General features: G+C 37.9%; 7 protein-coding genes, 1 long non-coding RNA gene, 1 other non-coding gene and 2 pseudogenes across 27 annotated transcripts; 6 read left to right on the forward strand and 5 right to left on the reverse strand.

The window, feature by feature from the left end:
- Positions 1-631: 631 nt before the first annotated feature.
- On the forward strand, positions 632-195028 carry PPP2R3A (protein phosphatase 2 regulatory subunit B''alpha). 5 transcript variants are annotated; one of them, XR_004283352.1, is made up of 15 exons: positions 632-802; positions 49584-52002; positions 82398-82664; positions 89735-89838; positions 96675-96777; positions 124511-124585; positions 131680-131766; positions 135358-135514; positions 137865-137913; positions 138729-138818; positions 165281-165456; positions 166184-166302; positions 167906-168012; positions 182577-182715; positions 192449-192536. XR_004283352.1 is itself a non-coding variant. In XM_032333775.1 (15 exons), the coding sequence occupies exons 3-15, from the start codon at positions 50023-50025 to the stop codon at positions 192579-192581; spliced, it is 3447 nt and encodes a 1148-aa protein (XP_032189666.1). In that variant the 5' UTR covers positions 632-802; positions 1286-1381; positions 49584-50022; the 3' UTR covers positions 192582-195028. The 5 variants fall into 5 exon arrangements, 4 of the variants coding, with proteins under 4 accessions (XP_032189666.1, XP_032189658.1, XP_032189679.1 ...); XM_032333775.1 differs by lacking the exon at positions 182577-182715 and adding an exon at positions 1286-1381 and having other exon boundaries at positions 192449-195028; XM_032333767.1 differs by lacking the exon at positions 182577-182715 and having other exon boundaries at positions 192449-195028.
- Positions 195029-195959: 931 nt separating this feature from the next.
- MSL2 (MSL complex subunit 2) lies at positions 195960-237052 on the reverse strand. 5 transcript variants are annotated; one of them, XM_032333818.1, is made up of 3 exons: positions 236843-237052; positions 235642-235996; positions 195960-199863 (listed from the first exon to the last, which is right to left on the reverse strand). In XM_032333818.1, exons 2-3 carry the CDS (start codon positions 235781-235783, stop codon positions 198272-198274), a joined length of 1734 nt encoding a protein of 577 aa, XP_032189709.1. In that variant the 5' UTR covers positions 235784-235996; positions 236843-237052; the 3' UTR covers positions 195960-198271. The 5 variants fall into 5 exon arrangements, with proteins under 5 accessions (XP_032189709.1, XP_032189717.1, XP_032189726.1 ...); XM_032333826.1 differs by lacking the exon at positions 236843-237052 and adding an exon at positions 234075-234257 and having other exon boundaries at positions 235642-235730; XM_032333835.1 differs by lacking the exon at positions 235642-235996.
- A 29095-nt stretch (positions 237053-266147) lies between these two features.
- On the forward strand, positions 266148-371145 carry PCCB (propionyl-CoA carboxylase subunit beta). Its single transcript, XM_032333855.1, has 15 exons — positions 266148-266379; positions 269173-269292; positions 270296-270364; positions 273333-273389; positions 275188-275301; positions 295739-295849; positions 312034-312142; positions 315704-315824; positions 317844-317925; positions 353880-354003; positions 367284-367391; positions 367639-367739; positions 368132-368230; positions 369592-369691; positions 370829-371145. The coding sequence occupies exons 1-15, from the start codon at positions 266197-266199 to the stop codon at positions 370948-370950; spliced, it is 1620 nt and encodes a 539-aa protein (XP_032189746.1). The 5' UTR covers positions 266148-266196; the 3' UTR covers positions 370951-371145.
- Positions 371146-376379: 5234 nt separating this feature from the next.
- STAG1 (stromal antigen 1) lies at positions 376380-811091 on the reverse strand. Of its 2 annotated transcripts, XM_032333865.1 has the most exons (35): positions 810786-811091; positions 699363-699469; positions 689711-689822; positions 678862-678964; positions 655231-655395; positions 607949-608045; positions 568455-568531; positions 551158-551362; positions 536995-537146; positions 534719-534792; positions 507738-507861; positions 492406-492504; positions 491821-491900; positions 477637-477744; positions 474591-474705; positions 465635-465752; positions 456189-456292; positions 448317-448409; positions 448125-448214; positions 447780-447983; positions 445938-446008; positions 444415-444502; positions 426818-426898; positions 412606-412698; positions 410384-410558; positions 407729-407868; positions 404881-404982; positions 401359-401507; positions 400541-400669; positions 386745-386950; positions 382854-383028; positions 380566-380676; positions 379885-379999; positions 378479-378559; positions 376380-378393 (listed from the first exon to the last, which is right to left on the reverse strand). In XM_032333865.1, the coding sequence occupies exons 3-35, from the start codon at positions 689737-689739 to the stop codon at positions 378370-378372; spliced, it is 3777 nt and encodes a 1258-aa protein (XP_032189756.1). In that variant the 5' UTR covers positions 689740-689822; positions 699363-699469; positions 810786-811091; the 3' UTR covers positions 376380-378369. The 2 variants fall into 2 exon arrangements, with proteins under 2 accessions (XP_032189756.1, XP_032189767.1); XM_032333876.1 differs by lacking the exon at positions 699363-699469.
- On the forward strand, positions 612656-612758 carry LOC116581664. The gene has a single exon (XR_004282154.1). It is a non-coding gene; the product is annotated as a U6 spliceosomal RNA (small nuclear RNA).
- LOC116584899 lies at positions 618938-636289 on the reverse strand. The gene is made up of 3 exons (XR_004283371.1): positions 636033-636289; positions 632856-632858; positions 618938-619069 (listed from the first exon to the last, which is right to left on the reverse strand). It is a non-coding gene; the product is annotated as an uncharacterized LOC116584899 (long non-coding RNA).
- A 72671-nt stretch (positions 811092-883762) lies between the features above and the next one.
- On the forward strand, positions 883763-923958 carry SLC35G2 (solute carrier family 35 member G2). Its single transcript, XM_032333895.1, has 2 exons — positions 883763-884098; positions 922338-923958. Exon 2 carries the CDS (start codon positions 922356-922358, stop codon positions 923592-923594), a length of 1239 nt encoding a protein of 412 aa, XP_032189786.1. The 5' UTR covers positions 883763-884098; positions 922338-922355; the 3' UTR covers positions 923595-923958.
- A 5398-nt stretch (positions 923959-929356) lies between these two features.
- Positions 929357-1010437, forward strand: NCK1 (NCK adaptor protein 1). Of its 5 annotated transcripts, XM_032333927.1 has the most exons (5): positions 929357-929526; positions 964344-964452; positions 983077-983320; positions 1006294-1007006; positions 1009519-1010437. In XM_032333927.1, the coding sequence occupies exons 3-5, from the start codon at positions 983095-983097 to the stop codon at positions 1009711-1009713; spliced, it is 1134 nt and encodes a 377-aa protein (XP_032189818.1). In that variant the 5' UTR covers positions 929357-929526; positions 964344-964452; positions 983077-983094; the 3' UTR covers positions 1009714-1010437. The 5 variants fall into 5 exon arrangements, with proteins under 5 accessions (XP_032189818.1, XP_032189811.1, XP_032189835.1 ...); XM_032333920.1 differs by lacking the exon at positions 964344-964452; XM_032333944.1 differs by lacking the exon at positions 964344-964452 and having other exon boundaries at positions 929357-929491.
- On the reverse strand, positions 929721-942191 carry LOC116590387 (annotated as a pseudogene).
- A 2172-nt stretch (positions 1010438-1012609) lies between the features above and the next one.
- IL20RB (interleukin 20 receptor subunit beta) lies at positions 1012610-1057083 on the forward strand. 6 transcript variants are annotated; one of them, XM_032333965.1, is made up of 8 exons: positions 1012610-1013884; positions 1021192-1021409; positions 1037229-1037355; positions 1039048-1039238; positions 1043894-1044018; positions 1045749-1045899; positions 1049853-1049995; positions 1054913-1057083. In XM_032333965.1, the coding sequence occupies exons 2-8, from the start codon at positions 1021370-1021372 to the stop codon at positions 1055018-1055020; spliced, it is 885 nt and encodes a 294-aa protein (XP_032189856.1). In that variant the 5' UTR covers positions 1012610-1013884; positions 1021192-1021369; the 3' UTR covers positions 1055021-1057083. The 6 variants fall into 6 exon arrangements, with proteins under 6 accessions (XP_032189856.1, XP_032189883.1, XP_032189850.1 ...); XM_032333992.1 differs by lacking the exon at positions 1012610-1013884 and adding an exon at positions 1025759-1025902 and having other exon boundaries at positions 1020619-1021409; XM_032333959.1 differs by lacking the exon at positions 1012610-1013884 and having other exon boundaries at positions 1020619-1021409.
- A 64432-nt stretch (positions 1057084-1121515) lies between these two features.
- LOC116600853 lies at positions 1121516-1123170 on the reverse strand (annotated as a pseudogene).
- Between the last annotated feature and the right edge of the window lie 30263 nt (positions 1123171-1153433).

The following is a 1153433-nucleotide window of genomic DNA, read 5'->3' on the forward strand; positions in this document are numbered from 1 at the left end:
GCCATTCCCAGGTTGTGTCTTCCTTGCTGATGAGCTTTTGTGTTCACCCACTTTACATAGTGCTAAATCTGGGGAGTGGTTATACGGGTGTGTGTCAGAATAATCCATGTAGCTGTGCTTTGAGTTTGGCTTTCTGTATTTTTCTTAAATGTCACAATAACAGTTAAAAAGAAAACTTCCTTCAAAAGTCACATAACTTGTTCACTTCACAAGGAAATGTGGCACAGGTGCGGGCCACTGGGAGTATCGGAGTGACCAGGTTTATTGGTCAGTAGCGAAGGCTGCGTGTCTGCCATCTCCCCCCTCAAGGGAACCATCCGGTCAGCTCCAGGAGGGTAAAAGAACTAGTGAAGATAACAATTACAACGATTACAAAACGACAATGACAATAAAATCACAGTAATAACAAATCCAAACAGGAGATTCGTATCCAATAAACGGTTGTAAGCGCCACAAATCACGACACCACGGGGCCGCCATACCAAAGACCCCACCGGCAGCGGACATTGCGGCTCTCGCAGCGCCCCTGGCGGTCCCCTTCCCGACACCGGCTGGCGGTGTGGGCGGAGCCTGGCGGGCGGGGCGGGGCGGGGCGGGGCGGGGCGCCGAGCGCTCGGCGGAGGGTGGGCATAAGGGGGAGGAGGTGACGGGCGGACGGGCGGGCGGCTGGGCGGGGCGCGTTCGGGCCTCAGCTCTACACACGCCGCACTCGCCTCCCAGATTCCGCGCCGCCGGGAAGTCTGGTGGCAAGCGCCGTCCGCGAGCCGGGGCAGCAGCCGGAGGAGGAGTCGCGGGCGCTGAGGTAGGCGCGGGGACGCTCGCCGCGCGGCCTGGAACCAGGGCGCCCCCGGCCCTGCCCGAGGGTGGTGGCGAGGCCGGGGGGCGGTGCGCGGAGGCCCGAGCGGGCGGGGCCGGGGCCTGGGGGCGGGGACCGGCCTGGCCAGCGGGGCCAGAGGGGCCTCGCCGAGCTGGGCCAGCGGCAGTGCCGTGGGAGTCGGGGTTTGGGGCGGCGCGGGCTCCAGTGCACGCCCCGCTGGGTCCCGGGCAGTGGCTGCCCGGGAGGTGTGGAAACCGCCTGCCCCGGGGGCACCCACCGAGCGGAGAAGGCGGGGGACGGCCCTGCCCCTCCCACTTTTGGGGCTCCCAGGCCAGTTCGCCCGCACAGCCCTCGGGAACTTGTTAACAGGAAAGCTTGGCAGAAAAACAAATGCCAACGTTTTGGAAGAACTGAGAGTCACGTCGTTAGGCGCTGAGGCTCTATTTTCCTTCCCCGCCCCCTGCCCAGCCTCAGCCCGAATTGGCCAAAGAAGGATGTGTCACCAGCTCCGGGCCTCGGGCGGGATCCCCGGCCTGGCTGAAAGCAGGAGTACCTGAAACAAAGGTAAACGGAGGCCGGGCACACCCTGGCCCTGCCGTGCGGCCGCCCCCAGGCCGCCTCAGTGGGTCTCTCCCGCGCCGACCCTGGCCGCCGCCTCGGAGGGGCTTTCTCTCGGGGGACCTCTCGATGGAAACCAGCTGGCCGGGCTTGGAGTTGATGTTGCATCTGAACTCTGTTGTGCTCGCATTATTCCCAATCCCTCAACTCTGGTAAAGCTTAAGGAAATTTTACCCAGTTTTAGTGGTGAGCAAATGTAAGGGAGGATAAATCGCTGTTTGTAAATTATAATGTATTTTCTTATTAAGAAATGGCCTGAAAACACGAAATAAAAATTCTTAACACGTAAGCAAAAAAGAGTGGTTTGTAGTGCCTTCCAAACTCTGAAGAAGTGCTCCTTCTCAGATCATTTATGTACAAAGCATCCCCTCAAACCTTTGGTCCCAGGCATTTTTCTTTGTTCTTTATTAGTCTCAGGCCTCAGTTTCTTGTAAACGGAGCACCCACTGCCGAGACCCTAAACATTGCTGTACTAGGTCAGGGCATGTGCATCCTGCTCAGTAGGCAGCAGGTTTGTGTAGTAGTAAAACATCATTTTCTTTCTTGATGGTACCATTAAAATTATCTCAGTTTCATTCCTCTCAGAAATATCCATGACTTTTAGTGAAAGCCTTTTAAAAATCTATAGACCACTCCTAATTTATAAATAAAATCTGTTCACATTTATTGCATCCACATGGCTCTCCTATCTTCTCTGACAGAAGAACTTGAGATACTGTGGGGAAAACTCGGATCTTTTATAAATCTAAGAACTCAGAAATTGAGGACAGGGCAAACAAAGTAAGAAGTTTTTTTTCAAAAAACAAAGCTTTGAAGAAGTCTTTATCAGGACCAACCTGGCTGTTGAGGTAAAAAATATTTGTATGCACTAACAACCTGAATATTAATCAGTTAAAGATTTATTTGAGTTCTTAAGTATTTGCATATTTTAAAATGTAGTTAACATTCTGGACAGTGAAGGGGTATCTGACTTTAATCTGAATTAATTTTACCTTAATGTTTAGCTAAAACCCACTGCCCTAAGAGAATGAAAGTTTAGTTTCATCTAGAAGAGAGTAAAGGATCTGAGAAATTTCAGAGTATGGAGTACTTGAGGGGGGCACTTGTTAAAAGCAAACCATGACTTCGCTTTTTTAAACTCTTCATAAGCTGATCAGTCTCCACTGATTTAGCCCCTGTCACCTTTCAGTACACAGCTAAAGCCTTTCTTAACATCTTCCCTGACACACACCTTACCCTCCCCCCAAAAAAAACCCCACCACCTGGAGTAGAGTTGATCACCCTTTTGAGTTTTACCACTCTTTTAAATTAGGCGTTTTCATCTCTAGTACTATTGACATTTTGGACCAGGTAATTCGTTGTTGGGGAGGGCTATCCTGGTCATCACAGAATGTTTAGCAGCATTCCTGACCTCTCCTAAATATATACCACTAGTACCTCCCCCCATACACAATTATAGCAAATAGTCACACAGTGTACACAGTAGTGACAATCAAAAAAGCCTCCAGATACTGCCAGATGTCCTCTGAGAGAGCCAAAATCACCCCAATTGAGAACCACTGTCCTAAGTAGACTGTTGCCTTAATTAACATTGGTGACCCTACGTTGTCTTCATTTGGTTATGTGTTGATTTTCTCTGCTGTCCTAAGCTTGAGGGCAGAGGAGTCGTTCATTTATTTACCAAATATCTGAGGAAGGGCATACTTTACCAGCCAGGTGCTAGTTTAGTTCTGGAAATATAGTGATAAAAGGAGCTAGTGTGGTCTTTGTACTCTTGAACATTATTTCTAAAGAGAGTGACACACACACGTATAGTGATACAGATACCTCATTGCAATTGTGATAAATTCTAGGAGAAGTACAGAGCACACTGAGTACATAAAACAAGGGTCCTAGTTTGGGAACTAGGAAAGGTTTCCTTGGGAAATGACCTTTAAGGTGAGGGGGACATTGAAGGTTAATAGAAGTTATAAAGTGAAGCATAGGGGGACAATGTATCAGGCAGAAGGAATAAGACCTTTTTTGGGAACTCAGAGGACAATGTGGCTGGAACGTGGAGAGTGGTAGGGGCAGGATGATACAAAATGAATCTGGAAAAGTTGGTAAGGGCTTTCTCTGAGCAGCAGTTCTCAGTCCAGCCTGTTCATCGGAATCACAAGAGGACCTTAATGCACATTAAAGTGTCTGTATTGGATCCTACTTTCCTCCCCAGCTGCTGTTTTCCCCACACTTTTTATTTTATTTTATTTTTTTTATTTATTTTTTTTTTAAAGATTTTATTTTATTTGACAGAGAGAGTTCACAAGTAGGCAGAGAGGCAGGCAGAGAGAGAGAGAAGAGGAAGCAGGCTCCCTGCTGAGCAGAGAGCCCGATGCGGGACTCGATCCCAGGACCTTGAGATCATGACCTGAGCCGAGATTTTGTTTATTTATTTGACAGAGATCACGAGTAGGCAGAGAGGCTGGCAGAGAGAGGAGGAAGCAGCTCCCCATTGAGTAGAGAGCCTGATGCGGGGCTCGATCCCAGGACCCGGGATCATGACCTGAGCTGAAGGCAGAGGCTTTAAACCACTGAGCCACCCAGGCACCCCTTCCCCACACTTTTTAAAAGGATAACTACTAATACTAGTTTTATGTATTGTTCTAGACATTTTTTTTGTCAGCATTCAAGCAAATGCATATTCTTAGTTCCTGTTGTTGTTTACACAAATGGTAGCATTCTGTACACACACTATTTTTTTTTTTTGAGACTTTATTTATTTATTTGAGCAAGAGTGTGCATGAGCAGGGGGGAGAGGGAGAAATAGGCTCCGTGCTCAGCCTGACATAGGGCTCGATCCCAGGACCCTTGGGACCATGACCTGATCCAAAGGCAGATGCTTAATGTGAGCAACCAGGCATCCCTGTACACAGTATTTCTGTTTGCAACAATGTCTTGGAAACCTTTCCATTTCAATATATAGTTTCCTTATTCTTTTGAATGACCTTATAGTATTCCATTGTATGGATATACCACAGATTATTTAACCGTTCCTTTATTGGTGAACATTTAAATTTTTTCTAATAATTTACTATAAGGAATAATACAGGCATATGCCAGTTCATGTGTGTGAAAATATCTATAGGATAAATTCCTAGAAATGGAATTATTGGGTCTAATATGTACATATACACATAAATACTGTTTTGTAAAAAGATCAATATGGTCATGTTGAAGAGAATGGTTTGGAAAGAAATGAGTGCTTGTGGGAAACAACTGACCCTAATTAAGGTTACTGAGAGCTATAGACTGCATTTTGTCCTCCCACAATTGAATTTTGAGTCCCTTACCCCTAGTGACTAAACGTGGAAATAGAATCTTTGGTAGGTAATTAGGGTTAAACAGGGTCAAAAGTGTGGGGCCCCAACTCAATAGAATTGGTGGTTTTATAAGTAGAGGAGGTCGGAAAGGCCTTGTGAGCACAGTTAGAAGGTGGCTATCTGCAAGCCACGAAGAGAACCTGACTTTTTCAGACCTTGATCTGGGACATCTGCCCTCCAGAACCATGAGAAAATTACATTTCTGTTGTTTAAGCAATCCAGGCTATGGTATTTTATTATGGCATCTTGAGCCAAGTGCCAATTAACACACAGTGGAGAGGTAGAAGAGAAAAGATTGTAGCCGGGACCATGGTGGTAGCAGAGGAGATGAAGATGGATATAGGAGATATATTTAAGAAGCATAATTGAAAGGACTTAATGATTGAGGGAGAAATGAGTAGGATGACTCCCAGGCTTGCCCAACCAGGTGAATGTTGTGGCTGTTATCTGAGGTAGAGAGCACTAGAAAGGTAAATAGTTTTGAAGTGGGTATAAATCATAGTTCACTTTGGGACTGGTGAGACCTCACCAGTCTCTCTGAGTGGAGAATAACATAAGCTTTGGTAATTCAAATCCATAGCCCAAAGGAGTGGACTGAACTGGGGACCCATATTTAGGTGTGAATTGAGGGGTTGTGGATGGAATTACCAGAGCACTTTGGGAATCTGTAGCCCACAGCTAAATCTGGCTTACACATATGTTTTGTTTTTCCCATGGAATGTTTTTTGTTGTTCAATTTTTAGTTGCCAATAATTTAAAATCTAAAGATTTCCCATGAAAATCTAGATTTGGGTCTTTTCTTTAAAAATGAGAAGATCTAGCACTACTAAGCTGGCTTTCCCGTATGGCAACAATTGGTTGGAGCTAAGTCAACACTGATCCCAGCTGCTTTCTAGTTCAGCAGAGTCCACCACTCCCTAAAACTTATACCTGGCTTGCTTTTTTTTTTTTTTTTTTAAGATTTTATTTATTTTTTTGACAGAGAGAGATATCACAAGTAGACAGAGAGGGAGGCAAAGAAAGAGGAGGAAGCAGGCTCCTCGCAGAGCAGAGAGCCCGATGCGGGACTTGTTCTCAGGATCCTGGGATCATGACCTGAGCCGAAGGCAGAGGCTTTAACCCACTGAGCCACACGGGCGCCCCTGGCTTGCTTTTTTAAAATTTACTTCTCTGATCCTGAGTGTGGAATCCCTGTTCTAGGAAGAGAGAACACAACAGGGATTCTCATCTTGGCTGCACGTTGGAAATATTGGATAATTTAAAATTACTCTTGTTAATACCCACACCAGAAATGTATATTTTTGTTTACTTGGTCTAAATTAAAGCCTGGGATTAAAAAAAAAAAAAAAACCAACAACTCTTCAGTTGATTCCACTGAGCAGTGGAAGTTGAGACCATTGACAGATTAAAAAGAGAGAGAGCTCAGACCCAGTGTTTCAAAGTTGACTAAAAGAAGGTCGCTCCAGGATAAGGGATGAGAAGTGGTCAGAGGTACAGTGGAGTGGGATCTTGCTTATAGCTAAGGTATGCAAACTTAACCTAATACACTTGAAGATGTTTTTAATTAGATGAAAGAGAATTTGATTTCGCAGGTATACTTACTGTTTGTTTTGCGTATACCTGTATATGTGTATGCTGTTCATTACTGCCTAGAGTTAATGAATACAAAAAACAGCTTTGCTTTATTTAATGGGCCATTTAAAGGATTCAAGAGTAATTTAAACTATGCTCGATATTTTTCTTAGGTGTTTACTTTAGAATCTAATTCCAGTTTAAGTTGTGTCATAAAAGGCATTTTTTAAAAAGAAGAGTTACCAAGTGAAGCTGCAGATTGAAAATGATCAGTTGATTTTAGCAAGATGGAATCATTGACCTCAGCAAAACCATTTTAGATTGGAAAAGGCAGAGACCAGATTGAAGTGGGTAGAAAGTAAGGAAATGGAAAGGATAAATTTGGGAAATCTTTTGAATTTAGCCTAGAAGGGAAGCGATGAGGGAAGGTCAGGTGTCTTATATGTATGGTAGGTGCAGTCTGTGTTGGTTACCCAAATGCTTCTAGCTCTTGAGGGAGGTAACTTAGTGGTGCCTGATTACCCTTCTCCCCTATATCAGAGGGGTCTTGCTTGTATTTGTTTTGGAGACTTTGTGCTTTCCATTGAGGAGATATTTTGCCAGGACCTTTGAGACTCAGATGTTAGTGATTAGGCCCTTAGTCTCTTCTTATCTGAAAAGCCTTAGGGCTCCTAAAGGCCAGCCGGGCTCTAGTGACCCTGACATCATCCTCCCATTAAACTGTGAACAAATATCAGATTGTTGTCATGTTGAAAATGGAATACTTGGCTATGTCAGGGAATATGTATCTCCAACTTTCAGATTCCCAAGAGCAGTTTTTTGCAGCTGCTTTAACTTTATATTATAGCTGGTTTTCCAGTTGCATATATGTAAAATTTCTCATACTTTGAAATCTTTATCACTGATGCTCATTAAAGGGTATGGACACAAGTTGGAGGAGACCCTCACTGAGCTCAAAGAGAAGAGAACACGAACAAACTGGTTTCCAAAAGGTTGTGTGAATGCTGGAATGCAATTACCTAGAAGATTGGATTAGAGTGGCTGTCCAGAGTGGGTTGTCACGCACATGGCCTCTACCGATCTGTCTCTTATACATCTCTGCCTCATCGGCAACCTTAACCTAGCTAGCATATGAGGTTTAAAGAGTTGTGATCTATAGATACCATAGGGGTTGGAAAATGCCAAGGATTTATTACTGAGGAATGGAGTTTATTAGTTGAAGACATAAGTCCCATTGCTGTACTTTTTTCCGAAAGTAAGAGTGTAATCCTGTGAAGGATTAGTCTTCATAGCTGCTAGTAGTTCATCCATTAGGTGGATGATGGTTAACTTCTGTATGAAGGATGCCTTTATGACGTAAGTAAAAGCCCTTGGTCTACAAAGGTTTATACTGGGAGTCTATGATAAGAAATATTTTATTTAGAAACTTTTGTGTGCTTGGGCAATTATAGGAATTCCACTATCATAAATAAAGTTAGGTACCATACTTGGATTGTGGTAGACAGAGGGAAAAGTTAATTGCAAGGTGGGCCAAAGCTTCTTTGGTTTATAGAGGAAATAGGATATTTTGAGTGGGCAGATGATTTGCAGTCATTTCTTGGGTGCCAAATCTTGATTTGTTAAATGTCAGCTGTGTGATTTTTTTAATAGAATTAAAGCTCACATAACATTAATCAGTTTAACCTAAAGTATACAATTCAGGACTCTCAGTACATTTACAATGTTGTGTAAGCATTACCATTAATTGCAGACTGTTTTTGTCACCCCAGAAGGAAACCCTGTACCCATTTAACAGGCACTCTCTATTCCTCTCTCCCCTTATTTCCTGAAAACCACCAATCTGCTTCTGTCTCTGCGGAGTTGCCTATTCTGGGCATTTCATAAAAGTGGCATCACACAAATGTGACATACTGTGACTGGCTTTTTTCACTTAGCATAATTTGTGCAAGGTTCATTCATGTTGTAGCATGTGTTCCTTTCTTTGAATAATAATCATTCCTTTCACAATGATCATATGATCTCCCTGATATGAGGAATTTGAGAGGCAGGGTGGGGGGGTTTGGAGGGTAGGGAAGAAAAAAATGAAACAAGATGGGGTCAGGAAGGAGACAAACCATTGGAGACTCTTAATCTCACAAAACAAACTGAGGGTTGCTGGGGGAAGGGGGTATGGAGAAGGTAGTTGGGTTATGGACATTGGGGAGGGTATGTGATATGGTGAGTGCTGTGAAATATGTAAACCTGATGATTCACAGACCTGTACCCCTGGGGCAAATAATACATTATATGTTAATAAAAATAATTTTTAAAAATTATCATTCCTTTCTTTGATTGAGTAATAATTCAATTGTATGGATATACTACATTTTATTTATCCATTCACCAATTGATAGATATTTGGCTATTATAGATAGTGCTACTAAGAGCATTCATGTATAATTTTTTGCTTGAATACCTGTTTTAGTTCTTTTGTGTACATACATAGGAGTGGAATTGCTGGGTCATAGGTAATTCTATGTTTAACTTTTTGAGAAACCATCAAACTGTTTTATATAGCATCTGCAGTATTGTACATTTCCACCAGCAATGTCCTGAAGTTTCTCAACATCCTTGTCAATACTTGTTATTTTCTGTTTGTTGGTTTTTTTTTAAAGAGTGAGAGAGTGAGAGCAAGAGAGGGAAGGAAGAGGAGAGGGAGAATCTTTTTTTATATATAATTTTTTTTATTTTTTAAATTTCAGTGTGCCAGAATTCATTGTTTATGCACTACACCCAGTGCTCCATGCAATACGTGCCCTCCATAATACCCACAACCTGGCTCCCCCAATTCCCACCCTTCTCCCCTCCAAAACCCTCAGATTGTTTTTCAAAGAGTCCATAGTCTCTCATGGTTCATCTCCCCCTCCAGTTTCCCCCAACTCCCTTCTCTTCTCCATCTCCCCATGTCCTCCATGTTATTTGTTATGCTCCACAAATAAGTGAAACCATATGATAATTGACTCTCTCTGCTTGACTTATTTCACTCAGCATAATCTCTTCCAGTCCTGTCTATGTTGATAAAAAAGTTGGATATTCATCCTTTCTGATGGAGGCATAATACTCCATAGTGTATATGGACCACATCTTCCTTATCCATTCGTCCGTTGAAGGGCATCTTGGTTCTTTCCACAGTTTGGCGACCGGGGCCATTGCTGCTGTAAACATTGGGGTACAGATGGCCCTTCTTTTCACTACATCTGTATCTTTAGGGTAAATACCCAGTAGTGCAATTACAGGGTCATAAGGAAGCTCTATTTTTAATTTCTTAAGGAATCTCCACACTGTTTTCCAAAGTGGCTGCACCAGCTTGCATTGCCACCAACAGTATAAGAGGGTTCCCCTTTCTCCACGTCTGAAGAGGGAGAATCTTAACCAGGCTCCACGTCCAGCACCAAGCCTGATGCAGGGCTCAATCTCACAACCCTGACATCATGACCCAAGCAGAAATTGAGTCAGACACCTCACCAGCTGAGCCACCCAGGTGCCCCACTGTTTTTGGTTTTTGGGTTTTTTTTTTAAATTTTTATTTTAATTCCAGTTAGTGAACATACAGTGTTACATTAGTTTCAGGTGTACAATATAGTGATTCATTTCTATTCATTACTCCGTTCTCATCACAAGTGCACTCCTTAATCCCCATCACTTATTTAACCCAACCCTTCTCCCCTGCCCCCCTCCAGGGGTTTTTTGGTTATAGCTATCCTAGTGGGTATGAAGTAATATCTTGTGATTTTGATTCACATTTTCTAAATGACTAGTGAATAATGTTGAGCATCTTTTCATGTCCTTTTTGGTCATCTGTATATCTTCTTTAGAAAGACATCTATTCAAGTCCTTTGTCCATTTTTTAATTGGATTGCTTGTCTTATTGTTAAGTAGTTGTTAAGGGGTCTTTATACATTCTGGATACCAGACCCTTGTCAGATATATTGTTTGCATGTATTTCTCCCATACTGTGTGTTGCTTTTTCACTTTTTTGATAGTGTCCTTTGTACACTGGCTTCTAATTCTAATGAAGTCAAATTTCTGTTCTGTTCTTTTGTTGCTTATACTTTTGGTGTCCTAAGAATCCATTGCCAAATCCAAGATCATGTCAGCTTACCCCTATGCTCTCTTCTAAGAGTCTATAGTTTTAGTTCTTACGTTTAGGTCTTTGATCAGTGTTGAGTTAATTTTTGTGTGTGACATAGCGTCCACCTCCATTCTTTTGCATGTGGATATCCAGTTGTCCCAGCACTATTTCTTGAAAGAGATGTGTGTTGTTGGGTTTTTTTTTTTTTAAGATTTTGTTTATTTATCACACAGAAGGAGAGAAATAGAGAGGGAATACAAGCAGAGGGAGTAGGAGAGGTAGAAGCAGGCTCCCCATCAAGCAGGGAGCCCGACATAACACAGGGCACCATCCCAGGACTCTGGGATCATGGACTGAGCCACCCAGGCACTCCGAGATGTGTGTTCTTATGCAAGTCTCCGGCCCTGTGCTTTCTTATATGTGAAATGAAAGTGTTAAGAATACTTGCCTCGGGGTGCCTGGGTGGCTCAGTGGGTTAAAGCCTCTGCCTTTGGCTCAGGCCATGATCTCAGGGTCCTGGGATTGAGCCCTGCATTGGGCTGTCTGCTCAGCAGGGAGCCTGCTTCCTCCTCTCTCTCTCTGCCTGCCTCTCTGCTTACCTGTGATCTCTGTCAAATACATAAATAAAATCTTAAAAAAAAAAAAAAGAATACTTGCCTCACAAAGTTGTAAGAATAAAAAGAGAAGGTGAATGTTTAGCAGTAAAAATGACTGAACAAATGATTATTATTATTTTGCTTTTGTCATATGTATAAGGTTCCTGTAAGTTAGTATCTTTCAGCAACCAACAGAAGTCTTCCATCTAGTGGATAGTGAGTCATAACATAGAGGATTGGGGACTATTTGTACCCCTGAGTACAAAGTCAGATGGCCCTAATGCAGGAGGTAGTTGGAGAGATTGTACTTATCCAAAATTGAATGTATGTGTTCTTATAGAGCATGTGTTTGTCAAATTCTGTTGCTATTCCTCTCAAATTTAGGTGTTCTAGGTGTGTAAGGAATAGTTTTAATTTAATTTTTTTAGTCTTTAAAACTGAAGAGTTTTCAGGCATAGTAGAAAAATAAAGGCAGTTCTTTTTATTGGACTAAGGATTGTCACATTTTACTGTATCAGCTTTTAAATGTCTAGAATGAAGACTTTTCCTGATTGCTTAGTTCAGTCAACAAATATTTCTTGAGTTGCTGCTATGTGGCAGCCACTGTACTAAATATTAGAGATATAATGCCTTAACATATAAGACCAAACTCTTGATCCTGCATCCCCTTCTAAATCTGTTTCTTTCTACAGTTGTTTAACTCACTGAGTCCAGTTCCTTTCTGCCAGTCCGTCTCGAATCCATACTAATCAGGCCCTTACCTCCCCTCCCCAATCAAGACCTCAACATTGCCAATCTGTCAAGTGAGTCAGTTCTCAGTTTTTCTTTTACTTGATCTTTCAGCAGCATTCTGCCCAGTTGATTGTTCCTCTTTCTTTGAAATGCTTTTAACTTAGCTTCCACTACTTTCTCTGGATTTCCCCCCACCTTACTAGAGGATTCTATCTCAGTGTTCTTGCTAGTTCCTCATCAACTTCCTGATCACTAGGTGTTGGGATGCCTCTTACCTCTCAAACTTGTATTCTTCCTTATCAACACTATTTCCTTGCATTTCACCCAGTCTCATGACTTTAAATACCATCTATATGCCAAAAACCACATGCCAGTGACTTCCAGATTTTATCTCCAAGTTAGACCACTCCTCTAAATCCCATACTCTGATATCAGAGTGCCTGCATGACCTCTCCATTTGGATATCTAATAGACATTTCAAAACTGAATTCATTTTCCCCCTCCAAAACCACCCTTTTTGTTGCCTATCCCATCTCAGTAAATAGCAACTCCCTTCTTCTAGTAGCCCAGGCCAAGAACTTTGGAGTCATTGTTGACTGTCACCTTTCTTCCCACATTCAGTTTGTCAGCAAACCCTGTTGGCTCTTCTTTCAGAAGGTATTTACTTTTAGAACGTATCTAGAATTGGTCATTAATGCCAGTATCTCTTCAGCTTTCACCTTCTCCAAACCACCAGTATATATCTCCTGAATAATTGCCCTCTCCTAATTCTTTTTTCCCTGCTTTTGTCCTTGCCCTTGTACAGCTTGTTCTCAATGCAGCAGCTAGAGGGACACTGTTAAAAATCAGTTCTTAGCTCAGAGGCTTTATGCTTACCTACAAGGCCCTATATAATCTAAACCCCCACTTACCTCTCTGACCTCCTCTTCTGTTAATCCCTGTGCTTACTTTGTCAAAGTCACAAAAGGCACTTTGTTCTTCCTCCAATAAACCAGCCCTAGGCCCTGTGCTTTCCCCCACTATCTACAAAGCCCCCTCCCTCACTTCCCTTCTGTCTTCAGTAAAGTTCACTTTCTCGAGTACTCCCTGTCTCCTTCCCTTTCAAACCCTGCTTCCCAGAGCTCTTAGTACTCTGGGTGCTCCTGCTACCCTACCCCTGAGACTGAGCGGTAAGCTATCTCTTTCCCCCACTGTTTATTTATCTTTAAGCTTACATTTGAACAGAATCGCTTCAGTTAAAATAGTTTGAAAACTGCTTGTCTACAAGTTTAGAAGTAAAAAGCAGAGATTAGCTGCTGTGAATGGAGATGTCATTAAGGACTTAGAAATCATAGCAAGGGCATGCTTATCCTTTCCATTTTGTAGGTCATAGGCACAGTCCTTATTTTACAGTACTGGGTGTGGAGCCCTATAATACTGCTACTATGAGTACTGATGAACACAGTGCTCCTATTAGTGTCAAGCACTTCCCTCAAGCACTGTGGCTCAGGTGTCAGCATTTGTCTCCTTCAACATGATGTCTTGTTACGCTGGCAGTGGGTTGGGACCCCCTTCCCATGGTAAGCCCTGTTCAGTAGCAGAGGCGGCTTATTTGGTGCTGGTAGGAGTATTGGGAACCATGAATTAAAAGGCAGTTAAGAGTTACATACAATAGAATGTGTTGATTCTACTGTGAGATGCTCTAGACTCTAAGGAAGAGGGCAAACAGATCATATCCAGTATAGTCTCCCTAGATAGCAAGTTCAGAAGCTTCATCCCACTCATTGTTTCTCAGTCTGTCTGCAAACCTGCAGGCCTTCTCACCAGTTATTGTTATGAAAGGCTGGAATGGTGCTGGTTTTGAGTTGCTATTTTAAAAGATGCTGCATTATTTCTAATGAATTTTTAACCAACAAGTATTACATAAATAATATTCTCCTTGCCTTGGCCCTTTTCCTAGATGAGCTAACTCCCTAGATTACAAACAAGTAGGTAATGTAATTTCAGATAATGGTAATAGTGCTATGAAGAAAAATAATGTTCCATAATAATGAATATTTAGGTTGTTTCCAGTTCTTCCGTCTTTTAACATTACTGTGATGAACATCCTTGTACTTAGACAAGTGTGTGATGTTTGTATTGCAAAGATTCTGAAAGATGGAATTGCTGGATCATATGATCATATAACCAAAATTTTAATACATACTGCCAGTTGGTCCACAAAGTGTCTATACTGATATTATGTATAATATAATTAAAAGTAGTAATGTGTTTCAGTTTATAAATCAATAAAAATATTTCCACTATTTTTTATTTACACTAGCAATATTGAATACATTCTCTTTGTAAAAAAAAAAAAAAAAAAACCACAAGGCTAAAAATCCTCATGCCATCTACCAATTTACAAATTTTTACCTCTTTTAGAAGTTTTAAAAACTCATGTTTCCTTTGAAACAGACAAAGACCTAATGTGTCCTTGTTTTTTATTTATTTCCCTGTGATTGAATATTTTTCTTGAGTTTTTGACCATTTGTATTTCTTTTTCTGGGTTTTGTTTTTTGTTTTTTGTTTTTTTTAGATTGCACAATAAAGAATGCTAGTTACATCCTATGGTCTATTCTTCCTTCATCTTTAGTCATGGGAACCCCAGCTTTTATCCAAGCCCTTTTCTGCCCATTTGGAGGACAACATTCCCTGGCCTCCTTAGAGCTAAGTGTTACCATATGAGTTTTAGCTGATGATGCATAAGCAGAAGTGTTTAGTATAATTTTCTGAAATTTCCTTAAAGAGAGAAGGCACTCTCTGATTCATTCCTTACCCTTCTTATATTGGAACATGGATACAATGACTGGAGTTCTAATAGCCATCCTGTCTGTCAAGACTGTCACTATAGCTCAGTGAGCCAGAAAACCTGGATCTCTGAGCTGTTGGTGGAGCCACTTCACCAACCCTCAACTTATGCTGTCTGAGTGAGAAATTTAACTTCTGTCTTGTTTAAGCACTCTTATTTTTGGTTTTTCTGTTATATGTGGCATAACAAATACTTGTCTTATTTATTTATAGGAGCTCTTTGTGCCCTAGATAGTCATCCTTATTATAAAAATGGTACAGTTCCTCCAGTCTAAGTCCTCTCCCTTTGTTTGTAATAGTTTTTAATTTTGATCTCGAATTTACCTTTCTTTGCCTTTATAGCTTTTGATTTTACTTTTTTTTTTTTACAACTTTTAAATGGACATTTCTCCTGCCCTGAAAATCTAAACATAGAATCTTACATTTTTTTATACTTTTATACAGAATTTAGGTCTCTAATTCATCTGGAGTTTATTTTTATCTGTGGTGTAAGGGAGGAATCTTGTTTAGTTGGCCATTCATTTGGAATAATCTTTATAACAAGTATCATGTCAAATTATCAGTTAATAAATTTTCATATATGCATGGGATGGTTTTAGAACTGTTTAGTTTCATTGATCTTTGGTTCTTTGCCAGTAATATACTTTTAATTACTGTAGCTTTATAATGTGATTTTTGGTGAGGCAAAACTAAATGTTAAATGGCTATAGCACAATATTTGGAAAACATGTTAGGTGAAGAGTATAACAGTACAATGAACATTTGTTACCCATTGCTCAGTTTAAGGGAAATATATTGTTATTTCTTTTTATTTCCCCCCCACACACACCTCCCCTCACCCAAAGTTGTATTAACTCCTGCACATTTCTCTTCTCTGTGAAATTTTAGAGTCATCTTATAAATTGATCTTAGAATTAATTTGTATCATTGAAGACAGTAATAAATAATATTAATATAATAATTAATAATAATATTAATAGAATAATGATAATTAATAATATTAATAGAAGCAGTATTAATAACTGCTTTTTGGAAATTGATAAATTAATTGTTTAAATGCTTTTCCCATTTAAAAACAACAATTCGAGTAATGTGATGTGAACAACATTAAGAGATACTAGTTGAATGTGATTACGATCTACAGTTGTTGTTAGTTTATCTGTTTTGGTGGCTTGTGACCATTATACTATTTTTATTTTTTTATTGAGATTTAATTAACATATAACCATATTAGTTTTAGATGTACAACATAGTGACTCGATATATGCATATATTGTGAAATCATCACCACAATGTCTAGTTAACATCCATTGCCACATAATTACAGTTTTTTTCTTGAGATAAGAACTTTTAAGATTTAGTCTCATCAACTTTCAAATATGCAATACAATATTATTAATTGTAGTCACCATGCTATACATTATATCCCCAGGACTTATTTTATGATTAGAAGTTTGTACCTTTTGACCACTTTCACCCATTTTTCCCACGCCCTGCCCTCCACCTCTATCAACCACCAGTCTGTTCTCTACATCAGTTTGGGCTTTTGGGCCTTGTGAGGTTTTTTTTTGGTTTTTTTTTTTTTTTTTAGATCTCACGTAAGTAAGCTCACACAGTATTTGTCTTTCTCTAACTTACTTCCGTCAGCATAATGCCCTCAAGGACCATCCATACTGTTGCAAATGGCAAGATTTCCCTCTTTTTATGGTTGAATATTTCATTGTGTGTACACACTACATTTTCTCTGTTCATTTATCCATTGATGGATACACAATCATAGATTGTTTCCATGTGTGGCTATTATTTATAATAATGTTGCAGTGACCATGGGGATGTAGATATCTTTTTTAGTGCTTTCTTCTCTTTCAGATAAATACCCAGAAGTGGAATTGTTAGGTCATATGGTAGTTACACTTGTAAATTTTTGAAGAAGTTCCATACTTTTTTTCAGTGGCTGCACCAGTTTACTTTCCTACCAGCAGTGCACAAGTGCTCCCTTCTCTCCACATCCTTGCCAGCACTAATAACTGCTCTTATAGGTGTGAAGTGATAATTCATTGTGATTTTGACTTACATTCTCCTGATGATTAGTGATGTTTAGCACCTTTTTGTGTACCTTTTGGCCATCTCTATATTGTCTTTGGAAAAATGTCTATTCAGATCGTCTGCCAATTTTTTAATTGGATTTTTTGAGGTTTTTTTGCTATTGAGTTGTATGAGTTCTTTACATATTTTAATGTTAATCCATTATCAGATATATAATTTGCAGATATTTTCTCCTATTCACTAGGTTTCCCTTTCATTTTATTGATGGTTTCCTTTGTTGTACAGTTAAAAGTTTTTAGTTTGATGTAGTCTCACTTGTTTACTTTTGCTTTTATTGCCATCTCTTTTGGTGTCAAATCTAAAAAATCCTCACCAAAACCAATGTCAAAGAGCTTGTTGCTTGTGTTTTCTTCTAGGAGTTTTATGGTTTCAGGTTTTACATTCAATTTTCAATCCATTTTGATCTGATTTATGTGTATGGTGTAAGAGATAGATCCAGTTTTATTTTTGTGCATGTGGTTATTCAGTTTTCCCAGGACCAGTTATTGAAGAGACTGTCCGTTCCTCCCACTGTTTATTCTTGACTCCTGTGTCTTAATTAATTGACCATATATAAGTTTATTTTGGGGTTCTATTCTGTTCCATTAATTTATGTGTCTGTTTTTATTTTAATACTACATTGTTTTGATTACCATAGCTTTGTATTATAGTTTGAAATCAGGGAGTAATGCCTCCTGATTTGTTCTTCCTGCTCAAGATTGTTTTGGCTAGTCACAGTCTTTTGTGGTTCCATACAAATTTTGGAATTGTTTTTTTATTTCTATGAAAAATATCATTGGAATTTTGATAGGGATTGCATTGCATCTGTAGATTGTTTTCTGTAGTTATAGACATTTTGACAATATTAATTCTTCCAGTATATGAGCATAGAATATCTTTACATTTATTTGTGTTTTCAGTTTCTTTCATCAGTGTCTTATAGTTTATAGAGTACAGGTCTTTCACTTCCTTATGTAAATTAATTCCTAGGTCTTTTATTCTTTTCTCATGCAGTTGTAAATAGGATTGTTTTCTTGATTTCTCTTTCTGATAACTTATTATTAGTGTATAGAAACAGAACTGAGAGGGGCACCTGGGTGTCTCAGTGGGTTGGGTCTCTGCCTTCAGCTTTGGTCATGGTCCCAGGGTCCTGGGATTGAGCCCCATGCTGGGCTCTCTGCTCAGCAGGGAGCCTGCTTCCTCCTCCTCTCTCTCTCTGCCTGGCTCTCTGCCTACTGGTGATCTCTGTCAAATAAATAAATAAAATCTTAGAAAAAAAAAAAAAGGAAGCACAACTGAGTTTTGTATATTGGTTTTTGTGACCTGCAACTTTACTGAGTTCATTTATTCTAACAGTTTTTCAGTAGAGTTTTCAGAGTTTTCTATATATGTGATTATAGCATCTACAAATAGAGAAAATTTTACTTTTTTCTTTCTGATTTGGATGCTTTTTTTTTTAATGCTTTTAATAAAATTTCTTTTTCTAGGGCAACTGGGTAGCTCAGTTGTTAAGCATCTGCCTTCAGCTCAGATCATGATCCTGAGGATCTAGGATCAAGCCCCATGTGGGGCTCCTTGCTTGGGAGGAGTCTGCTTCTCTCTCTCCCTGTGCCCCTCCATCCCACTCGTGCGCGCTCTCTCTCTCTCTTTTTCGCTTTCAGATAAATAAATAAAATCTTTAAAAATTTTTCTTTTTCTTGCCTAATTGCCCTAAGACCTTTGATACTATGCTGAACAAAAGTGGTGAGCGTATGCATTGTTGCCTTGTTCCTATTCTTGTTGAGTATGATGTTAGCTGTGGGCTTGTCATACATGGGCTTTATTTTGTTAAGGTACATTCTCTCTACACCCACTTTGTTGAGAGTTTTTATCATGAATGGGTGTTGTATTTTGTCAAATACGTATCATGCATCTCATGAGATGATTATAAGATTTTTATCCTTTATTTTGTTAACATGGTATATTACATTGATTTATGGATATTGAACCATCCTTGCATCCTTGGAAAAGATCCCACTTGATCATGGTACATGATGCTTTTGTTATTCTTGAATTTGGTTTGCTAATATTTTGTTTAGGATTTTTGTATCTATGTTTATCAGGAGTATTGGCCTATAATTTTCTTTTCTTGTAATGTCGTTAGCTAGTTTTGGCATCCAGATAATTCTAGTCCTGTAAAATGACTTTGGAAGCATTTTCTCCTCTATTTTGGGGGGGGGGGTGGGAGGAAGATTTTGAAGAGGACCATTACACTGTTTTTAATTGTTCTTAGTCGCAAGTTTAATTTGTACTCATAATTGGCCATTGCTTAGAAGTAGAACATGTGTAAAACACATGTTAAAACATCATAAATTAGTGAGGAGCATGAAAAATAATAATTCTGAAGAACTATTTCAAGATGTCCCTTATGGAATATGTAAGCTGTATTCATCTGATCAAAATTTTTCTAAAACATCAAGATGTCTCTAATACTAAACAAACTACATGATTAAAGGAAGCTGGTAAAGGGCATGAGGGAATTCTCTGTTTTATCTTTGCAGTTACTCTGGAAATTATAACTATTTCAAAATATAATTTTTTTGAAAAAAATTATTATAGCCCTCCCCCCATCTCTGCTTATGTTCTCTCTCACTCTCTGAAATAAATAAAAAAACAAAAAAGTATGATAAATTTAGAAGCATTAGATAGGCATGCCTTATGTTTAAAATTATACATGTATTCATATATGCATATAATTGGCATTTGGTATTTCCTATTTTTAAGGTCACTCTAGAGAAAATAATTTTAGATTTGTTCAGTAAATATAAGTAGCAAGGTAAAGATATTCTGTTGAATCTCATGTAATATAGAAGGGGCCTAATCAAATTAAGATGGATTGTCAATTAAAAGTCTCCATTTTGTATTAAATAGGAAGAGGTTTGCTTTAAAAATTTTCAACTTACTATACAATGGTATTGTAGACAGCTGAATGTTTATTCTGTTATGATTGATCATTCTCTGATCAATCAGATCAGAGGTTGAGGTACTTAAAAATCTAAAAAGGAAAAATTTAAACACTTGAAAATATGACAAAGAAAAAATATGGGGTTATTCTATCCAATTTGGCTTTTCATTTGTTTTTGTTGTTGTTGTTTTGTTGTTGTTTTTAAAGATTTTATTTATTTATTTGACAGAGATCGCAAGTAGGCAGAGAGAGAGAGGAGGAAGCAGGCTCCTCCTATTCATTGTGTTCTATAAGTAAGTGAAACCATATGATAATTTTAAGTCCCCATCTTTTAATTTAATACATTTGGATGGTTGGAAATCCATCTTTTAACTTTTTGATAATTTCATTGGATAACATATGATTTTCTTTACATGATAAAACAGTTCATCAGTGAGTAGAAGTCAAAATTTGTCCTTAGATATTATCAGCATAAAGACTTTGCTATATGAACTTTATAACAAATCTTTAGTAGTAATATGTTGACTTAAGAATATTTTTATTTAAATTTGCCTTATCATGTGTCATACAAACTTTTTAAATGATTTTTTAAAATTACTAAGGAGGTTTGTAGTATTACTTTTTAAAGTTCACTAGTCAAAAAAGGTTGGGAATCACTGATCTGCACTGTAGACCTGATCACCGAAATTGTGCTGATTGATGTCAGGTTGGGCCTGGATTCAGAATGGCCAGCCTAGAAGTGGGTATATCATATGATGATATGATATATGATATGATATATGACATGTAGAGGGATAGGGTGTATCATATGATGAGACCCTTTAACTGAAGAGCACAGTGTTGCTGCTAACTTCCCAGGGGGTAATAATTTCCCCCTTTCAATCCATGTTGTTGCTTTGGTCTTAAGAGTAGGCAGATGGGCATGTGTATTGCCCATCTGCCTTTCTTCATTAGAATCAAAGATTAGAATGTTCAAAAGATTCTGAGCGGCTAAAAACCGTGGTAAGTGTTCATTTACAGATGATGGAGGTTTTTGGGGCCAAAGATTTAAGAGAGTGACCAAGTTATGGAATGAAGTAAAGTATCAATGAAAGCAAGAGCTAAAAGAAAAATAGAGGATGACGATGTATGTTTGCATGTCGGATAAATTGATCCATTTAAAGGAATAAATATCCAGTTAAAGATATACAAGTAAAATGTTGTTTATAGGAAAAATATACAGGGAGTATATCTGTTCACTCCAGTTTTATTAAATGCAGCCAGCTATGATGGAAATGAAACATGCTTGTCTCTCTTTCTCTGTCTATTATGTCTGCTCTACTTAACACCAGCTTCTCCTGCCATGTTGCTTATCATGAATGTCCCAAAACAGTGGCCTTAGTCATCAAATATGTAGGACCTTTAAGACCTAGAGTTCTTAGCTAATGGCGGTGTTTCAGTGCTTCAGTTACAAGTCCCCAGGAGAGAAAATGTCTTTGGCCTTCCTTAAGTCAGCATCCCAACTAAATTTAACCAGGAATGGAAAGTGTGTGATGCATAGAGTTGCTCCATTGAGCCTGCAGACAAGGCAGATCTCTAAGAAGTAGAAACATCTCTTGTTCAGTTATGTAGGAGAGAAGACTCGTTTGAAAAGGAATTAATTGGTTCCCTGAGCTCAGGGGGAAGTGTAAAATACGTATCCCTCCAAGAAAAGAATGTCAGCAATGTCATAGGAAGGAAGATTAGGCCAGTCTACAATATGAACAACTGCCCATTCTGTGGGCCTAGGCAGCTTTGTTACCCCAGTAATCTTTGCAGATGATTCCTACCTAGCAGGAATGGGAACCCTAGGAGATGAGATGCAGTATATGACTAACTGGAGGAATATAACCAAACATTTCCACAATTCCTGTACTGTAATGACTATCAAGATATCCTTGGGCCAAAAATTAGCAAGACAGGAAACAACGTGTGTTGGAGAGGATGTGGAGAAAGGGGAACCCTCTTACACTGTTGGTGGGAATGCAAGTTGGTGCAGCCACTTTGAAGAACAGTGTGGAGATTCCTTAAGAAATTAAAAATAGAGCTTCCTTATGACCCTGCAATTGCATTACTGGGTGTTTACCCTAAAGATACAGATGTAGTGAAAAGAAGGGCCATCTGTACCCCAATGTTTATAGCAGCAATGGCCACGGTCACCAAACTGTGGAAAGAACCAAGATGCCCTTCAATGGACGAATGGATAAGGAAGATATGGTCCGTATACACTAAGGAGTATTATGCCTCCATCACAAAAGATGAATACCCAACTTTTGTATCAACATGGACGGGACTGGAAGAGATTATGCTGAGTGAAATAAGTCAAGCAGAGAGAGTCAATTATCATATGATTTCACTTATTTGTGGAGCATAACAAATAACATGGAGGACATGGGGAGATGGAGAGGAGAAGGGAGTTGAGGGAAATTGGAAGAGGAGATGAACCATGAGAGATTGTGGACTCTGAAAAACAATCTAAGGGTTTTGAAGGGGCGGGAGGTGGGAGGTTGGGTGAGCCGGGTGGTGGGTATTATGGAGGGCACGTATTGCATGGAGCACGGGGTGTGGTACCTAAACAATGAATTCTGTTATGCTGAAAAGAAATAAATAAATAGAGAAAAAAAAAAAAGGTATCCTTGGGCTCTGGCCAAGGATATAGCTACAGTCATGATAAAAGTCTGTTTTGGTGGATGACAAACAAAACTTGGAATCCCTTATAATTTTCATTCATATCACCTAGCTTGTTAACCACTGGTAATCAGATGTCCTAGTAACATGTAATGGGGATTGGTTTGTCTTAACCCCTTCATGCATAGACCAGGAGTGTAGTAGCAAGGGCACTCAATAGGAGAAGCACCACCAGAGGTAGGTGTACTGAATGACAGTGCTACCAACAGAAATTCTTAATGGTCTCCAGTTATCAGTATGAATGCGTCACTTTTCCAAGTCCTGGTTGACAAAATGTTTTGAGGTGCTTGGGTAAGCAAATATGCAGGAATACGTTCTTCAGGGATTTGAGTGTAGGTTAGCTATAAGTTTGGAGATCACGGTGATCCAGAGCCCTCCTTACTGGTGACCTAGAAATCTATCTGATGTGTACACTCTTAAAAGAACTAGCCTAGCTCTAGTACAAGCATAATTGAGCCTCTTGTTGGCTGCCTTTCTGAGTGTGTGTGTGTTGGAAGGGAGTGCTGGGTCATGCAGTTCTAGTGGATTGTCTTCTGTACTTTGCCTATCAGTACTAGGTCATTTGTGATGGATGCCAGGAGTGCTGGTCTTAGGTTCAGAGCATATGCTAAACTTCTCTATCAGGTAAAATGCAAGATTAAGCTGAGCAGTTATCAGAAATGTCCAAGAGGGCTACTTCATCCTAGATAGCATGAATTGAATCAGTCCCTCCCTAAACTGGTTATAAAAGGTCTTGGTCAAGGAAACAGAAATGGTAGCATGTTAGCGAATTGCCTCCCCTCTTCTTCTCTTCCTCATTAAGAGCTTTCTCTGTATTGGCACTGTTTTGGTGTTGAGAGACAATGTTGAATAATAAGGTGCTTCTCCTTGCTTTTGTGGAATGGAATTTTCATTCTGTTGCAAGGATATTACAGATTGTGTAGACAGTATAACAGTTTCAGGTAATGATAGTGCTATACAGACAGTAAACTAGATAATGGAGTAGAGAGTAATGAGATGAACTTGGTCAAAGGTGAGGAACAGGCTGTTGGAGGAACTAAAAAAAGGCCAGACAGTACAAGGTGAAGTCAGGGAAATGGTAGGCAGATTCTGGAGTTGTATTAGGCTGTTGTTGAGAAGTTTAGATTTTGTTCAAACTGGAGCATTTTAAACAGGAGAGAAATTCATCCTGACTTTTATAATTCTTGTGCTGTTTGGAGAATGATTGGAGTATGGAAAGGCAAGAATGGAAGTGGAAACCTGGCAAAGGCCATGACAATGGTGCAAATTAGAGATGATCATTTGGACCAGATTCTAGCAGTGAGAAAGTCAAAATTGAGAGAGATTTTGGAGATTGGGTGGCAAGCCTTAGTGAATGAATTTGTATTCCAGATATGGTCTACATTTATGGCAGATAGCTATTCCACTTTTACGGACTTCTAAACACCTACCAAGATACTTGTAAAATGGCCCAATAATGTATTCAGGTTTTGTATGTTCTGGGCTATTGGGTTATCTGTACAATAAGTAATTAATAGCAAACCCTTGCTTGGCCTCAGCTGCAGGATACAGGGATTCCCTCAGTCCTACATGCAGAATGTCAGCTGAATAAAGAACTTTGGGAATGTCTCATGGGTCCTATAATACTCCTCAGGGTACCTGACGCCAAATGATAAGTTGATGAGGCAGGCTTGGTGGCTTCCCCGACCCTGGACTCGGACTGTCAGCTTGGCCTGACACACCACATGTATGACCAGCAAAGAAAAGTCAAGTCATAAATAACCTCATTTGCTCTGTTACAGCAGATAGCTCTCTGTTTATCCTCAACCCTCCTGCTCTCAAATTTCTGGCTCTCTGCTCAACTTCCATACCTGCTTTCGGACTTTTGTTTTGGACTCCTATTATGTCTTTCTTTGGCTTATTGCAGTTGAACCTTGCTCTCAGCTTTGCTTTCCCATCTGATCTTGGTATCTTCTTCCCCAGCTCCCCCATCCCCACCCCAACACTCTTATTGTGATCTTGAATGAAAAATTTTCTGCTGAAATTGTAAGCGTAGAACCCCACTAGAGGTGGTGATTCAGACTTGTGCCTCAAGGATGTTTGATTATTTAGGTACTACTCTTGAACCCACAGGACTACAGCTTTTTGCCTGAAACTGACTTGTAGGCAGACAGTGCTTTATGAGCTCTTCCAGTGGGCAAACTCAGAGATTCAAAGGATCAGTGCAAAAATGAATTAATGATTTTTATTTGTGATAAGACCTCATCTAAGATATGTCAAGGTTGAATATTTAGAGGGTATCAGTGGAGCCAAGAAAAAAGATCCGAAGGTATATCCAGGACAAAAACTAAGAAATGGGGAAAGCAGTGGGTTCTGTTGAGGGACACATGCGCAACCCAAAGGAACACATTTAAAAACTGAAAGTTGTCAGCTTAAAACAATCTGTGTATCCTTTTTGCCTGGAGATATTTCCATTGGGGTTTTGCCCTGTTCTCCTGCTCTGGTTGAATTTGGGGGCACTCCACAGCATCTGACAGTTCATACATTAAGAAAATATTGTTGAATCCTCTTTTATGCTGTGCACTGGCTACATGTGGCAGAGATGAGGGTGAGTAAATTGTAGTGGCTTTCTGACTCATCTATGCTTCATCCCTGATTTATCACACTGCCACCCAAATCCTATCATCTCCTTCCTGAGAAATTATAGTAGTGCTATAAATGCCTAATAAATACTTTGTATAAATGGAAGTTATTTCCATTTATTCTGTTCAGAGAATCTTTGCACTGTGTCTTTGTATTTATGTGTTTTCTCCAAATCAAATCTACTTTACTCTTCTGTTAAGTTAAAATTTTTCTTTTTGCCCTGATATTTGCAGCTCCTCCACATTTAGACTCTTCTGCATTTTCCATTTCCCTCCTGTTGATTTAATCTCACAGGTCGCTTGTTCTGAAAAAATATATATACACTTTATTTGTGGCATTATGGCATGTCTTATATATAATTCTATTTCTGGATTTGAAGCCTTTTGTGAATATGCTTTTAATTATGCCTTGGTCAGCTTTATTGTTGAACAAGCTTATTATTTTAATTATGCTTGTAAAGTTTTTTTTAATATACTTACAGTAATATACTTATAGTCTGATAATATACTTTTAGTCTGAAGTTCAGGTAGCATTAATGTTACTCATTGGTTTTATGAATCTGACTTTAAATTTTACTCTATTAACTTTATCTGTTATGATTTTCTTTTATATGCCTGTTTTATGTGTCACAATTTTATCACTCACTGATAAATTTTTTGGTTTTTCAAGCTTTCTAAAAAACAAAGTTAGGGCCAAAAAAACCCTTATTTTTTCTATTAAGGTTACTGCAGTAACTTCAGTTTTCTGTATATTTCCTTCCTTCCTTCCTTTCTTCTGTTCTTCCTTTCTTCTTCTTAACGCCTACTAAGATTTCGAGATAATACTTTTCCTAGGCATTGGGAAATCTAGGATTATGACAGGGACTCGGGTACTGACCAGTCCAACTCCTTTAGTCTTGATATGGCTATGGTATGGGACAGAGGGGCTTTAATGTTCAAGAAACCTGGACCCAGATCAGCTTCTCCATTTTAATTTCTCTTAGCCTCTGTTTCTTCATCTGAGAAATGGCGATTATATTAACCTCAAGGTTGGCGTAGAATTAAATTAGATAATGCACTTAAGTGCTCAGCACAATACCTTGCATAGAAGTACTTTTAAAATGATAATGTAATAATATTAATCGTCCCTTTGAGAAGCCAGTATAAGAAGGGTCAGTCAGCATAGCAGCATGCCTCTGCCTCTACCCCACCCCTTTACATATCCCTCTCTCTCTTACCTAAAGAATACAAGCCCAAGATAAGAAGCTGAGTGGCTCAGTGGGTTGAGCCTCTGCCTTTCGCTCGGATCATGATCTCAGGGACCTGGGATCGAGCCCCATATCGGGCTGTCTGCTCAGTGGAGAGCCTGCTTCCCTTCCTCTCTCTCTGCCTGTCTCTCTGCCTACTTGTGATCTCTCTCTCTGTGTCAAATAAATAGAATCTTAAAAAAAAAAAAAAAAAAAAAGAGGAAGCATACTTAGTTCTTCCTTTCTTGCACTCCTCTTTACCTGTTGTTAATGGTAGCATGAATTGCCACAGAGGTGGTCTTGTGCCTGATGTATGGCCATTCCCTTGACTGTTAGTGGGGGCCTGCAGAGTGGTGGTCTTACTAGGAACTCAGAGTAAATTTTTGGGTAAAGATACTCCTTCAGGTGTATGGTTATTTTTTTTTAAGATTTTATTTATTTATTTGACAGAGATCACAAGTAGGCAGAGAGGCAGGCAGAGAGAGAGAGAAGGAAGCAGGCTCCCCGCTGAGCAGAGAGCCCGACGTGGGACTCGATCCCAGGACCTTGAGATCATGACCTGAGCCGAAGGCAGCGGCCTAACCCACTGAGCCACCCAGGCGCCCCAGGTGTATGGTTATTAAAATATACTTTTAGATGTTCTAAATGCTTAAGGTTTGACTGTGGGGGAAAGGTGGCTGAAACAGAGTAGAAAACAATATCAACAAAATTATCATTACGGAAGAAGGGTCAAGAAAGTAGTAGGCCAGGATATCAGATGAATTATCTATTTGATGTAGAAACCAATTAGAATATAACAAATAGTATTGGAATGACAGGGAGCCAAAAGCTAAACTCATCAAGGAATGAAAGGGAGACTTAAATACCACAATAAGGAAGGATAGTGGGTGGTAGAGCCTAATGATACATGACTCAAAGCAAGAGATTTGGGAGAGGGTGGAGGGAGAATGTACTGGAAGTTGCAATGAGGAAGCAGAAAGGCACTTACCAGGCCTCATGTGTGAAGGGCATAGAAGAGAAAAAGAGTCCTCACCTTAGAGTGCTTCGAGGAAAGCAGCATCCTCAGAGGAAAGCCCAGAGCCCGGTTTCAGTTTAAATAAGAAGGAAAAGGAAGGCTTTCAAAAAGAGGTCCAGGGTAGGAGGTTTTTGATGCTGTTTATCCACGAGTCCCATAGGGCTCAGTGGAAGGGTTAGGATTCCAGGGGATAGGGTAGAGGCTTAAATTCCATCATCAGTTATTATAATCTTTCCCTTGCATACAACCTTAATTCCTTTGCCTTTCTCTCACTTCAGCAGGCTTGCGTGGCTACAGTACAGTGCTGATGAAATCCAGTTCTTTGCCTAGTCCATGCTCATAAAATCATGCTGCTGAGCTTGCATTCAATTAATGATCATAGCTTCACGTGGACCCATAATGTTGCCTGGCACTCATGCTGGGTTTCCTCAGTCATTTTCTATTTTATCTCCTCCTAAATGACTGTTGGCATGTCTTGAGTCTCTTCATGTCTTTGCCATCCTCTCCCCATTTGTCACTTTCAACTGACGACCTTGCTTCCTATTTCAGAAAAGAAACAGGACAAAAAAAGAGCTTTCACAGGCTTTTAGCACTCCAGCTGCCCACTGCCTATAGTGGTATTCATACACTCTTTCTCTCCCATGGCTGTGAAAGAATCAGGGTGTTTAAGTGCTTCATAATTCTTGCTCTCATATCAGTTTTCCCTTCCTCTTAATCACTGTCTTACACATGAGAAAATATGCCTTTATTTCTCCCCTCCTCAAAATAATCCTTGTTGGGCACCTTGATGGCTCAGTGGGTTAAGCGTCTGCCTTCGACTCAGGTCATGATCCCAGGACACATCGGGCTCCCTGCTCAGCGGGGAGTCTGCTTCTCCCTCTGCCCCTCACCCTGCTTGTGTTTTCTCTCACTCTCTCTCTCTCTCTCAAATAAATCTTTAAAAAAAAAAACACACACACACACACACACACACACACAAAATAATCTTCGTGGACACCATTTTATCCTATGTCTTATTTCATTTAAACTTCATGGCAAAACTTGAAAGAGTTGTCTGTACTTTGTTGCTAGTTTTTCTCTTCTCATTTCTTTTTTTTAACCCAAGCCAAATAGATATCTGTCCCCATAATTCCATCGAAACTGGCCTTAGAGTTACTAATGATGTCTCCAGCTGCCATTTCTCTGTTATCTGACTTAACATTCAGGAGCAGAGTTGATCACTCTCTCCTCGTTGAAACACCTTCTTCACTTGGCTTCAGTTATCATGTCACTGACTGTCAAGATGATCAGTGCTTCACTTGCAATGTATGCAAAAACATGAGAGACCCATGGACCCTCCCGCTCTGGACACTTCTCTTCAGTCTTCTGCTGATTCCTCATCACTTCCCCAAACTTAGGTGTCCACTATCCAGTACTGTAGCCTCTACCTCCTTGTAGCTATTTGAATGAAATTTTTGATTATTCAGTTGATTAGCCATATTTCAGGTGCTCAGTAGCCACATGTGAATAGTGGCTACCTATTGAATGGAACAGATATATGAATATATCATCACAGAAAGTTTCATTGTATAGTACTGCTCTGCATGTTTGAGTACCCCAGAGCTCAGCCTTTGGTTGTTTCCTTCTATACAATTGTATATTTTATATAGAAATACAGAATCTTACAGAATATGATTTATTATAAAATAAATATTTCTATATAATTTTTTCTTTTATCTTTCTATTTTCCTTCCCCTCATCATCTCCCCTAAAGTCTACACTTGATGCTCCAACAGCATTCTGCATGTCTTTACCTGAGTGTCTAACAGGCATCTCAAATTAATATCCCAAACTGAACTACCGACCTTGCCACCACCACTCCCTCTCCTACCAATAAATCTGTTCTTCCCGCAGTCTTCCCAGTCTCAATTAATATCAGTCTCTTCTTCTTCATTGTTCAAGCAAAAACAGAAAACCGTTTTTAAAATCAACTTGTAAACATCCTGACCTCCCTGTTTTCCACAAAGCCCACACATCTGTTCGTTAACTCTTGTTTCAAATTATACACAGAATCTTCTCACACTTTCCCTGCTGCCACCTGGTCCAAACCAGCTTCGTGTTTTACCTGGATTATTCCAGTAATATTTGCCCCTTTTTGGTGTCCCTGCTTTTCTCTTCTGTCCCTGGTAGTCTGCTCTTATCAGAGTAACCAACTAGAATGATCCTCTGAAAAAGTAAGTCAGATCATGTCATTTTTTTGCTCAGAGTTCTTCAGTAGCCCCCCATCTCACTTAGCAGAAGTCAGAGTCTAGTTACAATGGCATTCTTACTCTTATTAAAACAGTCAAGATGTCCTTCCACCTCAGAGCCTTTGTAGCTAGTGTTTGTTCCACCTCCTTTTCCCCCATCTCATCTCTACATGTTTAGTTTTTCTCTCCTGATACTGATTTATTGATGAAACCAGGGCAGCTGTCTTTAAAATGATCCATATCTTGAATTTCTTGTTTCCTCATGGTAGCAACATATTTCTCTATTGCCTATATTTCCTGGACATTAGATCTAAAAGGTTAGTTAAAGCTACACATTTTTGGCTAGAAAACTCCGTAAGTGGTACTTTGATCTTCACACTGCATCATATTGAGAGAGGTAACATATGGTCTCTTTTTCCCATTTTAGTGATGCTATATTTAACTAGGGTGTTAAGGTGGTCACATCCCTCCGTTATCAATTTACATTTTTGCATTTGTGATTAATATATAATCTGAAGAGTAAATGTTATATTTCTTGTTTTTAAAAGATTTATTTATTATAGAGAGAGCGCAAGGGGGAGGGAGAAGGAGAGAGAAACCCAAGTAGACCCCACATTGAGTGGGGAGCCCAACACAGAGCTCCATCTCATAACCTGAGCTGAGACCAAGAGTTGGATACCTAACCAACTGTGCCAACCTGGTGCCCCGAATATTGTGTTTCTTTAATCCTGTGATGTTCAGTGTATTTTTAAGAGGTGGAACTCTTTTTTTTTTTTCAAATAAAATATTTTTTGGAGATCCAGTGTATAAAAGAGATGAAAGCAGAGCTATTCTGGTTGCAGTGAGAAATGCTTAGTATTGGCAACTTCTGAGGGAACCCTGCATGGTTTGCAACTTACAGAGCCTGCCTGAACCGGAGGAAACAGAGGCCCAGAGAGGATACATGATGTCTTAAGGCCCTTAACATCTCGCAAGAAAGACTCAGTGCACTGTCTATTAGAGCACAATTTGGAGGGCTCTGTCACCTCCTTGGAAAGCTGTGGCCGTGGATGACCACTAGAATGGCAATTGGTTTTTTCCCCCAGCAGTCCACCCGCTGTTTTAAGTTGTCTGAGCGCTTTCTTTGACATTCTATCTGTTCTGCAGATGTGAAGATTTGAAATTACTTCATTTTTAGTGTGTGTTGGGTTACAGTCTCTTTTTTGTTGTTGTTGTTGTTGTTCCCCTTTTGGAAATTTTTCATCCACAAAGAATTCCAGATTCAGACATTATTCATCTTATGTCTGGAACACTAAAATCTCATGAAGTCCCATATGTCTTTTCTCTTTCCACCTTTGGAATATTCAAAGTGCTGCTATAGCTGACGTCCATTTTATCATTTGCTTGCTTCCTTTCTTTACTTATCATACTACTTCATGTGCCTTAATAGAGAATTGAATAAGTAAATTTGGCATATCCACACAATGTATATAAAGTGTATGATATAGCTTTTTGTTTTTTAGGAAGATGTTTCCCTATATTAAGTGGGGGAAAAAAAACAGGTAATAAACTATAATGAAGTCTCACTTTCATTTCTAAAAAAGAAAGAAAGAAAGAAAGAGAAAAACATATTCACAAAAATCCTCGTGTCTGTTTAGTTGTATATCTATGTCTGAAGCCAAAAAAGGACATTTACAAAAATGTTCACATTGAAACTTCCTCTAGGTGTGATCCTTCCCCGCCCTTTTTGTTAAAAAAGTTATATTTCTATAGTCACTACTTTTATAAAGATTAAAACTGTTTTTAAAAAGTAAGCAACAACTTTGATCTGTCAAATCCAAATTGCACTGAAGGCTGTTCCAGGCCCATCCCCAGCTTTCTTCCAGCCATGCCATCCTTTGGGAATTTTTTTCCTATTCTCTTATCATCCCATTCAAGCAAAGTTTCTCCCAACCTGTGCTTTATTTATTTTGCTCCATGTTTCTGGTCATCTTCTAGAATTGCCCACTTGGCTCTAAAGAGCCTCTCTGCTTACTTGTACCAAAATTAACTTGTCAGGAAAGGAAAGGGAGATGTAAAAATTATGTTCTAAAAGGAACAATCTGGGGCACCTGGGTGGCTCAGTGGGTTAAAGCCTCTGCCTTCAGCTCAGGTCATGATCCCAGGGTCCTGGGATCAAGCCCTGCATCAGGCTCTCTGCTCAGCAGGGAGCCTGCTTCCTCCTCTCTCTCTCTGCCTGCCTCTCTGCCTACTTGTGATCTCTATCTGTCAAATAAATAAAATCTTTAAAAAAAATTATAAAAAAAAATAAGTAATAAAAGGAACAATCACTAGGATGTGATCTTCTTCAGGGCCCAGGAGTACCTGAATAAATACCCATTGAATAAATTGATCTATTCTTTTTGTCTCATTTCTTTTATCCCATAAGTTCATACAAGACAAGAGCTTTGTTTGTTTTCTGTGAACATTTGGGGTACTTAGTATCCATTAGTGATTCAAGTCCCTTAAGATCCATAATTTACTTAATAAAAATGAATTTAGATCTGTTGTCAACTTGGAGTAGAATTTGTGTTTATGCAGGGATGTAGAAAAGCATGGGGTTTAAAGATAAAAACTTAATGTTCAGATCCTGCTTATAGACCTGTGATCGCGGGTTAGTCATTTAAACTTCTGAGCTGCCTTCCATTTATAACCTCACTGATTTCCCTCCCAGACTCTGGAGAGGCCTTCTTCCTGATCTGCCTAGCTTTGGTCTTGCTTCTCCAGGTCTGTTTTCCCTAGTACTTCACCAAGTGCTGGCCTACAGTATAAATCTGATCTTGCCCCTTCATTCCCTCAACCTCTCAAGGGTTCTCTGTTCCTCTGTTGTCTCTATTCCCCTTCAGCTGTGGTTCCTCAAAGCCTCTCTTCAAACTTGACCCTGAAATAATACCAAACTCCTGGTAACTTCTTACACATCTCATGCCACTTCATGCCTTGCTTCCGTTGTCCACAAGTCATTTTTCCCTTTCTTCCTGTAGCTAACTGCTACTGCTCTGCTCAGCTCTAGGACTGTGCTTGGCAATCTTCCTCTCTGGGATGCCTTTCTTGATGTAAAAGTTAGGTATTTTCTTTCTCTGCCTACTCATGTTATAAGCTGTCTGAGGCAAAAATCACCGAATTCTTAGTTCCCTCATCCTGAAGAATACCTGGCTCTCAAATTGTGTTGAATTTATGTTCTCCTAAAGTGTCAAATGATTTTTACCTGTAGGATGTGATTTGATATTTATATGATCTCCTCCCAAATAAAACTTAGAAAAGAAAAATATTTGAATTAAAGTAACTTAAAATACTACCAACAGGGGGGCCTGGGTGGCTCAGTCATTTAAGTGTCTGCCTTCAGCTAGGTCATGATCCCAGGGTCCTGAAATCGAGCCCCACATCAGGCTGCCTGCTTGTGTTCCCTCTCTTTCTCTGTGTGTCTCTCTCTCTGTCAAATAAATAAATAAATAAATAAATAAATAAATAAATAAAATCTTTAAAAAAATATACTACCAACAGACAGAACTATTGTTGATGTTTTCAAACTTATAAGAGAATTTTAAAAAATTATAAAGAAGTAAAACTAAAGCCTGTAAATTTTCCTTTCAGAGCCACTACTGAGGGAAATAAGTATCTTTACACACTACATGCCTTAAAAATTAGCCACTTCACTATGCTTCTTCCTACATCAAATAATACAAAATCGCTTTTTAGGGAAATATAGCTATTTCCTAATTCAACACAGGAAAAAAAATTGTTTTTCATCATGTTTCCTGGACTCCAGAGCCAGCTTTTATTCTGTATTTTATTCTGTATTTCTAGAAGAGAAGGTCATATCCCAGTGAAGGTAACATCTTGACCAACTTGCTAAGCTGGTTAATACAAAGCAAAGCTGGGACGAGGAGCTCCTGATCATCCACCTGGTGCTTTTCCCCTCAGCCACATTTCCTTTCCTCCATTGGTATAAAAGTAAAAGTAGACTTTTAAGCACTTTGTAATTGCCGTATGCTCATATTAGGCCTGTTGCTGAGATGTTCTTATCTTTTAGTCTAATTATTTACATTAGCCCTAAACCTAAAGCTTTAATTTGTTCTTTCATATACACGTATTATAGTTTCTTTGAGCATCAGAAATATCTTCCCTTCTAAGAGATTTTCTAATTTATTTTCTTACCTGTTTTTAAAGTGAACATAACAAATAAAATATTCCAGGTCTCCTTTTTATCCTACAAGTAAAGTAGTTCAATGGTATATGTTTTTGTATGCCTCTAAATTGTTCTCTTGGGATCATTTTCCATACTGAGTCATCCACTAAAGAGTGCCTGTGTTTTCCAGGCAAACTGATAAGTTTTATTATTTCTAAATGACTCATTACTTCTGAATCATCACACCTTGTGTACTCTGTTAAATAAGTTTTTAGGCATTTTTCAATCGTTTTTCCTCTTCTGCATCCTCACATGTCCCATCTAAGTGACATGGATATTTAGCCAGTTTTCTTTTGTGTCAGTGATTTCTGTTGATCATTTTTTTCTTGAACACTTTCGGCAGTTGAGATAAGCAGTGGAAGTTCTGTACCTCTTACTCTGTGCTGCAGATGTTTCCTGAAATAGAACACATAAATAGAACATAAAAAATATGTGTAACACCATTCTCTGTTTTCCATCATTACATGTATGTTGTTCCAGGTTTTAACTAACCAAATTTCTCTATGAAATTATGGAGAAACACCCATAAAAGAAAAGTATAGCTCTGTTTTTGGTAAAAAAAAAAAAAAAAAAAAAGTCTTTGGAATTCAGCATATTGAAAGAATGAAATACTTTTCTCCCTTGACTTATGTGTTTTCTGGGCTGGTTTTCATCCTGCCCTTTGGAAATTCATTCTCTGTCTTCTTTGCATCCTTCTCCTCCCTCCCCAGCACATGGCAGCCTTCCTCAGAATTTTGCCCTGGACTTTTCTTGCCCTGTGTGTGATCAGTGTTGAGCACTCCTGTGGCTTTAAAACCACTGAATCTAGTGCTTATTCCAAAATCTTTATTTCAGCTCATCTCTTCCCTGCCAAGTATATCTGTCTACATGGGAAATACCTTTTGGATACCCCACCAAAACAACCCATGCCTAAAGCTGCATTTATTTCCCCTGTGCCCTTGTTCCCAAATCTTAACACGTAATAATCACCCTAGCCTCATCTTTACATCTTTCTAGAGCCTGTTTCTAATTTTAAAAATTTGTTGTCCAATATTACATATTAGTTCTCATATTAAAATATCAGTGCTTGAGATTTCTTTAAAAATACCCGTTTCCTCTCCTAAGTTGGCCTGCTCTTCAGAGATGTGAATTTTTTTTAACTATTTCTTTCATTATTTGCCTAGTATTTATAAGTGCATATATTGCAAATTGATCATTCCTTTATTTTAAACATTATGTCTTGCCTTCCTAATATAAATTTCACTTCTCTTACCCCCTTTTCACCACATTAACAAAATAAAGGGTAAAAATTACATGATCATTTCAATAAATGCAGAATAAGTATGTGACCAAATTAAATAACCATGTGAAATTTTTTAAAACTCTCAACAAACTAATAGTGGAAGAGAACTTTTCAGTCTGGTAGAGTGTCAGAAAACTTGCAGCTTGATCATACTTAATGCTAAAAGATAGAATACTTTTCCCTAAGACTGGGTATATGGCAAGGATTTCTGAACCAACCACTCCTTTTCATTATTGTTCTGGAGATCTTAGCTAGTGTAGTAGGCAGTAAGGCAGAAAATATTGGGAAGGAAAAAATAAAACAATCTCTGTTCTCAGACAACATGATTGTTTATGTAGAAAATCCCAAGGAATTTACCCAAAAAATACAATAATAAGTGGATTTAATGAAGTGGCAAGTAACAAGATCGATATACATAAGTCATCTACTTTCTACCTACCAGCAACAAACAAATGGAAAATGAAATTAAAATAATAGTATCATTTGCATTAGAATCAAAAAACATGAATTACTTGAGAGTAAATTTAGTGAAAGGCTCATAAACATTGCTGAAGGAAATTAAAGAGCATCTAAATAAATGGAGAGCTGTTTTATATTCATGGGTTTCATGGATTAGAGACTTGATATTGTTGGCAAAAAATGGGGATTTGTAATTTTTTATTTAAATTCAATTAACATACATTATTAGTTTCAGACATAGAAGTCGGTGATTCATCAGTCTTATATAATACCCAGTGCTCATTACATCACATGCCCTCCTTAATGTCCATCACCGAGTTACCCCATCCCCCCACCCTCCTCCCTTCTCCCAACCCTTAGTTTGTTTCCTATGCTTAAGTGTCTCTTATGATTTTTCTCCCTTTCTGATTTCACCTCATTTTATATTTTCCCCTCTTCCTCTATGATCTTCATATGAGCTTTGCAGAATACCTTCTAGTTCCATCCACGTCATTGCAAATGGCAAGATTTCTTTGTGTGTGTGTGTGTGGCTTAGTAGTATTCCTTTGTATTTATATATACAGATATACCACATCTTCTTTATCCATTCATCTGTCAGTGGACATCTGGGCTCTTTCCATAGTTTAGCTATTATGGACATTGCTATTATAAACACTGGGGGCAGTTGTCCCTTAGATCACTACATTTGTATTTTGGGGGTAAATAAATTTCTGGGTAATAGGAGAGCTTGGTTTTCAACTTTTTGAGGCACTTCCATACTGTTTTCCAGAGTGGCTGCACCTGCTTGCATTCCCACCAGCAGTGTAAGAGAGTTCCTGTCTCCACATCCTTGCCAACATCTGTCATTTCTTTTTTTTTTTTTAAGATTTTATTTATTTATTTGACAGACGGAGATCACAAGTAGGCAGGCAGAGAGAGAGGAGGAAGCAGGCTCCCTGCTGTGCAGAGGGCCCGATGTGGGGCTTGATCCCAGGACCCTGGGACCATGACCCAAGCCGAAGGCAGAGGCTTTAACCCACTGAGCCACCTAGGCGCCCTGTCATTTCTTAACTCACTAATATTAGGCATTCTGACCAGTGTGAGGTGGTACCTCCTGTGGTTTTGATTTGTATTTCCCTGATGCTGAGTGATGTTGAGCATTTTTTCATGTGTCTGTTGGCCATTTGTATATCTTCTTTGGAGAAATATCTGTTCATGTCTTCTGCCCATTTCTTTGGGTGTTGAATTAACAAATGGAGATTTAAAGTCAATGAAATTTCAGTCAGAATCCCAGCAGGCTTTCTTTGTGAAGATTGGCTAATTGATTCCAAAATTGACATGGAAGTGCAAAGGCCAAAACAATTTGAAATAGAATGGCCAATAGAATGGCCAAAACAATTCTGAAAAAGGAAAAAAAAAAAAAAAAATGGAGGATTTACATTACTACAGTTGGCCGTAGAACAGCATGGGGGTTAGGGGCACCAGCCCCCATGCAGTTGAAAATCTGAGTATAACTTTTGATTCTCCAAAAACTTTACTAATAGCAAGAACTAACTGATCACTTATTACTGCAGTATGCAATTTACTGGAGAGAGGAACTACTCTCATGGAAATTATTAGTGTCACATGGCATTTTAAGTGGATGTTTGTAACACTTGAGCTTACTGCAATAGCAACAGGAGGTGACTACAAAATTATTACAGTAGTACAATGTGTACTATAGTTATTTGTATGTAGCTATGATTTAATACTGAATATTTATGTTTATTTATATTTCTCTTGATTGGGAAGAGTGCTGTGTATGGTTTGTGTTTGTATATCTGGGTTTTGACAAATTTTAATATTTTATAATTGATTCATTTATGTTTTATGGTAGTAAATGATAAAGTAGGCTAGTACCTACATGTATTTATACATTCATGACATACCTAACTTTTTCTTAGTTTTTTCAATATTTCTAGGCTATGTGGTTCATCGGTGAGGGTTTTCAAATTGTCACAAATCATCCACATTTTTTCCATTATATTTTTGAAAAATACTTGCAAGAGTGCCTGGGTGGCTCAGTCAATTAAGCTTCTGCCTCATAATTTTGGCTTAGGTCAGGATCTCAGGGTTGAGGGATCAAGCCCTGTGTCGGGCCCTGTGCTCAGCTGGAGATTCTCTCTCTCCATCTCCTCCCTCCTCACGTGCTCTCTCTCTGTCTCTCTGAATAAATAAAAATAAAATCTTTAAAGGAAAAAATCTGCATATTAAGTGGACCCATACAGATCAAACCCATCCATGTTTTCAAAGGTCAAAGATATTTTAAGATTTACTGTAAAATACAATAATTAAGACAGAATGGTATTGGGGTATATAAAGATAAAAGAGTATGGAATCCAGAAATAAACCTCTATATGTGGCTGTTTTTCAACAAAGTTTCCAGTATGGGAACAGGATAGTCTTTTGAACAAATGGTGATGGGTGATCTTCAAATTCAGCCTATTAACTACAGAAGAAAAATTGTCTCATTGGATTATTAAAATTTAGGACTATTAAAAATTTAAAGGTAATAGGATGAAGACGTCCTACTTTTCAAAAGCTACTGACAAAGTAAAAGGAGAACCAAAGACCAGGAGATAATATGTGTAGCTAAAATACACAAATGAACTTTTAAAACTCAGTAATTAAAGGACATCCTTAAAGAGTTGAATAAATACTTCACAAAAGAAGATATGTATCTGGGGCGCCTGGGTGGCTCAGTGGATTAAGCCGCTGCCTTCGGCTCAGGTCATGATCTCAGTGTCCTGGGATCGAGCCCCGCATCGGGCTCTTTGCTCAGCGGGAGCCTGCTTCTCTCTCTCTCTCTCTCTGCCTGACTCTCCGCCTACTTGTGATCTCTCTCTCTGTCAAATAAATAAATAAAATTTTATAAAAAAAAAAAAAAAAAAAAAAAGAAGATATGTATCAATTGTTTAAAAGCATATGAAAAAATTCTCATTATCACTAGTCATCAGGAAAATGCAAATTAAGTTCACAGTGAAATACCACTTCATATCCACTAAAATGGGTAAAAGCAAAGTAACTGACAAGTATCCAAAAGGATATAGAGCCACTACAGCTCTCAGGTGTTTTTGATGAGAATGTGAAATGGTAGAACGACTTTGGAAAACAGTTGTACATGTTTTTGTAAAATTAAACATACACTTGTCATGACTCAGCAATTCCACTGTTACTTACCCAGAAAAAAACGAATATATACCCACAAAGACTTTTTTTTAAAGATTTTATTTATTTGTTTGAAAGACAGAGACCACAAGTAGGCAGAGAGGCAGGCAGAGAGGAGGAAGCAGGCTCCCCTCTGAGCAGAGAGCCCAATGTGGGGCCCAATCCCAGGACCCCGGGATCATGATCTGAGTGGAAGGCGGAGGCTTTAACCCACTGAGCCACCCAGGTGCCCCCTGCCCCCCCCCCGCCGCCAACAAAGACTTTTACTTGAATGTTCATAGCAGCTTTAATTCATAATAGCCCAAACCAGGAATGACTCAAATATTCATCAGCTGGTGAGCAGAGAAGATAAATTTTGATACATTATATAGTAAAATACCTACTAAGCAGTAAAATGGAATATACAACTAACCCATGCAATAACGTGGATGAATCTCAAAACCATGGTGCTAAGTGAGAGAAACCAAACTCCAAAGTATGTATATTGTATGATTACATTCATATGAAGATCTAGAACTGGAAAAAACTAATCTGTTATGATAGGAATCAGATGAGTGGTTATCAGATACTGCAGATTAGGGGAATTGCTTGGGAAAGGGCACAAGGATGGTTTTCGGATGTTGTAATTGTTCTCCTTTAGGGCAGTGATTTCATGGTTCTTAAATCTCATTGAATTATACACTTAATATGTACATTTTTATTATATATAAATAATACATCAGTAAAGTTTATTTAACTCTTTTTTTCTTGAGATCTATGTATTTGACAAAGAGGGTGTGACTATGCTTGCACATGCACAACTGGGGCCAGGGCAGTAGATTCCCCCGCTGCGAGGTGAGGCTGACTCTGGGATCCATCCCAGGACCTGAGCTGAAATCAGGAGTCGGTCACTTAACCAACTGAGCCACCCAAGCGTCCCCTTACTTTCATTTTAAATCATCTTTGTTTGGGCGCTTGGGTAGTTCAGTTGGTTAAGCATCTTCCTTTCCCCAGGGTCATGCTCCTGGGGTACTGGGATGGAGTCCCTCTGCTGGGCTCCCTGCTCAGCAGGGAGTTTGCTTCTCCATTTGCCCTGCCATGCTCCTGCCCCTGTTCATGCTGATGCTTGCTTTCTCTCACAAATAAATAAGAGATCTTTAAAATAAAATCTTTAAAATAAAAGTGAGGCTCTAAAAAGCTCAAAAGAAGCTCTGTATTTGTGGGTAGCATTTGTCAATTAGTGGGCTTCACTATAAGAGGATCATGTGGTTAGATGGGATTTCTAATCTCCAGTAAAGGATTCTTTAATCCACATTGGTGGTGGGAGCTAGAGGTAATAAGCCTAGTTTTTAGTGATCTGGACCTGGGCTGGAAAAGTCTACACTCTATTCAGAGTGTAGACTTCTACTCAAATTCCAGCCTTTACCACCCTCTCTTTCTGTCCCTTAGCTTGGTGCTTTTCCGTTCTGAGTTTGTGTAGTGCGAGTAGGGAAGGCTATTTCTTTGTAGACTTTCAAACCATCCCCTTATGTTCAGTCCTCTATCCTAGCCCATTTCCAAGCCTAGGCCTGTATTGGGTTATGCCAGGTGAATTGGTTTGCTTGCCATTAGTATGCCTTCCCCCTCTACTCTAATAAATATTTATCATTCCTGCTTCTGCTTTCTATTTTCATACATAGTGATTTGGGGTTACAGGTGTCTCTTAGGTTCTTTGAATATGGAGTTTTAAATTCCTATTTTTATTCTTACTGTTTGGAGGATACCTTAAAACTATAAAATCCATCCTGTACATTTTTCACTTCAGCAATATCAAACTCCTTATAATTCTCCCAACACACAAGCCAATTTCATATTTTTGTGCATTTGTAGAATTCCTTCTTGCTTGTAAGGTGTAGTTTAATCCCTTCTTTACTTGGTAAGGCTTTTGTCTTTCAAAATCCAGTTCTCTCCTTCCTAAATTTTCTTGTCTGCTGCTTCTATACCTTTGTTTCACAACAAATCCACTTCATCAGAAATGGCCATACAGCAGTTTCCTATGGAGGACTACCTGGAACCACTGGAAAATACTTGTTAGACTAATTGTAAACTGCTTAAAGTGGAACAAATAATAAGTGTTAAATGAACTCTGAAATTGTATATAAACCACTTAGGCAATTTGTAGGGATGAAAGAACCAGGAGAGACCAAAGGCCTGGGAGGTGGGCAAGCAGTGTACAACAGGACCTGAGGTGGAATAAATGTAAATATGCAGAATAATTAACTGTAATTTCCTAAGAAATCTATTATATTCTGCTCTCTACTTTCTGATACAGCAGATGTTTAGACCAAAAAATTGTGCTGCAGGGGCACCTGGTGGCTCAGTTGTTAAGCATGTACCTTCTGCTCAGGTCATGATCCTGGGATCCTGGGATGGAACCCCATATCAGGCATTCTGCTCAGCAGGGAGTCTGCTTCTCCTCCTCACCCCTCCCCTGCTTGTGTTCATTCTCTCTCTCTCTCAAATGATTTTTTTTTTAAATGATGAAACACTTATTTCAAGTGCCATTAAGACAAAAATTTCAAACTACAATACAATGCTTTTTATCATTTAGAACTTTTTTTTTTTTTTTTGCTTATTGTAGGAGTTCTTTTAGACTTAATGTTGACACATATTTTTAATTCTTTATCACTCTTATGCATATATTATCTTTGGGACTATTCCATAGTCTGGGATTCCTTTGAAATTCCACTTGCTGAGGTTACCAGTAACCTTCATATTAGCAAACCCAGTGGGTAATTTTATTTTTTAAGATTTTATTTATTTTTTAAAAAAAAGATTTTATTTATTTATTTGACAGAGAGAGTGATCACAAGTAGGCAGAGAGGCAGGCAGAGAGAGAGGCAGAAGCAGGCTCCCTGCTGAGCAGAGAGCCGGATGTGGGGCTGGATCCCAGGACCCTGAGATTATGACCTGAGCCAAAGGCAGAGGCTTAACCCACTGAGCTACCCAAGGGCCCCACCCAGTGGGTAATTTTTGTTTTGCCTTCACCTCTCTGCAGTATCCAATACTAGTGACCTCCATTTTGAGTCTCTCCTTCAACCTCTGTGAAATTGCTTTCTCCTAGTTTCCGTGTTATTTTTTTGGCTCTTCCTTCTTAGGTTCCCTCTAAGAATTCTGTTCCTCCATTTAACCCAGAAATGCCAGTGAGCCCAGCTCTGACCTCAGCCCAGAGCTCTTCTTACTTTGTACGTTCGCCCTGAGTAACTTCTCAGGGCTGCATCACAACCCAATTCTTTCTGCTGACCTCTGGGTGTTTATATTCACATTTCAACCAGTCATCACCACTTAGATATTCCATAGGTACCTCTTCAAACAACACATTCAGAATAACACTCTGTATTTTGTATGGCCGCTTTCCTTAAAACAAAAACGGAAAGTCTGTGTTGGCAGTAGCAACACTAGTCCCCCAAAACCCAAGCCTGAAACTCAAGATTCTTCCCTCTCACTTTCTCCTCTTCCTGTTCTGTGAATTCTTCCTCTATGACTATCTAATCGGTATCCTCCTCATTGTTAATTACTGCCATCTACTTGGTTTTGATTCTCACCACTTCTTGTATGGATTATTACAATAACCTCCTAATTGACTTCCATGCCTCCACTCAGCTGCTAGAATGATCTTTCTAAAATATAAATTTGATCCTGTTATTCCCCAGCCTAAAAGATCTTTGTGTTACCTATAGTTTTCAGAATTAAGTCCAGGCTCTTAATTTAGTACAGAGGCCAATCTGTGGTCTAGTTCCTGCTTCTCTTCTGGTTTCTTCTCCTCTTGCTTTCTACTGCCCCCTCCCCCCACCGCGCCCCCACGAGTGAAATCAGCTGGAACTGCTTGTAGTTCTGAACTTAGTTGTGCCATGTTAGGCCTCTGAGCCTTCACCTATATGTTCCCCTGTGCTTAGAGTATTATTCTTTTTTTTTTTTTTAAGATTTTATTTATTTGACACAGAGAGCACAAACAGGGGGAGCAGTAGAGAGAGAGGGAGAAGAGAAGCAGGCTCCCCACTGAGCAGTTGCTCAATCCTAGGACCCTAGGATCATGACCTGAGGCCAAGGCAAATGCTTAACTGACTGAGTCACCCAGATACCCCCTTCCCATTCTTTTTGTCTAATTTTCATTGGTCCTTCAAAACCAGGTACATACATTCCTTACTTTAGGAAGTCTTTCCTGACTCTTCTAATTTGGATGCTCTCTTTCAAAATGGGCCAACAGCATGAAGAAAGCCTTCACAAATGAACACAAAATGTTTATGAGGTAAATAAAACTATGTTTGGGCACAATTTAAAATAATGCACTTTCTTTTTTTTAATCTGTCAAATTAGCAAAGATTTAAAGAGTGCTGTCACTGAAGGAGAACATGGAGAAATGGATCTGATTCTATCTTGATATTGGAAGTAGAAATTTGTCATTTTTCTGGAGGAAACACTGACCTTATATATCAAAGAACCTTTAAAATGTGTATATATACTTACACATACCCCTTTTGACTCAGCATTCTACTATTTGGAATATATCCTGGGAAGATAACTGAACAGCTCTGTAAAGTGTGTAAGAATGTTTATCGGTTATTTTAAAACAAAAAATAATAACCTAATAGTGTAGCAGTGGCAGATGGCTGAATTATTTTATCCATACGGTAAAATAGTATATGTCCATTAAAATTATTTAGATCTGGGGTCCTGGGTGGCACAGTCAGTTAAGCATCCAACTCTCGGTTTTGGCTTAGGCCTTGAACTCATGGTGGTGAGATTGAGCCCCAGTCTGGCTCTGTGCTCAGCACAGAGTCTGCTTCAGATTCTGTCCTTCCTTCCCTCTGCCACTTGTGTGGGCTCGCTCCCTCGCTCTCTCTCTCTCAAATAAATAAATAAATCTAAAAAACTGATCTAGGGATGCCTGGGTGGCTTAGTCTGTTAGGCAGCTGCCTTTAGCTCGGGTCATGATCCCAGGGTCCTGGGATCAAGTCCCACATCGGGCTCCCAGGTTGGTGAGGAGCCTGCTTCTCCCTCTGCCTGCTCTTCCCCCACCATGTGCTTACTCACTCTTTCTTTCTCTCTGACAAATAAATAAATAAATTTTTTTTAAATTTAAATAAATAAATAAATCATCTAGATCTGTTCTGACATAGAAGCAGATTCATGAGATCTTGCTAGTTTGAAGTAAGTTTTAAAATACATAGTGTAGTCAAACTTTTGTGAAAAATATACATTTATAAATTTTCATAAGAAAATGTCAGAATACGTATCCATAAAAATATTAATTGGTTATTTTTGAATGAATAATTAAAATGCTTTTTACTTATGAACATTTTCTAATGGAAGAGCAATGGGGGAAATGGGGGAACAAATGGGGGAAAACAGAAGCCCTGCCCTAGTGCTTCTGTTTCCCACTGTGCTTGCTTCTCTCATTGCCCTCAGACAGTAAGTATACTCAGGGCCATCATAGAATTATTTTGGGTCTGGCTTAGAATAGAAAATGTTTGATGAGTGAATTATACCAATAACAGCTAATAGTGATTGAGCATTTCTTATGTCTTAACCATTGTTCTAAGCATTTGATGTGTTCACTTAGTCCTTATGAGATGGGTAGCGTTATTATCTCTGTTTTTCGGGTGAAAGAGCCTAACAGAAATTAAACAGTTTATGTAAGCGCTCATAGCTGTAAGTGGCAGGGTGGGAATTCAACCCATGTAATCTATCTGAATTAGATAGATTATGATCTATCTCTGATTGAGACTAGTTGGATTAGATTCCATGTCTAGGATTCCAGCTAGACAGTTGGGCATCAGTTAATCATGGACTGAATAAAAAAGGCAGAATTTGACACTCACAGATCTGAACCAAATACCAGGGAAGTAATCTTGGTCTCTTTTGCATTTTTATAAAAAGCTCAAATCATTTTAGACTCTAAGCTTCTCACTGAAATTAGTGCCACCCCTTAGGGTTTGGCTTCGTTATATGCTTCCTCCCTTTTTCAGTTATGTCCCTTCAAAACTTTAATTTAGAGTCCTAAAATTACAATTAGTTCTTCCCACTTTTTTTCTTCAGTAAGTTTACTTATGGCAAATTCATCAAATTGCATTTTTAAAACCTATCAATCATCCTTTTTGCCTTATCTTCTTTTTTTTCTTCATGTTTTCTTTTAAAGTGTTAGCATTTCTGAAAGCTACATTCCTGCTATCTGGAACTACACTGTTTAATATGGTGGCTACTAGCCACATATGGCTTTTTAAGTTATAACTAATTAATTAGAACAGGCAAAAAATTTAAACAGCACTTCTCCAAAGAAGATATGGGGCTGGTCAGTAAGCACAGGAGATGTTGTTCAACATCATTAGCCGTTAAGAAAATGTAAGTTAAAACCATAGTGAGATAACATCACACACCTATTAGAATGGATAAAATAGAAAATAGTGAAAATGCCAAATGCTAAAGAGTATGTGGAACCAACCACAAGTCTTGTACTGATGGGAATGTAAAATGGTGCAGTCATGCAGGTAAACAGTCTGGCAGTTTCTTATAAAGATATACTTAAAGGATGCCTGGGTGGCTCAGTCAATTAAGTATCTGACTTTGGCTCAGGTTCTCGGGGTCCTGGGATTAAGCTCTTCGTGGGGCTCCCTACCCGATGGGGAGTCTGCTTGTCCCTCTTTAGCTCTCCTCTGCCCCTCCCCCCACTCATACTCTCTGTCTCTCAAATAAATAAAATCTTTATGTATACACACACACACACATACATATATATGTATGCACATATACTTAACATGCAACCCTACAGTCACGCTTATATTTATGCGGAGAAATGAAAACCATGTCCACACAAAAACCTGTGCACTAGTATTCACAGCAGCTTTATTTGTAAATAGAGACAACATAAATATCCTTGAATGAATGAATGTGTGAACAAACTGTAGTATATCTACACAATGGAATACAACTCAGCAATAAAAAGGAATGAACTGTTGGTACATGTGTGAAGTGAATGACTCAAAATCATTCTGTTAAGTAAGAGAAGAAAATATTAAAAGTTTATATACATTATGATTCCATTCATGAAATGTTTTTGAAATAACAAAACTATAATGGTGGAAAATAGATCCGTGATTGTTAAGATTAGGATTGGGGTGACTGTGACTTTATAGTCACAGTATATATAAAGTCATAGGGTAATAGAAGGGGCTCTTGGGGGTAATGGGACAGTTCTGTATCCTGATTGTGGTGGTATTTATTGTAGAAGGAAGGGAGGAGAGAAGGAGTAAGTATAAGTAAAACTGGTGAGATCTGAATAATACCAGTATCAATTTCCTGGTTTTGCTCACTGTACTATGGTGATGTAGGATGTTCTCTTTGGAAGAAACTGGGGAAAGAGTACACAGGAGCTCTCTGTACTACTTTTGCAACTTCTATGTGAATCTAAAATAAATAATTACAAAATTAAATTTTTTAATAAAATTAAAATTCAGCTCTTCCATTACACCAGCCATGTTTAAAGGGCTCAGTAGCCCCATATGGCTAATGGCATCCATATCAGAACACGTATAGAATATTTCCATCAACACAGCATGTTTTATAGGATAGCCCTTGTCTAAGAGCACATGTCTATCTTTGGCCAGTGTTGTCTCTTCTTCCTTGACTATTTTGAATTCTAATATCACATGAAGACTTGTATTTTCTGTCATGTTATTTTATAAACTGGCTGTTTTGGTTATATCCAACCTTAGAGAAATAACGTCTTTCATTTCTCAGATTTCAGAGAAATAAAATAGTCTTTATGTTAATTTAGGAATTTATCACGTGTTTTCATAGGCATCAATTATTTAAGCTTTCTAGCACTCATGTATTTCGCCTTTGTACCCGTTTTATCACCTAAATTACCAACTGTACTAGGATATAGCCCTACTGTCTCTCACATAGCTATCCTGATATACTTTCTTATTAATATCCTTTATTTTTCTTTTATCCTTACTGAAAAGCTCTTTCAAAATCTTGGATTTCTGAAAAGGCATATAGTTTTTCATGTTTGGTGCTATTTCTTCCCTGTCTTTTGTGCATCTTTTGGAAGGGTACTTCTTCTATTGCCATGTTCAATATTTTGTCCCATAACACCTAGTTCCTCTTTGGCTTGTTTGCATTTTCAGTTAAGAATTACTGGGCACTTCCTTTATTTTTTTTTAAGATTTTATTTATTTGACAGAGGCACAGAGAGAGATGGAACACAGCAGGGAGAGTGGGAGAGGGAGAAGCAGGCTTCTCACTGAGCAAGGAGCCTGGTGGTGGGGCTCAATCCCAAGACCCTAAGATTATGACCTGAGCTAAAGGCAGATATTTAATGACTGAGCCACCCAGGTACCCCTGGGTACTTCCTTTACTATGGAACTTCTTTCTGCTTCAGCTTCATTCTTCATAAGATCTAGTTTTATATGAGCCAACATCTGAGATTGGAAGGTAAGGAAGTGAAGCATGACACAGTAGCTCCAGACCCATTCATATTAGTAACAAAGTTAGGCATTGAAGGACAAGAGGAATGGGGGAGGGGGCGACCCACTGAGGAAAACCACAAAGAGAGAAATAAATATTGGAATTAATATTTATATTTTCCTGGGTAGAAAATCGGTTATTATAATGGCATCACTGTTTTTTCAAAAATAATTCATAAGTTTCTTGCAATTAGAATCAAATTCTAATAACATTTTTCTTAAAATTTAACTATTCAAAAATTCATCTAGAAGACCATCAAAGAACATTTGGAATTCTAATCATAATTAGGGATATGGGAAGCAAAACCAGATAGTAAAACTTAATAAGACAACAGTAATTATAATAGTGTAGTACTGGCATAAAAACAAAGTAATCATTGGATCCAGAGGTCCAGGAAAGGTCCTCTGGTATAAGAATTCAACAAAAGAAAGGGTTCTTCATGAATTAATTTTATCTGTAGTCATTAAATCTCTAATACCTAAGTGAGCAAAAGATGTGAAGAGATAATTTACCAGAGAAGAAACAAAACAAGCAAAAAAGTTTTCTAGGACTGAAGAAATTAAAATGAAAACAATAATTAGAGAAACAAGACAGAGCATCATAGGGAAAGGGAAGGGAAAATGAAACAAGACAAAACCAGAGAGGGAGACAAATCGTAAGAGACACCTGAGATTAAAACTCAGGAAACAAACTGAGGGTTGCTGGAGGGGAGTGGGTGCGAGGGATGGGGTGGCTGGGTGATGAACATTGGAGAGGGTGTGTACTATGGTGAGTGCTATGAAGCGTAAGACTGATGAATCACAGACCTGTAGCCCTGAAACAAATAATACATTATATGTTAATTTAAAAAATGAAAACAATAACGTTCTGTTTCTCATTAAGGGGGTAAAGATTTTTATTGGTTAAAATGCCACTTCTATCGATGGCATAGTGGAATCGATGCTCTCCTTTCAGTCATCAGCTCCCTTTGGTTGCTTTACTTTATCATTCTTGAGTTAGTAGTATCATACACCTATCCTTCAGCAAATCCTACTAGCTCTACCTTTGATATATATACAGTATCTAAACTTCTCCACTCTACTGTCCTGGTCCAAGCCCCCAAGCCTTCTTGCCTGATTTATTGCAGTAGCCCCTAATTTGCTTCTCTGCTTTTTATCTTGCTCCCTCACAGTCTCTTCTGACCATAGCAGCCAGAATTACCAATTTAAAATGTAAGTCTGATCATGTCATTCCTCTGCTCAGTAGCCATCAGTTGTTTCCCAGCTCACTCAGGATAAAGCCAAATTCATCATAAGTCTACAGATCCTGCATGATTTAATCCCCTACCTTTCCTTTCTGACCTCACCTCCCACACCACCCAACTTGCTTTCTCTGTGCCAGTCACATCAGCCTCCTTCTCTTTCTTATAGTACATCGAGCGTGCTCCCACCTCAGGGCCTTTGTACCTATGGTTATAATGCCTGAGATGATTTAGCCCAAAACACCTTCTCAGCCTGTTCCCTTTATTCTTTCAGATCTCTGTTCAAATGTCAGTGAGATCTTACCTGACTTCCCTTTATAACACAGTTCCTCTCATTCTTTCTGAAACCCTACCCTGCTTGAGTTTTCTCCATAGAACATGTCACCATCTAAGTTATATGATTACATGCATGCTGGTTTTCTTTATTCAGCTAGATTATGAGCTCCATAAGAGCAGGGACTTTATTTTATTTACTGCTATATCCTTAGCACTTAACAAGTGCCTGGCACATAGTAAGCACTCAGTATTTCTTGAATGAGTAAATTGATTGAACCTTTTTAGAAAACAACTAAAGCATGGTATTAAATACTTTTTTTTTTTAAGTAAGAGGATGATGAAGTAAATTCTGTCCACTTGGTAACAAGAGAAAGCTCTGCATGTGGTAGTACCTGAGAGGATAGGATCAGAAGCAGTAATGTTGGTCATTTCTCTCTATTAGTAAGAAAAGACGATGGGATAATAATTTCCAAGTATAGAGGAAGTTGTAGAATAAGGAACAAGCACTATTTGTTGGCAATCTTTGAAAAGATTAGGTTGATGGAACCAAAAGTTTGGCACAGGGCAGTAGCACAAAATAAGGTTGCAGGTAGATGGGAACAGATGTTGAAAGGCTTGAAAATAAGTTAAAGGGGGTAGGATGCATGGTGCCTTACTTACAGAGATCAGTAGTGTGAATTCTTGGAACTGTGAGGGTTAAAAAACTATCTGAATCTAAGCTTGTTGGTGTCATGTAAGGTGGCAAGGAGGGCAGAGTAAGAAATACCAACTGGGAGGCAGTTGTAACAAGGCAGAGTTGAAGTAATAATACTCCAGGTAGTAAGGAGTATAGGCCGTGATGAAATAAAGACATGAATCAAAGATAGGCAGTAATGTGGCAAAGAATAAGGCTTGGTGACTAACTGCATATGGGATGCAAAAGAGGAAATAAAAGGTTCTGTCAGGATTAAGAAATCATATTTTTAAAATTGTTTTCTTTTTTCATTACAGGTTTCTCATTCACCAAAAAATGGATCATTTAATTCTTTGGAGGACTCAGTTATCACAGTACTTCTGTACTGCCAACTAAGATTTATGAGAGTAAATTCATGACAATAAATTTCTGCATCAAGAAACTGCTGAAGAACTGAAAGAGGATTTTATATTATAAAATCCTACAGTATCATATTACTAAATAAAACTAAAGAGCACAGTTATTAAATTATTAGACTTCCTAATACAAGCACACATGTGCAATAGCTACTGTATCCTGACAGTTACCAAACCTCAAATTTAAATGGTTTTTTTGGGGGGGGGAAAGGTCGTTACATTTTCAAGAAACCACTGAACTTAGTCATCAAGTATATTTTCAGCAGAGTGTAAGTTAGGAGAATTTATTTGAAATAAGTTCTAGAAAATTCAGTTCACATCACTGAGTGGATTCGATATTATGGCAGCAACTTACAGACTTGTGGTCAGTACTGTGAACCACTACAGCAGTGTGGTGATAGACCGGCGTTTTGAGCAAGCTATACATTATTGCACTGGAACCTGCCACACCTTTACACATGGAGTTGACTGCATTGTGGTACATCATAGTGTTTGTGCAGACCTCTTACACATCCCTGTGTCTCAGTTCAAAGATGCGGATCTGGGCTCTGTGTTTCTACCCCATGAAAACGGGTTTTCCTCAGCTGAGGGTGACTATCACCAGCAGGTCCTAACAGGCATACCCAGGGTCAAGAAAGGATCTGCCTTTCAGAATACCTGTAACTTAAAGGACATTGCAGGAGAAGCAATCAGTTTTGCCAGTGGAAAAATAAAGGAATTTTCCTTTGAAAAGCTCAAGAACTCTAACCATGCAGCTTACAAAAAGGGAAGAAAAGTTAAGTCTGACTCATTTAATAGGAGGTCAGTTGATTTTGACTTCCTCTGTGGCCATTATAACAATGATGGGAACTCCCCATCCTTTGGTTTACTCCGGAGTGCCTCAGTTGAGGAAAAATCATTGTCCCATAGAAACTCGCTTGATACAAACCTAACTTCAATGCTTCTCCACAACTTCTCTGAAGAGGACCTGGTTACTCAGATTTTGGAAAAACATAAAATAGATAATTTTTCTTCTGTAACAGACATAAAGATGTGCTTGGACATCTTGCTGAAATGCTCTGAAGATTTGAAAAAATGCACAGATATCATAAAACAATGCATAAAGAAAAAGTCAGGGAATAGCATCAATGAAGGAAACAGCAACGATGCCAACACTGATACTGTCTATGTGAATGTAATGACCAGGTTAGCATCCTATCTGAAAAAGCTACCATTTGAATTCATGCAGCCTGGAAATAATGAGGCTATAGATTTAACAGAACTGGTCAGTAATATGCCCACTTTACAACTGACTCCCTTTTCCCCAGTATTTGGCACTGAACAGCCCCCTAAATATGAAGATGTTGTCCAGCTCTCAGCCCCTGACTCTGGACAATTTCAAACTATAGCACTGCAAGATGACAAACACAGTTCTAGGAAAACAGACCCAGTAAAATCCACTCCAAACAACTCTACAAATCCCTTATATAACCTTGAGATAAGTGATCCCAGAACTCCAAAAGATGCCCAGCTTCAATCTACCATGAACTCTTTAGAAAATGTTTCTTCTGGTGACCTAATGGAAACCCTTTATATTGAAGAAGAGTCAGATGGAAAGAAAGCATTAGGTAAAGGACAAAGGACAGAGAATGGACCTGGTCAGGAATTGTTAAAGGTAAATGAAGATAGAGCAGAATTTTCAGACTGTGATCCTCCTCTTAAAAAATGTTCTGCCTTATTGCAAAGTGAAAGTAGTAAGATATTCGAGAAACCAGTTGTTAACCTATGTGAGGAAGACCTTAAATCAAAAGTTCCTAAAATTGAAGAGGGAGACCACAGAGATTTTATGAATCCTAATAGTCAGGAAGAGATAGATAAATTATTAATGGATTTGGAATCATTTTCACAGAAAATGGAGACCTCTCTAAGAGAGCCACTTACCAAAGGTAAAAGCTCTAACTCTCTAAATAGTCATAGTCCATTGACTGATCAGCTTCCTATAGATCTTGAGCCCAAGTCTAAAGTCTCTTCACCCACCGAAAAAGTCTCCCCTTCTTGTCTAACAAGGATTATTGAAACCAATGGACACAAAATAGAGGAAGAGGATCGAGTCCTCTTACTGCGAATTCTAGAAAGCATTGAAGATTTTGCTCAAGAACTAGTCGAATGCAAATCAGGCAGAGGGAGCCTATCACAAGAAAAGGAAATGATGCAGATTCTACAGGAAACCTTGACAACTTCCTCCCAGGCCAATTTATCGGTCTGTAGAAGTCCTATTGGTGATAAAGCCAAAGATACTACTTCAGTAGTTTTGATTCAGCAGACTCCAGAGGTGATCAAGGTAAGACCCAACAATCTTGAGTCCTGAGAATTAGCCAAAGAAATGTTTTAATCTGTGCAAAACTTAAAAAGAAAAACTATTTCTGTTGGCCGTTTTCTTTTCTACTAAACTTCCTGCCTTAGACTAAGCATGGTCCTAGTTCAGTGAAAAAAATTAAAAAGCAAGGGCTTTAGAGTCAGCCAGACTGGTTTCAGCTGCCCTCCTCACACGTTTCATCTTCTTCCTAGCCCTGTGACCTGAGGAAAGTTACTTAGCCTTAATATCCTCATCTATTAGAAATAAGGATCAAGGTAACTTAGGTGAAATGCAAGCAAGGTACCTTACACAATTAGGCATTTAATATTAGCCTCATCCTCCCTAGTCAACCAGTAGGCCAGTCATTAATACATACATGTACAGACTATTAGGTGCAGTGTGAGGTACAAAAAAGACAGGACATGATTTCTTAAAGACCTTGAAATCTAGTTGGGAAAACGCAACTAACATACTAGAAGGAATTCATGAGCATGTTGGCCCTTCTTCTGAAAGTATTGTTCGTGCAATAGGGTCTTCAAAGAAGGTAAAGACTAGAGTGTATAGGATTTGCTTCTTATCCTATGACTTTAAGGTCATAGGATAGTAGTATTTTCAAAAGGCTTTGAATTTACCCTGCTGATAGTTTTGCTTTAATAACCCCAAAAAGACAGTTATCTTCCCACTCGTGTGTATGTCTTAGCTTGACAGTAATTTCTTGTTCATTTTATGTATCTAACATGAGTTGGCGATGGGCTTTGCTCCGTCTCGCTCAGGGGCTCATGGTGATAGATGCTCCGTGTTCCTACAACTGCCCTATTGCTCCATCTGGAATATGGCTTAAGAGTTCACTGAGGAAGGGAAAAAAAGAGATGTTGCTTTTTACTGTCTTATTCCTACCTGTGAGGCACTTTCTTTCCACTCACAGTGCAGTGATTCTAGCCCAAAAGCTAAGAAACATGGGGAAGCACGTAGAATATACTTGGTGAGCACTGTCTCTACCTCATGAATGATGTACCATACATATAGGAAGTCAAACATAAGGCCAATTAATTAAACAAGTTGTAAAATGATATGAATTCTTAAAGATATGTACATGGTACAAAAAGTATGAAGAAATACATGGATACACCAAATATAATGTCCAGAACAATGTTTACTCCCTGGGAAAAGATGAGGGGTGGAACTGAGGAAGGATGTACAGAGGACCTCAGTAGTGTTAGTAATCTGGTGATGGATCATAAGTATTTTTTCGTGTTATTTTTATGCCTTTTTATGTATTTTTAATGTAAATTTTTTAAAAATTGGATATTAGAGATGGCATATATGTGGGCAAGTTGAAAAGAAAGTTAATGTTAATTTTAACATTAATATTAATATTAATCTCATTAATATTTTCGTATAAGTAGGGAAAAGAGTATATTATGATCAGATGAATAATTTTTACATTGTATTTATTTTGTGGTTGTGCCGGGCACATTTCTAGTTACCAGTGACAAGTACTTAAGTTTAAAACTATACATACTTAAAGTTACAAAATGATGCTTTGGGTCTAAATATTCTCAAACATTTACCAAACATTTCTGTGAAATTTCTGAGTCTCCTTATTCATTGATCCACAGTTGGTAATATCTTTAGTTAACTTGGTTGATACTGGGAGCAAGAAACTGGAAATTAAAATTAAAAATTAATTAAAATTAAAAACAAAAATAAGAAAATACTTTCATGTACATAAGTGATATTGATGTGCTGAATATTTTATAAAGAAAATACCTATAAAGCAATCTCAAAATGGTTATAACATAAGAACTGACCATTCCTTTTTTTTTTTTTTAAGATTTCATTCATTTATTTGACAGAGATCACAAGTAGAGAGGCAGGCAGAAGAGGGGTGGGGTGGGAGCAGACTCCTTGCTGAGCAGAGAGCCAGATGCGGGGCTCAATCCCAGAACCCTGGGATCATAACCTGAGCCAAAGGCAGAGGCTTAACCCACTGAGCCACCCAGGTGCCCCAAGATCTAACCATTCTTGGGAGCTAAGGCATGCTAAGACATTTAGATGTTTTTTCTCACTATCTTCCTCTAAATAACCTATCTGCTCATTCAAAAAAAAAAAAATTTACTTTTTCTGCTGACCTGTTACAATGTCTAACAACCATTGTAACCAGAAACTTACTGTAATACAGTGTTTTGAATTTTATTTAACCCTCCTCCCCCATTATCTTCTTGGAAAAAAAGAGGGAAAATTCTTCTAACGGAGATGAGCTGCAAAAAGTAGAAAATGTGAACCTGAGGCTAAGAATAAGTCCTATGTAACACCATTCCTATATCTTGGCTGACAGCTCGTGAGCATGTACCCCCTGGAACGTTCCCAATCTAAATACACCCAACTAAAAATCCCGCACTTGGGTCTATTGGTTTTCAATTTTTTGACAAGTATGGACTGAGGTCAAAATCTTATTAAAAGACTCACCTATAGAAAGGAGAACCCTCTTACGTTGTTGGTGGGAATGCAAACTGGTGCAGCCACTCTGGAAGATAGTATGGAGTTTCCTCAAAAAGTTAAAAATAGAGCTGCCCAGCAGTTCCACTACTAGGTATTTATCCAAAAGATACAAAGGAGCACATGCACCCTAATGTTCATAGCAGCGATGCCCACAATAGCCAAAATATGGAAAGAGCCTAGATGTCCATTGACAGATGAATGGATAAAGAAGTGGTATATATATGCAATGAAATACTATGCAGCCATCAAAAAGAATGAAATCTTGCCATTTGCAACAACATGGATGGAACTAGAAGGTATTATGCTAAGCAAAATAAGCCAGTCCGAGAAAGGCAAATACCATATGATTTCACTTACGTGGAATTTAAGAAATAAAACAAGTGAACATAGGGGAAGGGAAGGAAAAATAAAATAAGATGAAAACAGAGAGGGAGGCAAATCATAAGAGACTTTTAACTCCAGGAAACAAACTGAGGGTTGCTGGAGGGGGAGGTAGGTGGGAGATAGGGTAAATGGGCACTTGATATATAATAAGCGCTGGGTGTTATATGCACTTTACAAACCACTAAATTCTACTCCTAAAACTAATAATACAGTATATGTTAACTAAATTGAATTTAAACACAAATTTTTTTTTAAAAAAGACCCTCCCATCATTCTTTTAAAAAGAGCACAGAGGGAGAGTGGGAAGAGAAACAGACTCCATACTGAGCAGAGAGCCCAATGTGGGGCTTGATCTTAGGACCCTGAGATCACGACCTGAGCTAAAGACAGACCTTTAACTGACTGATCCACCCAGGTGCCCCACAAAAGAATAAAATTTGATGAGATTTCTTTTTGATAAAAGTTGAAAATAATTCGTGAAAAGCTAATTTAAAGAGAAAGGTAATATAAAATGTTTAATTCCTGAAAATAGTTAATGCAAGAAAATAAAACCATTTTTCTTGATTCAGTTGGCTTCCTGCTTCTTTATTTATTTATATTTTTTAGTCTTTCTGTGCTTCTTATGAAATATTTTAAATCAGGAGTTGGCAGATGTTTTCTATAAAGGGCCAGATGTAAATATCTGAGGCTTTGCAAGGTCACACATTCTCTGTCACAGTTTGTCTTTTTTTTTTTTTAAACAACACTTTAATAATGTAAAACTCCTGTTAGCCCCAAGCCTTAAAAAACAGGTAGTGGGCCAGATTTGGCCCACAGAATGTATTTTGTCAATCCCCATTTTAAATAGAAAAGTATAGTGAATGATAGAAAAAGCATTCATTATTACCTACCACTTAGCTTTGTCAAATATTAACATTTTATCATACTTGCTTCAGATCTTTATTTAGTATTTTTTTATTATCATCATCGTTCTTAAAAAAATCATCTCAGATACAGTTGAAATCCCCTGGGGTCCCTAACCTAGTATTCTCTCTCCTTTCCAGAAGTAACCACTGCCCTGAATTTGGTATTTATCTCCTGCAAGTTTTTATATAGTAGTATTTGTCATGTTTTTATTCTTACAGTGAGAGAGTGAACAAAAAGCAATAGGAAATAAAATTTGAGAGGTAGATTGGGGCCAATTTATGAATGACCTGTATGATACGCTAAACCCTTAGGGTGAGGAACTAAAGGTTTTTAAGCAGAAAAGTCCCACGGTATTTTTTTAATGAATAATACATTTTTAAAAGGATAATAAATGTTAAAGTAGGCTTTTTTTTTTTCAATTTCTTAGACAATTTTTACCAGTTGTTCAAAACATTTCAATTAAAAGCTTTATGTAATGGGGCATATAGGAAGTGTGTTGGTGACTGAAAAGAAAGAGTGACTTGAAGATAGTATATGTTACTAATATTTTAACATTGTTTCAAAATAATTTCTCAAGAGTGAGCAGTATTAGTTCAGACGTTTTTTGCCCAGAAGTAAAATTCAAACCTGTATTGGGAATGATAAGCAAATAGAAGATATGTTTGGTATTGAGATATTGATATCCAGATACTAGTGTGGATCAGGAGTCAACAACCTGATGCCTAAGGACTAAATCTTTCCTGTGACCTGTGTTTGTAAATAGTTGTATTAGAATACAGCTGCACCCATTTGTTAACATAATGATCTGACTGCTTTTGTCCTTCACCTAAATTGAGTATTTAAAGCCCTTAAAGCCTGAAATATCAACTATCTGGCCACTTATAGAAAAAAGTTTGTGAACTCTTCAGCGAGATATTATTTGACTGTAGATCGGCAAAACGTTTTTGACGAGGTTCTATGTGATATTTTGTTAAAGGCATTGGAAATCTTGGAATCATTAAATATCAGTAGTAAAAACTACCAGTGATTGTCAGCAGTCAAATAGTACACCAATAGAAAAAGCAAAATAAATGAGCACAGTGTTTGGAAATTCTTCATCATGAGTTCTGATCTTGGGTTTTGATCTTCACAGATTTCCCCCCACCCCCAGTGATGACCTATCTCTTACTTTCCCACTTGAAACAGTTTCCTTTTCATCCCTTTCTAACTGTCAAGTTACTGATATTATTGACTAGCGAATGAACATTTAGTACATGCTTTCTTCACTAAGCCTCTGGTGACAGCAAACAACCTGTAGGTTCTAGAATAGCTGAGGTGTGAAGATGGGGAGAAAATGAGTTATATAAGAAGAGAACAGCCTGTGGAGGAGGAAAAGAGGTATGTGTTGGAGCTCTCAGAGGGTTTCATTATTTTGAATGAATGAATGAATTACTGAAACATGTTTTGAATAGGAGATAATACAATTTTTTAAAAACGCTTAGAAACTATAAAATGTTATTACAGTCATTTTTGGTCTGTTTATACCCAAATGGAGCAATAGCCTGTTAGCTGATATTCACAACTTAAAATAATAAAACCTAGGCTCCCTTGAAAATTCTCTCTCTTTAATTTTAGTTGGGAAAAAAAAAAGGCTAAGAAAAAATTTCTATTATTGTTTGCCTCAATTGAAAGAATGGAGGAAATGGGGCAGAATTCTTCAACAAAAGAAGAATTTAAGGTAAATAAAGAGGAAAATTTTTTTAAAGCTCTACTATAATATTTAAGTCTAGTGAAACCTTAAAAATTTCAACTAATTGTGGGGAAAACCTGTGCCAATTACTAAAAAGTACAAATTAAAATTTCAGTGTTTTTAAGAAATATCTTTATTTTTATTTTTTAATTTCAAGAATAAAAAGTAAAGGAACACCTGGGTGGCTCAGTCGTTAAGTGTCTGCCTTCGGCTCAGGTCACAATCCCTGGGTCTTGGGATGGATGGAACCCTACATTAGGCTCCCTGTCAGCAGGAAGCCCGCTTCTCCTTCTCCCATTCCCCCTGCTTGTGTTCCTGCTCTTGCTCTCTCTCTGTAAAATAAATAAATAAAACCTTAAAAAAAAAAAAAGGTAGAACTACCACCGAAGTATTGCCAAGTGTGAACTTCACCTAGACCTATTTCAGTAATGAAGTAGAGATCATTTATAGTCGTTAAAAAATTATTAAGGAGGACAATTTAGGTGATACAAACAAACTTTAAACATGTCATGAAATGAACAGTCTCCTTTCAGAGATGGACCATAAGGCAAAAAGCTTTTGTAAGCTGAAGAATAAAGAACAAGGAAGAGCCAAGTAGAAACATTTGATTGGCTGGGGCCACATAGCCTTGCCTGTCATGAAAAAGGTGCAGAGTTAGCTTGGCACTGGAGAATTGGCTATGTGAATATATTGTGTTTCTGGTCAAGCGGAGCATTGATAGGGACACAGTTATCTAAGTTTTGCTTTGCTGGGTGGCACCCCTGGCAGGTACAGCTCTATCTTGGACCTAAACATTTATTTCCACAGTCCCCTTATTTGATCATCCTCTTGACCATTTTAGAGATTTGATCAAAAATGCCAGTCTTTTAGTTACCATCACTTCTTCAAGTCTCATTGCAGTTTTCAAGAGATGATGTCAGACTCCTGTTCTAGGAGCTGGTTTTTTCTGTTCTCTTTTGTTGTTCCAGAGACCATCTGTCAGCTGGTCAATAGCTCTCCACATGCCTTTAAATTTTTGAGAGAAGGCAGTATATTGGGGAGAAAAATATTGTGATATAATATTTGGGGCACTGGGTGGCTCAGTCAGTTAAGCATCTGTGTTAGACTCTCTGCCTGGTGGGAAGTCTGCTTCTCTCTGCTTCTCTCCCTCTGCCCTTCTCACTGCTCATTTTCTCTCTCTCTCCCTCCCTCTCTCAAATAATAAAATATTTCAAAAGATCTTTAAATATATATAGTATTTATATAAATAATGTATGAATATAATAATAATTGGCAACAAAACAATCCCGTGGTTTGGACAGTACAAATGAATCAGGGTACCCATAAGGCAAACCAGCTAGAATCGAATAAGTCAAGAAGTTATCCCCAAGGGGTAGATATTTCTTTAAGCCAGTTGGCATGTTTATGTATTTTGTGTAACTGTATCTCCACTTTCCTAGAAAGGTTTATCTACTGAGGTTGTTTCAGAAAAACTGAGGCATTGGAAATCAGGGAAAGATTTATAATGGGCAGAAAGAACTACAGGATTACCAGCATCTTTGCAAATTGAGCAGGCGGTTGGAGGATGGATTACCTGCTTTAGCAGTGGCCTGAAATATGTCAACAATGGCATTATCTTTTCAGACATGGACAAGGAAGAAGTTGGACAAAAGAATCATAAATCCCTTTATGGTATAAGATTTAGGAAAAAGATAGTCGGAGAAGGAATGAAGAAACATTCTTGATCTGAAGTCTTGGAAGGAAACAGTCTGCCTCCATGTCAGCTGCTTTTTCCTAGTCAGTTGGATTTTGAGGTTTCTGGCATTCAGGATCAGATGTTTGGTGGAGTCTTCTTCAGTTGTGAAATAGGCATGCAAGGTTTGATGCCTTGTAATTTAGCAGCAATGTTGGTAGTTCAGTGTAGGTGGTAGGGTCCTTTCCATGAATCCCACCTTTAAAAAAGCAATAAAGTAAAACAGTAACTATCCATAAATGACAAAAGACTTAAAAATGCCCATAGTTAAAGATCTGATAAGAATTCACTGTATTAGAATTGTGGTTATTTCTTTTCTTTTTTTTTTTTTTTAAAGATTTTATTTATTTATTTGACAGAGATCACAAGTAGACGGAGAGGCAGGCAGAGAGAGAGAGAGGAGGAAGCAGGCCCCCTGCTGAGCAGAGAGCCTGATGCGGGACTTGATCCCAGGACCCTGAGATCATGACCTGAGGCGAAGGCAGTGGCTTAATCCACTGAGCCACCCAGGCGCCCCGAGAATTGTGGTTATTTCTATGACATACAACATTTTAAGAGAACTGGAATTATGACTGGTAATATTATACCAGGACATAATAGATTTTTAAGAATTTCATACAATTTCTAGAATTTCTAGAATTTCATGAATAGCATGCATCCATACAAATACAACCTAAGAAGGTTTATTACATATTTGACCGTGTTTCCTATGTGATTTAACATACCAAATAAACCCAGTTAGTTTAACATCTCTTTTTTACAAGGTGAGAGACAAATCCTTTGAGATTTTCCAGGGACTCTGGCAGATGTTAAAGTCACTTTGAGGTAAAATGACTCCATTTAGAATTTGACTTGAGGAAGTTATCAAGATGTCAGAAGGCTAGAAAATTATAATAAATAGGATCACAGGTCATTATAAATAATAGTTTTCTATTTAACCAAAGTGACAATAGAAGATTTTAAAGGTAAATAATAAGGTTACAGGGTTGTGAACAAAATTTTAGCCCTTTAAATATTGAGAAGACTGGGTTTTCTTAAGTAATCAAAGACCCAATAAAGACAATATGAAACATAGTAAATTTTTTTGGTGAGAAAAAGTCTTAGCTGACCAGGCAGATTACTTAGAAAAAACTTCGTTTACAATTTTTTTTTTTTTTTAGAGCAGACCAATCTAAGGAAACACTTTGTTTTTTTAACAGAGAAAAAACCAAATTCTAGTTTTGAATCAGTGCATCAAAGATACTAAAACTTTTTAACTCATTTTTTTTAACTTAAATAAATCCATTCCAATCTTAGCTAGATTGACCACACATAAAGTTCCTTTCTCAGGATTCCTTTTCCATGCACCTTCTACAACTCTTTTATATCCATTCAGATTTTGTCCTAATTTTTTTTCTTATTCTGGAACAATTATTTTACTTTTGAACAAAATTATTTTTTCCTTTGCCAAAAAAGCAAAACAACGACAACGAAACCTCATGTCCTTCATACCCTACCCAAGCGACACATTCTACTTTCATTACCAATTTTTAATACATAGTTGTTTTCTTTTACCCATATTATTTCAGTAATTTTAGTTATGTATATTGATTAAAATTCTTAACCCTTAGAACCTTTAATTCCTAATGAAAACCGAGGAATAAGCAATAGTGGACTGTGGACTAGCAAATTTATAAACACACTTCATAATTTCTAGAAGTATATTCTTTCTATAGTAAATTTTTCAATGTGGCACAACATGTGTTCAGTAATAGACCCAGTTATTTTAGTTACTTTCTAAGAGGAAGCCAGAAGTACATAAACTGTGTTTGTTACATAAATAATGTGTTTGTTACATAAATAATGTAAAAAAGTTTATAATGTAAGTAATGTTTCAGGGGCGCCTGGGTGACTCAGTGGGTTAAAGCCTCTGCCTTCGGCTCAGGTCTTGATCCCAGGGTCCTGGTATCGAGCCCCGCATCGGGCTCTCTGCTCGGTGGGGAGCCTGCTTCTCCCTCTTTCTGCCTGCCTCTCTGCCTACTTGTGGTCTCTGTCTTTCAAATAAAATCTTTAAAAAAAATAATAACGTTTCAGTAATTTATTTGGAAATAATCTAGATATTCAATGAATATCTATAATTTAACTTTTTATAATTTTATAAATTATAAATTTATAAATTATATTTTATAAATTTATAATTTTAAAAATTATAAATTTTTTATAATTTTAAGGTTTCAAGTTACCAAAGATTTTGGAAAATATCTTTAGACATACTATAAAGCATAATTATTATTGAAAAGTCCATATATAACTTAAACTTGTATCTATTTAATTTACATGTTCTTAACAATTATGAAACTTTCATGAGTCATTTAACAGCCATCATCTTAAATTATCTTTCTTTTTGACAGATTTTGCAACAGAGATGGCATGAGCTCTTTGGACTTATAGTAGACTTAGGAAGAATAAAAGTTGTATGTCTGCATTATATTTAATATTGACAGTTCTAAAGACATGCCTGTTTTAGTTAAACCAACAAACTAAAACTAGATTTCCCCCCAGAGATTATCCTAGATCATGTAAACTTGAAAAATGTTTGGGTTAGTGTCTGTGTTTCTGAGAGTATATTCTTGATTCATCTAGACACTTAAGTTTTTTTAAACCAATAGGGCTTCTTTACAAATTAATTTTGGCAGTACTATCTGGAAGTAGAAAAATGTCAGCCATCTGGAACATATAATCATAGATATACATAAACATACAGATAGACACAAATAGGGATCTTACAGGTTTTGTTCTAAAAATTCAGCCATGAAACAGGTATGATAATGCAAAACTCACTAGTTTGTTTCAATGTCCCAAAATTCATTGTTAACTCACTAGTTTTTTAAAAAAACATTTGGGTCCAATTGTGTTTCTGGCAGAAGGGATAAATTTTAAGGTTACATGACTAATATTTGAGGAGAAGACTTTGAAGATTTTTCATTCACTGATAGCCTTTCCTTTTTTTTCCCCCTCCTTCTTAAAAGAATTACCTCTTGGTTCCTAGAGAAGACCAGATAGAATAAGTACATCTCAAAGGCACAAAGAAAGAATGCAAGTTCCTCCAAAAAGGACTTCTGTTTCCTAAGGCCAGAATTTTTCCAGTATGCACAAGCCATTTGAGATGAATAGGGGAGTTTTGAGAATTGGTGCAAAGCATAGGTGGGCCTTTTCTGTTCTTGTAAAGATTCCATTTGTAGGACAGTTGCTTTTAATTTCTCAAAGAATCCAGTTGTAACCTGAATGATACTAAGGTATTGACATACCCATCCAATTACATTATCTTCAGTTTGCTATTTTGTATCAGGGAGATCTTCAATTAAGCTAGAAATTGAAGACTTTTATGTTCTAGATTTAGACTCTTTGTCTTTGGAATATTTTCCTTTCCCTCTAGGTATGAGTTTAATTTAGCCTGGGGAGAAGGTCTAAAGAAAAAGTTCTATCAGGCTCTGAATATCAGCTCCCAATTTGGCCAACTTCTGACCGTAGAGCTCCTAAAAAAAAATCTTTCAAATATCTTGTCAGGTTTCAGCTGGGACAAACAGTGAATATTCCTGGCAGTACTAAACAACCCCTTGGATGCAAGAAGGATCCCTAAGAGTGTGCAAAAGATACTACCCTCCCAAGATCCAAAGCCATTCCCAAAGATAGCCAAAAGAAAGAAAGACAATTCCCCCTAAGAGCTGGCAGCAGTTGGTAGAACCCTAGCCACAAGTGGAGTGCAAGCCATGTTTTTCCAGCCATTTATTAGGCTTCCAGTCTGATGGTTGACCTGCCTACATACACAATAACAGACAACCTGTGTGTGTGAGACAGGTAAAAAGCTAAGCCAAGTTCTGAAGACAAATAAGGAGGGAAAGGATCAACAACAAATGGGTACCCCAAAACCAAATTACAAGAGTGTGCATTTAGAAAGGAGAGGATAGGGACACCTGGGTGGCTCAGTCAGTTAAGCTTCTGCCTTTGGCTCAGGGTCTTGGGATCGAGTCCCACATCAAGCTCCTTTCTCAGTAGAGAGCCTGTTTCTCCCTCTGCCTGCTGCTCCCTCTGCTTGTGCCCTGTCTCTCTCTCTCTGACAAATTAAATAAATAAAATCTTAAAAAAAAAAAAAAGGAGGGGGCAGTGAAATTTTTACCTTCCTTTCTCAACTGAATACTATGGAGATCCAGAACTGACTGTGTAAGAGTTCTCACCCTTTGCTGGCTTCTGCCAGTTTTCCTAAGATCTTTCTTATCTGCAGGCTCAGGAGCAAATGGGGTTTAAAGTATAGTCCTAGTATCTACCAGAATTTGGCAAGGTTTTTCTTTAATTTTAGTTCCCTTTAGAATACTTAAGGGAATATAACTGGTAGCAGTCTACTAGAGGATCCCTGAGAATCCCATTAACTCTGGGAAGGGCCCATATGGGGATTCTCCATCCGCAGCAGATATGGGAGCATTGACTTGTGGGAAATTTGACAAGACCTCTGAGGACAATCTTTTTTCCCATCCTCATTGATTGCAAATGAGACGTCAGTTTCTAGGCTGGTGTTTTTATGGTGGATCCCTACAATGGTATAATGGGGGAGGCCCAAGTGTTTTAGGTCTCTGGACTTGGAGTTGTTGCAGTTTTAAGGCCACTAACTTGGCAGACTTTCGTTTACCCTCTTGTATTCTCCTCAGAGTGGAAAAACAATCGAGATAGAGGATTACTAGAAAGAGTATTCAAATAAAGGAGGATAGAGGGGACTATTAGGAGTTGTTTCAGTCTTACACTTTTTACATTTTTTACATTACTTTTTACATTATTTGTTTACATTTCAGTCAAACATTCTTTTGTTTTGGGTACTTCTCGTGTCTTTAATTTTTCATTTGCCTTTTTCAATGAGTCTTTCAGTGAAGCTATTTTGGAACTTTGAAGCCTTTTGGAGGTTCCCACCTGCCTATTAAAGTAGGCATCCCATTCTGTTTGTTTGATTTGAGAACCCCCCGCTTTTAAGTGAATTTCTTAAATGAATGATCTTGTCTAATTGGAATGCTTTCCATATGGCCGTTGTAATTCCAGGCTATCTTGATAAGATGTCATTTTTGTAGATACCTTCAACTTCCAGGACTGCAGTTCTTAGACATAAAATAGACAGGTGTGTTGAAAGTTTGCATGCTTAATTCTTTGAAAGGAGTATCCCATTTATTTAGCTAATCCTGGATATCTTGGCACCAAATTAATACTTAAGAGGGATATGCTGCTCAGTTGGGTACTTTGTGTGGTGTTTTACACTGTACCTTTGATGCACGGTTTTCTCAAGGTTGGCAGGTGACCTAGTATCAATCTAACCCTTTCCAGGACCAACTTATCCTAGCACAGGAGTCTTAGAATTAGGTGATGAGTGCTCTGACAGACTCTAAATGCTTGACCTGTGCCCACCAGTTTTGTGGCTTTGGTTTCTGAGATTCCCATTACCAGTAGATTTTGTATTCTTTTCACCAGAAAATTCATTTACAGTAGTGGACACTCTGATGACTTTTAATAGTCTGACTCTTGCCAACTTAGATTTTTATTTTGACAGTCAAAACAGTTCATATTTCTTCTCTATTTTCCAAGTCCCCTAACAGTTTATACTGTGAACTTGCCTCAAGACTTTGTGAGTCCCCTAACATCTGCACCCATTATGGACTCCTAATATAACTGTCCCAGAACCCTCATGGAAATTTCAACCCCAGAACCTTTTCAGGAACAGAATATACATACATACTTTTTAAATAATGTTTGTTTGGACCATAGAGCTACCCACAGGGGTATGAAGCTCAAATCTGAGTGTGACTTACCGCAGCTCTCAGTAGTGATGAGAACAGTGAACTCTCAAAGGGTTCAGTGGGTGCCTTGTCTGTACAACTTGTCCCGTAGGCATTAGCAGTCAGCCTTGGATCTCATCCCTTACCACCAAAAACTGTTAAAAGTGATTAAAGAAGACAATTTAGGTGATACAAACTTTAACACTTTATGAAGTAGATAGTCTCCTTTTGGAGAACTGAAAAATGGGGCATAAGACAAAAAGCTTTTGTAGAATAAAGAGTAAAGAACAAGGAAGAGGCAAATAAAATAAACGTGATTGTCCGGGGCCACTTAATTAACCTTGTCTGGGGTGAGAAGGCTCAGAGTTGGCTTTGCATTGAATTGGCTGCATGAATATACTGCGTTTCTGGTCAAGCAGAACTTTTGCAGATACATGGTATCTTAAGTTTCAGTTTGCTTGACATGGTACTCAGGCAGGAATGGCTCTTTCTTGGGCCAGAAATTTATTTCAACATAGTTAATACATAGTTGGTATGCAAAATAGAGGTTGCTAAAATGCTTTAAATGCATAAAATAGTTTGTAAATAGTATAAGCATGCATAGCATACAGGAGGAGATAAAAATGAATCAGACATGACAAGCCTTTGTGGAGCCCACAGTCTAATAGGGGAGGTGAGCTGTTTACTATGATGGAAAGTAGAAAGAATAGATTCCAGAAGAGAGAGACAAAGGAAGTCCTACAGAAACTCAGAGGAGGGAGAGATAACGTCTGAGCTTGTGGAATTCAGGGAAGTTTCTCTGGAGGAGATAGCATTTGGATATGGGTACTCCAACTCAACAAATTTACTTAAGGTGCTAGCTCTTGGTGCTATGACAGTGTTGATGATACTGAGATTAGAGGTTTATTTCTCCAGTGGCTTGGATCAGTTTCATTCTATTCCATTCCATTCCATTCCATTGCTTTCTAAGACATCAAAGTGTACTTTAATCCTCCATCTGTCTTAACATATGTAAGCATTGGTCTCAGGGGTATCCAATAAGAGAGACTAGATGGAAATGTCATGAAACCATTATTTCTGTCACACCTAGGCTCTGTGGTAGCCTAATCTTGATGATCAACGGTGACCAAAATTGGTTTATCAGACCTTTCCTTCCTAGAGAGTATGAAGGAAAACATCAGATTCTTCTGGTTATATTATTGTGAATTCTAACTTAGTAGAATCCACTCTAACCTGTTTCCCATCAGCTTTCCGGAGTCTTAAAGTCAGAATTTAAGCAGATAACGTATCTGACAACCAAATTCATACCTTGCCTTCTCTTTTTCCACTTCAGCCTCCAAAGATGTGATCACCAGCTCCTAAATGTACACCTAATAAAACTTAAATGTTAAAATAAGCATTTTGAGGGAGATTTGTTAATCCCTCTCAGGTTTCTGTGTTTGAGCCACTAGCTTATATTGGCCTTTATTTGGCAAATAGTAGCATTAAATAACTTTGTTGAATGAATAAACAAATAAGTGAATGAGTAATCAAATAATGGGATTATTGGTTGCCTACTCTGCCTGCTTCCCAAATGGAAACTGCCCTCTTGCCTGAGCGCTAGCTAGCCCTTTGTCCTTTGACTGTCAAGGATAGATGCAGGAGACCTGAGGTCAGGGTGCCCTTCTAGGAATGAGGGTGGTGCCTCAGTAAAGCTCAATATCTCATTAGGCCTCTGGCCTCTTAATTTCTCTAGCTTTTAACACCTAACTGTCTTGTGGTGTTCTAGGAACAGTCCCATTACCTTTCCTGGCAAGAAGAAAGAACCCCATTAAAGAGCATAAGTCAAGCAGAGAAAGACAATTATCATATGGTTTCACTCAAATGTGGAAAATAAGAAATAGAACAGAGGACCATAGGCAAGGGAGGTAAATCCAAACGGGGAGAAATCAGAGAGGGACATGAACCAAGAGAGACCATGGACCCTGAGAAGGGAAAAGGGTGGGAGGAGGGGGTAACAGGGTGATAGGTATTTAGGAGGGCACATGCTGTGATGAGGACTGGGTGTTATATTTAATCAATGAATCATTGAACACTACCTCAGAAACTAATTATGTACAATACAGTGGCTAACCAAACATAATTAAAAAATTAAAAAGTTTAATATCTGATTCGATTTGGAAAATTATTTAGTATATGCTGGATGTACACTTAATTTCAGTGATTCTAAACATCTACATTGAATGTAAACATAATCTGAAGTCAGTATCCTAGTGTGAGATATGATAATTATCATTTGATTTTGGTTCTCCTGTTAGCTATCTATAATAAAGCTACCCAAGGGTTAAAAAAAAAAATTCTGATATGGTAAATATTAACAGTTATAACCCACATAATCAAAAACACTTTGGAGTCCTTAGTAATTTTTAAGAGCATAAGGAGTCCTGAGTCCAAAATGTGTGGAGATCACTGGATTTAGTACATTATGGTCCATGTAATATGGAGAATTATTCAGTCCTCAAAAATATCACAGAAATGTATTTGTTGATAAGGAAAAACATTCATAGTATATTAAGTGGCAAAAGGTTACAAAATGGTGTGCTGTGTTACCCTATTCTTTTTTTTAAATATATATGCATATGACTAAAAGATGATTCTAACTTTAAAAAGTATAGGTCATTTCCCTTTATTGCAGAATGGAAATCTCTTGATTATAGACTATAGGTATTTCTAGGAGATGGTGCTCTCTTGTTCACCATTGCACCCCTAGGCCCTATTGTAGAACCTCCACATACTGTTTAAATTGAATATTTTGAATATTTTGTCCTTTGTCCAAATTGAATATTTGTCCTTTCTCTTTAAGGAATACCTATACATCTCATTGTCTCATTGTCCTTTTCCATTCTTAAAATTTCCATCTTCATCCCCATGAATTTAGGTTGGAAAAGAATTTTTCTGGCCATTTAGTTTTTCAGTACAGTTGTTTTTGTTTGTTTGTTTGTTTGGTGATGGTGGTGGTGTTTTGGGATGCCCGGGAGGGTCAGAGAAATCTTTTGGGGTAGGCAGGATTTGTGCTGTTATTAGAACTCTGCTTTCTTCGATCCTGATCAGGAATCTATGTCTGAGATACCATTCCAGGGGAGAATAAAATGTTTTCTTAGGCTAATGACCTAACATTTTGGTTTTCTCAAAGTTTAAATATTATATAATTTTGTGTGTATATATATATATTTAAAAGTGTAGTAATTATGAAAATAAATTTAAGATTATAGCAAAGCACACTGTAGGAACCTTCTTGTTTATTCTGGAGTATTTAAAATAAATGTTTCTCTGTCTTTACATTCAATGTTGATATCCGTGCCTTCATTGAGATTAACCAGTCATATCACTGAAGGAAAATGTTTATTCTCCCCTAGCTTTAGAGGTGCTGATGGCTTCTTTGGATAGAGTTTGGGTAGAAATGAAAACACTCAGTAAGTTAGTTGGAAATCATCCTTTCTCCTAATTTGTTTAACCACAGTGTGGGTTAATAAAAGTAATGGGATATGGCCAGTAGCAAATTTGAATTTGCAGAATGCGTTCTACCTGTATTTCCCCCTCTGCCTTTAGTGGCTTCTGAGGTCAGGTTCTTTTGCATCTCCATTTTTCCTAGTGAATCAGCATCAGCTATCTCAGATATTCCCCACCTATATTCAAAAGAACTTGTAGATATGTATATACTGATACAGAAAAAAATGGTCAAGATAAACTATTTAATTAAAAACGTAAATTGCAAAACAGATGTACCAGTGTGATCACTTTTTCTTAATATGTTTGTGTGGACACAAAAAACTGGAGGGTAAACATGCTCCAAATTATGCACATCCCCTAGAATTCTAGTAAAATGTGAGTCCCAGATATCCAGATCGTTCTGAGAGCAGTCCCTGCCTATCTTCCACACCACCCTTGGCAGGAGTGAAAAGGAGTTCCCAGAACTCAGCTTGTTCCTGTTAACACCCTCAGGCCTCCCTCACAGGTCTGCCCAATACTCACAGCTCCACCCTCTCTGCCTTAAGGACTAATTAGACCATCAGGACTAATCTAATTGGTTCTTCATCCCTGCTTGCACCAATCACCGTAAGAAGTCCAGGAATCCAGATCATCACTCTTCTCACCCTATTCTTGTACATGCTCTCTTCTCAGTCTACATCCAACCCTCCCAACTCCCGAAATCTTTTCCCCGTGCCCTCTTGAACTCGTTATTCACTGGCAGAATCTCCTATGTTATCAGACTCTTTCTGAACATTCCCTTTACTCCTTGTTCTAACTGAAATCCATCTCTCCCACAATATAGCCATGTGAAATCTTGGCTTTTTTTTTTCTTTACCAATTCACCCCCTCGTCCACAGGGTTTGGAGGGGGCAGTGAGTGTTCTTTCTTTTTATTGCTATTTCCAAACTATTCTTTTTCCTATCTCACTGAAACTACCCCTCCAGTTTTGAACTGATGTCATGAGACTCACCACCCAGTACCCCTCCTGGTTGCAGTCATCTACTAACCTCATGTTAATTCCTGCCTTCCTTTTTTTTTTTTTTTTTTAAATATTTTATTTATTTATTTGTCAGAGAGAGTGAGAGCACAAGCAGTGGGATCGGCAAGCAGAGGGAGAAGCAGACTCCCGGGGATCCTGATGCAAGACTCCATCCCAGGACCCTGGGATTGTGACCTGAGCCGAAGGCAGACACATAACCAATTGAGCCACCCAGGCACCCTCCCTTATTTCTTGAAGATGTTCTCTCTTGGCTCTATGATGCTTCCCAATACAATTTTTGCTACAATTCTTGTGTGTTTTTAGTAGGTGAAGCAGCGAATACACGTTTTTCAGTTCCTTGATCTCTCCAGTCAATTTTTCTTCTGTCCTTCTTCAGCTACTCCTTCTCTGATTCTGTTTATGTCAGTGATTTTAAAAGTATGGTTTCCATCCAACAGCATCACCTGGGAGCTTGATAGAAATACATATTTTCGTCTAGTGTTCAACGATTCATTAGTTGCAAATAACACCCAGTGCTCATCCCAACACGTGCCCTCCTTAACACCCAACACCCAGTTACCCCATCCCTCCACCTCACTCCCTTCTGTAGCCAACAAAGACTTATGATGTACTATATGCTGGCTAACTGAACATTAAAAAAAAAAAAATACGTATTTTGAGGCCCCATCCCTTACCTACTAAATCAAAACTCTAATGATGGGACTCAACAATCAGTGGTTTAACAAGCCCTGCAGGTAATTCTGGTGCATGCTCTTGTTTGAGAACCATTGCCATAGTTCCTCATTAAAATCACTCTCTTGAATATAGTTTCAGCTTCTTTACCTTACTTTCACTTTGTAGTATTCACCTGGAAAAACCACAGCTTACATTAAATTATGTTCTCTGTCTGCTTTAAGCTTTTATTTGGCAGCTAACCTTGGCTAGAGAAAATCACAAAATAATATTGAGTGGTCTTTGCACTAAATTCATGACCACCAACCTCCAGTGGGCCTTCCGAGCTGTCTGGCAGTCCTACTACAGTTCTCTAATCCCTCACTTTCCCACTCTTCAAATGACTCATCCATTCTTCTCTGTTTTCTAACATCTCTTCCATTCTCACCCTCAGCTAATGATGTTGTTTCCGATTTCACTAAGAAAAGTGAGCCAATCAGAGGGGGATCTTAAGCTAGCCCCCTAGCCATATCAGTACCCATATGCTCTCTCCCTTTCTTTCTGTTACTATATGTGAATGATCTGGACACCTACGTAAGGCCAGCCTCTGTACTGGTGCTGTAAGTCCCATCTTCTCCCACTAACTCAGGGACTTTCTTCCCTGATTGGCCTTTTTTCTCCCACATTCATCAATTTTTCCCCATTACTAGGTCTTTCAATTAGCAGATAAACATGCTATATCTCCCATCTTTAACACAAGGCATCCAAAAGGCACTTGGCATGCAAGAAGCACAATTCTGTCAGCTGTTTTATTTGCAGTATAATGCTTATCACTAGAGGTTTGACCACCACTTCCAGCCTTCTCATATGACATCTGTGAATTGAGCCCTCACCCAAAATTACTGAAAAGTCACACAGACTCACAGACTCACACACACACCCAGTGAAGATGGGCAAGGTATTTTATAGAACTGCTACTGGGTGTTCATTGACATGTAATGTTAGTGGATTGAAAACCCTCTTTTCCTTCTAACTTTAGTTGTCTGATGTATTGATAGGCTAAAACTGAATTCTTATGCTCTATAATGAGCAGTCTCTAATTGAATTCCTGAAAGAGAGGGTTGAAGAAAAGCGGACTAAGGAGGACAGAGAACTCTAGGAACTAGAAGTTCTAGATATCCAAGAATTATTATGCCTAATAATTTTAGACTCTTAATTATCTCTTCTTGCCCCAGATCCTAAAAGAAGATCTGTCTCTAAGTATTAGGAATACTGAGGGGCAAAAATATTTGATTTGTAGGTTCTTTCTGTTATTCGTCATGGAATGTGTTCCTGTCATTTCGAGGCAACTGAAACAAGACGCAAAATGCTTGTTAGACTGCCTGTTTTGCTGCAGCCAGTTAACTTAAGGCTCAACTCAAGGATCAGGCCAGGATCAAAGAAGCCATGGATAAGCAACACCACACAACCTTTTCCCCCACCTCAGTATTCATTCTTTAAGAGTAAAATAACATTAATTACACAAAACAAGCTATTAAACAATGTGAAAACACTTTATAGCCTAAAGGAGGATATCAAAATTTAGGATTAAGAGTAATTAACTAATTAGCTTATAATCAATTTCTTAAAGCTCATTTGCAGTGGTATTTTAAGCAGTCTATGATTCCAGGTTATTACCTCTTTTAACTACTCTGGCAATTAAAGCCAGGTTGAGAAAGGCTTTTTTTTTCCTAGATATAATTTGCACAGTATAAAATATACCCTTCTGAAGTTCGTAATTCAGTAGGTTTTAGTATATTCAACAAGGTTGTGCAGCCATCAGCACTATCTAATTCCAGAACATTTTCATCATCCCCCAAAACCTGTATTCATTGGCAGTCACTCCCTCTGCCCTCCTTCCCTCAGCCCCTGGCAACCACTAATCTACTTTCTGTCTATATGGATTTGTCTGTTATGGACGTTTCATTTAAATGGAATCTTACAATGTGCAGTCTTTTGTATTTGTCTTCTTTTACTTAGCAGAATGTTTTCAAGATTCATCATGTAGCATGTATCAGTGCTTCATTCCTTTGAGTGGTTAAATAATACTCCATTGTGTGAGTATACCACATTTTGTTTATCCATTCACCAGCTGATGGACATTTGGGTTGTTTCCACTTTTTTGGCTATTATGAATAAGTCTGCAATGAACATTCATGTACAAGTTCTTGTGTGGACTGAGAAAATCTTTTTTTTTTTTAAGATTTTATTTATTTATTTGACAGAGAGAAATCACAAGTAGGCAGAGAGGCAGGCAGAGAGAGAGGAAGGGAAGCAGGCTCCCTGCTGAGCAGAGAGCCCGATGTGGAACTCGATCCCAGGACCCTGAGATCATGACCTGAGCAGAAGGCAGCGGCTTAATGCACTGAGCCACCCAGGCGCCCCTGAGAAAATCTTTTGATTTAGTATTTTTAAATTTTTCAACACAGCCAGCTTCCTTTTTTGAATCAGAAATACCCTTCTGATGTAGCAGAGCTTCCTCTTAAATATGTAACTTTTCTCCCCCCATAGCATCTTTTGAGCAGAATCTTTAGTGTCACTTCACAGTGACTCTCTTGTCTTTCTGGACCTTATTCTAACATTGAACACAACTGAGCTCATTTCCCAGGTTTGCTGTGCTTTGTATTTCTGTCACTCAGATTTTCACAGCTTTGCTGCCTTACTTACCCCACAAGCTGCCTTCACTCTAAGGTCTTGGTTGATGGTATCATCTCAGTCTTCATAGCCATGTTAACCTGAGGCTGGTGAATGACTTGACAAGTGTGTTTATAAAATAAAGGCTAGACTTATTTTGGCACAACACATTGCATATACAGTATTAACTGTTTAGCAGTTTTCTACAAGTCAAAATAAATGATTTACTTCTTCAGGCAATTGTTCAAATTTTTCTCTGTCCTGTGTAATCAACCCATTTTTTTTTCTTAAAATATCCCATAGTGCTGATTCTTTCCAGAGAAAGAAAGAATTAATATTGTATATCACCATTGTCTTCACTAAAAGGAATTATAATCCTTTCTGAAGAGGATTCAGAAAGTTTCAGAGAATCAAGCCTGAGTTTCAGACTAAGCCTTAAAGAATGAATTCTACAAAAATGGAATGTGTTGGGTGTCACACACAGCTTTATTCTTTCTCTTTCCCAGTCTCACCTTCGTTGAGAGACAGGCTTTCTAGACTCACTCCTAAGTTCTTTAGGTCCTTTCAGGACATGGTAAGAGAGCACCTTTTCCTGCTTTCCTTAGAAGGCTATCTTTAAAAAATCCTTCACTTTTTCAGGTCACAGCAGAGGCTAGCCTTTCTTCCACTTAAGCTGGATAAGGAACTGGTAAAACTCTGTACCCAGGAACCCACAACAGCTGGTTCTCTTTGAGAAAGATTATCATCCTTGCTCTATCCTGTTTCCTCTAGGGGAACATGTATGGAACACATAACAAACCCCAGTCTAGGCAGCTGGATCTTGAGGTAACAAGTGATGGACCCCCAGTCCCCAGAAGAGAGAGAGTATGAAGCTTTTTCATCCTCTGGTCAAGCTGTGTTAATACAGTTGCCTTGAAGACCCAGGTTGAGCACACTGTCCAGACAGAACAAACATGTGTCATCAGACAGGGTACACTCATGAATGATCCGTAAGCTGAGAAGAGATGCAGGTGGTTGTGCAGGAAAACACCTACTGTTGACTAGTTATCATATTTGGATGGACTTTATATATGCTCTAGAAGGCAGGAGAAAAGATCTGGTTTATTTCAGAAGGACATTGGGAAGACCTTACAGTTGACTCTTTACATTATAACTGCCCACAGTTCTACCCTTTCCATGGTCTCAAATTGAATTTATAGACTATGCATTAATAATTTTCTATCCTTCATGCTGGGTAGCCCCCCGCCAGGCTAAACTCTCACCCAAAAACACCCAGCCCCATGAATTGTACTTACTCTATGATAAATGTAGAGAAGAGAGTAGATAATAGATCGTGTTTGCATTGGTAGTGAAATTCCTCATACTTGATTTTTCCCACTAAAAAAGAGGTCACTCTAAAAACTCTGTTCTTTGCAACTATATTTCACTTATATACTTCTTGAAACTAACTCATTCTGAGATACCTTCTAGAACCAAACACATTTATTTCCATATAAGCACAAGTAAATAAGTAAAAAGCAAATAAACCAACCTCGTGATAGTCTTTTTCCATCAATAACTTATTGCCGTGGACCAGTTCTTTCCTAAGCGCTGTTAGGGGGCCTGGTCTTTTCTCCTTCTGATTTCTTTGGAAAGCAGTTAGATAAACAAAAACTACAGCTCACTTCATCATCAAAAGAAATGGAGAAATGTTTTCTTAAGAGTGTAGCAGACAGGCTCTTTTTTAACTACTCTTCTGACTTGGAAACTTCAGAGACTTATGGGAAGTGAATGAAATGAAAGTATTTGTTTTTCTTTGCTCCAAATCAGCTTTATGCTAGGTATGGTAAGGAAAAGAAGAAACCATTTATTTATTATCTCCATACCCTCAGCACCAAGTGAAATGTCTGTGTAAGTGGCCAGAAAAATACTTGTTTGAATGACTATAAAATTGACCTTACCTTCAAGAGTTTAGATTCTTGGGAAATAATTATCAGATTATAAAATATTGTAGAGGAAACCCTTTTACTAGAACACAGTTGGGATTGATAATTAGTAGGGAATCATAAACTCTGTGTATGTATTACAAAATTTTATTTTAACTCAGAACATTAATTTATTCAGATCTTTTGGTAGAAGGCCAAAGCCTTTTCTTCGACTGACATTGGAAATTGGAGGTCCATATAAGATCTTTCTTTAATAAATCACATTCAATACATTTGTTGACTGATTTAGAATTTCTTTAAAGTGAAGAAGGAACTTAAGTCAGTAGTGAAGCAATTCGAATGTAGACTCCTAGATTTTCATTATCTTGTCCTTTATCTCACCCATATGTAATGTAATTTTACAGAAAAAAAAATTTTTTTTTAAACTAACAGCTTGCCTTTACTGAATCTTTTTAAAAATCGTTTTATTTTTTTATTTGAAAGAGGAAAACCATGCACGTGCCTGTGTGTGTACCAGAGAGGGCCAGAGGGGGAGGGAGAGGGAGAGAAAATCTCAAGCGGAGTCCACTGAGCGTCAGCCCCACTCGTAGCTTGATCCTAGTACCCAGAGATCGTTACCTGAGTGGAAACCAAGAGTCAGCTGTCCAACTGACTGAGTCACCCAGGCATCTCTTTTTACTGAATCTGTATAAAACAATTCGACTTAGTTGTTTTATTTTCAATTTTAGGAATTTTAGAAACAACAGCTTTTTTCAACATCCGTATTTCATTAGCTTATGTAATATGTAATTGAATTGAGTAATTACTGTAAAAAGTACAGCTAACATAAACAAGTGGGTACAGGCACAACCAACTCTTATTAAGCAACTACTGTGATAAGAAATATGAGAACATAACAGTAACTAAATTGTTAGTCATGGATCAGTATGTTGCAGGTGTCAGGTTCTCTCTTTTACAGGAGAATGGAGATCATTGGCTGAACCAGAGAATAGGTTAAGTAGAAGTCATTTAAGAGTAATGGTATTTCATTAGGAGAATTGTAGTCAAGGGGGCTTACATAGGGAAACCTTCATGAAATAGGTAAAATTTGAATTGGATTTTGAAGGATGGGTAGATTATATGTGATTTGAGGAGAAGGAACAGGAAAGGGATGATGGGATGAAGAGTCACCTCCCACATTGCTGTTGGGAAGAACAAGGGGAATACAGTTTAAGATGTAGTTTAATTGAAAAAGCATTAAGTCATAAGCCTAAGACTTAATGCCATTCATAACAGAGTTTTTTGATGTTTTAATTAAGGGGGTAAATAATGAAGGAGTAAAAGATTATTCTAGCCAAAAGTGTAGGAAGAAAATCAGGGAAAGCTAGAGCTCAGAGTTAACTTGTAAGCCCAGTGAGAGGAAATTGGGGAGAACGGAAGAGCCCAAGTTAAAGTATTAGAGCAGTGATATCATCCATAATCTTCTGTCAACCATACTATATATTGACAGCTTTCATGTAAGATTTTGTATGAGTGGAGAATTCCACAGCTTAAAAAGAAAAAAATTTGAAAACTATAGGTTTAGACATATAAGCCCAATGTATACATCATGAAGCGTCAGAATGTTTGGAAGGAAGTTTTTAACAATGTAGATCAGGGCACCTAGGTGGCTCAGTCAGTTAAGCATCTATCTTCAGGTCAGAGATCAAGTCCTTGCTCAGCAGGGAGGCTGCTTCTCCCTCAGCCTGATACTCCCTCTGCTTGTGCTTGCTCTCTCTCTCTCTCTCTGACAAATAAATAAAATCTTTTTTAAAAAAATGAAGGAAACAATGGAAATCCAAAGAATTTAATTCCCACTAAATTTGACAAAAGTTCAGTAGAAGAGCGTTAGAGCTATTTTTCGTTTGGGGGTTTATTTGGTAATGATGTTTGGTTTATATTTTCTAGAAATAGAAAATAAATATTGATTGAATGATGTGATCAAAAATAAAGACTGAAGAGGATGTTTGAAATTTTATTTGTAAATGACTATATGAGGCAGATGTTTAGTGTATAACAAAATAATAGAATATTTTTTAAATTTGAGATTATTTCTTTAAATCTCCTTAAAGAAGAAAGTGTCACAAATTCAAAACTACTATGTCATTGCTGTTTGCTCATCTTTTTTACCTTTACTGTAGCCGTATTTCACTCACATGTATCTAAACCTGCTTTCTTATGACATTCAATTGTTCCACTTTCTTTTCTTATTTTTTAAGATTCTATTAATTTATTTATTTTGAAAGAGTGAAACAGTATGCAAGTGCGGGCAGGGACAGAAAGAGAGGGAGAGAGAGAATCTTTTTTTTTAAGATTTTATTTATTTATTTGACAGAGATCACAAGTAGGCAGAGAGGCAGGCAGAGAGAGAGGAAGGGAAGCAGGCTCTCCGCTGAGCAGAGAGCCCAATGCAGGGCTCCATCCCAGGATCCTGGGATCATGACCTGAGCCAAAGACAGAGGCTTTAATCCACTGAGCCACCCAGGTGCCCCAAGAGAGAGAATCTTAAGCAGATTTGCACTGGGTAAGGAACCCTTCACCCCATGACCCCAAGATCATGAGCTAAAATCAAGAGTCAGACGCCCAACCAACTGAACCATCCAGGTGCCCCCAGTTGTTCCACTTTCTTAACCCACACTTTGACAAAAAATTTTCAAATATGCCCACATCCAAGATCACTCCAGCAAAGTATGTTGGATAACTTAAGATAGGCTTCTGCACACAAGCCAGAAAAAAATGATTTGATTTTAAAATATAAGATCAACAGACCTCTTTCTATATTACCATTTGAGGTTGAAAGTTTTTCTCCATATTTGCACTGGCTATATCTAAAGGGTTTTATGTATTTGCTTCCCTTCAAAGAAGAAATTTTTAAAAACTGTTCTTAAAATGATAGACTGAAATTTGAAGTGTAGCTTGTTCTTTTTTCATAAAATACTAAATAGCAAAACCAAAAATGCTCTCCATGTTCTTTTTCTGATAGTTTGAGGAGAAACTGATTTATTTGGATTGATATCTCACATACTCTGAGTTTAAGAAGTTAGCATTATCTGAGAAGTTGCTATTTTTAGGTCCAGCTGTAATGTTTCTAACTTTGGTGCTAGAGTAGTGGGTGCTTCCTTTCCCAGAAGGCTCTGTATTCTCAACATGTGCAGGTCAATTTAACAAAAAGCTATCTACAAGGAGCAACAGGCCCACTGCAGGCGTGTTTCTGACTTGAAAATTATGATCAGGTATTGGGAGCCACTGGCTATATTTGGGAACCAGTTGCATGTCAGTACAAGCATGGATTGTGGTCCCTGGAGACTGGGAGAGCACAATGCTTGAACTTAATTTCTTTTGGAGATAAGAAGAAAATACCTCTCTACTTGACAAGATTGACAACTTTTTAAATCTGACCATCTTCAGAAGTGTGCTGGACAGTGGCTAAGTAAACATCCACTTTTCAAAGATGATGATCAAGGAAACATCTCTACGAAGGGACCCGGATTTAAGGGGAGAATTAGCTTTCCTGGCAAGGGGCTGTGATTTTGTTCTCCCGTCACGGTTTAAGAAGCGGCTGAAGTCATTTCAGCAGACACAGGTTTGGAACTTGGGTGTTTCTTTTAAAATATTTTTATTACTAATAAAACCACCCAGTGAACTAACTTACAAATAATTTTACAGCTCACTTGATATTAGATCAAGGAATTAATCTGTGTCCTCTATTCAGCTATTTGCAGAAAGCTATTTGTAGAGAGATTCCAACAGGTTTAAAAATAGACCTTCTGGACCTGAAGTACAGTACTCACATTTTTGTCTTGTAGAGAGGGAATCCAGTTTTAGAGACAATAATTACACCTCAACAAGTACCGTACAATTTCAAATTTAATAGAAGTATCTTTGAGAAACTAGAATTTCTGTGTTAAAATTCTTCTTTGCCCTTTGAATCAATAGACTATGTTTGTATTAACATATATACATCTGTAATGAATTGTTTTTAAAGTATCAGTCCTGGTAATCTTCTTTTGAAGGAAGAACTAATTCTATGTAGAGAGAGTTGTGTGGATGTGATATAATGTATGTAGGTAACAAAGGAGTGCAGTTAATTTCTGGGTTGTAAAAGAAATGTCCTCTCTCAGCAAGCTGTGATACTGAGTCATTTCTGCCTGTGATGACAACTTTGCAGAGTTCATGCTTCCTTGCGTATTCTGTAGGGCCAGTGTTTTACCAATTTGCCTTACCTTGAATACAGTATGAATCAAGCGTCATACAAATGATGGCCACCCAGAATTCGGCAAGAGACCATAGTTTCATAATTATTATGACCTAGAGTAATTTCAGATTGAGTGAACCATATGAAATTGCTTATTTTTAAAAACAGGTCAAAAATGGTCAAATACTGAAAATGCTACAGTGACATAATAGTATAAGGATACTAAATGATACGATGTTTTTAGACCAAAACTGAAATGGAGAATTGAGATAATTTCCCCAGCTAGTTCTATTTTAATGCTGTTTCTAAATTTGAATTTTTATTCAAAAATTTTTTTATTCAAAAAAAAAGTTTTTTTCAAAATGAGTGCCAAACTTGCTGGTAAATCTTCCAAATTTTATAAAACTGTGTTATTCTGTAGTATTTATAAAGGGCTAGTTTTATGAAGCTACTTTAAATTACATGTCTTCTATTGAATTCAGTGAAAAGTAAATTGATAACACATAAAAGTACAAAATAAATGCATTCTTTTTCTTTTCCCTTTTAAATATTAACATCAATTTTGTTAAATATCAGATTAACCAAAGAGTTAAAAAATACTTCCCTATCAGTGAATTGCTTGATGTTAACAAGTACACTAAGGAAAGCAGAGTGAGTGGCTTATATCACTAAATACCCATTTAAATAAAAACTTTGACAGATAGCCAGGGTTTGTTCTCAATTTTTACTTGTTTCTGTTGAAGCAAACATGTAGAGTTAACATAGAAGGCCTTGCCCTAAAGCTTTTTCACTAGTGCATATTCACTAGACTATTGGATTTCATCCCCACTGGCACCAGTGTTCTTAATCCTATGGTTATAACTCCCTGGATGTCACACCACAGAAAACATTTGGGGAAACAAAAAAAGAATTTTTGTGACTGTATACTTGTAGTTACAGACCTGTTTCAGCACAGAATAATAAAAAGGGGATGACACTGGCGCTTCTGGGTGGCTCAGTGGGTTAAAGCCTCTGCCTTTGGCTCAGGTCATGATCAGGGTTCTGGGATCAAGCCCTACATCGGGCTCTGTGCTCCACAGGGAGCCTGCTTCCTCCTCTTTCTCTGCCTGCCTCTCTGCCTACTTGTGATCTCTGTCAAATAAATAAAATACTAAAAAAAAAGGGGGGGATGACACTAATATAAATGACCTATATAAATGACATATAAACATAAAGCCCCTGAAGAATTATATGTCTTCTTGTAGAAGTTTAGGAACAGTTTCTACTGTTATGACTCATGGGACATTGTAATAATATTTACAGTTTAGCATTAAAACAGAGAGAAATGTTTATGTACAGATTATCAATTTGTTAAGTCAAAAGTGGTTTGTAAACTTTAACTTGTTTTACAAATGTAAATGATCATTTCTCATTGCATCTGAAGGACCATGCCAAAGTATGCTTAACCTTTTGAGAACCTCACCATGTGGCCTTGTGGCTCATTTTCTTAAATAAGGACTTATCTGTGCCTAGCACTGTTCTGAATCTTTTACCTGTGTTAGTTACATCCTATAATTTCCTTTAATCTTCACAAAAACCTTCAAGAAGTAGGAGTTATAATCTATTTTATTACTGAATTCTAAAATGTTAAGTAACTTCCCTGAGGTCACAGAACTCATCACTGTGAGAGAGCTCATCACATCAGAGCCGTCACTGTTTCTTTTTTTTTTTTTTTAAGATTTTATTTATTTATTTGACAGAGATCACAAGTACACAGAGAGGCAGGCAGAGAGAGAGAGAGGGAAGCAGGCTCCCCGCTGAGCAGAGAGCCCGATGCAAGACTCAATCCTAGGATCCTGGGACCATAACCTGAGCCAAAGGCAGCAGCTTAACGAGCCACCCAGGCCCCCCCATCACTGTTTTCTTCTAAGTTTTTCATATTTCATTAGCCTCACTTCTCTCTCTGCAGTGTTTTCCTTGTCTGTTATTTTATAGGGGTGATATCTTGATAGTGCAGCAAAATTTTGGCATGACCAACTGACCTTATATCCCCAGTAGTATTAATATATGAGCAGACTCTACTCTACTGTATTAGTGTCAGATATTAACCTGAAAAATGGGTCATGCGTGACAAGAGAAGATTAAGTCATATTCATCACATATTTATGTGAATGAAGCTTATCTTCCTGTAGTACTCATGCTTTTCAAGGGTAGCCAAGATTTTTATCCTGAGTTTAAAGGTCTGTTATGAGTCCATATGTCAAAAGGAAATATGATATTCAGATCTACCACTCAGAGATAAATCATTGTTAAGACTTTAGGAATGGCATTAGTATAATTTAAAGAAAATGAACATTTGAGTAATATTATATGTTCATGGTGGTCAACCGTCATGTCACACTCTCATACTTCATGAAGTATTTTATGAAGTGGCTGTGCCCATAACCCTTGATAGATAATTTGATCAAAATTAAGAGAAGAAATTAAAACTCTGACAATCTTCATGGAATTCTTTTTGCTTTTTCTGCCAGGAATCTCAAAACTAAATTTAGTCTTCATTGGTAAAGTAGACTTCTACCTGAATGTTAGTGTACCTCTCTTCCCCTTTCCCTAAATCATAGGTAATCTTAATGTCTTCATTGTCCACCACCCCCCGCCCCACCCATATACTGTCCTTCCTTATGTCTCTTTATGGCATATCACATCAAATCCTTTTTGAAAAAAGGAATGATATAAACTGTAAATGAATTAAACTCTGAAGGGAGTTCGGCTGTGTTGAAATTAATAACCACAATCCTTGCTTATTACTGGCATGTACCAAAAATGAGAGAAATGTGTATCATAGAAAAAAATGGCATGCCCCCCGGGGCAAGTAAATCAACCTGGTGAAAAACATTCCAAAACTAAACCTCTTTAATTTTCTTAACAAAGACTTTCTCTGCATCAGGGACTGATGGTGATTTTACCTAGACAAAGTCAAACTAGAGAGAAGAAGGTGAAAGGAGCCCCCCTAATATATTTTAGATTTATGCATTTTAAAAGAACTTATTCTATGTGCCTGTTGAAGTAGAGGTAGAAATGTGCAGAAAGATGAACAGTCTTTGAAAAGAATTTACTAATCTAATTCCAACAGACTAAGAATACACCTGAAGATACAAAATACACTGTTGGATTTTTAAAGCATAGATCTATGTAAACTCTGGTATTGACAGATAATTAATGTATTTACTTTCTATGGATAAGCATTCCCTAGAAGCAAACTTATCCTGTAGAGTAGAGTGAGCTCTTGATCTCTACTGTCTCTGTTCTTATTACCGGCCAGGACTTTCAAGAAATATATGCTGTTTAGAATTTTTGTGTCTCATAATCACATTTTCCTTCCAGATTCAAAATAAACCAGAAAAGAAACCTGGAACACCTCTTCAACCTACAGCCACCTTTCCAAGTAGTCCGCAACCTCTCTCCGTTGTTCCTCATGTGAATAATGTTGTGAATGCACCATTGTCCATAAACATTCCACAGTTCTACTTTCCTGAAGGACTCCCTGATGCCTGCAGTAACCATGAACAGACTCTAAGCAAAATTGAAACTGCTTTCATGGATATTGAAGATCAGAAAGCGGACATCTATGAAATGGGAAAAATTGCAAAGGTAATGTAACTACTAACTGATGTATTATCTCTCTTTCTCTAACAGTCCCAATTTCTCTCTCTCCACTGCCTCTTTGCTCTCTGTTTTTAAGCATGGCTTAGTTTTTTCCCTTGTTGAAAAAATTTATTTGATCCTGATATACCATCTGTGGTCCCATTTCATGGAACTCATAAGTTTGAATAAAACCTTTGTGTTTTCCCTCTTTATCCTCCCATTTAATATAGGAATTTCATCCATGACATCATCAACACATAAATTCATTCTCTGCTTGAATGCTTTCAGTGACAGGAAGCTCACTGTCTTGCCAAGCAACCTGTTCCATTATTAAATAGCCTCACTTGTTAGAAAAATTTCCCTTGTATTGAATATGAATGTCTTTTTTTGTTGGCACCCTTTGATCGTAACTCAGCCCTGAAGCCAGACAGGGAACCATTGGGCCAGCTCAACACCAATTCTACTCTAAAAAAATGGGATTTGCTGCTAGGAACCAAGTCTTTGATACCTTCCAATATACCCAACTGCTTCTAATTTAGCCTTTCATGCCAGGACTACTGAATATCTTTAGTAACTGGATGCTACATCTCCAGTCTCCTCCTAGAACAATTAATACTGAGCATGAGCATCACATTATATTTGATCATGGCATTCCCTAGCTCACCATCTGTAGCAGCACTTCGCTTTGTTTTGTTGGGTTTTATTTTCATGCGTATAAACTGAAGAGTCAGATCATATCAGGATTTAGCAGTGGTTCAGGCTGTGCTTCAAGAGGCAGAGGGGTTTAATAGACTAGGGGTTGCATGTGGGCAAGTAGCAGACTAAGTGGAAGCACCTGAGACCCCGTGTGCACTTTCACAGTTCCCCTGCTTTCAGGAATAATATTTTTTTAATATTTTATTTATTTACCAGAGAGAGCACAAGCAGGGAGAACAGCAGGCAGAGAAGGCAGAGGGAGAAGCAGTCTCCTCGCTGAACAGAGAGCCCAGTGCAGGGCTTGATCCCAGGACCATGGGATCATGACCTGAGCCGAAGGTAGATGTTTAACTGACTGAGCCACCCAGGCTCCCCTCAGGGATAAGATTTTAAAGTTTGGATACTACTGATCTTGAGGACAAAACCCAAACCACTATTCCCTGCCTAAGCCTGACCTATTTGCCCTCCCATAGGATTGCCTCTGCATTTGAGCTCTCCCAGTTCTCCCCTCCAAAATGGGCTTCCACTCCTGCCAATCCCCACTTCACTCATCCTTTAAGACTTGCCTTCCATCATGTCTTTGGAGAAGTCCCTAAATCCCCACTCCAGTCACGTCCTGCCCTCTTCTCTACCTACATCCAGAACATTTGTTACTGTTGGGGGTTTTGGGGGATTTTTTGTTTTATATTCTTCTCTTTAATCAAATTATTGAGCACATTGTGTTAAGCAAAATACCACACTTAGAAAAAGTAAAGCAGGGAGACTGGGTGGCTCAGTCATCAAGTGTCTGCCTTCGGCTCAGGTATGATCCTGGGGTCTTGGGATCAAGCCCCACCTCAGACTCCCTGCTCAGTGGGGAGCCTGCTTCCCCCACTCCCACCCCCCTGCTTGTGTTCCTTCTCTCACTGCCTCTCTCTCTGTCAAATGAATAAATAAAACCTTTATTAAAAAAAAAAGTAGGGGCGCCTCAGTGGCTCAGTGGGTTAAAGCCTCTGCCTTTGGCTCAGGTCATTATCCCAGGGTCCTAGGATCGAGCCCTACATTGGACTCTTCGTTCAACAGGGAACCTTCTTCCCTTCCTCTCTCTCTGCCTGCCTCTCTGCCTACTTGTGATCTCTGTCTGTAAAATAAATAAAAACTTAAAAAAAAAAAAAAGTAAAGCAGATAGATTCTTTTTGATGGCTGAGTAGTATTCTATCGTCTGTGTGTGGGGGGGGGTGTTTATATACATACCACATCATCTTTATGCATTTATCTATGCATGAACATCTGGGCTTTTCCCTTATTTTGGCTACTGTGGACATTGCTGCTATAAACATTGGGGTGCATGTGCCCCTTCGGATCACTATATTTGTATCTTTGAGGTAAATACCCAGTAGTGCAATTGTTGGGTCTTAGAGTCTATTTTCAACCTTTTGAGGAACCTCCATATTGTTTTCCAGAGTGGCTGCACCAGCTTACATTCCCACCAACAGTGTAAGAGGGTTCCCCTTTCTCCACATCTTCACCAATATCTGACATTTCCTTACTTGTTTATTTTAGCCATTCTGACTGGTGTGAGATGGTATCTCATGGTGGTTTTGATTTGTATTTCCCTGATGCCAAGTGATATGGAGCACTTTTTCATGTGTCTGTTGGCCATTTAGATGTCTTCTTTGCAGAAATGTCTGTTCATGTCTTCTGCCCATTTCTTGGTTGGGTTATTTGTTCTTTGGGTGTGGAGTTTGATAAATTCTTTATAGATTTTGGATACTAGCTCTTTATCTGATATGTCATTTGCAGGTACCTTCTCCCATTCTGTGGGTTTCTTTTGGTTTTGTTGACTGTTCCCTTTGCTGTGCAAAAGTTTTTTGTCTTGATGAAGTCCCAATAGTTCATTTGTAAATTGGATTGATTTTAGGAGAAACAAAAGGAATTCTTTTTTTATTCCCACCTTCTTCACCCCCCCATCTTAGAACTTGCTTGTTGAACCCTTAGATATTTCTGATGAAAAGTAAACTCTCATTGCAGAAATGACAGCTCACCTATTACCTATTTTAGACTAAAGGAAACTGAAGTTCTATGAGTACTTAACCTGAATTCATGAACTAGCACATGTCAGGAGGCTAGTCCTCTAACTCCTGGCATTGTGCTGTTTCTACCATATGTTATCTCCCCTGAGCATATGCTAATATACCGTTAGCTAACTTCCAATCAGTATCCACCCAAATAAATTACAGGTTCTTTCAGGGCATTGGTATTTTCTTACCCAAAACTTTGAGAAATTGACAACTGTATGAGCCACGATGGTAAATTATCTGAATGAGGTGGTACTATGAATCTAAATCCAAGAGACAGAATTTAGTAAGGCTGAAGGAAATCTGCATTTAGAGATAACATGCTAACTGCATAAATGCCAAACAAGGTTATTTCTAACATGCCAACAGTGTGGGTAAGAGAAACAGGCAGTTTCATGGATTGCTTCAGGCAGGCAGACAAGGAGAAACTGTCCAATTAAGGGACATAATAGTTCCTGGTGCTGTGGTGGGCACACCACAAATGGAGAGTGGATCCAAGTGAGACCCACACCTGTTGTGTCTGGAATACAAGTCCTGTAGATCAGCTTTCCTCCTCTGAATATTCCCTGCTTGACTGAGGATCCTGTTCTCCTCTGCCTTTCCACAGCCTTGTCTCTGCCCTTCTATTGTGGCCCTTCTGCCCTTGTCTCACTGTAGCCCTACCCTGCTCCATGGTTTAGTGGTCCTCTAGCATTCAACAGATTTATGTCATCATCTCTTGCATTTATCTAATCCCCATTTAACCCAGCTTTTACTTGGCTATGGCTATCTGTTAAAAGTCACTAAGCATCCTGTTTTCAGTTCTCTTTTCCTGTGTGCATCGGTCTTCTCTGCCAGAGGGTGAACTCTATGCCCATAGCATTTGCACTGCATGTGCTTGTATTCTCATGACAAGTTGGGTGTAGGTAGAGGAGAAGAAAGACAGCCTTTAAGGGACAATGAAGGGAGAGGTAGAGCAATAAATGAACCCGTCTCAGAATTCTTGTAGTCTATAAAGCTGTTGGGGAGGCCAGCTTGAGTCTGCAGTCTACTCTTAGTGCAGGCTACACTTGAGTGTAGCTGTAGAGACTGGGGTCTGTTTTTTGAAGTGCAAAGAAAACTCTGTGTTTATGAAATCTGCATCTATTGCTGAAGTTTACCTAATTCATTTTTTACCTCAAACAGCCCTGGAGACATTAATACCCATTTCTGATTAAATTCTCAGTGTGTGATGTGTACTTTTTCCCACAGCTTTAAGTGATAGGGAGAAGAAATTAATACAGAGAATGAATCTAAGAGAGAGAAAAGCAGAATAGGAACATACACTGAGGAACACTAAGAAAAGCATTTGTCGGGGCGACTGGGTGGGTAAGTGGGTTAAGGCCTCTGCCTTTGGTCGTGGTCGTGGTACCTGGGTCCTGGAATCAAGCCCCGTGTCAGGCTCTCTGCTCGGCGGGGAGCCTGCTTCCCCTTCTCTCTCTGCCTGCCTTTCTGCCTGCTTGTGATCTCTGTCTGTCAAATAAATAAATAACATCTTAAAAAGAAAAAAAAAAAAAAGAAAAGCATTGGTCTTTGAAATCAGAAGACTCACGATGGAGTTTTAACCGCTAGCAGAAAGTTGAGAAGAAGAGGGAAAGTATCTTCAGAACTTAAGAGATCATCAGCTTCTCTCTTCTGGCTGAGGTAGCACTGCCTTGACCTATCTATCATACCTGTGTCCTGTAAGGCAGCTTCTCTGTACCTTTATTTCTTCATCTGTAGAATGGGCTGAAAATACCTGCCCTCTTCTGCATGGGGATTGTGTGGTAATCAAATGAAATAACAGGAATAAGACATTTTAAATGTTAAAGAATGTTGCAGGTATTGGATAATCATCTCTTCCTCCTCTGTGACTCATTAGATTGCCTTGCTTTCAATTCTTAATGTTGTTGGACCATCCTTAGGTCAAATTATAGTTGTTAGATTTTCCTTGCTCCAGCAATTTTGATTGCCATAGACTGACTTTTCCTCCTCTGAGTTTCCTAAACCCATTTTCTGTATCTCCCTCCATATCTCCACTTGTCTTGTAAAAAAAAGTCTTGACACTGGCTTTTTCTCTCCTCTGTTATTAAAGTCTCTATTCTATTGCTCTCAGGTTAATATCATTTACTTTTTTAGGTTCTTATTGATCTTCTGATACCCTTTTTCTTAATTCTTTGGTTTTAAGCAGATACAACCAGCTGTATATTTTTTTTAAATAGCTACAGTGTAATGTCTACATTGCATTTTTTTCCTTTGGCATTTTCTCCAAGAGCTAATAACCCTCATGCTGCCTGCCTAACACGTGGCTATTTACGGTACCCCACTATGAGAAAAATAGGCCAGCCCTTTTCAGTCTGTTTTAATTTTTTTAAAGATTTATTTATTTTCAGAGAGAGATTGTGAAGGGGAGGGGTAGAGGGGGAGAGAGAGAGAGTCTTAAGCAGACTCCACCCTGAGCTCAGAGCCTGGTGCAGGGCTCGATCTCACTACCCTGAGATCACAACCTGAGCGAAAAGCAAGAGTTGGATGCTTAACTGACTGTGCCCCCAGGCGCCACCCAATCTATTTTAAAACCTATCCATTCTATAACTTATCTCTTAGGATTTTGCCTTTGAGTCATAATAAATGTATGTGTCAATCTCTCACCAACTTTTACTACTTTTTAGGAACTTGTATGTATGCATTTTAACAGTTTTCTGGAGAAAAAGACTAATCCAAGGGAATGAAAGTTATATAAACACTCAGTCCCTGGTAGTGTTTTAGCTAAGGCATGGTGACCACTTCCCAAGGTTGAGCTGGAAGATTCCTGAGTCTTCCAATTCAGAAAAATCCATGAGTAACTATACTGATGGGAATTTCAAGCACTTTGGCAAGCCAGTTCCAATCTCTCCCTGTACTTACTTTCTCTGTTTGGGGCTCTGCACTCCCACCTCTACAATACAGACTATTGTTTTAAGCTTTCTTAGCAGTTGCCAATTGCCTGTCACATCTAAGAGCATTTTCTTGGCAGACTACCATTCTGCATGAAAGGGAAGATTGGGATTGGAAAGTGGAGTTGACAGTTTACCACCCAAAGTATACTAATTGTGAGCTTTGTACTTAGGCGATCATAATTTACACAATAAACAAAATCCATTTGGTTGCTAAGCAACACCTTTCCCTCATTCTTGACCTCAGTGGAGGTATTTGACCTCTGGACTTAAGAAATCTTAAATTCCACCCTGTTTGCCTAACATGATTTAGTGGCCCGACAGGACTGGCTATTATTTCTGCCCAGTACTTACCTCCTTCTGCTTGAATCTCACCGTCCATATCCTCATCTCCAGAGTGAATCCAGCAGCCTTTGACTGTTCTCTCAGCATAACTCAGATTCATAATCTCAGACCAGGTAGTCCTCATGCTTCTGTGGGATTCCCCATGCACTGAGCCCTCACACCAGGAGCAGGGTCACCAGAACCTAGTATAGATTCACATCCAGTCAGTCTCCAAAGGAAAAGCTTCCCTTTGCAGGATCCTGTGTCTATACCTTTTATGACAAGATACAATTCCTTCAAAGGTTCCAAATTTGGGAATATGTTTTACATGCATGTACAAAATTGGGAACATTTGGAGACTTTCTCTACTATTAGATACTGTTATTACTCGAAAGAATTTTTCCCTCTAGGGAGAAAGCAGGTAAATTTGGTAAGAACTTTTTCTTGTGAGAGTATAATCAATTGAAAAAGAGTTTTTTATTAAAGGAAAAAAAATACCTTTTAGAGTATTGTAGTTGTATATTGTAGTTTTATAATCATTCCCAGTTCCTCCTAAGGCTTTTATAATATGTAGCCATTTGTGGTAGTTTCTAATATATAAATAAATGATTAGCATTTTGATTTTTATCTCTAACCTTATATCTGCATTGTAACCATTTAGGTTGATAGCTATTTTCTTAAACAGTCTAGGCTTTTACAGTTCTCCCTGACCCTGGAGCTTAATAACATAATAATCAAAGAAGAGATGGGTGGGAGAGTGTACTAACACCAAGTGACCAACCAAGTGGTAGGAAGGGAGACTGGTTGCTTTAACTATCAGGAAAGGAAAAGACACATCACGTAAATGAACTTGGAGAAAAGGTAAATGGATTTCCCTTTCCTTCATTGTTGACCCTCTTTCTCTCTGAATCTACCGTGGCTTATATATCTGCCTCTGCCCCAGTTTTGCGCCTTCAGGGGCCCTCTGTCCACTGTGGCACGAAGGGTAAAAGCCACAAGGGCCCATTGTTTGGCTCTGTCACCTTTTCACCGCCCCTTGACTTACACTGTATTTGTGTTTTATTTGCAGCTCTGTGGCTGTCCTCTCTATTGGAAAGCCCCCATGTTTAGGGCTGCCGGGGGAGAGAGGACAGGATTTGTATCAGCACAGTCATTCATTGCCTTGTGGAGAAAGTAAGTATATGAGAAAGTAAGTAGGTATATGAGGAAAGTCACTACGGGGCTAGGCAAAGAATTGTCTGGTTTTCACAATGTGCTTTATTAAGGTCACTTATTTTACTCATTTATTAATTTCCTTTATCCTTTATTTGAATAAGTAAAATTTAGTGATTCACAAACTATTTATAACCACACAGAAATTTTTTCCATGGTCTTTATCTTACAAGTCTAATCAGTAAAAGAGATCTTCAAAGATGCCTTTCTAGTAACTCTTTGAAAGTTTCTTAGTTTGCTTGTTAAATTTGGGTCTTAGGATTTGACTTGGTAACAGTGACATAAAAGTAAAGACTCTCCTTTAAGGGGAGCAGACCACCTGTGTCATGTGAGAAATACAGCTTTCATCCTCATGATCCACATAAAATATATCTAGTTGATTTATCAAAAGTAACTGAATTCTAGTAGATTTTAATCATCACTCTTTGAAACTCCAGTTAAGAAACAAATAAATATATCCTGACAAGGTTCCCCCCCTTTTTTTAATTCCAGTATAATTACCTACAGTGTTATATTAGTTTCATGTGTACAATATAGTGATTCAGCAATTCTATACATTATTCAGTGCTTATCATAAGTATACTCCTTTTTTTTTTTTTTAAAGATTTATTTATTTATTTATTTATTCGAGAGAGTGAGAGAGAGCATGAGCAGGGGATGTGGGGCCAAGGGGCAGAGGGAGAGGGAAAAACAGACTTCCAGCTAAGCAGGAAACTGACTTTGAGCTCCATTCCAGGACCATGGGATTATGACCTGAGCCGAATGTAGCCGCTTTACCACTTAAACAACTGAGCCACATGGGCACCCCCATAAGTATACTCTTAATCCCCTTTACCTGTTTTACCTCTGATGAGTTTTTTGAACTACTTCTTTTCTTTTTTCTCCCTTTCTTCTTTATAAGTGATTTCTTGATAATACTTATACGTTGTAAGAGAATGTCACAGCTTGCCCTCCTACCTCTGTCAACTGACCAGCCTTTTTTACATGTGTTCTCCTCACCTTTTTTGGGCTAACTACCCTTCCAAGTAAACTGTTGGGAAATGCTCTTCACCTGTTATCATCATTGTCATCATCATTATTATTTAAAATCAACATATAACAGTAGACTTCAGCATACTTGCTACCTAAAAGCCCTTAGTAGTAGGATACCTGGGTGACTCAGTCAGTTAAGCGTTTGTCTTCGGCTCAGGTCATGATCCCATGGTCTGGGATTGAGTCCTGCATTGGGCTCCCTGTTCAGCAGGGAGCCTGCTTCTCCTGCCCGCAGCTCCCCCTGCTTATGCTCATTCCCTCTCTCACTCTTGCTTTCTGACAAATAAATAAAATCTTTAAAAATAAATAAATAAAAGCCTTTAGTAGTATAATGCTTGAGAACGTAGTTGGTGATTAATAAATTTGTTCTTATTTTTTAAAATCTGTCAGCAAGTTGAGTTCACCAAATTCTTCTTGCATTATATTAGAACTACAGTGATCAGAGTATATAGAACTTTTACCAGTTCATGATGCACCAAAGCTAAAAGTTAAAATGCTTCACGTTTACCAGGTAAATTTTAGTGATTTTGTTACAAGTTCTGAGTTGTAAGTTCTAAGTTGTAGTTCTAAGTTATCTGAATACCAAGAACTGAAAGGACCCTAGGAGAATCATTCCGCTTACACCATCTAGATGATACTTCAAAGTCAGTGCTGTGATCACCATTCCACCTCTTCTATAGCAAATAGAAAACTGCTGGTTAAAATCTAAGAAATGCCTTTTTTAAAATGTGTGTAAATAAGTAGTCATAAAAGTAAGGGAATTCTTTAGAGGCTAGAAATAATGTAAACACTAACTAATAGGAATGAACCAGCAGAACAACTGACATTTGCCCTTAGAGTATTTATCACTGGTATTTCTGACAGCCTAGAACCTACAGGAAGAAAATAGAGCCTAGGGCCTGAACAGTAAAGAAGTCATTTTGGATTCCCTCTCCTTTTCCCACCCGTAAAGCCAAGACTTCAGTTGAGTGGTCCAATTATCTATTATTAATTATTACTGTTATTTTAAATTACCGTGTAACAGTAGCAGAATTCGAGAACTTAAAATGTATACATGTTCTAACTTTTATTCCACTAGCTTCTTTAACCCCAATAAGTGTCAGGCCATGAAAAGGCCTTAGCTCAAGAATGAACCAGGGGAAGAAACAATAGAGATACAGCACAGCTCTTGTCAGAGGTGTCTTTAGCCATTGAGATCAGAATTATTGGTCATCTAACAGGCTTGAAAGCAGCAAGAAGTGAGTTAGAATTCTCAACAATTGTAAAACTTTGAACAAGCTGGGAGATTGAAAAAAAGAAAGTAGTCTTGTTCTATAAGGGATTAAACCCAGAAAGAAGACTGTGACTACTTATATTTTAACTTATTTTGAATATTCTAGGACCCTACATTTGTGAGCCTGAGGCTGACTATAGCAAAGGAAAACTGTTAATCAACTTGATGTACCTGCAGCTAAATGGCATAATATTAGAATAACAGCCTGGGGAGGGGGGTGTCTTTAGTCCGTAAGTCACTGACTTAGGGTGGACATTTGCTTTGCTGGGTAGAGCAGCAGCAGCCACCACAACAGCTGTGTTCTTTTATTGAGATGGATCATCTTAATTTTATCTCTCGGGAAAAGATATTTCTGCAAAAGGCGAAAGGGGAAAAAAGACATGAAGCACAAGTCTTCATTTTAGGTAACTACAGGAAACTGCTTATGAAGTCATATAGCATGGGCAACTGTCCCTGTCTTTTTTCTCATTTGGAAAAAATTTCTATGAATAGTTAAGTGTGTATGTTATCTATATTGAAGCTTTAGCTTATGGCCCCATACTAAAATGGTTGGAGCGCCCTCTCGTGGGAGCTCCTTTCTATGCTCTTGAGATGTCTTTTTTAGTTTAGTTTAATTTTTATTTCAATTCCAGTTAGTTAACAGACACTGTAATATTAGTTTCAGGTATACAACATAGTGATTCAACACTTCCATATGATGGCCTGTGCTCATCACAACAAGTACACTCCTTAATCCCCATCACCCATTTCACCCAACTTCCACCCAGCTCCCCTCTGGTAACCATCAGTTTGTTCTCTATAGTTAAGAGTCTGTTTCTTGGTTTTTAAAATGCCTTTCAAAAGCAAGGGTGCTTTATGGGGCACCTGGGTGGCTCAATTGGTTAAATGTCTGCCTTCCGCTTAGGTCATAATCTCAGGGTCCTGGGATCGAGTCCCACATTGGGCTCCCTATTCAGCAGGGAGCCTGCTTTTCCCTCTCCCTGTGTCTGCTGCTCCCCCTGCTTGTACTCTCTCTCTCTCTCTCTCTGTCTGTGTCAAATAAGCGAATGAAATCTTCAAAAAATAATAAATTAAAAAATAAAATAAAAGTAAGTGTGCTTTAAAGTAGACCCTAGTATGGCTATTTGGGGAGACGAAGCAACTCATAGGCGTGATGGTTTGAGTTATCATATTGACCTTGAAGAAGATAGTGTTATTTTTGCAATTTTTAAATAAATTTTAAACTTTGCATAAAATGACTTGGGCACAAGTATAGTACATTAAATTTTCAAATATGAAAAATGACCGGCAGATGAACACAGAATTAAACATATTGGTATATACATACACAAACTGACTTGCTCCAATAATAGGCTCTATGTAATCTTGAAAAGTAAAGTCAAAGGTAAAAGTCACCAAATAACAAGAAATAATTTCCCTGCTATCCCAGTGCTCATGGGGTGGAGGCTCCCTAGCCCTCTCCCTAATTGTTTGAAGACAAACCTCTTAGGCTCTTATTCCCCTGCCCCTGCTCTCCCTCATTCCCCTGCCCCATTGCCTGTTTCCTGTCTACACTCTGACATCTATTTTCTTGCAGTCTGGATATTTGGAGGGGGCGGGGGGGAGACATAGGTCCACAGCCTTTTTGAGTTCCTAGATTACCAGCTTTGTGGCAGAACTCCTCTCAAACAGTAATATTTTCCAGCTTTTTTATGCTTTATTTTCTCTTGTATTTTAATGTTAGCATTTCATTTGTCTATTGACAATACAATATTTTGTTTTAAGAGCTTTGGAAGATAACAGTTTAGAATAGCTATGTTTACCTTCTTCAGCTTTCACAGCTTTTATTTTTCTCCTTTTCTCTTCCATACAGAGTTCACCAGCCACTATCATTGGCTGAAAATCATAATTCACCTTTTCTTTCTTTCTTAATGCTTCTGATAGGAAAGAGCTATTCTTGATTTGCCTTTTTCTTCTGAGTATCTCTCATCTGTGCCATCCTTTCTTTATAAAAGTGCTCCTTTCCAAAAATCCCCACTGTTTTATTCTGATCATTTTCCAGCACTTATTACATACTAATCTTTTTTTGAAATGTATATGTATTTAATTCTAGGGGCCTTGAGTATGTTAAAGAATGATAAGGAGAATTAATACACAAATTATACTGTAGCTTTAATAATCACAAATGAAGTCAGTTTAAGTATATATATGTTAAATAACAAACATTTTTTGAGAATCCTCTGTATGAAAGCCACTGTGCTGGGTGCTAAGGAAGAAAAGACCTATTTATAACTGTGTCTGCCCTTTAGGTGCCAGAAAAACAAAAGAAAACTAACAGTACAGTGGTATATATAATACACATAAATTAAACAGTACAAAGATCAGTAAAGAATTTAGTTCTGAGATGAGGCTTTTTGAAGAGGTGGATTTATTAGGGAGACGGTGGTATTCTAAAAGAGCAGAATCGCATGAGAAATGGCAGAGAGGCAAGAATGTACATGACTTACTTAGAGAAGAGTAGATCAGGCCAGCTGCCTGGAGTGGAAGTTTCCTTTTGCAAAATGGTAAGATAGGTAGGTAGGCAGGCTCCCACCTAATTACAGAAGGCCTCAAATGTTCAACTTAGGCATTTAGGCTTACTCATATAAGTGGTAGAGAGCTAGTGAACATTTTTGAAAAGGGAAATTGTGTAATCAAAAGATGTATTGTAATGAATTGTCTATGTTTTAAGGTTGGATGAACACTGAACTCTATTTTGACCCTTTTCCCTTCTGTCAGTGTCAGCATGAAGTAGTAAGATCCCGGACTTAAAGGTACACTAGAAATAGAAAAGAGCGAATGGGTTCAATAAAACATTTTGAGGAAATATTCCTAAGGACTCATATATTCCAGTCTTGTATTCCAAGCACTTAGAGGTCCAAGCTAGAAACCTGGGAGTCATCATGGACTTTTCCCTTCCTTTTACTCCTCCACACCCATCAATTACCATGTCCTTTCCATTTCAACCCTTTCTCTTCATCTCCCACTGCCACTATCTGTGCTTAGGTTGGTTGGATTCTTGCTTGATATTTCTGAAAAGCACATCTGGTCTTGTCACTGTCCAAGTTAAAATTTTTCTATGGAGTAGGCTAAAGTCCAGGCTCCCTGACCTACCATAAAAGGACCTCCAGTATCCAATCCTACATGCTCACGTCCCCTTCTCTTACCATCACCGCATTTGTAAGTACCAAAATATTCCATGCACTCTCACACCAGGGATTTGTCCATGCAACCCTCTCGACTCACAGCACCCTTCTTTCCTGCTTCCCCTTTTTGGGAATCTCACTGACCTCCTGTGGCCTTCAGTGACACCCATGCTTATTTCTGTCGTGGCTGTCACATAGTAGTATCATCTTATTAGTGTAGCACTCTCGCTAGACTGTAAGCTCCAGACATAGTATGTAGCACACAATTAGCTTTCAATACGTGAGTAAAGAAGAAAATCAAGAAAATGTGGAGACTAATGGGATGTGGAGAAAATAAGGAAGAGAAATAGGTTTAAAATGACTCAAAATTTCAAACGCAGATAACTCGGGATGGTACCACCTTTAACAAAAATCCATGTCCATGAAAAGGACTGACTTTGAAAGGAAGATTTTAAATTTGGTTTTGACCATAAGAGACTCTTAATCTCATAAAACAAACTGAGGGTTGCTGGGGGTGGGGGGGTAGGAAGAGGTTGGTGGGTTATGGACATTGGGGAGGGTATGTGCTATGGTGAGTGATGTGAAGTGTGTAAACCTGGCGATTCATAGACCTGTACCCCTGGGGCTAACAATACATTATATGTTTATAAAAAATAAAAATATATATTTTAAAATAATTTTGGTTTCAATATTTTGACTTTGCTACACTTGATGTTAGCCAAAAGGCCAAGAAGCAATCACTATTTTGACTTTATCAGAGTATAGTTACTAAGTGGAAATGTCCAGTAATTAGCTGGACATGAGGAATTCTTAAACCTTAAAGATTTAAAAGAGCATTCATTCTTTTTTTTTTCAGCCTGGTCCTTCAAAATCTAATTTCAAAAGCCCCCTATCTGGTTGGCCTTGAATATGTCTGCCAACCCGGACAGACAGACGTTTTTGCTTTATGTGGTTCACAGTAGTCCAGCTGATGAATTCTCTCCTGGCTAGCTGGTGGGTAGCTCTGGAGTTCTGGGTCTGGATGTCCTGTGCCAAACCTGACTAGGCATTCTCCCTCAAGTGTATTTTTACCAGAATTCAGTTGACTCTGTGGTATCAGCCCCAGAAGCATTTTACAAAAATAATAAGCCATTTTGTTAAGCTTTTACGAAGGTGTCCCTTTGACAAAATTAAGAGCATGGAAAAATTCCCTTTTTAAAAAATCATTGAAAAGAGAGAACCTGATTCTGGATCTAAATGGCCTTCCGGTGAGGCTGAAATTATCAACTGTTGATATGGTAGACATTTTTCACAGTAGCCACCTTCCTAAGCAATTGTCTCTTTTATAGGTTGCTGAATGACCATCATGATGATGCCTCCAAGTTTATCTGTCTTCTAGCAAAGCCCAGCTCCAACTCTCTAGAGCAGGAGGATTTTATCCCTTTACTTCAGGTAATTTTCATTTCCTTCTAAGAATGGGTTTTATTTTTAGAGTTTCAGAGGTTTTTAAAATTTTTTCCACTGTAAGATACATCAATCGAGATATACAAATCTAGGGTCAGATTTCTAGCATAGTCATTTTCAAGGTCGTTTTAGAAACAAAATCATTTTGTTTAATGAAAATTAACACAGAAATCATAAAACAGGGCTAGTCCCACTGAAGCAGAAGAGGGGGCACTACTCAGTCTCCCCCTTACCCAGCCACTGCAAACACTGAAACATCTTCTGAAACCAGAAGTTTGGTCTACTTGGCCCAGATGACCTATCTCCAATAGAAAGAGCGCACTTGAGGAGTATTTATATCTAGGCCTTCCAGTAAGAATCAGTTACATGCCAGTATTGGATCTGTTTTTGCTGTAGCATTCTTCATAGCCTGATATGTTACTTGTTAATGTTCTTAATTTCATGTCTAAATATGTGGTTTTCCTAAGCAGATCACAAATTCCTTGAAGCTAAGGTTTGCCTTTCATGTCTGGTGAATGCGCATCATTGTTTTAGCTGTTCTAGTAAATCCTTGTTGACTTGTTAGTGAGGATGCCTAAAGAGAGACAGAAAAATACATTGACAATAGTTTTCTGGTTTGGGTTTTGTTTTAGTTGTATTCAAGGCTACCATCATTTTTTTGGTAATTTTCTTGTTGAAATGTAACATGCATACAAAAAACACAAATCATTAGTGTACCCAGCAATCAGTGAATTTTCACAATGTGAGCACATCTGTGTAACTAGCACCCAGATGAAGAAACAAACCTTACCAGTTCCCCCAAAGCTCTTCAGGTTCCCTCCCAGTCAGTGCCACCCAATGGTTACCACTGTTCTATGTCTAATACAATATGACATAGATTTTTAATTATAATAACAAATTTCCATATTTATGATTTATTTTACATTCGTAGTCTTCAAGTTTGTCTTAACTTGCATGATGGCCCTGATTATCTTTAGATTCATAGGCTACATGTTATTGTTCCCCTTTAAAAAGTACTCATGAGGGCGCCTGGGTGGCTCAGTGGGTTAAGCCGCTGCCTTCGGCTCAGGTCATGATCTCAGAGTCCTGGGATCGAGTCCCGCATCGGGCTCTCTGCTCAGCGGAGAGCCTGCTTCCCTCTCTCTCTCTCTCTGCCTGCCTCTCCATCTACTTGTGATTTCTCTCTGTCGAATAAATAAATAAAATCTTTAAAAAAAAAAAAAAAAAAGTACTCATGAGAATGGGGACACTTAGTAGTCTTTTACATTTAATTAGGATCATTATACATAATAATACCCAACATTACCTGTTGTCAAATCAGAAATATTCAGTATTTGAACTGTATTTCTAAAACACTAGGTTTTTGTTGTAAGCTGCGTGATTTTTTTTATTTTTTTCACTTTAATTCCATATAGTTAACATACAGTGTTATATTAGTTTCAGGTATACAATATAGTGATTCAGCAATTGTATACTCAGTGCTCATCACAGTAAGTGTAAACTTAAGTCTCTTTATCTGTTTCACCTCTCCCCGACCTACCTCCCCTCTGGCAGTTTATTCTCTGTAGTTGTCTCCTTTATTTGTCTCTTTTTTTCTCTTTGTTCATTTGTTTTGTTTCTTAAATTCCACATATGAGGGGCACCTGGATGGGACAGTTGGTTAAGTGTCCAACTCTCAGTTTCAGCTTGGGTCATGATCTTGGGTTTTGAGATCCTGAATTGGGCTCCACAAGCAACATAGAATCTGTTTGGGAATCTCGCTGTCCCTCTGCATCCCCCACCCCATTGGTCTAGTACATGCGTGCCTGCTCTCTTTCTTAAATAAATAAATCTTTTTTAAAAATTCCACATGAGGGGCACCTGGGTGGCTCAGCGGGTTAAAGCCTCTGCCTTTGGCTCGGGTCATGATCCCAGAGTCCTGGGATTGAGCCCCACATCGGGCTCCCTGCTCAGCAAGGAGCCTGCTTCCTCCTCTCTCTCTGCCTGCCTCTCTGCCTATTTGTGATCTCTGTCTGTCAAATAAGTAAATAAAATCTTAAAAAAAAAAGAAAATCCACATGAGTGAAATCATGTTATTTGTCTTTCTGTGACTGCCTTATTTTACTTAGCAATATACCCTCTAGTCTATCCATGTAGTTCCAATGGGAAGATTCATTCTTTTTATGGCTGAATAATATTCCTTTGTTTATATATACCATCTCTTTTTTATCCATTCACCTATTCATGGACACTGGGGCTGCTTCCATAATTTGGCTATTGTAAACAATGCTGCATATACCTTTTTGAATTAGTGTTTTTGTTTTCTTTGGGTAAATACCCAGCAGTGGAATTACTGGATCCTATGGTAGTTCTGTTTTTAACTTTTTGAGGAACCTCCATACTGTTTTCCACAGTGGCTGCACCAGTTTGCATTCCCACCAATAGTGCATGAAGGTTCCCTTTTCTCTGCATCCTCACCAACATTTGTTATTGCTTATCTTTTTTATTTTAGCCATTCTGACAGGTGTGAGACCGTATCTCACTTAGGTTTTACTAGCATTTCCCTGATGATTGATGATGTTGAACATCTTTTCATGTGTCTTTTGGCCATCTGTATGTCCCTTTGGAGAAATGTCTGTTTGAAAACATTAGATTTTAATAACAGTTCTCTATCCACCCTTTACCTTTACCCCTCAATCCATTCTGGCCCTGCTCTGACTCCTACAAACTGCATCTTTTGGGTCCCCATCCCTGGCTAGCTTCTGGCTGAGTCTGGCCAGTATATTTTTTCCCTAATCCACTTCAGCACAGCAACTATATCTGTATACTACAGCTTCTGAGGGATGGCCTCTTCTCCATAGTTTGAGTGCCTACCTACCTCACTCCCATAATGCTATTCCCTGCCTTGTCCCTCTTTCTCTAGAGATTGTAAGAGTATCCTTCTGTTGCTTGTTCTTGGTGCTCACTATTCCCTTGTGTTTTCCCTTCACCTACTCATGACATAGTCCCTTCATGAATGGTTCATATGGGTAAATTCTTTTTCCTCTGGGGACCCTACTTCTGACTGAGTTTTATTAGAAGCTTTAATAAAATCACAGGAATATAAATTAAATCCATATCAAAAGAATTACAGGGGCACCTGGGTGGCTCAGAGGGTTGGGCCTCTGCCTTCGGTTCAGGTCATGATCTCAGGGTCCTGGGATCGAGCCCCGCATTGGGCTCTCTGCTCAGCAGAGAGCCTGCTTCCCCCTCTCTCTCTGCCTGCTTCTCTGCCTACTTGTGGATCTCTCTCTCTCTGTGTCAAATAAGTAAATAAAATCTTTAATTAAAAAAAATTTAAAAAAAGAATTGCAAACAATAACAAAACTAGAATTATGAGTGAGTAAACATTTATACTTCCTTTATATAGGACGAATTTTATTTTTCTTTAACAAGTAGATTTATGGAGTCATCAAGTAAAAGCTGACAGACTGAATAGATACATTCTCCTCCCATTCTGTACCAAACTCCTCTAAAGTGAAAATATAGAAATTTAAAGGGAATTAACACATGAATGGAATGGTAGAGAAGAATGGGAAAAAATTAATGTCAAGTGATTACCAATTTCTGAAAGCCAGAAAGTAGAAACAGACTAAGGAAACCACAGCCCAGAATGAGGGGCTATGTATGGACTACAGTAGAGAAATGAGATACTCTTCTCTATTCTCTTAGCAGGATCCCAGAGCAGCTGTAAAGTTAGTGTTGGCAGTTCTAATGGGAAGTATTAGAAATGAGGATTCTTTGACGTTTGGTATATAAAACAATGGAAACAGTTGACTTCCTACTTAATTCCCAAAAGTAAAGTGCATACTGGCATTTACTCACAAGCCTAAACAAAGTAACAAAAAATAAAGCATGCTAAGACAAATTCCAGTAGAGAAATATCCTAGATAGTACCTGACTAGTAGTCCTCAGAACTATCAAGGTCATCAGAAAAAAGGAAAGTTTGCAAAATTGGTAGAGCCAAAAGGAACCTAAGGAGATGTGACAGCTAAATGGAAAATGAGGTCCTGGGTAGAATCCTGGAACAGAGAAAAGATATTAGGCAAAAACTAAGTTAATAAAGTATGGTCTCTCATAATAGTAATAATAATAATATGTCAGTATTTATTTATTAACTATAACAGATGCTAATGTAATGTAGGGTATATAGGAACTCTATACAGTCTTACCAATTTTTCTTTAAAAATTGTTCTAAAAAATTAAGTCTTTGTAAATAATAATTATTATATTCAGATAGATTATATAAAATAAGAATAGAATATTATGAAAACAGAAAGCTAATACCAGAAAGAGCTGTTAGAGTTTTAAAATGTAGGGGAGTCCTGGGTGGCTTAATTGTTGGTTAAGCATCCTACTCTTGATCTCCAGGATTGTGAGTTTAAGCCCCACATTGAACTCCACACCTAGTGTGGAGCCTACTTTTAAAAAATGTTTTAAATGTAAGAACCAAAATCTGAAATTTTATCATAGTCCTGGAAACTAAAGTTTAGGACATCTCACAGGAAGGGAGAGAAAGCCAGAGAGGGAGAAGGAGGGAAGGAGGAAACAGAGAACTAATTCAAGAATTTCGACAACTAATGAGTCTAGAGAAGAAAGGAGGGAGAGAGGGAAATCATCACAGAAATAATACAGAACGGGGAGAATTCAAGAGACTGGGATGATAAGATGGGTACAAAGAGCTAGAACCTGGTAGGATTCTTTGGGATCCCTGTTTCCTTCCTTGGGAACATGCCTGTATAACCAGCATATAGTAAAAAATATAATTTGAGGGGTGCCTGGGTGGCTCAGTTGGTTAAAGATCTATCTTCCGCTCAGGTCATGACCTTGGGGTCCTGGGATCAAGCCATACATCAGGCTCCCTGCTCAGCAGGGAGTATGCTTCTCCCTCTCCCCTGCCCCTGCTCATACACTCACTCTCTCTCCCAAATAAATAAATAAAGTCTTTTAAAAAAAATAGAATTTAACATTCCCACACCAGACTCTCCTGCTCCCTCTAGTCCTGCCCACAGAATTAAAGAAATAATATAGAATACAGGTCTTTTGATTGAAAGTACAATGAGTAAAAGAAAGAAACATACACAAACATGTTATCAAAAAATTTTAGAAAAATGCTGATGAAAACAAGATACTAAGAGCTTCCAGAGAGAAAAACCAGGTCCCTTTAATAAGAACAAAAATTGGAGTGATATTGGATTCTCATTAGTAACTCTAGGAGTTAGGGATTTGAAATCAGATTTCCTGTATCCTGCCAAGGTATTAGTCAGATATGAGATTAGAATAAAGGCATTTAAAGGCTCAGAAAGTTTATCTCCCTATTTTCTAAAGAATTACTTGAATAGATATTGTATCCAATTAAGTAAACCAAGGGGCACCTTGGTGGCACAGTAGGCTAATGCCTGACTCTTGGTTTAGGCTCACATCATGATCTCAAGGTTGTGGGATTGAGCCCCAAATCAGACTCAATGCTCAGCATGGAGTCTGCTTGGGATTCTTTCTCCTGTCTCCCTCTGTCCCTTCCCCACACATGCATGCACGTGCACCTGCTCTCTCCATCTCTCCTTCTTGCTCTCTAAAATAAATAAATCTTCCCAAAAAATTAAGTAAACCAAGAAAGAGGAACACATAAAATCCATGGAACAGTGGATTCAATCCAGAGAATCAGTGAAGGGAAGACCTCAAATGGCAACAGAAGGGCAGCCAGTCCGGAATAGAAAAGGTGATGGATTTCTCTGGGAAGAAGTTCTCCATAAAGGGGAAGAGGGAGGGATGAAACTATTCTATGCAGTACTATCATATTTGGAAACAGGGAAACTGGAAGGTACGCTTGTAGCACAGCATTCTCTCTATAAACAAGTTTTAAAAAAGCAATTCAAAACTCCAAGAAAATTGAAAAAACTAAACCTGTATAAAACAGTCACGATCTAGGGGCACCTGGGTGGCTCAGTGGGTTAAAGCCTCTGCCTTGAGCTCAGGTCATGATCCCAGGGTTCTGGGATCAAGCCCCACATCAGGCTCTCTGCTCAGCAGGGAGCCTGCTTCTTCCTTTCTCTCTGCCTGCCTCTCTGCCTATTTGTGATCTCTGTTTATCAAATAAATAAATAAAATCTTAAAAAAAAAAAAGTCATGATCTAAGCTGGAAGCAAACTGAAATATGGCATGATTACAGTTGATGGAGAGAAAGAAAAAAAAAGCCCAGTTAACTTCAGTTCTTCTTTGAATGCCCAAGGGACATGATGTTGGACCAATAAGAAAGTAGGAACTTTCTCCAGGAATGGAAGCACTGGCAAGATCCATTTTTCTTGCCCTCCTGCCTAGCTGGCCCAGTGTAGTAGGTGGCAATCCTGACACTCTCCATCATCCTTGCTAGCACCACTCACCCCATTCCAGTGTTGCCCTGCAAACCTGCCCCAGCAGGTCCCCTCCAAAATGGTTCCCACTGTGCCACACCCGGTAGGCACCCTAGGCTAGGCCTGCTGCCCACCTCCAAAGCAGTTTCTACTACACCACACCTAATGGGTAGCCTTAAACCTGGACACTTACTCTCCAAAAACTACTCCTATATAGGGGCCCACAGCAGTGGTGACCCAGCCACAAAAGGAGGGAACATACAACCTACAAGCAGTCCCCCCTGGAGAGCCTGGTTCTGGTGATTAAGGGAGATTTCACTTCCCGGCCCCAGAGGATGCTTTCTACATAAGGCCACTCCTTCATGACCAGATGTAGCCAATTTACCTAAAACATAGAAACAAATAGAGTGAGACAAAATGAGGAGCTAGGAATGAAGGAACAAGACAGAAAAGAACCTCAGAAAAAGAACCAGAACAATCTAACTAATAGGGAGTTCAAAATAATGGTCATAAAAATGCTTACTGAACTATAGAGAAGAATGAATGAAGACAATGAAAACTTCAACAGGAGATAGAAAATGTTAAAAAGAACCAATCAGCTGAAGAGCAATAAATGAAAAACACGAGAGGGAATCAGCAACTTTAGAGGATGCAGAAGAATAGATCGATCATCTGCACAACAAGGTAGTGGAAATCATTCAAGCTAAACAGCAGAATGAAAAATTGTAAATGAGTATAGCGTAAGGGAGCTCTTAGATAACATCAGCCATACCAGCATTTGCATTAGAGGGGTCCTAGAAGGATAAGAAGGAGAAAGTAGCAGAAAACATAGTTGAAGAAATAATAACTGAATGCTGCTTTAACCTGGGGGAGAAAACAGACATCTAGGTCCAGAAACCACAGAGATGAGGTCCACACAAGTCACATAATAATTAAAGAGTCAAAAATTAGAGATAAAGAGAATCTTAAAAGCAGCAAGGGAAAATCTGCTAGTTACCTACAAGGGAACACCCATAACACTATGAGCTGATTTTTCTGCAAAAATTTTGTAGGCCAGAAGTGAGTGGCATGATATATTTTAAGTGCTACAAGAAAAGAAAAGAAAAAAGAACACAACCAAGAGTACTTTACCTAGCAAGGATATTTCAGAATTGAAGGAGAGAAAAAGTTTCCCAGACAAGTAAAAGTTGAAGAAGTTTATCATTACTAAACCAGCCTTACAAGAATTATTCAAAAGACCTCTTGGAGTGGGAGCTGGGGGGAGAGAGGAGAATGCCATAACTGGAAGAAAATTATGAAAGAAAAAATCTCCCTGGTAAAAGTAAACATACAGTAACCACTTACAAAGCTACCACTTACAAAGCAACCACTTAACAAAGCAACCACTTACAAAGCTAGTATGAAGGCTAAAAGACAAGTAGTAAAATCAACTATATATACAATGATTAGTTAAGTGATACACAAAATAAAAAGTTGTAAAATACAACATCAAATACATTTAAAACATGGGGGTGGATAGACTAAAATGTAGTGCTTTTAGAATGTGTTAGGACTTAAGACCATAAACTTGAAAGTTATCCAATAACAAGGGAAGATAGCAAGACAAGAAGAACAAAGAATTACAACAACAAAACAGAAAACAGTTAATAGAATGGCAGTAAGTTGGGGTGCCTGAGTGGGTTAGTTGGTTAAGAGAGCCCAATGCAGGGCTCGATCCCAGGATGCTGGGATCATGATCTGCGCCGAAGACAGAAGCTTTAACCCACTGAGCCACCCAAGCGCCCCTGCGCAGAAGCTTTTAATCTTATGAAGTCCCAGTAGTTCATTTTCACTTTTGTTTCCGTTGCCTCAGGAGACATATATAATAAGAAGTTGCGGGGGGCTGCCTGGGTGGCTCAGTGGGTTAAGCCTCTGCCTTCGGCTCAGGTCATGGTCTCAGGGTCCTGGGATCGAGCCTAAAATCGGGCTCTCTACTCAGCAGGGAACCTGCTTTCCCTGCCTCTCTGCCTACTTGTGATGTCTCTCTCTCTCTGTCAAATAAATAAATAAAACCTTTCAGGGCGCCAAGGTGGCTCAGTGGGTTAAAGCTTCTGCCTTTGACTCACGTCATGATCTCAGGATCCTGGGATTGAGCCCTGCATCAGGCTCTCTGATCACCGGGGAGCCTGCTTCCCGCCCTCTCTCTGCCTGCCTGCCTCTCTGCCTACTTATGATCTCTGTCTGTCAAATAAATAAAAATAAAAAATAAAAAATAAGAAGTTGCTACAGCTTATGTCAGAAAGATTACTGCCTGTGTTCTTCTCTAGGATTTTGATGGTTTCCTGTCTCACATTTAGGCCTTTCATCCATTTTTTACTTACATATGTGTATGGAGTAAGAAAGTGGTCCAGTTTCATTCTTCTGCATGTTGCTGTCCAGTTTTCCCAGCACAATTTGTTGAAGAGACTGTCTTTTCCATTTAGATATCCTCTCCTGCTTTGTTGAAGATTAATTGCCCATATAGTTGGGGTTCATTTCTGGATATTCTGTTCTGTTCCACTGATTTATTTGCCTGTTTTTGTGCCAGTACCATACTTCAGCTTTGTAATAAGACTTGAAGTCTGAAATTGTGATGCCTCCAGCTTTGCTTTTCTTGTTAGATTGCTTTAGCTATTGGGGGTCTTTTGTGGTTTGATACAAATTTTAGGATTGTTTGTTTCTAGCTCTGTGGAAAATTCTGTTGGTATTTTGATACAGATTGCATTAAATGTGTAGATTGCTTTGGGTAGTATAGACATTTTAACAATATTTGCTCTGGCAATCCAGGAGCATGGAACATCTTTCCATTTCTTTGAGTCCTCTTCAATTTCTTTCATCAGTGTTTTATAGTTTCCAGGGTACAGATCTTTTACCTCTTTAGTTAGGTTTATTCATAGGTATCTTATGGTTTTTGGTACAATTATAAATGGGATTGGTTTTTTTATATCTCTTTTTGTTGCTTCATTATTGGCAATACATAGAAATGCAACACATCTCTGTGTGTTGATTTTGTATCCCGCAGCTTTACTGAATTCATGTTTCCATTCTAGCCATTTTTGGGGGGAGTCTTTTGGGTTTTCCTCATAGAGTATCATGTCATCTGCAAATAGTGAAAGTTTGACTTCTTCTTTGCCAGTTTGGATGCCTTTTACTTCTTTTTGTTGTCTGATTGCTGTGGCTAGGACTTTTAGTACTGTGTTAAATAACAGTGATAAGAAGAGACATCCTTTCTTATTCCTGACTATAAAGGAAAAGCTCTCAGTTTTTCCCCATTGAAGATGTTACTAGCTGTGGTTTTTCATACGTGGCCTTTATTATGTTGATGTATGTTCCCTCTATCCCTATTTGTTGAGGGTTTTTAATCAGAAATGGATGCTGGGGCACCTGGGTGGCTCAGTGGATTAAGCCTCTGCCTTCAGCTCAGGTCATGATCTCAGGATCCTGGGATCGAGCCCCATATCGGGCTCTCTGCTTAGCAGGGAGCCTGCTTTCCTCCCTCTCTCTGCCTGCCTCTCTGCCTACTTGTGATCTCTGTCTGTCAAATAAATAAATAAAATCTTTAAAAAAAAATGGATGCTATACTTTGTCAAATGTTTTTCTACATTTATTGAGAGGATCATATGGTTCTTCTCCTTTCTTTTATTAATGTGGTATATCATGTTGATTGATTTGTAAATATTGAATCACCCTAGCAACCCTGGAATAAATCCATCTTGGTCCTGGTGAATAATCCTTTGGGTAGTATTTTGGTGAAAAATTTTGCATCTGTATTCATCAGGGATATTGTTCTCTTTTTTAGTGGGGTCTTTGGTTTTAGAATCAGGGTAATGCTGACCTTGTAGAATGAGTTTGGAAGTTTTCCTTTCATTTCTTTCTTTCTTTTTTTTTTTTTTAAATTTCTTTTCAGCGTAACAGAATTCATTGTTTATGCACCACACCCAGTGCTCCATTCAATACGGGTGCCCTCCATAATACCCACCACCTGGCTCACCCAACCTCCCACCCCCTGCCCCTTCAAAACCCTCAGATTGTTTTTCAGAGTCCATAGTCTCTCATGGCCCATCTCCCCTTCCAATTTCCCTCAACTCCCTTCTCCTTTCCGTCTCCCTATGTCCTCCATGTTATTTGTTATGCCCCACAAATAAGTGAAACCATATGATAATTGACTCCCTCTGCTTGACTTATTTCACTCAGCTGAATCTCTTCCAGTCCCATCCAGGTTGATACAAAAGTTGGGTTTTCATCCTTTCTGTTGAAGGCATAATACTCCATAGTATATATGGACCACATCTTCCTTATCCATTCGTCTGTTGAAGGGCATCTTGGTTCTTTCTACAGTTTGGCAACCATTGCTGCTATGAACATTGGGGTACAGATGGCCCTTCTTTTCACTACATCTGTATCTTTGGGTAAATACCCATTAGTGCAGTTGCAGGGTCATAGGGAAGCTCTATTTTTAATTTCTTAAGGAATCTCCACACTGTTCTCCAAAGTGTCTGCACCAACTTGCATTCCCACCAACAGTGTAAGAGGGTTCCCCCTCTCCAACACACGTTGTTTCCTGTCTTGCTAATTTTGGCCATTCTAACTGGTGTAAGATGGTTTCTCAATGTGGTTTTAATTTGAATCTCCCTGATGGCTAGTGATGATGAACATTTTTTCATGTGTCTGATAGCCATTTGTATGTCATCATTGAAGTGTCTGTTCATATCTTCTGCCCATTATCTGACATGATTGTCTGTTTTGTGTGTGTTGAGTTTGAGAAGTTCTTTATAGATCCTGGATATCAGCCTTTTGTCTGTACTGTCATTTGCAAATATCTTCTCCCATTCCGTGGGTTGCCTCTTTGTTTTGTTGACTGTTTCCTCTACTGTGCAGAAGCTTTTGATCTTGATGAAGCCCCAAAAGTTCATTTTCACTTTTGTTTCCTTTGCCTTTGGAGACATATCTTGAAAGAAGTTGCTGTGGCTGATAGCAAAGCAGTTACTGCCTATGTTCTCTTCTATGATTCTGATGGTTCCTGTCTCACATTGAGGTCTTTTATCCATTTCAAGTTTATTTTTTTTTTAATAGTTTGAGAAGAATAGTTATTATTAACTCTTTTTAAATATTTGGTAGAATTCACCTGTGAAGCCATCTGGCCCTGGACTTAGAGATTTTTTATTACTGATCCCATTTCTTTGCTGGTTATCAGTCTATTCTAGTATTCTTTTTCTTCCTGTTTCAGTTTTGGTAGTTCGTATGTTTCTAGAAATTTATCCATGTCTTCCAGATTGCCCAATTTGTTGGCATACAATTTTTCATATTATTCTTTTATAATTGTATTTCTGTGCTGTCGGTTGTTATTTCTCCTCTCTTATTGGTGATTTTATTTATTTGGTCCTTTCTCTTCTTCTTTTTGGTAAGTCTATATAAGGGAGTTATCAATTTTATCAACTTTTTCAAAGAACCAGCTCCTGGTTTCACTAATCTATTCTGTTGGGGGTTTTGTTTCCATATCATTTATTTCTGCTCTAATCTTTATTTTTCACTTCTTCTGCTAACTTTAAGCTTCATTTGTTGTTCTTTTTCTAGGCCCTTTAGGTATAGGGTTAGGTTTTGTATTTGAGATTTTTCTTCCTTCTTGAGGCAGGCCTGTATTGCTATATACTTCCCTCTTATTACCCCTTTTGCTGCACTCCAAAGGTTTTGGACTTCGTGTTTTCATTTTCATTTGTTTCATGTATTTTTTTTATTTTTTTTTTAATTTCTAGTTGACCCATTCATTCTTTAGTAAGATGTTCTTTAATCTCTGTGTGTTTGTGGTCTTTCCAAATTTTTTCTTTTGATTAACTCCAAGTTTCGTAGCAATGTGATTGGGAAATATGCGTGGTATGATCTCAGTCTTTTTGTACTTGCTGATGCCTGATTGTAACCTAGCACGTGATCTGTTCTGGAGAATGTCCTATTTGCCCTTGAAAAGAATGTGTATTCTGCTGCTCTAGGATGAAATGTTCTGAATATATCTGTTAAGTCCATCTGGTCCAGTGTGTCATTCAAAGCCATTGTTTCTTTGTTAATTTTCTGCTTAGTTGATCTGTCCATTGACGTAAGTGGGGTATTAAAGTCCCCTACTATTATTCTATTATTAACAATGAGTTCCTTTTATGTTTGTTATTAACTGTCTTATATATATGGTTGTTCCCAAGTTGGGGGCATAAACATTTACATTTGTTAGATCTTGTTTTTCAGTAGACCCCTTTATTATAATGTAGTGCCTTTCTTTATCTCTTGTTACAGTCTTTGGTTTAAAATCTAGTTTGTCTGGGGCGCCTGGGTGGCTCAGTGGGTTAAGGCCTCTGCCTTCGGCTCGGGTCATGGTCCCAGGGTCCTGGGATCGAGCCCCGCATCGGGCTCTCTGCTCGGCAGAGAGCCTGCTTCCTCCTCTCTCTCTCTGCCTGCCTCTCCATGTACTTGTGATCTCTGCGTGTCAAATAAATAAATAAAATCTTTAAAAAAAAAAAATCTAGTTTGTCTGATATAAATATGGCTGCTCCAGCTTTCTTTTGATTTCCATTTGGGTGATAAAACTTTCTCCATCCCCTCATTTTCAATCTGGATTAGTCAGATGCCAGTTATTTCTCTTGTTTTAGTCTAAAATGAGTCTCTCGTAGGCAGCTTATAGATGTTTTTTTATCCATTCTAACACCCTTGTATTTTGATTGTTGCATTTAGTCCATTTACATTCAGAGTAATTGATAGGTAAGAATTTAGCACCATTGTATTACTTGTAAAGACAGTGTTTCTGGAGGTTTTCTCTGTTCCTTTCTAGTCTTTGTCACTTTTGGTCTTTATTCCCCACTCAAAGGGTTACCTTTAATATTTCTTGCAGAGCTGGTTTAGTGGTCACAAACTCCTTTTGTTTTTGTTTGTCTGGGAAACTCTTTATCTCTCCATCTATCCAGAATGATAGCTTTGCTGAATAGAGTATTCTTGGATGCAGATTTTTCCTATACAGCACCTTGAGTATATCATGCTATTCTCTTCTGGCTTGCCAAGTTTCTATTGAGAAATCTCCAGTGAACTTTATGGATTTTCTCTGGTAAGTTAAGGACTTCTTTTGTTTTACTACTTTTAAGACTTTTTTTTAGGAGGCTCCACATGAACCTTGAACTCATGACTCTGAGATCAAGGCTAGAGCTAAGATCAACAGTCAGATGCCAGTTATTTCTCTTGTTCCTGAAAGTAATGGCCTTATGAAGAAGAGGTCATGTAATGCCTAGGGCCTGGCACTTCAGGGAGTATTTCCAGCATGTGCTGCGTTTGCTCTGCTGTTGTGTTTTGGCTGCTCTATCCTTAAGGCCAGTTGCCTGTAGAGGTTCTCTTTGCCTTCTGTGGGCAGTGTTTGGTCCCTGGCCTGAATGTGGTGAGTTTTAACTAGGTGTGCTCTGGTCTGCTTTTGCAATGAGATCTGACACCAACTCCACCAGAACTAAGGCTCTGTAGAACTCTGGTCAGATGTGTGGACAGAGTTCTTCTTGGGTGGGGGTGGGGGGTGCGGCACTGTGCTGGACTGAGGCAAGTTGATCAAGGGGGCAGTCCCACCAGAGCAAAGGGGAGTGAGGCTTGATGTAAACAAGTTAGGCAGCCAGTATTAGCACTTTTCTGCTTCCCACAAGTGGCTATGTGTTATGCTGAGGGGCAGGGAAGGAAAATGGTACCAGCCAGGTCCTTTGTTCCTGAAGAGTTGTCTCTGTGAATACTGCCTCTCAGGTACATGGTGTGAGAAGAGTGAATCATCTCCCCGGTGTGTGACCCAGGTGTTCTTCAGATCACTGTTTCTGTGCTGTCAACCCCCAGGTTGTTTGCCTGCCTTGTCTTAGGAGTAGCACATTCTCAATTGGCCTCTATCCCAGCCAAGCCCTCTGGCCTTTAAAACTCCAGGGTTTGACCCCCACTGTTCTAAGAACTCACAGAATTTAACCCCTCTGATCTTCTAAGCCAGTGAGTTTGAGGAAACTCAAACTTCTCCTTCTGTGTTCTCCCTTGTACTCCTCTCTCTCTCACCCTTCTCTGCAACCATGGCTCCCTTCCCTCTGCAGCACCTGCAATCTGCTTCTCCCCTAAACTATGTCTCTGCGCTTCCTACCATCTTCGATGTGGCCTCTTCTCTCCTTTCAGTTGTGGATGCCAGTCCTCAGGTCAATTTCTGGGGTATTTAGGATGATTTAGTAGTTATCTAGTTGTGTTCATGGGATGAGACAAGCCTAGGATCCTCCTACTCCACCGCCATCTTCCTTTCTTGCTCCAGTTTCTCTTAAAAATAGTAGGGAATTTTAATACCCCACTTACATCAGTGGATAGATCATGCAGATAGAAAATCAGGAAGCAATAACACATTAGACCAGATGGACTTAAGCAGATGGACACAGAACATTCCATTAGAAGACAGCAGAATATATATTCTTTGCAATTACACACGGAACATTCTTCAGGATAGATCATGTTAGGCCACAAAACAAGTCTCGGTAAATTAAGGAAGACTGAAATCATAGCAAGCATTTTTTCCAACCACAGTGGTATGAAACTAGAAATCAACTACAAGAAAAAATTATAAGACCCATCTTTCTGCAGTCCACAGTAGACTCACTTCAGACCTAAAGACACATGTAGACTTAAAAAACACAAACACATTAAGGCTAAACAATGTGCTACTAAACAACGAGTCAATGAGGAAATCAAAGAGTAAGTTTAAAAATACCTTAAGACAAATGAAAATGGAAACACAGCATTCAGAAATCTGTTGGACAGGGCAAAAGCAGTTCTAAGATGTAAGTTTATGATATAGGCCTGTCCTAAGAAACTAGAAAAATAAACATTCTAACCTTACACCTAAAGAAACTAGAAAAAAGAACAAAAAGCAAAGTTAGTAGAAGGAAGAAATAGTAAAGATAAGAGTGGAAGTAAGTGAAATAGAGATTAAAAAAATAGAAGAAAACCAATGAAATTAAGAAGTTTTGCTACATGCAAAAGAATGAAATTAGACTACTATCTTATACCATCTATAAAAATAAACCCCAAATGGATTAAAAACCTAAATGTAAGTCATGAGACTATAAAACTCCTAAAAGAAAACATAAGCAGTAAACGCTTAGACATAAATCATAGCAATATTTTTTTGGGTCTGTCTCCTCAAGCAGGGGCAACAAATGCAGAAACAGTTGGGACTATATCAAACTAAAAAGGTTCACACTGTGAAGAAAACCATCAACAAAATGAAAAGGCAACCTACTTTATAGGACAAGATTTATGCAAATGATATGTCCAATAGAAGGTTAATATTCAGAATATATAAAGAACTCCTACAACTCAACACCCATTTTAAAAAAATGAGGGGCAGGCATCTGGGTGGCTCAGTCAGTTAAGCAGTTGCCTTTGGCTCAGGTCATGATCTCAGTGTCCCAGGATCGAGTACCACATCAGGTTCCCTGCTCAGCAGGAAGCCTACTTCTCTCTTCCACTGCTGCTCCCCCTGCTTGTGCTCTGTCACTCTTTTTGTCAAATAAATTAATTAAATAAAAAATGGGGGGGGGGCACGGGTGACTCAGTTGGTTAAGCCTTCCTTTGGCTCAGGTCATGATCCCAAAGTCCTGGGATCGAGCCCCGCATCAGGCTCTCTGCTTGTCAGGGAGTTGGTTTCTCCCTCTGCCCCTCCCCCCGCTCGTGTTCTCTCTCTCATGCCTGCTGTCTCTCTCTTAAATAAATGAATAAAATCTTTTAAAAGAATGGGCAGAGAACCTGAATAGACATTTTTCTGAAGAAAACATACCAACAGGCAACATGAAAAGATGCTCAACATCATTAATTAGGAAAATGCAAATTAAAACCATAATATCACCTCACACCTGTCAGAATGGCTAGTACCAAAAAAATAAGAAAGAGCAAGTGTTGACAAGGATATGGAGAAAACAGAACCCTGGGCACTATTGGTGGTAAATTGGTAAGTGTATTTGGTGCAGCCATCGTGGAAAACAGTATGGAAGTTCCTTAAAAAATTAAAAATAGAAATACCATAAAAATAGAAATAGAATACCATCTGATTCCCTTCTGGGTATTTTTCCAAAGAAAATGAAAACTCTAATTCGAAAAGATACATGCATTCCTATGATCACTGCAGCGTTATTTACAATAGCCAACATATAGAAGTAACCTAGTGTCCATCAGTAGATGAATGAGTAGATAAGATGTGGTATATGTATGTGATATATATGAGTATTGAGTATTACAATTGAGTATTACTCAGCCATAAAAAGTAATGGAATCTTGCCATTTGCAACAACACATATGGACCTAGAGAGTGAAATGTCAGACCAAAAAAAAAAAAAGTATGTATCATTTCACTTATATGTGGAATCTAAAAAACAAAACAAACACACATAGTGAACAAACTGGTGGTTGCCAGAGGGGAGGTGGTTGGGGAGATTGGCAAAATAGGTGAAGGGGATTAAGAGATACTAACTTCCAGTTACTGTGATCATTTGTAATGTATATAAATGTTGAATCACTGCTGTACACCTGAAACTAATATATAATATAATAATATATGTCAGCTATGCTTCAATTTAAAAAAATCAGGTAAGAAGTACAAAACAGTGGTTTTCAAGATACTGGATATCTAGCAACAAAAGATAGTGATTGCTGACAGACAGAAGCAAACAAGGTTAAACCTTATGGTTGTTTCAACTTACTGCCTTGAGAGTTTCCAAGCCACAGTCTGGGAAGCGGGACTCCAGGCAGAGTCCATCAGACTCCCTGATTTTAGGAGACAGAGGTGAGAGCTAGAGGATCAGGGTGGCTAGGGGCAGAGCACCAGCGAGAAAGCTCCAGACCTCTTTAGAACTCCTCCACAAGTATTCAGTAGAATACTGATCAGAAGATGTATGTGGAGAAAGTAACTAAAGCTAAAGAAAGTGCTATCCATGATTAGAGGGAGCAGTCACACAGGGCCAGGGATAGTATTGGTCTCTACCAGCCAGACTGGAAACCTCATAATATACAGGACTTTGGAGTCTTGCTTCATTAATGAAGAATAATTAGCCCTAAATTAAGCATTGCTAGGTCCTGCCTAACCAATTTAGAAAGCAAGAGCTACAAGGATAAAAGGATTTTAAAGTGACTTAACAGCATTCCAGAACAAAGTTTGGGAATATTTATAAGAATATAAAAATATCCGGCATTCAGGGGCGCCTGGGTGGCTCAGTGGGTTAAAGCCTCTGCCTTCAGCTCAGGTCATGATCCCAGGGTCCTGGGATCGAGCCCCACATCAGGCTCTCTGCTCAGCAGGGAGCCTGCTTCCTCCTTTCTCTCTGCCTGCCTCTCAGCCTACTTGTAATCTCTGCCTGTCAAATAAATTAATAAAATCTTTAAAAAAAAAAAAAATCCGGCATTGAACCAGGTGAAATTTATAATGGTTGATGCCATCAGGCATGCAAAGAAGCAGAAAAATACAATAGGTAATGTGGTGAAAAAAATCAGTTGAAACTGGCCCAGCTGTTGGAATTAGACAAGTACATTAAAACACCTATCATAACTGAATTCCATCTACCCAAAAAGTTAAGACATGAAGATATATATTTTAAAAAACCAAAACTGAACTTGTAGAGATGAAAACTAAGGTGTCTGGGCTACAAAATACACCAGAATGGATTAACAGTAGATTAAACATTGCAAGTGAAATGATTAGTGAATTTGAAGCATAGACTAGAAACTATCCAAAATGAGAAATGGAGACACAAAGAAAAGAAAAATGAAAAGAGCATCCCTGAGCTGTGGGACATAACTTTAAGCAAACTAACATACTTATACATGGGAGAGGTGGGGGAATTTCAAATAAAGAATTTGTCAGGTCTTTGTCCTGAGTTCCTAGGACAAAGCTGCTAAATGCTTACAACTTACCAAATGATAAGAACATCTTTGTTTTTCACGGTGGGCTCCTGGGACCATGCCCCCAATTTTTAGTAATGAGGTGACTCATTAATGGTCGGTCCCTGGATAGTACTTGCTATGTCAAAAAGGCCAACTATGTGATTAGAAGTTAGGTCTTTCAGCCAGGTGATATCAACCTGGGGATGGAACCTAGAAATGGAGTTCAGTCATATGGACAATGATTTAATCAAGCATGCCTACCTAATGAAACCCAATAAAAACTCTGGACACTGAAGCACAATGATGGGCTGGAAGGGTTCCATGCCCTGAGAATAGGAAGCTCCGTGTCTCAGACCTTCTCAGAGTTTTCCCTCTGCATCTCTTGTTTAGCTGGTCCTGACTTGTATCATTTATAATAGAATAGTAACCATAATGTCATATTTGCCTCATTTCTTTGGGTCACTTAGGCAACTTGTTAAACCTAAGGGGGTAGTGGAAACCCCCAACTGTATAGTCAGTTGGCCAGAAGTGTGGATGGTGTAGTTAATAGTGAGAGAAGTCTTGTGAAGGACTGTGCCCCTAACCTGTGAAATCAGTACCGATTCTGGATAGCTAGTACTGGAATTGCATTGCAGGGGAATAGAAAAATTATTTGAAGATATAATAGCCCCAGATTTTCTATATTTGTTAAAAACTATAAACTCAAATCCAAGATAATCAAGAAACCCAAAGCACAAGAAAAGCAAAGAAAACTATACCAAGTCACATCACAATAAAGTAGTTCAAAACCAGTAATAAAGAGAACATTTGAATAGCAGCCAGAGAAAATAGTCACATTTCATAAAGTAGAACAAAGGTGAAGATAAAAGTAGATTTCATGTTGGAAACAGTCCAAGTCAGAAACATTGGAGCAACATCTTTAAAGTACTCAAAGAAATAGCTATCAACTTAGAGCATCATACCCAGTGAAAATATCTTTTAAAAATGGAAGTGAGTTAAAGAATTTTTTGGACATAGCAAAGCTGAAAGAATTCATCACCATCAGAAATGCAGTATAAGAAATGTATTTGGGTTGGGGGGAAGTTGTTCAGTCAAGGAAGAAAATAATGCCAGATGGAAATACAAATTTACATAAAGGAAAGAAAATCTCCAGGAATGGTAACTAAATGGATAAATGTATATGATTTCTTATTATTCAGATATCTTTAAAAGATAATGTGGTGTTTTGTGGTGATTATAACATATGCCTAAGTTAAAGTTAGCTTAAAGTCAATTTGACAATAGCTTAAAGTCCAGGAGAAGAAAAATGGGAAATATACAATTGTGTGGTTCACATATTATCCATGAAGTGGTATAATACCACTTGAAAATAGATTGTAATAAGTTAAAGATGTACCTCTACTCTCTGACACAACCATTAAAATAACAGTTATAGCTAAAACCCCCCCAAAAAGTTTAAATAAAATAGAAGTTATAAATAATACTCAGTGAACTCAAAAGGAGGCAGGAAAGGAAGGGGAAAAGGGGAACAAAGAATGAATGAGACAGCGGCACCTGGGTGGCTCAGCTGTTAAGTGTCTGCCTTCGGCTCAGGTCATGCACCCAGAGTCCTGGAATCGAGCCCCACATCAGGCTCCCTGCTCAGCAGGGAGTCTTCTCCTCCTTCTGCCCCTCCCCCTGCTTGTGTTCCCTCTCTCTCTGTGTCTCTCTCTGTCAAATAAATAAATAAAATATTTTTTTAAAAAAAAGAATGGATGGGACAAACAAGGTGATAGGCCTAAACTTAACCATATCAATATCAATAACACATTAAATGTAAGTGATGTGAATACTCTCAAAAGGCAAAGATTAGACAAGAAAGTAAGACCCAAGTTTATGTTGCCTGAAAGAAATGTGCTTTAATTATAAAGACATAAGTAGATTAAAAGTAAAAGAAGAAAAAGAGAGATAGCATGCTAACACTAATCAAAAGAAAGCTCTTACAAATAAATGGAAAGACATACTGTGTTCATGGATTGAAAGACTTAACATTGTTAAATGCCCATTCAACCCAGAATAGTCTGTATAGATCAGTTCAAGTTCTGTCAAAATCCAAATGGTCCCCTTCCCCCATCTCCTGGCAACCCTAATCTATTCTCTGTTTCTGTGAGTCTGTTTTGGATACCTCATGTAAGTTGAATCATGAAGATGTTGTTCAATGGATATAGTTTTAATTATGAAAGGGAAATAAATTCTAGATATCTGTTATACAACATAGTGCATAAAGTTAACAGTGCTATATTGTGCAGCTTAAAATATGTCAAGAGGATAGATCTCATGTTAGTATTCTACCAAAACAAACAAACAGACAAAAGGAAAAAAAGTACAAGGAAACTTGGAGGTGGTAAATATGTTATTACCTTAATTGTGGTAATGTTTTCTTGGGTATACACATATGTCCAAACTCTTCAACCTGTATATATTAAATATGTACAGTTTTTGTGTATTGCTTATTCCCCAGTAAAGTTTAAAATTACCAGTCGCAATTTTTGCATAAATATGAAAAACAATTCTAAAATTCATATGGAATTTCAAAGGACCTGGAATAGCCAAAACAACCCTGAGAAAGGAGAACAAAGTTGGAAGTTTCACATATCCTAACTTCAAAATATATTACAAAACTACAAATTCTTGCACGTATACTCAGATGATTTGTATCCATTCCCAACACAGTAGGGAAAGGATGATCTCTTCAATAAATGGTATTGGGATAATTGGATATCCACATGTAAAAGAGAGAAGTTAGATTCTTATCTCACTCCACGTGCAAAAATGAATTCAAAAGGGTTTAAAGACCTAAACCTAAGACCTGAAACTATAAAACTCCTAGAAGAAAACAGAGAAGGAAACCTTTATGACCCTTGGGTTTGGCAATGGCTATGACCAAAAAAGCATAGGCAGCAAAAGAAAAACTATACAAATGGGACTACATCAAACTTTAAAACTTCTGGACAGCAAAGGGAAGAGTGTAGTAAAAGGCAGTCTATAGAATGGGGAAAAAAAATACTTGCAAACATATCTGATATTGTGTTAATATCTATAATATATAAAGAACTCCTACAACTCAATAAGAGCAGCAGTAAAAATAAGCAGATATTTAAATGGGCAGGGACTTGAAAAGACATTTCTCCAAAGAAGTTGAAATGTCAAACAAGCATACGAAGAGATGTTCAACATCAGTTAAAAAAAATAATAAACATGGGAATGCAAATCAAATCACAGTGAAATATCACTTCACACCTGTTAGAATGTTGTTGGGTTTTTTTTTTTTACCATAGAAACCATTTTATTTTTTTTAATTAAATTTATTTATTTTCAGCATAACAGTATTCATTATTTTTTCACCACACCCAGTGCTCCATGCAATCCGTGCCCTCTATAATACCCACCACCTGGTACCCCAACCTCCTACCCACCCCCGCCACTTCAAACCCCTCAGATTGTTTTTCAGAGTCCATAGTCTCTCATGATTCACCTCCCCTTCCAATTTCCCCCAACTCAAAAAAAACAACATTGGTGAGGATATGGAGAAAATGGAACATTTGTGCACAGATGGTGGGAAGGTAAAAGGGTGTAACTTCTATTGAAACTAGGATGGAAGTTCCTCAAAAAATTTTAAAATAGAGCCACCATATGACCTAACAGTACCACTGTGGGGTATATACCTAAAAGAATGGAAAACCATCTCAAAGAGCTATTTGTATTCCATGTTCATTGAGCGTTATTCACAATAGCCAAGAATTAAAAGCAACCTAAATGTCCATAAGTAGACGGATGGATAAAGAGAATGTGGCATATACATATAATGGAATATTAGTCTGCCTTTAAAATAAAAGGAAATTCTGTTATATTCAGCAGCATGGATAAAATTTGAGAACATTATGCTAAGCGAAATAAGCCAGTCACAAAAAGACTGTTACTGTACTGTCGCACTTAAATGGGGTATCTGAAGTAGTCAAACTCCTAGGAAAAAGAAAAGTAGTTGCCAGAAGCTGGGGGAGAGTGTGCGGGAAGTTGTTGTTTGGTGGGTATGGAGTTTTGATCATTTGGGATTGGGGTGGGAGGGATCTGTTGTACAACAATGTACAAGTTGTTGACAATATTGTACTATATACTCAAAATTGTTGGATGAATTTTATGTTACATGGCATTTTTTTCTGCAAAAAGAACAGAAAGCTGGATGGCTATATTAATACAGACAGAGTAGTTTTTAAAGCACATAATACTGCTAGGTAAAGATAAATGGATCAGTTCATCAAGAATGTAACAACTCATGAAGAATGTAACAAAAATTATAAGGAGATCAATTCATCAAGAATATAAAAACTTGTAAAGAATATAACAACATGGGGGCACCTGGGTGGCTCAGTCATGAATGTCTGCCTTCAGGTTGGGTCATAATGCCAGAGTCCAAGGATCAGCTCCTCATCAAGTTCCCTCCTCAGAGGGCAGCCTGCCTCTCCCTCTCATTCTTCCTGCTTGTGTTCCCCCTCTCGCTGTCTGTCTGTCTGTCTCTCTCTGTCAATAAGTAAATAAAATCTTAAAAAAATATATAACAACATGACAATTCAAAATGCTTATGTACTGTATAACAGACTTTCAAATGCATGAAGCAAAATCTGATAGAACTTCATGGGTACATTCACAATTATAATTGTAGATTTCCATGTGCTGTTCTCAGTAATGAACAAGCTGAAGAAAAATCAATAAGGATATAGAACATTTAAACAGCACTATCAACCAACTTGACCTAATTGACATTTATATTACACTTTACCAAACAACAGTAGAATATACATTCCTTTAACATGTACACAGAATATTTACCAAGATAAACCATATTCTAGGCCATAGAAAATCTCCATAAAAATTCAAAATTCAGCTCATAAAGTATTTCTTTTACTTTAGTGGAATTAAATTAGAAATAATAAAAGATTTCCAGAAAATTTCTAAATATTTGATAACTAAATAACACTTTTAAATAACCCATGAGTCAGAGAAGAAATGAAAAGGAAACAAATATCTTGAACTGAATGAAAACGAAAACACAGCATGTCGAAATTCATAAGATGCTGCTTAAAGCTGTGTTTAATAAGTGAGCTTAGAAAGTTTACAAATAACATGATCAGTATATAAAAATCAATTTTCTTCCTACATACTAGCAACAAACAATTAGAAATTGAAATTTTAAAAATACCGTTTATAGGGGCACCTGGGTGGCTCAGTGGGTTAAGCCGCTACCTTCAGTTCAGATCATGATCTCAGGGTCCTGGGATCGAGCCCCACATTTGGCTCCCTGCTCAGCTGGGAGCCTGCTTCCCCCTCTCTCTCTTCCTGCTGCTCTGCCTACTTGTGATTTCTGTCTGTCAAATAAATAAAATCTGTAAAAAAAAAAAATACCATTTATAATACCACCTCAAAATATTAAATACTTAGAGATGAATCTGACAAAAGATGTGCAATACCTGCACACAAAATAGAGCAAAACATTGATGAGAGAACTTAAAATATGATTTATATAAATGGAGGGGGCACCTGGGTGGCTCAGTCAGCTAAGCCGCTGCCTTCAGCTCGGGTCATGATCCCTGGGTCCTGGGATCAAGCCCCACATCGGCCTCTGTGCTAGGCGGGGAGTCTGCTTCGCCCCCGCCCTGCCTGCCTCTCTGCCTGCTTGTGATCTCTGTCTGTCAAATAAATAAATAAAATCTTAAAAAAAAAAAAAGATAAGCACCACAGTATGAATATTACAATCAGGTTCCACAGATGGCTGCTAAAATTGGGGCATCTTGGTGGCTCAGTCAGTTAAGATTCTGCCTTCAGTTAAGGTCATGCTGCCAGAGTCCTGGGACTGAGCCCTGCATCAAGCTCCCTGCTAAGTAGGGAGTCATCTTCTCCCTCTTTTTCTACTATTCTTCCCTGCTTGTGCTACCTCTCTCTCTCTCTCTCTGTCTCTCTCAAGTAAATAAAATCTTTTTTAAAAAGTGACTGCTGAAATCTGTGGGCAAAAATTTGCCAAGAAACAGAATATTGGCAGTCTTAAAGTATATCCCCCACAATATTTATTAATTATTAAGGGAGAATAATAACTGTATGGTGAAGAACCCAGAAGTTCCCATTTCAGCCAAGTGTGTTCAAACTTAACTCTACAAGATATAAGACATACCGACATCACATAGTCTTATATGACTGTAAAGCGCACAATACCACTTACGTAGTATAACTGCCGAAAATGTATAATCTTAATCTAATCATGAGGAAACATCAGACAAAACCATGTTGAAAAAGTCTACTGACTAGAACTCATTAAGAGTGTCAGAATCATGAGGGGTGCCTGGGTGACTCAGTTGGTTATCCATCTGACTCTTGATTTCAGGGTTGTGAGATCAAGCCTTGCATCAGGCTCCATGCTGAGCATGTAGCCTGATTAGGTCTCTCTCTCTCTCTCTGCCTCTCCCCATTTATGCTCTCTCTCTCTCTCTCTCTCTCTCTCAAAAAAAGTGTATTTTAGGATTATGAAGTACAAGACTGAGGAACTGTAGAAGATTGGGAGAAACCAATGAGGCACAAGAGCTAAATGCATCAACAAAAGGCAACCTATAGCATGGGAGAAGATATTTGCAAATGACTTATCAGATAAAGGGCAGGTATCCAAAACGTATAAAGAACTTAGTAGTCTCAACACCAAAAAAAAAACAAAAAATCCAGTCACGAAATGTGCAGAAGACGTAAATAGACATTTCTCCAAAGAAGACATACAAATGGCTAACAGACAGATGAAAAAATGCCCAACATCACTCCTCATAAGAGAAATACAAATCAAAACCACAATGAGAAACCACCTCATACTGGTCAAATGGTTAAAACCAACAACTCAGGGGCACCTGGGTGGCTCAGTGGGTTAGGCCGCTGCCTAGAGCTCAGGTCATGATCTCAGGGTCCTGGGATCGAGCCCCGCATCAGGCTCTCTGCTCAGTGGGGAGCCTGCTTCTCCCTCTCTCTCTGCCTGCCTCACTGCCTACTTGTGATCTCTCTCTCTCTCTCTCTCTCTGTCAAATAAATTAATGAATAAAATCTTTAAAAAAAAAAAAAAGAAGAAAGAAAAGAAAAGAAAAACTTAAAAAAAAAAAAACCTAACAACTCACTAAACAACAGATGTTGGTGGGGATGTGGAGAAAGCGGAACCCTCTTTTACTGTTGGTGGGAATGCAATTTGGTACCACCACTCTGGAAAATAGTATGGAGGATCCTTAAAAAGTTAAAAATAGAACTACCCTATGACCCAGCAATTGCACTACTAAGTATCCATCCAAAGGATACAAAAATACTGATTCAAAGGGGGCACATGCACCCCAATGTTTGTATTGGCAATGTCCACAGTAGCCAAAATAGAGCCCAGATGTCCATTGACCGGTGAATGGATAAAGAAGAAACGGTCTATATATATGATGAAATACTACTCAGCCATAAAAAAGAGTGAAATCTTGCCATTTGCAATGACATGGATGGAACTAGAGGGTATTATGCTAAGCAAAATAAGTCAGAGAAAGGTACCATATGATTTCACTCACATGTGGAATTTAAGAACCAAAACAGATGAACATAGGGGAAGGGAAATTAAAATAGGATAAAAAGAGGGAGGCAAATTGTAAGAGACTCTTTACTATAGGAAACAAACAGGGTTGCTCAAGGGGTGGGGGATGGGGGGTAACTGGGTGATTGTCATTAAGGAGAACACTTGTAATGACCGCTAGGTGTTATATACAACTGATGAATCACTAAATTCTGCCCCTGAAACTAATAATACACTATATGTTAACTAAATTTAATTTAAATTAAAACAATTTTTAAAAAAGAACTAAATGTGGTGTAGAATCCTGGAACAGAAAAAGACACTAAGAGAAAAGCTGGTAACATTTGAATGATGTTTGTAGGTTTACTTTTGTTTCTGTGTTCACTTCCTGGCTTTGATCATTGTACTATGGTTTGTAAGTTGTTACCATTACGGGAAAAGGGCATAGAAAATCGCTAATATTTTTGTAACTTTCCCTAAGTCTTAAATTATTTCCAAATAAAAGGTTAAATAGGAGGTCCATTGGCTTGAGACCACGTTGGTAGATATGGACAGTTAACTGTTCTGAAGAATCAAAGAAAAGAGGTATAACTGATGTCTGCCCATTTACAACTAACCAATTAATAGCTTATATCCATGTTGCCGTTGCTGTTGCCTCTGGTTATTAAATTAACAGTAATTATTTCCAGTAGTTTCTCTAGGCTCATTCAAAGTGCTTTAAAAATCTTATTAGAGGGGTTGCTCAGTGGATTGAGCCTCTGCCTTCAGCTCCGGTCATGATCTCAAGGTTCTGGAATCAAGCCCCGGGTCAGGCTTTCTGCTCAGCAGGGAGCCTGCTTCCCCTGCCACCTCACTCTCTCTCTGCCTGCCTCTCTGCCTACTTGTGATCTCTCTCTGTCAAATAAATAAATAAATAAATAAATAAATAAATAAATAAATAGAATCTTTTAAAAAAATCTAATTAGAAAATAAAAATGTTATTTCATGGTTTTAATATTCTAATAGTCTTCCATGAGAATAAAATAACAGATTTTAAAATAAAAATAAAATCCTAGATTGAAAATAGATTTGTCCACACAATTATTTTGAAGGACATTAGCTGTGGGAACAATTGAACAGATTTCAAACTTAGCTACATGCCTATTTTTCTCCCTCAGAAACTTCCCAAATCTCTAGGTTAAAAAAAGAATCGTTGTAGTTAGCTTATATCTTACCATCTTTTCTGTGTCAATTTCTCTTAACAACCCCTATCCCAGAATCTGTAGGGTGAGTTTCCCTGACATGCCTTGACATGTTAAAATTACTATACATACCCCTAAGATATATGATTCATAAATCACCAAATAATAGCTAAATTAAAATTTTAATGCTTTATTAAAGTATGCTAGCATATCAAAAGCACACCTAAGTATGCTTGTAATAAAACTTTAATGTAATAAAGTGTTAAATTTTATTTTATTTTAAGATTTTATTTATTTATTTATTTGTCAGACAGAGATCACAAATAGGCAGAGAGGCAGGCAGAGAGAGAGGAGGAAGAAGCAGGCTCCCTGCTGAGCAGAGAGCCCAATGCGGGGCTCGATCCCCGAATCCCCATCCCCCGACCCTGGGACCATGACCTGAGCCGAAGGCAAAGGCTTTAACCCACTGAGCCACCAGGCGCCCCTAAAGTGTTAAATTTTAAATGCTTTAAAAAGAGCAGGTTCGCTCAACTGGCTAATAATTCTACAGGAAGGAAAAATTCTTTTCAAGTGTTAGTTTTTCTTTTTATTTTGCTCTTTGGTATGTTTATTTATTTAGTTTTGGTTTTAATCTTCTTCAGGATGTGGTGGATACACACCCTGGCCTCACGTTCCTGAAAGATGCTCCAGAATTCCACTCCCGCTATATCACCACTGTAAGCTGAGTCTTCTTTTTTCTTAATAGAGATCTATAAGTCTCCTTTGTGCAGGCTTTCAGATATCTATGCAAAAGGTAACCTGAGCTATAATGATTATTTTAAGTGGGAGGAAGGTACAGTAAAATTGAATTAGTTATTTGTATCTACTTTCCTTCTTATTAAGTACCAGTGTATACAGAATTAGAGTAATATATTCATTCTGTCTGGTCTTATGAGGTACACTCTTTGCTTTGTTATTAATAATGATACTCAGTTGATATTGAGCATTTACAAACAGCCTTTCCCAGAAAAGGATGTATCTCAAATTTAGAACTAGAAATGGTAATGAGAAATAGCTTATATATAATCAGAAAAAAAAAAAAAAGAATTTAACATAGCATAATCACACTCTCCCATTTTGTGAGGTGTTCCCATGCCCTGTTTCTGATGCATGGCCTCCTTTGACCAGTCACAGTCAAGGCATGAAGTCAGAGCACACCAGCAGCCTGTGGTGCACATGGTAGCCGTGTCCAGAATTCTTTGCCCTAGCTCCCAGATTATCTCTGCAGGAATTCCAGAGGTGAGCCCCAAGACAAACCCATCCATCACAGCCACACTCAAGTGAGTTAGCCCTTGTGTCTGGCTCACACACCCCAATAAGATTACAGGGCGATCACCCCCAAGAAAAATCCTCTCATTCTTAGAGTACTTTTTGTTGGCTGTGAATTTATTGGATTCTGTCAAGTTACAGAATACTACCATTCTTTTTCTCCTTTCAGAACTTCATTCTTGGCTTTTACATTGGCTCTCTGTTGTAAAACTTTGTAAGTCTTTCTTTGAGCCAGAAGGTGTCACTGTCTTCTAAGACTATCTCAGAAGTGATATTTGCCTGTGAAGCACACCACTACTGTTGTGAAGTGCTGCCACAGTCACCCTGGTGCAGTCACCCTTGTTTCTCACTTGGATTACTTCTACTTGGTCTCCCTGCTTACACCTTCATTGCCCTACAGCGGTCTCCACAAAGCAGAGTAATCCTTTGAAAATGTAAGTCTGTTCATGTCACTCCTCTGTTCAAAGCCTCCAGTGGCTTCCCATCTCACTCAGAGGAAAAGCCAGAGTCCTTGCTAAGACTCCCCATAATCCCCCCACCACACACACACACACACACACACACACACACCCTCACAACCTCTCTGCTCTCATCTCTCCTGTTACCCTGCCCCTCACTTACTGTGCTTTGCTCACAACTGCATCCTCTCTGTTACTGGAACACACTAACTCCACTTCTGCCTCAGGTGCTTTTCACTTCTTTCCTCTGCCTGAAATGCTCTCTGCAGATACCCACATGACTTCTTCCTTTATTTACTTCATTCCAACTGTGCATTCAGAAATTCCCTTATTAGTGAGGCCTTCCCTAAACACCCTTTACCTTCTTCATCCTTCTTCTCCCTCTGTCCCCTCCCCCTACACTCTCTATTCATTTGTTCTACCTTATTTTTCTTCTCAGATTTTATATCATATAATATTTTAAAGCTTAAAATCTCCTTCTCTATGATAGAAATTCCACTGAAGCAGGGAATTTGTCTATGTTTTTCACTACAGTATCTCTAATACCTAGAATAGTGCCTAGCACATATTAGATAAACAGTATGTATTGAATAAATAAATGAAATTATCCATGCTTAAGAATCCTACACATTAACTCTGGCTTAAACTCCATAGGGAATTACTGGGTTCTGATTGTTGATTGTTCTGTAAATTCAGGGCATGTTAACAGCGTAATTGAGAATCTTAAGAGCTAGAAAAGATCCTAGAGAGAATCCAGCCCAACCCTCTACGAATTCAGAAAATACTCTCTATAGAGGAACTTGTTATTGGAATTTATTCTTAGAAAAGATGTTAAATAACAGAATTTTAAGATAGAGATAAATATTCTGTCTCTACACTTTTTATTTTGGTATTTGTTGAAGTACCTTGGACCCATGATGGTCTGTATCATCTAGCAAGTGGTCCCCAGGAATTTATAATTTCAGGGTGAAAAGCCATGAAACAATTTTGTTCACATATAATTCACATTTTCCTAGAAATTCTATTATGTTAATCATTAAACAACTAAATTGGTCAATTAACAATATAATTAATTATCTCTGCTGACATATATTCATGGTCTTTGCATATTATTTATATTTTTAAAACTCACACTCTGTTATTATTATGCTTTTTTATCCTCAATTCACAAAAATAAATCCATTACCCAGAAATAATTACTAAATTGTAAAATACTTGGGATGAAATATTGATAATAGGGCAATTCAGAATAGCATCATAACAAATAGTAAACAAGATCCCATTGAGAATATAGAATGTGAATCTCTGTGTACTAAGATAAGTGTATCTGTTGTAATAACCTCATAGTACCATCTGAAAAAGAAAAGTGCAAATAAAAAGTATTACATGAATATCTGGAAACAGGATTTTTTTTAAAGGTCTGGTTATTTTTTCTCCCTACTGCCTCTTCTGTTGTGAAATCTGGTCAAATAATAGTATGAAGTCATTGGAACTTGTGCATTACTTCAGAGCACAGTTTTTCTAGAGCAAATCAAAATAAGTTTTCTAGTATGAAATTAATGAATGTTGTTAATGGCATAAAAGCGAATGACAAAGACATCATTCTCTATCTTGTTCAGAGCAAAAACTGTTAAGTTCACACTTTCTTAGAAACTTAGCCTCAGAATTAAAGATAAATATCTTAGAAAAAGCAAAATTGATTAGTCATTTGACCCTATCAAATGTTATATAATCTCAGTGGCATGTGGTATAAAACAATACATTTTTTTGTTGTTGGCATACTAGAGTTTTTTTTATCAATTTCACTTTAGTCAGAAGAAACTACTGACACAAAGGATGACTCAAATACTAGTTTTAGTGTGACACTCATATGGTGAAATTTGGGCAACTTTTATTTTCTGTTTATCACTGAAAAACCCATGACTTAGGAAAAGACTTTTCCTTTGTTTGTTTAGTTAATTATTTTGTCAGCTATTTCCAGACTGGAAAGACAGAGCCCCAACTATGCATACAGCAAAAAGAATATCACTACCCATATAAGAGAATGCACCTAAAGTTACTCCATATTCTCCTTTATTTCCAGAGACAAGTTGGCATTTAAGAAATAGGTCTCTTGATACTGAATGAAAATGAAAATTGGAAATACTAACAAATTAAAGCCCTTGAATTTGCAGTTTTGCATGCTGTGTAAAGAAATTACCAGTGAATAAAAGACTGCTTATCCTAGCTGGCATATGCTGACTTTTTTGAGGAAAGAGGTGCTCATGTGAGTTTTTTAAATGAACAATGAGATTGAAAATACTTCTTTGTGACACTGGTAATGGCAGCAAAGACATTTCTCTGGCGTGCTCAGATGGTATCCTAGTGATAGCTTCAGTGTCTTCATTGGCCTGAAGCCATCACTTTAGGCTGAAATGCCAGGATTTTAATTGTTGAAGACAAGGTACTGATATTTCTTGAGATGACTAAACTGTGGTGGAGACTGCTCATCACCAACAACTTGGCTCTTTCCCCTTTAGAATTTTTCCTCTTGATAGAGAAAGGAGGAAATTTGTATTAGATAGATTTTTTTTTTTTAAGTCCAAATTCTGCAGAGAACCATGGAGAAATACTTTTTGGAGCCATACTAACCAGAGCATGACCAGTCAAGGATCTTTTCACCATTCCCCGCCAGGTAGAAGAACCATGCTTCCAGCATTTGAGAATGTTCATCTGCATAAATTACCTACAGTGAGCCATCTCTGTAATTTTTGTGCCCACATCCACTCCACTTGTCAAAACCTGTCTGACAGCTGCCAAACACTTGCTCAAATTTCTGGTGACCTACACTTGTGAATTAGAGGTTTCCGGTTCAGTAGTTATAAGGAAAAAGAAAGGAAACTAATTTAAAATTCAGACTATCAAGGTGACTAGAGATCCCTTGGTAAAAAATTAGCAAATTTCGTTCCACTTATTGGTAATAAACAGTTATTCTTACTATTAACAATTATTTTTTAAAAATTTGCTATTTAAAAACTGGGATTAATTTCTTTTTTATTTACCTAAAAGTAGTAGAACAAAATTAGGGGGAAAAATCAAGGGTAGATGTAGAACCAAGCAGCCACATGTTCTCACCACTAGATGGTGCCCCTACTTCAGTAAGCTAAAATGCTGACTCAGTAATGTGGAAACCAATAAATGTGCTGATGAAGTGGGGCTACTGAATAGAGATTTAGACTATGGAAAAATGGACTACAAGTACATTTTTTCATATTATTAGATAAGTAAGTTAGCAGAGGCTAAAAGTAGAAAACGTTTAACAGTCAACATTTGTGAATTTTAAAAATTCTGTCAAAAAAACAAAAAATGAATAACAAAATAAGCAAAAATAAATACAGATCAACGCTGTATCATTTTAAGTGTAACACAGTACCTCCATAAATAATACAAAATATTTGAGGCATATATAAATATAAAATTTTGGTAGCTAGGAAACTTATATTTTAGATAAATTTATATTTAAAATCAAATACTAAGGATAAAAATATAATCATATTCAACATAGAAAATTTTGGTGTAATGATATGTTTTGAAATTGACTTTACTTGAGAGAGGAGACATGGAATTATGATAAATGGTATTCTTACTGTTTATTTTCTATATATAATTTTTGTGCTAAAAATCCTCCATCTTTTTTTTTTTCCTCCATCTTTTTTATATGAACTTTGATTAACGAGGACACATGAGGTAATGAGCACTGGGTATTATATAAGACTGATGAATCACTAACTTCTACCATACAAATTAATTGTATGTTAATTAATTGGTTTTAAATTTTAAAAATAAAATTAAAAATTTCTGAAACCAATAATACATTATATGTTAATTGGATTTAAGTTTAAAAAAAAATACACCGTTGAGTAAGATACCATGGGTTTGAACTGCATGGACCACTTATATGCAGATTTTTTATAGCACTGTAAATATATTTTCTCTTCCTTATGATTTTCTTAATATTTTCTTTTCTCTAGCTTGCTTTATTATAAGAATACAGTATATATAGTACATATATAATATACAAAATATGTGTTAATCAACTGTTTACATAATTTGTAAGGCTTCCAGTCAACAGTAAGCTATTAGTAGTTAAGTTTGGGGGAGTCAAGTTATAGTGGATTTTCAACTGTACATGGCTGGGGGTTGGTACCCCTAGCCCATGAAATCTTGCCGTTTGCAACAACACTAATTGACTTTGAAGACATTATGCTAAATGAAATAAGTCAGAGACAAATATTACATGATCTCTCTCATATGTGGAATCTTAAAAAATAAAACCAAGATAAAGAAAACAGATTGATGATTGCCAGAGGCAAAATGGTTGAAGAGAGAGTCAAAAGGTATAAACTTCCAGTTATAGAATAAGTAATAATGGGGACGTAAAGTAGAAACATGATGACTGTTGTTAATACTATATAGTACTATATAGTACTATGTATAATTAATACCATATATAATGTAGTAATATAAATATATTGCGCATTTGAAAGTTGCTAAGAGAGTAAATCTTAAAAGTTCTCATCACAAGAAAAAAAATCCATAACTCAGTATGGTGGCAGATGTTCAGGGGACTTTCTGCAGTGATTATTTTGCAATATGTACAAATATCAAATCATGTCTTACACCAAAAAGTGATATAATGTATATCAGTTATTTCTCAAATAAAAAAATATATCAAGCAATTGATACTGATACTCAGAGCACCATATCAAGCACTGGGTTGCAAGTCAAGAAGGAACTGGTACCTTGGAGTTTGGAGGTGATAATGGTCAAGTTGCACCAGTGTTTAGAATAACACCATAGGATGAACTGAAGGAGACTCACGTGACAGTTGAAGCACAGAAGACAGAGCTCTACCCCAGTGCCTGTTCTCACTTCCTGTGGAGTTAGCAGTTGAGCTAGATTCTGAAGAATCAGGAATTAGCACTACTATAGGATATGGAAAACTGGGCAGCAGAAATCTGGGCCATCATTCTGAGGATATGTTTTCCCTGCTGTGTTCCCTTTTCCATGATAAAAACCACCAAGGATACAGGATTTCTATTAGATAATCAAAATCAAAGGCAAAGTGTCAAAAAAAAAAAGGCTGCTTATGATGAGCACTTGTTGTTATATGTAAGTGATCAATCACTAAATTCTGCTCCTGAAACCCGTATTACCCTATATGTTAACTAACTAGAATTTAAATAAAACCTTGAAACCAAAAAGATATAATGCTTCATTTTGGAAGAAAAAAATAAAACTAGTGGGTCATAGGGAAATTAAATGTGTAGGCATAACCCCAGGTAAAACTGACTACGCTGTGGCCTCCTCCCTCCAGGATAGCAGCCAATCCTTCTCCAATCCTCCACTACACCACAACAAACATGTCATCAATCTCAGACACATTTGCTACCCGTTCCCTCCTCTCTCATCCTGTCCAGGGTCTTCTCCAGAGTTTCACATCTGTTATTGAACTCTTTAAACGCTAGCTAATAACAAAATTGCTCATGCCCAAGTAAGGACTTAGTATTAGAGATATCACAGATGTATTTGAGTTTCCAGAAAGAGTCTGGAAGACAAGAAGTCTTTAAGAGTCCAATGAATAAGGCTATAATAACCAGAATAAAGCCGTCTTAAATCATACCATGTTGGCAGCCATTCTTATGACCTGTGAATTGTTAAGCCAACCCAATGTGTATTTCCCACCTCATTTGCCTTCCTAAAACATTCACCCAATAAACACTGCTTGAATCAGGCATCACTATATAAGATGAGAGGTAAATAAAGTGACATGTAGGTAGCTGGGAAATGCAGGCCTGTGAGCAAAGAGTATCTTTATTATTCTTGGAATTATGAGGAATGTGGTGTAGATTTTTAAAATATCATTAGTTTTTATTAGAAATTACACTTTCCTTAATCAGAAAAACAAAACATAGCTCGGTTCAGGAGACATTCGTAAGATGGCCTTTGGTGAAGTAATACATATCTTCAGTGTTTTTATTTTATTTGTTTCCTTTTGGAACCAGGTTATTCAGAGAATATTCTACACAGTCAACAGATCTTGGAGTGGAAAAATAACTTCGACAGAGATAAGAAAAAGCAACTTTTTGCAAGTATGTCTCTCATTGAAATTCATATATAAAGAACAAGTTAGGGATGCCAAGCTTCTGCCTTCAGGCTATGATACCAGGGTCCTGGGATCAGTCCACATCAGGCTTCCAGCTCAGCAGGGAGTCTGCTTCTCCCTTGGTCTGCAGGTCTCCCTGCTTGTGCGCTTTCTCTCTTCTCTCTCACAAATAAAATTTTTTTTAATTAAAAAAAAAATAAAGAACAAGTTAAATAATATTCTTATTTCATTTAACAAATATTTGAGAGCACTTTGGCTACTTTCAGTCATGAAGCATTTACCAAATACCTGGGATGTGTTGGGGAGATCAAAGATGAATAACAAGGGATTTTTATATCAAGGTACATGGACTAAAAGAAAATTGCACAGTCACATCTGATGAAAATTTCCACAGAAATGGGTAACAAATATGCAGGGAAGGCCTCACAGAAGGCCTGGCATGTGGTCTTAATCTTGGAGGGTATTGGAAGTTTATCAAAATAAAAAATTAGAAGGGGATTCCAGATAAAGGGAGCAACACATAAGCAAAGCCCCAGAAGCATGAAAGTGTCTGCAGTCTAAGAACAGTCTAAAGCAGCCAGTGGCTCTGCAGAGAGTAACCAGTGATACAGCCTCAGGGGTGAGATGGGCTGGGTTAGGAAAGGCGTTGCAAATGGAATAGAGGGGTTGCAACTTGATCCTTTCAGTAACAACTCTTTATCCAGCTCCTACTAGAGTGGAGAAAAATACTAAAAAGTCCTTTTAAGAAAGAATACTTTCCTTTCAATTATTTTATTTATTTTACCAAATAAGAGAGAAAGTGTATAGACCACTAGTGGGAGCCTTTTACCGAGATAATCCTCATGCCTGAATTGTTCAAGCTTCCATTAACCTAAAGAAACAATTGTTCGTACTTGAAAGGAAAAGAAATATTTTATTTTCAATGAATCAAACTAAATGAAGCTTAGGCTAATAATACAACCTTATATACTCTTTATTTTTCCCTGTCTTCATCTGGGACACAGTAATGAAGACTTGGCAAAATTAGCAGCCCATAATTCATATAAAAACCTTTTTTATTCCAAAATGAATAGTAATTATACTGCCTCTCTCATGGGATGGGATGGGTTGAGATGGCAGTAATTCCATAAAAGAGGCCTTCCACCTTAAGAATGGTAATCCCTCACATTCCCGAAGCACATTAGAGTTTGTAACAGTTTCTGGCTTTACTGTAATATATATATTTTTTAATTGATAAAATTTGAGGTGCAGATATGGTTGAATGACTTAGATAAGATCTCACAGCAAGTAAATGGCCAGTCTGGAAACAGAAGTGTTCTTTTTAGGGCATCATTTAATTTTTCCCCCTCTTCCCTATCTTTCTCCCACTCTTCCTATTAGTACATTATTCATGAATGTATGCTCATGATTTATATGCTCATAAAGCATTCAAATAATATGAAAATATCTAGAATAATCAGCAGAAGTCACTGTCTACCTCTTCACCCTACAATTTCATTCTTTTTCCCAGAGGGAACCCATCCATACTATGGTTTTATTCCCTTATACGTATACATGGAGTAAACAGTTTTATTTTGTATGGCTGCTTTTTTGAGGTGGTTTTTTTTTAAGTATATGAGATAATTTTGTTAATTTGGGGGGGGGGTTTCCACTAACAGCATATCTTAACATTCTTTTCATTTCCATGCATATAAATCTTAACTGCTGCATCATCTATGGCGTGGCTCTACCATAACTAAATTACATATTCCCCTATAGAGGATGTTTAAGTTATTTTCAGGTTTTTCCTATTTGCAGTGGTGCAGTAAATATCCTTATATTTTCCTTCTGTGTGTACGTAGGTAAGAATTTTTCTAGAATAGAGTACTGGAGGGGAAATCCTGGATCAAATGGTATATGCATTTTCAGGGTTTTTTTTTTTTTAAGATTGTTTATTTTTAAGTAATCTCCGCACCCAAAGTGGAACTCAGATGCACAACCCCAAAATCAAGAGTTGCACGCTCTACCAACTGAGCCAACCAGTAGCCCCAGTGTGGTTTTCAGTTTGATAGATCCTGCCAACTTAGTCTCCTAAAAACCTATACTAGTTCATACTTACACATTCATCAATAGCACAAGTTTTCTGTCTTTTTCATTTTCTGATAATCTGGTAGGGGAAAATGAGAACTCATTCTCAAGATTTGTTTTATTGTATGTATTCTCCTTTATACATGTTAAAGAGCATTTTATAAAATAAAACATTACAAGCAATGTTTGGAAAACAGAAAAATCGTATTTCATCACCCTAATACAACTAATAGCATTTTTGTATGTGTTCTTCTAGTCTCATATAAATGTGCAGATTTTAGGATTTTACAGAATTCTTATTATGTGTAATCTTAACCCATATTTTGCATTTACCACATCATGGTTTTCCTTTGTTTCTGTGGAGTCTTTATAATTTTTACTGGCAACAGAATCTTCCATTAAGACGTTTTACTATAATAGTTTATGTTCTCAACTTGCCAGAATTGGTTTCCCAGTATTTACATTTTGGAATATAATTTCTCATTGAAGCAATCTATCCGCGTTATGAAACAGTCACCTCTCTCCCTTGTAATATTTTTTACCTTGAATTCCATTTTATTTTCCAATAATATTGACACTTTTTTGGGTTAAGATTTAGCTAGCATATATTTGTACTTTTTTTTAAACAGCCTTTTAAATTTTATTTTAGTGTTATCTCTTATGGATAGCGCATACCTAGATATGTTTTGGGGGGGGTATACTCAATCTGAAAATATTTTAATATGGACACTTAATTCATTTACATTACTGTGATTGTTGATGTGTTTGATCTGATTTCTGCCATCTCATTTTGTTTTTTCTATTTCTGAAGTTTTTTTATGGCTTCTTAAATCATTCTTTCTGAATCTTTCATTTCTGAGAACATCTTCATTTGCCCACTTGTATGATAATTACAAGAATTTTAAGAATTCTGGGTTCAAAATTATTGTTTCTGGTGTTTTCCATAGGGACACTCAGTGAGTCAGGGGAGCCCCAGTTTAATTTCCAGCACAGGACCCTGCAGCTCCATCCCTATGTCTTCTTTGCCAGGCTACCACACATCAGCACAATGCTATGTATAAGTCACCTTCACAGTAAACTTGATCTCATTACAAAGCCAAACCCTATATGTGGATTTCTACTCTACATAATAGAATAGATGCTCACTCTTCATAATTTTGGAAAGTTACAAGCAGTGTCAGCTTATGACCATGTAATTCAGCCTGTTGTCTAATTGTTCTGGCTTGCTAGTCTGGGACCTTTGATGGGCTACAGTCTCCTTGGTAACAGTCCTTCCCTTTCCTTGCTTTTAAATCCTCCACTGCATCTAACCCTTTGCTAAGTGTAATACAGAACTCATAAATGCTTATAGATTGATCATTTGATTAAAGTTTGGAAGAGGTTCCTGATTTGGTACTCAAACCAAAAATTTTAATTCAATTTAAAATTAAACTTTACTAGACCATATAACGGCCAAAGCCAGTTTTCATAATTTTAAAATAAATTAATCTTTCTCTTCATACTATTTCAGACTCTAGCCCTTTTGGAAGAAGAGGAAGATATAAACCAAATCACAGATTACTTCTCCTATGAACATTTCTATGTTATTTATTGTAAATTCTGGGAACTAGATAGTGATCATGACCTCTACATCAGCCAGGCCGATTTATCTCGATACAATGACCAGGGTAAGTCTTTTATAAGTGTTAAAACTTAGCTATTTTGAAAAAGGCAAGAGTTATATGAATTGTTATATGAATGATAAATTCCCATTTCTTAAATTCTTTATCTAATCTGTCCTCTTTAATGAACCAAGAATTTTTAAGTGGGAATGGGTGAAGGTATCAATTTTTTATTTAGAAAGCAAGTATAGGAGAAGGGACTTACAGTAAGTAAACAAGTAGAGTCTTTGTTTTGATTAATTGCTGAGTCTTTATAGTGATGTTTATTTTCTAATGATGAATTGAATAAGATTCATACATACCTATGTAAAGTTTATTTGAAAGAGAATATATGTATACCCTTATAAATTTCCCATTTTACAGTGTTTATGAATAGCCAAGGATGAAAATGTTTCTAATTTGACATTGTTTTCCAGGAATCATAAAAACTTACTTTTTGGAATTTAGTTCCTGAGTATTTTCCCTGAAGATGAATTTTGAGTGCTTTCTTGTATCAGAAAGCAAAAATATCACATATCACATATTACCCCCTTTACTTCATTTTTACCAGTAGTAAACTTAGAAACTATTACCTGATGATTTACTGTTCTTCACCAAGCACCAAAATACATTGACTTGCTTTTTTTCTCATAAGATTGTCCCTGATCTATTCTTAAATGTCTTCTCAAGCACTGCTGATTTTTAAAAAATCAGCCTTTAGCCTTTTAGATGTAGCAAAGTATAAACCTTAAACAAATGCTTTGAATTTCACTTCTGTTATTTAGTATATCTGTGATTAACCGTTTATATCTTAAGAAAAGGCTCATTCTATATGATGTCAAGTTTCATAGAACTTTCCATATATAAGAAAGAATTCTACCTCCCAATTCTCAGGTCCCAACAACATATCAAGAGAAAATACTCATGTGTACTTGTTGATAAACAAGCAGTACTTGTTTAGTACTCTACCCCCTTGTTCAGGTAGTCGTAACCTTCCTGTCACCAGAATAGCACAAAAATGGAAATATTCACAGGTGTATCAGGTCAGCTTTATTAGCTCTGCACCTTCTAATCACCAGTGACCAGATCATCTATGTTAACATGTGGCCATGAAAACCTTACCGGTTCTAAATCATGCTCTCTGGCTGATGTACCATAATTCTCACCAAGTCCCAAAATATTGTATATATACACCTAGGCCTACATGATGAAGATGTCACTGAGACCACCTAATTGCCAGTGCACCTACCTGTCCTAAATGGGACAGCATGATCTCAATTTTAGGCTAAACTATCCGAATTTTAAAAATACCTTTTTTTTTTTAAATTAAGTCCCATGCCTTTCCTATACAGCTCTCTATTTGTCTATCTAGTACAAATTATTAGCCCCATAAACCAATGTTCAACAAAGTATAGAGGGTCCTTATATAAGCTTTTTGGCCAGGCATGGCTCTACTGACCCCCATATTCCTAACATCTTCAGCCAAACTAATTTTACCTTGGGCTGACTGTACCTAACTCTGTGCAGAAGAATTAGATGCTGGTAGCTACTAACTCTCTAATGACTCATCCCTTGTTTCGAAATTGTAGTATACATGCCATTACCTGGGGCACTTAAAAGAAAGATTCCTGTCCTTACCAAATCCATGGGTCTGAGCTGTACTGGCATATCCTTTCAGTTAAAAGTAAAGCCTTTGGTTATTTTGAACCAATAATGAGGTACACTGCTACAGATTCTCTAGGATCTATCATCAAAAGTAGTATACTGTCTAAAGATATAATTGTGTCTCTGAGTAAAACTTACGATGGAATTTCTCAAATGATATGTTTTGTTTTGTTTTGGACTTTTATGGAATAAGAATATTAGAAAAGTATGTTTCTGGTATGTTTGTGGTATCTTCTATGAAATTCTACTTGAAAGCATTTTCTGTTGTTTTACTCAAAGTCCTTTATATTACGAGCTGCCAGTCAGTTCCCCTTGAATTTCATGATAGGATAAACTTTGTCTTGTTTTAGAGGAAAAGTTGTCTTATTGAATAAGAGGATCAGTACAAATTCTATATGTTTTTGTCGTAGTTGTCCTGATGTTCAGAACTAATCTGGTACTCAGCTACGGTAATACATTCCAGCTATCAGGCATAATCATTTGCCTGTTCTTTTTTTTTTTTTTTAGTGACTGATTAATTGATTATGCCGCCTCAGATTCTTTCAGAAATATAAATTATACATAGGTAAAAACTTAAATACTCCTAACCTCTCATTATTGAAGACTATTGTGTTTTAGCTATGTTTTATGCTATTGAAAAGAAATTTGCCAAAAGTATTGCCTTTATGCAACATGTTTCTAACTCACTTTGTACCATTTTGTTTACATCTAGCTTCATCAAACAGAATTATTGAAAGGATATTCTCTGGGGCAGTAACAAGGTAAGAAAAAGCATCTGAGTTTAAAAATGAATTATGGATATGGGACCTGAGTGGTTCAGTGGGTTAAATAAGCCTCTGCCTTTGGCTCAGGCCATGATCTCAGGGTCCTGGGATCCAGCCCCATGTTGGGCTCCCTGCTCAGCCAGAAGCCTGCTTCTCCCTCTCCCACTCCCCTTCCTGCTCTTTCTCTTTCTCAAATAATGAACTCTTTAAGGAAAAACGAATAAATTCCAGGTAACACTTTAACAGTCTTATTTGAGCACAACTTCCTGCACACCATGGCTTCATACAAGACAGTAGTAATTCTTTAATTTATGGGCATTAGTCCATTAAATACAGGTAACAGTATTGGTGATTATTTGCATTCAAATTGGAAACCAGATTGCTTTCTTCTTACCTGCATATGTCTTCTGGTTTCACCCTCCAGGCCTTTGCAAACAATATAGGCAATGGAAGGGATACTCTTTGTTAGGTTTCCAGCCTTCTAATTTTTCTTTGACTTAATTTCCAAAGAAATATGTTGCTTTAGTGGCGCCTGGGAGGCTCAGTGGGTTAAAACCTCTGCCTTCAGCTCAGGTCATGATCCCAGGGTCCTGGGATCAAGCCCCATATCAGGCTCTCTGCTCAGCAGGGAGCCTGCTTCCCCCAATCTCTCTGCCTGCCTTTCTGCCCACTTGTGATCTCTGTCTGTCAAATAAATAAATAAAATCATTAAAAAAAAAAAAAAAGATGTTGCTTTATTTCTTAGTCTGTCATCCTACTAAATTTATCTGAGTGATTGCTTAGGAAACTTTATGACCATGTGTTTTCTTCAGGGGAAAAACAGTACAGAAAGAGGGAAGAATGAGCTATGCAGACTTTGTTTGGTTTTTGATCTCTGAGGAGGACAAAAGGAACCCAACCAGGTATGACTTTTTTTTTTTTTAACTTAAAATCAATTAATTAACTTACAGTGTATTATTAGCTTCAGAGGTAGAGTTTAGTGATTCAAGCTGGTATGACTTCTAAATTTCCTTTGCCAGGAATGTCGAACACTTGAACAAAGCTTAAAAAAGTCATGTATACTGTATACTCAGTGGATGCCATCTTGACCTAGGAGCACCAAGATAAATTAGACTTAGTGTCTGCCCTCTCAGACTCAATGCATAGTCACGGCATATCAAGAGAAGTGCTTTTACCCCCAGAAACAAAGGTGAAGTGACATGTGAGCTGGCCCTAAGAGTTAAGTAGGACTAGGAAGCTTTTATATGGGATGTGGGAATATATATTAAGAGTTTCCATCTTGATGGTTCAGTGGTAAATTAGAGAGGGAAAGAAACAAATTGTGGATGACACTTATAGACAAATTAGAATCATCTCTTCCTTTCCCTTGGCACACTCAAACATACCTTGATTTGTAGTTGTGAACATACACATCTGTTTCTTGCCACTAATCTATCTCTTATTTAAGCCAAAATCTAGGTCCCTCTCTTCTTTTATTCCCAGCTTGTGTTAACACAGTACCCAGCACATAGTTTGTGCTTAGTACCAAAGGACGGAGAGGCTACAGTCCTTGGTGCTGCTTGCTAGTATAACTGCCTCAGCTGTCTGTATGTTGGGTCTCGAAGTTATCTAAATGTTGGATACATGGTTTGGAAATCAAGGAAGTAGAAATAAAACTAAGCTATTTCTTGGCAGCCTATTAGATTATTTTTAAATAGCTTTGTTTTCCATTTCAAAGAATTTTTTGTCCATTATTAGACAATTTAGAAAACATGGATAAGCAGAGGAAAATAAATTTTAATACTAATAATTCTAACACAGAGAATAAGAGACTATTAAAAGCTAGTATATATTGTATAGTCTCTTTTATTATATATTTTTACATACTTTTTAGATATTTATATTAGTTCCATTGTATTAAGTCTTAATTACCATACACTCCCAAATTTTTATGGGATGCTTTCCAAAACAATAGTTATAGCTAAATGGTTGTTACATCCACTACTTTTTTCACTAACACAAATTCCCCAAAATGGAATTGTTAGGTTAAAAGGGTATAGACATTTTTAAGGGCATTTATAAAAATTACTAAGTTGCTCCTTAGAAAAAGTGTATAATTTTATACTTTTATCAACAAGGTACTGAGCATGTTTCCCATAACCCCTACTAACACAGGATGTTTTCCTCTTAAAAATATTTTCCAATTTGATAAATAAAAAGTATAATATTATTTTACTTTGCATTTGATTACTAATGAGGCTGAATTTTTTTTCATATGTATTCAGTCAGTTCTATTTCATTTTAGGCAACTTGCCTTTTCAAGTCTTGCTCATTTCTGCTGGATCAGTTTTTTTAAGTTTATTGTTTTATCACACATACACATTAAATATTTTAAAATACAAAATACATTCAAAATCTTAATAATAAAATTTATTCATAATTCCATGACCCATATTTAACATTGGTATGTCTCCTTTCACTGTTCCTCCCTTTCCCTCTCTAACCCCTCTCTCTCCTCCTTCTCCTTTTCCTCCTCCTTCACTCTTTCTTCCTGCACCAAAAAATACACTGTGCTAAATGGTATCATACTATATAGATTTGTAACATACTTTTTCACATAACAGTGTATTTCCATGCCAATAAGTATGCATTTTTATAATTTATCATTAGTCCACTATTTTGAAAGCTTAGGTTGTTTCAGTTAGATCCCCTCAACTTCCAAAGTTTTGCAATTCTTGCCCTTTCAGTGTTGTGTTAACCCTCAATTTCAATTTTTTATCTCTCATACTTCCTCAATTATGAAAAAGCTTTCCTCAAATAATTCTCACCCATGTTTCCTCTTTATGGAGCTCCTATTATCCCACAAGAACAAATGAAGAGAACTAGAAATGGTAATGAAGAAGATTAATAACAAACTCTATGAACATATACTTGTTCTCTTTTCTTCTCTCAATGTCCTTAAAAAACATAAATTACATAAAGTAATAGAAGAGTGTAGTTTGGGGTTTGTAATATATATAGATACAATATAGCAAAGTAATAATTAGAACAGTGTAGTTTTGGGTTTGTAATATATAGGTATGTAATAGGTATAGCAATAATAGCACAAAAAGAGGGAAGAAGGAGGAAAGTTATATAGGAGTAACATTTCAGTATCTTGCTGGAATTAAGTATAAATGTGAAGTAAATTCTAAGAAGTTAGAAATGTATATGACAGCCCGTCTTTCTGCCCCATAGGTCCTGTCCTTTAATGAAAGTGCCTTTTTGCTACAAATAAATAAATAATGATTCTTTTAAAATGTATATGGCAAGTCCCTAAAGCAGCCACTAGAAAATTAACTCAAAAATACATAGTGGAAAAAATCATTAAAAGAATTAGAATGTTACACTTAGAAAATAATTCACTTATTATAAAAGAAAGCAGTAAAGAAAAAGAAAGAAAAAATGCCAAGACAGATAGAAAACAAAAAGTAAATGGCAGATATAAGTCTAACTATATCAATAATAACAATTTATAAATGTGAATGAATTAAGCATTCCTTTAAAAGGCAGAGCTTTTCAAACTGGATTTAAAAAACTAATTTTATGCTGTCTACATGAGAAATACTAGATTTAAAGACATAATGGGGAGAAAAAAATAGAAACTAAGTATAGGGATATGTCATGTAAACAACCTTAAGAAACTTGTAATGTCTTTATAAATACCAGAGAATGTAGACTTTAATTCAAAAAATAGTTACTAGAGATGAACAGGAAAACATTACAATTACGTATATGCACCACAACATCAAACCCTAAAATACATGAAACAAAACTGACAGAATTAAAATAAACAATTCAACAATAAGAGTTGAAGACTTCCATACTCCTCTTTCATTGATGGATGAACAACCAGGAAGAAGATCAACAAGGAAATAGAAGTCATGAGCAACACTACAAATAAAACTATAAACCAAATAGACCTAACATATCTATAGAACACTCCACCTAAGAACAGTAGAATATATATTCTTCTCAAGTACACATGGAATATTCTCCAGGATAGAACATGTGTCAGGCCATGAAACAGTCTCAATACAAAAAGAAGTAAAATCATACAAAGCATATTCTCTGACCATAATGGAATAAAATTAACAATAAAGATAGGAATTTGGAAATTTATAAACATGTAGCAACAACACACTGCTTAAATAACCAAAGGATAAGAGAAGAATACATTAAAGGAAATAATTTGAAATGAATGAAAATGAAGGGGAAAGTATCAAAACTTAAAGTGAATAAAATAGAAACACGGAATGCCAAAACTAATGGGATGTAGCAGTGCTACATGCAGTGCTGAGAAATGTATAGCAATAAATGCATATACTAAAAAACAAATGCCTTGAATCAATAACCTAACCTTCTACTTTAAGACACTGTGGAAAAAAGAGCAAATTAAGCATAGCAAACACAAAGATGGAAAGAAGAATGACTGAAGTGAATAAATTAGAGAATAGAAAAACAATAGAGAAAATCAATGGAACCAAAAGTCAGATTTTTTAAAAAAAGATTAATAAGGGGCGCCTGGGTGGCTCAGTGGGTTAAGCCGCTGCCTTCGGCTCAGGTCATGGTCTCAGGGTCCTGGGATCGAGTGCCGCATCGGGCTCTCTGCTCAGCAGGGAGCCTGCTTCTCTCTCTCTCTCTCTCTGCCTGCCTCTCCATCTACTTGTGATTTCTCTCTGTCAAATAAATAAATAAAATCTTTAAAAAAAAAAAAAAAGATTAATAAGGCCTTAGGTACACTGGTCAAGGAAAGACGAGATAACATTTAAATTGTTGAGGTCAGGGCGCCTGGGTGGCTTAGTGGGTTAAGCCTCTGCCTTCGGCTCAGGTCATAATATCAGGGTCCAGGATCGAGGCCCACATCAGGCTCTCTGCTCAGCAGGGAGCCTGCTTCCTCCCTCTCTCTCTCTCTGTCTGCCTCTCTGCCTGCTTGTGATCTCTGTCTGTCAAATAAATAAAATCTTTAAAAAAAAAAATTGTTGAGGTCAGAATAAAAGAGGTAACATGAATGTTGACCTTACAGGAATAAAAATGTATATATAAAACATAACTTTATACTAACAAGTTAGATAACTTAGACAAAGTGAGCAAATTCTTGGACACTGGTTTGAGATGAAATAAAAACTCTGGATAGGAAAAATAATCCCAGGCTGATACGGCTTAACTGGAAAATGCTATCAAACATTTTTAGAAAGAAAACAAATGAACATGGGGATGGGGCATACGGGAGAGGCAGACTGAGGAACAGATTGTTAACTATAAAGAACAAACTGATGGTTAGTGGAGGGGAGGTGGGTGAGGGGATGGGTCAAATATGTGATGAGGTCTAAGAAGTCCACTAGTTGTGATGAGCACCAGGTGTTGTATGTAAGTGATGAATCACTAAATCATATACCTGAAAAAATAGTAATTCTTTACAATCTTCCAAAGAATAAAAGAGTAAAAAACACTTCCAGATTCATTCTACAAGGCCAGTGTTAGCCAGATACCCAAAGCAGATAGTAATGCAAAGTTGGTTTACCATCTAAAAATCAAATCAATATAATATATCATATTAATAGAATAAATGATTGAAACCACATGATCATCCTAGTAGTCTCAGAAAAAGCAGTTGAAAAAAGTCCAATATCTCCTCTTGATTAAAAAAAAAAAACAAATAAACTAAAAGTGGAAGGGAATTTCTTTGACCTGATAAAGGATATCTATGAAAAACCCATAGCTAACAACTAGTGAATAGTGAAAGATTGAAAGCTATTCCCTATGACCAGGAAAAAAAGATGTCTGTTCTTTCAGCATTGTACCGAAGGTTCTAGCCAGGACTGCTAGGCAAATTAATGAAATAAAAAGCATCCAAATTGGAAAGGAAGAAGGAAAACTATCTATTTGAATATAGGAAATCTCAAGAAATCTGTTGAAAAACTATTAGAACTCAGTAAAGATTAAGAAAGTTGCAGGATATAATACAAATTTATTTTAAAAAATCAATTCTACTTCTATGCACAAAGAATGAAAAGCCAAAAATAAGGAAATAATTCCAGTTATAATAGCAGCAAAAAGAATAAAATAACTGGAATAAATTTAACAAAAGTATAAAACTTATATTGTGAGAACTGCCAAAACATTGTTGAAAAAAAATTAAGGAAGATCTAAATGAAATGAAGGCATCCCATATTCATGGAGCAGAAGGTTTAAAAAATAGTTAGAACATCAGTACTCCACAAATAGATTTATAGATTCAAAGCATCTCCTTAGAAAATCCCAGCTACTTTTTGTTGTTTTTGTAGAAATGAAAAAGCTGAATCCTGAATTCATACAGAACTACAAAGGGATCAGAGTAGCCAAAATAATCTTGAGAAAAAAATAAAATCATAGGATTCACACTTACTGATTTCAAAATATACAAAGCTAATGTAAACAAGACAATGCGATACTGGCATAAAGATTGACATGTAGATAAACAGTGTTGAATTAGGAGTCCAGGGGCGCCTGGGTGGCTCAGTGGGTAAAGCCTCTGCCTTCGGCTCAGGTCATGGTCCCGGGGTCCTGGAATCGAGCCCCGCATCGGGCTCTCTGCTCAGCAGGGAGCCTGCTTCCCTTCCTCTCTCTGCCTGCCTCTCTGCCTACTTGTGATCTCTCTCTCTGTCAAATAAATAAATAAAAATCTTTAAAAAAAAAAAAAAAGAATTAGTCCAGAAGTAAAAATAAATCCTCACATTTATGGCTAGGATATGGCAACAAGGATGCTAAGATAATTCTAAGGGGGAAAAATAGTGTTTTAAGAAAGGGAGAGTTGGATATACATACATACATACAAAAGAAATACCATCACCAGAACTAAGGATTCTAGGTAAGAGATTGGAACACCTGGATGGAGCACAGAAATAAGAAAAGATGAAAAAGGTAGAAAGGAAAATCTCATGTTACCTGTGTCATCCCATCTCTAAAGCCCAGGCAGCCCAGTATGGAGAGACAACCTCTCCATGGGGGAAGGAGAGTGAAGTGAGTGCCCAACTTGACTATGGACTCCAGCAACAGACCCTCCGTGAACACCAATTCCAGACTAGCTTCAGTGGGCCCAGCCCAATGACATGCCAGCCCCCATGGACCCAGGCCTCAGACTCACTTCAACACAAAGAATCCACTACACCAGACTCCAGGCAAGCGACTGTACACCATTCTCCATAATTGTCCAGCACCAGGTTGGCCCCTGCAACCTCAGGCTTGCCCTAGTGCCAGATCAGCCCCTAGATCCCTAGGCTCCAGTAAAACCCAGTAGACCTCAATAATGACCAGCCCCAAGAGATCCAGGCTCCAGGTCCACCACTGCAGACTTATACTGCAGGCATCACAGACCCATCCCAAAAGTAGGCCACACCTTGCAGACTCTGGCTCAAGACCCAGTTACTACCATATTGGCCCTCATGGACCCAGGCACAAGCCCAGTCACCTGCTTACCTTGGCCTCCTGATTCTAGCCATAAACTCACCCAAAGACCCCAGGAGGCAGCTTGCCCAGAGTTTCTGAACACACAGACTGCTAAAGGGCATTCCCTGCCAAAGTCAGTCTTTAGAGACTGAAAGCGATGCCTGCTTTTTTAGATGCAGTGACACCAATGCAGTGTTACAAGGATCTTGGATAACCAAGAGAATGTGACACCACCAAAGAAACAAAATACTAGTAACTGACCTAAAGAAATTGAGATCTGCAAACTGTGTGTCAAAATTCAAAATAATCATCTTAAAAAATTTCAGTGAACTTCATAAGAAAACAAAGAACTGAGCAAATTCAGGGAAACAATGCATGAAGAAAATGAGAAGTGCAACAAAGAGAAACCATAAAAACAAGCCAAAAGGATATTCTGGGGATAAAGAACACAATGACTGCACTGAAAAATTCCACAGATAGCTTCACCAACAGACTCTATTAAGCAAAAGAAAGAATTGGTGAGCATGAAGACTGGTCAACTGAAATTAACCCAGTCAGAGGAAAGAAAAGGAAAAGAAAAAAACGAAAAAGAGAGCAAAAAATCCTAGAAGAGTTACAGGACACCACTAAAAGAAACAATATTCATATTAATGGGGGTCCCAGAAATACAGATAAAGAAGAAAAGGAAGAAAACTTATTTAAAGAAATAATGACAGAAAACTTTACTAATCTGTAATCTGGGGAGGGAAATGAACATCCAGATCTGTGAAGTCCAAGGAACCCCAAACATAAAATATAGAGGTCTTCACCGATACACATTATAAGCAAATTCTCAAAAGTCAAAGATGGAATTTTGAAAACAGCAAGAGAAAACCAACTCATCATGTACATGGGAATCCCTAGCAGTGGATTTCTTAGTAGACTACCTTGCAGACCAGGAAAGAATGGGATAATATATTTTAAGTGCCAAAGGAAAAACTGCCAACTTGGCAAAGCTGTCCTTCAGGAAAAAAAAGAAGAGAGAAAGACTTTCTGAGTCGAACAACATCTTTGAGAGTTCATCACAATAGACCTGTCTTACAATAAATGCTAAACAGAGTTCTCAAGTTGAAAGAATGCCAACTACAAGGAGAACATATGAAAGTTTAAAACTCACTGTAAAACTAAGAATATAGTCAAATTCAGAATACTCTAATACTCCAATAGAGTGCATAAGTCACTTTTAACTCTGGTATATAAGTTAAAAGAGAAAAGTATCAGAAATAACTACATCTACAATAATTTGATCCTGGATACAGAATATAGAAATAAATTGTGATATCAATAACAAATGTTGGGGAAGGAAAAGTTAAACCATACAGATTTTGTATGCAATTGAACTTAAGTTATTGCCAACTTAAAATAGATTGTTAGAACTATGTTTTATTGGAAGCTTAATGTTAACCAAAAATAAACCTATAGTAGATACACAAAAGATAAAGTAATCAAAGTATACCACTACAAGAAATTAACAAATAACAAAGGATGATAGCAAGAAAGGAATAACGGAATTACACAGTAGTCAAAACCAATTAACAAAATGACGGTACTAAGTCCTTGTATATAATTACTTTAAATGTAAATGGATCAAAATAGCCAATCAAAAGACACAGAGTGGCTAAATGGATTAAAAAACAAGATCCCACAATATGCTGCCTATTAGGGACTCATTTTATCTCTAAGGACACACATAAGCTAAAAGTGAAGGGATGGGAAAAGATCTTCCATTCAAATGGTAACCAAAAGAGAGCAGGGTGACATTACTTAATATCAGACAAAATAGATGTTAAGTCAAAAGAAAGCCATTATATAATGGTAAAAGGGTTGATTCATCAAGAGGATACAACAACTGTGAATATATATGCACCCAACATTGGAGTACCTAAGTGTATAAAGTAAATATTAACAGAACTGAGAGGGGAAATAGCAGTATAATTATAGGGGGCCTCAGTAGCAACAATGAATAGATCATCCAGATGAAAAATTAGGAAACAGCAGACTTGAACAACACTACAAACCAAATCATTCTAACAGACATATGCAGAGCATTCCATCCAACAGCAACAAGATAACACATTCATTTTAAGCATGCACAGAGAATTTTCCTGGATAGATCATATGTTAGACCACAAAACAAGTCAATAAATTTCAGAAGATTGAATTATATCAGGTATCTTTTCCAACCACAGTGGTTTAAAAAAAAAAAAAAAAAAGGCTAGAAGTCAATAGCAGGAGGAAAATCGCAAATATGTTGAAAGTGAAAACACTCATGATCAATTAGTCAAAGAAGAAATCAGAAGTGAAATCAAAAAGTATCTTGAGACAAATGAAAATGGAAACAAAACATAGCAAAACTTATGGGATGCAGCAAAAGCAGTTCTAAATTCACAAAAGAGTGAATTTTAATAAATGCCCATAGTGGGTGCCTGGGTGGCTCCATGGATTAAGCCTCTGCCTTCAGCTCATGTCATGATCTTAGGGTCCTGGGATTGAGTCCCACATCAGGCTCTCTGCTCTGCGCCCACCTCACCCCTCTCTTGCCTCTCTGCTTACTTTTGATCTCTGTCAAATAAATAAATGAAATCTTTTAAAAAATAAATAAATAAAAATATAAATGCCCATAGTAAGAAAAAAAGAAAGACCTAAAATAATCTAGCTTTTATGCCTCAAGAAACTAGAAAAAGAGCACACCGAACCTAAAATTAGTAGAAGGAAGAAAATAATAAAAATGAGAAATAAATGATATACAGACTAGAAAAACAGTAGAAAAGATCAATGAAAATAAGAATTGTTTTTTTGAAAAGATAAAATTGACAAATCTTAGACCAAGGAAAAGAAGACTTATAAATTATACGTGAAAGAGAAGATATTACAATTGATTCCACAGAAATAAGATCACAAGATACTATGAAGATTTATATGCCAACAAAATTGATAACATACAAGAATGGAAAAGTTCCTAGAAACATACAACCTACCAAGACTGAATCCTGAAGAAATAGAATATCTGAATAGACCAATAATGAGTAAGGAGATAGAATCAATAATTAAAAACTTTTTTTTTAAGATTTTATTTATTTATCAGAAAGAGTGGGGGGAGAGAGCGAGCACAGGCAGACAGAATGGCAGGCTGAAGCAGAGGGAGAAGCAGGCTCCCTGCCGAGCAAGGAGCCCGATGTGGGACTCGATCCCAGGACGCTGGGATCATGACCTGAGCTGAAGGCAGCTGCTTAACCAACTGAGCCACCCAGGCGTCCCAACAATTAAAAACTTTAAAAAAAAAAAAAAAAAGCCCAAGACCTGATGGCTTTATGGGTAAAGAAAAATAAATGCCAGGGCTTCCCAAACTCTTCTCAAAAACTGAAGAGGAGGAAACACTCACAAACTCATTTTACAAGGCCAGAAATAATACCCTATTCCAGAGCCAAAGATACTACAAGGAAAGTATAGACCAATATTCCTGATGAACATGGATGCAGAAATCCTCAACAAAATGCTAGCAAACCAAATTCAACAGCACAATAAGAAGATCATACACCATGATAAATTGGGGGTTATCCCTAGGGCAAAGACGGTTTAACATACGCAAATTAGTAAGTGTCAGATACAACATTAACAGAAGTGAAAAAATAATATGATCAACTCCATAGATACAAAAAAATTGTGGCAAAATTCACAATATTTCATAATTTAAACACACACACACCCCCAGCGAAAAGAAAGAATGTACCTCAACAAAATAAAGGCTCTATATAACAAGCTCACAATTAACATCATACTCATTGGTGAAAGCTGTCAGCTTTTCCTAAAAATAAGCAGGAATAAGCACAAGGATGCCCACTCTTGCCACTTATTCAACTGGAAGTTGAACTGGAAGTCTAGCCAGAATTTTTAGGCAAGATAAAGAAAAGGCTCCAAATCAGAAAGGAAGAAGTAAAGCTTTTTTCTTTTTACAGAAGAGATAATCTTATACAGTTGACCCTGTAACAACACGAGTTAGGAGCACTGACCTCCTACACAGTCAGAAATCCACATTTAACTTTTGACTCCCCAAAAGTTTAACTACTAATAACATACTGTTGACCAGAAGCCTTCCTGATAACTTAAACAGTGGATTAACACATATTTGTATGTTACATTTATTACATACTGTATTCTTAGACAGTTAAGCTAGAGGGAAAAGAGTTTAAAAATTATAAGGAAGAGAATATACATTTATTATACTGTACTTACCAAGAAAAGGCCATGCAGTTCAAACCCATGTTGTTCAAGGATCAATTTTATATATAAAACTCTAAAGGCTACCAAAACACTATGAGAACTAATGAACTAATTTAGTGAAGTTGCAGGATACAAAACCAATCTACAAAAATCAGTTCCATTTGTACATACTAATAAAGTATCTGGAATAAAATAAAACAATCTCATGTACAATAGCATCAAAAAAAATTTTATTGTAGGACTACATTTAACCAAGGAGGTCAAAGGTTTGTGCACTGAAATCTATAAAATCTTAATGAAAGAATTTGAAGAGGACACCAAAAAAAAAAAAAAAAAGGAAGGAAGAAAGAAAGAAAAAGGAAGGATATCCCATCTTCATGGATTAGAAGAGTTAATAATATTAAAATACTCTCCAAAGCTGTCTATAGGTCAGTGCAGTCCATCTCACAATTCCAGTGACATTTTTCACAAAAGTAGACAAAACAATCCTAAAGTTCATTTAGGATCACAAAAGACTGCGAAATGCAAACGCAATCTTGAGCAATAAGAACAAAGCTAAAGGCATCATATTATCTGATTTCAAAATATACTACAAAGCTACACTCATCAAAAAAGCATGGTATTGACAGAAAAACATCAAAATATAGACTACATAGAGAGCCTATAAATAGATCCCTGCATTTATGGTCAATTGACCTTTGACAACAGTGCCACAAACACACATGAGGAATGGAAAGTCTCTTCAATAAAGGATGCTGGGAAAACTGGTTATCTCCATGAAGAAGAATTAAGTTGGACACTTACCTCACTTCATTAAAACAACAACAACAAAAGCCTCAAAATGGATTAAATAGTTAAATGTAAGGCCTGAAACTAAAACTACTAGAAAAAAAAAAAAAACAGAGAACAAGCTTCTTGACATTCATCTGTAAAATTTGATCTTTTTTATATGATCCAAAAGCACAGGTGAAAAAAATGCAAAAATAGACAGTGGGATTGTATCAAACTAAAAAGCATCTACTAGGAAAAGATCAAGAGTAAAAACAGCCTACAGAATGGGAGAAGATATTTGCAAACCATACATCTGATAACTCAACATCCAAAATATATAAGGAATGCAAACAATTCAATAATAAAACAACTCAGCTTAAAAATGGACAAATGCAGGAGTACCTGGAGTATCAGTTAAGCATCTGACTCTTAATTTTGGCTCAGATCATCATCTCAGGGACATGAGATCAAGCCCCGCATCAGGCTTTCTGCTCAGTGGGGAGTCAGTTGAAAATTCTCTCTCTACCACTCCATCTCCCTCTGTCTCTCCCCTCACCCCCTGCTTACACACACACACACACACACACTCTAAAATAAGTAAATAAATCTTTTTTTTTAATGGGGAAAGGCAAAATCAACATTTAGAAATCTTGCATTTCTGTGTATACAATAATGAATCAACAGAATGAGAAATCAAGAAATCAATTCCATTTATAATTGTACCAGAATCCATAAGATACTTAGGAATAAACCTAACCAAAGAGGTAAAAAAAAAAAGATCTGTACCCTGAAAGCTGTAAAACACTGATGAAAGAAATTTAAGATGACACAAAGAAGTGGAAAATCATTCCATGCTCATGGATTGCAAGAAAAATATTGTTAAAATGTCTATACTACCCAAAGCAATCTACACACTTAATGAAATTCCTATCAAAATACCACCAACATTTTTCATAGAGCTAGAAACAAACAATCCTAAAATTTGTATGGAACCACAAAAGACCCCAAATAGCCAAAGGAGTCTCAAAAAGCAAAGCTGGGGGCATCACAATTCCAGGCTTCAAGCTACATTTCAAAGCTATAGTGACCAAGATGGTATGGACCGGCACAAAAACAGTCAGTGGAACATAACAGAAAATCCAGAAATGAACTCACAACTATACAGTCAATTAATCTTCAACAAAGCAGGAAAGGATCTGCAATGGAAAAAAGACAGTCTCTTCATCAAATGGTGTTGAGAAAACTAAACAACAACATGCAGAAGAATGAAACTGGACTACTTTCTTACACCATACACATACATAAATTCAAAATGGATGAAAGACCTAAATGAATCCATCCAAATCCTAGAGGAAAACACAGGCAGTAAACTCTTGACCTTGGCTTTAGCAGCTTCCTACTAGATGCATGTCCTGAGGCAAAGGAAACAAAAGCAAAAATGAACTGTTGGGACTTCATCAAAATAAAAAGCTGCACAGTGAAGGAAATAATCAACAGAACTAAAAGGCAGCCTACAGAATGGGAGAAGAAATTTGCAAATGATGTATCTGGTAAGGGGTTAATATCCCAAATATATAAAGAATATATCAAACTCAACACCCAAAAGAGAAATAACCCAGTTTAAAACTGGGCAGAAGAAATGAATAAACATTTTTCCAAAGAAGACCAAACAGATGACTAACAGACACATGAAAAGATGCTCAGTATCACTCATCATCAGAGAAATACAAATCAAAACTACAATGAGATATCACTTCACACCAATCAGAATGACTAAAATTAATAACACTGGAAACAACAGATGCTGGTGAGGCTGTGGAGAAAGGAGAGCCCTCTTACACTGTTGGTGGGAATGCAAGCTGGTGCAGGCACTCTGGAAAATACTAAGGAGGTTTCTCAAAAATTAAAATTAGAACTACCGTATAATCCAGCAGTTGCACTATTAGGCATTTATTCAGAGGATACAAAAATACTAATTCAGAGGTAGACACGCATCCCAGTGTTTATAGTAGCGTTATCAGTAATAACTGATACTAGCTGGGCTTGAAAAAAGCATAGAAGACAGTGGAGAATTCCTTACTATAGAGACAACTAAAATCTAGTCAGGCTAAAATTTAAAATGCTGTTACCAAGATACAGTCTCAAGTGGAGACCATAAAAATGAAAATGAACAAGTAGAGCAATGAATCAGTGATATAGAAGATAAAATTATGTAAAACGAGCAGAAAAGAAGAAAGAAAATGAAAACTATTAGATCACAAGTGTAGACTTAAGGAACTCAACAATTCCATTAAGGGAAATAATATCCATATTATAGGAGTCCCAGAAGATAAAGAGCAGGAAAAGGGGGCAGCAGGTTTATCTGAGCAAATTATACTGAGAATTTCCCTAATCTGTGGAAGGAAACGCATTCAAGCACAAGAAGCACAGAGAACTCCCCTCAAAATAACGAAAATAGGTCAACTCAACAAAGTGAAACTTGCAAATTAAAAAAATAAAGAGAAAATCCTGAAAGCAGATTGGAACAAGAGGTCCTTAATCTAAAGGGTAGACACATAAGGTTGGCAGCAGACCTACTAGAGTAGCCGTCCTTTTATCAGACAAACTAGATTTTTGAACCAAAGACTGAAATAAGAGATGAAGGACACTCTATCATAATTAAAAGGTCTATCCAACAAGAAGATCTAGCAATCGTAAATATTTATACCCCTAATTTGGGATTACCCAAATATATGAATTACTTAATTATAAAATTAAGGAAATTCATTGATAATAATACAATAATAGTAGGGGACTTTAACACCCCACTACAGCAATGGACAGATCATCTAAACAGAAGATTAACAAGGAAACAAGGGCTTTGAATGACACACTGAACCAGATGGACTTAACAGATAGAGTCAGAGCATTTCATCCTGAAGCAGCAGAGTACACTTTCTCTCTGAGTACACATGGAGCATTTTGCAGAATAGATAAAATATGGGGTCACAAATCAGGTCTCCACCAGTGCAAGATTTGAGATATACCATTCATATTTTCAGACCACAGTGTGATGAAACTTGAAGTCAACTACGAGAAAAAATTTGGAAGGATCACAAATACATGGAGGTTAAAGAACTCACTAAACACTGAATGGGCCAGGGGCGCCTGCATGGCTCAGTGGGTTAAGCCGCTGCCTTTGGCTCGGGTAGTGATCTCACGGTCCTGTGATCGAGCCCCACATCGGGCTCTCTGCTCAGCAGGGAGCCTGTTTCCCCCTCTATCTCTGCCTGCCTCTCTGCCTACTTGTGATCTCTGTCTGTCAAATAAATAAATAAAATCTTAAAAAAAAAAAAAAAAAGAATGAATGGGCCAACAAGGAAATTAAAGAAGAATTTTAAAACCACATGAAATCAAATAAAAAGGAAAACAACAATTCAAAACCTTTGGGAGGCAGCAAAGTATATAGCAACACAGGCCTTCCACACGAAACAAGAAATACACAGCCTAACCTTACACCTAAAGCAACTGGAAAAAGAACAGCAAATAAAGCCTAAATCCACCAGAAGAAGAGAAATAATAAAGATTAGAGCAGAAGTCAATGATACAGAAATTTAAAAAAAAAAAAAACAACCAGTTGAGATCAACAAAGCTGGGAGCTGGTCCTTTGAAAGAATAAGATTGATAAATCCCTAACCAGACTTATCAAAAAGAAAAGAGAAAGGACCCAAATAAATAAAACCATGAATGAAAGAGGAGAAATTACAACCAATACTGAAGAAATACAAACAATTAGAGTATTATGAGCAATTATATGCCGACAAATTAGGTAGTCTGAAAGAAATGGATAAATTCCTAGAAGCATTATGAACTACCAAAACTGAAACCAGAAGAAATAGGAAAACCTGAACAGACCAATAACCAGCAAAGAAATTGAATCAGTAATGAAAAATCTCCCAACAAACAAGAGGCCAAGGCTGGGTGGCTTCCCAGAGGAATTCTACAAAACATTTATAGAGTTAATAATACCTATTCTTCTGAAACTGTTCCAGAAAGTAGAAATGGAAGGAAAACTTCCAAACTCATTCTGTGAGGCCAACCAACATTACCTTGATCCAAAAAAACAAAGGCCCCATTATAAAGGAGAATTAAAAACCTGTATCTGTGATGAGCACAGATGCAGAAATTCTTACCACAATGCTGGCTAGTAGGATCCAACAGTACATTAAAATGATTAGTCACCATGACCAAGTGGGATTTATTCCCAGGCTGCAAGTTTGGTTCAATATTTGCAAATCAATCAATGTGATACACCACATTAATAAAGGACAAGAACCATATAATCTTCTCAATAGATGAAGAAAAAGCATTTGACAAAATACAGCATCCTTCCTTAATAAAAACCTCAACTATGCAGAGATAGAGGGAACATACCTCAACATCATAAGGTCATGTATAAAAGATCTACAAGGAATATCATCCTCAATGGGGAAAAACTGAGAGCATTTCCTCTATGAGCCGGATATTCACTCTCACCACTGTTGTTTGACATAGTACTGGAAGTCCTAGGGTTGCAATCGAACAACAAACCAGAATCAAAGGCATCCAAATTGACAAATAAGTCAAACTTGCGCTCTTCACAGAAGTGGTAGTTTATGTAGAAAACCCAAACACTCAACCAAAAACTTTTTAGAACTGATACAGAAATTCAGCAAAGTCACAGGATATAAAATCAATATACAGAAGTCTGTTGAATTTCTATATGCTAACAATGAAGCAGCAGAAAGAGAAATTAAGGAATCGGTACCATTTATAATTGCACCAAAAAAAAGAAAGAAAGAAAGAGCAAGCTGGTGGCCTTATAGTTCTAGACCTTAACCTGTATTACAAAGCTGCAATCATCAAGCCAGTATGGTACTGGAATAATAATGGACACGTAGATCAGTGGAACACACTAGAGAATCCAGAAATGGACCCTCAAGTCTATGGTCAACTAATCCTTGACACACAAAGAAAGAATATCCAATGGAAAAAAAAAGACAGTCTCTTCAACAAGTAGTGTTGGGAAACTGGACAACAGCATACAGAAGAATGAAACTGGACCACTTATACCATATGCATAAATAAGTTCAAAATGGATGAAAGACCTAAATGTGGGACAGGAATCCATTAAAACCCTAGAGGAGAACACAGACAGCAACATCTTTGACCTTGGCCACAGCAACTTCTTGCTAGACATGTTTCCAAACACAAGGGAAACAAAAGCAAAAATGAACTGTTGGGACTTCATTAGGATAAAAAGCTTTTACACAGCAAAGGAAGCAATCAACAAAACTAAAAGGCAACCTACAGAATGGGAGAAGATATTTGCAAATGATATATCTGATAAAAGGCTAGTATCCAAAATCTATAGAGAACATATCAGGGCGCCTGAGTGGCTTAGTGTGTTAAGCCTCTGCCTTTGGCTCAGGTCATGATCTCAGGGTCCTGAGATTGAGCCCGATGAGCCCCGCATCAGGCTCTCTGCCTAGCGGGGAGCCTGCTTCCTCCTGTCTCTCCCTACTTGTGATCTCTCTGTCAAATAAAATCTTAAAAAAAAAAAAAAAAGAACATATCAAACTCAACATCTGGAAAACAAAAAAATCGCATCAAGAAATGGGCAGAAGACATGAACAGACATTTTCCCCAAAGACGACATCCAGACAGCTAACAGACGCATGAAAAAATGCTCAACATCGCTCAGCCTCAGTGAAATGGAAATCAAAACCACAATGAGATACCTACCATTTCACACTGGTCAGAATGGCTAAAACTAACAACTCAGGAAACAACATATGTTGTTGAGGATGTGAAGAAAGGGGAACCCTCTTACAATGTTAGTGGGAATGCAAGCTGGTACAACCACTCTGGAAAACAGCATGGAGGTTCCTCAAAAAGTTAAAAATAGAACTACCCAGTCCAGTAATTGCATCACTAAGTATTTATCTAAAGGATACAAAAGTTGCAATTTGAAGGGGCACCTGCACCCCAATGTTTATAGCAGCAGTGTCCACAATAGCTAAAATATGTATGGAAAGAGTCCAAATGTCCATTGACAGATGAATGGATAAAGAAGTGGTGTGTGTCTACACACACATGCACACAGACACACACACACACACACACACACAAACAGAATATTACTCAGCAATCAAAAAGAATGAAATCTTGCCATTTGTAATGATGTGGATGGAACTAGAAGGTACTATGCTAAGCAAAATAAGTCAGAGAAAGACAAATCCCATATGATTTCACTCATATGTAGAATTTAAGAAACAAAACAGATGAACATAGGAGAAGGGAAGGGGAAAAAAATAAGATAAAAACAGAGGGATACAAACCATGGGAGACTCTTAACTATATAGGAAATAAACTGAGGGTTGCTGGAGGGTGGTAGGTGGGGTGGAAGAGTAATTGAGTGATGGGCATTAAGCAGAGCACGTGACATAATGAGCACTTGGTGTTATATGCAAGTGATGAATCACTAAATTCTACCCCTGGAACTAATCACTATACATTAACTAAATTGAATTTAAATTTTAAAAAATTTTAATAGTAAAAATAGTTACATTTTTTAAAAATCTAAAATTCTATTTAAAAACAACAGCAACAACAAGGCAAATAGCCAACTGGTAAATTAAAGATGTTCAACATTGGGGCATCTGGGTGGCACATTGGGTTAAGCACGTAACTCTTGGTTTCGGCTTAGGCCATGATCTCAGGGTTGGGAGATCAACCCCCATGTCAGCCTCCACACTTAGTGGAGTCTGCTTGAGATTCTCTCTCCCTCGCCCTTTGTCCCTCATGCTCATGCACACTCTCACTCTCTCTCTCAAATAAGTAAATTAATTTTTTTTAAAAAGATGCTCAATATTGCTAGCCCTCAGGGAAATGCAAATCAAAACCACAATATCACCTCCCACCTATTACAGTGTCTGTCATAAAATAATAAGTATTGGCAAGGATGTGGAGAAAACAGAAACTGGTAGACTCTTGATGGGAATATAAATTGGTACAACCATTATGGTAAACCATTATGAGATCATAATCCCACTTTCGGATATGCATCCAAAGAAAAATCAGTTCCTTAATTTTATTTTACTTTCTGAATATGGTGTTATTATTGTGCCAAAGTGGAAAATATGCTGGTAATAAATGGGAAATTTTCTGAAGCTCAAGGAATCTATCTTATCAAATTATGACAGATTTATGAACAAATGTAATGGTACTTTTAATCATAGTAAATAAGTAAAACAAATTTTTTTCTAACTTGAAACGCATAGAAGTACAGCCTGCAAAACTGACCTCAAATTACTTCACTACAACTCCCACTTGCTTCTTTTTTAAAAAATTGTTTTTCTCTTGAGGAATAATTGAAATATGAGATTAATTTCAGATACACAACATAATCATTTGGTATTCATAGATAGTGCAAAGTGATTGCCAAAATAAGTCCACTTAACATTCATCACCATACAAAGTTAAAAATTTTTTTCTTGTGAAAACTTTTAAGATTTTAGCAACCTTCGATATGCAGTAAAGTATTCTAACAATAGTCACCATGCAGTCCTTTACATCCCCAGGACTGACTTATCTTATAAATGGAAGCTTGTACCTTTTCAACACCTTTACCCTATTTGCACGCACCCCTCCCCTGCCCGCCGCTCTCTACTCTGGTAACCACCAGTCTTTTTGCTGTGTCTGTGATCTCAGTTTTTTATTTATTTTTTTTCTTAGATTTCAAATATAAGAGATCATAGAGTATTTGTGTTTGACTTATTTTATCTGGCATAATGCCTCAGAGTCCATCTGTGTTGTCACAAATGGCAGGATTTCATTTCTTATTATTTTTTAAAAATTAATATACAGTATTATGTTAGTTTCAGGTATATAATTATTTCACAGTTTTGTACATTTCTCAGTGTTCATCAGGATAAGTGTACTCTTAATTCCCTCTGTTTCATCCATCCCCTCCCCACCTCCCCTCTGGCAACCACCAATTTTTTTTTTTTTTAAAGATTTTATTTATTTACTTGACAGACAGAGATCACGAGTAGGCAGAGAGGCAGGCAGAGAGAGAGAGGAGGAAGCAGGCTCCCTGCTGAGCAGAGAGCCCGATGCGGGACTCGATCCCAGGACCCTGAGATCATGACCTGAGCCGAAGGCAGCGGCTTAACCCACTGAGCCACCCAGGCGCCCCTGGCAACCACCAATTTGTTTTCTGTATTTAAGAGTCTGGGTTTTCTGTTTGGGTCTTTTCTGCATTTATTTGCTTTGTTTCTTAAATTTCACATATGAGTGATAATCATACAATTTTCGTCTTTCTCTGACCTAATTTATTTCATGTAGCATTATACTCTCTAGTCTATCCATGTTGTTGGCAAACAGCAAGAATTCATTCTTTTTTTTTTAGCTGAGTAATATTGCATTTTGTTTATACATACCACATCTTCCTCCAGTCATCTATCAGTGGACACTTGGGTTGCTTTTGTATCTTGGCTATTGTAAGTAACACTGAAATAAACATGGGGTGCAAAATAATGTTTTTGTTTTCTTAGGTAAATACCCAGTAATGGAATTACTAGATCATATGGTATTTCTATTTTTAACTTTTGGAGGAACCTCCATACTGTTTTCCACAGTGGCTGCACCAGTTTACATTCCCATGAACAGTGCGTGAGGGTTCCTTTTTCTCCACATCCTCACCAACACTCATTATTTCTTGTATTTTTTATTTTAGCCATTCTGACAAGTATGAAGTGATGCCCCATTGTGATTTTAGTTTGCAGTTCCCTGATGATTAGTGATGTTTGCTACCTTTTTAGGGGTCTGTTGGCCATCTGTATGTCTCCTTTAGACAAATGTCTATTAAGGAGTGCCTGGGTGGCACATTTGGTTAAGCCTCCAGCTCTTGGTTTTGGCGCAGTCAAACCAAATCACAGTCTTGAGGTCATGAGATTAAGCCCCGTGTTGGGTTCTGCACGTGGCACAGAGTGTGCTTGAGATTCTGTCTTCCTCTTCCTTTCCCTTTGCCCCTCTCGCTCTTTTGTGCTTACTCATGCTCTTATCTCTCTAAGTAAACCTTTTTTTTTTTTTAAGTATTCAAGTACTCAACCCATTTTTTTAAATCAAATCATTTTTTAGGCTGAGTAATATTTCACTGTGTGTATCTACCACATTTCCTTTATTAATCCATCAATTGACATTTGGGTTTTTACCATATTTTAGCTATTGTAAATAATGCCACATGGGATTGAACATGAGAGTGGATATATCTTTTCAACTGACTGTTTTCATTTTCTTCAGATGAATAACCAAAGGTAGAATTGCTGGATTATACAGTAATTCTGTTTATAATTTTCTGAGAAACTTTAGTGTTGTGTTCCATTGTAGCTGCACTAATTTATTTTCTTGCCACAGTACGTATACATTCCCTTTTTTCCATATCCTCACTAACACTTGTTATTTCTAGTCTTTCTGATGACCATCATTCTAACAGGTGTGAGGTGATACCTCATTATCTTTTTTAACTGCATTTGCCTGATGAAATGCTGAGCATCCTGAGTCATGTTGAGCATCTTCTGATGTACCTACTGGCCATCTGTGTGTCTTTGGAAAAATGTTTATTTAGATCCTCTACCCATTGTTTGGTCAGTTGGGTTTTTGTTTGTTTGTTTGTTTGTTTGTTTGGCTATTGAGTTATATGACTTCTTTATATGTTTTGGATATACAGGAGTTTGCCTTTTTATTTTGTTGATGATTTCCTTTGCTGTGCAAAAGCTTTTTTAGTTTAATGTAGTCTCACTTTATTTTTGCTTTTGTTACCTTTGTTTTTGGTGTCAGATCCATAAAATCATTCCCAAAATGATATCAAGGAGCCTACTGCCAATATTTTCTTCTAGAAGTTTTATAGTTTGATTACATTCAGGTTTTTTACGTTTTTTTTTTTTTATTCAGGGGCACCTGGGTGGCTCAGTGGGTTAAGCCTCTGCCTTTGGCTTGGGTCATGATCTCAAGGTCCTGGGATCAAGTCCCACATCAGGCTCCCTGCAGGGAGCCTCCTTCCCCCACCCCTGCCTACTTGTGATCTCTGCATGTCAAATAAATAAAATCTTTTAAAAAAATTTTTTTATTCATTTATTTGAAAGAGAGAGAGAGCACAAGCATGGGAGGAACAGAAGGAGAGGGAGAAGTGGACTCCCTGCTGAGCAGGGAACCTGACACAGGACTTGATCTCGGGACCTTGGGATCATAACGTGAGCCAAAGGCAGACACTTACCAAGTGAGCCACCCAGGTGCCCCATATTTAAGTTTTTAATACATTTTAAGTTGATTTTTGTGTATAGTGTAAGATACTGGTCCAGTTTCTTTCTTTGGCACGTGGCTGTCAGTTTTTCCGGCACATTTATTGAAGCAACTATCGTTTCTCCATTTTATATCCTTGACTCCTTTGTTCTACATCAATTAACCATATTTGCATGGGTTTATTTCTGGGCTGTCTGTTGTATGTCATTGTTCTGTCTGGTACTATACCAATACCACACTGTTTAGATTGCTGTAGTTTTGTAGTACATTTTGAAATCAAGTGGTATGATGTCCCCAGCTTTTTTCCTGTTGCTCAATATTGTTTTGGCTATTCATGGTCTTTTGTCATTCCATACAAATTTTAGGACAGTTTGTTCTCTTTCTGTAAAAAATGCTATTAGAGTTTTTATAGGGACTGTACCAAATCTGTAGATTGCTTTGAGTAATATTAACAATGTTAATTCTTCCAATCCATGAACATGAACTGTCTTTGCATTTATGCATGTCGTCTTCAGTTTCTTTCATCAGTATCCTGTGGTTTTCAGTGTACAGGTCTTTTTCTTCCTTGGTTAAATTAATTGCCAGGTATTATATTATTTGGGATATAGCTGCAAATGGGCTTGTTTATTTACCTTTCTGCTACTTCCTATTGATTTTTGTATCCTGCAACTATACAGAGTTTATTAATTGTATCAGTTTTTGGTGGAGTCTTTAGGGTTTTCTGTATATAATGTCATCTCAGAGTTAACAGTTTTGCTTCTTCCATTTCCAATTTGGATGACTTTTATTTCTTTTTCTTGCCTAATTTCTCTGACTAGGGCATCCAGTACTATCTTGAATAAAAATGGTGAAAGTGGGTATTTTGTCTTGCTCCAGATCTTACAGGAAAAATTTCAGCTTTTCATCATTGAAGATGATGTTAGCTGTGGGCTTGCATATATGGTCTTTATTATGTGGAGGGATAATCCCTCTATACCCACTTTATTAATTTAGTTTTATTAAGGATTTTTTCTGAGATTTTATCTTGTTTTTTACTTCAGAACATATTTTTTTGTTAATTCATTTTGCTTGACTCTGTTGGTTTCTGTGCATTAGATAAAATGGTCACCTCTCCAACTCTTGAATAGCAGCGTCATGTAGTAGTGAATCTTATTATTCCACCCCTGCCCTAGCTGTTGTCTCTTAAACCTTTAAATTGTCCATGCATCCTATTTTAAATGGCTCCCAGTAGTTGAGGTTGTGCCAAGAGCTGTCAGTGTCCTAAAGGGGGGGATCTCAGCACCTAAATGTGGACTTGTTTTCATCTTTTTAAAGTATGCACATATATACATACAGTCCTGTGGGACCACAAGCATAAGCCCCATTGACTGTCAGAGCTAAGCCACTCAAAGTGCCTCCTGGGAAGCAGTCCCAAAAATTGGGGCACCATGCAAGTGCATACACTCCTTCCTAAAAGATTCCAGCAAGCTAGAGCAAGACAAAGGGAGAGCACGAAGATGGCATCCACTGGCCTCCATTCCGTGAAAGTAACCATAAGCTTCTAAATGTATGCCAAACCTGAAACCTGCCTTTTGGGCTAAAACTCCAACACAAGCAAATAGCTCTCTTTCACAGAAAGCCTGGGGGCTTTCTTGTCTGTGCAGTACCCTGGGTATAGCCGCCTGCCAAGAACTGTGTCTCCTATTGTTACAGTCCCGTGGGGCCCAGGAACACAAGCCCCGCCCCTGGCCACAAGAGCCAGGCTATCAGTGAGTATCCACTGGGTGGCAGCTGCAAATACCAGGCAGGGCTCCAGATATAAAAACAGGGGCATCAGATGTGTGTAAAATCTCCCTCCAGGAGATACTGGCTCTCTGTAGTGCAGCAGAGCGGGGAGAGTGAAGATGGTATCCACTAGCCGTTGTTCCCAGAGAGTACCCCAGGCAGGCCCCTAGATGTGAAACTAGATGCCTGCCGATAGGCCAAGGATTTAAGATAAGGAAATGAGTCTCTTTCACAGAAAGTGTGTATGCTGACTGGCTACTTCTGCACTGGTCCTTGGGGTGGGTGAGTCCAAGCACACAAGCCATTTAAGAGCCATTTCTCACTTCACTATAGCCTTGTCGGTCTCGTGGACACAAGCTCTGTTGGTTTCCAGAGATAGATGTTTTAGGGAATCATCTTTTAGCTGCAGGTCCTAAAAAGTTATGGGGCCCAGTGTGAGATTCAAATCCTTAACTCCTTGGAAGAAGTTCAGGTTTAAGTTCCCTCCTGATTGCAGGTCACCATAACAGAGGTGGAAATTAGAGTGAGATTGTATCTCAGCCTGTCCTACCCACATAGATGTGGGGTTTTTCTTGTTTGTCCAGTGTGTAGGAGTCACTCAGGTAGTTTTAATGGTTCTTTTCAGAGGAAATTACACCATATATAGCTGTTGATTTGGTGTATCTGTGGGAGGAAGTCAGTTCAGGATCTTCGTATACCACTATCTCAAATCAGAGCTCTGAAATTAAGATCATGAAGAGGTACCTGCACTCCCATGTTCATTGCAGCATTATTCACAGTAGCTAAGATGCGGAATCACCCTGAATATCCCCTGGTAGATAAATGGATAAAGATAAAGAAAGTATATTGTGTGTGACACATACACACTGGAATATTATGGCATATATGTGTGTGTGTGTGTGTATATATATATATATATATATATATATATATATATGCATATAATGGAATATTATTCACCCTTTAAAAAGAAGGAAATCCTGTCATTTGAAATGATGTGGATGAACCTGGAGTACACCATGCTAAGTGAAATAAGGCAGGCACAGAGAGACAAATACTGCATTATCTTACTTATATGTAGAATCTAAAAACAGTCAAATACAAACAGGCATAGAGTAGAATTTTGGTTAGGAGGGGCTGAGGGGAGAAGGCAGTGGTGAAGAGCTGGTCAAAGGGTACAAAGTTACAGTCAGGATGAAGCATACAACATGGTGACTATAGTTTATAATACTGTACTGAATACTGGAAATTTGCTAAGGGAATAGATTTTCAGGTCCTCTCACCCTTCTTCCTCCCAAAAATGGTAACTAAGTGAGGAGATGCTCTGCTAAGTAGTTTTACTTTCGTAATTTTCACTATATATTAAATTATCTCATTGTATACCTTAAATACAGTTGTTACTTAAAACATTAAAAAATTATTTAAAAAATTTTAGCCACAGTAAAAATGTAGAGAAACAAAATTAACTGTAATTATGTATCCTATTTAACCCAATGTATCTGAAATGTTATTTGAACATGTAATCAGTATAAAAATACTGATGTTTTACTTTTTTCATATTAAGTCTTCAAAATCTATTGTGTATTTACTCTTAAAGATACCTCAAATTGGACTAGTCAGGGTGCCTGGGTGGCTCAGTTGGTTAAGCATATGCCTTCAGTTCAGGTCATAATCCCAGGATCCTGGGATCAAGCCCCAAGTCTGCTTCTCCCTCTCCCTCTCCCTCCCCCTGCTCATGCTCTCTGTCATTCTTGTTCTCTCTCAAATAAATAAAATCTTTAAAAAAAAAATTGAACTAGCGTTATATGGATAGTGGCTACCATATTTGATCATATAGATATGAATAACAAGAGTTCCAGAAAAAGAATGGATAAGGGTAAAAAGAAGCAGGGAAGAAATAAAATAATTTAAGATTTCTAAGAACTAAGGGACAGGGCTCTCAGAAAGCCCAATAAAATAGATAAATTAGACCCAAACCAGGATATTTCATCATGATATTTCAGAACACAAAGAACCCAGAGAAATGTGTATAGGCTTAAGAAAAAAAAAAAAAAAAAAAGGTTATTGGAGTCAAAGGATCAGATATCAGCATGGCTTTAGACTTTTCAAAAACAGTGGATAGATAGAAGACAGTGTATCATTGCCTTTAAAATTCTGAAGGAAAAGTACCACTGAGGTTTAATCCTATAACTAGCCAAAATATCAACCAAGTTAGGGGGTAGATAAAAGGTATTTTCAACTATCCAAGATCTCAAAAAACATTACCTGCCATGCTCCTTTTTTCAGGAAGCTACTGAAAGGTGTGTTACACCAAACAAGGAAGTCAATCAAGAATGAGGAAAGTATGAAATACAAGAAATGCGAGAAAGGTGAAAGGAATCCCTGGGATGAAACTGTGAACCCAGCCTAGAGGGCAAACAGTCCAGGTTAGAGTAAGTTGGAAGGAAGCAAGAAAGAGTTCATCAAGAATATCTAGTTGGTAGAATCCTGATGAGACTGATTATGGTTGTAGAGAACTGGCAGATACGGGCATTGAACAATAACATGTACACAGAAATCTAAGCAAATAGGAGAGAAAAGAAAAATAAGTTATAAACTCTGAATGTTGGGTAATTTATTTTAAGAGGTCCAGAAGAGCCTGTAGGTAAAGTGGAATGAGAAGTAAAAGAGCTAGAATTTCATCTTTCGTAGTGTGAAATTAATACACAGTTCTTAAAACTGAAATGTAAGGAAGGAATAATATAGGCATCTTATCTGAAAATATAAAGATAAAAAAATAACCAATATCTTTATGTCCTAGCATTGAGTATTGGTTCCGCTGCATGGATGTGGATGGAGATGGTGTACTCTCCATGTACGAGCTAGAGTACTTCTATGAGGAGCAGTGTGAACGGATGGAAGCCATGGGCATTGAGCCGTTGCCATTCCATGATTTGCTGTGTCAGATGCTTGACCTGGTGAAGCCAGCCATTGATGGTAAGATTGAGTAAAAGGCCATTTGCACTTTTCACCTATGTAACAGAGTGGGCATTTAATCCTAGATTGTCCTAAATTATTTAACTTCCAGAGTCTTCCATACTGGCTTCTCAAATACAGAAATATTTAAATTTCTCTTTTTGGTGTGGAACCAACAATTGATAGCAAATCCTATTTAAGAAGTTTTTCCATAGAGGGGTGCCTGGGTACCTCAGTCAGTTAAGCATTCAGCTCTTGATTTCAGCTCAGGTCATGATCTCAAGGTCAGATCAAGCCCCACCTGGGGCTCCATGTTCAGAGGAGAGTCTGTTTGAGATTCTCTCTCTCCTCCCTGTGCCCTGGCCCACTGCACTCTCAAATAAATAAGTATATCTTTTTTTAAAAAAAGTTGTCCACAGAAACAGAAAGCCGATTATTGATTGCCCAGAGCTCAGGATAAGGGGAGTTGTGGAAGGTCGGCTTGATGGGTACAGAGTTTCCTTTTGAGGTGAAGAAACATTATGGAGCTCAATAGTAGTGATGGTTTCACAACACTGTGAATGTACTAAAAGCCATGGAATTACACACTAAAAAGGTTAAAGTGGTGAATTTTATGTCAGTTTTACTTCAAAAAAATGGGTTCTTGTATAATAAAATTAGCATATACATATACTTTTAAACTTCAGTAAAAGATTTTTTCATTTGCCAAAAAACAGTTCTTAAAATTTAGTAATTTATTTTTACATAGGGAAAATAACGCTACGAGATCTGAAGAGATGCAGAATGGCACACATCTTTTATGACACTTTCTTTAATCTGGAGAAGTACTTAGACCATGAACAGAGAGATCCCTTTGCGGTCCAGAAGGTACTGGTTTTAACTTCTATATGAGGGCTGCAGTATCAGGGGTTGTGTGCTACAGATAGAAATGATCTCTACCTATAGGAGTCTTGTATTTAAAGAAGTAACATTTAAAACATTTCATCGCATACTGAAAAGAGAAAAATGGACCTAAAGCACATCTCTCCCCACAGCTAATCTTCAGGTTCAGGTAACCTTCATATGCCTATCATTGTGAATTGTATGGTTTGTGTTCTTATATATATTTTAGAAACTACTTACAAAAGTTTTGAAAAAAATTTGTCCTTCCATTTTTTAAACCATGTATCAGTAGGCATGTCTGTATTAGAAAGCATATTGGGGTTAACTGTACCATTCATTTCCAGGATGACATGGTAAACAACTTTCCCCATCATAATGAAAACTAGACGTTCTCCATGATAGACAACCCTCAGATAATATAACATTTTTTTCAAGTTTAATGATTGTTGTGCATGACTATCACTGTGAAGTCATTCTATACCTGAATAGAGATGAGTACCCTTCCCCATACACAAAAGTCTAGGGACCTTCAAAAAACCCTGAACATCATGTGGTCTGTGTCCAGAAAGGAGTAGGAGGCAGAATATCAACACTTCCCTTCTATTCCCTTGTTTAAAAAGTAAAAATAATGTTGATAGAAAAGGACTGTTTCCACTGGTCCTGTAGGAGTACAACTGCAGGAAACTTGCACCGTCTTTTCTTTTCCTTCTACATGTAGACCTAAGTAGCAGTAAGAATACAAAGATCACCGCTAAAAACAAAAACTGCACCTTATCTTGGAGCATATCAAGGCACATTATCACTAGCTTAAAGACAGAATTATGTTTCATTGACTCAAAGGTGCCCATTATCTTATATACTTTAAAACAAACAAAATTGCCATTGTAAATTTAAGATGTGTGCCAGTTTCAAAGATGTTAAAAGGATGTGGTAGGTGTTCTTAAAGTGGATTAAATATCATAACACATAGTATGGTCAATATTTAGGTATTTGCATTCTTCTAGGCATAATTAACCTTTTGTTCTGATCTGCAAAGAACATTTTTAGTCAGAAAGTGCTCAATAAATTTTAGACAGTGTGTTGAAGAGACATATGGTCAAATAGAGATAAAAAAGAACAAAAAGTAGCAATCAAGCTTACACAGTTTAGCACAGAAATGATTTGGGGAAGAAGGGCTGTTTCCAGGAAGATAGCACAGATGACATGGTATCTGAGCTGGCTTTTAGAGAAGCAATAAAAATGTGCCGGAGGAAGGGATGGTGTATTTCAGGTAGACATATGCAAAAACCACAAGTCACTCCAGATAGCTGCTGTGCAAAGTGCCAGGGAGAAAGGCCTCGGGAAAGGTCTCTGATTATAAGGCAAAAGAATCTAGACCTAAAGAATTAGCTGCCGAGAATTCACTATAATTTTGTGATTGGAGGCACAGAAATCATGTTAGGAGTGTTACTTTAATAGCACGTCTTTTAACACGTTAAGATGAAACATTTTCGGGTAGATCATCACAAATGATGTATATAAGTAAAGGAAATCTATCTCTAATTCTTTGTCTTTGATTATTTTTGTTTCCTGTCTTCTGTGCAATCAGGATGTTGAGAATGAGGGGCCTGAGCCTTCTGACTGGGACAGGTTTGCAGCTGAGGAATATGAGACTCTTGTTGCAGAGGAATCTGCCCAAGCACAGTTCCAGGAAGGGTGAGTGAGTCTCCCTGGGTCTTGTAGAACTTTTTAACAGGGATAACCATATCAGGAATATTAAAACCACCTTAAAAAAATCAAACTAGTGATCCCTATTTTTGAATATGATAAAAATGAGTGGTTATAACCAACTTTAGTTGAAAGAATATTTTTCCCAGCAGTCTTCTCTTCCCCTCTTCACTAATTTCCTGAAAACTCTTCACATGTCCCATTTCCTTTCAAGGAGTAGTACTTTCAGTGAAGCTAAGATCATTGTGGAGTTGTACTACAAGCCCTGTAAATACAGGATGAGGCTAAAACAACTGAAGTTTTTTCAAATAATAAAGATGATCATGTTTAAAACAAGTATTTACCATATATGGTTTTGTGCATTCAACCCTAAACAAGAAGTTAGTTCTACATGAAATTTATAATAGGGTATAATTCTATAAAGGACCATAGTAAGAAATTATCCAAGATTTTCACTGCTTAGTACATTTCAGCAACTTTATAATTTGTTGGCTTTTTCCAGCATGTTCTCGGGATTACTTTATTTAGCAGTTCCTCTAAGGCTCTTAATAAATCCTTATTATTAATGTAATACATTCTTGAGTAGATAATCCATTCATATGTTTTAATATTCAAAGAAACAAAAGGATAAATAGTAAAGTTTCTTGCTGCCCAGTTTTCCTTCCCAGAAGCAATCACTCTGGTCCTTTTCTTATGTACCCTTCCAAGGATACTCTCTGTCTCACTCTATTTCATACACACACATACACACACACATATATGCATATACATTTGTATATATAAAAAAGCAAATATGGGGTCCCTGGACAGCTCAGTCAGTTAAGCATTCAACTCTTGATCTCAGCTTAGGTGTCAGTCTCAGGGTCATGAGTTCAAGCCCCACATTAGAGAGCCTATATTTAAAAAAAAAAAATATATATATATATATATACACACATATACATTCTTACATTTCTTTTTTCCCTTATAAATATTTAGCATATTACATTCACTGTTTGGTACCTAACTTTTTCCACACCTGTATAAAGTTTCTGTTACACAAGATGAGTAAGTTCTAGAGATCTGCTGCACAACTTTGTATCTACAGTTAAAAATGTGGTATTACGCATTTCAAAATGTTAAAAGGATAAAGCTCTTGTTAAGTCTTCCTACAAAATACACACAAGAATACAAGGAAATTTTTGGAGGTGATGGGTATGTTTGGTTCTTTAGTTGTGGTTATCACAGATACATACATATGTCCAAACTGAGCAAGATGTATTCATTAAATGTATACAATTTTTTGTGTAACAGTTAAACCTAAATGAAATTAGGTATATGTAAAGAAAACGACAGGGATCTAACTCATATGTATTAGACAATAGAGCAAATTCTAAGATAATAAAAAGCTTTTTTAAAAATAAAACAAGACTTGAAATCTGAAAGGTCAGAAGCACACCATATCCAGAAAACTCTGATAATGATTCCTTCCCCATCTATTCCCCAGAATTCAAAGATAAATAAAAGTTCAGGGTTTTTTTTCCATTTTTAAAAATTTCAAGTCATGGGGCGCCTGGGTGGCTCAGTGGGTTAAGCCACTGCCTTCGGCTCAGGTCATGATCCCAGAGTCCTGGGATCGAGTCCCACATCGTGCTCTCTGCTCAGCGGGGAGCCTGCTTCCTCCTCTCTCTCTCTGCCTGCCTCTCTGCCTACTTATGATCTCTGTCTGTCAAATAAATAAATAAATTCTTGAAAAAAAAAATTTCAAGTCATCAGACGGCGGGGGGGGGGGGGGGGGGGGAATCACCCTTGCCTTAGATACCTCCATAGTAAAAATGAATACTGGAAGACCATGAAACAACATTTACAACCTTCTTAGAGAAAGACATTCTGTAACCCCCCAGAATTTTTTTAAAGATTGTATTTATTTGAGAGAGAGAGAGAGAATAAGCAGGGGGAGCAACAGAGGGAGAAGCAAACCACATGCCAAGCAGGGAGGTAAACCTGGGGCTTGATCCCAGGACTCCAAGGTCATGACCTGAGCCGAAGGCAGAAGCTTATCTAACTGAGCCACCCAGGTGTCCATATAACCCCAGATTTTGTACTAACTCAAGATGACATTCAAGCATGAAAGCACAAATGGTACTTTAAAACATGTAAGAACTAAAGGGACTATAGCACCCATGAGCTCTTCTTTAAAAAGGATGTAATCATAAAACCAAGAACAAACCAAACCCATATAAAGAGCCCAGAAATGGAACAACCACTATGGAAAAGAAATGACAGTATTCAATCCATTCAAATGTAGAAAGTTTAGAGATTAGAACACAATACTCTGGAAAAAATATATAAAACTGGAATGTAGAGAAGAGGAAGAAATATATGTAAAACATTCTATAAGTAACAACTTAACTGAAAAAGGGAGGTAAAGAGGAGAAAGAAAACTTGTGTGGAAATTTTGTTAACAGGACCTCCATAGATATCTTTTAAAGCTGTACGTCAAATTGAGGGTTTAGGAATACCAATTAAAATAAACACTTGAAAAACCAAAACCAGACTCTAAGTGTTCTAATTCAATCAGAAAACATACACATGAAAGAAAAACACGGACCACAAAGCATAAAGATGACAGAACTAAGGCAAGTATTTTTAGATCACTGAACGTAAAAGGAATAAACTCACTTATTAAAAAGAGTCCATTTTGGAATGACAGCAAAGGTTGAATTAAAAAAGAATGAATACTCAAAAAAAGCTATGCATCTGATAGTATATTTTTTTTTTAAAGATTTTATTTATTTATTTCACAGAGAGAGATCACAAGTAGACAGAGAGGCAGAGAGAGAGAGAGAGGGAAGCAGGCTCCCCGCTGAGCAGAGAACCCGATGCGGGACTCGATCCCAGGACCCTGAGATCATGACCTGAGCCGAAGGCAGCGGCTTAACCCACTGAGCCACCCAGGCACCCTGATAGTATCTTTTTGAAGCAAAAACTTCAAAAAGAAAATAAAAGAAATTGGAGCCTATTATTTGCAGCCATAGTAAAATATTCCCTGAAAAATAGATAAAACACCTTTGTAGGTTTGTCCAAAGACCATGTATAAAATGAATATTAAGCTACAAACAAAAACTACAGTGGACTTCTAAATAGTAACTACAGTTCAGACCAGCTTCTCATTTAAGGAGGTAGCGTGAAAGCATACTATAGTTTTAGTCTCTCACACCATTTAAAAATAAGAAATACAGAGTACCACTTACAAAGAGAAATTTTCAGTGGACTGAAAGAAGGAAAACAGATGGGATCAGATTGAAGAGTAAACAGAACTTAGGTTCTATGCAGGAGGATAGAGAAGATAATTGCTACAAATAAAAGAAACAGCATTCAAGGGTGATCTATACCTGAATTTGACTGAAACCAAGAGCAGAGGGAGACCAGAAAAAGCAGCATCCAGGTAGGTCAAACCTTTATATATCTCTCCTATCCCTAAAGGAAAGACAAAAAGTGAGAGAGTGGGGTCCTGGAGCAGAGATAACAAGACCACTGAAATATCCACACCAGCAACATGGCCCATCCATCCCTTCATTCTCATTGAAAATAGTAGTAACCTCACATTGCCCCCTCCTAAACAACCAATACAAACAGAGGCAGAAGTCTGATTCCAACTACACAGAAAAGTGGACAAATAAAAACAGTTGCAAATATCAATAAAATACTCAATAAATGGAAGAACTTCCACCCTTGGAAGGAGACCCACTACAGCAGTCACAACAAGACCTCAAGTTCATTATATTTACCACTTTTAGAGAGGTAAGAGAATATTGTATTCCTGAAATGAGACTGACCAGTAATTAAAAGAAAAAAAATAATTTAAGTGAAAACACAGTCACTGGGCTGAATAATAAAAGGCACAGTTAAAAATGTTTTGATTTGGGAAGTTGATTATGATACTGGAGTGAGAAATCCTTGCAGAAACCAGTAGAAATAAAAGCCAGGTAATTCCCAGAATTCTAGCCATTTAAAAAAATAAATATACACAGGAATCAGCAAACTTTTCTGACCAGGTAGTGAGTATTTTAGGTTGCACAGTTCTGTCACAACTGTTTAGCTCTGGCATTGTGGTATGACAGTAGCCATAGATAATATGTAAGCAAATGAATGTGGCTGTTTTCCAGTAAAATTTTACTAATGCACCCTGAGATATAAACTTCCTGTCATTTTCACATGTCATGAAGTATTCTTTTGATTTTTTTTTCAAATTAAAAAAAGCAAAACCTTAGTTCACTGGGCTGTACCCAAAAAAGGTGGACAGAGAGATTTGTTCCACAGACTGTAGTTTGCCCCTACTAGAGTGAAATTTCAGAACGTAAAAAAGGAAGAACTAGGGGTGCCTGGGTGGCTCAGTGGGTTAAAGCCTCTGCCTTCGGCTCAGGTCATGATCCTGGAGTCCTGGGATTGAGCCCCACATTGGGCTCTCTGCTCAGCAGGGAGCCTGCTTCCTCCTCTCTTTCTCTGCCTGCCTCTCTGCCTACTTGTGATCTCTGTCAAATAAATAAATAAAATCTTTAAAAGATGACTTTCTTTAAAAAAAAAAAAAAAGGAAGAACTGAAAATCTACCAGAGACAAAAAACAGATTATCCACAAAGTGAATGGAAAAAGAAATGGAACAACATCATTCAAATACAGCAAAAAAAAAAAAAAAAAAAGCTTTGAATCTAGAATTCTATCCCTATTTATATGTGAGCGCCCAATACATTTTCAGACATGCAAATGTGCAAAAAGTTTACCATCCACAGACTATCTCTAAAAGAAGTATTAAGGAATATTCTTCAACAAGAAGGTAAATGGAGTGTAGAGAAAACAAGTGGAATGAGCAACAAAATTAAGAAAATGTACTTAGAACCAAATAAATATTGATCACAGATATACTGTTAAGAGTGAAACTAAGTCAGGGTAATATACTATGAATCTTTATTAGAGTGAAGAATACCGATACCGATAATTTATATTTCTCTAACAATGACGAGTTAAAGTATGTGTGTTAAAAATGTAAGGTCAGTCACTAAGAGAATAAAAATGAAATGGAAAACCTTCTAATCAATTTTTAGAAAAAGACAATCAATTAAGTGGAAAAAATTAATAAAGAAAACTCAATTGACTAAAAGACGTAATGTTAATCAGCATTCTTTTGGTGGCAAGTGACCTAACCTCAACTTGGGATTAGCAAAAAAAAAAAAGAAAGAAAAGAAGGAAATATTGGCTTACAGAACTGTAAAGTTCAGGGGTAGTACTGACTTTAGAGACTCAGACTTTATTTCATCTCTTACATAATGGTTTCATCTTTTCACTCTTAGCAAGTTTTTCATATGTGGCAGCAAGATGATCACCTGATAGCCTCAAGTTCAAATGAGAAAATCCCTTTCCCCTAAGTTCAGTCAAAAGCCTAGGATTTGTGTCTCTTTGACTCTAACTGGCTTAGTTTGGGTCCAGTTCCTGAAGGAATGAGGCCTAGTACTAGACTTGTACAAGATTCAGGTCCATCCAAACCATATGTTTTCCCAAGAGAAATTAGAAAATATGGCCATAAAAAGGGGAATGCTATGCAAATAAAGAACAACAGATGTCCACTATAGTAAGAAAGAAAAGACAAAAAGATAAAGACAGTACAAAATAAATGGCCAGAATAAGTCCAAATATAGTACCAAACCCAAAATTCACATTGGATTAAAAAGTGAACTGTAGGGCACCTGGGTGGCTCAGTTGGTTAAGCAACCGCCTTTGGCTCAGGTCATGGTCCCGGAGTCCCGGGATCGAGTCCCGCATCAGGCTCCCAGCTCCATGGGGAGTCTCCTTCTCCCTCTGACCTTCTCACCTCTCATGCTCTCTCTCACTGTCTCTCAAATAAATAAATAAATAAATATTAAAAAAAAAATAAAAAGTGAACTGTATATTACATTTAAATTCATCCCTAACACAGAGGTAAACATGAAATGAATAGTAACAGGGTTTAATCAGATATGGAACTTTAATGAGACAAGCAGAATTCAAAGCTTTTTTTTTAAAGGATTTTTTTTATTTGTCAGAGAGAGAGCATGAGTGAGTGGGGGGCGGGGAGTGGCAGGCGGAGAAAGAAGCAGGCTCCCTGCTGAGCAAGGAACCTGATAGGGGACTCAATCTCAGGACCTGACCAGAGCCGAAGGCAGACACTTAACTGACTGAGCCACCCAGGTGTCCTGAATTCAAAGCTTTAAAAGAGATTTTTCTTTCCAACAGTTAGCCATGAAAATAGGTTATGAACTTTATGCAATATATAAATCTGATAGAAATACAAAGAAATTATGTATATTGGGGAGGGTATGTGCTATGGTGAATGATGTGAAATGTGTAACCCTGATGATTCACAGACCTATACTCCTGGGGCAAATAATACATTGTGGCAAATAATACATTATATGTTAATAAAAATAATTTTAAAAATAATAAATAGAAAAAAATGCAAGGAAAAATTGTAATCCACAGCCATGTAAAAACCAACAAATCAAACAGGCAAAAAAAAGAATTAGTAGGCTTTCATAGAGGTACTCTAAAGTATACCTGGTACCCAACAAATACACATGGAACCATCGTAGAAGTGCCTATGAATTAAGGCATGAAGGAAATTGCAACAACTTAAAATATAAACTGAAATTAACTAAAAACTAAAATGCACATACCTGGAAAGTTAAAAATTAAGCTAAAAAACATTCTTAATAAATTTCAAAGTAAGTGTTAAACTAAAGCAGAAGTCAAAATACAAATTATAATCTTTCTAGAACTATGCATTATATTTATTAAAACCTATAGGATCTGAACAAGGAGAAATTTATAACCTATAGACTAAAATAAATTGATTGGCTATCCTCTCAAAATGTGTGAGAAAGGATGACAAAATAGACCCAAGTACATAGAAGGAAGAAATTAAACCATTTTATTTAAACAAAAATAAATCTATTAATTTATAAACACACACACACACACACACACACACACAAACATACTTTGTGCCAAGCTCTCTTCTAAATATTTTAATTCACTGGGTGCTCACAAAAACCCTTTTTTGTAGATGCTGTTATCCCCATTTTACAGATAGGAAAACTGAACCACAGAGGATTAAGTAACTTGTCAAAACTACCAATATATAGAAGAATACATCATAAGTAAGTGGGTTTTATCCAAGATTGCTTCAGTGGTTTAACTTTGTAAAGTCTGTCATTAACAGATTAAAGATGGAAAAAATATATGTGTATAAACTGATTGAAGGCATATGATAAATTTAATACATTTTTGGGTTTAGAAAAAACAGAATCTTAAAACTAAGGAAACTTAAGTAACTTGTTAATGATAAAGATTACTAATCCCACACCCCAAAAATAACAAGCTAAAACTATAATAGGGAAAAATCCTATTCATTGATATTAAAAAAAAGTGGAAAATATATATGAAGAAGACACAAAACTCACCAAAAGATACAAAGACTATTTGCCATGTTAAGACTAATTTATTAATTTTATATAATCCCCCAGAATATGTCAAGGAACTTGATAAGCTAATTCTAAAATTCACATAGAACAGTAAATATACAGGAATAGCAGTGAGTTTGGGAAATAAAGATGTGGTGAGAGACAGGGTTATATATATGATAAAGATAGTATTTTAAATGTGTCAAGAAAAAAACAGTAAAATGTGTCTCTGTGGTGAGTGAAAAAAGTACGTATTAAACTGATGTCTGCATGTAAATAAATAGACTTTAAAAGCTTAAAAGAAATGGAAGAAATTTATAAGAAAATCACTTATGGGTTTGAGTACATTTAAAAAGTGACAAATTCTGTATCACAACCAAAAGGCAAACAAATTGGACTGCATTATATGACTAGCAGTGTTCTTTTATAAATCAGACTCTTTAAAATCAATAATAAGAATGTGAATAATGACCATTTCTAAAACAGTCAAAAGACAGAAATTTCACGCAGGAAATAAACACAAAAATTCCCACTTCACCCATAGTTAAAATGCAAATAGTTATGGTTTGCATATATATATATATGCAAATAGTTAACAGCCAATGATAACAATTTTAAGTGTATTTAAGCATTTAACAGAGCCCCCAAAATATGTGAAACAAAAATTGCCAGACAGTTCAACAATGACAGTTGGAGATTTCAACACTCCTCTTTCAGTAACTGAGAGAATTAGAGAAAATAAAGATATAAAAGGCTTGAACAACACAGTATGTTTTATCTAATCAATATATAGAAAACCCTCCAAAAAACAGTAAAATACCCTTTTTTTTCAAGTGTACATGAAACTTCTCTAAGACCATATGATTAGTGAACAAAATAAGATCCCATAAATTCAAATGGATTACAGTAAATAAAGTGTGTTGTCTGACCAGAATAGAATTAAAGTAATGAGTCACTAACAGTAATCTGGGAATCCCATATTTAGAAATTAAATAATACTTCTAAAGACACAGGGGTCAAAGAAGAAACCACAGGAACCTTATAATCATTTTGAAATGAATGAAAATAAAAGAGCATACAAAAATGAATGAGGTGCAGTTAAAGGATTGTTTAGAGGAAGCCTCAGAAAGGTCTAATATCAATAATATAAGTTTCTACCTTAAGAAGATAGAAAAAGAGCAAACCAGACCCAAAATAAGTAGAAATGTGGAAGTAATAAAAATGAGTAGAATAGAGCTACCCTACAACCCAGCAATTGCACTACTGGGTATTTACCCTAAAGATACAAACATAGTGATCCAAAGGGGCACATGTACCCCAGTGTTTATAGCAGCAATGTCCACAATAGCCAAACTATGGAAAGAACCTAGATGTCCGTCAACAGATGAATGGATAAAGAGGTGGTATATATATATACAATGGAATACTACGCAGCCATCGAAAGAAATGAAATCTTGCCATTTGCGACAATGTGGATGGAACTAGAGGGTATTATGCTTAGCGAAATAAGTCAGTCAAAGAAAGACAACTATCATATGATCTCCCTGATATGAGGAAGTGGAGATGCAATGTGGGGGGGGGGGGGTTGGGGGATAGGAAAAGAATAAATGAAACAAGATGGGATTGGGAGGGAGACAAACCATAAGAGACTCTTAGTCTCACAAAACAAACTGAGGGTTGCCAGGGGGAGGAGGTAGGGAAAGGGTGGTGGGGTTATAGACATTGGGGAGGGTATGTGTTATGGTGAGTGCTGTGAAGTCTGTAAACCTGGTGATTCCAGACCTGTACCCCTGGGGCTAATAATACATTATATGTTTATAAAAAATTTAAAAATTATTTTTAAAAATGAGTCGAAATCCATGAAATAGAAAACAGGAAAACAATATGAAAGAATTCATGAAACATAAAGTTGGCTCTTTGTAAAGATTCTTTTAAAGATAAATATCTGGATCAAGAAAAAAGAGAAGGCATATATATTTAAAAAAATCAGGAATGGAGGAGGCATCACTATAGACACTACAGAACTTAAAGTAATTATAAAGAAATACTATGAACAGGGACGCCTGGGTGGCTCAGTTGGTTGGACGACTGCCTTCGGCTCAGGTCATGATCCCAGGGTCCTGGGATCGAGACCCACATCAGGCTCCCAGCTCCATGGGGAGTCTGCTTCGCTCTCTGACCTTCTCCTCACTCATGCTCTCTCTCACTGTCTCTCTCTCAAATAAATAAATAAAATCTTTTTTAAAAAAAAGAAATATTATGAACAATTTTATCCCAATAAATTGCACACCTTAGATGAAATGGGACAAAATCCTAGCAAGACTCAAAGTACCAAAACTGATTCAAGAAGAAAGGAAAATCAGAATAGAGTATAATAAGTAAGGATAATGAGTTGGTTATTAAAGGTCTGCATCAAAAGAAAAGTCTAGGTCCAGATGGTTTCACTGATAAATTCTGTGAAATAGTTAAGGGGGAAAAAACAATAACCATCTTTCACAAATACTGTCAGAAAATTTCAAGGGAGTACTTCCAAACTTTTTTTTTCCTCTCTTGAAATATTTTATTTATTTGACAGAGAGAGAGAGATCAGAAGTAGGCAGAGAGGCAGGCAGAGAGAGAGGAAGGGAAGGAGGCTCCCCTGAGCAGAGAGCCTGATGTGGGGCTTGATCCCAGGAGCCTGAGATCATGACCTGAGCCGAAAGCAGAGGCTTAACCCACTGAGCCACCCAGGTGCCCCCCAAACTTGTTTTATATAGCCAATACTACCCTGATACCAAAGCCAGACAAAGATACAGAAGAAATGAAAACTACAAACCAATATCCCTCGAGAACATCAATATAAAAATTATTACAAAATATTAGCACATCAAATCCAACAACATATAAGAAAGATATGGGGCTTATCCTAGGGACAGAATGCTGGCTGGCCGACATCCAAAAATCTATTAATTTAATACACCATATTAATAAATGACCAAAGAAAAGTCATCATGGACACAAAAGCATTTGACAAATTGCAACATCCATTCACAATAATTCTCACGCATGTAAGGATAGAGGGGAACTTCCTTAACCAGATATGTTGTGGTGTTGGTCTGTTCTCATTGATCTTGGGAGGGGTCGTCTCTGCCTCTTGGACCCAAATGTTGTGTTTCCTTCCCCAAATTATGGAAGTTCTCAGCTATGATTTGCTCAAATATATCTTCTAGACCTCTGTCTCTCTCTCCACCGCCACCCCCCCAACCCGCCAGCATCTCAGTACTTCTGATATCGGAACTTTTCATTTTGTCACTAATCTCTCTGTTTGATTCCTTGGGTTTTAATTTGCTTTTCCCATGCTCTCTCAGTTTCCTTCTTTTCTGTTATCTTATCCTGAATCTCACTAATTCGTTTTTCTGCCTTGTATACCTTGGCAGTCAGCATATCTTAGACTGTAATCCATTCATAGCATTTTTTTAAAGATTTTATTTATTTATTTGACAGAGAGAGATCACAAGTAGACAGAGAGGCAGGCAGAGAGAGAGAGGGAAGCAGGCTCCCCGCTGAGCAGAGAGCCCGACGCGGGACTCGATCCCAGGACCTTGAGATCATGACCTCAGCCGAAGGCAGCGGCTCAACCAACTGAGCCACCCAGGCGCCCCTCATAGCATTTTTAAGTTCGGCCTGATTAGATCTCATTTCTGCTCTTAGAGATTCTATATTGTCGTTAATATTTTTCTCAAGTGTAGATATCGCCTTGATAATTGTTATTCTGAAGTCAATTTCTGTCATCTTGGTTATATCCATATCCATTAGTTCTGTGGCAGAGTCTGCAATCTCTGAATCTTTCCTTTGTTGAGCGTTCCTCCTCTTAGTCATTCTGCTGAGGGGCGGTTGAGGGATTGTGCAGAGTCCAAATTATTGACCAGGAAGATGCAGCTATTTTATAGGGACCTTAGGGTTGTCGGCCTCTTGTTCTTCAGGCCTGTCTTCTGGGGGAACGGCCTGCTGCGCTGTTGCTCAAGCAATCCTGTTTGGGCAGAGTTGCCCTGCCCCCTGTTGTGGGGGGGATGGATTCAGAGAAAAACTGTTTTGGCTGGGGGGGGGGGGGCAGGGGGAGTTTGCTTTCTGGCAGCTTTCCCTGGAAGCTTTCCCCATCTCCTCTGAGAGAGCAGAAGTGACTGTATCCAAACCCCTTGAGACCAAACTCTGTTTTTAGAGATTCAGATAGCTCTTCTTACATCTTCTTACATCTCAGGCTGATTTTGTGGGTATTCAGAATGCTCTGGTAGACATCCAGCTCAATTCAGGGGACTGGTTGAAAAAGGGTCCCCTACTCCTCTGCCATCTTTTTCCCCTCTTTTAAAAAAATTTTATTTATTTGACTCAGAGAGAGATCACAAGTAGCCGGTGGGGCGGGGGGGAAGGCAGGTTCCCTGCTGAGCAGAGAGTCCAGTGTGGGGCTCCATCCCAGGACCCTGAGATCGTGACCTGAGCCAAAGGCAGAGGCTTGACCCACTGAGCCACCAGGAGCCCCATTCCCTGGGCCCCTTACCTAGACAAAAGGCATCTACAATTAACATACTTACAGTGAAAAATTGAATGCCTTCCCCCTGAGATTAAGAACAAAGTAGAGATGTTTCTATTCATTTCAACTCAACATTGTAACTAAGGGTTCTATGTTTTGCAGTAAGATAAGGAAAAGACAAAGTATTCAGATTAAAAAGGAAGTAGTAAAACTATTTGTAGATTATGTAACCTTGAAGCAGAAAATACTTCAAATAAAAGACCTGAAGCAGATTCTATCACAAAGCTACCAGAACTAATGAGCTAGTAGTTAGCAAGATCTCAGAATACAAGTTCAATATACAAAAATTAGTTTTATTTCCATATACTAGCAGTGAACAGTCCAGTAGGGAAATTCAAATAAAAAGAATAATTCTCTTCACATTAGCATCAAAAGGAACAAAATATTTAGGAATTAAATATAACCAAAGAACTATAATACTTGCACACTGCAAACTACAAAAATAATGCTGACCTAAATTGGATTAGAAAGTTAAGTACTGTTAAAATGTCAGTTCCACCAAATGTGCAGATTTAACAAATTCCGTACTAAAATCCCTGCAGGCTTCTGTTGTATTGGCAGACTGATCCTAAAATTTATGTAGAAATGCAAAGTACCTAGAATAGCCAAACTTTTTTTTTAAAGGAACAAAATTGAAGGACTTGGGCTGCCTGGTTTCAAATTTTCCTATAAACCAAATAATTGAGACATTGTAGCATTGGCATGTATAAAAATAGATCAGTTAAACACTCTAGAAATAGACCCTAATATGGACGGCCAATTAAGTTTCAACCAATGCAGAATAAATGATGTTGAAATCATTGGATATCCATGTACCCAACAAAAGACCCCTAATCCATATCTCATACTGTATACAAAAATAACTCAAAATGGATAAAAGACCTAAGTGTGAGAGCACAAACTCTATAGCTTCTAGAATAAAACAGGAGAAAATCACTGTGACCTTGAGTTAGGCAAGAGCAATTAAAAAAATAAATTGGGCTTCCTTCAGAATTAAAAACTATTGCTCTTCAGAAAGCACCATTAAGTAAATGAAAAGTTTGAGAGAAAATATTCCCAAAACAGCTTGATAAAGGGCTTATATCCAAAATATGTAAAGAATTTTTACCACTCAATAATAAAAAAACCAATAACCTAACCTTTAAATAGACAAAGGATCTAAATAAACACAACTAAATTAGAGACTCAAACAGCAAATAGTTACAGAAAATATGTTACATGAAAAGATGATAAGATTTTTAGACATTAGGAGAAAGCCCAAACCACAGTGAGACCTACCACACAGCCACTAGACCAACTAAAACCACTAGTTGACAATGATGTGGAGAAGTGGAGAAGCTGGAACCTCATACATTGAACTGATGAGGATGTAAAGTTATATAGCCTCTTTAGAAGAGTTTAGCCACCTGTTAACATGTAAACAATGCACTCATCATATGAATCAGCAATTCCACTCCTAGGAACTGGCCCAAGAGAAATGTTCACCCAAAGACTTGTACATGAATGTTTATAGCAGCATTTTTCATAGTTACCCAAAATTCACACTGGTGAATTGATAAAATACAGTATATCCATAAGATGGAATGATACTCAGCAATAAAAGAGGAATGAACTATTGATAAACACAGTATGGATGGATCGCAAAATAAACTAAGTGAAAGAAGCTAGACAAAGTATAACCCACTTGATTCCATTTATTTAAAATTCTAGAAAATGCAAATTAATCTGTCATGACCACAGATTAGTGGTTACCTTGGGAGAAGAGCAGTGATTATATAGGGGCATCAGTAGACTTTGGTTGGGAAGCAGAGGAATGGATATCTTCATGATCTTGAATGTTAAAATGCTTTTACAGGTACATACAAAAAAATCAAATTTTCATGTATGAGCAATTCATTGTATGTCAGTTATACCTCAATAAATAAAAGAACTAATACATGCAACAACATGGATGAGTCTCTCAAAAATATCACTCTATGTGAAAGAAGCCAAACACTAAAGACTACGTATTATATGATTCCATTTGTAAGAAATTTCTAGCAAAAGCAAAACTGTACAGCAGAAAGCAAATCAGTGTTTGCCTAGTTCCAGGAATGAGAGTGACTACAAACAGGCACAAAGGAGAGGAGGGACGAATGGAGGGATGAAATAATGTTATAAAATTAGAATGGGGTGTTGGCTGCACAACTGTAAAAATTTACTAAAACACACTGAACACTTAAGATCAATGAGTTATATGTAAATTATATTTCAGTAGAACGTGTAAGAAAAAAAGCAAGAGTCAGAAAGTTTCTAGCTTATGAAATTGACAGCTATTTTTAAAATATAATGTTAAAGATAATATTAATTCAATAAGTATGTGTATTACTACTGTATACTAAGCATTATCGGATATTGATGAACACAGACAGGATCCCTAAGCAGGGAAAACAGACAGAAGCAAATAAAATAAAGTATCTTACCTGCTTTTTCAAATAAAATAAAGTATCTTACCTGCTTTTTGTTTTTTCAGATTCAGATTCAGAGGGTTTAAAATCAATGTTTAAATTTTAAAAAACTTAAAATCAATGTTTAAATCTAAGGACGTGAATTATCACTTCCCTGTAACATTGATACGGCAAACTGAACTATTCGTGGGGCCTCTTTAAAAGGTGTGTAAATCTAGCCTCCTGCAATCCACTAGAAAAATCCTCAGAAATATTTTATTTGCTTCTTTCTGTTTAAGAGAAACAAACCCCCCCCACACACAATTTTTTTGCTTTATTTTTAATTTTAATTCAATTAACATATAAAGTATTATTGGTTTCAGAGGTAGAGGTCAGTGATACATCAGTCTTATATAATACCCAGTGCTCAGTATATCACGTGCCCTCCTTAATGTCCATCACCCAGTTACCCTTTACCCATCCCCTCACTCTTCTCCCCTCCAGAAACCCTGTTTGTTTTCTATGTTTGAGAGTCTCTTCTGGTTTGTCTTCTTCTCTGGTTTCATCTTATTTTAATTTTTCTTCTCTTCCTCTGTGATCCTGTTTTGGTTCTTAAATTCCACGTATCAGCAAGATCATATGGTAATTGTCTTTCTCTGACTTATTTCACTTAGCATAATACTGTCTAGTTCCAGTCACATCATTGCAAATGGCAAGATTTCATTTTTTGATGGCTGAGTAGTATTCCATCTTAACTGCTTCCCATAGAGGAAGCACACTGCAATAACAACTCACTCAAGACTCACTATGCAATAAGACAAACACTTTCAGATACTGATGGTTGAAACAAATTGGCCGAAACTCCCTGGAATGTAATTTGACAGTATGTAGCAACAGCCGGAATTTTCACCCTTTGACTCACAATTCCAGTTTGTAAATAATCAAAAGTCTGGATAGAATAGAATTGTTCTATCCAAACAATCGGCATTGGTCACTGGTCATTCTAAAATTAAAAAATTAAAAAGTAACAAAAATGTAAAGTAATAGAATGGTTCAATAAGTCATGGTATTGATGTGTTACATTTTGCAAACACTGAAATTTTGTGTTTACACAAAAACATAAGAGGGGGTTAGAAAATTGTAATATTTCATTATTACAAATGTGTACATCTTGATATATAAGCTAAAATATAAGGCTATAAACTGTTAACTCTGAGATTGCAAATAATTGGGTTTTTTGTTTTTTTTTTTTACTGGTCTTTAATTGTAAGGTTCATAAAATAAGCATGTAATTCTTCAATAGGAAAAATGTTTTCTCCCTATCTGTTTACATAGGTAATGTGTCTAAATAGGTAATACATAGATGGTATGTATGCACAGCAGAAGAGATAGAAAATATAATGAACAAAAAACTGCATCTAAAATTCACCATCCAGAGACAGGCAGTCTATCTTCCCTTCCAGACATTTCAATGCAAAGAGATAATGTTTTACAAAAATGGAATTTATACTACATATTATTTTGTAACTTGCTAAAAAGGAAGGAGAAAACAGATAGCAAGATAAACACTTAGAAGTTTGTTGGTCTAAAAAGAACAACTGATGGCAGCTAAAGAGAATAAACAACTGACTCAAGCAGTTTTTCCAGTTGTGGTCCTTGGAGAAGGCAGCAGTGTGCCTGGAAGAAAGAGAGGAGAGGTAAAGGGATGCAGACAGATGAAAAGGGGAGGGGCCATGAGAGGAGATGCAGAGACCAGCTGTAATGAAATTCGAGCAGTGTATATGAGAGGCTTCTGCTAGATACTCCTCTTCTCATGTTGTAGGAGATAAGATTATCTTAAGGCCTCCATAGAGCACATGTGAGTGATGAGGTCCTGAGGGGAGAGACGGCTTACAACAGCCTATAGAGTGGGAACTAGAATGTCAAAGGAAAAGGAAGACCGGTTTACAGTTGTTAATAGCTGATACATTCAAAAGCAAGGCCAGACCCAGAAGCCCAAGGTTACACAGCCTAGGGCTTTATCTCAAGAAGAATTACAGATACATCAGGATGAGTCTGTCAAACAAAACTTATAAGACTCAAATATTAGACATGGAAGAACTGCTACTATGGAAAGAGCAGAGGCTTAGGAAGGAGACAGATCCGGTTCTATCCACCACTCACCAGCTGGGCAGGTTATCTGACTCCTGAGGCTCAGTTTCAGAAGACTCCAGCAACTAACGTTCCTAAGGTGGTTGTGACAATCTAAGATAATATATCTAAACACCCGGCACATAGTGGATACCTGATAAATAGTAGCTATTACTATCATTACTACTCCTTGTATGGAAAGAGATACAAAATAAAAGCATGGAATTTGGAGTTAGACGAACCTAATAATTTCAAATCCTTGCTCTGTCACGTAACTAGCTGTGCAGTCCCAGGCATCCACGCCTTAGCATTACCTACACCATGAGGATACCACCTGCCACACTGAGCTGTTTTAAGAATTAAGACAATGTGTATAGTATCTTTATACTTTGCCCTTAGGAAAGTACCTATGTAATCAATAAACACTGGCTGTTACTACTACTACTACTGTGATCTTGGCCACATTAGAAAACCTCTCTGAACTAGAATTTAATCAGCTGTAATATTACCATTCCATGACCTACCTTGTTCTCTTCTTTCCCAGGGCACAGTACATGGCTCACATTCAACACACAGTAAATATGTTGCATAAACAACAAAAATATACAGAGAATTATATATAATGTATCCAACAATAGCATATAAATGCTGGAAAAAATGGAGCTCTTTGTATTTCCATGAGAACCTGGGCTTCTCAGGGCAAAAATCACTGGCTTTTTGTTTGGATGGTTTTTTGGTTTGGTTTTGGGTTTTTGTTTTGTTGTTGTTGTTGTTTCGCCTTTTTTCTTTTTTTTTCTTTTTCTTTTTCTTTTTCTTTTTTTTTTTTTTTTTTTTTAAGTAGGCTCCATGCCCAGCCTGAAGCCCAACACAGGGCTTGAACTTAAGACCCTGAGATCAAGACCTGATCTGAGATCAAGAGTCACCTGCTTAACTGATTCAGCTACTCAGGTACCACCAAAGACCACTGTTTTACTCATCTTTTAATTGTAACACCTGGCAAATGTTAGGAATGTAGGAGATCCTTAGCAAATGTTTACTGGCAAAGAAGGCAATAGTCCCAGCAGCCACCTCACTACAAGGATAAACTTCAGGATTCCAGACAACTTGACCCTCCAAAAACAACTTGAAATTCTCCATCTACTTTACCATCTAACAAACTTCATAGGTAGCCTTTGTGTCAGGTAGCTGTACTGCCAAATTCAAGGCTAGTACTTAAGCCTTCAAGAATAACCGAGCAATAACTCCAGATATGAGTGAGAAAGACTGCAAACGTTGACGCTGTAAACACTGTGAATTATCACAACTAGCACACAACATAATCACAGCATACAACATCATTTGTATGAATTCAAGGTAATGAATGGTCCTGGGTGAAACCAGATAGGGTACCAGTTACATAAACCAATTCATCTGCCTCCTATATGAAGATAGCAGGTTAGGATGCTAAACTTATTTATAATTAACACTCTTATGATCTCTGCAATAAGAAAATTACATAAAGCAGGCTAAAGAGTCCTCCATGTTGCTACCTTAGGAAACTGAGACCTACAATAATCAAACCTTTCTGCCAATGTGACAAATACCTGTTTACTTTTTTAGTTAAAAATATTTTACATTATTGGGGTGCCTGGGTAGCTCAGTTGGTTAAGTGGCTGCCTTTGGCTCAGGTCATGATCCCGGAGTCCCGGAATCAAGCCCCACATGGGTGTCCCTGCTCAACAGGAGTCTGCTTCTCCCTCTGACCCTACCTCCTCCCATGCTCTTTCAAATAAATGAATAAAATCTTTAAAAACCTTCACATTATCTTAAAAATATTTCTTACAGGATATTCTGGTATTTTACCAACAGCTTTACATTTGATTAACCTAGATTAAAAACAATTTCCTTTTTTTATTCTGAGAGTCTTTATCTGATTAGTAGAGAAACAGAGGCTTGCTGCAGAAAAATTGGAAAATATAAAGAGATTCAACTCACTTGGTTCATCCAGAGATAGACATTATTTACACTTTAAGTGTATTTCTTTTTGATGCTTAATGTTACTAGAGTGTTCAAAAACATGACTTTTAATGCTTTAGAAGTGTTCTCTCAAGCAATAGCTCACATCCATTTCTCTATTATTGGACATTTAGAAAACAGAACTGTTTACCCCTGAATGTTTTTAAAAGTAGCTTTTTCCTTTATATTAAATACAAACTTATATGAATTACTTTTTGTAAGAGTTACATACTAATTTCCATCAGCACTGGAAATTAAGGTGCTGTAGTTAAAGAAGGCCAGCCCCAAACCCACCAGATCATCTTCTAGGAATGCAGTAGTGTGGAGTAAGGGGTTGTGTGGAGCCTGACTATCCTCAAGAAGGTGGAAGAATTTAACAGAGGAGCAGGAATAATGAGGGAAAGAGGAGGTAATGTGTATATATATTGGGGCGTAAGAGGCGAAGGAATGACAGTGATTAATACTGTAAAGCATGAGTTACAGTCTTACAAGTAGAACAGTTCTGAATCATATTTTATAGTGCTCAGTAAACAGCACCTTTATACAGACCTGAATTTAATATATGTTTTCATTTTTCCTGGATTCAACATAACAAGACAAAGCCCAGTTTTAATTTATTTCAATAAAGATTCATTGGTACTTACTCAGTGCGAGGCACTGTGGTTAGTAATGAAAATGAGTGAAACCCTAACCCTCCCTTCAAGTTCATATAATTAGAATGTATTTAACTCAAATTTTCATATTATCTACACGCAAACTAAATAAGAATAAACAACTGATGGCTCATGACCCTAGGGAACTGCAAGAGATCAAAAATGAAGTCTGAGGCAAGAAAGTGGGGCACCTGAGTAACTCAGTCGGTTAAGTGTCTGCCTTTGGGTCAGGTCATGATCCTAGGGTCATGGGAACGAGCCCTGCATTGGGCTCCCTGCTCAGTGGGAAGTCTGCTTCTCCCTCTCCCACTCCCCCTGCTTGTGTTCCCTCTCTCGCTGTGTCTGTCAAATAAATAAAATCTTTAAAAAAAAAAAAAGTGGATGTACATATTAAGAAAATTTAACAAGAGTTAAAACAAAAGATTTTCTAGTTACTGAACGAGGTCAACAAGGAAATGCACTGAAGCAAATATCCAACTTCTAAAAGGTGTTTCAGTTAATCCATTTTACCTAAGTGAGTTAAGATTTAAAAGTTTAAAGGTAAGACTCATCCTCTCCTATTTATAAAGCATTATAGACTCCAAATTAAGGAACTATTTAACATTTTATTCTGTGCTTATGGCCAAGATATGTCTTAATTTCCTCAGACAAACCCCCAATCAAATACTATATCCCTTTACCCTGCAAGTAGAATCCCAAAAATGGAATCAAACCACATTCCCAGACAACACCCTGAAACCACACAAATCCTTTTTCCGACCATATACATGCCAGTCATTATTTCTGTTTATTCAGGCAATCTGCAGAACCAGCCGTAATACTTTTGCCCAGAAATTGTTCATCTAAGAGGGAAAAACTACTTAGAGAAACAAGTTTCTAAAGGCAACCTATTGCTAGCAAAAATACCTTAGGCTAACATCACCATGTTAATACTTAGATATTACCTAGGTATACTTAGGTATACCTAGGCTTTCTAGCGAACTATTTGTGAACCCTAGGAGTTCTGCTTCAATTCTCTGACCCTGCTACTCATTCAAAAATAGCCAGTTTAGTTAACAGAATACTTAATAAGATAATCTTCATTTGTGCCCAGAAGAATCCCAGTTACTTATAAGTAAACCTAGAAGTGGTCTAGAGAACAGGATAAAGTTTAGGCTCTTACCATTCTGACTTCAGTGACTTCAAGACTTCTGCACCCTCACCATTTTACTCCAGCCTTCCTGACAACTTGACACATCATTTCACAAAGAGCATTAGGACATCAGTTTTTTATACTATATATAGCCCAAGAAAATTAGTGAGTTGGAAAATGGGACACTTCATAGTCAAGTGGGAAAGACAATTACATAATTGTGAAGGAAACAGAGTGAACCAATAATGGAGATTTAGGGTGCTGAGCAAATTCCTGAGGTGTTGAGAACCTAAAGGTTGAAAGGGTAATAGTTACAAAAAAAAGCAGGGAGCAAAAATGTTCTAGGTAGAGCAAGAAACATATGCAGTGGCTCCAAGGCAGGAAAAATGTGTTGAGGACATTTTTAAAAGACTAGTATGGCTGAAATATAGTAAGAAACAGAGGAAGATATGGCTGGAAGGATTCACGGAGGATAGATCATGCCAGCCTTTGGGAAGCTATTGAAAGAGTTAAACAACGAGGTAATATAATCCCGCTTACACATTTTGAAGATAGTAATCTTCAGTAATGGTACAAGAACAGAAGCAGGGAGACAAATAAGGAAAGCCTTGCAGACATGTATATAAGAGATGGTGGTAGGGATTGAGTACATGTGCCATGATGAGCACTGGGTTTTGTACAAAAGTAATGAATATCACTATATTCTACACCTGAAACTATTACATTTTATGTTAACTGGAATTTAAACTTTAAAGATTTTTAATGGGGCACCCGAATGGTTCAGCCAATTAAGTGTCTGACTAGATCTCAGCTCAGGTCTTTATCTCAGGGTCCTGAGTTCAAGCCCCGCATTGGGCTCCATGCTGGGTGTGGAGTCTACTTAAAAATGATTGCTGGGGCACCTGGGTGGCTCAGTTGGTTAAGCGACTGCCTTCAGCTCAGGTCATGATCCCGGAGTCCCGGGATCAAGTCCCGCATAGGGCTCTCAGCTCCATGGGGAGTCTGCTTCTCCTTCTGACCTTCTCCTCTCTAATGCTTCCAAAAAAAAAAAAAAGATTGCTAGATGTGGGGCACCTGACTGGCTCAGTTGGAAAAGTGTATGACTTTGGATCTCGGGGTCATGAGTTTGAACCCCATATCAGATGTAGAGATTACTTAAATGAATTTTTTTAAAACGATGGTTATTCAGGCATTGGGAATCAGGAAAACTTTTAATGCCATCTCAGATTAAAAGATGAACACAAGTTAACGAAAGGGTAGGGGCAGTGCAAGCCACCAAAGAACACATACAGTGGCATTAGATACCAAGACCATAAACCATTTGGACAAGGTAAATAGCCTGGTATGGCAACAGCAAAGGGTATGTGACAAGAGTGAAGACAGGAAGATCAGCTGTTAGAACACTACTACAATAATCCAAGCGATGAAAATACAGTGCCTTGAACTCAATCAGTGGCAACAGGGAGGAAGAGGCAAAATTGTGCCCATGTATTATTATAAAAGGTAGAAGAGACTGGCTGGATTTGAAGAAGGGACGGCAAAGGAAGAGAAATTTGGGGTCACTGGATTGGGTGATTATGGTAGAGCCAGGTGTGTGGGAAAGAGGAGTTCAGCTTTGAATATACTGCCATAATGGAAGTGCTAGAGAGGAGGCAGTTGGATACATGGCAGTCTCCAAGTTATAAAGAGGCTGAGGCTGGGCATATACATTTAGAAACCACGGGTAAACATGTCTTAAGAAAGACTGACCATCCAGGGAAGTAGAAAACAAGCACAGCTTAATCCAGAATGCTGGGATGCACTAACATTGAAGGTACAAGAGTTAGAGCAGGGTTTCTCAACAGCATTGATGCTTTAAGCTGGATAATTCTGCTGTGAGTTATTGTCTAGCACATTGTAGGATATAGGTAGGATCCCTGAACTCTACCCACTAGATGCCAAGAGGACCTACTCAGTTGTGACAATCAAATATGCATCCAGGCATTACCAAATGTCCCCAGGAGGGAAAATCACCCCTATTTGAGAAACACTAGGACAGAGTAGAAGTCTCCAGGACTCTAAAAAAGGTTCTGAATGAACTCCATCAATCCAGAACTCCTCCAAAGTCTCTATGCATAATAGTACTGTTCTTGGTGCCCTTAAAAGTACAAGGGTAGCATTCCACTGTAACCAACCTATAGGGCATTGGAATAGCTTAATGAACTAGATTGGATCAAATCCATTATTAGAAATCCCACTTCCGGTATGAGGCTACAGTGGAAAAAATACTCTTTTGTAAAAATTTTATTCACAAATGACACCCAAAATATGTGACTCTTCCCCCCAATATAGGATTAGATGTCACCATCATGTTCCAGTAAGCCCCAGCATTCTCTATCATGAGAATAATACCTAACATTTTCCAAGAGTTTATGATTTAATCTCCACTTGACCTTCATAAGAGGTAGGAACTGCTATTAAGTCATTAGTTGAGGAAACTGGTGCAGAGGGGTTAAGTAACATGCCCAAAATCACATCGAGTAATCAAACTGAGATTGGAACCTGTCTTTTCCAAAGCCCATGCTCTAAGGCTAACCACTTTACCATTATTCCAGATGGCCTCCATTAGGGTACAAGCGCTGTGAGGAAGGGGCTAGTTCTGTAATTGTCACCGTTGTGAAATGGTGAAATAACATTTGGCTCATGCCTAGAACAGGAGCTCACATATTTACTGAATGAGTCTCAGTTCAGGCCTAACTTATTCGCAGATCTTCTCTGAGATGTTTAAGATCCTGAGAGCTCAGACAGTAAGTGTGGGCTATTGTCTTCCACTCCTGACAGGAAATAAGCAGTCACAGTAACTGATAACTGCATTGCTAACTAATTTTTTGAGAATTTTGTTCCAGAAATGGAGGCTCAACCATCAACCCTGCTTCACTTCCATTAAAGCAGTACCCTCCCTAGTGCCTCCTTATCCAGGAGACGCCAGTTACACTGAGACCTCAAAGAGGTGGGGGAAGAGTAGAAACAAATTAAGTATTTCTGCAAAATGAAGTTGTAAATACTATTTGATAGGATCAAAAATTGGTACTCAAGGGTAAGTTTTCCAAATATTAGATAGGCTTTTTTTTTTTTAACATTCTCTAACTTCTATTCAAAAATGTTTTAGGAATTTGAATAGGTATTACCTCTACTACTGGACACACCTGCCTTACCATATTTTTCCCCATTAGACAAACTTGGTATCTTTTTGATGAAGGGACTATATGTCCAGAAGTATGTAAAGTCCTCAAAAAGGATGAAAAGATTAAGCTGGTGATACCAAATACTGTAACAGACAGTAATTATTATGTATTATTTTTCTGGGTCCAGATGTAGCCTCAGCATATTTATCAATTTAATATTTCAAGCAGCCTTCATTCCCACTAGATCAAGTATTTTGTTGTCCCTTAATAAGGCCACCCTCAGGTATAGCTGAGGGTGAAGATGATGGAGTTCAGGTGATATCAGTATTTCTAAGGAGAATAAGCAAAGGAGATATGCTGGGAAGTTCTGTAAAGAATGTAAGGAAATCATGAATTGGCTTTAATCTGTTCTATGTATATATTCTATGTATATACTTGCACACCTAAATGTACTTCTTGGAAACCAGGGAAGCTACAGAGCAAGTTGAGGGGTGAGAATGTTCCCCACTGCATGGAAGCCACATCAATGGAAGGCATTCATGTAAAGCTTGTACTTTCTGGACCTCAAACCCTCCCCAATCTAGCCACATCCATAATACGCTCTCATTCCCACCAACGCTCCTAGGGAAAGCTAGATACAGCATATTTTCAACAAATTCTAACATGAACTTGAGTTTTAAGGAACAGGGAGAATAGGTTTTCTGTTCTAGATGGTAGCATTTTCTCTCCAGCATGGCTTGTTTATAGCTGTCATTTAGCAGCTGAGGGCACTTTTTTGTAAGCTGGCGGTCTTCAGTCCCTGGTTTGTCATTTTGACTCCTACCCAAAAGCTGACATATTAAAAAAAAAAAAAATCAGTAACTCACTTTTGTTTGTTCTTTCAGCTCCTTTGAAGATTATGAAACAGAGGAAACTGTCTCTCCCTCTGAAATTGGAAACAAAGGCAATAAAAGTAAAATACTAACCTCAGACCTTTCAGAAAAATGTGGAAAGCTTCAGTCAGTGGATGAAGAGTAGCAGCCAGTGTCTACATGAGATACATGTTTTAAATGTCTTTTTCTTGTGGAGATGCTCCAGTTTGCATACTGCTTTTAAAGGCTTTGATTTCGGCAAGTATGTATCTGCACTAGCAACTTTAAAACGTTTTAATAGGTCTGGATACACATACTCAATTTGGGGGACTCCTCCAACTTGCCTCAGACCTCTTGGCACAGCTTTTTCTCCGAACAAATAGTGATATACACCACCTTCCGAAGTGTGAATTGGCACTCTTCACCCCTGAATGTACCAAGGATCTATCGAGGACAGTGCCAAGCACAATTCTCTGCACAAAAGCAGGTGTTGCCTCTGTTGTCCAGCATCTCTGAGGCCCCCCAGGGCTCCTATGGAGCCCAGAAGAAACCTTCACTTGCAGAAAACTTGAGTCAAAAATATTCTGGAACTTTAAAAAGCAGTTAAGGGCCTCCAGAAGTGACTTAGTAAAAGCACTGCCAAAACATCTCAAGAGACTTTAAATATGTGTACTGGAGGAGTTCAAAGATCTTGAACTTACTTGGTTTAATGTAACTTCACAATGACCTGCCAAACTGCTAGTCACTTTACATCCTCAGGTATTGTAACCACTGGGCCTTCCAACCTTGCTGGCAAGTTCTGAATAATCTCTCCCCTTTCTGACTGTGGATCTTAGATGAAATATGATGAAAAAAAACATTTAATTACAGAATTTGACTCATACTTGAAAAAAGTTTCCTTTTAACTTATCTAACATTTGTGAAGAATTACTGAATGACTTATTAATCTCCAAATTAGTTGATACCCCATCTGTACTTCCTACTAGAAGGCCTACTGTGAAGACTTAGTGATACATGAAAATTCTTACTAGATGTATTCCTTTCATCACTGATAGACTAAGCCAACAGTTAAGGCCTCAATCCCCTCATATTGAAAAGAACAATTTCAAATATTCTCTCACCTCAATATTTATCACAAAAATGGAAAAAAAGTGATGCCACCCATAAAGGAAGACTGTTTCGTCTGTACTGTAGAGGTAGATGTGTTCATTACAGAATTATACATTTTTTTCAGCAAGCCACAGTGCAGCCAATCCTATAATGTCCTTAAAGATAAACTAAACTATGAAAAAGAATGGACATTAATAGTGTAAGCAGAAGAAACCCCCAAGAAACTAACATCAATGTCAAAGTCCTCACCTTTTCCCCTGGGTTTTTTGCTTTAACCACAAGTCCTAAATGTCAGAACAGTATCCCTTGTCACCCTGCTTTTGTTCCTCCTAACCGATGTTAAAGTTAAAAAAAATTAAATATCAGACCTATAATCAGGCTATGGTGGGCAAAAAGTAGAGATAAGTGTTATTTAGGAAATGTACCATCAACTGGTACAATAATAGTTTGGGTTTTGTTGTTGTTGTTTTCAGTATCCTCTGTTGCCTACTATTTTACTTTTCATGATCAGAATTAATCCTCTACTTCATGGTAACAGAAAATGATAAATACTAAAATTTGGCATCTAATAGTTCACCAACTAAAAGCTTTAAAAAATGACTAAACTTTTAGGAAACACCACATGTAATAACCTAAACACACTAGTAAATTAGGATTAAAAATATTTGTGATATGTGAAATTTACCATCTATTCCATCCACTCTTTACTAGGGAGAGAATGCCACTTTTTTAAAAAAAATTTCAGATAAAATATTAAAAAGATAATACTGGCTTAGAAGCCAGATATGGTTTAAAGGTTTTATTATCCATAATGATCTAAACTATTTCTAAAGACTCCATCAACGAAAATTAATCTTCCAATATATATTTGATTTTTTTTTGTACTATTTGGCTTTTATCTTTTTACCTTGTGTCTCCTTACTGAAATCCTCTTGCTTTTACTTTGGTCTGTATTTGGTTTAAAAGTCTGTAATTATTATAAAAAGTAACAGCTACCAGTATCATTCCATTTAAGATAAAGCTATTTTAATTTAGGTTACCCAAAGTATATTTTCAGACGTGTCACTGTAGTCCTTTCTTAAGAGTTGAATGCAAGAAATGTGAATTTCAAGGAACTAGGACTTTCTGGTAAATACCTCACCAAATAAACCTGCCCAACTAGAAATTTAAAGTTTTTATAACATCCCAGGCTGCATAATAAAAATTAAATTGAGGGTTATTGTGGTCTTAATGCTATTCAGTGAAAAGTGGGTTTCATAGCCAAAACATTAATTGCCAAGGTAATCAAACTAATAAAATTGTGTGTATTTTCCCTGCATCTTATCTATGTCATTGTGTACAATTCAAAGTGTTTATAAAATTCTAGATTGATCAAATGAGGTAAGTCATTTGCTCAACTTTTGGAAATGTTATGAAGTGTGCTTGGGTGGAGAAACCTGCATGATTTAACTTGTTTTTGTTTTTCCCTTGTTGCAAAACTAAATAAAGAGACAAGTTGTCAAATATGAACCATGTTCACTAAGATAGTCACTACACATTTTTGGTGTTATTCACACTTGCACCTCATTTTTATGTTTGAAAGAGTAACATCACAAACAAACTTGAGTTTCAAAGAATAATTCTTTGAACCCCTGGGAAAATCATAAAGGAATATCTAACTGGTAAGTTCTTTCCTTTGGGGGGATAAGGAAGAGGACTAGATACTGGGAATGAGAGGGTCACAGGTATCAAGAGGGACTTTAGCCTTACGTACTTTTAGCCTTATATATAATGTATTCTTTTAGAAGAATGTGTAATTGATTGTTATTTGTGTACCTAAAACCTAATTTTTTAGAAAGGAGGGACAAAAGTTAAACTATCATCCAGTTATTAGATTCTGATGCTGTACTTTAAACTTAGTATTTTCTAAAACATTTTATATTTGTTACCTATGATATGGGAAAGGAAATTTTGTTTTTCATCTGTTGTAAAACTTTTACTTTTCTTCAGCAAGGTCACCAACGAGTTGTTTCAAGAATATTAAGATCACAGTAAAATAAAAGGAATTCTTTATCCTAGGACCATATTACAGCTCTGCACAGAAACATAGACTTACTGAAGCTAACCAAAAGTATAAATCACCAGTTCTGACACTTCTATCATCTGATTATGTATGTTAACAAAGACTCAAAAGAACAAATGAAAATGTGTCATATTAGAAGTTGTTATTGTTTTGAAGGTTTCAAATCCTGATAAAGTAAATCCAGTTACTGCAGTAATAATTTCTCAATCATCCCTAGTTAGCCATTAGTCAGCATTCCTAAATAACTCATGGTATAAAGAAAAACAATGCAAAAATCAAGGCACTGTAATTAATTATTCTTCCCCAAATGTATATAATATAGGTCATTCAGAGCATACTATCCCAAACTCCTCAGTATTCTACAACATAGAATTAGAAAACTAACATTTATTGATAGATTTAAGGTGTAATACAGGTTTCCAAAAATGTGGCAGTGAGAATACCAGCATAAAAAAGAGAAACTTGTGCTAAAAACAACCTGAATTAACCATTGGCAATATTACATAACAATCAAGGCCCTCACATACTAATGATTTCCGATTTGTCTATATTGCCAACCTCCCATGCATCAAAAAACACAAAACTAAAATTATCAAACTTGGGAAGCAATAAAGTACTCTATGAATTTTAAGATCATAATATTAGGAAAGTTTGGGAGATTTGCAAAATATATCCTAATCATCCATGTGTACAATCTCATTTCTAATCATTTCTGCAGTGATCATTAGTGAATAAAGAACAGATTTACAAGTTTATATAGCAGGGCATCTGGGTTTAACACAAAACTGTTACAAACTTTAGGCAAATACATGTTTCATAAGACACTGCTAACACTTAGAGGAATTAAATAAAATTCCAAAATTTGGAAAGCAAATAAAGACAAGACAACTAAGAAGCATTTTCCACCATTTACTCTTGTTATCAAAAATAGTTCAACTCTTCTTGCAAAACAAAAACAAAATAGTACATACTGGACACATACATCACATTTTTCTTCCTATGGCTTTAGCCCACCCCCACCCCACCAAGAGAGACAAAAAAAAAAAAAAAAAAAAAAAAAAAAAAAGAAGAAGAAGAAAAGAAAAAGAAAAAAAAAAAGCCCAACAACAACAAAACAATTCTACCTGACCACATTCACAGAAAATGACACCAGGATACACTACAAAACAGAAGGAGGTGTCATCTGATCTGTGTCCAAAGGTTTCTTCTCCATGTCTTGTACTAGGTGAGTAACCATCATTGAACATGCTGTGTGCCAAATCAAAACATAACTTTACTTCAACATATGTCAGATCTCATGAGAGATGGTGAATGTAGTAGAAATTGGAAATTTTCCAGCAGTATTTTTCTTTAAATAAGCACTGTCAAAGCAGCAATTCTTTTAAATCATAAGGTCGTTTCTTTACAACCTAGTCAGTCCTTGTTTTATTTGGGCTGTGCTCTTTCAAGCAACTGACTAGATTACCCTTCAACAGAATGTTTGTGACTCACTTGTCTTCCCATAAAAATTAACGGGAAGTCATGAATTTAAACTGAAACACAGTTTGTGCTTTACATGCAAAAGAGCATTCTAAAGAAAATCCTTCTAGCTTCAAACCTACATAAATGCACAGGCTTCATAAAAATGCATTTTTTTATTTGGCCTCTATAAAGAAGCCCTCATAATGAATAGCACCCCAAAAAAGAGAAAAGGAGCATATTCAAAATAAAGTCTGTGAAACTATAAGAGGAAACAAACAAAATCAAAGAAGTGGCCAATAGCAATAAATATAACACATAAACCTGGGTAAGTTTGGGGGCATTATTTCAAAATTATTTCAAATAAATCCCAATTTCTAAATAAAAATTTTTATAATTTTTTAAAAATTCTGTCATATCCTATAGTCTAAATTCAATTACCTTCAGAATAAAACTGCTCTTCTCCACTTCATTTATCTAATTAGAACATGCTAAAAGTGAAGGTTTTCCAATTTTTCTCCCTAGAAAGGAGTCAGACTAACTATAAAAGTTACTCAAACTCAGAAGGGTTTTATCGCATAAACAGCTAAACATCTGCAATCCTGACAGAATTTGTTCACTTTAAAAGACAGATTTCAACATTCTAATGAGGGGCAAATTTTCTTTCATAATACTGCTGATTTAAGAACTGCTACATACACCAGTAGCCAATTTTCATGATCAGAAATGGTATTATGTCAGCACAAAGGTTGAGCTGGACACATCAGCTTTTCAACAGGAGGAGCATCAATGGCATCTGAAGGCAGCACTGAGTCCCCTGAACTAATGGCTACTTTTTCACAAAAAATCAGCACAATCTTTTTGGACTGACTAGATACCACTTCCTTACATTTAATCATAAACTTTGATTATGCACAAAGCATGACCATAAACAATGAGGTTAATGTTATTTTCCTTGCCAAAGTTCATTTTGTATAAATCAGTTGCATCAGCATTTGTTCTCAAACTATGAGGTTCTGTAAGAACTAAGGACATATAGTTGTAGGGTTACTCCTCCATTATCTGCAAACTATTTCCCCGACACTAACACATATAACTTAGCAATGAAAACACTTGATACAAGTGATCTATATGCAGGAGCTCCGGCAAGTTAAACCAACAAAACCATAGCTGCCGTGAAACTGTAGCTATTTCCCTACCAGAGGTAGGTTTAAAGACCCACTGATTTAACAGTCGAATCTCATGTCTATAGCTTCATCCAAACTTTTATCATCATGTGTACTGGCAGCTAAAAACGTTGTTACTGGGGACCCTGTGACATTAATTACACTGGTGCTGGTACTAGCATTGCGCACAGCAATGCTAGTCACATTAATGCCCAAAGTGAGCCTGGTCTGCTCCAAGGCCTTTTCTGGCACAGCAAATGCCTCCAGCTTCTTCTCCCCATTGGCCATATAGGAGTTTTGGCAGCCACGACATATACAATCTAAGCAGGCTTTGCGGTTAGAGTAGCAAGGGCAGCGTTGGCCGCGGCATGTAAGAACACTTGGATTTTGAGTAGCACGCCCACATTTACACCCTTTCTTTTCCTGGGGTTTTTTATACACAGTCTTGGTAGGACTTCCTGGCATAAAATGGTGACTAGGAATCTTTTCCTTTACAGTTTTGTCTTTTTTAAGAATACCTGGCTTGGTTTTAGAGTGAGATTTCTTGGATCCGTGTTCATGACTCTTTTTCATGCTTTTAGTAGATAAAAGTACAGTTTTGCTGATTTTGGGTGTTGTGCCTCCATTGGGAACAGTTGCTATAGGTTGAAGAGAAATTTTGCTCTCCCGTTTCACTGTCACAGGGGCAGATGCCCCCAACGTTGGGCCTCGGATAATGGTAGAAATTGGAAGTGGCTGAACTTTCTCACTGTCACTTTCTGATCTGGATCGTTTTCTATTCAATTTTGCTACTTTTGGAGTTGCTGCTGTACATGATAACCCATGAAGTGCAGGACTGGTGGACATAAAAACATTATGGCTAAGAGACTGGGAAGAAAGCTGCAGAAAAGGTCCATTGGAGACAGTGGCTTCCAAGTTGGGCTGCAAATTAGGGCAACAAACCTCTGTATTTGAAACAGTTTCTAAGCTGCGGAGCACTTCCTCAACACTCAGTAACAGAGAGTCGCCAGGTTTTATATCTTCACTGAAACTGCAGATATCAATGCCTGTGGAGCATAAGTCAGTGGCTACTGTGTCACAGACAGGTGGCAAACTGTCAGACAGATCCTCAGTTTTTATGTCAACAGTGTTACATACATCAATTGTGTTTGAATGTTCAGGTGAAGGAATATTTATACCAAATCTATCTATTGAAAGCCCATTATAAGTAGGCAAACCATTGATAACAGAACTGCCAATAGCAATGCTGAGGGTGCTTTCAGATATTGGAGATAAACTAGCTTGAGGATCAGCTGTGGGTTCTGAGGTTGAAGGTAAAGGGGAATGTGTTAAACACAAAGTAAAGGATGAATCTGAGGGTTTTTCTGTCTCCTCACAAAACAGTGATCCATCATTAAGCAAAGCCAAAATATCCGAAGAACAGTCGACTGCTTCTATTATATCCCGTGCCAATGTAGTCTGTGTGATATATTCGCATAGTTTTTTGTAGCAGTTCACTAGGATGCTTAATTGCTTGTTTTCCTCAAATTGCTCATAGTCTTTGCACCAGCTACATGAAGGTTTCATCATCATTTTCTTGCCTTTACAAGGTTTGCAGACATAATGTTGGCAGGTGGAGTTGGTGGGTGCGATAGGATCTTGTAGCAAATGTCCTAAGAGGGAAAAAGGAGGAAAGCAAAGATTTTAGTAAAATAAATATACAATTTCATACACTGAAGTTAAGATGAGATTATAAGTAATCTATTAAAATTAAGATGGGTTAAACTCACTAGACCAGATAACAAAAAACGTTATCTTACAGGAAATAAAAAAATACTCAATAGTCCGCTTCACTTCTATGCCATATTCCCCATTCCTTTATCTCAAAACAGAATCTTCCTTGATTCTGTACTTCTCTCCCAAACGGTATGTTCTGGTCCACTTTCTTATCCTTCTCTCCAAAGGGTAGAGAGATGTGAAAATCAGTCACCAAAAGCACAAACTTGGCTTAAAACCCTTAGAACCTAAACCAAACACAACACTGTAATGCTACCACGTACTGGCAAAATCATACTGTTTATTTTGTATTGAACACTGGGAAAAAGATATGAATAAGCGACACTTAGTCCCTACCCTCATTAAACATAGTTTACGGGTATTAATCAGTACAGTCATCTTCATCCCCCCTGCCAAAAAAGTGTAACTCCAACCATTTTATTATATATACTAATTTAAAACTGAGAAGGCTGAAATGTTATGGTGAAAAAGAACTATTGTTCATTTATCTAAAGAAAAAAGGGAGTACTACATGATTAAGACTCAAATTCTCCTACAGAAAGTCAAAATGCAAGGACAAAGAATTATGTTTAAATGTATTAAAAAGGAAAAAAAGGGCATACTACCAGACTCCCAATTCTTCTGACAAATTCAAAATGACCCTAGTCATAAACCGCAAGTATCCGAAGCAGAACATCACATAAAACTGAAAATGGTCTCCCAAATTATAAATGACCTGTGTAGATTATGTAACAGGAAAGAGAAAACAACTAGATCCAGTCACTATTTCCACTCAACTCCACAAAGAAGCAATGGTTCTTGGTTCCAAATTCAGGACAAACAGTTAGTAATAAACTCAAAGTAGCACCTGTTTCTCATACAAAATTATGTAGTTAGTAAGACTCTGGCATGGAAAAGAAGATAACTCAGGCCACAGCCAAGTGAAATCAGCAAACCCTCTCCCTTAAAAGCAACTATAAACCTGCAAACTTTTGAGAAAATGAGTCATTTTCATAATCAAAGATAAAACCATTTGATAAGCATTTATATGTTTGAAAAACTGCTCTCAGGTAACAACAGTGAGAATCTGTGGTGGTCCAGTCTGGGGCTGCCCAGTTCTCCCCTTCCATTCAGTTCCATCAGTGTTACCCTGAAGACCAGAAGATGCTGTGACAGAAGGGTGCTCACTCCATTTAGTGCAGAGAATGATGCAGAGCCCCAGAAACATGATCACTGAAAGTGACTTCTCAGAGGCTAGCCAGCTGGAGAAGGCAAAAAGCTCAGTTCTTAACAGCCTGAGGTTACACAAGCCCACGTTAAGCAGGCCACAAACAAGAAGACAATTTACCTCAAGTTATCTATAAATTCAATGCAATCTTTATGAAAATGCCAGTGTCTTTTTAAAGAAATTTACTGATTCTAAAATTCTTGTGGAATCAGAGGACCTAGTATAGCCAGAACAATTATTCAAAAAGAGCAGATTTGGAGAACTTATACTATCAAATTTCCAAATCATCTTTAAAGCTATAGTAACCAAAACAATGTGGCAATGGCCAAGGATAAACATACAAATCATATAGAACAAAGAGTACAGAAATTCTTACATTTACAGCCTACTGATTGCTGTGATGTGTGCAGATAATTCAACAGGGAGAGTATTTTCCACATCACGTCGGACAATTTGATATCCAAATGCAAAACAACAACAACAACAACAACAACAACAAAAAACAAACAAAAAAAAAACAGGAAAAAAAAACAACCAAAAACCCAACAACTACTTAGATCCTTACCTCACAATATGTACAAACATTAACTCAAAACAGACCGCAGACACCTTATATATAAGACTTAAAATTCTAGAAGAAAAACACAGGAGAAAATCATGACTTTGGGCCAGGCAAAGTGTTAGGTGAGACATCAATGCACAATCTGCAAAAAGGAAAAAGTTATAAAGTGGATTTCCACAAAATTAAAAATGTGTGCTTCAAAAGACACCATTAAGAAAACAAAAAGATAGGGGTGCCTGGGTAGCTCAGCCAATTAAGCATCTGCTTTCAGCTCAGGTCATGATCCCAGAGTCCTAGGATCAAGCTCTAAGTCAGGCTCCTTACTCAATGGGGAGTCTACTTCTCCCTCTTCCCTGGGCCTGCCCCTCTGCCTGCTTGTGCTTGCTATAAAATGAATAAATAAAATCTTTAAAAAAGAAAGAAAGAAAGAAACTGAAAAAGATAATCCACAGTATGGGAAAAAATATTTGCAAATCACTTATCTGATAAAGGGCTTATAATATGACATATTAAAAACACTTCCTACAAATCAATAAAAAGACAACTCAATTTTTAAAGTGGGCAAAAAAAAAAAAAAACAATCAGTATGACAGAACACATTAATAGGAGAGACCAGAACCATATGGCCCTCTCAATTGATACAGAAAAAGCATTTGACAAAATACAGCATCCTTTGATTAAAACTCTTCAGAGTGTAAGGATAGAGGGAAATTCCTAAAATCCATCTACGAAAAGCCCACAGCGAAGATCATTCTCAAAGGGGAAAAGCTGAGAGCCTTCCCTTCCCTTAAGATCAGGAACAATGACAAGGATGCCCACTCTCACCACTACTGTTCAGTACAGTACTAGAAGTCCTGGCAACAGCAATCAGACAACAAAAAGAAATAAAAGGTATTCAAACTGGTAAAGAAGAAGTCAAATTCTCTCTCTTTGCAGATGACATACTTTATTTATATGGACAACCCAAAAGGCTCCACCCCCAAATTACTAGAACTCATACAGCAATTCAGTAATGTGGCAGGATACAAAATCAATGCACAGAAAATCAGTTGCTATCCTATACACTAACAATGTAACTGTAGAAAGAGAAATTAGGGAATCGATTCCATTTACAATAGCACCAAAAACCACAAGATACTTTGGAATAAACCTAACTGAGGAAGTAAAGGATCTATTCTCCAGAAACTACAGAACACTTATGACAGAAATTGAAGAAGACACAGAAAGACAGAAAAACATTCCATGCTCATGGATCAGAAAAATAAACATTGTTAAAATGTCTATGCTGCCCAAAGCAATCTATATTTTAAACACCATTTGGACCAAAGTACCAACAGCATTTTTCAAAGTGCTGGAACAAACAATCCTAAAATTTGTATGGAACCAGAAAAGACCCCAAATTGCCAAGGAAATGTTGAAAAAGAGAAACAAAGCTGGGGGCATCACATTGCCTGATTTCAAACTATATTATAAAGCTATGATCACGAAGACAGCATGGTACTGGCACAAAAAAAGACACACAGGTCAGTGGAACAGAATAGAGAACCCATATGGACCATCAACTCTATGGTCACTAATCTTCAATAAAGCTGGAAAAAAACATCCAGTGGAAAAAAGACAGTCTCTTCAATAAATGGTGTTGGGAAAACTGTACTGCTATATACAGAAGAATGAAACTCGACCATTCTCTTACACCATACACAAAGATAAACCCTAAATGAATAAAAGACCTCAACGTGAGACAGGAATCATCAAAATCCTAGAGGAGAACATGCAGGAAGTTACCTCTTTGCCATCAGCCACACCAACTTCTTTCAAGACACATCTCCAAAGGCAAAGGAAACAAAACCAAAAATGAACTTTTTGGACTTCATCAAGATAAAAAGCTCCGCACAGCAGAAGGCACAGTCAACAAAACAAAGTAGCAACCCACGGAATGGGAGAGATATATGCAAATGACACTACAGATAAAGGGCTGGTATCTAAGATCTATAAAAATATTTCTCAAACTCAACACCCAAAAACAGATAATCAAATCAAAAAACGGGCACAAGACATGATCAGACACTTTTTCAAAGAAGACATACGAATGGCTAACAGATACAAGAAAAAATGTTCAACATCATTAGCCATCAGGGAAATTCAAATCAAAACCACACTGAGATACCACCTTATACCCGTCAGAATGGCAAAACTGACAAGGCAAGAAACAACAAATGATGGAGAGATTGTGGAGAAAGGGGAACCCTCTTACACTGTTGACGGGAATGCAAGCTGGTACAGCCACTTAGGAAAACAGTGTGGAGGTTCCTCAAAAAGTTAAAAACAGAACTACCCTCTGACCCAGCAACTGCACTGGGTATTTACCCCAAAGATACAGATGTAGTGAAAAGAAGGGGCACATGCACCCCAATGTTTACAGGAGCAATGTCCACAACAGCCAAACTGTGGAAGGAGCTCAAATGCCCTACAACAGACGAATGGATAAAGATGTGGCCCATATACACAATGGAATATTACTCGGCCATCAGAAAGGATGAATACCCGGTATCTGCATCAACATCAACGGAACTGGAGGAAATTATGCTAAGTGAAATAAGTCAAGCAGAGAAAGACAATTATCATATGGTTTCACTTATTTGTGGAACATAAGGAATAGCATGGAGGACATTAGGAGAAGGAAGGGAAAAAATGAAGGGGAGGGGAATCAGAAAGAGACAAACAATGAGCGACTATGGACTCCAGGAAACAAACTGAGGGTTTTAGAGGGAAAAGGGGTGGGCAGATGGGTTAGCCCAGTGAGGGGTATTAAGGAAGGCATGTATTGCGTGAAGCATTGAGTGTTATACACAAACAATGAATCATGGAACGCTACGTCAAAAATTAATGATGTACTGTATGGTAACTAATGTAACATTGTAAGAAAAAAAAATATAAAAAGAAGTCCTAAAAGTACATATAAATGGCTTAGTATAGAGCTTATGTACTTTCAAGGGACTGAAACTATGTATTTCACCCGTTAAAAGCACTGGAAATATCTGAGAACCATCTAATCAGTTGGGTTTTATCATATTTCTTAGAATCCCTAATATGAATTATGATTTACAATATGATATATCCTTAAAAAATCTTTTAAAAGTAAAAAAAAAAGTGAAAATTAAAATCTTTATGATGGAAAAAAAAGTGAGCAAGAGATCTGAATAAACATTTCACCAAAAAAAAGGGTGTCTAAGCAGCACGTGAAAATATGCTCAATATCATTAAGGAAAGTAAAACTTTTACCACAGCTTACACACCTATTAGAATGAGTAAATTCAAAATGGACAGTATACCAACAGCTGGCAAAGATGTGGAAAAACTGGAACCCTTCTGTATTACTGATGAGAATGTAAAACCATAGATCAGATTGGAAAGTTTGGCAGTTTCTTAAAAATAATTTCTTAAAGTGTTAAACATAAATTTACCATACAAACCAGAAATTCTGCTCCTAGGAGCAGGAGCTTTCATCTCTCAAAGAGAAATGAAAATATATATCCATATAAATTTATGTAAAATATGCATAGCTGCATTATTTAGAACAGACAAAAAACTGAAATCAATCCAAACGTCCACCAACCAGTGAGAAGATAAACAAAATGTAGTATATTCATACAATGGAATACTGTTCAGCTGTCAAAAGAACTACTGGTACATGCTACAATATGATTAACTTCAAAAGTGTGCTAAATGAAAGAAGCCAGATGCAAAAGAGTACATTATTGGATTATTTCATTTATATAAAATGTCTAGAAATGACAGAAAAGCCGAACTAGTTGTTGTCTAGGACGGGAACCAGGAGCAGGGATTAACTAAGTGGGTACAATGGAACTTTTAGCAGTGATGAAAATGTTCTAATACCGTAACAGGGTGACAGCTGCACAACTCTAAAATCTTAAAAAAAAAAAAAAAAAAAAAAAAAAAAGAACACCTTAGACACCAGTAGTTATGAAATCCAACCTTCTACCTAATATAGGAATTCTTAGAGTACCCTTGACTTTAAAGCAGGATGTAGGGGATATGAATATATAGATATGTTTATCTTAAAAGAAGCAGCACTTAAAAGAATAAAATATAAGGTTAAACAATAACTATTGGGAAGGAGAGACTAGACGAAAGTAAAAAGGAAAAGACTCGGCTAGGACTATTCTGGGTTTAACTTGTTTTGTAGCTTTTAACTCTCAATCCTTGTAAGTATTTTTACATAATTCTAAAATAAACTAAAATTTTTAAACAACCCCTAGGGGCACCTAGGTGGCTCAGTGGGTTGGGCATCTGCCTTTGCCTCGGGTCATGGTCTCAGGGTCCTGGAATCAAGTCCCAGGAAGCCCGCTTCTCCCTCAGTCTCTCCCCTGCTCCTGTTCTCCCTCTCTCTCTCTCAAATAGATAAAATCTTTTAAATAATTAACAAATAAAAGAAACCCCTAAAAATGAAAAGCAAAGCAAGTAACCTTAATTTCATATCAAACTGTTGGTATAACCATTCAGAGATTAACTATTTTAAATAACTTTATAACACAAAAAATTGACTGATCCTAGCATCCTAGTTTTGTTTTTTCAGTCATCACATTGGTGGTAGTCACACTGACAGTCACTATGAAGGTGATGATGTTTACTGTGGAATAAAGTAAATGCTGATGTCCTTAAGAATCTGGATTTTTTTTTTTAAATAGGAACAAGGAAGTCATACGATAGAAAACACTAAGCAAAAAATCCTGTAGTTCTGAATTTCAACTGGATTTATCAGTATGAATTAATTCATGTTTGCATCTTAAGTGTGCATATTTCATAGCACAACACACTGAAAAAGCCTGGAAGCAAAGGACTAACCCCAGAAGCAATGAACTCAGATAATGGCACTGAAAAACAATTTCCTGTTCAAAGAATTCACAGCTTCTGAGACAAATCACTGATTCCAGATCTGTGACATAAATTAGACAAGATGAGTTTTGATTACATTGTTATAACGGAAAGTAAGGAAACTATCAAATATCGGGACTGTGTTAAAGGGACCTAGGAGCAAACCTGAAAAGGTTCCTACTGGCCAAACATAAGAAAATCTGAGCATGCAACAGAATGCAGTAGATCTATAAAGTTCAGATCTCGGAGTTCATGGATGGTTGGAAGGGAGGAAAGGAAGAATAAAAAAAGGAAGGAAAATCCGTTTCAGGATGCCAATCACCTCATTAGTTTGAAAAGCGGTAAATAAAGAGCAAGCATCAACCGTTTATTCTGATTTAACTATATATGAATGATACCAAGTAACCCACAGATGAAAAGTTTCTCTTTACAGAAAAAAATGCAGCTAATAAATAAAACAATATAATTTGAATGTCATTTTATAATCCCTAATGATCTGAAATTGTACAAGCTAAGTGATAAGGATTGCCTTCATTCTGTTACTGATCTTTTTTTCACCAGTCATTCCAAGCAAAACTTCCCCTAAACTACCAAGCATCTTAAAGAATTTTTACACTGTACACATCTTTGTATTTCTCGCTGAGGTATTAGGAGAGTATGCCTAATACTGAGAACTGGAGGCTACAAAGCATATCAAAAACTCCCACTTATTGATTCAAGACTTCACCATTACTGAGTTCTTAAGAATTTCCATCACCTGGCCTCAATACCTATTGGACTGCCCAACCATTCCCCAACACAAATATCTGAAACTTTAACCCACCGTTAGAGATATCTATACCAAACTTGTTTTGTGCACTCAGCTAACCATCTTAACTGTCAAAGGCTTCCCAAAGGGTTCTCTTTACTTCATGATAAAGGCAGTTCCAGTGAAAGGAGGAGAAAGTAAAAGATTCAAGGGTTTCTTAGAAGTGGTTGTCAGCCATGTATTTATCTACTGTACGTCTGTCCCTAAGGAAACTCCTCCCAGCAAAATTAAGAAATGTTACATAACAGTTTTAGAATTGTAAAAATACATCTTACCCTAGAAAATAAAATGGATGGGCAATGTGAGTCAAGGGGAAATGTGTCACTCATTCGCGGACTGTACTGTTAAAAACTGGGCAGTATTGGGGGAGAAATTTAATTAATTTTATATCATATTCCATATAGTTTCACATTCAAGTACCAAAAAAACTTGTTCAAAAAAAGGTATCTTCGGGCACCTGAGTGGCTGAGTCCATTGGGCAAATAGCTCTTGATTTCTGCTGAGGTCATTATCTCGGGGTTCTGGGATCAAGCCCTGCGAGGGGCTCCCCACTGGGCATGGAACCTATTTGGGATTCTCTCTCTCCCACTCTACCCACCAACAACCCCTTCCCCGGACCCTATGCGCACACACACTCTCTCTCAAAAAAAAAGAAGAAAAAGTCTCAGACTTCAGACTTTAAAAATGTTATCATCTGAGGGGCGCCAGAGTGGCTCAGTCAGTTCAGCGTCTGCCTTTTGGCTCAGGTCATGATCTCAGGGTCCTGGGATCAAGCCCTGTGTCAGGCTCTCTGCTCAACCAGGAGTCTGCTTCTCCCTCTTCCTCTATGTTCTCTCCCAAATAATAAAGTCTTTTAAAATAAATAAATAAATAAATAAATAATAAAAATGTATAATTTATAACAAAATAATTTCTCACTGCATTGCCCTGAATCCTTAGCTTGCAATGTATCACCCGAATTTCTTCCTTTACATAACACAAGCTGTCCTGTAACTAAATGAATTAGGATACTATGTGCCTTAAACAATTACTGATGCTATATTGACAAAAAGACTATAGACTAAATATTCATTTTTACTCCTCACCTAAAAAAGTTACTAATTTCTTTGTCTGTTCTCCCTCTTATTAACTTTTCCCATCCCCAATCAGCCAATTATAATTTGGAACCAAGTCTTAGTTTTAGATTACCCAATGGCAATTCCAGGAATAGGTAACTGCTAATAATTTACTAAGCTACTTAATATCAGATTTTTTTAATGTTAATTTTATGAAACTTTTTATAATAAAATTTTCAAACAGAAAAAATGAGAAAATAGTATAATTATCCTCCATATAGATCACCCAGATTCAATAATTATCAAGACCATACTGTATTTGCTTCATCTATCCTTTTATAAGTATTTCAAACAAGTCCCAGACATCAACTCACCTCTATATATTCATCAGTATAAATCATTACAAAGTACATCCTCTTTTGTAACCCACAATGCCATTATCACGCCTAAATCAACAATTTAAATAATATAAGCCATATTTAGCTTTAACTTTTAAAGGACTAGAGGGCGCCTGGGTGGCTCAGTTGGTTAAGCTGCTGCCTTCGGCTCAGGTCATGATCTCAGGGTCCTAGGATCGAGTCCCGCATTGGGCTCTCTGCTCAGCAGGAAGCCTGCTTCCTCCTCTCTCTGCCTGCCTCTCTGCCTACTTGTAATCTCTCTCTGTCAAATAAATAAATAAAATCTTTAAAAAAAATAAATTAAAAAAAAATAAAGGACTAGAAAAGGGCTTTAATTCACCCATCATAAACACATTTTATAAACTATACTTTTCTCAATAAACATACTTTTTAGCCACAGGATTTCCCCATTTTTAAATAGATTTAACATAGATCATTCAAATAATTACAGTAATATACAAAGCTTGGGCACTTGGACCAGCTGCCATGCATTTTATCCCTATCACTGACAAGAATCACTGACTGTGAGATTTACAAAGCAGCTTAAGTTTGAGAGAAAGACCCAAAGTGCCAAAACAAATAAACAAATGAACTGTAACTAGGTCTCAAATCAGACTGCCCCTTCTCCATTCGAGAAAAACGCACTTCTCTATGTAAAACATGGTGATTCACAGACCTGTACCCCTGGGGATAAAAATACATTATATGTTTATTAAAAATAAATAAATAAATAAAAATTACAAAAACAAAAACACACTTCTCCCTAGCATAAGCAAATAAGAATATCATTACTCTTTTAGCAAACTCTACATAACTGATCCCAATTTTTTAAAAAGCAACTGGCAATCCATTCACTTCAAAATACCAATGGTAAAAGTGGACATACTATAAATCTTATGTTGACATGTAGATTACCAAGTAAATTAGATCTTACGTCCAAAGAAAGATCCTTCTGCTTCTCCATTTTAACTGTGACAGCATTTAACTCCACTAGTATTTTCATCACATTATTGGAGGAAATTAAGTGTAGGGGGTGTGGAGGGAGGACACAAGAAAAAGTAAAACTGATAATGACTCAAATGTTTAGCAAAATTTGTTAATGACTAAAACATTACCCTGTGAATACTGGAACTGGCAGTAATAATGATCATAAAATAAAATCTACAATGACAAAAGCTACAACAGGTTAAATGTAACATAGATAAGTTAGACATAACAACAAAGGAACTGAAAAATCATTAATTCTTGTTTTAGAGTTTATATGGAAAAGAAATGATCCCAATGAAAGTAATTTCAGTAAAATGAAAACAATTAAAAAATAGAAAATGGTTTAAGAAATTAAACTATCTCAATGGCTTAATTTTTTGCATTTGACAAAAAAGGGGATCTTGTAATTCTAAGTAAAATGGCATAGGCACATAAACAGCATTTATCAAGACCAAAACATTCTGTATTTACCACCATCCCCTCTCCAGAATTCCCACTCCTGGAAATGCTTCTATTATAGTAACAAAGACTGACTAATCAGTAACCTCAAATAATGCAAGTAATTTTACATAAATCTTACTTGTATCTGAGATGACACCTGAGGATCAGGAAAATTAGCCAAGACTCACCTGAACAACATCCTGAAATACCACTATTGGAAAGTAAAAAATGCACACAGGCTGGCCATGGTTAATAACTAAAACCATCATAACAGTTTTCTAAGAAGCATTCTTGGAAATTAGAATATTAAACACTCAAGGAATCCACAGGGACACACAAATTCCACAAATACTTAAATAGTTACATACATATACAGATATATAGAAAAATATCTGGTCCGTGGGGGCGCTTGGGTGGCTCAGTGGGTTAAGCCTCTGCTTTCGGCTCGGGTAATGATCTCAGGTCCTGGGATGGAGCCCCACATCAGGCTCTCTGCTCAGCGGGGAGCCTGCTTCCCCCCTACCCCTGCCTGCCTCTCTGCCTACTTGTGATCTCTGTCAAATAAGTAAGTAAAATCTTTAAAAAAAAAAATTTTTTTTTTAATAAAAAAAAAAGAAAAGAAAAGAAAAATATCTGGTTGGGGGAGGAGAGGAGGGACAACCAACCTTTGTAATAATCTCTCAACCAGTTTCACTGAAATAATGAAAAAGAAAAAAAAATCACAGAACCCATCAGATGTAAAGTATGTGGCATCCTACAAAAGGATGCAGTTTTCTGCTTCTGCCGATAATGCAAGCTACATAAAACAGAAATGGTATCATAAAAGATACATTCCTCTGTATTAATTAAATGTGTTTCCACATCAACCTAAATTTCCTTCCCCACAAATGGACCCATATCAAAACTAATCAGAAAATAAAAAGCGATCAGAAAATCGTACCAAAGTTCTAAGAAAGGGAAGAAAGTAATAATTGACAAAACTTTACTTGCTAAAATGGAATCATATTCCATGAGAGTTTTTTAAAATCATTACTAAAGAAAATAGTACTAACTCGTTATCTCAAAATACTCCAAAAAAGCAGAGCTCTTCAGTAGGAAGTTTTCTAGGTTCACTTTATGTTACTGACTCTAAAATCATATTTGAATACAAAAACGTACTTTTCATCAGCTATTCCTTTCCAAATGGCCCAGAAACTTCATTGATCACCTTAAGTTTGTCTACAGTTATATATACGGGAAGAATTACTGACAAAGGGGGAAGGGGAGGGAAGCTTTATTAAAAGCAAGAAGAGGGGGCACCTGGGTGGCTCAGTGGGTTAAAGGCTCTGCCTTCGGCTTGGGTCGTGATCCCGGGGTCCTGGGATCGAGCCCCGGATTAGGCTCTCTGCTCAGTGGGGAGGAGCCTGCTTCCTCCTCTCTCTGCCTGCATCTTTGCCTACTTGTGACCTCTGTCTGTCAAATAAATAAATAAAATCTTTTAGAAAAAAAAGATAGAAGCAAGAAGAGGGATGCCTGGGTGGCTCAGTTGGTAAAGAATCTGCCTTCAGGCAAAAATGAACTATTGGGATTTCATCAAGATCAAAAGCTTCTGCACAGCAAAGAAAACAGTTAACAAAACCAAAAGACAACGGACAGAATGGGAGAAGATATTTGCAAACGGCATATCAGATAAAGGGCTAGTGTCCAAAATCCATAAAGAACTTAGCAAACTCAACACCCAAAGAACAAATAATCCAATCAAGAAATGGGCAGAAGACATGAACAGACATTTCTGCAAAGAAGACATCCAGATGGCCAACAGACACATGAAAAAGTGCTCCCTATCACTTGGCATCAGGGAAATACAAATCAAAACCACAATGAGATATCACCTCACACCAGTCAGAATGGTTAAAATTAACAAGTCAGGAAATGACAGATGCTGGCGAGGATGTGGAGAAAGGGGAACCCTCCTACACTGTTGGTGGGAATGCAAGCTGGTGCAACCACTCTGGAAAACAGCATGGAGGTTCCTCAAAATGTTTAAAATAGAACTACCCTACAACCCAGCAATTGCACTACTGGGTATTTACCCTAAAGATACAAACGTAGTGATCAGAAGGGGCACATGCACTCGAATGTTTATAGCAGCAATGGATAAAGAAGATGTGGTATATATAAACAATGGAATACTATGCAGCCATCAAAAGAAGTGAAATCTTGCCATTTGCGACGACGTGGATGGAACTAGAAGGTATCATGCTTAGCGAAATAAGTCAATCGGAGAAAGACAACTATCATATGATCTCCCTGAATTGAGAAAGTGGAGATGCAACATGGGGGGTTAAGGGGGTAGGAGAATAATAAATGAAACAAGATGGGATTGGGAGGGAGACAAACCGTAAGAGACTCTTAATCTCACTAACAAACTGATGGTTGTTTGGGGGAGGGGGGTTGGGAGAAGGGGAGTGGGGTTATGGTCACTGGGGAGGGTATGTGCTATGGTGAGTGCTGTGAGGTGTGTATACCTGGCTATTCACAGACCTGTACCCCTGGGGATAAAAAATATATTATATGACTATTTAAAAAAAAAAATCTGCCTTCAACTCTGGTTATGATCCCAGGGTCCTGTGATGAGTTCCATATCAGGCTCTCTGTTCAATGGGGAGCCTGCTTCTCTCTCCACCTGCCCCTCCCCCAGGTTGTGCACACACTCTCCCCACCTATGCCCCCTGACAAATAAATCAAATCTTTTTTTTTTTTTTTAAGAATGAGGAAAAGAGCAAACACAAACAGGAGGAGCACCAAAGGGAGAGGAAGCAGGCTACCTGCAGAGCAGAGAGCCCAATGTGGGGCTTGATTGATCCCAGGACCTTGTGATCATGACCCAAGCTGAAGGCAGACACTTAACCAACTGAGCTGCCCTGACAGACACCCCAATAAATAAACTCTTTAATAAATAAATTAAATAAGAGCAGTAAGAATACTGTTGCCAGCCAAATCACATTGCTCCAAAGCTCTTGGATCCAAGAAAGGACGGTAACTTATAGCAATGACAAAATATCTGACTGATGACAGGTGCACACTTGAATTTGAAAAGGCACTCTCAAATGTTGCAGACAGAAAATCAAGTAAGTATTCTGCTTAGGAATGCAGTCTTGGATTCTGCTGGACACATCCTTCCTGAACCATGAGGGCAAGATTTTTGTATGAAGGCTCAATCCAGGATGCCTGGGTGGCTCAGTCGTTAAGCATCTGCCTTTGGCTCAGGTCATAATCCCAGGGTCCTGGGATCGAGCCCCATGTCAGGCTCTCTGCTCAGTGGGAAGCCTGCTTCTCCCTCTCCCCTTGCTTGTGTTCCCTCTCTCACTGTGTCAATGTCAAATAAAAAAATAAAATCTTTAAAAAATTATTATAAAAAAAGACTCAATCCAAACATATTTATTTCAAATATACTTTATAGTGTATTTGTATATTCCATTCTCTACAGCATGACCAAAAAAGGGGGGAAAGAATGTGTCCATAAAATATTCTCAAGAAAAAAAACAATGAAAACATGAGTTTGATCTGGAAAGGGGGGGGTCAACTTTTAATTTACAAAAGGCAATAAAAAAAAGAGAGCAGAAACACTAGCAATGAATGATACAGGGTGGGGAAGGAAGCTAACTAAATGCCAAGATTATTCAACATGTTTAAGGAAGTATTCATTCCTATTTTTGCTACATCCTAAAACATGTCCCAATGATCAATTTTTTTCTGTATGTTTGGCACTATAAAATTAAATTTCTTTTTATCATATTATCACATGATTCTATCAACATTTGCCTGGTATGTCTCAGAAAAATGAAAAATTAATAATGTTAATCCTGTAAAGTCTAGGAAATCCATTATATATCAAAAGAAATTTTATTCTTTTTAAAGATTTCGTTTTTGCTAGAGAGAGAGCACGTGCACGTGAGCAGTGGGGAGGCCAGAGGGAAAAGCAGGGAGCTCCGTGAGGAACTCAATCCCAGGATCCTGGGATCATAACCAGAGGGGGAAGGCAGACACTTAACTGACTGAGCCACCCAGGCTGCGTCCTCAAAAGAAATTTTAAAGTTCATCAGTAATTTTTCATCAAATTTTTTTTTAAAGATTTTATTTATTTATTTATTTGACAGAGAGAAATCACAAGTAGATGGAGAGGCAGGCAGAGAGAGAGAGGGAAGCAGGCTCCCTGCTGAGCAGAGAGCCCGATGTGGGCCTCGATCCCAGGACCCCGAGATCATGACCTGAGCCGAAGGCAGCGGCTTAACCCACTGAGCCACCCAGGCGTCCTCATCAAAAATTTTAAAGTTCACCTCCTTGAAGTTTACCTGGGGCACACTTAGGACTACCACAAGCAGAGAAAGGAAGTAGCAGAGGACGAACAAGTTAGGCTGGGATATAATCACAACAAAGACCTCAGAAGACACCACTGGAAGCTGTGAGTGAAGCTAGGAACTAGGAACGTTGGGGCAAGGGAGCCAGGTCTTTAATGGACTAGTCTTTAGATGCACGCTACTCCCAAGAAGGGTTGTGAGCTTGGCTTGGCTCTCTTCAAGCCAAGGGCAATTCCCAGGAACATTTGGAAGCAACACTCCCCATAATTAAGAGAATGAAGTCCTTCAATCCTGAAGTGGGGATTTGGGTAATGCATACCTGGCATCCACTATAATAGTTAATTCTGTAACTGTACAAATCTCATCAATTTTGAGTTTTAAAAAATGTAATGAATAACAATGAAGTGCCATTAAAATTGACTTGGTCCTCCATTTCTTAAAGCTAAAAAATGACTAAATACCTAAGTTCCTTCCAGCTCTAAAATTTGATGATTCTAAGATTTTACAGCAAGATTTATAAGAGTGCATCAAAAGTCTTACAGTTGGATATCGTTAATTGTTGAGGTGATAAGTATATTAAAGTCCTATTTTATACACTGAAATTTTCTGTATGTTACAAAATAAAATCCAATAAATACTTGGCATGTTTCCCCTTCCCCTCATATTTTCAAAATACCACAGGCTTTAATACTTAAATATTCTCCCCATTTCTCCACCTCCTGTTCTCCCCACATCCACTCCCCCTCCAACACACACACACACACACACCCTTTTTTTCTTTCTTCTCCCATCCTCTACTGCCTCTGGCTCCAATCCTTTCAGTTACCCACCTAACTGTATTCAACATACCTTCTCACTTCCACCTTCAACCTTCCTTCCCTATAACAATTTACCCTCCAATTATTCATACACTAAACTATTTTTCCCTAGATTTCGTCTTTTAATAGAAGGAAAAATTGCTAATCCCAAACCAACGTGCATTTCTGGTTGATCACTCTTCCTTAAAATGCTCTCTTCCCTTTTCCCCCAACACTTGTCTCCTCCACCTTTTTTACATCCTCTTCCTCTGTCTTCTCCTTAATTTCAGGATTCCCCATGTATCTGTATTAAGATTGATCATTCTTACTCCATTCCAGTATTCCACAGTAATCTTGGGTCACAGACCCCTTTGAGAATCCAATTATACATATATGCAAAGACACAAACTGTTGCACAGAATTTCATGGGATCATGAACCTTTTTTAAAGATATGACACCCCCAATTAAAAGTTGTGCCATACATTCCTTCCAGAGTGATTTGCACATAAATTGGTACAATTACCACTCGTAAACTGGTGACTTCTGAATCTTTACATGCAGCTCTAATCTTCTCTGCTGACCCCAGACCCACATATCTAACTGCCCACTAGGAATTTCATGTCTCCTTTGATTACTCACAGACAACTAAAACTTAACATGAGCAAATATAAACATACTTCCCCTAAACCCTCACCTAAAAACCTGCTCCTCCTCCTGCATCCTTATTCTCTTGGATATTGACATTATTCACCCAGAAATCAAACCACATAAGCTTGAAACCATCTAGACTCTTCACCAGAATTCCACATTCAATCTCCAGAGTCTCAATGCATTTAGTTTCTAAGTCACCCTTCAAGTTTTATTCCCATGACTACTGCCTTAGTTGAACCCTGATCATTCCTCACCCCAAACACTGCAAGTTTTCTAACTATCTCTTCCTGCCTCAACTTCATCTGCTCCAATCAGTCCACCCTCCACACTATCACCAAATAATCTTTCTAAAACACAAATCTGATTATGTCTTTCTTCTTTTCAAAACCCCTCAAAACCCCTCATGAAGGCATAAACACTGCCAAACACACAAACATACCACTCACCACTCACCTTCAAGCAGCCTTTAAAATCCAGTCTTTGGAATGACATAAAAGGCCTTTCAGAATGTCACCTCCACCTAACCTCCCCATACCATTAAGCTTTCTCCATACCCCATTCCATTCCATACAAACTTCATACTCCATTCTCACCTACCACTGACCATTCCAAAACACGCAATGCTTACTCATTCCTCTGTTTAGTGCTCTTCCTAGAACATTCCTTCTTCCTTCCTTGAAGAATAAACTATTCTTTTAAGAATTCCTCAAATATGACCTCCAAGAGGAAGCCATCCTTAACCCTTACCCCAGTTTGTTCAAAAAGCACTTATCACATTCTCCTATTATAGCACTTATCACATTATATTGTCACCATTCAGGGGGTCTCACTTACTCAAGGCCAGAAACTTATTTATCTCTTTATCTTTAAACCACTGTTGGCACATAAGCAAGCACCTAATAAATGTACAATGAATGAATCACAAAAAGCACGTTAGAGGAATGCCTGGGTGGCTCAGCGGGTTAAAGCCTCTGCCTTTGGCTCAGGTTATGATCCCAGGGCCCTGGGATCGAGCCCCTCATCAGGCTCTCTGCTCAGTGGGGAGCCTGCTTTGCTTCCTCCTCTCTCTCTGTCTCTCCACCTACTTGTGATCTGTCAAATAAATAAATAAAATCTTTAAAAAAAAAAAAAAGCACATTCGAGTTGGGAGTGACCTTGGAAATCAACTTGCTTCGTTTTAACCAAGACAGACTTTCATAAGATTACATAGCTTGTTACTGGCAGTAAGGAATAGAAACAGAATCTATTGATTCCCAACCTAGAGTTCTTTGTACGGATCCAGCACCATCCCTATTTCTGCTATTAAGTCCACAGCATCCATAAAGACAATTTCAGTTTCCTTCCATTTATCAAAAAGAATGATCACTGAAATTGGGCCATAGCAATCAATAATTAACCATAAGATGTAAAACCTTTTGGGGAAAAGAAGAAACAGGAATGGGTACTGGCAATAATGGGGAGGAGAGGGGAGCCAAGGAAAGGCAAAGGCAGGATGGATGCTCAACATATTTTGTGAGGGTCAGGAAATCCTTACCGCACAGAAACTGGAGCTCCAGGAGTCCTGCCTGGATTCTCTATACACCAAATTCAGTATCTAAAGTTAATCTTAAATGTTCCAAGTAAACACATAAGCTATATAAAACATTGTACTATCTTCTCTGTAAAGAGATTCCAACGAAAAAGCTCAGCCTATTACATACTGGTCTAAGAATTTACAGCATTAGAAACCTTAACTGACAATTCTATGTATATATTAAATGTGTGAATATGTGTAGCATGTATGTACAAAATAAGTAAATATATATGTATTAAATTCTTATAATTAGGATGAGATGGTTTAGCCTAGATTCAGTCTCCAAAAGCAGTATCAAGGTACATGTAGGGTGAGAGGATATACTTCTCCCAGTGTCAAAAGTCTGACAGAGGGCAACAATAATCCTTCCATAATTCAACCCACAGATTTAAATATCTTAAATACTCCATTCCCTACCTTTTCCAAATGAAGAGTTAATTTTTTAGGCTATTTTCAGTCAAGAAAGCATTTCCCTTTCCTCAATCATTTAAGCAAATAATTTCTGAGGCCCAGCTATACTGCCAAGCACTGTGCCAGAGCCCACCACTCCCATTTAAAAAAGGATTCTCAAACCTTTTTTACATCTCTGAATTACAGCACCAAAATTACACCCAAAATTAAAGATGTAAAATATGTTTTCAAACAATATCTAGAAAGATATCTCCTAGATATATACAAGAAAATAATCTTTGAATTCAGTTAAGAACAAAAACAACACTACAAAAAGATCGTATGTATCACTTAGCAATGAGCATAAGGGCATGAACTGTTCTGAACAATTACACTTTTTTTTTTTTTAAAGAGTTTTCCTATTTTCATTACAGATTTATTTATCAGAGAGAGCGCACACAAGCAGTGGGAGTGGCAGGCAGAGAAGCAGGATTCCTGCTGAGCAAGGAGCCGGCTGCAGAACTCAATCCCAGGACCCTGGGATCATGACCTAAGAGAAAGGCATATACTCAACTGACTGAGCCACCCAGGCATCCCTACAACTGTTCTTAAAAAGCCTGTTTTTAGTCTTGCAAAAAACCTGCACCAAATACAGTTTTTGCAGGCATACGATAAAGTCTAAACCTCTTAAAAATCTTTTCATTAGGCAAAATTCATGAGCATGAGTGCCACTATAAAGAATAATGAGCTCAAGTCAAAGAGAGATGAATTTGAGATCAGAGAACAACAGCTAAGAAGCTGTTGTTGGTGCTAAGAAGACAGCACCACTTTCCTTAGTACAGATTCTTAATCCAGGTCTTTAAATTTTTTTTTTTAAAGGTTTTATTTATTTATTTGACAGAGAGAGAGAGACAGAGATCACAAGCAGGCAGAGAGGCAGGCAGAGGCAGAGAGAGAAGCAGGCTCCCCGCCGAGCAAGGAGCCCGATGCGGGGCTCGATCCCAGGACCCTGATCATGACCTGAGCTGAAGGCAGTGGCTCAACACACCGAGCCACCTTATTGAACATCACTTAAATATGTTCCCTTAAACTTCCACATATTTATTTTAGTAGTAAACAAAAAAGCAAATATATGCCCCAAAATAGCAATACGTCCAATGACAAATGAAGGTTTCAAAGAAATTCTTAGTTCTCTCAGTATTAAAGCTGCTACATTCTAGATCACCATCAGCCCCCTTGTAGGACAGAAAAATATGCATTTTAATAAAAAAAATAAGGAAGGAAATAATGACAGATATGCAGAAGTCACTAAAAAATGGTGATACAGAATGGAGTATCTTAGCCACTTGACCAAGTAAGTAATTATTTAAAAATTCATTGTACCAATTACATCATTTTAAGTAACTAAAGTAGTACTACAATGATACCAGTGACAGCTAAACATGAATGCCAGGGAAATGATGGGTTGAAAAAACACAAATTCTATTTTCAGTTTGAGAAAAGGAATACAATTAGTTTGCTGTGAAATGAAAATTAACAGTTAAACCTGCAATTTTAAAAGTATGAATGTTACTCAAGCTATGCTGTTTACTAAACTTCTGAGTTTACTTCAGTTTCTTCACTTTAATGTCTTTGGTTAACCTAAAACTATGAAAAATACTTCCTTATGCTCTTAGTGATGTCATAGTTTATACAAGGTAAGCTTCACCAGTCAACTACTATTATGAACTAAAAAAACCAAACACACCAGATTATTAAATGAATGATATAAAACCACTCAGAACCACAACACAGCCATAAACTCAAGTCATACCTCATTTCATATTCTAATAAGATTTAAAAGAGAAAGTCAGAAGTCATTTATCTTAATAATTATTTACGGGAGACTTTTATAGTGTTTTGTGGTTACAGAGCACTTTTGTAATATTCCATTAATTTCATATTTTAGCAAAGCAATATTGGTCTCACATTAAATTATTACCAGTAAGATAATACAGGCTGGTCAGTCACAATTAAGCTGAACAACCTAACATTAATCAAATTAATCAATATAAATTCAGTTCCAGATTTCCAAAACTAGTGTTCCATTTAATCAGAAGGCATAAACTAGTTTGTCTTCATGTTCTCTTGGAGAGTCATCCCAAAATACATTCATGTCTTAAAACTGAATACTATCAAGAAACTTGCTTATTAACACAGCATTGCTTACATTTATTGGCACACATTCTTTTTTTTAAAGTTCATAAATAAATAACTAAGTAAGTAAGTAAAAATCTTTTAAAACAAAATTGAAGTGCTCCTGGCATGAGGAGTATTCCAAGACATCACTACTATCATCCTAAGGTAAATACTAAATCACCTATGTGTCTCCTCCAGAATTTCTGAAGAAACTTCCAGGAATGTACATTTTTAAAAACCTTCTCATGTAATTCTAATGCACAACAGAATTAGAATTAGGAACCACTAAAGATACTTTCCACCTTTTTTGCCTTGATGCCATATTTCACAGTAACAAGAACTCCTGGGTGTTTCTTCTAATCATTTAAGTGGGAAATGTGATGAAATAATTTTTTTAAAATATCTTATTTATTTACTTGAGAGAGAGAGAGTAAAAGAGGGAGGATGAGAGAGGGGAGAGGATCAGAGAGAGAAGCAGACTCCCTGCCAAGCAGGGAGCCCTACGGGCAACTCGACCCAGGACTCCGGGATCATGACCTGAGCCAAAGGCAGTCGCTTAACCATCTGAGCCACCCAGGCACCCCTGTGATGAAATAATTTTAAGAAAAAAATTAATCAGCATTTTATTAAAGATTATACTATAAAATTCATATTAGTAAAGTCTACAAATTATGACTTCTAACTAACAAGGACTTCTAACTAATAAGATACTAACGTATTTTATTTTATTAAAATTATGCTAAAAATGGATTTTGGTGACTACTCTAAAATGATGTTATGTTATTTGTAAACTCATGAATGCTAAAATAGAATTAAAAACAAAGAATGCAACTTAGTGTTTGGAATTCTTGTATTTTTGAGTTTAGAAGACAGCTGGGAGGCCAAGACAGCTTGACTGCTCCAGAGTACAGGGAAAGAGGACTAGAGATCTATAGGTCTCTTTTTTCTAAATTCCAATTAGTTAACATAAAGTGAAACATTAGTCTCAGGTGTATAATACAGTGATTCAAAACTTCCATACATTATCTGGTGCTCATCCTAAGTGCATTCATTAATCCCCATCACCTATTTAACCCATCCTGCCACCCACCTCCATGCTCGTAACCATCAGTTTATTCTCTATAGTTAAGAGTTACACATCTGAGGGCGCCTGGGTGGCTCAGTGGGTTAAAGCCTTTGCCTTCAGCTCAGGTCATGATCCCAGAGTCCTGGGATGGAGCCCCAGGCTCTCTGCTCAGTGGGGAGCCTGCTTCCCCCTGTCTTTGCCTGCCTCTCTGCCTACTTGTGATCTCTGCCTGTCAAATAAATAAATAAAATCTTAAAAAAAAAAAAGTTATACATCTCTTTCAGGTCTTCCACAAAGGGGTAGTAATTAGCACATGTGTATGAGAAAACTATCTCAGGCTGAAGAACGAACCTCCAGAAAGGAGCAAAGAGAACAATCACTATAACGTAGAGGCAGTACCTATTCCCACCATTAAGAGTAAGAAAACTCCCAATTCACAAGGGATGAATCAGATAGAGTAATCAGAAGGTTCTTGCCTTAGTAGTATAAAAAATTAGCCCCTAAAGGCAGCTCTGGTCCCACCCAACAAAAGCTTAAAAACAAGCCTCAAGAGGATCAAACTCTTCCCAAGTAATTTAACCTTATCCCAAGAACAAAGAATACTTACATTACAAAAATATCCATCAACAAGGTAAAATATTAACAAGATAAAATTTACAGTATCTGGCTTTGAATCAAAATTAACTAGGCATGCAAAAAAAGCAGGAAAATATGACCCATAATAAGCAGAAAAATCAGTGAACAGCTAACACAGAAGGGACAGATGACAGAATTAGTAGAGCAGAACATTAAAAATTAAACTTATTTTAACCATATTCCATATATTCAAAATTGTTGTATGCACCTAAAAAGAGAGCTTCAAAACACATGAAACAAAACTAACAGAACTCCAAAGACAAACTGATAAATCCATAATAAGAGGTTTCAACACTTCTCAAAAACTGACGAAACAGAGAATCAGCAAGAATAGAGAAGATATGGGGCACTGGGTGGCTCAGTCAGTTGAGCATCTCATCTCCCTTTGGCTCGGTTGTGATCGGGGGAATCCTGGAATTGAGCCACGCATCTGGCTCCCTGCTGGGTGGAGCGCCTGCTTCTCCCTCCCCCTCTGCCTGCTTCTCCCCGTGCTTGTGGCTCTCCTCTCTAATAAATAAATAAAATCTTAAAAAAAAAAAAAAAAGAATAGAGATTTGGACAACACTATCAATAACTTGTGAAGATGTCTTAGTTGACCAGAAATACCATGAACCAACAAATGTTCTCTGACTGCGTAACAAGATAAAGCAATCTTGGGGCGCCTGGGTGGCTCAGTAATTTAGCATCTGCCTTCAGATGGGTCATGATCCCTGGGTCCTGGGATCAGGTCCCGCATCCGGCTCTCTGCTTGGCAAGAAGTCGGCTTCCCCCCCTCCCACTCCCCCTCCTTGTGTTCCCTCTCTCGCTCTCTCTCTGTCAAATAAATAAGGAATTTTTTTAAAAAGATAACACAATCTTGATTCTGATTCAGGTAAGGTTTTATAAAGTAATTCAAAATCCAAACAACATTAGAATTCTGTGGCTCAAGCTAGATAGTGTCTAGGACATAAGAGACCTCATAAAACCTTCCATTCCTGAGAATTACAGATCCAAATACCTATGGGGGCAAGGATGCTAAGTTTAAAAAATAAGTAAATGTGACCAAGGTTAGGTGGGAACAAGGCTTATCTGGAGAGGGCATATCTCTACCCCTAAGACAAACCTCCTCTCATCTATAGCCAGTGATGCCATGCCACAAGGGAATATAGATCCATTATTGCCAGACCTTACAATTTTCCAGGAAGTACCCTAAATTTGGATGTTTACATGAACTCCAGATTTGAGAACACTGACCACCAACACAGTAAATCTGTAACCAAGCCAAAAAAAAAAAAAAAAAAGTCCAGGACCCAAATTCAAAAACAAGTATCTGCTCTCATCTAACGTCTTCAACTTCCAAATGAAACAAAAAGAAATCAACTTATTTATCCAAATTGAGAAAATAGATAATCCCACCCGACCATAATGGGCATGGACACAAAAGTCCACACTCAGAAGAAACTGAAACCAGGATGCTCCCAAGACAGGTAACTTTGTGATGTTTATCTTCTCAGGAAAGACATGAAAACAGTTCTTCCAATAGCTGAAGGTTAAAATTTTATCAAAGGCTTCCTGAATTGTTCCAGAGAACAAAAAAAATCAGTGGGAGACGATTGCAGAGGCCACTTGGGCAAAATGGAAGCAAGAACTTTCTAAAAACAAAGTTCTTTTTAAAAAGTTGTCAAAGAGGGGCACCTGGGTGGCTCAGTGGGTTAAAGCCTTTGCCTTCGGCTCAGGTCATGATCCCAGGGTCCTGGGATCGAGCCCCCCATCTCCTCCATGAGGAGCCTGCTTCCTCCTCTCTCTCTTTCTGCCTGCCTCTCTGCCTACTTGTGATCTCTGTCAAATAAATAAATAAAATCTTAAAAAAAAAAAGTTGTCAAAGATTCGGTTATTTTGTAGAGTAGAATTTAATTTAGCACCCTATCCTAGAGGTATTCCGGAAAAGGCTTGGATAAACTTTCAAGAATATTACAGAAAAGATTATTTGATGTGAAAAAAATGGCTGCTCGATTTATGGTCCTTTCTGCCTAAAGCTTCATAAATTCTCCTCATAAAGAATAACTTAGTATTATCTTCATTGTAAGACCTATGTAAAAATTGAGCTGGCAAGCTTACTGACACCATAAAGGGATACTGACACAGCCTCAGCTTCTTTTTTTTTTTTTTTTTTTTTTTTTTTAATGTTTTTTTTTATTTATTTGAGAGTGACACAGTGAGAGAGAACATGAGCGAGGAGAAGGTCGAGAGAGAAGCAGACTCCCCTTGGAGCTGGGAGCTGGATGTGGGACTCGATCCCGGGACTCTGGGATCATGACCAGAGCCGAAGGCAGTCGTCCAACCAACTGAGCCACCCAGGCGTCCCACAGCCTCAGCTTCTGATAGATAAGACTATGTTCAGTGACAGGCCTGAGAACCAACTGATTAACTATAGAGGGTATTCAGAAAATTACAAGGATGCCCGAATTAGAATGCTCCCTTCTGATCCTGGATTTCTGTATTAAATGTGCCCAGAGTCCCAAATTTCAGAACATGTGATAGATATTTAAATTCAAAGAAATGATATGTAGCAGGATTGACAGAAGTTCAAAAGCCCTTAGGTTATACACTGGACCATCCACCCCCACTTTAGGTGCACCTTTAACTGTTACATAAGAAATTTCAAAACTATTCAACTTTGCCAGAAAATTTCCAAATTTGAGACCAGACAGCATTTTTTTTTTAAAGATTTTATTTATTTATTTGACAGAGAGACATCACAAGTAGGCAGAGAGGCAGGCAGAGAGAGAGAGAGGAGGAAGCAGGCTCCCTGCTGAGCAGAGAGCCCGACGCGGGACTCGATCCCAGGACCCTGAGATCATGACCTGAGCCGAAGGCAGCGGCTTAACCCACTGAGCCACCCAGGCGCCCCAAGCATTTTAAGTGCACTTTTTCTATGGATTATAATCATAAAGAAAGCAGACAAATGCTGACAGACAACTAAAGTCAGCAAACAAAATATACTAGCTAGAAAACTAGATTAAAACAACTTGAGAAAGCAAGATATTGTAACTCTGCAAAGATTCGAGTACAAAAGCAGTGAATGAAAATAATTCTGCTAAGCAACCTCTTCGACCTCAGCCACAGCAACTTCCTAGAAACATCAGGAAGCAAGGGCAAAAATGAACTACTGGGACTTCATCAGGATAAAAAGTTTTTGCACAAAAAAAGGAAAAGGTCAACAAAACCAAAAGACAACGGACAGAATGGGAGAAGTACTTGCAAATGACATATCAGATAAAGGACTAGTATCCAAAATCTATAAAGAACTTACCAAACTCAACACCCAAAAAATAAACAATCCAATCAAAAAATGGGCAGAAGACATGAACAGACATTTCTATTTCTGCAAAGACAACATTCAAATGGCCAAAAGACAGATGAAAAAGCACTCAACATCACTCGGCATCAGTGAAATACAAATCAAAACCTCAGTGAGCTACCACTTCACACCAGTCAGAATGGATAAAATAACAAATCAGGAAATGACAGATGTTGGCAAGGATGTGGGGAAAGGGGAACCCTCCTACACTGTTGGTGGGAATGCAAGCAGGTACAATCACTCTGGAAAACAGTATGGAGGTTCCTCAAGAAGTTGGAAAATAGAGCTACCCCAGGACCTAGCAATTGCATTACTGGATATTTACCCCCAAAGACACAAATGTAATGTTCCAAAATGGCATGTGCACCCCAGTGTTTATAGCAACAATGTCCACAATAGCCAAACTATGGAAAGAGCCTAGATGTCCATCAACAAATGTATGGATAAAGAAGATGTGGTAATATACATAAACATTGGAATACTATGCAGCCATCAAAGTGGAAATCTTGCCATTTGTAGCAACATGGATGGAACTAGAGGACATTATGCTAAGTGAAATAAGTCAAAGAAAGACAATTATTATATAATCTCACTGATATGTGGAATCTGTTAAACAAGGGGAAATAAGAAACATAAGGGAAGAGAGGAAAAAATGAAACAAGATGAAACCAGAGAAGGAAACACACCATGAGAGACTCTTAATCTCAGGAAACAAACTTGAGGGTGGCTAGAATGGAGTGGGTGGGAGGGATGGGTGGCAAGGCGATGGGACACTGGGGAGGGTATGTGCTATGGTGAGCACTATGAATTGTGTAAGACTGACGAATCATTGACCTGTATCCCTGAAACAAATAATACATTATATGTTAATTTAAAAAAAGAAAATAATTCTGCTAAAATATTATGGACAGAGTCAGATCAAGAAAAAGTAAGAAAAATGGCCAGATATATAGTAATTAAGGTAAAAATTTATCTAAGCTAATTTCCTGATATGAGGACAAAAAATTAATCTTCAAAAGAAATGTCAGAGTAATCGAAATCAAATGGTAAGAAGTCAAAGGTCACTACTGGACACAGAAAAATATGAGAAATCAGAATAAGATTTTGAAATATCATTTTTTTTAAAGATTTTATTTATTTATTTGACACAGAGAGACTACATGTAGGCAGAGAGGCAGGCAGAGAGAGAGAGGAGGAAGCAGGCTCCCTGCTGAGCAGAGCACCCGACACGGGACTCGATCCCAGGACCCCGGGATCATGACCCGAGCTGAAGGCAGCGTGGCTTAATCCACTGAGCTACCCAGGCGCCCCGAAATATCACTTTTTAAAATAAAAAATAAAATAGAGAAAGTACACCAAAACTCACAAAACCTCAAATTATATACAAAAGTGTGAATATAAATATATATAAAATATATATATGTATCATATATAAAAGTAGCCAAGTGGAATCTGAGAGAAGCCAATATAATGACATTAGCCAATTACTGATGGCAAGCTATGCATGCACAAAGCAAACAAAGAATAGAAAGAAAGGAGATCTGGATGTTTCAGTTAAATTGAGAATGAAAACCACAACCCCAAAGTGCAGAAGGTATGTTGTTTTACTACATCAAACAGTATATAAAATTATTATAAAATCAAAGTTTCCAGGGAAGAGCATAAAATAAAAAGGCAGTAAAATAGATATAAAATAGATAGTATTTTTGTCATTTTCTAATTTCCAGTATTTCTTTATAACCCCAATTCCCAGGGACTATCACATTATTCAACACTGTCTCATTCTTCTAAGGCCCACACCTGACTCACCTCTAATTCCAATCTTACCTGCAACCTCTCCGAAGCACATGATCTCTCCCAAAATCCAATAGCAAACTGCTGAATCCCTGAAGAGTATTGGACTGTTCTTAAATTACTTCAAACCTGCCTATTTAAATATTTCATGTCCCTCCAAAATCAACACCCTTCCTTACTTCACTTCTGTTATGTAACTAGGTTCTCTGACTCCTTCAATCTTTTCCAAGCATCTGTATTAAACTTAAACTGCCAGGTTTTTGTCAGTTCTTCAATAAAATTCAGTACATTTCATCAGGTGTATGGGAAAACACTGTGCTAGACATGTTTATAAATTTCAGTGAAAAATGCCTAACCATAAAAAAGTGTAAAACAGTACCTATCAAAGAATTAAAATGTTATGATAACCATAAGGAAGACAAAACATTCCCTTCATATTATCTTGGTGTTACCTCTCTACTCCCACCACTATTCAGGCTTCTATCTAATATGGATATATCTGTTTTCGTTTCATGTCTTAATAATCAATCCTGTATTCTACCCCCAAATTAATCTTTCCAAAAATTTTAGGAAATCACATCACTCTCTTATTTACAAAGCTGTTTCTCAAATGCTTGCAATAGCGATTTGCAAACTTCCAACCCCTTATCAAGATTGGGGGGGGTAAAATGCAGATTACAAGAACCTGCTCAAAGATATTCCCATTCAATCAGTCTACTGAGATAACTGGGAATCTGATTTTGAATGAGCCCTTTAGGTAATTTTGATTTAAGTGGCCCACAGAGCATATCTCTGGGGGGGAAAAAGTTCTCCAAGGGTAAATGTCAAATTCCTTAGCCCTGCGTCAGGACTCACCACACAAAAGAGTCCTGAAACTCATCTAACTAGGACTATTCACTACAATAAATTTGACTTTCTGCAGCCAACTGTTCTCTCCCTCCAACCTTGCTGAAAGTGTCCACTAACTTCATCACTGTTCTCACTGTCTTAAGCCCCATACTTCCTAGATCTCACCAGACTGAAACAATCCCTCCTGTGTAATTCTACAGCACTGTACTGCTTGTCTTGAATCATTACTGTTTTGTTTTGTTTTTAATTTGAGAGACAGCACAAGGGCAAGGGGGGAGGGTCCTCAAGCAGACTCCCCACTGAGCATGGAGCCTGATATGGAGTTCAATTCAGGACTATGAGATCATGAGATCATGACCTGAGCAGAAATCAAGAATCAGAGGCTTAAACATCTGAGCCACCAGGCACCCTGTGAACCATTATTTATACTAATATTATTAACTTTTCAGGTGGTTATATCACATGACAACTGACTGTGGATCAAACCTCTTTCCAGTTCTTTCAACATCCAGAACAATACACTGTGGAAGTCCTTTCTCTAAGGCAATTTTAGTTTGCATAAGCATACCTAAATAGGAATGAATAAATGAACTAAATTTTAGGATACAAAAAGGGAAAACTATAGAAAGGAGATTCTTATTAGGAAAAGAAACCAGTTAAATAAGTATATCTGGAATGGAAGTGTATCTGCCAACACAAATTACTACATACTGTTCTTCCTTACCAGCCTACCAAACGCTCCCTGAAGAATTCTTCCCAGAAAGAACAGGTGAACTTAAGTCCCAAGAAAAAAAAAACTGGTAAACCAAACTCTACTTAACACCAATCAGGTCTGCTTAAACTTAATCCAAACAGCTATTCAAAAGCAAGTTATCTGAGGGGAAAAGTCATTTATGGTTAATTTCTGAAACTTCTACACATGCAATAAACTTATAATTGTTCTATTATGATGTAACATAAGTGCCTCTAACACAACACTTCCCCAATAACTGATCTACTTATCTGTCTTCTCCTTAATGCTGAACAACATATGGATAGTGACCATGTGTCTTGTTCATCTTTCTAGTCCAGCACTTAGAACAAGTGATTAATAAAGACGTAATGAGTTAAGTTTTCAACATAAAAAATGATAGTGATTCTCCAAAAATAACACAATGGCCAGCAAGCATATGAAGATACAATCAACATCACTAATTAGAGAAATGCAAATCAAAACCACAATGACATCACCTAATGCCCACTAGAATGGCTACTATTAAAAAAAAAAGTGTTGGCAACGGAGACATTGGAACCCCTGTATTGGTGGGACTGTAAAATGGTCTAACCACTATGGAAAACAGTAGAGAGGTTCCTCAAAAATTAAAAATGAAAATACTATACACAATCCCAGCAATCCTATTTCTGAGTATATACTCAAAAAAACTAAAAGCAGGGTCTTTAGTAATCTCCACAACCATGTTCACAACAGCATATTCAAAATAGCCAAAAGGTGGAAACTCAAAAATCCATTAACTGATGAATGGATAAATAACTGTGGTACACAAATACAATGGAATATTATTTGGCCTTAAAAAGGAACAAAACTCTTACACATGCTACAACATGGATGAATCTTCAGAACATTATGCTAAATTAAATAAACCAATCACAGAAAGACAAAATACTGTATGATTCCACTTATATGAAGTATCTAGAATAGTCAAATTCAGACAGACAGAAAATAGAATGGTGGTTCCAATGGGCTGCAGAGGACGGTAGTTGGCTGATGGATATGGAGTTTCAGATTTCCAAGAAGAAAAAGTTGTGAAAACTGGGGCACCTGGGTGGCTCAGTGGGTTAAGCCTCTGCCTTTGGCTCAGGTCATGATCTCGGGGTCCTGGGATTGATTGAGCCCCACATCCGGCTCTCTACTCAGCAGGGAGCCTGCTCCTCCCCACCCCACCTGCCTCTCTGCCTGCTTGTGATCTCTCTCTCTGTGTCAAATAAATAAAATCTTAAAAAAAAAAAAGGAAAGAAAGAAAGAAAAAGTTATGAAAATCAAATTTTACAACAATAAATATACTTGACGTTATAGAACTATACACTTAAGATGATAAATTTAATGTGTTCACTGCAATGAAAAATTACAGTGAGTTTACAAAAAAAATTCTACACAAAAAAAGCAGGTGTAACACATTTATGTACAATTATTCAAATGGCCTTTTAAGGGCACCTGGGTGGGTTCAGTCTGTTAAGTGTCTACCTTCAGCTCAGGTCATTATCTCAGGGTCCTGGAATCGAGCCCTGTGTCAGGCTCCATGCTCAGCAGGAGTTTGCTTCTCCCTCTCCCTCTAACCACCTCCCCCACTGCTCCCGCTCACTCTCTTGCACTCTAATAAATAAAATCACTCTAATAAATAAAATATTTTAAAAGTTCAAATGGCCTTTTAATTTAAGTTCCATCTAAAAGATTCTTAAAAATAAGATAAAAAAGCTAAGTAGTTTAAATAACTCACTCAAAACTTTCTGTTCACGTTTCATTGTAGAAGATTCTTGCTAATTACAAACTGCTCAAAAAGTATTTCTGCTAAAAGAAGAGAATCAGAATTCTAGAACTGGAAAAGATGACAGAGATCATACACTCCACTAATTTCCAATGTGGGTCCATAAACAACGGCAAATGAAAAAAGGAAAATGTAATTTTTCATAGAGCTAAATCTATTTAAAGTTAAGACATATGCTTTATTCTAAGAATACATCTTCACCTTAAACTTCCTCATTTTAATACTAATTTCATCCGTTCAACAAACATTTGTTGAGCCACTCTCAGGTGCAAGACTACAATCAATACTCAACAGGAGAACCAAGGCTCTCACTCAGAAAACTGCCTCCTTTCTAGTGGAAAATAAGAGTACAGACAGCAAGAAAAGATAGGGTTCTGTTGTTAAGTCCTTAACATTCAAAAGAAAAACCTGATCAGCCCACATAATCCTAGGTCAGTGGGAAACATCAATCTACAGCCCCTTCCCATTTTATTTTAAGATTTTATTTATTTATTTGAGAGAAACAGCGTGCTTGTGCACAAGCAGGGGAAAGAGCAGGCAGAGGGAGAAGCAGGCTCCCTGCTATGCAGGGAGCCCAAAATGGGGCTCAATCCCAGGACCACCAGATAATTACCTGAGCCTAAGGCAGATTCTTAACCTACTGAGCCACCCAGGCACCCCGTTCCCATGTTATGGGAAAGTGGATGTCCAAAAGGTTTCACAACAATTCAATAAATTCCAAGTCAAAACCACCTTGTTTCTAATTAAAACACCAAGAAAATACCCATGTGCCTTAGTAGAGATTCAAACATAATAAATTTATTGGACTCTAAATATCTCAAAGACTAATACTCTTCCACTTAACATGTCCTTCCAGTTCTAACAGGATTTGATTCTATATACCAACCTTCTTGTATCATTTGAAGACATAAAAATTTAATGAAAACCTTAAAATCCCTAGGACACCACCAGTCAGAATGACTAAAATTTAAAAAAGTCAGGAAACGACAAATATTGGCAAGGATGCGGAGAAAGGGGAACCCTCCTTCACTGCTGGTGGGAATGCAAGCTGGTGCAGCCACTGTGGAAAACAGCACGGAGGTTCCTCAGAAAGTTGAAACTAAGCTACCCTTCGACCTAGCAATCACATTACTGGTATTTACCCTAAAGATACAAATGTAGTGATCCAAAGGGGTACATGTACCCCGGTGTTTATAGCAGCAATGTCCACAACAACTATGGAAAGAACCTAGATGTCCATCGACTGATGAATGAATTAAGAAGATATGGTATATATACACAATAGAATACTATGCAGCCATCAAAAGAAATGAAATCTTGCCATTTGCAACAACGTGGATGGAACTAGAGGATATTATGCTAAGTGAAATAAGTCAATCAGAGAAAGAAATTATCATATGATCTCCCTGATATGAAGAAGTTGAGAGGCAGTGTGTGGGGTTTGGGGGATAGGGAAGGAAAAAATGAAACAAGATAGGATCAGGAGGGAGACAAACCATAAGAGACTCTTAATCTCACAAAACAAACGGAGGGGTGCCGGAGAGAGGGGGAGTATGGAGAGGGTAGATGGGTTATGGACATTGGGGAGGGTATATGATACGATGAGTGCTGTGAAGTGTGTAAGCCTGATGGTTCAGACCTGTATCCCTGGGACAAACAATACATTATATGTTAATAAAAATAATTAATTTTAAAAAATTAAGGGAGGGGCGCCTGGGTGGCTCAGAGGGCTAAAGCCTCTGCCTTCGGCTCAGGTCATGATCTCAGGGTCCTGGGATCGACTCCTTCATCAGGCTCTCTGCTCCGCAAGGAGCCTGCTTCCTCCTCTCTCTCTTTCTGCCTCTCTGCCTAGCTGTGATTTCTCTCTGTCAAATAAATAAAATATTTAAAAAAAAAAAATTAAGGGGCTCCTGGGTGGCTCATGGGTTAAGCCTCTGCCTCTGGCTCAGGTCATGATCTCCGGGTCTCATTTTCTTCCTCTGAGTCTGTCACGAACATCAATATGCAAGTGATTGGATAGGAAAGGGTAGATGAGGCAGGAGGAACACAAAAATAAACCAAAAAATAGTATTTTCCCCTAGATATCAGAAGAATTAGATATAAAAGCTGCACCCATGGGCGCCTGCGTGGCTCAGTGGGCTGGGCCGCTGCCTTAGGCTCGGGTGGTGATCTCGGGGTCCTGGGATCGAACCCCACGTCGGGCTCTCTGCTCAGCAGGGAGCCTGCTTCCCTGACTGTTTGTGAACTCTCTCTCTCTCTGACAAATAAATAAATAAATAAAATCTTTAAAAAAAAAAAAAAAAAGGCTGCACCCAAAGAGCTGTAAGTGCCTATGATTGGAACAAAGGGTTAGAGGTTCAAAGGACAAAATGGAACTTTGCTGCAGTGAGCAAAGAATTCACTGAGGAGGGAGGAAATTGAGGAGTTAAACCACAGAGAAAGTATTTTTAGGCAAAAGAGACTTCAATGAATAAAGAAGGGGTAAAAAGAAGGAAGACACAGGCCCTGTATGTTTGAAAAGGCAAGAATATTAACCTGGCTGAAGCACAGAAATATGTAAGAGAGCAGTAAAAGGTAACGCTGAAAAGGTAGGACTGGGTCATACTTCAGAGGACCTGATGAAACAAACTCCGTATTTACAGCACCAAAATACATATTTATTATCTTCATGAAATAAGACTGCACATGCCCTATTAACTTGAATGTATTTATGCTTTTCAGCTAGGACAATATCTGATACAAATATGTTTGAACGCTGGATCTAAATTCAAATAACCGATTTTTTTCTTATCTCCTGATAACCAGACTTATATTAGAGTTAGTTAAAGACATGGGGGCAGTGGTCAGAGAGGGCTGGCCAGAACCTACATTCAGACTGCTAAAATTTATGGCAGCTACTCAATTATAATCAGGGAAAAAGTAGAACCCACAAATCTTTTCCATAGGATGGCGGAGTAACTTGAACAAGGCATAATGGCAAACACCAAACTGCCAGCTGCTCTGCCAACTTGTGATCTCTAATAAATAAGTAAAACTTAAAAAAATAAAAAAAAAAATTGGGGGGTGCCTCGGTGGCTCAGTGGGTTGAAGCCTCTGCCTTCGGCTCAGGTCAGGATCCCAGGGTCCTGGGATCGAGCCCTGCATCGGGCTCTCTGCTCATCAGGGAGCCTGCTTCCTCCTCTCTGCCTGCTTCTCTGCCTACTTGTGATCTCTATCTGTCAAGTGAATAAGTAACATCTTTTTTTTTTTTTTTTTTAAGATTTTATTTACTTATTTGACAGAGATCACAACTAGGCAGAGAGAGAGGAGGAAGCAGGCTTCCCGCTGAGCAGAGACCCTGGGATTATGACTTGAGCCAAAGGGAGAGGCTTCAACCCACTGAGCCACCCAGGAGCCCCAATAAATAACATCTTTTAAAAAAAAAAAAAGGAATTTGGAAAAATGTTCAATTAGACAACTATCCTGAAGCTATTGATAAGAACTTAAAATTCTAAACAACTACACAATTCAAAACTACCATTTTACCCTTAAATTAGGCAGTTAAGTCCCATCCCCCTAGTAAAAAGGAGACTTACCAGATCTTTTGAGTGTTACCTGGATAATGACATCACTCTCTACTGCTGTTCTAGCAGGCTGGGATGGGCTGCCCTCTGCCCTCTTTCCCATACATCACAAGAGTAGCAATCCCCCCAAAAGAAAGGTCTGTAGAAAAGGAAGTTATAGCAGCTCTATCTCCTCAGTTCAAAAACTACCAAAAGCTGTTAAGACATAAAAAGAAGCACTCCATAAAAAGTGGAAGTGGGGTGGGGGAGCACAATGAAACCAAGCAAATTCCTATCTGTAAAATTTAAGCTAAAGGAAAACTTGGAATCTCGCCCAAAGCTCTCATTTTATACATTAAGAAACTGAGGCCCAGGGCAGTGGTGATTTGCCCATGGCAAACACTTCCCTATAAAGGTGTTAACTGTCTGTTACCAGTCACAGTAATCACATTCACAGAATTACTTATGTGTTTATAAGATTAAGTACCTGGTATGCAAAAAACACAATCTCCATCTCCTCTGCACCCCCTTCAGTGGCTTGCCCCAATGCTATCCAGAAAATGATGCAAGATTCTCAAATGAATACGGTATCCTCCTTCAGCCACTACAGGCACAAGATAAAGTGAAAACCTGAAATGCCTGAATTTCTCAAGTTCTGACTATACAAGTGGATCAGCAAAACCTCAAAATTTGGGGTAGAATGAAAATACGAAATGGAGTATAGTACTTTTTTGACAACTGCCATTTCCCTCCTATTAATGTTTCCAGGCCAGGCTTTTGAAAAAAAGGTGTATAGTTAAAAAATAATAGGTACAAAGTTATTCCAAATTATCATCACTTTTGAGACACTTCCATTAGATAAGTTAGCATTTCTTCACCACTCAAAAAATAACCTGAAAGTAACCTACCCTGTAGAAAATATTTTTGGGTGGAGGGATAAAAAAGCCAACCACCTAAAATAACTGTCTACCAGGCCATAACATATTAAAACCACAAAATAAGGAACAACAATTTCGTAAAAATCCCACCAGCTAAAAAAGAGAGTATCTTCAGTCTTTCCGGGCTCACTATTTACTGTCAAACTGTCAAAGCATGTTGAGGAACACGGACAAAAGTTCTGCATCGAGTTCACAGGCTGTGGGTGCATCCGATTATACCACTACCCACACCTAACACCAGTTTGGGGAAATGCAAACACGCCACACGTACATTTTTTAACCAAGCTAAACCACGTTTAACCAAGGTAAGTGTTGTGAGCTCTTGTATCAAAGGTTTTTTAATAAAAAAAAAAAAAAAAGAGGAGCACTACGCAAGCACACTTCACTCATTTATAAAACCATCAACAGAAATGGCAAGGAACTGACCCGAGAAGAATTAAACAGTTCTGAACATTAAGGCCGCCGTACAAAACGGTTTAGGAGGGCTCTTTCTGAACTGCTGGGCAAAAGTCCTCCGACGAGCCTCAAAACTAATGACCGTATACTAATGCACAAATAACAAAAGCTTAATACAAACTACCACGCCGCCAAACCGTTCCTGTTACCAAAGCCCAGATTTTTTAAAAATAAGCACTGAAAGGGAACAATAAAAAGCGTCTCACCGCAAACACAGCAAGAGAGAGACTGTCGGAAGTAAGGCAAGAGCCTGTTAATCTCTGTAAACGCCTTGGGGTCTCCGGGGTCGTAGTTGAGCACTAGGCGGCTCGCGGAAATGTAGAGAGCAGTAGCATTCACGGGGTTCATTGCAGACACTTCGACACCGTTGGCTCCCGGTTGAAAAGAAATTCCGGATCCAACTTTGTAAGCAGCCAGGGAACAATGGCGAATTTGCAACAAATCGGAGGAAATCAGAGAAGAACCACTGGCCAAAGTAGTAACTAAAATCCGTGCAAGTTTGTGGAGCTGAAGCAATCCTCCCACACATGGGGCCTTGGCGCCCCTCCTCCGTCCCTGAGACTTGCAGACAAAAAAAAAAAAAAGAGAGAGAGAGAGAGAAAGAGAAACCAGCGTTCGAGTTTGTTCCAGGCAGCCTCGGGGCGAAGAACGCGGGGGCTTCGGCGCTGGGGCCGGGACTCGGCGCTCAGTCTAGCCCCGCGGCTCCGCGGGCGGCCTTCGCTGCATCTCCGGACGCGGAGGCACCTCCTCAGGGCGAGCTGGTCGGGCGCGGGAGCAGGCCCCCGCCCGGTCCGAGGGGCGCGCACGCTTCTCACGAGCTGCAGGGCCCTTACTCCATCACAGCGCCCAGCGCAGAGGTAGCGGCGACGGCAAGGAGGACGGCTCGGGCGTCGACTTCCTCAATCTAGTGCACCAAGCCGCGGCGGCGGCGAATGCTGCAGCTGCGGCAGGCGGAGGCTGCCGCCGCTCTCTCCATATCGGACGCGGGGCCCGGACTGCGCCTGACTCTCCGCCCTGGCGGTTACAACCCCGCTGTTCCCTGAGGTGGCGGAGCGGGCAGGAGAGTCCCCCACCCGATAGGGGAGGGCTGGGGAGGAAGTGCGCGGGCCGGCGGCGGCAGCGGGAGGGGGCGGGGAGCAGGCCCGGCCGGGCCGCGGCGGCGCCCCTCGCTCCTCAGTCGCTCACTCCGAGGTCACCAGGCGCAAGCACCGCCCCCTCACTGCCCGGCCATCTTCTCCACGCCGCACACACGGAGACCTCCTCCTCCAAGCACGACGGCCGCCGCCGCCCACGGCTCCCGCCCGGCCGCAGCTGAGACGAGCGCTCACACCGCCAGGCCCCGCCGCCGCCCAGAGCACCAGCAAGGCCCCGCGGCAGGCCCCTCCCCCCGTGCCTCGCCGCCCTCACCCTGACTCCACGCGCCACTCTAACTCAGTAGGGCCCGGGCTGCTGCGGCCTTAGTGAATCCCGCGAACTGTGCGGCGCCTCAGGCCCTGCCGGCGACGACGACCGTTACCCCAACGGGCAAAGCCACTGTCATCCCCGAGACTCCCCCGCCGCCGTCGTCGCTAGCGCCCGCACGCATGCGCAGAGCACACTCTCACCCCTCCCCCCGCCCTTTCCTTTCCCTTCGCTTCCCTTTTCCCCTGCTTCTCCTCTAAGAGCCCCCTCCACACCCTCCCAGAGCTACCGGCTGGCTCCGCGCATGCGCATTCCAATATCAAGCCCCACCGCCTTTCGCCCTCACGCGTGCGCCTTGACCGCCCACCCAGAAAACCGGATAAACACAGCAGCCCGCTCACGCCAGCCCCTCCCTGCTGCCAACCCACCCAGGCCTCACTGCGCATGCCTGGCTCTCCACTTACGGCTCTTAGAACAGAGCATGCTCTCTGCAAGACGGCAGGTCTGTCCGCCCCTCCCCCATGCTCCCTCAAATTCCCTCTTAGGCGTGTGGGCTGTGGCGAAACATTCGTTAGTTGACCCATCCTTCCACGATATGGGCTCTAAGCCCCTCGCACTACACTGCTTCCTCGATGCCCGCCAACGCTGAGTCCTGGCGGGGACGCGCCATGTGGCATTCCGCCCTGGCGGTCCTCCTCGCCCTGACTGACCACGATGTGAGGAAATAGTCCCGAACCGCCCCAAGCCCCGCCCTCGCGGCCTTTCTCCTGGAACAGCGCTTTCCAAGCATTGAAAGGGCGCTGCCGCGGCCTGCTTGGGCAGTCAGAGCCGGGAAGGTCGACAGCAAACAGCGTGTCCGCGCGCCCGGGCGCCGTGCGGGCGACGTTTGCTAGGTTAGGGTCGCGGCAGCGTCGATGGCAGCCTGAGGTCAGTGAGACCCTGGCAGGCGGTGTGTAATCGGTGGGGCTCGGGCCCATCTTTCTCCCGTCCTTCCGAGCTGGGCTCTTTCCGCGGACTCTGGTCCTTGGAGTCGGACCGACGCCAAGCGCCCAGTCTTCTGGGGCGCCGACCAGGACCTCGCCGAGCTCGTAGAGGAAAACTGTCCAATTTAAAAGCAAAACGTACCCCTTTTCGGCTCCTTTGACAGACTTAGCCCTTCTTTGTGAACAGAGCTCTTGAGGAATCGACGGTACTGGTTTAGAAGGGACCCAAATCCTTGAAAGTACATCTTTTTTTTAAACAAGCTTTCGTCTTGTTTTTGCAGGAGACCGGGGACACTGAGATAAAAAGAAACAAAAGCCTAACTTAACGTAAGATTCCCCTCATCTCTAAAAGTACAAAACTTTTTTTGAGGAGCACAAATAGAAACAGCATAGGAACCATTTTTATCTCTCGATACCAAAGCTCTTTAGCATAGTTTTTTGCGCAAAATAAATGATCAACACGTGTTTGCAAAGTGAAATTTGTGACATGTATATCTTTTGGGGGCACAAATACAGTTAGTTTTAGGGATTTTCTATTCAGAGTAGAAATTAATAAGATAACAAGGGAACCCAATAAATTCTGGTATATAATTTCTAGAGCCATATGATAACAGGTTTATTTTCTTTACAAGGGCTAGCATATTATCACCACTTACGTACGTATAGAGCAGTAAAAATCTAACTTCTTAATTTTGTTAGGGAGCAAAGCAGAAATTAGACAAAGTTGTGCAAAGTGCATTTGGCTGTCTTGTATCTGGAAAATGACAAGTATTCTCAAATCCATTCTCTTGTTTAAAAGCCCCATCTTCCTTGGGTCGTTTGTTTGATAAGTGATCTTGTCTAAGCTCACCCTCCAATAAAACTGTTATATTATACAGTTCTATTTTTATTTCAGACTCTAAGTTCTTATTCCACAAAACACAGGTTGTTTTCCTCCAAAGGAGCAACATGGAGAGTAAAATAATCAGCATTGTTTTCCATTCAGGCAACATAAATTAGCAGTCACCTAAGCAAGTGATTACTTTCAGGGCCTTAATCTTGCTAATGTTCTCATAACTGAATTTTTTTTTAATCATTTGAGATGTGTGCAGTCTAAATTAAGACTAATTTTGTTGATGGTCTGTGTGTGTGTGTGAAATAGAGAAACTTAAACCAATGTTTTTTAGCATCTAAAATTGCTTACAACTGGTGGTAAGTTTATGGCATTTAGAAGCAAAGCACCTCCACGTTGAAGTATTATTGTCTGCGATAACTATTTGATTGCTGGAGGCTTGCCTTAAGAGAAAACCATAAGCTGTTTATAGAAAATGAAGTGTTTGGATCAAATATTTAGGAGAAATCATATATAACTCAGATAACTATCAATGTAATTTTTTTCATATTTTATATTTAATTATTATTTGGAAGTAAACGTGTTAGGGTTGCCAGATCTAACAAAAATACAAGATGCCAGTTAAAAAATTTTAATAAGCTTTTTATTTGAGACCACTTGAGTTTTCAGAATTATTGCACAGATAGTACAGACAGTTCTCACATATTCCATTTCCCCTATTATTAACATCTCATGTTAGTATAGTACATTTGTTATGATTAACCAATCGTAATACATTTTTATTAAGTAAAATCTGTATTTTACTCATATTTCTTCAGGTGTTTTTTTTTTTTTTCTAATGTCCTTTTTCTGATCCAGGATCCCATCCAGGATATCTATCACATTACATTTAGTCATGTCTCCTCAGGCTCCTCTTGACATCTGGTTAAATTTTCATTTCAGACAAACAACAAATACCTGTTTTCTTTTTATTATCTGTATTTCTGACCCATTTTGAGTTAAAGCTCCCCTATTCTGTGCTCCAAAAATGGCAACTGCTTGCCTCCTTCACTGGATTTATCCAACTACATGGCAATTGTTGGTTTAGCCCTGCCTTCTCCCTGTCATACTATAACTGCTGGAAGGCCTGAGTTTCTCCCTCCTCGACTTTTATCATCATTGTCTAGCATAAGGCTTGACATATTATGGGTACTCGGTAATTCTTAATGATGAATTATTAGAAATGCAATAACATAAGGAAACTCCCCAGTACAGTGAATGGTGCAAAATAGGCATGGACAAGTGTTTGCTTTTCCTTAAGGAGAAACACAAAATATCTTATAAATTTAAAGACAGTTTTTTATCTCAGCTTGATCCATGTCAATTCTAAGATCCTTAATAAAATCAGATGTGTGGATTGATTTGAAACACTCAGATAATCAATCAACAAGTATTTTATTGATTATGCTCAAGCACTTTGGGGACAATAAAGAAAATGTGTAAGTAGTTATACTTTCAAAGAACAAAGATCAGGCTGGCATTACATGAGAGGGACTTCCTGAGCGTTTAGGCCCTTTATAAAATTATGAAATAGTTGTTTGCCTCCCTTGACCCATCTCTTTCTATCCTCCTTTCTCTACCCACCCCCCACTTTTTCTTTCCTCTTCTGCCTTCCCAGATTGCATTCTCCCTGGCTGCCTAGTATCTCCATTCCACTGCCTTCAGCATTATACTTATCTGTTATGGAGTGAATGTTTGTGCACCCTCATCCGCTCCCCAAATTCATGTACTGAAATCCCAACCCCTACATGATGGTATCAGAAGGTGGAGGCCTTTGGAAGATAATTAGGTCATGAGAATAGAGCCCTCATTAATGGGACTGGTACCCTTACAAAAGAGACTCCAGAGACCTCCCTCACTCTCTCTGCTATGTGAGGATTCAATGGGAAATCAGGCTCATCTTCCACCCAGAAAAGAACCTGAACCAAGCAACCATGCCGGCAACCCTGATCTCACATTTCCAGCGTCCACAACTGTGAGAAATAATTGTTTGCTGTTTAAACCACCCAGTTTATAGTATTTTGTAACAGCAGCCCAAACTAAGACACCATCCGTACCAAATTTTAACAAGCGCTTACTGTCACTGTGGAAAGAAATCAATCTGATTAACCTCAATTTATGGGAGAATGATAATAATTTAATCTAAGCTAACAACAAATCAGAGACTGGCCAGAGCAAATACCTCTTTATAGGGAGCACTAAACCAGGTGAAATTAAAACAGGGTGTTGGGGCATCAGCCTTTGGCTCAGGTCATGATCCCAGAATCCTGGGATCCAGCCCTGCATCCCACACCCTGCTCTTCGGGAAGCCTGCTTCTCCCTCTCCCACTCCCCCTGCTATGTGTTCCCTCCCTCACTGTCCCTCTCTGTCAAATAAAAAATAAAATCTTTAAAAAAAAATTCCATTCTTCCCTGACCACTTCTCTCTGTTACCAAACCTTATCTTCCATCTTCTGCTTCTTAGCTGTGGTCATACCTCTTGCTCAGTCTTAGAGCCTCCCAAAAGAAATGCTTCCCTCTGGATATCAACTTCTGGTGCTATTTTTTTCTGTGACTTTCTTCAAATCAGTACATCTATCCATTTATATCATCCAAAAACCTTTATTTAGCAAGTCTAGCTCCCATTTATTTTATATCTCAAATATTGACTTGCCTTCAGCTTCTTTATCCCTACCTCTAGCCCAAACAAAGCAGTTTGCTTTATTGGTCACTGCCTAGTACAGTGCCAGACACATATGAAGGTAGCTACTAAATGTTACTGTTTTTATTCCCTAACACATTTTCAACTCTATTCAACTGCCTATTAAATTTCTTCATTCGTTTATGCAACCAACTTTTATTGTCAGTTATATGCCAAGCATTCAGAATACAAAAATGAATAATTCAACAGTTTCCAGCCCTCAAAGAGTTCACAGTCTAGTTGAAGTGGCAGCTATGTACGCAGCTAATTTATAATTCAGAGTGGTAAGGATTTAAGGGATGCACTCAGTGTAAATCCAAAATGTCTTAGCAGATATTTCTGCAACATTATGGGTTAAACAAGCTTGTGTGGACTTTCCTGGGAAAATAACTGCAATTATTCATAGCATTGTGTCTAAGGGAAAATGTGTTATGCATTCCAAACAGTCAATTTGAAATTGAATTTTTGGAACACAGCCCATTTGTCCCTGGAGGCTGTCTATTTCTCCATTATCTAAGATCCCTATCTGTCTTAGGACAATGTATATCTTTTTACAACTCCCACCTGTTCCATTTGGCCTATGGGGCTATCTGAGGGTTGCTAGTCACCAATTTACTTTACGGGGCTCAGCATTACACAACAGATAGTCCTCTGGTCAAGCAGGTTCAGTCAAGCAGGTAGGACTAAAGGAGCCTCAATCCTAAATTTGTTCAACATTTTACTATTAGGGAAGGTAGTAGGAAAAGTTCATCAAGTGAGTGATGAGTGTTCGGAGTTGCTGCTATATAAAATGAGAAAGGGAGCTGCTTAGGAACAAGGAAAGGGATTGCAGGAACAATGTCAAATAGGGAACATCTCTTGGGTAGAATAGGATCCATAAAAATATCTAAATATACATGCCTGGACAATAAAGATTTTCAAAGTGGTCTTTATAACTCACAGACAGACTAGGGACTAGGAATGAAGATTTCTAATCTGATGTTGAGAAAACTAGACTTCATGAAGCAATTATCTTTCTTGTTATTCCTGAACTTTGGGAGGTAGTATGGGGTAGTGGAATGAGCGTGAAAAAATCTTTATTCCAATACGTACTGTGTAGACTTGGGAAAGAATATTTAAGTTCTCTGAGCTTTAGCTTTCTCATCTATAATGTAGGGACAATAATACTTTCCTTGCAGGATTACCACAGGGAGTCTTATCTTCATCAAATGTGTTTCTAACACAAGCAGTATGGATATACAGGTGAAAAAGACAGTCTCAGTTACAGTCTACATGAATATGCAATTATAATGCAATGAGACAGTATTTCAATATGGTCCTGTATAAACATGAGAAAGGACACCTAACCAGACATGGAAGCTCAGGAAAATATGAAAGAAGTGATCTATAAAATGGGACGTGAAGGACCAATGGGAGAAACAGAAAAAGCTTAGGAAGAGTCTCTAAACAGAAGGAAGAGCATGTAAAAAGGCCTAGAGGAAGAAGTTTGCATATTTGGGAAATTTCATGTTGTTGAGCAGCAAATACAGTAAATACAGAACAAGAGGAATAGTGTTGAGAAATGAGTTAGAGTAATAAACAGAGACCAGATTACAAAGAACCTTATGGACATTATAAGGGTCATCCTGAGGTTAATGGAGCATCATAAAGAATTGACTTGGTGTGCAGGGGTAAGATTAGAAGCAGAGAGACCAATTAAGAAACTACTGCAGTGTTTTACCAAAAGATGGTCTTACCTTGCTCAGAGGTTGGCAAATTATAGTCTAAAGGCCAAATCCGGCAACTTGCTTATTTTACCTGGTGCATAAGATAAAAATGCTTTTTTTACACTTTAAAATGGTTTTTAAAAATGAAAATAATAACATTTTATGGCACATTAAAATTATATGAATTTCAATTTTCATTGCCATAAATAAAGTTTTATTGGAATACAGCCATGCTCAACCACTTATGAATTGTCTAGTGTACCTTTTGCACAACTACAACAGATTTGAGTAGTTTTGACATGCAAAGCCTAAAATATTTGCTACCTGGGCTTTTACATTAAAAAAATGTAAAATGCTGACCCTTGATCTTGAGCATCAAACTAAGGTGGTGGCAGTGAAGGATGAGAGACAACAAGACTGAATCAATAGGAGTTGGGGCATGTTGGGATGTGAGAATGAGAGACAAAGATGATATGACGTCCAAATTCTCTAACTGTAGCAATGATAATGAACACTTCCATGGTCTGACCATGTGCCAGGCACTGATCTGTTTTTTAACATATTAACTCATTACTCTGCTCCAAGGTCCTAAGAAGTAAATTCTATTCTTATCATTCTCATCTCACATGTGAGGAAACTGAATCACAAAGGTTTAGTAGTTTGTTCAAGGTCATACAACTAATAGGAAATGAGAATTGAATCCAGACTGTCTTGTTCTAGAATCTCTACTCTTAAAACTATTTCAAAAATTCACAGAGAGGGAGATCTCAGCAGGAAAAATAGGTTTGGAGGGAAATGATGAAAGCAGGTGTGGACATGTCTAGTTAAAAGTGGTCTGGGACGTCCAAGTGAATGTCCAGTAAGCAGTTGGATAAATGAGTTTGGTACTGTATGTTTAGGGAATAGGGCTCTAGCTTTGAGATATAGACTTCATAGTCAGTAGCATACACATGGCAATAGAAATCGTGAGAGAGATACAGGTCACCCAGCGGGGAATAAGAAAAGAATATTGGGGCGCCTGGGTGGCTCAGAGGGTTAAAGCCTCTGCCTTCAGCTCAGGCCATGATCCCAGGGTCCTGGGATCGAGCCCCGCAGCCCTGCATTGGGAATCTCTGCTCAGCAGGGAGCCTGCTTCCTCCTCTCTCTCTGCCTCCTTGTAGTCTCTGTCAAATAAATAAATAAAATCTTTAAAAAAAAAAAAAGAAAGAAAGAAAGAAAGAAAAGAATACTAAGAATGAAACCGTGATGACCACCAGTATTTAACAAACAGTACAAGAGAGACTGAGAAGGAACAGTCATAGAGGTAGATAGCAAATTGAGAAGAATTTTAATTTTTAGTGGTGTGATATATATATATATATATATATATATATATATATATATATATATATATATATATATATATATAAAGTATCTTGCATAATAAGCAGCATTGGCATCATAAACAGTAGCTCTTTTACTATTAAAATCATATTTGAAAGATCTAACCCTTTCCTAGCTCTGGAATGGAGCTATTTCAAATCTTTTCCACATTCCCATGTCTTTAAACACCCATCTCACCTTGCCTTCCAATTCTTTGCAGAGGACCTTATCTCTCTTTTAAGGAGAAAATCAAGATCTACTTCTCCACATCAAAATATTCCATAATTCCCCATTTCTCATTCTTCCCTTCTGTTTCTAGCTTCCTCCAGGACTTTCCTCAATGGTTTTCTCAAATTTTACTTCTTCAGCCTGCCACCCCTCTTGCTATATTCCCCAGTTCTGTCTAGCTATGCCATATGCTTCAAAAACCATCTTTCACTTCCTTTCTCTCTTCTTTTAACCTGTCAAACTTCTGGTAGAATTCAACCTCATTTCCCTTTTTGTTGTTAACAATTTCTCAACCTCTTAAAATAAGATTTCCTTCTCCACCACTTTAATGAAACTATATTCTTCCAAACCACAGGCGGCCCCACTGTTTGACTTACTGTCCAAGCATTACTTTTACTAATGTTATATTAGAATGTCCTTTCCTTTCTTCATATCACATTTTGGGTAGATTCCTTAGCTTTCTGGTTAATCAAGCCCAGTCTAGTTTAAAACTGAGTCAGGCACATGTCTGGCTAAAATCACAGAACACCTGAAGTACCACTGCTTAAACAAAACAGAAATTTACTTCTTTCATGTTAGAAAAAAAAAAACAAAAAACAAAAAAGCCTGGCAGTAGGCCAGGCACAGCTGGCTTGACAGTTTGATTGTCATCAAGGACCCAGGTTCTATCTTTTTGGCCCATCATCCAAATATATCTACCTTCAAGTTCATTTTATTTTATTTTATTTTATTTTAAATGTTTTATTTATTTATTTGACAGACAGGGAGATCACAAGCAGGCAGAGAGAGAAACGGGGTGGGGGAGCAGGGGAGGGTGTTGGGGAGCAGGCTTCCCGCTGAGGAGAAAGCCCAAGGGGGGCTCAACCCCAGGACCCTGAGATCATGACCTGAGCCAAAAGCGGAGGCTCAACCCACTGAGCCACCCAGGGGCCCCTTCAAGTTCATTTTACAGTCCAAGACAGCTACTGAAGCTTTAGCATTTCAGACAATAGGAAAGAGGAAGGGAGAACAAAAGGACGCACTTCCCAGCTGAGTCAGTGCCTTTTAAGCAGCCTCCAATCTTCAGCATCCCATGTAACACTTAAATTTCTTTGGTCCATAACTTAGGCACTTGTCACACCCAATTGGAAAGGAGTCTGGAAATACAGTCTTTTCAAGGGTGCATGGACATGCTAGATAAAATGGATTTCTAGTATTAAGGAAGAAGAGAGAATAGAATCTGGATAATCACTTGCCATTTGGGCCACAAACTACAATTTTAAAATGTTTCAAAATTTCATCTTTCTTCTCTCTTTTCTCTTCAAGATACAACTCCTCTTATCTGCTGGTTTAAATAGGAAAGGAAAAAGGACAAGTGCGATACCACTCTTAGGCCCAGACTAGAAGGAGCAACTCTGGCAATGCCTCTCCTCCTGTCAGGTTAAGGGTTTCACAGAGCAAAGGAGATTTGCCCAAGAGCTGAGAAGTGGTCAAGAGATAGCAATTGATAATAGAAACTGGATGTTTGAGTTGAGCTGAGCCAGTTAGGATCCTTGAAAAATGAGAAAAAGTCAGAGTAGGAAGAGGAGGGAGGTGAGCCAGGATTTATGGTTGGGAGACAAATTCTGCCACATTCTGGTGTGAAATTCCAAGGATTTCAAAAATTCTAAATTCAAACCTGAACTTTCATGTTGTTTTTGAAAATTTATTTGTCAGAATAGGAGGAAGGAACATATTTTATTTAAAAGTTTGTTAGTTTGATTTATAACTTGTCAAGTTGGAGACACATGGTATGTGGGCCTGCGGGTTGCCATTTATACTCTTGCCCTGGGCTCTGCAAATGATCAGGTGGACCTGTACCACAGTCCGCTCAGATGAGAAGGACTGCAGCTCTCAGTAACGGTTGCCACTGCTTCTCTCGTTAATGTTAACCAGCAACTGAAGTTCTGAGAGGCAGGCATCCAAGTGCAGGGTGTCTCTTCGGGTATGCATTTGCATTTTTCTAGGACTACTTCTGAGTGTTCACTCACATGTGCCCTCACGTGGGAGAATACCTCTGCCTTGGACAGAGCCTCTTCTGTTCCCATTCATAGCACTCCATCCCATAGCCTCTTGGTGCTAGGCCCCTCTTGATGGCTCCCTTAAGTGGTATTGCTCTCTTAAGTGGGGTATTGCTGAAATGGTTCAATCTCACTTACTTTCCTCAGGGCCCATCTAACTGGAAATACTCATATCTTCTATGAAAAAATGGTGGGACTTTAGGCTATTCCATACCATAGCCCCAGTTCCCACTTGATATCTCTCTCCAGTTTCTTTCCCTTTGCTCAGATTGAGTCCCCTGACCAAGAATACATCCAACCCGGAAATCAGCTTCCCCCTCCCACCCACTCCCCACTTGAGCCTTACTTGATTTTGAAAATAAAGGAAAAGCATGGCTTCCCTGTGAGAGGAACACACAACCGCAAGGCTGGACTCTGGCTTTCAATTTCCTCCTTCTTTTCCTGTGAATTAGAAAGAGAGAGAGGGTTGGGGCAGTGGCTAGTGGTGGTAGGGCTAGTATTGTTTTCTCTTGGTCCTGAGGAAGATGGTTGCAACAATCGAAGTCCTCAGCTTTATTGTCCCTAGCTGCGGGCTCTAAGCTCCAATCCTGGAACAAAGGATAGGTAGCTTTCAACAATATCAACCTAATTTACCAAAACTTGACTCTTATTTTCCTTCACTGCTCTGTCTGGAAAAAGGTTACCATTATTATATCCCTCTTCTGAAAACATTCTCCATTATTCTGCAATTTGTGCTGAGTTTTCCTATTTCTGTGTATTCTCTTTCTCTTTCTCATTTGCAGATTATTTCTTCCTATTTCAGTTGGACATTTAAGATACCCCTAAAATGAAACCAGCTATTTACATCTCACTTATTAGATTTTGCTTATTAGACTGTAAGTTTTTTTTTTTAAAGATTTTATTTATTTATTTGACAGAGAACACAAGTAGGCAGAGAGACAGGCAGAGAGAGAGGAGGAAGCAGGCTCCCTGCTGAGCAGAGAGCCTGATGCGGGACTCGATCCCAGGACCCTGAGATCATGACCTGAGCCGAAGGCAGCGGCTTAATCCACTGAGCCACCCAGGCGCCCAAGACTGTAAGTTTTTTTTTGAAAGCCTAAAGTATTAGTTCATTTATTTTTAAGTGAATGAATGAGTATTTGAATGAATGAATTCAGGACACAGTCATTAACCCTTCTTCTTTAAACTCTCACTCTGGCAACTTGTTCACTCAAATGATTCAAGCTATCCCTTTTCTTTAAATAACTATAATATCAATATCTCTATTTTGATATCTGTTCGGAGCTTCAGATTTGCAGCTCTAACTTCTTTCTTCCATTTTCACCTAGATGTCCTGTGGTCACCTGTAAATTTATATATCCAAAACCAAATTCATTATCATTTTTCCATATCCATATCTTACTTTACTCTTTTCCATGTCTTCGTCACTCTGTTTCTCTAAAATGTATAACCTTGGAGTTATGACTTTGACAACTCCCCTCCAAGTCCTATCAGTTTTTTTTTCACTTGGATCACTTTTTTATCACTTGGATCTTCTGGGTGACTCAGTTGGTTAAGCATCTAACTCTTGATTCCAGCTCAGGTCATGATCTCAGGGTTGTGAGATCGAGCCGCATGTTGGGCTCCTCGCTGGGCATGAAAACTGCTTAAGATTCTTCCTCTCTCTGTCCCTCTGCCCCTCTCCCGCCTTCCTCTCTAAAAAACAAAACAAACAAACACCTAAAAAAAAACCCCACAACAAATCACCTTATCACCTTATTATGATTCCACTTAAATGAGGTACTTAGAAGAGTCAAACACATAAAGACAAAGTATAATTGTGGTCGAAGGAGTATCAGAGAATTATTGCCTAATGGATATAGAGTATTAGTTTTATAAGATAAAAAAGTTATAGGGATGGATGGTGGTAGTGGTTGCACAACTGTGTGAATATTCTTAATACCACTGAGCTGTTCACTCAAAAATGGTTAGGATGGTAACTATAATGTGTGTTTTACCACAATAAATAAAGTGAAACCAATAAGCTACTTTATTATAAATGTTAACTATAAACAACTTACTAACACAAAAAAGACCATCTATAAATAAACCTGCTAACAATTTTTCTTAAGAGATTTCTACTGATGTGTACATAAATACATGTATTTTTCTACCAAAATGAGATCACAAATATAATTCTATTTTGGAGTCTGCTTTTTTCAGCTGACAGTGTGGCATAAGCATTTTTCCATGTTGTTAAATTTCTTCCTACAACAGTGGTTCTCAAATTGTTGTCCCTGGCAGAATCAGTATCACCTAAGCACTTGTAAATGCAAATTCTTGCTCACTGCTCGAGACCTACTGAATCAGAAATTCTGGGGTAAGTTCAGTAGGCTGTTGTAACAGGGCTTTCAGGTAATTCTGACATACTCAGAAGTATGAGAGCCCCTGATCTACAACTGTGACTTTTTTTTTGAGGGGGGGGGTTGGTTTTTTGTTTTAGAAGCGTATCACGTAGTGTCCAAGTATTTGGAGATTTTTCTAGGAATCTTTTTTATTATGTGAATCTTCTTAAATTATTATTTATTTTAACTTAGTTCCATTGTGGTTAGAAAATTGATTTTTTTTCATGATTTCTTTTATTATGTTAGTCATGTACTACTGTACATCATTAGGGTGGTTTTTGTTTTTTTTTTAAGATTTTATTTATTTATTTGACAGAGAGACACACAGCGAGAGAGGGAACACAAGCAGGGGGAGTGGGAGAGGGAGAAGCAGGCTTCCCGCTGAGGAGGCAGCCTGATGTGGGGCTCGATCTCAGGACCCTGGGATCATGACCTGAGCTGAGACAGATGCTTAATAATTGAGCTACCCAAGTGCCCCCACATCCTTTGTTCTTGATTAGTTCATCATTAGTTCTAGGTTTCCATGGTTCATTGTTTGCATAAAACACCCAGTTCTCCATGCAATTTGTGCTCTCCTTAATACTCATCACTGGACTCATCCATTCCCTCCCATCCCCAGAACCCTCAGTTTTTTTTTTTCCCAGAGTCCACTGTCTCTCATGGTTCACCTCTTCCCTCTGATTTTCCCCCTTCATTTTCCCTTTCCTTCTCCTAATGTCCTCCATGCTATTCATTATATTCCACAAATAAGTGACACCATATGATAATTGTTTTTCTCTGTTTGACTTATTTCATTGAGCTTAATCTCTTCCAGCTCCATCCATGTTGAGGCAAATATTGGGTTTTCATCCTTTCTGATGGCTGAGTCATATTCCATTGTGACATTTTAACAGGTATTTCTATTCCATTGAATAGCAGTGGCACAATCTACTTAAGTTGAGGATAAGTTAAATTGAGTTGTTAAATTAAGTTGAGGTTAAATTGAGGTTATTAATTTATCACCTTTTAAATAATACTCCAGTGTATATTGTTGCGGGTAAATTCTGAAGACATCTGTGAGGGGGAAATAGACCTTTACTTCATTTAAGCCATTATGTTTAGGTGTTCTTTTATACAGCAGCTTAGCTTATACCCTAATATACTATCTTTACCTCTTACAGTTGACTTCTAGCCAGACTCTAGTCTCAGTCTCTCAGACCTATGATTTAGCCAGTATTTTCTTATTAAGCTATCTGAAACTGTATTTTGCACAAACATCACCACCCTCCCCTGCTCAGGAACTATTGTTCATTCATTCATGCATTCATTATTTAAGGTATTATGCCAAGTATGTTTTAGTTATTGTCTGAAGTAGTATTAAAAGAATAAAAGTGTAGACACAGCCCTTACCTTCATGGGCCTTTTCAGCATAGTTGGAGAGATTGACAAGACTGACATTAATCAAATATTCACACAAATAAATATAAAATGACAACTGTGATAATTACAAATAAAAGGAGCATGATGCTAGCAGAAGGATTTAATTTAGATAAACAAGTCACGGAGGGCTTGTCTAACAAGTGTCAAACTGAAATATGAGGATGGGTAGAGATTAACTACTATCAATAGGAGAGATGAACCTTCCACCCAGTGAAGGCAAAGACCCATCAGAAGGAGAAACATGTCATTTTGAAGAGTTGACAGAAGACTAGTGTGGCTGGAGCAGAGCTTGGGGGATGGTACTAGATGAATCAGAGATTAGTAGGGTCTAGGTTGTGCGGGGTGTTATAGGCCATGTTAAGAATGTTTGTCTTTGCGGCGCCTAGGTGGCTCAGTGGGTTAAGCCTCTGCCTTTGCTCACATCATGGTCTTAGCCATTGAGCCCTACGTCGAGCCCTAAGCAGAGAGCCTGCTTCCCCCTCTCTCTCAGCCTGCCTCTCTGCCTTCTTGTGGTCTCCCTCTCTCTATCAAATAAATACATAAAAATCTTTGAATAAAAAGGTTGTCTTTGTTGTATGAACATTGAGAAGCCATTAAAGAGCCCAGGTATGAGAGTGGCATAATCATGAAATACGTGCCTGAATGGATTAATTAACTAAAAACTAATTAATTCTACCTGTACACTTTTGGTCTACTCCGTTCATATTCTCGCTTGGACAAATCACCCACTTTCAAGTCATGAAGCACTGCAAAAAACAGACTGAGAATGAGTGGATAATGATAGAGGAGGAAAACTAGGAGTTTGTTATACCAAAGAAACCAGGAAAATTTTTTGGAAGGGAGAAGTAAAACAGGACAGAATGATCAGTAGTGTTCAATGTTACCAAGATGTTAGGTAAAATATAGATTTAATATCCATGGTTTCCCAAAAGCTATTGAATAGAGCTTAAATTTCTTACACTGGTATTCAAGGTATTCTATCATTACCTGCTTTTCCAACACCTTTTCCCATGACACTGCTAAAGTGAGCCTTTTAGATAAAGCACCCTTCAGATAAGGCGCCCTATTTATTTTATCTAGAACACAATAATACACCCTGCCCACCTATCATCATTGGATGCATCTTCTGCCCATGGCCACTTAGTTAATTCCTACCTATTTTCTAGGCCCTGGTACTATTTTGCCTCCTCCATGAAGGTTAATGTGGTGGCCATGAGAATACACTTCTCAGATCACTGATTATAGTGAGCGTAATTGACTGAAGGTCCTCTAAGGCTTTCTGAAATTCGTCACTGTTTTTGCCCCAAGGCTCTGCTTCCCATGGCTGTTCCTAGCCAATGACTGAGCATGGCAGAGATACTAAGGCAGTCCCATTCCCAGGAGATATGAGAGTCCTCTGACAAGAGAGTGAGAAACCCCAAACAGCCTTGTCAAACTTGTCTTAGAACTGCACAGGGACACGATGCTTCCATCCAAACTCCCTTCCTTCCCTCCTCCTTTCCTTCCTGCTCTGCTCCTCTCATTCAGGGTCAGACTTGCATTATAGTCTCTTGGCTCTCCCAGCCTCCTTTATTTGCCTCCCCAGTTTCTCTTATAGGCATTTCCTCTAATAAACTTCTTGTATCATTAATCTTGTCTGGCATCCATTTCTTTTTTTTTTTTTTAAAGATTTTATTTATTCGTCAGAGAGAGAGAGAGCACACAAGCAGGCAGAGGTGGAGAGAGAAGCAGGCTCCCCGACAAGCAAGGAGCCCAATGCGGGACTCAATCCCAGGACCCTGGGATCATGACCCGAGCCGAAGGCAGCGGCTTAACCGACTGAGCCACCCAGGAGTCCCTGGCATCCGTTTCTTAGAGACTCAGACAAACACAGGTGGTACTGAGAGTGGCCCAAGAAAAAAGGCAGTAAGATAGGAATTTGGAATGGCTACTGCCCATTAGCAAAGAAGATGTTCCCCTGATAAGTAGATGAGACATCGATAGTTCTGGCACAAGGTGGTAGCTCACCTGCTAAAAGTTTCACCAGTGTTAACCTGGGAATATGTCCCGGGGAGAGGAATGCTGTGGCAGATGTGATGATGCAGGCCGTTGAAAAACACGGGGCAGGGGGGAGGGACAAAGCCTACAAAGACAGTAAAATTGGGTGATCACTACTAAGTTGTATTGATGTCCTGTAGAGAAATCATGAGGGACTGAGGGCCATTAATAAGCAGTTTTTGGTTAAGTGAGAGAGCCACAGGGCCTTTGGGAAAGCTTACAAAGAGACCTTTATCTCTATCAGGGGAAGGGAATGCACAGCTGAGTGGCAAGATGAAGACCTAATTGTTAGAGCAGCAGAGCCCCAGAGACATTAAAATGCTCAGTCAAGGCAGGTCTAAAATGACCTAACAGCACTGAAGTACAGTACAGCGGCAGCAGTCTGGAGGGAGGAGCAGGCCCCATTGGACACAGTGTATGTTTTAAATCACACATCTCTGTACAGTGCTGTATCCTCAAGAGTAAGAATACAAGGGTCTGGAAGCCAAGGGAACAGAAGCAGGAGTGGCCCTACTATGAATCACACCAGATGTCCCACTGAGGGATTTTGTGCTTCCTGTCCCCACAACTCTTGACTGCAGGATTAGAGGTCCTAGTCCCCAAAGAGAGCATACTTTTGCCAGGGGATATAGCAAAGGTCCCATTGAATTATAAGCCACAGCTGCTGCCAGGACACTTTGAACACCATGTGTCCAGGAATGAACAGGCGAGAATTACCATCCAGCAAGGGTAATTGACCCTGATCAGCAGGAGGGCTGTTTTTGTACAATGGGGACAAGGAGGAACACATACAGAAGCCAGACACTCCACTTTGGTGCTTTCTGGTATTCTCTTGCTTTGTTGTAACCACGAATCGACACAGGAAGGAACTCTGGCCTAAGATAGGTATGATTACCAGTGGCTCAGAAACTTCCAGAATGATAGTTTGGGTCACATCACCAGGTAAGTTACTAAGATCTGCCAGGGTGAGGGGATCTGAGAACAGATAGGGAGGGAGGGAGAGAATGAGTACCAGTTATGGCCTTAAAATTGACTGCAGCAAGAAGAGCTATGGTTCATTCCACTAAAAGCTTTCTTCTGAATTTCCCCTCGGGAAGAAAGGTCCACAGTAGAACTGCTTCCCAAACCTGTACAAAGAGGTAGACCTGTGTGGGACAAAAGGTAGGCTGTAGAGGCTATGAGAATGTACCTCTCAGATCTCCACTTGCAAGGAATGTAATTGACAAAGGGCCCCAGCTGCTGTCCTCTGAAATTCACGGCTGGGTTCGCTCTGAGGCTACAGATGTTGCAGGCTGCACAGAGCCCATGCCTGAGTGTGGCAGGGAAACTGCAGTGGGCCCTTCTTGAGAGATGTGGGCCTCATCTGACGAGTGACTTTGCTCCAGGAGTCCCTGATGGTCTTGCTCCATTTTCCTTAACCTGCTCTACAGTGTAAGATGCTTCCACTCAGCCTGCCTTCCATTCTTTCCTCTCTCCTTCACTCAGGGTCAGATTTACTTTATGTTTGCAGTCTAGAGTCTCTCCCAGACTCCCTTGGCTCTCTCCCCATTTTCTCTCACAGGCATTTACCCTAATAAATTTCTCACACATTCAATCCCATCTTGGCATCAGCTTCTTGGAGAACCTGGACTAAACACATGCCCTAAGCTCCCAGCTGTCGGTGATAAGTTCTCACTTTGAACTCTTAGAGTATTTCCCACTACAACCTACCTGACATTTCCCAAATGCTACTGAGAAAATAAAACTTATGTTTCTATGTATATATCTTCCCAATTAGCTTAGAAATGTCCTGAATATAGTTACCATTATGTCACCTTTGCTAACCTCTCCACTTTACCAAGTGCCCTGTACATAGAAGGAGCTCCAATCAACCACCATAGGAAAAGAGTTGGCAAAGTGCTGAGTTGTTTAGACAATTCTGCACTCCAGAAGTAATGTTTTCCACCTACTTCAACTTCTCAGTGTACTATCTCATTTCCCACACCACAATCACTTCCTCAAAATGGTTCCCCATCTTCTCAGGATAATTTAGTCCTCAGTTCCCAGCCCCACTCCCCATATATTTTACCATGCCTTGACCCAGCAGAGGCTGTGGCATAATCAGATATTCCTCAACCCAAAGTTTGTGGATTCCACCCACCCACACACACTTTCTATAGTGTGAAGTTGTTGCTGGAAAGTAACTGGTCAGCCAGAGACTATATTCCCAAGCTTGACCCCATGTCCAGGGGTAGTTGGGGTCTTTAAGAAACAGAGCTCTTCCTCTACCAGTCTCCTTCACACACTCTGTTTAAATACAGAGGACTCTAGGGATACTGAGGCCACAAGATGGGAAAAGCCTATGACCCTGAACCACCACATGGAGGAAAGCTTCTCACCATGCAAGAAGCACCTACACTGAAATGTTTCATGAGTGAATAGTAAGCTTCTATTGTGTTAGATCACAGAAATTTGGGGGTTCGTCTGTTACAGTTGGTAGCATTATCCTAAATAATACAGAAATCGTTGTCCCTTTTTTTTTTGCTACTCCCATCTTAGCTCCCTTTTATTTAGAGGGAGTCTCCCATTATGGGGCTCATGATGCCAAATGGGTTAGATCTTTCTCAGGCTACACTGTGGGCCTGTTACTTAGTCTCTAAGAATCTGATGTATTTCCACTCAGTACTATGAATATGGGAGTAATGCAAAGATACAAGACACTATAGGAACTATTCACAGTGGTGGTATGGCCTTGAGAATCTAGGGGCAGTGGCAGCAAGGCCTGGCAACAGTTGTTTTCAGTCCATGTCCTAAACAGACTGTTCTTGTGGTATGACCTTGGCTGTGCTTCCCTGCTTCTGCATTTACTTGCTTTTTTACTTCTTTTTCTAGCTTCCTTGACAATTTCCTCCTTCCAATAGTTAATTTTATTCTTTAGATACCCAGAATCAGTTTCCATCTATACTATCCTTCCCATCTCCACTGGACTCTTTTCCCAAACTCAGGTCTGTAGGATTACTGTTTATTAAGCACCTGATGCACACCTGGCACTGTGATAGGCACTTTGTATAAGCTCTCATACTTGATTTAATTCTTCCAAGTATTCTATAGGGTTGGTACTACTATTGCCATTTATCAATACGACAACTGTAGCTCAGAGATGAACTGATTTTCCCAGTTACACTGCTTGTAGGTGTCACTTGGAATTCAGTTTTGAAGATGTCAAAGCATGTTTTTACATTGCACGAGAAATGCTTTACCTACTTTTAATTATGGCAGTATTTCCTTCTAGGGCTTCTTCTAGCCTATGACCATTTGATTCTGTAAGTGAAGACTACATCAACACATACTTAGTCCTTTCCCTTTCCTCCTTCCTTGGTTTTTTTCTTTCTCTCTTACCCTCCCTCATTTTCTCTGTCCTTCCTTCTTTCCTAACTTCTTGACAGAATAAACCATGTGTGATAGCAGAGTACATGGTGGCAACCTGGTCTCTTGCTGACCTTTCTTAGACTGCACTGCTATCTAAGATGTTTCTTCCCAGCCTTCTTTCCTTCTTTCTCTCATTTACTCAGGGTCACACTTGAATCAATTATGAGGTTGGAATTTTGGGAGAGGGGTGGTAGGAACTGTACCTTGATGATCTTCATTACTTTTGATGTCCCCCAGTAAGTATGCCTCAAATGTTCACAATACACTCAGGAAACTAGGTTTCCTAAGCTTCATGAGAAAGAAGCTGCCGTTAATGATGGAGATGAGTGTCAAATAATTCCATTTTTCCAGAGAAACAGGTTAGGGAGAAACAAAATTCATTCAGTGATTGAATATCTTTCATGTATCAGGACCTATGGGGCAATGGAAATATAGAAATATATATTATAAAACCCTTACTCTATACAAGCTTATAATCCAGTAGAGTCATACTGGAGTGGAGTCAATTTTTCCAGGTGCTAGATGTTAATCTTTAACTGCTTTAGAATAGCATAGTTCTTACCAATTGATTAAAACCATCCATTGTAATAGAAATAATTGTGAAATTAGCATAATCCGCAGAGCCTTTTAGAATTGTAGCAGGAATTAGGGGCACCTGAGTGGCTAAGTGGATTAAAGCCCCTGCCTTCAGCTCTGGTCATGATCCCAGGGTCCTTGGATCGGCCCCCGCATCGGGCTCTCTGCTCAGTGGCGAGCCTGCTTCCCCTCTCTCACTCTGCCTGCCGCTCTGCCTACTTGTGATCTCTGTCTGTCCAATAAATAAATAAAATCTTTAAAAAAAAATAAAAATAAAAAAAAAGAATTGTAGCAGGAATTAGAGCAGTTAGGAGGAGAAGCCACTGATTAAAAGAAACTTTTTTTGTTTTGTTTTGAGAGAGAGAGAAAGAGTGAGAGAGTCCATGCATGTGAGCAGTGGGGGAGGGGCAAAGGAGGGTGAGAGAGAGAGAATCCTAAAGAGGCTCCATGCCCAGTGCAGAGCCCGATAAGGGGCTCAATCTCAGGACCTTGAGATTGTGACCTGAGCCAAAATCAAGTGTCTGCGCTCAACCGACTGAGCTACCCACACACCCCTAAAATAAATATTTCTTGATCTAGTACCATGACTCTTAGAATTTCTAAGCAGTTGGAAGAGGGCTAAGAAGGAGGAGGGTGAGAGAAAAAGAAAGAGTATTTGTCGTATCATGGCTGCATTTTAGCTTAAATGCAATATACAGTATCCAGAATGCAAAACCCAGTATCCAGAAATGAAGAGAGTCACTAAGACTCTTTTGGTTGAGATGGAAAAGGAAAAGGGCATCCTGAAGGATGGCAGAATCACTATATTCAAAAGGCAGTATTGGAAATGTTGTGAGCTCAAAGACTGTTTCTTTGAATCTCCACCCATTTTCCTATCTTCTACTATGTCAGCTAGGTGTACCCAGTGTATCACAGTTCTGAACACATACATCCAAACCCCATTACCTGGTATAACAACAAACTGAATTTGAATGCAATGTGAATGGGAAGGTGGGGTCAACAAAGCCTGAATAAGTAATTTTAATGCAGTATATCCAGCAAATACACATAGAAGTGGGGAAAACCTATGGAAAAAAGAGAAGAACGCAGTACTTTGTGGGATTGAAAGGTGTTAGGTGTAAGAAGGAAGTGAACCAATACCTCAGGAAAAGCAAAGAAGGTAAAGACTGTTCTTGAAGAAAGTGAAGGATTCTAGTTGGCCAGGTGCAGACGGTTGGAGAAAGTCTCCAAGGAAGTACTGAACTTTCGGAGAAGAGAATAAGGAGGCACCTGGTGACCTGAGGGGCAGAATTGTGCTTCACAGATCGGAACAAGTGGGAGACTGAGAGGTGGAGGTAGAGAAGGGGCAGAGCTTGCTGAACAGAAGATGGGGGGAATGGGGAAGCTAAGAGGCAAGAACATAGGGAACTGATTAGGAAAGATAAATCACTAGAGCTCTGTTGGTTAGAAAGACAAGGTACCTTTAGGTAGAGGGGCCAGAGTGGGCAGCATATTCAGTGATGGCAGGAGCAACGTAAACGATTTTAGCCTGACCAAAGGTTCCCAAGTGAAGTTTGCTGGTGAGACACAGGGCAGCACTTTCTGCAATCCAGGTAACCAGAGAAAGTATAAAGCTCTCTTATGTAGCACCCATAAAAGGCAGAAATTGGTAAAAGTTATAAATGGTGGTGGTGGTGGGGATGCAGATGGGAGTTTAGAGAAAAGCGAAGTTGCTTCTAATGGGAAATTGTGGAAATGCTCCATGGAAGAGGTGATGTTTGGAATTGGATAGATTAGATTTGGACACACAGAGATGGGGTTGAGGAGAACAGCAAGGAACGGCAAGAATCAGTAGTGTTCTAGTACAGAGTAGAGAATTGTGTCTCCCCCACAATCTCCAACCCCCACCATATATGTTTTAGTCCCTAACCCCTGGTATCTGTGAATGTGACCTCAATAGGACAGTCTCACAGATAATGAAGTTAATGATCTCAAAATAGACTCAAATGGCATTTAGGGCAGGCCCTAAATCCAATGGATGGTGAAAAAGGAGAAGGAGATCACAGACATGGAGACACAGGAAAGCAAGCTGTGTAAAGACAGAAGAGAGATTGGAGTTTTGCAGCCCCACAGTAAGGAACACCAGTAACCACTAGAAGCTGGAAGAGGCAAGAAACTATTCTCTAGGGAGCCTGGGGGGTTCAAGTCATGATCCCAGGGTCCTGGGATCAAGCTTCACATCAGGATCCTTGCTCAGTGGGGAGCCTGCTTCTCCCTCTGCCTACTGCTCCTCCTGCCAAATAAAGAAATAAAAAAAACAAAAACAAAAAAGTATTGTCTATAGCCTGCCTTTGATGTTGGACTCCTGGTCTCTGGAACCATGAGTATAATTTCTGTTTGTTTGGTTTTTTTTTAAGATTTTTATTTATTTATTTGATAGACGGAGAGAGATCACAAGTAGGCAGAGGGGCAGGCAGAGAGAGAGGGGGAAGCAGGCTCCCTGCCGAGCAGAGAGCCCGATGTGGGGCTCGATCCCAGGACCCTGAGATCATGACCTGAGCTGAAGGCAGAGGCTTAAACAACTGAGCCACCCAGGCGCCCCAATTTCTGTTGTTTTAAGGCACCAATTTTGTGGTCATTTGTTGCAGCAGCTCTAGGAAACTGACAGAACCAGTATGATTTCTGTGACTTGAGCCAGCGACTGTGGGTGTCTCTGAATAAAATCAGAGCAATCCAAAAACAAGGGTTGGGCCTTGGGATGGTGATGATGATGGAAATTCAAGGGGTCAAGAGAGGCCGAAGTGCTAGAGTGGGCAGAGTTTAAATACTTAAACTGAGGGAACTAGAGGGTTATGTTGTGGGCATGGACCAGGTGCAGTGTGAAGAAAGTTTGTGGGAACAGTAGGAGGAACGGAGGTGATAGAGAAGATGCCACGTTCGAACTCCTAGAAGTGGAGCAATTCTTAGTGATTACGAGGCCCTGTGTGCTGGTGGCTGAAGTGGAACAGAGTTGAAGGCCCTTCATGTTGAGAAAACTGAGGAATTCTGAGGCCAGAGAGTCAGAACATATCAGTATGATGGCTTTAGGAATGGTAGTATTAATCTTTTCCTGCCCTAGGACATCCATATTCCTAGTTCTAAACTTTTTTTTTTTTTTTAAAGATTTTATTTATTTGACAGACAGAGATCACAAGTAGGCAGAGAGAGACGGGGAAGCAGGCTCCCTGCTTAGCAGAGAGCCTGATGCAGGGCTTGATCCCAGGACCTTGGGACCATGACCCGAGCTCAAGGCAGAGGATTTAACCCACTGAGCCACCCAGGTGCCCCTAGTTCTAATACTTTTGGACTCGTATGCAGACTTACACCATTAACACTCTAGCTGTCCTTTCTCAGACCTCTGGACTTTGACTAAATTGCACCAGAGGCTTTCATGGTCCTCTATCTTTTCTAAAAAAATAAAACCATATAACCTTTAATATGCATTGATACATATGAAAAACATGCAATAAACTATGAACGTTATAGAACACTTTTTTACTGAGGTATAATTGACAATAGTTTCAGATATACAACATAATAATTTGATATTTGTATATATTGCCAAATGATCACTATAATAAATCTAGTCACCACACATAGTCACAAATTTTTTTTCATAATGAGAATTTTTAGGATTTACTCTATTGGCAAGTTTCAGTAATGCAATACAGTTTCATTAACTGTAGTCATCAGGCTGTATATTACTTGAGTTTCTTATTTTATAACAAATGTATACCTTTTGACCCCCTTTGCCTATTTCACCCACTCCCTAACTCCCCACTCCCCACCTCTGACAACCACCAACCTATTCTCTGTATCTGAGTTTCGTTTTTCTCTTCTTCTTCTCTTCTTTTCTTCCACAAATAAGTCAGATTATCCTTTCTCTGTTTAACTTATTTCACTTAGTATAATGCTCTCAAGATCCATCCATGTTGTCACAAACGTTGTCCATGTTGTCACTAAAGGATTTCATTCTTTCTCATGGATGAATAATATTTCAATATATATTTATATTTCAATATATAATATATAATTAATATGTTATATAATATAAAGTTAATATGTCAATATAATAATATATTTTATAACATGATTATATATTTATATATGATATTATGTTATGATATATTAATATAATAATATATAATATATTATATAATATTGCATTATTTTACATAATATTATATATGATATATATTATATATATATAATGAGATATATATCTCTCACAACTTTTTTTCTTTTTTCTTTTTTTTTTTTTAAAGATTTTATTTATTTATTTGACAGACAGAGATCACAAGTAGGCAGAGAGGCAGGCAGAGAAAGAGGGGGAAGCAGGCTCCCTGCAGAGCAGAGGGCCCGATGCGGGGCTTGATCCCAGGACCCCGAGATCAGTGGGATAATGACCTGAGCCGAAGGCAGAGGCTTTAACCCACTGAGTCCCCCAGGCGCCCAATCTCACAACTTCTTTATCCATTCATCTGTCAATGGATACTTAGATTGTTTCCATGTTTTGGCTATTATAAGTAATGCTGCAATGAACATGGGGGTGTATATCCCTTCCTGAGTTGGTGTTTTTATTTTCTTTGACTAAAAACCCAGAGATGGAATTGCTGTATCATATGGTAGTTCTATTCTTACTTTTTTTGAGGATCCTCCATACTGTTTTCCATAGTGTCTCCACCAATTTGCACTCCCACCAACAGTGTATAGGAGTTCCCTTTCCTCCATATCCTCATCAGCACTTGTTAATCTTTTACCTATTTGATATTAGCCATTCTAACAGTGGGAGATGATACCTCATTGTGGTTTTAATTTGCATTTCCCTGATGATGAGTGATATTGAGCATCTTTTCTTGTACCTGTTGGTCACCTGTATGTCTTCTTTAGAAAAATGTCAATTCAAATCTTCTGCCCATTTTTAAATAATATTATTCTTTTTTTGCTATTGAGTTATATGAATTCTTCATATATTCTGAATATTAGTCCTTTATTAGATATATGATTTGCAGATATTTTCTCCCATGTAGTCTTTTCATTTTGTTGACGGTGTCCTTTGCTGCACAGAAGCCTTTTAATTTGATGTAGTTCTACTTATTTGTTTTTTGCCTTTGTTGCCTTTGCATTTGGCATCAAATTAAAAAAATCATCGCCAAGACCTATGTAAAAAATTTTACTGCTTATGTTTTTTTCTAGGAGTTTTGTGGTTTCAGATCTTACCTTCAAGTTAATTTTTGTGTATGGTATTGATAGTGGTCTAGTTTCATTCTTTTGCATGTGGCTGTCTGATTTTCCTAACACCATTTTTTGAAGACATTGTCCTTTTTCCATTGTATATTCTTGGTTCCTTTGTTATTGATTAATTGATCTTATGTGTGAGGGCTTACTTCTGGGCACTTTGTTCTGTTTTATTGAGCTATGTGTTTGTATTTATTCCAATACCATACTGTTTTGAGAACTATAACTTTGTAATATAGTTCGAAACAAAGGCCTGTGAGTCCTCTAGCTTTGTTCTTTTTTGTCAAGATTGCTTTGGCTTGGGACGCCTGGGTGGCTCAGTTGGTTGGACGACTGCCTTCAGCTCAGGTCATGATCCTGGAGTCCTGGGATCGAGTCCCGCATCGGGCTCCCAGCTCCATGGGGAGTCTGCTTCTCCCTCTGACCTCCTTGCTCATGCTCTCTCTCACTGTCTCTCTCTCAAATAGTTCTAAAGTTTTTCAGTGGTGTCTTTAGGGTTCTCTCAATATACTTTCAGGTCATCTGCAAATAGTGACAGTTTTATTTCTTCCCAATTTGGATGCCTCTTACATATTTATTTTTTTCTTGGCTAATTGTTTTGGTCCATCTTGCAGATAGCAGACTGTGGGACTTCTTAGCCTCCCTAACCACATAAGTCAATTCTTGTAATAAATCTCTTTATATAGCTACATATATCCTAATGAATGTTTTTCTCTAGAGAACCCTGAATAATACAGCAGGGAAGAGCAGGAAAGTGAGCCTGATGTGGTAATCACAGGAGAAAGGAGAGGCAGGTGTTATGCTGTAAGGTGGTAGCAACAGATGGCCAAAACTTCAAAGGTAGAGCAGCTCAGCAAGGGTAGAAGAATGTTCTGGAAATGTCTCTGGAAAAAGGTACAGAAGAGTTCTGCTCATTTACCACAGAGCCCAAGGAGTCAGAAAAGATGAGGATTTTCCAAGATGGCTTGGAAAATGTGTGTGGTGTAGGGAAAGCCAGGTTCCAGTTCTTAATAACAGTTTTAACTGAAATTTAGAACAGGGTTCCTATAACGCAATGTTAGCAGTCAAAGAGACACAGTCAGACAAAAAATTAAATTTAATGTACTTCATTTTTTTCATTAAAAAATAAAGCATTAAGGAAAGAAGTACATCTATGATACATAAGAAACATCTTAAATATTCTCTCTTCCCATGTAGATGGCAACTGCTCTCCAAAATTTCCTCTCTCACACCCTTTACTTCCAACCACCCCAGACTTGCTGAGGTGACAAGACACCTGGGTTGCATTAAGAGTAATTGACCAAGAGCACCAGCTGTTATGAAATTAATTGCTGAATTAGTACGGAGGCCACACCTCTCATGGGCTGCTTGCCGCCAAACAAGGGGCAGGAATATTTGCCTCTAGGATTCCTTAATAGCCTTGCTGAACTTTCCTTAAAGATGCACAGTAGTCTAAGGAGATCCCCGTCACTTTTCTTTCTTTCTCTCCTTGAATGGGGTTCAGACTCGCATTGCAATCTGATAGTTCTTCCAGCCTCTCCCAGCTGCTGCCCCATTTTCTCTCACAGGTTGTTCCCCTAATTGATTTCTTGCACACTTAATTCCTCTCTTGGCAGCTGCTTCTTAGAAGATCCAGATAACACACTCTCCCAAATATGTGTGACCTCTTCCAGCTTTACTCCTTCCTTCTATTTCACCCAGCTTTGCTGACAGTGATTGCTGACTGGCATAGAATGGCCAGTCCAGGGAAACTCCTGTCTCAAAATGGAGAAATAACTCAAGTATAGCAATCAAGCAAGGAGAAATAGGGGCAGGAAAACAGCCTGGAACATGCTAGGATTCCAAAGGGAAGTTACTGGCTTGTTCCACCCTCCTCCTAACCCATGTCCACCCATCCTAGGCTGGGTGGTAAAGAATAGCAGTAAAGGTATAGAATAAGAATATAAGAATAACAGTATAAATCTATAGGACCATATATGGGATACCCATGGTAGAGCACTGGAACAGTGAGGAGGAAGAATGAGTGGAAGGGAAAAAGCAAGTAGAAAAAGAGAACTACTTGGAGGAAACACTAAAGTTCAGTCTAATAGTTGTTTATAGATCCCTCCTGGGCTTTCTGCTAAGCACTGTTTATGGAAAGTTAAAAACAAAAACAAAAACAAAACCCTACCTTACTTCCCTGAGGGACTGATACTTTCCCTAACCTAGGCAGAAGGAGGATTAGAGTAGACTGCCTTGAGGAGATGATACCTAAGCAGAGTCTGGAAGGATGCACAGGTGTAGGAGAAAACCTGTTGAACCACAGACAGTTGCCTATCTGCTAGCTCAGTTCAGTTCCACGAATACATTCTGAAGGCTTCCTATGTATTGGGCCCTCTTCCAGGTGAGGGGACCACAGTGCTGAGCAAGATGGCCACTGTCTCAGTCCTCTGGAATCTAGCTGAGAAAAGAGTGGAACAATCTTACCACAGTATGAGATATGCCACAGGAGAGGGATCTGCAAAGGATCAAACAGCAGTCTCAAGGCTCAGCCCATATGAAGCCCCATATTCTGAACATGGCAAAATTCTTCACACTCTAGCTCCGTTACTGCTCTGTAGTCTCATTTACCACCATTCCTCAAAAGCTTAAGATACAACTGTGTGTGAATCTGAATATGCCACTTCTAGCATATAGTTAGTTACTTTTTCAGAGATACTCTCCTTGACACATCCAGCCTTGTGCAAATTCTCCCCTATGCTACTAGGCTAGTCTTTTGTCTATCTCTCTAGGTTGATGAGATTCGTTTTTTTGTTGTTATTTTTTTAAAAAAGATTTTATTTATTTATTTGATAGAGATCACAAGTAGGCAGAGAGGCAGGCAGAGAGAGAGAGAGAGAGAGAAATAAGCCAAACAGAGCCCGATGCGGGGCTAGATCCCAAGACCCTGCGATCATGACCTGAGCCAAAGGCAGAGGCTTCAACCCACTGAGCCACCCAGGCTCCCCAGTTGATGACATTCTTTTTTTTTTTTTTTTTTTAAGATTTTATTTATTTATCAGAGAGAGAGAGAGGGCGAGAGAGCAAGCACAGGCAGACAGAATGGCAGGCAGAGGCAGAGGGACAAGCAGGCTCCCTGCCGAGCAAGGAGCCCGATGTGGGACTCAATCCCAGGACGCTGGAATCATGACCTGAGCCGAAGGCAGCTGCTTAACCAACTGAGCCACCCAGGCGTCCTTTTTTTTTTTTTAGTTGATGACATTCTTAAAGCAGTGACCCAAACGCAGGTCCAACAACATCTACCACGGAGTCAGGTGGGCTTTGTCCAACCACATGACTTCAGGCTTTGGATCCTCAGCTTCCCTGTATATCCAGGTGAATAACTCCTACTCAAGGAAATGTAATAAACACTGGTGGTTAGTTCTTGGCTTATAGTAAGTGCTCAAAAATATTTGCTGAATTGAATTGCATTAAAATTTAAGCCCCAGGCCTGAATTTGGACTTTATGAAGGCTCTGGCTGTGTGAGCCGGAGCTTGGAGGGGTTCTCTGTGACTAAGAATGCAAGATATACACCTTGTTCTCTGCCTTGAAGACCTGCTTGTTAGCTGGGGAAACAGATGGACAACCTCCCCCAAGAGTTCAGTTCCGAATTCCTAAAGCAGTGGTTCTCAAACTCTAGCAAGCATCAAAATATCCTAGAGGTCATCTGGTGAAACAGATTGCTGGCTACAGCCCGAGTTTAATTCAGTAGGTCCCGGATGAAGTATGAGAATTTGAAAGTCTGCATTTCCCGCTTGCTCTCAAGTGATAGTCAAACTGCTGTGCCCACGCCCACACTTCGAGAACTACCCACGAGATATTAGGAGCCCTGTGCTCAACACGCAGCACAGAGTGGGTCTCTGTTATCCTGGCCCCACTACATCTTTAGTCTCTGCTCTTGATCAAACCACTCTACCTCTCTGTGCTTCTTTTGCCTCATCTGTGAAATCAGGATAATAAGGTAATGCAAGTGCGTGCTTAAAGCCACACTTGGCACAGTGGTTTTTTTTTTTGTTGTTGTTGTTGTTGTTATTGTTTGTTTTTTGTTTTTTAACAAATGTCGGCTATCTGCTATTATCTATTCATTTTCTGGAGGTGGTGGGACGACCAAACTAGAGGTCTAGGTAGACAGAGAAGAAGAACCAAAACCCTCTTCCGTGCAGCAAGGAAGGCACAAGAGCTGAGGACCAGTATTATCCTTCTTAAAGTAACGCTCTAGTGGGGTCTGGGGTCTCAAAAGCCCCGCCTTTTCTCTTTAGAGGGCCCTGATGTCCAACCCACAGCTTCTTTACGTCCCATAGGTGCTGCGCAGGCGCAGAACCCTATGTGCCCACGCTTGACGCACATGCGTACTCAGACGCACAAGGTTGGGGGCTGGCCTGCAGAGCAGAAATGGCGGCGGCAATACGTGTGTTGGCGGCTGGAGCAAGCCGCAGCGTTGTGGTGAGCAGTCTCCGGCCCGCAGTCCGCAACCTGTGTAGCCAGCCTATCTCCGTTAACGATCGCATCGAGAAAAAGCGCAAGGCCGCATTGGTGGGAGGAGGCCAGCGCCGCGTAGATGCGCAGCATAAGCGGGTGAGTCCCGCGGTGGTCGGACCATCCCCTCGGCGTTCGCGACCTATCACAGAGTGCCCAGCTCGCGACGCCCCAGTCCTTTCAGCCAATCAGCGCCATGCCGGGGAGGGGCGGGGTCGAGAAGGTTCACCCTAAGTACCTGTTGCCTTTTACCAAGTTGCAGGTAAAACGAAGATAAGCACCACTGTGCTTTACTACTCTCCACTTTGCTTCTGGATATTTAGAGGGAGCTGGCCGGCTCCCAGCTGGCTCACCACTTAACATCTATAGACTTTTGGACTAGTTACTTAATCACTAGGAGTCAGTTTTTTTTAAGAAGAAACTAGTAGTACTTATTCCTTCACAATCTTATTGGTATAGCTACGGAAGCGATGATAGGTACTTAGGGGGAAAAAAAATCTGTTTATTCTCCTGCCCCGTGAAAGCGTGGTAAATTCTGCCTCTCTTATGGAAGCAGGAAAATCGGAACATAGGGCAGGGGAATTAACGTGGGCAAAATCTCAAAGTAATCTGGGGTGGGGTGTGTACGGGGAACTTGTGGAACTTCTGACCCCGCAATGCTGGCAGAACGCCTTTGAGGTCTTAGCATGCATCGACATGCTGGGTAGGAAAGGACCCTGTCGGAGGCAGGGAGGTTTTTGAGGCGAGACAGCTGGCCTTCAGAGATATGCTGTGTGGACCATTTAGCAGCAGGAGAAACTGAGGCCCAGATCAGTGACCTGGGACTTGAAACTAGGCTCATGCAGTGCTTCACTGACACGTGTGTGAATCTGGACTGATGTGCTGAATGAGTTAAATCACTCTAATCGGGAAGATAGAGAACTGAAATTCTTAGAGGTGAAGGTCATTGAGGCACAACTGTCAAGTGTGGGGGTGGTGAGTGGGGTGGAACGCTAGGATCTTTAGTGAGGAGATTTGAATTAGCTCTTTATTAAAGTCTAAACTGGATGTTGATTGATTGATTGATTATTTTTAGATTTTATTTACTTATTTGACAGAGAAAGAGAGCGAGAGAGCACAAGCCGGGGGAATGGCAGGGAGAGGAGAAGCAGACTCCCCGCTATCAGAGAGCCCAGTGCAGGGCTTGATCCCAGGACTCCAGCAGATGCCCCTTGAGTGTTGATTTAAATGTTATAAATTCTGATTTGACAAAAACATGAAGGTGACTGTTCCTTTTTGACAAGTTACTTAATCCCTAGGAGTCATTTATTCTAAAGAGAAGATAGTAGTAATTTTTGACCCTTGGGAGTGAGATATAAGTTTGGTTGAGTGTGGGTCCATCTGGGTAGTGTAGTCCTTAAACCTCAGACTCTTGGTTTTGGCTCAGGTCGTGATCTTCAGTGGTGGGATCAAGCCCCAAGTTGGGCTCCAGGCTCAGCAGCGAGTCTGCCTGGGACTCGCTCTCTCTCTCCCTCTGTCCCTCCCCCGCACCATCCCATGTGCACTCTCTCTCTCAAATAAATAAACCTTTAAAAAATTTGGCTGAGTATGTGGTGCCAGGAGTATTTTCCCTCCCTCCCCTGGGGTGGCTCTGTCTCGATTGAAGGAACGTTTGCATCATCCTTTGAAAGGCCTTTCAGTGCTCCTGTGCACTCTTTCTGTTGGGACCCATTGCTGACTTCCTCCCCGGAACATCACCCCACTTCTTCCTGGGTAGACTCTACTGGGCTTAGATGCAGGCTCAAGAAGCAATTTTTCTTTTGCTAGAGCTGACTTAGTCAGGAGGCTGACTTGATTTAAATCCCTCTCTCCACCCCTTTTTAAACAAATTTTTGGACTATTTCCATAGGACAGATTCCCAGAACTGGAATTACTGGGTCAAAAGATAGAAATATTTTTAACACTCTAATATATGTTGCCAAATTGCTTTCTGGAAAACTTAATTCTACTTTACACAATAGTGTATACGATGGCCTGTTTGTTTTAGAAAGACCTCACTGGCTTTGGCTACTTTCTTATGGGGGAAAAAAAAAGCCAGTTTGAGGTGGTTTTTTCCCCCAGGGTGGAGGGAGGTTGGAATACAGTGGGCCTGGCTGTTTGGCTTGCTCTGAGTAAGGGCTTGAGAGTCCAAGCAACAGAAGCTATTGATAAGTTGAAGGTTCCAACCTCACCGTCCCCAAGCAGCATTTTTTTTTTTTTTTAACTCTTCTCAAGTGAGCTCTTTACTGCTCTCTGTCCCCCTCCTTTTCTTCTGAGCTATTACCTCTGTGCGATTGTCTCAGTATCATAGTGTCACTGTCAGGTGTGGGGTCCCTAAGCAGAGCCCCTAATGTAGGATAGTGAGAGGAGCCCATGGAGGAGGCAGGAGAAGAATCAGTAAGTAGTCCCAGAAGTGTTGACCACTAGTGAGGTGAGTTTGTGTGGAGTTCCCTAGAAGAAGCTTGTGAATCTGTGTATGTGGTCTCAGACTCTTCACTAAGCCTACTTTAGTTTTCCACCTCCTCCATTCTTCTTTTTATTCCATTATTGCTCCTTAAGTCTCCAATAAATGTTTGTGGAACTAGTATCTTGTTCCATGGTCAGGATCTCCTTACCCCCACTTCTCTTCACCTTTTCCTCCTCCCATTTCCTTATTTGCCTTCCCCAGTTGGCTCCTGAAGCTCCCTGTCTGCCCTGATGTCCTTATTGGCTGAAATCTACTTGTCATACCTGTGTTTTGGGCGGGTTGATGGAATAGAGGCTTTCATGAGAGGTGAAGGGGTAAACCCTGTCTTCCTGGCCTTCTCATGAATGCTCCTTGCTTACTGACTTTGCCTATGATGACCCCATTAAATGGTTTTTGTTGCGTTGTAGGGAAAGCTAACTGCCAGAGAGCGGATCAGTGTTTTGCTGGACCCTGGCAGTTTTGTTGAGAGCGACATGTTTGTGGAACACAGATGTGCAGATTTTGGAATGGCTGCTGAGAAGAATAAGGTATCTTTTCACATGGTGCTGTGAGCCACTACGTTGCACTTTCTAGCTGTTGCTGTGCTGGCCTACCCACTAGACTAATGAAGACCTTTTGGAACTCAAAAGTACATTTAAGAATTTTCAGGTTTGGGGCCTGAAGTTGCAGAGGTGCCTCTGGAGAAGTAGTATTGGGCCTCCAGATTCCCCTACTTAACCTTTGTCTGCAGATGAAGGAATGTGAGTGGGACTGCTCATACCTTGGGCAGTGTGACTCTGGCCCAGTTTCCAGGGCTCTGGTTGTGGGTTCAGAGATCTCACAAATACGGATTGACAAACTTGGAAGGAAAGATGAGAATGTCTTTTAGTTGTGTTCTAGTTTGTCTAGGCAGCAGAGACCCCTAAAGCAGGACCATTTGCCTGTTTTGTCATACTAAGTTTATGGAGCTTTTGGGGTCAGAGTCACCGATACTTTTTTTTTTTTTAATTGGGTGTTCTCCATGGGTATGCGGAATTCTTTGGACTCACTTTTGATCAGTTGTTCTTGGGTCTGCATATATGCTGTTAGTGACCAAAGATTTGGGAACTTGGCACCAAATCAGCTGGCTCCATATGAGTCATTATGGGCCACATAGTATTCCAGGATTCCAAGCAAAATGATGGGTTTGCCGTAAGGTTTGGGGGTGGGCTGTGTGGCTTTGTACACTTGCCATGTGTCATTCTATTCCCTTCTCCTTCCCATGGCATTTGGTAGTGGCAGCTCTAGGGAGTTTTAATTATTTTGTTTTTGGAAGGAAGATGATCTCTAACTATAGTGCCCTTCACTTCTATTGACAAAGCAGTAGCCTAGGGCTTGCTGTTGCAGAGCTGAGCGGGGGAAGAGGAGATTCCATCATGATCCTGATTCATACTGAATTTCAAGAAATTTAGGGTGCGCATTTGTTTTGGGCTTTTTTTGGTCTTTCATTGCCAAATTCACTAAAAGACATATTTGGGTTTTTTAACTCTTATTTTTCTGTTTTTCTGATAGTTTCCTGGAGACAGTGTGGTCACTGGACGGGGCCGAATCAATGGAAGATTGGCTTATGTCTTCAGTCAGGTATTTAATAACTCCAATAGGCTGTGCGTTCCTGGAGGGCAGAGCCAGGAGTAAAAGATATGACAAGAAAGCAGTTTTGGGGAATGAAAACTTGCTTGTAGTGGGGGCAGATGAGGGATTTACTTTCTGTTTTTCAGTGCATATGTTGAGAGTTTTATACTATAGTATGTGTTTTTTCTTAGGGTGAAAGAATCAATAGTCTTGAGTGATGATCACAGGGCATTAATCATGTAAAAAGTCCCAGGCCAGGAGTTTAATCCAAGTGAGTGAGTTTCCTTTTGGCAGGTTGGGTGTGTGCCTGGAGGGCATCCATGTCCTGGGCATTGTGTCGACTGAGAGAGTGCTGTGAATGCAGCTTGGGTGGAAGGCACTAGACTCCATGAACCATAGGTTTTGGGCTTTCCCGAAAGTATTAGAACAAATTTTCTTTTCTTTTTTTTTTTTTTTAATTTTTTTTTAGAACAAATTTTCTTAAGCTGCATAAAGACAGATAAAGTTTCTTCACACTGAGACCGTAGAAGAATATAGTATAGGAGGCAGAATAATGGTCCCCCAAAATGTCCAACTCCTAATTCCTGAAGTTTATGAATGATAGCTTACATGGCAAAGGGGAATTAAGCTGCAGATGGAATTAGTGTTGCTAATTAGCTAACCTTAAAATAAAGAAGCCTGGGTCACCCAGGTGGGCACAATATAATCACAGGGTCCTTAAGAGAAGGAGAGGCAGAAGCAAAGTTCCAAATGGTGTGTTGTGAGAAGGGCCTGCCACTGCTGGCTAGGAAGATGGAGGAAGGGAGTCATGAATGAAGGAATGCAGACGGTCTCCAGAACCTGGAAAAGGCAGGAAAAATGGTTCTCTCTTGGACACTCCAGAAAGGTGCCTAACAATGCTAATCTTGAGTACAGCTCAGTGAGGCCCACGTAGGACTTCGAAATTACAGAACTGTGAGAGAATAGATTTACGTTGCTTTAAGCCACTGAATTTGTGGTAATTGTTAGAGCAGCTTATAGTAAACTAACACTATACTATTCTGGGTTTGATTACTTCCTCTCCCCATCCCCCCACCAGAGGTGGAAATGTGCATATAATTCTAAGTGTTTAGTTCCTTTTTATAGATCTAAAATTATAAAGCTTGTTTATGGGTTTAATAGTAAAATAACTATGTTCGGGTAATTTTGAATGTATTGTACTTAGACAATACTCATTTACTTAATGAATTCCCTTTGAAATGTTTTAGAGAAAGACAACTATCATATGATCTCCCTGATATGAGGAAGTGGTGATGCAACATGGGGGCTTAAGTGGGTAGGAGAAGAATCAATGAAACAAGATGGGATTGGGAGGGAGACAAACCATAAGTGACTCTTAATCTTACAAAACAAACTGAGGGTTGCTGGAGGGAGGGGGGTTGGGAGAAGGGGGGGGTGGGGTTATGGACGTTGGGGAGGGTATGTGCTTTGGTGAGTGCTGTGAAGTGTGTAAACCTGGCGATTCACAGACCTGTACCCCTGGGGATAAAAATACATGTTTATAAAAAAATAAAAAATTAAAAAAACTGTGTTACAGATGGGTCTACCAAATGCTTAACTAGAAGAAATGATTTCTCCTTTTTGTAATTTATGAGAGCTAGGCAAAAACTTGTACAGAAGGAAGCATTAATCAGATAGCCAGAACAAAGAAAGTTACTATGCTGTCTGGGCTCAACCTTCTAACTACTGAGCAGATACAAAAATTCACTGAGTTGATACTTTTTATCAGCCCATGGGGTAGGGTTGTGTAGGGATAGGGGGAGGGGAGAGGGAAAAAACTGAGCCAGAGTTTCTGTCCTGAAGATGCTAATTATTTGTTGTATAGAATGGGGCAGGACAGGAGGGTCTTCAGTACAGATAGAGTGAGATAGATGCTGTGCAAGTGTTGTGGGCTGAGGACAAGGGATGATCGCATTCAGGCTTGAGGGATGTTTTAGTTGCTTTTTGTGGGGAACTTCTTTTCCAGAGAAGCAGCCTCAGTCTTTTGCTTGATAATTGGCCATAGGTATGTTCTGGGGAGACATGTAGAGGGAAAGGAGAGCCCAGTGCTGGCTCATCATTCAGTGTCCAGGTTCCTGATCTCATGTGTTTTTAGACTCACTTTCGTGTTCTTTTGCTGCTGGTGACTGTGAATCCAGAGCCCCTCTGATGAAGTTGCTTTAGCGAATAAACCTTTCCTCTTCTCAAGATGAAGGAGAGACCCTGTGGGGTCCAACTGCTCCCCACAGAGACTTTGTATCAGTCTGTTTTCACCCCTCCTCACCCTCACTTTTCCATGGTTCCTGCATTGTCCCCTCCTTGTGGTTACTGCCCCTGCAGTGTATAGGCTTCCATTTGTTCCCTCTAAGTCAAATATTCTTCTTGAGCTTTCATTTCCCCTCGAGTTTGTTCAGTCTCTCCTCTGTGGATGTTGCTTCTTCCTTTTTTGTCCTCGGGGGCTGAATCTCTTCTTAATTCGCTGCTGTCTTTTTGAGATGGTTTTAGGAAGGAGGTCCTTCCTACTTCAAGAAGCCCTTTACATTGGAAGATAATGAAACTCCATAAGCCAGAGGAAGCAGTGAAGGCCCTGATTGACTTTTTTCACCTCCCTCATCAAAATGACTGATACTTTCTAGTAATAGAAATGTCTCACTGTTTGAGATCTCTAGAATCTGATTTTTCAGGTTAATTCTTCATGAAAAGTTTTCCTTTCCATAGAGCTGTGACTCATTTTTATAGAGCAAGTCTTTTGCTCCCAACAATACATGAACTCCCTTTAAAGATACAAATTATTTCATAGAATAGTGAATGAAAGAAGACTACTCCTAATTTTTTGAATGTCTAAAAATCCCTCAAAAACTTTTGGCTAAGAGTTTTTCATTTCTTTCTCCTCCTTGTGGCTCTCTGTCCCTGGCTAGTCACTATATTTTAGTTGTTGATTTAATTGTTTTCTTTTCAGGATTTTACAGTTTTTGGAGGTAGTCTGTCCGGGGCGCATGCCCAGAAGATCTGCAAAGTAAGTATTTAGTATTGAAGACCAGTACTTTCATCAGTCACCTGGTACATATTGAGTATTGGGGTACAGAACTATATGTGGGGTGGGTGCTGACCCAAAGTTTCCGTCAGTCAGGAGTTTATAACATTTTTTTTTTTTTTTTTTGTATCAGGGATCCCTTTGGCGGGCTGGTAATTATTTGCATGCATAAAATATGTAGGATTACAAAGAAATAAAAATATTTTAAAAAATCACATTTGTAATATATGTGCTTTCTAATTCCTCAAGTAACGAAATTTAGTTGTGGATCCAAACTGCTATAATTTCACAGTATGAGTATGAATAAATTTTACAATATGAATAAATATCCTACTTCAAAATACCTGCAACAACTTGAATGTGCCATAAAAATATCCATGGCTTCTATTAATGACAAAGTCATTTGTCCATTGTTCATTATTAAAGGAAATGCTAAAGATCAACCAGAGTTAATAAAGATAAAGATGTAAATTTTTTCCCATCCAAGGCATGGATGAAATTTGTTTATAGACTGCTTGGGATTCTGAAGAGTCCAGGTAAAGAGCCTGTGGTCTAGGTGGAGAGTCCAGGTACTAAAAGATAAAGAGCAGTACAAGGATTGATTACATGATGGTATTTTAAAAATACTGCTAGTGATGAGATGCTCTGGAGATGAATAAAAGTATAGATTATATTTGGAGAACTTTGGAATTAAAGGTAGGGTTGACTGTTAGTAGCTGGTGAGCGCTTCCCTGTGTAATGAAAAACCTGGATTCTAGACGTGGTCTTGTCATATGTTTCTGAAACCTTGGACCAATCCCTTAACTTCTAAACTTCCCCGATTTTTCTTTTTACTGCCTCTGTTATCATGGTTAAATGAATAATATGGAAGTAAAAGTGCTTTGTGAACTGTCAAGAGCTATTAGGAATGTTACTTATTAGGCTCTCAACTACTGACCCATGAGGAAAATATGGCTTATTACAAGTAAAAGCAGGCCTGGTCCTGGCCTGTGGTTAACAGATGGATCTACATGTACTTTCACAAAAATAAACTTTGCTATTGTGACTACTGTCAGTTCTTTCAAAAGAGTAATGGGGTCGGGGATGGAGTGGGGGCTGCAGTGGTGGTGGTGGCAGGTCTTGGCTGGCTCAGTCAGTGGAGCGAGCATGTGATTCTTGATCTCAGGGTCATGAGTTCAAGCCCTATGTTGGGCATGGAGCCTACTTAAAATAAATAAATAAATAAACAAACAAATAAATAAATAAATAACTGGGAACAAAACTGGCTACTGGAAAATATTACAGCTAGTCCTGAGGCTCTAGAAATGGTTGTTAGGAACAGTTTTTGCCCCTGCTGCTGGGAAGTGCTTTGGGTCTGGGATGCCTGAGGGGCTTTAATTGGCCCTTAAAATTTTGGTTCTTGGGCGCCTGGGTGGCTCAGTGGGTTAAGCCACTGCCTTCGGCTCAGGTCATGATCTCAGGGTCCTGGGATCGAGTCCCGCATCAGGCTCTCTACTTAGCAGGGAGCCTGCTTCCTCCTCTCTCTCTCTCTGCCTGCCTCTCTGCTTACTTGTGATCTCTCTCTGTCAAATAAATAAATAAAATCTTTAAAAAAAATTTTTTTTGGTTCTTTGTTTTCCATGAAGTTACCCAATAATCCTGGGGAAGAAAGCCAGTATAAATGACTCTTGTCCTGAAAAGTATGCTTAGAACATTTTCCAGAAAACACCATGGTGCTTTATAAATTCTCTTTTTGTTAACAGGATCAGTTGTCTCATGAAAGGTTTCTTTGCTGTTTCAGATCATGGACCAGGCCATGACAGTGGGGGCTCCAGTGATTGGACTGAATGACTCCGGTGGAGCACGGATCCAAGAGGGAGTAGAGTCTTTGGCTGGCTATGCAGACATCTTTCTGGTGAGAAACCTGTTAACTGAGTATAGAGAGTAAAATAGTACAAGGCTCAGTTTTCAAAGCTGTGTCCTAGTCAGAGCTTCCTTATCCCTATTGTTCTCTGCTCTGTGTCGGTTCTGTGGCTTCTTTCTGTGTCCTGGGGAAGGCATGGAAGGTGGACAAAAAGCAAGAGAGTAGGTGGAGTGGTTTTCTTTTTTTGTCACAGAGAGCCACTCTTAGGGGAAAACTAAATTAAAGATCACTTGTAAGGGAAATATACCTGATTATTTTTTTCAAAAGCAAAGGACATGGAATTATAAAATATTAAAAATGAATTGATATGATGCTAGAAATAGGAATTTTTTAAAAAACGCAGTGCTCTTTACTTTGGTTAAAACACAAGATCACGGGCGCCTGGGTGGCTCAGTGGGTTAAGCCGCTGCCTTCGGCTCAGGTCATGATCTCAGGGTCCTGGGATCGAGTCCCGCATCGGGCTCTCTGCTCAGCGGGGAGCCTGCTTCCTCCTCTCTCTCTCTGCCTGCCTCTCTGCCTACTTGTAATCTCTCTCTGTCAAATAAATAAATAAAATCTTTAAAAAAAAAAAAAAAACACACTAGATCATTGTATGAAGTTCAAGTTGTAGTACAAAGAAGAAAAATTAGCCAAATCTCACCATTCAGAAACATTCAGTGAACATCGAATTCAGATTTCTTTCTGCTCACTTACTAAAATTACAGAGAAAGAAATGAAAAACACGGGATGCCTGGGTGGCTCAGTTGGTTAAGCAGCTGCCTTCGGCTTAGGTCATGATCCCGGGGTCCTGGGATCGAGTCCCACATCGGGCTCCTTGCTCGGCAGGGAGCCTGCTTCTCCCTCTGCCTCTGCCTGCCTCTTTGTCTGCCTATGCTTGCTCGCTCTCTCTCCCTCTGTCTCTGGCAAATAAATAAATAAAATCTTACAAAAAAAAAAAGAAATGAAAAACACAAAAGTAAATTAAATGTGTCATTTGAAGTAGGAAGTATATTATAAGAGAGTAAGGGAGATTGGGGTGAGGAAGAGAGATACTGCCAGATGGAAACTTGAGAAAAGGGACAGATCTACATTTCTAGAGAGGGGAGGAAAAAGAGAGAAGGCAGGAAAGCAACAGGCAGACATTGTTTCTAATCAGGCCAGCTGTTGTTGTCATCCCCTGGGCTGCAGGCTTATGAACATTCTGTCCCTGTCTACTGTCCTTTAGGTTCCATGAGAAAAATGTATATTTATTTTGTGTAAGATGCTCTGCTAGTTGTGGAAGTACTTATGTGGAAGTACTTATGTTCATTGAGGAGCCATTTTGTAGATCTTAAATCTGCTTTTTAATCTTTAATCTTGAGGTCCAGGCATAACCCACTGGGGAGAATTAGCTCTTTGGGTGGCATGGTCAGATGATTTAGGCCTGGAAGGTCTCCTCTGGCTCTTAGCTTGAAGTCATGCCTATATTGAAAATGAAGGAAAGGAAGCATGGCCCTAAGAGAAGTGGCAGTAAATCACCACGTGTTAGAGCCTGTCAGTGTTTTAGAATATCTCCTACTCTAACCCATCTTCATGAGTATAGGCTACAGGAGTTGGGTTTTATTTTCTTTTCAGGAGATAGGCTTCAGTGATGTTAATAGATTATTTACTGGGGTGCCTGGGTGGTTCAGTCAGTTAAGTGTCCGACTCTTGATCTCCAGTTCAGATCTTGATCTCAGGGTTGTGAGTTCAACCCCTATGTTGGGCTCAGAGCCTATTTAAAAAAAAAAAAAATTATTAATGCTGCTTGTTACTTGTGCATCTCCAGCCACTTCCTTCTGCCTGTACTGTTAATTTAACTTTTTTTTCTAACTTTATTTTGATAGAATTTCAAACTTTATATAAAGATGGCAAAAATAGTACAAGGAACTCCCATATGTCCTTTACCCAGATTCGTCACTTGTTTACATTTTGCCCATTTGCTGTATCATTTCTCTCCATATGTATGTAGTTGCAGGTTATATTTATCTGAAACACTTGAGAATAAATTGGATGTTGTACCTCCTTTAGTTCTTAAATCCTTCATCTTGTGTTTCCTAAGAACAAGGATATTCTGTAATAAAGTGAGTACAATAGTAGAAATCAGGAAATTTAACATTGATTTACTGATACTATTCTTATCTATGGTACTTACTCAGATTTCATCAAACAATCCTAAATAAAGCCTGCTATAGCTGTTCCCCTACTACCTTATGCCCCATCTAATCCATGATTAAGCACTGTCTGTAATTATTTTATCTCTTTAATTTCTTTTAGTTTAGAGAAGTTTCTCAGTTTTTCTTTATCATCCATGACTTTGACATTTTTGGGAACAGCTTTAAAGGAGGTATAATTTACAAACCATAAAAATCCATCCATTGTAAGCATGTAATTCAGTGACTTAAAAAAAAAAAATCTAGTAAAATTAACAGTGTGTTTCAGGTATACAATATAGTGATTTAACAATTCTATACATTATTCAGTGCTCTCATGGTAAGTGAACTCTTAATCCTCTTCACCTATTTCACCCATCTCCCCTTTTCTCTGGTAACCATCGGTTCTGTATAATCAAGAGTCTGTTTTTGTTTGTCTCTTTTTTTCCTTTGTTTATTTGGTTTCTTAAGTTCCACATATGAGTGAAATCCTGTGGTATTTGTCTTTGAGTTATTTCACTTAGTATTATACTTTAGCTCCATCCATATTGTTGCATATGGCAAGATATTATTATTTTTTATGGCTGAGTAATAATCCATTATTTATAGATGCGTGCATGTGTATGTGATATATATATGTGTGTGTGTGTGTATGTAGAGACATATATATCACATCTCTATCCATTCATATATATATATATATATCACATCTTCTTTATCCATTCATTTATTGATGGACGCTGATTGCTTCCATAGCTTGGCTGTTGTAAATAATGCTGTCATAAACATAAGGGTGCATATATCCCTTGGATTTAATGTTTTTTGTATTCTTTGGGTAAATACTCATTAGTGTGATCACTGGGTCATAGGATAGTTCTATTTTTAATTTTTTTGAGTAATCTCCATACTGTCTTCCACAGTGACTGCATAAGTTTGCCTTCTCACCAGTGGTGCGCAAGGGTTCTTTTTTCCTCCACATCCTTGCCAACACTTGTTTTATTTATTTATTTATTTATTGACGATTTATTTGAGAGAGAGAGAACACATGCACAAGCAGGAGTGGCAGAGGAAGAGGGAGCGAGAATCCCAAGCACACTCTCTGCTAAATGCAGAGCCCAACATGGGACTCAACCTCATGACTGGAAATCATGACCTGAGCTGAAATCAAGAGTTGGATGCCCAACCGTTGTGCCACCCAGGTGACTTGTGCTTTTGATTTTCACTACTGGACAGGTGTAAGGTAGTATCTCCTTGTGGTTTTGATTTGCATTTCCCTAATGAGAGATATTGAGCATCTTTTCATATGTTTGTTGGCGGTCTGGATGTCTTCTTTGGAGAAATGTCTGTTCATGTCTTCTGCCCAGTTTTTGATTGGATTGTTTGTTTTTAGGATGTTGAGTTATATCAGTTCTTTATATATTTTGGATACTAACCCTTTATTAGGTATGTCATTTGCGAATAACTTCTCTCATGCAGTAGATTGTCTTTGAGTTTTGTAGGTTGTTTCCTTTGCTGTACAGAAGCTTTTTATTTTGATGAAGTCCCAATAGTTTATTTTTGCTTTTGTTTCCCTTGCTTCAGGAGACCTATATAGAAATATGTTGCTATGGCCAATGTGAGAGGAATTACTGCCTGTGCTGTCTTCCAGGACTTATATGGTTTCCTGTCTTATATTTAGGTCTTAATCTTTCCAATTTTTTCTAGAAAATAGATTTCTAATTTAATAGTGTTGGAAAACATGCATAGTCTGACTTCATTCGTTCTGAATTTTTTGAGACTTGTTTTGTGGCCCAATATTTGATCTATTCGTAGAATGTTCCATGTGTGCTTGGGAGTGCTGAATCCTAATCACTAGGCTACAGGGATCCATGTGCACTTGAAAAGAATGTATATTCCCCTGTTTTTTTTTTTTTAAAGATTTTTATTTATTTATTTGACAGACAGAGGTCACAAGCAGGCAGAGAGAGAGGAGGAGGCAGGCTCCCTGCTGAGCAGAGAGCCTGATGTGGGGCTCGATACCAGCACCCGAGATCATGACCTGAGCCGAAGGCAGAGGCTTTAACCCACTGAGCCACCCAGGCCCCTCTATATTCCCCTGTTTTAGGGTGGAATGTTCTGATTGTATGTTAGATCCATCTGCTTCAGTGTTTCATTCCAAAGCCAGTTTCCTGTTGATTTTCTATTTGGAAGATCTGTCCATTAATTTGAGTGAGCTGTTGAAGTCCCCTACTATTATTGTTTTACTATAGATTATTTCCTTTATGTTTGTTACTAGCTGCGTCACATATTTGGGTGCTCTCATGTTGGGTGTGTAAATATTTGCAGTTGTTAGAACTTGTCGGATCGTTCTATTTATGATTATATAGTGTCTTTCTTTTTTTTCTTGTTACTGTCTTTTGTTTTAAAGTCTATTTTGTCTGATTAGAAGTATTGCCCCATTGGCTTGCTTTTTACTTCCATTTGCATAATAAATGCCTTTCCATTCTTCACTTTTAGTTAGCATGTGTCTGTCTGTCTGAAATGAGTCCTTTGAAGGCAGCGTATCGATTGGTCTTACTTGATTATCTATTCTATCACTGTATGTCTTTTGATTGGAATGTTTAGACCATTTACGTTTAAAGTAATTATTTATAGGTGTATATTTCTTGCTGTTCTGTTACTGCTTTTATGGTTGTTTTTTCCTTCCCCATTCCTTTCTTCTCTTATTCTTTCACAGTTTGCTGACTTTGTTTGGTGATTTTTTTTTTTTTTTAAAGATTTTATTTATTTATTTGACAGACAGAGATCACAAGTAGGCAGAGAGGCAGGCAGAGAGAGAGGAGGAAGCAGGCTCCCTGCTGAGCAGAGAGCCTGATGTGGGACTCGATCCCAGGACCCTGAGATCATGACCCGAGCCGAAGGCAGCGGCCTAACCCACTGAGCCACCCAGGCGCCCCTGTTTGGTGATCTTTTTTGATTCCTTTCTCTTTATTCCTAGGGTTACCATTAGGTTTATATATAAAATCTGCATATGGCGGTTTACCCTGGGTTGATAGTTGCTTAAGTTTGAATCCATTCTGAAGTGCCTGGGTGGTTCAGTTGGTTAAGCATCTGCCTTTGGCTCAGGTCTTGATCCCAGTCGGGGAAGAAGCCCTGTATCCGGCTCCCTGCTCACAGGGAGCCTGCTTCTCCCTCTCCTCCCTGCTGGTGCTCCTTCTTGCTATCTTTAAATCTTTAATCTTTAAAGATTTTATTTATTTATTTATTTATTTATTTGACAGAGAGACATCACAAGTAGGCAGAGAGGCAGGCAGAGAGAGAGAGAGGAGGAAGCAGGCTCCCTGCTGAGCAGAGAGCCCGATGCGGGACTCGATCCCAGGACCCTGAGATCATGACCTGAGCCGAAGACAGTGGCTTAACCCACTGAGCCACCCAGGTGCCCCTAAATCTTTAATCTTTAAAATCTAAATCTAAAATCTTTAAAAAAAAAAAGTTTGAACCATTCTTTACTCCTCTGCCCCCGTGTTTTAGGTATATGGGTGTTATACTTTACAGACTTTTATTTTGTGAATACCTCAACTGAGGTTTTTTTTTTTTAATTGGTATACTTTATTTTACTGCTTTTGTGCTTCCCACTTTTCTTACTTATGATCTCTTCTTTCTACTCAGAGTCCTCTTTAACATTTACGACTTTGTTTTTAAGTTTTCCCAGCTTCGGGGCACCTGACTACCTCAGTTGGTAGAACATGTGACTCTTAATCTTGGGGTCTTGAGTTCAAACCCCATGTTGGATATAGAGGTTACTTAAAAAAATAACATCAAGATTTTTTTTTCTCCCCAGATTGAGTCTTCTGATAACTGTTTCTTGTTTTGGCATCAGAATAATTCTGGCCTCATGGAATCAGTTGGAAGTATTGCCTCTCTTCCCTTTTTTGGGAAGAATTTATAAAGGGTTGACATTAGCTCTGTAAATATTCGGTAAAATTAATCAGTGAAGCAATCTGGACCTTGAGTTTGCTTTATAAATAATGTAAATAATGAGATGTAGTTATCTATAATATATTTCAGGTATACAAGATATTCACCAATTCTGTACATTATGCGGTGCTCATCATGATAAGTGTAGTTCTCCTCTGTCACAGTATTATTGTGTGTGTGTGTATATATATATATATATATATATATATATAATATATAATTATTATAATTCTTGAGTATATTCCCTATGCTAAACTTTTCATCCCCAGGATTTATAACTGTTAATCCTCTTCACTTGTTTTGCCCATCTCCCACCCTCCTCCCCTTTGTAGATAGTTCTTGATTACTGGTTGAATCTCTGTTACAGGCTTATCAGATTTTCTGTTTCTTCCTGACTCATTTTCAGTAGTTTGTGTTTTTATAGGAATTAGTTCATTTAATCTTGGTCATCAAATTTGCCATACAATTTTTATTATTTTTATTTCTGTAGTAATATCTTCCATTTTTCCTTTTAATAGTATGAATATTTTTGTCTGTTTCAAAGTTTGTCAATTTTGTTGTCACAGAAGCAGCTTTTTGTTTTTTCTCTATTGTCTTTATAGTCTGATTTATTTCTACTCCTAGTTTCCTTTCTTCCTGTTCACTTTGTTCTTTCTGGTTTCTTAAGGTAGAATATTGGATTATTGATTTGAAATCTTTTTTCTTTTAATATGTCCATTCACAGCTATAAATTTCAGCTATATTCTTAAATGAGACACATGGTCTCTTCTAGAGAATGTTTCGCATGCACTTGAAAAGAATGTGTATTCTGTTGTTGGGGTCAATGTTCTATATATGTCTGTTATACACGATGGTTCATATTGTTTACATCTGCTGTTCCTTCACTGATCCCCGGTCTGATGGTTTAATCCATTATTGGAAGTAGGATATGTAAGTCACTGGCTAATGTTGTGCACCTATCTATTTATTCCTTTGATTTCTGTCAGTTTTTTGCTTCACATATTTTGGGTCTCTGTTAGGGGTGTGTGTGTATATATATATATATATATATATATATTTTTTTTTTTTTTTTTTTTTAAGATTTTATTTATTTATATGTCAGAGAGAGAGGAGCAAGAGTGAGCACAGGCAGACAGAGTGGCAGGCAGAGGCAGAGGGAGAAGCAGGCTCCCTGCCAAGCAAGGAGCCCGATGTGGGACTTGATCCCAGGACGCTGGGATCATGACCTGAGCTGAACTCAGCTGCTTAACCAGCTGAGCCATCCAGGCATCCCAGGTGTATATATTTTTATAATTGTATATCTTTTTGGTATATTGAACTTTTTGTCAATATATGTATGTTTTTACCTCCTGTAGTTTTTTAAAATTTGAAGTTTATATTGTCTGACAGTAATAGAGCCACTCTGGATCTTTTTCGGTTACCTTTTGCATAGAATCTTTATCTTTTTATCTTTTTTTTTTTTTTTGGGTCAAAGAGTGTAGTTGAGATTTTATTTAGTTGAAAGAGAAAATGAGAGGAGAGTGAGTGAGGGAGAGAGCGCATGAGATGGGGTAGAGTCAAAGGGAGAAGCAGACTCCCTGGCTGAGCAGAGAGCCCAATGTGTGGCTTGATCCTGGACTCCTGGGTCATGACCTGAGCAGAAGACAGACATTTAACTGACTGAGCCCCTCATGTACCTAAACATAGAATCTTTTTCATTTTATTTTTTTATTTAAACCTTCCTATGCCCTCATCTATAAAGTGAGGTTCTTGTGGAAAAATATAGGCATATTTTTATTTAACTTGATTTTTAATTTTTTATCCAATTTATTTAAACCTAAAAAGCATCTCCCCAGTTTCCCTGTCTCCTCCCCTCCCCCAATTTATTCTCTTTATCTACAGGCTTTTTAAAAAAATATATACATCTATTCTTTTAGGTTCCACATATACCTAATGCAGTATTTGTCTGTCTTTGACATTTTGCTTAGCATAACGCCTTCAAGCTCATTCCATGTTGTTGCAAATGGCAATTTTTTTTTTATGGCAGAATAATATTTCATTGTATATATGTACCACACTTTATCCATTCACCCATTGATGGACACAGGTTGTTTCCATATAATGGCTATTATAATAATAATGCTTTAGTGAATATGGAGGTACATATATCTTTTTGAATTAGTGTTTCCATTTTCTTTGGATAGATACCCAGTAGTTAAATTGCTGGATCTTATGGTAGCTTTGGTTTTAATTTTGTGAGGAACCTTCATAGTGTTTTCCATTGCAGCTGCACCAATTTACTTTCCCACCAGTAGTACACAGGGGTGTCCTTTTTTACATATCCTTACCAACACTTGTTAATTTTTGTCTTTTTGGTAATAGGCATTCTAATAGGAGTGAAGTGATATATCATCATGGCTTTGATTTGCATTTCTAAATTCACTAAATTATTAGTGAAGTTGAGTATCTTTTGTACCTATTGGCCATCCTAATGTCTTCTTTGGAAAAAATGTCTTTTCTGATCTCCCCATGTTTTTTTTTTTTTTTTTAAAGATTTTATTTATTTATTTGACAGAGAGAAATCACAAGTAGGCAGAGAGGCAGGCAGAGAGAGAGGAAGAGAAGCAGGCCCCCTGCTGAGCAGAGAGCCCCATGTGGGACTCGATCCCAGGACCCTGGAATCATGACCTGAGCCGAAGGCAGCGGCTTAACCCACTGAGCCACCCCGGCGTCCCTCCCCATGTTTTAATTGGATTTTTTTTCCTACTGAGTTGTGTGAGTTCTTTATATATTTTAGATATTAGCCCCTCATCAGATAGGATTTGCAAGTATCTTCTCCCTTTCAGTAGGCTGCCTTTTCATTTTATTGGAGGTTTCCTTTGCTGTGCAGAAGCCTTTTAGTTTGATGTAGTCCCATTTGTTTGTTTTTGCTTTTGTTGCTTTGGTTTTAGTGTCAGATTAAGAAAAAAACATTGTTGGGGCACCTGGGTGGCTCAGCTGGTTGAGCGTCTATCTGCCTTTGGCTCAGGTCATGGTCCTAGGGTCCTGGGATCAAGCTCCACATTGGGCTCCCTATTCAGCAGGGAGCCTGCTTCTCCCTCTCCCTCTTTTCCTCCTCCCCCAAAACCCCTCCCTGCACTTGTGCTCTCTCTTAAATAAACAAAAATCTTTTAAAAAAACCCAAAACATTGCTAAGACCTATGTCAAGGAACTTACTGTCTATGGCTTCTTTGAGTTTATGGTTTTATATTCAAGTCTAATTCGTTTTGAGTTGATCTTTGTGCATAGTATAAGACAGCTGTCCAGTTCTTTTGCATGTGGCTTTCTAATTTTTCACAACACTTACATCTTTCCTTTTTCCTCCCTCCCTTCCTTTCTTCCTCTTTCTTACTTCTCCCTTCCTTCCTTCTTCTTTCTTCCTCTTTCTTTTTCTTCCTTCCTTCCTAGAGGGTGTGTGTGTGTGTGTGTGTGTGTGTGTGTGTGTGTGTGTCTAGGGTAAAGGGAGAGGGAGAGTGAGAATCCCAACCAGGTTCCACATTTAACATGGATACTGATGGGCTGGATCTCAAATGCTGAGATCATGATTGAGTCGAAATCAAGAGTCAGATGCTTAACTGATAGCCACCCGGGCACCCCTACAACACTGCTTTCTGAAGAGGCTGTCCTTTCCCCATTGTATATTCTTGGTCCCTCTCTCAAAAGTTAGTTGACCATATATGTGTGGTTTTATTTCGGGGTGCTCTATTCTGTTCTTTTGGTTTATGTGTCTGTCTTAATTCAGTACCATACTGTTTTGACTGTTACTGCTTTGTAATATAGTTTGAAATCAGGGGCATGATACCTCCAGGTTTGTTCTTTCACAAAATTGCTTTGATTATTTGGGATCTTCTAAAGTTTCACACAAATTTTAGGATTCTTTGTTTTTATATCTGTGAAAAATGCCTTTGGAATTTTTTTTGTTGTTGTTCCGTTGGAATTTTGATAGGGATTGTATTGAATCTACATATTGCTTTGGGTTAGTATAGACAATTTATTCTTTTCATCTATGAGTGTGGAATATTTTTCCATTTGTGTTATTAGTTTCTTCTAGTAATGTTTTAAGGTCTCAATATACAGATCCTTGGTTAAATTCTTTGGTATTTTATTCTTTTAGATGTAATTGTAAATGGGATTTCTACTTAATTTCTTTTCTAATAATTATTAGTGTATAGAGACACAGCAAATTTTTGTATACTGATTATATATCCTAAAACTTTACTGTATTTATTTATTAAAAAAAATTTTTTTTTCTGGAGTCTTTAGGTTTTAGGATTCAGGGTAAATATATGTAGGCATATATATGTAGCATATGTACATATAATATGTCATCTGCAGATAGTGACAGTTTTACTTTGTTTCTAGTTAGGATGCCTTTTCTTTTTTCTGACTGCTCTGGTTAGGACTTCAGTACTATGCTGCATAAAAGTGGTGAGAATGGGCATCCTTGTCTTGTTCCTGATCTAAGTGAAACCGCTTTCAGATTTTCACTATTCAGTATATTAGCTGTGGCCTTATTATATGTGGCTTGTATTATGTTGAAGTACATTCTCTGTATACCTGCTTTGTTAAGAGATTTTATTGTAAATGGATGTTGAACTTTGTCACATGTCAAATTTTCTCTGGCTCTCTTGAGATAATCATGATTTTTATCCTTTATTTTTTAAGGTGATACATGACAGTGACTGTATTGTAGATGTTGAACCAGTCTTGCATTCCTTGACTAAATCCCACTTGATTATCATATATGGTATTTTTATCCATATTCCATATTCCATGTGTTCTTGAGTTAGCTTTACTAATATTTTGAATATTTTTATATCTTTGTTCATCAAGAATATTGGCCTGTAATTCTTTTTTTCTGGTATTTCTGGTTTTGATATCAGGGTAATTCTAGTCTTGTAAAATGGGTTTGGAAGAGTTCCCTCTCTTTTGTTTTTTTTTTTTGGAGGGGTTTTAGAAGAATTGGTAAACTATAAAACTCTCCAGGGGACAGCAGAACACTGGAACCTCGTAGAGGGTGAGTGCAGAGATACTGCCGCCCTCTGATGTCTCTGGAAAGGATTAAAGTTGGCCCCAAGATACATTCCTAATAAAAACAAAAGTCTGCCTTCAGATTTCAGTCATCATGATCAACTAATAGGCCTCTTTCACAGAGACAGTTCCTGAGCCTGTTGTCCCTTACTGTGTATTGTGGATTTTGGATGCCTCAGAACTTTTTCTCCTTTGTTACAGTCCTGTGGGTCCCAGGAGTGTCAGCCCTACTGGCTGCCAGAGTCAGGTGATATAGAGGTGTCCCTTGGCAGCAGTCACGAAAATTGGGTTACCAGATGATGTGATCTCCTTTCTGGATCAACCAATTATTGCAGTCCCATGGAACCAGCAATGTAAGGTCCTCTGACCTCTAGAACCAAGCAATCAAGAGATGTCCCCTAGATGGCACCTGCAAAAATTGGGGCACCAGGTGTGTGTGAAAGCTCTCTTCTAGGAGATGCTAGTGTTCTGCAGCATGGCAAAGAGAGCATGAAGATGGTGCCCCACTTAGCCTCTGTTCCTGTATTCATGCAGGCTCCTAGATGCGTGTGTGTATATGTCTGCCCCTCCTTCTGATGCTTTAATATAAGCATATGAGCTTTCTTCACTTTAAGTCTGGGTGCAGTTTGCTGCCTTTGAGCTGTGTTTTGGGGTGAGTCCAAATGTGTGAGCCTTAAAAGTGGTTTTCCAGATTGCTTCAGTCTTGTGGGTCTCAGGACGTGAGCCCTGTTAGGTGATTTGGGGGCATAGCTCTCAGATGTTTATCTTAAAAGTTTGGGATTCCCAATTTGGGGCTCTAACTCTTTGCTTTTGAGGGAGAAAGTCCAGGTTTTATATTCCTTCCCATGCCAGGGGTGGGGTTCATGTGATATTGTGTGCTCCAGTCTCTCATACCTGCCTTGATGTGCTTTTCTTCCGTGTAGTTGTTACTCCTTAAACCATTAGGGTTTTTATTATTTTCAGAGGACATTGTGGCTATGGGAGGAGTTACGTTCAGTTTCCTCCTGTATTATCATAAAAAATTGCATTTTAAAAATCTGTATTAGAGGAATTTAACCCATTTGCATTTAATGTGATTACCAAGAAAGGATTTATTTCTGCTATTTATCTATTTTCTGTTATGTTTCTTGTTCCTTGGTTCCTCTATTAATGCATTTTTTAGTGTTTAATTATTATTTTTTTAAGTGTGCCATTTTGATTTGCCATTTTGATTCATGTTTGTTGTTCATTTTCATCATTTTCCCCTAATGGTTTACAATTATTAGCTTAAATTTATAGCAATTTGTTTTGAATAATACCAGCTTAGCTTCAGTGGCATACAGAGGTTCTGTTTGTATACATCTCCATTCTTCCTCCATGTTGTTATCATAGAGTATATATCTTTGTACATTGTATAGCCATTAACAGATTTGTCATTGTTTTGTGCATTTGTTTTTTAAATACCTTGGGAAGAAGAGAGATGTTACAGACAAAACCAAAGCACTGTAATAACATTGTTTTTTATGTTTACTTAGGAAATTCAATTTCTAAGTGTTTGTTTTTTCTCATGCCATCAAGGTACTTACTGTGGCCCTTTCATTTCAGGCTAAAGGACTTGTAGTGTTTTTTGAATGGCATGTCTAGTGTAAACAACCTTCAGCTTTTGTCTGGAAATGTCTTAACTTTTCCTTTATTCTTGAAGGATAGTTTGTTAGATATTTTTGACACTTTCTTTTTCCTTTCAAGACTTTTTTTTTTTTTTTTTTGAGATTTTATTTATTTGACAGAGAGATGGAAAGTACAAGTAGGCAGAGCAAGAGGGAGAAGTAGGCTCTCCCCTGAGGAGGGAGCCTGATGCAGGGCTTGATCCCAGGACCCTGGGATCATGACCTGAGCTAAAGACAGACGCTTAACTGATTGAGCCACCCAGGTGTCCTCCTTTCAAGGCTCCTAAATATCCTCCTGGACTCTGATTTCTGGTGAGAAATCAGCTGTTAATTTTATTGAGGATCTCTTGTATGTGACAAGTTGCTTGTTTCTTGCTGCCCTCACATTCCTTTCTTTGTGTTTAAGTTTCAGTAGTTTGATTATAATGTGAGTTTGGTGTGAATCTGAGTGGAATTCATTGAGATTCTTGGATGTGTATATTCATATCTTTCATCAAATTTGGGAACTTTTCAGCCATTATTTCTTAAAATACTTTAATCTGTCTCTTCCTCTTTTTAAAAAATTTTCTTTTTATTGCTCTTTTTAAAAAAATTTAATTCAATTAATTAACATATAATTTATTATTAGTTTCAGAGGTAGAGTTGATTCATCAGTCTTTTATAACACCCAGTGCTCCTTACATCATGTGTCTTCCTTAATGTCCATCACCTAGTTACCCTATCCCCCAATCCCCTCCCCTTCCAGCAACTCTGTCTTCTATGCTTAAGAGTCTCTTGTGGTTTGTCTCCATCTCTGATTTTGTCTTGTTTTATTTTTTTCTCTCTTCCACTATGGTCATGTTTTGTTTCTTAAATTCTACATGAGTGAAATCATATGGTAACTGTCTTTCTCTGATTGACTTATTTCTCTTAATATAATACCCTCTAGTTCCATCCATATCATTGCAAATGGCAAGATTTCTTTTTCTTTTTTTTTTTTTTAAAGATTTTATTTATTTATTTATTTGACAGAGATCACAAGTAGGCAGAGAAGCAGGTAGAGAGAGAGGAGGAAGCAGGCTCCCCGCTGAGCAGAGAGCCCGATGTGGGGCTCGATCCCAGGACCCTGGGATCACAACCTGAGCTGAAGGCAGAGGCTTTAACCCACTGAGCCTCCCAGGCGCCCCTCTTCTGTCCATTTCTTGACTGGATCATTTGTTCCTTGGGTGTTGAGTTTGATAAGTTTTTTATAGATTTTGGATACTAGCCCTTTATCTGATATGTTTTTTGCAAATATCTTCTCCCATTCTGTCGGTTGTCTTTTGGTTTTGTCAACTCCTTCCTTTTGTGTGCAGAAACTTTTTATCTTGATGAAGTCCCAATAGTTCATTTTTGCCTTTGTTTCCCTTGCTTTTGGAGACATGTCTAGCAAGAAGTTGCTGCAGCCAAACTCACAGAGCTTGTTGCCTGTGTTCTTCTCTAGGGTTTTGGTGGATTTTCCTGTCTTGCATCTAGGTCTTTCATCCATTTTTAGTTTAATTTTATGTATAGTGTAAGGAAATGGTCCAGTTTCATTGTTTTGCATGTGGCTGTCCAGTTTTGGAAATGTATCCAATTTTCCCAACATCATTTGTTGAAGAGACTCTCTTTTTCCCATTGGATATTCTTTCTTGCTTTGTCAAAGATTAGTTCACTATAGAGTCGAGGGTCCTCTTCCTCTTTTTCTGAGAGTACTATTATGTTTATGTTGGTACATGTCTAATTCCTTACAGGTTCCTCTGGCTGTTCATTTTTCTTTATTGTTTTCTTAGCTTCTCCTTAGACTGAATAGTTTCAGTTGTCTTATCTTTAAGTTCTCTGAATTTTTCTTTTGCTTGCTATTGAACCCCTCTAGTAAGCTTTTCATTTCAGTTACTGTCCTTTTCAGCTCCAGAATTTCTGTTTAGTTTCTTTCTATTTCTGTCTCTTTATTGGCCTACTCATTTTGTTCATTGTCTTTCTGATTTCCTTTTTTCCCCCCTCATGATTTCCTTTAGTTCATTGACTGTATTTAAGACTACTCCTGGGGTGCCTGGTAGTTCAGTCGGTTGAGTGTCATTCTTGGTTTCTGCTCAGGTCATGATCTCATGCATCATAAGATCAAGCCCTCTGTCAGGCTCCCTTTTATCCCTCTGCCTCTCCTCCTCATGTGGGTGCACTCGCTCTTTTAAAATTATTAAAAAAAAAAAAAAAAGGACCATTCCTATAACATCTTTGACAATTCAGATGTCTGAGCTTCCTTAGTGATGGTTTCAGTCAAATTCTTTGTTTCCTATAAATGGTCTGTAGTAGTCTGTTTCTTTATGTGTTCAGTAATTTCTTGTTTTTGTTGAGTGCTGGGAATTATGTGTATTTCTGGTAATGTTGGAAATCCAATTCACTCACCTGTCAGAGATTGTGGAGTTTTGCTTGTTGGGGGCTGAATCTATCCATTTGTGACTTTCTGAGCTGTTTCCGCAAAAATATGTTACATGTTGAGTGTGGTCACTGAAGTTTCTGGCAGTCAATCAGTGACCTGACAAAGATTTCATTAAATGTCTAGCTCCTTGAAAAGAACCTCTTTATTTTTATTTATTTATTTGTTTTTAAGATGTGATGTGTTGGGCACCTGGGTGGCTCAATTGGTTAAGCAACTGCCTTTGGCCCAGATCATGATCCCGGTGTCCCGGGATTGAGACCCACATCGGGCTCCCAGCTCCTCCGGGAGTCTGCTTCTCCCTCTTCTCCTTTCTCATGCTGTCTCTTACTGTATCTCTCTCAAGTAAATAAATAAAATCCTTAGAAAAAAAGTGATCTGTCTAGTTTTTTTATTTTTAAAGATTTTATTTATTGTCAGAGAGAGAGTTAACACAAGCAGGGAGAACTGCAAGCAGAGGGAGAAGCGGACTCACCGCTGAGCAAGGAGCCTGATATGGGACTTGATCCCAGGCCCCTGGGATGACCTGAGCTGAGGGCAGATGCTTAACTGACTGAGCCATCCAAGTGTCCCAAGAAACTGTCTCTTTAAATCCCATCTCAGCTGTAGAGCTACTTGAACCTGTCAAGGTTGAAACAATTACCAGCCTCTGTACTGGTCCTTTATTGATCAAAAGCCATGATTCTTAATAAATACACATATTGGTGGACTTTTGATTTTTGGAGGACAGGGTCCTTATTGCCTACTTTGACATCAGCTAGCCACACTAGAAGCATGGGCTGTCAGTCCCCATAGCTGCCTGCTCCAGGGTTGTGAGGTATGTGATGATTCCGCTAGCCTCCAGAGTTCCAAAATAGTTGCTTCAGACTGTTCCTGCAAACTCAATAGATGTTTAGTTTAAGGCATAGATTCTTAGAGCATCTTGTTCCAGCATCATCTATGACATCACCCAACTCTTTAATGTTAAACACATATTTTAAGTGTAGCTTTCTAATTCCTTTGACTTTTTAAAAAATTGTGTTTATTGAGTTATTTGATAGTTGCTCTAAGGATTATATGTATGTCAATTGATCACAGTCTACTTCAAATTAAACCTGACTTAAATCTGGTAAAATATAGGATTTTTGATCCCATATAGCTCCATTTTATTCCCCTTACTTTGTTCTGTTATTGTTAAATATCTCATAAGTCTAACAACAAAGTATTAAAATAATTGCTTTATATAATCTTGTCTTTTAAAGTATTAAGAGAGAACTATATGAGGACATCCTGAGGTGTGGGCAATGGTAGCAGCTTTAGTTAAGTATGTCACTGTTCTCATCTCAAGTTTAACAGTTTTATTTTAATTTTTTTTAATCAATAAGCACTTCTCAATTTCTTAATATTTGGTCTGATTCCTAAGCCTCCAAATATTTTAAAAAAAAATTTTTTTTTTTTTTTTTAATTTATTTGGCAGAGATCACAAGAGAGATCACAGAGAGAGAGAGGAGGAAGCAGGCTCCCTGCCGAGCAGAGAGCCTGATGCGGGACTCAATCCCAGGACCCTGAGATCATGACCTGAGCCAAAGGCAGAGGCTTAACCCACTGAGCCACCCAGGCACCCAAAATGTTTGTTTTTGACAATTTCCTTCAGTTTTTTAGTTGTTTCTTAGAGGGGAGAATTTTCTGAACTCTTTCCTCTGCCATAGCTGGGAGTTCACTCACACACCTTGTTTTTTTTGTATGATATAGATAACTCTTACAACTTTTTTATTGTTGTAAAATACACATGAAATTTATGAATTTAACCATTTTAAGTGTATATCCGGTGATATTAAATACGTTCATAATGTTATGCAACCGTAACCGGTATTCATCCATGTAACTCTATCCATCTTGCAAAATGAACTCGTGGGGCACCTTTCCAGCTCAGTTGGAAGAGCATGCGACTGTTGATCTTGTGGTTGTAAGTTCAAGCTCCATATTGGGTGTGGAGATTACTAAAAAAAAAAATTAACTCAAAAAATATTAAAGAAAAGGAAAACTGGAGTTCTATACCCATTAAACAGTTTCTCCCTATTATTCCCTCCTCTCAGCCCTTGGCAATCACCATTCTACTATGTCCGTGTGATTTTGACCTTATATGCCTTATATAAATGGAATCATATTGTATTTTTTTTTTTTTTAGATTTTTTTTTTTTTTTTATTTGACAGACAGAGATCACAAGTAGGCAGAGAGGCAGGCAGAGAGAGAGGAGGAAGCAGGCTCCCCGCTGAGCAGAGAGCCCGATGTGGGACTCGATCCCAGGACCCTGAGATCATGACCTGAGCCGAAGGCAGCAGCTTAACCCACTGAGCCACCCAGGCGCCCCGAATCATATTGTATTTTTAAAATTCAGTTAGTTAACATACAGTATATTATTAGTTTCAGGGGTAGCATTCAGTGATTCATCAGTTGTATTAACATCTAGTGCTCTTTAGATCATGTGCCCTCCTTAATGCCCATCACCCTGTTACCCCAGCACCCCACCCACCTCCCCTCTAGCAACCCTCAGTTTGTTTCCTATGATTAAGGGTCTCTTATAGTTTATCTTCCTCTCTGATTTTGTATTGTTTTATTTTTACCTCCTTTCCTCTATGCTCCTCTGTTTTGTTTCTTAAATTCCACAAATGAGTGAAACCATATTATAATTATCTTTCGCTGATTGACTTATTTTCCCTTGGCATAGTACTGTCTAGTTCTATCCACATCATTGCAAGGGCAGGATTTCATTCTTTTTGATGGCTGAGTAATACTTCATTATTTATCGATGTATCACATCTTCTTTATCCATTCATCTGTTGAGAGACATCTGGGCTCTTTCCATATTTTGGTTCTTGTGGACATTGCTGCTATAAACATTGGAATATAGGTGCCCCTTCAGAACACTATGTTTGTGTCTTTGAGGAACCCCAGTCTGTTTTCCAGATTGACTGTACTAGCTTGCCTGGGATCTTACTGATTTGTGTTTTTATGAATGGCTTATTTCACTTCACTTAATGTCCTGAAGGTTTATCCATGTTGTAGCATGTGACAGGAAGTTTTTCCTTTTTTTTTTTTAAAAGATTTTTTATTTATTTATTTGAGAGAGAGAGAGAGCATGAGAGGGGAGAAGGTCAGAGGGAGAAGCAGACTCCCCATGGAGCTGAGAGCCCGATGTGGGACTCGATCCCAGGACTCCGGGATCATGACCTGAGCCGAAGGCAGTCGCTTAACCAACTGAGCCACCCAGGCGTCCCGGAAGTTTTTCCTTTTTGAGGCTAAGTAATAATCCACTGTGTGTGTGTGTATGTATGTGTGTGTGTGTGTGTGTGTGTGTGTGTGTATATATATATATGCCATATTTTGCTTATTCATTCATCCATTGATGGGCACTTAGGTTCCTTTCTGTTTCAGTTATTGTGAGTAATTTCCCTCTGAATGTGGGTGTACAGATATCTCTTTGAGATCCTGGGTTTCATTCTTCTTGGTATATTGCCAGAAGTGAAATTTCTGGATTCCATGATAATTTTTAAATTTTTGAGGAACCTCCGTGCTGTTTGCCACAATGGCTGTACCAGTTTACATTCCGAGTAGTAGTGTGCAAGGGTTCAATTTCTCCACATCCTCACCAACATTTCTTGTTTTCTGTTTGGTAGTAGCCATCCCAGTGTTTGTGTTGTGCTACTTCATTCTGGTTATGATTTGTATTTACCAAATGATTAGTGATGCTGACTTGGAGGGACCGGGGCTTGTAACAGTGGGGTAACGAAGTACAACAATGGCCATCTATTTCTCTAACTACATCTTTTTAACCAGAATCAGCAGTAAGTGATCCCTCATATTTGGAGGACAGAGTGCTTTTCACCTACACTGGCTCCTGAAAGCCCTGTGTAAGCTGCTGCAGGAATCTAGGGCATGCCTGCTGCCTGCTTTGTGGCTAGCGAGCAGCAGATGAGTAGTGGCTCTTGTGCTAAGAGCTAAAATAGACTGAAATTAGGCACAATTTTTCTCCAAATTATTCTCCAAATTTTCCACTGGGAGTTGGAAGCCTTCAGTTGACTAGAATTTCAGAAAGTTTTATCAGATTATGTCAGTGCAGTTGTTGTCCACGTGAGGGCGGATTCCTGGTGTTTCCTACTCTGCCATCTTCCCAGAATCTTCTCTGTAGATGGCTTTTAGTACTGTCCTCAGCTATGTCCTATGACTTGTAGAAATTGGGCTCAGAGGGGCGCCTGGGTGGCTCAGTGGGTTAAAGCCGCTGCCTTTGGCTCAGGTCATGATCTCAGGGTCCTGGGATTGAGCCCCGCATCAGGCTTTCTGCTCAGCAGGGAGCCTGCTTCCTCCCCTCCCTCTCTCTGACTGCCTCTCTGCCTACTTGTGATCTGTCAAGTGAATAAATAAAAATCTTAAAAAAAAAAAATAAAAAGAAAGAAATTGGGCTCAGAGCCAAGAAATGGCTAAAAGTGAACATCTCTTACACTGATATAACCCGGCGAAGGAAAAGAGTTAGGAGTTGGGCAAGGAGTCATTGGACTTTATCATCTTGCCTGGGTCCTCTAGACCTCACCCCCCTCTTTTTTTTCTTTTTTCCCAAGAGGTGGCCTGGGGCTTGACCCTTCACATACCTCTGTCCCCATGGAGACTTCCTGGCTCCTGCTACCTCCCTTTCCCCATATGCCCTGCCTAGACATGGGCAGACATTGAAGACTCAGAGTAATGTAGCACCTGCCTCTTAGCCTTGCTTTGTAACTGCTGGGTACCCTCTGTGGCAGGTGTGAAGGGACTCTAAATAGAGGTCATGGCTCCTGTATGTTCTGCTTAAGGTTTTCATTCATTCTTTTCAGCTAGCTTTGTGCAGATAGGGGTGCTGGACCTGACGTGTGTTTGAGGCTGGGGTAAGAGTGAATAGAGTCTCTCTGAGCTTATGCCCTGTTGGAGCTTTCTGGAAATTACTGCCAAGGAGAGGAGAGAGGGTATTTGCCACCAAAAGTAATAAGCCAACTGTTCCACCTGTTATGAGGAGAAACTGCATATATAATCTTGGGAGAACCTGTATTGATTAGGTCTCTTGCCGCTAGCATAGAATTTCTGTGACTAAAAGCCAAATGTACTTTTATAACTGCCTTTATCTTCTGCAGGTAGTGCCTTGAACACCTCTGTAACCACATGCCTTGCCTTTCTCTTTTGGCAGAGGAATGTCCTGGCATCTGGAGTCATCCCTCAGATTTCTCTGATCATGGGCCCGTGCGCTGGTGGGGCTGTGTATTCCCCTGCTCTGACTGATTTCACGTTCATGGTTAAGGTAAGAAAGAAGGGCCTGCTTCTCCTGCCCTTTGAGAATTGTGTAGTAACTCACCTGCAATAAAAATAGTTCCTGACCTAGATCTAGGTTACCTGCATTATCGCGGCTCTCAGCATGGTAATGATAAGATCTTAGTGGAGGGAAGGTTTTGGCTGAAATCTGTAGCTTATGGGACTTCTGTGACAATGTGCTTGTGTACTTCATTGTTGGGTGGTTTTACTTGTTGATTTGAATTGCAAATGATTTTTAAGTAATCAAAGGATCCTATCTTCTGCCTAGAGGGGTGATTGGTTCCTAAATCCTATTAAAAATTTCCTCATGGAAGCGCTTGAGGGGCTCAGTTGGTTGAGCACCTGACTCTTGATTTCAGCTCAGGTTTTGATTTCAGGGTTTTGGGATCAAGTCCTGTGTTACACTCTGTGCTGGGCATGGAGCCTGCTGAGGATTCTCTCTCTCTCCCTCTCCCTCTGTCTTTGCCTACTTCTCCCCCCACTTTCTCTCCCTGTCTTAAAAAGAAAGAAAATGTTTCTCATGGAAGTCTTTTTTGTAATCTACTTTATTGTGAAGTTGTTTCCTATGTCCCATCTTTATTTCTTCGGCTGTTTGCCATTTCATTACATACCATCTGTAATGGTAAATCTGATCTCTAAGTTCATTTTGAGAGGTGCTTTATCTGTAGAACATAATTCTAGTAGAATGAGATTTCTAATTTTAAATGAGGCCTACTTGCACTTACACATGGGTATTTACTTTAACTTGATATCTTTTAAAAAAATTAGTCTTTTCCTCATAAAATATATTTAATAATAACAAACAATAAATGTCAAGACAGATTTGAGGGAGAGAGGTAAAGATAGTCCTCCAATATGAGGAGAAAACTGCAAATAGAAGGAATGTAAATACTTTTCTCGAGGGTATTTTGGCAGTAAGAATTGAGAAATTATGAAAGGTGCTTACCCTTTGATCCAGGTATTCTATTCTTAGTGACAGACTGAAAACAATATTTATGTTCAATAGGGATGGATTTTAAAAATTCAGATGACCACATCTCTTTCCTGACCAAAGCAGAATTCCCTCTATCTTGCCTGCACAATCAGCATCTACCTGAGCTCACCCAGTCCTCTTCTTCCTGCCAGGAACAGAGGTGGCAATTCCTTTGGCTAAGCCCCTTCTCTCCCCGTCTTCCTACATTTGTGCATATCATGTATTGCAACTCTTCACACCTTTTCAGTAGCCAGCCTCCTCCTGTCCCTTCTGTTCCATCTGTCATCTTTAGCCTCTCCCTTGGTACTGGGTCCTCCCATCAGAACTGACCCCTATTTAGGTATTTCCTATCTTCAAAACAACCCGAAAGCCCTCCCTTACCCTGCATCTCCCTGTGGCTGTTGCCCTATTCCTATCTTCCTGTCGTCTCCTTAACACATTCCAATTTGCTCTGCCCCCCTTGCTCTACTACAACTGGTTCTTTTAAGGTCACCAGTGCTTTCTGTGTCACTGCCAGTGATCTTTAACACACGTTTGCCTGCGTATTAGCAACATTTGTTTCCCTTTGCTTCCACTTCGTTGTCCCTGGCATTTCTTCTCACCTCTCCAGCCTTCTTGGTGTCCATCACTAACCCTAGTGTTAGCTGGCACCTTCAACATCTCAAATGATTACCATTTCTTTTTTGTGGTGAGAACATTTAAGCTCTACTCTCATTGTGGTTTTGATTTGCATTTCCCTGAAGATGAGTGATGTTGAGCATCTTTTCATGTATCTGTTAGCCGCCATCTGGATGTCATCTTTGGAGAAATGTCTGTGTCTTCTGCCCATTTTTTTGTTTGGGTTATTTGTTTTGGAGATGTTGAGTTGTATCAGTTCTTTATATACTTGAGATACTAACCCTTTATCAGATATGTCATTTTCAAATATCTTTTCCCATTTAGTAGGCTGTCTTTTTTAGTTTTGTTGATGGTTTCCTTTGGGTATATATCCAAAAGTAGAATTGTTGGTGGTTCTATTTTTAATTTTTTGAGGAACTTCCCTACTGTTTTCCGTAGTGGCTGTATCAATTTACATTCCCATCAGTGGTTCACAAGGGTTCCCTTTCCTCCACATTCTTCCCAACAGCTATTCTTGTCTTTTTGATAATCACCATTCTAACAGGCTTAGGTGGCACCTCCTTTTGGTTTTGATTTACATTTCCCAGATGATTAGTGATGTTGACCATTTGTATGTCTTCCTTGGAAAAATGTCTGTTGAGGTCCTCTGTTCATTAAAATTTTTTTTTCTAGCTTTATTGGTACAGTTGTCATATAGCATGTGTAAGTTTAAAGTGTACAATGTGATATCCTTATATATACGTATATTGTGAAATGTTTATCACAATAAGGTTAGTTAATACATTTTTCATTTCTCGGGCGCCTGGGTGGCTCAGTGGGTTAAAGCCTCTGCCTTCAGCTCAGGTTATGGTCCCAGGGTGCTGGGATCAAGCCCCGCATCAGACGCCCTGCTCAGCAGAGAGCCTGCTTCCTCCTCTCTCTTTCTCTCTCTGCCTGCCTCTCTGCCTGCTTGTGATCTCTGTCTGTCAAATAAATAAATAAAATCTTTTAAAAAAAATACATTTTTCATTTCACATAATTACCATTTTGGATTTCTGCTGTAGTTGTTACTGAGTTGTAGGTGTTCTTTAAATATTTTTGATATTAATCCCTTTTCAGATATATGATTTGCAAATATTTTCTCTCATTCAGTAGGCTGCCTTTATATTTTGTTGATTTATCTTTTGCCGTGCAGAAGCTTTTCAGTTTGATGTCCTACTTGTTAATTTTTGCTTTTGTTTCTTCTGCTTTTGGTGTTGTATCCATAAAATTGTTCCCTATGTTTTCTTTTTTAAAATTAAAAAAAGTTGGTTTTAAAGATTTTATTTATTTGAGAATGATAGAGAGAGACAGAATGAGCAAAGAAGCATGCACAAGCAGGGGAGGGGCAGAAGGAGACAGAGAAGCAGGCTCCTGCTGAACTAGGAGCCCTATGTGGGGCTCAATCCCAGCACCCTAGGATCATGACCTGAGCTGAAGTCAGACGCTTAGTTGACTGAGCCACCTAGGTATCCTCTGCCATGTTTTCTTCTAAGACTTCTATGGTTTCAGGTCTTTAAGCCTTTAATCCATTTGAGTTAATTTTTGTGACCAGTTGAATATATGGGTGTAATTGCATTCTTCTGCCTGTAGAGATCCAGATTTCCCAAAATCATTTATTTAAATTTAATTTATTTATTTAAGATTTTATTTATTTGAGAGAGAGAGAGAAAGCTTAAAAGAGAGAGAAAGAGAGATCACAGGCAAAGGGGAGGAGTAGAGGGAGAAGCAGACTACCCACTGAGCAGGGAGCCCAATGTAGGACTTGATCCCGGGACTCTGGGACCATGACCTGAGCTGAAGGCAGATGCTTAACCAACTGAGCCAGCCAGGCACCCCCAAAATCATTTATTGAAGAGTCTTAGCTTTTCCTCATTGACTATTCTTGGCTCTCTTGTCGAATATTAGTTGGCAGTATATATGAGGGTTTGCCTCTGGGCTCTTGATTCTGTTCTATTGGTTTGCAAGTATGTTTTTATGCCAATACTATACTGTTTAAAAGATTACTATAACTTTGTAGAATAGTTTGAAATCCAAAAATATGGTGCCTCTAACTTTAATTGTCTTTGCCAGAATTGTTTTTGTTATTTGGGGTCTTTTGTGGTTCTATACAAATTTTATTTTATTTTATTTTTTTAAAAGACTTAAAAAAAAAAAAAGATTTATTTATTTATTTATTTGACAGACAGAGATCACAAGGAGGCAGAGAGGCAGGCAGGGGTGGGGGGGGGGAAGCAGGCTCCCCGCTGAGCAGAGAGCCCATGCGGGGCTCCATCCCAGGACCCTGAGATCATGACCTGAGCCAAAGACAGAGGCTTAACCCACTGAACCACCCAGGCGCCCCTCTATACAAATTTTAGACTGTTTTTTTTCTATTTCTGTCAAAAATGTCATTGGAATTTTGAAAGGAATTGCATTGAATCTATAGATAGCTCTGGGTAGTATGGACATTTTAATAATACTCTCATCCAGGAACATGTGATCTCTTCCATTTATTTTTGTCATCTTCAGTATATTTCATCAAAATCTTAGAGTTTTCAGTGTATAGATCTTCCCACCTCTTTTGTTAAATTCATTTGGAATATTTTATTATGCTTGATGCTATTGTGAATGGGCTGACTTTCTTTTCCTTTTTCCGTGTAGAGAAAGCTACTGATTTTGGTGTTTATGTCCTTTTTTATTAGTTATGTGTTACTATGCTAAGCAATCCCATTCTGCACTTGCAGAACTTTTAGTATCTGCATATTAGTGCCATCTCCCCTCTTTAGTCCTCCACAACTAATCATCAGGTCTTAATCATTCTACATCTTAAATATTTGATGTGTTTAATGAGAGTGCAATAAAAATGCTACCAGACTGATTTTTAAAGGACTAGATATTCCATAAAAGAAATAATGAGTGGCATGCTCTGCTAGGTGATAAAATATAAAGTGAAATAACAAACTGGTTCATTAATTTATAAATAAATAGACCAGGGGAACAGAATAGAATTGAGAAATAGATGTGAATATACTCGAATATTTAGTTTCTGATGAAATGGATATTATTCTATTCGGCGTAACCCATAATGTCAGTTTTTTGTATCAAAGACCTCAAAGATTCCAGCATTACTAAATTCCGGTTGACATTTCTCAGTCATCATCTTACTTGACCTTTCAGCATTTTACTTAGCTGATCATTCCTTCCTCTGAAACTTGGAAGCACCATAATTCTTGGATTTCTTCTAGCTCTTCTCTCCTTCCCTGGCTCATTTTTATCCCATCTCCAAACTTTAAATATTCAGCTCTTTGCTGACAGCTCTCAAATCTGTGTCTTCCGGATGGAATACTCCTGAACTCTAGGATTACCCATTTGGGTACCTACCAGTGTTTCCATTTGGCCTTCAGTGGTATCTCAAACTTCATAGGTTTTGGTCTCTTATAAGCCTCTTCCAAATTGCTTTCCTGCAGCCTTCCCCATCTCAATAAAGAGCAAGTCCAGCCTTCCAGTGGCTCAGGTGAAAAAACATTGCACCATTTTAACTCCTCTTTTTCTGTCACGTGCCAAGTTCAGTTCCAAGTCATATTCATTCTACTTTAGAATGTAATCTAAAATTATATTGCTTCGTATGTCTTACTACTTACACTGCTACCATATTAATTCAAGCATCCCACCTGGATTATTGCAGAATCCTAATTTGTCTCCCTGATTCTGTCTTTGCCTCTCTCCCACTTAATTTAAATTTTTTTAAGCACTGTTAATTGTCTCATACTCAGGGAAGTACGTAAAATACGTAAGTTTGACAATTATTAAGTGCAAATCAATGTAAATAATACTGAGTTCAAGAAATGACCTTCAGGAGCCCTCCTCCTATTACCTTTCCTAATCACTATTGCCTCCTTTCATCCTGTCCAGAATTCTTTGTGATCTCAGCTTTTATGGTAATCATCTGTATTTGCTTTGCTTTATAGTTACAAGTTGTGGTTTGTTGCCTGTTTTGACTTTTAATATAAGATGAAATCATATAATATTCATTCTTTTGTTCATTCTTTTGTGTGTGACTATGACTCATTATGTTTTTAAGATTTATCCATGTTCTCTGTAAATATAGTTCATTCATTTTAATCTGTAGTAAATTATCTTAACATATTCATGCGTTCTACTACCTTTTGTGTTTAAAGATTTTTGCCATTGCTGTGGATGCTGATATAAACATTTTTTTAAAAGATTTTATTTATCCACTTATCTATTTGACACAGAGAGAGAGAGAGAGAGAGAGAGAGAGATCACAAGCAGGCAGAGAGGCAGGCAGAGAGAGAGGGGAAGCAGGCTCCCCCCCAAGCAGAGAGCCCAAAACGGGGCTTGAGCCCAGGACCCCAGGACCATGACCCGAGCCCAAGGCGGAGGATTTAGCCCACTGAGCTACCCAGGTGCTCCGTGATCTAAACATTCTTAAACCTGTACCTTGGTTTCAGGTTCTCAGGGTAAGAGCATAGTTATGTCATAGGATGCACATATCTTCAGCTTTTTAGGGTAATGCCTAACTGTTCATTAAAGACGGTAGAGCAATTTACACTTCTATTTGCAGTGTGTGAGAATTTAACTTGTTTCACATCCTTGCCAGCACTTTTATTAGTATGATTTAATTATGCCAGTTTGCATGTGGTGTGATCTTTCATTGCATTTCCATGACTAATGAGATTTAGCACCTTTTCATATGTTTCTTCTTTTGTGGTGTGCCTGTTCATCTCTTTTGCCCATTTAAAAAATTGTGGGTTTTTTTCTTATTTTTAGGAGTTCTTTTTATATTCTGGATGTAAGTTCTTTATCAGTTATATATTGCAGCTGCCTTCTCCCACACTGTGATTTGCAGCTTTTCTCCTCTTAATGCTACCTTTTGAACAGAGTGTTTCAAAAGTCTTTATTTTGAAATTTCGAATTTTCAGAATTCTATTATATATTTATTTATTTTTATGTGAGGCTTGATCCCAGGACCCTGGGGTCATGACCTCAGCCAAAGGCAGATGCTTAACCAACTGAGCCACCCAGGCAACCAAATTTTCAGAATTATTAACCATTCATGAGTGGGTTGTATGTATCATGTTTCTTTACTATTTAATGCTTCTGGATATAATTCTTAAGAATTAGGATATTTTCTTTCACAACTAGTTAATAAATTCAGGAAGTTTAACACTGATGTAGTACTTTAAAAATTGTGGTAAAATATACACAGAAAAGTAAAAAATGGAAAATTTCAGTTACAGTTCTATGGCATTAGGTATATCCACATTTTTGTGATACCGGCACCACCAGCAATCTCCAGAAATTTTTCATCTATCCCAGCTGAAACTTTTTACTTATTAAACACTAGCTTACCATTCCCTACTACTCCTAACACTGTTCTTTCTATGAATTTTTGGAATCTTATAGTATCTGCCCGTTTGTGACTGGCTTATTTCATTTAGCCTAATGTCTTCAGAGTTAGTCCATGTTGTAACATGTGTTAGAATTGCCATCTTTTAAAGGCTGGTTAATATTCCTTTGTATGTATATGCCACATTTAAATATCCATTCATGTGTCAGTGAACACTTGAATTGTTTCCATCTTTTTTTATTTTCTTCCCCAAAGATCTTATCCATTTATTAAAGAACACAGAGGAAGAGGGAGAAAGAGAAGCAGACTCCCAGCTGAGCAGAGATCCCAATGAGGGACTCAATCCCAGGACCCTGAGATCATGAGACCTGAACTGAAGGCAGATGTTTAACCACCTGAGCCACTAAAGCACCGCTGCTTTTTTTTTTCTCTTTAAAGATTTTTAAAAATTTATTTATTTGACAGACAGAGATCACAAGTAGGCAGAGAGAGGAAGGGAAGCAGGCTCCCTGCTGAGCAGAAAGCCTGATGCGGGGCTCGATTCCAGGACCCTGGGATCATGACCTGAGCCAAAGGCAGAGGTTTTAACCCACTGAGCCACCCTTTTTTTCTTTGTTAAGATTTTATTTATTAGCAAGGGAGAGCACACAGGTGGAGGGGGTGAGGGAGAGGGACAAGCAGACTCCCCACTGAGTGGAGAGCTAACGTGGAACTCTGATCCCAGGACACTGAGATCATGACCTGAGCCAAAGGCAGATGCTTAGTGGACTGAACCATCCAGGGAATCCAGCTGTTTCCAGCTTTTGGTTATTGCAAATAAACTGCAACAAATATTGATGTACAAGTTTTTGTACTGTTTCTGTGGTGGTCTCTTTTTGTTCTTTGGGGTATATATCTAAGAATGGAATTACTGGGTCAGATATTATTTCTCTTTAAAATTTTTAGGAAACATCATCCACTGTTTTCCACAGTGGCTGCACCAGTTTGCATTGCCACCAACAGTACATGAAGGATCCTTTTTTTTCCCACATTCTTACCAACACTTGTTGTTTCTTAGAGTATTTTTGATTTCAGCCATTCTGATACGTGTTAGGTAACATTTCTTTTTTTTCCTTTTTTTTTTTTTTTTTTAAAGATTTCATTTATTTGGGCGCCTGGGTGGCTCAGTGGTTAAGCCGCTGCCTTCGGCTCAGGTCATGATCTCGGGGTCCTGGGATCGAGTCCCGCATCGGGCTCTCTGCTCAGCAGGGAGCCTGCTTCCTCCTCTCTCTCTCTCTGCCTGCCTCTCTGCCTACTTGTGATTTCTCTGTCAAATAAATAAATAAAAATCTTAAAAAAAAAAAAAAAAAGATTTCATTTATTTATTTATTTGGCAGACAGAGATTACAGGTAGGCAGAGAGGCAGGCAGAGAAAGAGAGGAGGAAGCAGGCTCCCTGATGAGCAGCCCAATGCGGGCTCTATCCCAGAATCCTGGGATCATGACCTGAGCCAAAGTCAGAGGCTCAACCCAGTGAGCCACCCAGGCGCCCCGTGAGGAAACATTTCATTGTGGTTTTGATTTGCATTTCCCTGATGAATAGTGTTGTTGAGCATCTTTTCACGTTTCTGTTAGCCGTCCGGATGTCTTCTTTGGAGAAATGTCTGTTCATATTTTCTCCCCATTTTCAGTGGGATTATTTTGGTGTTGAGTTTTGTTGGTGTTGGATATTAATCCCTTATCAGATGCATCATTTGTAAATATTTTCTCCCATTTAGTATGTTGCCTTTTTGTTTTATCATTTCCTCTGCTTTGCAAAACCTTTTTTTGTTTTGATGTAGTCTCAATAGTTTATTTTTGCTCTTGTTTCTTTTGCCTGAGGAGATATATCTAGAAAAATGTTGCTTAGGCCTCTGTTAATTTTTGAATTACTTTTTATTGTCGAGTTACAATATTTAAAATAAGTATATAAATACTTAAAATAAGTATTCTGGATATTAGTTACTTATCAGATACGTGATTTGCAGATATTTTCTCACATTCTGTGGGCTGCCTTTTCATTCTGCACAAGATTGTAATTTTGATTAAGCCCGGTTTATTATCTTATGTTGCCCCTGAATTTTTGTCTGTATCTAAGAAGCGTTGCTAGATCCAGTGTCATGAGATTTGCCCATTTCCCAGTGTCATGAGACTTTGCCCATTTCCTAAGTGTTATGCTTTTAGCTCTTCTTTGTAGGCCTTTGATCCCTTTTAGTTAATTTTTGTATATGGTAAAACATAAAGTCCAACTTTATTCTTTTACATGTGAATATGCCATTTTTCCATCACCATTCATTGAAAAGATTGTCCTTTCTCCACTGGATGGTATAGGTATCATTGCCAAACCATTTGAGCATCTGTATAAGGGCTCATTTCTGGGCTTTCTGTTTTTTGACTGGTCTATGTGCCTTCATGCCAGTACCACACTGTTTTGATTCCTGTAGCTTTGTAGTTGGTTTTGAAGTCAAGAAAGTGTGAGTCCTCCAACTTTGTTCTTTTTTAAGATTGTTTTGATTATACAGAGTACTCTGAGATTCCTCATCAATTTTAGGATGGGCTTTTCTCCTGCTGTAAGAAAAAGTCATTGTGGTTTTGATAGGGATGGCATTGAATCTGTATATTGTTTTTGGTAGTGTTGACATCTTACAGTATTGAGTCTTTCATCCCATGAATAGGAGATGTCTTTCTATTTATTTGTGAGTTTTTAAATTTCTTTCAGTGATGTTTTATAATTTTTAGTGTACAAATCTTGTGCCTTTTTAGTTAAGTCATTCCTAAGTAGTTTATTCTTTTAGAAGCTATTATAAATGAAATTATTTTTGTAATTTCCTTTCCATATTGTTTGTTGCTCTATAAAAATGCAGCTAATTTTTTTTAAAGCAGGAGAAAATAAAATTTAATTTCGTACCTCCAGAGAATCTACACAGACATGGAAATTCTAAAAATAGTCAGGCAGAATGAGGTATATTTGTAGTCCTGAGCTAAGGAGCAGGAAGATGAAAAAGAGTAAATGTTTGGTAAACAAGTGTTTGCTGGGCCACTCAGAAACAATGGGACATTGAAGACTTTGAGCAAATAGGCCTTTTTAGGTTCCTCCCTGTCTACCATACCTAGTTCGTGGTATAATGTAGTTATCCATTGGGATAGCTATCTTTCTGAAGCAGGTCCTCTATCTAAATTCTTTTCAGGCAGTTGTAGGGAAGGTAAAGAGCTTTTCCTGAATCTGCTGGATATTGATTGCTTTTTATCTTAAAATAATCTTCATGTCAAAGTTGCCCATTTTGGGGCACCTGCTTTGGCCCCTGCCATGGCCCCTGCCTTGTCAAGATACAGCATGATTTGGTGAGCTGAATTAGTGACCCAAATTAGACCTAAGAAAACTGCTAGCCAACAGTGACAGAATACTTAAGTCAATTCAGTGCCTTTAAAAAAAAAAAAACAGGTGGTTTAAAAGTGTTTTTTTGATATTTTAAAAATTTAAGTTCAGTTAATTAACATATAATGTATTATTGGTTTCAGAGTACAGGTCTATGGTTCATCAGTCTTATGTAACACCCAGTGTTCCTTACATCATGTGCCCTCCTTAATGTCCATCCCCTAGTTACCCCATCCCCCTACCACCCTTGCCTTCAGCAACCCTCAGTTTGTTTCCTGTGATTAGGAGTCTCGTTTGTCTTCCTATCTAGTTTCATCTTGTTTTATTTTTTCCTCTCTTGCCCTATGTTCCACCATTTTGTTTCTTAAATTTCCTTTATGTGGCTTTTGTTCCCTGAAGCCTTTCTGTATAGCTTAGAGGATGAGAATGAAAATGGTTGCTTCCCCATCTCTGGCCCTAGAGCCAAAAGCTCGGAGCCCCACTCCTCAATGAGTCCTCAGCAAAAAGCCGTCAGTCACTCCTGTCTCCTTAGTCTCCAGCTACACTCCATGCTCACCTGGCCTGTGACTGAGTGTTTCTGTTTCTGGCACATGACCCTGCTTTGGGTCTCCAAACCCTGCAGATTCCTGTGGCATGCTCCTATGCTGCTCCTCCCAGTTGAGGAAGGGGGAGTCATCTGTTCTGCTGCTGGTTGGGCCCTTGCTTAGAGACTAGTCACCCATATGTGCTGGGGTTCATGGTTTATGGTAACCCCAAGCTGAGAGCCTACTTCTGGGCTCACTGTTTGTGGCTGGCTTCCCCACTTTGGTGCCTGGGAGCTTGCTTCATTCAGGCACCCCTGATCTTCCTGTGACCCCAAGGATCTGAGACCACACTGTCCCAGTGGGGGTTCTACCCACCCCCCGCTGTCTGAGCGATGTCCCTTAGCGGAGCAGACTTCTAAAAGTTCCAGTTTTGTGCTCTGCTGCTCTACCACTTGCCAGGAGCTGACTGATGGAAGTTCCCTTCTTCTCCCTCCCATCTATCTTCCTGTATATTGCCTCACATTCACTTCTCCACACCTTGCAGAAAGTGGTTGCTTTCCTATTTGTAGAGTTGCAGCAATTCTTTTCTTAGAACTTTAGTTGAGTTCACAGATGTTCAGAATGCTATGATAGCTATCTAGCTGAATTTCTGGGACCAGATGAAATTAAGGTCTCCTACTCCTCCACCATCTTGGACTCCTGTTTCTGCCTTAAAAAAAAAAAAAAAAAAAAAAAGTGGTTGAATGTAATTTCCAGTTTGCTTTTGAATTTAGATGTAACCAAACCTCCACTCTCAGCTATGCATTAAATGGCAGTGGTTGTTGCCTCTTTTTTCATCTTACTCTGAAATAATGACTCTGGACCCAGACCTAATAGCCCTCCTTGAGTCTAAGCAATTCAGGCAACCGAGAGGGTGTCTGAAATGTAGCTAATTTTTTGTATGCAGCAACTTTAATTTTTTTTTTTTTTTTGCCCCTGTGGATTCTTTAGGATTTTCTATATATAAAATCATGTCATCTGCAGACAGATTTTTTTTACATCATCATTTCTGATTTGCAGGTCTTTTCTTTTTTTTTTTTTCTTGCCTAATTGCTCTGGCTAGGACTCTTAGTACTATGTTGATTAGAAGTGGTGAAAATGAGGATCCTTGCCTTCTTAGCTGAACTTAGAAGAAAAGCTTTCAGTTTTTCACCACAGAGTATGATACTAGCTGTGGGTTTTTCATAAATTGCCTTTACTATGTTTTCTATTTCTAGTTTTCTGAGTATTTTTATCATGCTAGGATATTGAATTTTGTCAGATACTTTTTCTGCATCGATTGAGATGATCATGTAATTTTCTTCCCTTTGTTTATTGAAGTATTTTTACATTGATATCTCTGCAGTGGGCCATTCTTAAATGTCAGGTAAAAATTCCATTTGGTCTTGCTGTGTAATTCTTTTAAAATGTTGGGTTAGGTTTGCCAGTAATATGAATATTTTTGCATCAATATTTATATGGGATATTGATCTGTAGCTTTCTTCTATTGTCTGGCTTTGGCATTAAGGTAATGGTGGGCCTTAGGAAGTGTTTCATCCTCTAATTTTTTTGGAAGAGTTTGGGAGGAATTGATATTTAATTCTTCTTGAAATGTTTGGTAAAATGCACTGGTGAAGCCCTGTGTTACTGATTAGTCTTATAGGTTGTTATTTTAAGAATTGTTCATTTCATCTGGGTTATCCAGTTTGGTGTGGAATTGTTTGTAGTACTCTTATCCTTTTTATTTTTTGTAGAGTTGGCAGTAATGTCCCTATTTTCATTTATTTTAGTCCTTTGGCTCTCTCTTTCTTAGTCCATCTAGGAAAAGATACATCAGCTTTGCTAATCCTTTTGAAGAATGAACTTTTGGTTCCATTGAGGGGTGTGTGTGTGTACATGTGTGTTATATCTTGCTTTTCTATTTTCTCATGCTCTGCTCTGATCTTTATTTTCTTCTTTCTGCTAACTTTAGGTTCAGGTGGTTTTTTTTTTCTTAAGGTATAAAGTTAGGTTATTTAGGATCTTTCTTGTTTCCTAGTGTGTTTACAGCTATAACTTCCCCTCTTAGCTCTGCTTTTATTGTATCAGATAAGTTTTTATATGTTGTGCTTTTACTTTCATTTGTCTTAAGTTAATTTTCCAGTTTCACTTGACTTTTGTCTTTATCACAGTAGTTTTTTTTTTTTTTTTAAAGGAGTGTGATGTTTAATTTCTACATATTTGAATTTTCCAGTTCTATTCCTGGTTTCATCTCATTGTGATTGAAATCATACAAGCTGTTTTTGTCATTTTTTAAATTTATTAAGACTTGTTTTATGTGTATTCAGTGTATAATCTATCCTATATAATACTTTAATCTCTTCTACCATTCAGATTCTGTTTGGTCAGTTGTCCCAATAATGTCCTTTATAGTATTTTTTTTCTTCCATTAAAGGATCCATTTGGGAATCATATACTGCATTTAGTTACCATATCCTATTAATCTTCCTTTAATCTGCAACAGTTCTTCAGACTTTGTCATGATACTGACATTTTCAAAGGCTACAAAACAAATTATGAGATTGTTCCTCAGTTGTATTTATCTCATGTTTCCTCATGATTAGATTAAGAGTAGTTATCCCAGTGTGTCTACTATGTAAGTGATGTATCCTGCTCAGATGATCACATCTAGAGACAAGTGATGGCCATTTGCCCCTCATCCATGATATTTGATCACTGTTCAAGGTGTTGTCTGGTTTCTCTGCTGTGTATTTATTGTTTTTCCTTTTGTAACTGATTAATACTTATGGGGAGATAGACACCATGCAAGGATGCGACTTGACATACTTTTTCTCCTTGATTTTGCATCTATTGAGGATATTTGTCTAAACCAATTTCTACAAAATTGGCATTTACCAACTCTACCATTTGCTTCATATCAGTTGGCATCCTACCCTAAGGAAGAGCCCTGCTTCCTTGGGCACTTGTTTATTTCATGAACTTGTTATTATTGTGGGTTCCTGGATTTCCTGTTCTACTTACGTGTTTCTAATCCATTTCTAGCATTTGTTTTCATGTTCAAATTGTCCTCACTTAGCCAATGGGAGTCCCTTCAAGCTGCCTTCTATGCCCTTTTGATAGGAGAACCAATGTGAAATGTAAACTTTATGAGTAATGTGTCTTAGTTCTTGACACAGTTGACACAGTTTTTCTACCCCAAAGTCATGAAGATCATTTTTCTAAAAACTTTATTATTTTACATTTATGTTTAAATCTAGTTGGAATTGAAGTTCACACATAGTATGAAAGAGAGGCTAGTTTCATTTTTCTCAGTACAGTTACCTAGTTGACTGAGAGGTTTTTATTGAAAAGCACATCCTTTCCTACTGTGGAATGCCACCTGTGTCATTAATCAAGTGTCTGTATATCGAGAATGTTTCACAGAGCTCTTCTGGGGTCTGTTCGCTTATCCCTGTGCCAGCACCACACTGTCTTCATAACAGAGGTTGTATTACAAGTACTGAGAGCTGGTATAGCAAGTTATCCCTCCTTATTCTTCAAGTGGGTATGGGATATTCTTGGTTCTTTGCAATTTCCAGTTTTTTTTTTAACAACTTTGAGATATAATTCTATGATAACTGCACATATAAGAGTTGTGCAGTTTGAGTTTTGACACGTGAATACAACTGCGAAGCCACAACCACAACCAAGATAATGAACATAACCAGCCCCTACAAAGGTTTCCTCATCATAATCCATCTTTCCCTTCCTCTCAGCCCTGTCTTCAGGTAACAAACCATTCATCTGCTTCCTATCACAATAAACTGACTTGCATTTTGTAGGATGTTATATAAACAGAATCATTCAGAATGACATTTTCTATGTATAAAACACATACAAAAAGTATAGGTGGGTGGTGGGAAGGGTGGATGCTGGATTCTTTCATTTGGGATAATTATTTTGAGATTTCACCTGTTGATGGATATTGGATTATTTTCCAGTTTTTGACTGTTACGGATAATGCTGTTCTGAACATTTGTTGTTTTTTTAAAAGATTTTATTTATTTATTTGCCAGACAGAGATCACAAGTAGGCAGAGAGGCACACAGAGAGAGAGAGAGATGAAGGGAAGCAGGTTCCCCGCTGAGCAGAGAGCCCGATGTGGGGCTTGATCCCAGGACCATGGGATCATGATCTGAGCCAAAGGCAGAGGCTTTAACCCACTGAGCCACCCAGGCGCCCCAGGAACATTTGTTTATGAGTCTGTGTGGAGTGGGGAAGAATGACCTTTCTAGCTAGACCTTTCTAGCAGAGTTCCAAGCCAAGGTTCCATAAAACAGACTGATAAAACACCCATATCAGTCTAAGAACTAATTTCCTTAGTACGTAAAAATAAGTATTCAATAGAAAAATGGATAAAGAAAATGAACAGTGAGCTGCCAGAGATGACTGTAGTAAGATATTGACTGCAGAAATGCTTGTTATAGCAAAATACTGGAAATAACCTAAATGACCATTGGCAGGTACAGTTAAATTATTATAAATATCCTACTGTCCTGATACGGAATGGTATTCAAGAAGTTCTAGAACAATGTATGTAGGACTTTGTGCTGGGAAGAAAATAAGAGGGCAGATATATATATATATATATATATATATATATATATTAATGTTCACATATGTATGGATGTCTTGCAAAGAGAGAAACTGACAGTGGTTGCCTTTGGGGAGGGAAATTGGAGGCCTGGAGATTAAGGATTTGGATATGGACTTATATTCTACTATATCTCCTATTCTTTTTTAATGTTTTACAAAATGCCTTTAAGTTAAAAACTAAAAATGAAATGCCTGTCACTCTTAAAGAAATCATTGATTTTCCTGGTCTCCAAATGGTTTAACTTAAGGTGACTGGTTAATTTTAGGTAAACTATATATACTGTCACAGTGACTCAGTTTCCCCATTTATAGTACTGGGGCTTACTTACACAGTCCCATGAAGTGCTTTAGAAAAATGCCTGGTGCATAACAAGCTCAGATAAGGCTACCAGTTAAGGTGTTTAAATAAATGACCCTGCAACGTTAGGCGTGCTACAAATAATTTTGCTGTGGTAGAACCATACAGTGAAGATTTTCTTAGTAGTGCGGCGGGGAAACCTTGGGGCTTTAGTTTGGATAGGTATCTTTGAGCAGCATCCCAAGCTGGTTCTGTCACCATATCACTAACTTCTCTGCATTTGTCTTGGCTATATCAGCTTTAAGGTGCTCTGAGATTGATCCTTCTGGAATTCTGATTTCAGGACACCTCCTACCTGTTCATCACTGGCCCGGATGTTGTGAAGTCTGTCACCAATGAGGATGTCACTCAGGAGGACCTTGGTGGTGCCAGGACCCATACCACCATGTCAGGTTAGAGTCCTCGAGGCTCACCTTACTGTTTTTAAACACTGAGAAGTGAACACTGCCAAAGAGAATAGCGACAGTCTTTCATAAATGTCATTTAACTGGCCAATTTCGAGAGAAGTGTGGTATGGTGTATTTTACAGATATAATAATAAAGATAGGTTTAGTACCTCAGATTTGTTAAACAAAAGCAGGCTACTACTAAAGCTTTGATAGTCTTTAAAATTTTAGAACTTACCGAAAAGGTGGCTGCAAGAGGTATAACACTATACACACACACACACACACACACACACACTCTGTTGAACCTTTAAAAATGCTGTCTTATGACTTTCTTTGAATCCAGAGTTGAGGTATGTCTTAGATGGCAGTATCACCAATTGCCATTGGCCAGGTATGATCATAATGTGCTGGTCATGGCCCATATTTTCATAAACTTGGTCATAGCTTCTCATCTTTTCGAGGATATATGCCACACATGCAGAGTTCAAAATGTACAAAGATTATTTTGTACTTCGGACTGAAACAAAGGTTATTGTTATATAGAGTGGCATAGTATTATTAGTAGTAGGGCATGAATCTGGCATTAAAGAAGACTTTGTTGTTGGAGGAATGATGGGAATTCCATATATTTTTGGAAAAAGACATCAGGTTATGAAAGGATTGTCTGCAACAAAATAAGCAGTGTAACTAAAGTCAGGAGAAATTGCCTCTTGGATAGATTTCAAAGCAATGAGAAGCTGGTGTGACCGATTTGCACACTTCAGTGTACAAATGAAGTGCACACTTCAGTGGTTAAGACATTGGGTCATCACTTAGTTGTTGGCATTTCTTAGTAAGTCACACCTCTATTACATGTGTGAAGTCTTCCATTTGATGAAATACATTTGTGTGTGTGTGTGTATTTTTTTTTTTTTTTTTTCAAAGAGATGGTGGGAGGGGCAGAGGGAGAGGAAGGGAGGAATCTTAAGCAGACTCCATGTACAGAGTGGAGCCCGACATGGAGCTTGATCTTAAGACCCTGAGGTCACGGCCTGAGCCAAAATCAAGAGTTGATGTTTAAATGACTGAGCCACCCAGGTGCCCTGAATATTTTTTTTTGAAAGTCCGAGCTCTTGATCCTACCCACAAAACTTGTTCCTTTTCCATCTCAGGTTGGCATGAGCTTTGACTCATTCCTTGCCCTCAGCTCTGCTCAGCTCCGTCTCCAGCATATAGCTAGAATGAGAACTCTTCTCATTGCTGACTCCCCCACAGCTGGTCCTTACACCTTTATCTCAGGGTTTGGTAGCAGTTTTTCTTTTTACTGGGATCTAAAGTAAAGTTGAATATTGGTGACAGCTGATATATTTAGCTGTAACTCCAGAGTAAGACCTAAATGATACTCTATACATACATTCCCTTGTTTTTAAAAACAGCTTTATTGAAATATAGTTTGCCCAATGTACATGTGACATACTCAAAGTATACAAGTCAGCGATTTTATGTATTCATTGTTTTTCAGTTATCCCCACAATTTTAGAGCCTTTTCCTCATCCTCAGAAAGCCTTGCATCCATTAGCATTTGATCCCCGTTTCCTCTAAACAATCGACCTCTAGGCAGTCACTGATCTATCTTCTGTTTCTGTGGATTTGTCTAGAATATATGTGGAATGGAAATAAATGGAGTCCTGCAAGATACAGTCTTTTGTGAGTGGTTTCTTGTCCTTAGCATGCCATTTTTAAGGTTAATCCATGTTGCAGCATAGATAGTGTTTCCACGTATGACTCTACCACATTTTAGGTATTCATTGATCGGTTGAACACATGGATTGTTTCTGCTTTTTGGCTGTCATGAGTATGCTGCTGTAAACATTCATGTACAAGTTTTGTGTGACAGGCTTTTGTTTCCTTTGGGTATATACCTAGGAGTAGAATTTCCGGGTCAATTGGTAACTCTCACTTTTTGAGGAACTGCTACCCTCTCCTTCAAAGTGGCTGCACCAATTTATAAGTATTTCTTTTTTTTTTTTTTTGAAGATTTTATTTATTTATCAGAGAGAGGGGGAGAGAGTGAGCACAGGCAGACAGAATGGCAGGCAGAGGCAGAGGGAGAAGCAGGCTCTCTGCTGAGCAAGGAGCCTGATGTGGGACTTGATCCCAGGACGCTGGGATCATGACCTGAGCCGAAGGCAGCTGCTTAACCAACTGAGCCACCCAGGCGTCCCTATAAGTATTTCTTGAATAAAAAAATTCTGTATTGAGCATGAAACAATTTATTCAGCAGATGTTCATTGCGTGTCTGTGTGTCCAGCATTATTCTATGTGTTAGGAATAGCTTTGTGAAAGGAAAAGACCCCTGCCTCCAGGTGGCTTATGTTCCAGCACAGGAGATAGACCATAAACGACCTGATAAATAAGGACATTGTGTAGTATGTTAGAAGGTAAACCGTGTTATTGAAAAGGTAGAACAGGGATTATTGTGGTTTGAAATAGGATAAGAGCAGGCCTCACTGTGAGGGTAGCAGGTGAGCAGATCTGGGGTTAACGGCATGAACATCTAGGGGAGACACATTGCAGGCAAAGGGAGTAGCTGATACAAAGGCCATGAGGAGGGAGGGTGGCTGGCATGTTCAGTGAACAGCAAGGAGGGTAGTTGGAGACGTGATATAAATCTGGCTTAAAAAGCTCAGTTTGGCTTCTGAGTGGAAAAGAGGTGGTAGGGGAAAAGGTGGAAAGGGAATCTGGGAGAGAGTTTCTGGTCCTATTTTCTCCATCACGTCTGTGGTGGTGTTTGGCAGTTCTGTGATTTCAGAGTATTCTTTTTTTTTGTTTTGTTTTTAAAGATTTTATTTATTTATTTGACAGAGATCACAAGCAGGCAGAGAGGCAAGCAGAGGAGGTGAGGGAAGAAGGCTCCCCGCTGAGCAGAGAGCCTGATGCTGGGCTCAATCCCAGTTCCCTGAGATCATGACCTGAGCCAAAGGCAGAGGCTTAAACCACTGAGCCACCCCGGCGCTCCCAGAGTGTTCTTGAGGAATGATGGCTTTGTTCATCACTAGGGCCAGGAGGTTCCCCTCCTTCACCTCCACCGTTCCTGAATACCATGAAATTATGTGCCAGCCATTATTCTTTTCTTTTTTTTTTTTTTTTTTTTGTTTCCAGCTTTATTGAAAGCTAAGTGATCTATAAATCGGTGTAATTCTGGACGTGGGACTTTAGTGGCTAAGATGGGCCTGGGCTCTCCCCTGTTAGAATTGATATTCTTGGGGAGTTGTCATTCAGAAAATAGGGAAGTGGACAGACAGGTGTTGTAGGGGAGGGTGTGAAGAAAACGCCTGCACGGGATGGGAATGACACATGAGGGCTAGGGAATAAAGAAAGGCGTGACCCTGCCAAGGTATGGGTGCAGAGCAGGGGGGACAGGCTGCGCAAGCTACAGGTCAGCCTGAAGGTGTGTGGTGTCCCATCCTCACAGAGCTGTTAGCACAGTCTTCTGCAGACATGCCCTTGGAGGGACAGGTGGACATGAAATAGCATCTTTGGGCTGACAGGTGGCCAGGCCCATTAAAGCTTCTGTTTTCTCAGGTGTTGCCCACAGAGCTTTTGAAAATGATATTGATGCCTTGTGTAATCTCCGGGAGTTCTTCAACTACCTGCCCCTCAGCAATCAGGACCCGGCTCCCATCTGCGAATGCCATGATCCCAGGTGAGTTGCCAACGATAGCACCGACTCGCATTTTGCAGGCTGGCTAGCCCTTTTCTGGTTCCTCTGCCCTGGCAGGACCTGCAGGGCACAGGAGGAGCCAGTGGCTGCACTACTGGGCAGCTTGGAGTAGATTGTGGCATGGAGCCAGCACTGTACCCAGGTGTTGGCATGGTGGTAGCATGTCTGAATACAGGAACAAAGAAAGATTTTCTTTGTATTCACCATTATTTCTCCTTGTAATAGCTGATAAATAGCTTGGGAGTAAAAAATGCCCCACCCCCAGATGACTTCTTAGAGTCTCGATTTGTCCAGAATTGGAAATGGAAGTATTGCTTGTTTTGACGCGAAACGTGAAATGGTGCATACATCATGCCCTTTAGGAAACGTGGCCACACACACACCTGCCTGTGACAGTCCAGGGGAGGGTGACTTGCTGGCCATGCAGTGAAGACTTTCTCTCCTTCTTGGTATTGGGGCTGCTGCCTAATATAGGCACACCACTTTGAAAGCCAGGGGTTCAGCTGGGGAACTATTGCTCCAGATCTCTGGCTGCTTTCATCTCCATTTTGTTTCTACTCTGAGGTGCAAACTTCAGACTCAAACTATTTCTTTTCTTTTCTTTTTTTTTTTTTTTAAAGATTTTATTTATTTATCAGAGAGAGAGAGGGGGAGAGAGCGAGCACAGGCAGACAGAATGGCAGGCAGAGGCAGAGGGAGAAGCAGGCTCCCCACCGAGCAAGGAGCCTGATGCGGGACTCGATCCCAGGACACTGGGATCATGACCTGAGCTGAAGGCAGCTGCTTAACCAACTGAGCCACCCAGGCGTCCCGACTCAAACTATTTCAAACTCATTTGGCCTGGACTTTGTTTTACAGAAGAGATTTAGAATTCTGTCTCACAGGAAGAAGCCATTTTTGGACAGTGCTCTGTGGGATGGACCTGGGCTCCCACCTGCCTCATCCCCACTCCTCAGAGGACCTAACCAGTGGTGTATTATGTGTAGTCATGAAAGGGAGGGTGGTCACAGGCCTGGAGTGATGGGCACAACCTCCTTTTCTGAGAAGCTATACTATTTGGGGTTCTTGAAAAGTTTAGGACATCATTTGAATGTATTAGGGCCCAGGGGCCTAGGAATGACTAAATATCCTGATTAGGCCCAACCATATCTCCTTCCAGTTTGATCCCAGAGTAACTATATGTATAAGTAGCAAATGAAAAGTAAGGGAAGACTTGATCCAGTAGAGCTATGTCTGGTTCCCTAATGTAGAGTTCTCTGGGAAGTTGGGATTGATGGGGCATGTGGCTTTACCAGTCCTCAGGCAAGGTGTGTACACTTCAGGGCCAGAACAACCCCTGCCTGCCCACATGGGCCAAGAGGGGATGAGAGCATGCGGGAGAGGGGCATGTTGCTGCAGAGTCCTCCTGTGGCAGGGGAGTGGACCCTGGAGGGCTCCCTGATCAGCCACATACATGCGTAAGGAAACAGAAAGCTCTGAGCCTAAGTGACTGGTTAGTCCTCAGTGATTCTACCCATGAGAGGGCCTGCCATTTTCTTTTTACAGAAGCTCCAGCAGGTTTATTTTCTAATGGGATGTGAATCCACAGTGTTCAATAGCAGAACTCTTAGCTTTGCATTTCCAAGTCCTTATTCTTTTATTTTTAACATCCCAGGAAGTGAGAGCAGGACTTGCCAGAACAGTGTGGTCTTGACTGCAGTGTCCTATAGTGCCCCCCACACTGTGGGAGGTACTGAGAGAGGATAATTGATGGAACCACATTCAGGAGAATAAGCTTTTTTTCCCCCCTATATATCAAAACAAAAATCTTTTGGGTTACTGTCAAACTCAGGCTCAGTTTGACATGGTGGTAAGAAAGCAATGCATCTTTCAGGATACTTTGCAAGCCCAGCAGGGACAGAATCCACTCATCCCCCCACCCCCACCCTGTGGAATCTCTCCCATCCTCCAGCCACTGGCCCTTCCTGTACTGATTGTATTTGCTTCTTTTTCTGTCCAAAGTGACCGTATGGTTCCTGAGCTTGACACAATTGTCCCCCTGGAATCGACCAAAGCCTACAACATGGTGGACATCATCCATTCTGTAAGTGCCACATTTGCCGGTCTTGTCTGTGCTAGCTCAGCCACATCTGTGGTCCCTGTGCTTTGGCATAGGGAGGAAGTACGAAACCCACAGGCTTTGACACTGGACAACCGGGCAGAGTGTGGGGTGGGCACAGGACAGGGGCCACTCAGTAGTGTGTTCTAGGAAGAGCTAGTGATGGTAGCTACCATACTGGCTTTCCTGGACTAGAGGGCTGGAGGGAAGAGGAGCCAATTGGGCCAGTAGATTTCAGGGGTTGTTAGACAGCACTGGGAGGTGCATAGAGAAGGGTCTGTGTCCCCAAAGTTTGGAGTTGAGGCCATGGAGACTTTTTGTTAGGTACCTTTGTTTGGAAACTTGCGCTCAGTGGGCGTTTGTTTCTCCAGAGAGATGGAGAGCAAAAGTACACGTGACATGGGTAGTTTTAGGTCCAAAAAAGGCTTTTAGTCCAAAGAAGGTAAAATAGGGTCTCTGTCATCAGGTCCCCTAATTCTCCTTTTGCTCTGTAGAGCCCCAGCTGCCGGTGGGACCTGTGGGTGCTGGAGGAAAGCCCCAGAGCCCTACTCTAGTTAGGCTGGGCCCTCAGTCTGTCTGACCTCCCCTCAGCACCTGTTTTCATCTTCTTTACTTCCTAAGGCTGGATCTAACCCCTTTCTTCTCTGTTTCCCACTCTGGTGAGATGACTTGGGCATTTCCTTCGTGGAGAAAATTGAGAGTTTAAAGTTCTTACTCCCTGTAGGTGACCATTTCTCCATCTCACTGTCCTTCCATGTCTCCCCAGACTCAGAATGAGATGCTTCCACCTGGGCTTCAGACTCCATCCTTCCCCATCTGATGTCTTGCTTTCTTGACTAGACAAAATCTCTTAATTTCTTCTCCCTTTAACTCCTCCCTCTAGCCATAAATACATATAAGCGTGTATAGATTTTTTTTTTTTTTTTTTTTGGCTGCTAAAAAAGAAAAACAAAACCTCTCTTAGTCCAAATCCCTCTTAACCCCTCTTAACCCAGTTTAATTGCTGTCCAAATTCTTCTGTCCCTTTTCATTTAAAGCCCTCTTTTCTTTCCTCCTCACTGGAATCTGGCCTCTGGTTTTCTCTTGAATGACAGACCTGCTTATGACTTCTCTAGTTGCTAAATCCAGGGGAATACAGCATGAAATAGTTATAGTTACAGAGGTAACCATTATGAAAAAATACTTCGCTTAAGTAACAAAAAAATGTATATCAAACGGATCCCAAACAAAGTGCATCACATAGAGAAAGCGAAGACTTTCCACACAAGCCTCTGAGAGAAACCACCATCCTGACTTTTGACTGTGTAAATTAGTTTTTGTTTGTAAGTTTTTTAACCACTGTATAAATGGAATCCTATGGTGTTCTGTGTCTTGCTGCTTTCACTCAACATTGTGTTTGTGAGATTTGTCTGTATTGTTCTCATTGGTCTCTTCAGCTTCTTGTATGAACAGACCATGGTTGATCTACTGTTGGTGGGCATTTGGGTGGTTTCTAGTTCGGGACTGTTATAGACAGTTCTGATATGAACACTCTGTTGTGTGATTTGGTAAGTAAATTACACATTTCTGTTGGATCCATACCTTGGAGTGAAAGTACCACATCATAAGGTGCTCATGTGTTTACTTTAGTAGATATTGCCAAAGCGGTTTCCACGGGATTATGTCAATTGGTACCCCCCACCCGCAGCATCTAAGGGTTCTAGTTGCTTCATATTCTCTTCAACACTCAGCTGCTACCATGATGCCTTCATTATTGAGAGTTTATGGATGCTTTTACATTTGATAGGGATAGTTCTTCTTCTACTTCTTTTTTTCAGTTAGCCAGCATATAATACATTATAAGTTTTTGTTGTAATGTTAAGTGATTTATTAGTTGTGTATAACACCCTGTGCGCATCACAATACATGCCCTCCTTAATACCCATCAGGTGGTTACCCCATCCTACCCACCCCCTCCCTTCTGTAACCCTGTTTTTTTTCTCTGCTTGTTTGCTTTTCCATATGAACTCTAAAATCTGTTTGTTTTGTTTGTGGGTGGTGGTGGTGGTAGAAATAGGGAATCCTGTTGTTTATATTGAGATCCTTTTAAAATCATGTACTAACTTGGGATAATTGACGTCCTTATGTATCTGAAACAATCTAAAAACATAGGTTGCATTTTTACTTGTTAATGTGTACCTTTTCCTCTTGAGGATTCTTCTAAAGATTTCCTTGTATAGGTTTTCATATTTTTTGTTTAGTTTATTCCTAAGCATCTTATCTTTTTACTGTAAAGAGAGTGTTTTCTATCTTCTAAACATTTTTTTTTGGTGTATATTAAATTACTGATTCTGCTATCATCAGTTTTCTTTCCTATTGCCTATTAAGTTGTTTGTTTGTAATAGTTTTTACTGTTAATTTTTTGAAGTTTTGAAAGTGTAATAGTATACTAACTACTTGAATATAGCTTTTTTTTTTTTTAAAGATTTTATTTATCTATTTGACAGACAGTGATCACAAGTAGACAGAGAGGCAGGCAGAGAGAATGGGGGAAGCAGGCTCCCTGCTGAGCAGAGAGCCCAATGTGGGGCTCCATCCCAGGACCCTGAGATAATGACCTGAGCTGAAGGCAGAGGCTTTAACCCACTGAGCCATCCAGGCATCCCTGAATATAGCTTTTTATTTATTTATTTTTTTTTTTTAAAGATTTTATTTATTTATTTGACAGAGAGAGTTCACAGTAGACAGATAGGCAGGCAGAGAGAGAGAGAGGGAAGCAGGCTCCCTGCTGAGCAGAGATCCCGATGCGGGACTCGATCCCAGGATCCTGAGATCATGACCTGAGCCGAAGGCAGTGGCTTAACCCACTGAGCCACCCAGGCGCCCCGAATATAGCTTTTTAAAGTAAGTTTTAAATTTAATTCCACTAGAGTTAACATACGGTGTTATATTAGTTTCAGTTATGCAATATAGTCATTTGGTAGTTTCATACCTCACCTTGTGCTCATCACGACAAGTACACTCCTTAATCCCCATCACGTGTTTCACTCATTCCCCTCCCACCTGTCCTCTAGTAGCATCAGTTTGTGCTCCACAGTTAACAGTCTTTTTCTTGGCGTCTCTCTCTCTCATTTTCCCTTTGCTCATTTGTTTTGTTTCTTAAATTCCACATATGAGTGAAATTATATATTTGTCTTTCTCTGACTGACCTATTTGACTTAGCATAATACTCTCTAGCTCCATCCATGCTGTTACAAATGATAGGATTCCGTTCATCAACTGATGAACACTTGGGCTGCTTCCATATCTTGGCTATTGTAAATAATGCTGCTATAAACAGCATTTTGAATTAGTGTTTTTGTATTTTGGGGGTAAATACCCAATAGTGTGATTACTGGATTGTAGGGTATTTTATTTTTAAATTTTTGAGGAACCTCCATACCATTTTCCACAGTGGCTGCACCAGTTTGCATTCCCATCAGTAGTGCAGGGGGATTCCTTTTTCCCCACATACTCACCAAAACTTGTTGTTTGTTGTGTTGTTGATTTTAGCTCTTTTGACAGGTGTGAGGTAATATCTCATTGTAGTTTTGATTTGCATTTCTCTGATGATTGATGTTGGGTATCTTTTCATGTGTCTGTTTGCCATCTGGATGCCTTCTTGGTGAAATGTCTGTTCGTGTCTTCTGCCCATATTTGATTGGATTATGTGTTTTGGGGGGATTGAGTTGTCTAAGTTCTTTATATCATTTGGATACTTACCCTTGATCATATGTGTCATTTGCAAATGCATTCTTCCATTCTGTAGGTTGCCTTTAGTTTTGTTGGGCGTTTCCTTGCTGTGCAGAAGCTTTGTATTTTTATGAAGGTCCCAGTAGTGTATTTTTGCTTTTGTTTCTCTTGCTTCAGGAGACCTACCTAGAAAAATGTGGCTAAGGGCAATGTCAGAGACATTATTGCCTGTGCTCTTCTAGGATTTCTAAGGTTTCCATTTTCACATTTAGGTCTTTAATCCATTTTGAGTTTATTTTTGTGTATGGTGAAAGAAAGTAGTCATTCGTTTATTTTTATTTATTTATTTTTTTAACATGTGCTCCACGACCAGCATGGAGCACAATGTGGGGCTTGAACTCAAGACCCTGAAATCAAGACCTAAGCTGAAATTCGGAGTTGGATTCTTAATTGTCTGAGCCACCTAGGTGCCCCAAGAAAGTAGTCATTGCTTTGCATGTAGTTGTCCACTTTTCCCAATGCCATTTGTTGAAGGGACTGTCTTTTTCACCATTCCATATTTATTCCTCCTTTATTGAAGATTAATTGACTATATTGCGGGTTTATTTCTGGGCTTTCTATTCTGTTCCATTGATCTATGTGTTTATTTTTCTGCCAGTACCATACTACTGGTGGCATTATGACAGCTTTGTAATATAACTTGGTCTGGAATTGTGATCTGTCCAGTTTTGAGATTGCTTTGGATATTTGGGGGTCTTCTTTGGTTCCATACAAATTTTAGGATTATTTGTTCTAGCTCTGTGTAAAATGCTATTGGTATTTTGATAGGGATTGCATTAAATCTGTAGATTGCTTTGGGCAGTATAGACATTAAAATTTTTAAAATTTAAATTCAGTTAATTAACATACAGTGTTATTAGTTATTAGTTTCAGAGGTGGAATTCAGTGATTCAGCAGTCTTACAGAATACCCAGTGCTCGTTACATCATATGCCCTCCTTAATAGACATTTTTTTTTCAAAGATTTTATTTATTTATTTGACAGAGAGAAAGAGAGATCACAAGTAGGCAGAGAGGCAGGCAGAGAGAGAGGAGGAAGCAGGCTCCCTGCCAAGCAGAGAGCCCAATGTGGGGCTCGATCCCAGGACCCTGAGATCATGACCTGAGCCGAAGGCAGAGGCTTAACCCACTGAGCCACCTAGGTACCCCTCCTTAATAGACATTTTAACAGTATTTGTTCTTCCAGTCCATAAACGTGGAAGGTCTTTCCTTTCTTTGTGTCGTCTTGAATTTCTTTCATCGGTGCTTTATAGCTTTCATCGTAGGTCTTTTACCTCTTTGGTTGTTTATTCCTAGGTCTTTCATTGCTTTTGGTGTAGTGGTAAATAGGATTGTTCTCTTAATTTCACTTTCTGCTGCTTCATTATTAGTGTATAGAAATGCATCAGATTTCTCTCATGGATTTTGAATCCTGTGACTTTACTGAAATCAGTTATCAATTCTAGTAGTTTTTCAATAGAGCCTTTAGGATTTTCTCCATATAGTGTCTTGCCATCTGCAAATAGTGAGAGCTTACGTCTTCCTTACCAATTTAGGTACCTTTTATTTCTTTTTGTTGTTTGGTTGCTACAGCTAACACTTCCAGTACTATGTTGAATAAAAGTGGTGAGAATGGACATCCCTATTTGCCTGACCTTAGGGAAAAAGCTCAGTGTTTGCCCATTGAGTATGATGTTCACTGTGGGTTTTTCATGTAAGGCCTTTATTATGTTGAGGTATGTGCCCTCAGAACCTACTTTGTTATTGTTTTGGTTTGTTTCCTGGTTTTGTTTTTTTTTTTAGAGAGAACACATGTGCGAGTGGGGAGGGGCAGAGGGAGGGAGAGAAAAAATCTAAAACCGGATCCATGCTGACATGGGACACTCACATTTCTGAGATCATGACCTGAGCTGAATTCAAGAGTTGGATACTTAACCGACTGAGGCACCCATAGTGCCCCTGAATCTGCTTTGTTGAGGGCTTTTATCATGAATGGATGTTGTACTTTGTCACATGTTTTTTCTGCATCTATTGAAATGATCATATGGTTTTTATCCTTTTTCTTATTGATGTGATATATGACACTGATTATTTTACTAATTTTAAACCACCCTTGCATCTTGAGATTAAATTCCACTCGATCATGGTGTTAAATTCTTTTTTAAGGTATTGTTGGTTTTGGATTGCTAATATTCTGCTGAGGATTTTTTGCTTTATTTATTTTTTTATTCTCAATATAGTGCATACCCTCCCCCATGTCCATCACCCAGCCACCCCATCCCTCTCACTCTGCTCCCCTCCAGCAACTCTCAGTTTGTTTCCTGAGATTAAGAGTCCCTTATGGTTTGTCTCCCTCTCTGGTTTCAGCTTGTTTCATTTTTGCCTTCCTTCTCCTGTGATCCTGTTTTGTTTCTCAAATTCCTTGTATCAGTGAGATCATATGAATCTTGTCTCTCTCTGATTGACTTATTTCGCTTAGCATAATACTCTCTAGTTCCATCCACGTGGTTGTAGATGGCAAGATTCTGTTTTTTTGGTGGCTGTGTAGTATTCCATTGTATATATATATATATGTGTACACACACACACACACACAAACACATATACGTATATATACCACATCTTCTTTATCCATTTATCTGTTGATGGACATCTAGGCTCTTTTCATAGTTTGGCTATGGTGGATATCGCCACTATAAACATTTGGGTATACATGTCCCTTCAGATCACTACATTTGTATCTTAAGGGTAAATACCCAGTAGTGCAATAGCTGGGTTGTAGTATTTTAAACTTTTTGAGGAACCTCCATACTGTTTTCCAGAGTGGCTGCACCAACTTGCATTCCCACCAACAGTGTAGGAGGGTTCCCCTTTCTCTGCATCCTCACCAACACCTGTTATTCCCTGACTGGTTATTTTTAGCCATTCTGACTGGTGTGAGGTGGTCTCTCACTGCGGTTTTGATTTGGTATCGAGTGATGCTGAGCACCTTTTCAAGTGTCTGTTGGCCGTTTGGATGTCTTCTTTGCAGAAATGTCTGTTCCTGCATTTCTTGATTGGATTATTTGTTCTTTGGGTGTTGAGTTTGATAAGTTCCTTGTAGATTTTGGATACTAGCCCTTTATCTGATATGTCATTTGCAAATATCTTCTCCCATTCTGTCAGTTGATGTTTGGTTTTGGTGACTGTTTCCTTTGCTGTGCAGAAACTTTTGATCTTGATGAAATCCCAGTAGTTCATTTTTGCCCTTGCTTTGTCCTGCTTTGTTGAAGATAAGTTGACCATAGAGTTGAGGGCCCATTTCTGGGCTCCCTATTCTGTTCCATTGATCTATGTCTCTGTTTTTATGCTAGGACCATACTGTCTTGATGATTATAGCTTTGCTGTTAGAGCTTGAAGTCTGGAATTGTGATGCTGCCAACTTTGGTTTTCTTTTTCACAACTTCTCTGGCTATTTGGGGTCTTTTCTGGTTCCATACAAATTTTAGAATTATTTGTCCCATTTCTTTGAAAAAGGTTGATGGTATTTTGATAGGGATTGTATTAAATGTGTAGATTGTTCGAGGTAGCATAGACATTTTCACAATATTTATTTTTCTAATCCATGAGCATGGAACATTTTTGCATTTCTTTGTGTCTTCCTCCATTTCTTTCATGAGTACTTTGTAGTTTTCTGAGTACAAATTCTTTGCCTCTTTGGTTGTCCTAGGTATCTTATGGTTTTGGGTACAGTTGTAAATGGGATCAACTCCTTAATTTCTTTATCTTCTGTCTTGTTGGTGTGTAGAAATGCAACTGATTTTTGTGCGTTGATTTTATATCCTCACATATTACTGAATTCCTGTATGAGTTCTGGCATTTTTGGAGTATTTTGGGTTTTCCACATAAAGAATTGTATCATTTGCAAAGAGTGAGAGTTTGACTTCTTTGCCTAATTAGATGCCTTTTATTTCTTTTTGTTGTCTGATTGCCGAGGCTAGGACTTAGAGTACTACGTTGAATAGCAGTGGTAATGTGGACAGTCCTGCCGTGTTCCTGACCTTAGGGGAAAAGCTCTCAGTTTCTCCCCATTGAGAATGATATTTGTTGTGGGTTTTTCATAGATGGTTTTTATCATACATTGTGAAGAGTTTTGATCAAGAAAGGATGTTGTACTTTGTCAAATGCTTTTTCAGTGTCTATTGAGAGTATCATATGATTCTTGTTCTTTCTTTTATTAATGTGTTGTATCACATTGATTGATTTGCAGATGTTGGACCATCCTTGCAGCCCAGGAATAAATCCCACTTGGTCATGATGAATAATCCTTTTTTTTTTTTTTTTTAAGATTTTATTTATTTATTTGACAGATAGAGATCACAAGTAGGCAGAGAGAGAGAGAGACTGGAGGAAGCAGGCTCCCTGGGGAGCAGAGAGCCCAATGTGGGGCTTGATCCCAGGACCCTGAGATCATGACCTGAGCCGAAGGCAGAGGCTTTAACCCACTGAGCCACCCAGGCACCCCTAATCCTTTTAGGATACCGTTGGATCCTATTGGCTATTATTTTGGTGAAAGTTTTCACATCCGTGTTCATCAGGGATATTGGTCTGTAATTCTCCTTTTTGATGGGGTCTTTTGTCTGGTTTTGGGATTGAAGTAATGCTGGCCTCATACAATGAGTTTGGAAGTTTTCCTTCCATTTCCATTTTTTGGAACAGTTTCAGGAGCATAGGTATTAATTCTTCTTTAAATGTTTTGTAGAATTCCCCTGGGAAGCCATCTGGCCCTGGGCTCTTGTCTGTTGGGAGATTTTTGATGACTGCTTCAGTCTCCTTACTGGTTTTGGGTCTGTCTAGGTTTTCTATTTATTCCTGGTTCAGTTTTGGTAGTTTATATGTCTCTTGGAATGCATCCATTTCTTCGATATTGTCAAATTTGCTGGTGTATAGTTGCTCATAATATGTTCTTATAATTGTTTGTATTTCTTTGGTGTTGGTTGTAATCTCTCCTCTTTCATTCATGATCTTATTAATTTGGGTCCTTTCTCTTTTCTTTTGGAGAAGTCTGGCCAGGGCTTTCTCAATCTTATTAATTCTTTTAAAGAAACTGCTCCTAGTTTTATTGATTTGTTCTACTGTTCTTTGGTTTCTATTTCATTGATTTCTGCTCTGATCTTTATGATTTCTCTTCTCCTGCTGGGTTTAGGCTTTCTTTGCTTTCTTTCTCCAGCTCCTTTAGGTATAGGGTTAGGTTGTGTACTTGAGACCTCTCTTGTTTCTTGACAAAGGCTTGTATCGCTATATACTTTCCTCTCAGGACTGCCTTTGCTGTGTCCTACTGATTTTGAACAGTTGTGTTTTCATTATCATTTCTTTCCTGAATTTTTTCAATTCTTTAATTTCCTGGTTGACCCATTCATTCTTTAATAGGATGCTCTTTAGCTGCCATGTATTTAAGTTCTTTCCAACTTTCCTCTTGTTGAGTTCTAGCTTCAAAGCATTCTGGTCTACAAACATGCAGGGAATGATCCCAATCTTTCGGTAATGGCTGAGACCTGACTTATAACCCAGGATGTGATCTATTCTGGAGACTGTTCCATGTGCACTAGAGAAGAATGTGTATGCTGTGGCTTTGGGATGGAATGTTCTGAATATATCTGTGATGTCCATCTGGTCCGGTGTGTAATTTAAAGCTTTTATTTCCTTGTTGATCTTTTGCTTAGATGATCTGTCCATTTCCGTGAGGTGGGTGTTAAAGTCCCCTACTATTATTGTATTATTGGGATGTGTTTCTTTGGTTTTGTTATTAATTGGTATATAATTGGCTGTTCCCATGTTAGGGGCATAGATATTTAAAATTGTTAGATCTTCTTGTTGGACAAACCCTTTAAGTATAATATAGTGTCCTTCCTCATCTCGTATTACAGTCTTTGGCTTCAAATCTAACTTATCTGATATAAAGATTGCCACCCAGCTTTCTTTTGATGTCCTTTAACTTGGTAAATTGTTTTTCACCCCCTCACTTTAAATCTGGAGGTGTCTTTGGGTCTAAAATGAATTTCTTGCAGCCAGCATATTGATGTCTTGTTTTTTTTTGTTGTTGTTGTTTGTTTGTTTGTTTTTTTATTTTTTTTTTAAAGATTTTATTTATTTATTTGACAGAGAGAGATCACAAGTAGGCAGAGAGGCAGGCAGAGAGAGAGAGAGGAGGAAGCAGGCTCCCCGCTGAGCAGAGAGCCCGATGCGGGACTCGATCCCAGGACCCTGAGATCATGACCTGAGCCGAAGGCAGCGGCTTAACCCACTGAGCCACCCAGGCGCCCCAGTTTTTTAAAAATCCATTCATATACCCTGTGTCTTTTGATTGGGGCATTTAGCCCATTTACATTCAGGGTAACTATTGAAAGATATGAATTTAGTGCCATTGTATTGCCTGTAAGAAGACTGTTACTGTATATTGTCTCTGTTCCTTTCTAGTCTATGTTACTTTTAGGCTCCCTCTTTGCTTAGAGGACCTTTTTCAATATTTCCTGTAGGGCTGGTTTGGTGTTTGCAAATTCTTTTAGTTTTTGTTTGTCCTGGAAGATCTTTATCTCTCCTTCTATTTTCAATGACAGCCTAGCTGAATATAGTATTCTTGGCTCCATATTTTTCTTGTTTAGTGCTCTGAATATATCATACCAGTCCTTTCTAGCCTGCCAGGTCTCTGTGGATAGGTCTAAGGTCTACTGTCAATCTAATATTTCTACCATTGTAGGTTACAGACTGGTTTCTGAGCTGCCTTCAGGATTTTCTCTTTGTCACTGAGACTTCTAAGCTTTACTATTAGATGATGTGGTGTGGACCTATTTTTACTCATTTTGAGGGGGGTTCTTGTGCCTCCTGGATTTTGATGCTTGTTTTCTTCTATACATTAAGGAATTTGCCCGCTATAATTTGCTCCATTATACCTTCTGCCCCCTTCTCTCCTTCTTCTGGGATCACAATTATTCTAATATAGTTTCATCTTATGGTATCACTTACCTCTCACATTCTTCCCGTGTGATCCAGTAGTTGTTTATCTCTTTTTCTCATTCTCAGCTTCTTGATTTTCCATCATTTGGTCTTCCATATCACTAATTGTCTCTTCTGCCTCATTTATCCTAGCAGTGAGAGCCTCCATTTTTTATTGCACCTTCCTAATAGCCTTTTTTATTTCAACTTAGTTAGATTTTAGTTCTTTAATTTCTTCAGAAAGGGATTTTATTTCTCCAGAAAGCGTTCTTTAGCATGTTCTATGCTTTTTCTCTTTACAATCATCATTCTGAATTCTAATCCTGACATCTTACTAATATCCATATTGATAGGGTCCCCAGCAGTCTGTCCTGCCTCTTGTTCTTTTGTTTGAGGTGAGTTATTTTGCCTTGTCATTTTATCCACAGAAGGCTAGATGAATGAGAGAACAAAATGTTAGAAGGGTAACAACAACCCCAGAAAAATATACACTAACCAAAACAGAAGAGACCCGAAATTAGGGGGAGAAGAAAGGGAAAAAATATGATTAGGCTGATGAATAGAACAGAGCCACATACTTGATTTTGGGTGTGTTTTGTTGTGTTAAAAGAAACTGCCTGCCAGAATCTTAAAGAAGGAGAAACTTACATATATATAAAAATAATGATAAACCCAATAAGGGATGCAATATGACTGTAAAGATGAAAATTAAAGATTTTAAAAAAGGAATTTGATAAGAAGTTGGTTGAACAAAGAATAAAAAGAGAGAATGTGATTAGGCTGGAGATTGGATGGTTTTTTACTTCTATGTTCATGAGGGATATTGACCTGTAGTTCTCTTTTTTGGTGGTGTCTTTATCTGGTTTTGGTGTCAGGGTGATAACTGGTCTCAAAGACTGAATTTGGGTTTTCCTTAATCCTCTGTTTTTGGAGTAGTATGAGACTAGGTATTAACTCTTCTTTAAATGTTTGTCACATTCACCTGTGAAGCTCTCAGGTCCTGGACTTTTGTTTGTTGGGATTACTGACTCTGTTTCTTCACTAGTTATCAGCCTATTCAGATTTTCTCTTCCTGCTTCACTTTGGTAGGTTATAGGTTTCTAGGAATTTATCCATTTCTTCTAGGTAGTCCAGTTTGTTGGCATGTGATTTTTCATAATGTGTTACAGTTGTTTGTGTATCTGTGGTATTGGGTGTTATTTCTCCTCTTTCATTTGTTTCTGTGTTTGAGACCTCTCTCTCTCTTCTTTTTTGTCTTAAAATTTTTTTTTTAAATTTAATTTTAATTTAATTTAATTTTTTTAAACTTAATTATTTGAGAGAGTGAGGGAGAGTGGGAGAGAATTTCAAGCTGACTCCCAGGTGAGCATGGAGTGTGATGTTGGGCTCAATCTCACAACCCTGAGATCGTGACCTGAGCTGAGCTGAAATCAAGAATCAGATGCTTAACTGACTGAGTTACTGAGGCACTCCTCTCTGTCATTTTTTAAATTTTTAAAATATTTTATTCGTTTATTTGAGAGAGAGAGAGCGGGAGTGTGTGCAGGTTGGGCGAGGAGCAGAGGGAGAGTAATAAGCAGATTCTACACCGAATATGGAGTCTGACATGATCAGTCCCACCACCCTGAGATCATGATCTGAGCCAAAATTGAGAGTTGGATACTCAACCGACTGAGTCACCCGGGTACCCCCTGCCCCCCGACCTTTTGAAAAATGAATTTGGCTTGTAGTTGATCTTTTCAAAGAACTGGCTCCTGGTTTCATTAATCAGTACTATTGTTTTTGTTTCTACATCATTTATTTCTATTCTTAGCTTTATTATTTCATTCCTTCTGCTGATCTGAGGTTTTTAATTTTTCTAGCTCCTTCCTGTGTAATGTTAGGTTCTTTATCTGAGAATTTTCTTGCTTCTTGAAGTATTGCTATCAACTTCCCTCTTAGAATTGCTTTTGCTGCATACCCCAAATTTTGGACTGTTGTGCTTTCATTTTCATGTAATTTTTTATTTCTTCTTTGATTTCTTGGTTGACACATTTGTTGTTTAATAGCATATTATTTAACCTTCATGTATTTGTGTTCCTTCCAGGTTTTTTTCTTGTGGTTGATTTTTAGTTTTATAGTGTTGTGGTTGGAAAAGGTGCATGATCTGACTTTAATCTTTCTGAATTTGTGACTTTGTGGTCTAATATGAGATCTGTTCTGGAGAATGTTCCATGTTTACTTAAAAAGAATGTGTATTCTCTTTTATGATGGAATGTTCTGAATATATCTGTTAAATCCATCTGGTCCAGTGTTCATTCTAAGCCACTGTTTCCTTGTTGAGTTTCTGTTTGGATGATCTGTCCATTGATGTAAGTGGGGTGTTAATGTGTCCTACTATTATTGTGTTACTGTTGATTATTTCCTTTATGTTAGTAACTGTTTTATGTATTTGGGTGCTCCCATATTGTGTGTGTAAATATTTACAACTGTTATAGCCTATTGTTGGAGTCTCTGACTGTTGTGGGGGGTGGTTCATCCCCAGTGGGGGTGGGGAGGTGGGGGTGTATTTTAACCAGGTGTCTGCTGGTCTGCTGGCAAATTAAGACCTGCTGTTGTTGCCAGAACTGAGGTCCTGGAGAATGTGCTGGTGGGGAGATGAGTTGGTAGAGTTTGTGTCAGTCTTCTGGGGGACTGAAGCAGGTCTGGGATGGATGAATCCACTGAAGCATGGAGGAAGCAGGGCTTGGTATAAGCATGTTATTGTCCACACTGAGCTGGTTCCTTCAATGGCCTTGTGTTTATGCTGGGGGTTTGGGGGAGGGAAATGGTGCATGATAGTTTCTGGAAGGGTGTCCCCTTGATCCCTACCTCTCTGGATCATGCTCTGAAATAGTAAATCACTCTCCCTCTTGTTTGCCCTCATTGTTTTTCAAATTGCTGTTTCCAGGCTGTATGTCCATCTGGTGTTTGTTGTGTTGTCCTTAAGGGTGGGGACTCTGCTTCCTAAGGCCTTTTGGGCTCTCCCAGAGCCCAGCCCTCTAGTTTTTAAAATTCCAGGCTTTAAGTTCTGCTGATTTTAAGAATGCAAAAAAATCCAGCCCCTTTCAATTTCAAAGCCAAATACTATGGGGAGTCATCTTCCCTGTATGGGCTTCTCAGCATAAAAGTCCGTTTTTCTCCCTTCCCCAGCCACTGGCTTCCTCCCGACCATGGTTGGCCATGGTCTGTTTCTCTCCCAACTGTGTCTTTGTCTTTCCTATGTTCTTTGACGCGTCCTATCCTTTACCTTTAGTTGTGGAATTTGTTCTTCCAGTCTTCAGATTGTTTTCTGGGTTTCTTACACTGATGTGTTATCTTCTTGTATCCATGGGATAAGGTGAGCTTAGAGTCCTTTGACTCTCCTGTCTTCTCCAAATAATGATTACATGAAATAGTTCTGTCTTTTCCTTTGCAGTTATTTTATACTCTTTCTTTCTCTTGTCCAACTGCGTGTCTGTAACTCCATATTTTGTCAAATGCAGTGATGAGTAATGGTTGTGATTGTGGGCATACTTGTCTTATTCCTGATTTCAGAGAATGTAATTAGTGTTTTCTAGTTTTATCTTTTTTCATGTAAAAAGAGCTTCACCTGTTTCTTATTTTAATTTTTGGTTTTTGTTTACTTGTTTTTTCTTAAATCGGGGATTCCTTTTGAAAATCTTTAAATGCCTTTGAGCATTTATGGAAATGATTTTTTTCCTGGATCTGTTTATAAATCTTAATAGATTTACTAATATCAAATTATGCGTACATTCCTGAAGTAAGCCTTATTTGTTGTATTTTGTTACTATTTCATTTTGGATATTTATGTCAATATCATATGATATTAGGTGTTTTTTGTTTGTTTGTTTGTTTGTTTGTTTTAGGTGTTTTAAACTCCGTTTTTTTGGTGTCCATAGTGTGCTTATTTTTCATATATTCGTCTATTAGGGCTGCCATAACAAAATACCAGAGACTGGATTGCATACACAACGGACACTCATTTTCTTACATTTTTGGAGGCTAGAAATCCCAGACCAGTGTTTCAACAGGCTTCATTTCTGATGAAGCTTGTCTTCCTGGAGTGCAAATGGCTGTTGTCTTGCTGTGTCCTGATGTGGCCTTTTGTCTGTGTGTCAAGGAAAGAACTCTCTAGTGTCTGATAGAACTGGTGTCATCATAAGAAGAGAACAGATTAGGGCACCACCCTTATGACCTCATCTAAATAACTTTAAATAGCTCCTTATGGACTCTGTTACCAAATGTAGTCACATTGGGGATTAGACTTCAACATATGAATTTGGGGTGATGGTTCACAAGTCTTAAGTGTCATTAAAAAAATTTGCAGATTTTCTTTTTCTATGCCCTGAAATTATTTAAATGGCATTAGAATTATTTGCTTTTAGAGATTTGGTCGAAAATTTCCTGTGATATTGAATTGTCAGGACCTAGTGCTTTTTTATTGTCAGGGAGGAGTGACTTTTTATAGCTTCCCCTGTTCTTTAATGTTATTGGTTCTTTATTCTTTGGGGTCAGGTTTGGTAATTTTTTCTTTAATTATATTTTTTCCAGGCTTTCAGTTTTATCTGAATAAGGTTATCCATAGTAGTCTCATAAGATGAGTGAATTCTACTAGAGTGGTTTTCTCCTCTGACATTTCTTGTTTTAGGTGTTTTTCATTCATTTGTATTCAGGTATAGTTGACATACAGCATTATATTCGTTTCAGGTGTGCAACATAGGGGACAACTCTGTACATTATGCTCTGCTCCCCATATGTGTAGCTACCATCTCTCATGACAGAGAGCCATTCCAATACTTTTGACTATATTCCCTGTGCTGTACCTTTAATCCTCATGACTTATTTATTCCTGACTGGAAGCCTATACCTCCCACTCCTTGTCACCCATTTGGCCCATTCCGTACAGCCCTCCCCTCTGGCACCTATCAATTCTCTGTATTTACAGTTCTGTTTCTGCTTTTTTGTTTGTTTTATTTCTTAGACTCCATGTATAAATGAAAACCTATGGTATTTGACTTTCTCTGTCTGACTTAATTCACTTAACCTCATAGGTCCATCCATATTATTGCAAATAGGAGGATCTCATTCTTTTGTATGGCTGAGTAATTTACCACCATATACAATATACTACATCTTTATCCATTCATTTTTTAAGGTTGTTTTTTCATTTATCATTCTTAAAAAATTTTTAATTCAGTTAATTAACATATAATGTATTATTGGTTTCAGAGGTACAGGTCTGTGATTCATCAAGTCCTATATAATACCCAGTGCTCATTATATCTCATGACCTCCTAATGTCCATCACCCAACATGTAACACAGTTACATGTTACCCCATCCCCTCACTCCTCTCCCCTCCAGCAACCCTCTTTGCTTCCTATGATCAAGAGTCTCTTATGGTCTCTCACCCTCCCTGGCTTTGTCATTTTATTTTTTTCCTCTCTTTCCCTGTGATCCTGTTTTGTTTCTTAATTTCCACAAATCCATGAGATCATTGGATAATTGTCTTTCTCTGATTGACTTATTTCACTTAGCATAATACCCTGTAGTTCCAGCCGTGTCATTGCAAATGGCAAGATTTTGTTTTTTTTTAATGGGTGAATAATATTCGTGTGTGTGTGTGTGTGTGTGTGTGTGTGTGTGTGTGTATGTGTGTCACATCATCTTTATCTATTCATCTGTTGATGGACATCTAATCTCCTTCCATAGTTTGGCTATTGTGGACATTAATGCTATAAACATTGGGTGCACATGCCCCTTGGGATCACTACATTTGTATCTTTGGGGAAAATACCTAGTAGTGCAATTGCTGTGTCCTAGGGTAGCTCTATTATTAACTTTTTAAGGAACCTCCATTCTGTTTTCCAGAGTGGCTGCACCAGCTTACATTCCTACCAACAGTGGAAGAGGGTTCCCCTTTCCCTGCATCCCCACCAACATCTGCCATTTCTTGTCTTGTTAGTTTTAGTCAGTCTCATATGAGTGGTGTCTCATTGTGGTTTTGATTTGTATTTCTCTGATGCTGAGTGATGTTGACCATTTGTTCCTTGTGTGTGTTGGCCATTTCTCTTTGGAGAAATGTCTGTTCATGTTTTTTGCCCATTTCTTGACTGGATTTTTTGGTTTTCAGGTGTTTAGTTTTATATGATCTTTATAGATTTTGGATATTAGCCCTTTATCTGCTATGTTATTTGTAAATAACTTCTCCCTTTTGCTGTTTGTCTTTTGGTTTTGTCAACTGTTTGCTTGGCTGGGCAAAACTATCTTGATGAAGTCCCAATAGTTCATTTTTGCCTTTATATCCCATGCTTTTTGGAGACGTGTCTAGCAGGAAGTTGCTGCAGCTGAGGTCAAGATGTTGCTGCTTGTGTTCTCCTCAAGGATTTAGATGGATTCTTGTCTCACATTGAGGTCTTTCATCCGTTTTGAGTCTATTTTTGTGTATGGTATAAGGAAATAGTTCAGTGTCATTCTTCCGTATGTGGCTGTCCAGTTTTCCCAACACCATTTTTTGAAGACACTTTCTTTTTTCCATTGGATATTCTTTCCTGCTTTGTCAAAGATTAGCTGGTCGTAGAGTTGAGGGTCCATTTCTGGGTTTTCTATTTTGTTCCATTGATCTGTGTGTCTATTTTTTTTTTTTTTTTGCCAGTACCATACTGTCTTGATGATTATGGCTTTGCAATAAACTTGAAGTCTAAATTGTGATGCCACCATCTTTGGTTTTCTTTTTCAACATTCCTCTGGCTATTCGGGGTCTTTTCTGGTTCCATACAAATTTTAGGATTATTTGTTCCAGCTCTCTGTGATAAATGCTAATGGTATTTTGATAGGGATTGCATTGAATGTGTAGATTGCTTTGGGTATCATTGACATTTTCACAATATTTGTTCTTTAATCCATGAGCATGGAGTGTTTTTACATTTCTTTACAGCTTCTTTAATTTCTTTCATGAGTGTTCTATAGTTTTCAGAGTACAGATCCTTCGCCTCCTTGGTTAGGTTTATTCCTAGATATCTTATGGTTTTGGGTGCAACTATAAATGGGATTGATTCCTTAATTTCTCTTTCTTCTGTCTCATTGTGGGTGTATAGAAATGCAACTGATTTCTGTGCATTGATTTTATATTCTACCATGTTGCTGAATTCCTGTATGAGTTCTAGCAGTTTTGGGGTGGAGTCTTCTGGGTTTACTGCGTAGAATATCATGTCATCTGCAAAGAGTGAGAGTTTGACTTCTTCTTTGCTGATTCAAATGCCTTTTATTTATTTTTTGTTGTCTGATTGTTGAGGCTAGAACTTCTAGTTCTAGTTCTAGTTCTGTGTTGAGCAGCAGTGGTGATAGTAGATATCCCTGCTGTGTTCCTGACCTTAGGGGGAAAAGCTCTCAGCTTTACCCCATTAAGAATGAAATTGTGGGCTTTTTAAATGTCTTTTTATGATATCGAGGTCTGTTCCCACTACCCCTACACTATGAAGAGTTTTAAGAAAGTATGCTGTATTTTGTCAAATGATTTTTCTGTATCTTTTGAGAGGATCATATAATTCTTGTTCTTTCTTTTATTAATGTATTGTATCACACTGATTGATTTCCAGATGTTCAACCAACCTTGTAGCCCAGGAATAAATCCTACTTGGTCATGGTGAATAATCTTTTTAATGTAATGTTATTTGTATTAGCTAGTATCTCGGTGAGAATTTTTGTATCCTTGTTCATCAGGGATATTGGTCTGTAATTCTCCTTTTTGATGGGGTCTTTTACCTGGTTTCGGGATTGAGGTAATGCTGGCCTCATACAATGAGTTTGGAAGTTTTCCTTCCATTTCCATTTTTTCCCCCAGTTTTATTTTTTGAGGCAGCTTCTGAGGAATAGGTATTAATCCTTCTTCAAATGTTTTGTAGAATTCTTCTGAGATTGTCTGGCCCTGGGCTCTTGTTTTTGGGAGATTTTTGATGACTGCATCAATCTCCTTACTGGTTCTGAGTCTGTTCAGGTTTTCTGTTTCTTCCTGGTTCAGTGTTGGTAGTTTATATGTCTCTTGGAATGCATCCATTTCTTCGATATTGTCAAATTTGCTGGTGTATAGTTGCTCATAATATGTTCTTATAATTGTTTGTATTTCTTTGGTGTTGGTTGTAATCTCTCCTCTTTCATTCATGATCTTATTAATTTGGGTGCTTTCTCTTTTCTTTTTGATAATTCTGGCCAGGGATTTATTGATCTTACTCTTTTAAAACACCAGCTCCTAGTTTCGTTGATTTGTTCTACTGTTCTTTTGGTTTTTATTTCATTGATTTCTGCTCTGATCTTTATGATTTCTCTTCTCCTGCTTGGTTTAGGCTTTCTTTGCTGTTCTTTCTCCAGCTCCTTTAGGTGTAGCATTAGGTAGTGTATTTAAGACTTCTCTTGTTTCTTGAGAAAGGCTTGTATTGCTATATACTTCGCTCTTAGAACTGTCTTTGCTGCATCTCAAAGATTTTGAACAGTTGTGTCTTCATTTCCATTTGTTTCCATTAATATTTTAAATTCCTTTTTAATTTCCTGGTTGACTCATTCATCCCTTAGTAGGATGGTTTTTAGCCTCCATGTATTTGAGTTCTTCCAAATTTCCTCTTGTGATTGAGTTCCAGTTTCAAAGTATTGTGGTCTGAAAATATGCACGGAATGATCCCAGTCTTTTGGCACCAGTTGAGACTTAATTTGTGACCCAGTATGTGATATATTTGGGACTGTTCTGTATGTACTTGAGAAGAACTTGTATTCTGTTCCTTTAGGATGGATTGCTCTGAATATATCTGTGAAGTCCATCTGGTCCAGTGTGTCATTCAAAGCCCTTATTTCCTTGTTGATCTTCTGCTTAGATGATCTGTCCATTGCAGTGAGTGAGGTGTTAGCTTCCCCTACTATTACTGTATTATTATCAGTGTTTCTTTAATTTTGTCATTAATTGGTTTAAGTGGATGCTTCCATGTTAGGGGCATGAATATTTACAATTGTTAGATCTTCTTGTTGTATAGACCTTTTATGTGTGATATAGTGTCTTTCCTCATCTATTACAGTCTTTGCTTTAAAATCTAATTTTTCTGACATAAGGATGGTACTCCAGTTTTCTTTCGTTGTCCATTAGCATGATAAATGGTCTTTCACCCTTCATGTTCAATGTGGATGTGTCTTTGGGTCTAAAATGAGTCTCTTACAACACCAATGAGTCTTTCTTTTTTATCCTGTCTGATAACCTGTGTCTTTTGATTGTGGGACTTAACCCATTTTTCTTCAGCATAACTGGTGAAGGATATGAATTTAGTGCCATTTTATTGCCTGTAAAGTCACTGTTTCTGTAGATTGTCTCTGTTCTTTTCTGGTCTGTGCTACTTTGGGCTCTTACTTTGCTTAGATTGCCCTTGTAATGTTTCTTGTAGGGCTGGTTTAGTGATTACAGATTCTTTTAGTTTCTGTTTGCCTTGGAAGCTCTTTCTCTCTCCTATCTGAATGACAGCCTTGCTGGATAAAGTATTCTTGCCTGCATATTTTTCTCATTTAGCACCCTGAATATATCATGCCAGTCCTTTCTGGCTGCAAGGTCTCTGTGGTTAGGTCTGCTGCAAGACTAATATTTCTACACTTGTAGGTTAAGAACTTCTTGCCCTGAGCTCTTTGTCTTTGAAGCTTCACTATTATATGTAGAGGTGTTGACCCTTTATTATTGATTTCGAGGAGGGTTCTCTGTGCCTCCTGGACTTGAGTGCCTATGTCCTTACCCAGTTCTAGGAAATTCTCAGGTGTAATTTGCCCCAGTGTACCTCTACCCACCCCCTTCTCTTTCCTCTTCTGGGATCCCAGTTATTCTAATACTGATTTGCTTTATGGTATCACTTATCTCTTGAGTTCTTCCTTCCTGGTCCTGTAGTTGTTTATGTCTCTTTTTCTCAGCTTCATTATTCTCCACCATTTTGTCTTCTATGTCATTAATGCTCTCTTCTGCCACATTTATCCTAGCAGTTAGAGCCTCCATTTTTTATTACATCTCATTAATAGCCTTGTTGATTTCAACTTGATTAGATTTTAGTTCTTTTATTTCTCCAGAAAGGGATTCTCTGGTGTCTTCTATGCTTTTTTCAAGCCCAGGTAGTATCTTTATAATAGTTATTTTGAACTCTAACTCTCACATTTTATTTCTGTCCATACTGACTAGGTCTTCAGCTGTCAGTACTGCCTCTTATTTTCCTTTTTGAGGTTTTTCTGTCTTGTCATTCTCTCCAGAGAAGAATAGGTGACTGAGAGAACAATATATGAAAATAGGAAAAATGACCCCAGAGAAATATAAACTAAACAAACCAGAAGAGAACCAAAAGTGAAAAGAAAATTTAAAAAAAAAGGAAAAAAAGAGAGAAGCAGAGTATTATCAGACAGTTGAGCAAGACAGATATACTAGATCCTGGGTGTATTTTGGTTTGTTTGTTACAAAACTAGACCCCAAAATTGTAAAGACAGGAAAAGTTATCTATCTATCTATATATGAATAAAGTTATATATATATTATATATATATTATTAAAGTATATATAATTATTAAAATTATATGTATATTATTTAAGTTATATATATATGAATAAAATTAAATACAATGAGAGACTAGAACCTAACTGTGAAAATGGCAATTAAAAAAGACCTTAAAAAGTTGTTAAAGTAAGAATTGGTTGGAAAGGAAAAAGAAAAAAAAAATGGAAAGACTAAAGAATCATGGGGGAAAAACCATGAATTCTATATACTATTTCCCCCCAGCATTGGAGTTTTGCAATTTTGTGTGATCATTAAACTTGGCGTTAGCCAGATTTTCTTGCTGATCTTCCAGAGGAGGGACCTGTTGTACTGATTCTCAGGTGTCTTTGCCTCAGGGGAGTTCCAGTGCCCTTGCCAGGGGGCCGGGTTAAGTCAGTGCCTCCAGCTTGCTCTATACAGCTTTTGTTCCCTGAAGGCTTTCTGAGGTATTTTAGAGGATGAGAATGAAAATGGCAGCCTCCCGATCTCCAGCCCAGAACCAAAAGCTCCCACCCTTCCACTCATCTGTGCACCCTCAGGGAAAAGCAGTCAGTCACTCTTGCCTCCGTGTTTACCCAGCCCGTAACTGAGCATTTTTATCTCAGGGATGCTACACCTTTCAAATCTCCAAATTTAGCAGAATCCTGTGGTGTGCTCCCCTGCTGCTCCTCCTGGCGGAGGGAGTGGAGCATCTTTCTGAGGTTCTGATCTTGCTGGGCCCCTGCTTGGAGAGCAGTCTCCCAACTGAGCCATGGTTCACGGTTTATGGCAGCTTGGAGCTGATAGCCCACTCCTCACTTCCCCGAATGCACCTGGATTTGCTGCTCCGATGTCTGGGACCTCTGCTGCACTCAGGCATCCCTGGTTTTCCTGAGACCACAGTGTCCCACCTAGGATTCTGCTCTCCTTCGCCACCTAAGTGCCTTTCAGGTGGGGACATCCCTCATCTAAGCAGACTTTTAGGTGATTTTGCACTTTGCTGATAATATATCACTTTCCAATAGCCGGCTTATGGAAGCTCCCTCCTCCTTCAGTTTATCTTCATATATATATATACATATATATATATATGTATATATATATATGTATATAGTTTGGTATCTTGGTGTCAAAGTTGTGTAAGTTTTTTCATACTTTGGATATTAACCCCTTGTTGAATATATAATTTGCAAATATCTACTCCCATTGCCTTTTAGTTTTGTTAATCATTTCCTTTGCTGTGCAAAAGCTTTTTTATTCTGGTAGTCCCAATAGTTTATTTTTGCTTTTTTTCCCTTGCCTGAGGAGACACATCTAGACAAATGATGCTAAGCCTGAGGTCAAAGAAATTACTGGCTTTCTTCTAATAGCGATATAGTTTCAGGTCTCACATTTGTTTGTTTGTTTGTTTATTTATTTATTTAATTTATTTGACAGACAGAGATCACAAGTAGGCAGAGAGGCAGGCAGATAGAGAGGGAGAAGCATGGTCCTGCTGAGCAAAGAGCCTGATGTGGGGCTTGATCCCAAGATCCTGAGATCATGACCTGAGCTGAAGGCAGTGACTTAACTCACTGAGCCACCCAGATGCCTCCAGGTCACACATTTAGGTGTTCAATTAATTAGGTATCTTTTTGTCTATGGTTTAAAAAGTGGTCCAGTTTGATTCTTTTCAACATGGTGGTTTGGTTTTCCATACCATTTATTGAAGAAACTTTTTTCCCCCATTTATCATAGATTAAATGACCCTGTAAGTGAGAGTTTATTTTTTGGGCTGTCTGTTCTCTTCCACTGATCTGTTTGTTATTTTTTGCCAGTACCATACTGTCTAGATTATTACAGCTTTGTGGTATAATTTGAAATCTGGCTTTGTGCCATCCCCAGCTTTGTTCTTTCTCCAGATTGTTTTGGCTATGGGTCTTTTGCGGTTCCAAATGAATTTTAGGATAATTTATCCTAGTATTGTGAAACTACTGTTGTTATTTTGGTACAGATTGCATTGAAATTTTAGGTTGCTTTGGGTAACATGGGCATTTTACCAATATTTATTCTTCCAATCCATGAGCATGGAATATCTTTCCATTTGTTTGTGTCATCTTTAATTTCTTTTGTCAGTGTTTTAGTTTTCAGGGTTACTCGTCTTTCACCTCATGCCAAGTTTATTCTTGGGCATTTTATTCTTTTTGGTGCAGTTGTAAATGAAATTAGTTTCTTAATTTCTCTGCTACTTTGTTATTAGTATATAGAAGTACAAAAGATTTTTGTATGTTAATTTTGTATTCTGCAGCTTTACTGAATAAATCTATTCTGATAGTTTTTGATGGAGTCTTTAGGATATTCTCTGTGTAGTATCATTTTATCTGCAAATCATGACCGTTTTACTTCTTCTTTACTAATTTTGATGACTTTTAGTTCTTGTCTGATAGTTACAGCTAGTATTTTCAGTTTTATATTGAATAAAATGTGAGTGTAGAGACCTTTGTTCCTGATCTTACTGGAAAAACTCTCAGTTTCTCACGATTGAGTGTGATGTTAGCTGTGGGTTTTTCATATGTAGCTTCTATTATGTTGAGGTATGTTCCCTCTACACTCATTTTCTTGAGCATTTATATCATGAACAGATGTTGAATTTTGCCAAATGCCTTTTCTATATCTGCTGAGATGGTCACATGATTTTTATCCTTCATTTTGTTAATATGGTGTAGCACATTGATTGATTTTGTGCATACCAAACCACTCTTGTGTCCCCAGAACAAATCTCACTTGTTTGTGATGAAGATCCTGTTAATGAGGATCCTGTGAATGAGGATTTTTGCATCTGTATTGATCAGGGATAGTCGCCTATAGTTTTCCTTTTTAGTGAAGTCTTTGGTTTTGATATGAGGGTAATGCTGGCTGTGCAGATGGTATTTAGAGGCTTTCCTCTTTTTTTGAGTACTTTGTGGAGAATATGTATTAATTAAATGTATGGTAGAATTCCCTTGTCAATCCCTTTGGTGCTGGACTTCTGTTTATTGGGAGTTCATTGATTACCAGTTGTTTTATTAGTAATTGGTCTGTTCAGATTTTTAATTTCCTCCTGCTTCAGTTTTGAAAGATTATATGTTTTTATGAAATTATCCATGTTTTTCTAGGTTGTCCAATTTGTCCACATAATTTTTCCAAGTAGTCTCTTATAATCCTTTGTATGTTTATGGTGTAGGTTATTACTTATTTCTCATTTTATTTCTTTGTGTCCTCTTTTTCTTTTTCCTTGATGGCTAAGGTTTATTTTGTTTACTCAAAGAACCAGCTCTGGTTTCATCTTTTTTTTCTTTTAAGATTTTGTTTATTTATTTATTTTGTCAGAGAGAGAGAGAGAGAGAGAGGATGTGCAGGGGAAGCAGCTGGCAGAGGGAGAAGCAGGCTCCCTGCTGAGCAAGGAGCCCAGTGTGGGACTTGATCCCAGGACCTGGGATCACGACCTGAGGCGAAGACAAATGCTTAACTGACTGAGCCACCCAGAAGTCCCTCATTGATCTTTCTTTTCTTTTCTTTCTTTAGTCTCCATTTATTTCTGTCTGATCTTTATCAACCCTCCCCACCCCCTCCTGCCACTGCCCATTAACTTTGGACTTTGTTCTTTTTTTTTTTTTTAAGCTCCTGTATAAGTTTAGAATGTTTATTTGACAGTTTTCTTGTTTCTGAGATAGGACTGTATCTCTGTAAATTTCCCTCTTAGAACTGCTTTTTCTGTGTCCCAAAGATTTTGGACCATTGTATTTTCAGTTTTCTTAATGTATTTTTAAATTTTCTCAGTGTTTGTGGTTTTGTTGTTGTTGTTGTTGACCCATTGGTTGTTTAGTAGCATGTTGTAGCCTCCGTGTGTTTGTGGTTTTTTTACCTTTCCTTTTTCTGGTAATTGATTACTAATTTCATATTGTGGTAGTTGGAAAAGATATTTCAGTCTTGTTCATTCTTCTTGAGAGTGTTCCATGTGCTCTTGAAAAGAACATGTATTCTATTTTTTGGGTGGAATGTTCCATGTTAGTCTGTTCTTACGTGTTTTTTATGGGTACTATTTGCTCATGGATTTTTCTGTCTGGATGATCTATCCAGGGGTATAAATGAAGTGTTAAAGTATTACTGTAATTATCAATTTCTTTATGTCCATTAATATTTGCTGTATGTATTTAGGTGCTCTGGTGTTGGGTGCATAGATACTTAAAATGTTATATTTTCTTGTTGGATTGGTTCCCTTATCATTATGTAATGGTCTTTTTTGTCTCTTGTTACAGTCTTTGTTTTAAAGTCTATTTTATCTGATATATGTATTGCTACCCTGGTTTTTTTTTTCTTCCAGTCGTATGTAATATTTTCATCCATCCTTTCATTTTCAGTGTGTCTTTGTCTTTAGGTATGAAATGAGTTTTCTTGTAGATGGAATACAAATGGGACTTGTTTTTCTTTTTTTTAATCCATTCCTTTTCACGTGAAGCATTTAAACCATTACATTTAAAGAAATTATTGGTATGTACTTGTTGCCATTTTGTTCATTGTTTTCTGGTTGTTTTTATAGCTCTCTGTCCTTTCTTCTCTTGGATATTTTTTTTTTTAACTGTGATCAATGACTTTCTTTAGTGTCATGGTTGGCTTTCTTTCCCTTTATTTTTTTGTGTGTTTATTATAGGTTTTTTGGTTTGTGGTTACCATGAGGTTCATATGTAACATTCCTAAGTATACAGTATGAGGACATTCTAAAAGAGCTTCATTTTTACTGTCACCCACCATGTTTTATGTATATGATATTTTATATCTTTTTATTTTTTGAGTCCCCTGAACTTTTTTTTTTTTTAAGATTTTATTTATTTATTTGACAGAGAGAGATCACAGTAGACAGAGAGGCAGGCAGAGAGAGAGAGAGAGAGAAGCAGGCTCCCTGCTGACCAGGGAGCCCGATGTGGTACTCGATCCCAGGACCCTGAGATCATGACCTGAGCCGAAGGCAGCGGCCCCCTGAACTTTTTAGTTATAATTTACTCTACTGCTTTTGTCTTTCAACCTTCATTATAAATGATTGCTGTACTGTCTTACTGTGTGTTTGCTTTTGCTCATGAAATTTTTTACTTTTGTAAATTTCTCCTAGTTTGGCCTTTTCTTTTCCACTTGAAGTCCCTTTAACATTTCTTGTCAGACTGCTTTTGTTTGGGAAATTCTTTATCCCTCCTTCAATTCTGAGTGATAGTCTGGACTGGTACAGTATTCTTAGTTGTAGGTTTTTCCTTTCAGCACTTTGAATATATCATGACACTCTCTTCTGAGTTTCAGCAAAGTTTGTGCTGAAAAATCTGCCGATAGCCTTAATGAGGTTGCCTTTTATGTTACTAGTTGCTTCTCTCTTTCTGCTTTTAAAATTCTCTTTATTTTTAATCTTTTGTATTTTAATTATTATTATATTGTGGCATGGACCTCCTTGGGATTATCTTGTTTGGAACTTCTGTGCTTCCTGAATCTGGATGTCTGTTTCCTTCCCCAGATTAGGGAAGTTTTCAGCTATTATTTCCTCAAATAAATTTTCTGCCCCTCCCTTTCTTCTCCTTCTGGAATCCCTATAATCTGAATATTTGCTTGATGTTGTCCAAGAGATTCCTTTACTGTCCTCATTTTAAAAAATTCTTTCTTTTTGCTGTTCATCTTGAATGCTTTCGAGTACCATGTCTTCCACTTCACTGACCCATTCTTCTGCATCCTCTAGTCTGTTGTTGATTCCCTCTAGTATGTTTTCATTTCAGTTTTTTTATTCTTCAACTCTGATTGGTTCTTTTTAAAATTTTCTTTTTGTTGAAGTTCTCATTAAGTTCAACTCCTCTTCTCTCCAATCTGGTGAGACTGCATTACCTCTTTTTCTGAGGTTTGGTGACTTTTTTTTTAAAAGATTTTATTTATTTCAGAGAGAGAGAGAGAGAGAGAGAATACAAGCAGGGGGAATGGCAGGGGGAGGAGAAGCAGGCTTTCACTGAGCAGAGAGCCAGACATGGGGCTCAATCCCCGGACTCTGGGACCAGGACCTGAGCCCAAGGCAGATGCTTAATTGACTGAGAGGAGACTGAGCCACCCAGGTGCTCCTGGTGGTGGTGTTTTATTTGGGATATTCCTCTGTCTCCTAATTTTGCTTGATTTTTGTGTTTGTTTCTGGGAATTCTGTGTAACAACTACTTCTGCACTTTAGGGAATGGTCTTATGTGTGCCTGTTGCCTTTGGCTGACTTTCTGGAGATGTGGCTGGATTGGTTGGGGGTCCCAGGGCACTCTGCTGGGGCTGCTGTGGTGGGATGGCTGGAGCTGAAGTATGTATGGGGCAGGGTGGTCCTGGGGTTCTTTACCCAAAGGGTTCCCTACCCAGAGGGTTCCTTGGCAGGACAGCTGAAGTTGAACTAGGTGTGAGCCAGGATGTCCTGGGGTGTTCAGTGCAGGGGGCACCTGCAGATGAGGTGAGGTGTTGGCTGGGGTTCCTGAAGTACTCAGCATTGGAGATGCCCTAGCAAGTAATCTGAATCCAAGATGTTGAGGGCTTGGGAGTGATCTGTGGTGCTTTGTACCTTTGTTACCTTGGTGAGATGGCTGGAGCTGTAGTGATTGGTGACCTAGGATATCTTGGTGTATGCTGTGCTGGGGCTGTCTTGGTGGGACAGATTCTGCTGCCACCAGGACTCCTGGATCTTACTCTTGTCCATGCTGTCAAGGTAGAGGCAGAGTATAAACTGTGGTGTTTACCCACCCTCTGTCCCAGCAGTTCTTCCCACTGTTTGATAGAGTTCTAGAGGTAGATCTTTTATATTCTAGTTTCCCTTTTAAACTGTGTTGTTTTCCTGTGCCAGGACATCCAGGGCTCACTTAGCCAGTAGGCCAGCTATGGTGCCCAGACCTGCTCTGAGCTGTGTTGTCAGAGTGGAAAGGAACTTCAGTGTGGCACTTGCCAGCTCTTTTGATCTGGAGAGAGTGTCAGCAGCTCCTCTGCTGTTTAGCAGGGTTCTAGGACTGGTTTCTTTATATTCCAGTTGCCCTTTTAGACTGTGGCCTTTCCCTCCCCACTGCAGTTCACATCATTTGGGGGATGGAGGTTCTCTTCATTGCCAAGTATCTGTCTCTCTTGCCTTCTGTAATCTATCTTTTGTTGGGCAGAAGGTGTTCAGTTAGCCCTCAGTTCTTTAAGAGGAATTGCTATAGAAATGGGTGTAGATTTGTGCATTCATGGGGGAGTTGTGTTTAGGGTCTCCCTGTATTGCCATTTTTGAACCAGAACCTGTTTTATGTTTTCCTGATAGGTTACCTAGTAGTTGATCTGTTCTGTTAATCTATTTCAGAGAATAACTTTTTCAATTTAATTTTCCTGTTTCTTTTTTTTTTTTTAAAGATTTTATTTATTTATTTGACAGATAGAGATCACAAGTAGGCAGAGAGGCAGGCAGAGAGAGAGAGAGGAGGAAGCAGACTCCCTGCCGAGCAGAGAGCCCGATGCGGGACTCGATCCCAGGACCCTGAGATCATGACCTGAGCCGAAGGCAGTGGCTTAACCCACTGAGCCACCCAGGCGCCCTTCCTGTTTCTTTTTAAAAGCTCTGTTATCTGCTTTTATATTCTTTTTTTTTTTTTTTAAGATTTTATTTATTTATTTGACAGAGAGAAATCACAAGTAGATGGAGAGGCAGGCAGAGAGAGAGAGAGGGGGAAGCAGGCTCTCTGCTCAGCAGAGAGCCCGATGTGGGACTCGATCCCAGGACCCTGAGATCATGACCTGAGCCGAAGGCAGCGGCTTAACCCACTGAGCCACCCAGGCGCCCTGCTTTTATATTCTGCTTTCTTTCAGTTATCTTTCTTCCCTCAAATTTTTGAACTAGTAGTTTAATATATATTTTTTATTTTTTTATGTGTGATATTATAATTAAGTCCATTGTAGAGAACACAAATAGCCACATCTAGTTGCAAGGGATGCTGGGAAAATGTAGCCATTTGCCCATCCTTTCTGTTACAGTGGTAGATATGGAAGTTGAATTTTTGATCGCTACTTAGCAGTCTCTGTTTCACTCTTAATGCTTTAAAAATCAAGCAAATAACATGTACATAGGAAAACTTTAATTACAGAAACAGGTAAAATGAAATGCACATCTTTTTCTTTTTCCTTCCTTCATATCTGTCTTATTTCCCAGAGGTAAGCGCTATGAAGTTTTGTGTCTATTTTTCCAAAAAAATTATTACATGCCAAATATTGTATCCATATATTTACTTCTAACTCAAAAAACATTGTATTATACATTTTCACACTTTGCTCTTTTTCAGTTTCTTTTTGTATCTGGTCATACAGATTTACCTCATTTCTTGTAATGACTGTATAGTATTCCATTTTATGGGTAGAACATTTTCCGGCTGATGGACATTTAGATCCACTAGGTTTTGCTCTTATAAGCAGTGCTATACTGAACATCTGTGTGTATCCGAGTATATTTTTGTGAGTGTATCCATTGGCTTGGAACCCAGCAATGGAATTAGGTCAGTGAGTATGAATATTTAAAAAGTTAAAAAAGAGAGCTTTCTAGATAGCCAAGCTTAGTGGTGGTCTCCTAAGTCCAGAACTCTACATATCCTTTAAGAACTGTATAGGTCAATAAGAACAACAATCAGAACTATCATTTTTATGGCTTTAATGTAGCCCAGAGGCACGAAACTACAAACTTCAATTAACAATAAGAAAGACTCCCAATTTCTAGTTGGTCTATTTCTTGACTTCCTACTACACGTCTCTGTGGAGAGCTGGAGTGTTGAGAAACTGCACAGAAGAAAGAGAAGGGAATTTAGGTAAAATTACTCTCAGGAAGAGGAAGTTCACTGTAAGAGTGAAAAATACTGGAAAAGAGTCCTGTTAGGTCAGCAGTAACTTCAGGGGAGGGACTTAAACATGGACCCAGGAATCAAGGAGGCAGTTATGGAAGGGCATTGCTTCTGGGGAAGACCTGTTAGAAGGAAGGGAGAGGCGTTTTTGGAAATTGTGAAGTGAAGGAAAAATGAAGCGAGGTAGATTTATGTGTCTACAAGATAAAAACCACAAATATTGAGGAAGCTATTAGCCTTTTCCTTACCTCTCCCTAAAATCAAGATGTGCGTTAGCTAAATGGCACTTCGCCGTACTGACAGACGGGAGGCTCTTGAACTGGGAGTCATGTTTGCCATCCCACTGTCAACTCTGTGAACAAAATGCACAGATACAAATAGTTTATATAAAGCTTATTAAAATAGAAAGAGAATAAAAAACTTCAATTGAGAAAACATCCTTTGCTATAAAGTTAACCATGAAGTAGATGATCATACTGCAGTCTGAGTTCAGTAGCTTCAAGGAAGTATTTGAGGTTATGAAAACCAGAAACTTAGAAATTCATGACAAAACGGACATGAAATAGATGTAAAGTTAGAGCTGATTGAATTAAAATGGGTGGTGGGGGGGAACCAGAATTATTTATCAGACATGAAGACAGAAAGTGTTTTAGGGAGAATTCAATTGAATGAACTTTAATAAGGAACACTGAAGGAAAGTGGGAAAAACCAAGAAATTGAAGATAAAAAGGTAAAAAAGTGATTTAAGTAGATGATAAGCAAAGAGTGAATATAGATGTAATTGGAGTGACTAAGAAAGAAAACCAAGACCTGAATTAATGTTTAAAACTGTGTTCTAAGAAAACCTATATAAAATAAGACCTAGAGCTACCTAATGAAAAAGCCCACTGAGCACCTTGGAAAATTAACCTTTGGTAAAACTTGAGTAAAAATTCAAGTGTGAGTATTAGATATTTAAAATAAAAAATCTTCAGGACTTGGAGGCAGAAATTTCCTCTACATTACAAAGAGGAGAGACTGAGTAGCATCAGACTTCTCAAAAGCAGCACCTAAAACAAGGCAACAATGGAAAGGTACTTTCAGGAGACTTGAGGAGAGATTATGAGACTAAGGATTTTATATCTTGCCAAGCTGATGTTCATATATTAAGACTAAAGAAAACCAGTTTTAGGGGCGCCTGGGTGGCTCAGTGGGTTAAGCCGCTGCCTTCGGCTCAGGTCATGATCTCAGAGTCCTGGGATCGAGTCCCGCATCAGGCTCTCTGCTGAGCAGAGAGCCTGCTTCCCTCTCTCTCTCTCTCTGGCTGCCTCTCCGTCTACTTGTGATTTCTCTCTGTCAAATTAATAAATAAAATCTTTAAAAAAAAAAAAAAAAAGAAAACCAGTTTTAAATATGCAAGAACTGAGGGAATACTCTGTCCCTAGGCTTTTCTTGAGGAATCTTCTAGCAGATGAGCGTCATCCAAGCAAGAGATTTCCAAGGAGAAATTTTGATGAGAGGATTAATGGTTTTATTTAATTATAAGTCTAAGACTAAAGCAGGGCTGGAAATGAGGGTAGGAGACAATATATAAATGCTGTGTTTTAGTTGCAGAAAAAATGCAGCTGAAAAAATGGGAGGAGAAGGAAGAAGAAAGTATAGCAGACTACGTTCACTGATTATTGTGAATCAACAGATACTGTTATAAATAGACAACCCAGTTAATAAAACAGTAAATAATCAACAGATGAAGGCTTATAAAATAGGTATAATTACAAAAGTACCCACTAGATAAAAAATAGAAACTTTGGGGGCGCGTGGTTGGCTCAGTGGGTTAAAGCCTCAGGCTTCGGCTCTGGTCATGATCCTAGCGTCATGGGATCGAGCCCCGCATCGGGCTCTCTGCTCTGCGGAGAGCCTGCTTCCTCCTCTCTCTGCCTGCCTCCCTGCCTGCTTGTGATCTCTCTCTCTGTCAAATAAATAAATAAAATCTTAAAAAAATATATATATATATAAACTTTATAAATAACAGTATAAATACACAAACAGCAAATATAACATGGTTCATAGAAAATAATTATAGAGTAAAAATCAAATCTTTTATGTGAATAAATATGAATGGCTTAGCTTATTAAACTTACTTATTTCCTTTATTAAAAGAAAAAGAGTTTTAATTTCTCTCATAAACCAAGACCAGCTATATGTGGTATATAGGAGACACTTAAAATGATTTTAAAAAGGTAAAAATAAGGGATGGGCAAGAGGTATACCAGAGAACAGAAACAACATAGCAGCATTTGTGATCTTAATATTGGATGAGGTAAAATTCAAGCTTTAAATATGACAAGGAAAGTTGTTTTTACATGCTAAAAGCTATGATTCATAATGGTGATATAAAAAAATCTATGTCCCAAATGATAAAACCATGGACTTTATAAAGCAGAAACTATGGGAAATCCAAGGAGCCATAGGTAGAAACAAATACTTGCCTTAAACGTGATTAATACAATACAATACAAATCCCATTCTGCATAGCAAAAATCTATAAAGAAAGTCAAAAGACAAGCTACAAAGTGGGAGGGAATATTTGCAACGTAGGTCCCAAATAAAAGACAAATATCCCAGGGTGCCTGGGTGGTTCAGTCAGTTAATCTCCCTCTCCCCATCCCCTGCCTGTTCCCCTGCTCATGCTATCTTTCTCTGTCTGTCTCTCTCTCTCAAATAAATCTTCAAAAAAAAAAAAGACTTAGTATGTCTTAATATGCCTTAATATGTAAAAAAAAAAAAAGTCTTACAAATTGAAGAAGTAAAGATGGAAATTGATAAATAAGAAACCATGGATAGCTCACAAAAATATATATAAAATGGACCTTAAACATATGGAAAGATTTTCAACTTGACTCATTATGTTGGAAATGCAAATTAAAATTACACTGAGTCATCATTTCTCATCTGTCAGTTTGGCAAAAAATAAACAACTTGAAAACATTTTCTATTGGTAAGTCTGGCAGAGCCGACTCTCATAAATTGCTGGGAAAGGTATATGGTAATTTCTAAGACTAAGTGGGTATTATTTACATGTGAACCCAGAAAACAGACAAAGAAAACATTGAGTGCAAAGGGAGAGGGAGTGGTGAGTGAGAGTCAAAGGTGCTCCCACACCCACCCTGCCCTTGACAGGAGACTTGGTCAGGTTCGGGGAAGAACTCACTAACTCTTCAGATTCAGCTGTGAACAAGGAAGGAGACCACGCCAGCCACTGAGGGAAAGAATGTAGCATGGGGGCCTTCCTAAAAGGTACTGACAGTCCTGAGAAGACATTTGAGGACAGTGAGGCAACCCAGCTATCGGTGTCAGGAATGGGATACCACCCCTAGAAGATATTTACACTGAAGATACACTTCTCATCATCCAGTATTATAGACATACAAGGTTACTACTGTTGTGTTATTTGCAATTGCAAAATAATGTAGGCAACTTGAATTTAAAATAATGTAAGCAACACATGGGAGATTAGTTGAGTAAACTTTGGTACATGCACACACACAGTAGAGTCCTAGGCAGGAAAAAGAGCAAACGTGATCTCTGTGCTGATAGGAAGTGATTCTTGGGATATATTTTTAAGTGAAGAAACCCGAGGTGCTAAAGAGTATCTGTAGTAGGTTACTTTCCTTCTTAAACAGAAGTGGGAACTAAAAAGGTATACATGTATCTACTCATTTCTGTAATATATGCATAAGAGATAAATCAGAAAATGAGATTAATGATAGGGTGGGTAGAATTAGGGTGGAAGGGATGGGGAGTGATGATAAATTATGTTAATGTTTACAAATTTAAAAAAATCAAGACTGAGGGAAAACCTTACAGGTACAATAAAAACAAATTGAACCTGTGTTTCAAATGAGTAACTTTTGAACACAGTATTTTGACTATATACCTTTAGTCCAGTGACAAATAGTTGTAAAGCAATACTGAATTTTTTTTTTTTTCAGTCATTTGGGGTAGCATTTCTGAAACCAGTTTCTCTGTATTTGAGGATTAAATAAGTCCATTTTGAGGATAATGGGAGTCCAGGGTTTACTGTAGGAAAAAGTTCTGAATATGGTAAGGGGTAAATTAGAGTGAGTCCTGTGGTTGAATTGGATGAGAATTGGAGCTATTAGTATGAACTCAGTGTTTTCACACTACTTTTAGAAATAAGTGTGTGTGTGTGTGTGTGTGTGTATCTGTGGATTTCCTAGCTCTGTCCTCTAGGACAGCTTTTTAAAAGCAGTCTTATCCCCCAACTCCCAGTCCCAAAGGGATCTGAACCCTTTGGAGAGATGGCTGATTCTGGGCTTGGGGCAAGAAAAAGTACAAGATGAACCTGAAAGTAAGGCAATTCCAGAATGTGACAGTGCTCAGTGAGTGATGGAGAGACATCAGAGTGGCACAGGAACCCTCTTGAATGAGCTCTCTCTGGCAACTATGGAGCGATTTAAACATAAAATAATGATAAAGATTACAGTCCACATAATAAAACAAGAATTCCTAAGTTCATACTTGTGGATGATGTAAATAAATGGGAAAGACAGAGACCTTTTTGATAATAGAATGCCAACTAATAAATGGGGTTAGGGAAATCCCCATTCGACAGCTACCATGGCAATAATTGTGTCAGGGAAGAGTCATGAGTGCTAAAGCTAGTGGGTGAAAGTGTGATGAAAAATAGGATTTTTACATTTCTAAGAATTTCCCCACAGTGTACTTAATAAAAGTGGAAAAGTAAGAAATTTGCAGGAGAGAGACTTGCATATGTTCCCACCATTAATGGCCAAATTGACATTATGCTCCTCCCCTCCTTTAAAGTAGGCTCCACACCCAGCATGGAACCCAATACCAGGCTTGAACCCACGATCCTAAGATCAAGACCTAAGCTCTGATCAGGAATGGGACACAAAACTGAGCCACCCAGGTGTCCCATTATGTGCCTTTTGATGTGATTTACTGAGAGGGTCACTTCTGTGATACTCTGCCAAAAATGCTCACCCTGAAATTAAATATGAAGAAATATTAAACCCAAATTGAAGACAAATAACCAAATGACCAATCTATGATCTTCAAAGATGTCTTGATCATAAAGAAAAGGACTGAGGGGGCGGATATTAAAGGAGGCTAAAAGAAGGGACTGGTGCTCTTCCGTTAGATTCTAGGACCAGATTTTTGTTGCTATAAAGAGTTATTGGAATAACTGGCAAAATTTGAACAAGGGTTTATAATAGTAGTATTAGTTTCCTGATTTTGACAGTCTCACTGCAGTTACATGAGAATGTCCTTGTTCTTAGGAGATACATACTGAGGTACTTAGAGGTAAAGTGGCATCATGTCTGTAGCTTACTCTCAAAAAATTCAGGAGAAAAATTGTGTGTATAAATGTACATATGTAAAGAGAAGAAAAAATCTATATGGATACATAGGAGAGAGAGGAGATGTGGGTGGGACAGAGAGGGAAAATTAAAACATCTGTGGTAAAATGTTAAATGGATTATCTAGGTGAGGTATATATACTTTTTTTTTTAACTGTTCCAGAAATTTTTATGTAAGTTTAAAATGATTTCAAAGTAAGGTTAAAAGAGTAAAATAATGCCAAATTCAAATGGAACCTTTAAAAACAGAGCACTGGTTTATCCTCCCCAGCAGGGTAGAGGTGCTGCCCTCCCTGCATGCTTACAGACCCTGTGGTGGGTGGGGGCTCTCCAGCTTTGTCATTCTGCAATGTAAATGCCTGTCATTTTGTAATGTAGTTCTCTCTGGTTCTTTATCATTTTGAGCTCAGGTGTAAATTTATCCCTGCAGGTTGTTGATGAGCGAGAATTTTTTGAGATCATGCCCAATTATGCCAAGAATATCGTTGTTGGTTTTGCAAGAATGAATGGGAGGACCGTTGGAATTGTTGGCAACCAACCTAAGGTGGCTTCAGGTAGGTGGGAGAGGCTCTCACACACCTCGGGTGGCAGCTGGGGGCCAGGGCTGCCTGGGCTCACAGTGTCTGCCTTCTGGCTTTCTCTTCAAGTGAGCCCTCCATGGCCAGAGAAGAAACTCAGATGTTGTTGTGTTGTTGTAATAGCTCTTTTCTCTTTTAATGTTCATATCCCAGAATGCTTCTTTCATTCTTTAATTTTTTAAGGGTTTATAGATAAGTTTCTTTTTTTGAGTCAAGAGGGTCTTTATTTTTTCAGAGATCTGCTTTCTGTTTCCCCCTAGTTAGATTTCTGTCTCACCCACTGAACTATGAGCTCCATGAGGGTGGGGGTGTTGGAGTCCTCGCCATCGTTTTATTTCCGGGGTCTTCAGTGGTGCCTGATACACAGTTGGAGATTCGTTCATGGCTGTGCTGTGGGTACAGTTGGTGGAAGTGTGACATGGGGACTGTAGACACTGCTTATCTCCTGTTTTCCTTCTTAGGTTTGTTTTGAATCCCTGTGTAGGAGAAATATGCCCTCCCTTATTGACCCAGCTTCATCTTTTATTTCTGTTTTTTTTTAACAGTATTTTTTATCATGTATAATATATAAATATATATAAATAATCTAAAGGTTGATTTTTTTTTAAGAGTTTATTTGTTTATTTGACAGAGAAAGATCACAAGTAGGCAGAGAGGCAGGCAGAGAGAGAGAGAGGAAGCAGGCTCCCCACCAAGCAGAGAGCCTGATGAGGGACTCGATCCCAGGACCCTGATATCATGACCCGAGCCGAAGGCAGAGGCTTAACCCACTGAGCCACCCAGGTGCTCAAAGGTTGCCGTTTTAACCATTTTTAAGGGTATAATGTAGTGGCATTAATTACATTCACACTGTGTGCAGCTGTAACCATTATCTTCCAGAAATTTTTCAAGTAGGAAGAGACTCCTTTTCACCTTACCCCCCAGATCTTGATAATCTAAATCTACTCTCTATGAATCTGCCCATTCTAGATATCCCATGTAAGTGGAATCACATAGTAGTTGTCTTTTTGGGTCTAATTTATTTTACTTAGCATAATGTTTTCAAGTTTCATCAACATGGTAGCATGTATCAGAACTTTAACTTTTCATGGCTAAGTAATATTCCATATCATGTGTATACCACGTTTTGTTTAATCATTCATCTGTGATGGACACTTGGGTTGTTTCCAACTTTTGGCTATCGTGAATAACACTGCAATAGACGTCGGTATGCAAATATCTATTTGAATCCCTGTTTTCAGTTCCTTTGAGTATACACCTATGAGTGGCATTAGTCATATGGTAATTTTATGTTTACGTTGCGGAAACATTGTACTGTTTTCCACAGTGGCTGCACAGTTTTACATTCTCACTAGCAAAGCAGGGGGTTCCAGTTACATCACATTGTCTCTAGCACTTGTTACTTTCTGGTGTGTTTTGATAATAGCGATCCTAATGGGTGGTTTTCATTTAAATTTCCCTAATGATTAGTGATGTTGAGCATCTTCGCATATGCTTATTGGCCATTTGTATGTCTTCTTTGGAGAAATATCTATTAGATTCCTTTGTGCATTTTTAATTATTTATTTTTGTTGTTGAGTTGTTGGAATGCTTTATATTTTGGGTATTAAACCCTTATCAGCTATATGATTTGCAGTATTTCCTCCCATTCTGTAGGTTGTCTTTTCATTTTCTTGATAATGTCATTTGGTGCACAAAATTTGTAAAATTTAATGAAGTCCAATATATTTTTGTTGTTTGTGCTTCGCAGAGTATCTGTTGAGAAGTCCACTGTCATGAAACTTTCTCCCTAAGTTTTCTTTTAGGAATTTTATGCTCTTAGCTTCTACATTTAGGTTTGATCAATTTTGAGTAAATTTTTACATATATGTGAGTTAAGGGTCCAATTTTATTCTTTTGCACATAGAAATCCAGTTACCTGAACACCCATTTGTTGAATAGATAGTTCCTTCCCAATTGAATAACTTGGTATCCTTGTCAAAAATCAATGGGCTGTAGATGTACTTTTTTTTCTTGGACTCTTAATACTATTTACTTGATCTAATTAGGTTTATCCACATGCTGGTTTTCATTACCGTAGTTTTATGTACTAAGTTTTGAATTGGAAGTGTGAATCGTCTCATGTTTTGTTTTTTTTTTAAAGTTGGTTTGCGGGGTGCCTGGATGGCTCAGTGGGTTAAGCCTCTCTGCCGTCAGTTCAGGTCATGGTCCCAGGGTCCTGGGATCAAGCCCCGCATTGGGCTCTCTGCTCAGCAGGGAGGCTGCTTCCCTTCCTCTCTCTGCCTGCCTCCCTGCCTACTTGCGATTTCTATCAAATAAATAAATAAAAATCTTTAAAAAAAAAAAAGATTGGTTTTGCTTTTTGGGTCCTTGCAATTCCATATGAATTTGAGGATTGGCTTTTCCATTTCTGCAAAAAAGTATGTTGGAATTTTGATAAGTTTTGCATTGAATCTGTAGATCACTTTAGGTGGTATTAACATCTTAATGTTTCGACCTGTGAGCATAGCGTGTCTTTCCATTTATTTTGGTCTTTTATTTCTTTCAGTAATATTTTGTAGTTTTTAGTGTACAAGTCTTTCACCTCTTGGTTAAATTTACTCTTATGTGTTTTATTCTTTTTTTTTTTTTTTTTTTTTTTTAAAGATTTTATTTATTTATTTGACAGAGAGAGATTACAAGTAGGCAGAGAGGCAGAGAGAGAGAGGAGGAAGCAGGCTCCCTGCTGAGCAGAGAGCCCGATGTGGGACTCGATCCCAGGACCCTGAGATCATGACCTGAGCCGAAGGCAGCGGCTTAACCCACTGAGCCACCCAGGCGCCCTATTCTTTTAGATACCATTATAAATGGAATTACTTTCTTGATTTCCGTTTTGGATTGTTTGTTGTTAGTGTATAGAAAGACAACTACACAACTGATTTTTGTTTGTTGGTCCTGCAACCTGCAACTTTGCAGAGTTTATTAGCTTTACTAGCCTTCTTGTGGATTCTCTGGGATATTATATGGGATCATATTTTTTGCAAAAAAGGTATTTTTACATTCTCTCCAATTTGGTTACTTTTTATTTTTATCTTGTCTAGTTGTTCTGGCTAGAATATCCAGCACACTGTTGAGTAGCATTAGTGAAAGCAGGCATCCTTATTTTGGTCCTGATCTTAGGGGGTGAACTTTGTCTTTCACCATTGAATATGTTAGGTATGGAATTTTCATAAATGCCCTTCATCGTGGGGAGAAAATTTCCTTCTGTTCCTGGTTTTCTGAATCTTTTTTTTTTTTTTTTAATCTTGAAGGGTTGGTAGATTTTGTCAGATTCCTTTTCTGCAACATTTGAAATGAGCGTGTAGTTTTTTGTCCTTCATTGATATTTTGTATGTTGAACCACTCTGCATTATTACAGTACATCCAACTTGGTCATGGTGTATAATCCTTTTTATAGAATAAATTTTATTTTTGGAGCTCTTTAGTTTCACAGCAAAATTAAGTGAAAACTACAGAGTTCCCATATACAATCTGCTGTCACACATGCACAGCTTACTTCACTATCAATATCCTGAACCAGAGTGGTGCATTTGTTACAATTGATGAATGTACATTAACACACCAGGAGTTTCTGTTCTGCATCCTCACCAGGATTTGATCTTGTCAGTCAGTGTTCTGGATTTTGGCCATTCTCATACTTGTGTAGTGGTTTCTCATTTTGAATTGTGCATTTGAATTGTGACATGATGTGGAGTATCTTATCATGTGCTTATTTGCCATATGTATATTTTTGTTTCCTTTGGTGAGGTGTCCAGATCTTTAGCTGCCCCCCTTTTAAATCTTTAGCTCATTTTTAAATCAGATTTTCTTATTGTTGAGTTTTAAGAGCTTTTTATATACATTAGATAGCAGTTCCTTTATCACATGTATATTTTGCAAATATTTTCTCCCAGACTGTTATCTTCTCATTTCTCTAGACAGCATCATTTGCAGAGCAGAAATTTTAAATTGTAATGAGGTCAGCTTATCAATTATTTTTTCCTAGGTGATGCCTTTGGTAGTGTCTCTGAGAAGATGCCACCATACCCAAAGTTGTTTTCCTCCTATGTTATGTTCTAGGTGTTTTCAAGTTTTGTGTTTTGCATTCAGGTCTCTGGATCCATTTTTGAGTTAATTTTCGTGAAAAGTTTAAGGTCTGTGTCTAGATTAATTTTTTTGCTTGTGGATTTCCAGTTGTTCCAGCACTATTTGATGAAAAGATGGTCTTTCTTCCATTATATTGCCTTTGTTTTATTTATTTATTTATTTATTTATTTATTTATTTATTTATTATCAAAGCAGTTTGTTATATTTATGTGAGTCTGTTTCTGGTTTCTCTGTTCTGTTCCACTGATGTATTTGTTTTTTCTTTCACCAGTACTACATGTCTTGATTACTGTAGCTTTACAGCAAGTCTTGCAGTTAGGTATTATCAGTCCTTCAACTTCATTTTGTCTTTCAATATTGTGTTGGCTGTTCTGGGGTTTTTGCCCCTCAATATATTCTTTAGATAAGTCTGTCAATAATCCACAAAATAACTTGTTGGGATTTTGATTGTAATAGTGTTAAATCTAGAGAGTAAGTTGGAAATACCTGACTTCTTGATAAGATTGAGTCTTCCTATCCATAACCAGGGAATATGTTTCCATTTATTTAATTCTTCCATTTTGTTCATCAGAGTTGTGTAGTTTTCCTCATATAGATCTTAAAATATGTTTTGTTAGTTTTCTGCCTATGTGTTTCTTTTTTGGGTAATGTAAACAGTATTGTGTTCTTAGTTTCATATTCACTACTGGTATATGGGAAAGTGATTAACTTTTGTGTATTAACTTTGTATCCTGAAAACTTGTTATAACTGCTTATTAGTTTGAGCAGTGTTTTTGCCAGTTCTTTAGGATTTTCTACGTAGATTATTATGTTATCTGTGAACAAAGACAGTTTGATTTCTTCCTTCCCAGTCTGTGTACCTTTTGTATATTTTCTTGTTTTATTGGATTAGCTAGGACTTGCAGTACTACTTTGAAAAGTAGTGAGAGGGGACATTTTTGCCTTGTACCTGATCTTAGTAGGAAGGCTTCTAGTTTTTCACCATTACGTATAATGTTAGCTGTAGATTTTTTTGTTAGATGTTCTTTATCAAGTTGAGAAGTTGCCCTTTTATTCCTAGTATTGCTTTTTCTGTATCTAATGATAGGTTCATGTGATTTTTCTTCTTTAGCCTGTTGATGCAATGGATTACATGAATTGATTTTCAAACATTGAATCTGCTTACCTGTGATAAATCCTAGTTGGAAGTGGTATATAATTATTTTTATAACATTGCCAGATTTGATTTGCTAATATTTTGTTGAGGATTCTTATGTTTGTGTTAATGAGAGACATTGGTCTGCATTTTCTTGTAATGTCTTTGTCTGGTTTTAGTAATAGCATAATGCTGGCCTTATAGAATAATTTAGGAAATATTCCCTCTGATTCTTTCTGGGAGATTTTAGAGAATTGGTGTAATTTCTTAAATGTTTTGTAGAGTTCACCAGTAAAACTTTCTGGGCTCTGTTTTTTAAATGACATAAGAAATAAAAAATGGTAGGGGGCACCTGGGTGGATCAGTGGGTTGAGCCTCTGCCTTCGGCTTAGGTCATGATCTCAGGGTCCTGGGATTGAGCCCCACATTGGGCTCTCTGCTCAGCAGGGAGCCTGCTTCCTCCTCTGTCTGTCTCTGCCTGCCTCTCTGTCTACTTGTGATCTCTATCTGTCAAATAAATAAATGAAATCTTTTAAAAAAATGGTATTACAAAAAATGATATTTTCCCCATGTAGTTGCCTTTCCTAAAGATCTTTTTTTTCTTCATACAGTTGTGTGGTATGGTCTAGTGTTGTTGTTGTTGTTGTTTTTTCATTTCAACCTGAAGGATTCCTTTTTCCACTTCTTGTAGGGAAAGTCTAGTGATAATAAACTCTTCAGCTTTGATCTTGGAATGTCTTAATTTGTCCCTCATTTTTCAAGGACAGTTTGCCAAACATGGAGTTATTGGTTGACAGTTTTATTCTTTCTGTGCTCTAAGTCATTCCATTGTCTTTTGGGTTCCATGGTTTTTCTACTCAGAAATCAATTGATAATCTTACCAAGGATCTCTTGTATATGGTGAGTCACTTCTGTCTTGCTACTTTTAAGATTTTGTCTTTATCTTTTAGTAATTTGATGATAATGGAGCCACATTCTGTTTGTGTTTATCCTATTTAGTTTCTTGGATTTGTCACTTCATGTCTTACGTCAAATTTGGGAAGTTTTGGGGCGCCTGGGTGGCTCAGTGGGTTAAAGCCTCTGCCTTCAGCTCAGGTCGTGATCCCAGGGTCCTGAGATCGAGCCCCGCATCCTGCTCTCTGCTTGTCAGGGAGCCTGCTTCCCCTCCTCTCTCTGCCTGCCCCTCTGTCTACTTGTGATCTCTGTCAAAATAAAAACAAAACAAAACAAAAGAAAACTTGGGAAGATTTTGGACATGATTTCTTCAAATCTCTGTCCCATTTTTCTCTTTCTCCTCCCTCTGGTATTTCCTCGCTGCATATGTTGGTTCGGATGATGGTATTTCATAGGTCTCTTAGTTTCTATTCACTTCATTTTTTTTTTTTTTAAGATTTTATTTATTTATTTGACAGAAATCACAGGTATGCAGAGGCAGGCAGAGAGAGAGGAGGAAGCAGGCTCCCCGCTGAACAGAGAGCCCGATGTGGGGCTCGATCCCAGGACTCTGGGATCATGACCTGAGCCGAAGGCAGAGGCTTTAACCTACTGAGCCACCTAGGCGCCCCCATTTTTTCTTTTCTTTTTGCTCAGACTGGATAATTTATCTTCAGGTTTCTTCTTTTTCTCAAATCTGCTACTGATCCCCTGTAGTGATTTTTTTTTTTTTTTTTAACTTCAATTATGGTAGTTTTCAGCCCCAGAATCTGTTTGGTTCCTTTTTATGATTTCTTTCTTTTTGATATTCTCATTCTGTTCATACGTTGTTTTTCTGATTTTTAAATTTCTTTGTTCATGTTTTTCTTTACATCTTTGACCATATTTAAGGCAGTTATTTTTAAATTTTTATTGTCAGGGACATCTGGGTTGCTTAGTTGGTTAAGTGTCCGCCTGTAGCTCAAGTCATGACCCCAGGGTCCTGGTATTGAGTCCTGCATCAGGCTCTCTGCTCCCTGGGGAGCCTGCTTCTCCCTCTCCCTCTGCTTGCCACTCCCTGTACTTGTGCTCACTCTCTATCTTTGTCAAATAAATAAATAAATTTTAAACAAACAAAAAAATTGTCTAGTAAGTTCAGTGTCTGGCTTCCTTAGGGACATTTTCTGTCTATTTATTTTGTCTGAGTGGCTGTTTTCCTGTTTCTTTGTAAGCCTTGTTATTTTTTATTGAAAACTAGACATTTGGATATTATAATTTAAGCTTTGTTGTTATTGATCACTGAATGCTGTAATAGTCCATTTGTCTAGTGACTTCTCCTGATTATTTTTGCAGAGTATATTCCTTCCTGTATGTGGTCACTGAAGTTTCTTTTCCTTAACTTGTATCCAGCTGGGGTTTTAACAGAGGTATTCTTGAACACCAGGTGCTAAAACAGACAAACAAGGAAACACCTCTTCTAGTCTTTGAGGATTGGCTCTGTGCTGGGGTTCTCTTACTTAGCCAGACTTAAACTGAACTTAGGGATCAACCCAAGGTTAAGACTTAAGATCTTCTTAGGTTATTTGTTGGTAATGTATTTTCATTTTCATTCATCTTAAGATATTTCCTTTTCTCAGGTCTTTCTGAATATGTATCTGGTTCTAGACATATCCGTGTCTTTCTAAAATCCCCTGTATATGTAAGTGTTCTTGAGTGCCCTCAAGAGAAACTCTGGTTTTTTTTTTTTCTTTTTCCTCCTAGGCCTTAGATGATTGAAGCATAATCTTTTGCCCCAGATATCTGCAGGTTTTTCCTTTGCTTTTGAGCAATGTCTGCCACTTTTCTGGCCTGGGTGAGTTCCAAGTTAGGTGAAACAGAGATGAAAGTCAGCCTTTCAGACAACTTAGAACAGACCTGTGTGATAACTGGTGACTGAGGTCTTCTTTGTTCCCTCTAGAACTAGGGAGTATGGGGCAAGTGTAATTAAGAATACCAACAAGGCTTTCCTACTATTTTTAAGTTGCTTTTATTCTTTTCTTTCTTCTCTTCTGTTTTCTTTCCTTCCTTCCTTTCCTTCCTTCTTTCATTCGTTCGTTCCTTCTTTTTTTAAGTAGGCTCCATGCCCATCATGGGGCTCAAACTCACAACCCTGAGATCAAGAGTCACTTGCTCTACTACCTGAGCCCCCGAGGTACCCCTTAAGTTGCCTTTTTTTCTTGATTTGACTTTCTTTTGATTGTTGTAAACCTTCAGTTATTCCAGAGTTTCTGCTTGTTTTGTTATGTTTCTGTTGGAGGACAGGAACTTGGAGCTGCCCACTTCACCATTTTTTGTTTAGAAAAAGTGTTTAAAGTCAGGAATCCACACCTGTTGAAAATTGCATTTTGTTCCTCCAGTAAGTTCATAACTGTCCATACATTCCTTTAGTTTCTCCTTTTAGCTATGTCATTCCCTGGCATGGACTTCACATGGTTTCTTGTGTCTGCTTTAAGATCTTTCTCAACCCATGACTATGTCTGCAGGTACAGGTTGACTTTCACAGGCTCACTTTTTTTTTTTTTTTTTAAAGATTTTATTTGTTTATTTGACAGAGATCACAAGTAGACAGAGAGGCAGGCAGAGAGAGAGAGGGGGAAGCAGGCTCCCTGCTGAGCAGAGAGCCTGATACGGGACTCGATGCCAGGACCCTGGGACCATGACCCGAGCCGAAGGCAGCGGTTTAACCCACTGAGCCACCCAGGCGCCCTCACAGGCTCACTTTTTAAGAAACTGCTTTGCTTGTCCTGAAAGTTTTCTCTAAAAATAGCTAGGATGTCTCCCAGGGGCCCTCCCCAGCTCTGGCTAGAGCCTGAACACTTGAATCCATTGTGGTTCCTTGACTTCTTTTTTACTTGTTTTAAAAATTCTTTGTGATATTTATGGAAAGGTAAGATGTGGAAGTTCAGTAGGTTACTGCTTTTTTGAAGAAAGCTTTGTTTTATTGACTTCTTCATTCCCTGTTACTAAAAGGCCACTTCAGAGGCTCAGATAGGGAGCTTCTGTTCTGGTTCTCATTTTTTCCTTTTAGCAATTAGCCATGGCTCCTTGGGTACTCTCTGGTTGCCAGGCTCTCTGTATATCCCTGGGACTTGGCCTAAGATGCTAAGACCAGGGCTCTGGACATGGGGCCCATTCCATGGCAGCTCAGGGCTGCAGGTTTTCCATTTCTGTGTTCATTTCCCCAATGATTACATCTTGTTTTGGTTGTCAGTGCTCATCTTTCTTTTCAATTTTGATTTTGAGTATAGCTTCTGGGTACTTTCTGTAGTTTCTTAATTTAGGATTTTTTTTTTTCTGGGAGTTATCACTCAGATTCTTGATTTCAGATCATTAACATAGATTTTGGATAGGAAGGAAGGGAGATTTAAAACATTTTTCTTTTATTGAATTATAATTTACACACAATAAAATATACAGCTTTCAAATGCTCATTTTTTTTTTTATTTAAATTGTTTTTTTTTTTTTTTTTAAAGATTTTATTTATTTATTTGACAGAGAGAGATCACAGTAGACAGAGAGGCAGGCAGAGAGAGAGAGAGGGAAGCAGGCTCCCTGCTGAGCAGAGAGCCCGATGCGGGACTCGATCCCAGGACCCTGAGATCACGACCCGAGCCGAAGGCAGCGGCTTAACCCACTGAGCCACCCAGGCACCCTCAAATGCTCATTTTGATAGGTTTTGACAATTTGACATCTGTATCTAACCTTGTTATCACTGTCCAAAACAAGATATAGAACATCTCAGAAAATGCATTTAGCAAGAGGAAAGGTTTCCCTATTTTTCTGAGTTATTTCTTTTTCATTATTTTTAGCATTCCTTATATATTTTGGATGTGAGTCCTTTGTCAGGTATGTGTTCAGTAAATTAAGGGTGTCTTTAGACTTGCATTATTTTAAACATTGGATGAAGCCCCATTTATCAATGTGTTTTATTTATGATTAGAGCTTTTGTGTCCTTTCTAAGAAATTTTTGCCTACTACAAGGTTGCAAAGATAGTCCAATATTATTGCCTAGTTTTGGGTTCTGGGTTTTATATTAAGGTCTGTGATCTATTTTGAATTAATTTTGGTATATAGAATGAAACAGTAATTTCATGGTGGGGGGTGTGTGTGTGTGTTTAATATAGATTGTTAATTGTTTCATCACCATTTGTTAAGAAGACTTCTTTCCACGTTGAATTGTTTTGGTGCCAGGTCTAAAATCAGTTGTGTGGTTCTATTTCTTCACAGTCTATCCTGTTTCATTGTCATTTTGTCTACCTTTATGCCTGTGCCATATTGCCTTGATTATTGCAGCTTCATAGTTCTTAGTGGTTCTCAACTTGGGGCAGTGTCAGGATCCTGGAAACATTTTTGGTTGTCACAAGTGTGGATTGTGGGGGACAGTGGGTGCTACTGTCATCGAGTGAGTGGAGGCCAGAGATGCTGCTAAACATCCTATACACACAAGACAAACCCCATCAACAAAGAATTATCCAGTCCAAAATGTTAATAGTGCTGAAGTCGAAACTGTGCTTTTTTGGTAAGTCTTGAATAAGTCAACTAGCGTTAAGTCTTCCAATTAAAAAAAAAATTGTTTTTGACTATTCTCTCTCCTTTGTATTACCATATGAATTTTATTTTTATTTATTATTTTTAAATATTTTATTTGATGGAGTGAGAGAGGGATTACAAGCAGAGGGAGTGGGAAAGGGAGAAGCAGGCTTCCCACTGAGCAGGGAGCCTGACGTGGGGCTCAATTCCAGGACCCTGGGATCATGACCTGAGCCAAAGGCAGACACTTAATGACTGAGCCACCCAGGTGCCCCTACCATATGAATTTTAGAATCTGCTTATCAATTTTTGTAAGAGAATGCCTATGATTTTGAAAGATGCTTAAAAATATAGGTCTGTTCAATATGCTAGCTTATTAAACTTCCCTATGACCCTGCAATTGCACCACTGGGTATTTACCCCAAAGATACAGATGTAGTGAAAAGAAGGGCCATCTGTACCCCGGTGTTAATAGCAGCAATGGCCATGGTTGCCAAATTGTGGAAAGAACCAAGATGCCCTTCAACGGACGAATGGATAAGGAAGATGTGGTCCATATACACTATGGAATATTATGCCTCCATCAGAAAGGATGAATATCCAACTTTTGTATCAACATGGATGGGACTGGAAGAGATTATGCTGAGTGAAATAAAAGTCAAGCAGAGAGTCAATTATCTTATGGTTTCACTTGTCTGTGGAGCATAACAAATAACACGGAGGACATGGGGAGATGGAGAGGAGAAGCGAGTTGAGGGAAATTGGAAGGGGAGATGAATCATGAGAGACTATGGACTCTGAAAAACAACCTGAGGGTTTTGAAGGGGTGGGGGGTGGGAGGTTGGGGGAGCCCGGTGGTGGGTATTATGGAGGGCACAGATTGCATGGAGCACTGGGTGTGGTGCATAAACAATGAATTCTGTTACACTGAAAAGAAATTAAATAAAAAAAATAGGTCTATTCAGTATGCTAGCTTGTTAAACTTTAAGATAAGTAGTTTGTAGTATTTAATACTACATGATTAATAATTTATATTATAACATATTTTATTAATTCATTTATTATGTAATTATTTTATGGTATATAAATAGCAATTACTTAGTTTAATAATATGTAATTAAAATTGAATATAATTAGAAACTTGGTTTCTTGGTTGTAGCAGCTGCATTTCAAGTGCTTAATAGCTCTAGTGGCTACCATGTTGAATAGTATAGTCAGATAGTATTCATAGAAAGTTCTTTCGGCCAGGACTGGTATAGATCACTTTGGGAATTTATCTATTCTTCTGATCCATGAGTGTATATAAGGTTTTTTTTTTTTTTTTTTTTTTAGATACTTTTATCAGATAATGAAAATTCCACTGTACTGCTAGGTTACTGCTAGTTTTGTTTCAGGTTTTTTGTTGTTGTTGTTGTTGTTGTTTTTGTTTTTTTAAAGATTTACTTATTAATTTTAGAGAGAGAGCATGTGAGTGGGGTAGGGGCAGAGGGAGAAGAGAGAGAATCTCAAGAAGACTTCACTCTGAGTGTGGAGCCAACACCAGGTTTGATCTCCTCACCCGGAGATCATGACCTTAGCTGAAAACAGGAGTTGGATGCTTAATTGACTGAGCCACCCAGGTGCCCCATGCTGGTTTTGAGTTATGACTGAATATTGGATGTTGTCAGATCTTTCTTTTTATTTGTTGAAAAGACTGTATTATTTTTTTCCTCTGTTTAGTATAATTTGATTGGTTTTCACATGTTAGATCAACCCTGACTTCTCGAGATAAACCCCATTTGGTCAGGTTGCATTCGTGTTTTTTGTGTATTGCTGGATTTGATTTGGTAATATCTTAGGAATTTTTGTGTTCATGAGGGATTTTGGTCTGCATTCTTCTCTCTTAAGATGTCCTTATCTTGTTTTGGCATCAGGGTAATGTGGCTTCATACAGTAGGTTGGGAATTATTCTAGGAGAGGAGATACACTAGTAATTGAGCTCTTACTCTGTGCCACTTTACAGATACCACTTCCTTTAATACTTACAACTATGGTAGGAGGTAGTAACATCTCAGCTTTGCAGGGGAGGAACCTCAGGCTCAGAAAAGTAAAGTAAATTCCCAAGGGCACACAGGTAAAACTGAAGCCAAGCTATGGGGAGTTGCTAAGAGCAGCCTTTGAATGATACTTCCCACTGCTGGTTCCATGGGGGCAGCTCAGCCTGTAACCCAGGTGGCAGCAGTCCTTTTAGCTTGTGAGGCAGAGTCTCCCTGTCTGCAAGCCTGTGCTCCCAGCAAGAGAGCCTGTGCCCTCAGAGCTGAGGCTACTGCTCCTGGACCCTCTTTGGCAAGTGTTGGGTGGCAAGTGTCTTTCCTATTTTTCTTGGTGTGTAAGGGTTCCCTTCACATTCCCTGATGAGGAAACTTTGATGCCTCCATAAAAATCAGCTCTGGATGGTTTGCTGAGGGTACATTCCCATGTGGGTGGAACTGGAAATTGCCCAGAAGCTCAGCATGGACAATCTCTCTCATTCTAGGATGTTTGGATATTAACTCATCTGTGAAAGGGGCTCGTTTTGTCCGATTCTGTGATGCATTCAATATTCCACTCATCACTTTTGTTGATGTCCCTGGCTTTCTGCCTGGTAAGTCATTGAAAGAAGTGGGGGCTGGGAGAGGTGCTTTTGCCCGATAAGGCACTCGCTTTATTTGGAGGTTTTCTTGCAAAATTCTCTAAGGATTTGTGACATCTCTGTATTCTAGATGTCTGAAAGATGGGGCTGTGGGATGGGAGTTGCTCTGTCCTAGCCCTTTGGGGAGCAGGGGAAGACCTCATAGGCCCTCAAACCTTGTGAGAACTCTTGTATCTAGTAACTCTTCCTAATGACCTAGGCACAGCACAGGAATATGGGGGCATCATCCGGCATGGTGCGAAGCTTCTCTACGCATTTGCTGAGGCAACTGTACCCAAAGTCACGGTCATCACCAGGAAGGTGAGGAACTTGTATCAGAGGCTGTGAGCCCACTCCTGGCAGCATGGCCATCTTTGGAGGTCTGGCCAAGAGTTTCAGGAGGGTTGGGAAAAGGAGTACACCTTGCTCACCCTTAAAAAGATCTTTTACAGCCCTGTGGATATGTTGGTGGTCCTTTCTGGTAACTGGAAGCATCAGGGGGAAAAAGCCAGCAAAGACGGTGAATAGTAACTGTGAAAGGCCTCTGGGTTGTGTCCAGATATTCTCTGCTCCGGCTTCCTGGCCTCAGAGACACTGGGCCTTCAGTAGCCCAGGAGGGCTCTTCTTTTTGTATTCACTTGGGTTCTTAGGATGTTTCAGGGCATGATCTCTTTGACTCGGGCTCTAACATTTAGCATTTGGGTCTGTTCTAGGCATATGGTGGTGCCTATGACGTCATGAGCTCCAAGCACCTTTGTGGCGACATCAACTATGCCTGGCCTACAGCAGAGATTGCAGTCATGGGAGCAAAGGTGAGGGCTTCTAGCTTTCCCTTTGGCTGGGTGCAGGTACTCCACTCTCCTAGCGGGAGCTCATAGGTGGGAAATGCTGGAGAGATGCTGGGATCCCTCGGATGGGCCAGGATTCTAGGGAGCTGGGGCCTAGACCTTGGAAAGTCTCCCTCCTTGAGCCCCAGGGCCAGCTCTGGCTCCTGTCCTGCCGTCTCACTCCAGGCACATGCTGGTATCTTCATGCTCAGGATGGGAGGGCCCCTGAAGGGGTTTTGAGATTATCAGTAAAAGGGAAAGTGTTGAGTCAGCTGAACTGGCCATTGGGAGATTGGACATTCCCTGTAACTCCATCTCATCTCTTTGGGGTGGGGGTGGGGGCTAGAGCCATTCCTTTTAGCCCACAGAAGCTGAACTGTAGTTCTGACCCCTGGTGACTCTGGGCAAGGTCTAGTAGTGCCCCCTCCCCCTTATCCATAGGGGGCACGCTCCAACACCCCCAGTGGAGGCCTAAAACCAGGATAATGCTGAACCCTATATATGCTGTTTTTTTCTTACACATACTTAGGTACTTATGATAATGTTTAACTTATAAACTAGGCACTGTAAGAAATTAACAATAATAAAATAGAATGATTATAACAATATACTGTAAAAAAAGTTGTGTGAATGTGGTGTCTCAAAATATCTGTTACTCACTCTTCTTGTGATGTGAGATGGTAAGATGGAGGTGAAGAACGTAGACACTAATGTCAGGAGGTTCATCTGTCTTCTGGAGTGTGGTTGATCCTGGATAACTGAAACTGTGGATGAGGGGGGACTGCTGTACTTCCTGCTGTGGTCCCCACTCCTTTCCTATTTTGAAACAGCTATTGGAATTGTACCAGCTAACTCCCTTGGCTCTCCCCATAGCTGACTTTTAGGGGTTCTGAGGTCAAGGCTCGTCTTTTAGACCTCTGTACTTCTACATTTGCAGTCCAGTCTGTCTGCCTTTGGCCAATGAATTGCATACTCAGGATAAGAAAAAAGAAACAGGGCATTTTATTTCCCTTGATACAGGGGACCATGGATCTAACAGTGGAAAATAGGCCAAACATCTTGGCCTCAAAGAAGGATAGATGCAAGTGGACGGAGTAGGATGGAATCTGGGGACACAAACTATTGGCTTTGCCTGGGCTGCCTGTCATTGGGGCCACAGCTGAAAGTCCCATCACATAGCCCCTGGAATCATGATGGTTGACTCCAACAGTGTTTACCTCTATGCCCTTTCTCTCCAGGGCACTTGGATTTATCACAAAGTTCACAACCACACACTGGTAGTGAGTTGAGGGAGGTCTACCAAGGTTGGGACTGCCATTTAAGTTCATTAACTACTTTCATGACAGGGTGCTGTGGAGATCATCTTCAAAGGGCATGAGAATGTGGAAGCTGCTCAGGCAGAGTATATTGAGAAGTTTGCCAACCCCTTCCCTGCTGCAGTGAGAGGTAGGGACTGTGGTGGGGAGGGCAGCCTTGGTCATTTGCTGGGTCACTTGCTGATTCTTTTACTCCACAAAGTCTCACATAACTGCCCTTTGCCCTTGCAGTTGAACCTGGAGATGAGTGAGGGGTGGGATTGTCCCTGGGCAGTCATCACTTAAGGATGGTATCTATGCTGCTTTGGTAACCAGGATCAAAACAACATTGCTGAAATGGCTAAATTTCTTAGTGTTGTTCCAGTTACTTAAGTTTTGTGTAAAAAGTTGCTCTAAAACAGAGCGGCTTAAACAACCAACTTTTTTTTTTGTTTTTTTTTTAAAAGAATTTATTTATTAGAGAGAGGGGGAGAGGGAGAAGTTGGCTCCCCGAGTAGGGAGACTGACATGGGGCTTGATCCTAGTACCCAAGCCAGAGACAGATGCCCAACCAACTGAGCCACTTAGGCACTCCCTTCCTTTTTTTTTGCTCATGTTTCTGAGGGTCATCGATTTGGTCTGGGTTCAGTTAGGTGGCTCTTCTGCTGGTCTTGCCTGGGATAAATCATGCAAAGATAGTGAATTGGTAGTTTGGGGCTGGATGGTCCAAGATGGCTTCACTTACATGGCTGGTGTTGGCTGTCCACTCGACCACTGCACATAGTTTCTTATTTTTAACGCGGCTACTCCACACTTATGGTGTCTTGAGGGTAATATGAGGGTAGGAGGAAAAGCTGCAAGGCACCTTGAGACCTAGATTTGGAAGCAAGTCACAAGGCCAAGTGAGGAAATTGAATCCTGATGGGAGGTATGGTGAAATCACATGCAGAGGAACTTGTGTTACAGGGACATGAGGAAGTGTAGTGATTTTTGAAAATACTAATGTGTTTTCTTAACTTTTACTTCCTGTTGACTTTATCTTGACAGGGAAGGGATCAGATTTCATTCTCTTGCCAAGTGCTTCCAGGCCCAGAGTTGGGGCCCTGCCAGAGGAACAGGGATGCTCCTAGGATGCAGGGGAAGGTTCACAGGGCCCACGCCCACTTACAGTAACTTGGGTCTGGCTCACACTTTCGGCCCCAGTGATGGTGCCCAGGCTGAACATAGATTGAGGGGTGGCATTATCTGGGGATGCAGATGATCTACTTCCTTTTCTGTGCTTCACCAGGATTTGTGGATGACATCATCCAGCCTTCCTCTACAAGAGCGCGAATCTGCTGTGATCTGGATGTCTTGGCCAGCAAGAAGGTACAGCGCCCTTGGAGGAAACATGCCAATATTCCACTGTAAATGAGTCAAAGGATAATAAACCAAGAGCCAGTTACTGCCTGGCCATTCATACCTGTCCTTGCTTTTTGCAATCATGGTACCCAGAAATCTAAATACTGGTAATTACTTGAATTGGCTGTTTATTGAATTCTAGGAAAATTTCATTTATGCCTTACTGTTAAAATTATTTACTTTATTAAAAATTTGTTTTAACTGTTTTTTTGGGCAGATCTCATTTTTAATGGTAGAAACCTGAAAAATCCAGAAAACAGTACATAGAATATTATCACTTACAGCTGACTCTTATTTGACACCTCTGTGTATATTTTTCCTTTTTGCCCAGATTTTTTTTCTTGGTAGGTGAGCATTTTTTAGGGCCAAGTACCTACCTGCTTAGGCTTCAGTTGTTTACTTTTAAATAATATTTAGTAATGTGCCCTCAATTCCTCTAGGAATTGTTGAGGATTAAGTGAGATGTTCGCAGTTGTGTCTGGCAGAATGGATGCTCAGTAAGCTGTAGTACTCTGTATTAGGTGCTTTTCAGAAATGTGTTCTCACATTTTGAAAAACTTATTTTGGAAATTTTCAAACCTATAGAAATGTTGCAGGAGTGGTACTTGTATACCTTTCACCTTGATTATCAGTGAATTATCTACATTTGTTACATCCCTTCCATAAACATCTAATTATTACTTACTGTTTTTATTGATCCATTTGAGAGTAATTTGCAGAATCATGACACTTCATCCCCTTGCACCACCAAACATCAGTGTTTATTTCCTAGGAACCAAGGTTCACTGTCTTACAGTCTTTCATTACATTGACATTTTGGAAGAGTAGTTACCAATCATTTTGTAGAGTGTCCCTCAATTTGGGTTTGTCTGATTTACCTAGATCTGAACATCTAGAAACAGAGTTATACACAAGAGTGTTCTCTGTATCACATTAGGAAGCACACTATGCTAGTTTTTCCCCCATTATTGATGAAATTGACTCATCACTTGGTTATGGTGGTGACTACAAAGGTTACCATTTTTTCTTTGTAATTAATAACTGATCTGGGGACATTCTTTAAGCCTGTCAACAAACTTTCATCCAGTACTTTTAGTATCCATTGCTGAATCTTGCCTCAATCAGCTATCCTGTGTTGATTCTAAAATGTTGCATTTCTAACCCTATCATTATGTCTGCATTTGTTAGTTGTTAGTCTCCTGGAAGAGCTTTCTTAATTTCTTCAGTATCTGTTTAGACTCATTCTTTTTTTAAAAAACATTTTCCTGAAATAACTTTTCTTATGCTATCACCCTGTCAAATTTCTAAACATGTATTTTAATAGTTCATTACACTTTTCTCCCTGCTCCATCCCTAACCCCACCCCCAAGAGATGAGATTAGGAAGCATATATTATAGTTGAAATGTGTTTGGTATATAGTAGGTGCCTCATAAATGTTTATTTTAGTGGCTTACTATATCAAAGAAGAAAGAACTCATGAATTCTTTTAAAATTTAAGGTGTTACTCATTTTGACACAAAATTTCAACAGGAGCTTCTTTAAATCTGGCTCTTTTATCTTTTTTATATGTCCCAATAATTTTTAGCATACTTCCTTAAATTTTTGACACAGAATAATGTACCAGGCTTATCTTCTATTTTCCTTGCCTACCCCTGGATTCAGTGATTTCTCCCAAGTTCTGGTTTCTTTTAGTAGATGTCATTTAGAAGCTAAAATTGGCAGATGCTTACATTGATGCTGGGGTGTCATTGCTTCTAGGTATTTTCAGCAGACTAGGAAATATTTATACAAATTTATGAATATAAAGGTATATGGGGACCATGTATATATATTATGTATTTATTACATATATATTTAAAATCATGAGTTCATACTGGGAATTTCCCAATCAACATACAGTTTCTTCTTTGGTTTCCCCTATTCTCTATTTATGTATTTATCTCACAGTGGTATAACTGGGTCCCATTATCTTCAGTATAATTTCCTCATTTGCTCAATCTTATACTAAATACAAAAAGTTTGAGAACTTTTAAGTTCAAGACTCTCTTGCAGTTCTTTTGCTTTAACCTGAAGGTACATGGTCAAGTTATTCGTATTTATGTTATCCAGTTGAAAGACAGTCCTTTTCTTCTTTTTAGAAGTTTCCCACCCCCCCCCCCCCACCCATCTTTGTTGACTTTATTTGGCTGAGTATGTAGAGCATTATTAGAAGTGGAGATTTTAAGTGGTTTCAGCATAAAAGTCAACAACTATGGAGTGCTGTTTCAGAATGCCCCATGTGGTGTGCTTTTCTCTGTGGTGAGAGCCCTGAGTCTTCCCACCACTGATGACTTTCCCTTGTCCTAGATCTTAGCTCCAAAGGAGCTTGAATGTTCTATCATTTAATGCTCAACTTGAGCTAAATCAGTATGTGACTATCTTACCTACTTTTCCCATTTCTACCAGCCACACCCCATCATTCCAGGTAGCCAGGCTCTAAGTGCACGTCTCATTTCTTTATGGCCTACCCTTAAAGCCAGAAATTTTGTTGAGCTACTATACTAATTCTAGGTCCAGATTTGGTTGCATTCTTCTGCCTACACTTCCAGTGCATAGTACCCTGCTCTCCAAATTCTTCAGCCCACACAGGTTCTGTGTGCCTCCCTTCCTTGCCAACTGAGTTTAAGCCTACAGCCCCATCATTACCCCTTGGAACACCCTCTTGTTGAATAGCTCCAATTTGCTTATGCTTACGAAAGGACCTGACTTGGTTTATCTTGACCTGCAAGCTTTTATTACAGGTGTAATTACAGGTGTTTTTTCTAAAGCATCTGATCATGTGTTTTTTTTTTCCTGTATACATACATGTTTTTGTCTTCATGAGTAGATGGTGACTTTCTAGGGGTAAAGACTGTTTGGCCAGAGGTTCTTTATACCCGTTCGGTACCAGCAGAAAGACTACAGACCATGGGAAAGAAGTGACAGTTGACTCCTGGGCTTTTACAGGCCTCTTACGAAGTCATGCAGGTTGGTTAGCATGTGGCTCAAATAGCTTAAAATTTCTTGGCTAGTTCCAGTTTCTGGGGTCAGCTAACCTAAGATTTGGACTATTTGGAGGATGACTGCTATAGTACATTTGAAAATAATACATATACAAGCTTATGTGTTTTTTTCCTTTTTGAGGAAGAGGGTCCAAGATGTGTTTTACCAGGTTGTGAAATCTGGACATGAGAAGGGCTTGTTTTGGGCCTCTCGAAGAGGTGGAGAAAATCCCATCCAATGACCCGAGCCTGCTGGCCAAGGAAACACAAAGCTGCAAGACCTTGCAAGTAGACCAGCATCTATGGATGACAGAATGCCTTAATGATGGCAGAATATTCTCCAGTGGCTGCTGTTGAGGAATGCCTTTCCCATCTGGTATTCTGTCCTTAAGGGGAAAAAGAAAACTGTAGAGTTGCAGCCAGAGAATTGGGTTTACTGAGCAGAGAAGAGCAGTAGTGCCATGTGTCTGTCTTTAGACTGAAAGCAGGTAATATGGTGAGAATTGAGGTAAAGTTTAAGAGGTACTGCAAGTGCCTATTGGGCCTGTCCCTGTTGCCTTAAGTAAACGAATTCTTTCTGAGCCACAGCTAAAGTGGTGAAGCTGTGATTGGAACCCAGCCAGATTTGTCTGAACTCTAAGGCTGTCTTCTAACTATTCAGAGCACTGCTTCTCAGCTGATGAAATAGGTGGGATGAACTCCTAAGGGTGGAGTGAGAAGGGTCATAGTTGGTGCCACTGGGATTGTTTCAACCCAAAGAGCTACTAAATTTGGAAAGCTTTCCTACCTCATGCGTGATGACCTGTCAGTCCTCTTTTTGAATTGCTAGAATAATGGGGAGCACATTCACAATGAAGCCTTCCAGTTGCTTGTGTTCACAGGAAGTTCTTCCAGCTTCTCTTCTCACCATGTCTTGGCTTCCTCAGTGAGTTCTCTGCCTCTGGATGCACTGATGCTTTGGCTGCTGCTGGTGCTTTCGATATGGTCTGTCCAGTCAGAGAAGCCTGTGAAGGACACTCACCCATACACTGAGTTAACACTTTTAAAATTTAAAAAAAAAAAAATTATTATTATTTTTTGAATATTTTATTTGACAGAGATCACAAGTAGGCAGAGAGACAGGCAGAGAGAGAAGGGGAAGCAGGCTCCCCGCTAAGCAGAGAGTCCGATGAGGGGCTCGATCCCAGGAGCCTGGGATCATGACAATAGAGTTGTTGGACCAGCCTAAACTTCACCTGTTTAACATATATTTTATGTCTTTCTGAATCTAAAGGATTTCTAGAGAGCTGTGGTTTTATATTTTTAGGGAGAACCACTGGTCCTCATACTGTTACACCTCTGTAGGCATGGAATCTCTAGCATGCCAAACAGGAGCTATGGCCACTGAATGGGCAAAGCCTCAGTTTGGGGCCTCTGTGGAATCCAGCCAGCACATCTGGGTAGATGTGGCAGCCTTAATAAGGAGGTTCTATGTACATACTCTTCTGGATGGTGAGTAATGCCTCCTTTATGTGTCCTTGGGAGCACAAAGCTATCCTTCAAAAAGTGACATATGAGGGTATAGCTCAGTGCTGAAGCATCTGACTGCAAAAAGTGATGTGTAATGAAGACCCCAATGGAGCAAGGGACTTAGGAAGGCAGGTATGGAATCTTACCTGAGTTTGGTTTGGTATCAAAAGCCCGAGGTGGGGGCAACTAGGTCTTTATTTTCCATGAAGACACTGTTCCTTATTTGATGGATTCTCTTCTTGAAGCAGGGCCCAATAGAGAGTCACAGTCAAGTCACATCTGGGAGGTTTCAAGTTTGTCCCAAGGTAGAGTCACATTGGATAAAGCTCTGGTCTAGTTTCCTAAGCTTTTAATTCCAAAGATGAGCTGCCACAGAGACTCTTCCATACTACTTCCTATGTGGCTGCCTGGAGAGTCCACCTGCTGATTTAGCCCTTGCATCCCTGGGTTTCCTGCACTAACATCTTAGGCCATGTAATGAACACAGCCCAGAGAACAAGGCCAGGACCATTAAGTGTAGGGCATGAGTTTTTAAGAGTGATACCTGGCACCAGTATCAAGAGAAACTCTCACACAGCCCTGTAGAATCCAAATGATCTTTAATAGGTTGCTGTTAGGTGGCAATCATGCATAAGCCTAGGGGCTGGATTTTAGGCAGGGGAAGGATCCAGGCTACAAACCCTGAACGTCTCCTTGAAAACTCAGCCTGTGAGAACCACAGACTTCTCCAGGGAATGAAAGAAAATGAATGAACTCGTCCTAAATTTCTTTTCTAGAACAACAGCAAAACCAAACAACTCACTGATACAGTTAATTATCAGAATGTGCAAACTTTGAACAAATTCTCCAGAGCAGAAAATCATCTCTTTAAAACTTTACCTAGTAAGAATAGGACAACTACCACAAGCCTGATTTTGAATAGTTTATTAAAGGAAAGGTGAAGCATCAGTTTCAAATTGTACAAAAGGAAAAAAACCTCATATTGCAAATGTACAATTTACAGAATTACTAGCAAAACCAATCAAGGAGACACTGAAAATACAAAAATTCGATTGACTTCAAACTGAACTGCAAACCCATTGGAGTAGATATTAAGCCTTTTTTCTTGTTGCATGGTAGTCTACAATTCTAAGTCAGCATCTGTTTTCCGTATGAAACTGTCAAGCAAAGGATCACTCTGTGCATGTGCCAGGGTACTTCCCAGCTTCCTCCTTGGCCAGAACTGTAGGCAGGGCTGGCAGTAGTGGACAGTCCAGGTATTCCTGCCCCTTCATGTCCAGTGAGGCCCATATTCCTGGAAGAAAGCGAGACCCCAGCCCCTCAAACTGGAGCCCAGGAATTGCTAAATTAGCAGATATAACATTTTTGGTGACCAGGTTTTTTCAGAACTGTACAAACATTGAGAAAAATCTCAGTTTTGTGTTTACTAAAAGAATGAATAATCCATTTGCTTTCCCAACAAAAAATAATCATTGGGTGCACAGATTGGTGAAAAAATGCTTTTCATTTTTGGTAAGAAGGGAAAGCCTCATGATTCTGTTGCAGTTACTTTAAAAACCAGCCCACAAACAGCTGTGGATGGATTGGTTTGGAATTGAGGCTTTAAAAAATCAGGAAGGTAGAAACTAAGTGGGCTTTTAAAAACAATAGCAGCAAGTCATAAAAGTCTAGGCAGAACATAACTAAACCACTGAAGGCTGTCCTGAAGATTCATAATTTCTTTACCCAAAATAATTAAAATGCACATTTAACACTGAAATGTAGCTGTATTTCAAGGTAAGCTTAGGAACTTCACCCTCTAAGCACAGACTTCTATGCAGCACATACTTCTATAATTGGTAAACTTAATTCACAAAATCAGCGCATAAGGTATTAAGTGCATGGGAAGTAGACACAGTTATGTTACACTTAAAATTACTTTTGAATGGCAAAGAAGTTCTTCATGATTATCTTTTTAAGAAAACGGAAGTCTATGTAACTTGAATTTGGCAGGGCATGAAATAAGTAGTAAAAACAGCAAACCGATAACTTGAGAACCATTTTTGTTTTTCTGAGAATACTTTATTTGCTGGTAGAAGTTGCTAAAAATGCACAGAACAAATACCAATAGAAAATGTACTGTATTTGAATCTCCCTATTCTATATAAAATGAATGGTGTACAGCATCTGTTGGAAAATGGCTGCATGGACATTTCTTATTTTATGCCCCCTTATAAATAAAAATAAACCTTTTTATTCAAGAGTATATAAAATCTGGGAATCCATATCCACAGAGGGTGTGTGGTTTTTGGCAGAGATGCACTGTCAGAATTTCATCTTAGTTTGTCAATATTCTGCTCCTCCGTATTTCTGTGTTCCACAAGGTCAACCAAATCCAGTGAGCTCCAAAACACTCTTCGGCAATTAGGATGAGCTGCTTACTCATAGGTTTAATAAAAATGGTTAGCTTTTAAAACATAAAAAGGCAAAATGTTAAAACGGTTTTTAAATTGTACAACAGGAAAATAAAGTTAAAAATATTTTTTTTTTTTTTTTTTTTACTCAATGCTGTTTTCATAAAACAGGTGTATAACAGTGTTTATCTTGACAGCTGTTTTAAAAATTTAAAATTTTTTCCTCCCTCCAGAAAAACACACACATCTGTATTGGGATAAGTCCAATATTAGGACACAAATGATTTTTCAGGTCAGTCTTTCTGAGGTGACATTCACCAACATTCCCTTGGGTAATTTACATGCTCCTCTTCTGCCACTGCAAAAAGGGATTGACCTCAATCATTTGATTAAAAAACAAATCAGATCACATCAAAAGTGTTTTTTCCCCCATACAAGCTATCACAGTATATAGGCCTCTAGCTCTAAATAATAGAGTTCCATATTTGTAAATTTTCTTCAGACTTCAGAACATAGGCATTCCAAATCCCTAGAAAAATGAGAAACACAATTAATTTCGTGTATAACAAGACCCAGAAATCATAAATAAAAAGCAGTAATAGTTTAACATTTACTGAATCGTCTTCTATGATAGCTGCGGAATCAAAGAAATCTGGCCTCAGCTCAGCTCTCTCTCGCCGATTTCTTGATGGGGGCTGGAAAGAGAAGTGAAAATGTTTTCTTGAGCTACGTTAAGATGGTAAACAGCTAATATTTCTGAAGGTACCACAAAATAAAGCTGTTGAGGATCTAATTTTAAAAGGAAAAGGATGTGGCTTTTACATGGAGCATACACTTAAAAAAAAGATTTCAAATTACAGTGAATAAACTGAATATGGAAATGCATATAAATAATTTTGGGGCATACAAACATAGAATATGCCTTTGAATCATGGAATGATTATAAAATTCATCCCTACATTCCCCAAAGCACGTAGACGGAAAGCTGCTGATGGGAGGGGAGAGACCGGAGTGACATGATCTCCTTTACATTTCTTAGAAAAGTTACCAAGCAGAATGTTATGGGCTAAACTATGTCCCCCTAAATTCATATATTGAAGACCTAAACCCCAGTACCTCAGAAGAGGAGACAGGTTATTTGGAGACAGGACCTATAAAAAGGGAATAACTGAGGTAAAATGTGGTCACGTGGGTGGACTCTATTTTGACTCATATCCTTATAAGAAAAGGAGACACACAGGAAAGATCATATGAAGATAAAGGGAGAGGATGACCATCTACAAGTTAAGGACAGAAGCCTCAGAATTAAATCAGTCTCCCTGACACCATGATCTCAAACTTCTAGCCTCCAGAAATGTGAGAAAATTTCTGTTGTTTAAGCTACCAGTCAGTGGTACTTGTATAGGAGCCGCAGCAAATACATAAAGTAGTTCAATGAACTTCCATATACCCATCACCTAGCTTTAACTGTCAAACCTTTGGCCAATCTTGTTTCAGTGAGTCTCCTGTTTTTTTTTTTTTTCTTTCTTTCCTGTTACTTCACCTATAACTGTTTCAAAATGTATCTCTGATAGAAATTAAAAAACAAAAAATACAACTCTCATGCATTACTATTCCTGACAAAGTCAATAATTTCTTATTTCACACCAAATACGGTCCATATTCTGTGTTTGGTTGCTATGCTGGAAAATACTATATATCTCATCAGACTCCCAAGTTAGTTTGAGACCAAATGTAGACACTATACTAAGAGAGAGATCTAATGTGAGCCCCTTCTCAAGAAGGTAATAAGGAGCCAGTTCCTGTTATTGCCAGAATTTAAAATCTGACTGCTTAGAAAAGCAGACTTGAAAAATACAAGCTCATCCAGATGTGCTAAAGAATTACACTGGTCCTTCCTGCTGCTACATTTACAACCTCTACACCTCTCCTTTTCATGGGGTTCTGAAAACAAGAGCATCATTTTATACCAACACTTTCACTTATTTTAACAGAAGAAAATGTACTGAAATTTCCTTACCAGATCAATAACCATGGTGTCTTCAAATTCTTCATTCATATCTTCTAACTGACTCCGGGATGACATCATCACATCTTCAAAGATGGGCTCAGCATCTTCCTCCATTAGGCCCCGACTGATAAGGAAAAAGCATGATCAGATGCTGTTCAGACTCATCAAATTTGGAGTCCTGGCTCTTTCTTACAGTAGGTCTTCTAACCAGTGAAAGCACATGTTCCAGTCACAACCCACAGGCTCCACAGATTATGATCCTGAACTCCTACAGATAATTAAGGATCATTCATTTGTTTCATTCAAGATTTCATCTCCACTTAGCAAAAGGAAGCACAATTTAAATGCAGTAACAACAGAAGTTAACATTATTTAGCTATGTATGAATTCCCACAAGACTCTATGTGACTGGTACTATTATCCCAAATTTACAAATGAACCTGAGGCACTGAGGTTTAGAGCCCGCCCAAGGCCACAGAGCTGGCAAGTGGCAGCATTAGGATTTAAATGGCGAAAGCCTCAGAAGTCCACACCCTCTATTTCTACCCTACATTGCACAGCATATCCTGAATTATGATTATGATCTTAACTCCTCTTCTGAGACCAAATGTCAGAGGACAGCCATCATTCCACAAAATGAACAGCATCACATAGTCATTATGTTCTTGTGATACTTAATGTAACACTTACACGGCATGCCTTACTCCAGTTCTCACTTTCATGTAGTTCATTCCTGTTCTGTCCTTCCGATTTAAATCTTCTAATTTTGGTTGGCCTAACCAAGAGATCTGCATCTGAGGACTAAGAAAATACATTATTCATTTTCTGGCGAATGATGAATTTAGCTAATCAGTCCCACACCAAGAAGGCCATCGTTGGCTGGCCTAATCCCCATGTATGGGGAATTAGCTGGAATTTATTAGAGAGTTAAGTGTGAGACAGATCATTATCGAAGGATCTATCTTTGCAGAAATGTCAGTAAGTTCTCCAAAGAGATGCCTAAGTCTCCAAGGGTTGGTTGGTAGGTGTAAAGGAAACTGAAGCATGTCACCCCAAAATACTGCCTCAGAGATAAAGGTTATTTTGAGCTGAAGGCAATTAAGAAGCAGGGAACAAAGAAAAAGCTCCTCCTTTTCTGCCTAAAGGCAGGAAATAAATTATTTTATGGGAGACAGACTCTTATCAACCCAGAGATGGCACCAGAGGAAACTACAAACACACCTTGTTAAACTAACCCTTATGTTCCTAATTAAGGATGTTATGGACTACATAGTCTCAGCTCCACTACTCCTAGTCCAAATCCCTTTGTCTTGTCTATTCTTCACAAATTTATTCTTTGTCTAAAAGGTATAAAAGCTCCCTGCTTTGGTAACTTCTTCAAGTCTTCATTATATGGGTAAAAGCTCCCATGTACATGTAAAGAATTCAATAAAATGTGTCTGTTTAAATTTTCAGACCCAGTCAGGGATCTTAAAGAGGGTGGGGTAAAACTTTTCCCTCTCCTACAGGTGCTTAATTTATCAGCTTTGTTCCCCAAGTCTCTGTCAAACAAGAGTGCTTCTAAGACCTCTGTATCTAGCTGCTGCCCTGCTCACAAGTGTTCCTACTGGACAACCAGTCCCCTAAGGGGCAGAAATGATGCTGGTCTTGTGGCTCAGAGCTCTCCAGAATTGAACAAGGAAAGGTATTAACACTTTTTTTTCTTAGTCCTTCTGAAGAGATCTGGAGTCAGGTGCATGTTGGGCTAATTTGCACCTGCCCTGTACACTTACTGGCACATGGACACTTGCATAAACTTGCCTCTTGGGGATTTTACAGGATGTAAACCTTAATGGTTTTTAAGAGATTACATCTGTCGCATGAAGTTCTCTCTGAGCAGCTCTCTTTGAATAATGTACGGCTACCACCTTGATTAAATTGATAAACCTACAGCAGGGAAAAGTAGACCACAGAGAGGAGTAACTAACAAGTAGTAAAGTCAGGGAAGTAAGACAGGCTGCTCAAATAAGGAAGAATTCATCCCCTAGGAAGAAGGGCGGGAATGCTGATCACAACGCGGACTACCCTCTATGAATGCTGTTATGCAGTGGTTGACAACAATTATCCTTTTAGCTTTGAAGAAAGGCAGATCCTCTGGGCAAAGATGCTTTATGAAAACCAAGGATCTGGATAATTCTAACACTGCCTCTTTCCTTTTTCAACCTGCTACGGTTTGTTGAGTTCAACTGCGAATTCTCTAATCCATTAGAGTAATTCAGAGCATTACCCCAGTATGAACAGAAACACAAAGAACTAGGACAACTTCAAAGTTGAATGGAAAATAACAAAGAAAATGTTAAGTTTTTTTTAAATAGCAAAAGTCATACCATCATCCTGACTTTTCCAAAATTTTGGGGGCCCTGGTACTAGAAAACATATTAATTACTAGTGTGGGAAAAAGTAAGGGGCTTTGAGTCTCTCTTAGAGAAAGGGCAACTGTTCTCAGAATTTATCCAGTATCCTGACAAATATCTTAATCCATAACAGATTAAGTTTAAAATATAAACTTGACCAAGACAAAGTACTATTAATTAAATGGATTGATAAAAGGAGTAGTCTATTTATTTGGTGTTCAGACTAGTAAGAACTTTAGCAGAGACTCTTATAATAGACTTTCTTTCCAAGGAAGTGAACCGGATGTCTTTTTCACAAGTCCCTGAGAAGAAACAGACCTGCCCAGTGAATCCGTAAACTTCAACTGAGATCAGCACTTAGTGAGATACTATGCTTTAAAGTTCTCTGGACTTCGATTAACTGATATCTAACAAGTGTTGGCACTTATTATATATTTTCTAATATCAATTATTTATCTCTGCTTGTGGTTTTTTTCTCATGAACTAACCAATAATATGTTTTAACAAAGTTTTTATTTAATACAAGCTTTTTTTTCTTTAACAATTAAAGGTTTTATACCAAGAACATGAATTTTCACTACTTACTTGTGTAAAAAGTCAGGTTCAGAACCATGTTCAGACTCAGGTTCCTGGATCTGCTCTCCCATGGGCCGGGTATTCTCCCGAAGTACAGTGGAAGTGAGCTGTGGTGCTGGAAGGGGGCCAGGAGTCTGAATCATGGTGTCAGTCCTGTTTAGCCATGTATTATCCAGACTTTCATCTGTAAAATTCCAGTTAGAGTCATAAAATGTCATGAGTGGAGTGAACTCTGGTGGAAGTTATAGCACAGACTTGCACAGCATGGTTCCTGGCTTAGACTGCCTACCTTGAATCCCACCTATACGACTCACTTGTGACTTTCTGTAAGTTACTGAATTTAAAAACTCATTTTTCTCATATACAAAATGAGGATATCAATACCCAACCTGAAAGAGCTTTAAGGATCAATGTGGTAATGGATGTAACCATCAAATGTCAGCTATCCTTACCTTATCCTCTCTTCAAAGTCTCTCTAAGGATCAATTCACGGCAGAAGAGGAAGAATTAGGCCAGCCAGAGACCCCTATAACCTTCCTCTACTCAAGCAACAAAGGGCCTATTTGCTGGGCCTTCACGGGGCCCCAGATAGCAGCACTTGAAGTCTGGCAGGTCTCTACTGAGAAATCAACAAATCCCACTGCACAACTGGTCACCAGAGAAATAACTCTTTTTGCCAGATTGTATGTGCATTATGTGTGAGGCCATCCAGTTAGGAGAGGCTCACTGTTTTCATGCCTCTTTAGGAAAGCCCTCCGTAATCACCCTACCCAGCCCCCACTTCCCATTCTTTTTTAACTTCTAGAGGAAACAAAATCATTCCTACTTACTTAGGATTTAATTATACACTGGCCTGCACTGGCAGCTGATTTGTCAAGTGTATATGTTATCTCTGTAATTAGAATTAAATTTCTTCAAGGGACCAGGAGCTGTTTCTTCCTTCTTCTGAAGATCACTTACAAAGATGTGAGCAGATTAAAGTATTGTATGTATCTAAACTATAGGCTGATAATAATGTTACATAATTATGAAGTTTCTATATACATTCTAAGTTATTTTCTTAATATGGGGAGACTTAAAAGTATTACTGCTATGCTTTCCCTTCTGAAGAATTTAAATGAAAAAAAAAAAAAGAATTTAAATCACCAAGTACACAGTATGAATCCCATTGTTTTTCTTCCTCCATGAAGTCTCACATTTGTGCAGCATGTTAGGTTCCTCACTTGCTATCAAACATTCCATCTCTCAGTGTTTTCAAAAATTATCAGACACATGTGTTCGTTCTAGATCAGCTTTTTAGTTCCTGGAAATATTTAGCCTATTGCCTTGTTAAGGTCATTGCACTGATCTGCAGCTCACTATTCAACAATCTTTTCTTTACCTAACCAGCAAAAAGAGGTTTCATTATCTTTTATTCATAACCACTTTCCATTCAAAATTTAGTTCCTAACTTTTGTTTTTTGCTGCACTTAAAATTTTATAAGAATGATATCATTTAGGTTCTTAACCTAGTGAATCCATCTTTCAGCTTTACTACATGTCATCTTTTCCAGAAAATCTTTCCTGATTCATTCATTAAGTCTGATCACTCCCTTTATGTTTCCAGAAAACCTTCTTTGGTCCATTAGAGCACTTCCCATGTGGAACTAAAATTGCTTGCTTCTCTGTCTTCCCATATGTACAATGAGCATTTTTTTTTTTTTAAAGATTTTTTTTTTTATTTATTTATTTGACAGAGAGAAATTACAAGTACACTGAGAGGCAGGCAGAGAGAGAGAGAGAGAAGGAAGCAGGCTCCCTGCTGAGCAGAGAGCCCGATGTGGGACTCGATCCCAGGACCCTAAGATCATGACCTGAGCCGAAGGCAGCGGCTTAACCCACTGAGCCACCCAGGCGCCCGAGCATTTTTATTAATACCTAATCTCCAGCATTTCACAGAGTTCTTAGAAAGGTATGTGGTAAAGACTTAATGAATAACTTCAGGAAGAATTCACTCTTCCTGAGGAGATCCTCCTAACCCATGAGGATTCCTCAATAAAAACACTTCTGGTGAAGCTTTCTCATCTTCATTCCAAACAGATGAAACTGCTTCCTAAGAATGCCTGGCACATGACCTACCTTAGTGTCTTGGTAAATTTCAAACTGACACACAGCAAGTTTTCCTTTTTGCAATTTAACAACAAATTATCTGGTTCATGTATGCTTTTCTTCATCCTGGAGATAATACTGATTATCCCATTAGTGAGGGAATTATTTATGGTTATTTAAATTCTCTAAGCTTTAGTTTCTTCTGTGTGAAATACAGGTAATAATGTTCAACTCAGAGTTCATTTATAAAACATTTACACAGCATTCACTGTGTGCCACATCAAACCTAAGTGCTTTATAAATGTTAGTAAATGATTAAATGCTAATAATGCACATTTCTGGTACACAGCAAGAATTTAATGAATGTTGGCTAATATGAATATTACATGTAACAAAAGCTATAAGTAAAAATATCTATATATCTAGTTCTGTATCTAGACAGACAGACTGGATAGATGGATGGAGAGATGTAATGTGGGGGGTAGGTATCCTGATAGAGGCTGCTCTAGAAGACATTTTAAAAAGGAAGTGACTGCAGTTATTATTTAGAGAAAAGTTTAGGATCCTACACTCCAAAGATAGGATTTAGTATTTTCATTTTCTGGACCAAAAAGATTTTAAGTCCCACAGATAAAAACTGAAAGAAAATCTTTAACATTAATGCTGTAAATATTTTCATATCTTTTATTTCCTTTGAAACAGTGACATTCTGACAACAGCAGCTAACATTTACTGCATGTGCCTATGTGCTAAGCTCTGTGCTAATAAGTAACCTCTCTCTATGTGTACAGTATGTCATTTAATATTTATAATAGCTGACAGGATAGGTACTCTGATCATCCTTTACATGATCACTGAATGAAGCTGAGAGGTTAAATAACATGCTCAAAAGTCACATGGTTTAAAACTAGAAAGCCAGGTGTGAATTCTAGAACTCTACTTTTAGAGTGTGTGCTTTTCACCAATAGTTAATACTACCTCCCCAATGATGTCAGAAACAGATTTAAATTCTAATTAATTTTGCTACAGGTTGCAGCAAAATCTTTCATGAGTCATTAGTTTTTAGGCAGCGGAGGTGAGATTCTGAAAGGGAAATACAAAGTTGTAAAAAGGAGCAGAGGAGCAGGATTCAGATCATTGCTTTCCTCTCTCTTGGTTTGGAGAATATTTATTAGGAAAAGCATGGAGATGGGGGAAGGTTATTTGAGGAAATAAGCATTTTTGAGTTGTCTTAGTTTAAGAGTAATGTCTAATAAAGCAATTTTTAGTCTTTTGGATACATGATTTAACTACCAATGATCACATTTTCAGGGCAGTTCAACTCCCTTGTTCCCACAGTCCATGGGGGTTATAAAACCAGAGTTGGCTATCATTATTTTATTGCACAAAAATGAATTATCCACCCATGGGGTAGAAATGGAAAAGTTGTTTTGGTATATTCAGTCTGCTGCAGAAGTCTACCTTCAACTTATCAGAATATTTTCTACATTAGGATAAATTTTGATAACTGACATTATGACTACCTTATTTTAAATTTTAATGTATGGATCAATTTTATAAACCTTTATAACTGTTTCTTCTTTTTCTCTGCACCATCTTCCTCTGTGTTTCATGCTCTTCTAACTTCTTTTTCTTTGACCCTTTTCTGTTCCACTTTGTCTACTCCAATCTCTTTGCCTTAACCTCTCAGTATGTGTCAAATCTACAAGGAAATAATAAACTTAACAGTACTACCTTGCTTCAACAGATTTGCCACTCTACCTCTGCAATACTAAGCAAACTACTTGTCTCATAGGGTAAAGGCAGACTTACCTTCTACGCGTTTTTTGTGAAGTGGGGGTCGTCCTTTCTTATTCCTTACTGAGGATGTTTTACTGCTGCTACTTCCACTGTTCACAGACATTCTATCATCTTCACCTCCAGTGACTAGCGAATTTCTATAGGAAATGAGTGGAAGCCATACATCTTCTCTCCTTTCCATCATCTGCTCTGTAAGGAATTTCTCTAGGTATGAATGACTAGAAACACAATAGAAAAGAACAGTGATTTTCATGGAAGCACTTCATGTATCACTTCAAGCCCTGCAATGCTTTTAAATAGGTGAATGTATTACTAAGCCTGTATGTGTGTGTGAGTGTGTGTGTTGCTTCCTATATCAACTTTCAAAAAAAAAAAAAATCAGAAGTTTAGGTCAAAAGGTTATTGAATTTTCTTTTCAAGTGTTCAAACCTGGGCATGATTTCTATAATGGTGAAGGGAGGAGCTTGGCATAACAACTTTTTAACTGGTAAAATTGATAAAAGACAATCATTTAAAGTCTTCAGAAATTGTCCTAAGGGCATACAGCAAATGGAGAAACATTTATTCAAGAAAATCTAAATCTCAGTAAAACAGTGAGAGTTTGTAGCATTTGAACCATGATCTGATCCTTTTCCTTGTCCTCTCTCCCCCACCACCGCTACTCTAGGACCTCTATTCTGGGAAGACATGGATAAGATGGGGGCCCCCTCCTTCTCTAGCTCCTCATCTAGAGCTACCTTGGAAAAGGCAGGCCATGGGTGGTTTGCGGAATCTCTTTTCTGGACAGTAGCTAGGAGGAAGAAGGCTCCCTTCTTCACCATCCTCTACTTGTCAGGTAGTAACTCTCTCCCAGGCACAGCAGGCTAAGACCACCTGGAGGGACAAGCTGAAAACTATGGGTTACACGTGGCCCCCTGCTCACAATAAAGGGGTGCTACTCTGGGAGCAGAGGGATGCTGTCCCACCCAGATCCTGTTCAGTGGCATAAAAGTTCTGCCCAGCAACCAAAGAAGAGTAGAACAGACAGAAATTTAACAGAACAGGGGAAAAAGCTAAGAAGAGCCCTCCTGGGATCACAGATGTTCATACAAGTTGGCAAGGCTCCTCACATATGCTTAAGTTGCATCCACTCGTGGGCAAAAAGAACAGGGGATGAGGGCATTTTGTTATCATTCACCATGCTCTACACTGATCTACCAACACAGGGAGGAAGCCTCACTGGCACAAGGGCTTAAGTGCAAACACTGGTTAAAAAATAAGCTGCTCTGACCCAAAAGCAACTTCTAGAAAGCTTAAATATAAAATCACAGTAGACTGGTTTCCAGTTCTGCCTGTGAGGGGCTTGGAAGTTGTTGCTGCATCCTAACAAGTAGAGCTCAACAGACTAAAAAAAATCAACAACGTCCTGGATCCATAGAGAGGAAAATAGTTGTCCCCAAGATTGCGAGACATAGGGAGAACAGTTTATTGGAGCAAACTTAGAAGCAAAAACCACCTTGAGAACCACTGCTGGGGTAGGAAAACCTAAGCCGTAATTCACAAATTGTTGGAAGTTCACTGTGACCAATCTGAGAGTTCAAAACTCAGAGGGACCCAGTCATAGGGGGACCTCTCCATAATATTGTGAGATCTACCTCCAGAAGCTCAACTGGGTTTCCACAGTAAAATATTAGAGCAAACTCTCCTGTGCTACTGGCAGAGGGAAAGGAAAAGGAACCATTCCAAAATCTGCCAGAGTATATTGTTCTTAACAAAGCCTCTCCTCAGGAGAAACTGGTGAAGCAGAGCACAACTTGCTGGGATATTATCAGAACCTAATCTATCCAGGGTAAGAGAAATACCCAACTCCAGCCCACTCTACCCATTTTGTCCCAACCATGGGTAAAGAAAAGAACTGAGAAACACTTGGGAAGTTTACAATCCAGAGGCATGGACTCATTAAAAGACGAGACCTATAATCATAGGACTATAGAATGCTTCCCCTCCTCCCATACCTCATCACCATAATACTAAAGGTAATTTACAGCAGTTCCTTCTATCTAGTATATCATGTTTGGTTATCAAGAAAAAGTTGTAAGGCATATCAAAAGGCAAAAACACAATGTGAAGGACGGAGCAAACATTAGAATCAGATATGACAGAAATATCAGAATTACCAGACTGGCAATTTAAAACAACTATGGTCAGGACACCTAGGTGGCTCAGTCAGTTAAGTGTCTACCTTCAGCTCAGGTTATGATCCCAGGGTCCTGGGATTGAGCCCCACTTGGCAGGCAAGGAACCTGCTTCTCCCACTGCCTGCCACTCCCCCGGCTTGTGTGCTGTCTCTCTCTGACAAATAAATAAATAAAATCTTAAAAAAAAAAATAAAACAACTATGACCAATATGATAAGGGCTCTAATCGAAAAAGTAGACAGCACACAAGAACAGATGAACAATGAAAGCAGATAGATGGAAATCATAAGAACCAAAAAGAAATGCTAGAGATAAAAACTGTAAAAGAAATAAAGAATGCTTCTGATGAGCTTATTAGTAGACTGGACTCAGGTGAGGAAAAAACCTCTGCTCTAGGGGACACGGCAAGAGGATCCTTGACTGAAATCCAAATTGAAAAGCAAAGAGATTGTTGGGGCACCTGGGTGGCTCAGTGGGTTAAGCCTCTGCCTTCGGCTCAGGTCCTGGGATCGAGCCCCGCACATTGGGCTCTCTGCTTAGCAGGGAGCCTGCATCCCCCTTTCTCTGCCTATAATACAACTACAAAAGGTGTTAATATAATGGGAATATGAGAAGGAGAAGTGAGAAAATAATAACAATAATTTAAAACAGAAATGATAGTGAATTTTCCCAAATTAACATCAGATACCAAACCATAGATTCAGGAAACTCAAAGAACACCAAGCAGGGTAAAATGACAAAAGAACTACATTTAAGCACATTATTTTCAAACTACAAAAAATCCAAGATGAAGGAAAAAAATCTTGAAGGAAGCCAGAGGGGGAAAATACTTTATCTATAGAGGAATAATGATAAGAATTATGTCTAACTTCTCAAAACACCACGCAAGCAAGAAGAGAGTGGAGTAAAGTGTTAAGAGAAACACCCCCCCCCCCCGCCCGACTAGAATTCTGTGCACTGGAAAATTATCCTTCAAATGTGAAGGAAAAATAAAGACTTTCTCAGACTAAAAATTGAGAGAATTTTGCAGAAGTGCTTTAGAGGGGTGCCTGGGTGGTGGTTCAGTTAAGTATCTGACTCCTGGTTTTGGCTCAGGTCATGATCTCAGGGTCGCAGACTGAGCCCTGTGTTGGGCTCTATGCACTGCATGGAGTCTGCTTGAGATGCTCTCCCTCACCCTCTCCTCTGCCCCTTCCCCCACACCTGTACTCTATCTCAAATAAATAAAGAAAATTGTTAAAAAGAAGTACTTTAGAGAGAAGGAATATAGGTCAGAGATGTGAATCTACATAAAGTAAGAAGAGTACTAAAGGGTGCTGGGTGGCTCAGTGGGTTAAGCCTTTGCTTTCAGTTCAGGTCATGATCTCAGGGTCCTGGGATTGAGGCCCACATTGGGCTCTCTGCTTGGTGGGGAGCCTACTTCCCCCCACACCCCCATCCCGCCTGCCTCTCTGCCTACTTGTGATCTCTGTCAAATAAATAAATAAAATCTAAAAAAAAAAAAAAAAAAAGCTGAAGAAGGAATAAGTAAAATAATAATGAATAAGGAACAAGTAAAAGAAAAACTAATTTTTTTAATTGATCTGCAAAACAAATTTTTGTTCAAAATAATACCAACAATGTATCTGATTATTTATGCTTATATATATATCACATATCTGCATATATCTATTTGATTATGTATGTTTATATATAAGTGAAATAAATGACACCAATGATACAAGAGAAGGAGGGATAAACTGGGATTAGTTTGTTATAAGGTACTCACACCTGTTATTATAAGGTACTCATACCTATGAAGTAATACAGTATTATTTAAATATGGACTTGGATTAGCTATAAATATATGTTGCAAACTCTAAGGCAACCACTTAAAAAAAGTTTAACAATATGCTAAGAAAAAAGAGCAAATGGTTCATAAAATGCTCAATTGAAACTTTTTATAAAAGGCAGAAAAAAGAATAGAAGACAAAATAAAAGCAAAGAACGAGGGCAACAAACAGAAACAGTAAGGAATATGGTAGGTATTAATCCAACTACATCAATAATCAATTTGAACATCAATGGTACCAAGTAAAAGATTGCCAGAGTGGATCAAAAAACAAGACCCAAGTACAACTGTCTATAAGAAATCCACTTTAAGTGTAAAGACACACATAAACTAAAAGTGAATAAATAGATGGTAAAAGTTATCAAAAGAAAGCAGGAGTAATTACATCAATTTCAGACAGAGCAGACTTTAAAGTAAGGAAAGTTATGAGGAATAAAGAAGGGCATTACACAATCATACAGGAGCCAATTCTCCAAGAAACATAATAATCCTTACCATGTATATCCCTCACAACAGAGCATCAAACTGTATGAAGCAAAAACTAGCTGCAAATAGAAACTACAATTAGTTGGGAGACTTCAACATTCCTGTATCAGAAATGGACAGATTCAGGGGTGCCTGGTGGCTCACTTGGTTAGGCATCTACCTTCTGCTCAGTTCATGATATCAGGGTCCTAGGATTGAGTCCCACATCGAGCCGTCTGCTTCTCCTTCTGCCTCCCCTCAGCCCCACGAGGCTTGTGCTCTCTCACTCACCCTCTCTCTCCAATAAATAAATAAAATCTTTAAAAAAATGGACAGATTCAGCAGCCAGAAAATCAGTAACGACACAGTTGAACTCAACTACAGCATCAATCAACTGGATAGAATTAGTATCTACAGACTGACTTCATCCAAAACCAAAATATATATTTTTCTCAAGCTCACCTGTAACATCAAGAGTTCACATTCTAGGTAATAAAACACATCTCAACAAATTTAAAATTAGAGAAATCATACAATGTCTGCTCTTAAGAAATTTAATCAGAAATCATTATCATAAAGATATATAGAGATTAAATAATGTGCTTTAAACACATGAGACAAAGAAGCACTCCCAAGGGAAATATAAAAGTATCATGAACTAAATGAAACGGCACATCAAAATTTATGCAATGCAGTAAGAGCAGTGGTTGGAAGGAAGTTAGCATTGAATGCACAAATCAGAAAAGAAGATCCAAAATCAACAATCTAAGCTTCCACCTTAGAATATTAGAGAAAGATGACCAAATTAAATCCAAAGTGAAAGAAAAAAATAAAAATTAGAATAGCAATCGATGAAATTAAAAACAGAAAGCAATAAAGAAAATCAGCAAAATTAAAAGCTGGTTCTTTAAACACAACAATAAAATTGATTAGTTTCTAGCCAGCCTAAGGAGAGCAGGGGTTGGGGGAACAGAGGATACAAATTATTAATACCAGAAATTAAAGAGAACACATCATTACAGATCCTATGGACATTAACAGGAAAATAAAGGAATACTATAAACAACTTTATGCCCACGTATTTGATAATCCCGGTGAAAGAGACCAATTCCTTTAAACACAAACTGTCAAATCTCCCAGAAGAAGAAACAATCTGAAGAGGCCTGTATCTATTAAATAAATTGATTTGATAAATAATAACCTTCCCAAACAGGAAGCACCAGGCTCAAATGAGTTAACTGGTTATTTAAGGAAGAAAGCTACCAATTCTCTACAATTTCTTTCAGAGTACAGAAGGAAAAGCAATACTTTCTATATCATTCCATAAGGCCAGTAATACCCTAATACCAAAACCAGACAGACAGATTATAAGAAAACTACAGACTAATAATTCATGAATATAAAGCAAAAATCCTCAACAAAATATTAGAAAAATAGAAAAAGAAGCATATACAGCATGATCGAGTGGGATGTAACCCAGTGGGATGCAGGGCTGGTTCAACATCTGAAAATTAATATATTCCATCACAACAATAGCCTAAAAAAGAAAAATCAAGTATCACATCAATAAATATAGAAAAAGCATTTGACAAAATCTAACACTTATTCTTGATAAAAACTCTCAGTAAACTAGAAATAAAAGGGGATTTTTCTCAATCTGATAAAGACAATCTACAAAAAACTGTACAGCTAACATACTTACTGGTGAAAAACCTGAAGATAACCCAACAAATCAGGTATAAGGCAAGAATGTCCCTGCTCACCACTTCTTTTTAATACTGTACTGGGAATTTCAGTTAATTCAATGAGACAAAAAAGGAAATAAAAAGTACAGAGACTGGGAAGGAAGAAATCACTGTTACTGTTTGCAGATGACATGATTATCTATGTAGAAAATCCTAAGGAACTGACAGAAAAATCTCTTTTGGAACAAACATGCAATTGTACCAAGTTTGCAGGATACAAAATTACAAGTGGAATTTGAAATTCAAAACAATGTCATTTACATTTGCACCCCTTAAAATGAATTAAGGTGTAAATCTGCCAAAAAATATACAAGATCTATATATGAGGAAAACTTTTACAATAAAGCTCTGATGAATGAAATAAAAGAACTAAATACATGGAGACATATTCCATGTTCATGCTTACAAAGACAGTATTGCTAAGTCAGTTCTTTCTGACTTGATCTATATTCAATGCAATTCCAACCCAGATCTCAACAAGTTATTTTGTAGATAGTGACAAGTGGATTTTAAGGTTTATAAGCAAAGGCAGAAGACCCAGAATAGCCAATACCATACCGAAGGAGAAAAACAAAGTTGGAGGATTGACACTATCCAACTAGAAATCTTATTATAAAGCTACAGTATAGGGTGCCTGGGTGGCTCAGTGGGTTAAGCCTCTGCCTTTGGCGCAGGACATGATCTCAGGGTCCTGGGATTGAGTCCCGCATCGGGCTCTCTGCTCAGCAGGGAGCCTGCCTCTTTCTGCCTGCTTCTCTGCCTACTTGTGATCTCTCTCTGTGTGTCTAATAAATAAATAAAATCTTAAAAAAGCTACAGTATAATCATTTTGCAATATACATGTATATCAAATCATCACACACTGTACATCTTAACACACAATGCTATATGTCAAATTTATCTCAGTAAGGCTGGAAAAATAAAGAAAAGTCTATAGGAATTAAGACAGTGTGGTACTGTCAAGTGATCAGACATGTAGACCAATGGAACAGAAAAGAGAGCCCAGAAATAGACTCAAATATAATCAACTGATCCTTGACAAAGAAGGAAAGGCAGTCTCTTCAATAAGTAGTGCTGGAACAACTGGATATCCATATGCAAATAAATTGGTCTAAGACACAGACCCTGATCTTTCACAAAAATCAACTCAAAACAGATCACAGACCTAAATGTAAAATATAAAACTCCTAGAAAATAATACCCAAGAAAAACCAGGATATGGCAATGACTTTTTAGATACAACACCAAAGGCAAGGTCCCTGGAATAATAATTGTTGGGGCAGAGTTCATTAAAATTAAAAACTTCTGGGCGCCTGGGTGGCTCAGTGGGTTAAGCCTCTGCCTTCGGCTCAGGTTGTGATCTCAGGGTCCTGGGATCGAGGCCCTCATCGGGCTCTCTGCTCAGCGGGGAGTCCGCTTCTCCCTCTTTCTGCCTGCCTCTCTGCCTACTTGTGATCTCTCTCTCTCTCTACAAAAAAAAAAAAAAAAAAAAAAAAAAAATTAAAAACTTCTGCTCTGCTAAAGACACTGTCTAGAGAGTAAGAAGAGACTGGGGGAAAATATTTCCAAAATATACATCTCCTAATGGAACTGCTATCTAACATAATCAAAGAACTCTTAAAACTCAACAGTAAGAAAACAAACAACCTGATTTAAAAATGGACTTCAGATCTGAATAGACATCCCACCAAAGAAAATATAGAGATGGCAAATAAGCATGAAAAGATACATCACATCATATGTCATCAGGGAAATGCAAATTAAAATGAGATACCACTATGTACCTATTAGAATGCCCAAAATCCAGAACACTGACAACACCAAATCCTGGTGAGGATGCAGAACAGAAACTCTCATACATTACTGGTGGGAACAGAAAATGGTATAACAACTTGGGAAGACAGGCAATTTCTTAAAAACTAAACATACTCCTACCATGTGATCCCAGCAATCACATACCTTAGTATTTACCCAAAGACTTAACAATTTAAGTCCTCACAATTACTTATGCAGGAATGTTTATAGCACTTTTATTCGTAACTGCCAAAACTAGGAAGCAACCAAGATGTCCTTCAGTAGGTGAATGGCTAAATTATTTGTGGTATTTCTACACAATGGAATATTACTGAACATGAAGAAGAAATGAGCTACCAAGCAATGAAAAGACATAGAAGGACTTTAAATGCATATTACTAAGTGACAAAAGGTTATCTGAAAAGGCTACATACCCTATGATTTCAACTATGTAACATTCTGGAAAAGGCAAAACTATGGAAACGGTGAAATGATCAGTGGTTGCTAGGGGTTGGGGGGGGGGGGAGGAGAGGAAGGATGAACAAGCAGAACACAGGATTCTTAGGGAAGTGAAAAAAATGCTCTGTATGATACCGTAATGATAGATGGATGTCATTATACATTTGTCTAAACCCACAGAATGTACAACATCAAGAGTGAACTACAATATAACTTTGGTGATTATGGTATGTCAAGGTAGGTTCATCAATTATAACAACTGTGTCACTTTGGTGGTAGATGCTGATAATGGGGAGACTATGCATGTATAAGGGCAGGGGTATATATATGGGATTCTCTGTACCTTTCCCTCAAGTTTGGCATGAACCAAAACTTCTTTAAAAAATTAAGCTAAATCAGGGGCGCCTGGGTGGCTCAGTGGGTTAGGCCCTCTGCCTTTGGCTCAGGTCATGATCTCAGGGTCCTGGGATCGAGCCCCGCATGGGGCTCCCTGCTCAGCAGGGAGCCTGCTTCCCCCCCCCCTCGCCTGCCTCTCTGTCTACTTGTGATCTCTCTCTCTCTCTGTTAAATAAATAAATTAAAAAAAAAAACACCAAAAAACAGTGGCCCAAAAATACTGCAAAGCTATTATTAAAAAATGTTCAAAGAACTAAAAAAATATATGTATATATAAAGAATGAAAAATATGATGTCACTACCTCTGGAAACAGAAAATATGAATAAAAAGAAATGATAGGGATGCCTGGGTGGCTCAGTGAGTTGAGCATCCGACTCTTGGGTTTTGGCTCAGGTCGTCATCTCAGGGTCCTGAGAGTGAGCCCTGTGTTGGGGGTGGGTGGGTCTGTGCTTAGCAGGGAGTCTCCTTGGAATTATTTCTCCCTCTCCTTCTGTCTCTCCCCACCGCTATACACTCTCTCTCAAATAAGTAAATAAATAAATACATCTTAAAAAAAGAAAGAAATTATTAAAAAAGAACCAATGGAAATTCTGCAGCTGGAAAGTACAATAACAAAAATTAAAAATTCTCCACAGGGGCTCAACAGATTTGAGCTGGCAGAATAATCATTAATCTTGAAAATATATCAGAGATTATGGATTCTGAAGAGCAGAGAAAAAAAAAGGAGAAAAATGAACAGCGCATCACAGAAATGTGGGATATCATTAAGTGCACTAGTAGGTATAATGGGAGTACCAGGAGAAGCAGTAGAAATAAACTTAGGGAAATAATGGTTAATTACTTCCAAATTTGATGAAAAAAATTAATCTACACATTCTCAAGGCTCAACAAAGTCCAAGCAAATAAATGCAGAAAGATCCACACCCAGATGCATCACAGTCAAAATTTTAGCTAAAAGCCAAAGACAGAGAAAAAACCTTGAAAGAAGAGAAAGTAACTCATTGTATACAAGGGAGCTCCATTAAGTTTAAACTCCAATGACTTCTCATTAGACACAATGGAGGCGCAGGCAGAGGATAACACAGTCAATGTACTGAAAATAACACATTATCAAGCAAGAATGTTATATCTAGAAAAACTATATTCCAAAGCTAAATATAAAATAAACACACTCCCAGATAGAATAAAAACAATTTGTTGCTGGCTGACCTCCCTTACAAGAAATAATAAAAGATGTTCTTCAGGCTGAAATCAAATGATGCCAGAGAATAATCTACACTTGAAGAAACAAAGAGAGCTGAAAGGTAATTAATAGGTAGTTAGAAAAAACAATATAACTGCATATATATACATGTACATATACATATATATATATTTTTAACTGATTTAAACAGCAATTGTATAAAAACAACGTGTATTACTGTACTGTTGTGTCAATAAAATAGAAATATAATATATTTGATAATATGGGACGCCTGGGTGGGTCAGTGGGTTAAAAGCCTCTGCTTTTGGCTTGGGTCACGATCCCGGGTCACGATCCCAGGTCCCGGGATCGAGCCTCGCATCGGGCTCTCTGCTTGGCAGGGAGCCTACTTCCCTTCCCCTCTCTCTGCCTATTTGTGATCTCTGTCAAATAAATAAAATAAATAAAATACACACACACACACACACACACACACACACACACACACATATTTGATAATAAAACAAAAGAAGTAGGTGGAAGTAAAGATTTATTAGTGTAAGGAAATGATGCCAGATGGTATTTTTCAATCCACAGGAAGAAATGAAGAGAACCAGAAATGGAAAATAAGGCTATTAAAACAAACTCTATAATAAATATATAAGGCTCCATTTCCCCTCTAAGGGTATTTAAAAGACAAACAATTACATCAAGTAATAATTATAATAATGTGTTGTTGGGTTGTAACATATTTAGATGCAGGTATGTGTAACAATAATGGCACCAAAGGGGGAGAATAGAAATGGAGCTACATAGGAGTAAAGTTTACATATTTCCTTAGAATAAATTTGAAGAAATTTTGGTAAGATGCGTATTTTAAGGCCTACCAAAAAAAAAAAAAAAAACTAAGGAAATAACTAAAAATGTATAATTAAGTATTTTTTGAAGAAAGTAAAATGTTACACTAGAAAACATCCACTTCTTATAAACAAAACATGATCCAACTACATGTCATCTCTAAGAAACACGCTTCAGGTTCAAAGATAAAAAAGGCAGAAAGTGAAAGGATAGAAAAAAGGTATACCATGCAAACAATAACTAAAATACAGCTGGAATAGTTATAATAGTATCAGACAAAACAGATTTTAAGACAAAAGTTACTAGAGACAGAGAAGAATATTTTATAATGATATCTAAGAGTCAATCCATCAGGAGGACATAATAATGATAAACATGTATACCTAGCTCCAAAATACATGAAGTAAAAAGTGACAAAACTGAAAGGAAAAATAACAATTCAGCAATAATAGTTGGGGAGACTCCAATACCCCACTTTAAATAATGGATAGAACAACTAGGCAAAATACCAACAAAGAAAAAGAAGACTTGAAAAACACTATTTTTTTTTTTAAAAACTGCTAAAAAAACCCCAAACAAACCCTATAAGCCACGTGACCTAACAGCTATCTCAACACCACCCAACACCAGCAGAAGAATGCATATTCTCCTCAAGTATACATAAAACATTCTCTAGAACACACCGTACGTTGGTCTGTAAAACAAGCCTCAATAAATTTGAAAGGACTGAAATTATACAAAGTATATTCACTAACCACAGTGGAATGAAATTAAAAATCAATAATGGAAGTAAAATTTGGAAATTCACAAGTATGTGGAAATTAAACAAAATACTCCTAACAACCAAAAGATAAAAGAATACATCACAAGGGAAATAAAAAAAATACTTTGAGATGAATGAAAACAAAAATGCAAGCTACCAGAATCTACAAGATGCAGCTAAAGTAGAACTTGAAGGAAAATGTATACCTGTAAATGCCTATAATAAGAGTTTTCAAACTACCCCACCCCCACAAATACCCAACACTACTATTATTTATCATATTACTCTATTTCAGTGCCTCAGACTCTTGTTCTTGTGTTTATGGTGTGTCTCCCTGCATTAAAACAAAAGCTTTCTGGGGGCAGAAATTCTGTGTTGTTCACTGCCTGGCCATACTAAAACAATAGCTATAGAACATTACCTAGCAGATTATGGGCTTAATAAATATTTTCTGATCAGGATGCCTGGGTGGCTCAGTCAGTTAAGCATCTGCCTTCAGCTCGGGTCATGATCCCAGGGTCCCAGGATCAAGTCCCACATCAGGCTCCCTGCTCAGTGGGGAGCCTGCTTCTCCCTCTGTCTGTCTCTCCCCGTGTTTGTGCTCTCTCTCTAACAAATAAATAAAATCTTTAAAAAAACATTTTTTTTCTTTTTTTTTTTTTTTTAAAGATTTTTATTTATTTATTTGACAGACAGAGATCACAAGTAGGCAGAGAGGCAGGCAGAGAGAGAGAGAGAGGAGGAAGCAGGCTCCCTGCAGAGCAGAGAGCCCGATGCGGGGCTCGATCCCAGGACCCTGGGATCATGACCTGAGCCGAAGGCAGAGGCTTTAACCCACTGAGCCACCCAGACGCCCCAAAACATTTTTTTTCTGACCAACACAAAGTCAGTATCTTCCCTTAGAAATACCAAATTAATAAAAATTTTAACTGTCTTTCCAAATTTCTGTTCATTTAGCCTGTTATTACAACTGACACACCTTCCTAGCAATTTATAAAATTTGGGATCCCATCAATATTTTTTTATGAAAATTGCATATATTATTTCTTTAAACTTCAGAAAAAGAAATCACTCTTCTTGAACTAACTCAAATAAAAAATGCAGTTCACCTTTAAACATGGATTTGAATTGTGCAGGTCTACTTATATGTGCATTTCTTTTCTTTCTTTTTCTAAAGATTGATTGGTCAAAGAGAGAGTGAGCGAGAGCAAAAGCAGAAGCAGGAGGAATGGCAGGCAGAGGGAGAAGCAGGCTCCCCACTGAGCAGGGAGCCTCATGTGGAACTCCATTCCAGTACCCTGGGATCATGCCCTGAGCCAAAGGAAGATGCTTAACTGACTGAGCCACCCAGGTGTCCATGGATTTCTTTCAATAAATACACCACAACAGTGTAAATATATTTTTTCTTCCTTATGACTTTCTTAACATTTTCTTTTCTTTAGCTTGCTTTATTCTAAGAATACAGCATATAAAACATGTAACATATGAAATATGTTAATTGGCTGATATCAGTAAGGCTTCCAGTCAATAGGGGGCTAGTAATAGTTAAGTTTTTGGAGAATCAAAACTTATATGTAGTACAGCATAGAGGATATAGTCAATAATACTGTAATAATGTTCTATGTGAAAGACAGTTACTATACTTACCACGGTGAGCACTGAATCATGTAAAGAATTGTTGAGTCACTGTTGTACACCTGAAACTAATATAATACTGCATCTCAACTACAATAAAAATTTTAAAAATGAAGTAGAAAGGAATGTCTGATATTTTAAATTAAAAAAAAAAAAAAAAGAGTTACACAAAATTTTTGTGAGGGGGTCGATGTCCCTAAACTGTGTTGTTAATGGCCATCTGTAAAACTAAAACACAATTAATATAAAAGGAAAAGAGAATGGCTAAGCCAATGTCCCTATTTCTTTGAATTGTGGAATAAGAAATCATTTCCCACTTAATTCCAAAGTACTAAAAGCAAGCAGGGAAAGAACTATATAAATGCTTGATAGAAAACTGCAGTTCCTTAAAACAAGCTATCAGAGCTTATGTTATCAACAGTAATTATATCTAGATGATTAACATTTTTCTAAAAAAAAAAAACATTTAAAATTACAAGCGTGTTATGATAAAAGCACTTACACAGTCTTTTTGTCCTGTCGAAGGAGTTTAGAAGAAAATTCACTTAGTACTTCCAGGAAAGCCAGATTAGGAGGTGGATATTCTTGTCCTTTCTGATTTTGGTATTTAAAGGCAAATTCTATGCCATCCCTGAAGTAAAAGAAAGTATCACCTTATTTTTCCAGCTAGGGAGTATAGTTCTCTCAGTGGGCTAGAATTTGAAAGTATTCAGAAAGGCAGGATAATCATCACTAAATGTAGAAAAATATGATAAATTTGAAGCAGAAAACAATGTTAATTTGTATGATATATATGCTTAATATTTACAGTACAAAACTCTAAGTTGTGAAACAAAGCTAAATTTCTATGTGTATCTTGTAGGGGTAGCACAATACCCTAAGAAGCATAACTAGACTGTCAGAAAACTTGGTTCTCAGAGTTGGTCATGGTATCAAACAGCTGTGTGTCACTCCAGTTTTCAGTTATGAAATTCTGTCAGTCAGTTTTCAGTTATGAAGTAAGGTTGACCAAATCAGCATTGCACAGTGTTTTTAAACCACGTCTCCTGTAACATCTTCTCACTGACAGACAAGAGTATTTTGTGAAACTTTACTTTATATACTTTATAAGTTGAAAAAACGGGCAGTTAAATTATTTTTCAAATTAAAAAGTCCCTCCTAGTTGAGATTCACTACACTACACAATCTCTAAAGTTCTTATAACTTGAAAATTCAATCATTTGTCACTTTAAAAATGGGTCAAATAACAGTCATTTCATTTAAACTCCAGTAAACCAGATTCTGTGTAACAGAAAGTATTTATTTATTTAGCTCACTCACTTGTGAAGTGTGGCAACTGCTTCTCGTGTCTTGATCTGATCCAGTCCAAATGTAAGGGCAAAGCGACGTGCCAATTCTTTAATGCCACTGACGTGGGCAGATGTCCTATCAAGGTTGGGACCTTGCTCTTGAACAAGTTCATTAAACAACTGGTTGAAAGAAAAAAAGAGGAAAAAACCTACAGCTAAGAAAAGTTTGTTTATCTTATTTATTATTAGAATAGGTAATATAATTTAAAAATATTTAAAAGGCACATGGTAAAATATGTATTTCCTTCCTTACATTGAACTGTAGCCACTTTGTTCCCCTTCTCCAAGTCATCTACCAGTACTAATTTCTTGAGCTCATTTTCATGCTAGTTTTGTGATTAAATGAAGACAGGAATTTATTTCTTTTTAACAAAAAATGATATATTTTGGGCTGGGGAAAGGAAACATGTTTATAGAAATATATTTGTATTCATAAACATCTATGTGTTCTTTTTGTTGTTTTAATAGGGATGACAATATATTAAATATAGGGTTCAGAAGTTTGTTTTTTCACTTACTATACCTTAGAAAAGTAAAAGAGGACATTTGGATATATGGGGTGATATTTACCATCCAAAAACAAAATATACAATAAATTTCTTAAGCTGGATAGAGGGCTTTTATAAATTACACATACATTACATATATTGTATCAAAATAACAACCAAATAAACCTGAAGTACTAAAGAATATAAAAGCTATTATCATTCTACCACCAAGGTTAGAAACTTAAATTTATCATACACATCTATCTTCCCTCTTATTATGAGAAATGAATAGTCCAGGCTTCCATCTAAAGCCACTCCCTCCTTATGTACTAGAGATCTCACTCCACTTTACCTATTTAGCAATTTTGCTCCTACAATAGTTATTATATTATACAATATTGTCCTTAACAATAGTTAAGATGTATGCATCTTAAAATCCCAAAATACAAAAGCCATTAACTTCTTAACTCAATCTTTTATGCCAGCTATCAATACATTGTTTTGATTCTCCTTTTTGGCAAAGATCCAGAATAGTACTGTTTACATTTATTTTCTTCACTTACTCACCCATCTCTCAGTTCACTCTTATCATACCATCCCACTGAAATAGCACTTTTATCACTTCAATAAATTTTGTTGTTCATCTTTTTAGTTTTCTTCATCTTCAGCAACACATTGGTTTGAACTACTTACAGTGCCATAACTAGAAAGAGCAGTTCTTCCAAACATTTTTCAAATGTATTCACATGTAATTATTTATAAATTCTTGAACTTCAAAATGTTTTCAGAGATGGCTACCCACAATTGCCTTAAACTTTAAAACTTATACTGAAATACAAAGAAATCTATCTCTGTGCAAAATTCAAGGAATAGAAAAATAAAAGTTCTCCTTCCTCTTTTCCACTGAATATCATTCTTCTCTCCAAAGGTAATCAATGTTAAAGTTTCAAGGTTTTCTAGACCAGATTAGACATATTAATGTATTACATACAGAAAACTTTTAACATAAATGACACTATACTATGTAGTTTGTTCTGAAACTTGCTATTTTTCTTTCTCAAGCTTTTATTTAAATTGCAGGCAGTTAATGTAGAGGGTAATATTAGTATTAGTTATAGAATTTAGTGATTCATCACGTATCTAAAACATCCAGTGTTCATCGCAAATGCCTTCCTTAATACCCATTACCCATTTAGCCTATTCTCCTGCCAGTAACCCTGTTTGTTCTCTATTGTTAAGAGTCCATTTTCTGGTTTGTCCCACTTTTTTCCTTTTTCTCCCTCTATGTTCATCTTTTTTTCCTTAAATTCCACATATGAGAGAAATCATATGTTATTTGTCTTTTTCTGACTTATTTCACTTAGCATAATAATCTCTAACTCCATTTACATCCTTGCAAATATTTCATTCTTTTTTAAGCTGAGTAATATTCCTCCCACACATCACATATTTATCCATTCATCAGCGATGGATATTTGGGTTCTTTCAATAATTTGATTGTTGATAATAACATTTAATATATAGAATATAAATACTGGGGTACATGTATCCCTTTGAATCAGTGTTTTTGTATCTTTTGGGTAAAATACCTACTAGTACAATTGCTGGATCATAGAGTAGTTCTATTTTTAACTTCTTGAGGAACCTCCATATTGTTTTCCAGAGTGGCTGCACCAGTTTGTATTCCCACCAACAGTGTAAGAGGGTGGCCTTTCTCTGAAACTTGCTATTTTTCACTTAATATTTTGTCTTAAAAATCTTTTAGCTACTTCAGAGTCGCACACTTTAACCATTCCTTTACTGATGGGATAATTAGACGATTTTCAATTTTTCAGTATTACAGATTTGCTGCAATAAACATCTTTTACATAAATATCTTTGTGTGTACCTGCATGTACCAATGTAGATACCTAGCAGCAAAAATAGTGACTTTTAAAATATCTTTCTTCAATTTTGAAATATCCTGCAAAATTGTATTTTAAGAAGGCAACAGCAATTTCTTTTACAATGGGCCTTTTTCTCCACAGCTTTATCAATCATTGGTATTAACCATCATTTAAATTCACGCTAATCTGCCCATCAGTGATAAACACTTCTTTGTTTCAATTGGTACTTTATTAATTATTAATGAAATTAAGCCTCTTTTCATATCGTTGTTGGTTTTTTAGATTTCCTCTTCTGAAAAGTGGCTTTTCATATCCCTTATTCACTTTTCTATGCGATTTATCTTTGTTACTGATTGTAGGATTTGTTATGTATGGTTGAAAATATTTCCCTGAACTTGCCATTTGTTTAAACTCTTTAGGATGCTGGTTGATGTATAAATGTATTTAAGTTTATATACACATACCTACAGCCCCACTTACCCCCTGAAATCTTAGCATTCAGTAAGCCCTTATCAATTCAGAACGCGCATATATATATATATATATATATATATATATATGAAACGTTACTTTAAAAAAATATTTTATTTATTTATTTGAAAGGGAGAGAGAGCGAGAGAGAGAGCATGAGCTATGGGAGGGAGAGGGAGAAGCCGACTCCACACTGAGCAGGAAGGCTTACAGGAGACGTGATCCCAGAACACTGGGATCATGACCTGAGCTGAAGACAGCTGCTTAACCAGTTGAGCCACCCAAATGCTGCCATATGTGACTTCTTTTCTTATTTGAGTACTATTGTAGCCCTGTCTTCATTAAATATTCTTAAAATATATCTTCATATTTTTCTTTTTAAATGATTACTTTTTAAATGTCTGTTTGGCATTTCATCTAGTCCAAGAGTAGATCACCTTAGAATTCCATCTATTTGAAATGTGAACTACAAGATTATTTTCTAAAAGAAGTCATACAACATGTTTTTGTATCAGAAAGTATCCATACTATTGTACTGATACAGTGACCTAATTTAAATGAGGAATGATATACCTAGTACATACTTCTCACATAAAAGCTCAATAACATTAATTCTACTCTTTATCTCTTTCCTTTCAGATTTCTTACCTGCTGCAAACTGAGAATGAGGGTCTTGGCACACTGAATTTTATCAATCTGCCTGGTTTTACTCAGTGTTTCCTTAATAATATCACCATAGTCATTGTAATACTGTGAGAAAGAGAAAACATAGCTTTAACGTTACTGAAATTTCATGAGACAAACTGTGGACTGGTAAAAGAAATGGAAAAGGTAGTTTAAGAGAGTTTAATTTCTTCATCTTAAACATAATGAGAGATAAAAGATATTTTCTAAAGTTAAAGGAATACACATTTAAGATTATGAAATAACTAATGTTAAAACTGGAAATTCTAGGAGACGAAGTGACACAGGTAAATGAAATTCCTTATTCTTTGTAGTAGACACCACTTAAAAGGTGACAAATCAAGACAGAACTTTGGTAGAAACTTCACAAAGAACTAAAACCAAAACAGTTAAAATCACTTACCTCTGGGGAGTGGGCCTAAATAAGGGGGAAGGGAAGATTAGGGTAATAGACCTTTTATTTAGTTCTTTTGTACTAGGACATTCCCTGCTCCCCCAACATGTTTATACTTTCCTATTGTAATATAAAAAACAAAAACAGTGACTTCTTTAATAATTCAAGTTTTTTGGTCACAGGATTTCAAGAATTTTCCTTGTGAGAACCGCTAAGTTTAAAACCACTAAAACCACTAAATCTGGATGTTATTTCTAAGCTAATGCCTAAAAACCTATGACTTATGTGAAGAAGTGAGTTTATGAGCATAGCAATTGAATTTCATGCTTCCATGATATGAGATGAAAAAAAGAGAAAGATATATTAATATACTAAAGTGGTTCAATAAGCAGATCTCCAATGAATTCGTATTTGTAAATAGTTACATAGGGAACTGAGGCAAAAAGCCACATAACTGAGGTATTTAATAAAGAGTAGCAAGTAACTATTAAAATATTCTCAAAAAAATTAAAGCTTAGAATAAGCAAAGTTGCAAAAATTGCTAAGGAAGATAGCAAGTTTTGGTTAAGGCTCATTTCTTAAAACCAATATGGTACTGTTAAGAGATGAAAAGGAAAAAAACCATGGTAGGCTCATATTCATCTATTCAAACTGTGTTTAGACATTACTTTAGGAAGCCATCTTGGGTTCCTGTCACTAAGTCTCTCTTTCTATTCCATGTTTGCTTTGTAATTGGTACATCTATCACTACAATAATCATGCTGAGGCTTTATAATCTAATGCGAAGAGCTAAGCTTAGAAGCTAGACAAACCTAGAAACAAATTCCAGTTTTTGCTACTTCTGAGAGTTATAAGACCTTTTTAAGTAACTTAACTTCTCTGAGCCTTAATTACCTTAACTGTAAATGACGTATTCCCTATCTCAGAGGATTACTTTAATCAACAAACATATGTAAAAGCCTTAGAACAGTGTCTCAAATACAAATGGCACAGAACACAGACAACCACTATTACCATGCTACATATTATGCTGGCATTTTAGTTTATTAAACTGTAAGCTCCTTAGTATAGAAATCGTGTTTTATTTAAATCTCTTGACTATAGCACAGTACTCACACTGCAGCTGTTTAGCAAAATAATTAGTTACTATGTCATAACTAGAATTGGATCATTAACTAAACATGGATAAAGACACAAGTGGATCAATGGCACACATTATATTCTGAACATCGGCAAAACAAAACACTATCTCTGACAGGAGAACAAGATAAAACACACAAACTAAGAAGTATGCCTGTCATAAAGTATGCTTCTGAGCACTGCTTTTTTAGAAGGTCAGAAACACAATGGAGCTTAAGGAAAGCAGAGTAAACAGCCAGAAAGGGGGAGTACCTATCAAAATCCTGCCATATAAAGAATGTTAAGTTTAAAACCCTTCAAAATCTCCTTACCTCCCTCAGGAAAAAAGTCCAGGCTTCTCACAGCATATAATTACTAGTGATACCTTCTTTAAATCTTACCTCTGGCTCCATTCTCATAAGCAATCTATGTTGTTACATCAAATTACTTGCATTTCCCTCAAAGAATTCACATTCTTTTGTGTCTCTGTACATCAAGTTCAATCTGCTCCCAATTCCTTCTGCTACTTCTTTGCTTATTAATTTATGTTTATCATCTTAGTCCAGAAGTCACTACTATGCAGTTTCCACTAACCCTATTTCTTTAGAGTTGGGTGTCTGTTTCATACATTTCCGGGAACCCCTATACATACCTCTATTATATTATATAGTGCAATTGTCTAATTGTTGACAGTTTTCAGCTTTAGACTACTTTAGAGCAAGAATATTATTTATTGAAGATTTATTTATTTCAGAGGGTGCACAAGTAGGGGGAGGGGCAGAGGGAGAGAATCTTTGAGCAGATTCCTTGCCAAGCACAGGGCTTGACCCCAGGACCTAAGAAATCATGACCTGAGCCAAAACTAAGATTTGGACACTTAACCAACTGCACCCAGAGCAGGAATTTAAAAGATATTTGTAACTTTAGTGCCTGGCAGGTGGCATAGTACACAGCAGGCATACTTACAAAAATGTCTTAAAGAGATGTCATAAGGAAGAGAGATTAGATTTCTTCCATGTCAATCAAAAGAGTCTATAAATCATATGAAAATAAGAAGGTGTTCTTACAATACTGTGAGAACTCCTACTTAATGGGATTAATATAATGGTACAGAGTGACAAAAAACTCGTAATTCTATAAAAGAAAGAAATCTTTCTTAAATATCAGAAATCTTAAATATCAGAAAAATCATCAATAATACACAGTTACCTGGCAGTTTAGCTTGTTATCTTTTCATTTTTCAGTGCAAATTTCTCTGCCATTTAGATAGAGGAGAAAAATAAGACTATGAAACTATACCTTCATGTAGTGTTTAAAGATGTCTGCAGCTGCATGCATGTCAACAATATCATAAATGATAAGTTTGCTGAAGGCAGCAAGTAGATTCCTTCTTTTATGTAAGGCTTCAATTTTATTAGCTTCATCTTCTTCATCACCCTCTACCACAGAAAATAAATTGGTTATGAACTTTGGCCCTTTACCAAGGTAAAACAATGTAGACAATCTGTATAATTAAATACCAACTTATAACTTTATAAATAATATAATTCAGTTTTAGGTAAGATAAAAACTGTTAATGACAATGATTACTTTAGGGTGCTATATTTAGTCATATGCTTATTAAATGTTTAGTAGTTTCCAAGGTTCCCACCTTTAGGAAACTGTCATAGCAAAGACTGGGTAAGATAAGCAAATCATACATAAATTTTTTAATGATATTTCTGTCATAATACTTTTGTCTGTTTACCTTAAAAATGCCATCTCTTCTCATTTCAATATTTTTTACATCCTATTAGCTATATTTCAACAGAGAAGAAATTTCTGGAAATTTTTAAGACATAGGGAAAAGCCTTCTTTTAGAAAGGAATATATAGGGAGAAATGGAAATATATGGAGATGTTAGGTTTCAGTGCTTGTCTTAAAAATGGTAACATCATCAGCATTAAATATATTTTGCAAACTGTTTATGCTCATATACATTTGTTTTTTTAAATGTAGGCTCCATGCCCTGTGTGGAGTCCAACATGGGGCTTTAACTCATGATCCTGAGATCAAGACCTAAGTTGAAATCAAGAGCCAGACACTTAACTGACTTGAGTCAACCAGGCACCTCTATACATACAGAATTCTTAAAACAAAGCTGCTATTGAATACTTTCAAAACAAGTAGTATTTCTTCCTCAAGTTTTTAATTCTCAGGCTCCACCGGCTTGTCTTTTTTTTTAATCCTAGAAAAAATTTCTTCACAAGGCTCCAGATGTTGACACATTTGTTTTAGGCTCTGTACTGACTCTCTCAGGTTTTTGCCTGCCCTTAGTAAGGAAGTATTCTTTCTTTCCATATATATATATGTGTGTGTGTGTGTGTGTGTATCTATCTATCTATCTATCTATGTGTATATATTTATATACACACACACGTTTTATATATATATATATTATATATAATATATACACACATACACATATGTGTATGTACACATATGTGTATGTGTGTATATATATATTTTTTTTTATGAAAGAACTTACTCAACTGCTCTCTTCCCTTTTTGCTAAAGAGAAATAGTAAGTAAATTTTATCTCCTGGGATTAAAATGGATGGTAAATAGACTTTATTTTATAATTTAGTATTTTCTAAAATGTTCTGTTAAGTAAAAAACACCGCTTTAGTAGCACCAAATAGATCCACGGATCAGATATGCTACAGACCTTAAATCATCTATTTCACAAATAACCTATCACTTATTACAATTATTGATATTGGTCTAATTATGTTACACATACATTATCATTATGCAGGCTGAGCACAATTTTGCATGGTCAGGGTTTTTTTAAAAGATTTTATTTATTTATTTGAGAGAGAGAGACAAAGATAGCAACAGACATAGCGAGAGAGAGCACAATAGAGAAGGAGAGGGAGAAGTAGGTTCCCTGTACAGGGCTTGATCCCAACCTGAGTGGAGGGCAGAGGCTTAACTGACTGAGCCACTGAGGCACCCCAACTGGTGAGGTTTGTTAACAGTCTTTTAACACTTAGTATCTTATAGTATAACATTTTGTTAATGTAAGTAATACATGATGACAACTCAGGAATAGAAACTTGGGGCTTTCCTTTAGAAAAATTGTGAACCTGGACATAGTTCAATTAGAAACACATCCATCCTACATATACATTTTATACATGTGGGAAATGACAAATGTACACAATTATTTATGATAGCAAAATTTATAACAGAAGACTGGTAATGAGCCAAACATTAGTAGGAGATGGATAATATAAAATGAGCTATAAACAATGAAATACTTTGTATCTGTTGGCAAAGAATAAAGAAACTCTATATGTAGTGCTAAGGAAAGACCTCTATGGTATTATTCTAAAGGACAGAGATGTCACTGTGTACATTTTTCTTCTTGTTGGTTTCTGAACTACATGAATGTATTAATTCTTTTTATCTTTATTTTGAGAGAGAGAGAGAGCATGTGAAAGTGGGAGGAGGGACAGCTGGGAGAGAGAATCTTAAGTGGACTCCAGCATGGAGTCCAATGTGCTGCTCGATCTCATGACCCTGGGATCATGACCAGAGCCAAAATCAAGAGTCAGACACTTAGCCAACTGAGTACCCAGGTACTTCATAACTGTTTTTATAAAAATCCTACTACTTTTTAGGACTGAATTTGAATTATTTCCTAATATATAAAAGATCAACACTGGGGCGCCTGTGTGGCTCAGTTAATTAATCATCTGCCTTCAGCTCAAGTCGTGATTCCAGGATCCTGGGACTTAGCCCTGTGTTGGACTCTCTGCTAAGTGGGGAGCGTGCTTCTCCCTCTTTTTCCCTCTACATCCTCTGCCCCATTCATGCTCTCTCTCTCTCTTTCTCCCTCTCAAATAAATACATAAAGTCTTAAAAAAGAATAAAAAACATCAATATTGACAAGATAGTAGCTACAAATACCCATGCTCTGGTTCTCCTCGTCTTGGTCAATGAAAACATGATCCATCACAAAACTGAGGAGTTCAGATTGGAGTCCAGTATCTGGATTAAACACCAAAGGCTGAAGGCCTTCCCTGCCACCTGTCATTAACTGGTGGCTAAATATCATCAGAAGATCACAGAGTAACATGAATGCCTGCAATGCAGAGGGAATTCATCAGTAATATATAACTACAGTTACGGATCAATGTTAATGAAAACATACTAAATTAAATGTACTTTAATAACAATATCATGACACAAATGGAGTATTTAAATACAAATTATTTAGTTTTAATTTCCAAACTTAATGAAATTACTTTTTCTCATTAACTAGTCCCATTTAAGACTTTTTCCCCCTAAATATAATGTTTTTCTTTTATTTGGCCGTAGTAATCCAAAACAATTAAGAGATTTTGACTTAACTTAAAAAAAAAAAGACTTAAGGCTGACTCTGGAAATATGAAATTAGTATAATAAATTATGACAGAGGTTAGAAATCAACTATATAGTGCTTATCTTAACACAAACTGTATTATCCAACAAATTACAATGCAATACTCTAAACCTTAAAGCTACTATCTAGGATTCTTCTTTAAAATATCTAATGCAAACAAACAAACAAACAAACAAAAAACACCAAAAACACAAAAAACCTCTAACAATAGATTTAAAATTGAATTTAAGACCATTCACGTAAAAATCAGTATCTTAAAGCTTGTCAACAAATTTAATCACATAAGGGAACCTTCAATACATTTCCCTAAAGAGAAAGTATAATAGTTAATGTTGTCAAATTTGTCCGATTTAATGGACAGTATGAAATAATCCTGTGTCAGCAGTTTACTGTAACTGAATGATCTTGTTGTGGGATAACTGAGGCCTCTGGTAACTCAAAACAATGCACTTATCCCCTTCTAAATATTGATTTCTATGGGAAAACATAATTTTGGTATGCATTTGGAGATGGCTATATACTTGGCTATCTACCTCCAGCAAGAATCATGGCAGTTCATGCTCTGGCTACACAATCATAAATTACATAAATATATTTAGAAAGAGCCACTTGAAAAGGGGAGCATAAAGGGAATCCAGGGGGAAATATATATATTTTTTATTGAGGACACAGTTTTAAGTATCACCAGTGATTATGCAGAAACAATGAATTGGTTTGGTTTAATTTGGTTTAAATGTCCTGAGCCAGGTACTTTTACACAACACTGATAGGGTTCAGAAGGTTTAGTGAGTAAGGTTTAGGAAGACCATCTCTGTTCCCATTTTAAGTTTGGTGCTGATAATTTTATTTTATTTATTTTTTTTTTTTGCTGATAATTTTAATAGACAACTGTGACAACCTACTTGTAAGAAGGGATAACAAAGAGTACTATAGTACTCTTTAACTAGATTAACTAGATATTTTCTAGTCCAACATTATGATTATTAAAAAAAAAAAAAAACCAGTATGGGAAAAAGGACCCTGTTTTATATAGGTACTTTTATATAGTACTAGTATATAGTACTTTTAGGTAAGTACCTAAATAAAGTACCTATTCCCAATAGAATAATAGAAATAAATAGTTTACAAAATCACTTCATGGAAATGGTACTGCTTTGGGCTATGCTGCCCCAACCCAAGGAGTGAGGACGGTCTGTTGAACCAATGCACTATATCCACTTGCACCCCTACTATTCAGGGACAATGCAGGGACTCAAGGATTCCTTGCCCTAAGAAAACGGATTCTGCTACAAAAGGATGCACTGGCTCCTCCCTAGGCATATCACCTGTGTGCATACTCCCAGGTCCCAGGACGGATGTTTGAGGGTATAACACTGACAAAAAGTTTGGACATATGGGCTGGAGTGTTTATACACATGTGTGTGTAAAGTTCTTCCTGGTGTGATAAGAAGAGGCTGGACCACAGGCCAGCTCTCTAACCCTCCCAGTTTTAGGACAGAATTCTTAGGAATCAGGAATTATGGAACCAGGTCATTATGCCAGTGTAGGTAAAAGACCTATAACAAGTTAGTTAGCTTGCTCTGTTATATTATATATTCAGATATCCATACTTTTGTCCCACGTTCCATAAATGTTAAGGATTGATTTGTATGCTAAGAACTGCCATAAAAAATTAACTCAGAATCTCATTGTTCTTCAATGTATTTAGTAATTTTTTATTGAGAGCTCTTAACTGATAATTTCTTACCTGTTCCTTCACTGGAGTATTAACATTAGATAGGCACTGCTGGCAAACAGCCAAGAAGGATTTCACTGTTTTCCTCAATACCAACAAATCCTCCTGTAAGACACATTCAAATTTGTAAACATGAATTAAAATATCCTAGAACACTAATACAAAAGAAAAAAATAAATGGAAAATAGCCAACTGGCTTATTGTTAAGGAAATTCATAAAACCAAACTTATTTTTGAGAACCAAATTATATAGTTATTTCCTAGTTATCCTAATGGAAGGAGCAGCAAAACTGGTAATCCCAAACACTCAATTCTATTTAGCTATGGAATGCTCAGTATGATTTTCTCCAATATGTTTTCCTTTATAAATTTGGTTTACTTGGGTTGTTATTATTAATCTTCCTAAATAAATGCTTGTGGGTAATACGGTGAGGGAGCACAGCAACACACTGAAAAAGATCAATTAAGCAACAAATATGTACTGAATTTCTCCCATATTCTCAGCACTCTGTAAAATGTCAAGGAAAGAAAAATAATTTTAAGACTGTATGTATCTGTGCCCTCAAAGAGTTAACATCCTAGCAGGGAATTAGGCCAATCAGAGTAATCAAGTGTTCAAATTTTTTTGTATTAACTCTAACCGTAGCAGAGAGAGCTGAGCTGGAGGGACCTTCAGAACAGGATAGCCTTTTTAAAATTGAGTGAATAGGATTTAATTAGATGGCCACATAACATTCACTGTGAAACATCTGAAAAGTATAAAAGGAAATTTAAATTTATCAAGCACCTAAATGTGTCAGGTACTGGTTTGAGGGCATACTGCTACATAATTTAATATTTATATTGATCAGAAGTAGTCATTATTAGCAAGGGTTTGAAACCAGGACTGTTCAACATCAGAGGTCATATTCTCACTAATGAGGAAGACACATGAAGATAATTCAGTATTACACTGATATTTAAGATAGTACTGAAGAGTAATCAAATTAGCAAAGGCTGACGATGAAGAAATCACTTTTAAAAAGTACTTTATTAAATTAAAGTTCTTGAAGCTACTTTTTTTTTTTTTTTTTAAAAACAGATGACAACACTTATTCTTTTCTGGGATCTTCACATCCCAAATAAAGATAAACTTAAAAAATTGTGCACATTTCCTTTTACTAACACAAGTGTAGTATTTGGAAGAAAGAATAAGCTCATTTTGTGCAGAACAGTAAAAACACTGTCTTGAAAACTTTATTGTTCCTGCAGATGAACATCTAATAACCAAAACTCAACATTCTTTGACCTTCTCTAATCTCAAAGATTCATTATACATTAGGGGAAACAGACCAGAGAACCAGGCAGCTGCAACAGAATGTAAGGAGTATTATGTGGGAAAGCTTAATCCGGAGTCAAAAGTAGTTACAGAAGAGTTCCCAAAAAGATAACATGTAAGCTGAGTTTTGAACTGCTAAAAATTATCTAGCTATAGGAAAAGGTATCCCAGAGGGCACGAAATGTTGTGCTTTTGAGAGACTGTTATCTTTCTGCACCTGGGGCACAAATAGGGAGGAGAGAGCAAGAGAGAAAGCTGAAAAGGAAAACAGGATACATTTCCATTTAAATGGAAGATCATTTAAAATTCCATGTTAAATCATCTGGATATTAACCTAATGGCAATAAGGAACTACTGCAGAAGAATTTTTATCAGAAGAGTGCTAAAATTTTGTTTTCAAGAATCATATTCTAAGCAGAATGGTAAATATAATCTTCTACTGAATGCTTATTATGTACCCAGCACTGTGTTCTAAGGGCCATAAATTTAAATTTCACAATCATTGTATGAACTAAGTGTTAATATTCCTTTTCCACAGATGAGAAAACTGAACTTCAGAACACCCATACATTCTAAGTGATAGAGTAAGGATCCAAATATGGGGTTATCTGACTCTTCTGACTCGAAAGTCCATGTTCTTAATCATTATTCTATGTTTCCTTACATATAAACAAAGGTCACAGGAATAATTTAGAATGAGGGCCTGAAAATAAAATGTTGGCAATAAAGATGTGAAGAGACTGAAGAGAAATTAATGCAGCAGGACAAAATTTACAAACTAATCAGAATGGGGGCTATTGATTCATCCCTAAGTTTTTAGGTACTCACCTACTAGATGTGTGATGGTGTAAGTCACTGAAATAGTTAACACATACAAAATGCTAACAACAGTTCAATTTTGGAGATGATGATCTGAGATCCCTGAAAAATATCCTACTGGTGATGTTTAGTAGGCAGTTCAATATAGGAGTTCAAAGCCCATGGGAAAAGATTTGAGTAGGAATAAATATCTGGGAATCCTTGGCATTTAGATGGCAACAGAAGAGAGGGAAGTAAATGAGATTACTCAAGGAAGATATGCAGATAAGGGGGACAAAAGTATCTTGGGGAACACCAATACAGAATGGATGGCTAAGAAAGAAGAGCATGTGAAGTCTAAGAAATGGTCTGAGTAGGAATAAAAACCAGAAGAATACGGCATCTTCTGGAAAGAAAACATTAAAAAAATGTTAAGGAAAAAAATTTAAAAAATGGATGCAGTAATTGAACAATTCACAAATGTCACAAGAGAAAACACAAGCGAAAAAAAATTAGGAAAAAAATTAAAAACAAACAAACAAACAAAAAAAACTATCCCATTCAAAGCAATGGTAAGGTTGTGAGTGACCATGGAGAGAACACTTTTAGTGGAATTAAAGGGCTCAATCAGACGGCAGTGGGTTCAAAGGAAGAAAAAGAAGAAGGCAACTCTCAAAAAAGTTCACCAAGAGTCAAAAAAATAGGATGACTGCTAGAGAGTCTTTTGAGATTGATGGAGGATTTTTTTGGGGGTGGTGGTGGTGGTGGTGGTGGTCTCTTTTTGATCTTTTTTTTTCTTAAGATTTTATTTATCTGAGGCTGATGCCCCCTGATCCCAGGACCCCAGAATCATGATGGCAGATGCTTAACTGACTGAGTCTACCTGGGCACCTCTACTGATCTTTTTAACAGAAAATTTTTGAGAATTTTGATGAATGAATAATTGAACAAAAAACAAAGAGCAAGCCAGGCTACTGACCAGCAGTGTGACCTTAGAAAATTAATTTTATGTCTCAGGATTACAGTGTTTAAAAATCTGTAACTGAATCTGAACTATGAGGTTCTATGGCACTCTGTGATTCTCTTGAATTAACTCCTAGACACTCAGATGAGAACAGATAGGTGCTAACTGGTAAACCTTCTAAGTATTTAAAGGATTAATGTTCACTGTTCCCTTGCTAGTACCTAGAATAGTGTTTGGCACATGGCAGGTGTTTAATTAATATTTACTGAATGAAATGCCAGTACAAATAATACAGATGATACTACAATTCTAGGGTCAAATGTGTCATGTATTCATTTTATCAAACTATGAACGGAGTTTTAAAAAAATGATGCTAGGAGGTATTAATGATCCTTTATGTCCTTAAATTTCTCAGTCAGTGTGCAAAGAAGCAGTCTAGGGAACCAGCTATCTTTGGAGTTGAGGCAAAGTATTCCTTTAAGGGTCAATCATAAAGCAGATAAAAAATGACAACTTGCCAATTCATTTGAAGAGCTGTAAACTGAACATTGCAACTAAGTAAGCAACCTACTGATGACTAATCAGAACTATTTTAAGAAGAAACTGGAAACAGGAAGTAATCAAGAAAATAGAAGCTAAAGGCCTTTAGCAGTAAAGTTTGGATTAGATTTGGATGCAACTTAAATATTATTTGAGTGTTCAAGAAAGTTAGTTTTATTGTAGTCAATTAGATTCCATTAAAAGAAATATAAATACCAAAAGATTTAGGTTAAGTGGACAGAGATACTATATATTTTAACTAATCTTACATGATAAATCCCTTTAAACAGCCCGGAACAGAATTTAGGTTCTCGTGGATTTCAGAATACAGTACTTTTATTCACTCTACAATTTCCCACTTCATTTTGTGGGCATCTTACTATATTTCATTTGATTTAAATAGCTGGAATCATGATTCCCAAGACTGTGACTGTGCTCAAGTTAAGGGAGGCAGCCATTATTGGGATTCAGGGTAGTAAATACCTTCAGAAATTTTCCGGATGTTAAATAAAAATTTTAAAAGAGGTTCGGGGTTTGCAAGTTTAAAACTCCAGTATTGGGGCGCCTGGGTGGCTCAGTGGGTTAAGCCGCTGCCTTCGGCTCAGGTCATGATCTCAGGGTGCTGGGATCGAGTCCCGCATCGGGCTCTCTGCTCAGTGGGGAGCCTGCTTCCCTCTGTCTCTCTCTGCCTGCCTCTCCATCTACTTGCAATTTCTCTCTGTCAAATAAATAAATATATAAAATTAAAAAAAAAATAAATAAAACTCCAGTATTAAGGTAAGTTTCATTGAGTGGGCTTTATTCTTAATGTCCTTTGAAAAACAGTTAACAGATGATACTCAAAATGATAAAAAGAAAATGAAATATAAAAACATTTTAAACAGGGCCAATAACAAGAGCTTAGTTAAAACCACTAAAAGTTGGTACATTTACCTGAACTCCTTTAAAATATAAACCATTGGCTATTTTAAAATCTGAGAAAACTTGTTACATTCTGTATATTCTGGAATGAAAACCTCTCCTGCTGTAATAGCTGTAGTAATTATGAAAAAATTAAATATGCTTAATGTACATTGAATAAAAAGGAACATTTTTATATGTAGCTTTTTTCTGGGCTAGAATTCAATTAAAATAAAGTTAACATTTGCTGGCACTTACTGTGTACCAAGCACTACTCTAAGTTTTTTGTCAATTAACTAATCCTCATAATCGTGATGGGTACTGATATTATTATCACTCTTCCATTTTTACATACAAAGAAATAGGCACAGAGATGTTAAATGCAGCCCCAAAGACCAAAGCAGTTTGCCTCTAGTCTGTGCTCTTAACTATTTTGCTATAATGACTCTTTTCTACAAAGTGAGAAAATTAATATGTTGAGGAAACAGACATTATGGAGATAAGAAATTTGAAACTCAAATTACTCAAATATATATATAAATAATATAAAATATAATATTATTAAATATAGATCAATATATTATATTATATAAACATAATATATAATATTAAAGTATAATGTTATTATATAATGATATAAATAATATATATATAAAATTTTGTGTATATTATATATATATTGTTATATATATAAACAAAAAAGCTAGTTAATCCACTGGACAGAAGCCAAGAACAAGTATGCTGATTATCCAGAGTGCAATTTTAAGAAATTAGAATGTTTTGGGAGAACCTCTACAACTCTAAATACTTATTTTACTTACAAATCCCCTTTCTAGCCACAGTACCTAAATTGTAGAGGTGAGAACTAAAGACACAGACTGAAAAAAAAGAGTAATTTACTGTTCTCTCTTAGGCAAGTACAAGCTATATATGAACTAACTATATGGTACTTCTTTTCAAATGCTTTTTCCTAAACGAAACCAGTGTTTTCTCTTCTTTTCAGAAAGCAGCTTGGCATCATGAACACTTTTCCCAGGTAGCTGTGGAAAGGAATTTCAATGGGTCAGGTGGTTAAGATTTTCCCAAGATTTAAGTTATAATATCTTGGGGCTAGATTCTTTTGTATCCATTTTGGAAGTTGTTTCACTAGATTGGCCAAAGTTTTTTGGTTTTTCTGTTTTTGTTTTTCTTTCTGGTAGATCTACTGAAACCAAGAATTTCAAGGAATTAAGATGTTTTACAACTGGATGGCAAAATCTCACAATGAAAAACCCTGAATAAGGCTGGCATAAAGATTGTGAATTTATCATATAAGCCACACAGAAGTTTTCTCAAAAGGCACAAAGGCTCAAAGCTGACTTACTCTAACAACTTGAGAAGAAAAACAGATCTTAATTGTAAACTGCCCCTTAAGAACCAAGAATCTCAATATGACTATAATCAATGAAGAAAGGTCAGCGTTTAGTTCCTATACACACACACACAAATATGTATCTAGTGTAGGTCTGAGATACAGCATGGCAGATTTTGTGCTCTATCTGTATTTTGGAGTGATGAGGTACGTCAAGTTAGTCATAACAGTCACTATTTTCCCCCTGTACCGCTGACTTCTCCTTTAACTTCATCTTTGTACATTTTTATTATGTATCACAGTATTATGTGTCTAGAGAAAGACCAAAATTTAGCTGTCCTTTTATCTACAACTATGAAATACCATTAACATAATCACAGCCGGAGACTGAAGCCATAGAAAAACTATTAGTTCAACATTATCTGACAAATACACATTTTAAGAATGGGGAGGAAAAGAACAGAAAAGTTGTAAAATAAGGACCAAGACTAGGTCAAAGGTGTCAGAATATGAAAATAAAGCCTGTGTTGAATTAGTAATCAATTTTCATGATAAAGAAAGGGCACAAAACTAGTTACCCAGAATAGAGAAATAGAATTACTGACAAAGTCTGGTAACAAGAGCAGGCGGCTACCTTGTGAGGCCAGGGATTAGCAAACTTTTTGTGTCAAAAGTCAGACAGTAATATTTTAGGCTTCATGGGCCATACAGTCTCTGTCCCAACTACTTTGTCACTGTATAAAAGAGCCCTAGATAGTACATAAATGAATGAGCATGGCTGTTTCATTAATACTTTATTATAAAAACAAAGGTCAGGCCAAATTTGGCTCATGGGCTATACTGGGCTCTACAGCTCTTTGGAGCATAAGCTGTGTTATTTTACCTGTTTTCAGCACTGTTACTAACATGTAATGGGGCTCATTACATTATTTTTCAGCCCAACTAAGTCACTGTCCACATTAAATATAAAAACAAATGGAACTAAATTCATTTACTTGGGACACATCAGTGAGCAAAAGACGTAGTAAAAAGCATCACCACTGTGATGGGGTAAACCCTATGTAGTACCTTTAATATTGCTTTTTTGTATGAATTGCTGCTACTAGCTTCTCTTTTGGGGGTGGGGAGAGGGTGTGCCACTTTTGTGAATACACATTAAAATAAGTACTGAATATTTAAACCCCAAATGTAATACCTAGTTTTCAGTGTTGTTGCTTTGAGTTTGAATCCCCACCTGCTGACTCATGCCTTTGCCTCAGACTAAATCTACTTATGATCCAGGAACCCTTAAGCTGCCCACTATAGTTCCAAAACATCTGACTTATTTCCTACAGTGTACAAAGATGAAGGAAGCTAGAGGAGTCATCAGAGGGGCAGGGGAAAAGTAATGCGTGTTAGACCAAACTCAGAGACCTGAATTCCCGAACTATTCCAAGATACAGATGGAGAACAAAAATCTACCAGGCTCTTTCTCAAACCTACACTAGCTACTGAGCATGTTTACATACTCCCACAGCCTTAGATAACAATTCATTTAGTATCAAATTCTTGGTTTGGAAAGGGAAGATTAGGAAAGCACAAACTAGGACTGCAGTTTAATGCTATCAAACCAACAGTTGTGGCCTGCTAAAACATTTCCTTCAATTCAATCTTCTTCAAAACCTTATCTAACAGTAAATATCACATATACATTAGGAAACTGAAGTTCTTCCAAAGAAGTAGTAACTTGCTTATCTTTGCCATTCATGGTAAAAAACGGCAACAAAATCTGAACTTAGATTTAACTCTAAAGATCATGCTCCAACACAAAAAATGTTGGAAATACACTCTATTTATTAGCAAGGAGCTTCTTATATTTATAAATTGGATCTGTAAGAAGATTTCATTTAACAAATAGCTAGTGATTTTTAGAACAGCTGCTGGAAAACATTTTTTAAACAAAAAACCTACTTTAGGAAGGAAAAAAGCATTATGATATCAGAGAATATTAAGTACAATATGGACCACCCATTTCCTATTTAAATAAATGGACAAGAAAGTAAACTTTTATCATTAATTATGGTGAGGCAAGTCTCCAATTTCTGTACTAGAAAGTGGGAAGTGTTATGTTTGTTTAAATACTCTTACTGTTGCTTTAGACCTCTGATAAGCTCAGTTTAAACACACTCTTAAATTATAATAATTGTTCATTAGAATAGATTTTCTCAGTCCTGGCTTATTTTTTATATCATAAAGTATTAAATATGTTAAGGAGTTTCAGTGAGTCCTTTAAAGACCACTATCCCTGGGTAAGTAAAAACAACATCCGAATAGGCTAGTAAAGCTGAAGAAGCCATATTCTGTCGTTCCCAACCAGAGAGCAATTTAAAAAATTGGAATCCTAGGAAAAGAGTTGCAAACAACATGCAATTCTTTTTTTTTTTTTTAAAGATTTTATTTATTTATTTGACACAGAGAGAGAGAGAGAGATCACAAGTAGGCAGAGCAAGAGGGGGAAATAGGCTCCCTGCTGAGCAGAGAGACCAATGTGAGTGCCTGATGTGGGGCTTGATGCCAGGATCAAGACCTGAGTTGAAGGCAGAGGCTTAACCCACTGAGCCACCCAGGCGCCCCACAACATGCAATTCTTAATGACTCATGACTTCGAAGTTCTTTTCTAAATTGAACATATTTAACTTTTGGTTTTCAGAGGTTTTTAGAATGTTAGAATTAGATAAAATTTTGGAGAAGCTTAGAATTTGGTATAAACAGCTACCTACTTCAGGTTTTTGTTTTTTTTTTTAAGGAACATTCTGAGGCCTGAACAAGAAATGGATTTAAACAAGACCTGGCTCTGTCTCCCCTAACTTTCCTAGACCAACCAATCAGGCACTTGAGATAGGACATAGTATTAATAGAAACACAACTATCAAAGAATGACTCTGAAGTCATGAACAATCAAAAGGAAAGGCTTTAATTTGACTACATAGTTACTCAGGATAGAATTCTCAGGAAATAAAAGGTAGGGGGAAACATTCAAGAAAAGATAAAGTAAAATCGTTATACACTACTAAAATTGTGTTCCTAGAGGACAGCTATTATTTCCTGCTCTTGGCACTACTCCCTTCCCCTACAAAGCAGTTAAATCTGCAGATGGAGAGGTACTATCTGTATTTTGTTACTACAGTAATTTGGGGCAAGGTCCCAAGTGAGCTATCTCTCTTATTCATTGTTATTCTAAAGGATTGGGGAGGGAAAAGAAACAGGTGTAGAAAGCAGCCTGTAGACTTTTACACATTTGAGTCTATTTCTAGTACACTTCTAAAAATGTACATTTTTATGAAGAATAGTAAGGTTATGCATATCTCTTCACTGGGCTTGGCCACCATCAGTCCCATCTTCACCGTAACTCTTCCTTTCCTCAGTCTTTTTGTAAGTAAACAAGTTGGAATTTTCAGAGGAGACCCTTTAGTCAAGACGGTAATGGAGGAATAAATTTTGCAGCTAAATACCTCAATAATAATTGAGGTATTTGTATGAGGTACTTGTATGAATTGCACCCAAGGGATGTTGATTTTAACTTAGAAGACTAGGAATAGGGCCAGGGTCCAGAAGGCAGAGATGTTTGCCCCAGGTCCTCCCTATTGCTATCTACAGTAGGAACATGCAGGGTAAGGCAGAGAGCTACAAATTTAAGAGAGTAGGACAGCTCCTCCCAGGAGGAAAAAAAATATTGAGGATAAATTCTAGCTCCCCAGGCCATAAACGGCAATAGGGGCATTATATTAGCCCTAACTCTTATTTACCTGGCTCTTTAAATGTCTTTGTATATGTCCAGAAGGAGCTGAAGGAAGAGGATGTTTTCTGTTAGAGAAGAGAAACTGAAGGCTGCTTCTACAGGACCAGCACTAGGGGGCACCGGAGCAAAGTATACTGAGCATGACCTGTGTGACTGCCAAAGAGCTTCAACTCTGGAAATTAGGGGGAACAGAGGAAATACCCATTGGTAAAACCCAATGCACTTCCAATTCAAATAAAGATCTAATCCTGTTCTTGATATAGTCTTTTCATATATTTCATTTTATGAAAGTTTTCATTGTTGTGTTAAATTATAACTTGAATTTAAACCAAATATAACTACCATTCATAACTTTCTGAATGACAGTGTTCATGACAACAGAGAAGAAAAATAAATTTTAGAAAGTACTCTCTAAAAGCAATTTGGCAATATATATCAAGCCTCAAAAATATGTACCATCTTTGACCCAGCAGTTCCATTGCTAAGAATATAAAATGAGATGAAACAATGTAACACAGAACAAGCTTTTGCACCCAAATGCCCATCATGGCATTAATTTTATTTATTAACATGTTTAAACAACCTAAATATCCAAGAGATAAGAGTGGTAAAAGAAATTATGGTATATTTATACAATGGACTATCATGCATACATTAAAAATACTATCTACAAACAGGTCTTAGTAACTGAAGGACATGTTGATTGAAGATGAGACACAAAATTTTGTAAACTGTAAATATATTGTGATGAGACTGAAGTGAGTTAGAAAAAGTACTGCAAGAAAATACACCAGAATGTTAACAGTGGTTAATCCACAGGTGGTAAGATTCAGAAATTTTATTTATATATTTTTTATAATGAAGAAGTCCTCAAGTAAGAGAGCCTGAATTTATGAAAACCAATCTATTTATATTTTACACCCAAAACTAATAAGTATAATTTATTAATTAAAAATGTAAGTGACCTCCTCACAGATTTAAATGAATTTCTATAAATATAATAGTAGAGAAAAACAGTGGTTAGCTGTCTAATTCCTCACTAGCAAAATGGTTCATTTCATATTAACATATTAATTGCTCAACAACAAAAATAAAAAATAATTCATGTAAGAACACTTTCAAGTTGTCTCTAAATGCTGAACATTACTCATGTTAAATATATAGACCCCAGGAGGCTACTATATTAAATTTAATTTTCAGAAAATAAAAGGAAAAAAAGGATAGAATGTATTACCAAAGTACTCTATATACTTCAACTGTAACTCACTGGCATTACAAACTGGTATTTAAGAAATCACAGTAACTTCTCATTAAATGTATCCCATTGGGGATACCGAATGATGAAAAAAACCTGGCTTGTGATATAACTTACATAATTTGTCAGTATACAACTGATTAACAGACATTGTTAGCTTGTATTCAGCAAGGAGTCAACCAATATGCCTTTAGGAATTTTGTTTAAAAACAACAACAAAACTCTCTAGAACTGTGTTAAAAACTCTCTAGAACTAGCTGTATTAAAAGCTTAACAATGGAAGAATTCAAAAAGTGTTAACAGAAAAACTAAATTGAGATTCAAAAGACTAGCGTTCTTAAGTTTCAGATCTTAATCATATTCCAATGTTTCTAAGTATCAGATTCCTTTTCTGTACAATGGGATTATCATAACACCCACTTTATAGAATTATGAGGAAGCTTTAATTAAGTTAAAGCATTTAATTAAAGTGATTTACAAAATGTAAAATATTAACAAGGTAATATTAACAACAATGTCCCCTTCTAGGCCTTATCTAAAACAAACAGGTCTCATCAAATCACTCCCAAATTTCCTTATAGCTTCAATATCACATTTATAAACAACAGAATAATACTGCTACAGCAAATAAGATACAGGACACACTAGGCTTTTTTCTAATGTTCATCCAAGCTCAACAACTCTGAGTTATGTGTGATAAGTCAAAACCTAAGAGCAGGATGGGAGAATCAAGTTATTTTTGAACTTTTTGTGATGAAATTATTATCACTGTTAGATATCATCATCAACAAAAACACCCCCTCAGACAGAATCAAAAGGTATAAAGCAAAAATGAATTTCTCTCCTTCTTATGCTTGTTCCCGAAGAATTTCTTTCCCAGAGTTAACCTACTGTTAAGATTCTCATGTATCTATCCACATACATGCAGTTATAGCAGTTATTAACCTTAGCAGATTGAAGAATTTTAGAGGAAGAAATGATTGGTCCAATACAACTTTCAATTTTAGAAATAAGTAAGTGGGTATTTTAATTGTTATTAATATCTGGAATATATTTCACAATAGATAAAATGATTTGACATACCTTATCTGCTTTAAAATTATTCAAGTGAATTGCCTTAAGGTTATTTATACAAAAAGCTAATGATGTGGCTGGATCTACAGTTAGGAAGTTTATATCTTATCAGGGGGGATAGCAATAATACAGATTAAATTCATACAAAGCTTATGTATATAGATCTTAAATTTTCAAAGATATCCTGTATCACGTAAGGGATCAGAAAGTTTGGCAATTACTGATCTAGTAATTATTATACAGAGAGTCATTAAAATAAATGTTTTAAAAGGAGAAACCTTAGCAATGAGAGATTAATTTTTTTAAAGTTTGCTGGAGTCTTACAGATTCATGCTTTTCAAGATTATCACTTAGAGAACCACTTTTCAATGACAGCACATGATATTATTGAACATACTTTGGTTAAAAAAAATTACCAACAACTTCAAAATGAGAAGTAATAATTTGAGAGACACTTTAGTAAGAAAAATTTCACGTATGATATAAATGCACACAAAACTTTATACAAACAACTGAGTAAGAGGGCACTTAAAAGATGCTGCATTTTCTGGCATAAAGAAAATCAGTGTTAACCACAAAAGCTGCACTGCACTGCCAGTGTGGCAAGGACAACTATGAAATCTGTATTATGAGAAATGATAAAAAAATGAAGGGATCTTTTATTAGAAGAATGAGTCAGACCAAAATTAAACAGAAAGCTAAGAAATTTCGAAGTAATTCTACTATAAGAGGGCTAAAAATATAGAAAATATTCAAAGAAGTGGATTCAAGAATAGAGATTCTCACTCCAATTAGGAATATAATTGCAAAGAACAAAATTAAAATTAAATTTAATAGAGGAATTAACCATTAATTATGCTAATTTGGGGGCATGTATATATTCCAAATTTAATAAATGCAAGAATCAATATTCAGCCAAAAAACAAACAGCTCAGATAATCTAAATGATCTCAGAAAAAAAAAAAAAAAACGAATAGCAAAATCAACCAAATGAAAAAATCAAAATAAAAGTAATTATGTGTAATATATAAACTCTTGCTATCAAACTTTAACTTCTATATATTCAATATCCTTTAATTTTACCATATTAAGGAACATTTCAAAAACGCAAAATTGTAATAAACTTTAAAGTGACTTGAATTACTAATAAAAGGTGAACTTTGATTTTTGCGTTTCAAGACTAAAACTGTCAATAGAATATAAAAACCAGGAGGCTAACCAATACATTACTGTTGCTCTAACTGAAAATAAAAACCGCAAATACTTTCTAAAGGCAGAGAAATCCTCAAATTATTAATCAGCAAAGAAAGAATGCTCCATATCATGCTCTTGGTTCTATACTGTATTAACCTTTACTGGTTAAACAGCCTCTGTTTTGTTAAGATGAGGATACGTAAACATCGTGAGATACCATCAATACAGAGTATTTTAAATCAAAATCTACTTGCTTTTTAAATTTTTTAATGGACCACTGAAGTAGTATGAATTTAGAGTGGAAACCTACATGAAAGCCTGCTCATGGTTATAAACTTCTACGAAAGATTTTCTCTCCTTTATTCAAAGACAAATTTTAAGACAGGCTATTTCCCTTATATTCCTCCATAAATGGAGCTGTTGTAGGATTATTTCTAATTTATCCTTGTGCTGGAAGTAGATCTTTAGTATCCCAACTTAGAGATATGCTACCTACAAGATATTCCACCCCTGAAAGGCCTTGGAAGATATCCTCAAGGATAGTAGGCTTTGGGCTCCACTTCACTCTCTTGGATCCTAGTTTCATTTAATCTTTGATTTGTATTTTCCTTTTTGTTTCGAATGGTCATGGATAGATTAAAATTTTAAAAAATTATCTAACAATTTGTTTTTAACGAGAGTGTTATTCAGTTTGGGCCCCAAGGCGTCATAATTCCCCAAGAGCTACACAGCATTACCTTCAATGTTATTCTCTTTTTAATAGCATGTCATCTGCTAGAGATCCTGTGACTTCTACTACAGTTATTTCTTTAAGACTTTTAACTTTTTCTCTATACAACTCTATATCTATTGCTTGAAGAACTGGCTATTTTTCAGAGAGGTAAAATATATTATTCACAGGATAAAGCAAGAGTTGATAACAATAATTACTATATATTTCATTAAATTATCATTTATTAAAATAACTGGTAACAATAAATTGTTAAATACTGATTTAAGCAAGATTATTTATTTTAGTCATAACTCTTCTGCCTTCAGAAACTCTTACTTACTTTGGAAGGAGAACCATCAGTAATTTTCACCAACTGCCAAAGAATCGAGTAATGGGAACACTGCAGTGCCTGTACGACTATCTGTATCAAATAAAAAAATTCAAACAAATGAGACATAATTTATGTTTGCATAGTATTAAGAGAACAATGTTTATCATAGTTTTTTCTTATAATATGGTTTCAAGTCCAAATTTTTGTAGAATAAGAATGTGTATAATACTTGGTTTAAAAAAAGATAAAGCAACCTATCAGTCTAGAGAATTAAGATATAATGTATATTGATAAATATGGACCCAAATAACACTGTGCTTTAAATCTCTGCATAAAAATGTTAAAATATTTTGCTTATATTTTTAAAGGGAAATTAAAACCACACTGAGATATCACCTTACACCAGTTAGAATGGCCAAAATTAACAAGACAGGAAACAACATGTGTTGGAGGGGATGTGGAGAAAGGGGAACCCTCTTCCACTGTTGGTGGGAATGCAGGTTGGTGCAACCTCTTTGGAGAACAGTGTGGAGATTCCTCAAGAAATTAAAAATAGAATTTCCCTATGACCCTGCAATTGCACTCTTGGGTATCTACCCCAAAGATACAGATGTAGTGAAAAGAAGGGCCATCTGTATCCCAATGTTTATAGCAGCAAAGGTCATGGTCGCCAAACTGTGGAATGAACCAAGATGCCCTTCAACGGACGACTGGATAAGGAAGATGTGGTCCATATACACTATGGAGTATTATGCCTCCATCAGAAAGGATGAATACCCAAATTTTGTAGCAACATGGACGGGACTGGAAGAGATTATGCTGAGTGAAATAAGTCAAGCAGAGAGAGTCAATTATCATATGGTTTCACTTATTTGTGGAGCATAACAAATAGCATGGAGGACATGGGGTGTTAGAGAGGAGAAGGGAGTTGGGGGAAATTGGAAGGGGAGGTGAATCATGAGAGACTATGGACTCTGAAAAACAATCTGAGGGGTTTGAAGTGGCGGGGGAGTGGGAGGTTGGGGTACCAGGTGGCGGGTATTATAGAGGGCATGGATTGCATGGAGCACTGGGTGTGGTGAAAAAATAATGAATACTGTTATGCAGAAAATAAATAAATTTAATTTAAAAAAAAATAAAGGGAGATTGAAGAAATCATTTTTATCCAGATTTTATAATTAAATGATTATTATTTTAAAGCACTTTTACTATGAAATGGAACATTTATACAGAAATGTGCATAAGACATTTGATAAATTAATATAAAGAAAAATACCTTTGTAACCACCACATCCAAATCAAGAAAGAGAACATTGCTAGCACTTCTCCCAATAAAGTGTCTTTTTTTCCCTCTAATGGTAACAGTAATTTTAACTTATCAGTCAGTCACTATATTTTAACTACCTAAGTATGCATTTCTAAATACTGAATTTATTACACCTGGTTGCGAACATTACATAAATGGATCATGCAATATGAATTACTTTGAATATGACTTCTTTAAACATTTATAGTTAAGATTTATATATACTATGGCATGTAGCTGTAGTTCATTATTTTTCAGTCTTGAACTATATTTAGAATATCCTCTTTATTCATTCTGTTGTTCATTAGCTTTTATAATGTTTCTGGTTTTAGGCTGTTATGAAAAATGCTGCCACAAACTTTCTTATATATGTCTCCTGGTGTCCATGCATGCATTTGTCTAGCTCAGAGGTTCTTGAAGTTTTGTTTTCAGGACCTCTCTCTTAAAAATTACTAAAAAATTACTCTCAAAAAACCCAAATTGTTTATTTAACAGATTTATATTAGAAATTAAAATAAATATTTCAAATATGTATTAATTCATTTAAAAATTAAAATAATTGTATAATAAAGAATTTATATTTTTGAAAAAGAACTAAATCTTCTCAAATGGAAAACATTTAATGGGAAGAATGATAGTTTTACATGTTTATAAATCTCTTTACTGTCTGACTTAATAAAAAACAGGTTTCAAATGTGCCTCTGCATTTTATTAAAATATGCTGTTTTGATTGAAGTATATGAAGAAATCCAGTGTCACTGATTAGCTGGAAAAGGAAGGTATATTTTAACAGTCTTTGCAGGTAAATGTGGATATTCTTTAACACTACACCAATAATACAATGTACATTTGTGAGAGAATGAGAATTAAAAAAGCAAGTAACATCTTCCTCTTCTTATGAAAATAGTCTGACTTTATAGATGTGCCCTGGAAAACACCAGGGCTCTCCAAACTATATTCTGAGGGTCACTGCTCTAGGAACAGAATTGCTGGATTACACAGTACGTATATGTTTAACTTTATGGATTTATTACTTATTTATTTATTAAAGATTTTACTTATTCACCTGAGAGACAAGAGACAGAAAGAGAGAGAGAAAGCACGAGCAGGGGGAAGAGGGAGAGGAAGAAGCAAACTGCCTGATGAGGCAGGAGCGTAATGTGGTGCTCAAGCCCAGGATCCAGACATCATGACTTAAGCCGAAAGCAGATTATTAACCATCTGAGGCACTCAGGCATCCCCAAGAGCACTATTTTAATGTAGTATTAACTTACATTAACTTATATTTCTCTCTTACTAATGGAGACGGGCAGGTTTTCATTTTTTATTGGCACTAAATTCTTGTTTTGTGAAAATCTGTCCCTATTTTTCAGAGACAAGTAAAATAACAGAATTCAGGAAAATAAAACTGATTAAGAATCATAACTACAGGAGAATTTCATTTTGGATGAGGCCTTTACTACCTTTTTGTTTCAATACATGTCTTTATTGTAATAAAGCATATCTAACAATATATTCCATTATTATCTTCCCCACTCGATAAAAAACTGTAAGAATAAATATACACAGACAATAAATCAAAAGAGAAATCAGTAAATAGAATACTGAAGGAAGTAGTTAGAATTTTAGCTGATTTTACTTCAAAAATTTTAGGTTTCACATCACGTAAGCAAATATATCTCCAATGCCCCTATTCCGCACTAAAAATAAATCATCAGAATTAGAAGAATGAGTAGTGCTACTTTTGATGCAACACCAGTGAGATGATGTCAGGGTTTTATCAAACATAATAGTAATTAAATGACTGACTCAAGTCAGAATGCCAGAAACAAGACTACAGAAACACTGTCAAGTTATAAACTTTAATGCTAAAGAAATCACCTTACTATACTTAAAAGACACTCAGTATAGTACATGTACTAGTCATGAGACAAATTTTGATAACCTCTAACTTAGAATATAAGGTACACATTGATAAGCTGGTATTTGTGGAAGGAAAAGAGAATATGAAAAAAAAATTCTCTTTAGTTTGAAACAACCTGAAATTACTAAAAAAGTAATATACAAATTAACATTATCAATGAGAAATTAAGATATAGAAAAAAGTAATGTTGAAGAATTGCTTAATTTTAGTTACCATTTCTCCTAATCATCACAAATTTAATTTCCTTTCCTTATACGTTTTTACTGACATATATACTAGGGAATTATTCAAACTGTTCCAAAGTTTTGCAGAAGTTTGTAGAGGTGGTTATGTGGGAGAGAGACACTTGATCACTCCAATACATATTTCAAACACAGTATCCCCATTTTAATGTTTCATATACTAGTGTTCATCATGCATTTACTTTAAGGGATCCACTGCATTATTTTAAAATAAAAAGCTCACTTTTCATTGACTAGGAAGCATTTTGCCTTCTTTCAGGTATAATTATATAACAATATAGCTGGTCACATTTCAAAAGAAAATTTAGAACCCTTCCTTCTTCTAGGCTTTACACATCAGTCATACTGATATTTTATCCTCCATACTAAGCAATGGTATTCCAACTAGTCCAGAGGTCATTTATTCAGCAATTTCATCTTTCTGTAGTATAGACAGTTGAAACAAGGACAAACTAACTGAAAAAGCCAAAAGAGAACTGTTTTAACCAATGAGGACCACAGTCCTTCTGCCTTTCCTTGATTAATACCCTGACCCTAGAGAAGATCTTTGAATAATTACAGCAAGTACTGGGCTGATGACAAAGAATTTCTTCCAACCCTACCCCTCTGTCCTCCTGTTTCCCTTAGCTAACACTGTTCCTGGGAGGACACGGTAATGTGTACTGAACATTTCCAAGCAAAAGTAGTTAAGAAGCAGGAGTGCCTTTTCCATCTTCTATTCTCCTACCTGCCTGCAGGGTATCAATAACCCAGGAGATCTTGGGTCCTTAAATAAGTCGGTGGTGAAGTGATATCCCACTTCCCTTAACTGCACTTTATAGGCACGGGCATGAGAAATAAATTTCTATTGTGTTAAGTCACTGAAATATTGAGATTAATCTCTTATAGCAGTTAGCATTACCTTAATCAATATAAAAATGCTTAGTCCTTTCTCCTAATAATTACTTTTACCTATTTAAAAGAAACAGAGCTCTTTATCTTGGATTAATAGATCAGGCTAAAGATATCACACATCTTGAAGATGAACTGTAGTATTACATGTGAGGCGAACATGATAACCATTACACTACAAAAACAGGACTGCAGTATTATATGTAAATAAAGTCCAAAGGGCACTGGGGGCAGTATGTGCTATGGTGAGTGCTGTGCAAGACTGATGATACACAGACCTGTACCCCTGAAACAAACAATACATTATATGTTAATTTAAAAAAAAGTCCAAAGGATAAGCTCCTAGGATGTTTACGTTTAGAAAAACTGAATTTTCATGGAAAATAGGACTACAGAATAAGGAAAAATGATTATGCATATGTAATATATATGTATAGATACATATCTACATATATAGGATATGTTTAAAATACCGAGAATCTACATAATAGCTGTGGGATAAATTGGGGCTCTTTCACTTTTCTGTTTGCAAGAGACTGTAAGGAAATGGAGGATCAAATCTTTTAGTGAATAAGTACAAGACAAAATAATGAACTAAACTTGTCTGTTTCTCATATCCAATACTGGTCTGTCTATCATATATAGAATAGGTTAATATGAGTGACAATTAATATACCCTTATAAAAAAAGCCTTTAGATGTAAATTCATAATCAGCAAGGCTTACCAAAAAGAATGTAAGGCTGACAAATAAGCAAAAGAAAAGATGGTCAATATCATTAGCATTAAGGAAACGTACATTAAAAGTGCAATGAGATACAACTGCATACATACTAAGTTGGCTAAAGTAAAAACTACTAACAACATCAAGTGTTGATGAGGATGTGGAACAATTGGGAGGAATGCAGAATGATACAGACACTCTGAACAGTGGTTTGGCAATTTCTAATAAAGTTAAATACACTCTTATACCCCAATACCTATGACTGTCCTCCTGAGCATTTACTTCAGAAAAATGAATACTTATTTTCAAACAGAAAGCTGTACACATATGTTCATAGAGCTTCAGTTGTGAGAGCCAAAAGATGGAAACAACCCAAAGGCCTGTCAATAAACAAACTGGTATATCCACACAACAGAGGAGAACTGACCCAACTATTAATTAAAAAATGCACCAACTATTGATTCAAACAACTTGGATTAATTTCAAAGGCATTATGGTCAGTGAAGACATTATGCTTACCCAAAGACTTAATGCCCTAAAGGTTTACATACTTTATGATTCCATTTATTTGGAAATCTCAAAAAGACAAAACAATGGTGATGGAAAACAGAGTGGTGGTTTCCAGGAGATGTAGGTGGGGCAAGCATCTACTATAAAGGGACAACATGAAGAAAAAAGGGACAATATGAAGAAAAATGTTTTCATTTTTTATAGGGAATATTTTAAAGAGGGATGAGGAAAGAGGACATTTTAAACAGGAATGATGAAAACTGTTCTGTATCTTGATAGTGGTGGTGATTACATAAATCTGGACATATGTTAAAATTCATAATTTTACATAAAAGGAAAGTAAGTAAATTTTATTGGATAATAATTAAAAACAGTAAAATGGCGAAGAGCAGAGTTTACAGTTAATATTTTTCTTTTTTTCTTAAGCAAATGCTAAGAAAAGTACAAACATTAAGGCAAATCATAGTGATAAAGAAGTAACAATTATTTAATAAAGAAGAAATATTCCTAAATTCTACATGTGCTTTGGTAATGAAGGGTAATCCAATGTGTTGTATTGCCAATGGGCATACTATACTATAAATTTTTTAAAAAATCATTAGAAGGGTAAAAAACAGAGGAAAAAATTGAAGTAGTTTAAAGTTAACTTCTATAACTGAAAAAATCAGACTTCACAAGGAATGGACTACACAGTAAGCTAATACACATTAATCCTCAACAGTTTGGGACCCTGGAATTTTGCTGTTAGGCTTTCTCATAAATTCCAAGCAGTATTTAAAACAAGGAAGAATGTAAAGAAAAATGTGTTGCATCACCATGAAGTCCAGTGTGAAATATTATAGGCTTTTTTAGTGATATCTCTGTATATAGTGGAAAGCACACTGGAACAGGTGTTCACATCATACCACCTTAGGCCTACCCTTAAACAGTTCATATGCACTAGCCTTTTCTCTCCAAACAGTGTAGGCTGTAACATCAAAAAAGATCTTGCCACTTTCCATCTCAAAGATCTGCTTAAAAGACTAAATGAACAATTTCTGCTTATGACCTTGAAATGCTACCGTAATACAGGCAAACAGCTGTCTAAGCAACACATACAGCATCACAACCATTCAGAAATCATTAAGAAGCCATAACATAATTCTTAGTGGAGATAGAATAACGTCCTTATGAAAAGGTGAAAGCAGGGAACATCCGTAATTCCATAAGAACAGTCACTTAAAGACATATTCAAAGTGAAATGAATGGTTTATGCAAACAGATTCCAAACATTTAAATATAATAAATATGACGATTAAAATACAAGAAGAAAAAAGTGAATACTTAGATGACTTGAATATGTGGGGAAAGGCCTTCCAAGTAAGACAACAAAGAGAGAAAACAACAGAAAACAACTAATAATTGTGATTATATATAAAGAACATTTATAATCCAGGCATCAAGATACCTAAAATTAAAAAGATTCCCACTGATAAATTATTGCAACAAACGAAATAATGCTAAGAATATTAATATGGAAAAAGCTTATACATTAAAATGAACTAGAGATCTGCTGTACAACAGTGTGTAATAGCTAACAATACGGTATTGTATGCTTAAAAATTTGCTAAGAGAGTAGATCTCATGTGTTTACTACAATATGTGTTTACTACAACAAAAAATATAACACAACAAAAAGATGGGGAAAGATAAAGAAAGGTAATTTTACAGAGGTATATAAGCAATAATCATAAATATAACTGTCTGAGAATTTATTTATTTAAATGTTTTATTTATTTGACAGACAGAGATCACAAGAAGGCAGAAAGGAAAGCAGAGAGAGAGAGGCAGGCTCCCTGCTGAGCAGAGAGCCCGATATGGGGCTCGATCCCAGGACCCTGAGATCATAACCCGAGCTGAAGGCAGAGGCTTAACCCACTGAGCCACCCAGGGACCCATGTACAAGAATTTAAAACAGTAATCTGAAAAAGTAACAGTTACCAAATGTTCACTATATGAACTCAATTTTTCAAATAGATGTTTTCTTAGTATCCAAGTCTTCTGCTAAAATAAGAGCTTAAAACAAATATACTTCCTGGATCTCAGAGAAGAATCTAATGGGAACATAAATACCAACTGTAACAATTTAGTTATTAGTGTGACTAAGAATACACGCACAGGAGCAGATGCTGAGGGACAAGAAGAAGGACTCTGTCTTAGCGAGGAAGAGTGATAATGGCTAGAAAAACTTTATAGAGAAGCAAAAATGTAGACTAAATATTTAAAGAAATATTTAAAATTTAATGTGGCAACAAAGGGCAAGTGTAGGTTGAAGGAACAGAAATTTCAAAAAAAGCTTCACCAACAAACTCAAAACGCTGGGACAGTATAAGTGTAAACATACTCTGAAGCTAGATCAGCAGAAACCAAATCACAGAGGGCCTTATAAGAGGGTAACTATATATGCTGCTTTATGCCAATGTCTTGAAATAATTAAGAGTAGCACCCCCCTCCTTCCACTTTCAGAAGAACACTTGTTTGGACAGTTAACAAGGACACCTCACTATGACAAAAAAATCTGGGTGTTATCCTAGAAATACTAGGTAATGCACAGAGAGTAACATGTTCCTATTTGAACAGAAAAGTAACACAATCAGGTGTTTCAAAAATATCCCATTCACAACAGCAAAGAGAAGTGCTTCTGTTTTGTTAAGATTTTTTAAAGTAGTATTTGATGCTTCAAAACAGATGTATAAAGTGTAATAATAAGATTAACCTATTAAGAGACAACCAAATTTAAGAACTAGTATGATACCAATAACTTCATATCCACCTATGATCTGTTTCCCTATTCCTTAGGGATGACAAACTTTTCTGCTAAATTTCATGTATATCATGCCCTGGCTCTTAAAAAAATAGTTTGGTTATATATACATATCATTGGACAAATACATAATCTTTCTAGTTTTTGAGCTTTTCAAATATGGTGTTACACTTGAGGAAGGATATACTTCACCATCGCCATGCCTCTGAAGGATCTATAAAGATTAAAAAACACAAAAACAAATTTTCATGCTCCACACCTGAAGATCTAGAGCCAAGAGAAACAATTCCACAGCCTTTTTAAACAACTGATGTTAACTTACATAATATTTACAACCATTCTATGTAATTTTGCTAGAGAGCTGAAAAATAAGAATAAAGTCTGTATCAATCTACGGCTCCTAGTTCTGAAATCTCCACCACGTGATAAACGTTTTCTTTTGTTCTTGTGTTTTGGACTGGGGCTTTCTAAAACTCAAAATATATATGGTTAGGCTTTGAAATAGCCTTCATTAAGCATGAGAAATAATTATTCTTATTTTTGTCCTTTGCATTTGGATAAAACAAAGGTATAATTTATATACAAAGAAAAATCTACTACTATCAACATACAATTCTGCAATTCTGACAAATGTATAGCCAGGTAACCATTAAAACAATCAAGAACTAGAACAGCTCTACCAACCCTCAAATTCCCTCATGTCCTTCTGTACTAAGTCCCTTGCCCCACTCTGGATTTTCTGACCCTATAGTTTTGCCTTTTCCAGAATGTATAATAAAATTGTACAGCATGTGGCTTTGTGTATCTGGTTTCTTTGACTCTATGTTACCACCTTCCATTTTATTGCTGAGAATTATTCTACTGTATGGATGATAATACAATTTGTTTTTATACCATTACCAGTTGAACGTTTTGAATTGTTTGCAGTTTTGGACAATTTTGAATACAGCTGCTATACACATTCTGGTATAGATTTTTTTTTTTTTTAAGATTTTATTTATTTTAGAGAGACACAGAACACAAACATGGTGAAGGGCAGAGGAAGAGGTAGAAAGAGAATCTTACACAGGCTCCCTGCTAAGCACGGAGCTAAGTGCAGGGCTTGATCTCAAGACCAGGAGATCATGATCTGAGTTGAAATCAAGATTTGGAAGCTTAACCAACTGAGCTACCTAGGCGCCCCTCTAGAATAGGTTTTTATATGAACTGAAGTTTCCATTTCTCTTGGATAAACACTCAGGAAAAGAACTCTGGGTCAGAAAAGTGTCTATGTAACTTTAAAAGAAACCCAAACTGCTTTCTGAAATGAATGTATCATTTTGCATTTCCACCAGCAACATATGAGTTCCACTGCTCTTGAAATGATTTGTAGTATTATCTCCCTGTGCTTTTTTTTTCATTGTGCTTTTAATGTGCATTTCTCAAATGACAATAATAAGCTGTTTTTCATGTGTTTGTCCTCTATCTTCTTCAGTGAAGTATTGGTTGCTTTTCTTACTACTGAATTTTGAAAGATCTTAATCTTTTGGAATACAAGTCTGTTATCAGATATGTGATTTATAATTATTTCCTAGTCTTATATGATTGTCCTTTTAGTCATGTTGGTATTATTTTTGAAAAGCAGAAGTGCTTAATTTTGCTGAATGTGTAGTTTTGAAATTTTAAAATTATGGATCATGCTTCTGATGTATTTGAGAAATCTTTGACTAACTTAAAGGTCACAGAGATTTTAATTCCTGTGTTCCTTTTTAGATGTTTTATACTCACAGGTTTTGCACTTAGGTTTATAGTCTAAATGGCCTACTTTGAGTCAGTTTTGTATATGGTGTGAAGTGTGAAATGAGATTTTTTTTCATATGTATATATATTCAACTATTTTAGCACATTTATTAAATAGATTATCTTTTCCCCAAAGAACTGTCCTGGCACGTCTGTCAAAAATCAACTGACCAAATAAGTGCGAGTTTCTTTCTTTCTGGATTCTCTATGCTGCTCCTTTGATCTATATGTTTATCCTTTCTTCAGTACCATACTATCAAGTTTACTGTTTAGTCTTGAAATCACGTAGTGTAAATTCTAAGTTTGTTATTCTTTTTCAAAATTCTTTGGTTATTTTATTTCTTTTGTCCTTTCATATAAAGTTTAAGAATCATGCTGTCAATTTTTGCAAGAAATCCTGCAGAGATTTAAATGGACCTCTGTTCATCTAAGATCAGCTTAGGGGAAACTGACATCTTAACAATATTGAGTCTTCTAATTCATGAACATGATACATCCTCATTTATTAAGATCTTCAGTTTCTTTCATTAGTGTTTTGTAGTTTTCAGCATACAGATCTTGCACATATTCTTAGATTTATACCTAAGTATTAAATATTTTTTTGTGCTACTGTAAATGGCACATGCTCTTAAAATCTCAATTTCCAGTTACTAAGCAAGTGATTTTTAAATTTAAAAAGCAAGAGATGTACATAGTAAAATATGCAGCAGTATAATGATATTCTATTCAAATTAAGCTTCTTAACCACTACAGATCTTATTTTCCACTGAGAAAGTCATTGTTGAACAGTTTCCTCATGTATCATTCCAGAAATAATGTCAACTAATAAATGTCCACATATGGAGATTTTATCACCCCTTAAAATTTATATACCACTCTGCTCCTTGTTTTTTTCATTAAATTTCCTCTCACACAGAATATTTAACATCAATAATATTAACCTTATTTTTAATTTTATAGTAACAAAGCAGTGCACAGGATCAAAACTATCCTACCAAAGCTAACTGGTCAATACCTAGATTTCTTTAAGTTTTAAGTTTTTATGAATAATGCTACGATGAACATCTTTGTACCTACATCCTTTTAGAAATGTCTAAGTGTAATTCTGTAGTCTAAATTCCTAGATTATAAATGTCAGTTAAGGACAGGTCTACTTTTAATTTTGATAGACTGACAACCTTCTTAAGTGATTATACCAATTTATTCTTACAATGGTATCTGAAAGTATGTCAGTATTTAAAAACAAAAAACCAACAACTCTGTAAGGTTTTCAGATACATATATACAGCTGAAAATTACTGGAACAGAACCTAGAATAGAAAGAGGCTGAAACTAAGGTTACTAAGACAAAAGAGGTAACTACTAATGTGATTTACAAGAGAAAATATGAAGGTTAAACTAAGGAAATGATAGGACTAAAAAGAATAGTGGCAAAAGAGACCTTGAGGAGGTAGCATTTTTAAAAAACATAAAACAAATCTTGAGATTAAGGACTGCTTCCAATATACCCCTATGTCCTCAGGATCAGGCCCTCAAACACATTTTTGGTCAATAATGAATAGGTAGGTGGTAGTCTAGATTTGTGTATGAGTGGTGACAAAATTCTGATATGGCATGCCCAAGGAAGAGTCAGAAGTAGGTAACTGAAATATTTCTAAGTTTAGTCAAGGAAATACGTATATAGTCTTCTAAGGAAAGCATCAACATGCTTCCAAAGGTAAGTATGACTGCACTATTTACACAAAAAGTCATAACCAATCCAAGAGAAGTAATGTGACTGAAGTCAAACTCAACCCCTGTATTATGTTCAGTTTAAAGAAATGTGTTGATTTCTAGTTCATGATAGCAGATTAAGTACCACTATTTAATTTCTCCTTACAATTCTCACTGAAGAAATACAAAAGATGGTTAGAAAAAAAAAAAAAAGAGTTTGACATGGGGCAAACATCAGAAGGATAGAGAGCAGTAGCAAATTAGTACGAAAAATGTGAAGACACTGAACAGAATTCGAAACTTTGGTTTGAGTGGGTATGCAATAACTATATGACATTAGGCAAGTTATTTACTATCCCTAAGTTTTAATTTCATCATAAAAAAAAAAGAATAATGACATATTTTATAGGGCTGTCCTAAAGCTTAAGCAAATAAATACAAAGACTTAAAGACTTAAAATATTACCTGGTACATAGTAAGTGGAAAACAAGTTTTTTTTTATTACTGATGCCTTGAGAGGCCCAAAGTTAGTGATAGATGATCACAATTCCCTATTTATGGATTTACTGACACTGTTTTGTTATAAAGCGAATATTCACCAAAACAATTTATAAATATTCTTCATTGACTTTCAATTTTTAGAATCAATTCACACAATCCTACTTTAATATATAACTTCCAGAAGTTTAATATTTATTATTCTTAGATGTTACCTAAGACAAGGTATAAAACTTCTAAATAAGAATACCAACAGGAAATAGGCACAAAATAAGGATAATTTAAATATTCATTGTCTTTATTTCACAGAAAATTGTATGAAGAAAAACTAAAATACATTCTGAAATGTGGGTTGTTTACCAGCTAATAATTACTGTGTTATGGAATTGCAGTAACTTTTAATACTTATCGTAGGTTAAAATTTATTAGCATATGGGAGGCACAAACAGATGCCAGATGCTATTAGTCTTTTTCCAGAACAAATGGAAATGCTCAAAAAATTATCAAAAAGTACACAGGAGGATGTTTTAAAGAATTTCCCTCTAGCTAATTCTGCAACAATCTGAGCACCAAAATAAATAACAAAAGGACTCAATTTTAACCAGCTGGACAGAGTAAGAATGAAGTAGCAATCCATGAGTCATTATAAATTTTTAAAAAAATGAATGAATGAATGGAGAGGGGCATTATAGCAGAGGGCCAACAAATAAATGACATAAATAAATGACAGTTAGAAAACCACCATTTACCATTTTGTGACCATGACAGAAATAAATGACTCAGACAAGAATCATAAATAGATGCTAACATTATATCAAAGTTTGATTAAGAAAGAGGAATATTTACAGTCTTAAGGAATCTTTCCACACTAAAAATGAAAATGGAAACAAGAAAGGACAGACTTGGCAAGCTCCATCTTACTAAAGTGATCAAAGTTAATATCATCAATAGTGATCAGACTGGTATCATGTGCCTCCTGATGTGATACACTGAAGACAAATATCAGTTATTGTAGCATTCCTACCAAGAATTCATTATATGGATGAATCTAAACATGTAGATTAGACAAAACTAAGTTGAGTACATTCTATAAAATAACTGGCCTGTACTCTTCAAAATGTCAACGTCATCAAAGAAAAGGATAAGAAAGCATTCTAGATCAAAAGAGACCAAAAAAAAAAAAGGACATAACTAAATACATGGGCTGGGAAAAACCTGCTATAAAGAACATTATTGTTTTATATATGCATATTTGTATAAAAATAAAAACAAATATATGGAGAAAAAGGATGCAAGTATGCAGCTATGGAAAATTACTGTGATAGTACATGAATCAGGTGAGGGGTAAGAGTTATTTTTTTCTACTATTATTTTTCTGTAATTTGACTTTAAAAATTATAAAAAAAGGTAAATTCTTATAAACTTCAATCACATTCTAAAACTAAAGTGGTTAAAACAGTACTAACATGAGAAAAGACAGATCAGCAGAAGAGGGAAGGAAAAAAAAGAAGTCAGTTAACTCTGAAGAGGGAGAGAAAGAAAATTCTAGTTAAACAGTTACCATGGAAAACAAAGATAAAAAGCATACGGACAATAAAATTAGACATCTAGACAATAAATTTTAATATAACTGCTCTAAAAGGCTATTTTCTTTAAATTTTAATTTAAAGTACAGAATGGCCATCCAAAAGAGCGAGCTTCCATAGTCTATGAAGAATTGGTCGAATCCTGTATACTTTTCGGATTTTTTTTTTTAAAGACTATATTTATTTATTTGACAGAAAGAGAGTGATCATAAGTAGGCAGAGAGGCAGACAGAGAGAGAGGGGGAAGCAGGCTCCCCACTGAGCAGTGAGCCTGATGTGGGGCTCGATCCCAGGACCCTGACATCATGACCTGAGCTGAAGGCAGTGGCTTAACCCACTGAGCCACCCAGGTGCCCCTACTTTTCGAATTTTTAATACTGGGTATCTAAAGACATATTTCTAGGACCTGCTTAATGTGAAATAGTTTCTAGTTGCTAAAACAAACAAGAGTATAATCTAGTAGTGATGCACTAGAACTTTATACACATGATTTCAGTTTTAAGAATGTGTCCAGTGATACAAAGAGTAAGATATTCCATGATCATAGACTGTAAGACCAAACACCATTAAATGTCCATACTACCCAAAGAAAGCTACAGAATTATGCAATCCCTATCAAAACACCAAGAGCATTTTTCACAGAACTGGAACAATTCTAAAATCTGTGTGAAACCACAAAAGACCTCGAAACCAAAGCAGTCTTGGGGGAAAAAAAACAAAAACAAAACAAAACAAAACAAAAAAACCCACCAAAACTGGAGGTACCACAGTCTCAGATTTCAAGATACACTACAGTGCTATAGTAATTGAAACACTACGGTACTGGCACAAAAACAGATATACAGAATAGAACAGAAAGCCCGAAAGCAAACCCAAAATTGGGTTTAATAACTTCAATAAAGAAGGCAAAAACCTGCAATGGGAAAAAGTTTCTTCAACTAATGGTGTTGGGAAAACTGGACAGTAAGGTGCAAAAGAATGAAACTGGACCACTTTCTTACACCACACACAGTAATAAACTCAAATGGATTAAAGACCTAAATGTAAGACTGGAAACTATAAAATTCCTAGAGAAGAGCACAGGCAGTAATTTCTCTGACACCAGCCATAGCAACATTCTTTTAGATAGGTCTCCTGAGGCAAGGGAAACAAAAGCAAAAATTGGGACTACATCAAAATAAAAAAGCTTCTGCACAGTGAAGAAAATAATCAATAAAACTAAAGAGCAACCCACTGAATGGGAGAAGTAATTTGCAAATAACATATCTGATAAAGGGTTAGTAACCAAAATAATAATAAAGAACTGATAAACTGAACACCTAAAAAACAATACAATTAAAAACTGGGCAGAAGACAGGAATAGACATTTCTCCAGAGAAAACAAAGATGGTCAAAAGACACAAGAAAAGATGCTCATTATTACTATCATCAGGGAAATGCAAATCAACAGTACATTAAGATATCACCTCACACTTGTCAGATTAGCTAAATCCAAAAACACAAAACAAGCATTGGTATGATGTGGAGAAAAAGAACCCCTTGTGCACTGTTGGTGGGAATACAAAGTAGTGTAGACACTGTGGAAGACAGTATGGAGGTTCCACAAAAAACTAAAATGATCCAGTAGTTCTCCTACTGGGTATTTACCCAAAGAATACAAAATTAGTAACTCAAAAGGATATGTGCACCCCTATGTTTATTGCAGCATTATTTACTATAGCCAAATTATGGATGCAGCCTGTGTCCATTGGTAAGATGAATGGATAATGAAGAGGTGATATATATGTATGTATGTGTCCACAATGTAATATTACTTAACCACAAAGAAGAATGAAATCTTGTTATTTGCAATAACATGGATGGAGATACAGAATAGAATTCTATGACAAATAAAGCAGTCAGAAAAAGACAAATACCATATAATGTAGAATTTAAGGAACAAAACAAAGAAAGAGACAAACCAAAAAACAGACTCTTTTTAACTACAGAGAACAAACTGATAATGAATGGGGAAATGAGTGAAATAGGTGAAGGTGATTAAGAGTATACTTAACATGATAAGCCCTAAGTAATGTATAGAATTGCTGAATCACTATACTATAAACCTTAAACTAACAGTACATATTAACTATAGTAAAGTTAAAAAAAAAAAGAGTGCATGTCTAAAATTAACAAATTTTAAGCAAATGTCACATGTAACTGTTCTCGTACTCAAATAAACTAAAATAAAATGGGAGAAATAATATATATGCAGTGAAAATAAATAACAGAAAGCCAAGATAACCAAAGAGGACAACTATGTGAAGTTGTCACAAGTTCTATGACAATAGTGTAGTGAATTAAAAAATTTTTTTTGACATAGTTAGAATCTGCAGATGGAACACAGGTGTGCAATCTTCATTATTTTCTTGAGGAAACCAAAACAAGGAGTATCTTTATCATTCCCTTTCAAGTCTGAAGAACAGCTTGGGATTATTAGTGAATAGTATTTAGGCTACTGAAAAGTCTGAGATGAAGACAGGATGGAAGTTGAAGAGTCGGCAATAAATGAAGTAAAACAACAAAGTTAAATATTTAGCTTCTTTACACAAACTAGGATAAACACCTATAATCATAATCATAATCACAATCATAATCAAGGACACTTGTTATTAAGAGTGGCCTTGCATTAAAACAACTTTAAAGAATTAATCAGAGCAATGGTAAAGCACTTTTTCTGTGATTAACTTTCAATAGATCATATAATCACAGATCATGACTGTTATATCTGTTGAAATTCTTACTGCTTTAGTATAATAAAGTGTCATTTAGTATAATAAATGTATTATCAAATGGGAATAGATGAGACCACCTCTAAACACCTCCTATACTTAACTATGGGATGATTATCTTGGTTTAATGAATGAGTATATACAGTATACAAAATAACTAATTCTTACAAAAGATTATTATTGCTAAGTAACAATAATTATATGTGTCAACTAAAATTAACTGTAATAAATGTACCCACTAATAACTGTAATAATTATAATTAAGTAACAATTAATTAACAACTCAATTCTTACGTAGAATTAAATCAACTATTTTCAATCTCTTCCAGACTATAGAGATTTGGTGAAATCTTGCACTTTCCATTTCAACTTATATATGAATGCAAAAAGGTCTAAAATCTGCTAAAGATCTCAAGCTTACTTAATTATGGTTCTATTACAAAAAAAGTAAGCCATATCTAAGCTTACTATTATCAACATCTAGAACAGTGCCTAGAATACAACCATAATTAGGAATTTTCATCAAAGTGAATTAATCAAGTTCTGAAATTGCTACTATAGTAATTATTTTTCCTAAAAGAGTAATAATATTTACTTTAGCATTAAATGTTTGAAATACATTATAGCAAATTTTCTCTTTTTTTCTTGCTCAAAACTGAAGTTATAATACACCTATTGGTAACATTCAATCACTAACATCTATTAATAATATTTAATCACTATGGCAATAATTCTCAAAGGAAGCAGCTGCATTTAAGAATTATCAGTCACTGTCTACATCAGGCTTTTGATAATCCTGTGTGATTTCAGAGAATCGTAGCTTTCTAAAATAACAAAGAAGGAATAGCAATAAACTCCCACCTGTTCTGGCATCGCTCCATGTTCAATTCCAGTCTTCAATAATCTGTAGCAATTACCAAATAGATCCCATTTTGTGAGATCATGAGCACTAAAATAAACAAAAATGCATTAACTTTATTCTAGAGTGGAAGAAAATTTAAATTTGAGCTCAGTTTCAGTGGGCAGAAGTATAAAATAACTTCAATTTCTTACAGAATTGAAAAGACTGATAAATATTCAAGTATTCAAACTTAGAAAGAAATGAAGAAAGAAATAAGGAAAGACGATGGAAGGAAGAAAAGAAAAACGAAGAAAGAAAACAGGGAAAAGGGAAAGAGAGACAAGGAAACTGAGACAGGGAGTGGAGACAGATAATACATAAGCTGACACTAGGAATTAATTAAAAGGGAACACTGAAAAAATAAAAAAAGAAAAGAAATCGATTAACAATAAAAATTCATACCTTTAAATGAAGATTACTACTATACAATCTAAGCCTGTATTCCATTTCATTCTTCTTAGCATATTTTAAAATACATTTTAACAAATCCAATTACAATTTCAGAATATAAATACATGCATATTTTTGAAAGAGAGATTTGTATTCACAAGAAGACAAAACCAGGGGAAAGAAAATATGTCAAAGCTCGAAAACTTCAGTGTAGCTTTAGGCTTCTTAATTGAAATAATGCAGACATTTATTTTCTCATGAGTTCTGCTACTAAAATAGTAGATCAATACCTTTTAACTTTTATTTTGAAACATCAAAATATTTTTTAAATAAGGAGTTTTGACATTAGTTGTCAACTTTTATTTTCAAATGTCAAAATATTTTTTAAAACTAAGAGGTTATTTCTCCATAGAATTCCAAACAGTGTACTTGTGTATAAGGAAATGTCTTAGATTTTAGACACAGTTTTTGAAATCTGAAGTATTCATTAATGTAAGGGATACATCTAAACATTCTTTTAACTAGAAAGGTCTCTATTTTCCTTTCTTTGTGGAAAAGATAAGCATACCTCATTAAAAAGGGACATATAAATTACAATTTAAAAATAATACTTATTTCATTAATCAGAGTCTATTTTTCCTTATTCAGGTCCAGCTATTCTGTCTATACAGCAAGAGTACAATAATAAACAGACAAACAAGAACAATTCAGGAAAAAAAGCTCACAGAAGTAACTTTCATGGTCTCCCTCAAAATCTTTTTTCTTATTTAGTAAGATTTCTAAAAACCACCAAATGAAAACTATACCTCTAAACTCCAGCTTATAGAGTAAGCCCAGTAATGATACTGATTAACAATGTTGTACAGTGTACAGTAGTATATATTTGTTACACTAAATGATAAATTTTACTCAGGTAATCAAACGATAATAAAAAATATAATGTATCTGAAGAAAATTCGAGTAATAAAGAAAAAATCACATCTCGATATTTGTCTAAAATTTTCCATTGTTATAAGGATGTTAAGTATTACAAAACAAGACTATTTTATCTTGGCTAATATGTTATTAAACAAATCTAAATAAAACGACATACTTATGAAAAGAGGTTAACCGCTTTAATGTGGAAAGAACATTGTAAATATCATCATCATCAGCTTCTTCTCCCTATAAATAAAAGACATTGTTTCATTACCATAACTTTACTTATCCTGAAATTCACATGAAGTATATTAATACTTACTGCCTAAAGGAATTCTTTATTATATAAAGAGTACATATTCACTGTTGATAAATAAGAAAGTACAAATGAGCAAAGAAAAAAAAATAAAGAACACCCATAATTCTAACACTCAGAACCATTTTTGCATTTTAAACAATATTATAAACATTAACATTGTATGCTTTTCTGATTAATACTTTAGGATAAATTCACTGAAACTGAGTGAAAAGGTATGTATTTTAAAGATTTTAATTGTTATTTCAGATTTTATTATCAGTTACTTTTGTAGTTCAAAATCACAATGAAAAGTAAAAAATGGCTGGAAAAAATTAATAAAAAATGGCTGGAAAAAATTAAGAGTTAAAAGTAGGAAAAAATTGGTTACATGGATTAAAAAGAAAATCCTATTAGCCTGACCATGAGAACATAGAAAACTGTGTGGGTTCCAAATTGATTATACTGGGTGGAAGGAGAAGGCAAGAGGCAGGATTCATAAAAATAATTACAAAAGGGCGCCTGGGTGGCTCAGTGGGTTAAGCCACTGCCTTCAGCTCAGGTCAGGATCTCAGGTTCCTGGGATCGAGTCCCACATCGGGCTCTCTGCTCAGCAGGGAGTCTGCTTCCCTCTCTCTCTCTGCCTGCCTCTCCATCTACTTGTGATTTCTCTCTGTCAAATAAATAAATAAATAAAATCTTTAAAAAAAAAAAAATAATTACAAAATAACCAGTTGGAGAAGTTTGTTGTTATCCTGGGCGTACCACTGGTAAGTGGTTGTCCCTTACAAGCACACTTAATTTTTCTTTTTTTTCTATTTTTTTTTTTTTTAGATTCTATTTATTTATTTGACAGAGATCGCAAGTAGGCAGAGAGGCAGGCAAAGAGAGAGGAGGAAGCAGGCTCCCCGCTGAGCAGAGAGCCCGATGTGGGGCTCGACCAGGACACTGGGCTCATGACCTGAGCCGAAGGTAGAGGCTTTAACCCACTGAGCTACCCAGGCGCCCCTAATTTTTATTTTCTATTCATTAGCACACTGTAATAGTTCAGTAATATTAAAATGTAAATTAGGGGCGCCTGGGTGGCTCAGTGGGTTAAGCCGCTGCCTTCCGCTCAGGTCATGATCTCAGGGTCCTGGGATCGAGTCTCGCATCGGGCTCTCTGCTCAGCAGGGAGCCTGCTTCCCTCCCTCTCTCTATCTGCCTCTCCATCTACCTGTGATTCCTCTCTGTCAAATAAATGAATAAAACCTTTAAAAAAATGTAAATTAGGCCCCAGGGAAAGTGAAAAATGAATTAAGAAAAGCCAGACCTTAATTAGTTTCTCTTTAAAGAAAAAAATTAGGTTTTATGAAACAAGTATTTTTTGCATTTTTTTTTTTAAAGGGGGGAATGGGGAAGAGTGAGAGAGAGAATCTTAAGCAGGCTCCATACCCAGTGTGGAGCCTGATGCGGGGCTTGATCTCACAATCCTGAGATCATGACCTCGGTTGAAATCAAGAGTCGGACACTTAACTGAACAACCCAGGCACACCAAAGTAGGTCTTTAAAATAAGGTATAACCAAGGTTAATGTTTACAGGATGAACAGTTGCAATAATGCTGCTAAGATTTGAAAAGGAGAATTCCACTAGATTTTATTTTAAAATGGAAATAATTTGCACATTCAACTTTGATTATTAGCTACAATTATCACATACATTATGTTTACTTTAAAACAGACCTCTTGCAGTAGATCTTCCACAGAATGATTGAATCGATCTACAAATTCATCAATCAGCTGACTTCGAGCTATGTCAACTCTGTTTTGGATGGTATACTCTTCACTGCATAAGATGCTATAGGTTTTACTGCAGGCTTCTAGAACATCTGATTCTACATGTTTCTCCACAACAAACTTAATCTGTTTTAATAAAGCATCCAGATGCTGAGGAGGAAAAAAAGAAAAACTAATGATATTTGGATTAATAAAAATAAGCATCTGTCAAATAGTAAGGCTATAGATTACATGAGCATGAAATAACCCAGTTATTTAAACTAACAGAATATTGATTTCATAGTGTCTTACCTTTTCCATTCTACCTGTGCTATAAATTTCTAGATCAAAATACTGTGGGATTTGTAGCAAGTTTGCCACCTTCTCTGCATCTGCAGAATACTAGAAGGAGAAGCAAAGAAAAAAGAAGTAACTACTTTAATAGTTCAGTGTAATAAGCAAACTCAGTGGCATGTTATCACAAAAATGTAAATGAAATTATACCTTTGATAGCAACATAGGAAGTGTGATAATAAAATGCTCAGTCAATTTGTTTCTATCATCAATTTGAGTTTTTCTTTCTTTGGCAGTTAGCACCTAGAAATAAATTGAAATGAGCAAATAATATAATGTCATGTAATTATTTATAACTCTAGAAAGTTACACAGAATGATGAAGCACTGGCAGATAATGTTCCCAAGAATTTTCTGAGGAGGTTAATAAACTAATTACTAAAACAAGTGTCTCCAGTTTAATGCTTATTTCTAGTTAATATGCAGTATTACTTTATTAAATAGCTACTTAAGAATCACTAAAGTTTAGATAAATTACTACTTGTTCAGATTAAATAAAAAAATAAACATTTCTATAAAACCAGTTATGAATATAAAAATACTGTTACAGTGAAATAATTTTTCCAGTTTTAACCTCAGTATGTTAGTAACAGTAATCTCCCCTACATTAAACACACTTCTCTAAAAATACTTTAAAAAGTAATGTTTCTTTTACTAGTAGCAGCTCATAAATTTTCACATATTTTTTAAAGCATATACTAACAATGTTTCTGGACTCAGTTATATTTAGTTGTCCTTCTAAGTCCTAAGTCTGTTAGGCAATAATCAAGACATAGGGATACAGCCTGTCATCACTGAACCAACTGAAGCTGTTAAAGCCCATCACCCTGTCCCATATTCAACTAGTTAAACCATAAGTGGTTCCAAAAATAAAATATTAAAATGCAAGTTCTGTTAAGATAATATCCTCAAGGTCTGACAGTCTCAGAGGTCACATTCTTAGTCTCATTTCTGTAAAAATGACCATTTTATCACTATTTCTATTAGTAGAAGTTCTAGATTGAGCATGGTTGGGTCCATTGCTAAGAATCATACATGGTCTGGTGTCTGTTAGCATCAGAGATAAAATAAGAAGCCTACTAAGTGCCAGGCTAGGCCAGTGCCTTTTGTAGAACATGCACTTAATAAATGGTAACTGTTTATAAAGGAATTTACTCAACCAAGGTTGTTTATCTAAGAGGGAGTAAAATATACTGTAATATTTCTCAAAATAAAGGAAGTTAATGTTTTTTCATACCTTAAAAAAAAAGATAATTTCCCCTAGGTATTTTGTAATGATCTTGAAGGCACTTATTACCATAATGTTGAATGGCTGAATGTTTCCAATAAAAACATTCTAATATAAAATACCACTTTATAAATGTAACCCTCCCCCCCCCTTTTTTTTTTTACCATCAATACAGCTTTTATTGCATCTTTAAAATATCACAAATAACTCTGAAAAATCATCCAGCATCTTGCTGTTTCTGTAACTGGACAACTTAGATCTTATTCATCACCTGCTAAACTGTTTCTTTTTCACAAACATACCACCCAAAATTTTCGTGTTTTTAACTGTCACAGTTTGCTGAACCAAAAAGTAGCTGAGTTCAATCCAAGTTCATTGTCATTTCCTTCAAAAATCAGCTTATCTTTCTGGGTTTGAGATACTGAACAAGCAATACCTGGCCTCATCCGAACTCTGTGGTTGCATTCTTTTCACCCAAGAAATCTTGGATTTCAAAAGAGAACCACTGTCCTGAACAACAACACTGATGAGGAAGTGAGCATACAAAGACCTCATCTTGTAACAGAAGCCCAGTCTAATGCCCTTCATCATGTTTTATATATGACTACAGAGTGCAAACAATATCCATTTCTTTTCTATTTCTCTCAAGTTGGCACCTCTTCTTTTTCTTTCTAAGGAAATGGAGTTCTCTTCCCAGGGTTCCTCTGGGCCCCTTCACAATAACAGTGCATCCCTTCAAACATTTCCTGGAATTGTCAATAGTCTGAGTACTGAGAATGGTCTTCATTCTCACAGCAGATGTTTGATGATACGTGAAAGAAGTAATAAGGTCTCCTATCTGGTTCCTCTTCCAGAACTTTATTGCTTTTCAACATCTTAAAATACAAAATAATCACTCTGGAGTATTGTGGTTAGCTCTGCACAAAGGAATATAAGGGACTACATATTATGTGGAATATAAGTCTAGGAATGCATTCAGGATATTGAGAAGTCATGAAATTCATCTCACAACTTAAGAGAGGTCTAAAGATACTGATTTTGGAGAAATAGCAGTCTTTGACTAAGTGATCATTATGGTAGGTGGTCTATATGCATGAACTACTCAATCCTCAAAACCTCTGATGGGAATGGTAAAAATGGCATATTACCTATGAAGGAGAAATTTGCCAGTATCTAACAAAATTGTATACACATTATTCCTCTGACCTAATAATCCTACTTTTAGGCAATCTACCCCACCAACACACAAGGTACAAGTGTGAAATGCACAATATTATTTGGCTGCATAGTGAGTTATTTCTAACAGAACACTATTTCTAATAGTAAAAGACTGGTAACAACCCAAAAGACTCTCAATCGTGTATCCACATAATGGATACTATGCATTCATAAGAAAATGAAGAAATCTAAATAAAGGTACAGAGTGATATCTAGGATGCACTGTTAAATAAAAATGTAAGGTACAGAACACTGTACAAAATATGCTGTCTTTTGAAGGACAGGGAGGAGGATGGAGTGTATCCATTTATCTATACTTGAGGCACTGGAAGGATAGTCTGAAAACAAATAAAAATGGTTATTAGAAGGAATGGATGTGGGGCGCCTGGGTGGCTCAGTGGGTTAAGCCGCTGCCTTCGGCTCAGGTCATGATCTCAGGGTCCTGGGATCGAGTCCCGTATCGGGCTCTCTGCTCGGCAGGGAGCCTGCTTCCTCCTCTCTCTCTCTCTGCCTGCCTCTATGCCTACTTGTGATCTCTGTCAAATAAATAAAAATAAAATCTTTAAAAAAAAAAAAAAAAAGAAGGAATGGATGTAAAGGGAGATACAAATATATGAAAGACTTCTCTGAATGTATATTTTTACAAGGTTTTGACCTTTTAACGATATACATGTTTTACATATTTCCAAAAAAACATACAAAATCAAAGAGGTAAAAACCTTGTTATGCTAAATTTAAGCAATCAATATCAATATGACTATGTAATTTATATATGGATATATACAAATATATACATATATTTCTTAGCTCTGTGTACTCAAAGTGTCTATCAGAAATAATAATCAATTGACAATGAATACCCTTAGTGACAAGATTTTAACTTTAAATACTATTCTAGTAAAAGGCACCATGGCTTGTTGGAGATTCCTGTGGTAGAATAATTTAAGAGTCAGCCTTCAAAGTGCCTTCCAATAACCACTACCTCCTGGTATCATGCTCTTATTGTCTCTTCCCACAATGACTAAGGTTGACATTTGTTAACCAATAGGAGACTGTGGAAATGTTATGTGACTTCTGAGAACTAGTTCATAAAAGACACAGAAGTCCCTTACTTTCCTTTGGATCATTCATTCTGCTTTATTCTTTCTTGGATAATTCACTCTAAGACAGGGGGGGAAAGGGCAGCAACCATGTCATGAAAACACTCAAGCAGTCCTACTGAGTGGTTGGTAAGGTGAGGTGCTAAAGCTTCCCACTAACAACACTAACCTGCCAGTCATGGAAGACATTATGGAAGTAGTAAATTAACAACCAAATCTTCAGAGTTAGCACTAAAGTTAGCATCTTGTTAACATCTTAAATGCAATCCATTGAGAACCTTTAGTCAAAATCAACCAGCTAAGACACTCCCAAGTTTCTGACCCACAGAAACTGAGATAATGAAGGCTTACTGTTTTAATCTTCTAAGTTTTAAAGTAATTTTTACATGGCAATAGTTAACTAATATAAACAGTAAGATAAAGAGCGAACTTTATGAGAAAGCAAGAAAGTACACAAAAAATGATTAAGATATGTCAAAAAGGTTAGAAAGGTTTAGCCAGAATAGGCTCTCATCTCAAAGTTGAGACAAAACATATTTTAAGACTTTTATTTTGGAAAATCTAAAAACCACTCATTTGTCATTATTGCCTCATTAATTCCCATGGGGTTTATTTTTCAGCAACATTTTAAGGTGAATTCTTAGTATATCATTTCACTTCACCCATAAATATTTAAGTGTATGTTTTTAACAGTGAAGACTTAAGAACAATACAACTTGCCATCTCCCAACAAAATGAAACAATAACTGCTTAGTATCTTTTCACACCCAGTCCACAGTTTTCTTAATTTCTATGCTTTGGATTTCTTCATATATATATAAACACAGACTAGACATATTTTTTAGAGAGAAACAGAGTGTGTGCAAGTGGGAGGAGGGGCAGAAAGCAAAGTGTAGAGAGAAGCAGATTCCCTGTTGAGCATGGAGCTTGAGTCCAGGACCCGGAGATCATGCCCTGAGCCCAAATCAAAAATTGGACGGTTAACTGAGCCATCCAGGCACCCCTCTGTATATTCATATTAAATTAAGTTTTGATATTAAATTTATGCCCACCATTCCACTATCTATACATATTATGTCTTTTTCTTTGTTTCTTCTTTGCCACCTTCTTTGAGGGTTCTAATAAACTCTTTCATTTATAATAATCAACTTCAGGCTTATATTTAATTATAGCAAAATAAAGCAATTTTGCTCCAAAAAAATTCCATATCCTTTACCCTTCTTTATGTTATTGCTGTCACGTATATCTATATATCTTATAATCTTAGTACTTTAGTGCTGTAATTACTGCTTTAAATAATCCCTTTAAAGTAAAAAAGAGAAAAAAAGGAAAAAATATATAATATACACAGCCTTTTATATCCACCCACATATTTACCATTTTTGGTACTGTTCATTCCTTTCTACGGATTAGAATTCTACCATTTGGTATTATTCTTTACAGTTTAAAGGACTTCTTTTAGTATTTCCTCTAAGGCAGGTCTTCAAGAAACATGTCTGTCAATCTTTGTTTATCTGAGATGTTTTTAATTCACCTTCATATTTCAAAGATAGTTTTACCGGATTTAGAATTCTTGGTAGGCAATTTTTTTTTCTTTCAGTGTATATGTCATTCTGTCAGTCTTCTGGCCTCCACTGTCTCTGATACAAAATTAATTGCTAATCTTATTACAATTGGTCTCTAAATGATGACTCCCGTTTTTCTCTTGTAGCTTTCAAGGTTTTTTGTTTTTGGCTTTTGATAGTGACTATCCTATCTGGAAATGAATCTTTTGTGTTTACATTACTTGAGTTTTGTTAAGCTTCCTGTTCTTTGGATTAATATTTTTCATCACATTTGGCAAGTTTTTGGCGAATATTTCTTTGAATGTTTTTGTTTGTTTAAGATTTTATTTATTTATTTGACATAGAGATCACAAGTAGGCAGAGAGGCAGGCAGAGAGAGAGGGAGGAACAGGCTCCCTGTCGAGCAGAGAGCCTGACGTGGGGCTTGATCCCAGGACCCTGAGACCATGACCTGAGCTGAAGGCAGAGGCTTAACCCTCTGAGCCACCGAGGGGCCCCTCTTTCAGTGTTTTTCTTTCCTCTTTCTCCTACTCCTTTCTTTCTGGAATTCTCATTATAAAAATTTGATGCACCTAATGTTTCACACATTTCTTGGGCTCTGTTCATTTTTCTTCAATCTTCTCTGTTCTTCAGAATGAATGATTTTTATTAATTTACCTTCATGTTCAATGTTTCATTCTTGTCATCTCAAATTTCAACTCCAGAATTTCCATTAAGTTTTCCTTATTTCTGTTATCATATTGTCCTGTAATTCTTTGGACATATTTTCCCTTGATTCTCTCAACATATTTATAAAAAGGGCTCTGAAGTATTTGCAAAGTCCAACAATTAGGCCTACTGAGAAGCCATTTCTATTGTCTGCTTCACCACCCATCCTCCCCACCTCCGCCCAAGTATGGTCATGTTTTATTGTTTCTTTGCTTGGCTGTAATTTTTCTGGAAGAGTCAACATTTTAAGGTAATACACTGTAGTAACTATGGGTTTTTAACTTATTTTTCTAATTTTTATACTAAAAAAAATAATCAACTTAAATTTCAAATCTATAAGGGTTAACCCCTCTGAGGCCTGGGTTAGAAAGCATATTCAAAGTTCAGCCTGTTCTTCAAGAAACAAGAAGTGTTGGCGAGGATGTGAAGAAAAAGGAACCCTCATATGTTGCTGGTGGGAATACAAACTGGTGGAACCACTGTGGAAAGCAGTACAGTGTTTCCTCAAAAAGTTAAAAATAGAACTACACTGCAATCCAGTAATTACACTACTGGGTAAAATACAAAAAAAAAAAAACTCCCACAAAAGCACTAATTCAAATGGATACATGCACCTCTATGTTTATTGCAGCATTATCAGAATAGTCAAATTATGGAAGGAGCGCAGTGCCCATCAATAGATGTGGGGAGTGTGTGTGTAACACACACAAACACAAGAGAATATTATTTAACCATAGAAAGGAATGAAATCTTGCCATTTGTAATTATGTAGATGGAGCTAAAGAGTATAATGCTAACTGAAATTAAGTCAGAGAAAGACAAAATGCATAGGATCTTAATCACCTGTGGAATTTAAGAAACAGATGGGCAAAGCGAAAGAAAAAAGAGACATACACACATATAAAAAGCAAGAAACAGACTCTTTACTATAGAGAACAAACTGATGGTCATCAGAGGGGAGGTGGGTATGGGATGGATAAAGTAGGTGAAGGGATTAAGAGTACACTTACTCATGATGAGTACTGAGTAATGTACAGAATTTCTGAATCATTATAGGATACATATAAAACTAATACAACAGCATGTGTTAACTATACTAGAATTAAAATAAAAAATAAAAACATAACAAATAAAAAGAAAAAAAACAAAGTCCAGCCAGTTCTTAAGTCTGCTTTGACTTTTATTGTCCATTGGGTTATCTCAGGTTTCTCAGTCAGTCAGTAATATACGAAGAGCTCATCTAATCCTTTTCATGGCTTTCTCATTTCCAGGATTTTTTAGTTAGATTCTTGGTCAGTTAACTGTTCTTCCCATCTGGGACTACAACCTCTGAATATCACAGCTGTGGGTTTTTCTGTATTTGTTTCTACCATGTTTGCCATTTCTGGCTTAAAAAGCTCTGGACTTTTGCCATTTGTACTGTTAAGTCTGTCCCCTCTAAGAGCAAAGCTGCTGGTTTTTACCATGTACCACTCTGGTAAAACTGTATCAAGTTTATGGCTATGGGTGTGTGAATTATAATGCCAGGCAAAAATGCAGCAGACTCCTGTTGCTTTTACCTTAACCTTTGGCAGATTTTCAAAAATACATATCTCAATTTGTCTTCTATCTTTGGTGAATTCCCAGAACCCTTTGATAAGGTTTTTGGACAAATTCTGCAGTTTTATATTTTTTCCTTTCTGTTCCTCCCTTCCTTTTTTTCCCTCCCTCCCTCCCTTTCCTTTCTTGCTTTCTTTTTGGTGCAGATAAGAATTACCTACCTCTGCATACCAACAGAACTTGCCTTTCCATCAGTAATTATCTCAATACCACTAAAACCTATTAGCCTCATATAACAAATAAGGGAATTAACACACAAAGAAAATAATCAACTATCCAAAGATTAAACAACTGCTAAAGGGAGGAGTAAAAACAGGCATTTTCTTTCAAAGCCTTCTGCATTTTTAACAGATATGAATGTGAAAATTATTAAAATACTAGAAGAGAAGCAGGTACAGGTGCTTTGGGAACATGAAAGAAAAGAATCTACTTCTGAAACCTAAGTGTAATTAGTAGATAGGATATAAAGACAAAGCACCACAGCATGTATCATTTATAAAAATACCATGTTTTTATGTTTAAATATACCACTAAGATTTTCAAATATTTAAGATAGTTAAACACATTAAAAGTCTTTCTGTAGATTTCTCACTAATGTAACTTACTCTCTTGCCAGTACCCCTTCCCACTGGAGGATGTGCCTCAGCAGCTTGACGAATTGTACAAACCATCAGCTCTATAAGAGCACTCTCTTGACGGTCAGACATTGCTAAAGTGAAACAAAATGCATTAGTATGAGTAGATAGTTTTGCAATAACCATGTATTAAAGAGAAAACAATTATTAAAAACTGCAAACATATATACTCTATTACTGGTTATTTTAAAGACTGAAATTAAGCTCTATATTCTCTCTCTCTTTTTTTTATGAAGTAATACATGCTTACCATAAGTCAAACAAGAAAGAGATGTAGAAAGTAAAGAAAAACAGAATACACTTTGGTTTCTTCAACTACCTAGTCTCTTCTAGGATTGTATTTCTGAATAAGGCAATGCCAAAATTTTACTGTATTTCCTTGCAGATCATTTTAAAGCTTATAAAATAGGGTATCTTTTTTTTAAATAAAAAAAGTGCTACACATATTTTAAAAAGTAACAATAGATTTTTATTATCTTTCAAGTCACTACATATATGTATGAATAATTTTCCTAAATAATTACAAGTTATTACATGAGTGTTCCACAATTTAATCACACCTCTACTGTTTACTCAAATTGTTTCCAAGTTTTTATTACTATAAACAATACAGTAATAAATATCATTAACACACATATATTTATGTAACTGTAATTTCTGTAGAATAAATTCCCAAGAGGGTAATGGGTCAAAGGTTAAAATCTCAATACTGATAAATATAAGGTTATTTACTGCAATCCAAATCTCCAACTGCAATAATGTTGTTTGGTTCCTCATATACGTGGCTAGCACTAGATGGCATAAATCCTTTCAATATTTGCTAATTCAGTGACTGAAATAAGGCACTTCACTGTCATTTTGCTTCTTCCTTCCTACTAATTAGTGAAATATATTTTGTTTATTGGCTTAGAATTTTTTTCTGAGATTTGTCTGTTTATTCTTTGCCTATTTTTTCTACTGTTATTCACCTTTCTTGAATTCCTGTAAATAAGAAGTATTAACTTCGTCTTTTGAATGAGGCAGACATTTTCTCCCAGTTTGTCTTTGTGATGTCAGACTCTTCATGGTATCTTTTCTCAGACAGAAATTCTTTTTAATAGAAATTGTTAATTTTTATAAGTCATATCTGTACTGATCTGTTTTATGACTTGTGGTTTTTTTTCTTTCCAGTATTAAGGAGATCTATTTGACTTGGGATATGTATATATAGATAGATAGATAGTATAAATTTAAGTTGTACAGTATAATGATCTGACATATATATTGTAAAATGATTATCACAAAGTTAATTAATATCTGGGATGCGTGGGCGGCTCAGCTATTAAGTGTCTGCCTGCAGCTCAGGTCATGATCCCAGGGTCTTGGAATTGAGCACCGCACTGGGCTCCCTGCTCAGTGGGAAGCCTGCCTCTTCCTCTCACACTCCCCTTGCTTGTGTTCCCTCTCTTGCTGTGTCTCTCTGTGTCAAATAAATAAATAAAAGCTTTAAAAAAAAAGTTAACTAATATCCATCATCTCATGTAGATATAAAAAGTCTTCTGGGTTTCTTGTATTGCTTTCAACAATCTCCTTATCCTAGAGATTAGAGAAATGTATTTCCTAGTTCATTTTCTTCTCTCTAGCTTTTACATCTTTAATCTGTCTGGAATTTATTTCTGCTAATAGCATGAAGTATGGGCCCATTTATTTCCACCAAATGAACAGCCAATTAGGCCTCCACCACTGCTAAATAAACCAGCTTTCCCTGCTGAATTTAAATGTCACATTTAAACATTTTAAAAATGTTTTAGGCTCTCATATACAGGATTCTTTATTTAGTTTCACTAATCTATATATCTATTTCTATTATAATGCCATACTGTTTTGATGATAGCCGCTTTAAAATATACTATAATGTACTTTAATATGTAACTTAATTCAACTAATTTGAATGTTTAGTGAGACACATTTACCTAGTCCTTTTCCTAAATATTTTCTAATTTCTATAATACTAATACCAACTAAACATTTTTTATGTGTAAGGTAATATTCTAAGATATTTATATGTATTAACTTGCTTTATCCTCAAAACAATTCCAAGAGATAGGAGCTAATATCTTCACGCTTTACAGACAGGGAAAATGAGCCACAGAGCAGCTGAATAACTTCCAAAATACTCAGCTAGTGGTAAAGTCAAGAAATGAACCCAGGTGGTCTGATCCATAGTCTGTTCACTTAAGGCCTATGCTATACAGCCTTTTAAACAGAGGAAAAGAATTCTCTCTAAACTTTGAAATCATTTTGCTTAGTTCCTCCTCTTATCTCACCTCCCGGAACTCTCTCAAACCCACTGGATTCGAACTGGTATTTTATTTATTTTTATTTTATTTTCCTTAATTCATTGATTTTCTGAGAGAGAGAGAGAGAGCAAGTGAGCACACAAGACAGGTGGGGAGAGGGAGAAGGAGACAGAGAATCTTAAGCAGCCTCCATGCCCAGCAAGGAGCCTGACATGGGGCTGATTTCACAACCCCGAAATCACGACCTGAGCTGAAATCAAGAGTCAGATGCTTAACCGACTGAGCCACCCAGACATCCCTCAAACTGGTATTTTTAAAAAGTTATTCATTAAATGGGAAGAACATTTTAGTAACATTTTTCAGCCAGATACATAACATAGCCTTTTAATTTTGAGATCTTCTCCTATGTCATTTAAGAAAATGTTAAGGTTTTCTTCACACTGTTTTGTACTTTCCTTGTTGAATTTACTCTTACATATTTTTAAGGACAGATTTCTAGTGCTAATTTGAATAGCTTAATTCTATCTCTGTCTCTACCCCTTTTCTCTGTATATTTATTTATGTTAAAGGCCAACAGATGTGGGGATTATAGAGACAAACTTTGATATAAATGAAAGAGATTAAGCTTCAGAAGTTTGTATTATTTAAAAAAATTGGGCAACAGCAATGAAAAGACAAAGACATAATAAAATCTTGTCCTTTTTATTCTAAAATCATTCTGTATAAGAATATGTATGTTCATCTTAATTTAATCAGTTCTTTGGTTTTAACACTTTGATTATCTTAAGAAAAACACATGAATGTCAGCCTGTCTTAGGAAAGCCACATGAAAGTTTGTTTTTCCATTTATACTCCTTGATCCAGAGCCTAATAGGAAAAAGTGTCCCACTCAATAAAACTAAGTCTCTATTTTTATGGTTCTAGAATTTCATAATTTTTCACATTTCACTGCAGATAAAGGAATGACAAGTCTGTCTATGAACTAAATGCATTTCTTTTATTTATGAAGAAAATCTTGCTCTACGGAAAGTGAGGAGAGAGAACAACTTATCAAGTATGGAAGCTTTTCCCTGCTCTAAAACCCTTCTTAGTGTTGAAGAATAACCAAACCTCATATAGTGTCCAACGCCATTAATTTTGTTATTTCATAATTGTGAAACATCTATTTAGACATGGTAAGTACTAAATTTCAAAACAGTTTATTTAAAATTTAGTTGAAATCCCCTTTAAGATATGAGAGCAAAACCAAGTAATAAAATTGAAAGCAAAACAAGCTGTAAGCCACAGACAAGAGACGAATAGCCACAGTGACAGAAAGAATGGGTAGCTGTCCACACTATGAATTATCAGGTAACTACAAACTTTCTAAACCTTCACAAGCCTCTTTGCACATCATCTCCATTTCCTCACTATTGATTCTATTCACATCACCTTGAACTGTGGCCTCTCTCTTTGCCTATCAATGAAAGAAATGAAAAGAAATGCTTAAAAGTCACCAACAATCTAAATCATCACTAAAGTTAATGATCTTTGCCATTCTTCTTCTCTGCAGTATATGATATTATTAGCCAAAGATCTCTTGAACATCGTCTTTACTGAGCTTCTATAAGGTATAATTATTTCTTACCATCTTTTTAATATAGTCTGCTAGAGGCTCTTACTCTCTTGTTCTTCCTGCTTTTGTCTCCTATTCATAATCTTTAAAACATGGCTATGGGCTTGCTCTTTATAATCCATCTTCCTCCTCCATATTTTTATTGTCATTTCCCATAGAGAGCATTGCCACAGTTATCTAACTGGTCTTCTGCCTATCCCAAGCCATGTTTACAATAGCACTTTTCTTAAAATATGAATTGGATCGTATCACTCCCGTTTAAAATCCTTCCATGTTCCCCTACTACTCAGAATGAACTAAATAAATCTACTTACAAACTAAAACGTTCTACATTATCTGGCTTCTGCCTCTATCTCATCTTGTGCTACTAGTTCACTGTACTCTAGCTATTGCAGCTCCTGGAACATAACAGTATCATTCATGCTTCAGATCTTTGCAACTGCTATCTACTCTACCTAGATGGCTCTCTTTTGACACTTCCTTGGCTAGCTCCCTCATCTTTTAGATTCTTGGCTCATAGGTGGCCTCCTCAGAGAAATCTTCCTTTAAGGATTCAATCTGAAGATAGACCCCTCCTTATTATCATCCATCACATCACCCTTGAAATTATCCTGTTTACTTGGTTTTGACCTGCCTTCCCCACAAGAATGTAATCTTCATATGGGCAGTGAGCTCAACTTGTTTAGGACACTACACTAAGCGCTAAGTGTGAATACTTAGCATATAAAAGGTGATCAATAAATATCTTTAGATTATAAATACAGTAATGATTCCCTGCTTTGAAGAATTCCATTTATCCACATTTACCTTATTCAGTATCTGGATTATAGATTTCTACCAACAGAAATGACCACAGAAGATTATCTACATTAAATTTGGGGGATTTTTCTTTTTTATATATGAAACAGAAGAGACCACATAAATTAGATGACTTACTTATGATCTTGTTACCTGGTTACCTATTACCAAGGCCCTCATATTATTCGAAAAATTTTTCTATGTTACATACACACAATCAACACCACCACCACCACTGACAAAAAACCCTGTCCTTTAGAAACACTATGAGGCAGTCTTTGACTACTGTGATTTAAATTAATACTGATAAGTCTTTGACAATGTGTTTCCCCAAATTTTAGTCCTGTTTCCAACTGCTAACTAAACTTTCATCCACTGGAACATCTTTTATACTCCACCTACATAAAATATAACTTAATTTTTAATCATTCTGAAAAATAATTAAGATATTGGTGGCATTTTGCTACCATAAAATACAGCAAAATAACAGCACAGAAAATTGCGTTGGATGCCATTCCATGCCAGAGTTAACACTACACATATGAACAAATGTGTGTAAAAAGTAGAGTCATGATACAACTACAGTTCTGTACTTGTTATTCATAATTTCCTCAGCCTTGCTTCCCAGATTCATTCATATCCTAAAACTGTGGTTCACTTAAGAACTTCTTCCCATTTTATTACTCACTTATCTAACTAAAATCAAAGCAACCAAACCAAATCAAACTAACTTAACTGAAGTTAAACCCCAATGTCAAATTTAAATCATACGAAATACCTAATAGTACACAGTTATTTCAATACAGTAAATTCATGCAAAATACACTGATAACTGACAGACTTAGTGATTACTATCTACTGACTGGCACATCTTATTTAAATGAGTAAAAAATTAACAATACCAAAGCACAGCACTTTGGCTCTTCTTCCCTTACTCTGCATCCCTCTCTTCTTGGGAGATTATTCTTGGAAATAACCTTACAGAGCATGGAATGACAAAAAGAAAATGGCATGGAAACATGACAATAAGCTCTAATAATGTGCTGATTCTACAGTGATGGTCAAGGGTTTAAAAAAAAAAAAAAAAGGAATGTACTCCTAAATACTATGCCAGACATTTTGCTCAAGTGTTCCCTGGGTTGTACTGATTGGAAGGGGAACTGATTTTATTGAAATTGAAAATACTGAGATTCAAACAGAAACAGAATGCATAAAGTCAGTGAACTTAGTTGTGAATGTATGTAAGTAAAATAAGGAGAAAATGAAGAATGTATGTTCTTCCTGTGATCACAAAAGGGAAAAAAGATTTGGAGTAAAGTTGAGAGTTTGACCTAGTGAGCAGAAGGCCCCATCAACTTAGTAACAGACCTGACTTCTTACCAAGGATATCCAGCGGAAAAAATACACGCAAAAAGAGAAAATGATAATGTGGGATTAAATATACTATAATCACAGCTACCTTAAGAGAAGGTCTGGGGAAGTTTGGGGAAGGATTTCTGTTACAGATTAAGAATGAGGTTATAAGGCAAATATTTTGAGTTTAAAACAGGCAATTTTGTCAAACTCTCACTCTTTGCAAATGGCATAATACTTGATGTGGAAGACCTCAAAGACTCCACCCCAAAATTGATAAAATTCTTACAGGAATTCAGTAAAGTGGCAGAATATAAACTCAATGCACAGAAATCAGTTGCATTTCTATATACCAACAATGAGACAGAAGAAAGAGAATTTAAGGAGTTGATTCCATTTACAACTGCACCCAAAACTGTAAGATACCTAGGAATAAATCTAACCAAAGAGGCAAAGGATCTATATACTCAGAAAATTACAAAATACTCATGAAAGAAATTGAGGAAGACACCAAAAAATGGAAAAACATTCCATGGTCATGGACTGGAAGAACAAATACTGTTAAAATGTTTATGCTATGTAAAGCAATCTACACATTCAATATAATCCCTATCAAAGTACCATCAACTTTTTTCATAGAACTGGAACAAATAACCCTAAAATTGTTATGGACCCAGAAAAGACCCTTAATAGCTGAAGAAATGTTGAAAAAGAAAACCAATGCTGGTGGCATCACAATTCCAGACTTCAAGCTTGATTACAAAGCTGTCATCATCAAAACAGTATGGTACTGGCACAAAAACACACAGATCAATGGAACAGAACAGAACAGAAAACCCAGAAATGGACCCTCAACTTCTACGGTCAACTAATCTTCTACAAAGCTTTCCACAAAGGAAAGAATATACTACGTAAAAAAGACAGTCTCCTCAACAAATGGTGTTGGGAAAATTGGACAGCCACATGCAGAATGAATATGAACCATTTCCTTCTACCACACACAAATACAGACTCAAAATGAATGAAAGACCTAAATGTGAGCTAGGAATCCAACAACATCCTAGAGGAGAACACACAGGAAGCAACCTCAACCTTGGCTGCAGCAACTTCTTGCTAGACACATCTCCAAAGGTGACTGAAATAAAGGCAAAAATGAACTACTGGGTCTTTATCAAGATCAAAAGCTTTTGCACAGCAAAGGAAACAGTCAGCAAAACCGAAAGACAACCGACAGAATGGAAGAAGATACTTACAAAGAAAGTATCCATAAAGGGCTAGTTATCCAAAATCTATAAGTTATCCAAAATCTATAAAGAACTTATAAAACTCAACACCCAGAGAACAAATAATCCAATCAAGAAATGGGCAGAAGACATGAACAGGCATTTTTGCAAAGAAGACATCCAAATGACCAAAAGACATGAGAAAGTGCTCAACATCACTCAGCATTAGGGAAATACAAATCAAAACCACAAGGAGATACCACCTCACAACAGCCAGAATGGCTAAAATTAACAAGCCAGGAAACAACAGGTATTGGCAAGGAGGCAGAGAAAAGTGGGAATGCAGGCTGGTGCAGCCACTCTGGAAAACAGCATGGAGGTTTCTCAAAAAGTTGAAAATAGAACAACCCTATAAGCCAGCAATTGCACTATTGGGTATTTACCCTAAAGATACAAATGTGATCCGAAGGGACACATGCACCCCAATATTTATAGCAGCAATGTCCACAAGGGCCAAACTATGGAAAGAGCCTAGAGGTCTATCAACAGATGAATGGATAAAGAAGATATGGTGTATATATACAATGGAATAGTATGTAGCCATCAAAGCCCCCCAAATCTTGACATCTGCAGCGACATGGATAGAATTAGGGGCTATTATGCTAAGCGACATAAATCAGAAAAAGGCAGTTATCATAGGATTTCACTCATGTGGAATTTAAGAAACAGGATCATAGGGGAAGGGAGGGAAAAATGAAAACAAGATGAAACCAGAGAGGGAGACAAACTGTAAGAGACTCTTACTATTAGGAAACAAGTTGAGGGTTGCTAGATGGGTGAAGGTGGGGGTATGGTGTGGCTAGGTGATGGACACTGGGAAGGGTATGCGTGTGGCGAGCAATGTGTATTGTTTAAGACTGATCAATCACAGACCTGTGATTATAAAATAATTTTTAAAAATGAATTAATGAGTAAAAATATAAAATAAAATACGCAATTTGGGCCACTTTCCTGGGTATATTTGTGTATGATGCATACCTGTTGTTTCTCTCACTGAATTTGTCAAAGCCACAGTAGATAATACCAATTATCATCACTGCCTGGAAGGAACACAGGGGATGATCTCTCTCCTACAGTGACCTGTTTGGGAAGTCTACTGCAGGGGATGGCTCATCTGTTCTTATATCCCAGGGGGTTGAATCACAAAGTAAAGTAGAGGAAACAGAGGAGGGAATCAACAGTATAATATCTTATTTAATTTTCACAAAAACTATGTAAGCTATGTAACGAGAATAACCTTTATAGTATAAAGAAAAGGAAGCTAAGGATCGAAAAATGAGGATACTAGTTACAAAGGGTAGAGAGTTAAAAATCTGAATGTATTTCCTTCGATTCTGAAGTCCAGGTTTAGTTCACAATTGTCGCTTATATCAAAGTATCTATATTCCAAGTCTGTTGCATGGATTAAGTGAAATAACATTTCTTTAAAGTACTACTAGGGTTAGTTTGAAAAACAAACCATTTAGGGAAAAGCATTTTTTGTTTTAAGGACTCATTTTCATATAAACTTTTAGAATTAGCATATAAGCATTTTGTTAAACATACATATCCATTTTGCTGCTCATGTTATTATGTAAGATGTAGTAAGATACATACTCAGAAATCATCATATAACAATTAATTCTCTTTATTTTTTGAAGCTCAGTAAATGAATTTATTTTTTATTTCCTGGTTTTAATAATTAAGAAACATAACAAAAGGAGATGGTTACGGTCTAATTAAATCCTTGAGTGTCAAAGGGTTTTCCATACTCACACATAAATATAATAAAATTCTAGGTGCATATTATTTTTTACATTGAGTACATCAGTATTTTGTGTCTCAAATCAGCATAAAGAAAACTTTTTTTGAGTACTATACAATATGTATAAGTTTTAAAAACTTGTACAGCATGGTAGCCGTCTTAATCCAGAAAGATGTTTTAAACTATAGACACATCCTTACTTATTACAGGAAACAAACTGTTCTCTTTGCAGAAAGACACACAGCATGTTTACATATATTTATAAAGAGGTGACCTATACAGGGTGCTATGATTATTTATGGAAATCCAAAATAATATGAAATCATCTTGTCAAAATACTATACCTTCCTCTCCTTGAACAGGTTCTTCTAAAAGCAACTCTGTCATACATTCCCAGTCTTTTAACAGTTCTTGAGAGCTCTCCCACAAACTGTCCACCAAGTAGGCTGCATGTTCGTGTAACTAAAAATAACAAATCAATTGTGACTGAAGAATATTTAATGAAGAAACCAATACTATTTCAATTTAATAAGCCACTTTCTTTATACCTGAGATGGCCTGGTCACGACAATTCCAGGAGCCACTTCAAAAACAACAAATATATTTGTATGCCATTGTAAATAATGAGGATGCAATATGTAGACTTAATAAAAAATTTATTTTTTTGCAGTAGTAACGTTAAAGATCTCCCAGTCCAACCACATCATTTATAGATAAGGAAACAGAGTATAACTAGTTAACGCAATTTCTGAAATTACAAATAGGATCATGGTCCCTTTTCATTATTCTTGGTTTGTTTCTAAAAATAGCTTTTTTTTTTTTTTTAAAGGAATCACTTCCTTTCTCCCAGAATTCCTTTGAAAAATTGGTACTAGTACTACTTAATTTATATGTCTGTCATCTTGGTCAAGGTCAAAATGTTAAGTTACTCTATTTCTTCTCTTTTGTATTTTCATTTCCATTTAATTCATTGCGTTCCCTATTCCACCCCATCCCACCCCTCACGTTTTTGCAGCTCATTACTCTTGACAATTTTCTTTGGAATCCATGTTCCCACAGTAACAAACACTCTCATGTTCTTCATCAAACACTTCAGACCAAATATTCTACTACAAGTGGTAGTATGAAGAGTATTATTCAAACAGCTCTTCAGAGAAGGTAAGTAGAGATGTTGGCATTGTTCTAGTTTCTGCTACAACAACTAACTTCTCCACCCTTATCTAAAAGTTCTTCCTCCTTTGAGGCGCATGACATCCAGATAAACCAGTTTCTAGATCAGAGTTTTTCAAACTGTACATTTCAACCCATTCATTAGTTGTTGAACTAATAATTTAATACATTGTGACACAAGTTAAAGAAATGAAACAAAACAGAAAAGTCTATATGGCACATAGAAAGTTAAGTACTACTTCATAGAACTCTTATTTCAGTTATATGTGCTTCTACTTGTGAGACAAAATACTTTTCACATCATGAATAGTGGCCCTCAAATGTATGCAAATCTCCTTTCTAGACCTACTGGTTGTTTACTGATATAACGGCATATTTGGTAAGTGAGTGAGTTTTCTTCCTCATTCTTAATTCTATCATTAACTCTTCTCTGTGCATTTTAATGATTGATTGAAAGCTCTGCTTCATTTGGACTCCTTAATTCTATACTTCATTTCCACTGCATTTCAAATCTTGTATTCTAGCTCCTCAAGTGCCTCAGGAAAATCACACACATGTATATGCACACACAGAGAGTTTTCCAATGATTTTCTCCAGAGTAGATAATATAGATTGGCATCTCTACTTAGAAAGAACACAAGAAAAAGTTTATAGCAAGGTACATTCTAACTTTTCAAATTTACATATCCTAGGGAACTATTCCCAGGTCTTCACTAACATCATTCCAATGTTAGCTGTAAGTAGTGTACCACCTGGTTTCAAAAAAGGAAATTAGCAGCAGAAAACAGAAAAACAAACAGTTTCAAAGTTGGAGCTATTAAAACCCATGCTAGAATGAAATTATTATTTAAAGGGTATAGTGTTTCAGTTTGGGAAGGTTTTTAAAAAGTTCTAGAGATGAACAGCATTGACTGTTGCATAGCCATGTGATTTAATTTAATGGAATGAATGATATACTTAAAAATAGCTAAAATGACAGATTTTGTTGTCTATTTCACCACAATTAAATAAACTCCTATGTTAAACATTAAATAAACTTGCTTTTATGCCTGACTCTGTGTACGTTAAGTATGTCCATAAAATAGGTATAAAAAGGTTCATAATTATATTTTAATATCCCTTCTTTGTTTCTCTTATGTTTTTGGTCCTCAATTCTGTCTTGTCTTATATGGTACTGTCTCAACTTCCTGTAAGCATTTGTTAATTATATCTAGCCTTTATCTAGGTTGTTTATTTTCTATGTATAAACTTCCTGTGTTTTGATTGATTTGTTTTATAAACATTTTTCATCTGCTTATTTTACCCTAAATGACAATCAACCTTTTATAAATTTGTGTAACTGATACTGGAAATATTTTTGTGTAACTGATATTGGAAATATTCCTGGATTCTGATTTTCTATGCTCTACTGATATTTTCTTGTCTTACTTGTGGTTTCTTCAGTTTATTTATTTATTTATTTTTCTGACGTATTTTTCTATCACTAAGGTCCCTAACACATTTATTTACTTCATTTAATTTTACATTGCACTCCCATATTTTAAGAATAATTTTTAGGTATTTGCCTTAAGCTTCACAGCCATAGTATGCAGGCTTAGTTTTATGTTTTTTTCAGATTTGCTCACCAATATTTCTTAAATTCGTTGTTTTCCTTTTACTGCATCCATTTTTTATTTTGCTAGAAAACATCCTCAAGTAAGACTTTCTATATAGAATACATGGGTGGTAAATATTTTAACTGCATGTTCTTTGACTAGCTCTTCCTCTCTGTTCTCTGTTCTCTTTACAGAACTCCTACAGACAATAATGTGTACTTCCCGTCTTTTACTTTGTGATCATCATGTATGCCCCAAGACAGGAAGACTGTATCATAAATATTACGTCATGCTAATTTCTAACCATGTTATAATGATTGCTGTTACTCAACTGGTGAATTTTCACCAGTATGTCTTCTCACATTACTTATGTACTACCTTCTGGAAAAAAATCCCTTGGTTTCATCTACAGCCAATCCTTGGTTATGTCCTTTCAGGCCATTTAACGATCCACTTCACTCTTAAATTTTGGAAATCATGTTTCTAATTTCTATGAACGCCCCTCCTCTTTCATAATAGCTTCTTCTTATATCCAGGGGAATTAATCAAATTTTTTCACCAATACTGGGTTTTGTGCTTCAAGTTTCAGTGATTCTTGGTTAGTAGTTCCTGTAATGTTAATATTCTGGACTCGAAAATATTTGTAGTAAGAATGCCTTCCTTAAGTCTGATTGCAACGTCCTGGGTTCCTACGTTGCGCATGAAGTGAAAAGACGGAAACTATAATCAGGCAGGCTTTTCCTCTAACATGTAGGTATGGAAGTTCTTTTGAATGCCAAAGTTCCCTGTCCCTCCTGATGGCCATAAATTATCTGGGGCACTCATCCACTCCTTTGTTTCTCAGACCAATGCGCACATCCCAAATATGTTTCTAAAGGGAAGAATAAGCTCAGCTAAGGCAGCCACTTAATTAGTACCTATAATATAATCCTTTCACCAGTCTGTGCTGCTCAAATCTTTGGTTTATTTCAGATTTCTACCAGAAGTCTCAAAAATTTTCGTGCTCTTCGTTGCCTTGCATATGGCTATGGGTTATTGAACTCAAATAGAATTCATCATTAATTCTATAGCTTCCACAAATTCCTTACAGTTCTATTTCATCCTGACTTATGCAGCATGAGGTTTTCTTTCAGATGAGTAAAAAGAATTGTTGGCACAATTTAAAGATGACTTCTCTATGCCTTGAACTAAGGCATACTGAAATTCAGCTCAAGCATTTTGTCATTGTTCCAGAAATTTTTTTGTGTGATAGCCAGTATTCTCAATGCAGATGCTAACTTCTTTTGACAATTTCCTCATCTTTTTAATTAGTTAAGGTGGTGCCTTAGTAGAATCCATTCTTTTAACACCAGTAACCAGTTTTTTCAAACTCAATGTGTATACCAGAAGGACATGAGAACGTGTTGGCCCATTTTCTGTTTCAAATTCACCAGTATAAGTAACAACAATCATTATAACATGGTTAGTCAGAAATTAGCTTGATGTAATGTTTATGATACGGTCTTCCTGTCTTGGGGCATATGTGATGACCACATAACTTGCTAGTCTCAAATCTCTGTAATAATACCATGTAAATCCATGTTGGAGAAAAAAAAATTCAAATATGGCCAGTAAGAGTAAAAGGTTATAACTGTCTTTCAGACACTTTATAGCAATGACCTTCTATTGGTAGTGAAAGATAAAGCAATAGGAAGGAAGGTCCTGAGGCATTCTCAATGGCTATAGAAAATCCCGGGACTAAAAAGGACCTGGAACCCTAAAAATAAAACAAAAATAAATTTTCTAAGAGGAGTTTTTGGCATCATAATTTTATAAAAACAGCATGAAAATTAGTTATTTGCAAGCATTCTTCAGGAATTAGATGAAAAAAGGTAACAGATAAAGAGTCACTATATACAAAATAGATAACTGAAATTAGATTTAAATTTATTTACAGATTATATAAAACATATAGATTAAAATTATATATAAAATTATAATTATATCTAGGTGGATTTTACTCTGCTATATCTAAGTGTAACTTATTTCATAGGGTGTCCCCTAAACTTGTATATAAGGCAAATTAAGTTCATTTTTCTGGTGATCTTAATTACAATTTTCTGGGTACATTCTGATTCATCTTTAATTGGCTTCAAAATTACTCATAGTATTTTACATGTTTTCTCTGCCTGCTGACTTCTCCATCAAGCAGTCAAATACACGAATGGAGCTGACTGACTGTATGAAGCCTTACTTTGATTCTTTTTATGAATAATCATTTACAATGCAAATAATCACCTCAAGTTACTAAGTTTAAAATTCTAAATACTCCTATACTGGGTTTTATTCTCTGTTGAAACAGAGCCAATTGTCAGTGAATCTTAAAGAACATATAAAAACAAATAAGAAAAAAGGCTATCATTCATGAGCATTATGGGCAGATTCCTTGGATATGTCAATAATGTCTATTAATCTTCCATTTTATATGACTGTGATAATTAACGTCTTCATTTCATATGCCTAGAAGGAGGCATATTTCTACATCATCAGCAATGTTTTGGGTTATGCTTAATGGTTTTAAATAATTATTAATAGTATCTTTGTTACTCTAAAAAGTATCTGTTTATACAGTTCTATGGTCACATCAGATATAGGGAAATCTGGACTCATCACATTAAAGTACCATTTTCCTACCAATTGTCAAACATCTAAAGCACACACAAGGTATTTTTCTACTGAAATCAGTGACTGCTCTAAAGGTTGTGATGGCTTTAAAATGTCACTTTTTGGTACAAAAAGAAAATTAGTTTAGACATATCTCTTAATCTCCATCATTTCACATGTAATTCATATATAAAAGAGGTAAACTCCTCTTTTGACTATAAATCTCATTATTTCAGAATTCTATTACTGAAATGTTAGTCTTAAAACCCAGTAAAACAAAGAAAAAAAAGATGATAATTACTTCAGTTAATCCTACTGATTAGTAATTTATCCGTAAACTAGATTTGTTCCACATTACGACCTCTAAGGTTTCTTGCAATTCAATTTTTTATGACTCTATTACTAAAATATTAGTAATTAACATGTGTTGTAGTAATATAAAGAGGAATTCAGAGTAAAACATAATGAGAATCCCACCCTAAGAATACAGCTTTAATAAGCTTTCAGTTCCAGGTATACATTAGTTTTACATGGTAAGAAAAGAGATTTTAGCAAAGATATTTCTTGTGAAACACATGAGACTAGAAAACATTATCACAAATCGACTAAAACTTTTTAAATACGATTTGCAGTTGCTTCTGTATCTGACAAGAATGCCATAGAGAACTGGGAAATACATCTTAATGTTCTCCTAACACTTTAGTACACAGCAGCAAACACAAAAATATAGTAATACCACCTGAAAATAGAGTGGCATACACATTACAAATTACTGCTTTAATTAAAAGATGAAACTGTGCAAAACTAAGTACTTATAGTCTTTTAATATATCAAAAAGTAAAGTCCTCAGGGTTTCAGAGATCCAAAAAATTTTCCTCCAATAAACAACCAAACTCAATTAGTCTAGATCATCATATTTCTTAAAGTTTTCAACAAATATTTTAAATATTATTTACATGTCTCATCTCTATCAAATTTTGAAACTATTTTTGCTATTAAAGTTACATTTTCAAAAAGGATTTGACTTTGCAAAATACTTTTAATCCTATTCCTTTAAAACCTAAGGAGCTAAAGGTTTACTTGAAATGGTCTATCACAAGTGTGAGATATAATGATTAATGTTTTATCTTAAACCTCACAAGTATTCTGTATTTTATTCCATAATATATCCACACTTGCTTTTTAAGAAATTAACGTTTTAAACCCTCAAAACATAAAGTGTGGTCGGTCCCTGGACTGGAGGCAGAAACATTACAAAATGCATCTAGGAGCATTTAGAAATGCAGCACATTCTGACTACACCTCAGACCTACTGAATTAGAACTGGCATGTTTTTTAACAAGATCCCCATGTAATCTGTATACATACTTAAAACACTTCCTAAACACATATCCTTTATTCAAATGCAACTCTGCAGATGGTTTTGTTTCTGACTTTATTCATTCTCTGTTCTTTCCAATTTGCCTAAGAAATATCAGTAAGTCTTCTGCTCTGCTTTGTCCTAATTCCACTCATTCTGACAGTTCCTAATTCTCTGATTGCAATTTCCCTATAGGCTGCCTGTTTGTCTACTTCTCATTCCTACAGAGTTTCTCTAGGATTTTCAAATTTGAGCAATCAGAATCATTGAAGTTTTTCACCTTCCTGGACATTCCAACACAAACCAAAAATCTTTTCCTGAGTCTAATTCAGGGTCCAAGATCTCTAGATTTTTCTGGGCAAACCAAAGTTCACTCGTGCAAGCAAATTCTGTTAGGTACTGTATTATGAATGTTAATAACAAAAACATTTAAGTGATAAATGACATCAAAACGTCACATGAAAATACTGGTAATGGAGACTGTACATCTACTAATTAAAACATTTAAATTCCTATTTTATTTCTCCTTAAAAATGTAATTTTTAAACAAGTTAGAACTAATGGTTTTAACACCTCGAAAACTTATACAAGATCTTTATATAATTTAAAATCTACACACAAAAATTCAAGGAAAAAAAGCAACAACAATTAGGTAGTACTATGATACTATTGAAGTTTAAAAATTGCTAGCCTATATTCAGTGTGGACCTATACCTGCAAAAATACTCCCACAATCAGCAGAAATTGGTTGATACTGCAGATGCCTAAGGCAGTGATACTAGTTGGCAATAACAAGAAGCAGACCAAAAAACTTCAAGGGAAAATCAGCAAAGGAAGTGTTCATTGGGACTTTGGGAAGCTCTTCTGACACATATTTGGGTATCTAAAAGAACACTTCTATAGGCAGAGCTGTGCTCATCCCCAGGAAAAGAAGCTAAGAGGATGTTATTCTTTCCCCTTGGGCCTACTGGAGGCTGTGAGCAATCAGGAAGTGAAGGTTAAGGCAGAATTTCAAGCTTCCTGATGGAGTTGAAGATGTGTCTATATATAGAAGCTCTTAACAAATGCTGACAGACTTAATAGTTCAGGTCTTTAAGGTAGTTTCTGATCAATTGCTAGCTGATCACAAGTAGACATATCATAGTCAAACTGTTGAAATCCAGACACAAAGACAATAATTTAAACTGTAAGAGGATGTGAATTTGCAGTTAGGCAGCAAATGGTATCCCTTAGATGGATACCACCCCAACCACATCCATGCCAGTAATACTCAGTACTCACAGGAGAAACAGACATTGACTCAGCTTTACAAAAATTATGGCTTGTGGGAAAGGCAGTATTACTGATACATTCTGTATTAGATTGCTCCTCTGGAAGGTAGTATTAACCAATTTCTGCTGATTGTTTTTCACAAACGCCGTAAGAACATGGCTGAGGAAAGGCTATGGCTATTTGCACAGATCCAAGTGCTGAGTCTGGTCAAACAGAGACAAGACTTGACCAACAATGGAGCTCCTGAGGGAATCGTCATGCAAGTCAAATAGACACAACTTTCCAGATGAGACTTTTGGTGAGCTTCAGACTCCTTCTGTCCCTTCAGGGACTGCCAGACAACTGGTTTTCACAGCTAGTGTGGTTGTAAAGCTTTGAGTTTCAAAGACAATGTAGATCTTGGAAGAGGGAATTGGGAAATGGGCAAGTTAAAACACCACAGAGTTCTCTAGTCTTACTGAGATTCCACTGCTTTTTGTGAGTAAATACTCCTTGTACTGTTGCAAGCTTTTATTTAATTTCCAGAGTTCCAAAGGAGTTAATTTTGGCAATATTTTCCAGTCATCATTTTTATATTGGAAAGTAGGTTTAGAGGACTCCTTCCTCCACAGTCTGAAGTACATCGCCCTAGATATTAGGTTTATCGCTTTGAGTTCAATGTGTTTCTTCTTCTCTTCCTCAAATATTTGTAAGAACTTTCTACACTGTCCTGAGCTTTATGGTCTGGATTTAAAAAAATTAAGAAAAGAAAAAAAAAAAACAAAAACAAACTCCCACAAAAGGCAGAATACAGATTCAATAATCAGATAATCCATGCAGGCAATTTTATAAGAAACAGGCTTATTTTCATAGGATTAAAAAATATCAATTAATTACAATGAATTAAATAATAATTTTATTTAAAATATAATTGAATACAAAAATAGTTATGTTAAAATTTACCTCTCTTTTCTTCTTATATTATTAAAAAAATTTTTTTATAATGTATATTAGTCACCATACAGTAAATTATTAGTCTTTGATGTAGTGTTCCATGATTCATTGTTTGCTTATAACACCCAGTGCTCCATGCAATACATACCTACCACCAGGCTCACCCATCCTTCACCACTCCCTCCTAAAACCCTCAGTTTGTTTCCCGGAGTCCACAGTCTCTCACGGTTCATCTCCCACTCCGATTTCCCCCTCCTCATTTTTCCCTTCCTTCTCCTAATGTCCTCCCTGCTATTCCTTATGTTCCACAAATAAGTGAAACCATACCTCACTTTCAAGAAAGAAAAGAACCAGCATCCTAATGAGGTTCCCATTTGGACTGTTCCTTCCTCTCCTCTTTGCTAATGCTTCTTCTGCTTGTGGGTCGTGTCTGCTAAACAGCCTAGAAATAAGTAACAAAACCAGAGCATTATGAATTTGCATGGATACGAATTTTAGTCTTTTCCCTCATTGTACAAATTATTTCAGTATTTAAAAGGCAGTATCAGATATCAGGTTACTGATTTATTTCATACCATGCAAATGATGTTCTTATAGGTTAAAAATGGTTAGATCTAAACAATTTTGTACAATTCAATCATACAATGTAAAAGGAAGCTTTTTGACTAATCAAATATTCAAATATTCACAAAAAATTATAAACTTTTTTATCCTTTATGATAGATGCTAGAACATATATAATTTTAAAAAGAGTTCTATTTTCTTAAATACTAATTTCAGAGTGAAGTAATTAAAGAATTTAATCATATGTTTTAAAGAAAGTGGGGCACCTGGGTGGATCCATAGGTTAAATGTCCAGCACCCTGTTCAGCAGGGAGTCTGCTTCTCCCTCTGCCCCTCCTTCTGCTCCTTTTCTCTCTCTCTCTCTCAAATAAATAAATCGAATCTTAAAAAAGGTTATAAAAATTCATACTTTTAATGTTTACTTCTAGCATTTTTCAGCTTATTACCTAAAAAGAGTACTTACTAACCAGTACAGAATAAAATGACAAAAACATTTAATTTTTAAAAATATCACTTAATGACAAAACTTCTAAAATATAACAAAGACATGAATAGGAAATTTTAATTTGCTAAGAGGATTTATTCTAAAAAATTTTAAGGACTGCTATAGGTGTCTTATTCCCAGGTATTGCTCTAGGTAAATGGGATATAACAGTGAACAAAGACAAAATCCCTATTCTCATTGAGCTCTCACTCTAATGAACAGAAATAAATAGTAGATAAATATATACTATGTATACTCTGTACGAATACAGAATAGTTGATTATTTTGGGGGCAGGGGAAACTATATGGCAAGGGAAGAAGATTAGAGCAATTGAAGCTATATCAGCATAGCTATTAGACTGGTTTAAGAGAAAATTTTGTTTATTTGGATGGCTTTTAGAGGAAGGAACAAATAGGAAAAAATGACGGTCCTTTATTACTGAAATGTACAGAATTGGATAATCACATTTACTGTATATAAATGTAAGAGGAATCAACTTAATTTTTAATTTTTCTAAAACTAAACTGTAGATTTTTTATGACTATTAAAATATTCATTTCAGATACATTTACTATTTTACAGACATGTGGATAAGCTTATGAACAGCTTAAAATTAGACTAACAGCTTAAAACAGACTAAATGTGTATGTGCACACTTGCATGTTTTTCTTTTAATCACAGAACTCCTATACCAAAGCTTATTTGTTAAAATTTGAAAAGATCACAATATTAAATGATAAGAATACTCAAAGACATTAGAAATGAAAAGTTCTCAAACTGTGAGTACCTCCAGGGCGAGGCCATAAAACAAGCTTATGGAGTGAACCTTCCATTTGAATAGAAATTGGCTTCATTTTCACAAAGAAATACCAAAGGCCTGTATTGTGGATTGTTATTTAAAACATTCCAATTTTAAACTTTTTAGCAAGTATTTCAAACTTAGAAAAATACAATGCAGATGAAGTAAGATATATCCAAGCACCTTTCTAATGCAAGTGCTGCCAGTTTATGGCCTCTATTCTGTAGAGAACCACCCTCTGTAATCTACTTTTTCACTGAAACTATAAAAGCAATAAATTCTAAAAACACAAAGCTTTTTGAAAACTTAAGTAGAGAGTAGAGACTATTTAGAATATAACAGTCCTGGAAAACGAAGAGAAGTAAGACTACAGTACCCCCTTGATATTTGTGACAGTCAACACCTCAAGATAAATATGGAAATAACACTATTCTATTAGCCATAGATGTCAGTGTCAGTGGCAAATTCAATACATTAAATTAAAAAAGTCATGCCTGAAAATCCTGACTTTCTTCCTTACTTCATTGACAGTACTCAGTAGTAGCCAACTTCCTTCTTAAAGAAAGATATTTCACATAGAAACAATTTTTCCCACTTTGAGAGGTATCACCAAGTAAAGCCAGTTTGTTGCTGCAGCACTGAGATGCAGATGCTGAATGGAGGGCCAGGCCATTATCAAAGTTAATCACCCATGCACAACAGTTGCCCAATGCATGACTTATAACTGTGCTCAGTATAATCACAAATGACTACATGTAGTAGACTTCTGGGTTTACCTGCCAACAATCAGAGTCACTAAATTAAATCTATAAACAAACAAACAAAAACAAAGTAAAACACAGTAAAATATCCCCAGATATTTTTAAACTTTAAGAATGAATTTACTTACTAATAAATTATAGATCATACAGAAGACCAACATCAAAATGTATTTCATAAAAATACTTAATTATATTCATAAACTCTCATTAGTTTTTGTTTTATCAAAAAAGATGAAGTTTTGCTTTTTAATTAAACTGCGACTTTATATAAAATATAACTTTTAGAATCACTACAGATTACTGATTAAAATAATCCTCAACCCCCATAGGAAGAGTTGTTAAAAAACAAAAAACAACAACCATGAAAGGTTGGAAGGCATTTTGAAAATGATTTTAGATTATAAATGTTGAGAAGGCAAGATGAGAACTAAGAATTTTAAAAGGAAAACTACCTGGTTAAATGAAATACAAATTTTTGCAGAAGCTTTTATACAATTCATGTACTTCTCCAATCTCCACTCACACCCTAGTGGGGAACCAACCTTTTAGATTTCAGGAAAAAGGAGTATGTCAGAAGGGACATCATTCTTAGGGATTTGATTCATGATGTGCACATAGGCTGAAAGGATATTATGACCTCCAGAATTTGAAGTGGCCACTTCCAACACTGTTTTTACTCACTATTACTCTCTTCTACTAATTATAAAACAAAAACAAAACAAAAATACAAAAGTAGAATCTGGTTTCAAAGATAATTAACTCACTTTTTATGAAGGAATTCTCCAGCTGCCACAGCAACAGGGCGATGTGCTGAGTACACCAAGTGGTAAACATTTTCACAGTCTTCATTGGAAAGAGCTTCTTCGCTTCCACTGAAAAATTCACAAAGCAACATCTGAGCCAAAATAAGTATTTACTTTCAGTTCTATCTTTATTCAAATTTTGTAAGGTTCATTATAAAAGCTCAAGGCATATTGATTTTTCATCTCTTTTTAATCTTACTTTGAAAGTGATATTTCTTTAATTGTAACAGGTACCTAATCATTATAATCATTAAATAAAATTCAGAAAATGCAGATAAGGAAATAAAATGTCCACATTTTTTCCAACACAAAGGATACCCATGGTACCCTTGGATTATATACATAGCCCAAATCAGTTCAATTTTTTTAAAGATGTATAACATTTTTGTTGATATGCACTGGGAATATATCTGTTACACAGTTAAATTATTATAGTACGTTATTCTTCTTTATAGAATTGTCTATTTTATTTTAATTTTATTTATTTATTTGTAAGTAAGTTTTATGCCCAATGTGGGGCTTAAACTCAGGACCCCAGATCAAGAGTCACATGTTCCACTAACTGAGCCAGCCCCCAGAGAAATGTCCGTTTTAAATTATATTTTATCACCATACTTACAATACTGCTTCTTCTTTCTGTATAAAGTGGATTCAGAGGTCACACCATTTCTTTACTAACACAAATTTCCTATCTTTCCACTCATGTATTTTTTTTTTGTTGTTAAAAGATTTTATTTATTTATTTGACAGAGAGAGAGCGAGAGCACAAATAGGCAGAAAGGCAAGCAGAGGGTGAGGGAGAAGCAGGCTCCCCACTGAACAGGGAGCCCAACTGGGGCTTGATCCCAGGACCCTGGGATCATAACCAGAGCCAAAGGCAGATACATAACCAAATGAGCCACCCACGCACCCCAGTCACTCATTTATTCTAAAAGTTTGAATAATTTCTTACTTTGCCAGAATGTATTGTTTTTTCTTCCCCTATTAATATGCTTAATCTATTTCCTATTAATATGCTTAAAAATGTCTCATATGATTAGAGATTAACAATGACTAGATAAAGTATAGAATTCTTGGGCAGTACAAGGCCTAACAAGATGAAGGGATGGGTATAAGTTCATTCCTCAGAATTCAATCCTAGAGATGCCTCAGGAGGTTGAGGGAATCTCACAGAAACATAAAATCAGAGTGACCTATGCAGCAAAAGAAGACAGTTGCCATCAGTATAAGGGACTATAGTTCTGAATGAAAAAGAGCTGGTTGTCAAGGCTAGGACACACTTTAGAGCACTTTTTTAAAGTACATGGATCCCCCCACACCTCAACAATGTCTGTTCTAATTCTACTGTGAAGCAAAAACAGTATCCAAACATAATGTGAGAGGTTATCACTGGGGTTGTGCTGGAACCTAGAAGCACTGAGAAATTAACAGTAAGTGTAGGTAGACTGGCTAGCCCATGACCTACACTGTCCCTGTATTTCCCTTCCATATCTTGAGGGTCATGAAATTACCACTGAAGGAGGCAGGTTTTTCCCCCCAAAGATTTTGTTTGTTTGTTTGTTTATTTACCGAGTGAGCACAAACACATGGAGGGGTGGAGGGATAAAGAGAAGCAGACTCCCTACCGAGCAGGGAGCCCAGGGCAGGGCTCCATCCCAGGACTCCTGGGATCATGACCTAAGCCAAAGGCAGATACTTAACTGACTGAACCACTCAGGTGCCCCTGAAGGACATAGTTTTAAGATTGCTGAGGAACAGTTACAAATTACAACCACAGGCTTTCTGTCCTGAAGCAGAAGTGTTCTTTGTCCATGCGCAACTCATACCCCTAAATTACAAGGAGCAGCACAAAGCTAAGGCCCAAGTTTTACTCCACCCAATTATACATCATCAGCTAAACTACCTAATAACCCTCAGGAGAAAGTTAAACTCACAGGAAACAAAATTTAACAAGATATCTTAGGAATCCAAACTTATAAGTGAAAATAATCTATGCCAAAAGAAGGAAATTAGCAGGTAGACAGAAAAAGAATTTAAGGAGCTATAACAGGATGTTACATGTGACTTTATCTGTTGTTCTAAACAAGATCCCATAAGCCAAAAGAAACAAGGCCAGATCATATGAGGCAAATGCAGTAAAAGACTAGAAAGCTGATTTTGTGATTCTTAGCTCTTTACTTACCAAAATAATGTATAAATTAGGGGACTGAGCAATACAATGGAAGAAAGAATATGTTTCCAGAGAAAATGTCAGAGTACCATGTAACTCTTAAACCTCCCCAAGTGAAATTGGAGCACAAAGTTTCAGAGAACCACTTAAAATTTTATAAGCATCCCTTACAACTGTGAGGACGTTTAGGAAATGCTACCTGGTACAGAGCTTAGAAAAGAAAAAAGTGAAAAGCTGACTGGAGCAACAACCCATGGTAGTAAATTAGGAAGAAAAGCGGTAGGAGGAGTCAAGATGGTGGAGAAGTAGCAGGCTGAGACTACTTCAGCTAGCCGGAGATCAGCTAGATAGCTTATCTAAAGATTGCAAACACCTGAAAATCCATCGGCAGATCGAAGAGAAGAGCAGCAATTCTGGAAACAGAAAAACAACCACTTTCTGAAAGGTAGGACCGGCGGAGAAGTGAATCCAAAGCGACAGGAAGATAGACCCCGGGGGGCGGGGCCGGCTCCCGGCAAGCGGCGGAGCAACGGCGCACGAAATCAGGACTTTTAAAAGTCTGTTCCGCTGAGGGACATCGCTCCAGAAACTAAACCGGGGCGAAGCCCACGCTGGGTCAGCGTGGCCTCAGGTCCCGCAGGGTCACAGAAGGATCGGGGGTGTCTGAGTGTCGCAGAGCTTGCGGGTATTGGAACGGGAAAGCCGGCTACAGAGACAGAGCCGACAGCTCACAGCTCGGTGTTACCTTGAACCGGTCGCAGGCTCGGTGAGCTCGGAGCGCAGCCAGAGGTCAGGCAGACGGGAGTAACTGGGCGCTGTTCTCTGAGGGCACACTGAGGAGTGGGGCCCCGGGCTCTCGGCTCCTCCAGGCCGGAGACCAGGAGGCCGACATTCGTATTCCCGTCCTCCAGAACTCTACGGAAAGCGCTCAGGGAACAAAAGCTCCTGAAAGCAAACCCGAGCGGATTACTCACCCCGGCCCCTGATAAGGGCGGTGCAATTCCGCCTGGGGCAAAGACACTTAAGAATCACTACAACAGGCCCCTCCCCCAGAAGATCAACAAGAAATCCAGCCGAGACCAAGTTCACCTACCAAGGAGTGCGGTTTCAATACCAAGGAGAGCAGCAGAATTCCAGAGGAGGAGAAAGCAAAGCACGGAACTCATGGCTTTTTCCCTGTGATTTTTTCTAGTCTTGCAGTTAATTTAATTTTTTTTCTTTTTCATTTTTTGTTTTTTTCCTCACCTTCTGGTAAAATATTTTTTTTTAACTTTTACCTTTTTCTTTTTTAACGTTTTTTAACCAGTTTATCTAATATATATATTTTTTCTTTTTTATATTTTTCTTATTTTTTTTTTAATTCTTTTCTTTTTTTTTTCTTCTTTCTTCCTTTTTGAACCTCTTTTTATCCCCTTTCTCCCCCCTCACAATTAGGGATCTGTTCTAATTTGGTTAAAGCATATTTTTCTGGGGTTGTTGCCACCCTTTTAGTATTTTCCTTGCTCCTTCATATACTCTTATCTGGACAAAATGACAAGAAGGAAAAATTCAACACAAAAAAAGAACAAGAGGCAGTACCGAAGGCTAGGGACCTAATCAATACAGACATTGGTAATATGTCAGATCTAGAGTTCAGAATGACAATTCTCAAGGTTCTAGCTGGGCTCGAAAAAGGCATAGAAGATATTAGAGAAACCCTCTCGAGAGATATAAAAGCCCTTTCTGGAGAAATAAAAGAACTAAAATCTAACCAAGTTGAAATAAAAAAAGCTATTAATGAGGTGCAATCAAAAATGGAGGCTCTCACTGCTAGGATAAGTGAGGCAGAAGAAAGAATTAGTGATATAGAAGACCAAATGACAGAGAATAAAGAAGCTGAGCAAAAGAGGGACAAACAGCTACTGGACCACGAAGGGAGAATTCGAGAGATAAGTGACACCATAAGACGAAACAACATTAGAATAATTGGGATTCCAGAAGAAGAAGAAAGAGAGAGGGGAGCAGAAGGTATACTGGAGAGAATTATTGGGGAGAATTTCCCCAATATGGCAAAGGGAACGAGCATCAAAATTCAGGAGGTTCAGAGAACGCCCCTCAAAATCAATAAGAATAGGCCCACACCCCGTCACCTAATAGTAAAATTTACAAGTCTCAGTGACAAAGAGAAAATCCTGAAAGCAGCCCGGGAAAAGAAGTCTGTAACATACTATGGTAAAAATATTAGCTTGGCAGCTGACTTATCCACAGAGACCTGGCAGGCCAGAAAGAGCTGGCATGATATTTTCAGAGCACTAAACGAGAAAAACATGCAGCCAAGAATATTATATCCAGCCAGGCTACCATTGAAAATAGAAGGAGAGATTAAAAGCTTCCAGGACAAACAAAAACTGAAAGAATTTGCAAACACCAAACCAGCTCTACAGGAAATATTGAAAGGGGTCCTCTAAGCAAAGAGAGAGCCTACAAGTGGTAGATCAGAAAGGAACAGAGACCATATACAGTAACAGTCACCTTACAGGCAATACAATGGCACTAAATTCATATCTCTCAATAGTTACCCTGAATGTTAATGGGCTAAATGCCCCTGTCAAAAGACACAGGGTATCAGAATGGATAAAAAAACAAAACCCATCTATATGTTGCCTCCAAGAAACTCATTTTAAGCCCGAAGACACCTCCAGATTTAAAGTGAGGGGGTGGAAAAGAATTTACCATGCTAATGGACATGAGAAGAAAGCAGGAGTGGCAATCCTTATATCAGATCAATTAGATTTTAAGCCAAAGACTATAAGAGATGAGGAAGGACACTATATCATACTCAAAGGGTCTGTCCAACAAGAAGATCTAACAATTTTAAATATCTATGCCCCCAACGTGGGAGCAGCCAACTATATAAACCAATTAATAACAAAATCAAAGAAACACATCAACAATAATACAATAATAATAGGGGACTTTAACACTCCCCTCACTGAAATGGACAGATCACCCAAGCAAAAGATCAGCAAGGAAATAAAGGCCTTAAACGACACACTGGACCAGATGGACATCACAGATATATTCAGAACATTTCATCCCAAAGCAACAGAATACACATTCTTCTCTAGTGCACATGGAACATTCTCCAGAATAGATCACATCCTCGGTCCTAAATCAGGACTCAACCGGTATCAAAAGATTGGGATCATTCCCTGCATATTTTCAGACCACAATGCTCTAAAGCTAGAATTCAACCACAAAAGGAAATTTGGAAAGAACCCAAATACATGGAGACTAAACAGCATCCTTCTAAAGAATGAATGGGTCAACCGGGAAATTAAAGAAGAATTGAAAAAAATCATGGAAACAAATGATAATGAAAATACAACGGTTCAAAATCTGTGGGACACAACAAAGGCAGTCCTGAGAGGAAAATATATAGCGGTTCAAGCCTTTCTCAAGAAACAAGAAAGGTCTCAGGTACACAACCTAACCCTACACCTAAAGGAGCTGGAGAAAGAACAAGAAAGAAACCCTAAGCCCAGCAGGAGAAATCATAAAGATCAGAGCAGAAATCAATGAAATAGAAACCAAAAAAACAATAGAACAAATCAACGAAACTAGGAGCTGGTTCTTTGAAAGAATTAATAAAATTGATAAACCCCTGGCCCGACTTATCAAAAAGAAAAGAGAAAGGACCCAAATAAATAAAATCATGAATGAAAGAGGAGAGATCACAACTAACTCCAAAGAAATACAAACTATTATAAGAACATACTATGAGCAACTCTACGCCAATAACTTTGACAATCTGCAAGAAATGGATGCATTCCTAGAAACATATAAACTACCACAACTGAACCAGGAAGAAATAGAAAGCCTGAACAGACCCATAACCAGTAAGGAGATTGAAACAGTCATTAAAAATCTCCAAACAGGGGCGCCTGGGTGGCTCAGTGGGTTAAGCCGCTGCCTTCGGCTCAGGTCATGATCTCAGGGTCCTGGGATCGAGTCCCGCATCGGGCTCTCTGCTCGGCGGGGGGCCTGCTTCCCTCTCTCTCTCTCTATGCCTGCCTCTCTGACTACTTGTGATTTCTCTCTGTCAAATAAATAAATAAAATATTTAAAAAAAAAAAAAAAAAAAAAAAAAAAAAAAAAATCTCCAAACAAACAAAAGCCCAGGGCCAGACGGCTTCCCGGGGGAATTCTACCAAACATTTAAAGAAGAACTAATTCCTATTCTCCTGAAACTGTTCCAAAAAATAGAAATGGAAGGAAAACTTCCAAACTCATTTTATGAGGCCAGCATCACCTTGATCCCCAAACCAGACAAGGATCCCATCAAAAAAGAGAGCTATAGACCGATATCCTTGATGAACACAGATGTGAAAATACTCAACAAAATACTAGCCAATAGGATTCAACAGTACATTAAAAGGATTATTCACCACGACCAAGTGGGATTTATTCCAGGGCTGCAAGGTTGGTTCAACATCCGCAAATCGGTCAATGTGATACAACACATCAATAAAAGAAAGAACAAGAACCATATGATACTCTCAATAGATGCTGAAAAAGCATTTGACAAAGTACAGCATCCCTTCCTGATCAAAACTCTTCAAAGTGTAGGGATAGAGGGCACATACCTCAATATCATCAAAGCCATCTATGAAAAACCCACCGCAAATATCATTCTCAATGGAGAAAAACTGAAAGCTTTTCTGCTAAGGTCAGGAACACGGCAAGGATGTCCATTATCACCACTGCTATTCAACATAGTACTAGAGGTCCTAGCCTCAGCAATCAGACAACAAAAGGAAATTAAAGGCATCCAAATCGGCAAAGAAGAAGTCAAATCATCACTCTTCGCAGATGATATGATACTATATGTGGAAAACCCAAAAGACTCCACTCCAAAACTGCTAGAACTTATACAGGAATTCAGTAAAGTGTCAGGATATAAAATCAATGCACAGAAATCAGTTGCATTTCTCTACACCAACAGCAAGACAGAAGAAAGACAAATTAAGGAGTCAATCCCATTTACAATTGCACCCAAAACCATAAGGTACCTAGGAATAAACCTAACCAAAGAGGCACAGAATCTATACTCAGAAAACTATAAAGTACTCATGAAAGAAATTGAGGAAGACACAAAGAAATGGAAAAATGTTCCATGCTCCTGGATTGGAAGAATAAATATTGTGAAAATGTCTATGCTACCTAAAGCAATCTACACATTTAATGCAATTCCTATCAAAGTACCATCTATCTTTTTCAAAGAAATGGAACAAATAATTCTAAAATTTATATGGAACCAGAAAAGACCTCGAATAGCCAAAGGGATATTGAAAAAGAAAGCCAACGTGGGTGGCATCACAATTCCGGACTTCTAGCTCTATTACAAAGCTGTCATCATCAAGACAGCATGGTACTGGCACAAAAACAGACACATAGATCAATGGAACAGAATAGAGAGCCCAGAAATAGACCCTCAACTCTACAGTCAACTAATCTTCGACAAAGCAGGAAAGAATGTCCAATGGAAAAAAGACAGCCTCTTCAATAAATGGTGCTGGGAAAATTGGACAGCCACATGCAGAAAAATGAAATTGGACCATTTCCTTACACCACACACAAGAATAGACTCAAAATGGATAAAGGACCTCAATGTGCGAAAGGAATCCATCAAAATCCTTGAGGAGAACACAGGCAGCAACCTCTTCGACCTCAGCCGCAGCAATATCTTCCTAGGAACAACGCCAAAGGCAAGGGAAGCAAGGGCAAAAATGAACTATTGGGATTTCATCAAGATCAAAAGCTTTTGCACAGCAAAGGAAACAGTTAACAAAATCAAAAGACAACTGACAGAATGGGAGAAGATATTTGCAAACGACATATCAGATAAAGGACTAGTGTGCAGAATCTATAAAGAACTTAGCAAACTCAACACCCAAAGAACAAATAATCCAATCAAGAAATGGGCAGAGGACATGAACAGACATTTCTGCAAAGAAGACATCCAGATGGCCAACAGACACATGAAAAAGTGCTCCATATCACTCGGCATCAGGGAAATACAAATCAAAACCACAATGAGATATCACCTCACACCAGTCAGAATGGCTAAAATCAACAAGTCAGGAAATGACAGATGCTGGCGAGGATGCGGAGAAAGGGGAACTCTCCTACACTGTTGGTGGGAATGCAAGCTGGTGCAGCCACTCTGGAAAACAGCATGGAGGTTCCTCAAAATGTTGAAAATAGAACTGCCCTATGACCCAGCAATTGCACTACTGGGTATTTACCCTAAAGATACAAACGTAGTGATGCGAAGGGGCACGTGCACCCGAATGTTTATAGCAGCAATGTCCACAATAGCCAAACTATGGAAAGAACCTAGATGTCCATCAACAGATGAATGGATCAAGAAGATGTGGTATATATACACAATGGAATACTATGCAGCCGTCAAAAGAAATGAAATCTTGCCATTTGCGACAACATGGATGGAACTAGAGCGTATCATGCTTAGCGAAATAAGTCAAGCAGAGAAAGACAACTATCATATGATCTCCCTGATGTGAGGAAGTGGTGATGCAACATGGGGGCTTAAGTGGGTAGGAGAAGAATCAATGAAACAAGATGAGATTGGGAGGGAGACAAACCATAAGTGACTCTTAATCTCACAAAACAAACTGAGGGTTGCTGGGGGGAGGGGGTTTGGGAGAAGGGGGTGGGATTATGGACACTGGGGAGGGTATGTGCTTTGGTGAGTGCTGTGAAGTGTGTAAACCTGGTGATTCACAGACCTGTACCCCTGGGGATAAAAACATATGTTTATAAAAAATAAAAAATTAAAAAAAAAAAAAAGGAAGAAAAGCGGTATTGTGGACACTGCTGCTGTGCCCTTCAATAGATGAATCGATAAAGAAGATGTGGTTCAGGGGCGCCTGGGTGGCTCAGTGTGTTAAGCCTCTGCCTTCGGCTCAGGTCATGATCTCAGAGTCCTGGGATCGAGCCCCGCATCGGGATCTCTGCTCAGCAGGGAGCCTGCTTCCTCCTCTTTCTCTGCCTGCTTGTGATCTCTCTTTGTCAAATAAATAAATAAATCTTTAAAAAAAAAAAGAAGAAGATGTGGTTATATATATAATGGAATTTTTAAAAGATTTTATTTATTTATTTTTAAAGATTTTATTTATTTATTTGACAGGTCACAAGTAGGCAGAGAGGGAGGCAGAGATAGAGGAGGAAGCAGGCTCCGTGTTGAGCAGAGAGCCCGATGCAGGGCTCAATTCCAGGAGCCTAGAATCATGACCTGAGCTGAAGGCAGAGGCTTTAACCTACTGAGCCACCCAGAAGCCCCTATATAATGGAATACTACTCAGCCCTCAGAAAAGATGAATACCCACCATTTGCATTGACATGGATGGAACTGGAGGGGATTATGCTAAAGTAAAGTAAGTCAAGCAGAGAAGACAATTATTCTATAGTTTCATTCATATGTGGAACATTAGGGATAGTGTGGAGGATCACAGGGGAAGGGAGGGAAAACTGAATGGGAAGAAATCAGAGAGAGAAACAAACCATGAGAGACTCTGGACTCCGGGAAACAAAATGAGGATTACAGAAGGGAGGGGGTTTGGGGGGATGGGGTAACTGGGTGATGGGTATTAAGGAAGGCACACGTTGTGATGAGCACTGAGTGTTATACTCAACTAATGAATCACTGAACACTACATCAAAAACTAATGATATATGAAATAAACAAGGACACACAGGTGTATCATTAACAATACAAATCTTAAAACTTCAGATACTTCCAACAAAACAGGTGGTAAAGTCGAGTGTCTTGTTTGTTTGCTTGTTTGTTTGAGGGAAAGATCCTGGTAAGTTTGTGAAATTCATAAGGAAAGAGTAACTACGGGGTCAAATATTTTAAAAACAGACTTGAAAAGGAAAACACATCAAAGGAATAGGTACTTTAAATAAATTCAAAGTAATGAATGTAAATAAAGAACTATATACGCAATTACAGAGGTGTTTTTAAAGATTTGTTTATTTGAGACAGAAAGAGAGAGCTTGAGCTCATGAGCAGGAGGGGCAGCGGGTAAGGGACAATCTCAATCAGATTCTGTGCTGAGCCCAGAGCCCAATGCAGGGCTCAATCTCCCAACCCCGAGATTATGATCTAAGCAAAAACCAAGAGGTGGAGGCTTAAAGAACTGTGCTACCCAGGCGCCCCTAGGTAGTTATTCTTAAACATATAACTCAGAATTGACCAAACCACTCAGAACACATTCTCAAACAATACGATATAAAAATGACAGCTTAAAAAAAATCTGATTCGGAAAGAACAGAAACATACCACTGAATAATGCATAATTAAACCAGTAAACATAAATGTAATAAAAATATTTATCACTGAGTATCTATGAAAATACTTTGTATTCAAAAATTTTGGAAAGTAGTAAAGTAGTGCTTTAAAGTATATTTACTACTTTAAGTATAATTATTAGAAAACAAGAAACAAATGATGCAAAAGAAGATAGTACTTTAAAAGGAATAACGAGATAGACAAATCTCTGACATGATGATCAAGAAAAAGATACAAATAAAATAAAGGATGAAGAGAAATTATTAAGTAATAGCACAATTTTATGAAGTAATAAAAGTATCAACTACAGGGTGACTTGGTGGCTCAGATGGTTAAGTGACTGCCTTTGGCTCAGTCATGATCCTGGAGTTCCAGGATCAAGGAGGACTTGGTCCTGCTCCCTGTTTGGCAGGGAGTCTGCTTCTCCCTTCTGACCGATCTTCCCATCTCTCAAGCTCTCTCTTGTTCTCTCCCTTTCAAATAAATAGGTAAAAATATAAAACAAGTAAAAAGGATAAAAATATCAACTACAAAATTTAAAGACTGTGATGAAATTGATATATTTAGAAAGTTTATAAAAAGTCAAAATTAGTGCAGTAAGAAATAAAAGTTAGATAGATAAACACTGAATTAAAATTGTTAATCAAAGACCTTTTCCTTAAAAGAAATTCAAAACTAACATGGCTTTAACAAGAGAATTCTCTCAAATTTCAAGGAAGGATTAATCTCTGCCACAGAAAAAATGGTTTCAGAACAGAACGGCAAGAAACTACCAAAGACAAATTTTACAAAGAAAGTATAACCTTGATTTCAAAGTTGGATAAAGTACAAAAAATATTCTGTCAAATTTACACATAAACACAGATGAGAAAATCCTAAATAAGATTTTATATATAACACTGTACTCAAGCAAAACACAATAAAACCAAATGTATTATGTTCAAACAAGACTTATTCTAGAAATACATGGGTGGTATACCATTAGACAGTATCAATTTCATTCAGGCTCATCAAAATTTGAAAAGAAATTCCCAGAAAACTCAGAATACAATGCAATTTCTATCTTACATCAAAAAAATCTATCTCAGAAATTACAGCAACAAAGAACTTTAAATACTTTCCTAGAACAAGAAAAAAAAGATCCACTCTCAGTGGTAAATTTATAGTGCTAAAAGTCTGGCTTAATGCAATGAAACAAGAGAACAAAGCAAAAATTTTAAGGTTAAAAAAAGAGACAAAACTGAAATTGTTCGCTGGTGATATATAATAATTTACATATAAATCCAAGAGAATCAACAAACCATCAGAATATGTAAGACTTCTAATAAGTTGCACATGTAAGACTAACATAAAAATTAAACATTTCTATGTCTTGGCAATAATCAAGTAGAAAATATCTTTAACACTAAAAACTAATCACATTACAAAACCATAAAGTATTTAATAATTAATCTAACATATGAAAAAAAATAAACCTTGTGTAGAATACCTAATGAGATATGAATAGAGAAATGTATCATTTATATGCATAAGTGACATATAAAGAATAGAATTCTTTCCTAAATCTATCATAAAATTCAATGTTTTATTAGAGAGTCCTGTTCCTCAGCCACAGATCCCAACAGTTAAAACCAGAAACAAGACAAGAGAGCTTAAATCTAACCAAACGTTCAAAAGAGCAGGCAGATAGCACGTAATCATGGGTAAGGATCAGTATGTGTTTAGCCCACATAACGGGCTGAATTATTACACTTTCTTCAGGCACTGATGAAGGTGTTTTTGTAGTGACCAGAACATCCCTTTTGGCAGACCAAAAAAGCTCTGGTAGCAAAAGAATGCCTGGAAGACCACATCCCTCACATCCCCTTCCCTGCCCATTATGTGGCTGAACACATACTGACCATCAAACCATGACTGTGTGCTCTCTGTCTGCTCTCTTGCACATACACCCCGAACCTCTCTTTACAGAATTCTAGGTTTCCACTTGCTGGTGAGGTTGGTTGTTAAGACCTGAGACTACCATGTCCCCCGCTCCCTTTCTCTTTTCTAAGTTTGTTCATCTCTTGAGAGTTAATGGCCTCTCTTGCAATGAGTTTATCAGAATTTGTTTGTCAACAGTGTTGGCAAGCCTAGCTAGGAGCTATGTTTTCGATTTGTCCAGCCCCTTCATTATTCCCTGGAAGGAGTAGTTTGGCACACAAAGGCTTGCCCATTTGTTTCCTGAGTTAGCGGTTAAGATAGATCTTTTAGTAACAAATGTAGTCCTAATATTTAAAATCCCAGCCATAGTTTTTGAGGATTAGACAGACATACTTAAAAAAAAAGTTCATACAGAAGAAAAGTAATCCAAAAGTAGCTAGTGGATTTTAAAAAGAAAGGCAAAGAAGGAATCAACCAAAAAGAGGAGGGCTTATTTATGTCATATACTGTATTATAAAGCTATAATGATAAAGAGTAGGTACTAGATCAGAAAGAGGTGAAAAAAAAAAAAGATCAAAACAACAGCCTGAAATAGATGGTTATTTCGAATGTGATAGATACAGTGTAACAAACTAGGATGAGGATTTTTTTTTTTTTTTTTTTAAAGATTTTATTTATTAATTTGACAGAGAGAAATCACAAGTAGACGGAGAGGCAGCCAGAGAGAGAGAGAGAGGGAAGCAGGCTCTCTGCTGAGCAGAGAGCCCGATGCGGGACTCGATCCCAGGACTCTGAGATCATGACCTGAGCCGAAGGCAGCGGCTTAACCCACTGAGCCACCCAGGCGCCCACAAACTAGGATGAGGATTTGTAATGACATTGCTAAGACCTACATTCTCTCACATTCATTCTTCCCAGATTTTAGTCAAAGCTCTATAGATAATTACTGCTATTTAAATTTTTCTATTATTTGAATGACACAATTTAAATGCCTTATTTCCTTTCTCATAGGTCTATACCATTCCAAAGGAGCCTATTTGAAAAACCTATCCCTTTTGAGGCCTTCTCTCTCTCTCCCTCTTTTTTTCTTTTTTTAAAGAGTTTATTTATTTATTTGACAGACAGAAATCATAAGTAGGCACAGAGATAGGCAGAGAGAGGGGGAAGCAGGCTCCCTACCGAGCAGAGAGCCCGATGCGGGGCTTGATCCCAGGACCCTGAGATCATGACCTGAGCCGAAGGCAGAAGCTTAAGCCACTGAGCCACCCAGGCACCTCTCTCTCCCTCTTTTTAAACAGAAAGGTATGTTACTTTGCTGGTATTTTTTCTGAACTGCGTAAGAGAACTTTTACATGGAACAGTCAAAATAAAAAACAGAAAAAAAGAAAAATAGTAAACATTTTGTTTCAAACCTAACCTTAAAGTGTAAAAGTAGAACCTAAAGTGTTAAGACATACATTAGTGTTATATATGTGAAGTACATCAATAATACAAGAAAAAGACATTAAAATACCAAGAGTAAATTATTGAAAAAAAATTTTTCTTTCAAGTAGGCTCGCTCCCAGCATGGAGCCCAGTGCAGGGCTTGAAATCATGACACTGAGATCAAGACCTGAGCTGACATCAAGAGTTTGACACCTAATTGACTGAGCCACCCAGGTGCTCCCAATATTAAATTACTAACAAATATTATACTTACTGAAGTATCAGAGTAACCAGTCGAATAGCTTCAACAGCAACATCATATTCCTTATCAAGTGTCATTGATACAATGCGATCCTGAAAAAGAAATTAAAAATCAAACCAAACATGAGCAGAAAATAAGATGGGACAGACCTAAGGCAGTATCTTTGGGAAGTACATGCAAGACTAATGGTACATTAAATGGAAAGCTTTACTCTTAAACCCTTATTACCACTGTCATACAAAGGAGGTATTAGTATAAATGTTCATAATCTAAAATAATTCTCATCATCTAGCACTCCCTAACACTAAGACAAATAAACCTTAATGTGCAAAATATTATAACTATAAAAAGAATTATAAAGAAAATGTTCTTTTAAGCAGGAGAGCCTTCTATTGAAGGCAATAAATAAGAACTCATGTTGGCAATAACTTTTGTAAAGGAGAAATTCATTCACCTATTTAAGACAGGTTTATTTAAAGAACATGTAGTAAAGAATACGTACTAAACACTTGTTATGGTAATGTTTTTTACTAAACTATCTTTAACTAGCATTTTAAAAATAAAAAACAAAATAAACTAAGCATTCTTGATGCTTACCTTGAATCGGTTAGTGAATAACTCCAATTTGGGGAATAATTCTCTATTGGTATATAGACTCTGCAGAGCTTTCAAACATTTCAGTCTGACTTCTCCTTGCTTCAGGAATACAAATAAAAACACAACAGAAGTAGTCAATTCCATGCCAAAGAAGTTGAAAAGATTTAAGCACATGTGAAGACTAATTATCAGCTTATCCATTTAATTTACATCATACTGTAATTCAACCAATGGTAGAACTTAGCAATTGTGCAGTCTGTGTTGTACTTCTATTTAATTAAAAATGCACTGAAAACCCCTTGAGAGTAAGCTACAACTTTTTCAAATATTTATTAACTCTGACTCAATATAGAGTATTTCCTATGTTGTACTGTCACATTCTGAGAAAAATTTTAACCTATGATTTTAATTTCAGAAGGCTATGCTGATTTGCCCTTATATAACTACTAAAATCCTGTAGAAAAAACTAATTTCATATTATAGGATCATCATTTATTCATTTAACAAATATTTTCTGGGTTCTTTTTACAACCTAGAAAGAGGAGAGTTAAGAAAACAGGTAAATATTCTTATATTTAGAACAGAGGCAAACGGATAGAGTGACATAATGAGGCTACTATTTATTAGTGGATTATCTTTAATAAAGTCATTAACTTGGAGTAGAAAATGTTGGTGAAGATCATGAGAAATCACGATTATTAGAAATTTAGCCAATTCGCTCAACATATTCAAAGGACACTGGCATTTCTATAAAAAAAAAAAAAAAAAAAAAAAAAAAAGAATGTGCTATAACAGAAGTCGAAGTCCTAGAAGCAAACAAAACTAGATTTTATTTCCAATAACACAGCTTATTAGCAACAAGAAAGATGACAAGTATATTAATCACTCTGATACTCAGTTTCTCATTTATAAAATGATGGTAACCAATTTCATAAGCAAGGATTAATGCAGATGTATGCTCGTCAGGGATTATTATTACTATTATTATTTTTTAAAGATTTTATTTATTTTTGAAAGAGAGAGAGAGAGAGAGAAAGAGAAGACAGAGCACACAAGCAGTGGGAGTGGCAGGCAGAGGGAGAAGCAGGTTTCCTGCTGAGCAAAAACCCAGATGTGGGACTCCATTCCAGTACCCTGGGATCATTACCTGAGCTGAAAGCAGACACTTAATTGACTGACCTACCCAGGCATATCTATTATTTTATTTTATTTTTTTAGAGAGGAAGGAAGAGGCAGAGGGAGAGAAACTTAAGCAGGCTCCATACCCAGCATGGAGCCTGGGGGAGGGGGAGGAGGAGCTCAATCTTATGACCTGAGCCAAAATCAAAGTCAGACACTTGAGTGACTAAGCCACCCAGATCCCCTGCTGGTCAAAGTTTAACAGTAAGTTCTGAGGGGTGGGGCCCTAAATTGTTTCATTTGCATATTTCTGTGATGTAAACACTCCATCCCCAATTTCCAGCTACCAATGAAATGTTACTGAACTCGTATTTGCAAAGGGATGTGCATAATAACTCTCTTGCAACCTGATCAAGTGTTCTCTAGTGCACTACTGAATGAGATGATGTTTGTTGGTAAAGTCACTAGGACATAGGAGGTACCTGGGATACTTGTAGTAGATGCTCTTAATAACCAAACTGGATTCCCATATTCTATTAAACGAGGCTAATCCTCCCGCTTACTCCTGTGTTGACTTGCTAATGGTTCATATCCGCACTTTTCTCTGGAGATCTGCTCAGGGTTGAAAAGAATCACCTGGCAGAGATTCCTGGGAGGTTATGCTCCACACTGCCCTGTCTACACCCTTTCCCTCCCTCCAGGATGAGGCTCATAGTCAGTGGAGAATGATAGAGGATAAAATAGCCTAACCTCCTTGTTTCAGGGCAGGATAACCTTTAAGATAACCTTTTAATATAAAATTAGTAATTAAATATATGCTACAGAGTGCTGCAGGAATAGGACAGCAAGAACCAGGAAAATATGCTGGTGGTTGCTGAAGGTGTGGTTAGAGAAAATAAGATATAGGACAGTTCTTGGATACAGGGCACTCTCCTTTGAAATAGGACGTAAGGCTCTATAAGGGCCTTTGGAATGGCCTAACGTCTTACTGGGTAGCTCTAGAAGAAGCAATGATGCATATTAAATAACACAGAGATAACAAAAATCATTGTGGCAGACTGTGAAGGAAGGAATTTAAAGACACAGGAAAGCATGCCAGAAAGGATCTATTATTAAACTCAGAAGACCTACCAGTTGAATATGTTCCTCACAAGGGCTCTGAGAATACTCTGTTTAAAGGAAACTACTAGTGATACAGGCATAGTCCTTCCTGAGAAGATTCACAGTAAGTGTGTTCTATAGTTTAAGGCTGACAGAAGACACTCAAAAAACTTATCTTTTTTTTTTTTTTTTAAATTTAGCTTCTGATAGCAATGGAGATATGAGCACAGAGTAGCATAGACAAGGTAGAATTCTCATAACTAGTAGATGCTGACTGGGGGTGGGGAGGCATAATAACTTTAATGGACAGCAAAGTCAGAGGGCAGTCCACAGAGATCTATGGAAATGGCTCACAGGACATGGTATTCCAGGAGGCAAAATAGGGGGGAAGCCAACAAAAGTATTATGTGATACATATACTTACAAAAAATCAACAATGGGTCAGCAAAAGACTAAGGACAGCTGTCCCAACATAAAATCACAACCCTAGATCTAAGATAGCATGTAAACAGTTTCCTCACTTCTCTCTAATTACAGATTTGAAAATAAGGCCATCAAAGATGAAATAAGTCCATCTACCTAAGTTCATACACCCAATTATAAGTAGAGAAGAGACATTAACTGAATTTTATCTCTACTTTGTCCAGTGATGCCTCCTGGTCAACTACCTCTCTTCCTCTTCTTTATCTGTAACATGCCCTGCCTACACTACAGGAACTTAACAAATAAGATGGTACCCATGACAGTACTTCAGAAAACTGTGTAATAACTGATATGAAAACTCCAGTTGCCTTTTAGGTAACTGCTCTATTCTGGGGCTCAACTATATTCTGCAAGTTATTTCTATTATACCATCTAAAAGCTTTGTTGTTTTTCCATTACACAAAATCCGACTGAAATGTGAATACTACTTAACATAGTGCCTAACACATACCTGCTCCTCAATAACTAATTTTTTAATGATTTTTACTAATTATTTTGGGTCCCTTGGCTAATAGTGCCCCAATGACAATAATTAAAACAACAGCTTTGGGTAGTTTTGAGGAGGATATAGTTACTTATGATAGGTAAGTCCACATGGGCTTCTAGATGGGGTTCTTTGGACCATTTTGGATGCTAATGATTGTGGTTCCCACCAATGAGTACATAAATAGGTATTAACATTTTGGCTGTGTGTGCTACTGAACACCATCACCACCTCAAGGGGTGGGCACCACAATAAGGGCAGACTCAAGCATTATGGACAAGGTATATTCCTTACCAACACCATGCCTAAAGCATGGCACACTGTTCAACAAAAATACTGAAAAGGACATTATTCTGTTAATTCAACACTTAAGATAAGTAGAGGTGCTATTAACCACCCTGTTAAAATTTAATAGCCCAGTCTGGCCAGTCAAGAAGGCCTCTGGACCTCAGAGGCTGACAGATTATCACAGGTTAAACATGGACGTTCCTGCTTGGGACCCTGACATTATCACATTACTTCATGGTGGCAATCCATATGGAAAACTTGTACACTGTTTCTGCTCTGGCTAATGACTTTTACTTGGTTCCTTTGCAGGAGGAGGATTAGGACCAATTTGCATTCATACAAAACAGTCTGCAATATGCCATTATTGAATGGGTTGATGAAAAATATATGGCTATAGTGCTGTACTTGGTCACTGATAGAATGATTAGTGCCAATTTGAATATAAAACTAGACAAAGTCTTGAGCCTGGCAAAGCAGGTCCAATTGCTAGGGGACACTTGAGTAGGAAACCAAAGTATCCCAGAAACAATGAAATAATACAGGCCCTAGCAGCACCCACTAATAAAAAGGAAGCCCAACTGCTAGAGGGCCTCTTTGGGTAGTTTTTTTTTTTTTTTTAAAGATTTTATTTATTTATTTGACAGACAGAGATCACATGTAGGCAGAGAGGCAGGCAGAGAGAAAGGAGGAAGCAGGCTCCCCAATGAGCAGAGAGCCCGATGCGGGGCTCGATCCCAGGACCCTGAGATCATGACCTGAGCCGAAGGCAGAGGCTTTAACCCACTGAGCCACCCAGGCACCCCCTCTTTGGGTAGTTTAAATAGCATGTGTCCCATCAGGGTGCTTTCTTGGCTCCCTTCATTGAGATGACCCGCAGAGTAGTCAATTTTAAATGAAGTCTTGCAGCAGCAGGCCTTAGAGGCTGTTCAACAAGCCATGGGCCAGGCACAGCTTTTGGAACCTTTGAAACTTGTTAGTCTGATGGAACTGCAGGTTTCCACAACCCCTCTTCATACTGATTGGTGTGTGGCAGCAGGAAATTGTCACTGGGTTGTACTGTCCTCATGGACTCTGAATCTGAAACCTCTAGAAGCTACCACCCCCTGCAAAGATTTATTTATTTGGGGGGAGCAGAGGGAGAGAATCTCCAAGCAGACTCCCCACTGAGCACAGAGCCCAGAGCCCAACGTGGGGCTTGATCCCACAACCCATGAGGTGGAGACCTGAGCTGAAACCAAGAGTCAGATGCTTAATCGACTGAGTTACCCAGGAGCCCCGCAATATACCTCTTTTGAATGACATTTCTTTGCCTGCTCTTGGGCACCAATAAAGATGGGGCATGGTACATCTAGAATGCCACATATGACACTGCAACCTGAACTACCCATTTTCACTTGGGTGATGACTAAGCCTACCAATAAAATTAAAAAGGCTCAACAAAGTTCAACCATAAAAATGGAAATGGTACTTCCAAGATCAGGCCTGGCTAACATCCCAAAGGACTAGCAGGCTCCAAAAGCAAATAGCCAGCTTATCAGAAAGGCATAAACAACTCACAGAGAATGCTTTGGCCCCTCCTAAGGCTACCTGGGGCACAAGATTAAAAAATGCGCAATAAACCATGGTTTACTGACCACTCTATGAAACTAAAGCAGATAGGGTCTGCAGAGTTGCAGATGCCATTTGGCCAATGGATGGACATCTTTTGACTGAGACAAGATATGGACATTCTACCCAACGGGCCAAGAACTGTGCTATGGTGATGGCCATGCAGGTCACCCCTACCACCATTCCCTGTTCCATTTTCACCAACTCATGGGCTGTTACCAATGGTCAGGAGAATGGCAACTAAAGGCCTGGACTATTAAGGGATGTCCTGTGTGTGGAAAATAACTAAGGCAGCAGCTTGCTGTCTGGGATGAAAACATGTATGTCACTCATGTGGATACTCATGGGAAAAGACCTTTTAAAATAAAAACATAAATAGCACTCTTGTGGCAATCCAGCTTGTGCCAAGCAGGCTGCAACAATCTCCCAGTGGGTACATTTGTGAACTAGACATGGGAGTCTTTTCTGATACAAAAAATGTGATAAAGCTCCCCCTACACCCAAAAAATGTGATAAAGCCCAACAGATGACCCTGGAAGACACCAAGACTAATGATGCAGTGCAATCTTGTGATTCTTCTCAATATATTCATATCATCTAGGAGGAGAACTGGAACATATTAATCAAGGACTGGGACCAACCTCGGTCTGGGAGATTGATCACAATGTACCCCCAGACCACAGCCATGCACACAGATGATGCCTCATGGCCATTCTCAGGCTACAGTATTACTATTCCAATCTGACATTTGAATGCTGGCTGAAATTCTCACAGCTGTCCTTGAATAAAACTTATGTCATATTTTTGGACACCCTGTAAGATTTCACTCTGACCAAGGAATATCCTTCATTACCCAATTGAGACCACAAACGGGCATAATCCCATGGAAATGTACTTTCCAATGCACACTATCACCAGCATGCCAATAAAGCCACTAAATGAATAAATGATTGATTTACACACCAACTAAAGAAAGAATACCAAGACAGCCTACTAGTGGGTTGGTACCCTCATCTGACTGTATGGCTGTATGGCTACTAAATAATGCACTGTAGTGCAAGGGAAACACGGCCCTACAATGCATACTGGAAATACTGAACTTGGATGGGGTGAGGGTGGAGTAGGTAGATATGTGTTTAGACTGTGCCTACAAAATCCCAATTTCAGTATACCAAATCTTTCCTTTTGTCATTTGGGAATGTATGTCTTTGGGGGTAGTTTACAGTTCTGCTGTCATAGCACACCAGACATGGCCTCCTGATTCTAATCTGGATGTGATGCTTCCTCCCTTGGCACCTCCCTTCTATGGGAAACCACAAGTGTGGGAGACAAAACTAAGAAGTATCATGGTGCTAGGGTCCTTCTAGTAGTGTTGGGAACATTTGACCCTTCAAATCAGGTGGGTGACATTACTGGACAAGTCAAGATTATGCAGCACATGGCCTCCCTTTTGGGATTGGCCAACTGAGGAGAACAAGTCTGGGTCAAGCAATACACTGGGTGCTCAATAAGGCAGTAAGTACCATTAGGATTGGGACAGATAGCATGGGTTGTAATACCCAGGCAACTAACACCCCAAATAGCAGACTAGGACCTTTCAGGCCTCAGAAGGCTCATGTAGTGAAAGACAGGTAGGAATAATATTCTTTCTTCTCATTTCTACAGTATCTTCTTCTACAGAATGCCTGGTATAACTTTGATAAAAATCAGTACATCCATAGTGAATGAAGGCAAACTTAACCAAAGCTGGATTTGTCATTCTGAATAAAGTTCCTCTTATCCTACACTCCCACTGTAATGGACATGGTCAATACACAAGAACTCAGATGTTCCTCAAGCCATCAATGGGTCAGATCACCAGGTGAGTCCTTCAATACAGATCCAGATGCAGGCATACTCGAGTCCCTTGCTTTAATATTATCTATGATGTGACAGAAAAAGACCCCTGTGCCAGAATGGTTATTACTGATCTATACTGACATTCTGGAATTGGAAGTCCAATACGTAACTTTTCTCTCTCTGCAATCACAAAGCAAAAGCAGGCTGGGACTGTATATCACTGAACTAGTATTATGAGAACTAGTATTATGAGAACAAATCCCTGGCAGATGTCACCTGCATCCCTCTGGGTTATATGTTTCTCTGTGGACTCTAATGGACAACAAAATGTATGCCTCCAAGGGAAAGATTTTATTGCCACATCATCCATGTCAAGAACTGCACAGAGGGGTGGAAAGGATCCACTTTGCCAACACACTACAGAGTGGTACACAGTTCTCTCCCAGGAAGACAAATTAACCACTGGTTTCATTCAATTATCCAAATTCAAATATGGGTATAGGTGTATGGACCCTAGAAAAAATGGTATTATGTCCTTAACCATGGTAGAAGTAGTTAATGCTACTGTCTAAGCCATACAAGATCAACAAGACTCAGTGAACTCACCAGCCTACATGGTGATAGACAGCCCTCAATCATATGGGAGCAGAAGAGGGTGGTGTTTGTGTGACTGCCAGCACTTTCTGCTGTGTATATGTCAACAATTCAGGTAAGTTAAAATATGAGCTGGTAAATATCCACACACAGGTGGGATGGTTATTAGCAGTACATTCACAATCCCCTCAGACTCAGTTTTTAACCTTTTTAGTTGGCTTATTCCAGACATCTGAGGTTCCTACTTGAAGATAATTCTCAAAAGAAGCCTAAACATCCTCCTGGGTCTGGCTCTCTTAATCATCCTGGTGAAGTGCCATCTGAATGACAGGGAAGCTTTATGAGAAATCCACATCCATATAGGTTGTTCAAGGACCCTACTGGACCCAATTCTTGCTCCAAGTTTGGGGTGGGCAATGGTCCTACAGGATTTGATATGCTTTATCTGCCACTTCAGGGGCCAAGCAGGGGTGAGGTATGGACTGTTGGGAAAGGCAGTCCTCTATATACAGTCTTTTTGACTTCTACCTGGCTGCTAAGAATGGGCTATGGGACTGGGACATTTCAATATCAAGAAATGAGCCTTTGCAATCATGGCTAGGGTAACAACCTTGTGTGGGAATATGTTTCCTATTTCAGACTCAGTGTGGGTTCTCTTGTCCTGCTCACATATTTTAAGTCATATGGCACCTGACCAAAATCACTACTAAATCTGTCTCCTGAGGGGAGGGGACAAGGTCCTTAGCTCTGTAGCATAAGAGAGGTGCATGCAGGGAAAGTGTCCTGTGTTGACTGCTGTCCCTGGGGGACCAATGCCCACTAGTGAAACCAGTCTTGCTCTGCCCCCTCGTATATGAGTACTGTGTTATCCAGTGCTTGACTGTGTTGTGTTTTCCTCGGTGAAACTGATATCAAGATTGAGTGGGCACAAATGTTAGAACTTCTACCTCTGATGATAGGCATCAGGTATCATTTGCTTGGCAAATACAGAGCTAAAAAGCTTTTGGGGAAACTAGAAAGAAACAGGATATGGGATAAGTCAACATAGAAGATGAAATGGGGTGGACTAACAGAAAATAGACCCCACCCAAGCTCTAAGAGATTTTGATATGAGGAATCAAGCAAATATAAGAAAGTAGAAGGACTGGGGATGCCTGGGTGGCTCAGTCCATTAAGTGTCCAACTCGTGATTTCGCCTCAGGTCATGATCTCAGGGCTCTAAGACTGAGCCCTGTGTCGGGCTCCATGCTGGGTGTGGAGCCTGCTTTAGAGTCTCTTTCTTCCTCTGCCCCCTCACAAATAAATGAAAATTTTAAAAAGTAGAACTATACACCTAAGCCAAGTGAAAAGTGAAAGCAATACAGAGCAATAGCAGCAAACTATAAAGGAAAGAGAAAGGTAATCTAGTGTCATGAGTATAAATAATAAAAAAAACTAAGATATTTAGTCTAGAACACAGAGATTACTATAGTTGTGTTTAAATTAGACCTATTCTGTGACACCAACAATGAAAGAACCAAAAACCAATGGGTAGAGAATTTAGAAATAAGATTTGGTCAACAGAAAGACAAACTGAATTTCTAAAAAATAACTCCTTTAGTTGTTAGAAGTTGCTATCTTTCTACTGACTAAAACATATAAAAATTTAAATAAACTGGCAGTATCAAAAAATGTCTTACTGAGAAGGGTAGACTGATATTCTAAAACCAAGACACATGAGTATCAAATCCTTGCTGTACACCTTAAACTACTATAATGTTATGTCAATTATATCTCCATAAAACTGAAAAAATGCAATTTACAATTGCAATGTAAACTTTAGAAAAAAGATAGGAATTTTATCAGCTCATTTGAAAACACAGGACAGTCTGAAGGCACAGGCGATGGTCTATAGAATAAGCAGTTTCAAACTGATGATTAAAAAAAGAAAAAGCAAATGACTACACTCCTCAGGGGGAAAAAATAGTATAAGATTACAGTGATATTAGAATGACAAAAAGAAAAGCTGAGAAGGGATTAATACTTATAGCTTTTCTAAATTAAGTAATGGGAGATTGTAAAAGAGGTTTATAAAAACATATTACTGTAATCAGTATCCTTATATCATTTTATCAATAATAAATAAAACCTCCCTCCTTCTTCCTTTATCTAGACAGAAACCTTTTACAGAGTTTAATGATTTATCTTAAAATAATGTTGGTTTCTTTCTTGGTAAGCCACCAAAAAAAAATAAATGTGTTTTTCTCAGAGGAAGCAGTGGGTAGGGTAGTGCTGGGGAATAAAATGCAGAACTTTAGATGTATTCCTATTAAAAAGTTTGTCTTGTTGATTTAGCCATGTGTGTACACCTGTAAGGACATGCTGTGTAATTCTTTCTCTCAAAATGTATAAAATTTAATTGTATAAACCTGAGATGAGGCTTAGCTGTGCAAGTCCTGAATTCCACATGAGGATTAGAAAAAGAAAACCTAGGATTATGTTTGGGGTTTATTAGTGTAGAGAAAAGAATTTTGAAATGCTAGGGAAGATAAATATTCAGGAAAAAATTCACTATGTACCTACTGAGTATTCCTCCAAATTAAGTATGGGATTAAGAGCCCCTTTTAATCATTAATTAAAAATAAGTAAGAAGTAAAAAGAATCCAAGAATGACACAGAATAGAAATCTACATAGACAATCTATAGAAACAAGGACTTCACAGGCAACATGATATCCATAAAGACTTATCTTTAAATAATCACTCTCAATGTGAATGGCCTAAATGCTCCCATAAACAGCACAGGGCTGCAGAATGGATAAAACAACAGGACCCATTCATATGCTGTCTACAAGAGACACATTTTGAACCTAAAGATATACCCAGACTGAAAGTGAAGGGATGAAGAACCATCTTTCAGGCCAACGGGCCTCAAAAGAAAGATGGAGTGGTGATTCTCATACCAGATAAATTAGATTTTAAGCTAAACACTTAAGTCAGAGATACAGAAGGACACTACATCATTCTTAAAGGGTCTATCCACCATGAAGATCTAACAATTGTAAATATTTATGCTCCCAATATGGGAGCAGCCAACTACACAAGCCACCTGTTAATCAAAATAAAGAGTCATACTGATATGAATACGTTAATTGTAGGGGATCTTAACATGCTACTCTCAGCAACAGACAGATCTTCTAAGCAGAAAATCAACAAAGAAACCAGAGCTTTGAATGATACATTGGACCAGACAACAGAATACTCATTCTTCTCAACTGCACATGGAACTTTCTCCAGAATAGACCACATACTGGGTCACAAATCAGGGTTCAACCGATAACAAAAGACCGAGACTATTCTCAGCATATTCTCAGACCACAATGCTTTGAAACTGGAACTCAATCGCAAGAAAGTTTGGAAGGAATTCAAACACTTGGAAGCTAAAGATCATTCTGCTCAAGAATGTTTGGATCAACCAGGAAATCGAGAAGAACTTAATTCATGGAAACGAATGAAAATGAAGACACTTCGGTCCAAAACCTATGGGATACAGCAAAAGCGATCCTAAGGGGAAAACAGATAGTCATCCAAGCGTAACGCAAAAAAACTGAAAAATCCTGAATACACCAAATCTCCTTACACCTTAAGGAACTGGGAAATCAACAACAGATTAAGCCAACCCCATGCACAAGAAGGGAATAATTAAAATTAGGGCAGAGATCAATGAATTAGAAACTAGAGCTACAGTAGAATACATAAATGAAACCAGAAGCTGGTTCTTTAAAAGAATTCATAAGATCAATAAACCACTGGCCAAACTAATACAAAAGAGAGAGGACCCAAATTAATAAAATCATGAATGAAAGGGGAGGGATCACGACTGATACCAAGGAAATAGAAACAATCATCAGAAATTATTATGAACAACTATAAGCCAATATGCTAAGCAACTGAGAAGAAATTAATGCATTCCTGGAAACATGTAAACTTCCAAGACTGAAACAGGAAGAAACTGACAACATGAGTAGACTATCTAGTAATAGGATTGAAGCAGTGATCAAAAACCTCCCAAAAAATAAGACCTCAAGACCTGATGGATTCCCTAGGGAATTCTACCAAACATTCAAAGAAGAAATAATATCTATTCTGAAGCGGTTTCAAAAAATAGAAACAGAAGGAAAACTTGCGCAGACTCTTTTTATGAAGCCAGTATTACCCTGATCCCTAACCTGATGAATATGGATGCCAAGATTCTCAACAAGATCCTAGCTAACAGGATCCAACAGTACATTAAAAAGATTATCCCCCATTACCAGGTGGGATTTATCTGGGGGATGCAAGGGTGGTTCAACATTCAGAAACCAATCAGTGTGACAGAACAAATCAATAAGAGAAGAGAGAAGACCACATAGTCCTCTCAACTGATTCAGAAAAAGCATTTGACAAGATAGAGCATCTGTTCCTGATTAAAACTCTTCAAAGCACATGGATAGAGGGAATATTCCTCAACTTCATAAATCTATTTATGAAAAACCCACAGTGAGTATCATTCTCAATGGGGAAAAGCTGAGAGCTTTCCCACTGAGATCAGGAACAAGACAAGGATGCCCACTCTCACCACTGTTGTTCAATATAGTACTAGAAGTCCTAGCAACAGCAATTCCAATTGGCAAAGAAGAACTCAAACCCTCTCTCTTCACAGATGACGTGATACTTAAAATGGAAAACCCAAAAGACTCCACCCCAAACTACTAGAACTCATACAGCAATTGAGTAATGTGGCAGGATACAAAACCAATGCACAGAAATCAGTTGCTTTCTTATACACTAACAATGAAAATATAGGAAGGGAAATTAGAGAATCGATTCCATTTACTATACCATCAAGAACCATAAGATACCTGGGAATAATCCTAACCAAAGAGGTAAAGGATCTGTACTCAAAAAACTACAGAACACTCATGAAAGAAATTGAAGAAGACAGAAAAAGATGGAAAAGCAGTCCATGCTCATGGATTGGAAGAATAAACGTTGTTAAAATGTCTATACTGGCTAGAGCAATCTATACTTTCAATGCCATCCTGATCAAAATTCCACCGGCATTTTTCAAAATGCTGGAACAAACAATCCTAAAATTTGTATGGAACCAGAAAAGACCTCAAATCACTAAGGAAATGTTGAAAAAGAAAAACAAAACTGGGGGCATCACATTGCCTGATTTCAAGCTTTATTACAAAGGTATGATAACCAAGAGAGCATGGTACTGGCACAGAAACACACACATAGACCAGTGGAACAGAACAGAGTCCAGATATGGACCCTCAACTCTATGGTCAAATAATCTTTGACAAAGCAGGAAAAACTACCCAGTGTTGAAAAAAGACGGTCTCTTCAATAAATGGTGCTGGGAAAATTGGACAGCAATGTATAGAAGAACAGTCGGTCAGCAGAGTCAATTTGTTAAAAAAAATTCATAAAGATAAACTCGAAATGGATAAAGGACCTCAATGTGAGGCAGGAATCTATCAAAATCCTAGAGGAGAACATAGCCAGTAATTTTTGACATCAGACATAGCAACTTCTTTTAAGACATGTCTCCAAAGGCAAAGGAAACAGAAGTGAAAATGAACTTTTGGGACTTCATCAAGATCAAAAGTTTCTGCACAGCAAAGGAAACAGTCAAAGAGGCAACCCAGGGAATGGGAGAAGATATATGCAAATGACACTACAGATAAAGGGTTGATATCCAAAATCTATATAAAGAACTTCACAAACTTAACCCCCCCAAAACAGATAATCATGTCAAAAAATGGGCAGAAGACATGAACAGACACTTCTCAAAAGAAGACAAACAAATGGCTAACAGACACATGAAAAAATGTTCATCATCATTAGCCATCAGGGAAATTCAAATCAAAACCTCACTGGGATACCACCTTACACCAGTTAGAATGGCCAAAATTATCAGGACAGGAAACAACAAGTGTTGGAGAAGGTGTGGAGAAATGGGAACCCTCTTACACTGTTGGTGGGAATGCAAGTTGGTGCAGCCACTTTGGAGAACAGTGTGGAGATTCCTTAAGAAATTAAAAATAGAGCTTCCCTATGACCCTGCAATTGCATTACTGGGTATTTAACCCAAAGATACAGATATAGTGAAAAGAACAGCCATTTGTACCCCAATGTTCATAGCAGCAACGGCCACAATTGCCAAACTGTAGAAAGAGCCAAGATGCCCTTCAACAGAGGAATGGATAAAGAAGATCTGGTCCACATACACAATGGAATATTACACCTCCATCAGAGGATGAATACCCAACTTTTGTGTCAACATGGATGGGACTGGAGGAGATTATGCTGAGTAAAATAAGAAAAGAAAGTACATTATGATATGGTTTCACTTACTTGTGGAGCCCAAGGAATAACATGGACGACATTAGGAGAAGGAAAGGAAAAGTGAATTGGGGTAAATCAGAGGGGGAGATGAAGCACGAGACTATGGACTCTAAAAAATAATCTGAGGGTTTTTGAAGGCGGGGGCTGGGGTAATGGGTTATCCTGGTGGTGTGTATCAAGGAGGACACATATTGCATTGAGCACTGGGTGTGGTGCATAAACAATGAATCTTGGAACACTGAAAAAATAAAAAATAATTGTGAAGCTAAACAGCCAACTTGTGATGATCTCCCTATACTCTGAACTCTTACAGCAAAAATGGCCTGTAAAATGCCCAAGGGCTGTTTTATTATAATATATGTAACTTTGTGGTTTTCAAAATGTTTTTGATAATACTTAGCATGCTGCTATTTATTTTAGAAAGATTTGTTTATTAATCTTAGGGAGAGAGGGCGTGCTTGTGAGGTGGGCTGGTAGAAGGGGCAGAGGTCAGGGGAGAGAGAGAATCTCAAGCAGAGTCCCTGCCTAGCACTGAGACTGACAGGGGTTTCCTTCTCACAACCCTGAGATCATGACCGCAGCCGAAATCAAGAGTCAGATACTCAATCGACTGAGCCACTCAGGTGTCCCATCATGGGGCTATTTAAAAAGTAAATGCCCTACAGCCTGTTAACAGTGATATATACAAAATAAGTCTTAGAATACTACCAAAATTGACTTAAAAGTCTAACGATGTAAGTGCATTAAAAATTGTCTTCTAATAGCTATGATACTTCTAACAATTCAAATAATAGATGATAACAGTTTAAAATGAACTGTAGTATTTCTGTATTTGTGAATATCTGGCAATTCAAGTAACAGAATGTCAGGTCATTCAATATAAAAATTCCAATGATTTGTCACTCCTACCCTTGGTTATTTTGAGGATTACTTATTCAGGATTTGATAATGTGGGATTCCTTTTAAAATCAGAACCTTTTCTAAAGGCATAGAAATAAAAAGATTTTTAGATCAAATATTTTAAAGTCAAATAAATCTATTCAACTCTGATAAAATACTCTACTGTGGTATGGCCTTAATAAACTCAAAAGAAAAGTTTTATTTTTACATATTAAGAGAAACAAAGAATTCCTTTTGATTCCAAACTAGAAACTGTAATTGTAATTAGTTTCTTAGGATGCTATATTCTCTTAAAACTTTAGATGTACCAGGTTGTCAACCTGGTTTAAGACAGTATTACAACTAAGTGACAGAGTTTTCATGTGGGCCAATGTCTCAAGTTTTGTCATGGCCATCAAATGAATAGTTACTCAAGTGTATCATCTTAAATTTCCATTATTATTATAACTCCTAAAAAACCAAGCACTGCCATCTTAATTCCTAGCATTCTAGTACCTTATACAAGCATATCTCTTATGAAAACCTGGAAGAGAGTAACTTACCCTATCATGAAGAGTCCAGCCAACATATTTTAGGTAACTGTCATTTAGGAAGGCATCACTATACATCTTCATCCATACTCCAATTTCCTCAATACAAATGGCTCTAATCTCAGCAATAGCATCACTAGAGGAGAAAACAAAACAAAACAAAACAAACCTCAGATTAACATTCCAAACTAGAATGTACTTCATACTAATTTTCAGCAAGTAATAAATATTATATCCAATATACTCTCAAAAGTCCTACATTTTGAGTATCTTCTAATTTTTTTAGATGTTTTCTTTTTTCTTTAAGATTTTACTTATTTAACATCCAGATGGCCAACAGACACATGAAAAAGTGCTCCATATCACTCGGCATCAGGGAAATACAAATCAAAACCACAATGAGGTATCACCTCACACCAGTCAGAATGGCTAAAATCAACAAGTCAGGAAATGACAGATGCTGGCGAGGATGCGGAGAAAGGGGAACCCTCCTACACTGTTGGTGGGAATGCAAGCTGGTGCAGCCACTCTGGAAAACAGCATGGAGGTTCCTCAAAATGTTGAAAATAGAACTGCCCTATGACCCAGCAATTGCACTACTGGGTATTTACCCTAAAGATACAAATGTAGTGATCCAAAGGGGCACGTGCACCCAAATGTTTATAGCAGCAATGTCCACAATAGCCAAACTATGGAAAGAACCTAGATGTCCATCAACAGATGAATGGATCAAGAAGATGTGGTATATATACACAATGGAATACTATGCAGCCATCAAAAGAAATGAAATCTTGCCATTTGCGACAACATGGATGGAACTAGAGCGTATCATGCTTAGCGAAATAAGTCAAGCAGAGAAAGACAACTATCATATGATCTCCCTGATATGAGGAAGTGGTGATGCAACATGGGGGCTTAAGTGGGTAGGAGAAGAATCAATGAAACAAGATGAGATTGGGAGGGAGACAAACCATAAGTGACTCTTAATCTCACAAAACAAACTGAGGGTTGCTGGGGGGAGGGGGTTTGGGAGAAGGGGGTGGGATTATGGACATTGGGGAGGGTATGTGCTTTGGTGAGTGCTGTGAAGTGTGTAAACCTGGTGATTCACAGACCTGTACCCCTGGGGATAAAAATAAAAAATTAAAAATTAAAAAAAAAAGATTTTACTTATTTATTTGAGACAGAGAAAGCACAAGCAAGGAAGAGGGGCAGAGAACAGGGAGCAGCAGACTCCCTGCTGAGCAGGGAGCCGGATGCAGGGCTTGATCCCAGGATGCTGGGATCATGACCTGAGCCGAAGGCAGACGCTTAACCGACTGAGCCACCCAGATGCCCCTAGATGTTTTCTATAAAATAAAAATTATCAGTATCAAACTGAAAAACAATTCTGGATATAATCTTTTACTTTATTTTCACTGGAGTAGGAAATGGTAGTTGGAGCTTTCTGAAAGCCTCCCAACTATTACGGAGTCAACAAACATGTTAAATCTGAGGAAACCAGCATACCACCATACCACAGAATAACACAGAACTTAAAACTTGTTTCTCTAATTGTCAATTTAAGTTAGTACACATCTACTGAATTAAGAGAAAATATGACCAGAACACAAATTAATATTTACAAGGGAAAATGACAGAAGCCTATATTTGAAAACATACAATAGTTACAAAACGAAAACCTCAAAGCAATTACACTAAATAATTCACATTTGGTCACAATGGGAAAAATCTTGGTGACTATACTGTGAAATGTACCAAAGGTTAGGTTTTTGGCACCATGCCCAGATGGCTTTTCGTCTCACTGTAAGCATCTAATGTAACCCTCCTTGGATGGTTTTTCTTACTCTAAAATCTGTGAAACACGAACAAATACAATTTTATTATTTTTACCTGATCTTTCAACTGGTTATTTAACTTTTAAAAATTCGTATTAAACATGGTAAGTTAAATCTTAACTTCCTTTTTGTAGATAGATCTTCAAGGTTTCTGATTTACCATACATAAACGATTTAAAAATTTTAGGTAATTCTTAATTCTCCAATTTATATAAGGCAATCATCTGTCAATTAAATTGTTAATCTGGCAATAACTTAGCTAGAATTTTAATGTTAATCAAGGAGCTTTTCTTAGTTTCTCTTTTGGGACAAAATAGGTAAGGTGCTAGCATTCTGGTATTTAATCCTCTAATATTTCTAATAATAAAATCTCAGTTTCTTCTAAGTCCCTGTCATTGCTCAAGTATAAAAATGTAAGGAATCTTCTCTTCAAAGTCATATTACTAAATCACAATTTTTAGATTTCCTACATTTTTTAATACCCCCCATTTTTTTTTTAAGAGCATGGAGCCTGATGAACGGCTCAATCTCATGACCCTGAGATCATGACCTAAGCTGAAATCAAGAGTCAGAAGCTTTTTTTTTTTTTTTTTTTTTTTTTTTTAAATTTATTTGACAGAGAGAGTGAGAGAGCACAGCAGGGGGAGCAGCAGAGGAAGAGGGAGAAGCAGGGAGCCTGATGCGGAAGTCCTTCACAGGACCCTGAGATCATAACCTGAGCTGAAGGAAGAAACTTAACCCAAGAGTTAGAGGCTTAAACTGATTGAACCACATAGGCGCCCCAATACCTTCTTCTTATGATGGAGAGATTCTACAGCATTGAGGCTAATGGCTCTGGAGCAAAACATACTAAGTTCAAATCCTAGTTCAACTAATTACAAGCTGTGTAGCTTTAGGCAAGTTACTTCCCTTTCTTAGATTTTGTTAATAATAATATACGGAATAATATATGGAATAAAACCGTACCTGGCCTAGTGCTCACAGAGATGAAATCACGTAATAAAGGTAAAATAGTCAGAACTATGCCTAGCACCTACTAAATCTTCCATAAGTGTTTACAATCATAATCTCTTAAGTGTCATCAATCTAAACATTTACAGATAATGCAGCAGAAAAAACTGCTTTACTACAACTGTGAAAGAATGTTCCTAGATGATTATAACATTGAATATACAGAAGACAATATAATGAATATATTATGTGTATCCACTATTCAGTTAAGAAATAAAATATTGTAGTTGAAACTTCCTGTATACCTCTTACTGACATATCTCCCTCCCAAAGAGCATAGGACTATTCTTGGTTCAATGGCTACCACAGTCTTCTGTACCTTTATGCTTGAACTTCTTATGTTCAATTATACATATTTTAAAGCTTTACATAAATAATGTCTTGTAGATATCCTCTCCAACTTGTTTTCACAAACATGTTTTGTAATTCACACAGACTGGCTCCAGAGCCATTAATTAATTAATTAATTTTAACTGATGTTCAGTTTTCCTATCTGCATACAGAGAAATTATAAACCATTTATATATTCTCTCACTGGCAGACATTTAAGTTATTTCCATATTTTCCCTTTTATTAACTGACTGGGTGGCTCAGTCAGTTAAGTCTGCCTTCAGCTCAGGTCCCAGAGTCCTGGGATTAATCCCAGAATTGGGCTCCTTGCTTAGTGGCAAGCCTGCTCCTCTCTCTGTCTGCTGCTCTCCCTGCTTGTGCACGCACACTCACTCTCTGGCAAATAGATAAAATCTTTAAAATAAAAATGAAAACAAACAAACAAAAAAGAAAAAACAACAAACCTACAGAGCTACTAACTATGGTAACTGCATATAAAGACAGTTGATCATACTACTCATTACCACTGGCATTACCATTACAAATACATTACTGGAATTGAGATTATTGAGTGTCTAATTCCTAAGGCTAGAGAATATAAAGGCTTAGCTTTTAGTAGAGAAATACTGTTCAAAATCTTTTATTTTATAATCACCTCTATGTCTAAGCCTAATTTCTAACGACTTTTAATATTGTTTACTAGACTTTTAAAGGCTCTTCTCTTAGAACACAGATCCTCTGTATGCACTGCCAACATTCTGATACAACTTGTATTTTTTGGAATCATATTCTTTGTTTCAGATGCTAGTCTGACCCCTCCCATGTTAACTTTAAAATTTTTAGTATTCCTTCTAGACTTACAATTTGACTGAATGTGGTCAGATAACACGTTCTGCTACTATTAAAAATCCCTAAGTAATCTCTCTCCTGTTTAGGTTCTAAAACTCCAACCCACTTTGCTTTTGATACAGTCCTGCGAGATTAATCATTCTCTACAGGTAATTATATTATGTAATCAAAGATAATACATAAAAGTAGAACTCCTTTGTGGTAGCTTTAAAATATGTCCATGTACTCTTTGTTAATAGTTTTTATGGAGACAAAGTCTTATTTTTTAAAAATGTGGGTGTACTTAGTAATTTGTTTCTAACAAACATGATGCATTAGAAATGATGGATTTTTGACTCTTGAGGTTAGGTCAAATAAGAGACTGTGACTTGTGCTTTGTTCTCTCTCTTGAATCACTCTCTCAAAGCCATGTCCTGAGGACATTCTAGCTGCCCTATAGAGAACTCCACATCGTGAGTAGCTGGGTTCTTCTACCAACAGCCATGTGAGTAAGGCATCTTACAAGCAAGTACTCCAACCCTAGTCAAACTTTTAAAGGCCTGTAGTCTGGACCAAAGTCTTGACTGCAATCCAATGGGATAACTTATGCTAAAAACAACTAGGTAGGCTGTTCCTAAATTCCCAACCCACAGAAATTATGAGGTGGTAACTATTCGGTGTTTTGTTTTGCCAAATTTTGTAATAATTTGTTACATAGCAAAAGATATTATTACTTTCTACTATTATTAAAGACCCATACCAATAACTAAACTTCTAGTGTGGTCTATGAATGAGTTCTTCCTTAGTCCAAAGAGCTCAAGTGCATCAGTATCTATATATCTGTGGTCATCTCTATGCTTATACTGCCTTCATTTTGCTCTAAATACAAACAATGATTATTCTTTCAAGCTCCTGTGGTGTTAGTTCTGTCATATCCTTTTATTACCAGATACAGCTTTTCTGCCCTCTATGAAGTAACATTCTATTTCAATAGATGAAGTATAAAATAAAAATGCAGAATGTTCTGAAATATTCCTCTAAACCTTGATTTTCATATAAAATTTCTTTTTAACACCTTAATCTCTATTTCCACCAGCCTCAGTCCATTTAGAAAAGTAATGTTTAACCTGCAGATATCTGGGAGTTTCCAAAGTAAAGATTAAAATAGGGGGAAAAAAGTACAACAGGGGAAGGTATAAAGGCAATCATAAGATGAACTAATTTTCCTAATTCTAGTGTATGGGCCTTGAAATGAATAACTAAAATTGAACTCAGGATACACTACTTTTGAACTCAAAAAGAAAAAGAAAACCTAGAAAAATAGTAATTCTGTGCTAATTCATCCTTTGTTGTTAACTCTTTTATAGCATAAAAAATGATTATGTTCGGGCACCTGGGTGGCTCAGTGGGTTAAGCCGCTGCCTTCGGCTCAGGTCATGATCTCAGGGTCCTGGGATCGAGTCCCGCATCGGGCTCTCTGCTCGGCAGGGAGCCTGCTTCCCTCTCTCTCTCTCTGCCTACTTGTGATCTCTGTCTGTCAAATAAATAAATAAAATCTTAAAAAAAAATGATTATGTTCATTCTATGAAAAACTTACCTAATTTACTGATCCTCAGAGTTAGTGTGCCTTTTTGGGAGATGTGACCCTTTAATTTAATATCTGGACTTTAAATTTTCATTTTGGATTACTTTCCTGGCAGATGGAATTCAAATTATTTTCTGCTTACAACAAAATGAAATTTAACTCTAGTGAATTTTAGTGAAATGCTTCTTGTACTACTCTTACAGATGCTTTCTCAGTAAGAAGTAGACTAAATTAAAACGACTGCAATATAAATTCTGGAGAATAACTCTTGGCTAATATGAGCATTTTAACACTTAAAATTATCTCTCATGTACAAAGAATCTCACGAGAGCTCTAGAGTGAGAAACAATTACAAGTGCCAAGAAGGCTGCTATCTAAATTTTAGCACAAAATGAATTCATGTCTCAACCAATTCTCTGTCACTAATATTTGGCTAAAAAAATTATATTTTCCAAAACAGAACTATACAGAATAAAAAAACAATAGCCCAAGAGAGAAAAGAACAGCTGAAGAACTACTGAAAAGATATACTGTATCCTTTATTAGGCTGAAAACAAGAACTTAAGAATCAAGACCTTAACTTACAGAAAGATGATTAAAATAATTATCACCTTTAGCAAACATTAAACATTAGTAAAGGACAATACAGGGAACAAAGAAGCACATAAACTGATGGGAGGGACAAGTCAAAGAAGGCTTCTATGAGGCAACAATGTTTAAAAGACCTGAAAAGCTGAAACTTTCCTGTTTGCTAGTTGAATCTGTATCTTTTACTTAATTATTTCAGGATGATCAGAGTTACTTAAAATGCACTAGAAATGTAATAGCTTTATAATAAAAAGTTGGAAATGTTTTCCATCTCAATTTTGCTACATTACCTATTAGTGAAAATAGTGACAAAATACACAGAAAGGCACTGCATCACTGAGTCTCATATAGAGCAGGTGACATGGCTGTCTGCTACCCTGCATAACTCCTTAAAATTTTACTATTAACAGAAGTTTAGGCATAAGATTAAAAGTTGAATGTCAAGAATACATTACATCTTAAAGAACAGTATCTTTACCTTATATCACATTTTAACTATCAATCTGACATATAGGTTAGGTCAAAAATTAAATATTGGGAAGACAACTACATTTAAAAAATGGCCATTTGCTCAGAATAAATCATACCACAGTATTGTGTAAGAATTGCTCTGAAGATATTATTCTAAAATGTTTCATCATAGTATAAAATGAAAGACCACTAGAAAACAACAGACATCCACTTTTCACTTTTTCAAAATTGTTGAAATCTTTCCTAAGTTACCTCTTTTTCTATTATTCATTCTTATGGCCTAATAACTTTTTAGCTCTTCACCATCACTGAAATAACAGGCACTCTTTCATTATTGGTAGCTTTAAGACTGTCTCATAATCTTTGGTGTTATGTACTCTGATTATGGTATGTCTAGACATGAAATATTTTTCTTACCCTCAACACTTGTTAAGTCTTTCCAATCTGACAATTCTAATTAAAACAAATCTAATTCTAATTCTAATTCTAAAATTTTATAAAATTTCAGTTGTCTCAATAATACTATTTTCCAATACTTCTCTTTTCTTTTGAAATCCTATGTGAAGGACTTTTGGAGCCTCTCAAACAATCCCCTATGTATTAGAAACATTTTTACATATCTCCTTTGCCTGGCTTAATTCCTCAAAATTATATTCTAATTCACTAAATGTTCCTTCAACAGCCTAAGAGTGTATCTTGTTCACTAAATATTTACCTATGTATTTATCATGAATATGTTTTTTATAACCAATATTTTAAATTCTATTTTTATATCCACTTGTTCTTACTATATGCCATTTACTTGTTAGAGGAACTGGGTCAATTACAGTCTGTATGATTTACCACATTCTGGACTAAAACAATACCATGAAGATTGAGTCAAATAAAAGGCTCTTCTATTTTTCATATTTCCTATAAATGAGTAGTTACATCTAGCAGTGTATAAATATTCAGTATTTATTTTATATTAAGGTGGCAGGTAAAACTCGGAGTGTTAAAGTGCCATCACTGCACAACATCTCCTACTTCTAGTATGTATATGCAGTAACATCGTCCCTTAATCAGTATATTAAGTAATACTTCCGGAAAAATCAACGATTGGTTTCTCTACTGATAACTCTGGAAGGCAGGTCTCATTCTCAACTGTTTGCAATCCTGTTATGAGCAGTTGAAATTTTAATGTATCAAAAGTAAGCTGTGACAGATCCAACACTAGATTATTTAAGGCCTCATTTAAAAAAAGCAGTAAGTAATGGAAAATTTAAAAATTGTCGTTTCTATGAGGATAACAGGTTGATACTCTGGCAAGACTCAATAAGGGTGAATCTCTAAAACAAAACCCACATTATTTTAGAGCTGAAAGACCAAAGTAAAATAGTAATAATACGTATTCTGCACGCAAGACTGCATGGCTGAGTCATGATGGACAGAATTTATGTTTCCACTTTAAAAACCGCATAAAACATAAAATAATGGTGTTTAGATGGCAGAGAAGGAAAGTAATTTTTGAGAGGTAATAAGGTAATTCTTTTATTAAAGATTTTATTCATTTATTTGTTAGAGATCACAAGTAGGCAGAGAGGCAGGTGTGGGGAAGCAGGCTCCCCGCTGGGCAGAAAGCCCGATGTAGGGCTCAATCCCAGGACCCTGAGATCATGATCCCAGCCGAAGGCAGAGGCTTAACCCACAGAGCCACCCTTGCACCCCTAATAAGGTAATTCTTAAGACAAACAAAGGTTATACCTCTGAGCACTTAGGTGGCTCAGTTAGTGTCTGATTGTGGCTCACCTTCCTATGATAGAGCCCTGTGTTAGGCTCCCTCCCTGCTCAGTGGGAGGCTGCTTCTCCCTCTTCATACTCTACTGTGGTCTTGTTGAAATAAATTAAAAATAAATAAAATCTTAAAAAAAAAAAAAAAAAAGACAAAGAAGGTAATTCTTAAGACTGCACCAGATTGGTGCCTGCCAGGCAGCAATACTGGCACAGGAACCTAGGCAGAGCCTTTGTATATAATCTTATATATAAAATTTCTTTCTAGTTAGAAACAAGGAAACCACAGTGAATGAATCAATTCCTTTAAAAGTCCTAAAAAAACAAAAAATGTCAACCTAAAATTCCATACCAAGAGAAAACATCTTTCAGAAATGAAGATGAGAGGGGGCGCCTGGGTGGCTCGGTGGGTTAAAGCCTCTGCCTTCAGCTCAGGTCATGATTCCCAGGATCCTGGAATCGAGCCCCACATCAGGCTCTCTGCTCTGAGGAGAGCCTGTTTCCTCCTCTCTCTCCCTGCCTGCCTCTCTGCCTACTTATGATCTCTTTCTGTCAAATAAATAAATAAAATCTTAAAGAAAAAAAAAAAGAAATGAAGATGAAGCAATAGGAGAGTTAAGCGGTTGGGAAATGTTCTCCCCCTAAGAAACAACTAAGACAAAAACAATCATTTTAGTTTTCTGACAATCAACCAAAAATAAATGAGAAGCAATAGTCATAGAAAGTTATTAACCTTTCTCTCTCTATTTTTTAAAAGATTCTATTTATTTATTTATTTAATTGACACAGAGAGATCACAAGCAGGCGGAGAGGCAGGAAGACAGAGAGGGGGGAGCAGGCTCCCCGCAGAGCAGAGAGCCCGATGCAGGACTCGATCCCAGGACCCCTGAGATCATGACCTGAGCCGAATGCAGCGGCCCAACCCACTGAGCCACCCAGGTGCCCTAACCTTTCTCTTATAACAGGAGAAATCTATGGCATTCTGGCACAGAAATGGTTTTTTTCAATGATTCAATTAGTTGGGGAAAACTAAGTCCCATTAAATGCAGAATGACTGAAATCCTTCAAAGTATATTTAGTAACCACAATAAAATTAAATTAGAAATTAAGAAGAGAAATTAATGGAAACCTCCAAATATCTGAAAATAAAAGATTTAATACTAATAAGCCATGCATCAAAGAAGAAATCACAATAGAGAAATAAGAAAATAATTTATACAGAGTAAGAATTAAAATACAGCATATCAATAGTCCTGGGATGTCGTGAAAGCACTGCTTTGTGGGAAATTCACAGCTTAAAATTCTAGCTAAGGAAGAAGAATATAAGATTAGTAACCTGAGTTTCTATCTTAAAAAACTAGAAAGAAATGAATAAATTAAAATTACAGCAATCAGAAAGAAGGAAATAAAAATGATTAAGCAAAAAAATTAAAAATAATGTTAATGAAACCAAATGTTCAACCTTTTTTTTTTTTTTTAGAGATTTTATTTATTTGACAGGCAGAGATCACAAGCAGGTAGAGAGGCAGGCAGAGAGAGAGGAGGAAGCAGGCTCCCCACCAAGCAGAAAGCCCGATGCGGGGCTCAATCCCAGGACCCTGAGATCATGACCTGAGCCGAAGGCAGAGGATTTAACCACTGAGCCACCCAGGTGCCCCCCAAATGTTCAATCTTTAAAAAAGAGTAATAAAACTGATAAACATTTAGGTAGACTGACCAAGACAAAAAGAAATACGACACAAACTACAAACAAGAAATAAACAAACATCACTGTCAATCCTACAGAAATGAAGAGGATCATGGGACGCCTGGGCAGCTTAGTTGGTTAAGTGTCGGCCTCATGGTTTCAGCTCAAGTTATGATCTTGTCGTCCTGAGACTGAGTCCCATGGCAGACTCCGCACATGGTGCAGAGTGTGCTTCAGATTTTCTCTCCCTTTGCCCTTTCCCCTGCTCATGCATGTGCTCTCTAAAACAAACAAACAAACAAACAAACAAACAAATAAATAAATGTCTTAAAAAAGAAGAAATGAAAAGGATTGTAAGGAAATACCATGAGCAACACTTTGCCATCAAATCTGCAATATACATGAAATGGACAGACAGTCTAAGAGACACAAATTACCAAAATGAATCAACAAATAGAAAAACTGGGATAGATCTGTAACAAAAGATTTAATCAGAAATTGAAATCTGTCACCCCAAAAAGCCCCTGGTTTAAAATGCTTCACTGGTGAATCCTATCAAATTATAAAAAAGAAATAATACCAATCTTTCATAAACTCTTTCAGAAAACAGAGCTGAGGGGAACACTTCCCAGAGTATTTTATAAGGCCAGTAACTAGATTATGATTGTAGACACAAAATTCCTTAATACAGTATTAGCAAACTGAATCCAGGAGCATTAAAAAAAATAAAAAGATTATGTATCATGATCATGCAGAATTTCTCCCAGAATGCAAACCTGGCCTAATATCTGAAGATCAATTAACAGAACAGAATAAAGGAAAAAGTCTGTATTTTCATCTTAACTGAAACAAAACAATCAAATCAATCAATCATGATAAAAACAACAAACAAAATTAGGCTAGAGGGGAATTTCCTCATCCTGCTAAAGGATAACAATGTAAAACTTAAAAGCTAATGGAATTAAAGACTGATGGTTTTCCCTTCAGGATCAGAAAAAATGGAAAGCTGTCCTCTCTTACTACTTTTATTCAGTACTGTACTGGAGATTCTATAGCCAATGCAATAAGGGTAGAAAAAGAAAGTAAAGACACAGAAAAAGTCTTTAGACTGAGAAAGTAAGAATAAAAATGGTCTTTATTCACATATGATCTGTATGTGCAAATCTTAAATAACCTGTAAAACAAACAAAATCTCAAAATGGTATAACAAATGAAAGTATCTTGTAATTCTGGAGGTATATTAAAAAGAACTGCATTTTAATATATTAATAAGGAAGAATCTAGAACAGAAATTAAGAAAACAATTTCATTTACAGTAGAATAAAAAATGAAAAGACTTAGAAATAAATTTAACAAAAGTAATGCAAGACTTGTACCTTGAAAATCATAAAAAACAGCTAAGAGAAATTAAAGAATATCTAAATAAACTGAGATAACAATCTATATACATAGGTTGGAAGATTTAATACCGTAAAGAACTAAATTCTCTCCAAATTCGTCTACAGAGTCATTATATTCATCAGAATTTCAGCAAACATTTATGTAAAAATTGACAAGCTGACCCTAAAATTTATACAGAAACACAAAGAATCTGTAATTGTCACAATTCTGAAAAAGAACAAAGTAGGAGGATTTAGCACAACCTAATTTTAAAAGCATACTCTAAAAGACAAATACTGTATATCTACTTATATGTGGAATCTAAAAAAGCCAAACTCATAGAAATATAGTAGAATGGTGGTTGCCAGAGCCTGGGGGAGGTGAGAGAAATGAAGATATGTTAAAGAGTAGAAACTTCTGCTTATCAGATGAATAAATTCTGGAGATCTAATGTACAGCATTGTGACTACAGTTAATAAAATTGTATTTATTACATACTTGGAAGTTGCTAAGAGAGTAAGCTTAACTATAATCAAAACCACCACAAGAAAAAAAAAGATGACTGAGGTGTTAGGAAACCTTGTAACAGTAACTTCACAAAATATGTGAATCAAACCATCACACTGTAAAATTTAAACTCACATATTCTACGTCAATTATACCTCAAAATCTAAAAAAAATTTATTCTAAAGCTACTATAATCAATATAGATGGTATGGGTGTAAGGATAGACAGATTAGAAATGCTATAAATTAATCTTTGCATTTGTGTTCATTTGGTTTTAAAGAAAAGCTCCAAGAGGACCACCTTGTTGGGTCAGTTGGTAGAACATGGGACTCTTAATCTATGGGTCGTGAGTTTGAGCCCCACACTGGACGTAGTGATCACTTAAGAAAAAGGCGGGGGGTGGGGTGCCTAGGTGGCTCAGTTAAATGTCCAACTGTTGATCCCGGCTCAGGTCTTGATCTCAGGCTTGGGAGTCAAAGCCCCTTGTTGGGCTCTATGCCACCCTAGAGCCCATTTAAAAAAACTCGACTGGAGGAAGGGAGCCTTGCACCAAATGGTGCCTGGACACATGAATACCTATGTGTATATATCAGAGGTATACCTTATAACACAATATACACAAAAGTTAACTCAAACAATGGTCCATATACTTCTACTTAAAATATTAAGCTATTAAACTTCTAGAATAAAATACAGAAGAAAATCTGGGGTTAGGCAAAACGTTCACAGATAAATCAAAAGCACATACAGAAAAGAAAATGAAATAAAAGACTTCATTCCAATTGAAAACTTCTGTTTTCAAAAGGTATCATTAAGAAAATGAAAACAAAGCCAAAGGCATAAAAACACTTCAAATTATTTATGTAATAATAACTTGTATCAAGCATATAAAAGTACTCCTACAAAAACCCTCTCATTAATGATTAAGAACAGATAAAATCAGTAAAGGATAGAAAAGACCTGAACACTAACAAATGATTTTGACCTAAAATCAAAAGCACAGTATGTACTTTTGCCTGAGTAAATAGAACACTTATCTAGACTACAATATGGGTCATAAAACAAATCTTAACAAATTTAAAACCATTCAAATTATACACAGTATATTCTCTGACTACAATGGAATTAAATTAGAAATCAGGAACAGAAAGATCTCAGATATTTGTAAACCAAATACTACACTTCTAAATAAACCACAGGTCAAAGAAACAAGTCAAAAAGGAAATTAGAAAGCATTTTGAGATGAATGAAAACGGAAACACAACATACTAAAAGTAAGGCGATACAGCTAATGCAGTACTAACAGAGAGATTTATAGGAATAAATTCCAATATTAGAAAATAGGCCTTAAATCATTGTCTCACTTTTCATCTTGAGAAAAGCAGAGAAAATGTAACCCAAATTAAGAAGTAAAAAGGAAATAATAGATCAAAAATCAATGTAACAGAAAACAGAAAAATAGAGAAGTTCACTGTAACCAAAATCTCATTATTTTTCTTTTCAAATTTTATGTAAATTCTAGTTATCATACAGTGCAATATTGGTTTCAGGAGTAGAATTCAGTGGTGCATCTATTAACATATAACAAACAGTGCTCATCAAAACAAGCACCTTCCTGATACCCATCACTAATCTAGCCCATTCTTCCCCCACCTCCATCCATCAACCTTCAGCTTGCTCTCTTAAGAGTCTCTTACGGTTTGTTTCCATCTCTTTTTCTATCCCCCACCCCATATACTCCTCTGTTTTGTTTCTTGAACTCAACATATGAGTGAGATGGTATTTGTTTTTTTGGACTTATTTCACTTAGTATGTATACTCTATCTCCATCCATATCCTTGCCAATGACAAGATTTCATTCATTTTATGCCTGAGTAATATTCCATTGTATAGATACATACCACTTTTTTTTTTTTAAATCCCTTCACTAATCAATAGACATTTGGGCTCTTCCCATAGGTTGGTTACATGAACCCCTTCGAATCTGTATTTTTGTAACCTTTGGTTAAATACCTAGGAGTAGAATTGTTGGATTGTAGGGAGTTCTATTTTTAACTTTTTGAGGACCCTCCATACTGTTCTTCAGAATGGCTGCACCAGTTTGCATTCCCACCAACAGTGCAAGAGAGTTCTCCTTTCTTTGCATCCTAATCAACATCTGTTGTTTCTTGTGTTGTTAATTTTAGTCACTCTGACAGGTGTAAGGTCATATGCCATCACGGTTTTCATTTGTATTTCCCTGATGATGAGTGATGTTGAGCATCTTTTCATGTGTCTGTTAGTCATCAGGATGTCTTTTTTGAAAAAGTGTCTATTCATGTCTTCTGCTCATTTCTTAACTGGGTATAACCCTGGTTTTTGGGTGTTGAGTGTTGAGCTTGTTAAGTTTTTTTTGTAGATTTTGGATACCACCCTTTTATCAGATACGTCATTTGCAAATACCTTCTCCCATTTGATAGGCTGCTTTTAGTTTTGTTTCTGCCGCTATGCAGATTTTTATCTTGATAAAGGCCCAATAGTTCATCTTAAGCTTTTGTTTCTCTCGCCTCCTGAAATGTGTCTAGTAAAAAGGTGCTAAAGCTGAGACTGAAGAGGTTGCTGCCTCTGTTTTCCTCTAAGATTTTGATGATATCCTGTCTTCGTTTAGGGCTTTCCTCCATTTTAGGTTTATGTTTGAGTATGGTATAAAAAAGTGGTCTGGTTTCATTTTTTTGCAGGTTGCTGTGCAGTTTTCCCAACAAAATTTGTTGAAGAGACTTTTATCCATTGGATATATTTTTTCTGCTTTGCCAAACATTAATTGACCATATCCATTTCTCTGATTTTCTATTCTTTCCATTGATCTATATGTCTATTTTGTGCCAGTACCATACTATCTTGATGAATACAACTCTGTAATATAGCTTGAAGTCTGGAATCATGATGCCTCTGGCTTTTCTATTCTTTTCCAAGACTGCTTTGGCTATTAGGGGTCTTCTGCGGCTCCATACACATTTTAGGATTTAGTTCTGGAAAAATGCTGCTGGTATAGTAATAGGGATTGCATTAAATGTGTAGATTGCTTTGGATAGTACATTTTAACAATGTTTGTTCTTCCAATCCATGAGCATGGAATATTTTTCCAATTCTTTGTGTCTTCTTCAATCTCTTTCACAAGTGTTTTGTAGTTTTAAGAATGTACATATTTTACCTCTTCGATTAGGTTTATTCCTAGGTATCTTATTGTTTTTTGTGCAACTGTAAATGTAATCGATTCTTTGATTTCTTTTTCTGTGTCTTCATTATTGGTGTATAGAAATGCAACAGATTTCTGTACATTGATTTTATATCCTGTGACTCTGCTAAACTTGTTTATCAGTTCTAACAATTTGGGGGGGGTCCTTCAGGCTATGGAGAGTATCACGTCATTTGCAAAGAGAGTTTGACTTCTTCCTTGCCATTTGTATGCCTTTCATTTCTTTTTTGTTGTCTGATTACTGAGGCTAAGACTTCCAATACTATGTTGAATGGTAATGGTGAGAGTGGACATCCCTCTTTTATTCCTAACTGTACAAGGAAAGCTCTCAGTTCTTCCCCATTGATATATTAGCTGAGGGTCTTTCATATATGGCCTTTATAATGCTGAGATATGTTCCATCTATCCCTACTTTTTTCAACTTTATTTATTTGAAAGGAGAAGTGAGAGGAGAGAGAGAAGGAGATGAGTGGGGATAGTGGCAGAGGGCTAGGGTGAAGCAGACTCCCCACTAAGGAGGGCAATGCGGGGCTTGATTCCAGAACTCTGGGATCTTGACCTGAACTGAAGGCAGATGCTTAATCGACTGAGCCACCCAGGCACCCCTTATTGAGGGTTTTTCTCAAGAATGGATGCTGTTGGGGTGGCTTAGTCAGTTAAGTGACTGCCTTAGGCTCAGGTCCTGATCTCAGGGTCTTGGGATCAAACCTTGTATGGGGCTCCTTATTCATCGAGAGCCTGCTTTCCCCTCTCCCTCTACCCCTCCCCTTCTCATGCTAACATGTTCTCGCAAATAAATTTAAAATCTTAAAAAAAAAAGAAAAAAATGGATGTTGTATTTTGTCAAATGCTTTTTCTATATCTACTGATATGATCATAATGTTCTTATGCTTTCTTTTATTAATGTGGTATATCATGTCAGTGGATTATGAATACTGAATCACTCTTGGAGCCCAAGAATAAATCATATTTGATCATGAAATAGGTGAATAGTATCTTTAGAATTTTTGCATCCATGTTAATCAGGTATATTGGCCTGTAATTCCCCTTTTTAATGGGGTCTTTGGTTTTTGAATGAACGTAATGCTGGCCTCGTAAAAGGAGTTTGGAAGTTTTCCTTCCATTTCTTTTTTTTTCTAAAGATTTATTTATTTTAGAGAGGAGTGAGCGAGCACATGGATGAGGGGGAAGGACAGAGAGAAGGAGAGAAAAAGCAGACTCCGCAATGAGTGTGGAGCCTGATGCCAGGCTCAATCCCAGGAACCTGAGATCATGACCCAAACCAAAACTAAGTCAGATGTTTAACGAACTGAGTCACACAGGTGTGCCTTCCATTTCTATTTTTTGGAATAACTTGGGAAGAATAGGTATTAAACTCTTCTTTAAACGTATGGTAGAATTCCCCTGTGAAGGTATCTGGTGCTAGACTTTTGTTTTGGGAGATTTTTAATTACTGATTCAATTTCCTTGCTGGTCATGTTCAAATTTTCCAATTCTTCCTTTTTTCAGTTTTGGTAATTTGTATGTTTCTAGGAATTTGTCCATTTCTTCCAGATTGCCCAGTTTGTTAGCATATAATTTTTCATAATATTCTCTAATGATTATTTGTATTTCTGTGGTGTTGGTTGTGATCTTTCCTCCTTCATTTGTGAATTTATTTGGGTGTGCAGTCTTTTCCATTTTGTAACTCTGGCTAGGGGTTTATCAATTTTATTAATTTTTTGAAAAAATCAGCTCTTAGTTCTGTTGATCTGTTCTACTGTATTTTTTGTTTCTCTATCATTTATTTCTGCTCCATTCTTTACTATTTCTCTACTTCTGCTGGCTTTGGGCTTTATTTGCTGTTCCTCTTCTAGCACCTTTAGGTGTAAGGTTAGTTGCATATTTGAGAATTTTCTTGCTTTTTGATGTAGGCTTGTGTTGCAGTATACTTCATTCTTAGGACTCGACTCACTTTGCTGCAACCCAAAGATTTGACTGTTATGTTTTCATTTTCATTTCTTTTCATGCACTTTTTAAAATTTCTTGATTTCCTGATTAACTCATTCATTCCTTAGTAGGATGTTCTTCAATCTCCACGTATTTGTGGTCTTTCCAAATTTTTTCTTGTGTTTGACTTCAAGTTTCATAGTATTTTGGTCTGAAAATATGCATTATCCTTTTGTACTTACTCAGAGCTGATTTGTGAGCCAGCATGTGATTTATCCTAGAGAATGTTGTAAGTGCACTCTAAAACAATGTGTTCTGCTACTCTAGGATTAAATGTTCTGAATGTATCTATTAAGTCCATCTGGTAGAGTGTGTCTTTCAAAGCCCTTGTTTCCTTGTTGATTTTCTGCTTAGAAGACCTGTTCATCTAACACCCCATTGCTATAAGTAGGGTGTTGAAGCCCCCTACCATTAGTGTATTATTATCAATGAGTATCTTTATGTTTGTTATTAGTTGATTGATATATTTGCATGCTCCCAAATTGAGAGCATATATACATATAATTTTTAGATCTTCTTGATGGACAGACCCCTTAATTATGAAACAATGCCCTTCTTTATCTCTTCTTACAGTCTTTGCTTTAAAATCTGGTTTATCTGATATAAATATGGCTACTCAGGCTTTCTTTTTATGTCCATCAGCATGACAGATTATTCTCCCTTCGCTCACTTTCAACCTGCAGGTGTCTTTAGGTATGAATCTCTCTCTGTCTTTTTTTCCAAATATGGTCCACACCCAGGGTACAACCCAACACAGGACTTGCACTCACAACTGTGAAATTAAGAGTCAGATGCTCAACTGACTGAGCCACCCAGGCGCCCCCTAAAATGCATTTCTTGTAGGTGGCATATAGACGGGTCTTATTTTTTATCTGGTATCCTTTGTCTTTTAATTGGAGAATTTAGTCTATTTACATTCAGAGTGATTACTTAAAGATATGAATTTAGTGCCATTCTACTATTTGTAAAGATGGTGCTTCTGCTGATGTTCTGTTCCTTTCTAGTCTGTTACTTTTGTTCTTTCTCCCCCCACTAAGAGACTCCTCTCTAATATTTCTTGTAAGACTGGTTTAGGGGCCACAAACTCCTTTAGTTCTTGTTAGTCTAGGAGCCTCTTTATCTCTGGTTCTATTCTGAGTGATAGCTGTGCTGAATACATTATTTTTGGCTGCGTATTTCCCCCATTAGGTGTAAGGTTCAGTATACTGAATTCAGTATACTGAATATATCCTGCCATTTTCCCCTGGCCTGCCACAATCCTGTGGACAGGTGTGCTTCAAACCTAGCATGGCTTCCCTTGTAGGTTAAGGATATTTTTAACGTGTTGCTTTCAGGACTCTGTCTTTGTATATGTATTTTGTGAATTTAGCTATGATATATTTAAGTGATGGCCAGCTTTTGTTGAATTTAGTAGGACTTCTCTGTGCTTCTTGGATTTTGATGTCTGTGTCATTCCCCAGATTAGGGAAGTTTTCAGCTATAATTTGCTCAAATAAACCTTCTGCCCCTCTTTCTCTTTCTTCACCTTCTGGGACATCTATGATATGAATGCTATTACATTTTAAGAAGTCACTTAGTTTCCTGAGTCTTCCTTTGTGATCCAATACCCTCATCACTTCAGTTTCATTATTTTCCATAATTTTATCTTTTCTGTCACAGATTTAGTCCTCTGATTCATCCACCCTCATTGTTATGACATCTATTTGGGTTTGGACATTAGTTATAGCATTTTAAATTTTGGCTTGACTAGATTTTTGGTTGCTTATATCTGCAGTAAGTGATTCTCTAGTGTCTTCCATATTTTTTTCAAGCTGAGCTAGTATCTTATAATTGTTGTTTTAAATTCTAGTTTAAATATTATTTGTATCTGTATTAATTAAATCCCTGGCCATTACTTCTACTTCCTGTTCTTTCTTTTTGGGTGAATTCCTCCATCTTGTCATTTTGTTCAGGAAAACAAATCTAGATCCTAGGAGTGTTTTGTTCTGCATGTTAAAGAAAGCTAGATCTTGGGGGTGCCTGGGTGGCTCAGTGGGTTAAAGCCTCTGCCTTCGGCTCAGGTCATGATCCCGGGGTCATGGGATCGAGCCCCACATAGGGCTCTCTGCTCAGCGGGGATCCTGCTTCCCCTTCTCTCTCTCTGCCTACCTCTCTGCCTACTTGTGATCTCTGTCTGTCAAGTAAATAAATAAATAAATAAATAAATCTTTAAAAAAAATTTAGCTAGATCCAAAAGATACAATTAATATACATACAAAAATATGGGTGCCTGAGTGACTCAGTCGGCTAAACGTCTGACTTCAGCTCAGGTTATGATCTTGGGGTCCTAGGACCAAGCCCTGCACTGGACTCCCTGCTCAGTGGGGGAGTCTACTTTTCCCTCTCCCTCTGCCCCTCAATCCTACTCACACTCTCTCAAATAAGTAAAATCTTTTTTTTTTTTTTTTTTTAAGATTTTCTTTATTTATTTGACAGACAGAGATTGTAAGTAGGCAAGAGAGGCAGGCAGGGAGAGAGAGGAGGAAGCAGGCTCTCTGCGGAGCAGAGAGCCCGAGGTGGGGCTCGATCCCAGGACCCTGGGATCATGACCTGAGCCAAAAGCAGAGGCTTTAACCCACTGAGCCACCCAGGTGCCCCTCAATTAAATAAAATTTTAAGAAAAATGTTTTCATCACAAGAAAAAACATTAAAAAAAATTTTTTTAATGCAAATTAAAAAGATTAAATTAAGAAAAATTTAAAAATAGGTCTTTCATTCATTTTTGAGTCTATTTTTGTATATGGTGTAAAAATATGGTCCAGTTTCATTCCTCTCCATGTCGTTGCCCAGTTTTCCCAACACCATTTGTTGAAGAGACTGTCCTTTTTCTGCTGGATAGTCTTTCCTGCCTTGTTGAAGGTTAGCTGACCACAGAGTTAAGGGTCCACTTCTGGGTTCTGATGATCTATGTGCCTGTTTTTGTGCCAGTACTATACTGTCTTGTTGATTATAGCTTTGTAATATACCTCGAAGTCCAGAATTGTGATGCCACCAGCTTTGGTTTTGTTTTTCAATATTCCTCTGGCTATTTGGATTTTTTTCTGGTTCCATACAAATTTTAGGATTATTTGTTCCAGCTTTGTAAAAAACTTGATGGTATTTTGGTTTTATGTAAACATTGCTCTAGGCAGCAAAAACATTTTAACAATATTTGTTCTTCCAATCCATAAGCATAGAATGTTTCTCCATTACTTTGTGTCTTCCTCAATTTCCTTCATGAGTATTCTAACAAACCAAAAGACAACCAACAGAATGGGAGAAGATATTTGCAAATGTCCTATCCGATAAAGGGCTAGTAACCAAAATCTATGAAGAACTTCTCAAACTCGACACCCAAAGAACAAATGATCTAATTGAGAAATGGGCAGAAAACATTTCTCCAAAGAAGATAATACAAATGGCCAAGAGAAACATAAAAAATGGTCAACATCACTCAGCATTAGAAAAATACAGAGGTGCCTGGGTGGCTCAGTGGGTTAAGCCTCTGCCTTCGGCTCAGGTCATGATCTCAGGGTCCTGGGATTAAGCCCCACAACAGGCTCTCTGTTCAGCGGGGAGCCTGCTTCCCCCTCTCTCTCTACCTGCCTCTCTGCCTACTTGTGATCTCTCTCTGTCAAATAAATAAATATTAAAAAAAAAAAGAAAAATACAAATCAAAATCAAGGAGATACTATCTCATACCGGTCCGAATGGCCAAAATTAACAAGTCAGGAAAGGACAGATGTTGGCAAGGATACAGAAAAAGGGGAAATCTCTTACACTGTGTAAGGGAATGCAAGCTGGTGTAGCCACTCTGGAAAACAGTATGGAGGTTCTTCAATAAGCTGAAAATAGAGCTTACCTACCCTAGTTGAACAACTGCACTACTTGGTATTTATCCCAAAGACAGAAATGTAATGATCTGAAGGAGTATCTGTACCCTAGTGTTTACAGTAGCCAAACTATGGAAACTGGCCAAGTGTCAACAACTGATGAATGAATAAAGACGACAGAGGGATACACACACACACACATATATATGGAATACAAGTCAGCCATCAAAAAGATGAAATCTTGCCATTTGCAATGACATGGTATTACGCTAAATGAAGTCAATCAGAGAAAGGCAATTATTATATAACCTTACTCATATATGGAACTTAAGAAACAAAACAGAGGATCATAGGGGAAGGAAGGAAAGAAAAATAAGAAGAAATTAGAGACAGGTACAAACCATAAGACTCTCTTTACCAAAGGAAACAAGCTGAGGGTTGGTGGAGAGGAGGAGGTGGGGGGGGGGGGAATGGGGTAACTAGGTGATGGACATTAAGGAAGGCACGTGATATAATGAGCACGTAAGACTGAAGAATCAATGAACTCTACCTTTGAAATTAATACTACACTGCATGTTAATTAACTGAATTTAAACAAACAACAAAAAAGGAAGCTAGATCCTATCGTTCCCAAAGCTAAAGCTTTCTAGCACTCTATGATCAACAGACTTCAGATGGGTAGGGGTTTTGTGCTGGTCTTTTCAAGGAGGGGCTCGATACTCTGGATTCTCAGGGGGACTTGACCTAGTGAAGATGCACTTGTAGAATTGTAGGGGTGTGTGTGCAGGATTTGGTTTACATGACTCAGGCCTCCCCTTGGTGGCGCTGTTTTTCTCACTGAGGTTGGTTAGTGCTTGTGGGTGTGGGGTGGAAATGGTGTTACCCTGTTGTCTCAGGAGAGCAGAGCTCAAGCCAGCTAATCCTCAGGAAGCCCTTATAGAGGAGCAAACAATCACCCCCTCTGTGTCCCCAGCTTCCATCAGATCCCGTCAGTCTCTCTTTGCCTGAGCTCTCCACATGTCAGCCGGCACCGCACTCTTGTGTTTTACCTCAGGTGAAGTTGTGTTTTAAAACCCCAAACTTCAGAGACCACCCTCCCTCCCCCAGGCAGGGACCTGTGCTGATCTGGAGGAGGGTCTTGTGCTGTGGCCAGTGCTGGCTGGTCCCAGAAAATAGTCAGCTGACCACGCAGTAGTTAGGAGTTTATGGTAAGCTGGAGCACAAACCTGGAGCCAAGGTTTGTTGCTCTGATCTGGTGTCTTTGTTCCTATGTTGGGGAAGGGGGCAGATCAATGGCACCTGTACCAAAAGTAGGGAAACTTTCTCTCTGTGTGACCTAGGGTATCCTCAGATTATGCTGCCTACTCATGGGTCTCTGCCCTCCCTCCCCAGAGAAGCACCACTAAGGCAGGCATGACTCTGTGATGGCAGGCTTCTAAAACTTCAGATTTTATGCTCTGCTGCTTATAATACCATGTAGTAGTCTCCATAAGCAGGGATCCCTCCCCCCTGCAGCACCCATAGTTCTTATATCCCCCAAATCAACTCTTCAGAGTTCCTACCTTCCATAATTCTACTTGTAAGACTTGCAGTTTTGTTCTCTCAGTCCTCAGATTAATTTCTTGGGTGTTCATAATGATTTGATATTTATCTATCTGTGTTCAAGGGAGGAGGCAAGCTTAAGGTTCCCCTATTCCTCCACCATCTTAACAATTCCTCCCCAACTCTCAATTTTTAAGAAAAATAAATACAATTGATACAAGAGATGTGAAACCACAAATATTATAAACAACTTTATGCTGACAGTTGTGGGATATAATTTAATAACTTGGATCAATGTATCATTTTCTTGTAAGATATAAAATGAACAGCCTTGTATCTATTAAAGAAATTTATTTTGCACTTAAAAAATCCTTATAATGAAAATTCTAGGTCCCAATGGTATAATACCTATCTGAAGAAAAATAATAACAATACTATTAAACTCTTCCAGAAAATTAAAAAGGAGAAAATACACTGCAAATCATTAAAAAAAGCCAGCATTACCGTGGTTCAAAAGCAGTCAGAGACATTTGATAAAAACAAAAAAGTTAAGAGATATATCTCTCTTGAGCAAAGAAGCAAAATTCTTAGGAAAATTCAGGAAATCATATGCAACAATACATAGAAAGAATAATACAACAGGACTATGAGGAATTTATCTCAAGAATTTAAGGCTAACATTTGAAATTCAACTAACTCAATTCATATTAATAGTCTTAGAGAAGAAAAACTGCATATACTGATCTCAACAGATGTAGAAAAGCATCTGACAAAATTCAAGACCCATTTCTAATTAAAAACCTCAGAAAAAGAATAGAAGGGAAATTTCCTCAACGTGATAAAGGGCATCTATGAAAAACTTACATTTAACAGTCTTAATGATGAAAGACTAATTTTGCTTAGTGAAAAAAGTCAGATAAAGACAAAAATAAAAAAAATCAGGAGCACATATTGTACAATTCCATTTTTATGAAATCCTTAAAAGTGTAAACAAATCAGTTAGCAAATCAAGAACTGCTTAAGGATGGAAGTGGGGGAAGACTGGCAAGGTTAGGAGGAATTACAAAATGGCAAGAGAAAATTTCTGAGGATGACGGATATATTCATTATCTTGCCTGTAGTAGTTTAAAAAAAAAAAATATATATATATATATATATAATATATACATCAAAACTCATCAACTTACGCACTTCACTCTTGTCTGATACCAACTCTTTTTGTATTTCTGGGCCCAATTTGAATACGGGGCATGGGTTTCCCCTGCGTGCGCGCGCGCACACACACACACACACACCCCCCAATAGTACCTGCTAGTTTCTGAGAATTCATCTCAATTCTGACATTCTCTACCTAAACACAGCCTCAGATTCCACAGAAAAAGGGCTCAGTCCTACAAGACTGTCCTCTACTCCCCCAATTTAGATGGCAGTCTGAAGCCCAGGCTTTTGTCACCTATGCTTCTGACCCATGGGCTACAGATTGGAGGTTCCAACCACCTGCTCCTTAGGTTTGTTTTTGTTTTTTGTTTAAGATTTGAGAGGGAAAGACAGAGAGAACAAAAGAGCAAGCAGAAGGGAGAGAGAATTACCAGTGGACTCTGTGCTGACTATAGAGCCCAACTCAATCTCACCACTATGAGATCACCCTGAACCAAAACCAAGAGTCAGATGCTTAACCAACTATGCCACCCAGGCAACCTCTCCTTAGATTCTTTTAATATGCTAGAGTGGCTCACAGAACTCAGGGAAACAATTAGTCACATTTACCAATTCATTAAAGGATATGATAAAGGATTTGAATCAACAGTCAGATTAAGAGATACATAAGGCGCAGGAAAGGTGAACAGAGCTTTTAAGCCCTCTTCAGGTGTGTTATTCTCCTCGCATCTATATTTGTTCAACAACCCAGAAGCTCTCTGAACCCAATCCTACAGGTCTTTATGGAGGCTTCACTGCTTCATTATTAACTATGTCACTGCAAACAGCTGATTCAATCTTCAGCCCTCCTCCACTCCTCAGAGCCTGGGGGTAGGACTGAAAGTTCCAAATGACCAAATATGTATTTCTTATAAATATCTGTATCACATCGTGTAATTTGTTTTATGTAAATTAAACCTCTACCAAGTTGTAATTAAAAAAAAAAAAAGACTGCATGACAGGTATGTGGAAGAACTTTTATTTTATTTTATTTTTTTTTGAACTTTTATTTTTTAAAATTAATTTTTCAGGGGGCACCTGGGTGGCTCAGGCAGTTCATGATCTCAGGGTCCTGGGATCAGGTTTCCTGCTCAACAGGCAGTCTTCTTCTCCCTCTCCCTACTCTTATGTACACTCACTCTCTCAAAAATAATTAAAATTTTTTAACAATTCAAAAAATTAATTTTTCAATAATTCATAGAATGTGTAGTTTATGCATAAAAGGATATGAAACTCTAAATATTCCATACTCGAAGTAAAGGCGTTGGCTCTATTTTTTTTTTTAAGGTGAAATAAAGTAGTTTTCAGATAAACAAAATTTAGAATAGGCTGAAGTAAAATGGTAACAGAAACTCAAGTATGAGAGCTGAATATAGTAAATTTGTAAATATAAACAGTTCTGTTTTCTTATTTTTAAGTTTCCTAAAAAGACAGGTGGTTTTTACTTTTTTAATTGGTTGAAATATTTTTGCCCAAATTGCAGATATCTCCAACTTTAAGATGTGTGTGTGTGTGGGGGGGTATGTGTCCCTATCAGGTTGTACAGTCTCTCTCAGTATCTTTTTTAAAATCAGTTATTGAACAGAATTTCCCGGTGTATTTTCATCTTCCAGGTTTTTTTCTGAAAGTTCCATTACCCATTAAGGAGGTTCAGTGCAAGTTTATTAAACTTGCCTAAATTTCCTAATAATACAGAAGATAACCACAAATTATTAGGTAACAATCAACTATTTTCTGGGTTGTTGAGTAGCGCACCGTATTTTTTTTCTTCTTGCTTTTCGACCCTCTTCACCCATTTCTCCCACCCATCCTGACTCGGGCAAGCACCACTCTGTTCTCTGTATCTATGAGCTTGTTTTATTGTTTCAAGAGTCCATATATACCACAATATTTATCTTTTTCTGCCTGACTTATTTTACTTAGCATAATGCTCTTAAGGTCCATCCATATTGTTGCAAATGGCAAGATCTCATTTTTTTTTTTAGATTTTATTTATTTATTTGAGAGAATGAGTGAGAGAGAGCACGAGAGAGGAGAAGGTCGGAGGGAGAAGCAGACTCCCCAAGGAGCTGGGAGCCCGATGCGGAACCTGATCCTGGAAGTCCGGGATCATGACCTGAGCCGAAGGCAGTCGCTCAACTGAGCCACCCAGGCGCCCAAGATCTCATTATTTTTTAATGGCTGAATAATATTCCATTGTATATATACAAGCACATATACAATTTCTTTATCCACTCATCCATCTATTAGTTGTTTGTATATCTTGGCTGTAATAAATAATGTTGCAAAGAACACAGGGGTACATATATCTTTTTGAGTTAATGTTTTATTCTTCTTTGAATCAATACCAAGATCAAAACAACTTTTTATGTTTTGAATTAAAACAAAATGTTTAAGTTAAAATGTCAAAATTACATTTTTTCTTTTTTAAAAAATAGATTTCCTTGTTTTAACTAACTTCAAATTAACTGGCCAGTTAAAATCTCAAATGTGTCTAAAAATAGTTCTTCTATTATCTGTGTCTATCTACCTAAACATATCATATCCTACCATGCCTAATTAACAGAAAGTAATGAGTATATGTATATGATTCATTCATTGTGAAATACACTGTTCAATAATGTATCAGTAATCTTAAAATTCAGAGGAAGATACACTAAACTTGTTTGTCATGGAATATGACAAGAATACTTTATAAATGCTTTGTTTCTATTTTCATCTGTATAGCTGAAGGTACAGAAGAGCTCTTGATTATTTACAGAGGTGCCCTTTTCTGTCACAGAGCTATTTTTAAAAGACTGTTGGGTTAATCTGACCACAGAACAAGATGAGTATCACAGGCATGAAGTAGGGTATTAATTTTTTTTTCAAATACCAAGACAATCACATTTTCCTCCTTAGGAAAATTTAACTTTATAATATTATATTAATTACTATTCCATTAGTACAAATGTAAGTACATTGAATGCCTCTGTATATGTTCTGAATTTGCAAGAGTGTGGTAGTGATACAATTTCCTTCGCAACAACAGTATGATATTTATTTAGCCTTTATAGACAAAACTATTTACTGGAAAACAAAGCAAGTAATTAGGGAGTTTCATATTTTTATAATTACCTAGGACTACAAAGAAGCAATCAATTATTTAAGTGAAAAATCTAGAGTGATGTATAAAATTCCTTACCGGTATCTATGAACAAATATACCCTTAAAAATAGAGTTCATCATATTTTCAATTTCATCCTGGTTTTCCTGTAGCTGAAATGAAAAGAAAAAAATTAAATCCTGATTTTATCTGAAATGTACAGTTTCAGTTATTTTTAATTTCTGGTTCTTCTCATTCTTGGTAATTATCAATGCTTTTTCTAACTTATTATTCAACAGATAATCAGAAATTACAAGTACTCTTGTATTACTTCAACAGCTGTTATACCGACTGTAGAACCTCTTTGTCTCTCTTTACATATACACGCAATGACTAACAAGGAGTGGTGTGGCTAACTGTGGCCAGATTCCAATCCCCAAAATATGACCTGCTTTGGGAAAAAGCTTCAATTTCTATACCTCTTCCAACAAAGTCAGGTCCCTGGCTTGTTTTGCCTCTCTTGGTAATAGGTCAGCCTTAATTATGATATTTGCCACTGTAAAAGAAACTTACTATTCTATCTGAAGTATCCAAAGAGTACTCTCCAAATGTTTAGTCCATAACTAAGAGTAGGCCAAGTTCCCAATACAGATGGCAAGCAGAAGATAGGAAGGATCTTTGCCATTAGTGGTGGAATGCAGCAACACAATTAAACACTTCAGCAATGATAAAAAATTCAGGCAATATTACTAATTAGAATTAAAGCTTGAGCTTATTCATTGCTCAACAGGAATAATAGCACTGATACAAAATTATATCCCAAGTGGTATTTCTTATTATACTTTGTTCTGTGGCAATACTCAGTGAAGTATTTGCTTTTAGGCGCGCCTCGGTGTCTCAGTCGGTTAAGTGGCTGCCCTCGGCTCAGGTCATGATCCCAGGGTCCTGGGATCCAGTCCTGCATCGGGCTCCCTGCTCAGTGGAGAGCTTGCTTCTCCCTCTCCCTGCTGCTCTGCCTACGTGTGCTCTTTCTCTCTCTGTCAAATAAATAAACAAATCTTTAAAAAAAAAAAAAAAGGAAATATTTGCTTTTATTACATACAAGAATGTGAGAATAAAATACTTTCTGACTTACTCTTTTGCTGTATGCTTTATTTTAGGTTTATGGAAATAAGATTGGGAATACTTACATATTAAACCATCAAATTACTGTATCATACTGTAAGTTTTAAAAATTACTTTTGCTGTATTTATTACATAAAAAATTAATTCATAAGAGGCATACAGTTTGGTTAGTAGTACTTACTGATGCACAATTCTAAAATTTACTTTCACAATATTTCAAGTGTGGTATGTATAATTTTAACTGTGTTCCTTAGAAATCCATATAATGGAAGTCCTGATGCCCTAGTACACCTCAAACCTTACTTGAAAATAGGATTGTGGCAAAAGTAATTAGTTCAGATGGTGTCATTCTAGAGTAGGGTGGGCCTCCAATCCAAGGTGATTGGTATCTTTATAGAAAGGAGAAATTTAGAGACAAACACATATAAAGTCATGGAGAAACTGGAGTTATCTTCAACTTCTAGCTTGCAAAACTGTGAGACGATAAATTTCTGTTCTGTAAGACACTTAGTTTGTGATATCTGTGATAGCAATCTTAACACCCTCATACAGTATGGGCAATAATTTAGGCATAGGTTTGCTGTTTCCTAATGTCTATTATAACCCATTATTCATTGATAATTTATATGCAGCAATATGGTATTATTCTTTTTTCAAGTTAAAATACAGACTAATACTCTAGATTTAAAATTTTATTTCCTAATGGGCAAATAAAATTGTTACCTATTAAAAAGCCAGTTTTAAACACTTTCAGCATATATATGGAAATTTCAGTATAAACCTGGAACCAACCTTATTCATAGGAATGCCTTATTTATTAACTAATAAATAGTCTTTGGCTTTCTTTTGGGAATGCAGCTTCGCTGATCCCCAGCTCTGACCTTAGTATTTATTAAGTTTCCTGAACTCATACCCTGATATCCTCAGTTACATAACCCCCAGACTATCTTCTTTCGAAAGGAGGACTGTTTTAGGATTTTCTTCTCCAGATATAATTAGTTAAGATGGGGTCATTCTGGAGTAAGGTGGGCTCCAAATCCAGTATGATTGGTGTCTTTAAAGAAAGAATAAATATAGAGACAGACACACATGAAAGTCATGGAGAAAGCACTCAGACAGCACTCAGATAATCACTGGCTGAACGTTCCAGGTTAATATGAAAAGTATGAGATTACATAATCTAATTTATATAAATAAGATTAAAAATACACATACACCTTTTTATAGAGAATACGAAACATGAAACTTACCTCTTTGCGTTTCTGAAGAAGTAACTCCAACCTTTCATTGGCTCTCTTCCCAATCATTTTATTTCTCTCAGCTTCATATTGTCTTTGTGTATTATCCTGATGAATACTGAGGTTTAAGGCAACATTCACCAATGCAGTCATGAGCTTCATGGCTATGAAATAAAGGAATATTATGGTATTCACCCGTTAATCAGACCTTCATCCGTAAGATTACAAATTTATAATGGAAACGGATGAAGGAAAGAAACTAGTCAGTTTCTATGTTTACAACTCAGTCACAATAAAAAAAAGAAACTTACTTTATAGAAATAAAGTCATCATCTTAGGCTGCAAGATAGTTTTCTTTGCCTCAGTGTCTCTATAGCTTGGCTCATTGGCATTTCCCACTTAAAAACAGCCTCAAACTAACTATCAGCAAGAAAGATTTAACAACCCCTCGGGCGCCTGGGTGGCTCAGTGGGTTAAGCCGCTGCCTTCGGCTCAGGTCATGATCTCGGGGTCCTGAGATCGAGTCCCGCATCGGGGGTCTCTGCTCAGCAGGGAGCCTGCTTCCCTCTCTCTCTGCCTGCCTCTCCATCTACTTGTGATTTCTCTCTGTCAAATAAAAAACAAAAACAAAAACAAAAACAAAAAAACTTTAAAAAAAAATAAAATAAAACAACCCCTCTTCTCCACCCTCAAATATGCTTACTTTAGTGAGGACATACTAAGCAAGCCTATTAGAACTCTACTCTGACCACAAATTCCGTGTATATACAATTGCTTCTTTAATACCTTTAACTCAGACACTTCAAAGATGCCTTCGATGTTTACACTCAATTCATGATCTTTACCCAGAAAGACGGCTCTCTGCCTGCTGTTCCTCACCTCAGTGGATGGCATAACCTCCAAACTCTGAAATACAGATCCTACCAAACTCATTAATTAAAAATGTACACTGTGAACTTCTGGTTGACCTATTTTTCCCACAGTGTCAATGTACTTTTAAATGTTCACTTGTATTTGCAAATCTTTAACTATTTTCAAACTTCTATTTCAAGTCATCTGAGAAACAGGTATGACACAAACCTTAAACTTTTCTCTATTCATATTTATTTTCATTATTGAAATGGTGATAGTGTAGAAAATATCGGTAAAGGAATAAGAGTTTGTGCAACTAAAGTAACTTCCCTTTTTTTTCTTCTAGGTTATTTATTTATCTGCAAATATGAATGAATGTACATTAAGAATAAATGAAATGATCAGTGTTTTGGGATACTGATCTACTTATCTGCAAACATATCCATAACTATATATGAACATGCATTTCTCTTAAAACTTCACTATTTCCCTTTAATTACACACATAAATATACAGAATACTATCTGTATCTATCATCTATGCACACTTACAATTTGCCAACCTGAAAATATCTGAATTTGCCAACTCCATTTTAATAGGGATTACTGCCTTTAAGCTAAAATGTAAAACAAGATGTAAACAAATGTATTTAAGTTAGTGTCCACTTAAAATACACTTAATAAAAAATTTTTTTCCTAATATACGGTGTCGCAATATAGTAAACTAAGAAACAGTCTTTCAAAATACAGGCTAATGATTCTACAACGTTTTATACATTGTCAATAGGATATTTGATGCTACTATGAAAGTTAAAAGTACTTTTTAAATTAATCTGTATAAAAAAGGAGAATAGCTCAAAGATAGGAGGGATATACAGGAATTCACCTTACTCAAGTTAGGATAATAGTGTAACAGAGTTTGCCCTGAGCATACAAAATCATACCCAATGGAGCTTAATTCAGTACATACTTCTAGATCCCCAAAACAAAATGACTTGGAAGTTAAGGAGTCAGAAAGCATTAAGATTAATACCAAGCTGGTCGGAATTCACTAGTGGAAGCCAAGACACAGGTTTTATTCAATTTAAAGACCTTTGCTTTTGGGGAGCCTGGGTGGCTCAGTGGGTTAAGTATCTGCCTTTGGCTAAGGTCATGATCTTGGGGTCCTGCGATCAAACCCTGCATTGGGCTCTCTACTCAGCTGGCAGTCTGCTTCTCCTTCTCCCTCTGCCCCTCCTCCCAACTTTCACATGCATGGGCACTCTTTCTCTCTCCCAAATAAATGAAATCTTTTTTTAAACAAAGAGACTTTTGCTTTTAGCTATATATCTCCTCGTGAACCCAAATCCCAAACTTCAACGGCCACTGTAATTAACCTCTTCCCATCCTAGATGTATAAACATAAAAAATCAACATACTAAAACAGAAAAGCAAATGATCCATAAATTTTCACAGAAGTATTAGATAGGAGAGAGCACTGCTTATTCTCTGTAAAAACTTAAACTTTGCTGAATTTTCATTTCACATACCAACATTTTAGCAATTAAAGTTATCAAAAAGAGAATTCTAAAAAAATAGTTAAAGACAGATTTACTTATTTATTTTTTAATGTATGTATGTATGTATGTAGACAGAGAGAGAGAAAGACAGCCAGAGAGGGAACATAAGCAGGTAGAGTCGGAGAAGGAGAAGTAGGCTTCCCGCTGAGCAGGGAACCTGACGTGGGGCTTGATCCCAGAACCCTGGGATCATGACCTGAGCCAAAGGCAGATGCTTAATGCCTGAGCCACCCAGGCGCCCTGAGACTTCTAATTTAATGACATAGACATAACATCGGAATTGTGATGTCTGAGTCCATTGAAAAAGGCTCTCTCCAGCATAGAGGGAGCACCAATTTAATTCTTCTGATATTACTAAAGGAACTATTTTAAAAATTAATAATCCTACAAGAATTCTGCCTGGATTCTGTGCCACTGTCTTTGAAGCAGCTTCTCCTTGTTTACCAAAGAGAAAAATACTTCCTTTAGGTTTCAAATTTTAAATGCCAACTACAGAATGGCAAACTTGTTTTAGTGTTGTACTACCCCTAATATGGTCCACAAATGGGTGCAGACAACGAACAGTCAGTTAACAGCTTATTATCAGTACAAACATGAAAGTAAGCTTTTAGAAACTTTTATAACAATCTGACAGTGATCTCATGTCTATTGACTTTAATATTAAAATGATACTGAGAAACATATACTTCAGTTTATTGCATTTCACAAAACTATTAGGTTGTGACAGACTGGTAATTAAAAAACTAGCCTTTTACCACAGAGAGTTCAATAAACAGTTATTTAGTGCTTCTACAGTTATCAATCCAATATGTATTTAGCACTGTTCTACATATTAGAAGTACAAGAGTGAATGAGACAAGAGAGTACCTACCCTCATAATTATATTCTAGGATGGAGCGACAACAAACAATTACAGAATATACAAATGAATAAAGTTAATGAAAAATCTATAAGGAAAAATACAGTATAATTTTTAAAAAATATTATTTTTTTTAAAAATCATAAAATATGATTTTTAAAATCATATTTAAAATATGATAAAAATAATAAAAAATATGATTAAAACGTTAGAGAGTAAAAAGTGTAGTCAGGCAGCTTGTGACTGTGACTTTGCAGAGCTCACATATGAGATTAAGTGAGGGAATGAGCATGTGATCATATGACAGAACAGTGCTCCAGGTAGAGGGAGTAAAAGGTACAGAGGTTATGAGATAAAATGTTATAAGGAGAGTACTCATAAAAGAGCAAGGGATTTAGTGTGGCTGAAACACAGAAACAGGTAGAGGCAGGAAGTAAGGGTAAGGAAGAAATCAAGAGGCCAGGTTATAAAAGTTCTACTAGGATCTAGTTAGAACTCAGGAATTAAATTTAAATGAGGAAAGACCCACTGGAAAATACGATGTGAATGGCAAACAGTCTGATTTAGATTTAAAACTGCTGTGTGAACAGTTTACAGAAGAGTAAAAGTGGAAGAAAGGCGACCACATGGAAGAACACTGAAAGCTGAAAATTATTTTGCCAGAAGTTTACAATGATGATTCTCAAGTTGTTGGATTTGAGCAGCTCACTACAGCAATGCAGGCTGAGAATAAAGTGACTGCAATAGGTAGAGAGATTCTGAAAGTAGAGCTAAAAAAAAAACAAAAAACCATGATAGATTATAATGTAGTAAATAAGATAAAAAGAAAAGGCAAGGATAACTAAAAAGCTTTGTGCTTATTAGGTATCTAAGTGGAAATATCCAATAGCTATACATCTGGAAGCCATCACCAAAGACATTGTTCTTTAGAGCCTTAAAACTAGACAGTACATCCATCCAATGAATAACTATTCAGCCATTAGAAAAAACGAGGCATAATTTTTGTGCTGAAAAGAAAAGCCCACCAAGATATTTGTTGATTAAAAAAAAAGCAAGATGCCTGTCAGTTTGTATATTATGCTATCATTTATGCAAAAAGAAGGAATGTGCTATTTATTTTTATGTATCAGTCACTCTTCTAAGCTCTTTACACATACTTATCATATATCTCACAACTCTGTCAAGTGTATTTTAAATGTTCCTTTTGTACACAGAAGAAAACTGAGCCCCAGATTAGCTATGAGACTTGCCAGTTACATAGCCAGTAACTGGCAGAGACAGAATATGATTACAGGCAGTCGTGCTCCATAGTCCAAGTTCTTAGGCACTACACCATAATGCCTCTCACTGAGTATGTTATGTGCTATTATATTCATAATCTTCAGAAAAAATATATGAGACTGGCAACTGGTTGTCTTCAAGGAAGAGAATTTGATGGCTGAGAGCCATGGGTGGAAGAATGACATTTTACCACAGAGTTTTTTATTTTGAATTTTAAATCATATGACTATATTACCTCTTCCACTATCATTATTTTTTGATAAAAATAATAAAACTATGGAATTGGTTTTTACTTTACGCACTAAGGAGTGAATAAAGACAGAAAAGATTAAAGGGTCTAAAGATTGAGTTTTGAGATAGTTCAATATTTACAGTTTAGCTTTCTAAGAAGCACTGTGACAGTGTGTATTCCAGAAACAAGTGAAGATAGTGATTCAAGAAGGAAGAAGTATCTATGTCTACTGAAAGAGAAAAGATGACATCTGGGAGATTCCCTGTGATTTGGACAGTAAGAAGGTAATTGTTGACAAATCAAGAGCAGAGACAGTGATATGGCAGAAATAGAAAACTGATTGGAATGGGTTTAAAACAGAATAGGAGGAGAGTAAGAGAGTGAATAGAAACAGTTGAGATTTATCATAAAGAAAATGTAGGGAATGTAGCTAGAAGGGCATGAGGAAACAAGGGGGGTTGTAATCGTCAATCTTATATGTCAACCTGGCTGGGCTACAGTATCCAGTTATTTAATCAAATGCTAATCCAGGCGTTAACATGAAGGTATTTTGTAGACATGGTTACCATCTACAGTCAGTTGGTTTTAAGCAGAAGAAAATTACCCTCAATGTGGTGGGTTTCATCTAGTTACTTGACTACTTTAAGAACAAAATACTGAAGTTTCCTGGAGAAGCAATTTCTGCCTCAGGACTGTACAACTCCAGCCTATTTCTAGCCTGCTGTTCTACCCTACAGATTTCAAATTTGCCAGCTCCCACAATTGTGTGAGCCAACTCCTTGAAATAAAACTCCCTCTCCTCAAATATATCTTGGTATATACATATATGCAAGATAGACATATCTGGGTATGTATGTGTGTGTGTGTGTATCAGGAAGTAAGTATATCCTATTGGTTCTGTGTCTCTGGAGAGCCTTAATCAAGAGAGAATGTTTCTAAAGATAAGAACTAACAGAGTATATTAGTATAATGATAAGAATTATCTCATATTAAGTGGGGAAACTAAAGTCAGTAGAGAGAAAACAATCTGAAGAGCAACGTTCTTGAGGTGGAGACCAGGGGTCAGATCTATTAGACAAGAGTAAGGACCAACCTTAGAGGCAACTGTAATAGAAAAAGTAGAGTATAGGGGTACAGCTGCACCTGGATAAGTAGGTTTAAGCCTTGAAGAATTCTCTGTTGTCTCTATTAAGGAAGCAAAAACAATCAGCTAAGTGTGAAAAAAAGAGAACAGGAGGTGTTACAAGTTTGAGAAGAAGGTATGAAATAATTTTGTAACAAAGTAGGAATATCTATGTAGTAGAATAACAGGGCTGCTAGGCAACATTAAATCCCACTTATGAGAAAAATCTAAAGTCTAGCCAATATGATTATGTGTTTTTCTTCAGTCACTTTCAGATGCTCTGGTGCAGGTATGGAGCAGTATGGGGAGGACAGGGTTTTCCAAGGAGGTATGATGGAGGGAAAAAAGAAGCAAGGATATTGAGGGTATGAAGGAGGACATGATTATAATAAATCAGGATGAAAGGATTTAAGCTAGGAAAGTGCAGGAAGTAAAGATATGAAGGGTGTGAAGAACACTAAAAATATATATCAAAGGATTTAAAGTCCCAACAGAAGAAAAGCCATACTGGAATTGGGAACATAAAAGAAAAACACTGAAACAAGAAGAAGTGGTTACTGGCAAATGTAATGGTTGAAATTAAGATTGTAGACTCTTTTAAAAAATATCCAACAATTTACATTTATGTGTTCCTAAATATAAAAGTGAAAACTAAAACACTTCATTGATATTTAAGATACTTAGTATACTTTTGAAAACCATCACTGTACTCCACAGAAATATGTTTGATAATGGGACAAACTATGTTTTTAAAAGAGGGGTGATTCTATTCATTTAGTTTCAAAAAACTTATTTTCATAAATACAAAGGATTGTAATAGACATCCACTTTCCAAATGATCAAGGGTTTTTAAAAATTTTTAATTTTATATTTAAGTAAACTCTGTGCCCAATATGTGGCTTGAGTTCAAACCCCGAGATCAAGAGTTACATGCTCTACTGACTGAGCCAGCCAGTACCCAAAAATGACAGAGATTTAACCAATTCCTCTATCTCTTAAAAACCCAACCAAAATAACAAAGAAAAAACAAATTTCATCTTCAATAAATTAAGAAAAATACTTGTAAACCCAAACCATAATATATTAATATATGTACATGGGAAGTAGAAGGATGAGCAGAGCGTACAAATCAAACCAAATTGTCAAAAAAGGAATTACAATTATGTGTATCTAAAAGAAAAATTAAAAAATGATTTTGCTCTGCAGAACCCAGAAGTGTTCAGGAATTACAAATAATAGGTTCCACAGAAGATGGAGGGAGGTAAGGTCTCAATAGAGTATTATTTCAATGTCTGTACAATAAGTAATTAAAACCTTAAGCCTCTACTCCTACTTAGGCAGTCAAGGAATTTTTCCACCACACATCAATCTTGGAAGCCCAGAAAGTTTACTCTCTCAATAAAATGAGCCAGAAACTTGGAATTACCAGATACAGGAGAGGGATACATGTGAAGTACAGACTGCGCTGGATGCTGTTTCACCCTGCCCAATTCCCGAATGGTAAAGAGCAACTAAACTTAAGCAGATTGAAAGATCTTTCTTTAAAGAAGGTAAACTTCCCTGGGGAAAATAACTATGAATACCGACGGTTTAGGGTCTATAATGAAAACTATAGTTTTTACAATGAAAACTATAGTTTTTACAATGAAAATTATAGTTACTAAAGGAACTATAGCCGATGACAGGACTGTCTTACAGCGAAGCTCACCAAAGAAGACACAGACCCACTGCCTCATCCTGTCAAACACAACACATTCTCCCCTCTCTCTCTACCTCCCTGCATCCCACATCCTCCCTTCTCTGATAATTGCCTTTTCAGTGTTTCACTCAGCAAGAATAGAGAACCAAGAAACAGATATTTGAGGTAGGTTTCCAGCATGAAAGAGAAGGGTAAGAGCAGGGATCAGAAGAGTAGGGAGCTGAAAAAAACTTCAGAGTAATAATTAACATTATCAAAGAGATAAGAGAAGACATTAAATCCATGAAACAATGTTTAAAAAAAGACCAACCTCAAGAGACTAACAACCAAGCAATGGATATTCAACAAAGAGTGCCAAGCATAATGAACGGGAAAAAAATACATATACACATCAGGGTATATCACCATGATATTTCAAAACACCAAGAAAAGAAAAAATTTTAAAGCATCCAAAGACAAGAAACAGGATCAGAATCCGAAGTTGAAACAGCACTGGACTTCTCAGGAGAAAACACTGGAAACTAGAGGAAAATCTTTGAAGAAATTTAAGCATGAGGATATAATTACTTTTCAGGCATGTAAAATCTCAAATACATACTTCCCCCAAACCCCTTATCAAAGAATAGGCTAACTAAAAAGGAGAGAATAAATTAAGAAAGAAAGCAAAAGATGACAGGGACTCCAAAAAAAGACAAAGGATCTAAACGATGGTAGAAAAGTTAAATAATTTAAAGGACATCTTCATTGTAGAAAATGAACCTGCCATATCAGACATGATTATAAATAATCAAAAGCACAAAAAATGCATGCTACAAAATTGATACTATTATTTGTTTTAAAATTTAAAAAATCCTCATGAATATGCATATGAGAAAAAAACTTAAAAGAAATAACAAACATGTTCTGGGCACAATGATGAGGTAGTATAATTATGGCTAATTTTTATTTTTGTACTTTTCTCCTTTTCTCAACACTCTATAATAATCAGTATAGTAATTTTATATGCACAGAAAATGTTTAATGTACAATATGGATATGTTAGTGAAAAGCATACAAAAAGTTTTCTCAATTTCTCTGCCTTCTTTAGAACTAAGCAAAGTAAGCTTTGTCATTCTATTTTAGTTAGAATATCAGACAATTACTAAGTGATTTGTAAATGTTAAGCATTTAACATGAACTCACTGAAGCTTTATATTCCTATGTGTCAGGACTATTAGTATTAATAGTATACAGGATTAATAGTATACAGAGGAAAAAAGTGAGGCGCAGAAGTTATTTGTCTAAGCTCAAAAGCTAATGAATAAAAGATATGCAATGTTTGTAGAGTGATTTTAAAATGATTTCTTTATAAAAGCAGGCCCCCAAAAGAAAGCTAATTTTCATACTTGATAAAGAAAGAGATAGATCTAAAAAAGAAAAGAAAAGGTTCTTTGAACAAGAAAACTTAACAAATTTCTATAGATACCTACATTTACATATTGGAAATAAATATTTAAAAATTTACATAATTGCATTTTATAGGTAAAGTTATAGATGGCATTCATGAATCTGGTAATTACTGAGCATTAATCCCATGAGAACCCTAAAGTTTACTCTATACAAATCCTGGAAAACTGCAAAGTAGAGAAGAAAACTTCTCTAGAGGAGAAGTACGAAAAACAAAAGTGATAGAGAAAAACAAAAAAAAAGCAACAGTAATAGTATAAAGCAATGAGAAAGACTTTAGAAGAATTTTTAAAAAAGAAACAAGAAAAAAAATGAAGGAGAAGAGATTATCTACACTTTACAGTCCATTTTTTGATGACGCCCGATTGACCTAAATTTTTCAAGCCCTAACCACAGAAACCAAAAATATTCTGTCTATTCAAGAGTTACAAAATACTTAATTGAATTTAATAAATAGAATGTGGGACCTATGAGCTACAAAATAAGTAAAATGAAAACACATGCTATTAGTTTTCTTAATAGTAGTTTTTGAAATACCTAATTTGTTTCTTATTTCCCCAGCTGTAACGTCTTTTATTACTAAAATAGAGTAAGTGCTCAATAAATTCTGAGTAAAAACATGAATGAAGTGAAACAATGCCAAAACTATTAGTTCTTCTTGTCATTACAGAGTAATAGGAGCAGCTTACTAAATGTCAGATACTAGTCCATGCTCTCTTCATGAGATAGCTATCATGATCTTCCTCCCTTTGCATGTACATAAAATGAGGCCGGGTAAATTAAGGACTTGTCCAAATTACACAACTAATAAAAGGCAAGTAAGGGATATGATCTGGACAGTTTGGCACAGAATCCATTTTTTAGAACCACTTTATTTTACGGTTTTAGCAACTGAGAGCCAAAGAAAAGGTGCCAATTTACTAAAGTAAAATGATTTTCAGTCTATGGCTGGAGAACAAAACAATTTCATATACAGTATCTTTCCTCAGACTAAAAAAGTCCAGAGGTTCTGACTTGGTTAGAAATATTAATCAACAATGAATTATATATCAATATAAAGTCAACCATATGTAAACATGATAATGTTAAACAATAATGTATAAAGAAATATTTACTCCCTTAAGAGTCTGAGAGTGACCTATAATTAACTATGATGAAAAATGGCTTACTGGCACACTGAGGCCACCTTACTGTCACATGATGACCTTAACCACATTTTCTAATTTTCTCAGAATCCGCTTTAGAAAGAATTAAAGTCAATCACCACGCTATTAATACAATTTTTGTATTCTTAATCCCCCTTTGTTCAAATTAGTATTTCCACCTTAATAGTGAGTGGCAGTCAATATTAATTATAACATAGAAAATTATATAGGTGAGAAAACAGCAAAAAATAAAAAAGTTAAATCAACATTACTTATCTTGCAAATTGCCATCTAAAAGAAATTTAAAATTAACACTGTAAAGTACTGGCATACATTTTTAAATCAAATGTCTAAAAAAATTTAACTATAGGGGCGCCTTGGTGGCTCAGTGGGTTAAGCCTCTCCCTTTGGCTCAGGTCATGATCTCAGGGTTCTGGGATGGAGCCCTGCATGGAGCTCTCTGCTCAGCGGGAAGCCTACTTCCCCCTTTCTCTCTCTGCGTATTTGTGATCTCTTTCTCTTTGTCAAATTAATAAATAAAATCTTTTAAAAAATTCATTAAAAAATAATTTACAGATTTAAAAAATAGACTCTTTGAGAGTAGAATGGTCTTCATAATACGAAACAACAAAATGGTAGAACAAAGGGAATCCTATCTAATTTTGACCTTGGGGAAAAACAGAGACTATTTCCTCATGAAAATTTCATCAAAATGGGGAGTAAAATATGCTCAGTCTCAGATTCTAAATACACCAAAAATAATGACAAAATGTTACTTATTTAATTATATGCACAATATGTCCAACTGAGATAACTATTTGGAACAGAAATATGGGTTTTTAATTCTAAAGATTAATAGTTAATGAAAATTGTACTACAATGTGAAACACAAGGTCAAACAAATGGGAGAGTATGTTTTAAAATTCCAAATAAGGGAACAGAAAAAATAAAATAAGGAAAATATAAAATGTAACAGCTAACAGTCTGTTTCAGTTTAATGAAAAAAAGAATTCCAAAAAAAAAAGGGAAACACAATTTACCTCCAGTGGAAAATGAGACTACTATGAACTGTAGAATAAACAGACCTAAAAAACTACTGAATAATGAATTTTTAATAAAAATACGGTAAAAGTACACAATTAAATGCAATGCATAAACACTGACAAATAAGAAAATGAGTTATTTGGAAAACCAATTAAAAGTACTACTGATAAGACCACTCTGATGACTTATGAAGCTCTGGAACTCATCACATCTGTACCCTACAGAACAACTAACCTGATTGTCTCTCTTCTCAGCTAAGATATAAGCAATGTGAAGGAGCATTTTATTCCAAAGCCGATAATCATATCTGGCAATAACTGCCTTGTAACTGTCCATGCACATAGTCTTTGAAGCAGAGGATTAAATGTTCCTGCCCATTTTATCTAGTCCCCAAGACTCGTCCTGCAAAGTGAATAAAAATGATTATCTTTTAATCTACCCCTTGCATACATACCATTAAAAAAAAAAAAACAGAGAGGAGGGCAAAGATGAGGAAAAAAAAAAAAAACCTTGAAAATATGGATAGTTATTATCTAGTCTGGACTTAAGTACTCAGCAAAATCTCTGTGTTTAGTTGAAGGACAGGTGACTAAGTCCCACATTTGATGAAACTGAGCCTTGGAAGATATGATCATGAATACAGACACATAGCAATTATAGTAATATTTTGAAGTAAATTTGAAAATGACCTGAAAAATAAGTTACCATTTCTAAAAAATCAGAATAAACACAAGGTTGAGTTCTTTCCATTTTTCTTGGTATCCAATTTTTTTGAATAACTTCAGATTCATAGAGGCTAGATGTTGATATACAAAGAGTGTAAGTGAAAACAAAATGACATTTATCAAGCAGTTTAAAAGCTATCATGATCACAGGTAAACTTTGGGAAAAGAAAAGCAGAAAGGCACTAGAAGGAGCAGGAGCAAAGCTCAAAAGGAAAAGGAGAAAAGCTATAATTAAAATATATTTAAGTAAATGTAAAACTAGCAAATATAGATTGCCAGAAGGATAAATACAGAGAAAACAATACAACAATAAAAGCCACTGAAAATGGGCCAATGGTTAGGAGGTAAAATGAAGTCAGTAAAATACACTGTGAGGTCAGTAAAATACAGTAATACTTCATTTACATGGCAGTGGGGACAAACACAAATGTTTTAAAGTGCATTTTTTAGGCAACTGAGACATTTTAAAAGTAAAACTGTTCTGCTTATTTCTACATCATTCTTTCCCTTGTGTTCTTACACACAGTATGTGGCATATGTTTAATTTTTTACATAGAATGCACACAGATTTCTGGATTAAAGAGAAGTACTCTGAAAAATAAAGTATCCTGTCCCAACAGAGAAGCCCTATTTTTTCTTTCTTGACATTGTAAGCAAAATTTTTTGTCTTCTTTTTGGTATGAGTTGTTATTTCATAATTCTAAAAGCAGGAGCATTTCTAAAAGCATTCCATAATGCTTTTAAATTCTAAAAGCATTTCATATTTGCCTTTCATTCACTTGTTGTTTCCTTTTCTCTTCTAGTCTTATGAAACAAAAATTAACTTCTTATGAGAGCAAGTTTGGCTATTCAAAAGCAATTTCTATCTCACGTTTAAGTTCTGTTTATTTCAAACTGCTGCATTTACAGCATCTAACAACCAGCTAAATGGGCATTACTGTACATGGAGGAAAATGAGATGAACACTAAATGGAATATATAAAGAGAAAGAAAAAAACAAACTAAAATTAAGATACTAAAAGTCATGAAATTAGAAAGAAAAAAGTATAATAAGCAGATAATTTAAAAAGAATAAATAGTGTATTTGTACTACCTTTTAAAAGATCTCTTCTTCTTCCCAATAATGAGGAAGAAGATATCTCAAAACACAGAATTTAAACTGTTTGGTGTTTGTTCTGTACAGAAATTTTTTTCAGCAATAAACTATTTTTATTTTACCTTTTTAAAAAAAGATAAAATTGGGCCATCTTCCTCTTTTCCTAATAATAAGGAAAATGTTACTCTTGAAAAACTGTGTTTCATGTTTGTTTCATATAGACATGTAACTAAGAGAATAATGGACACAAACATAAATCAACTACATTAAATGGGGGGGGATAAAAAAAAAGGTGTGGGAAAAAAATATGGATGACTCTAAATAATATTATCATTTTGGCTTCAGGCAATAGATTAAGCCAGAAAATGACAAGATTTTAAACCATGCATTTCCAAAGTATATTCCCCAAAGTATCAGCATCAGCATAACCAAAATCTGTGAAACTCTGGGGGTAAGACCATGCAAGCTGTTTCAATAAGCCCTGTAGATGACTCTGATGCATGCAAAAGTTTGAGAACCAATGATTTAAATATATTCAATAAATGATAAATTTAATTTAAATGAAGATGAAATGCAATTAATGAAATTAAATCTGATGTTCATCAATATAATGTGTAAGATGAATACAAAGTTACTGCTACGAAAAAGGATATAATCTGGGATTATTTACACACATGAGTTTATGCTCTACATCATAGATGAAAAAAAAAAAGCCAGTCATTTTAGGTAAGCATAGTTAAAATAAATGAGGGGAAAACAGAACAATTGCTAAATTAATGAAATTCCCTTGTTATGGAGAAACAAGAAAAAATAAATACATTTGGCTGAGAAGTTCTCTAGATAAGAGTGAAAGCTAAGCCATCAATTCTTCAGATCAGCTAGCCTAAAAAAATTTTCAATTTCCATTGAATCAAGGCAATCAAATGCCAGTTACTAAATAGACATACATCTTACCTAAACAGATAACAGAAGCCATTCAGATGAATTTGGGGGAGGGAAAGGATAGTATTTTTTCAGGAGCACAGTAATTAAATACTTAATCTAAATACACTTAAACAGCAATAGAACATATTCAACAAAACTAAATGAAAAGGAATAAAATGTTGGTTACTTACCAGCAAGGGTACTTGTATGCCTAAAAGCTCTGACCTGGGAGTCCGACAAACCAGTCAAAAGGGAGATTACTGTGTCCATCATATACTCATCATAAATTATGCTATACTGACACTGTCGAATCAGGACTCCAATAAATTCACAAAAGTTTGAACGAAATTTTTTCCACTGAGGTCCAGGCATGGTAAGGGGATAATCCCCACTGTCCTAAAAAGAATAAAAAGAACTTATATTAAATTTGACATATAACAGCAATTTGATCCAAGTTTTCTTTCTTACCTATAAAGGAACATTTTCTTCTCAGAAGTAGATGTGGACAGATATTGAAGGTGACTTACACTGATACACTGATAGCTTTATATTTATTGTTTGTTTCTTTTGATCTTTCACAACTAAATAATTCATGACATGTTCAAATCTGTTATTTAGAACAACTATTTAATTCATTATTCTAAACCAACATTAAAAAAAACAACCACTTCCGATGTTGTTAAATTTGGGTCTTAGTTGAAATAATTTAAAGTAAAAACAAAAAATGAGAGAAAGTTTAGACTGGAAATGATATTTATGATTGAATTCAGATCAAACTAATCAGGATTTCGGTATCACATAGCATCTCCCAATTCTTTAAAATAGAATTTTTAAGAAATGAGAATTTCAAAAATACTTTATTAAGAAGTCCAAAACTAATTATTTGCACCTGAAACTGCAACCCTGTTTCTTCCAATTTTACTATAAATGTTCTATTAACTCTGTTTTATAGAGCAGATTTATTAACTTTTCAAAGAAAAGAAATCTAATATGGGCTCTTGGTATTACCAGCTTGCATCATTTTGTTTAAAAACATAAACTTGATGGGGTAATGGATGATGGGCAATAAGGAGGGCAGATGATATAATGAGCATTGGGTGTTACATGCAACAAGCCAAACACTAAATTCTACCCTGAAATTAGTAACACACTGTATGTTAACTATTTGAAATAAGACAAAACAAACCAAAAAACAACATGAAAATCACATTGAACCCAATTAGTTAGAAGTTTCCTACTCTAGCCTAAAACATTTTGGTGGAGAAATATAAATTCACAAATTGGAGAGTGAGAAATTCTGTGAACGCAGTATCTGAATATTCTCAATTTATGGCTGTTTGTTTCTTCTAGATCAAACTGCTGCTACAAAATTGGTTATGAGGGAAGGCTTGGGCTGTGCTGGTATCTTAGAAAAGAGAATTAGTATAATACTTGGAATAGCAGAAAAGAGAACAGAATGAAGAGATAGGTAAGAGCTCTTAGCACTAGGTCAAATACCACAAAAGGTAGTTAAAATTTTGGTGCTGTATGAGTGTTAGGGGGTTACTAAGCCTCAAAAAGATCAAAAAGGAACCGAAGGGGCTGGCTGAATCTTCCTAGTCCTTGAGATTAGGAGTGTCAGGGCTAGATGGGAGAGGGTAAAAGGAAAGTGAGAGCTTCTTCTCAAAGGTGTCTCAAGAGGCTGCTGCTGCTTCTATATCATAAAAGCTCATTAGGGTAGAGCTTCTCATGCTTTGTACCAACCGTGAGATTCAGCCACGTAGTACTCCTTCACAACATGAAAGAATGTAATTTATCTAAATAACCCACCTAAATAACCCAACAGCTAAAGAAAAGGCAGAAAAATAAGCACTTAGAAGTAAATAAAAGAAAACTAAGTATACTTCAAAAGATTCAAATGTAGCACAAAACCAATCCAAATTTTAAAAAATTCAAAGGAACTATAATATTTTATTTATCGATTTATTTTCTGAGGTATAATTCACATATAACATTTTATTCGTTTCAGGTATACAATATAATGATTTAGTGTATATACTGTGAAATGATCACCACAATAAATCTAATTAACATCTCTCACCATACAGTTACAGAAATTTTTTCTTGTGATTAAAACTTTAAAGAGCTATTCTCTCAGCAATTTTTAAATATGCAAAACAGCATGATGAACTACAGTCATCATGCTGTACTTTATATCCCTATGACTTACATATTTTATAACTGGAAGTTTGTACCTTTTGACCCATTTGCCTGCCCCCAAACCTCCTACACTGGCAATCACTAATCCTTTATGTGAGTTCCATGGAGTTTATTTGTTTGTTTGTTTTGGATTCCCCATATAAGTGAGAGCATATGGTATTTGTCCTTTTAAGTCTTATTTCACTGAGGATAATAACATCAAGGTCCATCCATGTTGTCATAACAAGATCTCCTTTCTTTTTTAATGGCTGAATAATATTGTTGTGTGTATCGTGTGTGTGCATTTATACTTTTATGTATTTTTTATTGTATCATATATATATATATATGCTACATTTTCTTTATCCACTAATCCACTGACAGGGTTCTGGTTCTGGGATTGTAAAGTCCATAAATTTTTTTTTTTTTTTAAGATTTTATTTATTTATTTATTTATTTCTCAGAGAGAGAGAGAGAGAGACAGAGAAATAGAACGAGACAGAGAGAGAAAGAGCACACAAGCAGGCAGAGGCAGAGAGAGAAGCAGGGCCTCTGTTGAGCAAGGAGCCTGATGCAGGACTTAATCCCAGGACCCTGGGATCATGACCCGAGCCAAAGGCAGTAGCTTAACCCACTGAACCACCCAGGCGTCCCAAGTCCATGAATTCTTAACTCTATAATGGTTTACTACAGGAACTCTGGAGGACAGTAGAGTCTAGTGAGTGAATGTTCTTCCAAGGAAGAACTTTCGGGTTCTGTTCCCAAATGCATTGACAAGCAACTAGTAGAAAAGTTTATTTTAGAAGTTTTGGGGACACTGATGGAAGAATAGAAAGTAAAGGATACTAAGGTTCAGAGATAAGAGCCATCAACAAAAACTACAAAATTTAGAGCTTCTAAAATGAGAACAATCTTATAACAGGTCCACTGCAAGGTAGAGCTCGTGCAGGTGACAGAGGTGGAAAGCTAACTGCATAATTCCTAAGCATTTGATATTTGGGAACCCCATCTGGTCACAAACTACAGGTATCAAAAGAGATAAAATACTCCTTAAGAGTAAATCCAAGAGAATTGTTTAACTCAACTGATGGACAATGTCTCATACACACACACACACACACACACACACACACACAAAATCACCTATTTTTGATAAAACACTGGCTTTTGGTTACCTAATTTCAATAGATATACCCAAGGATATATACTACTATTGCTATAATACTATTAACAGAGATCTGTAAATACTTATTTAGAGAAAGTATCCACCCACTCAACCATTCATGTATTCATGTATTTACTGGGCAATAAATATGATCCAGGCACTAGTTGTAGCATACAAAGATGAGCACACCAAGAATCTGCTTCTAAAAACTCCTACTTAATTTTTTTTCAGACTGAGATTTAATTGATACATAATACTGTATAATTTATCTAATACACCTATATATTGCAAAATGATTAACACCAGAGCATTAGCTTAACACATCCCAGCACATTATATTACCCATTTCTTATTTTTTGGTTAAAACACTAAAGATCTACTCTCTTAACAACTTTCATGTATATAACACAGTACTATTAACTATAAACACCACTCTATACACTAGATCCTTAGAACTTATTCATCTTATAATTGGAAGTTTATACTCTTTAGACAATTTCTTCCCATTTCCCCCATCCTCCAAAGAACTTCTAGTTGAAAAGAAGGACGTATAAAAAATAAACAAGTGAATGATAGGAGCGTTATGAGGGTAGACAGTACTACTTAGGAAGGAACGCCAGTTTTCTGCAGAGGCAACTGGGCAGGAGAAATTGGGTCAACAACACTCTAAGCAATAAGATTAGCAAATTCCTATAAAACACAGATAGAGAGTATAGAACTGCTTTAAGTTTGGCAACCTAAACCAGATTTTGCGGTGGAAACCAAGAGAAAAGATGGGGCCAGATTACAGGGAACCTTCTTTTCATATAAAGTCTTCATTAAAATAAAGGCAAGCTTTATTTTGGAGGCAATGGGTAGCCACTGAAAATTCTTGAGCAAGTAAGGATCATAAACAGATGAGAGGTTTAGAAAATATTTCTGGGGTGCCTGGGTGGCTCAGTGGGTTAAGCCTCTGCCTCCAGCTCAGGTCATGGTCTCAGGGCCCTGGGATGGAGGCCCACATCAGGCTCTCTGCTCAGCGGAGCCTGATTCCTCCTCTCTCTCTGCCTACCTCTCTGCCGACTCGTGATCTCTCTATGTCAAATAAATAAATAAAATCTTTAAAAGAAGGACTACTTATCACTGCAACAGATCCAAAAATGAAGGGGGAATGCAGAGAGCGCCTAACTAAGATAGTAATGATGACAACGGACAAAAGAGGAGATATGATGTATACTCAAATATTGAAAAATAAAATCTACTGACGTGACTCCTGGAGAAAAATGACTTGCTTCTGGTTTGATTTACTGGTGGATTTACTCACAACAAAAAACAAAACAAATAATTGTTTGCCCATTATTCTCTTGAGGCCTAAAACTTTTGTTTAGGGATGCTTAATTACTATGTCCCATAAGAGAAAACACCCTTTAACTCATAAATGATTGGTATAGAATATCCTATTTCCAGACTTCAGGCCACACTGGCTTCTACATTCAAAATAAATTCAAATATTCAGAAACAGATCAATAGATATTTAAACCACTGAATGGCAAGTTGAGTGGCATAAGCAGAATGTTAACAAAGTACCAAATTATTTGATACGTGCAAAGGGAAAACTACTTTTACAAAAAGGTTCAATGGCATCACACTGTAAGTGATCTATTGTAGCATCACTAATAAATGGACAACCTGCCATTATGTACTATCTACTGTGATACAATATGAAGTACACAGCATCACTTATGAAATTTCCTTGCAAAACATATGTAAATGTAATAGAATGAAGCCTTTAGACCTAATTTTCAGTTACCAAATACAGGAGATTTAGGAACAAGCTAAATGATAACCATGAGGAAGAAAGAGAAACAAAAATGTGGGATACTTTAAAGGACAACTAGATTGTTGTCAACTAAAAGTTAATGTCATGCAAAGAAAAGAATGTAGAGGAAGTGTTTTATATTTTGAAAAACTACTGACAACAGAACAATCAAAGGCCAATATTTAAACCAGTGTGCTTTAGCCACATTGGCTTCTTTGTTGTCAAATACCCTAGGTGTATTTCTTTCTAAGGGTCATTTGTACAGTTTAAATTTTCTCTTCTTCTAGACATACACATGACTGCTCCATCACCTCTTTCAAGTGTTTACTTAAGCTCACATTTTTTTAAAATTGATTTACTTATTTTCAGAAAAACAGTATTATTTTTTCACCACACCCAGTGCTCCATGCAATCCATGCCCTCTATAACACCAACCACCTGGTATCCCAACATCCCACTCCCCCGCCACTTCAAACCCCTCAGATTGTTTTTCAGAGTCCATAGTCTCTCATGATTCACCTCCCCTTCCAATTTACCCCAACTCCCTTCTCCTCTCTAACACCCCTTGTCCTCCATGATATTTGTTATGCTCCACAAATAAGTGAAACCATATGATAGTTGACTCTCTCTGCTTGACTTATTTCACTCAGCATAATCTCTTCCAGTCCCATCCAAGTTGCTACAAAAGTTGGGTATTCGTCCTTTCTGATGGAGGCATAATACTCCATAGTGTATATGGACCACATCTTCCTTATCCATTCGTCCGCTGAAGAGCATCTTGATTCTTTCCATAGTTTGTCGACCGTGGCCATTGCTGCTATAAACATTGGGGTACAGATGGCCCTTCTTTTCACGACATCTGTATCTTTGGGGTAAATATCCAGGAGTGCAATGGCAGGGTCAGAGGGAAGTTCTATTTTTAATTTCCTGAGGAATCTCCACACTGTTCTCCAAAGAGGCTGCACCAACTTGCATTCCCACCAACAGTGTAAGAGGAGGTTCCCGTTTCTCCACATCCTCTCCAAAACATGTTGTTTCCTATTTTGTTAATTTTGGCCATTCTAACTGGTGTAAGGTGATATCTCAATGTGGTTTTAATTTGAATCTCCCTGAGGGCTAGTGATGACGAACATTTTTTCATGTGTCTGATAGCCATTTGTATGTCTTGATTGGAGAAGTGTCTATTCATATCTTCTGCCCACTTTTTGATATGTCTGCCTGTTTCGTGAGTGTTGAGTTGGAGGAGTTCATTATAGATCCTGGATATCAACCTTTTGTCTGTACTGTCATTTGCAAATATCTTCTCCCATTCCGTGGGTTGCCTCTTTGTTTTTTTGACTGTTTCCTTTGCTGTGCAGAAGCTTTTGATTTTGATGAAGTCCCAAAAGATCATTTTTGCTTTTGTTTCCTTTGCCTTTGGAGACATATCTTGAAAGAAGTTGCTGTGGCTGATATCGAAGAGATTACTGCCTATGTTCTCCTCAAGGAGTATGATGGATTCCTATCTCACGTTGAGGTCTTTTATCCATTTTGAGTTTATCTTTGTGTACGGTGTAAGAGAAATCTTTGTGTACGGTGTAAGAGAATGGTAGTGTTTCATTCTTCTACATATAGCTGTCCAGTTTTCCCAGCACCATTTATTGAAGAGACTGTCTTTTTTCCACTGTATATTTTTTCCTGTTTTGCCGAAGATTAATTGACCATAGAGTTGAGGGTCCATATCTGGGCTCTCTACTCTGTTCCCCTGGTCTATGTGTCTGTTTTTATGCCAGTACCATGCTGTCTTGGTGATCACAGCTTTGTAGTAACGCTTGAAATCAGGTAACGTGATGCCCCCAGTTTTATTTTTGTTTTTCAACATTTCCTTAGCGATTCGGGGTCTCTTCTGATTCCATACAAATTTTTGGATTATTTATTCCAGCTCTTTGAAGAATACCGGTGGAATTTTGATCAGAATGGCATTAAAAGTATAGATTGCTCTAGGCAGTATAGACATTTTAACAATGTTTATTCTTCCGATCCAAGAGCATGGAATGGTCTTCCATCATTTTGTGTCTTCTTCAATTTCTTTCATGAGTGTTCTGTAGTTCCTTAAGTACAGATCCTTTACCTCTTTTATTAGGTTTATTCCCAGGTATCTTATGGTTCTTGGTACTATAGTAAATGGAATCGATTCTCTAATTTCCCTTTCTATATTTTCATTGTTAGTGTATAAGAAAGCCACTGATTTCTGTACATTGACTTTGTATCCTGCCACGTTACTGAATTGCTGTATGAGTTTTAGTAGTCTGGGGGTGGAGTCTTTGGGGTTTTCCATATAAAGAATCATGTCATCTGCGAAGAGAGAGAGTTTGACTTCTTCATTACCAATTTGGATACCTTTTATTTCCCTTTGTTGTCTGATTGCTGTTGCTAGGACTTCTAATACTATGTTGAACAAGAGTGGTGAAAGTGGGCATCCTTGACTTGTTCCTGATCTCAACGGGAAGGCTGCAAGCTTTTTCCCATTGAGGATGATATTTGCTGTGGGTCTTTCATAGATAGATTTGATGAGGTTCAGGAATGTTCACTCTATCCCTATACTTTGAAGCGTTTTAATCAGGAACGGATGCTGGATTTTGTCAAATGCTTTTTCTGCATCAATTGAGAGGACCATGTGGTTCTTCTCTCTTCTCTTATTAATTTGTTATATCACATTGATTGATTTGTGAATGTTGAACCATCCTTGTAGCCCAGGGATGAATCCCACCTGGTCATGGTGGATAATCTTTTTAATGTGCTGTTGGATCCTGTTGGCTAGGATCTTGTTGAGAATCTTAGCATCCATATTCATCGGTGATATTGGTCTGAAATTCTCCTTTTTGGTAGGGTCTTTGCCTGGTTTGGGGGTCAGGGTAATGCTGGCTTCATAAAGTGAGTCAGGAAGTTTTCCTTCTACTTTAATTTTTTGAAACAGCTTCAGGAGAATAGGAGTTATTTCTTCTTTGAATGTTTGGTAGAATTCCCCAGGGAATCCATCAGGTCCTGGGCTCTTGTTTTTTGGGAGGTTTTTGATCACTGCTTCAATCTCGTTACTAGATATCAGTCTATTCAGGTTGTCAATTTCTTCCTGGTCCAATTTTGGGGGTTTATAGTTTTCCAGAAATGCATCCATTTCATCTAGGTCGCTAAGCTTATTGGCATATAACTGTTGATAATAACTTCTGATGATTGTTTCTACTTCCTTGATGTTAGTTGTGATCTCTCCCTTTTCATTCATAATTTTATGAATTTGGGCTTTCTCTCTTTTCTTTTGGATTAGTGTGGCTAATGGTTTAAGCTCACATTCTTAGAGAGGTTTTCTTGACCAATTTAAAAACATCCTTCCATTGCCAATCTCTTCCCCCCTTCTCTGCTTTATTTTTCTTTATTCATTATTATCATTTATTTAATTTATTGTCATTTACCATACTATAATATTTTGCCTATGTATTTTATTCATTGGCTTTCTCTCCCAGCTAAAATGTAAATCCCATGGGGGAAGGGATTTTTGGTTGGTTTATTCAGTGCTTTGTCCTCAATGTTTGGAATGTTTAACAGACCCTCAACTATTTCATCAAATGAATGAATCACCACAAAAATGATACTGTCAATATGGGTCAGAAATAATGGGAAGGATACCTAAATGATCCCTATAGTTTTCTCCTTAATCGTTCATAAATTTTGACAATATTTGTTTCCTTAGCCACAAATAGAAATGAGAATATGTGAGGTCAAGGCAGCAACGGGACTGCAATCAGTCCTTTTAAATATGTTCTCCTCTAAATTGGCACCAATAATTTTTGGAGTACCAAAAAATATCTGGTCCCTACTCATCCAAGAATCTTCACAAACATTTCATTAAGAGTGGTAAATAATTTATCAATAAAAGAAAGAAAAGTTCACAAAATTCAAGATAACTGATTACCTCTCAGGAGGAGGATTAGAATGGGAGAGTGGAGGAACACACAAGTATTTCAGTTCTTAAGTTGGGGAGTTACATACATATCTACATATATTACATATATGCTTTGTTCTATCAAATGGCACATTATTTTTTTAATGAGTATATTAAAAAGTATATTAAAAAGTATCTGAAACCACCAAATTTACATCCTTGAGAATACCAAATTCTTGCAATCACTAAAAGAAATTCCAAATTCTGAAATATCATTATCTAAAAATATTATAGTCAGTACTTAAGATGTAAAATCAAGTCTATGCATTTCTTTTTTTGTTTTTTTAAAGATTTTATTTATTTATTTGTCAGAGACAGAGGGAGAGCGAGCGAGTGAGCACAGGCAGACAGAGAGGCAGGCAGAGGCAGAGGGAGAAGCAGGCTCCCTGCCGAGCAAGGAGCCTGATGCGAAACTCGATCCCAGGACCCTGGGATCATGACCTGAGCCGAAGGCAGCTGCTTAACCAACTGAGCCACCCAGGCGTCCCAAGTCTATGCATTTCTATATCACAGTGACTGAAGAGTTGTTCATTTCTATTTTCCCTCATAAAGTCAGAATGCATAAGAACCATGTGTCAGGGGAACAAAGAAAACAATATTCCTTACTCTTGGAAAGATCCACTGAAAGATCCATTTTTAAAAACCAAATTCCTGAGTGGGCTAAATAAAATTTATTATTAAATATATTGTTTGAACTTTTGTTTTTAAGTTAAAATAGCCATAAAGATTAATTACATCATAGATTATTTTGGCTGGCTGTCATAAGGCAATTAAAGAGAAAATGCTGTTTATTATCAGACCTCTGCTAATTAAGTCTAAGGTAACTCTTTCAACTCTGACAAACCTCAGCCTTAAAGTATCAGGAAATTCAACTGGCATATATACATCAATTAAAGAAGTAATACAAAAATACATTTGGAAAGAAAAATTCCACAAGTCAATGCTATAAAAATTGTGTCATATTTTTCAACCCCCTATCTTATCTCTGTATCTCCAGCATCCATCTAGGACACTGTCTGGTATGCTGAGGAGAACAAAAATGGTTTGGGGATGGCTTATTTGTATTAAATCAATTATCTAGCCTAATTTCTCTAGCTTTGTACCTTTATGTTTTCTCCTATACATCCTAAACTCCATCTTCCCTATAAACTCCTTCCTGTTTTTTCTGGTGAACTTCTATTCATTTTTAAAAACTAGTTTTGGGGGGGGCCTGGGTGGCTCAGTGGGTTAAGCCGCTGCCTTCGGCTCAGGTCATGATCTCAGGGTCCTGGGATCGAGTCCTGCATCGGGCTCTCTGCTCATCAGGGAGCCTGCTTCCTCCTCTCTCTCTGCCTGCCTCTCTGCCTACTTGTAATCTCTCTGTCAAATAAATAAATAAAATCTTAAAAAAAAAAAAACCTAGTTTTAGGGCTAGGTAATTTATGAAGCTCTCACATCTCAAATAATTAACCTCACCCTTTGGGTTCTCATAGGGTCTTGTATTTCCTAACTATTAAACTTCTCAAGGTACTATTGCTATAGGTTCACAAATTCTTCCCCACTTAGAACACAAAATCATTTTCTAGAGCTATAACCTTGTTATAATCTCTAAGTATATACTTCCTAACTAAAAGTTAGACAAACATTAAGTGTTCAATAAATGTTTACTGAATAAACACAAATAATCCTTTGAAAAACTAAACAGTTCAGAACATGTGGGTAGCCCAGTTGGTTAAGCTGCTGTCTTCTGCCCAGGTCATAATCATAGGGTCCTGGGATGGAGCCCTGCTGCTAAACAGGGAGCCTGCTTCTCCCTCTCCCTCTGCTCCTCCCGCTGCTTGTGCTCTCTTGCTCTCTCTCAAGTTAAGTAAAATCTTTAAAAAAAAAAAAAAAAAAAGACAACTAAACAGTTCATTTGACAGTTTTTATAATAAAAAAGTTACACCTAAAATCCATAAAAGATACAGAATTAATACCTAGCTTTAGCTAGATAATTTAAAAGGTCTTCATAATGATTAGCAAATATAAATGTGATTCCATATCACTAAAAAAGCATGTTTTATAGAATTTATTTATTTATTTATTTATTGGGTTTTATTTATTTGAGAGAGACAGAGAGCGCAAAGAGGGAACACAAGCAGGGGGAGTAGGAGTGGGGGAAGCAGGCTCCCCCCTGAGTAAGGAGCCCAATGTGGGACTTGATCCCAGGATCATGACCTGAGACGAAGGCACACGCCCAACGACTGAGCCACCCAAGTGCCCTATAGATATATTTTAAAACTGAAAAATAAAAATCTTGAAATGACCAGGGTGTAATTACATCTTAAATATGTAGTTCATCATATCTAATCAAAATCACATGGGGATTTAAGCCAGTGCCCACAGATACAAATGTTATTGTTGGCCTATCTCATTTAAGCATTTCTCATAATGAGAGTAAATGTCTTAAACAATATAATGGAATGGATTAACTCCAGAAAGATTCAATATATATCAATAGCATATAATTGGTCCTTTCAAAAAGATACTAATTTAATTCCATAAACTTGTTTGGTCAGCTGTAAGACATTTGGTAATAAAAATAGCCAGAAATTTATTGTATGACTGAAGTTGTCTAAGTGGACAGAGTACAGCTGTTACCTGAGTGACTCTTTCCAAGCTACTTCAAATTATACACTTGAGGTTGTGTATGAGGTACACAGGGTAGTGGTTATGAGTATGAACTCAGAAGCCAGATGTTCTGGGCTTCATTCCTGACTTTATCATTTACTAATTATGTGACCTCAAGCAAGTTTCTTAACTCTCTTTGTCTCCATTTTCTCATCTGTAAAATGGAGATAATAATAATACAAAAGACCTACCTCATAAAAATGTCATGAGTATTATATATATGTGAAGAATGTGCAATAGCCTGGCACACAGTAAAGACAAGTATTTATTATTATCCTCAGCATGTTTCCCCTTGACTCTAATATTTTGCACTGCAAAGTACACAGCTGTAATATTATTTCCTATTTTGTGCCTTTTCACATTACAAATACAAAATGATTACAGTTTCTTGAGTCTTCCTGAGTTTTTCTATGTGATCAAGCCCTTGTCCTTGGTACTTCTCACTTCCAACTTTGCTTCCTTTCTTTAATATTCTGTTTACCTCTGCAATGTGAAAGTTTCCAAAGCAATATTTACAACACCAACTGAGTGGTGTACTACAAAAAAATATTAAAACTTCTCTTTAATTAAATTAAAAAATAAGTTATTAGTAATATTTAGTATGTAGAATAAGCTTTGTATGCCCTCACTCGGTCCATATTTCAGATTGTGTTATATCACAAAGAGTATCTGAGGTATCCCAAGAGAACAAGAGAACAATCAGAAGAGCTCAATGCTCAAGGGGGCTGATATTAAAAAATGGCATTCTTCACTGGTTTATTCATTTTGTAAGTTGCATATGATCAATGCAATAGATTTAAATATATTTTAAAATATTTATTTTTAACTCGTCTCTAAATGTTAACAGAAGGATTTTGAGAAATCTTTGAGAATTTGAGAAACAAAAAGAAAAATCTGAGTATGTAATCACAAGGGAATAATAAATAAGGGGGCACTAACACTTCTTGCACAAGCTCATCTTAGACCACTAAGTTAAAGCCATGATGATCTAATGACATCTGAGAAGAAACTGATCAAGTTATGTATACATTTAAGCTGTAAATAAACATATGCTGCAAACTACAGTCAGATAATAAATGTAATCAAGTATTATAAATATGAATAAATTTATATAAAGAACATAATACATAAATGTAACATAATAAGTGATTATTTAATTATTTATTTGAGTTATTTATTATTTGGTCTGATTACAAAAGGTAGAAGGAAAAAAAGCCTTTTGTCTATTTTTATCACATATTTAGAAAATAAGACTGAGTTTAAAACTAAGAAAGTGTGAAACAATCACCAGGGAGTTACTTCTTAAGCACTCTCCCCATAAGAACAGAACTCCTGCCTTCTGAGAAGGAGCATGGGGGAGAGAAAAAGAAGGGAGTAATTCTTTAGCTTTATAGGTATTCACTATGAAGACAATAGGCTAAAAAATGTCTTATTGATGGAATATAAATTTAAACTTTAATTTGGGACTGGAGATAATTTGAGTTTTCTTCTACCACATTTTCTGCATTTTCTTCATATTTTCTCAGTTTGTATAATATTTAACTATTTTTACTTTTCTTAAATTTTTAATCTTATGATTAATAAATGCTCAAATGGATAAACAAATGAGAAGTTCTATACTTAAGTATAAATAAATTCATAGAAGTACATACAGAAGAGCACAATGTATAAAACTCTGTAGTTGTGGGCAATACAAAATAATATAGACAAGAATTAAAAGGGCACTAAGTGAATACGTTATATGTACTGTGCTGCAAAGCTTCCCTTCATAGATGTCACATTTCAATATATGATATGAAAACTATTCAAACTGACCTTTGGAAAACATACTTAAGAGTTTACATTTGGAGATGTGATTCTAATAACCTGGGGAAGAGATACTATTACATTTTGCTTTAGGTACCAGAGGCTGGCTCCAATAGGAACTAAATGTATCTACTGGCTATTCCCTATAAACCAGACATTGTTCTAAACTCTTTGGATCAAAGACATCCAAAGATGTCATCACATCTTTCTGAATTTTACCACAAAATACAACTTACCAAAACTAACCTCCCTCCACTGCTGGGGACTAAAAGACCCACAAAGCATTTTGAAGAAACAAAAACAATTAAGATACTATATAGTCAACAATAGGTAAGCATGTAAATGCAGTAAAATGCTTAAAGATAAAATAGCCTTAGAAAAAAATTAATTAATTCTGCTTTAAATGAATGTACTCTAATAATAAAACTGTTAGTTGTTCTGTCAAAGAGGAAACAAGGAATGTTTTCCCTTAGAATCTTTTCTTTCTTTATTTGAAGAACAGTTGATATACAAGGTTACATTAGTTTCAGGTGTACAATTCAGTGATTCAACAAGTTCAGACATTATGCTATGCTCACCACAAGTGTCAAATCTATAATATTATTACAATACCACTGACTATATTCCCTATGCTGTATCTTTTATCCTCATGACTTACTCATAAAATAGTGGTTTTCAAAACATTCTTTTTTTATTTAATCAGTTTTCTCATGTATCAGGATTAGAATATTTAAGATTATGAAATAAATACCTTTTGAAAAATTTTCATTTGCTACATTTAAGTCATTATCACTTTTGGTAACAGTTTTCTATTCTTGTAATATACCTGAATATTTGACAATATTCACAGGACTATTTTCTCAGATATATCATGATCTTCATTTTGCTGAATTCCTCATCTTCTATTTATCTCAGAATCTTACTACAAAGCAATGATACTCTGTTTTGAAATTTCATGTGTATCCAAATTGTATTTCCTCTCATTCTGTTCTCCTATATAAAGTGTTTTTATAGCTTAAATCTCATTTTCTCTCAAAGTTTCTCCCAACCTTGTTCATACATGGGAGTCACCTGGTGAGCTTTTAAAAATCCCAAGTCCAGGTTACATGCCTTACAAATTAAATCAGAAGGTCTGGGGATAAGGAAGAGAGTGAGGCATTAGTTTTTAAATATCCCTAGGTGATATATATATATATTTTTAATATCCCTAGGTGATATTAATATGCAGCAAGGTTTGGGAACTACTGTCCTAAATTCTAAGTAGTTCCTGAAGTTCCCAGATGCATACTATTTTTTAATCTGTGATCTCAATCACCAGTATTGCAAGCCTGGCATGGTAGTTAGTACTGTAGTTGGTGAGTAAACCCACCACTTTCCCCTTAATTTGGCTTCATTATCTTCTATCTGCCACATATAAACTCATGAAGTTATAACAAAAACCCTTTTTTAAATGAAAAGTAGTTTCACAGAAATGTTTCTGAATACAAAATTTTTTTAATTTTAGAAGTTAATATAGTACATATACTTTATATCCCATCACAATCCAAGAGAATCTGGGGCAGCCCCCTGTCATCAAGAACATTAGTATTTCACCAGAAAGACAAGTAAATATTCGCAATGACTGAGATAAATAAAAATTTTAATAGCTTGAGGTTAGCTGGGCCAGTTTTGCCACCATTAAATTGGGGGGGAAAAGTCCTTTGGAATTTCAGAATGTTTTGGATTACAGAAATGAAAACAAGTAATTATGGCATTATATACATGGGTCACAATGCAAGGTCTCCCCTACCTCCCATGGAATGTGACTAAACAGTCTGAAAGCCATTGACAGAATGCTTCTATAAAAATGCTCACGAGGGGCGCCTGGGTGGCTCAGTCAATTAAGCCTCTGCCTTCAGCTTGGCCATAATCAAGAGTCCCGGGATCAAGCCCCACGTCAGGCTCCCTGCTCATGTTTTCTTCTCTCTCTCTCTCTCAAATAAATAAATAAATAAAATCTTAAAAAGAAGAAAAAAAAAAGATGCTTATGAAAATGTTTTGGTGGGATGCCTGGGTGGCTCAGTTGGTTACGCAGCTGCCTTCGGCTCAGGTCATGATCCCAGCATCCTGGGATTGAGTCCCACATCAGGTTCCTTGCTCAGCAGGGAACCTGCTTCTCCCTCTGCCTGCCATTCTGTCTGCCTGTGCTCGCTCTCTCCCCCTCTCTCTCTCTGATAAATAAATAAAATCTATAAAAAAAAAAAAAAAGAAAAGAAAATGTTTTGGTGTGTGCCATTAGAATAAAGGTGAACACCTGATGAAAAAGATACACAGTGTTGCAACATGTGTTTGTTTTACGATGTATTTGTAGTACTTTTTTCAATTAAATATAGATATTCCTACTACTAAAAATAAAAAAATAAAAATCTAAGCCCACCCCACTGAAAGTGTGGACCTGGGGAAAAAACCATCTTTGTTGTAAAAATGAAATCTTGCATTTGCAATGATGTGGACGGAACTAGAGGGTACTATGTTAACTGAAATTAGTCAATCAGAGAAAGACACGTATCCTATCAGCTCTCTGATATGAGGAATTTGAGAGGCAGGGTAGAGGTTCGTGGGGGGAAGGGAGGGAAAAAATGAAACAAGATGGTATCAGAAGGGAAACAAACCATAAGAGACTCTTTTTTTTTTTTTAAAGATTTTATTTATTTATTTGAGAGAGAGACAGTGAGAGAGAGCATGAGCAAGGAGAAGGTCAGAGGGAGAAGCAGACTCCCCGTGGAGCTGGGAGCCTGATGCGGGACTCGATCCCCGGACTCCGGGATCATGACCTGAGCCGAAAGCAGTTGTCCAACCAACTGAGCCACCCAGGCGTCCCTTTTTTTTTTTTTTTTGAGACTCTTAATCTCTGGAAACAAACTGAGGGCTGCTGGGGGGAGTGGGGAGGGATAGGGTTGTTGGGTGATGGACATTGGGGTGGGTATGTTCTATGGTGAGTGCTGTGAATGGTGTAAGACTGATGATTCACAGACCTGTACCCCTGAAACAAATAATACATTATATATTAATAAAACAAAACAAAAAACCCCCACGAACAATCTTTGTTGTTAGTGTTGAAAGTCCAGAAAAGAGAGAGAAATCTTATTTAAATCAAAAGGCAGAATATTAAAACTAAAATTAATGGTGGTCTAAAGCATGACATAAAATGAGTTTACCATAAACAGAATACATAAATAAAATTGTGAAGGTGTTTCAACACGTAGAATCAGTGTAAAGCTGATAAATTTGTGAAGACTAGCAAAGAAAACATGTATTTTAAGTAGAAATCAGAATATTCTCAAGTAGATGTCCCAAATAGAAGTTTAAGTTTTACAGAAACAAACAAAATGGGGATGGGGTTGGGGAGGGGGTAGTATGGAGAGATGCACATAAAAAAATTTCAGGAATGCTGGATTGAATGAAGTTAAGCAGGTTATTTTTCCATCAGGATTTCTAAGAACCTTAAATAAGATAATGTGCTTTGACAATCTCTACAACAGGCATAATATGCAGCCTACTCACACTTATTTGACCTCCAAACCCTTTTTTCTTTAAAGGATTTAACATGACTGATTCTGCAGAACATAAAACTACTGGAGATACATTTATAAATTTGGGGATTTAGGTGGTCTTCAAGAATGAATGTCAAGAATCAACTTCTACTTGATATCACTAATTTTATTATCCTTATCATTTACCACTCACACCTCCATGCAAGGAAATGAAATTGACAAAGATCGTTACCTTTAGATTTAGTAACATGGGTTAATATATAAATGAAGAAAAAGTGTATCTTCTCTTAAACACCAAATCAAAATAAAACTTGAAGTAGTCAACATATTTACCATTTTTAAAGTATAATTAGGCAATCTGTATAAATACTGAAATGTTATACCTCATCAAATTCTTCAGTCATTTTTCTGATGATTTCTGCATTCTGCATATTTCGAAACATCTCTATTCTCACAGTACCTGTGGAACAACAGATTTAACAGTTAATCTTTTCCTATCCCATCCTAAACATTAAATTTAACCTGACCAATGTCTGAAAAATTTATGTTTGAAAAATTTTATATCAAAGTGTTTGGAGTTTTTTCTTCCCCTGAACTCCTACCTAAAGGAACTCCTTGTTTAAGAACTTCAAAGTTCTTTAGACATTTTTTAAAAACCTGAATATTCCGTGAATTAGATAAGTATGAGGAAAAAACTGCAAGGAATGTTAGGGAAGGAAAAGATGGAGTCATAAAATAATAAATTTAAATTGTCTGGCGGGCTGTAAGGATTGACTGGCGCTACTCACGCATACGGGTGACTGCCTTAGTATGAAAAACACCCAAATATAGAGAATATTATCTCTCTTCATGCCTTTTTCTGGTATTTGTTATCAACAGAATATTTTTCTATAAATTAAACTAAGTGTTCCTTATCTAGAGACACTTGTCGATTAGATTGCTTTATCTGAACATGAAAAATAGCTTGGTAACTTCAACATAAGCATCAAAGAAAGAAAAAGTTAACCTCCTTTCTCATTCCATTCTTTAGTACTACTTTTATTAGCTACATAATTTTTATCTCAATCATGATTACATAAATATTATCACTCTCAAAGTAGTAAGAGTTTATATCAAAAATGTATTAAAAATAAACATAATTTAAGTAAAATAAGGTTCAAATAAGGTTTGAACCACTAACAAAGGTTGAATAAGGTTCAAAATAAATCTGGAGTTACAGAGAACACTGGTCTAATAATTACACGAGGTTCAGTTTCAACTGTACACATGTAAAATATCCAAGTTAAAAATCACAAGACTCAATGAATCAATTAGAAAATATTTTATAACCTTTAACAGGTTGCTCGCCAGTGATTACCAGCTCTGACTCAAATCACATTTGGGTATACAAAAGGGAAAATTCTCTGAAGTGTACTATACTCTTACAGGAGACAGTATAAAGCAGTAGAGAGTCACTAAAAGTCATCAAGTATACTCTTAATTGAGAGGGCTACTAAAAAACTGCAGTGGCACATTTGGCATATCAAACTTAATTTGACTTAGTTTTTATTAGTATAAATGAGAAAAAATGGTATCTCCCTTATCTTTTTAATCACAACCATTTCTAAGCATCTTTTAATTACTTGAGGTACAGCTCTCTTGTTCATTTTCAGGATGCTGAATTCATTTAGTACCACCAATAGGGATCACTTACACCCAGTTATAGAGATGAGAGTCTAGACTGGAAGGTGAATGAAAAGGGAAAGTATTTTTAGAGTTCCTCCCCAACAGGCAATTTCCTAAACACAATGGGAGATTTTTACAATGTGATTTTATTTTTTTATGGGAAAAACAGTATCACAGACAGTATTTAAAACCATTGTAGGCAGCTTGCTTATGCACTACAATACAGACATTATTTTCAGAAGTTTTTTAAAAAAATAAATAAAATCGCATTGAATTGCTAATTATAAATTATCTCAAGTAAAAGTAACTCTCTGTCCAACATTCTTTAAAAATCATTCAAAATAAAACAGTACGGAAGTTCCTCAAGATATGAACAGACACTTCTCCAATGAAGACATACAAATGGCTATCAGACACATGAAAAAATGTTCATCATCACTAGCCATTAGGGAGATTCAAATTAGAACCACATTGAGATTCCACCTTACACCAGTTAGAATGGCCAAAATTAGCAAGACAGGAAACAACACGTGTTGGAGAGGATGTGGAGAAAGGGGAACCCTCTTACACTGTTGGTAGGAATGCAAGGTGGTGCATCCACTTTGGAGAACAGTGTGGAGATTCCTCAATAAATTAATAATAGAGCTTCCCTATGACCCTGCAATTGCACTCCTGGGTATTTACCCCAAAAATACAGATGTCGTGTACCCCATGTTTATAGCAGCAATGGCCATGGTCGTCAAACTGTGGAAAGAATCAAGATGCCCTTCAATGGAAGAATGGATAGGAAGATGTGGTCCATATACACTATGGAGTATTATGCCTCCATCAGAAAGGATGAATACCCAACTTTTGTAGCAACATGGATGGGACTGGAAGAGATTATGCTGAGTGAAGTAAGTCAAGCAGAGAGAGTCAATTATCATATGGTTTCACTTATTTGTGGAGCATAACAAGTAACATGGAGGACATGGGGAGATGGAGAGGAGAAGGGAGTTGAGGGAAATTGGAAGGGGAGGTGAACCATGAGAGACTATGGACTCTGAAAAACAACCTGAGGGTTTTGGGGGTGGGGGGTTGGGGAAGCCAGGTGGTGGGTATTAAGGAGGGCATGGATTGCATGGAGCACTGGGTGTGGTACAAAAATAATGAATATTGTTACGCTGAAAAGAAATAAAATAATAATAATAATAATAAAGTTAAAAACAGAGCCACCCTATGACCCAATAATTGTACTACTAGGTATTTACCCTAAAGATACAAATGTAGTGATCCGAAGGGCCATGTGCACCTGAATGTCTACACATATGATGGAATACTATGCAGCCATCAAAAGAAATGAAATCTTACCCATTTGCAACAATGTGGATGGAACTAGAGGGTATTATGCTAAGTGAAATAAGTCAATTAGAGAGAAACAAGTTATCATATGATCTCACTGGTATAAGGAATCTCAGAAGTAAGACAGAGGATAGGGGAAGGGAGGGGGAAAATGAAACAAAATGAAACCAGAGAAGGAGACAAACCATAAGAGACTCTTATCTCAGGAAACAAATTGAGGGTTGCTGGAAGGGAGAAGGGTGGAGGGATGGTGTGGCTGGGGGATGGACACTGGGGAGGGTATGTGTTGTGGTGGGTGCTATGAATTGTGTAAGACTGATGAATCATAGACCTGTACCCATGAAACAACTAAACAAATTAATTTTTTTAAAAATCACTCAAATTAGGAACGCCTGGGTGGCTCAGTTAGTTGAGTGTCCAACTCTAGATTTTGGCTTGAGTCATGATCTCAGAGACCCAGATCGAGCCCCACATCCAGCTCCTCACCAAGTACAGAGCCTGCTTGGGATTCTCTCTCTCCCTCTGCCCCTACCCCCTCCTCAAAAATAAATGAATAAATAAAAGTCACTCAAATTACACAAAACTGTTTTAACCTTGCTTGGGTTAGCAAGCATTTTGTCCACCTGAAACAGAGTCCCATATATAAAAAGCATGTAATTTCGGAAGTTATTTCACAGTACTCTTGATAAGCAAAATTATTTTCTTTAAGTACTAATCAAGCAAAAGAAATAAAATCAGATTTTTAAGTTATTAAACATGAGAAGAATCAGTTGTTCTTGGAGAGATGGAAATATTTTATATTTTGCACAGAGTAGCATTTATATTAAATGGCTATATGCATTTCTCAAAAGTCATTTATCTGTACACTTAAAATGTGTGCATTTGGAAATTATATCTTGGTAAAATTGATTTTTAAAAAATCAAGAAAAAGGACATTGCTAATCATAGTCATTCAGTAAAAAATTACATATGTCAAAGAGTGCCTGGCTGACTCAGTATGTAGAGCATGCGACTCTCATCTCAGAATTGTAGGTTCAAGCTCCACAGGGGTTTAGAGATGACTTAAAATTTACATGTGTCATTGTTAAATATGAGTATAAATAAAGTTCAATTCTATTTCCATGATTGACATAGCAGTTTTCATATACAGTGAAGTCTTAACTGTAATTCCAATGGACTAAAAACTAGCTCATAAACAGAGGACTGTTTTTGCTCTATTTACTATCATAAAGTGAAAGACAACAAAACAGTAACTAGTCTTAAAAGCAAAATAAAAACCAGCTGCATACTTAGCATCTCTAAAAATGACTGCCATATACAAGTAACAATTATTAATAAAATAAAATCAGGTATTTAAAGCTATAATTTTGAAAATGAACAGAAGCTTGTCACTGAGGTTTTTTAAAAGAAGAAAATCCTGCTGCTGCTACAATGACTATTCAAAACATTAGCCTATTTACTTAAAGCTAACTGTTCATTCTTCTTCAGCCCAATCCCCCTACTCTACTGCAACTGCTTCCTGACACCTATTATCTGCTGACTGTTACACCAAAATCTTTCTTTAGTAATACCCTATCTATTCTATTTAAAACATTTCCTCATTATACTGGTTTCTGTTAACACTATATCCTTATACTGTATTCTCTGATGACTTACTTTGATTTCTTTCACTTACTTTTAGTCATTTACCTGAATAAATACAGGTAATTTCCAAAGTTCTGTCCAACACATTTTTCTTTGTCCCATTCTACATTTCTGCATATGGCCCCCTCTACCTCTCCCACTAGATAAAAGTATAGCAGAGACTACTACTTATTAATCATTGTTATTTAGCCCAGTCCCTCAAAAAATGTCTGACATCGTAAGTCTTCTCTTTCCTATTTTAAGCTTTCTTTGACAATGGATAATAAACATAAAGAACTGAAATAATTCAGGGGCGCCTGGGTGGCTCCCTGGGTTAAAGCCTCTGCCTTCGGCTCAGGTCATGATCCCAGGATTCTGGGATCAAGCCCCACATCAGGATCTCTGCTCAGCAGGGAGGCTGCTTCCTCCTCTCTCTGCCTGCCTCTCTGCCTACTTGTGACCTCTGTCTGCCAAATAAATAAATAAAAACTTAAAAAAAAAAAAAAAGAACTGAAATAATTCAGATTCACAGAAACATAAATATCTCAAGAATGAAAAAAAAAAAAAGATTATCTTCCACTCTCTGAAACACTATCTGTGAGATTCCTCACATACATATTTTATATTTTAAAAAAATTTTTGTTTAAGCAGGCCCTCCTGACAGGATTATACTTCTAATTTGAAGGAAGAACTTTCAAAATTGTCATTGGTAATCATGAATAATTCCAGAAACAATAACATCAGAAAGCAACCATCAAGTTCTCAATCATTTAAATTATGTCAAACTGCTGGAGGAACATAACTTTAAACAATCCCTATGGTATGCAGTTTGGCAAATGTTTACTGAAATTGCAAACTCATATACTCCTTGGCCTTGATTTTGTACTTGTTGCAAAGCATCCATAAACTCACACACATGAAATAATGAAGGTACGACGTTTTTCCCTGAAGCACTGCTTGCAAAGAAAAAAGGAAAAATATGTATACCCATAAATAATATTCTGATTAATAACTAAAAGTGCTGATGCTAATAATAATGGTGGTAGCAACTAACACTGGGATGCTCATTATCTGCCAGGCATTGTTCTAAAAAATAAGCCCTGGAAGTTAACATATTTAATCTTCACAACAATACCTATGAAGAATATACAATTTTTCTCTCATTTTACAGAAGAGAAATTGAGGCACCTAGTAACTTGTAAAAGGGGTTTCCCAGTAGATTTGTGGTCTCTATGCATAGTCTGGCTAGAGGGTCTATAACTAACCACTACTCTTAACTGACTAAAATCAATGGGATCCCGGAGCTGTCTAAAACAATAAACACATCTATGTTGGATATGGAAAGATCTGCAGGACATATTCATACATGACAAAAGGAACATATATGTATTTGATTGCATATGCTTTAAGATATTATGGAAAGATACACAAATATCTAGCAAAACTGGTTATCTCAGGGAAAGAGAAATACGTGGTTGAGGTTGAGGGGTATAATGGAGATATTATATTGCATACCCTTTGCATTTCTTGAAATTTGAACTATATGAATATATTACTCAAAATAAGGAATTAAAACATTTCAAATAAAAAATAAAATGTTAAAAACTAAACTGAAAGACAGATTGCTATTAAACTCTGCCTATCAAGCATTTGTGTAGTCACTACCAATATGCACTCATTAGAGGGTAAGCTAAGAATGCTTGACATAAGCTTGCCCAAAATGGAAAATTTTTTGTTTTTCTTCCCAGCTATTATAGAATACAAAAAAATGAAGTTGAAAAGAGGGTTGGAGAACATACCCCTGGCATAGTTAGTGTTATGGACAACAATGAAAAGAAGCTGTAATCATGTTTATAGTAACCACAACATTTAATAAAACCCTCAAGAAGTCATTCTAGGTGGTTTAAAATCTTTGGCATCAGACATAGTAGGATTTAAATCTTAGTTCCACGAGTTACCAAGCTATAGGACACTGAAAAAAAAATCAATTGTTCTCTATGAAATTCAGATTTCTATTAAAATGGTGAGAATACCACACTTCAGTGTAAGAATTTTTTTTTTTTTTGAAGATTTGATTATTTATTTGACAGAGATCACAAGTAGGCAGAGAGGAGGCAGAGAGAGAGAGAGGAAGAAGAAGGCTCCCTGCTGAGCAGAGAGCCTGATGCGGGGCTCAATCCCAGGACTCTGGGATCATGACCAGAGCCGAAGGCAGAGGCTTTGACCCACTGAGCCACACAGGCGCCCCTAGGAATCTTTTTTTTGTTCAATGCCATAATGTGTAGTGCTTGGAATAGTGCTTAGTACATAGGAGGCACTGAAAAAATGTTTGTTAAACAATTGACTAAGGATATGAGAACAAAATAAGGTAACCTATTATACTTGCAGCAGGTAAGATGCTCACCTACTTTGAGCATTTGTTTTTTTAGTAGATTAACCTGCCCATTTTAGAGGGAAACTAAAATCTCTAGTTTCTTAGTTGAGCTCTACTGAAAGCCAGATTCCTAACTGCACATGTTGCCAGGTTAATGCCATCTGAAGAATGAGACCAGTAATCTTTTATTCCAGAACCAGGCAAAGTAATTCCAGCAGTTTTCCCATCAACCAGACCAAAGCCTCCACTTCCAGAGTGGAAACAATCACATAAATACTAAACCTCTCTGTCCAAAATTACTAAAACCCACCAGAGAGATGAGTTAAGGTGATAAAAAAATCACTGTCTAAGAAGCAGGAACCCATGAACTCTTAACCCCATTTTACATGAACCACATGGTTTAGAGAACTGTCTCACCTCATCCTCCTCATTTTTTAATGCCAAAGCAAGAACTCTAGCCTTCTCTGTATCCTTTCAATTAGATACAGAAGCAGACAGAAGAGAAAACTGAAAGCATACAAGAATTTATTCAGTGACAAATCAATTTATCCAAATATAACAGAAGGCCCTTTGGGGTTTATACCTTCTCTGACACAGTAACATTCTGTCCCCTTCAAAATTAGTGAGCCCCATTATAGGTGAAATATACTAACACTGCCTAAGAGCACTTAGCAGAGAACCTTCCTCAGAGGCTTCTGATTAGCTGTTCCATACAGAAAACAACTTTCTATTTTAAGGATTTTCTTTTAAAGAGTGGATTATAAAGTCTATAAATATATTTATAAATAAATAAATATTTTTTAGTTTATTTATAAAATTTATTTATAAATAAGATCTAATCTGGTGATGAATGAGAGAAAAATCCAAGCATGTAACGGACAATTTTTTGTATTCTTATTTTGTTTCATTTTTACTTTAAGTACTAGACAGCAGATTTTATATCAAAATAAAGTGGAGAAAAACTGAAAATAAATATGGATAAATTACTAGAGAAAGTCTAAGAAAAGGAGAAGAAATGCTGAGGTTACTCAAATTCAGAAGTATTTACTAAAGAAACATTACATACCAGAAAACAGAACTTAGCAGTTACCTACAATTCAGTGACTGCATACATCTTTCTCAAGATTCGAGGAGAAGGATGATGGAAAGGAAGAGAGAGACAGATACTTTGGTTGCTTTTTAATGAACACTTTAAGCGTAATTATAAATATCTTTTGATACATGCTGTCTATCAAGGTAGTATGCACACAAGTGGAAAAAAAAATTACCTCATAGGTTATTGTAAATATACATGTTGGGAAACAGAGCTTTCAGAATATATTAAAATAGAAATTGTTGGGGGCACCTGGATGGCTCAGTTGGTTATCTGATTCTTGATCTCAGGGTTATGAGTTCAAGGCCCATGCTGGGCTCCATCCACAATGAGTGTGGGGCCTACTTAAAAAAAAAAAAAAATATTGAAATTATATTTCAATTATGTATATATATATGAAATTATATATATGAAATTATAGGCCTCCACAGATACCCTGCATGAATAAAAAAAAGAAACTGTTGTGACTGTATCTCCAGTAATGAGTCTGTCTCTAAATGGCAAACTGCACTTGGTAACATTCCTTACAAAAAGCTTATATAATTCTTCCTCTGTAAAAACAAAAAATAGGTGAAATATCAAACTAACTGTTCAAAAAAGAAAACTCACATTTTGGCATATGATATAGGAGTACCAACTGACTATAGTCTTTCAAGATGGCATGAGGTACATTTCATCCACTTCAAGAACAGATAAATTTACTACATATTAGAATTTCAAGGGCCACCTGGGTGGCTCAATAGGTTAAAGCCTCTGCCTTCGGCTCAGGTCATGATCCCAGGGTCCGGGGATCGGGCTCTGCATTGGACTTTCGGCTCACCAGGAAGCCTGCTTCCCTGCCTCTCTGGTTACTTGTTATCTCTGTCAAATAAATAAATAAAATATTTTTTTAAAAAAAATTTCAAATTTAGAGCTCGGTTGAACCATGCTAATATAGCCCAGGGCCAAACGTAAGCATTGTCCTAGGGCTTTTTCAGACCACTTTCACCAAATCTTCAAAAACTTCAAATAATCTCATCTTCAGTCCACGAAAGACAAGAATTAAAGGAAATGTCAAAGAGGAAAAAATAAATTTACTTTTTAAAACATCCATCTGCTACTTCAGGGAACTACTACTAACATCATTCAAGAGGAGCAGGGCTTCTTAATCTGTGGCATATAGATTCTTAAATATCTATGGACCTTTTGAAACTGTATGAAAATTTAGCTCTATGCACTTCTGTGAAGACCCAAATTTTCAGGCTATTATTAAAGGACTTTAAGAACTTCATAAGGTAAAAACTACACATTAGAGGAAAAATATCAGCCAAAGATTTTTAGTCTTAGAGAACTGAAGAGAAAAATTAAATGGTGACAGTAAAGAATAGTTCCTTATTAGAGAATGGAATTAGAAACCAAGATCTATGTGTTAAGTGTATTACTGCTGGTGGAATGTAATTTCTTTTAGGCCCTCTCCTCTTAAATAATGGGAAATATATATGTGTGTATATAAACATTAGCTATTTCTATATGTAGCCATATGTATCTATATTAAGCTATAAATAAGTTATACATATATCTTTTAACTGTATTACCACATGGAATATTCTAGAGTCCTCCCCTTTCCTTGCTTTTCTCCATGATTTCCTACAGTGAAAACTCTGGTTCTCACCATCAACCACCTATTTATTAAAATTTTCAATTCTGGTATACGTGTATAACATGACTTCAGAATTGGCAGCACATACCCCAGGGGAAAATAACTACAATTAGAGTACCATGCTTTTTATACACTTCCTTTTGCCTTTACTTTTAGAGTTTCCACTCTTCAGTTATTTAGGACAGCATTTTCCCCAAACCTCTTCAAGGTTCTTTCATGTATTTGTAATACAGTTTGATTCTTTTGTTACAGTCTGAATTCATCCCAGAATGACCTCATTAGGGATTTTTTTTTTTTTTAAATTTGCAAACATCAATGTTCATTCTTAGTGCTAGATGTTCTATGGGTTTCGGAAACTCATAATAGCACATATCCAGCATTATTGTTTTAATTTGCACTTCCCTTACGACAAATCATGTCGAGCATCTTTTTACTTGTCTATATGCCATCTGTATACCTTGCTGCTGAAATATCTGTTCAGGTCTTCGCCCACTTTTTTATTGAGGTATTTATTTATCATTCAGTTTTTAGAGCTCTCTGTATATTCTGAATACAAGTCCTTTATCATACATGTGTCTTGGAAATATATTTTCCAGTCTGTGACTTTTATTTTAATTTTCTTAACAATATCTTTTGCAGAGCATAAAAAATTTTAATTTCGGTAAGGTCCAACTTCCCAAGTGCTTCTTTCATCAATCGTGCTCTTGGCTGTTACAACTTTAAAAACATCAAAACCGGGGCGCCTGGGTGGCTCAGTGGGTTAAGCCTCTTGCCTTCGGCTCAGGTCATGGTCTCTGGATCCTGGGATTGAGCCCTGGCATTAGGTTCTCTGCTCAGCAGGAAGCCTGCGTCCCCCTCTCTCTCTGCCGGCCTCTCTGCCTAATTATGATCTCTGTCAAATAAATAAATAAAATCTTAAAAAAATATAAAAATCAAAAAATCAAAACCTCATCACTAAACTTAAGGTCACATAGACTTTATGTTTTATTTTAGAAATTAAGAATTTTACATTTTACATGAGTTAAGTTTTGTGCAAAGGGGTAAGATCTGTGCTCAAGTTCATTTTTTCCACACTGATATCCAATTGTTCATGTACGATTTGTTGAAAAGATGATTATTTCTCTATTTAATTGCCTTTGTAGCTTCATAGAAAAAAAAAAATCAGGGGCGCCTGGGTGGCTCAGTGGGTTAAGGCCTCTGCCTTCAGCTCAGGTCATGATCCCAGGGTCATGGGATCGAGCCCCGCATTGGGCTCTGTGCTCAGTGGGAAACTTGCTTCCCCTCGCTCTATCTGCGACTGCTGTCTGTTAAATGAATAAAATCTTTAAAAAAAAAACACCAGTTGACTATATTTATGTGATTATTTTATTATTTTAAAAAATAATTTAGGGTACATAAATTTTTTATACACACACACACACACACACACACCTCCTCAGAAATCCACTAGACCTAGAAAAAGGAAGATTAAAATATACCAAAATATTTCATGTTCCATTCTCTTATTTTAATAATATTTATCTTACACTCCACACATCCAACAGTTTTTCCTATATGATGAGCCCATCAGGATTATCCATGGTTTTCACTGCACTCTTCCTTAAAATAGTAGCTGTATGTCTCTACATTTGAAAGCTCTTCTAAAACCCTAAGAATAATGAAAAATTGAGACTTTAATCCCAAGAGATTAGAAGTCCATGAATGTAGAAATTATCTTATAACAATATAAAACATAAATAAGCAAAATATGTCCTAAGTATGGAAGTTTCAAAATTATGAGTTACACACACACACACACACACACACACACACACACGGTTACCCAAGCGAAGAAATCACTTTAAATTGGTATGTAAAACTTTTGATTAGAGGGCACCTGGGTGGCTCAGTTGGTTGAGCAACTGCCTTTGGCTCAGGTCATGATCCCGGACTTCCAGGATCAAGTCCCACATCGGGCTCCCAGCTCCTTGGGGAGTCTGCTTCTCCCTCTGACCTTGTCCTCTCTCAGGCTCTCTCTCACTCATTCTCTCTCAAATAAATAAATAAAATCTTAAAAAAAAAAAAAACACTTTTCATTAGGGTAGTATTATAAACAATATTTTTATATAAACCCTCTTCCTGAAATGCTAATGAAAATACGAAAAATGCTTTGAAAAGCATCTGAAACCTTATGAAGTAGTGGGAATTAGTAGGGTAAAAACAAACTAAAAACAGAAACCAAAATACAAAAAGAGCACTAAAATCACTTCTCTGATAATACTTACTGGGACTAAAATACAATGCACAAGCTGGGACTTCCTAAGTAAAGGGTCTAAAAGAACAACTCTTTTATGAAGTGGGGGCTTAAAGGATTTCATCTGTAAGTTAAGATTAAACCAGCTTACTAGTAAAACTAACACCTCATATTCTGTGGTCTATAAAGAAAGCTTTTTTAATACTGTGTAGAAGGAGACAGATACATGAGAGGTAGTAATCAAACACTAGTGCTCTCACAAATATCCTAAAATCTGATACAGAAAACTTCAGATGGAACTTAGTTGGAAACAGTCCTCAACTGGAAGTGCTGGTGGGCACCTGTCAAGCAAATCTTAAACCTTCTCTATAGGAAAAATACCTTTATCCTACACTTCAAATAAATGTGAGAGGAAATGTGGAGCCTGAAATAAAAAGTAACTAAACTATCAACAAGAAAGGTGACAACAAGCAAAAGAAAGACCCCAGAAATAAACTCACTAAGACTTAAAGTATTAGATAAGATTGTGAAAAAAAAAATCTCCATGTTAAAAAAGGAAAACACAAAACTGAATGAATATTGACAGGGAACAATTCCATGGACTTCTTTTTCTGTAAAAGAGAGCCACATGGGGTGTCTGGGTGGCTCAGTCCTCAGCCAGTTAAGTATGTGCCTTCAGCTCAGGTCTTGATCTCTAGATCCTGGGATGGAGCCCTGCATCTGACTCCCTGCTTAACTGGGAGTCTGCTTTTCCCTCTCCCTCTGCTCCTTCCCCCTGCTTGTGCTCTCTTTCTCTCTCTCTCTCTCTCTCTTTCTCCCCGTCTCACTCAAATAAATAGCATTTAAAGAGAAAGAGACTCATTAACTATAATTTCTAGAAAAGACCAGAACAGTAACTGAAATAGACTGCCACAGATGAAAAAAAGTAAGTAAATGAAGATAGGGGATATATTGTACAGAAAGCAGCACAGAAGTTAAAAAATGCATATAGGTATATAGAAGACAATATTCAAGATTTAAACAAAGTTACTGAAACAAGAGAAATAAAATGAGAAGCACAGTATTTTAGAAGGGTAACTGATGAAAACACCAATCTAAAGAAATACATTCTATATAGACAGACTAGAGAATACCAGAAACAAAGAGAAACCTTAAATGTTGGGAAAACTAGTATTGAAAGAGAAGAAAATTATTATTCCCAGTTCTCAACAACAATACAAGCCAGAAGACAGTGAAATGTCTTCAGTGTGCTAAATGTAAAAAACTGCCAATATTATACAATATACTCATCGAAATATATTTAAAAAAAAAAAGACAAGTTAAACAAATCTTCAGAAAAAGTCCAACAGAGTCTACAAATCTCCAACAGAACCTCACTGGAATTTCTAAGTGCTGCACTTTAGGCAGAAGTCACCTCAGGTATATATGACATGTTAAAAAAAAAGAACAAATAAAGTAGCGTGTTTATAGGTAAAGCTAAAACAATAATAATTTAATTATTTGAAATAATAATGACTACAGGAAAATGAAACAGACTTGAGTTACAACAGAAGGAAGGAAGTAAATGTATTTACAGTTCTAGATCCTTGCCCTGATTGGGAAAAGGATGGAGGTGGTAATTACCTTTGGATTGTGCTACATTAAGTATGACTTTTACAATCCTTAGGGTAACCATTAAATGCATGTAAAGAGTACAAAAAATGTCCAAATAAGTAGAGGGGAGAAAATGAATTCTTTTGAATTCAAAGAATCTAAAGGCAAAAAGGAAAAAAAAAAGAAAACATACAGAGCAGTCAGGATAAACAACAAACACTAGTTCAATATAAATTCAAACATCAAATGTTTACATTAACTGTAAAAAAGATAAAGTGATACGATGAAAATAGTTTTCCAACTGAATGAAAAAATACTGTCCATATGATGTTTACAAAAGGCATCTAAGAGCCGAGGACTCAAAAACAATGAGAAGAGAAGAGAAAAAGTTAGGCCACAAAAAAACATAGAAGGAGCTTCATTAAATTCAAGTAAAAAAAATTTTTCAGAGAAAAAGCACTGCCAGAGACATGATACTTTAAATGGAAAACCCAAAGGTTCCACCCCCTAATTACTAGAACTCATACAGCAATTCAGTAATGTGGCAGGATACAAAACCAATGCACAGAAATCAGTTGCTTTCTTATACACTAACAATGAAAATATAGGAAGGGAAATTAGAGAATCGATTCCATTTACTATACCACCAAGAACCATAAAATACCTGGGAATAATCCTAACCAAAGAGGTAAAGGATCTGTACTCGAAGAACTACAGAACACTCACGAAAGAAATTGAAGAAAAGCAGTCCATGCTCACGGATTGGAAGAATAAACGTCATTAAAATGTCTATACTGGCTGGAGCAATCCATACTTTCAATGCCATCCTGATCAAAATTCCACCAGCATTTTTCAAAATGCTGGAACAAACAATCCTAAAATTTGTATGGAACCAGAAAAGACCTCAAATCACTAAGGAAATGTTGAAAAAGAAAAACAAAACTGGGGGCATCACACTGCCGGATTTCAAGCTTTATTACAAAGCTATGATAACCAAGACAGCATGGTACTGGCACAGAAACAGACACATAGACCAGTGGAATAGAACAGAGTCCAGATATGGACCCTCAACTCTATGGTCAAATAATCTTTGACAAAGCAGGAACAACTACCTAGTGTTAGAAAAAGACAGTGTCTTCAATAAATGGTGCTGGGAAAATTGGACAGCTATGTATAGAAGAATGGTCTATATATAGAAAATTGGACAGCTATGTATAGAAGAAGAGTCAATTTGTTAAAAAAAATTCATAAAGATAAACTCGAAATGGATAAAAGACCTCAATGTGAGGCAGGAATCTATCAAAATCCTAGAGGAGAACATAGCCAGTAATCTCTTCGACATCAGCCACAGCAACTTCTTTCAAAACATTATCTCCAAAGGCAAAGGAAATAAAGGCGAAAATGAACTTTTGGGACTTAATCAAGACCAAAAGTTTCTGCACAGCAAAGGAAACAGTCAACAAAACAAAGAGGCAACTCACGGAATGGGAGAAGATATTCGCTAATGACACTACAGACAAAGGGCTGATATCCAAGATCTATAAAGAACTCCTCAAACTCAACACTCAAAAATCAGATAATCATGTCAAAAAATGGACAGAAGACATGAACAGACACTTCTCCAAAGAAAACATACAAATGGTTAACAGACACATGAAAAAATGTTCATCATCAAATCCATCACTTGATGGATTTGAATCCATCAGGGAGATTCAAATCAAAACCACACTGACACCACCTTATACCAGTCAGAATGGACAAAATCAACAGGACAGGAAACAAGTGTTGGAGAGGATGTGGAGAAAGGGGAACACTTACACTGTTGGTGGGAATGCAAGTTGGTGCAGCCACTTTGGAAAACAGTATGGAGATTCCTCAAAAAATTAAAAATAGAGCTACCCTATGACCCTGCAAATGTACTACTGGGTATTTACCCCAAAGATACAGATGTCGTGAAAAGAAGGGCCATCTGCACCCCAATGTTCATAGCAGCAATGGCCACAGTTGCCAAACTGTGGAAGGAGCCAAGATGCCCTTCAACAGACAAATGGTTAAAGAAGATATGGTCCACATATACAATGGAGTATTATGCCTCCAACAAAATGGATGAATACTCAACTCTTTTAATGACATGGATGGGACTGGAGAAGATTATGCTGAGTAAAATAAGTCAAGCAGAGACAGTCAGTTATCACATGGTCTCACTTACTTGTGGAGCATAAGGAATAACAAGGAGGACATTGGGAGGAGAGGTGAAGGGAGTTGGGGGAAATCGGAGGGGAAGACGAACCATGAGATACTGTGGACACTGAGAAACAAACTGAGGGTTTTGGAGAGGAGGGGAGTGGGGAATTGGTGGAGCCTGGTGGTAAGTATTAAGAAGGGCACATATTGCATGGAGCACTGGGTGTGATGCATAAACAATGAATCTTGAAACACTGAAAAAATAAAGTTTAAATTTAAAAAATTGAAAAAGCACTGCTAGAGATAAAGTGGATCATTAAATAAACATAAAATATTTTAGTTACAAGAAATAGTATTTATATGCACCTAATGAAGCATGTGACATGAAAAAGAGGATGAGGGAAGAGAAAAGTCTTCCAGGAGAAATCAAGAAGAAATATATAAATCCACAATCTTGATGTGGAATTTTCTTCTCTCAATAACTGCTAGAAAGTTAAAGATTAAACGAATGTAAAATATTTTAACACAATTATTAAAAAACCTTAACCTGATGGACACAAATGCATTTAGATAATATATAATAAATACGGATTTCAAACATACATAAAATGTTTGCAAAAACTAACCACATGACCACACAAAAAGGACTAAAACTATACAGACCATTTTCTCTGGCCTCAAGTTCAATTAAGCTAAGAAGAAATCATTAACAAAAGTTAACCGAAAATCACGTTTGGAAGTTAAGAAATAGGCTTTTAAATAATCCATGAATCAAAGAAAAAAAATAATTAGAAAACATTTTGATTCCTTTTTGTCAAAGCTCACAGCAGCAATGTCCAAGAAGCCAAGATGTCCTTAAACAGACAAATGGATAAAGAAGATGTTGTTAATAATGGAATATTACTCAGCTATCAGAAAAGATGAATACCTACCATCTGCACTGACATGGATGAACTTCAGGGGATTATGCTAAGTGAAACAAGTCAAGCAGAGAAAGACAACTGTCAAATGGTTTCACTCAAAAAAAAAAAAAAGGTTTCACTCATACCTGCAATATAAGGAACAGCGCAGAGGACCATAGGGGAAGGGAGGGAAAACTGAATAGAAAGAAATCAGAGAGAGAGACAAACCATGAGACATTCTAGACTCTGGGGAAAAAAAACTGGGGTTACATAAGGGAAGGGGAGTAAGGGGATGGGCTAACCGGATAATGGGTATTAAGGAGGGCACATGTGATGACTACTGGGTGTTATACACAACTAATAAGTGATGAAGTTGAACGTTACATCAAAAAGTAATGATGTACTATATGTTGGCTAACTGAAAATAAATAATCAAAAAAGAAAACATTTTGAACTAATGAAAAGGAATATCACAAGAAGTTATACACATTAAAAATATAAGGTGCTATTAAAAACAACCATATTAAATAAATTTGAAAATTCAAATGAAAATAGTAATTTCCTATAAAATATAGCTTGTTAAAAACAAATAAACCTGAACAGTACTAAATCAGCTAAAGAAACTGAATCAGTAGTTTAAAATATTCCAACAAAAACAAAGAAACAAAAATAATTCAGGCCCATATAGTTTCAATAGCAAATTCTATGAAATGTTATACTCTTCTAGGAAAATAAAACAAAACAAAAATGGGTATTCTCTACCATCCATTTTATAAGGTCAGCAAAGCCTTGATAATAAAACCTGAGATGGAAAGAATGGCAAGGGAAAATTGCAGGTCAATCTCATCAATGAATACAAATATAAAAAAATCCTGAACTAATTATTAGCAGACCAAACCAACCAATAATTTAATAAATAAGATATATCACGATCAAGGTGAATTCATTTCAGAAAGGCATGTTGGATTTAACATTAAAAAAAACAGGGGTACCCTAAGAATGAGGGGTGGAGACTTGGGGTGGATAGAGATATTCAGAAGGAGTACAGTGGGGAATTTTAGGGCAATGAGACTATTCATTTGATACCGTGATACTGGATACATAACATCATACATTTGTAAAAATCCTAGAAATCTTAAGCACAAAGAGATAACCCTAATGTAAACTATGAACTTTAATTAATAATGTATCAAAATTGGTTTACCAATTTTAACTAATGTATCAAGCTAATGTAAGATGTTAATAATAGGGGAAACTAGCAGAGAGAAGAGAGAACACTGCATAGTTTTAGCTCAATTTTATCGTAAATTTGAAAGTCCTCTTTAAAAAAAGCCTACTCAAAAGATACTATTTATAATAATTTTTAAAAAGGTTTAAGTCCAAAAATACAGATTTTAATAAGATATATAAAACATTTTCACTCATGTATAAAAATACCCTCTGAAATATTGAAAAAAATAAAGATCTAAATAAATAAATATATGCAATGATCATCAATTTAAAGACTTGCTTTTTTTTTTTTTTTTAAGATTTTATTTATTTATTTGACAGAGATCACAAGTAGGCAGAGGAAGGCAGAGAGAGGGGGAAGCAGGCTCCCCGCTGAGCAGAGACACCTATGTGGGGCTCCATTCAGAACCCTGGGATCATGACCTGAGCCGAAGGCAGAGGCTTTAACTAATGGAGCCACCCAGGTGCCCTGAAGACTTGCTTTTATAAAGATGTTATTCACCCTCCTTCTATACAGCAGTAGTTCTCAACTTTTGCTTCCCACTCCCCACAGATATGAATAACTAACTGAAGGTTAGGGTGGGATGCTAATGTCATTCAAGGGTAGAGATCAGAGATCCTGGTAAATATTCTACAACGCAAGAAAGCTTCCCCCAATAAATAACTATCCAGCCCCAATGTCAACATTATGGAGTTTGAGAAATCTGTTACACAAATTAATTTTAATTCTATTTAAAACTCCAAGTTTAGGGGTTTTTTTTTTGGTTGTTTTGTTTTGTTTTTTTAAGTAGAACTTGGCAATCTAATTCTAAAATACACATGAAAATACAAAAGGACAAGCAATTTCTACAACGACTTCAGACAACAGTCTGGCACTACCTCGAAAAGTTCCATCTCTTACACTCCAGCAATTTCACTTCTCAGTATACACCGGACACTGAATTAATATCTGTCAAAGAGAGCTTAGAGTAGCACTGTTCATCATATCCAAAAGCTGGAAACAACCCAATATTCTTCAAGTGGGTAAATTTAAATAAACTAGTATTTTCACATAGTAAATACTTTAGGACAGTTCTCACAGGACAGAAATTTTGCACCCATGGGGACATTTACCACTGTCTGTAAACATTTTTGGTTGTCAAAATAAGAGAAGCAGGTATGGGAGGAGAGACAGGTATGTGCAATTGGCATCTAATGGGTAGAGGCCAGAGATGCTGTTAAACATGCTACTATGCACAGGAAAGCCCACCACACCAAAGTATTGTTTCCTTTACATCAATGAAAATAAATGAAATATGGTACAGGAAACATAAATGAATCTCAAAAATAGAATGAATATTTCGACAGAAAAAGAGTAGTTAGCATTGTGTACAGTTAATTATCTAAAAAAGATAGGCAAAACTAAACTGTTTTAGGGATAGATCCACTAGTGGTAAAACTACAAAGAAAAGCAAGGAAATAATTATCACAAAATTAAAGTAGTATTCTTATCTCTGTGGGAAATGGATGTGGTTGTGATAGAGGAGGGCCACATATGAGGAGGTTTCTGAAGTTCTGGCAATGTTATACTCCTTGAGCTGAGTACTGGTAACACTGGGATTCATAATATAAATACTATTTAACCTATGTATCTACAGTTTATTTACCCGTTTGTATATAAAGGATGTCACAATTAAAAAGGATTTAAGAGAAACAGTACTGATCTATCTATATACACTGTGCATAGAAGGAGACAAAATTCATTAAAGCAGACTTTGAAACGGCATTTTGATTAATATATAACAAACACTGGTTCCTACCTTGTAAAGAGACTGAGACTTAGGAAACCAATAAAAATAACTTGAGGAAGAGATCCCCTATAATACTGGTAAAGGAATGGGAAAATGAAACAAATTAAGAAACGCAGACAGTAAGAAGTGTGTTACGTAGCCAATCACTACCATGGATAACTGAAACCTAACTAAACACCTTGGGAAACTCTTAAAAGTCTGAGAAGGCCATGTACTTTAAAGTTAGCACACCTGAGCGGCAAAGGAGTTGGGGTATCTATACACCACCTCTCAGGCAGATAATGGTTAAAGCTATAGTGCCCAAATTGTGTACTGAGATGCCCTAGGTCACTTAAGCAGACTCAGATAGAACTGTGGGATATTTTAAATTTTCAAAGGGAAATACAGCAAATCAAATATTTGTCAAGCATGACAGAATCTATTAGCATGAGGTAATTTACAGTTTCAATATCAGATCACACTTTATTCGTTATAACTATATTCTATCTTTGAGATCTTACAAATACTGCTGGAAAACCAATACAGAACAGAAAAGAAGAGTGATTCGAAAATTTAAGAAATTATACAGTGCCCATTGGGTACATATATCCTTTAGTAAGTAATCATGGTTAAGGATAGTATTTTTCTTATTATTTCCATTATATTTATTTTACCAACTAGCTCCTAAGTTGTTAGGACGTAAACTGGTTGGAACTAACCACCTCAAAAAGGAATTGTTAGGTATTTCTTTTGGATACAGATACCATGAAAATACTACTGAGACACTAACTGACCCACAAAACAGTCAAGTTCAAGAACTTCAGGATCACTGGACCTTAGGAGGTGATCCCTGGTAATTCTCTAGCAATCCTGCATTCCTAGAAGACCCTCAAGCATTTGGAAGCCCACTGGCAGGTAAAAACACTATAAAATGGAGCCATTACTTGTTATAAGCAACAATGAAAGAAGGTACTTCTAATCAACACATCACAATTTCATAAATGTACTCTTTTTTAAGTAAAAATAAGTACATTTGTGAAAAAAAAACCTATCAATACCCCTGGTATATTTCTGAAATATGTTATATACTGGTATTAGCATATTCCTGAATACATACGCCTATACCAAATAAATTAAAAAACAGTTTTCTAAATATAGGGCTATCTTTACTTTGTCATGCATGATATCATGAATATGTCCATCAATCTGTGTTGTCTTAGCTTCCTCAGAATTTATTCCTATGAAATTTATAGTTTTACAGCATTAAAATGCAATCCTAAGTGAATATTACTTATATATTCATTCATTCATTAATATTTGAGAGACAGCGCACGTGCACAGGTGTGTGACCAGGGGATGGGGGTTGGAACAGAGAGAAAGAGACAAGAGACTCTGCTGAGCCTGGAGCCCAATGTGGGGCTCCATCTCATGACCCTGAGATTGTGACCCAAGCCAAAATCAATAGTAGGATGCTTAACCACTGAGCCCCTAGGTGCCCCTAAGTCAATATTATTTAAATCAACTTTTCCATCCCCATCCTTCCTACTCCACTGGTACTGAATACATCCTATTATTACACACTGAATTAGTCACTATATTCTGAGGATTCCCAGCAATAAATACACTTCACTCCAGATGGTTCAAATGAAGATTTTAACATGGAGACTACAGATCTGTGGGCAGAATTAAGGAAACAAATAGTGGTGCTGATGCAACTTAAGATACTTAAAGTAGGAAGCCAGTAACATCCACTAGACACCATAGCTTTAGAAAAAAAATGGGCTGATGCAACAGAATACCAATCTAGATTTGAGAAACCCTTTTTAATACAAGAAGTCCAACACATGGATTTCAACACAAGCCTTACTTCAAATATATAATAACAAAGTAATTGGCTTTTGTAATAAAAAACAATTTTTCCCCATTTGTTCTATCTTTTGACCTTCCCTATACTGTGCCCTCCCTGTAAAGTCTGCAGTATATTTTTTAGTGTTCTTTTAAATTACCAATTTTTATTTACATATTTTATATATAGTTTTTTTTAACAGATTTTGAGGCAAAATTAATTTTGAGTCACATTAATAAAATATTTTCCCACTTAAGAAAGGATTTCTTCCATGTTCCCTTCTGGTGTTTACCTTCTTTCTTACTGGTATTTATTGTTTCTGTCTTTGTTTTTGCTACTTGTTGATTTTTTTAATTTAAATTGTTGATGCACTGGGCATTCATCCTCATATATACAATCAAGTGAGGAGTGTAACTGAATCATTTTCAACACTTTCCTCATTTTTATCTTAAAAAGGGAGTTTAGGGGCACCTGGGTGGCAAATTCAGTTAAGTGTCTAACTTTGGCTCAGGTTGTGATCTTGGGGTCATGGGATAGCCCTAAGTCAGGCTCCCAGCTCAGAAGGAGCTTGTCCCTCTCCCTTTGCCCACCACACTTGTGCGTGCGCTCCCCTTTCCTCCCTCTCTCTCTCTAGCTTTGTTTTTCATTTTCAAGATTGCTTTGGCTACTCGGAGTCTTTTGTGGTTCCATACAAATTTTAGGATTGTTTCCATTCTGTGAAAAGTGCTCTTGCTATTTTGTTAGGGATTGTGTTAAATGTGTAGATTCTTTGGGTAGCATAGACATTGAAATATTTGTTCCTCCAATCCATAAGCATGGAATGTCTTTTTTTAAAAAGATTTTATTTATTTGACAGAGATCACAAGTAGACAGAGAGGCAGGCAGAGAGAGAGAGAGGAAAAGAAGCAGGCTCCCCGCTGAGTGGAGAGCCCGATGCGGGGCTTGATCCCAGGACCCTAAGATCACGACCTAAGCCGAAGGCAGAGGTTTAAATCCACTGAGCCACCCAGGCATCCCTCAAATAAAAAGAAATCTTTAAAAAGTTGTGTGTTGGATTTTATTATTTGTACTTTGAAAAGTATAAAACACTAATGAAAGAAGCTGAAGATGACACGAATGGAAAGACATTCCATGCTTATGGATTGGAGGAACAAATATTTCAATGTCTATGCTACCCAAAGAATCTACACATTTAACACAATCCCTAACAAAATAGCAAGAGGACTTTTCACAGAATGAAAACAATCCTAAAATTTGTATGGAACCACAAAAGACTCCGAGTAGCCAAAGCAATCTTGAAAATGAAAAACAAAGCTAGAAGCAACACAATTTTGGACTTTAAGCTATATTACAAAACTTTAGTAATGAAAACAGTATGGTACAAACACAAAAAGAAACACACAGATCAGCGAAACAGAATAGAAAATCCAGAAAAATGAACCCACAACTATATGGTCAATTAATTTTCAAAAAAACAGGAAGGAATATTCAAAGGAAAAAAACAAAAACAAAAACAAAAACCAATCTCTCCCAAAAATGATTTTAGGAAAACTGGACAGCAACATGCAAAAGAGTGAAACTGGACCACTTTCTCACACTACACACAAAAATAAATTCAAACTGGATGAAAGACCTAAATGTGAGACAGGAAACCATCAAAATCCTAGAGAACACAAGAATAACCTCTTTGACATCAGCCATAGCAACTTCTTTCTAGGTATGTCTCCTAAGGTAAGGGAAACAAGAGGAAAAATAAACTACTGGGATTTCATCAAAATAAAAAGCTTCTGCACAGAAAAGGAAACAATCAGACTGAAAGGCAACTATGGAATGGTGAAAGATATTTGCAAATGACATACCAGATAAACAATCAGACTGAAAGGCAACTATGGAATGGTGAAAGATATTTGCAAATGACATACCAGATACCAAAATATATATAGAACTTATAAAGCTCAATACCCCAATAAAACAAATAATCCAATTTAAAAAATGGACAATAGACATCTTCCAAAAGAAAGACATGCAGATGACCAAAAGATACATGAAAAGATTCTTAACATCATTCCTAATCAGGGAAATACAAATCAAAACTACAGTGAGATACCACCTCACACATGTCAGAATGGCTAAAACCAACAACATAAGAAACAACCGGGGTGCCTGGCTGGCTCAGTGGGTTAAGTGGCTGCCTTTGGCTCAGGTCATCATCCCAGAGTCCTGGGATCGAGTCCCGCATCAGGCTCCTTACTCAGCGGAGAGCCGGCTTCTCCCTTCCTCTGCCTGTCACTCTTCCTACTTGTGCACTCTCTCAACCTCTCTATCAAATAAATAAATAAATAAAACAAAAAGAAGGGAAAAAAGCAACTGGTATTGGCGAGGATGTGGAGAAAGGTGAACCCTCTTGAACTGTTGGTAGGTATGCAACTGGTGTAGCCACTCTGGAAAACAGATGGAGGGTTTTCAAGAAGTTAAAAATAAACTACTCTAGGATCCAGGAATTACGCTATTAGGTATTTACCCAAAGAATACAAAAATGCAAATTCAAAGGGATATATGCACCCATTTGTTTACACCACCATTTTCTAAAATAGCTAAATTATGGAAACAGCCCAAGTGTCTATCAACTGATAAATGGATAAAGAAGATATGATACTATATATTCAATGGAATATTACTCAGCTATAAATAGGAATTAAATCTTGCCATTTGCAACAACATAGAATGGAGCCAGAGAGCATTATAATAACCAAAACAAGTCAGTCAAAGAAAGACAAATACCACATAATTTCATTCATACATGGAATTTAAGAAACAAAACAAACAAGCAAAGGGTAAAAGAAAAGAGAGAGGGGGTAAACCAAAAAACAGACTCTTAACTACAGAGAACTGATGGTTATGAAGTGAGGCGGGGGGTGTGCATGAAATAAGTGATGAGGATTAAAGGAGTACACTTAACGTGATAAGCACTGGGTGTTGTATGGAAGTGTTGAGTAACTATATTATACATCAGAAACTCGTATTATGCAGCATATTAACTGGAATTTAAATAAAAACTTAAAAAGGGGGAGGTCTTGGGATGCCTGGGTGGCTCAGTCATTAAGCGTCTGACTTTGGCTCAGGTCATGATCCTGGGATCCTGGAATTGAGCCCTGCATCAGGCTCCCACTCAGTGGGAAGACTGCTTCTCCCTCCCCCATCCCCCGTGCTTGTATTCACTCTCTTGCTTTTTCTCTCTCTCTCTTTCTAATAAATAAAATCTTAAGAAGAAAGGGGGGGGTCTTTTATTCCATTATCTAACTGACTATTCTTATATAAACTAAACATTTTAATTTAGCCATATTGACTCTATAAGCCTAATAATTTACATAATTATTTTACTGTTGGTCTCCTGAACCTTCTAAACATTCAGTAGTATTTTGAATTAGGTATCATACTTACTTCATTTCCTTATCTAAATGTGTTGACTTATATCACCAAAATAATATTAAAGAGTTGTGAGAGTGGGCTACTTTGCCTCCTTTAACTTTGTGAAAATGACTCCATCAGTTTCCCCAGAGCATAATGTTGGTTTTATGATTAAAAAATTTTTCCCTTCCTTTTTTTCTTTTTTAAAGATTTTATTTATTTATTTGACAGAGAGAAATCACAAGTAGATGGAGAGGTAGGCAGAGAGAGAGAGAGGGAAGCAGGCTCCCTGCTGAGCAGAGAGCCCGATGCGGGACTCGATCCCAGGACCCTGAGATCATGACCTGAGCCGAAGGCAGCGGCTTAACCCACTGAGCCACCCGGGCGCCCCCCACCTTTTTTTTTACTTTTACTTTCAGACTTTACACAAAAGGTGTAAGAAGGATACAAAGAATTTCTAAATTCCCAGATGTAAATATTTTAAAGAATATACCTCAACCTGACCTTGCCTGATGTTTCCCCATGAATAGATTTATGCTCTGCACTTTGGGCAAGAAAACTATGGAAAAGAATGACGTTGAGTTCTTTTTTTTTTCTTTTTTTTTCAGATTTTTTCTTTATTTATCTGACAGAGATCACAAGTAGGCAGAGAGGCAGGCAGAGAGAGAGGAGGAAGCAGGCTCCCTGCAGCACAGAGAGCCCGATGTGGGGCTCGATCCCAGGACCCCGGGATCATGACCTGAGCCGACGGCAGAGGCTCAACTCACTGAGCCACCCAGGTGCCCTGACGTTGAGTTCTTTTAAGTGCACTCTGGGAAGCACATGCTATCTACTAGGTAAATAACTGGAAATATCTGCTTTCATCATTTGATTATGGTCAAATCTGTGTTTATAAACTATAAGGTTACTCTTTTACCTATTGTAATAGACATCTTGCAAGAAGACATTCTGAAACTAAGCAAATACTGTGTTCTACCTCAAGCATTCTCCTTCTAGTTTTAAAGCCCAACAACTGAATTCAAAAGTTACTTTACTTAGTACTTTTTACACTCTTCAGTTTGGGTATGTTATTTATGGTATGGCATGGTAAATGGTTTATATATTTCACTTGCAAACAATTTAGGATTTTTCTGAAAATGTGAAGCATTAAGGTAATTCCAGAAGTTAGGACTATTTCAAAGTACATTTCAGGAGCTTGGGAAGATGCAAAAGTATGAGGACTCTGAGATAACTTCATCCTACAGACATACCAAGGTTACAACTATATATATACTATAACTCACTCTGAAAACAACCTGAAGCCTGAACGGCTATTCCAGAGCTAAAGAAATAAAGAAAAAGTCACCTTAGGAAGGGTAGGAGGGGCAGAGAGCCAATCAGAAACAAACAAAAACAAAAAACAAACAAACAAAAAACATAGTGGAACTGCCCAACAAGCAAGAAAGGTATCACAGGAACAGATAAATTACCTGAGGAGTGAGTGGATCAAGCCCCATACCAGGCACCATCACCACCCTGGTCCTCTACACAAGAAAGATAAGGCCCCATTAGTGCCCGGCTTTGAAAATCAACAGGGCTTAACTGCAGAAGATCAAGAGTGCTACAGGAAATTGAGAAAATGGGATAATGCACAGTATCACTCATTCTGAGAGCCAGCCCTGCGATAGCAGTTTGCAAAGCACCTGTATTGGAAAGACGATGTATTTATTTTTTTTAAAGATTTTATTTATTTACTTGACAGAGATCACAAGTAGGTGGAGAGTCAGGAAGGCGGGGGTGGGGGGAGCAGGCCCCCCGCTGGGCAGAGAGCCCAATGCAGGGCTTGAGCCCAGGCACCTAAGATCATGACCTGAGTCGAAGACAGAGGCTCAACCCACTGAGCCACCCTGGTGCCCTAACGAAGATGACATGCTGACTAATTTTAGGGCATGTGCCGAAACAGCAGGAATCTGTGAACCTTCTTCAGAAGTGGAAGTGCTGACAGGCACCATTTTTCTTGCTCTCCTTCAGCCTAGGTAGACCAATGAGATGACAAGACAGTTCTGATGCTAGCCATCTGTCTTGCTGGCACCAGCTGGCATCCAGCAAAGCGGCTCTTGGTCAGTCACACCCAGCAGCCAACCTCAGTTGAAACCAGTGTCCCCCCGCCAAAGTGGCTAGTGCCCTGTCATACTTGACAGACAGCCCTGGCCAGGACTGGCCACTCTTCCAAAGCAACCCCTGCCCTGGAAGGGGGTAAAGAGCCACCCCAACACCACCACCATCACTACCAGCACAAAAGCTGCAGCTAAGTCTCTCAGCCAGCTGTGGCTGGGGGCTAACCACACCCAACAAAACAACTGCTGAAGCTGCAACCAGAACACTAAGCCCACCAAGTCAAGGGACATCCCCGTCCACTAGGGTGCCCACAGTAGCTAAAAATGCTCATTACAGCCAGTTGGGCTAGAGGCCAGTCACACCAAAAAAGCACAACCACAGCAGATGCAGCACAGTCACAATAGGAAGGCGCACACAGTCCATGTAGGGTAAACCCTAAATTTCCTAGTTTTGGTGACCTCGGGAAATTGAGTTAATAAACCCCACAGAATGCCTCCTACGTAAGGTCACTACTTTCAAGACCAGGAGATGTACCTGACCTACCTAATACATAGAAACAAACACAAAGAATAAGACAAAATAAATAGACAGAAAAATGAAAAAAAACAAAACAAAACAAGACAACATCTAAGAAAAACAACTAGATGAAATGGTGATAAACAATCTCCCTGGTAAGGAATTCAAAGTAACAATCATAAAGATTCTCTCAGACTTGAGACAAGAGTGGATGAACTCTGTGAGAACTTCAACGAAGAGAGAAAATATAAAAAAGAACCAATCAAAGCCAAAGAATACAATAACCGAAATAAAAAATACACTAGAGATTATCAACAATAGATTAGAAGATTTAGAATGGATCAGTGATCTGGAAGACATCCAAATTAAAAAATGAGAATAAATTAAGGGAACTCTGGTAGACATCAAGAATACCAACATTCACATTATAAGGATCCCAAAAGAAAACAGAAAAAGGCAAAAAGATTATTTGAAAAATTAATGGCTGAAAACTTCCTAACCTGGAGAAGGAAACAGACATCTAGGTAGACAGAAAAGAGAGCCCATCCATACACAATGAACCCAAAGAGATCCACCGCAAGACAAATAACTAAAATGCAAAATTTAAAGAAAATCCTAAAAGGGAATAAGAGAAAAAAAGCAATTAGTTACATACAAGGACATGCCAACAAGACCATAAACTGATGTTTCAAAAAAAAAAAAAACTTCACAAGCCAAAAGAAGTTGTGTGATATAATCAAAGTGCTGAAAAGAAAAAAACCTACAACGAAGAGTATACCACCTGGCAAGATTATCATTCAAAACTGAAAGAAAGATAAAGAGTTTCCCAGATAAAAGTTTAAAGGAGTTCCTCATCACTGAATGGGCTTTAAAGTTCTAGAAGAACTTGGTTAACTGGAAAAGAAAAAAACTATTAGAAGTAAAAAAACTGTGAAAAGATCTCACTGGTACAAGTAAAAACATGGTAAATGAAGTAGATAAACACTTATCAAGCTAATATGAGGGTTAAAAGACAAAAATACTAAAATCAATTTTACCTACAATAATTCATTAGGGATTACACAAAATACAAAGATAATAAAATATGACATCGTATACATAAAACATGGAAAGGGAGTAAAAATGTAATGCTTTTAGAATGTGTTCAAACTTAAGCAACCATCAACATAAAATAAACAGTTATATACATAGGATGTTATATATGAACGTCATGATAACCACAAACCAAACCTACAACAGACATAAAAAATAAAGAGAAAGAAAAAAAGCATAATGCTAAGAAAGTCATCAAATCAAAAGGCAAGAGAGTAAGAGAAGACAGGTACAAAGCAGAACTACAAAATCCTAGAGGAGAACATAGGCTGTAACCTCTTTGACATCGGCCACTTCTTTCAAGACAGGTCTCCAAAGGCAAGGGAAACAAAAGCGAAAATGAACTTTTGGGACTTAACATTAAGATAAGAAGCTTCTGCACAGCAAAGGAAATAGAAGAACAAAGAGGCAACCCACAGAATGGGAGAAGATATTTGCAAATGACACTGCAAAGGGCTGGTACCAAGATTTATAAAGAACTTCTCAAACTCAACACCCAAAAACAAATAATCAAGTCAAAAAATGAGCAGAAGACATGAGCAGACACTTCTCCAAAGAAGACATACAAACGGCTAAGAGACACATGAAAAAGTGTTCAACATCATTAGCCATCAGAGAAACTCAAATCAAAACCACATGGAGATACCACCTTACACTAGTTAGAATGGCAAAAATCAACAAGGCAGGAAACAACAAATGTTAGAGACGATGTGGAAAAAGGGGAATCCCCTTATACTGCTGGTGGGAATGAAAGTTAGTACAGCCGCTCTGGAAAACAACAGGGAGTTTCCTCAAAAAGTTAAAACCGGAGATACCCCATGATCCAGCAACTGCACTACAGGGTATCTATCCCAAAGATATAGATGTAATGAAAAGAAGGAGCACATACATGCCAGTGCTCATAACAGCAATGTCCACAACAGCCAAACTGTGGAATTAACCAAGATGCTTCATTAGACAAATGAATAAAGATGATGGGGTCCATATATACAATGGAATACAACTCAGCCATCAGAAAGGATGAATACCCACCATGTGCATTGACATGGATGGAACTGGAGGGGATTATGCTAAGTGAGATAAGTCACACAGAGAAAAACAATTATCGTATGGTTTCACTTATACGTGGAACATAAGGAGTAGCACAGAGAACATTAGGGGAAGGAAGGGAAAAACGAAGCAGGGGAAATGAGAGGGGGTGACAAACCATGAGACACTATGGACTCTGAGAAACAGACTGAGAGTTTCAGAGGGGTAGGTGGGAGGATGGGTTAGCCCAATGATGGGTATTAAGGAGAGCACATGGGGCGCTGGGGTGGCTCAGTCGTTAAGCATCAACCTTTGGCTCAGGTCATGATCCCAGGGTCCTGGGATCAAGCCCCACGTCAAGTTCCCTGCTCTGTGGCAAGCCTGCTTCTCCTTCTCCCACTCCTCCTGCTTGTGATCCCTCTCTGGCTGTCTCTCTCTCTCTGTCAAATAAATAAACTCTTTAAAAAAAAAAAAAAAGGAAAGAAAAAAAGGAGGGCACATATTACAGGGAGCACTGGGTGTTATATGCAAACAATCATGGAATACTACATCAAAAACTAATGAAGTACTTAAATAATGACTAACAGAACATAATAAAAAAGAAAAATCTGGGGAAAAAAAAGAACTACAAAACAATCGGGAAACAGTTAACAAAGCAACATTAAGTACATATCAATAACCACACATTAAACACAAATGGACTGAAATGATCTAACCAAAAGGGCAAATGTAAACTAAAAAAAGACCCATCTATACCGTGACTACAAGAAACTCACTTCAGACCTAAAAACGCTTACACATTGGAAGTGAATAAAGAGAAAAAGATATTCTATGCAAATAGAAGACCCCCTCCCCCCAAAAAAGCTGTGATAGCAATATTTAGATAAAACAAAACAGACTTCAAAACAAAGACTAAAACAACAACAGACAATACCTAATGGTAAAGGGATAAATCCAGCAAGAAAATATAACAATTTTAAATATCTATGTACTGAACATGGGAGTACCTTGATACATTAAGTAAATATTTAGAGGCATAAGGAGAAACTGACATTGATACAATAATAGTAGAGTACTTTAATACCTCACTTATATCACTGGATAAATCATTCAACCAGAAATTCAATAAGGAAATTCTGTCTCTGACCAGCACAATAATAGATGAGACAGACTTAACAGTTATATACAGAAAACTCCATCAAAATTTAGCAGAACATAGTTTCTGATTGCAAAATAAAAGATTCTCCAGGATAGATTACATGATAGGCCACAAAACAGGTCTCAGTAAATTTAAGAAGACTGAAATCTTATCAAGCATCTTTTCCAATCACAATACTATGAAACTTACAATCAATTACCAAAAAAAAAAAAAAAAACTTGAAAAAAACACAAACACCTACAGGCTAAACATTCTACTAAACAACCAATGGGTCAAGAAAGAAATCAAAAAGTACATCACAAAATAACCTGACACAAATGAAATTAGAAACAGAGCAGTTCAAAATATTTGGAAAAGAAAAACTAGTTGTGCTAGAGAAGTTTATAGCAACACAAACCTACCTCAAGAAACAAACAACAAAAAAGCTCAAATAATCTAAACTCACACCCAGAGGAAACAGAAAAAGAATGATTTTAAGCACAAAGTTAATAAAAAAAAAAATAAGAACAAGAATGGAAAAAACTTAATTACAGACAAAATAAATAATAGAAAAGATCAATAAAACTACGATCTGGTTCTTTGAAAAGATCAAGAAAACTGATAAACTTTTAGCCACATTCATCATAAGAAAGAGGACTTTTTAAAAACCAGAAATGAAAGAAATTACAGCTAACACCATAGAAATACAAAAAGTAAGAGACTGCTTCAAAACATTATATACCAACAAACTGGACTACCTAAAAGCAACAGATAAATTCCTAGAAACACAAAATTTTCCAAGAATGACTTGGGAATGAAAAAGAAAATCTGGGCCAATTAGTAGTAATGAAACGGAATCAGTAATTACTAGCAATGAAACTGAATCAGTAATCAAAAACTCCCCAAAAACCAAAGGCCAGAATCAGATAGCTTCACAAATGAATTCCACCAAACATTTTAAAAAGAGTTAATACCTACCCTTCCCAAATTATTCCAAAAAGTTCAGGAGGAAAAAAATGTTTCTAAATTCATTCTCCAAGACCAGCATTACATATCTACCAAAACGAGACAAAGACCCTAAAGAAAATTATATGCCAATATCCCTCATGGATATACATACAAAAATCCTGAACAAAATATTAGCAAACTTAATTCAATATGTATTAAAAGGATCATTCACTATAATCAAGTGGAATTTATTCCAGGGATGCAAGTGATGGTTCAATATCTGCAAATCAATCAATGTGATAAGCCACATTAACAAAATAAAAGGTTAAAAACCTTTATGATCCCCTCAAGAAATGCAGAAATAGGATTTGGCAAAATTCAAACTCCATTCACGATAAAAACTCTGAAGAGAATATAGAAGAAACACTCCTCAACATAATAAAGGCCATATATAACAAATCAGTTAACATCACAACGGTAAACAGCTGAAAGTTTTTCCTTCAAGATCAGGCACAAAACAAGGATGTCCACTGTCCCCACCTTTATTCAACATAGACTGTAAGTCCTACAGCAATCAGACAACAAAAAGAAGGAAAAGGCATCCAAATTGTTAAGGATGGAGTTAAGCTGTTATTATTTGCAGATGACATGACCCTATATATAGAATACCTAAAGACTCCATCAAGAAACTATTAGAATAAATAAAATCAGTAATGTTGCAGGATACAAAATTAATATAAACAATCAGTTATTTTTGTATACACTAATAAGTAACTAGCAGAAAGAGAAATTTAGAACTGCAGCGAAAAGGATAAAATACTTAGGAACAGATCTAACCAAAGGAGGTGAAAGACCTATACCCTGAAAACCAGTAAGACACTGATGAAAGAAACTGAAGACAACACAAACAAATGAAAAGATACAAAGATTTAATATTGTTATAATGTCCATACAACCCAAAGATTCAATTACAGATTGAATCAGATTCAATACAATCCCTATGAAAATATAAATAGCATTTTCTTTTTTTTACAGAACTAGAATAACCCTAAAATTCCTATGGAACCATAAATGACTCCAAACAGCCAAAGCAAACTTGAGAAAGAAGAACAAAGGCAAACGTTATTAGAATTCCTGATTTCAAACTATAGTGCAAAGCAACAGTAACCAAAATAGTACGTACTGGCACAAAATCATATACACAGATCGACAGAAGAGAACAAAGAGTACAGAAATAAACTGATGCATATATGGCCAATCAATCTATAACAAAGGAAGTAAGAATATATACAATGTGAAAAGATAGTCTTCAATAAACCATGCTGACAAAACTGGGCAGCTACATGCAGAAGAATAAAACTGGACTACTTTCTCTGTTTAAAGATTTTTTTTAAGATTTACTTAGTTGAGAGAGAGAGAGAGAGAGAGAAAGCTGGACTACTTTCTTTTACCGTATAAAAAATAAGTAAAAATGAATTAAAGACCTAAATGTAAGACCTGAAAACATAAAACTCGTAAAAGAGAACATAAGCACTAAACCCCTGAACACCAGTCTTAGCAATACTTTTTGGGTTCTATCTCTTTGCGTAAGGGCAACAAAAGCAAAATAAACAACTGGGACTACGTCAAACTAAAAAGCTTTTGCACAATGAAGCAAACCAGCAATAAAACAAAAAGGCAATGTTAACAAATAGGAGAAAATATTTGCAATTACGTATCTGATGAGGGGTTAATGTCCAAAATATATAAAGAACTTATAAAATTTAATCCCCAAACAAATAATTTGATTTAAAAATGGGCAGAGAACATGAATAGACATTTTCCCCTTGAATACATAAGGAACATGAAAAGATGCTCAACACTAATCATCAGGGAAATGCAAATCAGAATAACAATGAGGTATCACTTCACACCAATCAGAATGACCAATATCAAAAAGATAAGCAATAACAAGTATTGGCAAGAGTGTGGAGAAAAAAGAAGCCGTATTGCACTGTGAGAATATAAACTGGTGAGCCACTAAGGAAAATACTGTGAAGGTTCCTCAAAAGATTAATAATAGAAATACCTTATGATCCAGTAATTCCACTTCTGGGTATTTACCTGAAGAAAATGAAAACACTAATTTGAAAAGATATGCACACCTATGTTACTGCAGCATTATTTACAATAGCCAAGATATAGGAGCAACCTAAACATCAATCAATAGATGAATAGGTAAAGAATGTGTGTGTGTGTTGGGGGGGGGTGTGGTATATGTGTACACACACACAAACACAGACATGTGCACATGCACATGCTCAACAGAGTATTACTCAGCCATAAAAAAGAATGAAATCTTGCCATCGGCATGGCAAACTGATGGACATTCATATGACATGGTTGGATCTAGAGGGTATAATGCTATGTGAAACAAGTCAGACAAAGAGAAATACCCTATGTTTTCACATATAGGTGGAACCTAAGAAACAAAACAAATGAACAAAGAAAACAGAAACAGACTTGTAAATATGGAGAACTGACGGTTGCCAAAGGGGTGGAAGGAGGAAGTAGGTGAAATAGGAGAAGGGGATTAAGACGTATAAACTTCTAGTTATAAAATAAGTAAGTCACAGGAATGAAAAATACAGCACAGAAAATGTAGTCAACAATACTGTAATAACTTTGTATAGGTGAGAGAGAACTACATTTATCATGAGGAACATTTCATAGTGTATATAAATGTGAAACCATTATGTTGTACACCTGAAATTAATATTGTGTATCAACTATACTTCAATTTAAAAGAACGTATATTCAAATTAAGTGTCATCCTTTCACCCCAATTCCCTCTAGACTTTCCACCTCATTTACATACATACACAACACCCTGCAGGTAGCCTTTCAATATTCTGTTTGGTCTTTCCTGTTTCCATTTGCTCTAAAGAAGGTACATATATGTATTCCATTTTCCCCTTTCTTCCTAAGAAAGTTGCATACTGTAGACACTCTTGCACCTTGCATTTCGCCCTTAAAAATGTATCCTGAAAATCTCCCTGCATCAGTCCACGGAAATCTTCCACATTTTTTTTTACAGTAGAATTTTACAAAATTCCATTGTAAACCTCCCATGACAATTTACTTTATCACTCTCCCATATATGAGTATTTAAGTTGTTTCCAACATTTTGCCATAGCAAATAATATTATATTAAGTAATACTGTGCCTTTATTTTCTTAATTCTAGAGGTGTATCTTCATGGCAAATTTACAGAAGAAGTAAGATGACTGGCTGGATAAAAACAAATGCAGTTTTGGTAGCTATTGCCAAATCTCTTTCCATCAGAGATGTATCAACTTTTATTCCAAGAACAATGTAACAATGTCTATTTTCTAATAGCTTAATCAACAGACTATTGTAATTTTCAAATTTATCAATCTGATAGGTGAATCTCAGTGTAGATGTCATTTGCCTTTCTCTTCTTTCTTATGTTTTAAGATATGCTTACTAAATTTTCATTAGTATTTGGGTATATTTCTGGATTTTTATTATATTCCACTGATGAAAAAGACAGCGTGCTTTCTTCTTAATCATATTAAGATCATTCTATAACTTTTATCAAAATGTTCTAAAATCCATTTTTTCAAATGCCTCTTCAGAAACCAAGAAGATACTAGATAGGAAAATTGGCAAGGAGTGGAAACAGAGAATTCAAAGAAAAAGTAATAGAAATAGCTCTCAAGTCTCATTCAAAAGAGAAATACAAATTAAAACCATCCATATACAAAAATTAACCACAATCAACAACCTAAATATAAAGCTGTAACTATAAAACTACAGATTTTCCTTCACTTATGATGGGGTTACAACCTGATAAGCCCAACATACATAAGTTGAAAATATTAAGTCAAAAATGCACTTAATACGTCCGACCCACTGAATATCATAGCTTAGTCTAGCCTCCCTTAAGTGAGCTCAGAACACTTCATTAGCCTACAGTTGGGTAAAACTTTCTAATACAAAGCCTATTTTTATAATACAGTATTGAATACCTCATGTACTTTACTGAATGCTGTACTGAAAGTGAAAAGCAGAATGATCATAGAGGTAAAGAATGGTTGTGAGTGTATTGGTTGTTTACCACCAGTTATTACCTGCTGACTAGGCTCACTGCTTCTGCCCAGTATCAGGAGATAGCATTCTATCACATAGCTCTAAGTGCAAGAAAAGGTCAAAATACAACATTCAAAGTACAGTTTCGGTTTTTTTTATTATTATTATTAAAGATTTTTATTTATTTTATTTGACAGATAGAGATCACAAGTAGGCAGAGAGGCAGGAAGAGAGAGGGAAGAGGAAGCAGGCTCCCCGCCAAACAGAGAGCCCGATGCGGGGCCCGATCCCAGGACGCTGGGATCATGACCTGAGCCGAAGGCAGAGGCTTTAACCCACTGAGCCACCCAGGTGCCCCTCAAAGTACAGTTTCTATTGAATGTATGTTATTTTTGCAACATCATAGAGTTTAAAAAATCACAAGTTGAGGGGCACCTGGGTGGCATAGTCGGTTAAGCATGGGACTCTTGGGTTTCAGTTAAGGTCGTGACCTCAGTGTCATGAGATCAAGCTCAATGCTGGGCTCCATACTCAGTGTCGAGCCTGCATAAGACTGTCTATCCCTCTCTCTTTGCCCCGCTCTGCCACCTCTCTCTAAAATAAATAAATAAATCTTTAAAAATAGATTTTTAAAAAATCCCAAGCTGAATCATAGTAAGTTGGGGACTGTCTTTATTTGAAAAAAAAAATATGGATACATCTTCATGCCCTTTTATTTAGTAATGGATTCTTAGATTTATGAATCTAAAAGCATGAGCAAAAAATTTTAAAAAAGGATGAAATGGACTAAATTAAAAATAAAAACGTTTGAGTACAAAAGGATATCTTTAAGAAAGTGAAAAGCTACAAAATGGGAAGTAGTTCCAAGTTATATATCTGATAAGGGCTTAGTATTCAGAATATACAGAGAACTCTTAACAATACACAATAAAAGGAAAATAATTTAGAAATGAACAGAGGACTTGAATACACATCTCTTCACTTGATCTTAGCCAAAAGGCCGAGAAGTGACTGAATACACATTTCTTAAAAAAAGATATATAGAAGGCCAACAGACACATGAAATCTGTTCAAGATCACTGATAATTAAGGAAACACAAATCAAAGACACAACGAGATACCACTCCAAACCCACTAGGGACACTTAAAATTAAAAAATTGGAAAACAGCAAGTGTTGGCAAGGATGTGGAGAAAAGGGAACCCAAGAGACGGTTGGTGGGCATGTAAATTGGGGCAGCCACTGTGGTAAACAATATGGACAGGAGGTGAAGAAATAAGAATCCTTTTAACATTTTTTTACAGGAATATAAAATGCTACAGCTGTGGAAAACAATTTGATGGTTCCCTAAAAAAGGAAAATAAAATTACCATAGGATCCAGGAATTCCACTCCTATGTATTTAACCCCCCAAATCAAGAAACAAGTACTCAAACAGAATTTGTTCATAAAAGTTTATACTTGTGGAAATAATCCAAATGTCCACCAACAGATGAATAAATTTTAAAAATTGTGATCTATACCACAATGCTATTCAGCCATTAAAAGGAATGAATTATAGATACATGGCACTACCTTGACAAACCGTGAAGATATTATGGTTAGGTAAAAGAAATCAGACACAGAAGGTCTGATGTTGTAGAACTACTTTTATATAGGATGGCCAACACAGGCAGATCTATAGGAACAGAAAGGAGATTAGAATTTGCCAAGGGCTGAAGGAGGAGAGGCAAATGGGAATGAGTAACTTAATACATATGAGGTACACTCCTGGACTGATGAAACGTTTTGATACTAGAGAGAAGTTGTTGCTCAACATTCAACATTGTGAACATGGTAAAAGTTGCTGAACTGTACAATTTTAAATGGTTAATTATAAAAAAAAATAAATAAATAGGCTAATGTATGTTAAGTGAATTTCACCTCAATTTAAAAAAATCACATTGGCACATCATTTTTACATCTTTCATAAGGCTGATCCCAAAATTTGATAAAAACATTGCTGAAGAAACCAGAAGAAACATTCTCATGGATTACTAATGGGAATAAAAATGGATACAATTCCTATAGAAGTTAGGCAATATCTGATATAATTTTACAAACACATTTTTCTACATTCTTGCACAAAGAGCAAATAAGGTATACACAAATTAATTCATTACAGTACTGTTTGTAATAGCAAAAGACTACAAATAATGCAATGGGTTTAATAGAAGACCAGTTAAATTAAATTATTGTACATACACACAAAAGAATGCTAGGATGCTATATTTAAAAAGCTCCTTATACGTAAGTATCTTTTGTGTAAGAGTGGTGGAGAAGGAAAAAATATATATTCCTAGTTAAACATACAGAAATTAGATAAATAATGCCAACAGACAGATAAATGGAGGTTAAACGCAGTTAACTCTATGGAGATAGATGGGAAGGCAGGAGGTGGTAAGACTTTTTTGTTTCATATATTCTAAAGCTTTTTGGTCTTTTGAAAACTGGGAATGAATTAAAAAAGGAAAAAGTTTTTTAAAAAAAGCAAAAAATTTAAAGACTGCCAATTGATTTAAAATCAAATCCAAATCGAACAGAACACTTAACACAGATTACATAATACACTTAAACTACTTTATCACTCAGTTATTGTCTTTAAAACTACAAAATTAACAAAGTCACCTTCCTCCAAATAGCATAATCTCCTGCCACTCTTCACCAATCTCAATCCTCTCAGATTAAGGTTCAACCTCTATTTATGCCTGAGTGTACCCTGTTTTCTTGTCTTAAGGCAGTTATACATAATGTGTTAACTTGGACCTTTCTCAACCCCTTTAACTTTCTTTTTCTCAGCCTCAGTCTCACCATAGACTTTCTTTCTCTGAGATGCATTTTCTTACAAATATTCTAACATTTACACATACACAGAGATACAAAGCCTGGGCGAAATCAGAAGTCCCTCTTTGTTATTACTATAGTGTCTTGTCTTTAGAGACACAAATACCAGACTGAGACAAGCCTGACTCTGAATCTTGAGGTTGGCACTTAAACTAACTGTATGATGTCCAAAAACTTACATCACCCCTTTAATCTCAGTTTCATGATCTATAAAAATCATAACTGCCTGATCTGACTATTAACTAATATATTAAATGAGCAAATTCTTGTAAAACACAAAGCCAAATAATGACATAATATTGTCATTAAACTGTAACCAGTGTTATTACTCTTAAGAAGGCACTATTGGTATATTTCCCTCTCTGCTCCTTGTAATAAAACCTCCTTTGAAAACTACACAGACTCTAATACTGCAGAGACTGTCTTGAGTATACTCTGGAAGAGTGCTTAGTACAGGATAGGTGTTCTGTAAATATTTGATAAACTACTTGTGTCAATACTGTGAGTGACAAACAGAAGTAAAAAAGCCTTCAAGATACCAACTGTATCAGTGACCTTATTAAGATCACTGTACTTTCTGTGCTGAAAAGCAAAGAATGCTAATTTACCAGCTGATTTCCCCCATGTAACACATTATAATCTGTTAAGATTTATCTATTCCCGAGAAGAAAAATATCTATCAATATGATAAAAATAAAATTACATTTCATTTTAAAAAACTGTCTACAGATTTCCAATGGATGAATAACTTAAGAAACCTTATGTTACTTAAAGCAAATTATTAAGCTTCAAGTACTTTATCTATACATTGAGGACCAAAATATTGACAAGGATATAAAGTAATGAATGTTAGCAACTAGCAAAATTCCTAATGTGGAGCACAAGTACAAATAAGATCAGTAAATATTAATTATAAAAGCTTGTAACTAAAAAGTCAGTTCACAAATTGAAACAAATTTTAGATTTCCTTTAAATTTTCGTAAGTTTTTATATCTCTTGTTATTTCATAGCAAAACTGAACAAAAATAAGATGAAATATCCTTAAATAAGAATAATTTTTCTTATCAGAAAAAGATCAGGTCACAGTTATAGGATGGATTATATATAACTAAAGAAAGATGAAGTAAATTTAACACTGTTGGACTGACAGACTCAATGTAATTATTTATCCCAACATTATGTACCTCGACATCCTGAACACTGGATAAAAAAGTTGATTAAATCCAGAAGGGCGATGTCCCTGTCTTGTTTATATGATTCAATCCAGTCATCCACCACGGACTGTAGAAAAAAAATATATAAAAATGAAAACTTCAAAATAATTGATATTACAGCAAATAAATTTTTTTAAAAGTTTGTGATTTTTATCTGTGTGTGTCTACTTAATCACTTCTCTGTAGCCAAATAAAACTAAAGATTCCTTTATTTTTAAAGGTAATTAAAATATGAGTTACTAGGTTTCAAAAATTTGTTTACACCACAATATAAATATAACAAGTCTAATAATTACTAAGCAACTATAGATACCAATATTCAAACCACACTGTGAAAATAACACAAAAGCTAACCTAATTACACTTATACATAGATAGAAATTTTCTAAGTATCAAAAAAACCTATTTAATTAGTACTGCATAAAAAGAATACACACCATATATAACCAAATTAATTTTTGTCTGGAATGCAAGAATGAGTCAGTATTAGGAAATCAAATAATTCAATTTATGAAGTAAAGGAGAGAAATTAAATGATCATATTACTAGATTTCAAAATGGTATCTGATAAAATTATGCAGCCAAGCTTAGTAAACAACTCCTAGAAAAACTAGTTAGATGAAATTAATATACAAACAAGGTAAAGACAAAGATTAAGATATATTTGTTGAAATGCTCAAGACATTTCAACTCAAAGAGGAACAAGGCAAGGATGTTTTAAGATTTTAGTTAGAACAAAAATTAGTAAAATGGTAATAAAGAAAATTCTCCCTTTCCAACAGTTGAAAAAAATACCTAACAGTCTCTACTAAAATGACTCAAAAGATTTACAATGGAAAAAAAAAATCTGATAAGACAGGTGACAAAAGATAAATGTACAAAATGACTTTCAGATATTAGCAATATGTAAGAAATATAAATGGATGAGCAGTCTGTTCACAACTACAATTATCTAGGAATAAATTCAAGAAAGGTATAAATGTTATTGCAGAAAATTATGGAAACTCAAAGGATATGGGAAACCACCTAAGTAAGTTTCATATATGGAGTTAAAAAAATAAAAGCCTTATAGGTCTATCAATAAAGTTTTCCTAAACTGTTAGGCAAATTTATACTGATTCCATATAGCATACTTGTAGGCAATACCGTTTGAGATTTCCTTTGGTGGGTGTAGGGTATCAGAGAAAATGTATGACAGTAATTTTTAAACACTCTTAAATTTTTACTTCTATATGGACATACAATTATATACAGTAAGATGTATGAAACTTCAGTTGCACCTTGATGAAATTTTACAAATACATACACCTGTGTAATCCTAACCATCATGAAAATATAAGACACTTCCAAAATGGAAATGGCCCCCTGATGCTCCCATCCAGTTAAAAAAACATTCCCAGCTCAAAGGGTTTAACTATTATTCCCCAACAGTGGACATGTTTTTGAAATTCATATAGATAGTCTCATTTTTTATGTTTGATTTATTTTAATCAAAGCTGTATCAGTTGTTATGTGTATTAGTACTTATTTTGCATTGCTGGGTAGCGTCTGATTGTATTAACATACCATAATTTACTATCCATTTTACTATTTAAGGACACACTACTGTTTCCATTTTAAGGCTATCATGAATAAAATTGCCATAAACATGATTGCACGTATTTTGATGGGCATAAACTTTGTAGCAAACTTATTAACACATAGGATACATGTGTATAGATGGTTGGTAGATAATGCCATGCAATTTTCCAAAACAAGTATACTAAGTTATACTTCCATCAGCAATTTATGAAATCTATCAATGTATAAGACTGGGTGTTCCACATCCTCACCAATACTATGTGTCATCAATACTATTAATTTAACCACTGTGTTTGAGCATATGCCTTCTTTAATGATTTCTTACTACTGAGGAACAAGCACATTTCCTTTTTCCATGTGAAAGAGAGGACTTTTTTAAATTGCTAATCTATACAACACTCTGTTTCTGTCTCATCACATTAGTGTCTGGAAGGTTTTACTTTAAAAGTAAACAGAAAATCAGAGAAAATATTACAGCTCTAGAAGAGGATACAAAGAAAAAAAGGATACCATGAAATCTGTTCAAGGTTCAGCTCTGCTGAATAATGTGTCAAGGACACATTGGCTAATAATGGTGGTGAGGATATAGAATGGATAAAGCAGGTCAAGTGATTTTAAGACTCACCACCCAAGCAGAAATGCTTTCTGACCAAGGTAAGGAATTATGGCACAAAGCTAAAGAGGAAGCCATTTCTCCACTTCTACATGAGGCCCATAATTGTGAAAACACTCTGAAGATGGTGAACACATTTTAATTACCAAAGTGACAGTATGAATGTATAATCCTACCAGTTATATGTGAGGAGTCCAAAAACATTCTGAATAAAACTAGTAAACAGGGACTTAATGTCCTAAAGTATTTAAAGTACTAAAATTTAACACAAAGATATTAAAAACAGTATAGACAGCATGTAATACAGGACTAGAAAATAGAGTGCAGAAATAAATCCAGGTATATACAGAACTTAAAGCTGTGACAAAAGAGATGCTTCAATTTTTGAGGAAAAGGAGTGGTTAATTTAATAAATGATTCTGGTATAATTGGTTATGCTTCTGAAAGGAAAGATTTTAAAAGTTATCAGAAAGGGGTAAAAGCCAAACAATCTTAAGAACTAAACTCCAGAGAGTTAAATCCTTCTTGAATTGGCAGACATTGGTGGTTGTCAGAGGCAATGCCAAGTATGGGCATAGGTTGATAGATTACATAGCATTTCATAATATATAAGGCCTTGGCTTGGTCCAGGGGCCAGAATAAAACAGAAAACTACATAAGACACATCAAAATTAAATTGTGGGGAATCTTCACTAGAGAAAATATTTTTAAGTAGCCATACAGTACATACAGGGGACAATAGGCTAAGAAATATGGCACACATCTCATCAAAAGGAATAAAAGCCAAGGGATAATGGAAAGACATATTTAAGTACTGAAAGAAAAAAAAATGCCCATCATTTGGTGAAAAAACCCAGCTTCCCTGTGATCCCACAAAGATCAATAACTGGACAGCAGTCCACAAACAACCTCAGGAGACATCTAGAGTCCATTCAGAACGTTTAAACAACAAGAAAAGTGAGGAATCATCACACAAGAAGGAAGGCAACTTCATTTTGCATGCATAATCCCATCTCCCAAACTAACACCCCTTCACAGTGCTCAGAAAGAACTTCCTAGCTAAAAAGAGGAGAGGAAGAGTGTGGTGAGCATCCAGCTCCCCCAGCCTTGCAGGGCAGTGTGCAGAAGTCTAGCATTGGTTTCACCCCTAGATCAGCAACCCATGGATGTACTGAGCTTGCTAGGAATAAAGAATAAAAGCAAAACCTATTAATAGCAGACAAGCACCAAGAGCAATCACGGTTCACAGAGATCTACTCTGCAGACAAACTCCGCATATTTTATTACCGACAAAGCCAAATGTTGTCACAGCCACTGTGGACTCCCGTGGATCTTGACAGATTTCTCCCCACAGATATTTCTGTTAGCTGAAATCAGCTATCTGAGTCTCTCCCTGAAACTTTCCCTGCCACCACCAGATCTGCCCCATAGCCATGCAGGATCTCTATGGCTGCAGAAGTGTAAGATGCCAGTCACCTGAGTCCCTCTGCAGTCCCATGGGAGCCAAGGAACCACATAAGCAGCCAACCGGAGCATCTACAGCTAGATGAGTATAAGACACCAGCCTAGTGCCACTTCCCATTGCTCAGTGCTGTTCCCACATGCAGAGGTAGCCTCTCTAGCTATGTACCACTGGCCTAACACTCATCACTGGTCTCCACTGCAGCATGAATGCACAAGGCTAGAGAAATATGCAGCCACTGGTGAGTGTACCAAAAGCCAAGAAACCCTTTAGCTACTGGTAGGCTCAGATCACACCCTGCCTTCTGTCACTGTCTGGTACCATGTTCCCACAACCCCTCTCCCCCAGCCCAAGTCCCATCCATGGCCTCCCACAGCGTGAGTGCCTGGAAGGAGTATGCAACCACAGGAGACCACACTGCCAGCCAGGGCCTCTACAGCTACCAGTAAGTGCATATTTGGCTGTAGCCCTTGCGACCTGCACTGATACTTATTACTATAACTGTGTCTGAGGCAGGTCTCTTCCACTTGCATAGACAACTGCAGCTACCCACCACAGCTGAGTGTGTGCACACCACTAGCTCTAGCCACGACCACTGCCTGCCTAAGTTCCTAGATACCAAACCTGAAGGTGTTATTTAGAACCCAAACAGCCCCTGCAGCCAGTACAGATCTTCCGCAGTTCCCCCTAAAATCTACCCAGTTGTCAATGCAGTAGAACATGGTGGCCTGAACCAAAAAGACATCATGCCTTCCTGGACCCAGTGCCACCACATGCCACATTTCTCACCCTACACCAGCAGACCAAGGTCACTGCATGATTAAGTGTGCCCTCACACACAGGTGAGGCTCCCCTTATGGAAGAGGTAACTGCTTCTTCATGCATAGACATGAAAACAAACAGCTTCAGGATTATAAAGAATCAAGGATGTATGTCTCCACAAAAGGAATGCAGTATACCTCCAGTAAATGGCCCAAAGAAATCCAGAAATTGTTGGACAAAGAATTCAAAATAGTTTTTTGTGCTTGCTTCTGTAGCACATATACTAAACTGAAATGATACAGAGATTACCATGGTCTTTATGCGAGGATGGCATGCAAACTCATTAAGCATTCCATATTAAAAAAAAAAAAAAAATTATAGGGCGCCTGGGTGGCTCAGTGGTTTAAGCCGCTGCCTTCGGCTCAGGTCATGATCTTAGGGTCCTGGGATCGAGTCCCGCATCGGGCTCTCTGCTCAGCAAGGAGCCTGCTTCCCTCTCTCTCTCTCTCTCTCTGCCTGCCTCTCCATCTACTGTCAAATAAATAAATAAAATCTTTAAAAAAAAAAAAAAATTATACACCTAGTCAGAGAGCTATAAGACAACAAAGATAAAAAAGATATCAGAAAAACTATATAATAACAAAATTAGAAGTTTAACAAAAAAAAAAAAAGGAAAACAAAGAACAACAGAAATTTTGGAACTAAAGAATACAATGACTATAATCAAAGAATTAAATAAGAGTTTCAACAATGAACTTGAACTGAAGAGAGAATCAGTAAGCTAGAACACAGATCAAACAAAGTATCTAAACATAGCGGCAAAATAAAGAGTGAGAAGGAATGAAGACAGCGTATGGGATTTGTGGCATGCTGAGAAATAACATATACATCACTGAAGTCCCAAAGGGAAAAGGAGAAGAAAATGTAGAAAGCTTATTTTAAAAAATGGATCAAATTATTTTATTTCTCTTTTGATTTCCTTTGACACACTGTTCAATAGCATGTTTTAGCTCCACAAATGTATGGATTTTCAGTTTTCTTCATGTAATTAATTTCTAGTTTCATACTACTGTGGACATAAATTAAATATGCTTGATATGAATTTAATCATCATTAAGATTTGTTTTCTGGCCTAGCATATGATCTATCTTGGAAAATAGTTCCATGTGAACTTGAGAAAAATGTATATTCTGTTCTTTTGAATGGAATATCCTGTAAATATCTGTTAGGACTATTAATTTGGCCTAAACTGTCATTTAAGGTTTCCTTACTCTGTATAAATGATTTACGAATTGATATAAATGGCATATTAATGGCATGTTAAAGTCCCCCACAATTACTGGATTGCTGTACATTTCTCCCTTGAGATCTATTAATATTTTCTTTACATATTTAGGTGCTCCTTTGTTGGGTGTATAAATATTTACAAATGCTACATTACCTTATTGGATTGACCCCTTTATCATTATGTAACATGATCTATTATCTCGTATTACAATCCTCGTTTTTAAAATCTACTTTGGTTGGTATAAACAGAGCTAATCCAGCTTTCTTACAGTTTTCATTTGCATGGGATACCTTTCTCCATCTCTTTGACTTAAGGCCATGAGAGTTCTTATATCTAAGGAGAGTCTCACACCATGTAGATGATCTTTTTGTTATCCATTCAGTCACTTCACTGTCTTCTGATTTGCAAATTTAGTCCATCTACATTTAAGTAATTAATGATAAGTATGTACTTAATGACATTTTGTTAATTATCTCCTCCCTATATCTTTGTAGTTCTTCTCTATTATTTTCTTCTTAGCTTAAAAAACAGGAAAATGAAAATTTAACATACTAAAATTTATGGGGTGGGACAAAAGCAATTCTAAGAGGGAAGCTCACAATGATAAATGGTTCCATAAAGAAACAATAAAAACCTCAACCTCAAATAAATAACCTAACTATATACCTAAAGGAACTAGGGAAAAAAAAAAAATAAAGCCGAAAGAAGGAAATAATAAAGATGAGAGTAGAAATAAGTGAAATAGAAACTAAAGATAACAGAAAAGATTAATGAAACTAAGAGCTGCTTCTCCTAAAAATTAAGCAAAACTGACAAACCTCAGAACTCGTCTAGAAAAAAGACAACTCAAAATCAGACATAAAAGATGTTATGACTGGTACCACAGAAATAGAAATGATCATAATACCATGAATAACCATATGCTAAGAAAATGGACAACTTAGAAAAAATGGATAAATTCTTAGGAAATAAACCTGCCAAGACCAAACCATTATCTAACCGAAAACCTGAACACATACTAGTAAGGCGGCTAAGTAAGTTATGAAAAGCCTCCTAACAAACAACAGTACACAAGTCAGCTTCACTGATGAATTCTACCAAACATTCAAATTAGGATTAATACAAATCCCTTCTAACAGAAGAGAAGGGAACTTTACCAAATTCACTCTGAGGCAAGCATTACCGTGATACCAAAACAAGATAAAGATACCATGCAGACAGGAGAAAATGGAAAGATAAATTGCAAAAATAAAGAAACTATCAATCAAGAATACTTCACCTAGTAATGCTGTCCTTCAAAACTAAAGTGAAATAAAGACCTTCGCTAAACAAAAGTTGAGGGACTTCATCACCACAAACCTGCATTACAAGAAATGCTGAAAAGAGATTTAAGCAGAAATAAAAAGACACTGTTCATAACATGAAAACATGACAAAATACAGAACACCTGGGTGGCTGTTGGTTAAGAATCTGCCTTTGAGGGGCGCCTGGGTGGCTCAATGGGGTAAGCCTCTGCCTTCGGCTCAGGCCATGATCCCAGGTTCCTGGGATAGAAACCCGTAACAGACTCTCTGCTCAGCGGGGAGCCTGCTTCCCCCCTCTGCCTTCTTGTGATCTCTGCCTGTCAAATAAATAAATAAAATCTTAAAAAAAAAAAAAAATCGGGCTTTGGCTTAGGACATGAGCCTGAAGTCCCAGGATTGAGCCCTACATCAGGCTCCCTCCCCTCAATGAGGAGTCTGCATCACCCTCTCCTCCTCCCCCAACTTGACTCTCTCTCTCTCCAATAAATAAAATCTTAAAAAAAAAAAAAAAAGACAATACAGGACCACACTATAAATGTAAACACACAGTCAGACTCTGAATCCCTAGTATTATAATATGGTAGTGTGTTAATTACTTTAGTATAAAGGACAAAACCATTAAAATATTAAACATTAAAACTATTACTTTAACTTCAATAAATACACAGTATAAAGAATGTAAATGTGACATCAGACACATAAACATCAGACTGAGGGGAATCTTGTAGAGATAACTGCATGCTCATGTTCACTGCATCATTTTTCACAAAGGCCAAAATATGAAAACAACCTAAGTGCAAATCAACAGATGAATGAATGAGGAAAATGCAGTATCTATACACTTGAATACTTTTCAGCCAACACAAAGAAGGAAATCCTGTCATTGTGACAACTGGATGAACCTTCCAGTTGTAATGATAAGTGAAATAAGTCAGACAGAGAAAAAAATATACTGCATGATTTCACTTCTACAGGGAATTTTTTTTAAAAAGCCAAATCCAGAGAAACAGACACAGAGTGGTAGTTACCAGGGACTGGGAGATAGGGGAAATGGGAAGCAATCAGTCAAAGGATATAAACTTCCAATTATAAGATTAAAAAGTTCTGGGGGCAATGTACAGAATGAGGGTTATAGCTAATCACACTGTATTCTATAATCTTAAATGTCTCACCACCAAAAAAACAAAAACAAAAACAAAAAGCACCAAATAGAAATAATACAAGGGGATGGGTTGTTATTAGCTAATGCTATAATGGTAATCATTTTGCAACATACAAATATATCAAACCAAAGTTATACACTTTAAATGTACAAAAAAAAAAGGCAAGATAAAACCTTTTCAGACTAAGAAAACTAAAACAAAAGGAAGGAAATGGACTAACATTCCTCTTCAAAGAAAAAGATCATTCAGATTGGATGAAAGAACCCAATCACAAGATATCTACAAGAGACACACTTTATATACAGAATGACCTTAAATAGGTTCTACTGAAAGAATGAAAAAATATGTATCATGCAAACTTTAAGTATAATAAAGCTGTTATGACTATATTTATATCAGACAAAAGAAGAAATTAAAACAAGGAGTTTTACAAATATTAAAAGAATGAATTTATAATAATAAAGGGGTAAATTCATCATGAAGATACACATTATGAAGAAAACACATTATCAAAAGCTATGGAATACAGCTAAAATAGTGTTTAGAGAAAAATATATAGCTTTAAATATTTAAGAAAGAAAGGTCTAATTCAATGATTTAAATGTCCACCTTAAGAAACTATATTACAGAGAGAAGAGACAAGATGGCGGAAAAGTAGCAGCCTGGCGGAGAAGTAGCAGCCTGAGATGACATCAGGACGGAGGAGTCCAACTAGATAATTATCAAACCATTCCAAACACCTACAAACCCCACAGGACATCAAAGAGAAGAAGAGGAGCAATTCTAAGAACAGAAAATCGACCACTTTCTGAAAGGTAGAATGTGCAGAGAAGCAAATCCGAAGGGACAGGAATATAGACTGCGGGGGGAGGAGCTGGCTCACAGTGAGAGGGGCCGGCTCCTGGCATGCAGTGGAGCGGCCAGCACAAAATCTGAACTTTCAGAAGTCAGCTCCACTGAGGGACATAGCGCCAGAGGCTAAGCAGGATTGGAGCCCTCACGGGGACAGGGTGCCTCAGGTCTCCCGCAGGATCACTGAAGGATCAGGGCTGTCTGAGTGTAGCAGAACTTGCAGCTTTAGAGAGGGGAAGCCAACTACAGAGACGAAGCCGAGGAGTGTGCTCTCAGCTCGGGGTTACATTAAACTATGATCCATGGAACAGGTGGCCCACTGCTCTTTGAGCAGGGACCCCACAAGTGGCAGGTATGGGGAGATTCACCTTCCTTCTCTGAAGGCAGGAATCTGCTGGCTTTGGAGACTCCAAACCGGGCTGTGCACCAGAGACAGAAACACGTGGGACCGGGTGAGCCGAGAATACAGCCGGGGACCGGGGATACAGGAGAGATTAACCGCTTTTCACTAAGGATGCACTGATAAGTGGGGCCCCGGCTCTTGGCTCCTCCGGGTGGAGAATGGGAGGCCACCATTTTCATTTCCCTCCTACAAAGCTTTACAGAAACTGTTCAAGGAACAAAAATTCCAAGAGCAAACCCAAGCAGATTACATAGCCCTTGGCAAGGGTGGTGCAATACCGCCTCCGGCAAAAACGTTTGAGAATCACTGCAACAGGCCCCTTCCACAGAAGACCAGCAAGATCCAGCCAAGACCATGCTCAATGATCAAGAAGAACATCGGAATTCCAGAAGAGGAGAAAGAAAAGCATGGAATTCATGGCGTTCTCTCCATGATACTTTAGTCTTACAAAGTTAATTGTTTTATTTTTTTCTTATTAATTTTTTTTAACTTTTACTCTTTTAGTGTTTTTGAACTAGTTTATCTTAACAATAGTTTTCAAAAAAAATATTTTAAAAATTCATGATCAAAGTCATATTTTATCTTCATAGTATCTAGCTTTATTTTTTGTATATATATATATATAGTGTTTTTCCTTATAAAAAAATTCTGGTATGCAATTTCTTTCAACAGATCAAAATATACCCTATTATCCAGCACAGGGATTTGTTCTAGTCTCCAGCCTAATCAAATTCTCTCCACGTTCTATTGCTTTCTTTTTCCAACCAACATATCAATTGCTTTTTTAGATTTTTTTTAAAATTTTTCATCTTTACAGTCATATTCCATCCCTTCATCATGTTTACTCTTATTTTGGTGTACATATAAGTTTTCCTTTCCTTAAGAGTTTGGGAGGTAGTTTCTTCTAAGACACCAAAATACACCCGAAATCAAGTGTGTGGAACTGTACTATTCACCAGTCTAAGACATACATATTTTTTTTCCTTTTTACCCCTTTCTTTGTGCCCCGCAATTTGGGGTAGCTTCTGATTTGGTTAACATACATTGTTCTGGGGTCTTTGACACCCTTTTAGTATTTTATTCTCTCATTCAACTATTCTTATCTGAATAAAATGGCGGAAAACCTCACCACACAAAAAAAGAACGAGAAGCAGTACTGACAGGTAGGGACATAATCAATACGGACACTGGTAATATGTCAGATCTAGTGTTCAGAGTAACAATGCTCAAGGTGTTAGCTGGACTGGAAAAAGGCATGAAAGATTATTAGAGAAACCCTGTCTGGAGAAACAAAAGCCCTTTCTGGAGAAATAAAAGAACTAAAATCCAACCAAGCTGAAGTAAAAAAAGCTATTAATGAGATGCAATAAAAACTGGAGGCTCTTACTGCTAGGATAAATGAGGCAGAAGAGAGAAGTAGGGATACAGAAGAGCAAATGATGGAGAATAAAGAAGCTGAGCAAAAGAGAGACAACTACTGGACCATGAGGGGAGAATATCCAGATATAAGTGATACCCTAAGACAAAACAGTATTAGAATCACTAGGATTCCAGAAGAAGAAGAAGGGGGAGGGGGACCAAAAGGGATACTGAATTGAATTACATAGAGAATTTCTCTAACATGGAAAATGAACAAACATCAAAATCCAGGAGGCATAGAGAACTGCCCAAGATCAATAAAAACAGGTTCACAACCCATCATCCAATAGTAAAATTTACAAGTCTTACTGACAAAGAGAAAATCTTAAGAACAGCTCAGGACAAGAAGACTAAAACATACAATGGTGAAAATATTAGACTGGTAGCAAATTTATCCACAGAGAACTGGCAGGCCAGATTGATATATTCAGAGTATTAAATGAGAAAAACATGCCACGAATACTATATCCAGTGAAGCTATGATTGTAAATAGAAGGAGAGATAAAAAGCTTCCAGAACAAACAGAAACTAAAAGAATTTGTAAACACCAAACCAGACATACAGAAAATATTGAAAGGTGTCCTCTAAGCAAAGAAAGAACCTAAAAGTATTACACCAGAATGGAACAGAGAAAACATATTGTAACAGTCACCTTACAAGAAATAAAAGGGCACTAAATTGATATCCCTCAATAGTTACCCTGAATGTGAATGGGATAAATGCCCCAATCAAAAGACACAGGGTATCAGAATGTATTAAAAAGACAAGACTCATCCATATGCTGTCTACGAGAAACTCATTTTAGACCCAAGGACACCTCCATCTGAAAGTGCGGGGGTAGAAAATAATTTACCATGCTAATGGACAACAAAAGAAAGCTGGGGTGGCAATCCTAATATCAGATAAATTACATGTTAAGCCAAAGACTATAACAAGAGATGAGGAAGGACACCCTATCTATCATACTTAAAGGGTCTGTTCAACAAGAAGATGTAACAGTTTTAAATGTCTATGCCCCTAACCTGGGAGTAGCCAATTATATAAACCAATTAATAACAAAATCAAAGAAACACATTGACAATAATACAGTAACAGTAGGGGACTTTAACACCTCCCTCACAGAAACAGACAGATCATCTAAGCAAAAAGATCGACAAGGAAATAAAGGCTTTAAATGACACACTGGACTACACGGACATCACAGAGATATTCAGAACACTCCATCCAAAAGCAACAGAATACACATTCTTCTCTAGTGCACATGGGACACGCTTCAGAATAGATCACACCCTGGCTCACAAAATCACGTCTTAACCAGTACCAAAGATGGGATCGTTCCCTGAATATTTTCAGACCACAATGTTCTAGCTCTGAAGCGAGAACTCAATCACAAGAGGAAAGCTGGAAAGAACACAAATACACGGAGGCTAAAGAGCATCCTACTAAAGAATGAATGGGTCAACCAGGAAATTAAAAAACTGAAAAAATTCAGGAAAGAAATGAAAATGAAAACACAACTGTTCAAAATCTTTGGGACACAGCAAAGGCAGCCCTGAGAGGAAAGTATATAGCGATACAAGCCTTTCTCAAGAAACAAGAAAGCTCTCAAGTACACAACCTAACCCTACACCTAAAGGAGCTGGAGAAAGAACAGCGAAGAAAGCCTAAACCCAGCAGGAGAAGAGAAATAGTCAAGTCAGAACAAAAATCAATGAAACAGAAACCAAAGAACAGTAGAACAAATCAATGAAACTAGGAGCTGGTTCTCTCATAACACACCCCTGGTGCCAGACTTCTGCAAAAGCAAAGAGAAAGGACCCAAATTAATAAAATCATGAATGAAAGAGGAGAGATCACAACCAACACCAAAGAAATACAAACAATTTTAAGAACGTACTATGAGCAACTATACGCCAGCAAATCTGACAATCTGGAAGAAATGGGTGCATTCCTAGAGACGTATAAACTAACAAAACTGAACCAGGAAGACAAAGAAAACCTGAACAGACCCATAACCAGTACGGAGATTGAAGCAGTCATCAAAAATCTCCCAACAAACAAGAGCCCAGGGCCAGACGGCGTCCCGGGGGAATGGTACCAAGCATTTAAAGAAGAACTAATACCTGTTCTCCTCAACTGTTCCAAAAAATGGAAATGGAAGGAAGACTTCCAAACTCGTTCTATGAGGCCAGCACTACCTTGATCCCAAAACCAGACAAAGACCCCACCAAAAAAGAGAATTACAGACCAATATCCTTGATGAACACGGATGCAAAAATTCTCATCAAGATACCAGCCAACAGGCTCCAACAGTACATTAAAAGGATTATTCACCCCGACCAAGTGGGATTTATTCCAGGGCTGCAAGGCTGGTTCAACATCTGCAAGTCAATCAATGTGATACAGTACCTTAATAAAAGAAAGAACAAGAACTGTATGATACTCTCAACAGATGCTGAAAAAGCATCTGACAAAGTACAGCATCCCTTCTTGATCAAAACTCTTCAAAGTGTAGGGACAGAGGATACATATCTCAATATCCTCAAAGCCATCTATGCAAAACCCACGTCAAATATCATTCTCAATGGCGAAAACTGAGAGCTTTTCCCCTAAGGTCAGGAACACGGCAGGAATGTCCACTATCACCACTGCTATTCAACACAGTACTAGAAATCCTAGCCTCAGCAATCAGACAACAAAAAGAAATAAAAGGCGTCTGAATACGCAAGGAAGAAGTCAAACTCTCACTCTTTGCAAACGACACAATACTTTATGCAGAAAACCCAAAATACTCCACGCCAAAAATGCCAGAACTCATACAGGAATTCACTTACACGTCAGGATATAAAATCAATGCCCAGAAACCAGTTGCATTTCTATACACAAACAACAAGAGAGAAGAAAGAGAAATTAAGCAGTCGATCCCATTTACAATCGCACCCAAAACCGTAAGATACCTAGGAATAAACCTAACCAAAGAGGCAAACACTCTGCACTCAGAAAACTATAAAGTACGCATGAAAGAAATGGAGGAAGACACAAAGAAATGGAAAAACGCTCCATGCTCATGAATTGCAAGAACAAATACTGTGAAAATGTCTATGCTACCTAAAGCAATCTACATGTTTAATGCAATCCCTATCAGAATACCATCCGTTTTTTCCAAAGAAAAGGAACAAATAATCCTAAAATTTATATGGAACCAGAAAAGGCCCTGAACAGCCAGAGCAATGTTGACAAAGAAAGCCAAAGTTGGTGGCAACACATTTCCAGACTCCAAGCTCTATTACAAAGCTGTCTTCATCAAGACAGTATGGTACTGGCACAGAAACAGACACATAGATCAACGGAACAGAACAGAGAGCCCAGAAATAGACCCTCAACTCTATGGCGAAATAATCTTTGACAAAGCAGGAAATGGAAATGGAAAAAAGACAGTCTCTTCAACAAAAGGTGTTGGGAAAACCAGACAGCCACATGCAGAAGAATGAAACTGGACCATTTCCTTACACCACACACACAAATTGACTCAAAATGGATGAAAGGCCTCAATGTGAGAACAGGAATCCATCAAAATCCTTGAGGAGAGCCCAGGCAGCAACCTCTTCGACCTCAGCCGCAGCAACTTCTTCCTAGTAATATCGCCAAAGGCAAGGGAAGCAAGGGCAAAATGAACTACTGGGACTTCATCAAGATCAACAGCTTTTGCACAGTAAAGGAAACAGTCAACAAAACCAAAAGACAACTGACAAAATCGGAGAAGATATTCGCAAATGACATAGCAGATAAAGGGCTAGTATCCAAAATCTATAAAGAACTTATCAATCTCACCACCCAAAGAACAAATGACCAATCAAGAAATGGGCAGAAGACATGAACAGACATTTCTACAAAGAAGACATCCAGATGGCAGATGGCCAACAGACACATGAAGAAGTGCTCTGCACCACTCGGTATCAGAGAAATACACATCAAAACCACAATGAGATACCACCTTACACCAGTCAGAATGGCTAAAATGAACAAGTCAGGAAACGACAGATGCTGGCGTGGATGCAGAGAAAAGGGAACCCTCCTACACTGTTGCTGGGAATGCAGGCTGGTGCAGCCACTCTGGAAAACAGCAAGGCGGTTCCTCAAAAAGTTGAAAATAGAGCTACCCTACAACCCAGCAATCACACTACTGGAATTTGCCCTAAAGATACAAATGTAGTGATCCGAAGGGGCACATACACCGGAATGTTTATAGCAGCAACGTCCACAATAGCAGCAATGTCCACAATAGCCAACAACGCAAAGAACCTAGATGTCCTTCAACAGATGAATGGATAAAGAAGATGTGGTATATATACACAACGGAATACTGTGCAGCCATCAAAAGAAATGAAATCTTGCCATTTGCAACGATGTGGATGGAACTAGGGGTATTATACTGAGTGAAATAAGTCAATCAGAGAAAGACAATTATATCATCTCTCTGATATGAGGAATTTAAGGGGAAGGGCAGGGGATTTTGGGGGATAGGGAAGGGAAAAAATGAAGCAAGATGGGATCAGCAGAGAGACAAACCATAAGAGACTCTTAGTCTCACAAAACAAACTGAGGGTTGCCGAGGGGAGGGGGGCATGGAAAGGGTGGTTGGGTTATGGAAATTGGAGAGGGTGGTTGGGTTATGGAAACTGGGGAGGGTATGTGCTATATTGAGTGATGGTAAGTATGTAAGCCTAATGATTCACAGACCAGTACCCCTGGGGCAAATAATACCTTATATGTCAATAAAACAATAAAGAGAGAAAAAAATTTTTTAAATTTAATAAAAAGAAACTCTATCACATTTTAATATAAGTTGTCCTCATTAGGGAGTAGGGAAAGATAAGCAATACAATTTCAAGATTATCAGTAAGAAGACGTTTTTTGTTTTGACGTAATCTCTACACCCAACATGGGACTCAAATTTACAATCCCAAAATCAAGATTCAAATGCTCTATTGACTGAGCAGCCAGGCACCCACAAAGAACACCTCTGGTAACAAACCTACAATCTGTCAGAGAATGTCACAGCTTTCAAGTATCTGAATTGTAAGTTAAAGTCACACAATCATGCAGGGACCTAAGCTGACAGAAGCTCTATGATCACCTATAAAAGGCTCCCAATGTTGACCTGGAGAAACAATAACCAGCTGATCAAGAGGAAATCACAGAAATACAAAGCAGATTTTTGTAATTCAGACTTGGTAGTCACACATTATCACTTTTGGTAATACTCCATTGGCAAGAACTTGTTAAGCAGCCACATCTCAGTGCAAGGGGAGTGGAGACACAATCTCCAGTATCCTCCTTAAACTTTCTCTGCTATGAAAAGGAGAAAATAAATTTTGGTAAGTGGCCAGTCATGTCTGCCAAAAGCTGCCCCTCTGGCTTAAACTATTTATATGCAGGCTTCTTCCCTCAGAGAAAATACTCACCTGCATGAATATTATTAGTACTGTTTACTGGAGCAAAAAAGTTAAGCAATCTAAATGTCTGCAAGGAAATGTTTCACTAAATTATGGTGTGTGTGTGTGTGTGTGTGTGTATACACATACACACACAAAATATAGCTATTAATACAAATGAGCTGTATGTTAACACTAATGATAGAAAGGCTGTTTATGACATACTAAGTAAAAAAAATAAAATAGGTATATGATTCTAAATTTAAAATAAATAATATCATATACACATACATATATATATATAACATGGAAAAAGGTATGAAAACTTCAAACTGTGACCCTGATAGGCTTGTCCTCAATTCATCTCAAAACATTTAAATATAAGAGTTCACTAGGAAAAAACTTCTAAGAACTTAGACACAAATCCTCAACAAGAAAACCATATGCAGCATTTGAATCAGTTTACAGTGAAAGGAGCAAAATCATTGCATTTGCTGTAATGATTTCATCATATTCTAATAGAGGAGAGATAATAAAGAATTTGAGGTATTTAGAAAAATAACATTTTAAAAATTGGGAAAGAAAAACTAAAACAAAACCAAAAAAGGGTTCAAAGAGAAAATACAAATAGTCAATGTTGTAGTTAAAAATGAGTTTTAAATCTTCTAAGCTTTCTGTAAGCTAAATCTATAAGAAAGGTCAATCAACTCAATCTGGATCTCTGTACAGTACACTGAGTGCATATTCTTCAAATTCTAGTGATAAATATTCCTCTTTCAGCAGGCCATTTGATTAGACCTTGGTTAAGCAGACAAGGACACAGAGAATTAGTATTCTATAGTACTGCTTAAGATTAGATTCATTTGCTTCAGAAGACGACAAGCAGATGGCAAAAATAACACACTACATTATAAACTAAAGACCCTAAACAGAAATCTTAAATGAAGAGCCCTCCCTCTTCCAAACGGAGAATGACTATATAATAATTAATATTTAGATGATTTTTCCATGTAGCTCTTAGCAATATCATATACAGGTTTTCGGTGAATGTAAATGTAAGTAACTATACAGGCAGACTAAGAGTTCTTTATTACGCCATGAGACTAGACTGTTACTTAACCCTCAGGTATAAGCTAAAATGTTCTTGGGTTTTCAGAGCTCTCAAAATACTTTATTTTTTAAACTTCAAGAGTAAAAAAACAGATTGATCCTACACATGTTATTTCTTTGACTGCTACTCCTATTCTTATTATATTAACTAACTGCAGTTTCTGGCCAATGTGATCCCATCACTGCTCTTTTATACAATATTATTGCATAAATACAAATTCATTTTTAAGCTCAGATAAATGGTGTGGCCCTTCAATGATAGGCCAGATTTTATTCCATAGTTAGGAATGGAATCACAGATTATAGAATCCTTCAATGCCATTTTTCAGACAAATAAAGTCCCAAGCACAGCATATTTCATAATTTCACGGGATATTCATCTTAGTTTTCTCTTGTATTTTGTAGTAATTGCTTTTGAAACAGAAAGATACTACCGACAAGTATATAAGCCTGAATACTCTAAAAATGATGTCTAAATAAAATGGTATAGAAAAATTAAAATGACACTTTAAATAGCATTCTTCTTAATGTCAAGCTTTTATAATATTTCTTGCTGGTTCGTAACATGTCTTTGCACTTGTGATATTTATCTTGCAGAGGTTCTCATGTGAGGAATTTTGCAGATGACAACCTGAATATGAATTTCTGATATACTGTTCCTCACATTTCCATTCAGGACAAAACAACTGCTAGGGCAAGCAAGGTAGCAAAGCCTGCAGGATACAAGCAAGGCTATGGATTCTTGCAGGGGTTGTCAGAGAAAGAAAGAGCACAAAATTAAGTACTTTTCTGAGCTAAGCATGAGATGGGTGGATACCAGCAAAAATCCCGCCCAAAAAACAAAAGCCTGCAAAGAATGCTGCTGTTTCTTCCTTCAAAATCTGGAGGCTTCAGAGATCACTTTATCTTCTTTAGGATAGTAGAAGACCTGAGATATGTGGTCCTAGGAAGGCGTGCTATAAATTCACGGCCTCAGAGGAACTGCAGGGGACCACTAGGGTAAGCTGAGTTCCCTCCTATTCCTAAGGCTGGGAAAGTACCATCCAATTAACAAAATTGTTAGTTATGTGATACTCACAGGAATGGAGACCATAACACCTATTATACATGAATTTGTGCCAAAGGAGGGATCCTAATAATTTGACTTGACCATCCAAACTGAAGAGCACCTTAAGAAGTCAAAGCAAAATAATATGCCTAAAAGACTTACTCATCAGCCAAGATGGGTAGATTTGAAGCAGATGGGAAATTTAAAGAATGGAAAGGACATTCTCAAAAGTTACAAAAATAAAAAATAAACTTTCAAATTTAAATACTTATTGGTTCAATGAAAGAATAATCACTATGGAAAATGAATTTAATGTCCCGGAAGTTTAGTAGGATGGGGTGGGGGGTCTCAAGATAAAAGAAAAATATACAAACAATTCATAAGGAAAGGGGTAAAATTCTTGGAAGATGTTATTTAGGAGATACAACATATACAAGTGTTTGACAAGGAATGAAAAGAAACACAATTAAGTTGATCATTTTAAGAGGTACTTGATCAATAAAAGATTTGAGTCTGAACATAAACATGGCTTATCTAGTTCCTGCCAGAATGGGAAAATGACACAAATAAGCATAGCCAGGTAAAATTCATGAATTCCAAGGAAAAGAGAAAATCTCATCAATATCGGGACCCAATTAAACACAACATATACAAAGTCTACTTCCACATACAAAGCATCCATCTGCATTCAATGCCTCTCTCTTAAGATAAGCAAAGAGCTGCAAACACCAGAAATCTGAGGAAAACCTCTGCATAGCAATTACCAATTTACTGTGCCTCAGCACCAGTATCTGCTCTATAATAATGGATTAGACTTTACAACCACTTCTCCTTCAAAGTAAACACTATGCTAAGTTTTATTAGCAAAAGGCTCTGAAAAGATACTCAAGGAGGAAGGGGGACTTCTCTTCCTGGTTTTGATACATTAGAGTTTTGTGTTTTTTTACTCTTGCCACATAATCCACCAGAGGTGGTCTAGCTCATCCTCACGCTAAGAGTGTGCAGTTCTCTGGTATTCTTGTGCCCAGCCTGGGACTGATTACCCTCTTTATGCAGCCCTCTAACACAGACACTGGCATGCTCCAAGTCACATCTGGCAGCAGTGCCTCATCTTCCACTGTAATACGGTCTACCACAGCAACACGACTCTATCTCAGAATGTAGTTTCCTGCTACCTAGCAAATGTGAACCAGCTCTGGCTAAGGCAATCCAAAGAACCTCTCTGTCACTCAACAGGCTGCAAACCCACCTTCTCCAATAAGGCCCAAACCCAGGTCTCAGGAAGAGAACAGGTTCATCCAAGTCCTTCTTCCCCTGAGAAATGTCTTTGAACCCGAGAGTCTCATTTACATCTACTTTACATCTTTATAATTATTCCTTTACCATAATTTATCAACTACATATAATTTTACCAATTCAAATAACTGTGTGGTTTCTGACTCTGGGTTAAATCCAGATTGGTTTGGAACTGGCCCCACTAGTAGTTAAAGAAGATAAACCAGTGAAGATTAGATTTGGGGGTTGGTTTGATAATGCTTTGGGGATTAAGCACAGGGCTAAGCTCCTTTCCAAGGAAAAGGCATACTAGTAATCTATGGCATGCAGCAGTTTCAGAAAACCAATCAAGCTATCACCTGTGGTACACTGTGATGAAGCAACAACTCAAATGTATCTTTGAAAGTTTAAGGGGCTGCTGTATTTGCCATTATGGCAGTAATGATAAGTGTAAGAAGAGTGGTATAAGACAGATCCTTTAGTGCATACTTGAGCCCTTAGAAAATGACAAACTCAGTCCACAATGAGAGAACCAGAGAGCTTCCAGGATTCCCCAAGAAGAATTCTCTTCTTTCTTGTAGATGTGGGGCTGGCACTGCTGAAATTCAAGGCAAAAATCTAACTGGATAGGTTTCTGAATTACAACAACAGTTTAATTCAGTCAGTCTCATCAAGTTTCTCATTTGAAAATTAGGACCTGGATCAGGAAAAGAATGGGATCCTAAAACTGGGAATAGAGATACCTGGTTTGTCCTACATGAAATTTAATAATTTTGAACCTGTCCCTATTCCCCCCTCTGTAAACCCCACTCATAGCTGGGAGCCTCCAATACCAGTGAAAGTAGCTTGCTTTCCAGTGTCTGAGAACACGAGCCTTCTCTGGCTTGAAAAATCTCTGATAATCTCATGGGGGCAGATACCTTCAAGGGGAATTCTCATTAAGATCCATAGCCATCCTATAACCTCTAGATCCATAACTAGGGTAAAATCTCAACATACTCCAGGAAGACAAGTATACACAATGACCCAGCAGGAAAAAGCTTAAATACCCAACAGAAACTCAAGGGCCACATGTGAGAGTGGGTTCTAGAAGCAACTGACCAAGGGGAATGAAATATAATGCTACGTCAGACCAAACTAATGGGTAGGAGCACACTTAACTATAGACTCCAGATTTAACATATTAGTTCATGTAGCTAGAAATGAGTGTAATACGTGATCTGGTTTGTGAGCTAAAAATTGCCTTTAAAGGTTGAGATGAACAAGCTTCCCTGACTTTGATACGGAGGGAGTAAAGAATCCAGTGATTTAGGAATATGGAACTGGATTTATCATGTAAGAATTTCATGCCCCTACTCCTCCTCAACTGTGTTCTACAAGAGGGTCCAGAAAGCAATGAGAACCATACTGGTAAAGGTAGAATCTACATCCTTATAAAGGTCTGTGATTAGTCTCCCCTGTAAGCCAGGTGTGAGTATAGGGTATGTGGCCATTAAGAAAACCTCCCAGGTTTCAAGGGAGATAATAGCATCCAAGGTAACAGCCCAAGTGGCCACACCTAATAAAAGATGAGGTGGGAACATAATGTGTTAAGGGCAGTAAGGATGTACTGGTAATCAGAATGGCTTGCCCTACAGAGATCTTTGGCAATAGGTAACGATTAGAGTACCCCCGGGAACAAAACAGGTCAAAGCCTACCATAAAACTGTGTGATTTATGTAACAGAAAAAAATCTAGATCTGGCAGCCAGAAGTCTAACTTGTATCAACCAACAAGGTGGAGAGTTAAGAGCATTCGCTAGTTGAAAATCCTGAGTTAGTTCACAGACTCAGAGAACATTAAAGGGCATGGAGACCAGGTACGTCCCTTGAAGAAACACCTTGTGTAACTATTACAAGCACACACCATACATTCTTTAATCCTTCCTCAGAGATTTGCGGCTATTAATTGGAGGTATGATGTGCTGTGAAAAGGAATTATCTAGACATTTCATATATAAATAGACACTGTCTCTGAACTGACCTTAATTTCTAGGGATCCAAAATGTTACTGTGGTCCACCAGTTAAATTAGGGACTTACGGTAGTCGGGTGATACATGGGGTTGTAAATCAAGTCTAACTGATAGTGAACATAAGCAGACCAGGGACCCACTCTGTGGTTATTTCCTTGGTTCATATATATACACTTGGGAAAGACATACCTGGCAACTGGCAGAACCCCATTTGGATTTTCTGACACATGAGGTAAGGGGCATAATGGTAGGAATGTCTAAAGTTCATGGAATTTCCTCTCCTTAGCAAAACTGTAAACTAGAAACAATGTTGTATCTCTGAAGTAGGTGCAGAGTTTAATCAGACTTTAAAAATCAGGTGGTGAGGGGCGCCTGGGTGGCTCAGTGGATTGGGCCGCTGCCTTTGGCTCGGGTCGTGATCTCGGGGTCCTGGGATCGAGTCCCGCATCGGGCTCTCTGCTCAGCGGCGAGCCTGCTTCCCTTCCTCTCTCTCTCTGCCTGCCTCTCTGCCTACTTGTGATCTCTCCCCCCGCCCCCTCTCTCTCTCTGTCAAATAAATAAATAAATAAATCTTTAAAAAAAAAAAAAATCAGGTGGTGAAAACTACTATATCCCCAATAAATGCACCAGTTTGGCCTACAAAAAAACTAGAAAACTACTATGGATTATCATAAACTTAATCAGGTGGTGACTTTCACTTTTTTTTTTTTAAAGATTTTTATTTATTTATTTGATAGACAGAGATCACAAGTAGGCAGAGAGGCAGGCAGAGAGAGAGGGGGAAGCAGTCTCCCCGCTGAGCAGAGAGCCCGATGTGGGGCTCGATCCCAGGACCCTGAGATCATGACCTGAGCTGAAGGCAGAGGCTTAAACCACTGAGCCACCCAGGCGCCCCTGGTGACTTTCACTTTAACTGCAATTCGTAACACTTGATATGCAGCTACTAACCATGCTAATGCTTTTTTCTCAAATAAAAAGGACCTCTCAAAGTAAGCTGTTATTGTGTATAAAGTAGAAGGATCACAAATAAGGATAACTTCCCACTGTTGCTTCTGCACTATGTTAATGCTCCTGCACTATGTTAATGCTCCTGCTCCCTGCCATAATGTAGTTGTCTTGGCCATGTATTATCACACAATTTCTGAATGTCAAGAGTCCAAACACAGCTCACCTAAATCTGTTCAGGGTCTCACAGGCCTGCAATCAACGTATTTACTGCTCTATATTCTTATTTGGAGGCTCAAAGGGAGAAGAATCCACCGCCAAGCTAACTTATATTGTTGGAAGAATTTATTTCCTTGTGACTGGCTATAGAACGGAGGGCCCTCACCTCCTGCTAGTAAGTGGCTGAAGACAACTTTCCAATCCACAAAGATATGAAAAGTTCCTTGCCACACAGGCTTCCCCAACATCACTTATTTTTTGTCTAACCAACAAGAAAAAACCCTAAAGCAAGTGTGCTAGTGAGACAGCATCTTACATAACATAACATAATCACAAAAGAGCCCTATAGCATCATGGCTATAACTGATGATTAGAAGCAAGCCACAGTCCCACTCAAAGGAAGGGGTCAAGAGCATGAATACCAGGAAGTAGCAGTCATTAGGGGCCACACTTGAAGTCTGTCCACCACAAAAATCCAGACAACTTCAACATCTCTACATTCCAGAAAACATGATCCTTCTCCACTATTTTGATGACATGCCCAGGACCACTGAATGGGCAGATACTTACTTTACTTTAGTAAAGTACTTACTTTAGTGAGACAGCCACTGGACCCCCGATTTTTAGGGGGTTATCTCTCAACCTCTACTTTGCATATATCTTAATAAAGCTTTAAATGTATCTGCTACTTCCTGATCATCCTACTGAATTAGCACAATGCTGTCAGAAATAAAATTATGTAAATACCAGAAGAAAACAATGAAAAGAAATGAAAAATTTAAGAAGCAGGATTGGGGGTGGGCAAGAAAAGGGAGGGGGCTTCTATTGTGGTCACTGTACCATTCTGCTTTTTAAAAAAATCATGTGCATGTATTGTTTAGATAAAAATAAAATATGGTTTATAAAAAGAAGAAAATAAAGATGTAGATCAAAAGATAAACAGAAATAGAAATGCTGAAGTGGCAATATTAACATCAAATTGACACGAAAGACAAGCACTAAATAGGAAATAAATATTTATAATGGTAAAAGGCTAAGTATTCATGGTATTTAAGCAAGTAAATATTGGACCTAGGATGTAATGCTATGTGAAATAAAGTAAATATTAAATATTTACTTTAAGTCTGCTTTTATGGATTTAGAATTCTCAACTCCAACAGGATTTCATCTACATTTTTTTCTAATTGTTTTATTTTATTATTACTACTTAATACTTTACTATGTCTAGACGTTGGGGTACAGTATGATGTAACTTTTTTTTTCAAGTTGTTAATCAGTTGTCAATTGTGAATAGAAAGAAAGAGGCAGAATATAATTTTTAACATTAATTATTATATATACTTGGGTCTGCTTTTGTTCAACTGATCCATCTGCCAGTAGATGAACCAATGACATATTCTGTATTATGAACGAATGACATATTTCTGTACAGAAAATTAACATTTTCTGTAGCATTATGATACAGTCTACCAATTAGTAAAGTGAGCCCCTCATGACTCATTTTCAGGATTTTCTTCCCTAATTAAATCTGTACTTCTCTTCACTTCAGGAATACCAAAAACAATCCTAAAACTTTTATTGTTTCTACATTATATACATAAATAAATTTTAAAAGACTTTTAAAGGAAATGTAAATGGACAATAAATATTTCAGAAAAAATGTAACCTGAGTTACTCCTAATCAGGGAAATAAATTCCTGAGAATTCAAAATGCCACCATTTTTGTCTATCAATATGACAAATTTTAAAAGATTAAAAATTATTAAGTCTTAGTGATACCAGGTCTTTGGAAAATACATAAGTTCTTTTCTTTTTAATTCAAGTAAAATTAACAAAGTATTTTATTAGTTTCAGGTGTAAAATATAATGGTTCAACAATTTTATATGTTTCTCAGTGCTCATCAAGGTTAAGTGTACATTTAATCCCCTGTATCGATTTCACATCACTGATGCAACTTAACTCCCCTGTGGCAACCACTGGTTTACTCTCTGTTTTTGAGTCTTTTAAAATTCTATTTCTTTACCATTCTTTGTTAACTTGTTTTATTTTATAAATACTACACAAGTGAAATCATACAGTATTTGTTTTTCTCTGTATTTCACATGCATTACATCCTAGGTCCATCCATGTTGTTACAAATGGCAAGATCTTACTTTTCTTTACCGCTGGGAAACATTGCATGTGTTCATGTCTCTCTGTGTGTGTGCACCACATCTTCAACCATTCATCTATCAATGGACACTAAGATTGCTTCCATATTGTGGCTACTGTAAATGATACTGCAATAAACCTAGGGATGTATGTATCTTGTCAAATTAGTGTTTTCATTTTCTTTGGGCAAATACACAGAAGTGGAATTACTGGATCAAATGGTAGTTCTATTTTTAGTTTTTTGAGGAAACTCCGTAATGTTTTCCACAGTGGCTACACCAACTATATTCCCACCAACAGTGCATGGGGGTTCCTTTTTGTCCGCATCCTTGCCAAAACTTGTTTTTTCTTGTACTTTTTGTTTAAGCCATTTTGACAGGCATAAAATAGTATCTCATTGTGGTTTTTATTTGCAGTACCCTGATAACTAGTGATGTTGAATATCTATCTTCTCATATTTCTTTTGGCTGGCTGTACATCTTTTTTTGAAAAATGTCTATTCAGGTCCTCTGCCCATTTTTGATTGGATTATTTGTTCTTTTGGAGTGCAGGTGAACACATTTTTTACATATTTTAGATACTAACCCCTAGTTAAGACCTATCATATCCGAGTATCTTCTCCCATTCAGTAGGTTTTTTTATTCTATTGATGGTTTCCTCTGCTGTGCAAGCACTTTTTTTTATTTCGATGTAGTCCCAACTCTTGCCAGAGTAGACATATCTAATGTGTTTCTATAGTCAAGGTCAAAGAATTTACTGCCTATGTTTTCTTCTAGGAATCTTATATTTTTAGGTCTCACATTTAGGTCTTTAGTCCATTTTGAGTTTATTTATGTGTATGATGTATGAGAGTGGTCCAGTTTCATTCTTTTGTATGTAGCTGCCCACTTTTCCCACCACAATCTGTTAAAAAGAATTTTTTGCCCCACTGTACATTCCTTCCTCGTTTGTCATAAGTTAACTGACCATATAAACATGTGTTTACTTCTAGACTCTATTTTGCTCCACTGGTCTGTGCATCTATTTTTTTTGCCAGTACCATACTGCTTCAATTACTACAGCTTTACAATATACCCTGAAAATGGGAATTTTGATACCTCTGGCTTTGTTCTTCCTTTTCAACATTACTATGTTGGGTCTTCTGTAGTTCCATACAAACTTCAGGATTATTTGTTCCAGTTTTCTGGAAAATGTTGCTGGTATTTTGATGGGAACTGCATTAAATCTGCAAATTGCTTTGCATAGTATGGACATTTTAACAATTAGTTTCTCCAATCCACTATCCTTCCAAGTGTTTGTTACCTTCAATCTCTTTCATCAATATTAAATAGTTTTCTGAGTATAGGTCTGTCACCTCCTGGTTAATTTTATTCCATGGTATTTCATTCTTTGTGGTTCAACTGTAAATGGGACTGTTTTCTTAATTTCTCTTTCTACTATGTCATTACTAAAGATATGCAACAAATTTCTGCATACTAATTTTTTATTCAAGGACTTCACTGAGTTCACGTATCCGTTCTGGTAGTTTTGGGTGGTCTTTAGGGTTTTCTATATATAGAATCACGTCATCTGCAAATACTGAAAGTTTGATTTCTTTATGAATATAGATACCTTTTATTTCTTTTTCTTGACTGATTGCTCTGGCTAGGACTTCCAGTATAAAAGTGGTGAGAGTGGAATGAAAGTGCTGAGACTGGACATTCTTGTCCTGTTTATCATAAAGGCAAGGGCCTCAGTTTTCACCACTATTATGTTAGTTATGGGTTATTCATACATGGCTTTATTTTGTTAAAATATGTTCCCTCTAAACCTACATTTCTTAGGGTTTTTATCATGACTGAATATTGTACTTAGTCAAATGCTTTTTTGGCATTTGTAGAGAGGATATGGTTTTTATCCTTTTTGTTATTAAAGCAATGTATTACATTGCTTGGTTTGTGAATACTGAGTCACTCTGCATCATGGGAATAAATCCCACTTGATCATGGTGAATGAATTTTTTAATATATTATTAGACTTGTCTTGTTAATATTTTGTTGAGGATTTCTGCATCTATGTTCATCAGAAATACTTGAATACAATGTTCCCCCACTTTTTTTTGTAGTATCTTTACCTGATTTGGGAATCAGAGTAATGCTAGTTTCACAGAATGAATTTGGGAGCTTTTTTTCTCACTTATTTTTTTGGAATGGTTTGAGAAGTATAGTTATTAACTCTTCTTTGAATGTCTGGTAGAATTCGCCTGAAAAACTATCTGGTCCTGGACTTTTTATTAGTGGTGGGAGTTATTTTCTGTTTGTTTGTTTCTTTCTTTATCACTGATTCAATTTTATCACTGGCAATCAATCTGTTCACATTTTCTTATTTCTTCCAGATTCAGTTTTCAAGGTTTAATGTTTCAAGGAATTTCTCCATTTCTTCTATGTTGTCAAATTTGTTGGCATTGCAAAATAGATATTTTCAAGGGAAGAGTTCAGATGGTGGAAGAAGAGTAGGCAAACCTCATTTCATCTGGTCCCCAGAATTCAGCTAAATAATTATCAAATTATTCTGAATACCTATGAAGTTAACCAGAGATCTAAGAATAGGATGAATTGCTGTGGTTGTGGAAGACACAAGAAGACATTAGAGAATCACTTACTGGAGAAATAAAAGAACTAAAATCTAATTAGGCTGCACTAAAAAGGGCTGTTACTGAAACGCAATAGAAAAATGGAGGCCCTAATGCTAGGAAAAATGAGGCAAAAGAGTCAGTTATACAGGAGACAAAATAATGGAGAATACGGAAGCTGAGAAAAAGAGATAAACAACTACTGGATCATAAAGGAAGGATTCAAGAGATGAGCAATATGATAAAGCAAAACATTATTAGAATAACTGGATCCCAGAGGAAGAGGAAGGAGAAAGAGGGACAGAAGGTTTATTTGAAAAAATTATACCCGAAACTTCCCAAACTTTCCTAATTTGGGGAAGAAAAAAAGGCACACAAGTTCAGGGGATGAAGAGAACACCCCTCAAAATCAATAAAAATCGGTCTACAACTTGACATAAAGTGAAGTTTGCAAATTTCATCAAGAAAAAATCCTGAAAGCAGCTCAGGACAAGAGGTCCTTAACCTATAAGGATAGAAACATAAGGCTGGCGGGAGACCTGTCCACAAAGACCTGGCAGGCCAGAAAGGACTGGCATGATATATATTCAATGTGTTAAATGAGAAAAATATTCAGCCAAAAATACTTCACCCAGCAGGGCTGTCATTAAGAATAAAAACAGAGATAAAGAGATTCTAGGACAAACAGAGACTAAAAGAATTTATGATCACTAAACCAGCCTTGCATGAAATTAATTAAAGGGGATCCTTTGAGCAAAGAGAACCTAAAAGTAAGACCAGAAAAGGAACAGAGACAACCTACAGAAACAGTGACATTATAGGTAACAAAATTTAGGTATAGCTAAATTCCCTATCTTTCAATAATAACACTGAATGTAAATGGACTAAATGCTCCAATCAAAAGACACAGGGTATCAGATTAGATTTTAAAAAAACAAGACCTGTTGATATGCTGTCTACAAGAGACACGTTTTAGACCCAAACTCATACCCAAATTGAACGTGATGGGGTGGGGATCCTTTATCAAGCTCATGGATATAAAAAAAAAAAGCTGGGGTAGCAATCTTTATATCAGACAAACTAGGTTTTAAATCAAAGACTGTAATAAGATACAAAGAACACTGTACCATAATAAAAGGATCTATCCAACAAGAAGATCTAACAATTGTGAACGTTTATGCTTGTAACATGGGACCAGCAAATTATATGAACCAATTAATAACAAAATTAAAGGAACACACTGATAATAATATAGTAAGAGTAAAGGACTTTAACACTCTACTCACAATAAATGGACAGATCATCTAAGCAGAAGATCAAAAAGGAAACAAAGACACACTCTACCAGATGGACTTCACAGATATATCAAAACATTTCATCCTAAAACTACAGAATACACATTTTTCCAAGTGCATATGGAATATTCTCCAGAATATACCACACACAGGGTCTCAACCAGTACCAAAAGACTGATGATTCCCTACATATTTTCGGCCCAGTTTTTTTTTTTTTTGAAGATTTATTTGACAAAGAGAGAGAGGGTGCACAATGGGAGAAGGAGAAGCAGGCTCCCTATTGAGCAGGGAGCCTGATGTGGGGCTTGATCCCAGGACCCTGGGATCATGACCTGAGCCAAAGGCAGATGTTTAACTAAATGAGGCAACGAGGGGCTCCTCAGACCAGATTTTTAAAACTTCAACTCAATCACAAGAGAAAATTTAGAAGGAACACAAACACATGGAAGTTAAAGAGCATCCTACTAAAGAATGAACGGGCCAACCAGAAAATTGAGGAATACTATTAAAAAATTCATGGAAACAAAATAAAAACACAACTGTTCCAAACCTTTGGGAGGCAGCAAAGTTGGACCTAAGAGGAACATATACAGCAATATAGGTCCTTCTCAAGGAACAAGAAAAGCTGCAAATACACAACCTAACCTTACACCTACAGGAGCTGTAGAAAGAACAGCAAATAAAGCCTAAATCCAGCAGAAAGAGAATAAAGATCAGAGCAGAAATCAATGAAAGGAAATCAAAGAATATAATGGATCAAAGGAACTAGGAGCTGGATCTTTGAAAGAATTAACAAGATCAATAAACCTCTAGTCAGACTTAACAAAAAGCAAAGAGAAAGGACCAAAATAAATAAAATCATGAATGAAGAAGGTGACATCACAACTGACACTGAAGAAATAAAATTAAAAGAGCATATCATGAGCAATTACATGCCAACAAATTGGGCTATCTAGAAGAAAAGGACACCTTCCTAGAAACATAAACTACCAAAACTAAAACAGGAAGAAATAGAAAACTGGAACAGAGCCATAACCAGCAAAGAAATTGAAGCAGAAATAACAAATATCCCAACAAACCAAGGGTCCAGGACCAGATGCCGCCCACCAAATTCTATCATTTATTTATTTATTTGTTTGTTTTTTAAAAGATTTTATTTATTTGACAGAGATCACAAGCAGGCAGGGAGGCAGGCAGAGAGAGAGGAGGAAGCAGGCTCTCTGCAGAGCAGAGAGCCCGATGCAGGGCTTTGATCCCAGGACCCTGGGATCATGACCTGAGCCGAAGGCAGAGGCTTTAACTCACTGAGCCACCCAGGCGCCCCTACCATTTTTTTTTAAAGACTTTATTTATTTATTTGTCAGAGAAAGAACACAAGCAGGAAGAGTGGCAGGCAGAGGGAGAAGCAGGCTCTCTGCTGAGCAAAGAGCCTGATGTGGGGCTAAATCCCAGAACCCTGGAATCATGACCTAAGTCGAGGCACTTAACCGACTGAGCCATCCAGGCATTCCTCCACCAAACATTTAAAGAAGAATTAATACCTCTTCTTATGAAGATGTTTCAAGAAATAGAAACAGAAGGAAAACTTCCAAACTCTTTCTATGAGCATTACCTTGACCGTTTTAAAACCAAAGATCAAAAGGAGAATCATCAAAAAGGAGAATTACAGAGCAATATCCCTGATGAATATGGATGCAAAAATTCTCACCAAGATACTAACTAACAACATCCAAAAGTACAATGAAAGGATTATTCACCAAAACAAAGCTGGATTTATTCTTGGGCTGCAAAAGTGGTTATATGCAAATCAACCAATGTGATGGACCACATTAATAAAATAAAGGATAGGAACCATAAGAGCATCACAATAGATACAGAAAAAGAACATCTGACAAAATATAGCATCCTTTCTTGATTAAAACTCCGCAGTGTAGGGACGGGAGAATGTACTTCAATATCATAAAAGCTGTATGTTAAAAACCCACAACAAATATCATCCTCAACAGGGAAAAACTGATAACTTATCACCTAAAGTTGGGAATACAACAGGAATGCCCATCCTCTGCACTTTTGTTTGACACAGTACTAGAAGCCCTACCCTCAGCAATCAGATAACAAAAAGAAATAAAAGGAATCCAAATCGGCTAAGAAGAAATCAAACTTTCACTCTTCGCAGATGACATGTTATTCTATGAGGAAAACCTAAGATGCCATCCCAAAATTGCTAGAAGTCATTTGGAATTCAGCAAAGTCACAGGATATAAAAAACCAATGCAGAGAGGTCAGCTGCATTTCTATACATTAACACTGAAGCAAAAGAAAGAGAAATTAAGGAATCGATCCTATTTAAAATTGCACCAAAAACCGTAAGATACCAAGAATAAACCTTACCAAAGAAGTAAAGGATCTATACTCAAAACTAGAGATTATGAAGGAAATTGAGGAAGACATAAAGAAATGGAAAAACATTTCACACTCATGGACTGGAAGTTCAAATACAGCTAAAATGTTTATGCTGGCCAAAGAAATCTACACATTCAATGCAATCCCTATCAAAATACCATCAACTTTTTCCAAAAAGTTGGAACAAATAATCCTGAAATTTTTATGGAACCAGAAAAGACCCCGAATAGCCATAAAAATGTTGAAAAAGAAAACCAAAGCTTGTGACATCACAATTCCGGATTTCAAGCTATACTGAAAAGTGAAATCATCAAGATAATATGGTATTGGGACAAAAAAGGACACACAGATCAATGGAAAAGAACAGAGAACCCAGAAATGGACCCTCAACTCTATGGCCAACTAATCTTCCACAAAGCAGGAAAGAATATTCAATAGGAAAAAGACAGTCTCTTCAACAAATGGTGTTAGGAAAAGTGGATAGCCACATGCTGAAGAATGATACCAGACCATTTTCTTACACCATATACAAAAATAAATACAAATGGATGAAAGACCTAAATGTGATCCAGGAATCCATACAAATCCTAGAGGAGAACAAAGGCAGTAACCTATTGGACGTTTACCACAGTTCTTCCCAATAGACAAGTCGTCAAAGGCAAGGAAAAATGAACTACAGGGACTTCACCAAGATAAAAAGCTTTTGTGCAGCAAAAGAAACAGTCGACAAAACCAAAAGACAACTGACAGCATGGGAGAAAATATTTGCAAATGTCTTATCAGATAAAGGGCTGGTATCTAAAATTTATAAAGAACTTAGCAAACTCAACACCCAAAAAACAAATAAACAAAAAATCCAGGTAAGAAATGGGCAAAAGACATGGACATTTCTCCAAAGACATCCAAATGGCCAAGAGACATGAAAAAATGCTCAACACCACTTGGCATCACAGAAATACAAATCAAAACCACAATGAGCTACCACCTCACAGCATTCAGGCTAAAATTAACAACTCAGGAAACAACAGATGTTGGTGAGAATGTGGAGAAAGGGACGTCTTACACTGCTGGTGGGAATGCAAGCTGGTGCAGCCACTCTGGAAACAGTAGGGAGGCTCCTCAAAAAATTAAAAATAGCGCCACTGGACAACCCAGCAATTGCACTACTATTTATCCAAAAGATATAAATATAATGATTCGAAGGGGACACATTCACCCCAGTGTTTGCAGCAACGATAGCAAAAATATGAGAAGAACCCAGATGGCCATCAACAGATGAATGGATTAAGAAGCTGTGGGTGTGTGTGTGTGTGTGTGTGTGTGTAGGGAGAGAGAGAGAAAGGAGTATTCTTCAGCCATCAGAAAGAGTGGAATTTTGCCATTTCCAACAAGGTGGATGGAACTAGAGGATATTATGCTAAGTGAAATAAGTTAGAGAAAGATAAATACCATATGATTGCATTCCTATGTGGAATTAACAAACAAAACAGACAAACATAGGGGAAAGGAACAAAAAATAAAATAAAATGAAAACAGAGAGGGAGGCAAACCATTAGAGACTCTTAACTATAGGGAACAAACTGAGGGATGCTGGAGGATAGTTGGGTAGCAGGATGGGGTAACTGGGTGATGGGCTAAGGAGGCACATGAAGTAATGAGCACAGGCTGTTGTATACAACTGATGAATAACTGAATACTACCTTTGAAACTAATAATACAGTATTTTAAGTAAACTAAATTTAAACAAAAAAAATTTTTTTAAAAAGGAAATATGGGTGGACATGATGACATAGATTATTATGACAATTGTAGTGTAAATGTGCTTTATCTTGCTGTTAGTGCATGAGTTATTATCATACAGTTGGCAAAATCTGAGTATTTCTCTTTAATGTGTTATCTGAGATCAAGATACTGCAATTACAAAATACTACTAAATTCGTGAAGAACAAAATTAGGCTGTGGATATAGTAAGTAAATGAGTTTCTGTAATATCACACACAGTAACCCCATTCAGTCCTGTTAACCATACTCTTCCTTGTTGAAATGTGGAATAAAATAGGGGCAACTGGGTGGCTCAGTCAGTTAAGTGTCTGATACTTGATTCTGGCTCAGGTCATGATCTCAGGGTCATGGGATCAAGCCCCATGTAAGGCTCTGTGCTCAGCACAAAGTCTGCTTAGGATTCTCTCTCTCCCTCGCCCTTTGGCCCTCCTCCTGCTTGTGCTCTCTTTCTCTAAATAAGTAAATAAATAAAATCAATCTTCATATATATATTTATTTCCTAGTAAAAATACAGGTTACTATTTGTCATATCTGGGACATCCGGGTGGCTCAGTTGGTTAAGCATCTACCTTCAGCTCAGATCATGATCCCAGGAACCTGGGATGGGGTCCAGCATCGGATTCCTTTGACCGGGGGGTGCCTGCTTCTCCCTCTGCCTGACATTTCCCATGCTTGTGCGTGTGCTCTCTCTCTCTCTCTGGCAAATAAACAAAAACTTCTAAAAAAAAATCTTTAAAAAATATTTTTCACATCTATTCAAAATGGATGAAAAGAAAAGACCTACGCACAATCAAGTTTAATGTCACAAGATGACAGAATTTATAAGAAATTAGCAAAGAATACAACAAGGTAAGTATCTCTGAGTTATGGGTGAAGGTTGGAGTTCTAAGAGGGGATATGGGGTTTTTATCTTTCTTGAAGTATGTTAGGGTGAGTCCTTTCTGCAGCCAGTGAAGAGACATTCATATCCTACCTAATTATGCTGAAAACAGCACAACATCTACATATATTTTCTAAGATTATCCATGCCAGATCACCCTTTGTCTTGCTTCAACTAATGCAGAACCTCAAAGAACTATAACTACTGAAAAACAGTTCCCTTCACCAATCACAACTTATGTTTTTGTTCTGTTTACTGAACAGTAAATTTGTATTCCTAATATTTTGTTACAGAACTCCAGGAGGAAAATCAACAGATACATGAAGTGTTACTGCTACAAATTTAGTCTTCAATGTCATTAACAATCCTTTTAAATATCCTAGATTGGCTTACTCTTATTTCTTTAAAATCAATTCCAAATCGTTCACAACTCTCCTCATTTATATTCATGCCTGCCAAAAATTCTAGCACTGTCTCCAGGTTAAGAAATCCTGTACTAGGATCAAAGGTCCTCACCAGAGGGAAACAAATCTCCTTTATCCTCCTACCTCAAAGGCTTAGGACCAAAGCCTATCAAGTAAGGAATTATATCAACATGTACATAATTTTCTTCAGCAGTTTGAAAAGAAATTTTAAAAATTTTTTGGTCGTGGGGGAAAGGATTCTGCTTTACATATGATTAAAGTTAGGATACATAGTAAGAAATTGTACAACCACAGTCGATCCAAATTTATGGTAATGGTGGTAAAAAAGGTAATAAAACTAGTAGAAAACACCAAATTACATGTATTTAAACAGTTATAAACAGTAACACAAATATATACAAGTATGTACATAAAGGCCATTTTTCCTAAAAATGAGTTCATAAAACTATTATATTGATATATATAATCAAACACATACATACAGATAGTAACAGTCATATCTTTACTTACTTGATCAGCCCTTGAACATCTGTATAAAAGATGATATAACTGGATGATGCCTTTGGAAGATTAGAGGGTATCATGAAGAAAATTAGTAATATCTGAAACACCCAAGTTAAAGCCACAGCTTGACATCAACAAGGACTGTAACAATACAGCAATGTATTTTTCCTAAAGCTAAACATGTGAAAAACAGTAGTTACCTCTGGATATAACTGAATAGAGACTATGAAAATTCCTAAGTAGAGTTCCTAGCTTCCTTGAGGACTACAGTTCTAGGCAGTCAATGCTCTTATCCTAGCACTAATCAGCAGCTTTTATCGTGTACTGTCTTCTGAAAAAATTAAAATATGTACCACATCTCTTTGCTCTAATTATCTAAAAGTAACTGTGGCGTGCAAATCTGTGTTCTCCTTTCCACAGTATGTACTAAAATGGGAAAGCAAGTACCCAGCCATGGACCACATTACCCAGATCACCTTAGTATGCAGTAAATTCCCATCAATGGAATGTAAACAAAGGAGCCAAAAGCTTCTAAGAGGTAAGTACTGCTCCATTCTCTCTCCCCTTCCACCCAATGAATGCAAACAACACTGAGGCTCTAGAGGAAAAAAGGACCAGGTAAATGGAAGGAGCATGATCCCTGAATCATATGAAAGGAAGATGGGTACCACTAATTCTGGTACAGATTGGTTAGACAATAAGAAATTAATGTCTATCATGATAAGCCACTGTATTTGAAATTTAATTTTTATAGCTACTCTATGTAGCTGCTAGAATTTTTGAGAACAGGTTAAAACATTCACAAAGTTAATTTCAGAGAGACACTGTAATTATGTAAAAACCTCAAACAAAGCAAGCCCAAAACCCACTTCTAAGTAAATACTAACATATCATTTGAGGATTTTCAAGTAACTATGCAATGAAATGAGCAGTTTATATCTTCTGTCCTAAAACATTCCGTATATTCTATATATTACTTTTCATTCTAAGAAAGTGGAAGAAATCAGGGCTAAAGTGTTTTTTAAAAACTTAATAATTCAAATACTATATAATCAAACACAAAAAACCTGGGAGAAATGAAGTTTATGTTTAGAACTTCCTTACTCTTCTCAAATTAGGCATTAAGCTGACTGTGAAATATCCTGGACCAGTTCCTAATCTCAATTTAAAATATGTATATGATGAGACGTAAAGGAGTTTAAAGGTAATTCAGTTAAATCATTAAAAGGAATCAAAAATGACTACTGTATAAAAATATAATCATTTCTACCAAAAATCATGGCTATAAAATCTGAACATTTCTAAAGATCAAATTAAGATACAATTCTAAGGTATGTGCCTTGGTTTGATAATATCCTGACTGATACAACTATCTCTTTCATTCAATTAGTATTTGTAAAGTTCTATTTATTTTACCTGCTTCTTATGTACATCCTCCTTGAGGATCAAAATAAACCAAGCTGTTTAAGTTGGGGGGGGGCGCATAATCTGACACAAATTCAACTCTTTCTTTTGCCTTATGTTTTCTTCATATTTTATTAAATTCCATTAAATCTGTTATATTAAGAAAGTCCCCCAAATTGCCAAACACCAAACATGTACAAACATTTTTACATAATAAGACATTACTAATATCAACTATAATAAGGGTGGGGTAAAAAAAAATACTAACAGTTTCTGCATAGTCTGCTCTTTAAAAAAAAAAAAGGTGTTTAGGCCACTAAAGTAAGATTCCCTTTAAGCGAGAAGCACATTTGGTGGTGGTGTAACAGAGAGTAATATGGCTATCATGCAAGTCCAAACAAAGCCAAATTTTCTGCTCACCAATAAGGCTACAATGAACTAGTAGATAGTTCAGGATTAAGCTGTTAATCTTTCCTCTGTAATGAGATATAGCCAATAAAAGTAACTTAAACTCAAAAAGGATAAACACTCTTCCTCACCTAATTTCATTTAAGCCTTCAAAAGGTATTCTATCATTTTTAAATGATCCTGGACATCACCTTAGCTTTTTATTTTAAACATAAAGATACCATTCAATAAAAACCTCTTGTGTCTACCTTTACTTTAGAGTCAGATTACATTTCTCTGGACCAAGAGGAAAAAGGAACATTAGAATAATACTTCAAAAGAGGAGGGGACATAAAGGCAGAAAGAAAGATGGTCCTGGGACCACAACTCTTCAGATGGAGGAGACGGGGAGAGGGAAGAATGGTAGAGGAGTACCTGCCTTGGGCCAAGAATCATGTTTTAGCATGAAGTGGTCCTGAGTCTTATCCTCTTACCTACCCCCAAAGGGGACCTATGCTGGACTATATATTTAACTCCCCAATCCTTGATTGATTCCTTGATTTCCAAGGAAATCCATTCAATTCCTTGAATCCTTCCCCTTCTTCTTACTGATCGTGATCACCAGGATTTCAATGTTACCAACAATGACCACTAGGACCACCACAATGACAACACTGGGGCTAGTTGTTAAATGTCCATGGTGGGTGGGAGTGGATTTCTTATCCATGTAAAAATTACTAGCAGGGGATGACCTACACAGAAGTGCATACTGGGAAGGCTATCATCCTGGGAGATATCCCTAACCCCCCTTTTAAAATAGGCAGAGCTAGCTAGCATCAAGGATCTTCCAAGAGGTGTTCTACTATTGCTTAATATAGAGAGTTAGCTGCCTATAGTGTACCACCAGCCTGTGCATTGGAATATGATCAAGTCACAGTCACAAAAGAGCCACTACAGCTCAGCTTCCCAGTCTGAGTTTAAAAAGCAAAGGCATTTTGGTAGTGATGCTTTTGCAACAAGAGTGTTGTGCTGTAGGATCAGGTCTTCATTTTCCAAATCATGGATGCCCATCAAGTTCATCCACCAGCACAGGAACATTTGGTTGTACCAGTGGGCCTTCAACTACCATTTCTGTCACATTTGGGGTTGTACAGGTTATCAATGTCAACAAACATACACTTGGCTAGGTATTACCAGGCTCTAGCCACTCTTGTGGCCACCCTTACATGCCTTTATCTTAGGAACTAAGAGCTCCAGAATGGAGTGTTCACCTCAAGAGCACAGTGCCTGGCACCAATAGAGCTCCTCCCCTTCCACTCCCACCCCTAAACGATCAACTCATTCATGGGACATGTGAAATATATGTGACTGACTGTCACCATTAGTCCAGACTCCCCACCAGGGTCAGAACAGAGGAATGAGAACTGGCAGGATAGAAAGATACTCATAGGGCTTTGAAAGGACCCAAGCTCTGTCTGCTGCATGGATGAGTGTCTACAACTGTGCTGCCTACAGCTTCTTCCTTTTCATGTACAAAATTAATTTCTGAGTGACACCGAAATACACAGCTGTTGAAGTTGTGATTATGTACATTCTGACTGTTAAAAAATTAACAATTTCAATTACTTGACAACTGCCTGTCACCATGGAAAAGATTACATGATCTATGCTATTCTAGGAGAAATAAACTTCAGTCTTGTTTAAACACCTACTATTTAGTTGTCTACTTCAGCTAAACTTAATCTAGATGTTTGCTAAATTTAAATTTTTCGTTATGTTAAAAATCAGAATAAATGTTTTAGTATTTTATTTAGTATTTATTTTATTATGTACAGGATTTTAAATCCTGTACACCCAAAATCTTACACTGTAGTGGATGCAGCTATAAAGACATATTTCTTGCATTACACTCAGATGTTGATTAGTTCTACTCAAGTATTTATATCTGCTCAATTCTGTAAAGTTTTACTCCACACTCCTCATCTTCATTTTATTACTTCCCATTATTTCCTATCTTTGTAATATTCATTTGTCAATGATATACTTGTTCTCTCCCCTAATATCTCCTTAGAATTTTCACAATTACTCATACATCTTAGACATTCTTCAGCCATTTTAATACTTAGTAAACCTTTTAAGCTTTGCAATGAGTATGTAGAAATTCAAATGTTAGTATGAAAGACTTTTATCCATTTTATCAATGACGTAGTAATGTATGTAATTTCTGACAAGTCATAATATGAGTTCAAACACAAGTTAACATGTGATATTTAAATAAAGTCACAGGTGCTTTTTCACTTTCTTTGCTGTAGTCACAGTAAAATGCACCCAGCTAAATCTTGAGGAAGAATTCCTCTGTATTTTATATATTGAGATTTGGCAACAACCCCATTTGTAAGCTAGGGACTAGAAGAAATCAATGTCCCTTAAAAGTTCAAGTTTTCTTTACAAAGAACAAAGCTTCCTCTCTAAGGAAGAGAGAATGACTCATCACAGACTATCCTATCCTCTAAGATACCTCTATCTTTTTCCAATCATTAAAAGGACAAAACCAGTTTTCCCTTCAGAGTCACCTGTCAAAAGCCAAAAGAAGACTAAATTCTGTCATTAGATATACCTCATTTATGCTCTAATTCCAATCTCTAGTCACAGAACGTATTATTAGTAGTAGCATACTAAGACAATTAGTATTAATTATTGCTTTGTGATGGCATATTAACAGATTATTTGATCACTATCGAGGTTTTCCTTTCCCTCCCATGATTAGATAGTTGATGAATCCAAGTGATCAGGGAAGTTTAGTTCATCTACTATCTCTTACACCTAAACCAATGCCTGACACAATAGGCTTTTAATGAATTTTTGAATGAATAAACTATAATCCAACTTTTTCAGTCAATACCTGAGGGTACAAAATTCAAATGCCAATGATTAGTTCATTTAAATGCTTACTAAGCCCATAACTACAACAATAAAAGTTAGATTAAGTAAGTAACATGAATGTTCCAAAATTCAACATGTATTCCATGTCATATATCTGAAAGTCAAAATGTCCAAACCAAATTATTTCCATATCCATCCTCCAACACCAATGCTCATGCAAAATTTTCTTTTGGTGAACATCACCAAGTCAAACTAGCAATGAGCTTAGATTCCTTCCTTTTATCTTTCAGAATCACTTCATAGCCTTAGTATTTGTAGACTCTGTCATTTCATCTTGATACTCTATAAAATTAAACATGTGTTTCTTCCCAATTGGATCAGTAAAAAACTAAATCAGTGAAAGAAGTCTGATTCCAAATCATTACAACCTCCAAATCATTATCTAAACTGCACCCAGAAAAGTATTTCTAAAAATGCTAATTAATACTTATCTAATACTCATCCAATACTAATACTCATCTTTTCCTTCTAAAATGCCATCAATTTCACAAAAAGGTCTTCTATAGTAAATATGTTTATAAAATGACTATATCCCTTCCCCTTTCAAGAGAAAGAAAATGTGAAGCCTTTGGTAAGATTTGTATTAAAGAACCTGAGTGCTTTTATTAAACATCCTACAATTATTTATGGCTCTTTTTGTCTTTCTTCCCTATCAGAACACTCAATGTTCACAATATAACCTTACTCTGAGCTCTGTTTTTACTACAGTATCATATGCCCTCTACAGAAAAAGGTATAGATCTCATCTTTGTATGTCTTGTTTCTACAGTAAGAAATGCTTCACTGCTGCTTAGCTAATTCCCACTCATCTTTCAAGTCTCAGTTCAAGTTTTATCTATTCAGCAAGCCTTCCATGACCCTGTTCTCTAGACAGGCCTAAGTGAATTTTTCATGTTTTCAACCCACCCTGTATATCTTCCTACTAAAGTATTCTACAACATCTGTTTCCCATGAGACTATATTCCATGAGGACAGAACTGTGGTTTTAGTTCTGAATATAAAGCCTCTGATTATAGGAGATGCATAAGCACCTATTTTAGCTAGTGAATGGACTCTTTACAATTCTGACAGGGAGAAAAGACAAGACAGAAAGCCATAAATAGTTGTAGGAATCAACGGTTTGTGGGATGCTCAAAAAACAAGAAATCAGGTACTTTAATACAAAACTTATCAAAGCCTTCACATTTTGTACCTTTCCAAAGGGGAAGGGATGTAGTCATTTTCCAAACATACTGACTAAAGACTTCATTTGGGGAAGCATTTCAGAAACACCTATCTGTCTCTACTTCAGATAATAAACTAAATAAGACAGACAAGGTAAAGAGCACCCAGCTTCAATAACACTTAATATTTTACAACCAAACTTGTTTCTTTTTGCTCCTTTTTCAGTTTTCATTGTCGTACCCCACATAGCCCTCTCTGATCCCATTCTCTAAGTAAACAATATCATAAACTTGATTTCAAGTTATCTTATGTATTTATACTTAAGTGGTACAATGTATTATGTATCATTCTGAAGCTTGCTTTGTCCTTTAAACTGCATTCCTGAAATAGACTCCTAACAGTATTTAAAGCTCTAGTTCATGCAATTTCAATCACTACAGAAAATTTAAGTGTTTCATTATACCACATTAATCAATTATCTTATTCATACACGTTTAGGCTCTTCCTTATTTTGTTGCTATTATAAACAAAACAAATAAAAATTATTCTATTTGCCTCCTTATATACACGAAAATTTCTCTAGAGGTTACATCTAGGAACTGAATTGCTTTTCTTCAAAGTATTCTCAGTAAAAAAAAAAGAAAGAAAGAAAGAAAGAAAAAAGAAAAACAACAAAGGAAAAAAAAACAAAGGTCACTTTCACAACGTAGGCATTCATTAACTATTTACCAAATGAATGAAAACTGGACAGGTCAATTTTTCTTAATACTGCCAAACTTTTTTCCGAAGGGGTTAGAACAAATTTGTACTCCCAATAGTTGGAAACCTACAGTCTTACTGACTTAGTATCATAAACCTTTTTTAAGATTTTATTTGTTTATTTGACAGAGAGATCACAAGTAGGCAGAGAAGCAGGCAGAGGGGAGGGGGAAAGCAGGTTCCCTGCTGAGCAGAGGGCCCAATACAGAGCTCCATCCCAGGAACCTGAGATCATGACCTGAACCTAAGGCAGAGGCTTTAACCCACTGAGCCACCCAAGTGCCCCTCATCCACCATTTTAATGTTATTCACTCTGATGAGTGAGACACAGTATTTTACAGTGTTAGAGCCAAAATTTTATTATTTCATCTTTAGCACTTTATTTGCATGGGCTCTTATCTCCTATTACATTGTTCTAATAGACTATTACAGAGGGCTGATTGTTTTTTTAAGGTTGATTTTCCTTTTAATGTCTATTTTCTCTATGGAATTTTGCAGAACACTTTTATTGGTTCTAATAGTTTATATCCTGAAAATTCCACAAAGACAATTATATATTCTGTAAATATGGATAATTTTGTTATCTTCCTTACCAAACAAAGGAATTTTCCGCTTGTTCCTAATTCACCAAGAGTACTGTTCATCACAATTATCACCTAAACTCTATCAAATAATTTTTCTAAACACTTCACATAATTTCAGATAAGGATAGGTTTTCCCCCTACCGTAACATGACTATCTGGTATATTATAGTAAAATATTTGTTAATAGTAAACTATCCCTGGATAGTAAACCTCCTTTATCCAGATAAAAACCTCTAGGTCTTAAAAATGTATTGACCCCAATCGCTAATATTTTTATTTAGCTGACCTTTTTTACAATTTCTTTCTCTTTGTAATTTCCATTTCTACTTTAATTATCCCTTTCCTCCTAATTACTCTTCTTTCTTCCTAATTTAGGTTGCTCTTTTTCTAGTTTCTACTGCTTTTGCTAATACTAATATATTTAAGACTTGTATTTATCCAAGTAGTGCTTTAGCTAGCCCCAGTATTTTTACTAACAGTACTTTCACTAACATTCACATATCAACCCTGTGTATTTCCTCTTTATCACATTATAAAAGGACCTTCTGATACTTTTAAGTATAATTCAGAAGAGGAATTTATTTTGTGTATTTCAACATCATTTCAACTATCACTATGGTCAGACAATAGGATCAAGTATTCCTTGATGAAATATTTTAAGACTTTCTTTTAACCTTCCATGTTCTATAGTTATACTCTACTATTAAAACCTAGGTAATTATCTTCACTTACCTGCTCACTTCTGAGAACAAACTCGGGATCTGAGGAAATATGCCTGAGAAAATTTTCCAAAATTATCTCTTCAAAACAATGTTTCTTCTATTCCCTTTGATATCTTCCTCTGACATATTTTAGAACGCCTCAATCCATACCAAACTCATGCAATTGCTCTTTCATAATTACTTCTTTATTTCTTTGGACTACATTCTAAATGAATGCCTAATGGCTGTCAAGTCTTAAATTCTCCCTTTGATGACATCTACTATAGCTTCTTTCCCTCAGTAGAACAAATTTATTAAATTTATCCCCCTTTTTGGTACCAGATACAATTTCTTCTTTCATCTCTCTGGCACCTTAAATATGCTATTTCTTTCTTTTATTATTCATCCCTCCCCGTCTAAAATTTTGTGATTATCTCTGCTTATCCTGTCACTCCATTGCAGAACTAGATCATATAATGCAGGTTTAGAACTTCTTGCTCTAAGATAATATTTTGAATTTTTATAGACACAGTCACCAACTTAGTTAAGCAGACATCTCAGTTCAAGTCCTGGTTTTAAGACTATGCCTGTCTTCTCCCTTTGATTTCCCACAAATGAGATTTTAGATTAAGTTATTATCCAAACAAGGACCCTCTTGAGTATTAACAGAGTCTCCATTAATAACTACATTTAAAAAAAGCATAAACTGGGAGTCTCAAAGGTAACCTGAGATATATGATCACCCTAGACATAAGCTTCAGCCAATGCAGCAGTGATCAGTGGCTTTCTTTAGTCTCCTTTACAAGCATGGAGACTAATATTAGGCCCTGGCTTCATGTAGGTATAAGCCTGACTCTATTCCTCTATGTTTCATGAAACAGTTTCAGCCTTTTTTAAAAAAATTTTTTTAAAGATTTATTTATTTAGTTATTTGACAGAGAGAGAGATAGAGAGAGAGAGAGAGAGAGGGAACACAAGTACGGAGAGTGGGACAGGGAGAAGCAGACCTCCTGCCGACCAGGGAGCCCAATGTGGGACTCGATCCTAGGACCCTGGGATCATGACCTGAGCCAAAGGCAGATGCTTAATGACCAAGCCACCCAGGTGCCCAGTTTTAGTACTTTTAACATACAAGAAGCAAATTCTTGCCTACAAGTACCTGCTTCTCTATGCTAAACCCAATCCTCTTCATCACTGTAGATTATCTTAGACTTTAAACACATAAAGATTTAGTTTCTGTATTCTTTTTTAGTGTCTGTCTTTTTTAGTTCTCTTTAATAGTGTCTGTATTCTCTTTTTAATATTTTATTCTTACTTTATGTTTGAAATGAGGAGGTAATAAACAGTGAGATTAGTGTGCCACCTTCAATAAAAGAAACACCAATTTTTTAAACATGCATTCCCTTTACTCAGCAACTACTTTCAGGAATTTATGTTACAAAATCATTCCCACATACACATTTTAGATGGATATCTGAATATTCAAAGAAGTGCTATTTTTAATAGAATAAAACTAATCTAGTTTACATGAATAGTAAATTAGTTTTAGTAGTGTAGTTTATATCTTACTTCTTTTAAGAACAAAGGAGCTCAAGTAAAAATTATACAAATAAGTTATGGCCGAGACATGTTACGAAACAATATAAAGGTAATGTCACAGGAAAAATGCCCATAATAGAATGCTCAATGAAAAAAATATATATACAGAAGTTTGTAGATGTGAATATATATAGGAAACAAAAATGCACACGACTAACAAAAAATTATAGTGAAGCAGAAAATGTCTGGGGCACAAGAATAGAGAAAAACAGAAGAATAGTGAGAAAAAGTTGAAAAGGTGGATTAAAACCAAATAACGGAAAGCACTAGGGGCTGAACTACTTATTTTAACCTTTCACAAAATGTGAATTCAAAAGAATTTAAGAATTTAAGCAAGGAGTGACAGTATGAAATAGCATTCGGGAAGACTAATCTGAATGAAGAATAGAGAATACAGTGGATGAAAAAGAAAAAACTTCTATTAGTCACTGTTTTGTTTCAAATACTATACTAGATTTTGTTCATATTAAAGATATTTTTCATATTTTTAAAAAGCTGGATTGAGGGTGCCTGGGTGGCTCAGTGGGTTAAAGCCTCTGCCTTCAGCTCAGTTCATGATCTCAGGGTCCTGGGATCAACCCGCAACAGGCTCTCTGGTCAGCAGGGAGCCTGCTCCTGCCCTCCTCTCTGCTTGCCTCTCTGACTATTTGTGATCTCTCTCCCTCTGTCAAATAAATAAAATCTTAAAAAATAAAAAAAGCTGGATTAAGCTTTAATACAGTATACATTAAAATTATTTTTATATACACAAATATCTTACAAAAACATTTTACATGAAAAAAAATGAAAGCGAAGTACTGAAACGCAGTGTTTAAATTTATACATAAAAATAAATTTCCTTGGGGTTCCTGAGTGGCTCAGTTGGTTAAGTGTCTGACCCTTGGTTTCAGACCAAGTCATGATCTCAGGATCCTGGGATCAAGTCCCATAGTTGGCTGTGCACTCAGCAGGCAGTCTGCTTGAGGATTCTCTTCCTCGGTCCCTCCCTGGGCTCACACTAGCATGCTCTCTTTCTCTCTCTCTAAAATAAATAAATCCTTTAAAAATATAATAAAATAATGGTAAGACATAAATTTTCTTCAATTTTCTGCTTGTGTTTCCACTTAAGTGTGGAAAACCATAAAGTAGACCTCAAAAATAAGATACTTATAACTTGGTAACAATTTTTCTACTAAAGTATAATAAGGAAACTATCCAGCTTTGTGGCTAAGGGTCATTATTTTAAAATCATATTTATGTAATTTACAGTCTGTCCACTGCTTCAAATAACTGGAAATTTCTATTTCTTTTACCATTGGCATCATCACACTGCCCCACCTCTCCTCCCACACAAATTCCAAGATCCCTGAACATATCAATCTGTTAACATACAAAAAAAGCAGTAAAAGCTAAACTCCCTTAAGAAATGCAAAAGGAAATACAGGTTAAAAAATGAAAATTTCTAAAAGTAAACCTGTTTCACAAATTACATTAATTTTAAAGAAACTAAAAAGGAACTATCAAAAATGAGCAAATAAATAGAGAATGCAAATATCTGACTTTTATCAATCATTGGTGATCAAAGAAATGCACATTAGAATAATAAATTAAGGGGTGCCTGGGTGATGCAGTCTGTTGAGCCTCCAATTCTTAGTTTCGGCTCAGGTGGTAATCTCAGAACTGTGACATCAAGAGCTGAGTCGGGCTACATGATCAGTGTGGAGTCTGCTTGGATTTCTCTTTCACTCTCCTGCTGATCGTCCCCCACCCAATAAATAAATAAATAAATCATAAATAAATAAATAAATAAATAAATAAATGTGATTTTTCGGTTTATAATTGATTCCTAACTATAAAGTATCCAGTTGCTAGGCACACTTCTAGTGAAAGACAGACTAGTGAAATTTTTTGGAGAGTAATATATTTATGTATCACAAAGTTAAGAAATACCCTTTCACCAAAAAATTTTGCCCTAGTGTATTTTTTTTTATTAAGGATATTATTTCATTTATTTGACAGATAGAGATAGTAAGAGACAGAAAACACAACCAGGGAGAGCTGGTGAGAGAGAAGCAAAGCGGGGCTCGATCCCAGGACACTGACATCACCACCTGAAGTGAAGGCAGACACTTACCAACTGAGTCACTGAAGTGCCCCTAACTCTAGTGTTTTAAAATGAAAAAAAGAGGTAAAGAGGTAAACATGAATAATGAATAAACTCTGTAACAGTGAAAAAATGAAAAGATACACTGAAAGAACAGTAAAATAACTGTGATTTATCCTTATAGCCAATTAGTAAGAAGCCAATAATTATATGCTCTTACAGAATATTTAATAATGTTTGTTAAGTGAATGAGGAGAGAGAAGAGAGAATAGGAAGGTTATAAAAGATCACATACACACACCAAATAACTGTGAGTATTAACTGCGGTTATTCCTAGCTCACTACTTAAGAATCCTTTTTTTATACCCTTTCGTCTTTGAAATATTCTTCAGTACACATATGTTACTTATAGTAAGTCAGATTCTAAAAATATATAGTAAGGCAATAAAAATTCTCTCAGGCAGCTATTATATACAAGTCACTTAACTCAGTACGCTGTAATCTAAAGTGCATTTTACCATTAAACAAAATGTCTTTCCTGATGTAACTACGTAAAACAAAGAAAAATTTTAAAGATAAACTTCATTATACAATCAGCAAAAATATGTAAATGTCACTTAAAAGGTTCCACATAGATTACTGACAGTACTGCTTTGTAAATAAAACAAAAACACTTAAAATTTACCTGCATTGCACTTTTCCCCAATTTCACCACTTCAAATAGTGTGACAGGCTCCCCTTCACCATTCTGTTGGGGGTGCCCATTTGCTCTTCCACGGCCCGCTCCTCTAATGGTAGCTTCAATTCTACTCTTCTCTCCTGGAGATTTTCGAGGTTTCTTATTTGTAGACTGAATAAAAAGATGAGGAAAAAATTAAATTAAATAAGGGGTACACTTTGCTTTATGCAGAATACCATAATTATGTTTCATCCTGTGGAAAGTACTTAGCACTACTACAGGTTAAGAGATTTAATTTCTGACCAAAGGAAGCTTCACAATTTGTTTTCAGTAATAATTGCAAAGCAAAGTGTAATTTGTATAAGACATGAAAATTTAAAAAAAAATGTTATGCACAACAAGAATGCAAATGCTGAATATTTTAACCTGTCCCCTTTGACATCTCCATCTTTATACCTTCCTGATACTATTCCCTCAGAAACCTTATTCAATAAAGCATTACTTGGAAAAGTTGCATATTCAACTTCTCTCTCTATAGAAGTCCTTGAGTATTTTTTTTTTAATCCAGTCATGCAACCAATATACGTTGAACATATTTAAGACTGTTCTAGGTACTAAAAATACTAACAATAAACAAACATTCTTGCCTCTGATGGAATTTACATTCTTCAATTAACATCCCAGCCCATGCCCCCCATTTTTTTTTTAAAAGTCAACACCAGCCAACACCTTATCTATGTCCAAACCCTTGAGCCAAGGATAATTTGACAGAATTGCCTACGAGTCACTATTATTATTCCCATAAATTTCATTCATATATAAACTCATCACAGTTACTGCTTTACCAAGCTTACCAATGAAAATAGTGTTGCTAAATGTAATAGACATGTTTTGAAACCCTATCAACAGGCCACATGATTTCATCTTTTTCTTTCAGATATCTTTTCCCTTCCCTGTATTTCTTACCTGTTAGAATTACTTAGGGCTCTACTCAGTATCTTTTCTTCTTAATCTTTATACTCTTTTAAGGGATTTACCATCAAAATAGTCTGTTTCAGTTATCAACTTCTCAATGTATTCTTCATCTTCACATCTACCCTTGTTTGTCCCACATTATGATCCTCGAGCTGGACCTGTAAACTTTTTTGTTATCTGCTACAGTGTTCAGTTTTTTAACTAAAGGGCATGGGAGGAATACTACAAAGTATGGTATGTAGGGGCTTCCCTCCCAACTTATTGCACCTGTTCCCATCACTTTCTGTTCTTCTGTTCTTCATAGTACTCTTTCAACTCTTCTTGGTTAACAATCTTACAATCATTTCTGTGTGCAGATTAATATGTAATAAATTTACTATTTATTTTTAAGTAAATTATTTTTAGAACAGTTCTAGATTTACCAAAAAACTGTGAAGACAGTACAGAAAACTCCCACATACATCACATTCACTTACTCTATTATTAACTCCTTACCATTTGTATGGTACATTTGCTACAGTTAGTGAACCAATATTGAGAGATTAACGAAAAGTCCCTACTTAATTCAGATTTTCTTAGCTTTGCCTAATGGCCATTTTCTGTTCCAGGACCCCATCCAGGACACCCTATTACATTTATGTCATGTGCCTCTAAACTCCTCTTGGCTTTGACAGGCTTTCCCTGGTTTTCTGGTGACCCTGACTGTTGTGAGGATTTCTGGCCAAGTGTTTTATAGAAGGTTTCTCAACTGGGTTTTGTCTGATGGGTTTTTCTTATCACTACACTGGGATTAAGGGTTTGGAAAGGAAGATGTAAGAGAGAAAGTTTTACTTTTTTTCACCTTGTATCAAAGGTATACATTATCAACAAAATTTATCACTGAGGAAGCTGACCTTAATCAGTTGACTGAGGTGGTGTCTGTCATGTTTCTCAACTGTAAAGTTACTTTTCCACCCTGTTCCATTCTGTATTTCTGGAAGAAAGACACTACATACATCCCATTACACATTTATGGGATGGGGTGTTATTCTCCACCTCTTTCATGGGGGGAGTATTTATGCATATCTAGAATTTTTTAGTAAGGTAGATTTATCTGTTCTCATTCGATCATTTAAACTAATGTGGACTCATCCAAACTTATTTTATACCTTGAGTTATAATTCAACACAGTTCTGTTCTTCAACATGTTTCAGCTCTGGCCGTAGGGAAATCTTCATCCATTTCACATATTTCCATCTGTGTGTGTGTGTGTATGTGTGGGTCTTACTGGTTACCTTCTGGAAGCACAATATTCTGCAGGCTCATCTTGTGTATTCCCTTCCTCAATTTTTGGAACTAGTCAATACTCCAAGGAGCTCTGGTTCCTTTTACTGAAGAATGATATTAAAGATGAAGATCTTGGCACTTGGTTTTGCTCCTTGATACTGAGTGTAAGTACTGCTGCATTTCCATATTAAGATAAATATAAGTTCATACTAGTTAACTCCAACTCTAACCATTAACATATGAATGCATCATCCCCCTTACTAATCCATATGGTCACAACCCAACAGTGACAAACCTGACACCAACTAGTATACACGTATAGCAGTACTAGAACTATTTATGTGCTGTGATGAGCACTGGGTGGTACACTTAACGAAGCACTGAGCACTACATCAAAAACTAATTATGTACTATACAGTGGCTAACTGTATAACATAAAAAAACTGTTCAATTACACCCCAGCAGAAACAATTTTATTAACTAGATTGCATTGCTTACATATACAATGTAGTTTCTTTGATTTTAGGCTTACAGATTAATTTCAAAAGTTATTTAAGTCAGCAACATCCTGCCCAATTCCCTTCAGTAACATTGTTTCAAACACTTCAAACAGAGGTAGACTGCTTTGTTACATTCTACATTCCCTTCTGGTATCCACCTAACCTCTTACATGACTTTATAAAATCTGTACTTCTAAAGTTCACTTTTTCTGTTAAGTTCAATGGGTTTTAACAAATGCAGTATCATGTATGTACAATCTGGTATCTCATCACCTTAAAAAAATCCCTGTGCTTCTCCCATTCAAACCTCCCACTTCTCTTTGGCAAACAATGAATTCTTTTATCTTAACTACAGTTTTGGCTTTTACAATCATATAATTAAATCACACAGTATGCAGCCTTTTTAGACTGTATCTCTCACTTTAACAATATATAAAAAGATTCATCCATGTCTTTTAGTGCTGAATAGCTAATTTCCTTTTATTTCTAAGTAATATTTCATTGTATGAATGTATTACATTTTGTCATCCACTAACCTAATGATGGACATCTTGGTCACCATTTCTTGGCAGTTAGGAATAAAGCTGCAATACACATTCACATGCAGCATTTTGTGTGGGCATAATTTCCAAATGAGTTGTGTAAACATCCAGGAGGATGATTATTAAATCATATGATAAAACTATGTTTAGCTTTGTAAAAAAACTGCCAATCTTCCAAAGTAGATATAATATTTTGTATTCCCTCCAGTGATGAATAAGAGTTCCTGATGCTCTGTAACACTGACAGCTTTATAACCTTGTCAAGTATTTGGATTTCAGCCATTTTAATAGGTATACAGTTGTTATTCTATTGTTGTCTTAATTTGCAATTCCTGAATAATAAATAATTAAGGACTTTTTAATAATTAACAATTCTTCATCAAATTAAATTTTCTACTGCAATTACTAGAATATTGTCTCCTGACTACATCCTGACTCTCTATTTGTACTATCTAACATGACAGCACTACTCTCCTGAAGCTGAGCATACAAAATATGGCTAGTCAAAAACAAAATTTGCAATAAGCATAAAATATCCACAAGATTGTGAAGACATGAAGTTCAGAATGAAAAATACCGTACAAAATCTCTCACTTAAAATGTTATAGTGATTACATGATAAAATAACTTTAGATACACAAAAATTAATTTCATTACCCATTTTTTGTAACTCAGACAATATTAAGCTGCAGATGTGGCTCACATCCTATTTCTATTTAATGATCCCATGCTATTCTAATTCTATAATCACAGTAATTCTTATAATGTAACATAATCCCATTACTTCCTTGTTTAATCTCTGATCTTTAGTGACCCTCATTAACCACCAATTTAAAATCTAAACTCCTAAGCATGGCAACTAAGGCTATCATTTACCACCTGTTCAGTCATCTACCGCACCAGATCCTTCTTTACAGGCTGATAAATTTAAAATTGCTTAAAAACATCATCATTTCATGCTTTCATTCTTACAGCTGGACTCCTGATTTTGGCTCCTAGTAAGTCTTGTCTCCGTGCTCACTTTTCAGAAGAACAGGTATTTTCTCAGTATTGTGCAAGCACGTAAGTGTCTCTACACACAAGGGTGTGTATATGTCTGAAAACAGGTGGCAAAATGTTGTATTTCTTTATTAAATAAGTAATACATTCACATGGTCTAAAATTCAAAAGGTAATTAAAGTTCTACAATGAAAGCTTGCACACCCCTGCCCTCAATCCACAATCTACCTTCCTAAGAGACAAACACTACTACTCTTTCCTTATATGTCATATAAACAAAGAAATATGTATGGAATAAAAGAAGAAATAAATAAATGGAAACCCACTCTATGTTCATGGATTGGAAGAGTTAATTTTATTAAAATGAAAATACTCCCCAAAGCAACCTACAGATTCAATGTAATCTCTTATCAAAATCCAAATGACATGTTTTGCAGAAATAGAAAAACCATTCTATAATTAATAGAGACTCTCAAAAGGATCTCAAAAGACCAGAATAATCTTGAAAAGCAACAACAATGGAAGACACGCTTCTTGACTTGAAAACTTATTACAAAGCTAAACTATAAAAACAGTGTGGTGCTGGCATGAAAGCAAACATACAGAGCAGTGGAATATAATAAAGAGCCCAAAAAACAAACCCTCACTTATATGGTTTACGGATTTTGACAAGGGTGCCAAAACCACTCAATGGGTAAAGAGCAAAAGGCAACAGAATGGAAAATAATATTTACAAATCATGTATCTGATTAATTGAAAGATTTACTTATTTATTAATATATTTATTTATTTATTTATTGAAGGATTTATTAAAAGATTAATACCCAAAATTCATAAAGAACTACTAAAACTTACAAATAACCTGACTTGAAAATTGGAAAATAATCTGAATAGACATTTCTCTGAAGAAGATATGCAAATGTACGTTAAGCAAAGAAGAGATGCTCAATGTCACTAATCATTAGGGAAATGTACATCAAAACTACAATGAGATGGAACCCCATACCTATTACGATGGCTACCATCAAAAAAAGAGAAAACAATTCTTGGAAAGGATGTGGAGACATTAGAATTCTTGTGCACTGTTGATGGGAATGTAAAATGGTATAGCCATTGTGGAAAACAGTATGTCAGTTCCTCAAAAATAGAAAAATAGAATTACCATATGATCAACCAACTATATATACATATATACTCAAAAGAACTGAAACCAGGGTCTCAAAAAGTTATTTGTACAGCCATCATAACAGCAACATTATTCACAAGAGCTCAAACATGGAAGCAAAACAAGTATCCATTGTTGAATTAACGGATGAACAAATGTGATATATACACACAACAGAGTATATTATTCAGCCTTCAAAATGAAGGAAATCCTAACACAATCTACAATAGGGATGAACCTTGAGAATATCATACTAAGTGAAATAAGGCAATAACAAAAAAGTACTAAATCACTCCACTTAAATAAGGTACTTAGTCAAAATCATAGAGACAGAAAGTGTTTGCCAGAGGCTAGGGAAAAAAGAAATAGGGAGGGGGCAGGCACCTGGGTGGCTCAGTGGGTTAAGCCTCTGCCTTCAGCTCAGGTCATGAATTCAGGATCCTGGGATCGAGCCCTACATCAGGCTCTCTGCTCGGCAGGGAGCCTGCTTCCCTCTCTCTCTCTGCCTCTCTGCCTACTTGTGATCTCTCTCTGTCAAATAAACAAATAAAATCTTAAAAAAAAAAAAGAAATAGGGAGTTATTGTTTAATGGGTAGAATTTATGTTTTTGTTTTTTACTGAAGTATAGCAATTTTATAATAGTTTCAAGTGTACAAAATAATGAGTCAATATTTGTATTTTCACGATCACATTACAAAGTGATCACCACAATAAATCTATCGTCTGTCACTGTACAGAGTTTTTACTATAGTACCAGTTATATTTTCTATGCCCAACACTGCATATCCATGTATTATTTTTCATAGAGTTAGTTTTAAAATGTGAATAAAGTTCTAGAGATGGTGGTAATGACTGCACAGTATCATGAATGTATTTAATACAACTGAACTGTACAGGTAAAAATGGTTAAGTTGGCAAACCTTAGGTGTATTTCACCAAAATAAAAAGAAAAATTGGGAAAAAAATGAAATGCATATATATTTCCATGTATCTATAATATTTTGTTACTTATGCACAGCTCTGCACCATTCTACTTTCACATATTTTCAGTCAATCTATAGTATGTCCTAGAGTAGAGCTTACTTCTTTTCTGAAAGCTGCAGTGTTGCATTGAACTGATAGACATAACTTTTTTAGACACTAAGCCACTGACTTATATTTACTTTATTCTGGATCTTTTACAATTACAAATAACACTATGACAAGTAAGCCTGCATATGTGTGTGTACACACACATATATTATTATACACAAATAGTATATAGACAGTATAAACTAAACTCCATAAATACAGGAGAAATAAACCAGAATTCTCATACCTGGGAACCTTTAGCACGGGTCATGGGGGGGGAGGATAAAAACAAAAAAATCCATTTGATCTTATCTAAGGTTCTATCACTTTTATCTACACTATCCCAAGAGTGACTTTCCCATGTCCCAAATCCAGACACTAACAATCAGAAAAGATGTTCAGAAAAACTGACCCTAATAAAAAGAGTAAGAACAGAGAATATAAAGATTTATTTATTTATTTATTTGAGAGCGAGACAGTGAGAGAGAGCATGAGCGAGGAGAAGGTCAGAGAGCGAAGCAGACTCCCCATGGAGCTGGGAGCCTGATGTGGGACTCGATCCCGGGACTCCGGGATCATGACCTGAGCCGAAGGCAGTCGTCCAACCAACTGAGCCACCCAGGCGTCCCAAGAACAGAGAATATAATAATACAACAGGATACATACAATCTTAAGGTTATACCCGAAGAATACAATTTTGCAGTCCTGAAAACAAACCCTATCTCAGACATGTAACTACACTTATCCCACTCAAATTTGATGTTTCTTTGAAGTTTGGCCAGGGGGTGGGGGATAAGCAGAAGAAGAATTTTGACAATTATTTTAAAGGGTGATAATAGGGGCGCCTGGGTGGCTCAGTGGGTTAAAGGGTGATAATATATACATAACCCTTTATCTACTTGTCAATTGACAGGCTCCCTTCTCTACATGTTTCTGCCACATAGATGAAGTGACATATAGCTGTATTCTCATTCCTAAACAAGGATCCAAGGTGCTCTCAAATGAAAGAAAAGGATGATGTCCCACGACCAACTTGCTTAGTTGTTTCAGTTCTGACACTGTGCCATCTTATTAACTGAGCCTTAATGCAGAAATTATAAATTACTTATACCTAAGTAACCCAGACAGTAAACTGGTTCCTATGAAGCTAGAATCCTGCCCTACCATTATCAGCCTATCCCAGTGACTGAAGGCCTTTCCTTGAATACCGCACCATTAAGTGGGTCTCCCACAAGAGGCTGCCAGACAACATAGATGGCATAGATCTAGCTCAGAAGACATCTATAAATGCTTACTGATCCTGAACACACACAGTCTCCCTGGTGGAACAAGATACACTTATTTCATTTACCCCAACATCTTGGCTAGGAAATCTTTCTTCAATTAATAGCAAGTAAATCTCTTCCCAAATACCTGGCTCAACATAGCAGCCATGTCTAGCATCTAGGACTTGTTTTATTGAGTCTCACCTACCCTACTTTCCAGAATTCTGCTAAAGACCTCAAGTGACATTTATGTGGTATCATTGCCAAATATGCAGAACTAGAACCTAACCATTAATGCAAAAAAAAAAAAAAAAAAATCAAACTGATCCAATCTACGTAATACAAGGTAAGAGAAAGGATTTTTTTTTTCACACTTCAACACAACTCTTACTTCTTTATTCGTCAGTTACTATGTATCAGATAAATAAAAAAATTTGATCCTTCCATACACTACCACACACCTTTTCAAGAAACTTTTACTACTTAAGATGTACTTTCCAACATCCCATTAGAGTGCTGACAGTTGGTGATGGAGGACTAATCATGCTTCCAATCCCATTAAAAATAGTGTAAATGAGGAGGAAGCAAGATGGCGGAGGAGAAGGAGACTAAAATATCATCAGGTCCCAGGAGCTCAGCTACTTAGTTATCAAATCATTCAGAACACGTACAAACACATCAGAGATAGAAAAGAAGAAGAAAAGAAATTCTAGGAAGAGAAAATCAACCACTTTCTGGAAAGGTAAGACACGTGGAAAAGTGAATCCAAAGCCATAGGAACACTGGTCAGGGGGACCTGCTCCCAGAAAGTGGCAGAGCATCGGAGCACAAAATCGGAACTCTCAGAAGTCGGGTCCACTGAGGGACATCATTCCAGAGGCTAAGCAGAGCTGGAGACTACACGGAGGCAGTGTGGTTTCAGGACCTGCAAGGTCATAAAAAGGCTGGGGGTGTCTGAGTGTAGCAGAGCAGCGAGGTACTGGAGACGGGAAGCTGACTACAGAGATAAGGCAGAGGAGTAAGTTCTCAGTTCGGGGGTTACCTTAAACCATGATCCAAGGCATAGTCAGACCACTGCTCTTTGAGCAGGGACACTACAAATGGCACATATGGTGAGACCCCCTACTAGCTCCTCCGAGAGGGGTGCCAGAAATCTGCTGGGTTTGGAGACTTCAAATGGGCAGTGGGCCACAGACAGAAACACTCAGTTGCAGGCAAGGTGTCCACGGAGCACGGGCCAGAGACCAGGCAGACAAGAGGGATTGAATGCTTTTCTCTGAAGGCGCGATGAGAACTGGAGACCGAGTACTTGGTTCTCTGGGACGGAAACTGAAGTCCGCCATTTTCATTCCTGTGCTCCAAAGCCTTACAAAAAGCATTCAGGGAACAAAAGGTACGGAGCACAAACAGGAGCAGATTACTTAGCCTGGACCCTGGAAAGGTTGATGCAATTCCACCTCAGAAAAGACATTTGAGAATCACTACAACAAGCGTCCCCCAGAAGATCAACAAGAACATTCACCAAAAACAAGTTCACCAATCAATAAGAACTGTAGAATTACAGAGATAGGGGAAAGTAGCACTCAGAATTCATGGTGTTTTCCCGATAATACTTTAGTCTTACAAAGTTAAATTTTTTTTATTCTTTTTTTTTTAATTTAATCTTTCCTCGTTTAACATTTTCAAACTATTTTATATTAATAAGAGCTTTTTAAAAAAATCATTTTATATTACCACTGTTATACTCATATATTTCATCGCATCATTATATTTAATTTTATTTTTCTATACATATAAGTTTTTTTCTTTGAAATTTTGAGATACAATTTGTTCAAATAAACCAAAATATACTCTAAATCGAACACATGGCTTTCTTCCAGTCTCCACCCATATCATGTATGCTCTTTTTTTTTCATTTTCCAAATAATTTTCATATCAGTTCCTTTTTTACAATCTTTTTTAATCTTCATCATTACACTCATATTCCACCCCTTCATCATGTTTACCATTATTTTTGTATATATATAACTTTTACTTTCTTTAAAATTTTTGGAGGAAGTTTCATCTAAGTGAACAGAATATACCCAAAATCCAGTGAGTGGATGTGTTCTATTCACCAGTTTTAAGATTTTTTTTTTGTCTAATTTTTTTATTTTCCCCCCTTTTTTCTTCCACCATTTCAGGTCTCCCCTGATTTGATTAGCACGTATTTTTCTGAGGGCTTTGCGATCCTTTTAGTATTTTATTCTCTCGTTCAACTATTCTTATCTGGATAAAATGACGGAAAAACTCACCACAAAAAAAAGAACAAGAGGCAGAACCAATGGCTAGGGACCTAATCAATACGGACACTGGTAATATGTCAGATCTAGAGTTCAGAATAATGATTCTCAAGGTGCTAGCTGGACTCGAAAAAGGCATGGAAGATTATTAGAGGCGCACTGTCTGGAGAAATAAAAGCCCTTTCTAGAGAAATAAAAGAACTGTAATCTAACCAAGCTGAAATTTTAAAAGCTATTAATGGCATGCAATCAAAAATGGAGGCTCTAACTGCTAGGACAAACGAGGCAGAAGAGAGAATTAGTGATATAGAAGAGCAAATGATGGAGAATAAAGAAGCTGAGCAAAAGAGAGACAAACAACTACTGGACCACGAGGGGAGAATATCCAGAGATAAGTGATACCATAAGACAAAACAGTATTAGAATAACAGGATTCCGGAAGAAAGGGGGGGGAGGGGTGCAGAAGGTATACTGGAGAGAATTATAGTGGAGAATTTCCCTAATATGGAAAAGGAACATGAAAATCCAGGGGATGCAGAGAACCGCCCCTCAAAATTAGTAAAAATAGGTCCATACCCCATCATCTAACAGTAAAACTTACAAGTCTCAGTGACAAAGAGAGAATCCAGAAAGCAGCTCAGGACAAGAAGTCTATAACATACAATGGCAGAAATATTAGATTGGCAGCAGACCTATCCACAGAGACCTGGCAGGCCAGAAAGGACTGGCATGATATATTCAGAGGAATAACGAGAAAAATATCCAGCCAAGGATACTATATCCAGGCAGGCTGTCACTGAAATTGGAGAGATAAAAAGCTTCCAGGACAAACAAAAATTAAGAAAATTTGCAAACATCAAACCAGCCATACAGAAAATATTGAAAGGGGTCCTCTAAGCAAAGAAAGAGCCTAAAAGTAACAGACCAAAAAGGAATAGAGACAATATACAGTAACGGTCACCTTACAGGCAATACAATGGCACTAAATTCACATCCCTCAATAGTTACCCTGAATGTGAATGGGATAAATGCCCCAATCAAAAGACACAGGGTATCAGAATGTATTAAAAAAACAAGACTCATCCATATGCTGTCTACGAGAAACTCATTTTAGACCCAAGGACACCTCCATCTGAAAGTGCGGGGGTAGAAAATAATTTACCATGCTAATGGACAACGAAAGAAAGCTGGGGTGGCAATCCTAATATCAAATAAATTACATGTTAAGCCAAAGACTATAACAAGAGATGAGGAAGGACACCCTATCTATCATACTTAAAGGGTCTGTTCAACAAGAAGATGTAACAGTTTTAAATGTCTATGCCCCTAACCTGGGAGTAGCCAATTATATAAACCAATTAATAACAAAATCAAAGAAACACATTGACAATAATACAGTAACAGTAGGGGACTTTAACACCTCCCTCACAGAAACAGACAGATCATCTAAGCAAAAAGATCGACAAGGAAATAAAGGCTTTAAATGACACACTGGACTACACGGACATCACAGAGATATTCAGAACACTCCATCCAAAAGCAACAGAATACACATTCTTCTCTAGTGCACATGGGACACGCTTCAGAATAGATCACACCCTGGCTCACAAAATCACGTCTTAACCAGTACCAAAGATGGGATCGTTCCCTGAATATTTTCAGACCACAATGTTCTAGCTCTGAAGCGAGAACTCAATCACAAGAGGAAAGCTGGAAAGAACACAAATACACGGAGGCTAAAGAGCATCCTACTAAAGAATGAATGGGTCAACCAGGAAATTAAAAAACTGAAAAAATTCAGGAAAGAAATGAAAATGAAAACACAACTGTTCAAAATCTTTGGGACACAGCAAAGGCAGCCCTGAGAGGAAAGTATATAGCGATACAAGCCTTTCTCAAGAAACAAGAAAGCTCTCAAGTACACAACCTAACCCTACACCTAAAGGAGCTGGAGAAAGAACAGCGAAGAAAGCCTAAACCCAGCAGGAGAAGAGAAATAGTCAAGTCAGAACAAAAATCAATGAAACAGAAACCAAAGAACAGTAGAACAAATCAATGAAACTAGGAGCTGGTTCTCTCATAACACACCCCTGGTGCCAGACTTCTGCAAAAGCAAAGAGAAAGGACCCAAATTAATAAAATCATGAATGAAAGAGGAGAGATCACAACCAACACCAAAGAAATACAAACAATTTTAAGAACGTACTATGAGCAACTATACGCCAGCAAATCTGACAATCTGGAAGAAATGGGTGCATTCCTAGAGACGTATAAACTAACAAAACTGAACCAGGAAGACAAAGAAAACCTGAACAGACCCATAACCAGTACGGAGATTGAAGCAGTCATCAAAAATCTCCCAACAAACAAGAGCCCAGGGCCAGACGGCGTCCCGGGGGAATGGTACCAAGCATTTAAAGAAGAACTAATACCTGTTCTCCTCAACTGTTCCAAAAAATGGAAATGGAAGGAAGACTTCCAAACTCGTTCTATGAGGCCAGCACTACCTTGATCCCAAAACCAGACAAAGACCCCACCAAAAAAGAGAATTACAGACCAATATCCTTGATGAACACGGATGCAAAAATTCTCATCAAAATACCAGCCAACAGGCTCCAACAGTACATTAAAAGGATTATTCACCCCGACCAAGTGGGATTTATTCCAGGGCTGCAAGGTTGGTTCAACATCTGCAAGTCAATCAATGTGATACAGTACCTTAATAAAAGAAAGAACAAGAACCGTATGATACTCTCAACAGATGCTGAAAAAGCATCTGACAAAGTACAGCATCCCTTCTTGATCAAAACTCTTCAAAGTGTAGGGACAGAGGATACATATCTCAATATCCTCAAAGCCATCTATGCAATACCCACGTCAAATATCATTCTCAATGGCGAAAACTGAGAGCTTTTCCCCTAAGGTCAGGAACACGGCAGGAATGTCCACTATCACCACTGCTATTCAACACAGTACTAGAAATCCTAGCCTCAGCAATCAGACAACAAAAAGAAATAAAAGGCGTCTGAATACGCAAGGAAGAAGTCAAACTCTCACTCTTTGCAAACGACACAATACTTTATGCAGAAAACCCAAAATACTCCACGCCAAAAATGCCAGAACTCATACAGGAATTCACTTACACGTCAGGATAAAAAATCAATGCCCAGAAACCAGTTGCATTTCTATACACAAACAACAAGAGAGAAGAAAGAGAAATTAAGCAGTCGATCCCATTTACAATCGCACCCAAAACCGTAAGATACCTAGGAATAAACCTAACCAAAGAGGCAAACACTCTGCACTCAGAAAACTATAAAGTACGCATGAAAGAAATGGAGGAAGACACAAAGAAATGGAAAAACGCTCCATGCTCATGAATTGCAAGAACAAATACTGTGAAAATGTCTATGCTACCTAAAGCAATCTACATGTTTAATGCAATCCCTATCAGAATACCATCCATTTTTTCCAAAGAAAAGGAACAAATAATCCTAAAATTTATATGGAACCAGAAAAGGCCCTGAACAGCCAGAGCAATGTTGACAAAGAAAGCCAGAGTTGGTGGCAACACATTTCCAGACTCCAAGCTCTATTACAAAGCTGTCTTCATCAAGACAGTATGGTACTGGCACAGAAACAGACACATAGATCAACGGAACAGAACAGAGAGCCCAGAAATAGACCCTCAACTCTATGGCGAAATAATCTTTGACAAAGCAGGAAATGGAAATGGAAAAAAGACAGTCTCTTCAACAAAAGGTGTTGGGAAAACCAGACAGCCACATGCAGAAGAATGAAACTGGACCATTTCCTTACACCACACACACAAATTGACTCAAAATGGATGAAAGGCCTCAATGTGAGAACAGGAATCCATCAAAATCCTTGAGGAGAGCCCAGGCAGCAACCTCTTCGACCTCAGCCGCAGCAACTTCTTCCTAGTAATATCGCCAAAGGCAAGGGAAGCAAGGGCAAAATGAACTACTGGGACTTCATCAAGATCAACAGCTTTTGCACAGTAAAGGAAACAGTCAACAAAACCAAAAGACAACTGACAAAATCGGAGAAGATATTCGCAAATGACATAGCAGATAAAGGGCTAGTATCCAAAATCTATAAAGAACTTATCAATCTCACCACCCAAAGAACAAATGACCAATCAAGAAATGGGCAGAAGACATGAACAGACATTTCTACAAAGAAGACATCCAGATGGCAGATGGCCAACAGACACATGAAGAAGTGCTCTGCACCACTCGGTATCAGAGAAATACACATCAAAACCACAATGAGATACCACCTTACACCAGTCAGAATGGCTAAAATGAACAAGTCAGGAAACGACAGATGCTGGCGTGGATGCAGAGAAAAGGGAACCCTCCTACACTGTTGCTGGGAATGCAGGCTGGTGCAGCCACTCTGGAAAACAGCAAGGCGGTTCCTCAAAAAGTTGAAAATAGAGCTACCCTACAACCCAGCAATCACACTACTGGAATTTACCCTAAAGATACAAATGTAGTGATCCAAAGGGGTACATACACCGGAATGTTTATAGCAGCAACGTCCACAATAGCAGCAATGTCCACAATAGCCAAACAACGCAAAGAACCTAGATGTCCATCAACAGATGAATGGATACAGAAGACGTGGTATATATACACAACGGAATACTGTGCAGCCATCAAAAGAAATGAAATCTTGCCATTTGCAACGATGTGGATGGAACTATGAGGTATTATGCTGAGTGAAATAAGTCAATCAGAGGAAGACAATTATCATATGATATCTCTGATATGAGGAATTTGAGGGGAAGGGCAGGGGATTTGGGGAGATAGGGAAGGGAAAAGGTGAAACAAGATGGGATCGGCAGGAAGACAAACCATAAGAGACTCTTAATCTCACAAAATAAACTGAGGGTTGCTGGGGTGTGGGGGTTAGGGAGAGGGTGGTTGGGTTATGGAAAATGGGGAGGGTATGTGCTATACTGAGCGCTACGAAGAGTGTAAGCCTGATGATTCACAGACATGTACCCCTGGAGCAAATAATACAATGTACATTAATAAAAATAATTTTAAAAAATAGTGTAAGAGATGTCATGGTCCATAGGTTACTAATAAAGGAAACTAGAGTCATGTTTTCACTGCTGGACATTCCCGAGACAGAGTGGGAGGGAAAGATGGTAATGATTACATGTAGGAAATCAAAACTATTGGAAACAATGCCTGACTAAAATTACTAAGTAACAACTTCCACAGAAAATATGCTCATGGTGTCATAAACCCACACAACCTTCACTACATGTTTGTGAAAATGATGTAATCAAGTATCAGGGTTAAGAACAAATGTTTTATTGAAAGTATCTATTACTTAATCTAAATGCCCACCTACAATTCTGGTAAAACTGTTTAAAGACAGCAACTAATTGTAACTGAAAGCTAACTGTTTTAAATTAGCTTTATGCTTTACCTGAATTTGCTCATAAGCACCAAATGTAAAATAATACCTACCCTTTCACAAAAGTATACAGAAAACATACTTGGAATAAAAATAGAAAATCAGTATATACAAATAATTAAAAGAAAACAAGGAACACAAATAACTGTAACATAATACAGTAAACTATAGTATATAAAAAACGTTTCATGGCAATTTGGTTTAAGGCAAATGCTGGAAGGGTTCTATGAAGGGACATATAATTTCCAGTAACAGGTAACCAGAGAAAGTTTCACAGAGAGATGAGCTAACTGGGACTTAATGGATCAGTACAATTGGTACAACTATCATGAACAGAATTTAGGAAGCAAGGATTCCAGAAAGAACGAACACCACGAGCTAATGCACAGAAGTGGGAAAGCACAAGACACCTACACACAGAGAAGGACAAAGAAATGTATCTGACTGAAAGAAAGGTTATGAATAAGGAAACAATAAAATAGCAGGTTTTAATTTAGAAGAATGTTAAGTCAAACAAAAAGGCACTTCTTGTTATTTGAACAAGTTTTTAAAAAGGTCAACATCGGGCACCTGGGTGGCTCAGTGGGTTAAGCCTCTCCCTTCGGCTCAGGTCATGATCTCCAGGTCCTGGAATCGAGCCCCATGTAGGGCTCTCTGTTCAGCAGGGGCCCTACTTCTCCCCGACCCTCGCCTGCCCTTCTGCCTACTTGTGATATCTCTGTCAAATAAATTAAGAAAATCTTTTTTAAAGGTCAACTTGACTCTATTTTTTTAAATGGAACTGAAAAGAAAAAAGACTTCCTACTAAAAGTAGGATGGTAACAGTTCAAACCCCATATAAAGTGAAACCTAAAAAAATGAAATTGGGGAAAGGAAAAGAAGAGACAGATGTAGAAGACACTGTAAAATAAATTTTTATCAGATGAGACTCTAATTAAATATAGGAGAGAGGGAAAGGAAGGGAGGATGAAGAAACTCAATGGTGATTCACATTTTAATTGTGAGTTCTTGGAAGAACTAAGATAGTTTTAACAAACTTAAGGAAGTCCCAACTAAAACCCAGTCAACAGGAGAAATATTACATGAAAAATTAATAATAGGTAACAAAGCTAGTTTGAGAAAGGAGATACAAGTCCAAATGATGAGTACATTTCAGAATGTGATCATCAAGTGTGTAGGCTTAAGCAACAAAAGTCGTATTATAAAGAGATTATTGTTTCTTAGAAACATAAAAAGAGAAGTGCTATAGAAAATGACAAATAGGCAATTTGGAAAAGAAACACAAATGATCAATATTTTAAAACATATTGTTAAAAGTTTACACAACTTGGAAATATTCAATGTTTTAATAATCAGTATAATCAACAGTATGATGGGCAATGCTGTGTATTTTGCTGCGTGAAAGGCCAACCTATAATACACACCCAAAGCTTTCAAAACACAGCATATCTTTCTGACTGACCAACTCCAATTTTAAGAATTTAGGATTAAAAAAAGATCAAAAGATCTAGCAAATTTTATTTGGGAGATAGTTTATATCAGCATGGAAAATGTATTTGTGAGATAGTTTACATCAGTATGGGTTAGATTAATGAATAACTTTTAATATAAATGTTTGATGATAGGGGATTAAATAATTTGGTACAAAATACCATAAAGCCATTAAAAATTATGTAAAATATTTAAATGTCATGAAATTTGTAATATTCTACATAAAAGTACTAAGTAATTTAGGAGATCCAACTCTTACAAATTTACCTATTAACTCTGTTCTTCTGATGCTTGTTAATATTTTCTTATATATTCTCCCATTTTCTATGTGTATGAATATACAGAAATTAAAGTAAAAACTTTCTTTTTAGTTACCTTTCCTTTTAAGCCAAGGCAAATACTAAGGTCAATAATTCTGAAAATATAATTTCAGTCTGTCACTTAAATAGAACGAAGAAAACAAAATCCTTAATAAAACATTTAAACAGAGACTAAAGATAGGTTATGTTACAGATGTGTTGATTTACATGACAACTAATAGCAAAATGAAATCCTGGACTGATTTCTGACCCAGGAAGAAACATTTTTTTTTTCTTTCCTTAGGGTATTACTAAGACAACCAGTAAAAACTGAACGAAATGTACAGATAATAGTGTTTTATTAATATTATTTTCCTCATTTTCATAATTGTGCTGTGGTTGTATAAGAGTGTCCTTGATTTTAAGGAAATTCATACAAAAGCCCTGGGAGTAATGTGTCATCATGCCTGTTCCTCTCAAACACTTAAAAAGTAATTATAGATAAATAATATAATAGACTCCCTTATCCATAGTTTATGTTCCTCAGTTTGAGTTACTTCCAGTCAAGCCCAGTTCAGAAGCAGGTGATCCTCCTTCTGACTTATTATCAGAAGATCAACAGTAGGTTAACACTGTAAAACAATACCTACATCATTCACCTTGCTTCATCACATCATGTAGGTATTTTCTCATCTCCTATCATCACAAGAATGTGAGTACATTACAATGAGATATTCTGAGAGAGATTCATATAACTTTTATTATAGTATACTATTTTAATTGTTTTTGGTTGTTTTTGTTAATCTCTTAATATGCCTAACTTATAAATTAAAGTTTACTGGGGTGCCTGGGTGGCTCAGTCAGTTAAATATCCAACTCTTGATTTCAGCTCAGGTCATGATCTCAGTGTCATGAGACTGATCACAGTGCAAGGCTCTGCTCTGAGCGTGGAACCTGCTTGAGATTCTCTCTCTCCCTCCTCCCTCTGCTCCTCACCCTCACTTCTGTGCACACATGCTCTGTCTCAATAACTAAATAAATAAAACTAAACTTTGTCCTAGATATGTATATATATAGGAAAAGAATAGTATATATACTGTTTGTTCCCATCCGCAGTTTGAGGCATCCACTGGGGGTCCCCTGTAGATAAGGGGGAGGGATATTGTACAGGCTTACATATATAAAAATATATACTTACATGTATATGTATAGAGAGAGAGGAAAAAACAGGATAAAACAAACATAGCAAAATGCTAATATGTGGATAATCTGTATGAAGAATCTGCATAGAAAATTGTGTAAAATTCTTGCAAATTTTCTCCATCTGAAATTATTTCAAAATAAAAGAATTTTAAACACTGGGGGGGGGGAGTGACAATTTAACAAAATTAACATTCATATATTCATACTTACTGAAAGTCTGACACTAGTCCACAGCAATAAACAAAGCAGATAAAAATCCCTACCTTATCTTCTACCAGGTGGAGACAGACAATAAATACATAAGTAAAATGTTTATTATGTTAGAAATCAAGTGTTGTGGAAAGAGGGGAACACACACACACACACACACACACAATCACCTTCTTCCATATGTGTAAGTCTCCTTGGTAGCAGTGAGAATTTGCAATTTAAAATACCGCCTATAGGGGATGTGACAACAAGATGAGACAGGGCTCTAATATAAGGTGCAAGCCTAACAGAATTCAGGAAAAGTATATGATGGTGTCTTAAACCAGTTTTGTAGTAAAAAATTACTGACTCTATTTGAAAACTGATTAGACAGGATATGCTGATATACTGAATACAGGTGAGAAAGAAAACATCTAAGATGACTATAGCTTTAAAGCCTGAGCAACTAAAGGGTAGAAGACACTGTTATGGAAAAGAGGTGGGCGGGGGATAGGCAGCTTGGTAGTTTGGTTTTTTAAACATTGTGGCCCCATTAAATTTCTAAAGGAAGGAACTCAATAGACATATGAATAACTCTGGAGTCTAGAGTAAAGTCCAGCCTGGAGATATCAATCTGGGAGACATAAACTTATACATGGTATTTAAAGTCAAGAGACTGGATGTGATCACCAAGGGAGTAGTGGGTCAGTTGACAAAGGAAATGATGTTTTTAATCTGTTAATATAATCATAGGGTTAGTATAAACATGATATAGTGTTTGTTTAGAGACTGTTATTCATTTGAATAGAGAGCTACAATTAGGAATATGAATTAGGACAACTACAATATAAGAGTGGTTTAAAACACCTAATGGTATACCAAAAAGAAATGCCAATAACGCGATGCCCTGTAAGAATTTAAAAATAAAAAAATACTACCCATAACAGAAAGTCCTTACACTATTTGTTTTCATATGGCTGAGTAAAAAAACAAAGTCAGAGATCATGAAGTCTTAGAAAATATAAACAGTATTATTATAATAGCTAAACAAAGCATTTATCAATCAAAACTCAAGAATTGTCCAAAATGGAGCCAACTGACTCAAACTGTCTGAAGCAATCTTTAGAACAGGTATTGGAACATATGCAAATCTGGTCAATCTGACAAAGACACCTCTCAATATAAATTAATGGCTTGGCATTTTGGCATTCTTGACAGAAAGACTTCGGGAGTTTAAGATACAAGTTTAAAACCAAGCTTTGGGGGCGCCTGGGTGGCTCAGTGGGTTAAGCCTCTGCTTTTGCCTCAGGTCATGATCTCAGGGTCCTGAGATCAAGACCCACAACTCAGGCTCTCTGCTCAGCGCGAAGCCTGCTTCTCTCTCTCTCTCCCTCTGCCTGTCTTTCTACCTACTTGTGATCTCTCTCTCTCTCTGTCAAATAAATCCATAAATAAAAATCTTAAAAATAATAAAAATAAAACCTAGCTTTGCCACTTATATGCTGTGTGGGACCTCAGCAAATTACCACTTCATACTTTTGTTTTCTGCTTTGTAAACTACATCTAAGACTATTTCAGGTACGCCTGAGTGGTTCAGTCGGTGGAGCCTCTGCCTTCCATTCTTGTCATGATCCCAGGACCAAGTGCCACATCAGAGAACCTGCTACTCCCTCTGCCTACCTCTCCCCTTGCTTGTGCTTACACGCACTCTCTCATAAATAAATAAATAAAATCTTAAAAGAAAAAAAAAAGACTATTTCATAGTATTGACAGTGTAATTAAATGACATAAATAGCATCAGCCAGGGTAGAAATTCAGGAACTTGTGTTGTTTCCAAGATCAAGAAATGGGTCTGAGATAAGTATAGATGCCCATATGAACTAAAGAGTATGAAAATATGGACTGAAGTCTAACACAAGTTTCCAGAATGCACTATCCTACCCTCCAAATTCTTTTTCAATTCTAAAACATGAGATGAAAATGTACTATTTATCTACTAGATTATGGAATAGCAATTTTAGTAATTTTAGTAAATTTAATTTTATTAAAAATTAAATCAGATTTCTAACCACAAGGAGCTAAATCTGGATATGCATACACCTTTTCAACAAGAAAAGCAAAATTGTTATAGAGATGCAGCTACAGACACATCAAAATTAAGACACATTCTGTAATAACAACATAATAGCTCGCTAAAGGGGTGATAAATTCTCCTTAGGGGAAAAAAGGCATTCTTGAAGAAGGAAGCACTTAATCTGAAACTTATGAAGTTAAGAATTTCAACTGGAGGAAAACAAATTCAGGTAAGTAATCATATAGGCAGTTCATACTCCTACCTTCAGGCAAGTTTAGTCTTACTTCCAATTTGTACCTATAACTCATGAATCCTAGTGAAAACAATGTAACATATCTATAGCCTCAGAAAAATCATACAGTGATAGTAAGGAGAACTAGATAGTCTCCAGCATCTGAGTATGAAACTCTTTTTCTTTTCCCAAAATGCTTTCATAATGGATATTCTACCACCAAATATACAAAACTGATAAGTAATATAAAGAGCAATTTTAATATTATGCCTTTTCCACTGCAATTTTTTCCTTTTAATTAAAGATGGAATGTAAGATTGTAGAGAAAATAGTAAAAGTCATCCCTCTAACCTTCAAATTTAAGACTGTGCTAAAAAGTGAAAGGCTATAAAGATTCATTGAAGCTAATTAAAAACTGAGGCTAAGAAACATTAATAGAATAGCAATAACAACAACAAAAAAAAGAATAGCAATAACATGAAAAAAAACTCACAAGGACATATTTATAATAACTGGTTAATATTACCATTAATATTACCATCAACTGCAACAAGTACATTTCATTTGCATAATCCAAACCAACAAACTATACTTTAAAATCGTATTTATGAAATGATTATAAACTTTAATGTCATTATTTATTGATTTTACACAATATTTTTATCTTGAGATATGCTAATGATATTTGTTGTTAAATAAAGATAATCAAGTCCTGAGCAGGGGACCTAAACAGACACTTTCCCTAAGACATACAGATGACGAAGAGACACATGAAAAGATGCTGAACATTAATAATAATAAAGGAAAGGCAAATCAAAACCACAATAAGGTATCAAATCACACCCATTAGAATTCTAGTATCCAGAAAACAAGAAATAACAAGTGCTAAGTAGGGATGTGGAGAAAAGGAACTTTCATGTACTGTTAGTGGGAAATGTAACTGGTACAGCTACTATGAAAACCAGTCTCAAAAAATTAAAAAACAGAAATGCCATATGACCTAGTAATTCCACTGGTGGTTATTTACCCAAAGGAAATGAAAAGACTAATTCAAAAAGATATATGCACCTCCATGTTCATTGCAGCATTATTTAAAATAGCTAAGATATACAGAAAAAAACCTAAATTGTCCACTGATAATAAGTTAGATGGAGAAAGACAAATACCACATGATTTCATTTATATGTGACACCTAAAAAAAACAAAACAAAGAAGACAGAAAGAGATTGATAAATATAGAGAAAAAACTAGTAGTTGCCAAAGGGACAGGGGAAGAGATTGGGGGGCTGGATGAACAAAACAAGTAAAGGGGACTATGAGATTCAAACTTCCAGTTATAAACTAGATTAGTCATGAGGATAAAAAATACAGCTTAGGGAATATAGTCAATAATATTGTACTAACACTGTACGGTGACAGGTAGTAATTACACTTATCATGGTGACCACTGCATCATATATCGAATGGTCAAATCACTATGTTGTACACCTGAAACTAATAAAACATTGTATGTCAACTATACTTCAATAATAAAAATTTGAAAAAGAAAAGGCAAGCTCGTGTCTTTTAGAAATAGATTCTGAAATATCTACAGATGGAATGATGTCTATATGAACTTGAAAATAAAATAGGAAGGAAATAAGGGGTGGAGAAATGAAAAAGCCATGACTTGATAGCTGCTGTTGCTGCGTAATGGTTATATGAAGAGTTCATTATAGTATTATGCCTCTCACAAAAGAAGACTGAAATGTTCCATAATAAGAACTTTCATAAAATAGAGAAAAAATTGCTAATACCAAATCATATCATAAAAATGAGTATAGAATAGTACAAACCTTAAACCTTCACATGGTGAGTGATACTGTCTGAGAGCTTATGCTACCTTAAACTGAATGATGACTGGTGTACTCAAAAAATTTATAAAGAGGGGCACCTGGGTGGCTCAGTGGGCTAAGCCTCTGCCTTCAGCTCAGGTCATGATCCCAGGGTTCTGGATCGATCCCCCCATTGGGTGTTCTGCTCAGCGGGGAGCCTGCTTCCCCCACCCCGCCCCTCCTGCCTCTCTGCCTCCTTGTAATCTCTGTCAAATAAATAAATAAAATCTTAAAATATATATATATATACATATATATATATGTGTGTATATATATATACATATACATATATATATATATATATATATATATATATATATATATGTAAAGATATCCTCTCGAAGTACAGATATCCAGAATACTTCTAAACTTCTCAATCATGTATCAATGAGAATATATTCTCACACTAGGCCAAAATCCCAAATAATACTACCAAAATGCACACTTAAGAGGTCACAAAACATCAGAGCTGCACCTAAAATGCAAGGAGGTCACAACTACTACATCTCATTTCATATTAATCATCTTCTCCATGTCTTTACATGGATCATAATTTATTTACAAGTGAAGCATGGAGAGCAAAAAAGATACTAAAATCGAATTACTTTCCTGATCACTGTCAATCCAATTCATGAAGCAAAGTTTCCAAGAATCTCTAATATGTATTAACAGAACTAGAATTAACAAACAGCTTGTATCAAGCCCCTTTACTCAGTAACGATTACAAGAACAAAGACAAGTATAATACATACTGGAGGCCGACCAGGACGACCCCTTTTTCTTTTTCCTTTGATCTCTGTCTCTTCAAGTTCGCTGCCAGCATCAGAATGGGCAGTAGTTTCATTAGTTGAATCCCTAGAAAACGTGATATATTATTTTAGCGAACAAATTAATTCATATATACAATGCAGTTCTGTTCCACTACTTCCCTTACCTCCTGGAATATGGCTGTAAGAAGTGTTTTTTTCTTCCACTTCCAGAAAAAAATCTTTAGGAAACTGAAAATGTTATACTTCCTGTCTGTATCCCATAACTCTGAGTGACATGAATCTCCAAATTAATAGATAAACAAAGAGAAGGAAATGATTGTGGAAATGGCAGCTGCTATACAAAATATAAATGAAAATCCAGTTGTAAAAGATGAATTCACCAACACAAAAAAACTAACTCTTAAGAGGAATTTTGTTCATTCTGTAAAATCAGGAAAGTCAATAGTGTGCTAGTAAAAGTTTCACTGCCTCTTCAAAAAAATATGATTAGAGGGGAGCCTGGGTGGCTCAGTCATTAAGAGTCTGCTTCGGCTCAGCTCATGATCCCAGGGTCTTGGGATTGAGTCCCACATAGGACTCCCTGCTCTGCGGGAACCCTGCTTCTCCTCCCACTCCCCCTGCTTGTAGTTCCCTCTCTCGCTGTGTCTGTCAAATAAATAAATAAAATCTTTAAAAAAATATATGATTAGAAATGTTACTGATATAAAGGATATGTAACAATTTACTGACAAAAAAATACACAATATTTTTATTGTGAATTCCATATAGCTAATCCATTCACATAAAATGATAATTTTACCACTCTTGTATCCATACCTAACCTCTGGTTGCAACTGATGAACAAACACAGTTCTGACATGAAAGATCACAACTTCTTTACTGAATCAGTAACACTTCTCAAATACAAATACAAAAACTTCTCACTATGAGTGTTATCATAACATAATGGCTATAAACCTGGTATACCTTTAAATTTAACCTACATTCTTAACAATAACTTCATCACATTAGGTCTATAGACAAATGACAAAATAATAAATTGAGCCCTGATCTGTAGTGTTTGCTGCTTTTCTCAATGTAAGTAGTCCTACTACAACTTCAAATTGCCAAAATGGTATCAACATACTTGAGAAGTAATAAACAATAGTAGTACACGACTAAAAAGCATTTCTACCATAAAAATACAATAGGTATAAATAAAAACACAAGAACATATAAAATAGTAATATGTAAAATAATTAGAAAGCAGTGAATTTGAGGATTTGTTACATTTATTTTTAATATGATTTATTTAATTTTAAGTACATAAAGCTTAACTTTTTATAATGACAATGTTAATTTCACTGGGTCACAAAATTTCTGTAAATTTAATATTTAACTCTCCAAGACAATACAGGCTGGCTCTAGCATACACCACTGAAAAGATATACATAGTATGAAGAACTTCTTAATTAAATTTTATGTTACTAATAGTATAAAGGATATGCATAAAACTGCAAATACAGTAAAAGGAATACAGCAAAGGGGAGTCCAACATACAATCTATTATTTCTCCATCTGCTTCACTGAATGCTCTCAGTGTCATTTCCTCTTTGTGTCGGGTGCCTAAAGCTTAATTCTTTACTATCTGCTACTCTTCCCTTTATACCACACTCGATGGGAGATCTCATCCACTTGATGTATAACTTCTATCACTTCAATACATTATCAATAGACCTGATCACCCATTTCTCTTTTCTCCAAAGAAGACAAAGGGCTAACAGACATATGAAAAAAATGCTCAGCATCACTCAACATCACTCAACATCATCAAATCAAAATCAATGAGATACCACCTCACATAAGTCAGAATGGCTAAAATTAACAACTTAGAAAATAACAGATGTTGGAGAGGATGTGGAGAAAGAGGAGCCCTCTTTCACTGTTGGTGGGAATGCAAACTGGTGCAGCCACTCTAGAAAACAACAGGGAGGTTCCTCAAAAAAGTTAAAAATAGAACTACCCTATGACTCAGAAATTGTACTAGTAGGTATTTACCAAAAGGATACAAAAACACTGATTTGAAGGGGCACATGCACCTGAATGTTCATAGCAGCAATGTCCACAATAGTGAAAATATGGAAAGAGCCCAGATGTCCATCAACAGATGAATGGATAAAGATGATGTGATATATGTATGTCTGTGTACACACACACATGCACACGCACAATGGAGTATTACTTAGCCATCAAAAAGAATGAAATCTTGCCATTTGCAATGACATGGATGGAACTATAGGGTGTTATGATAAGTGAAGTAAGTCAGCGAAAGACAAATACATATATTTCACTCAAATGTGAAATTTAAGAAACAAAACAGGATCACATAGGGAAGGAAAGATAAGATAAAAACAGAGAGGAAGGCAAACCATAAGAGACTCTTAACTATCGGAAACAAACTGAGGGCTGCTGGAGGGGAGATGGGTGGTGGGATGGGATAACTGGGTGATGGGCATTAAGGAGAGTGCTTGATGTAATGAGCACTGGGTGCTATATGCAACTGATGAATCAAAAAGTCTACCCCTGAAACTAATAATATACTATATGTTAATTAAATTGAATTTAAATTTTAAAAGGTTTTAAAAACAGACCTGATCATTTACAATTCAAGATTTTTAAGTCACATGTAACATGCTTCTTTGAATGCCACATCAAATTTAGGAAATACCACATATAAAATTAAGTGCAACACTGACTTATTTCTAGCTCTCTGCTCAAGGCAATATAATTAACTGATTTATTTAGTTAATGCATAAGTGTACTTTAAGTTGTTACGCAAATTTATCATGGTCACCGTTATCCTGTCTTACTCATACTCCTAGAATCATTATCAATCTTCCTCTTGTGCCATTAGCTAACAAGTGTTCCCATGACGTCCCCCATATAATAATTCTCCAATTCTGTCCACGATTATTACCATAATAATCATGACTAATAATACCCTGAATTAATTTCAACTTAACTATTTCTAGTTTCCTCATGCAAGGCATAAATATAAATACCTGACGTATTGCCAGTAAGATTCTTAACATCGCAGTATTTCCTTATTTGCGAATCTTCAAAGGTGATCTGGTATTTAAAATTGTAAAAAGAGGGGCGCCTGGGTGGCTCAGTGGGTTAAAGCCTCTGCTTTCAGCTCATGTCATGATCCTAGGGTCCTGGGATCGAGCCCCACATCAGGCTCTCTGCTCAGTAGGGAGCCTGCTTCCTCCTCTCTCTCTGCCTGCCTCTCTGCCTACTTGTGATCTCTGTCTGTCAAACAAATAAATAAAAATAAAATCTTTAAAACTGTAAAAAGAAAAAAGACAGATTTCTGAGGAAGGTGGAGAGCAGGAAGATCCTAGGCTCACATCAACCCACAGATAGACCTAGAAACCACCCACATCAAGATTACATAACCCAGAAAACGACCAAGACTGTTTTAACAGACTCCCCACAGGCAAATTTAGGAAGAGGCCACATCAAAGAGGAGAGGAAAGGCAAAGATTTGCTGGGAGCCAAACAGACCACAAGACTGTCTAAGGGAGGTCAGGAAACCACCAGCACAGACAGGAGAGTAGAACAGATACCACACCAAGCACACAAGGTACCCCATGCATAGAGGACCCATACTAGGAAGACTAATCACTGTAACATTTGGCTTTAAAACCCAGAGGAGCTTAACTTTGCAAGTTCTCACCATCACCAGGGCTTAATATCAGAAACTTTAAAAATTAGCAGGCTGCCTCTGGGAGAGCTGGAGGGCAATGGGAAACCGAGTCCTTGCCCTTAAAAAAAGGCGGGGTGGGGGTGGGGGGCGGCCGTGAAATAGCAATAACAAACAGCTCCAGGGAGATTCAGAGCAGAAGCAGCAGTCTGAAAAATGACTTGGGTTAAGGAAGAGAGATTTGTTTACTAATCTCAGTGAATATGCTGAAGGTGTCCAGATCTTTGGGAGACTCCTCCAAGAACAGAAGAGCTGGCAGGCGCCATTTCCTTCCCTCTTACTCAGCCTAGATACATGGACACATATAGAACCAGTATGAACACACTCTCCATCTAGCTTGCTAACAGCACCCTTACCTCCATGCTTTCCTGTGGACCTGCCCCCTCCAGGCCCACCTCCAAATGAGTCTATACAAAGCTGTATCATAGGTATGGAATTGTGCTAACAGCCCCAGCAGGGACTAGGAACAGTGCAAAGTGACTCCTGCCCTGCGTAAAGGGGAAGAAAACCACACATACCAGTTTGACTGCAGCACAGGCAATGGACTTGGGGCAGACAGCTGGTCTGACCACAGGTACTTCCCATCTGCAGTCCCTGGAGGTCCCTGCAGGCACTTCCCACCAATGAAAGCTTCTCATGAGATAGTACCTGCAGTCTGATGCTACTGGAGCTCTGGCAAATGTCTGGTCCGACCTAACTCAATCCCAAGGCCACCCAGACAGGCACACTAAATAACAAAGAACTAAACTCTGCCCACAACAGGCAGGAAGAACCATTAAAGAGGACCAAACTGAAGGCAAATACAGCTCACCCACAACAGCAAAATGCATACAACATTCACAGAAGACACCCCTGAAACCAAAGGTTTGGACAATTAGGGGACAATGCACTGTAGGGAACTAGAGGACATCTTATTCATAAGGCCATTACTTTCAATAGGAGGAGAAGTAGCCGACTTTTCTAAAACATGAGAGATAAAACATAAGACACAAATAAGGAGACAGAGGAATGTGTCCCAAATAAAAGAACAGGACAAAAATCACAGCTAGAGACCTAAAATGAAATGAAGGTAATATGCCTGAGAGAAGATTTAAAGTAACAGATACTCACTGGATTTGAAAAAAGAGTACAGGACCTCAAAGAGAGCCTTAAAAAAGAGGTAGAAAATATAAAAAAGAACCATTCAGAGATGAAAAACTCAATAACTAAAATTAAAAATACACTAGAGGGAATAAATAGTAGACTAGAGGAATCAGAAGAATGTATCAGCAACCTAGTGGACAGACTAATGAAAAACAATAAAGCTGAACAGGAGAGAGAAAGAAAAATAAATAATAATAAATGGAAACAGACTCAAGCAAGATGCCTGGATGGCTCAGTTGGTTAAGCATCTGCCTTCGGTTCAGGTCATGATCCTCAGGCCCTGGGATGGAGTCCCACATCAGGCTCCTTGCTCAGCGGAGAGCCTGCTTCTCCCTCTGCCTGCTGCTCCCCCTGCTTGTGCGCTCTCGCTCTGTCTGTCTCTGACAAATAAATGAATGAATGAATGAATGAATGAATGAATAAATAGATAAAATCTTGGGGGGGGGGGGGATAGACTTAAGGAACTCAGTGACACCAATAAGCGTAACATTTGCATTATAGGGAATGCCGAAAAAGAAAGGAGAGAAAATGGGGAATAAAATTTATCTGAAGAAATATGGTGGAAAGCTTCCTGAATATGGGAAAGGAAACAAGAAATCCATATTTAGGAGGTAGAGAAAGCCCTCTCCCCTGCAAATCAATCCAAGGAGGTGCCCACCAAGACACATAGTAATTAAAATGGCAAAAAGTAGTGATAAAGAGAGCATTTTAAAAGTAGCAAGAGAAAAGGAAACAATTATATACAAGGAAAACTCCAACAGGCAATGAGCTGATTTTTCAGCAGAAACTTTGCAGACCAAAAGAGAGTGGCATAATATATTGTCACTGAAAGGAAGTACGGAAGGGAAAAGACCTGCAACCATGAATAATCAATCCAGCAAGGCTATCATTCAAAATAAAAGGAGAGGGGCGCCTGGGTGGCTCAGTGGGTTAAGCTGCTGCCTTCGGCTCAGGTCATGATCTCAGGGTCCTGGGATCGAGTCCCGCATCGGGCTGTCTGCTCGGCAGGGAGCCTGTTTCCCTCTCTCTCTCTCTCTGCCTGCCTCTCCATCTACTTGTGATTTCTCTCTCTCAAATAAATAAATAAAATATTAAAAAAATATATAAAAAAAAATAAAAGGAGAAATAGTTCCCCAGACACACACAAGTTAAAGGAATTTATGACTACTAAGCCAACTTTACAAAAAATGTTAAAGGGGACCTTTTAAATGGAGGGAAATACCATAAAGCCAAGAGTAGGAAAAGTAGGAAGCAGTAAAAATAAGTATGTCTACAAAAGTCAGTAAAAGGATTCAAAAAAGCACTGAATCACTGTATTTTACCCTGAAACTACTATAACAATGTATATTCATTATACTGGAATGAAAGTGGTTTTTTTTAACTTTTTAAAAAATAAAATAAAAATTATAAATAATATTGATCTAGTCCAGGACTACATAGTAAATATAATACACTTCAGGGTCTTAAAGTCTGTCTACTCTTCAACTCTATCATCATTGCCTGAATGCAGCCACATATAATATGTAAGTGAATGGACATGTCTGTAGTCCAACAATATTCATAAAAACAGAACTTTAAGCCACTAGCAGTAGTCAATTCCTGATCTAGCTCATCTTATTCATCGCCACTAAAAAATAATAAATCATACTGCACTTTTTCTCAATACAGACCAAAACGATTATGTTTACATATACTGTGTGCTATTTATATATATTATCTACAAAAACATGTACAAAAACCTTGTAAGAAAACACATTATATCAATACAAAGAAATGCAAGATCTGAAAATCCGATTATCTTGTTTATAGTCACATACCTAATATGTGGCACAGTATATTTAGATCTCTAGGTAAACCTGAATTCTCCATCTCCATGTCTAGCATACTAGACTGCAAATACTATGTTTTCTTTTTCTCTTGTGTGGACAGAATCTACTAGTGCTTTTGATGCTTTTTTTTTTTTTTAAGATTTTATTTATTCATTTGACAGAGAGAGATCACAATAGGCAGAGGGGCAGACAGAGAAAGAGGAGGAAGCAGGCTCCATGCTGAGAAGAGAGCCCGATGCAGGGCTCGTTCCCAGGACCCTGAGATCATGGCCTGAGCCAAAAGCAGAGGCTTAACTCACTGAGCCACCCAGGTGCCCCGCTTTTGATGCTTTAAATCAGAAAGCAACTATAGGAACATGTCTGTTCTAGCATATAATACATAACCCATTAGTGAAAATAATTTATCCTTGAGCACTACACTTTACTGATAAAAGAGAAAGGTACAATATATTTTCTAATTCTGCCAACTTCAGCCAGTTTAAAAAATGATAGCTATAATCAACAAATTACTAATACATTCCAGTTAGTATATGTGTATATGTGTATATATGTGTATATGTATATACACATATACTAATAAATGTGTGTTTATTAGAATATACAAGAATACATATATAATTCTTTTTACTTCAAGCAATAGGAGGATATAAGAATACAAGGAAGAGTTTCCCTAACTCTGAATCCCAAACTGAAGAATAACAGTTTGACTACTACCCTGCCATAAATATTTATGATTTTGCATATATAAATACATATCAAAATACAATTTATTTATTTCATTGTTTTATTTTCTTCTTCTAACTATATTTGTTTTAAATTTGTTAATTAATAGGAATCTTCCATGCAAGTACACAGAATTCTGGAAAAGTATGCTTCATAATACAGTATGCTTCATAATACATAGGAAATTTATTTAATTACTTCCCTATCCATGAGCACTCAGACTGTCTCTAGTTTTAAACTATTAAAGAGCTGAAACAATTATCTTGTACAGTTAACTCTCATTATATAGTAACAAATTGCTCTCTAGGACAGACACAGAATCCTTGATCAAAAATTCAAACTTTGGGGGCGCCTGGGTGGCTCAGTGGATTGAGCCGCTGCCTTCGGCTCAGGTCATGATCTCAGTGTCCTGGGATCGAGCCCCGCATCGGGCTCTTTGCTCAGCGGGAGCCTGCTTCTCTCTCTCTCTCTCTGCCTGACTCTCCGCCGACTTGTGATCTCTCTGTCAAATAAATAAATAAAATCTTTAAAAAAAAAAAAAAAAAAATTCAAACTTTGACCAACTGCTGCAAAAAACCTACAAATACCCTGCCAATGTTTAATGTTCACATTTATACTACTACTAGACAGAAGTTAAGAGAGTGGAAGAATCAGATCAAATCTTATAAAAATGAATTTTTATTCCCTAAAACACTAAATTCTGTCTACCTCTCTCCATTTGCACTGTAACCACTTCAAGTTGTCAATATAACTGGCTTGCATACTGCAATACCCTCCTCTTAAAAGGTCTCCTTGCCTCTACTGTTGTCCCTCCCCAATAATCACTATACTACCAAAGAGTGATTTTCTAAATCTATCCAATGCATCTCTTCCACGCTTAAAACCCTAAACTGACTTCTTACTATCCCTAAAAAGAAAAATTCAAAATTCCTATTATCATTTAAGCAGGTCCCTGTATGATATAGCCCCACTCTACTCACAAGCCTTAATCTCATGTCAATCTCTATCCCCAACCCTGAAAAAAAAAAAAAAAAGAGAAAGAAGAGCTTTATTTCAGTCTCTCAAACATACCATGAGTCCTCCTAACTCAGGGTCTCTGCAAACGCCATTCCTTCAATCTGAAATTAATACTCTGATCTCTTCTTCCCAAACCTTTCCTCTGCTTCGGAGTTAAGCTCAACCCTTTTCTATAGAAGAGTAGACTAAATCAAGGCTCATGGTAAAATTCTCACAAAATTCTCTAATTTATCATCCCAGCACCTCAATGGCAGATCTATATATTTGTGATTACTTCACTAATACCTATTTATTTAAGTTTCATGAAAACATGGACTGGAAATCTACTACATGCTCTTTCTCTCAAGAACCTAACATACCTTCAGATACTGTACTATGTAGCAGAATATAAAAATATGTGGTAACTGGTATTATTTCATAATGCCTAACAGTAAACACCACAAAGGTGACAAATTCATCAGTGATAACATTATCTAAATAAGCTAAGAAATAACAAGGTCACAAAAAAAATTTTTTTTTAATGTCATTCACTAGTTCTTGTGTCTACTTATAATAATCATTATTGAACTAAACATTAAGAACTGCTGGGTCAAAATATTTTTGTTTTTGAGGAGATCATAGAGATCATTTTTTTTCTCCCTCTTTTTTTAAAACGATGGCATGGAGCTCAACATGGGGCTTGTACTCAAAATTATGAGATCAAAAGTCAGATACTCAACCGACTGAGCCACCCAGGAACCCCAAGATCAATTTCTAATATACTGTCTTCACTACAAATGATGGAAACTGAAGTTTACAAATACTAAGAAACATATTTCCTTTCACTTACAAAATGCAGATATGGTATTGCTGGCTGGCTGGAATAAACAAGGTAATATATTGCTGTTATAATATCTGTCAAAATCCTCAGAGAACTGTATGCCCCCAACATATGTTCCTTAGATCTCAACTTGACCAAGAGTACAATCTCCCACTGACAGACTGAAAGCAAAATTCACTTATCCACCTAACAGATCACCACTATCCACTACCCATAATCATAATACAGGCTTACATTTTAACGAGAAAAATTCAGTTACTCACCAAAAAAATGACGTTAAATACTATTGTGTCAATGTAACTTCTCCTTAAATGCAACATGTATTTAAATACAATCTCTGTTCCATATTTAATCAAAGACATATTTCTATTGGGCCTACCTAACAACTAATAGTCGAAGATAAAAAAGTGCAGTTTAGGCAGAAACAAGGGTTATAAAACATTATGTAAAGTATGGTACTAGAAGAAAAGCAAAGAACATTACAAAACCACAGGAGGACACCTACCCCAACTCTGAGTGGAAAGAAGAGTTTTGCTGGAGGCATGACACATCAACTAAGACCTATAGTATTAGTGAGTTTGCCAGGTAAGAGCAGAGTTAAGTAGGAACTGCTGGCAGGACAAAGATTTAAAAAAAGAAAGAAAATATTATGTGGAGACCTCCAAAAATCTCTATGTTAAGAAGTATTAAGACATGAGTTAAATACTTAGAAAGGGCTTAAATTTTATCTCCTGTATTTGGGGGAAAAAAGGAATATAGATATGGATGGTTTTTCAAGCAGGTAAAGACATTTAGACACTCTGTCTTAGATACCTGAAGGAAAAACACAAGGCCGGAAAATGAGGTAAAAGGTGCCTACAATCTCTTAGTAAAGAGATATATAAATGAACCAGGACAATACAAATATAAATAATTACATAAACCGTTGATCACTCTCATTATATCTAAACCACTGTTGTCATACAGGATCACAGTATGCAAGTTCCTAATTTGTATCCTGATGAAACCTACAAAAAAGAAAGTATCTGCTACTACACTAATTGTATTTCCCAAAGAATACAAAATAAGACCCAATTCTAGATCCATCCTACAATTCCAACAAATCTAATGAGATACTACTAAAAATGCCAATGCAACCGGAATGGCCCAACAAAATATTTATACTTTGCAGGCGATTCATTCTCTATCACAACTTGTAGCACAAAAGCAGTTAAACAATTTGTTAAAGAGTAAGAATGGCTCTGTACAAATTTACAAAAATTTATAAAAAATTTTTATAAAAAACAGGCAGCATGCCAGCCTTGGTCCATGGGTCATAGTATGCTAACCCCTGATAAGGAGAGTAACATCTTTGCTCAATAACACAAAAATATTGATATTACTACAGCAAGGGCCATGCAGAGATATGGTAATTACACAATCTAATAGTTGTTTGATTTTAGACATACTGCTCAACTATCAGAGAACCTATCTGATGTGTGTCATTAAAAAAAGCATTTCATATACAAAAAATGTGGTATTTTTTTTAAAAAATTAGAAAACTGTAATACTTACTGTAACACTGGTAACTCTGAAGTAATCATTGCTGAAGAGGTCTTTCCACAATGCAGCAAAAGAACCAAGTGCTGTCCAACTCAAAACTTTTTAAATAACCTCAAAGTCAATCCTGTTATTTAAAAAAAAAAAAAAGAAAGAAAATTATTTTATTTCCAGCTTTATTGAGGTATAACTGACAAATAAAATTGTATGATATTTAAAGCATACGTGATGATCTGATATGCATATACATTGTGAAGGACTCCTCCTCATCAAATAATTAACATATCCATCACCTCACAGGTGAAGGTGGGATATTGCTATCCACCTTACAGAAAATAAAAAGATTAGAATGGACAGTTGTATGCCAATAAATCACATAACCCATTGTTAAACAAACAAATTCCTAGAAATATAAAAACTGCCAAAACTGGCCCAAGAAAAATAGAAAATCTGAACAGACATACTGATGTAAAAATCCTAAAAACAAAACAAAACAAAAACAAAAAAAATCTGGCAAACAGAATCCAACTACATATTCAATGTAATATATGCCACAGGCAAGTGGGATTTATTCCAGGAATGCAAGAGTGATTCAACTTAAAAACAATGGTCAATTTAATACATTAATAGAAAGAAAAATGAGCTACATGATCATCTCAAATTACGACAGAAAGCATCTGGCACAATCTCAAGGGAAACCAAAAAGCCAAATATTCTTTCATAATAAAAACATTTTAAAAAACTAAAAAAGGAACTTTATTAATATGATAAAGGCCACTTATGAAGAATACATAGGTGGCTTCATCAATAGTGAAAGACTAAAATAAAAGCATTCCTCCTAAAATCAGGAAGAAAACAATAATGTCCATTTTCACCACATCCTTAGAAATGTACCACTATACGTTTTGGCAAGAGACAAGAGACAATTAGTCAAGAAAGAGATATGAATTACACCTAAACAGAAAAGAAGTAAGTTATCTGCATTCACAAATGGCATCATAATAGTTTATATACAGAAAATCTCAGAGAATCTACAGCAATAAAATATTAGTAAAGAAAAGTTGCAGGGTACAAATAACATACAAAAATCCACTGTGTTTATTAGAACTGAATAATGTATCAATGGTGCAGGATACAAAAATTACTATGAACAATTTGGTGGGGATTTTTTGGGTACACTAACAATGAACAAATCAAGAAGGCAAGAAAGGAAAAATTCGATTTCTAATACTATCAGAAAGAATAAAATAATTAAAAATAAACAACCAGGTCCCCTGGGTGGCTCAGTCAGTTAAGCGTCTGCCTTGGGCTCGGGTCATGACCCCAGAGTCCCGGGATCAAGTCCGGCATTAGGCTCCCTGTTCAGCGAGGAGTCTGCTTCTTCCTCTCCCTCTGCCCCTCCCCCTGCCCTTTCTCTCACTCTCTCTCAATTAAATAAATAAATCTTAAAAAAAAAAACTGTTTAAAAACATAGTAATAAAAAATAAACAACCAGGGTGAAAGACCTGTACACTGAAAACTACAAAACACTGCTGAAAGAAATGAAAGAAGATACCAGTAAATGGAAAGACATCCACTGTTCGTGAATGGGAAAACTTATTATTGTTAAGAGGTCAACACTATCCAAAACAATGGATATCAATATCCCAATTACATTTCTGCAGAAATAGAAAATTCCATCCAAAATTTGTATGGAATCTCAAGGAAGAGACTCCTAAAAGCCAAAACAACACTGAAAAAGAAGACCACAGTTGGAGGTCTCATACTTCCTGATTTCAAAACTTAACCACAAAGTGACAAAAATCAATACTGTGTTTCTGGCATAAAGACAAAGAACAATGAAAAAGATCCCAGAAATAAACCCTCACATACACTGTCAAATTAATTTTCACAAGGGAGCTAAGACCATACAACATGGAAAGGACAGTCTTTTGAACAAATGATACTAGGAAGAGTAGACATTTACATACAAATGAATAAAGCTGTACGCTGACCAGACACTATATACAAAAATTAACTCAAAATAGATCAAACATCTAAATGTAAAAGCTAAAACTATTAAACACTTTTTCAGAAAACACAGAGCAAAAACTTCATGAAACTCTATGTGACATTAATTTCTTATATATGACACAAAGAGCACAGCAGCAAGAGAAAAAACAGGTAAGACAGACTTCATCAAAATCAGAAACTTGTGGGGGCACCTGGATGGGTCTGCTGGATGAGAGTCTGGCTCTTGGTTTTGGTCCAGGTCGTGATCTCACGGGTCATGGGATCAAGCGCCCAGTAGGCTCCGCACTCAGCGGGGAGTCCACTTAGGATTCTGTCTCCTCTCCCTCTACTCCTCCCCTGGTCGCAAGCGCATGCATGCTCCCTCTCAAATAAATGTTTTAAAAAAATCAAAAATTTCTGTACATCAAAGGACACTATCAAGAGAGTAAAGAAGAAAGCAAAAGAGGGGCACCCAGTGGCACAGTCGATTAAAGCCTCTGACTCTTGGTTTCAGCTCAGGTCGTGATCTCAGGGTCATGTGAGAGTTGAGAATGACTAAAATTAAAAAGACCATTTCAAGTGTTGGTGAGGGGACAGAACAATAGGAAATCTCACATATGGCTAAAGGGAATGAAAAAATTGAATAAACTCTTTCAAAAAAAGACTGGCCATTCCTTAAAAAGTTATATATACATAAACCATGACCGAGAAATCTCTCTCTTAGGTATTTGTCGAAGTAAAAAGAAAGCTTACATTCATACAAAAACATACATTCAAATGTTTATAGCAGCTTTATTCTTAATTCCCCAAAACTGGAAACATCCCCAAATGGCCTAAAGCAAGTGATTGGATATATAATATGGTACATCTATACAATAAAATACTATCAAACAGGGGCACCTGGTTGGCTCAGTTGGTTAAGCATCTGCCTTTGGCTCAGGTCATGATCCCAGGGTTCTGGGATCCAGCCCAGCATAGGCTCCCTGCTTAGTGGAAAGCCTGCATCTCGCTTGCTCACTCTCTCCCTCTCTCTCTGCTGCTTCCCCTGCTTTTGTGCTTGCTCTCTCATCAAATAAATTTTTAAAATCTTAAAAAAAAAATACTACCATACAATTAAAAGGAAGACTGCTACTGACTGATACATGCCACAACATTTATGAATTTCAAGTGCATAGACTATCTCCAAACTATATAATTCCATTTATGAGATATTATAGAAAAGTACAGAGAACAGATCAATGGTTGCTAGAGGTTGGGGGAGAAGAGGACTAACTTAAAAGAGACAGCTTAAGAGAGACTGGGGGTATATGCTGCATACAAATTAACACTTTTCTTTAAAATCCAACTAGAATTTTTTATAGAAATTACTGAAATTATTCTCAAATAAATAGAAAAAGAAAAAGGAACTATAAGAACCAAAGCCTGGAAGAAGAACAAAATCAGAAGATTCATTTTACCTAATTCCTATAAACATACAAGCTTACAAAATTTTATATAAGAAACACAAAAATGGTATGTTTTATATATTGCCATGCAATCTGCATTTTTCACTAAGGAAAGCACTGTGGACACTCTACCTCATTTGTTTTAATTATTATTTAATATGTATATGTTTTTAAATGATTGTTTAAAAGTATTTAAGCCATTTTTCAGTGAAAATTTAGCATGTCTCTAATTTTTTACAACCATATACAATACTGTCATCTATCCTTTCTCAACTACACAAATGTATTTGTAGGACAGATTTCTTGTGATGAACATTTATAAAACATTCATACAATTTTTTACTGCCAAATTTCCCTCTAAAAATACTGTACCAATATATACTCCTCTCACCAGTATATGTTGAATTAGTTAAATATAAAAATATACTCACTATATATTGAAGCTTATTTAAAGTACCACAGATTTAGCTTTATACCAATACACCTTTAAAGGAAAAACATATCAGTACACCTTTCCTGCTCTGTAACCACCTTGCTCTGAAAAGAAAGTCCACCCTAGGCTTTCAGATCATATACCAAGATGTCTAATGACGATTTGGGAACATTTGCAAGATTTTGAAAATTTGAATTCATGGAGATTTTACTTAAGAACAATAATCCGGTGCATTCTTATCCTCTACTCACTGTTTTCATTGAGTGTCTCATTTTACTGAGCACATCCAACTCTGTCTTAGAAATCTGTACATTTTGCCTTGTGTACTCTGTACAGCTTTAGAACTATTTCCCTCAGTGGAGAAGATATAAATAAATGATGAGTTCCAGCCTTTCCCTTAACATTATGCCAACCCTTAAATCTAATTATTTTGTTCTAACTATAGTTTTAAAAGCCTTGTTTATACTTAGTATTTTCCAGAAGCCATCCTAACATTATTCTAAAGTTCTATCAATTTTATAAATCCTCCTTGGCCACATATGAATCTATTCTGTTTTTACAGGTCGTCTTCTTTAAACTGGTTGTAACCAGATTGTCTTTTTTTTCTTACTACTAAGGACACCCAACATTAATTAAGTATCTACTGAGTTGTACCTACGTGCTAGGCATTGTGTTAAATTTGATTTTCAAGAATGAAAATTCCCCATTTTTTCAGTTAGCTTGGTTTCAAAGATACCCTACATAAAAGAACATGCCTTCCACCTGCCCCCACCCCCACCTCTCTCTGGCATTTTTTCTAGTATCTAAGTACACTTCTCATGATGAGGAATTTTTTTTCTCTATGCTGACCTGATTACTTCGTCCATTTCTCCAATCAGTTCTCACTCTCAAAATGAAGTACAAAGAGCAGTTTCCCTTATTTTGTCAAAATTATAAGAGTTTTTTTTTTTAAGGGCAGAACTAGAAAGTATCAGGCAGAACATCAGTAAGGACCTAGGTAAACTCAGTAACTTCACCAATCAATTGGATATAACTGACATCAATAGACTACTTCATCTATTAACAGCAGAATTCACATTCTTCTCAACCTCACTTACAGCACTGATCGGACTGACCAAATTATGAGCCATTAAATACAAATTAACAATCTGAAAAAATAAAAATCATATAGTGGAGGGGCACCTGGGTGGCACAGTGGGTTAAAGCCTCTGCCCTGGGCTCGGATCGTGATCCCAGGGTCTGGAATCAAGCCCCGCATTGGACTCTCTGCGCAGAGAGAGCCTCCTATCTCCTCTCTCTGCCTGCCTCTCTGCCTACTTGTGATCTCTGTCTGTCAAATAAATAAATAAAATCTTAAAAAAAAAAATAATACAGTGTATACTTCACACTACAATGAAATTAGAAATCATCATCAAAAAGGAAAGCTGAAAATCCTAAAATACTTGGAGATTGAACAACACATTTCTAAGTAAAACAAGTCAAAGAAATTTCAATAAAAATGTTAAAATATTTTGAGATAAATGAATACTAAAATACAACTTAATAAAATTTGTAGGTGCAGCAAAAGCAGTGCTTAAAGAAAAATTTATAGCATTGTATGCCTACAATAGCAAAGAGAAAATCTAGAATCAATCATTTAATAAGTTTTCATCTTAGGAAACTAGAAAAAGAACAAAAGCAAGCAGCAGATTAGAGGAGAAATCAAAGAAGTTGGAAACAGTGAATCAACAATGAAAATAAACGAAAGCAAAAGTTTTTTTCAAAAAGATCAAAAAATCAATAACCTCTAGGCATGCTAATTAAGAAAAAAAAAGTAAGACACAAATTACTAAAATGAGAAATCAAAGAAGAAATTTCATTACAGAATCTGAAGACATTAAAAGGATAAAAGGGTATACTGTGAACTATTCCCAGAAATTTGATAACTTAGAGGAAACAGACCAAGTCCCTGAAAGATACTACCTATAAAAAATATGAATAGTTCTATTTTAAGAAACTTAATAACTAATAACCTTCCAAGATAAAAAGTCACTAGACCCAGATGGGTTCACTAATGAATTGTACCAAACATTTAGGGAAGAAGCTACACAAATTTTGTATAACATCTTCCAGAAGACATAAACAGAGGAAATACTTCCTAACTTTTTCTATGAGGGCGTCACCCTAATACCAAGACCAGACAAAGACATTACAAGAAAACCGTAGAGCAATATCTCTCACAAAGATGTAAAAATCCTCAAAAAAATATTAGCAAATCAAGAATTTTAGATCTCTGTCTGTCAAATAAATAAATAAAATCTTTAAAAAAAAAAAAAAAAAAAAGAATTTTAAATGTCCTGAAAGAACTGTATACCACAACTAAGTGGGATTTACCCTAGGTATGCACAACTACTTAACATATGAAAATCAAGTAATGAAACCTATCACACAAGAGGCAAAGAAGAATAATCAAGTGGTAGTATCAATAAATGAACAGAAAGCATTTTCACAAAATTCAACACACATCTGTGATTTTAATAAAACTCTCAGCAAGTAAGATAAAGGAGAACTTCCTCAACTTGATAAAGAACATCTATAAAAATCCTACAGCTAACAACTGATATAACTGTGAGAAACTAGAAACTTTCCCACTAAGAACAGGAAAAAAAAAAGGACAACTCCTTCTTACCATTCCTTTTCAACACTATTCTGAAGTCCAAGCAAAAGCAGTTAAGACAAGAAAAGGAAATAAAAGGTACACAGACTAGGAAAGGAGAAATCAAACCTCCTTTGTACACATACTACAGAACTGTCTATGCAGAAAATCTAGAAGACTAGACACCCCTCCCCCAGAAGAACCCCACCCTCTTGGAACTAATAAGCAATTATAGTAGGGTTGCAGGATATAAGGTTAATATATAAAATACCTTTCATATAAGCAAACAATGAATAACTGGAATTTGAAATTGACAACACAATGACATTTACCTTGGCACCAAAAAAGAGAAAAAACAGGTATAAATTCAACAAAATATGCACAAGACCTGTACAAGAAAAACTGTAAAACTCTGATGAACAAAATCTAAGAACTAAATAAGTGGATAACAATTTCACGTTCCCAGGTAAGATGACTCAATATTGTGAAGACATTAGTCCTTCCCAAATTGATCTACAGATTCAACACAATCCCAATTAAAATCCCAGCAAATTATTTTGTGTATATCACAAACTGACGCTAAAGTTTACAGGAAGGCAAAAAGACCCAGAATAATCAACACAGTATTGAGAGAGAAGAACCAAGTTAGAAGAATGACACTACCCAACTTACTATAAAACTACAGTAATCAAGACTATACCAAAATCCAAAGCAGATCAATAGAACAGAATAGACAGACTGGAAATACACCCACACAAATACAGTCAACCAATCTTTAGTCAAAGGAGGAAAGATAATACCACAGATAAAAGTAAAAGACAGTGTTTTCAACATAGGAAACTAGATGTCAACAAACAAAAAAACTAACATCAAGAACAAAAACCCTTAAACACAGATCTTACATCCATCACAAAGTTAACTCAAAATGAATCAGATCTAAATGTAAACTCCAAAGTATAAAACCCGGGACCCCTGGGTGGCTCAGTGGGTTAAGCCTCTACCTTCAGCTCAGGTCATGATCTCGGGGTGGTGGGATTGAGTCCCGCATCGGGCTCTCTGCTAAGTAGGGAGTCTGCTTCCCCCTCTCTCTCTGCCTGCCTCTCCACCTACTTGCAATCTCACGTGCGCTCTCTGTCAAATAAATAAATAAATAAAATCTTTAAAAAAAAAAAAAAGGGTATAAAACCCTTAGAAAGTAACACAGGAGAAAATCTAGATCACCTTGGGTATGATCATGAGTTTTTAGATACAACACCAAAGGTAAAGCTATGAAAAAATTGTCTGACAAACTGGACTTCATTAGAATTTTAAAATTCTCCTCTGCAGAAGAATGATAAAACAACTCACAAACTGGGAAATAATATTTGCAAAAACATTTTTGTCTTTCTAACTTCTGAAGTATCATTCAAAATATACAAAACAATTCTTAAAACCCCAACAATTAAAAAAAAACCAACCTATTAAAATATGGGCATAATTTCTAAACCAATACCTCAATGAAGAAGATACATGGCAGAAAAACAAGAAAAAATACTCAAACATCTTATGTCACTAGGAAACTGCAAATTTAAAAAAAAAAAAAAAGTGACCTACCTTTACATACCAACTAGCATGGCAAAAATCCAGAACACTGAAACAAATACTGGTGAGGATGTGAAGCAACAGGAATATAAAATAACACAGCAACTTTGGAAAACAGTTTGGTAGTTTCTTATAAAACTAAACATACTCTTAAAATACGATCCAGCAGTTCACCTGTGTGGCTCAGGGGGTTAAGCCTCTGCCTTCAGCTCAGATCATGATCTCAGGGTCCTGGGATCGAGCCCCTCATCAGGCTCTCTGCTCAGCGGGGAGCCTGCTTCCCCCCCTCTCTCGGCCTGTTGCCTTCTCTGCCTATTTGTGATCTCTCTGTGTCAAATAAATAAATAAAATCTTGAAAAAAAAAAAAAAAGCCCATAATCCATCAATCATGCTCCTAAGGTATTTATCCAAAGGAGATGAAAACATCTCCATACAAAAACCTGCATATAGATGTTTTTAGCAGCTTCTTTAGTAACTGTCAGAACATGGAGCAAACAAGCTGTCTTTCAGGAGGTGAATAAACAAACTGGTATATGCAGGCAATGAAATATTACTTAGTCCTAAAAAGAAATGGGCTATCAAGCCATGAAAAAGACATGGAGGAATATTAAATGTATATTACTGATGGAAAGAAGCCAATCTGAAACTGCTACATATTATATGATTTCAGCAACATAGCGTTCTGGAAAAGGCATGACTATGAAAACCGTAAAAATTTTAGATTTGCCAGAAGTTAGGGGGCAGAAGGGAAGATAAAAGCACAGAGGAATATTAGGTCAGTGAAAGTTTTTATATAATATCATAAAGATGGACATGTCATTATCAAAACCCACAGAATATACAACACCAAGAGTGAAACCTAACACAAACTACGGACTTTGGAGGATAACAATGTGTCAGTGAGGTACTGAAGAGATGTACCATTCTGGTGGCAAGACACTGATAGTGGGGAGGGTGTATATATGTGGGGACAAAAGGTATAGGAAGTTCATGTGTCTTTTTTTGTCAATTTTGCTATGATCCTAAATCTGCTCTTAAAAACAAAGCGTCCTGGGACGCCTGGGTGGCTCAGTTGGTTAAGCAGCTGCCTTCGGCTCAGGTCATGATCCCAGCGTCCTGGGATCGAGTCCCACATTGGGCTCCTTGCTCCGCAGGAAGCCTGCTTCTCCCTCTGACTCTGCCTTCCACTCTGTCTGCCTGTGCTCGCTCTCACTCTCTCTCTCTCTTACAAATAAATAAATAAAATCTTTAAAAAAAAAAAAAGCGTCCTTAAAAAGAAAAAAAAAAAAGTAAATAGCTTATAAACAGTTTAATGTTTTCAATAGATGCTAATTTCTGTCCATATGCTATAATATCTTTTTCTCTGGACAATCTTATAATTTTATGTGGATTTAAGCACATGTATTCAAGAGTGCATGTGTACACAGAGATAAGAGGAACAATGCCCTTTCTTAAACATTTGGTATCTCCATCTGTTTGTCATGCACTCACTGCTACAAATGATGAGAGAAAGGAAACAAAGAATATAACTGCTACTCTGTTCAATTCCTAGCATAAAACTCTTTTATCAATTTTTATTACCTGAACGAAGAACAAAGGTTAAAGAGAAATAGCTGTAGTTTCTTTCCAATTACATGCATTTTCATCTGTATAGTACAAGATTCTATTCTTTAATCAGAAGAATCATTCTGCAAAGACATATAATACAATCTAATTAATTCAGGTCCTTCTTTTATCATTCCTAATTATTTATCTAAGTTGTCCTAAAGAACCTCTTAGCAGTGGGGGAATGGGTGATTCAGGAGATTAAGCATCCGACTCTTGATTTCAGATCACGTCATGATCTCGGGGTCATGGGATTGAACCCCACACCAGGATTCATGATTAGCACAGAGTCTACTTGTCTCTTTCCCTGTCTCTCTCATGCACGTACAAATAAAATCTTTTTAAAAAGAGAAAAATCTCTTAACAGTGAATGTGCATGTATATATATCTGCATGCATACGCACATACACATGATTTACAAAGCAATGATTAAAATGACAATTATATTATTTCTAAAACTGTTTTTCAACAAACAGTTTTCTGCCCTGTACCACAATAGAAGGAATATATTCATTTACTATTTTTACTGGATTTATGATTGTTCCCATTCTTTATAATAGCAAATAAAAGGTATTAAGAAAAAATTTTGTCCAGTATTAACACATGTCTATTTCATACTATACAGAATTTAAGTAGCATTTAATCAAGAAAACAAAGTTCTTAACCCTCTTCCCAGTAAAATTTAGCTGTATTATACAGTTGACCCTTGAACAAAACAGGTATGAAGCGCACAAGTCCACTTACAGATGGATTTTTGCCATAAATACAGCACAGTACTATAAATTTATCTTCTCATGATTTTCCTAATAACACTTTATTTTCTCTAGCTTTACTGTAAGAATATAGTACAGAAAACACGTAACACACAAAATTTGTGTTAACAGACTATCTTACTGGTAAAGATTCTGGTCAGCAGAAGGTTAAGAATAGTTAAGTATTGGGGTAGTCAAAGTTATACGCAGATTTTCAACTATGAGAGGAGTTGCACCCCTAACTCCAAAGTTGTTTTTAGAGGTCAACTATAAACGAGAAAGATTTTCTACCTCTTTTAATTGATTAAAAAGAATGCCAAAATAGAATTAATAACCCAAGATAATATCCATTCACCCTACAAGATGGCCCAAATAGGAAATATGTAGCATTAAGACACAAGAAACGGCAAAGTGGTAAACTTTTGAAAATATTAACCTAAAAATTTCAAATGCTAAAGAGGCAGAAGGATAATTTACACCAAAATTGAATTATATGCTCAATGGCAGAGAGATAGGTTCACTAGTAAGAGCAAGCTGGTTCATTAGTCTGCTTTCTCTTCTAATAACATATTACAAAACGCTATCCTTCTTAGCATTTCTGAGTAATATAACCTTACAAATCAAAAGGAATGTAGCAGAATGGTTTAAGAGTTTGGGCTTCTAACAGATATGCTTTCTAACTGTAACTTACTCTGCCTCAATATTCCTATTTCTCAAAGATGAATAATAAAAGAAGAAAACTTCAAATGATTGTTAAGAAGAGTAATCAGAATGCCCGTAACTCTTCAATAAATATTAACTCGTAGCTACAGGAGAAAGGAGCAAATAAAAATATAAAGGAATGTTAATAAGTGCAACTATTTTTTTTTCCTTTTCTTTCCTTCACTGCCATAGTCTTAATGCCTAAAGCTTACTAATTATTTGTTGAATTAACAAGAAGAGTGTATGCATATACATATGTATATATGTACGTGCGTGTGTGTCTATATATATATTTTAAGCAGAGAATGCAAAACTGGACATGAGGAGAACTCTCAGTTAACAAACTAACCAAAGATAGGAGCTTTTTCTTTAAAAGAAAAAGGAAACCAAAAAGAATAGGTCAGGGTTGAATTCTCAGTTAACTCATTTAGCAGTGACACCTAAAACTGGTAGAGTAGGAAAGTGGGAGACCAAGCAGAGGCTAGAGGATGAGACCAAAGAGTAGGGTGTATCAGAATGGAAGATTAGAATATAAGAACATCAGAAGATTATATTTGAAAAAGCCCCTATAAATGATCTTATATACAGATAAAAATCCCACAACTCAGATGAAATGTCTCTGGATTAATAGAAAATAAGCTTTTAATTTTTTCCATATTAACCAGTCTCTCCCAAAAGCTTTATACATTAAGCTCTGAAAATGCAATCTCATGAATAAAGGTATACAACTTCTTTCCCAAAAATGCTGCCTCCACATCTTCTCCTTATCTACCCACATTTTCCCTTTTAGTAGTCCCCTAATTTTATCTTCTTATACTCCAAAGCCATGAAATTACACCAAGAACCTTAACACTCTCCTACCATCTCAACTTTGATGTTCCTCCTCGATTACTCTAGTCTTAATTCCAAAATGCTTATTACTTCTCTTGTAAGATCACTCTCTTATTTCTGTGTATGTGTACATATTACCTCATGCTACACAACCCACTCTTCCTGAAGTAAACTGGGAAGCTCTTACCTTGAAACCCAGGCAGAGTTAGGTCTCATAAATTTTCACACCACTTTGTACATACAACTGAGAGTACTTTTTGCCACATATTTTGTATGTGTCCATGTATTATTTTGTAATTAGGAGTGTTACAAATTTTATTTCATTCTCTACCTTCTTAAAAAAGGTTTTATTTATTTGAGACAGAGAAAGAGACAGCAAGAGGGCAGGCACACACCCAGAAGCAGAGGGAGGGGCAGAGAGAGGGAGAAGCAGACGGCCCATTGGGCAGGCAGCAGGATGTGAGGCTCATTCCCAGGACCCTGGGATCATGATCTGGGCCAAAGGTAGATGCTTAACAAACTGAGCCACCCACGTGTCCCCAGTTCCTTACATTTATCACTCTATGTTAGTCTTTTTTTTTAATTAATAAACTTTTTTTAAAGAATAGTTTTACGTTCACAGCAATTTTCCACATATTTTCAGTGATTCATTGGTATTTCTACCTCTTCAGAAGATTAATGATCTTTTTTTTTTCTTTTGATTTACGAACTTTTAGAAAGAATTACCCTCACTTTAGGTTCCTAAAGAATTAATTGTATAGTACTTGGCACCCAGAAAGGGGGCTTAATAATTAACAACTGTAAAACATAAAGATATACCAATTCATTAGTAAGTCTGTTCTTAATGCTACTGGGCATGGGTGTTTTTGTGGTTTTTTTTTTTCCCATTATGATTTCTAACTGGTTACATAGCTATTACATAACTTATCTTTTAATCTAACTGAAATTTCTGACTTTCAGAAATCTACAAAACACTGGAACCATAAAAGGAAGTCAGGTTCTGGCAAGATCCATACCTCTTTTCTTTCTACAGAGTATTGCATCTGGCCAAGGTAATGAGCTGGGATTCAGGAAGACAATTAGGGCAGGTATACTATGTGAAAAGGGCAGAAAAATCTAACATCAAATGGATAGATCCAAACTACACCTTTGATGAAGGATTAGAAGTGAGATACAAAATAACGAATCTAACAGACAGGAGTAAAACTGGGGACACCTGCGAGCTCAGTCAGTTAAGCATCTGCCTTTGGGTCAGGTCATGAGGCCAGCCAAAATCCTGAGACTGAGGTGGTATCAGGCTTCTTGATCAGCAAAGAGCCTGCTTCTCCCTCTCCCTCTACTGCTCCCTTTGAGGCTCCCCCTGGCTTGTGCCCTCTCACTCTCACATTCTCTCAAATAAGTAAATAAAACTTTTTTTTAAGCACGGGGGGGGGGTGGGGGGTGGGGGTGGGCAGCAAAATTATAAACACAAAGTGGAAGCAAGAGAAAAGAATCAAATGAACTGTATCAAACACCAGAGTAGGTTGGAAAGAATGAAAGTTTAAAGACTGTAGGGGCAGATCTGTGGCAGAGTCAACATTCACTCGTATCTCTATTATTAATCCAACTCAATCAAAATTTAAGAAACCATGATAAATATGTATTCACTAGCATTTGTAAAAGAAAAATTTTAACTTAAGTAAATGTATATTTAAATATAATTTAAATGTAAACTTAAATATAAAGCTTCCAAAGTTATCTTATACCATGTTAAAGCATACAAATAATGATCACAAATAAATACATCATTGACTGGCATGCTCTAAATTTAAAGAGCATTAAAAACGCCATCAGGGGCACCTGGGTGGCTCAGTGGGTTAAGCCGGCTCAGGTCATGATCTCAGGGTCCTGGGATAGAGTCCCACATCGGGCTCTCCACTCAGCGGGGAGCCTGCTCACTTCTCTCTCTCTCTCTGCCTACTTGTGATCTTTCTCTGTCAAATAAATAAATAAATAAAATCTTTTTTAAAAAATGCCATCAGACTTTTTCTTCAGACAGAGGGTAAGATGGTTGCAGAGGCGTAGGAGGACTCTGGGGTCAACTACTCCCACTAATACAACTAGGTAACTATCAAATAATCCTGAATATCCCAGTAATCTACCTGAATACGGGCAAAAGAAACTCTGCAACTAAAGGTAGAGAAGAAGACACATCAAAGAAGGTGGGAAGTGTGGAGACATGTCTTGGGAGAGAAATGGACTGTGACTGCTAAAACGGGCAGGAAGGAAGAGAGACAAATTAGCACACAGAGGAGTACATGGGGAAAATGAATTCCTGTAACAACTGGCTTGGAAAATGAGAGGACCCGAATTTCACAAATTCTGACAGTCTGCAGGGCTTAAAGACTGTGGAGTTTCAAAGGTCATTGGGCTTGGCCCTGAGAAAGTTCTATGGATATCATGCTGCTCTTGTAGAAAAGGCAGGGGTAAACAGCCAATGGTCTTACAGTACAGAAACAGAAGGGAGGTTAGTTGCTCATCTCCAAATGTGTCCCTGAGAAGAACCCTCTGGAGAGAGAAAAAAACAAAAAACAAAATAACCAAAAAACTGGCAGGTGCCATTTCCTGCCCTCCATCCCGCAGCAAAAACACAAGGCCATGCTGTGGGAACCAGCATAGCATGGACACTTGCTATCTAACTGGGTTACACCAAGCCCCATCCCGCAGCACTGTGGAAGAACTACCATTCCCAGTCACACTTGCCTCAGTCCCAGCACAGTGGGCTCACTCCTCCAGGAGACTGGCCCAAACCCCTACCAACACCACATCTCCCAATCTGGGAGTTCTGTGAAGCCTCCATTCCAGTGGCAGCAGCACAGGTCTCATTTCACAAGTAGATCAGAGTACATATAGTTAAACCACATTTAGGCCAGGAACTAAACACTGCACACAAGGCTGAGAGAACCCCTGCAGAGGATAGGCCTGAAGGATAAAGCAGTCAGAATGCACTGCAGTGCCCTAGAGAACAAGGGACACTACAATGCAGGGCACTACAGGACCGCTTCTTCATAAGGTCATTATGCTCAAGAACAGGAAATACAACAGACTTACGTAACAGAGAGAAACAGGCCCAGAGATTTAGATGAAATGAAAAGACAGAGGAATTTCTTCCAAATGAAAGAACAGAACAAGGCCACAGACAGATATCTAAGCAAAACAAATGTAAATAATATACTTAATGGAGAATTTAAAGGAACAATCATAAGGATACTCGCTGGACTTGAAAAACAGGTGGAGATCATCAATGAGACCATTAACAGAAAGATAAGGAATAATACAGAGATAAAGGGTCCAATAAACGAAAAACACACTTGTAACGAGCAACAGGCTAAAAGAAGAGGAGGAATGAATTAATAACCTAGAAGACAGTATAATGGAAAGTACTCAAGCTGAACAAAAAAGAGAAAAGGGACTTAGGCAATATGAGAATAGACTTAGGAAACTCGGTGACTTCATCAAAGATAATAATATTCATATTACAAAAGTCCCAGAAGAAGGAGGAGGAAGGGAGGAGGAGAATTTATTTGAAAAAATAGTAGCTAAAAATATCCTCATTTGGGGAAGGAAACAGATATCCAGATCCAGAAGGCATAGAAAACCGCCAACAAAATCAACAAAAGCAGATCTATACACCAAAACATATTGTAAATTAAGAAGGAAGTACACTACTAAAGAAAAAAAAAGGGGGGGGGGAGTTACATTTAAAGGAAACCCCATAAGGATACCAGCAGATTTTTCAGCAGAAATTCCAGATCAGAAAGGAGTAGCTTGGTAAACTCAAAGTGCTGAAAGGGCAAAAAACAACAACAAAGAATACCCAGCAATTAGAAGAAGTGATAAAGAGTTTCCTGATAAATAAAAACTAAAGGAATCCATGATCACTAAACAAGTCCTACAAGAAGTATTAAAGGAACTCCTTCAGTAGAAAGGAATCGAGAAAGGGATCGAATCCCGCATTGGGCTCCCAGCTCAGTAGGGAGTTTGCTTCTCTCTCTGACCCTCTTTCCTCTCATGCTCTCTCCCTCTCACTCAAGTAAATAAATAAAATTTTTAAAAAATCATTCACCATGATCAAGTGTGTTTTATTCCTAGGTTGCAATGGTGGTTCATTATTCATAAATCAAACAACATGATACATCATATCAACAAGAGAAAGGATAAGAACCATATGATCATTTCACAAGATGCAGAAAAAACATCTGACAAAGTAAAACATCCACTCATAATAAAAACCCTCAACAAAGCAGGTTTAGAAAGAACATGCCTTGACATAATAAAGGCCATATATGAAAATTCCACATCTAACATTATCCTTAACAGAGAAAAATTGAGATCCTTTCCCCTAAGGTAAGGAACAAGACAAAGATGTCCATTCTCACCACTTCTATTTAACATAAAGTCCTAATCTCAGTAATCAGACAACAAAAAGAAAAAGAGTAGTAGGCACCTAAATCAGTAAGTTAGAAGTAAAACTCACTATATGCAACTGACACAATATTATATATAGAAAATTTGAAAGACTTCACAAAAAACTGCTAGAACTGGTAAACAAATTCAGTAAAGTCGCAGGATACAAAATCAGTGTAAAGAAATTTGTTGCATTTCTATACACTGATAATGAAGCAGCAGAAAGAGAAATCAAGAAAATGATCTCATTTAATTGTTTCATTTAATGATCATTTAATTAAGAAAATTATCTCACTGCCCCCAAAATAGTAAGATACCTAGTAATAAACCTAACCAAAGAAAGACCTGCACTCTGAAAACTATAAAATACTAATGAAAGAAACTGAAGACAACACAAAGAAATGGGAACACATTCCATACTCATGGATTGGAAGAACAAATACTGTTAAAATGTTTATACTATGCAAGGCAACCTACACTTTTAATGAAACCCCTTATCAAAATACCAACAGCATTTTTTTTTTAAAGATTTTATTTATTTATTTGACAGAGAGAAATTACAAGTACACTGAGAGGCAGGCAGAGAGAGAGAGAGAAGGAAGCAGGCTCCCTGCTGAGCAGAGAGCCCGATGCGGGACTCGATCCCAGGACCCTGAGATCATGACCTGAGCCGAAGGCAGCGGCTTAACCCACTGAGCCACCCAGGCGCCCACCAACAGCATTTTTCACAGGAAAAAAAAATCCTAAAATTTGTATGGAACCATGAAAGACCCCAACTAGACAAAGCAATCTTGAAAGAGAAAACCAAAGCTGGAGGCTTCACAATTCTGGACTTCAAGTTATATTACAAAGACGCAGTAATCAAAACAGTATGGTACTAGTACAAACACATGCACATATATCAAAGAACAGAACAGAAAATCCAAAAATAAACCCACAACTATAAGGTCAATTAATTTTCAACAAAGCAAGAATGAATATCCAATGGGGGGGGGAGGGGGGGAAACAGTCTCTTCAACAAAGAGTTTTGGGAAAAGTTGAAAACAACATGCAAAAGAATGAAACTGGATCACTTTCCCACACTATACGTAAAAATAAATTTAAAATGAATTAAAAGCTTAAATGTGAGATCTTAAAATGTAAAACTCCTACAAGAGAACACAGGTAGAAATTTTTCTGACAGTGGCCATAGGAATTTCCTTTTAGACAGGCTCCCTCAAGCAAGAAATATAAAAACAAAAATAAACTATCAGGACTTCATAAAAATAAAAAGCTTCTGCATGCCAAAGAGAAACAATCAACGAAACTAAAAAGCAACCTAAAAAATGGGAGAAGATATCTTCAAATTATATAAGCAATAAAGTGTTAGTATCTAAAATATATAATTAACTTGTAAAACTCAACACCCCCAAAATGAATTAAATTAAATGAATCCAATTAAATGGAGTCAGAAGACATGAACAGACATTTCTCCAAAGAAGACATACAGATGGCCAATAGACAAAGGAAAACATACTGAACATCAATCATCATCAGATAAATGCAAATCAATACTACAACAGGTATCACCTCACATCTGTCTGAATGGCTAAAGTAAAACAGAGGTGCTGGCCAGAATGTGGAGAAAAAGGAACCCTCATGCACTTAGTGGGAATGCAAACTGGTACAGCCATTGAGGAAAATAGTATGGAAGTTCTTCATAAACTTAAAAATAGAACTACCCTATGATCCAATGATCACATTACTGAGTATTTACCGGAAAAAAACACAAAGAACAGTAATTCAAAGCAATATATACACCTCTATGTTTATAGCAGCATTACTTAAAATAGCCAACATAGGAAGGAGCCCAAATGAACATGGATTGAAGTGGATAAAGAAGATGTGTTATATTTACACAATGGAATATAACACAGCCACGAAGAATGATGAAATCTTGCCATTTGCAACAAGGAGCTGGAAAGTATAAGGCTAAGTGAAATAAGTCAGATGAACACAAATACTGTATGATTTCAAACCATGAAATTTAAGAAACAAAACAGAAAAAAAAAAAGAAAGAGACAAATCAAGAAACAGACTCTTAACTGTAACTAATAGTTATCAGTGCAGAGGTAGGCAAAGGTATAGGTGAAATAGGTGATGGATGGAGGTTAAGGCATACCCTGACAGAGATGAGCACCAGATTATTAAAATAAAAACTTTAAAAAAAAAAAAGTACCACCAGCCTTTCAAATAAGCAAGTCAAAAGCAACTCCAAAAAAATAAAGTTGCCTCACACTAAATCACACTGTACCACACACATAAGAAACAATATGTGCAAACAGAAAACTGAATAGAAAACTGATAGGCTGTTTGTCAAAATTTAAACTGAAATTTATATTTCCATGTGCTTTATATGAAAACTGCATTGTGAATCTTTAAAATTAAAGTTTTTCTAAAATTCAACCACCACCATTTTACTTCTCACCAGCAAAAAATTACATTCATTTAAATATTTTCCTAATGAATATACTGACTCATACAAGTAAGAATTGTCTGACAACTAACAACTTCATTATGTGAAACAGTATATATCACCATTTTAGTTACTCCAGATGGGGAACAATAAAAATATTTCAAATATGTCCTCTGACTAAAACAAATAAACATCCATTGTTAAAGAAATTTCCGCAAAGACAAAAAAACTTACTTCTTAAAAAATCTTATCAAAATAATTAACTTGCAGGGGCACCTGGGTGGCTCAGCAGGTTAAAGCCTCTGCCTTTGGCTCAGGTCACGATCCCAGGGTCCTGGGATGGAGCCCCACATCGGGCTCTCTGCTCAGCAGGGAGCCTGCTTCTTTCTCTCTCTCTGCCTGCCTCTCTGCCTACTTGTGATCTCTTGTCTGTCAAATAAATAAATAAAATCTTAAAAAAAAAATTAACTTGTAGAGCCCCATGATTTTCATATAAAAGTTATTTCAAGTTGGGGCACCTGGGTGGCTCAGTCAGTTAAGCATCTGACTCTTGATTTTGGCTCAGGTCATCATCTCAAGGTCTTGGGACAGAGCCCTTGGTCAGACTCTGCACTCCACAGGTAGTCAGATTGAGGTTCTCTCCCTCTGCAATAACCCTGCTTGTGCTCTCACATGCACTCTCTAAAATAAATAAATAAGTCTTTAAAAGAATTATTTCAAGTGTTGAAAGTACCATTGTCTTACTACAGCCCTAAGAAAAAATTTAAGATTTAACAAAAGCACAAATGGTAATTCTTTTTAATCTGGTGAAGAAAACATCACTAAAAGCCAAACTTTTTTTTTCAACTCCCCTTAAAATATTTGAATCTATTAGCCCATTAAATAAAATTTTAAATAAACAAAAGTTAAAAATTAAAATCTGAACCATAATGTGTATCTCAACTTTAATGCCTTATCTAATCCTTTCTTTTTCTGTATAATCACTGTCTCCATCTTTTATTAACTCTGTACAACATTAATCTGCAAAACAGGCTCTATAATACTAATTCTAATTTTGAAACAAGAACAACATAATAAACCTTTCTCACTGCAGCATGCACATTTTTGTTTTCTGGCTAGAGATGAAGCTATAGTCTTCACAAGATATTCTGAAATAGTTTTCTATATGCTTAGTTTCATGGGGAAAAACTCCCACAAACTTAAAAAGCCAAGACCATCTTGTTTTGGAGTCCTCCATTCCATAACCTCCCCAGTACTTAAAAATCTACTAATTGTAAGCTGGTGTTAGACAATGTTAGTATCCAAAAATGTTTAAATTATGATGCCCACTCTTAAAGAACTTAAATTCAGAAAGAGAGAAAAAATACCCAGAGACCACAATAGGTAGATTCTAAATTCCTTAGAGAAAGAACATATGCTTATTAAGTTTGATGAAGCAGTGTAAAAACAAATTCTATGGGACCGTGATAAGGAAGAAACAGGTTCTTAATTAATCCCCATGACTAAATGAACTTTAAGGAAGTGAGGTCCAAACCAGATGAAAGAAAGGAAATTGTATGTTTTATTACTTTGTAGATTGGTTTAGAAAATTCATTTACAATTAGAAAATCTGAACAAATATTGGTTAATGAATAATAACGTATATAATTTTGTGTTGTTACTTTAAATCCAAGAAGAGTTATGTGAAACCTTCATTTTGTTTTCCAGGGTTGTAACTTCTCTTCAAATCTACTGATCCACGAACAAGTACAATTTTAAAGATTTATTTTAAAGATTTACACTTGATAAACCTAATTTTTTCAGGCAGGAATCATTAGAGATATTAAAACTGATAAGCAAAAGTATAATAAGAAACTTATACACAGTCTTCAAGTATGTCCCCACAAGATAACTGATTAATTACAAAGAAGAAAATAGTTAATATTACAGTGGAGAAACCTGGCAAACCCCTCCTTCACCAACGGATCATAGTTAACACCACTAATAATGAGATATATCAGCAGAGACTCCCATTAATATAATGAACAAACAAGGGCACAACTTCAGTTCTGTGGTATTCTTGACAAAAAAAGAAAAACTTGCATTTAATCACAGGATACTCACATAAACCCAAACTGAGGGGCATGCTACAAAATTACAGGCCAGTATTCTCCTGAAGTATCAAGGTCATGAAAGACTTAAAAATGCTGAGGAACTGTGCTATGTTAGAGAAGAGATAGGATAACTAAATGCAATTTGTGATCCTAGCTTGGATCCTGGATCAGAAAACGGAGATCAGTGGGTCAACTGATACAATATTAATAAGGTCTGCATATTCATTAACAGTATGGTATTGGTTAATTTTCTGTTTTTGGTTATTATACTGTGGTTATGAAACATACTGGCATTTGGGGAAGCAGGGTGAAGGACAGAGAGGAGAAAGTTCTGTATGGTTTTTGCAACCTAAAGACTAAAATTATTTCTGGAGGGAAGAATAAAAATCCAAACTGTCGAACTGTATACTAAAATGCAACACATTAAAACATCCAAGAACATGAAGGAAAACCAGGTAACACATTTTAACAAATGATCTTCCTACTTTCTCCCCAGGTTCAGAACATTTGTTTATTCTTACTAATTCACTTACCAAAAACTGGGCACTGGTGCTATGTAGATTCCTCCTCCTCTCCCTTACTCAATTTGGTCTCTACCTCTTGAATATTGAGATTATGGTAACTATTTTTCCTAATTATAATCGAATTATAATACTTAAAACTATTTACATATTCCATAGAGTTCCATGAGACTGTTATGTGGAACAAATGGAATTTCAAAAAATCCTTGTAGGGGAAAAAAGAAACCATCTGATAAATCCAATGATATTTTTACATGCCTCAAAATGCCAAAGTGTTCAAATCCATTAAAAATATTACTAACCAAAGAATGCTAAAAGCCAGAGACTTCAACAATAGGTGTATGTCATTTTGTCCATTATGCTTATATTTTGCATTTCAAAGGCCCTTCCCTTATATCCATTCCTTAAGGTTGCCATAACAAAGTACCATAAACTGCACATCTTTAAACAACATAAATTTATTATTTCACATTCCGGAGACTAGAAGTCCAAAATCAAGATGCTGGTAGGGCCATGTTCCCTTTGGTAGCTTCTAGGGGAGACTCCTTCCTTGCCTCTTCCAGCTTCTGATAGCCTCAGGTATTTCTTGGTTTGCTTTATGTATAACTCCAATCTCTGCCTCCATCTTCAAATGGTTGTCTTCCCCCATGTCTGTGTGTTTCTATGTCTTCACATGTCTCCGTTTTCTCTTTTTATAGGAATACCAGTCTACTGGATTGGGGCCCACCCTGAGAATGACTTCATGTTAACTTAATTATATCTGTAAAGACCCTATTTCCAAATATGGGCACATTCACAGGACTTCCTAAGTGCTAAACAGAAGGGTAAATAAATTAGATGAAAGCCCGGTCTTTAAGAAGATGGTATTTCTAGTTCATAAAATCAGACAATAAATGAAAGGGTATACATGACAGATTTCAGATTGTAAGAAGTGGTATAAGGTTATAAAGTACTTTAAAAGGAGGTCTCAGAAAGACTCTAAGGCGGTAATACTGGAGTGACTTGAAGGATGTACAAGTGTAATGGCCAAGGTAGCAGGTTGGGGTAGAGATTATTCTCAATAATGAAGGCTATTTGTTTACTTAAGTAATCCGGCCACGTGCCAATGGTGCAGAAAGCTGACAATTTATTACATATAACAACTTGGAAATTATGTGACTCAAAGAATTTCTTTTCTTTACTTAAAGAGAATCTTCTATCAAATTTTGCACATCTGGGGCACCTGGGTGTCTCAGTCAGTTAAGCATCTGCTTTCGGCTCAGGTCTGGAGCCCTGCATCAGGCTCCCTGCTCCATGGGGAGCCTGCTTCTCCTGTTACCTCTGCCTCTCTGTCTCTCATGAATAAATAAAATCTTTTAAAAGAAATTCTTTGTACATCTAAATGTTAGGCCCTTAATTTTTATATTATGCCAATTTATTGTAGATAATTTAAATTTGGATAGCCCATAATCCTATCAGTTTGCTGATCACAAACCATAGTTACAAATGACACTAATTTAGTAATTGTAAGCTAAGTCAAGATAATGTACTGTTATGATATGAAACCATAGATTATACAGTTGTATATTTACTCTCAAGTAAATACTATGCTCACAATTAGGAGAAAATTAACCTGAGGGAGAAAAAAACTTACAAGGAGGTTGAAGCATTCCAACAGAAAGCTCCTCAGAATCCCACTGATTATAAAATTGAGGGTACAGCAGAAAGTTAGGTGATGTGTATGTATAAAAGTCTCAGAACAATCCTAACTATACACTTTTATCACTACTCACTGAAGCACCATGCCTGCCAGTTGTCCTAGGCAATCATCTTGATTAAATATACTCCAGGGATGACTCTGGTCAGGTTTCTTCTCTTTATTTCTCTAGCATTCCCCAATGCCAAGCTTACTACCACCTATGATAGTGATTCAGGGAGTTAGTGAAGGTACAAAAACTACAGTACTAGGACAAAATTCTAGGATATTGTCACTGTTATAGCTTAATAAAGTTTAACACAATGATCAGGTTTAATGCACGCTGTTATATTTCATTACCAGTTTACCAGACTCATTTCTTACAAGCGGGAAATATTTCAGTCACATGCTCTTATTAAACATTAGGTATTCCAGAGACTACAGAAAAACCTCTACTAACTAGAATCTGCAGAGTATGAATTATTTCATGTGTAAGTATCTAGGAAAACTGATATTTTACATTAATTCCCAAAACACTTAAGCATACTGAAAGGCAAACCTAAATTATACTAAAGTATCCCTTGATTTCACTGTTCAGAGGAACACTGTTATATCTCCCCACCTCCAAAAGGGCTATAAGGGATATTCTTTTATGAGAAAGCAAGGTGTTACTTAGAACAATCTAGTGAAAGGCTAAACATATGAAGGTGGGTTTTTTTGGTGCTAGTATGTACTTTCTTCTCCAACTACCCCTACCCACATGCCCTATCATAGGTAAAATGGTGAGTTTTGTTGTCTTCAGCCCTAATTTCCTGTGCTCATACCACTCCCTACCTCCATTTCACCTGTATCATCACATTTCCCTCTTCTTGCATTGTTCTGTATCTCTTTTAACATTTCAAATGTTATAGTCACAGAATAAACTGATAAATCTTAAGAAGTTTCCTAGAATTTTACTGACCATGGCATTCAGGGCACTTACTTACAAAATTGCCCTGTTTTATATTTACACATGACTATTTTGAACTTTATGGTAAGCGAAAGGTTGCAGACATCTTCATAAAGAAAAATCTTAGCCATCTCAAACACAGCTGAAAATTAAGACAAATATTATCCCACACTCTGAATTCTTTTAGTTATCCACCATCTCTCTAAACCATTACCACTCCCACTCTCTATCTGCATACCTTCTAATCTTCCTCACCAGTGTCATCTACTCGTACTTCCTGACCACCTAGCACTGCTCTTCACATTCACTGAAGACGTCTGCATCTTGGTCAGATTTCTGTCCTACCATATGTCCTGCCACCATGGGAAACACCTAAAACCCAAGTCTCAAGACTCCTGAACCTTATCAATTCTGTAGACTTCACACAGTCTTTGAACTTCATCTATGAACTTTCACAGCCAAACACTTCACCAATCTGACACCATCTTCCAATATGTATAACTTTCTTGTGCCCACATAATCCCTGTATCTGCTCCTCAATTTCATACACTCCTTACATTGTCCACTTGTCCCTTTGTCATGTCCTTTCCTTAGTAAGCATATTATTCATGTATATGTACATGAATAATCTCCTAAATCACTTCCTCACCAACACACTTTACCCCTGGGTTCTTCTGTAAGGCTTGTCATGTAAAAGTCTAAGCCTAAAATAACCCTCACGAACTATCTACTCTTAAACAATCAAGAGACTGAGTGGTGTCAGAAAAAGGATCAAAGAGACATGAAAATTTATACTACTCTAAATTCTGATCTCCAATTTCAGGTGGAATCTTAATCTTCTAAAGCAATCTTTTTATTTGTCTATGATGGACTCCCACTCCCCTTCTCTTCAACAACTATTACAAATTTTCACTAATCTTAAGACCCTTTCCTAAGACCAACCTCCACCCTCCCTGAAGTTTTATTAAAAAAAAAAAAAAAAGTCATTGGTTATGAACTATCTGCTCAACTTTTTGCCTCTCCCTCACTTATTCTTTGTCCTTCAATGTTATCACAATAAATAAGATATCCTTCCTCTTGTTCTTGTTCCATCCCCCCATGTCAAAATTTCATTTTCCACTATCTCTTTCCCCAAGCCTACAAACCACTCAAGTGTCCCCTATCACTTAAAACATAAAGACTGTAGCCCCCTATCCTTGTCAGTACCACACTCCATGTTTTCCTTCCTAGAAAGGCAGATTTTCTCATTCCCTCCCCTAGTTTAAAATAATCTTGGGGCACTTGGGTGGCTCAATCAGTTAAACATCCAGCTTAGGTCGTGAGATTGAGCCCCTCATCAGGCTCCATGCTGGGCATTAAGCCGGCTTAGGAGTCTCTCTCTCCCTGACCCTCTGCCCAAACCCTTCCCTCAGCTTGTGTGCTCTCTCTCTCTCAAAAAATACTGTAAAATTTAAAAATCTTATTTTACTTCTAATTCTCTGCTGAAACTACCTTTACAAGAAAATCACTAGGAAATATTTTATGGTATTATAAAACTATTATTGATGCTTTTAGGTTTCTTGAAGTTACTATCTTTTATAGATACCAACTAAATTATTTACATATGAAATGGTATGATGTCAATTTGCTTCAAATGAATAAAGAACTGGAAGTGTACTCATGAAAAAATGCTCAGTTTATAAATACTGAAGCTGGGTAATAGTTACATAGTGGTTCACTACACAATTCCATCTACCTCTGCATATGCTTGAAATCTGCCTTAACAATACATGCATGATAATAAAAAACAGATCTCTACCTTTATCACAGTATCCCTTTAAACTATACCATGGTTTGTTTCTACATTGTAAGATATGTTTATTAAATTATAATTGATATACAATTTTCTATTAGTTTCAGGCTTACAGCATATTGACTCATCAATTCTATATGTTACTCAAAGCTCACCACAGTAAGTACAGTCACCATAAAACATTATTACAGTATTATGGACTATATTTCCTATGCTATACTTCTCATCTCCATAACTCATTTTTTAAAGATCTATTTACTTATTTAACGGGGAGGGTAGACTTCCCACTGAGTGCAGAGCCTGAGAGGACTCCATTCCAGGCCCCAAAGATCATGACCTGAGCTGAAGGCAGACACCTAACCGACTAAACCACCCAGGCGCCCATAATTCATTTATTTTATAACTGGAATTTTGTACCTCTTAATCCCTTTCACTTATTTCACCCACTTCCCTACCCGCCTCCCTCTGGCAACCACAAGTACTCTATATTTAAGAATCTGTTTGTTTGTAGACCATAGTTTTTAACCCTCTGAAGTCACTAAGTCACCTGGGTTGGGGAAGCAGGCCCCTCTTCCAACCTCCCAAATATTCTCCAACATTTGCCCTGGCAACATAATGGGATTTGGATGTAATGAACTCTTTAGGTATGTTAGGCAGTTAAAAAGGTTGTTGATGTGGCTGGCTCAGTTGTTGGAGCATGCCACTCTTGAGCTTGGGTTACAGAGTTCAAGCCCCACACTGCATACAGAGATTACTTTTTTAAAAAAGGTTGTTAATGCTAACTTGTAAAGTAATTAAACTGCAAAATATTTTTTTCAGATATGGTTTTACTACTGCTTCATATGTACATTTTTTAGCTGCAAAATTAAGACTTTTTTCATAACATGCCATCAACTGAGTTTTTCCTCTGAATAGTACCTCACCTCCCTTCAAAAAAATAATTCAATAAAATAAATTTAAAATTATGTATTTTTTAAAAAAATATTTTATTTATTTATTTGACAGAGAGATCACAAGTAGGCAGAGAGGCAGGCAGAGAGAGAGGAGGAAGCAGGCTCCCCGCCGAGCAGAAAGCCAAAATGCGGGACTCGATCCCAGGACCCTGAGATCATGACTCGAGCCGAAGGCAGAGGCTTAACCCACTGAGCCACCCAGGTGCTCCAAAATTATGTATTTTTAATTGTTCATCTCGCTATCTTGTCATAGAAGCTAGAAAATCAGAAACCCTGAGATCACCCTTGACTCCCTTGAATTTTGCCCACTTTTAACCAATAAAATGCACCTTAAAATCTATCCCTTCCTCTCTAATCCTACTCACACTGCACTAATAAAGGCTCCCAGTATTCCAGAATCTCCTTGTCTTGTTTCCCTCCATTCAATCCTCCATCCTATAACCTGACTGGATTATTTGAAATATTAATCAACAAGATCCCTGTTTAAAATATTTCAAATAGCTCCCCATTACTTCTAGAATAAAATTCAAGTTCCTAAACACAGGAAGCAAAAATCTTAACAATCTGGCTCTTCCTAGCCTTACTTCCAGTCTCTCCCTAATATTTTAATTTATGTCTCTGGTAATGCCTAACCACTTGTAGTTCACTGTAAGCACCTTTCTATTTCATACCTGATTCATGCCTTTGCTCAAATTATTTTGCCCAAACTATTTCCTCCAATATAAAAGACCAAACTGGTAACCCTTAGCCTTGAACTGGATGAGGTAGATCAAAAAGTGCCATTGAAAGCAATATATTTCAAATTGTACACATGAGAGAATGGTGGAAGAACACAGGAGGAGGAAAGAAAAAGGACGAAGAATAAAGAATTGGGGAAGGAAGCACCTCTGCAGGAGAAAGGGTGAAGATAATAGGCTCATTCTTAGAAGAAGTTAACCGTGGATCATTCAGTCAGAAATGTCCAACACAAAAATAATCTGGGTAGAAAGTCTGGAGCCCTGTTCATTTATCAAGCCCAAACCTGAGTGCCATATCTCCAATGGTACCTGACGTACCTCTCAAAAATCCAGAGCTCTATGTAAACCAATGGGCATGGAACATGGAAATCTAGCATTTCAGAAAAAAAAGTAACACTGGAAGTCAGGTGAGTGAATGATTTAGAACAAAGGAAAAAGGACTGATAAGTATACCCTTGTTTAACCAAGGAAAATGTCACAGACAGAAGAAAATTTCAGTTAATTAAGGATCTTCTTGTGCCTAAAAGCAATAAAAGATCTTAAGGTTAGACTTCATTAAGAATTAAATTTCTGCACATCAAAACAAACAAGCAAGATAAAACTACCAAAAGGAAAAAAAAAAAAACCCCAAAGTGTTAACATTTGAGTAAGTCATAACTTATAAAACCACTGAAACAAACAAAAATTGATGAAAGACAAAGATACAGAGGAAAAATGACTAAAGTGCTTATAGAAAAATTCTTGATTATCACTAGTGAAATACAATATACCATTTCATTATTGCTTTATTGCATTTCTTTGTTCAATAGTGAAGTTAAGCATTTTTCCCTCAAGAACTCACCATAAGTGGTAATAATAATGGCAAGGTAAAATGAGATTGACACTCTTGTATTTCTGGTGTTACTTAGTGTTAAGAAACTTTACTCATTCCACAAAGCTGGGAACAATACAAATATGGCCATTCTCACTGCTACCATTTAACATAACAGTAAAGGTCTTTGTCAATACTATGAGAAGAAAGATGGAGGAGAGGGAAAGGAAGGTAGAGGAACTAGAAGAGACCATTATCATCTACACAGAAATATTATCAGAATCTACAGACAATGAGAAAAAGTTTGGCTACACTGCCAGACAAAAGTTTAACAGAAAAATCCGTAACATTTCCCAAACAGCAATAATCAATTAGAAAATAAAATGAACACCATTCACAACAGCAACAAAACCATATACTTAAACAGAATTTCTAAACTCAGCATTATTAACATTGAGCTGGATAACTGGAGGCTAGCCTATGCACTACAGGATGTTTAGCAACATCCCTGGCTTCCACCCACTAGATGCAATAGCATCTCCCAAGCTCTGACAACCAAAAGTATCTTTAGACAATATCAAATCCAAAACATCAAATTTTGTCCCCACCCCGAGACAAAATTAAAAACTAGTGATTAAGAATTAGTGATCAAGGGGCGCCTGGGTGGCTAGTGGGTTAAAACCTCTGCCTTCGGCTCAGGTCGTGATCCCAGGGTCCTGGGATCGAGCCCCGCATTGGGCTCTCTGCTCAGCAGGGAGCCTGCTTCCTCCTCTCTCTCTGCCTGCCTCTCTGCCTACTTGTGATTTCTGTCTGTCAAATAAATAAATAAAATCTTAAAAAAAAAAACAAGAATTAGTGATCAAGAATGAGTACCATGAAGAAACAAAAGACAATCTAATTTCACTAAAATACATAGAAAGTTTTGATCGACAGAAAGCTATTCCATGCTGTTGGATGGGACAACTTATGATGTGATTTCTCCCTCAAATGCATCGATTCAATGCAATTACATTCTAAATTTCAGCTGGATTTTTTAACTTGGTAACAGTAACCTACTTATAAAGCATTTACTATGTGCCCCTGCCACTATTCTAACATTATACATATATTCACAAAGGCAGGAAAACTCCTAACTTCATTTTACAAATTACAAAACTGAGGCAACCTATGCAAAGCCCAGGGTTACACAATTACCAACAACAGAGCCAGGATTCAACTCCAAGCTGACTGGATCCAGAGTACATGCTCTTAACCACTTCACTGTTCTACTTGACAAAACACTGCAATGATACAAGCCTGGAAAGATTGAAAAGAAGTTACTGGAGAACAGTTACACTTCTGGAACCTGGAGGTAAGCAGTAAGATGGAAAAAATTTCTGCCTACCTTTCCTACAAATTTTGATAGGACACACCGTACTGGTATTGGGAGTTATCTGTAGTAGAAATAAAAGAATCCTCATATACCCCTACTGGGAGTAAAGACTGGTACAATGGCAGTAATTTAGTGAAGTAATTTAGTGAGTAATATGGCAGTATTTAGTGAAACTGGATATATATATTTATGTATATATACATATATATATAAATATCTAACTCAGTTGGATAATACATATCCATGAAGGGATGATACGAGGATGCGGTCTATAATACAGGAAGCTGGAGGCATCACAGTGTTCATTACTGCATGGGGGTAATGGCTCAGTGAAATATGGCAGATGCATACTATGGAATACTAATGCACACTATGGAAGCCATTAGATTCAATGAACAAGAACTTGAAAAAAAATGCACACAACATATTTTATAGGAATGCATAAAAATAAATGTATATATATATATATATATATCAAACGTATTAAATGAATACATATGGGAGAAGATAAAAAGAGTGGATAATGCAGATAAAAAATCAAATGAAAGCAACACCCTGAACGAGTCAAGAATTACCATGTTTGGGCGCCTTCATGGCTCAGTGTTAAGCCTCTGCCTTCGGCAAAGGTCACGATCTCTGGGTCCTGAAATCGAGCCTCACATCGGGCTCTCTGCACAGCAGGGAGCCTGTTTCCCCAGCCTTCTCTCTGCCTGCCTCTCTGCCTACTTACGATCTGTCTGTTAAATAAATAAAAAATCTTAAAAAATAATAATAATAAAAATAATTACCATGTTTTATGAACTAAGGACAAGATTAATTCAACCCTCTGCACCTGAAATCCAACAATTAAATTTTTTTTAAAGATTTTATTTATCTATTTGATAGAGACACAGTGAGAAAGGGAACACAAGCAAGGACAGTGGGAGAGGGAGAAGCAGGCTTCCCGCCAAGCAGGAAGCCCGATGTGGGGCTTGATCCCAGGACCTTGGGACTGTGACCTGAGCCGAAGGTAGACACTTAACGACTGAGCCACCTAGGCACCCCAACAATTAAATTTTTAAGAAACTTCAAAGTCAAAAATATTAAAAGTTCATCTACAAACCAAATAACACATATTGAAACCCTTACAATTCTATAATCTATGATTCAGTGATTGCTATCATTCTACCCTAAAATTTAAAAAAAAGTAAACATATTTACATGTAGTAAAGGTATTTAACTATCCTGAACTAGAAAAACAACAAAGAAAACCTTGGAAAAAAACTAAGACCTACAAATGGAGAGTATTTACTTAAGAAATATATTTATATATCACTAAAAACAATATTTATAGAAAATTAATGAGCTGTTTAAAAAGGAAAACATGTAAAGGATGGCCTCTACTATATAAGTTTTATATATGCTCATATGCACAAAAAGATTGAAAAGGAAATGTCACAGCTGACAGCAGTAACCTATGAATTACAGATTTATATGTGACTTTCTCTACTTTTCTTTATATATCCTGATAAATATAAAATGCAACCACTGTCAATAATTACATAAGGAAAAGACTAATTCACTACCAGAACTGCCTAAGGCAGACCAGGACCTATAGTCACCAGGCATTTAAAAACAAAATTATTTTTAAAAATATTTCCAAAGGTCACAGTGAGGATGAACCTAGATTTTATTTTAGTGTCTAGAAGGTGTTTAATGAACTTCTAAAGTGTTCTATCAAAATAGAATTGAAGGTATTCTATACTTATATATGTAGTCTATTATGAAAAGTTTATCTTTACTATTCCAAAGTATTTCCTTAATAAATAAAATAATAAATCAAAGGTAATTTAGGGTGTTATTAAGTGCTGATTAATTTTTAATCACCAGTTATTTTTGCTAGCAAAATCAGAAAATCTAATAGAATTATACACACTAATAGCTATAACTTATTTGGTGTATCAGTTTCAACACTATCACCATAATCAATATTTCTTAAACCCTAATATAAATTAGAAACAGCAGATACTTAAAATAGCCTACATGCCCTAGTCCTATTTCCTATGCTTGCTGAACTGGCCAGCTGACATGCATTTTACAAAGTAAACTCACTCTAATGTGATGTTAATTTACTATTTTAATGCATTTAATCTAAACTTTAAACTTCATAAGTTTAATTACATTTGATGTTATTTAACTGCCAAAATTAGTACCACAGTTACAAAGGAGGTGGTAGATACTGATGAAAAGTCCATCATTTAACAAGACACATATTACTATGTCATTTTGCATGGCTCTTATTAATTTTTACAATGGCAATTCTCAATTAGACTTCATTTTACTCATTTTATAGGCCTCAAAATCCAAAGTACATACCACCACAACCCCTTTTCACACCATTCACACATGCCTAAAGAGAGGCAGGTTCATGAGACTACCTTAAGAATTCAAGTCAGAGCAGACTCTAACTAACATAACCAGAGTGAATTTAGACATGATTCCTGAGTTTACCATTCTTTCTGACCCTGCACAATTAACAACCTTCTCATGCTTCAATCTAATTAACTCCTCTGAGGTAGGTGCTAGAGAGGGTAGAATACAAAATGTAACTGGAAGCTATTGAGAACATTTCTTTAAACAATAGTAAAATGAAAAGAAGTAACAGCACAAGCTTTCAACATTCTTCAAAGGGTTCAGAAAATTATTTTTTCTAAAAATTTGTTCTCTCTCACCTTCATTATTCATAAAACTACTTCCAGTACAGTTGTGTAAAACAGTAATATAAGTGTTAAATTTTCAGGTGCTTTTCAGTTAAACTTCAAGAGGTTTAAGGGGATTCCTTCAAAACCCTCTTTCATTTGCTCAATTCTCTTCTCAAGCATATTAGACTCCATTAACAGCCAATCATGTAAGCTGAGCTGCAAGTGACCCGAGAGTTGCCATAGCAACAGCTGCTTTCCGAAATACGTGTTATGCATTTTAAAAGCTCTCACAGAGAGGATACCACATCTATCAATTAACAACCAAAGCTCAACATAGCATATTACTCAAATGAAACAAAAAACTCAACTACCATAACAGGGCAACTACTTCATAACAAAAGGGATATTTGATATTCTTGAACCAAGTGCTACTGCAGTTGTAAATTTCAAAACCAAACCTACAATTAGTAACAGAATGATTGAACATCACGTTTAGTAATGCACAAAACTGATAGAGTAAAGAAGAATGATCAGAACTACATTCGGCAATGGACCATCAAGAGTAATGAATAAACAACCATATGCTGTAATAAACTGCCAAATTTTCATGCAATTTTACTAATGAAAAAGTTGGCCCTAAATGTGGTAGACCAAAATGTTTTTCAACATACATATGGTGTGTGCCTGTGTGTGTGTCAAACACGTATTTCACAGGTAATGAAAAGATGTAGAGACAAGTATGAAACACAAAATTCTACTTTTTTCAAGAAAAATCATCATTTTAGCAATTTATCAGAGATAGACATCTCTCTTCTTCTACGATTATCCTGGGGGAATTCCTTCTCATAAAGATATGGCACAGTTAGACAGGGTTAACCAAGTCATTTGAACAGTGTACAATTCTGCAATAGAAAACCTTCCAAAAAACACCTTGTCTCTGTAAAGTAACCTCAATTAGTACTAAATGAATGTCCACAATTAAAGGGAAAAGTAGTAAACAAAACTAAGCAGTCCTGAGAAATCTTTTTCTTAAACTATACTCAAATATCTAATATCAAATATCATGTAAATAAACGCATAAAAATATTACTAGAGTGTTATGTGATTCAGAAGAAATTGTTACAAACAGCATTACTAGATAAAACATACTGAAATGGCTACTAACCTATGTAATACTCAAGAGCTGGAAAGGAAATATTTCCACTAATAAACTTCTTTTTAAAGAAACAACAAACATAAGATACTGTTTCTTATCTATTTTAACTTCAAATTTTTTTTTTAAGATTTTTTATTTCTTTATTTGACAAAGATCACAAGTAGGCAGAGAGGCAGGCAGAGAGAGAGGAGGAAACAGGCTTCCTGCCGAGCAGAGAGCCCGATGCAGGGCTGGATCCCAGGACCCTGGGATCATGACCTCAACCGAAGGCGGAGGCTTTAACCCACTGAGCCACCCAGGCGCCCCTTAACTTCAAATTTTTTATAACTTCAAAGGAAGGATTAAAAAAAACTGAGCACTACTCCTCTAAACTAAAGCAGAAATTCAGAAAATAAGGTATAACACGGATGAAAGACAGAAATTGATTGAAAGGCTGTTAAGTGAGAGAACTAGCAACAAGTCACCATAGCAATAATCAGGTATGGCACCTAAGTCCTCCAAACAACCACAGAAGGCCCAAAGACTTAAGTATTATTATATTAATGAAGTATTTTTTTAACCTAGGTATTTCCTTTGTCCTAAATTCTAGTCCATCTCTAGACTTAAAGTACATAGTAAATTCTTCTTGTCCATATAAAAATCTCACCTTTTATTTCAACCCCACATTCCTAATAGTTATACAAACTCTGAACACAGCCAAACACTGAATTCAAAATTCTCACAAAATGTTAACACTACTAACAGCTAAGTACAACTAAGCAACCTGCATGTGTTAATTCATGGATTATTCACAATATCCCTTATTTTCTCCACTTTAAAGATGGTGAAACTGAGACACAGAAAACATACCCAAGGTCATATGGCCAGTAAGTTGTAGTACGATCAAATGTTCTAACCCATTCTAACTATATATGCCTTTCCATTAACTATTATCTATGAAGCCCATATTAAGTGAATATACTTTGCAATCTCCAATGCTTCATCCCAACAAACTCATGTTTCTCTAGTTACATCTCACCATTAGCGTAGCCAATTCATTCGTAGACCAATATCCTAGCTTAATAATTCCAGCAAAACAAAGAAGAATTATTTTTTAATGAAAATCAAGTAGGTTGAAAACAAAGGAACAACTAGCTCACCTATGAAGCCGAATAAAAAATGTTCCAGAGGAGAAAATATATGTGATTTTCATTTTAAGCAAAAGGATATATATGTGTATGTACGAGTATGGCTATGATGTTGATATAGACAAATAACAATTATAAATGCTTCCTACATGATAAGCACTGTCCTAAGAACTTTCTTCACATGCCCTAACATTTAATTCTTACAACCCTATGAAGTCCATACAGTTATCCTTGCTTTACAATAAGCAAACAGCTACAGAGAAATGAGGTAATTTGCCTAACGGCAAAGAGCTAGTAAGTGGAAGAACTGAAATTCAAAACACCTCTGACAGCATGACCAGAAAAACCTTCACATAACCATAACCAAACCAATTAGAACCAAGGAACAGAGGAATTAGATTTTACATGTAACTAGATATATGTCATACAGGAGTCAACATACTAAATCATTCCTAAAAATAATCATGGCTATGCACGCACTTTAGTAACAAAAACCTTTAGAAAAACAGGAAAACAAAATAAAACACTTGAGAACTGCTAAATATCTACAGAACTCCCAACTCAAGATAGCAGACTGAGCACACGAATGTCTTCTTTTCTCCCACTCCTGGTATTCAGGTAACAACAGAAAGTTTTTTTGTTCTATTTTTAACAAACTCAGAAGGAAAACAATTCGAATCATAAACATATGAGAGAAAAAGCGTTCTATCAACAGATTAGAAATTTTGGGTAACACCTTGAAAATACAATGAATGAGACCAGATCAAGAAAAAGTGACTAGAGGAGGAGGAAGCAAGACAGCGGAAGAGTACGAGACTAAAATATCATCAGGTCCCAGGAGTTCAGCTAGACATTTATCAAATCATTCTGAACACCTAAAAACCCAACATGCGACAGAAGAAAAGAACAGCAATTCTACGAACAAAAAATCCACCACTTTCTGGAAGGTAGGACAGGCAGAGAAGTGAATCCCAAGCAAGGAAAGATAGACTGCAGGAGGAGGGGCCGGCTCCCAGCAAGCACCAAAGCATCAGACCACAAAATCAGAACTTTTAGAGGTCTGCTCCACTGAGGGACATAGCTCCAGAGGTTAAGCAGGGGTGGAGCCCTCATGGGGACAGTGTGGTCTCAGGACATGCGGTGTCACATAAAGGGGGTTTCTGAGTGTGGCAGAGCTGCCGGATATTGGAGCAGGGAAGCCGGCTACAGAGATGGAGCTGAGGAGTGGGCTCTCAGATAGGGGTTACCGTAAACCTTTGATCCAAGGCACAGTCGGAACAATGCTCTTCAAGCAGGGCCCCCCAAGTAGCAACTCCAGAGAGACCCTCTCCTCACTCCTCCAAGAGGAGCAGCTCGGGAGCATAGAGCAAAAATCTGCTTGGTTTGGAGACTCTAAACGGGGCCACGCGCCAGAGAGAGAAACTCTCAGTCACAGGCCAGGTGAACACGGAGTGCTGCCAGAGACCAGGGAGATGAGAGCAACTGACTGCTTTTCTCTGACAGCAAAATGAGGAGTGAGAGCCCAAGCTCTCGGCTCCTCAGGCAGGAGATTTGAGGCCACCATCATGACTCCCATCCTCGAAAGCCCTACAAAAAACATTCAGGGAACAAAACCTCCCAAGAGAAAACCCCAGCAGATTACTTACCCTACCCCCTGGCAAGGAGAGTGCAATTATGCTTCAGAAAAAGGCGTTTGAGAATCACTGCAAGAGGCCCCCTCCAAAAGATCAGCAAGAACATATAGCCAAGACCAAGATTACCAATCAATGAGAATGGTGGAACTCCAGAGCTAGGGAAAAGCAACACATAGAATTCATGGCATTATCCCATGATACTTTACTATTTCAAAGTTAAATTATTTTATTTTCTTTTATTCTACTTTAACTTTTCCTCTTTCAATATTTTATGACTCTTTTATCTTATGAAAATCTATTTTAAAAATGTTTTTAATTTTCACTGTTATAGTAATACTTTAAACCTTCATTGAATTTAATCTTATTTTTTGAATACATATAAAGTTTTCCTTAAAATTTTGGCATGATATTGTGACTAACAAATCAAAAAATCCCTAAGTATAACACGTGGCATTATTCTAGTATCCAGTCTGATCACATAGTCTCTTTTTTTTTTTTTTAAGATTTTATTTATTTATTTGACAGAGAGAGATCACAGTAGACAGAGAGGCAGGAAGAGAGAGAGAGAGAGGGAAGCAGGCTCCCTGCTGAGCAGAAAGCCCGATGCGGAACTCGATCCCAGGACCCTGAGATCATGACCTGAGCCGAAGGCAGCGGCTTAACCCACTGAGCACCCAGGTGCCCCCACATAGTCTCCTTTTAATTTCCTTTTTCCAAACAACTTATCCTATCAATTCCTTTTTCAAAAACTTTTAAAATTTTCATCGTTACACTCATTCCATTCTTTCATCATGTTTACCCTTATTTTTCTGTATATATATATATATATGTAGGTTTTACATTCTTTAAAATATTCTGAGGTAGTAACTTCTAAGAGACCAGAATACAACAGAGTCAAGTGGGAAGATCTGTTCTATTCAGCAGTCTAATATATATATTTTTTATTTTTTACTTTTGACCCTGGTTTCTGGTGTCGTCTGATTTGGTTAGCATAGATTTTTCTGGGATCTTTGCCACCCTTTTAGAATTTTATTCTCTCGTTCAACTATTCTTATCTAGATAAAATACGGAAAAACTCACCACAAAAAATAGAACAAGAGGCAGAACCAATGGCTAGGGACCTAATCAATACGGACACTGGTAATATGTCAGATCTAGAGTTCAGAATAATGATTCTCAAGGTGCTAGCTGGACTCGAAAAAGGCATGGAAGATTATTAGAGGCGCACTGTCTGGAGAAATAAAAGCCCTTTCTAGAGAAATAAAAGAACTGTAATCTAACCAAGCTGAAATTTTAAAAGCTATTAATGGCATGCAATCAAAAATGGAGGCTCTAACTGCTAGGACAAACGAGGCAGAAGAGAGAATTAGTGATATAGAAGAGCAAATGATGGAGAATAAAGAAGCTGAGCAAAAGAGAGACAAACAACTACTGGACCACGAGGGGAGAATATCCAGAGATAAGTGATACCATAAGACAAAACAGTATTAGAATAACAGGATTCCGGAAGAAAGGGGGGGGAGGGGTGCAGAAGGTATACTGGAGAGAATTATAGTGGAGAATTTCCCTAATATGGAAAAGGAACATGAAAATCCAGGGGATGCAGAGAACCGCCCCTCAAAATTAGTAAAAATAGGTCCATACCCCATCATCTAACAGTAAAACTTACAAGTCTCAGTGACAAAGAGAGAATCCAGAAAGCAGCTCAGGACAAGAAGTCTATAACATACAATGGCAGAAATATTAGATTGGCAGCAGACCTATCCACAGAGACCTGGCAGGCCAGAAAGGACTGGCATGATATATTCAGAGGAATAACGAGAAAAATATCCAGCCAAGGATACTATATCCAGGCAGGCTGTCACTGAAATTGGAGAGATAAAAAGCTTCCAGGACAAACAAAAATTAAGAAAATTTGCAAACATCAAACCAGCCATACAGAAAATATTGAAAGGGGTCCTCTAAGCAAAGAAAGAGCCTAAAAGTAACAGACCAAAAAGGAATAGAGACAATATACAGTAACGGTCACCTTACAGGCAATACAATGGCACTAAATTCACATCCCTCAATAGTTACCCTGAATGTGAATGGGATAAATGCCCCAATCAAAAGACACAGGGTATCAGAATGTATTAAAAAAACAAGACTCATCCATATGCTGTCTACGAGAAACTCATTTTAGACCCAAGGACACCTCCATCTGAAAGTGCGGGGGTAGAAAATAATTTACCATGCTAATGGACAACGAAAGAAAGCTGGGGTGGCAATCCTAATATCAAATAAATTACATGTTAAGCCAAAGACTATAACAAGAGATGAGGAAGGACACCCTATCTATCATACTTAAAGGGTCTGTTCAACAAGAAGATGTAACAGTTTTAAATGTCTATGCCCCTAACCTGGGAGTAGCCAATTATATAAACCAATTAATAACAAAATCAAAGAAACACATTGACAATAATACAGTAACAGTAGGGGACTTTAACACCTCCCTCACAGAAACAGACAGATCATCTAAGCAAAAAGATCGACAAGGAAATAAAGGCTTTAAATGACACACTGGACTACACGGACATCACAGAGATATTCAGAACACTCCATCCAAAAGCAACAGAATACACATTCTTCTCTAGTGCACATGGGACACGCTTCAGAATAGATCACACCCTGGCTCACAAAATCACGTCTTAACCAGTACCAAAGATGGGATCGTTCCCTGAATATTTTCAGACCACAATGTTCTAGCTCTGAAGCGAGAACTCAATCACAAGAGGAAAGCTGGAAAGAACACAAATACACGGAGGCTAAAGAGCATCCTACTAAAGAATGAATGGGTCAACCAGGAAATTAAAAAACTGAAAAAATTCAGGAAAGAAATGAAAATGAAAACACAACTGTTCAAAATCTTTGGGACACAGCAAAGGCAGCCCTGAGAGGAAAGTATATAGCGATACAAGCCTTTCTCAAGAAACAAGAAAGCTCTCAAGTACACAACCTAACCCTACACCTAAAGGAGCTGGAGAAAGAACAGCGAAGAAAGCCTAAACCCAGCAGGAGAAGAGAAATAGTCAAGTCAGAACAAAAATCAATGAAACAGAAACCAAAGAACAGTAGAACAAATCAATGAAACTAGGAGCTGGTTCTCTCATAACACACCCCTGGTGCCAGACTTCTGCAAAAGCAAAGAGAAAGGACCCAAATTAATAAAATCATGAATGAAAGAGGAGAGATCACAACCAACACCAAAGAAATACAAACAATTTTAAGAACGTACTATGAGCAACTATACGCCAGCAAATCTGACAATCTGGAAGAAATGGGTGCATTCCTAGAGACGTATAAACTAACAAAACTGAACCAGGAAGACAAAGAAAACCTGAACAGACCCATAACCAGTACGGAGATTGAAGCAGTCATCAAAAATCTCCCAACAAACAAGAGCCCAGGGCCAGACGGCGTCCCGGGGGAATGGTACCAAGCATTTAAAGAAGAACTAATACCTGTTCTCCTCAACTGTTCCAAAAAATGGAAATGGAAGGAAGACTTCCAAACTCGTTCTATGAGGCCAGCACTACCTTGATCCCAAAACCAGACAAAGACCCCACCAAAAAAGAGAATTACAGACCAATATCCTTGATGAACACGGATGCAAAAATTCTCATCAAAATACCAGCCAACAGGCTCCAACAGTACATTAAAAGGATTATTCACCCCGACCAAGTGGGATTTATTCCAGGGCTGCAAGGCTGGTTCAACATCTGCAAGTCAATCAATGTGATACAGTACCTTAATAAAAGAAAGAACAAGAACCGTATGATACTCTCAACAGATGCTGAAAAAGCATCTGACAAAGTACAGCATCCCTTCTTGATCAAAACTCTTCAAAGTGTAGGGACAGAGGATACATATCTCAATATCCTCAAAGCCATCTATGCAAAACCCACATCAAATATCATTCTCAATGGCGAAAACTGAGAGCTTTTCCCCTAAGGTCAGGAACACGGCAGGAATGTCCACTATCACCACTGCTATTCAACACAGTACTAGAAATCCTAGCCTCAGCAATCAGACAACAAAAAGAAATAAAAGGCGTCTGAATACGCAAGGAAGAAGTCAAACTCTCACTCTTTGCAAACGACACAATACTTTATGCAGAAAACCCAAAATACTCCACACCAAAAATGCCAGAACTCATACAGGAATTCACTTACACGTCAGGATAAAAAATCAATGCCCAGAAACCAGTTGCATTTCTATACACAAACAACAAGAGAGAAGAAAGAGAAATTAAGCAGTCGATCCCATTTACAATCGCACCCAAAACCGTAAGATACCTAGGAATAAACCTAACCAAAGAGGCAAACACTCTGCACTCAGAAAACTATAAAGTACGCATGAAAGAAATGGAGGAAGACACAAAGAAATGGAAAAAACGCTCCATGCTCATGAATTGCAAGAACAAATACTGTGAAAATGTCTATGCTACCTAAAGCAATCTACATGTTTAATGCAATCCCTATCAGAATACCATCCATTTTTTCCAAAGAAAAGGAACAAATAATCCTAAAATTTATATGGAACCAGAAAAGGCCCTGAACAGCCAGAGCAATGTTGACAAAGAAAGCCAGAGTTGGTGGCAACACATTTCCAGACTCCAAGCTCTATTACAAAGCTGTCTTCATCAAGACAGTATGGTACTGGCACAGAAACAGACACATAGATCAACGGAACAGAACAGAGAGCCCAGAAATAGACCCTCAACTCTATGGCGAAATAATCTTTGACAAAGCAGGAAATGGAAATGGAAAAAAGACAGTCTCTTCAACAAAAGGTGTTGGGAAAACCAGACAGCCACATGCAGAAGAATGAAACTGGACCATTTCCTTACACCACACACACAAATTGACTCAAAATGGATGAAAGGCCTCAATGTGAGAACAGGAATCCATCAAAATCCTTGAGGAGAGCCCAGGCAGCAACCTCTTCGACCTCAGCCGCAGCAACTTCTTCCTAGTAATATCGCCAAAGGCAAGGGAAGCAAGGGCAAAATGAACTACTGGGACTTCATCAAGATCAACAGCTTTTGCACAGTAAAGGAAACAGTCAACAAAACCAAAAGACAACTGACAAAATCGGAGAAGATATTCGCAAATGACATAGCAGATAAAGGGCTAGTATCCAAAATCTATAAAGAACTTATCAATCTCACCACCCAAAGAACAAATGACCAATCAAGAAATGGGCAGAAGACATGAACAGACATTTCTACAAAGAAGACATCCAGATGGCAGATGGCCAACAGACACATGAAGAAGTGCTCTGCACCACTCGGTATCAGAGAAATACACATCAAAACCACAATGAGATACCACCTTACACCAGTCAGAATGGCTAAAATGAACAAGTCAGGAAACGACAGATGCTGGCGTGGATGCAGAGAAAAGGGAACCCTCCTACACTGTTGCTGGGAATGCAGGCTGGTGCAGCCACTCTGGAAAACAGCAAGGCGGTTCCTCAAAAAGTTGAAAATAGAGCTACCCTACAACCCAGCAATCACACTACTGGAATTTACCCTAAAGATACAAATGTAGTGATCCAAAGGGGTACATACACCGGAATGTTTATAGCAGCAACGTCCACAATAGCAGCAATGTCCACAATAGCCAAACAACGCAAAGAACCTAGATGTCCATCAACAGATGAATGGATACAGAAGACGTGGTATATATACACAACGGAATACTGTGCAGCCATCAAAAGAAATGAAATCTTGCCATTTGCAACGATGTGGATGGAACTATGGGGTATTATGCTGAGTGAAATAAGTCAATCAGAGGAAGACAATTATCATATGATATCTCTGATATGAGGAATTTGAGGGGAAGGGCAGGGGATTTGGGGAGATAGGGAAGGGAAAAGGTGAAACAAGATGGGATCGGCAGGTAGACAAACCATAAGACTCTTAATCTCACAAAATAAACTGAGGGTTGCTGGGGTGTGGGGGTTAGGGAGTGAGTGGCTGGGTTATGGACACTGGAGAGGGTATGTGCTATGGTGAGTGCTATGAAATGTGTAAGCCTGATGATTCACAGATCAGTACCCCTGGGGCAAATAATACATTATGTGTTAATAAAAAGGAAAAGTGACAAAGTAAATTATAACCAATATAGTAGATTGGGTCTTTCCAACAAAGCCAAAGAGAGCCTGTAAGCTTTAAATATAATTAGAGGTGGGGGTGGGATTTCATCAAGGATATAACTACATATATCAGTAATTAAGGAACTGCCTTCCAAATGACTTAGTTAACTAGATCTCTCCTCCTTTCCCTGCTTAAAGTGAAAGAGCTGAGAGCAACGGCTGTCAGTCTCAAGATTAAGCTCAAGTAATAATCTAAACTGCTCTTCAATCTGTAGGTTGGAAATGTTTTTGTTGGGTACAACTAGCAATTTAACAATCTGGAATAGAACAGAAAATACAATGTTAGAATATATAACTCCCTGAAAATCTGCTCATTTATTAATTCATATATATGTGTGTACTACATTAACAATGCAAATCATTTTATATTATGCATCACAGTTTGTAACATTAGAAAGCTAAGGATCTAAATACAGTATGCAATTCAGTGGAGGGCTTCTAGGTTGTATGTTGAAGCCTGAAAGAAAAGCAGAATAGCACTAGAGACACTAAAGCACTCCCATTCTCCCAAATAAGCCATGATTGGTTTGACAATTATGGGTACATAATGGAATGCCTCCTCCTCAATCAGATAAGCACCATTTTCCCACCTTTCTTTCCGTTATTTACCTTCAGGGAGTTTTTTTAGACATATACCCCTCCCCTCTCCAAACATATCCTTCATGAAATTTTAGTACCACAAATACACTGTTTATCTGTTTGCATACCATATGTATACCTGTGGCTTATCCATAACAAAAATTTACCCCCCCAACCCATTTTAGAATGCATGTCTTAGAGTAAATAAACCTACCACATGCCACAGTCTAGAAAGAGACCTAAAAATGAAACAAACCTGCAGCAGACAAACTCATGCCAGTCAGTTACCCTAAACTAACCAACTTAATTTTTTATTAATATGCACAGGCAACCAAGAATTAACAAATCTGAGGAAAAACAGAAGACGAAAACCTACAAAAATAACCAGAGAGGGTAAGCCCAGAATTTTAAAGCTGCAAACTTCAGAGCATTATTCTCAGGCCTTGAAATCAAGTATTGTTTCCTAGCTAGTCTTTAAAATTACTAGAAACTTGTGACTCCTTTTTTCTATTCTCTCCTTTTTTAAAGCAAATTGTCTGTAACTGTCTTCCGTAAGTTGTCCCACCATTGCATTTTGGGGGGAAATAGTTTCTTTAGCTTCATACGTAAGTCGACAGAAAGTTTCCCCCATAGTTGATTTAGATACAAGACTTGGGACTTAGGATCTGATAAGATTTAGATGAGATTTTTAAACTCTGAATTGATACTATAACAGGTAAAGACCTTTGGAAACCATGGGGTGAGATGAGATTAATGTATTCTTTACGAGATAAATATGGATCACAGAGGCCTGAGGGGAGTACTGTGGTAGACAAGATGTTGGCCCCACCATGATCTTCACTTTCCACTGTTATTCCTGTGTATGTCTTGCTATATGGGAAAAGAATTGGGAACTTAAAAATAGGGAGATTCGGCGCACCTGGGTGGCTCTGTCAGTTAAGCTGCTGCCTTTGGCTCAGGTCATGATCCCAGGGTCCTGGGATTGATCCCACATCATACTCTTTGCTCAGCGAGGAGCCTGCTTTTGCCCTGCCTGCCCCAGCTTGTGCTTGTTCTCTCCCTCTCTGTGTCAAATAAATTTTTAAAATGTTTAAAAAAACAAAAATAAATAGGGAGATTATAATAATTTATACAGGTAAACCCAAATGTAATCATATGAGTCCTTTTTTAAAAGTAAAAGAGGAAGGCAGAATTTCAAGGATCAGCAGATGAGGCCAGAGAAATCTGAAGCTTAAGAGAAACTCAACCCTTTATGGCTGATTGAGGGATGAAGGGCACCATAAGCCAAAGAATGTGAGCGATCTCTAGAAGCTGAGAATGACTCCTCTCCTCATGTTGACAGTGAACAAGGAAATGGCAGCTCGGTCCTGTAACTTCTTAGAAATCAATTCTGCCAACCATCTGAATGATCAAGGAAAGTTTCTCTCCTAAAGTTTCCAAAAAGGAACCAGGCCTACCAAGAGATTTCGGCCTTGTGTAAGACTAGAGAGACTCAGCCCAAGCCACTGAATTTCTGGCATACAAACATTGAAAGATGCTAAGTTGCAGTAATTTGCTACAATAGTAACAGAAAACTAATACAAGAACTGTTACACCAATTTGCAATCAAAAATCTTAACACAGAGAGCCTAATTAACTTATTCAAGATCATATTCCCAGTAACTGTTGATGCTGGGATTCAATCCCAAGTAGTATGACTTGCTTTTTTGAACCCACTAAAGACGACAGTATGAACAAAAGGAACATTTTGAAATAGTTAAGCATCTAGAATAAAATCTGAAGATTTTCCTTAGCAGAGCTAAGACAGATGGATTTACATTCCTCCTTTATAGTTTCAACCAAATCACTTGGTTCAGGATTGAATTACACTTAAGTAATTATAATATGGCTAATATTATTGTTGATCTTCAATTTTTAAAGTCAATTTATAGTCAAAGTCCAAATTACAGATATTAAAAATAAACAAAGCCTTGACGAGATAAAAAAAGAAAAAAAAAAGATGGGGGAGGGAAGATAAAAGAAATGCTAGACACACGAATCCCCTTAAATTTCAGAAAAGTAAGAAAATAGATACTACCTAAAGATGATAATCAGGAAATAATGATATAAGTGAGAATACGGCACAGGTATAAAAAAGAGGATTGGGAGAAAGAAGGTATTGCAATTTTCATTTTGTGCCCTTGTCTGTTTTTTAAAACCATCAACATTATTAGCTATAACTCTTAAAAATGTGAATTTAAAAAAAAAAAAAAACACATACACATGGATGTGTGTCAGATCAGGTTGTCTGGGAAGTAGAACCAAAGTGGAGTTAGAAGTATAAGAACTTCTTTGTCAGAAATGCCTATGAAGAATGAAAGGGAGAATTAAGTTGAATAAGCAGAGAAAGCCATCTGGCTGCAATGCAGGTCTGATCACTGTGTCAAGCCTCAGATCACTGCAGCTCTGTATGCCAGCCCAACAGGGGATTCAGATGCAAAGACTGCCCATACAGAAGTCCCAAGTTCAGAAGAAATGGCTACACCCTTAGTATGCTATGCTCAGTTACTGGCAAGGAGCAGCCCAGGAAGAATGTGGCATGGCTCAGTGCAGCACCAAATCCCAAAGGCTCTCTAGCTGGAGTGTATCAGCTAATGATATTCATCAAGGCAGGTTTCCTTCAAGAAACAGGTGCCGTAGAAAGGAATACTCTGCAGCTATTAGAAGTATCTAGCAGAAGTTTTCAACTATGCATCCCATAGGAAGCATAGAGTTCTTCAGAAGAGGTACCTCCAAGGCAGACTCTTTGGGCTAGTGAAGAAAGCCAAACACTGAGGCTTTGTATTTCCATGCTGCCTTCAACCAAAGCAGATCCACATTTATCAGTTTCATTTACCGCATTTTTCCCTAAAATCTGTTTGAACTAAGGACTGTAATGCTTAACAAGAATCCAAAAATCATCTGTCACAAAAAGTAACTTTTTTAAAAATGATTTTATTTATTTACTTGACAGACAGTGAGCACAAGCAGGGACAGCAGCAATCAGAGGGAGAGGGAGGAGCAGACTCCTCCTCGCTGAGCAGAAAACCCAATGCCAGGCTTGATCCCAGGACCCTGGGCCCATGACCTGGGCCAAAGGCAGATGCTTAACCACTGAACCACCCAGGCACCCCCTCAAAAAGTAACTTTTAAATGAAAAAAGTAACAAACATGTTTACAATTAACTTTCCTGTTTGTTTATAAACCTGAGCCTGCAACATACATCAAGAAGTATAAAAGGATAAACCTCAAAGTGTTTTAATAATGGCTACCTACTGGTGGTTAAGAGCTTAACTACTTTTTCTTTTTGCTTACTTGTATTTTCTATACTATTTACAACTCACATTATGAGATTCTGGTAATTGGGAAAATAAAACTCTCTTAAAAATTTACATTTAAAAAAAAAAAAAAAGGCCAAGACACCTGGGTTGCACAGCTGGTTAAGCCACTGACTCTTGGCAGCTGGGGTTGTGATCCCAGTATCCTAAGATCAAGCTGCTCATCCAGCTCCATGCTCACTGTAGAGTCTTCTTGAGATTCTCTCTCCCTCTTCCTCTGCCCCTCCCATTCACGCTCTCTAAAATAAATAAATATATCTTTATATTAATTTAATTAAAAATTTTAAAGGGCCCCAAACTGACAAACTGATTCCTCTCAAAACTTCAGAGTTGTATTACTACAGAAAATTACTTAAGTTTCTTATTAACTAGTAACAACAACAACAACAACAAAATCATATTTACAAATCATAACATTTACTTCAAAGAGCACTCTCTTTGTTAAGACACAATATATCGGGGTGCCTGGGTGGCTATGATGGTTGAGCCTCTGCCTTCGGCTCAGGTCATGATCTCAGGGTCCTGGGATCAAGCCCCACATTGGGCTGGGCTCTCTGCTCAGCGGGGAGCCTGCTTTCCCCTCTCTCTCTGCCTGCCTCTCTACCTACTTGTGATCTCGCTGTCAAATAAATAAATAAAACCTAAAAAAAAAAAAAGACACAATATATGCTTTATTCCATATAACATCTTTACATTTGACTAATGAAATCACAGCACTTGGCACAAAAATAACAAAACATATCCCATAATTTTCAGGAAATTTTCAATGATTCCTATATATAAATGTCAGCAATAATTTACAAATTATTCACTAATCATCTCAGTTTTATAGAATCATTCAAAATTATCATCATCTATGGTTAAAAGCACATAATTACGCATTATTTCTTAGTTTTCCCAACCTCGTAGCCAAGAAAGCTTCTAGTATTACCATTTAATAAATGGAGAATTTGATGTATGAGATCAAAGTCACCAAGAGAATAAGTAGCAAAGCCAGGGGAAAACACTGATTCATAATTAAGTGAGTTTTAGATGACACTGCAAAATTCACACATTCTACTAAGACACTAATGTAAATTTACCAGAACAAAAGTACATTCACTTTGAAGAACTAAAAAAAAGTTCTCAATTTTTTGAATCAACCTGTATTTTCAAGAAAAATCACACATGCCAATACATGTTGGCATAAATGTTAACTGACCCATAGTAAAGGGTTTCAATAATGGATGGATTTTCCAGCTCTTCGTGGATTTTTTATGTTTTTGTTTACATCTATAAAGATTATGCCAGAAACAACACAAAAACAAAGAAAACTCTTGATTTTTAATGCATTTTTTCTCTTTAAAATAAATTACCAAAAAAAATGCATATATACCATAAAGCTAATATCTTTTTTCTCTTCCAGATGCTTTGTATACCTATGACAGGCACTATATCTCATAATGTATTTGGTTCTCAGTACAGCCTATCTTCACAAATGCACACAGGAAATAAAGACTAGAAGTTAAAGTCTGGACCTAACATATCTCTCTAGATACTACATTGATAGCATTAAGAAAAATGTAAAGATAAAATGAGAAAGACTTAAAAAATGGGAATCTTAAGAAGGACTTTAATGAGAAAGAAATACACTGAAATGAGCAGAATAAATACATATATAAATGAAATCACTGATTCACGTACAGAAATGAAGAAAGGAGTAAATTAATGTTCTCACCTGAGTGACTGACTTAAAAGGTGCTAGTTAAGTAGAGCTGCTGAAGTATGTGCTGACTCACAAAACCCATTCACCAACAAAATACTTCTCTACAGTTTCATTCACATAAATATTCAGAAATACTTCTCTATTTGTTGTTGTTGTTGTTGTTGCTTACCAAAGCAAAGATTCCCTTAAGCTGTAGCTGGTAATGTAAACAACATACATGTGCCCAACCTGAATAACAGAAATGTCATGAGAATTTAGACCATCCTACAAAAATAAAACCTACAAAATTACTGCTCCAGCTACAATGAATTAGTTAAAGTGGAAACAGCATTTTAAATGGATGTGTGTACCACAAAGATATGTGTGTTTTGACATGACAGGAAATCTTAAATTTGGGGAAAGGGAATTAAAAGGTAAACAAGGATATACAGTGAAAAATAAGACTTTAACAATCCTTGACCCCAGAGGCCAAGTGGACCCACTGTGACCAATTTTGTCTGTATCTTTCCAGATGTATTATACGCCTACACAGGTATATATGTATATATTGGATGTACATTTTTAAAACAATACAATTCTGAGAAAGAAAAAGACTACAACAAAATCTTGCTATTTTGTATTTTTGACATCCACACATATCCACTGGAAGTTTACAATGAAACACAGAAATTAAGAAAGCATTGCATCATGATATAAAAATAAAAAACTAGAGAACGTGGAACAAGGTAAGCATTTAGCAAATGTACCAACCACTCCATCTCAACCCCAACACACACACATATTTACACATGCCCACACACCCACAAGCCAGTCACCGTAAGAATTAGTATAGCAGGTAAACTTCAGATCTTGAAATACAAGTATATTGTTAGACAAAGGTCATAGTAAAGAAGTGACCTAAAATGGTAGTTGAGATATTAAGAAAAATAACAGACTACACAGAGCATACCAACATGTAGTATTCAAGCTCATCAACCCAGAAGAAAGAAGACTGAAGAACACATGACTCCCAAAATCAAAACGTGATGTTATCTATTCTTATCTTTTCACTACTGGCATTACACTTTAGAGCATTATCCTAATAGATGGTAGATCCCAAAGAAGAGATAGCTATTTTCCACCAAATTGTAGAGCAGAATTAGGAAGATAACAAGATAGAGGGTGACCTTAAAGAGAGAGGGTGAACCAGTTTACTCTTAAACTTCTAGAAACAGCAAAATTATATTTAGACCAGTTAAACCTGCACAACTGGGCTATCAGAAATGGGGGGGGGGGGGTCCCTCAGTAAAGTACCAAAGGCTTAGACAATAAACAGGTAAATGTAAATGTAATATAATGTAAGATAAATGTAATGCTACAATAAATATGTTGCATTTATTTATATATTATAAATAACTGTAATAAATGCAAAAAGATAAGATGAAATAAAACTAATTCTAGCTTTCAAACAGACCAAATAACTGTGTTAACTAAAGATTCTTAGTCCTAGCTAGTTTCTACCTTAAAATCTCTTCACTCTGTGATAAAGCTGGGTATTTACTGAGCCCAGGATGAATATATAGTTCCTTTCTTATTTTATATTTTATTTGGGGGAGGAAAAAGGAGTACTAAATACAAACAGGACACACAAGCGATAAGACAAAGAAAAATGTTGAAGGTTATATAAAAATGAATTTAGGTCATCAGAAATGACTGCTTGATGTAAAGTTTAAAAAACTATAATAGGATTGGGCCCAAGAACCCTATAATATGTTGTATGTATATGTTATAATGTTACTATCTCAATAGTTCGATCTTTTGGGGCACCTGGGTGGCTCAGTCAGTAGAGCATCTGCCTTCAGCTCAGGTCATGATCTCACAGTCCCGGGATCAAGCCCCACATCCAGCTCCCTGCTCCATGGGGAGGGAGCCTGCTTCTCCCTCTCTGTCTGCTTGCTGCTCTGCCTACTTGTGTGCCCTCTCGCTCTGTCAAACAAATAAATAAAATCCTTAAAAAAAAAAAAAAGAGTTCCATCTTTCATCGTAACCAATATCTAGGAAGAGAGCAAAGTTTTTATTTCAAAGCCTCCCCATTAGATGACACTGCTTCTTGGTCTCCAATTTTGTTGTATCCATGCATAAAAGAAACCCAATGGATAACTTTCAAGTAATTTTAACATTAAAAGTAATAACCATAACTGATCATAGAAAATGTAAGTAAGTCAGCAAAGATACTCAAGAAAGACAAAGACAACCTGACTTGATACAAGAATGTACAAAAGAAAAACTTATTCTGAGGAAAGTATTAATTAAAGATAAAGAATTAACCATACCCCTGCATGTTTAGACAGAGCTATTATTCACCCCTGGTTGTAGAAGGAAAATTCTTTTTAATTTAAAAAAAAAAAAAAAGCTGCCAATAAATGTAGACAAAATAAAAGAAGTAGAAAATTATCATTTTTCATTCCTCAATGAAGTAATTGATTCAGGTAGAATCATGCATGGATTCTAACACTACAGGAAAGATATTGTCAGTAACAGTATCACTTTACAAACTGCAAAGGGGAAAATCTGGCAAATCTTGCCATCTTATTAAATAAGTGATCAGATACATCATCACAGTGGGAAAATACTGACTTTATGTTCCTCTGAAGTGATGGAATATAAAACATACAACTTCATCCATAAACTATCTCTGCAAAAAGAAAAATGTTTGACCATAAATTAATCAAGGATTTAGGCTGAAATGAATTTTCAGCTCAGCAGAAATACAGAGATAAAAGAACAAGTTAAAAAACACCTATGCAACATTAAAGAAAAAATTAAAAACAAGTTAAGACAGAGGTGCCTGGGTGGCTCAGTCGGTTAAGCATCTGCCTTTGGCTCAGGTCATGATCCCAGGGTGCAGGGATCAAGCCCTGCATCAGCTCCCTGTTCAGTGGAGACCCTTCTCCCTCTTCCTCTGCCCCTCCCCCCAGCTCATGCTCTCTTTCTCTCAATTAAACAAACAAAATCTTCAGGGAAAAAAAAATTCCTCATTCTTAAAAACAAAAAAACAAAACAAAACAAAAAACAAGTTAGGCCATTTAAAAAATAAGCCGCCTTATCTATTTTATTCTTTTTTCCATTTTGTTTTATTTCTTTTCAATGTTCCAGAATTCGTTTATGCACCGTACCCAGTGCTCCATTCAATACGTGCCGCCCTCCATAATACCCACCACCCAGCTCACCCAACCCCCCACTCCCCTCCCTTCCAAAACCCCCAGTTTGTTTTTCAGAGTCCACAGTCTCTCATCATTTATCTATTTTAAAAGTCAGTATCTTGGGGCCACTGGTTCAGTCAGTTAAACATCTGCCTCTTGATTTTGGCTTGGGCCGTGATCTCAGGGTCATGAGATAGAGCTCCCTTTGAGATTCCTCTTTCTCCCTCTCCCTCTGCCCCCCACCACTTGAGCATGCTCTTGTTCTCTCTCTAAAAAAAAAAAATCTTTAAAAAATAAAAATAGAAAGTCAATATTTTAAAGGGAAAAGAGAGGAAGTTTTTCTATACCAAAAGAAAACAAAGACATAACAACTATGGACCTTGACATAGCCCATTATCCACACACACAAGTGGGGGAGGGCACTATGAAAGACTTCTGGAATCAACTGGGTAAATATGAATACGGAGTAAATATTACAGTAAAAAATTACTGTATAATTTTTTTCTTCCTAATATAATAATGATAATGTAGTCATACAGACCCATTTTAGATAATGTAGACAGAGGTTATTTGTGGAAATAAAAACTTAACATCCACACAAAGACCTACATACAACTGTTCAAGAAGAGATTTATTTGGGGCACCTGGGTAGCTCAGTGGGTTAAAGCCTCTACCTTCGGCTCAGGTCACGACATCGGGCTCTCTGCTCAGCAGGGAGCCTGCTTCCCCCCTTCTCTCTCTGTCTGCCTCTCTGCTTACTTGTGATCTCTGTCTGTCTGTCTCTCTGATCTCTGTCAAATAAATAAATAAAATCTTAAAAAAAAAAAAGAAGAGATTTATTCAAAATAGGCCTAAATTAATAACAACCTAAATGTCCAACAACATGTGAATGAATAAACAGACTGAGTATATCCATACAAGGGAATGCTATACACCAATAAAGAAAGAATGAACTACTGATAAATGCAACAAACATGCATGACTTAAACACACTGTCTCACCAAAAGAAGCCAAAACAGTACACACAATATCATTCTATCTAAATGAAATTCTATTTAGAAATTCTGTCCTATAGGGGTGCCTGGGTGGCTCAGTGGGTTAAGCCTCTGCCTTCGGCTCAGGTCATGATCTCAGGACCCTGATCGAGTCCCGCATCGGGCTCTCTGCTCAGCAGGGAGCCTGCTTCCTCCTCTCTCTCTCTGCCTGCCTCTCTGCCTACTTGTGATCTCTCTGTGTCAAATAAATAAATAAAATCTTAAAAAAAAAAAAAAAGAAAGAAAGAAATTCTGTCCTATATAGTGAGAGAAAGCAGACTGTGGTTGGCAGAGAGAAGGGTAATGGTGGGATAAAAGACTGGGAAGGAGCACGAGGAAACTTTCTGGAGTACTGGAAATGTTTTCATCTGACCATGCTGGTCGTGGTTCTAAAAATGCATACAGTTGTCAAAACTAAAATTATACATGTACACCTGAAACTAATGTAACATTGCACATCAAATATACTAAAAAATAAAAACAAAAAACCATACACTTAAAATACACACACTGTACATTATTTCCCTAATAAAAGTGACTGTAAGAAGTATTAAGAGAGGAATCCCACTCATAACTACATTAGAAGGAGTAAAATACCTATGAACAAATTTAACCAAGAAAATGAAAGACCTACATGCTCAAAACTACAAGACACTAATAAATGAAACTGAAGAAGATGCAATTAAAGCAAGGATATCCCATGTTCATGTATGAATGAGTATTATTAAAATGTCCATACTATCCAAATCAACCTACAGATTCAACACTATCCCTATCAAAATTCCAACAGCATTTTTCACAGAAAAAGAACAAACAATCCCAAAATTTGTATTGAATCACAAAACACCCCAAATAGCCAAAGAAAAAAAGAAAAAACCAGGAGGCACCACCCTTCCCAATTTTAAACTGTTACTACGAAGATACAGAAATAAAATGGCACTGGCATAAAAACAAACACACAGATCAATGAAACAGAGTAGAGTTCAGAAATAAATATATATATATATATATATATATATATATATATGTATATTTAATTGACTTACAACAAAAAACCCAAGAATATGCAATAAGGAAAAAAAGAGTATCCTCAATAAGTAGTGCTGGGAAAACAGGACAGACACATGCAAAAGAATGAAACTGGACCACTACCTTACACCACAAACAAAAATTAAATAAAAATGGGTTAAAGACTTGAATTTAAGACCAGAAACCATAAAACTCCTAGAAGAAAACATTGGCAAGAAAGCTACTTGACTGAGGTCTTGCTGACAATTTTTTGATTTGGCAACAAAAGCAAAAGTAAACAACTCAGACTATATCAAATTAAAAAGCTTCTGCACATTAAAGAAAAAAACAAAATGAAAAGGCAACCTAGTGAATAGGGGACCGTATTTATAAATCATATATCTGATGAGAGATTAACATCCAATATCTATAAAGAATTTATACAACTCAATAGCAAAATATAATTTGATTTAAAAATGCCCAGAGGATCTGAGGAGACATTTTTCCAAAGAAGACATTCAGGTGGCCAACAGACACATTAAAAAAAAATGCTCAACACCAAAAATCATCAGGGAACTGCAAATCAAAACCATAATGAGTTCTATCATCTCACACCTGTTAGAATGGCTACTATCAAAAAGACTAGAAGACTAGACTAGAAGACTAGAAGTAACAACTGACGGCAAGGAGGGGAAGAAAAGGGAACCCTTGTGCACTGCCGGTAGAACGTATATGATGTAACCACTATGGAACACAGTATCCTCAAAAAGCTAAAAGTAGAACTACCATAGGATCAAGCAATTCCACTTCTGGCTATTTATCTAAAGGAAACAAACACTATCTCCAAGAGATACTGGCATTTCCACGTTCACTGCAGCATTGTTTACAATAGCTAAGATATCCATTGACAGGTGAAGGGATTTTTAAAAAATCAGAGACACATGCACATATGTGTGCATGCACATGCACTCACACACAATTGTTCAGGCATAAAAAAGAATGAAATTTTGCCATTTGTAACAACACAGATGGACCCTGAGGGCATTACACTAAGGGAAGTAAGACAGAAAAAGATACATACTGTATGATCTCACTTAAATATGGAATCTTCAAAACAAAAGCAAAAACAAAAACAAACAACAATGAAAAAAACTGTAACTCATAAATACAGAGAGTGGATTGGTGGTTGCCAGAGGCAGGGTGCAGGGGTGGGTAAAACAGGTAAGGCAATCAAAAGGAACAAACTTCCTGTTATCAAATAATTAAGGTCTGGGGATGTAATATACAGCTACATATATGACTACAATTAATACTACTATATTGCATACCTGAAAGTTGAGAGGAATTTTTAAAAGTTCTTATAAAAAAAATAAATAAATAAGGATGATGTTAAGTAGACTTACTATGGTGATCATTTCACAATATACAGAAATATCAAATCATTACATACATATCTGAAACTAACATTATGTTATATGTTAATTATACTTCAATTTAAAAGAGGACACTAATTTTTTAAAAAGTATCTTGATTGGGGTGATGGATGTTTTATATGCATACACTTACATCAAAACAACAAATTATACACTGTAAATATTGTACACTTTAAGGGATGTCAATTCTAATTCAATAAAACTTAAAAAAAAAATAAATGGAGTCTTGAATAATTAGTTCCCTCTTCCCTTTTTCATAAATAAATTGCTACAGACAAACACTAAAAATGTAGATTAACTTTAAAAAAGAAGAAACCTGAGTGAGCCAGGCAAACCACTTAAACTGAGACTATGAAACCAAAAACAAATGCCCTTTTCAACTGTGAAATATTAGTCAAAATAAGGATCTAGACAGGAAAGCTTACTGTACCAGGAAGTTTCTGACCTATTCTCCACCATCTTTTCCCCAACCAACTTCCAGCCACCAGTGATCATTTAAAAAGTCTAGCCAATGAGACATAAAGAACAACTTTGGAGTTCCTGGTACAGTCACCGTTGCTTCCTTTCCTCTATAATTTTCCTCTATAATCCAGTGCCTGGAGCCTTAACAGTCATATGCAAACACAAAAGAGAGGCCAAGATTTAATCATGGAAAATCTGTCCTATTATCAATCACTGTATTAATGAATCAATAATAACAATTATGCAAGAAAAATAAAGTCCTATTTTATCAAGCCAGTGTCATCTGGTTTTCTGTTCTAACACCAAATGCAACCCTAACATAAATTAGTCACTACTTTTTTCTAAAAGTTGAGATATAATTCACATACCATAATATCCTTTTAAAAGTATACAAATCAGTAATTTTTAGTTTATTCACAGAGTTGTATAATCACCACCACTATCTAATTCCAGAATACTTTCATCATCCCAGATCACTAATATATTAATCTTTCAGTCACTAATTTACTTTCTGCATCCTTGGATTTAGCTACTCTCAACATTTTATATAAATGGAATTATACATTATATGACTTCTGGGTTTGGCTTCTTTCACTTAGCATTAATGCCTTTGATGTTCTATCCACACTACAGCATGAATCAATATACATTCCTTTTTATAATTAAATGACATTTCATCATATGAATATACCATATTTTGTTTATTCATTCACTAGTTGAAGGCTGGAGAAAAGAGCAATATACAAAATCGATAGCTTTTATATTGGAGAAAAAAATCATTGAAATTGAAGTGAAATTAAAATGTTCTTACAACAACAACAAGACCTATATAATACTTTTGAAGGATTAAATAATTTGGCACTCATACACATAAACTAAACATAAACTATACTTTTTTCCCAAGGATTTGAGAGAGAGAACGCACGTGTACATTAACAGGAGAGGAAGAGAGAATCTCCAAAAGACTTTGTGCTAAGTGTGGAGCCTGAGGCGGGCTCAATCAAAAGACCCTGAGATCATGACCTAAGATGTAACCAAGAGTCATATACTCAACCAACTGCAGGATCCAGGCACCCCTATACATTCTTATTAAAAGGCATAAACACTATGATATATTTGGAAAGGACTATCGTAGGAATGTCAGTTGTCCCCTATATTAGCAAATTTCATGTAATTCAAATTAGAACCCAAAGGGTTTTGTTGTATTTTTAAGGAAGAAATTACATTTATATTTAAGAACTAATGCTAACAGAGCAACCAAAGATGAAAAAGGTAAGTTGAACCTGCTTCAAAGTATCAAAACAGGTAATCAAAGAAAACTCAACATAGTATTAATATACAAACAATACTATCAATAAAATAGTAGTTAAAAGAATACCATAAAAATGAAAATTTTGAATGAAGTAAGGGCAGTCACTCAAATCAGTGGAAAATGAATGACCCATTTAATTTTTTAGAAAGTGCTAGTAATCTTGTAGGAAAAAACCTGAGTGCCCTAAGGCTATAAGACTTAAAAAAATAAACACAAGATGAACATGAATTGTAAAGAAAAGACAATAAAAATTTGTGGGAGAAGACTATGGGCAACATCTTATACACAACTCAAAACTAAGAAGTATAAAGTAATTCATATAAATTAAAAGTTTTCATACCTGGGGAAAAATAAAAATATCTGCAACACAGGTAAAGGGTATTAATGTTTTATACACAGTGAGCACCTGCAATTTGAAAAAGACAACAGAATTTGGGCAAAGGATATAAAAACAATGATTCAGAAAAGAGCATTCACAAATGTCTACAAACACAAGAAAAGAGGTTCAAAATCATTAATAATCAGGAAAATTCCGATTTAAAATGTTACATCACACCTATTAGACTGGCAAATGTTTTAAAAACTATAGCCCAATATCTGGCAGAGACATATGGAAAAAAAAGTATTCTCACACAGTGCTACTAGAAAAAATTTTTGAGAGCTATTTGGCAACACCTACCTTCAACCCAGCAATTCTACTTCTGCAAATCTATCCCACAGAAATACAAGCATCTGGAAGTTAAGAACATATTCAAAGCTACATCCTTGTTTAAAACACCAAAGAATTGGAAACAATATTCCTATAAATGTGGGAATGCTTAAATAAATCTCATACAAAGCATTCATTATGGAGTCATAAAAATAATATAATTAGACTTATACATTACATGAACAGCAGAACTTTATCTTAGATGGGGGATTTCTCTAAGGTATTAATAAAAACAGAAAGCTGCAAACGAGTACATATAATGATCCCATTTTTTTTTTCCCAAACTCATCAGGACAACAAGCGTATATACGTAATTGGGAATACCGTTATTTATAGAAGACTATATGAACAGAGAGATAAATATAAGGAGCAATACAGAATACTACGCTATTTACCAGATTTAGTTTGAGGTGGGGATGGATCTGATGTAGTGGGAAGCAAAAGTTGAGAACCAATCCAAAAAGAATGGCACAGGGGATAAATTCTCATTTATGTCTTTATGTAAAATTATAAACTAGTATGTTTCCATCTTAAGCAGATATATCAAGATATAAATTTTGCCAAATATAAAAATGAAAGAAATACACTCACAAATAATTCTAAAGAAACACTAAACGTTGGTTGTTGTAGCACACACACTAAAAATTTAGTGTTAAGAATACATAATGCTAGAAATGAAGTATCAACTGAATTATAACAAGAAATTGTTATTTCAAATTACAGTACCTCTGAGACTAAAATTATGTTACTCTAATAACTCAGAATGTTTTGACAACTTACCTATGCTCTAGTTACAAAATACACATTTTTTTTTTTTTAAAGATTGGTTGATTAGAGAGAGAGCACAAGCAGGGGGAGCAGCAGGTAGAGTGAGGAGGAGAAGCTGGCTCCCCACTAGCAAGGAGCCAGACATGGGGCTAGATCCCAAGACCCTGGGATCATGACATGAGCCAAAGGGAGACTCTTAACTAGGGCTACCCAGGTGCCCAGAATACGCATTTTACATACTAGAACTGAAAACTGTATCAAACTCACCAATATTTAATTGTATGATTTAAACTAGCATATGTGAAAATAATCTCTGTTGCTCAAATGTGAAATTAAGCCTTTCAGTTATATTATGGACCTGCCTGTAACTTTAGGGTAACTATAAACTCACTTAACTCAGGCATAATCCAAATAAGGCGGTTATATAAGCATGAGATCATATATAAGCAATACCATGCAATACAAACTCTCCATTTAAAAAAATGAACATAACCCCTGGCATTTACTAAGACTGGACTGTATCAACCAAAATAACTTAATTTTAAAAAATGTTTCAAGACTTGGTATGCCTGGGTGGCTCAGTCAGTTAAGCGTCTGCCTTTGGCTCAGTGCATGGTCCTGGGATGGAGGCACACAATGAACTCCTCACTGAGGAGGGAGCCCCTGCTCCTCCCTCTGCCTGCCACTCCCCCCTAATTCTGTGCATGCATGTGCTCTCCCTGACAAACAAAATGTTTTAAAAAAATTTTTAATAAAAAAAATTAAGTGTTTCAAGACTCAACTAAACATTACCAAATTAAACTCAAGAGTATATTAAAAGAACTATACACCATAACAAAACAGGATTTATTCCTAGGAAAGCAAAGATGGTTCAACATAGAAAACCAATGTAATGCACTACACTAAGAATGCAATCTCTATAACCAACATGGGACTTGAAATCACAACCTGCGATCAAGAGTCACACAATATATTGAGTCAGCCATGTGCCCCTCCACTAAAAGGATGAAAGGAAAAAATTACATGACCATACCAACTCATGCAGTTAAAGAATTTTTAAAAATTCAACATCCTTTCATGATTAAAAACATTCAATAATAAGGAATAGAAGGAAATACATTAACATTAAAAGACCTTATATGAAAAAACCCATAGCTAACATCACACTCAATAGTGAAAGGCAAGTTTTTCCTACAACTTGGAAGGGGTTAAGGATGACTACACTTTCACCACTTCTATTCAACACCACATTAGAAGTCCTAAGTAGTAGAAGCCACAGCGATTAGGCAAGAAAAGGAAATAAATGACATCCAAGTTGGAAAAGAATTAAAACTGCCTCTATTTGTAGATGACATATTATATGTAGAAAATCCCAGATTTCACACTCAAAAAATTTTAGCCCTAAAAAAAAAAATTAGTTAAACTGTATGATACAGTATCAACACAGAAATACCAGTTGTGTTTTCATACACTAAATGTGGTAATTTGAAATTAAAATGACAATTTCATTTATAATATCATCAAAAAGAATAAAATATTTAAGAATAAATGTAATAAAGGAGGCAAAAGCCTTGTACACTAAAAACTACAAAATGCTGCTGGAAGAAATTAAAGATGGCATAAAATATTCAGCAATTCCACATTTGAGTATATACCCAAAAGAACTAAAAGCAGGGTAACAAAGAGGTACCTGTACCCTCACATTCAGAGCAGCATTATTCACAACAACAAAATGTAGAAGCAACCCAAATGGATGGATAAATGGATAACAGTGTGGTATAAACATTCAGTGGAATATCATTCACCCCTAAAAAGGAAGGAACAACACATGCTACAACATGGACCTACCTTAAGGACATTATGCTAGGTGAAATAAACTAATCTCAAAAATACAAATATTATATGGTTCTACTTCTATAAGATACCTAGACTAGTCAAATCCATAGAGGCAGAAAGGATGTGGCTGCCAATGGCTGTGGGGAGAAGAAAACAGGGAGCTGTTTAATAGGTATAGTTTCAGTTTCACAATATGGAAAGAATTGAGATTAGTTTTACAAGAATGTGCACTGCAGAAGTATTTAGTATTTTTACATTTAACAATTTAAATGATAAATTTAAAATTTAAATGAAAAATTTAAGTGATAAAACAAAAAATGATAAATTTTTTGTTACATGTTTAACACAATTAGAAAAAAAAAAAAAAACCCCTATAGCTAAACGCATACTTAATGGTGAGAAACTGGAAGTTCTTCTGCCAAAATCAGGACAGGACAGGAATGTCCCTTCTCATCACTCTTTCTCAACAGTGTACCAGATGTCCTGATTAATGCAGTTAACAATAACAACAAAAGGAAACTAAAGGTATATAGAATAGGAAAAATAAAACAAATGTCTTTATCTACAGATTTCATGACTATGTAGAAAACTTGAAAAAACAGAAAAACCCCTAATAAGCAGTTACAGCAAGGTTATAGGATACAAGGTTAATATTCAAAAGCCAATCACTTTCCCATATGCCAGCAATGAGCAAGCAGAATTATAAATTAAAAACACAATACCATTTACATACACACACACACACACACACACACACACACACACACACACACACACAAAGACAGACTTAGGTATACAGCTTAAAAACTACAGACAAGACACTGTATCAAGAAAACTATAGAACTCTGATGAACAAACACCAAGAACGAAATAAATGAAGAATTATTCCATGATCATGGATAAGAAAACTCAATACTGTCATGCCAGCTCTTCCCAATTTAATCTAGAAATTCAACACAACCCCAACCAAAATACCAGCAAGTAATTTGGCAAGTATACCACAAACTAGTTCTAAATTCTAAATAGGCAGGCAAAAGATTCTGAATAACCAAGAACATTAAAAAAGAAAATAAACTTGGGGTGCCTGGGTGGCTCAGTCGGTTGAGCACCCGCCTTCGGCTCAGGTCATGATCCCAGTGTCCTGGGATCGAGCCCCACATCAGGCTCCCTGCTCAGTGGGAGGCCTGCTGCTCCCTCTCCCTCTGCCTGCAGCTCCCCCTGTTTGTTCTCTCTCGCTCGCTCGCTCTCTCTCTGTGTCAAATAAAAAAATAAAATCTTTAACAAAAAAAATAAATAAATAAACTCAAGAGAATGACAGTACCCTCCTTTAAGAAAATATATATCCACACTAACCAAGACGGTATGATATTGGCAAAAGAACAGTCAACTAGATTAATAAAACAATACAGAGACTCCAGAAACTGACCAACAAATAACCAAACTTTAACAAAGGAGTAAAGGTGATACAACGGAGAGAACATGAATCTTTTCAACAAACAGTACTGGAATAAATTAATACATGTGCACACACAGTTACACACAGAATCTAGACAATCACAGCCTTTGCAAAAATTAACTCAAAATAGATCACAGGCCTAAATGTAAAATAACCAAAGTATAAAACTCTCCAAGGTTAACATTGGAAAAAATCTAAATGACTTTAGGTTTGGAGGTGACATTTTAGATACAGTACCAAAGGCACAATTCAGGGGGAAAAAACAGTAAGCTGGATTCTGTTAAATTTAAAACTTCTACTTTGCATAAGACAGTGTCAAGAAAATAAGCAAAGCCAAGACCGGTAGAAAATATTTGCAAATATACCAAAAAAAAATTCCCAAAACTCAACAGTAAGAAAAATAATCTAATTAAAAATTGTGCAAAAGATCTGAGCAGACACCTCATAAAAGATACACAGGTAGCATTTAAGCATATTAAAAGATACTGAATGTCACACAAAACCAGATACTAACACATGTATTGTAATAGCCAAAATCTAAGACACTGACAATACCAAATGCTGATGAGAATGTAGAGCAATATGAACTCTCTTATACTGCTAGCAGGAATGCAAAATGATACAGCCACTTTGGAAGACAATTTGGCAGTTTCCTACAAAACTAAACATACTTGTACCATATAATCCAGCATCTGAAAGTTATCCAAATGAACTGAAAATGTATGTTCATATAAAAACCTACACATGGATGTTTATAGCAGCTTTAGTCATAACTGCTACATCTTGTAAGTAACCAAAAAGTCCTTCAACAGGTGAATGAACTGAGGTATTATTCAACAATAAAAAGAAATGAGTTAAGTCATGAAAAGATACGGAGGAAGCTCAAATGCGTATTACTAAGAAAAAACAAAACAAAACAAAACACCAAATGGAAAACACTACATACTGTGATTCCAACTGTAAGGCATTCTGGTAGAGGCAAAACTATGGAGAACATTAAAAAGATCAGTGGTTGTCAGGGATTAAAGGAGTAGAAGAGATGAATATGCAAATCACAGATTTTTACGGAAGTGAAACTATTGTATATGACACTGTAAGGGTGGATTCATACCCTTATAATTTTGTCAAAACCCACATAATGTACAATAGCAAGATGGAACTAGGATTCATCCTAACGTAAACTATGGACTTTGGGTGAAAATGACATGTCAGCATAGGTTCATTGATCAGAAACAATGAACCACTGTTGCTAATGACAAGGCCATGTATGTATGAGGGTAGGTGCTGTATGTGAACTCTGCACTTTCACCTCAATTTTTATGAAATCTACATTGTGGAGGGTGGGAAGGAAGTGAAGAAGGGAGGAAGGGAGCGATAGAAGGAGGACAGGTGGACTGAAAAACAACATGAATGAATCTCAAATGCATTATGCTTAAAGAAGCCAAAATAAAAAGGTTATATATTAGATGATTCCATTTTTATGACATCATGGAAGAGGCAGAACTATTAAAGTGAGAAAAGATATCAGGGATTGCCAGAAACTAAGGTTAGAGAGGGAGCTGACCACACAGGGACACGACAGAATTGTTAGAATTCCTACATTTCAATTCTGTTGATAGTTGCACAACTGATCCATTTGTGAAAACTCGTGAAAGAGTAAATTTTATTGTATGTTTACCTGCATAAACTTGACAGAGATAACATTTGTTTTCTTTAACATCTCTGAGGATATTCTTTTTGCTAAGTTAGTGTTTATGATATTCGGGATTTTTCATTATAAATGAACTCTAAAGATTTTAGACTTATGAATGTAGTAATACACTTGCTTTATAAATTATGAGTTTACTAAACTTAAATTTTTACTTTGAAATCTATTACATTTCCTACATTCCTTGTGAATGTATTACTTTCTTCCTTTTATGTTACATAGTCTCTAAACTAAACAGGTGGTTGACCTCCTCAGAGTACAGTTCTCAAAGTGTGGATTAGTAACAACATCAACAACCAGGATTAGTAACAACATCACCTGGCAACTTACTTATTAGAATTGCAAAATTCTCAGGCCCCATCTATGACCAACAGAATCACAAACTCTGTTTGGAGCCCAAAAATCTCCATTTAAGAAGCTCTCCAAGTGCTTAGCAAACTCAACACCCAAAGAACAATATAATAATAAAAACAAATAATCCAATCAAGTAATGGGCAGAGGACATGAACAGACATTTCTGCAAAGAAGACATCCAGATGGCCAACAGACACATGAAAAAGTGCTCCACATCACTCGGCATCAGGGAAATACACATCAAAACCACAATGAGATACCACCTCACACCAGTCAGAATGGCTAAAATTAACAAGTCAGGAAATGACAGATGCTGGTGAGGATGTGGAGAAAGGGGAACCCTCCTACACTGTTGGTGGGAATGCAAGCTAGTGCAACCACTCTGGAAAACAGCATGGAGGTTCCTCAAAAAGTTGAAAATAGAGCTACCCTACTACCCAGCAATTGCACTACTGGGTATTTACCCTGAAAATACAAAACGTAGTGATCCAAAGGGGCACATGCACCCCAATGTTTATAGCAGCAATGTCCACAATAGCCAAACTATGGAAAGAACCTAGATGTCCATCAGCAGGTGAATGGATAAAGAAGATGTGGTGTATATACACAATGGAATACTATGCAGCCATCAAAAGAAATGAAATTTTGCCATTTGCGATGACATGGATGGAACTAGAGGGTATTATGCTGAGTGAAATAAGTCGAGCAGAGAAAGACAACTATCCTATGATCTCCCTGATATGAGGAAGTGGAGATGTAACATGGGGGGTTTGGGGGATAGGAAAAGAATAAATGAAACAAGATGGGATCGGGAGGGAGACAAACCATAAGTGACTCTTTTTTTTTTTTTTTTAAAGATTTTATTTGTTTGTTTGACAGAGAGAGAGAGGAGGAAGCAGGCTCTCCGCTGAGCAGAGAGCCCGATGTGGGACTCGATCCCAGGACCCTGAAATCATGACCTGAGCCAAAGGCAGAGGCTTAACCCACTGAGCCACCCAGGCGCCCCCATAAGTGACTCTTAATCTCACAAAACAAACTGAGGGTTGCTGGGGGAAGGGGGGGCGGTTATGGACATTGGGGAGGGTATGTGCTATGGTGAGTGCTGTGAAGTGTGTAAACCTGGCAATTCACAGACCTGTACCCCTGGGGATAAAAATACATTATATGTTTATTAAAAAATTTAAAAATTTAATTTAAAGGGCGCCTGGGTGGCTCAGTGGGTTGAGCCGCTGCCTTCGGCTCAGGTCATGATCTCAGGGTCCTGGGATCAAGTCCCGCATGGGGCTCTCTGCTCGGCAGGGAGCCTGCTTCCTCCTCTCTCTCTCTCTCTCTCTCTGCCTGCCTCTCCGACTACTTGTGATTTCTCTCTGTCAAATAAATAAATAAAATCTTTTAAAAAATAAATAAATAAATGAATAAAAACTTAATTTAAAAGAAAAAAAAAAAAAAGCTCTCCAAGTAATTTTAGTACAGTTTAATAAGAAACACAACCCACAACCCAGACCAATTAAATCAAATTCTCTCGGGGTGGGATTGAGCCCACCCCAAGAGTATTTTTTAAAAGTATTTTTTAAATTCTCCAGATATGGGGTGCCTGGGTGGCTCAGTGGGTTAAAGCCTCCGCCTTCAGCTCAGGTCACAATCCCAGCGTCCTGGGATCGAGTCCCACATCGGGCTCTATGCTCAGTAGGGAACCTGCTTTCCCCTCTCTCTCTGCCTGCCTCTACGCCAACTTGTGATGGCTGTCAAATAAATAAATAAATAAATAAATAAATAAATAAATAAAATCTTTAAATTCTCCAGATAATTCCAAAGTATAATCAGGGTTGATTTTCATTCAGTAAGTCTTAGACAAGCATCAGAGATTTCTAACAAGCACTCCAATTGTTTCTAATGTCAGTAACCCAAGGACCTCTGGTTTGAAAAATAAGCATTTAATCACAAATACTGACTACCACCTGCTACCACAATGCACTGTATTTTTTTACTACTGTGGTAAACTACATCAACATGAACTCTTTGAAGTTAGACCCAACCCAGACATTTTAAAATGTGAATTATGCAACTAAGAAAAACAGAAAATGAAGCGAGAAAAACTTCCTCAGTTTGACTGCATTCCTTGGATGTGTATCTTGTTTAATAGAAGTTATAGCATATATTTATAGAAATTACTAAACAGAAAATGTTTAAATAAACATGAGATACATTTAGCACAAGTCAGATATCTGCAGTCATATATACTCTTTTAGGATATACACTTAACTACAGCAATAATCATTAGACATTTAGCACTAATATGGGTTTTGTTTGTTTTGATTTTTTTAAACATTTGTTGAAGAAAAGCAAATGAACATTGAGCCAAATGCCAACTTTTGCTATAAATAGCTCATCTTGGCATTACTGTTTGTAAAAACTTAAAAATTAAGATAAAATTTTACTTGATATTTTAGTATAAGATTCCACTTTTAAACCTTTTTACAAGAGGGGGGAGGGGCAGAGGGGAAGAGAAAATCTTAAGTAGGCTCCACATGCAGCACAGAGTTGGACTTGAGGTCAATCTCGTGACCCTGAGACCAAGGCCTGAGACAAAAATCGATGCTTAACCATATGAGCCACCCAGGTGCCCCTAAACATTTCTTTTCCTTTTTTCTACTGCCCCCTGGCTTTTCATTCAGAATCTTTAAAAGCGGGCTATATATGTATATGTAACAAAGTATTTTTACATAGGTATCACTTGATAGTTTACAAATCACTTTCAGATACATTCTCTTAGCCCTATTAACACTCATCACTAATCAATTTATAGAAGAGGAAACTTATTAAAGGAGCAAGATAATGTGCTCAAAAATCGACTAAGAAGCAACAAAGTCAAGCCTTAAGCGTATAGCCTATCTTCCAATGCTATTTTATTAATCTTTAAAGACCAGTGACTGACCCCCACCCCCACACTTTAAGACTTATTCCTGGAACAAAAGTTGCAACATAATTCTTAAGGTGATCCTTTACTTCCTAAAGATGTAATTTTCTCTTTTTGGAATATATTTTCATACCATAAAATAGAAAATTAAGTTTGTGGAGAACACATTTGTTATTTTAACCTACATCAAACATGGAAATCACTGCTTCAGGAAATATAGAGTCTCCTGTAAAACTGGGGTTCCTCTTTGTAAAAATCTGTTGTGAGGGATCATTTTAGAAGGTGTGAGAATAATAAATGTTGGCAAAATGTTGGTCCCATGGAGACCTAGGCAAAAAAATCTTCATTCCTCTGTATTTAACAACTCAATTACACGAGCCTTACTGAAGAATCAAGTTGTTTCCTAATTTGTTCACCAAAACATCTGAACAGAAGTGAACTACCTATTTTAGAAAAATACTTTGTCTAGTGGTGCTTATAGTTTTCACAGCCTCTAGGTTTGCTAACCATTTGTCTTACTGCAGAGAATAAACCATATAATTGCTCCTTTTTAAAGAATTAGTCAATTGCACTTTCTCGTCTTACTCTGACTATACTGGCCTGATGCTCTTCACTTCCCTCAGTGTTTTTAAGTGTCCTTCATAACTATGTTCACCTTTAACAAGACAAGAATCTTAAAAGCTCTTTCATTGATGCTCATTCCTAAAGGCTGTTGACTTGCCTCCTCATGTCCAATTTCCAAATGCTATTTAGCCTTTCCCAGCTTTATGAAAATTAGCCATTTTTCACTTTATTTCCTCTGGAAGACCTAGGAAAAAGTAGAAATAAATAAGGATAAAAAATTTTTGTAAATTTGAATGAAGTTCACAAAACTTACTAAGTATTCTAAGTTAAATAAATGTATCAGAATAGTTTTAGAAAAAACATACTAATTCTGGGCCATCTTTCAAAGACCTATGAATCAACAGACATCAGCCTATCACAAGAGACTTTAAAAGAAAAGCCACGGGACAAATCAAATCCTCAGTGTTGGAAGAAATAGTTTACACAGAAATTTCTTAAGTAACTCATTACTTAGTTTCAAAGTGGGTATCAAGTGGCAACTCAATTCAGTACCCATATTTTCTGTTAAATCTATTCTTACAGATAGGAACAGTAAGTTTTCTTCCTCAGTTATCTTCATTTAAAATAATCTAAGATGCCCTGAATATATTTTGTTAATTAAGATCACTATGATTATTTCTTTTACTTTCACAAGATACAGGATTTTTATTATGAAAGGTCCCTGTCATGATAAAAGGTTATCTTTCAGCTATTAAATTTACACACATATACAAGAGTGGAGTTTGAAATACAAAAAAAAAAAAAAAAAAAAAAAAGAGGAGGAAGAGAAATCTAGGCATAAGGTCCAAAGAGTGGTATGAAGAAGCTGCATCTACAACTCGTGATTTTAAGTGGTAGAGCTGCAGTTCATGCCAAAAGTGGTTTTCTGAGGGTCACAAAGTGCCAGTCTTCTGTGAGGTAAACAATTTTATCACTGCAAGACTCCCTGGTATTTTAAGTCCAACAAGTCAAACTACATTCTCAAGTCCTACTTTTGTCTTATTAGGTTACAAAGCTCTTTTTCTTTTTTCCCCCAGCATTTTATGTTAGAGTAGGGCTTATCCTTGAATTTGATTAAACTAATAAAGGAAGGTAACCATCGACTGCAAAGAAAAGAAAAGTCACTCATGTCTTTTAAAAATACACTTGAAGTCTATTAAATAACCGGTATTTTAAACAATGAAGTTCATTTTGTGGAAGCTTTACAAATGGTCAAGAGTGACAAAATATTTAATTTCAATAGCAATTAAAGGTAAGCTAAAGAAAATAGTAATGTACTATTTTTCAGCCATCAGATTTATTAAAGATTCATAATATTCAGTGTTGGCAACACTCACACTAAAGGTGGGAATATAAATTCAAACAGTCTTTTATGAGGGCATATTTGGCACATCTAGGATTTTGACAGAAATATACTTGAGCAACACAAATCTACACCGAAACTGTATATTGAAGGATTAGAAATCAGAAATAAACTAAACGTCCATGCTACGCAATGCATGGACATGCCATGCATAATAAATCGATCCTATGGATATACAATGCAATTGTTATATATAAGGACATCTTAAAAAAAAAATCTATTCATATACAGTAACATGAAAGATGCTTAAGACAGAAAGTTAAAAGGTGTAGATAAAGATGTATCGTATGAACTTTTATTAGTTCCCTAGGGCTGCCATAACAAATGATCACAAATTTGGTGACTTAAAACAAAAGAAATTTATTTTTCTCAGTTCTGGAGGGAAGAAGTCCAAAATCAAGGTTTCGAAGAGCCGTGCTATCTCCAAAGGCTCTACAGGAAAGTCCTTCCTTACCTCTTCCAGTTCCTGTGGGCTCCAAGTGTTCCTTGGCTTGTAGCCTGTTTAATTTCAATCTCTGCTTTCATCTTCACACCACCTTCTCCCATGTCTATTGTCATCACATGGCCTGCTTCTCTGTGTCTTCTCTAAAACCACTTGTCATTGGATTTGGTGCCCACTCTAAGCCAAGATGGCCTTATTTTGAAATCCTCAATTATACGTACAAAGACCCCTTCTCCAAAAATCACATACAAGGTTCCAGAAGTAAGGACTTAAACATATTCAACCCTACACAGACTAGTTATATTTTGTTTTTAACAATATATATGTATAAGCATATATTTGTAAGCAGCTAGAAAAATTAATTTGGAAGAATACAGAGAAAGCCATTAACAGTAGCTGCCTCTTCAGAACAGAGGTAATAAAGGGAATAAAGTGAATCTCATATTCTATTTTATATACCTCGGGGCGGGGGGGAATGACCATTTACTTTCCCACTGTCCTAGACAACAATTTCACGACATTAAATTCTCTCTCCAATCCTACAAACTTTTTCCCACCTTTGCTCAGCTTCCTGCTTCATTGAGAAAACTGAAAGCATAAGGAAAGTTCCACAAACAAAAATCCCACACCCACCCGCACACAAGCATCTACACTTACATCCATTGCCTCTCCTCCCATCACCTTGGAAATATGTGTCCCCACAATTTCTCAATCTTTGTACTACATCAATTTTTCATTCACTACTCAATAATTCACCTCATTATACAAACACAATTTCAATTTCTCTTCAAAACCTTCTCTGGTGAGGCACCTGGGTAGCTCAGTCAGTTGAGCATCCAAACAACGATCTCAGTTCAAGTCTTGATCTCCGGGTCAGGAGTTCAAGCCCCACACCGGGCTCCGCGTGAGCATGGAGCCTACTTCAATTTAGGAAAAAAAAGAATAAAAAAGTCTCTGAAGCCCTTTTTGTATTCTAGGATATTACCCTATTTCTTTGATCCTATTCACAACAAAATGCCTCAAAAGAACTGTTTACACTATTTCCAACATATGTCATCCCATTCCCTCTTAATCCCACTACTCTCAGTCATTTTCCCCACTATGGCGCCAAAAAAAGCTAGTGAGGATACCATTAACTTCTTGCTAAACCCAATGGTAAATACCCAGTCCTCATTTTAACTTTACCTATCAGCAATATAGGCAGAACTAAACACATCTGTTGGCTTTCATTTCTTCTTAGCTGTGTGGGGAGACTACCAACTTAACAGGATCCTCTTCTCCCAGCGCCACGCCCCCCCCACCCCCTGCAACCACTTAAAACTGGAGTACATACCCCAGTGTAAAATAAACCCATGGTGATTTTAATATCTACATTCAATCCCTACAGATAACCCTAGTCTTAACAGTTTTCAATATCATCTAAAATGATGATCTCAATTTTATATCCCTAGCCTAGAAATCTTTCCTGAATTCTTGGTTTGTATTATGCAACTTCCTACACTGATATCACTATCAGATGCTCTTTCCTCACCACCAAATATGTACATATTTACTCCTTCAGATTTTTGGTTCTCAATAGGTTTATTCTTACCACTGTAATCAAATTTTGCAACCTTCCACCACCCAACAACCCTCTCAATCCCTTTACCTTGCTCTACTTTTTTCTTTCACAAGAATATTTATCAATTCTCATTTATTTATGCTTACCTATTGTTTATACTGTGCCTCCTCCCCAACCTGAAATGTAACTTCCGTTAGGATAGAGATCTTTGCCTTGTTTACTGATTTACCTACTATACAGCCTGTCACTTGGTAAACACGTATTTGAATCGATTTTTTAATTTAAAAACTTTTTAAAATAAAAAGGCCATTCCTCATTCTATCTTTTGTAGTTTGTTCGCTACCCAAATTTCACTTCTGTGTACTTCTAAGAGTCACTAACCACTTCTATTTTTTTTCCTAAAGGTAACTGGACAAATCCTTCTCTATAATACATCATTCCATGTCACATCATTCATGTCTCCTCTCCAAAACAACATTCCATTTCAGTATTAAGTAAACATATCTTAAAGCTCCCATCTCTCATCCTTATTCAAAAACTCTCATGCTCAGACTCCAGCCAAATTACTTTCTTCTATTTAAGATTTTTTATATTAAATACTTTAATAAGTAAAGCGACTATACCAAATCATTTAATTTTTTTAATTGAATTACAAGTTGGTACACAAGTTTCATTAATTTCAGAGTGATATGACAAGACTATACATTTTGCTATGGTCACTAGAAGTGTAGCCACCATCTGTCGCCATACAACACTATTACAATACCATCGACTACATTCATTATGCTGTACCTTTTATCCCCATGACTTATTCATTCCATAACTGCAAGCCTGTATGTCCCACTCCCATTCACCAATTCTGCCCATCTCCCCACACCCCTCCCACCTGGCAACTCTCAGTTTGCTCTCCGTATTTATAGGTCTGTTTCTAATTTTTTTTGTTCGTTCATTTCTCCATGGAAGACTCCAGTTTGATTCTTTTTTCTTTTACTTTTTTAACCTTTTTTTTTTTTGGATAAGGAGGTAGAAAGCTGATGCAGAGTAAGATCCCTGGGTAGTTGTGTTTTTTGTTTTTTTTTTACAAAACATAAATTCTATCTTCCCCTCTACTCTGACCATACACATTTAATATACTGATTTACCAGAGGGTGACATAAATGGATATATGCTTTTCAAAAAAAAAAAAAAAAAAAAAAAAACCTTTACAGACATTTTTGATGTAATAAACCCCAACCACTAGACTGACCACTAAATTAAAACATACAAAATAACAACTACAGCTTGTGACTCATGACCTTTAAATCTTTACATTCAGGTTTTTCTAAATGAAAAATATTTTCAGAGGAACCAGTAAGAAATTAATAGCAAATAAGTTTGATTACTCCTAAGAAATAATAAGGACCCTACCAAGCAGCCACACCATGTCTACATATGACCTACCTCAAAATGTTATGCTTGCTACCATGTCACATCCTCCTACATTTTTCTTCTTACCTGCTAATGCCTATAAATCTACTCTGGAATACTAAAAAGTGCACTGTTGTTAAAAAGGAACCATTTATTCTTCTCTTTCTCAGATATGCCACTATGTTTTCCCATATGCCTATAATATGACAATGTTGTTGTTTCTGGTATACTTGCCAAACTGTTTTTTCCTCTGTCTAGAAAGCTCTGACTAGGACTGTTTATAGAAAATGATTATGGGTATGTGTGCTATCCTCCATTCTAACCTTGAGCAATTTAGAGGACTTAAGAAAAAGGATCTGCGGGTTTCTAACCTCAATGAATTCAGTTTTCAACTGAGTTTCTTTCTTTTTTTTTTTTTTTAAGATTTTATTTATTTATTTAACAGAGAGAGAGACAGTAAGAGAAGAATACAAGTAGGGGGAATGGGAGGAGAGGGAGAAGCAGGCTTCCCATTGAACACGGCGCCCAAAGCAGGGATCAGGACCCTGGGATCATGACCTGATCCAAAAGCAGACACTTAACAACTAGGCCATCCAGGCACCCCTTCAACTGAATTTCAAATTCAGTTTTCTCATCTGTAAAATGGGCATGCAGGACTAATTTATTTCAAAAGTTCCTTCCAGCTATGGACTATATGAACCAATGATTCTGTTATTTATAACAGGGTATGAGCAAGAAATTGAAACAAGTTCTCTCAAGAAAAAGTAAAAAAAAAAAAAAAAAAGTGTTATCTAAAAATATTTTAAGTAGATATAACAGTCCCTATCCAGAGTGACTACATCTTCAAAAAAAAGGTTTAAGTATACTTTATTTTTAAAATATTCAATTTGTCTGGAAAAAAGTATATTGAACTTTTCCCAAAAACTGATTCTTTATCCTTTAACTCTTTGGTTCCTGATTAAATCCTCACCTCTAGGTGACAAACCACCAACAATAGTTTAACCTCAAATGTCTATGTATACATTTGATCCCTGAACAATACAGGAGTTAGAGGCAGCAAACATTTCACCCTCCTCCCACAAATATCCACATATACCCTACTGAACTGTTAAACCAAAGCTTTCCTGGTAATATAAACAGTTGATTAATACATATTTCATACATTATATGTATTACATACTGTAGTCTTATGATAAAGTAAGCTAGAGAAAAGAAAATGTTAAGAAAATCATAAGGAAGAGAAAATACATTCATAATACTATACTGCATTAATAGATACTTTAAGTTTATGTCATCTGTTCACAAAATGAATCATCTGTCAGTACCTAAATCAATACTGTCTTATATGAGACAAAACACTATAAATGTTTTACATATTAATACTAGACATCTAAAAATGAAAAGATAATGTGAAAAAGAAATTCATATTTATTTACAGATACAACAATTCATCATTGATAACAAAGCAGCAACAATATGATTTCTTTATGATAGCCTAACATAATCAGGGCAATTGTTTCATGGTACCCTAGCCTATATGCTAACAAATAAATCATTACAAAACTGTTATGACATATAGTATTAGTCATGTCCATAACACAGCACTGGAAAAATAGTTACTTTAAAAAAAAACAAAAACACCTCTGATGATAGGCTGACACGCAATTTTTCCAATTACAAGAGAAGCGTTATTTTACAGTTACGTAATTCTGCAAAAGCAAAGTTTTAACAGTGGGGAAAAACCACATTACTAATTTAATATTAAATATCACTCACCTTATACCTATGTAAGGATAGGCTACCCATTTCTATACAAATCTTGCACACAATGTTCTACACAGTGAATACTTAGGCAATGATAATGATGACACAAAAGCATCTCACACAGTTCTTGCCATCCGTTTTCAATGGTGTAGTCCATCTACCAATCCAGGAGCATGGAACGTTTTTCCATTTCTTTGCATCTTCCTCAATTTCTTTCATGAGTACTTTATAGTTTTCTGAGTAATCGTGAAGTCCTTCTAGACTCATGTTCTCTTTCAGGGTTCTCGTCCACAATATTGATGATTCTTTCCACAAAGTGCTGTGTATAATGAGCTTTAAAGGTCCTTATGACCCCCTGATCTAGAGGTTGCATTAGAGAGTGTTTGGGAACAAGGAGATCACTCCAACACCACTGGTGTTCAAGTCATGGCATCCTGGACTGCCAAGGGCAATGTCCAATATTAAAAGAACTTTTGAAGGCAGTCCCTTACTGGCAAAGGTACTTCCTGACTTCAGGGACAAAGCACTGATGAAACCAATCCAGAAAAAGGATTCTCAGTATCTAGATCTTCTTGCTGTACAACCAAGACTGGCAGCTGGGACCTCTTTTCCCTTCAAGGCTTGGGTGTTAGTGATTTTACAGAGAAGGACAGTCCTGAGCAGTTAAGTTAGTTTATCCCTTCCTGCCTTAAATTCTGGTGCTCACTGCTTTCCTTACTCATAAATGTCCTTTGTGGCTTCCTACCACCCCTCACCCCAGAATAAGGCATTTCTGTCTGCATTAAAAACCTATTCAGGCAGATATCCTTATTCCTCAATGATTTTTTTAATGCATCTGAAACTTGTTTGCTGTCTCTTGGTCAACAGAAGCTGCTTCTCCTATTTTCTTGACATTTTTTTAAAGCAAATCACTTTCTAAAATTATCAAACCATCCTCTGCTGGTATTAAATTCTCCAACGTCAGAGCCTTTGCCTTCCTTTTGCTTAAGGATGTCATGACTTCACTTTTTCTTAAGTCATATTAGAGTCTATATTGGTATACCATTCTTACAGCAATCATGCACCCTCATAAAGGCTGCATTTTCAATTAGAAAATTGCAAAAAGTGAAAAGTTTTCACGCCTCCTGGCGTAACTACAACAACAACTTCATGAATTTCCTTTTTTCTTTTTTTAGAAACAATGGCCCTTATGATACAATCATTTATATTGAAATGGTGGGCAACCCAGCTGCAGACCTCAATCCACAATACACATCAAGCAATTCAAGAATTTTTTTGTAACACAATGACTCTTCTCTGCTTCTTGGGGGCACTTCCAACGTCACTAGTTGCACTTCATATGGGTCCCATGGTGTTATTCAAAGTTTACAGCACTGCACTAAACACAATGAAAAACACATGAAAACCTCAAAAGATCACTTTTTACTGCAATATGCAATTTACTGGAAAGATGAACTGATCACGCAGAGATGATTAATTCACCCGCTGTTTTAAGTTAAGTAGATACAATACTTGAGTTCACCACAGTAGCAACATCATGGCATTATGAAATTATTACAATAGTATTCTTACTTAATTTTATGCAGTTATGACTTAATACTCCATTTTTTATGTTTATTTATATTTCCCTTGCCTACAAATGGCACCAAGTATGGTCTGTAAGTATTTGTAGACACAAGTTTTGACAAATTTTAACTTTTTGTAATAGATCTGTGAATATTTTATGGTAGCAAACGATAAAATAGATGGGTATCTATGTATACTTTATGCATTCATGACAGACCTTTCTCAAGGTATGTCATATCTTTGCTTAGCTTTTTCAGTAATTCTAGGCTCGTGGTTTGTGAATAAGTTGTTTTTAAATTGTTGAAAATCTCTAAAAATTTTTCCAGTATCTGTATTGGGAAAAAAAAATCAGTATAGAAATGTACCTATGCAGTTCAAACCTATGTTGTTCAAAACAAAACAAAACAAAACAAACAAAACAAAACAAACAAACAAAAAAACAAAATACTTAGCAAAAAAGAATCACTACTTCAATGAAAACATCAGTACCTAATATCTCATTATAGGAAAACTGTCCTACACACAATAAATAGTTCTCTTTCTAGCTTTTCTGAGAAGTCCTAAAAGTCGTTATATACCATTATCAAAAACAGCTCATTAAAGTACAAAAAGCCAGAAACACCCGAACTTGTTTCCTACCTCTATGACTTAACACCTGGTATGCTGCTCCCACCCCTTTCCCCCACCAAAAAAATACACTTAACTTCCCTAAGCATCAACTTTCTCAACCAGAAAGATAAAAGACCTAGTTTGTGGAGATGATAGAAGAATAAAAACTGATCACCTAACTGCATCTTCTGGTGTTCTAAGAATACAGCAGTAGCTCAAGACAAAGTAGCTTTCATCATTTTACAAATCCATTCATTTTACCCACAAAACTTCAAATGAAGTCTATTAACATCATAAATATGAAGTACCATTTCCTTACCCTCATAATTTTACTATCCAAGGTAGATTTTGTTGATTCAAACCTAATGTGGCTATCCTTTTACATTTATTTAAAATAAAAATCACTAATAGTTAAAATTATTTTCAACCGGTATTGGCCAATATTAAGTTAAATGTTAAGTTAAATCAGCAAATGTAACTTTATAAATTCAGTTATACGTTCACCTAAAATTAAACCTAAAATTCACTTCAATTATTCAGGTTCATTCACAGACTTTGGCCAGCAAATTGTTTAAATAAAATGTCAATACAGCTGATCCCTCAACAACATGGAGGTTGGGGCACCTACCAGTATAGCCAACCATCTACATATAACTTTAACTCCCCCAAAACTTAACTACTAACAGCCTACAACTGATGAGAAGCTTTACCAATAACACAGTCAACTAATACATATTTTTATGCTGCTTTATTGTATACTGTATTCTTATAGTAAATGCTAGAAAAAAGAAAATATTAAAAATCATACTTAACAAAGCCATAGTTAACACATTTACAGTACTATACTGTAGTTACAAAAAAATTAACATGTAAGTGTACTGCACAGTTCAGACATCTATTGCTCAAAGGTCAACTGCATATAAAGAAAAGACCAAGGTCAAAGAAAATGGCAGAGAAAGAATCTCTAAGAATCAGTCCTGCTGAAATAGTATTAAGCTGGCAAGAACTACTACAATCAATTATTTCAGAACTCTGGAGTCTAGTCAAACAACTGCAGTAACACAAGACTGCTTAATGAGGAAAGAGGCTGGAAAACTTTGCTGAGTTTCTGCCTTTCGTGTAGGAGCACCACTCCCCCCATCTACCAGCACAGAGGCAAAAACCTGTAGGTATGGCAGCTTACGTTACTGCTGAAGCTTACTAGTACCAGGGTGGACAAGAGGGACCTAATCTCTCCCAAAAAATGGCGTTACATGTTTTGATATGCCTGGCAGAGAACTGTGGGCAGTTCAGAGGCCAGCCACTATTTCTATTACTTCGGGTTAAAGTGGCTTCCCAGGTAACATCTGTCCAGGAAATTTAAGACTATTTTTTTCCTTTCTTTGCTGGATCCACGCATTCAAGGAACTATCAGGTCATTGCCTGACCAGAGGTCAGAGGCATCAGTGACCACACACAAACAGCAAAGTGGAAGTAGTTCTTCCTAGTAAACACTATAAATGTAAATGGCTTAAATACATCAATTAAGACACAGACTGCCAAAACTGATTTTTTTTATTAATTTTTTATTTTTTATAAACATATATTTTTATCCCCAGGGGTACAGGTCTGTGAATCACCAGGTTTACACACTTCACAGCACTCACCAAAGCACATACCCTCCCCAATGTCCATAATCCCACCCCCTTCTCCCAAACCCCCTCCCCCCAGCAACACTCAGTTTGTTTTGTGAGATTAAGAGTCACTTATGGTTTGTCTCCCTCCCAATCCCATCTTGTTTCATTTATTCTTCTCCTACCCACTTAAGCCCCCATGTTGCATCACCACTTCCTCATATCAGGGAGATCATATGATAGTTGTCTTTCTCTGCTTGACTTATTTCGCTAAGCATGATACGCTCTAGTTCCATCCATGTCGTCGCAAATGGCAAGATTTCATTTCTTTTGATGGCTGCATAGTATTCCATTGTGTATATATACCACATCTTCTTGATCCATTCATCTGTTGATGGACATCTAGGTTCTTTCCATAGTTTGGCTATTGTGGACATTGCTGCTATGAACATTCGGGTGCACGTGCCCCTTTGGATCACTACGTTTGTATCTTTAGGGTAAATACCCAATAGTGCAATTGCTGGGTCATAGGGCAGTTCTATTTTCAACATTTTGAGGAACCTCCATGCTGTTTTCCAGAGTGGCTGCACCAGCTTGCATTCCCACCAACAGTGTAGGAGAGTTCCCCTTTCTCCGCATCCTCGCCAGCATCTGTCATTTCCTGACTTGTTGATTTTAGCCATTCTGACTGGTGTGAGGTGATATCTCATTGTGGTTTTGATTTGTATTTCCCTGATGCCGAGTGATATGGAGCACTTTTTCATGTGTCTGTTGGCCATCTGGATGTCTTCTTTGCAGAAATGTCTGTTCATGTCCTCTGCCCATTTCTTGATTGGATTATTTGTTCTTTGGGTGTTGAGTTTGCTAAGTTCTTTTAAATATGATCCCATAATATGCTCCTTATAAATTTATTATAGACCCAAAGACACAAATAGTTTAAAAATAAACATGAAAAAATATCTTTCATGCAAATAGTAACCAAAAGAGTAACCAAAAGAGAACTGGCATATCAATGCTAATAGCAAACAAAATACATTTTAAGCCAAAATGTGTTACAAAAGACAGACACTGGATATTGATAAAAGGATTAATTCAACAAGAAAATAACAATTATAAGCAAGCAAAAGCCCCAAAATACAAATGCAAACAATGAGAATTGAAAGGAGAAACAGACAGTTGAATAATAATATTGGAGATTCAAAAGGCCCACTCTAGGCAATGGCTGGAGCATCCAGATAGAAGAACAATAAGGAAAGCAAAGACCTGAATACTATAAATCATTAGATATAACAGATATGTACACAACATTCCACCCAACAGAAGCAAAACACACACTCTTCTCAAGTATACATAGAACATTCCAGAGGATAGACTATATGTTAAACAACAAAACAATCCTTAATAAATTTAAATTCACTGAAACCTACAAGGTATTTTGTGAGAATTTACCAACCACAATGGAATGAAACTAGAAATAAGAGAAGAAAAATTGAAAAATTACCAACAAGAATCCACTTTTAAATAAAAAATAATTCAAAGAATAAACCACAAGGAAAATTAGAAAACAACTTGAGGCTAAAGAAAATGGAAACACAAATGGTAAACACAAATGTTTACCAAAACATTAGGATGCAACAAAAGCAGTACACAGAAAATAATTTATAGCTATAAATGCCTACATTAAAAATGAAGAACTATCTCAAATCAACAGTCTAACTTTATACTTAAAGGAACTAGAAAAAGAGCAAACTAAGCCCAGAGTCAGCATAAAAAAGGACATAATTAAAACTAAAGCAAAGGTTAACAGAGAATAGAAAAACAGAATCAATGAAACTAAAAATTAGTTCTTTTTTAAATTAACGAATCCTTAACTAGACTATGAAAAAAAACAGACAAAATGTAATTAAATAAGATCAGAAATGAAAAGTAAGGACACTACAATAGTTCCCCAGCCTGCATATCCTTATTGCTTTCTGCTGTGGTAAACCATGGTCCAAAAGCAGGTGATCCTCCTTCTGACTTATCAGAAGATAAATAATAGCTAATGCTAAGTCATTACACCTAGGTCATTCACCTTACTTCATCTCATCACATAGGCATTTTATCATTTCACGTAATCATAAGAAAAAGGGTGAGCATAATACAATAATATATTCTGAAAGTCCACATTCTCATACCTTTCATTAGAGTAAACTGCTATAATTGCCTTATTTTGCATTTAGTGTTGTTAATCTCTTACTGTGTCTAATTTATAAACTAGGAATGTCTCAGCTGTATATGTGTAAGAAAAAACATACTATATGCAGGGTTGGGAATTATCTGTAATTTCAGGCAGCCACTGGAGGTCTAGGAATGCATCCCCATGGATAAGAAGGAACAAAGAACTACTGTACTACCAATCTCACAGAATATAAAAGAACTATAAGAGAACACTATGAATGATTATAACGTTTACAAACTAAATAATCTAAATGAAGGGGACAAATGTGTAAAAACAAATTACTAAAACTATCTCAAGAAGAAAAAAACCTCAACATGCCTGCAACAGGAAAATCGATAATCAAAGACTTCCAAACAAAGAAAAGCTTGGTCTAGATGGCTTCACTGGTGAATTCTACCAAATATTTTAAAAACAACATTGGAGGTGGTTCAAGATGGCAGTGTGGGAAGATTGGAACTCACCTCCTCCCACAGACACAAAAAATATACATCTACATATAAAATCACCCCTGAAAAAGATCCAAAACTGGCTGAACAACAAAGGATAAAAGGGCTACATCAAGACCTGAAGGCTTGGCAGTCTCCTCAAAACTCCTACCATGAGCATGACAAAATACAATCAGGAAGGATCTAACAGAGCTCCTCTCTGAGAAACGAGGCATTTGTGACCCACATCAAGCACCTCAACACTTGAGACCTCCACCAGAGAGAAGCCCCCAAAATGTCATCTAAAACCAATGAGGATTATATCCAAGAAGACCACAGGAGTTGTAGGGAACAGAGAATTCACTAATAAAGGGCTCACACAAGGACTCACTTACCCTGGGGGCCAGCACAAAAGGGGCAGTTTGAAAAGCTCCTAGAGCGTAACTGAAGATTCACTTGCTAATAGTAAAACACCTGCCAGAGGAGCAGAAGCCTGTTAGGACTCCCTTTAGGGACAGAGGCAGTGACAGGCACCATTTTTGCGCAGTCCTCATACCTTGCTAGCACCAGTTCCCACAGGAGCCATATTTGTGTTCTCCTCCCTCTAACCTGCTAACATTTATAAGTGCACTCTGCTCCCACATGACCCTCACTATCCTGCCAAAGATAGCGGTTATGCATAGTCCACACAGGATATGCCCTTTAATGCCTTGCCTTCATGGTCAGGAAGGATTGTGCTTCTCGCCTCGATGGGTCTGAAACAATCAGACACAGTTCTTAGCACTGTATCACCCACAGGGCAGTGCAGAGACAGCAGAACAAAACATATCTTCAGTCTCTATATGCAGAGGTCTATTTACTTGTACTGAAGCTTCAGCCTAAAGAGAATGACTCAGAATTACCACTCACAAAGAGGCTGCAAATGTGCTCTCAGAGAATGTAGGCCAGTGGATGCCACCTTTGCATTCTCCCTCAGCCTTGCTACAGCTTGCCAGTATCTCCCACAAGAGCGCATACTCTCTAGCAGCCCTGATTTTGCAACTGTCACCAAGGGGACACATCCAGATTGCCTGGTCTGGATGGAGTACAGCATGATTTGTGAATGCCATCCCAATGGACTTTATATCTCTCTGATAAATTAAAAGCTGCTGCCTACAGGTCGAGCTTCTCATTAGCCTGAAACTAGTAGCAGAATGAAATCCCTTCCTCTGGAATACTCACAGATCTTGGCACTTCCTCAACAACTGGACCTATGAAGAATAAATCAGGCTGCCTAGACAATTACAAAGACTAAAGAGAAAGCCAAGCGCTAGAGCAGGTTTGTTTAAAGGATAAGGTTCATCTCCTACACAAGGTCACTCCTTGCCTGGAAGAGATAGCTGTTTTGCTTAATACCCAGACACAAACATGGAGAGTCAGACAGCAGGATACAAAGGAATACGTTCCAAACAAAAGAACAAGATAAAAAACCAGAGGAAAACATTAATGAAATGTAGATAAGTGATTTAGCTGATTTAGAGCCCAAAATAATTATCATAATGATGCTCACTGAACTGAGAAGAATCAATGAACACAGCAAAAATTTCAGCAAGAGACAGAAAATATAAGAAAATACCAAAGCCCCAAATCTGAAGAATATAATAAGCAAACTGAAAACTACAGCAGAGGGTTTCAACAGCAGACTAGATGAAGGTGAAGAAGCAATCCGTGATCTGGAAGACAAGGCAGAAATAAAAAGCAAAAAAATCTTTGTTTTGTTCACGAAAACAGAACAAAAAAATTAACTTTTTAAAGTGAAGCTAGCTAGCTTAAGGCACCTATACAACATTAGGTAGAATAACAATCACATTTCTTTCTTTCCAGAAAGAAAAGAGAGAAAGGGCCAGAACATTTATTTTAAGAAATAGCTAGGGGCACCAGGGTGGCTCAGTGGGTTGGGCCTCTGCCTTCAACTTGGGTGATGATCCCGGGGGCCTGGGATCGAGCCCCGCATCAGGCTCTCTGCTCAGCAGGGAGACTACTTCCCCCTCTCTTTCTGCCTGTCTCTCTGCCTACTTGTGATCTCTCTCTCTCAAATAAATAAATAAAAATCTTAAAAGAATAAGATAAAATAAAAAAGAAAAAGAAATAGCTAAAAACCTGTGGAAGAAAACAAATACCCAGATCCAGAAAGCCCAGAGTTCCAAAAGATTAAATCCAACAGAGACCCACACCACAACACATTACAATTAAAATGTCCAGAGAGAAACCACAAAACAGAGAATATTAAAAGCAGTAAAAACAACAATCTGTTATATACAAGGGAACCTCCATAAGACCATTATCACATTTCTCAGCAGAATCTTTGCATACCAAAAGGGAGATGCATAATATATTCAAAGCACTGATGGGGAAAAACTTCCAACAAGAATATTCTCCCCACTTTCTGGAACACTGAAAATAAATGAAATAAAATTAAAAAAAAAAAAAAAAAAGGAATATTCTCCCCACAAAGTTACCATTCAGAACTGAAGGGGAAGGGGTTTTCTAGTTGCCTCAGTCAGTAGAGCAAGTGACTTTTGATCTCAGGGTTATAAGTTCGAGCCCCACAGTGGGTGTGGAAATTACTTAAAGATATAAAATCTCTTTTAAAAAGTTTACTTTCAGAATTGAAGGAGAGGTAAAAGGCTGTCCTGACAAACAAAAACTGAGGAGTTCATCACAACTGAAACAGCCAGTCCTACAAGAATAGTTAAAGGCATTTCTTCAAGTCAAAAAAAAACACTGTAAGAAAAAGACAGATGTGGAGCAGCACCTGGGTAGCTCAGTTGGTTAAGCGCATCTGCCTTTGGCTCAGGACATTACCTTAGGGTCCTAGGACTGAGCTCGCTGCCAGGGGCTCTGCTTCTCCCTCTCCCACTGCCCCTCCCCTGATTTGCGCACTCTCTTTCTCAAATAAATAAATAAATCTTTTTTTTAAAAAAAGGAAAAAAAGTATGACAGTAAAAAATCTCTGATAAAGGTACATATAAGATAAGATAGTGGATTAATCACTTATAAAGCCAGTATGCTAACTAAAAAGCAGAAGTAGTAAAAACTGTAATTATAAGTTGAGATACAAAATTTTAAAATCTAACATGTTACATTAAAACCATAAAATGGAAGGGAAAAGAGTAATAACACTGAGCTTCAGAATGTGTTCAAATTTAACTATCATTATGTTGAAAGCAGAAAATTAACTTGCTATCCTTAAGTAGAGAGTCATCAAACCAAAAGGGAAGAAAACAAGAGAAGGAATAGAGAGGAACCACAAAACAGAGAGAAACAACAAAATGGCAATAAGTACACACCTACTAATAGCTAGTTTAAATGTGAAAAAACTAAATGCTTTAAAAGACACAAAGTGCCTGAAGAGATTCAAAAGAACAAGACCCAGGGCACTCATGGCAGCCAGGGCAGCTGGGGCAGCCGCGCGAGGGGGAGGGGCTCAGTTGGCTAAGCATCAGATTCCTGGTTTCAGCTCAGGTCATGATCTCGGGATACTGGGATCAAGTCCTGCATCAGGCTCTGTGCTGGGGGGTGGGGTGTTCTGCTGGGGATTCTCTCCCTCTTTCTCTGTCCCCTGCTTTCTCTCCCTCTCTCTAAAATAAATAAATAAATCTTTAAAAACAACAACAAGACCCATCTATATGCTGCCTAAGGGAGACTCACTTCAGATGTGAGGACACACACCAACTGAAAGCGAAGAAATGGAAAAGGATGCAAACTGAAAATAAAACAATGAAGAAGGGTGCTTCATGCAAATGGAAACCAAAAAAAAGGCTGGGATAGTTATTACTTCTATCAGACAAAAGAGACTTTAAAACAAAGACTGCAATAAAAGACAAAGTTAGGTATTACATAAGGAGAAAGGAGCCAACCCAGCAAGAAGAAATATTTACAAAATTTGTAAATATTCACAAACACAACATAGGAACACCTAAATATAGAGAGCAAATATTAACATTATCTAAATGGAAAAACTGAGGGGCACCTGGGAGGCTCAGTCAGCATGAGGCTTCCTGCTCAGCAGGGAATCTGCTTCTCCCTCTCTCTGCTCCCTCCCTGCCCCAGTTCAATGCTCTCCTATCAGTCTCATTCAAGCACTCTCTCAAATAAATAAAATCTATTTAATAAAAATAAAAATAAATAAGTGGAAAAATTGATAGCAATGCAATAGTGGGAGACTTTAATGCCCCACTTACATCAATGGATAGATCATCCAGTCAAAAAATCAATAAGAAAACAATGGCTTTAACACATCAGTTCACAAAAACTTGTTAACATATACAGAAAATTCCATCCAACAGAAGAATATAGTTTATCTGAAAAGATAAAATTCACAAAACTTTAGCCAGACTTACCAACAAAAAAAGAGGGCTCAAATAAAGTCAGAAATGAAGGAAGACTTATAACTGATACCAAGGATAGAAAAAGGATCGTTTGAGACCACTGTGAACAATTACACACCAACAAACTGGACATCCTAGAAGAAATGCATAAGTTCCTAAAAACATAAAACCTTCCAAGACTGAATCAAGAAGAAACAGAAAATCTGAACAGACTAATTATGGATAAGGAGACCGAATTAGTAATCAAAAACCTCCTGACAAACCAAAGTCCAGGCAGGGCCAGACAACTTCACTGGTGAATTCTAGCAAACATTCAAAGATTTAATATCTACCCTTCTCACACATTTCCCAAAAAACTGAAAAGGAGGGAACATTTCCAAACTCATTTTTAATACCAAAACTAGACAAGAACACCACACAAACAAAAAAAAAATTCCCAGCCAATATCCCTGGTGAAGACAGATGTAAAAATCCTCAATCAAATATTAGCAAAACAAATTCAACACGTTAAAAGAATCATACACCATGATTAAGTGGGATTTTATTCCAGGGATGCAAAGACTGTTCAACATTCCCAAAACAATGAGAGACACCGTTATTAGCAAAATGAAGGATAAAAATATTATGATCTTCTCAACAGATGCAGATAAATATTTGACTAATTCAATATCCATTCATAAGAACTTTTAACAAAGTATGTACAGAGGAAACATAGCTGCACACGATAAAGGCCATATATATGACAAGCCCACAGTTAACATCATACTCAACAGCAAAAAGTTGATTTTTTTAACATGAGGAATACAGAGTGACTACGTGGTTCATAGTTCGATAAAGTGTCCAACTCCTAATTTGGGCTCAAGTTATAGTCTTGGAGTCATGAGCTGGAGCCCTATGTTTGGCTCTGTGCTTGGCTGAGAGTCTGCTTGAAATTCTCTTCCTCTCTCTCTGCCCCTCCACCAGCTCGTGCTCTCACTCTCTAAAATAAATAAATAAATCTTTTTAAAAGAAGGGGGTACCTGGGTGGCTCAGTGAGTTAAGCATCTGCCTCCAGCTCAGGTCATGGTCTCGGGGTCTTAGGATCGAACCCTTCATCAGGCTCTCTACTCAGTGGGAAGTCTGCTTCTCCCTCTCCTTGTCCCTCTCCCTCTGTGCTCTATCTCCTTCTCCTGCTCTAAAACAAATAAAATCTTAAAAAAAGAAAAGATGAGAAACACAATGATGCCCAATCACCACTAGTACTGGAAGTTTGGGCCAGAGCAATTACATGTGAGAAAGAAATAAAGGTCATCCAAATTGGAAAATGAAACTGTAACCATTTGCAAGGGGTGCCTGAGAGGCTTAGTCTATTAAGCTGCTGCCTTTGGCTCAGGTCATGATCCCAGAGTCCTAGGATTGAGTCCTGCACTGGGCTGCCCACTGAGTGCGGGAAGGGGGTATGCTTCTCGCACCCTCTGCCCTTCACCTGGCTCATGTTCGTGCTCTCTCTCTCTCCCTCAAATAAATTAATAAAATCTTGGGGGGGGGGAATACAACAACCCTGAAGATTCCACCAAAAAAAAAAAAAAACTGTCAAAATTAATAAGTGAATTCAGTAACACTGCAGGGCACATACATGTCGCATTTTTATACACCAACAAACTACCAGAAAGAGAAATTAAGGAAAAAATCCCATTTACAATTATATAAAAAAGAATAAATAGGTAGGAATAAATTTACACAAGAGATGAAAAACACATACACTGAAAGAAACTAAAGAAAACACAAATAAATGGAAAGATGGTTCATGCTCAGGGACTGCAAGAATACTGTGAAAATGTCCACACTATGCAAAGCAATCGATAGATTCAATACATCCCCATCAAAATTCCCATGACATTTTCCACAGAAACAGAATAAAAAATCCTAAAATTTGTACAGAACCACAAAGATTCTAAATAGCCAAAGCAATCTTGAGAAACAAGGACAAAGCTGGAGGCACCACAGTCCCTGAATTCAAAATATATTACAAAGCTATGGTAACCAAAATAATATGGTGCTCACATAAAAATAGACATTAGAGCAATGGAACAGAAAAGAGAGCCCCAAAATCAACAAAAATCAATCTATACATATATGGTCTATTAACTTAAGATAAAATAGGCAAGAATATACAATGGCGAACATACAAATCTCTTCAATAAATGTAGCTGGAAAAACTGGACAGCTACTTGCCAAAGGACTGCAACTGGATTACTACCTTACAGTATAATCAAAAATTAACTCACGTGGATTAAGATTAAAAACCATAAAACCATAAAAGAGGGGACAGGTCTTAAGCCCCTTGATATCAATCTTGCCAATATTTTTTTACCTGACTCCAAAGGCAATGGCAACAAAAGCAAAAATACACAAGCAGGACTATATCAAAATAAAATACATCTGCACAGCAAAGAAAATCATCAACAAAATAAAATAAAAAGGGTAACTACTGATCAAGAGAAGATATTTGCAAATCATGTACCTGATAAAGGGGTTAATACCTTAAAGAGCCTAAACAACTAAATAACAACAATTTGATTAAAAAATGGACATGGGGGCACCTGGGTGGTTCAGTTAGTTAAGTGGCTGCCTTCAGCTCAGGTCATGATCTTGGCGTCCTGGGATCTAGCTCTCCATCAGGCTCCTTGCTCAGAGGGGAACCTGCTTCTCATTCAGCCCCTCCCCCTGCTTATGCAGTCACTCTCTTTCTCCCTCTCTCAAATAAATAAATGAAAATCTTTAAATAAAACATTTTTATTTAAAAATAAAAATGGAGAGAGGAGCTGAGGAGACATCTTCTAAAGAAGACATAGAGATGGCTAAAAGGCACAGGAAAACTTGCTCAAGACATCACTCATTATAGGGCAAATACACATCAAAACTACAAAGCATATCTGCACACCAATGTTGACTGCAGCATGATTCAGAAGAACCAAAAGCAGGAATCAATCTAAATATTTAACAACAAATGAATAAAGAAAATCTGGTATGTGGTGGCTGGCTGGCTGGCTGAATAGAGAAAACATCTGACTTTTGAACTTGAGGTCATGAGTTTGAGCCCCATGCTGGGTGTAGAGATTACTTTAAAAAAATAAAACTTAACAAAAAGAAAATTTGGCATATACACACAATGGAATCATATCAATTCTTAAAAATGAAGGAAATCCCGTCATATGCTATAACCTGGATCAACCTTGAGGATACTATGCTGGCTTAAAACAAAAGGCAAATACTACATGATTATACCTATATGAAGTACCTAGAGTGGTCAAAATCAAAGAAAATAGAGTAGTGGTTGTTACCACGAACTGGGAATAGGAAAAGGGGATACTGTTGTTTAATGTGTACAGTTTTAATTTTGCTAGATGAAAAAAGTTCTGAAGATCAGTTACAACACAAGGTGCATATCGCTTTAATACAAGTGACCTGTTAAAATGGTAAAATGGTAAAATGAAACAAAACAAAAATACTACAATGAGATACCACCATACACTTGTCAGAATGGCTAATATTAAGAGGACAAGAAATAACAAGGGCTGGTGAGAAGAAAAGCGAATCCTCATCCACTGCTGAGGAAATCCAACCAGTACAGTCATTATGTAAAATAGTATAGAGGTTCCTTAAGAAGTTAAAAGCAGAACTACCATACAATCCAGTAATTCTACTTCTGTGGAAGATAATGAAGGATATTTATCTTTCATTTCTTTCATTATCTTTCAAGATAATAAAAATTCTAACTGGAAAAGATATATGCATTCCTATGTTCACTGCAGCATTATTTACCACAGCCAAGATACAGAAGCAACCTAAATGTCCACAGGTGGATGAATGGATAAAGAAAATGTGGTATAGAAGTACCTGGGTGGCTGAGGCTGTTAAAGATACAACTCCTGATTTCGGCTGAGATCATTATCCCAGGATTGTGAGATCAAGCCCTATATGGGGCTCCACCTGCGCATGGAGCCTGCTTAAGATTCTCTCACTCCCTCTGGCCCTCCCCCTCATGAAAAAAAAAATACAGAAATAACATTATATAAAGAAATAAGTAATAAATAACAAAATGTGGATACACAAAATGGAATACTGCTCAGCCACAAAAAGAATGGAATCTTTCCATTTGAGACAACATGGATGGACCTTGTTGGTTATTATGCTAAGTCAGAGAAAAACAAACACCATGTTCACTCATAGGTAGAATCTAAAAACAAAACAAAACAAAGCAAAACTCATACATATAGAAAACAGACTGGTGGATTCCAGAGGCAAGGGATGTTGGGGATAAACAAAGTGGGTGTAGGAGATCAACAGGTACAAATTTCCAGTTAAAAAATAAGACATGGGGATGTAATGCACTTGCATAATGCAACTGCATAATGACTATAGTCAATAATACTATTTGCAAATTTAAATGATGATAAGAAAGTAAACCTTAGAAGTTCTCATCACAAGAAAAAAAATTTTAATTTTGTATCTTAATAGATAGTAGCCAGACCTACCATGATAATTACTTTACAATCTATACAAATGTCTAATCATTTTGTACACCTATGTTAATATATATTAATGTCAATAATACTTCATAGAAAATTAATACATTTTAAAAATTTAAAAAGAGCTAATATCAATCCTATCCATGCTCTTCCATAAATTACAATAGGAAGTAATACTTTCTTTTTTTTGTTTGTTTTTAAGATTTTATTCATTTATTTGACAGACAGAAATCACAGTAGGCAGAGTGGCAGGCAGAGAGAGAGAGGAGGAAGCAGGCTCCCCGCTGAGCAGAGAGCCCGATGCGGGGCTCGATCCCAGAACACGGGGATCATGACCTGAGCCAAAGGCAGAGGCTTAACCCACTGAGCCACCCAGGCGCCCCGGAAGTAATACTTTCTAACACATTCTAAGAGAGCAACATTATCCTGATAACAAATCTAGACAAAGACACCAAACATACACACACACACACACTATAAGCCAATGTTCTTTATAAATATATATGCAAAAACATAATATACATGCATAAGTATATTATATAGTTTACAAATATACATGCAAAAACCCTCAACAAGATATTAACAAACCAAATACAATAGCATATTGAAAGAATTATATACCATGACCAAGTGAGATTTATCCCAGGAATGCCAGAATGGTTCAACACAATGTATCACCAATGTAATAAACCAAATTAACAGAACAAAAGAGGGGGGTGAATCCCAGATGATCATTTGCCCAAAAAAACACTGGGCAAAGTTCAATATTCTAGCATGCTAAAATCAACACTAAGAAACCTCCGAATAAAAGGAAGCTTCCTAGCACTCTCTTCAACAAAAGATTTTGGGATAATTTGATATCCACATGGAACAGAATGAAGGTGGACTCTTACTTCACACCATATATAAAATTTAACTCAAAATAGTTCAAAGACCTAAACACAGGAGCTAAAACTATGACTCTTAGAAGAATACATAAGGGCAATCTATGACCCTAAGTTAGCAACTGTTTTTCAGATATGACAGTGAAAGCACAAGTACTTAAAAGAAAAAAAAGATTAACTGTACCTCATGAAACTTAAAACCTTTAGAAACTACAAAGCACATTAAAAGATAACTCACAGAAATGGAGAAAATATTTGCAAATCATTTAACTGAGAAGGGCCTACTGCCCAGAAAAAGAGTTCGTTTAAGTCAGCAAGAAAAAGACAAAAAACTCAAATTTTTAAAATGAGCATTGGATTTTAAAAGACTTTTTTTTTCCCAAAAATGATATACAACTGGCCAACAAGCACATGGCAGAGTACTCAACCTCAGTGGTCATTATGAAAATCCAAGTCAAAACTACAATGAGATAGTATGTCACATCAACTAGGATAAGGAAGTGGGAAAAAAAAAAAAATCAATCCTCAAATTCACATGGAATTGCACGGGCCCCAAACAGTCAAAGCAATATTTAAAAAGAAAAAATTGGAGGGCTCATGTCTCAATTTCAAAAACTTACTATATAACTACATAATCAAAACAGTGATTTTTTTTTTTCTTTTTGTCTCATCAAAACAATAAAAATGACCTGTGTTGCCAATGATGAGGAGCAATACAACTCCTACATTGCTGGCAAAAATGTAAAATGGTGCACTCTAGAATCGTTGGCAGTTCCTCAAAAGCCTAAACACAGAATTAATAATATGATCCAGCAATTCCAATTCTGAGTATATACACAGGAGAAGTGAAAAAATAATGCTCACACAGAAATTTGTACACAAATATTTACCACAGTATCACTGATGATAGCAAAAATGGACATCAGATGAACAAATAAAATTGTGGTATATACATATGATGAAGTATCATTCAACCAGAAAAAGGAATACTGATATAAATGACAACCTGGATGAATCTCAAAAACATCATACTAAGTGAAAGAAGCGAGATACATATTAAATGATTCAATTTATATAAAGTATCATGAATAAGCAAATCCATAGAGAAAGCAGGTAAGCGGATGCAAGAATATTGATTTTTGACAGGATATGGGGGAATACGAAATGATTTCTTAATGAATTATGGGGGTATTCTTCTGGTGTGATGGAAACATTTTGAAACTAGAAAAAGTCAGTGGTTCTACAACAGTTCCACTATACGAAATACCAGGGAAGCGTATTCTTTAAGATAGGTAAATGCATGTTGTATGAATTTCACCTATTTTTTTTAATTGCTGGGAAACCAATACAAACTATCAAACACTAATATGAAATAGTTTCACTGTTTCCTCTATTGGTATTTATATTATTGTTAATTCACCCAAACAAGCCCCCCCAAAATGTGTGGAAAGAGACACAGCATCTTTGAAAAGTGTGCTGAATCATCACAATTATTTTAATCACGTGTAAATTTACTATACTTCCTCTATAACCAACCTGATGGAGAATTTATGATCTAGGGAACTCAGATTACAGTATGATTTACACAGATAAAATGTGGTTATTTCTGTCCATTTAAACAAACTTTCCCCTAATTCTGTGAGATAAATCTCACAGAATTTACTGATAAAACATAACATATATATATTATATATATAAAGAAAAAACCCCACATATGCGCATATATATGCACATATGTGGGGTTTTTTCTTTTTTCCTTTCTCACTGAATATTATCTCTAAGGCACAGAAAAGTTCCCCCACACAAAATTCCAATGTTTTTATAAAAATGTTTACCTCTAAGGAATCAATTTTCTTATACTATTGAAATAATGAACTCATAACGGTTTTCCAAAAACAACTAAGCTATTAAAATATTTTTGTCATTCCCTTCTCCAAGATATTTCATTTTCCCTCCATTTTCTAATCCTTTTCTCCCTACTCTATATTCTAGTGCTCCAATTCCGGTGTTCACATCAAATTATTTTCTCTCTCACACACACTACTATGTAAAATTAAGCCTCTACTATATTTTGTTTCCTTTCCACAGTCCTAGAATGTCGAAGTCTTTTTATATTTCAAAGTCTTTTTATATTTTCCTATCCACTGCAGTAAGGCTACCTACTTACATAATGTATTTCATTTTAATGTTTATTTCGCTCATAGCCCTTACGCTATTGTAACCATGAACCAGAAGAAACTAATGCAAAGTAAAGTTTACCAAGAAAACTAAAAATTAGTAAATAAACATTATTTAAGCTTAAACTATTTTTATAATAGCTTAAAAATGTAAATACAATTAAAAGTCAAATACAGAAAAATACAATCAACTCTACCAAGCGGAAATAAGTGAAATGGCCATGTGAAATATGTTTTTATTCCAATACACAATCATCCCTGTCCAGCTTCTTTGAAAACCAAAAAAAATAATTAATTAATTAAAAAATTAAAAAATGACACTACCAAAAACAATTATTTTGCACAGCATCTTGGATCTCTCAGGCTTTACAAACGCTGGAGACAACTTGGATAGTTTGACTTGGACCAAGAATGAAATTTTGTTCACAAATAATTTTGCTCACAAAAATTTTGTTTTAAAACTCCTGATTAAAGGATCTCAATTTCAGGATGCCTAGGTGGTTCTGTCGGTTTAAGCGTCTGCCTTCAGGTCAGATCATGATTTCAGGGTCCTGGGATGAATCCCACTCTGGGCTCCTTGCTCTTCAGGGAGCCTGTGTCTCCCTCTCCCTCAGCCTGCCACTCCCCGCTTGTGTTCAACTTATGCTGTCAAATAAATAAATAAAATCTTTTTTTAAAAAATCAAATATCCAAGAATAAATCTAACAAAAGATATGGATAACTTCTATTCAGAAAGCTATAAAGGGTATCATTTCTCCCCAAAATCCAAAAAGGTCTTGTAGTTGGGCTGGGGTTTTATTTGGTTTGTGGGGGCGGGGCGGGGGGGGGGCTGATAGGGTGATTCTAAAATGCACACTGAAATGCAAAAGAACAAACTAGGAGTTCTTGAAAAAGAACAAGACAGGAAGACTTGCTTTACAGAACAATCATCCTTATCATTTACCTCAATAAATAAGGCAAGGATAGATTAATGTAACAATATGGAGGCCTTGAGACAGACCATGCATATATGGACATGTATTACTGGGTCACCTGGATGGCTCCGTGGGTTAAAGCCTCTGCCTTTGGCTCAGGCATCCTGATCTCAGGGTCCTGGGATTGAGCCCCACTTTGGGCTCTCTGCTTAGCAGGAAGCCTGCTTCCCTGTCTCTTTCTCTGCCTGCCTCTGCCTGCTTGTGATCTCTGTCAAATGAATAAATAAAATCTTAAAAAAAAAAAAAAAAAGGCGATACTGCAGCAGCAATAGGAAAGCTTTCTGATATTGTGTTTCATTATTCATAAATGGTGCTGGGACAAATGGATATCCATCCATATGGGGAAAAAAAGTTAAAATCTGACCTAACACCACACACACACACAAATCATTTCCAGGTAAAGTACATACCTAAATGGGAAAGGTAAATATTTCTTGATGACAAGAAGAGTAACTTCATGATCTCCAAGTAGGGAAAAAATTTTTTAAACACAGCAAGAAAAAGGACTAAGTATAAAAGGAAAGATTGATACATGTAAATATATAAGATTGTCTCTGCACCAAAAGTTAGCATTTAAAAGGCACCTTAGGCAACTACAGAATGGAAGATGTTAGTAATCCACTGAAACTGACAAAGCACTCATATTCAAAATAAAGAACCCCAATAAATCAAAATACAGACAATCCAAAAGAAAAAAGGACAAGTGACAACAATTACTTCACAAAACAGGATATCAAAATGGCCAAAGTTGAGGTGTTCAACATCATTAATAGCCAATAAAAATCCAAATAAAAACGGTCAAAAATGGCTAAAACTTAAAAAGACTGGCAATAAGCTGAGGAGAATATGAAGAAAAGGGAATTCTCAAATACTGCTGGCAGATTTAAGGTTTGGTAAAACTGGGCAGCCTGGGTGGCTTCAGCTCAGGTCATGCTGGGATGGAGCCCTGTGCCCTCGGGGACCCTACTTGGCAGGGGGTCTGCTTCTCCCTCTCCTTTTGACCCTCCCTCCCCGCCCTGACTCAAGCTTGTGCTCTCATTCATGCGCACACTCCCTCTCTCGACTAAATTTTAAAAAATAAAATAAAATAAAGTTTGGTAAAACCACTTGGAAAACTACTTGGCATTTTCTACCGATGACATACCTTAGGACCAGGATATTTTATTCATAGACACAGATCCAACAGAAGTGGCTACACATGTGCATTAAAAACATGTGTTAAACACAGCAGTGTTTTAAGAGGCATTATTTGTAATGGTCAGAAACTGAAAATTATCTAATAAACATCAACAGTAAAACAGATAAACTGTGGTAAAAATCACAATTTAATACGAAAGTAATAAAAAGGAACTATAGATCCACAGATCTTACAAATGTACTACTGAATGAAAGAAACAATACATAAACAATAGAGAGTGGTTCCATCTACATGAAACTCAAGATCAGACAAAGCCAAACTATATAGCATTTAGAGATAAAGACTTAGGAGGTAGAAATGTTTTTTCAAAACTAGAAAATTATAATCATAAAAGTCAGACTAATGGTTCATTTAGGAGAAAGGGATGGAGCTTTAATGCAAATAGGCAAGCAGTGGAGGAGCTTCCTCAGTGCTGACAATGTTCTGGTCCTTGAACAAATTAGAATTTCATGTGTTTATTTAAATAGTACATTTATGTTTGACCTATTTTATGTGCTTTATTTCACAATTAAAAGCTCTTCTCAAAGGCATATAAATGTGTAAAGTCTACTAGACATTTCAGACAATTACCATACGTAAAAAATATATGAAAGGTGTAAGAGTTGACATGAACCACTTATGATAGTTCCATCACTTAAAAAGGTCCCTTTTGGTCTAGTCACAAATGGCTGCTGCTCTGGTCTTCCTCTGGCTTAGTACTGATGAGTAATGGAAGTAAAGAAATATTCACCTTTAGCCTGGACGGCTGAACTATAACCTGCAAGTTTTAATAAAGATCAAATACATCCTTAAAGCATCTCATGACTTCCTCTATATCTCACCAATAGTTAATATCAAACTGAATGATAAGCACCAGAGAAATCTTACTAAAAGTAGTTTTATCAGGAGAAAATTGAAGAAATATTTATGATTTAATACTCCCTGCACATCCCCTCCCCCTTGAGCAATAAGCATATAACCACCAGCTTCATACAGCACAAAGTACAGCCTTTTCTGCTTATGGGTCGTCCTCTCCCCATGCTATATAAATAAACTCACTAAGTTGTACCATACAATGTCTCAACAGTTCTTTCTTGACCATTGCTTGAATCTGCTACAGTATGAATGCCTGACACCTTGTTTTATCTTGTAAAATGATAAAATTCTTAAGGTTAAATCATCCAAATCTTTGTTTTCCCAAGAGCAATAATCCAAACCCCTGGTAGCTAAGTAAAATAGCTTCAGGTGCTATACTAACCAAATTTTTAATGTTACAACTGTTTATTGATTTTGACAGTTACTTTCTTTTTTTTTTTTTCTTTTTTTTAATTTTATTTATTTGACAGACAGAGATCACAAGCAGGCAGAGAGGCAGGCAGAGAGAGAGGAGGAAGCAGGCTCCCTGCTGAGCAGAGAGCTCCATGTGGGGCTGGATCCTAGGACCCCAAGATCTTGACCAGAGCCGAAGGCAGAGGCTTAACCCACGGAGCCACGCAGGCCCCCCTAACAGTTACTTTCTATTTTTGGTAAGTGACACTTGTCTCCAACTCACTATAAAACACACTCTAGTTTCCCTTTGAAATGAACTCGGGGGAAAACTACAACCAATGAAGAAACTAAGTAAATAACAGCAACAGTAGTAAATAACATACTGCAGAACTGATGACATCTGTACCTGAATAACTGAAGTTCTGAAAATACTGCTCTGACCCATAACTTTGACCATGTACTTCTATGATTCTTATTCTACAAGCCCAATTTAGCCACATAGATAAAACATTACTCAAACAAGTTCTACTCTTCTGTAAAGTCGAAATAAATTACTGACCACCCACAAATATGGCTATATTACAGCTATTATAGCTAACTAGCCACAGCAGCTTTTAACATTTCAACAATTAAGGTGCGTGGTGGGGGAGAGGGGGGCAAAAACATCTGTTCATTCTCTCCCTCCTATACAACTGTCTATAGTATAAAGAAGCATAAACTTTCAAATTAAAGCTGCTGTGGGCTCAAATTCTGACACTAACTAGTTTTAATACCTTATCCAAATTATTACACTTTTCCAAGCCCTAGCTTCCTCATATATAAAGTGAAGAAACAATATATACCTTCCCCAAATTATTTCACGTTTCTGAGCTTTGGTTTGGAAAGAAGATAACAGATCCCTTCCAGCATCGTCCTATGGATTAAGGGGGAATTTGTTTAAATGGCTTATCACAAATGAACGTAACAGGCACTTAATATAATAGCTGCACTGTCTCCACTTCTCACTGCTCTTTTCTGTAAATGCATGGAACATAAAGCCACACAGTATTGTTAATCCTAACCTAACAACTACATCCAAAAAATAATCCACATGCATTTAGTTAACTTTTCATTTTAACTTTTGGACAATCATACGTAAATAAAGAACAGATATTATAGTATCTCCATGTCACAAGTCAACTGAGGCTCTAAAAAACTAGAATAGCCCATTTGGGTCAAGAGTGAAACTAAAATCAAAGCCCACATTTACCATAAATAGGTACCACTGACTCTGATGTTATAAACACTTCATTACTAATAAGAATCAATTCTACATATCAGGAAAAGAAAAACTGTAGCATTTTCAAACCAAAAAATCAGAGCTTAACTTTGAGATATCAGGCCAATCTATAATCTAAATCAGGAATCATGCTATAGAAATTAATATTTAAGAATTTAATTTTTAGGGAAGTCTGGGTGGCTCAGTCAGTTAAGTGTCTGCCCTTGGCTCCTGTCATGATACCAGGGTCATCGGATGGAGTCCTACAGGAGGGCTTCTTGTTCAGCAGGAAACCTGCTGCTGCTCCCTCTGCCTGCCGCTCTCCCTGCTTGTGCGTGCTCACGCGCGCGCTCTCTCTCTCTCTCTCTGACAAATAAATAAATAAAATCTTAAAAAAAAAAAAATTATTCTTTAAAGCAATTGAACTTTGGAGCGCCTGGGTGGCTCAGTGGGTTTATTAAGCCTCTGCCGTTGGCTCAGGTCATGATCTCAGGGTTCTGGGATCAAGCGCTGCATTGGGCTCTCTGCTCAGCAGGGAGCCTGCTTCCCCCTCTCTCTCTGCCTGCCTGCCTCTCTGCCTACTTGTGATCTGTCTGTCAAGTAAATTAATAAAATCTTTTAAAAAATAAATAAATAAAATAAAGCAACTGAACTTTGAATGTAAATGATAAAAATTTCTCTAAAGCAGCAATAAAATTCATTCCTATTAGAAACTGCACATTCCAGGACTCCTGGCTGGCTCCGTCAGTAGAGTATATGACTCTTGACCTAGAGTCAGTAGTGAGGTCAAGCTCCATGCCCAGTGTGGCATCTACTAAATAAACAAACCAACAAACAAACAAATAGTGGCAAAACTTCCAACCTCACCCCATGTTCCAAAGATATTCATTCTCATGTAAATGGGCCAAATGATAATATAACCCAGCCTCCCTTAAAACTTTATGATTTTTTCCTCTGGAAGAGGAGAGGAAGATTCACAACCTAAAAATCCCCTAAAAAGGAAGATATTTCTTAAAAAAAAAACAAAAAAAACCAAAACTCATGTATTTATATAAAAAGCACTCCAATCCGAGATTGGAAATCTTTTTTTTTTTTTTTTTTAAAGATTTTATTTATTTATTTATCAGAGAGAGAGAGGGGGAGAGAGCGAGCACAGGCAGACAGAATGGCAGGCAGAGGCAGAGGGAGAAGCAGGCTCCCTGCTCAGCAAGGAGCCCGATATGGGACCCGATCCCAGGACGCTGGGATCACGACCCGAGCCGAAGACAGCTGCCCAACCAACTGAGCCATTAAGTGTTTTTTTTTTTTAAAGATTTTATTTATTTATTTGACAGAGAGAGATCACAAGTAGGCAGAGAGGCAGGCAGAGAGAGAGAGAGGAGGAAGCAGGCTCCCTGCTGAGCAGAGAGCCCGATGCGGAACTCGATCCCAGGACCCTGAGATCATGACCTGAGCCGAAGGCAGCGGCTTAACCCACTGAGCCACCCAGGCGCCCTAAGTGTTTCTGTTTTTAAATATAGACATATTTAAATTTTTCCTTCTCCTTTTCACTCTTCAAATGTAATAAATTCATTTTTTAAAAGATTTTATTTATTTATTTATTTATTTATTTGACACGCAGAGAGAGAGATCACAAGTAGGCAGGCAGAGAGGGGGAGGTAGGCCCCCCACCAAAGAGAAAGCTTGAGGCAGGGTTCAATCCCAGGACCCTGAGATCATAACCTGAGCCGAAGGCAAAGGCCCAACCCACTGAGCCACCCAGGTGCCCCTCAAATGTAATAAATTCTTACTAATAAAGAATTACTAATAGCTTTATATATGACAATGGCAATGTTTAAAATGTCTAGGATTTGCTTCAAAATCATATGGGGGAGTGCGCTGGGCTGCTGATATGGGTATAGATGAAACAAGACTGGACATGAGAACAACTATAAAGCTGGATGATGAGTACGTGAGGAATCCCTAAACTCTTCTATTTTCATCTGCATGTTTTAAGTTTTCTGTAATTGAAAACTGTTTCAAAAAAAAAGTTTTTTTAAAAGTTGTTTTTAACAAAGTGATAAGTTTTGACCACTTTTTTTTTTTTAAGATATTATTTATTTATTTGAGAGAGAGCATAAGAGGGGAGAGGTCAGAAGGAGAAGCAGACTCTCTGTGGAGCTGGAAGCCCAATGCGGGATTCGATCTAATCGTGACCTGAGCCAAAGGAAGTTGCCTAACTAACTGAGCCACCCAGGTGCCCTTGACCACTGTTTTATGGAGTTCTTTATTGGAATTTTTCTTCCTGTATTGAAATTTTTCAAGTAATCACATTCACCTAATAGAAAATCTAGGTTTTCAAATATTCAGCATTATATTTTTCCATTTGATATAAACAGAATTTTAGGGGGTTGTCTTCTAGCTGGAGCAGTAAAATCCTGTGATGCTATGATTCTTGTTCACTGATAACAGTTACTGTCATGTGTGATACTGAACTCTAATCAAAGAGACATCCTAAATATTCTAATAAAAAGAAGAGGAAAGCTGAAATCCTCATACATTAATAAGCAGGAATGTAAAGTGATAGAACCATTTTATAAAAACTTTGGTAATTTCTTGGGACGCCTAGGTGGCTCAGTCGGTTAAGCCGCTGCCTTCGGCTCAGGTCATGATCCCGGGGTCCTGGGATCAAGTCCCGCATAGGGCTCCTTGCTTGGCAGGAAGCCTGTTCTCGCTCTGCCTCTGCCTGCCACCCACTCTGCCTGCTTGTGCCCGCATGCTCTATCTCTGACAAATAAATAAATAAAATCTTTTAAGAAAAAAAAAACAACTTTGGTAATTTCTTAAACACCAAATATAAATTTACTGTATGATCCAGCAATTCGTTCTACTCCTAGATACCAAGGGAAGAGTAATGAAATATGTCTACCCCAGGACTTGTATACAAATGGTCATAGCACCATTACTTCCAACAGCCAGAAGTGGAAGCTCAAATATCCATCAGTTGGTGAATAAACAAATGGACTTCAGCAATAAAAAGTCCTGAAACATGATATAACATGGATCATCCTTAAAAACACTGTCAATTAAAGAAGCCAAACACAAGACTACATATTGTATAATTCCATCTAAATAAACTGTCCCAAGAAGGTAAATTTATAGATACAAAAAATAGTTTAGTAGGAAAATGACTGCAAATGGTGTCATTTCTCTTTGGGGTGATGGAAATATTATAAAAGTTAACTGTGGTGATGACTGTATAGTTTTGCAAATTAACTAAAAATCTCTAAATTATGTATTTAAAAATGAGAGTACTGCATGTTATGTAAACCACATAACTGATGGAGAAGCAGAAAGAGTCACTGAGAGGAGGAGGATTACAGTGCCTCTAGGATGACAGATTAATAGATTGAAGGATCTTAAAGAAGTAACTTGACCAAAATTTCTCAGCAAAATAGATGGCAGAGCCAATACTGAAATCCAGGCTTGATTACAAAATCCATATTCTTCCTACATCCAGAAGTAAGGGTGTATTAGAAGCAACGTACATTACTCAACTTTGCAAGAATACATTCAATCTGCAAGTACTGAATGTGAAGTAAAGCAGGATATGGACACACAGAAAACATTTCCTTAAACTGAGATAAAGTTATGGTGAGAACTAAATTAGGAAGACTTAAACATAAATCATCTGCAGAAGGTATAAAGGAAATACACAAAATCTAAAGAAGGTGGCATGATGGAAAGCAGGATCCAAATCTTGTCCATGACTTTATGAAAGCTGAAACTAAATTCACTGAATAGTGAGGAGTGTTCAAACAAATTAAATTTGGCAGTCTCTCTCCAACACTGTCCCTGGATAGAGTGTACTGACCTAGATCTGCTATAGTGCAGACAGATTTGTCAGGCTATCAGAGCTCAGTAACACTGACAACTAAAATGACCCAACTTGATCTGGGTTCATCCAGGTTTACTGGTCAATCTTCAGATTATAATCTGTGTCTGATAAAGGCCTTCCTACAAAAGAAGGCACTAATAGGTGAGCTCAGGTGGGCTATTTCACTGGAAAGTTACATTTCTCAATGCGTATCAGTAATATGATACCCTGGTTTATTCTTTGGACTTGAAATCACCTGAAATCTACATCACTCCTAGATATAAATAATACGTATCAGTGTCAAGAACCAGAATTTGGTACATAGTTCGTCAGTACCTGCCACACTTAGAACTGACTCATCCGGCAGTAAGCCTTCCCAAGAGACACTCTTACTGCCCTGTTCCATTCCTCTTAAAACTGAAACTTGTATTTTGTTTTACAAACTGCTGCTTAGAAATCTGCAAATGTACAAACTATCCCCCTCAAATGACAACTGTTTATACTCATATTTCACAGTTTACAGAACCTACCTCATTTACTAGCCAACATCCTCTGAAATGACCAGGACATACATATTTATTACATATTGGGAATAAATACAGTGAGGAGCTGAGGTAATAGTAATTTACAAAAGGACATGCTGCTTATAAACACACTGACCTGGATTAAAATCCAGGTCTTTAGTCTCTGGATCCAGTAATTCTTCTACTTCATTCACTTCAAGTTTCTAAAAGGCCAACACAATTAAACCAAGAAGGCCTATGTTTCTGTCAGGAAAACCAATGACTATTTTCTGGTTTTATGAGCAGTCAGAGAAATCCTCTGAGAACTAAGGAAAAGACAATCTTACAGGGATCAGAACAGACCATAACAGAGAAAAATGTCCAATTTGAAAAAAGGAATAAAATAAAATATTTGTAAGTAATACTTAAGGAAGTACTAATGGAAATAAGTAATTTAATTTAGAACCAAATGAAAAATTTTAATTTCATAAGTAAATGAAAACAAAGAAGTGCCTTCTTTCAGAATCTTGCTACAAAATCTATTTAAAGCTCTTTTTGTATTCTTTAGCAAAAAGAATGACACTGCTTATAGAGAGGTAGGGTGAAGCTAATGATTGGTTCCACTGTGAAAGTGATATTGAGAAGTATGCTACAATTCAGCATTCCATTCTAGATATCACTATCCAAAAGACGTGTGGGTTTATGGTGACCAAGAAACTCGAACAAGAATGTTCACAACAGCTTTATCACAACAGCCAAAAAAGGAAAATAGCCCAAATGTCCATGCACAAAAGAACAAATTAATTCATTTTGGTATATTCATACAGACTACTATATAGGAATAAAATGAGAACTGCTAATATGTGCAACAATTTGGATGAATCTCACAAAAATCATGTTAAAGCAAAATAAGCTAGACAAAGTACAAACTTAACTGGTTGGAATAGGAGTGAGGGATTGGCGGGGAGATAACTGAGAAGAGACAGAAAACTTCCTGGAGTGCTGGAAATGTTTTATATCTTCATCTAGGAAATTACATAGTTAAAAACTCATCAAGCTTATAAGCAGTGTACTTTATGTATTAACACATTCTACTGCAATTTTTAAAAGTTAGCGTAAGATGTTTATTTGGGACCTCTTACAAAATAAAGAACTTCCTTTAATCTGAAATTTCAAATACAAGGCTACTCTGAGAATGTAACTGTAATTGAAAAAGTGATTTTATACTAAAATTAGCCCCCAGTAGAGTCAACCAAAATTACCCCCAAAGATACATATTTCAAATTTTGTTCTAAAATCTATACCTTGGTTGGCTGTATGCCTCCATAGGATGGGCATAGCAAACGTCAGGATTATCTCTATCTAGCCTCATTTCAATCATTTCAACATCTTCCAGAACTAAAATAATAATTCAACTTTCTCAATGAACAGGTAACGGTCATCTACTAAGAAACAGAAATGAAGTGAAGGTACTATAACAGAGTAAAAATTTTTTAATAAATGCTATGAGAAATGAGAAAGAACTAGGAATAAAAAAGGATTACTGGGTATGCTGAAGGTCCAAAGATTGGAGAGCATGAATATTTAGTGGCTCCAATCTGCAAAGTTGTGATTTCCTCCAGATGTCCTTAGTAATGCAGAAGCAGGTACACCGAAATAAGAAAGATGAACTGATCTTTGGCTATTAGATAAATGCAATAAAGAGACAAAAGTGCAAAGCAGCTCAACATATTTCAAAAGGTAAATAAGGTTCCAGGCTAGATAAGAAAATTAAGGCAGAAGGGGGACAAAAGCTATCAAAGGGCTAAAAGACTCCAGGAGACTGAAAAGAAACTATTACTGTCCATGTTTAAAAATAAATTCAAGGGGCACCTGTGTGGCTCAGTTGGTTAAGCACCCGACTCTTTGATTTCGGCTCAGTTCATGATCTCAGGGTCATGAGATAGAGCCCCCTTCCACACCTTGTACTCCAGCATCAGCAGTAGGCCTGCTTGAGATTCTGTCCCTCTGCCCATCCCCCACCCCCCTCTCCGGCACATGCACTCTCTCTAAAATAAATAAATCAATCTTTAAAAATTTTTCAAGAAGCTCAACATATACAAAAATTCATTAAGAGGTCTTTCACAGCCAAGTACTATTTCTTATTATTATTTTAAAAAATGAAATGCTTCTAACAATTCAAATTTCCTTTTTTGAGAGAACTAGAAAGGTTTCCAAACGGAAAAAAGTTCAAATGTTTAAAGTATTATAATTGCAAATCTATAGTTCCTCAACATTTCTATGTAAATCCAATGATATTCTGAATCAACAAAGGAAGCTTCCAATTTTTTTTTAAAAGATTTTTGTTATGTATTCATTTGGAAAGAGACAGCAAGAGCATGAGCAAGGGAGAGGGGCAGAAGGAGAGGGACAGAGGGAGAGGCAGGTTTCCCACTGAGTAGGGAGCCTGACAGTGGGCTCAATCCCAGGAAAGCACGTGCTTTCGTCTGAGCGACCCAGGTGCCCAAAAGCTTCCAAATTTTTTTAGTGAACCAGTGAACCTTTACCAAAAACCTTACTATAATCAAATCAGTCACCCCACACATCAATATGATATACTTTGATAGAGAAGAATTTGTGCATGTGTGAGATCATATGACAAAATTATTTCCTATTTCCAAGTTCTGTCTAGCTTGAACTTAGAATGAAACTGGTCAGTAACAGCACATAATGAACAAAGGAAGGAGAGAAAAGGTGACTGAAAAGATTTAGAAACAAATAGCACAATAAAAGAATCTCAGGAAAAAATGGTATCAGCATATCTGGAGCTATAATGTAATTATCTCTAATTTAAAGATTTAAAGTAGGGCGCCTGGGTGGCTCAGTGGTTTAAAGCCTCTGCCTTCCGCTCAGGTCATGATCTCAGGGTCCTGGGATAGAGCCCCGCATCCGGCTATTTGCTCAGCAGGGAGTCTGCTTCTTCCCTCTCTCTCTGCCTGCCTCTCTGCTTACTTGTGATCTCTGTCAAATAAATAAATAAAATCTTTAAAAAAAAAAAAAAAAAAAAGGTTTAAAGTAGGGGTGCCTGAGTGTCTCAGTCAGCTAAGCATCTGACTTCAGCTCAGGTCATCATCTCAGAGCCCTGGGATCAAGCTCCCCACCAAACACCAGGCAGGCTCCCCGCTCAGCAACGGATCTGCTTGTCCCTCTCCCGCTGCCCCTCCCCTCACTCATACGCTCTTTAATAAATAAAATCTTTAAAAAATATATTTTTAAATAAAAGGTTTAAAGTATAACAATCAAGCATAGTCTTCAGTAGAAATCTAAACTGCTCAATTTGGTTGAATCTAAGTACTATTTATCAATGTCTATTACTTTGCCCAGCACTGTGCTCTCCTGCTATGAACCACACAAAAGTATGTCCTTTCCCTGAAGACACAGAACAGTAAAGAAAGCCATACCTGAATTATCATAATTTCTCACAGTACAAGCAGTACTTAATTAAGTGCCAAACATGTAAAACAAAGTCATAGTAGGGTATTTGTAACTTAACAAATGAATTATTTTTCTCTGAAAAGGCAATCTCAAAAAAACAAACAAACAAACATACAAACATTCCCCATGCCCATTTGGGGAAATTAATTAGAAAAAAAAAAATCACTAACAGACATGAGAAGAGTACCTGATGTTTCTGTCATCTTTGGCTATGGCTTGGACTAAAATGCCACAACTGTGTTCCAGCTGAAGGGTAGTAGTGGTAAAAAGATTTGAGTTTGATACATCAAAGAAATTTATACTCACACATGCATGCATGCACCATTTTACATATAGGAACTTTGCTTTGGTTAATAAAACTTCAGTATTTTTGTTTTCGTGATGATTACCACCCTTTTAACATAATACAGCAAAACTATTAGCAAACTGGTTTTTCAAAGCTATGTAATTAAACTAGAACTTAAAAGTGTAGTGTGAATAAGTGGCAGTTAGGTTCTCTGGCCAAAATTAAGATACGTTTGCCTCCTACAACTTTTCTCTGTACTAATTGTTCTGTTAGTACTGGCATACCTCCTCAAAACACACATGTACACAGTTTCATTGCTTTAATTTTACCACTTAGCTTACACAATATTGCCTAAGAACAATTTCTTACTTGCTGCCCTCTTTACCCATTCAACAAATTCCAACAGTGAATAGTTCACTGCAAATACAAACTTTCAACTCCCAGTGATTTCCTTATACATTAAGCTTTCATTATACAAAAACCATTCATACTATTAACACTATAACACTATTAACAATAGCAATTCATCCATTTCTACCCATATCATATGTAAAATGGATTGGTATAGGAAGTTTCACACCATCTTGTATATTTCACCCATTCTACGTGTACATTTTTCCCCTTATTTTAACATTTTTCAGGTAAAGATACATCTCATCATCAACAGCATTTTATAATTGTGCTAGACAGACAGTAATTAAACACAGTTGTCATTGCTCAACCATGAACTCATAGATGTCCACCATGACATCAACTAAGTTATGTGCACTGTTAGTTTCATGCATATTGACTTTAAATACCTTTAAAACGTCTTTAAAAATATTCTATAATTTGGCATTGAAATGAACAGTCAGTATGTACAAAAGTACAATAATAGATGATCAAATCAAACATTCATTATTGCCAGCAGTAATCCCAAGTCCATGTTTTCTTATAATGCAACAATGAAGTGAATTATGGGATATGAGAACAGCCGCAAGAAGATGAACCTAATTATATTTTGCTGCAAAATATATACAAAAGGACAAGCTATCACATGCCAAACAGTGCAAATGAAGGCAAAAGCAAAAGAAACTGTCAAATCTCTGAGAACAAATAAAAAATTTCAACAAATGAGTGGTTGCTGTGACCAATTATAGGCTGTTCAGGCATTATGGAGTATGTTTCTTTTTTATTGTATGTAAAATAGTGTTGTGTCTTCTATTAATGGTAACTCAGATTCTATGAAATAAGATTTTAAAAATCACAACTCTTCATTCTTGGTCTTCCCTCCAATTTTCTGCATCTTAGGATAGCACCACCATTCACTCAATTATTGAAGTCAGAAACTTGGAAATCATTCTTGACGACTCCCTTTCCCTCATCACCTACTCTAACCCCAAACACATAGGGAATCAGAACACATGTCGTTATTATCCCTATTACAACATTAGTCCAAGGCATTATCACCTGTCACCTGGACACCAATACAACCTAACCCTCTCCTCTCTATTCTAACCCCACTGCAATCTAATATTCACACAGCAGCTGGAGCATAACTTCTCAACCTATTAATATTTTGGGGTAATAATTCCTTATGGTGTAGGGGGCCATCCTGTGCACTGGGGAATGTTTAGCAGCATCCCTGGCCTTTACCCACTAATGCCAGCAGCATACACCATCACCCCCCCATTGTAACAACCAGAACTGTCTGCAGATGTTGCCAAATAACCTCTGGGAAACAAAATACATGTTGAGAATCCCTGAACTAGAGTGGTTCTCTAGTGGTTCCTCGGCTGAAAACTCTCCAATAGTTTCTATAACAAAATCTGCACTCATTAGAGCCCTTACTAACCCAAATACACCCTACATAATCCAGACTCTGGTCTACCTCTCAAGCCTCATGTGATGCCACTAACACCCCGCATTATGCTCCCTCTAGTCACCATGGCCTTCTCTCACTTCCTAAAATACCACAGCCCTTTCTGCTATAGAAATTTTGCTTTTGCTCTTCCTTGTGCCTGGACCACTCTTGCCCAGTTCTGTGCAGGTCTCAGCTTAAATTTCACGTCCTAGAAAATGCCTTTCCTGACTATATGTATGTATGTATCCCATTATTACCCATCACAGTAACTAATATATTCCCTTTATAGCATTTATTAATATATGCATCAATATAGCATAATCAGTATATGATTATGTTTACCTGATTACTGTCTCTCACATGAGCACAAACACCTTATCTTATTTCTAATATCTAGCCAAAATGAAATGAACAAATTTATAACTGGAGAACCTTAAGAACAAAGTGAGTTGACATCAATGATAATTTCAGCACCACTTCCATCTCATTCTCCAACTGTATTTACCATCGTTTCCCCTTGAAGTGGAGGGGAGGAGAATGGAAGGGAAAGAAAGAACCTAACAAAGCCCTCATCTGTAAAGTATCTTTACCAACATATTCTCTGATTATGATAGATCAGATCTGATAGATTAAATGTCTTATGTAATAAACCTTAAAGCACTAGAAAGGTGTGATAAACAGCCTGTATTGAATAAATGATGGCTATGTATGTAGAGCACCAAGCACGATGCCTATAGCAGATAAATGAAAAATGCCACTTCATTTTGTTGTTGATTTAAGTATGCTCCATGCCCAATGTGGGGCTTGAACTCACAACCCTGAGATCAAGAGTCCCATGCTCTACTGACTGAACCTGTCAGGCACCACAAAAAATGCCACATCTCTTGCCCCCTTTTAATTTCACTTTACCACCAGTTTGTTCTGAATATGGTTTGCTCTGTCCCTAAAAGATACCTTCCCCATTCTGGACCTCCACAAACATAACATACTGGCTGTAACATAGCTTAAGTTATTCATATACACTGACAAGAGAAAGCCAAATATCCACTGAACAAAACCAAAACTCATCACAAAATGACCTCCAAAATACACTGCAATTAGTGTCAGTAAATAGAGTAACCATATTAATATTCATTTTTGAACCTAGCTTTACATTAACCTGGGAAGGATCTAAATTGCTGTTTAACAGTATCAGTGTTCTTTAACTAAAAATAACCTACTACTACATCTAACATAAGTCTACTTTTAGGAAATAAAATGGTAAATTCACTTCATGATTAGACTCAATAAGGAAGGGCAAAGTACTATAAAATATTACACAATATTTAGAACAAAATTATTTATCTTAAATTCCTCCGAACATCTGACAGTATTCTGTATTTGTGTCTGTGGGTTTGAGGAAAGTGATAAAGGAGTATATTACAAGGAACATAAAGGAAGCCAAACTACCAAGATCTGAATCCTACTTCTGCTAATTACTAGCTATGTGACCTTTGAAAAAAAATCAATGAACTGTGCTTCAGTTTCCTCATCTATAAGCTGAGACTTAACAGTAGTACCCACTTCACAGGGTTACCTTTAAGAATTACATAACATATTAATATGCTTAGAACAGTGTTTGATATATAAGAAAACCTAGCAGCTATTACTTAGTATTATTACATTGCTGTTAACTATTATATTATTTTGCTCCTTTTCATCACTTTCATTAATAACTAACATACCAGATAGCACACATACAAAACATATACATCACTGCAAAAAGCTCTACTGAACAACACTATCAGACCACAGGATAGTTAGAATGCCTGGTGAGGTTGCCTGTGTGTCTCAGTCCCTTAAGCATCTCCATTTGGCTCAGGTCATGACCCCAGGGTCTTACGATTGAGTCATGCATCAGGCTCCCTGCTCGGCAGGCAGTCTGCTTCTCCCTCTGCTCCTCTCCCCACCCCCGACTTGTGCACATGCATGCACATGTGCGTGCACTCTCTCTCTCTCTCTCAAAAAATAAGTAAAATCTTAAAAAAAAAAAAAAAAGTGCCTGGTAAGATAACGTGTATCATTTTCTTCTCAAATTTTTTAATCAGTTCTTAGAAAAAAAGCATTCTAGGCCCAAAGCATTTTTTAATCTATTAACTCTGCTGTGTAAAGAAGAACTTGAGGTTCAGTCCTATTTAATAAGTCAAAAAAGAGTGGGAAAGAAGAGTGTATCTCTGGGGATCTCTCTTTTTTTTTTTTTTTTTAATTTTATTTATTTATTTGACAGACAGCAGAAACGGGGAGAGGCAGGCAAAGGAAGACAGAGAATCAGGCTCCCCACTGAGAATAGAGCTTGATTGGGGCTCGATCCCAGGACCCTGAGACCATGACCCAAGCCGAAGACAGAGGTTCAACCCACTGAGCCACCCGGGAGCCTCTGAGGATCTCTTTCTGAGAGACAACCAAACAAATGGATTTTCTCATTCCCTCTCCACCCTACACATCACGCTACCCACTAAACTCTCTCTCAGCAAATGGTACCACGCTTAGAGAAGGAATTAACTATTAATCATTTTGTATTAGTTAATTATTAACAAATTAAAAAAGCAAATTTGTGACATAATAATATAAGCTTCTCTAACACAGTAAATAAAAGATCTACAGCTGCATCTAACAATTAGCCTGATTTTAAAATACAGATTATAAATGGTTTTGGGAACATCTCAGACATCTGTAATTTCATATGAAAATATTTCTTATTTCCACTGATAACAAAATCACAGGTATTGTTAGCACAATTGTGATTTGGTGCTCACATATAAAATCAAGCAAAATGCCAAATCTCACTTACACGTTAGTGAAGATAATGATGTGATATTTTCCAATCTAAGTTCATGAACCCTGGTTTTAAAAAAGATCTGCTTTGGGGGCACCAAGATGGCACAGTTGGTTGGGCCTCCAACTCTTGGTTTCAGCTCAGACCATGATCTCAGGGTCAGGGTCATAGGATCAAGCCCTGCAGCTAGCTCCATACTCAGCCCAGAGTCTGCTTGGGATTCTCTCTCTCCCTCTGCCCCTCCTGCTCGTTCTCTCTCTCTCTCTCTCTCAAATTAATAAATCTTTAAAAAATAAAAAAATTAAATTAAAAAACTAAAAAAGATTTGCTTTAGATTAGACTTTAGAGTCACAAAACACTGGACTCGAATCTACCACTTTCCAGCTAAGTAATACTGGGAAAAGGTACTTAACCTCTCTACTTCATCTGTGAAATGGGAACATACCAAAGTAAGACTGCTGTGCTATTTAATTACTTTAAACTACTTAACAGAGTATTTGACACATCCTCAATAAACGTATAAACTATTATAATCAGTAACCAAATCTGACAATTACATAGTACACAACCTTGCTATGCATCAGAATCTGAGAGATTTCGTGTGAGCTGATCTGGGATAGATCCAAGCCACTGTTAAATTTTTAAAGCTCCCAGGTGATTCTAATATGCAGCCAGTGGCCTTACAGACAAAGTTCAAACTCTGCAGTTTGGCACACTCGGAACTCTCATCACTACTTACAGCTCTGTATTTCAATCACTCCTCCACAGGTAACCAATGCTCTGAACACACACTAAACTAATGCTTCATCAACAAGTGGGCTATAGTAGTGCCTCTCAAATGCCAGCCTATATCAGAGACACCAGAAGGACCTGTTAAAAATTGCTGGTCTCTGCAAAATTTCTAATTCAGCTGGACTGGGGAGAGGTCCAAGAACATGCATTTCTTTTTTTTTTTTTTTAAGATTTTTTTTTTTTTTAATTTATTTGACAGAGAGAGCAAGATCACAAGTAGGCAGAGAGGCAGGCAGAGAGAGGGAAGCAGGCTCCCTGCTGAGCAGAGAGCCCAATGTGGGGCTCGATCCCAGAACCCTGAGACCATGACCCGAGCTGAAAGCAGAGGCTTAACTCTCTGAGCCACCCAGGTGCCCCAGAACATGCATTTCTTAACAAGCTCCCAGATAATAGTGACACTGCTAGTGCATGGACCACACTTGGAGAACCCACTGGTGCACACTAGATCACAACCTGGTTCCTTTATAGTCACCTAAAATGGCATTCCTATCTCCAACATACCATTCTTGACTAACTTTCACTTTTCTTCCAAAATTCACCTTCACGAAGTATTTAATCACTTCAACAAACCACCTCAAGGCACTTATTATCTACTATAAAACTTCACTAGAAAAAAAAACTACACAATGTTCTTAGTGGTCTTAGTGGTACACTAACATTAGTACACACAGACTCTTTCATAAGAACTAGAGAAAAAGGCCTCCTCTAGACAGGTGAATTTTTAAAAAAGTAAAAAGCAAAAGGGGAGTCTGTCAAGCAGAATAAAATCTCGATTTCAGCTGCCACCTACCCTTTTCACCAGGTACCTTTATGTAGAGCACCAATTCCACAGTCATAATAGCCCTGGCACAGCATTACTACTAAAACACAAAGGAAGAACACTCAGACCAATCCTGAGTATCAGGAAAGGAGGAATAGGAAAGAATGAGGAATCAGGTTATCAGGAAAGGACTTGTGGAGAAAGTATCACCTAAATTCTGAATCATAAATTGCTTTCTCTGTACACAGAGCAACAATGTCTTCATATATACAGTGTATGGCTTACTGTAGATTTCAATAAATTATGAATGACTCTCCATAAATAAAATTATACAAAAACACTTGCTAATCTACCTCTTTCTCAACAAATAAAGAAGCACACACACACCAACAGCTGGCACCAAAAACTATAAATACTACCTAAATATTAACATTTTGGTCTGTATACTTACCAGCTAGGAGAAAGCACAAATTTTTCTAATAACCAATGAGAGATCAAAGGCAAAAGAAGCCTGCTGAAAATGCACTTGGGTTTTTCAAAATTAAAGACTTTCAAATTGTGGGTTAAAGCCTCTGCCTTCAGCTCAGGTCAGGATCTCAGGGTCCTGGGATTGAGCTCTGCATCGACTCTCTGCTCAGTAGGAAGCCTGCTTCCTCCTCTCTCTGCCTGCCTCTCTGCCTGCCTCTCTGCCTACTTGTGATCTCAGTCTCTGTCAAATAAATAAATAAAATATTTTTAAAAAATAAAATAAAATAAAGTTTTAATCTACTACTAGTTCTATGCGCTAGTAGAACCAATTAATTAAAATGCTTTCCTTCAGGAAAGTAACCTCCTTATTTACCTATAATTTTATTCACCTTTTAAATTTAAGATTACTGTCCGGGGCGCCTGGGTGGCTCAGTGGGGTTAAGATTACTGTCCTTATAATTTATGTGCAATGCAATACAGTCTATTAGTTTAAAGCTAACTCTTTAACTTTTACAACAACCCATGACAGAAGAATACTTTTATTCCCATTTTAGAGATGAGAAAACTGAAGGTAAGAAAGGTTATTAAAGAACTCACCCAAGTGGGGCGCCTGGATGGCTCAGTTGTGAAGTGTCTGCCTTCCGCTCAGGTCATGATCCTAGGATCCTGGGATCAAGGAGCCCTGAATTGGGCTCCCTGCTTGGCAATAAACCTGCTTCTCCCTTTCCCACTCCCCCTGCTTGTGTTCCCTCTCTCTCACTGTTTCTGTCAAATAAATAAATAAAATCTTAAAAAAAAAAAGAAAGAAAGAAAGAAAGAAAGAACTCACCCAAGTTTACATACCTAGGAAGGGGCTGCATTAGAATTTAACATAGGCAGTGTGACTCAAGTGCCAGGAACTCTCTTGAACAATGGCTTTCTCAGTCATTTATCATGTGACATGCTTCCTTCATGTGTAAACATATGAACTTTTTCACTATCCTTAGCAATGCAAGATACACGGTAAAACATTTTCTTCCCAAAATGTAATTTAAGTTTGAACAATAAAGTAGAACACAACTTATGCAATTTTAGCTTTTATATCTTGCATTATGTCATAAAAATTTCTGCATATTTGCTACTTTATACCATCACTACCAGAGAACAGAAGAAGCCTACCTCTCAGTGCTGTAAATGAGATAAGAAAAATACTAACCTCATACAATAAGGGTCAACAGAGCTTTAGAATAAAAGGAATCAAGTACCTCAAAAGAGACAATAAGGTCATGTTCATGCTTGACTATGTATAAAGCACACTTTGTCTGCCTAAGATTGAGAAGATAGGCAATGGTGTCTCAAACATCTACCTGGGCCTTTACACGATTCAACAACTATGAAGAGAAATTTTGTCAGAGAGCCTAAAAACAGTAAAGGTAATATGTAATTATTAATGTTACTTTGATCAGAAAATAAAGGGACTCTGTGGAAGAACTCTTCTGACTCTTATCACTTCCAAAACATAATGTATTTATTATTTGGGGTGAATTGACAGGGAGAGAGCCATCTCCCCTTAATTTTGCAAGTTAAGCTTCCAAAGTATCTTGAACCTAACCCCCTCCTAGCATTTTACGTGTTATTCCTATTAGTTTGTTTTGTTGCTTTATTATTGTAAAATGTTTACTGGTACATAGTAAATACTCAGTATTTTCTTTTACACTTATTAACACCAGAACAAAGACATGGGGAGATGGGCTAGGATACAAGTATGTAATCCAACTTGCTGTAAGCATAAAACTCAAAGAGAAGTACAGTACAGATAAAGAGCTGAAAAGCCAAACTGCAGCCATGTGAGAAATATGAGGAAAACTTAATCCCAAACAACACAGGGAAAATTAAGAAAATTCATCAGGCAGTTCTGAGAGACAGTTCTCCATGGGTCTCTCACTTTTCTGCATGGCTTGAAAACAGAGGCACTGAATGCCTGTGTCCCAAACTTTTCAAGATTACCCTATACAGTGAACAGTCTTGGAAAGAGAAACAGCATCTCCAGAGAAAAGGAGAACCATGCTTACTCTCCATTATAAGGATTCAAGTTTTCCTAGGCTTAAGATTCGTCTCCTGTAACCCAACCCAACGCATGCAGATGTTCTATCTTTACAATACCATAATGTGTGCAAACTGGAGCTCAGAGATCAGATGCAAATGCTGATTCTGTCATTTGTTAGCTGCATGGTCTTGAGACAATTAGTCTACAACACTAAAGGATATTAAGCAGTATGACCACTACCACTTAGCACTACTGCTATTGCTGTAGTGCACTGCTCTCTTCGATCAAGGAGCCTCATCCCAGTATCCATTACACTGTGGCAGGTTAACCTGTTAGCCTTCAAGTACAATAAAATCTCAGGCCTCTAAAGAATCATGACAGGCATTAGCACATAATCAATGTTTACTATAAATGAAAGAGAGATTCTACTTCCACATTATCAGAAAAAAGCAAAACATGGGATGTCTAGGTGGCTCGGTTGGTTAAGCATCTGCCTTCTGCTCAGGTCATGTTCCAGGATTCTGGGATCAAGTCCTGCATCTATCTGCACTGGGCTCCTTGCTCAGTGGGCAGCCTGCTTCTCCCTCTGTCTGCCTTTTCCCCTGCCTCTGCTTTCTCTCTAATAAATATCTTTAAAAAAAAAAAAAAGGAGAGGACTGCCTAGGAGGCTGTTATTAACATCTGCCTTTGGCTCAGGTCATAATCCCAGAGTCCTGGGACTGGGCCCACATCTGGCTCCCTGCTCAGGGGGAAGCCTGCTTCTCTGTCTCTCTCCCTCCCTACTTTTGTTCCCTCTCTCGCTGTGTCTCTGTCAAACGAAAAATAAAACCTTTAAAAAAAAAAAAAAGAAATGAAGGAAAAGAGAAAAACAACTGTATACTGCCTTAAAGAGGTACAAGTGAAACACAAAAAGAGTTTTTAAGTAAATCAGTGAATAAAGATATATAATGGGAATAGTAAGCTCAAGAAAATTGAAGTAGTTGTACATAAAGTAGACCCAAAAACAAAGTATCACCAAAGAGAAAGATAAATATTTAAAATGATAAAAAGATCAATTCATCAGAAAGACATCTTATATATTGTATGTACTTAATAACACAGCTTCAAAACACAAGCCAAAAACTGACAGAATTAAAGGCAGAAAAGACAATTGCATGTAACAGAAATTGGATATTTTAACCTCTCAGCAACTGATAAAACGATAACCCCTTCCCAAAAAAAAAAAAAAACAGCAAATACAGAAATGATTTGAAAAGGCCAGCAAAACACCTTACCCTAATTGATGTTTAAAAATACTACACCCAACAACTGCATAATACATTCTTTTCAACTATAAAAGGTTCATTTACCAAGAAAGACCATAAAACAAGATTCAATAAATTTAAAGGGATTAAAATCATACAAAATTTATTATCTGACCTCAAAAAGAGATTAAGTTAGAAATCAGTAAGATACCTAAAATCATCCCAAATATTTGAAAATTACATTCACTTTTAAGTAACCCACATGTCAAAGAAGAAATTACAAAGCAAATTGGAAATTATTTCAAATTGAGTAACAAAAAATACAACATATCAAAATTTGTGGAACACAGCAATGTTTACAGGAAAAGTGATACTTTTGAATGCTTAAATTAAAAAACAAAAACAAGAAATGTCTAAAATATAGAACTTAAGATTCCACTTTAAGAAGCTAAAAAAAGCAAAAATGTGGAAGACAGAAAATTATAAGGAAAGGAACAAATGAGATAGAGAAGATAAATGGAGGAAACTAGCAACGTTATTACTTGAAAAGATAACAATACTGGTAAACCAAGAATGATTCCGGTCAAGAAAAAAGTGTACTAACAACACAAGAAATTAAAGATGAGCTATCACTACAGAGCCTACAGACATTGGAAAGATTACAATGGAATCTTATAAGCAATTATATCAATAAATGAAAGGAGATAAACAAACATCTTTAAAAATACAACTTACCAAAACTGACAAGATGAAACAAAACCTAAATAGCCATACGTCTAATAACAAAACTGAATTGGACTACTACCAAAAACCTTCCCATAAAGAAAAATTCCAAGTCTAGATGGTATCCCTGAATTCTAACAAACATTCAATTAAGAATATCAATGCTAAACAAATTCTTTCAGTAAATAACGGAACACTTCCCAACCTATTTTTTGAGACCATCATAATCATTACACTGAAACCTGACAAAGACATTACAACCAAAGAAAACTACAAAACAATATCCCTCATGAATATCCCAAATCCCTAACATTAAATATAAAAAAAAATAATACTCTGTGACAACATGAAACTAACCTAGGAATCAAGGTTATTTTGACTCTCGAAAACCACCATTTCTTTATTCATTCTACCACCATTTTGGCTAGTAGGACACCTGGGTGGCTCAGTTGGTTAACGATCTGCCTTTGGCTCAGGTCATGATTCCAGGGTTCTGAGCTAGAGTCCCATTATTTTTCCCTCTGCCTGCCGTCCCACCCCCACTCTCCCCCCACCCCGCTTGTGTGCCATATGCACACGCGCTCTCTCCCTGACAAATAAATAAACTAAATCTTCAGAAATAAACAAAAAGTAAATTCTGGCTACTGCGAGCAAAGTTACTGTGAACATTTTTATTCACATGTTATCTTCAACTTACTAGATAAATCAAATTTTTCTGCAAAATGGCTATCAATCTATACTCCTGCCAAAAATGGGAGTGTAATTTCTCCACATTCTCACCAACACTTGATATTATCAGAATGCTTCATGTTTACCAATTTGACAAAAGTGAAATTATTTCTTCTTATGGTTTTCCTCTGTACTATTCTGATTACCAAAGTTCAATGCTTTTCCAACTCTGACTCATGGTATCACTTAGGTGAGTTACAACCAACATTCTTAATTTAAAAAACAAAATGAGAAAATATCAGAGGGCACTGCATAAAGGTTAAATGTTATTTCATGAAACTTCTATTTCCATTGTGTATATGCTTATACCGGGTCACAGTATAAATTATTTTTGTTAACTATATGCTTCTAGCAAGTTAAAAGTCATTTTTATAGCTGTTTCATTACAGCAAAACTCTATAGAGACATCTGGGCAACTTATTAGAGCACCATTCAGGACCATGACACAAAGGAATGTATTTTATGAAAGTAAGACCTGAGATGTCTTTCCAGCCTAAACTGGCAAAAACAGAATCAGAAGAGGGAAAAGAAAAAAACTCGAGGGAAGCAATAAAGGGTGAATTATATGGAGAAAAGTTTCTACAAAACCAACTGATCTATGACCTACTTAAAGCTCACTTCAAAATAATCACATTTCTCAATAAAACAAGGTTTCTCTCAGCACTAAGACAGAAAGCTGGGATCCTATCCTTTCTTAACTATTGAAATGACAGAAAACTGACCCCTCCTTCTCTAGAGACATAATTCCCATCTCAAGATTCATCTCATTCTAGGCCTCATACAAGAGTATTCTTTTAGGTCTCTGCTTTCTACCCTTCCCTAAGGAGTGTCACAGTAACTAGAGACATCTTAATTCCAAAGACTTATATGTTTATTCAGTTAACAAAGATTTACCAAGCCCCTAGTATATCCATCCCCTCTCTATTAAGAAATTAAGTTGTATCTCCCTCACAATTTTAACTCCTTGTTATATTCTTAAAGATTATTTATTTATTTGACAGAGAGAGAAAGACACAGTGAGAGAGGGAACACAAGCAGGGAGAATGGGAGAGGGAGAAGCAGGCTTCCTGCGGAGCAGGGAGCCCGATGCGAGGCTGATCCCAGATCCCTGGGATCATGACCTGAGCCAAAGGTAGACGCTTAACAACTGAGCCTCCCAGGCGCCTCATCCTTGTTATATTTATTAAAGCTTGATATCCTTAACTAAAACTAATCGCCTCCTCTTGAAAATATTTTTCTTAGACTCAAACCATCCCACATACCATGACCCAATTTCTACTATCTTCTCTGGTTAACTAATAATATCCCTACTTTAACCCTTTCAAATAACTATTCTTTTTCATAAGAATTTCTTCCTCACAAACTGTGGACTAATCATACCACAACAATTGCAATGAGTGTGAATCTACCTGTCACTCAATAGGAGTGTTACCTTGAGCTTTAAAATCTCTTACCTTATGAGACTCAATCTCATCTCTAAAATGGCTAAAACAATAGGTATCAAGGAATAATGATAATTACATAATCTATTGCCTTTCTTATTACCTAACATTTACTACAATTTTAGTTTTTAATTTCCTCTAAATGCAATAAAATGTTTTCATAGAGGCACTTAAAGTGAGATACCAGGAAATATGGGAAGGAAAGGTTTAAAGACATATAAGTAAACTCATCACATCGGTTATTGCTCTCCTTCTGTGCTCTGCTCCTACGTATATCCAGAGTCTAAAAAGGCAAAAATAAAAATACTTCTTTCCCAATGGCAGACAAAATTTTAAGAACCCTCAATGACCCACACCCTATAAATTCCACTCCCTTTGACTGTGGGGAGACCTGTAAATATAATGGGATACCATCACTCCAGTGGTTGTTATAAGGCAAATAGATTTTGCATATGTATTTAAGGTTCCTAATCAGTGGAATGGCCCAAAAGGAAATTATCCTGGGTGGGTCTGACCGGACCAGATGAGCTTTAAAAAAGGGTCTTAAAGGAGAGTTTAGAGGTCAGAGGGAGGAAGTCAAGGAGACTGGCTTCTGCTTGTTTGAATAAAAGTAACCATAATCATATGGGAACTGCTTATGTGGACTAGTGGTAAACTAACCAAAAGCTAACAAAAAGAGGGACTTACAGCCTCAAGGAAATTAACTGTGCCAACAAGTACTGAGCTTGCAAAAACACTCTAAACCTCAGATAAAAACTGTAGCCACAGCTGACATCTTGATGAGATGATCTGGTGAGATGTTTTACATCTCCAGCTACTAAGTCCAGTTACCAAGTACCCAGATTGCTCACCTATAGAAACTGTGAGACAGTAACTGGGTGTTGTTTAAGCTGCTAAATTAGTTGCACTATGCTATACATCAAAAGAAAATGAATACACTCCCTCACTACAAGACCAAACAGCAAAGGAAAAAAGGGGAAGATGAAACAGGACTTTAGCTGCCTCCATTTTGACTTCTATTTTGACCTCCATTTTGCCTCAGTCTGTACTTTCTAATTAAGCTCCTCTCTCTGGCTCCTCTCTTAAATCAGGCGAAACACCCTACCAGCAAAGCATCCCCTGATAAGAACCAAAACTTCACCCACAACCAATAAGGGGTGCCCTGGGCAGTCCTTATACCCCACCAAGACCCCATGTGACTAACTCTAGGACAATGACTGACTTGACCTTCACTGTCCCCAACCCTGCATGTACCCACCCACCTTTGATTCACATTTTCCTTACGGAAACCTAGAAGCTTTAGCATTTGGGAGAAACAGTTCTCCTAGTGTTTGCCTCACTGAAATAAACTTGTTTCACCACCTTTTGTCTCTTAGCCTTTGGATTTTGTCAGCAGCAAGTGCCTGGACCTAGTCTGTTTGGGACCCCTAGAGCCAGATGCTCTTGTACCCCTGAACCCAGGCTAAAAAGAGATGCATTTTTTTCCTCATGGTGCATAAGACCTCCTCACAGCACTGATTATGAAGATATACAGATCCAGAATCAAGGGGAAAAGGTAAAAACTGCATAAAATGTTTGAAGTTTTAACTATTAAAAAAGCCTTTTTCATACAGATTTTGTTAAACTATCATATAATTTAGTACCTTCATTTTTGTGATGAGGAAAATAAAGCTCAAAGAGTGAAATCCCAAAAGGTGACAAACTTAGGGAATGTTTATTAAAGTAACTTCAGTCCAGGGCTCTTTCCCCTACACCACAGCCCTCCTTAAGGCTTTGAAAGAGCCATTCGAATCAACAGTAATTATATTACTGTCTTCAACGGAAGGAATCCAAGTAACATAATTTCCCATATTTCCCATCTATTTCATTATCTCCTAGCTGTCAGAACATCAAAAACTAAAGTGGATACTGAGAAATTTCCATTCAACAGTAGCTGGTTGGGTTGTAAAAACGACCACTGGTAAACCACTTAAATAAATTTAAAATACATTCTTAAAAATATAAAGAAAAAAAAATTAGAACACCTGTAGGTTTTCCAGAACTTTATTTAGAAAGCAAAAAATTTGTGTTGTAAGTGTTCACAAAAATCAAAAGCAAACAGACAACCTTTCCGGATCTTTCAATATATCCCCCCTTCTGCAGTTTTTTAAAAATCTGATATTATCACTATAAATATGAAAATACAGTACTATATATATATATATACAGTAAATAAAATGGTTTTTAGTTTCATTGTTGTGTGTACTTTCCTAGGTATATCACCATCAAAATTTGCAGTTTTCTTAAAAACACACGGAAAACTAAAAGGTAGAGTCATACTCAAATTCCACATAAATCACAAATTACTGAACTTTCTCTATACCAACTCAAATACTTTTACAATGTATTTCCTAAGAAGATGCAAAATATACTCCTTTCTAGTCAGGACCACAATTAGGAATAAACTATATTCATCATCTTAACAAGAACTTTAACAGCAAATAATTCGCTATCGTCACATACAGACAGCATTGTTTTGGGTCTATAAGCTTCCGAAACCATCCCACGATTTATACGCCCCGGGCACGATTCTCTGCAATGTGAAGAGAATCGATAACATTTCAAATATGGGTAGAAAGGGTGACGTGACAATCCTAAGACCTGAAAATTTTTTTCAGTCTCTAGAGCACACATGAAGCACCCAGCTCAGACCCTCCAATCAAGGCCCAGGTCCAACTCCAGGCACTCCAGTTTCCCAGCTCTTCACCCCGCCCCCACCCCGAGAAAGGAGGGAAAACAACTTTTATTGGCCTCTTCTCCCGAGGAATTGGCAAACTAGCGGGGCAGTGCTCTGGCCTGAACACGTTTCACAGGGAGGCCTCCGTCGGGGGCGGGGAAGGCAGATAGCGGGAAAGCCCGGCTTCGACGCCCCTTCTCCCCCAGTCGCCAACCCCCTGCCCCACCCCACCAAGCAGCAGCCTCGGCCGGCCGCCACGCCGAGCGACCCCCAGGCCCCTCCGCGGAGGCGAGCTCGTTGTCATGTGACGACGCCGCCGCTAAAACACCGCAGAAACGCAGGGCGGCGGGCGGCGGACGGCATTCGCACTAGCCCGCCTCAGCCCGGCCCCACCGGGCGCGGGCGAGTCCCGAGAGTCCGGGCGGGGGGGCGGAGGGCGGAGGGCTGGCTTGGCGGCGGGCCCGAGCGCGCCACAAAGGCTTCCGCGCCCGTCGCTGTAGTGCCCGAGCAGGCGGGGGCAGAATTTTCGGGCCCGCGGGAGGGGTGGGGAGGAACTAGGGCTCCCAGGTGCCCGCCGCGCCCACAGGCGCCCCCCCCGGGCTCCCGGACAACCAGCGACTGCCGCGCCCCGCACAGGCCCGCGCGGCCTCCCTCCCCCGCGCGGGGCCCGCGCCCGGCCCGCCCGCCCGCTCCTCGCCCGCGCTCCCTCGCTCTCTCGCTCTCGCCCGGCCTCCATCTTGGATCCGCGCTTCCAGCCCCCGCGCCGCTGCCGCCGCATTCCCCCTTTCCCGCCCCCCGCCGCCGTCGCCGCCGCCCGCACTCACCTCAGCTGCCCATCCGGGCGCCGCCGGCCGTCGACCTAGTTTCCCCCCAAAAGTCTCCGGTGTGTTATTCCCGATGTGGGGGGGTTGTTACGGGGTGGTCGCCGGGGGTTCGGGAGCGGGGGCCGCGCCTTCAACGGAGCTGCAATCCTAACCCGCCATCTGGTGGCATTTTCCACACGCCAATGGCGCCGCTGCAGACTTGGGTCCGGACCGCCCTCTGCTGGCCGCGACGCTTACTGCCTAGCTGACGGGACGGGCCTGCCCGGAAAAGGGAGGGAGCTGAGGCGCGAGCTGGGGGCCACGGCGGGGACGCGCGCAAACGCTTTCCTGTGGGGATTGCACGCACGCGCACCAGCGGGGCGGGAAACGTGGCCGCTGCGTGGAGACCCCGCCCCCGCGCGGAGCAGTAGCCTAGCTCAGCCAATCGCAATTAGCGGATACCTCTCGGTGAGGACGTTGTAGATGGTTCTTGGGCCGCCTGAGGCTGGCGGAAGGCCGGCCACGGTGGCGCCTGCGCGCCCCGCTAGCCGAGTTGCCGCCCGCCATTTTTGGAGCTTTTCCGAGACCTGGGAGGGAGACCCGCCCCCGGCCCCTTCACGGAGGCCCCTCCCCAGCTCTCGAGACTAGTGCTTCTCTGCAGCTCCGCCTGAGTCGTGGTGTCCGCATCCAACGCTGGGTAGCCCTTTGCGGAAACGGGAAGGAATAAAGGAGCCAAAGCCTTCTCCCGTCTCTCCTGGGTTGGAAGAGGGTCTCTGAGCTTAGCATTGTGTTAGCTATACTTATTGTTGACTGTTGGCAAGGCGCTTTCGCCAGTAAAGGTGAAAAGGTTTCGAGAACTGTTCAGGCCCTCCCGTGCCAATCTAGACGCTACAGTGCCAGCTCCAGGCCGATTGGCGTCGTCCCTGCCTCTGGAAAGCAGATCCACTCCTTAGTGCTGGCTTTGCATAAGGCGGCAGCATTGGCTAGTTAGTGAAAAAGGAATGTAGCTAGACCGGGAAAATACAGCCTCAGCTTTGGAATGCGATTTCTCTTACCACAGCATAGGACTATTTTCAGTTGCTTTGAAATGGACGTGAGAATTGACTAATGTGAGATCGTGATCAAAATATGCCCTTGAACGTGGCCTCTTCCTACCCGCGCTTTTCTGTGACGGTGGCTCCTATCTTTCACCTGCTCACAACTTTTCTGTACAAAAGTGAATCCTTAATCTCCCGGCTCATCAACCCAATTTGTGACCAAATTCTCTTTGCTAGAGCTAGCTCTGTTTTAATATTGCCTTAGAATCGCTCAATTCCTTTACAGTCTTCAAAGCCAATCTCCAGTAAATTACCCCAATTTCTGGTTTCTTTCCGAAAAGGGCACAAAGTGTGTGGCTGTTTGACTGGATGAAGTCGCAACGGAGCTAAACACACACATGCACACGCACTAATCTCTGGTTGATTTCTTTTATATTCTTTGCAAAGACTGTTTACAGCTTTCCTTGTTATTAAAGGTGCCAGGCGCAGTCTATACTAAAAGATAACTTCATTTAGTTTCTAGGGACCAAAGCAATGGGATTATGAATTCTCCAGTTTGATATTCTCTCCATCTTGAAGTATCTGTAGTCACATTGTGTTCCTGATCTCAAAAATTCTCACCAAATCAACCTGTTCTCTTTTTTCCAAAGCCAGTCTTCCTTGGACTGTGTAAGCCATCCCTTCTCACTTCCCTCCACCATTACTTTTGTAAGGTCTTGTCTCTTCAGTGTCCTTATCCACCAGCTTCTATCTTTTTGTTTCTCAACACACCGTTACCGCTGTCTCTTTAAAAATTTAAGTGCTACTATTCTCTCCAGGTACTGTATTATCACCCTTTCTTTCACACACATTTCTGAAAAGAAGCAGTCACCGCCTTCATTTGCACTTTATTCCTTAGCTTAATCAGACTTCATAACAACAAAATGAACTTACACTTTAAGATAGAGTTATAATTTCCAACCATTTTCTCCTTCCTCATTTTCTTGGCATATCCAACCCCTAGCCCCTTCTTAAAATCCTACTTCCCTTTATTTAAGGACAATTCCTGATTTCTACAACCTACCTGGTTTACTGGTTTTATTCCTTTGCTAGCTCCTCCTCTTCATCCCACAGTTCAACTCCTAACTGTCGACCACATTCTTGCACTTTAAAAGTCTCCCAAAATTACTGTTTCTGATTTTTCCTCAGCTAAGATTCCTCATGTTCCACTTAGTTGCCAGGAAACTCCAGTTCAAAATTTAAACATTTAAAATAATGCTTTCTTAAAATTCAGATTTCCTCGGGCGCCTGGGTGGCTCAGTGGGTTAAAGCCTTTGCCCTTCGGCTCAGGTCATGGTCCCAGGGTCCTGGAACCGAGCCCCACATCGGGCTCTCTCCTCCATGGGGAGCCTGCTTCCTCCTCTCTCTCTCTCTCTGCCTGCCTCTCTGTCTACTTGTGATCTCTGTCTGTCAAATAAGTAAATAAAATCTTTAAAAAAAAAAAAAAAAAGAAAATTCAGATTTCTTCATTTCTCTTAACATTGTAATCTCTGTAGTAATTAAGAACAAGGACTTTGAAACAATACTGCTCTAGAAAGCCGTGTGACCTTGGACAAATCTCTTTGTGCCTCAGTTTCCTTAGTTGTTGGAAAAAACAACGGTACCTATCTCATAGAGTCACTGTAAGTATTAAACAAATTAACAATTATATAGAAATGCCATTGGTGTTATTGCCGTGTTATTTTTATCTTGCTAACAACTTTTTAGCAATTTTTTAAAATATCCAAGGGCACAGAGTAGTCAACTTTCTGAGTTTAGAGAAATATAAAATTTTCTTTATTTTGCCCTCTCACTTAACTCAATAGTTAAGCTGATGTTTATAAATAACTACCTAGTGTCCTATGTTCTAAGTTGTAAGGCTAGGCTTGACTCCACCATAACAAGTATAATAGCCTTCTAAAAAGTCTTTGTCTTTCATTCACCACCCTAAAAAAAAAAAAAAATGCACAAAAGCTTTCTGTGATTCCTATAGTTTATAAAATATAATAAAAAAATACTTAATGGTATGCAAGAAACGACTTGATCTTTTTCCAATTTCTGTCTCTTTCTTGACAAATTCTTCATATTAGTTGATTTAGTCTGAAAAATCATAAATGCAAACAATAGGTACATTTAAAGTTTAGCTATTTGGTAAAGTAATGGTTATCATAATGTGTTGACTTTGTTATGTAATCACACATCTCCCAGGAGCCTCTGCATTTGTGAAATTCTTAAGATTCCAAAATTCTTGGCAAAGATTTCCAAATACCACAATTTTCATTAACAGCTTCAAGCCATAGGTATGAACAAAATATCAAAAGCGATATCTGAAACTAGTGTGGATAGTAGCTCAAGATTCTTAAATATTATTTAGGGTAGGGGTCCCTGCGTGGCTCAGTGGATTAAGCTTCTGACTCTTGATCTCAGGATTGTGAGTTCAAGGCCCATGGTGACTCCACACTGGGCATGGATCCAACTTAAAAAAAATATATTTTTTTAATTACTTAGAATAGGGAATATAGTATTGGTAGAGCAACCATTTGCTTAGTCCACATTTCTTGGTGACCTTGGTATTCTACTTCATTGCTCATTTCAAATGATCTGAAATGAGCCCTGGTCAATTTGAAGTTTCATTCTTGATGGGTTAGATGTCTAAACAGGAAGACACATACCCATTAGTTTTATTTCAACTCAGTTTCTTAGCCAACCTGGTACAAAAGTAGATATTTAGTATTATATATTTAAAAATTGCATTTACAGAGTTATACATCAATGTATTGTAAGTGTAATATAAATTCATTGAAGAATAAATGGTTAATGGGACGCCTGGGTGGCTCAGTTGGTTAAGCAGCTGCCTTCAGCTCAGGTCATCATCCCGGCGTCATGGGATCGAGTCCCACATCGGGCTCCTTGTTCCGCAGGGAGCCTGCTTCTCCCTCTGACTCTGCCTGCCACTCTGTCTGCCTGTGCTTGCTCTCACTCGCTCTCTCTCTGACAAATAAATAAATAAAATCTTTAAAAAAAAAAAAAAGAATAAATGGTTAACATTTATTAATGAATACCATGAAGAACTTTGCCTTATAATACAAAAAGCTAGTTGGTGACTATTTATTTATTTATAAAAGATCTATTTATTTATTTATTTATTTAAGTAATCTCTACACCCAGTGTGGGCTCAAACTCGTGACTCCGAGATTAAAAGTGACATGCTCTACTGACAGACAGCCAGGTACCCCCAGTTTGTGACTATTTAGATGACAAATTAACTTTAAAATTTGTCTTTTTCTGGTTTGGATAATCTTAGCACAAATAAGATTTCAGAATTATCCTATTGACCTTTAAGTTCTGCTTGTAGTGGAAGATATTCAGCCAACTTGTTCTCGTAATGATAATAATGGTGTTCGTTTCACAGAAGTCTCTTTTTATTTTAATGATTTTATGGTTTTAGAGCAGTTTTAGGTACAATAAAGGAAGGTATGGAAGGAGGAAAGAATGGAGATTTCCCCTATAACCACTGCCCACACATGCATGGCCTCCTTCCCCATTATCAATATTACTCACCAGAATGATATATCTGTTACCAAAGATGAACCTATATGGACGCATCATAATCACCCAAAGTACATAGTTTACCTTAGGATTCACTCTTGGTGATTTATATTCTGCTGGTTTGGACAAATATATAATGATATATATCCATCACATACTAGTATTTTCATTGTCCAAAAAATCTGTGCTGTGTATACTCATCCTTCCTTCTTCCTGACCTCTGGCAACCTCTGGCAACCACTGATCTTTTTATTGTCTCCATAGTTTGTCTTTTCCAGAATGTCATATAATTGTAATCATACAGTATGTCGCCTTTCAGATTGGCTTCTTTCTTCTTTCACTCAATAATACGCTTTAAGCGGGCACCTGGGTGGCTCAGTGGGTTAAGCCACTGCCTTCGGCTCAGGTCATGATCTCAGGGTCCTGGGATCGAGTCCCGCATCGGGCTCTCTGCTCGGCAGTGAGCCTGCTTCCTCCTCTCTCTCTCTCTCTCTGCCTGCCTGCCTCTCTGCCTACTTGTGATCTGTGTCAAATAAATAAATAAAATCTTTAAAATAAAAAAAATAATAATAATACGCTTTAAGCTTCCTCCATGTCTTTTCATGACTTGATTGTTCATGGTTTTTTAGTGCTGAATAATAATCCATTGTCTGGATGTACCACAATTTATTTATCCATTCATCTACTGAGGGATATCTCGGTTGCTTCCAGGTTTTGGAAATTATGAATAAAGCTGCTATAAGCATTCCTATGCAGGTTTTTTTCTGAACATAAGTTTTCAACTCATTTGGATAAATACCAAGGAGTGTGTGATTGCTGGATCATATGGTAAGAATATATTTAGTTTTGTAAGAAACTGCCAAATTGTCTTCCAAAGTGGCTGAACCATTTTGCATTCTAACCAGCAAAGTATGAGGGTTCCTATTGCTCCACATCCTTGTCAGCATTTGGTATTGTCAGTGTTCAGGATTTTGGCCATACCGCTGGGTATGTAGTGGTATCTCATTGTTGTTTCAGTTTGCATTTCGCTGGTGACATCTTTTCCAGTGCTTTGCCACTATATATCTTCTTTGGAGAGATACCTGTTAAGAATTCTTTGTATATTTTGGGGAACAATCCCTTATCAGATGGGTCTTTTGCAAGTATTTTCTCCCAGTCTGTGGCTCCTCTTCTTTTGACATTGCTTTTGCAAAACAGAAGTTTTTAATCTTAATGAATTCCAGCTTATCAATTATTTCTTTCTTGGATTGTATCTTTGGTTTTGTATCTAAAAAGACATCACTATGCCCAAGGTTATCTAGGTTTTCTCCTCTGTTAACATCTAGGAGTTTTATAGTTTCACATTTCACATTTAGGTCTATGATCCATGTTGACTTAATTATTTGTGAAAGATGTAAGATTGATGGCTAGACTTTTTTTTTTTTTTTTTTTTGCCTGTGGATGTCCAGTTGTTTCAGAACCATTTATTAAAAAGACTGTCTTTTCTCTGTTTTACTACCTTTGCTCCTTTGTCAAAGACCAGTTGACTATATTTATGGGGGTTTATTTCTGGACACTCTATTCCATTGACCAGTCTATTTTTTTTGCCAATATCACACTGTCTTGATTACTGTAGCTTAATGCTAAGTCTTGAAGTCCAGTAGCATCAGTCCTCCAACTCTGCTGTTCTCCTTTAATATTGTACTGGCTATTCTGGGTCTTTTGTTTCTCCACATAAACTTTATTCTTCTTTCACTGAAGCATAACATACAGTGTTTCAGGTATAAAATGTAATGATTCAAAAATTCTATACATTAGTCAGTGCTTATTAAGGAAGGGTACTCTTTTTTTTTTTTTTTTTTTTTTACTTTGTTTTATTTTATTTATTTATTTTTTTTTTATTTCCAGCATAACAGTATTCATTATTTTTGCACCACACCCCGTGCTCCATGCAATCCGTGCCCTCTATAATACCCACCACCTGGTACCCCAACCACCCACCCCCCGTCCCTTCAAAACCCTCAGATTGTTTTTCAGAGTCCATAGTCTCTCATGGTTCACCTCCGCTTCCAATTTCCCCCAACTCCCTTCTCCACTCTAAGTCCCCATATCCTCCATGCGATTTGTTATGCTCCACAAATAAGTGAAACCATATGATAATTGACTCTCTCTGCTTGACTTATTTCACTCAGCATAATCTCTTCCAGTCCCGTCCATGTTGCTACAAAAGTTGGGTATTCATCCTTTCTGATGGAGGCATAATACTCTATCCCCAGGGGTACAGGTCTGTGAATCACCAGGTTTACACACTTCACAGCACTCACCAAAGCACATACCCTCCCCAATGTCCATAATCCCACCCCCTTCTCCCAAAACCCCTCCCCCCAGCAACCCTCAGTTTGTTTTGTGAGATTAAAAGTCACTTATGGTTTGTCTCCCTCCCAATCCCATCTTGTTTCATTTATTCTTCTCCCACCCACTTAAGCCCCCATGTTGCATCACCACTTCCTCACATCAGGGAGATCATATGATAGTTGTCTTTCTCTGCTTGACTTATTTCGCTAAGCATGATACGCTCTAGTTCCATCCATGTCGTCGCAAATGGCAAGATTTCATTTCTTTTGATGGCTGCATAGTATTCCATTGTGTATATATACCACATCTTCTTGATCCATTCATCTGTTGATGGACATCTAGGTTCTTTCCATAGTTTGGCTATTGTGGACATTGCTGCTATAAACATTTGGGTGCACGTGCCCCTTTGGATCACTACGTTTGTATCTTTAGGGTAAATACCCAATAGTGCAATTGCTGGGTCATAGGGCAGTTCTATTTTCAACATTTTGAGGAACCTCCATGCTGTTTTCCAGAGTGGCTGCACCAGCTTGCATTCCCACCAACAGTGTAGGAGGGTTCCCCTTTCTCCGCATCCTCGCCAGCATCTGTCATTTCCTGACTTGTTTATTTTAGCCATTCTGACTGGTGTGAGGTGATAGCTCATTGTGGTTTTGATTTGTATTTCCCTGATGCCGAGTGATATGGAGCACTTTTTCATGTGTCTGTTGGCCATCTGGATGTCTTCTTTGCAGAAATGTCTGTTCATGTCCTCTGCCCATTTCTTGATTGGATTATTTGTTCTTTGGGTGTTGAGTTTGCTAAGTTCTTTATAGATTCTGGACACTAGTCCTTTATCTGATATGTCGTTTGCAAATATCTTCTCCCATTCTGTCAGTTGTCTTTTGATTTTGTTAACTGTTTCCTTTGCTGTGCAAAAGCTTTTGATCTTGATGAAATCCCAATAGTTCATTTTTGCCCTTGCTTCCCTTGCCTTTTGCGTTGTTCCTAGGAAGATGTTGCTGCGGTTGAGGTCAAAGAGGTTGCTGCCTGTGTTCTCCTCAAGGATTTTGATGGATTCCTTTCGCACATTGAGGTCCTTCATCCATTTTGAGTCTATTTTTGTGTGTGGTGTAAGGAAATGGTCCAATTTCATTTTTCTGCATGTGGCTGTCCAATTTTTCCAGCACCATTTATTGAAGAGGCTGTCTTTTTGCCATTGGACATTCTTTCCTGCTTTGTCGAAGATTAGTTGACCATAGAGTTGAGGGTCTATTTCTGGGCTCTCTATTCTGTTCCATTGATCTATGTGTCTGTTTTTGTGCCAGTACCATGCTGTCTTGATGACGACAGCTTTGTAATAGAGCTTGAAGTCCGGAATTGTGATGCCACCAACGTTGGCTTTCTTTTTCAATATCCCTTTGGCTATTCGAGGTCTTTTCTGGTTCCATATAAATTTTAGCATTATTTGTTCCATTTCTTTGAAAAAGATGGATGGTACTTTGATAGGAATTGCATTAAATGTGTAGATTGCTTTAGGTAGCATAGACATTTTCACAATATTTATTCTTCCAATCCAGGAGCATGGAACATTTTTCCATTTCTTTGTGTCTTCCTCAATTTCTTTCATGAGTACTTTATAGTTTTCTGAGTATAGATTCTGTGTCTCTTTGGTTAGGTTTATTCCTAGGTATCTTATGGTTTTGGGTGCAATTGTAAATGGGATTGACTCCTTAATTTCTCTTTCTTCTGTCTTGCTGTTGGTGTAGAGAAATGCAACTGATTTCTGTGCATTGATTTTATATCCTGACACTTTACTGAATTCCTGTATAAGTTCTAGCAGTTTTGGAGTGGAGTCTTTTGGGTTTTCCACATATAGTATCATATCATCTGCGAAGAGTGATAATTTGACTTCTTCTTTGCCGATTTGGATGCCTTTAATTTCCTTTTGTTGTCTGATTGCTGAGGCTAGGACCTCTAGTACTATGTTGAATAGCAGTGGTGATAATGGACATCCCTGCCGTGTTCCTGACCTTAGCGGAAAAGCTTTCAGTTTTTCTCCATTGAGAATGATATTTGCGGTGGGTTTTTCATAGATGGCTTTGATGATATTGAGGTATGTGCCCTCTATCCCTACACTTTGAAGAGTTTTGATCAGGAAGGGATGCTGTACTTTGTCAAATGCTTTTTCAGCATCTATTGAGAGTATCATATGGTTCTTGTTCTTTCTTTTATTGATGTGTTGTATCACATTGACTGATTTGCGGATGTTGAACCAACCTTGCAGCCCTGGAATAAATCCCACTTGGTCGTGGTGAATAATCTTTTTAATGTACTGTTGAATCCTATTGGCTAGTATTTTGTTGAGTATTTTCGCATCTGTGTTCATCAAGGATATCGGTCTATAGCTCTCTTTTTTGGTGGGATCCTTGTCTGGTTTTAGGATCAAGGTGATGCTGGCCTCATAAAATGAGTTTGGAAGTTTTCCTTCCATTTCTATTTTTTGGAACAGTTTCAGGAGAATAGGAATTAGTTCTTCTTTAAATGTTTGGTAGAATTCCCCCGGGAAGCCGTCTGGCCCTGGGCTTTTGTTTGTTTGGAGATTTTTAATGACTGTTTCAATCTCCTTACTGGTTATGGGTCTGTTCAGGCTTTCTATTTCTTCCTGGTTCAGTTGTGGTAGTTTATATGTTTCTAGGAATGTATCCATTTCTTCCAGATTGTCAAATCTACTGGCGTAGAGTTGCTCATAGTATGTTCTTATAATAGTTTGTATTTCTTTGGTGTTAGTTGTGATCTCTCCTCTTTCATTCATGATTTTATTTATTTGGGTCCTTTCTCTTTTCTTTTTGATAAGTCGGGCCAGGGGTTTATCAATTTTATTAATTCTTTCAAAGAACCAGCTCCTAGTTTCGTTGATTTGTTCTATTGTTTTTTTGGTTTCTATTTCATTGATTTCTGCTCTGATCTTTATGATTTCTCTTCTCCTGCTGGGCTTAGGGTTTCTTTCTTGTTCTTTCTCCAGCTCCTTTAGGTGTAGGGTTAGGTTGTGTACCTGAGACCTTTCTTGTTTCTTGAGAAAGGCTTGTACCACTATATATTTTCCTCTCAGGACTGCCTTTGTTGTGTCCCACAGATTTTGAACCGTTGTATTTTCATTATCATTTGTTTCCATGATTTTTTTCAATTCTTCTTTAATTTCCCGGTTGACCCATTCATTCTTTAGAAGGATGCTGTTTAGTCTCCATGTATTTGGGTTCTTTCCAAACTTCCTTTTGTGGTTGAGTTCTAGCTTTAGAGCATTGTGGTCTGAAAATATGCAGGGAATGATCCCAATCTTTTGATACCGGTTGAGTCCTGATTTAGGACCGAGGATGTGATCTATTCTGGAGAATGTTCCATGTGCACTAGAGAAGAATGTGTATTCTGTTGCTTTGGGATGAAATATTCTGAAAATATCTGTGATGTCCATCTGGTCCAGTGTGTCGTTTAAGGCCTTTATTTCCTTGCTGATCTTTTGTTTGGATGATCTGTCCATTTCAGTGAGGGGAGTGTTAAAGTCCCCTACTATTATTGTATTATTGTTGATGTGTTTCTTTGATTTTGTTATTAATTGGTTTATATAGTTGGCTGCTCCCACGTTGGGGGCATAGATATTTAAAATTGTTAAATCTTCTTGTTGGACAGACCCTTTGAGTATGATATAGTGTCCTTCCTCATCTCTTATTATAGTCTTTGGCTTAAAATCTAATTGATCTGATATAAGGATTGCCACTCCTGCTTTCTTCTGATGTCCATTAGCATGGTAAATTCTTTTCCACCCCCTCACTTTAAATCTGGAGGTGTCTTCGGGCTTAAAATGAGTTTCTTGGAGGCAACATATAGATGGGTTTTGTTTTTTTATCCATTCTGATACCCTGTGTCTTTTGACAGGGGCATTTAGCCCATTAACATTCAGGGTAACTATTGAGAGATATGAATTTAGTGCCATTGTATTGCCTGTAAGTTGACTGTTACTGTATATGGTCTCTGTTCCTTTCTGATCTACCACTTGTAGGCTCTCTCTTTGCTTAGAGGACCCCTTTCAATATTTCCTGTAGAGCTGGTTTGGTATTTGCAAATTCTTTCAGTTTTTGTTTGTCCTGGAAGCTTTTAATCTCTCCTTCTATTTTCAATGATAGCCTAGCTGGATATAGTATTCTTGGCTGCATGTTTTTCTCGTTTAGTGCTCTGAAAATATCATGACAGCTCTTTCTGGCCTGCCAGGTCTCTGTGGATAAGTCAGCTGCCAATCTAATATTTTTACCATTGTATGTTACAGACTTCTTTTCCCGGGCTGCTTTCAGGATTTTCTCTTTGTCACTGAGACTTGTAAATTTTACTATTAGGTGACGGGGTGTGGGCCTATTCCTATTGATTTTGAGGGGCGTTCTCTGAACCTCCTGAATTTTGATGCTCGTTCCCTTTGCCATATTGGGGAAATTCTCCCCAATAATTCTCTCCAGTATACCTTCTGCTCCCCTCTCTCTTTCTTCTTCTTCTGGAATCCCAATTATTCTAATGTTGTTTTGTCTTATGGTGTCACTTATCTCTCGAATTCTCCCCTCGTGGTCCAGTAGCTGTTTGTCCCTCTTTTGCTCAGCTTCTTTATTCTCTGTCATTTGGTCTTCTATATCACTAATTCTTTCTTCTGCCTCATTTATCCTAGCAGTGAGAGCCTCCATTTTTGATTGCACTTCATTAATAGCTTTTTTGATTTCAACTTGGTTAGATTTTAGTTCTTTTATTTCTCCAGAAAGGGCTTTTATATCTCTCGAGAGGGTTTCTCTAATATCTTCCATGCCTTTTTCGAGCCCGGCTAGAACCTTGAGAATTGTCATTCTGAACTCTAGATCTGACATATTACCAATGTCTGTATTGATTAGGTCCCTAGCCTTCGGTACTGCCTCTTGTTCTTTTTTTTGTGTTGAATTTTTCCGTCTTGTCATTTTGTCCAGATAAGAGTATATGAAGGGGCAAGTAAAATACTAAAAGGGTGGCAACAACCCCAGGAAAAAATGCTTTAACCAAATTAGAAGAGATCCAAAATCGTGAGGGGGGAGAAAGGGGATAAAAAGAGGTTCAAAAAGGAAGAAAGAAAAAAAAAGAAAAAAGAAAAAAAAAAAGAAAAGAAAAGAATTAAAAAAAAAAAGGAAAACACCTAAGAAAAATGTAAAAAAGAAAAAATATATATATTAGATAAACTAGTAAAAAATCGTTAAAAAAGAAAAAGGTAACAGTTAAAAAAAAAAATTTTACCCGAAGGCGAGAAAAAAAAAAAAAAATGAAAAAGAAAAAAATTAAATTAACTGCAAGACTAAAAAAAAATCACAGGGAAAAAGCCATGAGTTCCGTGCTTGGCTTTCTCCTCCTCTGGAATTCTGCTGCTCTCCTTGGTATTGAAACCGCACTCCTTGGTAGGTGAACTTGGTCTCGGCTGGATTTCTTGTTGATCTTCTGGGGGAGGGGCCTGTTGTAGTGATTCTCAAGTGTCTTTGCCCCAGGCGGAATTACACCGCCCTTACCCGGGGCCGGGGTGAGTAATCCGCTCGGGTTTGCTTTCAGGAGCTTTTGTTCCCTGAGCGCTTTCCGTAGAGTTCCGGAGGACGGGAATACAAATGGCGGCCTCCTGGTCTCCGGCCCGGAGGAGCCAAGAGCCCGGGGCCCCACTCCTCAGTGCGCCCTTAGAGAACAGCACCCGGTTACTCCTGTCTGCCTGACCTCCGGCCGCGCTCCGAGCTCACCGAGCCTGTGGCCAGTTCAAGGTAACCCCGAGCTGCGAGCTTACTGTCGGCTCTGTCTCTGTAGCCGGCTTTCCCGTTCCAATACCCGCAAGCTCTGCGACACTCAGACACCCCTGGTCCTTCTGTGACCCTGCGGGACCTGAGGCCACGCTGAACCCGCGTGGGCTTTGCCCCGGTTTAGCCTCTGGAGCGATGTCCTTCAGCGGAACAGACTTTTAAAAGTCCTGATTTTGTGCGCAGTTGCTCCGCCGCTTGCCGGGAGCCGGCCCCTCCCCCCGGGGTCTATCTTCCCGTCGCTTTGGATTCACTTCTCCGCCGGTCCTACCTTTCAGAAAGTGGTTGTTTTTCTGTTTCCAGAATTGCTGTTCTTCTTCTCTTCGATCTGCCGATGGATTTTCAGAGTTTGCAATCTTTAGATAAGCTATCTAGCTGATCTCCGGCTAGCTGAAGCAGTCTCAGCCTGCTACTTCTCCGCCATCTTGACTCCTCCCCTCCAAGGAAGGGTACTCTTGATCTCCTTTATCTATTTCACCCTTGCCCCACCCTGCTTCTCCCTATAAACTTTATAATCAGTTTGTTGATATCCATAAAATAACTTGCTGGGATACCTATTTGAATTACATTGAATCTATAGATCAAGTTGGGAAGAACTGACATTTGATGACATTGCATTTTCCTATCCATGAATATAGACTTTCTCTCCATTTATGTGGTTCTTCTCTGATTGCTTTCATCAGAGTTTTGTAGTTTCTCTCATACAGATTTTTTTTTTTAAGATTTTGTTTATTTATTAGAGAAAGTGAGAGAGAGAGAACACAAGTGCTGTGCGGGGCAGTGGTAGAAGTAGACTCCCTGCTGAGCAGGGAGCCCAATGTGGAGCTCAATCCCAGGACTCCAGGATCATGATCTAAGCCAAAGGCAGAGGCTTATCCAACTGAGCCACCCAGGCACACCCCGCCGCCCCCCCCCCCCCGAATAGATCTTATAAGAAGGACTTTTCAAAGTAATATTTTATTCAGGATTCTTTCCTTCTCCAACCCTTTTACAGAGTTCTAGGTACAGCTATTAGATATTTAGGCCAAAGAGAGGTCACCTGATTATGCTTTCTCACTCTTTACTTTCACTACTTTTACAAATCACATGAATATCTGTAACATAGTATTTTAGGGATCATGATCACTGTCTCACTTTACTCTCCCAAAATGAAGTATTCTTCCTTCACATCTTCACTTGGCTACAGGACATTTGCTGTTACTTGTATTGCTAGACCTTTGCAAAAATCAGAAATCGTTTTCCTTTCTTTCCTACTCTTGCAATTAAGGTATGCTACCAACTGGTGGTAATATGTCAGGACTAACTATCAGATGAACCCATGGTTTTTCCATTCCTTTTTTTTCTTTTCTCTTTCTTTCTTTCTTTCTTTCTTTTTGTTGTTATTGTTGTTGTTGAAGTAGGTTCCACACAAGGCATAGAGACCAACAACACAAGGATTACATTCACAACCCTGGATCAAGACCTGAACTGAGAGCAAGAGTCAGACACTAAACCAACTGAGCCACTCTGGCACCCTTCCCATTCCTTTTTTAATACTAGAAACACAAGCCCTTCTAAACATGAGCAATCAATTAACCAGCATTGGTAATACGAGAGACCAGAATACCTTCCACTTCAGAATCAGAAACCTGGTTGTAGGCAAAACCTCGTCCCCTCACAATGGAGGATCAGAACTACTCAGACACTTAAAAAAGAAATCTCATAAGCAGAGGGGTAAAACTAGTGTGAATAGGAGCCAAGGATTCTTATACATTCCTTAAGGTAGGGGATAAAATATCAGTAAAATAACCAATTGCTTACTCCAATTTTCTTGGTGTTTTTAGAATTTCCACATCATTGCTTATTTTAAAAGATCTAGAATGAAGCCTGACCCACTTTAGGGAGTCATCCTCGATAGGATAAAATATTGTTTTTATATAAACAGAAAAAAAGACCATCTATTTTTTCCAGTCAAAGAAAGGCACACATGGCAATAAATAAAAAGAAACTACCACAATGAGATATCACCTCACACCAGTCAGAATGGCTAAAATAAACAAGTCAGGAAATGACAGATGCTGACGAGGATGCGGAGAAAGGGGAACCCTCCTACACTGTTGGTGGGAATGCAAGCTGGTGCAGCCACTCTGGAAAACAGCATGGAGGTTCCTCAAAATGTTGAAAATAGAACTGCCCTATGACCCAGCAATTGCACTATTGGGTATTTACCCTAAAGATACAAACGTAGTGATCCAAAGGGGCACGTGCACCCAAATGTTTATAGCAGCAATGTCCACAATAGCCAAACTATGGAAAGAACCTAGATGTCCATCAACAGATGAATGGATCAAGAAGATGTGGTATATATACACAATGGAATACTATGCAGCCATCAAAAGAAATGAAATCTTGCCATTTGCGACGACATGGATGGAACTAGAGCGTATCATGCTTAGCGAAATAAGTCAAGCAGAGAAAGACAACTATCATATGATCTCCCTGATATGAGGAAGTGGTGACCAACATGGGGGCTTAAGTGGGTAGGAGAAGAATAAATGAAACAAGATGGGATTGGGAGGGAGACAAACCATAAGTGACTCTTAATCTCACAAAACAAACTGAGGGTTGCTGGGGGGAGAGGGTTTGGGAGAAGGGGGTGGGATTATGGACATTGGGGAGGGTATGTGCTTTGGTGAGTGCTGTGAAGTGTGCAAACCTGGTGATTCACAGACCTGTACCCCTGGGGATAAAAATATATGTTTATAAAAAATAAAAAATTAAAAAAAAAAAAGAAACACACACACACACACAAAAGAAACTAGTTAAATTATAACAGAACATTAACACAAAAGAATTTATGATGAAAAGCAACAAATATATAACCCTTTCTACTTCTAGGATCAATCCTCAGAGCCAATCTCTTTTACATGTTTTTGTTTGTTTGTGATTGTTTAAGTATTTCTAAATAAGCTCATATCAACTTTACACAGTATCTAATGACTCCTGGCTGTAAAAGGTAAGGATTACGCTAACATCCACTTCAACATTTAGTAGTTACATCCATTTTAGCTTTTTTTGTTGGTCATCTTTGAAACTTTTAATAATATACTGTGAAACTCTAGATAATATTTCAATCTTAATTAGAAAGTATTTCAACTCTCCAATTTTACTACTGCCATTCTTTCTTCTCACCTTCCACTCACCTCCCTTTAACATAATAGTCAATATTATTATGTCCTCTGAGTACTCAAAGTTAGCAGCAGACTTCCAAGCTAAGAAGAGTGCCAAAATCACATTTTCCTCTCAAAACTTCTGTCAGAACCACTAGAAAGTCAAAGGAAAATGTGCAGAACATGAAGATCAATGGATTCTCTTCCCTTACTATCAATTGCCCAAATATTTATGCTTCATATTTGAGCCACAAACCGCTTGTATAGCTTTGTTTTTCCTAGAGTTTCAGATTGCTTCCCTCTCCCAACTGTGTTTTTCATATCAAGTCTCTTCATTTTCTCTACTCTTTTACAGAGATTCTCTTTCTTCTGCTCCCTGGTATTTGTCCCTAATCATCTAATGAAACTGGGCTTCTGCCTCCCCTTAACCTAATTTTCTTTAACCCTGCTACCCACCTTTCCTTTTCTCTGCTCCATGGTTAGAGCCACTTTTTCTAGAATCCATTTCTACTTTTTTGTTTATTTTCTTGTTTTTCTGGAGAATATCCTCAATAACTACTTATAAAAGAATCAGAGGGAAACTTTTAGTGTTTTTTTTTTTTTCAAGATTTATTTATTTATTTTAGAGAGAGAATGCAAGAGCAGGGGGCACTCGAGGAGTAAGAGGAGTAAATGGAGAGAAAGTCTGAAGCAGACTCTGCGCTGAGCACATAGCCTGCCTTGGGGCTCGATCTCATGACCCTGAGATCACAATTTGAGATGAAACCAAGACACTGACTATGCCACTCAGACACCCTACTTTCAGTTTTTTAACATTTGCAAACATTTTCATTCAGCCAGGTATACCTGATTTACTTTCCTCAGAACTCTAAAGGCATTGTCTGGTGTACTCTAGTGTTTAGTGTTATTAATAAATTGGGAGGAAGTGTAGTCTTATTCTTGATAAATGACTAGTTTCTTAATTCTCTCATCACCAGAAGTTCATACATGTTTAATTTACTTTATTGGCTATAAGTTATCTCTGGGTTAAGGGCGCCTGAGTGGCTCAGTTGGTTAAGCAACTGCCTTCAGCTCAAGTCATGATCCTGGAGTCCCAGCATCAAGTCCCACATTGGGCTCCCTGCTAGGTGGGGAGTTTGCTTCTCCCTCTGACCCTCTCCCCTCTCATGCTCGTACATTCTCTCTCTCAAATAAATAATAAAATAAGTCATCTCTGGGTTAAAATATTTTATGAAAACAAGGGCTCCTGAGTGGCTCAGTTGATTAGTGTTCAACTCTTGATTTCGACTTAAGGCTGTGAAAGCGAGCCCTGCCTGGGCTCTGAGCCAGGTATGGAGACTGCTTAAGATTCTCTATCTCTCCATCTACCACTGCCCCCTCCCCAACTTCCCCCACTCAATGTCCATTCTCTCTCTCTTGTATATAATTATACAAATTACATGTAATTTGTATAATTATATATATTATGAAAATTATATATATAATGAAAACATACTCAAATCACTTCCTATGATCTTTCAGTGCATGTTTTTTTAAATCAATTTATTTCTAAAAAAAGAACTTTTTAATAGAAATATTATAGGCATGAAACCAATTGAGAAATAAAATTAAAATTAAAAATAAAAAAATAAAATAAAAATAAAAGTTATTTGCCTTTCCTTCTCTTGACATCTGATTTCCTCTTTCCAGAGGCAGACTGTTATCCATTTCCAGAAGTTTTGGGCTTTCTCTTTAATCTGAATGTTATGACATTTCTAGAGATAAAAATTTAAGGGGTGCGTGGGTGGCTCAGTGGGTTAAAGCCTCTGCCTTTGGCTCGGGTCATGATCCTGGTCCTGGGATCAAGCCCCACATCGGGCTGTCTCCTTCGCGGAGAGCCTGCTTCCTCCTCTCTCTCTCTCTCTGCCTGCCTCTCTGCCTACTTGTGATCTCTGTCTGTCAAATAAATAAATAAAATCTTAAAAAAAAATTTAATAGCAAGCCATCAGGATCAGAATTGCAATTTTTCTTTCTTAATTAATGTAAGCAATCAATGACTACAAATATCTTGTCAATAACACTTATGTTATGTCTACTTATGTAGACATTTATGGAGCTCCTGCTAGTATATATGGCAGAGAATTGATGTGATTTTTTGTTTGTGTTTTGAGCTTTTGTTTGCTTAGATTTGGTTTGGTTAGAATTTTACTGAGGTGTGATGACATATAATAAACTACACAAATTCAAAGTATGATTTAATGAGCTGTGACACATACGTAAACCCACAAAACCATCACCATAATCAGGATAATAAATATATTCATCAACTACAAAAGTTGCCTCATAGCCAGCCCTTTGTAATTCATTTTCCCCTGCCCCACTTATTCATCCCATCCCCAGGCAGCCACTGCTCTGCTTTCTGTCTACTGGTCTGCTTTCTATCACTATCAGTTAATTGCATTTTCTGGAACTTTATATAAATGGAATAATACCCTTCTGTACTCTTTTTGTTTTATTTTTTTACTCAGCATAATTGAGATTCAACTATGTTTTTGTGTATATCAATCATTCATTCCTTTTTAGTGCTGCTTTGGTATTGCATTACATGGTTACATTGCAATTTATCCACTATCTGCTGATGGATATTTTATACATTTTTTTTGTCTTCTAATAAAGCTGCTGAATACTCAGACACTGTGATTTTGTTTCACTGGATTTGGTCTTTAGGTGGACTATAAAAAGACTATAGAGCAAGGGCCAGTAATTCAAATACCTAGAGGAGTCAGACAGGTAACATAAGTAAGTATCAGAAAGCAGGGGAAACTCAAAATCAACAGTTTAAGCCTTATGGTGAAAGACAAACTGACACTTAGCCTCTGTGTTGGGAGGGGTGGAGATTATGACTTAAGGGTTTAGACCCAGTTTAGACTGGTCTAGACTGGTTTAGACAGGTAGCTTCTTCTCAGAGCCAACTGTTTCTTGCTATGTTATCCAATGCTGCTAGGTTTTCTTTTTTTCCCCCCCTTTTTCTTTTTCTTGTCTTCAGAAACGGTCACAAAACCAGGTTTTATGTAAAGTTTTTTGATTTATTTTTTAAATCTTTAAAATAGCACTATTTTGTTTCCCTCCCAAGTATGGAAACAAATGCGAGAAGGTCGGTGTTTGCCTGCCAGGAAGAGAGCTCTAACCAGGAACTGAACTGAGCAGCAGGCACCTTGATCTCAGACTTCCCAAATCTGTAAGAAATCAATTTGATCAAGCCATTCAGTCTACGGCATTTTGTTATAGTAGTCCAAGCTGACTAAAACAGGTAGTTATTCCTTAGCCAGACTGATGTGCTGGGAAAAATATAATGAAAAGCTAAGAGAGATTAATCATCAATTGAAAGTTAAAAGTAAAGACTACAGTTTTGGGACGCCTGGGTGGCTCAATTTGTTAAGTGGCTGCCTTCAGCTCAGGTCATGATCCTAAGGTTCTGGGATCGAGTCCCACATCTGACTCCTGGCTCAGCAGAGAGCTTGCTTCTCCCTCCCACTCTGCCTGCTGCTCTCCCTGCTTTGTACTCTCCCTCTCTGTTAAATTAATAAATAAAATCTTAAAACAAATTCTTAAAAAAAAAAAAAAAAGACTACAGTCTTTTCAGTAGCATACAAAGTGGCTTTCATTTCCTATAGTGGGAAACTAAAGTAAGGTAAAGAATAAACTCAGTCATAGTGGCTAAGCTACAAAGATTAAATTTCTAATCAAGGCAAATATACTAAGCCAAGGTCAAGGCCCTGGTTGGGGAAAAAAAATGGGACTTAACACATTAGATGAGGATACTCCCAGAAGTGGCCCAAAGTTTCGTATTAAGACCTATCCCTTCCACATTGTTCTGAGATAATGCAGAGAACTCTTCCCGTCAGGACAACAAATGACCTCCCTCAAAAGATTTGCTCTTGGATGTCTACTGTCCACTAGGCCTTAATGATGTTCAGTCTCAATGTTTTAGATAGGATAATAGAGGAAAGGAACTATACCCCAAAGGAACTGTAATATCTAGTCAGCATGAACTGAGATTGTATGTGTAGGATTGAACTTTGAGGGCACTTGATGAAAGGAAAGGAACATAAAGTGGATAACAGAGGAGTTATCAATGATGAAAGAGAGAAGTTATCAATGATGAAAAAGAAAGGAACATAAGGCAGATAACAGAGAAGTTAGATTTGGGTGCACTCTCGCAGTACTCAAGATTTAACATCATAATAAGAACCCCAGGAGACCAGGTGACTTACTATTAAGATATTTTCTAGAAGCATGGAAAAGGTGATGACCCAATACTAAATGAGGTTAAAATGCCAGAGTTGCCATTGGAGACAGTGGAAGAAAGAATTGAAAAGATCAGACAGTTGGTTATGCTGGAGACCATATACTATGTAAAGATGAAAAAAACATGCCGGATGATTCACTTACAGAAGGTCAGGAGGCTGTACCATATGTCAAGGACATAAGAAATGTACTGTTGTGAGGGGCACCTGTCTCATTAGGAGCTTCAGTGATGACTCTCTACGGGCCAGATCTGATGGTAAAGGAAGCCATTAAAGAACTGGGTTTACTGAGAGCAATAGGTAAAATATGACCCCAATAATTATAGAGTTCAGATTATTGTGTTTAATGTTTAGAAGCCAAGTTAGACAATTATTGTAATATAAAGTCAGAGGAGCAATCTGAGGGAAGTGATCTACAAAGAATTATAGAGATAAATAATAGAACATGGTGTCCCTAGGGGAAACATAGCTGGATATCCAATGAGGGTACTATTAACATATGATGATACAGTTTGTGTCATCAGATGAATTTAAAAAAATATATAGCCAGGAGGCTGAGTCAATCACCCCAATTAACATCATGATTCCTTGCCAAGTTTCAAATCATGAATCTGTTTTTCTACCTGGAGCTTATTAACTCAAGAAGAGATCATGTCCCCATGAGGAGGGAACCTGTAACACTATGGGAAATGTACACAGTAATGATTTCTTCAGTATTTCCCCAAAGTTTATTCCAAAACATTTGTACCTAAGACCATTTAATTGGACAACTATGCACTGGGAAAATGGGGATATGTAAATATTTCAAGGACTGTGACCACAGAGTCTGAATTGACATTGATACTTAGAGACCCAAAGAATCATGGTCCCCTTAGAGTATGTGCATATGGGAGGTTGGTGTCAGGTAATAAATGAAATCCTATCTGAAGTCCAGGTTACAGTAGGCCCACTGGTCTATAGACCCACGTGTGAGTTATTTCTTCTATCCTCAAATACATAATCAGAATATATATACTTCATAGATAATACAAACCCCTCATTTGGTCCTTGGCCTATGAAGTAACAGCTATGAGGAAGGCCAAATGGAAGACTCTGAAACCTGCCCTAGCCAAGAAACAAATTTAAAAAAAAAAAAAAAAGCAACAGTATTGCTGGGGGGGAATGGTGGAAAATAGAGCTATTCTTAAGGAGCTTAAGGATACAAAGGTGGTGAATCCCAATCATACCTCACTGCTCTGGTTCCTGCAAAAACCTTTGGTTCTAGAGAAAGGCACAAGATGTGGTGTCATTGGTAGAACAGAATAACATGGACACAGGTACATGGTATGTAACCTTTAGTCTGACAAGTATGTTCTTTTCCATCTATCTCAGAAAGGAGAATCAGAAATAGTTCTCATTTACATGAAGTGTATAATAGTATACATTTACATTTCTGCCTTCCACACTTGGTAATAAGATAGTTGTCAAGAACCGTGAAAAGGTCTGAGATTTTACCCCATTCACAATCTAACAAGTTAGTCTGCCCCTTTTATGAATGTTGGCAGGAGACATGAGACTCCTGGGTCAGAGTCAGAAGATTTCATTGCTCACAGCATAGCAAGCTGCACATGACTCGTGTTTGCATTGGTTTCCCTTGTTCTGCAAGTACCATGAGGAAGATGTGGAGTGACCTAGACTGTGCATGCAGTGGGTTTGTATTATGGCTGAGGCACTCCGATCTTTAACAAACAATGTTTCCAAATGTTTCCCGACTGAGACATAATCTTTATGACTCTGGTAAGTAAACAGATCTGTCTGTTGTTCTGAAGAGAGACACTATCTCCACCTCTATCTTCTAAGGCTGTTCAGTATACAAGCATCCTTGAAAAGATGGCTCTGCGTCTGCTTGCAAGAGGTGCAGTAAAGTTTTTTTATCCATTTTTTATCCAATTAAATCCACAATTTATCCATGATAAATTGTCTCCCAACACTGAGCTCTGCAGCGTTGAAGGTACAGGTCTCCAAAGGGAGCACAATTTGACCAAGGAACACAGCAAGACTTCCCCTGAACTATAAGCTATGGCTGCCAACCTGAGCTCTTTGTGTTTTTCGAACCCAGGAACCAGCAGGCAAAAATAGGAGTCACCATTCTGGCATGAGAAGGTTATACAACAGAGGCATGGAGGAGTATGCTTGGCATTCAGGAGACCCAGCTGGACACTTCTTTGTGTACCCTTCCCCAATTTTGACCAGAAATGCACAAGTGTGGCAATTTCAGCCTAAAACGGGCATAGTGACCAGGAGTTCCTCCCTTTCGAGGATGAGGATCTGGGTCATTTCACCAAGTAAGCCACTGGGACCAGGGAGGGTGATAGCTGAGGGTAAGAGGAATCTAGAATGGACAGAGCAAGAGGGAGAAAATGAGTATCTTATAACCCTCAGACTAGCTGCAAGACCAGGAATTGTAGTTTGTTTCATCAACCTTCTTTTTTAAAAGTTTCCCAAAGAGAAAGTGGCCCACCCTAACGATAATGTTGTTACTCCGAGAACATATATGAAGAAATATATCTGAACGTAAAGAAGGGTAGACTGCAGTGGATACTGACCATAATATGCTACCCATATCTGTCTTGAGTGAAGGATCTAGTACCCTAACTTCTGGGAATGCTATAAGCTGCTTCAGAGATTGCCTCCAGTGCATGCAGAGAGGCTTATGTCTTCCTGGGATGGCCCATATCCAGTGACTGATCAATACCAGGATGTAAAAAGGCCTGTCCATCTCAGTCCAATTTGGGATAACTCTGAGAGGCCATTCTAGCACAAGAACTCCCTATGATGTCACCTGAGGCTCTCATTTGGCATGCATCCCATTTTATACATCCATATATATTTTTATAGAAATTAAAAATACTCTTTGTTTTCAAACAATATGCACTGACATAAAAATATCACAGCATAGTAATAAATGTTAGAAATCAATATAGAAGATTATAGGTACAGTTTGACATGATTTGGGGGATTGTTTCTTAACAGCATACATACATGGCTATGTATATATTCACACACACATATCTATAAATACTCACGCGAAGGAAAAGACTGGGAGAAAAGATATCAAAATGTTAACAGTGGATATTTCTGAATGCTAGAATTGCAGATCCTTCTAAACATCTTTAACACCTTTTCTAACTAAAAAAAAGTAACATATATGTACATGGTTATTAAAAAAAAGAAACTTGCCTTATAAGAGAAACTAAACCTCTCTCACATTCCAGATGCCCAGATCCCTCTCCAGAGGAACCATTTTTACAGATTTCTTAGGTCTGACTCCAGAAATACTCTGTACCTGTATATTAGCATGGAGGTATATAATCTCCCTTTTATACTTTTTTCTTTTTTTTTTTTTAAAGATTTTTTATTTGTCAGAGAGAGAGAGAGAGGGAGAGAGAGTGAACACAGGCAGAGGCACAGGGAGAAGCAGACTCCCTGCCAAGCAAGGAGCCCGATGTGGGACTTGATCCCAGGAAGCTGGGATCATGACCTGAGCCGAAGGCAGCTGCTTAACCAACTGAGCCACCCAGGCGTCCCCTTTTATACTTTCTTATTTCTTATACAGATAAGAGCATACTGTTAACATTGTCCTACAACTTCCTTTTTCCCTAACAACTGGACTTGGGATTATTTATCTCTATATATCTACAGTTGACCCTTGAATATAACACAGGTTTGAACTGTGTGGGTCCACTTACGTGTGGATTTTTTTACAGTTCAGCACTATAAATGTATTTCTCTTTCTTATGATTTTCTTAATAACATTTTCTTTAGCCTTCCTTATTGTAAGAATACAGTATATAATATGTAGAGAATACACAATATGTGTTATGTTCATATTATCAGTCAGGCTTCCAGCTGGCAGCAGGCTATTAATAGTTAAGTTAGGGAGAGTCAAAATTTATATATGAATTTTTGACAGCATGGGAGGTCATACGCCCAACGCCTGTGTTGTTCAAGGGTCAACTGTACTCTCTTTCTAATGGCAGAATAGAATTTCATTGTATGGATGTACCATGTAGACATTTAGGTTATTTTTAGTCTTTTACTGTTATAACATTATTATATATCCACCTTTTCAAGCATGGGGGGTATGCTTGCAGGTAAATAGAATTGCTGGATCAAAAGTTACATGTATTTTAAATGTGTCATTATTTTTAATTGCCCTTCAAGGAGAGAGTACCAATTTATATCCACAAGCTACAAAAAAAAAAAAAAAAAAACTGGATAAAAAACTAAAAATGCATATGATTTCATTTTTCCTAAAAATTGAACCATATGATATAGAAAATAAAAACACTAAAAGAAACTACACAAAAATGTTAACAGTAGATTTCTCAAGGTAATAGTATTACAGGTGATTTTTATTTTCTTCTCTATATTTTTGTGCCTTTTCCAAATTTTCTAAAACAAACAGACTATTATAATAAAAAGGAAAATAAGTGTGTTTTAAAAAACAAATATTGAGCATTTATACATTTTGATGTATTCATTTCTAGAAACTGCATAATATTGTATTTTGTATTTTACCTCCAAGGGTTCAAAATAATTGAATTTATTATAACATATCAAAAATGAGATGACTTATTAAAACACTAATATTAATATTTAACTAATGAAAGAGTTATTAAAATAATTATAGCTAATTTTCACTACTGAAAATATTCTTTTAACGTAGGGCTAAAGCACTGACTAATTCTTTTATTTTGTTTTAAAGATTTTATTTATTTATTTGAGAGAGGGAGAGTATGTGAGCTTCGGGTGGGGGCAGGAAAGGGGGGGAGAGGGAGAAGCAGACTCCCTGCCCAGCCAGGGAGCTCAACTCAGGGCTCGGTCCCAGGACCCTAAGATCATAACCTCAGCCAAAAGCAGATGCCTGAGCCACCCAGGAGTCCCTGAATGATTCTTTTAAAGGAATGGTCTCTGAGCACACGTGCTGTGAACAGACATCTAGAATTGGAAAGAGACCATGAGACCCGACTCCATGAGGCCTCCCACTAGAAAGAGTCAGGCCCAGGGAATCTCTCTGTCTCCCAGAGGCTGAGACCAAGATCGATTATGACTCCGGAAAAACGTGTTTCCCTTCTGACAGAAGGCAGGGAGAATCTGAAAAAAGAGCAGTTCCTATAACTTGTGTTTTTATTCATTTACCTAATATATTTGAGTGCCTTTTATATGTACAGCTCCATGTTGGGAAGACAATGATAAACAAAACAGATATAGTTCTTGCCCTCTTAGAGATTTACATTCTGGCAGTGGATGAAAGCATTAAAGACCAAATTATATAATAGCTATTTAATAGACAACATATGTAACAACTAGATATATAATAACTATTCTGTTATGAGTACTATGAAAAAGTACAATTCTATAAGGCCATCTGACTTTATAACAGGGACACCTGACTGGTGTGACAATTCTCAGAAAGCCAACTTCAAAGAAATGGAGCTTTAGCTGGGACCTGAAGAGAATGGGTTGCTTTTAAGAGTTACTTGTGCATTTCTCTTCCCAATTGTGTTCAGTGATATCAAGTTGAAATTGGGATTTACCAAACCGATACCGGCAAATGTTATAGTCAGTGATACTCTCCCACTCCAGCCCTGAGAGCCAGTTGTTAAAAATTTACCAACATGCCATTACTATTACATTTTGCCAAGGCAAGGACTCAGTTGCAGGACAGCAGATGCTTTCTGTACCTGAGAGGAGAGGTAGGATGAGGGCAGTGGTGTAAACTCAAATGTCTCTGAGTTTTTATTCACTCTACCTTTGGCTCTACCAGCTTTTTGAGGGAAAAGTATTGCCTAGGAGAGTTCATGAGGGGCTCATTCCCAGGAGTGGTGTTCAGCACTATAATCTATCTTGTGTAGTACTGTAGTTGTTTCATTTGATCTGATTATGTAGAGTTCCTACTATCAGTTCAAGTACTTAGGTAGCTTTGTTTTACTCGTGCCTCATTCCAGCTATTCAAACCAGCCATTCAGCTATTTGCTGATTACCTACCCATTCTTTAGGATTATGAAAAGCTGACAAGGAAGGGTAATAGAGTCGCTTTTGTCCCAAGCATCAGTGGGATTGTAAAAACGGGGGCTGTTGCTTCTTAGCTTTTGTATGGAAGTATCTTGTCAAGTTCACCCAGAAGAAAGGCCTGCTGCCTACCAGACCTCTTTCAGAAAGATCTTTGAGGTACACTTGGCTTCTCTTTTCCTACTTCTCTTTCCTCAACTAGTGATGCCAAGATGGCGGATAATCTTGCCCTTCAACAGCCTACTGGTACCTACTTGGGTGCTTTCCCTAGCCAGGTCCATTTTCTGAGGCTATTTCTTGGCTTTTTCTTGCCTGACTGGTTTGCAGATGGCTTTCCACAATGGTTCTGGGCGATACTGCTACCATCTCTATTGAGGAGATGTCCTAAGCATCTTCCCAGAAGGTGGGACGGCCTTGTAGCTCAGAATTCAGACTGACTTAGAGCCTTCAGTAGACAAGGTCATGGCTCCCCTTAAAAGCTCTAGCTATTGCCCTGTTTAGCTTAGGGAGTTTCCCAGGATCCTCCTCCTCTCTTATGCTTCAAATTGTCCTGCTTTTATTTGATCTTTTTTCCTTTTTTCCTGTTATCTTTACCATTTTCTTTCTCTCCCAATTATTCCTTTAGATAGACCTTGATGATCCATCTAGCTGTTAACCTTTTCCCATTAAAAATTTTTACTGTGGGGGCACCTGGGTGCCTCAGTCAGTTAAGCATCCAATTCTTGATCTCAGCGCAGGTCTTGATCTCACGGTTATGAGTTCAAGCCCTGTGTTGGGCCCCACGCTGGGTGTGGGGCCTACTTAAAAAAATAAAATTTATTATGGGAAATTTCCTTTTTTAAAGATTTTATTTATTTATTTGACAGAGAGAGAGTGAGAGGGGGAACACAAGCAAGGGGAGCCAGAGAGAGAGAAGCAGGCTTCCCGCCAAGCAGGGAGCTGGAAGTGGCTCTTGATCCCAGGATTCCGGGGCCACAACATGAGCCAAAGGCAGATGCCCAATGACTGACCAACTCTCAAACATGTATACATTTTGAGATAATTATGTAATGCAGAGTTTATCTTCATGTGCCCATGACCCAGCTTCATAATTATTTTATATACACCCTTACACACTTTCCCCACAGATCTTCTTTTAAGTGGATCAGGGAAAATTGAAACTAAACTCTTTCTGTAGTTTGAGGACAAATCAAAATATGCAAAACCATCTCCCCAGCACCTTGCCCCTTGTGTTCTACTCCCTAGTGAATAGTCCCATTCTCCACCTAGAAGGCCAGGTTGACTTTTCTCCTTAATGTCCCACCATCCAGCTGATATGTCCTGTTGGTCCTGTCTATATGGATCCTTCTCCTATACGCTACTCCTGTCTGTTCCCCCTTTCACTGTCCTGGTTCAGACCTCAGCATCACTCTCTTGGATTAATCTTCCTACACTCCAGGAAATGGAGTTGACATTTGGGACACTTCTTAGACAACCAGAATTAGAGATATAGTGTGTTTATTAGTTATCTGCTGCCGTGAAAAATTACCCCAAACTGGGGTGCCTGGCTGGCTCAGTTTGTGGAGCATATGACATTTGATCTCAGGTTCTGAGTTTGAACTCCATATTGTAGATTACTTTTAAAAATTAAAAAATCAGGAGTGCCTGGGTGGCTCAGTCAGCTAGGTGCCTGCCTTTGGCTCAGATTGTGATCCCACAATCCGGGGATCAAATCCTGCATCGGGATCACTGCTTTGCAGGAAGACTACTTCTCCCTCTGCCTCTGCCTATCTCTCTCTCTCTGTCTCTCATGAATATATAAATAAATAATAAAATCTTTGAAAAAAATCTTAAGGACACTGGGATGGCTCAGTTAGTCATCCAATTCTTGATCGATCTCCCCTCAGATCCTGATGTCAGGGTCTTGAGTTCAACCCGACATTGGACTCCACACTATGTATGGAACCTGCTTTAAAAAAAAAAATCTTAAGAAAAAATTACCCCCAAACTTAGTGGTTTCAAATAACACACATAGGCTACAGTCATGCTGCTGGCCCATGGTTTATGACCTTGAGAAGGATCAGCTTCCAAACTCACTCAATGATTGTTAGCAACATTCAGTTATCCATGGTCTGTTTGACTGAGGGCTCCAAGAACTCACTGGCTGTTAGCTAGAAGTTGCCCTTGGTTCCTTGCCAAATGGGCTTCTACTACATGGCTGCTTACTTCATCAAAAGCTCAAGTCTGGGGTTGGGGGGAGGTTGGTTCAAGTCTAGAGGCAATAGACTCTGCTAGCAAGACAGAAGTTACAGTCTTTTATAATTTAATCATGGTAGTGCCATCCTGTCATCTATACCACAGAATAAACTCACTAGGTCTAGCATACTCTCAAGGGGAAGGAATTATGCAAGGATATGAATACCAGGAATTGGGGATCATTAGGGCCATCTTAGAAGTCTGCCTATCCTAATGGGACGGGAGGGAAATTTTCACAATGGCCAAAGAGCAGAACTGAAAAGAAAGTTGAAACATGGGGAGAGCTTGTGGTCCCCACATGTCAGGAAATAAGAGGTCCAAAGTCTAGCATGTAGAGACTTAGAGTAGGAGATTGGTGAACAAGAGCAAGCAATAGGAAGTTCTACAGTAAAATACAGCACAGAATGTAGTTTTGTTTGCTATGAGTTTTGTTGTTAGTAGAAAACTTGACTGCCGTTATATTTATATTGCTCTTTCACAGGGAAACAGAGTTTACATGTCAGTAAAACTCAAAAGCATTTCTCAACTTTTCTTACCTCACTGACCATTGTTTTGGTTTCCTTCAAGGGTCTTACTTTTTCATTGGCCACTTCTGAAATGTATGTGTTGCCTGTTGTGGAGAACTGTGCTGTTTGTTTGTTTGTTTGTTTGTTTTTTCCTACCTCTCATTTCTCTCCTCACAGTTCTCTCACTTTCACACCATTAACAATGCAGGAAGAAAAATTCCAGATCTACCTCATTAACTCTCACTTCTCCAACTGCCTATTTAAAATATCCGGCTGTTTCTTGGAACATTGCCACCAAGATGTAACATCATAATTCCCAACCTAATGCATCTCGAGCCAGAGTCATCATCTTTCTCTTAAGACTAATCCTTCAAATACACAAGCAGAGGAAATCACCAACAACGTTTATGATTAACTATGGGGTAAAGGATTAGGGCTTCATAGTGGGGTAGGTTCTTACTTTTCACGTTAAACGTATCTATGTTATTTTTATTTTTCACAAGGAGTACATTTCATTTAAAATAAAATAAATTAAAAAGAGATAATATTTTAAACCCAGACAGCTCTTCCTTCTGATCTAAGCTGTTGTGTTTCTGGTCATGGTTTCCCATCCTTGGTCACCTAGACTGCTTCCTCTGTAATCCTCCCTCTCTCAGGGTCTATTCAAGTATCTGAAGTTAGAACAGAGGTGTCACTTCCTAAAGTGACAATAGTGAGGAGTGATGAGAATGTAAACTAGAGAGACCCAGGAAGAACATAATAAACCTAATCAGAACAGGACTTTGGGCACAGACATAGGGAAGAAACGCTTGAAGTATCTATTGATTTTGATATTGTTATAGTGGGATTTTGCACTAATCTGAGAGGGAAAAGACCAGCAAATTAGATAGGCAGTAGGAGTGGGTAGATCAGAGGACCAGTGGTGAGTTCCTGATCAGCATTAGGGTCAAGGCCTTTACAATGGCAGAGGCAGATTTATTGTGAAATCATTAGAGCTTTAGCTTCAGAGACCCTGACATGCACAGGCCTCTTCCAGAGCTCCAGGAAGGACCCTAGCAGTATGCTTTAAAAGAAATACATTTTTATAAGCCTTGCAAAAATAAGAGACTGATTTTCCATTTTTGATTCTCCTATGTCATACTTCTTGAATTGTGTAGTGTTGGAATGATCATGAGTATGCTGGGGATCTGCTTAAGAGGAGGTTGACTTGGAGAAACACTTAGTTTGAATTTAATGAAGTGTATTTATATGCTTATTAGTCAATTTCATATGTAGCAACTTATTACTTGCTGTCCTGAGTTAGAAATGGCTTCCAAAAAAAACTCCTATTACCCAATATGCTGACTCACTTGGAATCATGATATGAAGTCATGGTTAGAGGACAGATTGCCATATGAAGTTGTCTACAGAACCTGACAATAGAAGTGTGTAGGTAGTGGAAAGATGATTTGAAATATATAGATCTGTGTGTTAGTCTATGGAATATTTTAGCAATCATTACACATGAACAATGGTAAGCAGGTAATTCCATTCTCATCTATGCCTTTAGGGAATATACAGCGTAACACAACATTTACAGTTTTATCTGCTTAGTACATTTAAAAACTGGTTTTGATGGAATTTCTATGAGCTAGAATTTTTTTTTTAAAGATTTTATTTATTTATTTGACAGACAGAGATCACAAGTAGGCAGAGAGAGAGGCAGAGAGAGAGAGAGAGAGGAAAGCAGGCTCCCCGCTGAGCAGAGAGCCCGATGTGGGGCTCGATCCTAGGACCCCGGGATCACGACCCAAGCCGAAGGCAGAGGCTTCAACCCACTGAGCCACCCAGGCGCCCCTATGAGCTAGAATTTGACGGAATTTCTGTTATTTAACTTTCCGGCTGATTGAATGTTGGATATTGATACAGACAAAGATGACATGAGACTCCACTATACCACACTACAACTGGAACATTGATAATTTACCAATAAGTAAGTGTCATTTGAAAGATATTTAAGATTAGCCCATGTGTTAGTTTACTCAGACTGCCATAACAAAGTACTACAAACTGAGTGGCTTAAACAACAGAAATTTATTTTCTCACAGTTCTAGTGGCTAGAAATCTAAGATTACAGTATCAGCAAAGTTTATTTGTTTGTTTTTTCCCCCAAGGTCCATCTCTTTGGCCTGTAGATGGCCATAGATGGAGGAAAAGCATATGACAAAATCTAGCACCTGTTCATGATAAAAAGAACATCTGTAAAAAACCTATACAGGATACTAAGGTAAGAAACTCAAAATTTTCCCACTAAGATCAGGACTAAGGCAAAGATGTTCCCTTTCATCATTTGTGTTTGAAATCATATTGGAAGTCCTAGTTAATGCAATAAGATAAGAAGGAAATAAAAGACATGTATCTTGGGAAGGAAGAGTAAAACTGTCTTTGTTCACAGACAACATGATTATCTACATAGAAAACCTGTAAGAATCAACAACAAAATCCTTCCTGGAACTAATAAGCAATTATAACAAGTTTGTAGGATACAAGGTCAATGCACAAAAGTCAACTGCTTTCCTATATAGTGGTGATAAACAAGTGGAATTTGAAATTAAAGACACAATACCATTTACATTAGCACCCTAAAAATGAAATAATTAAGAATAAATCTAACAAAATATGGATAATATCTGTAGAGAAAAACTAAAAAACTCTAAAGAAAGGAGTCCAAAAAGAACTAAAGAAACAAAGAGGTAGTTTATGTTCATGGATAGGAAGACAATATTATCAAGTTGTCAGTTCTTACCAACTTTCTCTATAAATTCAACACAATTTCAATAAAAATTCCAGCAAGTTATTTTGTAAATATTGACAAACTGGTTCTAAATTCTATAAGAGGTGATGTTACCAAGGTAGCAGTGTAGGAAACAACAACATTGAAATCCCCCACTCCCAAATTAACAATTAGACAAGTATCCACAGACAAAAATAGTCCTGGGAATGCTCAGGAGTCTACTTAAGAAACTTCAACAACAGTGGAACAGAAAACCTGAGAACAACAAAAAGAGAAGAAAAAACAGCTTCATTTTGCCTACATTATCCCATTCCTTAGGCCAGTACTGCCCTCAGCTAGAAAGAGTTTCTCTTTCCAATACAGGGAGAGTGGGATAAACAACTAGCATCCCCAGCCTTTGGAGGACCCACTTCAGTTTCACCCCACCTAGAGACTGGCAAAGCTGAGACATATACAGATGGCTAGGAACAATGAAGAGCAAGGGCAACCAGTAATAACCATGCAGTGGGAACCACTGTTGTTCCCAGTGACCTGCTCTGCAGAAGACCCCAGCAGCTTTTGCGATTGCAGAAACCAATGGCCAGCATAGCCACTGAGGATGCTTTGCAGATTTTTGGTGGCTTTTGCACCACAGGTTTTCACATTCAAAGACATCAGCCGCCTGAGTCCCTTCTGGCTCCTTCCCTTAACCCACTGCCTGAACCCTGCCAGCCCAAGATTCACGCTGGTAGTCAGCCCTGTTTCTGCAGCTGCATGCGTGTAAGATGCCAGTTTAACCCTGGGGTTGAGCTCCGTAGGAGTACATGTGCCTGTGCACAGCAAACTTCTATAGCCACAGGAGTGTGTGCTGACAGCAAAGGCCCCCAAAGCTGCTTGTGGACCTAGACCTGGCCCTGTCTCCTGTCACTGGCCTGTTCTGCTGGACTCATCTGCATCTAGTCCCTCCAGCTATGTACCTTCACCCTGCTGGTTTGTGTCCTGACACCAGCCTCACTGTCATGCACCTGTGGCAAGAACCTCCAACTGCAGAAGTCCAGGCCAAAAGCTAGAGCCCCCAAAGTTGCATGCTGGTATAGATCAAACCCTGTCTCCTGTCATTGGCCTACACTACTGGAATGACCTGTAGCTAGCTCCTCCAGCTGTGAAATTGTACACCACTGACCTAACACCTGTCACAAGCATTCACTGTTGTGTGCTGTTTGTGGTGAGATCCTGTGGCCACAGACGTGCACACAGACAGCCATTGTTCATAAAACTCCTAGTATGCCTGAAGTTGGCTTTGGTTCTTGCTGCTGGCTCTGGCTATAGCCACCATAAATGTGTCTGCAACTAGCCCCTGACACTACACAGGCACCTATAGCTGGCCCCCACAGATGACTGTGTGCACACAACTGGCTCTAGCTATCACCAATGACCTTTAACTGCTGGACCTAGAAGTAACCCAACAGTCCTTTTGGGCATTTTGGACTCCCCACAGCATTCATGAACAACTACACAGTTGTTGATGCTATGGATCTCAGCAACCTGAGTCATTATCATCATGTCACTTGGGACCTGGAACTCCCACATGACCCCATACATGGCACCCCTTCACCAATAGGCCTGGTATCACAGCATGCTTCAGTATGCCCCTATCCACAAGTAAAGATCTTTCCTTGCCAAAGTCAGTCCATAAAATCTAGAAGAGGACTTCTTCAAATGTGCAGATACTTATGCAATGTTACAAATGAAGATCATGAAGAGTCAGGGACACATGGCACCACCAAAGGAACAATAAACTTCTAGTAACTGACCACAGAGAAATAGAGATACATTAATTCCCTGAGAAATAATTCAAAATAATTGTTCTAAAGATGCTCAGAGAGCTATAAGAGAACACAGTAAACAATTTAATGAAATCAGGAAAACAATATAAAATAAGTTTCAACAAAGAGATAAAAAAATAAACAATCCTCACAAATTTTGGAGTTGGAGAAAATAATGACTGAACTGAAAAATTCAATAGAAATCTTCAACAGAAGACTGGACCAAAGAAGAAAAAAATCAATGATCTCAAAGACAGATCATCTGAAATTATCCTGTTCGAAGAATAACAACAATAAGAAAAGGGAATGTAGAAAGCCTATGGGACCCATAGGACATCATTAAGATAAACAATCTCGCATTATTGGAATCCCAGAAGAAGAGAAAGAAAAAGGGGTAGAAAGCTTATTCAAAGAAATCATGGCTGAGAACTTCCCATACCTGGAGGGAAATTTGGACATCTAAATTTACAAAGCTAATAGGTCATCCCAACATTTCAATCCAAAACAAACTTCTCAAAGACACATTATACTAAGTCTGATTAAAATCAAAGACAAAGAAAAGATTTTTAAAGCAGAAAAAGAAAAAAATAATTCTCTCATATAAGAGAATCCCCATAAAGCTATAGATGGATTCCTCAGCAAAAACCTGCAGGCCAAGAGAGCAGGGTGATATATTCAAAGTACTGGGGGGAAAAAAGTTGCTACCAAGAATACTTGGCAAAGTTGTCTTTCAGAAATGAAAGCAAAATAAAGACTTTCCAAACAAACAAAAACTGAGGAGGTTCATCACCACTAGACTTGCAAGAAGTAATTAAAGAAGTTCTTCAAACTGATATAAAAGAATTCTAACTATTAGCATGAAAATATATAACACACTGTTAAAGGTAAGTAAGTATATAGTCAGATTCAGAATATTTTAATACTGTTCTATGGTGGTTTGTTAACCACTTAACTTTAGAATAAAGGCTAGAGAACAAAAGTACTGGAAATAGGTATATTTACAATAATTTATTAATGGATACACAATGTAAAAAATGTAAATTCTGACATCAAAAACATAAAATGGAGGGGAATAGTAAAAAGGTAGAGATTTTGTATATGGTTGAAGTTGTCACCAAGTTAAAATAGATATTATAGATATAAGATAGTTCAAATAAGCCTCAAAGTAACCATAAAACAAAAACAGATGAGATAAAGATACACATACAGATGAGATAAAGAAAAGGGAATCAAAATATACCACATGGAAAATCACCAATTCACAAAAGAAGGGAGCAAAAAGAGAAGAAATAACAAAAAAAAACCTCCAAAAAACAATAATTAGATAGGAATAGTAAGTCCTTACCTATCAGTAATTACTTTAAATGGAAATAAAATTCTCTAATCAAAAGGCATAGAATGGTTGAATAGATTTTTAAAGATTTCATTTATTTATATGAGAAGGAGAGAGAGAGTACAAATGGGGCAGGGCGAAGCGGAGGGAGAGGGAGAAGTAGACTCCGAGCCCAATGTGGGGCTTGAGCCAGGGATCATGACCTGAGCTGAAGGCAGACACTGAACTGACTGAGCCATCCAAGTGCTCCTGAATAGATTTTTAAAACCCAATTATGTCAGCCTACAAAAGACTTGCTTCAGCTTCAAGGTCACACGTAAGCTCAAAGTGAAGGGATGGAAAGAGATGTTCCATTCAAATGGAAACCAAAAGAGAGCAGGGATAGCTGTACTGATATTAGACAAAATAGACTTAAATCAAAAACTGTAACAAAAGGGGCACCTGGACAGCTCTATTGGTTAACTGTCTGACTCTTGCTTTTGGCTCAGATCATGATCTCAGGGTCATGAGATCAATTCTCTCCTGGGACTCCACACTAGGCATGGAGCCTGCTTCAGATTCTCTCTCTCCCCCAGTCCCTCCCACTCTGTCACTCACACTATATCCAATACTGAACACCTAAATATATGAAGCAATGGTTAACAGATATGAAGAGAGAAATAGATAAGGGTACAATAGTGACAGGAAACTCCAGTACCACATTTTCAACAATGGAAAGATCATCCAAACGGAAAAATAATAAGGAGACATTGGACTTGAACTATACTTTACACCAAATGGATCTAACAGGCATATACAAAACATTCCACCTAATATCCATTCCATCTAATATCAGTAGAACACACATTGTTCTCAAGAGCACTTAGAACATTTTCCAGGAGAGATCATATGTTAGATCATAAAACAAATCTTAGTGGGGTATCTGGATGGCTCAGTCAGTTGCAAATCTGCCTTTGGCTCAGGTCATGATTCCAAGGTCCTGGGATAGAGCCCTATGTCAGGCTCCCTGCTCAGTGAGGAGGCTGTTTCTACTACTACACCTGCTTGTGGTCTCTCACTCTCTCTTTCTCTCTCTCAAATAAATATATAAAAATCCTAGGGACTCCTGGGTGGCTCAGTTGGTAAAGCAGCTGCCTTCGGCTCGGGTCATGATCCCAGCGTCCTGGGATCGAGTCCCACATCCGGCTCCTTGCTCGGCAGGAAGCCTGTTTCTCCCTCTGTCTCTGCCTGCTGTTTTGTCTGCCTGTGCTCACTCTCGCTCCCTCTCTCTCTCTGACAAATAAATAAAATCTTTAAAAAAAAAAATCCTAAACAAAAAAAATCTTAAAAAAACAAAACAAAACAAATTTCAAAAGATTGAAATCTTACCAAGTATCTTTTCTAACCACAATGGTATGAAGCTAGAAATCAATAACAAGAGGAAAACTGGAAAATTCACAAATATGTGAAAATTATACAACACACTCCTGAACAGCTAATGGGTCAAAGATGAAATCAAAATGGAAGTAAAAAAAATACCTTGAGACAATGAAAGTGGAAACACAATATACCAAAATTTATGGCATAAGCTGTGATAAGAAGGAATTTTATAATGATAAATGCCTTTGTTAAGAAAAAGAAGAAAGATCTCAAATAAACAGCAGATTTTTTAAAAGATTTTATTTATTAATTTGACAAACAGAGATCACAAGTAGGCAGAGAGACAGGCAGAGAGAGAGGGGGGAAGCAGGCTCCCTGCTGAGCAGAGAGCCCGATGTGGGGCTTGATCTCAGGACCCTGAGATCATGACCTGAGCGGAAGTCAGAGGCTTAACCCACTGAGCCACCATGGCACCCCTAAACAACATAATTTTACATCCAAAAGAACTAGAAAAAGAAGCACAAACTAAGCCCAAAGTCAGCAGAATGAAAGTGATAACAAAGATCAGGGTAGATACAAATGAAATAGCAGAAAAATAATAGAAAAGATCAATAAAACTAAGAGTTAGTTTTTGAAAAGATGCAAAAATCAACAAACCTTGGCTAGTTTACCAAGAGAAAGAGAGAGGATTCAAATAAAATTATAAATGAGAGAGGAAACTTTAAAACTGATGTCAGGGCGTCTGGGTGGCTCAGTGGGTTAAGCCGCTGCCTTCGGCTCAGGTCATGATCTCGGGGTCCTGGGATTGAGTCCCGCATCGGGCTCTCTGCTCGGCAGGGAGCCGTCTCACTCTCTCTCTCTGCCTGCCTCTCCGTCTGCTTGTGATTTCTGTCAAGTAAATAAATAAAATCTTAAAAAAAAATAAATAAAACTGATGTCAAAGAAATACAAAGAATCAAAAGAGACTACTATGAAAAATTACTTGTCAGCAAATTGGACAACCAAGGAAAAATGGACACATTCCTAAAAACATTTAACCTACCAAGACTGAATCATGGAGAAATAGAAAATCTGAGCATACTAAAAAGAGATTGAATCCATTATTGAATCTTCCCAACAAAGAAAAGCCCAGGACCAGACGGTTTCATGAGTGAACACAACCAAATATTTAAAGAAGAATTAATGTCAGTGCTTCTCAAATTCTTCCAAAAAATTGAAGAAGAAATACTCTCAAATTTATTTTACAAGGCCAGCATTACTCTGATACCACAGCCAGATTAAAACACTACAAGAAAACGACAGGCCAATATCCCTGGGATACAGAGATGTAAAAATTCTCAACAAAACACAAGCAAACTAAATTCAGTAGCCCATTAAAAAGATCATAAATCATGATCAAGTGGGATTTATCCCTAGATGCAAAGAACGTTCAACATACACAAGTCAAAAATATGATACTCCATGCTAATAAAATGAAAGACAGTAATTTTACAATGATCTCAAGAGATGCAGAAAAAGCACTTGGCAAAATTCAGCATATTTTGATGATAAAAAATAAACCAGAAAACTGGGTATAGCAGAAACATATTTCAACAATGTAAAGGTTGTAAATGACAAACCCACAGGTAACAACAAACTCAATTGTAAAAGGTTAAAGCTTTCCCTTGAAGATCAGGAACAAGAAAAGGATGTCGACTCTTACCATTCCTATTCAACACAGTCCCAGAAGTCCTAGCCAGAGCAATCAGGAAAGAAAATGAAATAATAGGAATCCAGATCGGAAGGGAAGGTGCAGATGATATAAACTTATATATATATAACCCTAAGGATTTCACCAAAACTTGTTAGAACTAATAAATTAACTCACTAAAATCTCAAGTCAACATACAAAAAAAAAAAAAAAAAATCAGTTACATTTCTATACACTAACAATGAACTATCTGAAAAAGAAATAAAAAAAGAATCCCATTTATAATAGCATCAAAGACAATAAACTACTTAAGAATAAATTAAACCAAGGAAGTAAGAGCTCTGTACACCAAAAACTGTAAGATAATGATGAAATAAATTGAAGAAGTTACAAACAAATGGAAAGATCTCTTGTGTTCATGGATCAAAAGAGTTATTAAGATGTCCATACTATCCAAAGCCATCTATAGATTCAAAGCAATCCCTATCAAAATTCCAATGTTATTTTCACAGAAATGAAAAAGCAACCCTAAAATTAATTTGAAACCCTTAAAGACTCCATAATAGCCAAGGCAATCCCGAGAAAGAACAAAGCTTGAGGAATCACAATTCCTGATTTCAAACTATAGTACAAAGCTACAATAATCAAAACCATATGGTACTGGCATAGAAACAGACACATGAGCCAGTGGAACAGAATTCAGAGTCCAGAAATAAACCTACACATATACCATCAACTACTATTTGACAAAGGAGCCAAAAATATGCAATGGTGAAAGGATAATCTCTTCAATAAAAGATGATAGGAAAACTGGATATTCACATAAAAAAAGAATGAAATTGGATCCCTATCTTACATCATTCACAAAAACAGCTTAACAATGTACTAAAGATTTACAAAGAAGCCTTGAAACTATAAAAATCCTAGAAGAATTCCTAGAACATAGAGAAAAAGCTTCTTGGCATCAGTCTTGGCACTGATTTTTTGGATATGACATCAAAAGCAAAAGGAAAAAAAGCAAAAATAAACAAATGGGACTACATCAAATGAAAAAAAATTCTGCAGGAGCACCTGGCTGGCTCAGGTAGTTGAGCATGTGACTCTTGAACTCTGGGTTGTAAATTTGAGTCCCACGTTTGGTGCAGATTCTTTAAAAATAAAATCTTTAAAAAGAAAAGAAAAAGCTTTGTACAGCAGAAGAACCAATTAATAAAATGAAAAAGTAACCTAAAAAATGGGAGGAAATATTTGCAAACCTTATGTTATAAACATAAGGGGTTTATAACCCCTTATAAACCTTATAAGGGGTTAATATCTAAAATATATAATGACCTCATACAACTCAGTAGCAAAACAACAACAACAACAACAACAACAACAAAACCAAAAAAATCCAATTAAAAATGGTCAAGGAAGTGAAGTCACTATCTTGATACCTGCACTCCCATGTTCATTGCAGCTTTATTCAGAGTAGCCCAGACATGGAAACAACCTAAGTGTTCATCAACATATGACTGGGTAAAGAAAATATGTATGCACACACATACACAATTATATAAAATATTACTCAGCCACAAAAAAATTCTGCCATTTACAACAACATAGATGAATACTTAGTGATAGATAAAGACAAATACTGCATGATCTCACTTACATGTGAAATCTAAAAACATCAGTGTCATAGACATAGAGAGTAGACTGATGGTTTCCAGGGGCTGGAGTGATAGAGGCATGGAAAATGTTAGTCAAAGCATAAGAACTTTTTATTTTATTTTATTTATTAATTTGTCAGAGAGAGAGATTGAGCACATAAGCAAGGGAAGCAGCAGTCAGAGGGAGAAGAAGGCTCCCTGCTAAGCAAGGAGCTCAATGTGGAACTTGATCCCAGGACCCAAGGATCATGACCTGAGCCAAAGGCAGATGCCTAACTGACTGAGCCACACAGGCATCCTGCAATGGGTACAAATTTTTATAATTATAAGATGAATTAGTGGGGCACCTGGGTGGCTCAGTGGGTTAAGCCTCTGTCTTTGGCTCAGGTCATGATCTCAGGGTCCTGGGGTTGAGCACCTCATCAGGCTCTCTGCTCAGCAGGGAGTCTGTTTTCCTTCTCCCTCTGCCTGCCTCTCTGCCTACTTGTGATCTCTCTCTGTCAAATAAGTAAATAAAAACTTTTTAAAAAATGAATTAGTTCCAAGGACTAATTCCAAATTTCCAAGGACAAGTACAGCATGGCTACCATAGTTAACAATACAGTATTGTATACTTGAAAGGTGCAGTGAGAATAAATCTTAAATGTTCTCATCAAAAGAACAACATGGAACCATAGATAAAATGAAAAGACAAACTACTGAATGGAGAAGATAGTTGCAAATGATTTATCCAAGAAGGGGTTAATAACCAAAACATGTAAAGAACTTATACAACTCAGCACCAAAATAACAAATAATCCAATTAAAAAACAGGCAGAGGACTTGAATAGACATTTTTCCAAAGGGAACTACAAATGGCCAGCAGACACATGAAAAGATTCTTAACATCACTAATTATCAGGGAATGTAAATCAAAACCACAATGAAATATCACCTTATGCCTGTGAGAATGACTAGAATAAAAAAGACAAGAAGTAACAAGCATTGGTGAGGATGTGGAGAAAAGAGATCTCTCATGCACTGTTGGTGGGAGTGTAAATTGGTACAGTCACTGTGGAAAACATTATAGAGATTCCTCAAAAAATTAAAAATAGAAATACCATATAACCGGGGAACCTGGGTGGCTCAGTGGTTTAAAACCTCTGCCTTCACCTCAGGTCACGATCCCAGGGTCCTGGGATCGAGTCCCACATCGGGCTCTCTACTTGGCAGGGAGCCTGCTTCCTCCTCTCTCTCTCTCTCTGCCTGCCTCTCTGCCTACTTGTGATCTCTCTCTGTCAAATAAATAAATAAAATATTTTTTAAAAATACCATATAACCAAATAATTCCACTACTACGTATTTACCCAAAGAAAACAAAAACACTAATTCAAAAAGATACATACACCTGTATGTTTATTGCAGCATTATTTACAAGAGCCAAGCTATAGAAGCAAGTCAAGCATCCATGCATAGATGAATGAATAAAGAAGACGGTATGGTATGTGTGTGTGTATACACACACACACATATACATATACATATATACACATATGCATACACACACACATACATATATATGTGTACACACACACACACACAAACACACACACACACACACACACACACTGGACTATTACTCAGCCGTTAAAAGGATGACAACTTGCCGTGTGTGGTAACATGGATGGATCTAGACACTACTATGCTAAGTAAAATAAGTTAGACAGGAAAAAACAAATACCATATGATTTCACTTACATGTGAATCTAAAAAACAAAATAGAAGCAGAAACAGACCCTTAAATATAAAGAACAAAACGAAAAAGCTGATGGTTGCCAGAGGGCAGAGAGGTGGGGATGGGCAAAATGGGTGAAGGAGACTGAGAGATACAGACTTCAGTTATGGAATGAATAAGTCACGGAGATAAAACATATAGCATAGAGAAAACAGTCAATAATATTGTAATAGCGCTGTGTAGTGACAGATGGTAGCTACACTTGTGGTGAGCATAGCATAATGTATAAACTTGTCATATCACTATGCAGTACACCTGAAATTAATGTGATATTGTGTGTCAACTATATTTTAACAAACAACAACAACAAAAACAGTAAAATGTAAGGCAAAGGATGTGTTATTGTGGTATATATTTTGCAATATACATGTATATCAAATGATCAAATTATACATCTTTTTTTTTAAAAAAGACTTTATTTATTTGACAGAGAGAGATCACAAGTAGAGAGAGAGAGGAGGAAGCAGGCTCCCTGCCTAGCAGAGAGCCTGATGCGGGACTCGATCCCAGGACCCTGAGATCATGACCCGAGCTGAAGACAGAGGCTTAACGCACTGAGCCACCCAGGCAGCCCCAAATTGTACATCTTAAATTTACACAATGTTTTATGTCAATTCTATCTCAGTAAAGCAGAAAAAATACAATTAAGAATTTAAAACCATAAACAAAGTTTATGTGGAAAGGCAAAAACCCAGAGAAGTCAATACAATATTGAAGGAGTAGAACAAAGAGAAATGATATTACCCAGCCTCAATACCTAAGAGTAAAACTACAGTAATCAAGACAGCGTGATACTGGCAAAAGAAAGACAAATAGGTCAGAATAGAGAGGCCAGAAATAGATGCTCATATAGTCAAATGGTCTTTGACATGAAGTATTGGTGGTATAATAAACAAAATATTGTCTTTTCAGTAAATGGTTCTGGAACAATTGGACATCTACAGGACAAAAAAATCTAGTCATTGATCTTACATCTTTCACAAATAATTAAGTCAACATGGATCATAGACCTAAATGTGAAATGCGAAACTATAAAACTCCTAGATGTTAACAGAGGAGAAAACCTAGATAACCTTGGGCATAGTGATGTCTTTTTAGATACAAAACCAAAGATACAATCCAAGAAAGAAATAATTGATAAGCTGGAATTCATTAAGATTAAAAACTTCTGTTTTGCAAAAGCAATGTCAAAAGAAGACGAGCCACAGACTGGGAGAAAATACTTGCAAAAGACCCATCTGATAAAGGACTGTTCCCCAAAATATACAAAGAATTCTTAAAATGCAACAGTAAGTAAACAAACAACACAAATTTAAAAAATGGGCCAAAGACCTTAACAGATATCTCACCAAAGAAGATATATGTGGCAAACAAGCATTGGAAAAGATGTCACCAGCGAAATGCAAACTGAAACAACAATGAGATACCACTATATGTTCAGCGATATGGCCCAAATCCTGAACACTGACAATACCAAATGCTGACAAGGATGTGGACAATAGGAACCCTCATACTTTGCTGGTTAGAATGCAAAATGGTTCAGCCACTTTGGAAGATAATTTGGCAGTTTCTTACAAAACTAAATATATTCTTACCATATGATCCAGCAATCACACACCCCTTGGTATTTATCCAAATGAATTGAAAACTTATGTTCAGAAAAAAACCTGCATAGGAATGCTTATAGCAGCTTTATTCATAATTTCCAAAACCCGGAAGCAACCGAGATATCCCTCAGTAGATGAATGGATAAGTAAATTGTGGTACATCCGGACAATGGATTATTATTCAGCACTAAAAAACCATGAACAATCAAGTCATGAAAAGACATGGAGGAAGCTTAAAGCGTATTATTGAGTGAAAGAAGAAAGAAGCCAATCTGAAAGGCAACATACTGTATGATTACAATTATATGACATGTCGGGGACTGCCTCCGGCCGGGAAAGTCCCCGCCATTACAAGAAGGTGCTTGGCTCACTGCTAGCAAAGTACGCTGCAAGTATACAATGAACTTTCTGGTGAAGCCCGCCTAAAGGAGGACATAGTTATTGGCTGTATCAAATTTAATCAGCATAGCAACAGGACTCTCATTGGCTCTCCCCATTGCTTGACCCCTTATTGGTCACCCTGCTGTATATAAGCTAAGGAAGTTGATTAAATAAAGGGAAATGAAGCATTAACACCATACCAGGCTCATTGTCGTCCTTGCGGGCCGAGGGCGACAAATGGTGCCGAAACCCGGGAAATATTAAGAAAAATAGAAAAACCTTGCAAGGGAGAAGTCCGCAGGTAAGCGGGGAAGGGACCACGATCAAAGTGGTGGGAATCTTGTACAAGACCGCAATAAGAAGCGGGGCGGCCTTAGAGCCGGGATTTAACAAGACCGCAATAAGAAGCGGGGCGGCCTTAGAGCCGGGATTTAATGAGTCCGCAATAAGAAGCGGGGCGGCCTTAGAGCCGGGATTTAGTGAGTCCGCAATAAGAAGCGGGGCGGCCTTAGAGCCGGGATTTAATGAGTCCGCAATAAGAAGCGGGGTGGCCTTAGAGCCGGGATTTAATGAGTCCGCAATAAGAAGCGGGGCGGCCTTAGAGCCGGGATTTAGTGAGTCCGCAATAAGAAGCGGGGCGGCCTTAGAGCCGGGATTAAGCAGCGAGTATACACGGAACAGCCATTAGGTTGGGATTCTAGTCATGGGATCTGGACTGTCAAAGTCGAGGTGAGAGGGTTCCCTAAAGGACCTTCTAAAGGCCAATGGCACGCCATTAAAAACAAAGACTGCTAGGACATTCTTGAATACAGTTGAGACAGTGGCGCCTTGGTTTCTGGACGAGGGCTTGCTAAATATCCCCCAATGGGACCAGTTAGGTGAGGATTTTAAGAAGAGGGATAAAAATAAACCATTGCCGCCGGGAACGTTAGTTATATGGACTCTAGTCAGAGGGTGCCTGGGAGGATATAAGCCGAAATGTGATTCAGTTATTCAGGAGGGCGCTGAGGCACTCGAGGAAGTTAAAGAAGAACGCTCATCTCGTGCTTCGGAAAGGAGTAGTTCTAGCGAAGGGGAAGAAGAAATGTCGGGGGAGGAGCTAGAGTGGAAGTTCAAATTAAAACCAGACCCTCCCTGTTCCGCAGTGACCCCTAGTGCTCCGCCTCCTTACAATCCCCTGGCGGGGGAGATAACATGTAAATATCATCCCTCTGCTAATGAGGACTGGAAGACCGCATGGAGGGGGGCCAATAGCAGCTCGATTTTCCCAGTTCTAGAGGACCAAAATCATCAACGGTATCACCAGCCCTTGGAATTTAAATTAGTTAAACAATTAAAGGAAGCGGTCATGCAGTATGGCCCTCAGGCAGCATTTACTATTTCTCTAGTGGAGTCCATAGCAGGCATGAATTTAATCCCCGAAGACTGGGGGAATTTAGCAAGGGCAGCCCTCTCTGGAGGGCAATATTTGGTCTGGAAGGCAGCATGGCAAGAGCATTCCCAGGATGTTGCACGGCGTAATGCCGTGGCAGGCAATCCACAATGGAATCTGGATATGCTTATGGGCATGGGGCCATACACTGGTAAACATGACCAACTGCAATACAACCCTGCCGTATACATGCAGATTGCGGCTGCCGCTTCCAAAGCATGGAAAACCCTCCAGGGCAGTGGGGACTTGCAGGGTCAACTATCTAAGGTGATACAAGGACCAAATGAAGCATATGCTGATTTTGTTGCAAGACTGATGTAAACAGCTGGGAGAGTATTTGGGGATGTTGACACAGCCATGCCTCTAATTAAACAACTGGCCTATGAGCAAGCCAATAAATGGTGTAAAGAGGCCCTTAGGCCATGGAAGGCTAAAGATTTAAGCACCTACATTAAGGTATGCAGGGATATTAACGACAGTGTTATTTAAGGACAAGTACTTGCTTCAGCCATTACTCAAGGCCTTCAGGGCATTCAGCTATCCCAACGTAAGGGCGCTAAAGGAAATTCTGGGGAATGCTACAAATGTGGAGCTCAGAGGCACTTTAAGCGAGAATGTCCTGACAGCAAGGGTCCCCCAACAGTAAAGCAACCTGGCATATGTCCAAGGTGTGGCAAGGGTACACACTGGGCGAATGAATGTCGCTCAGTAAAAGATATTCAAGGTAATCCACTACCCCCAAGGAATTCAAAAAACGGGAAATGGGGCCCATCACCCCAGGGCCCTCAAATGTATGGGGTGCTTCAACAGGTAGCCCGCACGCATTACCCGCCGACGAGCCAAGGCGGGCTACAAAAGGAAGCGCCGGATTGGACATCCGCGCCACCACCAGACTTGTACTAACCCCCGAGATGGGAACCCAGGTGGTGGAATCGGATTTTAAGGGCCCACTGCCTGTGAATACTGTAGGCCTATTATTAGGGCGTAGCTCCACAGCCCTTGCTGGATTAATAGTACACCCCGGAGTAATTGATGCTGATTATACAGGAATAGTCAAAATATTAGTGTCTTCCCCTCGTGGCATTACAGTTATCAGTCCAGGTGATAAAATAGCACAAATTATAGTGTTACCAAGCTGTCATAAACTATTCCCCAACAAAGAAAAATCCCGTGGACAGAGGGGTTTTGGCTCCACTGGCCCGCGCCTCGCATGTCTACAATCCTCAAGGACAGGCCATCGTGGAACGTGCCCACTTAACCATCAAACAAACTCTTTTAAAACAAAAAGGGGGAATAGGGGACACGTTCCGGTCCCCTAAAGACAAACTAAATACAATTCTATTTATTTTAAATTTTTTGACGCTTGATAAAAACGGTCAAGCAGCAGCTGAAAGACATTCAGCCCGTATGGATTCTTCCCCCAAGCCCTTAGTTCTTTGGAAGGATATCCTTACAGGACAATGGAAAGGCCCTGATCCTGTATTAATCTGGAGCAGAGGCTCCGTTTGTGTTTTCCCACAGGACAAAGAAGTGCCGATTTGGATTCCAGAGAGATTGGTCCGGAAGGCCCCTGAGAACGAGGATGAGGACAGAGGAAGCCGTGATCCTCCTACTGTCGTGGGGGACTCTGATATTCCTAATTCCCCCGACGGCGACACGTGAATTATGGGCTATTCTGAAGGCTTGGTCCTATCCTTTAACTAATTCTTCCTTTATTTTCCCCCCATTCTTCACTAGCTGATATACTGAGTGTTGGTTCTATTGTTCCTTTTTCTGCGCTTTGTGTTACCCCTGTAAAATTCTCTCAATTTAATAAGGCCAGCAATTCCTCCCAGCAGCTCTCTTAGTTTTTGCAGGGTACTTGGTCTGACGATTTTCAAAATTTCACATGAATCCTTCTGGCTGAGATAACTTGAGTAAATAGTATGCGTGTGCAACCAGCTTCCCTTCCAGAGCTATTTCCAACATTCAGCAATATGTTCCAGTTCACCAAAAATGGGCTGATACAATTGGTCATCTTGTCCTCCTCCTTATTGGCATTCTGCTTCTATTCAGAAACGTTCACCAATGGAGAACACAGCAGCGAGAGCAGAGGCGAGCTATAGCACAAGCCCCTATGTCAGTAGAGGCTGGGACATCTCCCCAGATATGGCTAAGCATGCTAGATCGGTAGTCAAAGACGGGTAAGATCAGTAGAGAAACATACCAACCTAAGACAGGACAGAGATCATCGATATCTTGTGTCTGATGACGGGTAAGGATGTTTTCTGCTACTGACGACCTAAGACAGGCACGATCTCTGCCATAAAACAAAAAAGGGGGAGATGTCGGGGACTGCCTCCGGCCGGGAAAGTCCCCGCCATTACAAGAAGGTGCTTGGCTCACTGCTAGCAAAGTACGCTGCAAGTATACAATGAACTTTCTGGTGAAGCCCGCCTAAAGGAGGACATAGTTATTGGCTGTATCAAATTTAATCAGCATAGCAACAGGACTCTCATTGGCTCTCCCCATTGCTTGACCCCTTATTGGTCACCCTGCTGTATATAAGCTAAGGAAGTTGATTAAATAAAGGGAAATGAAGCATTAACACCATACCAGGCTCATTGTCGTCCTTGCGGGCCGAGGGCGACAATGACATTCTGGAAAAGACAAACTATGGAGACAATAAAAGACCAGTGGTTGCCAGGGATAAAAGATGGGGGGTGGGATGAATAGGCAGAGCACAAGGGCTTTTTAAGGCAATGAAAATATTTTGTATGACAATGTAATTGTGGATACTGTCCTTAAACATTTGTCAAAACCTATAGAACCTTGGGTACCTGGTGGCTCGGTAGGTTGAGCAGCTGCCTTTGACTCAGGTCATGACCAGGGTCCTGGGATTGAGTCCTGCAACAGGCTCCCTGCTCCGCGGGGAACCTGCTTCTCTCTCTCCCTCTGCTTGCCGCTCTGCCTACTTGTGCGCTCTCTCTGTCAAATAAATAAATAAAATCTTTTTTTTTTAAGATTTTATTTATTTATTTGACAGAGAGAGAGCACAAGTAGGCAGAGAGGCAGGCAGAGAGAGTGAGAGGGAAGCAGGCTACCTGCTGAGCAGAGAGCCGGATGTGGGACTCGATCCCAGGACCCTGAGATCATGACCTGAGCCGAAGGCAGTGGCTTAACCCACTGAGCCACCCAGGCGCCCCTAAATAAATAAAATCTTAAATAAAAATAAAATCTTAAAAAAAAAACCCTATAGAACCCTGATATAAACTTTGGACTTTGAGTGATGATGATATGTCACTGTAGGCTTATCATTTGCTACAAATGAACCATACTGCTGTGTGATTTTGATAGTGGGGGAGGCTCTGTTTGTGGTGGGCTAGGAGTATAGAAGAAACCCCTATTCCTCCTGCTCAATTTTGCTATGAACCTATACCTGCTTTAAAAAAATTGTCTATTTAAAAGTTGAAAAAATATAGAAGCAATTTACTATCTCAAATTAAATTTTCTAGGAAACAGATCTGAGGGGGAGTTTAGTGTACTGGATGTTTACCAGGAAGTGCTCTTGGAATAAATTCCTCCTGAAGGAGAGGGAAGGAAGCTGACAGAGGGAGAAATCAACCTGTGAGCAAGCCTGATGGTAACATTGGCTCCCTTGAAGGGAGTTGTGGATTGAGAATGGCCCCTCCAAATTTTCCAAAGTTAGGCTGAAGAACTCAGAATTTCATTTTCTGCGTCTTTATTCACTGGGTGTGGCCAGACCTGAACAACTGACCTTGGGTGAGGCTAATCTCTACAGATGAGACAATCCTTGAAGGGACTGATGACCAAAGACTGTCTGCCAATAGCACTTCTGGCAGTTGAGGCAGCAGTCCTGCATTGAAGGGGATCTGAGTAGTATTCACCACTGCATATTCATGATATTCACAAAGGAGAAACTTGACAGAGCCCAGCTGTCCAGATGCAAGGAGGTAGCTCTTGACATTATATTTAAGAAGAGCAAACCATAAGAGATGCAGAACTCTAAGGAACAAACTGAAGGTTGCTGGAGGGGAGGTGGGTGGGGAAAAGGGGTAACTGGGTGATGGGCATAAAGGAGGACACTTGATGTAATGAGCACTGGGTGTTATATGCAACTGATGAATCACTTAATTCTACCTCTGAAACTAATTTAAAAAAAGAGAAGAGTAAAAATACAGCTGGAGAATCTTAACTTCAATTTTATGAAGTTCTATTGGTATTTCTTATGCATCACTAACAAGTCTTGCGAAAATATTACTAATACTTGGAGGATATGTCTGAAAAATAACATTTCCAAACTTTGGAGTATGCAGAAGAGAGAGAAAAGTCATTGCAAGGTAGCCAGTTGGCCAACACCTTGAAACTTCACAATCTTTTCAAGTTTGCATTTTATAATTTTTTTAATTCGTGTTTTTTCTTGCACTCTTGATTCTGGTACTATCCTTGTTCACTTCTAGAAACTCACTTATGATTAATTCTTCGGTCTTCTTAACAGCAACAAAGAAACAGTGAAGCATATGTTTCATATTCCTTAATGGGATCTTCTTCTGGCCCTAGGCCTGCTGGCAGCTTCTTGAAATGCAAGACACTCAGAGCCAGCAGAGGCTGAGTGTAGCTGGAGCCTCTGAAAAGGGCCTCTTTCAGCTTACATGTAGCCAAGAGACAAAACTGACAGGTCAGCACAGAAGCCGGCCCTCATCCTGTCTCAATTCTGTTTTGAATGGGACATTCAGTCACTCTGAGACCTTAGGGAGAACTGGCAAAGGGCACAGGAATTAGTGGCCTCCAGGGCTGGTGGGAGTCTCAAAGTGTATCTTAGATGTGAAAATGTTCCATAAACTGGGATACACTGGACAATCACCAGGCAGGTTTTGTTTGTTTGTTTGTTTGTTTCTCTTATAGCATGGCTGACCGTCTTAAATAAATACCATTTTCCTTGGGCAAAGAATTTTAGTCCTTTCCAAGAGCTGGGGCAGCCGGTGACCTGAACATGTCCTCAGTTTCAGTCATGAGGTTTGGATTCTAATCCCCAATCTTCTGCCACCTTAATCTCACTTGACCCTTCCTCTGAAGTAAGAAAATCAGATTCCACGACTCCTGGGTCTCCTCTTAGCTAGGTTAAGTTGATGTGTGCTGAAGGGCACTAGACACATTGGGATTTAGAACCTATGCTGAGGAAAGAACACCAACTAAGTCCTGATTCATTCTTCCATTTATCAGCTGGCTGACCTTGGCCATACCAGTCAAGTTCTCTCAACTGCTAATGGAAAATGGAGACAATATAACATTTTTAAATATACATTTTAAGGCTTACTCTGAGGATTACATGAAATAATTTATGTAAATTACCTATGAGTGTCTGGTGGCCTTCTTACTTAACTATTTCTTGGCCTGGCTGTGGCAGAAAGAAGGTAGCTGGCACTGGTTTACTGTTAGGTTCCAAAATTCAGCACCTGCTGTAGATGAGGGCTTGTTAGAGTGCAGCCATGACCTTGAAGGATGATGAGGGGTTTTGTTTGTTTGTTTGTTTGTTTTTAAAGATTTTGTTTGTTTGCTTGTTTGTTTGTTATTTGAGAGAGACAGAGAGTAGGGGAAAGAGTAGAAGGAGAGGAATAAGCACTCTGCTCTGAGTGTGCAACTGGATGTGGGGCTCGATCCCACGACTCTAAGATCATGACTGGAGCTGAAATCAAGAGTTGGTTGTTTAACCAACTGAGCCACTAACTGAACCCCAAGCATGATGTTTTTAGAGTGAGCCCCGAGGAGAACCAAAGTTCACGTGTCCAGTAGAGCCTCATGACAGCTGGGATACTCTGAGGCCTGATGAACAAAGCTGAGCCTACCACCACAGGTCCCCTAGTGAAATGAGGAGGAAGGCCAGGGAAATTTCAGTAAGTTTAAGAAAGGTATAATAGCATTGCTGGGCTAGAGTATTCCAGGAGTTGTCAGTGTACCTATCAGTGGGCTCTAGTCACAATAATTCTGTATAGCTAATCATCCCAAACTCGTTTATTCCTGCTTGTGTGTCTCAGAGTTGACTGATCGAGACTGGATTTGGCTGGCTGGCTCTGCTTCAAGCTGCGGGTTCACCTGTACTTGGCTGCTCGTTAAGAGTCAGGTTCAGATATACTGCATATGTCTTCGCTCTGGGGCTCAGGCTGATGGGCCCAGACCACCTGGGGATGGTCGGTCTCATGGTGAGGGTGGAGGTAAAAAGAAGGCCGGTCCAACAGCATAAACATATTTGAAGCTTCTGCTTGCATAATGTCTGCTAATATTTTTTTGACGGAAGCAAGTCTTGAGGCTTTTCATACAGTAAGGAGAAATATACTCTGCTTCTAATGAGGGTTCTTGAAAGTCACATGGCAAAGGGTATGGATGCAGGCAAGGGTGAAGAACTGGTGCCAATAAATCAATCTATGATACTGTCTAAATGTAATATACATCCATTTAATAGGCCACATAAATGCAATAAGCATTGTGTCTCATATTTCAGACAGGACTTGTAATAGAATAGAAGGCCACTTGAGTTAGCTTATGAGAAGGATGCATTATTGTACGAGGCCAGTGGACAATGTCTTATACATCTGGGGGCAGGAAATGAGGCTGTGCAGGTGATAAGGATAGAAAATAGAAAATCAGGACACAAAGCTACCCTTTAGTTCACATGAAGTTGCATGATTTTTGGTTTCTGCTTCTTTTATATTTGCTTTATTAACCTGTTTCTCTGTGAGGACCAGTTTCTTCTGTCTTTCCAAGGTGCCTCTTCTCCCATTATTTTACCTTGCAACTGGCTATAGTGCTGGCTTTTCCCTGGGCTGATTTAGGCTCACACTCTATGGCTTTTTTAGTTAAAATGTCCATCAGAGACAGTTATTGGGCTTCTCAGCTAAAATTATGCAGAGAGTTTGGTTGCCTTTAGGTTAGTTTTCATTGGTTCTTTTTTTTTTTTTTTTTAAGATTTTATGTATCCATTTGAGATAGAGAGTAGGAGAGATCATGAGTGGGAAGGTGGGAGCAGAGGTAGAGGGAGAAGCAGGGACCACACAGCAGGGTTCAATCCCAGACACTGAGATCATGACCTGGGCTGAAGGCAGACACTTAACCTACTGAGCCATCCAGTAGCCCCTAGTTTTCATTGGTTCTAAGAAAATGTGCCCAGAGGAGGTGGGATTGCAGGATGAGCAGGAGCTATACAGGCATCAGAATCTCTAAGAAGGGGGTATTAGCATGGAGGCAAAAATATACACATCTCCGTTTCACACTTCCAAAGATCTAGAAAAAGGGGGAATGTGTCACCTGGAAATATTTCACAAAACTAATTCCACAAAGGAATTTATGCAAGTATTACTGACATAGGCTCAAAACCTCTCCTTGTATTTGGCTCCTACTTTTCTGACCCCTCGGCATCCTCCATAAGAGCTTCTTCCTTCAAATATTTGTGCTCCTGGGACTCATCACCTCTCATACTCTGCCTAACTGGACATCACTTGCCACCAAGGCCATCTGCCTGAATAGAGAGCTGGCTGTGAAGTTCAGACAATGTTATCAGAATCCGGTCCTATTTCTCGAAACTTGTTTCCTCTCAGTTGACTCTTTGTGGGGTTAAGCAGCTGCAGGCATGCATCCTACTAATTTCACAATGAGCAAAAAGAGAAATTATTTTTCTAATTGTTCTAACAGAAGTTCCAGAACAGACGCTCACTGTCTTAAGATTAGCCTGGTTGGGATACATGGTGTAGTAGACACATGCTTTTGGTGCTCCACCCAGATCCACTCTGTTAGCTGGTGTACCCCTCCCCTTCTTTACCCCTCTCCTACCACCCACAGCTGTTTGAAAGCTGTGGCTAGCAGCTTAAACGTGTGACCTTGACTTAATGAGAGTTGCTCTAAGTGATAAGAACCTCTAGCCCCGGGATGCCTGGAAGGTTTACAGCCTCCATCCCTAGACAAAGGACTAACAGATAACAAGTTATAAAGGGGCAGCCTCCTTGCCTCAAGGCAGAAACAACTAACACAATTTGTGTTCTGGAAGCAAGCTTCCCCTTCCATATATAAGATCAGACTAAATATGGGCTTTACTTGATACCAGGTCTCTGCCTGGCTCCTTTCTCTTCTCTATCTTGCTTCCCTCAGTCCCTTGCCTGTTTGTCCTGAGAGCACTCTCTCTTTCTTATGTCTGAATCCTCGCCTCAGGCTCTGCTTCTAGGGAACCCCATCTAAGACACATGTACATTTCTGAACCACTTACTGAATGAATGCTTAAGGGGAATGATTATGCTAAGGGATAATCCAGACCACATGCCCAACTATATACCACGTAAACCTGAATTCCTGAAAATGTTTCATCAAGGACTTTGATTCATACCTGCTATAAACCCCCATGTCCAGAATAGCACAGCCTGTAAATAAATAGAGTGGACTGTGTATGTATTTATTATTTTGCAAGAAAAATTGAGGGGGGGGTGGTTGTTGGTAACTGTTACCAGAGGAAAGGGAATTGAGTGTAGGAATATGAACTGATAACTATGCACTACAGAAATGAACAAACAAGCAGAACTAGACTTCAAATCAAACCAAAATCTCTTTCACTCTGCCAAAGGCCAAGTTCCTCCCAATGACCAAATCTGCCAAGCATTTGTAATCCTAAGCAGTGCTTTCATTTTAGGATTTAAAAAATATTCTAAGAAATGTGTTCGTTGCTTATTTGCCATCTGGTGAGTAGTGGAATTACTTCAAGTGGATAATGAGAATCTGCTTTTTTTAATTTAATATAAGAACTGCAGAGAGCAGTCACTGAAAAACCAGGAAAGAGGTTTCTTGCTGAGTCATTCACCCTTGTTCAAGACAAGCTTTCACTTTGCATTGAATTTTAATGTGATGTTTCTTCATTGTCCCCCACCCCTTTTCCCTTTCTCAGCCAGTCAGTAATTTCTCTGTGGCTGGAGTGACATTGCCCTTCCAGAAGGATCAGGCAAACTCGGTGGAGACTCCAGGGATCACCCTCCCCATGCCTTCCAAGTGCATATTCATGATTTTTCCCCCAAGGGACTGTGTGAAAGATCTCACTGCAACATAAACTATGCATCTGGAAGAAAAACCCACTTGTTTTCTCAAAATACATTAATTGTACCAAACATGTTGGTATTAACTCCAGCCCAAACTAAAGCAGGTTTTAGTTAGTTTAGTTTACTTGCCCTGAGTAAAAGTGGGATTTCCATCAAGCTTTAAGACATTGAAAAGTTTGGGAGTCACTGAATAATCCCGTTTTAAGAGAGATACAGAACTATAAAGGTCACACTGGGTTGAATAGGAACAAAGTCATGAGAAATAGTTATCTGAAGACTGTTCTGTTGGTCTGAGATCCTGCAGTGGAATTGACCACCTCCAGCTGTGTGTCTTGATTATGCTAAGATGTGGGATAACTATACTTTGGAAACTGGAACTAATCAGGTGCTCAGAGCCACAGTACTCAGACTATCACCTGAACAAGCTTTGTAGCTGCCATGTGGGAACATGTGCTGGGGACCTGGGTCATGGTGTGTCACCTTGATGATTAGAAGTTCAGTCCACATGATTTGGTCTTTAAATACTAAACTTATCATTAATGTGAATTAGCCAGCTACTCACTACTAGCAGGACTGATTTATGACTGCCATGGGCCCCGGAGAATTTTGAATTTTGAATTTTGAGCCTCCTTCCTCCCTTAAAAACTATCAAAAATTATATTTTAAGACTGTGTTGTCAAATGAACAGAAACAGACATATAAATACAAAGAACAAATTGGTGGTTGCCAGAGGAAAGGGGGAGGTACAGGTTTTTAGTCATGGAATTAATAAGCCACGGGAATGAAAGGTACAGAATAGGGAATATTGTCAATGGTGTTGTACTAGCGTTGTACGGTGACAGACGATGGCCACACCGTGATGAACACAGCATAGCATATAGAGTTGCTCAATCACTCTATTGTCCACCTGAAACTTAAAATTGTGTGTCAACTATACCTCAAATAAAGAATGTGTTGGTAAAAAGGTTAATATAATCCAGTCTGGATTCACTTTTTGTATTGTGGTAAAATACACATAACATGAAATTTACCATTTTAGTTGTTTTTAAGTGTACAGTTCAATGGCATTATGTATGTTTGTATATTCATTATTAGTATATTTATTTTTATTCTGGTTTTAAAAGAAAATTAAATTTAAATTTTCACGAACCCAAAAGAGTATCATGGACCCTATAGACTGTACTTGCTGTGCTTAATGGGTATGGCCAAGGTTGGCCCTGATTATGAGATAGCCAAAAAAAGGCAAAAAATAGCAAAATTGAAATGCTCCCAAATTCACTTTATAGTTCACAGACACAAAATGATATTCAAATTTACCTTTTCTTTCCACAGGGAAATACTAATCCTGGGAAGTAAGTAGTGTATTTGAGTGGAGGGAGCCTGGGATTCCGGCAGACTGAGATCAAGCCCTATTTGTGGCTCGTACATGCTGTGTATCAAAGCCAGCACACGTGGGGCTCGAGACAGGCCCAGCAGGAAGCCTTGGGAGTGGGCAGGGGACTACAGTGCCAGCAGACTCGGAAACAGCACCAGCTCCTGGCCAAGAAGTCAGTGCAGAGACTCCAGATGAAGCCTGGGACAGTCCCTAGGGATCCAATGAGGAGCATCCAGAGTTCAGTAGAGGACATACCTATCAAGTCAGAGTTGCAAACTAAAGGACAGAAATATATAAGCAAAAGGGATATCTGGGGGAGAGGAGTGTCAGTCAGATTGGCTGCTGAGGACTGCTTTTTAACAGTCTGCTTTTCAAGAGTCTCCTTGTTCTTGCTGCAAGTGCCACCTGTTGTGTGCCCTTGGGCACTTCTCTTCTCAAGCCTCAGTTTCCCCATTTGTGCAATTAGGAAGATGAATGACCCCTAAGTCTGATGAACCATTTGCCTATTTCCTGTTTCCTAACAGTACCACATCTTTTTTTCTATTCTAGGTAGGTCTTATTGAAACTCAGAGCTTAATGCCCAAGTTTCAGAGCAAGGGTTGCAAACTGTTAGCTCCTGGGCCAAATCTGGCCCACAACTGAGCTTTGTTTGGCCTGTTCAGTGGTTTTAAAGTTTGACTTAAATGCCAGGACACCCAAATTAGGAGATGCTTCATAAAACTCTGAACTCTTGCCTTCTCTTGAAAAGTTAATTGGCAGTGCTCCCTTGCCACCACCAAGTCCTGATTCTCCGGTCTTTCTGTCATCTGTGTGTTAGAAGGGGAAGCTGGTGTACCATGTTTACTTAATAGAAAAAGGGAGGCAGAGAGGAAGAGAAGGCAATTTGATTTGCATCCTGCTGATAGAACCCTGTATCTTGTTCTGTATCCAAATAATTCAGAACCAAGAGAGAAGCTTGCAAAAAACTTCCTAGAGAGTTCCACTCCACTCAGGCAGCTTTCCTCCTCCCCCACTGCTTGGCCCCTTCTGTCCTTTGTATGAGTTTCAGTCATAACACATGGCACACTAGTCTACCACATTTTTCAATTCCAAAAAGTGATAGATTATAAGATGTCTTTGAATCTATTTGGTTAATAATAGATATCTAGGTCGGGAGACCCCATGACATTAAATGAACTCCTTCGGCAACACATGATTTCAGAAGCTTTAAAATGTGAAGGGAGAGAAAAAAGCATCTTTAAATCAAGGAAAACAAGGTAATGATTATTCTACATTCTTTCTCTCCAACAGACTTGTGAACTTGATTCGGTCAGGGACAGTACATTTTTGTCTTCCCACCCCACCCCTCCCTGCTCCCCCTGGGCCATGTCTGTTGATGCCCTGAATGAATGTTTCATTTGGAAAATTTTCTAGATGCTCCCTTAGTTACCATGGTAATCCAAAATTGGTTTCACAGTCCTGTGTACCAAGGGGAGCCCTGCTGGGGAAGGCCTCCACTGTCCTGGACCCTGAACAGTGCTGCCTATGCTGGCTTTCCTTCCTGGGCAAGCAGAACACTGGTGAAAATAAAACACTTAGAGTGAAAACTTCAGGAATAGCCTTATAAATATAAAACAATTTATTTAAAATAATTCTGCTGTCAATTGTCAGATTTTCTTATCGATGCAAAAAACCAAAAACAATACACAACTGTCCTTTCAAAGTCTTTTCTCAGTGAGCCCTAAATAATTTGAACAAAGGACTCTTAGTGGAGAGTTAGAAAATCTATTCTCATGGTTCAGTAATCTGTTGAACTTCTGTTGAATCTAATTATTCTAAGAAAGAAAACCTATAAATACAATAATAGCTTCCATTTCCTCGGTGTCTATTAATGTTCCAGGCACTTACCATGCACTGATTTGACCAACACTTACGGATCACTTGCCATGTGTCAGGCACTGTTCTGAGCATTTTACACATATTCATTCATTTAATCTTCATAATAAACCTAGGAAGCAGCTTTTATTATTATTCCCATTTTACAGATAAAGAAATTGAGGTACAGATGTTAAGTGACTTGTCCAAGGTCACACAGCTATAAAGACAAAATTCAAACCTGAGCTTCCTAGCTCCCAGATCTGTGCTCCTAACCAAGTTATTACATTGCCTCTCTTAATCCTTTCAATAACTCAATAAAATAGGTGTTACTATAGTTACTGTGAAGATTGGGTACTGAGGCTCAGTTAGGTAATTACCTGTATGGCTTCTCCGCTCCTGACCACATTCTGATCTGAGGGAACTCTGGAAACTCTCCTAAGGGTTAACCTCAAACTTCTATCTTCCACATCCCTAAACACACATTCATATATTCACGGAAAATTTATAATGCTTTTCTTGAACTTATTTTTAGGAGATTAAGAGCCCCAATTTTTGTAGATAAATTATTTTGAAGTGATGATCTAAGGCATGCACAAGAAGGAATTGAATATGCAAGTTTAATGAGTTCGATTAATTAGAAGGGAATGTTTCTTTTAAGACCCCAAAATAAGTGCTTTTGAAGTATAAATTGGTAATTGGAAATCGAGTAACTTAAATGCTTGAAGCATCTGAATTGTATTATCATGAGGAACTGCTCTTGGAATATGGAAGAGTGATTGTCTTCCGCAGGTGAGAAATCTGTCAGAAGGAGAAGACATAAATTAACAATCTACTGTTGGGGTCACTTTGCCCAGGTCCAATTATGAGTCCCTTGAACATGTAAGAGTAGAGTGGCCAATAAGGATGGGACTTTTCTGCATTCGGCACTGAAAGTCCCTCGTTCCAAGGATATCTCTGAGCCCTGGACAAACTGGATGGTAGGTCACCCTAAATTAAGGGCCAGTTATGGATGACAGTTTGTGGAAGAAATTTACTGTTGGATGGAGATGAGGAGGTGAAGGGAGAGGTAAAGGGGATCCCAGGCAGAGGAAGCAGCTTGAGCAAAGGCCTGAGGTTGAAAATGTGATGGAGGTTTTGGGGAATTGCAAATTCCCCAAATTCCATATAGCTCTGGTTTGCACTTCATGGAGGAGGCAGAGTGGAAAGTAAGGGGGAAAGAGAGGTGGCTGGCCAAATGTGAAGCTGATGGAATGTGAAATGGGCAGATAGAGTTTTATGAGCTTGGCTCAATGCCAGAAGTTTATCCTTGGTACTAATGAGCAGTTACCAGGACCAGGAGCCCTTTTACCGTGGTCCCCTTGTGGTATCTGTTAAGTTAGGACAAAAAAGAAAAAAAACTGGCTTGGCTTGCAGGATCCTAACTCAGTGATTTTCAAACAATTCTACTCATAAGTTCCCCAAAAGAATTTGAAAACTATGTATCCCCTTGCATATTTTTAAGTTGATCTTTAAAATGTTTATCATAAGTTTTATCAGCAAAGGATATGTTTTCTGGTACTTTGTAAGTATTGGCATTTTAAACTATTATATAATTTTTTTAAATGAATCCAATGAACTACAAACACAAAAGAAACTCATATATATATGATTCACCTCTTTTTCAGCAGGAAATTTTACATCATTTTTTTCTCCTCCTTTAACTTATATTCCATTTCACTTCCTCTAGAGAATTTTATCCTTATGAATTTTTATGCTTGAAAGACTTTTATTGATCACAATTTTATATTTCTCTGTGACAAAAATTATTTATATAAGTTGAAGTGGAATTTAAAAACATTTGCTATGACCATTGGACTTTAATTATTTAAACATTTCTTCTGGATTGAGTTATCACTACAATTAATATAAGTACATAATCGATCAAAACAAAAATATATCACAAACTTTGATAAATAATATTAAACATAAAATCAAAATTTATCAGAAAAAGTTTATTAATGAGGTGGAGGGCTATTTTAAAAAATTGGTTCAGAAATGAATGGCTGGGGACGCCTGGGTGGCTCAGTTGGTTAAGCAGCTGCCTTCGGCTCAGGTCATGATCCCAGCGTCCTGGGATCGAGTCCCACATCGGGCTCCTTGCTTGGCAGGGAGCCTGCTTCTCCCTCTGTCTCTGCCTGCCACTCTGTCTGCCTGTGCTTGCTCTCTCCCTCTCTCTCTCTGACAAATAAATAAAATCTTTTTAAAAAAAAAAGAAATGAATGGCTGAAAATTACTTTTTGCTGAAATGAGACAGCATTCAGCATCAACCATATTCTTTGTTTATATGTATGTAAGCCTTGGGAAATCTTCTTTATATAAATAAGATGATGGAAATGGAAGGCATTTGTTATAAACAAGTGTAACTCAATGCTTCAAAGTCCTCTTAAGTTACAGGCCCAAAACTTACAGTATAATATAAAAAATGATTTTTTTGTTGAGATGATTAGCTGATAACTTGAATTTAAGGATAGGAAACACCTGGTTGACAGGAAGTTTTGTTATCCAGTGGGTTACTTTCTCAGCATCAACACCAAAATATCAAATCCTCCACAGCACATGCACACTCTCCTTTGGTGCTCAACCGTTGAGATCCAAGATGGGTGAGGAGTGTGCCTTCCTTTCAGAAAGAGGGGAAAGGATAACCATAAAACAGTAGGTAGGAAAAGACAACCTGAGGGAAACTAACTGACATCAATCATTTAGAACAAAAGAAATAAGAAAATTGAGGATCTGAAAATTGATTTTCTTAAAATCATCTTGACTTTGAACTCCTTGTAAAGTCTTCATGGGCCTCTGGCACTAAACAGAAGACCACTGTCTTAGGAGATGTTACTGCTGACCTGTGTGGGAGCTGGGATGGGAATGTTTCTCTCCCCAGTCCAGAACAAACTTTCTAAATGAGAATTTTCTAAGAGAAAGAAATCTCCTTCTTGTGGCCTTTGCCTGAAACTTGAAGATGTTCGTCTTAGAAGGGCTCCTGTACCTTGGAAATGCATTCTGTGTCTATATCATAACCTTCATTCAGCTCTACTTCTTAACCTTGGTTCCTCTACTGGTGGCTGTCACCAACAGATGAAAAACACCAGGGGATGTCTTTCCTATCTCTATCCTGCTTCATGGGGGCTGACCCCAGGGAAAGATTCTAATGGAGTCATTATCTTTAGTGATCGTGGGCAGATTCTTGTTTTGAAGTTACTGCAGTGGAAATGAAATGGACCCAGAAGTCTGATATTTTTCAGCTTGGGTCCTTAGCACAATTTTCCCCAACTCTGACCATGAACATCTCTCATCCCTCTAAAGAGTGTCTCTCTCTCTCTTACACACACACACACACACACACACACACACACACACACACACATCACCAAGGCCTTGAAATGTTTTAGGCAGCAGAAAATCTATTTGTCAGGAGTGTGAAGAATGTACTGAAAGAGTCAAGACTAAAAGCAGTGAGACCACTTATGAGACCTTTATGGTCCATGCAAGAGATGTTAACGGCCCGAACTCAGGCAGGAGCAGTGGAGAAGGAAGGAATGGGTAGGTAGTCTTGGGAGATGTTAAATAAAATGAAAGGACTTAGTCAACTTAATGACTGATTGGATTAAAGTGATGAGAGAGTGAGTCAGGTTCAGGATGAGTCCCACTTTGCATTTGATTGATATGTATAACTGAGTAAATTGTAGTAACTCTATCAATCAAATGCAAAGAAAAAATGAAATTGAGGAGAAGATGGCAAGTTCAGTTTTTGCATGATTAATCTGAGGTGCCTGCTGGATAGGTAGGAATAATTATAAAGTAGACTGTTGAGGAAAGGTGTCTCTGGGTTAAAATACAAATTTAGGAAATCAGTACTCTAAAGGTGGACATTCGAGCCATGGTAGAGGGTTAGATTACCAAAGAGAGGGTGTAGAAAGAGGAGAGGGCCAAGTGCAGAATCCTTAGGAAAACAAACACTTAAGTCGGGCAAAGAAGACAAGCTAGCCAGAGAGATGATAAAAACAGAAGACAGGTGGAAGTTGAAACTAAAAAGGGAGGGAAGCTTCCAGGAAGACATAAATGGCCTTAGAGTTAAATGTCTAAAAAATATGCATAGGATCTCTCTTAGACAGAAGCAAACACCAATTTTTTTTTGGCCCAATCCCACTGCCCCATTAATAATTTCTCCATTTCCTTCCCTCATCTAAATGCTAAACTTCAGGAAGGAGTTGTATTCTATTTCTTTCTCCAATTCCTCATTTCCAGCTTTCCCCTTAGAATTCAGCAGTATGACTTCTACCTGTGCCATTCTACTGACTTTGATCTTTCAAGGAACTGCATGCTATCTTATCAATGGCCTTTTCTCATTCCAGTCTTTTGGAGACGATGTCAGGAGCAATGGGAGTGTAGGGAAGTAAGAAAGGGAGCCAATAAATTGTTGTCTATCAAGTCATTTGCCATGTAACTAGAACTTAATCTTGCCTGGACATTCTGAGACTCAGCATAGATCATGGGCTCAGAGTTATCCTAAGGGGTGTGGGATCTCTGGTATTTATACATCACTCTAGTCAGTCATTGGTTGGGGGTTGCTACTTTGGAGTGAGGACAGGGAAGCATCAACTCCCCAGTGTTTCTGGCTCCACACTGCTGGGGCAGCCAGAGGCCCTTCAACAACTGGAGTCAGGTGTCCTATCCTATAAGACCTGGATAGAACATTGACTGGGCCTGCCACATCCCTTTTTCTTGGCCTCCCCAACATATTTTACTCTGCCCTCTACCCTTTCTTCATGTAATATCTTTAATTTGTCTTGGTATGCTAATCAGGTTTTCTTACTCCCATCTTTGCCCTCTCTCTTTCTGTGAATGGTTCTTTCTTTCTTCTGTCTCTTAAATAAGAGCAAACTGGAAAGTGAAACTTTAGTCCTCAGTCTTCTGTTCTTTGTTTTTTTCACACTTACTTGATATTTTTTCTGACCTCATTACCTCAACTCTTGCTTCTATGCAGATTACTCCCAGTGTGTTGCATATACTTATGTTCAGTGACTTAGCTGTTGAGATCAAAATTTATTTAAAGGTCTTCAGGAAAAAAAAAATACTTTGGGTATCTTTTATAACTCAGCAGATTGAAAAATCTATAAATGTCTGCTGGGAGTCATTCAGGAATTACACTTCCCGCTGACAGTGTGAGAAGCAGGCTCAATATATGACTCAGCTTGCAATCAATGGAGCATTATGTTTCAAGGAAATGGTAAAGTCTTATACCAATTTAGAATTTGTCATTAAGTCTAGTCTGATTCTTTGTCCACAAAGAAGTACAGCTCCCTACTGTCAAGGCCTGAGCTCTTGGGATCTTTGCCCAATTCCTGGACCGAGCTGTAATTAGTAATGCTTGCTATCAAGAAAAGCAGCATGATTGGACCCCTCAAATCAAGCTAGTTAGAGAGAGAGAGAGACAGTGAACAAAGAAGGGTGGTTATTGCAGAGGTGGAGCCTAAGGGAGGAGTAAAGAGAAGGCTCCCAGGCAGGTGTTTCGCTCTGGATCCATCTAATCTGGTGGCTGGTGAGGGGTGGTGGAGAGGGGAGGGAGTATTAGACTTTTAGATTGGGCTCAGCCTTCTGCTGTCATCATTTACAATTTTTCTTTGGCTTCTGTCTTTAACTCATCTTTAAGAGTAGAGCATTGAAAATTTGGTTGGAAGCTCTGAGCACATCAGAGTTGTTTTGTTAAGAAGCTCAAGAATTCTGATTCCTGATTTTTTAAATTTTTTTAAATTTATTTTTATTTTTATTTTATTTATTTATTTATTTTTTATTTTTTAAAAAAATTTTTTCATTCATTCTTCCTAGAAGCTGGAAGATGTTCTGTTTGTCCCAAGGGTTCTGAAATTTCACAAAGATATGCCTTGGTGAGGGCAGTATGGTGCTGGGTACTCTACAGGCCCTTTCAATCTGTAAACTAGAACACTGTCCTGAATTATTTCAAGAATTATTTCCTTCCCTCTGTGCTCTTCCTCTGGACTCTTTATTTGGATATTGGACTTCCTGAGCAGGTCTTCTAATTTTCTTACCTTTACAGATTGTCTTTTTTTTTTTTTTTTGTCTTGCCTTCTAATTTTCCTATCTTTTCTTACCAATATTCCTTCTTTTGTCCTTTTGCTTTCATATCGCGAAGGACTGGCTCTTTCAATCTTTTTATTATGTTTTTAAAATTTTTCTACTAACATGCTTTAAACTTTAAGCCTCCCTTTGTATAAATACTCCTTTTTCTTTTTGATAAATCCCCTTGTAAAAAATATGTCTGTCTGTCTGTATGCATGTATTTGAGAGAGAGAGTGAGAAAGAACAAGAGGACATGTGAGGGGAGGGAAAGGGAGAGAATCCTCAAGCAGACTCCCCACTGAGCATGGAGCAGGGTGCGGGGCTCAATCCCAGGACACTGAGATCATGACCTGAGCCAAAATCAATTAAAAACTAAAATTAAGGGGCGACTGGGTGGCTCAGTCAGTTAAGTGTCTGTCTTTGCCTCAGGTCATGATCCTGGAGTCACAGGATTGAGCCCTACGTCAGACTCCCTGCTCAGCGGGGAGTCTGCTTTTCCCTCTGCCCTTCACCCTGTTCCTGTTTCTCTTTCTCTCTCTCTCTCATATAAATAAATAAAATTAAAAAAAAAAAAAAACAAGAAACAAAAACTAAAAGTAAGTCAGATGCTTAACCAAATGAGCCACCCAGGCGCTCCTAAATCCCTTTTTATAAACACATCATTTTCATCATCTTTCAATGATGTAATATCCATCTGAGAACTTTGATAATCAAAAAGCTTTTTTTTCTCCCTGAATAGGTTCTTTTCCCCCAAAGTTATCTTTATCTGTTTGTTTTGTTTTCTCTGAGGTTTTCCGTAGATGTGTGGTGATCCTTGGCCTCTGCTCACATTTAAGGATGGGGCATAAAAAGTGACTGTAGTCTCTGAGAACATGGATGGGGTCTTGTCAATGAGGGATTTCACTGTTCAGCCATCTAGCAGGGCCAATTGATTAGCAAATCCCTGTCAGAATTTTGAAGTCTTTCTCTTAAGCTTGTCAAAATGATCAGAGAAAGATCTTCCAGTCTCCTGGACAGTACAGGCCTGGCTGCCAGTATTCTGGGAGCCAAGAGGGAGAAGAAGGCTGGTTTCAAAATTCAGTATGTAAAAGTTCACATTCTCCTGTTTTCCATATGGATCACCCTATCCTTCGTTGTGTCTGATTCTGCCAGTATAGGCCCTTAGATTTTCCTTCTCCAGAGAACATTCCTCTTCACTCTCAGAGGAAAGACCTCCAACCTCCTACTAGGGCTGGAGAGAGGTAGTTTCCCTGCTGTGTGGATTGGGAAGGGCATCTGAGGAGCTAACAGCTTCTTAAAAGAACTTTCACTCAGTCTCTTTTATCTCAACTCCTTACTTCAGCCCCACTTCCAGAGGTACCTGGAGCTGTCAATTCACGAGCCCTTTGGGTTTTACAGTGTAAATCAGACTGCTTCATATCTTTCATCATTGTTTTAGGATTTAGTTTACTAGAGCTCTTAAGTCAGTTTCTGCTAGTTCAAGTGTTTCCTAACTTCCAAAATAGAGTTGTTTTTTGTCTCCTTTTCTCTTTGTCCTCGTGGATTTATGCCTTTAAAAAAAATCCCTTCCTACTTATTTTGATGAGATTTTGAGAGAAGTGGAGGTTACCTCATGCTATTTGTCATGTTCAGTTCGATTTTGTAGGATAAAACCTTGGATGCTTCACCCTAGTTAGAGCTCTCCTCTAGAAAACAGAGGTGGTGGGGAGAGACCTGGATCTTTGGAGGAACTTTAGAAGAAGGGAATTCTGTGAACCTGAAAAATTCAATCTCTCCCCAGACAAAGAGCGAGGGGATTCTTGTAGTTCAGTCCAAATCACCTCCTGTACATGTGCTATCTAAGGCTCACTGGAGACTCCATAAAGTCTTCACCACAGCAACTTGTCCTTCATGATCTTGATCACTCTGCAACCCCCTATCTATACACTACATCTCTTCCTTAATCCTATTCAGTCTGAATGAGTATCTCTGGGTGATCTTTCCTGCTCCAGAAAAGCAGGAGCTGATAACTTCTCATTCAGGAACTGTTAAAAACAATACAGATTTCTTAGAAAGTTTTAGAATGCTGGAGGTGAAAAGTGTTAGAGAACATCAAGTTAAACATGCTCTTTTAGAGTTGAGGAACTGGTAGATCCAGAGGGTTTAATTGATTTGTTCAAGGTCACACAGCTGCAGAGGAGCAGAGCTAACAATAGAATTCAGGTCTACCATCCTCTAATCAGGAGCCTCTGCCTAGCACCACCTGCCATGTGGGCACGTGGCCAGTCTTCATGTCCACATCTCCTTAAAGATCATTAAAGTGGCTCAGAAACTTCTTTACTGCTGAAACAGAGTTTGCTCTAATTTTTATCACATTGATTATTTCTACACATAATATATAAAATGTGGGTCTCTCTGCTTAGATTGACTGTGAAAACACAACAAAGGAGGAGGGGAAGGTGCTGGAAGGTGGGGGGAGGGGTTCACCATGACAGGGCCAGTAGAAATACTAGGGGTAAATGTGGCTTACCCTGGTTTCCTACCTTTGTTCCTGTGTTCACCCTTCTAGCCCCTCTCTAAACACAAAGAACAACAGCAAACTGCCACTAAATTTCCTGTATGCAAAGTAACTTCTTTTCTTTCTTCATTAATCCTCAAAGAATTTTTCATTTTAAAACTTGAGATGTGATTACTTATACCAGGTATTTAAAATATATGTGATAATGATCAACGTGAAGCCAGGTGAACCATCTGTACCCTCAGTACTCCCAGGGGGCATAGACTTGGTGACTCCCTCTTCCCAGCAGACCCACTCATTTTGTTTGTGAGTGTTTGCATAGCCAAATCTAAGCAGAAACTCAAACATTACATATATTTATATATATATAATAATCAATGTGATAAAAATTGGAGTAGACTCTGTTTTGGCTGTAAGGTGGTTTATGAACCACTTTAATGATCGTTAAGGAGATGGGGACACGATTGGCAGCCTGCGCACATGACAGGTGGTGCTGGGTGCTGACTCCTGATTAGGAACCACTCAGGATTCAGACCAAGTCCTAGGGCAAGAACAGAAACTGATGGAGGAAGTGGCCCAGGACCCCCAGGAGACAGGTGGGTTTGGGTGCATGAAGTGTAGACACTAGGATATTATTTAGAAAGAAATTTCCCAAAACAAGAATCAGAAGTCAGAAATGATCTGTACTGAGAGGAAGAGTTGCTAAGATTAAGATGTTTCTGTTTTGCATTTAAAACAGTATTTTGTTCAATAAGTACTAGTTGAGCAGCTGGTCAAATCAGATCTGGTAGATATCAGCGGTAGGGGACATTGCTGTCTTTGGCCACTCAACACACATTCCCCCTTTTCTTGATAATAGTATCTAATGTTTATTCTTATGGTCCACAGACTTCAGGGGAACCTGATGCATCCCTTTTCTGCTTTAGGAATGGGATATAGGATACAAGATATTGTGTTTATCTTAAGCAAATAAACACAGACTAAGACCAGAACTTTGGTTCAACAAGTTGGAGGGGGAAAGTGCCCTTCCTCCTTTCCTGTGAACGGGAAAGCATATGGGTCCTGGCATCTCTGCTTGTCACCTTGAAACTATCAAAAAGAGAGCTAACGATGAAGTGGATTTGAGAAACAGTGCGAAACTGGAACCTGACTCCATCATTTCAGCATTTGAATTAAGTCTGGTCTGAAACTCCAGACTGTTCAGTTAATGAGCCATTATACTTATTTTCCCCCCAAATCATCTGTTTTACTTAATTTAAAAGAATATACCTAAATGCTCTTATAGTTTAGTTTAATTTTCATTTCTATGTATATGACCTCTCTAGTCAGCCAAGTTGTCTACCAACTATGAGGGTGGGGAGGATCAGAACTCCTAAAAAAGGAGTTAATGAGAAAAAAAAAAAGAGTCAAAGTTCAAATTTCTACTTGAGTGCACAAAAGAGAGGAGAGAGAGTGTGTGGGAGTAAGCAGGCAGACTCTTGTATTTTGACTTTAAACTTCCTAGAAGAAATTCCAGTATGGATATTATTAAATGGACTGCAGAGCAAGCTGAAAGTAGAGGAAACTTGGGTTCTACACTCCATTTCAAAATGTGGGAGCACATGTCCTCACAGGGTGGCTCTGCACCAACATAGGATGGTGAAAGCACAGTGAAATCCAAGTGCAGTGTGACATAGACAAGATAGAGAGAGCTAAGTTGACACTGTGACTCTACTGATATTTTTGTATGGTATGGAAGGGATCCAGAGGTTCCTGCGGGTGCTGTGAGGGATACAGATAGTAAGCCGATGGTGCTAGTTGGTCTGGCAAGAGGGTTGTCATAGAAGCAACAAAGTAACCTCGTAGCTGAAAGCTTCAGGCCAATTACCTGGTTGGTAATTACTGGTCCTCTGGGGGTCATAGTGAAACATCATGGGATCCGCAGTGCCAGTGAGAACCAAGTAGGGCCAGAGATAATCTTCCCAGTTGCATCTGCTTTCTCTCCCTATTGGCAATTCCTTCTGTGATTTTTAATTCTTTATTTGGCATTAGGTATACTCACATTGTTGTGCAACCATCAACACTCCATTGCCAGAACTTTTTATCTTCCCCACCTGAAATTCTGTATCCCTTAAATGTTAAGTCCCCATTCTCCCACCCACCCTTCCCTTGGTACTACCGTTCTATTTTCAGTCTCTATAAATTTGACTACTCTAGGTACCTCATATAAGTAGATTCATGCCATATTTGTCCTTTGTGACTGATTTATTTTACTTAGTCTAATGTCCTTAGGGTTCATCCAGGTTGTAGCAAGGAATAGAATTTCCTTTCTTGTGCTACTGCCACACTGTTTTGATTACTGTCGCTTTGTGGTAAGTTTTGAAATAGGATATATGAGACCACCAATTTTATTTTTCATTTTCTCTCCTTTTAAAAAAAAATTATTTGGCAGAGAGACAGAGAGAGAGAGCACAAGTGGCAGGAATGGCAGGCAGAGGGAGAAGCAGGCTCCACACTGAGCAAGGAGTCCAGTGTGGGACTCCACCCCAGCACCCTGGGATTATGACCCAAGCAGAAGGCAGAGGCTTAACCGAATGCTTAAGCAACTGAGCCATCCAGCTGTCCCTTGTTCTTCATTTTCAAGATTGTTTTGGTTATTTAAGATTCCTTAAGTTTCCCAACTGGATCCTATGGCCTGGGATCATGACCTGAGCTGAAGACAGCCCCTTAACCAACTGAGACACCCAGGTGTCCCAAGATAGATTTTTCCATTTCTGAAAAAATATCATTGGGATTTTGGTAGGGATTGCGTTAAATCTGTAGATCACTTTAGGTTTTCATCTTAGTAACTTTAAGTCTTATAGTCCACGAACATGGGATGTCTTTCTATTTATTTGTGTTGTTAATTTCTTTTAGCAACGCTTTATAATTTTTAGTGTATAAATCTTTTGTTTTTGTTGTTAAGTTTAGTCTTAACTATTTCATTCCTTTTGAAGCTATTGTAAATAGAATTTTCTTAATTTCTTTTTTGAATTGTTCATTATTAGTATGTAGAAATGTATCTTTTTTTATTTTTAAAAAAATTTTATTTATTTATTTGACAGACAGAGATCACAAGTAGGCAGAGAGACAGAGAGAAACGGGGCGGGCAGCAGGCTCCTGCTGAGCAGAAAGCCTGAGGTGGGGCTCGATCCCAGGACCCTGAGATCATGACCTGAGCCAAAGGCAGAGGCTTAAACCCACTGAGCCACCCAGGCGCCCTTCATCTGTTTTTTAAACATTGGTTTGCATCCTTCAGTTTTGCCAAATTCGTTTATTAGTTCGAACATTTTTCTTTGGTAGAATATTTAGGGTTTTATACACATAAACTCATGTTATCATGAATGAACAGAGATCATTTTACTTCTTCCTTTCCAATTTGGATGTTGTTTCTTTTTATTGCCTACTTGCTCTGTCTAAAACTTGTAGTATTATGTTGGATAGAAGTGGTAACAGTGGGCATCCTTGTCTTATTCCTGAGGGAAAGCTTTCAATCTTTCACCATTGAGTACAATGCTAACTGTGGGCTTTTCATATAGGGCCCTTATTATGTTGAGATACTTTCCTCCTATTCCTTGTTTGTTGGGTGTCTTTTTCTTTTTATCATGAATGTATTTGCATTTTTAATAATCAGAAATTTTCACACACACAAAAATCAAGATCTCTACCCCCTATTTAAAAAATCTTAAAATCTTTTAACACTGAATTTACATTTCCTTATGGTTTCTGAAGCTGAGTTAGCAAGTGTTCTCTTATGCATGTTCTTCAAACATAATCTCCATCTAGACTTTTCCACTCATTTTACATAACTAGAAGGATTTATTTTTTGGCCTCTGTTATTCTGACAGTGAACATTAATTTAGTGTTTATTGATTCCTAACACTGTTCTAAGCCTTTCTCATGTATTACTTAATTTAATCCATACAATAGCCCTGTGTAGTAGTTATTATTATGCCCTTACCTGATCTAAAGCACAGAATCTGATCTAAGAATCTGAAGCACAGAGCTAGTAAGCGGAGAAGTGAACAAATGTGATAATAGTAAATGGTAATGAACAAAGAATTGATTGGGAAAAACAGATAGCTGTGCTTATGGTTGGTGCCCTTCATTTTATACATAATTTGAAGACTTAGACAAATGCTTGTACTTTGTAATAGCAAGTTGCCTCACTTATTTCAAGATATGTGGTTATGTGCCAGGTATTTGAGGCTGATAAAAGTCTGAATGCTCCTGAAATGGGGTGTTTATTGTGTGCCTTCTTGTATGGGTATACAAATCAAATCTTAGTTGTTTAGGCCAAAGTGCTACAAGTACTAAGCTTTATGTCTGATTACAAGAGTGAAGTTGTAGTGGTGCTGATTGGAGAAGCAAATATTTCCACAATGGTAATCAGAAACTCTAGTAACTTCTCTGGTCTTTGAGGGATCTGAATTGTTTTCTGGGATTAGAAAAGGGACATTTTTACTTAAATAAAGGTTGTGTGTATATAGAAACTCAAAATAAAATATATTAAAGAAAATCTTTTCTGGTACCTCTTTCTATAGGAACAGCAAGACATTGCACATTATTTTTTAGGTTAAAAGAACATTTCAGTCAACATGATGTCATTTTCAAAAGAAGCACTTGTTGAGTATTTAAAGAAATTGAAAAGCAATATGAATCTTTACTGAAGTTTCTTTGAGAGATACCTATAATATACATGTCCTTTTTTCACCTGCCCATCACTATATGATTTCTTCTGATAAGAGAACCTTGATTTTCCTTTGGAGAATGAGCTCTCCTACATTCTTTGTCCCCAGACTAAGGCATATAGTTGGGTGTATGATTCAGAATTTGCTAATGAGACATAATCCCAAGATTTTGTTGGAACTACCTAGAAGTAAATGCTCTGTTTCTACTGGAAACAGCTATAAGGATGGCATAAATTGAACACTGGAGAAAGGTAGGGAGGTGGGAAGAAATCACTAAATGAGAATAAACTCTTTGAAGTCAAAGTGAATTGAGACCATATCCTGATGACACTGTTTGTACTCTGGATCCAGCCATACTTGAAGCTATCTATTCAGATATGGATTTTTCAATTATTAAGCTACAAACATTCCTTTTCTTAAGTCAGTTTGAGTTTGAGTTTTGACACTTGCAAGAAAAATCCCTCAATGCACAAAAGAATTCCATTTATTACATATAACAAAACATCTAAAAATCCTTTCTCCTGTTTCTTAGTATCTCTCAGTTCATTCAGAATGGCAGCTACACTAACTCCCTAGTCTTACTCTCTCAGATCTCTCAGAAATCTTCTCTCCTAAACTTGGCTCACTCTACATCTTTGTTTTTCTCACTTCCAGACTCAAAACTTTTCTGGCCTTCTTCCCCCCACCCCTCCTTCCAAGAGAAACATAAAATATAGCTGAGTTTTGTAGATAGGTCTGGCCTTCTGAGGCCCCTTTGCTTCTGTATCCCTTTACCTTATCTAGATCAGTGCCATTAATGCCCAGGGTGCTTTCTGAACAACAAAGGAGCCTTTCTCTTCAAAAAGGTGAAAGACTGAAAATACATGTTAAATTTTCTGTTCTGGTGTCCTTTGTATTCAGTACAAATAGTGTGTTTGCTTGGATGTTAATTCTGTTTGCAAACAGCTACTCCTGGGTTCCCTTTGGGTAAGTTTTGCTATAATAGTGCCTTGTTTTGTTTTGACTGTGTGTTTTTTGAAGGGGGAGTGGGGAAAGAATCTAGTTAAAGCAATTTAATTGTTTTTACAAGCCAGAGAAATGGTCAGGTCCACGTTGATATGAAGGGCTGGGGGCAATGTCATGACTATTACTCTATTACCATTTATATTCCCCTTGCTTTGGGAACATTCTCTGGGTTTTCTACAGAAACAGCCAGAGACTCTTATCGACAGCTGCTTCACTCAGCAACTCCTTCATAAACACATTTTTCAGACACTGTGCCCAGGACTCTTTTAAATGTCCTAAGAATATTGAGTCATTCAAAAGCAGCCCAGCTGCAGTTGGGAAAGCACCAATACTTGCTCCATAAAGATCTAGATTGCCTCTTTACACCGAGAGGCATCTGAAAGTTGTATTATGCTGGACACTCCGATGATCTCCAGCTCCTTTGTGAACACATTGGTTATGAGTGGTCTGAATTCCCTTCTTGAGTCTATTCAAACTGTTCTTGGTGCCCTCACACTGGCGGACCCATCGGGGAGACTACCTCATATGATGGCTGCCTAGAGCCCAGGGAACTGTCAAGATGACTTTGGGAGACATCTCACTTTTTAAAGGCTTCATTTTTCTTTTACATTTTTTTGTTTTCTTTTCTCATGAATTTTCCCAACCACACTGTAGTAAAATCTAATATAGTGTCCTGGAATGGTAGGAAAAAGATAATAGGGAGACGATGCCATGGCACACCCAGGAGGCAGGTGAGGAGAATTTAAGGAAGGTATTTTTTAAAAGGTGTGGGAAGGGTTAAAGGAAACCTCTGTGAGCCATTACCGGCCCCATTCTTGAAGGGACAAAGGTAGTTGAGTGGGACAGAACCAGAGAGAACTGTAGGAGAGGACTGCAGCATTGGAGTAATGGTTTCCAGATAAAGAATACAGACACTGCTAACAAAGTTGGTCCTTGGTGGTTATACAGCAAAGTCCTGAATACTATCTTGTCTTGCGATGTCCTGCAAAAATGCCTCCCATTGGCCAAGACCAAATCAAAGTCATAGAAGAACTGGTGTAGACCATAAAGGTTAGCCCTGTGTCACAGAGCAAGGTGGTGAGTGGATCTAGAGAGACAAGAGAAAAACCAGAAGTCACATTCCATCTTTTTCCACAGCTAGCACCTTAGCTCAGGCCTCACTCTTTCTTGCCTGGCCTAGGGAAGTAACAGCCTTCCTGCTTGTCCTCTTGACCCATCTAGACCATTGCTTTTATGACCACGTCTGTTTTCAAGAGACTATATTTACTCCTCAGAGGATTGGGGTATATAAACCCAAACCCAGGAACCAGCTCTGCAATGTCAAGAAGAAGACCCTTCCGTCAGAGACTTCATCGATAAAACGTCTGGTGGACTTGGGGATGCCCAAAGCCCTTCCCCAACCACGATTTAGGGATGCTAGACATATTTTTAAATATCTAAGCATCGACTTGCCGCTTCTAAACTCAAACAGAAAGCTTGAAACGGACTAAAGCTGCCTCCCTGCCCCCTTCCAGAAGACCACGTCACCCTGGCTGACAATCGATTGGCTCAATCCTGCTGTCTCCGAGGGCGTAGGCTAAAGGGGTCCGGGCAGGCAGTTTCCTGGAGCCTTAGACCCTCCCATCGCGCGGGTAGGGGGAAGTCGCTCAGCTCAGGCACAAATCTTGGGCGTCCCTGGCGGTCTTCGACGCTGGCCGGGGCAGCGTTGGGGGGCGGGCAGCAGAGAGCGCAGGCGCAGTGTCCGCACCCGCGGCGCCCCCTCCACGCCCCGCCTGGCGGCCGCAGCAGCCCTGACCGCGTTTTTCCTGGCAAAGCGCACAGCGGCCACAATCCGCGTGGAGGTTGGACTAGGCGCGCGGTATTGGGCGTTCCTGGCCACCGAGCGCCGCGCGCACCTTCCTCGCCGTGGCACACAGGTAACTGGGCCCCGGAGTCAGGCGGCAGCGGCTGACCTGCACCTTGACGCTGCCTGCCGGGCCGCCCCACCCGAGAGGAGTGAGAGCCGACCCCGATCCCCACACACCCACTTTTAGCCGTGGCTCCTAAGGGGCAGAGCCCCTCTTTGGGTTTGGGCGAGGCCCGGGGCGACCCACCCGCCCCCCTTTAAAAACCTTTGTAGGGGGTCTATGTTGGACGTCAGAAGCTCCGGGGTCCCCGCAGTTCCCTGCACTACTTTCCTGGAGAACCCGGACAGTGGGTCAGGAGAATTAGCATCAACGAGGGCCCCTGCGCCCCCGTTTTCTGTCACCCGAGCACCTATAGGCCCTTCCTCAGCTTCCATAATAAAGGCTAGGGTTGTTGCTTTCCTCTGGCCCAGGAACCCACCCAGACAAGGGTGAGTCCCTGCAGCGTCAAGAGAACGGTTTCAAAAACAAACTTTAAAAATAGCTGGTTTTAGAAACATGGCCAAGAATTAGTATTTTTCTTTCTTATGTCTATGACTCTTGTACGCCAGTCTATATGGGTTGAGATTTTCATGGAGAATAAATGGTTTGTAGAAATTCTTCTCCGACGAAAGCCCAGGGCAAGGAGTAGTGGTGGAAGGGCCGGTTATTGCCAGGTGTGCTGGCTAGAGGCGCAGGGGAGGTCCGCCAGCTTCCCCAGGTCTGGGGAGGGAAACACGAACCCTTTCTGAGTCTCTGGGCGCTGAAGAGTTTCTATATTGTGTGCACCCCTTTGGCCTCTTTCGGGAAGAGGAGGGGGATGGAAGAGTCGCGCAGGCCAGCTGGAGGAGACTCGTGTTGGGGCGAATGGGGCCCTGAATCTCTGTCCATGATTTCGCCGGGCTTGGCGAAGAGCGAAATGAAAATATTGCGACCGAGTAACGACTGAGGGTCCCGAGATAGCGCTGGGTGGAGAGGGCTGGGGGCGGCTTTGGAGAGGCAGTTTCCGAGGGTAATTGTGCCTTAAATGATTTTGATTGGGGTTGCCCGTGTCCTTGGTGCTGAAGTAAGTGCCTCAACCGCCTTCGTAGGCTCACTTCCTGGACGCGGGCCTGCCTTGCCCTTCTAGTCTGCACCCTTGCCCAAAATGGCCCATCTCCAAAGCAGGTGCCAGAGTGGAGTCTGCCAGACAGTGTAAACCTTTGTAGATGGGTTAGGTGCTGGTTTCCTGAAGATAAGGTGAGGGCAAATGTAGCTCTCCTCGTGGGTGCAAATAAAGCATATGTATAACAGGTTTGATTACCTACATGCAGGTACTCACGGTGAGAAACATGAACTCTCATGCATGCATCTGTAGGATACTTGTATGTGTATATGCACACATATAATTTACATGTAAATATACTCATCCATTTTCAACACCATCACGTGCTACAAGTTACACTTTTTTTCAGGGCTTTTTTGTAATTCATTTTTTTGACACCTCTGGTTTTTCTGAATTCTTCAGAACCACTCATTTTCACCATCATCTGTTCCAAAGCAACAGAACCTGTGGATTAAAGTGTTTGATATTACGCTGAGCAGTTAAGTGTTTATATATATTTTAATTCTACACAAAAATAGTTTAGAGATAAAATTTATGTTGATACAAAAAAATACTCTGTTTTAAGGGGCGCCTGGGTGGCTCAGTGGGATTAAGCCTCTTCCTTCCGCTCGGGTCATGATCTCAGGGTCTAGTGATCGAGCTCCACATTGGGCTCTCTGCTCAGCGGAAAGCCTGCTTCACCCTCTCTCTCTGCCTGCCTTTCTGCTTCTTGTGATCTCTCACTCTTTGTGTCAAATAAATAAATAAATAAAATCTTTTAAAAAATAAAATATTCTGTTTTTAAAAAATATTTTATTTATTTATTGGAGAGAGAAAGCTGGGGGAGGGGGGCAGGGAAGGAGAAACAGACTTTGCACTGAGCCAGAGGCCTGATTCTAAGACAACGAGATCATGACCTGAGTGGAAGTTAGACACTTAACCAACTGAGCCACCCGGGCACCCCAATACAAAAAAATGTTCTTAAAGGAAGTTTAAACAAAAAGAATTTAATAGAGAACAATATGTAGATAACAATCTTATAGAAAGTTATAATCTGAAGAAAATATGACCAAGATATATCATAATGCTGGCAGTTTCAAATATACTGCTGGTATATGGTTTGTGGACTCCTTAAAGAGTACATATGTATTTTTCAAAACATTAATATCTATGGTTTTTTTCCTATAAAATGTATACTCATCATAAGAAATTTAGGTAATAGAGGAATGCATAAAACCAGAGAAAACCCTTATAAACGATTTTCTTGTAGGGGAACATATATGCATTTTAAATGGATCTTGCATTTGCATTATATAATTTATCATTAATGTCATTATTAAGGGTTGCATAATATTGCACTACATGGATACATCATAATTTATTTAAATAATACCATAATAATGAACATTTATGTATTTCCAATTTTTTGCTATTACAATTCTGCAAATAACATATTTGAACAGATATTTGTGCACTTGTTTCATTGTATTCTTTGAACAAATTCCTAGAAGTGAAATTGTCAGTTCAGTAGGTAGGTACATTTTAAACACATTGATTTATTCATTTATTTGTTCAGTTATTTCCTATCTCCACTCTTGTCTTATTCTTTACCATGTTCTCAGCATCTGCAACAGTGCTGGGTATAAAAGTATTAATATAATATATATTGAAAGAACACTATTTCCAAATTGTGCTACAGAAAATGTGTACCAATATATACTACTATAAATACTGAATTAGAGTGTCAATGTTCTCATACTATCACCAAAATTAGTTTATTAGATGCTATTAATCTTTTAGAAGTATTTTCCAATTGGATAGGCAAAAAAGAACATATTTTCTCATATATACTAGTCATACTTATCTCTTCTTTTGTGAGTTTCCAGCCTTATTTTCTATTGGTGTGCTTATATTGTTTATTATTTGTAAGAGCTCTTTGTATAGTAAGAACTTTGTTGCCTATGTTGCAATTTTTTCTTGATTTTTTTTATTTAAAAATTTTATGGTATTTTATGCTGTACAGAAAATTTCAATTTTTCTGTAGTCTAATATGTATGTATTTTTTTCTTTAATTTCTGGCATTTATTCCAGTATTTCACCCTTCTATACTGAAAGATAATCTGCCTTTTTTTTATGGTTTTATAAAAGATTGTATTTTAAACTCTAGGTTATACTCCCATCTTCCTTTTTAGTTAGTTCATTGGTAGATGTAAAATTCCATTGACGATCGCTTTGTAAGAAGTAGTTGTTTATTTTTAAGTCACATTTACGGAGGCTTGTCCTCTAAGAGAGGTAACATGTTACTCAGTTTGAACCCTTTAATATGATGTATTTAATTTCTAAATACTTAATGGAAGTGTATTTCCTTAAAATGCTGTATAGTCTGTAGTATTTTTAAACTGTTAGTACGTAATCTCTATAAAAAGGAGCTATTCTTTTGGTAGAGGTTTTTTTTTTGTGTATAAGCAGAAAATATGACAAAGTCTTCTTTTTAGTCAAATTAGGAATTCATGTCATTGAAGTTCATAAGAATGTGCACACATAAGGTTGATCAAGTACCTTAAAGAGAACAAAAAAAAATTATATTTATATATAGGTGCCCCTGGATGGTATTTCTTAAACACTCCGATAAATCACAATTCCAGGATGTTATGGACCACTACTATATCTTCCTTCTTATTTCATGTTTCTCCTGAAAAATTTTGATTATAAAATCAGGCAAAGTACCCTTCTTATCACCATACATATTTTTTCCCTGCCATGCTGCCCTTAGCAATGATTCTCCAAGTAACTAAAGTGTCACACCAACAGTCACTGTCTGCCAGCCACTGTTCTGGGTGTGGGAAGGAGAATGATAATCACTCCAGTATCTCTCCTTTCTCACTTTTCATCCATTTACCTTCAAGTCTAGACACAGGAAATAGCCTTCTACTTGGCAGGAAATGTCAGAGATAAGCTGAGGACACAGAGTTGTGTTTTTTTTTTTTTTTCTTCTTTTGTGGACCAAATCTTTGTTTTTCCCTATAAATTTTAATATACATATATAATTTTAAATTTTTGGCTTATATAACATTGCCAAAGGTTAAATTGTTTATTCATTCTTTCTCTTATAGTCATTGCTGTAATAGAATTATACGTGACCAAGAGGCATATATAATGCTTTATGTGCACTTAGCACTATTTGATAGGTATATAGGAACTCAATTCATAAGCCTCTCATCTTTACTAAACTTCATTTAATAATTTCCTGACTGTATCAAAATCATTTGGTTTATAGCTTTTCCCTTTTATTTCAGACCCCAAATATCAGGAGCTTTACTGAACTCTGACTTTTGCTTTAAGAAGTTGATGAAGAAAAGTAGAAATATTAGGCAATTTCCCATTTTTTTGCCCTGGTCTCTGTGTAACTCTGGCTGAGCCCTTGCTCTAAATAGGGGTGAGAAGCCCAATGGTGAATAAGGCTTCTGAAGTTGGTAGTGAACCAAAGCCAGTTACATTATTTCTTGGAGTCCCTTAAATTTGAGATCAGGAGTAGAAGATAGAGTCAGGTTGCAAAAGTGTGATAACCAGAGCTCAGCATCACAACTAATTAGACCAAGAATTAGTGGAGTCTGGATAAGACTGTGACTTTCTCCAGAGCAGGCCAGCTATGCCAGAGGACTTGTAGCATTTGTTGAGCCTAGTATTACCCCTAGGACCTGGGGATACTGAGAAAAAGATAAAGACATATCTCTGTTCTTGGAATGTGAAACTTTATCAGGGGTTAGTGTTACATACACAGCTTACAGTGATACCACATGTCAAGGACTACAACAGAGTCCTTTAGAAAGTGTTCTTAAAGCCAGTGGAGGAACAGATTGTTCAGTGAGAGCCTCTCCAAGTAAGTCACTAGGAACATTGTGAGGATGTGTTTGGATATTTGCCAGAGATTTCTTTGTGGGATAGTTGATGGCCTCAAGCAGGGCTGGAACTGAGGGTTTAGATTTGAAGACTGGCTGCCATGTTTAGCACCTTTGTAAGCTTGGGCAAGTCACTGTACATGGTTGAGTTTCACTGAAATTTTAAAAAAGATTTTATTTATTTATTTGTCAGAGAGAGAGAGAGAGAGCACAAGCAAGGGGAGCAGCAGGCATAGGGAGAAGCATGCTCCCCACTGAGCAAGGAGCCCGATGTGGGACTTGATCCCAGGACCCTGGGATTATGATCCAAGTGAAGGCAAATGCTTAATCCAACGCTTAACTGACCGAACCATCCAGGCATCCTTTGTTCTTCATTTTCAAGATTGTTTTGGTTATTCAGGATTCCTTAAGTTTCCATATGAATTTTAGGATGGATTTTTTTTTTTAATTAAAAAAATTTTTAAAAAAGAGATTTTTTCAGAAAAAGAGAGCGAGCGAGAGTGTGTGAGAGCACAGAAGCAGGGGGAATAGCAGGCAGAGGGAGAAGCAGGCTTCCCAATGAGCAAGGAGCCCAATGTAGGACTTGATCCCAGGGCCTGGGATCATGATCTGATACAAAGACAGATGCATTTTTGTTGCTGTTTTTTCTTAAGATTTTATTTATTTATTTGACAATGAGAGAGACAGCAAGAGAGGGAACAAAAGCAGGGGGAGTGGGAGAGGGAGAAGAAGGCTCCTCACTGAACAGGGAGCCTGATGCAGGGCTCTATCCCAGGACCCTGGGATCATGACCTGAGCAGAAGGCAGATGCTTAATGACTGAGTCACCCAGGCAGCCCATGAATTTTTTTTTTTTTTAAGAGCAAATAATATCAGTGCCTCCCTTGTTAGAGTTGTTGTGGGATTAAGTAAAACATTACAGGTAAAGCACTTGGTATAAGCCCAGTGTATAGTGGTCTAGTTTGTTTATTTTGCCTTTCTAGAGTTGCATGTAAATCACTCTGGACAAATGATTAATCATTGTATTGTCAGAGCTTTCAATGGTAAATGGATTGTATAAACTCTGTGTCTTCTGACTCTGTATAATTCCCCTTATTTGGAGTTTTCTCTTTTAAGATGGTCTAAATCCCAGCCTTCTGCTTTTTACCAATTCTCATACTATGCACAAACAAAACAGGCCTAGTCTGGCATTGTTCTGACTTTAGCTTTGTTCTTTAGTACTCTGATGTTAAAGCAAACACATATTTAATTGTATGATTTCCTTCCTTTAATGTATTTGGAACTTGTATCTGTTTTGCGGCACTCATAACCATGTATTGTTTCTCCCCAGTGAACATGTACATTATTTTTATATTTTTAAAAAATTATTTATTTATTTATTATTTGAGAGAGAGCACCTGTATGTGTGCATGGGAGGCGGGGTAGAGGGAGAGGGGGGGAGAGAGTCTTAAGCAGAATCTGGGCTGAATCCAGAGTCCGACATGGGGCTCTTTTTCACAACCCTGAGCGGAAACCAAGAGTCAGAGACTTAACCAACTGCGCCACCCATGTGCCCTGAACATGGACATTTTTTTAGGAGAAAATTTATGTCTTCCTAATCTTATCTCCTATAATATCTTAGATAGTGCTTTGCACTTCATGGCACTCAGGTAAATGTCGACTGAATGAAGGAATAAATGTGAACGCATGAAGCTGCCAGAATAGTTGGTGTGATCTCAGGCTGCTCCCATAGAAACAGAAACTCTGGAATAGGAGAGATTATAAAACCTGGCATATGTTCAGAGAAGAGTGGTTAAGATGGTGAGAAGACTGAAAACCACGAATACGCATGGAATAACTGAAAGAAAGAGAAGGTTTTCAGTTTGGAGAAGGAAAAAAAACTCCTAATTGGGTGGAATAATTTTAAAAAAAAGAGGTTTTCAGTTTGGAGAAGAAAAAAACTCACCATGGGGCACCTACAATAGGAATTAGTTCTGATATTGAAATGTTGTCGTGGAAGAAGGAATTAATTAGTGATCCTAGAGGAAATACATAGGAACAGCCTCTGGAAATTATATGGAGAGAGATTCTGACACAATGTTAAAAAATAATTTTCTGATAGAATGACTCTTAAGTGGATGCTATGAGAGGGAATGAGCTTCCTGACATTGCAGGTGTTCAAACAGATTTGGTACTATCTGTTGGGGATGCTGTAGAGGATATGCAGACAGCCCCTGACTTAACAATGATTTGACTTACGATTTTTCAGCCGTATGATGGTGCAAGAGCCATATGCATTCATGAGAAACCATACTTCCAGTTTTGAATTTTGATCTTTTCCCAGGCTACCAATATGTAGTATGGTTCTCTCGGGTGATGCTGAGCAGCAGCAGGGAGCCACAGCTCCCAGTCAGCTACACAATCATGAAAGTGAACAGCTGATACAACTGTTCTGTTTTTCATTTTCAATGCAGTATTCAATAAATGAAATGAGATATTCAATACTTAATTATAAAATAGATTTTGTGATAGGTGATTTTGCCCAACTGTAGGCTAATGCAGGGACATTTAAGGTAGGCTAGGCTAAGCTATGATGTTCTGTAGGTTAGGTGAGTTAAGTGCATTTTTGACTTACAATGTTTTCAACTTATGATGGATTTATCAGGATGTAGCACCATCATAAGTGGAGAAAGATGTATAATTATTTACAAAGGAATTGGAGTAGATGACTCCCCAAATCTTTTTCAAGTCTCATGGTCTTTAATTCTATGTATATCATTACATTATTATATATGGTTACCCTTTATTATATATACATATCAATGTATGCATTGTATATGTATATATATAAAGATAAATATATTCATCATCTTAATAGTGCTTAAATTAATGAAGGGTAAAAATGATTTTTCAAAGACTTGATCTTGATTACTTAAAAAATATTACTAACATGTTTTTTCCTTGAGAACACCAGTTTGTAAAATATTATTCTGCATGAGCACTGTGTTCTTAAACTGCAATAAACAGTATAATAATGTTGGCATCTCAGACACTGGGATGGTGCAATCAGTTAAGCATCTTACTCTTGATTTCAGCTCAGATCATGAACTTAAGGTTGTGAGATCAAGCCCCTGGGGCTCTGTGGTCAGTACAAATGCTCAGTGCAGAGTCTGCTGGAGATTCTTCCCATTCCCCCTGTTATTCTCCCTTGTTCTTCCTCTCTCAAATGAATAAATCTTTAAAAAAATAATGTTAGCATCTCAAAAGCAAATAAATATCATTTCCGTTTCTAAATTAAATTGGCCTGATCCATCTAGCTGTTACCTTTTCCCAGTAAAAGTTTTTACTATTGGGGCACCTGGGTGGCTCAGTCAGTTAAGCATCCAACTCTTGATATCAGCTCAGGTCTTGTTATGTATCTTTAATCTTTAATTTGTGACAGTTCCTGATTCATTCCTTGTCTTTAATAACCTTGACATTTTTGAAAGTTCAGGCTTGTGCTTGTGTGCTCTCTCTCTCTCTGTTGCTCTCTCTCAAATAAATAAAATCTTTAAAACAAAACAAAACAAAGTTCAGGCCATTTTGTAGAATGGCCCTCACTTTAGGTTTGTCTATGTTTCTTTATGATTAGATGCAAGTTATACAATTTTGGCAGAAATATGGTAGAAGAGGTAATGTGTTTTCAGTATATCTTATTAATAAAGATTTGTAGTTGATGTTAATTTTGATGACTTGATTAAGGTGATAACTTTTTCACTGTAAAGTTATTAATTTTCCATTTGTAATTAGTAAGCATTTTGTGGGGAGATACTTTGAGACTATATAAACATCCTGTTCTTCAACAAACTTTCAGTCACCTATTTTATGATTCTTGCTTGAAAAAATAAGTACTATGATGACTGCCAAATGGCAATTTTTCCAGTTTCAACATTTATTTTACATTTATTACTTGATATTTTGTTTTAAGAGTTTTCTCTTTTCTTTTTATTTGTTAATTCACTTATTTACATAAGCATGGACTCTGTTTTATTCAATGAATTTTAATCCACTGTCATTATTGATTTCAGTGCTAAAATTGTCAGAGGTTTGGATGTTCAAATCCTGTTCAAGCTAGTTCTTGTGTTCTTTGGACATTTCTATTCTATTCTTGGAGTACTTTCTGGTGTCAGATGTTTCCGGCTTATCTTGTTTCTCTTTTTCTGACCCAACCATTTCAGTCATTTCAAAAGCTAATTTTCCTGGGAATGAATGGTTCCCGGGAGATCTGGGTGCTAGGTGTGGTTATTAATACTGGGGTGTCATTGATTTTAGACCATTTTAGCAGACAGAGCCAGGAAACTCACAAACACATATGGACATGCATCTATATCTATTTCTATATCTAGTCATCTATTCATATTAAAATCCATGAGTTTACTCTAATATCTTCAACTCCACTCCAACACCACAGGGTTCCTTCTAGTCTTCACTCTTTTTCTATTTGTAATTTCCTTTCTGATGATGAGAAATTTGGCCCTCATTATCTTTAATATTTAATTATAGGCTCATTCTCTCTTTATATAACTAATACCCTGGTCTCATGGGCCACCTCCTTTGCCCCAACTCCTTCTCAGACCCAGTCCTGCTGGCCTCCCTACCCCCCCCAGCCTCCTCCCAGCCACACAACTAGAAAGTGGTAGAACAGGAAAAAAAAAAATGCCAATTATTTGACAGATAGCCCCTTACTGGTCTTCAAGCTCAAGGGCATCTATTTGTGAAAATGCTCCTGTGAAGATGCACATGGAAAAGGGGCCCTTGGGCTAGAAGGATGAAGATTTAAACAGGCAGAGTGGCAGTCCTCAGGGATGTCCCTTCTGTGAGAAATGGAGAATGAAGGGTGGAGGCAGCCAGATGCTGCTGCCTGCCAAGAACCACAATGAAGGAATTCTCCAAAATGGGTACGGTTCAGGGTTCAGTCAACCTCCTTCTCCAGTTCCACTAATATGCCACTGTGTTTTGTTACGATGTCTAGAACACATTCCATTTAACAGAAACATATCACTATGCTGTATTTGTAAAGAGGGAAATACTGCTTTTAAATTGAAATTCTCGGAGATGGATTATAGTGTCTATTGTTTTAATGCTTACTTCATTTCCTGGTCCAGAAGATCAGAAATCTGTTTGTATTTTAGAAAACAGCATGAGGTCCATCTGTTCAGGTCATATTTTCCCACATTAACACAAAGATTTATGGAGTGTTAAACTTGGTAAGAAAAACCAATCATAGTTATATTATTTGCTGCCATTTGAATTGACATTTTTTTGTTAACTATGAAAATATAGTAGTAAACACACATGTGCACAATGAATTAATTCTTTAAAACACCAACTATAATAAAGGAATCCTTCTTAGTTCATATAGTATTTCACCTTTGTTTTGGTTTGCATTCTAGACATCATCCATTCAAATTCTCTCCATGATACTGTTTATCCACAGTTTTGCTTCCAACAGAAGGCACAGACAGACATATAAGAGCTGTTTGGCTTCCTGGGTGACTATTCTGGTCTGACTGAAATACAGCGTAATGTTTTTTTTTTCCTCTAATGAAAATAGCTTGATTCCCTCCCCTCCTCCCCGACCCCTCCAGTATATGAAATAAAGACACACTTAGGTAGAAAGTGAAACAAAAAGTAATAAGAAAGTACTAAAAACCTGAAATTCTGCCATCCACAGTATAAATTGTTTTATATTTTAAAAAAGATACCATGAATACTCTTTTATGCCTTTCTTTTTACTTATCAATGTGACATGAAATTTATGTCATCAGGTATACATATATATTATCTTTTTGGATGACTGTATAATATTGGATTGATGTTTTCATTTTACCAGTCCCCTATTAGAGGATAATGAACTATTTTCAATTTTTTTATTGTGTAAAGAAAGCCATGATGAATATCTTTGCTTGCAATCTTTATGTACTTTATAGGGATCTCTTTGGGATATATTCCTCCTGGAAATGGCATTGCTGGGTCAAAGGGTTCATATATTTAACATTTTTATACATGTCGCTGGTAAAAGTAACTCTTAATGAGATGGATTATATATACAGTGCTTGTCCCTTTCAGTGATGGGACTTTGCAAAGTCTCTTTTCAACTTTGTAGTAGCATTATATATATGTGTGTGTGTGTGTATTCTCTAATAGACATTTAAGGGAGTGATTTTAATAAATCTAGGTATGCAACTTAACCAACCAGGTGTTGTCAAGTTTTACTCAAAATATGATGTATGGTTTGGTTTGAAGCAAGATGATATTTGGTCCATTTCTTGTTTTTTCTTATTTGAGTTTAATGAATTATAGTAAATGGTATATGAGAGTGAGCTGTAATTTGCCTGAGTGATGTCTATAGTATGAAGAATCAGTTATGATTAAATGAAACCAAATTTGTAAAATTTTAATCTAATTCATGTGGCTTTTCCAGAAGTCTTGGCCTCAAGAGGGATTTCAGGCTTGGCTTTCTCATGGATAAATAGCAAGAACAGTGTAAATGTAAGCAGGTGGTGTGTGTAGTGTTTGAGGGATTTGTGAGTAGACCCCATTGATCCTAGGTGTTCCTTTTTTTGTTCAGGGATTGGTGCAAGTGCTAGAGGTGAGTGCTGGTAGGTTTCTTTGAACTCACCTGGGCTGTTTGATCCTTTCTCATGAGAATTAGGTAAGGGATAAGCAGCCAGTCATACTTTAACAAGCATATCTGAACAGCCCTATAATCTGGTTTACATTACATTTAATTAGCATTGAACCTAATTGGTGGCTTAACCATTTATGTACATATAAAAAAGATCATGGAAATAGAAAAGGATCATTTTATTCCTGCCCCTCCTCCTTCTAACAATGGCTCCCTGCCACTCTTAACAGATTCACTCAGCACAGCTGATTTTAAAGGTGCTGATTCACTGCTGACTGATTCTGCCTTTTTTTTTTTTTAAGACAGTAGGAAAGTAAGTGGTAGATGATAAATATGTGTTCACTGAGAATGTCATAGTTTATGCAAATTGATAGGTCCACTGCCTTAGAGATTAGAAAAGCTCTTTCCTGGAAAGGGAAGTGTCAATTAAAAATGGTGAAAGACTCATTCCAGCAAGTTCTTAGCTGCCAACCGACATATTCATCACAGTGTGCCAGAATGGATTTTAAAATGGTACAACAGAAATTGCTCTGCTCCAAATCAGGCATCATTGCCTTCACACAAGCCAAATCAAACTGCTTGTTTGAAAACTGCCAAATAAGGCTTTCTTTCAACCTCAGTTAACTTTTTCCTTTCCTGGTGTGTATGGTTCATTACAGTCTACTAAAGTCGTCAACCACAATTGAGTATAGGGGAGCCAGGCTCCTCACCTTGATTTTGCCTACACAGCAACAGTCACCGCTGCTTCCAAGCTGATGGCAAGAGAGAATGTTCAGCCTAGTTCGAACCAGATTGATAACTCCCTTCCCAACTTGCCCCTTTCCACCCCTTGCCCTTTTGCACTTTTTGCTTTCACTTAGTTCTTTTCTTCAGAATCAAATATTCACTCCTTTTCCTAGTTCAGCTAAGCAGCCTTCATTCCCAGCCCAGCCTGTTTGCTGTACCACAGGCTACATCCTTGCTCAGTCCTATCAAAGCAGCCTTGACCCATACCCACTGGGGCAGCTTCTGCTTTTCAGCCCAGAATAAGGATTTTTTCTCACCTAAGAATCTCTCTTTTGGGGTGCCTGGGTGGCTCAGTGGGTTAAAGGCTCAGCCTTCGGCTCAGGTCATGATCTCAGGGTCCTGAGATCGAGCCCTGCATAGGGCTCTCTGCTCAGCGGGGAGTCTGCTTCCCTTCCTCTCTTTCTCTGCCTGCCTCTCTTGTGATCTCTGTCAAATAAATAAAATCTTAAAAAAAAAAAAAAAAGAATCCCTCTTTTAAGCTTATGTTAGCTAACATGCTGAGGAGCTTGTCATTCAGCCTATGTGCCCAAATCTCTTCTAGCCTGGAATCAGTGAGCTGCCATGAAGTTCTGGTCATGTTGTGCATTTATTAGCACTGCAGGGAATGACCCTCACAGTGGATGTTACCTCACTGATCTGTCATCAGCAAAGCATAGTGATGATGGTGGATTTGGACTTATTCTTCCACATTCCTCCCTTGATTTTTCTAAGCAAGAAGATGAATTTGTGAGATGGTTAGCAGGGTCAGGAGGTGCAGTCAATGACTATAGAAAGGAAAGCTAGCTATTGCTACAGTAATATAGAATTGGACTCTATCCAAGGCCTGGACTAACAGGGTCAGAGCACCAATACCAGATTCCAGAGTGCAACAAACTTGCCATTCCTCAGACTCTCAGAGTAAATTATTTTCCCTCAAGAACAAGATGCCTGTGGGTAGAGTGAAAACCTCATATCCTACTAATTTTTGAGCTGAGATGTTTCTTATTGGTCAGTAATGTGAACATAAAAGTCAGAATTCATCCATAGCAACCCCCTAAATAACATTTTTAGGGTAAGTACCCAATCATGTCTACAAATCATGGGGGTAAAACTCAAGTTTATAGCCAATTTAAAGTCCATTCTAAAATTATAACAGGGTTGCTATTGAGGATACGGGCAAGGGATGGGGTAAATGGGTGGTGGGTATTAAGGAGGGCACTTACTGTGATGGGCACTGGGAGTCATACATAAGTGATGAATCACTAAATTCTACTCCTAAACTAATATTACACTATATGTTTTTTTAAATTAACATATAATGTATTATTATCCCCAGGGTACAGGTCTGTGAATCGCCAGGTTTACACACTTCACAGCACTCACCATAGCACATACCCTCCCCAATGTCCACCACCCCCACACCCCATCCCTCTCCTACCCCCCAGCAACCCTCAGTTTGTTTTGTGAGATTAAGAGTCACTTATGGTTTATCTCCCTCCCGATCCCATCTTGTTTCATTGATTCTTTTCCTACCCCCGAACTCCCCACGTTGCATCTCCCCTTCCTCATATCAGGAAGATATATTATAATTGTCTTTCTCCGATTGACTTATTTCACTGAGCATAATACCCTCTAGTTCCATCCACGTCATTGTAAATGGCAAGATTTTTCTTTTGATGGCTGCATAGTATTCCATTGTGTATATATACCACTTCTTCTTTATCCATTCATCTGTTGATGGACATCTAGGTTCTTTGCGTTATTTGGCTATTGTGGACATTGCTGCTATAAACATTCAGGTGCATGTGCCCCTTTGGATTACTACATTTTTATCTTTAGGGTAAATACCTGGTAGTGCAATTGCTGGGTCATAGGGCAGTTCTATTTTCAACTTTTTGAGGAACCTCCATGATATTTTCCAGAGTGGCTGCACCAGCTTGCATTCCCACCAACAGTGTAGGAGGGTTCCCCTTTCTCTGCATCCTCGCCAGTATCTGTCATTTCTTGACTTGTTAATTTTAGCCATTCTGACTGGTGTGAAGTGGTATCTCATTGTGGTTTTGATTTGTATTTCCCTGATGCTGAGTGATGTGGAGCACTTTTTCATGTGTCTGTTGGCCATCTGGATGTCTTCTTTGCAGAAATGTCTGTTCATGTCCTCTGCCCATTTCTTGATTGGCTTATTTGTTCTTTGGGTGTTGAGTTTGCTAAGCTCTTTATAGATTTTGGATACTAGCCCTTTATCTGATATGTCGTTTGCAAATATCTTCTCCCATTCTGTCAGTTGTCTTTTGGTTTTGTTATCTGTTTCCTTTGCTGTGCAAAAGTTTTTGATCTTGATGAAGTCCCAATAGTTCATTTTTGCCCTTGCTTCCCTTGCCTTTGGTGATGTTCCTAGGAAGAAGTTGCTGTGGCTGAGGTCAAAGAGGTTGGTGCCTGTGTTCTCCTCAAGGATTTTGATGGATTCCTTTCTCACATTGAGGTCCTTCATCCATTTTGAGTCTATTTTCATGTGTGTGTAAGGAAATGGTCCAATTTCATTTTTCTGCATGGGGCTGTCCAATTTTCCCAACACCATTTACTGAAGAGGCTGTCTTTTTTCCATTGGACATTTTTTCCTGCTTTGTCGAAGATTAGTTGACCATAGAGTTGAGGGTCTATTTCTGGGCTCTCTATTCCGTTCCATTGATCTATGTGTCTGTTTTTGTGACAATACTGTACTGTCTTGATGATAACAGCTTTGTAATAGAGCTTGAAGTCTGGAATTGTGATGCCACCAACTTTGGCTTTCTTTTTCAATATTCCTCTGGCTATTCGAGGTCTTTTAGGGTTCCATATAAATTTTAGGATTTTTTGTTCCATTTCTTTGAAAAAATTGATGGGACTTTGATAGGGATTGCATTAAATGTGTAGATTGCTTTAGGTAGCATAGACATTTTCACAATATTTGTTCTTCCAATCCATGAGCACGGAACATTTTCCCATTTCTTTGTGTCTTCCTCAATTTTCATGAGTACTTTATAGTTTTCTGAGTATAGATCCTTTGCCTCTTTGGTTAGGTTTATCCCTAGGAATCTTATGGTTTTGGATGCAATTGTAAATGGGATTGACTCCTTAATTTCTCTTTCTTCTGTCTTGTTGTTGGCGTAGAGAAATGCAACTGATTTCTGTGCATTGATTTTATATCCTGACACTTTACTGAATTCCTGTACAAGTTGTAGCAGATTTGGAGTAGAGTCTTTTGGGTTTTCCACATATAGTATCATATCATCTGCAAAGAGTGATAGTTTGACTTCTTCTTTGATGATTTGGATGCCTTTAATTTCTTTTTGTTGTCTGATTGCTGAGTCTAGGACTTCTAGTACTATGTTGAATAGCAGTGGTGATAATGGACACCCCTGCCATGTTCCTGACCTTCACGGAAAAGCTCTCAGTTTTTCTCCATTGAGAATGATATTTGCGGTGGGTTTTTCATAGATGGCTTTGATGATATTGAGGTATGTGCCCTCTGTCCTTACACTTTGAGGAGTTTTGATCAGGAAAGGATGCTGTACTTTGTCAAGTGCTTTTTCAGCATCTATTGAGAGTATCACATGGTTCTTGTTCTTTCTTTTATTAGTGTATTGTATCCCACTGATTGATTTGCGGATGTTGAACCAAACTTGCAGCCCCGGAATAAATCCCACTTGGTCGTGGTGAATAATCCTTTTAATGTACTGTTGGATCCTATTGGCTAGTATTTTGATGAGAATTTTCGCATCTGTGTTCATCACGGATATTGGTCTATAATTCTGTTTTTTGATGGGATCCTTATCTGGTTTTGGGATCAAGGTAATGCTGGCCTCATAAAATGAGTTTGGAAGTTTTCCTTCCATTTCTATTTTTTGGAACAGTTTCAGGAGAACAGGAATTAATTCTTCTTTAAATGGTTTGTAGAATTCCCCTGGGAAGCCATCTGGCCCTGGGCTCTTGTTTGTTGGGAATTATTACACTATATGTTAAGTAACTATTTTTAAATAAAAACTTGAAACATTATAAAAGATAAAATTGTACCCTTCGACTCCAAAAAATAAAAAATGTGGAAGATAATCACTTCTGGCTAGTACAAATGAAAAGCACTAAGTAATTAAGCAATCATACTTAACACAGTTTAGGGGCGCCTGGGTGGCTCAGTCTCTGGGTGTCTGCCTTCAGCTCGGGTCATGATCCTAGAGTCCTGGGATTGAGCCCCACACCAGGCTCCCTGCTCCGGGGGAAGCCTGCCTCTCCCTCTCCCACTCCCCCTGCTTGTGTTCCCTCTCTCTCTGTGTCTCTGTCAAATAAATAAATAAAATATTTTAAAAATGCTCGATCATGGGCACCTGGGTTGCTCAGTGGGTTAAAGCCTCTGCCTTTGCTTCAGGTCATGGTCCCAGGGTCCTGGGATCAAGCCCCGCATCGGGCTCTCTGCTCAGCAGGGAAACTGCTTCCTCCTCTCTCTCTGCCTGCCTCTCTGCCTACTTCTGATCTCTGTCTGCCAAGTAAATAAAATAAAATCTTTAAAAAATGCTCAATCATATTTAACAGTTTAATAAAATGTCATAATACTCTGGTAAATATTCAGATGATGACTTTGAAGTGTTTTGAAATAAATGAAGATAGCACCCTTATTTCATAAAGTTATGTCTAATATATTAACATTTATTGCTCTTAAGAGAATTCAAAGTATAGCTTATTCTAGCCACCGAAACATTTTGAGAATGGAAAAAATGGTAACACCAATTTGGTCTTTTATATTTTTTGGTCTTTTATATTCCAAATACTCAATGCTACTCTTCAGTAAATACCCTCACTTCATTCATTGGGTCTGATTTTACCACTATTTCCTTGTTTCTTTCTTTCTGGAGAGTTCAGGATCAGCTTCAAATGACAAGGAGATATGAAAAATGAGGCTCAAGGGTTCTTAATTTTTAGGCCGAAAATTCTTTGATGATGTAACACAAATGAAAGTTCTCCCAACCCAAGAACTTTGCGGAGATGCTGACCCCTCTCCCAGGTGAATCCTTGCTATTTTGTTCTGACAATTCCGGGCCAGCATGGGGCCAATAGAGACTCCAGGGGCAGCCCAGGTCAGGACATGTTCCTCAGGGATCTGGAACCAGTGTCCCCAGCTAAGAGAGTCAGAATTGCAGCTGAGTGACAAAGATAATAGTCTGAGGGCCATCTCAAAGGTGAAATCAGGTCAGAAATAGGAAAATGAACCTATGAGAACTGATAACAACACAGGAAAAAGTTGAAGAAGCAGTTACAAAATGCAGTTCAGGACTGAACTTTGTTTTGTTCTGTCAACATTTATTAAATGTGTTTTAAGTGCCAGGAACATAAATATGAATGAGTCCTTCATGGAACTCACAGGCCACAAGGCGATTCTGACTTTGGCATGTTCCCTTTAGATGGTATCTGGATCTGTTGAAGGAGTGGACATGGCAGATTAAAGGAGCCTCCTTAGGCTGTGCACAAACCAGAAAACTTGGGATGTGTTGACAAGTCCTGCCCAACATCAATGTGTGAGGATGTAGAGTCATACTGTGGCCGCTTCCTTTTTCTGTGGCTCTAAGTCTTCTCAGAAAGAGCACTTTAAAAATTAGAGGTCTGAATGAATTTGAATACTTGCCCCTTGTCCTGGAATTTGCCAGCTGGGCCTAGATGAAGATTTGAGTAGAAGTGTTTGAGAGAGTAGACAGAGTGTGCAAGGGAGTTATAAGATAATTGCATTTTCAGAGAACTGTCTTAGTAATCACATAAAATTTAAAAGGTCTCCAGTAAAATGGCTTGAAGGAATTTTTAAGATTCTGTTCTAATTAGCAGCCCTAAGTCCTTGTTTACCACAACTGACATGTATTTCTTCATTATGAGCTCAAAAGGCTATCTACCCATCTTTAAGAAAATCTTATATTATTATTACCTAGAATCTCAACCAATCCTGGTTGATTCTTTCAAAAATCTACTCTAGTTTTCTTGATAAGCTGTAGGTTATTTTTCCTAAACAACAACTATACGAGGAGCAAAATGTAGGCAAATCATCTGCTGTGATTATTATATATTATATATTATTATATACCATCCTATCCCATCAATAAAAGAATTAATAGCAACTTAAGGAACTATATTCAGTTTTTGATCATTTGACCAGAACTATGTGAATATTTTCCCATAAATTTTAAAATATTAATGCCTTATTAGCATCTGTAATAAAAATAATATTATAAAAAGCAGAGTAGGCAGGAAAGGTTCCTTGACTGATGGGATTCAACTTTAAATATTACATAGTAAACTAATATATCTGTGTATCAGACAGGGTTTAGTCTGATACTAAAATCAGATACTAAGTATCAGATACTGATACTTAGATTAAAAAAAAAGTCACTCTATTTCTTTGAATCAGAAAGAGATATACAAGAAATCAGAAGTTTCTAAAACCTTTAGACTTCCTTGAATGCATGGTTTTTTTATCCTTTAAAAAATTCCTAATCTAGCAATTCATAAACTGTATATAATAACCTTCTTGCTATAGAAACAGCAGAGGAAAATAAGTCTTTCTTCTATGCTAATGTCAAAATCTCCGCAATATTTGACCAATAGTAAGTAAACAAGCTAGTATTTACTGAGCACTTGCTATGTACTTTTGATCTATAGTTTCATTAAATCCTTGTTAATAACATTTTCAAGTTGGTAATATTAGCCGATCTTACAGATGGTTTAGAAAGGCTAAGTGATGTATGCACAGGTAGAAAATAGAGACAGAATTAAACTTCAGATCTGCTGCTTCCAAAATTGGTTAAATTTGTTGCCCAGTATTGGTTATTAATCCAAAACCCTGTTTGATGGCATCCAACCAAAGTAGTGATTCAATATTTAAAAACTATATCCATCAGGCCAGTTAGCTCGGCCATTAAGAGATATTTTATAATTCACTTTTTTTCTAGATGATCCATGAGGATGTGGTTCTTAAAGGCAGACATTTCAGACAGTATTTCAGGGAGAAAGCAAGCCAGCAAGTAGTTTCGATCTTAGGCAAAAACAATCTTGTCCATGTCACTTGACCTAGAACTTTGTAGTCTTACCCAACACTTTTCTAGATCTTAAGAAGATAAAAAATTATTTTCTAAGAATACTCATGGTTTTACATGTAGGCAATTCTTTTGTCCATATATGTACTAAGCATGTGGGTCTTCTGAGAATACAAATCTGATCTTTAGACATTCACAGAATGATGGTGTGTGAGTTTTCTGTTCACTGCTATAACAAATTACCAGAAAATTGATGGATTAAAACAATAGGAATATTACACTTTACAGTTCTGTCAGTCAGAGGTCCAGTACAGATATCATATGGTGTTGGCAGGTGTGTATTGTTTTCTGCAGACTCTAGGAGAGGATCCATTTTTTTGCCTTTCAGAGGCTGTCCACATTCCTGGGTTTATGATCCCCTTCTGTCTTCAATACTAGCAACAGCAGGCTGAGTTCTCATATTGCATCACTCTGACCTTGCTTCTGTGGTCACATCTCCTCCGACTTTTCTGTCTCTGTCTTCCACTTTTAATCACTTGTGTTACATTAGGCCCAATCAGATAATCTAGGAAAGTCTCCCTATTTTAAGGTCAGTTGATTTGAAGCTCAATTCCATTTGCAACTTTAATTCCCCTTAGTCATATAAGGTAATATATTGACAGTTTCTGAGAATTAGGATGTGGATATTTTGGTGGGGATATTTGGGGGGTATTATTCTGCCTACCATGGATGATTAATTTGCAGTGTAGAAGAAAGGGCTTGGGAAGGCAGAGATGGATCTGAATTTTACCCATACCATCAACTGGTTATGTCACTCACTAACTGGCAAGACATATAAACTCTCAGAACCTATTTCCTCACATGTAAAGTGGAGATTATAATACCTACTGTACAGAGTTGTTTTCTACCTTTAAATGAGGAAACAAAGTTCTTAGTACATGCCTGGCACAGAGATGGGGCTAAATAAATATAGCTTTCATCATAATTAGAGAATCTAGAGCCACATTCAGGGCCAAACAATCCAAAAGAGTATGTCCCGGGTGCATGGAAGCATTTACGCTTGATATTTCCTGTGGTTTCATTTTTCCTTTAACACTAATTAAATGGTTGCCTGAAATCCCTTCAAAACCAAATAGTGGATAGATCCTAAATAAACACACAAAATATGAATGAAGATGCACTTTATTTTAGTTTTAGTCTCAGCTAGTTTCTTTCCATAGATGATGTTCTGAATGGAGAACAAAGAGACAAATATGAATAGTCGATTTATCTATTTGTTTCTGTTTTTGGTTTTTGTTTTACACTTTTCCCTTGGCCACCAAAACCCATTTCTTCATTTATATTCAGTGGGAAAACTTCAAACTTTTATCTGTTCATTTTCACATATGTGGCTTTTCCCATGATGGTAATGGATCTATCCCTGCACAAAGGATCAGTGGCAGCTGGTCATCCCATTTGCCTTTTAGCTCTCAGAAAGCTAATGAGCGACTTATTGTGTTCAAAGCCCTTATTAACTAGCCATTAAAAATGATGTTATAGAAAATTTAGTGACATGGAAAAATATTTGCAATGTATTGATAAATAGAATAGGGAAGTCATAAACTGGGATATGGTGTTTGATGCCATTTTTTGGAAAAAAAATTCACAAATAGAAAAAGGCTTGGAAGGATCAGTAGTTATCTCTGGCTGGTAGAATTATGAATGGTTTTTATTTTATCTGTTTGCTTTCCCATGTTTCTGAATTTTCTATAATAAAACTGTATTGCTTTTGTACTAGGAATAAACAAAAAATAATTTTTTTTATGTAGTGATCTGATCATGGTAAATAGCTCCTGAGTCAGAAGCTTGTTCAGAGCAGGGGCCCAGGGAAGCTTAATAAGGGACTTCTGTGACTTTGTGATGGTGGGAGTCACCTGGCATGGCCAAGTTGTGAGGTGTGCACTGGGAAGTAGGTACATAGCAACTAAGTTCAGCCTGGTAATGCTGAGACATGTACCTCCAGCACCCTTCCTCTTTGACTGACAATGGCTTAATTAAGAAAAGGAGATACACATTACTTAAGGAACACCTCCAGTTATGCCTGAGAAATTTAATATTAAAAGAAATATGGGAGACCTATCAGCAGAAATAGAGCCAGAGGTAGAGATGCTAAATAAACAAATTCTCTAAATAGTCAAACTGCACACCATCATTTTTTTATTATTCTTGAAATATAATTAAGGACTTTAAAGTGTTTTAGTGGATAAGCTTCCTTACTTGAATTATTTGAGCCACTTAAATTTGTTTATATATATTACTTAATTTTGTTCTTAACAAAATTTGCTTCATTAAAAAAATCATTCATTCATTCAACAAGCACGTACTGAACACCTATCTCATGCCAAGCACTGTGCTAGGTGCTGAAGATATAAAAATTGGTAATACCTGGTAATACCTAATTTTAATACCTGTGAGCTGAAAACTCTCAAAGTTTTAGTGGGAGAGAAAGACAAAAACACAGTTATAGCTCAAAGCAATAAATTCTATGATTGAAGGTATAATGAAAGAATGAGGGTGGGCATCTAACTCAAATGGAGGTAAGAGGTAGGCCTAGGGAAGTTTTCCAGAGAAGGTGATATTTAATCTGAGCCTTGAAGAATGAGCAGGAATTTATGAGGTGAAAAAGCAGGAAAAGAGTGTTCCATGAAGAAGGAATAGCATATTTAAAGACTCAGAGGCATGACATTTTTGAAAGAGTTTCCTATAGTTTGAAATAGCCAGAACTTTTGTGCATGTGGAGGACAAGCAGAGGATGAGGCTGTGAGAATTCATTTTATGTATCAACTTGGCTGGTTGAGGACTACTCTACATGTTTCTGTGAAGGGGTCTTTGGATGGTATTTAAACTTAAAACCTTGAAATTGAGTAAAGTGGGTTGCTTTCCATAATGTGGGTGGGCCTCTTCAAATCAGTTGAAGGCCTCAACAGAAAAGCTAATATCCACTGAGAAGGGAATTCAGACTATTTGATCTTGAACTGTAACTCTTCCTGGGTTTCCAGACTTGACAAAACTTTTATTGGTTTTGTCAAGCACCACAATCACATGAATCAACTCCTTAAAATAAATCTCTGTATGTGTATGTAGGCATACTTCATTTATTGCACATTGCTTTAGTGCACTTCACAGATAGTGCATTTTTTACTAATTGAGGGTTTGTGGCAACCTTGTGCCTATTGGTGTCATTTTTCTCACAACATTTCCTCACTTCCTTTCTCGGTCACATTTTGATAATTTTCATAATATTTCAGACTTTTTCATTATTGATATATTTGTTAATGGTGATCTGTGATCAGCAATTTTGATGTTACTATTGTAACTGTTTTATAAACCATGTCCATATAAGATGGCAAACTTGATCAATAAATGTTGTATGGGTTTCAACTGCTCCATTGACTAGCTGCTCCCCTATCTTTCTCTCTCTTCTCAGACCTCCTTATTCCCTGAGATACAATATTAAAATTAGGCTAATTAATAACCCAACAATGGCCTGTAAGTGTTCATGTGAAAGGAGGAGTCACATGTCTCTTACTTTAAATTAAAGGCTATAAGTGATTAAGCTTAATGAGGAAAGCCTGCTGAGAGCCAAGATAGGTTATAAGCTAGGCCCCCTGTGCCAAAAAGTTACCCAAATGGTGAATGCAGAGGAAAAGTTCTTAAATTAAAAGAGATACTCCAGGGAACACACAAATAAACAAGGCAAGACAGCCTTATTGCTGATACGGAGAACATTTAATGGTCTGGATAGAAGATCAAAGCAATCATAACATTCCCTTAAACCAAAGCCTATCCAGAGCAAAGCCCTGACTCTCCTCAATTCTTTGAAGGCCGAGAGAGGTGAGGAAGCTATTTTCAAAAGAAAATCTTGAAACTATCAGAGGTTGGTTCACGAAGTTAAAGAAAAGAAGCTGTCTCCATAATATCAAAGTGCAAGATGAAGCAGCAAGTGCTGTTGTAGCTAGAGGTCCAGAAGATCTTAATGAAGGCAGCTACACTAGACAATAGGCTTTCATTGTAAATATAAACAGCCTTCTATTGGAAGAAGATTCCATCTAGGACTTTCATAGCTAGAGAGGAGAAGTCAATGCCTGGCTTCAGAGCTTCAAAGGACAGACAGAGTCACCCTCTTGTTAGGAGTCAATGTAGCTGTTGAAGCCAATGCTCATTTACCATCCCCAAATCCTAGAGCCCTTAAGTATTATGCTAAATTTACTTGGCCTGTGTTCTCTAAATGAAACAGCAAAGACTGGATAACAATATATCTATTTACAACATGGTTTCCCGGAACATTTAAAGCCCAATATTGAAAGTTACTGCTCAGAAAAAAAGATTCCTTTCAAAATAGTACTGCTCATTGACAATGTACCTAATCATCACAGAGCTCTGATGAACATGTATAAGATTAATCTTGTTTTCATGCCTGCTAACACAACATCCATTATGAAGCTCATGGATCAAGGAGTAATTTCAACTTTCAAGTCTTACTGTTTAAGAAATACATTTCAAGCAGCACCTGGGTGGCTTCGTTGGTTAAGTTTCTGCCTTCGGCTCAGGTCATAATCTCAGGGTTGTGGAATCGAGTCCGCATAGGGCTCCCTGCTTAGTGGGGAGTATGCTTCTCCCTCTCCCTCTGCTCCTCTCCCCACTAGTGCTCTCTCTCAAATAAATTTTAAAAAATTAAAAAATAAAGAAATATATTTCATAAGGCTATAGGTAACATACATAAGTGATTTCTCTGGGCAAGTAAGTTGAAATGCTTTGGAAAAGATTTGCCATTTTATTATCTATTTATTAAAAATAGCAGCAAGAGAGGGAATACAAGCAGGGGGAGTGGGAGAGGGAGAAGCAGACTTCCTGCTGAGCAGGGAGCCCAATGTGGGGCTCAATCTAGGACCCTGGGATCATGACCTGAGCCGAAGGCAGATTCTTAATTGGCTGAGCCACCCAGGCCCCTAAGATTTGCCATTTTAGGTGCCAGTAAGAACATTTGAGATTAGGGGTGTCTGGGTGGCTCAGTGGGTTAAGCCTCTGCCTTCAGCTCAGGTCATGATCTCAGGGTCTTGGGATCAAGCCTCACATCGGGCTCTCTGCTGAGCTGGAAGCCTGCTTCCCCCTCTCTGCCTGCCTCTTTGCCTACTTGGGATCTCTCTCTTTCTGTCAAAAAAAAAAAAAAAAAAAAGGAAAGAAAAAAGAACATTTGTGATTCATGGGAAGAGGTCAAAATAACAACAGTTACAGGAGTTTGGAGGAAGTTGATTCTAATCCCTATGGATGACTTTGAGGGATTCAAGACTTTAGTGGAGGAAGTTAACTGCAAATGTGTAGAAATACCAAGAGAACTAGAATTAGAATTAGAAGTGGAACCTGAAGATGCAATGGATTTGCTGCAATCTCATTATAAAACTAATGGATGAGGAGTTGCTCTGATGGATGAGCAAAGGAATGGTTTCTTGAAATGGCTCTACTCCTGGTTAAGATGTTGTGAAGGTTGTTGAAATGGCAGCAAAGGGGGGCGCCTGGGTGGCTCAGTGGATTAAGCCGCTGCCTTCGGCTCGGGTCATGATCTCAGGGTCCTGGGATCGAGTTCCACGTCGGGCTCTCTGCTCGGCGGGGAGCCTGCTTCCCTTCCTCTCTCTCTCTGCTTGCCTCTCTGTCTACTTGTGATCTCTCTCTGTCAAATAAATAAATAAAAATCTTTAAAAAAAAAAGAAATGGTAGCAAAGGATTTAGAGTATTATATAAACTTAACTGATAAAACTGGTAGGGTTTGATGGGATTGACTCCAGTTTTTTTAAGTTTTTATTTTTTTTAAGATTTTTAAAATTTATTTGACAGAGCAGGGGGAGCAGCAGGCAGAGGGAGAAGCAGGGAGCCCCACGTGGGGCTAGATCCCAGGATCATGACCCAAGCTGAAGGCAGACGCTTAACTGAGTCAGGTGCCCCTTGGCTCCAATTTTGAAAGAAGTTCTACTGTGGATAAAATGCTTATCAAACAGCGTCACATGCTACAGAGAAATCATTTGTGGAAGGGAGAGTCAACTGATTTGGCAAACTTCATTGTTGTCCTGTTTTAAGAAATTGTCCCAGCCACTGCAAACGTTAACCACCATCATCTGATCTATCAGCAGCCATCAACATCTAGACAAAAGCCTCTACCAGTAAAAAGATTATGACTTGCTGAATGCTCAGATGACGATTAGAATTTTTTGACAATAAAATATTTTAGCATTAAAGTATGTACATTTTAAAAGACATAATGCTATTACACACTTACTAGACTACAGTACAGAGTAAACATAACTTTTATACACACTGGAAAACCAAAAAATTCATTCGACTTGTTTTATAGCAATATTTGCTTTATTGTGGCAGTCTGGAACTGAACCCTCAATTTCTCTGAGGTTGCCTGTATATGCCCATCCTATTGATTTTTTATCTCTGGAGAACTCTTAACTAATAAGGAAGGTAAAGGCAGAAAATATGGAAAGTTCTTCTGAACACAAGGCTTTCAGTTACTTAAGACTACTGATGACTGAGTAGATACTAAGAGAGGGATATGTGGATATCTGGGCCTATAAGATCGTGTAGAAATGTCAGTATTCTTTTTTCTTCTTCTTTTTTATTGAGGCATAATTGACACACAATATATTAGTTTCATGTATACACCATACTGGTTTGACCCTCACAAGTTTAGTTACCATCTGTCCCCATGCAAAGTTATTACAATATTATTGACTATATCCACTATGCTGTATTCTTTATCCTCATGAATTACTTATATCTGGAAGTTTGTACCTCTTAATACCCCTCACCTATTTTGCCACGCCCAACTCCTCCCCTCTCTGGGAGCCAACAGTTTGTATCTTATGAGTCTGTTTCTGTTTTAGTTTGTTTTGTTCTTTAGATTCCATATATAAATGAAATCATACAGTATTTGTCTTTATCTGACTTATTTCACTTAACATAATACCCTCTAGGTCCATCTGTGTTGTCACAAATGGTAAGATAGCATTCTTTTTTAATGGCTGAATCATACTCTAATATATATATGTATATATATATATGTATATGTATATATATATATATGTATATGTATATATAAAATTTTTATCCATTCATCCATCAATGAACACTTAAGTAGTTTCCATTTCTTGGCTATTGTACATAATACTGCAATGAACTAGGGATGCATATCTCTTCAGATTGGTATTTTTGTTCCTTCAAATAAATACCCAGAAGTGGGATTGCTGGATCATACGGTAGTTATGTTTTTAATTTTTTGAGGAATCTCTATACTGTTTTCCATAGTGGCTATACTAATTTTCATTCCTACCAACATTATTAGAGGGTTCTGTATTCTCCACATCCTCCCCAATAACTGTTATTTTTTGCCTTCTTGATAATAGCCAATCTGAATGTGTATGGGTGGTGTGAGGTGGTATCTCATTGTGTTTTTGATTTGCATTTCACAAACACAAAAATGTTTTGTTCACAAACACAAAAATGCCAGTTGGCCATCTGTATTTCTTCTTTGGAAAAATGCCAGTTCAAGTCCTGTACCCATTTTTCAGTCTGGTTGTTTTTTTCGTATTAAGTTGTGTAAATTCTTTATGTATTTTGGATTTTAACTCTTTATTGAATGTATGATTTGCAAATATCTTCTCTGAACCAGAAGTTTGCCATTTTGTTTTATTAATGCTTTCCTCACAAATGCTTTTTAGCTTGATGTAATCCCCTTTGTTTATTTTAGTTTCTGTTGCCATTGCCTAAGGAGACTTTACCCCCCAAATATTGCTAAGACGAATGCCAAAGAGCTCACTACCTATGGTTTCTTCTAGGAGTTTTTGGTTTCAGGTCTTACATGCAAGTCATTAATCCATTTTGAATTTGTTTTTGTATATGATGTAAGAAAATAGTTCAGTTTCATTCTTTTGCGTATAGCTGTCCAATTTTGCCATCACCTTTATTGAAGAAATGGTCTTCCCCCATTGTATATCCTTGCATTTTTTGACATAGATTAATTGATACATATGCTTGGGTTTATTTGGGGGATCTCTATTCTATTCCATGGATCTGTGGGTCTGTTTTTGTGCTAGGACCATATTCTTAATTACTATAGTTTTGTAGTACAGTTTGAAATCAGGCAGCATGACACCTCCAGCTTTGTTCTCCTTTCTCAAATTTGCTTTTGCTATTTAAGATGTCAATAGACTTTTTCTAAAAAATTAATTAATTGATTGATTGATTTGTCAGAGAGAGTGAGCGAGTGAGCAAGAGTACAAGCAGGGCGAGCAGCAGGCAGAGGGAGAAGCAGGCTCTCCACTAAGCAGGGACCCTGAAGTGGGACTCGATCCCAGGACCCCAGGATCATGACCTGAGCTGAAGGCAGATGCTTAACCAACTGAGTCACCCAGGCATCCCCAAGATGTCACTAGTCTTGACATCATTCCATATTCTTTTCCATGTCTCCCTCTTGGTTTTGAAATCCATTTCATTTTATCTGCAAACATTTATTCAGTGCCAATATGTTTGAGGTACTGTGTTAGGGGCTGGGGATAAAATGGTGAGAAAGTCTTCTATCAAGATATACCATCTGGGGGCACCTGGGTGGCTCAGTGGGTTAAAGCCTCTGCTTTCAGCTCAGGTCATGATCTCAGGGTCCTGGGATCGAGCCCTGCATCGAGCTTTCTGCTCAGCGGGGAGCCTGCTTCCCCGCTTCTCTCTGCCTGCCTCTCTGCCTACTTCTAATATCTCTCTGTGACAAATGAATAAATAAAATCTTTAAAAAAGAAAGAAGTATACCATCTGGTGGGAAACACAGTATGTAAACAAATGAATTCAAGGACAGTGCGGGCACAGAGATGGGAGAGGCCAAGGAGGACTGCAAAGGAGGAAGTAATGCTTGAGCAAGCCACTAAAGCACAAATGTGAGCTCAACGGAGTGAAAAAGACAAAAAGGGGGAGGGCCAGGTCATTTCAGGCAGATAGAATGATGTGAAAGAAAAACTAAAATATATTGTGTACTTGCTAGATGCCAGATATTAAATGTTTTGTATTAACTGATTTAATTTTTTATTTATTTGTAGAGATTTAATTTATTTATTTGAGAGAGAGAGAGAGAGAGACAGCCAGTAGGGGGAGGGGCAGATAGAAAGGGAGAGGCAGAGAATCTCAAGCAGACCCTGTGCTGAGCATGGAGCCTGATGTGAGGCTTGATCCCACAACCCTGAGATCATGAACCAAGCTGAAACCAAGAGTTGGACACCCGACCAACTGAGCCACCCAGACACTCCTGTATTAACTGTTTTAGTAGTCTCATTCTACCTTATGAAGTAGAATGATATTATATATATATGTATATGGTAGAATTATATAATATATTATATTATATTATATTATATATTATATTATGAGGTAGAATTATATTATATATTATATACATTATATTATCATTGTTGCAATTTTACAGAGGAGGAAATAGGCAAAGAAGTGACACAAGTTGCCCAAAGTCACATATTTAATAAGTTCTGTAGTTAAGATTCAAATCCAGGCAGTCTGGCTTCAGTATTCATTTTGTTTTGTTTCGTTTTAAATTTCCAGCCCTGTGCTACTCTGTCTTCTTCAGTCATGTAGCAGCGCATGGAATTGTTAAATCTTAAAGCCACAAGGGCCCTTAGATAATCTATTGGGGGTTCTTGCTCAAGAAAACTGTACATTAGGATTACCAGCAAGGTTTTAAAAAATACCAGTGCCTAGCATTTCCTCCTGTTCTTCCCCCAAGCCACATAGGAGAAAAAACCACAACTCTGGCCCCTTGCACTTGCTTTTTAAAATTTAGAATTTGTGGTGAAATATGCATAACAAAAATTACCATATTAGTCTTGTTTCAGTGTATAATTCAGTACCATTAATTACATTCACAGTGTTGTATAACCATCACTACTATTTCTAAACCATTTTCCTTACCCCGAACAGAAACTCTAAAACTATTAAGCATGATTCCCCATTCCCTCTCCTCCTAGCACCTGGTAACCTCTAATCTATTTCCTCTTTTTATGAATTAGCCTATTCTAAATACCTCATTTAAATGGAATTATACAATAGCTGTCCTTTTGTGTCTGGTTTATTTAATTAGCATAATGTCTTCAAGGTTTGTCCATGTTGTAGAATAGATTGGAACTTCATTTGTTTTTATAGCTGAGTAATGGTTGTATGAATATACCACATTTTTTTTTAATCCACTCATCTGTTGAGGCACACAGGTTGTCCTCCCATACTCATAACCCCTGCCCCACCAAACAAATGCTGGAGGAACCACCACTTTTTTTTTTTTTTTTTTTTTAGACAGGAAGAGACACAGGGCTCATCTCACAACTCTGAGATCATGATCTGAGCCTGAGCTGAAACCAAGAGTTGTACAGTTAACCAACTGAGCCATCCAGGCAACCTAGCAACAACTACTTTCTAAAACTTAACATTATCACACACAAAGAGAATAAAATGACAAGAGGAGACAGAGGCTGAGTACCAAGTGGCATGGGAAAAGGCCCAGAGGAGTGAAAATGTGTACAATTAGTTTGGATGGCAGGAAGCCAGGTTTTAGGGTGAGATTCTCAGTGGCAGGAGTGGACATGTGATTGAGATTTTTCTCCTTTCTATACAGGTATTTTGTCATCATCACCGCTATTACCTGTCAGAGAACTTACGATTTCAGGAAAATGAAAACATTTTGTCTATTCTGAAAGCAGAATGTGATTCTGACAGTGATAATGCTTCATTTAAGGCAATGAAATAAATGTTTTTTGTGAGATCATTTGCATGAATAAGTGGTAGCTACTCCTGGGCTAGAATGTTAGACAGGACTCCTGCAGGAGATGGGAGTAAATTTGAGAAGATGACGTGGGGAAAGAGGGAGGGGATTGGGAAGTGGAAAGGAAAGAAGAAGGGAGGAGAGACTAATCTGGGGTACTGTGTGACAAAGTTCTAGACAACACCCTGGAACAAATTCTTTTCAACAATAGAACCTACTGACCTGCTCCACACTACCTACTTGTGCCCTTCACATAGTGTGTTTAATAATGTCTATCAAATTAGTTTCCTAGAATGAATACCTTCTTTTACCTCCGTTTAAGTTCTTTCAACTAAAAGTCAGGTGGGCCATTAGGTTTCTCCAAATTTTTAATGTTCTATCCCTCCCCAATGCTCTCCTTTTCCTAAACCTCCTAAGGCTTCATTTCCTCACAAAGCTGAGTTGACCCATATTTAGTGCTTAGCACATTATCTGTAAAGTGTAAATATCAATATGCCTGGCTAATGATGGTATTGCCATTATTTTCTTCCATCTTTCCTGCTGTTTTCACTGGGTTTTAGAGCTATTAGTTTTGCCTTTCTTTATTGTATTTGATTTCCTATTCTTACTTTTTATCCTATTTCTGGTTGTTTTGGTTAGAGTGCTGAAAATATTGCCAATATAGTGTCAAAATAGTGTCTGGCCAAATCAAGGTCTTCTTTGTTTTCTTAGTCTCTTTCTGATACTTCATTGCAAGTATGCTTTAATCTAAGTGTTACAAAAGGGGAAATGACTATTTGCCTTATACTTTTTTTCTGAGAGAGATGAAATGGACTGTTCTTTGTCAAGCAATAATCTGATGCACTATAAGTGATAATTTTTTACGTGATAATTTTTATTGGAAGTTCTGACATTACATATGGTACATATATCCTAAGTAATACTGATTCTGTCCAGAATTTGCTCTGAAATTTCATTTGATATTTCTATAGAGGTATATTCAGTTGGTTTACTGTAGGAGACTACAGACTATATGTCTCCTCTTTTATTATTTATTCTTTGATCAAATTTGCCTATGAGGGATTCCTATATAATCTGAGTATTTTTTTTTTTTTAAGATTTCATTTATTTATTTGACAGACAGAAATCACAAGTAGGCAGAGAGGCAAGCAGAGAGAGAGGGAGGAAGCAGGCTCCCCGCTGAGCAGAGAGCCTGATGTGGGGCTCGATCCCAGGACCCCAAGATCACGACCTGAGCTGAAGTCAGAGGCCTCAACCCACTGAGCCACCCAGGTGCCCCTAATCTGAGTATTTGATTAAAGTCTTAACTTTAAAGTATTTGATTAAAGTCATTAACTTTTCCTGTAGCCCCTCTTTTATATCTTCATCAACTGTTCGGTTTCATGATTTGATTATATACTCGGTTCATTTTGATTACTTGCCGTTTACATGCAACATGAATATTATCACACCTTCTAAGAAAGCAAACATTTAATTCCTCATGATAAATTCTTCAGTTCCTAAATGTGCCTCATACAAGAAAATGTGCCTGGTACAAGAAAGGGCATGTCCTTTACCTTTTACTCTTATTTCTCACTTATTATCAATATTCTTGTCTTTCAAACTCTACTAGTTTACTTAAGAAGTAATTTTCTAGTTTGAGAGGTGGGAATTTAGAAGCAAGTTCTTTTTCCTCTAAAGCAGTGTACCTTTACCCAAATATACAGGCTCAAAGAGTATTAATAACGTACAAGCAAACTTAAATGCTGCCTCTAGTCCCTCCTGATCTTTTGGAGCTTCAGTGGGGAAGAGAGAAGAATCCTTATTGGAAGAGGAGTGTTAAGGGTCATACCATCCAGGGTTAGGCCTAAGGATAGGTAGAATCATGCTGATAGCCTTTGGAGTGTCAGAATGTGGGTCCCTTTTCATCAACTTGGAGGGAAGAATGGCTTCTCTCAGCAGGTCTCAGGAGGTATATTCAACAGTACAGAACCTTTGCATGTCCTGATATCTCACGATATCCTGGAAAGTTGGTTGTTGTATCATCCCTCTTAGGTGATCAATTAGGTGTAGTCTTTTCATTTTTACTCAAGGACAAGACTGTCCAAGCAAGTTGGGGTAATAAGGTATCTTAGAGCTAGACTTTTCTGGTATAATGTAGTAACCTATCAGTTTTTTATATTTATTTGAAAGCCAATTTTATAAGTTTAAAGTATCACATTAGTACTTACATTTAAACCACTATATTATAATCAAATTATAGTAGCCAGATTTATAGCTAAGGCTTTAAAAAAAAAGATTTCATTTATTTATTTATTTATTTGACAGAGAGACAGAGAGAACAGCAGTGGGAGGAGGAGCAGAAGGAGAGGACAAGCAGACTCCCCAATGAGTGGGGAGCCTAACACGGGGCTCAATCCCAGGACCCCCAGATCATGACGTGAGCTGAAGACAGATGCTTAACCAACTGAGCCATCCAGGTGCCCCTACAGCTAAGACATTTTACCACTATAGGAATCATTCTGGTACTCTCACTATCAAGTAGCATTTGTTTTAGGTATCATGAGGAGATTGTCCCACGGATTCCTACCAAGTCAGTAGGCTAGTCAGTGTTAATTTTCTCAGCCTTAGCAGAGAACTGATTGTGGGCCTTATGTTGTAGAATGTAGCTTAGGAAACAGTGCCTCTTTTGGACAAAAATATTGGTTTCAGGCTTGCCACACTGAATTGTACCCTTGTTCAAGCAGCCAAATTTTGTGTCCTTTTAATCCATTTGTGTTGAGCATTTCAGGTTGGTACATTTGTAGCCAGGCAGGCTGGTCCTCTTGTCCTATTGTTTCATATTCCCTCTACTCAGCTGAATTGTTCTACACAACTGAAATGTACCCTTCTGCCTTGGAGGGCACCTTCAAACATAAACCTTTGTTAGAGGAGCTTGAAGCTGTGAGATTACTTCAGACCATTAGTCTCTATGATGAAGGAGAAGTAGTGCTGGCACATTGGTCAGAACAACTTTTTTTTTTTTTTTTAAGATTTTATTTATATATTTGACAGAGAGAGAGATCACAAGTAGGCAGAGAGGCAGGCAGAGGGAGAGGGGGAAGCAGGCTCCCCACTGAACAGAGAGCCCGATGTGGGGCTCGATCCTAGGACTCTGGGATCATGACCTGAGCTGAAGGCAGAGGCTTTAACTCACTGAGCCACCCAGGCACTCCTAGTCTTCCTACTTTTAATGGGAGAGGATATAGGCTCTACCTCTCTATTTAATAATAGAGATAATAATATTAAATTAATTAATATAAATAATAAATAAATAATATTAAATTAACTAATAATGTTAAATTCACATTTAAAAAAATCCCAAACATGAAGTATGGGAGATAGTAGACTTGTGGTTCTCTTTGGAAAATACAATCTATCACAGGGATCATATTATCTGTTACAGGTCTTTGGTTTAAGAAAAATGTTAACACTTTTTCCTTATGGGAGAAGGGAGAGGCAAGTACCCCCTTCTAGCTGAGTGTGGAGGTCACCAGATCCTTATGTGCAATGATTGAATGTGTCTTCTCATTCTCCATTTGGAAGTCCGTTTAGACAGCACATTCTAATTTGCCCTTTGCTTGCCTGGAAAAGAGAAATAAAATTGGAGAAAAGGGGACAGCAGTAAATGGTCCGTACACTCACTAGAGTGGTAAGGATATGGGAGTTTCCTGGGACCAAGTGAATACTGTTGGTGCCTGCCTGCCCAAAAGAGAAGTCCACCAGGGAAGAGGACTAAGCAGCAAAAATTTGTTGGCCATAAGCTCTAGGGCAGGAGGCACTCTCACATCAGGGACTTATACACTGGGGAGGCCCTACAAAATTTACCCAAGTAGTAGCCTGCATTTAGATACTTACAACCTAGAGAGTATCAGTGACCTATCAGAGTTAACAGAGAAACAAAAGACAATAATGAAGGAATTAATTCCAACTGTTATCAGAGTCAGCGTTGAACCTTAGGCCCAGAACCAGTAAGAGATTTATTACAAGGAATTGGCTAATATACTTCTGGGGCTGGATAAAAGAGTCTGAGGTGTTTAGGGTAGGCAATCAGGAAAAGAAGATCAAGGGCATGTTGGAACCCCATGAGCACAGGCTGAAGCTTGTTGTCCACAGGCAGTAAGGAAAAGATCATGCGCAGGCTAGAACTTCAAGGGCATCAACTGTTTGGAATCTCCAAGCTCAAGAAAGGCCTAAGCCCTCTTTTGAAGGGCTTACCCAATCAGGCCAGGCCCATACAGAATAGACTTTTGATGTACTTAAAGCCAACTTATTAGGGACGTTTTTTGGGGGGGTGGGGAGCATGCCTGAGTAGTGTGGGGGTAAAGGGGTGGGGCAGAGGGAGCAGGAAAAAGAATCTCAAGCAGGCTCCACACCCAGTATAGAGCTGGATGTGGGGCTCAATCTCATGACCCTGAGATCTCGATTTGAGCCACAATCAAGAGTTGGAGGCTTAACCAACTGAGCCATACAGATGCCCCCGATTAAGGACTTTTATCACAACTGCAAAATGCCTCCACAGCAACACCTATATTAATATTTGATTAAATAACTGGGGAATATAGTTCAACCCAGCCAAATTTATACATCAAAAAGCCATCAGACAACAGCAGCCAATATAAAACATGTATCCTTTTCCTTTTCCTTCTTCCCTGTGCCAGTACACCAGGGGAGCTGGAGCTTAGAATACGGAGGTGGAGGAGGTTTCTTAAAGGCAGATTGCAATGCCCTCCTGAAGACTCCAAAGGGAGGGAATGAGAGGATTAAAATGGCAGACCACATTCTCTCCCTATCCATGTCCCTGGAGCTACAAATCTGGCCTATGATGGGAAATGGGAAAGCTTTGAATGGATATAAGACAAAATTTTAACAATAGACAGCCCATGAGAAGTTAACGGGTTCTAACAGAGATGTCAGCGAGATACTGACTAGCAAGGAAAGGAGATTTAACATAGTAAATTTGGGTTCAATGACTACAGACGACACTCTAATGAGCTGAGATACTAAATAATAAAATGACTAGGGGTGCCTGGGTAGCTCAGTTTATTAAGCATCTGCCTTTGGCTCAGGTCCTGATCCCAGGGCCCTGGGATTAAGCCCTCAGTTGGGCTTTTTGCTCAGCAGGGAGCCTGCTACTCCCTCTCCCCTCCCCCTCTGCCTGCTTGTGCTCTCTTTCTCTCCCTCTAAAAAATGGTAAGTAAAATCTTCAAAAAATTGTTTAAAAAAACGATTAGATTACAAAAATTAGAAGAAACTACTGCAGATGTTAGACAAGGAAGAAAAGAAAAGAAGAGGCTAGAGTGGACAGGGATGTCTTGTTTCTAAAAGACAAAATCTGGACTGGACCTTCTTAAAAGATGAGAAGTATTTAGAAAGCTGGAGCAGAGGAAATAAGTAAGAATAAAGACTTGGAGAAATGACATGTACGTGTGGAGAGTGAGGTCAGGGAGGGCACTGGACTAATCACGGCAATATTTTTGTTAAGGATTGATAGGGGCTAGATGAGGCAGGGTCTGGAAAGCCAGGCAAAAGAGCTGAGATTCAGGGAGGTAGCCAGGAGAAAATCACTCTAAGTTCTTAAATGGAGAAAGCATAAGGGAAGTTGTTTTCTTTTGAATCTTTTAAAGACAGAAGAAAGTAGATAGTGGTATAATATAGATGGACTTTACGGGAGAAGGATTGGGGCGAGTTAGGATGCTGTTGCAATATTCTAAATAGGAATTCACAATAACATGATCCAGAATCACAAAGGTTAAATGGAACTGGAGAAGGAAAAATCTGAGGAATATTTCAAAGACAAGAACAATATGATTGATGACCAAATGGAAGTGTGACAGCAGAAAGGATAATTCAGAGTATGCCTTGGTTTCTAGCTTAGGGGAACTGGAGGTGGTATTGCAAACATAAATTCAGTGAGGTATCATGGAGAAAATCACTCTAAATTTGGGAAAGAAAATCTGTTTGGAAGACCAAGATTATCCAATTTGGGATTACTGAGGCTGAGGTCACAATTTGATATAAATTGGAATAAAAGAACATCAGATTAGCTTGACAGTAATATGTAGGAAGAACTGCCAAGTGGGAGGTCCAGGTTAGGAAAATGAAGAATTTGGAGGCACAGGTGGTGTTTTTTAAAAATTATTTCTTCCACCTGAAGATAGTGTCATTTAGAAGAAAAAAGAGTAAAGAGTAATGAAACAGATAGTGTCAAAGAACAAAATAGGATTTGATTTCTAGACCATGGTTTAAAATCCTGGAACCGTTGAGTTTTTGGCAAGGACAGGGAGGATGTCATAAGGACCAAAAAAAAAAAAGGTTTTTTTTTTTTTTTTTTTTTTCCTTCATAGGGGAGGGGAGAAATCAAAGAAATTGTTCTTAGAAAAAAGGAACGAACAGGAAAGAGAACTGAGTGAACAAATACAAGTTTTGGTAACAATGTAGAAGATACCCAGTGTTTCAAGAAAGGTGAAAGGTGAAAGAAAGGAAGCTGAATTCTTCTTAACATTTACTGAGAGTTCACAATATGCCAGCACTGTGGCAAATTCTTTATATGCATTATTTTATTTAATCCGTACAAGTTTTTTTCCCACTTAACAAAATGTCATGCACATTTCTGTGTCAATAAAGATCTGCATCATCATTTTTTTATTAACATATAATGTATTATTAGCCCCAGGGGACAGATTTGTGAATCGTCAGGCTTACACACATCACAGCACTCCCATAGCTGCATCATCATTTTTAATGGGTGTATAGCATAGTATTACATTGCACACAGGGTCATTGTGATAAGCTATAGTGAACCCTCCTACTCAAGCATTTTTTTCTACAGTTTTTTGTATGCTCTTTTTCTTAATATATGAACATCTTATTTTAGTTTGTAATTTAATGTTTTGAACAATATTATGATTCTAAAATTAAAATGCAAAAATGTATATTGCATGTTTTCTTCCACTCTTATTCCCTGTTCCACCCTAACAATTATTAGTTTATTTTGTATCTTTCCATAATTTCCTTATGTTATACAAGCATATGTAAAAGCATATTATTTTTTCTCTTTTTTTAAACACATAAGTAATATCTTTAGGATAAAATCTTAGAAGTGATATTGCTAAATTAAAGGGTAGTTTCAGTTAAAATCTTAATGTATATTGACCAATTGCTTATCAGAAAGGTATTACACAACAACAATGCATGACTGTCACTAAATCCATTTTACTGATTTTCTAATTTTGATCTATCTATATATCTGAATATGTATGAGGAGTCCAGAATAAATGTTAAAAAGAATATAATTTGTTCTGCAGAGCTAATTGTGATATTATAAAAAAATTATACAAAAAACTGTGGACTTATCTATTTAAAATTGATATTATAGAGAGAAGACACAATGAAAAGTAAAGGTTTTATCTAAGTTGTTATTTACTTTTCTGTGTTTTTCTTATTGTGTGAGTGGGGAAGCAGGTAGGAATGAAAAATCTCAGTTGTTTGTGGTGCAAAGATAAGTAACAGAGCTGAATGAGACAAAGAATAAGCCAAGCAAGAAATAGGGGCAAGCATAAGATGAGGCTGAAAGGGGCGCCTGGGTGGTTCAGTGGGTTAAAGCCTCTGCCTTTGGCTCAGGTCATGATCTCAGGGTCCTGGGATTGAGCCCCATGTTGGGCTCTCTGCTCAGTGGGGAGCCTGCTTCCTCCTCTCTCTCTGTCTGCCTCTCTGCCTCCTTATGATTTCTATCTGTCAAATAAATAAATAAATCTTTTTTAAAAAAAAGATGAGACTGAAAAATGTAGTTTTTAAAATAATTTTTTAATTTAAAATAAAATTTAAAAAATTTTTTAAAAATTTAAAAATGTTTACAGTTTTTTACTCTACTCTCTATGATTAAATTGGTACATATTATTATAATAGAAATTAAAACCAAATTTCAACTGAATATGTACACTTGTCTTTTTTTTTTCTTAAATAGAATTGATTATCTGAAGAAATGGATACTTCTCCCTCCAAAAAATATCCAGTTAAAAAGCGGGTGAAAATACATCCCAACACAGTGATGGTGAAATATACTTCCCATTATCCCCAGCCTGGGGATGATGGATATGAAGAAATCAATGAAGACTATGGAAATCTTATGGAAGAAAATCCAAAGAAAGGCCTGCTGAGTGAAATGAAAAGAAAAGGAAGAACTTTCTTTGGAACCATGGATACTCGACCTCTGCCAACAGAAGACCCAATGACTAATGATACTGGACAATTCCAGAGCTTTGCAGAAAAAAATATTTTTCAATCCAGAAAAATGTGGATAGTGCTATTTGGATCTGCTCTGGCTCATGGATGTGTAGCTCTGATCACCAGGCTTGTTTCTGATCGTTCTAAAGTTCCATCTCTAGAGCTGATTTTTATCCGTTCTGTCTTGCAGGTCTTATCTGTGTTAGTCGTGTGTTACTACCAGGAGGCCCCCTTTGGACCCAGTGGATACAGATTACGACTCTTCTTTTATGGTGTATGCAATGTCATCTCTATCACCTGTGCTTATACATCATTTTCAATAGTTCCTCCCAGCAATGGGACCACTATGTGGAGAGCCACAACCACAGTCTTCAGTGCCATTCTGGCTTTCTTACTTATAGATGAGAAAATGGCTTATGTTGACATGGCTACAGTTGTTTGCAGCATCTTAGGTGTTTGTCTTGTCATGATCCCCAACATTGTCGATGAAGACAATTCTTTGTTAAATGCCTGGAAAGAAGCCTTTGGGTATACTATGACCGTGATGGCCGGACTGACCACGGCTCTTTCTATGATAGTATACAGATCTATTAAGGAGAAGATTAGCATGTGGACTGCACTGTTTACCTTTGGTTGGACTGGGACAATCTGGGGAATATCTACTATGTTTGTTCTTCAAGAACCCATCATCCCATTAGATGGAGAAACCTGGAGTTATCTCATTGCCATATGCGTCTGTTCCACTGCAGCATTCTTAGGAGTTTATTATGCTTTGGACAAATTCCATCCAGCTTTGGTCAGCACAGTACAACACCTGGAGATTGTAGTAGCTATGGTCTTACAGCTTCTAGTGTTACACATATTTCCTAGTGTCTATGATGTTTTTGGAGGGGTAATCATTATGATTAGTGTTTTTGTCCTTGCTGGTTATAAGCTTTATTGGAGAAATTTAAGAAGGCAGGATTATCAGGAAATACTAGACTCTCCCATCAAATGAATACTTGATTATTATTTTGTTAAGTTATTAATAGGTACACTGCCATTTTAATATTTACCTATAAATGTCTTGTGTTGTATAATTGACAGAGTGGTATATAAAATCAATATAGGCAGATGTAGAAAATTTATTCTAGTCTAATATGTTAAAAAACAAATGTTAAATATGTGAAACACCATAAATCCAGTGTTTCTATGGTTATTAACAAAAAGTAATTGTGGTAGGAGAATGTTAACTCTCATCACTGAAGAACACAATACTTGAGGAAATGAGCCGTTTCAGATGGAACTTCTGTGGCCCTAAAATAAATGTTTATGCCCAATGTTATACAAATGTTTAATAAAAATCCTTTAATAGCCAAAAATCTTCATTGGTGAAAAGTACACGATAAGGTGAAATCTTAATACAATCCCTATTTTGTCATCTGCTTACATTAGAAACTAGAGGTGACTGGATTGGGTAAGGGAGCTTAAGTTGAGGCAAGAAAGAGGGAACAAAGGAAAACAGGTGGTTTTTCAATGACCATAGTAGTTGCCCTACTTTCAAACAGAAAATTGGTCTTTGCTATGGCTACATTAGGTAATGCATAGGATAATGGAAGTAGGGAGAAGACTGGATTCTTGACAGCTCTACTTAGTCTGTGCCATTTTGTACCTGATAGTGGGAGACTTAATGTTGGGACAAGGTCTATTTATCCTCAGTTTTACAGATCTTTTCCAAAACTGTCCTTGTTTATGATTTTGTAGCAAGTGCATGTGTAAGCTGTAGTAAAGGTACTCCTTACCCTTGGAAAAAAGACACTAACAGGAATCATGGTACAGCAGAAATTTGATACAATATGGTAACTTGAAATTCTTCTCAAAAGGCATAAAAGTTGTAAAAGCATATAAAGTAGCATTAATTTGTGTCTAATTTGGGCAATTTTACTAATTTAGGACAACAAATGTTGATATAGTTACTAGGCTACTGTTATTATTACTGAGCTATTTTAACTTCAAATTCACTCTTCTGTACTTACCTCTGTGATGCTATGGCTCAGAGGCTGTAAATTATATTTTTCCTATGCTGGCTGGTGTCTCATTAGGTTCCATCAATAAAGGACATTAGAGGGAGACTAGAAGACAGGAGAAGGGGAGAAAGGATTTCTTCCTTTCCATTTGTTTGCAGTTTGTCATTGTTACCCCAGCAATAAGCAATAGCCTTTTGCTCCACAGCAGCAACTGATCTCAGCCTTGAGCTTCTTTTGGCACTTCTCCATCCCTTAGCAGCCTCATCATATCCCTCTCAGTAGGAGGAGGACCAGCTAAACAGCATCCTTTCTGGAATCTGAGCTATAGCTCAGCTGGGTCACTCCACTGAGCTTTGGAGACCTTATAGTTCAACCCTGACCCCTCTTTTTCACATGCTCTAAGGGTGGTAGCTGCTCTGTTACAGTTACCATCTCTGAGCTACTGCAGTGCTCCCTTTTTGCTTTTTCAGACCCTCAATACCCAATACTAGATTCTTTCTGTTGTAATATCTTGTGATTTCTGCCTTCTTGACTAATATATCTCTAAACCTTTCTCCAAAGAGCCCATAGCTATTAATTGGGTATCTGTGCTTCTGGGAAGATATTAATGTTCAGATTTTCCAGGAATTGCCAGACGCTGGCTCTTAACTATCCAAATTGAAGAAATTATCCAAACTGAAGCACAGAAAGAAAACGGTTTGAAAAAAAAAAAGAACAGAGCCTGGAATGACCTGTACTAAGGACTAAGAAGTCTAGTGTAAGTGTAAATGTAGTCTCAGAAAAGGAGAGAGAGGGGAAGGGGCAGAAAAAAATATTTGAAGAAATATTGGCCAGAAGATTTCTAAATTTGATAAAAGGAAACTACAACATGAACCAGTAATCCACAGATCCAGGGAAATAACTGAACCCCAAGCAGCATGAATAGAAAGAAAACCACATGTAGAAACATAGTGCAACTGCTGATAAACAAAGGTAAAGAAACAAAACTTTAAAAGCAGCAATTATAAAAGGACATATGACATACAGGAAAACAGCAAGACAGCTAGCTTCTCATCAGAAACACTGGAGGCCAGAAATAAACAGAATGACATTTTAAAGTGCTGAAGAAAAGCCCTCTGATGGCTTCTTATCATTATAGGATAAAGACTAAGATCCTTAACTTCTATAACCTGCTATTGCTTACTTTACTAGTCATCTTCTGCTCTAGCAATATTGTGTAATACCTTTTCAGTTGTGTAATACCTTTTTAAATGCAGGCTACTCTATGTGGAGAACCCATCTCTTCTTTGCCTACTTATTTGCCTGACTAGCCTGACCACACAACTTCCCCTGTAGTTTAATGTCTCCCTGTACATATCTATAGCTTATTAACTATATTAATAATAGACATATTTAAATCTTGTTCTCTGACACTGGATTGAGCTCATTTTAGGTAAGACTGAATCTTTAGATTTCTAGCACCTATTATAGTGCCTACCACAGAGAGGACTCAATCAATTTCCGTTGAATTAATTCTCATAAAGGCATAACAATACTCAGTCCAGAAATTAAATTTAGTTACCAGGGTCCACTAATTTCTGTACTTCACAATCAAGCTTGTGATCAGTTACTTCTTGTTGATTAGTAAGTAGGGCTTTTTTGTTGTTGTTGCCCTAAACAGTCCTAGTTGGCAGGGATGCTAAGCCAGATCATTCTCTAATCATTTCTAACTATAAGCTATCAAATTTCCTGGGAAAGATCTTGAGACCTGGAGACTCATTTTCCCCTTCCTTGTCTTCCCAAATCCTGCCCGCATATTTTTATCCTAGACAGATTAGCTATCCCTATCAAAGCCCCATTTCCAGTCCATAGGTCATAAGTTTTGGTCTAAATAATATTGTCTCCTGATTCTGGCTAGTCCCTCGTCCACTCAGCACTAATTAACAGGGGTGATTCCCATTTTTGGTCTGCGTTCCGCTAAAAGAGAGGAAGAAGCCATGTGCATGTTTATATTTGGAAGTGGGGAGACAGGGTGTACGGAAGGAAGTCTCTCGGACAACTCCCACCCCACAAGAACTTGTACTCCATTCCTTCTAAGTTACTATCCTGCAATTTCATATATGACTTTTGTCTAGCTACCTTTCTACCCAATGCTTTCTTGTGTCATTGCTGTTTCTTTTTTTTCTTCAATTCCTTCTCCTTTTCATATGTATTTTGAGCTTTTTTCTTTCTTTCTTTCTTTCTTTTTTTAAAATATTTCCAGTTAAGAATGGGTGATAAGGAAACTTAAAGAAATAAAACTAAAATGTTTACACAGAACTAACCCCCCCCTTTTTTAAAAAAAGATTTTATTTATTTATTTGACAGAGAGAGATCACAAGTAGGCAGAGAGGCAGGCAGAGAGAGAGGAAGGGAAGCAGGCTCCCCACTGAGCAGAGAGCCCAATGCGGAACTCGATCCCAGGACCCTGAGATCATGACCTGAGCCGAAGGCAGCAGCTTAACCCACTGAGCCACCCAGGCGCCCTAAAAACCCTTTTAAAAGGAAGTTCTTTCCCTCATTTCTTCTATTGCTTAAATAGGTGGCACACAGTAGTTAAGAGATCTAGATGAAAATCTTGTAAAGGGTCTGTTCAGACCATTGGTTCATTCAAAATACATATTCCCTTACAAAATAAAATCTAAACTTATGACTTCATATTTTTCTGGGTTTATTTTCCACACTTACAACAGTGGTATAAGGTGCCTGATGGCAAGAACCTGTTGTATTTTTATTAACACCTCCAACCCATCACGTGTTAAATATGTACACATAATTGAACTGAGCCAGGTTTTGCTAACAGTTGTATGATTTTGGAAGAACCGTTTTCACCTCTGGACAATCATTTCTCCAGCTTAAAAAAAAAGAATCTAATAGCATTTCAATCCATAAACTTTATAAGATGTCTTAACAAATAAAACTATTGTATTAGCTTGAGTTGCCAATAACAAAATACCAATAACAGAAATTTAATTTCTCCTGGTTCTAGAAGATGAAGTCCCACATAAGCATGTCAGCTTGGTGAATTACAGCTGAGAGCTCTCTTCTAGGCTTGCCCATGGCCCCCTTCTCACTCCTCTCACGGTGGAGATAGAGAAAAATCGCTCTTTTTTTACAGGAACACTAATCCTGTAAGATTAGGGCCCCACTCTTTTTTTTTTTTTTTAAAGATTTTTATTTAGTTATTCGACAGAGAGAGACACAGTGAGAGAGGGAACACAGCAGGGGGAGTGGGTGAGGGAGAAGCAGGCTTCCCATGGAGTAGAGAGCCTGATGCGGGGCTCGATCCCAGAACCGTGGGATCACGACCTGAGCCAAAGGCAGACACAACCACTGAGCCACCCAGGTGCCCCCACTCTTATCTCAGTTAATCCTAGGTAACTCCTAAAGGCCCTATCTTCAAATACAGTCCCATTAGGGGTTAGGACTTCAACATATGAATTCTGGGAGGGGACAACTCAGTCTATTGTAGCCATGATAAATATACAAAGGAATTTAGGCTATTAGAATAAATTTGAATTCCACTTATATTATTCACTTTGGATGCTAATAATGGGATGTAGACATACAATAGCTGTTGCCCAGAGTTTCATGATTTACTTGCCAGAGCCAACTTGAAGCCAGGAAGGGGTTCAGGGTGATTTGTGCTTGATGTTGTGACCCTCAATAATGGCAACCAAACCACATACGTCAAAACTCAAATGAATGATTTTGAAGTTAATTGCAGAAAAGTGTGACCCTTGGGACTTCAAGTTAGGGCCAGGATTCAAAGAAGGGAAAGGAAGATGTACTAATGCCTCAAACAATATTTACTTATCATTTATTATGTAGTAAGCAGTGAGGGAAAATACTGACATGGTTCCTGACTTAATGAGTTTACCATCTAGGTAGGGATACGAACAAATTCAGCAGCTTGTTTGGGGAAAATACCTGTGTTCTACGAAAGGTAACTATCCCAGCAGATTTCCCTGAGGAGGCGACACCTAAGCGGAGCGGAGCCACAGAGATGGCTCAGAAGGCATGAAGCAGTTTGAGGTGAGGAGCTGCAGTACTGGCGTGGGGAGAACCAACGGACTGATGACCTGGCAGGTGGCTGTGACAGGGCGGCTGAGAGAATGGGCACACTTGACACCGAAGGTCATTGTCCTCCTCACAGCATGACTACCGCAGCTGAGACTGGAAGTTATTCACGTACCGCGGTACTGGGAAGACCCTCAGACTCAGCTTATTTCGGTTTGTGGCTCAAATTAACCATACATCTTACTTTTTTTTCTCTCAGGTTCCCATTTCCAGGCCTTTTGATTTGTTTTTCGTTTTCTCTCTGCCCCTAAAAACCTTCTGTTGACAAGACCCACTTCAGGTGCGGAAACCTGGAGGAAGCTCCCAGAATCGTTGGGGCGGAACTCGGGAAGCAGTAATTTCTGCTGTGTAGTCTCTAATGTGGCGCTGAGGAGGGAGGCCCAAAGTAATTCGCCACAGCAACCGGAGTGGCAAAAACGGCAACGGTAAGGTCAGGCCAAGCACTATCTAACCCTTTCGCTAGCTTACTGCTGAACAGCCTCAGTTTGCTCCACGCCCAGCACAGCACTTGATTGACAGACGGGCCGGCCCAATCCGAGCGCGGCGCAGACAACTTTCGCTTCAGGGATAGGAGAAAAGGGAGCGACTGAACCTATCGGATTGGGCCGGGGGGGGGGCTTCCTGCCCGCGCGGATCCGCCTACGACCTCCCGGCCACTCGACGCCGGAGCCCCGCCCGCAGGCCGCGCGCGTCCCGCCCCTCTCGCCAGAGCTACGCGGCGGCTGAACGGAGGCCTCGTGCCGTAACGGCCATCGCGGCGGCCGCGGCGGTCTCCCGGTCCCTTCCTCAGGTGAGCTGGGGCCACACGGACCCGGCAGAAGGAAGGTGAGACGGTCCTGCTGGTAGGCAGACGCACAGACAGCCTTTCCTTTCCCCATGCGTCCGCGCAGTCTGCCACTCGCTGCGTCGCTTCCTCTTCTCCCGCGAAGTTAGCCCCCAAGGCGCCGTCTGCCGGCCCTGAGCTGAGCCGGAGGGGGCGGGGAGGCCGCTCGGCCAGGCCTGGGCGTTTGCATCGCTGCTCAGCGCGACCCTCTAGCCAGTTCCCCGGGCCCCGCAGCCCCAGACCTCGCTCTGGCCGGCCGCTCCTTAAGAGGCTGGGAGGTGGAGTGTGCGGCGCTCTCGCGCCCCTGATTCTTTTTCTCCCTAAAAAGTCCTGTTGCCTGTTGTGGCGTAATCCGGGCCGGGGAAGGTAGGACGTGGTCGAGGATGGAGGGGGTGCGCTCACCTCGAGCCTTACAGGAGGGGAGAGGGTCGTAACCTGTACTGAGGGTGGACATCATTGGGATGCGCTCTCTGCCCCTCCCCCACCCCAGATTAAAATTTGGGTTATTTTAATCATATGGACCTGCTGTAGTTTCGTACGATTGCTTGTTGCTTCAGCTGTGAGCTTTTGACTTAAGTGTAATATATCCTGTTTAAAAAAAAAAAAAGAATCTCAGTAATTGGTTTTGTGACGTTTTGTGGTGTTTCCATAAAAGTTAAATTTGCCGTTAGAAGCTCGGGAAGCTGGATTTTGTTTAGGGATGAGAATTGTAACATTATAGGCGCTCGGCATTGTCGAACGATGAGCCGGTCACCGAAAAATAATTCTACCCGTTAGATTTGGTAAGAAAACATTGGAGTTAGGAAAGAATGAAGTTGAAGCAAAAAAGCTCCATGTCTGGTCAAAACGGGTAAATATTGCAAGAGGTAATTCATTTTTAAAAGTCTTACTTTGGTAGATTGATGAAAAACCAACTATACAATTTACTAAGTACCTGGAAAGCACAGTTTCTAAAATCTTAATCTTCAGCGAGGTCACAAAGTAATGAGGAAAATAATCCAAGAAGAAGGTTTTGTTTGATAATTGTCAGTTATATTCGGTCCTTAAGTAAGCTTCCATTCACAGTTTGAACGGAACAAGAAATATAGATTGGTTGATGAATAGTAGTTTCATTCCATCTTGATCATAGATTCTGTAATTTTCTTTTTTGGGAAAATTGTGATCTGGAGAAAATAGCTATAATATCTATAAGTCCTGTTCACAAAATGCTCAAGACTCAGCCTGTGCTTGTTCACGTATTAAATTTTAAATTGTTCACTTTATTTTTCTATGCATTATCTTTTAGTCCGGATTTTACCAGCGCTTTCGGGTCCATGTAAATAAAATTTGAAGTGTACACAGGATGTTTTGTTAGATACTGAATGGTACTTTATGCCTCTGGGCTTATTTTTATTTTGCACTTTGGAGAACTTTCTTGCCAAAAGTTCAAGGTAGATTTAATATAAGTATTGTTATAAATCACTCATCAGGAGGACTCCATTTAATAAATGCAGTCCATTTTTTCTTATCATAGTAGCATACTTTAATAACTTTTACAATTTACTTACTTTTATAATATGGAAAAATCTAAATGTTCTCTAGGTACATCAGAGCAGTAAATGATTTCTTTAGTTGGTAAGTTGGAGGAAACTCGTGAAATCACTAAGCATTTAACAAATTCTTTATAAGTACTTGGGGATGCTATTTTAGGAAGACAACTGATATTTTAAAAATTTATTTATTTAGATAAATAGTGAGCCTACTCACTTGGTTGAGGGGAAGGGAGGGGCAGAGGGAGAGGGAAAGGGAGAGAATCTCAAGCGACTCTCTGCTAAGCACAGAGTGTGATTGAGGCTGGGTCTCATGACCCTGAAATCTTGACCTGAGCCAAACTGACCAGGAGTCAGTTGCTCAACTGACTGAGCCACCCAGGTGCCTCAGGAAGACAACTGATATTTAAAGATTATTTAATTAAGGCAGTAATTCTACCTGGATGATCCTCATTTTACGATTCCATGGGCAGATTTTGTTTCAGTAGTGTTACAGTTGCAGCTACCGAGACACAAACCTTGGTTTTGTTTTTGACATCCTCTATCCATATAATATTGGCTAATTTTTGTCAGCCATTTTTTGGAAATTTCTTTGAGATATGTTCTTTTACACTAGATTTTTAAAAATTAATTAATTAATTTGACAGGCAGAGATCACAAGTATGCAGAGAGGCAGCCAGAGAGAGATTGGGGCGGGGAGCAGGCTCCCACTGAGCAGAGAGCCCGATGCGGGCTTGATCCCAGGCCCCTGGGATCATGACCTGAGCTGAAGGCAGGGCCTTTAACCCACTGAGCCACCTAGGTGCCCCCCCCCCTTTACACTAGCTTTTAATTGGGTTTTCTGCCTACCTTTTCTACCTACTCAATATGTCCTGCCTTCTGCCTTAATCGTAAAATTGTCTTTCCCCGCTGTGAAACCAGTGATAGCTCCCTGTTATCTACAGAGTACTTCTCAGAATTCCCTAGTCTTCTAATAGTCTGCTCAAAACCCATTTTTTTTTTTTACGACAGCACTATTTCTCTGTGGGAGCTGTCCATCCTAAACCAATCTCTCATTCTCATTTAGATTTTACGTTTTTCTACCTTTATCTGTTGAGAATTTGATTGCCTATGCATAGCCTGCCTATTCTTGAAAGGAAATCTCCCTCCCTCCCCGTCCCCCACCAAATTACCAAAGTAGCGGATGAAGTCATATTTTGTTGAAGTTTCATTTTTGGTCCTGAATTCAGTACAGCCTTCCAGATCATTCTGTTCTCTGTATTGTTGCTTTCCTTTGAACCCATTGCCCTTACTGTCTTACTATTCCTTTGGTTTTTTTAAGCTTATGTGAACTTGTTTTGTAATATCATGGAACAGTATTGTGGGAACGTTGGAATTACAACCTTTCGTTTTATAGATAAGGAAAATGAAACAATAACTACACGGAAATTCGCACATCTAATGATGGTGGCAGAGCTGAAACTCAGACCTTGATTTCCTAACTCAAGGTCTGTGTATTCTTTTTTTTATATGAAGATTTTATTCATTTATTTGAGAGAGATGGCACGAATGAGAGAGAGTGTGAGCAGGGTGAGGGGCAGAGGGAGAAGGAGACTCCCCACTGAGCAGGGAGCCCTGTGTGGCCTCCATCTTGGAACTCCAGGATCATGACTTGAGCCGAAGGTAGATGCTTAACCGACTGAGTCACCCAGGTGCCCCTTGGTCTGTGTGTTCTTTTTCTTTCTTTCTTTTTTTTTTTCCAAGATTGTATTTATTTATTTGATAGAGATCACAAGTAGGCAGAGAAGCAGGCAGAGAGAGAGGAGGAAGCCGACTCCCTACTGAGCAGAGAGCCTGATGCGGGGCTCCATCCCAGGACCCTGAGATCATGACCTGAGCCCAAGGCAGAGGCTTAACTACACTGAGCCACCCAGGTGCCCTGGTCTGTGTATTCCTTAAAAAAAAGTTTTCCCTGTGTATTTCCTAAGAAGGTGTACTACTTTTCATCTCTTGGAATGCAGTTTTTTTGTTTGCTTCATACTACTTTGCATTTTGTGTCTTTACATCTTGCATAGATTGAAAACTTCTGTGTGAGGCCAGTGGGATCTTGATTTGGATTGTTCAAATCATTAAAATGGGTTTAAAGTCTTTTTCTTTGCTTGTTAGATGTATTAACAGCATTAACAAAAATCATATTGTCATCTCTGTAGTTGAGTCCATGATTCCTTAAAAGGTGAATGTATCTCTTAGAATTTTTACTCCTGGAGTTTAGTTTGTTTGAAACTCTTAATTCCAAGAGACTGAATATTTGGGTACTTTCAAAGTAGATGTGAACATTTCAGTGGTTTGGAGGAAACCTGGAGGGTTTATCACATAACTGAATATAATGATCCAGCCAAATGTTCTTTTTCTTTTTTAGGTTCTTAGAACAGCAGCACTTTTGCATTTTGCTACTTTGTCCTCTTGTTCATCTGTCAGAAACTTGATTATTGAGCAATCTGTTTATTGAGCAAAATATTCTGAAAACATTTGTTTCTTTTGGGAAGTCAGAGTTTTTATAAATTTGCTCTTGACATTTATTTTTCCTCTTAACTGTGAAGTTGCTGTTACAGCAGTAGCATAGGGTTGCCTTGGTTATTTTTGTTCGTTTTTGGGATTTTGGTTTTTTTTGTTTGTTTGTTTGTTTGTTTGTTTGTTTGGGTTTTTTTACACTTATGTAGTAAGAGTTGCATAGTGTAAGGTAGCACAGAAAATTATCAGATGAAATGTTTCTGGAAGGAATGTTTTACCCTTTGGTTTTAAATAAAATTATCTGCTAAAATAAACTTTGTTTATTTTTGTTGAAATTTTTAGTTGAAAACTTTAGTATATTTGTTGAAACATTGATTCATTCTTTATTCCTGAAGTTGTATTTAAGGCTTACTGAATTGGACATAAGTATGGTATGGATAATTTCTGCTTTTTTTGAAATAGACCAATGGAATAAAGCAGTGAGAATATGGTTTTTAAAAAACGGATGCATCTAAAAAGCTTTTCGGTTGTTTTTTAAGAATTAGCCTTCCAAAAATTTCAGTATGTATTTCCAAATCATGTTGTGTTTAGATCAGCTCAGATAATTGATATAACAAAGAATTTAATATGCCTTGTATTTTTTGAGCATCCCAGCAAAACATAAATTTATGTTTACCATAAAAACTTTCTATTAATTAAATAAGACTTGGAAAATTTTCCTTAGCAGTTCTTGACCATTTCCAGGTACTAAATGTTCTTGCATGGTAACTTTTTATTTTTAGAAACATTTAGAATACTTTGTATATAGCCCCTTCCCCCCAGAATTCTGCCCTAGGAAGTCAGTTACTTTAATTTTTCCATGTTTTTTCCCCCCCCATTTCTTTTCTTTATATTTTTTTCTTCTAAGATCTTATTTTTAAGTCATATCTGCTCCCACTGTGGTGCTTGAAGTCATAACCCTGAGAAAAAGAGTTGCGTGCTCCACGACTGAGCCAGCCAGTCACCCTTCCGTATTCTTAAAAAGGCCTATAAGGCCTTGCATGATTTGGCTTTTGCCTACTTCTATCTCTTGCTATTTTCCCTTTCTCCTCCTTTTCCCTTCACTAGCCAAGATTTTTTTTGCCTTGGAACCCATGAACCTGCTCTTCCTGCTGGGCAGATGGTTCCCTTAGGTTAATTAATATTAAGTTTGGCTGCTGGTAATTAAAAAAAGGCCAAATAATTTCTCTTCTCACACTAGAAAAATCCAGGGTTTGCATGGCAATCATTTATTTAAATATTATTTCCAGATGTTTTTTTCCTTAGTAAAAATAATTCTGAAATAAAGATCTTTGTATATAAAGCCTTAGATTTTTTTTCTCCCTTGATTAATTCCTGTTGTGGGATGATGCAGTTGAAATGTCGTTGATTTATTTAAAAACTTGTTAGAGAAAGTGTCCTTTGAATTTTTTAAAATAGCAAAATACACAAATTTCATTGTATAGTTCAATGAGTTTTTATATTTGTAGCCATCTACCTATCACCCAGATCAGTTTTTTTATGACAGCAGTATTTCTCTGTGGGATCTGTCCATCCTAAACCAGTCTCGTTCTCATTTAGATTTTATATTTTTCTGCCTTTATCTGTTGAGAATTTGATGGCCTATGCATAGCCTGCCTATTGAAAGGAAATCTCCCTCCCTCCCCGTCCCCCGCCAAATTACCAAAGTAGCGGATGAAGTCATATTTTGTTGAAGTTTCATTTTTGGTCCTGAATTCAGTACAGTCTTCCAGATCTGGAAGTGTTTCCAGTGTCCAGAAAGTTCTCTCATGTGTCCTCTTAAGCACTATTTCCTATCCCCAAAAGTTAATCACTATTCTGACCTGTATCATTTTTACCTGTTCTTGAACTTAATGGAGCTATGCAGTGTATACACTCTTGTGAGTGACTGCTTTTGCTTAATATTGTGTTTGTGAGATTCACCTATGATGTTGGTACAGCAGTAGTTGGTGTTTTTTTACTGATAATAGTTTTCTGTTGGATGAAATATACAATTTTAAAAAATTCATCATTAATGAATATTCGGTTTGTTTCTAGTTTTGTAGCTGTTGTGAATAAAGCTGCTGTATACATTTACTTACAAGTCTTCCAGTGGACATACACAGTCTTTTCTTTTGGGTATGTGTACCTGGAAGTATAGTGACTCTTGTCTACCAGTTTTTGAACCTACTGGGAGCAGCTTTCTGTCTTATTCATAGCAGTTTTCTAGGATTTCTTCCTTATTGTAAGACTAGTGACTCCCCTTGCCTTTCTTCTGTGTTAAATCACGTAGTTTTTTTTTTCAGTTTGACCCCTCCTTTGGTGGAACATATCCCATAGTAGAATCCTATGAAGTTTGAGATCTTGCATTATTAATAAAATGCCCCCCCCTTTTTTTGGTCTCCCCTGGGATTTTGCTGAGTAATAAATTTTAGGTTAGAAATAATTTACTTTCAGAATTCTGAAGGCATCTCTTCATTGTTTTCTGGCTTGTGATCCTTTTGAGAATTTTGAAAACCTTCTGATTCCTGATCCTAATATTTTTTTTCTTTTTTGAGATTTTGTATCTCTTGTATTCTGAAATTTCATGATGGTGTGACTTGGCCTGATCTGTTCTTGGGTGTTTTCCTGGATATTCATTGTGCACTTCAGACCTGCAAAATTATGTTAGTCAGTTCTGGGAAATTTTCTTAAATTATTTTGTTGATGACTGTAGTAGTAGTCTGCTAGGGCTGCTGTAACAAAATACCACAGGCTAGGTGGTTTAAACAACAGAAGTTTATTTTCTGACAGTTCTGAATGCTAAGAAGTCCAAGTTCAAGGTACTATCAACGTTGGTTCTGTATGAGATCTCTTCTTGGCTTATATAGACAGCTGTTTGTTTGTTTGTTTGTTTGTTTTTACTGTGTCCTTACAGAGCCTTTTGTTTTTTCTTTTTCTTTTTTTTTAAAAAAATAATTTATTTTTTATTTTAAGATTTTATTTATTTATTTGACAGAGAGAGAGAGCACAAGTAGGTAGAGGGAGAGGGAGAAGCAGGCAGGCTCTCTGCTGAGCAGGGAGCCTGATGCAGGGCTTGATCCCAGGATTTTGGGATCATGACCCGAGAAGATAGCCCCTTAACCAACTAAGCCACCCAGGCACCCCACAAAGTCTTTCTTTTTCTTTTTTTTTTTTTTTTTAAAGATTTTATTTATTTATCAGAGGGAGAGAGGGGGAGAGAGCAAGCACAGGCAGACAGAATGGCAGGCAGAGGCAGAGGGAGAAGCAGGCTCCCTGCTGAGCAAGGAGCCCGATGTGGGACTCAATCCCAGGACGCTGGGATCATGACCTGAGCCGAAGGCAGCTGCTTAACCAACTGAGCCACCCAGGCGTCCCCCACAAAGTCTTTCTTGATAGAGTTACCTCTCTCCTCCTCGCCCAATGAGGATACAGGTTCAGTTGGATTAGGGCCCCACCCTTATGACATCTCATTTAACCTTAGTTACCTTCTAAAGTCCTGTCTCCAGATTCAGTAACTTTCAGGGTTGGGGCTTCAACATGAATGAGGGGGTACAAGGAGACATAATTCAGTCTACAGTAGTAATTTCTTCTCCTTCCTTTTGTTTCTCTCTGAAAATTTTATGTTATTTCTGCTAGTTCTGTTTGTGTCTCAGACTAGTCCTTTGGTGTTTTTTTTTTTTTCCTTAATTTTTCATCTCCTAGTCTTTTTGCTCTATATTATATGAGAGGTTTCATTAACTTTTATTTCCTAAGCCTTCTGCTGAAATTTTCATTTTTGCCAGCAAGATTTTGATTTCCCAAGAACTCTTTGTTCTTTAAAAATTATTTTTTATAGAGAGTATCCTTTGCTAGTTTCATGGATACATTTTCTTCTCTGATTTCTGAGGACATTTGCCTTTGTTTTTTCTTGGAGACTCTTTTTAAATTGGTTTCTAACTTTTATGTTGGAGGCTTGCTTCAGGTGTCAGTAATTCTTGGATGTTATCTTGAGATAATTTCAGTCATCAGATTGAAACCTTGAATTGATGGGGTCTTAAAGACTTTGAACTTCATTGCATGGTGGTCCAAGTGAGCCCTTTTTAAAACAAAAACAAAAACAAAAACAAAAACAAAACCCAAAACAAAATCCTGATGTCCGGGAGGTATTTCCTCTTGAGGGAAAACACAATCTTCTTGAGGGCTGAAGGTTTGACTGCCCCCCTTCATGTGTGTGTGTGTGTGTGTGACTGAATTTCTCATTCCCCACTTTTGATAAGGTACACAGATTTTTAGTTGTATCTGGTGACCCCAGTTCAGAGTTATGTAGTCAACCATCAGGTAGATTTGGGGAGGAAACTTCTAAGGATTTAACCACTCCTTAGCTTTCACCCATTCTTCCCTATTTAATCCCCTCTTTTCTCAGTTGTAGCGGTAGCCGGTGCTGCCAGTTCCTGACTCTTTTGAGAATTCCAAGGTATAAATTGGGTTTTTCAACTCCTGGGTTAGGCTTTACCTTTTTGGAATTCACTGAGGTAGTAACCCATTGTCCAACTGTCTTTTTAGGTTGAAGAAATTAGTTCTTATTGCTTGCTTTCCTGTATATTTTGCCTACTGTGTTAATTTCCTTAAAAACAAAAACAAAAACCTGTAGTGTTAAATCCACTAATTGGAACCTCTCAAAAACTTTATTTGTACTGCCTAAGCAGTATTTGTACTGTCTTAAGCCAAGAATGATTTACATTTTTGAAGGTTTGTAAGAAAAGAAGAATATGCGACAGAGAGACTGTATATGGCCTACAAAGCCCAAGATATTTATTATCTGGCCCTTTAGAGAAAAAGTTGCCTTACCTTGTAATATAAAGTTTCTGATTTCCTTTAATAAGGCTGTTTCTGGACTACAACTTTACTCCCACTCAAGCTTCAGTTTATAATCTTGGAACTTCCGGAAGCTTTTTTTTTTTTAAGATTTTATTTATTTATTTGAGAGAGGGCAGAATGAGAAGCGGACTTGAGAGCCCGATGCAGAGCTTGTTGCCTGTACTCCAGGATCATCATCTCTGCCAAAGACAGATGCTTAACTGACTAAGCCACCCAGGCACCCCTGAAGCTCTTTGTTTTGATTTAGTCTAGTGCATATTGTGAAGTTATGACTAAGAATTGATAGATTATACTCAATTATCAGAGATAGGAGATTTTTAATGTAAAATCTCCAAGAGTAGGATAAACAAAATGTTGAAGAAACAAGTAATGGAACATACTACACACACACACACACACACACACACACGGATGCATTGTTTTTTGTCTTGTCATGTAAGTGCAGAGCTTAGGCATGTATACTGTAAAGAATGGGGAAAGGGGCAGTTGTTATATTGACAGTAGGTTCAAGTCATATTTTATTTTATTTTATTTTTAAAGATTTTATTTATTTATTTGACAGAGATCACAAGTAGGCAGAGAGGCAGACGGGGGAGGGGTGCAGGTTCCCCATGGAGCAGAGAGCCCTATGAGGGGCTCCATCCCAGGACCCTGAGATCATGACCTGAGCCGAAGGCAGAGGCTTTAACCCGCTGAACCACCCAGGTGCCCCTCAAGTCGTATTTTAAATGAGTCATTTTCATCAGCCTTCTCTGTAGTTTAGAAGATTTATAAATCATAACTGGCAGAATAATTTTGGTTCTAGGCAAAAAGCTGTTTTAGGCAGTAATAAACATATGTGTATAAGTGTGTGTGTTTATATGTATATACAGATTTATGTAAAATTTTATTTTTCTACCTGATACCGCAAATGAGAGGGAGAATTAATTTAAGCCACATGTCAGAGTGGGAGAAACAGGATTACATTGTTACAGGAAAAAATAAATATATTTATTTTTTCTTAAAGTTTTGGCTACCAAAATACTCAGTTATGTTTACTCTTAATTGTATGAGCAGTCTCATCACAGATTTCTTGTATAATTATCTTCCATTCCTCTGAATGGTAACTTGTCTTAGTATTTATCACTGTTATTTTTTGGTATGTATATTCCAGAATTGTTTCTGTGAGTATACAGACTCATGCTCACTTAAAAAAAATAGGTTCATATGCTTCATCTTGTTTTCTAATTTAGAGATTTTTGGAGTCAGCTTAAGGTTTAAGAGACATCTTACCAAAAGTGTTCAGTAAATAATTGGGGTGGATAGAAGGCAAGTGAGGCGCAATCAGCTAAGTATTATCAAAGAAATGATATTCTGGGGTGCTTGGGTGGCTCAGTGGGTTAAACCTCTGCCTTCGGCTCAGGTCATGATCTCAGGGTCTTGGGATCGAGCCCCATGTTGGGCTCTCTGCTTAGTGGGGAGCCTGCTTCCCTTCCTCTCTCTCTACCTGCCTCTCTACTTACTTGTGATCTCTGTCTGTCAAATGAATAAACAAAACCTTAAAAAAAAAAAAAGAAATGATACTCTGTATATTAGTAAATTTTCTTATAAATTTACTTGCTGAATATCTAGGCTGATGGTATCCATATATTCAATGAGGACTTCCACATTTTCCATTAACTTTATATCTTGGACATTAACAATCAGGTCTTTCGTTACCTGGGGGTCATCCCCACCAATTTACCACTTACAATGCATGGCTCAGGGCACTCCAGAAACACTCCTTTGGCCACTGAATTCTCAGTTCGTCTTACATCCAGCTAAATAAAAGATTCTTTTGTTGTAGCAGGGAGTAATAAACTATGACAGCACCCTATCCTAAAATGCTTCTCCATCACTTGGATTTTTCACTGGTCTAGACACTTTTTTAGAGCTTGATCTGCATACTGTAATAGGATTTCTACCATCTGGTCTGTAACCACAGTCTTTGCTTACTGGCATCCCCTGATAATCTCACTACTGCTTTTGCTTTTCCTTCATGGAAAGACCATGCAAGAGCCAAGGCTTCTGTAAGACAGTCTTGTTTCAGGAGATGATCACTCTCTTACCAGCTTCTCAGCATTATCACATAAATGGATATTGTCCCTAAATAAAAGATTTGAGAACCATAACTACTAGTGGATTGATAAACCTCTCCAACCAAAGGCAGTGCCTAGCTAACATTTCCTCCAGTGGCTAGTGATTTGAAATGGCTGCTGTTACAGACCAACTGAACTTCTGAGATCTCCACTCTTTCCAGTTCCTCAATCAGTTGATCAATCGAGGATCAGTTGATCCTGCTGATCATTCACGTGCAACTTGTTCACACTGTCCAAGAGCGCAACTGTACATGAGTTTATCCAAGTAAAGTTGATGAGGTCATAGTATAGGTGAAGATGCTATTGTTGATAAGTAATATGTATTGCTTCAGATTCATCTTTTAACCAGTAGCAGATGACATCTCTGCAGAAGTCAGATATGGGATTCACATAATTAAGCACTACCACAAAGTGCCAGGCTGGCAATGGAACACTGGGAGAATCTGTCCATAGCGAAAAATCATCTCCATTTTCAAGGATTGTTCAATCCAGTGACCAGTATCTTTGTTAAGAATGCCATGACCAAGGAAAACTGTATGATGGGATGGTCTCTCAACTTAGGCTTGAATGGAGAGGCTCAATACAGCAAACTTCACCCTTGGAACCACTGAACAGACCCTAGATTCTCATGTTCTCACTCCCATCTCTCTCTTAAATGTCAGTTCAAAGGGCACTAGGGTGGCTCAGTTCTGTTAAGCGTCTGCCTTCGGCTCCCATCATGATCCCGGAGTTCTAAGATAGAGCCCTGAGTTGGGCTCCCTGCTCATCTGGGAGTCTGGTTCTCCCTCTCCTTCTGCCCCTCCCTCCTTTCCTGCTCTCTCTTTCAGATAATAATAATAAATCTTTAAATGTCAGTTCAAAAACACAGCCTCTGCTGTCATTGTGAATTATAAGAGTTGTATCATCTGTAAACTTAACGTGCAATATGCTATTCTTGGAGGATGAGCATCTCTTACTGATCTTAGAATTTTTCCACTGGCCAAATCCCACTTCATGATATGTCCTTTAGCAAAGCCACAGAGAAGTCTTGAGTAGTCATTGTTGATACTGAAGGCAGAGGTGGTTCCATACTGACCTCCAACACTAGTGTTCCTCAGACAATTGCAAAGCTTGATTCTGATCACATATTAAAGCCAATCCAGGAGATGTACCCCTTGCTATAAATGGGACACTGCAATTGCAGCAGGCAGGCCAGCATCCAGTTTGTCAGCTGCAGACACTCTCTGGTCAGAAATTTCTTCAAAAGTGAATGTCATCTAACTGATTGAAGGGGTGAAAAAGGATCTGGTATTTTCTTCCTTTTTAAGTTGGTGCAGTCTCCACTATCTGAACTTGGCACAGACAAAATATCATAGAAGTGAGAATCAATAGTATCAGTTTTTAACAGTGTAGGATCCTCAAGAACAAAAGACTCCTCTTCATCATCAGTTTGAGTATACTTGCCAGTGTTGGAGGAGTATCACCTTGAGGAATATCAAACTCCTTGTCATCAGTCAGATCATTTTGAACTCTAGTTTCTTGTCCAGATCTGTGTAAGAGAATTTTGAAAGCAAAGCTTCAAGATTGAAAGAAAGATGTATTCAGCTCTTCTTCAGCAGTCTTGGCACAGAGGATCTGTTGCACATTTTTGTGGTCTGGTTCATTTTCCGTATTTTAATAATTGTAATTCAGTCCAAGCAAGTTTTTGTTTTTTGTTTTTTTTTGTTTGTTTGTTTTTATTTTTGGCCTTAGATCTTGATGACCTGAATCATGATCTCTGTGCTTGCAGCCGTTCTAGCCCAGGGCCTTTTATTTTATTTGTTTTAAGTAATCTCTGTGCCAAATGTGGGGCTCGAACTCATCACCCTGAGATCAGAAGTAACATGCTGTACCGACTGAGCCAGTGAGGCTGCCCCTAGGGCCCTACTTTTAAATATGAGCAGATAATCAAGGATCACCAGGGTTCATGAGGAAAGCTTTTCATACAAGAGACCAAAAAAAAATTTTTTTTTCAGAATAAAAAAGAATTTTTGAAAACTAGAGCATAATAGTAAGAAAAAAACACCCCATAGAAGAAAGGAAATTGAAGTAGAGGAGAATATGGAAACAGTCTATAAAAAGATAAAAGGTCAGTTTGTGAGGTCAGCTTCATCTAAGAGAAGTGCCAGTGAGAACAGAGAGAAGAGTGAAGAAGAAATATTAGTGAAACAAGAAAAGTCCACAGGGTTGAAGAACATCATTTTGCAGATTGAGAGGCCCTTGGGTACTCAGGAAAATGGATGAAAATAAGTGCATACTCTCAAATCTGGGACTAGTCAGGAAAATGGAGATCATACCACCCATTATAACAGAATTTAATACAAAGAATTGTTTAGGGGCACCTGGGTGGCTCAGTGGGTTAAAGCCTCTGCCTTCAGCTCAGGTCATGGTCTCAGGGTCCTGGGATCGAGCCCCACATCGGGCTCTCTGCTCAGCAGGGAGCCTGCTTCCCTCTCTCTCTCTCCCTGCCTCTCTGCCTACTTGTGATCTCTCTCTGTCAAATAAATAAAATCTTAAAAAAAAAAAAAAAGAATTGTGTCACCCCAAAAAGATGTGTTGAAGTCCTAGCCCTTCAGTACCTCAGAATGTGACCTTATTTGGAAATAGAGTCTTTACAGAGGTAATCATGTTAAAATGAGGTCAGCAGGGTGTACCCTAATCCAATATGACTGGTATTCTTTAATAGTGGAGGAATTTAGACACAAATTTGGACACAGGCATAGAGAGAAGATGGCCATCTATAAGCCAAGGAATACCTGAGGCTCCCAGAACTAGGAGAGAGTCCTGGAACAGATCCTTCCCTCGAGCCTTAGAGAGGGCATTGCCAGTGCCTTGATTTTGGACCTGTGGCTTCCATAACTGCGAGATGGATTTTCATGCTAAGCCAATGCAGTTTGTGTTTGTTAACAGCAGCCTTCAGAAACCAATACACTAGATAACTGAAGAAATGAAAAGCCAGTAAGGGAGCACTCAGGTAGTAGAGATAGTAACTATAGGAAGTAATTATTACCCCATGGGGCTGGGAGAGCAAAGAAAAGATACTAGGATTATTTAGAAGCATGAAGAGTGGCCCCAAGGATCTGAAACTCAGACTTTTGCCTGCTCAGAAAGTAAAGGTATTTTAGGAGACCTGATGAGGCTGGTCTATGAATGGCAGGAAAAACACAAGCAAAAAATTGCTGTCTGGAGCCAGTTGCTGCTGCTGGAATCTTTGCTATTGCCAGGGAGAAAATTGTTGGTCGATGGTTGATGCTTACCGGAAGGGATATCTCCCTGTTCCTTTCTTTAGTCTTCTGGTGTCTTTCTTGTGGCCCTTAGATGATTCTCCAAGTCTAACAGGGAGTCAGCTAGCAAAGGAGAAATGTGATTTATAGGGCTCCAGCCCCCCAGTGTTACAAAGCAGAGTAGAGGAGTAGGTTTGAAGCCAGAGACAATAACTAACTAAATACCATAGACACTGAGGTTTGTTCTTCTGAAAATTTGAAATACATAAGACAAAGAAGATCTTGTAAACTTCCAGAGGTGGAGGAAATGGGTCACATTACAGAGATTTGAGTATTCTCAGCTGCAGCCTCACAAGCCAGAAGATAGTGAGCAGTGCTCTCAAAATCTGAGGTAAAATAATTTCCAGGCTAGAATTCTTTTCCCAGCCAAATTTTTTATTTTCGTTTTTTTAAGATTTTATTTATTTGAGACAGAGAAAGTGAGAGAAGGAGCAGAGGGAAAGGGAGAATTAGACTCCTTGCTGAGCAGGGACCCCGACATGGGGCTTGATCCTGGGTCTTGGGGTTCATGACTTGAGCCGAAGGCAGACGCTTAACTGACCGAGCCACCCAGGCACCTCTTAGCCAAATTTTTAAGCATAAGTTTAGAGGGCAGACATTTTCAGACATGCAAGGTCTCTAAAAATTTTTCTTCCTTACTTCCTTTTTTAGAAAGCTATTATGTGATGTGCTCCACCCACAAAAGGAAGGAGAAAACCTCCATAAAAGAGAAGGTGAAAGAAAGAGAAAACAGGAAATCGTGTCTAGAGAGACAGGCATCCCTAAGGTCATAGTAAAAAGGACTCGCCAAATGCTGATTATCTGATAAAATAGCAGTGAGTCCAGATTTGAGCAGTGGGATGATGTTGCTAGTTTTAGGACATTGAAATAATAAAATACGTGATGTCTGTATATCCAGTTTAGGCAATTGGCAAAAAAAAAAAAAAAAAAAAAAAAGGATTTGAATTAGTGGATATCTTTCATTTGCTTAGTTTTTTATGTCGGCATTTTAGAACTTTGTCCTGGAATTATTTCTCTCTTTTAGTCTCTCATAGGTGATCTCGTTCAGTCCTCTGATTTTAAATAGTATCGATAGGGGGATGCTTCACAAATTATGTCTCTAAGAAAGATCTCTGTACCATTTTACATTCCCACCAACAGGGTACAGAGATTCTTAATTTCTTCAAATCTTTACCAGCCCTGGTTGTTTTTTCTCTCTTTCTGATAGTAGTCATTCTAATGGATGGATATAGAGTACTAACCCATCATGGTTTTTATTTGCATTTTCCTAATGATTAGTGATGCTAAGCATCATCTACTATCTACTATATTGTCCATTTGTATCTTTGGAGAAATGTCTATTTAAGTTCTTTGGTTTTTCATTGGGTGATTGTTGAGTCTTAACTGATTTTTAAATTTCTGCTGTTTTCTTCTTTCCTTTTGACTCATTCTTGATAGAGCAGGCAGAGAATTGTTTTCAAGATTTCTGTATTGGGGCGCCTGAGTGGCTCGGTGGGTTAAAGCCTCTGCCTTCAGGTCAGGTCATGATCCCAGGGTCCTGGGATCGAGCCCCGCATCGGGCTCTCTGCTCTGCGCCTGCTTCCTCTCTCTTCCTGCCTGCTTCTCTGCCTACTTGTGACCTGTCTGTCAAATAAATAAATAAAATCTTAAAAAAAAAAAAACCCAAAAGATTTCTGTATTACTGATGGTATGCTAACAACCCTAATAAGCAACAAATCTTAATGGTTTAACACAATGGAAATTTGTAATGCTTTCTCACATTACAGCCCAGTGGATGTGTGTGATGGAGTAGGAGTTGGGATACCTCTGTTGCATGCAGTCATTCAGGGACACAGGCTCTTCATTCTTTTTTTTCCTTTTTTTTTTTTTTTTTTTTTTTTTAGTGGGCTCCATGTCCAGTGTAGAGGCCAGCGTGGGGCTAGAACTTATAACCCTGAGATCAAAACCTGAACCAAGATCAAGAATGAGACACAAAACCAATTGAGCCACCCAGGTGCCCCTCCTCTGTCTTTTTTAAGTCATCATTTTTACCACCATGTGTTTTTTGGGGTTGTTTTGAAAAGAGATGATGGTACAAAAGAAGCTTTTAGACCCAGGCTGGAAGTGGCATGTATTGCCTTCACCCAACATTCCATTGGACAGAACTGAGTCACATGATCCCACCTAACTACATAGGAGGCTGAAAGATGTAGTATAGCCGTGTGCTAATGAAGGAGAGGAGAAAACAGACCTTATGGAGCACTAGCAGTCTCTCAGTGTTTACTGGATTAGAACACCCCTGCTTAAAACTCTTCAATGACTTTTTTTTTTTAAATGCATGGAATAAAATTGGCCTGTGTCTGTTTCATCCTTACTTTGTATCACTTTCTCCTTTATTATTCTCAAGTCACATTAGACTAGGTCATTTTCCAAAACATGCCAAGATTTTTCCTTCCTAGAATGTATGTGTTGTGGTTTCCTTTGCTTGGACCACTCTAAATATTTACATGACCGTCTCCTTTTCATTTTAAAATGTCAGCTTAAAATCCATCTCTAACTCAAGTATCTAAAGTAGCTCTCCTTTTTCCTTTTTTTTTTTTTTTTGAAAGCACTGTTTATTACAACCTATAATTTTTTTATTTGAACATTTTCTTTGCTTTTGCTGTGTCCTATTCTCGAAGGAGGTGTCTTCTTTCTCACTGTTCTTAGCACATGCCTGTCATTTTGTAAGTGTGTTGTATGAATGAAATACTATTTATTATATACAAACTGAAGTAGAGAGACTAGAGTGAATAATAACCAAGAGCTCTAATGGTAATTGAGTTGAACTGTTGAGGGTTTTGGTTTTAGTGGATGCAGTATCAGTGGAATAGAAAAGAATGAACGAGGGACATTTCAAAGGAAAATCCAACACAAATTGCTGTGTGACTTAAGCAGGGAGACTCGGAGAATGAGATGATAGTAGTTTGTAATGGACAGGGATTAATAAGGAGGTTAGCCATAAAAATGGATGATCTGTTGAGAGAGAGGGTATACATTGAGTACAGATGACTCAGGAGAAAAAAGAGGAGCCACAAATGGAGACCAGGAGGAGTGGATGGAGAGGAAGGAAGAGAACCAGTTGAGTATAGGCTTAAGGAAACCAGCAGAGTTTTAGAAAAGAGTGATGGTTAGCTTGACTGCTTCTAGTATGGCTATTCCTTGTGATATGTATTTGAAGATTCTGAAATGTTACCTTTCATGAAGGTTATAAAATGGTGATATTAATATCTTCTTCATAAGATTGTTGTGAGGATTAGTAACATACTATATTAAAAGCACTTAACATACTTAGTGTACTTTGTCCAGTAAAGTGAAGTGAAATAGAATGAGACAGTACAGTTAGGGATTAAGGAGGTATTAAGTTAGGCATTAAGGAGTTTGTGGTGGGAGAAAAGGTTTCTGGGCTTTTTTTTTTTTTAAATTTAAAGATTATTTATGTATTTATTTATTTGACAAAGAGAAATAATGAGGGAACACAAGCAGGGGGAGTGGGAGAGGGAGAAGCAGGCATCCCACCCAGCAGAGAGCCTGATGTGGGTCTAGATCCCAGGACTCTGGGATCATGATCTGAGCCAAAGGCAGACACTTAATGACTGAGCCACCCAGGTGCCCAGACTTCTGGGCTTCTATAGCAACTTTTCTTTAGAGGTATGTTCTTTTTAAATGTTACAATAAGTTAGAATTGTACTAAAAGCTTATATAGCGATAACATTAATGAATTTTTTTGAAGTATTTTTAGTAGGAATTTTCTGATCTGAAAGTATGCAGAATCGTAGCAAAACAATGGCAGTTCATGGGGCACCTGGGTGGCTCAGTCCATTAACCGTCTGCCTTACAGCTCAGGTCATGATCCCGGGGTGCTGAGATTGAGCCCCATGTCGTCTTCTCTACTGGTGATCTCTTTCTCTCATTCTCTCTCTCTCTCTCTCTCTCAGATAAAATCTAAAAAAACCAAAACAACAACAACAAAAAAAACCAATGGCACTTCATCTGTTTATGCTACTTAACCATATCCTTCTACTGAATCTTCTTCTGGAAGCATTTATAATGCATGTGCCCCTTTGAAAGTCATTGTCCTTTAAAATAGTTTGAGTAAATTATTCTTTAACATTGAAGTGAAATAATATATTTAAATTGGAAGCATAATTTAATATGTCAAATTGCATTAACACCAATGAAAGCATCTTTTTTAAGTCAGTAGAACTTCATTTGGGATAGTCTGGAGAAATTCCAGTTGCCACAGGCTTCTGTCTCCAGGTAAACAAGTATGAGAATCATTAGCACAAGGGAAAGTGGGAGCTTTCTTGCATTCCTTTTTATTCTTACCTTTTAAAATTTGCTCATCTTTGGGAACTTTGGTGGGTTAGCTGAGTAGAGTTTGGTACTAGTTCATCTTATACAAGGTATTTATATACAAGATACTTATTTGTTCATATCTTATACCTCAGTCACTTTTTTCCTAAATATCTATTATAATGGAAAAAATAAGTTATTGCCTTTCTCATGATCATTAGCAGTCTAAGAATAGAACTTTGGAATAAAGGATAAGGTAAAAAGTCAGATGGATAAGGAAAGAAGACACAAGGGGAGAGAAAAAGAAGTTGAGAGATGATTGGTGAAAAGAGCTACTTCAGTTTATCTTTCCCTTGTACCAGGCTTCAACTGGCAGTGAATTACAGTTTAAAATTGCTTTGTCACCAAAATGTCCATCGATAGATAAATGGATAAAGAAAATGTGGTGTGTGTGATATACACACACACCATGGAATATTATCCAGCCATAAAAAAGAAGGAAATCTTGCCATTTGTAATAATACTGATGGAGCTAGAGAGTATAGTGCTAAGTGAAAAAAATTCAGAGAAAGACAAATACCGTATAATTTCCTTACATGTGGAATTTAAGAAAAAAAATAAACCAGCAAAGGAAAAAAATACACAAGCCAAGAAACAGACTCTTCACTCTGGTGAACAAACTGATGTCTACTAGAGGGAAATTGCGGGGGGTGAGGGGGACGGGGAACGGGACAGGTGAAATAGGTGAAGGGAATTAAGGAGTACACTTGTAGTGATGAGCACTGGGTGATGTATGGAATTGTTGAACCACTGTATTGTATACCTGAAACTAATGTTACACTGTATGTTAACTGTACTAGAATTAAAATAAAATGAATTGCTTTGTCAGTAGCATATAGTTGGTGATTTTTAGGTTATTTGCTGCCTGGGAGAGACATTAATTCTGTGTTGTAAATTTAGAAATAATAATCACTGAATTTATATCCATAGAACTGATGGTGGAATTTTTAGCATTAGGTAGGAGGGTAAGGGTGGGAAGGACAACCATGTAGCATGTACCATACTAAGTATTTTAAGTATTCTTTAATTTTCGTAGTCACCCTGTAGGAGGTGTTCCTAAAGCACAGAAAGGTTAAGTAACGTTAGCTCATGTCACACAGATAATAAATGGGCGAGCAAGAATTTTATTTATTTATTTATTTATTCAAAGCAAGAATTTAAACTGGTCTTTCTTTCAAATCATTTTAAAGATTTTATTTATTTATTTGACAGAGAGAGACACAGCAAGAGAGGATACACCAGCAGGTAGAATGAGAGAGGGAGAACCGGCTTCCTGCTGAAGAAGGAGCCAGAGTCAGGGCTCGGTCCCAGAACCCTGGGGTCATGACTTGAGCTGAAGGCAGACGCTTAATGACTAAGCCACCCAGGCACCCTTAAACAGTGGTTTTCTATCCTTTCGTAGTTATCTTTTATTCATCCCTTTGCTTTATTTTATAGTTCCATTCAGTCACTTGTTGGCTTAAAGAAAAAAAAAAAAAGCTGTGTTGAGATATATTTCACATACTATACAGTTCACCCATTTAAAGTGCCTTTCAGTATTTTTAGTTTTGCAACTGTCATCACAATTTAGAACATTTATATCACCCCTAAAGAAATCCCATTCCTGTTAGTCATCAACCTTTAGCCCTCTACTTCCAGCCCTAGGCAACCATTAATCTCCTTTCTGTCTCTCTGGGTTTGTTCATTATGGACATTTTACATAGATGAAATCCTACAATATGTAATCCTATAATATGTAGTTCTTTGTGACTGGCTTCTGTCCTTACCATATGTTTTTAAGGTTCATTTATGTTAAAGCATGTATCACTACTTCATTCCTTGTTACTGCTGAGTAATATTCCATTGTATGGGTATTCCACATTTTATTTACCCATTCATCAGTTGATGAACATTGGGTTCTCCCTTTTGACTGTTAAGATCTTAATACTGCTGTGAACATTTATGGGCTTTTTTTATTTTTGTGGTAAAATATACATAACATAAAATTGACCATTTTAACCATTTTAAAGTGCATAGTTCTTTGGCTTTAAGTATATTCACGCTGTTGTGCAAACCATCACCATCATTTATTTCCAAAACTTTTTCATCTTCCTCAAGTGAACTGTCCATTAAACACTAAGTTCCTATTTCATTCCTCCAGCCCCCCCTGGCATCTGCCATTCTGTTTTCAGTCTCTCTGTATTTGACCACTCTAGGAACCTTACATAAATAGAATCATACAATATTTGTCCCTTTTTAATTGGCTTATTTAACTTAATGTGATGTCTTCACAGATATACATATGTTGTAACATGTAGTCAAAATTTCCTTCTTTTTTAAGGCTGGTAATATCCTGCTGATTGTATATATATACATTTTATTTACCCATACATCTGTTGGTGGACAGTTGGTTGCTTCTGCTTTTTTGCTGTTGTGAATAATGGTGTTCTGAATATGCATGTATAAATACCTACTCAAGACCCTGCCTTTTTTTTTTTTTTTTTTTTTTTTGCTAGATCATATGATAATTCTGTTTTGATTTTGGGGGGAAAGGCTAAACTGTTTTCCACAGTGGCTGCACCATTTTACATTCCTACCACCAGTACACAAGGGTTCTAATTTCCTTAGGTCCTCTAATACTTACTTTGTTTTGATAATAATTGTCCTAATGTGTATGAGGTGTTATCTCATTGTGGTTTTGATTTGCATTTCCTAAATATGATTAGTGATGTTGAACACCTTATTTGTGTTTACTGGTCATTTGTGTAATCTTGTTTTTATTGAGTTGTCAGAGTTCTTTATATATTCTGGATATCAATCCCCCATCAGATATATGACTTGCAAATATTATTTCCCATTCTATAATAGTGTCTTTTGAAGCAGAAAAGAGTTTAATTTTGAAGATGTCTAGTTTATCTGTTTTTTTCTTTTATTGCCTGTGCTTTTGTGGTCAGATCCAAGAAATTATTGCCACATCCAATGTTCTCATGCTTTTGCCTTATTCTCTTTTGTTTTATGCTTGCAGCTTATTTCAGTCTTTGATGCATTTTAAGTTATTTTTGTATGTAGTGTAAGGTAAGGGTTCAACTTCATTGTATAAATTTTTATGTAAAAATATGTTTTCATGTATCTTAGTTGTATAACTAGGAGTGGAATGCCTGGGCTATGGGGTAACTTATGTTTAAACTTTGAGGAACTGCTGAATTGTTTTCCAAAGTGGCTCTACCATTTTACGTTCAACCAGCAGTGTATGAGGGTTCTGGTTTCTCTATTGCTTTTGAAATCCAGACCACATTAGCTTCTGACTGGCTTATTTCAAAATTTCCTTGGCTGGCCTCTTTGGTGATAATCTCACAACTCTGTCTTTCTTCTGTCCTCTTACCAGTTCTTAATGGTGTTCATTGTATCATAAGAGATTTGAGATGGAAGGAACTAGAATCATGGAAGTTAAACCATTCATTTTTCAGTTGATAAATAAAATTTGAGGAAGAGATTTGACCCATCTCTTCCTCAAATAGAGTGACATTGTCAACACTAGATACCATACTATGAATATAGCTTTCATTTTATTAAATCATCGTGTTCCCCATTTATGTGTCTAAAACACTTTTCCTGTGGTTAACTAGGTCTCCTCCCCATCATCTACCCTACATTAGTCTAAAAGCAAGGAGTTGTGTGCAGGTAATTTATTTGGCAGGTGATCCAAGGGAACAAGAATTGGGACCAGAATAAATGAAACAGGAAAAAAAGAAAAGCCAGTACAAGAATGTGTATTACTGAGTTACTCACTGCTGTGGCAACTAAGGCTCAATCCTAGTGGGAACTCCTGAGGATCTAGATGCTCCTCCAGTTGTCTACTTATGGATGGACAGGAGAAACTATTACTTCTCTTGTTCTCCATCACTTCACAGTTGCGTTAGTGGTGCATAGATTCTTTCGCCTTCCCTTTACCACTTAGGACTCCACACAAGAGCCAGACAAGTGGGTTGGTTCCCCATGGTGTCTTACTTTGTGGCTTCAAAAAAGCACAGGGCAGAAAGCAAATGAATCACAGTGAATTCTGTTGGGGGTGGGGTAGTTGAAACTTGACCAGAAGCATTAGCTTTAGCTTATGACAAGTGTGATGCTCAGAATAATGATGTCTCAAAGATCCTAATCCTCTGAACCTGTTAGTATGTTACCTTGCATCACAAAAGGGATTTTGTAGATAGTAAGATTTTCCTGGGTTCTCTGAGTGGTCCCCCTTGTAATCACAAAGAACTTTATTTTATAAGAGGTAGGCAAGAATGTCAGTCCAAGAAAGAGATATGATAATGGAAGCAGAGGTCTTGATGCGGCAGGGGCCAAGGGATAGGAGCAGCCTCTAGAGGTTGGAATGATAAGGAATGGATTTTCCTCTGGAGCTCCCAAAAGAATGCAGGCTTTGATTTTAGTTCTATAAAACGTGTTTTGAAATTCTTATCTCTAGAACTTTAAGATAACAGATTTGTGTTGTTCTGAGCCTCTAAATATGTGTCAATTTGTTACCCAGCAGTAGGAAACTACTGTTAAAGCTAGCATCAAAGGACAGGTGGACAGCATGAGGATGGAGTATAAGAGATTTCTGATAGAATCTACCTCTTGCTGTTGGCCTTGCCTTTGATTCTAGCTGTATTAGCCTCCTACTGCTGTTTAGCAAATTACTACAAATCTACTTCTTACTCTGCTCAGATCTGCTTGGACCCCAGAGTAATCCATCATTGAGTCACTGCCGGCTCTTCCACAGAAATAAGAAGGGTTAGTGGTGCATGCTAGTGCTACCTGCTGCTGCAACTGATTTGAAGCAGTAATAAAGACTCATTTCCTTCTTTCACCAACCATTCTAGATTTCCCTTATGCTAGGCCAGCAGTGCAGCTGCTTTAGGTTGCTTGTGACTTCTAGACTTTCATTTTTAAGGGATTTGAGCCCTTAGTTCCCTTGCCCTATTTGGGCCATGGTTGCTGCAGTTTCCTGTTCGTTGTAGTTCCAAGCATGGAAACACCCTAAATTCCAGACAGACTTCTCCCTACCCCAGGTGTGTACCACCAGCTTAAATTAGATAACAGAAAAACTTTGCTCCTCTACAGCTCCAGTCTTACCCTCTTTCAGTTATTGATGTTACAGAAATACATTTTTAAATACTCGTTTGTCCAAACATATAGACTAGTAATTGTGTGGTTTTTTAAAAGACTTTATTTATTTGTTTACTGATTTGAGAGTGAGTGTGTGTATGTGCAAGTGGGTTGGGGGTGAGCAGAGGGAGAGGGACAAATAGACTCTGTGCCTAGTGTGAAGCCTGTTGCAGGGCTTGATCTCAGAGTCCTGAGATCATGACCTGAGCCAAAATTAAGAGTCAGATTGCTTAATCACCTGAGCCATCAAGGCTACACAGGCCACCCAGTAATTGCTATTTTTAATACATTAGTCTCTTACATTGTATAGAAAGCAAAGTGTGTACAATAATAGTCATTTTAGACTAATAAGTGTTTTTAAAAGTTGTTTATTAGTGTTTTAAGTCATATAGAGAACAAAAAAACAGTTACAAACTGAATTTTCGGTAATTCCATCTTTTATGCTCATGTGTTTACCTTTATTGAGATCTTTATTTCTTAATATGATTTTGAATTATTGTCTAGTATCCTTTCATTTCAACTCAGGAAGTACTTCCTTTACATATTTTGCAGTGCCGGTCTGGTAGTAACAAACTTCCTCTGCTTGTCTGGGAATGTCTTAATTTCTTCCCTCACTTTTGAAGTCCAGTTTTATTGAAAATTGGGTTTTAGGTGACTGTTTTCTTCTTCCAGTATTTTGAATATGTGAACCTATAGGTGACCTTGAACAACATAGTTTTGAATTATGTGGGTCAGCTTATATGCAGATATTTTTATAGTACAGTACTGTAAATGTATTTTCTCTTCCTTATTTTATTTATTTATTTAAGAAAGAGAGAGTGGGGGAAGAGCAGAGGAAGAGGGAGAGAGAGAATCATAAGCTGGTGTGGAGCCTGGCACAAGAGTTCCAACTCACAAGCCTGAGATCATGACCTAAGACAAAGTCAAGAGTCGGATGTTTAACAGACTCAGGCCCCTAGGCGCCTTGCCCTCCCTTATGATTTTTTAATGTAACATTTTCTTTCATCTAGTTTAGTTTATTTTAAGAATATGGTATGTAATATACAAACTATGTGTTAATCAACTGTTTATGTTACTGATAGGCTTCTGATAAGGAGTAGACTATTAGTTGTTAAGTTTTGGGGGTGTCAGAAGTTGTACATGGGCTTTTGACTGTGTAGGGGTCAGGGCCCCAATCCCTGAGTTGTTCAAGGGTCCACTGGACTGTCTTCTGTCCTCCAATTTCTCTTCTTTCTTTCTTTCTTTCTTTTTCTTTTTTTTTTTTAAGATTTTATTTACTTATTCGACAGAGAGAGACACAACGAGAGGGAACACAAGCAGGGAGAGTGAGAGAGGGAGAAGCAGGCTTCCCACTTGATCCCAGGACTCTGGGATCAAGACCTGAGCTGAAGGCAGACACTTAACAACTGACCCACCTAGGTGCCCCTATCCTCTAATTTCTAATGAGAAATTTCTTGGTTATCTTATTGAGGATCCCTTGTGTGTAATGATTCACTTTACTCTTGTTGCTTTCAGGATTCTCTTTGTCTTTCTGTGTTTTCATTTATAGTTTATCTCAGTATAGATTTCCGAGTTTATCCTGCTTGGAGTTTGTTGAGCTTCTTTGATTTTTTTTTTTTTTTTTTTTTTAAATAAAACTCAAGCTCACAGCCAGAGATCTAGAGTCCCATGCTCCACTGACCTTGCCAACCAGGTGCCCCTAGCTTCTTGGATGTTTAAATGCCTGTACTTCATCAGATTTGGGATTTAGCCATGTTTCTTCAAATAATCTCTTTGGCCCTTTAGTCTCCCTCTTTTCCTTCTCAGACTCCCACAAGGCATCTGCTGGTTCTTTTCTTAGTATCCCACGGATCCTATTCTCTCTTTACTTTTTTTAAGTCATTTTCTTTGTGTTCTTCAGGCTCGATAATTTCAGTTGCCCTGTCTCCATGCTGATTCCCTCTTTCACCTGTTCAAATCTGCCTTTAAATCCCTCTGATGAATTTTTCATTTTTGTCATTGTACCTTTCAGCTGGAGAATTTTTTAGGTTTTCTATTTCTGCAGATACTACTATTCTGTTCATACATCATTTTCTTTACTTTTTCCACATCTTTCTTTAGTTATTTGAGTATCTTTAAGATGTTTGTTTTAAAGTCTTTGTTTAGTGGGTTTGTTAGCTCTTCTTTCTCCAGGATGGTTACTGTTGGTTTTTCCCTTTGAATGGGCCACACAGTCCTGTTTCTTTGTAATCCGTGCGTGTGTGTGTGTGTGTGTGTGTGTGTGTGTGTGTGTCTTTGTTTCTGTCTTTGGTTTTGAAAACTGCATACTTGAATCTAATAATACGATAAATCTGAAAATCAGATTGTCCTTCTGCCCCAGGTTTTGCTGGGTTTTTGTTTTTATTGTCTTGGCTGTCTCTTTGCCAGGAATCACTTTGAGGTATAAGCTTTCCTCAGCTCTTCACTGAGCTTGTGCCTTTTTCTGGATATGTGTTGTGTTGATTTTCTTATTACTAGTCCTTTATTATCTAGCTCCTGAAAGGAGAAATTTAAAAAAGACACCAGCTCTTTAGGTTTCCCTCAGCCTGAGGGATAGGGGCTTACATAATGTGTGTGTGTGTGTACACACATCAGTGACTGCCTCTTTGTCAGCACCTCAGTGATCAGATGCATCATGCAGCTGTCAGCACATAGATCCCTGATATTTTCATGACAGGATTCTTATCTCACCTTAGCTCCTGCAAGCCACTCTTCAAACTAATGTACAGCTACCTGGCATGTGCCTGGGGAGTGGAAGATGTGTAGCCCTTGCTGAGTTAAGAGCTGAAATTAACTAAAATTTATAGTTCAAGACTTCTCTGGAAGTTTCAAGCCTTGGAGTAGACTCCAGAGTTCTGAAATCGTTCAGTCAGACAGATTCTGCTAATACAGTTGTTGTCTAGGTGAAGAGACAGATTCTTAGTGCTTCCTACTCCACCATTTCCCAGAGTCTCATAACTTTACGAAAGATTCATTATAGTTTTGAAGACTTCTTAATCTTTTTCCCATTATTTTCCAGATTAAACCTCAAAGCAAATACGTTTGAGACCTTTTACTTCGTTTTCAAGTTTAGATAGCAAATACTTGAAGGAGGGATTCTTGTTTCTGATCCTTTTTTTTTTTTCTCCCTAAGAAGAAAACTAAATGCTTCCAACTGGAAGACTGGAAGAGTGTGAGACTGGAAATGGAGAGACCCCTTAAGAGGCAGTTGCTTCCGTTACTACTAGTAAGGCAGTGGTAGTGAGAATGGAGATACATGGATTCATTTGAGTCCTATGAAGGAGGTCAAAAGGACATGACTTGAAATGATGGGATTGACTGAGTAGACGTTCATTAATCCAGATAACTGTATTAATTAATGGTAATAGTGTTTTCTAAATTATAGAATACAGAAGCAGAAACTCCTAAGGGAAATGTAGTTAAGTGTGAGGTGCCTGTGAGATGGATAAGTACAGTACTTCAGAAAGCATTTTCATACCTAGGAATTTTAAGTAATAGTGTACTGGTTCCTGGTAACTCCCGTGGGTCCTATTGCATGCATAAGCCAAAAGGTAACAGGAAGTCAGTAACATGGAGGGTAAGAGGGGGAAATAGATTTAAGCATAGCAGTTAAGGTGAAAAATAACTCCAATGTTATGATTAATTGCATATTAAATATGTCTGAGAGTTCAGGTTACCACAAGTTTAGCATATATATGTTAGGAGAATATGGTTGCTGAGTAATGATATAATCTAAGCCTTATTTATACTGTATGGCATAGGGAAATGATAGTTCCACTGTCCCCTATGCTTTGTGTTTTCTTTTGGAAATATGTACAACTTGGAGCAATACTTTTAAGAGATACAGTAATTAGAGTCTATTAAAGAGTAACAACTGGAACAGCAAAGGATTAAGATGATGAAAAAAATCAGAAAACACAGTACAAATCTGGTTTTATTTAGTCCAGATAATTTGAGGAAATATTTTTAATATTGATTGTAGTTTTGATGTAACTCAAGAGACTTTCTTGATATAATCTGATTCAGTTCTCTCATTTTACAAATAAGAAAATAGAGTTTTAGTTAATATGACATTCCCTGACTCAGAGTTAATAGCAAGGCAGTTTAATGGCAATCCCAGTTTGTTAAGCATATTTTATCTATTGGAACAGTGAAGCAGGGCTGGGACTAGAGTGAGACAGCAAGTTGCCTAGGGTACAAAATTGAAGGAGGTTGTCATTCTTAGATGCAGACCCTGCACTTGCAAGATCTTTATTTATCAGAGTAATATTTGAAGATGGTTTAAAATGTCAGATAGTTACAGGAGATACCTCCTAGCCCTGCAAATTAAGGATAGCCTGAGGAAGCTAGATGGAGTGATGATGGTGGAAAGAATTATCCCTCAAGACCTAGCCCTTGGTATATGGTAATCTGGCAGTTGGCAAGTACCTGTGAAGCATTACTTCACTTTTTGTGAGAACAGTGTGGGGTGCTCTATCTTTAGGCCAGGATTGGTTCCTATACTCTTTTCTTTTTTTTTCCCCCTTCAATCAGATCTCAGAGGCTTTAGTTTCCTCTGTGCCCTTTTTTTTTTTTTTTTAAAGATTTTTATTTATTTATTTATTTGACACAGAGAGAGAGATCATAAGTAGGCAGAGAGGCAGGCAGAGAGAGAGGGGGAAGCAGGCTCCCTGCTGAGGGGAGAGCCTGATGTGGGCCTCAATCCCAGGACCCTGGGATCATGACCTGAGCTGAAGGCAGAGGCCCAACCCACTGAGCCAGCCAGGCGCCCTCCTATGTGCTTTTAAAGCTGTTTTCATCCACAGCCTCTTGGGGGTTCTCTCAGCTTGGCTGGCGAGTTAGACAATCTAGACATAACTCTCATTCCTTTGCCTTTACAGCTCACACAGCCAAATAATGGAAACAATTTGGAGGTTAATAGTAGCAAAGACATAAGAGATTAACCCAAATCTGCTTTTACTGTCATGACCTTTTTCTCTAGTTTCTGACTTCCATTTCAGTTTTGAGAGTACAGTTACCTAGTTGAGCTGCATTCTCCTTAAGTAAAGGACATGTTTATTTATGAGGGTATTTACCCCCAGCACTTAGGGGTTAGAGACTATCTAGGCTGAATAAAACCCTCCATGTGTCAGGAGGATAATTTGTATTTCCCAGAACTTAAATGGATGACACATGAAGTATACAAGATGTCCTCCGAATATTAGTGGTTCCCTTTTTTGGCATTACCCTGTAAGGAGAATAAAACCAGAAAGTCCAGCCTTTGTCTTAGAACTAATGGGTATAAAGTTGTGCTGCCTCTCTGGACTTGTCCTTTTTATACCTGGTGCCTACCTTGCCTCCTTAGGACCATTATATTATTTGTTCTTTAGGCCTTTGGAGTTCAAGACAGGACATTTGTTTTTATATTACAATTTAAAATAGGTGGATTCTGGGAACTAAGAGTTTATAAAGTAAAAAAATGGGTGGTTTTATTGGCTCAATCAGAGGTAGCTAAACATATATAAAAAGTAGCAGTATATTGGATCTAGTTTACAGATGCAGTTGGCATGCTGATGGGAGCAGAGTAAGTTGAAGTCAGCATTACAGATGAAGTTGTATTAGCAAGAAATAGAACTTTTCCCACTAGCCTGTAAGCTCTGTCAGGACAGATACAGCTTTGTAAGCTGGTTAGCTCATACTCTGCCTCGTACACAGTAGGGCCCAAAGATAAATAATAAATAAGTTGAAAGCGTGGTAAAATCAGTTATTTTGTTATTTATAAGCTCCATATAGTGTTCAGTTAGGCTACATTAAACCCGTTCCAGAGTTTAACCACACACACACAGTTGTTAAATTTGGAAATATCTTTACTTGCTAGTATTTGGGTTTCCTCAATATCCATCATTTTTTTATCATTGTTTTCACATTTTTCTTATATGTGAAGTCTTTCTTTTAGAGTTTTCTTTTTTCTTTTAAATTTGTTACTCTAGGGGTGTCTGGCTGACTGAGTTGGAAGAGCTTGCAACTCTAGGATTTGAGTTGGGGCCCCATGTTGGGTATAGAGATTACTTAAATAAACTTCAAAAAAAATAAATTTGATACTGTCTGTTCAGGTGCCTGTTATCATATATTGACCCTATTTGTTTGTTTTAACAGAAAAGTAATTTTAGTTTATGAAATGAAATATCCCGAGATAGGTTCTGGGTTGACGAAAATTAGATTTGGAGGCTGAAAAAATGGACTCCCATCTCTGTGGCCCTCTCACCGTCATTGTCAGGTTCTATATGGTGCCATTTACTTAGCTCTCAGGTTTAAGTCTGTTGGGGAAAGAGTAAGTACCTTTCCAATAACCCCTGTATGCATCCCAGGAGTCTTTCTGAATGAACAACTTGAGTTTTAAGCCCATTTGTCGCTAGTCACAAGAATTAAGGGAATTTAATATTATTGGCCATGTGTGAATTGCATATACTACCCCTGAATTCTTGGAACTCCACCTCAAGAATGTCAAAATAGAATTAGGATTGGGGATGAAGGGGATAGTTTCTGAAGAGAAAGTTGAGGTACTGTTATGAAAAGAAGGGAAAATGGATACTGGTATAGCTTAAAAGTCAGCTAGCTATTTTAACATTTTGATTGACTTAGTTTTGATTTTCAAGGGATCAGTGAGGTTTTCCAAATTAATTTTTTGAATTACCAAAGTAATACTTGAAATTCGATTAAAGTTTCAAATAGTGCTAAAAGGCCTAATAACAAAAAACAGCAGTTCTTTGCTTTCCTTTTTCTACCCCCTTGCCTCAAGAAGTAATCACTAAACTTGAGCTGTATCAGCAGCAACAGCTTAAAAAGTTGAAAGTGATTACTTCTTGAGACAAGCAGGAGGGAAAAGAGGGAGGAGAACAAAGGACTGTTACTTTTGTTATAGGCCTTATAGCACTATTTGATATTTTAAACTATGTTCATGTATTACTTTAATATATAAAACACATATAATTGTTAGTATTATCTCCTGATCCATTAATTTTAGACATCTACTGATTTTCTGTTAAGATAAAGGGAGGTTTGTGTGTGTGTGTAGTAAGGAAGCTCTACACCCAACGTGGGCTTGAACTCAAAACCCCGGGATTGAGAGTCAAATGCTCTGCCTACTGAACTAGACAGGTCCTGCATTTATTTTCTTAATCTATCTTTCTTAGCATCATTGTCTTGATAATGTATATTCATATTCAGCATTTTTATCATTATGACTGTATAAACATATAGTTTATAGCTGACCCACCTCCTTCTGTTAACTTGTCTTTCTTGTGAATTTATTTTTTCTGAAATTTACAAGAAATTTGTATGGTTCATGTTTAAAATTTTTTTCATTGTTTTTGAATTTATAGCTAAGTCTTCCCACACTCTCCAGCATTTCTATAAAATTTGTATTTGTATATAATTTTTCACATAGTCCTGTCAGATTAACTGTATCAGGGTTATTTATTTATTTATTTTCCCCCTGGAATCTTACTCCAAGTTGGACTGTTTATTCTAAACTGCTTCAGATCTTAATTTACTTTTGCTAGCATTCTGGAAATTCCTTTTGTTTTTCTTCATTGGTTTTCCTGCTTCTTAGATCCTTTGTCGTCTTTTTTCTTGTTTTACTCTTTTGTTTTGCTGGAACATATCCTCTGGTTTTTTCTTAAGTCAAAATGAATTGGAATTAAATTTTTTGAGATTGCCTGTCCAAAAATGACTATTCTTCTCTTATACTTAATTTTAATTGGTAGCTTGGCTGTATTTAGGAGTTATTTAAAGTATATAGAGTTTCAGTTTTGCAAGATGAAAATAGTTTATGAGATGGATAGTGGTTGTGGTTGTACAATATTGTGAATGTACTTAATGCCACTGAATTCAACACTAAAAATGGTTCAGATGGTAAATTTTATTTGTATTCTATTAGTTAGATAGGACTGCCATAACAAACTATCATGGACTGGGTGGCTTAACAGAAATTTATTGTCTCAAAATTGTGGTTGCTGGAGTCTAAGGTCAAGTTGTCATCAAGGTTGGTTTCTTCTGAGGGCCTCTGTCTTTGACATAATATAGATGGTTGTCTTCTCCCAGGATCTTCATATGGTCTTCCCACAGAGTGTGTCTGTGTTCTAATCACCTTTTCTTACAAAGACACTAATCGTATTGGGTTAGAGCCTACCCTGATGACTTCATTTTACTTAATTACCTCCTTAAAGACAGAGTCACGTTCTGAGGTACTAGAGGATAGATGTCAGCATCTGAATTTTGTAGGGGAAAAAATTCAGACCATATTATGTACCACAGTTGTAAAAATAATACATTAAAAACGTACTACAGAGACACCTGGGTGGCCCAGTTGGTTAAGTGTCTGCCTTCAGCTCAACTCATGATCCCAGGGCCCTGAGATTGAGTCCTGCATTGGGCTCCCTGCTCAGCAGGGAGTCTGCTTCTTCCTCTTTCTCTGCCACTCTACCTGCTCATTCAGTTTGCTTTCACTCTCAAATAAATAAAATCTTTAAGAAAAAAAAAATGAGTACAGTCAACCATCCACCCATTCGTGTTTAGGTGACTAGTAGTACAATAAGGATTAAATCAGTTAATGGTTTACAGTTGTGGTATTAATTATGACGTTAAATTCGTCATTATGTTTTTTTTTCATAGATGGTTTATACCATAATTGCTCATCATTTGGCAGTTTTAGCAAGAGTATTATATTCTTTTTACATTAGTAATAACATATGGCTGCTTCTTTAGATTATATAAAATGTAATATTCTTCAGATTATAGAATGGTAGTATGTTCCTTTTTTTTAAAGATTTTATTTATTTGACTGGCAGAGATCACAAGTAGGCAGAGAGGCAAGCAGAGGGAGAAGGGGAAGCAGGCTCCCTGCTAAGCAGAGATCCGGATGCCGGGCTCAGTCCCAGGACCCTGAGATATGACCTGAGCCGAAGGCAGAATTTTAACCTGAATTTTGACCTGAGCCACCCAGGTGCCCCTAGAACGGTGATAATGTTCTTAAGGTGATCTTGGTACGATTATTGTAATTCAGAGTAATAAGTAAAATTTTGTGATACCTGACGAAATAATCATATAGGGAGTAATGCTTTATGTATTGTATGTAGGGCATTAATTAAATAAGTTGTTGAGAAATAGAATTACAGTTGATATTTTTTGAAGATTTATTTTAGGGGGGAGGGGTAGAAGGAGAGAGAATCCTGAAGCAGACTCCCCACTGCGCAGGGAGCCCTATAAGGGGCTCAAACCCAGGATGCTAAGATTATGACCAGAGCTGATACCAAGAGCCAGCCACTTAACCACCTTAGCCACCCAGGGGCCCCTGCAGTTGATATTTTTTGAGATCATGTTTTGCTTGATACGTCTTTCTTTACTTTCAGGCCTTCACTGTATGTCCTCCTAGTCTATAACTACTCAGTAAACATTTTGTCAAATGAATAAATGATTAATTTTGATAATGCACGGGACTTTTGCCTGTGTTGTATTTTGTGTTTGCTTATATTGGATTTTCCAAAGGCTATTTCTAAAAATAAATAGAATAAGGGGGTGTTTTATTTGACCTATTCTTTAAAAAAACAAAAAAGGCTTGGGATGCCTGGGTGGCTCAGTTGGTTAAGCCACTGCCTTCAGCTCGGGTCATGATCCCCAGGGTCCTGGGATGGAGTTCTGCATCTGACTTTTTGCTCAGTGCCTCCTTCTCTCCCCGCCTCTGCCTGCCTGCCATTCTGCTTGTTATGGGTGCGTGCTCTCGTGTGTGTTCTCTCTCTCTCTGACAAATAAATAAATAAAATCTTTAAAAACAAGACAAAACAAAAACAAACACTTGATTTTTTAAAAAAAGATTTTATTTATTTATTTGACAGAGAGAGATCACAGGTAGGCAGAGAAGCAGGCAAAGAGAGATGGAGAAGCAGGCTCCCTGCTGAGCAGAGAGCTTGATGTGGGACTTGATCCTGACCTGAGCCAAAGGCAGAGGCTTTAACCCACTGAGCCACCCAGGCGCCCCTTGATTTTTCTTTTTTTTAAGATTTTATTTATTTATTTGACACAGAGATTACAAGTAGGCAGAGAGGCAGGCAGAGAGAGGGGGAGGGGAAGCAGGCTCGGAGGGAGCCCGATGCGGGGCTAGATCCCATGACCCTGGGATCATGACCTGAGCCCAGGGCAGAGGCTTAATCCACTGAGCCACCCAGGCGCCCTGCAAAAAAGGCTTGATTTCTTAAGGAGTCTTTATTTCAGACTAGTCTATAATTTTTTATTTTCCCCATGATGGAATTCTTACCCATTTTTTTTCATTCTCAGAGTGTTTAACAATTAAAATTACTTACAAGATACTAAGGTTTAAAACATTGAATAGAATAAAATCTTATGAATTGCCTTGTCTTTTTTGAAGGTTACTTACAGCACATAGAAGTTAGTTATTTGGGGATATTTTCCCCCCTTCATTGTTTACCAAAAGATCTGTAACCCAACCAAACTTCCGGAGTTAGTCACTTGGGTATTGTCACTCTGCTGATTTTTATCAGAAACAGGAAATTGTCAGGTTATGTGTTAAACAATAAAAGAATCTAAAATTGCATTTGTTTTAGCATGAGAGATTTCTCTTTAGAATTTTTTTCTATTACTAGCTGGTTCCTTCCTTTTCCAGTATAACAACTGGCTTGCCCAAAATGGTCATATTTATTATGGCCTATACACACAGCAAACTATATCTTTCCTCATAGTTTACATATCATACACAATATGGTTTGGTAAAATGATACGACAAACTTAGTGTCATTTAATATATAGATATGCTGAATGGATTTGTAAAAGTTGGTTGGGGAAGAATGTGTTTTTAGGTGTTTGACCTGATACTATTTCTATATTTAGGTTAGCAGTTCTCTAGAGATTCTTAAAATACCTTTTAAGGAGTCTACAAGACTAGACTATTTCCATTATACTGAGATATTCATTTCCATTTTCACACTAGAGTTTCCAGAGGCTGTATGAATGCACTGGTGTTTTTATAATAAGATGTCAACATTTGAAGATCTGCAAAACTTAGTGAATATTTATTGCATGATGATACAGAATCATATGTGAGTATAAACAGGTCCATTTAAAGTATAAGACTGAGCAGTGAATATTTTCTGCTATGTATTTTAGTTTACATTCAGTAAGATTGACACTTTTTGGGAGTGTGATTGAGATTTGACACAGTTATGTAATCACTACCACAATCTAAATTCAGAACAGTTCTTCACTCCTCATGCTTTGTAGTCCAGAATGTCATACATAGCCTTTTGAATCTGGTTCAGTGAGATCATATATGGTTAATGTGTGTTAAACTTTATAAGAAGCTGTTAAACGTTACCCTTAGTAACTGTATAAAACCGTAGCTATATTGTTTTGCATCTCCACAAGCAGTGTTAGAGTTCCCCATTGCTTTGCATCCTCACTGGTACCTGGTACTGTTTGTGTTTCCTCTCTCTCCCCCTTTACCTCTTTACCCTCCCTCCCTTCCCCACTTTTTTACTACCTCTCATCTTTTGAAGCCATTTAATTCACTGTGTTGTGATATCGTTTTGTGGTTTTAATTTGCATTTCTTTAATGACTAATGATGTTGAAGATCTTCACATGTGCTTGTATATCATCCTTGTGCAGTGTCCCCTCTTTCCAAAAGTTCGTATTATGCCACTTAAGACCTATGCTAGTATGGTAATGACCTTTTTTTACGGAGCGGGGTGGGGGTGGCGGGGAGTGAAAATCCTCTTCAGATTTTTTTTTTGTTTGGTGAAAATAGGTACTAATGTAGGTCTTTAAAAAGCAAAGTGGTGTGACTTGAACTTTCAGAAAGCAGGGGATACCTTCACTTCATCTTATTTTGGCTTCTGAAAGGTTTTTGTAGGAATGCTCTGCTTGGAGATAGTGGGATAAACCTCTGTCATCTTTGGTGAAGTATCTGTTCAAGTGTTTGACCATTTAAAAATGTTAAATATTTAAATATTTTTGTTCCATGGCTTTTCTGGGCACAGCCTGAGGCAGTGATTTCTAGGGTGGAATAATACATCAGTGGCTCTGTTGGCCTGCCCTCCACAGCTTTGCAGTGGGAGTCATCCAGGCTGTTGAAAGCTACATGATGACCTCCTCTTCTGAAATGGGGGAAACGGGCTTAATGATCTCTGAGTCACCTTTTGGGTCCCTCTTCCCTTGTCTTGAAGAATACCTTGTGTTTGCAGTGGAGTAGCTTTCTGGTTTCATCCTATACAATCAAGAAAACTTGACAATCTTTCTTAATTCCTTCTTGTCTCCTTCTAGTTCAGATTGGCTGCTTCTTGCTGGGGTGGCTGATTAAATCTCATGTTCACCCTTACTCTTTTCTATGAAAGGATCCATTGTCTCTTATTACACTCCTAGTGTTTGATTCTGAATGTGTTTCTCATTTCTTTGCACTACAGCAGACTGAGAATTTCCTACCTTTTAAATTAACTTCTTTTTGATTAACATTTCCATCTTTAAGGTATTTTTTCCATGTTTACTATAAGCATTCAAGAGAAGCCAAGCCACAGTTTCAACACTTTGCTTAGAAATGGCCTCAGATACCCAATTTCATCCTCACAAGTTCTGAGCTTCCACAAAACACTAGGACATGACTATGGTTCAGCCAAGTGCCTTGCCATCTTATAACAAGGATCACCTTTCCAGTAGCATACACCTCATTTCTGTCTGAGACATTATCAGATTGGCTTTTATTATTATTAAAAAGCAAAATTCAGCTGAGCAAATTTAAAGATTTATTGGCTTTATTTGATGATTCATAAATTGGACAGTATCTCATTTAGCAGATAAAAGGGGTTACAGAGAGCTATACAAAATTAAAGGCTTTTATAGGAAAGGGAAGTTTCTAACAAAGAGTGGATTGTTTCAGATAATGTCACCTTCTTAGGGAGAATGGAAGAGTCTGTTGAGTGGATTACTTTAATTGTTGCTGACCAGTTAATTCCAGATTGACTGGTTAAAGGTTACATTTCTGGGAGAGACTGAAACTGCAGTTAGGTTAGGGATTGAGTCTTACTCTTGGTTTGTTGATGTGGTGCTTAGCATGAGCAACTGCAGTTTGGGCCTATAGTCTCTTTTTTAACGTTGTCTGTATTTCAGCCAACATTATTTTGTTCATGACCACTTAGGTATTCTCTTAAGAGGGTTGAGGCTTGGCGCACCTGGGTGTGGCTCAGTTAGTTAAGCATCTGATTGCCGCTCAGGTCAGGGTCCTGGAATAGAGCCAGGCTCCATGCTCAGGTGTGTGCATGTTCTCTCTCTCTCTCTTTCTCTCTCTCAAATAAAGTCTTAAAAAAAAAAAAAATTAAAAAAGAGGATTGAGGCTTTCCTTACAGCTCTCCACTTCTGACCCTTCAGAATAATTTGCCCTTAACATCTATTCATGGCACTGTAGAATTTTTCTAGCATGTACCTCCAGGTTCTGCTCATTATCCAGTTGAAAGTCACTCCCACACTTTTTAGGTATCCCTTAGCAACCACAGCCTCAATTCTTGGTACCAGTTTTTTGTCTTAATATATTTGGGCTGCTTTTGTAAGGGCCTGTTTAGCCAGAGCGGCCCTACCTCAGTTGGACAGCCATTTTGTTGTTTATGCAGTAAAACTTAAATTGACCCTGTCCCGTCCCGTCTCCCCCCCCCCCCACACACACACACTAGTTGAACTTATTTAAAAGCAAGACCGGGAAACCAGTCCCAGGACAGAGCCCAGATACAAGGGTGGGTCAGGTCAGGTCGAGATAACAGCCCAAATGTAGGGATGAGTCGGGTCAGGTGGAGACATCCAATCAGTAAAGCGCGCATACCGTCTCCCTAGCTACCATGAAGTGTGGGCCCCGCCTTTTTGGGGTGGGGGCAGTTCTCACCAAGGTGATAGGCTAGTGCGAATGTCTGCTATGGGGTGAATTGTAGTTCAGTTGGCCACCTGTGTGTCGCCAGGCTCAACCACACAGCCTTTGCTCTATAAAAGTTAGTCTGTGAGGCAGGGAGGGGGTGTGGTCGTCCTCTCTGTAAGGGGGGCCTCGACCGGTGGGTTTGATTCTTGATGCTTGGCGTGAAATAAAGCTTTGCTCGACCCTCCACTTTGTATCAGTCTCGCTCCTTTGACCATGGACCCAACACTGGGGACCCAACACTATAACAAAATACCATAGGCTGGGTGGCTTATAACAGTAGAAACTTAACTTCTCATAGGTCTGGAAGCTGGAAGTCTGTGATTAGGGTGCCAGCATGGTTAGGGGAGTCCTCCCTCCTCCATGTTGCAGGCGGCTTGTATCCTCACACGGTGGAAGGGGCTGGGGAAGTACTAATCTCATTCATCAGAGCTCCAGCCCTTGGGACTAATGAGCTACCAAAGGCCCTGCTTCATAATGACTATCATCTTATGGGGGTTAAGATTTCAACATTAATTTTGGAAAGACAAAACGTTCAGACCATAACAATAGTATTTTCTTACTATGTTTTTATGTTTTATGTTTCTTTCAATTCAGACATTGGCAAATTTATCTTTTTAGTAGTTCTTGCTAAAGAGTTAACCAATTTTCTTGATCTTTTCAGAGAACATCTTCTGGTTTCAGTGGTTTTTCTCCAATTTTTGTTTCAGTCTCACTGATTTCTGGTCTTTATTCATGTCCTTCCTTCTGTTTCCTGTGGGTATAATGGGCTTTTCTAGTTTCTTACGGCAGAAACGGACATTATTTATTACTATTGTTGTTGTTGTTATTATTTATTTATTTATTTATTTTGGAGCCTGGTGTGGGGCTTGAACTCATGACCTGAGCTGAAATCAAAAGTTGGATGCTTGATCTACATAGCCATCCAGGTGCCCCAGATGCTTACAGTATTGATTTGGGACTTGTTTTCTAACATCATTGGCAATCAATACTATAAATTTCCTTATAAGTACTACTTTAGCTGCAGGTAACAAATACATGTTGTGTTTTCATTTTTACTTAGTTCAAAATATTTTCTAATTTCCCCTGAGTTTTTCCCTTTGATACATGAGTCATTTGGTATGTTGTCTAATTTCCAAATACTTCTAGATTTTCTAGTTATCTTTCTGATACTTCTAGTTTAATTCTGTCATAGAGAATGTCTGCTATGTGATATTAACTCTTTCACATTTATTAAAATTTATTTTATGTTCCAGAATATGACCTGTCTTGGTGAATATGCCATGTGCACTTGAAAAGATGTTTATGTTGTTGTATAGTATTGTATAAATGTTGGTTGAGTCTGGTTTTTTTGCTGCTTTTCTACATATTTTATGGATTACTGAAAGTAGTTGCAGTTTTCGAGAATAATGGTTTTATTTACTTCTTTTCATACTGATCATTTTTACTTTATTAATTTTGCAACTCTTTTAAGTATAGATACATTTAAATTTGTTGTGTCATCTTGATGAATTGACCTTTTTCTCATTATCTCATGTCGCCCTACCCGGTGATTTTCCTTGTTCAGAAATCTCCTTTGTCAGGTACTTATATAGCAACTCCAGCTTTCTTCTGATTCCTGTTTGTATGATCCTTTTACTTTTATGCTGTGTATCATTATATTCAAAATAGGTTTCTGATAACAGTTGAGTCTTTGTTAATTTGATCACCTCTCTGTCTTCAATTAAGACCAATTATTTAATGTAATTATTGATATCTTTGAGTTTAATTATGTGTTATCTATTTCTTGTGGGGTTTTTTTTTTGTTTTTGTTTTTTTTTTTGGTGAAGATTTTATTTATTGTCTTTGGCTCAGGTCATGATCTCGGGGTCCTAGGATCGAGTCCCGCATCGGGCTCCTTGCTTGGCAGGGAGTCTGCTTCTCTCTCCACCTCTGCCTGCTTGTGCGCTCGCTCGCTCGCTCTCTCTCTGACAAATAAAATAAATAAAATCTTTTTTAAAATCTTTAAAAAATTAAAAAAATTTTTAAAGACTTAAAAAAAAAATTATTTGACAGAGACAGACACAGCGAGAGAGGGAACACAAGCAGGAGAGTGAGAGAGGGAGAAGCAGGTTCCCCGTGGAGCAGGCAGCCTAGTGTGGGGCTTGATGCCAGGACCCTGGGATCATGACCTGAGCTGAAGGCAGATGCTTAATGACTGAGCCACCCAGGTGCTCCAGAGTACTTTTTTAAGTATCCATTTTATTGTCTCCACTGGTTTGGGGTTATGGGTTATATCTCTTTGTCTTACTTTTTTTTTTTTTTAAGTGATTGCCCTAAAGATTATAATATACTTTTCACAGTATATCTAGAATTTACATTTTGCCACTTAAAATAGAACATAAAACTTTACAGCCATATAGGTCCCATTGCCCTCCCCACTTTATATAGTTGTTAATTGTCATATAGTTGTTAATTGTCAATTGTCATTGAATTCTACATATGTGAAACTCCCGTGTTAGTATTATAATATTCCTTTTCAAGAATTACGTGTGTTTTAAAGAATTTAAGAGATGAAAAAGAATCTTATTATATTCACCAAAATATTTACCATTTTTTTGCTCTTCTTTCATTGCTGAAGTTTCATGTTTCCCTCTGATAATCACTCGTCTTTTAGCCTTAAGACCTTCCTTTACATTTCTATTAGAGGCAGTCCACTGGGCAACAGAATGGCTTAGTTTTTCTTCATCTGAGAATGTCTTTATGTCATTTCATTCCTGAAGGGTATTGTCACTACATACAGAATTCTGGATTTTTGGTTGCTTGCTTTCAGTATTCTTTTTTTTTTTTTAAATTTATTTTCAGCATAACAGTATCATTATTGCTTTCAGTATTCTTAAGTTATGGTAATGGTTTTTGGTGAGAAGTCCTTAGTTACTCAGATTGCTCCTATGTCAGGTTTTCTTAACTTCAGCACATTGGGCTGGGTAATTCCTTATTGTGGAGGCCTGTCCTGTTTATTATAGGATGTTTAGTGGTATTCCTGGCCTCTCCTAGTAGCACAGTCTTGTCACCCTCTCCAGTTGTGACAATAAAAAATTACTTCAGGCATTGTTAAATAATCCCCTTGAGTGTGACATAATCCCCAGTTAAGAACCACTGCCATGTGGGCACCTGGGTGGCTCAGTGGGTTAAAGCCTCTGCCTTCAGCTCAGGTCATGATCTTAGGGTCCTGGGATCAAGCCCCACATCGGGCTCTCTGCTCAGTGGGGAGCCTGCTTCTCCCTCTCTCTCTCTCTCTCCCTGCCTCTCTGCCTACTTGTGATCTCTCTCTCTCTGTCAAATAAATAAATACAATCTTCAAAAAAAAAAAAAAAAACCCACTGCCATGCGTATAATATGTTATTCTTCTGTGGCTGCTTTTAAGATTTTCCTTTTACCTTTGGTTTTTAGCAGTTAGATTATGATGTGCCTGGACATGGTTTGAGTTTATCCTGTTTAGAGTTTGCTTAATTTCTTCAGTCTGTAATTTTGAGTCCTTTGCAGACTTTCAGAAAATTTCTACCACTGTTTTTCGAGGTATTTTTTTCTGCACCATTATCTTTTCTTCAGGAACTTCAAAGAATGAATAGTAGCTCTTTTGATATTGTCCCATTGGTCCTTGAATCCCTGTTTTTTTAAAAAATATTTTCCCTGCTCTGCTCTTCAGCTTAGATATTTTGTATTGACCTGTCTTCAGGTTCATACCGTCCGTCTTCTCTTGAAGTATGCTGAATGGCAGCCTCCAAAAAGATATATTCATTTCTTAATCCCTGGGATTTATATTAACCTCACATGGCAAAAGGTGTGATTAATGACTTTAAAGATTTTGAGAGGTGGAATATATCTTGGGTTATCAGATGAGCCAGAAGTACAGGGACATGTGACCTAATGAGGCAGGGGGAGATTTTAAAGAAGAGGAGGAAGAGGCAGTGTGACCACAGAGGCAGAGTTAGAGTGATGTAGCCACAAGGAATACTGACAGCCACCAGAAGCTAGAAGAGAAAAAGTGCACATTCTTCCCTAGAGCCTTCAGAGGTAGTACAGCTCTGTCAACACCTTGATTTCAGATTCCTTGATTGAATCCTATTGATACCATCAGATCTATGACAGAATTTATTTTAAACCACCTGGTTTGTGGCACTTTTGTTAAGGCAGCCATAGGAAATTAATACATCTGTCATCTTGATTCTGCTATTCAGCCTCTCTAATGAAGTTTTTATTTCAAATATTGTGATTTTTAGTTATTTAATTACCCTTTGATTCTGTTTAATAGCTTCTTCTCAGATGAGACTTACCTTTCTCTGTTTTGAGAGTGTTCACTTTACCATATAGAGCATGGTTATAACAGCTGCTTTTAAGTCTTGTGATAATTCCAACATCTGGGTCATTTCTCGGTTGGCATCTGTTCATTGTCTTTTTCTTCCAGCTCTTACTGGCCAGATTTTCCTGCTTCTTTGTATTTTGGACAATTCTAGATTGTATACTGGACATTGTAAATATTATTTTGTGAGACTTTGGATCCTGTTAAAATCCCTTGGAGAATTTTTATTTTGCTGTTGTTTTAGCAGGTATCAATCTGACTAGATTAAAGCCAGTCTTTCTGCTTTTTGTGGGCAGTAGTGCCAGCATCCGTTTCATTTTCTAAACCTTTGCTGTTATGTTTGAATTTGTGTGTTGTCTGTAATAGTCAGGGATGGTCTGGAACTTGGGTGGTAGTTATTTTTGTACTTCAATTTTCAGTGCTTTTTTAATTGGTCTACCTGGCTATGCCATCTGGATTTGTAATTGACACTTATCCAGAGGAAAAACAAACTTATCTTTATGACAAGGGATGTGGTACAAACTAGAGCAAGGTGCCCACCAAAGTTGGACCCTTACTCTGTACAGGGTAAGGAGCAAGAATGAGTTAAATCTTGTTGAATGTTTACATTTTATTTATTCATTCATTCATTTCTTTACTTGAGGGAGTATGTGTACACAGTGGTATGAAGAGGTAGAGAGAGAATCCCAAGAAGGCTCCACATCCAGTGCAGAGCCTGATAATGGGGCTTGATTATACAACCCTGAGATCATAACCTGAGCCAAAACCAGGAGTCAGATGTCCAACCAACTGAGCCACCCAGGTGCCCCCATTGAATGTTCACATTTTAAGGAGATGGCTCTCAGTTCTGAGAATACACCTCTAGGTGGTAGAAGATTTATATTTCAAAGGGGCAGTGCAAATATTTATAATTTCAAGCTTTCTAAAGTAACTGTTCTACAGGGGGTTATAGGGACCTCTCTTCTTATCACTAAGTTTGGGCTGGAACAAACAGTAAATTCTTGCAATATCTAGCTTCCTAGTGTAGGAACTTAGGGGGCTGGAGTTGTCATCTGAGAGATGGCGGCCTTTAAGCCTTTAGAAACAATGCTAGTGTTTGTTCAAGTCTTACAGTGTGAGAGTGTGGACAAAATCATTTAGCCTGCAATTTTTAATGGGCCAAAATTGAAGCCTAGTCAAGAAGAGGGCTTAGAGGAGCCTATTTGAGAAGAGAGTCTTTGTCATAGATTACCTTCACCGGCTCTTTTCTCATGGGAATTTTCCCCATATTTACCTATGCCCAGCAACCCTCTTTCTGGTTCCTTTTACCAGAAACGTTAGGTTCTCTTATTATGAGTTTGTCTTTCATGTTGTTACTCAGTTCTGGGAATGGCTGTGCTTGACTTCAGGTAAAGCGGTGAGATAGTGGGTATTTCCCTCATATTCTTTGTACCAACTAGTTACTTTTTCTTTTCCTTTATCCGGAGGAGTAGGTTTTCTTTTGGGGTCTTACTGTATGTGCCATCTCCACCATTGTGGCAGTGGTACAGATCCACAGCTGAGGCTGGCCTTGGACCAGCACTGGAAGAGGGGGAAAAAAGAAGACATAAAACCTCAGGGATTTAACTCGCAGTCTTCTGGCTTTCAAGAGCTTTTTTCCCCTTTTGTCCAAATGAGCTTCTCTTGAGCTTTTTCCTGACTGCACCTGCTGTGTAATTTCCTGTTATGCCTACCTTTGGGTCACAGCCAGAAAATAAAGCAGGAGGGGGGAAACCAAAAGGAAATTTATTGTTGATGTATTGGTCTTTTTTCAGATTGATTTCCCTTCCCAACCTGCCTGTTACTTACTTTTCAGAGTCCTCAGGAGCTGAGTCTTTGTATTATTTCTGGAGATTTTAGTTGTAATCAGTTGGAGAGAGAGGCTGCAGTGGGCTTATCCATTTCCTCTGGAATTAAAGGTACTTAGGCCAGTGAATTTTAATATAACTGTGTGAAAAAGTTGACTTGGTAAAGCTTTAGATTCCACATTACAAACTAGTATTTAAGAAACTCTACCACTTGTCAAGTTTTAGTGAAGAATATCCACAATTATCTGAAAAGATTCTTGAAAGTACTCTTCTTTTTCCAGCTACATATTTGTGTGACACCAAGTTTTCTTATCAAGCAGAATAGTATGTTGCAATACATTAAGTGCAGAAACAGATATAAGAATCTATTAAGTCAGACATTAAAAAGATTTGGAAAAATGTAAAATAACACCACTCTTTTCACTAATGTTTTTGTGTGGGAAAACATAATTTTCATAAAAATGTTCCATATTGAATTAAATATCATATTTAATTGAATTTTAAAATATCCAAACATTTTTCTCACTTTCAATTCCCAGTGTGGTAAGTGTTGGTAGATAAAGCCAACATAAACAAAACCTTTTTGGGTCTTCAGTTTGTAAGTATGTAAAGGGGTTTTGAGACTAAATAGTTGGAGAATTGCTGATTTAGTAGGTAGAAGATTTCTGTCCATCTATAACCTGTACCCTTATTTTCTGGTCTTTAAGAGGCAGCATGGTACTGCAAATTGTTAGAGCTTGAAGTTGAGGCCGCTGGCTGGTCAGTGAACTGTAAATTTTGTATTGTCCCAGTGACACTAAGCGAGTTCTTTACTTTCACTTTGGTCCTATTCTTGTAATATCCAGATCAGGAAAGGCCAGGAGTATGATCAGCAAGTATGTATAGGTCTAGTTTGGGAATGAGATTGGAGGTGAATTTGAAAAGCAAATTGAGATCAGGAAAATAAGCCCAGGAGTAATAGACAAGCAGGATGTGAGCAGTGTACATAGGGACTTGATGTCAATTCCAGGGTCCTTGATACTTGTATTATCAGAGCAGGGCCGGCAATCGGTGGGGATCAAAATAAGCATTTCCCATTCTATCAAAGAAAGGCAATACTTGATTTCAGGCAGTAATTGGTCACTGGTTGGTAAGGTTCAGGTGCCTGGGTTCAGGTGCCAGGTACAAGGACGTAGACCAAAGGACAGGAATCCTGTTCCTGAAAGCAAGAGTAGGGGCCAGGAGCAGCCAAGTGTAAATTACATGAGTGTAGTTGAAAACATGGAGCTGAAACTTTTATAGGAGAATATAGAATGTTAAGTGACCATCTTTACAACCAGGCCTCTTGGCTGGACCAAAGAACAGTGGAGTTGTATCATACTCAGTTTATGTAATTTGAACTAAGCTTGGCTAAAAGAGATCAGGAGGGAAGTGGTTGTTAAAATAGTGCAAATGTTTCTACCCAGTCTACTCTTAGTTTATGCTTTAGAGTAGGCATGAGTAGGCATTCTCATTTGGCCTCAGTTGTTGTCCCTCTTGTGTAAGCATGTCATTACTATTTCTTGCGTTTAAAGATTATTTTCCCTATTATCAGGATTCTGAATTCAAGTTAACTCTTTTACCTGCTGCTTACTGAAGAAATAGTCATCAAAGCAAAGTTTCTTTTTCATTTCTTTTTCCCTCAGTTCCCTATCATTTCTTTTTCCTCATACTATCTCCATGTTTCCTCACACCTACTTTGCGTTTTGGCTGCCAATTCCTGTTAGTTACAGCTTTCAGTTGGTTTTCTCTTCTTATAGTACATTTTGTAAAAGTATAGAGTAATATTTTTGTGAAACACTCAAACCACACATATCTGTGGAGTATGGACTAAGTTTTATCAATCTCTGTACTAATGTAATCAAAAGCTGCCACTTTGACAATTTGATGTATATATATCCTCCCAGAACTTTTTAATGCATATACAAATATATGTAATGGAACTTTTTTTAAAAAATAGAATTATAATGCTATTGTTTTAGAATTTGCATTTTTGCTTAATATTTATTGGTCATTCTGCATGCAAGTGCTTACAGTTTAGACACTGTCAGTGTATTTCATTCCTTACTTTTCACAGTTCCTAGCAGTGCCACAGCAAAAACATTTTTACATGAATACTTTGAATACTTGGATTATTTTTTCCTGTAGTATGCTGATTCAAAGAAATGTGCATGTAAAATTTTGACAGTTACTGTCAAGTTGTTCTTTAAATTTTTATACATAAAATATAATAATCAAGTTAAAATGATAAATGACGGAGAAAAATTTATATCAAAGACAAAGGGCAAGTATTCCTACTATATAAAGGGCTTCTAAAAGTTGGAAAAGAAAAGCCATACCTTGGGAAAATGGGCAAAAGATATAAACAGGTAGTTCACCCAGAAAAACAAAAATAAATGTTCCTCAAATTTGGGGAAAAGTGCTTAATTTCACTAATGGAGAAATAATTAAAAACTGCTTTGAAATACCAGTCCTTATCTGACAGAAATCCAGGATCCATATTTAGTTGGTAATGCTGTGAGGAAATAATCATTCCCATATATTGTGGAAAATACAGAGGGATAAAGAAACTATAGATAGGGTATTTGGCACCATCTCACAAAATTATATAAATGTTAAGATTCAACTCAGCATTCTTATTTCTTTGATTCTAACCCAAAGTCACACTAACAGAAAAACAAAATGACATGTATATTAAACTGTTCATTGCAACACTAGTTATTATCAGAAGGCTGGAAATAACTCATTGTCAGTAAGGTCAAGTTGAGGAAACTGAGATACTTCTATAATGATGAAGTACTGGGCAGTAGTTAGTTACTGGAAAAGAACTCTGATCCTGCTATGGAATGATGTTCAAGATATATTGTTGAACTTAAAGCAAGGTTCAGACAGTACATAATGTGCCCCTCCCTTTGTGTGTGTACATGATTTGTTGTGAGGGAGTGTGAAAATTAGAATTTCTAATTTACATATGTTTTCTTTTACATATTCAAAAAGCAATAATAGAAAGATAAACCAAAACCAATAAAAAATGGTTATCCTGTAGGGAGAGGGAGAGAAAAGAGAGAGAAGGTGAGTATGGAAGCAGAGCTTTCTGAGTGTACCTTGTTCGATTGTTAAACTTTTTAGAACCATCCAAATGCATTATATAATAATGAAATAAAATTAAATTTTAGGGATACCTGACTGGCTCATTCAGAAGAGCATGCAGTTCTTGATCTTGGGTTTGTGAGATCAACATTGGGTGTAGAGATTACTTACATAAATAAAGAAACTTTAAAAAAGATTTTATTTATTTGACCGTGAGAGACACAGCAAGAGAGGGAACACAAGCAGGGGAAGTGGGAAAGGGAGAAGCAGGCTTCTCGCTGAGCAGAGAACCCTATTTGGGGCTCGATCCCAGGACTCTGGGATCATGACCTGAGCCAAAAGCAGATGCTTAATGACTGAGCCACCCAGGTACCCCCCCCAAATAATTAAATTATTAAAAGGAAAAATAAAGTGATCTCCAAAAAGTGGAAACAAATGAATCTAGTTTTTATATAGTTGGTGTTCTAAACACAGAGACATATATTCTGCCTTTCTTGTAGGGTCTCTGTACTAATGTAATCAAAAATGTTCTTAGTAAAACAGTCGCAATTTCTAAAGGCATGTATAGCTAGCAGAGCATTTTGGAAATGGTAGATCTGGGCAGTGGTCATCAGTGGCTGATAAACCCATTAGGTGAAGGTTTGATGGGGAACATGGTGGGTGAATCAGTTTGATGCTACTGTATCCACTGTTCATCTTAAACATCAGCCAGACCAGGGTGCCTCCTGTATTATGCCAATAAGTATTTTTCGAGAATATCTATGAAGTATTCTTTTTTTTTTTTTTAAGGTTTAATTCATTTATTTGACAGAGAGAGTGAGTGAGTGAGAATACAAGCAGAGGGAGAGGGGGAAGCAGGTTCTCTATGGAGCTGGGAGCGTGGTGTTGAGCTCTCTCGCAGGACCCCAGGATCATGACCTGAACTGAAGGCCGTTGCTCAACTGACTGAGGCACCCAGGTGCCCCATCTGTGAAGTATTTTTGCATCATCAACAACAAAAGAATCTGGGGTGGGGTGGGGCAGTAAAGGCTCTAGTTAAAATTACCAACTTACAGGAAATAGAGGAGATAAAGGAACACCATGAGGACGTACCTCAATCAAATCCAGTGTGGGAAGTGCTATAGGACAAATAGAGGCAGGTTCTTCAACAAATAAATGGCATGGAAATAGTGGGGAAAGAGGACTGTGTTATGTAGATTAAGGAGATATAAAACATTAACCAAAGTGCAATATACAGACTTAGTTTAGATCCCAGTTCAAACCAACTATAAAAGACTTTTTATTTCAATAGACTCAGTGAAACTTGAATGTCAGTACTGGATGAAATGAAAGAATTGTTTGCAGGTTCTCTTAACCTTAATAAAGAGACACATTTTTAACAGTACAAGTTTTTAAAAAATACCTTGATAACTGAATTTCAGTATAGTTTATTTTATTTGCAATGCCATGTATTTTTATGTACCTAAAACCTTATTCTGAGTAGGGGTTATAGTTTTACCAGACTTAACCTTTTTGCTACAGTGTGGTGGCCCATGGCAAAAAAGGTAAAAGACCCCTTGATTTTTTTTGTGGGGTATGTGGTTTTTTTTTTTTTTTAAAGTATTTATTTGGGGTATGTGTTCTTATCTGTTAGTATTTATAGGTGAAATCATAGGATTCCAGTACTCCCACCAAAAATTAGGGGGGATAAATGAACTGCAAAGCCAGAGTATTGGTAATTGAAGTTGGGTGATAGCTGTGGGGTTCATTATACATTCATTGTATTTTCTTAATAGCTGCTGATGATGAACATCTTTTTATGTGTTTGTTTGCCATCTCTATATCTTCTTCATGTTTTTTGCTCGTTTTCTAATTGAATTTTTCTACTCTTGAGTTTTTCCTTTATGGATCTTGCTTTTGTTGCCAAGTCTAAGAACTCTTTGCCTAGCTCTGTATCCTGAAGATTTTCTCCTATATATTTTTCTTAAAGTTTCATAGTTTTACATTTAAGGTTGTCATTCATGTTGAGTTTATGTTTGTCTAAGGTGTGAGATTAGGTCTTGTACTTTTTTTGTGGGGGCGAGGGATATTGATGTCCTTTTGCTTTAGCATCATTTGTTGAGAAAGCTTCCCCCCACCCCCACTGAATTACTTTTTGTACCTTGATCAGGGAGAGAGCCAGAGAGAGGGTGCACAAACAGGCAGAGGGGCAGGCAGAGGGAGAAGCAAGTGCCCTGCTGAACAAGGAGCCTGATGCAGGACTTTGATCCCAGGACCCATGGATCATGACTGAGCCAAAGGCAGACACCTAACTGACTGAGCCACCTAGATGTCGCCTAACTGACTGAGCCACCAGGTGTCCCTTGGGTTCTCTTTCTTTTCCACAACTGCTATTTGTTTCTTTGCTGATACCATGCAATCTTGACTACTCTAGCTATATAGTAAGCTTCCCCCATTTTTTTTTTTAACTTTAAAACATTTTAGTTACTCTAGTTATTTTGCCTTTCCATCTAAATTATAGAATAATTGTCTGGATATAAAAAAATAAAAATTCTGGGACTTTGATAAGAATTAATGTAAACCTGTATATCAATTTGGGAAAAAATAACATCCTCACTATGTTTGAGTCTTCTATTTCAAAAACACTTTTATTTAGATGTTTAATTTCTTTCGTCAGCATTTTGTAATTTTCAACATATAGTCTCCTTCATATTTTGTAAGGTTTGCACCTCTTTTCATTTTTTTTTCCTTTTTTATTTTAGTAATTATAAGTGGTATTGCTTTTTTAATTTTGGTGTCCATGTGTTCATTGATAGTATATAGAAAGACAGTTGATTTTTTGCTTGTTGATCTTCTGTCTTACGACTTTGCTGAATTCACTAGTTAATACTAGGAGGGTTTGAGTGGTTTTTTGTTTGTTTGGGGGGAGCAATTTTTGGTGGCTTTTAGGATCTTATCTGTAATCAGTCATGTCATCTGTAAATAAGGAGAGTTTTATTTCTTCTTTTTCTGATCTATATGCCATTTATATCGTTTTCTTGCCTTGCTGAGCTAGCTAAAACTTGTAGCGCTTTGTTGAGTAAGAATAGTGAGAGCACATACCTGCCTGGTTCTTGATTGTAGGAGGAGGGCATCTCTTTTACCATTAAGTAGTTGTTACTGTAGGTTTTTGTAGATCCTATTTATCAGGTTGAGGAAGTTCCCTTCTATTTCTGTTTTTCTGAGAACTCTTATCATGGGGGTTGAATTTTGCCAGATGCTTTTTCTGCATTGAGTAATATGCTCATATGATTTTTCTTAGCTTGTTAAAGTGGTGAATTATACTAATTAATTTTATATATCGAACCAGCTTTGCTTCCCTGGAAAAACCCTACTTGGTCATGGAGTATTAATTCTTTTTCTATACTGCTGAATTCTGTTTGCTAATATTTTGTTAAGGATTTTTGGATCTATATTAATGAGGGGTATTGGTTGGTAGTTTCCTCTTTTTATACTGTTTAGTTTTGACATCAGTTAATATCAATTTCAAAGGTAAATTGGGCAGTATTTCCCCATTTCCCTTCTACTATTTTTTAGAAGGGATTATTTAGAATTGGTGTAAATTCTTTAAATAATCGGTAGAATTCTTGAGAAATCATCTAGACCTGGAGATTTCTTTTTGGAGGTGGAATTTTCAAGTTACGAATTTAATTTCCTGAATAGTTACAGGGCTATTCATATTATCCGTTTCATATTGAGTGTGTTTTGGTACTTTTGTTTGTTTGTTTTTGAAAAATTGGTCCAGTTCCTCTGAATTGTTGAATTTGTGTGTGTAGAGCTGTTTGTAGCATTCCCTTATTATCCTTTTGATTGGAGGAGAGAGCTTTGACTAACCCAAATACAGCTTAGAAAGTAGGGTCAGTCCCCACGAGTTGCATGGCTAATACAATAATAGTAAGTTGACAATTGGAAGGATAATTGGGATATTGATAGGAAAGTAGTAGTACAACCTACAGTGTCATATCAACTCTGATTTTCTATAGAATGTAATTTGCTGGTTTTATGTGATTACTCTTCTAGATGAATTTTAAAGTCAGTTTGTCAAGTTTCAAAAGAAATTCCTTTGGGTCCTAGGATTAAATTTCATTAAATTTGTAGATTACTTATAAGGGTGTGGGTGTACAGGTTCCCACAGGGAAGGAATCAGAGTCGGTGTTCAAGTATGCCAGAAAAAAAACCCTCTGCTTTTTCTTGCCTCAGAAAGTCATCACTCGTTGTAAATTTTTTGTATCATGAACTAGTAATTATTTATCCTTGGTTATAACTTTTTATTTGTGAGTAATTTCAAACAGAAAAATTATAAGAATACAAATTGATTTTTCTGGTTTCTCTATTCATTATTTTTTGAATACCACATCATCTTCTTATTTTAGCATTATTAGTTATTTCACTGCTGTATACACATGAGTCATTCTTTCAGGAGAATATGTGGTAGGTTTTGAGGCCTTGCAGTGCCCCCAAAAAGCATCTACCTTCTAACCACAATGTATCTGTACTTTAATGCTAGTGGATGTTGAATTCTAGATTAAAATCATTTCTTTGAAAATATTGAACAGCTTACTTTGTTGTTGAGAAAAAAGAATGCTGGGACTCCTGAGTGGCTCAGTTAATTGTCTGCCTTCAGCTCAGGTGATGATCCCAGAATCCTGGGATCCAGTCTCACATCAGGCTCTCTGCTCAGCAGGGGGCCCGCTTCTCCCTCTGCCTGTGGGTGCATGCACTCTCTCTCTGACAAATAAATAATAAAATCTTAAAAAAAAAAAAAGAAAAAAGAAAAAGAAAAGGAAAAAGAAAGGGGATTCTATTCAATATCCAAACCTGAAAGCTGAATTTATTTGCCTGCTAAGCCAAGGGTAGCTGTTAGGTAAAATAAATCTCTCTGAAAGCATGGAGCTTATCTAATAAATTCAAGAGTGAGTTAGGCTTGTAATTTTCCTTTCTTTGTTCTGAAAGAGTTTGTATAAATTGGAAGTACTTGTTCTTTGAATTTTAATAAAACTTGGTATAAACCATGTGGTCCTGCTGTTCATTATGGGAAGATTTCTTTCTTTCTTTCTTTTAAAAAAGATTTTATTTTTATTTATTTGACAGAGATCACAAGTAGGCAGAGCAGTAGGCAGAAAGAGAGGAAGGGGAACAGGCTCCCCACCGAGTAGAAAGCCCAGTGTGGGGCTTGATCCCAGGACTATGGGATCATGACCTGAGCTGAAGGCAGAGGCTTTAATTTACTGAGCCACCCAGGTGCCCCTATGGGAAGATTTTTTAATGACTGATTGAATGTTACTACTTCTTTAATTTTTATTTTTCTATACATTTGTACATTTTAGTTTCAGATTTATTGGCAAAGTTGTTTCGAATATTGCCAGGTGATCTGAATGTCTGTTGCATCTCTAATTATGACTCCCTTTTTATTCCTGGTATTTGAGTGTGTTTTTTTCCTGAAATTTTTTCATTTATAAGTCTTGCTAGAACTATGTCCATTTGTTAGTCATGACAAAGAACTACTTTTTGTTCTGTTGAGCTTTCTCCTGTGTCTTTGTTTTCTGTTTCATAAAATTGTACTTTATTTGTATTATTTCATTTTTTCTGCTTTATATTATTCTACTTTTCTAACTGTTTAAGACATACTCAGTTCACTATTTTTTTTTCTGATGTTCACTGATTTTTCTGATTTTCACTGTTTTTTGTTTTTCTGATTTTCACTGTTTCTTTGATGTAACTATTTCCAGCTAGAATCTCTATATACTCCTTTTGCTGCATCCAACAAGTTTGGTTATGTAAGTCTTTTTATTATTTTACTCCTGTAACTATTTTCACAATGCTATTATAATTTCTTCTTTGACACATGAAGTTTTAGAAGTTCCCAAACAGGAGATTTTTAAGAAGCTCTCTGTGATGATTGTCAGAGAATATGGTTGTAGGATACCAAGTACATGAAAGTTATTAAGACTTTCTCTATCACCTCACATAGGTAATTTTTATATATGTTCCATTTCTATTATTCTGCTGGGAAGTAATATTTGTGTATGTTTATTAGACTTAATGGTTTTGATGTCAGTTTTTATCTAGCCTTATTAATTTTTTTGTATCCTTGATTTATTATTAAGTAAATATGTTAAAAATTGTCCTCTCTGACTGGATTTGTCACATTTTTTGTGGTTCTATCAGTCTATTTTGAACTATGTTAATAAGTACATACAAGTTTGGCTGTTATGTATATTTAATAAAACCTTCAATTGTGTAGTGAACTTCTTTATTACTGGGAATGGTTTGCCTTGATGGTTTGTCCTTTTTGTGTATTAATATAGCCACACCAGTTTTTGTCTTGATTAATATTTGATAAATATTGGTATTGCCTGTTTCTGTTTTTCATATTTTTCCTTCTAGTCTTTCAGTTCTTAGGTTTTTACATGTGTCTTTTTTTGAAAAGCATGTAGACTACTACTAGACCTTATAAAAATGTTTTGTATGTGGTTACAGTGCTGAAGCTGCTGAAAGATGGCAGAAGAAGTGGTGGTAGTAGCCAAATTTGATTATGTAGCCCAACAAGAACAAGAGCTGGACATCAAGAAGAATGAGAGATTATGGCTTCTGGATGACTCTAAGTCCTGGTGGCGAGTTCGAAACTCCATGAATAAAACGGGTTTTGTGCCTTCTAACTATGTGGAGAGGAAAAACAGTGCTCGGAAAGCATCTATTGTAAAAAATCTGAAGGATACTTTAGGTAAGTTATTTTTGTATTAAAACACCAATAATGCTTTCTTTTAAGTGGATGCTAGAGCTTGGTTCTTTGTGTAGAATTTTGGAAGCATTGGGTAAAATAGAAAGGCCAAGATTAGAATTTCAGCTAGGCCAGGTTAAGTTTGCTCATAGCAGATACTGAGCCAAGTCAGAAGAGCATTAAAGGCCGTAAGTGTTAATGGGCAATTTCTGTAAATCTAGCTGGTGTTCAAGGGCCAGACCAGGGTGGTGCCAGTGAGCAGGATTGAATCAGATCCTCTAGCCAGGACCCCTTGAACTGTGACTGCCTGTTGAAGTTAGGTAAATTCTAAGTCTAATTGAGAGAGAGATAAATGAGGGAGATTCAGAATACCTCCTTCGCATTAAGGCCATTTTAAAAATATGGAACATTGCTGTATTTTAACATTTAATAGCTTACATTTTGAATAATGCTTTTAAGAACAAACTATTACTTCATTTTGCATTTGATAAAAGAGTTTTAAATTGAAGATTATTACTGTAGGTTAGCATCTACAAAGCTGATTTCTTATTTTGTTTTTCTTTTTCCCCCCTTTTCTTTCTCTAACTGTAAAATTTGTTTGTTTTTACTAGCTCTCCATCAGGGCCAGAGATAATGGAACCCACCTCACAGAGGCTTGGCTGAGCTGATAGGAAGGAAATATGCACAGATGAGGACTGGCCTCTTTCTTTTTCTTTTAATTAAACTCTCCTTGGCTGACAGGAAGGAATGGGAGGGACAGAATTTCATTTTTGGTATTCAGGAAAACAGGCTGTTACTTAATGGTTCTTTGTATATATGTGGACAAGAAAGTTAAATTTCTCTTTGCAAAAACAGTTTGGGAGTAATGTGGCATGATTGACAAATACGAAATATTACTAACTACTTTGTATTAGCTTTATTTTTTATTTGGCCTTATTAGTCTAGAGTGTTCTTTCAGTTAACATCAATAGAAGACAGATCTTTTATTTTTAACACTGTAAAATAGCCAAAACTAAAATATAGTACAACTCAAAGTAAATATAAAACACTGGAATATTGGTTTGTGAGTGAATAACATTTCTAGTATTTTAAAGGTAGTTTAATAAATGAAGTTACCAATCTGAGTTTTCACTATGATTTTTAACTGCTGTATCTGAGATTACATTTTATTTAGATTTTTAAGTTTTGCAAATAAGACCATTATTATTTTTTAAGTGAAGGACAAATCAGAAAGAGGTTATCCTTGATTATCTGAAGAGACCATAGTTAGAACCAGGAATACTTCTGATTTTGTAAATATTGGACACTTATTTAAAGCATGTAGATCAGAGGTATTGGAGAAAGTTAAGGTAACTTGGTATCAAGAAAGTATGCCTCATCTTTATGAAGGCACAACAGGGATTAGGACTTTACCTAGACTTTTTTATTCCCTTTTAAAAGGATACTGGTATCCTGGGACTGGATATGTTTAAATGTTTAAACAGAATACTGTGAAAAAACCTATTATCATAGAGCAAAATGGAAATATATCCCAGTTTTAGATAGTACTGCATATAAACTTAAAAAGCCCAACTAGATAGGATTTTTATTGTTTGTCAATATGCCTGGGAAAGCTTCCATACTGTTTTCTGACATTATTGAGACAGTTTTGGAAAGATTTTTTTATCTATTTAAGTCCTAGAATATCTCTTTAAACTTTATTACTATATTATAGATATTGCAGGATACTTGAAAACATTCTGTTTTAAGTTACTGATCTTTAGTTCTCCTGTATAATGATGTGATTCCAACTTTTGTATCGGATAGCTTTCTGTTTCTCAGAATTTCTGAACCCCTTTTTGGTAACTTAAGTGTCCCATGTGGTTAATGGATTTGTTTCACAATGATTGTGCTAGTGGAGACATTGTTTGAAAGATAAGAAAGAGAAGGAGAAAACAAAGGAGAGATGAATGCGTGAATATATTTTTAACTATTGAAAATACATGCTTTAAAGCTTCTTCTAAAATAAGTCTGAATAATGAGGTAACTTTGTGGCCATGATGATATACTTGTTTTACAGGTTGTATTATAGTTCAGGGGGAGAAGTTTTAGACAGAAGCCTCAGAAAAACTTTCTGTTGCCTGGGTGTAGGCCAAGTCACATGGATTGGGCGTGGGGAGTTTCAGTGTTGCAGAACAGACCAGGAAGCTCACAGAATTATCCTGAGCTGTGTTGACAAACTGACAAAAGAGAACACAGGATTTTTATTCAAAATGGATTGGTTAAACGTCTTTAAAGATTTTTTCAGTAAGTTTATCTATTTATTAAATCCATAGTTTTCTTGTAGTTTTTGAATTAGATTTTTCACTTTTGTGAATTTAAAGAAAAACTGTATGGATTCTGATGTGTTTCTGTAATAGGCTGGTGCTTTATGTTGTTTATGAAACATAAGCTAAATGATTGGTGATACTTCAAATAATACTAGTTTAGACTTGATAAGTAATAGGTTTTAAAATGTTTTATCATCAGTGTTTGAAAGTAAAGAGAAAGGATATAAATGAGTTTGCAGGCAGTTTTGCTTTGGTAACTTTGAACTTAGAATAGACATTTGAAGTGAATTAAATTATAAACATTAAAAATATGAGGAAAAGAAAGGATTAGGTGAGCAAGTTCTTCTGTCCTCAGTATTTGAATCAACATAAATATTGTTTTAGTACTTTTTACTTACATTTTAGAGGAATGAAACAGAAGATAACATTTAATAAAGCAATATAGAGAATGTTTTGATTTAATCAATGTAGGATTGCTAGAAATTGCCCTTTTGGTGATTGCAAGATTTGATATTTTGAAATGAGTCTTGAGAGGAGCTGCATACGGAGAAAATAAAAACACTGAAACTTGTGAATTACTGGGATTGTTTTGAGTTCAGGTCAAAATGTAACACTGATACTAACTTAACCAGAGCTTAATATGTGTTTTTGCTAATGGCCTTTTTATAATCTTATGAGAGTGAGCTTGATTTAATCTCTTTGAATATTTGTTTGGTGTTTCTAGAAAAATGAATAGAGGGGTTGTTGTAGAAGTCTCATGCGTAAGGAATCTAAGGAAACCAAGAGTAACCTGTTGAGAGATTTCATTTTTAGGCAGAATGGAAAAGGAGCAAGTACTTTGTTGAGAAAGAATGTCATAATTGTAATATTAAGACTCATTTGTTTCTTTAGTTAATTTTGGTGGCCAAGTGAATTCTTCTGGAATATCCGTCTTTTGTTTACTTTTGGAAAGTTAATACATTTTTAGATCCACTTTTTGGGTTATTTTCCTTTTGGAAAGTTACTAATTTATTCATTTATCAACGTATTTTCCTTGGGAGCCTACTGCAAGCCAGACAACAAATACAGAATGAAAAACTAAGACTAACTTTCATAGAATTTACATGGTGAGGAGGTTGTTATTTTAATATTAATACGGTAGATTTCATATCTTGGTTTAATCATAAGTGTTGGTTGCTTTGTGGTCATAAGTGACCATAAATCAACCTGAAATGGTGACAAAAGAATATAATAGATCATTGGTATGGTGATTCATTATATACCATCAATACAATGATAAAGTTATCATTCTCTCTGTTGTCTCAGAAAGTCAATAATCTTAAATACATTTGTAGACCTGAGGGTGAGGGTTTAATAAGATTTGCAACCAAGATACTCCTTTTTTTTCATTAACTGCAGCAGGCCAAAATTTGTATTTATTTTGCTTTGCAGTAGAAGATATGTGTTCCATGTGTAGTGGCTAGAATAAACAAAGGTACAGTATTTTAGATAAAACAATAATAAAAAATAATTTATCTTTCATGTAGATGAACAGATAAAAATACAAAAATTTAAATAAAAATTTGTGCTGGAAAGAACACCATATATTTGTATTTAGAATTCCCTAATTTTGCTCCCAGATATACCACTTTTAATCATGTGGCAAAGACTGTGTAACTAAACTTTCCTGATTTCTTGTTATTTGTAAAGGAGAGTTGGGCAAGACTAGATGATCCTGGAAAGTCCCTTCTAACGCTAAAAGTCTTATAGCCCTGGTAAAACAACTGATCAGTCTACGTGTGATAGAAATCAGGAAAGTCCATGAGGGAGAAACTGTGAAGAAGTAGGAACTAAAAACCAGAACTACAGTTCCTTAAAGAATTAGAATAAGTAATACTTGCTTTGGCCTCATTCTCTTGAACATTTATTTAGTCAGTGATTTAGATGGAGGGAAGATGACATGCTTAAAGAAAAGAAGACTAAGTCCGAAAGAATAATATATTGAGTTCAGAAACATATATTTGAAAGGTAAAAACTAAAATAGAAATAAACAAAGTGAATTGGGGGCAGGCATTATAATGTAAAATTCTACATTAAGTTTTTAAAGGGAATTGAAGAGATTGCTGAAAACCTGGCCTGGCAGGACTTTTTATGAGTAAAATCTTCTATGAGGTCACGATATGGGGGTCATGGGATTGAGCCCTGCATTGGGCTCCAAGATTCTCTCTCCCTCTCTCTGCCCTTCCCCCACCTCTAAAAAATTAAAACAAGACTGCTGTGTTACTGTGGGTACTAAAGAATTTCAGTGCAGTTCATGATAGCATTGATTCAGATCTATGTAGTTAAAGTGAAAGTATACAAATAGCTACTTTATGTGTGTGCTGGCCAAATGAAACATGACATAGTTTATCTACTTTGGATAGATAAACTTTAACAGTGGCATTGAGAAACTTGGATACTTCCAAATACTGTATCTAGTATATCAAGGATTTGGAAACCAGGTTATATAAAAGTAGTTATGTGTACAAAGATTTGCCTTAAGGAAAAGACAACTGTCATGTGACCGGAATATTTACAGTGCTTAACCAGATTCTTCAAAACTTGGAGGAGTTAATAATACAGTGTTTTGGTCAAGAAATAGTGCTGTAGGAGGAGAGAAGACAGACCAGTGGGTAGGAGTGCATGGCAGTTTGGAAGCTGTACTTTGTTCTTTGAACAAAGCTAATGATAAAAATGACTGCCTCTCTTTTGAGAGAGCACATCCTCAGTGCTCAGACCTGAACATTCCCTCCCAACCCTGGCAAAGTCTAGCTATAAAATGCAATAATAAAGATTTAAGTGTTTTTGAAAAATTAAATGCCAGAAGCACTAGGAGTAATAACTACCATTGATTAATGGAGTGCCTGCTATGTGCTGTGTACTATGCTAGGTGCTTTACATATAAACTTCTTTAAACAAATGTTAAAAGGTAGGTTCCTACACACCACCATTTCATAAACCTGGAAACTGGAGTTTAATGAAGATTAAATAACTCAACCAAGATCAGATTAACTAGTAAGTACCAGGACTAAAATTTAAATTTAGAAGTTTTTGTTGTTGTTATTAGTTTGCCTTATATACCCATTAGGACTAAAGAGTAGAGAAAGAATTAGAATCAGATAAGCAGTGGATTAGAAAGATTTGATGCAAAAGGACTAAGATTAGGATGATTGTGGAGAACTAACTGTGAAGTCGAGAAGAATTTAGAAAAGTTAATACCTTGGTCTGGGGGACCCTCCTTGTTGTAGATGATCTCCTTGAAAGAGATACTTATGTAAAGCACTTTTCCATGTATTTCCTCATTGGTAACAGGAAATTGGAAATAGCATTTTTTTAGCAACAGAGACAAAGGGCAACAAACAGGTTCTTCTCAAAGAATTGTAAGCAGAGGAGAAAAAAGCAGGCTATCGATTATGCATGTATTTGTCATTCACATGATAAACACTAATAGAACACTTAATAGGGGCCAGGCAGTGGGGGTAGAGAAGTGATTAAAAACTTGGTGTTTGAGGACTGGAGTCAAGATGGCGGAGAAGTAGCAGGCTGAGACTACATCAGGTAGCAGGAGATCACCTGGATAGCTTATCAAACCATTGCAAACATCTACAAATCCAGCAGGAGATAGAAGAGAAGAAGAACAGCAATTCTAGAAACAGAAAATCGACCACTATCTGAAAGGTAGGACCGACGGAGAAGTGAATCCAAAGCAATGGGAAGATAGACTGTGTGGGGGGAGGGGCCGGCTCCCAGCAAAGGGTGGAGCAACAGAGCACAAAATCAGAACATTTAAAAGTCTGCTCCACTGAGGGACATAGCTCCAGAGGATAAACCAGGGTGAAGCCCACACGGGGCCAGCGTGGCCCTAGGTTCCACAGGGTCACAGAAGGATCGGGGGTGTCTGAGTGTCCCAGAGCTCACAGGTATTAGACCGGGGAAGCCGGGTACAGAGACAGAGCTGAGGAGTGAGCTCTAACCTCAGGGTTACCTTGAACCAGTCGCAGGCTGGGTGAGCTTGGAGCGTGGCTAGAGGCCAGGGAGACGGGAGTGATTGGGCTCTTTTCTTTGAGGGCGCATTGAGGAGTGGGACCCGATCTCTCGGCTCCTCCGGGCGGGAGACTGGGAGGCCTCCATTTTCATTCCTGTCCTCCGGAACTCTATGGAAAGCGTTCAGGGGACAAGAGCTCCCAAAAGCGAACCCGAGCAGATTACTTAGCCTGGCCCCTGGTAAGGGTGGTACAATTCCGCCTCGGGCAAAGACACTTGAGAATCAGTACAACAGGCCCCTCCCACAGAAGATCAACAAGAAATCCACCCAAGACAAACTACACCTACCAAGGAGAGCAGCAGAATTCCAGGAGGAAAAGCAAAGCATGGAACTCATGGCTTTCTCCCCATGATGCTTTAGTCTTGCGGTTAATTTAATTTTTTTTTTTTAATTTTTTTTTCTTCTAAATTTTTTTAACTTTTACCTTTTTCTTTTTTAATGTTTTTTTAACTAGTTTATCTAATACATATATATTTTTCTTTTTTATATTTTTCTTTTCTTAATTTTTTTTTCCTGAACTTATTTTTATCCCCTTTGTCCCTCCCACAATTTGGGGTCTCTTCTGATTTGGTTAAAGCGCATTTACCTGGGGTCTTTGCACCCTTTCAGTATTTTATTTGCTCCTTCATATACGCTTATTTGGACAAAATGACAAGGCGGAAAAACTCACCACAACAAAAAAAAAAAAAACAAGAGGCAGTACTGAAGGCTATGTTCCTAATCAATACAGACATTGGTAATATGCCAGATACAGAGTTCAGAATGATGATTTTCAAGGTTCTAGCCGGGCTCAAAAAAGGCATGGAAGATATTAAAGAAACCCTCTCTGGAGAGATAAAAGCCCTTTCTGGAGAAATGAAAGAACTAAAATCTAACCAAGTTGAAATTGAAAAAGCTGTTAATGAGGTGCAATAAAAAATGGAGGCTCTTACTGCTAGGATAAATGAGGCAGAAGAAAGAATTAGTGATATAGAAGACCAAGTGACAGAGAATAAAGAAGCTGAGCAAAAGAGGGACAAACAGCTACTGGGCCACGAGGGGAAAATTCAAGAGATAAGTGACACCACAAGACCAAACAACATTAGAGTAATTGGGATTCCAGAAGAAGAAGAAAGAGAAAGGGGAGCAGAAGGTATACTGGAGAGAATTATTGGAGAGAATTTCCCTAATATGGCAAAGGGAACAAGCATCAAAATCCAGGAGGTGCAGAGAACCCCCCTCAAAATCAACAAGAATAGGTCCACACCCGGTCACCACTAGTAAAATTTACAAGTTTTAGCGACAAAGAGAAAATCCTGAAAGCAGTCCGGGAAAAGAAGTCTATAACATACAATGGTAAAAATATTAGATTGGCAGCAGAGTTACTGACAGAGACCTGGCAGACCAGAAAGAACTGGCGTGATATATTCAGAGCACTAAACGAGAAAAAACATGGCGGCCAAGAATGCTATATCCAGATAGGCTGTCACTGAAAATAGAAGGAGAGATAAAAAGCTTCCAGGACAAACAAAACTGAAAGAATTTGCAAACATCAAATCAGGTCTACAGGAAATATTGAAAGGGGTCCTCTAAGCAAAGAGAGAGCCTAAAAGTAGTAGATCAAAAAGGAACAGAGACAATATACAGTAACAATCACCTTATAGGCAATACAATGGCACTAAATTCATATCTCTCAATAGTTACCCTGAATGTTAATGCGCTAAATGCCCCAATCAAAAGACACAGGATATCAGAATGGATAAAAAACCAAGATCCATCTATGTGTTGCCTACAAGAAACTCATTTTAGACCCGAAGACACCTCCAGATTTAAAGTGAGGGGGTGGAAAATAATTTACCATACTAATGGACATCAGAAGAAAGCAGGGGTGGCAATCCTTATATCAGATCAATTAGATTTTAAGCCAAAGACTATAATGAGAGATGAGGAAGGATACTATATCATACTCAAAAGATCTGTCCAACAAGATCTAACAATTTTAAATATCTATGCCCCTAATATGGGAGCAGCCAACTATATAAACCAGTTAATAGCAAAATTAAAGAAACACATCAACAATAATACAGTAATAGTAAGGGACTTTAACACTCCCCTCACTGAAATGGACAGATGATCCAAGCAAAAGATCAACAAGGAAATAAAGGCCTTAAATGACACACTGGACCAGATGGACATCACAGATATATTCAGAACATTTCATCCCAAAGCAACAGAATACACATTCTTCTCTGGTTCTCATGGAACATTCTCTAGAATAGATCACATCCTGGGTCATAAATCAGGTCTAAACCGATATCAAAAGATTGGGATCATTCCCTGCATATTTTCAGACCACAATGCTCTGAAGCTAGAACTCCATCACAAGAGGAAATATGGAAAGAACCCAAATACATGGAGACTAAACAGCATCCTTCTAAATTTAGAATGAATGGGTCAACCAGGAAATTAAAGAAGAATTGAAAAAAATTCATGGAAACAAATGATAATGAAAACACAATTGTTCAAAATCTGTGGGACACAGCAAAGGCAGCCCTGAGAGAAAAATAGCGGTACAAGCCTTTCTCAAGAAACAATAAAGGTCTCAGGTGCACAACCTAACCCTACACCTAAAGGAGCTGGAGAAAGAACAAGAAAGAAACCCTAAACCCAGCAGGAGAAGAGAAATCATAAAGATCAGAGCAGAAATCAATGAAATAGAAACCAAAAAAACAAAAGAACAAATCAACGCAACTAGGAGCTGGTTCTTTGAAAGAATTAGTAAGATTGATAAACCCCTGGCCAGACTTACCAAAAAGAAAAGAGAAAGGACCCAAATAAACAAAATCATGAATGAAAGAGGAGAGATCACAACTAACACCAAAGAAATACAAACAATTATAAGAACGCACTCTGAGCAACTCTACGCAAACAACTTTGACAATCTGCAAGAAATGGATGCATTTCTAGAGACATATAAACTACCACAACTGAACCATAAAGAAATAGAAAACCTGAACAGACCCATAACCAGTAAGGAGATTGAAACAGTCATCAAAAATCTCCAAACAAAAGCCCAGGGCCAGACGGCTTCCCAGGGGAATCCTACCAAAAGTTTAAAGAACAACTAATTCCTATTCTCCTGAAACTGTTCCAAAAAATAGAAATGGAAGGAAAACTTCCAAACCCATTTTATGAGGCCAGCATCACCTTGATCCCAAAACCAGACAAGGATTCATCAAAAAGGAGAACTACAGACCAATATCCTTGATGAACACAGATGTGAAAATTCTCACCAAAATACTAGCCAATAGGATTCAACAGTACATTAAAAGGATTATTCACCACGACCAAGTGGGATTTATTCCAGGGCTGCAAGGTTGGTTCAACATCTGCAAATCAATCAATGTGATACAATACGTTAATAAAAGAAAGGACAAGAACCATATGATACTCTCCATAGATGCTGAAAAAGCATTTGACAAAGTACAGCATCCCTTCCTGATCAAAACTCTTCAAAGTGTAGGGATAGAGGGCACGTACCTCAATATCATCAAAGCCGTCTATGAAAAACCCATCGCAAATATCATTCTCAATGGAGGAAAACTGAAAGGTTTTCCGCTAAGGTCAGGAACACTGCAGGGGTGTCCATTATCACCACTGCTATTCAACATATTACTAGAAGTCGTAGCCTCAGCAATCAGACAACAAAAAGAAATTAAAGGCATCCAAATCGGCAAAGAAATCAAACAGTCACTCTTCGCACATGATATGATACTATATGTGGAAAACCCAAAAGACTCCACTCCAAATCTGCTAGAACTTGTACAGGAATTCAGTAAAGTGTCAGGATATAAAATCAATGCACAGAAATCAGTTGCATTTCTGTACACCACCAACAAGACAGAAGAAAGAGAAATTAAGGAGTCAATCCCATTTACAATTGCATCCAAAACCATAAGATACCTAGGAATAAACCTAACCAAAGAGGCAAAGAAGGTATACTCAGAAAACTATAAAGTACTCATGAATGAAATTGAGGAAAACACAAAGAAATGGAAAAATGTTCCATGCTCCTGGATTGGAAGAACAAATACTGTGAAAATGTCTATGCTGCCTAAAGCAGTCTACACATTTAATGCAATCCCTATCAAAAGCCCACCCATTTTTTTCAAAGAAATGGAACAAAAAATCCTAAAATTTATATGGAACCCTAAAAGACCTCGAATAGCCGAAGGAATCTTGAAAAAGAAAGCCAAAGCTGATGGCATCACAATTCCGGACTTCAAGTTCTATTACAAAGCTGTCATCATCAAGACAGCACGGTACAGGTACAAAAACAGACCCATAGATCAATGGAATGGAATAGAGAGCCCAGAAATAGACCCTCAGCTCTATGGTCAACTAATCTTCGACAAATTAGGAAAGAAGGTCCAATGGAAAAAAGACAGCCTCTTCAGTAAATGGTTTGGGAAAATTGGACAGCCATGTGCAGAAAAATGAAATTGGACCGTTTCCTTACACCACACATGAAAACAGACTCAAAATGGATGAAGGACCTCAATGTGAGAAAGGAATCCATCAAAATCCTTGAGGAGAATACAGGCACCAACCTCTTTGACCTGAGCCGCAGCAGGGTCTTCCTAGGAACATTGCCAAAGGCAAGGGAAGCAAGGGCAAAAATGAACTATTGGGATTTCATCAAGATCAAAAGCTTTTGCACAGCAAAGGAAACAGTTAACAAAACCAAAAGACAGCTGACAGAATGGGAGAAGAAATTTGCAAACGACATATCAGATAAAGGACTAGTGTCCAAAATCTTTAAAGAACTTAGAAAACTCAACACCCAAATAACAAATAATCCAATCAAGAAATGAGCAGAAGACATGAACAGACATTTCTGCAAAGACGACATCCAGATGGCCAACAGACACATGAAAAAGTGCTCCACATCACTCGGCATCAGGAAATACAAATCAAAACCACATTGAGATACCACCTCACACCAGTCAGAATGGCTAAAATTAACAAGTCAGGAAATGACAGATGCTGGTGAGGATGTGGAGAAAGGGGAACCCTCCTACACTGTTGGTGGGAATGCAAGCTAGTGCAACCACTCTGGAAAACAGCATGGAGGTTCCTCAAAAAGTTGATAATAGAACTACCCTATGACCCAGCAATTGCACTACTGGGTATTTACCCTAAGGATACAAATGTAGTGATCCGAAGGGGCACGTGAACCGGAATGTTTATAGCAACAGTGTCTACAATAGCCAAACTACGGAAAGATCCTAGATGTCCATCAAGAGATGAATGGATAAAGAAGAGGTGGTATATATACACAATGGAATACTATGCAGCCATCAAAAGAAATGAAATCTTGCCATTTGTGACGACGTGGATGGAACTATAGGGTATCATGCTTAGTGAAATAAGTCAGTCGGAGAAAGACAACTATCCTATGATCTCCCTGATACGAGGAAGTGGAGATGCAACATGGGGGGTTAGGGGGGTAGGAGAAGCATAAATGAAACAAGATTGGATTGGGAGGGTGACAAACCATTAGTGACTCTTAATCTAACAAAACAAACTGAGGGTTGCTGGGGGGACGGGGTTTGGGAGAGGGGGTGGAGTTATGGACATTGGGGAGGGTGTGTGCTATGGTGAGTGCTGTGAAGTCTGTAAACCTGGCGATTAACAGATCTTTACCCCTGGGGATAAAAATACATTATATATTTATAAGAAAATAAAAATTAAAAAAAAAAACTTGGCTCAAAGAAGTAAATGTTGGTATACAGATGGTCAAACATTACATTAGAAATATTTACAAAGAATAGTAGTGGCACAAAAGAGAAATAAATTTGTTTTGTTTTGGGGAGAGAGGGAAAGCTCTAGTAAGAAGAGAATACCTTGTTTGAATCTTGAATGAGAGTGGGTTGTGTTTGAGGTTAAAAAAAAAAAAAAAAGTCATGGGCATAGGATCAGAATCTTGCAAGGGCCTTGTTTTTTTGGGTACTGATGAGCTTTTATTCCTTAGCATTAGTGTAAAGTTAAATTCTCAAAGATTACAGAGGGCTTCGAGTTGCATAGGAAACAAATATTCTAAGTTTATGTTTTTTTTCCCTGAAATATTTCTGACCTCTGCAATTTAAATAGGCTGTTTTTGGTGTTTTCCCACTTGGAAGTTTAATGGGTAGGTCTGTCCAAATCCTCTTCATTCATCTACATTTGACAATGTATAATTAGTCTTAGGCATCTTTTTCAGAATTAAAAAAAAAATCATTTTGAAACTAGCCATTAACTTCAAGTTTAAATTTTTATTTGGTTATATCACTCTTTGGTTTTAATCAGCTTAACATATTGAGCATCTGATACATGCACAGTTCTTAATAGTATAGGAAACTCGAAAGATCAGTGAGACATGGAATGCTCTTCCTTTCTGGAAGCTGATGGCTGTGGTAGTGAATGAGGTTAAAAGACAAACAAGGTACGCTGTGATTCAAGTATCTATGAAGTAGAGGGTGCTAGGGTGCTTTAAAAAGGAGAGCTTACATTTCTGGAGAATGATGGTGGGAAATAAAAGATGTTGGCAAACACAAAATGGGAAGTAAATAAAATAAAATTGTTATTTGAAACAGTACTTCTTGAATTGGGTAGGTTTTTGATAGGCAAAGGTGTGTGTTTTGTTTTGTTTTGTTTGTTTGTTTTTTAAGATTCATTCATTCGTTCATTCATTTATTTGACAGAACACACCAAAGGGAATCAGCAGAAGGGAGGGAGAACCAGGCTTCCTGTTGAGCATGGAGCCTGATGCCATGCAGGGCTCAATCCCAGGACCCCGGGATCATGACCTAAGTCTAAGATAGATGCTTAACCAACTGGGCCACCCATGTACCCCAACAGGCAGAAGGTTCAATAAGGTTTTAGGAAGAAACTAGCAAACAAGGCAAACAAAATCCTGAAGGTTAAAATACTACTTATTCCTGGGTTTTTAAGTGGCCCATTTTTAATAAGATTTAGATAGTTTCACTGCAGGGCATTATGGAAAGAATCTTTTATTTAACAATTACTGTATGTACTGTGCTATTATTTACATTATTTTATTCACTTTTTTAAAAAATTTATTCACTTCTTACAATACTATGACAGTAAGTGGTGTTTTTTCCATTTCTAGGCTTAGAAAAGTGAATAGTTTGTTTGGGTTTCCACAGTAAGTGGTATAGCTTGGATTTGAACCCAAAGGCTCATTGAAAAATCTGTGCTGTATTTTGGGACACCTGGGTGGTTCAGTCAGTTAAGTATCTGCCTTTAGCTTGGGTTGTGATCCTGGGGTTCTGGGATGAAGTCCTGCATCAGGCTCCCTGCTCAGCAGGATGCCTGCTGCTTCCCCTGCTTGTATGCTTGCTCTCTCTCTCACTATCTCTCTCTCTGTGTCAAATAAATAAAATCTTTCTAAAAAAATTACAAAGTCTTTGCTCTTTTCAGTACTGTCTATCATAATCCTAGAAAGGAAGAGTGGATATTCTGGAGAGGGGTATAAATTCTAGAAAGAGTATTTCTCTCAATTTGATAGTCAATGAAGAGCCACTGGTGAGTTTTGCGCAATAATGTCATGTGATTACAACTATATTTATAGATGGTGGGTTGGAGTGGGACAGATTGGATTAATAAGGAAACTAGTCTGAAGGGTTATTGAAGACTCAAACACAACAAAATGGGCCTGAAATAGCATGGGAATAGTGGGAATGGAAAGTGTTGGCAGAAAGAAAATAGGATTTCATGTGGGAATCTTTAAAGAAAGAAAATTTTTATGAGGTAAAATTCATATAACAAAATTAATCATTTTGAAGTATACATTTCAGTGGTAGTTATTATACTAAGAGTGTTGTGCAACTGTCACATCTGATTCCAAACCGTTTTCATCACCCAAGAAAACCCCATTCCCATTAAATAGTCAGTCCCCATTATACCCTCCCTTCATCCCCTGGCAGTTGCTAATTTTGCTCTCTATCTATCCTGGCCATTTCATGTAAATGGAGTTAAACAATATGTGATCTCTTGTGTCAGGAGTCTTTCAGTTGGCATCCTGTTTTTAAGGTTAATCTATGTTGTAGCATGTGTCAGTACTTCATCCTTTTATGGGTGAATAATATTCCATTATATGGATATATACCACATTTTGCTTATTCATTAATCTGTGGATGAACATTTGGGTTGTTTCTACCTTTTTGTTATTGTGTATAGTGAAGCTATGAACATTTGTGTACAAGTATTTGAATGTATGTTTTTAGTTCTTTTGAGTATATGCATAGGAGTAGAATTAATGGATCCTACAGTAATTACGTTTTTTTTTTTAAAGATTTTATTTATTTATTGGACAGAGAGAGAGATCACAAGTAGGCAGAGAGGCAGGCAGAGAGAGAGGAAGGGAAGCAGGCTCCCTGCCGAGCAGAGAGCCCGATGTGGGGCTTGATCCCAGGACCCCGAGTTCATGACCTGAGCGGAAGACAGAGGCTTAACCCTCTGAGCCACCCAGGTGCCCCAGTAATTACGTTTTTAATATTTGAAGGGACCATTAAATTGTTTTCCACAGTAGTTGTACCGTTTTACATTTTGATCAACAGTGTAGGAAGGGTTCCATTTTTTTCTGAATTCCCATGAATACGTGTTTTTTTTTTTTTTTCTAATTTTGTTTGTTTGTTTTATAGCTATCCTGATAGGTATAAAATGGTATTTCATTGTTTTGATTTGCATTTCAACAAATATGGTGAACATCTTTTCATGTATTTTGGGGGCATTTGTATACCTTTGTTGGGGAACTGTTTGTTCATGTCCTTTTCCGATTGTTGAAATAGGTTCTTTTTGATTCTGGGTTCTAAGAGTTCTTTATGTGTTCTGGATATATACTGTAGATTGTAATCTTTTTTTTTTTTTTTTTGTAATTACTATTGCTTGTGCTTTTGGGATCAGATCTAAGAATTCATTGCTAGCTCCCAGGTCATAAGGATTCTCCCCTGTTTTCTTCTGATAGTTTTAAAATTTTAGCTCTTATATTTAGGTAATTGATTCATTTGAGTTAATTTTTGTCATGCAAAGTAGGAGTCTAGCTTCATTCTTTTGCATACGGATATCCATTTCTCCCAGCACTGTTTGTTGAAGAGCCTGTTCTTTCCTCTTTGTCACCTTTGTTGAAAATCAATTGACCATGGATGTATGAGTTTATTTTGGGACTCTCAGCTCTGTTCTTTTGGTCTATATGCTTGTCCTTTTGTGCTAATACTATACTGTTTTGATTATTTTGTGGTTTAGAAGTGAGTTTTGAAATTGCAAAGTATGAATCCTCCAGTTTTGTTTTCATTTTTTCATTTTTGGTTGGGGGAGGGGTGGGCATAGGGAGAGGGAGAGAGAGAGAATCTTAAGCAGGCTCCATGCCCAGTATGGAGCCCACCACTAGGCTTGATCTCCCCACCCTAAGATCGTGACCTGAGCTGAAATCAAGAGTCATCACTTTAACCAACTAAGCCACCCAGGTGCCCCATTATTTTCATTTTTTAGGATTGTTTTGGTTATTTGGTGTCCTTTGGAATTCATATGAATTTTAGCATCAGCATTTCCATTTCTGCAAAAAAGAAGTATTGGAACTTTGATAAGGATTACATGGACTCAGTGGGTCACTTTGGATAGTATTGCCATATAAAAATACTGAGCCCTCAAATCCGTAAACACAGAATGTTTTTTCATTTATTTAGGTCTACTTTAATTTCAGCAGTATTTTGTAGTGTTCAGTATACTGGTCTTCTGGCTCCTTGATTAATAAATTTAACCTATATATTTGATTATTAATGCTATTATAAATGGAATTATTTTCTCTTTCCTCTTCAAATTGTTCACTGGTAGTATATAGAAATGCAACTTTTTTGTGTGTGTTGACTATATCTTGCAACCTTGCTAAATTCATTTCTTCTAACTTTTGAGTGTGGGGGGGGTCTTTTTTAGGATTTTCTCTATATACAATCATGTCATCTGCAAATAAAGATTATTTTACTTCCTCCTTTCTTGTTTGGATCTCTTTTATTTCTTTTTCTTGCCTAATTGCCCTGGCTAGCACTTCCAGTACATTGTTGAATAAAAGTGGCTGAAAGGGCATCCATGTCTTTTCCTGATCTTAGTTTTCAGTCTTTCACTATTGAGTGTGATGGTAACTGCAGGTTTTTCTTTTTGTTTTTTTGTTTCATAAATGCCCTTTTTGATATTGAGGAAATTCCCTTATATTTCTAATTGGCTAATATACTTTTTATCATGAAAGGATGTTAGATTTTTATCAAGAGCTTTTCTGTATCAGTTGAAATAGTCATGTGTGTTTTTTTCCTTCCTTATGTTAATGTGGTAAAATGTAATTGATTTTCATATTGTTCAATAGGTGAACTACTCTTTCATTCCTGGGACAAATATCCGTTTATCATGATGTACATTCCTATTACTATGCTGCTGTATTATTTTGTTAGTATAGATGATCCCTGTTTTTTACAGATTCCATATTTGTGAATTTACCTACTTGCTAAAGTTTATTTGTAAGTCCAAACTGATCATTGTGGTGCTTTTGTGGACATGTACAAAGTGGCAGAAATTTTGAGGTGCCTGATGCACATGTTGCCAGCTGATGTTGAAGAAGGTCATCCTCTGCCTTTTTGTTTCAGTTCTCATATTATAAATAAATGTCCTTTATGCAGCCTATTTAGTGCCATGGTTTTCTTACTGATATGCTTTTTTGGTTTATGATTTTGCATTTAAAATGCCCCCCAAGTATAGTCCTCAAGTATTATCGCGTGTTCCTAAGTGCAAGAAAGTTGTGATTTGCCTCATGGAAAAAAAATATATGTTAGATAAGCTTCATTTAGGCATGAGTTACAGTGGTGTTGGCTGTGAGTACATTGTTAATCAATATTTTGTATTAAATAAAGTATCTTTACAGGGCAACATGTTAATAAGCAAGGTTATGTATTGCTTGATTGACAAAAATGTGCACAGAGGCTTGCAGGATCTAACCTTGTGTCTCATGGTAATTTTATTGAATGTAACTACCATAAATAATAAGAATTGACTATTTTGTTGAGGAATTTTTAATTTGTATTCATAATGGATATTGGTCAGTACTTTCTCTGTGATATCTTTATCTGGCTTTGATATCATGGTAATGCTGACCTCATAGAATGAGTTATGGACTATTTCTTCCCTACTCTTTTTGTAGAAATATGAAAAGGAAATGTTTGTTAGAATTCATGAGTTAAATTACCCAGTCCTGGACTTTTCCTTATTGTGAAGTTTTGGGTTACTGATTAATTCTTTTACTTGTTATAGGTCAGTCCACATTTTCTAAATGTGTAAAGATACATTTTTGTGTCTTTTTAGCAATTTGTTTTTTTCATCTAGGTTATCTAATTTATTAGTGTACAAGTGTTCATAGTGGTTTTTTTTTCTTATTGTGTTTCTGTTAAGCGTCTAGTAATATCCCACTTTATTTCTGATTTTAGTAATTTGAGTCTTTAGTCAATTTTGCTATTTTCAAAAACCAACTTTTAGTTTCATTGATTCTTTGTTGTTTTTGTTTTCTCCTTGCATTTTTCTCTGCTCTAATCTTTATTAATAATAAACTTTCTCTTGCTAGCTTTGGGTTTAGCTTGATATTTCTATAGTTCCCTAAAGAGTAAAGTTGGGTTATTGATTTGAGTGAGATCAATTTCCTTTTTTAAATGAAATTCCTTTTCTGGGGCACCTAGGTGGCTCAGTGGGTTAAGCTGCTGCCTTCGGCTCAGGTCATGATCTCAGGGTCCTTCCTGGGTTCAAGCCCCGCAGCAGGCTTCCTGCTCAGCAGGGAGCCTGCTTTCCCTCTCTCTGTCAAATAAATAAAAATCTTTTTAAAAAATTCCTTTTATATCATAGGCTTTTAGGGCCATAAATTTCCTTCTGAGCATTGCTTTTGCGCAGCCTTTAGCTTTTTTGGTTGTGTTTTCATTGTCATGTGTCTCTGAGTATTCATTAACCTTACCTGTAATTTTTTCTTTGACCTACCAGTTGTTTGAGCATATTAATTAATTTACATATATTTGTGAATTCTCCAGTTTTCCTTTCTGTTAATTTTTAGTTTCATTCCACTGTGGTCAGAGAATATACTTTATGTGATTTCAGTCTCTTTAAATGTGTTTAGACTTGTCTTGTGGCCTAACATATGGTTTATCTTGGAGTGTTCCATGTGCACTTGTGAAAACTGTACACTTGGCTGTTGTTTATGAGCATTCTATATGTCTATTACATCTAATTGGCTTATAGTATTTTTCAAGTTCACTATTTCCTTATTAAGTTTTTGCCTAGTTCCACTCATTATTGAAAAGTATTAAAGTCTCTATATTGTAGAACTGTCATTTTCTCCCTTTAATTCTGTCAAGTTTTGCTTTGTCTTGGGGCTTATATAATATTTGTAGTTGTTATATCTTCTTATTGGATTGACCCTTTTATCAATATATAATGTCCTTCCTTATCTCCTGTAACAACTTGGTCTTAAAGACTGCCTCAGCTCTCTTTTGTTTACCATTTTCAAGGAATATCTTTTTCTATCCTTTCACTTTCAAATCTGTTTGTATCTCTGGATCTAAAATGAGTGCTTATAGATATCATAGAGTTGGATCTTGTTTTTAAATCCATTCTGTCAATCTCTGCCCCTGTAGTCCAGTATTTTAATTCACTTAACCTTTTTTAAAAGATTTTTTTTATTTGTCAGAGAAAGTGAGAGAGAGAGTGGCAGGCAGAGGGGAAGTAGGCCCCCTGCTGAGCAAGGAGCCCAACTCTGGAACTCAATCCTAGGACCCAGGATCATGACACTGAGCCACCCAGGTATCCCTAATTACCAGTAAGGAAGACCTTCTGCTCTTTTGCTATTTGTTTTCTGTATGTCTCATGCCTTTTCTCCCCTCAGTTCTTCTGTTACTGCCTTCTTTTGTAATTGATTTTTTTCTGATTTACCAATTTCCCTTCTCATTTCTTTTTCTTTTATTTTTTTAGTTTTTCCTTGGTGATTACCCTGGGAATTATAATTAATATCTTAACTTTTTAATAGTCAAATTTGAATTGATGCAAATTTAGCTGGTATTCAGCACTACTCTTTGAATTTTTTTTTTAAGATTTTTTTTTATTATTTTAGAGAAGAGGGGCAGAGGGAGAAGAGAAGTTCTTTTTTTTTTTTTTTTTTTAAGATTTTACTTATTTACTTGAGAGATAGAAAGAGAGTGAACATGCAAACAGACAGGGAGAAGGAGAAGCAGACTCCCTGCTGAGCAGGTAGCTCAACATGGGGCTCAGTCCCAGGACCCTGAGATCATGACCTGAACCAAAGGCAGAGCTTAAACCACTGAGCCACCTAGGTGCCCGGAGGAGAGAGATTCTTAAAGCAGACTCCATGTTGACCATGGAGCCCAGCTCAATCTCATGATCCTGAGTTGAAACCAAAAGCTTAACCAGCTGTACCACCCAGGCACCCCTACATTTCCATCTTTATACATTGTGTGCCTGATTTAAAATTATTGTTGTATAAATTTGTATCTTAAATCATACAGGAAAAAAGGATTTACAAGCCAGAAACCTAGTATTACTGGCTTTTATATTTATGAATGAAGCTACCTTTACTGTTGTTCTTTATTTCCTCATATGGCTTCAGGTTACTGATTAGTGTCTTCATTTTAGCATGGAAGACCTTCTTTAGCATTTCTTGTAGCACAAATGTAGTGTGATAAACTCCTTCAGTTTTTGTTTAGGAGTGTCTTAATTTTTCTTTCAGTTTTGAAAGACAGTTTTGCTGGGTGTAGAATTCTTGGTTGACAGTTTTTTCTTATATCAGATTCTACCCCCTTCCTACGGTTTTTGTTCCTTTTTATTATAGGTTATTTGCTTGTTTAGTGAGTTTTCTAAGCTGTTTTTGTAAAGTCTATATTCTTTGTCATGTGTGGGCTCTGAAGTTGGTGTTCCATCTTTTCCTTCCTAGGGTTTTCATTCTGTCTGCTCCTTGTCTCAGCTGTCCCTTTCCTCAGGCTGTTGCATCAATTAACAGATTTCAGTAAAAGAATGAGAATGTTCCAGGTCCAGTGAAACCAAGGCAAGCCTTTGTGCCAGTCCTTCACATGGCTTCCAGATAGGTTGAAACCCAGTGTCACAGTTCTTTGAGAATAAGATTTGTATTGCTCTCTCTGGCATTAGGAGTGCCAGTTGCTGTCCTCAAAGCCACTACTGATTTAGGATGTAAGAGATGGTAGACAAGCAATCTGAAATGCCACAGCATCCTTCTACTACAAAGTGGCAGCTTTTTTCTTCACTAATCCTTGCTCTAGTTTTGTAAGGTTTTTTTTGTTTTGTTTTGTTTTTTACTAGATTCCAGAGTTCTGCAGAGTTGATTCTGACATTATTTGCAAGCTCATTTTAACTAGTTTTTTGGCGGGGGGGTTGCTTTTTGATGGATGGAGCCCTAGAATTCTCTACTCTGCCAGAAATCCCTGATGTGGGGATATTTTGGTATATCATTAGCCACAAGTAAGGAAGTTGGGAGGCAAGGAATGGATTTATGGCCATGGGAGAGGTTATTTTTATTTGGACATGAGTGTTGTATTTGAGATGCTAGTAGTAGATGTCTGTAAATGTCTAGTGACAGTTGGAATCATGGGGCTTGAATTCCAGAAAGAGCTTAGACCTGTAAAAGACCTCGCTTGGAACCTTCTCTACAGAAGTTATAGAAAATAAAAGTATAAGATATCCTTGAAGTAGAAAGGAAGTCCAGGCATCATATCTAGGGAAACACTTTGAATGGAGGAATCTATTCCCCTTTTCATTTAGCAGACATTCACTTGTTCCTATTGTATGGTTGCTGGAGATACAAGATCAGTTTTCTGCCTTCAGGAAACTCACTTGTATTAAGGCAAGAAAATAAGTACAGTACAATTTTATAACAAGGTTCAGAGGAGCGCAGACAGAGGTACACAAGAATATCTAAACAGATCAGTAGGTAAGACAGGAGACTCTCAGAGAAGTTAAAGGAAAAAACAATAGAATAATCTATGATCTTGATTGCTGCATAGAATAATCTGTGATCTCGATTGCTGCAAAAGAATGAGGGCTCTGAAAAGTACTAATTTGGAAGTAAAGAGATGACACGGTTTTTGTAAGAATGGTTTGGTAGAATGGTAGAGATTAAAGGATTAGATCATAAGGGGTTAGGAGTGAGAGTGAATGGTGAAGAAGTTGAAGGAAGAAAAGGAGGCAGCTTTTTAGAGAATGGTATAGTTTAGTTCACAGGAACAGCAGAATTGAAATAACCTTATTTTGGAATAGAAGTGATCGGAGTATGTTTTTAGACAGTAGAAGGGACTGAGTAGGAGGGAAACAAGGAAGGCCAAGAGTCCCAAAAGAGGCAGGAAAGATGATGTTTAAAAACCCAGGAGGGGGGCGCCAGGGTGGCTCAGTGGGTTAAACCTCTGCCTTCAGCTCAGGTCATGATCTCAGGGTCCTGGGATCAAGCCCTGCATTGGGCTCTCCACTCAGTGGGAGCCTGCTCCCTCCTCTCTCTCTGCCTGCCTCTCTGCCTACTTATTATCTCTCTCTCTCTGTGTGTCAAGTAAATAAATAAATAATCTTTTAAAAAAGTTAAAAACCCAGGAAGATCAGAGATTAGAAACTTTCATGAAGAAAAAGAATGAGGGTAATAAGTTTTGAGATTGTGGGAAGTACAAGAAGTTTTATCTAGGAATGCCTCTGTTTTCTCAGTAGAAGCAGAACATAAAATCATGTGCTAAGAAATGATCAGTAGTAAAAACACATGACAAAAGTTGATATAGTGTACATTTATGATGTAGTACCATGTGATGCTTTTCTCATTTTTTTAAACAAATATATATAGTAAGTATCTACAGTGTACTAAGCACTGGCTGAGATCTTTGTGTTACAGCTGTGAAAAAAGTAAACAAGTCACTGCTCTTCTGGAGCATGTGAACAGAGTGAGGGTAGACAAACAAGGAAACAATGTTTTATTTTAAAATGAACATAATGAGATAAACAGAGCAACATGGATCTGGGAACTAAGAAAGCAAATGGAAGGATTATCCAGACATAATTACAATCTTACATTGCATATCAAGTTGTAATTTATTGTTTTATTTTTATACAGCTAATTGCGGAATTCGGTTTATAAAGTAAGACAAGAATATGTACTTAGATTGTAGATATGAGAGAAATCATCTGTATTTACATTTGGAAGAAATTTTGTTAAATTTAGGAAAACTGTCATTATGTTACACAGTTATTTCAACACCTTTGAGAGAAAAGGTGAGAAGGTAAACTCACATAATAAGTGCATTTACATGTTTGGTTATTAAAAGAATTTGTGAAGGAAGTCAAAAGGTACAAACTTCCAATTATAAATAAACAAGTCATGAAGATGTAAAATAAAGGAAGAAAAGAAGAAATTTGTTATCTATAAATTTAAAGGCTGAAGAACTACAGAGGTGAAGATCCTTTTTTAATAATGAATAAATTGGTTTTTTGGTTATCATTATCTTATATTCTCTTCTTATTACTCTTTTTTATGTGAACAGGCATTGGAAAAGTGAAAAGAAAACATAGTGTGCCAGATTCTGCATCTCCTGCTGATGATAGCTTTGTTGACCCAGGGGAACGTCTCTATGACCTCAATATGCCTGCTTATGTGAAATTTAACTACATGGCAGAGAGAGAGGATGAATTATCATTGATAAAAGGGACAAAGGTGATCGTCATGGAGAAATGCAGTGATGGGTGGTGGCGGGGTAGCTACAATGGACAAGTTGGATGGTTCCCTTCAAACTATGTAACTGAGGAAGGTGACAGTCCTTTGGGTGACCATGTGGGTTCTCTCTCAGAGAAATTAGCAGCAGTTGTCAGTAACCTAAATACTGGGCAAGTGTTGCATGTGGTACAGGCTCTTTACCCCTTCAGTTCGTCCAATGATGAAGAACTTAATTTTGAGAAAGGAGATGTAATGGATGTTATTGAAAAGCCTGAAAATGACCCTGAATGGTGGAAATGCAGGAAGATCAATGGAATGGTTGGTCTGGTGCCAAAAAACTATGTTACCATTATGCAGAATAATCCATTAACCTCAGGTTTGGAACCATCACCTCCGCAGTGTGATTACATTAGGCCTTCACTTATTGGAAAGTTTGCTGGCAATCCATGGTACTATGGGAAAGTCACCAGGCATCAAGCAGAAATGGCATTAAATGAAAGAGGGCATGAAGGTGATTTCCTCATTCGTGATAGTGAATCTTCGGTAAGTTGGTTTTCAAATAAATGGAAGTAGAGCTCTAAGTATTAAAAAAAAAAATGGAAGATTGGAAAGGTTAAGTTTCTTCCCTAAAATTAACCAGGTGATAAGTTGGGACATAAACTTAGATCTTCTGAACCTAGTCAGTGTTCTTTCCAGTCATATTTATTTTAAATAAAATACAGCCATAGCAGTGATAACTACATTGGATTATTTGGTCTTGATTCTGTTGGTCTTGTGTTTCTGAAATATCTTCTGTCACATTAAACTGAAAAATGAAGAAAACTGGACCATGGCCTCTTCATTCAGAATAAAACAACATAGTGAGCTAAACTGGGAAAATAGTTTTTTTTTCTTTTTTTGAGAGAGAGAATGGAGAATGACCATGAATAGGAGGAAGGGCGGGTGGGGGGGGGGTGGAGAGAAAATCTCAAGCAGGCGAAAATCTCAAGCAGGCTTCACACCCAATGCAGAGCCTGATACGGGGGGTTTATCTCATGACCCTGAGATCATGACCTGAGATGAAATCACAAGTCAGACGCTTAAGTGATTGAGCCACCCAGGCACACCTGGGAAAGCATTTCTTAAATTGCATATTGGATGTGCTATCATCCTTAATAAAGGAAATCCCTAAATGTAAAAAAAAAAAACTAAGATTTAACTTTCTTCTATAAATTGGTTGTTTGGAATTTGGAAACCCTTTAATTATTTACCTCAAAAACCTATTTTAACTCACTGTATTTGAAATGCATTTGCAATAAAAAATACGTTTTCCAAAACTAGTAAAACAGTAATAAGTATAAAATCATAAAAATGGAATAATAGTTATGTGGGCTCTTTTGGTTACTGTTTAGGATATTAGAATTTGATGATACTCATTTTTTATTTTTCCTTTTAAAAGGATACCACTGGTTTTCCACTTTTCAAATCATTAGTATTGGTTTTGTTTCTGTGTATTTAGTTGTACAAAGTGAATTTGTGATTGTGCAAAAGGTTGAAAGAAGAAAACCTATCTGGTGGGTGTGTGTGTGTGTGTATGTGTGTGCGCGCTCGCACATATATATGGTGTTTATGTGTTTATAAGAGGGGAGGAAGAAAGGAGAGAAGGAGAAATCGAGGTTAATTCAACTGCTTGATATGAAGTTCAGGAAACGGGGCCTGTACATAACCCCTAAGGAAGAGCAGGATCAATGATAGGGAAGAGTGGTGGGATTTGTTTTCTGTTTGATACCTGTCTTGGCCTTGCTTTCCAGGACAAGTAGTGGGCAAGTAGGGTTAGAAAGTGAGTGATCCTAGCGCAGGTGGTAAGAATAACCCTAGATATAGGATGTTTCCAAGAAGCTCACTGTTTGAAACTTTGTTAGTAACTGTATAAAAGGAGACTTTTAGTCTGTTCAGAAAACTGTTAGGTTAAAATAAAACAAAAAACCTAAGAAAGTAAGCTTGATTACAGAACACTATATTTTCTTGTGGTGGATAATTGAGCATAGATATTAGCCAAAATACACCATTACTTTTAGCACTAGAATTTTTAAAGTAAAGGTCTCAAACAGGTGTATTTTGTTTGAATTGAGTAATGTTTTTTATTTTTTTTTAATTTTTTTTAATTTTTTTTTAAAGATTTATTTATTTATTTGACAGAGATCACAAGTAGGCAGAGAGGCAGGCAGAGAGAGGGAGAGAGAGAGGAGGAAGCAGGCTCCCCGCTGAGCAGAGAGCCCAATGCGGGACTCGATCCCAGGACCCCGAGATCACGACCTGAGCCGAAGGCAGCGGCTCAACCCACTGAACCACCCAGGCACCCGAGTAATATTTTTTAAACATTCAAATTTATTACCAGTATTTAGATACTGGGAAATATAAAAAATCAGATGACAGACTTCCTTTTAAAATTGGAAGGCCTGCCAGCATTGCCCATATTTCTTCAAGGCAACAATCACAGCTAAGTGGCCACCTCCTTTAGATTGGCCATGCACTGTTCCTTCTGTGTAGCCAGCCTGTGTCTTGTTTATGTGTCTTTTTACCCTTGCAGGCATTTGAGTTTATGACCTCTCATTAGTGTCTATCACCTTGGAGAATTCAGAACATTATCTCAGCTAGTCTTTAAGATAGCTACTGTTAGCTCACATTAGCTCATGTTTTCTCGTGTGTTTCTGCAGTTGTCTGGCAGGAGAGAAGATAGGTGTGCTTCAGCTGTTAAACTTTAAACTAAGGGATTTGCCGTGAGTGTTAGAGCATACTATTTAAGAGACTTTGGAGTCTGACTGCTTGAGTTTGAATTCTGGCTCTCTTGGAAACTAGATGGATGATTTTGAGCAACTTAGCTTTTCTTGGCCTCGATTTTCTCACCTCTAAAAAGGGGTTGGTTGGAGGTGTAAAGGAGATAATCTGTGTAAATAATTTAGCACAGTACCTAGTACTTAGCTAAAATTTAAGCACTTACTATTAGTAGTCTAATATAAAAATGCTAACAGATGTCTTTCAAAATGTTTACCCTACATGTTTTTTTCTCTTTTAGCCAAATGATTTCTCTGTATCGCTAAAAGCACAAGGGAAGAACAAGCATTTCAAAGTCCAGCTAAAAGAGACTGTCTACTGCATTGGGCAGCGTAAATTCAGCACCATGGAAGAACTTGTAGAACATTACAAAAAGGCACCAATTTTTACAAGTGAACAAGGAGAAAAACTGTATCTTATTAAGCATTTGTCATGATAATGCTGATCAGAAGTGACTGCTACACAGCTATAATTCGTCATGTAATTGAAGACTGAGAAAATGTCAGTCCAATCATGTTTGATTGGAAATCACTTTCTGACCCTACATGAGAATTGACTATAGTACATAAGTATTTTTATTATAACTCAGCCCATACACATATACTACATATGCAAAACATCTGCACAAAGTAGTTCCTTATCCTGGGTCTTCTGTTTTATTGTTTTCTTTGCTCTTTTTCTCTTTGCTTCTAATATTAAGGTTTTATATTTTGAAGAAATGATGCAGATCAAAAGTCTTTACATGGAAGAATTTATTGGTTTATTTTCTTTATTTCCTTGTAAGGGTACCATATTAGCCACTTCTGCAATGGTTTCTCTTCATATAAAATTATTATATCAGTATATGGCATATGCTAAAATAAATTTCTTGGACAGTGTTTTTTTCTGTGACTAAATAGCAATAATAAATGGAAAATTAGAAATTTTTTCAGGTATTTGTTGCAAGCCATTGTAAATATCAAGTATGTTATATCTGCCATTTTTAAAAATTTATTCATGGTCTTCATTGTAAAGCAAAACAAATGGGACATACATTTGAAAATGTATCTTGTTCACTTCTAATTTACACCTGTTGGAAACAAAAATCTCTAAATTTCTAGGATTTTTGTGGGGGTGCTTCTTATCTGGTTATTCAAGAAAATAAAGCAGTCTCTGAGATATTTAGCTTTTCAGACTACAGATGGATGCTCTAGTGCTCTATATCATTTTCTTCCCCTAGTGTTATTTTACCAAAGCTCTTGTATTGGGGTATGTTATATCTGTGTCAGTATGGAAAAAGCTGTGGTCAAATGTTGGGGAAATAGGAGGCAATGAGATACTTGGCTTCCCTCCCACCTCTACACATCAGTAATTGTCAGGCAGTAGTATTTCTACTATTTTCATTTCCTCCTGTCAGCTTTGAGTTTTGTTGACTGAGACACAAAAATTGATTATACCTGAGGGAAAAATACGATGTGCCAAATGATTAGACGAAGTTATTTTTAAAATCTTACTTTTGAAAGGTTTCTGTTACGTTTTTGTTTACCAAGCAGAAGTTTGGGTGTAAGAGGCTATTAAGGAGTATTGAATCTACTTCTGCAGGTCACAGAAGAAAACTGTATTTTGTGAGCTCCCCTCCCCCCACATCATTAATTCTGGAATTTAAATTTAAGCAAAGTAATCGTCAATATTTTAATTAAAATACTTAATAAAACCATAGAACTTAGTAGGAAATAATATGGTATTTAAAAAATTTCCCCAATGCTAAGGAAATGAATGTTTCTGTTCTTTAATATACTCTAGACAAGTATTTAAAACATGAAAATTATTGATGTAAAAATTGAAGTCTAATTCCTGAAGTTTTTGGTTTTTTTTTTTTTTTTAATTATGAATTTTTTTTTATTCTTCAAATCTTAAAATCATTTAAAGTCTTTACATTACCACTGGGTGGCAGCCCTGGCTTCTCCCACTAAGCAACAGGGTCAGCAAATATAATTAAGGCATTGAAGTATAATTTTTCATTTTCATTATATCCTCATCTTTGTCAATCTCCCTTTGTTTATTGAATGATTATTAGTAGATAAGTACAATAGAAATAAGTTGTGTGCCTCCCTTTTTTGCTATAAGATCACTTGACTGTAAGTTGAAGAAAATTTCAGTGTTAAAATATGATTAAGTAGTAAACATCTTATTTAAACATTTGATGATGCCTTTTCTCCATTTTTTTTTTTTTTTTGTTAAAGATTTTATTTATTTGACAAAGAGAGAGAGATTACAAGTAGGCAGAGCAGCAGGCAGAGAGAGAAGGGGAAACAGGCTCCCTGCTGAGCAGAGAGCCCGATGTGGGGCTCGATCCCAGACCCTGGGATCATGACCTGAGCCGGAGGCAGAGGCTTAACCCACTGAGCCACACAGGTGCCCCCATTTTTGTTTTTTTCCCCCAGTATTACTTTTAAAAAAAATTAATCTTTGTATCACAGGCATGAACTATATAGTAAACTCCACTGAGGATTAAGGATTTTGAGAAAGCAGCTAGGAATGGAGTAGCATTGGAAGTAGACTACACATTTCTGTGCTATAATTAGATTTATAATAACTAGAGAGTTTCCAGATAGCCCACTTAACCATTTTAAAAAGCACTGCATTTATTTACCTTCTACAAGGCAGAAGAGTTGGGCCATCTGATTGTTCAACAAAATAAAGCTTGAACAGCATGCAGGAGTTGAGGCAGGCAAAACAGGCTGTAGAACTCTTCCATTTGTTAAATCAGAGAAGAGAAAATGTATTACACTCAGATATAAAAGGTATCATCACTCATCTTTTCTTTTTCTGTTGCCACATTTTTCTTCTTTCAGGTGTCCTGTAGTTTCTCATGTCCTTGAGTCCCTCTCTTATCCATGCACAGCTGGGCTGCAAAATGCCAGGTAGTTGATGAGCCAGTAATACCTATTGTGTGCTCTTATTATACTGGGATGAAAATCTCACTGGCAACTATGGAATTTGGTACTTAAACATCTTATCAAATTTTTAAAAGTCTTAAACCAGCCCTTACCTCAATAACTTTTTTATAAATGTAAACTTTACTTGAAGCAATTTTCTTAAGAGCTAGAACAACCTTAGCATCTACGTAGCTAGTGAGTAGCAGGACTTGTATTAGAAACCAGGTCTCCTTATTCCCAGCCTGGTACACACTGCCATCTCTGTGCTTGTTTTAGACTTCAGAGTTCTGGGGATAGCCTGGGTGGCTCAGCTGAGTGTCCAGCTCTTGATTTCAGCTCAGGTCATGCGCTCAGGGTCGTGCACTTGAACCCTGCATTGGGCTATGCACTCAGCGGGGATTCTGCTTGGGATTCTCTCCCTCTTGCACTCTCATTTTCTCCCTTTCTCTCACTGTCTAAAATAAGTCTTCACATTAAAACAAACAGACGAAGAGTTCTGGGAAGAGTGGATTTACAGAAATTTTCTTCCATATGTGAGAAGACACTTAGCCATCAATTTAAACACCGATAACACACAGAACCCTGCCCAACCCACTTGTATAAATAACTTCTCCAAAATCTTGGAAGAAGTTATTTGAGAACTGAAGTTTAGTAATGAAAGGCTGTTGTTGCAGTATCTATCAATTGGTCATAGGTCCTTAGGATTCATTTGAATATGTATGAACACATTTACATCACAGTAACAGATACCTAGCACAATTAAAGACCATGTCACGTATATATCACTAAAAACAGGAAAGCTAACTAATCCATTGCTATTGCTGGCAGATGAGCAACTTGGGTTGGTAGAAAAAGGCCATCCTTATAGGTGCAGGGCACATAAATTATCTCCAACTTCAAGCTCTCATTTTGTCTTCTAATCCAGAGATTACAAAGACACAGGGGAACTACTGTCAGTGTAGATAATTCTGTGAGAATTAGGAAAAGGCACCTCTTAACCTCCATACCCTGCCCCTCTCCCACATCTTGGATAGGGTATAACCAAATAGAACCACAGTAAAGCCCACATAGTACAAAAGTAATTGTTCATATTTAAAAATTGGGGAATTTCACAAAATATTTAGAGTTTTGATTTCCCCTGAATAATAAGCTGACAGTACTGGAGTTGAATTCCCACAAGGTGACTATTGGATGGAACCTAATATAAATGGTTTCCTTATGTTACTAATGTACATGGTTAAAAAGAAGAATTGTAAAAATACCTTTTCCAACCCTTACCTCCCTAGTTCACATCTCCAAATGCAGTTGTAGTTAATTCCTATCTTATAATGTGGATGTTTTGGTTTAGAATCTGGAAACTTATTTTTCAGAAACAGCTCAGATGCAATGTCCAAATCAACAAATTAGGAATGTAGCATTACAGCATGATTTAACCTTTCCACTTTAATATTTTGCTCCAAGAAAAGGGGGCCCTTTGTATTCTTGTGTATATAGATACATATACAGAGATAGATCTTTTTTAACTGTTTCCAAGTGGCTTCACAGTTACAATCACTTTTTCCTTAAAGGATATTGATAAAAGAGAGATGACATCTTCATTTTATGTTCGGAACAGCATCCAGTGGACTTTCTAAAAAATGCAACCTTACTGCTGGGGAAAACCATTATTTGATTCTACTGTGAAGCAAGGTAGGAAGCTTCTCCCCTCTGATAAGCTGGTTCTGTTGGTTTAGCAAGTTTATATGACTCAGCTCTGTCATCTAAACACGTGTCGACCAGCATACTGTTCATACTCCACACCCTAATTTCTTGCTGTTACATGATCTAAACAAAGTGACCAAGGAACTGAAATGTATTTTTCTAGTTACCATGGAGATGTTTATTGATCAGAAAGTATACAGTTTGCCGAGACGTTTTTAATGAGTAGAACCTAAATTGAATGTTGTGAGGTTTTAAAGAATAGGAGTTTCAATCAGCCATGTTCATAGAGGTAAATTTTTTAAACCAAAATGTCTTTTTAAAATTATGTTTGTTGGCCAGAGCACGTTTAATTATCAAATATTTCAGAATTGGCCTGTTGCTCATAGTGGCTTAGCACAAACATTTATCTACTGGTCTGGCTGGTTTTTAAATGTTTTGCTCAAATTACTTTTTAAGCTGTTTTTAAGGCTAGGTTAAAGCTAGGCTCAGTATTTTGGAATAATGTAAATTTCATTTGTAGTTATAACTGCAGAAGACAAAGAATAGTCAACTTCCTTTTTTCCATGTTTTGTGGTACCTTTCAGAAAAGTAATGACTTTCAAACAGGAAAACAAACATAAATAGACATCTAAGGTAAAATCCCTCGTTGCTTTAAATAAATTTCTGGGCTGATTCTAAGAAAATTTCTATCTGAGACTATGTAGAAAAGTTGCAGATGGCCTTTGGGTAATTACAGAGACAGCTGGGTTCCAAAATGAGACTGAACTGTTGTCTGTTTTAGAACTATTATTGAATTGATTTTCTTGGGCTCTTACTGAAAGAAATATGTAATCCCTGAATAAGCATGTTGTTTCTAGGAGCATGTAATGCCAAAGTTTACTTGTTTTGATATGTTTTCTAAAAGGGGATGGTACAGAAAAGAAACACTGATTTCCTCAGGGCAAATGCTAATCACTTGGTGCCAAGATGAAAAGAATAGTATTTGAACTGTTATATCTATATGTATGATTATGTGTCAGTGTTTAGCTTTTGGAGATATTTATCCATCATCCAGCCATGAGGTCAACTCACCTCAACTCACTTCACGGGTGTCAGAGTTTTGAGCTAGCAATATGACACTGAAGAAAATAGACATAGCTGTCATAAAATTTATATTGCCAGTGATGAGATGCCTAACGGTGAAGTGCTCTAAAGAAAGAACAGAGCAGGAGGTTGAGGAGGTTGAGTGAGAAGTGGGGTGTTAATTAATATAGGGTGATCAAAGGATGCTTCTAATTTAAAAAAATTGACCTTTGAGCTTATTGTGTACTCCACTTAATAGAATCAGTGATGACTGACCAGGATTAAACTAGTGGTTGAGTGAAAATACAGCAGCCATAGCCATTTAAAAATTATACTACAATTTTCACTATTACAGAGCATTGTTTCTGGTTTCCAGGGTTTTTTTTTTAATTGAATAAAATGGTATTTAAGTATAGAACTTTTTAACTCAAAGGGCTTTTCTGAATAAAGCTTGATTCTCCATCTTAAGAGGAGTTGTTGGGGGATGTCACATTGAAAAAAAAAAGCAGGAAGAACTGTTTGACAGACATCAGATCACACCTAAAGGAAAAAATTGAGGTTAAGGAGAATTAAATTCCTGGTGCTCTGCATTGGTGGTCAGACAATAAACTAGGAAGGAAATTGAAAAGTATAAGATACATTGAAAGGAGGTGAAAAAGGGCTACGAGAACCCTGAAAACTAGAGCTTGAAAGTTATATAGTTATATCTGGAGCAGACTCCATGGAAGCAGGAGTTAGAAGAGTAAGACAAGGGGAATACCCTGTGTTTTTTCCAAAAAGAAAGGAGGGAAAAAGGGAGGGAGGAAAGAAAAATTGAGACTGGATTATAACTATCAGATGTGCTAAAAACCCAGGACATAGATATTTAGGAATCTGGGTAAAGGAAAGGGAATTCTGTGCTAAGTAGGGCAAGAATGGTTATTGGAATGGAGTAATTGACCACGTAGTCCATGCCAAGGTACCAGGACCTATCCTGCGCTTACACAACCCTAAGAGTGGTAGCCTCAAATTTTGCACCCTACTGCCCCACCCACCCTTGGTTCAATTCTAGTCCCAGCACTACAGAACTCAGAGAGTTTAGGAATCTCTTCTTCGATCAATTTCCTTATCCCTCCCCACTGTCTCTTTACCTTTCCCTAAAAACCTTTTCTCTCCTTGCTTTTTCTTCCATAATTAAATATCAAATACTTAAGTGGCAAATAATATAATAGGAAAAAAAATTCCTATTTCTAGACTGTACTTGCTTATAGTAGGAAATAGGTCCATACTTCAGCAATTCGTCTTCAGACATAAATGATCCTTCAACTCCAGAGAGCAGTAGAAATTAACCTGAAAAGTGCAGGAAACATGTTAGAGAATAGTTTGGTTTGGGCATGTTGCCTTAAAGAGACCCCAACCAGCTAACAAGAAGGTATAGAAGTACCTCAAAGTCAGAAGAAGGCATAGATCAGAGGGGGGAAGTCAAGGCAAAAGTAGGAGCTGGGAGGTGAGGCACAGCTGTCCAAAAGCTCTCAATGGCAGGCCCAAGCAGGGGTGATGGACTAAGTTCCTTGAGTCATGAACCAGTCCTGACAGGGACTGTTGTTCAAAAGCTGTGGCAGGCAGGTGGCATTATCCCTCAGTGTCCCTTGAGGTGTGCTGTGACAGAGACTGTCCTTGTGGTGGCTTGTGAAAGCTCAGTAATACTGCCTTGTCAACATTGGCAGCAGGGCATCTTGCCAGGAACCCATGCCCAAGTAGAGCTAACTACCTTAACCCAAGTTCTGTTGAACAACTCTCCTGCTTCCCCCACAGCATAAGTAAATAAGTTGTTCCGTCATTCTCTGTTTACATCCTTATCCTTTCCATCCTCAGTGTATATTCCCTTCAACTTTGCAGTCCTTGAGCTTGGCTCATGCTACTGGCCCAGTTGGAATGCTCAACTGAATGTGTCTCTCCTACCCAGATCTAATTGGTAGATCCTTAGGATTCCATATTGAGGTTTGTCTATTTCCTAAAACCTTTGCTAATCTCCAGGATCACTCACCCCACTGTGCTCCTCAGACACATTGTGGTACAGTTAGGTGAGTGAAAAGACTTGGAGTTAGGCAAACCTTGGTTGAAATTCCTGTCTCCATCCCGGACTAGCTCTGTGATGTATAGTAAATAAATTTCTCTGATCCCTGTGTCCTCATCTGAAAAGTTGGAAATCAGTTCTTACCTTGTAAGTCTGTTATATAATACATGGAAATCTTTATAATTATGGAAAGATTTTAGGGACAATTCTTGGCATGTAGTAGATACCCAATATGCATTGACTTTGACTGTTAGCTTTTTTTTTTTTTTTAACATTTTTTATTTTTTGAGAGAGAGACAGTGAAAGAGAGGGTGAACCAGGGGAAGGTCAGCGGGAGAAGCAGACTCCCCATGGAGCAGGGAGCCCGATGTGGGACTCGATCCCAGGACTCCAGGATCATGACCTGAGCTGAAGGCAGTTGCTTAACCAACTGAGCCACCCAGGTGCCCCGACTGTTAGCTTTTAACACATGGAAACTGTGGGCAGAAATGGACTTAGGATAGAGGAATTTGGAAGCCAGGACTGGGAAAATAAGTGTCAAAGCTGGTATGTATGAAGCACTCCCAAGTTGGTGTGTGTCCAGACCCAAGTGCAGAGGGGGGCAGGATCAGAAGCAAGGAGAGCAGTGAGAGACTATGTACAAGCAGCTGGTGACCAGAAGTCAGGGCACAGATGTGGCCACTGACTCAGTACTGGGATCATGGAAAACATGCACCAAGTGCTCTTGAACATGATGTAGTAAAAAATACACAATTAATATTAACACTTATTTTGCCAGATACCACTGTAAGTATACCAACCCATTTAGTCCTCACAACAGCCCTATGAATTAGGATGGTCTCCCAATTTACAGGTAAAGATAATAAAACAGACTATTTAAATGACTTGCCTAAAAAAATTCAGCTAGTAAGTGGCAGAGCCCAGATGCCAACCCAGACAATTGTTTCCAGAGCCACCTTTAAACTACCCTCTGATAGAGATCTTCAACTGGAAGCCTTTCTTTGCTGGTCCAGGGGCCAGACCATAAGATGGGGAGCCTGCAAAGGACCAGCCAAAGTGAATAATCCCCAATGTATTTATTGGTTGGTTTGTTTTTTAAAAGATTTTGTTTTTAAGTGATCTCTACACCTCACAAAACTCAAACCTATAACCCTGAGATCAAGAGTTGCATGCTCCACTGACTGAGCAAGCCAGGGGCTTCTGTATTTATTGTTAACATTATGAATATAGCAAATGGTTAATACAGCATTTGTGAAAACTATTGTATTCCTGGAACTGGGCTAATTGTGCTTTGTCAGTATTCTTTAATCCCACAACTATTATGTAAGGCATTACCTATTTTGTAAATGAAAAAAATAAGGAGTTGCTTATTTTTGCTTAAATAAGGAGTTGCTTAAAAAAATGGAGTTGCTTTCTTCCCATTCATATCAAAGGAGTACTACTTTTCCTATCCACTCCTCAACCTACAACTATCAATCTGATGAGCCAAGCTCTCCACTGAAACCCCATTACTGAGATTTAACAGATGGCCTTCCAGGTGCTAAATTCAGATGGTCTTCCAGGTGCTAATTTGTGATCAACTTAGTGACTCTTCTGCACTCCTTGATGATTTCCCCCATCCTTCATCATTTCCAGGACCACAGTTTGCCAGGGCTACCTCTCTGGCCTATTTTTCTCCCTGTATCTCCATTTCTTCTTTCTTGTGCTGGTCCTTATAGGTAGGTCTTCTCCAGGAGCATGTCCACATGTCTCCTTTATTTACACAATCTCCTTGCATGCTCTCACCCATTTCCTGATCTCTGCTACCACTGAAATGCTGAGGGTAGGGGAAATGGTGCCATGCCCTTGACACCCACAGATTTGGGACAAAGATAATTAACATACTAGAGACTGCTGCTGCCCATAAAAGCATGTCAAATTGAAGTGTATGAAGGTGAACACATGGAACCTTCTGTACCACCCCCAACCCTGCCTAGTCAGACCTCACCTCTTCCTCCTCCTTTCCATTATTTTGATTAAGGACTTGCCATCCACCCAGTTACTCATGCCTAGACCTGAAAGTCTTGTTTTCTTCCTCCACCCTGCTAATCCATTCTGTATGATAGAGCTATCAGTTCTGCCTCTTTCATCTTTTGAATTTAGTCACTTCTCTCTACAGACCTGGGAAAGTCTAGTGGGAGCCAACACTGTCTCTCACCTCACTGACCGACACAGTTTATTCATTGCCCTCCTGCCTCCAGTTTTGTCCCTTCCACTGTTTTCTCCACTCCAGTCATAAACTTTTTAAAGCTCCAATGCAGGGAATAACATGATGAGATTTGAGCTTTTAACCCTCATTTCTCCCAGGATAAACTCTAACCTCCTCAACAAAGCATTCAGAGCTGTCTGGAATCCTGGATCTATGAGCCTCGTTCCTTGCCACCCAGTCTTGCTCTCCTATATTCCCTTGTGGATATTTCTGTCACTTTATCTTCAATATTGATTTATGACTATTTCCATATCTGTCTTCTCCACTAGTTGAAAAGTTCTTGGATTAGGGCAGGGACTATTGAATTCCCAGATTCTAGGGTACAGTAGGCCCTTGGTGAATATTTGTTGAATGCATAAAAAATAGGTGATTAACTTTCCCAAAGGTTATAATGCAAATAAGTTCTGAAAGTGGAACCAAAATCTGTGGCACTCTAAAACCCATATTGGCCCACTAATGCATCCCACTAATGCTTACATCAAACAGTAACAAAAAGATATACAGCACCCAAAAGAATTGAAAACAGGGTCTTGAAGAGATGTTTGTATACTCATGTTCATAGCAGCATTATGCACAATAGCTAAGAAATGGAAGCAACTCAAATGTCCATTGATGGATGAATGAAGGATAAGCAAAATGTGTTATGTACATAAAATGGAATATTATTTAGCTTTAGAAAGGAAGGAAACTCTATAATATACTACAATATGGGTGAATCCTGAGGACATTATGAGTGAAATAAGTCACAGACAAGTAATTGCATGATTCCATTTATATGAGATAGTGTAGTCAGAATCATGAAGGCAGAGAGTACAATGGTGGCTATCAGGGGCTAAGGGGAGGGAGAAATGGGGAGTAACTTTAACTGGTATAGAGTTTCAGTTTTATAAGATGAAAAGATTTATAGGGATGGATGGTGGTGATGGTTGCATAACAATTTGAATATATTAATACCACTGAACTGTACACTTAAAAATGGTTAAGAAGGAACTCAGAAAGACAAATAGCATATGATTTCACTACTGGGTGGAATTTAAGAAACAAAACAGATGAACATAGGGGAAGGGAAGGAAATATATAATACAATGACAACAGAGAGGGAGGCAAACCGTAAGAGACTCAATTCCAGGAAACAAATTGAGGGTTGCTGAAGGGGGCATGGGTGGGGGCATGGGATAACTGGGTGATGGGGATTAAGGAAGGCACTTGAAGTAATGAGCACTTGGTGTTATATTCAACTAACGAATCACTAAATTCTACTCTGAAACTAATACAGTATATGTTAATTAAATTGAATTTAAATAAAATGATTTTTAAATTGTTAAGAAGGTCAACTTTATGTTATGTATATTTACAAAAAAAAAAAAAAACCTTCAAAAAAAAGTCCCCAAACAAAGATGTCCTGCAAGGAGTCTTGGTCCCATTTTTCTCCTCCATCTTGCTGATTCCCACTCTCTCTGCTCCAAGGTAACCAATCTTGTTAGTTTCTGTATCTCCTTCCAGGTTTTCTTTTTGCAAATATAAGCAAATATAAAGCTATATTCTTCACCTTCTGACTTCTTAAAAGATATTAAAAAAAAATTTTTTTTAACAACTTCACCTTTTCTGGAGTATGTAGCAAAAGGAGCTAGTAAGTACCCAGCTTGAATGAACTCACAAGATGGAGACTTGGAAGACAATAGCTATTTGAGGAGAGGGTAAAGTAATCTTGCTTGCTCACCACGAGTGAGGCCTTTAGGGACAGCCAGAGTCCTCCAGGACAGAGCCTTAGGTATCTCTCCTAGGCCGATTCTCAAGCTCCTCAGAGTTACCTTTTCTCGGGAACTCTTCTAGGCCACTCCCTCTGATGCAATATCTGGGTTTGGACAGAAAGGAGGGAGCTGCACAGCCCGCCCCTTCTGAGCTGACTGGGCTGACTCCTCTTTCTAGAACAATTCAGTCTTCACGGCAATTCAAACCTCAGCTCCAACACCTGCATTCTGAAGCAAGGATGGCTGAGATGGACAGAATGCTTCATTCTGGAAGGAAACAATATTCCAGGTCAAGCTGAATCTGCCAAACACAGACCCTCTCTGTGGTTTTAGAAGAAGTCTTGACAAATCTTATCATGTGGTTTTTCTACGCCTTGATTCCTTGTTTACTCGTAGGTAAGTATGAATTAGAATATAGCCAGTAGCTTGGGATTCAAATATAGGTTAAGAAGGTGAAAAATACTTTAGCAGAGTTTGGAGTTGCAATATATATATAGAACATATTGTGTCTGTTTTTAAAAAGGTTTCTCAAATCTTAAACCTTCATCCCCATTCACAAAGCAACAGCCTGCATTCTGTTTGGAAATCTCTTTCCTAATGATCACAGTACAATTTGGAAAGATAAAGTATCAAAGCAGATAGATTAGCAGAGCTCCATGCATTTTATTATTTATCTCATCTGGGACACGTGGGTTGCTCTGTTGGTTAAGCGCCTGCCTTCGGCTCCGGTCATGATCCCAGGGTACAGGGATCGAGTCCTGCATCAGACTCCTTGCTCAGTGGGGAGCCTGCTTCTCCTGCTTCTCCCTCTGCCTGCTACTCCCCTACTTGTGCTCTCTCTCTGTCTCTCTGACAAATAAATAAAACCTTCAAAAAAATTTGTCTCATCTGGTTTTAAAAGGCAAAACATGGTTATCTGGCTCTTTCTGTGTGTGCCTTGGGATGTTAACTGTAAAGGCAGGGTAAAGTAAAATAAAGATTCTAACAATATATACATGAATAAAAAGGCTTAATTTGCAACCTTAATATTGGGTATAAGACCTATAAAAATTGAATTTCTCCTGGTCACTGCAGAAAAAGTAGCAGTTAGGTACTCCATAGCATCTTAAAATAATTGGTTTGGGGCATTTTCTCTACCAGTAAGATTACATAATTTTCTCTGCTCCACTCCTGGCTGCTTGTACCTACATGCTTTGTTGTTCCAAAATTGAAGCTCCTTAGTCTTTGTTGTTTCTTCATGCCAAAACACATTTAAGGGAAATTTAAAATTTTAATACTCTGAGGTACTGGGCACTTTGCAGTGTTGGTGGGAGCCCTGAGTTCTTTCTGTCTTTCCTTCCTTCCTTCCTTCCTTTCTTCCTTCCTTCCTTCCTTCCTTTCCTCTCTCCCTCCCTCCCTTCCTTTCCTTCTCTCCCCTCTTCCTTCCTTCCTTCCTCTGAGAACTAATTGTTTTAGTTTAAATCAGGCAACAAATTATTCTAAAGCGATTTGCAGATGTTTAGAATTGGCTTTTTAACGTCAAATTTACAGTGTCTCTTCCTAGCTCAAAAACCTTCACAACTCCCAATTGCTCAGTGCATGAATGCTCAGGGCATTCAGATCCACTGTTTGTTTCATGATCCTGCATATTCAGGCCTCAACTCTATTCCCCATTTTTCTTTGACAACGGTATGAACCACGGGTAGCTGCTGTCTTCACCTATAATACCCTCATTTCCTCCTCCCAGCTTTTATGATCGTTATTTCCTACCAGAAGCACTCTGTTCCTTTCCTCAACTCAAGCCCATACTCCTCTTGTCATTCCTTCTACCTTTAGACTCTTCCCAGACTTCTCTCTCCTTTGACCCTTGACCGCACATACTCTGCTTCAGTGGGTTACTTCTGTTTCCTGTGCTGGCCTGAGGAAAGGGCCTGGACATCTTTTCTGGTGTCCTCACAGCTCCTAGCATAGGCTAATCATGTTGGTTATTTGGTTAGTTAGCTGACTGATTAGTTGGTGAAACAAGTTGCCAGAAAAACAAGCCCCCACTAAGCCAGAGGGAAAAGATGAGGAAGCCAAATGAGAAGGGGAAGGCTCAGCAATTTTTTCCAAATTCTTTTTCCTTCACTAAGGTATTGTTGACATTTAACATTGTATTACTTCCAGATACACACCATAATGATTTGGTATTTGTATTTATTGCAGAATGATGACCATAATAAATCTGGTTAACATCCATCATCATACATAGTTATGTAACCGAACCAATGCGAGTTGGCTCCTTGATGAGTCAGAAACTGCAAGTTAATTTGTTGCACAAGGAAAACTTCTATTTGCAACAAATAAGGAGATGGCAAATGGCTTCCAAAGCGGTAACTCCCCCAGGGTGGATGGGTTCCTTTTGTTTAGAGTTAGAATGAATATTTTAGATAGGAAAACCCTGTCATGGTATGTAGAGGGGGACATAACTTTGCACATGTGCCGTAAGGAAACATGCCTAGGCACACATTGTACATTATGTAAATGAGACTTGTGCTTCTCCTTTACCATGAGGTAAAGGTAATTGCTGGTCATTCCACAGGTCACTCCATGATCCATCTGCATAGGCCTTAGCCTAGGTTTAGCTCAAGCAGTCTGGGTCATCTGGGATAGTAGGAGGTGGTGTCAGGGCCATCGCCATCCCCTGGGGGTAGGTTTGGGTTTCATTTGCCTGAGTTAAGAGGTAAGCCAAAAAGAAGAGCTTAAGGAAAAATATAGGACAAAGGTTAGTGAGTACAAGCAGGTGGGCAGTGAAGGTCAGGTCTTGGAGTCTAGTTGGTGAGTTACACATTTTTTTTTTCTTGTGATGCAATACAGTGCTATTTAAATACCTTAAAATCTGCAAGCAGTATTAATAACTATAGATACCATGCTGTACATTACATCCCCAGGACTTACCATTTTCACTTAAAACTGGAAATTTGTACCTTTTGACTCCCTTCGCCCATTTTTATTTTTTTTTAAGATTTTATTTATTTATTTGACAGAGAGATCACAAGCAGGCAGAGAGTCAGACAGAGAAAGGGGGAAGCAGGCTCCCCGCTCAGCGGAGAGCCCGATGTGGGACTTGATCCCAGGACCCTGAGATCATGACCTGAGCCAAAGGCAGAGGCTTAACCAACTGAGCCACCCAGGCGCTCCGCTTCACCCATTTTTAAATTTGGCATTTTCTTCAGTGAGGCAGTCCAGTCTTTTTTTTTTTTTTTAAAGATTTTATTTATTTATTTGCCAGAGACAGAGGGAGAGAGAGCGAGCGAGCACAGGCAGACAAAGAGGCAGGCAGAGGCAGAGGGAGAAGCAGGCTCCCTGCTGAGCAAGGAGCCGGATGTGGGACTCGATCCCAGGACGCTGGGATCATGAGCTGAGCCGAAGGCAGCTGCTTAACCAACTGAGCCACCCAGGCGTCCCAAGTCTTTTAAGCCTTTCCTGAAAACTCCTGTTTCAAACAGAGCTGGAAATGAGTGTGGTCTTCTGCCACCTATAAACCTATACAGAAAACCAAAAACCAAAAAAAACCAGTAATCAGAGACACCTGTGTGAGTTTTGACTCCATCACTTGCTAGCTCAGTGACTGTATCATACAACTTCATTTTCCTCATCAGTGAAATGGTTAAAAAAAAAAAATAGCCACCTTGAGATTGGGAGGTGTTTTAATTAAATGAGATGACGCAAACGAAAGCACTCTGAAGATGTCCATGTGTGCCACCTCCAGGTTAATTATTATTATCTGTGGGTTACGTAAACAGATGGTGTTCTCAGCAAATAATTGCTTTAGTTGAGGTTGCCCTTATACAATTTTGACCATTTCCTCTGGATGGTGTAGGTGATTGCAAAGAATTCTGCAAATTCTAAATGAACTTCTATTACTCTAGATCCCAGGACAGGTGGGTAGAAATTCTTGCTCACCTTTATAGAATTCATTTGCCTTGCGCTGTCCCTTCCAAATAATAGTGTGTGATTCAGGAAACTGATCACCACTACTACTACTACTACTGATTCCTACTAGTACTACTACTACCACCACCATCACCACCACTCCTCCTACTACTACTGCCACTACTACTACTACCAACAGCATTAATAGCAGTAGCAGCAACAACAATCATAATGGCTGTTTCTGAGCTCACACAGTGCTCTAGTTCAGCAAAAATGTTCTCTTGACTTCTCAAAATCCTGCAAAGTAGGTGGTATTACACCCACTTTATACCATGAAACAGACTCAGAGAGGTTCAGTAATTTGCCTAAGTATTTACATATAGTAAGTCAGAGAATTGGGATTTGACTCTGATTTGGCTAGTTCCAGAGCCTGTGCCCTCTGTATCTCTCTCGAAAAGAAGCTGAGACACTGAAGCAGGAAGGGAAAAGGGAGGACAGACAAAGTATGGGGAATAAAGATGCTGCTACCTTTTCTGAGCATTTGCTATAAAGGCTGTTGGAGGGTAGAAGTGGCAGAAAGGAACCCAAGTGAGGGGAGTTGGCAGTAGACTCAGTGGTAGGAAGCCAGCATTGGCATCATTCTAAGGAGGAGATACAAGGATTTCTGTCTGGAAAATTTGCCCAAGGGCTTTGTGGTGGGCAGCCTTACTTAGTAGCAAAAACATCCTATATAAAATAGGAGATTAGGAAAAAGGAAGTAAGGCTGAGGCTAATTTCATTAAGGGAGCCAACACCTAATTCACTTACTTAATTTTCATTAAATGACATTTCTCTTACCTTCTATGTGCTAGGTTCTGGGCTAGGTGCTGATTATAGAAGAATAAATTGGAATCCCTTGTCTTCAGGGAACATAAGAGCCTGCTGGGAAATATATTTAAGTCTTTGGCATTAGGGAATTGACCATTATAGTTTCAACTATTCTTTGGCAATAAGAGGTAAGATCTGCATTAGTGGTACTCAGTCTCAAATGCACATTGCAATCATCTGGGGAGCTTTTAAAACTATAAATGCCCGGGTTTCAAGAGCCAGAGATTCTGACTTAATTAATCTAGGGTGCTTTCTGGGCATTGGAATTTTTCAAAACTCCCTATCTGGGGCTCCTTAGAGAAGTGGTTTATTCCAGGACTGGGCAGAGAAAATGAAATACAAGTCTGGAGCATTTGTAGTGAGTAAGAAAGTACTCAAAAAAGGATGGAGCCCTAAGTGAAATGAGTATCCTGGATTGGATCCTGGATTGGAAAAAAGAACATTAGTGAAAAACCCAACAAAATTCAAGCAAGTGTAGAGTTTGGTTAATGGTAATGTACCAATGTTGTTGGTTTCTTAGTTTTGACAAATACATCATGGTTATGTAAGATGTTAGTATTAGAGGAAGCTGGGTGAAAGATATGTAGAAACTCTGTGTTATTCATATTCATGACCCCATACTAATGTAAGTAGTTAAATAAATGAATGAATGAATGAATGAATAGTGGAGAAAGAACAGCTCTTCCTTACAGAATTCCAATTAATAAACAGTAAATCATGGTGAATTAGAACATCAGAGCAATAATTGTTACAAGTAATAGCCACTAGTAAGTACTAAAACTAATGGATAAAAGTTTGAGAAGGGGAATAGTCACATAGTGTCAAAGTATGTCCTCTAAGTTATTTATTAATTATAAAGGGAGAAATGATAACTTTTATAGTAGAGATACCACCTTAACCAAGTCACCAAGGTTAACATCACCCATAAGACACTTACATCATGAACTCCCTGTGAATACATGCCAAAAATGTATTACCTCAGTCAAATTATGGGAAAAAATCAGATAAACTCAAATTGAGGAATATTCTACAAAACAACTGACAAGTACTCTTTTAAAATTAACATATAATGCATTATTTGTTTCAGTAGTACAGACCTGTGATTCATCAATCTTATATCATGTGCCCTCTCCAATGTCTATCACCAAGTTATCACATCCCCCCACTTCCAGCAACCATGTTTGTTTCCTATGATTAACAGTCTCCTATGGTTTGTCTCTCTCTCTCTCTGGTTTCATCTTGTTTCATTTTTTGCTCTCTTCTCCTATGATCCTCTGCCTTGTTTCTCAAATCCCACATATCAGTGAGATCATGTGATAATTGTCTTTCTCTGATTGACTTATTTCTCTTAGCATAATACCCTCTAGTTCCATCCATGTCATTGCAAATGACAAGATTTCATTTTTTGATGGCTGTGTATTATTCCATTGTGTGTGTATGCGTGCACATACACACATGTACTTATCACATTTTTAAAAAGGTTTTATTTATCTATAAGACAGAGAGAGAGAGCACAAGCAGGAGGAGCAACAGGCAGAGGCAGAAACAGACTTCCCACTGATCATGGAGCCCAATGCTGGACTCAATTCCAGGACCCCGAGATCATGACCTGAGCTGAAGGCAGATTGCTTAACCGACTGAGCCACTCAAGCATCCCTACCACATCTTCTTTATCCATTCATCTGTTGATGGACATCTGGGCTCTTTCCATAGTTTGGCTATTTTGGACATTGCTATTATAAACATTGTGGTGCACGTGCCCCTTGAGATCACTACATTTGTATCTTTGGGGTAAATACAAATTTACTCCAGTAATACAATTTCTGGGTCATAGGGTAGCTCTACTTTCAACTTTCTGAGGAAACTCCATACTGTTTTCCAGAGTGATTGGCTATACCAGCTTGCATTCCCACCAACAGTATAGGAGTGTTCCCCATTCTCTACATCCTTGCCAACATCTGTTGTTTCCTGACTTGTTAATTTTAGCCACTCTGACTGGAATGAGGGGGTAGATATCATTGTGGTTTTAATCTGTATTTCCCTGATGCTGAGTGATTTTGAGTACTTTTTCATGTGTCTGTTGGCCATCTGGATGTTTTCTTTGCAGAAATGTCTGTTCATGTCTTCTGCCTGTTTCTTGATTGGATTTTTTGTTTCTTGGGTGTTGAGTTTGATAAGTTCTTTATAGATTTAGGGTAGTAGCCCATTGTCTGATATGTCATTTGCAAATATCTTCTCCATTCTGTTGATTGTATTTTGGTTTTGTTGACTGTTTCCTTTGCTGTGCAAAAGCTTTTATATTGGTGAAGTCCCAATAGTTCATTTTTGCCCTTGCTTCCCTTGCCTTTGGCTATGTTTCTAGGAAGAAGTTGCTGCAGCTGAGGTTAAGAGGTTGGTGCCTGTGTTCTCCTCAAGGATTTTTTTTTAAAGATTCTTATTTATTCATGGGCAGAGAGAGATCACAAGTAGGCAGAGAAGCAGATGGGGTGGGGGAGGGGAAGCAGGCCCCCCCCACACACACCCGAGCAGAGAACCCTATGCGGGACTTGATCCCAGGACCCTGAGATCCTGACCTGAGCTGAAGGCAGAGGCCCAACCCACTGAGCCACCCAGGCATCCCTCTCCTCAAGGATTTTTTTTTTTAATTTAATTTTATTTTTTTAAAGATTTTATTTATTTATTTGACAGACAGAGATCACAAGTAGACAGAGAGGCAGGCAGAGAGAGAGGAAGGGAAGCAAGCTCCCTGCCGAGCAGAGAGCCCGATGTGGGACTCGATCCCAGGACCCTGAGATCATGACCTGAACTGAAGGCAGCGGCTTAACCCACTGAGCCACCCAGGTGCCCCTCCTCAAGGATTTTGATGGGTTCCTGTTCTCACATTGAAGGTTTTCAACCATTTTGAGTCAATTTTTGTGTGTGGTGTAAGGAAATGGTCCATTTTCATTCTTCGGCATGTGGCTGTCCAATTTTCCCAACACCATTTATTGAAGAGACTGTCTTTTTTCCATTAGACATTCTTCCGTGCTTTGTCGACGATTAGTTGACCACATTGTTTCGGGCCTATTTCTGGGCTCTCTATTCTGTCCCATTGATCTATGTGTCTGTTTTTGTGCCAGTACCATACTGTCTTGATGATGACAGCTTTGTAATCAAGCTTGAAGTCTGGAATTGTGATGCTGCCAACTTTGGCTTTCTTTTTCAATATTCCTCTTCTATTCAGGGTCTTTTCTGGTTCCATACAAATTTTAGGATAATTTGTTCCATTTCTGTGAAAAAAGTCGAAGGTATTTTTTTTTTAAGATTTTATTTATTTATTTGACAGACAGAGATCACAAGTAGGCAGAGAGGCAGGCAGAGAGAGAGAGGAGGAAGCAGGCTCCCTGCTGAGCAGAGAGCCCAATGTGGGGCTCTATCCCAGGACCCTGAGATCATGACCTGAGCCGAAGGCAGAGGCTTAACCCACTGAGCCACCCAGGCACCCCAAAAAGTCGAAGGTATTTTGATAGGGATTGCATTAAATGTGTAGATTGCTCTAGGTAGCATAGACCTCTTAACAATATTTGTCTTCCAGTCTATGAGCATGGAACATTTTTCCATTTCGTTGTGTCCTTCTCAATTTCTTTCATGAGTACTTTATAGTTTTCTGGGTACAGATCCTTTGCCTCTTTAGTTAAGTTTATTCATAGGTATCTTATAGTTTTGGGTGCAATTGTAGATGGGATCAACTCCTTAATTTCTCTTTATTCTGTCTTCTTGTTGGTTTATAGAAATGCAACTGATTTCTGTGCATTGATTTTATATCCTGACACTTTACTGAATTACTGTATGAGTTCTAGTAGTTTTGGAGTGGAGTCTTTTGGGTTTTCCACATGCCATCTGCAAAGAGTAAGAGTTTGACTTCTTTTTTGTTAGTTCAGATGCCTTCTATTTTTTTGTTGTTTTGTCTGATTGCTGAGGTTAAGACTTCTAGTACAATATTGAATAGCAGTGGTGATAGTGGACATTCCTGCTATGTTTGACCTTAAGGGAAAGGCTGTCAGCTTTTCCCCCATTGAGAATGATATTTGCTGTGGGTTTTTCATAGATGGCTTTTATGATATTGAGGTATGTACACTATGAATAGTTTTAATCAAGAAAGGATGCTGTACTTGGACAAATGTTTTTACTGCATCAGTTGAGAGGATCATTTGGTTCTTGTACTTTCTTTTATTTATGTAGTGTATTGCATTGATTGATTTGCAGATGTTGAACCAACCTTGCAGCCCAGGAATAAATCTCACTTGGTTGTGGTGAATAATCCTCTTAATGTACTGTTGAATCCTTTTGACTAGTATCTTGGAGAGAATTTTTGTATCCATGCTCATCAGGGATATTGGTTTGTAATTCTTCTTTTTGGTGGGGTCTTTATCTGGTTTTGGGATCAAGGTAATGCTGGCCTCATAAAATGAGTTTGGAAGTTTTCCCTCTATTTCTTTTTTTTTGGAACACTTTCAGGAGAATAGGTATTAATTCTTCTTTAAATGTTTGGTAAAATTCCCCTGGGAAGCCATCTGGCCATGGGCTCTTGTTTATTGGAAGATTTTTGATTACTGTTTAAATTTCCTTCCTGGTTATAGTCTCTTCAGGTTTTCTATTTCTTTGTGGTTCAGTTTGGTAGTCTGTATATTTCTAGGAAAGCAACAGTTTCTTCCAGATTGTCTAGTTTGTTGGCATATAGTTGCTCATAATATGTTCTTACAATTGTTTATATTTCTTTGGTGTTGGTTGTGATCTCTTTCATTCATTATTTTATTTATTTGAGGTCTTTCTCTTTTCTTTTTTTTTTTTTTAAACTTTTTTTTAAGATTTTATTTATTTATTTGACAGAGAGAGAGATCACAAATAGTCAGAGAGACAGACAGAGAGAGAGATGAGGAGAAGCAGGCTCCCCGCTGAGCAGAGAGCCCAATGCGGGACTCGATCCCAGGCCCCTGGGATCATGACCTGAGCCGAAGGCAGAGGCTTAACCCACTGAGCCACCCAGGCGCCCCAGTCTTTCTCTTTTCTTTTTGATAAGTCTGGCCAGGGGTTTATCACTCTTATTAATTCTTTCAAAGAACCAGTTCTTTGTTGTTCTTTTTGTTGTTGTTGTTTTATTTCTTCTACTGTTCTTTTGGTTTCTTTTTCAATTATTTCTGCTCTAAATTATTTGTCTTCTGCTGGGGTTAGGCTTTATTTGCCTTTCTTTCCCAGCTCCTTTACATGTAGCATTAGGTTGTGTGTTTGAGACCTTTCTTGTTTCTTGGGAAAGGCTTGTATTGCTATATACTTCCCTTTTAGGACCCTTTTTGCTGCATCCCAAAGATTTTGAAGAGTTGCGTTTTCATTTTCATTTGTTTCCATGAATTTTTTTTTCTAGTCTTCTTTAATTTCCTGGTTGACCCATTCATTCATTAATAGGATGTTCTTTAACCTCCATGTATTTGCGTTCTTTCCAACTTTCTTCTTGTGATTGAGTTCCAGTTCCAAAGCATCGCGATCCAAAAACATGCGGGAACAATCCCAGTCTTTTGATACTGGTTGAGACCTGATTTCTGACCCAGGATGTGATCTATTCTGGAGAATATTTCATGCGCCCTCGAGAAGAATGTGTATTCTGTTGCTTTAGTATGGAATGCTCTGAATATATCTGTGACATCCCATCTGGTCCAGTGTGTCATTCAAAGCCCTCATTTCCTTGTTAATCTTCTGCTTAGGTGATCTGTCCATTTCAGTGAGTGGGGTATTAAAGTTCCCTATTGTTATTGTATTATTATCAATATATTTCTTTGATTTTGTTATTAATTGGCTTATATAATTGGCTGCACACATGTTAGGGGCATAAATATTTATAATTGTTAGATCTTGTTGAATAGACATTTTAACTGTGATCTAGTGTCCTTCCCCATCTCTTATTACAGTCTTTAGTTTAAAATCTAATTTGTCTGATATAAGGATGGCCACCACAGCTTTCTTTTGATGTCCATTACCATGACAAATGATTTTCCACGCCCTCACTTTATTTTTAATTGTTTTTTAAAGATTTTAGACTTAAAGATTTTACTTTTTTATTTGACAGAGAGGGAGATCACAAGTGGGCAGAGAGGGAGGCAGAGAGATTGGGGCTGAGCAGAGAGCCTGATGCAGGGCTTGATCCCAGGACTCTGAGATCATGATCTGAGCAGAAGGCAGAGGCTTAACCACTGAGCCACTCAGGCCCCCCTCCACTCCCCCACTTTAAATCTGGAGGTGTCTTTGAGTCTAAAACGAGTCTCTGGCAGAGAGCATAGCAATGGTTCTTGCTTTTTTATCCATTCTGATACCCTGTGTCTTTTGATTGGGACATTTTAGCCTGTTTACATTCAGAGTAACTATTGAGAGATATGAATTTAATGCTGTTGTATTGACTGTTTTGCCTGTAAGGTGACTGTTACTGTATATTGTCTCTATTCCTTTTGGGTCTATGTTACTTTTTGTCTTACTCTTTGCCTAGAGGGTTCCTTTCAATATTTATTATAGGGCTGGTCTGGAGATGACAAATTCTTTTTTTAAGAATTTATTTATTTATTTAATTTAAAGATTTTATTTATTTATTTGACAGATCACAACTAGGCAGAGAGGCAGGCAGAGAGAGAGAAGGAAGCAGGCTCCCTGCTGAGCAGAGAGCCTGATGGGGGCTCGATCCGAGGACCCTGGGATCATGACCTGAGCCGAAGGCAGAGGCTTAACCCACTGAGCCACCCAGGTGCCCCGACAAATTCTTTTTTTCTATTTGTCCCGGTAGTTTTTTATCTCTCCATTTTGAATGACATCCTAGCTGAATAAAGCATTCTTGGTTACATACTTTTCTCATTTAGCACCCTGAATATATCATGCCATTTTCTTCTGGCCTGCCAGGTCTCTATGGATAGGTCTGCTGCCAATCTAATGTTTCTACCCTTGTAAGTTACAAGATGCTTTCAGGATTTTCTCTTTGTCTCTAAGATTTGTAAGTTTCACTATTATGTGTTGGATATATATATCCATTTTTATTGATTTTTGAGAGGGATTCTCTCTGCCTCCTAGATTTTGATGCCTGTTTCCTTCCCCAGATTAGGGAAGTTCTCAGGTGTAATTTGCTCCAATATATCTTCTGCCCCCTCTCTCTTTCCTCTTCTTCTGGGATCCTAATTATTCTAATATTGTTTTGCTTTATGGTATCACTTATGTCTTGAATTCTCTTGTGATCCAGTAGTTGTTTATCTCTCTTTTTCTCAGCTTCTTTTTTCTCCATTAATTGCTCTTCTATATCACTAATTCTCTCTTCTGCCTCATTTATCCTAGCAGTTAGAGCCTCCATTCTTTTTTTTTTTTTTAAAGATTTTATTTATTTATTTGAGAGAGAGACAGTGAGAGAGAGCATGAGCGAGGAGAAGGTCAGAGAGCGAAGCAGACTCCCCATGGGGCTGGGAGCCCGATGCGGGACTCGATCGCAGGACTCCGGGATCATGACCTGAGCCGAAGGCAGTCATCCAACCAACTGAGCCACCCAGGCGTCCCTAGAGCCTCCATTCTTGATAGCCTCTTACTGATAGCCTTTCTTATTTCAATTTGGTTAGATTTTAGTTCTTTAAATTCTCCAGAAAAGGATTCTCTAGTGTCTTTTATGCTTTTTACAAGCCCACCTAGTATCTTTGTAATCATTATTCTGAACTTTGGTTCTGACATATTACTATTGTCCATAGATTAGGTCCCTGGCAGTCAGTACTGCCTCTTGTTCTCTTTTCTGAAGTGAGTTTTTCTGTCTATTGAATTTTAAGAGTTCTTTATATGTTCTAGACATGAGTCCTTTGTGAGATACATAGCTTGCAAAGATTTTCTCCCATTTTGTAACCTGTCTTCTCATTCTCTTAATAGGTTCTTTTGCAGAACAAAGGGTTTTAGTTTTGATGATGTTAAATTATAAATTTTTCCTTTTATGAATTTGCTTTTGGTATCATCAGCTCTTTGCTTAGTCCTGAAGATTTCCTTCCTTCCTTTCTTCTTTCCTTCTTTCCTCCCTCACTCCCTTTCTCTCTCTCTCTCTCTCTTTCTTCCTTAAGATTTTATTTATTTATTTGACAGAGAGAGACACAGCGAGAGAGGGAATACAAGCAGGGGGAGTGGGAGAAGGAGAAGCAGATCCCCGCCAAGCAGGGAGCCTGAATTGGGGCTCAATCCCAGGGCCCTGGGCCGAAGGCAGACACTTAATGACTGAGCCACCCAGGCACCCCAGCCCAGAAGATTTTCTTAATGTTTTTTGTTAAAAGTTTTAGAGTTTCACATTTACATAAAGTCTATGATCCATTTTGAGTTTATTTTTAAATAAGGTATGAAATTTAGGCTGGGATTTATTATAATTATTATCTGTCTTACAGATGTCCCATTGCTCTAATATTGTTGGTTGAAAAGGCTATCCTTCTTCTACTGAATTACTTTTGTGCCTTTGCCAAAATTCAGTTGAGAATATTTGTGTCGGTTTATTTCTGGGAACTCTATCGTGAGTCATTGATATAAATGTCTGTTTTTTTCTTTTTTTGCCAATACCATACAGTCTCAATTACTTTAAGTCTTGAAATTAGGTAGATTTATTCCTCTCATTTTATTATTTTTCAAAATTGTCTTAGTTACGCTAGTTCCTTAACCATCTGAGCCACCCAGGCGTCCCAGTTACGCTAGTTCCTTTACCTTTTCTTATGTATTTTGGAAAAAAAACCCTGTCTATATCTACAAAAACCCTTGATGGGTTTTGATAGGAATTACATTAAACCTGTATATCAATTTGGGGGAGTTACCATTTTAATTATGTTGAATTATCCCATCCATCAACACAGTGTGTCTCTCCATTTACTTAGATTTTCTTTGAAATCTTTCACCAACATTGTGGTGTGGTCCATACAAATCCTAGATATGTTTTGCTATGCTTATACCTAAGTATTTCATTCTTTTTTTTAGTGATTTTCAGTAGTATTTCTATCTTTGGTGTATAAGTGTTCATTACTAATATGTAGAAGTACAATTGATTTTTTGTTTATCTTGGATCCTATGAATTTGATGAACTCACTTATTAGTTTTAGGAAGTTTTTGTCTTTTTTTTTTTTTTGGTAGATTACATGGGGATTCCTCCTCCCCCCCCCCCTTCCTTCTTTCTTTCCTTCCTTCCTTCTTTTCCTTCCTTCCAGCTTATTTTTTTTTAAGTATTCTCAACACCCAATGTGCGTGTGTTGTGTGGGCTCAAACTCATGATCCTGAGATCCAGAGTTGCATGATCTACTGACTGAGCCAGCCAGGTACCCAATTCCATGGGATTTTCTATATAGCCTATCATGTTACCTGCAAACAGGAGGAATTTCATTACTTCATTTCCAATCTGTAATGCCTTTTACATCTTTTGTTTGCCTTATGGCTGTTGCTATAACATTCAGTACTATGTTGAATGAAAGTGGTGAGAGTGAACATCCTTACCTTGTTCCTGATTTTAGGGGGAAAGCATTTAGTCTTTCACCATTAAGTGTAATACTAGCTGTAGGTTTTTTTGTAGATGGCCTTTATCAAATTGAGATAACTCCCTGCAGTTCTTAACTGGAAAAAAGATGTTTTCTTTTTTACATCACAAATGAGTGTTAGATTTTATAAGTACCTTTTCTGTGTCAATTGATATGACTGTATTCTTTAGTTTATTGATATGGTAGATTACATTAATTGACTTTCAAATGTTGAACTAACCTTGCATACCTGGAATAAATCCCACTTGGTCATGGTGTATGATCTTTTTTATACCAAAATTGTATTGCTGGTATTTTGTTGATGACTTTTGCATCTAAGTCCATGAGATATGTTGTTCTGTTGGGTTTTATTTTTGTTTTTAAAAATACATACTGTCTTTGTCTGATTATGGTTTCAGGGTAATACTGACTTTATAAAATGAGGTGGAAAGTTTTTCTCTTTTATGTTTATTTTTTGAAGAGGTTGTATAAAATCGGTGTTTATTTATTTATTTTTAATAATTGGTGGCATTCTCCAGTGAAACCCTCTAGGCCTGGAGATCCAATTTTTGAGAGTTTAAAAATTACTAATTATAGTTGTATATTTATATAGCTATATAATACCCATATATCTGACTAGAGAAATGTGTTATACAACACATATACTTTGCCAGAGGAAGGATGTTGCAGAGGACCATGTCTCACCCTCCTGTGCCATTCCACTGCAGCTGGCTCTTCTTCTTTTCATCTCTTAAGTGATTGCAAAGTTGAGTGGGGATGGCAGGAAGCCACCCTGTGGGTACCCCAGGTGTTTCCTTGCAGGGCAGGCTGTGGATGCTGAGAGTAAGATGGAAGTAGATCACCAGGGTCCTACATCAGAGAATCAAGGGCATTAGGCGGGAAGTCCCCAGGAGCCCCCATCTCCTCATGGTCACAGGGCTTGATAACGAACAACAGGTGCCAATCTGGAGACAGGCACAGAGATGAAAAAACCTGGGTGAGTGCCCCCGTTCTTCCCACACTCTTATCGATGTTATCGCTACAGTTGTAACAGCAAAGGAAGGCAGGTGTTAGGCATTAAAAGAGAAATTTGTAAAAGTGGGAGGAGAAAGACCATAACAGAAGATCCAGGCTACACCCTGGGATGCATGCAAGGATGGACCCCAGGACTGCCCACCTCCTTAGGAGGGCAGGTTCACTTTTACAGTTCTCTTTGATACTGCATGAAAACCGTAGACCACTCTGGGGCACACTCAGGGCAGACCACATACACCTGTGTGAGGAGATGCGTGGGGCCCAGCTGGCTTAGGGTCCTGCGGTCTGCTGGGGGTGGTGCCCTTCTGGATTGGACTCCTTCCACAGAAGACCTGAGCCTGCACTTCCCAGCTGGCAGCTGATGCTCCATTTGGCTTCTTGGGGGATGTGAAGGGATGTGTTTTGGTATCTGAGGATGGCAATAGCAGGAGAAGGAGGTAATGAGAAAGTGGCAGGAGACTGCATGGCTTTGGTCACATGGGTAGCAAGTGGCAGAGTCAAGGCCTGCATCTAGGTGGGTCTGACATAAAAGTTTAAATAATGTGCTTCAGTTTTCTCATTTGTACAATGGGGAAACCAATGGTCCTTACCTCCCAGTGTGATCATGAAGATTAAATGAGATAGTCATTTACCAATCTAACACATGGCCTAGATAGAACATAGTAAGTACTCATAATATTAGTCATTATTATTATTGATGTTAATATGCCATTAATCACCAAAGGCAGAGTTATAATGATGATAGCAAAAATTTAGCATCAACACAAGTATGATGAAATTAGAATTGTTTCTGATTCATTAACATGTGAGGCCTTTTAATAGAAACTGATTTGAAGCTGTGTCATTCCTCTGATATGAGCCCACATGTCAGCCTGTCTAAATGCTTCAATCCCAGATGGAGTGGCCATCCTGCCTGCCCCTCAGAACCTCTCTGTACACTCAACCAACATGAAGCATCTCTTGATGTGGAGCCCAGTGGTTGTGCCTGGAGAAATAATACACTATTTTGTCGAGTACCAGGGGTGAGTTTTTTTGTTTCTAACTATTCTCCCTTTAAAGAATATTTGATTCCTGGAGGTATAGTCCTCATTGCAGAGCTCAAGGGGACTTTGTGAGGCCAGGGACAGGTTATTTCCCATGATCTGCCTCCTCTGTCTGCATGGGCGTTGAGACAGTTGAAGAAGCAGGGAAAGCTGTCCTGTGGATTTGACACTGAACTCTCTGGGAATGTAAGTGTGTATAAACACATTTTTGTACAGGTTCTTTTCAACAGTGAGCCAACCATCTAATCCTAAAGAAAATGCTATGAGTTTGACTCTGACTTGAGGTGGATAGATCACTGGAGATGCAGATCCTTTGGAGGTGGAGGGAGACCGGTTTGCCTGAATCGGAGCATGCCCGTAGGAACCAAAATAAGTCATGACCTTAAAGGTCAGCTGGACCTGGGGCTAAGCAGGCTCTGCTCTTTTCCAGGTGTCCAGGTTCTGAGAGCTGTTGAGGAGGGACAGGGACACAGAAGGTGCTCAATCTGTTTCATGAACAGTAAATACAAACTGAGCAGTTATGTGTGTAGACGTTCCTCTGGGCTCAGGGGTAGAGTAGACAAGGTTCTTAGCTATAGGAAGCTTACATTTAGAAGAGAAGACAGACAGTAAAAAGGGAAAGAAATAAATACACTAGGTTTGCACTCTCCAGTGTGGCAGCACTAGACACAGATAGCTATTTAAATTTAAATTAATTAAAATTACATTAAAGTGTCTGTTTCTCAGTCATACTAGTCACATTTCAAGTTCTTGATAGCCACGTGTGGCTAGTGATACCATAGTGAACAACTGTAATATAGAACAGGTTCTATTGGGCAGCCCTGTTCTAATTGGCTTCAGCTAGTATTCTGTGCCAGAGGAAGCTAAAGGCTGATGAGATAGAGGGTCGACGCTGAGGCTCCTTTTAATTAGGTGGTCAGGTGTGATGAGCACTGGGTGTTATACTGAACTAGTGAATCACTGAACATTATATCAAAATCTAATGACGTACTATACCTTGGGTAATTGAATTTAAATTAAAAAAATTAGGTGGTCAGGGAAGGTCTTTCTGAGGAGCTAATGTTTCAGCTGGTGTCTGAAGGACAGGAGGAGCCAACAAATGTGCAACAGCAGGGGTGGAACATTTGACAAGTGAACAGGCCATCAAAGTTCCTAAGGGAACAAGAGCTCGGCATGTGGGGGGAATGGCAAGGAGGCCATGGAGAGGGAATATCGTGTTTAGGGGAAGAGTGAGAGAGAAGGCCAGAGAGCCTTACAGTCCACAAGAAAGAGTCTGTATTCCATTTTGAGTGCTTTGGAAGCCACTAAGGAGAGAAATGTCACTGTCTGTTGAGTGATGAATGGTTTGAAGAATGGCAGGAGTCAAAGCTGGAAGATCAGTGAGGAGACCACAACAGGGCCAGGGATGACAGCAGCTGAGACTGAGGGGGTGCTGCACAGTGAGAGGCCAGGACAGACCGGGGTTTTTACCTACATTCCCTTGTTCAGTTTTAAAAGGACTAAGAAAGAATGGATGGTTGTTGAGGGAAGAAGTGGAGGAACTGGAGTGTGGAGCAAATGCTTGTTTTGCTGACTCATAAAAAGTGGGTGAATGAGGCAGTTACTTGCTCCTGTCACTGAGCCTGGGTAAAAGGGACTGGTGTGACGCTGTGCCCTCCTTTCCTTGGCCAGAGAGTATGAGAGCCTGTACATGAGTCACATCTGGATCCCCAGCAGCTGGGGCTCACCCACTGAAGATCCTGAATGTGACATCACTGATGACATCACTGCTACTGTGCCATACAACCTCCGTGTCAGGGCCAGCCTCGGCTCACAGACCTCAGCCTGGAGCACCCTGCAGCATCCTTTTAACCGAAACTCAAGTAAGCTGCTTTTTACTTTTTACTTTTTTACTTTTTACTTTTTTTGCTTTTTACTCTTTTTGCTCCCCCACCCCCACTGGCCTCACCTTCAGGAATCAAATTCACTGAGGCTTTCAGGATTCTTCTTAGCGTCAAACTGGCCTTGCAAACCCAGTGTACCATAAACACACGCAATCCTAACTGGTCCATTTAAAAAATTACCAGCTGCTTCCCACATGCCCTCTCATTTTGAAAGAGACTTTGGAAGTCAAACCTGACTCTCTCTGTCGGGGTCTGCAGGTGGTGGGGAACATGGAAGGAAAGCTGTTCTGAGGTAGGGAGGTGGAGCTAGGACTGCTTCTTCCTACCTCGATAGTACCTCGATAAGTCTTACATTGCCTCCCATCTGGTGCCTCATTAACCTCATATTTGTTGCCTGTGTGAGCAGCTTCTTTGTGCAATAGGATCTATATCTTTATTAGACTCATCAGAAACAGTCACTGGGAAATAAATAACTTTTCTACAGTAATAGTACCTGGAAAATGATTGAGGAAAAAAGTATGGGAAGAATCCATGGGAAGAATTTGGCATGGCCAAATCTGGCAGAGTGCAAGCAATGGTCAGTGTGTAAAAAGGTGTGTTTGGGGAAGAGCAGGAGTAAGGGCTAGTCCCATGGTGAAGGGCTTTGACATGAAACTTGTTGAAATCAGTAGAGGGTAGTCATGGAAGAAGAGAGGGTTTAGGCCCTCTGGTCTGTCTTCTGCACCGATCACTCTGAATGCTGTGTGGAAAGTGAACCGAAGTAGGACAAGTCTGCAAGGCAGAGGAAGAGTGAGGAGGGCATTGTCATTCCAGCTGAGGCAAGACTGGTCTTGATCCTAGAAGTGAGGGACAGGACAAGAAGGAGAGGACACATTTGAGAGACATGGCTGAGTCAGAAAGGACAGAGCTTGGGAACAAGTTTTGGGAGATGGAGTGGGGAGAGACAGTGAGGGTGTCTAGCTTCTAGTTGTGGTCGGTGAGAATGTCATCCAAGACAGAGAACCCAGGAGGAATAGGAGACACTCCTGGCTTTGGGCTCTTTGCAATCGAGACTCCTACAAGGTAGCATGCTGTGGATGTCTGTTTGGCAGCTGGAAATCAGGCCCTGGAGCTCAGACTTGCCAAGATCAGATACAACACTAAATTAACAGCTAAAGGCTTGGGAGCATCTGAGATTGTCCAAGGACAAGTTATGAGGACAAAGAGAACTCAGGACAGAATCCTGAGAAAACTCAGGGTTTAAAAAGTGAATGGAGGGAAGGGCACCCATTGGTGGCCCAGCAAGTAGCAGCATGGAGGGGAGAGAGGTTGCTGATAGGTCTGAAGGAGGGTCCTGAACGGGTCTTTGGGAGAATGACTTCATGGAATATTAGGGGGACGGTGGTGAGGCTGCGAGGTGGAATATTGAGTGGAGAGGGGAAGGGGTAAAGCAGGTCCTCTTCTGAGACAGGTACAGACAAAAATGTGACCAGGTTGGAGTTCTGGGAAAGGCAAGGGAGAGGCCTTTGATGATCTCTGTTTTCTTGATGCAGCTGAAGGTCTTCTGCTGTGAGTGAGGACAAAGGAAGGTTTGGGACAGCATCTATAGTAATAGGGTAAGTCAAAGGTTACTGAACACTGTATAAGATTGGGTAGAAACCAGGAAGATTCAGAAGGTTAGGGAGCCCAAGCTGGAAGGGGCTGAGTAAGGTGAAGACAGATTTGAAGGGGAAGTTGATCCCCTGGAGTCAGACAGGTATGATCTAAATTCCAGCTCACCCACTTGATAGCTGACTCCCTGCCTCCTCACCTGTAGGAAGACCCTCGCTGGGTGGTTGCGGGCACTATAAAAGGTGAAATGTGTAACTGTTCAGGGCAGTGCTGTCCTATCATAGCTCTCAGCTATTGGTAAGTGTTCTCTTATTATTGCCCAAGGGATGCTTGGAACCAAGAGCCAGAGAGCAGAGGAGGGAAGAGGTGGGGGCAGGGGTAGCACCACCAGAATGGGTTACCAAGGGGAATTTTGGTGCCAAATGTGGGTTTCTCTGCCCAGACTTCTTTCCCCAGGCACTGAGAGGGTAGAGTGGAGGCAGTGGGATCTCAGTGTGAGGCACCAGGGGAGACTGGGGGGCACTGGAGGGTGCAGTGCCCCAGCAGCTTCCAGCATCACCTGTCTCCAGCTCCTGGGAGCCTGGGGCTCCAGCCCAGACCACTGCTGGGAATGGGCAGCCATTGTTGAAAAAGAAGGTACAGGTCAGTTGGAGATAAAGTGCTTATAAAACTACATGGGCAGGGCGTGTGCTTGAGAAGACCAGTATAAACAGGAAGGGGTCTCACTACAGGAGAAGCTGGGGAACAGGAAGGAGCCTCTGCACCTGCACCAGAAGGTAGAAGATACTCTGTGGGATCCTGGTGCAGACAGAGTTAGCTACAGAGTGAGGATGGAGTTGCGACTCCTAAAAGGGCTTTGCATCTGTTCTTTTGTCTGTGAAAAAGGCCACCCCAACTTCTCCACAGGCATGTGAAAAATCTTGTTTTAAGGCTCTTCTGAAAAGGCTCTCCTACTCTTCAGGGGAAGCCTTGTTGAGAGCAGAGTTTCCTCACCTTGGTTACACATCCCAGGCACAGCAGAGTCTAGAACCACCTGTCTGGGACTCATCCCCAGGGATTCTATTGTAAATGATCCATGTGCATTCTGTGACCGGGAGTTTGCAAATTTCCTGAGATGGTTCTCATGGATAGCTGGCTTTGAGATCTGCTCCTATTTAGCCTCCTATGGAGGCTAAATTCCCCATGCAGCCGAGTCTGGAAATGTGGAAAGACGGGCTTAAATTCTAGCCGTTCACTGTGTGACTCTGGGCAAGTCACATAACTTCTCTGAGGCTCAGTTACATCATGTGAACAACGGGAATAGTGTGTGCCTTCCCAAGCTTGCAGGAACAGAGGTTCCTGTCCTAACAGTTTCAAAAATTTTCCTCTGAACTGGAATGACTTTAGGCCATTTTCCTTAATTCTGTTCTCAATACATTTGGAGAAGAGAGGATCCGGTTTTAGTCATGCTTACTTAAAACTGAAGCTTCTGACCTGGTTATGTTTGGCACAGTTGGTCCCTGACTTTTCCAGTTCTCCTGTCTCCTGTCCAGGCAGCTCTTCAAATGCCAGGAAATGCTTTGCTCTCCAAAAACTCCCTCCAGGAACTGCTTTTCCTCTGAGTATCCACTGACTCCAGTGCAGGGGATTTAGCCCAGAACGAAGCCCACTGTACTTCCCAAGCCAAGGCCAACCATTGGGGTGGCCCTTCTGGTCCCGCAGTGCTTAGATCTGACAGGCAAGTATGGACCCACCCTCAGTAGCCGGGGACTGGAGGCTGCCTGTGTGTGCCCTTCTGTTCATGGTCTGCTGAAGGGAAAGAATCCACAGGGACTGCTGGTCTCCCTGTTTGGGATTCCAATAATGTGAAATATGGGTGTTTATCTGAAGCTTTAATTTCTAGAGTTGATTATTAGAATTTCTAAAGCCCTCTGACTTTCCAACATCCCCATTAGAAATATGAAGTGAAGAATTATTGGACCAAGGATAGAATGGCCAACCCATTCTCAGGCTGCTGATTTCCTAATGCTGGAGAATTATCAGCAGCCAGTATATGTCACTGATCTCTTTGAGCTACAGTGATACACATGTCCCTGCAGGTATGTTCATTCCTAAGGGGCGAAGAAAGGACCCAACTGTTCAGTAGAGACCTGAGCTCATGCAGGTGTTTGGCAAGCATTAAGAAATAGCATCTGCTCACTTAGATGAGTCAAGGTGAGGAACAATCTCTGCCAAAAAGTAAAAAGAGGAGCGTGGGTTATAAAATTTTAAGACAAAAAGAGATGTTTACCTGAGTGTTCAGTCACTTTTCTTGAGTATATGTGCCTCCTGAAGAAGGAGCAGAGGACTTTATTATGGTCAAGGAGTGAAAAAAGAGAATTGTACTAAGTCTTTATCATTAAAAAAAATTTGCTCATCATTCAAAAAGCATTTACTGAACACCTGCTGAATATGAGAGAGTATTGGTATACAGTAGTCCCCCTTATTTACAGGGGATTCATTCCAAGACCCCCAGGGGATGGCTGAAATTGAAAATAGTACCAAATCCCATATATCCTATTGTTTTTTCTTATACATATATACTTATGACAAAGTTGAATTTATAACTTAGTCACAGGAAGAGATTAATAATAATAACTAATAATAGAAGAACAGTTATAACAATGCACTGTAAGAAAAGTTACATGAATGTGGCCTCCTTTCTACAAGTTATCTTACTGTGCTGTACTGGCTGTCCTCCTCCTTGTGATAATGGTAAAATGGTAAAATGCCTACGGCAGGAGTCGGAGGAATGATGCAGGCACTGTGTACTGACCTTCTGATCATATATCAGAAGGAGAACCATCTGCTTCCCTCCTGATTTTAGATAACTAAAACCCCAGCAAGCAAAACCTCTGATAAGGAGGAGGATGATATAGCTTCTGCATGCTGGGAAGTTACATCCACCGCCCCTGACTTCCCTACCACCCCTGCCTATTTCTATTGATGACTTGGTTCTAATCTCTCAGGACAGAAACCAGTCCTGTCTGCAACCAGCTTTGATTCTCCCCCTGTCTTACCAACAGCCATCCTCACACCACCTGTGATGGAGGTCACCAAGGACGGCTTCCACCTGGTTATTAAGCTGGAAGACCTGGGGCCCCAGTTTGAGTTCCTCGTGGCTTACTGGAGGAGGGAGCCTGGTGCCAAGGTGAGACTTCCAACCTTGGCCTTGGAGTCAGGTCTCAGGGAAGGAGTCACAGACCTCTGAGAGGTGGGTGAGGAAAGCTGTCCCCTGAAGTGCTCACTGACTAGGGGTGGGCTGAGCACAGGCAGGCCTGGGTGCAGGGTGGGAAAGGAGAGATGGGAGCACACTGACAATCCTAGAGCCTCCTATTCAGAGAATTGCCTGGGTCCACCCCAGGCTCAGGCCAGATTTGCTGAAGTATGGGGGTTGCCTCTTTGTTCTAAACTCGAACATGGTATGACCCACAGTATCTTTCAGTTATTTCTTCTTCCTCCTCAGCCTGGCTTCTCAGCCATTCTCCCTGGCAGCTTTAGGTGCAGCAGACCAGGGTGTTCCAGATCAGCTAGATGATTTCAAAAGCATGTGAAACTGGCACAAACCTCTTGAGGGTGTGTGTCTGGGTAGGGTGCAGAAGGGGGGGTGGATAGCCAGAGCTGGCTTGTGAATAAATTGAATTATCAGCCAGCTGGTCACCCAAAATGCCTTGATGGGGCACTGCCCCAACCTCCTGTGGGGTAGCTGGCTGCAGGCTGGGATGTCCACACTCCCGGAGTGAATGGCCAAACAAACAGAAGGGCTAGGGCTTGAGCAGGAACTGAGGGATACCAGACCGATCGGAGACCCAGTCCAAGGTGATTTGCAAAGACTACTCCCGTCAGCCCAAGGAAAATAGGCTTTATTAAGAGTCTGGATAGGATGCAGTAGGGGGCTTTCGTGGAATCTATGAACAGAGCAGGCCTAGGTTACCCCCTGACCTTATAAGCACTATGCGGGGGACAAAACACATGTCACCATCTCCTCAACAGGGACAATGGTTTGGGTAGCTTCCCTTGAAAGGTGAAATATGTAGCTGGGGCAAGCGATAACAATGGTTTCCGGTATTTACTCCTGCGGGGTCAGGGCCCAGCAGTAGGACAGGACATTGCCAGCCAGCCAGATGGAGTAGTGTGGGGGGCAGATCAGGACATGGGCAGGAGGGAGCATGCAGCTCGCTTAGATTCTTGGAATGGAGCCCACTCCCCACCCTTGGTAACAGGCAGGGCCAGTGCTGAGAGAGGAGCATGTACCCTGAGTCACTGGGGCTCAGCCCAGACAAGCCTCCACAGGTTCAGATGTGGAGCACAGGCTTCCGTGGGTGGGTAGAGGTAGAGGGGAGTACAGATGGATGGACAGGTGGGTAAATGGATGAATGTGGGAGGAGACAAACCCCACTGGCCGCATTGCTACTGTGCACTGATCTTTGTGGCAGCACTGGCCACGCCAAGCCCTCAGGCTCATCAGAGCTCTGACCTTCAGGTGTTTGTGCCAATGTGACCCATCAGAGAGGACTTCCCTAACCATTCTGCTTAGTGCCTCCGCCTCATCCTACCCTTTGCCGGGCCGTCTTTTGTTTCACAGCCCCATCACCCCCTGCCGTGTGTCACACAGGGTCTGTCTCCCCACAGGTAAGCTCCATCAGAGCCGGGACTTTGCTTTGTTCAGTGCTGTATACCTCAGGGCCTACAGTAGACACTGGCATGGAGGAGGTGCTTAATAAATAAATAAGAGTGAATGAATGAATGAATGTACGAATGAGAGGGAACATTCACTATGCATCCCAGAAAGGAAATACCTAGAACTTCCCTTCCTTGGCTCTTTCTGCCCTTTCCTGTCCTGCTTCCCCCAGGCTGTAACTGTTTTCTGGTTTCCTCAAGGAACATGTCAAAGTGGTGAGGAGCAGGGGCATTCCAGTGCACCTGGAAACCATGGAACCTGGAGTCCCATACTGCGTGAAGGTCCGGACGTTGGTGAAGGCCATTGGGAGGCACAGCCCTTTCAGCCAGGCGGAGTGTGTCAAGGTGCAAGGTACGTACGGCCTGCCAGTTTCCTGGAGACCCGCACAGGCCACAGCCCCTCCTGGTGGATGGTTGGCTACCTGCTGGGGACCTTTGGTTCTGAGTTTCCCCTAGGATTCACTTACCTGCTCCCCAGCCGGGAGGGTGTCTGTGATGAAAGTGTGCTTTCCTCTAATTACCCTCGAGGAGAGAGTTCACCCTAGGGCTGGCTGGGGTCCCTTGAGCAGCTGTGTGGAACACTTTCCTTCTGAAAGTTCACTAGGCCTGAGGCCAGATATTGTAAGACTGGTTTACCCTGATGGCAGTGGCCTGGGAACCTGACTGGGCTAGGGTGCCAGAGAAGCAGCCAGGGGTCTGAGAGTCAGACCTTGCAAGGAGGGCTAGGTCCCTCCTAGGTACCCCACCCCCACCCACCGCTGTATGTCACCGCTGCTTTCTGCTGGAAGGGACTAGGTGCAAAGTCTACAGAGACCTCCTGTTTGACTTAATTTTTCTCCCTTCAATTTTTAATATTCATTCATTCATTCATTCACTCATTTATAAGATTTATTTATTTTGGAGAGAGACAGAGAGAGGGCCTGAACAGGAGGGGCAGAGGGAGAGGGAGAGAGAATCCAAAACAGACTCCGTGCTCAGAGTGGAGCCTCACACAAGGATCAATCCCAGTACCCCGAGATCATGACCTGAGCTGAAAGCAAGAGTCAGATGTGCAACCGACTGAGCCACCCAGGGGCCCCATCCCTTGAATTTTTTTATAGTCTAAGACCCCACAGTGTTCAAAAGTTCCTTGAAAAGAAACAAAACCAAACCCTATAACTACGATGTGCTCAAATACCACTGACATTTTTGTGTGTAAACTTTTCATCTTTAAGAAATTATTATTTAAAAAATTTAGTACTTTCATATGATTCAAAACATATCTAAGAAACCTGTGGAAACTCTCCTTTCTATTCTTCCTCATCTTTGCAATTCCAGCCTCTCCCCCCTTGGTATTACCTTCTTGTATATACTCCAAAAGATTTCTATTTTTTTTTAATAAAGATTTTATTTATTTATTTGAGAGAGAATAAGAGGTCACAAGTAGGGAGAGCTAAGAGGGAGTGGGAGAAGCGGGCCCCCCAATGAGCAGGGAGCCAGATATGGGCTCCATGCAGGGTTCAATCCGAGGACCCTGAGAGCATAATCTGAGCAGAAGGCAGGTGCTTAACTGACTGAGCCACTCAGGCACCACATCCTTCTAAAGATTTTTAAATGCATAGCAGGTAAATGAGAATATTTCTCTATGTATTTCCCTTCTCTTTAGCACAAATGGTAGCATATTCTATGCAATTGTTCTGGATGTTATCCTTTTTGCTTTATATATCTTATAGATTTTTCAATATGGATAAAGAACTTTCTCATCTTTCTTTGCAACCTCATAGTATATAGTTGTGTGGATAGATAACAAATTTAACAAGTCCTTTATTGATGGGCGTTTCATTTTTCCCAATATTTTGCTCTTATAGCCAATGCTTTAACTAATTACCGTGTACATGGATCATTTTGCCGGTGTATGTATATTTAGAGGATAAATTCCTGGAAGTAGAGCTGCTTGCTGTTCAGAGGCATACACATTTGAATTTGGACTGCTGTTCCCAAATTGCTCTGCAAGGCAGTGTGATTGTTCCATCACTGTCCATGTGTAGACACACGTTGTAGTCATGTTGCACACACACACTGTGCTTGCTTTTTTTACAAATATCACATTCATTCCATTTCCACATGGGTTTTCTAATTACTATTTTATACTTCTTTTTAAGCCAAGTTTGTTAAAGAATTCAAACTACACAGAGGTGCCTGAGTGGCTTGGTCATTAAGCATCTGCCTTGAGCTCAGGTCACCATCCTGGGGTCCTGGGATCGAGTCCCATGGTCAGGCTTCCTGTTCAGTGGAGAGCCTACTTCTCCCTCTCCCTCTGTCTGCCACTCCCTCTGCTTGTGCTCTCTCTCTGTCAAATAAAAAAATAAAATCTTAAAAAAAAAAAAAGAATTCAAATAACACAGAAGTATGTAAAGTGAGAGGTCCATGTTCTCCATTCTCCCCCACACCACTCAGGAGGTTTCCTATGGCAGGTTTGACATTTAATCTTCCCATCGTTGTGTGATACCAATGCTCACAGGCACAAATGGGACTGGACTGGGCTTACCATTCTGCAGCTTGCTTGTCTTCACTTAGAAGTACATTGTGAACATCCTTTCATGTTAGTATATGTGAATCAACCTCATTTTTTTTTTTTTACAACTTCATTTTTCTCCCCTAAAGATTATTTATTTATTTATTTGACAGGGAGAGATCGCAAGTAGGCAGAGAGGCAGGCAGGCAGAGAGAGAGGGAAGGAAGCAGGCTCCCTGCTGAGCAGAGAGCCCGATGTGGGACTTGATTCCAGGACCCTGAGATCATGCCCCAAGCTGAAGGCAGTGGCTTAACCCACTGAGCCACCCAGGCGCCCCTACCACCTCATTTTTAAAGAAGATGCATGATAAGTGAATTTATCAATGTGCCAAAATTTATGTAGCCATCCTCCTACTAATAGATATACTGTCTGCTTCCCAATCTTACCACTACATCGTGAACAAATTAGTGTATATCCCAATTCCTGTTTCAATAGATGACTTCTTAAATTGCTGTGCTGATATCTCATAATATGTTAAACCATCTATCTGGGGGTATTTAGATCATTTCTATGTTTTAGGTCATTTCTGCTTGCTTTTGATGATGATGTTCATTGATTGATTGAGTCATTCACTCAGTGACTACTTACTGATCATTGACTCTGTGCCAAATGCTAGCCTAGTCACTGGGATGCAGAAGGGAAGTCCCTGGCCTCATAGGAGCTTATCCTCTAGCTGGGGAGATAGGCTACAAACCAGTAAACAAACAAGATGGTTTCACTTTGTGGTCTGTGCTATGAACAATACACACCAGAGCACACCTGGAGGGGGAGGTCTGCCACTTTGGGTGGAGAGACAGGTTGCTTGTGAGGCTGTCCCCTTAGTCCACATGTTGCTAGGAACTGCTTTATGCATATAATTTTTTCGCTCCTCGAAATTACTTTTTGGAAGCCATTCAGAGAAGTAAATGAAAGGGTATGGACATTTGTTTATCTCTTGGTGTGTACTGCCAAAATATTGTCCAAAAGCACTGAAATGGAGTACAGGGTCCCTGCCACCTATGTGATGTCACCATCTTCTGTGGCCTCCTGGGCTGTGCCGCCCTTCACATGGTGGGTGAGCTATCTGACCGGGGGGACTGCAGGAGTTGTTGCACATTACATAGAGCCGAGAGATGGGAACATAACCTGTCACCCCTTCTGCATCTCCAGATGCTCACACTTGGCACTTTCTGATACTTTGACTTAGTAGGCTGACCCTGGGTTTTGGAGCCAGCGTGACCTCTGTGATCTTGGGGAAACATAATGATAACTGGGGCTCAATATATCGCAGTTACAATGTGACTGGTGTCTGAAGTCAGGATTTTCCTCTACAACGTGAATCAGTGCCAAGAGAAAATTGTGAAACACATTTTGTTTTCAGTTACCACCCAGCTCCCTTCTGGGCTGTTCTCTTCCGGCACCTCCCCTTTATCCTGCCAGGGTCCTGGCACTCTGCCTTCCTCCCGGCAGCTGCGCCAACGTGCTAACACAAGGAGTGGCTCAACACATGATGCTCCTCCCTTTCCCTTCCCAAGAAAAAGTTGCAGTCTTCCCTGAGGCTTTCTGGAAGCAGCGCCTTCATCTGGATTCTAAAAAAAACGGTTTTAATGGCGATAATTTTCGTCACTAAGGCATATATCAAATCTCAGGATGTTGGCATCTGCCATCTTGGCTGGCATGCAGAGCCAACTCCAGGAGAGCAAGAGAGGCCGGGATGGGTAACTTCATCTTTACTATGGTCTCCTAAGCCTCCCTTATCTTTTCATTTCCAGGAGAGACCCTCCCCCTGGCACTGGCCCTGTTTGCATTTGTTGGCTTCATGCTCATCCTTGTGGTGGTGCCCCTTTCCATCTGGAAAATGGGCCGGCTGCTCCAGTACTCCTGTTGTCCCGTGGTGGTGCTCCCCGACACCTTGGTAATGCTCTTCTTTTTTCCTTTCAGCATGACGCTGACCAGCTGTAGTTCGAGCCTTAGTCTGGTATGGGCATGCACTTTGTGAGGCTTTACAAGCATTTGCACAAAGAGAAAGGGAAGAGGATTTATAGGGATTCACTTCTAATCAGTGGGGCTGGGAGAGAAGCCCCTTCTCTGGGAGTGGTGACCTTCCTCAGGCTCCCGTCAGGCCACTGGTACTTACCCTTAGGACCAGGCACTGCCAAGATGGCAGGTATGTTACACCAGCCAGGATGCTTGGCATTTCAAGAGTCATGCACAGCCTTCCTCTTCTAGACTGGCCTGCAAGAATTCTGTCTCTTGCAGTAAGTAAAACAGCAGCTACATCCAGTAGTATGTTCCAACCCAGCATACTCAGTTATGCTCTGCATGCCAGCCAACCATTGGTCCCTCATTGGTTCCCAATGGCAAAGTGCATGTGTGTGAAGCATGCACCAAGGACACTGGGCCACAGGTTTGAGTCTCCAGTGCAGACAGGTCCTATGCCCACCCCAGGGTGGAAGAAAAGCAAAAGCAAGCTTCCAACAGCTCCTTTTGTTCCATTTTCCTACCTCCTGTGCCCTCTACCCATCCCCAGACCTCAATACTTAAAGCAGGACAAAAGAAAACAAAGGAACAACAAATAAAACCCATCCCATCCCTGTCAGGCAGGGATTTCTCACAGTTCTCTCCTGGGAAGAGGAGTTTGCAGTTGGCTTCTCAGAGGCAGCTAGAATCAGAACATCCCCCAGTTCCTTATCAGCCTGGGGTCACTCTGGAAGGAGTCACTCTTGTGGTATCTTCATGGCCCTGAGGAGTGCAGGCTGTGTTCTCCCTGCACAGGGGGAGTAATCCTCCCCGTGACCCTCTCTCAGGACACCCCTTCACCTTGCTATCCTAACGCCCACTCTCTCTTTCCGGCACTTGTATGAAGTCCTACCTTTAGCTGATGCTAGTGCAGAGTTAAGCGCCAGGCATTGTTCTTTTTTTTTTTTTAATTAATTTTTAAACTTTTTTATAAAAATATAATGTATTTATATCCCCAGGGGTACAGGTCTGTGAATCTCCAGGTTTACACATTTCACAGCACTCACCAAAGCACATACCCTCCCCAATGTCCATAACCCCACCCCCTCTCACCAGGCATTGTTCTAAGGCTTGACGTACATCGACTCATTTCGTTTTTCCTCTTCCATCATTGCTTACCAATGTGCATTTCATCAGCACCCTGCCAGCCTCTCTGAAAGATTCAGTGTTCACTGCTAACTGGGAAGGCATCGTGCTGTGGCGAACACAGCGGGGCAGGGTGGGCCTTTTCCCCTTCTTCAAGAACCCCCGGGGTTCAAAGTTGCCAGGACCATTAAAGGGTGTGTATTCACCATTTGTTGGAGTAGTGTTTTATAAGTATCAGTTGGGTCAAAGTGTTTGATGATCCTGTTCAGTGATTCTGGTAGACCTCTATTAGTCATTGGGAGGGAAAACACATAATCTCTGGCCAGGTGTGTGGATGTGTCTGTTTCTATGTTTGTCCATTTTCCCTTCATGTGTTTCGATTCTGTTTCGGTTGCATGGATTTTCTCAGGTCTTCTTCAGTGCTTTTATCATCACGAAGTGTCCCTCTTTATCTCTGGCACTATTCCTTACCCTGCTAACAATATTGATCTCCACTGTTTACTGTTTGTGTGACATATATTCTTTCCATATTTTTCTTCTACATGTATCTGTGTCCTCATATTTAAAGTATATCTCTTGTAGCAGCATATGTTGGTCTTAAAAATTTTTTTAAAAAATTAATCCATTCCAATAATCTCTGCCATTTAATTGGAATGTTTAGTCCATTAACAGTTAACCCTGATCCTCTCAAATTCTGACTTCTGTGTTTGTACCAGTATTTGTCAGTGTTGTGGCATGAAGAGAGAGACTTGCCCTCGGACAAGGAACTGTGAAACTCATCCACTGACGTTATCGCCTTCCAACTGTCAACTTTTGGTTGCTTGGCAGCGCCTTAAGGAAGTTGATTTTATATTCTGATCAGTTTTTATTTTATTTTTTTATTAACATATAATGTATTATTAGCCCCAGGGGTACAGGTCTGTGAATCACCAGGTTTACACGCTTCACAGCACTCACCAATATTTAATTTTGTTCTTAAAAAATATTTTATTTATTTATTTGAGAGGGACAGAGATATTGAGAGAGAGCACAAGTCTGAGGAGGGGGAGAAGCAGGCTTCCCACTGAGAAAGGAGCCAACGTGGGGCTCGACCCCAGGACCTTGGAATCATGACCTGAGCCAAAGTTAGTCACTTAAAGACTGAGTCACCAAGGTGATCCTTGGACAGTTTTTAAAATTATTATCTGTAGGAGGATTGGTCTGATTGGGACTCCTCCACTATAGCAGTCCTGGACCAACCCAAAATGATCATGGGAGGGAGGCATCCATGGCTGAGGTGGTCACAAGCCCTTCTTTTCCACATGTGGTGAAAAAATTCAGCCTAACTCCATCAGTTAGTCACCTTTTGTCGTTTTCCTCTCAACTCAGTTACTCAAGCTTACCCTCTGTTCACAGGGTGTTCCATTCCTAACACTCTCTTGCATTTCTCCTCTCTCGGGTGCATATTCAGCAGCCCAGCAGAGGTTCCTCCCTGCCTCAGGATCAGGGGCACTAGCATCCTTCCAGGACCCAGAGTAAGGGACAGAGCAAAGAGCTAGGGAGAAAACCATGTGAAGGGTCATTTGCTTAGAGAATTTCAAGTGCACAAGAAGAGCCCTCAAACAGCAAGAGCTCCTAGGGATCCTAATGGATTACAAGCCACAGTCTAAACATAGCTTTTGGAGAAAACCAATTTTAGAGGAGACCAGAAGCAAGGATATTCTGTAAGAAGTGTGGCCACTTTAATCTGTGGAAGATAGATATCATTACCCTTGATTTGATTAGCTTTTGCTTTTCTGTTATCTTTACCAGCCTCCCTACATTGTCATCTCTTTCCATAAGGTTTTTCATTTTTATTGGTTCTCCCTCAATTTATTAAGTGGACAATCTCTCTGAGTATATGTATTTCCCACCGTATTGTATGAGAAATTGATCATGAGTATCCATTACACCCAAACGGATTCTGGAGCTGTACATCCCCACTACCCTCTGCTTTGCCTCAAACTTTAGCACAGCCTAGCTGCACTTCAACATTCGCCTTAGTTAGAGATAATCCTCTAAGGTAACTTCCAGCCTTCCTTGCAAAAACCCACGCATCTTTCCGATTAAACCATGGGAAATTACCAAGTGGAAATCCTCGACAATTCTTTGAAAATCCCTTATTGAGTTTTTAAGTGTTTAATTTATCTGTTTGGATTAAATATTTCATGTCTACATCTATAATTTCATGGTTGATGATGGTTGCACTCTGAAATACACCATTAAGATTTTCTATCCATTCAAATTTATATCACCAAGTAAAACTCTAAAGCAAAAATATATATGCAAAGAAAATCATATCGAGAATGCTCAGTGTATAGTCTCTATTTTAAAGCATTATTTTTTTTCCTTGTCTTTCATCCATAATTTCTTGATGGGGATAGAGGCTTTGGTGCTAAGGGGTCTTCCTTTCTTTTCTGTGACTCACTTTATTCTTTCTCTTTTTGCTGTCACAGTCCACTTAACGTAGGTAGCAAGCATAAAGATGGCCCCACGTTAGTCATTCTTCAGTGGGTCGTTTGAAGTTTGGCTTTGTATACTTCATAGAAGGTAGAGTTTGTGAGCTCAGATGCCTCTGGGGCCCAGAGAGGTACAAAAAAAAAAAAAAAAGTGCACTGCAGTGAGCATAATTGGATAGGGAGAGATGGTGGGGACCATGGTGAACATGTTTCAGTTAAAAAGGCAGCTGTTTTTCAGTTTCAGCATGTTGTTGCTGAGAGGAAATGCGAGCCAATGCTACCAGATCTGTAAGGTGGTTTTTTTTTTTTTTTTTTTAAGACTTATTTATTTTATAAGGAGAAAGAGAGAGAGTGTGTGTGTGTGTTGGGGAGGGGTAGAGGTAGAGAGAATTGCAAGCAGACTCCCCACTGAGCACAGAGCCTGATGTGGGGCTCGATCTCATGACCCCGAGATCATGGCCCGAGTGGAAGTCAAGAGTCAGATACCCAATTGACCAAGCCACCCAGGCACCCAAGTTTTAAGTGAGAAACCAGAAATCAAAACGTTTATGAGAAATCTCCTAATTTTTAAATGTTGAAAATATTTCAAATAATATCAACAGAACCTTGCTTGAAAGTTTATTCTAACCTATGGGACAGCAGTTGCACACCTTCTGAACTTCTGAGCTTATGTTTTATTTTCCTGTTCTAGATCTACACTGTCCAGTATGGTAGCCACTCTCCACATGTGACCATTAAGCACTTGAAATGTAGCTAGTCCAAATTGAGATGCACTGTAAATATAAAATACACAATGGATTTTGAAAAACTCCTTATTATTTTTATATGGATCATAAGTTAAAATAATATTTTAATAATAAAATGCATTATTAAAATTAATTTTACCTGTTTCTTTTTACTTTTTAAAATGTGCTACTAGAGAATTTTAATTTACATATATAGCTCAAATTAGGTTTCCACTGGAAAGTGCTTCTCTAGAGTTAAAAAAAATAATCAGATATAATCACTGCAGATTTAGGTAGCTGGTATCCTAAGGATCTGACTGGACCAGCAGCCGTGAATTGATGGTGGGCTCCACACTGACACTCCTCCTGAAACAGGGGTTAGAATCATCTTTGTGGTTTTTTGCTGCTTGAAGTTGATCAGGTAGCTGGGATTTTTGCAACACTCTCTGTCATTGTGGCTACTACTCTACCATCATATAGTACTACCATTCCTCTAATGAATATTAATGAAAATGATTTTTTCAGAAAATAACCAATTCACCCCAGAAGTTAATCAGCTGCAGAAGGGAAGAAGTGGAACCCTGTGCCATAGCTGTGCTGTCTTCTGAGGAACCCTTCAGGGCCTGGCTTTAGCAGCCTTGGGGAGGGCCCAGCGGAAACTCAGACTCCGGTTGGCACAGCACAACAGCCATGAGGGGAGAGACCATGTATCTATTTTCCTCCATGGACAGAGGACAAGAAAAGCAAGAGGAGCCTGGTGTGTCCATGTCTAGAGGCAACTGTCTGAAGCAGACTGGTTTGGCAGACAAAGCAAGAAGTGGGGGTCAGGAGATGTGACCTCTAGAACTGTCTGCCATTCACTGACTGAATGACCCTAGAGAAAGTGGCTTGGTTTCTCTGGTCCTCAGTTTTCTCACCTAGAAAGGGAGAATTAAACATAAAACCATCAATCCACTGTATCTCTCTGGCCCTTGCAGAGATTTGGGAAATTGGCAGCGCTGTACATTGGGATTGGTTCAACTTTTCGGCAGAACAGTATATAAATTGCAACAAGAATGATAAAAACTCTTTACACCAGTTGGCTTGGAGAGCCACTTTCCTAAAGGAAAACTTGATGGGGAAAGGAAGGATGAGTACAACAGTGTTGACTTCACTTCAAACCACATGTCTGTGCAGAGGTCAATGGCTCAGCCAGCGCTACAACACATGACCTAGAAAGAGGTCACAGGCCCATGGAAAATGGGCAGTGCTGTGCATACAAGAGATATTGTAAAGGGTAAATAACACACGCACACTGAGGGCAGCAGGTAGAAGGTATGTGTATGAGGAGAGGAGAATGCCGAAGGATGTTGATAATAAACGTGGTGTTTGCTGTGTTCCTTTTACCTGTAGAGTTGTTAAAGTATAGAATTAAAAATAAAAAGGGGTCACCTTCGGTAATCCTTTTGGTTTCTTCCAAAAAAGCGGTCTTTGGGGTTCTAGTTACATCATCAACCTTGTGTCCAGGGAGGCTCCTGAAGGCCACCATTGGCCAGGAGTTGTGGAGGTGACCCCAGGTAGGGGATGTGGCCGGAAAGGAGAATCCTGACTGGTGCAGCTGGCCAAAGCCTCACCTGGTCAGGGTGCTCCACAGGAAGTCCCTTGGGGGTACTTCTCCTCCCTAAGACAGCTCACTCAGGGTGTCCTCAGTGCCTTCTAGCATGCTCATCCGGGACCCACTTTTGGAAGCCTCTTCCTGCCCCTCTCCCAACCAGGTGAGGAAGAGTCAGGGCTAGGGAAGGAATGGAGAGGTAAGTCTCTTGAGAAGTGAAGGGATTAATGGGCAAGGCCTGTGCGTTCCTTCTTAACCCCCAGCTTTGGAGCCTCTGAGTTGGTTTGTCTCCACACCAACTTCCAGGACCCCTTCCAGCCAGCCCAGAGGTGGGGACAATGTAACTACTTCAACCAGGTGTTTCTCCTACAAAAGAGAGGCCTACAACCCCCGCTCTCTACCCTAGTGGGGTCTCAAGGAGCCAGAGGGTGCGCTCTCCAGGAGGATGATACTGTCGAAGATCTTGCCTTTGTACAATTTGTATGCTTCCGTGTTGTTGGATTTCTTCATGAAAAGTATGTGTTAATTTTACATTTAGCCTAAACTGGACATATTTTCAATGTGCAAAAATAAAGGCTATACTACTGTACCGGCCATCACTTTCCCTTGTCCCACTTCTTGCTCCTCCCCCCTGGGGCTGTTGTCCCTCTGTCACCTATCCAGGACTAGAACCCAGAAATCACCCTTGATTTCCCCCTGCCTGAATCCCTCTCACAATTTGTCCCAGTGCTCATCCATTTCTCCTAGCATATATATGTATATAAAAAATTATCTCAATTATTCTGTTGTCATCCCAGTTCCCAAACAAGCATTTACTGGGGTCCAACCATGCAAAGACATTGAGCTAGTTCCTCATAGAGGGGGCTCCCTCCTCTGTAGCTGGTTATTCCCTCCTGGAGTGCTTATATCCTGACTCCACAGGCCTCCTCTCTTTTTGCCCCCATCACCTGGCTCTTTAAATTATGACACTTTAAGGAGTGAAAAGGGGCACAGTCAATAACTACAACAGAACAGGAAGAACACGCATCTTTGCACTCAGTGCCCATAGAGAGCCCCTGCCCCCAGAACCAAGCCCACCTCTCAGCCCTGTCCTCAGGGAAAGCTGCCAGAGTCCAGTTGAACAAAACCTTCTGCTCCATGAGGTTTACATTTCCACTGGGGAAAGCAGAAAGAATAATAACAAAATAATACAAAACCAAATAATGATAGTAATTACTTTTTTAAGGTGAATTATCTGGTATATTGGGAGTGTATAAATCCTATGAAAAAGGCAAAGGTAGAGCAGAAAATGGGGAGTGGGGGGCAGGTTGCAGCCTCCTCTAAATGAAAGTGAATGAAAACCCCCAGACCACAGCTCTCCCCTCAGTTCCATCCTTACACAGCCACATGGGGTGGGGACATTAGGAGTGGCTCTAGAACAAAATAATTTGGCACCAAATCTTTAGGAGTCTGCAGCCTAAAACAAAAACTTCATTTAGTATTTGTCCGGTTTGTATCGATAATGTATTTTTGTTTGTTTTTGGAGCTATTCTCTTAAGTTTTCAGAACAAGTAAATAATTATGTTTGATAGGAGCATAGATTTCAGGATTGGTTAAAGAAGGCTAATTAACTCACAAATTTGAGTGGGAGCAGTGTATTGTTAGAACTGAACAGAGCATATCAAAATGAAGTCATGCCTTTGTAAAACATGTAATTAAAAATATATTTCTTTTCTGGCTCCCTGCCCCCCCCAAAAATGGCCGAGTAGCAATGTTACCCCATAATGCACATAATGCATCCTGATGGCTACATTATGGTTTCTAATGCTATTTCTTTCCCCAAAGGAACCAGGGTTTCTTAAACAATGTCTGATTCCATGTCTAGTCTGGGGCAGAAGAATATGAGGCGATCTCAGAACACCTAACATGCTGGGCCAGAAGCAAAGCTTTTGAAAGCTAAAAGGTCCCCACCGGTCAAAGTTGGGAGAGTGTGAACATCAAAATGAGAATATTGGGGCGCCTGGGTGGCTCAGTGGGTTAAAGCCTCTGCCTTCGGCTGTCATGGTCTTAGGATCGAGCCCCACGTGGCGGGGAGGGGGGTGTCTCTGCTCAGCAGGGAGCCTGCTTCCCCCTGTCTCTCTCTGCCTACTTCTCTGCCTATTTGTGATCTCTGTCTGTCAAATAAATAAATAAATAAAATCTTTAAAAAAAAGAGAGAGAGAGAATATTGGCTGATGTCAGTACATTTGAAATGTCACAAGTCCATAATAACACATAAAAAGAGCAACACTAGTACAGTGACTTCTCAGAAAAGATGAATAGAATGCATTTCAATTGAGTCTTGTTATGCAGTCATGTTGGGTTTATTGACTCACCATGTCAATGAAGAATACTGGTAAGTGTAAATACCTCAGTCAGAAGGGTTGGTTCTCTACTGCCACCAATCCCTGGCCCAGGCTGCAGCCTTCTCCCCACTGGATACCTGCAGTAGTCCCTTTACTGGCTGCTCTCCACTCCAGTCCTTCCGCACTTGCCTGTCTCCTATCGTGCCAGGGAGTCCCAGGGACGTGCCTTTATTTTTCTTTTACAGAGGCTTTGTAGGTTCAGTTTGTCTGTCTAGCCTCTGTGCTATTCTTCCTCATCTTTTACATATGTACTGTGTGTATAATGTATATATCTTAAATATAATATATATTTTCTTATTTTCCGTGTGCCCTATTTTATCCATAGGCTAATTCTCTGTGGATGCAGAGGTCTCAGTGTCCTTTGAATCTGGCCTGACTTGATCCATCCCTTCAGGGAACCTTCGCAAAGCTTCTGGAGCCTACTTGGAAGGGGACCTCATTAAGTCCACGGGTGTCTGGCGCCACCTTGTGTTGAGTACTGGAAAAAGTCCTGTTTCCTCTGAGCCAAGTTTCCTTGATGGAGAAAGGAAAACTCCCACAAGTTTTCCTAGAATGAGAACTCAATTACAAAACTTCCGCGGGCTTGGCCCCTAACAAACCTCCACTGTCATTAGTGGATTTAGAATTTAGTGGCCGCCGTATCCTCACGCGGACTCTGTCTCCACCGCATATTAGGGGCTTTTTATTTTTTCTGCGTGTTCTGTTTCTAGGCTATTCTTGGACTAGACCGACTTTTTGGGGTGTTCCTCAGTCATGGTTCATGAGAGGGCAGTCCTATCAAACCACTGTGGCACCTACTCTGAAATTTGAACCTGGCATACAAGAGTTGACCCCAAATTACAGTTTTTTGTCTTGTGGGTTCCAGGGACCCTCAAGTCCTCAAGAACCTAACAAAAAAGCTTGGAAAAACCCATTCTTGCCTAAAGTGGGAGCAGGCACATGTGGAAGTAGGAGGCTCCCAAAATGAAGACACAGCCCTTCCAGCCTCCCTCAGTGAGAATCTGCAAGCCCAGGAGAGGCTGCAAAACCCCATTAAAGATTCTGGAGGAAAAACTGAGCAGAAGCATTCCTGGGTGCCTGCAGGAAGTCTCAAGAGCAAAAGCACAAACCCTGTAACTGTGAAGGAGGCACTTGTCCCTGGTCCCTCCATTGGGGAAATTTTAAAAAGCTACTTAAAAAATCCTGGCTGTTAGAAAAATGAGTGTCTGTATAAACCTCAGTAACTGCTACATTTTGCTTCTGGATTTTAAGCCACTCATCTCTGAAGTGGCCCCATGCCTCATTTCCTGGAGATGCCAGCCCGTCTCTGCCAAGCTGCCTTGGTGTAAGATGAAGCCTACAGACATCATCTTGGGTTTCTAGCCTTAGGAAATTTTACCCCAGAACTAGGGCCATCTGATGTCATCCCACTTACATTATTGAGGCTGAAGGGCCTTCGCAGGTGAGGCTCAGGTCATGAAGTTAACTCTCCACTCTCTCATCTTCACGTTTGAGTCTTGCCAATTGGAAACAGATCAAAATGGAATAGTGCTTTCTCAGATTAAGCCTAGATTGTGGAGCATGGCCAGTGGGGTGAAGAATTACTGTGTTTTAAATGAAGAGTCTTAAGTTAGCAGATGGCAGCAAGCAGATATTGCAGTTTAAATATGTGTAATTGTAAGCAGTTCTGTTTCAGTCCCTGAGAGAAGATGTTTGTCAGAAAAAAGGATTTGTCTCTTTTCTTCCTTTCCCCTCATTTTTTTCTCCCCCCCTTCCTTCCTTCCTTCCTTCCTTCCTTCCTTCCCTTCCTCCCTCTTTTTCTTTTATTCTCTTTTCTAACAAAGTTTTAAACTCTAAAGGAGAAGTTTAGTTTTGGGTTGGCATAGACAAGTTGCAAGTTGAAGAACTGACAGTCAGCATTTGGGTCTGAGGTGTGGTTCTAACTGTGCAGGTGCTGGGGATGTGGACAGTACCAGCAGGACGTGGGCTAGAGCTGGGGCCCACTCTTTCCTTTGGCTAATGACTTGTTTAAAAAAAAATCACATCCCCCCCAAAAAACATTTATTCCCAAATCAGAGCTTTTGAATTAGATACCATTTAAAACTTTAAAAAGGTATTAATTATATTGATAATTCAAACCAGATAACGTAACTTTTTATCTTAAATTCAAAGAACGTAGTTTTTAAAATTATCTTGAAGTCATAAATGTGATTCCTACGGAATGCAAAGTCAGGGATTTAGGGCACAGCTTTTTTGATTCTGGGACAGAATCCAGATATCTCCTCTAACATTAACTAGTTGTGCCCCATGAGGCAGTATGCTATGGTTTCTAAACACTGATAGATTTTATGAACGGATTCTATGAGAACCCACAAAATCTGGAAATTTTATGAATTTGTAAAATTTTCTTCTTTAACTTTCTTTTTAAAGGTGAAATAATCTGATAACATTTTTTCAGTTATTAAAAGGTTATAATATTATTTGATATATCTGGTAATATATTTTTAACTTTTTAAAGATTTTAAAATTTATTTTAGAGAGAGAGAAAGTGGGGGCGTGGGGGAAGGCAGAGGGAGAGGGAGAGAGTGAGTCCTGAGCATTGCCACGCTGAACACAGAGCCAGGCACAGTGCTGGATCTCCCAATCCTGAGATGGTGACGTGAGCCTAAACCAAGAGTCAGATGCTTAACTGACTGTGCCACCCAGACATCCATGGGTGGATATGTATTTAAATTCTCTCTCTCTCTCTTTTTAAAAAGATTTTATTTATTTATTTGACGGAGAGAGAGAGATCACAAGTAGGCAGAGAGGCAGGCAGAGAGAGAGGAAGGGAAGCAGGCTCCCTGCTGAGCAGAGAGCCTATGCGAGGCTCAATCCCGGCACCCTGGGATCATGACCCGAGCCAAAGGCAGAGGATTTAACCCACTGAGCCACCCAGGCGCCCCTAAATTATCTCTCTTTTTTTTTGAAGACTCTGATTGTTTCAACTTTATTTTCAGGAATATTTAATTTTATAAAGCATTCTGAGTGGTTGTCCTCTTTTTTTTTTTTTTTAGAAGATTTTATTTATTTATTGGACACAGAGAGAAAGAGAGATCACAAGTAGGCAGAGCAGCAGGCAGAGAGAGAGGGGGAAGCAGGCTCCCCCACCCCGACTCAGGGCTCGATCCCAGGAGCCGAAGACAGAGGCTTAACCCACTGAGCCATCCAGGCATCCCGTATTTAAAGTGGATATGTATATAAAGTGGATATATATATATATATATATACATATATATATATACACATACATGTGTTTTTAACTGAAAATGTATTGAAGTATATCTTGTATTTTATGACATACTTATTTGGCTTTGGCAAGTTTGAATTTTGTATAGAATGAAGGGAATTGGTAATTGTGTTTTCCAAAGACTTCAGAGAACTTGGAGTCATGGTGCAGAATTTCGGCCACTATACTGTTGGAGGTCTCTCCATCATCTTGTGTCAGAGAGGAACTTCTTTCTTCTAGTGGCTGCCAGTCTTCAGCTCCTAAGAGCTTTGGTTGGTCGGCTGTTGAAACGCTATGGCTCTCAGACTGAAAATGAAGGAAAATGGTTGAAGCAAAACTCTATGCCAGTTAAGGACTCATAGAGCCAGACTGAGAGATTATAAGTGACTCTTGAGCAAAGACTTTTTTTTGTTCGTTTGTTTTGCAAATCCTTAGTGGAATGCAGCCTAAAAAGAAAAAAAAGAAAAAAAGCATTAGAAAAACTGGACTTTGTTAGGTAATTAGATAGTTTGCATTAATGTTATAAAGCTATTTTAGAATTATTTTCTTTTCAGACAAAGAAAATAAGTAATTATATTTATTTTGTTAGGAATCTAGATTTTTTTTTTTCCTCATAGGAGAAAAGGAAATACCATTGTAGAATCAAGAATTTGAGTAGGAATTCTGTATTGTTAGTACTGAACTGGAAACATCCATATGAACTCATGCTTTTAAAAGAACAAAAATAGTAATCTGAAAACATGTTTTGTCCCTTCGTCTTTTGAAGTGGCCAGAGAGATGTGTCTGTCACCTGACAGCACATCAGCTTGCTCATTCTGGTCTGTAGTTCTCTTTTCCTACTGAAAGCACCTTGGGAGAAATGGCAGGTTCCGTATTTTGAGCTGAAAGTTCAAAATGAACCTGAACAACTAAATAAGTCAGGAAGCAGGAGAATTTAAACAGATTAATGGAATCAAAAGAACATAGGAGCCAATTTAGAAGGGGTTCCCACCAACAAAGTTGAGATAACTTGAACTTAAGTATTATTGCCAGGGGTCTATTGACACATAGTAAACCTGAAGTCTTAAGTCTAAAATGGAATGCAGAGTGCATCTAAATCATGTAGACTAAGAGAAGGTTAAAAAAAAAAGTATGTTTTTTGGATTACTGTCTTCTTGATTGCACAGATGTAGAAAACAGAAACTAGTAAACAGGAGTACCTCAGTCAGAAGGAATTTTTCTGTTTCAAGGGAATGGAAGTGGATTCACCCTGTGAATTGTAAGCTGGAGTCAGACAGAGTCACATAAAAATATCAAAATTCAATGGAAGTATCTTTGATGATACTCATGTATTAAGAAGACCCATAAAGTTGAGGCTTAGGAGTTAAGCTTTAATGGCTTCTGGCCTTCCAAACTTCCCGAGTCTGGATTGAGTTTGCCTTTTCTGGCCAACTCTTGGGTCCCTCTGGGAACAAGGCAGGAAATAGGCATTATGTAATTCTGTTGACTCCATGGAACAGCTACATGTTCTGATATTTGCAACGTAAAAATGAGAGGTAAAATTTGTACTGATTTAAATTTTGACTTTTTTTTCTTTTTTACTTAGAACACATTGAACAGCAAATAAAAACCACCCTGACAAGCATAGAAGAAGATCACAGAAGTAAGGAAAAAGATTATTATGTGTCTTTAATGACATTTTTTCTTCTTCATGCACAAGGGACCCCACAGATTATGCAGTTGACCCTGTTTGTAGTCAGTGTGCATAGCCGATGAAGGAGACAGAGGAGGTGGGGAATTGCTCTGGAGTCCTGGGCCTGAGAAACTGGGAGAATGACAGACTGGGAGGGCAGAGTGGCCTGTGGTTGGGGCAAGGATAATGATTTTGTTTTGGAATGTGTGAGGTTTGGGGTGCCACATGTCCAGAAGGCAGTGGGAGCCGCAGTCCCAGAGCATGAGGGGCTGGCTGTGTGGAGGGAGGTCTGGAGGTGTGCACAGAGAATTGAAGTCAATCAGTTTGTTCTGTCTCTTCATCTTTGCGGTTTCCTGGAACTCAATGGAGCTGAATTGCAAGGGCTGGGGGGGGGGGTGGGGAGGGGTTTGAGCTTCAGTATCCTGTGCTGCACAGAGAAGAGGCCATTGGGTTTGGCAGGAGGGCTGTGTCAAATGCGGGGGTTGAGCTTTCCACTGCCCAGAGATTTGAATGGAACTGGAAGGAGTGGAAGAGGCAGCCTACTCCCTCCAAAAGTATGGGTCTAGGAGGAAAGAATCAAGGAAAGAAAGTCTGGAGTATAGCAGACGCCAGCATGCCAGGGTCACTTGGGGAATGCTAACAAGGACACACGTGTGGTCCTCAGACTACTTGAAGAAGGATCTCCTGGGGCAGGTTGGGGGGTGGTGGTAATCCGCTGTTCAGGAAACAAATGAACAAATAACAACAGAAGCCTCTTTTAAAAGATTTTATTTATTTATTTTTTAAAAAAGATTTTATTTATTTATTTGATAGAGAAAGAGAGCACAAGCAGGGGGAGCAGCAGGCAGAGGGAGAGGGAGAGGCAGGCTCTCCACTGAGCATGGAGCCTGATGCGGGGCTCAATCCCAGGAACCTGGGATCATGACCTGATCGAAGAGCAGATGCAACAACCACAAAAGAAAAGGAGAACAAAATGCTGCAGTTTTTCAGAAGCTCGCTGTGGTTCAGAACGATGAGCTGAAGCCTGCTCCTCTTTAGAGATACATTTTTGTCCTAATGTAGCTGCTTCCTTGCTATGACCTTGGACACAGGGGTTGAGGACTGGCCCTAGTGCCACAGGCCTAGAGTGCCCAGGCTACCCAAAGCTGATGGGGTTGGAATGAGCAGGCAAGGCCTTGCAGGTGTGGGAAGCCAGGCCTCCGGAACAGGGCAGCTGCAGGGAGAGGCTGGATCACAGGAGCAGGTACTTGGGGTCATGTGACATCTGCTTTACTCAAGCCTTAACCTACACAAATGTCCATATACCCCTGGAGGCATCTGGGCTGCCTCACTAGGGTGGGGCTGTGCTCTTCAACAAGAGTTAGGGGCAAGCCTTGAATGTGGGAAAACCCTTGGGCCCCATCAGGCAGACCAACTGTTGCAAGTTAAAGGCTATTGCCTCTGAAAGCTGTTTGAGGGTGGGATCCACCCATGCAGGAAGCTGTCCAGGTGGTTTGGGTCCTGACTGGGCTCCACAGGCCTGGAGGGCCCCAGCTGCATCAGGTGGGCTGATGGGGCGTGCACTGCACAGGCGTTAGCCGCACAGGTCCTGGGAGCCTGTGCTGCAAACACAGCAGCTGTAGGAAGAGGCTGGGTTCCGTGAGGCAGCTCTTGGGTTATCTGGTATCTGCCAAATTCCAAGCCCTAGCTATAGAAATGCACATATTCCACCCTCCCCCGCACCCTGACTTCGCCCTGCCAAAGAGAAGCTGGGGGAGTCTGGACTGCCTGGCCAGGATGAGACCTGCTGGGCTGCCCAGCTACTACTGTTACCTAAGAGACATCTGGGAGCTCCAATGACTGGTAAGCTGGGGACCCAAGCAGGCAGCTGTCCAAATGAGGACTGACTATCGCCCCTTTAAAGAAGCTGACTCAGAGAAACTTTGGGGTTTGGACTTCCTTCACTCAGGAGGCTGTGCAGGTGATTTGGGATCGAACTGAGCTCATAGGCCTGGAGGGCCCAGGTTGCCCCGGGCAGGCTGACAGGGTGTATGCTGGACATGTATGAGCCGGGCATGTCAGGGGAGCCAGGGACCTGGTCCGGGAATGTGTCCAGAGATGCCCTACAAAGTTGTGGTGAGGTGTGGGGGCGGTTCAGGGCTCCAAGTTCTCACCTACACAAATGCACATATTCCCCTGGGGCAGGGCTGGAGGAATATGGGCTGCCTTATCAGGGTGTGGCTGGGTGGGGAAAGTCAGTATATCTTCCAATAAGAGACACCTGGGCACCTTGACTGAGCGCCCGGGACACCATCAGGCAGCTGGCCCAAACAGAGCCTAGCAGTCCCCAGTTTTAAATGGATTGTCAGAAATATCTTCAGGGTATGGGCCTTCTACACCCTGGGGCCATTAAGTTGGTGGGGTCCTGCCACTGTCCCAAGGGCCTGGGGGTGCCCCCTGTAGCCCAAGGCCTGCTGACAAGGTGTACTGTGTGAGCTTGGGACTGTGCATGTGGGGACAGAACGGGAGCCAGGGCCCTGGTACAGAAAAATATCAGGTGAGGTCTGCTTACAGGAATGGACTTCATAGACTCCATAGCATCTGCCTGATTTCACGCCTTCACCTACACAAATGTGAATATTTCCCTGGGGGGTGGAGCTGAAGGCATGTAGGCTGCTTTGCCAGGGTGGGGCCCCATACCGGCTGGTTAGGAACCCTTCAATGACAGACACCTGGGAGCCTTGTTTTCTGGAGAAGCTGTAACCACATCAGGTAGCCATTCTGAGTGGGGACCGACTGTTGCTGGTATAAAGCTACTACCGAGCAAAGATTTTTGGGGAGCGGGCACTCTCTACACCCAGGGCTATGCAGGCAACATGGGTGGCTCAGGAACGACATTTGCTTGGCACAGAAATAGCCCTTACAGCCACGCCTTCCTCTTTGGGACTGGTCTGAACCCAAAAGGCCTGGAGGCCCCAGCACCCAGAGGCTGTCTGGCCCAGTGCAGGCTGTGCATATACCACTGCAGGTCAGAGGAGTGAGGGACCTGCAACCAGGCAACTGTAAGGAGAGGCTGGGTCACAGAAGCAGGCTACTGGGGTTACTTTGTATCTGCCTAATGCCAAACCGTAAATGACACAAATGCCTATATTCTCCCTCATGACAGAGTTGAAGGCATTAGGACTGCCTTTCCAGGGTGGTGCTGTACTTGACCGTTGGGCTGCCCTCCAATAAGAGCCGCCTGGGAGCTTTGATTGTAGGTGAACTCTGGGAACCCATCAGACAGCAAGTCCAAAGGGAGTCCTTGAGGGTCCTCTTGTTCTGGCTCTGTGGGGTTGGGGGATTGCTCTCTCCTTCCATGGTACAGCCTACCTTCACTCCCTAATGCCTGGACTGAGGTCCGTGCTCTTCTTGTCCCTCCCAGAAAGGTGGACACCACTCTGTGATAGCTGATGTGGGATGGACCAGCTTAACATCCTGGAGAACCCCACTGCCAGAGGCTCCTTCTGCCTTCAGACTGGCTGGGTTTGAATTATGACTCTATCACTTAATAGCTGTGTGATCTTTGGCAAATTACTTAACCTCTCTGAGCTTCAGTTACTCATGTGAAAAATGGGGTGACATTATTTCCCACATCAGGATGAGTAGATGAGTAAATGAGAAAAGTAAAGTTTTTAGTGCAATGTCTGGTGCACAGTTGGCATGCGATGGTTCTAGTCAACTGAACTTCTTGCTGATTGGTCAGTTACTCAGCTCTTGGGGAAGGTGATGTATGGCTGCTGAGGTCTGAGGGGTGTGGCTGTATGGGATGTTTCTATATGCTAAGCAAATGTAGTTCCTGAGCCATCCATGTTGCCTCTCTGGGTCTGGACTCTCCACTGCCCCAGTGGGAGAGCTCAAGCCCCTCTTCTTGTTTTTCTTACCTTAATTGGTTGTTGGAGATTCAGGGTTTGGGCTGATCAGCCAGGCTCAGCTGATGATGCTGCCCCAGGCAAGAGCAAGAGCCTGAGCAGCACATTGGCAGTTTTGGGTCTCTGAGCCTGTTGGAGTAGGAGGCTGACCTATGTGATATCAGCATCTGAGATTTCATCTGAAAGTCCTGAATCACCTCTGAAGTCCTTACTGTGAGAGAGAGGGCTTAGGGAAGCTTTGGCACTGGGGCTCTCCAGAATGTGGAATACTCTGTCCTACATCAGCTCTCATGAAGAGGTGTCCCCTCTTCTGGGCAGGCAGGACAAGAGAGGGAGGAATTTCTGCCAAAGCCAGTAATAATCAAGCAAGTTCTTCCCATCACTAAGGGAAAATGTAGTTAACTGTAGAGATGGGCTTGCAAAACTGAGGTGACGTGGGGCTGGGGTATATATTCTGCTTGTCTAGCTCAGTAGTGTCTGAAGCATAACTGGAAGAATCTGACCAAGATGATGGAGTGAGCACACATCAAACCCTCTCTAACCTCCTCCAAACACAGAGGAATGGTAGATCACACTCACATAGACACACACACACAATCTTTGTGGAACAATAGTGAAGACTAAACCTATAGAGTAAGCTGATGAAGGGTAGCCCAAGGGTAAAAGGAACTGGAGACACACCCATACCCACACCCCCCCCCCCCACACACACACATGGCTTCAAAGCTCATGTGGGAATGGAAATGAGTGTATACCAAGCTTGGCAAGAGAATGGACCCATGCTCACTGCATGAAGCTGGGGTTGGGCTGGTTGTCTTGTCCATTTCATGAATGGGGACAGAAAATACTCCAGAAGTGTGCTGTTTGCCCATGGTGCAGAAGAGAAATAGGCATCTTTGTCTGGGTTGGTCCTGCACAGGGAGACAGCATCAGGAATTTTGTTGGCTTAGAGAAGATGCTTGAAACTCCATAAGACATAGTCCTGAGTACATAAACTAGGAGGCCTAGGCTAAGACAGTTGCAAAACTATCTACCAGAGAAGCACTTGTTCATGGAAAACTCTCCCATGCAGAATGAGCTATAAAAGAAAAATGACAAAGGACATATTTCAGACTCAGCAACTAGAAAAATTTGTAAGACAAGAGATGAAAATAATGGATACTTTGAAAGTCTACTGACTCATAGGGTGTCTCCATCCTCCCTTAAAATTTACCTGGGGGAGCAGTTTTTCTCTTTTTCAGTTGATGACTTTTCGGATCACTCCTAGGTGATGGAAAGCTCTGTAGTCACTTTAACTCAGTCACCTTAATTCAGTTCATAATTAAAACTGCATATTCCCAGATAGTAATAAAAACATTGAACTCTTATGAGAAAGCTTCTTCTGTCTTTAGCAGATTGGCGTCCTTACTTCAGGGAAGTATGTGATCTGTTTCCATCTCTTTTTTTTACCTCCTCCTCCTTCACCTGTTGCCATTGTGGGCCCATTTGAGATTGGATTTCAAGAAGGATAGAGTGGAAAGGTGGCTCAGGAAGGGAATTTCTTGATTGGAACACTTGAAAGCTCAGTTTGGTTTCCCTGGCACTGGCTGAGGTTTAAAGCTGATTTTCTTCTCCTATGGACACTTTCATGAGCTCTTTGTAAGCTTTTCTGTTGAAAAGCTTTTGATGGTTTTGATGGTTACTTTTGTGTGTCAACTTGACTGGGACATGGGAATGCCCAGATATTTGGATAAACTTTGGGGCGCCTAGGTGGCTCAGTGGGTTAAAGCCTCTGCCTTCTGCCTAGGTCATGATCCCAGGGTCCTGGGATCGAGCCCCGCATCAGGCTCTCTGCTCAGCGGGGAGCCTGCTTCCCCTTTTCTCTCTGCCTACTTGTGATCTCTGTCTGTCAAGTAAATAAATAAAATCTTAAAAAAAAAAAAATTATTCCGGTGTGTCAATGAGGGTTTTTCTGAATGAGATAGCATTTGCAGTCAAATGCTCTACCACTGAGCTATACCCCCTGAGATTAGCATTTGAATTGGTAGACAGAGTAAAGCAGATTGCCCTCTCCAATGTGGGTGAGCCTCATCCAATCCAGTGAAGTCCTGAACAGAATAAGAAGACCCAGTGAGAAAGAATTCTCTTTCTGCTTGACTGTTTTCAAGCTGGGATATCAGTCTTCTCCTGATTTCAGACTCCGACTAGAACTTATACCATTGCTCTCCTGGGTCTCTAGTTTGCCAAGTACAGATCCTGGGACTTCTTATTCTCCATAATCACATGAGCCAATTCCTTATTATCCATCTATCCATCCATTTCTAACTCCCAGACTAATACAGATTTTGGTGCTAAGAGTGGTTCTAGAGGAACAGAATTTTAAGGATGAATTTTCTGAATTGGTTTGGGGTTTCTGGAATTGGTTCTCTAATTAAATTTAAACATGCTAATGACTTTTATTTCTTATAGTAAAGAGAACACTGATAATCCATGGCAAAATTTGGCAATAAAGATGTGCAAAATATCATTATTGGACATTCTTATTCAACCACTAATAAGCAAGGAGTTGGGTAACTGTGTATTTAATATTTTCGAACATTTTTTGAAAAATAACAAATCTAATGAGGTTGGCTGGTTGCTTGTAATGTTGCTGGACAAAGTGTGAAAAGAAAAGGATGAGCTCAGGGATTTGAATTCCCAGCTCAAATGCCACATAAATCACCTGAAAGCTTCTATGTGTGCCCTGAAGGAGGCTCTTATCTACTATAGCTGAAGAGTTCAAATTGCTGAAAATCAAATGCAGAATCTTACCCTGCAATTGGCTGAATTATCATGTAAATTGAATACCCAGCCTTGCAGGGTATTAAAGTAAGGTCATAGACTGGGAAAGAATGGGACCCTGTAGGTTGAACTGGAGGTGTGTAGGAAGTTCCTGATGAAGCTGGGGACCTTGAGCCCCCAAATGTTGATGAATCTTTTTTCACTGTGGAAGAGGCGTCCCTATCCCCAGTAGAAGCTGCCTTCCCATCCCAGTGGTAGTGATTCCTTACTGAGAGAATTAACTCTGTTTTGGCTGAGGAAGCTATGATGCACCCCAGCCCCGCACTTGCCATGCAGGACAAAGGTGCATTTCCTCGAGTCCCATAGCCATCTTTCCCTCCAGACCTATAACTAGACTCAAATCCCAGCAGTCCCTAAAGCTGAAGTACCAAGTGTGACCCATGAAGAGATGCACTATACTCTAAAAGACTACTTGAATTTTCTAATTTGTGTAGACAGAAATCTTGGGAACACTTGGGAATGGATGTTGAGGGTGTGAGGTAATAGTGGAAGGAACATTAATTTGGATCATGTTTAATTTATTGATATAGGCTCACTAAGCAGAGATTCTGCATTTATGTTGCAAGCTCAAGGAGTTAGGAAGGGCTTTAACAATTTGTTTGGTTAACACAAGCATGGACCAAAAGGTGAGCAAATTAGAGTGAGCAAATTAGAAATGATAGACCTGCCTTGGCTTCATGTAGAGGAAGGGATTCAAAGGCTTAGGAAAACTAGAATGTTGGAATGAATTTATCATTTAAGATGTACTCACCTATACTGGGAAAGTACAGAAGACATACACTTTACTGTTGCTGTGAGAAGTAAATTTGAGAGGGGAGTCCCAATATACTTGAAGAGACTATGATTGCTCTTCTCTGTAGACCAGACCTTATAGTGAGAGCTGCAGTCATTGAATTGGGAAACCAAAATACAATAGGAGTAATTGGCTCTTGGGGTGACAGGGGTAAAGTGGTGGCACTCAGCTGATCTGTGGCATTGGCTAGTTGCTCATGGTGTTCCTAGAAGTAAAAGTAGATAGGAATCCTACTAAATTTTTCATTGATTTGTATAAGAGAAGTTCTAAGTCAAGTGAACAAGTTTAACCTGAATCAAAAAACAGAGTCATAGCTCCTCAATCAATTCCCAAGCTTGAGCCAAATTATAAACCCAGAACCCCTTGAATGAAGTGAAGGCTAGATCCCCTTTAGGAAGGACTCTGGTACACAGCCAAAATTTTACACTATTAATCTTCCCCTCTTCTTCCCCAAGGAGACTTATAGCCTTTTTGAGGGTAGCTGTGCACTGGGGAGAAAGAAATAGAGCCATTAGGGACTACAGGACACTGACTCTGAATTGACATTAACTCCAGGGGCCCCAAAATGTCATGGTGGTCCACCAGTCAAGAATAGAGAGTTATGGAGGTCAGCTGATTTTTTTTTTTAAGATTTTATTTATTTATTTATTTGTCAGATAGAGATAGAGATAGAGAGAGAGAGAGAGACTGAAAGAAATAACAAGCACAAGCAGAAGGAGCAGCAGGCAGAGGGAGAAGCAGGCTCCCCACTAAGCAAGGAGCAGCATGTGAAACTCAATCCTAGAACCTAACCTGAGCTGAAGGCAGATGCTTAACCAACCGAGCCACTCGGGCATCCCTGGAGGTCAGGTGGTTAATGGAGTTTTAATTTAGTTTTGACTCATATGGGGTCCACTGGGACTCTGAACACATCCTGTGTTTATCTCCCTTGTTCTAGAATGAATAATTGGAATAGATATACTTAGCAGCTGGCAGAATCCCCATACTGGTTCCCTGATTGGTGGAATGAAGACTATCAGGATGGGAAAGGTCAAGTAGAACTGGTCCTATATAGGAAGGAGCAGTTCAAAAGCAATACCTGAAGTTCCTGAAGAGATTGCAGAGGTTAGTGCTACCATCAAGGACTTGAAAGAAGCAGGGGTAGTGATTCCCACTATATCTCCATTTTACTCATCTATTTGACCCATTTGGAAGACAGATGGATCTTGGAGAATGACAGTGGATTATGGATTACTGTAAGCTTAACCAGGCGGTGACTCCAGTTGCAGCTGCTGTAACAGATATGGTTTCATTGCTTGGGCAAACCAACCCATCCTCTGGTGCCTAGCATGCAGCTATTGATCTTCCTATTGCCTTTTCCTCAATACCTGTTAGTAAAGATCACCAAAGCAGGTTGCTTTTGTCTGGGAAGGCCAGCAATACACCTTCACTGTCCTACCTCAGGGGTATATGAACTCTCTAGCCCTGTGTCATAATTTAATTCACAGCGATCTTGATCACTTTTCTCTTCTATAATGTATCACACTGGTCCGTTACACTGATGACATTATGCCAATTGGCTCCAGTGAACAAGAAGAAGCAACTACTCTAGATGTATTGGTAAAATATGTGTGTGCCAGAGGGTGGGAAATAGCTCTTCTCTGGGACATCCCTGATGGACAGTGGTGAAGGGAAACCCTCCCAGGGGGCAGAACTTTGAGCAGTGTGCCTTGTGGTTCACTTTCCTTGGAAAGGAGGAAAGGCTAGATGTGCGATTATATGCTAACTCATGGGCTGTGGCCAATGGTTTGGCTGGATGGTTAGGGACTTGGAAGAAACATGATTGAAAAATTGGTGACAAAAAATTTGGGGAAGAGATATGTGGATATGTGTTTCCTGCCTCTGAATGGGTAAGAAACATGAAGATATTTGTGTCCCATTGAATGCTCACTAAATGGTGACTTTAGAAAAGGAGGATTTTAATAATCAAGTTGATAGGACGATCCATTAGGTTGATTCAGTTTAGCCTCTTTCCCCAGTCATTCCTCTCATCATTCAGTTGACTCATGTATAAGGTGGCCATGGTGGCAGGGATAGAGGTTATGCATAGACTCAGTAACATGGATTTCTCTCACCAAGGTCAACCTTGCTGTAGCCACTGCTAGTGCTCAGTCTTCCAGCAGAGACCAACACTGAATCCCCGTATAGCACTATTCCCTGGGTTGATTAGCTTGTGACCTGGTGGCAGGCTGGCAGGTTGATTACATCAGATCACTTCCATGATGGAAGGGGCAGAGGTGTTTTTTTTTTTCCCCCCTGAAATAGACTCTTATTCTGCTTATGGATTTGCCTTCCCTGTATACAGAGCTTTTGCGAAAACCACCACCCATGGGCCTACAGAATGCTTTATCCATGGTCATGGTATTCCACACTGTGTTGTTGATTCTTCTCTTCTTCTTCTTCTTTAAATATTTTATTTATTTATCTATTTGAGAGAGAGAATGAGCAGGGGAGGGTCAGAGGAGAAGGAGAGAGAGAATCTCAAGCACACTCTGTGCTGAGTGAGGAGCCTGACTTGGAGATCCATCTCACTTCCCTGAGATCATGACCTGAGCTGAAATCAAGAGTCAGACACTTAATAGACTGAGTCACCCAGGTGCCCCCAGAATTGCTTCTGATCAAGGAACTTTACAGCAAAGGAAGTGTTGCAATGAACCCATGCTTATGTGGAATTCATTGATCTTACCATGTTCCACAATATCCCGAAGCACATGGCTTGATGGAACTATGGAATGGTCTTTTGAAGACCATTTATGGTACCACTTAGATGGCAGTACCTTTTCAGGACTAGGGCAAGGCTCTTCATAAGACTGTTTATGCTCTGAATCAAAGGTCCAAATAACATAGTACCCTTTTCCCCAAACCAAGATTCATGGGTCCAAGAGTCAAGAGGTGGAAATGGGAATGGCACAACTTGTTATTACCTCTAGTGACCCACTAGCAAAATTTTTGGGTTTCCTGTTCTCATGAACTTATGCTCTGCTGGCCTAGAGGTCTTAGTTACAGAGGGAAGAAAGCCTCCATCAACAGACACATTCCACTGAACTGGAACTTAAGACCACCATGTGGCTACTTTATAGTCCTCATGTCTCTGAATCAATAGGCAGAGAAAGGAGTGACTGTGCTGGATGGGGTGATTGATTTTGACCAATAAGGGAAACTAGACTCCTACTCCACAGTGGAGGTAACAAAGTATATATATCCTATATATGGAATATAGGAGATCCCTTAGGGCATCTCCTACTATTACCATGTGCTGTGATTAAGTTCAATGGAAAATTACAATAGTCCAACCCAGGCAGGACCACTAATGGCCCAGACCTTTCAGAATGAAGGTTTAAGTTACCTCAGCAGGTAAAGAACCAGCTGAGGTGCTTGTTGAAGGCAAAGACAGAAGATGGTTATAAATATCATAAGACCAGATACAGAAATGAGGAGTCTGTCACAGGTATTCCTCCTTATTGTGTTAGGAATTGTTTATAGGTGTGTGTGAGTATATAAAGCAAGTATCTTTGTTTTCTTCTCTCTCTTATTCCATTATCATGCAACATAAGATATATTGACTTTATATCATAGTATTTAAACATTGTTAACTTTACATCATAGTATTTCAGTTATGGGATATCAGAAGTAAACAGTATTCAAGGACCTTATCTCCTCTTCCGGGGAAAGAGTGCAGTTTTAATTGTATGCAGGATAGTTATATCATGTTGGGTGGCATTATGACCTTGTTATTATCTTTATTTGGAGATAGAATGTGTTTTAAGGAGAGGCATATGAATGCCAAATTGACAAGGAGTGGTCTTGTGATGGTTAATTTTGTCAACTTGGCTGGGCTATGGGGTACCCAGATATTTCGATAAACATTATTCTGGGTGTGTTTGTGAAGGTGTTTCATCTCCAGCTGGAGAAGGCAGATTGCCCTCTCCAGAGTATGTGAGCCTCACCTAATCCACTGTAGGCCTGAATAGAAGGCTGAGTAAGAAAGAATTCTATCTTTGCCTGTCTTGAAGTGGGGATGCCAGTCTCCTCTTGCCTTCAGGCTGGGATTCAGACTGCAAATGACACCACTGCTCTCCTGCCAACTGCAGATCTTGGGACTTTATTTCTTCCATAATTACGAGAACTGATTTCCTTGTTATCTATCTATCTATCATCTATCTAGTTCTGTTTCTCTGGAGAACCCAAACTAGTACATAGCTATACTTTCTTCTTTAGCATCTAGTGTTCCCAGATGTTGCCATTTACTCTGCTTTCACAGGCCCTTTTGTCTCCAGAGTGAGCCAGACACCTACCCTCTTCATTCCCCACAGCAGGAAGCTCATTTCGGGCTCTCTGCATGGAACCCTAAAGCTGTTTAGAGGGATTTAGAGATAAATTGCCCTCACATCACCTTTCCCCAGCAGGGAAACTCAGAGCACTCCAGCAACTCTCCAGAGACATCCTCCTCACAAATCCTTTGGAATGTCTAACAAAATTAATAGGCTCTCGATGGGTGACAGTTGTAATATTTGGATATTACTTTTAAGTTTACATCATGTTTCATATTGAAGAGATAAAGAGGGAATAGCATCTTTACAGTGATACCAAGAGATTATTAAATATGAACAGGGGGGTTAGATATCAAATATCAAGTTGTTATAGAACTCTTGAGATAAAGTTTGGGGACTTAGGAACGAAGGAGTCAGTGATAAACCTTTGTTTGGAGATGTGAAGAACAGGCACCTTCCCTTTAAAACGTGATACGAGGGGTGCCTGGATGGCTCAGTGGTTTAAGCCTCTGCCTTAAGCTCAGGTGCTTTCCCCTTTCTCTTTTTCTGCCTGCTGCTCTACCTCCTTGTGATATTTCTCTCTCTCTCTCTCTGTGTCAAATAAATGAATAAAATCTTAAAAAAAAATGTGATATGAGATAGGCCCCTAAATCTAAGGGCCGAGGTAAGGAAAGAAAACTTATGCATTGACTAAGTTTAAATAAAAAATTCCTGACTTCAACCCGGACAGACCACGATTCTATTTTCTGCATGGGAGGAAAGGAAACTTCAAATAAAATTGAATTATGTAACAATAACAAAAAAGTCATATCATGTATACTGTATACATGATATACACACATATACACATGTATATACACAAACACATATACACACATTCATGTATGTTACATACATATTGTGTTATATACGTATATGGCCTTATTAGGTTCTGTTCTTTTTTCTTTTTTTGTTTATTTCAAAAAGATTTTATTTACTTCTTTGACAGTGAGAGAGAGAAAGAGCCCAAGCAGGGGGAGCTACAGAGAGAGAGAGAGAGAGAGAGAGAGAAGTAGGCCCTCTGCAGACCTCAGAGCCCTGACTTGGGGCTCCATCCCAGGACTTTGAAATTATGACCCCTGCTGAAAGGCAGATGCTTAACGGACTGAACCACCCAGGCGCCCCTCTTTTTAAAGTCCACTTTAAATGATTACACTGCTGCAATGATTATCTTTGCACATTTATGTGAGTATATGTAGGACAGATTCCCAAGTTGGAGGGCTATGCAATGTAAAGTTGGATTCCATTTACAAGTTTGATTCAATTCCTCCATTTCTCTTTCTCAATGACCTGGCTTTATCCTGAGATGGAATGAGAGTTAGGGCTTCAATTTCTCCCTCTCCTTGTCAAGTTAAGATATTTAAACATGATATGTGGGTTTGTCTATCACCAAAGTAGTGTCGAAGTGAATATTTGTTTGCCATTCAGTCCTCTCGCTGGATATTAGTATCTAGACCAGTGGCATTGTTCCCTTTCCGAGAGCGCCTGTAGTTCCCAGAGAGGCCACTAGGTGTCAATGTAGGTCTTGGTTGCGGCCAGTTCGCGGCGCTGTTAATTTGATTGGGTCTCGGTGGACCCTCAGCGTCCTCACTCGCAAAATAACAAATGTCCGTGGAGCAGGGCACTTTCCTCGGGAAGGACTCCAGGGAGCTCAGGAGTTTGCATACGAAGCCGAGGGAGCGAGGGGCTCTGATAATGATATTCAGCGTCTAACGGAGTCGCTCACAGGCAGAGCGAGGGTCTCTCCCAGCTTTGATATATGAGATTATTATGGAGAGGTAATGCAGACCGAGTGATGCTGTGCGCTGGATTGCGAAGTGGATTCCTGTGTGAATTGTGAGGCCTGGCGTAGCAGAGATGGTCGCTTCACATGCTGACGAGGGGGTGGGGTGGGGAGAGAGGGGTGAGATGGGGGCCGCCAGGGACCCAGGACTGCCATGGAAGGCCAGAAATTCTCTCAGTTCCTTCTCAGCAGTCAGGGACTGGGCCTCTCCCTGGGGCATAACTGGAGCCAGACTCCGGGGAGCATTTCACCTCAGTCCTGGCTCAAGTCAGTGGGGCAGAGGCGCTGCCAAGTGATGGCTACTCTGGACTCCAGTATCTTGACTGAATCAGTATTAAACTTATGTAGGGTAGCTCTTCAAACCAGGTCTTTATGCAGCGATAAGAGTAAACGGAGGAGTAGGCTGGTACTCTGGAATGTGGTCTCCCTAGAAGTTCTCTGCTATAGACCTCTAAGGACAGTGAGTTCAGGGCTGGTAGGAAGCTCTTGAGGGAGCTGGTGGATCCCCATTTCTACCGCTGACCCCCACCCTAAGGGTTGCCAATAAAATAGGCTTACTTCTCTCTTGGAGCACGTGTCAAGCCTCTTTCATGGTCCACTCTACTTAGACTCAAATGTTGATCTTTTAAAGATTCTTATGTTCCAGCCCGATTACCATCCTGAAATAAAAATGTTATCCTCTTGCTTTAGTGTTTCTACCTAGCCTGTGAGTCCATCTTCCTTCTGCACTCTGCAGATCTAGGGTTCTCCGGCAAAGGCATGCCCTCATGGCCTATACAGCCCTGTTACACTCCTCCAGGGCATCAGTTATCCCTTTTATCCCTATGGGGCCTCAGTGTCCTCTTCCAAAATATGAAATAGTATATAAAGCCTTAATTTGCATAACTAAGAAGGGTCACCCAAGGGCCCCAAGGTGACTTGCTATCCTTATCCAGTAGAATAAGAGGCAGCTAGGAATTTAATTTTGAAATCACTTTGGACCAGTTACTTTTATTATTGACAGAAAGCTCCTTTGTATCTGTAGATACTCAAAGTAAATCTGTAAATATTGGCTCTTTATTTGTTGATTTCTATGGATAGGTACATAGGCAATTCTATTTTCAAATGAGTGAAAGCGGTGTGGAATGAATGGTTGTCAGCCTGACGGGAGAGGTGAGTGGAGGGGCTGTATGGGCCCTGCTCACTCCCATTCTCTCATTTCTTTGCTCTGTCATTCCTTGGCCTCTCCCCCTGAATGAGCTCTCAGCCCGTTTTTGATGTCTGGATGTTGGGGCCCCTGCCCTGCTTAGTGTTCTTTCTGCTACAATTTACAATGGGAGGGGCATTTAAAATTACATTGGGTAGAATCTTCCTCTTGGGTCTGGGACAAAACACAGGTACCACGGCCCTTTCTACGCAGCAAACACCATTAAATATATTTCAGGCACTAGCAGTTGAGGGTAAGGAAGAGGGTGTTGTGTAGGGGGTGGGGGTGGGGATATTGGCAAGCAATCAGTTGGATCATGGTATTACCAAAGAGGTGAGGGGGTTAGAGAGTGCTGGGAATACATGAGTTAGAGGCTAGAGAGAATTCTGGTGGTCTGGATCAAGCTCTGGAAAATATCTAAGCCTCTTTCCTAGCATTCATTCCTGTCTAGGACTTGTAAACTGATGGCCATTTGGAGGGTCTGAATTGTAGAAGGGCAGAGCTGGCCGTTAGGACAAAAGTGTGGTGCAGGCAGGAGAGAAGTACACAAATAGTGAAAGAAATCCTAGAGGGTCTGTGTGGAGCATTGAGAGTCCTCTCCACGTGTCCTCCCTCAGCCCTTGTGCATGTTGTTTGAAACTGGAGCCATCAGTGTCCGCCCTCTTGGGCAAGTGATGAACAAAACTCTCAGCCAGACTACACTGAATACTCACATTCCTTTTGGAGGCCCGACTCTCTAGGTTCTACCCATGTCCTCAAACCTAACTTTTTGGAGCTTTTATGCCTCATGGAAGATCCCTTCCTCTTAGTAACAATTCCAGTCTGGGATTTGGGCTTTTCTTGGGGATGTGGGCTCAGCCAAAGCTTCACTGGGATCCGCACCTAGCACCTCAGCTGCTCCCTGCTGAGGAAGGAAGCCCAGAGATGTATAGAGAGGACACACTATAGTGATGGTGAACCTGATCCTTACGCACTGGACACAAACAGCCAGCATGGAGGATATTACCGGACATTTAGTCCACTCTGGGCCTCTCATAGACAGGGGAGGCCAGAGGCATGGTTACTCTTAATTCACTGGGGCTTCTTTAGCCCCATGGTCTCCTGGCCCTGGCTGCCTTGGGTGGTTTCATCACTAGTTACCATTCAAGTGTCTGCCTTCCTGGGTCTAGGGAAATGGGGAAATGTGCTATTGTCTTATCACTGCCTGAACATCCTTGAACAGTTTCCCACAACTCTGAGCCCCCTTACCCCCTGCAGCGGGTCAGGGTCTTCAGAGGACGGTCAGCAGTTCCCTAACAATGCAGCTGTGGTTCACTCTGCTGCACAATTGACTTCTGTTGGAACAAACATCAGGTTGAGCTGCCTCAGTTTCCCTAGACTGATCAGTTCTTGGGTATTAAAGAAGAAATAGCCCAAATTCATACTGGGCCCTCACATCTTCTCCATTCTTGTAGCTAAAAGTACATTACCAGGGGCACCTGGGTAGCTTAGTTGGTTAAGCAGCCAACTCTTGATTTCAGCTCAGGTCATGATCCTGGGGTCCTGGGATTGAGCCCCACTTCGGGCTCTGTGTTCAGTGGGGAGTCTGCTCGAGGATTCCCTCTGTCTGCCCCTTCCCCACTTGCTCACATACATGTACACATACTCACTCTCTCAAATAAAGAAATCAATCTTTAAAAAAAAGTGTATTATGAAATCCTCTTTTTTCTTCTTTTTTTGGCAGTTGGGGGAGGAAATTACTCTGTACACTTTAAAACAGTAATGGGGGGGTAGAATCATACAGGTAGCATTTAACAAGTTTCTTCAACTCAGCTATAAAGCCCTGCAAGTACCTGCTGAATCATGCTAACTATGGAAAATCCATTCTGAAAAACCTCCAAATTTGATTAATTCATGTTTGATGTTCCAGTTTTATTTATCGGGGATAATATGTGGTATGGGTTGAATCTGTAGCATAAAGATTTTTTTCTTTTTTTAAAAATAACAAATAACATCCTGTGGTCTCTTTTCCTTTTTTATTTATTTATGTGTTTATTTATTTATTTTTTTACCACAAGTACAATGCACACCGATAAAGAAGATGTACGTCGCGTGTATCCGTGATAATAGCCATGGCAAAGGCAGTCTGAGGCATATTAACAACAGACTTATCTATGGAGCAGCACCTTATGTAAGATGTATTTTCCTCTAGAGCCAAGCAGCAAAGAATCTACCTACATGAACAGATAACTGGCCCCTGGGCCCACGTGCAGCCCAGCACCAGGCCCACGGCAGGGGAAGTTTTCTCACCTACATAATTGACACAAGGCTATGATTTCTTTCATTTAGCACAACAGAAGCTAACATGTAAATTGGCACTCGATGCTCGGCAGTCTGGCTATAGTAATGTCACCTATGGAGTCCAAGATAATTTCAGTGACATGTTTCTTTTCTCTAGGAAAGAAGTGTGCTTTCTGCCAACGTCCATCTGACAAGCATGGATAAATAGTTACATGGCAAGTGCAGACAGTGTATTTCAGGTTTTTTTGAATTAAATCATTCAAGATGTTTTTTATAATCATTCTCCCCCACCCCAGCAAAGAAAGATATGGAGCTAAATAATGATTGAAGCTGATGAGATAACCTTGGGTCCTTTTTTTTCCTGGTGGCCAGGGGCTCACTGAACTGTGGTAAGCAAATGGATCATCCAGGAAAGCCAGTGACTTTCATCCATGGAACTCTGTGGGCCTTAGAGGTGTGGCATGGTTAGTGATGGGACACTGTTCATCTCCAGCCTCCCTGTCCAATTATAGCCGCCTCGTTAGCCCCACATCCTACATCAAGTTCATAGACCAGTAGCACCATGCCTGTGGATTGGCTCTTCATTCTAATACACATCCCATCCCTAAATGAGTGTTGAAGGGACCTGGACTTTGGCTGCTGTCTCCCCCTCTCACTTCAGTTCTCCACTCCCTGGCCTTTCCCAGCTTCTTGGTCTTTTCTACACCTGCTGTCTCTAGCAGGCCTCCATCGCTCACTTTCTAGATCCCCCATGAAACCTTTCTGCCTTACTCCAAGCCAACATTTCCACTGTTTGCTTTCTTGTTCCTTATCCAGACCTCCAGGCCTTTTCACGAGAGTCAAGGAGGTTGAGTCTACATCTTACCTCAGCTGGATATGCTGAGGGTCATGTGGAACTTCCCTTCCTCTTGGGAGTCCCTAGATAAGCATTTCCATGGAGTGCCTTTGAACCTGGACACCCTAAGGCTTGGTCTGTTTCTGTTTCCCCATGACTCAGAGGGGTCTTTGCCTCCACCTTTCATACTTCAGTGACTCTGTTATTCCTTGTCTTCCTTAAGCCTGATTCTCCCTCAGACTATAGTCTTTTCTTCATCTTCATTGCTGGATTTTTCTGAGTGAGAAGCATTTCTGCCTCCTTTTCTCCACCACCTGCACACATCTAATCTCTTCACATTTAATTTCCTCTCCTTCCATTTTGTGAAAACCAGTTTTTTGAAGGATACAGATGAAGCTATGTCTAGACTCAAGGGCTTTTCCTCAGATGAGTGGCAGGGTTGCTCCTCTGTGACCATTATATCCTTCATCTGGTAGACAAATAATGACCTTCCTAATCTCTGGAACCTGTAAATATGTTGCCTTACATGGCAAAAAGGACTTTATGGATTTGATGAAGTTAAGGATCTTGAGATGGGGAGATACTCCTGGGTTATCTAGGTGGTCCCAATGTGACCATAAGCTTTCTTATAAGGAAAAGAGGGATACAGGAGAGTCCAATTTAGGGAGGGACCCAAAATGATGAAAAAGAGGCCAGAGTAATGTCAGGTCATGAGCCAAGGAATGTTGGCAGCCTCCAGAAGCTAGAAAAGGCAAGGGATGAAGTTGTCTGTAAAGCTTTCAAAAGGAACACAACTCTGCCAATATCTTGATTTTAGCCCTGTAAGACCCATTTCAGACTTCTGACCTCCAAGACTATGAGAGAATAAATTTGCATTGTTTTAAACCACTAAGTTTGTGGTAATTTGTTACAGCAGTAATAAAAAAAAACCAATACACTTCCCTATATGGAAACTTCTGCTTCTTCTGCTGGTCGTTTTGAGTCTATTCCCTCCAAAATGATAGAGCTATAAGCCTCAACCATTTTCTCTTGCTGTGCATTTAGCATTTTCACAAAGAATATTTATTGAATTAGTCTCTCTGTTTAATGATGCCACTGTATTTGGCACATATGAGGATAACTGTCTCACTAACACTCTCTTCTTAGAGAATCTTCCTCCACCCATAGTCCCTGTTACATAGACAGCAGGCCATCTGGACCTACCCCAGTCATAGCTGATTGGCACAAGGATGTGAACTTTCATTTGAGGGAGCTCATTGCTAACGTTGCTTGGAACACAAAAGGGGAGTTGGGCTGGTCAGATACCACTCAGGTGAATTTAAGTGATACCAAGGAAATTTTCAGTTCACGGTAGGCACTGGAAACAGAAAGACTGTGCAAGAGTTGTGTCTGGGGTGGCAGTGAAGGGCTAGATGAAGTCTGGGAAAATGGGCAACTTAGAGGTACAGATTAGAGGACAGGGAGGGAACTTTAACAGAGAAGTTGAGGAGTCCCTAATTGGAAAGGAGGTGAGAATAGTCTTAGAGTGGCCTTGGTTTCTCCTTCCCTTCTCTGCATTTCTCTGAGATATTTTGTGTCCTCATAAAAATCCTTTTCTTGAGCTAGTTTAACTGGATTTCTATTCCTTGCAACCAAGGATGCCTAACTAGAACGATTTGTATTTATCCATTTGCTCAAGCCAGAAACCTGGAGGTCTGCTTTGACTCTCCTTCCTTTTACTTCCTCCCTTCTTTTGTTCGTTCTTTCTTTTTCTTTCCTTCAGATTTATTTCTTGAGAGAAAGAGAGAGAGTAAGAGAGTGTGAGCAAGTGTGGGGAGGAGCAGAGGGAGAGAGAATCCTAAAGCAGGCTCCCTGCTGAGCGGGGAGCCCCAACACTGACACCGAAACCATGGGGCTCAATCCCAAGAAAATGAGACCATGACCCGAACAGGAATCAACAGTTGGCCACTTAACCAACTGAGCCACCCAGGTGGCCTTCTCCTTGCCTTTTCTGTTGTCTTGGAGCCTGAATACATGAGAAGGAGGAGAACGTGGGCAGACCCAGAGGCATACCAATATTTAAGGAATGGAAGTAGAATCTTCAAAGAAGGATGAGAAGGAGCAGTCAGGGAAGTAGGAGGAAAACTAGAAACGCATCCTAAAGCATCCCTGAAGTATTTAGAAGCCTTAAATATCATCAGATCCTAAACCAAATTACTTTTGTTTCAATGTCAGGAGCACTCTGGTTGATGAGAAAGTAAATAGCTTTTTGCAAATCTAGTACCTCAAGACTGAGAGTTTAAAGAAGAGCATTTGGGTGCAGGAACACATAAGTCATCCTTTAGTGGAAGCCAAGGAAACTCCTTTGTTAACACCAACTGCAAGATACATATAGGGACAGGAAATGAAGGATTTGGACTAGGTCTGACCTTGAGGAGCTCAAGGTCAAGGTATGTGTCTTCACCAACTTATTTGCAGTGACACTTGAGCTCTTGGCATTCATTCCTTCATTGTTTCCACAAACTGTACATTTAGGTGTGAGGAACGTAGTAAGAATTCAGTTGGACAAATTCAGCTGTTTTTACATCATGTTCTGAAAACCATGCATTTTAAAAAAAATCCAGATTTTCCTGGCTGACAACTTGAGCACCCAGAATACATGGAAGGAAGAGACAATTTGTTTAGAAATAAAGATAGTTTCAAATTCCAATGAAGGAATCCAGATTTTGAGCAAGTATTGAATTGTGTGATAATGAAGATAGTTCATGAAACATACTACTGTTGTTGGATGGATCCATAGAACTCAACTTTCAACACAGAGATAGCCCTCACTAAAAATGTTAAAGATAAAGTCCTCTCTGACTTTAAGTTGGATGTGTCCCTGAATGAAGGGGGTGCCCTGAATTTTCCAGGTCACAGTGTCCAGATGGATTTCATTGTCTCACCAAATGAGATTCAACATGGACCCTGGACCTTCGACAGTGGAAAATAAACTCCCTCCCTCCGTGACTCACTTTGGAAAAAAGAGGAGAGACACAATAATAAAATGTGCTCTTTTGTAGATTCTGGGAGCATAAGGACAGAAACCTTGTGGGCAGCACGCTTAGGTTGGGATGAAAACACACCGGAATGATTCTGTGTCCAGAGGAAGCCCTCCAGGTTGGCCACAGCCTGGTTTTGTGAGAGCTTATTAGGATGCAAGGCAGTCCTGCAGGCTTGTTCATGGAGCTTGTCTCACCTCTGTCCTCTCAACTCTGCCTAGGCCCATTCCTAAGTGTGAAAGTTCCGATTGTTATCTTGGTTACAGAATCCCATTCCTTGTCTGTTTTCTTTTGCCCTTATCCTCACATTTCTTTGAATGTCCTTTCATGGGACGCCTTGATCTGCTCCCATAGAAATGCAATTATCAGAAATCAACCTCTCTCACCCATTTCTGCCCTAAGCAGCTTTTGCCCACTGGTGAATTTCACATTGTACTGAGAAAGTCAGCAACTAATACTAATAACAATAAAATATGTTTGTATTTTTTAGATGACTTTTTCCACTGGGGACTCCCTGGTGAGAGCCAGGCGCCGAGCAGAGTGCGTGTGTATATGAGCTGGAAATAGAGAGCAAGAAAGAGACCTGGCCGGCTGAAGCCTTTCCTTGACAGCTAATTTCCATTTTTTGGTATCAAGGGGTCTGTGCCAGTAATTGGCATGCAGATTGTGTCTGATGGGCCTGTTATACAGAATAAAGGAATCTGCTAGTTAGAATAAGCCAACCCCAGGCTGATGGATGGGGCATAAGGAGGTCATTGCAAAAGAGAAATTGTGTGTGTGTGTGTGTCCCTGTGCGTGCGTGTGTTTCACAAGAATGCCTACCCCCTCCCTTCACCCTCTTTATCCAGCAAACTCTAATCTTTCATATTGCATTGAGACAAATGTTGCTCCATTTCTCTGCCTCTCTCTGTTTTTCCCTTGAAGGGATATTTGATGGAACCCACTCCAGGTTTTAATAAAGTGTGGGGGCAAAGGAGAAATTAAAGCAGTGTCATGGTTTGTTAGCAGCCCAGGATCTTCCAGGATGGGCCCAGGCTACAAATTATACTCTGGAATTAATTGGCAGAAGGTAGCTCTCCTGTCCATCATTTTTAATCCAAAGGCGTGGTGGAAGCAGCTATGGGCTATCAACAGGAAAACGTGGGCTGCTGTCCATTTCTCCTTTGCTTTGTCTAAGTCAATTGCCTGATTTAGTAGCTGTTGTCTTGACCCCCCAACCCATGCCTCCGTTAGGTAGGAGTCGTGCTGTTTGCTGTGAACTTTTAGGTTAGCCAGGCAATTTTAGGCCTGCTCCTAAGCTGAGTGCTTCTAGTTCAGGTACCCACTGGGAATTGCAGGGGTCCACAGCTGGGCTTCCTATAGCCTTGGGAAGCTGAAGAGAATTTAGTGTCCTTTTCAAAAGTTTTTATGTGTCCAAACACTATAAAGTTAACTCTTATTAATACGATATATGTGTGTTAGATAGACTACCATGTTTAGGGTAAGATTTAGAAAAACACAAAAATATAGAAAGAACTGACTTGCTTCTGTTTACCCATCCCTAGTTCCTCGCCCTCAGATCGGAATAGAGGATATTGACTCTTGCTTGCTTTGTCTGGCATGTCCAGAACATTGGTCTATAGCATTTAGACAGCTTAGGAAGTTTTATGCTGTCAGCCAGGGCTTAGCTTTCCCTAAGAGCCCAGATCCCCACCTCTTTGTATAAGGGAGAAAATAACTCTGTGCTCCATAGGCCGGAATCCGTCCTCCTTGGCATGAAAGAGAAGCATTCCTCTGTGCTGACCTCAGAAATCCTTGGGATGGGCCTTTCCCAGTTAGAAAGGAGTAATTTTCTAATGTCTAGCTCCCCTCTGTTTGAATATAAAACTTAACTTTATTACATTTGTTGAATGAATTTTTAAACTCCAATTTATAGTATTTGCGGTCTTCCTTACAGTGTTTGGGCCTTGTCTCTGACAGTGCTTTTGACAATAAGGTGTGTGAGGCTTTTAAAAAGACTTTTCTTAAAAAATTACATAAATAAAAAAACTTTTTCTTTAGAAAACATATTCAAATAGGAGCCTGTAATATTTAAAAAAAGTCATTTCCATTTCCTTCTGGCCAAAAAAGGTCACAGAACTTTCAATAGCCCACAAACTTCCCTGAGCCTGAAACTCAACAATGCACTCAAAGATCTCTTCTCTTTTCACTTGGGTTCTGTGATCTCAGGGCTGAAAAAAATGGAAAAATTTTAATGAAAAAGATGTCTTGAGGCAAGGACCCATTTTCTGTCTCTTTACTGATGATTTTCAGTCTGTCTTGGTTTTGCTTGTTTATCCTAAGCAGAGTGGGTAAGTGTAACTTGTAGAGGTGATGGGACAAACATCTTGAGCAGGGGAACTTGCTTCTCCCTCTGCCCCTCCCCCTGCTTGTGCTTGTTTTTTCTCTCTCTCTCTCTCAGGTAAACAAATAAAATATTTTAAAAAAGTTCTTGAACAGTGGGTCCGTTTTGACCACCTGGAATGTTCAGTTTTGTGGCACATAAACCAGGCTCAAATACTCCACACACTGTTGGAATTTGGTCTCATTCTAACCAGAGTAAACCCTTTGATGGATTTTGGTTTTTCTTTCAACTTTTGTGTTATAAAGCTTTTTATATTTTGTCTTACAGCCATTATGTGACTACTTTCACATCTTGTTTTACAGGGCACAGAAGTTCTGAAGTTGATATAATTCATCATCATTATCATAACAAAATGTATGAGGGGGCTTACCATATGCTAAGCACCGAGTTAAGCACTTTCCCAAAACCAACTCATTTTAACCTCATAACAACCTTAGAAGCTAAATGTTACACATCGTATAGCTTCCTCCACTCAACTGTGTGTGTTCTTAGGTTTGTGAGTCTCCTCTTTCCCAAGTCTTTCTCTGAGGGGTCAGTGGGTTTTGTGTGAAAGTGGATGCAGGACTGGGAAGAGGAGGAAGCAACACAATGTGATCAAGGTGAGGTTGCAGCCTTGCCTGGATCCTTTGTGGTACTCTGAAGCACAAATTACCCCTGATTTTGCCTCTCACAGAGGCAAGGAAAGTGGCTCTCATAACAGTAGCAGTCAGGCACTGGAAACCCAAAGACATAAACTCCCAGGCACTTCCATCTATCCTTGTGTCTGGATAAAGTTTCAGTAGCTCAGGGGTCGTTCTCTGAAGACTGCAGGGTGAGAGCTTTCTGAAGCAAAGCACACACATAAGGAATCTTGGTAATGGCACACAGTACTGGGAAAGAGGATCTAGGCAGAGTACTGTGTGTGTGTGGTGAGGAGACTGCAGGGAGCTGTGGGTGTGGTGAGATTTCTTTCAAGGAGCAGAAGGATGACCCAACGACATAGGGAGCTGCAGAGCCTGAGTATGGGTCCTGGCGCAAAAAGGCCACCTGAGCAGGGGCTGGAACAAGTAGCTCAGAGAGGGTGGTGCACTGAGCAGAGGCTATTTGCCTCCCAGTGTTGTCCATACCTCCTTGGCGAAGACGTGAGGAAGACCAAGGTCAGCCTTGGAATCAGCTGTAATTCTGTGCACCTAGAGGGAGAGGCAGATTGCCAGGAAGGCAGACAAGCTGAGGTTCCAGGCACAGGGCAATATCCCTCTGCTGCAGGTAGTCCCAGGCTCTTGCCATACTTAGCAGCTTCTAGGTGGCTGCTGCTGTGTATCCAGTGGGAGGTGAGGTGGGGTAGGAGGGGTCATTTCTTTGTTCATCCCCTTTGGTCAACTGGATTTCAGTTTCTATGTACAGAATGGCAGAGACCCCCCACCCCCACCCCTTCCAAGGTCAGGGAACAGGGAAGAACCTAACTAGTGGGTATTACTTTCCCCATTTTGAAAATGAAGAAACTGAGTCAGGACAGGTAAAGTGAGTTGGCCAAAAATCGCACAGGGGTACAGTGGTGGAATTGGGGAATTCAAACCCAGACCTGTGCTCCTAACCACTGGATTGACCAGGGCCAGGGGCCTCTGGGATAGGGGCAGCAGTGACGGCAGAGGCAGCTCCAGGTGTGGGGTCCCAACTGACTAGGCTGGGAGCAATTACTAAGACCAGGCTGGGACTACTTTTCCTCATTGTGAGAAGACCAGGCCCGATGTTTCTTCTGGCATGAGCTGGTCTGGCAATCTACTGGGAAAAAACCCACTGGAGATAGATAAAAAAGGAAATATCTGTCATGAACCAGCAATAATTTTCAGGGACTGGACAGTTTAAATTCATATTTTAAAATAATTTATTTGCAAGGGCACAGTCCTGCTAAAGTATAAACCAAAATTTCATTAGCGAGCAGAATGCTTAACACCCAAAGTCCTGACTAGTTCAGGGCTCTTTGCAGAAAAAGGGGTAAGAAATTGCTTTATCTCTGTCTGCATGACTAAAAAGGTCACTGTAGAAAGAAGAAAGGGAAGACCTGCCCAAGGACAACCACCTTAAACTTTAGGATACAAAATCCACTTGGTTACCAAAATGACAGTTCCCCAGCTTCAAAAATGAAGCCTCACCTGTAGCTGTGGGGAGAAGCTGTTGGCAGTTTAAAAATATTAATTTTCTCTGCTATAAGCTGTTTACTTGAGAGTTGGTGTCCAACTTTCAAGCAAGATTGTTGTCGTCCTTAATAAATATTTGGCAATTTGGTTAAACAATAGCACTTTTAAACCTACCTTTGGCCTTAACATTGCAGGTGTTTGAGAGCTGATTCCTCAAATAACGGGAAGTTGAGGATTGAGACCCCACCACCTGGCAGCTCTTGCCCAGAGTTTTGAAACTGATAAAGAATAGCCATACTCCAAGATTTTGGACTTTTGTTGAGAGGGAGTGAGTCTAGAAATGTATTCATTTAAAAGAAAATATCTTAATAAGTTTGCATGAATTTTAAAAGTTTTTTTTCCATTAAACTTTTTGCTTTGTGATCATTGTAGATTCACATGCAGTTGTAAGAAATATGCAGAAAGACTGCATTAAAATGTGTGTGTACAAACACATTTTTTTTTTTCACCTCAAGATGCTTATGAACACTATTTTACTTACTCTTTCTGGTTAGTAAGGAATTCTGTAAAAAGGTGAAGCATAGGGTACTGTAGCATCCTGAACTATGAGTTGCTCTGTACCAACCCACCATGCATGGAACTAATGGCTTGGTGTTCCTATCCTCAGTTAATGCTCTAAGGAAAGAATTTGGCAGTGTAAAGTCAGAAGTGCAGGCAGTAATAAAATTTACCTCAGGTTTGCACTTTACAAATGACCATGAAACGAGCCATAAAAAATGGAGAGAAGATGAAATAGCATATTTATTTCTATAATGGAGGAGAAATATATTTGTGATATTTAAAGCAATAGAAGATATCATCAGAAACAAGGCAAATCAAATCAATTACAAAATACTTTTAACTTTTGGTAGCAAAATTACTAAATAAAATAGCTTAAAAATTATTTTAATCATTATAAATAAAGCTTATGGTACAAAACAGATACAGAATTACGCAAATTTATGGTTAAGACCTGAACTCTACTTGAAAATTTATAAAAAAATGAAGATATTGTTTATATATAAAGAATGACAGATAACATCTTTCATTAGTATTGCCTTTACAATTTATAATGTCACCATATCATCCTAGCAAATCCTAAATTGGCTCCATCAAAATGCCTTTTTGTTTGTTTGATTGTCTATAAATAGGAAACTAACATGAAAAGTGTTCAGCCTGAATCATAACTGAAGAAATGCAGATCTGAACAGCTATGGAGTGCCAATAATAAATTAACAAAAAAAATAAGATTGATAAAACCTGTTATATTAGATTCTGCATTGAAAACCCACGTGTTACTGACAGTCTGTAATTTGTTCCTATTTCTCTGAAGTGCAAAGTGGGAATATGAAATAGAAACTATGAAAGCATTCATATCCTTTGAGTTTTGGCAATATACCCTAAGACAGTAATCCAAATTTAAAAAAAGCTTGTTTATATGAAGATACATATGGCATCAAGTTCATAATATGAAAAGATGGAAAGTGACCAAAATGCCTACTACGTGGGAATGCTGGAGAGAATCATAGTGTATCAGAATTCTCCGTGACCACTAAAACTGAGACATAAGTAATGGAATCATATGTAAAAATGTGCATACATCCCAAGGCTAACTGTAAGCAAGAGAGATGCAGAACAAAATAACCACTCTTACATACTTCATATACATGGTGTCTGTGGTTTGATGAGTCTGGAAAAAACACAGATGTAAATATCTGGGTTAAAACACATTCATGGGATTTTTTTTTCTATAAAATGATTTAAACATTTATCAAACATCTATTTGATAAAACAAAAAAAATCGTGGTTAAAACTTCATTACACGTGTTAATCCATGTAATAAATTCTTTTGTAACACATAAGGTGCTTCTACCTTTCCTGGGAGAGCTGACCTTAGTATCTCTGTACTGCTACTGTTACTGTAGTTGAGTTATCACATGTGGCAGGGCCTGCTGCCTGTACAGCAAGCCAATATAAGGATCTTGCAAATATCTGTGAATGGCCTGGAAGAAGGGGAATGTTCCCCTCTGTTCCAGATACAGACTCTCACTTTCCCTGAAGTTAATATATGCTGTGAACCTTGAGGAAGATCAAGTTATCCTCTGCTCCAGAGTTCAGAGAATGAACCTAAAACAATATAGAATGAGAGCACGTTTGGGTGAAGATCTGACTTTATGCCCCTGGTCTAGCAATCTTTTTGCCATGTATGTATCTTGTAAGGTATAACTCTTAGGTAACTTGACTGCAAGTTCCAGAAAGTCTTTCCTCAGTTTACTCAAAAAAAAGAAAAAAATTATTATTCATTATAAGAAGAAGCCCATGGGCATGGCAGCTGCAGACTGGTTAATTCCATGGCTGAAGCTTCTTTCCATTTTCCCATTCTGTCAGTCTCAGAGTGTCAGCTTTAGTGGTGATTCCAGCATAGCTTCTGTGGCTTCTGTGGCTCTAGTCCATGGACATGACACCTAGGATCAGAACTTTTCTCTCTCCTCTGAAGAGAAACCTTTACCAAAACTGCCCTTCTGGCCTCACTATTGGCAGCCTTCCTTTCATTTCTCATTGGGCAGAATTGCTTTCTGTGTCATTTCTAAACCAATCACTGTCAAGGGGAATGAGACCAAAGGCGTGCTGAAGGTAGGCCTATCAGCACTTGTCCCTGTGGCTGGGAGTTGGGTCTGCCTAGACACTGTTGGCTCCCAAAGTCCTCCCGTCCTGGTTTTCTGGCTCAAGAACTGGGCCACTCTGCCATGCACCTCTGGGTCTGTGTCTGCCTAGAGCCATGAAATGAAGGAATAGGGAGAGAGAGAGAGAGAGAGGGAGACAGTGGCAATGGGGATTCTCTCCTTGCCACAGAGACCTCAGTTTTTCTGGTCAGAGAGAAGGGCTCTCTCTCTGAATTTTAGGTGCCTACCTGGCTACTGCTCCCATCTATAATATTGCCATAAAATTGCCTAGGGCCTAGGAAGTGAGAGAGTGGAACAAACAAAGCCCACTGACCCAGTGAATTTCTCCCACTCTATCAGATCAATAGGGACTTGTTTTGTCATGCCTCAGAACAGAAATACAGATGGTTTCTCTTTGGAGTTCTTTCTGTCCTCATCTAGTGCACAGTTTCAGTCTTTTGACTGCCTTTGAGTCTAGGATCAGAGATACTGAAGGGTAAAACCAGAAAACTCACCAATCGTTCCAGTGGTTCTTTGAGTTCTGCTTTCCTTTCCCAGTCTACTTACCACCATTTACTTTCCAGAGTTCTCAAACAATAGCTACTCCATGCATTCTGTTGAAGATTCTCTATTGTGTTTAGTGGGAGAGACAGACTGGAATATGTTTACTCTATCTTGACTGAAACTGAAAACATATCCTTTTTTAACTTCCAATATTTGGAAGACAGATGATGGGTATCAGTCTATGAAAAGGAATAATCTTTCAAAACCTGTAGAATCTGGAAGTGATGATTTTCTAGGACGTGATGTCAAAGAGGAGGAAAGAAACAATTTCTCTCTGAGATCTGAATTGCTGGTACATGAGATTGAAATAGGGATTAATGGAAAGGAAAGACCATCTGAAGTTGGAAACATGGTCATCTAGAGGAGGGATTTTTGCTGTGTTTAATTTTCTGAGGGTCCTTAGTAACAAATACAGATAAGTAGCATCTTCTTCCTAGACCTCAGAAGATTGAAGATATTTGCACATCTAAAAATATTTCTAAGTATATGAAGAGTACAGGCTTTTATCACAGTCTTGCTTCACTAGGACTATATTGGTTACAAGTGATGGGGATTCATCTTGAGCAGACTTGGACAAAAGGAGGGATTTATTGGCTCATGCACATCAATTAAGACTGAGCTATTATACAGCGAAAAGGGAAAGAGAACAGTGGGGTTTCAGGAACAATTCTGTCTGTGGTCTTGGACATGGCCATTGTTCTTTCTCTGGTTCTCTCTGTGAATGGGCTTTCTCTACATGGTGAGAAACAGCTTCTGAGAGCACCTGGGCTTTGTTTCTTTAAGTATATACTAATGAATAACATTCTGAAGAAGGGCTGTCATTGGCCCAGACCATGGGTGCCTATCACTAAATCAACATAGGAAGGTGAATTCATGGACGGAAATGGCAGCAGCTGAGAAAACCACATGGGTAGAATGTGGGGTAGGACCAGTTAACTAAGAAGGAGAATTCTGGGCAAAATCAATGGCAACATAAAGGAGAACCTTGCTTTCAGCAAGCCTAAGATATTATAGCCTTGTAATCATATAGTTCTGTTATGTTCTATTTTTCTTTTCTGGAATCCAAAGTTACCTGTATCCTCTGTCCTTCCTTCCTCCTAATCCTCCCTCATTTAAAAAAAAAAAAAAATCATGGTTTGGAAATGTGCTAAATTTTGTTTTTTCTTCTCAAGTTCTTCCAGTTGGTTGCTTCTTCCTCTCAGTTTATCACCTCCTTTCCACTTTTCTTCTTGATTTTCTTCCTGAGCTCTGTGGGCATTCTTTACCTATAAGCAAACTGAAGCATCAAGTCTTCCAAAGAGAATCTGGTCCCTAGTTCACAGGGGGAAATAAAAGGGAAGAGAATGAACATTGATCCAACAGTCATTGAGTTCAGAGTCTTGGGCTGCCTATATAGCCCAGTGATAAATGACCCAGGCCCTGTCATCTACAAGCATATACTTAGCATAGAGTGAGAGACAAGTAAGCAGAAAGTCATGTTATAGACTGGGCTAATGGCAGAGGAAGTCTAGGGTCCTGGGGACACTGGATTAACTTCCAACCTGGATTACCAAATGAGAAGTTAATGATTGGAGAGACTAGGTGATTTGTCTTGGTTAAAATGTCTGGGAAGTGGCTAAAATAGTGATTATCCTTGGTCTGTTCTACAGATACATAAGAGGGAGAGAACATCACAGGTCATTTATCTCAGCCCTCTGCATTCAGTCAGGTCAGTCTCAGATAGGGTATCTATAAAATACATGTATTAGGGATATACAGAATTTCAGAAGGTAAGCTTGGCAGATAAGTGGAAAGACCTAAAGACACCAAAACCAGGGTCCTCCGACAAACAGCTCAGCCAGATCACCCTACCATGAAGATGATGGTTCATGAACTCTGCCACATACTTAGGACTTCCAGCTCACCTTTTTAGAGTCACCCTTTTAAGCAGATAGTCTAGGATATCCATACTATGAAGAAACTTTACGTGTAAGAGAGAGACTAAAATATACAAGCATTTTTGAATAGTCTGTAGTAGGCAAAAGTGAAAAACAACTACTTTAATATCTTCAGAGTTAAAAGCTTGCTTCATTCATGAAACAAAATATTACTATTGAACAACTCTTAGAAATTAAAAATATGAAAGATTGGAAATAAAATAAAAATAAAAATTAAAAATATGAAAGATTAAAAACTCAATAGAAGAATTAGAAGAAAACCATGGTGAAATCTCTCAAAGGTAGAAGAAAGAAGTCTGGTGCTAGAAAATAGAAAGGATAATATACAAATGTTAGAGGACCACTATAGGAGGTCCAATATCCAACTAATAAAAGTCCCTAAAAAAAAGAATCGAGACAACAAAGAAGAATGCATCATTAAAGAAACAACTCAAGAGAATTTTGAAGAATTAAAAATTCAAGTTTCTAAATCCAGAGGTCCTGCTGACTGTCAAACACAATAAGGGAAAATCAGTTGACTCTAAGACACATCATGAAATTTCTGAACAATAAGGATGAAGAAAGATTCAGAGACAAAAATCAGGTTCTATAGTGAGGATCAGGAATTGAATCATATTGGACTTCTCAACAGCAGCACTGGGAGGTAGCATTGGATGCTGAAGTAATACCATCAAAACATTAGACTGAGAGGACTCTGCTGCCCAGCAGTATCAGAGTTCTTCAGAGAAATAGAACCAGTGGGCACTATGTACTCTGTTGAGTATAGAAGTGTATAATTGTACATAGTTATGGAAATATATAAATGGATTTTTCTTTTAAGGAATTGGCTCATGTGGTTGTGGGAGAGCTGGTAAGTCTTGTAATCTGTAGGGCAGGCTAGAGATGCAGGCAGGAATTAATGTTGCAGTCTTGAGGCAGAATTTCTTCTTCAGGAAGCCTGTTTTTATGCTTAAGGCCGTTCTACTAATTGGATGGGGCTCACCCACATTACTGAGGGCAGTCTCTTTTATTCAAAGTCAAAGGAATGTAGATGTTAACTGCATCTATAAAATATTTTCACAGCAACATCTAGATTAGCATTTGATTAAGTAACTGAGTACTACAGCCTAGCCAAGCTGGCACATAAAAGTAACACACCAGCCAAACCACCAGTTAAGTATGCCAGTAGAATAAGACATTTTCCAAACATAGAAGGTCGAAAAATGTTTATTTACCATGTGCTCTATATCAGGAAGCTACTGGAAGATGTACTCCAACAAACCAAGGGATTAAACCAAGGAAAAGGAGGATGTGTATTTCAGGTTGGGTCACCTTGAAGACTTGGAGATGTGGATTCTTGTGCAAGTGACTTATTAAGGAGATTTAGAAGGGTGTGGAGGAAGCAGGACAAGGAAATAGAGGAAGCCAGGCAAGGTGTGATTCCAGGTAGAAATCAGTATGATCCTGCTGGAGAATCCTGGAGTATGTTACTTAAGAGTTGTCCCAACTGAACAAAGGTGCTGGCTTGCATGCTCTCATACTTGTCCATCAATAGATAAGAGTGGCTCTGGGGCATGTTGGGTGAGGGATGAAAATTCCAAGATGCTTGGTTCTCTGACTGTAGGCAAAGAAGCGCTTCTGAAGAGCTGCAGGTGTTGGTTATTACAAGCAAAAGCACACTGAGGCCAGAGAGCGTGTGTGTGTGTGCGTGCGTGTGTGTGTGTGTGTGTGTGTGTATACAAAAGATGGTGAAATGGGATATGGTGTTACAAACTGGGATACAGGAAACAGAGATTCCAACATGGGAGAGAAACAAAGGAATCCCCAGGTTGATGGTGAAGGAAAATCCCAAGATGATGCTCATGCAAACAGTTCAGATTGCTGGAGTGGGTCAGGAGACTGGGAGAGAATTATTCAAGAAGATAGAATGATAAAATGCCCAATGAGCTTGAACATACTAAGAACAGATTTACATATAAGAAGGAGAGTTCACAGCTAAATTAATGATAAGGGTATAGGAAACTTAACAAATGAAAGACCAAGACAATCATAAACTCCAGGGAAAATGAAATGTTTTAGAAAATAAAATAACCATATTTCATAAGCCTCATGACTCGATTGTGGATAATGTTACATGGCATAATAACGTAAACACTGAATGTATTGAATTTAAAATTATATATCAACACTACTGGGTAACTGGGACTAGGAAGTAGATGTGTGTGGTGGTGTTGGAAAGAGTGGCAGAAAAAGTCTAGGTTTCTAGGTTAGGAAATAGTGGATAGTGTGTCTGAAAAATCAAGAAGTAGCAGCATCAGCATGTTACTTAGAGATGGAGAGGAAAGAAGTCCAAAACAATCTTCTAGAAGTTGAAAGTAGGTTCCCCTGGGTGGCGAGAAAGGGCGTGGGATGGGGCAGTGTGTGCAACTACTATTTTTCATACAAGTCTTACCAAAATGGTTTGACTCTTGAAATTGTGTGCATGTGAAACTTTCTTTAAAATAAAAGAGTAAATTAAAAAAAGAAGGAAAGCCCTCCAGGCAGAGATGATGGAGATGCCGGAAATTAGGAGGACTAGGAGTCTGATTCAGATACATTTCAGATATAGTAGTTTGTGTTTCTCCCACTCCCAAGTCGGGCCCAGGAGATAACAGTGCCAGCAGGGAGACTTTGATCTTCAGAATTCAGCAAAAAAGAATCTTAGACTTGGAAAACTTAAATTCATAGAATCATAAGAGTTTGGAATCTTGTATTTATGGAATCTCACATTCATTTTTCTTCTAAAGCTCAACTCAGGTGTCACTTCCTCCAGGAAGCCTTTACTGACCTTCCGGGCACATCCCCAAGATCGCTGCCTTTCCTGCTATTCCAGCCCTCCTCAGTCCACAGAATTGTTGTTTACCTGTCCTCCTCTTCCACTGGTGGCAGAACATGCATCCTAGTCATTTCCAGGCAATTGCAGCCATTTCCAGTTTGAACAGAATTGTTCAGCCTCCTTGCCCCACCTCCTACCCTGTCCCTGGAGTGGCGTGGAGTCCAGGCAGTTGGCGATGTCTCAGCTTGATGGAGAGCTCTTGGTCTTTAGTCATAGCAAGAGTCCATGCTGTGTCTGGGTATATAACTCCACCCCTCTGGTGTGGTTCTTGGTGCCTGCAGAGATGTCTATGTCATTGACCCTGTGCTTTCTTTGTTCTGACCACAAAGCTCCTCTCTGTCTGCTGTCCCTTCTCAGTTACATCCTTGATCCTCTTAGATGAGCCCTGGAGCTTCTCCAGGGCTGAGGAAGACTCAGGGGCAGCTATGGTGGCCCTGTTTGCTGAGACGTGCCCTCTACCAGTTCCCTCTGCTGGGTCTGTACCACACCCAGACTGTGAAACTGTCTCAAGGACCCCACTTACCCTGTTGGGCCTTAGCTGGGAGTGACATGCAGCCCTTCTCCCACAGATTCCTGAACTAATCTGTGTAGTTTTCTGTTGCTGCATTAATGCAACAAACATTACCACAAACCTAGAGGCTTATAACAAGACCCGGGTGTTAGCTCCTGATTTCTGCGGGCCAGGAGTCTGGCTATGGCTTAGCCGAGTCCTTCGTAAGGCTGCGGTGGAGGCGCTGAGGGGCTGGGCTGTCTCTCATCTGAGGCTCAGTAGGGAGAACATTTAGTCCAAGCTCATAGACTCTTTGGCAGCACTCAGTTCCTTGTAGGCTGCCAGACTGAGGGCTTTAGTTTTTTTAACTGGCTGGTGGTTAGAGGGTGAGCTTGGTTCCTCTCCACAGGGAAGCTCATGGCTGGGCTGCTGGATTTTCAGTTAGCAAGGGAGTGTCTCCTTACAAGGTGGACACTGAAACGGTATGCTGTGTGATCACATACATATGGTCGTGTGCCTTCTGTCACCTTTGCCACATTCTATCATTTGCAAGAAGGTCACAGGCCCTGCTCACTCTCAAGGGGAGGGGATTATGCAGGAGGTGGAGATTGTGGAAAGTTACATCAGAGTCTATGCACTGCCGGGTCTAGCTCCTAGACCCAGAACACCCACCTCGGGTGCTGGGCCCCTGCCTCTGCATTAAACTGTGATTCTCCTCCATCTCTCTGCCTCCTTCTGGCCTGTGGGGTTTTGGATGGAGAACTGACATTCCTCAGGCATGTCTTCTTAATTTTACTGTTTATAGAATGCTGCCTTTTTGTACTCAGATGCCAGATTTTGAGATCGCCCGCTCTTTTTGCTGCCAAAAGTTCCAAAATTCTATTTTCAACTCAAAAGCTGGAAACTCACTTTTTTGTTCTTTCTTCTTATCCTCTTCCTTTCCAATGCAGTAGGCCCAGACTATCCTAACCACTGCCTTAGGGGAAGGTCATGGGCAAAAGTGAATGAGTGGGGAATAACATCATTGTGCCCTGCTGCAATCCACAAGGGTCTACTGGAATAAGAACAGGTACAACATCTGGGACCTGGGTTCAAATTTTGGCTCTACCATTTACTAACTTTGTAACCTTGGGCAAATCACTTATTTTCTATGAGCCCCCATTTCCTTCCCTAAAAAATAGGGGTCATGGTACCTGTTTTTATAATGTTGTGAGGATTAATAGGAATGAAATTGGGCAATATGCCTTTGTAAATTATGATATACCATATATGTGAGCATTACCATTCTAGTTGACAGAGAGCATTTTAACTGATTGTACTCCATCCCTGTTGACATGGCTTTTTTGTAGTTCTGGATCAGGGACCAAAGCCTTTGGTGTTATATGGTAATAGCAGGTGCTGACCGCAGGCTTGTAGCTGTGTCTTGGGCAAGGGCTGCTTTGACTTGAGATTTTACCAGATCCTTGGTACAATAACCAGATGGTAATATTATGTGTGTGGATGCTTCTGGTAAATCACAGAGGTGGAATGAATGAATTGTCAGATTCTAAAACTGGGAGTGTTAGTCCTAAAGGCCATTTGGACAGAGTTTATTCATGCCTGGACAATGTTCTTTCCATCACACCAGCATTACAACCCATCGTGTAATGCTATCATGGATGGTCCCAGGCTCTGTGCAGGGGAGAGTTATGTTATGCATAGACTTGCAGAAGTGGTTTCTTCTCTTTTGACTTGCTCAAACAATATTAATTTTAATAAGTATTTATGGAGGCCAGCTGTCATCGGGTGGTATGGATGACAAAAGCAGGCCATAAAACTCCTTTAACTTTCTCCGGAAAATCTCATCTTCTGCTGCCTAGTAGCTCATCATTTTATGGAAGAAAGAAATTGATACATCAGATTGCAGACCCAGCTGAAAGCCTATAAAATGATGGAAGCAACCTGTTACATGGGTATGAAATTAGGGCCCTCCTGATGGTAGAAGGGACTTTGCAACAGGACTGGCTCATTCTGGCCCCAGATGTATTGAATTTGTCTTTCTGCAGTTGGGGTCTTTCCACGTCATCTCTTTAAAGTAAGCTGAATTGAACATACAGTGTCTGGTAAACTGCATTATTTATCTAACATTCCTAGCTGAGTGACTGTGGGTGTACCATAGGCTTCTTATTGAAATGGGAAAAAAAGAGAGGATGATTCAGTGAACCTAAATGGTGGTATTCTGGGCAAAGTGAGTGTGGTTGACAGAGGGAAAGCATTAGTCTATAGGGGCCAGAGCCAGAAGCCCAGCTTGGCCTGCTCTGTAGGAAAAAAAAAAAAAATGGGGGCAAGGGTATCAGTGTCTGGGAACCTTCCCCTGCCTGGAGGATACAGGCAAGAAGGGTTAAACACTGCTCCCAGGTTGAAAGTGTATGGTCCCTGCATTATTTTTCTAGGCACACTAGTCTTAACTCTGGAAGGGGTAGGCAAAGGCTAATGGATGTTACCAATGTTTTTGATTTCTTTTTATGTGCCAAGCCCAGTATTAGGGACTTCATGGACAGAACCCATTTAATCATAGTTAGAACTTACATGAAGCAAATATAATGGCCATGACTTATAGTCACAATAGCTTATAAGACTCCGATGAGAAGAAATTAAACTTTAAAAATTTCTCCAACATTGAGCTTAGTTTGTAAATCCTTACTCCTGCTGCTAGAAAAAAAAATGTAATGTAGCATAGTTTTAAGACTTTTCAACCCAACATATTAATTTTTTTGTCACTTCTGATTCAAAATTTAAAATGCAAATATTTCAAGGTCTGCTGCTCCCCCACCCCCATACTCATGCATTTTGTTCAAGGGAGCCTTTAGGACTTGGTAGCATGGAGCTGGTGAGCATCTGGTCTGTGCTTGCCTCACTGATGTGGTCTTCCCTACAAATGTTCCTTTTTGTCTCTCTTCCCATCTCACTTTGTGCTTAGTCTGGAAGTAGGGATACCTTCCTCTGTTGATATGGCCCTACTTCAGGTCTTGTCACTCTGAGCTTAGTTGTAGAGAATTTCCTCTGATCTGTCCCCTCAGCCTCACTTATGGGGCCCACTTGCCTGTGCTATGTTTACTTCCAGGTCAGCTCACAGATGCTCATTCTCAACAAGACTGCTTTCCATTTATACCCATGGAAACTCCTGGGACTTCTAAAGCCACCTATAACTTGTCACTGTCATCTCCAGAAGGCTGCTAGCCAACTTTCAGAGCTCTACGATGAGCAGGGCACAGCCCCCTCCACTCTCAGAGCCTCTCTGCCCAGCCTGCCACGCAGTTAGGTTCCTAAAGGGTATCTCCTTTCTTCTCAAACTCTTTTCCTTCTCCTACATCTTGGAAATCTTTCATTTGCTATGATGTACAAGGCCAAATCTGCTTTCCCTGTTGCATGTCCATTTGCAAGTGTTCTTGTCTTGCTCCAGGAAGTGTCCTTTGACCTTAAAAGATAAAGAATGCAACACATTTGGTCCCAAAGGCAGCTGTTGCTACATCACTGGATGTCCTTCCCTTTAGTTGCAGAACATGGGTGGGAGAGTAGTCACTGAATCCTATACAGCCACACAACAGCTAATGCTTTGAAATATGATTTCACTATATTAATATCGTCTCCATTTCATACATGAAGAAATTAAGTCTCAGAGAGGTTGAATATTTAATCAAGCTGGGGCAAAACCCAGAGTCTTCTTAAAGCAGATGCTTCTCATTCCCCTTCCCCCAAATCACCCTATTCCCCACAGGAAGCCCATGCTCCTTGCCAGGTTCTGGGTGGTGGCAAAGAATGGCCCCACAATGCATGACAGCCCCAGAGTCACGCTGTAGGTGGCACTGTGAGAACCACGCTAACTATACAGGCAGTAAATAGGTGCGTTCTGGCAAGCAGATCCCTGCTGCTTCAGCTGAAGCAGGAGGGAGGAGAGATGGTGAGTCAGTTCTCCGAAATGCTGACTGTTTTCTGCATTCAAAGAATGAGAAAAACCAGAGAGAATCCAAAAGTGGGTTCTACCCAGTGAGATGGCTGCAGAGACACAGAAGGGAAAGATAAAGGGCCATCCTCAACTTCTGAGGGCTGATTCACCAACAGGCAGAAACACAGTATTGGAGATACACAGGAAGCATGTGAACTCTTATTTCCTAGAAAGAAATATTAATGGTCAGAGTACTTTCAGCTCAAGGTGCTGGGTGTGTATGCTTATTTCTTTTCTTTACTCAAATCTCACTGAAATGCCAGAAGACATTAAAAAGGTACAAACCCACAGGACAAAGAATACAAGAGAGAAAACAGACCTCCAGGCATTGGTATTTGGAATTCTCCACACAAAGTGCCTGGGTCACCACCCAATCCCTTGCTGGAAAGACGGGAAGCCAACAAGCTGCACGTAAACGCACAGAGCTTCCCGTCAGCTTTTTCAGACTTCACATTTAGATCAACAACCCAAGACCATCAGACATTTGTAAAAAATATCTCATAGAAAAGATAATAACCAAACAAATAGAAAAAAGTAACTCCGAAGAAACACAATTGAGAAAGAATGAAGAGAACTTAAAAAAAAAAACCCACTCCCCATAATTAAATATCCTTAAAGAGATATGAAGTAATGTTATATGAGGTATCCTTAGAGAGACAAGAGGGGATATGACATGGATGTGCTCCTGGGATTTAAGATAGGATAAAAATGACATATTTAATAAGTGAGTTAGAAGACAACACTGAGGAAGATAACGTGGAAGATAGGTTTCTCAGAAATACAATAAAATAAAATAAAAGAGAAAATAGGAAAGAGGATGGAACTGGAGAACCAGTTCAAGATGTCAGTATTTGACTAGATCAAGCCCTAAAGACAGAAGAGAGAAACTGGAGGCGAGGAAACTATGAAAGAAATAATATAAGAGAAAATTTGCAGAAATAATACAAAATAATTTCCAGGTCAGGAACTTCTGGATTTAAAGGCTCAGAAAAATGAAGGAACAGAGTTTGACTATAAAGTACATCCTCAAGTAATTTCAGAGTACCGGGGATACTGAGAAAGGCTTAAAATCGTCTTAGGAGAATAAGCAGGTTATGTAAAACACATCAGGAATCAGAGTGGCATGGAACTTATCAGTAGAAACCCTGGAAGAAGGAAGACAGCATTTTCAGAATTCTAGGACAGGTACATTTGAATCTAGAATTCCATATTCTGCCAAACCACCGATCGACATTGAAGGTAGAAGGACATTTGCAGACGTGCAAATTCTTACAAATTAATCTCCTTTGCATGACGTTCAGAGTGCTACTGGGTGTGTACTCCACAGAATGGAGACTGCAAACCAGAAGAGGAGAACATCAAGTCCATGTGGGGAGAAGCAGTGCAGGAGAGGGGCAAAGGGAGTTCCCCATGATGGGGACGAGAAGTTCCAGCATGGCAGCCGGTTGGTAAGTCTAGAGAGCCCCAGGTAAAATTTGAGCAGAAGGTTGGAAATCTGGTAGGAATGTCTCCAAGAAAACTACTGGAACTGGTATGTTATCTGATATGTTTGATGACATTGAGTTGTTTCATATCATCCACAGGAGGAAGCTGACATATAAAATATAAAATGGAAATACCAAGAAATAAGAATATATTAATATTATTTAGAAATAAGCAATCAGAAGAAAACATTCAAAGAGCTGAAATTGGTTGTCTCTGGGAAGCCAGGATTGGGGTGCAGTGGTAATAGTCCTGAGGACTGATAAGTCTATAGTTCTTTTTAAAAAGACGTGTCTTGTATTATTTTGAAAAATATTATTTTGAAACTGCTGATATTTGTCAGTTTCAGCTTATGAAAATGGCAATTACACACGGTTCAACTTAAAATAGAAATGTGAAAGAACCATTAACAATAATACATGCATATCATATTTATTAGTTCTGTAGTGTTATGAAAATCAAGAATTTTTCATCAAGATAGAAAAAGGAAAACAAAATTATAAACACTTTTGTATAATCAGTGGATGAAAACACTTCAGTTATACCATCGCTACCCTTCTAGTGTTCTGCATGGCTGCATGTGAATCGTTTCTTGGTGACAGTGCCACATTTCCCCTCTAGCTGTCTAAAATTTCAGCCATGTTTGGTAGTGGTTTCTTTCTTGATGATTGATTATTTGAAAACCAAAATACTTGTCTTGCCTTTTCATTCCTTGGCATCTCTTGATCTATCTGTATCTGTCTTTTGAATCTCTTTCCCAAACATCTCCTCTTTTCTCACTTGGCTCAGATTTCCAGGCAGCTATTGGACAGGATTCGTGCTGTGTTAGGTTTAGGTGAAATGCAGTGGTCACTCTACAGTGCTGGCTCTGGACCTTAGTGCACAAACACCTCTACCCTAGGAACTACTTCCAGATGCACTGGGTGAGCGCACGGAAACTGCATACCCTGCGGGGTGTACCTCTTTAGCCACAGTTGACTGGGACAGGGATGGTAACCAACTCAAGCTATGCCACATTAGATTCTCTTCCCCAGCCATTTGGAATTGAACTGAAGAGAGGGCAGCCACTTATTTTATTTCCTTTTGGAGCTGGAACAAGACCTTAGGAGGCGTGGGTTACACAGCCTGCCCTGTGGGCTAAGGATTAGGAAATGCCAGTCTGCAAAAACAGGACAGGTAAGCAGATTTGCAGAGAGAATCAGAGATGAGAGATGGAGTTGAAATAATGATGATTTCCAGTTCCACCTTCCAGTTCTTTCCTGAGATGGGCTACATTTTTCCTCTTGGGTTCTGTGAGACTGCTTAGTGGTCTTAAGATAAATAAAACCTCCCCCTCGCTTTCCTTTGCTTAAACTAATTTGAGTAGGATATAGTTACTTGCGACCAAAAGAATACCAATGGGGACATGTTAATCTCTATGATTTTTATAATTTGGTGACACATAGGACTGCTTGTGATTTCAGGGGTAGGGAATGTGGGAACGAGAGCCCTTGGCAATGGCGAAGCTAGGGGAGGGACTTGAAGGGGTTCTGGGTAGAGTGCATTATATTGGGCTTAGTGAATATGATAAGGAACCCTCCTACTTCATAAGCATACCGGCGGGGAGGTGGGGGAAGTTTGACTGGATAAATATTCTTTTCCTTCAAGTTTTGATGTTTGTATTTGAAGTGGAGCAGATAGTTAAAAACCCTAAATAAATCCAGCTGGTATTTAACTGTGGTAAGAGGAGACTCCTTTTTTGAAGAAGATTTTTCTTTCTGGTCTTTAGTGTGTGCAGTGTGGAATCCATTCTAGAAAGCTCCTGTCTATATTAAATCCTTCTCATGCTCAGTATTTTTCTTCCTTCCTTCTGCTCTGTCTGACCTGATATGATGTCATTTGGGCTGTATTAAACATTTTTTTTGAAAAAGAGTGAACATTATACATTTCATCCAAAAAATGCTATTTCTGGGTCTACAATTCATCTCTGCCACGGCATTTTCCTGGTTCCTAAAGGACTCTGGTACAGACGTAGCTTCTCCCCCTCCTCCCTTTCACCTTGGATTCAGCACTAAAAAATGTAAAAGACGTTAATAAGGCAGGAGGTGCTTTATGCCACAGGGTATAGATGATACTATTGGAAATGAGGAATCTTCTTCCTGAATGTTGTCAATTTGTTACTTTTCTGAGTCTGCTGGTGGCAGCTCAGCATGGGGCCCCGTTATCTCTCGGCCCAAGCAGCTGGCTTTGGGCGCAAGTCTGGACTAGGAGAGATTGCTTCTTGGCCCCAGTGGGGCATTTCACAATTTTCTTTTCCTTGAGAAACTTTAAAAACCCATCTAGGCTACCCTACCTGTGTACTTCATTTAGAGCAGCGGTCACGTGACTTGGTTCAGGAAAGGCAGCCGCCAGACACCCTGCTGTGGGCTGCGGCCTGGGACACAGGGTGCAGTGGGCCTGCGAGTCAGGCCAGCTTGGCTCAAGCAACACTTACCTGACACCTACTGTATGGGAGCAATCACGTTAGGTTTGGGGGTACAGTGGTCAGTCAGAGGTGGTCTATGCCCTCCAAGAGCTCACGGTTTAATGATGACGATGAATAAACGAGTATCTGATGTATAATGGGTTAAGTCAGAGAGAGAAGGGAATCCAGGAGCAGGAGAAGGAGGAGGGGGAGGGGTGGAACATGGAGGAAGGCAGTCAGCTTGTTCTCAAGGAACAAGCTGAAGAAGCCAGGATAAAAAGTGGAGGAAAAGCATTCGAGGCAGAGGTGACAGCCTGAATGAAACATGGACGTATGAAACTGAGTGGCCTATTTGGGAGAAAAGTAGAATGAGGGCCAGAGTGTTGAAGACAGACGGGGGAATATAGAAGACAGGGCTGGGGAGGTAAGCGGGGCCCAGCTGCTTGTGTGCTGTGTTGCTGGGGAGGGCGTCGGCCTTTCTTTTATACGTGTTGGGGAACCATCGACATAGGGGCATGCCTCACAAAGGTGGAGGGTCTGAGCCTGCGGAGCACTCTGAGGGGGCGAGGCTCAGGCCCAGAAGCTCTGGGAAGGAGCTGGCAGTAGGGGCAGACCTGAGGGCTGGCAGCAGGATACTGGACACCTGTAAGTGCTGAGGGTCTCGGTAGAACCAGTGGGTACAGAGTTCTTGAGGGCCCTGCATCTGCTTTCTGTTCTGTGAGGTCAAACCCAAAGATCGAGGCAGGTAATGAGGGTCAGAATAAGTCTACATAGGTCAAAATTGCCCAAAAGCCAGTGTCAGCAGCTGGCACAGGACCTGTCAAAAGTTGTGACCCCTGCCTCTTTACCATCTGCCCCTAACCACCCCTCTCCTGTTTATCTAGCTTTAGGCAATTTCAAGTTTCCAGTCAAAGGTCCATTCCTACTCTACTAGAGGTGACTGACAGGAACCATGCTGAATTGTCAGGCTGCTGATACCCTTCCTGTCCATAGATATGGTAGCTTGGGCCAGGGGGTGGCAATGGAGAGCAGTAGATAGACTGAGATGTATTTTGTAGGTTGATACAACAGGACTTGGTTATAGGTTGGATGTGGGGGTGAGCAAGAAGGCATTTCAGGACTGTCAGGTTCCTGGCTGTCAGCTACTAGAGGGTGGTGGTACCAAGTGCTTAAATGGTGTATTCACTTACTTGGGCTGCTGTAACAAAACTCCAAACACAAGGTGGTTTAAACAACAGAAATTTATTTTCTCACAGTTCCAGAGGCTGGATATCCAAGATCAAGGTGTTGGCAGGGTTGGTTTCTTCTGAGGGAAGAATCTGTTCCTGGCCTCTCCTTGTTTCGTAGGTAGCCATGTACTCCTGTGTCTTCACGTTGTCTTTCCTTTGTAAGTGTTGGTGCCCCCATTTCCTCTTCTTGTGAAGATACTAGATTATTGGATTAGGGCCTAACAATCTCACTTTAACTTAATTTTCGCTTTAAAAATCCTAACTCTGGGGGCACCTGGGTGGCAGAGTCAGTTAAGCGTCTGCCTTTGGTTCAGATTGTAATCCTAGCATCCTGGGATCAAGCCCCACATCAGGCTCCCTGCTCAGCAGAGAGCCTGCTTCTTCCTCTCTCTCTGCTGCTCCCCCTGCTTGTGCTCTCTCTCTCTCTCTGTCAAATAAATAAATAAATAAATAAAATCTTAAAAAAAAAAAAATCCTATCTCCAAACATAGTCACATTTGGTGGTACTAAGCATTAGGACTTCAGTATAACAACCTGATGGGAGTGGTGCACAGTTCAGCCCAGAACAGTGGAGATGATCAGAATTCAAGAGTGTAGTAAGGCATATATTAATTTTGAGATTCTTATAATATACACAAGTGAAAATATCAGAGGCACCTGGGTGGCTCAGTCAGTTGAGCATTCATCTTCAGCTCAAGTCATGATCCCAGGGTCCTGAGATTGAGCCCCGCATTGGGCTCTCTGCTCAGTGGGGAGCATGCTTCTCCCTCTCCCTCTGCCTGCCACTCCCCCTGCTTGTGCTCACTCTGTCAAATAAATAAAATCTTAAAAAAAAAAAAAAAGAAAATGTCAGGCAGGTAGTTGTATATACAGAATCTGCAGCTTTGAGGTGATGTCTGGGTTGCAGAGACAAATTTAGAAACTGTTGGCAAATTTAAAATTTATTTAAAGCCATGAAAATTGGCCCTGTGTGTGTGTGTGTGTGTGTGTGAGGGCACTTACATACAAGGAGCAAAGAATCCAAGTTGAATCCCATAGAAGTCCACAGAAATTTTTCTGCCTACAAGGCTATGGTCCATGTCTTCAGGCCTGCCACGTAGTCTGTTCTCAAGGTCAGTTATAATGTAGGAATTAGCTCAAAAAGAATTGTAGAGTACCTGGCAAGGGACTCCTCCTTTGCAAATAGAGATTTATTTTAAAAAAGAAGCCTCACTATATGTTATCATCATGAATATAACACAAGCTTATTATTAAAAAAATCCATGCAAATTAAATGGTATGAAAAAGGAAAGTGAAAAAATTATCTCATTTTGGACACTTCATATTCTCTTACTTTCATTCCTTATTACAGGATCAACCACACAAATGCCTTCATACAGGTCTGACTTCCTTCCTTTGACAGCACCATGGCTCAAGCAACGTCCTGAGTATTCCTTTTGCTATAGAAGCCTTGGGGCTTCTATGTACGTACACAAGACTGATGAAAAGTAGAAATAAGTTTATAAGAATGAGATCATTTTTTCCTCTCTTTATTGAGGTATAGTTGATACACAACAGTGTGTAAGTTTAAGGTGTACAACATGGTGATTTGATCAACTTACATAATGTGGAATGATTACCACATTAGGATGTTAACACCTCCATCCCCTGATTACCATTTCTCTTTTTGTGGTGAGACTACTTCAGCTTACTCTTTTAGCAGCTTTCAGTACAGGATATGGTGCTGCTAACTATAGTGCTGTACACTAGATCCCAAGAGCGTATTCATCTACAGCTGAAAATTTGTACCCTTTGACCAACATCTCTTCATTCTCCCACACCCCGCAGTTTCTGGCAACCACCATTCTAATCTCTGTTTCTATGGGTTTGGCTTTTTTGGATTCTACGTCTAAATGAGAACATATAGTATTTGTCTTTCTGCCTCTTATTTGTTTCAGTTAGCATGTTGCTGTCAAGGTCCATACATGTAGCAAATGGCAGGATTTTCTTCTTTTTCAAGGCTGAGTTTTATATCTCTACTATCTCTGTGTATCTCTCTCTCTGTCTCTCTTTTTCTAGATCTAGAGATCTAGATAGATGGAGAGATAGAGATAGATCTAGATAGATAGATAGATAGGGATAGAGACCAAATCTTTATCCATTCATCTTTATATGAACACTTAGGTTGTTTCTGCGTCTTGGCTATTGTGATAATGCTGCAATGAATACGGGAGTGCAGGTAGCTCCTTGGGGGTGCTGATGTCATTTTCTTTGGGTATATACCCAGAGTGGTATTTCTGGATCATATGGTAGTTCTATTTTTAATTTCTTTTTAAAAGAATGAATGTTTTTATTTTTATTTTTATTTATATTTATTTATTTATTTATTTTTTATTTTCAGCATAACAGTATTCATTATTTTTGCACCACAGCCAGTGCTCCATGCAATCCGTGCCCTCTCTAATACCCACCACCTGGTTCCCCCAACCTCCCACCCCCTATTTTTAATTTTTTAAAGCAATCTTCCTGCTATTTCACCACCAATGCACAAAAAGTCCCCTTTTCTCCACATCCTTGCCAACACTTATCTCTTGTCTTTTTGATGACAGCCATTGTAACAGGTGTGAGTTGATATTTCATTATGGTTTTGATTTCTATTAACCGATGATTAGTTGTGCTGAGCATCATTTTTTTAAAAATATTTTATTTATTTATTTGACAGACAGAGATCACAAGTAGGCAAAGAGGCAGGCAGAGAGAGAGAGGAGGAAGCAGGCTCCCTGCTGAGCAGAGAGCCTGACTGTGGGGCTCAATCCCAGGACCCCGAGATCATGACCTGAGCGAAGGCAGAGGCTTTAACCCACTGAGCCACCCAGGCGCCCCTATGCTGAGCATCCTTTTAAGTACCTGGTGGTCATTTGTATGTCTTCTTGGGAAAATGTCTCTTCAGATACTCTGCTCATTCTTAAATTGGATTATTATTCTTATTGCTCTTGAGTTATATGAGTTCCTTATGTATTTTTGATATTAACTCCTTATCAGATACATGATTTGCAAGTATATTTTGGGTTGCCTTTTCATTTTGTTGGTTGTTTCTTTTGCTGTGCAGAAGCTTTCAGTTTGATGTAGTCCCACTTATTTACTTTTGCTTTTGTTACTTGTGCTTTTTGTGTCATAGCCAAAAAAATTGTTGCCAAGACCAATGCAAAGGAGCTTTTTCCTTATGTTTTCTTCTAGGGGTTTTGTGGTTTCAGATCTTATGTTTAAGTCCAACTTTTGTGAAAGGTGTAAGTTAAGGGTTCAATTTTATTCTTCTGCATATGATTATCCAGTTTCCCCAACTCCATTTATGGAAGAGACTATTCTTTCCTTACTGAGAATTTTTTCCTCATTTCATTGAATTGTCTTTCTGTGATTTCTAGTACCTTATTGAGCCTCCTTAATACAGCTATTTTGAATTCTTTATTGGACAAATTGCAGATGTCTGTTTCTTTGGGGTTGATTACTGGAAGGTTATCGTGACTCTTTGGTGGATCATATTTCATTGATTTTTCATATTTTTCATATTCCTTGAATTCTTGAGTTGCTGTCTTTGTATTTGAAGTCATAGTCACCTCCTCCTGTTTTTACTAACTGACTTCAGGAGAGGAATACCTTTCATTACTCCTGCTAGGGATTCTGAGGCTTTCTTAGACCTTCTTTGGGTACACCAACTCCACACTTCTTGCTCCCTCTTGTGGTAGAATTCTTAACCTTGTTTGCCTTCTCTCTGCAACAGATGGAAGATCAAGTGCTAACAGGCTCCCTTATGTTTTACTGAAAGTGGCATGAAATCTCAAGTTTATGGATTATCCCTGGCCCGTAGGTTTGGGCTGCCTTTCTGTGCCTACTCACTAGGCTTCTGCCAAAGTTTGCTCTTCCTGCCATTGGTAGCATGCCTTGAGAGCTGGCCCTAGATGGGGTATGTTTGGGTGAAGCTCACAGAATACTGAGAACGCCCATGTGCCAGTGGTGGGGAGGTGTGGGCCAGGTGTCCCAGAGTTGTGGGTGGGTTTGATGGAGTCTTTGACACTGCCAATAGGATCACATCCCTTTAATGCTCTCCAGGATTCCTATCTGCTGCTTTCTTCCTGTCTTCCTGCCCCTTACTCATAAAACTCATGACTCCGGGCTCCAAATGAAGTGACAGAGGAATGGACCTACTTGGCAGCATCCTGCACAGCTCAGGAAGCCAGGTGTTTGTTCACATGCTCTCATTTCTCCCCACAGGGGAAATCATAGGCCGAGATGTCTCTTGGCCCTGAACCGTGCTATCTTGGGGAAAGGATAATGAAGGTAAAGCAAGCTGTTCCTCTTACCCTTTCCAGTGCATTCAAACTAGTATTTTTTTTTTTTCCTCTAGTGGTATGCTGGAATGCCTTCACTGGAAGCCTGGACTTCCACAAAGGCTCTTTCATCCCCGGGTAATTGTCAACGACTGTTTTTCAGGGGTTCCCAGACCACAGCTGAGAGCAACTGGAGCTGGTTTATGGGTCACTGTGGGGTACCAGTCAGGAAAGAGGTCTCTATGCCTATCATCTGTTGGATGGGGTGGGTGTGCCCCTCCCACGTCCCTTGGCAAATGTGTGCTAGATCTGACAGCTCTCACAAAGACACTTCTGTCTGTGGATGAAGGCCAAATTTTTGCTGTTGATGTTGTGGGGGGACACAAATGAGGGATGTCCTAGTCATGTGGGTGATGTTACTCCAGAGATGAAATAATTTTATATATCTTCAAATAGTATTTTTGAAAGATATCAAAAGGAGATCTTAAGAGAATCTAGAGCCAGGACCAGGGTGAGGTGACTGAGCTTTCTATGGTGCAAAATTTAAGGGTGCACTTACTTACAGGATCATGCACTTGCAGGACCAAACTCATTTCAATCTAGTTCCAGGCCTAGGCAGATCAGTGGGGTCTCTTTGTCAGTACAGTCCTGAAATCTTCTTCAGGGACAGGGCATGATGCCTGTTTAGTATGGGAGATCTTTGGGGGCAGGACATTCCTCCGTGTAAACATATTATGTAGGTAAATGAAGGCAGTACAGTCTATAAATCTTAAAGAGAAAGGCTTTGGGACCAGATGAGCCAGGCCCATTTCCTGGTTTTGCCAATATACTAGTTGAGTGGCTTGGGCACCTGTATGAAAATTCCTCTATTAGAGAGTGGTGAGCTATGCATGGCACCTTGTTGGGAGGGAGGTCTGCTCCACTAAAGGTCTAGTTATGTCTAGTTATGGCCTTTGTTCATGAGTTCGGTGCCCTGAGAGTCCTAAGACAGTGTGAATCACTTCTGTCCTAGGGAATTGGAAGAAAATACTAAGTGAAGGAGAGAAATTACCACCAGGTAATTTCAATTTAATGGATAATTACCAAGGACTCATATGTATGAGACATTGTGCTGAGCTGTAGTGGATATAGGGGTAGAGGTGTGGTTAGGGTAATATATACCCTTGAGCTCTCTCATCCCCTCTTCAGGTAGGGGCTGTGTCTGGTCTGGCTGGCGGTATGCTCTGGTGGTGTGAGGGTAACAGGCCAGGGAGTTTATCCTTTACCTGGAGTTGGTTTGGTTGCTGAACTTAAGAAATTTTTAAAAACTGGGGATACAATAAAAGTAGGAGTGGGGAGGTGAAAAATGGGGTCTGAATGGGTCAACAAAAATGAGGATGGTGAGAGACATGTAATGGAGCCAGGGAGAAAGATTGCTGGCAGATGAGAGTGGCAGATAGAGCAAGAGAATAAATGTGAGGAGGGTCATGGGTGAATTCTTGGCAAATGAGTTGCTCTCCTGAGCTGGCTTTTACTTTCATGGCATGGCTTGTAATGAAGGGATGGGGCAGATTCCTGTCACCTAATGTGGAAGTCATCTTCCTGCTTCCTTCTCCGGGCTTGAATATTAGTATTCTTAAGGAGGCATGGCTACAATTTCTAGAAACACGAACTCTGGAAACCCTGAGTTAGAGGCAGTAGCCTGAAAATTAACAGTATTTTTGTTTTCCTACAAGTTAGCATAGTTTGGGCATCAAGTCAAAGCTCAGTTCTCTATTGCTCTAGATCATCTCCTTATTCTTCACTTAGTTGTGACTGATGTCTGCAAGGATCAGCCATAAACATATATATGAACTCACAAGAAGTATTGGCCATGAATGCTGGTTTCCACGTCACCACAAACAATGTATTCTTCAAACTCTTGTCAGTGTGATCTCATAAAATACAAATCTGACCATTTCACTCTCTGGTTTGAAACTAGTAAAAGGCCTTCCACTACCCAAGAATAAAGCTTAGACCTCATAGTCTGGCCTACTTGAGTTGCACAGTCCAGTTTCTGTCCAATTTTACCACGCTTTTCTTTAGCAGAGCTCTTCTCACATAGTTTGCCTAGTGAAACAATGAGTAAATGAACGAATCCATCATTGAAATCACTAATAAACACAACAAACTGTACCAAGAAGTTGAAGACCTGCTTCTGTTTGAAGCCCACTTATTGGGTTGATAAGCTTGTAGGATGTCATGAATTAAAAATGTCAATATTATAGACAAGATTTATTTTCTGTAACTCAGGAGGATGGGAACATGTAATTTCAGAGAAATAGGTTTCAACTTTCAGCACAACTTTCTACTAATGAGAGCTGGCCACAAAGCAGAGGATTTCCCTGAAGTAGGGAGGTCCCCATATCTGGAGGTGACCGGATAAGAGCTAAGTGATTACAGCAGGCAGGTTGGAGGAGGGACTCAGGTACTGCACGAAGAATTGGACTATAGGACCTCTCATCTCCCTTCCATGAGGAGAAGAGGAGGAAGGGAAAATACTTAATATTTGTTGAGGACTTATCATGTGCCTGGCATTGTTCTTGGTGCTTTATATTTATTGGTTTTTTTCTCTAACAATTTGCTTTAGAGGAAAGTGCCATTACCATCTCCATTTTATTGATGAGGATTCTTAAATCTTAGAGAGGTAAAGTAACTTTCCCAAGACCACACAGAAGGTAAATGATAGAGCTGGGCTTATAATCTTAGAGTGGGTCTCAAAATATATTTCCTGATCAGAAGCATCAGCGTCAACCAGGATCTTGTTAGAAATGCAAATTTTTGGACCTTATCCCAGAACTTACTGGTTGAGGAGCTCTGGGGGTGGGGCCCAATCATGTGTAATTTAACAAGCCTTCCAGGTGATTCCGATGCCCCCAAAGTTTGAGAATCACTGTTCTAAAGAACATTCCATTAAAGCTCACGTATATGGGAAAATATAAGGAAGAAAATTCAATTCACATATTTGGGAGAATTTTGGGGAAAAAAAAGGCTGCTCTCAGTCTATAGAGCATCCACATTTAGACTGCTGCCTCAAATGTGGGACAGGTCAAGGGACTTCATGCTGGGTCTGAGAAGCCAGCAGCTCCCAGCAGATTACAAGGCAATTCAGAACCACATTTCCTCTGAGAATAGCTTCTTGTAGCTTCTTGGGTTTTTTCACATAAGGAACAGTGTGAACCTGGGTAAAAGAAAAAAAAAAGTAAAACATTACTAAAAACAATACTATCCAGTTTAAAATATGAAGAAGATGCCACAAATACTCCAACCCCCTCTTACAGAATGAATTCAATAAAAGCAAGAGAAATTTTGTGTTAAAAAAAAAAAAAAGCCAGATGGAACTGCTGGTAGTATGCTATCATTTATTTTGTTAATTCAGCAACATTTCGAGTGAGACCCAGACACTACAGCATTTAAAAATAATGCAACCTTGCTCTTGATGCAAGTGGCAAAAGCAAGAGGTCTCCACGGAGCTTTGCTAAAGGGGGAAAAAAAAGAAATTAAAAACCGTCCACTAATGTGCCGGCGAGTAATGAAATAAGAATCTGACACTTGGTGCATTGAAATGCAAACAAGATGTCCCTGTGTTACCCTGGCAATTCATCATAAAGGCCGGTGCATTTCTGCTTATTATACATGAGGTGCAGTGAATTATTACCAGGCTGGTTCTTCTAACAAACTTTTCAAAGTATGTACATGATAGGGTCAAAAGAGATTTATATGTGTGTTTGTGTATGTGTGTGTGTGTGTGTGTGTGTGTGCACTCATGCTAGGATATGCCCATAGAATTGTATGTTCCTCTTCCTGTGAATACTAGAGCCTAATACATCTGGATTATAAAGGAGAAATTCAGGTGATGACCTAAGTATTTGGAAGCATTCTTTCTCTCTCTGTCTTTCATTTCACTCTCTCTCTCTCTCTATCCATCTATCCGTCTATCTTATAGGTCCCAAGGAGGGGAGAATTAGAGAAGACACAGTCCTGTGGGCTGTGAAAAAAAATGCAGCAATTGCTCCCAGGCAGGTAGATTGGGGTTTAAAGGGGCACTTTTTTTTGTTGTTTTTTTCCGCATGGGAGAAGCCGGAGATAGTAGGAGTGAGAGAAACAGGAGGAAGGTTGGTGAGGGGATTGTGGTGATTTCCCTGTGAAAAGTTTGCAGGCATCTCTCAAACCAGTGGCATTACAAGTTCTGGCATAACGCAGGCACATAAGTAATAAAAAAAAAGGGAGACTCATATAGAGCACACACCAGAAATATCTAGAAGAGTCCACAGCAGCTTATAATAGTTATTACTGGGGAATGAGATTATGAGAAGAGAAGCAGGAGGCTTTACTCATTCATACACCTTCGTTTTATTTGTAAAGACTTTTTGTCATTGAATGTTGCAAATATATACAGAAGTAGAGAGAATAAAAACAAAATAAAATACTTGTACTATGCCCCAGGTTCAACAATTACCAACTCATGGCCCATACTGTTTCATTTTATCCTACTATCCCAGCCCTTTTCTCAATTTTCCAGATTATTTTGAAACAACTTCAAGACATAGCATTCACTAGTAACATGCCAATTGAAAAAAGGAAAAAAAGAAACATGTTCTAATATAAAATAAAAAGGAGAAATTAATATGAAATATATAATAATTCAAATACAGCTGGAGTTCCCATTGTCTAGTGAATTTTTTTTAAAAGCAGTAATTGTCATACTTGGCTGATCACTGGAATTTTCTGGGAAACTTTTTAAACATGTAGGTTCCAGAACCCACCAGGACCCACAGAATCAAAATCTCTGTGGTGGGCCCAGGGATATCTGTGATTAAAAAGTTCCATATATGATTCTGTTGATGAGCCAGGTTTGAGAACAGTTGGTCTACTTAAGATAAACTGTTTCAAGTACCTTCAAGCACTTTGGAAAGACTTAATTCCATATAAGCAGTTGATACGCTAATTACAAATTTGCCTTATCTAGTCATTAAATTAGGTTCCCTAAGGACTACTCTGAATCCCTTGGATTAAAGGAGTAGTTGAATCTAGTTAACCCAGTTCTGATTAGTATATAACTATAAAATAGAAAAACACATTTTCTTTAAATATTCTACAATTCATACTTATTATCGATGTAATACTAGTCTTTGCTATAATTGGTGAAAACGTGTGCTTTATTTTTGCCTGTAGAGTCCCTATTTTAAAGTGGGGAAATGGGATTTCAAAGCAATTAAACAATTTTCCTGAGGACATATAGTTGGATAATGGCTGATCCAGGGCAAATGTAAAACCTGCACTGTGATAGGCCCTTGTGGGTCAATACAAATAATACAGGGTTCTAATATTCCAAGGAGTTAGAGTTTAGTGAGGGAGACAGACAAGTGGACATGACTTTAAGTCCATAGACTCAAAAATATCTGCAGCCTAGAGCAGTGATCATAAAGTAGTGAGTTGATCTCATTAAACAAGCTCAGGTGCCCAGAAGTGAAACTGTTTTAATTTTTCCAGGGAAGAACTTAATTTCTATTTTCAACTTTTATTCTAACAACAAATGACACTTTATTTTGGTCAATGTAAGTAATCTTGGTCACTTCAGGATTTCCTGGCCTGTCTCCTTCTGTGGGGTTGAATTGAGTTCCGGGGTGGGGCATCAGAATGCCCGGGTTGGGGAGAAACTAATATTATCTTCCACCTTGTAAATGCGGAGCATCTCATCTCATTTCTCTCTGGTCTTTAAGAGCTGGTCCATGTGGATGGCAACTGTAATTCTTTATTCTAAGCACAAGGCCTTTTCAGATCTGGGTCTTAGCTGCTCTCCCAATAGTCTTGGTTATCCGCAGACAGTTGGCTGTTCCATATACTGTGTTGATTTGGAATAATAAGAAATATACATTTTATCTTTGTCCCTGGTTCTTGGCACAGTGCTCCTTAGAATTTCCTGTGAGATAAAAGTGATAGGAGCAACTTTTGTTATCTTTTCAACTAAACCTGAGTTTAGGCTAATGAGGAAACTGTTTGCAATTCCTTCCACATCATCTTTTAGGATAGGAGCTGCTCACTAGAAAGACCAAACTCTGATTAGAAGCTTGGAATTTTCAGGTCCACTGTTGTACCCAGACCTCTCTGTTGGAGGTTGAGTTCAATCACTAATGGTCAGTAATTTTATCAATCACCTATATAATGAAATCTACATAAAGATCCCTACATGACTGGGTTCAAAAGGCCCTGATGCTGAACTTGGGGAAATTCCATGGCTTTTGCCAATTATTGGACTTTATTTACCTCAGAACTGAGCCCAGATCCTTCTTACTCTTGAATCTCCAAATTGATCTGGCAATTCTATTACACACACTGCCTCCAAAAGTCTTGGCTCGGTGTGTGTGGGGCTTGGTGGAGGTAGGTTGGGAGGGGTGGGAGAATGATGGCATGGGTATCCCTCCAGGGACCCACCAGGGTCCATGTTTCTTCCTTCTTACTTAGTGTAGTACAGTACTGGTTCTTGATGTGCCGGTATTCCCACAGAGGCTACTTATTTTTTAGTAGCATAATGACAGTGTGCTTACCTTTGATCTTCTCTCCCCTTTGACTCAGCTCCCCAGATTATAGAATATTATGCAGTCTACTATGAGTGGGGATTGGGAAAAAAAATGTCTTTGAATGTCTTTGACCACACACATTCTTTCAAATCTTTTAATTTATGACATAAACTATGACTTGACTTCTTCAGGGCTTAGAATGTCAATGCCCTCCAGCCAAGACCAGCAGGAACATACTTGTAGTTCAACAAATTTGGCTTATTATGTCATGCAGTGAGGGAGAACACATACCACAAAGAATCAAGGTGTTGTCTGTAAGAGGGTGTTGGAAAGGACTTACAGAATTTGCGCCTGGGTTAAGAGATTTTGAAAGGGTTTAAGAAAATGGGGTTTTGCTCTGGATTGGATGCTGTCAGCAAGTAGGGTAATTCTATGATTGGGTATCTTAATTTTATCTAGTAGGAGGGAAGATTAGACAGAGGCTGAAGCTATAATTGGTAAAGAAGAAGCAGTCATTCATATTAGTTGGGGGAGAAGGAGTTGGGTATTTTTGTAACCTGTGGAAGGTTTTGCGTTTTTTTTTTTTTAAAGATTTATTTATTTTATTTATTTGACAGAGAGAAATCACAAGCAGGCAGAGAGGCAGGCAGAGAGATAGAGAGGAGGAAGCAGGCTCCCTGCTGAGCAGAGAGCCCGATGCGGGCCTCGATCCCAGGACCCTGAGATCATGACCTGAGCCGAAGGCAGCGGCTTAACCCACTGAGCCACCCAGGCGCCCAGGTTTTGCGTTTTGACTGTGTTCAGACATGATTATGGGCTGGCCATGTTTTTGTCTTGATTCATTATGGTTTCATAGTAGCCTTGTCTGACACTTACATTCTTTGAAACTTTTTATGATTTACAGGAGAATACCCGGGTCTATCTGTGGGTGCTGGGCCAGCTCCTAGCAAAACCAAGGCCAGGCTGATAGTATTAAGCCAGGTCCCAAATGCCAGGGGCTACTTTTTTCTTTCTCAGTATATGAAACCCACAGATTTATTTTGGTCTGGTTTTGAAACACAAAACCCAAGAATACATTACTTATGTTTTCCTATGTTCCAGAGGTCTAACTTCTCAAAGAGAGGGGAGCCTTGAGATATCAGGTAGTCCTAGAGAAAATGAAATCAAAATTACAATGTTAAATCATTATCTTGTTATCTGTACAATGACATTAGCACACGATTGGTACTATGACGAAGGTAGCATTGTGCAGGGAGAACCAAACACACCCTCTTCCTGGAGAGGTGATTGAGATGACTTTTTCACCAAAAGAGGGAGCAGGAAGAAAAGGTATTCTAGGTAGAAGGAAAAGCATGCATTGGCAGAGCTGGGGGATGAGAGGGTACACTAGAGAAGTCAGTCACGGTACTTGTCTTGATCACAATTCCTTTTAAGTAAAAGCAACAGATTTTACCCCTGTCTAAAGCTGATTGGATCAGAAGTGCTTACTGATCCAAAAGGGTCTCTCTGTAGACTGACTGGTTGACAACCTATGAGGTTGCCCTGCACATAAAGAGGAGCCGGTTCAATCTGATTTTCTCTTTTTCAGGATTATGGACTAGGAAATGCCAAGGCAAAGAGGCTTTGAGGGGCCAGAGTTGAAGTTTAAGGACCGTGTGAAGAGGATTCTTCAGGAAGTCTGGTAGTCAAGAGGGAATGTGGACAGTCAGAGTTATGGGGTCCTGAGCAGGAACTCAAAGCAGAGAGATGGCAGGTTGAAGGCATAAGCAGTGGGGTGACTGCAAAAGGAAAACCCCTGAGAGAAGATATCAGACTCTTCCTAGGGCAGAGTGGCAACGTGGAAATCACTCACTCCTGCAGTCCCTCTTCTTCTCGGGGTGGAGACTGATTCAACCAGAATCTTTGCTCCTGGAGCTCAGGTCCTTTCCTCCTCCTCAGCACTCCAGAGATAGCCTTACAGTGCTCCTCCTCGGATGCAAACCTATTTGAATTCTTTGAACTGGAAGAGCCCAGCTAAAGCAAGCATAGAGGGAAGTAGGGACCAGACCCTAGTGGGTGTTGTCTGCTTAGACCTGGGACATGTAGATTAAACCCCTCATCAGACTCATTCAATTGTAAGTGACAGAAAACTCATCTGTTTGGTTTAAGACCAAATAGCATTGTGTTATCTCATATAACTGAAAAGTCCAGGGGTAGTTAGCGTGAGGCATGCTGGTTTCAGGGCCTTGGGGAATGTCATCAGGACTACCTTCTCTTGCCTTACACCTTCCTTCTCTATGTGGTCTTTAGGCAGTGTCCTCTCCAGGTTTATATCCTATGGAATAGGGTGTCTTCTTGGTTGTTTTGGAAAAAATCCTGGGAATGAGGATTAGGCCAGCTCTCTTTGAACAAATACCCATGGCTGTTAATACCTAGTGGATTGGTGGGACGAGCTCTGTTCAACTTCAAGGATAAAATTGAGGGTAGATGCCAGACAGACAAATTTAGCATGTGTCCTCATGTGTCTGTGCTTGTGCATTTAAACACCTTCATTAGTTCTAGCCACTAGGAGATGAGGAGCCTAGACAAGAAGGAGAAAACAAAAAACACAGCCATTATCTGGATACAAATGTGTCTTTCAATTTTAGCAAGAGTTAGTTCAGAAGCCAATATACATTTAATCTGTTTTCATTACTTTTTTTTCCTTTCAAAATAGCTTTGGAATTTGATGTAGTTGGTGGCAGCATGATTAGAGGGTCATAGGAAATGAAGTTCGTAATGAGCCTTGACGGAAACCAGCAGTGTGTAACAGAAGGGTAGTTCCTGGAATTGAAAGGGTTCAATCTGGTTTTGTCGTTTACTGGCTTAAGTCATTTAGTCCTTCTGGGCTTCAGAATCTGCAGTTGGGGATAGTGATAGATATCCTGTAGTGCTATTGGTGAGGGTTTAAATGCAAGATAAAATATTTGGCACATGGGACGTGCTGACTAATGGTAGCTATTGTTATGAGAAGCCTGCTTCCAGGCAATGTGGCTCCACATTCCAAGATCCTCCTGCCTTCAGGCAACACACACCTGATCATTCCAGACTCCCTGTTGGCTTGCTCTGCCTGGGTCTACACCCAGCCAACTCCAGGTAAAGAAAAGCTCTGCTTGAAATTGGTTGGCGAGGAACACTGAAAATTATAGGTTGAATTCAGCGGACAGCAAGTTAACAATGAGCCAAAATAGCCTGATTATGATTAGAGAAAATTTATGTTAAAATTCAGTCTTTTTATTTTCCAAATTAGTTTGTGCCTGTGGTTATTGACTCCTGTTATAAATAACATTCTAAAACCTTGTGCCCAACAGTTTGTAAAGCAGCCCTAGAACAAGTGTTTATGTATGTGTACATATGTGTTTGTGTGCACATGTGTTTTGTGTGAATGAGAGGAACAGTGGTGTTGCTGAAGGGACCATGCATCTCCTCAGCACTCCAGAGATAGCCTTACAGTGCTCCTCCTCGGATGCAAACCTATTTGAATTCTTTGAACTGGAAGAGCCCAGCTAAAGCAAGCATAGAGGGAAGTAGGGACCAGACCCTAGTGGGTGTTGTCTGCTTAGACCTGGGACATGTAGGTCTAAGCCTACATGTAGGTGAAGCCTCTGACTTCATCAGAGGCTGATGAAGTCCCTAGCAGGTGGTAGGATCCTTGTCAAAGCTGTGGCTGGTTCCTGGGGACTGACTGACGGGCTTGCTAGACTTTCACTTGAGGCTGTTCTTGCTGGGGCTCTCTGCAGTAGAGTAGGCCTAGACAAAATGTCTCAATGGAGAATTCAAAAGCTGGTTTTGAATTAGAACCTTGCAGCAGCCAGAGCAATAAGAGGCAGTCAGTGGGAACTGGCTCTGTGGCTCATGAGCTAAATACTGGTCCAGAGCGACATCATCTATGCATTAATGCATCGGCATTACATTTATTGCAACATCATTTATATTATCTACTTGCTAAGCAGGGAGAGGCCCAGGCTGGACACGTCAGACTTTTCAGAGCAACGTGCTGGGGGAATAGAGAAAGGAGTTCAGAGAAGTTATGGCCTCTCAAAGGCAGTGTCTCTGAAGGTCTCCACAGGAAGAGTGCTCTGCAGGACAGGTCTTCTGGGGTGGGGAGGAACCCTCTGAGGGCAACTGCAAACACACAGCCTCTGGTGGAAGAGTGCTTGTCAGAATGGGCCCCTCGTCAGAATGGGGCCCCACGCACAGCATGGCCTCAGGGGCCTGGGGATGGAGGGAGTCACAAAGGCACCACCTGAAGGGTGGGCAGAGACTCCCAGGAAGGGGCTAGGTACTCTCTCTAAGCAGCAGCAGCATGATGTTTTTCTTCTTTTTGGGCCAGCTGCAGATGTGAGCGTCCTGAAGCCCGGTGGGCATATGGTCCTTCTTAGCATTTGGGAAGAGCACAGGGATGAATCTGAAATTCCTGCTTCCTTGTTTTATGAACTCGGTTTGTATATTCGATGGATGTACTTAGTATTGTAAGCTGTGCTCATCCTTGTCCAGCTGCGATTCAGCATCTTCCACATCTTGTTTGTATCTGGGGCCAATGGCTACAATTATCATCACTGTCTTCTCTCTAAGGTAGTGTTCCATCCACTTCATGATATCATTGCCTCTGATTCTATCCCCAAGTATGTCACTTGCAGTTTGGAAGCCGTTTACTAAAAAAAGTTCACAGATTTCACCACCTCCATGGCTGTGTCCATAGAATAAGTGATAAAGACTTTCCGTAATTCTTCTGGTAAACTGCTTATTTTTGGAGTTCCTCTGGTTGGAAGGTTATTAGGGGGTCTAGGGACAGCAGCTGGGCATGGAGCCTGGGGACCTGGTGGTCTCAGTTCTGCAGGACTCTCTAAGACTTCTCAGGAACTCCAGCTGGATTAGGTGGCTGGTTATACAGTTGGTCCCTCAGGGGCCCTGGGGAAGAGTGATCTCTGTGCAGACCTTGTTCTCAGGTGCTGGGGCAGTTCAGGACCACCTTCTGCATGGGGTGCAAGCCCCTCATGCTGGCTCTAGGTAGGAGCTGCCTGTGCACAGCCGGCTGGACCACTTGCTGATAGGCTGCTCGAAGGTAGTGGTGGCCACATGGCACCTGGTGATAGGGACCTCCAGGACAATGGTAATGACAGTTCCATTGAGCATGTGGGGGAGGGTCGGGAGGTGGCATCTGTGCACACACTGCGTACGTCTGAAGTTTAAACTGGGGGAACTCCCTGGACCTGAGAGGTCTGGGGTGGTGCTGGAGAAACACATGGAGGTGAGGGGCAGGGGATGCCCAGGACATCCTGGGGCTGGGAATCCTACATCGTGTCTGTTGAAGGCAGATCTGGAACTGCTCGGTTGCTGTGGGGCTGGGCTGCTGCACCATCTCTTGGCTACTGCCCGAGGCGTCTGATGAGGCATTAGGTAAACTTTGGTCTGATTTGTCTGAGTCATGGCTAGTGAAAGGAGAAGCAGCTGAAAGCTGTGATCCTAGCTGTTGTTTCTGTTTTTCCATTAAAAAACTGATGCTCCGGAGGAGGGCTCCAATCACAGACTCAGGCTCATGCTTGCTGGCTGCAGAGGAGCCTAAGGGAAAATCTTTGCTCAGGTCTGGGTGTCTCTTCCAGAAGCTGTCTTCACCCTTCTCCAGGATTTTAATGCGCAGGCAGGTGACTTGCTGCGTCACAGGCTGTAAATGATTTGCAATTTTCAGGGGTGGGTGAGCCTGAGAAAATCTCCTGAGGAACACTGAGGGGATTTGAGCGCTGACAAGGGTGCCATGTTGGGTGCCATGTTCCTTAGATTTGGAGCAGGTGGTTTGATTCCTCTTCCAGGGAATAGTCTGGGATTGGTTAACTGACTTGGGTATGGTTCTGATTCATCAACCTCCACTGGAATGCTTCAGTTCATTCTAGTTTCTTAGCACCACCAAGGACAGACAGACTGGCCCTCTATCAGCTCTTTTCACCTTCAGACTTATAGTGACTTATAATGTATAAGTTATAAGTAACACAAATGTACTTTTGCATTTTCTTCAGCTGCAAATCTTTGTCAGTATTGTTAGGAAAAATACCCTATAAAATATAACTAGTGTAATTTCTTGCAGTTTCTCCTGTAATATGTGCCTTAACATCTTTTAGAGGTAGAAATTTAATTTACATCCAGTAAATCTAATAAAAATTTCTAATTCCCCACAATATTTGTCTTCTCTATTGAAATCAGCACACTCATCCATCTGGATATTTGAAGAACTACTTACTAGAAAAAGTAAGCTTTTTCTTTTCTGTGGAATTTCATGCTTTCTATTTTTTTCCCTTAAAGCAAACTTAATGAACAATTTAAGAAGGAGCAAATGAAAATTTCAGGTATTTTCCTTCAGTTTCAAAGATAAATGAGAGACTTGATGTTTTGTTTTTTATTCAGGTATACCATGTTATATAGACTCACCGAAGGTATATCACACTGTTGAAACATCTCCAAGAATTCTGCATTTAGAGCATTTCAAACTTTTGGCCAAGGTCAAGTAGAATATCATGTGTGTGACCTTCTTCCATCCACCCTATCTAGGACAATGCCACAGAATCTCTTTCTGTATTAGAGCATGTGGTCTTGATTATTGTTGCTATGTAATAGTCTTGAAAGTGGGTAGACTGATTCCTCCCAATTTCTTCTTTTTTCAAAAGTAGTTTTAATTATCCTAGTTTTTTTGCTTTTCTATATGAATTTTATAATATGGTTTATATCTGCAAAAAACATTGCTGGGATTTTGGTAGGAATTGCATTAAACTGTACATCAATCTGGGGAGAGCTGACATCTTTACCATGCTGTGTTTTTCAATCCATAAATAATGGTACGCCTCTCCATTTAGACTTCTTGATTTCTTTTATTAGCATCATGTATTTTTAAGTATAAATTCTTATATGTTTCATTAGATTTACACCAAAGTATTTAATTTTTTGAGAGATTTTAAATGGTATTGTATTTTTAAATTTGGTGTCCATGTGTTCCTTGTTAGTAAGTTGAGATTTTTCTGTTTATCTGGTAACCTGTGGCCTTGTTGAATTCACCTATTAGTTCTTAGAGGGTTTGTTCTGTTCTTCCTTCCTTCGTTCCTTCGTTCCTTCCTTCCTTTGGTTTTTCTATGTAAGTAATCATGTAATCTGCAAATAGGGATACTCTTATTTCTTCCTTTTTGATAGATATGCCTTTTCCTGCCTTATTGCACTGGTTAGAACCTATAGCATTACGTTGAGTAAAAGTGATGAGAGCACACATCCTCATCTTATCACTGATCTGAAGGGGAATGCATTCAGTTTTTTCCCAGTAAATATGATGTTAGCTGTAGTTTTTTTGTTTTTGTTTTTAAATATGATCTTTATCAATGTGAGGATGTCTTCCTCTATTCTTAGTTTTCTGAGATTTTTAACAAATCATGAATGGGTATTAGATTTTGTCCAATGCTTTTTCTGCACTGATTGATCATATGATTTACCTTCTTTAACCTGCTAATGTGGTGGATTACATTGATTTTTGAATATTGAACCGGCTTTTCATCCCTGGAAAAAAATATCATTTTTTTTTAACAGACTGTTGAATTCTGTTTGCTAATATGTTAAGGGTTTTTGCATCTATTCTCATAAGAGATAGAGGTTGGTAATTTTATATTTTTGAATTGTTTTTGTCTGGATTTGGCATTAGTATAATACTTCCTTCATAAAATGAATTAAAAAGTGTATCCTCTTATTTTCCAGAAGAGATTGTGTACATTGGTATTAATTCTCCCTTAAACATTTAGTAGGATTCTCCAGTGAAACCCTCTGGGCTTGGAAGTTTCTTTTTTAAGTAGTTTTTAAATTATGAATTCAATTTTCTCAACAATTACAAGGCTATTCCAATTACTTATTTTTGTGTGTGTGTGTCCATTAGTCACCGTACGGTACATCATTAGTTTTTGATGTAGTGTTCCATGATTCATTGTTTGTGTATAATACTCAGTGCTCCATGCAATACAGGGCCTCCTTAATACCCATCACCAGGTTTGCCCATCCCCCCACCCCCTCCCTTCTAAAAACCCTCAGTTTATTTCCTGGAGTCCATAGTCTCTCATTGTTTGTCTCTCACTCCGATTTCTCCCCCTTCATTTTCCCCTTCTCCTAATGTTCTCCATGCTATTCCTTATGTTCCACAAATAAGTGAAACCCTTTGATAATTTACTTTCTCTGACTTATTTCACGTAGCATAATCTCCTCCAGTCCCATCCATGTTGATGCAAATATTGGGTATTCATCTTTTCTGATGACTGAGTAATATTCCAATGTGTGTGTGGACTGCATTTTCTTTATCCATTCGTTTGTTGAAGGGCATTTTGGCTTTTTCCACATTTTGGCTATAGTGGACATTGCTGCTATGAACACTAGGGTGCATATGGCCCTTCTTTTCACTATATCTGTAACTTTGGGGTGAATACCCAGTAGTGCAATTGCTGGGTTTAGGGTAGCTCTATTTTTAATTTTTTGAGGCACCTCCACAATGTTTTTCAAAGTGACTGCACCAATTTGCATTCCCACAAACAGTGGAAGAGAGTTCTCCTTTCTCCACAACTTCTCCAACATTTGTTGTTTCTTACCTTGTTGATTTTTGCCATTCTAACTGGTGTAAGTTTTGTGGTTTTGATTTGAATTTCTCTGATGGCTAATGATGATGAATACTTTTTCCTGTGTCTGTTAGCCATTTGCATGTCTTCTTTGGAGAAGTGTTTGATCATGTCTTCTGCCTACTTTTTTGACTTGATTATCTGTTTTTTGGAAGTTGAGCTTGAGAAGTTCTTTATAGATCTTGGATATTAACCCTTTTCTGTAGTGTCATTTGTAAATATCTTGTACCATTATGTGGGTTGCCTCTTTGTTTTGTTGACTGTTTCCTTTGCTATACAGAAGTTTTTTTATCTTGATGAAGTCCCAAAAGTTCATTTTTGCTTTTGTTTCCCTTGTCTTTGGAGACATGTCTTGAAAGAAGTTGCTGTGGCCGATGTTGAAGAGGTTATTACCATTGTACTTCTCTTGGATTTTGATAATTCCTATTTCACATTGAGGTCTTTCATCCATTTAGAGTTTATCTTTGTGTATGGTATAAGAGAATGGTCCAGTTTCATTCTTCTGAATATAGCTCTCCAATTTTCTCAGCACCATTTATTGAAGAGACTGTCTTTCTTCCATTGGATATTTTTTTCTACTTTGTTGAAAATTAGTTGACCATAGAATTTAAAGTCCATATCTGGGCTCTCTATTCTGTTCTATTGGTCTATGTGTCTGTTTTTGTGCCAGTACCATGCTGTCTTGGTGATCACAGCTTTGTAATATAGCTTAAAATCAGGCAACATGATGCCCCCAGCTCTGTTTTTCTTTTCCAACATTTCCTTGGTGATTTGGGGTCTTTTCTGGTTCCATAAAAATTTTCAGGATTGTTTGTTCCAGCATTTTGAAAAATGCCATTGGTTTTTTGATTGGAATGGCATTGAAAGTATAGATTGCTCTGGGCAGCATAGTCATTTTAACAATGTTTATTCCAATCCATAGGTATGGAAAGTTTTTCCATCTTTTTGTGTCTTCTTCAATTTCTTTCATGAGTGTTTTGTAATTTCTAGAGTATAGATCTTTAACCTCTTTGATTAGGTTTATTCCAATGTATCTTATGGTTTTTGGTGTTATTGTAAATGGACTCAAATCTCTAATTTCTCTTTCTACAGTTTCACTGTTAGTGTATAAGAAAGCAACTGGTTTCTGCGCATTGATTTTGTATCCTGCCACATTACTGAATTGCTGTATGTATTCTAGTAATTTGGGGTGGAGACTTTTGGCTTTTCCACATAGAGTATCATGTCATCTGTGAAGAGAGGGAGTTTGACTTCTTCTTTGCCAAATTGAATACCTTTTATTTCTTTTTGTTGTCTGATCCCTGTTGCTAGGACTTCTAGTAATATGTTGAACAACAGTGGCAAGAATGAACATTCTTGTCCTGTTCCTGATCTCAGTGGGAAGGCTCTCAGCTTTTCCCCATTGAGAATGATATTCATTGTGGGTTTTTACATAAATGGATTTTATGAAGTTGAGGAATGTTCCCTCTATCCCTAAACTCTGAAGAGTTTTAATCAGGAAAGAATATTGAATTTTGTCAGATGCTTTTCTGCACCAATTGAGAGGACCACATGGTTCTTGTCTCTTCTCTTACTTCTTTTTTATTAGTTGAATTTTGGTAGTTTGTGTTTCTTGAGAAAGTGGGCCATTTCATCTATTGTTACATATGTGTGTGGAGTTGTATGTGGTGTTCTTTCACTTTTCTTTTGATGTTTGTATGGTCCATTGTGATATCCTCTATTTAATTTGTGATATTGGTAACCTGTGTATTCTTAATTTTTCCTTCTTGGTCTTGTTAGAAGTTTATCAATTTTATCAGTCTAATCAAAGAAACAGCTGGTTATCATTGATTTTTCTTTAATGTCTTACTGATTTCAATGTCATTTATATCTGTTTTTATCTTTATATCTTTATTTATATCTGCTTTTATCATTCCTTATCATTCTTTATCTTTCCTTCCACTTGCTTTGGGATTATTTTGCTTTACTTGTTTTGATTCTTGAGTTGGGAGCCTAGATTACTGATTTTAGACTGTTATTCTTAGTGCTATCAAATTTCATTTAAGCACTGTTCTAGCTGTGCCTCACACATTTTGATAGTTTGTGTTTTTATTTCATTCAGTTCAATTAATTTTTTATTTCCTTGAAAGTTTATCTTTTGCCTAAGGATTATTTGGAAATATGTTATTTAGTTTCCAAGTATTTTAAGATTTTTCCTTTATCTATTATTGAACTTTTGTTTGATTCCATTGTGGTTGTAGAGTACACTTTTATGATATTAATTCTTCAAAAATTTGAGGCTTATTTTATAGTGCAGGACATGATCTCTCTTGGTGTATGTTCCATGAGCCCTTGAAAAACATGTGGGTTCTGCCATTATTGTGTGGAGTGTTCCATAAATATTGATTAGATCTTGTTGGTTGAATGCATTGTTCATTTCTTTTGTATCTTATTTTCTGTCTAGTTCTACAAATTGCTGAGAGAGGGGTGTTGAAGTCTCCACTATATTTGAGGATTTGTCTCTTTCTCTTTTTAGTTTTTGTCTTACTTGTCTTGCAGTGTTCCTGTTTTATGTATACAAGTTGAGAATTGCTGTCTTCTTGGTGAACTGGCCCTTTTATCCTTATATAATGTCCTTCTCCATTTCTGGTAATTCTCTGCCCTGAAGTCTACTCCCGCTTTCCTTAGCTACTGTTTGTATTATTTTACTTTCAACTGGCCAATATCATTATGTTTGCAATGAGTTTATTGTAGATAGCACATAGTTGGGTGAGATTTTTAAATTCACGCTGCCAATCTTGGTCTTTTAATTAATACATTAAAGTCATTTACATTTAATGTAATGATTGATATGTAAATATTAGTATTTTAATATGTTAATAAGCCTGCCCTTTTACTTTTTGTTTCCTTTTTATTCTATTTTCTTTTTCCTGCCTTCCTATGCATTGCTTGAACATTTCTTTAGAATTCCATTTTGATTTATGTATGGTGCTTTTGAATGTATCTTTTTGTATAGTTTTTTTAGTGGCTGCTCTAGATATTACATTATATATACACGTAACTTATTGAAGTTTATTGATGTTGTTATTTTACCAGTTTGAGGTAGTATAGAAACCTTACCTCTTTTATGTCCCTTTACTCTCTCCCACTTATAATGTAGTTGTCTTAAATATTTCCTCTGTATTAGAGGAATCTATATGAGAACCACATGATTCTACAATTTTTGCTTCACTATCAATTATAAATTAGACCACTCCAATGGAGAAGTCTATTTTATTAACCCATAATTTAGCTGTCATGTTCTTTCCTCTTTCTTGATGTTCTAAGGTTCCTTCTTTTATTATTTCCTTTCTCTTTGGAGAATTTTCTTTAACTTTTTTTTTTTTTTTAAGATTTCATTTATTTATTTGGCAGAGAAAGAGATCACAAGTAGGCAGAGGCAGGCAGAGAGAGGGAGAAGCAGGTTCCCCACTGAGCAGAGAGCCCAATGCAGGGCTCGGTCCCAGGACCCTGAGGTCATGACCTGAGCTGAAGGCAGACGCTTAACCCACTGAGCCACCCAGGCACCCCAAGCCTTATTTTTTTTATCTTAAAAGGAAAGAGAGGTCTGTGGATGGGGTGCCTGGGTGGCTTAGTCAGTAAGTGTTGGACTCTTGATTTCAGGTCTGGTCATGATCTTGGGTTTGTGAGATAAAGCCCTGTGTTGGGCTCTGAGCTCAATGGGGAGTCTGCTTGAGATTCTCTTTCCCCTTCCCCCTATGTCCCTGCCTCTGCTGATGCTCTCTCTCTAGATAAATAAATAAATAAATAAATAAATCTTTTTTTTTTTTTTTTTTCCTTTAAGGAGAGGTCTGTGGTAACAAATTCTTAGTTTTTCTTCTCAAACTTCCTGCCTCATTTGCCTTCCTCCTTGGTTGGTCAGTGACCTCACTGCATCCTTCAGGAATACTCTCGTTTCTCCAGAGCTAAATATTCAAGTCTCTCTGCTCCTGTATTGACATTCTCTGTCTTTTGCTACAGTGGAAGAGCATCCTTCAATGTGTGTTAGAATCCTTTCCCCTCTCATCTTCCTTAGATCTCTCTCCCTGCAACCACTTTTTTTTTTCATTCCTATATCTTCAGTCTTTCCCATGCTACTGGATCATTCCTGAAAGCCTAAGTACATGTTCAAATAACTCCCATCTTGAAATGAAATAGAGTAAACCAAACACCATGCCTTCTTTGATATCAATTCCCTCTGTAGTCACAACCCTTTCTGAGCAAAACTTCTTGAGCTGTTTACTCCTGCTGTCTTCATTTTCTTATTCCCCACTAAAAAGGAGAATCACAGACCAACATCCTTGATTAACATGGATGCAAAAATTTTCAACAAGACTAGCAAATCAAATCTTACAGTACATTAAAAGAATTATTCACCACAATCAAGTAGGACTTATTCCTGGGCTATAGGGGTGGTTAATATTCACAAATCAATCATTGTGAAACACCACATTAATAAAAGAAAGGATAAGAACCATATCATTCTCTCAATAGAGGCAAAAAAGGCACTTGACAAAATACAGCATCCATTCTTGATAAAAACCCTCAACAAAGTAGGGGTAGAGGGAACATGCCTCAACATCATAAAGACCATATAAGAAAGACCCACAGCTAATGTCATCCTCAATGAGGAAAAACAGCTTTTCCTCTATGATCAGGAATAAGATATGGCTGTCCATTCTCACCATAACTATTTTTTAGTATTTTTTAAAAAAATTTTAAATTTTTAAATAAACATATAATGTATTATTAGCTCCCAGGGGTACAGGTCTGTGAATCACCAGGTTTACACAATTCACAGCACTCACCATAGCACATACCCTCCCCAATGTCCATAACCCCACCACTCTCTCCCGACCCTCCTATCCCCAGCAACCCTTAGTTTGTTTTGTGAGATTAAGAGTCTCTTATGTCACCATAACTATTTAATGTAGTACTGGAAGTCTTAGCCTCAGCAATCAGACAACAAAAAGAAATAAAGAAATAAAGAGCATCCAAATCAGCAAGGAAGAAATCAAATTTTCACAATTTGCAGATGCCGTGATACTCTATGTAGAAAACTCAAAAGACTCCACCAAAAAATTGCTAGAACTAATATCTGAATTCAGCAAAGTTGCAGCATATAAAATAAATGTCTAGAAATCTGTTACATTTCTATGCACCAATAATGAAGCAGCAGAAAAAGAAATGAAGGGATTGATCTCATTTGCAAACCTAAGAATAAACCTAACCAAAGAGTTGTAAAAGAAGTATACTCTGAAAACTATAGAACACTTCAGAAAGAGATTGAAAAGGACACAAAGAAATGAAAAAATAGTCCACGCTCATGGGCTGGAAGAAGAAATGCTGTTTAAATGTCTATACTTCCCAAAGCAATCTACACATTTAATGCAATCCTTATCAAAATCCTTATCAAAATCAAAATCCTATCAAAATGCAATCTTTATCAAAATCCTTATCAAAATACTAGCAGCATTTTTCACAGAGCTAGAACAAACAATCCTAAAATTTGTACAGAATCACAGAAGACCCTGGATAGCCAAAGAAATCTTAAAAAAGAAAAGCAAATCTAGAGGCATCATGATTTCAGACTTCAAGCTATATGAAAATGCTGTAGTCATCAAGACAGTACGGTACAAGCACAATGACACATAAATCAGAGGAACAGAATAGAAAACCCAGAAGTGGCCCCAAAACTATATGGTCAACTGATCTTTGACAAAGCAGGAAAGAATATCCAATGGAAAAAAGACAGTCTCTTTAACAAATGGTGTTGGGAAAACTGGACAGCAACATGCAGAAGAATGAAACTGAACCATTTGCTTACACCAGACACCAAAAAAATTCAAAATGGCTGAAAGACCTAAATGTGAGACAGGAAGCCATCAAAATCCTAGAGGAGAACACAGGCAGCAACCTCTTTGATCCTGGCCATAACAACTTCTTACTAGACACATCACCACAGGCAAGGGAAACAAAAGCAAAAATGAATTTTTGGTACTTCATCAAGATAAAAAGCTTCTACACAGTGAAGGAAACAATAAAAAAAAACTAAAAGGAAGCTTATGGAATGGGAGAAGATATTTGCAAACAACATATCTGTTAGAGGGTCAGTATCCAAAATCTACAAAGAACTTAGCAAACTTAACATCCAAAAATAACCCAATATAGAAATGGGTAGAAGACATGAATAGACACTTTTCCAAAGAAGATATCCAGACAGCTAACAGACATAAACCTGGTGATTCACAGACCTGTACACCTGGGGATAAAAACATATGTTTATAAAAAATAAAAAATTAAAAAAAAAAGATCCTCAACGTCACTCATCATCAGGAAAATGTAAATCAAAACCATGAATGAGATACCACTTCACACCTGTCAAAATGGCTAAAATTAACACAAGAAACAACAGGTGTTGGTGAGGATGTGGAGAAAGGGAATCCTCTTGCTTTGTTGGTGGGAATGCAAATTGATATAGTCACTCTGGAAAACAGTGTGGAAGTTCCTCAAAAAGTTAAAAATAGAACTACCCCATGACATAGCAATTGTACTACTAGGTATTTACCCTGAGGGTACAAAAATACAGATTTGAAGAGGGATATGCACACCAATGTTTGTAGTAGCATTATCAACAATAGCCAAACTATGGAAAGAGCCAAATGTCCACTGTCCATTAACTGAAGAATGGATAAATATGGTGCATGTTTGTGTAATGGAATATTACTCAGCCATCAAAAAGAATGAAATCTTGCCCTTTGCAATGATGTGGATGGATGCAATGATGTGGATAGAGTGAATTATGCTAAGTGAAATAATTCCATCAGAGAAAGACAAATACTGTATGATTTCACTCATGTGTGGAATTTAAGAAACAAAACAGATGAATATATGGGAAGGGGAGAAAAGAGAAAGAGAGGGAAACAAACCATAAATAAACCATTTTTTATCTTAAAAAATAAATAAATATTTATTTATTTGAGAAAGAGACAGAGAGAGAGAGAGAGAGTGCAAGGAGGTGGAAGGGCAGAGGGGTGAGGGTGAGAGACAAACAGACTGTTGAAGGCAAAGCCTGATGTGGGGCTCAATCTCACAGCCCTGAGGTCATGACGCCAGCCAAAGCCAACCGTTGGATGTTCTACTGATTGAGTCACCCAGGCACCCCATAATATACTCTTTAAAAAAATAAAAAAGATTCTATTTATTTATTTGACACAGAGAGATCACAAGTAGGCAGAGAGGCAGGCAGCGAGAGAGGAGGAAGCAGGTTCTCTGCTGAGCAGAAAGCCCAATGTGGGGCTCAATCCCAGGACCCTGAGATCATGGCCTGAGGCGAAGGCAGAGGCTTAATGCACTGAGCCACCCAGGCGCCCCCATCCCCCGACCATATACTCTTTTTTTTTTTTTTTGAAATATTTTATTTAATTATTGGAGAGAAAGCAATGGAGATAGAGAGGGCAGGAACAGGGAGGAGAGGGAGAAGTAGGCTACCCACTGAGCAGGGCGGCTGACATGGGACTTGATCCTAGGACTCTGGGATCATGATCTGAGCTGAAAGTGGTCGCTTAACCAACTAAGCCACCCAGGTGCCAGAGAAGGTCCCGACCATATACTCTTAAAGGTAGAGAATGAACAGTGTTAATGGAGGGAGGCGGGTGGGGGAGGGTAAGATTGGGGATGGGTATTAAGGAGGACACTTGTTATGATGAGCATTGGGGTTGTATTTAAGTGATGTATCACTGAATTCTATTTCTGAAGTCAATACTGCACTGTATGTTAACTAACTAGAATTCAAATAAAAATTAAAAAAGTGGCTGAAATGGTAAAAATTTTTTTAATGTATTTATTCTTTTTTCCCAGCTTTATTGAGATGTGATTGACATATAACATTGTGCAAGTTTAAGGTACAATATGTACCATGTGATGATTTAATACATATATACATTGCAAAATTATTGCTGCAATAAGGTTAGTTAAAGCACCCATTAACGTAAATAATTATAATTTTTTATTTTGTAGTGAGAACATTGAAAATCTTCTCTTTTAGCAACCTTCAAGTATATAATACAGCATTGTCAACTATAGCCACCATGCTGAATATAAGATAGCCAGAACTTTGGGGGATCTGGGTGGCTCAGTGCGTTAAGTGTCTGTCTTCGGCTCAGGTCATGATCCCAGAGTAGCAGGATGGAGCCCCATGTCCAGCTTCCTGCTCAGTGGGGAGTCTGCTTTTCCCTCTCCCTTTACCCCTCCCCCAATCCTACTCTCTTTCTCACTCTCTCTCAATTAAATAAATAAAATCTTTGTTAAAAATAATTAAAAAAATTTTTTTGATTGACATATAATGTATTATTTGCTTCAGGGATACAGGTCTGTGAATCATCAGTCTTACACAATTCACAGTGCTCATAATAGCATATACCCACCCTAATATCCATAAACCAGTTACTCTGTCCCTCCCCTCCCACTCTCCAGCAACTCTCAATTTATTTCCTGGGATTAAGAGTCTCTTATGGTTTGTCTCCCTCCTCAGTCCCATCTTGTTTCATTTATTCCCTCCATATCCCCACAACCCCCTTCCTGCCTCTCAAATTCCTTGTATCAGAGAGATCATATGATAATTGTCTTTCACTGATTGACTTAGTTCACTTAGTATAATACCCTTTAGTTCCATCCACATTGTTGCAAATGGCAAGGTTTTGTTTTTTGATGATTGCTAAGTATTCCATTGTATATATATACCACATCTTCTTTATCCATTCATCTGTCGATGGACATCTAGGGTCTTTCCATAGTTTGGCTATTGTGGACATTGCAGCTATAAACATTCATGTGCATGTACCCTTTCGGATCACTACACTTGTATCTTTAGGGTAAATACCCAGTAGTGTGATTGCTGGGTTGAGCTTAGCTCTATTTTCAACTTTTTGAGGAACCTCCATACTGTTTTTCAGAATGGCTGCACCAGCTTGCATTCCCACCAACAGTTTAGGAGGGTTCCCCTTTCTCTGCATCCTCACCAACATCTGTCATTTCCTGACATTAATTTTGCAAGTCTGACTAGTGTGAGGTGGTATCTCATTGTGGTTTTGATTTGACCCTGATGCCGAGTGATATTAAACACTTTTTTATGTGTTGGCCATTTAGATGTCTTCTTTGCAGAAATGTCTGTTCTGGTCTTCTGCCCATTTCTTAATTGGATTATTTGTTCCTTGGGTGTTGAGTTTGATAAGTTCTTTATAGATTTTGGATACTAGCCCTTTATCTGATATGTCATTTGCAAATATCTTCTCCATTCTGTTAGTTGTCTTTTGGTTTTGTTAACTGTTTCCATTGCTGTGCAAAAGCTTTTGATCTTGATGAAGTCCCAACAGTTCATTTTTGTCCTTGCTTCCTTTGCTTTTGGCCATGTTTCTAGGAAGAAGTTGCTGTGGCTGAGGTCGAAGAGGTTGCTGCCGGTGTTTCCCTCAACGATTTGGATGGATTCCTGTCTCACATTGAGGTCTTTCATCCATTTTGAGTCTATTTTTGTGTATAGTATAAGGAAATGGTCTAGTTTCATTCTTCTGCATGTGGCTCTCCAATTTTCCCAACACTATTTGTTGTAGAGACTGTCTTTTCTCCATTAGACATTTTTTCCTGCTTTGTTGAAGATTAGTTGACCATAGAGTTGAGGGCCTATTTCTGGGCTCTCTATTCTGTCCCATTGATCTATGTGTCTATTTTTGTGCCAGTACCATACTGTCTTGATGATGACAGCTTTGTAATCAAGCTTGAAGTCTGGAATTGTGATGCTGCCAACTTTGGCTTTCTTTTTCAATGTTCCGCTGGCTATTCTGGTTCCACATAAATTTTAGATTTATTTGTTCCATTTATTTGAAAAACATTGATGGTATTTTGATAGGGATTGTGTTAAGTGTATATTTAGGTAGAATAGACATTTCACAATGTTTGTTCTTTCAATCCATGAGTATGGAACATTTTTTCATTTCTTTGTGTCTTCCTCAATTTCTTTCATGAGTACTTTATAGTTTTCTGAGTATAGATTCTTTGCCTTTTTGGTTAGGTTTATTCCTAGGTATCTTATGGTTTTGGGTGTAATTGTAAATAGGATTGACTCCTTAATTTCTCTTTCTTTTGTCTTGTTGCTGGTGTATAGAAATGCAACTGATTTCTGTGCATTGATTTTATATCCTGACATTTTACTGAATACCTGTATGAGTTCTAGCAGTTTTGGAGTGGAGTCTTTTGGGTGTTCCACATAAAGTATCCTATCATCTGCAAAAAGTGAGAGTTTGACTTCTTTGCCAATTCAGATGCCTTTTATTTCTTCTTCTTGTCTGATTTTTGTTGTCTGATTGCTGAGTCTAGGACTTCTAGTACTATGTTGAATAGCAACATCCTTGCCATGTTCCTGACCTTAGGGGAAAAGCTCTCAGGTTTTCCCCATTGAGGATGATATTCCCTGTGGGTTTTTCATAGATGACTTTGATGATATTGAGGTATGTATCCTCCATCCCTACACTGTGAAGAAGAGTTTTGACCAAGAAGGGATGCTGTACTTTGTCAAATGCTTTTCAGCATCTATTGAGAGTATCTTATGGTTCTTGTTCTTCTTTTTATTAATGTATTTATCACATTGATTGATTTGTGGATGTTAAACCAAGCTCACAGCCCAGGAATAAATCCCACTTGGTTGTTGTGAATAATCCTTTTAATGTACTGTTGGAGCCTATTGGCTAGTATTTTGGTGAGAATTTTTGCATCTGTGTTCATCAAGGATATTGGTCTGTAATTCTCCTTTTTGATGTGGTCTTTGTCTGGTTTTGGGATCAAGGTAATGCTGGCCTCATAAAATGAGTTCAGAAAATTTCCTTCCATTTCTACTTTTGGAACAGTTTTAGGAGAACAGGTATTAATTCTTCTTTAAATGTTTGGTAGAATTCCCCCAGGAAGCCATCTGACCCTGGGCTCTTGTTTGTTGGGAGATTTTTGATGACTGCTTCAACCTCCTTACTGGTTATGGGTCTGTTCAGGTTTTCTATTTCTTCTTGGTTCAGTTTTGGTAACTTATGCGTTTTTAGGAGTGCATCCATTTCTTCCAGATTGTCAAATTTGCTGGTGTATAGTTGCTCATAATATGTTTTTATAATTGTATTTCTTTGGTGTTGGTTGTGATCTCCTCCCTTTTATTCATGATTTTATTTATTTGGGTGATTTCTCCTTTCTTTTTGATAAGTCTGGCCAGGGGTTTATCAATATTATTAATTCTTTCAAAGATCTAGCTCCTAGTTTCATAGATCTGTTCTACTTTTCTTTTGGTTTCTATTTCATTGATTTGTGCTCTGATCTTTTTTTTTTTCCTCTTCTCCTGCTGGGTTTAGGCTTTCTTTGTTGTTCTTTCTCCAGCTCCTTTAGGTGTAGGGTTAGGCTGTGTTCTTGAGACCTTTCTTGTTTCTTGGGAAAGGCTTGTATTGCTGTGTACTTCCCTCTCAGGACCGCCTTTGCTGTGTCCCAAAGATTTTGAGCAGTTGTGTTTTCATTTTCATTTGTTTCCATGAATTTTTAAAATTCTTTACTTTTCTGGTTGACCCATTCATTCTTTAGTAGGATGCTCTTTGTCCTCCACGTATTTGTGGAGGAAATCCAAATTTCCTCTTGGATTGAGTTCTAGCTTCAGAGCATTGTGGTCTGAAAATATGCAGGGAATGATGCCAATCTTTTGATACCAGTTGAGACTTGATTTGTGACCCAGGATGTGATCTATTCTGGAGAATGTTTCATGTGTACTAGAGGAGAATGTGTATTCTGTTGCTTTCGGACAGAATGTTCTGAATATATCTGTGATGTCCATCTGGTCCAGTGTTGTCTTTTAAGGTCTTTATTTCCTTCTTGATCTTTTGCTTAGATGATCTGTCCATTTCAGTGAGGGGGTGTTAAACTCCCCTACTATTATTGTATTATTGTTGACGTGTTTCTTTGATTTTGTTATTAATTGGTTTATATAGCTGGCTGCTCCCATGTTAGGGCCATAGCTATTTAAAATTGTTAGATCATCTTGTTGGACAGACCCTTTAAGTATGATGTAGTGCCCTTCATCATCTCTTATTATAGTCTTTGGCTTAAATTCTAATTTATCTGATATAAGGATTGTTACCCCAGTTTTCTTTTGATGTCCATTAGCATGGTAAATTGTTTTCCACCCCCTCACTGTAAATCTGGAGGTGTCTTTGGGTCTAAAATGAGTTTCTTGTAGACAGCATATTGATGTTTTTTTTTTAAATCCATTCTGATACCCTTTGTCTTTTGATTAAGGCATTTAGCCCATTTACATTTAAGGTAACTATTGAAAGATATGAATTTAGTGCCACTGTATTTCTTGTAATGTGACTGTTACCGTATATTGTCTCTGTTCCTTTCTGGTCTACTACTTTTAGGCTCTCTCTTTGCTTAGAGGACCCCCTTCAATATTTCCTGTAGGGCTGGTTTGGTGTTTGAAAATTTTTTTAGTTTTTGTCCTGGAAGCTTTTCATCTATCCTTCTATTTTCAATGATAGCCTAGCTGGATATAGTATTCTTGGCTGCATATTTTTCTCATTTAGTGCTCTGAATATATCATGCCAGTTCTTTCTGGCCTGCCAGGTCTCTGTGGATAAGTCTGCTGTCAATCTAATATTTCTACCATTGTATGTTACAGACTTCTTGTCCTGATCTGCTTTCAGGATTTTCTCTTTGTCACTAAGACTTATAAGATTTCGTATTAGATGATGGGGTGTGGACCTATTTTTATTGATTTTGAGGGGGGGTTCTCTGTGCCTCATGGATTTTGATGTTTGTTCCCTTTGTCATATTAGGGAAATTCTCTACTATAATACCCACCAATATACCTTCTGCCCCTCTCTCACTTTCTTCTTCTTCTGAAATCCCAATTATTCTAATATTGTTTCATCTTATGGTATCACTTATCTCTCGAATTCTCCCTTAATGTTGTTTGTCTTTCTTTTGCTAAGCTTCTTTATTCTCCATAATTTGGTCTTCTATATCACTAGTTCTCTCTTCTACCTCATTTATCCTAGCAGTAAGAGCCTCCATTTAAAAAAAAAAAGATTTATTTATTTATTTATTTGACAGACAGAGATCACAAGTAGGCAGAGAGGCAGGCAGGGAGAGAGAGGAGGAAGCAGGCTCCCTGCCAATCAGAGAGATGGATGCGGGGCTCAATCTCAGGACTCTGGGATCATGACCTGAGCCAAAGGCAGAGGCTTTAACCCACTGAGCCACCCAGGCACCCCTAAGAGCCCCCATTTTTGATTGCACCTCATTAGTAGCTTTTTTTATTTCAACTTGTTTAGATTTTAGTTCTTTTATTTCTCCAGAAAGGGTTTTTATTTCTCCACACAGCTTTCTCTAATATCTTCCAGAACTTTTTCGAGCCCAGCTAGCTCCTTGAGAATCTTTCTGAACCCTAGTTCTGACGTATTACCAGTGTCTGTATTGATTAGGTCCCTAGCTGTCAGTACTGCCTCCTCTTTTTTTTTTTTTTCATGGTGAGTTTTCCACCTTTTCATTTTATCCAGATAAGAATATATTAATGAGAGAATAAGATACTAAAAGCGTGGCAAAGACCCCAGAAATATGTACACTAACCAAATCAGAAGAGATCCAAAACTGGTGGGAGAAGAAAGGGATAGATATAGATATATCTAGATATATATCTATATAGATAGATATATATCTATATCTATATCTATATCTATATCTATATCTATATCTATATCTATATCTATATCTATATCTATATCTATCTATCTATCTATCTCACCTGGGTGGCTCAGTGGGTTAAAGCCTCTGCCTTTGGCTCAGGTCATGGTCTCCAGGGTCCTGGGAGTGAGCCTCACATCAGGCTCCCTGCTCCATGGGGAGCCTGCTTCCTGCTCTCTCTCTGCCTACTTGTGATCTCTGTCTGTCAAACAAATAAATAAAATCACATATATATATATATATATATATATATACACATATATATATGAATGACTAGTGAATAGAACAGGGCCACCCACCTATCTGGTTTTGGTTGTACTTTGATCTCTTAGAAGAAATTACCTCCCAAAAATTTAAAGAGAGTAAAACTTATATATACACAAAAATAAGAATAAACATGATGAAGGGATGGAATATGACTGTAAAGATGAAAACTTTAAAAAATTCTAAAAAAGAATTGATAAAATAAGTTGTTGGAAAAATAAAAAAAAATAAAAAAAAACAAAAAAAAAGAAAAAAAAACAAAAAAAAAAAAAAGGATGGCATGTGCTCAGGCTGGAGACTAGAACAAAGCCATGTGCTAGATTAGGGTATATTTTGATGTATTAGAAGAAACTGTATCCCAAAATTTTTTAGAAAAAAAAAAAAGACCTATATGTATACAAAAGATAAGGTTAAATACAATGAAGAGATAAAATATGACTATAACAATGAAGGTTTAAAGATTTTTTTTAGAAAGTTATTATTAATATAAAACTAGTTAAGAAACGCTAAAAGAGGAAAGAGGAAAAATTAAAATAATAGAATAAAAATAAAATTAAAAATAATAAGAAAAAAATAAAATTTAAAAATTTAACTTTTCAAGACTAAAGAATCATGGGGAAAAAGTCATGAATTCTATATGTTGCTTTCCGTTAGCTCTGGAGTTCAGCTGTTCTTGATCAGTCAGATTGGTCTTGGCTGGATGTTCTTACTGATCTTCTGTGGGAGAGGCCTGTTGCAGTGATTCTCAAATGTCTTTGCCTGAGGTGGAATTGCAACACCCTTGCCAGGGACTGGACTAAGTAATCTGCTCAGGTTCACTCTTGGAGCTTTTGTTCCCTGAACGCTTTCCGTAGAGCTTTGGAAGATAGGAATGAAAATGGTGGCCTCCCAATCTCTGGCTTGGAGAAGCTGAGTACTTGGGGCCCCAGTCCTCAGTGCGCCCTCAGAGATAAGCACTCAATTCCTCCTGTCTTCCTGGTCTCCAGCTGCACTCCGAGCTCACCCGGCCTGTGACTGAGTGTTTCTATCTCTGACACACAGCCTTGTTTTGAGTCTCCAAACCCAGCAGATTCCAGCCATACTGCTCCTCCTATAGGAGGAAGGTGAGTCTCCCTGGATCCCCACTTGTGGGGTCCCTGCTCGAAAAGCAGTGGTCTAACTGTGCCTTGAATCATGGTTTAAGGTAACCCTGAGCTGAGAACTCCTCCTCAGTTCTGTCTCTGCAGCTGGCTTCCCTGCTCTGGTATCTGGTAGCTCTGCCACACTCAGAGACCTCTGATCTTTCTGTAACCCCGTGGGACCTGAGACCACACTGTCCCTGGGAGGGCTCCACCTCTGCTTAGCCTCTGGAGCAATGTCCTTCAGTGAAGCAGACTTCTAAAAGTTCTGATTTTGTGCTCTGCTGCTCCGCCACTTGCCAGGAGCTGGTCCCTTCCCCCGCGGTCTAGCTTCCTGTTGCTTTGGAGTCACTTCTCCGCATGTCTACCTTTCAGAAAGTGGTCAATTTTCTGTTCCTAGAATTGCTGCTCTTCTTCTCTTCAATCTCTTGTTGAGTTTGTAGGTGTTCAGAATGGTTTGATAACTAGCTGAACTGGGATCTGATATCGTTTCAGTCTCTTACTCCTCCACCATCTTGCCTTTCTCCCCTGTATTTGCCCTTTAAAAAGAATACTTTAAATGGATAGAAGAAAGAGTGGAAGCAAGCAACCAGCTTGTAGTCATCCAGGGGTGAATATGAGTTGGTAGAGTCAGAGGAAGTGGGAAGATTCTGGAGATACAGGAAGACAAAACTGACTAAAGTGCCATTTTGTTCTCCTGAAAGAGAGTGTTTTCTACAGGGGGTGAGTGGCCGAGGCTTGCAGAGGAAGATAGGACAGAGATGGTGGGATAGTGACCAGGCAGAGGGAATCACTGGAGTTTGCACATACCTATAGGTCAAGGCTCCTAGGAGTCTCCACCCAGGCAAACAGAAGAATCAGGGAATTGTGTATCAAAGGCCCAGAGCTGAACAAGTTTTTGATGCCTGGGTAGACAGCAGTGGGCTGGAGGACAGGGTGTCAGGAGCTCAGGTGTTTGGCAAAAAATCAGCTACAGGCCACTTAGAAGCATGAGGTAGCCTTAGTGCTGACTCATGATTCTGACTTAGCAGGGTTCTCTGAGCTCTCTGTGAAGGGAGGAGTGTCCCATAGACTGCTGGCCTTCTACCAAGGACAGGCAACAGCAAGTGAATAAAGACTCCCAGCAGTTTTTCCAGTTCTGTCCTCAGGATGCAGAGGTGGGTCACATATGGCTCCTCAGAGTTGAGTCCAGCAGGCCAGTGTGACAAAAAAGCAATGTGTCCCAAAGTATAATTCTGTGCATACTATTCAAGAAGGGGACATAGTATGTTCCATTGCCCAAAATGTATTTTCTCACAGAGCCCTTTTCTCATGGAACATTTCACAGAAGTGGAGGTAAGTTCTGTAGAACCCACTTGGAAAAATGTGCCCCAAATGGTTAATAACCATTAAGGAGGTATTTATGAATTATGAAGCAACCATGAGATAAGGTGCAGCCAACCCCATTCTGGGAGGTCAGAGATGGCTTTTCAGCTGCAACTTGAAAAGTGTGTGGGAGTCTGCTGGGTGGATAAGCAGCAACTGGGGAAAGTTTGGGAAGGGAAGTGTGCTCCAGATGCTAGGATTGGCTTAGAGACATGAGCACACTCACACATCACACAGGATTTATTTCACTGGGATGAGAATCACTGCTGTGAATGAAAAGACTTTGGACTTGTGGAAGAAAATGTCTGAGACAGGAATGAGTGAAAAATATGGAAGTGTGACACTAGGATTAGGCTATGTGACTTGGCTAAGAACAAACAACACGGACTTCTTATATCCTTTGCACAGCAGGAGGAAAAGGAGCATTTCCTAAGATGGAAGGAGTATCCCTTGGGCCTATTTGGACTTGAGGTTTTGTCCTTGACTAGTTGTATGAATGGTTTATTGGCATTCTGTACAAACAGATTAAAGTGAATTTGTTTATGGCTTTTCAGCCTTAAAATGGCAAAATTCCTTGTTGGGAATTTACGCTTCCCTAAAACGGGGCGACGTGCTGTTATAATAATAAAGTGACCATAAGAGGGCGCCAAAGACAAAAGTATGTTGTTATTTTTCTGGCGGCATGAATTCAACAGAACACAATCTGAAAATAGGGCATAAAAGGGAAGGAGAGGGATCTGAAGAGGGCAGGGAGAGGAAGAAAAGAGAAACTCACTGACAGAGGGTTACAGATTCATTTATGGTGTTGATAGCAAAGTATGAAATAGAGAACAAAACAAAATCTACCCACTATTCAGCCAGAGTCGGCTTTAAAAGATTTTAGAAAGGGACTTAATTTTTTTCCCCCCAGAGTATAATTTGTGTTTTGCCTCCAGATCCTGAAAGCATTTGTGGGTGAATAGGCTTCTTCTCTTTGAAGACAATGTCTGTCTTGCTCCAGGCTCTATGTGAAGATAAGCCCTCCAGTTGGTAGGTCAGGAAGGGCTGAGAGGAACAGGGCATTTCTTCCTGCAGTCTCATCCTGGGTTGCTTCTCAGGGAAAGATGAAATTGTTTCAATATATTCAGATTGTCCAGGAGCCACTTAAATGGTCATACTTGTTTTTTGTCTTTCGAATTAGTGAAGCACATCTAGAGTTTCTCTGCTTTTATTTCTAACATGTATGAGCAATGTATATGCTAACATGTATGAGCAATGCCCCTGAGTTGAAAGCTTTCATAGAATCATAGGATTTTAAGACTTATTAGAATCATTTAAAAATGCATGTTTGGATGGTGAAAAATGAAATGTTTTACCTCTCCTTTCTTAGTGGCTTATATTTATGAACAGCCAAAATGCTAACTTCATTAAAGAAATGAATTTCAAAGAATTCTGTGATTCCATGACAGGCTATTTGGAATGTTTATTAAATAACAGAAGAATTTGTCTTGAAAAATTTTTTTTAAAACCCGGAGTATAAAGTAAGAATTGCTCCTTTAAGGAAATAGAGCTCTTTCTCTGATGCCACATCTCCCAGTGAAAGCAGAGGAATTCAGCTTATAAATAACCATCCCTTAGAAAGTCCAAAAGACCCTGAAAACCTTATGCTGGCTGGTCTTCCTTGGATATCCAGAAAACTTGAAATAGATTCACCAAAGAGTGTAAACTAATTTGTCAGATTGGGAGACTGGTTTCTAGAGTGAAAGCTTGTGCCTCACTGTATGTATGTATGTATGTATATGTGTGTGTTTGTGTGTGTGTATTTTTCCTCCCCTTTTCCTTTTTTGTGAGGTTGTCAGAAAAAGTTGTGTGGTGTGGTAATTGCATTAGCTTAAGAAGAGCTCACTAAACAATAAAACTCTGATATTGTTTAACGCTGAATGCTGTTTCCATGGAACTGAGGAAGCCGTTTTTATCGAAGAGAAGAACCAGGTACAGAGATAATAAATAAGGTTAGGGATAAATGGGGACCTCATGGATACAGAAGTGCTCAAAGTGGGGACCTCGTGGGGTCAGTATTTTGATGCATCTGTAGCACATGACCAGAAAGAGATGAAGGACAATGAACTTTTTAGGTTTGTGGAGGACACCAAATCCACAGAACCCTCACTGGACTGAGAGTCAAACATACTCAGTGGGGAGAAAAGGAGGCAGAATTAAATGGGGAGAGAGAGAGAGGGAGAGACAGAGAGAAGGGGGGTAGAGAGAGAGAGAAAAAAGGAGAGAGGCGAGAGAGACTATAGATCTCTATTGTGCCAAGTGCAAAGTTACAAATGAGGAGTAGATGTGCCAAGTGCAAAGTTACAAATGAGGAGATGCAGCACTGTGTGATAAAGCCCAGGAGTGGCTGTGTGGGCTGTGTGAAAACCTAACTCATCAGTTGGAGATTGTTGCCAAATAGGGGATCTGCTCAGTCTGGGTCTCAGAGGGCTGAGGGTCAAGTTAACCCTTTTATGTGCTGAAAGTTCTGTGTAAGTCTTTTATCATAGATTCTTTTGAAGAAAATGCTTTTCTGCCTTGTTAGAATGTGTGAAAAACAAGGCAGCATTTTCTTTTTTCACTAGGTTCATGAACATCTCTGAATGCACAGCTTCATTTGCACTTGGCTCAAGTGCAACAAATACTTGGCATCATTAGTGAAGGTCAAATGGGTCTTACTGTCTGCAGAAAGCAGGTCGAATGTGACCCTGAATCCTGTGCTGGGTCGTTAAAACTATTTTGTCTCTTTTTTGTTGGTGTTGTGATCACGTGTCTTCTCCTTCCCCCCCCCAATCCTCTCCCCTTCTTTCACAAAATATATGAAACCTACAGAAAATAACGGAAATTAACTTCATGAGCATTTTTGTACCCACCACTGTGATTTAGCATTTTAACATTTTGTTATGTTTGTGCCGGATTATTTTTTAAATACACAAAACATTACACATTCAATGGAGGACTCTGTAGCTATCTTAAAACCCCTTCCTTTCTCTCCCTCCTTCCTTCTTTTCTCCTTTCCCAGAACTAACTACTTTCTTAAAGTCTGGTGCATATTTCTTCTGATATTATATTTTCACTGCATAATATATGTTTCTTTCAAAAAGTAATATATTGCTTTTGTGGGGTATTTCTTTTTTTAAATTAAAAGTGTAAGGTTTTGGGATTATGGACATCGGGGAGGGTATGTGCTTTGGTGAGTGCTGTGAAGTGTGTAAACCTGGTGATTCACAGACCTGTACCCCTGGGGATAAAAATATATGTTTATTAAAAAAAAAAAGTGTAAGGTTAATTATTTTTTATTTTTTAAAATAATTTTCAATGAACATGTTTTTGACTTAAATTTTAGGTAGTTAACATACAGTGCAATATTGGTTTCTGAGGGAGAACGCAGTGATTCGTTATTTATATACATAACATTACTTACATTACATACATACATAGATTATTTACATATATTACATATTTACATACACCCCGGGCTCAGGATAACCAGTGCCCTCCTCAATACCCATTATGTGAAGGTATTTCTAAAACTTTACCTAAAGGTATGCTATATACATGATTCTGCAGACTGCTTTTGTCATTCACTATTACGTTTTGAAGCAATGTCATGGTGATATATTTAGGTTCAATTTGTTTATTTTAATGACTCCTTCTTAGTTCATTATTTAATATAGTAAAATTAGACAGTCTAGTCACCTTTTGATGGACATTTAGATTTTTACAATTTTTTATTACTTACATGCAATGCTGCAACAAAATGTCCTTGTATCACTCTTTGTGATTCCCTTGAGCATATGGCTAGGAATTTTCTACCAGTGTATCAGATGCTTGCTACCTCTGAGTGCTTCCAGTGTGGCTAGTCCAAAGTGGGCTGTCCTGTGAGTGTAAAATACATACTGGATTTGGAAGTTTTTAGTATTGAGAAAAGGCATATAAAATCTATAATTAAAAAATACCGATTATAGGTTGGAATGATACTTTGGCTATATTGGGCTCAGTAAAAGAAGGCATTAAAATGAATTTTACTTGTTTCTTTTTATTGTTAGCGTGGGTTCTAAGACATTTAAAATTATACATGGGGCTTGCATTTGTGGCTCACATACTTCTATTGGGCAGTGCTGTCCTTAGTATGTTTCTACGATTTGGGTTTTGTGTATTCTCATTTTCTTTCCCATTCCTTCTTTTTGCTCTTAATGGCACTTGGTTTACCTAGGAAGGAGCACCTTTCATTGCAGACTCAACAGTCGTCATTCTTTCTGTGATCTTTCTTCTCAAGCTCTCTCTGGCTTTTAATTTCTGTCTCTGCAAAGTGACTGCTGGGGATACTTGGGTATTTTCAGACGCTCTGGATGGCTGAGGGTGTTTGATGTTTGACTCTTGGATAAGAGGGGTGTGACTTCATTATTTATAGGGTTTGGGGGTTATCACAGCCCTCCATTATGCCTTCTTGAAATTATTGGTTTGAGATTCTGCTTAAGGACACAGATTTAGCTTTAAGCTATCACACCCAAACTTATAGTATCTGTGAGTCAGCTTCTCTACCCAAGAAACTGAATAAATCTCTGAAATGCTAATCCATCTTTAAGGAGCCCAATAGTTAGAGTTTCAAGGGAGAGGTTCCCCTCCCTTTCTCCCCCACGAACCCTTGCCATTATTCTCTCTAAGAAGGCAGGGATTTGAGACACTCTCAATCCTGCTTGAGACAGGGATTGGGTATGCACCATTCTTGCTGCTATCACAGCAGCCTAAAAGATGGCAGCTAAGCCAAGCTGGAAGGAGCTTCTGTTCCCTATAGTGGTGGCTCCCCCATGTGTGACACGGCTCTGCTCTCTCAGCTTCACCATTTCCAATGAGAAAATAAATTGCCTCTGTGCAGTCGCATGCAAAGTAGAGAGTACTCTTAGCTGGCTGGAGCCGGGAGGTTGATAGAGAGCCGGAGTTGCGTGCACCAATTGTTAGTGGGTAGAGCAAGGGATGATTTTTCATTGTCTGCTGAACTCTGAACACACCCTCTTGGAGTGGGTCTCAAATTTGAAAACGAATCTTCCCAGTAGCCTTTCCAACCTGCTTGATTTTAGAAGGATGGAGCTGTTGTCCAGATTTTTCAAAAATCCACAAGGTTGAGTGGCACAGCTTATATTTTAGCAGAAATATTTAACACTTTGATCTACCAAGGCTTTGTCCACACAAAGGCAGAGACTGCTGTGATTAAAGGTGGAAGTTTGTAGTTAGGCGGAGCTAGATTTGAACTGTAGCTCAGTCACTCTAGCCCTGTGGACTTGGACAAGGTACAAGGTACCCTAAGACTCATTTTCTATAGCTGGAAAATGGGGACAACAGTAGCATTTAACTTCTCTGTTACTGGAATGATGGTAACCATTATTACAACTATTATAATGCAGACCTAATTTGGATAGGTAAAGTTGCATCAAGCAAGTGGATCCTTTGGGAACCAATTGGTTGTGCAGTTGACTTGAACCAGTTGATTTCAGGCTTACTCTGAGATGTTTGCCTTCGTTTCATGAGTCAATTTTTCCAGAAGAGCAATTTTCAAAGGGTACCCTGCCCCACCACTAGGAATGCTATATCAGGATTTTGAGGAAATATGGTCTCCCAAAATTATATTACATTTTATATTATGATTTAAATTTGGAAAATTTTATAAAAGCAAAACTTATTTTTATTCCACACTCCTAACTGTGGTCAGAAAGTATGACCAAATCTTGCTTGGTAGGGCTGTGTGGAATATAGATTCTAAGAGTGATCTTCAAGGAGGGGTGAGATAGCTATATGTGAGATTTTTGTGATAATCACAAAACTTCTTTAGAACTGATTGATTCTCCATTTCACCTGTATTTCTGCAATTTGGTTACCTGCTACTACATGCATGTGAGTGTCTTTAAGCATTGCAATGATTAGATCAGGATAATAAATCTATTCCTGGCTAATTTTCTTATTGTGCTTCTTCTATAAAAATATAATTTAATTTAATCTGTTGATTGTGGTTATAAGAAAATTCTATCCAAGGCATGATGGAGGAAAAGAGTCAGGTAGGGCTACACCATATATTTTCCAAGAGCATGATGTCACTTTAAAGGGGATAAAAATTGGTGATTGGGGGGGGTGCCTGGGTGGCTCAGTGGGTTAAGCCTCTGCCTTCAGCTCAGTTCATGGATCAAGCCCTGCATTGGTCTCTGTGCTCAGCAGGGAGATTCCTTTCCTCTCTCTCTGCCTACCTCTCTGCCTACTTGTGATCTCTGTCTGTCAAATAAATGAATAAAATCTTTAAAAAATTGGTGATTGGGAAACAAAAAAAAAAAAGAAAAAATCCAACTTTTTGTATGTATACAGTAGAGTTATGTATGTATTACATAAACAGATATACAGCCTATCTTTGGTATTAAAATCTAATGGGGGAAGCAATTAGGGAAAAATACCTAAAATGGCTGCATAGGGGATGATGATGGGAAAAGGCTGAGGAACACGGCCTTGCTTCATGTGGTTCATCTGGGCTGATTCTGGTTTGGTGAAGTGGTGGGCTCTCAAGGACCAAATGGTCACTCTCAGCGTTCCTCAGGAGCTCCCCCAGATGTACTCAACTCCCCCACGAGGCCTTCTGCGTGGAGGGTCCTGGATTGAAAATCCTCCAGCTTCTTTTATATTTCATAAACACATTACCTTAATGAGCCCGCTTGCAACAGCTGCCTTACCTCATTTTCTTTCTGCTCTTCAACTTGGCCTTCAAAACCTATGCCTTTTATATTTCCCCTGCTGTTGCTATTTACTTCTAAAATAAGAGCGAGAGAGAGAGTCCCACTGATGGGTGCATCTCAGTTTTGCCCCTGACCTTATGACTCTTAACTTTCAAGCAAGATATAATTAGTTGGGTGGGTGAGTTTTTGTGTTAATCCACATTATAACTGTTCTTTCCATTCACATAGTCAGCTTCACCCAGGGCTGGGCTCCCCAGGCAAAGGAGCCAGTTGCTGCCTGTGGGGCTGGAGCTGAATGTTCCTTCCCTCCCCATGGCCATGCAGACCTGAACCTGATTTCCTTCCTTCCACCGCAGGATTTTATTTAGGTCTCTGATGTTTTTGTTCTTATCTCACTATATGCAAGTGACGCCAAAAATCACACATGGCCCTAAATCTTCATTTCTCGGGCTAAAACATTTCCATTTCCATGATTACCTGTGCTTTTGTTAACTAGCAAAATTTCAGTGATGTTTAGAAAATCTGCCATTACCAAATAAATAGAGACCATAATATAATGATGAATAAGAAGATAATGAAAGATTTTTTTTTTTTTTTTTTTGGTTTGCCAACCAAAATTGGGGTAGTAAAATTTTACTTTCCTTTGGATGTTTTCTGCTTTCTTCACAAGTCGTTTTTGTCTGTGTTTTGGACTTCCGAGGTAACACAGCTTTAGCTTAATATACTGCTAATGCTGGAGAAGGTCAGCATGCAGGACATGGCACGAGGATCCTCTGAAGGTCAGGTGTTCCTGGAACAGGCCAAGAAAGGGCAACCTTTGCAAGAGGAAGGCAAGAAGTAATCCCATGTGCGGCTTATGTCTGATTAAGGCACAACTCCTGGAGTCTTTTCATCCTCCAGGACAAGTGGATGAATGGTTCGGAACACTTTGCTAACTTAGGAACAGATAGACACGACCCATGGGACAGACTTCCAGAGTCCTACGCATGCCTGTGATTGGGGAGCCTCTTTAGCTGAGCCACTAGACTTCCATGTGGCTTTGTCCCAGAGAATGTGGAGAAAGATATTTCTTTGTCTAGATTTGATGTTTACTCGCAGGTAAAATTTTTGCTGCTCTCTTTAGACAGAAACGTAAATGGAGGTATAAATGTGTTCTCATCGTGTTAGATGCTTTTGCACGTGCTGTTTCTTCTACGTGGAATAGTCTGTTACCATTTGTGCAACTGACAAATTGATTATTTGGCGAAGTGTGTGGTTTGTTTGTTTTTAAAGATTTTATTTATTTATTTGGCAGACAGAGATCACAAGTAGACAGAGAGGCAGGCAGAGAAAGAGGGGGAAGCAGGCTCCCCATGGAGCAGAGGTCCTAATGTGGGGCTCAATCCCAGGACACTGAGATCATGACCTGAGGCAAAGACAGAGGCTTAATCCCCTGAGCCACCCAGGTGTCCCTGAAATTGGTGGTTTTAATTTATATTTTCCTAACAGTGCATATGTTTTTGGCCATTTGAATTTTCCTTTTATAGAATTGACTTTTCATCTATTTCTATTAGATTATTGTCATATTTTTCTTTACATATTATTTTTTAACCTATCCTGATAATATTTTTCTGTTGGTTATTTATATTGCAAACGTGTTCTCTAAACTATGGTATATTAGAAAATTAATATTTAGATTAGTTATTTTAGAATAAATTATGTTAATTTGTAATTGTGACATGAGACATAATTCTGGACTATGAAATATATTTAATTTTATAAGAAAATACCACATAGGCCTTCAAAGTAGTTTTACCATTTTTTACTTTTATCAGCAACATATCAGAATTCCAGTTGCTTCACATCCTTGTCAACATGTGGTATTGTTAGTCTTTAATTTTAGATGTTTTGGTGAATATGAAGTGGTAGCTCATTGTGATTTTAATTTGTTGAAGTTATTAAACACATTTACACATTACACATTAAACACAATTATTAAACGAATATTAAACACATTTTTATATACTTACTGGCCATTTGGATAACTTATTTTGTGAAGTAGTTCAAGGATTTTTGACTGTTAGAACATCCTTGTGTACTGGAATGAACTACTTGGTCATCACCTAAGTTTTTCATATTTTTCTTTATTCACTTTGCCAATATTTTATTTACTCTTTTTAAGTCTTTGTTCAAAAGAGGGATTAACCTACAATTTTTCCTCCTTGATTATCTCCTTGTCATGTTTTGTATCAAGGTTATATAAGCTTTGTTAAATGAGTTGAGAACCTTCATCCTTTTTTGTGCTTTGGGACATTTTGATAAGGTCGGAGTTATCTGCTTATTGAAAGTTTGATCAAGGGCACCTGGGTGGCTCAGTCACTGAAGCATCAACTTGGGTTCAGGTAATGATCCCAAAGCCCTGGGATGGAGCCCAGCATCAGGCTCCTTGCCCAGTGGGGAGCCTGCTTCTCCCTCTCCCTCTGCCTGCTGCTCCCCCTGCTTGTTTTTTTTCTCTCTCTCTGTAAAATATACAAATAACATCTGTAGAAAAAGAAAATTTGATCAAATTTAATTTTAGAACTGTCAGGGCTTGATGCTTTGATTGACTATGGTTCTATTTCAATAGTCTCTTTCCTCTTTAGACAATTTTGGCAATTTATTTTTTTTATGTCCTCTAAGTTTTCGACTGACTAGCAAAAAGTTTTCTATAGCATTTCCTTTTGATTTGTAAACATCTACTGAATCTGTGTTTTTTTTTCCCCAAAGAATTTCTAGAATTATGTTTGTATGCTTTCTTTTTTATGTTTAGCTCCTTGATCAGTTTTCCCAGAGATTTGTCTTTTCCCTCCCTTCCTTCCTTCCTTCCTTTTTTTCTTCCTTCCTTCCTTCCTTTTTTCTTTTTAGTGAGGGAGAGAGAGAGAAAGAGAGAGAGAGTATATGAGCACACATTCAGGAAGGTGTGGAAGTGGGGGAGAGGCAGAGGGAGAGGAAGAGAGAGAATCCCAAGTGGGCTTCATGCCCAGCACGGAGCCGGGTACGCTTGATCTCACAACCCTGAGATCATGACCTGAGCCGAAATCACTTAATCAGATGAACCACCCAGGTGTCCCAGATCCTTCTATTTTTTGTTGTTGTTGTTGTTGTTGTTGTTGTTGTCAATTTCATCTTTTATTTATTACTATTTTATTATTTCTTATTTCTGTCCTTCTAATCTTTGATTTTACTGGTTTCTTCTCCTGTCTTCTTGTGGTGGATGCCTACTTTGTTGGCATCCTACTTCTATTTTTCTTTCTCTCTCCTTTTTTAAAAATATGCATTCAAGACTACAAATTTTCCTCTAAGTACCTCTTTAGGTATATCTCACAAATTTTGATATGGAGTTTTTCTAGAATTCAATTATAAATGTTCTATACTTTGGTGACTTCTTTGTTCCATGGCTTATTTAGAACTATCTTTTATAGTTCCAAATTCATGGGTCTTTTCGGGTAAGGTAATCTTTTCTTATGAGTTCTAATCTTACTGCATTGTAGTCAGAACACATACTCTGAGTTGGTTGATTTGAATGACACAAGTATCATCCCTTGACTCTAAAATCCAAACACTTCAAAATCACGATTAGTGAGACCAAAGAGAGTGAAAAGACCAGACAGAGTTAGTTCTTTGAATAAAACCCCACAAAGGAAGAGGAGTCCTTCTGTGAGGTTAATTCAGTTGTGAACCTGTGTTCAGGTCTCATGGGGAGTGTTGTTTGAAACACCTGGCTTCCTGGTGTGGTTCTTTAAGGATGCAGGCAATTCTGCCAACCACAATCTGAGTAACTGAATACTAAATTGAGTGTTTTAGCTGAAACCCAAAGACAATGAGTGACAGATACCATAGCAAGGGGCCAAACCATGATTCAAGTTTTCAGTGAAAATACTAAAAACTATTTTTCTGTCTCTTAAATATACATTCACATTAGGGATGAAAACAGTTGGGTTTTGGAGATTAGAGAGAATTTCTGAAGAGAATTTCTTTGTTAAGTTTTTCCTTGTGAGTATCCCCTGTCCTCACCATGGGAGGGGTGAATTAGGCCTGACTTTGCCTCAAGCCCAGAAACAGGCATGTCAGTGGACTACTCAGAGTTTCTGTGACCCAATGACAGTGGCTTTCTGTCTGGCTCCCCACTGGGTAAATCTTATAAGACTGAGAGAAGGGCTATCTTAACTACTGGTGGGTGATTTGAGGCAGTGTCTGTGTTGGGATCACCCCATGTCAGGGAGCGGGGCTTGAGTGTTTCC

The sequence above is a fragment of the Mustela erminea genome, chromosome 1 (genome assembly GCF_009829155.1).
Source record: "Mustela erminea isolate mMusErm1 chromosome 1, mMusErm1.Pri, whole genome shotgun sequence".
Lineage (NCBI taxonomy): Eukaryota > Metazoa > Chordata > Mammalia > Carnivora > Mustelidae > Mustela > Mustela erminea.

Excerpts from the sequence above, each read along its gene's own strand:
- PPP2R3A (XM_032333775.1), top strand. The coding sequence starts at position 50,023 with ATGGCAGCAACTTACAGACTTGTGGTCAGTACTGTGAACCACTACAGC. Across the intron at positions 89,839-96,674 it reads TTCATTGCCTTGTGGAGAAA|GTTGCTGAATGACCATCATG; the intron begins GTAAGTATATGA and ends TCTCTTTTATAG. Across the intron at positions 135,515-137,864 it reads ATCTCGATACAATGACCAGG|CTTCATCAAACAGAATTATT; the intron begins GTAAGTCTTTTA and ends GTTTACATCTAG.
- MSL2 (XM_032333818.1), bottom strand. The coding sequence starts at position 235,783 with ATGAACCCCGTGAATGCTACTGCTCTCTACATTTCCGCGAGCCGCCTA. Across the intron at positions 199,864-235,641 it reads TCTCTCTTGCTGTGTTTGCG|GACATTTGCTACAAGATCCT; the intron begins GTGAGACGCTTT and ends TTTCCCTCTTAG.
- PCCB (XM_032333855.1), top strand. The coding sequence starts at position 266,197 with ATGGCGGCGGCAATACGTGTGTTGGCGGCTGGAGCAAGCCGCAGCGTT. Across the intron at positions 275,302-295,738 it reads GCTATGCAGACATCTTTCTG|AGGAATGTCCTGGCATCTGG; the intron begins GTGAGAAACCTG and ends CTCTTTTGGCAG. Across the intron at positions 354,004-367,283 it reads CCAACCTAAGGTGGCTTCAG|GATGTTTGGATATTAACTCA; the intron begins GTAGGTGGGAGA and ends CTCTCATTCTAG.
- STAG1 (XM_032333876.1), bottom strand. The coding sequence starts at position 689,739 with ATGATTACTTCAGAGTTACCAGTGTTACA. Across the intron at positions 448,215-448,316 it reads TTCCTATGTTGCTATCAAAG|TATTCTGCAGATGCAGAGAA; the intron begins GTATAATTTCAT and ends TTCTCCTTCTAG. Across the intron at positions 404,983-407,728 it reads TCTTTAAACACTACATGAAG|TATTACAATGACTATGGTGA; the intron begins GTATAGTTTCAT and ends TCTTTCTCACAG.
- SLC35G2 (XM_032333895.1), top strand. The coding sequence starts at position 922,356 with ATGGATACTTCTCCCTCCAAAAAATATCCAGTTAAAAAGCGGGTGAAA.
- NCK1 (XM_032333909.1), top strand. The coding sequence starts at position 985,354 with ATGATGATATACTTGTTTTACAGGTTGTATTATAGTTCAGGGGGAGAA. Across the intron at positions 985,604-1,006,293 it reads CGTCTTTAAAGATTTTTTCA|GCATTGGAAAAGTGAAAAGA; the intron begins GTAAGTTTATCT and ends TTATGTGAACAG. Across the intron at positions 1,007,007-1,009,518 it reads TTCGTGATAGTGAATCTTCG|CCAAATGATTTCTCTGTATC; the intron begins GTAAGTTGGTTT and ends TTTCTCTTTTAG.
- IL20RB (XM_032333965.1), top strand. The coding sequence starts at position 1,021,370 with ATGTGGTTTTTCTACGCCTTGATTCCTTGTTTACTCGTAG. Across the intron at positions 1,021,410-1,037,228 it reads GATTCCTTGTTTACTCGTAG|ATGGAGTGGCCATCCTGCCT; the intron begins GTAAGTATGAAT and ends CTTCAATCCCAG. Across the intron at positions 1,044,019-1,045,748 it reads GGAGGGAGCCTGGTGCCAAG|GAACATGTCAAAGTGGTGAG; the intron begins GTGAGACTTCCA and ends GGTTTCCTCAAG.